Genomic DNA, 1,153,433 nt, shown 5'->3' on the forward strand with positions numbered 1-1,153,433 from the left:
CATCGCGACGCATGGGTCTGCACATGCGTAGGTGTCTGTCAAGACATGCAGGCAGCAGGGCACTAGGACCCAGGCGCACCCGTCAACTATGACGGTGCTGGGCAGGCACTAGGACATAGGCTGCGCCTGTCAGGTGCAGGGCGGGCTACTTAAACCAGCCCTGCACAGACACAAGTTGCCGTATGGCCTGATCTTATTCCTGTGTTCCTGTATTCTGTTGCTGAAGATTCGTTGCTGACCTGCCTGGACCTGACCTCTGCTGACTTCTCCTGCTCTAACCCCTGGCTAAGTTTGACCTCTCTTTGGATATCCCTACCTGATCTGAACTACTGGTACCGACCCCGGCGAGTGACCTGACTATTCTTCTGCCTGCTGCCTTGTACTACGCTGACCTCTCTGTTACCGACCTGGCCCGTCTGACCACGCTCATCCGTCCATCCATCCGGCACGGATCCAGCCATCCCTGCTTCCGCCTTCTGCCTTTTCACGTCAGGCTCTCCACCTGCACTGACCCCCGGCGGATTCCTCTACCACAGACGGGTGTACTCAGGGGCCGCGACCTGGTTCCAGTCTGCTCCAAGTCCATCCCCACCATCGGGGCCCTGGTGAACAAGCAGGCTGGGGCTTAGACTCTGCGCTCTGGGGAATCCTGTCCTGTGGGCTGCTGGAGGTACCGCCAGGCGGTTGCTAACAGTGTACTTCAGCATGGGCTGACCCTGCTCTGTCACATTTCGTGGCTGAGTTGCTGCTGTTCCCAGTTGCTTCCACTTTAGTTATAAAACCACTAACAGTTGACTGTGGAATATTTAGTAGGAAAGAAATTTCACGGAGCTTCTGTGGCCAGATTGGAACACCTGTTATTGGAACACCTGAATCCAATGATTTGCAGGGGTGTCACAATACATTTGGCAATATAGTGTATATGTATGTGTATACACACTAATTAATATTTCTTTTACCAGAGAACGATGAGGTTGGTAAAAATGTGACTCGGAGCATGGAGTTTTAATGTCCCCATCTCTTGTGTGAAGGAGCCCTGAAAAACAGCAAAGCCTGCAGTTGAAGATAGTGCCACAGCAGCTGCAAATGAAGTGTCCCCATGTGGACCAGATGTGAGTTCTTCAAAGCTTTCTAAAACATGGAACTGCTGGAAGAGTTTACTTAGTATTTCGATATCATAGTAGCACCCTGTAATGAACAACATAAAATAATTCTATTCCAATGCTTAATTAGGTGAAAAAAAGGCATTTCACAGATGTTCAAAGACATGTCACAGACTTTATTCAGAGAAAATCACACAGAGAATATGACTCTGAATAACATTATTGAAGTGTTTGATAAGCACTGAGCCTAAAAAGAATGAAACTGTGGAAAGATTTTTTGTTCTCCAGGGATCTAAAACTAGGGAAAACTGTGGACAGCTATGTCGCAGAACTGAAAATGCTAACAACAGGCTGAGTTTGTTGATATCAGAAACACTCTAATCAGAGACAGCATAGTGTGCAGAATCCAAGATTCTCACCTACTAAGGCTGGCCATGGATTATACAATGTTCTTTCCTTCCACCATGGGTTCCACCACATTGTCAGTGTTGATGAGGGTAGCCTTCCCGCAGTGCTATTGTGTTCTGCCAATGGGGAGTCTTCCCTGCCAGCAGAACACAATGATCACTGCTAGTGACTGTAAGAAAAAAAAATCTGACAAGCTGGTTGTACTGAAGTCAATTGGTGGATCAACTTAAGTGCAACTAGCCTTGCCATCAATGGATCGAATTTATTCCAGTCCCTGCTGAACCAGGTGAAATTCGATCTATGGCTGGATTTAGAGGGAAAGATCTAGGCATAGAGAAATGTATTCATATATGCAGAGCCTCTCAACTGAGAAGAAACAGTCTAAAGATGATGAAGGTTCAAATGATGGCAATGTGCCTACCATATCTATTAAAGGGCACACACAACAAAGGTTTCCATCAATTTCAGTAAAATGCAAATATTATGAAAAACAAAACAAAAAAATAAAACCAAACAAACAAGAGAGACAAGGAAAAATGTCCAGTATATGGTCAGCATGAGCCATGACATTTTGGGGGGGGGGGGGGGGGGGAGAAGGAGGATGGTGCACAATTCTGACTGCTGCAACCCCCCCCCCCCCCCCAAAACAAAAAAAACAGACAAATCACCACACCATACTTTAAAGTGGAAATAAATAAACTTTAAATACTCCCCTCCTTTTTCACTTTAGTTACTTGACAAAATTTTAGACTCTGTTTGGATGTTATTGAGGGTTTAGGCTGCCCATGGGAGCAAGTTAAAAAAAAGTTAAATGAAGCCCTAAAAAGGATTTCTTGGAAGAAAAATATGAGCACATACAGTATACTAAAAGCCGGGGAAGGCGAGGACATGGAATCTACAATAAAATATCAAAATAAGGTGATACAGTTCTTGAACAGATGTAGAGAAAATTTCCAAATGAAAATGATGATGTTCCATACATTTAAACGCTGCTAAATTTTAATGGTTTGAATGTCGATCCAGAAAAAGGGAGACCTCTACAAGAAATGCTTACCCCTACAGCCATGAGGATTTTGGCAAATCCTGTGTAAGGTTAATTACCTTTCCAAATTCTATAAGCATCTGTCTGATAGGTGTAAGCCTTTGAGACCGCCAACCCAAAGATATGCTCTGGAAATGGACAGACGCAGAGGAGGTAGCATTTCATGTAGTGAAAAAGGCCTTTGCAGACACACTTTAACCCCGACAAAACAGCAGTAATATGTGATGCTTCATAAATAGGCCTTATAGCCATGCCTTTGCCAGCAGAGTTCAAACACAGAATGTGGGTATGCTCAGATTGAGAAGGAACTACTAGCAAAGTGGAGAAATTCAGTCACTACAATTATGGAGGACATGTAGCCACTATTAAAGACAGCAAATCATCTGCATATATGCATTAAACACTGCAATCAAATGTAATAGCCATGCGATCACTAATGCAGTGTTCTTTTTGCCTGTGTGCATTAGACATCAGAAGGCTTAGCTAAATAGAAGCAACACCAGTAGAAGTGCCATCTTTTTCCACGGACGATGAAATGTCAGTGTAGGATGGCATCATCTCTAAAGGTGAAAGAGCTATCATAATAGGATTGACTAGAAGAGACATACTAGAGAGATTACACTCTACCCACACTGGTGTAGAAGAGGTTTACTTCTGGAATGAATGACCAAAAAAAAAACAAAAAACTGAATAACCTACTACTGCCCTTTCATTCCTGCAGATCCTATTTTTACCCCTCCCCTCCTACTCCTCATAACCTTTTTCTCTCACATGCCAAACAATCAACCCACACTGATAGTTATTTTCCCCTTCCCCCTTATCCTATCCTTTTTCCATGTCTAACATATTGAAAATTACCCATTTTTAACCTCTCCATGTCATTCCTCAGTAGTAAGCCGTCATCATCTAGTAGATATTGGCCTACACATTACATTGTCCCCTGGGTTGTCTCCCTCTGGGAGGCCTAAAGCGAGGGAAGCATAGCAGGAGGGGATGACTTCAGCTTACTTCAGCTTGTGTCAAACACTCCGATAAACAAGTGCCTTGATGCAACCGCAAAGTCAACCTCAGCTCTTCTTTGGGATCTCTGGGACCTCAGGACTGCAACCACTACCCAATTACACCTTTATGTGGCCATCATTGTCAGTCTCTGCACTTGGTTACTACTTTGTAACCCATATTGATTTTGATTAAAAGAAATATGAAATATTTTTATAAAAATTCTGAAATATGAGCATTATGCTGTGACAAGCAACAAAAGGAAACATCATAACCACATTTCCAGACAGACATTTGTCCAAAATAGCCAAGAATCTACCTGAGCTTCAATGGAAAAATTCAACAAACAATGGCAAAACAGCAAAGGTTGTGCAGAAACTAGACATGGTAAAAGAGGAAGGAAGGACATTGAAAAGAAAATCAGACATATCTGAGAAAGACAGAAGAAAGAGTTAGGTTAAGGCTAAGTCAACAAGATTTTGGTACTTTCACCTTGGAAACTACATCTGTAGATGTCAAAGCAGACAGCAAAGAGCAACAGAACATTTTAAATAATGTTTAAAAGTACCATCTCTTTTTATAGTTCATTACAGCTAGAGGAGAAAGAGAGAAAGAAGGAAAGGAGGAAAGAAGGAAAGAAGGAGAGAGAAAGAAGGAAAGAAGGCGAGAGAAAGAAGGAGAGAGAAAGAAGGAAAGAAGGAAAGAAGGCGAGAGAAAGAAGGAAAGAAGGCGAGAGAAAGAAGGAAAGAAGGCGAGAGAAAGAAGGAAAGAAGGCGAGAGAAAGAAGGAAAGAAGGCGAGAGAGAGAGAGAGAGAGGCGAGAAAGGAGAGAGAGAGAGAGAGAGAGAGAGAGAGAGAGAGAGAGAGAGGCGAGAAAGGAGAGAGAGAGAGAGAGAGAGAGAGAGAGAGAGAGAGAGAGAGAGAGAGAGAAAGAGAGAGAGAGAGAGAGAGAAAGAGAGAGAGAGAGAGAGAAAGAGAGAGGAGAGAGAGAGAAAGAGAGAGGAGAGAGAGAGAAAGAGAGAGGAGAGAGAGAGAAAGAGAGAGGAGAGAGAGAGAAAGAGAGAGAGGAGAGAGAAAGAGAGAGAGGAGAGAGAGAGAAAGAGAGAGAGGAGAGAGAAAGAGAGAGAGGAGAGAGAAAGAGAGAGAGGAGAGAGAAAGAGAGAGAGGAGAGAGAAAGAGAGAGAGGAGAGAGAAAGAGAGAGGAGAGAGAAAGAGAGAGGAGAGAGAAAGAGAGAGGAGAGAGAAAGAGAGAGGAGAGAGGAGAGAGAAAGAGAGAGGAGAGAGAAAGAGAGAGGAGAGAGAAAGAGAGAGGAGAGAGAAAGAGAGAGGAGAGAGAAAGAGAGAGGAGAGAAAGAGAGAGAGAGAGGGAGGAGAGAAAGAGAAAGAAAGAGAAAGAAAGAAAGAGAAAAAAGAAAAAGAAAGAAAGAAAGAGAAAGAGAAAAAGAAAGAAAAAGAAAGAAAAAGAAAGAAAGAAAAAGAAGGAAAGAGAAAGAAAAGAGAAAGAAGGAAAGAGAAAGGAAAGAGAAAGAAAAGAGAAAGAAAAGAGAAAGGAGAGAGAAAGAAAAGAGAAAGAAAAGAGAAAGAAAGAAGGAAAGAGAAAAGAAAAGAAGAAAGAGAAAGAAGGAAAGAGAAAAGAAAAGAAGAAAGAGAAAGAAAAAAGAAAGAGAAAGAAGGAAAGAGAAAAGAGAAGAAAGAGAAAGAATAAGAGAAAGAAGAGAAAGAAGGAAAGAGAAAAGAGAAGAAAGAGAAGAGAAAGAAAGGAGAACGAAAGAAAAAAAAGACAAAGAAAGGAAGAAGCAATTTTTAAAAATTAGTTCTGCCACTAGGCGCCTCACTATTGTGATAGGTAAGTAAAACTTGTTGGTTCTTTTAGGATTATTAGCATTGTGTTACTATGCCTGTAAAACATAGGTAACAATACTATTCAAAAAAAGAACAGTGGGAAGGATGATACTCTGGTGCTGTGGATGTGTTACCATTTCTTACAGCTGACTGCAGTTTCACATTGAGGAGGCATTTAAACTTGTTGAGATTTCGTATGCGTTTACAAAAAGCTCAATAACGCCTGTTGCAATTCATTGTTATTGCATAGCTCTCAACTTATTTTGTTTCTGCCAAGATGGTCCAAATGAAATATTTATATTACTAAACAATGTAGCCACTGTGTATACTTTACTATATTTATCAATGAATACAAGGTTTCCTCCTTCCTTTCCATTGATTGGCCCAAGGTTGAAATTGTGATGTCATCTCTACACCTCATGCAATCAGAGGAAGCCTTGTATTCAATGATAAAAACACAAGGCTTCCCTTCCGTGGAGAAAAAGCATTCATCCTGACTCTTTAATTCCAGCAGCAGATGGGAAAATCGCCTGTACTGCTGCTGAAACACAGCACCACTTACTGCATGCACCGAATGCTACTACAGTATATTATAGTGCACACAGCAGTCACATCATTTTGTAATAGGAATGGTTTGTTTGGGTCAGCTTGGCCCACCATGTTCACAGACTAGGAAGACATGCAGACAATTACGGTAAGAGCAGAGAGGGACTAGATTGGCAGAGGTCACTTGCTATTGCATCTTACACTTCAGTTCTTTGCTTTTTTATTTTTACATTAGTCAGTGTGTGGTGTAGTGCCAGCTGCAGGCCTGGCACATCTTTAGTCTTTCATGTTCCTACCTGCTCAAATGTTCTGTAGATGGCAGGCTCAGCTTAATCTGCTGGCTTAATCAGCATGGTTTTATGTTAACACTTATTAAGTATGATTAATGATGTAGACATCTATGAGTAAAAAAATATATTTTATTTATATACTTACTGTGTATGCATATATATATATATATATATATATATATATACACACATACATACATATACATATACACATATATATATATATATATATATATTAGACTGGCATTCCAACAGAAAGAGCACCAAAGGGGATATTTAGTAAAACTGTAGCACTCAGAATGTGTTGCAGCTGTGCAGGGTCAGCTTCCAACTTCAGCTTGTTCAATTATGCTTTAGCAATAAAATCTGGAAGTGGATTGGTTTCTATGCAGAGCTGCACCAGATTTTGCACTCTCCATTTTTAGCAAATAACCCCCAATGTTTTTTTTGGTCACTACTCAAATACACTATATGCTTCATCCTGATATGTTTACAAAGGTAATTCTAGGAAGCACATTCCACCACGTGTATAATCAGACTCAAAACTTTGTGCTGGTTGTCATACCAATACTGTACTATAGGGTTTCAAAAAGTGTGGGACATGCAGCGCTGGTGGTACATACCATTGCAGAAGATTGGGCACTTCAGGGCTCAGACGTTTTCTGCTGCCTTGTGGGAGACGACACTTCCTCTAGCATCTTCTAGTGCCAGATACCACAGTAGGCACGGAAAAGGTTGTATAGATCTGTATACATTCCAGCGTGCAGTACAGGTGACATGGCAAAGATTGTGATGGGAATTTGGGAAGCAGTTCTATAATGTATACCATAGTGTGTATAATTTGTAAGCAGATAGGTCACAATTTAATTCCATTCAAATAAAATGTTACATGTTACAGAACAAAAAGGCAAGATATAAAAAGGAGACAGACAATCTGTGTGGTCTTTATTGTTTAGTTAACCTACAGCGTTGTAGTTGTTGCAATCCTTAAAAGGAAAAGTACAGATAACGCTCTTTTGGCTGTACTCCTCCTGTGGATCACAGTAGTGCACTTCCTTCTGCACTCCTGGGACCTGTTTTCAGCTGACAGTGGGCTGAAGCCTGCTGTCGGCTGACGTCACTTAGCTGGTCCAGGCTGGGGAAAGGTATAGACTTTAACCACTTGCCCTCTGGAAGATTTACCCCCCTTAATGACCAGGTCATTCTTTGCTATTTTGGCAACTGGTAATTGCGCGATCATGCAATGCTGTACCCCTTTTTTTCACACAAATATAGCTTTCTTTTGGAGGTATTTGATCACCAATGGGTTTTTTATTTTTTGTGATATAAATGAAAAAAAGACCAAAAATGTTGAAAAAAATCATATATTTTACTTTTGGTTATAAAAAAATATATAGTAAACTCAAAGTTAGTCATACATGTAGGCCAAAATGTATTCTGCTACATGTCTTTGGTAAAAAGACATCCCAATACATGTATTTTAATAGGTTTGTGTGAAAGTTATAGTGTCTATATTGGAATTTATGCAGCTACTTTCTGACTGTCTCACATTTCTTGAGGTGCTAAAATGCCAGGGCAGTACAAAAAAACCCCCAAATGACCCTTTTTTGGAAAGTAGACACCCCAAGGAATTTGCTGAGAGGCATGTTGAGTCCATGGAACATTTTATTTGTTGCCACAAATTTTGGGAAAATTACAATTTTTTTTTTTTTTTTTTTTTTTACACCAAGTTGTCGGTTAAATGGTATATTGCTCATGCATGCCATGGCTATATGTGCAATAACACGCCAAAACACATTCTGCTACTTCTCCCGAGTATGGGGATACCACACGTGAGAGACTTTTTGGCAGCCTATCCACATACATGCCCCCAAAATCCAATGACAACCTCCAGGCTTTGAAAGGGCATATTTCCTCATATCACTTCCTCACTACCTCAGGGTCGGACTGACCATTTGGAATCTCGGGCACTGCCCAAGGGCCTGGGGTCAGTGGGGGGACCCCATGTGATGCCCCTGGTACCTTTTTCATAGGCTTTTTTGCGTTTGGGCCAGGACACAGGGGCCTCATGATCCCCAATTGCTTGGGGGCCCCATGAGTTGTCAGTCCGCCCCTGCACTACCTATCACAGTTTCAGAGGCCCTGAAATGTCAGGATAGTACAAACACTCCCCCCCTCCCCCCCTCCCAAATGACCCCTTTTTGGAAAGTAGACACCCCAAGTAATTTGATAAGAGGCATGGTGAGTATTTTGCAGATACCATTTTTGTCACAGAGCTAGCAAAGAACAGGGCCCATCCTCTAACACTGCGTTTTTCGGGACACTATACAAAGGAAGCACTAGTATAGTTCTGTTCGTTATCAATATATTGATCTGTACAAACACTGTACTAGTGATCAGCAACCTATAGCGCGAGTGTGATAGTGTGCAGGCAATCTAACGCTAGCTGACCCTGGTTGGGAGGGCGCTTACTGACCCTGACGCTATCTGATGTCGCTAGTGGCAGTAATATAGTGATCAGTGAAAAATTCTATATGATTTCACTGTACTAATGGCTTTGGCTGGGGTGATCAAACAGTTAAATGTGCTAATCTAACGTGTGCATGTAAAATGCAGTGCTTGTACTCGGTGCCGTGTTCGTTCTTCTCTCCCTGGACAGCATAGGGGGCAGTGGGGGGCACACACAGGCACACCTGGAAATAGAAAGCGACGTAAGATTACATCGGTTTGCCCAGAGCCGTCGCTCGCACGCACATTGTTGGCAGGCAGGTGGCAAGTAGTTAAAAAATAAAAATGTAAAAAAAACTAAATTTAACCTCTTCTCGTCCAGCCCATTGCCGATAAACAACCAGAGGGGAGTATTTCTCAATGACTGCAGGAATGCAGCCAGAGAGGAGAAAGGATTGCTTTATGATCAGTGTAAAAAAAAAAAGAAAAACAAAAATCTTCATCAACCCCCACAAGTAGTACACTATGTCACTATGGTGACACTGTACTGCTAGGGTGACAGTAAATACATAAATATTAAAAAATTAAAAAAGTTTTTGAAAAATTATTTTTTTTAGAAAACTAATTTGGGTTTTTTTTTTAATTTTTTTTACTAAAAAGATAGATGAATACATTTTGGCAAGATTTATGAAGAAAGATTATTTAATTGCAAAATAAGAAAAACATTTTTTTCCCAAAAATTCCAGTGGTGAATAAACCAGAAAAATAAAATTGTATCTGTCTACCCAAAAAAAAAGCTAAAAAAAAATAAATAAATATTGAATATGGGTACAGTGTTGCATGACCACGCAATTGTCATTCAAAGTGTGATAGAACTGAAAGCTGAAACTTGGCCTGGACTGGAAGGAAGTGAAAGTGGTTAAACTTTTTTTTTTTCTTTAAAAAAAAAAAGAAATATATATATATATATATTTTCAGCAGAGTAATGCAATGTTTCCATAGTAACATTGCACTACTGTGGGGGGGGGGGGGGGGTGATCAGGGATTTTTTTTTCTTTTTACACTTTGCATTGCGTGAAGATCACTGCTCTGCACTGCAAAGCTTGCTTTGAGCTGTCATGAATGTGTTAAGGTTTAGTTGTCTTTAGAGAAACTCAAATTTTGTGTATCCAGGATCTAATTAGAAACTGTAAATAGAGCGTAACCTGAATTTACACATTAAATGGACATAAACCCACTTTAGGGCTCCTTTACTCCACATGCAGTCAAGTGATTTTTTTTTTTTTTTTAAACACAATATGAATGCATGTGCAAGAAAAACAGATGTTTTTTAGTGAGCCTAGTCTACCACCATTGGGGTGCTTTGGGGGAAAGAAAAAGAAAGAAAAAAGGATGCACAGCATGCTGCATTTTTTTCACATCATAATCCATGTGAACACAAAAACTGAAATGCAATGCATTGTAAATAAGCCCTTAAAGCAGGAACATCTAAGCACAGGAAAAAGTGATATGAGAAAACATAAAAGCAGTGTGGAAAGTTTGGCTTAACAAATGTCATTCCTCTGTCAACGCCACAACAAACTGCTCCATTGATGAATATGGGCCTGCAGCCCCATCTGGTGCATACTATCATAATCACATGAAACGTGAGTTTGCAGGTCTAGGCCACATTTCCTAACACAAGGGTAACCAGGGCAGTTGTCAACACTATGTAGTAGTTTGGAATATTGGGAAAATGGCAATGGTTACAGCCAGGAGCCACCAAAACCATACATGACTGCTGCATGGTCACATGCATTTAATTAATTGTGGTTACCAGGTTTCAAGTACAGTAGCCTAGCCTACAAGTTACTGGTTTATATTTAGCAACTGATGAAATTACACATTTGACTATGATTTATGCATTTACTTTTCTATGACCAATTTTTTTTTGTATCTCCAGTAATTGGGTTACAGAGCAGATCACATAGATGTCTTAGTTTTATACTCCCATCTTCATATATAGTTCTCTGCCACTGTAAAACATTGAATGTTATCAATTTAAAGAATAATTCCAGGCACCAGCATGCTGGACCAATAAAACTATGTATATACACTATATATAACATACCTTACCAAAGCCGCTGAAAGTCTCTGATATAGACACTGCTACTTCAGTGATCTCCACTTGCTTTGCATTTTTTTTTGAAGGAATGCAAAGCATTCTCTGATTGGACAAAGTGGAGAATGGAGACATCAGGCTCCCTACATTGTCCAGTCAAAGAGCTATGTCCCTCCAAAGTTACTATGAAGAAGGGAGAGTAGACAAAGGGACAGAAATGTGTTATTCACAGCATTACCAGGTCAAAATAAAGCCTCTTTAAAACCACTACATCTAAGGACTGGTAAACCTTAACTATACAAAGAATGCCTGTCAGTATCTGGATTAAAATGTTACAATGTCACAATAAAGCGTGACCATTATGACTGACCATATTATGATGGCTGAGGAAACTGGCACATGCACAGACTTGCAACACATCTGCACACATGCAGGGAGCAATAAGACATTCTTGTCTAGGCAGGAATTGTGGCAGGGCTGCTTTGCACTTTGCAATCAAGTACTTTTATAAGAAAGGGAGGGGAGGAGGCAGGACAGTACAACATTCTATTTAGGGCGTAGGTCCTCTTTAAACCCATTCTGGATGTGAACATGTTGAATAAATTATCTGCCGTGTCCAGGCACAGGGCAATGTATGTAAAGCAGTATTAAACCCAAAAACAAAAATCAATTTTAGATAGATCGAGAGATTATATATATATATATATATATATATATATATATATATATATATATAAAAGTCAGTTTATAATCCTTGGATGGGGTGGCTGCAAACGTTTCTCTTTGTTGCACTTTTTCTCCTTTTTTATTTAAACTTGTTAAGAAGCCAATAACACTTCATTTCTAAAGCCGGCCATAAATGGATCTAATCTTCAGCAGCTTCAGCAGGGACTGGCCAAGTTTCAATCCATCTATGGCAGACTGATTGTTCCAAAGTCGCTCCATCGATCAACGTTGGTACAATCAGCATGTCAGATTTTTAGCATGCCATTATTGCCAATGGCTATAGTCACTAACAAAAATCATTGTGCTCTCAGCACCCAGCTGAAACCTTCGATGAGCAAATTAACAAGCTGCCCAGAAAGGCAGCAGCCCTTCAGGCTTGCATCCTCTCCTCTGCTCCAAGCCTCAAATTATTTATGCCCTCTCCTAGCCACCAACTGGGCACCCTTCCCCAGGGATTCGCTGGCACCACATAAATATTCATACTGTAGATTTGACTCTCCCAGCCCACTATTTTCCTGAGCCATCCAGAAGGCAAGGGGAAGCAGCCAAACCCATAGCCTGTGAAAACTCCAAGCAGACCAGAGTAATCACAAGCAGCTCCATTGTATGATCTGGCCAGTAACACACTTCTTGTCTTAAGGGGTCTACATTCTGAATAAAGAAGTAAAGCAGACACCTTTGGACGGCAGCATTGTCAGCTTGGGGAGAGGGTAGTGTTAGACTAGGAGATTTAGATGGATTTGACAAACAAATAGAAACTGAACTCCAGCTAACACTTTTTAAGTAGTTACCATAACTTTGTTTTCCTTTTGGGAATAAAGATTTTAAATATATAAATAAAAACTGATCATTGTAAGCACCCATGTCAGTCGTAAATGGTTTGTCTCAACCCTCTAACTGCTAATTTGTCTGGACAGCTTGGTCTGTTAAAGGAAGTTGAAAAATAATACACTTACTGGCCAGGTCACCAGGTTAAAATAAAGGAAAAATCCGTAAAAGAAAGAAAAAAAAAAAGAAAAAAAAAAAAGGAAAAACTAACGTAGCCTCCACATCGAAGAAATGATAAGCTGAGATATAACACATTTTTATTTTTATGTTTAACATCACTTTAAGACTATCAGGCTGAATAACTCAAGGAGTTGAAAAAGAAAAAGTGCACTCAAAATGTGAGAATATCCAATTTACCTCAGCATCTAAAAAAGTAAGTTGGCTATATATTTCATCTGCACGTAATCTAATAACTGAAATGAATATTCACACAATTTATTGAATAAACATTCTGTACCTTTAAGTAATCAGCTATTAGGATTTCATTAAAATTTTGGCTACAGCTTGAGATTTAACATGAGGAGCCATAATGAGTGATTTTTCACCGACGATCAGCAGGAGCACATACAGTAAACATATTTTGTTTTATTCTTCTGTACAGCTTTGTGATCCGGCCTTTGCATTAACATGAGCTGCAATCTCAAAAAAGTTCAGTAGCGGGGATATGAATTTCGTTTATAGTGAATGAAAATCTGGACTTCAAGAAATAAACGTATGCATTACATAACTAGCACTGCTGAAAAAGCGCTTTAATTAATGCAGACGGCTTTTAAAATGATTACATAGATAAATCCATAATGGGTGTCCTGTTCTATATTACACGCAGCATGATCCATAGCATAATGTGTAGTACACCTGTCACAATATCCACACACAAACACATACGCACACTGTACCATATGTCATGAGGTCTTTCCTAGCTTTATAAATATACATATCGTTCCAGGTAAGGCACAAGGGAGACACGGCTTTAAATAACTTATTCAAAGCCTTGCAGCCCCATAGATCCAACTCACTCCTAATGCATAGAAATAAGTCATTTCACAGAGTACATTCAGACAATCTCTATAATACACACAGTAGCAAAATACTGAATAATTAAAAAGACATGGATCATAATTGGATAAGAATTCATAGGCATCCTCTACATCCATAAATAAATCAACATCTGCCACTTTCAAATAGGTTAAACCTGATTTCAAAACTATAGAGAGCACTTAAGGAATTGTAAAGATACGTTCTACGCACAAACTTGCTCTTTAATCTTAAACAGCTGTGGAACCTTATAATAAATTCTATTTTTTGTACTAAAACAAATGGGGGAGTTTGGGGATTACTGTACAAGGAACACACTGCCTAAAAGGTAACAGGCCTTGGAGGGACTCCATAATGTAATAAAAAGTAACAAACAAGATGAATCTTGTGTTCCATAACCAGTTGCTGAGGAACATTCATCTCTACATACAGTACTGCTTAAACCCCCCCGATAATTACTAATGCTTAATATCCATCCTCCCAGTGAATTATCATCTGAGATATGATAAATGGGGATGTGATGTTCCAAGTATTGTACATGGGAAATCTCCATTCTCTTTGAATCAGGACTGATGAGTACCATGCTCCTGCCTACAGCAGCAATTAAACAGTTAACTCCTCATACATATCCATGTGTTTTCAGATGTTCATGACAGAGGCAGACAGAATGTACTGCCAAATTGTATTTCACCTCCTTTGCTCCTGTGATTTACACAGACCGTTTTCATAGAGTATAAACAGCTTTTTTCTTCAATAACAAAGACATGGGTTAAACAAGATACTTGATACAAGGAAAACTATTACAGGTGTCCCACAAGCCTGAAAAAAACCCAGCAGAAATCATGGCTGACCCCAGGTGTACACCTACATACACTACCACCAGACTGCGATAAGCCTTTCAAGGGAATCTGTCAGAACAGAAATGAAGTAGCTACCATTGCCATTTGTTTCTCAAACTGTGAGCTCCGGGGAAAAAAAAAAAAAAAAAGGATGATATGCATATGCTTGTTCCAGGTCAGTTCTTGTAAAGATAATGATGACAACCTTGAAGCAAGTCAGTTATGGCAGCATTCATAGCACTATTCTAAATGGTCTCTTAAATTAAAGGAGCAGTATAGTCAAGGCTATTTTGGCTATACTTCTCCTATGGGTCACAGGAGTGCAGTTCGTTCTGCACGCATATGACCTGTTTTCAGCTGACAGTGGGCTAAATCCCACTGTCAGCCAACAGCACATGGCCAGTCCAGGCTCTTAAAAGATCACGACCATTTGGTTGGGATCCACCCAGACCTGGCATCTGACCCAGCCTCTCAGTGAACGATTCCCTCCCACCCTGGTGAACACTGGAGGGGCAGAGCAGAGAGCCAGAGACTGGAGGGGCAGAGCAGAGAGCCAGAGACTGACAGTCACAGCTCTCTGCTCATAGCAGAAGGGAGTACTGAGTGATTGCAGTGTTTGATCGCTCAGGTCTCTGTGCAAATCCAGCAGGGAACAGATGCAGCATTGGATTGCTGCTACAATCATCTAAGGTGAGTATTATGGGAGTTTTTTCCCCACCATATCCCATACTTCCTTTTTAAACGGACACAAAACTCTATTTAAAGCGGAGCTCCACCCAAAAGGGGAAGTTCCAGTTTAAGCCTTTGTCCCCTGCTCCCCATTAAGGATTGGCACCTTTGGGGAGCGGATACCCGAATTTGACAGGTACCCTCTCCCACTTTCCCTGCGATAACCTAGGTCATCGTAAGCAAAAGTTGTCCTCCCCGTAGTCTTCTGGAACACGTGACAGGTCCCAGAAGACTATGGGGCCATTCACAAAGAGCAGCTCTTCTCGCGCATGTGCAGTGGGCATCCAGCTGTGAAGCTGCAAGCTGTCACAGCCGGGTGCCCACACTAAAGATGCCAGCGTGAGGGAGAGAAAATGGCCGGTGAAACCAGTGGTGGTGAAGACACCGCTGGACCGAAAGACAGGTAAATGGCTGTATTTTAAAAGTCAGCAGCTACAGTTTTTGTAGCTGATGACTTTTTTTTTGGTGGAACTTCGCTTTAAGTATGCATTCTTAACTCAAAGCACCCGCTATTGCTCTCAGACTCTTTCAAAATATTTTTTTTTCCCCATTGTGAACTATAGGATTTGTAGTGTGCATAGAGCAGTGCACATGATTGCAACTAATGTCAATTGCTTATTCCAAACAAATGAAAGTGTGGGGGGGGGGGGGGGGGGGAGAGTAGAGGTTTGGGAGCCTTGGAGCTCATGGAGGGCATTACAAGGAGGCAGAAAAAAAGTAGGAGACAATTTAATGAAAAATAGACAACATGACCATTGAATAGTGGATATATATGGATTATCTTTGGAGACTAAAAGGTATTGTTTAGTGTCAATTTAACTTAAAGTGAACCTGTCACATATTCAGACATATTTAAACTTAGCATACAATGAAAAACAATGTACAAGCAGATGTCTTGTTGAGTGAAAACTGTATTCAAATTGTTCAGTAGTGATAGAATGTTCTAGAGATACAGCCATAACTTTGGGGGACAGAATTTTAGTTTTTCTGTAAAAATGAACTTGGTCCTGCCCCTGATGTGACAAGCTTGCACTGCCACATGAAGTCAGAAAATGTGACATAGCCCTGCTGGTACTCAGAAAGCAGGAGCAGGCATCCTAACAACAATCCAGGGGTGTAAGGACACAGGGAGAATGGACACTGCTCAGACGAGCCCACATGGAGTCAGATGGTGACTGTGTTGGCCTTAGCCCTCGCTTCAGCCATGCCCTATGATGCATTTCACCCTGCCCATCGGGGCTTGGTCACAGAGGTGGTCCTGTCCCTCCTCCCTCTTGAGCCTCCCAATGAGTCCTTTATTGTGATCAATGACATCAGTGTCCAAGATGCTGCCTGGAATGTGGACAAGGATGTAGCTTGTTTTGACTTTCAACATTTTAGCTGCCCCTTTCTCCAATTTACTGATTAGTTTGACATTGTGTTTTCTCTAAAGGCTAAATCTGCTTAGGCAGCCAATTAATTTCAATAGGCTGGCAAAGCAGACCAAAAATTAGTCATTAAAGCGAAGTTCCAGCCATTTTTGTGTTTATTAAAAGTCAGCAGCTACAAAAACTGCATCTGCTGACTTTTAACAAACACACACGTGCCTGTCTCAGGGTCCAGCAATGTTCTCACCCGCGCCATCCCTTCTCTCCTCCACAGCACCGGCATCTCAACTGTGGGCACCAGGCTGTGACAGCTTGTGGCTTTACAGCCGGGTGCCCACTGCGCATGCGTGAGTCGTGCTACACCTCCTGATTGGTCCGGCAGTCTTTTGGAGCCTGTGAATGTTCCCAGGAGACTGTGGAAGGAAGGAGGGGGCTGAACTTACGGCTCACTTCACCGCAGTAAACTGAGCTGGAAGTGGGAGCAGGTACATGTCAAAAACAGGTATCCGTTCCCCCTCCCAAAAAGGTGCCAAATATGGCAGTGGAGGGGGAGAAGAGGCAAATAAGCAGAGCTTCTGCTTTTGAGTGGAACTCCACTTTAATTTTCTCTTCGGAGACAACACATCACAATGCACTATAGTGGTGCACTGGGTTAATATGTTGAAAAGTTAATGTAACGTCCATTAATTTAATGCACTGTGCTGCCTGCTCTTTCCCTTTTTAAGCCACAGTAGACAGAGTTTAGCAACAGAACACGCCATAAACCAAAAACTGTTTAACATTATGCTATATAAAAGAAAAACTGAAATATACAACAGTAATATGGGGGGGGTGTAGAGCAAAATAGCCAAGCAGCCTGTTCCCATTCTGCATTGCTCTTTTGTTGTTCTGTGGACCTGTTTAATGCCTGTATCTTAGTTCTTTCACCTTCCTCACTCAAAGCTAAAGTCTACTATTACAGCCCTACTCCATTCTTCACCAGCAGCTTACCAACAGTAAAATATTTTATAAAGACTGGTTATTTTGTTTACTGCCTGCATAACTCAAGTCTCTAAATTGTGGTGGTTCAAGTGCAGTATTATAGGTTCAATATTTATCCCCTATTTTCAGGTTTGTCAGATAGATCAGCATCGCTCTGCATGAGAGCGAAGAACGGACTCACCGCATGCCGGACATGTAAATATTCAACACCTTTTGGATGTCTGTAGGATGTTTTTATACCACCGATATGGAAATGTAAAAACTTTAAATCCAATATGGTCAGAACACCTGTCAGTTTGTTGGCGGCATTGGGGAACTTCATGCCAACAAACTTAAAGTGGTTCTAAAGCCTAAACATTCAATGAATTCATTGCAGGTGAAAAAAATATTTAGGCATTGGTATTGGCCCCTCTCTCCTGTTACACTTACCTGAGCCCTCATTCGATCCAGCTCTGTGTGCCTCTGAAACTCTTCTCTCCTCTCACTTATGGATTTCACAGGCTTTACTGAGGCAGCAGGAGCCATTGGCTTCCACTATTGGCTCCCACTGCTGTCAATCAAAGCCAGTGATGCAGGGGCGGGGGCAGGGCCAATTACCACTCTCTGTGTCAATGGAGGCAGCAGTGGGCTCAGGAGCAAGCCCAGATGGGTGCCCCCATGGGAAGTGGCTTCCTACTGGGGGCATTAGCCAGAGAGGAGGAGCCAGGAACAACAGTGGGAGACCTGAGAATATGAACTTCAGGGCCGCTCTGTGGAATTCTTTTGCACAGAGCCGGTAGTATAGACATGTTTATTTAAAAAAAGTTTTTTTCCTTTACAACCACTTTAAATGTATCATTTAGCGGTTGTGAGAATTAGTACTCCTGAAGCCACTTAACAGACCATCTTGTCAGGTTTCCTCACTCCAGGGACTCCTGGCCCAGTCACCACATGGAGACACTTGTTGTTCAAGCCCTTGGGGAGCGCAGTTTCACAGCGAGCATTAGAATAGGGACTCAAATACAATGAAGGGCAGAATAACTGCGAATGAATCTTCCCCTCCAAAGACAATCTCCATCCCTGGCCACCACCGTTCTTGCTTCCAAACTAACTGCTCCTCCTTTCCTTCCAGAAATGTTAATTTTCATATTCACTTCCATAGCAGTATACTTCATTCCCCTTTAGAATGCTCTGCACGAATATACACATTTTATTCGGACATTGCTGAATAACCAGTTGTTTGCTGAAGATTAGGATTTTAATGTTAAATAACAGACTTTACATATGTTTCTAGTGCAACATGATTCAGAGGGATGTGCGCTATTAAAATGGCTCATTTTCAATAAACAATAGAACATACTTCTGAACATTATGCTAACTGTGATTTCATCTGTGGCAGTGGTGCACGTATCTATAGCTTGTCACTTCCCACAGACTGCCCATAAGTCTTTATTACTCCGGTCCCTTTCCCGATGCTCGGGTCCCATAAGTTCAGCTATCGCCCTCCAATAGGCAAATCATTACATATGTGGCCTTTCACACCTATCTCCCATGGAAAGAACCCTGGTGAATCACTACCGCTCATCTACAGGAAGTGACCTAACCAGGGGCGGACTGACCATTCGAGCACTGCCCGAAGGCCCGGGGTCAGTAGGGGGCCCCATGAGATGCCCCTGGTACCTTTTTTATAGGCTTTTTTGAGTGTGGCAAAGACACAGGGGCCCCATGATCCCCTATTGCCTGGGGGCCCCATGAGTTGTCAGTCTGCCCCTGGACCTAACACAGGCTGATGCAACACTATCCACAGGTAACCCCAAAAATCAGACATTAACCCTGCAGTACAGTATTACAACACCTGCCCACAAACGTGCCCCCTTATAATAGCTGTGTCGCTAACTACAGGTGATATCTTTCTTGGCCCGATTGATTCACTGGGGGTCACCCTAAACATACATGTGCTTCTGTTTTTAGAGCTCCTGGGCAAAGTGCATTACACTGTCAATGTCAGACACATTTGTCTGTATACATGCTGGTGTACTTTTACTTTTGGAGGTAGACACACCAAAAATAAAGCAAGCAGCATCAGAGGTGTAAATCCTAAGAACACACAGCACTTCTGACAGGTCCACTTCACCACCAAGTAATATTAATGTAAATTGTGACCTCTACCCTTGCGTGAATAGGGTGACTCACAAATTCATAAACTTCACAGTGAAAAGGGGTCAATGTGTGCTTCAAGGGGTATAACCCCTCAGGTGCAGGCTAAACTTCTGCGATCTAGACACACCTTTGCATTACAACTGATGTAAATATCTATAGTTCACTCGTGGGACTACTCGGTCATCAGAAGTAGTCTCAGCAGACACTTTGCTCAGATAGCTTTAAAAGACAGAGAATTGAAGACACGTGTATGAAACGGGCTTGCCCCAATATGTTCCAATGCTGCTGAGATCCTGAATGACAAACTTGGATGCTTCTGCCTTGGCACAAATTGGGGCATGCCAGTTTCATACATGTGACGTCAATCCTTCATGTCTTCTTGAGTCACCAGAGCCATTTCACTCGAAATCCAGTGATTTATTCTATTCACATTAGCATGGAGGTCATGATTTACTTTTACATTCCATGGTGATGAAGTGGACCTGTCAGAGGCATTCCATGGTGATGAAGTGGACCTGTCAGAGGCATTCCATTTTACGGCGATATATGCTTAGGTGTTTCTTGTATTATCTTGATGCAAGCTGCTAACCATTGGGAAACCATCAACACAGACCTAATCTTTCAAAGTGTAGGTGCACCACAGTTATATAAACAATTCATCTCCAGCCAAACCTTTTTTTTGTTTTAGATAGAACAGGGAATTTTCAAAACAGGTGCACAAAGCATTACAAAAACCGTTAAAGGGTAACTCCACTTTCATAGAAAAAGATATCACAACCCCCCCCCCCAAAAAAAAAAAAAATTAAACATACAATGGCATCACAAGCCATATTGTAATTTAACTTTATTAAAAATGTATTTCCCTTTTCAAATGACAACACTGTCGTTTTCTGGACTATTAGATGCAGAATGGCAAATTGAAGGCGGATTGTACACAGCTAGTGTACAAAAGGACCCCAAAAATGTAATTTCCTTCTATGATGAAGACCGCTACATTAGGATACATGTCAGGTTTTAGGTCTCATTCACATGAGTGTACTATAGTGTACACCAGCGAGAGGGCCATGTTTGATCACACGTGTTCTGTGCACCCTTTGTAGGCAGTCATATTCATGTCAATTGGGATGCAGCCTTGCAAGTGCAGGTACACAGCCAAAAATACAAGCATTCTGCATTGAGGACAATGCACCTGCATCCACATGGCTGTCAAATTGGGATCAGATGCTGTGTCCATGCAGCTGCTGTGTCCCAATTGAAATGAACGCCTGTTCATCCCCGTGTGGGCAAACACAATCCTCCCACAGGTGTACACTGTAGTATGCTTGTGCAAAAAAGAGGCCTTAGGCATCCTCTGCAACAGAAATGTCATGCTATGTAATTTTCATGCACTGCACATGTGACATCATATTCAAGTAAGTTTATGGCTTAGAGCAAACGAAAAAAAAAAATAAAAATAACAAAAAAAACCCAACGCAGATTAATTGGGTTAAGGTGGAGTGGGACCTCTGGTGTTTTTCTTTTTAATAAGGCTTGTGCTTCAAGTAATGCATATTAAAGCAGAGTTCCACCCAAAAGTGGAAACTCCATTTATCTGCCTCCTATTCCCTCTGCTACCACATCTGGCACCTTTTTTGGGAGGGGAGCGGGTACCTGGGTTTGACACGTAGAAAGAAAAAAAAAAAAAAAAAACCACACACATTTTTGGTTTTTTTTTTTTTTTAGCAAAGATGTTGCAGAATACATTTTGGCCTAAATTTATGACGAAATTAGATTTTTAAAATTTTTTTTTACTAGACATGTTTAAACCACTTGCCCTCTTGAGGATTTAACCCCCTTCCTGACCAGGCTATTTTTTGCATTACGATACTGTGTTACTTTATAAGTTAGTTATAAGTAAGTTTTAATAGCATATATACTGGAATTTTTTTTTTTTTTACTAGTAAAAAACTTATAGCAGGAGTGCGGCGGGCATTCTGACACTGGGTTGAACTGATTTGGTGTCACTGACATCCCCAGTGACTCCAATACAGTGATCAGTGCTAATAAAAAGAACCGACACTGTACTGATGGAGTACAGTGTTGGTGCTCCATCAGGAAGGAGTTAACATATGGGGTGATCAAAGGGTTAAATGTTTGCCGTTTTACTACTTGGGCTGTGTTTCACTGTAAGCACACTGCTTTGTATGGCTGTGCTATGCAGAGCCATACAAAGAAGTATGCAGGAGCCGACAGGGGAGACATCGGTGTTGTTTATACACAGGTCTCTCCCCTGTTGGAGATACTTGGCGATCGCTGGCCGGGACCCGGTGATTGACAGCTGAGGCCGCGAATGGCGGTGCGGGTAGGCTGCATTGCTCCCTACCCGGAAATGCAAAATCACATGATTTTGTGCATCCCTGCCACCCTGTAGAAGTATTTCTTCTATGGGGTGGAGGGGAAGTGGATAATTAGGTGCAAGACTTTAACAAAAGCAAATAATGCCAGAAAAGTGGTGCAGAAGCTTTATTGAATTCCCCTCACAGTGTCACCTGTAGTGCAACTACATAGAAACACTGTATGATGTATGAAGGCAGCGTTGTAGTGTAGCCATGGAGGACACTACTCAATAATAAAGTATGCAGCATACATGAGGCCTGTGCACTATGTGGACAATAAAGGAAGTCTGATACAAAGAATCCCCAGCTAATCTGTGTTCTAGTACCTGCTGCCGCTCTGTAGAAAGGGATCAAGGGCAGTTCCAAAGTATGCCCACACCCTTACCACTGGCCATGGATGAAATAATGGGGCTGATTAAGAAAACAGTGGTGCTATAGAACACCCAAGCAACCCTTGGCAATGCCACTGCATTAATAGGAAATATTACTTCACATAAACAAGGTTTGCAGTAAAACAAATAACATTTAGAATGAAACACAAAAACCTGTTCTTAATAGGGATGCAAACATACCTTAAGGCCCAGACATTTGCTGTAGTGTAGATCTCAGTCTGTATTTATACGTGACCAACCCTGAGGAGAGATAAACTCAGAGCAATCCAGTTTATATGGGCAATAAAGAAAAAAAAAAAAATCACCCTTAATGCAAATTGTAAAGAGAAAGGCAGCCTTTGAGGAAAAACAGGGTGATCCAGCTTGCAACAAAAATAAAAATGTCTGGAGGGTCTAACCAGTGTCATTAGGAAAGCCTGAGGCTTGTGGAACAGACACACAAGGGTGAGAGCTAATTAAAATAAAGACAATTCACCTGAGAAGAAAAAGAAATGCGAGCACTGGAGTAGGACCTATGGGAACATTCTACTATCAGGTAAATCCTATATAAACGTAGCCTCCATGCACACTGGACATTATTACAGCGGCTGTTTTTGGCTTTTTACGGTTTTTTCTACAGCCAGTATACTCCCCAGCATGTTATCCTATGTGCCTATGACCACAAAGACTGCAATCAATGTTTTTTGGCTGGAAAAAAACCCAGGACTAGTGGGTTTCTATAGGAGTTTTTTTAGCTGTTAAACACTCTAACACTGAAAAACGTGGTAAAACGCCGCAAAGCAGCGTTTTTGGACTTTTTTGACCAACAAAATTTTTTTTTGGTAAAAAAACCTGCAAATGTGGCAAAGCGCTGCTAAACACTGAAAAAAAAATTTTAACGTGACTTTACACAGCTAACGTTACTAGCGTTATCAAAATGTTCAGTGTGCATGAGGGCTAACAGCCGCTGTTTTTGGCTTTTGACGTTTTTTCTACAGCCAGTACACTTCCCTGCATGTTATCCTATGTGTTAATGCACACATAGACTGTAATCAGTGTTTTTTGGCAGGGGCATTTTTTGGCTGAAAAAAAACACCAGAACTAGTGGGTTTCTAGAGGAGGTTTTTAGCTGTAAAAACGCTCTATAAGCTGAAAAATGCAGTTAATTGCGGCAAACCAGCATTTTTGCCATTATTCATTAGTGCCAGTCTATAGATTTAATATACAAAGCACCTACTACAATCAAAGACTGAGTGTGTGGTCTCTTCATGAATGGGTACTTTGGGCCTAAAACCCCGGTCACATCAAGCCCGACTTTGAAATCGTGCAACTTACAGTGAAGTCGCACACTTTCAAAGTCGGGGGACATGACAATTTCAGGTACGATTTGAAAGACATCTGACACAGATGTCTATGCAATCACATGAAAAGTAGTGCATGTCCTACTTTAGAAATCAGTGCGGCTTCGACCAAGTCTGCTGTAATAGCGGACAATAGGGTGTGATGTGGCATACGATTTGCAAGTCGCATGGCATACAAATTGCATGCCAAGTCGCACCCAGTGTGATCGGGCTATAAGGCTGCTTTCACACTGAGGAGTTTTTGAAGCGTTTTTGCGTTAAAAAAAAAAGCGCCTGAAAAGCTCAAGAAAACTGCTTCCCTGTGTATGTGAATGTATATCTATGTAAAATGCCTATGCGTTTTTGCTGTGTAAACCGCTATAAACACTCTCATGCAGTGTGGAAACCATGTAAACACATGTCCACTTCTAAGTGTAAGGATAAAACACCCTTACCAGAACATGGATATAACACCCTTACCAGAACATGGATATAACAAGCATGTAAGTCCCAATCCAAAAATGGCTTTTCAAACTTAGCAAGTGGGAAATTCCTCCTCCATTACCATATAGATTCCCTCCAAAGCTGAGCAGAGTTCATGTAAAAGCTCATCCGGTCATGTTCTCAATGACTCCGGATAATGCCACCACAAACAGCAATAGGAAGTTCTTCAATACCACATAAATTTTATTGCAAAAATATCACATCATATTAAAATTACAAACAGACCCTCCATAGATCCTCAGGAACACTCCTCCTGTGTCTCTGAATAGAATTTCCAGAATCTTTGTTATAGAGAAAAAAAAAAGGTTTGTAAAAAAAAAAAAAAGGTTAAATATTAAAAAAATAAAGAAAAAATACCTAGATCAAGGTTTGATCTAGTTCAGTGCCAGGGTTAGTGTTTGGGTCAGGGTCAAAAGTCAGGATTTAAAAAAAAATTGGTGTGAGTTAGTGTTAATGTCAGTGTGTTTTAGGTAAAAAAAAAAAAAAAAAGACAAAAACAAAATGCGCACTATTGTTTCTGGGCTGTGCTATGGATACAAACAACAAATAACATACACATATATGGTATCGCTGCGATCTTCAAGAGCTGGAAAATTTATTTTGGGTTGTTCTTTGGTGGTAGGTTATGGCAGTAACAAGATACACACAGCTAAATAAAAAAAGATTTTTTTTTTTTTACTATTTTGGTCCAGTTTTCCTTTGATAATTGAAAAAAATCAGGAGATACCCATTACCATTTACCACCAAATGAAAGCCCAGTTTGTCCTGAAAAAAACAAGGTATAATTCACCTGGATGTACAAAGTAGTTGTGATGATATATACGGTTTTACTAACACATGTCAACGTTGCAAAATTGTGCTTAGGCATTTAAATTTCTTTTACCCTTAGGCGTGAGGGGGTTAAGCAATGGCTGTGATTTGCAGCTAACTTTCCCTTTCTTCTCACACACTGATAGGCTGTGAGAGGAAAGGTGCTTCCCACTGAAATGCTAATTGTCTGGCTGTCTCTTGGTTCAATTCCATCACTCACTTAAAAAAAAAAAAAGCATGCAGCAAGTGTAACTAGTGGAAGCATGAGTGGAACTCTACATATTTGCTTATCTAATGAACTGAATCTGGGTGGAGAAGCTGGATTTGGATCGCTTTTAGTTAAAAGCTCTTATGTCGGAGGGTCATATCTATACGGTGAGCCTCTTTGATCACAGAGTTGGGTGAACAAATCCTTTTCGCCAAACACTGGCAATGGTTAATTGTTCATGAGATTGCATCACTTCGGTTTGATCTGTGTATGGACACCCAGATGAAGTCTATGTATGGACTGATATCTTCACATTATCTACATTTCTTTTGATGGGAGTGTTTGCACGTGTATTTGGATGCCATGTTTGTTTTTCTAATTATTTGGCATTATGTTATACCACTTTGATACCAATTTGAAGCACCACACTTTAGAGCAGCCTTTATCAACCTTTTCAACACAGAGGAACCCATGACATAACTTTCCCATCTCAGGGAATGACTTTATCTACAATTCATGATACATTATTGTGATAGTCGGAGGTAAGAATGCTCCTTACACTTGTGGTCATTGGGAAGAATTACCGCCTTACAGATTGCTAAAAAGATCAATGGTGTCAGTGGGAACTTATCTGCAAGGCAAACACTGCTGATTGCTCCAGGAATCCCTGGCAACCTCTGGAGAAGCCCTGGTTGAGAAACCCTTAGAGGTTTAAGGTTCAGGGTCCTAATTGTCAGCCAGCACCAGTACAAGTGTCAGACAGTGTCCTGATCACCAGTCAGCACCAATGTCATAATACCTGTGTCAGCTGCAAGCAGTATCCTGATTAGCAGCCAGCACCAATACTAGTTTGTTAGTACAGGTATTGATCAGCACCACTGATCTAGCCACGTCAGTGCCAATGTTCTAGTATCAATGATCACCAGCCACACTGCTACACCTGTACCTGTACTTCCATCTGTGTGCATATACAGGCAGGGATTTTTTTTTCTCAGAAAATAAGTGCAGGAACTCAACCATGACACCCCCCCCCCCCAGCCGCCCGCACACACACACACACACTCCAAACTGCATCAAATAGTGGGTCACATTTCACTAACAGTGCGGAGGTCTTAAAGGGGCATTAACCAGAATATCCACAAGTGCATTACATACAGAGTGCAAAGTTTGGGCTGGGGTAGGGTTGCCACCTCTACTCCTTTTAGGCTAGGTTCACATCTCCGCATTCCTGCGGGATGGGTTTGGTTACCACCAAATGAGCCCAATTTGTCCTGAAAAAAACAAGGTATAATTCACCTGGATGCACAAAGTAGTTATAGGTACAGTTTTGCGAACAGATGTCAAAGTTGCAAAATCTTGCCTAAACTTTAAGATTTGTTTTACCCTTAGGCGTGAAGGAGTTAAATACCACCAAAAGAAAGCTCTATTTGTGTGAAAAAAAATGATAAAAATTTCATATGGGTACAGTGTTCATGAATGCGAATTCATTCAAAGTGTGACAGCGCTGAAAGCTGAAAATTAGCCTGGCAGGAAGATGGTAAAAGTGCCCAGAAGGCAAGTGGTTAAAGAGCTGGCAGGCAGTGGGAAGGGGGTAAAAAAGAATTAATGACCTTAGATTGTACGCCCCTTGAGGGTTAGGGACTGATGTGAAGGTACAATATACATATATGTAAAGTGCTACGTAAATTGACAGCGCTATATAAGTACCTGAAATAAATAAATAAATGTTTAAAAAGCACAAATATGGTATAAATACCTACAATTTGTTATAATTATACCTTCTAGCACATGGACTAGGAGAAAAACTTAACCTAAGCCAATTAACGTTCCACTGCATTGCACACTGCTGTCAGTTTAACCCTTTGAATATGTTTGCAGGAGAAAAGCGCACAGCAAAGTGCTGCTGCTCCTTCATTGTACAATGGCACCTAGACCCAGCTATGTTGGGAGGTCAGCAACCTGGCTATGCTGTTAGGAAGGTTTGTCTGGATCACAAGACATGCTTGACAATTGCAAACTGTATGGCCAGAAAAAATGGAATTGCATCTATTTATATTTATAATTTGCTACCTAGTGAATCCTTGTACAGTAAAAATAAAATTCGACATCACTGGCTAAATATATGTTCCAGGCTATTAATTTACTAGGTACTGAAGTCAAGATCTAGATACAAGCCCATGGGTCCTGCACCTCTAAAACTAAAGTCAGAAATGGTAGTTGCTATTTTTAAACTCCCAGATTACACACAGACATCCTGAAAAAGATACTTTATAGGGAAGTTTGAATTTATCAGATATGTAGACTTGCTGTCCAGAAATTGCTAGTGTAAGTGAGCCATCTAGTGTTCACATTGATATTTGCAAATCCCAATGCCAGCAGTATTATTTCTCTACATACATTTGAGATCACAAGTCTTGCTCTTTCTTGCTTACACCCTTTATGAAGATCCAGAAAAATCTTACCCACAGAAAGTGTTTCTGAACTTGCATTCTAATTGCACTTTGGAGAACAAGGTACGTTAACTAAGTTAATTTGATTTTAGTGCCTAGGTTAAACCATCAGTATTTCTGCAACTTTTATACATTAATCATTCCTTAAAGTAGAACTAAACTCTGTCAATCAACAATAACTATTTGTAATCTTCATGCTGCTAGCCTTAGTAAATAGATAGGAAGGTATATTATATTTACTTGTTTTAAACTTTTATTTTACATTTCTTCCGTTTGATTTGTGGTTTTGGGCCAAAGCCCAAACTATGTCCTACATCCCAGGAGTCTTCATCTTCAGTATTCTTTTTTTACTTTCATCGGGAGGAGGGGCTTTCTTGGTTAAGCATACCCTTCTTCATCCATGCCTGAGGTAAGGGCAGATAGATTCCAGGAGGAAATGCTAGATGAATCATCCACCCTTACTCAAGAAGGCTGCAGTTAGGTATTTTTCAAAGTGATTATTCAACAAAATAAAGCATAGAGACATGGATGGGTAAGTTTGCTTGAATAATAAAAATGAATTAAATCGCTTCTCCAGTTTGTGGAGTTCAGGTACAATTTAGTTCTGCTATAACCTTGGGCATACCAGGAATGCCCTAGAAAATTTTCAAAGTACTTAAGGTACTTTGAACTAAGAGCTGTGAAAATGTGGAAAAGAATCCCTCAAGAGTTGGTTCTGGACAGCTCAGTGGATTGCTTTAAAAAATACCTGGATTATTTCCTAGCGCTGTACATTACAAAGGGGGACAGAACAATACCAATACAATGCAAAACATGAGAGAATTGAGGGCCCTGCTCTTTCGAGCTTACAATCTAGAAGGGAGGGGATGGTGGCACAGGAGGAGAAAGCTGTGGGGGATGGAGTGGTAGGAAGAGTGGAGGAGGTCGGCAAGTTAGCAGGGGGTGGGGTAGGCCTCCCTGAAGAGGTGGGTTTTCAGGGTGCGCCTAAAGGAGAGGAGAGTAGGTAATAATCTGATGGGTTGGGGCAGGGAGTTCCAGAGGATGGGTGACACCCTGGAGAAGTCCTGGAGGCGGGCGTGGGAGGAGGAGACCAGGGAACTAGAGAGAAGGAGGTCTTGTAAGGAGCGGAGTGTGCGTGCTGGGCGGTACTTGGATATTAGGTCAGTGATGTAGTTCGGGGCAGTATGGTGGACAGCTTTGTACGTCAGTGTTAGGATTTTGAATTTGATCCGTTGCACAATCGGAAGCCAGTGGAGGGATTGGCAGAGGGGGGTGGCGGAAACAGAGCGGTTGGAAAGGTGAATGAGTCTGGCAGTCGTATTCAGGATCGACTGAAGCGGGGATAGCCAGCGGCGAGGCAGGCCAGTGAGGAGGAAGTTGCAGTAGTCGAGTCGTGATATGATGAGGGAGTGGATGAGCTGTTTAGTGGTTTCTGGGGTTAGAAACGTGCGTATTTTGGCGATGTTGCGGAGGTGGAGTCTGCACGAGTTAATTAAAGATTGGACTTGGGGCTGGAAGGATAGGTTGGAGTCCAGAATGACACCAAGTACTCTGGCCTGCAGGGCGGGTTTGATGGTGGCGTTGTTGGACGTGACGGAGAAGTCATTGGGGGGTGGTGTCTGGGCTGGGGGGAAGACCAGAAACTCGGTTTTGGAGAGGTTCAGTTTAAGGAAGTGGAGCGACATCCAGTCTGATATGTCGCTCAGTAGGTGTGTGATTCGGGCGGAGACCGAGGGGGTGAGGTGGGGGGTTGAGAAATAGATTTGTGTGTCGTCGGCATAGAGGTGGTAGTTGAAGCCGTGAGAGTGTATGAGTTGGCCAAGGGAGGAGGTGTAGATGGAGAAGAGAAGGGGCCCGAGGACAGAGCCTTGAGGGACCCCAACAGAGCCAACCTGGACACATCCCATCTCCTCCACTTAACCTCCTCCTTTGCACTTGCACAGTGCATACAATCCACCACCCACTCCAACGGTAATATCCTTGATCTCGTCTTCTCCAACCGCTGCGCTCCCCACAACCTCACTAACACCCCCTTCCCTCTCTTTGACCACAACCTGATTACCTTCTCTATTTCCTCGTCCTCCAACGCCTACCCCTCCAAAGAATATAACTGGATCCTAACATTTATAGGTAAAGTTGATCCAGGGAATATCTGATTGCCTCTTGGGGGATCAGGAAGGAATTTTTTCCCCTGAAGGAGCAAATTGGATCATGCTTTGCTGGGGTTTTTTGCCTTCCTCTGGATCAACTGTGGGTATAGGATTATCACTTTTTTTTTTTAATGGTTGAACTAGATGGACTTTTGTCTTTTTTCTGCCAGACTAACCGTATAACTATGTAAAGTGTACCTTGTATACCATGTGGACCTTCTTCCCCACTGAGGCTCCAGAGTTTTGTGAAATTGCTGGGACCAGCTCTTATTTTGCAGGCTTCCTTTTTAAATCTCTGCAAGGGTATTACACTTGCAAGGTATTTACTCTTGATCAATTAAATTCAGACCAAAGAATTAATAGGCCCCTACCTATACATATGAAAATTGTCCTGGTCCTGGGGGTGTACAGGCCCTAAACTGTTTACTAAAGTTTGACATTATGTCTGCATAGAGTAAAGGTCACAATCAGATTTTTATTGATGTCTATGTGAGATTTGCCCCCAGTTTTTGTAAGACATAGGGTATTGCTGTCAACTGATCTTCCCTCTTCCCTCTCTGAAGTGAATGTAAACATTAAAGTCACTTTCATGTTTATTTTTTTTGTGGTCAAATGATGTACACATTAATTTTTGTGTAATTCTAATATCTTTAACATAGGTTTGGTGCTCATGTGTGTACCAGAGTCATTTTAAAATTTACATTATAGGCCTATTTCTTGGTACAGTTCATAGAGGCCCCAACTAGGAATGATGCTCTGCTGGACCTGGTAATCTCAAGCGATGCAGAGCTTTATACAAATGTCCCCATAAAAGAAAAGGGCATCTGGGTAGCAGTGACCATAACATGATTTAATTTATTGTTAGCTGTAAATATCAAGCACGTATGGGAAAAATAAAAATGCTCAACTTCAAGAGAGCTAATTTCCCAAGGCTGAGAGCTGTTCTCCAAGACTTAGACTGGGAGGGAACATTGGCATCGATGAACACAATACAGAAATGGGAGTTCTTCAAAAAGACTGTATGTGAACACACTGCAAAATATATTCCCATGGACAATAAGTTTAAAAGGCTAAAAATCAAACTTATGTGGCTTACGGGCAAAGATAAAATAGCTATAAATAATAAGAAAAGAGCTTTTATTAAATATAAAAATGAAGAAACGCTATCACTGTTTAAACATTACAAAGAATATAAAACATACAAAAGAAAATCAAAGATGCAAAAATTGAAAAAGAAAGGCAGATTGCAAAGATAGCAGGACAAACCCCAAAAAATTCTTCAAATATATTAATAGTAAATAGGTCCGGTCTGAGCATGTAGGCCCTTTACAAAATAATCTACAGTGGGTGACTGGGGACAAAGAGAAGGCAAATTTATTAAATACCTTCTTCAGCTCTGTGTATACAAAGGAGCATGGGGGGAGCTCTTGTTCATAATGGACATGGTATTGACACAGCCCCAGATGATCCACATTTTCTCACAATTGATATGATTCAGAAATATTTAGACAGAATAAAGGTGCATAAAGCACCTGGACCAGATGGCATACACCCACGGAACCTTAAAGAATTGAGTTCTGTCATTTCAAAGCCAATGTTTCTAATTTTTTGGGACTCTTTAATGACTGGCATAGTACCACTGGATTGGTGTAAGACAAATGTGGTGCCAATATTTAAAAAGGGATCAAAATCTTTACCAAGTAATTATAGACCTGTTAGTTTAACTTCTATAGTTGGGAAGATACTGGAGAGTTTAATAAAAGACCACATAGATGAGTTCTTGCTGGAAAATAATTAATATTTTAAGCAACAAACAGCATGGATTCATGAAAGACAGAAGTTGTCAAACATATCTGATTTCTTTTTATGAAGAGGTGAGCAAAACCTTGGACAGAGGGGTGGCGATGGACGTGGTATACTTGGATTTTGCAAAAGCTTTTGACACAGTTCCCCACACATGGTCTAGGGTTGTCAGTGGTGTACCCCAAGGTTCAGTGTTGGGACCCTTACTTGTTAATATATTTATAAACAATATAGGGTCTGGGACAGGGGCAGACTGACCATTTGGAAACTCGGGCACTGCCCGAGGTCAGTAGGGGGCCCCATGAGATGCCCCTGGTACCTTTTTCATAGGCTTTTTTGAGTTTGGGCAAGGACACAGGGGCCCCATGATCCCCCTATGGCCCGGGGGCCCCATGAGTTGTCAGTCCACCCCTGGTCTGGGATTAAAAATCCCATTTCAGTCTTTGCAGATGACACCAAGCTGTGCAGTGGAATAACGTCCTTACAGGATGTCTTCAATTTACAAGCCGACCTCAGTGCACTGTTTAATTGGGCAACTATGTGGCAAATGAGGTTTAATGTTGATAAATGTAAAGTTCTGCACTTGGGGGCTAAGAATATGCATGCATCATACATACTAGGGGGGGTACAACTGGGGGAATCAATGGTGGAGAAGGATCTGGGAGTTCTGGTAGATCACAAGCTTAATAATGGCATACAATGCCAAGCTGAGGTTTCTAAAGCAAGCAAAATCCTCTCTTGTTTTAAAAGAGGTATAGACTCCAGAGAGAGAGATATCATATTACCCCTGTACAAATCATTAGTAATACCTCATCTGGAATATGCAGTTCAGTTTTGGGCACCAATTCACAAAAGGAACATGGGGGAACTGGAGAAAGTCCAGAGAAGGGTAATCAAACTGATAAGAGGCATGTAGGAGCTCAGCTATGAGGAAAGATTAGAGGAACTGAATTAATTATCTCTTGAGAAGAGGAGATTAAGGGGGGATATGATCAACATGTATAAATATATCAGTGGTTCATATAGTGAACTCAGTGTAGAGTTATTCACCCTGAGGTCATCACAGAGGACAAGGGGGGTCTGGAAGAAAATAAATTTAATCTCCAAATACAGAAAGGTTTCTTCACAGTAAAAGCTGTGAAAATGTGGAATAGACTCCCTGAAAAGTTGGTTCTGGCCAGCTCAGTGGATTGCTTCAAAAAAGGCCTTATTTCTTGGATACACAGAATATAACTGGATACTAACATTTATAGGTAAAGTCGATCTAGGGAATATTTGATTGCCTCTCGGGGGATCAGGAAGTAATTTTTTTTCCCCTGCAGGAGCAAATTGGATCATGCTTTTAGCCTTCCTCTGGATCAACTGTGGGTATAAGATTATAACTTTTTTTTTTTTGTTTGAACTGGATGGACTTTTGTCTTTTTTCAGCCAGACTAACTATGTAACTATTGATTTGGCAAAAATGTTGTCACTACTTATGATTAGTGGGCTTTTTTAGGATATATGCTTTTGGTGGTGGGATGTAATCTGCTTATGGAGTAGGCCTGATTTAGGATTGTTTTTCCAGATAACACAGGACCATCAGACAGATTGATGGAAGAACACTGGTAAACCAACACTTTTTCCTGCCTGTGGTGAACACTGTATGTGCAGTGCTCACAGACCTTTTTAAACACTAATTTTTGTACCTCCTGCAGTGTCAGCATCCCTTTCCTACTGCTCTCTTCCATGGCTCACCTCTGCATACCATCCAGTACCTGCACCCCTCTTCCATTGCTCACCTTTGCTATCGCATATCTCCTCCCACTTGTTCCACCACAATATGTCTGCGAAGGTGCTGCTTTCGGGTCATCTTCTACACTCATTCTGGAGCTGATCCTGGTAAAGGCAAGGCAAGAAACCTAGTGTGGTATGGATTGTGTAAAAATACAACCCCGCATATAGAGTGGCGTAATCAGGACTGTGCAAATGTACAGCTTATTCAAAAGTATAATAAAACAAAGACAACATTTTATACAGGTAGCAGGCTGCACATCCCATTCCCTTGGAATGTCTGTGGATGGAGGTGAGGCTGCAGGAGCTGCTTGATCGTGGCTGCTAGCAGACCTTCTAGCTAGGCCGCTCCTCCTCTGCTGCTCAGGTGGTCTTTTCTCAGGGGGCCAGCGAGGGTGCAAGCTTTCTTCTTGTCCAGCTCCTCTTCCTGTAGGTGAGCCCCTCTTCCATCTGGGCCCCCTCCCAGCCTCCTGCACTTCAGCCCACTCCTCCATCTTCCACCTGAAATCTTCTGCTGCTGAGTAGGTTCTCACTTGTAAGGTTTGCCCTGGTCCTTTGCCAAGCCTCATATTTGGGATTGACCTGGATCCCTTAAACGTACAAGCCAGCAACCCCTCCAATCCACCCACTGCTTCTAGACCTTTCTCTAACGTTCTAGAGCAGGGGGAAATTCCAGAGGGGCTGGCCTTTCAGCTCTGACCCAAATTTAATCTCTGCAAGCTCTGGGTAGCACTAGTTACCCTAAATTTTGTCTCAGATTTCTCATATTCTTTTCAATTAGGGCTTGATGAGGTGGATGCTATAAAGATGGGGAGGACCTTATTAGCTGGAATGCTTTGACCTTCTCTAACTTGAGAATCAGCTGCATAAGACCATACATATATATATATACCAGTGTGGCTATGTAAGGCTACACATGCAGAGATCCATGCCATAAACCTGCACTGCAAATGAAATCTGTCTTCTTTAGAACAGGCCTGTTTCTTCTAGGTCTAAGGTATTTAGGCTTTAGTTCTCATGTAATGCCTTATGTGATGATAATAATAATAAAGCTTACCTGTATGTACAAGGATCATCTCTTATATGTGCACTGTTTAGGAGATATTTACTGTTTCTACAGCCAGAGATGTCATGCATTCTGAAGGGACAGCATATTCATGCTTTCCCTTAAGAGCTCTGTGTTGCAGCCGTGGCTCCCGTGCCCATGTGACCTGGGTCATGAGCGGCTACCTTCAGGTCACTGTAAACATTTGGGCACATCCCTCTTGGGCACAACCCTATACCCCTACCCCAGTCTGTGGGACCTCGGTTTTTTGCTAGTGTCCTATAAGTGAGGGACAACTTCTCCCTTAAAGAGAAATTTCTATGCTTTTGATCATTCTTTTTTAATCAACTGTTTAAACAATTCTTAACTGCCTTCAACAATAGGAACAGTGCATCTATGTTAGCACAGTAAAATCTTGGGACCATACCCGGACTCCACACTATAGGGACAGTCTGTAATATTGCTTCAGGCACTGGATCCTGCTTGGGTGCTCACCTGTGTACTTGGTGCAGTATGTGTAGCTACCAGTAGGGTGCAATACAGGTTTAGGGTCATGGTCTATTCATATGATTTCCAGACCCTGAAGGGTATCCCCACTGTAAGTGGTAAAGCCTGGAACCATACAGGGACCTACAGGTTGGAAGGGTAAGACAGGTTAGGCTTGCTGTTTAACCATTACTGCAGCCCTTTATAAAGTATGAGACTTAACATTTACACTGCTTACTGTACAAATACAAGCGTTTTCTGAATAGTCATTTTTACAATTAAACTATCAGGAAACCAGGAATTGAGGTTGATTTTATTCACTTATTAAGTGTTTTAAGCTTTCAAATTGGCAGTACAAATTCTACCATTCAGAACTTACTCTCATGTGGATGACCAGGTGTTACATCACACCATAGGTTGTACTATTTTCACCAGCTTCTGCTGCTTCCTCCCACCCTTTTGCCACAAGGACTTCTCTGCAGGACAGTTACACCTGGGTTACTATGTTTCTTTCTGTGGACATGCTTACCCCATTTCTGAACCCTACTCCCTGAGTATCCATAGGGGAATACTCTTACCGACAGCAAGAACAGAAACTAGGAGCAAGGGAATCGCTGTAAAAGCTCAGGCAAACATTCATTCTGCTGCTGGGCTGTAAAGCACTCAAATTGCTAAAAGTGATGTTGCTTCCCTTGCACCATAACAAGACCCTATTTTAACACTGGTCTCTGCATCTGATTTTAGCTCTATCCCAGACTCACAACAAACAGCCTACCTGACCAATTAAGAAGTCTTTGTAACTATGTCAGAATTCAAACAGTAATGTCCTTAATACAGGCATTGCTGTCCAGAGTACAAAAGCACTAGGCTTCTTGTCCACCTCCACCTTCTCTTCCTCAGAAGTGGAATAACATCCTATAGAAAAGACTGTGCTAGAGGGAGCAGCAGGAGATTTCCCAACCCCAGCCTCCCATATACCTGATGGTATGGTTTCACATAATATGTTTGCCAATGTAGATATACTCATCTCTGCAGTGTACAAAACTTGGCCATACATGGCTCAGCCTTTTTCATTCAGCCAGGCCAACACAAAATTCTTTTGGCCTAGGACTAACACTTTCCAGCTCTCAAGTTCCTTATGTTTCTGCTGCAGCTAAGCAAGGAACTCTTGAGATTTGTGGCGTACCAATCCAGCACTGGAAATGTGAAGGACCTTTTCCCACCTTCATGGTAGGTGATAACAGATGACTGCTTCGCAGACTAGGAGGAGTGTCTCAGTCTATCACAGTTCAGGGGGGAACTTGGCCACCCATCCTCATCAACATCTTGGATTTCAGAGCAATAAAATTGCCTCTGCACCACTTGACTCCCCTTTTGTCCTGCCAACAGGGTGTCGAAAAGACACCTGTTTCGAAGTCCACTGTTGCCAGGTAGAGTAGAACAACTCATTGTAAGAGCCCTATACTGTAAAAGATATGGTACTTCAAGTACTCTAACATGCTGTTCTAGGTGAAATTCTAGTCCTTTAGGGATGCAGCTTTTGTTGGTAAGGTTATTTTAACAGCACTCTGAGTTGGGTCTTTTACCATTTTCTGTTTTGCTGGGAGCATGAGGCATAATTCCATCTGCCTTGTTGTTGCCCACCCTTCTGCTTCATTGCTCTCCATTTTGTTAAGAAATCTCCATTTTGTCCCCTCATTCTCCCCCTCCCTCTCTGAGAGCCAAAGTGACATCTGGTTGGTGTGGGTGTTGGAAGTATCGCAGGCAGGCCGGAGCACAGCAGGGAGCCCCGGAGTGCCTGGTTGTCTAAGAGAGCTGTGCAAATATAACATCTCATAAAAGATAACGCAAGCCTTCCTAGGAGTTCAAGGCATTCCAATGAAGCACGAACCAGATAACACTTTTAAAATCCATTTTTCCCCTATGTCTCATATCTTGGAATATGAGGGACTTCCATAAAAACCAGGCATATCTTCAAATTGGCCATGAGGAGTCAAACAATTTGATAGGTCACTCTCCTTGGCTGGAATACATAGGAAAGCAGAAAAGTAGATCTCGTGAACCATTCAGTGTATAATTTCATATTTCATATCTAATCATTCCTCAGATGTGTCTGCATAATAATCTACCCGCGGGTGGAATGTCACTTGTGCAGATGGAAAGTTATGAGCCAAAATATAAACTAAAAGAGATTTTGACTAAAAGAGATTTTAGTTTAGGCCTACGCCCAGACGACCCCTCCCTGAACGGGGTATTGGTCCTTGACTTCAGAGAGACCCCCTGCTGGGGAACTACAAAATAGGTTGTCAGGCCTAAGAGAAAAAAGTTGAAGAATTCTCCCATTTAACATCAGAACCAACTTGGGAGACCGATGCCATTTCGCTCTGAAACTTGATCTGCTAACCCAGGACTTTGGCAAGTACTTTAACCCTCTAACTTTGCTGTTTTCTCTTTGCTGTGCTATTGTTCTCTGTGTATTTATATATATATATATATATATATATATATATATATATTGGTTACATCTTTTTTCTGTAAATATTTTTATTGCACCCTTTTGACCTTTTTAGTAATAAATCTTTCCTTCTGAAAGTGTTGAACTGTTTCTATAGCTCCTTATTGCAATTTACGGATTCCTGCCTCTAAAAGAGCGCTACTGTGTTTGTTTAACCCTCTGTATAACCGGCCTGCGGTGACCGTGTTATACAGACTAATATCTCAACCATTATAGTGTTATAGCTGATATTGCTGAGTTTCCTCTTTCTCTGTACAAAAAGGAGGTGGTGGCGGCAGTGTGAAGGGTTAATTGCGTAATTAACCTGACCCAGTAACAATCGCTCCCAGGCTGCCGGTACATAGATTGTGGTCCAATTAGCTGGAAAATCGTTGTGTAGAGTGCAGCTGGGTGTGGTATTGTTACGCACATGACATCGCGGTTTTAGATTGGCTGGTCCTTCGGTCACGAGTTTGGTGAGAAGGGCTGGGTCTGACGCCACGTTAGTCACACCAACCTCTATCTTGTACTACATTCCAAGATATAGAATTTACAGGTGAGTCAAAGTTAATTTTCTTTCTGCTAGTTATGTTATTATGCACTGAGTGTCACATTTGAGTTTGATTTTCTAAAACTGGGGAGTGCAAAATCTGGTGCAACTGTGCATAGTAGCTCTCTTTCTGGGAAGACATCATATGACGTCCTCCCATTCTTGCCGCACATGCAGACACAGCACATCCCTGATCAGGGTAAAGAGCCAATGATGTCCAATCACAGCTGATCACATGTAACAAATGGCAGTTATCAGCATTTCCTTTCATCGTCACTGTCTGTGACAGGGGACATTTACACTGATAATCAGGGCACTAATGATCAGTGCCCTGATGATCAGTGCAGCTCCATCAGTGCCCATCAGTGTTGCCTTATCAGTGCAGCCTCTTCATTAATGCCCATCAGTTCCGCCTCATCAGTGCCCATCAATGCAGCCTCAGTAGTGCAGTTTCACCAGCGCACATCAGTGAAGAAGAAAAATTACTTATTTGCAACATTTTATAATAGAAACTAAGAGATGGGTTTTTTTCAAAATTTTCAATAGTTTTTTGTTTGTTTAGCAAAAATAAAAAAAAAACACAGTGGTGATTAAATACCACCAAAAGAAAGCTCTATTTGTGTGAAAATAAAAAAAAAATGAATTTGGATACAGTGTTGCATAACTGAACAACTGTAATTCAAAGTACAACAGCACTGAAAGCTGAAAATTGGCCTAGGCAGGAAGGAGGTGAAAGTGCCCAGTACTGAAGTGGTAAAACCACTGGTTCTTCACTTGTGCCACCCAGCTGTGTACATACAGTAATGCAGGCCATACATGCGTTGAATTCCGAACAAATGTTCTTTAGAAAATCAGAAATTTTGTAATTCGGTGGTGCCACCCTTGATTTTGAAATTCGACCAACCGAGCCTTTAATTTAACCTCCTGTTGCTACAGAAACGAATTTTCGTGGCCAAGAATTTCCTTTTCGTTCCAGGTCACAGCTCATGCTCCTTTCTTTTTCGATTACATTTCTCGCATGATTCTCCTATCATTGCTTAGAAATTTGTTTGTTTTTCAAAAAGTTTCCAACATGCTCGATCACTCAAATTTAATTGTCACTTGAAAATCAGACATTGCTGTGGCCCACTAATGGTGCAAAATTTGAACAAAAATTCTTAGAAAAATTTTTGAAAGAAAATTCTTTCGAAATTCAACCCATGTATGGCCGACTTTAATGGCCATTTTATTAGGTACATCAAATTGCTAATCAGCTAATCACATGGCAGCAACTCCATGCATTTAGGAATCTAGATGTGGTGAAGATGACTTGCTGAAGTTCAGAGTATCAGAATGGGGAAGAAAGGGGATTTAAGTGACTTTGAATGTGGCATGGTTGTTGTTGCCAGATGGTTTGGTGTGAGTATTTAAAAAACCACTGATCTACTGGGATTTTAACGCTCAACCATCTCTAGGGTTTAGAGAATGGTCCAAAACAGAGAAAATATCCAGTGAGCGGCAGTTGTGTGGATAAACACGTCTTGTTATTGTCAGAGGAGAATGGGCAGTCTTAATTTCAGCTGTGGCATTCAGGTGGCTTAAACAACATGAAAGCAAGGATCCATCCTGCCTTGTATCAACGTTCAGGCTGGTGGTGTAATGGTGTGGGGAATATTTTCTTGGCACTAGAATGGTGTATCCAATAAGTGGCCGGTGTGGGTATGTATGTGTGTGTGTGTGTATGTATATATGTGTGTGTGTATATATATATATACATATATACATACTCACACACACCATAGTTTTGTAGCAGGGTTGCACTGATACTGATATTGGAGCTGATACTAAGCGTTTGCATGAGTACTCGTGCAAATGCTTCCCAAAAACAATACCTTTGCGATGCAATTTGAGCCCATACAAAATGGATGCACTCAAATCACACTCCAAAGAATCACATGATTTGAACAGGAATGAGGTGTGATTCCTTTCTGAATCGCATGTGGTTTCCCTGCAGGTTCAGTGCGAGTTGATCTATTCATTTTGTTTGGGCTCAAATTGCACTGCAAAGTTATCAGTAATGAGTTTCGGCGAGTACTTGAGCACAAGTATTGGTACTCACGCCAATTTAAAAAATGGTACTGGTGCATCCCCAGCTTGTAGGTGCTATAACTTCTTCGTGCAAACCAATCAATATACACTTATTGGGATTTTATCAGAAATGTAGCAGAATACATGTAGGCCAAACTTTATAAAGTAATTTAATTGTAAAATTTTTTTATTGGATAAGTTTTGCAGCAGAAATGAAAATGAAATTTTTTTAATTTTTTGTCTTTTTTCGTTTGCCGCAAAAGATAAAACCCCAGTGGTGATCAAATACCACCAAAAGGTAATTCTGTGGCAAACAATGTTATAAATTTTGTGTGGGTACAGCATTGCATGACCGTGCAATTACCATTTAAAGTAGTGCATTGACGAATACCAAAAAATGGGGTAAAATCTTCCGGAGCTGAAGTGGTTAATGTATATCAAACCAACCAAAAAAGCCCTCTGGGTTCTGTAAATCAATATACACTTATTGGGATTTTATCAGAAATGTAGCAGAATACATGTAGGCCAAACTTTATAAAGAAATTTAATTGTAAAAATTTTTTATTGGATAAGTTTTGCAGCAGAAATGAAAATGAAATTTTTTAAATTTTTGGTCTTTTTTCGTTTGCCGCAAAAGATAAAACCCCAGTGGTGATCAAATACCACCAAAAGGTAATTCTGTGCAAAAAATGTTATAAATATTGTTTGGGTACAGCATTGCATGACCGTGCAATTACCATTTAAAGTAGTGCATTGACGAATACCAAAAAATGGGGTACAATCTTCCGGCGCTGAAGTGGTTAATGTATATCAAACCAACCAAAAAAGCCCTCTGGGTTCTGTAAATGATGGCATACTTATTGTCTGGAGGGGAGAGCATCACCATATCCTAAATTCTTACATCTCTTAAGGCGCAAAGCTCCACAAAAACTTTATTAATACAAAAGACAAAATTCATCAAAAAACCCCATAAAAACTCCCCCCCCCCCCCCCCCCCCAGCCTGTTCCTTGCTCCTATAAATATACCATAGGTATTTATGTACATACAGACCATGTATCCACTCAGAAATAACCAAGGGTGTTTGCAACAGATGCAGTCAGGATACGCCTGTAGCCTAAGTAATCCTTTCAAGACTTAAAGAAGAGCTCCAGTCATATCTGTAAAAATGAAAGCAAAACCTCCCCTTTTGGGTGGAGCTTCACTTTTATTTGGTTATGTGGTATAGCACTCCCACAGTACCTTCAGGGCAACTTCTCATATCACTATGACTGTAAAGTCCATTAAATTAATACATTGGTAATTCCCCATTCCATAATGTTGTGCATCATGGCTGGCATGTCTCTTGGTGTCAGGAAAATGTGTCAGAAGTGCTGATAGAGGAATGAGGCAGCAGACAGAAATGACACTTAGTGCTCTGGGCTATACACAAGTACACACTACAGAGGGATATGCTTTGGTTGTAAATTTCACACATGAAATAGGAACACTTTAAAGCTTATGCATATTGCCAAAACAATTTGGTAGTTTTTTTTGCACTGCTTGTGCCCTGCTGGGAAGATTTCATGTCCTGTTTTGAAGATGTAACTGTAAATGAGAGAAAACGACATCTGTCCAAAACGAAAAACTACCTTCACTTTTAGTATGCTTGTTACAGTTGGAGTGAGCTTACACCTTTCATATGCCTTTTTCTGCACACCCTCCCAGGAATGTTCTGGTTCTCTCAGATGTGTGAAATCTTCTGTAAACATGTCAGGGTAGAGATGCAGCTCTGGAATTACCTCCGTACTTCCCAAATGTCCTCAGGAAGTGTGACAATAACTCATACCAATTCCAGAGAATGCCATCTAACGCAGTCTCGCCTTGCCTAAAAGTAGGAAACATTATGCCACTTGGTGTTTTTGCTAATTTCCTGAAGAGGCCCTGGGCAGGGCAAAACGTGGAGCATGCATTTCCAGTGACGTCACATTTGGCTCATGGAACACATGCCGTGGCGGTGGGTCCAGGCTTGAAGAGGGTTTTTATTTTGCCTGCAAAATTCTTTTTAAAAAGTAATGTATTGGGTATGTGTTAACTTTTATACAATAAACGGTCTTGCACTATGTTGGGTCTATTCTGTTTCTGATATACAGTTGTGTTCAAAATAATAGCAGTCAGACATCACTAACCTGATCAATCACTGTTTTTGGTAGAAATGATATTTCTACATGGCAAATAATTTACTAGCAGGTGTAGTAGAGTAATAGAAATCCAACAGACCCAACAGTCATGACATGCATGCTGCTGATTCTGTGTAATTGAATCACTAATTGAAAGGGGCATGTTCAAAATAATAGCAGTGTGGAGTTCTATTAGTGAGGTCATTCATTCTTTGAAAAACAGGTGGCAATTATTGCCCTTATTTAAGGAAGGAAGGCAGCAAATGTTGTACATGCTGGTTACAGTGCATTTCTCTCTGAAATTCTGAGGAAAAAGGGCCGTTCCAGACATTGTTCAGAAGAACAGCGTACCTTGATTAAAAGGTTGATTGGAGAGGGGAAAACATATAAAGAAGTGCAGAAAATGATAGGTTGCTCAGCTAAAATGATCGCAAATGCTTTAAAATGGCAACCAAAACCTGAAAGACGTGGAAGAAAGCGAAAAACTACCATTCGAATGGATAGAAGAATAGCCAAAATGGCAAGGACTCAGCCAATCAGCTCCAGGAAGATCAAAAAAGGTCTAAAGTTACCTGTGAGTACTGTTACAATTAGAAGATACCTATGTGAAGCCAAGCTATCTGCAAGAAGCCCCCGCAAAGTCCCGCTGTTGACAAAAAGACATGTGCTGAAGAGGTTACAATTTGCCAAAGAGCACATTGACTGGCCTAAAGAGAAATGGCGCAACATTTTGTGGACTGATGAAAGTAAGATTGTTCTTTTTGGGTCTAGTGGCCGGAGACAGTTTGTCAGACGACCCCCAAACACTGAATTCAAGCCACAGTACACTGTGAAGACAGTGAAGCATGGTTGCACAAGCATCATGATACGGGGATGTTTCTCATACTACGGTGTTGGGCCTATTTGTCGCATACCAGGGATCATGGATCAGTTTGAATACTTGAAGAGGTCATGCTGCCTTATGCTGAAGAGGAAATGCCCTTGAAATGGGTGTTCCAACAAGACAACGACCCCAAACACACCAGTAAACGTGCAACATCTTGGTTCCAGACCAACAAGATTGACGTTATGGAGTGGCCAGCCCAATCCCCGGATCTTAATCCAATAGAAAACTTGTGGGGTGACAAAAATGCAGTTTCTGAGGCAAAACCAAGAAATAGAGAAGAACTGTGGAATGTAGTCCAATCATCCTGGGCTGGAATACCTGTTCACAGGTGCCAGAAGTTGGTTGACTCCATGCACCACAGATGTACAGCAGTTCTCAGAAACCGTGCTTATACAACTAAATATTAATTAAGTGATTCAAAGGAAAGCAAAATCTTCAAACATTTTTCAGTTTATATAGTGAATGTTTGAGTTTGTAAAGAAGAATACAAACACTGCTATTTTTTTGAACAGTCTAATATTCACTTTTCTTAAATTTCTTTAGAGGAACGACAGAACAACACAAATTTGATATATTTTTCTTCATGTTTTGATTTGGAATAGAATGTGTAGTGTTCCCAATGCATTTGTGTGTATGGAAATGAAAGCGATTAGGATTTTGAGCTTTATTCACTTTTTTCAACACACTGCTATTATTTTGAACACAACTGTATATGGAGCATATTAAAGCAGAATTCCTTCCAAAAGGGGAAGTTCTGCTTAAATGCTTTGTCCCCCACTCCCCATTAAGAATTGGCACCTGCGGGGGGGTACCCGATCCCACTTCCGCTGTGATCGCCTAGGCCAGGGGTGGGCAACTGTGGCCCTTCAGCTGTTGTAGAATTACAAATCCTATGAGGCATTGCAAAACTGACAGTTACAAGCATGACGGGACTTGTAGTTCACCAACAGCTAGAGGGCCACAGTTGCCCACCCTTGCCCTAGGCGATTGGAAGCGGAAGTTGTCCTCCCTCCCCGTAGTCTTCTGGGACCATTCACAAAGCACAGCACTTCAAGCATTTGCAGTGAGCCGCAAGCCGTCACAGCTGGGTGCTCACACTAAAGATACCAGCACCAGGGAGAGAAGACGACCAGTGAAACTAGCGGTGGGGAGGACACTGCTGGACCAAGGGACATGGAAGTAGCTGTATTTTAAAAGTCAGCAGCCACAGTTTTTGTAGCTGTTTTTTTTTTTTTTTCCAGCTGGAACTCCGCTGTAAGACCTGAATGATGATATCGGAGTGTGGATTGATAGCAGAGAATAGATGTGCTGGAAGAACTTTACAAGGCTATTCTTTCCAACCCAAACAGAAGTGTAATGTCAAAAAGCTGGTTGAGTTTAATGGCCATAAGGTTATGGGGTCACAAACCTCTGGTGAGTAGGGAATCACTTACAGGGGGGCACAGAGCATGTGTGAAGTTTCAGACAAAAGGAAGCAGGAAAGCTGCAGTATTCAGTTTGGCACAGAACACAGACATGCATGTTTTGTATAGTATTGTGTAAAGACTGCATGAAATCTATGAAATAGAGGTTAAGCAGAAGACGATCTGCTAAGGACACTGAATAGAGCACATATTGTTTAACTTCATACGTTTTATTTGTTAATTTCATGAAAATTGGGTTTATGGTTATCAGTTGTTTTGGAGTCACATATGGTGCATATATGATTTGGTGTGATACACGCAGGAGAGCGCTTTCAATTTTTGATTAAAATTTAAAGGGACCTTGCACAGATTGCAAAAGATAGCACTGCACATAGGCGCAAGTTTCTTTACTAACTGGCTCATGCAAATTCCAGAGAATGCCATCTAACAAAAGAGTCTCACCTTGCCTAGAAGTAGCAAAAAAATGATGCCTCCGGTGTTTTTGCCAATTTTCATATAACATTAGGGCTTACTGAAATATTTTTACTTGTTGGGACATTTCTTTATAAAAGATCAGTGGTGTAATGTTGGAATAAGAACTGTGGGGAGCTTTTGCTTTCCCTATAGGGATCCCAGTGGAAATAACTGAAGAAGATACTTGCATGGTATATTTGGGATGATGGGTAATCATTTATACTCAGAATAACAATGCAGTGATTGAGGCCTTGAAGGCCACAGCCTCTTCCAATGGTAAGGTCATGTATCTGGCCAATCCCATAAGGGACACGGACCAAAGGGGTGATTCAAAACCCTCGACATCCTGCTGTGACAACATGCTCCAATCTTGAAGAACGAGCACTTGATTCAGTCATCGTAAGTGAATTGTCAAGCCGTCCTTCGGAAGCACTTGAACTACTTCCACAGCTTTACTTCTATTTAAAGGCATTTCATCAACCTTACAAAATCAAATACCTAGACAAAGGTTGTCATCTCCTATTTCAGAAAGGATCGGCTTGAGAAGGCTCTGAGACCAGCTTTAATGGCCCTAAAAGGAAGATTGGACATTGCTAGAATAGATAGCCCTTCGAGAAGGTGAATTTAGCAATTTGTTTTGAATGTCTGTACCACATGCTTAATTAATTGTGACAACTTGGTCACTAACATCTTAATCACTGTCTGCTTGAATAAAGCAGGAATCAGTCATTTTCATTCACAACTTCTTTGGAAGAATTTGACAAGGGTTGATTTGCCTGAGAAGGTTCTAAGACTGCTGATTGGCAGAATATATGACATAGTCATGCTTATTCAACTCTTCTTTTGGAAGAGTCTGAAGAGGTTTGTCAGGAAGGCTAGCAGACTGCTCATTAATAGAATAAATAACACCTTTAGAGTGTTAGCCTCATGTGACAACTTGTTAGGTGTTGTCATATTTATCCTTGGTTGCTTGAACAAAGCAGTATTCATGCAATCATGTCCATCCACATTGTCCTCTTTGGAAACTCTGAAGAGGGCTATTGTGCCTGGGAAGGCTAGACAGCTTATCATTGCCAAAGCAGATAACCCTTTAAAAGGGTGAGTGGGAACCACTCCTTTAGAGTGTATTGACAATGTTTATTGAATGTGACATCCTGTTAGGTGTCATCTCTATCCCTGGCTGCTTGAACCAGCAGGAGTCAGTCATACTCATCAGTGTTTTCCCCTTTATAGAGTCTGAAGAGGCTGTTTTGCCTGGCAAGACTATGAGACTTCTAATTGCCAGAACTCCCAACCCTGTCACAGGGCGAGTGGAAACAACTCCTTTTGTGTGTATTAGCCACTTGTTTAATAAATGTGACAACATGCTAGGTGTTGTCAGCCTTATTTCTGGTTGCTTGAACAAAGCAAGATTCATACAGTCATGTTTATCCACATCTTCTCATTTAGAGAGGCTTAAGAGGCAGTTTTCCAAGAAATTAAACCAGCACTCAAATCTTCATGCTTACTAGGGATACAGTAACTGTCATTCACTGAGGTGCAGCCCTTAGAAGATCGGAAAACTTTAGTACTGGTGAAGAAAAGCAAAAACAGGGTGCACTCTTTTCGTGCATTACCATACTAAACCTCGAGTTTATTAAAAAGTATAAAAGTGCATACTCACAAACCAAAGGGGATAAAACAGAGACAAAGTCAGTGGCGACGGTCACAAGTGGCAGGAGACCCTTAATGAGGTAGGCTAACACATTTCAGGAGACACTCCCTTCAGAGCTCTGAAGAAGGGAGTATGTCTCCCGAAACGTGTCAGCCTACTGGCACTTGGGACCATCACCACTGACTCTGTCTCTGTTTTATCCCCTTTGGTTTGTGAGTATGCACTTTTATTGTTTTTAATAAATTGGTGTTTCATCACGATAATGCATGATGAGTGTGCCCTGGTTTTGTTAAAAGGCTGTTTTGCCTGCAAAGGCTATGAGACTGCTCATTGGTAGAAAATATAACCCCTTCACAGGCTAAGTGAATCACTTACATTCATGTTCAGCATACAGTCATGTTCAACTGCATCTTCTTTACGAAGAGGGCTATTTTGCTTTGGAAAGCTACGGGACTGCTCATTGACAGAATAGATAATCCTTTCACAGGGTTTTGCTTGCTACTTAAAGCGGCTCAAAAAATAATTCAAGGCAGTATAAAATAGTTTGCTTAGTAACAAACACTAAAGGGTTAACCACTGCTAAAGGTAGACTGATACTGCAGCATCAAACCTGATTTCACCAGGTGGTTAGTGAACCAAACTTTACCTTGCCAGAGAGCAGGAGACAATGAAAAGGTTTTTTTTTTTTTTTTCCAGAAGAGAAACAAAAATGTAGGCATCTGCCACAGAATTACAATAATATTCTGCAGTGTATACAACCCACCCAAGGGAATTGTTGACATCAAAAGACCTCTCTCTCTCTCTTTTTTTGGCTGAAAAACTAGAGAACACAAACAACTATACTAAAGATGTCCTATACTGCAACAGGCAATGCTGGCTCCAGTAGTCAGTCACAGGCGACTCCTCTACCTTCTCTGGAAAGGATTGTCTTTTGAGGGGGTTGACATAATAGTAAAGCAAACATGAGAAGCCACCAACAGCTAATGCCATGTGTGAACAGACAAAGTATTACTGTGTGCACCTGTTATGCAGAGTACTACCTATGGAGGAGCTCAGGGTATGCACAGTGGCTGCAGGGAGCAAGGCACAATATCCAGCAATGCATTTATTTGGATACAAAGCATTTTTAAAAATTTAGCTCACCCAACATCCGTTATCGGACTGTAAACACTGGCACATGCCTAGGTGAAAGTCCGCAGACACCGCTGCCCACTTCAAGTGGACCCCAGACAAGACTGTTAACCATGACAAGTGCCGCCATGAGGACACACAGTGGGGATCCCTGGATTATGGACAATTTAGCTGGTACACCAGAGACTATGTTCAGCTGGAACCCACACACATGGATGGACAGCCAGCCCTTTAGACCAGCCAGGTAGAGGAGCACACCTAGCTCCTGCACATGGGAGGAAAAAAGAGTAATGCTGAGGCTACAGGTGGGCTCAAATTTATGAGTTAGGTCCTGGAAGCATGTGGGGGGGCAGGGCCCTTTCCCAGCTGTGCCGACATGGAGCTGTCAGGGAAAAGCTTTTTCTGCTGGAAGTGTGGAAGGAGGAAGACCAAATGAGAAGCAGATAGGGCCACGGAGATGAACGAATTCTTTACCTTGATTGAGGTCAGGGAGACCTGGTCAGCATCACAACACCTAATAGAGACACAAGCCATCTTTGTTTTTTGGTTTCATCACACTTCACCTATTTGGATGCTACATTTTCCCAGTTTTTCTTGAATTAAAGGTTTGGCATAGAAGGTTGTAGTGATGCAATAGTGAAGATCTGACAGGCTGGGAATAAAGTGAAATGCTAGTAAAAACACTGAAAAAAAAATCAAATAAACCGATAATTCATTGATCACGGCACCTGAAGGACAATGCCTGCCCTACTTCCATGTTACATAATTCCATAATTACAGATTTTGCCCTAAAAGAAAAGTTGATCATTTTATATTTTGGCGTCATTTCTTCACACACCTATCTTCAACTGGACAACACATGGCAGAAATCACACACGCACAAAGACTTTATACATTGATGAATTTGCTGCAATTAGTCAGTTCTCATGTTATTGTTTGGTGCAACACTGCCCCAACCAATGAGCTGAGGACCGCATCAACCAATGGCTTGAGAACGGAGACCACATAAACCAATGGCTAGAGAACGGAGACCGCATAACCAATAGCATGAGAACGGAGACCCCATCAACCAATGGCATGAGAACGGAGACCCCATCAACCAATGGCATGAGAACGGAGACCCCATCACCCAATGGCATGAGAACGTAGACCCCATCCACCAATGGCATGACAACTGAGACCACACAAATCAGTAACAAAAGAACTGACACCACACCAACCAACGACATGACAGTTAATGATCTGAGAGAAGAACTTAGACGGCACCAACACACCAATATTTCGATTTTTCCCATTTAGCTGCTTGCTAATAGTCCGAATACTCGGCTGGAGAATCAGGGGTCAGAGAAGTCAACTGACATTTGACAGTGGCTGTCTGACCTCCCAGGCTCAGAGTGTCCAGTGTGAGAGGTCAGGAGGCTCGTAGGGCAGGTACAGCACCTCCACGACAGCGACCTTCTGAGCAAGTATTATAGTTATTTTCTAGAAGAGTTTGTTATTCTTCTCTGAATACTTATGAACCCCATAACTCTACTGCCACTGACAATCACTTTAATGACCTGTTACCAATTAACCTCATTATTTGCAGAATTTTCTTCCAGCTCTTCCTTGTCAGAAAAGTTGGGACAAAAGTAAGTGGTACTGAGACGTGTTGCCATCAATCTCACACTAACTGGATTTTTTTTTCTTAAAACACTCCATTTTCTAAGAGTAAACATTTGAGATTTACTCTGTTTTGTGTGATATACTATCACGCAGGGGTGGGCAGCTGTGGCCCTGCAGCTGTTGGTGAACTACAAGTCCCATCATGCTTCTGCCTTTGGGAATCATGCTTGCAACTGTCAGTTTTGCAATGCCTCATGGGACTTGTAATTCTACAACAGCTGGAGGGCCACAGTTGCCCACCCCTGCTATCACGTATTGGACTATTGGTCCCCTATGTGATAGCAATAAAATAATTTAAAAAAAAAATTGAGCCTCCCTACCCACACATACGCAGACATTGGTTTTCAGCCATGTGCATTCTGAATTTTCGGTATCTGTTTTGAACCAGAATTTTCATTTCAGTGCACCACTATTGCCCCTATGTCACCTCTCTCATACCAGCAACATTTAGGCAATCTGAGCACTGTTCATTGACTGCTCTGCCCTCATTGGTGCCAGAGGACAATGGGTACTTTTTGATTGAATTTAAAAGGAATAAAATTCAACCTTTAGATGCAAACAGCCAGCCCCACTCCTTTAATGGTTTTGATCGGAGAACACCAGCTTGTGAAGCATGAGATGAATTTTTAAATGTACACTCCTGGCCATCACATACAGAAAAGAAACAATGATAAAAAGCCACCTGTTTTGGGATTTACTTTGTAACTGGTGTTATAGGATGCAGACAGTTACTAAACACAGGACTTTGGTAAGTACACAGAACGCCAGCCAGCAACAGAACTCTGCTTAAAGTATAACAAAAGGCAAAACATTTTTAGTTTTGGATAGAGTGGAGAAGGTTTGTTTGTGCCCGTTAGGGGGATTCACTCTATTTGTTCTGTTAACCATTATCATTGACAGTAAAGGAAAATCCCAAATTAGGGTTGTCCCCAGAAAAAGAATAAAGAGGAAATCTTCCAATGGTGACAATAGTTCTGGTGACCTGGGGGGCCTCAAGGTATTTCCTTAATTTGCAGGGATTTCTCCTCAGGTCCTGTTTTGGCTATGGGACAGAAAGTAAAGTAAATCTCCCTTATAGGACACAGATGGCAAAATAATGAAAAAAAAATATCTGACGGGCTATAACCCTCCCTTACTCTTTCCAAAATGGGGGAAAAAATGTTTTGCCTTTTGTTCTACTTTAACTATTTGCCCTCCAGAGGATTCCCCCCCCCCCCTCCTTCCCTGACCAGGCCATTTTTTGCAATACGGCGCTGGGTTACTTTGCCAATTGTGCGGTCATGTAGCGCTGCACCCAAATGAAATTTATTTCCTTTTTTTCCACCACAAATAGTGCTTTCTTTTGGTGGTATTTGAGCGCCTGTGCGGTTTTTAAATTTTTTTTGCACTATAAAACAAAAAAAGACCAACAGCTTTTGAAAAAAAAGAAATATTGACTTTTTGCTATAAAACATCAAAACATCCATAAAATTAAAAAAAACAAAATCAAATTTAATCAGAAATGTAAGCCAAAAATGTATTCTGCTACGTCTTTGCTACAAAAAAAAATCCCAATATGTGTTAAGGTGTGCTGACTGAGCATTAGAAGCGCACTGACTGCTTTTAATTAAAATGACTCTTTACACTCTGGGAACTTTCAAATATTGAATCATTAAAAACCAAATATAATTCTCTTGAATGCAGCTCCATGTCTAGAGACAAAGCAGTTACAGATATCTCAAACTTGATGCTTTACAATTACCGAAGGGTTAGAGGTTAAAAGACACGGTCACCAAAAATAACAGAAGATATAAAAAGCACAGAATGCACAAGTATTTTCTTAATGAAATATTTACTGCAGTGTTTTCCTATTCATTTATCATTATTCACTTGTGTGTCTGAACTTGCTTGAAAAATTGGCTATTCAGTTCTCTGGCATGGACCCATTCTGGTTGTCTACAAAAGTGAGGCTTTCATAAGTAAATCTGTTCAGAAATATAAAATATAGATTATACATCCAAGCTGTAGCTTATCCACCCATTCCTGGGTTGCCAAATAGTACTTCAACAGCCATGCTTTTTAATTCCACAAATACCCATCAACTCAACACTCAGCAAAAAACATCAGACCCACTTTTCTGAAGGTCTATAAATGCTTGTGTTACATCTTCCTGTTGATCAGTTCTGCCTGTAGAAACAGCAATGACCCTCTGCCATTCTTCCTACTCCTAGCTCTTTGATCACCCTCCAGCTCCACAGCAGCAGAGCTAAACAGGATTACAGCTTCAAAAAACCTGAAACTTTCCACCTTTCCTCAAGGATATTGGGCATGAACCTGATCCAGAGTTAAAAAATAAATAAATAAAACCAGCACAGTGTAAAGTTAGGTTTACAATTTCCCTGCAGCCATGCTTGCACAGGTACGGCAGCCCAGTTATTTGAATGAGCAGCTGTACCTGTCAAAAACACAGGGAAATGGAAACTTTTCTAAAACTGCAGCCGCACGGAAACCACAGTGCTATGTTTACATACACCGGAAAATGCACCACAGTTTTCAAAGTGTAAAAGGTGCCATTAAGAACTAATAGTACTCCTACAAGTCTGCTAAACAGTGGAGTGTTTTTGCTTCAGGAATGCTTGCAACTTACACACAGTCCAGCACCGCACATATGTGAACCTAGCCTTCCTTTTATTTAAAACAAAACAATTACAAACACCCGCTCTAGCATGTCTGACATGTTTTGTTCATTGACATCAGGTGTCTGGTGGCTTTAACTGAGTTGGAGTTACATTATGCTAGTTTTATTTCAAACTCCTGGACAGTGCAACAAGTTCCTTCACAATATACATGCAGAGGTGGGAACCCAGGAAATTAGAAGTTGCAATCATGTCTAGCTGTGCTGCTTTGGAGCTCAAGAATGAAGAGCTAGAAGGAAGAATACCAGAACAGGGAGGCTGCTGTTTTTATGGGAGGGTTACTTAGAGAAATGATGGGGAGGCTGTAGCACAAACATTTCTAGACCTTCGGAAATGCAGATCTAATGTTTCCACTGAGTGTTGAATATGATGAGTGTGTGTGTAAAGTGCGACTTTTAGAGTACTATTATTGTTTCTCAGGTAAATGAGCATAAAATACATTCAATGCACATGTAAGCTTATAGGAATATTCTCTTTTCCCCAATGAATGCTCTGGTGATAAAGTGTATGCAAACCTAAACAATGGACTTCTCTTATTTGCTCCCATTTGATCTGCCTATAGGCAAATTGTTTTCTTTTATTAGTGTTGGATTGAGTGGAAGATTAGGATCCATTGCATCCATGTCGGGGAGATTCACGATTTACCCTATTTGTCTTGGTGACTGTTATAACCGAGAGTGAAAAGAAATCCCAAATCCCTGAGTTGTCACCAAAAAGCAAAGAAGTCTTCAAAAAGGGAACATTAAATCTGGTGACAACCAGGTATTTCCTCTCACTTCCCGTTTCTGCTATGGAGCACAAAGTAAAGAAAAATCTCAAAAAGAACATCAAGTATATAAAAAAAAATAAAAAAAAAAATTTGACAGCGGTTGTAATCCTCCCTTACTCTAATCCAAAATCTAAAACACTGTTTCACCTAAATATACATTTTAAAGTATGTTTGAGAAGTGCCAAGCCAAAAAAAAAACCAAAAAAAAAAAAAAACACCCTTTTTATATAATATGGAGAAGAGAAAAGAGGGAAGTGTTCTCTCATAGGCTGGCAATGCTGCTCTTCCAAGGACAGGAAATGTGTTACTGACAATATCACCAGTTGAAAATAAAGAAAACGAATGCAGCCAACACATCTAAAGATCAGTAAGCTGTAATATTACATTTATGCTTATGGGTTTAGATATGCTTCAAGAACAACAAGCCAAACAGTTCACATGCTGCTAAATGGTTAGCACTTCCACCTGGAAGTACTAGGGTCGTTGGTTCGAATCCCAACAACAGCACCACTTGCCTGGAGTTTGCATGTTCTCCCTGTGCCTGCGTGGGTTTCCTTCCACACTCCAAAAGACATGCTGGTAGGTTAACTGGATCCTGTCTAAATCGGCCCTAGTATGTGTATGTATGAATGTAAGTTAGGGACATTAGATTGTACCGCTCCTTGAGGGCTAGGGACGTGTGCGTGTGTGTGTATATATATATATATAAATAAAGCGCTGCGTAAATTGACAGCGCAATATAAGTACCTGTAATAATAATAATGCTGCCATGTGAACAGATAAAAATCGTTTGCTATGTGATGAGTTGCAAAGCTCAAATAGGTTTTAAAAAAAATACTCAGCACCACTGAAAACCACCAATTTTGCAAATACATTTCAGCGGTCTCTTCAGATTCTGGTTATTGAGATTCAGCACAAACATGATGTTGTTTTGTTAAATGAACACCATTTATTTTAATACTTGCAGTATTTGATGAATGCTGCATGCAGTCAATTTAAACATTGCATACTCCCAGCAATAATGCACATGCTTGATGTATTAGCTGTAAAGAACGTTTAACAAACCACTTAACTATACATAATAATAAACAAATTCCAATGGAACAGGCATGCACTAAACTAAATAATGCACAAATTCCAAAGGAACGAGGATACACTGAACTGAAATAATGCACAATGGTTTTAGATGGAATATGGGTAGATGTGTATCAAACAGATGTTGGCATTAGCACTTCAGAAATAAAACAGCATTGTTCTGTTTAATGCTTAAATTTTTAAAACTTTTATTCCCAGTTCAGGTTAGCAGCCTCAATGTTATATTTCACATATTAAAACATGAACCAGACCCCTTATATATTCATGGTCAGACAGTTGCAAATGCAGTTCTTAAGCTGGCAGCTATGTGTATACGTGAATCATGAGCAAGCGTCATGTCAGACAGATTGTCTGCGACACATTAACAACTGTGCAGTGACAGTGCGAAGATTAAGTAGGGAGCTGCAGCTACAAAAAGCTATACATTTTAAACAAAGTGATTTTTTTTATTTTAACAAGCATAGACATTTGTTATATTTCACAACAAGATAAATAATCCAAATTTAAACTAAATCAGCAATTTCTACAGTATGCCATTAAAATGGGCCTTCAGACATACAGAATGAGAAAAACCTGACAAGTGTCTATTTACACAAATCCTAAGGTGAGTTTACAGAACTAGGTTATCCTTGGTCATTTACCAAGATAAAGACATTTGAACACCTCTGTGGCTATCCTATCCCTTCAGTGCTGGAAGGAAATGCTTTGCGTCCCCCTCTCCTCTGTGTCTATTAGGTAGGAACACCCCACTCCATCCCCTGGAAGAAAATTCACAAACAAAAATATTTGTGCATCAACAGATCAACTTTTGTTTTTTTAACAAAATAAAAGTTTGGCTTGGTATATGAAGCAGACATTCGCTGGACTTCATCTTAGTAAAAATTTTCACTGCCACAGAAAGTACATCCAGAAAGCAAGGCACAACGTGCTGAAGCAGGAAGACCCTAAACTGGACGTAGGAACCAGATTGTTCTATTGAAAGATGCTGTCCAACCACTAAAAATCATTAATGTCCTTTGATACTGTGACCAAAGTTATATGACCATTACTTATCAATTCTAAAAAAAACAAAAAAAAAAAACACAAAACAAAAAAAACAAACAAAAAAAAGTTTAAAAATATTGAAGCTAGTATTTTAAACATAAACCTCTATAATACACTAACTTACAAACGCTGTCAGTGCGATCTACTACAGAACATATTGAGCAGGCCTCAATAATTTATAAGTGCTTAGCACAAAAGACTGACAGGTGCTATTATGGTACCTTTTTCAGGTTTGGTATTGTTTTCTAAATAAATGAGCTTATGCTTCAGAATGTCATGCTAGCAAATTATAAAACAAATCATATTGCATTTGGTTAATATTACATTTGTTTATATACCAATGCCTCCAGCTGTGCAGTAAGCAGACTCACAGGGAGATCTGCAGATGTCATGTTATTTTCACCTTATAAATTCCAAAAGTCAGCAAACGCATAACCTAAAACAATAGAAAATACGTAAATGATCCTTGTAGCATTTAAATAACCAAAATATCTTTGTGTGTGATATTTGAGGTACACTTCCACTGGGTCAATATTTTAATAAGGTTAAAGTCAGGAAAAGATTTGGCAACCACAACTAGTGTAACTTGAGCATATGAACTATTATTATCTGCTTATCTGGTAGTGCTGTCATATAGAGTTATGGTTGTAAAAGTCAAAGTTCAAAGCATATTGGGGCAAATCGTTTGGAGGCAGGGACAATACACAGATTGCAAACTGTATCTTTAAAAAAGAAAAACCTTTTTTTTTTTTTTTTTTTTTTAAATTAAATGTATAAATTTCAAAAGTAGCCTTAAATGTTGCAAAGTCCAGCCACCCTTCAATGTAGAAGGGGTCTTCAGATGAATCTTTCCAGCACTGAAAGTGAAGCCTGGGCTCCACTACAGGTTGTAATTGAAGTCTGTCTTTGTAATTCAGATTGTAAATAAAAGCAGTATCCTGATTTAATTTTCTATGTGAACCTTCTTCTTTTACATGTATTCTAACATTTGGTGAGGGAAGAAAATGAGATCTGCTTAAATTCGAAAAAAAAAAAAAAAAAAAAATTAAAAAAAAAAAAAAAAAAAAAAAAACGACATCTCACTCCAAGCCAAAACCCTAGTTTAAGCACCACTCAAAAAGTGGCCATAAAAGCATCTTTTCCCCCACTGCCCAGCCTAGAAATACTAGCCGCTTAGTTGACAGTTTTTAGCAATTGGTTTAAACAACACTTTCTCTGTTGCCCGATATCAGAACAGCTCGGCGACAGATTGGGCATGTTGAGTTCTCAGAAAGCCAGCGATCAATACAGTGGACATGGTACTCATGAGAGCAGGGAAGTTTGCGCAGCTTGTTCCCTTCTGTGTACTCTGTGATGCACACACTACAAGTTTTCAGGGCATCATTTTCACCATAATTTCGGGTAGACAGGTTGTCAATTTGTTCTTTGGTGAGTCCTCTTGGCTGATCATCATCATCCTCGTTAAGAAGGAAAAACTGGGCCAATCTGAGAAATGGCAAAGAACCACTTTCTTCAAAGGTCACAGATCCTCTGTTATTACGGATCTCCCTCCTGCTTCCAGAGGTTGAAACATCATTACTTCCATTATCAGCTTCCATGGGAGGGATTGGAGGGATTGGAGGGATGGGAGGGTTGGGAGGGTTAGGAGGCTCTACTGGCTCTGGTGCAGGTGCTCTGGGAGGAGTGGCTGCTGCTGCTGGTGGTGCTGGTGGTGCCGGTGGCGGTGCTGGTGCTGCTGCAGCTGCAATGTTCTGCATTTCCACTCCAGCAGCTACTGGAGGAGAACCAGCAGCAGGGGTTCCAGGCTCAGCATCATTGTCACTATACATGAAGTAACTTAGCTCCCCAAACCCAGTCATTATCTGTCTCAGCATTGTTTGTATAGCAACAGAGGTGGTCTCGCTTAGGCCAGTGTTCAGTATTCTACGGATTGGAATTCTGATAGTACTGACATATGTCCGGACACCGGCACGTTCAGACCTTGAGAAAGTACGTCGAAATCCTCCTCTTTCACTCTCATATGTAACTGTGTTGTTAGGGGTTTGAGAACGAGAGCGTGTCCTATTTGCAATGCTGTCTCTTTGTCGATATTCCCCTGGGCGTACCCGCCTGACCTGAAGATCTAAAACTATAGTCGGTGGCCTCTGACCAGTTCCTGTAGCCTCTGCATTTTCTTGAGTCTCTGCTGGAGGGGGCTGTGGGGAGCTTCTTGTCTCAGAGTTTAAAACCACAGTGCTTGCATTTGGAGGATCAGCAACTAATGCCTGTTGTCTAGATGTTACATGTTGCCTAGTTCTAGAGCTGCCCTCGGTCTCAGTTGCAGAACTGCTCAGATATGCAGTCACAAGCTGTCTGGTTCTAGAGCTACCCTCTGCTTCAACAGGCGAAGGTTCAACAGTCTGTGAGGAATTATGCTGAGCCCTTCGAATAGGTGTTTCAACAGCTGGATTCAAGGGTGATCTGCTTCTGTCATATCTGGACCTGATCCTTCGCTGCTCTGGGCTTCTGCTTCTTGCTCTCCTTTGACCTCTTTGAGGAATAGGCTCCTCTACAGCAGTTTCGCTAGTTGCCACAATTTCAGGTTCAGTTTCCACCTCAGGTTCTGGTTCAGCCTCACCCTGATTGGTAAGTTCCATACTTTCAACCCCAGAGCCTTCTGACTGTTCACCAGGAGGCAGATTTTGATTAACGGTACTGCGATTCACATTAATTTCCAAACTAAACCGGAAATCTCCACTATTTGGATTTGTTCTGCTAACTGCTCTCCATGATTGGTTGCCACGTTGTCCACTCCTTGTCGTGTTTCCAGTTTGTCGCACTGAATTTAGCCAGTCTATTATAGAATCTCCATTAGAAGAGTCTTCCGCATTCTCACCTGTAGAATATGAACATAGAGGAAAATAAATTTTAACATGCCATCAAGAGAAAATACAACCTACCAGTTAATCATTTGTGCAACAAACCTGCAATAAAGCTATATTTTGTACAGTACCTACATATAAAACTTCACCTTTTTTGTCACACACATATGAAGGGCTCTGAGAAAGTATTGACCATCCATATCTATCAAGAAAACATTCATCTCTAATCAACTACGTCCATCCAAATAAATCCAGTACAAAAGACACTTTTTATTGTTTTCTCTATTATTTACACTACTATAACTCTTCTGTTATGATTGCTTTGACATTGTTCCTGAGTTGACTGCCAGGATAAACTCAGTGTTTACTGTTATTTGTAGTTTAGTGCCTTATAGTCGTCTGGTTTTAACAGTTATGCTGCCTTTCGTGATTTAGAGAAAAAAAAAATGTATACTCACCTAGGTGGATGCAGCATCGAACTGATGGTGCATCTGTCACCCGCCGGATTTGCACTGAGAACTGAGAGATCAAACACCACTGGTTGCTCAGTTCTCAGCATTCTGTGAGCAGAGAGCCAGGGACTGTTGGTCTCTGGCTCTCTTCTCTGCATAAACACCAAAAAGAGGGGGGTGCTGTGTCTGTTAATGAAGTCAAAGAAAGGGATTTTACGGTAACAAAAAAAATCCAGTTTTCTGTAACGTTCACTGACAGACACTGCTCTTCTGATTCTTGAATGTAGGGATGTCCCAAAGCAGTGCCTCAACTAGGGTTAGGAGAACCAAAAAAACAACTAGAGAGACCAGGCAAACATGAAAACCAAACAAACCCTAAAGTAGCAAAAAAATCCCAAGAAAACCGAAAAAAGCCATGGAACCACAGGTCCTAGCAGGGAAACACATCTTTACTCCTGTACACTAGGCAGAAAAAACTGGATTGCCTATAGCAGAAAGGGGGTTTTATAACAGCTAAGACCGCCCCATGGGAGGTGCTTTGTTCTTTTCTGCCTAGTGTCCTACTCCTGTAGACGGCACTACAATTCTATGGTCAAAAATTAGAAGAGCTGTATCTGTTAACAAATATACAGTGCCTTGAAAAACTATTCATACCCCTTGAAATTTTCCATATTTTATCATGTTTCAACAAAAAATGTAAATGTATTATATTGGGATTTTGTGTGATAGTCCAACACAAAGTGGCACATAATTGTGAAATGGAAGAAAAATGATAAATGGTTCTTAATTTTTTTTTTACAAATAAATACATGAAAAATGTGCACTTGTATTCAACCTCCTTTACTCTGATACCCCTAACTAAAATCTAGTGGAACCAATTGCCTTCAAAAGTCACATAATTAGTAAATAGAGTCCCCATGTGTAGTTTATTCTCAGTATAAATACAGCTGTTCTGTGAAGCCCTCAGAGGTTTGTTAGAGAACATTAGTGAACAAACAGCATCATGAAGGCCAAAGAACACACCAGACAGGTAAGGGATAAAGTTGTGGAGAAGTTTAACGCAGGGTTAGGTTATAAAAAAAATATCCCACGCTTTGAACATCTCACGGAGCCCTGTTCAATCCATCATCCAAAAATGTAATGAGTATGGCACAACTGCAAACCTACCAAGACATTGCCATCCACCTAAACTGACAGGCCAGGCAAGGAGTACATTAATTCTGGAGGAGCTGCAGAGATTCACAGCTCAGGTGAGAGAATCTGTCCACAGGACAACTATTAGTCGTCTACGCCACAAATCTGGCCTTTATGGAAGAGTGGCAAGAAGAAAGTCATTGTTGAAAGAAAGCCATAAGAAGTCTCGTTTGCAGTTTGAGAGAAGCTATTTGGGAGACACAGCAAACATGTCGAAGAAGGTGCTCTAGTCAGATGATACCAAAATTGAACTTTTTGGTCTCAAAGCAAAATGCTATGTGTGGCGGAAAACGAACATTGAACATCACCCTGAACACACCATCCCATCACCACCATGAAACGTGGTGGTGGCATCATGTTGTGGGGATGCTTTTCTTTAGCAGGGACAGGGAAGCTGGTCAGAGTTGATGGGAAGATGGATGGAGCCAAATACAGGGCAAATTTAAAACCTGTTAGTCTCTGCAAAAGACTGGGGCAGAGATTCACCTTCCAGCAGGACAACGACCCTAAATATACAGCCAGAGCTGCAATGGAATGGTTTAGATCAAAGCATATTCATGTGTTAGAATGACCCAGTCAAAGTCCAGACCTAAATCCAATTGAGAATCTGTGGCAAAACTTGAAAATTGCTGTTCACAGACACTCTCCATCCAATCTGACAGAGCTTGAGATATTTTGCAAAGAAGAATGGGCAAAAATGTCATTCTCTAGATGTGCAAAGCTGGTAGAGACATCCCCAAGACTTGCAGCTGTAATTGCAGCGAAAGGTGGTTCTACAATGTATTGACTAGGGGGGCTGAATACAAATACACTCCACACTTTTCAGATATTTGTAAAAAAAATGTGAAAACCATTTATCATTTTCCTTCCATTTCACAATGATGTGCCACTTTGTGTTGGTCTATCAAATAAAATCCCAATAAAATACATTTACATTTTTGGCTGTAACATGACAAAATGTGGAAAATTTCAAGGGGTATGAATACTTTTTCAAGGCACTGTACAAGAAACATTTTTTTTTAATCTAACATAAAAAGAGGAGGAGTTAGAACTTGTCAGGTATTGCTAAGACCCATTTATTGTTTTACAGACTACAATTTGAGTTTAATGTAAATCAGTTCTTTCCATATGCAGAATGCCTAAAATGGATGTGTCAATGAATGCTATGTTCATCATGTTGTTGTGTGGGCTTAAAAGCACAAACTAATGCCAGTCATTAGGAGATAAGAGGTTGTCAGTCTGCAGAATATGCCCATCACTGCTACAGAAGGACAGTGTAGCCATTAGTGTCAGAGAGATGTCCATCAAGGTAGCGGAATTTGTCACACACTGCTAACAGCTACTGGGAATGTTTTCTGTGTAGTGGCAGCAGATCTCACTGGTTACATGGGTACTGAAAAGCGAGGGGTGTGTTCTGTAGTTCAGACATAACTGGGGAGTGTAAGTCAGTTGTCTTCTTGAGAACAGAGGAAGAATAGAATGTGTGTGGTGGAGGTGCTCTCTCATTAGGAGTGTTTTATTTAAAGTGATACTAAAGTCTTGTTTTTTTATGACTTCTTAAAAATAACAAAAGATTGTATACTTACCGGCTCTGTGCAGTGGCTTTGCACAGAGCAGCCTGGATCCTCCTCTGCTCAGGTCCCCCCTCCAGCGCGCTTTGCCCATCCCTCGTCGGGTGCCCCCATAGCAAACAGTTTGCTATGGGGACACCCAAGCAGGTGCATTCCTGAGCCACGGCTCTACATGTCCATTCATACACAGAGCCGTGGCTTACTCCTGTCCCCTCCCTCTCCTGATTGGCTCACTGGCAGTGATTGACAGCAGCGGGAGCCAATGGCTGCTACACACAGAAGGTTTTTTTTCCCCTTCATGCATAGAATGCATGAAGGTAAACAACCTTGAGACTTAAGAAACACTGCGTATTCTGCTCCACTAGTGAAATAGTTTAAACTGTGAAAAAGGAATCTGAAAACACTTAAAAGGCTTTTTTAATGCAGGCTATAATTTGAATGCCTTTGACTATACAGAATAGGATATACTATATGAATATGAATCCCTTTTTAACATCATACAGTAATACCTCGGTTTACGAATGCCTCGGTAAAGTAATTTTCGGTTTATGAATGAAAATCCATTGAAAATAATGCCTCGGTTTACACTTCGCAATACGAAGTGTATGTCAGTGCTGATTTTTAAATGCAATTTCCGTCTTTTTTCTTCTTCACTATAGCTCACAATATTAGCTGTCACTTTCCCCAGAGTTACAGGAAACTTTGTATCTTTTGAAACTGAAAGGAAACATTGTTGCTTTTAACTTGGGGGAAAAAACTAAAAAACTTTCTCTTTTAGCTAGAGGGGGAAAGTGACAGCTGAATTTCCAAACTACTGTATAGTGAGGAAAAAAAAAAAAAAAGCAAGCAGTAATTACATTTAAAAACTGGCACCTGACAGCTGAGTGTAAAAGAATTGTTGGCAATTAAAAAAAATTATAAAAAAAAAAGGTGTGGTGTCCCCCCTTCCATCCATACCAAGCCCTTCGGGTTTGGTATGGATTTTAAGGATCACTCCCATGCCAAAATAAAAAAAAAAACAAGAAAGGTTTGGTGGTCCCCCATAAAATTCATAGCAGACCCTTATCCAAGCAAGCAGCAAGGCAGGTCAAGAAAGGGGGGGGGGATAGGAATGAGTGAGCCTTAAAAAAAGGGATGGGGGGGTTGCTTTGGGGCAGGGGACTCTCCCCCCCCCCCAAAGCACCTTGTCCCACAAGGGCCTCTTCCCCACAACCTTGGCTGGTGGTTGTGGGGGTCCACGTCCAGGGGGCTCATCGGAATCTGCAAGCCCCCATTAACAAGGGGGCCCCCAGATCCCAGCCCCCCCCATGTGAAAGAGGATGCGGGACCCCATCCTCATTCACAAAAAAAAAAAACAAAGTGTAGTGTTAAATAAAAAAAAAAAAAAAAAAAAGGGGGGGGGGGGGGGGTCTGTTCCCGACGCTGGCTGCCAGCCCCTCTTCCTCTGACCTGGCTTGAAAGTTCTTAAATATGAAAGGGGCGGGGCCACCCGGGGACATCACCCAAGTGACTCTGCCCCATCACTGATGTCACATGGGGTGGGTCACATGCATGATGTCCTGGGGTGGCCCCGCCCCTTACATATTTAAGAACTGTCAAGCCAGCTCAGAGCAAACAGCTGGCAGCCAGCATCGGGAACAAAACCTTTTTATTCCTCCTTTTTTTTCGGATCGGCGGCCATTGTGATTGACGTTGGATCTACTGCGGAGGACATTCTTTTATTAAAGGACTTGTCAAAGACCGTGTCCTGTATTTATTTACACTACAACTTTTTGTTTTTCGTGAATGAGGATGGGGTACCATCATTCACATGGGGGGGGTTCCGGGATCTGGGGGCCCTTTTGTTAAAGGGGGCTTCCAGTTTCCGATAAGCCTCCTGCCCGCAGACCCCCACAACCACTGGCCAGGATTGTGGGAAAGAGGCCCTTGTCCCCATCCACACGAGGACAAGGTGCTTTGAGGGGGTGAGCACTCCTGCCCCAAAACAGCCCCCCCCCTATGTTGAGGGCATGTGGCCTGGTATGGTTTCCTGACCTGCCAGGCTGCAAGCTCGGATAAGGGTCTAGTATGGATTTAGGGGGGACCCCCACAACAATTTTTTTTTTTTTTTAATTTTGGAGTGGGAGTTCCCCTTAAAATCCATACCAGACCGAAAGAGGGAACCCCACGCCTTTAAATAATTTTTTTAATTGCCGTCAATTCTTTTACATTCAGCTGTCAGTGGGGAACCCCTCTGACAGCGGAAACATTAACACATGGTTGTCACTACTAAAATACTGCACAAGTTAATAAAATAACTCATGTGGTATTTTAGTAGCGTTTACTGTTTTTTTGACCTTCGGAACGGTTTAATTGGTTTTCAATGCATTCCTATGGGAAACAGTGTTTCGGTTTACATATTTTTCGCTATATGAAAAGTCCTGCAGAACAAATTAAATTCGTAAACCGAGGTATTACTGTATTTTGAATAGATAGATGAAAGGATGAATACTTCATCTAAACAAAATATCCCTAAACACTTGCTCAGTATACAAGTATTGAATTATGCCCATTAAGCCTTGCCATCTGAAAAATAAGGCAGACGTGGGAGAGAGGATGACCTGTTAGTCCAGGTATACGTTACCGAAGGCCTAATAAAAATGCACAATTAATTGGTGTGAAGGGCTTTTTTTTTTATACTGTTTAACATTGCTCCAGTACCTCTGTTTTCATCTGCATTTGGCTGAGGTGGACCTTCTTTAATTTGCTGCAATCTTCTCAGCAACTCTTCTTTAGTAATCTCCCCTAAAATGAGAAAACAAAAGAAAATGTGTATAGCAGTGAAAGTAATTACAAAACGAGAGCAATCCACATATGTCTTTATTTCAGTGAAACTAAATTCTCATTTTGTTTCTTCATATGCAACAAGCTATCAAAGATCATAAATATGAGGTGAAAATGGAGGTGTAGCCAACAGCATCTAAAAACTGCCCTAGAAATTTTGCACTTTTTTTCTTAGAGTCACTGAGGGACACAGGAATTTCCAGGTATTAATTATAGTTGTGGAATATGAGTGGTAAACAGGCACTTGAGCCACATTTTACCACACCCCTAAATTGCAAACAGAGGGTGTACACATGCAGTAGTCATGATGCTCTGCAGTAAAACTGATCACCTCTATTGCATGTGGCAAGTAGCACCATCGCTGAACGCATTCAGGAAAATGGGGCCACACTGCAATGCAGTGGTGAGGCACTTATGGAATTAAAATTGGCAGTAAGAAGACAACCTTCTCACCACCTGTCAAATGCCTCTGAAAAGCGATCCACCAGAAAAAAAAAAAAAAGCCAGCACAGGATAACCCCATCCACAACCACCATGGCTCAGGTTCATAGTAAACGTAGTACTAAGAGGAAGAAAATAAAAACACAGACAAGGCACCCTTCTCCCTCAGGGGACTCCAAAAATAGTATTTTATGGCAAGTACAAAAAATCCTATTTTCTCCCCTCCATTCATCTGAGGGACGCAGGAATTTTTAGACTGAATGCCCAAAAGCATTCCAACAGAGATGTGGACAACATAGCAACAAAGGATTAAAAAAAAAAAACAAAAAAAAAACATGAAGGACCCAATTCTTGAAGCTGGCATCAGATGTGACCTGAACCTCTGCCTGATTTTCTAAGGAAAATGAAACGGGATTACTTAAGTGAACCAGTCCTTCCTGAAAAGCCGTGGTTGAGAAAAATTCTCACAGCCCCAAATACATCCAGCCAATATGGGACAATTTTAGGTCAGTGAATTATAGCCAGATAGAGGGATGAGAGCACAATGTCCTTGTGGAGGTGAAAGCCAGATCTTAGGCAAGTAGAAAATCCTGGTCTCAACATTACCTTGTGCCTATACAAACCAGAAAGGATTCTTGAAGGATAAAGTTTGGAGTTCAGACATTTGGCTCACAGAACGAAAAAGAGAAAGAGGTCTCAAATTGGTTCAAACAAAAGTTTGAAGTGTCGAGAGAACCAGATTTTCAATCCTACAGGGGAACGAACAAGGGAGAGCTACATGAGAGACTCACTGTATAATGGTGTAGGAGAGTGCAGGCACCTCCTAATGTCCACTCCTGTTCTCCTTACACTCTTACTGCTTACAGAATGTGATATAGCCAAGAGGAAAGTGACCAAGAAATGCTTTTAAGGTAACCAGTTAAAATAAACTTTGAACTTTGCAAGATCAGGTATGATGTGGTGCCTGTCAGTACATATGCTTGCTAAAACTCATTTGTGGGCCAGAGGTTTTTTCACTTTGTTAAAGGATACCTGCGCTGTGAAATAAGGAGGCTGCCACTGCCGACATCCTAAAAACTACTTACTTGGCTGCCTCTGGCTTAAACAAAAAAAATATAGATTTTTTTATTTAACCGCTTCAAGTCCGGGCACTTTTATCCCATTCCTGTCCAGGACAATTTTCAGCTTTCAGCGCTGTCACTCTTTGAATGACAGTTGCACGGTCATGCAACACTGTATCCATATGAAATTTTTAGCATTTTTTTGAGACAGATGAAACTTTATTTTGGTGGTATTTATTCACCACCGGGATTTTTACTTTTTTTGCTATATAAATAAAAAAGTCCAAAAATTTTGAAAATAATCTTTCTTCAGAAATCTTGGCCAAAATGTGTTCAGTTATCTTTTTAGTAAAAAAAAAAAAAAAACAAAAACAAAAAATAAAAAACCAAAATTAGTTTATAACCAAAAATAATAATTTTCTTTACATTTTTATATTATTTATGGATTTTTTTTTTTTTTTAAACATACTGTCACCCTAGCAGTACAGTGTCACGATAGTGATACTGTACTACTTGTGGGGGGGTAATGAAGATTTTTTTTTTTGGCCAATCGGCGATCACATGATTGGGACCTCACACAGAGGTCCCATACAGTGATCGGTGTTCCGCTGTATCCTCCAGGGAGCGCGCACAGGCTAAAATGGCGGGTGCAGTTTATGAACAGCAACCCGCTCCTGCACTGCTCCCATCCGGCCGTTTATATACATGGGCCGGGCGGCAAGTGGTTAAATCAAATTTATTTTAATAAAAATCTATTTAAGATACATTAATAATTTAGTTTGTTCAGCATGAAGTGGAGCTTAGTTATGTAGCATGGGGCTGTATATTCCGCAATATTTACATTTTCGGTAAACTCATTCAATGAATCCAAGCTCTGCAAGCAGAGTTAACATGCACTGCATTGATGCATTCACACAATTTCACAGCAACCATGAGAAAAAACATGAAATAAAAGAATCTGAGTAGTTCGGCAGCTATGTGTGATTAACCTATTAACTTAAAATCGATTCTGATATCGCTGTTTTACTAACCTGACAGCTTATTATTCTAAAAAGGAAACCTTAATTTGCAAATATTAAAGATTCTAACTACCAGCAAGACTGAGTCAGATTCCTTACATTTAAAGAGCACCTGTCATTTTAGATCAATCATGTCAGCGCCTGTTAGCAGGCATCCACTCACCTGCTGACACCAGATCTCACCTTGCTGTGTCACGGTCACATCACCAGATGTCCCATTAAAGTGAACAGGACTGTCAATGAGTCAACAGTGGGTCAGAGGAGGAGCCGCTGCAGGACAGAGATGACAGCTGCCCTTTAAAAATTATGATTTAAATCGAGCCTTTTCACTAGTGATTTAAATCAAATCCACCCTGATATATATATATATATATTCATATTCACACACACATACATATATACATACACTATATTGCCATAAGTATTAGGATACACCTCCATGGCCACAGGTGTATAAAATCAAGCACTTAGGCATGCAGACTGCTTCTACAAACATTTGTGAAAGAATGGGTCGCTCTCACGAGCTCAGTGAATTCAAGCGTGGCACCGTAATTGGTTGCCACCTGTGCAACAAGCCCATCTGTGAAATTTTCTTGCTACTAAATATTCCACGGTCAATTGTTAGTCGTATTGTAACAAAGTGGAAGCAACTGTGAACAACAACTCAGCCACGAAGTAAAATGACAGAACGGGGTAAGCGCATGCTGAAGTGCACAGTCATCGCCAACTGTCTGCAGAGTCAATAGCTAAAGACATCCAAATTTCATGTGGCCTTCAGATTAACACAACAGTGCGTAGAGAGCTCATGGAATGGGTTTTCATGGCCGAGAGGCTGCATCCAAGCCTTAGATCACCAAGTGCAATGCAAAGCGTTGGATGCAGTGGTGTAAAGCATGCCACCAAGGACTTAAGAGTAGTGAAGACGTGTTCACTGGAGTGACGAATCACACTTCTCTGTCTGGCAATCTGATGGATATGTTTGGGCTTGGTGGTTGCCAGGATAAAGGTACTTGCCTGAATGCATTGTGCCAAGTGTAAAGTTTGGTGGAGGGGGATTATGGTGTTGGGTTGTTTTTCAGGGGTTGGGCTTGGCCTCTTAGTTCCAGTGAAGGGAACTCTTAAGGCATCAGCATACCAAGACATTTTGGACAATTTCATGCTCCCAACTTTGTGGGAACAGTTTGGTGATGGCCCCTTCCTGTTCCAATATGACTGCGAACCAGTACACAAAGCAAGGTCCATAAAGACACGGATGAGTGAGTTTGGGGTGGAGGAGCTTGAATGGCCGGCAGAGTCCTGACCTCAACCAGATAGAACACCTTTGGGATGAATTAGAGCGGAGACTTCGAGCCGGGCCCGTCCAACATCAGTGTCTGACCACACGAATGAGCTTCTGGAAGAATGGTCAAACATTCCCATAGACACACTCCTAAGCCTTGTGGACAGCCTTCCCAGAAGAGTTGAAGCTGTTATAGCTGCAAAGGGTGGGCCAACTTAATATTGGACCCTACGGACGAAGACCCGGATGCCATTAAAGTTCATGTGCATGTAAAGGCAGGCATTCAAATACTTTTAGCAATATAGTGTGAGTGTATTAAATTTTATAGAGGAACTAAGGAAAAACCTGTTTTTTTTTTTCCAAAATTGTCTGCATTTTTTTTTTAAATAGCAAAAAGATAAACAACCTAGTGGTGATTAAATATCATCAAAAGAAAGCTCTATTTGTACTAAATATTTCATTTGGGCAGTATTGCATGACTGAGCCATTGCCAGTTAAAGTAGCGCAGTGTTGAATAGCAAAGAAACGGCCGTGGTAAAACCTTCAGGAGGTCAAGCAACGGGTCACTGAAGTGCTCTCAGGGAAAAAAACAGAATGGTAACTGGGCACATTTATCCACTTTCATGATTAGCAATATTAACAGATTTAAAGCTATTAAAGCAGAAGAGTGCACAAAATTGGTCATGGCCTTATTTCCATAGTTTCTCAATAAACTTACAAAATACATAAAAGTTGCACTAAAATTAATGTACCTGGAGTTCCTAGCAAATTATTATCTCTCATAAGCCGATAATCCTCCTCATTCAAATTATTTACAAACTGATAGAAAGCTTCCTCTCTGTCCAACCGATCCATCTGACTCTGGCGTTGAGAATCTGACTGTTCAGCATTTCCTTTTCCGGTAGAGTCGGTACTCTCCATGTTGACTAACAAATGTATTGGTGAACCTGTCTAACAAAGAAACTATGTTAATACACAAGGTACAGAAAGTCTGCCAAACACACACATACTCAGCATGGAGAACAATCCACAAAGGACTATCATGCAAAATATTTCAAATACTTGTTAAAAACAAAACCCTACATCACGATCAGAAATGCCTCGCTTAACCACGTGCCCGCCAGAGGATTTACTCCCCTTCCTGACCAGGCCATTTTTTGCGATACAGCACTGTGTTACTTTAACTGACAATTGCGCTGCCATGAAACACTGCACCCAAATGAGATTTACGTCCTTTTTTTCCAGCTAATAGAGCTCTCTTTTGTTGGTATTTGATCACCTGTGCGGTTAAAATTTTTTGCACTATAAACAAAAAATTGACAATTTTGAAAAAAACAAAACAGTATATTTTTGCTGCGGTGGGCATTCTGACACTGGGGGGACCTGACTTGGTGTTATTGACATCCCCAGTGACACCAATACAGTGATCATTGCTAATAAAAAGCACCGACACTGTACTAATGGACTGGGCAGGAAGGGGTTAACATGTGGGGTGATCAAAGAGTCAACTGTGTGCTGTTTTACTATGTGGGCTGTGTGCTTTACACTGTAAACACACTGATTTGTACGGCTCTGCCATGCAGAGCCGTACAAAGCAGTGTGCAGGAGGTGACAGGGGAGAGATCTGCAATGTTTACATACATATCTCTCCCCCGTCGGAAATACTTGGGAGATTGCCGGGTGGGAATCACCAGCCGGAACCTGTTGACTGACAGCCCAGGCTGCGAATGGTGGTGCGAGCAGTGCACATGCCCACTACACGGAACTGCAAAATCACCTATATAAACATGATTTTGCGCACCCGTTCCGCCCTGTAGCAGTATTTCTGCTACAGGGCGGCGCAGAAACGGTTAAAGCAGTTCTAAAAGGCATAACATTTCACACAATCTGGGTTGCAACCTTACTGGGGTGCTTTGCTAGCAAGGACTGTCTCTACATAGAGTATATATAGAAATTAGGTGTAGAGGTATCCGTGAAGACCTAATTTCTTTGATTAGTACAAATGGGTCTTCACTCTCCCAGTGAGATAATCAACTACTTAAAGCAGAGCTCCACCCAAAAGGGCAAGTTCCACTTTAAGGCTTCATTTCCCGCTCCCCGTTAAGGCCTGGCACCATTGGGGAGCACCTGAAAGGGATACCCGAATTTGACAAGTACCTGCTCCCACTTTCGCTGTGATCGCCTAGGTGATCAGAAGTGAAAGTTGTCCTCCCCCCTCCCTCCCCGTAGTTTTTTGGGACACGTGACAGGTCCCAGCAGACTATGGGACCATCCAAAAAGCACAACACTACTTCAGCATGTGCAGTGGGCACCTGCCTGTGAAGCTGCAATCTGTCACAGCCCGGTGCCTACACTGAAGATGCCGGCACCATGCGACAGGATGACCGGTGAAAGCGAACGGTGTGAGGACACAGTGGGATCGAGAGACAGGTGAATGTTTTTTTTTTTAAATCAAGCAGCTACAGTTTTTGTAGCTGCTAAAAATTTTTTTTTTTGACTGGCGCTCCACATTAAACTATATCCATAGCTAACTTTTGGATGAAGTGAATTCCTCTCACTTCCTGTCTGGTGATAAGGTTGTCCCAAGAACAATAAGTGAGGGGAAATCAACAGAACTGAAGTATAGATTTTTACTTAGTTTAAGTTATGTAGGGAAATACTAGAACCTGCGTCAGCTTGTTGTGTTCCCCTGCTGCATAATTTCCCTCACTTCTTGTCTTGTAAACTGTGGTCTCCAGAACGGACAGTGAAGGGAAAGCTCTCTGATCTCCAGATACAACCCCTGGCAAAAAGTATGGAATCACCACTCTTGGAAAATGTTCATTCAATTGTTTAATTGTGTAGAAAAGAAAGAAAGAAAAAAAAAAAAAATCACAGACATGCCTCAAAACTATTTTCATTTAACATTCCAACCCTCTGGCTTTGAAAAACACTTAAAAAAAAGAAGAAAACTGTAGTCAGTTGCAACTGTTTTTGCAGACCAAGCAGAGTAAAAAAATATGGAATCACTCAAAATTTGAGGAAAATATTACGCAATCACCATGTACTTTGCAGTTCTAAAACAAACATCTGCATCAGATTACATCTGCTAATTAGTCTGCAGTTAAAAAAAAAAAACTGATTGAATGAAGTGAATATGTTTTCCCTGAAACTGATGTGTAGAAAGCAGAAAAAAAAGGGACAAGTGTAAGGATTTGAGCAACTGTAACAGGGGCCATATTGTAATGTCTAGAGCAAATCCACAACTGCAGCTCTTCTGGAATGTTCCTGGTCTGCATTGTTCGGGGCCTACCAAATGTGGTCCAAAGAAGGAAAACTGGGAAAAACCGGCAACAGGGTCATGGGTGGCCAACGTTTATTGATGCGCATGGGAAGCAAAGGCTGGTTCGTATAGTTCAATCCAATAGAAAAGGTACTGTAGTTCAAATTGCTGAAAATGTTAATGCTGGTACTGATAGAAAGGTAACCGAATACACAGTGCATCAGTTTGTGTCATATGGGGCTGTGTAGCCATAGACTGGTCAGGGGGGGCCATACTGACCCATGTCCATAGCCAAAAAGCATCTGGTGGTCCGATGAATTCAAGAATGGTTTGAGGAACATGAGTGTGATTAGTTGCCTTGGCCTCCAATTCTCCACATCTCAATCCAATCGAGCATGTGTGGGATGTGCTGGAAAGACAAGTCCAATCCATGGAAGACCCACCTCGCATCTTACAGGACAAAGTAGAATAAGCAAAACTTTTCTTCCCATTTTGGATAGAGAAAGAGAGGGTTATAACCCGTCAGTTTATTTTTTTGCCATCTGCGTTCCACTGGGGAGATTTACCATTACTTCCTGTCCCATAGCCAAAACAGAAAGTGAGAAAATCTCTGCAAATTAAGGAAATTCCTTGGGGACCCCCAAGTCACCAAAACTAGTGTCCCCATTGGAAAATCCCTCTCACCCCCATTACCTTTCTGTGGAAAACCCAAATTTGGCAATTTTTTTTACTTTCAATGATAATGGTAAACAGGACAGACAGAGAGGGTTATCTCCCTAATGGGGGCACAAACCGCAATAAAAACATGACAGGTATTCTGATCCATCTCCACTCTATCCAAAAAATTTTTTAAAAGTTTTGCCTTTAGTTAAACTTTAAAAGATCAGCTACTGATAGCTAGGTGCCAGATACCACAGTGTACCTTCAGAGGTCTAGTGAAGTCCATGCCTTGAGTTATGGTAGGTGGTCAAAATGTTAATGACCAATTGGTGTATAGTTAAACAGCAAAATAAAGACATCTGTTCTTTTAATTTTGAACATTACATTAATGAAAATACAGAACAGACTACCTTTACCAGGAGAACAACTTTAAACTATAACAGAAAGCCAAAATGTTCCCATGGCTTGCCTGCACTGTGGTAGCTGAACTGGTGTCAACGCAGAAAAGTCATGGTCCTTGAGCTGACAAATGTCGACTTAAGGGTGAGGGAGCATTTGAGCAAAGCCCTCTGCAACACAAGGACAAACGTTATTCTGGGAACTGACATTTTTATAAAAAGGCGTGAGAATCCTGCTTCTGGTCCAAGGCATTTTTTATTAGTTTGGTGCTACAACCATGAACAAATATAAAGTTTTTACATGTAAAATTCTTAACAAAAAAAAAAAAAAAAAAGTCAGCACACAAAGGAGCTGACGATCGACTAAGGAGTGTATCAATCTCAAACAGCTACTAGGACCAACTTGGTTATTTACATGCGATCATAGCAACCAAACCACAATTCCAGTAGTCAGTTTCTTTTTTCCCCTAGGCGCCAGATCTAGTTATTCCCCACATTATCCCTTTTTTCCTTCTATCCGTATATGTCTCCTTTTGGGTTACTATAATGTTTTGCCTCCTTTGCTACTATTCAGGTTTCTTATCAACTATTCATCATGCTGGCCGTACAGTCAACTGAGCCACCATTCCTTTTTGCTGCCTTCATTACTATTTGTTAAAACATGCAGAACAGACTTGAGAACGTTCTCAGAAATTTTGTCGCCTTGCCTTATACAAATTGTGTGTATTGTAGAAAAGCTTGTCTAGTACTGGACTACATTATGTGACTTGTCCACCTCGGGTAAAAGGAAGTATATTTATTTATTTCAGGTACTTATATAGCTCTGTCAATTTACGCAGCGCTTTACATATATATTGTACATTCACATCAGTCCCTAACCCTCAAGGGGCGTACAATCTAAGGTCCCTAACGCACATACATACACATACTAGGGACAATTTAGACAGGAGCCAAATCACCTCTCAGCATGTTTTTGGAGTGTGGGAGGAAACTGGAGTACCTGGAGGAAACCCACGCAGGGACAGGGAGAACATGCAAACTCCAGGCAGGCGGTGCCGTGGTTGGGATTTGAACCAACGACCCTAGTACTGCCAGGCAGAAGTGCTAACCACTTAGCCACTGTGCTGCCCAAAAATGTTTTATTTTGAGATTTTAAAGTTTTACTAAACCCAGGACCTTCATTCACTCTATCTAGTCTCCCATGGTACACAGAACATGGAAATGCAATTATTTTAGTAAATATAAATTGCTAAATACCTTTTCTCATCAGCAGTTAGGAGCAATCTTGTGACTACTATCAGTGTCCAGCAGAGCACTGGTTACAGCGTGTAGGAGGAGTTTTCATTCTCCTGTAGGGTGCAGGACCCCTGACCTCTGTCTGGAGAGTGCTGATTAAATGCATTCTCCCAAGGAAAAAAAAAAACTCTAGCAATACATACCAAACTGAGCATGTGTTTATAGAGCAGGCGGCTGCCATAGTAGAGCAGAGCACTTCTGGTTACACAGGAGAGCCACACTCTCCCAGTGTAATCTGCAGGACTCAATCATCTGGTTGCAAAGTTTTTTGTTCAGTCACCATGGCAACTGGGAAATGTTCAGCCCTGAACTAAGCCCGCTATAAACAGCTAGTTTTATTTCATGTAACCTAGCAGGTCATACCAACACAAGGGATGTGGGTGCAGCAATCTCCCATGCTGTGCCTTTTTATTCTGACAGGGGAACAATGATCAGTCATCACAACCACTGACTGCAAGTACTGATCGGATGCTGGTTTACCAGCATGTCCCTTCAACAATAGCCAGTCGTTAGACCAGGCTGCTGTACACACTGACACACTGAATGTCAACCAGTTCCTACTGAACCGGCCAATTTTCAAACAGTGTGTACCCAGCAGTGATAGTAAACACCATTATTTAAAGTGTACCTACAGGTAAGCTCACAATAAGGAACACATTTAGGAGATACTTGAGTTTCATAGACTTAAACAAATGCCATGGAAATAAACAGGTTTTGACTTGTCATGCATTTATGTGTCGCAAGTCAAATGACATGTCACACTAGTGTGAAGCGAGCCCTTACCTTCCTAACAGGGACACAGAGCAGAGAAAGCCTGACATGTTTTAATCCCACTCCACTCTACCCAAAAAAATTGTTTAAGTTCTACTTTAATTACTTCTTAGTAGATGCAGATTCTGCAACGTTCCACACTAAAATACTGCAATTACATCAGATGATTAACAAAGAAATCACTAGCAGTCAGTTTTACTCTGCACATTGACATAATCAGACACATTCTTTCAGAACAGAAACAGGTAGGACTCTGTAACAACGTTTGATAAAATCCTTGTATACACATTGATCAACCAGAAAGACTTTTTTTTTCCTCAACAAAAGTGGAGTTACTCTTTAGGGCAGCCTCTCAACCTTTTAACCTCAGAGGAACCCTGGATATAATTTTCAGGTTCTGGGAACCCTTAGTAACAGTCTGTCTAGGTAATCGGGAAAATGTCCCTTACATTGGTGTTGGTAAGTGGGGAGAATGCCCTCCTTACAAAGTGTCAAAAATGACCACTGCAGGCATGCTGCTGGCTCTGCCAAGAGGCACTAAACTGAAACTACGGAGGCACCATCAGATGGGAGGTCGATTAGCCACAGCTCAAGGATCCCCTAGCCACCCTAAGGTTTTACGGAATCCTGGTTGAGAATGGCAGCTTTAGGGTAAACATCAAATATTAATATTTCACAAGGGAAAAAAACAAAACATGAAAATATCTCAATCCCCACCTCACTGCAGTAGTGGTGAAGCATGATATCACCAGCAGAATCCAGGGGGTATTTTTGAACCAATTTTGTTTGGGCCATGGGAAATTAGCAGGAAAGCAGACTTTCATGAAGGTCTACTTTACTCTAGGGTCACACCTAAGAGTTTTTTTGCCACGTTGTGCAAAAACGCATTACAGTTCATTTAACATGATTTCCTATAGGACAGGTTCACATCTCCATGTTTTTACCCACAGTGTTTTTTGGAAAGGGTCAGGGACTTTGACATCGCAAAACGCTGCATTTTTGGTTTTATAGACTTCAATGGGGACGCTGTAGAAAAGCATGTATTGCGCTTTTTATGCAATTTTGCCTAATTTTAATGCGTTTTGCATTTAAAATCTGCCTACCAACAAGGAAAATAAAAAAATGTTTTAAAAAAATGCGGCAAAAACACAAGTGCAAAAATGTAAAACACAATGCAGAAACGCCTCAATTGCAATCTGCATAGGTGTGGAGAAGGGGAGTGGGATGTTGATTTTTAGAGGGGTGGCAGAATAGCAGCACATATGAACAGGCCCTTGGAGAGTGAGACTTCAGCGGGTCTTGTGTAGAGGGTATACAGTGTTCGTTCACCTTTACATTTTTTCTGACAAGGTGAGCTAACCCTTTAACTCTTTCAGCTTGCCCCTCTAGCTGTAGGTGTAACAAGCTTAACACTTGCAAAAGTGAATAGAGTGTGATCAATTAAAAAGTATATCTAGGGGCATGGTTTGCTGCCTGTGCAGATGGCCATGTTTCTTTGAGGTTCCAAGCATGCCTGGCTGACCAGTCTATTACCGCTACACTGGCTAGGGGAGATGGAAGTCCCAGAAGGAGCCCAATGCTTCTGTTCATGCTGCCCGGTCTCATTCAGCTACTCCGCCACTCACTACAGAAAATTTCACTAATGGGGACCGGTAAAACTAGAAGCTGCCAAGATGGTGCCGCTTCTTCCTCCACTTGCTTGCCTCTCAGTCACTCCGTTTATTGCCCAGTGTCCAGGACACAAATCACAGTTATCATCAAGTTCCCACCAACTCTCCCACACATCTTCCACTCCTCTCCATAAAACAGGGACACAGGGCTTCAGGATCGCAAAGAGCAATCTACACTCAAGCAACCCCTTCCACCCAATATTCCCCATAAACTGGAGACAGAACATTCTGAATGGGACCCTCTGTGATCCCTGCCTGCAGTGCTCTAGAGGGGGTCCCCCAGGGTGGATTTCATTTAAATCAAACTGATTTAAATCACTAGTCAGTAAGGCTTGATTTAAATCCTAGTTTTCTACATAAAGACTAATTCTTGCTGGTATAACTTTAATATGCAAGTAGATGAAGATTTTTAGAATAACTTTTCATATTCGTTTTTTTATCCCCAGTTTAATAGGTTAATCATTCATATTTGGACAACTTTTCTGTTGTACTTAGGAAGGAGAAAAATAATTATAACCTTAATAATAACAATTTAAATAGATTTATTCAACTGAAACAATAACATTCCAGCATATGTTATTTGCTTAAACATCCATGTTTGTTAACTAATTTGGCTAAACAAAATATATATATTTTAAGAAACTTAGACTATCAGCCCCTTCCTCCTCACATTTAGTTTCACTTTCTTCTTGTGCAGATCTATTCCACTCCAAACAATCAGAAAAATATTGTTTCTATTCTATTCACTGAACTTCTTGAAACTTGCACTGAAGGGGTTGATTCTGTATTCCTAGGTTTGTAGAAGTTAGGATTAAGGTCTTTTTCTTAACTCTGTTCATGTTATAACATTTTTGCTGTGAAGAAGAGGCATGTGATCTCCGCTGAGTCAAATTCAGTTTTGAAAACTGCAAAAGTAAACCAAGCATCTGTGATAATATCTTGTAGGCAGAGAAACTGCCCAATAATCCTACAAAAACCTCTGGAAGAGCATGACATTGTGAATGGATTAATGGAATTTATTTACCAAAAAAATTAAACATATACAGCCTTATTCTACATAATTAAAAAACTAATCTTTATTTCATGATGGAATAACCTTTGGATGGTAATATATTTTCCTCAAAAAGCATTTTATTAAAAAAAATCTGATTTAAACAAAATACGATTTAAATAAAAAAAAATCTGATTTTTTTGATTTTTAAAAAAACATTATTGATTTTTATCCACCCTGGAGTCCCCCGCAGATCCCAATCAACCAACTCCACAACTAAGAAACATTAATCTCAACAGCCCCCATGGTCTGACAAAAATTCGGAACCATCACATCTGTTACTTTCCCAGCCGGTTCCTCCAACTCCCCAGAAGCACAACTTCTAGACTTCTGCCTCCGGGATCTCTCCTTTAGCCTCCACTACTCCTCACCCTCGACAATGATGCTCACATGATTACTCTGAACCGGACGTGGACTCAGGAGGGCTGTGCAACTTGGGAGTAAGCCCTTTGCATACTAACTCTCACTTCTTGATCCAGGAAGATTGCGATGACTGTAGATCCAAAATTCAATTCCCTACAGTTGGATCACCAACGTATTACTAAAATCACCACCCTGAAGGAGGACATTCATGACACTAAGCAAGATGTCTCCAATGTCTGTGAATACCTCCATTCTCAAGCTTCAATGCTAGGAGACTTTCAACATCACCTGGAAGACCTTGACAATAGGGGTAGGCACAGTAACATTTGAGTTTGTGGTTTCCCAAAAGCAAACCAAACCAAACATCTCAAATTAACTTTGAAAGCTAATTTTAACAACATTCTGGGTTGTCTGACCCAGCAAGATACCTAGTTGAACTGCTCACGTGGTCCTCCCCTCTGGACATCATATGTCAAGTGAATGATTTTGCCCTCAAAGAAGAAATTATGCAAAAATCCTGCAACATACACACTATCGACTTTGATGGAGCTTGTATACAACTCTACTCAGACTTCTCTTGAATCACCCACCAGCAACACAAGTTTCCCCAATCCCTCCTGACTACACTCAGGGATAATGATATCCAACATAGGTGGGGATTTCCCTTTAGCCTAATTGCTCAGAGAAATGGCAGATCCACGATCTTGAAATTCCCAGAGCAACCTGGACTCTATCTGTAACATTTTGAACATCCTAGCCCAGAACTGTGAATTCCTGTCACCAGGAATAAACGTAAGTAATTTGTATCAATGATGCTCATTTGCCAGATCTTTATCAAATGCAAACAAATTTTCGAGCAATATTCTACCCATCTAAGGCCAGATTTCTGCTATTGGCTGAATTTATTCTGCAGTGGGACTCTGGTTTTTAGTTGTATTTTCTTTTTAATGTGCCCTACTTGAATACTGCAGATGGGATAGGAGGGAGTCAGGAACATCAGCATGGGACCTAAGAGGAGGATTGGGGCTGCTCTGTGCAAAACAATTGCACAGAGCAGGAAAGTATAATGTGTTATTTAAAAAATTAAACTTTTGAAGCTTTAGTATCACTAATCCCAAAAATAAAATATAACACTGCAGTTTACCAGTCCAAAGATGTGGTGGCTGCATTTGTTTTTTTTAAGACATTTACTTTAATTTTCACATGATGTGGTACACCTGATAATTTATTTTCCTCTGCCAACACCACGCTTCCTGTCCTAGGGGTGACAATGTTCACCCACTGTACTGTAGCTATTAAACAGCAGTTTTGTCAACTTAGACTGCTGTCTCTAGATATGGATTGCAGAACACATTCTCCTAATCGCCATAACATTGGGAGGAGGTGTTCTATAGTTCACAGAAGAAACTGGACACAGCCGATAACACGGCTAGAGTTCAGTGCACCATAGGCACAAAACAGCTTACAAGCTCACTAGAATTCTGGTATGATCAGCAAGTTTTTGTTTGCAGTTATCACAAAATGCTTTAAATGGCCCATTTACTTAGCCAAAATAGAGCAAAAAGGAGAATTTAATTTATAAGGTTTACACTTAATATCCTGGCCACACCAAATTTATTACCCACTTTCCGATCGCCCTATAGCAGAAGTACTGCTACAGGGCGGCAGGGATGCGCAAAATCACATATATATGGCTCCTCGGCATGTTGATCACCTAGTCCCGCCCACCAATTCTCGTCCGGGACTCAGTGATCGTCGGCGGAGCTGACAGGGGAGAGGTTTGTATGTAAAAAGCAGATGTCTCCCCTGGGAGCATGAACAGCCTGCTTTGTATTGCTCTGCACGGAAGGGCAATACAAAGCAGCTTGTCTCCCTGGTAAATCGCACACAGTTAACCCCTTTCTGCCCAGTGCCATTAGTACAGTGCCAGTGCTTTTTATTAGCACTGATCACTGTATTAGTGTCACTGGCAGTTAGTTACCCCCCAGTGTCAGAATGCCCGCCACAGTCCCGCAATAAGTCGCGGATCGCTGCCATTACTAGTAAAAATGAATACAAATTCCAGTATATATACTGCCATTTGTAGACGCTGTAACTTTCACGTAAAGCAATTAATTTACACGTATTGGGATTTTTTTTAGCAGACATGTAGCAGAATACATTTTGGCCTACATTTATGAAGAAATTTGTTTTAAAAATTTTTATTGGTTTTATAGCAAAAAGCCAAAAATATAGTATTTTTTTTTCCAAAATTGTCGGTCTTTTCTAGTTTATAGCTCAAAAAATAAAAAACACACAGGTGATCAAACACCACCGAAAGAAAGATCTATTTGTGTGGAAAAAAAGGACAAATTTAATTTGTGTACAACGTTGTATGACCACACAATTGTCAGTTAAAGTAATACAGCGTCGTGTCTCAAACAATGGCCTGGTTAGGAAGGTGGGTAACTCCGCTGGAGGGAAAGTGGTTAAAAATGTTTTTGGGGTTTTTTTTAATACCGACACCAGTCAGTGTCCCTGATCACTGCCAAAGCAGTTAAACGATTACGCTGTACTGCACTGGTGACAGCATGTTAAAAAAAAAAAAAAAAAATTGTGTTTTTTTCAATTTCTTAATTTTCCAAAAAAAAGACAAAAAAAATTTAAATTTAAAAAAAAAAAACAAAACAACTTTCCATGCCTCTTACCTTGGACTGTCTACTTTCCAAAAAGGAGTCATTGGGGGTATCTGTACTGTTCTGACAATTTGTAGACCTCAAAAAATGAGATAGGCGATCGGTACATCAGGAATGATCAATTTTCAGATATATACCATAGTTTGCAAATTCCTACAGACTAAATAATGAACATTGATTTGGGTTATTTTCACCCAAAGAAATGTAGAACACATTTTTGCCTAAATTTATGAAGAACAATTATGTATTAGCAAAATTCTATAACAGAAAATAATAAAATTAGGGGTTTTTTTTTAATTTTTTTATTTAGCAAAAAAAAAAAAAAACCTGTGGTGATTACATACCACTAACAGAAAGCTCTATTTGTGTGCAAAAAACAGCGCTGAAAGCTGAAACTTGGCCTGGGCAGGAAGGGGGTAAAAGTGGTTGTTATTGAAATGGGTAAAATTCTGTGAACGTCCATAGCTTACTTAAAAGGTAAAACTAAACCCCATCTTTTGCAGCCAAGGAAGCTGCCATCATAGCCTCTGTTTGATGTGCAGCTACCATGCAGATATTTGATATCATAATTCGGTTGAGTGCACAAGCAACTGTGAGTTGCCATACCTTGAATGTAGCTATTTGGGAAACAGTAAAATCGATGGATATAGTTCAGCTTTAGGGTCATTTTAACTAATTTGAGCCAAGATGACCCAAACAAACTATTTCCTACACTAATATACAGTATACAGACTTGTGTTCCAAATGTAAGACAGGACCTAGCTGTCTCACAATCATAAAAACAAAAAAAACCCAGTCAGGCTGAGTGCCACTCAGCCATTCACAGGCAGCCTTGTATTCTATGAATGAATATAAAGCTTCCACTGATTGGCTAAGTAGGAGATTGTGACGACATTTGCGCCCCCCCTCAGCCAGTCAGAAGCTTTTTATTCATTCACATAACACAAAGCTGCCTCTGAACGGTTGAGCGCTGCTAAGCCCGAATAATTTGTTCCGAGTGTGAAACAGGAAGGTCTTGTCTCAGCCCCGGAACACAAGGCTGTATACTATACTTGGCCGAGGCTACAAACAGTTCATGCAGCGCACCTGTAAAGCTAATTTCACACTGCTCCGCTGAAAAAAAACGCACATGTAGTTTTGCAGTATTAAATGATTGCTGTGTTTCTTTTTTTTTTTTTTGTGTTGTGTTTCCCCATTGGACAAAGCACTTCCCACAGATGCATTGCATTTTTGGTGCGGTTTACATTCATTTTAATGGAGGAATGGGTTTTTGGTGCGGTTTACATTCATTTTAATGGAGGAATGGGTTTTTGGTGTGGGTTTTTTAACTGAACAAACATGCACCGAGCAGGTTTCTTTTCACAGATCAGTGTGAACAGCGCCATAGGATTTAACCACTTCAATACTGGGCATTTTTACCCGCTTCCTGCCCAGGCCAATTTTCAGCTTTCAGCGCTGTCGCACTTTGTTCCTATATGAAATTTTTTATCATTTTTTCACACAAATAGAGCTTTCTTTTGGTGGTATTTAATCACCGCTTTTTTTTTTGCTAAACAAAAAAAAAACCTGAAACTTTTGAAAAAAAAAAGTATTTCTTCTTTTCTGTTATACAATTTTGCTAATAACAATTCTTCATAAATTTAGGTCAAAATGTATTCTGCTAAATTTCTTTGGGGAAAATACCCCAAATTAGTGTATATTATTTAGGCCGTAGAAAAGATATAGAGTCCACAAACCATGGTATATATATTTATCTGACAATTGATCAGTCCTGATGTATGGACAGCCCATCTCATTTCTTGAGGTCCGAAAACGCCACAATAGTACAAATACCCCCCAAATCACCCTTTTGTGGAAAATAGTTCAAGATATTTAGTAAGAGGCATGGTAAGTTTTCTGGAGGTTCTAATTTGTTACAATTTCTTGAAAAAGTAGAAATTTAAAAAAACACCACACTTTTTTTAAATACATATGGTCACCAGTCCAGTCCAGTATTATATAACTGGTGTGGTGGTGATCAATTTTTTTTTTCAAAATTCCTCTATTTTTTTTATTACATAGTTTTTTCTTTTCTTTACTATTTTTTTCCAACACACTTTAACCAAAACAATACAATGTTAATATAGTAGCATTGAACTACTCTGGGCAAGTGATCAGGATTTTTTTTTTTTTTTTAACACATTATGATTACACATTATGATTGCTAATACCAATGTATTTCATTGATATTTGCAATCATTGTTACTGAATAAAACTGATTCATTCAGTCTTTTCCTGTAATTAGCTGTGATTGGGCAAAGCTCATTACATGTAAGAGATGGGCTGTGATTGGCCCTGTCTGTATCATGTGACTGCTTTGACCATTCACAGCTAACAACATAATTGTATACAATGGATGGGCATGACAGGAAGCTATCCATTGTATACAATTGATATGTGATCTGCTGTGATTGGTCAGAGCGGTCACATGACACTGGCAACAGGCCGGTGTGGTAGTATGTCATCGGCTGTGTCCTGTGAACACAGCTGATGACAGATAGCGCCGCTGCACGCCCCAGCAGCCGGCTCGTTTTGACAGGACGTCATATGATGCTCAGTCACAAGGAGGAGTGTCCCGCCCAGCCGTCAATCTGCTATAGGCCAGGCGCGAAGGTGTTAAAGAGATGCAGTTTTCTTCCGCTTTTTTTTAACTGAAGAACATTAGTAAGACCTCATCTGGAATATGCAGTTCAGTTTTCGGCACCAATTCACAAAAAGAACATTGGGGAACTGGAAAGTAAACAGAAGGGCAACCAAACTGATACAAGGCATGGAGGAGCTCAGCTATGAGGAAAGATTAGAGGAACTGAATCTATTCTCTCTTGAGAAGAGGAGATTAAGGGGGGATATGATCAACATGTAAAAATACATCAGTGGTTCATATAGTGAACTCAGTGTAGAGTTATTCACCCTGAGGTCATCACAGAGGACAAGGGGGCACTCTTTCCATCTGGAGGAAAAGAGATTTAATCTCCAAACACGGAAAGGTTTCTTCACAGTGAGAGCTGTGAAAATGTGGAATAGACTCCCTCAAGAGTTGGTTCTGACCAGCTCAGTGGATTGCTCTAAAAAAAGGCCTGGATTCTCTCTTAGATACACAGAATATAACTGGATACTAACATTTATAGGTAAAGTTGATCCAGGGAATATCCGATTGCTTCTTGGGGGATCAGGAAGGAATTTTTTTCCCTGCAGGAGCAAATTGGATCGTGTTTTGCTGGGTTTTTTTGCCTTCCTCTGGATCAACTGTGGGTATAGGATTATATATATTTTTTTTTTTATGGTTGAACTGGATGGACTTTTTTCTTTTTTCAGCCAGACTAACTATGTAACATACCAAAAGCAGATCAGTGTGAAAGCAGCCCTAGTACAAGAAATTGTTTGAGCCAGCCTGGCCCAAACAAACTAGTTAAGTGATAGTAAAGCCAGCAATCGGCTTTAAGAGCCCACTATAGAAAAAAAATGTAATTTAGTAACTATGAGGTTAAAATCTGTAATTAAAACATTCAGTATAATTTTATTTCAAGGGAATTAATATAACCCCAAAACAATTAAAGATAACTTCACAAGGAACACATTAAGAAAAACTGGTTTACTGGAGACATGCCCCTAAGTATTCCCCTCAGTGAGATGGTGTTAAAGAATATGTAAACCCAACATTTCATATTCCTGATATGTGCCTGCTGTACCATGTTTGTGTGAAAAAGAATCCTGTTCTCTTTGCATTGCTTCTTTTGTGTGAAATCCCTGATGTTCCTACAAGTCCCTCTGATTTCCTATTAACAACTGACCACACTATGCAGGAAAGCACAGGTGGTCAGTTCTCTAGAACTAAAAAAAAATTGCTAGGAGTTGAGGTTTGTAGCAGAATAGACATGCAATGTCTTTTGCCAGAAAACAAAACCTCTCTCTCTCTCTAGAGAGAGAGAGAGAGAGCGCGCCCGTGCGAGAGAGCAGTCTAGAGGAAAATGTAACTCCAGTGCACATCAGGGGCTGTCCAAATGCAGAAGCGGAGCCCGGTGGACCTGGAAGTAGAGAAGGTGGCAGTTGCTTCGGATGGAGCATGTACTGGAGGTGGGTGCAGTGTGAAGAAGTTTGCCATGCGGCACATATTTGCACATTATGGTTTGGCAGGAGCTCACCCCCACACAGAAGAATTTAGCCAAATTAAAGTGTATTTCCACCTTTGTGCCAAAATAGGATAGTGCCTTCTTTATATTTGCTGCATGCTCCCACTCATATAATAAACTTAAAAATTACGGATAACGGTTTTACTACTTAAAAAAAAAAAAGCTAAATTGGGCAGCACAGTGGCTAAATGGTTAGCACTTCTGCCTGGCAGCACTAGGATTGTTGGTTTGAATCCCAACCACGGCACTAACTACATGGAGTTTTCATGTTCTCCTTGTGCGTGTTTCCTCCCACACTCTAAAGACATGCTGGTAGATTAATTGGCTGTCTAAATTGGCCCTACTATGTGTATGTATGTAAGGTTAGGGACCTTAGATTGCAAGCTCCTTGAGGGCTAGGGACTGATGTGAATGTACAATACACACTGCTCAAAAAAAATTAAAGGAACACTTTGAACACACATCAGATCTCATTGGGGAAAAGTCTCATGCTGGATAGCTATACTGATATGGACTGGGTAATGTGTTAGGAACTTAAGGATGCCCCATCGTTTTATGAAAATTATCAAGCTACAGAGGACTGAATTCAAAGACACCCCCAAAATCAAAGTGAAAAAATTATGTAGCAGGCTAGTCCATTTTGCTGAAATTTCATTGCAGCAACTCAAAATGGTATTCAGTAGTTTGTAAACCCCCATGTGTTTGTATGCATGCCTGAGAACGTCGGGGCATGCTCCTAATGAGACGATGGATGGTGTCTTGGGGTATTTCCTTCCAGATCTGGACCAGGGCATCACTGAGCTCCAGGACAATCTGAGGTGCAACCTGGAGGTGTCGGATGGACTGAAACATGATATCCCAGAGGTGTTCTATTTGATTTAGGTCAGGCAAGCGTGCGGGCCATTCAATAGTATCAACTCCTTCATCCTGCTGGAGGCCAGCCATTGTTGTGCATCAGGAGGAACCCAGGACCCACTACACCAGTGTAGGGTCTGACAATGAGACCAAAGATTTCATCCTGATACCTAATGGCACCCAGGGTGCCATTGTCTAGAATGCAGAGGTCTGTGCATCCCTCCATGGATATGCCTCCCCAGACCATCACTGACCCATCACCAAAACGGTCATGCTGAACAATGTTACAGGCAGCACAACATTTTCCACAGCTTCTACAGACCCTTTCACATCTGTCACATGTGCTCCGGGTGAACCTGCTCTCATCTGTGAAAAGCACAGGGCACCAGTGACAGACCTGCCAATTCTGGTGTTCAAATGCCAATTGAGCTCTATAGGTCTGGGCAGTGAGCACAGGGCTCACTAGAGGACGTCGGGCCCTCAGGTCACCCTCATGAAGTCTGTTTCTGATTGTTTGGTCAGAGACATTCACACCAGTGGCCTACTGGGGGTCATTCTGTAGGGCTCTGGCAGTGCTCAATCCTGTTCCTCCTTGCACAAAGGAGCAGATACCGATCCTGCTGATTTAAGGACCTTCTACAGCCCAGTCGAGCTCTCCTAGAGTAACTGCCTGTCTCCTGGAATCTCCTCCATGCTCTTGTGACTGTGGACTGGGAGACACAGCAAACCTTCTGGCAATGGTACATATTGACGTGCCATCCTGGAGGAGCTGGACTGCCTGTGCAACCTCTGTAAGGTCCAGAAATCGCCTCATGCTACCAGTAGTGACAATGACCCTAGCCAAATGCAAAACTAGTGAAAACAGTCAGAAAAGAGTAGGGAGAAAATGAGAGTAGCCGCCACCTGTAGGACCATTCCTGTTTTGGGGGTCATCTCACTGTTGCCCATCTAGTGCACCTGTTATTTTCATTAACACCAAATGAAACTGATTAACAACCCCCTCTTCTACTTAACTGACCAGATTAATATCCCAGGAGTTTAATTGACTTGATGCTATACTCTTCTTGCCTGCCTTCCGCCCGCCATATAAGGAAATGACGGGAGGGCGGTGGTTCTCTTGTTCTGGGAGGACGTCATATGACATCCTCCCAGTCTAGTTGCCCATGTGCGCACCAGGGGGTGCACAGCGATCAGTGGTGTGCTGTGTCGCTGCGACACAGCAGATCACCGATCGCAATAAAGAGTCAATGACATAGGCTCTATCATGTAATCAGCTGCGTCCAATCACAGCTGATCGCATGTAAATAGGAAATGCTGGTTATCGGCAGTCCTCTCCCCATGCTGACAGCGTGAGGAGAGGAGAGCTGGTAAGCGGCATTCCTCGGAGGGGACATGTACACTGATCATCAGTGCCCTGATTATCAGTGTAGCCCCATCAGTGCCACCTATCAGTGCCTGTCAGCGCTGCCTACCAGTGCCATATATGAGTGCACATCAGTGAAGGAGAAAAATTACTAATTTACAAAAGGTTATACAGAAACGAAGAAAAAAACTTTTTTTTTTTTATTTAAATATTTAAGCCTTTTTTAGTTTGTTTAGAAATAAGTAAAAAAACCAGTGATGATTAAATACCACCAAAAGAAAACTATATATATATCTCAAAAAAATAACAATTTTGTTTGGGTACAGTGTTGCATGACCGCACAATTGTCATTCAAAGTGGGACAGCGCTGAAAATTGGCCTGAGCAGTGCACAGCCATCCAGAGCAGTGTGCTTACAGTGAAGCATACACCCCCCCCGCTCCCTAGTAAAACACTCCCTACACATAGTTAACCATTAAGCACTGATCACTGTACTGGTGTCACTGGGGATGTCAGTAACACCCGGTCGTCGCCCCCCCCCCCCCCGTGTCAGAATGTCCGACGAAGTCCCACTAAAAGTCGCTGATTGCCGCCATTACTAGTAGAAAAAAAATCCCAGTATCTATACCGCCATTTGTAAATGCTATAACTTTCACGTAAACCAATTTTTTTTTTAGCAAAGACATGTCACAGAAATCCAAAATATTGTTTTTTTTATAGCGCAAAAAATAAAATGCACAGGTGATCAAATACCACCAGAAGAAAGCTCAATTTGTGGGGAAAAAAGTGCGTAAATTTCATTTGGGTGCAGCGTTGCATGACTGCGGAATTGTCAGTTAAAGGTTAAAGTAACGCAGTGACGTAACACAAAAAATGGCCTGGCCAGAAGGGGGGGGGGGGTAAGGCCTCAGGAGGGTAAGTGGTTAAACTAGATGTGCACACACCTGTCCTAACAAAGGGTGCAGAAATCTGGAAAGGTGGGAAAATCACTTTAATGGTGCTTTCACATGAACGTCATCAACTGATTCGTATTTTTTGCGAAGAAATAACTGATGAACACTGACTCAGTATCAGTTCACATCTGTTTCTTGCCTCTAAGTGGAACGGCAATATCTGCATACATCCACAAAGATGGAAAATGAGGCAGACCTTCTGTGCGCATAAACCAGATTCAGATGTAAACAGTCGTGTCTGTTTACATCCATGGACATACACTGTGGATCCAACTGAAGCTGACAAATGGATCCAGACTGAATACCTGTGTGAAAGCGGGTACCTGGTTTTCACATATACCTGCTCCCACTTCTGCCCGGATCACCTAGGTGATGCCAGTGGAAGTTCATCCTCCACCCTTGGGCCACAGCTTTCTGGACACATCACAGGTCCCAGAAGACTGTGGGACAATTCACAAAGCTCAGCGGGGCTTGTACATGTGTAATGGGAAGCCAAGCTGCAAGGCTTCACAGACGGTTTCCCCATAGATAAAATGCCAACACCTGGATCTCAAGCCCATTGATGAACTGGCTCTGGTGAGGACAGCGCCAGACTCCTGGACAGGTAAGTGTCCTTATATAAAAAGTCAGCTGCTGCATGATTTGTATCTGATGACTACGTTTGGGGGGGGGGGAAGACTGGAGCTCCTCTTTAAAGCACAACTTTACTTATCACTGATTAAAAAGAATAATTTTCTTTAGCAAGGAACATACATGTCACATTAAAGGAAAAGTTCACCTTTTGACCAAAAAAATGCACATTTTTTGCAGGTAAAAAAAATGTGCATTATTTTGGGTTGCAGGAGCCTGTAAAGCATTGCACCAGCAATCAGCGGATCGCTGGTGTCATGTGGAGCTCCTTCAATCCTATCTGTATATCTGCTAGCCTGTATGGCATGTAGATATACTAACAGGACGATCCAATGAACTACCACAGCATCTTGGTAGTTCACTGAGAACTACAAGCCGACAGAAGCATCATAATGCGGTAGTGTGGGCGGAGCCTTGCACAGATGTGCTGTTTTTAAAAAGTGACAGCAAGTACTTCTCCCCATACTTCTGCTGGGGTAGGGGGGTGCAGCGACTGCAGCACTGGGAACCCTAAATGTAGACGGAACATGGAGCATATTCCCAAAGGGGAACTTATCCTTTAATAATTACACAACCAAAATGAGTGTGTGCTGTAAATTACCTCCAGCACCGTTCCTGTTTCTTCTTACTGGAGGCTGCCATTTTGTTGAAGCCCAGAGTCCTTTAACAACAGAACTAAACCCTCCTATCCTTTTCATCCAAGAAAGCGGTCATCTATTTGAGCTGTACATATGATCAGCTATTACACCGGTCATGTGATGCTTTGACAGTTTGGTTGAGGAGACAAGCAAATGTGACAGTTCACACTCCTGGCATGTGCTGGGAATGGAACTGGTTTTTGAAACGGTTAAATCGATGGGTTTAGTTCCACTTTAATCTTTAGACGGTCAGATCGGCATCTACAAATTCGTCACCGTGCGTAAAAATCGAGGGCAACTGAGCATGTGCAGAGCAGGGTGACACCTTGTATTACTGGATTGTAAACAGTACAGGCTCTTATATGTAATGTGTTACATCGCTATACCTGTAAAAGAGGCCAGCCTGAAGTCATCTAGAAGGACTTCATTTCCTGACTAGAGTTCCACTTTAATGTACCCCGATGGCAGACAGAATTTCAGGAAAAGTCATTAAAGGTGAGGTAACCCTTTCCTTCCTGAGGCGATCCAGGGACATCACAGCTGAAAGGCGGCTGCTATATACATCCCTTCATAATGGACAAGGTCCTGGTTGCTATGGGCACACCTTCCTTCCAGAACAATCCGGATACAACATGGGGGAAGGGAAGGTATGTCTTCTACCTGCAACACGGAGCTCTGATCTCTGCCAGATCACCGGGCACAACACCGGCCAGAGTCCCGCAACACATCACCCAGATCCGGCCTTGTCCGGGACACACACTGCGGTCATCACCAACAGCGGAGCATTCCAGGACGAGCCCCCATCACGTCCACTGACATCCTCATTATCCCTGGATACAGAACGTAGGACATGCCGGGCTCTGCACTGTCCCGGGGGGGCCGATCCCCGACACACAGCTCCGCTATCTCCCTCCCTCCATATTCGGCGTCCATTATACAACACACACGGCGTCCATGATAGACGCGGCGCTCACACGGAAGCGGAGGGAGACGCGACCCAGCTATTATCAGTGGACGGCCCCGGTTACCTAACTCCCAACAATCCGGAGCTACCCTTCCACAGGAAAACCTCGGCCTCTCGTACTGCTCACCGCGCACCTTCCCAGCCCGCCGCGGCCTAGCTGTGCCTCTACCGCCACCCCCCGACCTGATAAGAACAGGTCCGTCCGGAGCGCCGGCCTCCCCGGAATGTCTCCCAGCGTACATACCGCGAGGAGAGTCCGCTAGCTCCGGTGTCCAATCTTTTTCCGGCTCCTACGCCCAAAGAAATCTTCACTCCGCCATCTTCTCCATTGTTACGAAGGCAGCCCGGAAGTGAGCGGGAGGGGCGTGGCTTCGACTTTACAGAATGGTGGTGTAACGCGAGATTTCTCACGTTAGCGCGTTACCTTGATGTCATGCGAGCGCCATGTTGCTTGGGGTGGCCTATCACAGGCAGCCCTCTCTGACGCCACCTAGTGTATATCCGCGGGACTTCTCTGCTCTGCAAATGGAAAGTGTTCCTTGGAAGTCAGTCATAGATGAGAGCAGAAGCGGCGGGGAGGCCTATAGACTGGGCACAATGGGCGCTTCATAACACAGCATTGCTGGCTGTGCACTCAAGAAGTATTACATACACTATTATTACTACAGGTACATCAATAGTACTTCATGTATAATTGTATGTCCACAACGTACACTATTATTACTACAGGTACTTCTATAGTACTTCATGTATATATTGTCTGTCCACAACGTTCACTATTATTACTACAGGCACTTCTATAGCACTTCATGTCTATATTGTATGTCCACGGTTCTGCCCTCAACGTGCACTATTATTACTACAGGCACTTCTATAGCACTTCATGGATATATTGTATGTCCACGGTTCTGTCCTCAACGTACACTATTATTACTACAGGCACTTCTATAGCACTTCATGTATATATTGTATGTCCACGGTTCTGTCCTCAACGTACACTATTATTACTACAGGCACTTCTATAGCACTTCATGTATATATTGTATGTCCACGGTTCTGCCCTCAACGTGCACTATTATTACTACAGGCACTTCTATAGCACTTCATGGATATATTGTATGTCCACGGTTCTGTCCTCAACGTACACTATTATTACTACAGGCACTTCTATAGCACTTCATGTATATATTGTATGTCCACGGTTCTGTCCTCAACGTACACTATTATTACTACAGGCACTTCTATAGCACTTCATGTATATATTGTATGTCCACGGTTCTGTCCTCAACGTTCACTATTATTACTACAGGCACTTCTATAGCACTTCATGTATATATTGTATGTCCACGGTTCTGTCCTCAACGTTCACTATTATTACTACAGGCACTTCTATAGCACTTCATGTATATATTGTATGTCCACGGTTCTGCCCTCAACGTGCACTATTATTACTACAGGCACTTCTATAGCACTTCATGGATATATTGTATGTCCACGGTTCTGTCCTCAACGTGCACTATTATTACTACAGGCACTTCTATAGCACTTCATGGATATATTGTATGTCCACGGTTCTGCCCTCAACGTACACTATTATTACTACAGGCACTTCTATAGAACTTCATGGATATATTGTATGTCCACGGTTCTGTCCACAACGTTCACTATTATTACTACAGGCACTTCTATAGCACTTCATGGATATATTGTATGTCCACGGTTCTGTCCTCAACGTTCACTATTATTACTACAGGCACTTCTATAGCACTTCATGTATATATTGTATGTCCACGGTTCTGCCCTCAACGTGCACTATTATTACTACAGGCACTTCTATAGCACTTCATGGATATATTGTATGTCCACGGTTCTGTCCTCAACGTACACTATTATTACTACAGGCACTTCTATAGCACTTCATGTATATATTGTATGTCCACGGTTCTGTCCTCAACGTACACTATTATTACTACAGGCACTTCTATAGCACTTCATGTATATATTGTATGTCCACGGTTCTGTCCTCAACGTTCACTATTATTACTACAGGCACTTCTATAGCACTTCATGTATATATTGTATGTCCACGGTTCTGTCCTCAACGTTCACTATTATTACTACAGGCACTTCTATAGCACTTCATGTATATATTGTATGTCCACGGTTCTGCCCTCAACGTGCACTATTATTACTACAGGCACTTCTATAGCACTTCATGGATATATTGTATGTCCACGGTTCTGTCCTCAACGTGCACTATTATTACTACAGGCACTTCTATAGCACTTCATGGATATATTGTATGTCCACGGTTCTGCCCTCAACGTACACTATTATTACTACAGGCACTTCTATAGAACTTCATGGATATATTGTATGTCCACGGTTCTGTCCACAACGTTCACTATTATTACTACAGGCACTTCTATAGCACTTCATGGATATATTGTATGTCCACGGTTCTGTCCTCAACGTTCACTATTATTACTACAGGCACTTCTATAGCACTTCATGGATATATTGTATGTCCACGGTTATTCCTCAACGTGCACTATTATTACTACAGGCACTTCTATAGCACTTCATGGATATATTCTATGTCCACGGTTCTGTCCACAACGTACACTATTATTACTACAGGCACTTCTATAGCACTTCATGGATATATTGTATGTCCACGGTGCTGCCCTCAACGTACACTATTATTACTACAGGCACTTCTATAGAACTTCATGGATATATTGTATGTCCACGGTTCTGTCCACAACGTTCACTATTATTACTACAGGCACTTCTATAGCACTTCATGGATATATTGTATGTCCACGGTTCTGTCCTCAACGTTCACTATTATTACTACAGGCACTTCTATAGCACTTCATGGATATATTGTATGTCCACGGTTCTGTCCTCAACGTGCACTATTATTACTACAGGCACTTCTATAGCACTTCATGGATATATTCTATGTCCACGGTTCTGTCCACAACGTACACTATTATTACTACAGGCACTTCTATAGCACTTCATGGATATATTGTATGTCCACGGTTCTGTCCTCAACGTTCACTATTATTACTACAGGCACTTCTATAGCACTTCATGGATATATTGTATGTCCACGGTTCTGCCCTCAACGTACACTATTATTACTACAGGCACTTCTATAGCACTTCATGGATATATTGTATGTCCACGGTTCTGTCCTCAACGTTCACTATTATTACTACAGGCATTTCTATAGCACTTCATGGATATATTGTATGTCCACGGTTCTGTCCTCAACGTTCACTATTATTACTACAGGCACTTCTATAGCACTTCATGGATATATTGTATGTCCACGGTTCTGCCCTCAACGTACACTATTATTACTACAGGCACTTCTATAGCACTTCATGGATATATTGTATGTCCACGGTTCTGCCCTCAACGTTCACTATTATTACTACAGGCACTTCTATAGCACTTCATGGATATATTGTATGTCCACGGTTCTGTCCTCAATGTACACTATTATTACTACAGGCACTTCTATAGCACTTCATGTATATATTGTATGTCCACGGTTCTGTCCACAACGTACACTATTATTACTACAGGCACTTCTATAGCACTTCATGGATATATTGTATGTCCACGGTTCTGTCCTCAACGTACACTATTATTACTACAGGCACTTCTATAGCACTTCATGGATATATTGTATGTCCACGGTTCTGCCCTCAACGTACACTATTATTACTACAGGCACTTCTATAGCACTTCATGTATATAATGTATGTCCACGGTTCTGTCCTCAACATACACTGGACCCCACGGTGATTTCAGAGGCTCAGGCCTATCATTGGTACGGGGTCCACAGCTGTGCCCCCTGATGCTATGATAACATTCACTGTATGTAATGCCACCGCGACTGCAGATGTTCTTCAGGAACATTAAAGAGGTATTAAACCCAAATAAACACGTATTATATTGCAGCTGATCAATTCTTTCCTTTATTTTCACTTGGTGATCCTGCTAGTAAGTCTGTTGTTTTCCAACAGAACAAGCTGTCCTGAAGATGTAGCATTTAGAGGGTTGAAACAACCCATTTACCGTTGACAGGGGTGCTTATAATGGTCAGCTTTTAATTCTTCCTGTAAAACCTGTATCCCCCAAAGGAACAAAACTGTTACTGTAATTGTGTAAAGTGGTATGACACCCAAAAACAAACATTTACAATATTACATTGCAGCTTACCAGTACTTAGATGTGATGGCTGCGTTCATTTTCCTTTGCATGCTTTCTTTCCTTTATTTTCACCTGGTGATCTGGCCAGTAAATCTGTTGTTTTCCAACAGAATAAGCTGTCCTGCAGATGTAACAGTTAAAGTGGTAGTAAACCACGTCCCTGAGCTCTGGCCATCTGACTGGTTCAGAGCTGCGATGACGTCACTCCCGCGTATGTGCACAGGAGTCCCAGGACACGGCACACAGCTCTGAAAGAATGGCATAGGTATGCCGTTCCTTCAGAGCGCATGCCCTGGCTCTAAAAAAAAAAATGTGTGCCCTGTTCACACCACAACACTGGTATCACATGCAGATTTTTTCTGCTCAGGAATCTGCAACATGTATAAAACATATTGATGTGCGCATGACAACTGATGTCTCTGCAAGTGAAATCTGTGCATCAGCTTTCACCAGTTTTCATGCACATATGGTGTGAGTGAGCACTTTGCGTGCCAGCTTTTGCTCCCAGTATTAACCACGCCCGTAAAATGAATGTCCCACCCCTAATTAACATACTACTCCACCTACACTGGCTTTCTGGACATACAGACAAAAAAGTGTCCCTAAACATTTTTTTAAATGTTGGCAACTATGATAATTATGCTACCAAAATGAGTGTGTGCTGTAAGTTGCCTCCAGCATTGTTCCTGTTTCTTCTTGCTGGAGGCTGCCATTTTGCTGAAGCCCAGAGCCCCTGAGCAGCAGTAAATCATAAAGCAGAACTGAACCCATTGATTAACAGATTACAAAAACAGTTACTTTTCTGGAATGTCGGGATTGCCAACTGTCACATTTGCTTGAGTCCTCAACCAAACTGTCAAACCATCAAATGGCTGGAGTCATAACTGATCACAAGTGCAGCACCATGGCAATTGCAGATCAAACAGCAGCAGCTTCTTTGGCTGTAGAGGATAGGAAGATTTTGTTCCACTGCTGAGGCTTTCAGCAGATCGGCCTCTACAAATTTAACACAATGCCTAAAAATAGAGAGCAAATCAGCATATGCAGAGCAGGGTGAGACCGTGTATTACTGGATTGTAAACAGTATAGGCTCATATTTTTCTGTTTCAATATTTTTATTGTTATAAAGCTTAACAAAGAAACAGATATACAACAATAGCCCTTGTAGGCCCTCCAAAGTCTTACAGTATACCTGGCAACGCAGGCAAAGTTCATAGATACAAACAAATCACATATAATAACAGTGGAAATATAGAGGAAAACACAATCCTGTAGCTCAGACCACCTTGCAAGAGGAAATCGTGAAATGGGTCTCCAGCAGACTCAAACGGGTAGAGAGGTTGGGACCGTAAAAACGAGCACAAAGTGCCAAAGCTTGTAAGCTACAATCCCCCACAGCAGGTATAAAGGAAAACACTATACCAGGGGTGGGCAACTGTGACCATCCAGCTGTTGTAGAACTTCAAGTCCCATGAGGCATTGCAAAACTGACAGTTACAAGCATGACTCCCAAAGGCAGAGGCATGATGGAACTTGTAGTTCACCAACAGCTGGAGGGCCACAGTTGCCCACCCCTGCACTATACCATACAATGTAAGTATAGCCTGCAATAAGACAGCAAGCCATCAGAGGACCAAGTGATCGAAAAACAATAATAGACTAGGAAAAGAAAAAGCAAAGAGAGAAATAAAAGAGGATAGAATAGAGTAGAGGATACACACGTAACCAGCCCCACGGAACCTAAACAAATCACCTGTCAATATTAGGACCCAGTTTGCAGGTAATCAATCCATGGATTCCAGACCCCTTCAAACTTATCAGAAGTGTCCCGCAGGATGCTGACTATTTTCTCAGATCTGAGATGCCCCCCCTCCGAACCTCACCATGGAGACATCTGCTCTCAAACGCTGACCGCATGGGAACTCCAATAACATTCCTATATAAGGAACGGATAAAATGAAGAATTTGCTGCAGACCAAAATGTTCGGACGCAGGCATCCCAAGCTGTAGTATAACGTGAAGCGGGCTATATCCCCTTATGACCCAAAAAGTGTCCCACCCGGTACAAGCCTGTATTTATCCACCAGCAAAATTCCTGTGGCCGCAGACCAGGGGGAAACTCCGGGTTGTCAAATATAGGTACTACAGGAAAGTTAGGGGAATGGAGAGCTGCTTGTCTGTGGACAGAAACCCAGAGGTGCAGGGAATGAGATAGCGTGGGGGAAAGGATTGCCCGCCGTTGCTTAGCGGAGATCCACATTAAAAGGGGGAGAAGCTCACAAGCCTGCGCCTCCAGTGCCAGCCAATCCGGCCGATAGAAGGTAGTGTAGATTTGCGACAATTGAGTTATCTGAGCAGCCCAATAATATTTCCTAAGGTCCAGCACCCCCAATCCCCCAGAATCATGCAATACATATAGTGTCCGCCTTTGCACTCTGTGACCTCTAGCCCCCCAGATAAAGTGTATCAATTTATTCTGAAATCTACGAAGGTCAGCCGCCAGAACCACTATCGGCAAGGTGCGAAAATAATAAAGTATTTTAGGCAGTACAACCATCTTAAACGACGCAATCCTACCCATCCAATACAAAAATGCGAAATATGACTACTGGTCAACGTCCCTCAACAAGTGTGCCCATAAAGGTGAATCATTTGCCTTATAAAGTGTCACTATAGAAGAAGTAAGCTTAACCCCTAAGTATGACAGAGAATTCATCTGCCAAGCAAAAATGAAGTGGTTCTATATGCTTCGAACCATATCCCCCGGTAAATTGATGTTGAGAGCCTCCAGTTCACGTCCAGACCAGAAATGCTATGAAATTGAGTCAAAAGACCAATGAGAGATGGTAGGGAAGTATGTGAGGATGTAAGGAAAAGAAGTATATCATCCGAGAAAAGAGCACATTTATGTTGTCTATGCCCACTGTCTATGCCCAGGATATTAGGGTGAGTCCTGATGGACACAGCCAAGGTTTCGTTTGCAATGACAAATAATAACGTTGAAAGAGAGCAGCCTTGATGGGTGCCGGATGGGATAGGATCCGAGAGATACCCCCACAATCTCAGTTGCGCCGAGGGATTACTATACAGTGCGTGAAGAAAAGTTAGAAATCTGGGTCCGAAGCACTACCTCGAGAGAATACGAAACAGGTACTCCCAAGAAATGGAATAAAGTGCATTCCGAACATCTAATGAGAGCAACATACCTTTCTGTGAGCTACCTTGGTCCCATGAAGACTTCAAAATAGAAATAAGGTCGACTGCTCTCCATATTTGATCTAAGGCCTCCCGCTCAGGTATACAATTATGGATATAATTAGCAATAAAGCCATTTAGTCTGGTAGCGTAAATTTGTGCCAAAAGTTTCAGGTCCATATTAATCAAAGAAGTTGGCCATAATTAGTGACATCGCAATGGTCTTTATTAGGTTTGGGGATAAGACATATAAAAGCTCTATTAGAATCCTTATCCATTGGTTCCCCCTGTTGGAGAGAATTAAAATAAGTCACTAAATGTGGGTCCAGAAGGTGTGCAAATTATTTGTAGTATAAGGCTGTAAAGCCATCAGGTTCCTGAGCCTTACCTGGCTTTGCTTCCTTGATGGCCCCAAGAACCTCTGATGATGTAATGTCCCCCTCTAAAGCTTCTCTATGGGACTCCGAAAGAACAGGTAAGGGGAAATGGGCTTCAAACTCTGCTGACGAAGCGGTATGTGAATAGGTATATAAATTACGATAATAATGTGAAATTCCTGAAGCACCGTTACTGGGTTCTGGGTCAAGGAGCCATCCGGCAGCCTAAGATTAGGGATAGATTGCAATTGCGGTGTAGGAGTCAGCCTCTGCGCCAAACGCTTTCCAGGACGGTCAGAGTATTGATACAATTTAGCTTGAGACCACCTAAGGTGTTTTTACGCTCTAGTGGTAAGGCAAATGTTCAATTCAAGACGCCTGGCTGCTATTTTATCCTGGAGGTCTAAGTGAGGATTCTGCTTGTGCTCTTTAAGAAGAGCAGTCAGTTCAGACTCCTTTTGGCATAGCAGAGCATCAGAGGCTTTCTTAAATCTGGCGGCTAGCTGAATGAGGATACCCCATATAGAGGCTTTATGGGCAGCCCAGTTAATTTAAAAAGAGGTTTGTATCACATTGTTAATGGTAAAGAACTCTTTTAGGTGCATCTCAACATCAGGACAAACAGAGGGGTTGCTGAGGAGTTATTCTTTAAGATGCCAAGTATAAACCGAGGCAACTTTGCGAATAGAAATGAGCATGGCCATAACAGGCAAATGATCAGACCACGCAACCTCCACAATTTTGGACGAATTAAACAAGGGCACACTTCGAGAGGGAGCAAGGATGTGGTCTATCCTAGAATAGGTTAAATGAACACTGGAATAATATGTAAAGTCACGACTACAGGCATGGAGTTTCAGCCAAACATCAACCATATGAAACTGGTGAAGCAACATCCCCAGCTTGGTCCACACTTTAGACAGTTGTAAAAGGCAGGCCCGCTGGGCTCTTGTCTTATCCAATACTGAATCCAGAGCCAGATTCGAGTCACCCCCCAAGACCACGGTCCCCACAAAGTGCGGAGACAGCGTCTGGAGAAGGGAGCAGAAAAAAGCCAACTGGTCGGTATTGGGTGCATAGTACGTGAGAAAAGTCACCTGTTCTCCCTCTATCTCGCCTGTTACCAGGAGGTATCTACCGTCAGGATCCAGAACTACATCAAGGGATGAGAAAGAAAGCCGTTAGAAATACAAATTGCAACACCCCGTGTCTTGTCCGGTGCTTTAGCCAGAAAAAACGGGATAATGGCCATGCAAAAAAGGGGACTGGAACACGATAGGAAAATGAGTCTCCTGTAACAGAACTATATCCGTACCCACCGAGAAATAGTAATGAAAGGCTTTTCTAAGTTTCACTGGCAAGTTCAGACCCTGAGCATTATGAGAAAGACACAAAAGGGGTTTGGGTGTATTATTGGAGGCCATGAGAAAAGTCCAAAAAGAGCTGACATACCCCAGAGATACAATTACCAGGCGCCAATCCAGAAGCCAGTCCTAGGAAGAAGCGCAGGCCACATGGGTGGCTATGGAACAGAAAAACACTAAAAGAAAATAGAATTAGTGCAGTGAAATGAGGAAAAATGAATGAAGAGAGAAAATCAGGACAAGAATGAATTCCAAAACATCATGATATATGACATATGGAGGTCAGATGCGGACACGCCACAAAGACCACCAAACTGAAGCTAAATACATTCCACAAACCGTGGAAAAAGGTCTGGGTCCACGTCAGCCACAATTAAGGAGGAAGACGTGGAAACAGTACTGCAGTACTCACGCACAAGGCCTACGCCTAATCTCATTCAAACAGCAAAACTGATGGAGATTATCAATACTCCAACAATACCGCAGGCAGTAGTAAAGAAAACAAACAAAATAATAAACAAAACATGAGAGAACAACCGTGCAGGGAAACAGAATCCCACCGTGACAAAACGAAAGACTGTAGATAAGAAAGGATGGGGGACCCTTATCTCAAACAAACAATTAACTTTAATAGAGGCCACCAGATCCAGTTCACCAGATCAAGGAGGTCGGGACTTTCGCTTGGAGCGGCTTCTAGTGTTGTGCCATACTGGTGACAGAGGAGCGTTGGTTCTCGTCGGTTTTTATATTCCAGGAAAGGTGACTGGCGCTGTGGCGTCATAGATGAAGTCGTAGATATCAAGCCCAATTGCAGCAGTAAGGATTCTCCCTCAGGGAAAGCAGCGAATGAATATGATTTTCCCCTATAGGTGAACGACAACCGGAAGGGGAACATCCAATGGTATTTAATGTTCTGATCTTGGAGCGGTTTCAACAGTGGTTTAAATGAATGTTGTTTCTGTACTGTGGCCTGTGAGATGTCAGCATACATTTGGACATCATGTCCACCGATTTAAATATTGGGATTTTCTCTGGCCTAAAGCATGACTCGTTCCTTAATCCCAAAATAATGGGGCTTTACAATAATGTCCCTAGGAGGTCCATTGGGATGAGGGGCCATTAGAGCTCGATGGGCCTTATCCAGCTCAAGCTAAAAGTCCTACACATCAGGAAACAAGGAGCACATCAGCTTCATAACCGCCTCATGGGTTTCGGTACATGACTGCAGAAGGCCTCGAATTTGAAAGTTATATCTGTGAGACCTGTTCTCCAAGTCATCAATTTTTGCCAGGGCTTCCTCCAGCTGTACATGTAATTGATTAATCTGATCAGTATTCTGATTGGTTCTGGATAACCTGGCATCCAGCTTAGTTTCTATGGTATTGATACGATCTCCAAGATCTTTGAATTCTTGCTTAAGCTCAGTGGTAGTACGTCTACCCGCCTTCTCTAGGCCTTGGTCCAGCAACAACAAGAACCTCGCCAGTATAATGGGGTCACCCAAATATTCAGACTGGGGTTGCTAAGAAAGTTGAGAGGAAAGAGCCTGTAACTCAGTGATATTATGACTTTGGCTGGTAACAATTTCTTCCATGGCCCTGTCCAGTGAGGAGCTAGTGGAATGCGGAGAACCTCTACCCAGACAATCATCCACAGAAGGGGAGAGTGGGAGATCATGCTCACCCTGACTGAGAGAAGAGAAGTCCAAAGATGCAGCACTGCAGGCTACAGTCTGCCATGTGTCAGAAGCTGGCGGCTGAGTCGCGGTGGCCATATTGGATTTGGCCCGGTCCAAGAACCGGCCCCCTGAAGGCGCACCGGCATCAATTTGTGTTTCCCTTTCACCATAGGGGTGATGCCACGAGGACTAGAGGCTAGCAGGAGGTGGTCTCGGGTGACTGGGTCCCCCGTGGCTGGAGTTAGCAGTGGCTATAGGCCAGTGTGCGGTGGAGCAGCAGAGTCAAGCAGCCACCATCTTCTGCTGCGCGCATGCACCCCAGGCTCATATTTTTAATGCTTTACATAGCTATACCTGTAAAAGGGGCCAGCCTGAAGTCATCTAGCAGGACTTAATTTTCTGACTAAAGTTGCACTTTAACACACATTAAGCCCTGATTAACAATATGAACCACATGTGAATCACCAAGGAACCACACCACATCCCTATGCAATTCACATGTGATTCAATGTGTTGTGTTTTGAGCCCATTCATTTTGAATGAATGTCTTTTCACATGTCAAAGCTCCACTGAATCCATATAGAGAAAATGAGGGAAGCCGCGTAGCGTAAAACCGTAAACTCCCAGTTTATTAAAAAAGTAAAATACAATGATAAATGACAATAGCACATGTATAATAACAAAGCCAGTCTCAGCGTTCAGGCAGACTACTTCTGGGAATTGGGATGCATGATGACGTCACAGATGTAGGTTCTTTCCTACGCGTTTCATCATAGATGACTTCTTTCTGGGCACACGTATCTTCCTCTGTATGTGTGTCACATCCTTGTTTTGAAGGTTATATATACCAGGGAAGCCAGCCTCGTGGTGCAGTCTAGAATATGGGAATGTGATGTGAGGACTCCCTGGTGGAGATTTGCTAAAATTGGAGCAGCTGTAACCTATATTCCCCTAAAACAACTGCTACCCCCTCCGAACTGCTCCAGTTCCTAGATGCCCAAGATTTTGGAGGTTGACCGGACAATGCTTGATTCATCCATTACCACAGAGGAGATTACAGAGGCCTTGGCTGTGGCTCCCAATAATAAATACCCGGGATCTGATGGTCTACCCTTTGAAATCTATAACATGCATGGGGGAATACTTCTCCCTGCCTTAGTTAAGACGGTACATGAAGCAGCAGATGTAGGTAGCTTACCCACTACAATAAATGAGGCTGTAATCATAGTGTTATTGAAGCCGGGAAAAATAAGCAATTCCCAGACTCCTATAGTCTTGTCACCCTTCTAAACACTAATGTTAAGCTACTAGCTCATGTTTTGGCCTCTAGATTAGCTAAGGTAATTGGTAGGCTCATACATAAAGATCAGCAAGGATTTATCCCCTCCAGAGAGACAGCTAATAACATCCATATACTTTTTTTAAATTTACAAATGCCAGTAGACAATCCTGGGGTTAGCTAGACAATTTCAGGTTGCCCCTTGTCGCCCCTCCTGTTCACCCTGGTAGTGAAGCCCCTTGCAATACTGGTCCATAGGTGCCCTGAGATTGTGGGATTCATTAGAGGAACCCTAGTCAAAAAGATATTATTATATACAGATGACACCCTCCTGTACCTGGGAGACACCTCTGGGTCATTAAGTGCTGTTATGTCCCTCATCAACACATTTGGAATGTACTCAGGATTTAAAATTAACTGGAGTAAATCGGTCTTGATGCCTTTTGGATCATGTAGATCATCCCCTGCCTGCTTGTGCCCAGCAGATACTGGTGCTTACCTCCTTCAAATACTTAGGGGTGGTGGTTAGACCAGACCCGAGACAATACCTACAACTGAATCTTTCACCTCTACTTCAGAAGCATAAGTTGAAATACAACAGCTGGTGCAAGGTTCCCTTCTCTGAACTCTGAGTGAATTTCATTAAAATGGCGTGGGCAACACAACTCATTTACATATTTTATAACGCCTCCATGTGGATCCCCTGAAAATGGTTCCAACATATAGAAACTCAATTTAGAACCCTGATTTGGAAAAAACAACAAGCCAGGATCATGTTATCCACTTTGCAGTATGGCAAGGAGGACTCTAGTGGCTTAGCAGTTCCTGACCCTAGGATGTATTTCTTAGTGGCCCAATTTCAACAGCTAACTGGGTGAGACCTACGGCATAATGGAGACATTGTCGCTGGCTTAATCTCTCTGATCCCACAGCGGACCTCCTGAGGAGACTATGGTGTACCTTAAAAACCTCTCTTCATGTATCCGTGTACTTGCCTAGTACCCCACTATGGGATAACCCTAACTATTTGGAGCTGGCTAAGCTAGAGGGATTTCAAGACTGGAGATGAAAGGGCGTGAAATGTATTGCACAATTGTACTCGGGGCACGCTACAGTTGTTGTGGAAATCCAAGCTGAGTTTGCATTTGTTCACTTGCATGTTTATCAGTACCTTCAAGTCCAACACGCCTTACAAGTGCAATCCCCCCTCTCTAACCTTACATTATCAGATACTATGCTCATCAAAGATATCACTAAGGCTTTATATAAAAAGGAATGATCTCTTGAATATATTTGCAACTCCTAGCCACAGTGCAAAATCACGCTAATTTGCTATGTAAAACCCACTGGGCACAGGATGTAGGTGAAATTACTTGTGATAATTGTGATGCTTCATTAGAGTCTGTACCAGTGATTTCTCTCTCAGCCTCCCACAAACTTTCCTAATTATTCATTTTCCATCGAACCTATAGGACCCCTGAAAAACTACTCCAATGGGGAAGAGGAAACTCCCCTAACTTCCCAAAGTGTAATGTGCACAGAGGAGACTTTCATATGATTTGGCGCTGCCCAAAATTAACCAGATATTGGACTGAGGTACTACAAACTATTTTTCTGGTAGCATAACAGGCTATACCTCAAGATTCATTATTCTGCTTGCTAAGCGCCCTAGACCAGGAATTATTTCAACATGGGGCTTATGTTATGGCTTCCAGACTGTTGTACCTTTCTAGAAAGCTAATTGCTAGGAAGTGGATATCCTATACCTCTCCAACCAAAAAACGATGGGCAGATTATGTCAATTCTTTATTGCTCAGAGACCAACTCCCGTACCAACACTATAACGCCCACCATAAATTTCAGATAGTCTGGCAAGGTTGACTAGATGTTCCTGGGCTTGCTCCATCTCAATTAGTCATGAACAGGCTGTTGCAAGTGTAAGGTCTTAGTTACAAGTGTGAGCCAAAGTTTGAATATAGACACCTATATCAGAGGTATGGCTGAACCTACTGAGTTATTGTCTATGTGAACCATTTAATGTTTTGTTTTGTTGAATGTGGCATTATTTCAGATAGCATATAGAAACTAGTATCCAGTGGATGATGTTTTTCATTTTTCTGTGACTCTGCGTACCCGCATATTACAAATGTACTGCACAGTGTTTTGTACATTCTATATGCTTCCTCTTTTTTGACAATAAAAGTTGCTTGGATTAAAAACAAAAACTGGAGCAGCTGTACATGGTAGACAATCAGCTTCTAACTTCAGCTTGTTCAATTAAGCTTTCACAATAAAACCTGGACGCTGATTGGTTTCTATGCAGAGCTTCAACAGGTTTTGAATGCTCCACTTATAGTATTTTAGGAAATCCCCCCCACCCGTCATGTAAACTGTTCTACTGGCAGCGTCACCCTTAAATGGGACCCATTAACTGGCCCCTTAAATGGGACAACAATGTGGGGGACTTTCTGTGTATGGTCTTTCCTAGCTTAAAGTTATGAGCAGCACCACTAGGGGAACAGCACAGCCAATCACTGCACAGCCACTTGAATGCATGCAACAGTTCTGTTATAATGAACATTATGTACTACCTCAATTTTAATGTACAAATTAATCCTACAGGCAGAACATAATTAAAGGTGCAGTGTGTGAGACATGATAAGCTAGTGGAGTTAAGCTTTGAAGTCATGTGTCGGAATAGTAGAAATACATCATGCCGCCGGCTGAAGAGGAGATGCAGTCTTTATTTGTCTGAGGCTCTGAAGCGTAATGTGGTCTCCACTCCAAGAGTATTTTCAGCTAACATGTTAGTAAATCGGTGTAATATATGGCTTGTAGTACTTACCTGTAGCCCCAAGGGGGCGACCTGCTAACATGCTACAGGCGTGATTTGGGGACACATTACAGCAGACTCCTGGTAATAACTTGGGACTGAGAACTGCTGGGGTACAGGGCTTGCACAGCAAATAACATTGGGCCACAGCTTGAGCACCAGGGCCCTATACTACACTGCAAAACTAAATTCCTTAAAATGGTTTTTATGACAGAAGAGATCCTATTAATCTCTTCTGTCATAAATGCTTCCCCCTGCTTGCCAGCTGTCATGTACACTGAGCCAAGCATGTGTGGTCACATATCTGTCTGTATCCAACCTCTCAATCAACTCATCAATCCTGTGCTTTAAATAAGCATCAAACTTTGATACTTTTTTTCTGGAAGTCACTACAAAATGTTAAGGGACTATCTGGCTTGGGAACAAAGACTAGGGCTACATAATTCACTTTTAGACTTTTCTATAACGGAACTAACATTCTCTGTACCTCCTCTGCCACTGTCTGTCAATGGGCTTGAGATGAACACAAACTTTGGAGCCATGACAATATCTTCTTCAATTATACCTGTGCAGCGGGGAGGTTTCCTATTCTGCTTCATAAATTCTTTTGTTTCTTGTTTTTTAGCAGGGACATGGACTCTGCTACTTTACCATTATATATCCCACCTTCTGGCCAGGCGAGAGCCTCTCTATCGTTTCAAGCCTTAATCAGCCTTTGCTTATTTTTCCATTTGTCTGGCTGGTACATTTTGCAGCTCACCTCTCCTACTTGTTCTGCTATTACAAAAGACCTGCCATTTGGCCAGAAACGTATTTCCACTGCAGGAACTAGGACCTGTAACCAATCCCCTGGGTGGAAAATTAATATTCTCACTAACTTACTATACATCTGTGTTTGGATCTCTTGATCCTGTCGCATATGTTCCCTGACAATGGTAGCGGTGGTCACAACATCAATACGGTCTTGCATATCTGTATCATGTTCAATCATGCTATTGTACAGCCTCATGCTCATGCCTCATTCTCCTAAGTTTCTATGGAAATATCTAACAAGCCACAGGGATGCTGTCCACACAAATTTTCAAACAGAAAGAACCTTATGAAGGACTGTAGGATTTCCTAGACACAAACAATAAATAGGGCAACAGAAAGTCCCACTCTCTTCTATCTTGCTCTATCACCTTTTCAGAATACTTTTAAGAGTTTGTTAAACCTTACACAAACCCGTCTATCTAGGGGTGGTACAATGAAGTGTGCAACATGTACCTAATACTCAATCACTGACACAATTCTTCCATGACCTGTGATAAATATCATAAAGGTTCCTTGATCTGTCAGGATCTTCTGTGGGAGCCCTGTGTGGATAAAATGTGGAACAACCTTTTGGCGATGGTTTTGGAGGTAGCATTTCTTAATCACCTCCCACTAGCGGTACATATATATGTGGCCTCTCAGTGGGTGGGTGTAAATGCCGAAAGGCCGAAAATATGCAGCCCTATGTAAACAGTTTGTGCTGAGAGTGTGCATCCTGCGCGCCCCCAGCACAGTTACCAGTGGAGCCTGGAAAGCTCCTAATGCATACTTGTCATTGGAAACTTTTCAATTATGTGAACACCAATCACCACAGTCACGTGATCAGAATGCCTGCCTCCATCTCTTAGAGGCGGCAGGAAGTGGTTAAAGGAACAGCCTTGAGATAATGGGTGGCATAATCTATCGCGACAATGGTATACTAGTGTCCCTAGTTGGCTAGCCCAGTGAGCAAGGAAATAGAAGCAGGACATCAATACTTGCTGGTAAACGTCTGTCCACTTGATTTCACGGAGGAAGGTTTTGACCTGAAGACCCAAGGTACAAGTTCTGCATATGCAAAGTACATTGCACACTTGCCCGACATTTTTAGGCATCTCTATGAGCTGAAAGCTAAAATGCATGCCAAAGAACAACATCTTTTCACCTTGTCTGACCATTTGTGTGGCTTCAGATCTAAGTGCACACTCAGGTGCTCCTTGAACCTGGAACAGGGCAAGCATGGGATGTTTTCCTTGTACAGTAAACATTCAAACAGCAGTACGCTTTCTGACCTTATCTCTCAGCATTTGAAAATTCTCAACAAGAGATTTAAGCTGGGTACACACTGTCAGGTTTTTTTTTTTTGTTCAACCAGTGGGTTGAACAAAGAGAAAAACCTGACAGATTGCTGCATCAATACAAGTAATATTGATGCAGTGATCTCTGCTACTGTGTCTTTGTATTCTGACAGGGGGGGGCTACCCCTCACCAGAATGCACTGGCTTGGCCGTTGGCTGCAAGCACTGATCAGATGCTGGTTTTCCGGGATGTCTCTTCGACAAAAGAACCAGCCAGTTTTCAGCCAGTGTGAACCCAGTCACTATTTGGAGTCCATGACGCTTTGAGATCATGTGCACTGGAAAGCTCAAAAGACTTGCCACTCCTGGCTCTGAAGCAAATGGCAGAGATCTGAGAAGATTGCAGAATAAAAATAAAATAGCAAGGATGAGTTTGGACAGGTTTTGGTTATCATTAGAGAAGGAGTACCAAGTAGTTTCAGGTAGAGCCATTGCAATTCTGTACCCTTCTCTAAGATGTATTTCTGCAAGCTGAGCTTTTCAAGCCTAACTGACATCAAAACATGAAGGGAGTAACTGAGAGCTGTGGACCAGGAGCTGTGTGTGGTTCTCATCCATTCCTGCCAGATAAGGTTGGTTTTGTGCATCGTCCTAGGCTCAATTTTGTAATCAATTGTAATTAACATTTTTTTATTTAGACTTGGGTATCTTGGGATTTTGCATACCTTTAAAAGGTGGTGTGAATGAAAAAAGTTGAAGAATGCTAGTTTATTGACACCCTGCCGGTACTAGCTCTCATGTTGCCAATTACAGGATAATGCCAAACGTCTATTGCTGAGCCAAGCATTTATTCCAACATCTCATCATTAAAGTATACCTAAAGGCAAATCCTTTTTACATTTTCGAAAGAGTGGAGAGAGAGTAGTTCACCTGTCAGGTTTTTATCACTGTCAATGCCTTGGTTAAGGAGATTAGAGAAATCTTGTCTATTTGAATTTTTTAAATGGTTTTCAGATTCTATCACCTCTTGTAGATTGTATCCTACCATTCACTTTCTGTAGGTCATCTCCCAGAAGCCTTCATTTCCTGGTTGCATCACAGAAGAGGGCGTGATAGGATGTGTTCACCACTCTGGACCACACCTCCCTCATTACAATACTATCTTCCACCCACTTTCTATCCAATCTGATTGTACAATCTCCTTTAGATCTCCCATCAGCTATGTAGTACAAGGGCCGGTCTGATCTGATGCAAATTGAATGGATTGTTCAGGTGTGTCCTCCTATTCCACAGTGTAGCAATAGTGCACACAAAGATAAACGTGGTCATCCATTTTGCTCCAAACCCCTCCATCTTGTATCTCTCACTCCATAATCAGCTTCCCTCATCCCTCCTCCCTCTCTGTTGAGTGACATGTGGTCTGGATGATGACAGAGGTCACAGGCAATCAAGGCTCAGCAGGAGAGCTCCAGAGCTATAAAACCCCAGCCTAGCTGGTGCCTAGATGCCTGTTAGCTTCGCAATCTGGGATATCGTAAAGCCATAAACCAAGTTCTTCACTGATTTCAAAGACATTCCAGATAAGCCATAAAGCAGATGTCACATTCAAGACCCACTTTCCCCTATGATTTCATATCTTGAAATATGAGAGACTTACCTAAAAACCAGGCATATATTCAGATCGGTCACTTTAATACAAGTCGTCTGATATATTACACCCCCTATCTGGCATATAGAGAAAAGCAGAAAATTATATCTCCTTAACTGTCACAACAGGTATGTCATATTTCATATGTAGACATTCAGCCGATGATTCTGCGTATTAATCTACTAGTGGCAAGGCTGCTAAATGCACCGAGAATAAGTTATGATCCATGACATCAACTGTGAGGGTTTTTGGTTCTAGCTTGGGTCCCTGCCTACACAATTCCCTCCCCAAATGAGGCGATTGGTTCTCTGCTTTAAGGAGACACCCTGCTGAGTTCCTAGAAAAAGCTGAGCTGAGTTGAGTTGAAGATTCTCACTTTTAACATCGGAACTAACTTTGGGAGATAAGGCATCCTTTTGGCTCTGAAACCTGATCTGCTTAAACCAAGGCTGACGGCAAGTACTTTATCCCTCTAAACTTCTTTCTGTTATCTCTTTGCTGTGCTATTGCTCTTTGTATATTTATTTATATATATATTGGCTACATCTTTTTCTGTAAATATTTTTATTGCACCCTTTTGACCTTTTAGTAATAGCTATTACTTTCTGAAAGTGTTGAACTGTTTCTAAAGCTCTTTAATGCAAACTAAGAACCCCTGCCTATGAAGAGTGCTACTGTGTGTGTTTTAAACTTCGGTATATCTCTGCCTGCGGTGACAGTGGTATACCGACGCTTATGCAAACATCATAGTGGTATTGCTGACATTGTCGATTTTCCTCTTTCTCTGTACAAAAAGGATGTGGTGGCAGTGTGAAGGGTTAATTGCGTAATTAACCTGACCCAGTAACAATCGCTCCCAGGCTGCAGATACACAGATTGTGGTCCATTAGCTGGAAAATCTTTGTGCAGAGTGCAGCTGGGCGTGGCATTGTTACGCACGTGACTGCGTGGTTTTAGATTGGCTAGTCCTTCGGTCACGAGTTTGGTGAGAAGGGCTGGGGTCTGACGCCGCGATCATCACACATAGTTCTCGTGAATCCAAAAGAAATTTTACAGAGAGTGTACAGTCAGATTGCACAGTGTATGGTCATCTTTATACGTGTGTTTATCTCCATGTAGCGAGAACTCACATTCCTGCATGCATATTTTTTTGAGTGCTTTGGAGCACTTTTACTTGTCACCCATAGTGCAGCCCATTCACTTGAATGGGCTGCCCTATGCCCAACAAACGCCCCAGAGAAGCTCCAGAACTTTTTGTGGACTGGAGCATGGTGCATTTCAGCAGTTTTTGGTGCGTTTGCCACACTTTAACATGTAATGACAACACAAACATGATGCACATTTGTACAGTGTTTTCCTGAAATGCATGGCAAAGCATGATTTTCTGGAGTGGGGAAGGTAGTGGCATGGTGTGTGTTAACGAGGTCAGATGGAAGGATTTTCTGGAGTGGGGAAGGTAGTGGCATGGTGTGTGTTAACGAGGTCAGATGGAAGGATCTTCTGGAGTGGGGAAGGTAGTGACATGGTGTGTGTTAACGAGGTCAGATGGAAGGATCTTCTGGAGTGGGGAGGGTAGTGGCATGGTGTGTGTTAACGAGGTCAGATGGAAGCATCTTCTGGAGTGGGGAAAGTAGTGGCATGGTGTGTGTTAATGTGGTCAGATGGAAGGATCTTCTGGAGTGGGGAAGGTAGTGACATGTTGTGTGTTAACGAGGTCAGATGGAAGGATCTTCTGGAGTGGGGAAGGTAGTGACATGGTGTGTGCTAATGAGATCAGATGGAAGGATCTTCTGAAGTGGGGAATGTAGTGACATGGTGTGTGTTAATGATGTCAGTTGAAAGGATCTTCTGGAGTGGGGAATGTAGTGACATGGTGTGTGGTAAAGAGGTCAGATAGAAAGATCTTCTGGAGTGGGGAAGGTAGTGGCATGGTGTGTGTTAACGAGGTCAGATGGAAGAATCTTCTTGAGTGGAGAAGGTAGTGGGATGGTGTGTGTTAATGAGGTCAGATGGAAGGATCTTCAGGAGTGGGTTAGGTAGTGACATGGTGTGTGTTAATGAGGTCAGATGGAAGGATCTTCTGGAGGGGGGAAGGTAGTGACATGCTTTGTGTTAACGAGGTCAGATGGAAGGATCTTCTGGAGGGGGGAAGGTAGTGACAATATGTGTTAACGAGGTCAGATGGAAGGATCTTCTGGAGGGGGGAAAGTAGTGACATGCTTTGTGTTAACGAGGTCAGATGGAAGGATCTTCTGGAGTGGGGAAGGTAGTGACATGGTGTGTGTTAATGAGATCAGATGGAAGAATCTTCTGGAGTGGAGAAGGTAGTGGCATGGTGTGTGTTAATGAGGTCAGATGGAAGGATCTTCAAGATTGGTGAATGTAGTGACATGGTGTGTGTTAATGAGGTCAGATGGAAGAATCTTCTGGAGTGGAGAAGGTAGTGGCATGGTGTGTGTTAATGAGGTCAGATGGAAGGATCTTCTGGAGTGGGGACAGTAGTGGCATGATGTATGTTATTTAAATCAGATGGAAGGATCTTCTGGAGTGGGGAAGGTACTGATATGGTGTGTGTTAATGAGGTCAGATGGAAGGATCTTCTGGAGTGGGGAATGTAGTGACATGGTGTGTGGTAAAGAGGTCAGATGGAAGGATCTTCTGGAGTGGAGAAGGTAGTGGCATGGTGTGTGTTAATGAGGTCAGATGGAAGAATCTTCAGGAGTGGGGAAGGTAGTGACATGGTGTGTGTTAATGAGGTCAGATGGAAGAATCTTCTGGAGTGGGGAAGGTAGTGGGCATGGTGTGTGTTAACGAAGTCAGATGGAAGGATCTTCTGGAGTGGGGAAGGTAGAGACATGGTGTGTGTTAACGAGGTCAGATGGAAGGATCTTCTGGAGGGGGGAAGGTAGTGACATGGTGTGTGTTAACGAGGTCAGATGGAAGGATCTTCTGGAGGGGGGAAGGTAGTGACATGCTTTGTGTTAACGAGGTCAGATGGAAGGATCTTCTGGAGTGGGGAAGGTAGTGACATGGTGTGTGTTAATGAGATCAGATGGAAGAATCTTCTGGAGTGGAGAAGGTAGTGGCATGGTGTGTGTTAATGAGGTCAGATGGAAGGATCTTCTGGAGTGGGGACGGTAGTGGCATGATGTGTGTTAATTAAATCAGATGGAATTATCTTCTGGAGTGGGGAAGGTACTGATATGGTGTGTGTTAATGAGGTCAGATGTGCACTACTTCCTGTTTCACAGTGGTTTTCCCAACCCAAGATCCATCCAGGAAGTAACGGAGACGTTCTCCATAGATCGGACTTATGCCTAGGTAATTGCTGCTGTAGGATATTACAGAACGCTTTATCTTTTTTGCAAAAGATGCACATAAATGCTATATTGGTACATAGGGAAGCTGGAATTTAGAAAAAAAAAGACTTTAAGGTGAGATACTGTATGTAGAAAAGAACTTGGAGCACGGAGTGGGAGAAGGATATAAATGTGTTTCCTAAACCTATCTTGAAGAAGACATAGGAGTCATATAAATTACTGAATAATAGCAACAGTTAACATATGATCTAGCTGGAAAAAAGTAGATGCATTAACCTCATGAATACAAAGGCAATAATGTTGACAGCATTAAATATCGAATTATATAGAAAACGCTTGACTCATTTTTTTGTTTTGTTTTTTTCTTTGCTGTTGTTGTGGATGGAAAGATGTTACATACATGATGGTGCTGCCCCTAAAAGGGCCCCTTTTTCCCTGATAGGACTTTCCAACAGCTTCACTGAAGTCAGAATGGCCATGCCTGAAGACCAGCTGTTGCAAAATATTTCTACCCCTTAAGGTCCAGTAGTGGATTTTTGTCCTTCTGAAGTTGCATAGACCCACACTAATCATTAACTGTTCTGTATTGTAGATGTACAGTACATGCACACAGAGTCTCTCGGATTCAGCACTCTAACACACGAATATTTGCTCTTCTAGCTTTGCCGGTGCCATGCAGGTTTTATTTTTAATTCTGGTGACATTTAATCAGCACATATTGAGAACAAGAGCTTAGTTTTTCATTATATCTCAGCATAGATTATGGAGACAACTTAAGACTTAACAAGCCACCCAGCTGATGAATACTTCAACATCAAGATAGACTAGATAAACTGATGTGCCTTCCAGAGCAGCGGGACTCATTAAGCTATCTACAAGAGAAGGATAAAAGGTTTACTTTCTTAATTAATACATTTGTCAATTTATTTCAGTTTTGATGTTCAAAGCTTTTACTTTCCAGGTGTTTATGATCATCTCTCAGAATGAACAATAATAATGATAATAATGCAATGACTATCTTTATTATTACTAATAACATTAATTTCTAACCCAATATTCTACAATATATGGTACATGTTTCACAGTTGTGTGTGTATGTATATGTATGTATGTATTTAAGGGATAATCCTGCATATGCAAGTAAACGTTTGTAGTTTAAAAGTAAGAAGAAAATGGAAAAAAAATTATATATACAGTTGTGTTCAAAATAATAGCAGTGTGTTGAAAAAAGTGAATAAAGCTCAAAATCCTACTAATAGCTTTTATTGCCATACACACAAATGCATTGGGAACACTACACATTCTATTCCAAATCAAAACATGAAGAAACAAATATCAAATTTGTGTTGTTCCTCTGAAAAAATTTAAGAAAAGTGGATATTAGACTGTTCAAAAAAATAGCAGTGTTTGTATTCTTCTTTACAAACTCAAACATTCACTATTTAAACTGAAAAATGTTTGAAGATTTTGCTTTCCTTTGAATCACTTAATTAATATTTAGTTGTATAAGCACTGTTTCTGAGAACTGCTGTTCATCTGTGTTGCATGGAGTCAACCAACTTCTGGCAGCTGTGAACAGGTATTCCAGCCCAGGATGATTGGACTACATTCCACAGTTCTTCTCTATTTCTTGGTTTTGCCTCAGAAACTGCATTTTTGATGTCACCCAACAAGCATTCTATTGGATTAAGATCCGGGGATTGGGCTGGCCACTCCATAACGTCAATCTTGTTGATCTGGAACCAAGATGTTGCACATTTACTGGTGTGTTTGGGGTTGTTGTCTTGTTGGAACACCCATTTCAAGGGCATTTCCTCATCAGCATAAGGCAGCATGACCTCTTCAAGTATTCTGATGTATTCAAGCTGACCCATGATCCCTGGTATGTGATAAATAGGCCCAACACCGTAGTATGAGAAACATCCCCATATCATGATGCTTGCACAACCATGCTTCACTGTCTTCACAGTGTACTGTGGCTTGAATTCAGTGTTTGGGAATCATCTGACAAACTGTCTCCGGCCACTAGACCCAAAAAGAACAATCTTACTTTCATCAGTCCACAAAATGTTGTGCCATTTCTCTTTAGGCCAGTCAATGTGCTCTTTGGCAAATTGTAACCTCTTCAGCACATGTCTTTTTGTCAACAATGGGACTTTGCAGGGGCTTCTTGCAGATAGCTTGGCTTCACATAGGCGTCTTCTAATTGTAACAGTACTCACAGGTAACTTTAGACCTTCTTTGATCTTCCTGGAGCTGATTGTTGGCTGAGTCCTTGCCATTTTGGCTATTCTTCTATCCATTCGAATGGTAGTTTTTTGCTTTCTTCCATGTCTTTCAGGTTTTGGTTGCTATTTTAAAGCATTTGCGATCATTTTAGCTGAGCAGCCTATAATTTTCTGCACTTCTTTATATGTTTTCCCCTCTCCAATCAACTCTTTAATCAAGGTACGCTGTTCTTCTGAACAATGTCTGGAATGACCCATTTTCCTCAGAATTTCAGAGAGAAATGCACTGTAGCCAGCATGTACAACATTTGCTGCCTTCCTTCCCTAAATAAGGGCAATAATTGTCACCTGTTTTTCAAAGAATGAATGACCTCACTAATAGAACTTCACACTGCTATTATTTTGAACATGCCCCTTTCAATTAGTGATTCAATTACACAGAATCAGCAGCATGCATGTCATGACTGTTGGGTCTGTTGGATTTCTATTACTCTACTACACCTGCTAGTAAATTATTTGCCATGTAGAAATATTATTTTTACCAAAAACAGTGATTGATCAGGTTAGTGATTTCTGACTGCTATTATTTTGAACACAACTGTGTATATATATATATGTGTGTAAATCTGTGATTTTTGCAAACCTAAAAGTGCTGGGCTCTGAAGAAGAGGGCTTGTAAACGCGTTAGGAAGTCTAATTAATGCCAGGGTCATGTGAGTTTCATCTCTAATTAAGGACCACCTTTCCACTTTCGTTTATACACATTGCTGTTTTAGTCCACGGCTATTGTGAGTATGCACTCGTTTGGTTTTAACTTTCTAGTAAAATGTTTTGGTAATGCACTAGGCCTCTGCACCCTTTTGTTTTGTTTATGTAGTTTTAAAGTGGTATTAAACCCAAAAGCAAACATTTTTTATATTGCAGCTTACTAATTCTTAGATATGGTGGTTGTATTAGTTTCCATTTTAAGGCTTTCTTTCTTTCTAGTTTCATCTGGTGATGCAGCCAGCAAGTCTGTTGTTTTTCAAAGGCACATGCTCTCCAGCAGAATGCATCAGTTTACATGGATGAGAAAAACCTCTTAACACTGGCAGGGCTGGGTTAAAGGGGGGGGGGAGCCTAACCATGGTGGCTGACGAGAGCCCGATGTAGGAGCTCTCGGACAAGCTCCTTCACCCACCTCCCCAGACCCCTACCTGTGATGTGGAGCTGCAGTGCGGTGGTCCCCCTTGGATGGATGGAGGAGCTCTGCGGGAGAGCTGACCCGTGAGATGGGATTTGGCTGCGGTGCTCGAGGAGAAGGTGTGTCGGGCTCCGGGGAGATAAGGTGGAGCCGTGTAGCCACGTGGCCAGCCGCTAAGCATCACTGGGAAACCAGGAAGCCGGCCGGTGTTTGATGCAGAGAGAGAGGAGCTGCCCTGCTTGCGGACTTACTCCCTGGAGCACGGTTGCCGACCCAATACCTGGTCCCCTGTTTGACGGCTGATAGTCTGGTGCCCCGCTGGTTGGCTCACTGCTCGGAGCTCTACATGTTAATCCAGTGCTCAGAGCCCTGTCAGCCGGTTCCTACCCGGAGCTCTGTCTGCTGGCTTATTGGCTGAGACCTTGACTGTTGCTAAACTACTGGGAGTCATACTGGTCGGTCCACTGTTTGGGGCCCTGCTGGTTGGCCCACTGCTCTGAGCCCTGCTTGTGAAGGAGAGGCACGGGGGATTGGAGAGAGGAAGGCGGAGGATTCTCTGGAGAAACCCCTAAAATGAACACACTGCCCAGCTGAAGGACAGAGGAAGAGAGCTGCTGGTCAGGTCCTGAGAAGAAGAGAGACACGAGCTGGGTGAGTGACTCTGACCGAGTCTCGATAAATAACGTGCTTCTTGTGGGCTGTTGGGAGAGGCAGTGTGTGAGAGAAGAGAGGGGACCCCCTTGAGTGGGAAATGTAAAGGAGTGGAAAGGAGAAGAGGAAAGACGAATGAAAAGCTTGAAAATCAAATGAGTGGATAAGGTGTGACGTGTATACTAATAGCTATCCCTCCTTAACCCCTGAGCCTATAAAGAAGAATAAGAGCCATAGAAGAATGAAAAATAAAAACGCAGAAGGAAGTGGGCTTAAAGGGACTCAGACTGGTACTATCAAAAAATACACCTCCCAGGGAAATATAACTCCAGAAAGGTCTCAGGGTAAATGTGGAAAAGGTGAAGTAGATCTAAGCCTGGAAAGTAGCCCTAGACTATCACTAGGCCTTGATATTAGCAGCCAACAAATATCGGCCAATATAGAGATGGAGACAGAGCTACAAATACCAAACAAAAAAGAAATGGCAGAAATGTTCAAAGATCTGGAGAAAACAATAAAACATGAAATTGTAAATATTCGAAATGATTTGGGACACCTTTTGGTGAGAGTGGAAGAAACGGAGGAAAAAGTTAAAAATCAGTCCCAAATTATTGCTGAATTGGAAAAAGAAATAATTAATATGGGGAAAGCCCAAGAAAAACTGCTCTATAAGGCTGAGATACAAGAAAATAGGAACAGGAGGAGAAATATTAGGATACGTGGGGTCCCAGAGAATTCAAAAGGAGAAAATTTGCAAGAGGTGGTCTGTAAAATATTAAATTCCATAATGGACAGTACTGATATGGAAAAGACTAAAATAGAAGGAATTTTTAGACAAGGAAAACTCCAAGGAAATTCGGGAAAGGAAAGGCCAAGAGATATACTTGTCAAATTTTGTGAGTTAGACCTCTATTGGAAAGATTGAAAGAACAGAAGGTGCAATATAGATGGGGGACCCCTGAGTGCCTAATAGGATGGAGAAATGGAATTACAGCATATCTTAGGTTCCCAGAAGATTTGAAAAATTTTTGCGATAGACTCAAACTACAAAGAATGGAGATTCCTGGTTGGGAAGAAGAACACTGGGAAATTAGAACGAAAAGAAAAGAGGACTGGCAATTTGTTGGTGGGGGGAGGCGGGGGGAGGGGGGGGGGAGAGGGAGAGAGATAGCCTCTTTTATTTTTTTTTTTTAATCTCTCTCTCTCTACCTCCTGTCTCTCTCCGCCTTGTCCCTACCGTCCTCAAATCACTGTTATTGAGATATCTTGGTAGGACTTAGGGGTTAAAGGGGAGGTGGGGGAGGGCGGAAAGCTGTCCATGGCTGGAGTTTTTGCCCTATAGATTAAATCAAAAGTGGATAGTATTACCACAAATGATTGCTAGGCAATCAATAGGCCTAAAAAGAGGGGGGGGGGAGGGAGGGGGGTGGGTTGGGAAAATGGGAGGGAGGGGAGAGGGGATGGGAGTTGGGTGGGAGGGAGGGGAGGAGGTATTGGGTTAATACTCTGCATGACAGAAGGGATAAAGAGGAAGAGGCAATTTGGAAGAGAGATGGAGTTAATTGGGAAAGATGGAAGAAATACAGTTTATAACCTATAATGTGAACGGGCTGAGTTGTCCAGGGAAGAGATTTAGGTTGTTTAATGAGTTACATCATAGGGCTACGTCAGTGGTATTTTTACAGGAGACGCACTTTGAGATAGAGGCAAACGTGAAATTGAAATCCAAACACTACCCAATATGGTATTATGCAGATTCTCCAATTAAAAGAGCAAAAGGGGTTGCAATAGGTTTGGCAAAGAATATGAGATTTGAGCTGGAGGATAGAAGAACCGACCCGGTGGGGAGGTTTTTATTCTTAAAAGGTAGACTTCAGGGGATTGAGTGTACTTTAGCCAATATATACTGCCCTAATAAAAACCCGGAGATGTATATGAAGGGTCTGTTGAAAATATTAATGGAATTTAAAAAAGGGCGCTTGATAGTAGCAGGAGACCTAAATTTCTGTATGGACCCACAAAAGGATAATACCTCTTCTGTGCAAAGAGAGGGGAGTAGGTCTCTGAGAGCTTTGAAAAAAGTGATGCATGAATATCAACTGGTGGACATCTGGAGAATGATGCATATGAAAGACAGAGACTATACCTTCTTCTCTAATGCACATGAGATATACTCGAGATTAGATTACATCTTAATAGACCATCAACTTATAGATCATCTGGTTAAAATTGACATAGAGACAAGGACGTTCTCGGATCATGCCCCGGTCATAATGAAAATGGGATGGGGAAGAAGGTGGACTGGAGGATTAGGGTGGAGGTTAAATGAGGCTCTTCTTCTGGATGAGGATTTAGCTCAGAAAATCGAGAAAGAGATTAAGGTATACTTTAAGGAGAACGAAACAGAGGAAGTATCGATAGCTACAGTCTGGGAAAGCCACAAGGTATTCATAAGAGGAATCTTGATTGCGGCAGGAGCTAGGAAGAAAAAGGAAAGAAGAGAGAGGGTCAACGGGCTTTTAAAAGAAATATTGGACTTGGAGCAGATCCACAAGAAGAAAATAACAAAAGACACGAGACAGAAGTTATTGGACAAAAAAGATGAGCTAGAGAGGTTGATGGATGAGGAGAAGAGAAGAGTATACAATAGGGTTTTAAACGAGAGATATAGATGGGGAGACAGACCAGGAAAATACTTAATGAGAGCTTTGAATAAAAAGAAAAATAGGAACTATATAGAAAAGATAAAAAGTTCAAAGGGGGAGTTGGTCCACTCAACTAAAGAGATTATTAAAGTGTTTACGGAGTATTACAAAAAGTTATATAATATTAGTCCCCAAGGTCCTCTAAAAGAAGCTCAAGAGGGAATCAATGAAAAAAAGATGATATATTTAAAAAACGCGGGATTACCAAAACTAAGTGAAGCACAGTTGAACTCCTTAGACGCAGAAATTTCCCAGGAAGAAATTAAAACAGCATTAAGAAGCACAGGGGGGGGGAAAAGCCCAGGCCCGGATGGCTATACAGTTAAATACTATAAGAAATTTAGTGAAGTACTGTTACCCAAGTTGGAGAAATATATGAATGCTCTGGGAGGTGGGATGGAAGTGAGGAGAGAATCCCTACAGGCCCATGTAGTACTTATTCACAAGGAGGGAAAAGACCCATCTCAGTGCTCCAGCTATAGACCTATCTCATTATTGAACACAGATACTAAACTGTATGCAAAGGTGTTAGCAAACAGGTTGAAAGATCTAATGCCTGAATGGATCCATGGAGACCAGGTGGGCTTCGTACCAGGGAGAGAAGGTAGAGATAATGGCTTGAGAACCCTGATGCTTATTCAGAAAAGTAGAAAAGGGAAAGCCCCGGTGGTGCTCTTGTCAATTGATGCAGAGAAGGCATTTGATAGAGTGGACTGGGGCTTTATGATGGACAACTTAAAAGTGTTGGGGATAGGTGATAGAATTGTCGAGTGGATAAGTAAATTATATAGGGAGCCTACTGCAATCATCACGGTAAATGGGGAGAGATCATAACCCATTGGAATGTCTAATGGTACAAGACAGGGTTGCCCACTGTCCCCTTTACTATATGTGTTGTCACTCGAACCTCTGTTGTCAATAATAAGGAACAGTGGATCGGTAAAGGGAATTCAGATAGAAACCATAGAACATAGAGTAGCGGCCTTTGCGGACGACTTATTGTTCTATGTGGGGAATCCCCGAATAACTCTCCCAAATATAATGAAGATTCTGAAGGAGTACGGTGAACTATCAAATTTAAAAATTAATCCAACGAAGACAGAGATCCTGAATATTAATATATCAAAGAATGAAAAAGAAAAACTACAAAAAGAATTCCCCTTTATATGGAGAGAAAAAGAGATAAAATATCTAGGAATAAAACTCACTGCCTCATCTAAGCATTTGTATAGATTAAACTATATCTCTTTGATAAATGAGATCAGAGAAGATTTAAAAAGACTAGAAGGAGGAAACCCATCCTGGATAGGACGTATAAACCTAGTCAAAATGGTAATTATGCCGAAAATACTGTATAGATTTCAAATGGTACCAATTAAAATTCCAGAGGCCTTCTTTAAGATAATGAAAAAAATGTTAACAAGATACATATGGAAGAATAAAAAACCTAGAATAGCATATGAAACATTGAGTAGGACTAAAGAGAAAGGGGGATTGGGTCTACCAGATGTCAAGAGATACTATAAAGCAGTGGTCTTAGCAAGAATATATGACTGGACTTTTAACCATAAGGGGAAAAGCTGGGTAACAATTGAAAATGATCTTAGTGGCATTAGATTGAGTCAGATGATATGGGTTCCACCACAGTTTAGAGGAATTAAAGAAAGCACAAGTATCTACACTTTAAATGTTTTAAGGGTATGGGATAATTTACACAAAAACATGAAATGGGAATTTAATTCTATATTAATGCCTCTCACAAACACTGAGTACTTTCCCCCGGGAAAGAATAAGATATCAGGGAGATGGTTTAGAAAGGAGGATACCCAACTGAGAGATGTTTTGGTGGAGGGGGAATTGAGATCACTTAAAGATTTAATAGAGAAGAAGGGAGATATCTTTATTAGAATAGATGAGTGGAAATATCATCAATTGAAATGTTTTATTGGAAATCTACCGAAACCCCTGAGATTAAAACAGGAGTGGAATATGTTTGAAAGGTTGTTAGAAACACGAAGGGATGGGAAGCACGGTATTTCAAAAGTTTATAGAATACTCACAGAATTAGACACAAACACAAAGTTAATTTTTATAACAAAATGGGAAAGGGATATGGGAGTTGGGTTTGACGAGGACAAACAGAGAAAGATGTTTAGATTGATACACGATAATGTTAGTATGAGAGAGGTTGAGATTAATTATAAGTGTGTGACACGATGGCACATTACACCGAGTGTAGAGCACAAGATGAATGGGGAAAATTCAAAAATGTGTTGGAGAGGATGTGGAGAGATAGGCACGGTGTTTCACATATGGTGGGAATGTCCGAAAATCCAGGTTTTTTGGAAGATAATAGTCAAATTGATTGAAGAAATAACTGAAATTAACATAGGGTTAGACCCAACGACGTGCCTCCTACACAATGTGGAGACATCTGTAAATAAATACAAAGACTCAGGTGTATGGTACTTCTTAAATGCGGCGAAAGGGTTGATACCCAAGTTTTGGCAGAAATCTGAGGTACCGAAGGAGGAAGACTGGATTAATAGAGTAAACCAGATAGGTAGAATGGAAAGATCATATCATATGCAGGAAGATAGGATGAGAGTTTATTATAGGAGATGGGAAAAGTGGGAAAGAGCAGGATTGAAAGAGAAATATAGGAAACTATGAACTAGGATGTTTGCTAAAAATGAATAAGCCTCGAGAGATTAGAATGGGCTAGAGTCTGCAGAGGGGGAGGAGGGGTGGAGGAGGGGGGGATGAGGGGCGGGAAGGGGGGGGTGGTGGGATGGGAAAGAAAAGAGTTTTTAGAAGGGGAAAGGTAGAAATGTTATAAATGTCTATTTGTATGAGAATTATTTCCCTTTTTGGGTATTTGTATTAACATGAAAAATTTTATAAATATTTAAATTAAAAAAAAAAAAAAAAAAACACTGGCAGTGGTGAATAAAATGATCAGATTTTTTTAAATTCATGTTAAACCTTTATCCTAATAGGAAAAAAACTGTTGCTGTAACTGATTATAAAGTATTAGCTGGAGTTTGGCTTCAATTTGTTATTGTATTTACATCTGTTGATACATTTAACACTCCCCTCCCACAGACTTAAAATGCTGCTGTCTGCTGTGCCTCCTATTCTCATTTATCCAGAGTTTTGTCTCACTAATACAAGAGGTGTACTACTGGCCAAATCACCAGTGAAAATAAAGGGAAAAAGTCAAAGAACAAAAAACTGATGCAGCCAGCACATCTAATGATTGGTAAGCTGTAATGTAATACATGTTTAATTTTGGGTTTAATACCACTTTAATATTCCTTGGTCCAAAGAGGGTGGCATTGGCACAGCTTACCAGTTCTGGATAGGGAGCTGACACTAGAATGGTCATCTTTCGCAGCTGTTTGGGTTCTCACTAACCCCATTAGCGCTATGGTGTCAAGTGTGTCTTCTTAGGCATGCACTTCTGGTGAGTACAATTCCTTAAGTGTGGTGAAAATGGAGAAAAAGTCTGCATACATTCAAAATTCACTGGGTGCTGTTTGCGATCTAGGATATGTTTTTTTTTATATACACACTTTCATGAAACATTTATTGGGACTGTTCAAATATTCTGTTACTCATATGGACACATGATTTTTAGTTTTTATACATTTATATTATTAATTTTAGTATTTAATGTTTGTTTTTACACCAGATAATGTTTTTTATTGCATTTTGTTTGTCATTGCTAAAATACACAGTAAGTAAACATTGTTTTCACTGATTACTAGCACTGTACTTGTTAAGGATTTTGGGCATCCAAGGTCTTCATACAATTTCACATTTTCTGCTGGCATGATAAATCATCTCCTCTGAAATAGTAGGTAGATATCAAGCATTTCTGGGCTCAGTCAAGTTAGTGTTTTATGTACAAGAAAGGTAGTAGAGGAGATACAGACAGGACTGCAATATTAAATGGGGGGATACAGAAAGCAGAGAAGCAGGGGTTCAGTGTTGGCTGTAACCCACATAGGAATGCCCATAATTTGGGCTTTAGCCTAGGGAGGAGCTGCAGCCAGCACTGAAAATTATAAAAATGTCTTTTCATTTCTTAACACCTACTGAAATGGGGACAGGTGTGATAAAAACTGGGTCTTCTAGGAAATGTGAAAAGCATTTTATACTGCCATTGGGGAGGACAGCTAATACCCATGTAGGGGACCTAGGCAGTGGCATATCATCTATGGTTGCAACGGCCCTGAGGGAGGTGGGCTGTCTCTTTGCTATTTGGGGCTGTCTCTTTGCTATATGGGACTGTCTCTTTGCTGGATTGTGCCATCTCTTTGCTATATAGTCTGTCTCTTTGCTGGATTGGGATGTCTCTTTGCTATATGGGACTGTCTTTTTGCTGGATTGGGCTGTCTGTTTGCTATATGGGGTTGTCTCTTTGCTGGATTTGGCTGTCTCTTTGCTATATTGGAAGTCTTCTTGTTGGATTGGATATTGGGTTCACCGCTGTCATTGGAGGATTATATGCTTTTAATGATTCACGTCTATGGAATAAATTTACACCCTTTGGAAGTACTTTGTCGGGTCATCATTGACTGTAAGCCTAAGTTTCCTCAGCGCTGGTCTTTTTTTTAATCACTTATCACTTCATTCAGTGTGGCATTAGCAGCCGAGGACAATTGGCTTCCAAATATCTTGGCTTTTAGCACTTGGACTTTCTGCTTTTATTGCTGGATTGGGATGTCTCTTTGCTATATGGGGATGTCTATTTGCTGGAATGGGCAGTCTCTTTGCTGGATTGGGATGTCTCTTTGCTGTATGGGGATGTCTCTTTGCTGGATTGGAATGACTATTTGAATATGAGTCTGTCTCTTTGCTGGGTTGGAATGCCTCTTTTTATATATATATATATATATATATATATATATATATATATATATATATAGAGCTGTCTCTTTCCTGGATTGGAATGTCTCTTTGCTGAATATATAGGGATGTCCCTGCTGGATTGGGCTGTCTCTTTGCTATATTGGGATGTTTTTGCTGGAATGGGCCGTGTCTTTACTGGATTGGAATGTCTCTTTTCTGAATATATGGGGATGTCTCTTTGCTGGATTGGGATGTCTCTTTGCTGAATATATGTAGATTTCTCTGCTGGATTGGGCCAACTCTTTGCTATATGGGGATGTCTTTTTCCTGGATTGGAATGTCTCTTTGCTGTACTGTATGGGGCTGTCTCTTTGCTATATGAGGCAGTCTCTTTGCTGGATTGGTCCGTCTTTTTGCTATATGGTGCTGTCTGTTTACGGTATTGGGCTATCTCTTTGCTATATGGGGCTGTCTCTTAGATGGATTGGGCCGTCTCTATGCTATATGGGGATGTCTCTTTGCTGGATTGGGCTTTTTCTTTGCTATATGGGGCTGTTTCTTTGCTGGTTTTGGCTGTCTCATTGCTATATAGGGTTGTCTCTTTGCTGGATTGGGCTGTCTCTTTGCTAAATTGGGCTGTCTCTTTGCTGGATTGTGATATCTCTTTGCTATATGGGACTGTCTCTTTGCTGGATTGGGCTGTCTCTTTGCTGTATAGGTCTGTCTCTTTGCTGGATTGGGATGTCTCTTTGCTACATGGGACTGTCTCTTTGCTGGATTGGGTCATTTCTTTGCTATATGGGTCTGTCTCTGTGCTGGATTGGGATGTCTCTTTGCTATATTGGACTATCTCTTTGCTGGATTTGGCTACCTGTTTGCTATATAGGGTTGTCTCTTTGCTGGATTTGACTGTCTCTCTGCTATATGGGAAGTCTTATTGCTGGATTTTATATTGGGTTCACCACTGTCATTGGAGGATTATATGCTTTTTAATGATTCACTTCTATGGAATAAATTTACACCCCTTGGAAGTACTTTGTGGGGTCATCATTGACTATAAGCCTAAGTTTCCTCAGCGCTGGTCTTTTTTTAATCACTTATCACTTCATTCAGTGTGGCAGTAGCAGCCGAGGACAATTGGCTTCCAAATATCTGGGCTTTTAGTGCTTGGAATTTCTGCTTTTATTGCTGGATTGGGATGTCTCTTTGCTATATAGGGATGTTTATTTGCTGGAATGGGCAGTCTCTTTGCTGGATTGGGATGTCTCTTTGCTGAATATATGGGGATGTCCCTGCTGGATTGGGTGGTTTCTTTACTGTTTGGGAATGTCTCTTTGCTGGATTGGAATGACTATTTGAATATTTGAGGCTGTCTCTTTGCTGGGTTGGAATGCCTCTTTTATATATATATATGGAGCTGTCTCTTTGCTGGATTGGAATGTCTCTTTGCTGAATATATAGGGATGTCCCTGCTGGATTGGGCTGTCTCTTTGCCATATGGGGATGTTTTTACTGGAATGGGCCTTGTCTTTGCTGGATTGGGATGTCTCTCTTTTCCGAATATATGGGGATGTCTCTTTGCTGGATTGGGATGTCTCTTTGCTGAATATATGTAGATTTCTCTGCTGGATTGGGCCAATTCTTTGCTATATGGGGATGTCTCTTTGTCTGATTGGGATGTCTCTTTGCTGAATATATGGGGGGGAATTCAAGTTTAAGGATTCTTTTTTTTGTTTTGGAGTTTTTTTGTTTTCTTAGATCTGCTAGGGGAGGATAGATTGGGTGTTGGCATTGAAAAGGTAGTGCAGTTGGTGTTAGTGTAGGGTCCTGCTCAAAAGAGTCTACCTTGTTGTGGTGGCAGGCGTCATATTTTTGGCCAAAATATAATTCCTTACTATTAAATCTTGAAAGCACTAATGACTTGGAATACACTTTTCATTTTCATATATTAAGTTGTAAGAGTGTTAAAATAAAAGTGGGAGAACTAAAGGACTGAAGGCTAGTGGGCGGGCCTTGGGGAATGTTGGTGGTCAGAACTCAGGGGGCCCGGCCTAAAGCTGTGTAAGGGGCCCCAAAATTTCTGATGGCTGCCCTGTTGATTGCATAGTAATGATCATTTGCTCATAATTGCACTATTAACCCCTTCACGCCTAAGGGTAAAACAAATCTAAATGCCTAAGCACAATTCTGCACCGTTGACATGTGATAGCAAAACCGTACATATCATCACAACTACTTTGCACATCCAGGTGGATTATACCTTGATTTTTTCAGGACAAATTGGGCTTTCATTTGGTGGTAAATGGTAATGGATATCTCCTGATTTTTTTTTTATTATCAAAGGAAAACTGGCCAAAAATAGTAAAACAAATCCTTTTATTTTAATTTAGCTATGTGTTTCTTGTTATGACCATAACCTACCACCAAAGAGAAACCCAAAATAAATTCTCCAGCTCTTGACGATCGCAGCGATACCATATATGTGTATGTTATTTGTTGTTTGTACCCTTAGTACAGCCCAGAAACCATAGTGCGCATTTTGTTTTTGTCTTTTTTTTTTTTTTTTACCTAAAACACACTGACACTAACTGACACTGACATTAACATTAACTGACACTGATACCAATTTTTTTTAAATCCTGACCTTGACTTTTGACCCTGACCTTTGACCTTGACCCTGACCTTTGACCTTGACCCTGACCTAAACACTAACCCTGGCACTGAACTAGATCAAACCTTGATCTAGGTATTTTTTTTTATTTTTTCTTTTCTTTTTTTAATATTTATTTATTTATCTTTTTTTTTTTTTTTTTTACAAACTTTTTTTTTTCCTTCTCTCTGACAGGAGTTCGAGAGATACAATGTATCTCTCTTCTCCATTCATAGAGAGAGAGAGAGAAAAAAAACAAGGGGGCCGGGCTGCACAGTGACTGATCACTGTGATAGCCAATCAGAGGCTATCACAGCGATCATGTGACCCGGAACCGGGAGTCCCGGGTCCCGATCGTTAGAACGGGACCCGGTGCTCTCAGTGACACCGCGGTCTCGGTGCTGGGAGCGCGCTGAGGGGCGCGCTCCCAACACAAAGACAGGTACGCAAATATGCGGCCCCACGGAAAAAAGCCCAGGTCCGTGAGGCCGCATATTTGTGTTACGTCGGCGTCAAGGGGTTAATCACCATGGTGTGTGTGAATATAGCCCTTTAATACACAAGGAAATCATCTTCTCCTCCAGAATGAAAGTAATGTTGCATTCATTTTGATGCAGAATACCTAGTATTTACTTCACACTCACCAGTTACATAGTCTGACTGAAAAGTCCATCCAGTTCAACCATAAATACCAGTGATATTATTCATTACGGTTACAGTTTTGTTACATTTTACACATTTTACACTACTGACATATGATCAAAGTGCTCAGGTAGCTTTTTTCAAGTGTAAAACTGATCTGATGGGAATGTTTCAATTTTTTTACTCTTCTGTCTTTTTAGATTAAAACCAGAGGAAATGTGTACAAGAAACTGAAGGACTGACAATAATCTCAAAGATGTCATTATGTCTGAGCAAAAGTGAGTTCATGGTCCTAAATCTACCAGACACGGGCATAATTTAAATGTAAATTATTTATGAAGTCTAGGGCACTTTAAAAGACTTTTTGATATGAGGTATTGCAAATGAATATTTTATATTTTCAACTTGCAGCAAGTACGTGGTGCAGGTGATTTAGTTCTCTACCATGTTTGCCGAGTCAGTTTACTATTTTGCTGTCAATGAACTATGATCTGAGTAATTTTAAGAACATTTATGCACAGCTGAATGAGGGGACACCCCCTCCCATTCCCGTTCCAGTTTATAAGGGTCCATATGAATTGTAATTTAAGCAGCATTGATTAGAAAATGATTCAATATAAAAAGCCTAGAGTGTGCTGCAAAGACTGTGGCTGAAGAGAACTCTGAAATAAATGTTTATTTATCAAAAAACAATAAACAAGTAATGAGAAATGTAAAAGACCAGTTGATAAACTTGTAAAAAAATTCAATTCAAATATAAAATAAATTAATCAGAAACCATTATAGCTTCCCTTTAGGTCTCATTCACAACTGAGCATTTTGTAGCGTGCAGCTTGAAGCTCCAGAACGCTCAGGGAGAAAAAAATCAATATTACTTTTTGGAGATGGCTCACATCTCCACTCCAAGTTGCCTGAAGCAGAACACCTGAAGCTCAAAAAAAGTTTTGGAGCAACTTTAGTAGCTCCATTTGGGCAGGTTGATGCGTTTTTGGCACCTTTTTATCCCCATAGAAATACATACACGTTTTCATGCGCTGTAACGCGTTTTGTCATGCGACCAAGAGCGTTTTTCTGCAATGGCAAAACATGGCAACAATCGATGTCACAGATTACATTTTTCTCTATCGGCTAATACAAAAACTCCAGAACTCAAAAAGCCTGAACAAATTGTGCACAAACATTCACAAATGCGCATAAAACATGACAAAACACACGAAAAAAATGCACAAAAACAGGTGTAAATGGGGCCTTAATCCCTTTGTGACCAGATGCCATTGAAGAGTAGATACATAAACCAAATTTATTTCTTGTTCTTTGAGGGACATAGGATTCAGAGACACTTGGGTTATATTGCCGCTTACAGGAGGATTTAGACACTTTCTAACAGTGACCAGCCTGGTATAACCCCGCCTACTCCCAGCATGCCCCAAATTCTCGCTAGTGTCCTAGAAGGAAGGATGCCTTTATTCTTCTAAGAAAAGTTTAACAATTTTTACCAACCATTTTGTCTTGAAAACTTCTTGAAATCTTCTCTGTGCGGAGACTGGGAAACTTTCAGTCCATTGTTAATTTTTAGGAGTCTTTTATTAAGAGGTGGGTCATTCCCACAATTGATCCAGCAGTGTTGCGCCATTCTTGTAGATGATATGCCAGTGTTTATGGATCCCATACAGAATCGTTTAGAGATTTGTCCAAAAACCTTGTTTTGTCTGGAAGGCCCTACATTGCAAGCGGCATGACTGTGATTTTAGTCTGTGAAACATTGGAGGAATGGATGTATATCATACCAAAGGAATCCAGCTTCCATCCACACTGATCCCCTATATGTAGAGCTCTTAAAGCTCATGCCAGCTACCCTACACAACTGTGTTGATAGGTTAGTGGATATCTGCTGAAATATTTGGTCTGCAGAATAGGCGTGTAAAAAGTGTCTATTGTGCATGACTTTCAAGAGTCAATGTATCTACATAGCAGCATTTGACACCCTCATCAATGGATCATTGGGTGTAAGTTTATTCATCTACCCCAGTGGAAGAAGCCTAACCCTCAAGCTGGAAAGACTGACCCCCCCCCCCCAATGCCAAGAAGAGTCCCTTTTGTTATTTCCATGCTTCAGCCTCTAAAACTAAACCCAAACCAAGAGCCCAGTTCAATCACAAACATTGGATTGGGTCTCTAAGCTGGCCAGTCCTGCAGACAAGTCTTATTGAGCAAGAAGGAAGAAGCTGACATATGGCCAAAATGTTTAAAAAAAGTATTTTGGTGATTTTCTATTTAAGTTTTTCTTCTTCAATTTTTTCATTAACTCATTTGTTTCTACACTGTATTGCAATGTCACAGTTGCATCTGCAGCTGTCAATGTGCCCTCCCCATACAAGGCACAATAACAACTGAAACTGGCAGGTTAACTTGAAAACAAACTTCAAGTGATCACCATATTTGACTGTCATAATTATTACAGGATCATTAACCACTCTGATATGATCCCAATCATTAGTGTAGACCAGCAACTTTCAGTAACAGCATTGTCTCAGAATTTGGAGTGTGCCCAGGTTTGCACTCCTAGATCTAAAGTAAAGGTGGATTTTTCTCTGGGCTAACCACACCTGAAAATGTTATTGTACAGAATGCAGGCATCAAGGTATAAAGAAAGGGATATTTTTCACTCCCTATTCCCTTTCTTAAACCAAACCCAAAATAAGGAGACTTATAAAAACACTGTTGTGTCCCTAGTACAGTTCATACTTGAACTGTATACTGATTTTGCAGCAGGTACAAAAGGAAAATCACAATAAATGTGTTATCACATAATTTAGGAAACATAGACTATGGCAAATAATTAAAACAAAAATATATCAAATTAAGAACTTTTTTTATTTATTCCATAAACAATATACCAAAACTCAGTATGTTAACAATGTGACATTTTCACCGTACAGGATCAATCACAAATATTGAAAAACTTTGCAACAAGAACAACAAAACTTCAAATCTTACAAGAATAATTTACAAGGGAATCTATAAAACAGCAAAGAGCTCACAAAATTCTCAATGAATCTTTACACGAAAGCACTACACTCTTTCACAATATTTGTTTTATTACAAAATTTCCAACAAAATGTACTTTTTTTTCTTTGTATTTTGGTTTTTAAAACCAGGAACCTTTAAATATACATCCTTTTAGTAACACCCCTGGGTGCCAGAAAAGGAATACCCACACATACAGACACTTCACAGCACTTCTCTAAGAAAAATATACACTTACAAAATATATTACAAATTGGCACACTTAAAAATATACAAGTTTTTTTTAGGTTTTTTTATGTAGGCGTTTTCGAGTGATCCCTTAAAGAATTATTCTTCAATTGATTCTACAGATATTTATAAAGCTTATTCTAAAAGAAAGGCAAACCAAAAACATTGCAGTAGTTCATTTTGAAACTAAAACATTTGTTGTTACATTCATATAATGGGCCTGCTATAGTTTAAGTAATACTGAAAAAGGGTACTGCAAACCAAAATCATCCCTAGCACCCTGAAACCCTTTTTTGCTGGGAGGTTGAATGAAACAGTATGAAGCAGACCTTTATGTGACTGCTCAGGTTAAGCAATAAAAACAACAACAGAAATATGCATGCCTTAACAAAGAAATAGAAATCGAGAAGCAATACATTCAAAATTCTGTAGGCAAAAAGTAGTAGAGTACAAAAAGCCAGTAGTGTATGTATGATACTACTTTATACTGTAAATTGAACGTTTTTCCATTTGTAAAATTAATTTAGGGAGCTAGAGATAGTGAAAAGCACAACTGTAATTTCAAAATTGATTTTTTGGAACAAGATATATAGTAAACATTTTAATGCAACTATGTTAATAGTAAAAAAAATGCATGAAATATTTAGTAAAACCAAGAATATGACAAATACTATGAATCATATTTTTGCATCTAATTGCAGACCTAGTTTGCTCACAAAGTTTGTGCAGACCTTGGCTATCAATGCTTTTATAGCCACCGAAGCGAAAAAATAAAAATAAAAAATGGGTGGTGGAATACTGTCTCAGACTTATTGTTCAGCATGGCCTATGAGCCCTAAGATCAACTGTTAAAGTTTATCCATCCATGTGATGGCTGGTTTGTAAAATCTCACAGCTAGAGGGCTGGTGCTGTTTGCTTTGTGCTGCAACATCAGCTGACCTGCAGTGTAATTCTGAAAGCATTCAACAGAACTCACAACTCAACTCAATTTGTCAGAAGGTATTATTGACCTTCATGGTGTCCAAAAAAGTCCATAAATATGGTAACGAGGATAATAGACACTAAAGCTGGCCATAGATTGATTATCAAAAATAACTCGATTCCCCTATCCACACAGTCAGTGTTGATGGGGAAATTCCTCCCGCGGAGTTATAATAGCCGCTAGCAATAATCGCCTGTAAAATCCAACTGACTGGTTGTACCCAAGCTGATCGATCAATCAACTTGGGTACATTCAGCCTGCCCATACATGGTTCAAATCTCAGCCGGTCCCTTCAGAACCAACTGAGACTCAAACCGTCTATGGCCAGCTTAAATATCAGATGAACCATTGATTTTTTTCCCTCCTTATTTTTGGTTGATTTATTCTACCCTGTGTCGTCCTGAATAGCCATGTCAATGGACTATCATCATACTAATGACATGCCATGATGTCCGAGTCATGGTGAGTTCCTTTGAATTGTGACACATTTAAGGTCAGACAGAAGGGCCACAATAAGCATACACCAATGTGCGTAAGCTGGTAAAGTTCCAAAATTTTAAATCCAGTGATATATACCATGTATTACAAAATCATCATTCATCTCCAAAAAAATATTTTCAATTTCAGTGTTAACTCCTTCTGCTGAATTTTCACATTATTTGTTTTAAAAACTAATTTAATCTTTAAAGCACTTGTGTGGTATAACGTATCATTTTTGAACAATATACTGAAATCTGAGTATAATAAAACATCTTAAATAGGTTATGACTTAAGATATAAAGGTGTGTAATTTTTTATAGCAATTTCGGTACCTATTATTTGGCACTAATGAAACTACAATGCTTGCCCTGGACTGCCCTTTTCTACATCAAAATTTAAAAATATGCAGATTCCCCAAACCTGAGAGTACTGCGGGGTATTTTAAAATAGCCTCAGCAACTTCTCATGATAAACTCTAAAAAGAACCAGATTATAAAAAATCTTAAATTACAAATGTGTCACACTTTGAAACAATGTAATGGAAGCCATTGTAAGTGTATATTGTCAGATCAATCGCTACCTGAAAAAATGAATGAGGAATGCATTCAGGCCATGCAGGCTAAGAGTCCAGCAAAACAGATATGTGCCATGTTCCTTCAGAAGTGCGCTGTAGTATACTCATAATGACATTCATACTAATGGTATAGCAGTTTGGAGGGACCTCTAACTTCTCAGCCTCCAAATACAAACTTTGGGCTCGGTATGACAAACCACAGGGCCTAGGCTAGCAGAAACATAAACCCAATCTTCCATACATTAATGTAATTGTTCCTAGGGTGGATTGAAATTAATTATCAGTGATTGCGGTACCTGTAAAATGTGAGGGGAAGCGAGTGATGCGAATATATGTCCACAAGTCTGGCATAAAACTAACAATCCAAGCATGCTCTTTCCGTATTGATTAAAGGGCTAGCAAAAACAGTTTTCTAGTGCAATGTGCTATGTGTGCAGATGACATACAAAGTAGGTTTCTGGTCATCTAAAAAACATGCAAACTAGAAATCTCTTAGAAATATGATTATCCTAGCTATACATGATCACCAGAGCAAGCAAAAAATGTATTTGGGCCTCATTGGATAGCTATTGAAAGACCTCTTTTTATTTGAAAAGATTGTCTATGAAAATATTTTTCAGGTAAAATGTGTACAATCATTGCATACTTGGTTAGTTTTAGCTGTTCATGACATCTCTTCCACCTCAACCACATGGCCATGTTAGCCTAAATCTTAGCACATTTTTGTAATGTACATGAATGTGGTCTTTCAGAAAGCATCAGCCACACCCAATCATTTTTTTTTACAGACAGCTAATCTCACCAAAACAAATATTTGAGCCAATAATGCACTGCCTACAACGTAACAGGTGCACTCCAGCCTAACATACTATTCCAGTCTCTTTCTCAGGATTGAAGCTAAATACATAAGGTTCTCATATACTGTGTGTACAGTATGTGGCAATGCAGTTATATGACATCTTTGGTGACCATATTTGCCTGCATTTACTAATTTATCTGGCAAAGCTAAAAGTTCTGTAGTCAGCAGTTGCAATTTCCATGTTTTTGGTATGGTGAACCTGACAGATCTAAAAAAGTGGCCAAAGTAAAACAGTTTGGAAGTTCTGAAGTACCTGGTGTAACCTTCAAACACCTGTTCATCTTTGAAATTATCACCATGTGCCAATGAAGCCCTGGATCCAAGGCCCAGGCTGTACTTCTCTTCAAGTTGAGCTTAAGCCCTTAAAGGGGAACTTTACCCATAATAACTTGATGAAAAATAATGTACTTTAGCAAGGAACATTCATTCCAGAATATAATTATGCCACCAAAATTAGTGTGTGCTGTAAATTACCTCCAGCATTGTTCTTGTTTCTTCTTGCTGGAGGTTGTCATTTTGCTGAAGCCTAAAAAGAGAGAGCGACTGAGCATGTGTAAAGCAGGGTGAGATAGTGTATTACTGGATTTTAAATTGTACAGGCTTTTATTTTTAATGTTTTACATAGCTATACCTGCAAAAGGGGCCAACATGAAGTGATCCAAAAGGATTTAATTTTCTGACTAAAGTTCCACTTTAAGCACTTACTATGTTGTCCAAAGCACTTTTTGAGTTCAGATCAGGTTCTTTTTGCTATACTTTTTTCACATGCAGTAAGCTGTGGTTATTGCCCTTTAGCTGCAACATCACTGCTACATACAGCTGCACAAATACTTACAGATAGATCAGTTCAAAGGGAACTCCCATGATCGTTAACACTGGATGGTTTAATGCAGCCTGATGCTTAGCATTAGCATACGGTACATTTATAAAAATAACACACTGTAATACAAGCAGATATAAATGACTAATATCTTTGTTTCTTATGGTTTCTTATTAATCTAAAATCAGAGTCCCTATTAGGCCACTTGGCAGCAGGCTCTGACAGTAAGGTGCTTGTCAAGATGCAGAATTGTGGTTGGAAAAGGTTTGCATCTGCTTCCTCTATTTCATATGCCATGTATAGTTCTGTGTGGAAAGGATATGGAAGTATCCACACTTCATGATAAAGTTGCCTGACATTATACTTATACATCTGACCAACAAATCGATTAAAATAAGAAATAAACAGATATCAATGACAGACAAACTGAGATTGGCACTCAGAATAGGATGGACCATAATACTGAAAATGCAGGGTATTTTTTAACTAGGAACAATCCAAGGGGACACTTTAGTGAGCAACCGATAAAACCGTGAATCTAGAACACCAAGGTATGTCCAAGATACGTTTGGTGAATATTTCTTAATAGATATCATTTGTGCAAGGACTGGAACAATATTTTGTGTACTCCAACATCTTCTAATCTCTGCCCATTTGAAGGATATAGCTAGCTTAAAATAATTTGATATCATTGGAACACATTGCCAAAAGCTCTCTCTGTACTGCTAGCATTTCCTGATCAGCTTGAACGCTCAATGAGCCCTAAATGTTCCTAGTCCACAGACTTCTGGACTGTCATTTGGAAGTGGTCTACTAGGACAGGAGTTTGATCTCTGATCTCTACCCTATACACTGCCTGGCTCTTTTCAGAATTTGTAGTTCATTGCAGTGAGGAAAAGCCTCTAATGCAGCAGAGGGGTGAGACACTAAGGCTATGCTTTTGGTTTATATTGTTCAGTAAAAGAAACAGTTTTGCCACATAAGCACAGCCCACAAATTATTAGACATTACTGCATTGGATTAATCACAAAGCAATTAAAACATTTTAATTTTCATCACTAGGAAAAACAACATACAAAAATACTCCTTGTAATTTTTTATTGCCTAAGTAGATAACATTTACAAATGTGTTTCTAACACATTGTGTAAATTTTAATATTTTTTGATAAAATAATTAAATATCTTATTTTGTATTGGCTGGCTACTGGTGAGAATTTTAACATCCAGGCCTTTTTATATAAAAGATAGAAAACATTTTGCCACAAAAGTAGACAGCTTGCCCTTAGAGATCATTCAGATTCCTCATTTTATTTTCCCCGAGAAAAAAAGATAAAACCTGACTGATTGCTATGCTATCTCCACTTTCTTAGAAAATGTTTTTAAATTGTAATACTACAATTCAGCCAGCAGATGGCACAGTCACAGCTACCAACAGCTAACAATGAAAGCCTTGACACTATTGTATTTTCTGAATGTGTGCCTATGGATTCATCAGACTGCAATGGTATTTTTACTTCACCTTTTGCTTATGTTATAAAAAAAAAAAACAAGGACTAACTGTACGTGGGGAAAAATGAATCTTTTATCATCTCAAGGTAGACTACATTGTTTCTTTCTGTTCCACTAGAAAGATTCTTTGCTCTTTGTAGAGTGTTAATACACAAATACCACCAGCTGTGTACTCAGATCTTTACAGTTGGCTTCAAGAAATAAATCATCCAGAGTTTCTACAGTACAGCCAAACATTTGGTTGATGGTGGAAATTTTTTAAAAAATATGTTAACTGACCTCATAAACTGATTTACTGTCTATGGTTAGTAAAAACAAAAGTGAAACACCAGACAAACCTTTTTAGATTAAAGTGGTTGTAAACCCTTACATATACCCAGTAAAGTGATTGGCCTCAGGTGATACACAGAGATGAAACAAATTCACATATATAAGTTTTCCTGTTTACCTGCACCCATTTATTCTATACAGCCATTCAAAGTCCAGAATGTACACAGCATTTCTGAGCTTCAGATAGCAAAGAGCGAGAAGCTAAAGTTACACTTTGCAGAGCTTAGTGAAAGCTGATTGGAGAGAAGGGTCCCCCTTCATACAGCACACAGGAATAGAGCTGAGGCTGTCAATCACAGGCTGTGTGCTGGTGCTCCCTTCCCTGTCACTTTTTTTTATCTCTTGGTGTCAGGAAAACTTGTCAGAACTGACTCAGATAGCAGAGGAACAAGGCAGCAGACAGAAATCACAGGTGGTGCTCTTGATTGAGACAAGTACACACTATGCTTTGTTCATATTTCATGTCAGGGGTTTACAACCACTTTCAGATAAAGTATGGAATGTCTAGAACCTTTGCTGGATTTTTACTGCTGTCTGTGTCCCCATTAGGAAGATTTTCTGCAACTTTCAACAAAAAAGGAAAATCCCCAGTCACTACAGACACAATATCACAACCCTGACAGTTTCTTAACCTTTCCCACTCTAAAGATAGCCATATATGGATCAAAACTTCGATCCATGTTTGGCCAAGTAAGGAGCAGCACTGTTGTGTGCATTCTGATAGTGGGGAGATGGGCTAGTAGATGGGGGGATTAGCTCAGTTTTTTTAATTCAGCCAGCTGGCTGAATGAAAATAAATGCCCCATTTATAGGGAGCTGTACAGATGTGTTTTCATTGTTGTCTATGGTCCTGTTGGAAAGATTTCTTCTTGTCCCTTTGATATAACAGGATATGAAGGAAAACCTTCCCAACAGAAACACAATCAAATAAAAACATGACAAATAAAATAAAGGCTCTTTAGTCTGAGCATACACCAAAAATTTATTTTCCAATCTTTCAGTAGTAACTTGACTGATTTCATGTATTTGCCAGTACAAAGGTAGACATGTGATTTGAATACGCTCTGCATCAACATGCAAATTAACATTTGCAGTACTAAAGATAGCTGTATGATATCACATTTAAAATGACCACTATTAGTACAAGTGTATAGTGTACAAAATGACATATCTGAAGCATGAGGTTAGCTGAGACCAGGCTGGAAATCTCTCATGTTCCGTGTTTCTCTCCCCTTCTATGAGCACTATTGAGTATTGAGTATGAGCACAGTTGGGTATTCGGTATGAGCACAGTTGGGTATTGGGTATGACCACAGCTGGGTATTGGGTATGACCACAGTTGGGTATTGGGTATGACCACAGCTGGGTATTGGGTATGACCACAGCTGGGTATTGGGTATGACCACAGTTAGGTATTGGGTATGAGCACAGTTGGGTAATGGGTATGACTACAGTTGGGTATTGGGTATGAGAACAGTTGGTATTGGGTATGAGCACAGTTGGGTAATGGGTATGACTACAGTTGGGTATTGGGTATGAGAACAGTTGGTATTGGGTATGAGCACAGTTGGGTATTGGGTATGAGAACAGTTGGTAATGGGTATGAGCACAGTTGGGTAAAGGGTATGAGCACAGTTGGGTATTGGGTATGAGAACAGTTGGTTTTGGGTATGAGAACAGTTGGTATTGGGTATGAGCACATTTGGTATTGGGTATGAGCACAGTTGGGTATAGGGCATGAGCACAGTTGGATATTGTTTAGCTAACATTTATATATCATCCAGTAAGATCACCTATGAATCCATGGAATAGAGGTACTACAGTGTGTACAATGTGCACACAACTGTATTGTCTAATTTTGCGCACAATACTTAAACGATCATTTAACACTGTCTGTCATTTACATGAATTTAGGCCTCTCACAAGCAAATGTCCAAAAACAAAAAATCAGACTGATCAACATTGCACAGTGCTCTATAGTGGGAGATATTGACTTTTCACGCACATGGGCGCATTTGTCCGTACACTGTAAACACACAGGTGTATTTGGGGCCCAGGATGTTCTTGTGTTGTTCACAGCTTCCTGTATACATGAATGTCTAAAGGTGACTGTACTCATCTATGTGCCTTTATGTGTGTAAAGTGCTGCATGCGCACAGACATAATGTCCCAAGTACACACTACCTGCTTTCAAGAAATTATGTCCGTGTGCCTGTGCCACTTTATGCAACTAACCATGCATATCTGCGTACTCCTCCACCCATACAAGTTTACAGGTGGTTGCATGCAACACCAGGACATCCCAGGCAACAAAATATGCCAGTGTGTATACGCTATATGAGTGAATGTACCCAAGTGCATGAAACCTTTTCAGAAGCTCAAATTCATATCTCACAACCTAATGTTTTTCAAAAAAGCAAAGATGATCTGGTGAAAAGGAAATGGCACCTAAATTCGATCAAAGTGAAAAATCTGAAAGATCAAAACAGATTAGTGCTGCTTATGTCTGCTCATTATGTTTGTTTCCTAGTCCCCTTTATTACCCTGTAAAGCAAACTATTAGCAGTTTGGTTGCACTGCTCAAGAATATCATGTAGTAGATAGCATTAGTCTAGTAAATAATATATCAGTAGGACTTTACATTTGCTGTATCCTAATTCTACTAACAGAGTAACACCCTCTTCCTCATCTTAGGCAGTCTTTTGTAGGAGTCAACAGTCTTCTGCAGCAAGAACAGAAGCAAACTCTTGCCATCTCCTGCGCCACTTGGGAAATTCCCAAACAGAAGGGGAGAAGGGGCTACTGAAAGGGTTGGATGTCAGTCTTAGTTCAGAATGTACCAGAGACACTGTTACTGTGCAGAACAAAATCAATAAAGATTTTACATTCCTCACACAACTACTGTACACCTGCCATATACTGTTAGATGTTTGCTCAAACATTCGCACAAAGATCATTGTTAGAGCATCCAATAATACTTTCAGTAACTATACAAATTTCATATGAAAGTCCTGAACATTTTTGTTCGATTGCCATGACAATCTTGCACATTTTACTATTCAGTTCTGGGATGTATGGAAAGGAATGTAATTCTGAACCAGAATCATATCCATGTTCAGAATTTTGTTCCATTAGATAAGAAATAAGATAAAATTTCCACCCATCTTCGATTTTTCTTGTCACTACAGTGAAAAATGATAATTTGACTGCACTAACCATTGCAAAATCGAACTACCATTTTGAAAACAACCTATGGCTAGCTTTAGAGTTGGAAATGAATTGCAATTATCTAAGGTGTGTATTGCCCCATTCTGCTTATGGTGAAAAAAAATCATGCCTAATTTGCCACAAAATCTGACCAGGTATGATGTTTTGGAAGTGATCTAAAGGAACCCATACAAATTCAACTGTAGTCACATGTTATCCTATTCTTTAAGGATCCCCCTTGTCTCATATTCACCTGTATGATATTGTCCTGTGAACATGCAAGAGTTTACTTATTTCTGATGTAAACAAAGAAGCATAGCGAGGAATTAGCGTCTCTAAAGCTGTTGATGTCCTGAGGTTATCGGTTGTGGTTGTTTTGCTCCCATACAGTACCCTAGTGTTGTCCAATCTATATTGCAGTTAACTTGTAGGCTTATTTTATGCATGTATATTTCTGTATGTTTAGAGTTTACAGTACAAATAACACATGTAAACAATAAATGAATAGGTCTACATAGAACACATACGCATTGCACAAATGCCCTGATATGTATATTGCATTGAAACAAACAATGTGTATCACAGGGTTAAGTGATGTATGGTGCTGTCCACTCAATTTTATGAGAAGAGTACTATATTTTGTTCTCATAGGAATTAATGGAATAATGATGCTGTCCATTATAACTCTGTCACTGTCAGAGCTACAAAGAAGCATCATGGGCAAACCAAATATACTGTTTATACAATTCTGAGTAATTAGTGAAACAGTTTTATAGAGTGTATGTGACATCAAACTTTTTCAATAATACTTCTATGGCAGAATGCCTTAAAGTGATACTAGGTCTTGGTTCACACTACTGCGACCTGAAAGTTGTGCGATTTAAGACAGCTCTCTTTACTAACATGGGATTTCACAGGTCATGCGACTTTGGGGTCTCACAAGTCGGATCCCAAGTCACAGCAGTGTGAACCAAGCCTAAAGGATATACATATATTTACTTGAAAATAAATATATTGTATGTTATACTTACCTGCTCTGTGCAAAGAAATTGTACAGAGCAGTCCCTTACCTCCTCTTCTGGAGTCCCCTGCCAGTGCTGTCTGCTCCTCCTTCCTCCAGGTGCCCCCTCAGCAAGCCGTGTGCTAAGGGGGCACCGTACAAGCATACTCCTGAGCCAACCTCTGTGCATCCATAGATAAACAGTGCGAGTAAGCCATGCCTCCACTCCCTTCTCACAGAAGCCTATGGCTCCTGCTGCTGTTGGTGTCTCCTGAGAGACTAGGAAGTGGAGGAGTGGTGCTGCAGTGGGGACAGTGCTGGAGCAGTGAGAGGACTCAGGTAAGTGTTTGGGGGGGAAGGGGAGCATTTTTTACCTTACTGCACAGAATGCATTAAGGTAAAAAATGTTTTTACTTTATAATCAAATTAATTATGCACGGATTTAACCAGTCTGCTGTTCATTGTCAGACATGGAGCATCATCATTATTTCACATGTAAGCCATATATTGCCTATGTTATTAAGCTGCTATTAACAAATGGTAATCAAATGTGTGTTTTAAATATTCAATTGAGCCCTAATTGCTACCCATTTTTCAAATCCTGTTAGCTGAAATGCATTCTTCTGGTGAAGCTTTTTAAGAATTCTTACAGAATTCACAAATCATGTACATTATGGAAATATTATCTGATGAACTTGACTAGATATAACAAAAAAGGGAATACAAACAAATATACATAGCTGGCATGCAGTCCAGTAGGTGAATTCTCCAACTTTCATTATGCCAACAGCTAAAATGTCAGGAAACCTAATCATTCTTGTTACAGTAGAAACTACATATAATCCTAGAAGGTAAAAAAAATAAATACTTAGAATCATAACTGTGTGTTCCAGGTGGCTAAAGAAACCAGAACCAACTTTTGAATAAATTCACTAAGGCTGTCATCATTTTGCCATAAACTGAATAGGGCCCAACAGCTATGTCTATTTAGAACAGGGTTTATGATCTGTGATCCATGTGGCTTTAGCCCCCTGCCTTGGGCCTTAACTTTTTCTTGACATGTACATGGTTGTACCTCTCACTTGCCAGGTGGAGTCCCCACTAGTCATATGTATTGAAGTGGTTATTACATCTGCCTTACAGCATTGGGGTCCCTGTGCTTGTTTGGGTATTCTCCTGGTACTTTGGTTTCCTCCCCACACTCCGAAGACATGCTGCTAGGTTAACTGACTCCTGTATATATTGGCCCTCCTATATGTATGCATGGAACTGTAGATTGTAACCTTCAGGGAAGGGACTGATGTGAATATGTACTACGTAAAGCGCTGTGTAAACTGTGTGTATATATATATATAAAATAGTAAAATGATGGACTTTACTGCAGAAATATGGGCCATTGTTAAAGGATAAGTTCATTTCTCGGAACAAATTACATGTTCCACCTATATTTAGGGTGGAACATGTAATATGTTCCAGGTCCTGCAGCCTCTCCCTCCGATCACCGCCTCAATGTGACAGCAGATTGGGGATTCTGTTCCCCCCACTTGCTGTCACAATTCAAAAACACTATGACGTGGCCCACACAGTCCATGTCATTCACAGTTTTCTGTGAATGAATAGACTACAACTACTATTATCCACAGTGGCTGGCGGCTTGTAGTTTTGAATAAACCGTGATGGCGCTGATGAGTGCCCTTATAGTTCATTCACAAGCCTTGGATCTTTGTTACTGACAGCCCATATGTGCATTTATTATTTTTTCTTAACAGGTGAATTTACCCTTTAAAAGAGAATTATATAACATAGCAAGGCTGTAACAAATTCTGGAGCAGACTCCTAAGGTGATTCTTCTTGTTATCTAGGGACTGCAGGTTGAGAAAGATGGAAAACTGGAAAATGATTTGTAAGAACAGTAAGGAGCATCCCTGCAATAAGAACAGTTAAAAACGCTATCACCTGTTTAGGTTTTCATGCCTATATTCTATAGGGAATTAGGCCTCACTATTTGTATTCTCTTTTTTGTATTCTCTATAGGCAATACATAAACTTGCTAGGCATTCTGATTTTCCTGTGACTTGAATAGAAAAAGTGTAGTCAAAAGAATCTGAAGGATCTGGGGTTATTACTTAAGGTCCACAGTCTGAAACAAAACTGTCAATAACTTGGAACATATTTTCTTTGACAAGGCCAGCTTCTGCAGGTAGCTTCAGTAAAATGACATATACTTAGCAGAGGATAACAGATGAAATCTGCAAATGTTATTAATACTTTTTATCACTATTTTGTATTTTATGTTGTATGGCCCTCTAACACTAGAATTCAAGTTTGCATATAGAAACATTTATCAAATTGGAAAGGCAGGTTCACAGTCAGATTGTATATACAAAAGCAGTATAACATATAGACCTTTTCAGTGATAACATTAAGTCTGCATATACATAAAATGATGTGCAATATACATCCTTCATATTAAATCACAGATCAATCAAAAACATGTCAATCAGCAAGTGTTATTGAAATAAAGACATTTGTTACCATGTACTTTTGACATATGCAGGGTTTTATGGCTTTTGCACTAGGACATTTCCATACAGGAATAAAGACTTCATATACTGTAATGGGCCTGTTTTGAATATGAAGATAATTTTATGAAAAAAGCAAACAGGGAAAATATATAAAACAAGATTAATGCTGTACAGTGCCATAAGGTGCCTGCAACTAACATAACTTTAACCATGCTCTCCCCCACCTTAATCTGATGCCTGCATCTTGCAGAAACAGACATGAAAGACATATAAACATCTTATAGCCTCATAATATTCCTGAACGGCCAATTGCCAGGCTCAACCGCTGTAATGTTGGGGTACCAGGTCCATGTCAATATTGCGTTTCAGAATGTCAGCATTTGCCTAGGGCTTTTGGAGGGTTGTGGCAGCAGAATAAGGTTGTGGGAGAGTGTGATGAATACAAATCCAGGTACACTACTATACAGCCTTAGTTTTGCTTTCTAGGTTTTCCCTTTAATACAGGTTCACATTATATATCCCTTATTCAGCACTATTGAGCAGATTCATCCTTTAAGCTCACCAAACACATTACAGTCTAATTGTACAATTTTCTTTAGATCTGACAACAACTATGTAATGCAAGGGCCTGTCCGACTGGATACAGATTGGTTGGATGGTTTAGCTAGGTCCCCATATTGCATAGTTTTGGTAAATCTAAAGTTGATTGTACAAAAATTGTACGGTCAGATTGTAATGTGTATAATCAACCTTACATAATATATTAAAGAGCAGACATAACAAGCCAAAAATATCATACTTTTGCCATCTCCCACTTAATTTGCCCCCACCAGTGGATTTGAGCTCTACAGGGCAGTCAAGCTTTTTATTTGCATTAAAACTGGCTGGTAAAAAGCAGATGCTGTAGCAGAAGTCTGTATATTTGCAGATCTGTATCCTATTTATTTTGTGTTAATAAAGCAGACAAGCAATTAATATGCTGTCAAACATGTAATTTACTATAGAGTGTCTTATCGATAGTGCTACCTAGATAGGCTTATGTTTGCAAAACTATTCCTGTGGGTTTATTTATCCATTTATCGTTCTATAGCAGTGGTAAATTCCTTTTAATAGATTTTTTGCAGCAGTTAATATAAAAATTGACTAAGATCATATATAATTGTTACATAAATCATTTTGTAATTTAATGTTATTAAACATTTTAATCTTCAACCAGCAACGATTGGCTAAAATATCAAATTTCCCTTCTTGGCAACCATGGAAACAGTGCTTAGTTTTTAAATGGAATTTACCATCATTTACACTCCCTTGCTCTTGTAATTGGCTCACTGATTTTCCCAAAAATCTACACAGAGCCTGAGCAATGTCCTGCACTTAGAATTTTTCTTTGGTAAGATACCTGCAAAGGTGCTGCACGTCTAAAGGAATCCTGGTTCATTTTTTCTACGAGAACACTGGGATTGATCATGTGATTATAATAAGCAGACCTCCACACTTAGCACTCTTTTTCAGCAACTGCATTTATATGGGCTATGTCAATATCTGCAGAACAAAAGCAAGTAAAGATCTGTTATATTTTTTTCAAAAAGCATTGCAATGTTGACCTGGAGGGATATTTTTTCAGTAAAACCGGAGCTTCCCTTTAATACACAATGACATAAAGTTATGTCAAAAGATCAATAAAATGTAAACATCAAAATGTGATTAAAATGTATATGTTGTATGTGTATCTACTGCAGCATGTTTGTTCAAAAAGTATATATATTTTTTTACAATTTTCTTTTCATGGGTGCTGAATAACTTGAAAACACGTATGCTGTCTATTGCACCAGTCTGGATAGACATGCCTGCTCAAACGCTGAAAACCCCTGTGCCCTCTCTGATAAAGTCTGAGGATACAGGATGTCAGTTGGTTGAAAAGGCCATCTGTTTAGTGGTTTACACTATTCACCTTTAGGAAGCATTTTTACTTACAATACTGGCCTCAGGAATTACATTTTGTGCAGTAGTTGTGATTAGTTATGCCCCTTTTGATTACATCAAATACTGGGGTTTTGCAGCATATTGCTCTGCATTTTAGTGCTGAAGTGTTTGTAATATAAAATAAGAAGAAGGGAGAGCGAATCTCTGTCACCTTTGGTCTTCCTCGGGTATATAGATGATATCATAATAGACATTTTAAAACATTATGTTTCTAGAAATCAGACTAAGATGAGGTAAGAAAATATGGCACTAATTTTGCTACGTTGAGAATGCAGTTTGATGAATCATTAGAACCCAGCGAGTTAGGTGCTTTACAATTCTGGTGACACTGTATGTTTATTTTGGAATGTTTGCAGTAGAGTAAAAGGCTCAGATCCAGACTGAGAATACCCACCAATGAAATGCAGTAATATATATTTGATTCTATATATTATATATAATAAAAATATGTACAGTCACAGATCAGAGTTTGGCACAATTTCATTTCGTTGTGGGTTGTAATAGTGCATTAACTACTGTACAACAGTATGACTTTAAAACAGTCTTTCACAGAGAATACCAGATTAAGCTGCCCTTCAACAAATCATCACAATGTAAACCCTGGATTTCAGCACTTAACAGATCAACAAACCACAAGGCATATATTCAAAAGAAACAAAACATAAACATCAATGTAGTTTAAAAAAAAAAAAAAAAGTCTTTTTTTTTTTCAAAAATCCAAAATGTTTTTTTTTTCCACTTTGAATGTATTCTTAAATTCCTGCAGAGAAAAAATGCTTTGTATCAGCTCAATATAACAGATGGGGCTATAAACAGTTTTATGCATTTTGATTCTCCTATGCAGATTTTTCAAATGTGCAGCAGGGGGAGCTGAAGAACACATTGTGGGACCACGTGAATCGAAGTATATGAGTTTCGAATCCTTTAGACTCCACATTGTGGCATTTCAATGCATATATTTCCTTCTGTAACTTTTTTTTATTTTTTACAAGGTGTTTGATAAAGAAAATCTTTGCGTTAGAAACAAAGAAGCACAAAAAAGTATTTCTGAAATAAAGAAGCCAGATAGCAGAAAATAGAAGTTTTTTTTTAGTTGTTAGTCATTGCAAAACCCGGCCTAGTCAAGAACCAGTGATTTTAGGTAGCTTGTTAGCATTTGTCATGCGCAGCCTCTTTTTAATTGCAAGGCAGTGGCTTACATGCAGCTTTAGCCTTTTTTAGGAATTGTTTAGGGCAAACTAATGAAAAAAAAAAGACCAGCAGGCTTTGCAAGTGAAAAAAAGAAAAAAATGCATTTTAGACAACATTTGGTGCAACATTACCTCAGTTTCTCAAATGCAGCTGTGACCATTGGGTCCTTATGTGCTTGGTCTATTCTTTTACCTTTACAGTTTTCATCACGCAGTGATTTAGATGTTGACTTATGACGGTACAGCTTTTTGTGGGTTGGTACAGTATTGGTTAAAATACCAAGATTTCCAAAGTTCTTATCAAAAAAGGCTGCATGAAGGTTGCCTCCATAACTTAGTGAGCAGCTTGGGTCAAAAACTCCAAACTTAGCATTGTTCTTACCTGAGCCCTTGTTGGATGACTTCTTGGAGCCCCCCATTGAGCTGCCATTTACTTTCTTCTTAAAATCCTGTGGTGTACTAGCCAAAATTTTCAATGTTTTCAATTTTAGACTGTTCGACTCGGGAGACAGTAATATGTCTGGGATGTCACTGTGACCCATGGGACTGTAAAATGGCTCAATCGAGGCCATCATAAACCTCTGTACATCAGCCATACCAGATGCTATGTTAGAAAGAATGTTAGAAGGTTCCTCAAATTCTCTTTGATCATCATCAATTATATTCTTGGCATTTCCTCCCTTAACATCAGGCCATGAATTGTTACCTTTTTCATGCGTCCACTCAGCTGGATGCTTCCCTGCCTTGGATGAGCCAGGCCCATAAATCTGCATACAGTCAGTTAAGGTCTGCTTATCAGGGCTGGCATTTTTCAGTAGATCTGATCCACTGCAAGCAGTTAGGGCTTTATCATTTTTAACTTTCTTAGATGATTTGGAACCATTTTGCCGGGGGGCCTTTGTCTGTGTCTTTTCTACCCCCTTGCTAGCCTTGGGGGATTTCTTCTTGCTACTTTTTGGAGTAGAGCTTTGGTTGGCACCTGTATTTTTGGTGGCAGAAAGTTTCTTTTTAGATTTTGAGGCTTTGCCGATAGCATGGATGGGTACTGAAGACTCATTGAACCCTGGCAGACATGTGTTTTTATCTGGCACAGTAACTGAATCTTCATCATTAAACATATGAAACTGAAACTGGTGATTGTTTAGTGTAAAGCCGCTATTAATCTGCTCTTGTGACGGAAGAACAGTACAGTTCCATTTGGTCTTTTCTGATCCATTAAGCACTGCCTGGGTACCATTCTGAAAAGGTTTAAGGTTTCCTACTGATTTTACCTCAGTACCTGTGATTTGAGGGGAAAGATTGGGAGTATCAGGTGGAGACATCTCTGAAAGTGATGAGTGTCGAAATTTGTCAGGGGTGAAGTTGGAGATATCAAGGAGATCAGTTGACTCCTTCAGTGGTGTGATTTCATCAATGCTTTGCTGAATTACAAGTTTTGGGCTGCAGTGGGCCAAGAAATCATCACTTATTTCATCCTCTCCATCCTTTTCACAAGACTTCAAGCTTAAAGAGCTGTAATTACTGGAACTAACTGACAATGAGCCTACTGAGTCAAAACTAATAAGCCTTCCATTATCTGTGTTAAGCGTGCCTCTTTGCAGAACATAGTGGCTATCTCCACTATTATAATGACATGTCTGATAGGAGTCATCCTGCTGAATCTGGTCTTCTTGCAAGTATGTTTTGTGGTACAGCTGTTTAGTGCTGTTTGGATGAACTTGACTATATCCCAAGGCTGTGATGTCTGTGCCTGATACAGCTGCGGAACCAGAAAAGTCTCCGGATATGATGGACACTTCCCTTAGGTTCGATATAAACTCATCTTGGCTGCTAGGAGGCTTGCCATGCCACATGTCTGGGAAGCTCTGTTCCATTTCTAAGTGATGGGGTGACTGCTGCAGTTCAGATTCTGAAGGGGGGGAAAGAACACAGCTTTTTGCAAGTTGTAGTGAGTTGAATTGTTTTTCTGTCTGCATGATGTTAACTGAGTGCTGCCCCAAGGGATGAGGGGCAAAGTATGTTATAGCAGTGCCAGAAGATGAGTCTGATGCATCTAAGAGTGTCTGTAGATACCCTCCAGGGAGAACTGGAACATTGGTGCTGATGTGAGCAGATGGTAATGGCTTGTCAGGAGAGCAGGTGGTTTGCAGAAAAGAAGAATTTTTAGCTTCGTTATCAGCATGGCACTGCGAAGGATGGGAAGAGTCTGTTGTACTGTGAACAGTTTCTTCTTTCAGAAGAGTTACAGAGTCCTGGTTCTCCATGGTGGGAAAATTTTCCACTGGTTCTGTATTACTAATGGCATTTGCCTGCTCAAGCTTAAGCTGTTTACATTTTAACCTGGCTTCACTTTTAAACTTGATTCTCCTTATGACTTTCCTATCTGCACACTTAAGCTCCCTTTCTAAAGATCTGCACCTTACAGGGGCAACCTCTGCAATGTCAGTCAAATGTAATCCATTTACACAGCTTGGAGTTTCTAGGGCTAATGTATGCAAGCCATTAAGGCTGGCATTATCTTTGCTGCTGCATCCCTGTCTATGATCATAAGAAGAAAGCATCTCCCTGCCCAATGGTTGTTCAATAGTTTGTATCCTTTGTAATCTATGACGGTTTGCTAGCTGTCCTTTTCTTTTCCTTGGTGGAATGGTGTTTTCTAAGCCATTAAGACTTCTCTGTGCATTCAAAGCTGATGTGTTTCGTCTCCTTTCTTCCCAATACTCCTTGAGTGGTGCAAGCTTTTGAAATTTTGATAGCTGGTCATCACTTAGAGTAACTGTGGTCTCATCTGCATTAAGCTTGCCAAGCTTGACAAGCATGTGCTTCTCTCCTTTGAACCTATTAATGATTATGTATTTAATGATGACTGGTGGCTCCTTCCTGCAAACTTTCCTGCGTTTTTTAGGGCACCAGTCATCATCATCTTCTTCTTTGGGACCATCTGGTGCACCTTCTTTCTTTTCTACAACCTTCTCATTCTCCAGAGAATCCATATCATACAAGTAGTCATCACTATACCTAACTTTTCTTTTCACCCTTAGTCCATAATTTGGCTGGATTAGAGAGTGAGAATGTTCACGTGATAGATATCTGGTACAGTCCTTGATGTCTCCCAGTACATCATATGAAGATTCACTGCATGAGCTGTCATCACTGTACTCTCCAGAGTCCTCTGCTGAATTTACTGAATCCAAAAAGTGGTTTCTTTTTGTGCTAATATACTGCACCACATCCACATTGCTACAGGTTTTGCTCAAGGTAGATTTCATGCCCTCACTCTCTCCTTCCTCATCTTCATCCTCATCTTCTTCCCATATACCACCTTCTTCAAGTTTGAATTGAGATGGGTCTGCTACCCTTTTCTTGGACACTTTGCTTTCCTTCTTGGTGCAATTTGTGAAGACGCTTGGAAAGAAATTAAATTGGGCATCTTCTTGCAGAGCATTTGTCTTTTCTCTTACATTATCCTGAAATGATTCATACCTGATCTTTAAAGAACACACATCGCTACCAAGAGTGGAATCATCATCATCAAACATGTAGTTGTCTACATCTTCTTCTGAAAACAAATTAACAGACAGTTCATTCTTAGAGCACAGGTCCAACAGTTCAATTTTACTCTCACTAATAAAGGATTCAAAGTAGCCCCACTCCTGATTAGGATTGGACAGCAGAGCCTCATCTCCATTACATTTGTCCAATAGCAGACCCTCATAATAATTCTTTTGGGTAGGGTCCTCTGTCTCACTGTCAGACTTGTCTTGATCCCTTTTATCAGCCTCTTGAGATTTATGAACAGGATAGCTTAACAGCTGATCAGAAAGCAGCTGATCACCATATTTTATGCTGTCTCCGGTACTCATGCAGTGAATTCCCATGTCAGTAACTGGGCAAGTGTCATAGTCTCTACTTATATCTCCCATTTTCAAACTGACACCAGGCTCTGAGTCTACACCATCTTTTGTTTCTATAAAACAACCTAAGCAGGTCCGACTTTGTTGCATCAAACAATCGCCCGTCAAAGCTGACATAGCTCCAGGCTCCATGATGGTAAAAGGCGTTTTTTCACTTTCACTGGGCAAAGACCAAGTATTTAGGCCCTTGGTAGCACAAGTTGTCAGAGATATGGCCTGAGCTGAAGGATCATTGCTAACATGTTCAGCTGAATCTGATAGCCTCAGGGGGGAAGGAGGGCCCAGCAAGCAGGGCTCTTTGGAAATGATTGGTGGCAATGCTCTGTGACAGGCATGGAGTTCTTTCTGTGTTAAGGCTGGGAATGTGACAGAAGCATCTGCAGCATCATAGGACTTCACATCATCTACAGGATCATGTGGCTCTGCAACAGGGAGAAAGATACAATGTTTTAGTGCTTTTGTTCCCCATGTTGCTCACTGTATAAATGTATATAAACATCAATACACAGTTGGACGCAGTCACTAAAATGCAAAAGCCATTAATGATCGTTAACAGCTATTCATGTGAATGACTGTTAACGATTGTTAATGGCCTCTACATTATAGTGAAAGGACCCCTAGGTATGTAAACTAATTATATTTCAATATAGACTTGATCAATAATTATCTGACATGAGTATACAAACACCCATTATGACATTATTTATGTGTGGGAGTGTTCTTTAAGTCATATCTAAGCCTTATTTACCCTGTGTTGGCAGGAGAACAGAGATTTCATGTGAAAATGTTCTTTTTCTATAACAACACTTTTTGTTTAGGGAAATGCCAGATTTCTTTTCTTTTTTTTTAATGTGAAAAGGTAGCACTACAGGGTTCTTAAATGGATTTGGTACTGTATTCTAAAATAAGTCATCCACTGATCCTATAAAAGACCCTCTGGTGACATTTACATGACCACGATTTACACACAGAGTACAACTACACCGGACTAGACGTTTTAGCTGTGGTAGCATCTAGAGTGGCTTTATGGTGAAACTTGAAAATACAACCAGAATAAATGAGGCGGTATTGCCAGAAGACGGCTAGGGGGGGAACAAACAATAAACAATGGTTTTTATTTAAATCCCAACTCCAGCTTCCTCAGCTTCCCTTTTTGTTCCTGAACTTGATCCTTGCAGATATATAATTTTTTCCTTTCAAATGCACCCCCTCCTCCCTGCTATGCTGAACTCCTCCATGACTGCCTTCTCTACACAGTGCTGTGCTTCTGGGTTGATTGATTCCCAGCTTCATCCAACCCCTTCCTCCTAGCACAAGCAGTCATGGTTACACCTCTTATAATGCTCTTGACCACTAGAGGTGCATTCACAATGGCTTGTGTGCTGGGAAAGTGGCACACATGTGTCACTGCTTTGTCTTGTGTGCGCTGTTCTTCTCAGCCCCAGAGGATAGAATTAAAGGGCTGCAGGGGACACATCACAATCACTCTGGAGTAGTTTTACATGTAATTGAGTTGGAAAGAAATAAAAATATTTTAGGAGGGGTATAGGGAGCAGAAGGAAAGCTGCAGGTGGTATGTGGTACCAGACTCGAATTGGTCATCAATGAGTGCAAAGATGGTTATACAATTCAATTATCTTTCATTAATCTGGGCAAATAATTTATAGTGTTGAATGATTTTGTTTGGTTCTCATGGATTACTGCATATCATTAATCTTTATAGTAAATTAGTATTGAAAATATGGCACCTGTAAATGAACATACCAGTAATACCATTAATAAGAAGAGTGTTGGCTGCTTGTGGAGCAGAGTCTCTATCTTCTTGGCTGTCCATCAATTTATCGTTCTGAGGCTCACTCCATATCTCGCAGTTAGTGTCCAATCTGTAAAAAAGGGAAAAATAAGTTATTACTCATATGTAATCAAAGTGACAAATTAAGCTAGACCTGTATTCTGCCCAAACTCTATCTAAAAATACTGCTTCCTATTGATCTCTTAGATTCAGAAACCCAGTTCATGCTACGTGAAAGTAAGATTATGGAGGATGTAAAAACAATCAGATCAGCTTTGTAATAACCCCAGTCACATCAGACTCAGAGTTTTCCAACATTGAATGTCATCTTCTCTTCAAATCTCAGATCTTTTTATTAATAGATAGCAAAGCAGGGCCTTTCTAAAATGAACACTGAATTTCTATGAAGTGGTCAACAAGGCTAGTAAACTGTGGCAGTACTTGACAAGTCAGCATAAAATACAAATCAGGATCAAACCTTGGCACTTTATCCCCCCCCCTCCAAAAGTCTTTATTACTCGGTGCATATTGTGTACTAAGGATAATGTGCCATGTGCCTAAGCAGTACACTGAAAAATATGCCCTTTCCTAGAACTTTAAAAAATAAAGCAGGGCAGTTCCTGGTATGTGAGTGTGCCTAGACACTCTTGTGCCTACAGTCTCCTAGCTGTATATCTGCGTGAGATCTAATGTGCTGCTCTCTTTGACTGTTCTCCTTTCTGGAGACTCTAAAATGAGGAAACAAAGCCCTGCATCTACCATAGCATAGAAATTCTGTAATAGGAAAACAATCAGCTACAGGGAGACTACAGGCAAACCGTGTGAACAGTCCTTTGCCCATATAGCTGCTTTTTTGGGCACCCCTTCCAAAGTTCAGTTCCTCTTTATTCTTCTTCTTATGAAATAAATAATGTAATCTCCTCTGAATGACCATTTTTGTTATGGGTTGGAAAATGAGGAGCTAATGTTGAGCTAAATTAGACAGGAATCAATACAACGGGGTTGATTTACTAAAACAGAGTGCAAAATCTGGTGCAGCTCTTCATAGAAACCAATGAGCTTTTTTTGTTAAAGCTTAACTGAAAAAGCTGATTGGCTACCATGCACAACTGCACCAGATTTTGCACGCTCCAGTTTTAGTAAATCAATCCCACTGCTCTATAATGAGCTGTTGATTTAAAGAGAAACTTAAATGGTTCTTTTAAGGTCAGAACCGTTCTGAGACTGGCCATAAATAAGTAGTTTCCTTTTCATTCAGCCAGCAAGCTAAACAAGGGAAAAAAATGAACAAATTCTCCCATCCACACAAACAAGGTGGATGGAGGATCCCCCCCCCCCCCATTAAAACCTTGGGCTCCATTCACAAAAGCAACTCCCATGCGGTATTTAAGTGTCTGGACACATTTTGCTGAAATATCGCATACAATCCTGAAACTGTCAATGTATTTACCGCAAAACGTTTAAAACGCGTTCAGTTCAATTCACAGAAGGACATAGATAATTAAATGCATGCAGTAATTAAGTAGTAGTCCAGGCATGCAGGATTTATGAAATGTAAAAATATAATAGGCAATTTTGAGTAGTTTCTGCCTTTTTGGATCAGTTATCTCAACAGTAATGCATAGATATGGAAATCATTGGGGTTGATTTACTTACAGAACGACTAAAGGATTTTTTTTACTTTTGGATAGAATGAAGGTAGTTTATATCACATGTCAGATTTTTATTGCGGTCTGTGCCTCCATTATGGAGATTTACCCTTTCTATTTGTCCTGTTTACTGTTATCATTGAAAGTGAAATTAAAAGAAAATTAAAAATTTGAGGTTCTCCCCAAAAAAGTAATAGAGGGGACATCTTCCAATGGGGATTCAGATGACAAAAAATGTAAAAGAAACTGACAGGGGTTATAACCCATCATTGTCTCCCTTTGTAATGTACAGCGCTGAGCGAACTATTGGCGCTTTATAAATACTGTATAATAATAATAATAATAATACTCTATCCAAAATGAAAAAAAGTGTTGTCTATTGTTTACTTTAAGACAAATAGACTGTGCAGTTTGCAAGTTTCTCCAGAGATTGGTATATAAGGTAAAGCTTCACTTTACAAAGAATACCCAATCAAATGCAAGGAAAAAAAACAGCAATTTGCTTGCACATGACTGGATGACAGAAGTCAGCAGAGCTCCCCCTCATTTACTAAGCTCTGGAGCAACTTCACTTGCAGGGTGCTCACTCTACAGTATGTGCCTTTAGTAACTCCACCCCATTACATTTGTTAACTCCACCCCATTACATGCAGTAAAATATACTTATTTTCTCCTGTCATTTCGCAAGATTTTTAGAGACTTTTTGTGTGAATATACAAGTATATACATCATTTACTGCAAAAAAAACCTTCCAGTCACTCTAAACATAACCCAATGTACATGCATATCACAATGGTCTAGTCCCTTGTTTGAACATATATGTCATATGTAGTGGAGATACTCTATTTTTTCACAGTTATTTTTTAGAGATATATTCCCACTGACAAGTTCCCACTGACATCATTGATCTTTTTAGCTATCTCTAAGGGGGTAATTCTTCCCAGTGGCCATCACACTAATGTATTAGTCCAGTTCTGAGACTGGAAAATATTTCACGGTTTCCTCTGTGCTGAAAAGGTTGGGAAAGGCTGCTTGAATGGGTAACTATAGGCAGCCCCTTTTTTAAAATCATTTTGGATAGAGTAATGGAGGGTTATAACCCCTTAAGTTTTGTTTTATTTTTTTGCTATCTGTGTCCCCATTGGAAGATGTCCAATCTAATACTTTTCTGGGGACAACCCCAAATTTAGAATTTTCTTTTCATTTCACTTTCAATGATAATGGTAAACAGGACAAATAGAGAGGGTGAATCTCCCTAATGGGGGACAAACAGCAGTACAAACCTAATAGGTGTTCTAATACGTCTCCACTCTATCCAAAACTAAAAAAAAAAGTTTTTCCTTTAGTTGTAAATACAAAATATCCTTCTAAATGCCAAATATTGAAAGAAAATAGTATCAAAAATCATATAAATACCTCTCTTCCACCAATGAAAAGACAACATTGTAGAAGAAGGGTATTTATAAATGTAAAAGATGTAATATAAGATATTTGGTATTTACCTAATTTAACCTAAATTGTTTTTGATACACCACGTGTGTCCTGTGAAAGCAGCTTCCCTTTGACTGGTATTAATACATATGCTGCAGGGACCACACTGACTTAGTGAGTTGGCATATTTCTATGGCTTAAACCATTCTACCTCATTATTAGGGTTCTAATTCTTCTCCACTGTATCCATTCCACTGGATATCGCATGAGATAAAATACCACATAGTTTGAACCTCAACCCATCTCCAGTCAAATTTTGAGACAATTGAGAAGGGTAAGAACATGTGTGCTAACTGCTTACTGCTGTGGGTTTTCCCCCATTTACCCTATCACATCTTCATGGCACAAAGGGTGCCACTGGAACAAAAGGTAAGGCTAGATTATTTCCCCAGAGGTTACACATAAAGTAACTTTTCCATTCTGTCAGAAATATTTTTTAATGTTGTTTGTGTCTTGCAAGACATTTCTTCTTAGTTCCTAGAAAAACAAAATCCCTACAATAGGGACATATACTCTTCCCACTCTACACAAAACTAAAATTTGCAGTTTAACAGGCAGTAGGCAGAAGAGAAAAAGTGAAGACAGAACTTAAGTGAGACAATTGGGGGTATAATAAACAACATTTATAAGAGCAGATTGAAAGTAAAAAGGCAGCCTTTAAAACAGTAACACAAAATAAAAGGCTTTTATTACAGACCCAGAGCCTTATGTGGTTGCTTAAACATATACCAGCAGTAAATATACTACTTGGACTCAGAAAATGGTGAGTAGTTCAAAGCACTAACTGCTTATCAGAATTGATCTTGAATCTGCAGCCAGACATTTGCAAGCAAGTACGGTTGAACTATGAATAAACTAAGATTATACTGTTTACTAGAAAGGCATTAACACAGCTAGAAAAGGCTGCCTGATTAGACAAGGAATGCTATATACCTCCAAATCCTTTGACATTTTGTGCAAAAATGAGAACATAAAATAGAACAATATCTGACTGCAGCTGGTGCTTATACATACGCAGAGATTCTGGAAATAGACACTTTTTACTATAAGATCAATGTGGTATGGTATATTTAATGCTGAACTCTAGCCAGAACCTTTTATTTTGGGTTGAGCTAGAAAGAGTAAGACTTTTATTGCTATCCCTGTTAGGAAGATTTCTCCTCACCAGTTAGGATGGGAAATGATGGAAAATCATTGATGGATGTTTTGAAACCTTTGACAGTTTTATTAATCTGTGCCTTTTTTCCTGGCAACAACTAGTAAGCAGGTGCAGTTTGCTAGTTTGCCACTGGTTAGCTCTGTCCCAGAACAGTGCTAGTAACAAAGAATAATGTAATCAGGTGTTAGGTCCCTTTTAATTAGAGCCCTCCTGTAGTGATGTCATGGGTAAGTCGGTGCCCATATATAACCGAAGTTGGGAGAAGCCTTAGCACATTTGGGGCATGGGATCCAGATACCCCACCAGCATGCAGATATAGTCAGCTAAGTAGAGGTCCTGGACATTTCTGGTGGACAGGGAGAGGTAGACCTGCACCCAAAAGAGCCGGCTCATCCTGTCTCTTTTGGTGGTGGGGGCTAAAGCAGGTTGCAAAAAACTTTTTAGGGCAGGCCAAGTGTTCCCTGGAGTGAGGCGATCCCCTGGGAGAAGTGTACCCAAGTCAGAGGTGATTACAGTGATCCTGTCTCAGGAGACTACCTGTAAGCAGCAGTGAGCTGGGCACACAGCCTAATTCAAGTCAGAGTCCTCTGAGTGAGTACTAAAGATCCCGGAAAGGAGAGAAGCCAAATTAGGGAAGATGGCTTACTAAAAAAGTAGTGTGTGCTGCTTCCACATGTGACTGCTGTGGATTGGCCACTATATGTGATTGACAAATGGCTGTCAAGTGACCCTGGATAGTGGGGTCGATTTACTAAAACTGGAGCACTCAATCTGGTGCAGCTGGTAGCCAATCAGCTTCTAACTTCAACTTGTTCATTTAAGCTTTGGCAAAGAAACCTGGAAGCTGATTGGTTTCTATGCAGTTTTAGTAAATAACCCCCAGTATGTCTATGTGATGTGACTGTAAATGCTATCTTAAAGTAACATCAGTAAAGTGCAGCAATTCTGTCTTTTTGTGTGGACATTCCTTCCTTTGGATATAAAGGTTAATGGCCGGAAATGTCATGAGAAGGCCTCTGACATGGAGATGGGCACAAGTGGAGGAGGGTAAAAGCCTCAAGCAGGAGGGTTGTTGTTCTGGTAGGAAAAATTGGGACGGGTACTTGTGCTCATGGCACCAATACACAGCTATTCATAAGCGCCCTTACCTATTGTTTTCTTTCTTTTTTTAAATGGGTGTCAGAGGGACAGAAAGTAAAAGAAAATCTCCCAAATTGGTACACAGACATTTAAAAGACCTACCAGAAACCTGAACTTTTTCCCATTATACCCAAAACTAGGCTTTAAACAGAACCCTGAAGAACATGCTAGGCAGAAAATGATGGTAAAACAACAAAAAGCTAATGAATCGTTCTTTATTACATGTATCACTACCCCCTTAGGAGTCGCTAGAAGATTTGCCCCCCCCCCCCCCTTAGCCCTGCACAGCCAGGCAACACACATCTCCACATAGACTTGTATCCAGATTCAGAAATCAGTCCTTGAGCTTTGGTTTTGTTATTTTATTTAGGGGATTTGAATTGGGATAGGATTAGGGGTGTACAGGATGCCCAAGCAAACTGATAAACTAAGAACAACTTCCTGGAACTATTTACAAACCTTCTCTGCAGCACAGTCTTTGTTGGAGAACTACCCAGCTTCTCCTTAGTGTACCACCCCAGACCCTAGATGAACTCCTCTTCTTCACCCATCAATCTGGGTGTATCCACTTTAAAAGTTGACAGTCCCAAATAAGCAGCGAATCTGGTTTTCCACCAGAGTGCTCCTTCCCCTTATCTGCCCAGGGGGGTGCATCGGTACTCACTTAGATTCTCTCCTGCACCGCTGGTGGGTTGGTGTCTGCTACCAGGCCTTTACAGCTGGGCCGCTCCTTGCTCTGGGGGCCAGTGAAAGTTGGAGCATCTCTCTTTCCAGCTCCAGGCCTGCAGGTAGGACCCATCCCATTGGGCCTACTCTCAGCCTCCTGCCTTCACACTCACATCTTCCTCACTGTCTTCCACTTGAACTCTCCCTGCAGCTGAGCAGGCTCCAACACTTTTATGGGTGTACTGATCACAATTTGATCTTCTGGCTATTATACCTCAGCCTTCCTGACTGACAATCAGGACTCTAGCTCCCCCTAGCTAAACTAGTAGGGTGCTACATACACATAAAAATCACACACCTTTTCTGGGATAATGAAGGACAAAAGAGGAACCAATTGGTGAGAAGCTTACTCCACGCAGTCTAGAAAACCAATAAGCCCTAAGATGTTAAGGAGATGCATAAAAGAGGCATCACGCTGGAAAAAAAATACTATCTTTTTTAAAACATTTTCCTATTGCACTATTGTCTATAACCTGTCCACGTCAGGTGACAGAATAGCATTCACTATGTGCTACAGATCTGTACTGTTAAGTAGTGAAATATGCAACTCATCAAGGCATTGAACAGGCAATGGTAAGAACAATATATTGGCCCAGTGTTTCCTCAAGGAATGCTACGCACAAAAAAATGAACAAATTGTAGAAAACCACACAGTCTGTCAAGAAAACAAAGCAGCCAACAAAAGGAGAATATATTGACATTTGGCATGTCTTAAAAACCATGGCATAAGCTAATTGTGAATTTCATTGATTTTAGAGGCTTGCCTATAGTAAATTTTTTTTTTAATTCCAGAAGTTTGGCAGGTAGAACTTACTAATCTCTGCATCAGTAATTGAAAATAAATTGTTTAAGATGACACAAGTTTACCCACAAGAGAGTTCTAGTTCTTAGCCCTGGATCCCCTCAAGCTAGCAGACAATATAAAAGCACAATATAAAAGACTTCTAAAATCCTTTCTAGGAGTTAGTACGCCAGGTGTTGATCCACAGCTTGCACTTCTCACCTACAGAACACACATACTGTATAAAAATATTACAACTCACCAACCACTGCGGAAAAGAGTGTTAATGAGAAGTTTCCTAAATGACTACCCACATATTCTGAAACCTGAGAAAACTAACCCTGCCCACAATACATTTTGGAAGCTGCAGGAAGACAGCCACAGAATTACAACCATGGTGCCAAAATCTGTCAATTTTCTGTCCAAAGAAATCAAATAAAGAGTGGATGGTCACCAGCAGAAGTCCAAAAGCTTATATCAGAATCACATTGACACAATGTTATCAGTCCAAAAGGAACATGTAGGAGAAACAGATACCTTTTGAGAAGAGACATATGTCTTATTATCAAGATCTATATAGTACATCCACAGCCCAAATCATGGTAGGAATAAGTAGCGTCATGTCAGTAAAGAAATTCACTTTCCAAATCTTTCTCCACTGGTGATAAATTTTGCATCATGCATTGAAATCAGAGGAATTTTATTTTACATAAAGGCCTGAATGTCTAAAGACATGTGGCACAAAGGAGAAAGACATGCCAAGTCTGGCAATAGGCAACCTCTAAAATTGGAGGCACTATCATTGTCTGTTTATAACACTGCAGGGCATTCCAAGACACTATTAGTGCATTTTATGTTTTGTGACCTTTCAATGTACCATTGCGAAAAGCTCACAAAAGAACAAACTAATATTACCATTAAAATAATATTCTTTTTTGTCGGGACAATAATTTGCTAGTATCTATATATTTTTGTTAAAGAAAACCGGCAATGACAGAAATCTAGAGGCCTCCATTACTAACCTTCTATTGAAAATGCGTTTTTCTTACTTCAGCACTTTCTGAGCCACTGACTCAATGAGTCTAATTTACTAAAGGCAAATAGGCTGCTCACTTTTGCAAGGGAATGTTCTCTTTAGTGAATTAGGTGAAGCTCTGCTGACTTCCAGTGAATTTGTCATTGAATGTTCATCACATTCACTAAGCTAAGTGAAAAGTACACAACCTATTTGCCTTTAGTAAATTAACCTCAATATTTCTAGGTCAGGGACTTGGGGACATTTTGTAGCTGTTGGTTTATCAGCCAGATACGCATTTTCAGAAATAGATGTCTATCCATTTTTCCTTAAGTACAGGTTCCCTTTAAAGTGATACTAAACACACACTGTTTAATTTACATCATCCCTTCTCTTTCTATACGTAGATGATGGCTCAGTAATTATTTTAATTACAAAAAAAAAATCTACAGTAAGTACCATTTTACCTAATCAATATACAGATGTCATGTGACCCAGCTCATTCCCATCCTGTCTGCAGGGAAACAAGAGGGGCTTCTAGTCCTCTGCTGTTTGTCACATGTTCCAAATAAAAAAAAATACAGGGATAGAGTAAAATTTAAATAATTAATATCAATAAACGATTTTAAATTGTCATACAAATACATATTAGAAATTAAATCTTTATTATTTTTTTGCAATAACATGGTGTGGGTGGATTTCTGCCAGTCATAGTCTGTGTCACACCCCTCCAGCCTGTGCCTTAGAATAACAGGGAGGTGAAGCCTTCATCAATCAAGATGTAATATCCCACCCTCATTGTGTTTAGCTGGTTAATGGGCATGAAGGAGGAGGGAGGGAATGGGCTGACATTTTCCACTGTGTATACGCCCACATATGTAACTCTATAGTCAAATGGACTGCTCAGATGTGATAGGGAGGAAATGCTCAGCGTATAAATAAACTGAAAACTGAGCATGTGCACCAGCTACCAACACTGCTCTTCAAAATCCCCAACTGTAGTGGGGACATGGACAGAAGGGGGAAATAGAGTACAGCAGGATCAACCAGGGTTTTTGCAGAATACAGAAAAATAATCCCTTAGGGACTGAGTGAATATGAACAGCATGTATCACAGCATTTATTGATAGATTTTTTATGATGTGGGTTAAATGACACTTTATCAAAAATGAAAAAAAAAAAAAAGCCAGAGGTAGCAGCTCCCATACTTCTTTATTCACAAGCTCACTTTAGGAGTTGGGGAACGCATGGAAAAACTTTGCTTGTGAATGCATAAAGCCTCATGCACACTTGGCATTTAGCGCGGATGCATGAAGTTACAGCGATTAGGTGTGGGTGCAAGGTACAGGCACATCTAGCACTGCTCCTGGCAACCTGTCAAACCCTATAGGAGGCCAACAGCTGCTGCAGCAGGACAGGGGCTGGATGGTCCACCAGCAATACTTATGTTTAATGCCCATGATGAATGCAAGCAGTGTCTGAGGCCTTAAAGCACAAGGCAACTGAGCCTTGGGCATGGTAATCCTTAAAAGGGGACACAGTCTAAACACAAAGCTTTCTTCTTTCTTAATTCAGATCTATATTGTGAAAATACTCTGAGGGGGATATGTAGCCATAGTATGGGTTCACACTTTTTTGGAATCAGTTATATTCCATAGTCGATTTAGATCCAAACAGTGCTGCTAGAGATTAAACAGATGCGTCCCATGCTAATATGTACTATGACTTGGTGATAATCTAACAGAGCCAAGAACATTTCCACTACAAATATTTTATTTGCCAGTGTCATTCAGAAATGTAGGGCAGTGTCGCTCTTTAGTGGGTCCATTTGCCATTAGTATTCTGTCTTATTTTCTGCATGCTGCATATGATAGCTGGATTTGAGGGTAGAACTGAGCTGACATTCTCCTCGCCAGGTATAATCTATCATGATTAGCTGGCCTGGCTACGAAGAGCCCTGCTGCTGCAGTCAGCAGGTGGGGCTGCAGGTCAGAGCTGGCTGAGACAAACTCCGCAGTGCCAGCTGGCTTCAGAAATTCTTCTTCAAAGATTTCCTTGTAAACGGTGCCACTGACTCTCAGTATCACTGCTGGCTAGAATTCCCCTTCCCTGCATAAATTAAAGTAACTCATTCAGTGCTGATCACACTATCATATCTATAGGTATGAATGATTTTATCATAGTTACCACTATTACAAGACAAAAAAATTAAAATGTCAATCAAATGTCATTGTGGTAAAGCTCTGCTTATTTCCATCATCCAATCAATGTAAGCAAAAATGCTGTATTTTCATATTTTCCTTACACCTGATTGGGTATTCTTTACAAAATGAAGTTTTACGACATTCACTAAGCTCTAAGGAAAATTATTGCAACTGCACTTGCAAAGTGCACAGTCTACTTGCCTTTAGTAACCCCACCCCCATATGTTAGTTGTTTCCACGATTTTTCCCACCCTTGCACTTAAATAGGTAACAACCTGCAGCAGATCAGATAGTGTTTTGTTTTATTTAATGAAACATTTCATGAAAGCTTCTTTTTTATGCAACAAGCACTAAAGGTTGTCTTGTTTCAGGTTAGCACCCAAAAATGACAACATTAGCATTAACAAATTTGGGAAAAAGTACCAAATAGATGTTGTAATCGTAGGTGGGTGGTAATTTTATTGTTACACATGGCAGTCCCACACTACACTGATGATGAAGATGGTACACAACTGTGTAAAGGTTTGGGAATCTGTGGCCTAGAGTAATGTTAGTTAGAACTTTACTGGTTGATCTGGTCAGCACTCCAACCACCAAGGTTTGCTCATCTGAATTCCCCTTCTGATTCAGATTCACATCTGAGTGGTTCTTGAGGAAGAACTGCATAAGGACTTATCCTTAAAAAGTAACTCCACTTTTGTGATCTACATTTTAAGGATTTTAACAAACTTTGTTGCAGATTCCTTCTTTTTGTTATTCTGAAGAAATAGCTGTTTGTTTGTCTGTGTTCATGTGCAAAACGAATGTGAATGGGAGTGATTTTATATCTGTTAGCTGTTGGTTCTAATCAGGAAAGTGGCAGAGTCTGCATCCTTTTAGACATGATTTCCCTTTGGGAGTATCTGACCAAAGATGACATTTTTGTTGCAGGGGATGCTCAAAATCTGACTTGTATCTTAGTGCAGACTTCTGGGAAAATCAGTAAGCCAAGCACACAAGCAGGAAATGACATTTCTGGGAAGCGTCTGTACACAATCTGCATACAGAACACCTCCAGATAACCATATTGCATTGCATTTTACAGAAAATGACAGCACTGCAGATGAAAAAGGAAAGGTTATTTTTGAGGAAAACAAGAAAAAAAATATTCTGAACCAATGGACTGCAGACATACGGTTGCAAGAAAAAGTATGTGAACCCCTTGGGATTACGTGGAGTTTTGCATGAATTGGGCATAAAATGTGCTCTGAATGTCATCTAAGTCACAACAATAGAAGAACACAGTCTGCTGAACATAATACTACACAAACATTAGATGTTGCCATGGTTTAATTGCACATAACATGTAAACATTCACAGTGCAGGGAGGAAAAAGTATGTGAGGCCCTAGCTTAATGACTTCTCCCAGAGCTAATTGGAGCCAGGAGTGAGCCAACCTTGACTCCAATCAGTGTGATGATATTGGATGCGTTGCTGACAGCTGTCCTGCCCTTAAAAAACACACACCTGTTTTGGGTTTACTGGTTTCAAGAAGCACTGTCTGATGTGAACCATGCCTCGCAGAAAAGAGCTCTCAGAAGACCTATGATCAAGAATTGTTGACTTGCATGAAGCTGGAAAGGGTTACAAAAGTATCTCCAAAAGCCTTGATGTTCATGTGTCCACGGTAAGACAGACTGTCTACAAATGGAGAAAGTTTAGCACTGTTGCTACTCTCCCTAGGCGTGGTTGTCCTGTAAAAATTACTGCAAGAGCACAGCGCAGAATGCTGCATGAGGAAAAGAAGAATCCCAGAGTGTCAGCTAAAGACCTACAGAAATCTCTGGCACATGCTAACATTTTTGTTGACACATCTACAATAAGAAAAAGATTAAACAAGAATGGAGTACATGGGAGGACACTACGGAGGAAGCCATTGCTGTCCAAAAAGAATATTGCAGCACGTTTGAAGTTTGCAAAAGAGCACCTGGATGTTCCACAGCACTACTGGCAAAATATACTGTGGACAGATGAAACCAAGATTGAGTTGTTTGGGAAGAACACACAACACTATGTGTGGAGAAAAAAAGGCACAGCACACCAACATCAAAACCTCATCCCCACTGTAAAACATGGCGGAGGGAGCATCATGGTTTGGGGCTGCTTTGCTGCCTCAGGGCCTGGACGGATTGTTGTCATTGACGGGAAAATGAATTCCAGAGTTTATCAAGACATTTTGCAGGAAAACGTACGACCATCTGTCCGCCAACTGAAGCTCCGCAGAGGATGGGTGATGCAACAGGACAATGACCCAAAGCATACAAGTAATTCAACAAAACAATGACTGCAACAGCACAGAATACGCCTTCTGGAGTGGCCCAGTCAGAGTCCTGACCTCAACCCGATTGAAATGCTGTGGCATGACCTTAAGAGAGCGATTCACACCAGACATCCCAAGAATATTGCTACACTGAAACAGTTTTGTGAAGAGGAGTGGTCCAAAATTACTCCAGATCATTGTGCAGGTCTGATCTGCAACTACAGGAAACGTTTGGTTGAGGTTATTGCTGCCAAAGGAGGGTCAACCAAGTATTAAGTCCCAAGGTTCACATACTTTTTCCTCCCTGCACTGTGAATGTTTACATGTTATGTGCAATTAAACCATGGCAACATCTAATGTTTGTGTAGTATTATGTTCAGCAGACTGTGTTCTTCTATTGTTGTGACTTAGATGACGTTCAGAGCACATTTTATGCCCAATTCATGCAAAACTCCACGTAATCCCAAGGGGTTCACATACTTTTTCTTGCAACTGTAGTACAGGAGATGACCAGAGACTGCAGACATAATACAGGAGATGACTAGAGACTGCAGAAATAGTACAGGAGATGACCAGAGACTGCACATAGTACAGGAGATGACCAGAGATTGTGGACATAGTACAGATTACCAGAGACTGCAGACATAGTACAGCAGATGACCAGAGACTGCGGACACACTACAGATAACCAGAGACTGCGGACATAGTACAGGAGATGACCAGAGACTGCAGACATAGTACAGGAGATGACCAGAGACTGCAGACAGAGTACGGGAGATGACCAGAGACTGCGCACAGAGTACATAAGATGACCAAAGACTGCGGACACAGTACAGGAGATGACCAGATACTGCGGACATAGTACTGGAGATGACCAGAGACTGCAGATCTTTGGGGAGAAGGGGGGGCGGGTACCCGAATTTGACAGGTACCCGCTCCCACTTCCGCGGACTTGTCCTCCCCATAGTCTTGTGGGACATGTGACAGGTCCCAGAAGTCTACAGGTGGCCATTCACAAAGTGCAGCGCTTCTCACGTATGCGCAGTGGGCACCCGGCTGTGAAGCCGCAAGCTGTCACAGTCGGGTGCCCACACTGAAGATGCCAGGAGAAAAGAGGACCGGTGAAAGCAAGACAGCGCTGGACCGAGGAGCAGGTTCTTCTGCACAGTAGAGCTGAGCAGCCAGCCTGGTATTCTAACATGGCGGCGGGAATACTGGACCGGCTGCTCCATATTCGCTCCATAAGACGCACAGATATTTCCCCCCATTTTTTTGTGGGAAAAAAGTGAGTCTTATGGAGCGAAAAATACGGTGTGTGTGTATATATATATAAATACAGTTGCAAGAAAAAGTATGTGAACCCCTTGGGATTACGTGGAGTTTTGCATGAATTGGGCATAAAATGTGCTCTGAACGTCATCTAAGTCACAACAATAGAAGAACACAGTCTGCTGAACATAATACTACACAAACATTAGATGTTGCCATGGTAATTGCACATAACATGTAAACATTCACAGTGCAGGGAGGAAAAAGTATGTGAACCTTTGGACTTAATAACTGGTTGACCCTCCTTTGGCAGCAATAACCTCAACCAAATGTTTCCTGTAGTTGCAGATCAGACCTGCACAACGATCTGGAGTAATTTTGGACCACTCCTCTTCGCAAAACTGTTTCAGTGTAGCAATATTCTTGGGATGTCTGGTGTGAATCGCTCTCTTAAGGTCATGCCACAGCATTTCAATCGGGTTGAGGTCAGGACTCTGACTGGGCCACTCCAGAAGGTGTATTCTGTGCTGTTGCAGCCATTGTTTTGTTGAATTACTTGTATGCTTTGGGTCATTGTCCTGTTGCATCACCCATCCTCTGCGGAGCTTCAGTTGGCGGACAGATGGTTGTACGTTTTCCTGCAAAATGTCTTGATAAACTCTGGAATTCATTTTCCCATCAATGACAACAATCCGTCCAGGCCCTGAGGCAGCAAAGCAGCCCCAAACCATGATGCTCCCTCCGCCATGTTTTACAGCGGGGATGAGGTTTTGATGTTGGTGTGCTGTGCCTTTTTTCCTCCACACATAGTGTTGTGTGTTCTTCCCAAACAACTCAATCTTGGTTTCATCTGTCCACAGTATATTTTGCCAGCAGTGCTGTGGAACATCCAGGTGCTCTTTTGCAAACTTCAAACGTGCTGCAATATTCTTTTTGGACAGCAATGGCTAACCTCCGTGGTGTCCTCCCATGTACTCCATTTTTGTTTAATGTTTTCCTTATTGTAGATGTGTGAACAAAAATGTTAGCATGTGCCAGAGATTTCTGTAGGTCTTTAGCTGACACTCTGGGATTCTTCTTTACCTCATGCAGCATTCTGCACTGTGCTCTTGCAGTCATTTTTACAGGATGACCACGCCTAGGGAGAGTAGCAACAGTGCTAAACTTTCTCCATTTGTAGACAGTCTGTCTTACTGTGGACACATGAACATCAAGGCTTTTGGAGATACTTTTGTAACCCTTTCCAGCTTCATGCAAGTCAACAATTCTTGATCGTAGGTCTTCTGAGAGCTCTTTTCTGCGAGGCATGGTTCACATCAGACAGTGCTTCTTGAAACCAGTAAACCCAAAACAGTTGTGTGTTTTTTAAGGGCAGGACAGCTGTCAGCAACACATCCAATATCATTACACTGATTGGAGTCAAGGTTGGCTCACTCCTGGCTCCAATTAGCTCTGGGAGAAGTCATTAAGCTAGGGCCTCACATACTTTTTCCTCCCTGCACTGTGAATGTTTACATGTTATGTGCAATTAAACCATGGCAACATCTAATGTTTGTGTAGTATTATGTTCAGCAGACTGTGTTCTTCTATTGTTGTGACTTAGATGACGTTCAAAGCACATTTTATGCCCAATTCATGCAAAACTCCACGTAATCCCAAGGGGGTTCACATACTTTTTCTTGCAACTGTATATATATATATATATATATATATATATATATATATATTACATACTATATTGCCAAATGTATTGGGACACCTCTCCAAATCATTAGATTCAGGTGTTCCAATCACCTCCATGGCCACAGGTGTATAAAATCAAGCACCTAGGCATGCAGACTGCTTCTACAAACATTTGTGAAAGAATGGGTTGCTCTCAGGAGCTCAGTAAATTCAAGTGTGGTACCGTGATAGGTTGCTTCTTGTGCAATAAGTCCATCCGTGATATTTTCTTGCTATTAAATATTCCTCGGTCAACTGTTAGTGGTCTTATAACAAAGTGGAAGCAACTGGGAACAACAGTAACTCAGCCACCAAGTGGTAGGCCACGTAAAATGACAGAGTGCTGTCAGCACATGCTGAAGCGCACAGTGCGCACAAGTCACCAACTGTCTGCAGAGTCAATAGCTAAAGACCTCCAAACTTTGTGTGGCCTTCAGATTAGCACAAGAATGTGTTGAAAGCTTCATGGAATGGGTTTCCATGGCCGAGCAGCTGCATCCAAGCCTTACATCACCAAGTGCAATGCAAAGCATCGGATACAGTGCTGTAAAGCACACCACCTCTGGACTCTAGAACAGTAGAGATGTGTTCTCTGGAGTGATGAATCATACTTCTCTGTCTGGCAATCTGATGGATGTGTCTGGATTTGGTGTTTGCCAGGCGAAAATTACTTTTCTGACTGCATTGTGCCAAGTGTTAAGTTTGGTGGAAGGGGAATTTTGGTGTAGGGTTGTTTTTCAGGGGTTGGGCTTGACCGCTTAGTTCCAGTGAAGGGAACTCTTAAGGCATCAGCATACCAAGACATTTTGGAAAATTTCATACACCCAACTTTGTGGGAACAGTTTGGGGATGGCCCCTTCCTGTTCCAACATGACTGCACACCAGTGCACAAAGCAAGGTCCATAAAGATATGGATGAGTGAGTTTGGGGTGGAGGAACTTGACTGGCCTGCACAGAATCCTGACCTCAACCTGATAGAACACCTTTGGGATGAATTAGAGCGGAGACTGCGAGTCAGGTCTTCTCGTCCGACATCAGTACCTGACATCACAAATGCGCTTCTGGAAGAATGGTCAAACATTCCCATAGACACACTCCTAAACCTTGTGGACAGCCTTCCCAGAAGAGTTGAAGCTGTTATAGCTGCAAAGGGTGGGCCAACTCAATATTGAACCCTATGGACTAAGAATGGGATGCCATTAAAGTTCATGCGCGTGTAAAGGCAGGCATCATAATACTTTTGGCAATATAGTGTATATCTATCTATCTATATAAATTTTACCCACAAAAGTGGAGTTACTCTTTATAGTCCCTTAACAGCAGTGGTCAACGTACTAAATACAGGGGACTATAAGTGTTCTCCTTAAAATGCCCAGAGCGCCACATAACCTAATTTAGGGCCACAGAACAGTCTAGTTTAAAATAAAAGTATTCTACCTTTATTTTGGTCAGACTGCTGCACTTCTAGAATGCTGCTTTTTACAGTCACTTTTTTTCTTAATCAAAGTATTTTTTAAAATGCCATACCTGCAAAGTAGAGAATTAAAAATGTGCTGCCTGTGTCAATGAACACCACTTTGATGCTGGGTAAATCTATGGCTGAAGTTTCTTCCAATACCAACTTTTCCAGGAGTGTCAGTCACCTGGGTCTCCACCAGTGTTCAGTGTTTTCTCTTGCTGACCCCCCCAATTCACTACTGTATCCTGAAATGGGTGGAGGACAGCAGAAGGAGCCAGTGAGAGCTGCATGGGGCCAAAGAGACACTCTCAGAATAAACATCAGTTGGGAATCACTGCATCTGAATGGTCTTTTGAGGTGGGGGCAGCAGGAGAGGTAGGTATTTCTTTGTTCCTCAAAGGTATAGTATTTTCATACTTTGATTAAGCAACAGAGTTGCTTTAAGGACTGTCTGAAAAAGTGAGGAAGGAAACATTTCATTTAACAGCTTTTTCACTATTGCGACCCTACATCAAAAGGAATGCAGAAGTCATTTGAGCACTTGAAGTATTTGTTGGGGCCTGGGAATAAATGAGGATAGGAAGGCAGGAGAATAGCTGGATCTGCCTTGTCCTGACTTGTTAAGGCAGCCAGATCTACATGAAGTGCCAATTACATCACAAATGACGTCATGTCATTACCCCTTAACACTGCGGAAGCACTGTTTTCTGTTACATTGGTACAAAGTGCTCTTATGTAGCAGAAATTTGAGTTGGACCGCTGTTACCACTTAGTGTGTCTCTATCCTCCTAGCATAGATTGAAGTTGATGTCTCTCACATTTTTGTCTTTCACAAGGTTATTTAAGATATCTCCTAGATTGTAAGCTCGAAAGAGCAGGGCCCTCGAACCCCTCGTATATTGTCTTATTACTGTATTGTCTCATGTACTGTTCCCCACTATATTGTACAGCGCTGAGCAAACTTTTTGGCGCTATATAAACACTGTATAATAATAATAATAATATTTCAAAAGATTGATCAGAATTATAAATACATGGCAAACCATTTCACATTTTATGTCAGCGGCATGTTTAGCTGTCTGCCTAGAGTTCATCTTCAACATTTTAATGACATATTGCATGTGTGTGTATACATAACTAAACAATAGAATTCAACTGTTACTCTGGCTTTTATATTAATAATATAGTGCATGTTTTTTTCTCAATGCAAAATGATAGACTTACTTTAAGGACTGTGAAAAATGGCAATTCATTTGCTTCATTGAGGTTAGAAAAGAATTAGTCATCTATGCTGGGAGGAGTCTTAGGGTTGCAAGGTCCACTAACCTGGCCCAGTGAGGTCATTCAAACCTTCAACGCACATAGGAGCGCAGTATTCTGCCTCTGTGCTGCCATTATAGGAGTAATGAGCCCAGGCAGATTGAGCAGTCATGACAAATGATACAATCAGGCCATCAGAAACACGCTGGATTATTGCTTCAACTATTCAAGATGTACGGATTCCAGAGCACTGCTGCGAGGCAGCTTCGTCACACAGAGAAGCAAGCCGAGCTGTTAAATTAGGATTTATTGAGATTTGCAAAGAGGGAAAAATAGATATTTATAGTACGAGAGAGACTGATAAAATGATTCATTTCTGAATAACAAAGGACAAGCAAATATTAACCCCTTACATGCTTTGCGTGTATCTGTAGAGGACTAAAAAATCGGTAAGATTACAATTGCATTTTTATTCAGTAATATAATACAGCAATATGAGATGATCAGAAGTATTCTTTATCCCCTCCTAAGGTGACTGCATTTGTCAAAGATTGCTTGTCACAGCTGGTAACATCTGCTCAGTCTGACCCTGTAGAGGGCGCTCTTTACCAATAATCTGTTCTTCTGAATATATATATCTCAGTACTCTGCTCCTTCCATAAACTGTTCAGATAAGTACTAGCCACTTACATGTTGGAAATTTAAAAATCATTTGCTGCTGTAGTGAATACTTGCTGCAAATTACTGAGATTCATACATCACCAACAAAAAAACTGTAGCTGCTGACTTTTTAAAAACAGCCACTCACCTGTCCCATGATCTAGCGATGTGTTCAACCCAGCCGAGTTCCCCAGCTGTCAACTGTCATCAGTGCCAGCATCTTAACTGTATGCACCCAGCTGTGACAGCTTGCGGTTTCACAGCCAGGTGCCTACTGCTCATGTGCAAGCAAAGCTGCGCATTATGAAGGGTCCCACAGTCTTCTGGAACCTGTCACATGTCCCAGAAGACTGTACGGGGGAGAACTTCCACTTCCAATTGCCTAGGCGGTCAGAGCGGAAGTGGAAGCAGCTGCCTCTCAAAATCGGTGCCAATTCTTCACAGGGAGCAGGGGACAAGTCTTTAAAGCAGAACTTCCCCTTTTTGGGGGGAGCTCCACTTTAATTTTAGAAGGTGGGCTCTGTGAAATGTGTGACACAGCAGTGTCCACTCACAAAGCATTGTGAATAAGTGTCACAGAATTCAAGTAAATGTATAGGGATTTTCACAAATTACATTGACAAACTTCAAGATCATCTAGATTACTAGGAGTAGGCTAGAAATAATTGAAATACATGGAAATTAATGTACAATATAAAATGTTGACCATAGATACACTTTAAAGTTGTCCTAAAGTCTAAACATTTTTTACCTTAGTGCTTTCTATCTAGTAACGTAAAAAATGCCCCACTACTAAATGCATTACTGCTCCTTCTCTTCCTGGTCTTACGGGAAACACAGGCAGTAGGCCATAGGCTCCATTCTGCTGTCACTCAAATCCTGTGAGGAGGAAGCAGGGTGTGTGACTGAGCCATGTGTGTATCTATGGACACACACTGCCCAGCTCAGAAATGAAGTCACACCAGGTGCCCCCTCAGCACACAGCTTACTGAGGGGGAACTCATAGGAAGAAGGAGCAGAGTGCCAGCAGGTAAGAAGAAGTAAAAGATCGCTCTGTGCAAAACCATTGCACAGATTTTGCACTCTCCAGTTTTAATAAATCAATCCCAATGTATCCACATCCCCTAAAAGCTGAGATATTCATCTTTTTGTACACTGAATCTTTAAAGTGTATGATCAGAAATCAGAAAATTCTTCACTGTTGATATATTAATTCAGTGTAAAGAAATTAACAAAAAATGTGAAAGGGCTATTCTGAAAACATTGTGACATACCTGCGTGAAATGCAATGATGATTTAGCACTCAGCAACACCTTTGTAGTGCGATGGATTGTAGTGAATCACACCCTACCACACTAAGGCCATACAGCGCCAATGTACATGCACTGCAGTGCACCACAACACATGGTAGCATACTACATTGTAATGTACTGCATTGCCAAAACAAGCACATGTCCGTTTTTTTGGATGTTTTGGTGCATTGTTAACCTATTCATTGGAATGGGCTATCTTAACAAATGGGCTGCCTTACTTGTATGAAATGCAGTGATGACGTAGGGCCCAATGATGCTTTTTCAGTGCATTGTGTTGCAGTAAATTGCATTCTACTGTAATGCCCTAAGACAATGCACATCCATTTACAGTGCACCACAACACGTGGAAAAGCGCTACACTGTAATGTGCTGCTTTGCCAAAAATGCTGCATATCCATTTTTTTTTATGTTTGGTTGTACTACTAATCTCTTAATTATATCGGCTGCTTTAATGCAATGCATATTAATTCACAAAAATCCATGTGGGTTAATGAAATGCACCTGAACGGGCCCTAAATGTCTTAAAGAATACATATCTGGTTTTTAAGAAATTAGTGTGAATTATCAGGCTGTTTAGCATCTTGTAACCATGTGTATATTCTGTGTAATTCCCAGCAAGTCAACTGAACTTCCCATGCAGTCATAATAATCCAAATCTTCTAGTCTCAGAAGGTCCTGTCATTTCCCTTCAGTTATAATCTCTAGGATCTTCTTTAACTTATAGCCTTGTGGGATCCTTAGTTTGGCTTTCTACACTTTTTATCATTATCTTATTCCTATTGTCAATTTCTACTGAACTACTGATAGATGTATGCCTTGTCATTTAGTTGTATATATCTTCCTGTCAGAGCAGAAGCATCAGATCAAGATTACATAAAATAAAGCTATAAGCTTTGTTCATTGACTATTTCCTCTTCTGACAGCCCTGAAAGAGAGTCAAACTGCCCACCGGTAGGAAGAGAATAGCCAGCTTCTGAGCAAGCTTTACAGGGTGACATCAAGCTGATACCTCTGTTCTGATGGGGAGAGAATACAACTGAATAACAGCACACATACAAATTGTCAGAGCCCAGGTCCGAACCTGGCCCAGGTTCAGACCCAGACTCTGACAATTTGTATGTGTGCTGTTATTCAGTTGTATGTGTGCTGTTATTCAGTTCTGCAGTAAGAGGCAATGTTTCTTCTTGCTGAGCCACCTGGAATGCTGGACAGCTCCCTTGACAATTATTTGGATGATCCTACCTTGACCTTATTTATCTTGAACCTTGAACCCCTTGCTCCTCCCATGAACTTCCTGATAAAAGCCATGTCTCTGCATTTCCTGTTTGCCAGATTATTGTGCCTTCTCCAGCCAGTATCTCGCTTGTCTCTCCTGCTGCAGTCTATACCTTCGCTACCGACCTTTGGCTTGATTCTGGACTATGATTCTGCCTCATCCCATCTACTACCGCTTGTTACCAACCCTTGGCTTGTTGACTGACTCCGCTTCTGCTAGATCCTTACCTGCTCTATCTGCTATTGGATTTTGGCTTACTCATTCCCTGTTGGAGTGATCCTGAGACCTGCAACCTGGTACTAACACGCAGCCAAATCCATCTCCACCATTAGGAGCTCTGGTGCAAACCGGTTAGTGCTTAGACCCCGCACCTCAGGTGAGCCAGCGTCATTTCCCACGGTGACCTGCCTGTGTACCTATTCTGCTGGTTTCAGGTAAGCTTTACACTGCTATAGCAACTGGTCTCTGAACATGACCCCTGATCGTGACACAAATCCTTGAGGGGTAGGATTGCACTATTTTACCAATGTAAGAGTGAATATTCACAGATGTTTACAAATGGCAATTTCTTACTGGATCTCTTTAAGCTGTTGTTATGTGATATCGAGAAATCCACTGCAACCTTGGAATACATCTAAAAACGGAGCTTTGATTTTCCGAAGACAACACAAATCGTCCTAACTGAACAGCACCTAATGGCATTTCTAATCTACCACACTGTTTACCTTTTTTATACTACATTCTATAGTGTTTTACTTCATTTCTTTCTTTTTCTTGTATTTTTTTATGTTTTTTTTATTCACCAGAAGAATCAGCTTATCTGCCCTACATTTACCAGCTTTCGTGAGATCCACTCTCGATCCGTATGTCTCTTTCTTTACTTTTAAATCTAACTCCCTTGAACATACATAAATATGCTAGGCTTTGAATACGGCATTTGGAATGAATGTTGTTTGGTAAATAATAATCATGCTTTAAAGACTGGAAAAAGCAATGTACATTGTTAGGTTCCATTTACATTACAGCAATAAAGTCAATGTCAGCCTGTTGGTAATAAGGTATTATATGAATATATCAGAAGAGAAATCAACTCACAGAAAATGTGGTCTATTTGTAATTTCAGAGATGCTTCTAATACAGGGGTAGTGCTGAGGAGGGGGTTTCTTGCTGGTGCTTGAACAATAATAAAACTTTCCTCCTGGTTTCCAGTAGCATTCGAGGTAAGTAACCAATGAACAAATACTGGGTCAATATTTTCCAACTGACACCAGTGTAAAGGGCATATGATGCCCAATCACACCAATGTAAGATGCATTCCACTTCCACTCAGTGGGCAAAGTACACCCCTAATGTGGCACTAAACTGCATCTGAACACTACAAATCAAAGACACTATTTAATTTGTTTTTAATATTCAAAGCAAGAATACCCATCCATCAAAGACTCCATGTTTTATTTTGTTAATAAATCACTTTGAGAAACACCCCCTAGCATTTCTATCCCTGGCAATTTTGAGTAAGGGCAAATGATTCATGTAGCATTTACTTCCAGGAATCTACCTGCTCTTAGCTTAGGCGTGTAGGCAGGAGGGTTTGCTTAGCCGAGAAAGCCCCTCCGCTCCACCAAATGAAAGAAAAATATGTCCAGGAAGACTCCTGGCATGTATAACATCATTTTGGCCTAACCCAGAAACTAGAAAGCAACTGAAGACATGTAAAAAAAAGTTTAAAACAAGTAAATATAATCAACCTTCCTATCTGTTTACTAAGGGTAGCAGCATGAGGATTGCAAATATTTTATGTTGATTGAAAGAGTAAAGTTCGGTTTCTGGTCATAAGTGTTAGTGAAACTTTGTCTTGGACACATTTTTAGCCCTTAGCTTCTATGCCATTTGCAAAAAAGCATTTTTAATGGAAGAGTTCTGTTTTTTTAATAAAATGACCCTTGTCTTGAGATTTATATGTTGCTGTGAGATTGCCAGCACTAGTAGAGTAACTAAAGCATGCCTTACCCTACACATTTTTAGAATATAATATTTAACTGAAAGAATAGTTGGTGCTTGAAACAGATTCTGCTTACTTAATATATAACAGTATTTTTTTTTCATTTTCTTTTATTATAAGCAGACATTCGGGATCAGAGGTCTAGCTCCCCTACTTATAATCCCAACACTGACATAGCACAGGCAAAATAAATGACTGGAGCCACCTCTATTCTGACATATTCAGTCTTAATCATCATGTTGTGTTTTTTGACTGATCTGGTCAAGTCTTGCTTGGAAAGTTCAGATTTTTCTGTTGAACCTCTAAGAAATGATGGTATGAAAACCTTCAGGATTACTGCAGTTTACAGTAGCTTTTATGTGCATTTAACTTGCATTTAACTGAATGCTTCATTATAGAGGCAATTATAAAGCACACAATATTACGTAAATGCAATACTGAATAATTTATGCTTCTAAAGCTTGGTTGTAATTTTTAGCTATTCATTAATGTGTCTAACTTATGTAGATAGCAAACACTGAGAAACATTAAATTATTCAGCAGTATAAATGAAGGGTCCATAGATCATTGAATAAGAAGTGGCAGATGATGGGATTACATGGTAAAGGCAAGTCTTTGAAGTCAGAGCACAGCTACTAAATGACTTAGTCACTGACAAGCAGACTGTCAACAGTCTGGTAGCCAGCATCATTCAACCAACTTCCTCTGAGCCCATGTCGTCCTAGACTTACCCCAGCCTATGACTGGACAGTAAAAGGAGAAGCAATACAATCATGAGATCTGCCATTCTGGTTTCTCCTTTTCGCAGCATGCTCCACCTCCAGCTCTGGTATACAGAGACTGCAAGAGTCTCATAATAGGTCAAATTCAGGTATTTACATTGCTTGCATTTAAAAAAATACAATTAATTATGTAATAGTAACTACAGAGCTGCAATAATTTGTGTTATTTATATCTGCCTGGAATTCAGCTTTAGTCTTCGGCCACAACAAATCCGGCTTTGAAATCATGCGACTTCACTTAAATTTGAACAAATTCAAGGTCACAGATGTCAATACAAGTCGCACCTGAACTTGCAAAACGTAGTGCATGAACTACTTTCAAAACTGGTATGACTCAGACTCCATCGGAGTCGCACTGATTTGACCTATTCCATTGCAGACAATAGGGTCAATCAAATTGCATGATAATTCGCAACGGTGTGACCAGGGACTTATGCAATGAATTTGCTACACAAGATCATTTCCTGATTCACCTCTGAATCCATAACAAATATAGCCATACACATTAGATTTGCTTTGCTGAACATGGCTGTTAAAATAATGGACAATAGTCTTCTGGAAAATTTTAACCAATGCCTACTAGTATCGCAGGCTAGTTGGCTCATGAATGGTCATCTATAGGACTGAATATGGAGAAGGTAGATTGTTTCCTAATGCCCATCTATCATATTCTATTAAGGGCCATTTGTTGAGTCTTTGGCTAGTCCACTTCTTCTGTCTTAACCTGGGCTTTGTTTTATGTAAGATGGCATGACTAACAAAAGCATGTACCACTGATTGATTGAGATTCAATTAGAAGAATATGCTGCCATAATTGCTGGGTGGGAGACTGCCACAATACAGAATCAAGTACAAAAGTCTTTCTGAAATCAAGTATAAGGCCCCTTTCACATGGGTGTTCCGTTCATCCATTGGCCAGCAATGCATTCTTATGGGCAGACTGATGTAAATGGATGTCGTCTGTTTACATCAGTTTTTCGTCCACTTCCGCTATGGCTCATTTTATTAAACAGAACAAGTCTGCTTTTTTTTGTTTAAAAAATGTAAGCTGACGAAAAATGGATGTAAATGGAACATAACTAAACATAAGATGGATAAATTGATGTAAAATTAATCAATTTTTTCTTAGCAAAAACGTGACTGAACGGATGAAGCAGGTGGTCCACCCGTGTGAGAGGGGCCTAAGGCCTATGTCTCTATGATAAGTGTCTTCTGACAACGCACAGATGATTATCAGGCTGTAAAGCACAGTACCAGGTGCTTACTGAAAATCTACCGTATCATTGTTTGTTTTCCTGTAGGGCAGGATAGAGACATTCACATAAAACATACATAAGTAACTAGTAGTGATTAGTGGAACTTGGGAAATCTATTTCAACCAATAATTTTTGAGATTCTAAGTCATTTGTTTTAGTAGAAATATTTTTTGTGAGTAATGTAGTGAATGGTTAAGATGGACCTTATGTATCTCCTAGCCTAGGGGTCTCCAAACCTTCTAAAGAAAGGGCAAGTTTATTGTCCTTCGGACTTTAGGGGGGCCGGACGTTGGCTATTGGGAGTAGAAAAGGTCCTAATGTCAGTTGGAATAGACAATGCTCCATCTTTGGTGTCAGAGGAAGGAAGAGCACCCCATCATTGGTGTCAGTGGGAGGAATTTTGACCCATTATTGGTTTCATTGGGCCCCATTATTGGTGTCACTAGGAGGAATTGTGCCCCATATTTGGTGTCATTGGGAGGAAATGTACCCCTTCATTGGTGTCAGAGGGGAGAATTTTGTTCCATTGTTGGTATCAGTGGATGAAATAGTGCAGGCAAAGGCCACATCTGGCCCCCAGGCTGCAGTTTGGAGACCACTCTCCTAGCCTGTAGATTATGAATTACAGTATGGAAGGAAATAGCAAATGTATTCTCTTTTCTCCTCCTTCAGGCATATAATGAACATGATGATGCACCTCCTGTCCCACTTCCACTTTCTGCATGTTTTTTTCTGTAATGATACTACATAACAACATAGCAGCAGGTTGGAAACAGAGTTTATAATTCTACCTTGTCTCTCCATATGATATATGTAAGTGTTTTATGTAACAAAACAGGCTGAGAAAGATGTTTTAGTGACATAGAATCTGAGAAAGTAGGAGCAGACCTCTCTGGCCATAATTAAAATTTACTGCACCTCTGAAAATCCCTCAGGCTACCAAAGCAGGTAACATTCATAAGTTTCCCCAAGCATAGGACAGTGACAATGTTCAGGGCATTGGCAAAAAGCTATTGCCAACTAGGAAATGCTAAGGGATAAAAGCAGCAGCTAATTTGTTGGTGAAGAAACATGAACAGCTTGTCAGCTGTAAGTATATTTTTTATCCTCAAACTCCTCAGGTTCATGACATCAAAGAAGCACTTCACATTGCATGGGATTTACATAAGATAATAGTGAGCTACATTCCACAGGGTTAGTGCAGTGAGAAGAAAGTGGTAGGGAAGCCCTCCAGGCTACATTGTTCTTATAGAACCTTTATTTACATGGTCCACAGAAGAATATGGATGGAGCAATCACATTTGCCTGTTGCCAGCAGTGGACTTGTTTATTGTACAAGCAAGAAATGTTTTGGAACCTTATTCCTGAATCTTGATTAGAAAGTATCATATATACCCTTTTCTTAACCTTCCAGCTTTTTAGCAACTGCCTTTTATCTGTTTTGATAAGAATAGTAGGTGAACAACCGATCCATAGTTAATCACTGCTTTACTACCCAGAGTAGATTTTCCCAAGTTGGCTGGTGGCCTCTAGTAGTTCACAGAATAGTCCCGACTGTAACAAATTCTATGTTATTTTATGGTGAGCTATTAGCAACGTGCACTGCTGTAAGTGGTTTGTTATACCAGTTCAAATAACATGATGTTGGGCACGGACCTCTGATGATTTACACAGCATCTGTCTCACTGTCACAGGTTTTGTGCTTGAAGATAAAGACTTAGTGTTACTAAACCCCGGACCCTGCATTCACTATATCTGGTCTCCCACAGTACACAGAACATGGAAATGTAATTATTTTAGTAAATATAAACTGCCAAATACCTTTTCTCATCAGCAGTATATAGCAGTCTTGTAACTTCTATCAGTGTCCAACTGAGCACGAGTTAAAGCTTGTAGGAGGAGTTTTCATTCTCCTCTGCTTGTCCTATGAGGCTACATAACCCCTGAACTTCTGTCTGGACAGTGCTGATTGGCCTTGTACTGATCACATGCATGCTCCCAAAAGAAAAAAAAAACCTATCTAGCATGACACACTAAACTGAGCATGTGCGGAGTGCCTCCTAGAGCTCTGTACTATAAGCAGATGGATTGGAGACAGTAGAGGAAGGGGAGGATCAGATAAGACAGGATCAAATAGCCTTTTTACACAATGCTGAGGATTAACCCCCTAGGTTTCACAGCGAGTATAAAAAAAAAAACATGCTTTACTGCGTATACAGACTAATTTTCCTGTTTTGGGTTTAGTAATACTTTAAAGTGGAACTTTAGTCAGAAAATTAAGTCCTGATTTATCACTTCATGCTTGTCCCTTTTGGAGGTATAGCAATGTAAAACATTAAAACTAAGTGCCTAGTCTGTTTAAAATCCAGTAATGCACTGTCTCACCCTGCTCTGCACATGCTCAGTTGCTGTTTATTCTTGGTACTGTGCCTAAAATCAGAGCCACTAGAGGCCAATCAGATGACAGCTTGAAAATTTACTGTTGCTGATGGGGAAAGAAAGCAACAGGAATGACACAGACTGTGCTGAGCGGACAAAGATTAGAGAGGGAGAAAAGAAAAACAGGAGTGGTAACAAGACAAACTTTGCTGCCAGAGAGACACAAAAGAATTAAACTTACAAGGATAGTGTATTATCTTATCTCCCTGATATTCTCTCCTTTCTCCCTCATCTGCAGCCTGTGAACTGGCAAGCTTCTGCCAGTCTTTCTCTCTATCTGAGCCAAGACATACAATCAAGGATGGAAAGGTACATATTTTAATTAAACAAAAGTGACAAATAGTTTTTGAGACCAAGGAGAGGAGGGGAGTTTATAATAGGGAAGTGACTGCTCTGGGCTTCAGCCAAATGGTAGCCTCTAGCAAGAAGAAACAGGATCAATGCTGCAACTTACAGCACACACTAATTTTGGTAGCATAATTATTAATATAGAATGTATGCTCTTTTGTTAAACTGTTATGGGTAAATTTTGGTTTAATCTATTTCTTTAGTTCTTGGGTCTTTTGATGTAGCTGCAATTCTGGCCCAAATGGCTAAATGATAAGAAAGGTAGAGAATTCTTCACATTTCTCCCCAAATCCAATTACTGTAGGGTTACTGCCTGGACTGTAGAGTGTTCCTAATGCATTGAATAGTCACACTGCTCTGTTTTTGGCTGTTGCTATTTCATTTAATGAGATGCAATTTTTGTTTGTTAGTAAATGTATATGTCCATTTTGTATGAGATTCACACCACTTTCTAATTACATATCCTATTCAGATGCTTTGCACAGCATTTTGCAAAAAAAGCCTGAGCAAAGGCAAAGTTTGGATGGCTTCTTCAAAGTTTGTCTACAAAAGTTTGAAGCCATCTGATCATGCCAAGCTGTTTACACAACAAACAACCCTCAATCTTCCTGGTTTGACATTCACATAATGTCACTAATCTCCTTCCTTCTGACCCTTGGCTGCAGAATAAAGTGTCAGTTTGCGGAGTCTTGAGACTTCAGAAGCTTGGGATAGAGGATCAAGAATGTATATCTACTGTGTGTATTTTAGAGTCTATTCAAAATATGGCAGCTCTGCAATAAACTGATTGAAAGGAATATACTGTAGAGCACATGGTGGGCCAGATAAGGGCATATGCAACTCAGGTATGTGATTACAGTAAAATGAAATTGGAAATTATTTACCATGTTTTGTAGCTGTGGGAGGTCCTCTTTAATTGCACCAATTGCATTACAACAGCATATACTAAAGGAGATCATAGATGATGCAACCTATGGTTGCAGGAAAAAAATCGCTCAATTCCCCCATCAACACACACAGTTAAGCTGGCCATAGATGGGTAGAAAATCACTAGAAAATTTGAATGTCGAATGAGCATGTGATTACGCCATCATTGATATGAGGGGCGTTCAAGTCAGATCAGGACTTTTAATTTCAGAGGTATAAAAAGGGATGCTAGAATGGCAGTACTACAAGCAATAGTAAATGGCAAGTCTGCCCTATTACTGATAGGCGGTGCTCATTTCATGGGCCAGTCCAGAGCCCATAATCAAGATGGCAGACAACAGTGTTAGTGTGTTCATGGAACAGTGTGTGGTGAAGAAGTTTCAGCAACAACAACAAAGATGTAAAACCTGTAGACATCTACAGAAGACTTCAAGCACAGTACAGGGATAAGAGGCTCAGCCGCAGTAAGACATCTGAATGGCAGTACTCCTGTCAGTGATGATTCCGGTCGTGGTGGTTCCCAGCCCACAGCATTGTGAAGCACCTGATCCTGGATAACTGACACATAACCTGTCATCAAATTGCACAAGAGACTAATCTTTCTGTGGGAACGGTGAACACAATGATGGCGAAGTGAAGCAGGCTGTCCTAGAATGGTTTAGGTGTACTTACAAATCTTTGTATGCCAAAGCTTTCCAGGCATTAGTGAAACACTGTAATAAGTTTATAAATGTTGCAGGGAAGTATGTTGAAAAATAAATGCAGTTTCCAGTTTCTTTTATTATATAAACTCAAAAGTCCCGGTTTGAATTGAATGTTTCTCGTACAACTGTTTCCTCCACTTGCTGACATATTGTCATTAATTTACAGCATAACAGGTATATTTTTTGTCAATCTATTTTACATGCTCATATACAGTACGATCTTACATGTTATGATCGATTCCACTACTCACACTTTGAAAATCGTTCAAAATAGGTGAAGGTTCCAGGGCTCAACTGTTCTACTTTGCAATGTTCTTTTCAATTTAACCCAGGGTTAAAGTTAGCTTAAAGGTAGGAAATGAACAGACACGGTGAAAATGAAATAAATATAGATGAGGCACGTACTACAGTCAATAGCTGTCATAATATGTTAGTGTGGTCCCTGTTGTTCCTGTAATAATACAATAAAGCCTAAGCAATATCACTTACTGTAGAAAGCAAGCCACGATCAGTAGAATATGGCAAAATAAACTGTTGTGACACTTTATACAGTTGTGCATTTATGAATATTATATTGTATTCTAGGTTCCATTTTACTACTAGCCATAATTAATCCAAATTTCTGTTGTGTTTTCCAGTGCCTTTTGCAAAAAAAAAAAGTCTGTGACTAGCGAGCATATCGCTGGAAACAATCTTTTGGATCGAAGAACTGTGTTGGGCCGGATGTTCGAGTCGAACATAAGTTCAACTAGAACATCGGGTGTTGATGTGTTCAGCAATCACACAAATGGTAAGGCCATTTGGCAGGCGAACAGCGCCCCACAATGCATTGCGCTCTCACATTGAGAAGCATGATTGGCCAAAGTCTCAGTGCTTACACAGCAGCCTTGTGTAGTGTGTTGGTGTTAGTAGTGAGGTTAGTAAGTGGTGTGCTAGGAGACAGTGTAGTGTAATTAGTGTAGTGCGGTATTAAGAAGAGCCGTGTAGTGGTGTCATTGAAGTCAGTGTTTTTACAGCACATCTGTATCACCGCTGTTCCCATTTTTTTTTTTCTTTGTTAATTTTTTTTTTTTATTGCAGCATCAGGTTCTTTTGCTGCATCATTACTGTTCCCCCTTCTGTGTTGCAGGTGTTCCTCCTTCTGCAGCAGCAGTGGGTTTTTATTTTTTAATTTTTAATTTTATTTATTTTCCCACAACAGCACTAAAATATTTACGGAAAAAATTGCTGTTTCCCCCTTCTGCGTCGCAGGTGTGCCTCCTTCTGCGTCAGCAGTGGTTCCCTTCTTTTCTGGCTCTCTGTTTTTTTTTTCTTTTGCCACAACAGCAAAAATATTTTGGGCATAATTACTCTGTGGTTCCCTTTTTTATTTTGGCTTTCTAATATTGTTACATTTATTTTATTGTTTTTTTGCAGCAGCAGCACTGTACCCCCTATTTTCTTTATTAAAAAAAAAAAAAATAATAATAATAATAATAAAACGGTTTATAGTGCACCAAGCACAAAAGTATTGCGTCCAAGCACCATATTTCCATCCAATGCTCCAAAATAAAAAGTTATAAAAATCCCCCCAAAAAATCCCCATCATGTCCGAAAGGCCTACAAGGAGAGGAAGACTCTCACAGGCAGCTGAAAGACAGCAAATAGCCTCTGTGTCCACAGTGAAAAGTGATGGTCGTGGACATGGTGTATCCTCTGCAGGCAGGGCACGCTTGTCCTTTTTTCCAGACTTGATCATTTTATTAAGCTATAACATGCAGAAGAGGTGGTGAGTGGATAACTAAACTATCCTCATGGTCCTCATCTTCTGTCACTCAGGCTCATACTAGCCTGCCAAAGTGGCCTATTCCACAGGCTCTTTGTCCACAGCTACTCCTTCCGTAGCCCCACCATCATGCACCTAGGAGTCACCTGAATTATTCGATCATAGTGTCAGATACATGCTACTGAAGGATGTGCAGCAATTTGAACGCTCCGATGTTGGTTGCCAGGTTGAGGAGGGGAATGACGTGAGCATAGAAAGAGGAGGTGCTAATGACGGACAAGAAACTGGCAGTTGTGTTCCCCCAGCCGCAGCATACTGTGTTGGCTCCAGTGACAAGGAGGGAGGGGATTATGAGGTCACTAACTGTACTTGGGTGCCTGAGAGAACAGAGGAGTAAATTGAGGAGGAGGCACAACTCCAACGAGGCAGGATGTCTTCCACGGGCAGGCGTAAGGGCAGCCACCCTACAGGACAGAGCTTCACAAGTGCAGGGTGCTGCTGACTCCCCACTGGCTTCCAAAATTTCATTGGTGCGGGATTTTTTCAACACATGTGCAGCAGACTGTCTGAAGTGGATCAAGCATGGCCAAAACACCAGCTGCTTGGGCACCACATGCTTGACAAGACATAATGACCTGCCATGCAGCCCCTTGGCAAGAGCACCTGAAAAACCCACATCATAAAAAAGTACAGACTTCTCCTTGCTCCTCATCTGGGATCTCTACCCCTACTATACCTCAAGTCATCTCAACAGCCTCCACTGAAAGGGATGATGGTAAAGCAATGGGTGCCACAGGTCTTTGCACCCAATCTGCTAGCAGTACACCACCTGTTGATTTCACCAGGCAAATTTCGCTACCCCAGTTGCTGAACTGTAAAAATTGCTAGCGTTACAACTGCTTCCTTTCAATCTGGTGGACTCTGCCCCTTCTGTGAATTTGCAGAATGTGCTGTACCATGGTGGCAGGTTCCAAAAAGACATTTCTTTTCAGGTAAGGCCATTCCAGTTGTGCACCATCATGTGAAATGTGTTTTGGCCTCATCGGAAAGGGCGGTCAGCAGCAAAGTCCATATTACTGCTGACACGTGGTCCAGCAGGAATGGTCAGGGATGTTACATTTCCTTCATGGCACACTGGGTAACGTTGCTGGCAGCAGGGAAGGGTGAAGACAGGGTTTAGTGCTGGAGCTTGTTCCGCCACCACATCTGTCTGCTCCACCCCCTACTCTTCCTCTATGGTTTCTTCTGCTGAATTGGCCTCTGAACCAGCGGTGCTTTGTAAGCGTCCGTAAGAGCCTAAGCAAGTAGTCAGGCTAAAAGATGTCATGCGGTGCTTCAGCTGGTCTATCTAGGAGACAGGAGCCACACCATGGCAGAGATTCTGTCAGCTCTGCAGAGGCAGGCTCAGAGGTGATTGATGCCATGGCAGCTTGAGCAAGGTATGATTGTATGTGACAATGGTACCAACCTTCTCTCCGCCCTCCAACAGGGACACTTGACACGTTCCATGCTTGGCACACATCAAAAATTTGGTGATGCAGCATTTCTTGCCCAGGTACCCAGGCTTAGAAGATCTTCTGAGGCAGGCCAGCCTGGTAGGACTTTTAAGGGGAACCCCGCCTTCCAAAAATGGGGGGAAAAGGTGCATAGGATTCCCCCTAAAAGCCATACCAGGCCCTTTAGGCCTGGTAAGACTTTTAAGGGGAACCCCACCCCCAAAAAATTGGGGGAACAGTGATGGTCAGACATTAGAAATTGGGTGGAGCTAGCAGTGACATCTCTGCTAACACCGCCCAACTGTTTACATCTGACCGGCAAACGTCAGATTGCAGCAAGTGCTCAGCGGGTGAGGATGGATTGGTGGGTGTTGGGTTTTTTCTTACTTTGGCGAGTCGTTGTCATCATGAAAATGCTGGACACTGTGATTAACGATGGATTACAAGGATGGAAACATTTTTTGGGGCTTTTCTTTTTAAATAAAGGATCTGTCAAAAACTGTTGTGTTTTTGGTGAATGGGTAGGAGTATGTACCCCATACTCATTCACAAGGCCGGGAGCCCTAAAGGGGGCTTCCAGATTCTGAGAAGTCACCCCCCCCCCGCAGACCCCCACAACCACAGCCCAGGGTTGTGGAGAAGAGGCCCCTGCCCCCAAGGTGCTTTGGAGGGGGGGGGTAAGCCTTTATTTTAAGCAATCAAAAATTACTGCTCCTTTAAAAAAACAGTACTTTTCAGAAAATTTATTTTTTCACTGATTCATGTCCCTTAGGACAGTACCTAAGTCCCCATACCCCTTTTATGGCCAATAACTTGCAAATAAGCCTTCAAAATGGGCACTTTTGACTTTTCAAGTTAGAGTCCCATAGGCTTGCATTGAGTTCGAAGTTCGCGGTCGAACTTTCGTTAGGTTCGAATGTTCAACCGCCAACTGAACAGGGGGGTGTTCAGCCCATCACTACTGTCTACTTATTTGCAAACTCTGGCTGTATTAATAGAACATAGTGGTAGTAGCAGAAGTAGTAGATACAGAAGATAGTGAACCTTTACAGAATGAAGAAAAAAGGCATGCCTGTGCCTGGCTGACAAAAATGGTAGAAATCAGAAGCCTTACATGTATGTGTGATAAAACAATTGCAAATAAAAGAAAAGCAAAAACATAGGATATTTGTGTATATAAGCCAATACAATGTTTTAGCTTAGGATTCCCTAAAGTGGTCAATATTGCCTCCCAAGGGTTATTGAGACTATCAAAAGGGTTGACAAAGTGACTGGGGGTCATAGAGGGGTTTAGTAAATGTCTGGGGGTCAGTAGGTGGTTGATAAAAAAATGTAACATGGTTAGGGTCAATTAATCTTTTGAGGTCTCTGGAGAGCTCCACACCAGTCCCTAGCCCTAAAGGTCAGGTGGGTGAGACAGTGTTACCAAGGGTTGGGAGCAAGAGCGGCCTTGAGTTATCTCTGTCAGCTGTACATTGTTACTAGTTTAAGTCTTGGATCCTGGCTGAATGGTGATCAAAGCATCCCAGCAGGAACTGCCACAAGTCGGAGATACAAAGAATGTATGACAGCATTTTCAAGGCTTGAAGTCTTCTCTGAGCTGGACGTGGCCTGAGCCAAACAGGAAGTTGCGAGCATGTGTATGGTTGGAGCTGGGCCTGAGCTAACTGTGGAGTTGAAAGTGAAGCTAGGGCTGGGGTAACAGAAAGCATGACAGACCAGAAGTCTCCTGGCATGTCAATCAAATTATGCAATTGATCAAATGTAATGTACAGTGGGAGGTTCAGGTTGGGAGTAACCCACTGTAGCAAGTTGGTATGTAATTACGTCATTACAGCTGGGAAGTTACCAGACTGGTGGGTGAGGGGATGAGTGGCACAGTGGCCACCAGTCCAAAAAAATGAATGTGTGGGGGAAATGAGGCCTGCAAATATGCAACAGTTTACATAACAGTTTTCAGTAACAGTTTACATATGAATGGAAGCAAGAACATATTCATTTAAGGTAAAAAAAGCTCCTTCAGGTCTATGATTTTTAAAATATGTGAATATATTTATAAATATAATAATGCACTTTTTATATTTAAAAAAAATCAATATTTATTTTCATCTACATTTTTGTTTTTTTTTAGTTCCTACATGGTTAGTTACATTATACAATATATTATTAGACATTTGAGAATGCTGGCCATCCATAGAAATTGAATCTGTACAGACATAAGCTACTACTCTAGATATGCACTGTAGGCTTTGTGTCGGTGCATGTATTAAAAGACAGCCTGTGGCCCCCTAGGGAGTTAAGGTACATGCATATATCCTTCTAGGACATCTGTCAATGGTTGACAGAGTGTCATATTCTCAATCTGTCCATTGACCCCAGTAATATATGCAGTGTTTGGAGAGTGTGCTACTATCAACACACAATAATGCAGAGGGAAGGAAACAAGTGATATTGCTAGAGGTTAAAGGTTCTTTTAAGAGAGAAGCGGATTCAAAATTTTGTCTAAAATAATACCATCATTTTACTAGATACACCTCTGTCAGTGTGATAAATTATTCCAAGATAATATATAATATTTATAAAACATGACCTCCCCCGCTCACAGATCATTTTAGTATGAATAATCATACTAAAAATGATCTGGGGGGGGGGGAGAGATCATGTTCTATAGATATTATACACTATCTTGAAATAATTTACCACGCTGACAGAGGTGGATCTAGTCAAATTCTATATCGCTAGTACGAACAGCAACCCAGATTTGGGGCTGAACTACATGATGATGCCCAAAGCATACAGAAGACGCAGATATTAACTAAGATGAAAGTGGCTGAATTCTCAAGCATTAGTGCACTGGTTGATGAATTAAGTAAAAATAATTCCATTTTTGTGTCAATTATATTTCACATAGGGGAGCAATAGGAGTACTTTGTAAGATGGAGAACATTAGAGACACAAGGAAAAACCTATAAACATCATGGAAGAACAGGTACACATGGGGCATGAGACAGAACATTCAGAGATAGTCTGACCAGCTTATACTCTGTGTATACTGTATATGTAACACCCTCCTAGTTTGGGTAGAGGGAGCTAGAGTCCTGATTGATAGTGAGGAGGGCTGAGTAGGAGCCTGGGTGTAATAGCCAGCAGGTCAAATTGTGGTCAGGAGCTGAGAGGCTCTGGAGGCCAGGCCCTTTGGAATTTCCCCCTGCTCTAGGGCTTTGGAGGAAGGCCCTAGAGTCAGTGGGTGGATCTGAGGAGTGGCTGGTTTGCACTCTTGAGGGATCCTAGCCAATCCCCAACAGAAAGTGTGGCAAGGGGCTGGGACACCCTTAAAAGTGTTGGAGCCTGCTCAGTGACAGTTCGGGTGGAAGACAGTGAGGAAGATGTTAGGCTGAAGGCAAAAGACTGAGAGGAGGCCCAGTGGGATAAGGCCTACCCGCAGGCCTGGAGCTGGAAATGGAGAAGCTCAGACTTTCACTGGCCCCCTGAGTGAGGACCACCTATATGGCAGGGAAAAAGCTGCCCAGCTGGAAAGGCCTGGTAGCAGCCACTAACCCACCAGCAATACAGGAGAGAATCTGAGTGAGTATCCCTGCACCCCCTGGGTGGTTAGGGGAAGGAGCACTCTGGTGGGAAACCAGATTTGCTGCCTAATTGGGACTGTCCCCTTTTAGAGTAACTGGCACCAGATCCCCTGTTCAGAAATACCTCCAGATTGCTGGGTGAAGAAAAGGAGTTCATCTAGGGTCTGGGGTGGTATATTAAGGAGACACTGGCTAGCTCTTCAACAGAGACTGTGTTGCAGTGAAGGCTTGTAGATAGTTCCAGGAAGTTGTCCTCAGTTCATCAGTTCCCTTGGGCATCCTGTACACCCCTAACACTATCCCAGTTCAAATTCCCTAAATAAAACAAAAAAACAAAATGCAAGGACTAATCTCTGACTCTGGATACAAACCTGTGTAAAGATGCGTGTTGCTTGGCTGTGCAGGACTATAGGGGGACCAAAATCTTCTAGTGACTCCTAAGGGGGTAGTGCTACATATAGACAATAACAAGCCTTTCGTAGAGCAAACTTGTTACCTATACTGCTCCACTGTATGAGACACGGGCATATATATCACTTCACTCTCACAAAAAATATAAAATATACCAATGTAGCTTTAATGGTATTCTGATATGCTCAAATTATTGTAATAAATACATTATTAATGAAGAAACATGAAGAAATAGATTTGTTGGAATATCACACGCTGTCTCCCATTGATTTGCATGTTCAGAAAGGCTTGGTCTAATTGCAGGAAACCCCATGCAGGTTCATTTCATAGCACATTTCATATTAACTACATATAATGAGAACTCAGGTTTATTTTTAAGTCTGAAGGAAGAATGGTTTATTTTGCCTATAGTGACCTATGGCCTTCCCTTTTCCAGCATGGAAAAATTAGAGGAAGAATTCTGTTGTGTGCCAGGGGTAATATGAGCAGTTCTTCCTAGAGGTAGATAAGGCCATGTTTGTGGTGCAAAGGGCAAGCGGTGCATCAATTAGGCAGTTTATCTGATATTACAGTCCTATCAAATTCTAGAGTTGTGAATGCACATATATGAAGCAAATAAACAAGAGGCTCTGCTGAAATGGTTAATAAAAGCTGAGCATCCTATGATATTTTTTTAGCTGCAGCGCTGGGAAAATGTCAGCGGTCACTTCATCAAGATGAACCACTCATTACATAGAGAGAGGAGATACAGTCTTCAGCCATGTCCTGTTTGCTGCCATCACAAGCAATAAATCTTGGAGAAGCTAATTCACTTCACCACAGATAAATACAAAGATGTGTGTTAGATGCATTATATGTGATCCCTAAATCCTTTAGCTCATGGGGAAAATAGGTCTGCTTGAGACGGGATATAAATCTGCCTCTGGGGAAAGGATATAAATGAAGTGAGGGAGGAATGACGGTTTTCTTTATAGCTGGCTTTGCTGACAGCAAAAGTGGAAAGTATATTGCAGTGAACACCCCTTAGTTTTGTTAATTAAAGGATAAGTTCGCCTTTGGGAACATGTTGCATGTTCCACCTGTTTTTAGGGTGTTCCCAATGCTGCAGCCGCTGCCTACTGCTCCCCCCCTTCCTCTGACAGAAATATGGGGAGAAGTTCCTTGTACTAGCTGTCAGATTTAAAAAAAGCACAGCCGTGTGCGGCTTTGACCACACGGTTGCATCATTCATTCACAGTGTTCTATGAATGAACTACAAGTCCCAACAGTCTTAGTGGCTGTTGGCTTGTAGTTCTCAATTAACTACCACAGTGCTGTGGTAGTTCATTGAATCTTCCTGTCAGTATATCTGCTTGCCCATACATCCTGTACAGGCAAGCAGATATTCTGACAGGTCTGCAGGAGACCTGCATGGCACCAGTGATCTGCTGACCGCTGCTGCAATGCTTTACAGGCTCCTGAAGCCATAAATAATACATGCACATTTTGTTACCTGCAAAAAAATGTACATTTATTATTTTTGTGCAAAAGGTCAACTTATCCATTTAACCAGTTGCCGCCTGGCCTATAGCCAGATGGCGGCCAGGCGAACAGCTCGTCCCTCTGGGTGGACACCATATGGTGTCCTTTCAGGCATGTGCAGTGCGCCTGCCTGCAGGGCTGCTCTGCGGCACGATCTGTCACCGGCTGTGTACCTCAGACACGACCGATGACAGATCTGTGTACCTGCCCTGTTGCCAGTACCATGTGACCTGCTGCAACCAATCACAGCAGGTCACATGACATTTGTATACAATGGATGGTTTCCTTTCATGCCATCCATTGTATACTAGTGTATCTAACTGTGAATGGTCACAGTGATCACATGCACAGGCTGGGCCAATCACAGCCCATCTGTGTCATGTGATTAGCCGTGGCCAAATCACAGCTAAGCACAAAAAAAAAAAACCCTGAATGAATCGATGTCATTCAGGTAAGTGTTTGCTTATAGCAAAGTAATTCTTTGCTATAAGCAAATTGTGTAAAAAAAAAATACTTATCACTTCCCCAAAGTAGTACAATGTTACTATGGTAACATTATACTACTTTGGTCATAGTGAAATATGAAAACAAATCTTAAAAAAGAGAAAGAAATGTAATTAAAAATTAAAACTAATACAAAAATGTAAAAAATGTATACATTTTTTTTTTCATACTGTCACCAGTCAGTGTCCCTGATTACCGCCATGCCAGTTATATGATGACGCTGTACTGCAGTGGTGACAGTATGTAAAAAAAACAAATATTGAAAATAATTTTTTTCATTTTTTCATTTTCCAAAAAATAATGACAAAAAAATTACAATTTCAAAAAACTCGCCATGCCTCTTATGAAATACGTCGGACTGTCTACTTTGCAAAAAGTGGTAATTTGGGGAATATCTGTACTGTTCTGACATTCTTGGACCTCAAGAAATTAGATTGGCCGCCACTACTTCAGGATTGATCAATTTTCAGATATACCCCATAGTTTGTGAACTCTATAAGTTTCCTACAAACTAAATAATACATCCTAATTTGGGTTATTTTTACCAAAGACATGTAGCAGAATACATCTTGGCTTAAATTTATGAAGAACAATTATTTATTTGCAAACTTTTATAACAGAAACAAAGAAAAACATGTTTTTTTTTCCAAATTTTTGTTTTTTTTTGTTAATTTAGCAAAAAATATAAACCCCAGTGGTGATTAAATACCATCAAAAGAAAGCTCTAGTTGTGTGAAGAAAATTATAAAAGTTTAGTTCGGGTACAGTGTTGTACGACCGCGCAATTGTCATTCAAAGTGTGAGAGCGCTGAAACCTGAAAAATGGCCTGGGCAGGAAGGGGGTAAAAGTGCCCGGTATGGAAGAGATTAAGTTGAAATACAGACATACCTTCAGTCTTGTACAGTTCTACAGGCTCCTTTCCTTTACTGAAATTGCTTATTCTGATTTCACTGCACACTGAGTTTCTGCACGTTGCAGCAAGTGTGCAGTGCTCTTTCCTCCCCAGCTTTACTGTCTTTGACCAGCTCCTTTAATTTCAGGTATTTCAATCATGGGGGTTCAAGCATCACATGTGTTGTTACCTATGGCAGTCTATATGCAAATGCAGTCCACTAAGGAACATCCACTTCTCTAGATGGACATCCACCAATCAAGGTATTTTGATATTTGCATAAAAGCCAGCCTCTGCCTGTATCAGGGCTGACAGCTCTTGAAAGAAGCACGGAGACAAAGGCGCACACAACTGGCCCCTCCCACCAGCTATGATCTACCTGCATTTCTTACAAAAACACAAAGCTCTAGTGACTAAAACAAAGTTTACAATATAATGAAAATGGAAAAGTGTTATTTAAAATTCCATTAGCATGTTAATGAGTGGGAAAAAGAGGAAAGAGTAAAGACAAATATAACCAGATTAAAGTTTAGCCTAACTATTACTAAATATACTATAACAAAAAAATGGAGTTAAAGTGCAAAAAAACTCAATCACATAAAAAGATACCAGTGTAGCATTGTAAAATGTATTAAAAGAAAAAAAGATCCTCTCCCTTTAAGATCAAATTATTATTCCATAAATAGTGTTCACAAAAAACAATAAATGTGAAAAACAACAATTCATATTTGAATCAAATATTTAAAATTGTGAAACAGAATATGTAACAAATATATATAAAGTCCCACAAGTGAATAAATAATCACACAAAATAATGCCCCATAGATGTGCAATCACATAGATCTTCTGTGTTATAATAGTAAATCTAGTGCATCTCCACCAAAGAAGTAATAAGGCCATTTACCAAACTCCCAGACCCCAATACCATGGAGGTCTAAGCAAGTTCAGCCAGCTCCAAGTGGAAGATGCAGCGGGGAAGGGGAGAAGAGTTCTTGTATATGTGCACAGCGCTGGACCAAGATGGGGCTTAGGTGAGTATTTAGGAGGGGCTGTTGGGGAAGCTGTACTTAGAAGATATTTTACCTTAATGCAGAGAATGCATTAGGGTAAAAAAAACTTTTACCTTTACAACCACTTTAATAAAGCAGCTTCAGTGGTACCATTCAATGTATTTTGCTAGCACATGATTTAATGATGGAAGTCAGTGGAGTTTTACCTCATTCACTAAAATAAGGGGACATTTCCTTGTAAAGTGAAAAGCCTCTTTGCCTTTGGTTAATCAACCCCAATGTAACAATGGCAGATTACGACTATTCTATAGCTTGGGAAGTATTAAGTTGTATTGCAGCAGGGGTTCCCATTTTTTTACTTTACAAATTTTACAAGCTAAGCACAGAAAGCCAGTGCTACGCAACATGATTTAGGCTCGCCATACACTGATAGATCTTTGCAATTCACCCTGCAGGCTGGACAAAAAACATTTACAGATTTCTCTATTCATAATATACAGATTTATGAATCTGCAGTATTGACTAAAATGACCTAGGCATTTTACCTACTATAAATCATGAAAGTAAAGAGATGGCAGGATATACAGTACATACGTTGATCACAAAAATTTCTGATTCAGAATTTCATGGAAGCCAGTTGTGACCAAATCCCAAGGCACCTTTCACCTTATCTCTGATAAAGAGATGACAAGAGTTCCAGTGGTTTCCCTGACTGGCTGATCCTGCCTGCCACCAGAGATCAATGACCATTGCCCTGGTATTTGACTGTCCACAATGGAATCCCGGACCGTCAGTTTATGCCACTACAGTAAGTATTTGAAGGCTTTTCTCCAATATGTTTTTGAGGTGCTGGACATATTAAAACAAGCAAATGCTGTATGATATTATAAGCAAATATTTCATATTGCATTCCATTTTACAGTATAGCATATTGCAATTTGAATTGGCATCCTGAGTACTGCAACAGCTTAAACACATAAAGGACTACAAAACATTTGAATTGCTGCCATAAGACATATTTCTCTTTCTAGTAAATACATTTTATAACCAAAGAATGAGGAGAAAGGGCAAAGAGATGATACAAAAAGAACAGCAAAGCATGGTAGAGGAGAAGGAAGAGGGAAAGAGAGGTGAGAGTAAAGCATGAAGTTCAAAAAAAGGAAGTAAGGTAGGGGGAAAGGAAAAAGGGGAGAAATGTCTCCCTCTTCCCCCACCAAGTCGCATGATACATGGACGTGTTCCAAGCTTAGTGAATCGAGGGAAGCCAAAATAAGTGTTAACTACAAACAGATTTATATTAATCATATCTTTTAAATTTCAGCCAAGTGAGCCTAAAGTTTTCTGAGTCTTGAGCCTCTTCTGAAGGATTAAAATGATCTCCTCAATTTCAGAGATAATTAACTTTGTTGAGCTACACAGACAATGCAGAAATCTACCTCCTTCTCCAATAGCAGAAAACAGGGATTTTGTAGCATTAATAACAGTGAATAGCAGGAATTTTTTTATATTTCTTGAGAGAAATGGAAGTGTAGTAGAGAAGCCCTTTTCCAAAAGGACTGGATTGCTGGGGCACATCAGCCATATACAGAACATTGTATTCAGGTCTTGCCATGATCAGAACAGTTTTCCTAACATTAGGGATGAATTGATAAAACCTCGAAAGTACATTTTCTCCTCCCAAAACACAGTTTTAGTGGGACAGCTTCTTCTGTGTTTGAGAAAGCAAGAAATACAGTATATGCAGGATACTTGATAATAGCCACTTTTAATACCATCTGTTCCACTCCTAATAAAGATACACTATATTGCCAAAAGTATTGGGATGCTTTTACATGCACATGAACTTTAACGTCATCCCGGTCTTAGTCCATAGGGTTTAATATTGAGTTGGCCCACCCTTTGCAGCTATAACAGCTTCAACTCTTCTGTAAAGGCTGTCCACAAGGTTTAGGAGTGTGTCTATGGGAATGTTTGACCATTCTTCCAGAAGTGCATTTATGATGTCAGGCACTGATGTCAGACGAGAAGGCCTGGCTCGCAGTCTCCGCTCTAATTCATCCCAAAGCTGCTCAATTGAGTTGAGATCAGGACTCTGTGCAGGCCAGTCAAGTTCCTCCACCCCAAACTTGGTCATCCATGTCTTTATGGACCGTGCTTTGTGCACTGGTGCGCAGTCATGTTGGAACAGGAAGGGACCATCCCCAAACTGCTCCCTCAAAGATGGGAGCATGAAATTGTCCAAAATGTTTTGGTATGCTCACATCTTAAGAGTTCTCTTCACTGGAACTAAGGGGTGAAGCCCAACACCTGAAAAACAACCACACACCATAATCCCCCCTCCTCCAAACTTTACACTTGGCACAATGCAGTCAGACAAGTACCGTTCTCCTGGCAACCTCCAAACCCAGACATATTCATCAGATTGCCAGACAGGGAAGCGTGATTCATCACTCCAGAGAACATGTCTCCACTGCTCTAGAGTCCAGTGGTGGCATGCTTTTCACCTCTGTATCTGATGCTTTGCATTGCACTTGGTGATGTAAGACCTGAATGCAGCTGCTCAGCCATGGAAACCCATTCCATGAAGCTCTCTACACACTGTTATTGTGCTAATCTGAAGGCCACACAAAGTTTGGAGGTCTTTAGCTATTGACTCTGCAGAGAGTTGGCGATTTCTGTGCACTGTGTGCATCAGCATTTTGTGGCCTACCACTTCGTGGCTGAGTTGTTGTTCACAGTTACTTCCACTTTGTTAAAATACCACTAACAGTCGACTGTGGAATATTTAGTAGCAAGGAAATTTCATGGATGGACTTATTGCACAGGTGGCAACCAATCATGGTACCACACTTGAATTCACTGAGCTCCTGAGAGCAACCCATTCTTTCACAAATGTTTATAGAAGCAGTCTGCATGCCTAGGTGCTTGATTTTATACACCTGTGGCCATGGAGGTGATTGGAACACCTGAATCCAATGATTTGGAGGGGTGTCCCAATACTTTTGGAAATATAGTGTATTTGAGATTAGGACTGGTGGAAGCAATCTTTTTTTAAAAAAACAGTCCGAGCTTCCAAGAGATAAGAAAGGATTCCTTCAGCTTAGTTAATGGGCTAGGAAATGTGGACAGGTTTGTTGTAATGCCTGCACTGTGGCATGAGTTCAAGGACATAGATTTGGTAAGGTTTCACAACCATCTATCCATGGTAGGAACTTTAAAGGGGCTAGAACAAATTTCTACTCCAGGGAGATCACTTTTTGGTAGAGGCATCTTTGCACCAAGAAATGATTATAGTCAAAGAACAATGTTAAAGTGAATATCAGGTAATCCCCTTGTCTGATTTTAGTTGTTAGGGCATGTTTAGGATGCATATTGGTACAGTCTGCCTAACAAAGAAATGTTTTGGAACTATGCTTATTTTTAGTGTGGTAGCTTGTTTTTTTAGGTCTTATGTTAGTTTTTCTTTACTTAAAGAACCAATTCACACCTATGCATCTGCATTGGAATGCTAACTAAACTGCACAAATGTGAACCCACAACCTAGAAAATAATAGGATTTCTAATTGAAATGTGTTTTTGTGCAGTAAAATTCATGTGTTTTTCTGCAGCAAATTGGGCAAGTGTGAATGAACCCTAACAGGAACTTGAACATTGTTACTGCTAACATACAGTAAAATTATCCCCACTTCCTGCTCCTCTGCCCTCCTTGTTCCCTTGAAAAGAACCTGTCAAGACAGAAATATGGGAGCTGCCATTGCTGACTTTTTTTCAGAGGTGCATGCTTAGGAGATGTCATGCTTATCTATACTACGCTACTGTTATTGAAATGTAACTACATGTAAAGATCAGTGTTGGCATTAGATATGGTCATTTTGTCACTGCATGTTTTAATTTATTGTCAGGTGGAGCAGCAGGTTCCTACCCTTTCTAGTGCTGTGAGCCAAACATGGGCCAAAATCCTGCAGGTCACTCCTGTGTTAATAGTCTAAAGCCAGGTACACACAGGAAGTTTTCTTCTCATTCAACCCAGCGGGCTGAACGAAAAAAAAAACTGAGATTCTCCCATACTAACTAGGCGATGTTATAGTGGGCCAATCCCCCCTCAGCTATTGTGTTTCTGACTGGGGGGCTGCCCCCCCCAACTCACCAGAACACACCAATAAGCACTTACAGCCATTGGTTGCAAGCATTGATTGAATTCTGGTTTTCAAGCATGCCCGTTCAATAAATGTTGGTCATTAGACCAGTTTCTGTTGGACAAGCTGCTTTACACACGGGCCGAATGTCAGACGGTTTCAGTTGTATTCAGCTCCTGTGTACCAGCATTAAGCCATACATGTAGCTCTTGTTTCACCTAAGTAAGCAAGTCTGTACGGATAGGCATGGTCATACCTATCATACATAAACATATATTTTTCTGCAATATTATTGCTCTAAAATACAAGCATAACAAAACACCACAGAACATCATTTAAGTAAAAAACAGTTATGTGTTTAAAAAGAGAGTGTGCTGCACTAATAAGGCAGGAAGAACTTGACAATCAATTCTCTTTGTGTTAATGATGGCTGTTTATCATTAGAAGACAATGTGCACAGTGATTATACAGTATAAAAGACTGGAGGAGTTACCTGCAGTTCAGTATTCATGTAGCTGTGTAAATTTACTCTATATTTTAGCCTAGCTTAGAACAAGTAGGCACATTTCTATACGTGTGTCAACACAGGCAATCTGGACCATTGTATATCACAAACAAATTAAAGATTAATTTGACTTAAATGACAGTAATAAAATGTACATTAGTTAAGTCTCAGGTGACAATTGGATTACAATTGGGATAATTGCCATTTTCCATATACAGTATGTTAGTTGTGTAGCAAAGAAAGTAAGATTGGTAAAGGCAATACTAAGAAAGAAAGAGTGTGAAAGAGAGTAGTGATTAATGTGGTAAAGAAAAAGAAAAAGCCCAACGTTCTGGGCAGAAAATGGTATGAGAAAGAGAAAGAAAGGAAAAATAGTATATTAGAGTGGAGGGGAGTGGAAGCGGAAAGTACAAGGATAATTGGGGGAAGCTTGGAGAAGTCAATAAATAATTTTTATTTTCAGCCTTCATTGAACACAGAGTGGAATGGGAAATATAAGGAACACTGCAGAACTAAAACACAAAGACTAACTTGAGGATGATGATTTTCCATTGGTCGGGGGGCAGCATAGAAGGTTTTATATAGTCTCTACACAGAAGAGGAGAGCTAGGGTGCATATTAACATATGGAACATGACACTTGTAACAGTGGACAGAATCCTCTCAACCATGCTAAACTGAATGTAAATATGGAGTAGGACCACTGGACAGACTGGGGCATTTTTTACTTGTAGTGCACTTTCACTGGTTTTGTAAGTTTGGTACTTTTGGTATGCACTGTGAACTCAGTCTATCCTTTCCTGTTTAGTGGCTGCTGAAAAACCTTTATGCCATAATCCCCTTCAGTCAAATCATAATTGCCCAGTGGTCCTATGTTAGTCCAAGCTGTTATGAGGAGGGTTCAAAAAGGACACTGATTACTGAATATAAAAGTTATTTTAAATATTATATTATTGTGTAGTGTCATAAGTGTCCACTGTGACTTCACAGGCACTAGTTCATCAACATGAATTGCGCACCTTTTCTCAGACAATAATTTATTAGAAAATTATATTGTAGCCCCAGATGCTGGAATACCCACAATAACATCTGAAAATTTCATGCTCCAAGGTTGAACTGTAATTAGAAAAGCTCTGAGTAAACTGTAGGTCTTTGCCCTTTACCAGTTACAGTCAGAACAGGAGTTAAAATAGTTCTTGCAATTCTGAATTACCATATACCAGGCACACAAAGTATGCAGTAGACCTGCCTGATAGTCTTATGCACACTGCAATGTTCATACTTGGATGATTATAAAATATTTTTGAAAAATGAACCCAATTTGAGTCAAATGTGTGCAAGCAGCAAGCCTTCCTGATTTTAGGCAACAAAAGATCTGGTTCTTGGGTATGAATGCAGCAAAGATACATTTAAGTTCAGTTATCTGGCTTACAAATATGTTAACCTAAAATGCTAGGTCACGTGGAAGCTGAAACATGTAAAAGGAGAGTACATCATGATTGTTTTGCCGTCTTCTGCGTCTTGAATTTGCTATAGGTCAGGATGCTATTGAATTCAGAAGCATCATTTCTCTAAATTTTATAAATAAAAGTTCTCTTTTGCACAATTTTTTATTTTAGTTTGCCGAAATCAACTTTTTTGAAAGACAGCAACAGACCGAGAAGAGATTTCAGACCAGAGCATGATGATCCAAGAAATTGAAAATGCGCCTATTTTTGACAGTTCATTGGCTGTTATCAGTTTGGTAAACCCAAGGGTTACAACCTGGAAGTATAAAGCTCTTTGTAGTGATCTTTGGTAAAGACCATGTATCCCTTAGACTCTGTGCTTTGGAACAGCCCATGCCCACAACTTCCTCTAAAACCAGTGGAGGGTTGTTGTCATGGCTGTAAAGTACTACTGTTCCCATCTTTTCGAGAACTCTTGTCTTTGAATGTGCTCTGTCATCAAACAACATTGAAAGAGAGATATAGAGAGATAGCGAAAAGAAGAGAGACTGGGGGAAATTGGCTTTGCAGGAGAGGGTGCAGAAAAGAAGATTGCACATAAAGGTGAGAAAAATAAGAGGTATAGAGTAAAAGAAACCAGGAATAGACATGGGTGGTTGACAGAATAAAGCGAGGTAGTGAGAGAAAAGAACGTGAGACAAGGAGAGTCGGGGGTAGAAAGAGGGAAAGTCAATTAGACTGAATTACTATGAGCAAATTGGCTGGTAACTTTGCAAGGAATTTTCCCTTAGCTTAGAGAATTCACATTGCAAAGAATAACAAATCTTATGCAAGGAAAAAAAAAGTTTGCTTGCATATGATTGGATGATGGATGACGGAAGTCTATAGAGCTTTATCTCATTTACTAAGCTACTGGAAAATTCCTTTGCAAAGTGATCAGCCTATTTACCTTTAGTAAATTTGTACCTATGTTTGTGTGGTTTTTGTTTTCTTTAAAATTGTCATTGCACTTGTAGAATTCTGTGTATAACATGATTATCTTACAAAACTGATAGACATATAAATACTATAATATATTATACAGAAACTCTGTATATTATAACCTCTGTCACTCAAATGAAAGGGATCAGGATCTTGCAGTCAGAAAGGTATCTGACAGTCTCATCCCAGCATGTGTTTTCAATTATATTTAGATTACCACAGTGCCTCTAATTGTTTTATTTTCCCTTTGCTCAGTGTTATCAATTACCTTCACAGACCTTGTGAAAACTGAATTGCTGCAGGTGGTCATGGGTAATATCACATGCAAATAAAGCATCACTCATTGTCTGAGAGACATTCAAGATTTAGTTCACATTAAGCTATCCCTGTGAGAGTAATCGAGCTGGCGTATTGTGATGCAGTGTCAATGCCCTGGCATGGATTAAAAGACAAGAAAACCATGCCAAGAAATTAAAACATTTCACACAAAAAAATGTCTGATGTCTATTTAGTGCTTAAGGTAATTCTGTTTTATCCATGAAGCTACAATAGGTTATCTCTGACATTTATTTTTGCAAATAAACCTATTTATTTCAAAAGGTAAAACTAAGTACTAATAATATAATAATTGCACCCCATATCTGCCCAAAGATACTTTCTCTGTTAATGCTGGAAAAAAGCAGGGTCAGTTGATTCATGTAAAGATAGTGAAGCTTATGATGTTCAGAATACTTTATCCATTTTATGTATTTGTCTGTTTATTTATGTTACCTTTTATTTAGAGCATCTAATGCTAGCACTACACTAGCAGGCCAGATAAGAAAAGTCAAAAGAACAGAGCAGGGTGCCCGGTGAATGTGTGATAAAAACAGCAATACTTTAATGTAGCACACTTACATCAGAGCAACCTATGAACAGCTCTAATGATCAGGATGGGGTGCTGGTACAGCTCTCTCCAATGAGGATAGAATGTCATTTACTGCAAGGCACAGACAGGAGTCCTCTCGTGGACATAGACTTTAATCAGCTGCAAGGTACAGATGGTGATCCGCTCATAGATGGATGCTGGCAGCATGTCTCCCATCAACTACTGCCAACCAACACAAGTGTGACAGGCACTGATGCGTGACAGATGGGAGGGCCACAATGTGTTTCCTAGGCTCCACCCAATGTATCAAGCTGATCTGCCCAGGGGGGAGAAAGAAAATTTATAGGCCATACACCCAGCCAAAAGCGCCAATCAGAAAAAGGGCAGTGGGCGGGGCTAGCCAAACAACATGAACCTCTGAGAAGGCTAAATCGCAATGACGGGAAGGGATTGTAAGGGAAAGTATGCACCATGAGAGGCCGTACAACTGCAAAGTCTCCTCCACATGGGTGAAAAAATGCTGTTCTGCCAACTGTTTGGCATGTATCGATGCAATAAAACTAGGTGCAAAATGTGTCATTTTGTACAACACCATCAGAAAGAGCTTTAGGGACTCTTCTGGTAGGACATACCTAATTAAAACCTTTTTTTCCTGTTCCACTGAATATGTGGTCTATGGTCTGTCATGCCCCTGTAGTCTCCTGTACCTGCATGCCATCATGATCATAAGAGCTGTTCACAGGTTGCTCCGATGTAAGTGTGCTACATTAAAGTATTGCTGTTTTTATCACACATTCACCTGGCGCCCTGCCCTGTTCTTTTGCATGTCCATGAGGGATTCCCCATATCGTTGGCGAGGTGATGCCGGAATTCTTTGTGTTCCACTCCATTGTGATCCAGCTGCCCCACTCTTTGATGTGGATCTCACTATGGACTAAAATGTATTTTACATTGTTTTTATTTTCACTTCACTGTTTCCATTGTAGTCCATGAGCGCTGAATTGGCTGGCTTGTTATTGTTTCAAGTAGCTCTTTTAACTCACTATTCAGATAGGAATAGCCAAGTGGCAGTTCACTCACTATGTCCAGTGGCGGGGCTGAGAAGATGATAAAATGGCTGTAACTTCTGCAGACGGGAAAAGCTTCAGAGTATTCTAAGGAAGCAGTCTCAAACAGTCTCCTGACTTCCTCTATGAAGAATAGGTGCAGGCTGTGTCAATGTGGAGGTCCAGGGGCAGGCAATACGTTTTAATGTTCTTTTCCTCTTTATCAAGTCTGTGTGTCCGATTTGCAGAAGTGACAGCTGTTTTACCAGTTTTCGAGCTCTGTCACTAGCCATGGCATGCAGGCTGCCATTGTACTGTTCCTATCTGATCTGATCTGATGTGGGCTGGCCAAGTACTCCATTTGCTTTTTGCTGTTCTGGTTTTAGGATAAATCTTTCATGTCTCTGCCCCCATCAGGTTGTATATAATAGATCAGAATATCTTGGATTGGCAGAACCACTAGCTCTAGTACTACAAAGCTGTTAATAGTCACAAAGCTTATATACCTGTATATCCAGTGCTATGATGCCATTTATATTGGTGTAGTTCTACCTGATACATTTATGCAAAGCACATCAAGGCGCTAACAGCATTTGCCTTATTCTAAATACACACTAAGGAAGCAAAAACAAATAGTTTCTGATATATATGTACTCACTTTCAAAACACGTAGGTATTTGATATCAGCAGGGTCTGCATCAATCAATCAAAAATGCCATCTTGTATATTTACTGGCAGGGCCATTGCTTTATATTTCAAAAGGGCTTTCTTCATTTCCATCATACAACCAGGATGCAATAAAGACGGTGTCAGCTCAAACATGACATCCACACACCCAAAGAGCATTTTGATCGTGTTTACTGAGAGTGGCTTTAAAATAATTCAAGGGGAGAAAAGTACACACACATTCCACAGCAGTTCCATCCCAGCAGTCAGCTTGTCACTCCTCCATTGTTCAATGCACTCTGTTCTCAATAGGTAATCACTGCACACCCAGGACAAATTGAATATGATTCCAGGTCACAAACCTAAAGGAACATTTGCAATAAAACTTTCGCCAATCTGCTTGAACCATAGATGTTTAGTTCATAGTCTAATATACTGTAACTAACTCAAGAGATTCTGTTCTCGAACAAACCTGTATATACATGCCAGCTGCTTACCAAACTGCTGCAACTCTCACTGTACAAGGGAATAGTGTAGTAACAGTGAATGTGAATTAGTTCTGTAAGATAACATAAAAATAGTGCAGCGCTAAAGTAGTGATAAAATGACAGAAAAAAAGTCCACTAAAAGTCCACTAAAAGTCTTGGTAATATGAACGTATCCAGTGACAGATGTGGATTCCGAATTGGTGATCCGTGTGGAAATGGCTGGAAAACGCACTCACCAGAAGTAAGACACATAAACGCAGTGTGCATTTAAAGCTCAAGGATCTTCAATCCAGAGGGAAGTAAAGCTGGTCTGGTTACAGGAATGGTGGATCCTCCGTGAATGCAGCAACAGATCTTCCTTCTCACGATTAGATGTAGAATTCCAGGGACCAGGTTCTGCAAGCAAAAGCTCCTCAAGGGAGTTTTAGGGAAGGACACCCATAGTGAAGTAAGTAATAAAAGGCAGCTTTATTCAAAATAATGATATCCAATTCAAAGCAGGCAGGTATCAAAAAGATGTGTCGGCAAGACAACTAACCCTGACACTTTGAATAGTGGCCGCTGGGCCTCCACGTGGCTCCGGCGGCGTAGCGTCTCGACGTCCAGGCTCCTCCTTACGCGTTACGTGCGCACGCACATCTTCAGAGGTATGGAACCATTGACGTGTTGACGCGAATAGGCGCATATATATAGGCATAATGACGCATGCGTAGTTACGTGTGCGCCAATGCGCAATAGCCAAGGCGCATGCGCGTGGCTCCGTCTTCCATTTTAATGGAGCTCGAAGACACTGGGTGGAAGGGCAAGAATGCCCTATAATTGACAGATGAATGTCAATGAAGTCAAGTTCAACAACGGTGTAAAGTACACCCATTTAAAACAGTCTGATGTGGATCTATGTAAAATATATGTAAAAAGAGGCGCGATAGCACCGATATGTTGAACTTATTTCCAATTAAATAGTATATCAGTAAATATATACATGCGTCATTATAACTTTGCAACTTAAAAATTGGTCAGCATTCAACAAAGACATCATATGCATAAAAATTAAGGAAAAAGTTCCTAAAGGGTGAAACTAAAATAAAATAAAATAAGAAGGCTGCAGAACTAAATCTGCACCAACCTAAGAAATAATGACACATATGTGAATCAATGAGAGATCATGAAAAGTGCTAAGGTAGAAACGCATGTGAAAAGGTCAAACCATGCGTCCATAACCATGCATCTAAAACATGGAAAAAATGGGGAGAAATTAATGGTTTAAAATACATCATCCATTAGCAATAAAGCAGTTAAGATCTAAATCTATATTTAGCCCCGCTGGATGGGAAGTACCCAATTCAAAAATGTGTTTAGTCTCCAGCTGGGAAACTGCTCTCACTTTATGTGTACCTCTCCAGTGTGGGGTGACTAAGTCAATCCCCACAAACTTGAGTGATGTGGGATCTCTATGATGAAAACGTCTATAATGTAGAGATAGAGAATGGTCTTTATAACCTTTTCTGATATTGGCAATGTGTTCCCGAAGGCGGTCTCTAAGCCTCCTGGTGGTCCGGCCAATATATTGTTTGGAGCACGGGCATTCAAGTAGATATACTACAAATTTGCTGTCACAACTAATAAATTTATCTATTTCGTATGTCTTGTGTGTTTGACTGGAACTGTAGGAAAAGATTTTCTTCTTTCTAATTCCATTGCACTTACAAGCGATGCACCTATTACAGGGGTAAAAACCCTTCATATTAAACAATGTGAGTGGTTGAACAGGAGGGTTAATAATATTAGGAGATATTTTATCTCTAAGAATGGCTGGTCTCCGAAAAATTACTTCGGGTATATCAGGAAGTATGTTATTCAAAACTGGATCCGATTTTAATATGTTCCAATTCTTCTTGATGATATGTTTAACTGCTCTATGTTGGACAGAGAAGGTAGTGATAAACGGACAAAAAATGTCATTCATTTTCTTGGAATTGGTACCTAGGAGTTCCTCCTGGTTAATCTGGGTAATATCTAGGATAGTGTTATCTAGGGATACCCCATTATAGCCCTTCTCCAAAAAACGTTCTTTCAAAATATCGGCTTGTATCTGAAAGTCTGAGGTGTTAGTACAATTTCTTCTCAGTCTTAGCAACTGTCCTTTAGGGACGTTAGCAAGCCAGCTGGGATGGTGGCAACTATCCAAAGGAATATAACTATTCCGATCGGACGACTTGAAAAACGTTTTGGTGATAATTTTATTATCTACCCTCATCAAGGTGAGGTCTAAAAAGTTAACTTCTTCATGACTGTAATTGTAGGTGAGTCTAATGTTTTGATTGTTGTAATTCAAAGTTGTGAAAAAATTATTTAGTGATTGTGCATCCCCATTCCACAGCAAGAGAATATCATCAATATATCTCCTATAGAAGGCCAATTCTGGCCAGTCCCTGGAATATATAATCTCTTCCTCCCAGAAGGACATAAATAAATTGGCGAGACTGGGGGCGAATTTCGCCCCCATAGCCACACCCTTTATTTGTAAATAGTATCTGCCATCGAACCACATGTAATTCTTAACCATTGCAAATTCAAGTAATTCTATAATGAAATCTATATGCGTAGAACTAAGAGGGCTCTGCTGTCTTAGGTAGCATTCTGCAGCTCGCATTCCATCTGCATGGTTGATGTTACTATACAGTGATTCAACATCTGCTGTAACCAATATTGTAGATGGAGTGATGACTGCGTCTTTAATGGCATTTAGGACCTGTTTAGTGTCCTTGAGATATGAGGGGGTGTGGACTACTAGTGGCTGAAGATAATGGTCTATATATTGCCCGATCTTGGAGCAAAGGGAATTGATCCCGCTGACAATTGGCCTTCCTGGGGGTCTCAGAGGTTCCTTATGAATCTTAGGTAAGATATAGAGGATTGGTATTTTAGGTGCCTTGGGACAGAGAAAGTCCCTTTCTTTTTTGTTGATGATATCTCTCTCAAAGCCTGTCTTAATGATAGTTTTCAGGGCGTTCTTAAAGGTCGTTGTAGGGTTATAACTAAGGGGAAGGTATGTGGAGGAATCTTTTAAGATATTGTATACTTCCTCCATGTAATCCTGTTTATTAAGGACTACTATTCCTCCACCCTTATCCGCAGGGCGGATGACCAAGTCGTTTTTCTCTAGCAGTGATTTAGTTGCACGTTTAAGGCTTGCATCTGCATATACTTTTTTAATCTGTAGTTTCTGTAAGTCTCTTAAGGTTTGATCTCTAAAGAGACCCACTGCAGAGTTAGTTTGTGGTGGAGGGTTAAATGTAGATGCATTACCGAGGTTAGAGGAATTGATATTTTTAATCCTAGTCACATCTTTAGCAATGGGATTAGTTTGGAAATGTCTTTTTATGGACAATTTTCTGGCGAACTTGTGCAAGTCTATAAACGTCTCAAATTTGTTAAGGGATCTGGCCGGTTAAAGATACCTTTATCGATTATACCTTCCTCCTTTTTTGTGGATCTATGTATTCTTCTTCCTCCTCTCTTTCCTCTTGGTCTGCACTCCTTTTTCTTATCCTGCCTGATCCTAAAAAACGTTGTTCCTGATTATTATAATAATGATAATCATTAGTATCATGGACCCTAGGAGTTACTGGGGGGTAATAGTTAGGAGCAGGGTTTCTCGGAGGATTATAAGATTTTTTGTATGGTTTTTTAGAATTCTTTTTGTGATTTCTTGGAGAGGGGTAATACCCTCTATCGTTAGATTGTATCTCAGGTCCCTTACGGTAATACCCCCCATGTTGCGTTGGTCTAGCGGGGCTAGGTTGGTAATTCCTCTCAGGGGGATATGGTTGGTTAAAATTTTGCGGCGTCAGGTAGTTATTAGGTAGTTATTAGGGTGCCACCTAGAGTCTCTGAAACCCACATTCATGTCAGGTAGATTGGATAGTGGTTCAAACCTATTAGAGGTTTTGATCTGATAGTCATTCCTATTGCTATGAGCATTTCTATTCTTAATTTTATTAGAATTTTTCCCTTTTGGGAATGATAGTTTAGGTATAGGAGGTTTTGGGGACCTAGGTGCAGGTGCTGTGACAGGTATCTGCATGGCATCTTGGGGGTCCTCTTGCCATTTGAAAATCATTTTAGACTGGTAATCATTTAGATCACGTTGATACTTTTTTCTTTTTTTATTCTTTTGTTCGTTTTCTATGTACTCCAGGTGTTTCTTTAATTTGTTAGACTCAGAGGTATATTCCTCATTATTTTTGTAGGGGATTAACCTTTCCCTGACTGAGTTAATTTCTTTGCCTAACATAGCCAGTTTCTTTTTCTTTCTGGCAATGATGAACTTCAGCAGATCTATGCCAGCTAGATTAAAATACTGGTGCCATTCTGCCACTGCTGCAGTATCATCAGAGTCAGGAGTGATATTCCACCTAAGGGCTCTCGGGACCATTTGCTCTCCAATGTATCTTTCTAAAAAGGAGACGTCCCATAGAGTTTTGACCTCAGTGGTGGTGAGATTATTAAGATGTAAAAAAATACCCTTAAGGTCATTTGATACATGGGTATGGGTGAAAAAATCAATAGGTATGGCAGCTCTTGAGGCTCTAACATCAAAGATATCACCCATCCTTATAAGGAAAGCAGCTACAAACTAAAAAAGGTAATGAACAATAAAATGGAAAAAACAGCAGTGAGCGCTAATCCTGAAAGCGGCTAAGCACTCTAAGCAACCAATAAACTTATAAGCAATAACATAAAAATAGTGCAGCGCTAAAGTAGTGATAAAATGACAGAAAAAAAGTCCACTAAAAGTCCACTAAAAGTCTTGGTAATATGAACGTATCCAGTGACAGATGTGGATTCCGAATTGGTGATCCGTGTGGAAATGGCTGGAAAACGCACTCACCAGAAGTAAGACACATAAACGCAGTGTGCATTTAAAGCTCAAGGATCTTCAATCCAGACAACTAACCCTGACACTTTGAATAGTGGCCGCCGGGCCTCCACGTGGCTCCGGCGGCGTAGCGTCTCGACGTCCAGGCTCCTCCTTACGCGTTACGTGCGCACGCACATCTTCAGAGGTATGGAACCATTGACGTGTTGACGCGAATAGGCGCATATATATAGGCATAATGACGCATGCGTAGTTACGTGTGCGCCAATGCGCAATTATGCCTATATATATGCGCCTATTCGCGTCAACACGTCAATGGTTCCATACCTCTGAAGATGTGCGTGCGCACGTAACGCGTAAGGAGGAGCCTGGACGTCGAGACGCTACGCCGCCGGAGCCACGTGGAGGCCCGGCGGCCACTATTCAAAGTGTCAGGGTTAGTTGTCTTGCCGACACATCTTTTTGATACCTGCCTGCTTTGAATTGGATATCATTATTTTGAATAAAGCTGCCTTTTATTACTTACTTCACTATGGGTGTCCTTCCCTAAAACTCCCTTGAGGAGCTTTTGCTTGCAGAACCTGGTCCCTGGAATTCTACATCTAATCGTGAGAAGGAAGATCTGTTGCTGCATTCACGGAGGATCCACCATTCCTGTAACCAGACCAGCTTTACTTCCCTCTGGATTGAAGATCCTTGAGCTTTAAATGCACACTGCGTTTATGTGTCTTACTTCTGGTGAGTGCGTTTTCCAGCCATTTCCACACGGATCACCAATTCGGAATCCACATCTGTCACTGGATACGTTCATATTACCAAGACTTTTAGTGGACTTTTAGTGGACTTTTTTTCTGTCATTTTATCACTACTTTAGCGCTGCACTATTTTTATGTTATTGCTTATAAGTTTATTGGTTGCTTAGAGTGCTTAGCCGCTTTCAGGATTAGCGCTCACTGCTGTTTTTTCCATTTTATAGTTCTGTAAGATACCCACATGCACTAGAAAAGGTGCATTAAAATACCAGGCATTGCTGTTATGCCTAATAAACAGTCTCTGTTGCACAAATCTTATATTGCATTAGAAAAAAATAAAATTTAAGTAGTAATGTAGTGTTTTGTCCTGAACTCCTAACTTCTATTCCTAGTCCCACTCATTACTAAGGTACTCAATAATCAGCTGGCATATTAGATCATTCCAAGAATAGAAAGAAGCACATGACCAGCAGTGTGTGAACAGTTAGATTATCATCTTAAGAGAAGGTCATTATAGGAAAAAAAAAAGGTAGAATAAATACACATTATAAAGAGACAACTAATTTGGGGTGCAACCAAGAGTCCTAAAATCTGAGGACCCCTTGAGAATGTCCATTGGACTAAACTAGTTGGGAAAGAGTTTCAGTGCTGTTATTGCATGATTACGGGTCGTCAGCTGATTTCTTAGAGTTTTTACTGTCACATAACTTTAACTGGATCACTTGCACTGTTCTACAATAAAGCTTTGTTTAACCTACTACACTATCACTGGCTTTCTGTTGGTGCCTTGGTGAGCTTCAGTGGGAGTTGTCTTTTGCTGTTGCCTAAGAGGACTGATTCCAGAATGGAATTGCATACACTTGGGGAGGACTTTTGCCTGAGAAACATGCTGTGTCTGCTGTACGTCTTACAGCTTATGGTCTGGTAAGTGTGCACAAATACTCTGTGTTTTTGTTACACTACAAGGATCTTCTGGATGGTGGGAGATCTTTTTTTTAATTTGAACATATATGGACTTTGATTTAATAGAGACTTCACGTTTGGCACATTGAACACTGTTTATTTATTTATTTTTGTATGTTTTTGTTATATTTAGTGGCATTGCATTTCACAATAATGTAAGTTTAGTAAGTTTTTAGGTTTGGTTATATCAAAGTTTGTTTGCCAGCAGCCACAGGTGTTATTACAGCGCACAATACATTTACTAAAAACTGAAAAATGCATACTGATGCAGCCAACAGTCCTAAATAACGCTGCTAAGACCATATTACACGACTGAATGTTTAGGCACAAATGATGTCTGTAATAGTTAAAACCATGTCGCATGAGTGACTAATTTAATTTTCTAATGATAAAGTTATCGATGGCGGTGTGTAAATGTCTCAGCAGGGCTTATAACTTCATTGTTTTCAGCAAAAACATCTGTCTGAGCTTGGCCCTACAAGCAGTTCTGGACTGCAGCCTTTTGCCTCTTCATTGTCCCTCTGAATGTCAGCTGATTCTCACTACAGTGACACTGCCTGTTGATATTCTCACATTCTCAACTGTAGAATACAACTGTGAAGGGAAGTTTAGAGCTGAATTGAACAAGTACAGTACATGGAGTTTTTTAATTTTACCAGAGGTATGAGGCCACAAAGCAGCCTGAAACAATGTCCAGATTACTTCATTGTGTGCTGTATTGGGGAGGTCAACAGCAAATACAATAGTAAAAAGAACATTTGCATAAACGCCAGAAAACACGCCAAGACTGTCACTAGATACATATGGTTAATTGACAACCTCCCCGTATATAAAGCAAGAACTAAAGCAGGTTATAGAAGACTAGTAATCAGAAAGATGAATTTTTCATCCATCTTTTTATACATTTTTGCTGACAAGAGATAAACAGTTATAACTCATACCTCCCTTTATTGTGTTATAGACAGAAATGGGAAATTCCAAGACATGGACTACTCAGAAGATGTGCATACTAGGTGCCTGGAATGATCAGATTTCTTCATGTATATCTTCTCATGGATTATCTGTCATAATTAGAACATTTTAGGTGATCCTTCCCAGTCTGCCTGGAATGATCAGCTCTCTCTATGTATGTCCACACATGGATTGTCTATCAAAACAAGAACATTTTAGAGGATTTTACTGAGTATGCAGCACTAAAGACTGCAAATGAGGTTCCATATTAGATCACCATTACCATGTTATCCAGTATGGTAGATACAACCATACAGTGCTCAAGTCTCCCAAATACGTGATCATTGAAGGATTTGTTCTATCACAAATTGCGTTAGGTGGATGTTTGAAAGTCAAAATAATGTTTATGTAAACTGCAATGGCAAAAGTTATTTGGTAATCTTAATTAGCTGAGTTAGTTTACCAGTTACAAGTCTAATGCTGTGTAGTGCCCCACTAGATTACCGGAACGAGCTAGATAGTTTTTGTTAGTACGAAAGGCTAAATAGCAGCCTGGGAATAAGTCAGCCTGGGTGTGAGTCATCAAGGGTAAATTCAGGCCAGGGCTGAGCGCTCTTCATGTCAGTCCCTGATACCTCCCCTTGATCTAAAGACTTGGAGAAGTCTCTAGAACTCAGTGGGTTATGGTGAGAAGGGGCTGGCCTGCACACTTAAGGGACTCTGGCCAATACCCAAGCAGGAGGCTTGGCATTGGGTCAGGGCAGCCTTTAAGCATGACAGAGCCTGTTCATAGCAAGAGAATTCGGGTGGAAGATGAAGTGAGAGGCTGGGATGCAGGAGCCCAGTAGGGGGCCTAGTGGGAACGTGCCTACCTCCAGGCTGAGGCTGGAAAAGAGGATCTTTCAACCTCAGAAGTCCCCTGAGAGAGGATCACCTGTGCAGCAGGGAAGGAGCCAGCCCAACAGAAGGCCTGATGGCAGCCACCAACCATACATGCTCACAGGAGAGGAAGAGTGAGAACTCTTACACCCCCTATGCCGAATAAGGAGAAAGGGTGGGTGGGAAACCTGACTAGCTCCCATCTGGGACTGTTTGATCTACGAAGACAGATTCTGAGTCCCCTTGCCCAGGGATGCACCCAGCACAGCTGGATGAGGAGAGGAATCATCTGGGGTCTGGAATGGTACATCAGGAGAAGCTGGATCGCTCTCCAGCTAGAAAGCCCTTTTTTCTGTATAGAGACTTGTACATAGTTGCTAAGGAATTGTTCTCAGTTGCAGTTCCCTTGGGCATTCTATGCACCCCTCAACCCCATCCAAGTTCAAATCCCCTAATAAAACTTAAAAACCAAGCTCAAGGACTATTTACTGTCTCCAGGGTTCAAGTCTGTGAAAAATGCGTATTGCCTGGCTGTGCAGGACTATAGGGGGACCCAAAAACTCAGAAACTCCTAAGGGGGTAGTGCTACAGCTGTTTTCAGTACTGCAGCATTAGTAATAATCCATATAGTCAAACTGGTATACACTAGATGTAAAGAAGGTACGGTTCTGTATGATTTTATGGAAAATTGAGGCAGTCTTCTCTGATGTCTATGCATTTATTTTATTGCAAATATTGTTAAAATTATTTTTCTTTTTCACTTTTTACTTTCCTGGGTAAAGTGGATGCCAACTTCTCATTGTTTTTTCTTGACTGTCTTTCATGTGTTTCAGACTCTTTGAAACTGACTTTACATTGCTTGGGAATTTGAAGTCTGTACAAAGAATCTACTGAGTATATTGCAAGTCAATATCAATTTAATTGAAAAGACTTGAAATACTTTTTAACTGGATAACAACAAGTGGAAAGTTGTGAGTATATTAAGTAGATAAAAACTGGAACTATTTGCAAAATATCCTCATTAGTCTCCAGTAGGTTTAGAGGATTTGGGGGAGGCAAGTATAGGGCATCAAAGTAGGCAGGACAATTGGATTGGTGCAGCACAGTAAGATGAACTATTGCCTTGCTTGGCCACCACCAGATGTATATGGGCTTGTTTAGTAGCAGAAATGGAAAAGGGAGCCTGTAGAGAGGATAATCAAATCTCTCTTCAGCCTAGAATGCACTTTCACAATCAGAAGCACTTTCACTTTTCCTAATTGATTGTTTAATCCAATGGGCTTTAACCTTGAGATATTACCATAGACAGAAGGGTTGGGGTCTGAACTGTCTACAGCAGAATGAACTGCAAATATGTTGATGTTGATTAGCATTTCTATATTCCTGAGTTTTTATGCTGATACAGTTAATACTTTTGCTTTATGATTTTATTCTTGGAACCTTTGTGTCACCAATGACAGGAAAAACTGACAGCATGGCTGTTCATACAACACAACATATCTAATGCACATGCAGCCTTCGTTCCTTTGTGAAGTTGCCTGGGAAAGAAAATATGCTCTCTGCAGTCAGGAAGCGTGATCTCAACAGCCAGGAAACAAACCAGGTTTGTCCTTGAAACCTTTTAGCATGTGACAAGCTGAGCCACTCACCAGTTATCCAATGATAAAAATCAATAATGAAGTCTGAACATTGTATGTGCATAGTTGTAGCAAGCAGCAGTGGTACATTAGTACAAGCTCCTACGCCATAGCTTTACAAGCCTATAACTCTGTTAGTGAGAGAAAAAACAGGTAATATGCGTTGATGTGCCCTATAACAACTGCATTATATATACACAGAGTATATACCACTGATCAAATGTTTTACAAAAATTCACATTACCAGTTATTTATCTTGCACTCATTCACATTGACAGGCTAAGTAGCATTTTGGTTCTAGACTAAACCCCAACTGAAGGCCAACAAATAAAAGGTTTTAAGGGTAATGTTAAATTATCTGTCACATGTATAGTTTAGTAACCTAATGACAGTGAAATGGTGTGGAATTGTCTAAATGTGCAGCTAAATTGCAGGAGTATATTAAAGGAGAAATACCCCTTATTTGTGTGCAGTGACAAGCCATCTATTTATGCATTAGGTAGTCTAATGATGTATTTCTTACAGCCCACCACCCTGCCCTTACACACTAAAATCATTTGCTATGCTTGACTGCAGCTGTAAACAGTGACCACTCTCTGTTCTAAGTAGATGTATTTATTTATCTGTAACAAATTAGTTAAAGGTAATTTCATAAAGGTGAATGGTGTCATCATTATCTAGACAATTTTAGATTACCCAGGCATATGCAGATAATGCCAAAGGTGATATATTATGAAGGCTTTGTGTGTGTGAGCCTTATTTCTGGATAGCTGGAATGGAGAGGGTTACGGTTTATGCTAGTGCACATCCAAAAATTAACTCTTTGGGGTTAATTTACTAGAGCTGGAAAGTGCAAAATCTAGTACAGCTCTGCATAGAAACCAGTCAGTTTCCAGGTTTTAATATAAAAGCTTAATTGAACAAGCTGAAGGTAGATGCCTATTGGCTTCCATACACAGCTGCACCAGATTTTGCACTCTCCAGTTTTAGTAATTTAACCCCTGTGTGTGTCATAAATTCTATCATGCAAAAGCAAATATTGCATTTGTGCAAGCATAGAATAAAATATCAAAATTCCACAAGCTTTATCAGCCAGTGAACCACATTTGGGTACCACAATTGGTGGTAAGCAACATTGAAGGGACTTATTTATTAAAAAAAAAAACAACAAGAGAAAAAACAAAATCAAGGACTGATTGATATAGTGACCAAATGTTTTATTCTCTTGGAAACTGTATGTACTCACCTCTTTTCAGTTTCCCTATTTCTTTTCTACAGTTTTTATAAATACTTTAAAATCACCTCTACTATTGTTAGAAAAACATATTTAAATGAGGTGCCATCTGCTTGTGGGAAACCATAATGCAACAAACAGATAGGTACTGAGCTCCTGCTTGGAGAGTAAGATCCATATCAAAAGAGACCTAAAATCTACCTGGGGTTCCCAAGCCAATGGCTGAGGCTGCTGCTCAAAATTAATTTATGAATGTCAGCTACAGAAAACTAAAACAAATAGTGCTCTTTGGTATGGTATTTGTCAAAAGGTCCCTTATTCACAAACAATGGGTGAAATTACAAAGATAAACAGTGCCATTTGTGACTCAGATGTCTCCAATATTTATCTACCATCCACACATTACCCTATTTGTCGAAGGAAAGTCTTCCATGTTGTCTCCTACTCTCTTGGCTGCATTTGGCGAACAGAAGCACATAGTAAATGATCATGTCTACTTTTACTGCCCTCAATGTATCTTGGGACCACTGGAGTAACAGTTTCAGCATATACTGAAGCTATGAGGAAGAAGATGAGGCTAGATCATCTGCTTTAAAAAGACTGAGAAATAAAGATGATTTATAGTCTCCATGTCACCCCTGGAACCCAAACATGTGGCAGAGGTGAAATGTGGATCTAATAAAATTATATATCTAAAAAGTGGATAATGTTCAGTAGCCACTTCAGCTTATTCATTGAGCCAATATCATGAGCAATACTGATGTTGAAAGTACAATGATCCATAGCACCTAATCAAACTGTGCTATGTGCTGACTGTGTACTTTTAGACATAATCAGTGCTTTCTGCACTGCCTCATTCATAGCACTCATGCATTTTGAATTTTAGCACAATTTTATAAGCAAATTCCGGAAAAATTCAACAATCATTAATGAATAGCTTCATAACCAGCTATTTTCGTGGGTCACATTTTTTGCTTTAAGCAGAAGAAGCACTATTCCAGTCCAGTATGACACAAAACAACCTGAAACCTGTCACTCTAGATTTTGTTTTGACTTATAGAAAACCCTGCCCACTGTACGCAGGTTTATCCATGAAAAAGCCTATTGGCACATGCATGCCATTCAGTGCAAATCAACTTCACTACTCAGAACCAATGCATGACCTTGAATACAATAAAAACCAATTGCCCATCATCCTTATTAGTTACTTATTGTGTAATTTTATAAGTATATATGTCATTTTAAAAGTAATTCTATACATTTGTTACCCTATGGGGATGGTGTTTCCTGTTTACAACATCATCGACTAATGTTTCTTACGTACCCAGGGGCGGACTGACAACTCATGGGGCCCCTGGGCAATAAGGGATCATGGGGCCCCTGTGTCCTTGCCCAAACTCAAAAAAGCCTATGAAAAAGGTACCAGGGGCATCTCATGGGGCTCCCTACTGACCCCGGGCCCCCGGGCAGTGCCCGAGTTTCCAAATGGTCAGTCCGCCCCTGTACGTGCCTATATATTGTTTTTAAAATATAAACATGTTTGTTCACCCCAACTCACCATGCAGGTGGGTAATGTTTCTATTTCTGTGTATACCATTTTTTCAATAAAAATATTGAAATATAAAAGTAATTCTATACTATTAATAAATGTATACATTTATGAATGATTTCTGTCTTGACTGAGGTTCCTCTTGAGAGCATGGCTTAGTGGGATATTCTACAGAATGTACATATGAAATTAAACAAATTATATATATATATATATATATATATATATATATATATAAAACATATTTCACCTTGAACAGTGCATTCCCTCCTTATCTCTGGGTCTTCAGGAGTGATCTTCTGGCTGCTTGATGAGCACGGAGTATTGGCATCCTGCATCCTTCAACACCTTTGGGAAACCAAGATAAGTTAAAATAAATAAAGGCTTTTCTTCAATTAACTGTGTCTCTATAAATCAATTTCCTGTATTAAGGGGCACATATAGCTATGAGGAAGTTAGAAGTGTAAAGCTGGCATCATATATCAAAGTCAAGGCAGCAGAGGACACAATATACTGGTAATTGACAAAGTAATGGCAAGCAGATTAAGGTGAGGTGGTCATAACCCTTAATAAGCCAAGCCCTGTAACATCAATTCTCAAGACCATTTAGAAATTGGGATTATAGCTTACAATACTGTACACGTGTACAGGAATCAAAGTAAAAAAAATTACATCCACATGTCTAGTTTATTATCATCCTTATCAAAGGTTTTGCACGTAGAGTGAAGTGGGCCTATTTTAAGAAAAATAACATGGACCATTGCAATTGAGCCACACCCAAGAATACTTTCTTGCCAGGTACCCATGAACTCTCTTGGTACTAATGCTTTATATATTTGTATTTGTCATATTAGAGCATATCAAAGAGATATATCTTAAGAACAACAGGATGCTGCGGTTGTAAAGTACTTGATTTAAATGTACTATAGCATAACATGGACCATTATTCCTGACTGCAAATGTAAATGAGGCACATGGACAATAATCTGGTGTCTTTTTTATTTCACAACAATTTTCACCAGAGTCAAAAAGACTGAGAATCAATTAAAATAAATCACTTTTAGTTAACTCATAATGCTCTTATTCTGATGTTCGATTGACCAAATGTCTGCAGCAACAGACATTTGGAACATAACCCCTTGCTCTAATTAGCCTGTGTAGCTGTTTAGAATATAGCTACTGAAAAACTAGCTGCAAATACTATGCCTGTGTGCCCTCTACAGATTAGTATATGAGGATCATAAAATGTACAGCTTTAAGAAATAAAAAAGAAAAAGGCGGGGGAGGGATGATGTGGTCAGTAAAAATAATATATATATATATATATATATATTTTTTTTTTTTTGAACGAGTAGTAGTATAAGGAGATTGGATAGAAAAAAATTAAAAAGAAAACATATTACTGAACAAGCCATACATACATGAAGGAAACATCCAATTGAGGAAATGATAAACTGAATTCCACAAACATGAGACTGGTTGTAATTTACAAATTGTATTAATCAATACAATTAGAGATTCTTTCCATTGCTACCTCTCCATGCACATGTCTATAAGCTATGAGTAATCTATGATTACAAGTTTGAAGAAGAGGTTGTTTGGCCATTTGGAAAAAAATATAAAACCCAATTTACTGATCATTTGTTCAGAGATGCAGAAGTATGCTCCACAGTGACCCACAGAAAAACCTGTCAAAACAAGTTATCAGACATTGGGGTTAATTTACTAAAACTAGAGAGTGTAAAATCTGGTGCAGCTGTGCATGGTAGCAAATAAGCTTCTAATTTCAGCTTGTTCAATTAAGCGTTGACAAAAAACCTGATAGCTGACTGATTTCTATGCAGAGCTGCACCAGATTTTGCACTCACCAGTTTTAGTAAATCAACCACATTGATTATCTAAGAGGCAAGGACACCATTAGGTCCATAAAGAGATACTTAACCTGTTCCAACCATGTTGGCCAGATCACTGTGTCTATGGGTACTAAAAATATTTTTATTTGACTGGTATTAAGGAAATAGCGATGTGCTTTGTTGTGTTTTTGCAGCCAAATGCAATATTCCACCGGCCCCCTATCCTTCCAGAGATAAAATGTGATGTTGTCTTCCTCTCTCTTCCCCTTACCTACAAGCATACCTGCTTTGGTTGATCTAAATGTGGATGGTCATGAAAATATCTTTTACAAGAAAGGTCTTTCAGTGGACTGCTCAGTACCTGATGCCCTTCGGTGTCCATTGGCAGCTTAGGCCATTAATAATTACAATGGCACACACAATTAATCTGCCATGAGTATTTACTAGTTTTATTATTCTAACAGGCACATAAGCAAACGCATAAACATGCACAGTAGATCAAAGACATTATGATTATTTCTACACTGCTTTGGCAAGTGAAATCTGAAAAATATCCACATAGGTGGTATATACAGGAATAGGGCACTGCTGAGCTTACTAGGTACAGCACAGTGGCATGCCCTGTCAATCTCAACACTGACCCTCGTCATAGAAAAGCCATCAGTACTGAAAACCAGAGAAGCTTGATTCCCGGGCTATCTCCTAATCATATTTCAGGCATACTGGCTCATCTGAAGAAATGCTCTATTTTGTATTCTATTTTTTCCATAAAATGCAAGAAATATCCTCCGCTTGGAGCGTAAATACCCATTTCACAGATGGCACTGATTCAGTTACTGTGTATGAAATTCATTTTGTACACAGTATGCAGACAGACAGTTCAAAAGAGATCTGAAGGCTCTATCAGTATGCATAACAAGGGTCCCCTGGCAATAACTGTGACCAGCACTGGAGGAAGATAAGCCAAGCACTGAACATGTGGTTTGAGCAGCAATAAGCTCTGCTGGGCGACTGTTTATCTATTTGTTTTTCTCTATCTGCACTGGAAGTATCCTGGATACAGGGAATCATCATCACCATGTAAAAACCTCAAATTGCATGAAAAGGTACATATTACTTTTTTGTCACAGTTAATGCAATTGCCATTAAGTGCAAACATATTTAAACAAGAATCCTTATTCACCACAGGATCACACACTGGCCAGTACGTTAGTTTTTGGTCTGGCATTGTAGCATTGGCATGGCTATTTTAACCACTTGCCCGCCTGAGGATTTACCCCCCTTCCTGATCAGGCCATTTTTTGCTTTACAGCGCTACATTACTTTAACTGACAATTGCACAGTCATGCCACGCTGCACCCAAATGCACTTTACGTCTTTTTTTCCTCACAAATTGAGCTTTCTTTTGGTGGTATTTAATCGCCTGTGTGTTTTTGTATTTTTTGCGCTATAAAAAAAAGACCAACACTTTTGAGAACAAAAAGATATTTTTAACTTTTTGCTATTAAACATGTCCAGTAAAAAAAATTTAAAAAATCAAATTTTGTCATAAAATTACGCCAAAATGTATTCTGCTACATGTCTGTGCTAAAAAAAATCCCAATACCTGTAAATTAATTGGTTTACGTGAAAGGTATAGCATTTACAAATGGCGGTATATATTCTGGGATTTTTTTTATTTTTTTTGTTATTTTTACTAGTAATGGATTTATAGCGGGACTGCGGTGGACATTCTGACACTGGGGGGAACTGACTTGGTGTCACCGACATCCCCAGTGACACCAATACAGTGATCAGTGCTAAAAAAAAAAAGCACTGACACTGTACTAATGGCACTGGGCAGGAAGGGGTTAACATGAGGGTCGATCAAAGGGTGAAATCTGGGCTGGAAGTGTTTTACTAGGGGGAGGGTATCAGTGTGCTTCACTGTAATCACACTGCTTTGGATGGCTGTGCTGTGCCCTGACAGGGAGGAGAACTGTTAGTAAACAAGACTGTTCTCCTCCCCGCCGGAGATCCTCAGAAATCACCGGGCGCCGGCAAGTAATCACCGGCCAGGGACCCGGTGATTGACATCTGCGGCCGCGAATGGCGGCACGGGTAGGGCGTACCCCGCTACCCGGAAATGCAAAATCACGCATACAAATACACATGATTTTGCGCACCCGTGCCACCCTGTAGCAGTATTTCTGCTATTGGGATGGTCGGGAAGCAGTTAAGTGAGACAGTATCAGCACCCTTTACTTTATATCACATTTCAAAAACCTAAACAACAAACTGTCATCCCCCCAAACTTTACGCTTGCAACTAAACTATAAACCTAACTCTAGACTTCAGCTTAACCCTAAATCTAAGTGTAATGCTACTCCCCATGGAGCTGCTTGGTAACTCTCTGTCCTGTGCCTCAACTCCAAGAACAATCCCAGCCCTTCTGGCACACCTAGTTGAGTGAAAGTTTCTGCTTGCACTTATAGGAACACAAGTGTGGATACCTTTAGCTTGACTGTGAATTAGTATTAAGACCATTTAGTGGTAAATGAACTCAATGTATTGGTTCAGGTTAGACTAAATGGTGGTTTAAGCATAAATGAGCACACAGAAGGTAGCTTCAGACACAGTTTGCTAGACAGTATAACTATGCCAAAGTGCCTTAGAATAGAGTTCTGTACCACTAGACTGGAATTAGCTTACGAGTTAGCAATAAACAGTACATATAAGTATTGATTGCAATGGGAATAATATTACTATAGTTAGTCTAGAGTGCACGCTAGAAGGTTGGCTGTGATAAGGTACAATATTCCCTGAAAGGTACCTCTTAGCATAGGAAATAAGTAAAGGTCTCCGTGTAGTAGTTGTAAAAGTGCAGTCTTTAGTCCTAATTCTTCAGCCATATAGAAATGGGGCCCAGTAGTATTGTTGGTGCACATGAGAATAGTCACAGTCAAGCCTGCAGCCAGCAATAAGGCTGCTAGATGGCTGGATGGTCAGTTCCTAAAGAGGTCAGTGTTTCACTCTAGCAGCAGATAATAAATCCCCACAGCAGCAGTTTACCAGTCCCAGCAATACTGCAGCTCACCATCCAGTCCCACACAGTGATTAGTTCACTCTCAGCTCTATATCCAGGTAACTCTGGCTGTTGACATTGCCAAACTCAGTGCTTCGGATCCCACTCAGGCCGCTGATATGCAGCAGTGTCGGTGCACACTGTACAGCAAAGTGCATTTTCTGGTCTTCCTCACGGCAGGAGGAAGCCATGTCTTGTATAGCTTGAGAAAATGCAGCTTTTTCACCTTCCCCTGGCAATCTACCTCTATGAAATGCAGTTCAAAAGCTCTGGAGTCTCTCTCCTCTGAACTACAGCTTCCACAGTGCAGTTCTGCCTGACTCAGCCGGTGTTTCTCTCACTCTCCTCTCCATTCTTAGCCAAGCACCTGGCCACATAAGCAAAAACTCCACCATTAAACTGAGAACACTTTAAAAATTATAGTTAAACTCAACCTAACACCCTAAATGTAACATTTCAATTAAACAATTATACTATGACAACAATACTAGCACCAATTGTACAGCGACCATTCTGTGCATCAAAACTTTTACAACAAACACTGTTGATCCATCCTTGCCTACATCATGTTTAGCTTGTTACCCACTTTATAGTAGATATCTGTATCTGATAAAAACCTATGGCACACAGCCAAGCAGTTGTCCATTATAGATATGCTCTGCAATAAAAATGGATAGATAGCCATAAATCCCTTAAAATTGCAGCCTGGCAAAGACTTAAAGTTGTGCATTCAGGTCATGTAGTAAGCTGAGTGTCTGACATATGTGTCCTATGAATACTCCAACCTGGAGTGGTTTTTCTATGAGGTAACCTTTCTTACACATAATACAAGATAGTTAGAATAGGTAGTGGGAAATGGGATTGTGGGGGAGTTCAGTTTGATGGTTATTGCAATAGATACCAATACCAATGTTCAAGTTTATCTTAAAACTACAACAACCTAAACATTTTCTTTGTTAACAGTGGGAATAAATCATTCAGATATGTCCAGAATATAGTTGATCTTAAACATCTCCTCATCATTAAGATGTTTAGGGGTGTATGTCAAACACCTGTAATTCCAGCTGATCTGCACATTTCAGGTTTAACAACGCTTGGCCTACTAATATGACTCGAGAACATTGGTGTTTTCTGTGGTATTTTTTTTAGCTGACCCTTTGGCTCTGGTACCTCCTGGCCCTTTAAGGGGTTTTAAATGCCGGGAGGTGGGGTGGAGTTTGTGATCATGTGATCGCTGTGATTGGCTGTCACAGCCGTCACATGATCTGAAAGCTCCTGATTGCAAATACAGATTGGGAGCTTTCTGTTAGCAGCCTGCAACCGTGCTGGGAGCATGCACCATTTCCAGTTTTCTTTGGGTATGCATATGAGCGGCCTCTCAGCGTTAAGGCACACCCGCAGAGAGGTTTCATATCTGTGTGACTGGTGGGAAGGAGTTAAGGGTTTTGTTATAGAACATACAGTAATGCTTCTGTCTGGGAAAAAATTTCGCCACAGATATCTCCAAAGATACTTGTGAAAAAAGTAAAATATTCCAACTACATGTGACATATGTTCTAACAAGAGATTAGATTATAATGATATGCTTATACAGTGCATTGTAATATGTTTGGAGTGATTAGGGTCACTGGGCTTCCTGTTCTCCAGGATTTCCAGAGTATTTTTTACTTTCTTTGCATCCCCAGGCTTAGTCCTTGGGCCTTCTTTAGCAGCTCCATGCTTAGTTCATACATGCCACAACACAGTGCTGAGTGATATTCCCAGTGCCCGCTTACCAGAAATAGAAAGTAGATGGCTTCAATTGAGTATCTATATGAGCCTTAGCCTGTTCACAATGAACAGGTGAAGCCTTTGAGCAGGGGCGGACTGACAACTCATGGGGCCCCCAGGCAATTGGGTATCATGGGGCCCCTGTGTCTTTGCCCAAACTCAAAAAAGCCTATGAAAAAGGTACCAGGGGCATCTCATGGGGCCCCCTACTGACCTTGGGCCCTCGGGCAGTGCCCGAATTTCCAAATGGTCAGTCCGCCCCTGCCTTGGAGACATACTTGATTGAGGTGGCCTACTTCAGTTCATCCAGAAAACCTAAAAAAAAAGATCTGCTAGCTGGAGTCTCCTAGCAAGTTTGCTCAGATCTGAGGGGAAGAGAATGTTTTGCCAACATACAGTAGATGCATGAAAGCTCATCAGCGTTTTCTTGTATGGTGCCTGGCCTGTGTTACACACAAAATGAAAAGTCTTGCACAGCTAGAAAGCATTGTAACCCTTGCATGGTTAACTTTGTTCAGAGCCATCAACTCGATGAGAATGGTCTGTAATCAATTCGAACTGTCTGCCCAAAAGGTAATACCTCAATGATGCTTGTGTCCACTTTATGACCAGACACCCCTTTCCATTATTGAATAGTTTCTCTCTACAGGAGCTAGTTTCTAATAGAGGTACTGTATGTCACTATTAAAAAGTTAATACCTAAAAAATGAGTACTATGGAGTTTTCACCTCATAAATGAAAAATCCATGCTGTGTTCATATATGAAAGCACAGCAGGAGCCTCTTTTCAGACAGGGTATCACTTATTTAAACTCTGGATAAAGGAGGAGGAGTCACTGATTTGACTCATTTACTCGTATGTATACATTTCAGCTTGAGTTCCTGAGTTCTCCAAACAGTTTTAAAAAATAGCAAAGGAATACTGTTAAGTGTGTCAAAGGTAGCCTAAAACATCTCCAATTGGGTTATTAGATATACTATTATTATATTATTATTATTATATAGGTGAATATTCATACTATTCATGTCCAATACTTCCTAGCTACGTGACTAAGAAAAGAAAAATTATTTTAAATTTGTATCTTATAGTCCTGGCAATAATAAATACGAAATATGTGTACAAGCCAGAATCAGCACAAAGGTGTCCTCTACACAAAAATAACATTTATGGCAGACTCCTTTTTTGAATAAATTTTAAAGCATATGTGAACCCTTACCTTGTTAAAAAAAATCAGTTTAGAATAGAAATGCAAGGTAAACAATTGAGTATATATCTAAAAACAATATAAATACCCTTTTTACGTTTTTAATTATCACATGACCTCTATTCTCAGCTGCATAAGGGGCTTGGAGAGGTAGGGGTGGAGACTGAAGAGGGGCAAGGGAGGTCATGTCAGCAGGAGGCAGAGAAACAGCAGTACAGATCTTACCCATGATGAGGAGCTCTTCTGTGGGAAGGGGGGGTTGTCGGTACAAGTCTTGGCCATTGGAGCAAAGGCAGCCTGTGCTCCCATCTCAGCCAGAAAACTGCCCACGCTATGATGGGTGTGCTACCATGTCTAACATGGTCAGTTTGCAATAGGAAAGCAGGGGGACTGGCAGGATCACTAGGTATTTCACACAAAGAGAACAGGATACTTTTGCTGCTGCAGAGCAGAAATGGACACAGACACAGCCCACTGTTTTCTATGGAGTGGACCACTTGTCCGTTTTCACCCAACTCGTCATCCATTCCAATCCACCAGACAGATGGGGAAATGGATCTCCATCCGTCTGTTTTCAACATACTGGCCCGGTTCAGATGCCGGCAGGTGTCAGCAGACACATAATAAGAAAAATGTAAACGAGCGCACCTATGAGAATGGAGTAGCAGCTGAACATCAGGTAACCAAACACCCCCAAAAAAACAATGTATATCATAGAATGCAGCGCTACATAAAGGGATACTACATATGACGAATGAGTATATCAATTACCAGATGAATGAAAATACATAAATGAAGAAATCAGTAAATGCAACAGTTCATAATATAAGGTGACTTCAAGTGCTCCCCTCTATTTCATATCCTCCTGATACTCAGGCGCTGTGCGAAATAGTGCTGAAGGAATGCACACTCACCAGAACGTACAGTAAAATGAGCGTTTGTTAAAATAAATTCCCCTCTGGGTCATCAGCTGGTTAAGGATGAGATCTGCAATATGACAACCTCCCTCCAGGGCTCCTGGATATTCCTGTATGATCACTCAGTAGGTGGCCTGTGGACTTCTCCTTTCAGCTTACATACGCTCCGAAAGAGTCATTGATGCTTCCAGCAGTGGTAGTGAGTCAGTCAACAGTAAGTGGATTCCAACATGCTTGGCGCAAACCTAGATTTCTTAACAAAAAATGCTCCAGGAAGAGTGAGATCTCTCAACAGAGGAAGAGCAATCCAAGGGCTTTATCTTGGTAATCTTGCAGCATACTTCTCCTGTGTCCTGAACAGATTGTTAAGAAATCTAGGTTTGCGCCAAGCATGTTGGAATCCACTTACTGTTGACTGACTCACTACCACTGCTGGAAGCATCAATGACTCTTTCGGAGCGTATGTAAGCTGAAAGGAGAAGTCCACAGGCCACCTACTGAGTGATCATACAGGAATATCCAGGAGCCCTGGAGGGAGGTTGTCATATTGCAGATCTCATCCTTAACCAGCTGATGACCCAGAGGGGAATTTATTTTAACAAACGCTCATTTTACTGTGCGTTCTGGTGAGTGTGCATTCCTTCAGCACTATTTCGCACAGCGCCTGAGTATCAGGAGGATATGAAATAGAGGGGAGCACTTGAAGTCACCTTATATTATGAACTGTTGCATTTACTGATTTCTTCATTTATGTATTTTCATTCATCTGGTAATTGATATACTCATTCGTCATATGTAGTATCCCTTTATGTAGTGCTGCATTCTATGATATACATTGTCAGCAGACACATGTCTGCTGACACCGGCTGGTCCATATTGGGCTATGGATGGTCCGATCGGGTCCATCTGAAAAACTAACAGGCGGACCCAATCGGATCATCACTGTGAAAGGAGCCTAATAGTCAAAGATTTACCTGATATTATGGGCACCACAACATATTTATTAATCTACAATGTTATCATATGAAAATTATAGTAAGTATGACAAGCTACAGTGATGTAGAACAGACTTTCTTTTATTATACAGGCTGTAGCATTTCTAATCTTTAGTGGGTAGTAGGGCCAGTTCTTTTTCTTTTGTCTCATATATAGTATGTGATTTTTGCACAAAGTAACCTGAAAAAGAGCTGAGGATTTGAGGAACATGGGAGGGGGAACTACAAGTCTCTAGGGAATGTATGAGATATCACTCAGTGCATGCTACATTTGAAGAGTGAAACTGTTCCACCAAGTTTTATTATTATGAAAGTGTTTTGTGGTGATTCATTCAATTTCGTTGTTGGCCATCTCCCTGTGCAGTGAAAATTGTGGTTTTAAGATTGGCACATTATGAGTGACTAAGGTTTGCAGCTGCATTCTGTAAAACCATTTCAACAAAATGCTTTAGGCTTTCTGTGTTGGCATTCACTCATCCATGCCTATCAATAATCCAAGCCATGCTGCCATCCTCCTCACAGCCACACATGGTCACACATGGCAATTTGTACAGCTCTTAATGCAGCTCAGCTCAGAATGTAAATTAGTCTGTGCTTTAGGAATTATTAGTAAGATAACCAAAAATTAGATATTGTGGGATATCTAAAAAAAGCCTTGTTTGATATTTATCAGCTTTTGATTCCACCAACACTGTCTAAGACTTTAAATGGAAACTAATAATCGTAATCTGGCAATATATTGCTGTCCTTGCTGGCAGCAAAGGACTAAGTAAACGACTTAGAGCTTTATGGAATTTATAGCAAATACAACACGTTTTTCCACTTGCAGCTGAATGTGTAGCATATGTCAACAAGTGATTGACAACAGGGAAGCTCATTGTAAAATATGCATGTAATAGTTCTAACAGATGTAATATTTCTTCTGTGTCCTTTATAATGCCTCCTAAAATCATCAGACAAAAGAGAAAATTGAACTGAAAAATACACATTATGCATTATTCATTCTCATGTGTACTACCCTATGAACATTAAAGTCAGACATCAGTTCTGTTTTTAACCTTCATCCTTAACCACACATGTCTACTGCATGTTTTTTGAGAATTTGAAATGTTTTTGTAGATATTATAAACACCTTTTTCCTACCTTGGTATTAGTTGTAATACAGTAAAAATGTGTGCTGTGATTGTCAGTCAATGCAGTAAACCAACCATGACTGTTTCCTTCAGTGAATGACCCATCTGCCTAACCCTAGCCCAATCTTGGATGTGAGACATTTAGCTGACTCTGGCAGGAAATTTGACAAATTGCAGTTAAAACTTATCACACAGAGAATTTTAGATGACAAGGTGTCACAGCAAAGTAGTAACCAAATATTTTCCTCCACCCCAAACATGCAGCTCCAGGAGCATATTGCTGTATCTCCCCCCTTCTTTACCTATAGGCATAAAAAGGATTTGTCATTCAAGCTGGGTGTTCATGTTTATGTACCCACCGGCCATGAATTTTGCCTGAGCAAGGTTGTATCATGCCTAAATGTCTGAAATGCCTTTCCAATTCCATAAAGGAGCTTAACAAAGGTGAATTTTGTTAACTGGAAAATGCTCTACCATGTAATAAACACCCATAGGTATTATATTACGAAGGGTATCCCAAGGCATTAGATGATCTACGTTTGGCAGAAATGGGCAATGATTACACTTGGGCACTTTCAGGCATTAGCTGACTACTTTGGCAGTAAAGTCTACCAGCTTGTTGTCACAAGAATTAAGTTGGTATTTCCTGAACTATGACTCTGGTACTTTGCTGATATCTGGTTTCCGTGGTAACAAAGCCACTTTTCCCACTTAGAATAGTTGGTCATGATTAGTGCAAATCTGGGGTCCCTAGACCTCTTTGGCTTCACACTGTTCAGTACAGAATCATTTCAAAAGGCAAGGTAATCATAGAGGAGCTTAAGGTGGCAGAATTACTCCTAAGGTCAGACTATGTCATTCTATTTAAAAACAGTATGTTGTTCTCCATAGATAATGCTGGCACTAGAATTTTCTGCTGAACAAATAGATGTGCACACTCAAGGTATGTGAATGTCTCTGAATTTATGGATTTTTGGGGTTGAGTTGTCAGATCATGCAATGTCGGAATGTCATCTTGGTAATAGACAGAAAAAATGCTTAAACACAAATAGGACTAACCATTGAATAGCTCAGGCTTGGTGTGTCAAACCTAATCATGTTCCCTTTCTTCTTGATGCTATCAAAATACTTTCATTATGTAAAATCATATTTTTAGGTTTCAGAATGCAGTCTAATGACTTAATAAATGTTTTCTTTATCACTAATGGATATATTAGATTTGCTACCATTATAACTTTTGGTGCATTATTAACTAACTCACAGTTAAAAAAGCTGGTAGTTCATACATGAACACATTCCTGTTTTCCATGTCCCTTTACCCCTGGTTCACATATATGCGGCTGTGCGGGCCTCGTTTTGCGCAGGCATGAGAGCCCATTCATTTGAATAGACTCCTGTGCCCCGTGACACGCAGGGAAGAAGTCCCTGCACTTCTGAAAATGCAGCCCGCACAGGAACCTCGGTTCTCAGTACGGTTGCGATTTCCAGTGTGGGCGGCGTGCCATTAGAACTAATGGCACCAGCCCACGGGTCCGCATTCCTCTGTGTGGGTGGGGCGGCTGCACAGATTTTCATGCGTATCCACCACACGCACATATGTGAACCAAGCCTACGGCAGCATCCACGGGCTGTTACGCATACACGTGTTTGGATACAGAAGCATGTTCAATGGTTGTTTGATTTTTAGTCTGTGTTTCTCCCAACACTTCTCCATCAGAAGACCAGCTCAGGAGCCAATATAAGATAATGAGCATGCAGCATCAGATGCAGAATGAATTCTGCATACCATGTTCCTAAAGCACAACTCCAGGAAAAAAATGTTTTATATATATATATATATATATATATATATATATATATATATATATATATATATACACACACACACACACACACACACAGGTGCTTCCATACCAGTCAATAAATTGACAGTGTTATTGTATACAGTTCTCTTGTCAGTGAGAAATCCTGCCTTCTTTATTGCATGAAAGGCCCACTATCCCCCTCATATCCTGTTCACAAGATGGATGGCTGATATGCCCTTTCCCCCCCAACCACCGGTCTGGTACATTCCCCACTGTAGTCCTTTGTAAAGAAAGCAGTGACGTATGTACCTTGCTGCTCGCTGCAGTGGGCGCACCCCTGGATCTCAGACTGCCTGGTCTGATCTGCCTACTGTGCTGCATAATAAGATAGTTGGGCCAGGAGACTCCCGGTCTGTCCCGCCTCCTATGACTTAACACTTTCATTGACAGACTGTGAGTTTCCGTCTGTACCTGCAGGTTGTGCAAATCTCATCATATCCACATGCAATACTGATGGAATAATGTACAGGGTAGTTACACATAAAAAAAGGAAAGTAGAAGAGTGTGCTACAATGGGGGTGGACAGCATCATAGTCCAATTTGTAAAACACTACTGATCCACTGCACACACACCCATGGTCCAGCCCACTCAAGACTCTAAATCCCAGGGCATGATGGGATTTGTAGTCTCAGTGAATGGTGATGAACGCTAACAGGAAGTGACATCAACGCTTTTGAGATTCCTCTTCCCAGATCCCGGGCATTCAAGAAGAAGCTGTGCAAATGACCTCACTGCTTTTTAAAACAGTGAATTTTATACAAAGTATACATTTATAATAAAAATCACATTAGTGGTTTTGCTTATTTATCCAAACATAGCTATCGTACAGATTTTCACACCATCCCGGGGTTCTTCTTTAACACCCCAGTGTTCAATCACTAGGTTATTTTTTTGCATCTTGAGTGTTAAGGGCCTAAGTTGACTGAATGCAATCATTCTAAATTTTTATTATTTTTATATGTTGTGTATATAATATTTAGAATTTAAACTAAAAAAAAATTCAAACACTGGTTTGCATTAACCCCAAAACATTTAAACTGTATTGCGTTTACATCACTTTGTAGTATGAATTTTTGTACTACCTGATGTTTATCCTTCACTCCAAAGAACTGGGTTTCATAACCATAAAGTCATTGGATTACAGAGGTTTAATATAATCAATGTACTTTTATTCTGATTCCAAGATTTCATGCAGCGAGACAAAACTTTGATTCTTCATGTAATTTTTTTCTAGTTAAGTGATGCTTACAAAAAAGAAAAACACAGAAATCACTCCCAGAAGACCCAGAGAAAAAGCAATACAAGTCAGCAGGGGTCAGTCTCTGGCAGAGCTAGTGGGAGAAGTGTAACTCCTGCTGACCTCCTTCCCAGCTCACGGACCAATTAGCTGCAATTCTGCCTATTAGTTGTGGAAAATGCAGAACAATTATAGAGAAAACACAACAGCTTGCACACAGAATACACAGCAGAGACTGAACTGCCAATCATCCCTGTATCCCCCTATGTTCCAAGCACGCAGCACAGCAATGTTACATTCACAGATGTCCTGTTTTCTCTTTTGTAAATGCTGTTTAAATGCATTTGAAAAAAGAAATGTGAATTGTACAAATAATAGAAAAAAAAATGTTCCCAAACACTAGGATGTGTTTTGTCTTGATTTGATGACACTGATTGAAAGCTTTATGGTAATAGGTGGAGCTAATGATACAAATAATACATTAAAATGGAAATTGAGTTTTAAAAAAGGCAGACATTTTTGAATAATAGAGATTTGTACAATGTGGAAAATGTTACATAACGGTTGAGATTACAGGAAGGATTGTTGATCCAAAAAAATAATATAGTAATTTTAAATCATTTTTAAAATGTAAGTTCACTTAACACACTATACAGTATGTGCCATTACTGTATATTTCTAAAGTTTTGCATATTTATCATTCTAAATTTTAGTGACATATGCAGACAATACTTACATTTTCTTTAATTGGTTATTATGTAGTCAATCTTACTGTGCAACAAAAATTTCCCCCCATGCATTGCTTCACTCCTGAAGTTATTGTGGCCTGCGCTACTGTAGACTATGCAAGAAGGTTAGGTTGTGGGGAAAAAAAGAGGGGAAAGAAAGCTCCCAAAAATTAAAGCAGAGTTTCGGGAAAAACATTTTTGGGCCCGTGCAGTAGGGCTGTGTCGGCACTGCACAGGTCAAATGCTCGTTTTGTTCTAGGAGAGAGTACACCGAAGATATACTCACCTGACTCGTAAATCCTCCCCATACAAGACAGGTCCTTTTAGCTCCTGCCCCAGCAGTCTTGTAAATGGGCTGTTCCTGATGTCAGCATGCTCAATGCACACTCTACAGACAGGAACAGTCCACCGCTGGGCCGTGGGGGAGCTTGGTCTTCGGTAGGATCGGCAGATCAGATGAGTATGAGCTTAGTCCTCACCCCTAGACATGGAGGAGAAGTTCTGGTGCACAGGGGTATATAAACTCCAATTCAGAAGAAGGAGAGAGGGGAGTGGAAAAAATAGTTAATGGAGTATAAATATCACAAATATGCAAGTCTATGAAGTATACTGGCTCAGGTGCACATGGCAACAGCACATGATTGATACATATATAATATAAAATGGAATGAATAAAGTCTGATAACAAAGTCTCTGGGGTCGGCGCGATGGTAGCGGCAGCTGTCCTTAGTAGCAGGGCCAACTCTGTGTGAAAAGATCAGGAAAGAACAGGATTCTCCAAGCTAAGTGCAGTATGTAACAGTAAATGTTTAATAGTGGTAATAAAAGAGCAAGAAATAAATAAAGCTCATCTGTGTTATGGATGTAAGACCACTCTGAACCTGTCCTGTAGGATATCGCCAGTATGTTTGGGGTTGACAGCAGGATAAAAAGAGCTTTGGGTGCAGTGTGCAGTCTTCCTAGGATGTGTGGGAGGATGGTGGAGCCGATGGACGGTGTCCGTCCCTGGGAGAAGCAGGAAATGGCTGCACAACCAGTGTGGAATGCACCAGCGGAAGTGACGTTGCTTTAAACTCTACTACTGACTTTCTGCTGCATTTTACTGCATTATAAACATGACAGTGACGAGGACATGAAGGAATCAATTATTTTCAACAGTGTGCTTCTTTACAGTGGATTGGAGTATAGTCCTACTAGCTTCATTTTGGGTGCATTTGCATTGCCATGCAATTTAACTTAAAAGAAGTGTTTCAAAATCATAATGCAAGTCAATGAATGACTTCATATTTCAACACATCATGGCAGCATGTGTTCTTGTTTGAAAGTGGCCTCATTTGAGTTTTTCTTCTTGAAAGATGTGAAGGATATGACCTGAAATAGAATCAAGTTCACTGGGTTCACTGGGTGGGGGTGGGCTCTTGCCATAATGTACAAGCATTCACAGCATACTTGCGCATTATGGCACACTTACCTATGAGACAGCCCCCCTTCAGCACTGATCAAACCAGGCTCTCAGTAGCGGCTTCATCTCCCACCTCCACTATCTTCTCCTTCTTCTCTTTGGGCAATAGGCAGCTGCTGATGATGTAATTCCTGCACATGTGCTCCATTCTTAGCATCTTATACAGTGCATTCATAAAGTTTTCAGACCCCCTTCACTATTTTCAGTTTTATGTTGCAGCCTGATACTACAGTTGCTTAAACTCATTTTTCCCATTAATGCACACTCAGTACCCCATAATAACAGAGTGAAAACAGAATTTTGGAAGCCACACTGGTGTGAACCAGGGCTTAGGGGTTGATTTACTAAAACTGGAAAGTGCAAAATCTGGTGCAGCTGTACATGGTAACCAATCAGCTTCTAACTTCAGCTTGTTCAGTTAAGTTTTGACAAAATAACCCTGGAAGCTGGTTGGTTTCTATGCAAAGCTGCACCAGAATTTGCACTCTCCAGTTTTAGTATATCAACCCCTACAGCCTCAAGTTAAACCCTTTACAAATGTCTCATCCCAAACAAATGTCTAAAATCATACATCCTGACCAGGGGGGCTTTATGCCAAACAGGGAGGTCAAGCACTGATTCTCATCCAGTAAACTGGCATTTCATATTGATTCTCCTTCAACATATAGGCTTGGGACCACATATAGGCTTGGGATCCTGAGTCCAAGCAGTTTACTCTAAACCTGCAGTCAAGGTTAATGAGATTCTCAGTCTTCCCCCCCTATTTAATTGCATTCATCAGAGATTCCCCTGCCTCCCTAATCTTTGTTCTATTGGTCAAACCACTTTGTATTATTTGCTTGGCTCTCCTCATGGCTGCACCACCTTGACAACTGGACAATTGTGCAAGTGTTAAATAAAAAATTAATAAAAACTTTACCTCCTAGCATTTTGTTATTTTAGCTGTTTAGCTTTAATAAAAACAGCCTTATCAATAAGAGCCAATGTATTAAATATACACTGTATATTTACATTGAGATAAAGTAGCTTTGCATGTCATTTCTGATTGAAAACAATGCTCTCTCAGGCTGATTAGCTTTTTTTTAGACTTTTTTTTAATTTATGGTATGAAAGAAGTACTTTTTTGTACAAAATAATATGGTGACTTGGATTTTTATGATAGGTCCACTTCATGTGCAATTGCAGCATAGAGAACACATAACAAATATATGTGTAAAATGTTATAACTTGCAAAGAAAAACCTTCTTAAAAAATCAGAAAACATAAATGTGACATTGGAATTATTTTATAGAAACATTGAATTGTATTTTAATGCTATCAACAGCAGCAAAGGTGTTATAAGAGTTAAGTTGGTATTCCCTGAACTCTGTCTTCTCTGGTACTATGCTGATATCTGGTTACCATGGTAATGAAGCCACTTTGCCCGCTCAGAATAGTTAATCATGATTAGTGTAAATCTGGGGTCTCTGGCCCTTGTTGGCTTCAAACTGTTCAGTACAGAATCACTTCTGAAAGCAGGTAATCATAGAGGTGCTTAAGGTGAAATAATTACTCCTAAGTTTGGACTGTGTCAGTCTATCTGCCATGTACAGCAGCTGGGAAGCAAACCTTGGATGAAATGATCCATGCATACTGACCGTTTCCAACAAGTCAGGCAAAATCTACGATAATGACAGATCTTACACAAAAGTGGATGAAAATGTGTTCCATAAATTTGACTCATAAACCTTCAATTGAAATAAATACAAACAGTACAACCAAGAGTCTACCTTAGTCCAGCTGGGCCCAGGTGTAAAGATAATGCCATATCATAGAACTGAATCCTATATTTACATATGTGTACAAGGCGTCCACGATCCCTACTCACATGTGTAAAGTGAGGCTCACAGCTCTGGCCCTATCCAACCTATCCAGACCCTAGGGAGCCGAGATTGCCCTAGATGCAATGATGGCCACTCTAGAAAGGAGAATTCTACTTATATCTAGCAAATTTTGTTGCAAATAAGGCCAAGGAAAATATTGTGCCTGATACAACAAAAGATCAAGGGCATATGCAAAACATGGTTTGCACTCTCTTCCTCTCTCTATGATCGACGTTCTTGAATGAAGAAAAGGTGACTTGCATAGAGATGATGAGTCTCTATGAAATACATGCAACATCTCCCCTGTCTATTACACAGGATTTCTTTTTGTCCATAGGCTCACTGCCACTTAATTGATGCTCTTACTTATACAATAATGATCTTTGTGAGTTACTGTCTCACCTTTTGAATGATAAAGAGTATTACGTGAGTATTACGTTTAAGAAAAATGTGACCCAAGAAAAATTATATATCTAATCCATGCTTCTCTACCTAAATACATCATTGATTTACAAGAACTAATAAATTTATCTGCTATGTTCCAAACAAGTATTTAGGCCTATTGTTCCAAAATAGGACTGTTGAAGTGCATTGATTTTAAAGGGGATCGGTCACAAAGCAATATACCTGTGTGATTTTGATATCACAGAGGCTGCTAGACAGTGATTAACGAGTACTATACTGCTTCAGGGAAAGTGAAGCTAATCCTTTTCACTACGTCAACCCCAAAGATGCACTACATAAATCAGAAAATAGCTGCTTCTATGACAGCCTAACCACACAGGTAGGTTTCCTTGTTAAAGAGTTAATTTCTTTTATTTGCAACAGTTTACAATTAAATAGTTTAAAATTAATAACTGGAGGGGGCGCTCGTGAGCAGCAGCCAGGATGGCTGCCTATTAACTTACTGTCTCGGCCACCGGACAAATCGGCCGATTTCTGACCCTCAGGGGGGGTCCCTCCGCTTCCTCCCTGTCCCCCTGTCCTTCTAGCACCCTGATGGGGAAAAAAACCCCGGCTGCCCGCACCTCCAGCGTCCGACGGAGATCGCGGGTGAAGCCGCGGCCTCGATTTTGGGCCGGCCGCCGGAGGCTTCCAGGACCCCGGCCGCGGATTCGCGGTTTTCGCCCGGGACAACAGCTGCAGCCCTGGCTGCAAGTTTGGGTCCCCTGCCATCACTACCTGCAGGTGAGATGGATCCTGGCAGTGGGGAGGACCTGGATCCCGAGCCATCCCGGCAGTCGCACATTCCATCCCTGCGGGATGCCGAGCTCCTGCGCCGCTTTAAAAGTATGTTGCAATCAGAATTGTCCTCCGCTACCTCCAAGCTGGCCGACCGTCTTTCGCGGGAAATTCGGGATTTGGGCAATCGGACGAATGATCTCGAAGATAAAATGGACGCTGCGACCACGGTCATTGAAAATCACGAACAGGACCTGTGCGACCTTAAGAAGGAATTGGCGGACGCACTACTGCGGCTTGAGGATTTCGAAAACCGTTCCCGCCGTGGCAATTTGCGGTTAAGGGGTATTCCGGAAACGGTCACGGATCTTACCTCCACTGCTACTGCTCTGTTTCAGGAGCTGACACCCGCTATTCCCATTGACCGGCTCGAATTTGACCGCATACATCGTTCTTTGGGCCCCAGACGACCGGATGGGCCCCCGAGGGACATTATCATCAAGTTTACTTATTACCGCACTAAGGAAACTATCCTCTTGGCGGCCAGAAATAACCCTGATCTTAGCTTCCAGGGGCACCGCTACCAGCTTTTCGCAGACCTCTCTCAGACCACTCTCCAGAAGCGACGCCAGTTGAAGCCCTTCACTTCGGTCCTGGTGAAACACAGAATTAAATATGCCTGGGGCTTTCCGTTCCGCCTCACCTTCACCTACCAGGGCCGCAGTCATTCTGTGGCTACGCCGGAGGAGGCCCATTCTCTCTTGGAATCTCTACATCTTCTCTCGCCGGAAGCTGCTGATCGGAGCCCGGCTCATTCCTCTGGATCCTCGGCAAGGCCGCCCGCTCTGGGCCGCATCTGGGAGCGGTCGTCCACCAGGAGGGGGGCTCTCCCTCAGACCCCTTCGCGATCAAGTCCTTCCTGTTCTTCTCCAGGCTGAAGATGCGCCTTGGAACTCCCACATATTGTCTCACTGAGGGACTACCTTGACGAGATCATGAGTTTGGCCCTTAGGGCCTCCCCGGTTTGTCAACATTCTAGGTTGAGACTGCTCCGGCTTGCCCCTTTGGGTTTCATTCCGGGTTGGGGGGGGGTCTCTTCCTGGACTTAGGAATCGGGACTTTTTGCTGCCGCAGCCTGTTTTGGGTCCATGTGATGGTGCTTGGGTCTACGTTTGTGGCCTTGGGTGATGGTTCCCTTGGGCTCCGGGGTGGGAGGTTGACCCGGTGGGCCTGGTTGGGTGGAGGGGGGTTGGCCCCTGTGGTTCTCCGGGTTTCTCTGGGGAGGTTGTTGCGGAGGTTCCTGTTCCTGGGACTTTTAGTTTATTAAGATTTACTATATTCTATTATGTACATTGCCTTTTTGCCCCCTGAGGGCTTCTGTTTTGATGTTTCCATTTGCAGCCATTTGTCCGGTGGTAGAGTTACCCCTAACTGTATCCTTCATGTGTAGGATGCACGTCACCATTGGTGTGACACGATTGCACTGTTGTGTATACTTTTTGTGTCTTTTTCCTTTTTTCTTTCTTTGTTCTTCTCTTTTTCTCTGTTTTTTTTTGTTTTTGTTTTCTGCAGGGTTCCGGGACGCCATGGTCCGATCGCCATTGGGAGTGGAAATTGCTGGCTGCTTTGGGCTTTTTTCTGCTGAGCGTGTTGCGTTGATACCGCCATGGCCTCACCCCTTTTGAAAATATATTCACATAATGTTCAAGGCTTCAATTCGCCTCAGAAGCGGGCTAAAGTTTTTCATCATCTCAAGTCGCAACAAATTGATGTGGTATGTCTACAGGAGACCAGGTTTTCTCAGTCCTCCGCTCCGCGTTATCTTTCACCTCACTATCCCATCTTTTACACGGCCTCGGCTCCTGAGAAGCGTCGGGGTGTTCTGATAGCTTTTAAACGCAATCTCCCCTTTGTCTGTGCTCGGAATATAGCGGACCCCACGGGCAGGTATTTGCTTCTGCAAGGCACCCTCTGGGACCAGGAGGTTACCTTTGTCTCTTACTATGCGCCTAACCGTTTCCAGCATAAATTCTTTTCGCATCTTTGCACCATTATTTCTCGACACTCTAAGGGTCTTCTTCTTGTTATGGGGGATTCGAATGTTACCTTGGATTCCACACTGGATAGGCGCTACGCACAAGGAGCGACCCCCTCTCATGACTTGGTGCTGGAGGCACGTATGCGCTCTCTTTTGCGGACAGCGGGGTTAGCGGACGTCTGGAGGGAACTTCATCCAACTGAACGCGACTTTACGTTCTATTCTAACCCTCATGACAGTTTTTGTAGAATTGATCATATATTCATGCAGGTCCAGCAACTCCCCTCGGTCCGGCGGATAACTATTCCCTCCTCACCCTGGTCAGACCATGATCCTTTGGTACTCCTCCTTGCCCTCAATGACTCTTTACTGACCACTCAGGCTACCTGCCAAGAAATAGAATTCTTCTTACGGACATATTTTACGGAAAACTCGGGATCGGTCTCTTCAGCAGTGCCCCTATGGGAAGCGCATAAGGCCACGGTGCGGGGTCATGTTATACAGCTGGCTGCGGTCCGGAAGCGGGAGCGGGAACGTCGACTCTCGGAGCTTCATTCTCTCCTGGCCTCTGCGGATGCGCGTTGGAGGTCATCTCCATCCGTGGCCCATAAACGCGCTCGGGACGCTCTGGCGACAGAATTGGACCTCCTTGCCTCTTCGGAGGCGGAACGGGCCTTGCGTTGGACCAAACATAAATTCTATTCGTGTGCTAATAAGCCCGGTCCCATGCTAGCCAGGAAACTAAATTCTGTGGGGAAACCCCATAAACCGATTCAGCTTCGACTTTCCACGGGTGGCTGTACTTCTAATCCCAAGCAGATTGTTTCCCGATTCTCGGACTTCCTTTCGCGCCTTTATGCTGCCCCAGATCCCTTCCCTGTGGCCCAGGCAGAGGCATTCTTTCAGGACCTCCATCTTCCTGGATTAACCGAGGCAGCACAGGCGGCCCTCAACGCAGGTGTCACCGTACCGGAAGTGCTACAAGCAATCAAATCTTTACGGTCCACTGCGGCCCCAGGTCCAGACGGCTTCTCCGGTCTCTATTATAAAAAATTCTCAGCCCTTTTGGCACCCTTTTTAGCTGCCTACTTTAATGAGTTACGACAGGGCTCCTTGCCCTCTCTGGACGCACTTAGGGCACATATCTCCATGATTCCTAAGACGACCGCTGATGTCCAGGAACCGCAAGCCTTCCGGCCCATCTCTCTTCTTAATGAGGACTTGAAAATATTGGGCAAGATCCTTAGTTTTCGCATCAATAAATATTTGTGTAGCCTGGTCCACAGGGACCAAGTAGGGTTCGTCCCCGGGAGGCAGGCGGGTGATAACGTCCGTAAGGTGGTCCATCTTATACATTTTCTGCAACAACGGAAAATCCCAGGATTCTTACTGTCCTTGGACATATATAAAGCTTTTGATTCTCTATCCTGGGAATATCTGCGGTTTGTCCTGTCTCGCTGGGGTTTCGGGGATTCTATTCTCTCATGGATTCAAGCCTTGTATTCCTTTCCTTCGGCTTCCGTTAAATACGCTGGATATTTCTCGGATCCCTTTCCTGTTGGGCGAGGGACAAGGCAGGGCTGCCCACTGTCCCCGGCACTCTTTGTCCTGGCGCTTGAGCCACTGGCTTTAGCGCTCCGGACCGACTGCAATGTATCGGGGGTTCCATACGCGGGACAGGAGTTTAAGCTGAGCCTCTTTGCGGACGATGCCCTCTTGACCCTTACTAATCCTCTGACGACGCTTCCTAATTTGCAGGCAATTCTTGAACGCTTTTCCTTGATCTCGGGTCTACGTATTAATTTGGATAAAACCGTTGCTCTCAATATTACTTTGGCTTCAGATTTGGTTTCACGCCTACAATCCCATTTCCCTTACCGGTGGGCTTCCTCTTCTCTTGAATACTTGGGCATTCGCTTGACCCCCACCTATGACTCCCTTTTTGCTGCAAATTATTATCCTCTGCTTAGCTCCTTATCTTCTCTTATGCATTCCTGGCAATTTCCGCACCTGTCTTGGATAGGACGGGTTCACTCAGTGAAAATGACCATCTTGCCGAAATTGTTATATTATTTTCGCACCCTCCCAGTGCGGGTTCCCCCTCATTTTCTTCGGTTGCTTCAGGCGAAGTTTATGCGTTTTATCTGGGCCAATAAGCATCCCAGAGTTTCTAGAAATACGCTCTTTGCTCATAGACTCCAAGGTGGTCTTGGGGTACCCAATGTAACTAAGTATTATCAGGCGAGCCAAATTGCCCCGCTGTCTATGTTGCACGCTTCCTCCGACGTTCCTCTCTGGGTCCTGCTGGAACTACCTAATTGTGCCCCTATCGCACTATCGACACTTCTATGGCTTCCCCCTGCCCTGCGTCCTACGGCGCTGAGTCCGATGTTGCTCCATGGCCTACGAGTCTGGGACTCAGTACGTTACTCCAGTGGTCTGATGTCGCCTTTCTTGCCCTTGCTTCCAATCGTTAATAACCCTCTTTTCCCGCCGGGTCTAGATCACCCGAGGGCATTTTCTTGGTGGGTGGCTCATGGTTTCTCACAGGTGCAACACTTTTTGATTTTTCGGTCCTTTCCCACCTGGAATGTCCTCCGGGAGTCTCGGGATGTTCCCCCAGCGGAATTTTTTCGGTACCTTCAGTTGCGGCACTGGCTACTCTCGCTGAGGGCCACTTCTGCTTTCCCATATCAGAAATCTGCCTTTGAACGGCTTTGCCAGCAGCGTCCGGGCGCCCCGGGCCTTATCTCCCTTCTTTACGCAGCTTTGAACAGATGCTCGTCGCACACTTCTCTTTCATATGTAGTTCAGTGGGAACGCGACCTGGGAGTGGCTGTGGATCCGGAGGACTGGAATAAAGCCTGGTCACTCATAGCTAAATGTTCGTTTAATACGACCACGCTGGAAGCAGCCTATAAGGTATTGTTTCGTTGGTATTGGGTGCCGGCTCGTTTGGCCCAGGCTAACCCTGCCTGTAGTGATCGATGTTTTCGGGGTTGTGGCCATCGTGGCGATGTACTGCATATCTGGTGGTCATGCCCGAGGTTGGTTCGTTTTTGGTCTCGTGTGTTTGGCCTCCTTTTCACTTTGTTTCATCTCTCCATACGCCGGGATGCTCGGTATGCTTTGCTTCATTGCCCCATGCCGGGCCTCTTGGCTCGTCAGCAGCGGTTGGCTTCCTATTTGTTTTTATCGGCCACTAGGACAATTGCCCAGGCCTGGAAGAGTCCGTTTGTACTTTTTCAGGGGGTGCGGGATCGTATGACTACTATGATGCTCAATGAACAGATGTCGAGTATATGCAACGACTCTCAACATAAATTTTTGACAATATGGGAGCCGTGGTTGCAATATGCCTTTCCCACGCTCCCCCCTGCCAGTATAGGGAGGTGAAGGAGTTTTGTATTGGCGCTCATGGACCCTTGCTCTTTGGTGTGTGTTTTTTTTTTTTCTTCTCTTTCTTTCTTCTCTGCTTTTCTTCTTTCCTTTTCTGTTTGTTTTGATGTGACAGTGGACAGCTGTCTTTAGGTGCGATAATCTGGGTTTCACTGATGTTATTGTAACCTATGTGCCATTGATAGCCCCTACGTGGGCATACGTTTTGCCTTATTGGAATTAGAGCGTTGTCTGCTCTATTATGCATTTTCTATCGGTGCAATTGATAGCCCCTGCGTGGGCGTGTTTTGTTGCCTCTGTTTTATACTGTTTAAAATTAATAAAAACCATTGAAATACAAAAAAAAAAAAAAAAAAAAAAAATTAATAACTGAACTGTCTTTATAGCCTATAATTCCTAAAATAAAAGTATATATGTTGGAATTTATGGCCGGCCAAATGAGTTATAATAAACATGCCATTATAGAAATTCTAAATAATAACACAGCTATTTTCTTTCATAAAAATATATATGCTGTAGAGAACATGTTCCTCATGAAACAATAAAAAGTAATACAGTAGGCAGGATTTATACCCTCCCCCACACCTAAATTAACTGGCATATCTTGGTATCATCCTAACAACATCAGACAATATAGCCACAAAAGGCACAATAACAATGGGGGAGAGGCTAAAAGAAACAGCTTGTCCACTCTTTGTGAACATACCTCAAATTGCTGATTCTAACATTAGGTAAATTATCACCATACTTTTACCGTCAACAAAAATGCACAAATCATGCAGGGATGGCAATAATGACCCAGACCAACTGCATTAGTAAGCAGGCAAGTCTGGGACCATATTATACTCAAGAACATGTTCAGAAACATAAGAGTAGATGCCTGTATTCAGAACGATGACTGAAAGGTAGACCACACAAAGGCATTGTTAATTTTTACCCAGTAAATGCTAGTGTAGAGAGTTAGGCCCCTTTCACACATGTGGACTCCACTCCGAACAGCAGAGGATCCACTCAGAGATCCCCTGCTGATCTGAACAGAGTGAGTGGATGATGCCGGGTGGGTAAGTGTAAATGGACTCTGCTGTCCATTTACACCCGACTACCCTACGATCCAATCTGCCTACGCAGAGGAGGACAGATTCCCTTCCAGATTTTTTTAATAATAATAATTTTTTTTAGCATACAGGATCAGATTAGAGGTAGGCGGGTGTAAATGGGCACAAGTCCGTTTACACCCGACAGTCTATAGGGGTGAATAGACTGTCCAATCAGGTCCATCTGAAAAACAGATGGACCTAATTGTAATGGTCATGGGGCCATATGGGTTAGGTAAGCAAGAAGCTTCATAAAGCATTTAACAAGCTGAGAGCAGCTTTTTGGAATCACCTAATTAACCCTTTCAGTCCTGGAGTGCTGATTACACATCTTAATAGGAGTGCAGGCTTTAGCTGCAAATAAGCTTTGAACTTATTCAAAGCTTGCTTAAATTTGCTAAATGCTTGCTCAAAGTTACATCTAGCTTCTGTTAAGATCTGTATTTAGTACTCCAGAATTGAAGCTTAATAGAACTTGTGAGAAATGTTTAGATTAACACATGGGGCGGTGAATATGAATATAGTTGAAATAAATTATAAATGTAAGATGGTATATTACACCTAATGTAGCACAGAAACAAAGACCAGAGGTCTCACCTTTGTGTTGGAGAGGGTGTAGGATTAAGGGAACAATGGCACATATTTGGTGGGACTGCCCTAAAATACAGGAGTTCTAGCTGGTGATAATTCAATATATACAGGAGATACTGAGGATTAGTATACCGTTAAACCCGTGGGTTTGTTTATTCCACAAATCTGAGACTTCTGTGAAGCAATACAGGAATACGATACTGTTTCATTTAATAAATGCGGCCAAAGGTCTCATCCCCAAATTCTGGCAAACAAAGATTGGATAACTAGAGTTGAGTATATATATATATATTAAAAAAGATGGAAGAACTATACCACATGGATGAGGATAAAATCGGAAAATTTTAAAAATCTTGGGGAGGATGGTATGACTTTAAAAAATAAAAAGGATATTTAGAAGTGGTTGGAGTGTAATGAAAAAAGAAAGGGAAAGGAAAAGAAATAAGAGTATGTAGTAGGATAAGAGAGAAGGAAAAGGATAACGGGGGGAGAAGTCAGATAGAAGAATATTAGAAGAATAAGAAGTAAATGAAAAGAATAAGATGATAATGGTGTCATCAGTGGGGGTTGGGGGGGGGGGGGGTAAAAGGGAAACAGGGAGTAGATAAATTTATGTGGAATTTATGTTTTAAGATGTTTGATATAAAGTGGATTTTGTATTATAAAACTAATAAAGATATCATTTAAAAAAAATAGAACCTGTGAGAAATTCCAAAACAGTGCCTGCTTGATATTTAGATGATCTTTACTACCTTTTGGTAGAGGATTTCAGAGATTCCAGGGCCCAATGAAGATAATATAAAGATGTGAAGGTGCCTTCTCTAAGGATCAGGAACCTCTCACAGTTTTTCTTTAACATTTTCAGCAAAACTGCTTGAAGTTTATTATAGTCTATGCACATTCTTGTCAAAATTAAAGTGTAATTAAAGGCAAAATGTTGTTTGTTTGTTATTTTTTTTGTATAGAGTTGAGAGGGATTAGAACACCTGCCAATTTTTTATTGTTGTCTGTGCCCCTGTTATGGAGATTCACCCTTTCTATTTGTCCTGTTTATTGTTATCATAGAAAGTGAAAGTAAAAGAGAATCCCATATTTTAGGTTAACATTGGAACAAAAATAGAGGGGAAATCTTCCAATGGGGACACTAGTTCTGATAATCCTGGTGAAACCCCAGGATTCCCTTAATTTAGAGGGATTTCTTCTCAATTCCTGTCTAGACTATGGGAGAGGAAGTGAAGGGAAATCTCCCCAATGATGAAAAAGAATGGTGTGTCTAATATAGCTAACTTAGAATACCCGGTAAGAATTAGACTGCTACAGATCTCGAAAGCAATACATAGGCAGTTAGAGTATATGATAAAATGCTTAATGAATTGCATAACAGCAGCAGCAGAATTGCAGATGTTGGCTAGTCTTGAGAAGGTGTACATACAACCAAGTAAGTAAGCCAGTGCTGATGCAGTTAAGAAAAAAATTCATAATGCATAAAGGCAATGAGAATGATCAATACAAGCATTCCAAATGTAATAGTGAACAGAATGTAAACCATATGTATAACACAAGATGTGCAAAATCCTAACGCTGACGTACAAAGCTGTCCACCATACTGCCCCGAACTACATCACCGACCTAATATCCAAGTACCGCCCAGCACGCACACTCCGCTCCTCACAAGACCTCCTTCTCTCTAGTTCCCTGGTCTCCTCCTCCCATTATCACCTACTCTCCTCTCCTTTAGGCGCACCCTGAAAACCCATCTCTTCAGGGAAGCCTACCCCACCCCCTGCTAACTTGCCGACCTCCTCCACTCTTCCTACCACTCCATCCCCCACAGCTATCTCCTCCTGTGCCACCACCCCCTCCCTCCTAGATTGTAAGCTCGAAAGAGCAGGGCCCTTGATCCCCTCATGTTTTGCATTGTATTGGTATTGTTCTGTCACATGTTCTGTCTCCCTTTGTAATGTACAGCGCTGAGCGAACTATTGGCGCTTTATAAATACTGTATAATAATAATAATAATAATAATAATGTGCAATGTGGTATAATACTATATCACCCTGGAAATTCTCAGAGCCCAAATAAGATTTACTCCAATGGGTTGTGAATTTCAGCATTTCTAATAACCTACATGCACAACACTTTAATGAACGTGGAACACTGGGGATTGAGTTCGATTTCATGGCTGGGGGAGGGGGGGGGGGAATCTTCTTCAAACAGCAGAGTCAGGCAGAAATTCACTTCAAGCCCCAGATCCTTAGATGTTCTTCAGTCAGCATAAAACCTGGAGTTCCCTTTCAGACTGTAGAGTAATAATAGCTGCAGGTAACACTCACGTGCTATAAAAAAAAACATTCTCACAAGACACCTAGCTCAAAAGCTCACATTTCTGTTCTAAACCAGCATTCTATATTGTCATATATCTTTTATACAATGAATTTAAATAAAAGACTTACATGTTGGTGCCCACTTTTAGACTGACAGCAATGCATGTAAGAGCTATTGTATAATATTGTATATATATTATTGTATAATGACAACCTAACTTTTACATAAATGGTGTTGCTGTAAATTATTTTTTTCCATGATAATAGTAGCCACACTAAGTGTCATTTAGTGAAATTTGGCCTGAAAAGTCTACCACCTAACTCTCTATGACCTTTCTCACAGCCCCCATTTTTTCTCACCTCCCCACATCCTGCTGTCTAAAGCATTGACACAGCTCTAAGACACCCTAAGGCACAGCTAAAAATCAAAACTAAAAGCTACTAGAGACAAGGAATAGCAACAAATGGGTACCTATTTGGCAGGCTGCATTCGAAGCAATAATAAATCTGAATGTGGTCTCCCTCTGTTTTCAAGGTTGTGGCTGTAAACCCAGACACTCAACGTAGATGAGTTATTACATAAATGACACTAGGACCCTGTTCTGCCAATATATTGCTTTAAATTCCTGTATCCTACACATCCTAGTGAAGTTGTCCTTTGTTCGCTGTGGAGGATATGAAAGGCTTGACACTCAGCACAGACTGCAGACAGTACAGTAATGGAAGACGTTATGGCTGTAGACACTGTCCTTGATTCGTCCAAAAAGAAAAGTTTCAGTTTATTTTGGAATGTTTGCACTTTCATGCTGTTTGTATGATTACATAGAAGGTCAAATAGTTTAGATCGTCAACAGCAGCCCAATTTATTGTTTATTGTATGTCTGTTGCTGTGTTTGCACCTGGGTACATTTCACTGTTTCCCATTCTTTTAGTTTTTGTTGCCTAGTATAGTCCCTTGTTAGATACTCCCTGCTTCCACATGCTCTTCAGCTACTTTTTTTTACCTTCATGGAGTAAAGCACTCATCCATAGAGTTGGGAAGCATATTTTTCCATTATGCTTTTTCACCTTTAATAAAGGCTCAGAAAATATCCTTGTAACCTGCAAAGTCTGTAATAATCTACATCCTCTTTTACTCTAAGACTCTTTGGTGAACTGAAGCTCTCTGTGGATTCTGCCAGGTTAGCAAATTGCCATGCTGTCTGCACAGATTGGGTGACTGACTGACGAATGTGAATTATGTGATTTCTGGCTTCTTTCCCTGCCTGACTGCCACCTGTCAGACCTGTAGATGGTGGGTGGGAAGAGAAGCTGGCAGCTGCGTAGTTTGCATGAAGAAGAAAAACAAAATGCGAGTGTAAGTGACACTGGGATCCAGGACACTCCCCAGCAGAATAGCAGATGCAATGCAATGCCAAGGTCTGGTAACTACAATTCAGGCAGGCAAGGGAAAACTTATGCTGGAGGTGGTTTTGTCAGGATGGGGTGGATTGTATTGGGAGGATGGGAGAATTTCTACATGGAAGGCACGCTATGCATTTCTTACCAATCACCTCTGCACTCTGTAGATTACTCTTAACCACTGCACTCTGTGTGCTACATGTTCCTGACCCCTGCAATCTGCATGTTACACCCCCCTGACCCATAGCAGAGCAGGCGCAGGTTTTGCCTAGCAACTCCCACCTTTAGCACAATTTATTCACATACATCATTCACTATGGCACACCACATTACTGCTTTCCTTACAGTGCCCAAGGTCTGTCATAATCTTTACAACACTCATGAGTCCTCTACTATTATGTGTTGCAGGTTAGCCATGTTAGAGATGGCGCCAGTATGAATGGCAGGCATCACTCAATATGGCGCTGCTGTAGCCAGCCAGCCTTCCTCTACACAGCACAGCCATATAGATTTTTGGTGATTCTGTGGCTGTGGCTAGAAATAGGACCATGGATTTGAGTGCATGCTTAAAACTGGCCATGGGCAGAAGGGTGTCCCTGGATTTCATTTTGAAAATTTGGTAACATTATTGTATGTGCCATCAATCCAGTCTCCAATTCTAAAAATATTCCTGATTTAAAGATACTGGATGGAGAAATACAAATATATCTCCTCTGCCTCTGTGCCAACTGCAAATATAGAACTGCCTGCTTTACACCATAAATAAAAAAGGAGCTGTCCTTGAACAGCTGGGAGCTGTGGAAAAGAAGTAAGAGCCGTCTCTAATGAGTGAGAGTTGTTTTCAAAGATATAGAGAAAAAAACCACACAGCACAAACATTGAAAATGACAGAAATGGTTGCAAAATGTGATTGAAAATAAGCCTCAAGCTGTAATACTAACACTTGTCCATGTCGCAGTTCTCCTGAGGCAAAAATCATTCTCTGACTGCTCCAGGAATCCATTATTATTATATTAGTCAAGCGTAAGCGCCTAATCTTACCATTATCTGATTAATGTTAACATTATCCATACTCCTGGCAATACCCGTAATATAAGACTATTGTTTATAGCTATCTCTTTTTCTTGGATTTTTTATTTTTTTTAATGAATTTCTCACAGCTAATTTCCAAGTTGTTAATGTATTTGAATTCATCCTATCCATTGAGCTGGCTGGAAAATAAAATGAGGAAAGAAAGGGAGGGTCGAGTTTCTTTTCTCTTTGTTCAGAAAATTGCCTTACATAAGAAACCTCCAAAGCACAATATAGCCCTTACCTCTTAACAAATCCATGACTTCTGTGTGTTAGGTGAGTTTTACAGAGAACAAACGTCACCAGCACACCGTGGCTCTCCAGAGTGCATCCAAAGCTTTATTCAGTGATCACATTGTTACAGCAGAAGCAAGGTCTCGGAGCCTCCTAGAACCCCTTCATTAGGCGGGTGAGTTTTATACACCCAAGGAAGTTCACAGTGGTGTGCAACAATCATGAACGTGCCATCATTATTGTTTTCAAGTTTTGGATACCATAAAGAAGGGTTAGTGCCTCTGTTCTTTTTTTGTGTTACCATTGGGAAGATCCGCCTTCACTGTTTGTTCATTTGGCCACTGCTACTGGGGCGAATCCAAAAGTTATCGCCATAACAAAATTTTCAGTATAAACCATCAAAAGAAGGACTTCTCATTTTGAGATTGCCCTCACCCATTTGCTGTTGTGTACTCTCTGCAGTGTCTATTAACATGAAACAGCCACAAAGCTTGTGGTAGCCATAACTCATGTGATCTAGGCTATCTAATCTTAGGTTCTATGAGGAAGTTTCACAGTAACAGTTTTTTATTTATGGAAAATAAGAGGTACATTTTACCTCAATAATGTGATAATGTAATACAGACACATGCCTTATTCATTCATGTGCTTTTTTATGACAGGTCCACTTTAACTCCCTTTTCCACCTTTCTACAGGAATATACAAAAACTCTCCTGCCACTGCAAAGGGACATTCTTTCTCAGACCAATAAAAAGGAAATCCATTTTGCAGTGAAGCTTATCTGAGAGAGAATTGATTTGTCTCAGGCTGGAGATTATTGATTTCCTGCACATTGCTTTCACTTTCCTTCAGTGCAAGTGCGACATCAAGGAATAACAGAACTAAAGCAATGCCAGACAATATGATAGTTTTATAAAGGACCCTGCATTAATAAAGAACTCACTATGGTCAATACAGAGCTTGTAATTGTGAAGTTCAGTAACCAAGAGCAACCAATCACAATTCATCTTGTTCTGGTCTGACATCAGGAATTTTAGCTGGTTCTGCATTTAAGAATCAGACCTTAGGAATTAGGCACTCTTTGCAAAAAGGGCCAGCTATATGTAATTTCAAATTTAAAGGATAATTTCACCATTTAACAAAAAATAATGAATGCACATTTTTTTTACTTGCAAAAACTATTTTTCGTCTTATGAGCCTGGAAAGCATTGCACTAGCGACCAGCAGACCCTGGGTGCCATGCAGGCCTCCTGCAGAGTGTCAGTATAATCTGTCTGCTCATACCTTGTACCAGACAGTTTTACATTGACAGGGAGAATCAATGAACTGCCACAGTGCTCAACAGCGCAGGGCCAGTACAATTGTAACATGTTACACCCTGCATATGGGTGTAACATGCAACAAATTACAAAAGGTGACCTTTCCTTTAAAAGGAAAAACCAAACTAGAGACAAATTTTTTGGTATTGAATGCTAACCTTCTCTTACTTTGCCATTGTGTGCTCAGTTTAAGTTTTTCATGATTATGACAGGTTTGCTAGAAGGCTTTTTTAAACTTTTTCTTCTACAATGAAATGATTTGTCATGAGTACATAAGAACGAACAATTAGGTTTTAAATAGCTATAGTAGCAGCAAGGATAATCTGACTTAAAGTGAAACTAAACCCACCAATGCTTTACAGCCAAGGAAGCTGCCATCTTAACCTCTGTTTGATATGAAGTTCACATGGTGCTACACATATGATCAGTTATGACTTCAGCCATTTGATGGCTTGATAGTTCAATTGAGAGTGAACATAAGAACGCTAGCAACTGTAATATTTATCATTCAAAGCATGCCCTGAATGCAGCTGTTTGGGGAAAGCAGTATTAAACCACTTCCCAATCGGCAATAGTATCTATACATCCTCGGTTGGGAGTGGAATACCAGAGTTATGGCTGCAGCAATGTGCCATAACCCCAGTATTGATTTTTTCAGCTGGCAATTCTCTTTTTCCCAAAAGTGGTTTAAGTGTCCCATTCCCTGCTAGATCACTTTTAGGAGCGGCAGGAGGCGACAACCCCCCCCCCTTCCGCCACTTTCCGGTGGTTCTAGGGCTTACCTGGAAAATCACTGAGCCCGAGAACATATCTGAGGATCGCGGCAGCTGGGCATAGAGATAAGTGAAGGAATGATGGACTCCCCTGATCTTTATGGCCTAGGAGGACCGGAGCAACATCATTATGTCACCTCCAGTTCCAGCCTAATGCAAACAAGGCCTTTTTTTTTAAAGAATTAGATCAATATTTTTTTTTTCCTAATGCTTTACATTGTATTTATACACAATTAGTGAATTTTACCTTAACATATTATTAAATATATAAAATAAATATTTTAGTTTATGTGCACAAAAATCAATTGTTAAGCAAAATATTGTGAGAATTAAAAATCTCATTAAAATGATGCTTAATGACAAGAACGTTTAAATCTCTACCTATCTATAGACACTGAGTAACAGTTGAATGTGCAAACCAAATCTGATCATCTAGCAATATCTTTGGGCACAACTTTAGCTCCATAATGGAACAATGGGGTCACAGCTGGCTCACACAAGTGTTCCTTTTTAGGCTATAAGATTGGGAAGACTAGAAAATGTTATTCTTTTGCAGAATTTTAAGAGACATTTGACTTATCGAAACAAGCACTTTATATTTACTTTCAAATTCATCAATATGCACAGACAATATCTAATTCACTACAATTATCTACATTGACTCCTTTTGAGAGCTTATCTTTGACAGGTCCTTCATGCAAAGACCTAATATCTGAAAATTATAAAATACAGAATGCGATACCTTCATTAAATTCCTACAATTCCTACAAACATTCCTATATGCTCAAATGGGAAATGATATTGGGGGAAGTATTACCTCAGGAAAAGTGGCAAATAATCTGCTCACAGGTGAATAAGACTTCAAGATGTGCTATTTATAAAGAAAATACTCACAAAATGTTTTTTCTACTAAACTCTGGATATCCTTCATATTATACACCCATCAGCTAGCAAAAGGTGTTGGTGTTGCACAAAAGAAAAAGGTTCCTTACAAGACATTTGTTGGCACTGTTTGAACATCTTTCTGGGATTCTGTCCACTCTCTGATTCATTGTATTTTTGATACATGGATACCCATCAACTTTAAAACTTATCTTTTGGGCTTAACCCCCATCAAAATTTTCTAAGCATGCTAAAAGACTGTTATCTCAAAGCTAGATGTTTGACAACCCTTAAATGAAAAAAAAACAGAATCAAACACTCTTATAGAACTAACTAATGAAGATGTTAAAGTGATATTAAAGGCTCTTTTTTTGATAAAATAAAAAAACAGGTTATACTTGCCTGCTCTGTGCAATGATGTTGCACAGAGTGGTTCTTTACCATCTCTTAGGCAGTGACCTGCTGGTGCTATCCCTTCCTTCTTTTTCTGGGTGTCCCCTTAGGAATCTGTGTGCTAGCCTCTGAAGTGGGCTGTGCACATCCATACATTACACAGTACTGGTAAGCCTCACCCTCGCTCCGCTCCTTCCTCACAGGAGTTTGACTGAGCCAAAGGCTCCTGTTGCTCTCAGTGTCTTCTCAGTGTGAAATCAGTAAGTGGAGTGGTGCTGCGGGCGGGACAGAGCTGAATTGGTGACAAGACTCAGGTACAGTGCATCCAGAAAGTATTCACAGCACTTAACTTTTGCCATATTTTGTTATGTTATAGCCTTATTCCAAAATGGATTAAATACATTTTTTCCTCAACATTCTACAAACAATACCCCATAATGACAATGTGAAAGAAGTTCATTTTGAAATCTTTGCAATTTATTAAAAATAAAAAACGAAAAAAAACACATGTACATAAGTATTCACAGCCTTTGCTCAATACTTTGTTGAAGCACCTTTAGCACCAATTACAGCCTCAAGTCGTTTTGAGTATGATGCTACAAGCTTGGCACACCTATTTTTGGGTGATTTCTCCCATTCTTCTTTGCAGTACCTCTCAAGCTCCATCAGGTTGGATGGGGAGCGTCGGTGCACAGCCATTTTCAGATCTCTCCAGAGATGTTCAATCGGGTTCAAGTCTAGGCTCTGACTGGGCCACTCCAGGACATTCACAAAGTTGGCCTGTAGCCACTCCTTTGTTATGTGGGCTGGGTGCTTAGGGTCATTGTCCTGTTGAAAGATGAACCATTGCTCCAATCTAAGGTCCAGAGCGCTCTGGAGGAGGTTTCCATCAAGGATGTCTCTGTACATTGCTGCATTCATCTTTCCTTCCATCCTGACTAGTCTCCCAGTTCCTGCCACTGAAAAACATCCCCACAGCATGATGCTGCCACCACCATGCTTCACTGTAGGGATGGTATTGGCCAGGTGGTGAGCGGTGCCTGGTTTCCTCCAGACATGATGCTTGGCATTCAGGTCAAAGAGTTCAATCTTTGTTTCATAAGACCAGAGAGTTTTGTTTCTCATGGTCTGAGAGACCCTCAGGTGCCTTTTGGCAAATTTCAGGCAGGCTGCCATTTGCTTTTACTGAGGAGTGGCTTCCTTCTGGATACTCTACCATACAGGCCTGATTGGTGGAGTGCTGCCCCCTATCCTTTTGCCCATCTCTTTTTCCCCTGCAATAGTTTCCTTTCTTAATGTAGCAAAAACAACACAGTATTGATATGACAAAGATCTATCCTTTTAAATAAGCCTTCTGACTTGAGATTTCGAGAACATCACTGTGGTAGTTAACCTTGTTGTGGAAACTCACATGCTTTCTATAATTTTAAGGCCTTAGAGAACTTTCTTAGCTGAAGCCCTGACAAGGTAAAGATAATATTGATTGTTAAGGCTCCAGGCACACTAGCGTTTTTTTAAGCTCCTAGAAGCTATTACCAGCATATGCTTTCTGCTCCTGGAAGCTAAATAGTGTTATCCTAAGTGGCCAGGCACACTACTGTAGCCTATCAGCATTTTTTGAGCTTCAGTATCTAGGAGCAGAAAAAACATTGGTTTTCAAGCAGAAAAAAAATGCTACACACTCCTAACTGCTGCTAAATGCTACTAAAATGATCCAAACAGCTTTTTTCTAGCTTTTTTTTTCCCCTACATGTACTGTAAAAATGCTATTAAAATGCTAACACTCCTAAACACTTAAGAATGCTACTAAAATGGTACTAAAAAAATGCTATTACCAGCATTTCTTATCCAGCCTTTTTTTAGCTTAAAAAAACTCTACTGTGCATGGAGCCTAAAATTCTCTCAATATGCCAGAACTGTATTATTTGTGCAAGTTATTCTATGAGCCTTATCTTGTCTTAATGTCCTTTTTCTTGAGATCTCTGTTTTGTATAACATTACAGTTTGATATATTCTATGTATATTGTAAGAGATCATTTAATTACGTGTATTTTCTTATACCTTTTTGTAATTATCAAACCCTCAACAAAAAAATCAGTTATTTATATATTTTAAAAAAAGATTGGGAGGAACAGTTTTATGCCTTACAGGTTGCAACAGCTTATTTTGTGTAAACTATAGTAACTAACTTGTCTGTACTCTTTCTCCCCCAAGAAAATTCATGTGGGACTGTGTAGATAAGTCATATGAGTTTGTCTTACAAACTTTAATTGTTGCTTTATCGAGCCAGGGAATGAGAGACTATCATCCAATGTCTATAGGCAGCTCATGGTTGCCATCAGATAGTAAGAGAGAAAGAGGTCTAAAAGATCTGAGGTTTTGGCCACGTAAGCATGTTTATACACTGAACTTACATCTATTATGTCAGCTTTATCCTAAGTAAATAACACTGATCTGCAAATAAAAATTGGATGTGATGGCTGATTTTTTTTTTCTCAGTGACTGAATGACCAGGGTGTTTTCGCATTGATTAGGAAATGCCCACAGACATAATATAATTTCCTGATCTGACAGTAACTAACTAACTGTATCTTAAAGTGAATGGCTAGTGGAGCACAACTGGTTAAATACAACACTTCTAATAAGGTGCTGGGGGGCACAATGTAGTTGTTGACTCCCTGTACCCCTTGTATCTCTCATCCTATTTGTTATTACTATGTTTTTTTATTTGGATCATACTTGATCATAAATTGTATATGCATTTTAAAAGGATTCTCAATGAAAGCGAAAATTTATATCTGCTTGTTTGCGGGGATTGGTGGTAGGGTTTTTCTGAGCTATGCTAGGCACTGTGGACGGGGTCATGCACCCTGCACATGGGATACTTTTACGGTGTCATGCTCATCAATGCTGCGGGACAAGGCGGGGACCGCGTTCGGGAAATTCAACCTTAAGATGGTCCTTCAACTTAGAGATGGGCTGTACACTGTGGACATTGAGTGAATAAGCTGGATTCCAGCTAGCCTCCTGGTCCCATATCAATGCACACCTTACTGTAGCTGTTGGCCTTTGGAGGGACTTTTTAAGCCTATGCCCACTCCACGTGTCCAACGTACCTCTGCCACCTCACTCACAGAAGCAAAATAGGGTCCTGCCATGCACATGACACAAATCTCATATGTGCACATTCTTTCCTCCTGCTCTCCCGTACCTAGTGGCCAGGCAAGGGCCTCCGTGACACTGCTCTGTCCCAGTTGCTATGGGAAACAGACCGCTGGGGAGGGAGCCCAAAGCAGAGACCCCCTTTCTACTGAAGTATGCCTCACCTAGCACAGGTACCATGCTTCAGGACAGGCTGCTTATACTGGTCACTTAGCTTCTCATTACTCTTGGCAATGACTTGCCTCTCTTCCAAACCATGTAAACTCTAGAAGCAACTGACTTCATGCTTCAATGTGCTTAACTGACCCGAGCTCCAAATGTCTATGTGTAGTGTGCCGGCTACTTTCATACACCTCTTTAGAATAACTTCAGATCAGGCAGAACAATGGTTCAAAAGGGTTTAGTGATAAAACGTAGCATAACAGTTTAACAGGCAAAGAGTCTTTTCCCTAACTAACCCTAACTGTGGCTGCCCCAGTATACCTACACACGTAGAGTCCAATACAGGCAAGTCCAAAGTGGTGGTGGTTCATGGTGATAGTGTCCCAATGAGTTGGTGCCTTTAACGCGGACTACAAATCCCAGCAGACCCCTTACATGGTGAATTTACTGCAGTTCCCCCGATAGAGCTCAGCAGAAGACTTCCAGGAAATTCTCTTGAGACCCTCTCTAGGGTCCGGAGATCTGAACCCCTGTCCTATTTATAATCACACAGGACAGGTGGCCCGGATGAAGAAAAGCTTGCAAACTAAGCCCAGGGAGGGTGGCAAAAACATGAACCCCCTTTCCCCTGGCTGGCACAGCCAAAACTAAGTACATGCAGTAGGCAGGCAGAACAATGGTTCAAAAGGCTTTACTGATAAAACTTAGCATAACAGTTTAACAGGCAAAGAGTCTTTTCCCTAACTAACCTTAATTATGGCTGCCCCAGCATACCTACACATCCATGCTGGCAAGTCCAAAGTAATGGTGGTCCACAAAGATGATGTCCTGACCAGTTGATGTCTTCAACGTGGGCTACAAGCACCAGCAGACCCCTTATGTGGTGACATTACTGTGGCTCCCCAAGTAGAGCTCAGCAGAAGACTTCCAGGAAATTATTTTGAGAACCTCTCTAGGCTCCCAGGGTCCAAACGCCTATCCTATTTATATCCACACAGGGCAGGCAGACTGGATAAAGAAAAGCCTGAGAACTAAGCCCAGGGAGGGTGGCAAAACATTGACCCCTTCCTCCTGCCTGGGTCAGCCAAAACTAAGTACCTGCAGTAGGTAACCTGCCTACATGCTAACCAAATGTGCTCAACTGGACTTTTTGTTTCTTACTTCACAAGAATATCATTGGTTTTGGCTGCATATTGTGAACATTAATATCAGGATACACTTAATAGTAGCGTAAGGTTTAAAAACTGTAAGCTATTGCTTTCCAAACTAATTATAATTGTGCTCATCATATGTCTATGTCTGACCTAAGTCATCTGAGCCATAAATATCGCATTAACTGATGATCAGCTGCAGTAACCAGATTTTGTAAAAATATCCAAGCAACTAAAGCAGACTAAAATATTATCAAAGGACAGAGAAAACCATAGGCATCAAGAAGTTAATAATTTAGCCCAGGATTTATGTGCTCGGGAGCACAAGACAGGTTTTGATCTCAGCAGTGTGATAATCAGCATCCTGATGTTGTAGATCTGCACTGCAGCAAGTCTCCATGTGACCACCCACTAAAAAAACAAAGCAGCAGACTCTGCCAGGCTTACTGAGCCAGCCAGGCACACAAAGGTTAATTTTTCAGTGAGCAGAATACACGACTTTCAATGATTTAAAAAAAACCCTACATTTAATATCATAATTACTATTAAAACAACAGACTGCAGAGCTGATTGGAAATAAGATTCATTTCTGCTTCCAAATAAAGATTTCATATTGCATGTCCAGCATACAGGAGAACTATCCTCCAAAATACTGTATGTTCTCTTAAAGGTCCTGTTTATTTTGATGTTGTAACAGGAGACCTGACATGTGGATCTTACCACTGCCAAGCTCCAGTCCATACGTGGGATTTGATAGAATGGGCTCAAAGCTGTACAAATGTCAGTGGTTGATGTACTTGGTGTTGTGGTGTGGCAGCCTGAACAATGGACTCTTCTGCATCCAGCACATACATGAATATAACTTATATTAATAATATAGTAATATAAATATTACTACACATACCAAACAAGGTCGTTCTGTGACTGTTTTCCAACCTTACTGTATACTGATGCACTGTGTAAATCCTAACAGGAGAGAGTGGAAAGAGTGTTTAATCTGCAGTGCATTGCTACACTAGGACCATTATTTAATAGTGCTTTATTGTTCTAGTTTCGCAACCCTGAGGATTGTATCTTCTAATTGTTTTTCATCTATAGTTCCCAGGATTATGGTGCATTACAAGCGGAGCACATTGTTATAAAATCACTGACAGGGACTGCATTTTTCTTGACCCTGCAATGTAAATACGGGCTGACTAGTGTAAAGCAGCAATTACACTGTTGTACAGGAACAGAGGCCTCACCAGCTCACAGAAAGAGCTACATACAGATTTATGACAGTCTGCCCTTGACAATTTTAGGGTCACTTCAACAAATGGGGGGTTAAAATACACAGCATGCCCAGCCTTCAATTGCAAACAGTTAACAATGTACTTCCCTATGGATGCTTCCATTCCTCCTGCTGTTATAAATAAAAGTACAAATTCATGCAAGACGTTCTGTCTCCCTGTATCAGAGCGCAGTTTCTCTACCATCTGTGTGATTAGCTGCACACAATTATTTGCCAGTTCAAAATGTTAAATTTGGCTTATAGGCATCACACAAACCTGTGACATCTCAACATCTTACATGCTGTCTTTGCCAGGGAAAAGAGAATTGGCTGCCAGACTTGCCAAAGCCGTGCCATTTATATTTCTTCATTTATGTACAATGTATGAAGCAACTCAGGCTGTCTTTGGATGTCCAGCTGTTGGTGAACTAAAAATTTTAGTACTTTGGCATGCATCAATACAAATGTACCTTTGAGGATATAAGGAGTATAGCAGGGGTCAGTTCATGGAAAGCAAATGCATGGTCCTGCATCCTTAGTTGCATCAACAGTCTTGTAGACTGAAGATAGCATAAGCAGTGTTTATAATTTGTATTCTTACTCAGATTTTTCAATATTTAAATAGTAAGCTCTAGCACGCAGGGCCCATTGCTCCCTCAATGTATTGAAACTGTAAAGTGCTGTGCAAACTGATGGTGCTACATAAATCCTGTACAATAATATTATAATAATAATAATTGGGAAAAAGAAGTATAGAGGCAATTGTGTGCCCTATATACAATGTACACGTTTAAAGTGTCATCTTGAAACTTTGCACTACACTTGGGTTTTGACCATGTGAAAATTAGGAGGTAGGTGAAAAAGTCATCTACACAGAGCCATAACTTTATGACCACCCACCGAATATTGAGTAGGCACCCCTTTTGCTACCAAAACAGCCCCTTTTGCTGCCAAAACAGTCCTGAACTGTTAAGACATGGATGCCACTAGACTTCTGAAAGTAAGCAGTGGTATCTGGCAACAAGCAGTCAGTAGCAGGTCCTTTAAGTCCTGTAGGTTACAGGGCCTTTATGGTTCGGACTTGTTTTTTCAGCACATCCCATAGATGGTCAATGGATTAAGATCTGGGAAATTTGGAAGTCAACATTCCAAACTTGTTGTTATGTTCCTCAAGCCATTCTTGAACCATTTTTGCAGCGTGGAATGCAAATTATCTTGCTGAATACCGTATCATGAAGGGGTAACAGCCACATATATGGCAGGCAGTGGTGTCGTTTGGCTTTGTGCTGCCCTGGGCAAGGCTAAAATCGGGTGCCCCCCTCCCATCTAAATTTGTCCCACCCCAGTCAAGGTATACTGTTCTTGTCTCAAGGTCTGATGAGGAAGCTGCAGCCATTCACAGTGTACAGCTATGGCTTCCTCATCAGACCCTGAAGCATGATTTGTCCAAGTGCCACATATGTGGTCAATAGGGCAGAGCATGGGGTCAGTGGGGCAGGGAGGCACAAGTCAGGGTCAGTAGGGCAGAGCATGTAGTCAATGGAGCAGAGGACAGGGTCAGCAGGCCTTCCTTTCTCCCTCTAGTACAATATACACAGTCCTCTCTCCCTCTAGTACAATATACACAGTCCTCTCTCCCTCTAGTACAATATACACACTCCTCCCTCTCTCTCTAGTACAATATACACACTCCTCCCTCTCTCTCTAGTACAATATACACACTCCTCCCTCTCTCTCCCTCCTGTACACTATACACACTCCTCCCTCTCTCTCCCTCCTGTACACTATACACACTCCTCCCTCTCTCTCCCTCCTGTACACTATACACACTCCTCCCTCTCTCTCTCTCTCTCTCTCTCTCTCTCTCTCCTGTACACTATACACACTCCTCTCTCCCTCCTGTACACTATACACACTCCTCTCTCTCTCTCCCTCCTGTACACTATACACACTCCTCTCTCCCTCCTGTACACTATACACACTCCTCCCTCTCTCCCTCCTGTACACTATACACACTCCTCCCTCTCTCCCTCCTGTACACTATACACACTCCTCCCTCTCTCTCTCTCTCTCTCTCTCTCTCTCTCTCTCTCTCTCCTGTACACTATACACACTCCCCTCTCTCTCCTGTACACTATACACACTCCTCTCTCTCTCTCCCTCCTGTACACTATACACACTCCTCTCTCTCTCTCCCTCCTGTACACTATACACACTCCTCTCTCTCTCCTGTACACTATACACACTCCTCTCTCTCTCTCCCTCCTGTACACTATACACACTCCTCTCTCTCTCCTGTACACTATACACACTCCTCTCTCTCTCCCTCCTGTACACTATACACACTCCTCTCTCTCTCTCCCTCCTGTACACTATACACACTCCTCTCTCTCTCCCTCCTGTACACTATACACACTCCTCTCTCTCTCCTGTACACTATACACACTCCTCTCTCTCTCTCCCTCCTGTACACTATACACACTCCTCCCTCTCTCCCTCCTGTACACTATACACACTCCTCTCTCTCTCCTGTACACTATACACACTCCTCTCTCTCTCTCCCTCCTGTACACTATACACACTCCTCTCTCTCTCCTGTACACTATACACACTCCTCTCTCTCTCCCTCCTGTACACTATACACACTCCTCTCTCTCTCCTGTACACTATACACACTCCTCTCTCTCTCCCTCCTGTACACTATACACACTCCTCTCTCTCTCCTGTACACTATACACACTCCTCTCTCTCTCTCCCTCCTGTACACTATACACACTCCTCTCTCTCTCCTGTACACTATACACACTCCTCTCTCTCTCCCTCCTGTACACTATACACACTCCCCTCTCTCTCCTGTACACTATACACACTCCTCTCTCTCTCCCTCCTGTACACTATACACACTCCTCTCTCTCTCCCCCCTGTACACTATACACACTCCTCTCTCTCTCTCTCCTGTACACTATACACACTCCTCTCTCCCTCCCTCCTGTGCACTATACACACTCCTCTCTCTCCCTCCTGTACACACTCCTCTCTCCCTCCTGTACACTATACACACTCCTCTCTCTCTCCCTCCTGTACACTATACACACTCCTCTCTCTCTCCCTCCTGTACACTATACACACTCCTCTCTCTCTCCCTCCTGTACACTATACACACTCCTCTGTCTCTCCCTCCTGTACACTATACACACTCCTCTCTCTCTCCCTCCTGTACACTATACACACTCCTCTCTCTCTCCCTCCTGTACACTATACACACTCCTCTCTTTCTCCCTCCTGTACACTATACACACTCCTCTCTTTCTCCCTCCTGTACACTATACACACTCATCTATCTCGAGGCGAGAAAACAAAAACAATTGTTTGGGGCCGCCATCTTGGCTCGGGGGACTCGATGGTGGCTGAATGGAGCGGAGAGGAGAGGAGACAGCAAATGCTGCTACACAAAGAGGTACCCTGAGTGACCCGACCAGAGACACTGAACTGCCTCCTCCATTACCCTGCCCAGTGCGTGTGTGACTTCTTCCATGGGGGCCTCCCGCCTGCTGCTTCTCCTCACCTTACCCTCAGACCCTGATTGTTTAGGAGCATAGGCAGCTCTTTAGTTAGATAAAGTAGGCAAACAACAGGCCCTAATTAAAGAGCCGCCTCTGCCCTTCTGCCTGGGGGTGGTGCCGTCCCCCTAATAAATACACCTTGTTTGCCTCACGGTAGATACACCACTGATAGAAGGACCCAAGGCTTCCTAGCAGAACACTGAAGAAAGAATCACACTGCCTCCGCCAGCATGCCATCTTCCTATAGTGCATCCTGGTGCCATTTCTTCCCCAGGTAAGCAACACACATGCACTCAGCCATCCATATGATGTAAAAGAAATGTAATTCATCAGACCAGGCCACCTTCTTCTATTGCTCAGTGGTCCAGTTCTTATTCTCACGTGCTCATTGCAGGTGCTTTTGGCTGTGGACATGGGTCAGCAAGGGCACCCTGACTGGTCTGCACTACGCAGCCTCATACACAACAAACTGCACTGCCCATTTTTTCTACTTTCAACACATCATAGACAACAAGACTACTTGCTACCTAATATATCCCACTGACTTTCATATGACATTATAAGGAGATAATTAATGTTATTCACTTAACCTGTCAGTGATCATAAAGTTATGATTGATCAGTGTATATGTGGTAAGACTGGGCCAGCCAACACTTCTATTTCACAATAGTTGAATGTCTGCATTGCAGATGACCAGTCACCCACACCAGATAAGTAGGAGAACAATATTTATGTTTCAATGTGGCTCACAAAAAAATCACATGTGCAAAAACTAAATAGATATCCATCCACATTGAAATACATAGATGGTCCTTGGATAATTTAAAAGAGAAAGTTTGTAATGACCATTCTTAAGCAATAACTTGCATGTATAGGTACATTACCCCATAAGGCCAGTTGGAAACATGCAAGTTACTAATGGAATATCTAAATACAATTACTTCAGACATCCTAAATACTCAGTAAATACACAGGGGCACATTTATATATGAAAAATAAAACTGATTGTTTTTTATCTACCATTCATGTAATTATGACACAAAATAAAATAAAGTGCACCTCACTGATGCAGTGGTTTTTTATTAACTGAAGCCACAGAAATATACGTAATATAATCCGTAAATAAGCATAAATTGTTAAATATCCCAAGGCCTGGAGTTACTAGTAGAATGACAGGTTAGAGAGGTTTCAGTGCTTGAGCTAATCCTTATTATCTGAGTGTACATATTTCTAGTCTATTAAGAGTCCACTTTCTAATCCCATTTATTATTGAAAGAATTCTCTTCCCTAATAAAGCAAAAATAAAATTAATACACCTAAGCTGAAGAGTAATGCGCCTTCATATTTGTTTCTATATACAGCAAAAGGATGCTGCTCATATAAAAACTAAGTGGAATCAAATGTCTGCCCATTTATACCATTATATCTCCGCCTTGGTTATTCTTTAGCCCAAAAGCAGTCCTTTCCTGCATCAATAACTATCTTAACTATACACACACACTGAAGGACACACACATACAAAATCAGAGATAGAAAATGGAGGTTTGTATTAGAAAAATGTGCCCCAATAGTATTTCTTATGGGCAACACTTCCAGCCCCTTCCTACTTTTGGAATAACAATAACAATTATTTTCCTTATACTACTGGCTGACCTGTTGGCATTCTCCAGTGCATATTAACTGACATGGAATTACCTACTATTGTTTCTGTTCTTTTACACTATAAGGCTTGCACAAATGGTTGATGAAATATTGGAAAACAGAAACCTAGAGTTCACATTGGGTAGTCATGCAACAAGCAGATTTTCATTTCACTAATTTAGATTTTGACAGGGGACATAGTTACTGACTTTGCACAACTGACAGGCTGTACAATATTTCTCAGCCTTAGATCAGTGTCTTCAAAAACATCAACCTCAACTCCAGCTGTTACGTGAAGACCAGTGTGTGCACATTGCATAATCCTTTGCCACTGTCCCAGGCACCAAGAATGAAATCTATCATCTTTCTAGTGATCCATTTTGTCACCTATAAAATAGTAATCGAACCAAAGTTAAGCATTCATTCACAAGGGCATATGTGACTTAAAGACTTGGATATTGCAGGTGACATTATGTTTATGAAGCATTGAGAGACAGACAGAAAAAAATGAATAATCAACCTAGAAAAAGCTGTAAAAAAAATGTTACCCTATTAATAATCACTGAGAAAAGTAAGACCATGCAGTTAAATGGCGGAGAAGCAATATCTTGAATCACTGTCAGTCGGCATCACAGGTAAGCTGGTATTTAGAATGTAAATATACAGTATGTGTTATGTTACATTCTCTACAAAATCACAGTAATGGATAAAGGGCTCAACTATGTATCCCCAAATACCCAGTAGGATGAATGACTAATGTGCCCTAAAAAGTAACATTTTTGCTTCTGTGTGGTTCAGAAAACCATTTCTTGCACGAGAACGCAAAGTATTTATCTACAGAAAACACACTCTAGACTTAATCACAGGATTGACAAAAGTGTCTGTTATCTAAATAGGAATGCCCCCTGGGAAAGAACAGTACTTGGGTCCTTTCTTTTATTTACTGCATAAGTGCAAACAATTCAGAATAGATATACAGATAGATGCAGATGAAGAGTAACCTTTTTCCATGGGTGGACTGACAAATCATGGGGCCCCCGGGCAATAGGAGATCATGGGGCCCCTGTGTCCTTGCCCAAACTCAAAAAAGACTATGAAAAATGTACCAAGGGCATCTCATGGGGCCCCCTACTGACCCCGGGCAGTGCCCGAGTTTCCAAATGGTCAGTCAAAGTTCTTAATATACAACTAGGGTCAGACAGTTAGACACCTGCTTCACTTACAGTCCGAATGATATCAAGAGCAAATAGGAAAAGCATTCTGCATGTCTGAGTGCCAGTCAGACAGGAAATGATGTCCTAACTATACGTCACATGTCCAGGAAGTGAGAAGTGCCTAGGTCAAAGTGGCTGCGGGAGGGGGTCCAAGCAGCTGCCTGACCAACATCTTCATCAATTTTGTATCTAAATACCAACAGGCCCTTGTGCACCTGGACAATCTGCAGAAATTATACCCCTGGCACCACAAGATTATGCGGAAAAAGCTGGCAGACTGTCCAAAAGTCCTGTGAGATGGTTGCCAAATCTGTCTGAACTGTAGTTTACAAAACTAATTTAAAGTTAACTGAGCACAGTTGCAATATGAATAGCAATTTCCCATTTGGTAATGACTTTTGTCATGTCACACCAGGTTTACTTAAAAGAGAAAGTAAACGAAAATTTCCTCCATATAATGAAGGCACCTGAAAAATTTCTGGAGAGGTGCTCATGGCGCACTATAGTATGCCAACAAGTGTGCCAGAAGTGTTCTAGACAGGGCCTGCAGTAGAAATCACAGGGTCCCATACAGCCTACCTGACAGGTAGTACCCCCCAATAAAAGGTTCTACCCACTACACTATACTCTGTATCCCCTGCATTCCCCCTTATTCTGCATCCTCTGCATTGCCTCTTCCCCAGCACTCTGTACCACCTGCATCTCCCATTATTCTACCCCCATTACTCCACACTCTGCATCCCCTATTACTTCACATTCTGCATTTCCCGCATCCCCCATTACACTTCAATCTGCATCCCTCTATTACACCTTAAATTCTACCTTTTGCATCCCCCAATACACCCTACTCTGCGTCTCCCGCATCCCACACTCTGCATCCACCATTACTCTGAACTTTGCAACTCCTGAATCCTCCAATATGCCTCAATGTTAGGAAGGGCATGCCAGCAGGCAAGATGGCTCCTCTAGGCCGATTTCTGCATGCAGGGGCAAGCTGGCATACAGTCTTACAAATACACATCCTCTCACACATCTATGTGCACAATTGTGTGCTAATACACAGGCATCTCCCACTAATGTTGGTGCCAGGTGGGCTATTCAAACTGAGCCATTGCTTTTAGTTCAGTGCTGTCTTATCTACGGTGTTTCCTGCATGATCTGCAACCTGTTACCGCATCCAAATCTTCATTAATGACCTGGCTTGTCCTGATCATCCCTTGAACACTGCCTGCACCGACTTCAGCTTGCTATTGACCTCTGATTCTGCCTGTTCCTGTTGCCACTGTACTGCTTATCCGATTTTCCTGACTACACTATTGTCTGTGTCCTTGTACCTGATCCATTTACCAATCTCTGACCCAGCAAGTCTGGCTCTGTTGTTCCTCCACACACTGTCTAGCAATCCACTTTGAGCACTTACCTGCTGCCAGCCAGTACCTGCTCACCATCTGCCTGCTGAACAGCTAGTACCTGCTCATCACTTGTCTGCTACCAGCCAGTACCAGCTCACCACCTGCCTGCTGACCAGCCAGTGCCTACCATTTATCTGCTGCCAGCCAGTACCTGCCTGTTCCAGCCTTCTACTCATCTGCTGTTGCCAACTAGTTACTGTACATAGGATGTGTTTCTGATCAATATTGTTATTCAGAGGTGAACATAGTGTAAAACCTTGATTCATTGGATGAAAGTCACACAAGAATGCTAAATTTTGTAGTTATACTATATCTGAGTAATTAAGCCACATGGACCCAAACAGTAAGTATTTACTAAACCTAATATGAGATTGCCAACTGCCTGGCTGCAAAGCCACTAGATTTATTACTGTTTAGACCACAAGTATGAAAATCAGGAAATTGTAAGAAAAAGTCAGACGTTCTTATCTACATACTTGTTATGGGTTAAAGACTTACAGTATTGAAGGCAGACGACAACTCGGCAACCTTGCGTTTTTGAAGGACAATGACATCCTCAATGTTCCGTTAAAGAGATAGCTTATATATACTGTACATTAGTGGTTATCAACTTAGGAGGCATAGGTGGCTTCAACTGCAGCCCTTGATGTCACAAAAGAGCCACACAAAATGTGCAGTATATGTAATGCTATAGAAGACTGTCAATACTGAAGACATACTAGAAGAAATTGTTGTTAGAGACTAGGGACATGCTACAGGCATGTCTGGGGACTAGAAAAGTGCTGCAAAAGACAGTAAGAAACAGGTTACATAAGGCTAGTAGAGATACAGTAGCTGCTATCAACTAGGTCCAAATCAGTTCTTCCATTACAGACTGCTGAGGTTAAAAGGGTTGCAAAAAAATACCAAATGGCCACAGTCGTCCTTTGGGTTGTAGGTTGAGCACCAGGGCTGTACATGGTGTTTTCCCACTGAAGCACCATTGTAACACAAGGCAAGCAAGGTTGTTATATTTATCAAAATTTAGCAAATGTTCAGAACATTTGGTGTGGTGTAATTAACCATAATAATTAATATACAGGAGAGTTGTTTATAAACCTACAGAACATTATTAAAAGAGTCCCTTTTTCGTTTTACATTCATGAAATTAATGACAATTTTCCAAGACTCCTATTTCGTCAGTAATAACTCTTAATGCTCAGTTGAAGGCACCCAGGGGCTTTAGCACCTTCAGGAATACAAACGTCAATGGGTTCGAAACCTGCTCCACTGGCGTTATGTTTACATTATCCCTTTTCCTCCATTGGGTGAGTGTTAAGGCTTTTAGCGTTCGCTAAAATATAAGCATAGGGAATATGACTGCAGATGGCAAAAAGTCCAAGAGACTAGTAAGGGAACATACCAGTATAAATTTGGATCAGAATAGAGAAAAGAATATTTACAGCACACAGAGATGGAAATAAGGAAAATGTTAACTAGTTTAGTTCAGGCAAAAACGGTCCTCTGTGGAAGGTTTGCATGCACATGTCATAATTTGTACTGTCTGTCCTCTGGTACACCAAGAAATAATTACAACAACAGGCCATATCAAAGCTTTCATGCCAAGAACAGCTAGGAGTGAGGAACGAATATATATATATATATATATATATATATATACACACACACAGTGCTCAGCATAAATAAGTACACCCCTTTTGAAAAGTAAGATTTTAATCAATATCTCAATGAACACAATAACAATTTCAAAAATTGTAACAAAACTGAGTTTTATAGAGCACTTGTTTAGCTCATTACATGAAATTAAGTTACATAATATAACTTAGATTACAAAATCTTCAGTTTTACTCAAATGATCTTCTAGTATTTTGTATGACCTCCATGATTTGTAAGGACAGCACCAAGTCTTCTAGACATGGAATTAAAAAGTTGGCGACATCTTGCAACATCTATCTTTTTCCATTCTTCAAGAATGATCTCTGTTAGAGCCTGGATGCTGGATGGGGAGTGATGCTCAACGTTTCTCTTTAGAATTCTTCATAGGTGTTCAATTGGGTTCAGATCAAGAGACATACTTGGCCACTGAATCACTGTTCTTCAGAAATGCAACAGTGGCCTTAGATGTGTGTTTTGGATAATTGTCATGTTGGAAAAGTGCACACCGACCAAGGGCACAGAGTGATGGTAGCATCTTCTCTTTCAATATAGAGCAGTACATCTGTGAATTCATGATACCATCAATGAAATGCAGCACCCAGACACCAGCAGCACTCATGCAGGCCCACAGGAGGACACTGCCACCATCATGTTTCACTGGAGGCACCAAGCATTTTCCTTTGTACTCCTCACTTTTGCAACATTTATCTTGGTCTCATCACTCCAGGGTACAGAGTCCCAGTGGTCTTCTTTTTCCGCATGGACCCTGGCAAATTCTAGGTGGGCTTTTTTGTGCATGGGCTTTAGGAGAGGCTTCTTTCGTGGACGACACCCATGCATGCCAATTCTCTGCAGTGTGTGCTGTATTGGAAACAATCACCCCAGTTTGGCTTTCTCCTTCTTTAGCTAACTGCAGTGAACTTGCATGGCGATTTTCTTTAACCCTTCTCATCAGAAGACGCTCCTGTCGAGGTGTTAACTTCCATGGACAGTCTGGATGTCTCTGTGAGATGGTTGTAGTTCCATCTTTGTTACATTTTTGTATCACTTTTGCTACAGTATTCTGACTGATAACTAAAGCTTTGCTGATCATCTTGTAGCCTTCACCTTTCTTTTGTAACTAAATTATTTTCTTTCTCAGGCCTTGTGACTTTTCTCTTCCATGTGGTGCAATTGCTGACACCATGAAATGGGAGGGGCTTTCTTTGTTAAGTAAGGCCCTTTAATAATCAGCTGTCTGGACACCTGTTTAATGAAGAATTACCGGTAGACTCACCTGTAGTTGAATTCATGGTAATTAGAATTTTGCTTTGCTCTTTAGACTTTAATTGGGGTGTATTCATTTTTGCAACTTGGTTTTGAATGAATTTGTTAGGAAAAATACTTTTTTGTGTGTGCAAATTAAGAAATCTTGTTTGCAATCAATGGCCCACATTTGTGGGAGTATTTTATAGTGTAGTGTCCCATAGAAAATGTTGATTCTGAAAGAAAAGTAAAGGTTTTCTGACAAATCTGCTGGGGTGTTATCATTTAGGCTGTGCACTGTATATATATATATATATATATAAAACATTTTTACAGTATATATATATATATATATAGTGTTTTTTCTCTTAGCTGCCAAATGTTTCCACCGGGAAGTTCAGTATGTTTACCGAATATAAAACATAGTGAAGAGATACTATAAAATAATGCGCCTGTGACAGATATGCTGCTTGTGCCATATTTTGGAGACAGTTTGACCTACATTTGAATGTAACATGAGCCTGTAAAACAAATACATTTTACAGCAACTCTTTCGTGCAGATTTTGTTCATACAGTTTGGCCAGTATTTTGTGCCAAAAATAAGTGTTATGCCACCTTCTAGATTGACAGGGGGAAAAAAGCAGTGCACAGTAAATTTCATAAATAATCATGTTGTAACAAACTGTGCTCACTAGCAAAACATTGTAAATTTACTGAGGAGTCATATATAGGGAGACAGAATTACGGAACAGGTCTGGCACTCTTGGAGCAAATAAAGACAAACTTTCACTAACTAGCTTTAAATAGAAGGAACATCAATACTGGTACAGTCCTGAATTTCTCTGCCAATTCCTCTAAGCTCCTGTTGGCTATAGAATGTGTGAAAACAGAAGTGGGAAAAAAGCATTGGAATATGTGTAGGGGAGGGCTGTTATTGCCCCCTGGTGCTCCATTTTTCACAAATTATTTCTAGCACTGAGAAATTGAGCCTCAGAGCTATACATATATAAATATATGGGAAGATTTGGCCACTGCAAGCTGTGGGTGGCCTCATGCATGCACAGCTTTTTTCCCTGTATATTGTGGGTAAGATCCAAGCTTCATTTATACTGTCTTCTGACAAGAGGATAAAGACCTTCAAATCCTTTCAAACTGTATTTGTGATTCTTCCTTTAGTTCCAGTGCATGATGGTTCTAGAGCAGTGAATTCTATTGCAGTATAGATAAGTATTGGGCATTAGGCCATATATACAAATGTTGCATGTAACATGTTCCCAATGCTGTAGCTGCTGCCCAATCATTCCCCCCTCCATGACAGCAGTATGGGGAGAGGTTCCCCATACTAGCTGTCAGTTTTTGAAATCCATGCGGCCATGAGGGGATGAGGAGTTCTATTAATGAATGAACTACAAGTCCCGACAGCCTTAGCGGCTGTCAACTTGTAGTTCTCAGTGAACTACCACGGCGATGTGGAGCACCATGGAAGTTCATTGATTTTTCCTGTTAGTATATCTGCATGGTACCAGCAATCTACTGATGAGCAGTAGAGCATAACTGTGTAGGACTGCAATGCAGGAAGCAGAGCCTGAATATGTAATAGGCAGATCTGGATCCCCCTTGTTCTATACATAGATAATTATAATTATAAATTATACATACAAACAAGTTTTTTTAAACATTTTTAGAAACATGGAAATGATTATTTAAATCAAAGTGATCTAAAAAAATTTTTTTTAAATAACAAACTATACATCCCTTTAGTTCAACATTCCTGCATAGTACATAATGACATAGTTGGGTTGAAAAAAGACACACGTTCATCTAGTTCAACCGATAGAAAAAATAAATAAATAGACAAAATAAATAGAAAATCATTCTGTATCTATATAACTTTATTGCCACTTTCCGTCAAACACTCTTTTAACCAAATATGGCTCTCTATTTATGTTGCATATAAGGTCTCATGAACATTGGGTCTTTTTACAGCTGCTGTTTTGGGCATCAGGCATTCTTTTTCTACAGCAAGTAAACTCCCCTGCATGTTATCCTATGTGTCCATGCACACATAGGCTTTTATCAGTGTATTTTGGCAGGGCGTTTTCAGGCTGCGAAAAAAAACCCAGAACTACTGCGTTTGAAGAGGAGTTTTTCAGCTGCAAAAATGCTCTAACACTGCAAAATGCAGCAAAACACTAACAAAAAGGTAGAAAAACATGGTTATCCAGTGTTTATGAGCGTTTTTGAGCCTCAAGGTTTTGTGGGAGTATAGTTTTGTTAAAGAATGCTAAAAACCGCAAATTCTAAAAAACGCTAGCGCAAAAATGCTAAAAAGGGAGACAAAACTCAAGTTTTTAACATGGAATTCTACAGCTAACATTACTGGCATTTTTATAACGTCCAGTGTGCATGAGGCCTAAACTGAGAATTACTATTTAGCAACTGCAGAGTATATGTAGAACCTGCTACATAATGCAATGGGGTAGATTTACTAAAACTGGTGTGCACAGAATCTGGTGCAGCAGTTCATAGTAGTCAATCAGCTTCTAATGCTGGCCAGAGACGGGTCGAAAATCGGCCGAAAACAAAAATTGGCCGATTTTCGCACTGTTAGTGGGTTAATTGGTCGGCTGCTTTTCGGGTTTTTTGCAGTCAGCCGATTGTTTTACCGATAAAAAAAATCGGTGCATGAGTAGTGACCTGCAAGGTTGCCAGCATTCTTTTTACTGTACATGCACACACACATACATGTGTGTATATATATATATATATATATATATTGTTTCTGAAAGTCCGAAATTAAATTGTTATTTCGGGAAGAAGAAGAAGAAGGAGGAAGAGGAGGAGAAGAAGAAGTTGCTGCCTCACAAGCAGTTAGTTCAGTGCACCATTCCCAGTCCTGGCCTTTGCCTGCCCTGTGACTGCTCTGTACTGCACTATGAAATGTACAGGTGTCACTGAACGGCGGCTCCGTTCTTTATTCTAAAGACCTAGTTTTAAAGCTTAGGCTAATTTGTTTACCCCAATCTCTCTGATATTGCAGACTGTCACATCTAGAAGAGGAAATTTTATTCTGCTAAAGTGAATCGATCATAGGAATGGGAGACACCTGAATCCTTCCTATGAACTGGAAGTCCAATCCGCTATTATATTTTATATGAAAAAGTCTTGCGGTTTCAACAAATGTATCCATTTTATCCAAATAAAAACATAATATATTTGTATTACTGTCACATTGTATGGTGTGCTTCCCTGTCTCTGTCAAACTGGTTTCTTGTCCCATTCTTTTGTGAGCATTGGTGGCAGCATCCATGGCGACAACGATCGATTTTTCGTTTATCAGCCGACAATTCTACCAATAAATGGCCTGTCTATGGCCTGCATTACTTCAGCTTGTTCAATTAAGCTTTGACAATAAAACTTGGAAGTTGACTGGTTACTATGCACAGCTGCACCAGATTCTTTTTGCACCAGTTTTAATAAATACCCCCCATTGTGTCCTTAGAATGCTCACTTAACTAATCTCAACATTCATGGGTACAAAATTCCATAGAAACAGCTGTATTTATAAAATATATCTTATACAGCCTTTTATCCACTCAAGTAGTACAATTTTTTCGAAGTGCATTTTGGGCAAAACACACTCAAATATATTATATATATATATATAACTGATGCATAATTGTTTTATTTAGGTACAGAAACAATAGGCTCTTGCTCTATTCACATAATAGACTGAATGGGTTAAACACTTTTAATTGGCTTCTATATTTCATTTTAATTGTGACAGTTTGGTTATATTGATTGATATCACCCTGCATTTGGAGCCAGACACAATGCCTGGTTTTCAATTGAAAGTTTTAGCAAATAATTACAGATAACAAGAAGCTGTTCTCTGCACAATTACTGTAGGACTTCACTTTAATTTGTAGTCACAGTGTGGAGAACTGACATGATCTGGAAAGCGCTACCAAAAATACAGCAGCATTACAGGATATAGTGAATATCTAACTAAAATTCTTATTTTTTAATCGTGTGTTCTACATGATTAAGAAAACATAAATAAGATAATAAATGAAAGCGTTTTGCCAGGCTATTTGAATGCTAATTGCAGAACACCATACAAAGAGATGTCATTGTAACTCATCAACTTTGAGATTGTTATTAGGAAAAATCAGAGTGTAACACCTTAAAGCCGAGTTCCAGCCGTTTCTGAGTTTATTAAGTCAGCAGCTACAAAAACTGTAGCTGCTGACTTTTAATAAACACACACTTACCTGTCCCAGGATCTAGCGATGTGCTGACCCGCGCCGTCCCTTCTCTCCTTCTTCTCTCAAAGGCACCGGCATCTCAACTGTGGGCACCAGGCTGTGACAGCTTGCAGCTTCACACCCGGGTGCCCACTGTGCATGTGCGAGTTGCGCTGCACATCTTGATTGGTCCAGCAGTCTTCTGGGACCTGTGAATGTTCCCAGGAGACTGCGGGAGGGAGGAGGGGCTGAACTTCCAGCTCACTTCGCTGCGGCAAACTGAGCTGGAAGTGGGAGCAGGTACATGTCAAAACCAGGTATCCGCTCCCCCACAAAAGGTGCCAAATATGGCAGTGGAGGGGTGGAAGAGGCAAACTAACGTAGCGTCTATTTTTGGGTGGAACTCCGCTTTAAGATTTAACAACAGGTCGTGGTGCATACTCTGAATAAGGACCCTGAGATACCATCCTCCACCAAGCAAATATACCGCAATAGGCTAGTTTGTGTCTTGTGTTCAAGCTTCTGCACCTGTGGACATTTTGTCAAGAAGTCTGGAAGGATGTGACTGCTACATTTTTTTCATATAAACACCATGCTGACAAAATATTGAACAAATTGTCAGGGCAGAACATTTTGCCTGCTAATGTAGCACTACCCCCTGAGGAACAGCTGACGTTTTGGGTCCCCCTATAGTCCTGCACAGCCAGGCAACAAGCATTTCCACACCGACTTGCATCCAGGAGTCAGTACCCAATCCTTGACCTTGTTTTTTGTATTTTATTAGGGGAATTTCAACTTGGATAGGGTAAGGGGTGTTTGGAATGCCAGGTGGAACTGAGAAACCAAGGAAAACTTCATGGAACTATTTACAAGTGTGTACAGCAAAATAGTCTCTTTTGAAGAGCTAGCCAGCATCTCCTGTAGTATCACCCCAGACCCCAGATAAATCCTCTTCTTTACCCAGCTGTCTGGAGGAACCCCTGAGCAGGGAATCTGGTGTATGCCACTTAGACAGTAAAACAGTCCTGGGTGGCAGGCTAATCCAGCTTGCCACTAGAGTGCCTCCTTCCCCTATCTGGCCCAGGGGGTGCAGGCCTACTCACTCAGTCCTTCTCCTGTGCGGCTGGTGGCTGCTACCAGGCCTTCTAGCTGGGCCGCTACTTCCCTGCTACACAGGTGGTCCTCATCTCTGGGGGCTGGTGATGGTCTGAGCTTTCCTCCTTCCAAGCTCCACTGCCCTCTCTATCTGTACCCCCTCCCAGGATCCTCTCTCCAGCCTCACATCCTCTCTATCTTCCACTCCTCTCTATCAACTCTCCTGCTGCTGGGCAGACATTCTCACTTTCAAGGGTTGTCCTGGCCCCTTGCCAAACCTCTTGTTTGGGATTGAACAGATCCCTCAAAAGTGAAGATCAGCCACTCCCCAGATCCACCCACTGCATTTAGAACTTACTCCAAAGCTCTAGAGCAGGCGGAAATTCCAGAGGGCTGGTCTGCATAGCCTCTCAGCTCTGATCATAATTTGACACCTGCTAGCTATCACACCCAGGCTGCTACTCAGACCTCCTTACTGACAGCTGGAGTCTAGCTCCCCCTAGCTGACTAGGAGGCTGTTACACTAAATTAGCAGTCAGGGATGAACTCTGGGTTCAGGTTGAACATGGGTTCAACCCAAACTCAAGTTACAGTAGTTCTGCCCCACTAATATGACCAATTGCCAAGCATTCACTTCTTTGTCTTTGAACCGTGGTCAAGTGGCAAAGAAGGACCAACAAGGGGGTTTCCTACGTGCCAGCCCCTCTCTTTAAAAATCTGTGTTTTCTTAGCCTTCTTAGAGTTGACCAAGGCAGTTGAAAGAGTGTTTGCAGGAAAAGACAGTTGCTGTTATAGAGTGCTAAACTGTTCTAGCTACAAAACTATGGTGGTAAGTGGTGTATTGTGCTACATTATTACATTGTGGTGGGCTACATAGTGTGTATCCGCCCTTCACTTTACAGTTCTGCATTGTGATATATAATTGTATATTGATATAACTATATAAACAGTGTTTTTAGGTTCCATGTCATTGTGTACCCACTTCACAGTGCATAAATCCAAAAGTCTTTTCTGTGTGCCAGCAACAACTTCAGTTAAGTTAAGTTAAGTTCCTGCAAAGCCCCCTCCCATCCTTCCAGTGCATGGAGCCTATACAAAATGCGTGTTTTCCGCACCTGGGCTTTGGCTGCAAAAATTGTAATTGTTTTCTGCAAGGCCAATCATATTTTACACCCCAAAATTGTGGCCTACGTCTGTCATCTGACACTGTAAAGGTGTCACACATAATGTTTCTGCAGCTGGGTCGCTGCTGCACATTTTGTTTAAAGGTACAGGGGGTATCCAAAGGAAACCCACACAAGCACAGAGAGTAAACGCTAACTACATGCAGACAGTGTTCTTGTTGGGATTCAAACCAAGGACCCTAGTGCTGTAAGGTATAAGTGCTAACCACTAAGGCTCCATACTGATGAGACATATACACATTCTAAGGAAACCATATATATATATTCCACATGTCTGATGTCTATCAATTATGATTTCATTCTATGCAATAATATGGTGTTCATTGTCTGAATGTAAAATATGATGACCTGGAAATTCTGATAGTTGGAACTATCATAAAACACTCCTCAGACCCCTGGATTGGTTATGTCATTTCTGTAAGAACCCTTTTCAGGGACCAGAAAAGGTGGCTGCATCTGCAGCTTGTCAATTCTTTGTTATTGAGACATACCAGAATACTTAAAGACATTTCTGCAGGCCAGAGACTCCTGGATAAAATTGAACTTACCCTGAATAAATTGGATTCTGTACAGCAACTAAGACCAGGAGAACTTGCTGAGTACTTTTCATTTCAAATTCCACTTATCTTTTTCTGTATATATTTTCTTGCATCATTTATTTTTTTTTTAGTTAAAACAATATTTAAGAACCCTTAGTTACGGTTCACACCACTACGACCTGAAAGTCGCGCGACTTACAGTGCGACTTTGCCAGGCGACTTAAGTACTACTTTGAAGTAACTTTCAGGGAATGCCTGGTTAATCTTCCTGTAAGGTTGGATCCAAATCACATCAATATAGATGAGGATCCGACTTGGAGGCGACTTCCATTAATGTCTATGGGCACAAGTCGGATAGAAGTTACCTTGAAGTAGTACAGGAACCTTTTCTAAAGTCAGTGCAACTTCAGTAGTGCTAATTAGGACAGCTCTCATTGACTAACATGGGATTTTACATGTCATGTGACTTGGGGTCTCCCAAGTTGCGGCAGTGTGAACTGAGCTTAAAATGATACCCTAAATGCTCTAAATAGCAACATAAAAATACTCACCTCTTTGAAGAACATTACAATATATTAAACTCTGTTACCCTCAGAACTGTGTGGCAGTGAAAGTCAAAAACATTTCTTGACACCTTGGTCACATCAAAGCTGATTTTGAAATTGTGCGACTTACAATGAAGCTGCATGATTTGAAAATTGGGTGACGTGCCAATTTCATTGCAACTTGCAAGACATCTGACACAGATGTCTATACAAATCGCAACAAGTAGTGCATACAGTACTTTAGAAGTCGGCGCGGCTCCGACAAAGTCAGAGCTGCACAGATATGACCACTGTAATAGCGGACAATAGGGTGCGACTTGGCACACGATTTGCAAATCACATGCCAAATTGCACCCAATGTGATCAGGGGCTAAAGGTCAGAATTGTTAAAGCATGTTTTTGTTAAAACGTGGTGACAGCTATTATTTGTGTGTGTTAACCACTTGCCCTCCAGAGGATTTACCCCCCTTCCTCACCAGGCCATTTTATGCGATACAGAGCTGCGTTAGTTTAACTGACAATTGGGTGGTCATGCAATGTTGTACGTAAATGAAAATCATGTCCTTTTTTCACACAAAAAGAGCTTTCTTTTGGTGGTATTTGATCACCTCTGCATTTTTTATTTTTTGCGCTATAAACAAAAAAAAACAATATTTTTGTTTTTTGCTACAAAACACGTCCAGTAAAAAATTTTTTTAAATAAAAATTTCATCATAAATTCAGGCAAAAATGTATTCTGCTACATGTCTTTGCTAAAAAAAATCCCAATACATGTAAATTAATTGGTTTATATGAAAGTTATAGCATCTACAAATGGTGATTTAAATACTATAATTTTTTTTTTCTACTAGTAATGGCGGTGGTCCGTGACTTATTGCGGGACTGCGGGACTCTGGGACTGCGTCGAGCATTTTGTCACTGGGGGAAAACGAACTAACTGCCACTGACATTTCCAGTGACACTAATACAGTGATCAGTGCTAATAAAAAGCACTGACACTGTACTTATGACACTGGGCAAAAAGGGGGTTAACATCTGGGGTGATCAAAGGGTTCACAGAGTGCTGTGTTGTGTTTTACATAGTGTGCTGTGTTGTGTTTTACTATGTAGACATGGTGCTTTATATTGCTCTGCTGTGCAGGTTTTTTGGAGAGTTTTTTCCAGCAGAAAAAAACGCTTAACACATTAAATGCTGCTAAACACTCCTAAACGCTACTAAAATGCTCCTAACAACTTTTTTCTACATGTACTGCAAAAACGCTAATAAAACACTAATGCTCCTAAAAGCTTCTAAATGCTACTAAAACAAAATCGCTATTACCAGCAGATTTTTTATCCTGCATTGTTTTCCAGCATTTTATGAGCTTAAAAAAAATGCTAGTGTGCATGGAGCCTTAGAATGTTTTTACTTGTAAAGCAGCCCCGGCTCATGCTCTCTGAAGGAATGGCATGCCTCTGCCATTCCTTCAGAGCTGTGTGCCGTAAAAAGTAACTCCCACGTGCATGCGCTGGCGTGACATCGTCGCAGACCAGGCAAAGATGGAAGCCCTGTCAGCGGTGACAGCATGCTGTTTGAGGGCTTTGTCTTGAGGTAAGTTTCTCATAATGTACTGGTATGTGATGCAACATCTACAACAGTTTTGGTTCTGACAGTGACTCATGCGCCAAATTCAGGTTGTTCTGATTTGCTCCAGTTCTATGTAGTGGTGCAACACCTACACCAAATTGAAAATAAAACACCAACAGTTCGTATCTTACAAAAAAAAGGAGCTAATTAAGACCCTCTTCTGGCATACAGGGATAGATTTTGTGAAAGTGTCTCACGTGTGTTCTAAAAGTGGAACGGCATGCACCAAATTCAAGTACAAGTTCTAGACAGGAACATGAATTTGGTGCACATTTCACCACTTTTAGAACACATATGAGACACTTTTGCAAAATCTGTCTGCGCCAGACTTTGTGAATTCCAGGAAATATCTGCAACCTAAAAAACGTCCAAAAATGTGTACGTTTTTCTTATGTCCAGGTATTTTGTTAAAAAAAAAAGTTTTGTAATGGAAGCATTATATTTTTAAAATTCATCTCCTGAAATGTAACAGCTATTATTTAACGGTTATGCATTATCTTCTGAAATTGCATAGTGTGCATTTGAATTGTCCCTGTAGAGAAAAAGGAAGTGACTACATTTCTAAAGAGGACAAACTAGCAGAAAAGGGAAAGGGGAGAAAAACATAAAAAACTACAATTACACTTTTCAGCCATGAGAAGTAAATCAGATGGTGCTAAAATCCCGGTAGAATACACGGATTAATTAAAGTCTGCTCTTTCCAAATCTGTTATTCAACCAAACACAGCTGCTGAAAAATGAAGCCATTCCTATAATTTTCATGTGGTTTCTGAGAGCTGAAGTACATTACAGGAAAATATACAGGAGATATGATCACAAAAGGTAGAAGCTATGTTTGAGCTATAGCTCTAATCAACAACACACAGCAAAGGCACAAGCATGGAATAGGTGCCCGACGCACAGCCACACAACATCTGCATTACTGTTCGTGTGTGTGTTCCTATTACTGCTACACTGCCTGCTCTTTTAGCACATTTCCAATTATTTATATTGCTTCAGGCAATTTTTACACCCCTGAAAGCAGCTCTAGGTTATCTGATGTACAATGGGCATGTTTTGTCATTTACAGTCGTATTTTAGAGCAGCATTCAGGAGCGTTTAAAAAAAAATGCCTCAAGCCTGCATTGAGATCACAGTTTATCAGCATAACTTATGCCCATATGTGCGTAAATGCACATAAATGCACAGACAGGTGCATAGAATCAACACCATGCGCACATAAACACGCATACATATGCAACATTAGAGGCATTTTTCTGCCAAGTTCTGGCAGCAAAAATCCAGCATATTTGGAGCATAAATTCACACACCCATGTGCATGAAGCCTTACCCTACAGCCACTGTTTTACTGTATGTTTACTTGTCCTTATGTGCTCTTTTAATGAAGGAATTTCAATTTGGGACATCCCAAGCACAGGACAGGTGGCTGAAGGATTCCTTCTGGGGAGAAGGATTTGCAGGAGAGTGCAGCCCATTTTAAATTGCCCTTCAAGGTCAGGAATTAGCAGCTATGGCTCCCAGATAATGAAAAGTACAAAATGATCTATTCCTTGATATTGCAAGAGAAGCAAGTTCAAATAGGCTGCGTTCTAGGTACAAAGTTTAGCGTAATGCAGAAAACCAAAAATGACCTGCAAGGTGAATGCAGACTAGGTGCAATACTGCATCTGTCCCCCGATGGCTCTAACTGTGAGAACTCAGTGATCACATGATCACTGATCGATGAGTACTCACAGCCGCTCTGAGCAGAGAGTGGTGACTGTCAATCACCACTCTCTGCTCTGCCACCCCCCTCTGGGATGAGGAGGGGGAAGGAGCGGCTGGCTCAGGCTCTCAGCGGACTGGACTGGCTGACCAATGTCAGCTGACAGCAGACTTCAGCCCTCTATTGGCTGAGAACAGGTCAGAAATGCAGAACGAACTGCATTCCTGTGATCCACAGGAGAAGTACAGCCAAAAGAGCATTGGCTGGATGTCTCCTTTAAATTTTCTGTCAGCAACCTAAGAATTCTGGAATGGAGTTCATTTAAAGTCAGTGTGCATTATCTCCAGGGGCGGACTAACAACTCATGGGTCCACCGGGCAATAGGGGATCATGGGGCCCTTGTGTTCTCGCCCACACTCAAAAAGCCTATGAAAGGTACCAGGGGCATCTCATGGGGCCCCCTACTGACCCCGGGCCCTCAGGCAGTGCCCGAGTTCTCAAATGGTCAGTCCGCCCCTGATTATCTCTCATTATAAGGCAGAAAAACTTTTAGGGATGTTTGCTACCAATGAAAGGTTCCAGTATTACATTTGCTATAGGCCACAAGCAATCAAAAGAAAATAGACAATAAAATACAGTATGTGCAACAGACCACTAACTACATATATATATATATATATATATACACACACACACATACACAGTATATTTATCAGAGCAAAGTTTAGGTTTGAATTCCCTGTGCAAACTGTACTGTGGAGTTGACATATTAGGTTACCCTCTAGCGCACTAAGAAAGTTTATTTACTCTCTTTATGCTTTCCTATGAGTCTCCTGCAACTGCAAACAGAAACATAGGTGCTGCCAGCACTCTGAAAGAGAGATGTAGTTGATATCAAGCATCAGAATACAAGCTGACTGATGGTGCTTCAGTCTAACTTATCTTATCATTTAAGCATTCTTGATTGCATTGTGTCACAGGGGATTGTACAGGGAAGCCAAGTGAATGACACCCTGCACAAGACTTTCACAAATGAGAGACAAGCGGTTTTTGGAAAAGAATGGCTAGGGCTAACAATTAACCCATGAATGTAAATCACTTTTTGTAGACCAAATGGGGATATATTAGCAGGCATTTTAATGCCAACGGAAGCCAGAAGGTCTACTGGATGAGAGAACGTAAAGACAGATGGGGTAGATTTCATGCAGAATTTTTGCACCCCGCAGAAGGAACAGAGAACCCCAAGATCCAGAATGGGGCTGATACCCCAATTCACCTTCAGAATGGTGAACAGGTTTGAATAGAAAAATAAACTATTTTTCTCCTGGGTCAATGACAATAACCTCCTGGGGAGGGGGGGTTGTGCACCAGAGCAGCATGAACAGCTGTTTAAAATGTGGAGATGAAGGCCAAGACTGAAAATGGCTTGTAGCCCCTGGATACCATGTCCTTGTAAAAAGGACCAGTGTTTAAGCCAAAAGGTTTACTATATCGAAAGCATAAGCAAAAAAGCGTGCCTATCCCAGAGGGTTCACAGATAAACCTAATGGCCAACAGTCTCTCCCCTCATGCACACAGACAGAACACCCCATATGGATATTAGGTGGATAATATCCCCTCTCCCAGTAACAAAGGCATGAGCAATTGCAATATGGAGTGCACTGAAAAACTGTCAACGGCTTGGAAACATACATGGACTGTGACAATAAGTCTCAACTGGGACACCCTTAAGCATAGGAACTATGCCCAGACTAAATCTTTCCTGCACAAACTCATCCAGAGGATGGCGTACATGCCTAAATATCCTCAGCATAGCAAGCAGAGGCTTTGGAAAGTTCAGAGATGAACTCTGAAACAGAGGTCAAAGAAGCCTGCTCGCAATCTCTGTTATTGGAATTACCATAGATAAGTAAGACCTTGCTATCAAGGGTTACCATTAAACTAAATGCAGAGGAGGAGGGGTTAATGGTTGATAGGGACTAGGTCAACTCTGTCCACCATGCAAACAGCATGCAAGTGAGGCAGTAGCAGCAAGGCTTACTTACAAACCAACTGCAGAGCAGGAGCAATAAAAAGTCATCTGTGACTAAGTTACCCCGAGACCACCACACAACCAATACAGAAGTGAAACAACACCCGGACTAGTCACTGATAAACTTCAGAGCAGGAGGGATAAATGGCCACCAATGTGACCAATGGCAAGAGGGTTTAATGGTAATTTCTGACTAGGGCACCACAGGGTGCCATACAAACAGTATGCAGTATGCAAGTGAGGCAACACAAGCTATTTATGACTAGGTCACCATAGGTCTTTATACAACACTATGCAATTGCGACAGTCCGGCAAGAGCTACTCACAGACCATCTGCAGAGCAGAAGGAGTTAAAGGCCGCTTGTGACTAGGTCACCATAGGCCACCATACTACAGTATGTAAGTGAGACTATAACAGAAGAGGTTTTTTTATGGACAGACTGCACAGAATGAGAAGCTAAAGGCTGTTTGGGACAAAGTAAACTTAGACTGCCCTAGAACAGTATGCAAGTGAACCAATAACTGCAAGGGTTTTCTGTGGACCATCTGGAGAAAAAAAGAGGTTAATTTGTTTGTGACTAGGTGACTTTAGGCAGCCATACAAACAGTATGCAAGTGAGACATTACCAACAAGGATTTACTCACGCACCCACTGCAGAGCAGAAGGGTCAAGAACCATCTGTTACCAGATATTGAAGGCATCAGCAATAAGGACCCTGGCCTTGCAAGAAGCTGGAATGTGTGTTGCCTTAAAAAGCTGGAAAGGGAAAGGAATGCCCTTGCTGTATTGCTTTCATGTGGCACATTAGTGGTCAGAGTGCAGGCAAGAAGAGGCACAGAGGCTATAGGGTGTATGCGACACATGAAAAGCTTTGCACCCCAAAATTAAGCTGTTTGATAAATCTCAAAAGTGTAGCACCCATGCTTTAAAGCCATACAATAGAGAAATAAGTGTCACGGCACCCCAAAGGGAGAGGCACAGACTTAAAAGAAAAAGCCTGAGCCCTAGTAACTTACTATCGTGGTGCTCTGGAGGGACCCTGCAGCAGACTGACAGTACAGTACTGAGAAGATACCAATGCAGTACTAGAATTTCCATGCAAACAGCCTTTGCCTTTCTAGCAGGCATACCCTCTAAGGAGTTTTTATGAAAAGCATTACATCAGGCGATAGTGCCACAGGCCTAGACCTTTATAGCACCCTGTAGCTAACTTAACGGGTTGTACTACGAGTTTAGGTGAGCACCTAATGCAGGATTCAGTACCTGAAGTCAATGTACAGGCCAGTCTCACATCTTCTTCCTGATGGAGTCCAGGTACAATCCCCCAAGGCTCAGCTGAGGAATTAGCCGACCTAGAATGCTGCAGATGGGAAGCCATAATGACTAGGTAGCAGCTAGAAATCTTAGAGTCTTGAAGATAGAATATTCTTGAGAAAAAATAATAAAGGAAAAAGGTTTGCTTCTCTCAAACCACAAAGAAAACATCAATGCTAGGGCTGTCCTTACAGCTTTGTTTGCCAGTGTTCAATCACCTGAAGAAAGTTTCATAACTCATGATCTATGACCAAGATCCTGTGTCATGTAATGTACGGTATGACTAAGAAATGTATTCATGGCAGATCGTTTCTGCTGTCATGCTTTGCTTCGAGTAATTTATCGTGATTGACAATGGATCTACATTGCTGAACAATGTAATTAACAATGGATTTACATTATTTTTTTTGTGAATGAGTAACTATTGGGGACTATGCAGCCCTTACTTGTTCATGTGGGGGGGCTCGATATCTGAGTGACCCCTTTTTTTAAAGGGGGCTTACAGATTCTGATAATACCTCTGCCCCGCAGACCCCCACATCCAACAGGCCAAGAGTGTAGGTATGAATCCCTTGTCAACATAAGACCCCCTGGCAAGGCACGCTTCCCATATTTTTAAAGGGTGCCGTGACTGAAAAAAAGTTGAAAAGTGCTGGTATACGGCCTTGGTTTACTCCCACTGTTCAACTCTAGGACTGTACTTATTTTCTAGTTGTGTCCAGCCAAGAGAGAGTTTGCACACCCTTTTGTTGGAAGTTCTTTCTTTTTTTCTTGTTTTTGCACATGCAATTGTAGTGGCATATCTCTTAAAATCCGTAAAAAATAATAAAAAAAAAAAATCTGCGATTGCAGGCAAACCGCTAAATACATTTGAATGTTATGTTTACTGTATTTCCTGCCAAAAGAATTTATAATTTTGTTCAGGGAAACTTTTTTTTTTTTATACACACTTTTGCCAAACAGAGATGATTATGGTTTACTACTTGATGAACAAGTTGAATGTAGGTAGGTGACACTGGGGGCTGCTCTGTTGAACTGGAAAATATCTGTATGGCTGTTGTGTGGGATTAGCCCAGTAGCGGGTTGTGCTTGACACCCTGGATGAGTCAGAGCACAGTGAAAGAGGCACAGCATGACAGCAGGATCTTGGTGAATAAAGTTGTGCTTTATTTACAAGTCTGGTGAACACAAGGTGCATATATTCAAAAACAGAAAAACAAACACAAACAGAAAATAAAGATTTGCCACACTGGGCATCTAACTGCAAACACAGGTTCCTACCTACCTGTCTGGATACAGCCTATCGTTGCACAGACACAGGGTGTTCACACAGAGCATCTCCCAGTCCCAGATCACATATATTTACTCTCACCGCAGTATTGTTTGGTTGCTCCCCAGTATGTCCTGCACAGCAAACTGGTTCCAGGTTGGAGCATTCTCTCTAAGCAGCCTGGGCGTTTTATAGAGCCCAGAGCCCTTAACTTACTACAGCTGAGCTCATTCAATCATCAGTGAGCCAAACAGGATCACTACACAGCACAAAAAGAGAAACAGTCGGTGTAGAGCATGAACCTGGGACAAATATACCTCCCATCCTGGACACATCCCTTAGTTCTTCCTGCCACACTGTGTGTTGTGTGAGAAGTCTGTAATTCATGAGACATGCCAAACAGAACTACAAATTTAGCAGGTAATATAGTTATTTAGCCTTACTCCCTCTATCTCAGGGATACTGAATTAAAATTCACGGAGGTCCGGTTGGTAACATTTTCTTTCCTCAGAGGTCCGAACCTCATTTTTCTTCTATGACTCGAGGCTTTCCCATCACAGCCCCCCTTACATCACAACTCCCTTTACCATCAGAGCCCCCCAACATTAAAGCCCTGTTTACATCACAGTCCTCCTTGCAATCACAACCACCACATTACAGCTCCCCCCTCCTGACATCACAGCCTTCTTTTCAATCACAGCCTTCGTCCTGACACCACAGACCCTTCATATCATATCTCCCCCCTCTCACATCCCAGCCCCCCATATCACAGGTCCCCCCTCTCACATCACAGCTCCCCCTTAAATCTCAGCCCCCCATCACAGCTCCCCCTTAAATCACAGTTCCCCATATCACAGCTCCCCCTCTCAGATCATAGCCCCCCATATCACATCTCTCCCTTACATCACAGCCCCCCATATCACAGCTTCCCTCTTACATCACAGCCCCCCTCACATCACAGTCCCCCATATCACAGCTCCTTCTTACATCACAGCCCCCCATATCAGAGCTGCCCCCTCTCACATCACAGCCCCCCCTTACATCAGACACCCCCATATCAGAGCTGCCCCCTCTCACATCACAACCCCCCCTCACATCACAGCCCATCCAACTCACAGCTCCCTCTCTCACATCACAGCTTCCCGCATCACAGCCCCCTATATCATAGATCCCCCTTATTACATCACAGCCCCCCATATCATATCACAGCTCCCCCATATCAGAGCTTCTCCTTCACATCACAGCCCCCAGTATTACAGCTCCCCCCAATTACACCCCATTTCACAGTTCCCCCCTCTCATTGCCCCCCACATCACAGCTCCCTCCTCACAGCCCCCCATTTTACAGCCCCCCCTCACTTCACAGCCCTCCAAATCACAGCTACCCTATCTGACATCAAAGCCCTCCCCTAATCTTCCCCCTACCTTAACTCAATAGTGTGCAGGGCAGGAGGAAAGGCAGAGTGCAATCCTCTTCTGAATGTACTTGTCACCGTCACCGCTGAACTCACTGCAGGGGGGAGGGTGGGAGGAATGGCAGGGTGGACAGCTCTTCTGTGTGACCTGTCCTGCTGCCACTGATGCTGAAGGCACAATAGGGAACAAAGCGGGAGGAATGGCAGGATGGACTCCTTTTCTGAGTGTACTTGTCGCTGCCACTGCTGAACTCACTACAGGGAGGAGGGCGGGAGGCACAGAATGTCTGCACTGAGGGCGGGAGCTGCCCAACTATTCTTGGTAAAAGGCGAGTGACCCGTTTGTTAATATTAAAGCTTGGGCAGCTGCCGTCCCCCTATAGACCTTCCGTGCCTCCCGCCCTCCTCCCTGCAGTGAGTTCAGCAGTGGCAGCGACAAGTACACTCAGAAGAAGAGTCCACCCTGCCATTCCTCCTGCTTTCTTCCCTACTGTGACTTCAACACCAGTGGCAGCAGGACAGGTCACACATAAGAGGAGTCCACCCTGCCATTCCTCCGACCCTCCACAATGCTGGGATTTTTAATAGCTGTAGTGGCAGGAAGAGAGGAGTCCACTCAGGCTGTTAAGTGGTACAGGCACAGTCCGGACAGGACTGTCACTCGCTCTGTGTCTGATCGCTGGATCAAAAAACAAAATCCTTATATAAATGCCCTTTTTACTTACCTCATTGGTCACATTATGCTGCAGCCCCAAGTCTTCTTCTCTTCTGTTTACTTCCTGCTTGGGTCCTTTCTGCCTTAATGGCATAGACACTTCCTATTGAATATCCAGCAGCTGGGTTTTCTCGGGATCCTGAAGGGGACTAACATGATCACAGGGGACAGTAGGAGACCAGCAATTTTGGGCATCATCACACCGCTGGATCTGTGGTCCCCCATGCCCTGAACCCCATTCCCAGCAGCAAGGAACCTGGAGAAATGAGTATATCTGGTTTCACAATGTAACAAACCTAGTAGGATAGATTAGGTGGAACAAAATAGTTTTAGCACAGAATGAGCCTTTAAATTATCTGTACAGCGGCATGTAACACATGCGGCCTCAAAATGTTTACTGATACATTAGCTATGCGAATTCACAAAAGTAAAATGTAAATAACATAATTCATAAAATTACAAAAGGCCATAAGAAAAAATATATAAAAAGGAAGAGCAAAACAGTGAGACCAATAAATAAGTATAATGTGCAAACTAGGTTGATTTTTCTTGTTTAAAATGGCAGTTAGACATTGTACCGTTGCTAAATGAAAAATACATGAGGCCAGTAATGCAAAACTTTGTTCTTAATTTCATAGCCATTAGCTTTCATGCTTCACCCACAGTAGGTCCAGCAAAGGTGGTAAGAAAAACAAAGTTATAAATTACTATTTAACCAAGACACTGAAGACTCAGTCACATTCCTATTACCTTGTTAGAGCTCTCCTTGAAAAGCCAGCTTTATGGCAGTTCTTAAGACTTTGAGCCATAGAAATGTATTTTCATTAAAAAGTTAACTTGTTTGTAACCAAGGAGGTCTGAACCAGACTGCATTGCAGAGGGGAATTTGTTTTAAATGTGATGTTCTGCAATTTGCTAATTTCAGAAAGAGCAGGTGTTTGGCTACAATTCCCTCCTTGTTTTCTGTGCATTTAAAGCATGTTAGGAATGACCTATGAGAGCAAGCACTGAAAGAAATAATAGTGCAGCTTAATGTAGATTTAAAAATAAATATATAAAAAGCAGAAATTTGTGAAAACATTTTTTTTGCTTGTTTTGTTCTAGGGTAGAGGACACCAAAGTTGTACTGACCTGGCCCGTCAATCCTCCCTGCACAAGACCAGTTCTTTTGGCTCCAGGCTAACCGATGCAATGGAGCAAGAAAAGGTATGGTCTGCAGGCTGAGGAGAGTAAAGAAGAGGACTATCTTGAAGCAAGCAGATGTGTTGTGGAAAAGCCAGCGATGCTGCTGCTGGAAGAACAGAACCCTGCCATAGCACAGTATAGTACATTTGAGAAGCAGACCTCAGAGAGGTGCAGCACCTGAGGAAGCAGGAACTTTCTCTCTACCTGTTGAAATCAGACTTTACTAGAGAGCACCCCCACCACTTGTCGCCACTTTAAATGCCTCAAGGTGTGTCAGTAAGTGTTGGGTGAGTGAGGTGTGTCATCTTCAGGTGTGCAGAGAAATCATAAATCAATTCAGCAGCTCCTCTGGGGGTAGAGCTACAGTAAGTTTGGGGATTTTCTACCACATTTAAGGAACAGGGTACCTGGCATGAAAAATTACATTCCAATAGTATAAAATATATCAGTGAGGCATTAAGAATTATTAAATGGGCCTGTTAAGATTTTTATTCTGCCCAAAACAAATACCCTGCAAAAAAGAAGAGCGTATCTATTTCCACTGCCCTCACTGTCGATCACTGTCGAGCGGCATGTAACACATGCGGCCTCAAAATGTTTACTGACTGTCGATCCCTGCTCCACTCAAGTGCATTAGTCCTCTATAGTTGCAAGCAAACCAACCCTTTCAGGAGTGTCGTTCTCCTGGGCCCCTGTAGTAATCACTGGTTCCTCGTGCTAACCCCCCTGTCATTGTAGCACACTTTGAAAAATTGACTCATCACTTATATAGGCTGCAAAAGTGAGCTGGAAAGTTTTTTAGGTATTCTAAGTACAATTTTGGGTATCATAGTCCTGGCATATTTGGTATCTATTTACTTGACATGGTCTTGTATTTACAAAGAAATAAAGATATAATGAACATTTGCTCAAATATTGTATCACATAAAAATTACAGCTACTAATATTTTATTGCTTCACCTTATTGTATGTTGATGATTTTGGGAACTACACACCAGTATTCTATTCTGTCTGACCTCAGGATTCATTATAAAATTGTTAAGCTATTTTATGAATTATTACTACCTTTTCTCCCCTATTACTTCCTTTTCTCATTATTTGTATTTTTTCTCTTTCAAGTTCATCTCAACTGACTATTTTTGTCCATTAATTGGGTTCACTGCATCTATAGTTTATTTTTAACATAATTTACTATCACTACTAGAAACTGTATCTTTACTAAAATATATGAAGAAAACATTGCTCTGCCAAGTTTGAGATACTTTTACAAATCTACAAGTTAATGTTAAAAGAGAAGTTTGAGATTTAGAGGGAAAAAAAAACATTATACTCACCTAAGTAGATGTATCATCGATCCCATGCTGCATCTGTCCCCCTCTGGCTCTGCAGTGATCAAACACAGCTGTTCATTCAGTTCTCTCCTCTGCTTTGAGTAGAGAGCCATGACTGTCAGCCTTCATCTCTCTGCTCCTCCAGCACCCACTGGAGCACTAGGCTGTGGAGGGGACGAGAGTGGCTGGCTCAGGCTCTCAGCAGATTGCTGAGAAGCTGAGACAGATGCCAGTCCAAGCTTCTCGGTTGATCCCAACCATTTGGTTGAGATCTTTTAAGAACCTGGACTGGCTCTGTGACATCAGCTGACAGCAGGCTTCAGCCCTCTCTCAGCTGAAAATGAGTCACAAGAGGGCAGAACCAACTGCACTCCTGTGATCTATAGAAGTATAGTAAAAAAAGCTTTGGCTATACTTTTCCTTTAGGCAATGTACATTCAAATTATGCTATGGCACCAACTGAATTCAAAATTGTCCATATAAGGGACATTTTAAAGAGAGTACTATCACTGTTCTTCACTCAGAAATATACAGTATATCAAAACTATGTAAAAAATGTTTTTTAAATTAAAAGAGCAATGCAACATTACTCAGCAATTAGGCAGGAAGCATACAGGTGATACATGATTCTACTCAGCAATCAGCATGGATGTCATTATCAATGTACATGCAATAAAGGCCCTCTATAATGTTCAGGATTCTTTATAGATCACAGAACCTTGAAAATCCAGAGGTTTCTTTCTCAAGCGTACTCAAAACAAGCAAGTTTCAAAGCCTTTGTACTTCACCTATGAAATTCCATTATGTGGGTTTCATAAAAGGTATGACCATCTACAGCAAAATTGCTTTCCTCCAAGGCCATTTCTTTGAACTTCTGACTAAAACTACAAACACAGTAAGAGCAAATAGCACAGGTTATACGACCTGTTCAAAAGTAATTGAACATTACAGTTACAGTGTGTAAATAGCCTTGGTAAAGGAAATGTATCTATAACCTCCTTCAGGGACTAAAAGGTAGAGAATGCATGGCATGTGGTGTTACAATCTTTTCTGCAAAAAGAGAAAACACATCAACCTCTTGAGTTTCTGTCTCATTAAATTATGTAACAATATAATGCTTGTCTATATGTTATACAAAATGACTGAGTACAGTAGATGGCATCTCTGACCATGTGTGTGCAAAACTATGATAGCCCCGTTGTTCTGCCTATAGACACTTCTCAGCATATTTTAGGTTGAGTTGAGTGAATTAGACAATGATTCAGAAACACACAGAAATGAAGCTAATTTGGTTACTTGGTTCAGCTACAAAAGGTTTATTGCCAGTAAGGTCAGAGGCATTGAACAGATTGGGGGGGTCCTAGGAAAGGTAACCCTGCCACTCTGTAGGATTCTTTGAGCCCCAGATCATATAATGACATCACATCTAACATCGGTCATTAGCAAACAACCTTCCCACAGCTGAACACCCCAGTTCCTTTCTGTGACACAAACCCCTTTAAAGTAATTAGAGGTTCTAGGGTATAATGTAATGGGATTTTTTTCTTCTCTTTTTTTTAACAAGTAAGCTTTTTCTTCTTTAGTTTCTACTCTCTACTATACAATACTGCTGACTTGCAGCACTGAAGAACGATTTTAACCTGAGAACTATCTGCAGAATATTGATGCTCTCCCTGTGTTTGTGTGGGTTTTCTCTTGATGCTCCCATAGTCCAAAAATAAACCAGTTAATTAACTGATGAAAGCCATGCCTAGCTTGTATGCTTATGGTGGGGAATTAGAATGTAAACCTCCTGGGGACAAAAAGGTTATAAGAATTTATATTGCTTGCCAACACATAAAAACAAAATTCAGTGCAGGATCATTTGAACAATTAAACAATGAAGGAGTGGTTGGATTAACTGAAGGTACACTCTGGCCACACATTAAAAGCATTTTTTCCTTTATTTTCACTTGATGATCCTGCCAATATCATACTTCCTGTCCAAACAACCCAGGAACAAAAAAAGTAATATACTGCAAATTACAACTCCTTAGATGTGATAGTTTCGCTAGTTATATTTTGTCATTTTCTTTATTTTTATCTGGAGATCCTGCCAGTAACTTGTTTCCTATTTTAGGGTGACAATTCTCACTCATGGTACTGTAACTTTGGAGGAGCAGGGCTGTCACTTTAGGACATAACTACAGAACACCTCCACCTCTTCTCCATGTTGTTTTGTAGACCACAGCTGACAAGATTTCTGGAAGGATTGAACAATTTAAAAAAAATCATTCAGTGTATTTAACAGACCAGGGAGAAAGCGAAAGAAATTAATTGTTAGGGTTTAAAATTTGAGATAACTGTCATTGAACTCCAGGCAAACAGCTAAATACACAGAGTACACAGAGGAAATACATATCTTTCTATTTTTGTACAGCTGATTGGCTCAGGTGTTGCTTCTCTCTTTCCTAGACCAAGCTCTGTTGTATATGGGACTGCAAGTTGCTGATACTAAAGCTGGCCATACATTGGTAGGCTTTTGAAACAAATTTTTGTTCATACAAAAATCTCATCAGTACATTCAATAATGCCCGTAGAGATTTAACGAATGTCATTAGGAAGTACTTCAAAATTTAATTTGCTTTTAACATTTGATTGTGTAGTGAATGGAATTTCCTGGCTGGAAACCATAAACAGAAATTTGTTTGTTCGAGAAAAAATTTAAATCCTGCCCTTCAAATTTTCTAGTTGCTACAACTCGTCAATCTTCAATTTGATTCAACTAACGACTAGAAGATCAAATAAATGTTCCAAAAGCAAAAATGTGCTAACAAAATGTTACTGCTATATGGCTAACTTCATATAAAATCCAGTTATGATTTCATTGAAACGGGGGCTCTGGGGAGGATGGGATCAGTCAGAGGCGGTGTGTGGGGGGGGGCCTGGGGGGTAAGGGATCAGTCAGAGGTGGTGGGGGGGCTTGGGGGGGGAAGCTTAGTGCGAGGCAGTGGTGGTGGGAGCCCTGGATGGGATCAGTCAGAGGTGGGGGGGTGATGGGGGGAATGAGATCAGTGGCACTGGCACCCACTTGCTCTCAGTGTGTCAGACTCAGTAGATTACCCCTCCTTGCTCAGTGTATCTGTATCTCTGAGTCTGTGCCTGCCTTCATGTGTGTGAGTAATGCCTCTCCTGACATGGGGTCTTCTAGCACAGCGGAGAGCACCTCCCATTTACACTATTGGCCATAGCATGTCATCTGCCTGCAGCAATGGGCAGGCAGTTCGCTGTGTGGGCATGGCAGTGACATTGAGTGCTCCCACTGCTCAGTCACAGTGTGTTCTCTCCTGAATCCCACTAGAGCGGGCAGCGGGCCCCCCCGAGAACTCCAAGAACTCCGGGCGAGCAGTGGGCCACCCCAAAGCGGCAGACCTTCGGACAGGCGGCAGGCCCCACCACAGTGGCAGAACTCCAGATGCCCCCTCCCCCCCCCACACACAGTGGTGGAACTCCAGGGCCCTGTCGCAAGTGCAACTTCTGTGACCCTGGTAGCTCCACCACTGACTCTTATAAAATTGTTACTTGTTGGTATAGAACCAGTGGTCCTTGCCAAGTTTTTCCCTAAACAAACTGATGCTGCTGGAGGTGCTAGAGATTTACATGCAGGTACCCTTCTACATATCTTCTGGGAATGACCAACCCTCCAAGCTCTCTGTGAGCCAGTACTTTTACTTATTCATAAACTTACAGATGTCTCTCTACACGACAATCTCACAGCTGTACTTCTCAACCTCACCCCATTATCCATGTAACAGTACCATAAATCCCTTCTTAAACACTTGCTAAACACAGCAATGGCTTGTATCATCTGCATGTGGAAGCAACAAGCCACCCCAAGAGTTATTCAATGCCTCACAAGTGTGAACGATATCGAGCATATGGAAGACCTGACTTCTGCTCTCTGAAACAAATCCGAGGAACACGAAACCAGGTGGTTCTACTGGAACCTTTTCAGTTTTTCTGATGAATACCTTCGGTATATGTGAATGACATCATGCTGTTTGAATACTGAGCTAAACGATTTGTAATCGTTCATGACGCTCCCTCAGTGGTAACCCCTCTCTCCTCTTGCTCCTTCTCCACTCCTTTATTTTTCCCTTATTTGTTTTTTCCTCCAATCCCTTTTTCCGTTAAAAAATGTTTAAACATTTTGGGGTGTGCAGACTCAGGTTACATCTGTTGCAACGGACTTCTTTATTCACATATTCCTTATGTTGGGCTACTTTACTCAGTTTAGTCCCATCCTCAGCAGACATTCCCAGAACTGTAATACTTTCTCTCACTGACAGAGGCCAGTTTTCCGTGTGGCGATACTTTAATAGGTTACCAGTGATTAAAACTGTATGTATTACCTCAAGTGTTGTATTCACTATATGATTGTTTGCTACCACATGTGAATGGCCTTTTGTCACTGTCTTGTACATCCTGGAAAATTTACTCTGCAAGTATCTAATGTCTATGTTTTCTTGCACTCCTTTAAATTCAAAAAAGAAAAATGAAAAAGAGAATTCAGGTGGCTTCAGACATAACAGTAATTTTAGAGATATATTTGGAAATTTTCAGCAAAGCTGATAGTAAAATAATCAAATCATGAAAAAGAAAGATTGCATTTCTGGTGCATACCGCTCACAGAGCTACACAGATATTCCTTGCATAATTTACCACGGACTAAATCTTAGTATCTTAAAAAAGCCAATAATTAGCAACAACGCACACAGCTGAATAACAAGCCGAGTACTGCAAACAGGGTGCCCATAATTATAAAGCAGGGAACTGTAGCTGTTCTGTCTGTGTATAAATTTTGTTTCCTCTGTAATGAGAGTGAAATGGAAAAGGCAGCCATAATTCTGTTACAGGAATGCATCAGCGAGGGTCAGATTAGTGCACATCATTCCACTAATGCTCTTTTCATTATTTGGTGCACTTACAATAAGAGTAAAACGCTTTCCCATTTCAGGTTCCTAGAACATTGTAAACTGTCATTATTAAACAGCTTTAACAAAACAAGATAATTTTTTTCTCCATTTTTTTTCTAATAGATTCTGGTGTTCTTTTACATCCGTAGAGCTCCTTCATTCTGCATTCAGAATACTGACTGCGGTAATTTAGCAACTGTGCACATGCAACACGTACGCACGGAAACACACTCCTGGCAGATGTAATGGGAAAAAGAAATATCTGAAGTGATTACTCTGAACAGCAACATAATGTATATACATGCTGTAGTATGAGCTATGGTGAGAGCCTCAGGTAGCAGTTTAAGACAAACAGCGGATAACAATTCAGTTCAATGGCTTTATGCCAGTTCTCGCTCAGCCACCTGTTTTCAGCAGTTAGTGCAGGTATATGGCTACGGCTTTTGCTGCCCGAACCTCAGCAGGGACATTTGCCTGAGCATAGTCATTTTATTTGCCATGCAGAATTCTGTCATAACCTTTTTTACTGAGTTTCCTTAAATAGTGATGTACCCTATTTGTGTATATAAATCTTTTCATGGAGTACAAAAGCATGCAGACTAAAAAATCTGCAGAATGAAAAGCAAAAATTAAATTTTATCAATCTCTCTTCTGCCCAGTAATCACTGCTTTTCTAAAGCTAATACTGGTCATACACACAATTTTCAGGTCATTTCAACCAGTTTTGGAATGCAAAAACAACCAAATGGAATAATACAGGCTACAATCAGCAGCTTTTATCGGAACCATGAATGATTTAGACTTTTGTTGGAAGATTGACATGAGGCATTTTGTTGCTTTTGAAATCAAAAGCTGGTTGAAAGAACCTGACAATACCCGGTAATATGGCAAGTGTTAGGATCCAAACCCACAGGCAACAAAATGGGTTTTCATAATGCCAGGCCCTAAAAGAGCTGAGCAGCTCAATTCATATAACAATTATACATTTAGACCTCGCAGACTGGACATTAAAAATGCTACTTTTAGGAGCTTTTGACTTTTTTTTCTGCCCCTAAATGCCCCTTAATACTAGCTTGTGTCCATGAAGACATGGGCATTTAGAGGCAGGGGCGTTTAGAGGCAGAAAAAAAACCCACTGCCAGCATGTTGAGGAGCAGCAGCGTTTTGGCAGAAAAAACACTTAATGTGCCTAAATGCATGTATACACATCTAAACACACGTTAAAGCTAGGAGTGTTTAGCATTTGAGCAGTAATTAATTTCAATGGCCAGAATAAACATTATTCTGGCCAGTGAAATGAATTAACACCCAAGAGCTTGACATGCCTAAACGCCTTTACAAAAAAGCTGCTTTAGGAACATTTTTGACGCTGCTTTTCTCCTGCCAGGAGAAAGGCATTCAGGAGAGCAAGGCAAATGCTGCTGTCTTAAAATTATAGTTGCCTGCAGGGCCAGCCATACTTGATGTTGCAGTCCTATAAAGTTTGATTGCTCCCCTGTTAGGAAGGCATTTGACAGTAGTCCTAGGCATAGGAACAAGACCACACTGGATGCAACTCTGATTCCAGCACATGTTGAGTTAAGCATTGGTTTACTTGATAGAAAGTTAGCTGTTACTTGTAGCTTGTGACAATTTTGTAAAGTGTTACTCCCCCTAGGAGTTGATGTATTTGTTTGGGTCCTACTGCGAATCTCAGCCATGATCCCACCCTGTATCTGAACCTAACAATCACCAACATACCAGTAATAGTTGAATGGGCTTTCTTAAAATGGATAACATCTCTGAGAGGGAAGTTGGGGTTAGACAAAACAATACAGTGTTAGAACAATATGCAATACTCACACAAACAGTTTCAATGTACCTGCACAGTAGACATACAGGGGAACAGCCTATCTACTGGCCTCAGTCCCTGACTAAACCAATGGTCAGTGGGGAATCAACTATAGCTTCAGGACCCTTTAACGTTCAGTGCAGTTCTCACTCTCAACAGAGAATATTTGTAATTTGTAAATATTTGTAAATTTGAACAGTGAAAGCCCCTTTGGCAGACCTCTGCTCTCAGCAGCACATGAACAGCAAACAACAGTCAACAAGCACCCAATAGTGGCCAATAGGCCTCTCACCACACTAATGTTCTGATTATGTCCTCTTGGCTATAGTCAGTTCCTCAACAGCTGCTCCTACAAGCAGGATAAATGTAGATGAAGAGTAGGCACCACTGTCTCTGTGGACTGTACAATAGCTCAGCCCTATCTTCTTGTGGCTCTGCTATTGCTGCTCTGCCACAGTAGCTACCTGCAGCTTAGTTCTCCCCACAGAAGCACCCCTCTGCATCTCTGGGTCTCTAGCACACATAGCACAGCTTGCAGTGCATCTTATAGCCCAGTGGGTTCTCCAGCAGCTCAACCTACTGTGCCCTTGGCTCCTGGCACACCTTGCCCAGGCAAAGCACACAGAAGCATTTGGTTTTAAACTCAGTTCTCTGCTGACAGCTTTTCTCTCTGCCTAGCACAACACAGGAGCACTCCCCCAGGCTCTGCACACTCCCCGGACCACCATCCCCCAGGTAACTGGGATCACCTGCAACTTTGTCCCTCCTCCCTGGGCTCACTCCTCTGCTCTGGTCTGGTCTGTTGGGTGTGGTGGGCAGGGCTACAGTCCCTATTGCTAGGTGTGATCATTATCCTAAGCTGGGGGTGCAGTCATCTAAAGTCCTCCTTCTGGCCTCCCTGCATTGTTCATCACCAGCAGACAGGAAGCAACAATCTGAAGCCAGGGAGTGACATACTGCCAATATCTTAAAGGGGCTGCCGGCTAGCACTGCACCACAAACCTGTCCACATATGCAAACTGAATTCCATATCTATGTCTTCCAATATGACATATAGTGGAAGTGTTGTTCACTTAGAAGCCTGAAAAATAACCAAATAAGCAATCAGACTACTGAAAAGCTGGTATTGCACACATTGGCTGCTGGGAGTCACATTTAGCTTGGATTTAATTAAAATTTTAAGGGATATTGATGTTTATGTCCTCCTTCATAACAATGCAATGAGCAGGCAGCAAAAGTCATGCATAGATATGAATGCATAAAAGGGCCTGCACAACACAAGAACTACCTTCACAAATTCTACACAGCATGTCTGAAAATGCTTGGCTTGTAAAAATAAACACACACTCACTGACAGCCACCTCCATATAGGTCTGTTCTAGCCATTTTCACATAGAAACAATGCTGTGGCAAATCATAAGATAAAGGGAATGTCATATTCAGCTTTAGAAATATGGATGAGAAGCCCTGAATCAAACACTTCTATTCATAGATTGAAGCAGCAGAAGTACAGTTAGCTTGTGGTGGAAAATGGCTTAGTGCTGCCAGTGCAACATTAGCATTCAACATTTCCTGTGAAGAAAGATGTAAGGTAACAGACAATTGGTTCTCTGGCTCTACTGTCAAACTCAAGTTGATCTGTATCCAATTTCCACCTTATCCAACGTGCGCTGTTGTTAAAATATGCTTTGTGCATCCTGATTTTTTATTTTATTATTCTGCCTTTGCTTTCACATGTCACCACTGCCTTCCAGCAGTGCGTGGTTAAACAGTCCTCTAGGAGCCAGGGCTACTAGAGCGCAATAATTAGAGCATCTTTCTGGGTCAATGTGGCCAGCTGCTGGTGAGTGATGGTCACAAGATACACAACTTTTACATGCCTGTAATCTTGTGTCAGATGACTATCTGCAGTGTACACCATGGGAAAAGAGAAAGCAAGCTTTCCACGCATAGCTCTCATACTCACATAAATTTACTTTTTTTACTTCTGCTGTAGAACACCAGTTATTCTCTTTTTTTTGATAACTGCATCTTTAGGCAAATATTATTATTATACAGGATTTATATAGTGCCAATAGTTTGCACAGCGCTTTACAATATAAGGGAGATTACAATTACAATACATTTCAGTACAGAAGGAACAGGAGGGCCCTGCTTACAATCTAAAGGAAGCTGCAGGTGATAGCTGCAGGGGGTGATCTGGTGGAGGTGAGTCAAACACAGTTCTTATGTGAAGGATGGGTAGGCTTCCCTAAATAAGTGAGTTTTCAAAGATCGCCTAAAGACATCCAGGGTGGGGGGACATACTGTGGTAAGGAGTTCTAGAGGATGGGAGAGGCTCTGGAGAAGTCCTGGAGGCAAGCGTGGGAGGAGGAGGTGGCGAGGGAGCTAGAGAGGAAGATGTTGTGGGAGGAGAGGAGCAGGCGATTTGGGCGATGTCTGCAGATGATGTTGGTGATGTAGCTAGGGGCAGTGTTGTAGATGGCTTTGTAAGCTGTGGTTAGTATATTGAATTTTATACGTTGGGTTAATGGAAGTCAATGAAGGGATTGGCAGAGAGGGGCAGCAGTCGCTGATCGGTTGGTATGGTGTATGAGTCTAGCAGCAGCATTCATAATAGACTAAAGAGGGGATAGCCTGTGTAATGGTAGACCAGTGAGGAGGCAGTTGCAGTAATTAAGGCGGGATATAACCAAGGCATGGATAAGTTGTTTTGTGGTGTCGTTGGTCAGAAAGGGGCGGATTTTGGAAATGCTGTGGAGGTTGAGGCGGCAGGATTTAGCCAGAGATTGGATGTAGGGCCCAAAGGAGAGGTCAGAGTCTAGGAGTACGCCTAGCACCCTCGCATGAGGGGAAGGACCAATGGTTGTGCAGTTGATCTTAATGGTAAAGTCATGGTGCTGTTGAACTTAATGATAAAGAAAATATTTCATATCTAGCAATAGGTTAGGCACAAATTGTTACATTTACATGACTAATCGCTGTTTGTAAAAAAGTGTGTCTTAGTAAAATAAAGTAAGGAATAAAGAAAGCCATTTATTGTCTGTGGCTTAGCTACAGTTGTCATACTTTTTATATTGGTGACAAGGGTTGCAATATTTTTAGATCTGCCAGTAATATGACCATTTTATGTTTCAGGACGTGTGGGCAGAAGGCTTTACTTTCTATGTTGCAAAAACTGTGGTTATTGCAGAAAAGAGAGTTCTTCTGTTGAATATGGTAGGACCTTAAAGTGGATCTAAACCCAAAGTTCATAACTATTTTAACAGTGACCCAAATTTTATCATTTTGGCTCTGTATTTCACCACAAAGGGTTTCAAGTTAAGCAATCAAGATGTAATTAAAGTTTATAAATTACAGCCATTTTTATGCAAACTGCGTTTCAGGAGCTCAAACGTTCTTGGACAGACTAACATAATCATAAATGTAATTATTATTTTTAATACTTTAAAATGATTTGCCTGAAGCCTGGAACCCACTGACATCACAAAATGCTGAGCTTCATATATAGAGATGCTTTGTCAGGCCTTCATTGCAGCTGGCTTCAGTTGCTGCTTCTTTGTTGGTCTTTCTGCCTTCATTTTTTTCTTCAGCAAGCGAAGTGCATTTTGAGTTGATGTCAGATGACTGACTAACTGATGACTGACTTTAAAGAATATTCTATTTTTTGGCCCTCGACAGCTCTTGGGTTGCTCACACAGTATGTTTTGGTTCAATGTCTATCTATACCATTAAGCACCATTCACTTAATTTTGCAGGATTTGGCTGAAAATGAGCAGATGGTGTAGCTCTACAAAGTCAAAATTAATTTCAAGAAACATTAGTGTATCTGTTCCACTGGCAAACATACAGTACATGCCCATGCCATAACACTACCCCCACCATGTTTCACAAATGATGGTATATGCTTCTTATCATGCTCTGTTCTTCCCTATCTATACTCCTTTGAGTGGGAATAAGATCTTGCTCTAGCTGGGTCACTCAGAACATTGATAAAACTGGTCAGAGATCTGATTAATGAATGCGGCCTTACAGTATAACTCAAAATCTGTCCGCCTGATTCTTTCTGTTTTGTGACGAGCAAGTATTTCAAAATCTAAATCATATTCAATAAGTGCAACACACCCTAAAATATAATACAATAATGCTCTAAATAGCTGCTGTGAAAACACTGTTAGTGACTTCACAAAACCTGTACCAAAATGAATAACAATATAGTATAGCACAACAAATTAATATCTCATATAAAAATGAATCAAAAAACAATAATTAAAATCCCATAAAAAGTCTCTTATAACACCACTGTGCAATGTGTATAAAATAAATCTCTCTTCTTCAGTGCCAACCGTACCACCATCATTAGGTGAAAACCTGCTTACCTCACTTTATTACCTCATCAATAGTTCATTTTGCGTTCAACATATGGACACACTTGTGTACACCCTCTGTGGTCTTCCTCCAGCTCCTCTCCCAGTACCGCCACAGTATACACTCCTCCAGCTGATGCTCTCCTATAATATGTCTTATGAAAAACAGAAAAGTGGAACCATAGTGCTCTCTATTTATAAAATGTATTAGTGTCCAGATTAAAAACACTTACAAGATGTAAGAAACAAGCCAGCCTATAATGTATATTTCGCTACATGGCTCACCACCCCGCTCTCCTGTATGGTAATCAGTTCAAAACATCTAGGGCTCAGTTTCTTCTACCTATACACATTACGCCCCAGATTCGGGCTTCCTCAGTAGGTGGGGAGCTGGCAAATGTGGAGCCCTTAAATAACCCATGTATCCCTTCCCACCACCCCTGGAAATGACATCACTTCCTGGCCACCGGAAGTGATGTCAATCTTGGATCACCTCCGAACCCCAAAGTGACGCCGGCCATCCTGGGACACCTCTGGACCCGGAAAGTTATGTTGTTGGCCATCTTGGGTCACCTTCGGACCCAGAAGTGAGGAAAACCTGACCCCTCAAAGCTGGGGACACACTAAAAAATTAAAAAAGATGAAAAAAAAAAAACTCATGAAAAATATATATTACTCCAATGACAAACACTCACTCTTGTTTTATCATCATATCACCAGACAATATATTACTTTGTAAAAAGCATACTAATGATAATAAAAGGACAATTCATTCAAAATATGACTCAACTCCTTCCCGCTCAGCCTATTGCAAGATGACAGCTGAACGGGAAACCTATTATCCTGGGAGGACGTCATATGACGTCCTCCACGGGCTGTGCTTTGGAGCAATCTGTCACCGGTTGTGTCCACGGGACATGGTTGATGACAGATCACTACACTGATCCACTGCCAGTGTTATGTTGTCACTGTGAGCAATCACAGCAGATCCCATGACATTTGTAAACAATGAATGACTTCCTTTCATGCTTACAACTGTGCTGCGAGCTATTACTGATCACATGTACAGACTTGTACAGGCCAATCACAGCCTATCTGTAGCATGTGATCAGCAATGGCCAATCACAGCTGGTCACAACAAAAACTATTGAATGAATCAGTTTCATTGAGTAAAAATGCTTGTTTATACCAATGAAATTAGTTGGTAAAAGCAATCATAGTAATAAATAAAAAATCCTGATCACTTGCCCAGAGTAGTACAATGTTATCATGGTTATCATGGCTAGGAGTAGAAAAAAAATTATTACAAAAAGTAAGAAAAAATGTAAAAAAATGTTTTAAACTAATTAAAAAATATGTATTTATTTATTTTACATACTGTCACCAGTCGGTGTCCCACCACAATAGTTATATGATGACACTGTACTGCATTGGTGACAGTATGTAGAGAAAAAAAATTGTGATTTTTTTTTTTCTTTCAGTTCTTAATTTTCCACAAAATAATGCCAAAAAAATGACAACTTCAAAAAACTTGCTATGCCTCTTATTAAATACCTCTTTCTATTTTACGAAAAGGGTTTTTCGGAAAGGTCATTTTGGGAGTACAATATTTGTCCTGTCCTGGTGGTTTTAGGCCTCAAGAAATTAGATCAGCCATCAGTACATCAGGATTTATCAGGATTTATCAATTTTTAGATAAATAGTTTGTGGACTCTATAGCTTTCCTACCGACTAAATAATAAAAACTGATCTGGGTTATTTTCACCAAAGACATGTAGCAGAATACATTTTGGCCTAAATTTGTGTAGAAATATTATTTATTTGCAAAATGTTATAACAAATGCATTTTTAAAAAACGTTTTGCTCTTTTTTCGTTTATAGTGCAAGAAAATGAAAAACAAAGTGGCGCTTAAATACCACCAAAAGAAATTTCTATTTATGTGAAAAAAATGTCATATGGGTACAATGTTGCATGATCGCGCAATTGTCATTTAAAGTGTAACAGTGCTAAAAGGAGAAAATTGGCCTGGCCAGGAAGGAAGTAAAAGTGCCTTGGTAGGCAAGTGGTTAATAACATAACACACTATCAGTGATAAAGCAGTTTAAATCAAATTCCATATTTAATCCCAATGGCATTAAATAATAATTCCTCTAGGATTATTTTCTGGCTAATCACAATGCAAAAGCTGATTGACAAAACATTATCCCACTCTATAATCGGTAATGTATACCTTTTGGATTTATGAGTGGGACAGTATTAATATTGAAATATATTTTTGTGGCATCTATTTATCCATCTATTCATTTATGTATTCTTTATTCATTAACAAATGTTCTAATTATTTCTTGATATTAATTTTAGTAATAGCTGTTTGTTAATTGGCACTCTGGCATTGTTTAACTCCTCCCACGTGTGGAAACAAGAGAGAGGTGCCCTGGCTCTGATAAAGTGGATTAGATTATATAGCTGGGTAAGCGACCATTTGTCATTAGGAATTCTGAAGGGCCCTCTGCACACTGATATGTACCCTTTCAAGCAGACTCTGCAATAAATAGGGATATTTAGTTCACACATATTGCAATACATGTTTAAGCTGGCCAACCTGAACCTGGTAGCCAGACCTGAACCTGGTAGCTCTCCCCTACTTTGTCTTTTCCCCTATGCTAGCATTGTGTCCACAGTAGCATTTGCGTAGGTAGAGCAAAGTAGGACTAGCCATAGAGGGATTACTTTGACGCAGTTGGCCGGCTTAAAGATGTATTGCAATATGTGTGAACTAAATATCCCTATTAATCAATCAATAAGCTCCTATGTTGAAACCCTACACACAAAATCACAACTTTCTCCCTAGAAAGTATACAATCTAATAAATCCTTTTTTGTGATACACATAAATCCCCAAAAATTATCTTTACACTCAATAGATGATATAGATATATAAAAAAATCATATATGAAAATTATGTATAAATAAACCCAAAAATGTCCAAAATCCCAAACAAAATATTTTCTTTCAATCCAGTGATGCAGAAATTGGTGCTAAGACTCCAAGATTACCTCAAAGAAAAATAGAAAAAAGAAAATACATAGTGCATTACCCTTTTCAAAAATTATATATATATACCTCACTCCGTGCACAACACAAAAACACACTCAAACTCATTTTTGTGCAAAATAAATCCACTATATATCTCAATCCAAATTAAATAAAAATAAATAAATAAATAAAGTAAAATAAGTGAACCCAAAACGTGAAAAAACGTGATCACTCCACTCACAAGTGAAATAGTGATGCTAGGTACTAGTACCCTCTAAACTTCAGCCAAAAAAGTGATGCTAGGTACTTTTACCCTCTTGCAGTATTTTAAAGCATGAAGTGACATAGGGGATCCGTATTTCTCAATCCATCATATCTTTAGATTTTCTCCCAACTCCTCATAGAAGCATAAAACAGGCTCTTTAGGCAGAATCAATAAAATAGGATAAATTTTAATAGCAACTCACATTAAAAACAGGGATATCCAGCTTCCTATAATCCTCTTTCAAGTTTCAGGTTGGAAACCACATGTTTCCAACCAAAAAAATGGCCGCGGCGACACTTCCGGTTAGCGTGCGTGCGTGATGGCGTCACTCCCCTAACGCGTTTCGTCACTTCCGGACTTCATCTGAAGGGATACCGACGTCTCATTGGCCTCTCCTTTAATCCTAATGTCTTTCAATGAGGTGAGGCTATTTCCGCCATTTTGGATAAGGGAAACATCGCAAAAAACATCCTATCCATCCCTAAAGCCGCAAATACCGGATAGCTTCCTCATTCTCACATTCTATCATCAAAACTTATCAAACCATCAAGCCTATATATATCCTATCAACCCACATACAATATTACTATATTTTAATCACCAACCTAAATTTTATCCAATCCTATCCTATATCCAACATTAATCATTAGAATAAAATATTATTCATTAATAAATCCTTAAAATAGCATATATAAACAAATAATCCTTTATATCCTTTTTAGTATATATCCTTTTTATATATATTTTAAAATATGTTATATATTAGAAAAACTCCCTCTACTAGTAAACCATTGCACTACTCCCTCTACTGGTTCTTTTTAACATCACACTCCTTTACATATACAATAAGGCAAAACTAATCACTAGTACACTACAAAGAAACTCCCATCCTTGCAGTAATTCATTATTAATCCCACAGATACCCTAAATCACCACCGCTCCTCAGAAATAATAAACTAAAATTACTAAAACATAAAATCATTAAAGCTCCATATCCAAAAATTATGAATAAAATTAAAATAAAATAAATAAAATCAGCCCTATATCTTATCTATCCGAAATAAAACAATTTAAATCCAACTCAATATTTAATCCCTTAGGTTTAAGCGTATTTAACCTAAAGATCCAAAAAGTTTCATTTTGTGACAATTTCTGGACTCTATTGCCTCCTCTCCAGTGTCCTTCTACCGTGTCAATCCCACAAAATTTTAGCTTACTCGGATCCGAATTATGGAATTCCTTAAAGTGTCTCGAGACGCTGTGATCTTTTTTTCCTTTTATAATATTCCTGACATGTTCTTCAAGCCTCACACATAGATTTCTCTTCGTTCTCCCTATATATTGGAATCGGCACGGACATTCCAACATATATGTAACATAACGCGTATTGCATGTAATAAATTGTTTTATAACTACCTCCTCTCCAGTAGAGCAAGATCTAAAGGATGGAATCATCCTATTCTTAATTCCAGTGGTTTTACATATCCTGCATTTCTTGCAAGGATAAAATCCTTTTAAATTAAACATATGGGTGCCCTTTTTCCTTGGTGGAGAAATAACTCCTTTAACTAGGGTACTTCTCAGGTTATTTGTTTTCCTATATAAAAAGGTGGGTTTTTTTGGTAAAAATGGACCCAGGACATTATCTTTCTGTAAAATTGGCCAATGTTTTATAAAAACCTTTTCTATTTCTTTATACTGACAATTAAAACGTGAAATGAACGCATACTCTATTCTCATATTCTTTTCATCTTTTACTTTCAATTGTTTCTTCACTTTACCATCCCCCAGATAATTCTGACTAATTTTGAATCTTACATCTTCTAATTTCATTGGGTCATAACCCTTACATAAAAACCTCTCTTTAATAATATCTGATTGCACTATATAGTCCTCTAGCCTAGAACAGTTTCTCATAATCCTCGTGAACTGTCCTTTCGGTATACCCTGTATCCATTGGGGATGGTGACAACTCATCATAGGAATGTATCCATTTTTATCCGTATCTTTAAAATAAGTTTTAAAACATAATTTATTATTATATTTAAAAATTGTTAGATCTAAAAAATTGGCCGATTCAGTACTAATATTATGCGTAAATTCTAATTCATAATCATTGGTCCCAATAAACTTCAAAAATCTTAATAAACTCTTCTCAGTTCCCTCCCAAATTACCAAAATATCGTCAATATATCTTTTCCATGTTTTTAACCCCTCCCACCTTTTTCCATAGATTTCTTTCTCCTCCCATTTCGCTAAAAAAATATTGGCCAGACTCGGGGGGAATTTGGCGCCCATTGCAACACCCTTCTTTTGCTCATAATAATCACCATTATACCAGAAGTAATTTTTTCCCATTGTAAATTCCAGCAATTGGATAATAAATTTCCTCTGTTTGATGTGCAAATCCGTATAACGTAATAGGGCCCACTTGATCGCTTCTACTCCATCTTTATGCTTAATACTAGTGTATAGGGAGTTCACATCTATGGTAACTAAATACATTTTGGGATTGCTTTCCATTCCTTCCAAAAGACTAATCACGTCTTGACTATCTTTCAAATATGACGGCATATTCTTAACCACTGGTTGTAAATAAAAATCAATATATTGTCCCACCCTTGCATGTATCGAACCAATTCCATTAATGATGGGCCTACCAGGAGGTTCTACCAAACTTTTATGGATTTTTGGTAAGATATACATATATGGTACCTTGCAACACGAAGGAACCAAATATAGAGCTTCTTTTTCATTAATAATCTTATCTTCCTCTGCTTTTTTTACTAATTTCTGGAGCTGTTTTTTATATAAAATAGTTGGATTTTTTAAAATCCTCTTATACGTTTCAGTATCCCTTAAAATACGATCCATTTCGTTTTCATATTTAATTCTATCCATTATTACCACCCCTCCTCTCTTATCTGCCGGTCTAATAACAATATTCTTCTTTTTCTTAAGAGCAACCAAACCTTGATAAATGGATTCTTCCTCCCTAAAATTCCGTACATTAACTTCATATAAATCATCTATTATCATTTGTTTGAATACTTCTATATTCATATTTCTAGAATTCGCCGGATTAAACGTGGACTTATTCTTTAAGTCACTATGAGTATATTTAGACCTAGGCATGGGATTCGCAGTTTGCATGGGGCCTGGTAGGGAAGCAAAATATTTTTTAATGTTAAGTTTCCTAATATATTTATTTATATCAATGTATGTCTCAAACTTATTTAAATTCGATTTCGGGGCATATTTTAGACCCTTATCCAATACTAAAATTTCATTTTCTGTCAAAGAAACCGAACTTAAATTATAAATGCCCTCTCCTATCCTTCGTTTCTCTTTCTCTTGTTTATATTCCCTTTGTCCTGTATTTGATCCCCCACATAATAATTCTGGGGTACATTTCCTTCCTCCTCTCTTGGGACATAACTTTCTTCCCATTCCCTCCTCTGGTAATATGGAGGATTCCTTGGTCCTCCCCTTCCCCATTGGGGCTGATAAAATGGTCTCATGAACGGTGGCGGGCCCGGGGGGCGGCCTCTGTAGTTCCTCTGAAAAAAATTTCCCCTTCCTCTATTCCTATTCGGACTATAAAAATTGCCTCTCGGACTATAATAACCATTCCAACCTTCTAAAGGTTGAAACCTGTTCTGTACCGGGATGTTGTAGGCCTGATTTACTGAATTCTTTAGCTTGGGATTATCTTTCCCCGACACTACTTTAGATTCCACTCTCTTCCCAGGGATTGGCAAACTCTCCCTATTCTTATTCTGACTCTGGGAGATATGTACTTGTGCCGATCTATTTTCTACATTCTCTTCTAATAGTGATTTAGCTGGTGATGATTCTGTTGACTGACAATTTGAAAAGGTAGCCGATTCTTGCCATTTATAAATTTTGTTCGCCTGATAATCACCCATATCTCTAATGAATTTTTTATGTTTCTTTCTCTTAATTTCCCCATCTTTCTTATTAAGCTGTTCCTGTAAGGTCTGAAATAAACCATTTAAATCCCTTTTATCTTTGAATTCTTCCACCTTCTTTTTCATCTCTTCTAATTTTATTTCTACTGTCCTTAATTTCCTCTTTTTCCTCTCTATCAACATCACAAGTAATTGTTCCTCACATGTGTGAAAGAATTTCTTCCACTCAATTAAGGAATCTTCATCATTGAGCCCATCATTTGGAATTAGATCCCATCTTAATCTCCTTGGTACTATACCCTCTGCAATATATTTCTCAAACGTTACAATATCCCACCATAATTGTAACTTCCTCTCCATAGTATAACCCACTTTTTTCATTAGTAACTCAACATTTGCATCACAGGCTATTTGAGTAGTGGAGAAAACTTCCTCCAGATTGATTTTCCTAGTATCCATAAAATTAAACACATCCATTATCAATACCCTATTATACCAATCAAAACCCCAAATTAATTTTAAAGGAGAACAAAACACCCCCTGGTGTAAAATTAATCAATCAATAAGCTCCTATGTTGAAACCCTACACACAAAATCACAACTTTCTCCCTAGAAAGTATACAATCTAATAAATCCTTTTTTGTGATACACATAAATCCCCAAAAATTATCTTTACACTCAATAGATGATATAGATATATAAAAAAATCATATATGAAAATTATGTATAAATAAACCCAAAAATGTCCAAAATCCCAAACAAAATATTTTTGGTTATATGGTTTACTAGTAGAGGGAGTTTTTCTAATATATAACATATTTTAAAATATATATAAAAAGGATATATACTAAAAAGGATATAAAGGATTATTTGTTTATATATGCTATTTTAAGGATTTATTAATGAATAATATTTTATTCTAATGATTAATGTTGGATATAGGATAGGATTGGATAAAATTTAGGTTGGTGATTAAAATATAGTAATATTGTATGTGGGTTGATAGGATATATATAGGCTTGATGGTTTGATAAGTTTTGATGATAGAATGTGAGAATGAGGAAGCTATCCGGTATTTGCGGCTTTAGGGATGGATAGGATGTTTTTTGCGATGTTTCCCTTATCCAAAATGGCGGAAATAGCCTCACCTCATTGAAAGACATTAGGATTAAAGGAGAGGCCAATGAGACGTCGGTATCCCTTCAGATGAAGTCCGGAAGTGACGAAACGCGTTAGAGGAGTGACGCCATCACGCACGCACGCTAACCGGAAGTGTCGCCGCGGCCATTTTTTTGGTTGGAAACATGTGGTTTCCAACCTGAAACTTGAAAGAGGATTATAGGAAGCTGGATATCCCTGTTTTTAATGTGAGTTGCTATTAAAATTTATCCTATTTTATTGATTCTGCCTAAAGAGCCTGTTTTATGCTTCTATGAGGAGTTGGGAGAAAATCTAAAGATATGATGGATTGAGAAATACGGATCCCCTATGTCACTTCATGCTTTAAAATACTGCAAGAGGGTAAAAGTACCTAGCATCACTTTTTTGGCTGAAGTTTAGAGGGTACTAGTACCTAGCATCACTATTTCACTTGTGAGTGGAGTGATCACGTTTTTTCACGTTTTGGGTTCACTTATTTTACTTTATTTATTTATTTATTTTTATTTAATTTTGGATTGAGATATATAGTGGATTTATTTTGCACAAAAATGAGTTTGAGTGTGTTTTTGTGTTGTGCACGGAGTGAGGTATATATATATAATTTTTGAAAAGGGTAATGCACTATGTATTTTCTTTTTTCTATTTTTCTTTGAGGTAATCTTGGAGTCTTAGCACCAATTTCTGCATCACTGGATTGAAAGAAAATATTTTGTTTGGGATTTTGGACATTTTTGGGTTTATTTATACATAATTTTCATATATGATTTTTTTATATATCTATATCATCTATTGAGTGTAAAGATAATTTTTGGGGATTTATGTGTATCACAAAAAAGGATTTATTAAATATCCCTATTTATTGCATAGTCTGCTTGAAAGGGTATATACCAGTGTGCAGAGGGTCCTTCAGAATTTCTACTGTTAATATGTGGTTACACCCCTTTAGCACCTGATGGATAAATGCATGTACTAGCTGTTGGATTTGAGCACAGGTATATAGTATCTTGTTTGTTTTTGTTTTTTTTCATTTGTCATTAGGCTCTGAGGAAGAAGGCTATCCTTCAGGGACCCCAGTGTGCCCCCTTGTGTTTGAAAGACTGTTCTATTTGGCCACGGAAATGTGTCTTGAAGTGTGCTTTTTTATGCCTATGCTTGTGATTAGTAATTTTACTGGTTTTGTATTAAAAGTATTTTGGGTAATGAACTAGGTTGGTGTATCCTCTTCTTCTTTTGTGTTGTTTTAGTTACCACAGGACATCCCCAGTCCTGGAGGGCAGCAAGACTTAGTGTGACTATCCACATTCTCTACTGGGCTAACACTTATGCGCAGGCGACTTTGCTTCTTGTTGTTGGTCTAACATTTTCTTACTGTTTGATATGAAGTGCATGCCTACACCTTCCAAGAGATGTGTTAGATCCATCTGTTTATTCTTTTGTGGATTGTTCCCTGTACCCACAGACAACATAGTGCCCCCTTGGGGTAATATTATTTGTGTATCTTGATATATTGTAATATCTATTACTGTATATATTGTAAGAAAACCTTATTTGCTCCTTTCTATGCTTACTTTTGTATTGTATAATTCTTAATAAAAAGACAGTTACATAAAAATATAAAGGAAGTGGGCTACAGTGTTCAGTTTAAAGTGGTTCTAAAGGCAGACTTTTTTTTACCTTAAGGTAATCTATGCATTAGGGTACAAAACCTTCTGCATGCAGCTCTTACCCCCTTCCCCCCAACCCCCCCAAATACTTACCTGAACCCAATCTTGATCTAGCAATGTGCATTACAGCAGAGGTTCTCTTGGCTCTCTCCCTCCTCCTTGGGCTAGCAGCCAGTGAGGAGGGAGCAGAGGCAAGGCCAAGCCATGCTCTGTGTGCCAATGAACACACAGAGTCAGCTTAGGAGCAAGCCTCCACAGCAAGCGGTTTGAGATGGGGGCACTCAGCAGGGGAGAAGAAGGACAGGGAATGCTCTGTGCAAAACCATTGCACAGAACAGGCAAGAATAACATGTTTGTTGTTTTTTAAAAAACATTTTTTGATCCTTTGCAATCACTTTAAAGATGCTGATACAGCCAAATCAATACAGTCCTTTGATTTTCCACTTAGAAAGTTCTTCAGATATTTTGGTCAGTATTTTGCCATAGTTAAAACTGTAGAGTGAGTGTAGATCAGAGAGGAAGTTGTGTATATTTAGGAAGTGCGAGAGTCAATTCATTTTAAAGGTGCCGAGGTTGCTAAAAAAGTTCAAATGAGTGGTTGGGTAAAAAGATTTGAAATATTATAGGCGTTTTTCATTTAGGCATTTTTGCTGTAGTCAGTAGGAGCCTGTGTAGATGTGTCCTAGGCACATACAACAGGAAAGCCAGAATCAAGCACAGGGCTGCTGTACACAGACGTCCTGTACCTTTCTCTTTGATCTGGGGAGCCGTGTAGTTGTTCCAGTGGGGCAGAAGGTTTCATCCCACTTCCTCCAAGGCTGGTGGTGCTTGCCCAGCTCTTATAATAGGGATCCCTGGGATCATAGGTGCAGAGGTGGCCACAAATGAGAGCACTTAATGTCTCAGCTACAGAAGCAAGCTCTCCTCTATTTTGATCACAAGATGTGTGTTTATAAGCTGTGGAGTGATGCTAGAAAAGGGGAGCTGCTGTTTCCGCTGAAAACACCTGAAAAAATGCTTGAAAAAGCGCTCAAAAACGTTTCTTGCTGTTCAGGGGTTTTCCATTCAAGTTTATATGGACAAAAAAGCTCCAATCTGTCTGAAAATTAGCGTATGTACTTTTTTGAGCAACAGGTGTTTTGCACCAGGCAAAAAAAAGCTCAAATGTGAACAGGGGACATTGGAATAAATTGGATTTTCCTTGCTGAGTGTTTATGAGTGCTGAAAGCACCTCAAGTGTGAACAGGGCCTAAATCTTTAACCCCTTTTAGGCCTACTACACCATCAGAAAATCAGGCGAAAAATACAGATTTCGAAGCAATTGTACGATAATCTGATTGTTAGTATACAGCTTTTGTTCAAAATTATTCAAAGGGACAAGCACAAAAATTTTTCTCGTACGATACCAGATCGTACTATTTTTGTTTAATCAGTACAATTTTCGTCTGAAAATATAATACAAATACAATACAATACATTAAAACACTTTCAAATTTTTACTCTGTCGTACAAGAATTTTCGTAGCTTTAGTAACCTCTTCACTTTCAATATGAGACTAGCATACAAAAACAAAACGGACGCTCGTTCGTCCAATATTCTAATTGCATGTATCGTGTGGGCCTTAGGACAACAGTGTTAAGTCCTAGTTTAAGTCCTAGTTTAAAACTGATAAGGAGATCAGTCAGCGCAGTACAGACAGGGTTAATTATGGCACACACAGCTCCCCACAACTCTGTTAAACAAATAGAACAAGTAAAACAAAGAGAAACCAAAGTGGGATTTTACAGTGCTGGAGTTATCAGAAAAAGATCATCTGAAATGGTAAGCAGCATTTTTTAAAATACAATTTTTCAAGTTATGCTTTTTGAATGCGAAGATGTAATAAATATAAAGTAGGTTTTATTTTTTTTGGTTGCAAAACATAAACTGCATTTTAAGGGTTGTGGTGGAAAAGCCAACTTGTGTCACTTCTTTGGAAACTATGTATACAGTAAATATGAAGATATTGGCCAGAGATTCTGGTTTTCTGAAAATGTATCTGGGCTTTCTGAATATTTGTAAAGCTACAGTTTGCCTGCTAAGGACACTGGAGGATCTCCAGATAGACCAAAATACTAAATACCTCCTAGGAATTGTTTTTTCCATAGTAAAAACACTATCCTGTTAACATGGAAAATCCCTCTACCCCAACGTGGGGTGGCCTAGAAGAAACATTGATCAAATTTTACCTCTGCATAGGCATACTTATGAAAATAAAGGTTTGGGGCCCATGACTTACATCTATCTCCACTTTTGCAGACCTTACCTAGAGTGGCTAAGTTCCTTTGAATCTATACACAAAGGGGTTGATTTACTAAAGCTTGAGAGTGCAAAATTTGGTGCAGCTCTGCATGGTAGTCAATCAGCTCCCAGTTTTTTTTTTTTTTGCTGTCAAAGCTTAATTGAGCAAGCAGACGTTAGAAGCTGATTGACTACCATGTTCAGCTGCACCAGATTTAGCACACTTCAGTTTTAGTAAATCAATCCCAAAGTGTTCTATGGTAAACATCTATTTATTGTACAATATTGTACAAATACAATGCATCTGTATTGATGAATGCTATGCAAAATAATATGAGGCAAGAAAAGTTTGGTTCCTTTTTTGTAATGGATTTATTGACTGTATGTTCTTTATACAAAACTTAATACAAATCATCTTTAAAAAATAAAGGATAAAAAAAATCAGCATCAGTTAACGCAATCTTCAAACCTGCATACAGAGGGAAGTGAAAGGCAAAAACTGAATGGTATGGCATTTACAGAAACTACAAGTGTGACAGAAAGGGACACATGACTCAAAACTGCACTGTAGTACACAGCAACATTTGTTATGTGTGAAAAGATGGGTAATTTTGCAGTTGTTTGGCACAGTAAAATCTTAGACAACCATAAAACACTATTCCCATAACATATTGACGTCAACCACATGTTAGCGGATACTAGATCTACGCCTGATTCTAAATTTATTTTTGCACAAGCCACTTGATAGGGGAGCATTTAAAGAGGAACATAGCTATGAATTGAAAAATATGCCATCAGGATGGATTTCTATTGCAGAAGGTTTCTTACATTTCTATGTACAAGGTTCTTTAAAATGTACACTGATCTGTACTGTAGTACAGAGCTATTAAAGTAATTTTAGATCCTTTTAATTTTTAAAGGATCCCTTGTGCTGAGGTTTAGGTGTGACTATAAGACATGCCAGAGTTTCAGAGTTCTTGAAATAGAAAGGCTTGACATTCAATGGACAAAAGTGCAAATTTCAAATTATTTAAATTACTTTTAGTCTATGACTTATCAGAATATGGTATTGTCCCAAATCATAGTAAAATACTGTTTTGATTCCAGAAATCCAGAAAATCCTACAAAATTGCAATGTTTTCTTGGGTTAGTACCAATTTTATACCTTAGATGCCAAATGTTACTTGGTTTGATGTACAGTTAGTGCTGTCCCTGCTCTCCATTTTAATGTGATATATTAAACTCACATACTTGATACCTGTCCATTACAGGACGTACTACATCAATGTGCATGTGTAAACATCCCCTAAAGATAAAAAAAGTGACAAAAGAACAAGTGCATTTAAGTGTAATTAAACCCAACATGTTTTTGTATATTTCTTCATGATCTTTCTGTTTGCTGCCGTATGCCATCATTCATCTTTTTAATTGTAAATACATGGTTGATCCTGGCATTTTCATGTACTTGACTATTGTGAGTGGCAACATTGTAACAGTTGATCCTCTGGCTGTTGTGTTGCCACTCTCAGTGAGCATGCCCTGAATTCTCTGTTGAGAAGCCATTCACCTACTCATTTGGCCTCTGGAAGCAACCCCATATGACTCCTTTTTATTGGTAAGCAGGGCGACTCCAGCAGGTTATATTACACACTGTCCCTATCCCCTCCTCTCCATCCCATGTGATAAAATGTTTCAGCTTGTAAGGTGATTGATGGAGGCTTCCTATCCCCTACCAGCTAGCCCACGTGACACGCTGTGCATAGGCTTGTGGGGTGAGTGTGACATCTGAAGGCTGGTTAAGAGATTTCCAGCTTGCACTGTCCCCCATCTCATGGTGCGGAGCAAGCAGAAGATGTCACATGACCATGGTATACAGCAGATTAAAAAAAGGTATTTAGCATCATATAAAAGTAGAAATGGGTTTCAGCTTTAACAAAAAATCACTACATTTCCATGGTGGACATCACTGGTGGTCTGATATGTTTCTTTTTCCTTTACTTTTTGTTGCATTTAATCTAATGGCTTTTAACAGACTCTCTCCATCACTCTCTCCATCACAATCATGGTTTATCAATTACTTGAGAGAATTTAGCCTCCCAAATTACTCATGCGAAGGATAGGAAGAGCTCCATGACAGTGATGCAATTAGTTTTGGCCTTTTCAGTTCTCATTCTAACTTTAATCATGGTTTTAAATGACAGACAAGTACACAGAGGACATGTTATGTTCTTAACATGTACTAATACTGTACATACAATGGCAATATAATACACGTGGAATCATACAGACCTGCCTTTAATGTTGCTTTCTGTTTTTTCCAAAACTCTCTAAGTTTTCCTGACTGCCCTTTATTGAACAGTATGGTGGTAGTTTATAAATATATAAATATATATATGTATAAGAATGGTTGTTTGTTTTTTATATGGTGCCTTCAGTTTGATAATGCTGACAATAATGTTTTAAGAGGTATGAACTGAGAAATGACTGCACAGCTACTAGTCTCTGTCTCTTTCTTTAAAATCACTGGCTAAAAGTACACTGCAGGTCAGAAAATCAATATGGAAACAGCTTGTGCTGCCTTTCTAGTGCAGTCTATTTAACCATTCGAGGATTCTGGATACATATTTCTGAAAACGGTAAACAAATTGTTTTCTTTTCAGACCGCTGCCCCATGTCAATAATTTCCTTGGCAGGAGAACTATTTTAAAGTCATTAAAGAGGTTGTGTAAGAAAAATTACAAAAGTAAATTCAAAAATACTGCTGGAGGTTAGGATTATTTCTGGGTATGTACAGCATGTTTTACTACGTATAGCTCTGTTTGAAGATTTACATGGGTGTACACAGCTATCACAGTACTCACATCCTGTTAAGAAATAAGCAAATTTCAGGCAAACTCTTCAGGTGAATTTGCAAAATTTTGATAAGCCTTAAAAGGAACATGCAGATTTGTCTGGTTGTTTAAAATTGTAGAATATTTGAAACCTTTGATTTCTTAGATTTATGGACTTCAGAGATCTTCGGAGGCTAAAAAAAATCTGTATACACAGATTCTGGGAAATTACAGTTCTCTGACTTAGTTGAGATTCACTGAATTCACCAGATTCACCCGGCTTGTGATAAGATTAGTGCTTCTCTAACTGCTATCCATGCTGTCAGCACTGATACATTTTAACACAATCACAAGGCAGTAAGAAATCTGTAGAAAGACATTGTTGTCTTTGGGCAGAATTGAATTACACTGAATTACACTGATGGTCAATAGTGTGTGAGCTGGCTGGGAATAGGTTATAAGCGCACTGTTTATTCTGTGTTCATTAGCTGTCTTACATTATTTCCAAATGTGGAGATTACATCAAAGAAGATACAGTTATGTACCCTCTCTGCCCTCCTCACACCTAGAGGTATGCATAAAATAATTTCAAACTCATTTCAAAACTCATTATCAGCCTTAAAGTTACAAAGACTAGCAAATATGTGATACAATGAATGGGTTAATGTAGGCTGAATGGCTTCGGGTGATTAAACAGGCGGGTATACATTACTGCACAATCGCGCAAGATTTTAGCTGAATGCATGCAGGCTCATTTACTAAAAGAGTTGGGAATGTTCCTACAAAAAGAAAAGACTGACAATTAATTTTGAATATCCAATCACATGCAGATGAAATGCATATACACAACTACCTTTTACATGATTGGATAATTGAAGTGAATATTTATTGTGTGATCATTTTCAACTCTTTTGGCAAATCAGCCACATAAAATTTGCTCAAATATGCTATTTCACTAAGTTGCTCATGGGGAAAAAGAGTCCAAGCAGATCATAAGGTGGTGGTGGGGGGGGGGGGGGTGTATACAGGAGCCAAATCTTCAGAAGTCACATAATGAATAAAGAGGATGCACAGTGGTGGCTGAATATGGATGGCTGGAATGGAGCTAAAGGAGGTAGAAAGGCAAAAACTGGTTGTGGACTAGGGGCATAAATATCTGCTTCGGAATTTGCCTTCGCTATGGTAGCAAGGGGACAGTAGAACAGTTCTAAGCACAATATTGCGGAAAGTATAGCATCCCACATGGAAGAAAAATATATTTAAAATATATTTTAAAAATATTTTTCCCAAATATATCAACATAAATTTTAAATGCTACAATTTTGGCCATATTCAATATATTTAAAAACTATATTTCAATATATATATATATACTGTATGCTGAAATGCGTTTTTTAGATATTAAGAAATATATGAAAAATATTTTTAAAAATACATTTTCAAATATATGTCTTTGAAAATACATTTAATCTACATTTTTGGAATGCATTTACACATAATATATGTTAAAATGACTTTTTTATATGTTAAAAAAATCTGAAGAATATATTTTAAAAATATATATTTTTAAATATATGCCTTTAGAAAATATATTCACTATATTAAAATATGTTAAAATATATTAGCATAGGCCAATATATTGTAAATACATGTCACATGTATAATTTTTTTTCTAAATATATTGGAAATATATTTCTCTTTCATGTGGGATGGCAGAGAACTGGGAACACCAAAAACACTGGAACAGAAATCCAGTGACACGTCAGCAGCCCCACAGAACTCAGAGTTTAGGGATTGCATATAAAGAGCAAGGTATCAGAGAGTGCGCAGTGCTTAATGCAGTAGACCGTATTGTAATGAGAGATTGGGGAAGTGCACAGTGTAAACAGGAACCAACATGATCAGACAATTAAAGAACAGCAGCAAATGAATGTTGTGCCAACAATGGGGATATATCTGCATAAAAAACAGCATGATAGTTTGGTAGGCAGGTGTCAGAAGATATACACTAGGTGGATGAGGGGTGGTGGCTTGATGAAAACATAATGTGGATGAAGGGGGTGTGGGGGCTTCCGGAATATGTGGTTGGGACCACATGGAGGAAGCTGTATGTAATGTGGTAGTGTGGTTTGGGTGTGGTTTGGGTGGCTGCTACAGAGAATAGTGCAGATGTGAGGGATTGATGGAGGATGTATCTAAACACTGGGAGGATTCTCAGGGATCACTAACACCAGCAGGCATGCATTAAGGAGCACATAACACACCTAATGTGTTATACAATCGCACTGATGATTTGTTAAAACACATCACCAAGCTGAATTTTTTACTTTTTTTTAACTTAAACTGTTTATTTTTAATTACCATGCATTTCTATGCACAGCAACCCGCTAAAGTGTTTTATAATGTTGGAATGCACTGCGGGCAACATGCAACATATCCTATTCTTTTTCAGTGCACACTAACACAGCATGTTGATGTGAATTGAAGCAATAGGACAGAAGACAAATTGCCTTGGTTATGTGTTGGGACTGCAATGGGCAAGACTGCTCAATGCCCCCCAGTGGGCCGGCTGGTAACGAGCCCTCAAAAAGTAAACTTTTTTTGTGCTGGGAACCTGTCAGCAAAGTAGTCAAAAATCTGGTAGGAATCAGATCTAAGGAGGCATATTTTCTGTTCTGCTACATTCATTCCTAGTGATAGAATCCTCCAGCAGGGAACGTTTATAGGTATGGCATCTCTTTGAAACACACAGGAGGACAGAATAAAATGCACCTGACCTGTGAGCAACCAATCATGGATATGAATGTTATGAGCACTGGTCAGTCCTGATCATTTATTTAGATGAGGGCTCTATATCACATACTGTGTACTCACAGGAAACAATGGCAGAATCCCCAGTATAAAAAGAAAGTTTCAATACCTTCCTCAGCTTCTAATATATAAAACAGCATAGAGTAGAATAGAATAGAATAGAATAGAATATGGGGCAGAATATGATACAAAGGAAATACAAAGGAAGACTTCTGCACTCACAATGAACCATTAAATTATTTATTCAATCTTCAGGTAGCACAGATGCCAAATGAAATCCACATAGCTAAAGGCCATTTCTCACATCTATGTGCTTTTTCAAAGCAGTAGGATCTGCTGATTTAATTCTGTTGCCATCCTGAAAGATTTACTTTTGTGGCATTTAGCAAATATGCTATTAAATGCCAATCCCTGCTGGTGAGCTGCAACATGTGCCATGTCTGTGTTTGTATATGATTAGCAAGTCATTATTTTTGAGACTTTTGACACATTCAAATGACTTTACATTTTGCTGATACACTTTAATTTGGACACCAACTGTCTGACTTCAGTGTAATATTTCTTCTATAGCGGAAACATATTGCTAGTTGACAATCAATGTGATATGACTCATGTTGCAGCTGTATTTGTAGTTGTGATATAGTTTATGCATCCTTTATTTTGTTTACCCTCTAATTCTAAAAGGAATAAATCAGCACTTACCAAGCTGTGGGGTCAGGCGCAGGTTGACTTGTGAGTTGTACAGAATTACTCTTACAATTGCTCTAGTATAAAACATTTGCAATCTGTTGATTGATGGAGATGGACGCCACATCAACCAGTCCAATGAAGGTAACTGTGTTGGCCAGGGAGCATGGCTGGCGTGGCAGCTGAAGCCAACACCGTTACCTTCACTGGACTGGTTGATGTATCATCCATCTCCTTCAATGCTCTTTCTCTCCGAATTGATGTAAGGATCCTGGCTTCCGTTTCCTGTGTACCGGCGGGGTTACTTCATGTCACCTGGCTTCGAGCAGCTTTACCAGTAGAGCAAGTCATTTGCAATCTGTTAATATGGAAAGACACTCATGGACCTCTTATGACTACAGTCTGAAGCAATCCCTATTTGTAAGCTTCAATTAACGTAGCTATCCAAAAGCTGAGATAGTGGTTTAGGGTGGCTTCACACTGTGCAGTCTCCAGCTCACACTTTATATTCAGTTACAGCAGACAGCTTTTTCCTTTTGGGATAAAGGTTTTACATGAAATAATAAAAGCTAATCATTTTAATCACCCTGACAGTGTTAAGTGGTTTATCTCATCCATGTAAACTGATACATTCTGCTGGAGAGCTTGAGCTTCTAAAAAACAAATGACTTGCTGGCTGGATCACCAGATGAAAATAGAAGACAGAAAGCCTAAACAAGGAAACTAATACAATCATCACATCTAACAACTAGTAAGCTTCAGTATAATAATTATTTGCTTTTGGATTTAGTACTGCTTTAACAGTTTATCTGTCTGAACAAAATTACATCACCCTATAGCTCAACTTACAAATATAGCATCACTGTAAGGATTACACATTTTCACTCTGTTGACACCTTAACCCAGCATCACTTTTGCTGGGAGAATTTTCCACTCCAGCAACAAGGCATCTCACTGACGGAACACAGCTCCACTCCAGCAACTAAACATCATACTGGCTGTACAAAGCTTCACTATGGGAACCCTAGCATCACATTTGATGTAAAGAGTTTTGCTCTCACAACTTGCTATCACTCTGGACTGTGATGTGATGTTGCTCAGAAGACAAGGTATCACTCTAGCTTTTGTGCCACTATATTAGATGTCTTAGCATCACTCTGGATACAAGGCATTGCTTTAGTTGTGGTAACATAGTAATTCATTCCTGGAATTGACCTGTGCTGCTGATCTAGAATTTTGGAACAGAACAGGGTCCCATTTTTCTCAGGGCATCATTTTGTACAACACACACAATCGCAGCACTTTACTAAAGACATTAATTGTAAATTCTATACTTACTTGCTCTGTGCAATGGAGTTGCACAGGACAGCCCTTTCATAGGTCCCCCACCAGCACTCCTGGCTCCTCCTCTTCTCAGTATGCCACCATAGGAAGCTTTTTCCTATTGTGGCACATCTACTTGCTTGCAGCCAAGTCACGCTACCTGCTTCTATAGATATACAAAGTCCAGTGATGTACCAGTACGTCGCTGGTCCTTGTTGGGAATATATGCTATGTTCTTTTTTTTGTAAGAAGCCTGTGGGCTGAATGAAAAAAAGAGAAGAAATCTCTGCCATAAAAAGGGTGTGGTATGCCCACCATTAGAATATACCACCCTGCATCTACCACTTCTAACGGTGGGCACACATTAGGTCGCACAGTGCCACATGAGCCAATTCCAAGATTGTGCAAATGTCTAAATAGTGGTACGCTTGAATAAAAATTGTCCACATATAAGTTGTACTCCATATGGAAAAAGGATGACACCAAATCCCAAACTATCTTGCCACTACTCCCCATGTAGTCCGGGCATCCGGGAGGCTCCACGTGACTATCTTTATCCTCGTAAATCCAAAACATATATGTATAGCCTGTTTCCCTCTCACAGGTCTTATACATCTTGACCCCATATCTGGCATGCTTGCTGGGGAGAAAGTGTTTGAATGCAAGGCGGTCAGAAAAATTAATGAGGGACTCATCAACGCAGTTTTTTTGCTGGGGAGTATAAACATCTGCAAATTGTTAGTTAAGGTGATTTAGGAGGGGATGAATTTTGTGGAGCCGGTCAAATTCAGGGTCGCCCCAAGGACGACAGAGTGTATTGTCGTTGAAATTCATAAAACACATTATACTCTCATATCTATGCCTGGCCATGGCAGCACGGGCATATGGTGAATCGGGTCTGTGGACCAATACAACCACAATTCATTTTTTTTAGTAATGTCAATGTTGAGGGTTAGGCCCCAAAAAAATTTAATTTGGAAACTGTAATGGGTTTCCATGCGAATGGTCTGGCACGGTTTGAATTTGGGTTGGTGGTGATAAATTATTGTGCATATAAATTGCTTTGATCCACAATCAATGCATACCGATCTTCCGTGAAAAACAGCTCCAAAAAATCAAGGGGAGTAGTTAAATTTGCTGTTTCCACCTGAATTCCGGGTTGGGCAGTGAATGGGGGAAGTATGGGTGCAGCAGAATTTGTGGGCTGCCAATTGAGATTTTCAAGCACATCTGAAGGATACTAGGGGTTCTATGGGCCTGTGTGCGAATTTTTAGTGGTTGTGGGACAATACTTGTGCTCGCCACTGCACCAGCTTGTACTGCACATATAGGACTCGCCACGTCACCAAGTGATACTGCAGCGCTGGTATGTGAAAGATCAGGATGTACTAGGCCGCTGCTGTTCACCAGTTCACCAAAAGGTAGAGCGGCACTAGTACTGGCACTCTGCTGCATATGATAGTCATCAAAATTTACTGGCAAGTGCTAGCAGAGATCAGGCCTGATTCTGCGAACACTGCGGTTTTGTGTGCAATGTATCAAGTGACAGTGAGCTACTGACAGTGCACTTGCTGGGGGAGAAGGGGGGGTAAGCATAGGGGCAAAATGCAGGTGCTGGCAGGTGCCGGGGCTGATCCCGCTAATGCTGAGTTTTTGGGGACACTATACTAATGTGGACGCTGGTATAGTGCTGATCTGATCAAAGATATTGATCCATTCAGACACTATACTAGCAATGGAGGTTTATTGTGTATGAGCATGTTCCTGGTAATCAAGGGGTTAAATGTGATTACTGGTATTGACAGGCAATCTGATGCTACCTGGGAGGGGTGTGAAAACCATGGGAGGGCGAATCACATATATATAAGTGATTATGCGCACCAAAGCCGCCCTGTAGCAGTATTTCTGCTATAGGGCAGGCAGGAAGCATTTAAAAAAGTGGTTTGCATTACGCTGCTGCATTACTTTAACTGACAATGGCGCAGTCAAGCAACGCTGCACCCAAATAAAATGTACGTTCTTTTTTTCCCACAAATTGAGTTTTCTTTCTGTGGTATTTGATCGTCTGTGCTGTTTTTATTTTTTGCGCTACAAAAAAAATACCAACAATTTTGAGAAAAAAACAATATTTTGGACTTTTTGCTATAAAACATGTCCAGTAAAAAAATGTAAAAATCAAATTTTGTTGTAAATTTAGGCCAAAATGTATTCTGCGACATGCCTTTGCTAAAAAAAATCTCAATACATGTAAATTAATTGGTTTAAGTGAAAGTTATAGCATTTACAAATGGCTGTATAGATACTGGAATTTATATTTTTTATACGAATAATAGCGGCGATTAGCGACTTATGGCGGCGATCAGCGACTTATAGTGGGACTGCGGCGGACATTCTGACACTGGGGGGAACTGACTTGGTGTCTCTGACATCCCCAATGACACCAATACAGTGATCAGTGCTAAAAAAAAAGCACTGACACTGTACTAATGGCACTGGGCAGGAATGGGTTAACATAAGGGGCAATCAAAGGGTTAACTGTGTGATGGGAGTGTTTTACTAGGGGGCAGGGGGTGTGTTCTTCACTGTAAGTACCCACCCAGTAAGCCACCCAGAGCAGTGTGCCCAAACTGATAGAGAGGGGGGCTGTTGGTAAACAATGCAGCCCTTGTCCCTGTCGGTGATCGCCAGTAATCACCAGACGCAGACTGGTAATCACCTGCTGGGACCCGGTGATTGACACCCAGGGCCATGACTGGTGGCACGGGCAGGGCTCGTGCATGCTCCCAACACAGAAATGCAGAATCACGTATATATACGTGATCCTGCGCAGAGTGGCCACCCTGTAGCAGTAAATGTACTGTGGCTGGTCCTTAAGCGGTAATTCTCAGAAATAAATTAAGTTTCATTTGACTAAAAACACAATCAGGACCATATCAATGAAGATAAAATTGTTCTTTTGTTAATTACAGCAGGGATTCCAGAGAAAGAGAGAGATGCCCAATTGCCAGGCCATATTACCAGTCCTACCATGTTATAAAGTCAGAATTTCACTATGTTACTAGAAATGCTATGTAATTAGACCTAGAGTAATAACATGACACACCAGCCAGATTGAAGTTATATTAACAGTGATGTCACAATATTAGTGATGTTCTATTTCCAGGGTTACCAGGGGTACCATGGTACAAAAACTAGTCTGTGAAGCTAAGTTACCATTTGTGCCATATTATTAGCGTTAGAGTCATATCAGGTAGTCAGGATGATGCTGTGCTGAATCCCCCCCCCCTCCCGCCCATTTGCAGATAAAATAGAAAAGCTAATCTTTTTTTCTGTGACTTGCCATTATTTGTATGTTTAAGATTATGGAAAATCCCAGCAGCAATTTTGCTTTGTCTAGAAGTCTCAATTTTCTAAAGAAAATGTCCTATTCCAAACAAGCAAATTTTAAAAATCTATTCATATTCTCTCAAGGCTACAGCTCACTAAGGCTATGTTCACACTAGCTTTGTGAGCAGGCGTCAGACAGGAGTTTGGGAAGTGTTTTTAACGCTTCTCTTAAGCCTGTGAAAATTCTACACATGGCAGCACACAGTGCTGTTCACACGGAAGTGTTAGCGTCGCGGCAAAAAATGGGAGTTGAAGCCTCCCATTCAAGTCTATGGTGCCGCTCCTCAAATGCCTGGCCGGTGTTTGTGGTGCGGTTGTGATGCCGTTGTGAGGCGTTTGCAGACCGTTAATACCACTTAAACTTCATTATAGGAGTTTGCGGTGCCTCAAAACCACGCATAGGGCATTTTGGGAGCGATTTAGGAACGTTAAAAACGCTTCACAAACGTTTGTCTAACGACTGTCAAACACTATAGGGGTGTTTGGCAAGTGTTACAAATAAAGTCAAGTGTGAACGAGCCCTTAAGCACTTCAAAAGCTATAATCCCACCATAGTGGCCATGAACATTTCTGAATGGCAGCAAAGCCAATACCAATATGTCAGTTCTTGTTACCTAGGCACATAGTTGTCATGTCTATTAATTAACCACTTGCCTACCAGGCACTTATACCCCCTTCCTTACCAGGCCAATTTTCAGCTTTCAGCGCTGCCGCACTTTGATTGACAATTGCGCGGTCATGCAACATTGTACCCATATGAAATTTTGATCATTTTTTTCTCACAAATAGAGCTTTCTTTTGGTGGTATTTAATCGCCACTGGGCGCTTTACTTTTTGCGCTATAAATTAAAAATGTGCAAAAAATTTGAAAAAAAAAAAAAGTTTATTTGTTTCTTTTATAAAATTTTTCAAACAGGTATTTTTTCTCCTTCACTGATTTGCGTTGATGAGGCAGCACTGATGGGCACTGATAGGCGGCACTGATGGGCACTGATAGGCAGCACTAAAGGGCACTGATAGGCAGTACTAATGAGGTGGCACGGATAGGCGGCACTGATAGACAGCACTAATTAGGGGTCACGGATAGGTGGCACTGATATGCAGCACTGATAGGCGGCACTGATAGGTGACACTGATGATGGGTACTGATAGACGGCACTGACTGACATCACTTCTGGGCACTGACTGGCGGCACTGACTGGCACAACCCCTGGGCACTGACTGGTGGCACTGACTGGCAGCACTGGTGGGTGGCACTGGTGGGTGGCACTGGTGGACAGCACTGGTGGGTGGGCACAGGTGGGTGGCACTGGTGGGCACAGGTGGGTGGCGCTGGTGGGCACAGGTGGGTGGGCACAGGTGGGTGGCACTGCTGGGCACATGTAGGTGGCACTGCTGGGCACATGTAGGTGGCACTGCAGAGTGGCACAGGTGGGGGCACTGCTGGGCACAGGTGGGGGCACTGCTGGGCACAGGTGGGGGCACTGCTGGGAATGGGTGGGCGGGGCTAGTGGGCGCACAGCTGATCGGAACTTGCGGGGGTCACTGCTGGGCACCGATCATCAGGGCACTGATCATCAGTGCCCTGATGATCGGTGCCGATCCCCGCTCTGACAACTGCCGGTTCTCGGCAGTACTTTCCTCACGATCTGACAGCGTGAGGAAAGTGCAGCCGAGAACCGGCACTTGCATTTTCCTGTGATCAGCGTGTCATTGGACACCGCTGATCACGTGGTAAAAGGCCGGTGGGATCGGCCTTTCACCACATCTCGTGATCAGCTGTGTCCGTAGGACACAGCGATCACGGAGATCGCCGGGTGCGCGCCCCCTGGGGCGCGCAGGAGAGCGCGTTCTGGGAGGACGTCATATGACGTCCACTCAGAACTGGCCGGCCGCGGTGAAGCCGTCATTCGGCTATGCGCGGTCGGCAAGTGGTTAACAACTGAGCTATATTTGCTGTAATCCCATTCTTACCTTGAATCCTTTCAGTATTTCCTAATGCTTATTCACTTCAATTTGCTGTGCCTCTCCTTTAACACAACCATCAGATGATCTAGGAAAGTATTTACCAGATAAGTGCAGAACTAGATTTCACAGCTGGCATGGAGCTGTGCAGATAGCAAACACAAATATAAAATGGGATTATGTTGGTTTGTGAGTAAAACAAAGGTCAGTGTTATGATTAGACGCAATCTCGTTAAAGGACTGAGAATCACAGCTTTAATTATCTTTGTGTACAACAGCAGGTACTCCTGGAGAAGGCTGGACAAACATTAAGAATAAAGCTATCAGGCTTTCTCTTGAACTTACTGCCATGATTGGATGGAAATAAAAACTAGAGTAAAATCTGAATGCACAAAAATAAATTATGCTTATAAGAAAAATGCAATACCTCTTTTGCTGTATTACAGCAGTTCTGTTTTTTAACTCAGTCATAACTATATTTTCACATAGTTATAATTTAAGTTACCTCTTTCCCTGCCAACACCCCTCCAAAGTCGTATACTAACCTTTTCACGCTCCTGCCAGATCTCACTGAAAACGCTCCTGGCCATTCCCTCTCATCTTCTGCACCTTCCATCTACTCTTATGGCAAGGCCATCTAGTATGTGTCCCAATGATAAACAGACTCTCCATATGAAGGAAATTTTTTCACACGTGCAGCAGAAGAGAGCAACTGGCTAGGAGTGTCATGGCTGGGCATCTCCCCGTGGGCAAGGAATTGGTAAAAGCATGGACAGGTGAGTATGAAACTTTGGGGGGAAAATGGGAGTAACCTAAGGGAAAACTGCTCCTTAGTAAAACAATGCAAAATAATGACGTAGTCCTGTGTAATTCTAGGCCTCGCAACCAACTTGAGCTGCACGGTGTCTTAGTGACTTCAGCCAGTTTGCAATAAAGGAATCATTCCTTTTCAAACTGATCCAATGATAAATGATCACAGGGATTTTTTAACATCTATTAAATATGAGCACATCTATTTGATATGAACACTTTCATAGTTTGTTCAGTACTACACTACCTGGTCATTGCAAGTAAGGCTGGCCATAGACGGCTTTATATACACAACTAATGCTCCACATTTTGCACACTAATACTGTTGAGCTGTGTATGAGCAAAATGCTGTGACAAGTAAAGGGTGTACGTTATTGCACAGGGAGATATTTCACGGTCCCTGCGAACTGGTCCTGTTCTCTTCTATGAAAAAAATGAGGGGATCTGATCTACTGCATATGGACCTCTGTCTTCATTAGGCAATCTGGCAGGTCCTAGAGCTCTTCTGGGTCATTGGAGGACCAGCAAATATATCTCTGCCCATTTTAAGCCAGCATTATGCTCAAAGCAGTAGTGTCTCTTATGGATTAGCGCCCAGAATTTGTACACAATTGTATTTGTCTTTCTACCCCTCACTGGAACCCAATCTGGAACACCTGATTCTAATTTCATAGGTTTGAAGTGCTGGTAAATCTGGGGAAGAACTTACTTTTTCATGTGACATATTTGCATTTGTGTTAGTTTTGATTATGAGAATGAATGCCCCATGTCAATTGCATGTGTCATTTGTTCATGTATATCACCTTTACCTATAGGAACTGTTTGAATGAAGAAGTAAAGTTGCCTGTTCAAATATTTTAAAAATGCCAGTATTTTTCATGTATTTACTTCTTCACAAGAACTAGTACTGCAGGCCTACATATAGGAGCCAATGCAGTTTACATGCATTCCTATAGTTTGTTAAATACTACAGAAGTCAGTAAACACTATTACCTGGATTAAGTTCATAACTGATGTATGTTCTAAAAAAACATTAAGGTTAAAAACCTTTAATTAGTATTTATTAATCACTTTTTACACTTATACTGTTCTTATTTTAACAATGATTACCTCTATTTAATTTCATTTCAATACAATATAAATTTCAATATAAAGTGTTGAACTATATACAATTATTGAATTAATTTTCATGTTACAATGCTTATGTAGAATATATTATGTGTATCAAGTGCAATCAGTTGTAAGTAATATTGCATTGGATTTAACTAGAAGAGTTTTAAAGCCTTAATTCATTCATCACCTGAATTGTAGAGTAATTGAACAGAATTGAATTTGCAGTTATTTCTATTGTGAATTTGAGGATTTAACAAAATGTAAAAAAAAAAAAAAATAGGGATTTTTTTTCAAATTAATTATATGTAAACTTATAATCATATACTGTAGATCAAGAAATGTGTAAAGATTGTTGTTTTTGTCGTAACAACATGGGGGGGCTCAAATACAAATAGTTTTATCACCCACACTTTACAGTTTTAATTTCTATGCTTTGATTAGAACATTTCTATTACATATAAATTATACTTGCTGAGCATTTATCATATCAATCATAAGACACATTGTTAATTCTTGAAGCCCACCTCTGGGTAAATCTCCTCCCTTCATTCTTACCATCCACACTGCTACCACCCATTCGCACTCCCAATTTTGTTTTAAAGCCATTTGTACTTACCTGATTCTGCCATCACATGACTCTTCTTTGGGAGTGGAGACCAATGATCTAGTGCTATGGTCCAAGCCCATCACCCAAAAGTTTTGTTGCAGCCCTTCATTGTCATCACACTGTCATCAGGTTAGCCTTCTGGAGCCTGAAAGAGCTTATCCACTGAACAGTGTCCACATTAACCAGAGAGTGTACACCCAGTGAAGGGCTCTACCACACTGCAGGAGGGAGGAAGAGAGAAATCCAGACCTGGACCATCATGTAACACCCTATTTAATTATTTGGATGATTTTTATAAAATTGCAATGAATTAGCTAGAGGAAGCTGGACATATTGTTTGTGGAAGGGGAGAGTTCCCTGGCCAGACTGAAATATTAAATGTCACAAAGCTTGGTGTTGGGATTTAGATTACTGGATAGGTTTATGCTGTATCAGAGAACATTTACTGTATGGCTCTGTTCAGGGGTCTAAGCACAGGTAGCTACCTTTCTCCATCACTATACAGTCACTCACATGTAAAAAATGTAATGAAAATTGTTTGATCATGATCGCTCCTGAAAAAAGCACTCTTCTCCATTCATAACTGTGTGCAGGCTATGTGATTTGCTTCCATTCTGAACCTGCAGAATTAGTTTAGCTGTGGGACAGATTAGTCTCGATTCTGAAATCCCCGTCAGCCACATGGAACCTTTGGTGCTGTTACAGTATAAACAAATGTCTCTTTATAGAATGTTTGTGCACTTTATCATTCAGCACACACTCCCACCACTATTTGAAGAAGAAAATTCAATGTTAAAGTCAGCATGGAAAGCTGGGATTTCAGCATAGTCATTGAAATTGTTTGCTTAAGCTGCCGAGCAGTTTTCTGTGTTCTTTGAATGCTCTGGTGTTGCTATTGTTTGGCTGCTATAGGATTTTATAATTAGGGTAAATTCAATTACAACAACCCCACCTGTATATTCTGTCCTGGTTCTGTGCTGCTGGGAGAGTAAAAAGGGATAGTGGCAATAAACAAGAGCACTTTTGGATATGAAATGTGCTTTTACATTAATATGAATAAAGCAATAATGAATGTTATTTCTCAGATAATGCCTTCAATGTTTTTTATTTTCTGATCCTTCAATTGCGTATGTCTTAATAAACCAGATTGTATACTTATACATAACACATTAAACACATAGCTGTGTGTTACACTTACGTAGAACTGCAGGAGTATAGAATATTCTTTATTCTCTTTTAACATATGTTATGTATGTTTCCAGGCAGATACAAATATGCATGGGTATTAATATGATGGAGTGCCAGTGTACTAGCCCAAAGAATGCCAGCCGTGCTTTTAATAACCCATAGAGATGTATCAGAATGCAAAAATGGCCTGTAATATGACTACGAAGAAGTTTAGTGTAACAGCTCTTGCCACAGTTCTACACTGCAGCCGCTGATCAGTGTATTCTGACAGCTAGAGATGCTACTGTCAGAATACAATGTCCTGCCAAGAGGGATTATTCCTTCTTCCTAATCATTTGTATGGACGGAGGAATCTGTTCATTTTTATTTTAGTTCAGCCTACTGGCTGAGCAAAAAAGAACTAACAGGCCCACTTTAAACGGCAATAGGGATGACCTTTTCGGTTCAGTCTGAATACAGATTTGGACTGAACTTTTCTTGTTTGAACATTTGATGTAAATCCACTCCCAATCACATCACCCAACAAAACAGACCCACATCAATTATCAACAGCAACGCCCACCAACCCAAGTTTTTTCTTTCAGTGGATGTCGTTTATTGTGATTGATGTTAATCTGCATATGGCCAGAACTGATATTTTGTCTCCCATTGACTTTGATTGGCTCCCATTGACTTCAATGGGCTTCGGATTTAGCACCCAAACTTCTGTAATGTTCACTGAACCTGCCTCAAGTACGTTTGAGTCATCCCTAGTCTGAAACAACATACAAACTGTTTATGAAGCTGTAAAGTACTTTAATTGGAAAATATGGTCTTCTCTTATATATACAAATACTTGCACAATAAGATACCATATCCTACATGATGGCCCATTAAGACTCTCATATGAATTCTTAACAGTGCAAGGTAAGGTTTCTAATTAGTGCACAAAAGTAAATTTACTTATGTCGGGTATAAGTCTATAAGTACAAAATGCTTGCCAATCAATGTACACTGAATATATATATCATATATTAGGTGTTAACATTGAGCCAAACTTTGGGTCTACCACTAGATACATTTTTCTCATGTACTAAAGAGTTCACTTAGCTTCACAGCTACCAACCATATTCAAACTCACATTGTACAATTTTACTTAGCTTCTGAAAGCTTTATTCTGATTGGAGGCTATGAGCCAATTAAGCCTCTCCTTAGCTACTTCTGAGTGTGACACTTAACATAGCTATATTCTTTACATGGTATTTCCACTTTTGCTAGAAAAATTAGGTCCGCTGTGTGCAAAACCATTGCATGGAGAAGGTAAGTATAACATGTTTGCTATTAAAAAGAACCCAAACCTTTACCTTTGGACTGAATTTAATACAGAGTGTGTGTTTATTATAGCAAATCCAGTACAAATTTTATTGTTTCTGTATTCTGTATGCTGTCCCACTCAACAAACACAAATTCTAATAATACACTCAGTGGCATGTGGTGTGTATTCACTGCCATCCAATATGCATCTGTTTTTTTTTTCTTTTTTGTTAGGTTAATATCGTCTCCAAGATCTGAAGATAGAAGTGATCATTATGCTAATACAGTCAGCACTCACTTACCCAGTGCTCAATTATCTGATTCTTTCAGTTAACTGGAAGCACATAATATTACTGTGTGATGTAAGCACCAGAATTATAAATTAGTGGCCTACTTAGCTCCACGCCCTTTAATAGTACAAAGAAATACAAATGATTGCTTATTTGATGCTTTGCTCATTGATATTTCTATTGAGTTATCATGCATGACACAGAATCTTCAAGAAAACTAAGGTAGAAATAGGAAATGCTGTACTGAGGAATCTTGGGTTTGATATGTATGTAGAGGATATCTCATTATCTCTTAAATCAGTGTTTGGGCTCATGGTGACAGGCATTCTTGTCAAACACTCTGCTGCTATTCAAACACAAATAAATGCAATTGACAAGCAAAGGCTGCAATTGACCTGCTTTGCCTGCAGTTCAAATGCACCTAAATAGGACATACTGGGGTTGATTTACTAAAACTGGAGAGTACAAAAATTTTTAGAAGCTAATTGGCTACCATGCATAGCTGCAACAGATTTTTCACTCTCCAGTTTTAGTAAATCAGCCCAATGGCTGTGAATTTCTATGAACTCTCCAGGGAGAGTCCATGTTTTTCTTAAATTATGTCCTAAAAAATTTCCATATTTTATTGCTAGACAAGAGTCCATTACAAATTATTGTTTTTCTATGTATGCAAATATATAATTTCTGAATCATCAAAAGAGTTATTTAGAACAGTTGACAGTTTAGGAAACCTCAATTTAACAAACCTGATGCATGTTTAGATATATACATTATATACTGTATATCAAAGTGTCACTGTAATTATTGTAAAATATTATCACTGAATTTTTCTTTCCACTTCCACATGCAGATTCGTATTCCCACAAGTATAAACACTGTCAAAGGCTTGTGGCTCCATGCTCATCTTTTTCTAATTTAACAGAGAATCAAGCTATATTAGTTGAAAATATTTACCTGATCAGTTCATGAATATTCACACCTTGTCCTCTCATACTCATCTTTGATCAACCATACATTACACAATTATCATCAGATCCTACTAACATGGTAAATTTTAGACAGCAGAAATCCGTGGTCCATGGAAATTTCAGATGCATATAACCTCACAGCAGGTAGCACCATTATTATATTAACTATTACAAGCACTGCCTGCCCAGGCTCAGGCAGAAGGTCTGTGTAAAAGTGAGATAGAGAGCAGGTGTTAGCCCATGCCATGCATTCCATACACCCCCACTTACCCTTACACAGTTATTAAACAGTGATCGTACTATTTGCCAATTCTTAAATGAATATGCAATGATTGTTTTAAAAAACGCAAAACAATTACATTAATATGTGTTTATGCCTCAAAAAATCCTATTCCAAAACTGCTAACACATTTTTTACAGCTGATAAGCAGTCTTAAAGAAGATTAGAATTTGGGGAGACGTTGATATGATGATGTTCACCAGACAATCCTGTTTGTTTCGGTATTATTAAGCCACGTTTCACCCAGCAAACAAGTTGTTAGGATAAATTGTTTTACCCACTGACATCCTGTACCGCTGTTCACAGTTGTCTGTCTGGGATTTTAACTGTGCTACAACAATAAATACGTGTGCAGTCTGCTAGGAGATGTACAGTATCCTCAGCAGTGTAAACTATCCAGCTTTAAACTTCAGATTTAAACACACAGCTCATCTATAACTACTCCCTAATGATTTCTGTTGTTCCATGACTCGCCAGCATTAAGTGCTAAGTTAATGGTCTATACATCACCAGCTGCTCTTCTTATTCATCCGCCAAGTACCCTTGAGCCAGAAATAGTTAGCTTTGTGAGCTTGCAGTAGAAAGTTCATAAAAGTGAAATGTTCTCTATTAACCATCGGAATAGCTGTATCAGTTAAATGCACACACACACACACAGATGTAAACTGTGAGGCACTGGTTGGTTGCATATTTCACTTAGGTCTCCCACACAGACATGGTAAGGGGCTCCAGGGTTCATGGGTTCTCTTCTCAACCCTGGAGCATAGAAGCATTGTAGGGATTTAGGTGGGATAACGTTTCCATTTCTAGGTCCTTACCTGGTAGACAGTCCTCATTATTAGTTTCAGCTATCCACAGACCTTTATATATACAAGCTGACTGATGCGTAGTACTCTGTCTTTGAAAAGGCTGAGGGCCAGTTCACACAAGAATCATACAGGTATGTGGTTTGCATTCCTGTGCAATCCCCTGCAGTGTGATTTGACTGTTCATTTGTATGGGCTGCAAATCGCCCTAGACCGTACAAAAAGTAGTGCATGCACTACTTTTGAAAAATGCGCCACAGCAAATTGAACGGTACTGCAGTTTGATGTGCCATTAACAATGAGTTGACACCCCCGCCAGATCACAAAGGCAGTGCATTTTTATGCCAGTGTGCGAAACGTGCATGGGACGTGTCTTTCCTACACCACATCTTAGTGTGAACTGACCCTGAGGGCTGACAGAATGATAAAAAGGTAGAAGTGCTCCCTATTTGTTTTGGGTACCCATTAGGGGTCACCCTGTTAATCAGGAATGAGTCTGAATTCAGGTAATGACTGAGCAGATGTTTTGTGTGTTTTATGCTATGGACTTGCTGTGCAAAGCCCTCCTACATTTAAAATCTGATTGTTTGCTGTGTTGCTGAATATAAGTGCAGGACAAATCTGCTTAGACTTTTACTGGGTGTCCTTGTCTTCTGCACTGTTTACCACTGCCGATACTAGTTAAAGCGGAACTATACTCACCTTAGATCCAATGATGCGGCATCCCAGAGCTCCCCATTCTGCATTAAGCATTAAATACAAATTCTATGCACAATGATCTTTAACTTTTGCATTGTCAAGACAGTTACCACATGAAAAGGTGACCCTGTTACTCTTACAATGTTCTCGACATGACAGTGCTCCTTGGGGAATGTGCCTCTTCCTCCATTGGCAAGCCAATGCCAAGCTATTGACCATTGAAAGGCATGGTTGATATCCATTCCTGCTAATCTAGCTACATACTCTGACTATAGATTTACACCTCTACATTATTACACCTCCTATTACAGCATGTCTGTTCCCATAGAAAAATATGACTACCTCTGTATATATATATATATATATATATATATATATATATATATTGTATATGTCTTTACATAGAATCAAGGCTTTAAAAAAAAATAGCATGCATAGCAGGGATGTTGGATTCCTATCGCCCGATGCCTGAGACATGTAGTTCCAGGTACCGGGCAGGTAGTTTTTTTTTACCTTCAGCCCTGCAGTAGGCAAGCAGCAGGCTCACCTGTCACTTGGGAACAATCAGTGGCAGCGCTGCTGCCTTTTGCTTTCACATAGTGCCAGCCTCTCCCCCCCGTGTGAACTGCCCCTCCCCCTCGCCCACTATCTCCCGGGCTCCACTTGCACATCTGCAGAGGCATCAGCTAGAGTGCAGGGAGGAAAGCAGACACGTCCGCTCCCCTCTCCTTCTTGTCCTGACCCGGAAGTCACGTTATGATGTCACTTCCAGGTCCCCGTTGAGAGATTCCCAGCAATTGAGACCGGGAAAGAATGTAATGCAGTGGGATGTACATTGCATTACATTCAGTGTAGTACAGGAGACATCCAGTGTCTTTTAGACCCTGGATGTCTCAATAAAGAGAATCTGTCACCAAAAATGATCACATAGGGGACATTGTCCCCTATGTGATGAAAAAAAATTAAGTAAAAAAAAATTTTTTTTTTTAATTGTAAAAAAAATTAAAGTTACACCCAAGCACATAACATCCCCCACCCCCACATATATGCACATACCAACGTAAAAGCACATGCTGGGGCACCTACGCATGAAAACGTCGATTGCAATACACATGTTACATATCGCCATGCATGCCAGAATGAGAGCAATAATTCTAGTACCAGACCGAAAAGGATAAAGGATAAGGACACTCCCCTTTCCTGACGAGCAGCCAATCAGTACTCATTACAATGCAAGGTCTCCCCCCTCCCTGCTAGTCCCCAGGTGCGGTGCTAGAGACAGACAGGGAGGGGAGGAGGAGATAAACAATGTAATGTTAAAATTATTACATGTTTAAGTCGCCATAAAACCTCTTTTGTTTTTAAAACAGTCCTAAAATCACCTCTGATTTAAATACAGTTTTCAATAAAAAAGAAAAATGTATCTGGACAAGTAGATTGTCATAAAGGACACGTAGATTGGGGCACCGATTTAGTCCCTGGACAAGTAGTTTTTTCAAAAATTTCCACACCCCTGCATAGATAAGATTATTTACTTATAGTTCCCGCAAATAAACCTGGTGGACAACTACAAAATATGTAAAAGTAAAACCAAAAACTTTGGAACTAAATGTTGTGATTATGTTAATTTAATACTAAACGTTTTCAAAGCTAACCTCTCACAAAGAAGTCCCAAGAATCTGGCTTGGTACTGCCTTGTTTCCCGCATCTTACCCCAAACACTATTCTGGTAGCTTTGCACTGTAGAGCCCCAGAACACACATACTGTTTGTTGGGTTAAAAAAGGGTCAGGTCAGTTTTTTAAGGTGCTCTTCCACAAGTGTATCCTTTATCCTATCTAACTTTTGTGAGCTTAGTTTTCTGTTAGTAACAGGCATTTTCTATACCTTCACTTTACCTTCTCTACATTGATATTTAAACAATTTGAGCCAGCAATTGGATAGGCTTGTTTTCAAAAAGTTTCCGCACTTTTATACATATATGTATGTTTAAAAAAGTGTGGAAGATTGTTGAAGAGCCTTTATATATATATATATATATATATATATATATATATATATTTTAATCCAACCTTTAGAATCACTTTAAGTCAGCAATGACTGGTTATGAAGGGGATACCAAGTCATATTTCCTAAAAAGAAGCTGTGTACTCTTTGATGGCCACTGGCTGGTATTTCTCAGAGTAGTTTTTGACTGGCATTAGCTACTCCAACATAGGGTGTAACTAAAGCTGGCTATATTCTGGGTGAATTTCGGGGGGTTCCAAGTGACCTGGCCTGTGTCGCTGGATGTCAGAATACAGTACCTGCAGTGGAAGATTCATCCATCCATTCTGTTTAACCTCCCTAGCGGTCTGATTATGTCAATATTTCTGTGCTCAAAGCAGTACATTTTTTTGCATGGAAATATGTCATTTTTTTATTGTAGGCCTGTAATTTTTAGGAATAACTCACTGAAATCTGTCCGAACAAGAGTCTAATAAACATCCAAGGTATGATAAAATTTGAAACATGAAATCATAAATTATAATATAATAAATAATCATAAAAAATAATAATATAATAATAATAAATTTAATTCAATAATATGATCAAACCAAAAACACTGAAATTTGAAATAGAGCGCCAAGTTCGCATATCACTGAGCAAAGTCGCAAAATCGTTTTCAGTGTCTGATGACGAATTCCCCCACAAAACATTATCAATCAATTCTGCAAGTGGTTCTAATTTACTATCGCTGTTCTCTAGCTGGTCTAAAACCGCTTTTGACTTAAAGGGATGCTTTTTGGACGCCATGGACGTTTCTCAGTTTCCAGGCAGAAAGAACAGTAAAAATGCAGGCAGGGCACAGGACAAAGCAGTAGGGACAAAATGTATGTGAAATGGTTTGATACAGCAATGTTATACTATGTAATTTTAGTGTATTGAGTGAATGTCACTTTTTAACATTTTTACATTTCCCGCGTCCCACATACATCCTGTACGTCCCGACGCTCGCAGGGGCCGGAACTCGGAAGACGGATGCCGGCATCGGCCGGAGGAGATGGCCGGGGACGCTGCAGGGGGGACATCGTGGGAGCGAAGGACAAGGTAAGTGCAAGATGGAATCCCAGAGCAACACTGCAGGGTAATCCCGAGTTTAGCTTGGGGTTTCCGCTTGTGGTGATGAAAGTTAACCCCGAGCTACACTCGGGAATCCAGGGATGTTAGGATGGAGAGAGAAATCTGTTGATTTCTTTTATTCAGCCTGTGGGCTGAAAGAAAGACATTGACGGGTATATGGCCAGCTTTACAAGGTGCAGAAGGCTGAACTATCCCCTGGCCCATGATGTTCATGTATATGCCTAAGTATAGCTGCGATATCCTGTTTGACTACATGATTTTTGGTCATGTTACACTTTGGACAGAACAAGTATTCCTAGCTCCTGTTAACATCTTGCTACGTGTTGTTTTCACCTCTGGTCTGCCATAGTTCCGAGGAGGAGAGAAGCTATGGTTATTAGGTGTATAGCATTACCAAAAATGATCTACAGCTACTGGTGCCACATCATGAAAGTATGATTGTTGCGATCAAGACTACCTAGCATAGCAAAGCGCTGTTGTGACGTAAACACAGCTCTCAGAGATAGAGTCTCAAGCTTGTCTCAAGACAAGTTTGTCTTGTAAGGTTCAGATGCAAGACCTCTTGGCTGAAATACAGTTGTTTATCCAGTAGTACATACTGTTTTTCTGTTTTAAGCCCTGTCAAAGCCGAGTGAGTTTTCTGTGGAAGCAAAATGAAAGAGAAAAAAGCATCCCACAGGTTATCTCATAGAAATAGGTGGAGATAAGTTGTATCTCATGCACATAGCTTAAGATTTAAGTAGAACTAAAAGCAAAAAGTTTTTTTCATATTGGATACAATAAGGAAGGGTTACAGTCGGGTCCATGGGTGTTGGGACATCGACACGGTTCTGGCATTTTTGGCTCTGTGCACCACCACAGTGGATTTTAGGTGGGGCGAGCAGGATGTGCTTTGGCTGCAGACTGTCAGCTTTGGTTTGGGGGTGTTTGCATCCGGATCGGGTGGGCGGTGTGGGAATTCCAGCGGTTTGCGTGTGTGCCTTCCACTTGTTGGGGGACCAAAAGTAATAGGACAATTGGTTTCTCAGCTGTTCCATGGCCAGGTGTGTGTTATTCCCTCATTATCCCAATTAAAATGAGCAAATAAAAGGTCCAGAGTTCATTTCAAGTGTGCTATTTGCATTTGGAATCTGTTGCTGTCAACTCACAAGATGAGATCCAAAGAGCTGTCACTATCAGTGAAGCAAGCCATCATTAGGCTGAAAAAACAAAACAAACTCATCAGAGAGATAGCAAAAAAATTAGGCGTGGCCAAAACAACTGTTTGGAACATTCTTAAAAAGAAGGAACGCACCGGTGAGCTCAGCAACACCAAAAGACCCGGAAGACCACGGAAAACAACTGTGGTGGATGACCGAAGAATTCTTTACCTGGTGAAGAAAACACCCTTCACAACAGTTGGCCAGATCAAGAACACTCTCCAGGAGGTAGGTGTATGTGTGTCAAGGTCAACAATCAAGAGAAGACTTCACCAGAGTGAATACAGAGGGTTCACTACAAGATGTAAACCATTGGTGAGCCTCAAAAACAGGAAGGCCAGATTAGAGTTTGCCAAACGTCATCTAAAAAAGCCTTCACAGTTCTGGAACAACATCCTATGGACAGATGAGACCAAGATCAACTTGTACCAGAGTGATGGGAAGAGAAGAGTGTGGAGAAGGAAAGGAACTTCTCATGATCCTAAGCATACCACCTCATCAGTGAAGCATGGTGGTGGTAGTGTCATGGCGTGGGCATGTATGGCTGCCAATGGAACTGGTTCTCTTGTATTTATTGATGATGTGACTGCTGATAAAAGCAGCAGGATGAATTCTGAAGTGTTTCGGGCAATATTATCTGCTCATATTCAGCCAAATGCTACAGAACTCATTGGATGCCGCTTCACAGTGCAGATGGACAATGACCCAAAGCATACTGCAAAAGCAACCAAAGAGTTTTCTAAGGGAAAGAAGTGGAATGTTATGTAACTGCCAAGTCAATCACCTGACCTGAATCTGATTGAGCATGCATTTCACTTGCTGAAGACAAAACTGAAGGGAAAATGCCCCAAGAACAAGCAGGAACTGAAGACAGTTGCAGTAGAGGCCTGGCAGAGCATTACCAGGGATGAAACCCAGCGTCTGGTAATGTCTATGCATTCCAGACTTCAGGCTGTAATTGACTGCAAAGGATTTGCAACCAAGTATTAAAAAGTGAAAGTTTGATTTATGATTATTATTCTGTCCCATTGCTTTTGGTCCCTTGGCAGGTGGGAGGCGCATGTGCGGACTGTTGTGGTTCCTACGCCATTCGCCTGATTTGGATGTGGATGCCCTCAGGTTGGAGCTGACGGTCTGCGGTTGGGGCGCATCTTGTTCATTTCGTTTCAGATCCATTGTGGTGGTGTGTGGAGCCGGGAGTGTTGGAGTTGTGTCGATGTCCCAATGTTTATGGACCTGACTGTATATCCCCTGTCAGTTTTGTTTGCCATCTGCGTCCCATTAGGAACAGGAAGTGAGAGGAAATCCCTCCAAAGTGTGAGAATTTCTAGTTTTGTCACCAGAAGTAGTCTCCCCATTTGAAGATTTCCACTCTATTCATGTTCTAGGGACAAGCCAAAATTTTTACAAAGCACAGTCATGCAAAGCAGTGTGCTTACAGTGAAGCACTAACAGCATAACAGCACACTTAGTAAAATGGCACACAGCACACAGTTAACCCTTTGTTCACCCCACAGGTTAACCCCTTCTTGCCCAGTGCCATTAGTACAGTGTCAATGCTTGTTATTAGCACTGATCACTGTATTGGTGTCACTAGGGATGTCAGTGATGCCAAATCCGTTCTCCCCAGTGCCAGAATGTCTGCCGCAGTCCAGCTATAAGCCGCTGATTGCCGCAATTACTAGTAGAAAAAAATCCCAGTATATATACCGCCATTTGTAAACGCTATAACTTTCACATAAACCAATTATTTACACATACTGGAATTTTTTTTTTTTTCAGCAAAGACATGTAGCAGAATACATGTCTCTCCAGAGCTTCCCCCATCCTTTGGAACTCCCTACCCCAATTTATCAGACTATCGCCTACTCTGCTCACTTTTAGGCGATCTCTGAAAACCTATCTCTTCAGGGAAGCCTATCCTGCCCTCAGCTAATAATGGAATCTTCTATTCCTCCTACTAGTCCATCCGCCACAGTTATTACCTTTTGCACCACCAGCCCCTCCCTCTTAGATTGTAAGCTGCAAGGAGCAGGGCCCTCCTATCCCTCTTGTATTGAACTGATTGTTGCTGTATTGTCTCCCTTTATATTGTAAAGCGCTGAGGAAACTGTTGGCGCTATATAAATCCTGTATAATAATAATAATATATATATATATATATATATATATATATACATACACACACACACACACATGTTTAAAAGAAACCCCATGTAAAATTATTGACTCATTGTTCATAATGGAACATACAAACATTACATCTACATTCAAGCAATACATAGACAAAGGTCATTTATGTGAACAAATGACACATAAAACTGAAATGGTGTATTTATTTACATGATATAAATGACTGAAAATGCAGATCTGGCTTGTAGAAAAAGTAAGTACACCCTTACATTTACTGCCGCTTCGAATCCATTAATTTAGAATCAGGTGTTGCAGATTAGGTGCCAGTTATTAGGACCTCTTAATGTACCCACAGTACATTTATTGCATGCAGGTGGGACATGCAGGCTGGATCACATACATGTACATCATCCAGCCTGCAGAGGTGTAGGAGAGGGCTGTGCGCCCGCTGGGGTACACAGCGTGTCCCCTTCCCCACAACTGCTGTGACTGTTGTGTGTCTCTGACTGCTTTAAACATCCCAGGGATCCTGTGATTGCTGATGTCAACAAAGCTGTTATGAATGAATATCATTCAAAAGAGCTCTGCTTCCTATACCAGTGAGCTGTGACTGGCCCACAGCTATCACATTGTACCTGTGCCAATCTTAGCACCATGTACCATATGATCATGACAATGATAATGTTTTCCAGGTAAAAAAAGTTGAAAAAGTAAAAGATTTCCATGGGGGCTATTTATATAATGTATTTAAAATCTATTAGCTCTGTAAATAATCAGTACTGATCATTTTTTTCTTCATGATCCTACCCATTACAATAGTTAGGGGTACATTTAAAAAGCAGTGAATGTGACAGTCATGAAATGTTCACTGCAGGAGAATCTTCCTGGTAGATGTGGTTAAATTAGAGTTATTGGTCCATCTGCAGTGAATGTTTAGTGAGTGTCACACTCACTGCTATATAAATATGCCCTTCAGTGAGTTATCTACGTGGAAACTGGTGAGAGGTATCAGTACATTTCATTATTTGATTTGCCTTTACCAAGCTATCAATTTATAAAGGGAGAAAGATGTTGGTGCTTTGTGATCCTGCAGTAAATAGTTGGGAAATATCAATATAATATCATTGAAGATGCCTACTGAACAAATCCCTGCAATAAATCAACAGCAGGCTGCTGCACTTTGGACTTGTCCATTTTCAACCCGTCTGTTTTTCAGACAAAAAACAGATGGATCACTATATGACATAATGAATAGCACACTATGTAATTGCTTCAGTACGAGTCATAATGTCTTTAAACTTTTTCCATTTTATTCTCCTTGTTAGCAGAAATTGGCAGTACCCAGATACGCTCCAATTGCTAATTTTCAAAGGGAGACTTTTCAGGCAGAACAGTCTGCCGTGAATTAGAAAGCAGGAAGACTGAAACTTAGGAAATATGGTAACAGATATGCTTACTTCCAGTGTTAAAGCATGAGAAATTACAGATCATGATTGTTTTAAATCTCTGCAATCCTATGGGTTTTGTCTCCCCTACTCATGTTGACAGGAGAACATTTTAGGCCTTTTTTTAGAGATGATATTGTTTGTTTTTAAGTGAACTGAAGTTGTTTTTGTTTTCCAGTGCAGACAGGAATGTTCCTCTTATAACAGATTCAGTTAAAATGTAGTAGCATGTGACACTTACTTTGCTTAATTATAATTTGCATTGGTACTCTGCTAATAATTTTTATTTACACAATTTTTCAGTGTACTATTCACAACTAAAGGCTTTCATACACAAAAATAGTAATACATGTAATGTATCTAGTCTTGAGAAAGTTTTTTTCTCATAAGAGATTAGCTTATTTGGTTTGGCAATCCAGCCCATGAGGGTGCTATGCTAGAGACCCATCTGAAAACTATCATCCTATGTCCTGCGAGTAAAGATCTGAAAGTTGGGAAGTGTACAAATCCAAAGTGGAAAAGTGAAGTATTCTAATAGGTAAGTAAGGAGGGTGTTACTGGTTTGTACCCCCAAAAACTTTTCTAACTTTGTAAAGCACTTTTCCCTAATATCTTATGAGTTTGAGGCATTTCCATAAAAAGTGATTCAGGTCACCTTGTGGAGACTTGCACTAAGCACATTTAGGAGAGTCACTTATGCATACCCTGTGCAAAGATTCAGGTGTACAACAGACTCTGTGAACTACAAGAAATTGTGTTATCTTGTGTGTAGGGGACTGACAATTTGGCCATCCCTTGTAGGATTCCCTTTACATTTCTTTAGATAATATCCCAAATTCCGATTTCCATTGTGATGTGCAGCGTAGAGGGAATAAACGCATGAATTTGTGTAATAAGTAGATGTATAATGAGATTACACCTTTGGTGAACACTGCTGTAAGGAGACAATCTAAAAGATTTACAGTGCACAGCATAAATGTGTACATCCCAACAGATTTGTCAAAAAAACTTTCCTTTCCTTTCAGAATCAACATTTATAGAGGACACTGTACTACAAAATACTCCCACAAATGGGAGCCATTGATTTGTTAATTTGCACACACAAAAAAGTATTTTTCCTAACAAATTCATTCAAGACAATGTTGCAAAAATGAAAACACCCCAATGAGAGTCTTAGGAGCAAAGCTAAATTTTAGACAACAAAATCCTAAGTAACAAGAATTCAACTACTAATTATTAATTGAAAAGAAAATCACCATGCAAGTTCACTGCAGTTAGCTGAAGATGTAGAAAGCCAAACTGGGGTGATTTTTTTCTCATGACACAATACGGCGTACACTGCAGAGGAATGGCATGCATGGGTGTCGTCCACGAAGGAAGCCCCTCCTAAAGCTCATGCACAAAAAAGTCTGGCTAGAATTTGCCAGGGCCCATGCTGAAAAAAGAAGACTACTGGGACTCTGTACCCTGGAGTGATGAGACCAAGATAAATGTTTTTGTTACTGATGGCTTCAAAACTGTATGGCGTCACAAAGGTGAGGAATACAAAGAAAAATGCATGGTGCCTACAGTGAAACATGGTGGTAGCAGTGTCCTCCTGTGGGCCTGCATGAGTGCTGCTGGTGCCGGGGAGCTGCATTTTATTGATGGTATATTAAATTCACAGATGTACTGCTCTATATTGAAAGAGAAGATGCTACCATCACTCCATGCCCTTTGTCATTGTGCACTTTTCCAACATGACAAAGATCCAAAACACATATCAAAGGCCACTGTTGCATTTCTGAAGAAGAACAGGGTGAAAATGATTCAGTGGCCAAGTTTGTCTCCTGATCTGAACCCAATCAAACACCTATGGGGAATTCTGAAGAGATAAGTTGAGTATTACTCTCCATCCAGCATACAGGCTCTAAAAAAGGTTGTTCTTGAAGAATGGAGAAAGATAGATGTTGCAGTATGTCGCTTACTTGTTCATTCCATGCCTAGAAGACTTGGTACTGTCCTTATCATGGAGGTCATACAAAATGTAGTAGTTTTTGTTGTGGGGTGAATTCATTTTTGCATTAACTAATTTGAGTATAACTGAAGATTTTGCAATCTAAGTTATATTATTAACCATACTTTCATGTAATGAGCTAAACAAGTGTTCTATAAACCTCAATTTTGTAAACATTTTGGAAATTGTTCTTGTGCTCATTGAGATATTGATTAAAATCTTAATTTCCTAAAGGGTGTACTCATTTATGCTGAGCACTGTACATGTGCAAATGTCATACTAATGTAGGAATGTTGCAATATCAAGTAGTGTTGCAAGTTGCTTAACATAAATGCAGCTACTGGTAGAAGGCATGTTTCAGTACAGAGAATTTTTGATTGTAAACCCTGAAATAATGTTAAATAGCCAGCTGTAAAGATCTGTTTGAAGGTAAGTACACCTGCGGCCTTCCATTTCTGAAATCCCATTAACTTACAATTTCTGATTATGCTAATATCAATAACTTCATCAATGGTATATTAGTTCTGAGTACAGAAAGTGCAGACATGAACATTTTTAGACAGGATCTCACTGTATTGATAATAACCCATTGCTCCAAAGTGTAACTAAAAACGAAACTGTTCATTACACTAAAGAACCCCTTAACACTTAACCCTCTCATAGTTTAGCCATTACCACTAAACTGATCCTCTACAAAAATTCCTTAACTCATGTTCACCCTGTAATATGTAACACGCTATATCTTAATATTTAACTTTTGACCCTGAAAACTTAACCTGACCCTAACACCTAAAGAGGCACTATCATCAGGTAACACATTTTCAGGTTGCTCACATACAGTATCTCACAGAAGTGAGTACACCCCTCACATTTTTGTAAATATTTTATTATGTCTCTAACATCCACCAACTCCATGATGACGCCAGTGGCAACCTAGGAAGCTCTGGTGAACTCCATGTCCAAGAGGGTAAAGGCAGTGCTGGAAAATAATGGTGGCCACACAAAATATTGATACTTTGGGCCCAATTTGGGCATTTTCACTTAGGGGTGTACTCACTTTTGTTGCCAGCGGTTTAGACATTAATGGCTGTGTGTTGAGTTATTTTGAGGAGACAGCAAATTTACACTGTAAATATACAAGCTGTACACTCATTACTTTACATTGTAGCAAAGTGTCATTCTTCAGTGTTGTCACATGAAAAGATATAATAAAATATTTATAAAAATGTGAGGGGTGAACTCACTTCTGTGAGATACTGTACTTCAATTGTTTGAAATTAACACTTTCTAAAGCTGCCCTTGCAATAGCACTTAATTATGCTTTTTGTTAGTAATGACCCTGTAGTTTGCTTTACCCTTGGACTCCTTTAGGTTTCTCAAAGGCTTTCTACAATAGACATGCATTTGCCCTGATACCAAGGTCTGGCTGCTACCTGAAACTTCCAATGCACGAAGCAATAGGAGAACACCTGTGCATTATCAGTGACAGATGTGAGTTTTAATGCTCTGAACAGGCAGGGAAAACTCAACCTGTTCCCTGCTGTCACTGACTAAGTGCAGGCTGCTGCAGACTTTACAGGCAGCAGACTCACACCTTTGTGGCCAGGAAGGAGTACAGAGCAGTGAGGGCTGTCTGAAAGTGTCCAAGGTTGAAGAAAACTGCATTGCTGTTGCAGACAAAAGGTGTAATGAATTTCTATAGCAAGGGCAGTATCAGCAAGTGCTAATTCTAAGCATTTTATTTATATGAGCAGCCCTGAAGGTGTTTCTTAACCCAGCTGAATGCCCAATATGCAGCCCCAGTGGATTGGGCTTTTTTCTGTGGGACCGCTAATTTCTTACCTGCCTTTGTGCTGGGAGCGCTCCACACAGCGTGTTCCCAGCCAGAGACGGGGGACTCACTGAAAGCCCTGGATCTCGTTCTAACGATTTGGCCTGGAACTAGTGTTTCCGAATAACATGATCGATGTGATAGCCTCTGATTGGCTATCACAGTGATCAGTCACTGTGAAGCCCACTCCCCTTGTTTTCTCTCTCTGAGTGGAGGAGAGAGATACATTGTATCTCTCTATGTCCTTTCAGAGAGAAAAAAACAAGGGTGTGTAAAATAAATAAAAATAATAATAAAAAAATACCTAGATTAAGGTTCAATCTAGGTCAATGCCAGGGTTTGGGTCAAGGTCAGGGTCAAAGGTCATGGTCAGAATCAAGGGTCAGGGTCCATATTTGTGTGTGTGTGTGTGTGTGGGGGGGGGGGGTCAAGATTTTTTTTTTTTACATTCTTTAAATTAGTATCAGTTAGTAGCAGGATAAAAAAAAGTAAAATACGTACTATTGTTTCTGGTCCACACTACAGGTACAAACAACAACCAACATACACACATGTGGTATCGTTGTGATCATCAGAAGCAGGAGAAATTATTTTGAGTTGTTCTTTGGTAGGTTATGGTAGTAGCAGGAAATATACAGCTAAATTTAAAAACAATAATTTTTTTACTATTTTGGGCCAGTTTTCCCTGGATAATAAAACATCAGGAGATACCCATTACCATTTACCACCAAATGAAAGCCCAATTTGTCCTGAAAAAACAAGGTATAATCCACGTGGATGCACAAATTAGTTGTGATGATATGTAGGTTTTGCTAACACATGTCACAGTTAAAAAAATGTGCTTAGGGGTTAAGATTTGTTTTACCATTAGGCTTGAAGGTGTTAATGAGAGTGTATCTTTAACCACCACTCTAACACTAGTACCGTATTTTCCGGCGTATAAGACGACATTTTAACCCCTGGAAATCGTCTACAAAGTCGGGGGTCGTCTTATACGCCGGGTGCTGTGCTGAAACCTTACCGTACTTCCGGGTTGACGCTACTGCGCATGTCTTCGGCAGCAGTAGACGATCGCGGATCACCGTAGCTCGCAGAACTGCATGAGACGTCGGATGCAGCAGTGCTCGATTGAGCTTGACTGAAACTGTGATATGCAGAGAAGGGATACACAGTGATTCTGCGCATGTCACAGTTTCAGTCACGATCAATCGAGCACTGAACGGCTGCATCCGACGTCTCATGCAGTTCTGCGAGGAATGGTGATCAGTGATCGTCTACTGCTGCCCTAGACATGTGCAGAAGTGTCAGCTCGGAAGTACCGGTATGGTACTGCTGCATCCGACCTTGTCCCCTTAACTGCTATGAGATACGGTAATTATTAATATTATAATGTCTGTGGCAGTTCTGTGCAATTTATGGTATCTTGGAGACAGGCAGGGCTGGGCAGGCAGGGAGAGCTGACCCACCCAATCCAAGCAGGCTTTGTATGCAGTGTGCACAGTGTGCACAGAAAATACTGGTATATTGCTTGCCGTGATTGGTTGGAAGAGGGGGGTAGTCTTATACGGCGAGTATAGCCCAAACCCTATATTTTAACAGGAAAAGTAGGGGGGTCGTCTTATACGCCCAGTCGTCTTATACGCCGGAAAATACGGTATATAACATAATCCCTTTCACTTAACTTTTCCCAACACTTATTTAAACCTAACCCTGAAACTTAACATCTAATCCCTGATGTTGACAGTACCTACAGTAAACCACCGCTTTCTGCATATTCATCTTGTCCTGCACCATGAACCAGCAGACCACTTCTTCACAGTTGTGCTTACAGCTCTGCAGCAAAAGACACTGCCAAATGAAACCAACAAAATCTACGGATCTTCTTGATTACATATCCCGATAACCTTTTTTTGGTCTTTAACATGGCATGTTATTCTGATAAGGAAGAAAAGTTTTTGACTTATTAAGCATCTAGCTTAACAACAAAACTCATCAGATGCTAAACAAATGATGTTACCTCATATGCTACTGTAGTGACTCCCTCAATTCTAAACTCAAGGGAGTAGCCATACTAATCTCCCACCTTGCCAAATTTCAATTACTAGCAGAACAAAGAGATGAGTAGGAAAGATATCTCTTTATTAAATTATTATCCCTAAAACTCCAGTCTCACCATCCCACTAACAAACCCTGGACTTGACAACTGAAAGATTCCCTTCTCCAAAACCCACTTACTCGTGTGTCAGGACCTGGATTACCTGCTGGTGGCACTACGCTTCCCAGAGTGGGAGGTTGTAATTCTGGTGTTCACCAGTGGATGTCTCCCAGCAGCCAGCAGTTTCTAGTAATCAGTCTCTACCTGATGCTGGCTGCTTGGAGGGTATTTAGTTCCTCTTCTACTAGTGCCTCTCACGTCAGTATTTTGCTTTGCTGTTAGATACTGGTAGCCGTTTATTCTGTTCCTGCTCTTGATCATGCTCTTTGTCTTGTACCCAGTGGCGGAGACCATTCGAGCACTCGGGCACTGCCCGAGGGCCCGGGGTCAATAGGGGGCCCCATGAGATGTCCCTGGTACCTTTCATATGCTTTTTTGGGTGTGGTTTGAGTTTGGCAGAGGACACAGGGGCCCCATGATTCCCTATTGCCCGGGGGCCCCATGAGTTGTCAGTCCGCCCCTGCTTGTACCTACACCCTGAACCCTGCTGCCTTGTTCCTATTCATCTTGTTCCTGATCCCAGTTTTGGTTCCCCCTTCCAATGTGTTCATGGCACCTCCAGTTTTATCCAGCTTTTCTGTGTTCCCCATTTGTATATATTGTATATAGTTAGTTCGCTAGTTAAGCTTTCTGTTACTCTGTTAAGATTGTTCAGTTACATATTTTGTCACTGGGTTTTAGTTCACTTATATTTTTATGTTTGCTGTTTGCTGGTACTTGGATGGATTTTGGTTTCAATGTAAATAAATATTACTTTAATTTATATGGTCTGGTCTCACTGTAGCCACGTAAATCTAGCTATCCTTGCTGATAATTCCTGACATCGTAACACAATATGTAGCCCTTCTAAACCTACCTTTTCAATGACACCAACCAAGTTGTCAACCACCTACAATATGATAATCCCACAAGTTCATGTTCATTAAATTAGGAACTCAACTGAAAAAGAATGGGAGGCAACCACTAACTACTACCCAATCATGTAGAACATCCTGAATTGCAGCATACAACCTTTCAAAACACTACATATATTACAAACCTTCATCACAATAAGAAAGGAACTGCAATCTCACATGTTTTAAAAACTCAAACACTTAGTCTCTAAATGCAAGAGAATATATTATGAATTTGGGTATAAGGGTAGTAGCCCCTTAGCCTGATCCATTATCACTATTTTGCCCATATTCTCACAAATGAAGCAACACTGGAACAAGGCCATCATAGTTGTTTCAAATACTGCTAATAACAATTATTTCATCTATACACATCACACCCTTTTTCCAATCCACATCCTAACACTTCTATATTCAAGATTATCTGCAACCATCCGGAATGCCTAGGCTATCACCAGAAGCTAAAAAAGCACTACAGTATCTTGATATAAAACTTTTTGTGCACAATATAGAGGCTAAAAAGTGATAAGACCCAGGAATTGATAGCATTGCCCTTTATACTAAAAGCTTCTACGTAAACCTGTCTCCCAATTCAAGGCTGTCAAATTACTTTGACCAACGGTGATGCTCTTTGACCCATGACTCCTTAGCTGTGACCAAAGCGGTGATCCCTAAACAACTAAAAGACGCAACCAAATGCATTAATTATAACCTATATCCTTGCTTAATTTTGAACCAAAAATCTTTTAGCAAATTATTGCTAGTAGACTGAACCAATATCTGCCATCCCTGATCTATACAGACCAAACTGGTTTAGTCTTGTCCAGAGATACTAGAAATAATACAATGCACACTATCACTGGGTCCATCTTTCTAGCCCCCCCATGATGCCCCTTTCTACCGACACTAAAAAGGCATTTGATCAGGTGGCCTGGCCATTTATCATTGAAACACATAAATACATAAATTTAAAGGATAAGTTCACCTTTGGGAACATGTTACATGTTCCATTCGTTCTTATGATGGAACATATAACATGTTCCCATAGCTGCAGCTACGCCCCCTGCCCCCCCCCCCAACAGTTAGTATGGGGAGAAGCTTCCCCGTACTATCTGTCAGATTTGAAAACAGTGCAGTTCTGTGCCTACAAGTCCCAGCAGCCTTAGCAGCTGTCGGCTTGTAGTTCATTGAAGCTTCATGTCAGAATATCTGCTTGCACGTACATCCCGTATGGCAAGCAGATATTCTGACAGGTCTGCAGGAGACCTGCATGGCATCAGCGATCTACTGATTGCTGGTGCAATGCTTTCCAGGCTCCTACAGGCAAAAATAATAAATGCACATTTTTTTTACCTGCAAAAACAAAATGTGCATTTATTATTTTTGTCAAAAAGGCGAACTTATTCTATAAACCTTCAGGGAAGTTAATGAGCAATGTCCCTAAACTCCTCACCCAGTACAAAGGTTAGTGTCAATGATAATCTGTCTGATAGTTTTAATATAGCTAATGGAACATATCATGGCTGCCTCTTATTCCCACTAAAATTTGCACTTAGCCAAGAACCTTTTCTGTGTTGTATCAGAGCCCACACTCAGCTGTTGTTGGTCGCTATGTTAAATTGTAAATTTGCAAATCATGCACTGATGACTTATTGATATATATCACTAACCCCAATGTGTCACTTATAAACTTTATAAAGAAGTTTGATCTTCATGGCTTTCTCTCACATCTCATAATAAATTTAAAAAACTCAGAAGCCATGAATGTCACCATATGTCAGGAAGTGACAAGCTCCCTTAAATAATTCTTTCCTTTCCACTGATTACAAATGGCCCAACCTATTTCAGCATCAAAATGACATAGGACCCTAGGGACGTATACCTACTATGCAGCCCTGATGGAGTCCACTAGATCAACTAAAATGGGACAAAATATCCCATGGTTCAGTAAACTCAATCTTATCCAAATCATAAAACTTTCCAGATTCCTCTTTCTTTTTCAAACCCTACTGATTGCTCTACTGTCCTTCCCCCCTCTGACATCAGTAGAACACAACATCACCCCTCAAATCTTTCCTTGCCTCCCTGGGATTTCACTAGTAGACTTCACTCCAACAAATGCCCAACAGTTTATTTACATCACTTCGAAACCTTCAAGAAATGGAAAGGAAACAACTTTTTATCACCAATGCCTCCCCACTCCTATTCGTCTTTCAAAACCAATTTTTCCCATCAGGTCTCAGCAACCACAGCATTGTTAAATGAAAAGAAGTAGAGATAAAAATAATCACCCAACATATATCCCCACAGTGTTGCATCTCCCTTTCATATCCTTCATGAATCCTTATATTGCCATAGATTTGATGCACAACTCCTTAATGCTTTTTTTTATTTATAAATGCCTCCACACAGATCATTCCACCAGAACCTCCTTCTGCCATATTTGTGAAAAAAACAAACAAACTCCAGCACACAAACTCCCAATTGGACACAATTATTCTTTCGTACACCTAAAGCTTTGATCATCACTAGACTTCAGGAATCTGGGTATATGCTTATTTGTCACTGATACTGTATACCAGCAAAACTTAACAAAACCTTACTGTGCTAGACATGCTCCATAGGGACAATACTCCAACTATTTTTGACCTGACCCCCCCCCCCCCCAAAAAAAAAACCTTTTGTCAGTCACTTTGCTATCATCACCAAGGTAGAACCTGAATAAGTATGAGAAGTCTTTACTGATACATATCCCGATAACTTTACTGATACATATCCCTACTGTTGCTAGAATGACAGTTCCAAAATTCTGGAAACGATCATAAATTCCTACTGTACATGACTGGTGTAGACAACTAAATACAATTTGTGGCATAGAGGACCTAACCCAATCTCTCTATGATCAAGATAAAAAAAAGTTAATTCACCTGATACCCTTGAATACTGTTCTGCTACTCAGATCCATGCAATCATCTTATGACTAAAACATGAATCCAAGAACATTAAAACAGTACGCGCTTAGATGGCCTGGTCTCTGATTCCCCACAGGGAGACTATAAGAACACTTTACACATCTACACACCTGAGATATTCAAAATAACCCTTCACTCACGCTCTAGACTTCAGATCCCTCTACAAAATTCCTAAGTGGTTTTCACAATGTCCCTAAGTGACTGCTGTTCTGCATATTAGGCTTATAACATATGTACTGTTTCTTACCTCTGTAATGCTTTACTGGAAAAACCTTTAATAAAACTTTAAATGCAATAAGAAAATATTTGCAAACTCTTTGTCATTAACTGGATTTTTATGAATGGTTTAAAAAATATAACGATCTGTCCAACACTCAATAAAAAAAAAATATGCATGGTGATATTGTATATGTTTATCACTTGTAATCTATAACCGTATGTTAATATGCACATCGTACAATGATGAAAGGTATTTTATAAGCAACAAAAATTGGATTCAGTATTTTTTTTTAAGACTCAATTTTCCCTGAACTAAAGATTGACACTCATATGAATTAAACTACAGTGGTTTTCCACACTAGAGAAGTACATTGATGACGGTCCTGGGAGTGAGTAAGCAGGTAATACCGACACGGCCTGCAGGCAAGGATCCAGACTCTCTGGGTCTCTGGGATTAAGGAGGCAGGTGCACTGGGGTCAGGATGCTGCACAGAAATTGGCCTTGGGATTTATCTGTGCATTTGCCTCTGTTTGGTGGAGAATGAAAGTCATTACTTTGTGACAGGCACCAACCAGGCTAAGTAAAATAATGTGCTTCCTGTATCCTCCCTGGTGGGCAAGCATCCGCATTACAAAACTACCAATAAAACTGACACTAATTGGCCGCTCGGATGATGGGTCCTGAAAATTCAGAGGAAAACGTCTGCACATTAAGATCTCAGTGGCAGATTCACCCATCCTTGGAAAGTTTAAAGTCTGGAGCTCATGATGTCATGCCCTGAAAACCTGCTGCAGCATGTGATGAGAATATCTACTTTAACTCCTCATTTACCATCCATTCTTCTCTTTAATTTATATAAAATACTTTTGTTGAATAAAATTACTTGGCCTGCATTCAGACGTATGTGCTGAAGAGACCAGTGTGCAATATTTGTGCAATTGTAAAGTATCCTTGGAGGACATGCATCACTGTTCTCCCTGTAATGTGCACCCAAGCTGCTTTTTGCTGGAGTTTGGAAGCACACTGTCACAGCATGCCACACTTAGATTGATCATCGCATAGATTATAGTGGTGAGAAGAGTATTCTCAGTTTACATGCAGTGGGAAGGTAAGTTAAACCACATTAAGAGGGTACAGTCTGAACAAGACCTTTATAAGCAAGGTTTGAAATAACACATTTCTAGAAAGCCTCTGCAATAGATAAAAGGTACTAAGTTAAACTACACGGGGTGTAGGAATTTCCATTTGCTTTTATTTTTATATATAACATGACACACATGACCATGCTGATATTTAAATGTCAAACATACTAGAAGCCCTAACGTCAAACAATTTTTGGTGAAGAGTTGAAATTTCTGTCTTTATTTCGGTGTAACCCTATTGGAGGATGTTTTCTCACATCCTGTCTTTATGATGCCTGTATGACATGAGGAATGAGGGATTCAGTGGTCACTGTATCATGACAGCAAAAAGGCCTCATTCTACTGTGTTTTTTTTTATTTTGTCTCTGTCAGAGAGATTTTTCATTACTTCCTCTCCCCAATGGTAACAGATACAGCAATAAAAACACACAATGGCTTTAAATCTATTATACTCTATCCAAAAATGGCTGAAGCTGGGGTTTTGTATACATTTTTATTTTATACCAAATTAATGAAATAAAAGGGAATTGTCAAAAACTAAACACCTGTGCAGTTAAGCTTTGAAGCAGCTGTTCTCTGACTTGTGCTGCTTATTATTCCGGCAGTGAAGGTAAATCTGTTCACTGGGGTTCATTTCCTAAAGGAGTAAAAAAAGTTATTTTAGCCCAGTGCATGTTTACTCAGCTTAGTGAATAAAGTGTTTACTTGGAATATCCAATCATGTGTAACTGATTTTTTTTTTTAAATCAACAGTATTGTTTGCACATGACTGGATGACTGAAGTAAATACATTTTCACCTTATTCACTAAGCTGTGTGGACATTTAGTAATGACAATTCTCTTCTCCAACAGTAAATCAACTCCACTGAGTCGCCCTGGAACTAGTATGAGGCACTTGAGTACAGGAATGTCTGCTTCTATTATAGGCATACCAAAGACGCATAGTTTGCTTCGTAAAAAGTAATGCTGACAAAACATGGGAAAAGACAGGAAGAGAACTTTATTTTATATAAAGTAAAAGCTTGAATTAGAGAGGGTACCATAATTTGGTAGGAGATATAAAAAAATCTCAAATTAACAAAAAATAAATACAGTCAATATTAGAACCCCCTGCACGTTGCTATAATTACATATAGAAGAAATACACTGTTAATAATTTGCATTTGTACAGTTAATGGCTTCTAAAGTTGGATGCATTTTCAAACTGCTTGGCAAGAAAAAAAGAAAACTATGTACAGATGGCACACCAGCCATTACTTTACACAAGATGTTTTTAAATGTATGGACAGATGCTGGGGTCTCTTTTGGAGAAGGATGGCATGCTGGGAATTCATAAACAATCCAGATCCAACGTCTTGATACTAAAAGCATCCGGGAAAACCTTTTGCTTTATCAGGTGATGGCAGGAGTCTGTTACTGCAGATGCCAACCAAAGGCAATATATGCTAGTCTAAAATACTGATTATTTTATAATAGCAGGCTTTCATCCAAAATTAGTTTTTTCTTCCCCTTTGATTAGTATTGAAGATGGTATATCAACTCCTGCATAGGCTATAAAGCACCAGTTTATTTACTTCCGTTCTTTGACACTGTCTTACCAATTTATTATGTCACAAAAAAACATTTGTGTGGTGAAGCTGTCATACATGTTATAATCTGCAATTTAAAACTATATCATTTGAGAGACTACCTGATCAATCCATTCAATTTTAATTCAGCCAGGGAGATCCTTGAACTTCAAAGATGTTTATATAGTGGGGCAGCACAGTGGCAACTGGTTAGTCCTCCCGCCCGGCAGCACTAGGGTTGTTGGCTCAAATCCTAACCACGATACTACATGCACAAAGTTTATATGTTCAGCCTGCGTGGGTTTCCTTAGGGTATTCTGGTTTCCTCCCACATTCCAAAGACATGCTGGTAGGTTGATTGGCTCCAGTTTAAGGTGTCCGTTTATGAAAGAGAAAAATGCCGATATCCTGATGATCACAGCTGATCCCTCAGGTGTGCCAGTTTATGAAGCTGACGTGAGGAGCACAGAACATTTTCTTCACTTCTCATCACAGGACACACCCTTTTGCCATTCACTTTTGCAGAGATGGCCAGTTTATGAAGGTGAGATCTGAAGATCTCACTGGCCATCTCTTTAAAATATAAATGTATATATAAATTATAACTACATATATCTATGTATATATGTGTATTTGTGGTTTACATATAGTGTACAATACATATATATATATATATATATATATATATATACACACACATACACATACAATATATATACAATTCTGCATTGCTCAGGTGTGAATGCGCTCTAAATGACAATACATTATGTATTGTCGTTTAGAGTGCATTCACACCTGAGCAATGCAGAATCCTTGGCAGAATTGCATAATTCTTGCTGCAATTCCAAAGTGTGTTAAAACTGTGTTAAAATACGCAGTGGGCTTTTGAGTGCAATTCATTCTTAATGGCACCCCAATTACTGTTAGCAGACATGCATTTTGCTGCACATTTTGTCATTTGATAAATATGCTATCAACACACCAAAATGTGCATTGAAAAAACACACAACACTCCATGCCCAAAAAAAGGTGCAGTTTAATGCACATTTTGGTGCAGTTTGTAACAAACAATTTGCTGCTTTTTTTTAACACATATTTTTTTAAAAACGTGAATTAAAATTTTTATGTGCATTTTTGGTGCTTTTTTAACATGTATTTTGGCTGATTTTTTACCTGCGTTTTTGTGCGTGTTCTGGAAACGCATGCAAAATGCATGTCATGTTTGCGGTGTCATTATTTGTTAATGTCACCCAAAAGTGGCTAATAAATGTGCAGTTTGCCAAAATATGCATAAAAACCAAATCAAAATGCACAAAAAAGTGCATTACAAACTACACCAAAATAACCTGTGCCAAAATGTGTGTTAAAGCACCTAAAGGTGTGTTTAGAAAAGTGCCAAAATGCACATTAAAAAACCAATGCCAAAATGCTTGTTAAAAAAAATACAGCATGTTAAAAAAGCAGCAAAATGCATGTAAATAATGCTACAATGCTAAAAAATAAAAAGGAGGCAAAATACACATTTAAAGAATGTGCCAAATGTGCATTAAAAAGTGGTTAGAGGCCCAAAAACAAAAGAAAATGTTGATTTCCTAAACTGTCCTAAAGAAATCAAATATAGAACAAAACTGGATTTTTAAGGCAACAGCTTCACTTTGTTTTACCATATTTCACAAGTGTATATGCATCCTTTCCAATACCTCATTCACAATGAAAAATATACAAAAAATATAGTTCCTTTACCTTGGGAGCAAACAGTAGGCAAAAGAAACTGTGAAAATGTTTCCTTAACAATTTAGGCCAATTTAACAGCACACCACATTTAAAAACATCAACATTTAAATCACACAAACTCAGCTATTGTCAGAGGAAAAACTTCTCTCTCTTCTCCTTCTGAGAACAAATGTTCTCCGCTTCATAAACAGGGGGACAGAGGAGAGGAATTTTCCCTGAGAACTGCAGAGAACTGAAATGAGATAAATTATCTTTGCTTAATAAATGTACACCTAAATTGGCACCAGTATGTGTACGTTTAAATGTGAGCTAGAGACCTTAGATGGTAAGTTCCTTGAGGGTAGAGACTGATGTGATTGTATAATAAATATGTAAAGCGCTGCATAAATTGACAGCGCTATATAAGTACCTGTAATATAGTAGAACTTATACATCAGACTGTTACATTTATGACCAGCTTTTTATTAAAGTGGAGTTCCAGTCGCACTGTGAAAAAATAAAAGTCAGCAGCTACAAAAACTGTAGCTGCTGACTTTTAAAAAACAGCCACTCAACTGTCCCACGATCCCGCGGTGTCCTCCCTGCAGCCCATTTCACCAGCCATCTGGTGTTTCAGGCGCTGGCATCTTCAGTGTGGGCACCCGGCTGTGACAGCTTGTGGCTTCACAGCCGGGTGCCCACTGCGCATGTGCGAGTAGCGCTGTGATTCCTTAATGGTCTCGTAGTCTTCTGGGACCTGTCACGTGCCCCAGAAAACTATGGGGAGGGAGGGTAGGAGGACAACCTCTGCTTCTGATCGCCTTAGCAATCGCAGCGGAAGTGGGAGCGGGTACCTGTTAATTTTGGGTACCCGCTCCCCAAAGGTGTCAAACCTTAATGGGGAGCGGGGGACCAGTCCTTAAAGCGGAGCTTCCCCTTTTGGGTGGAGCTCTGTTTTAAGTAAGAGTGATCAGGCAAAGATCTATGGCATAATTACATTAAAAGGCTTAGACTTGAGGCTTTGTAGCTTTGGACATCCCATTCAGTAGGGCCAGAGATCTGGACCTAAGAAACATTAGCTGCATAGTGATATAAACGATCTTTTTGAATTTGAATTCACACAGGCATTTAGAAACAAAAACATTCCGCAAAATAATAGGAATAAAGCGCACAAACACTTTATAAGATACTAACGGGGCTTTTCAATACTGAATTTCTGATTAAAATATGCATTTTGATACAATGTTGATGATTCATTTCTAAAGAAGCAACTCCAATATGCACCAATAAAATGTAGGGTGGTAATTGCGTTATATAAATTCACCTTCAAGCTACTGTTTCACAAGTCAACCACATGATATTTCTGGGGTCAAAGCATTTTTGCAACCCTGTGACCTGTGCTTGCCTCCCTCTCAAGGTCTATAAAAGTATATATTGAAGCTTCAATATCTAGAAAAATAGAGACAGATGTATTTTAGCAGTGAGGAGGGAGTGTTGGAGTTGCATTTTAACCATTAGCCGCCCGGCCTATAGCCGTTTGGCGGCCGCAAAAATGCTGTAGCTTTCTGGGGTATACGCCATTTGGCGTCCTCCCGCACATGCGCAGTTCGCGCGGTTGCAGAGCTGCTCAGTGGCGCGATCTGTCACCGGCCGTGTACCTCAGACACGGCCGATGACAGATCTGAGTACTGGCCCCCGTTGCTGGTACCATGTGACCTGCTGTGACCAATCACAGCAGGTCACATGACAGTTGTATACAATGGATGGCTTCATTCATGCCATCCATTGTATACTGTTGCCTAGCTGTGAATGGTCACAGCAGGTCACATGCACATGTCATGTGATTAGCTGTGGCCAAATCACAGCTAAGCACAAAAAAAAAAAAAACCTGAATGAATCGATGTCATTCAGGTAAATGCTTGCTTATAGCAAAGTAATTCTTTGCTATAAGCAAATTGTGTAAAAAAAAATAAAATACTGATCACTTCCCCAAAGTAGTACAATGTTACTATGGTAACATTGTACTACTTTGGTCATAGTAAAATATGAAAAATAATCTTAAAAAAAATAAAAAAAATGTAATAAAATATTAAAAATAGCAAAAAAAAAAAAAATATATATATATATATATATATATATATATATTTTTTTTTTCATACTGTCACCAGTCAGTGTCCCTGTTCACCGCTATGCTAGTTATATGATGACGCTGTACTGCACTGGTGACAATATGTAAAAAAAAAATAGTGAAAATTTTTTACATTTTTTCATTTTTCGAAAAATTATGACCAAAAAAATACAACTTCAAAAAACTCGCCATTCCTCTTATGAAGTACATCGGACTGTCTACTCTGCAAAAAGGGGTAATTTGAGGATATCTGTACTATTCTGACTTTCTTGGACCTCAAGAAATTAGATTGGCTGTCAGTACTTCAGGATTGATCAATTTTCAGATCTATATCATAGTTTGTGAACTCTATAACTTTCCTACAAACTAAATAATACATCCTAATTTGGGTTATTTTCACCAAAGACATGTAGCAGAATACATCTTGGCCTAAATTTATGAAAAACAATTATTTATTTGTAAACTTTTATAACAGAAACAAAAAAAAACGTGTTTTTTTTTCAAAATTTTTGGTCTTTTTTTGTTAATTTAGCAAGAAATAAAAACTCCAGCGGTGATTAAATACCACCAAAAGAAAGCTCTAGTTGTGTGAAGAAAATGATAAAATTTTAGTTTGGGTACAATGTTGTATGACCGCACAATTGTCATTCAAAGTGTGAGAGCGCTGAAATGTGAAAACTGGCCTGGGCAGGAAGGTGTAAAATTGCACGGTATTGAAATGGTTAAGCATTACATATTTGTACAAACTACATACATCTTATAATTAATGAAATTTATGTAACTTTTGAAAAAACACAGTAAGTAACACAATTTATCCAACTTGTATAAAAATTAGAAAAACAAGATCCCATAGTATCTTAATATGATTTAAACCAACACAGAGCAAATACCACTGTTGAGCACTCAACCTTCTATTTCTAAGCAAGATTTAGACTGTAAGATTATTGTGCATTGTGAACTGAACATTTACAAGTTTTTGGTGGAAATATCACAACTGTATGGGATCTTCTGTCTAGTGGGCGTGGAGAAAATTCTCTTATTTTAAAGAGGCCCTAAAACAAAAGAAAATTTGGGTTTCCTAAACTGTCCTAAAGAGATCAAATATAGAACAAAACTGGATTTTAAAGTCAACACCTTCACTTTGTTTTACCAATATATATTACATTACCTGCTAATATTCAGCCACAATTTGAATAATGATATGTACAATCTATATGATTGTTACCTGTTGCCAAGGGGATCCATTTGATAACACTTCTTTTTTGCCTTAAGCTGGGTCGGAGAACCTAAATAAACAGAAAAAACAATGTTTTAGACATTAAAGATTGAAGTAGTGCACACAAATCAGGAAGGACAGAATTCATGGCTAAGCTGTTGTACTTTCTTATCACTGCGGGAAGACCTGACATGATAATTGCAGATCATAAGAGTGTGTTGCACTGTATTTATCTTTTATCTTCCCATCCCTTTCTTGGTCTGAAACAATGTCAAATTATTAATAGCAAATCATTTTTTTCTATTTCAGCCTTCTTACATGCAGCTCCTGCTGATTTAAATATTTTGACCCATTGTGCTCCCTGAATTAGAAAATTCCTGTTATTTATTATAACACATTTTAAAAGAGCTTCATGCTTAAGAATTCTTGCCCATCTGTCTTTCTAACTGCTAGAGAAAAGAAAGGACAAAAAAAATCATAAAAGTTTATGGAACTTCATAGGAAGTTTATTATATGCTGGCACCAACATGCCTCTTTTAGAGTTGCGAGGGAGCCACTATCATGAAGAGTTCCAGCACTGCCATGCTTCTTTCCTTGTATAATCAATGGAATGCTGTGAGCTATAGAGTGGCTTGCATATCAGCAGGTGTATGGTTTTGATTTTCACACAAAAATGGAGATTTGCAATATTGAAAGCCCAGGGTTTATGGATCTTGAGCAGAGCGTTATGAAACAAAAATATGTGCAAGCAACCATATTTTAGTCCAATTAAAATGGGAACATTTCACTATAGGTATGCTTTAAAAGTAATGAATCATTAATTTGTGCAACAAGCCTCAGATGGGAGTTTCTGTTTGCCAACTCCTCAATGCATATTAGTCATGGAGCACTGATGTTTCCTACAATAAAGCTTAAAGCAGAACTAAAGTTTTCTTTAAGATGTACACTGAGCTGCACACGCACAGCTAGGTGTACTTTCCAGCATGGTGCCTGTGTTCCAAGATAACTAAATTCCTGCACTGGCCAATCTAGTTGACTGAAGACTGGCACCCAAAAAAGCCAGGAAGAAAGTACTGGTGACAGCGAGGGACCTTGTGGTAATCAAACTATTAGAGCTAGGGTAAGTATTCCAGACTTTAGTCCCACTTTAATGCCAAATTCCTGGCAGATATAGAAAACACAAATTAGTGGGCCTCTGTATTGATTATGGCACTGATCAATATACTTTTGCAATGTAAGCAATGTAAAAAGACCTGAATCTACATTGATATCTGTCTCTTAAAGTCCCTGTATAGCAGGGCTCAAAATGGAAGAGGGAGTAGAAGTAGAACGAGGAGCCAATGGGTTGTGCTATAATGCCCATGTGCTAACTAGGAACACGCTGATAGGAGAAGAGAGCAACGTTATTAACTGCAGAGAAATATTAGGTTGCCTTTACCTGCAGGTGGCATAGCTTTCATGTGGGTGCAGGATAAGTCCAAGAAGGTTTCCCTTCAATATCTGAAGACTCTCTCAAACTCTTCAAGTCCAAGTTCTTCCACCCGCTGGATGGTGTGCCATCTGAATCTAGTGGCTGGTCATGTGCCCCACCTCCAGGGTCTGGAATCTGGCTGGTTACCCCGCTGCCGGGGTTCGAAAGCTGTCGTGGTTCCCCACAGATCAGATCCCTAAAGAGGACATCTGGAACTTACACATCCCAAATGCAGCATATGTCCCAACGCTGAGACCCCAAAGGCCAGCTGAAAGCCTAACACCAGTAACCCCCAGTCCATACAGTTACACTGTCGCCAGGGTGTCCCATCATGAATGGGCCTTCAACATCTTGCTTGCCAGAAACTGCTCTACACTCAAACAGCCACTCAGGTCTTCTCAAGGCATTGGTCACACAGCAAGGGTCCCCTAATGCATCTGGGATTGTGTAGGAATCACCTAGGTCAGGACAAGGCTCAGTTGGAACTCTGCCCTTTGCAAAAGACCTCTGTTACTGGGGCTGAACAGGAGAATGCAGCTCTTACTTCCAAAGTGGGTAAATGGACTTGGCGCTACAGAAACAAATGGCCACAAGAGGGGCTCAGGAGAGGCAACAATTGGGATCTTAGACTGAACTGGTAGTCCATGCCTGGGATGCAACAAACTTGGATGCACAGCAAAATTAGACACAACAGCGAATGAGCCTCTGGTACTGAAGACTAGCTGGGCAGCGGGCACCAAGCCATCAGAGGCAGGCTGGGCAGCAGGCAGAGAAACATCGGAGGCAGGCTGGGCAGCCTCCAATGGGCCTGCTGCCCAGCCTGCCTCCAATGCTTCTCTGCCTGCTGCCCAGCCTGCCTCTGATGGCTTGGTGCCCGCTGCCCAGCTGAACGGATAGCCCATGCCAGGCATGCAACAAACTTGGATGCACAGCAAAATTAGACACAACAGCGAATGAGCCCCTGGTACTCAAGACTAGCTGGGCAGCGGGCACCAAGCCATCAGAGGCAGGCTGGGCAGCAGGCAGAGAAGCATCGGAGGCAGGCTGGGCAGCAGGCGGAGAAGCATCAGAGGCAGGCTGGGCAGCAGGCAGAGAAGCATCGGAGAAAGACTGGTCAGCAGGCAGAGAAGCATCAGAGGCAAGTTGGGCAGCAGGCGGAGAAGCATCAGAGGCAGTCTGGGCAACAGGCAGAGAAGCATCGGAGGCAGGCTGGGCAGCATCAGAGGCAGACTGGGCAGCAGGCAGGGAAGCATCAGAGGCAAGCTGGGCAACAGACAGAGAAGCATCGGAGGCAAGCTGGGAAGCATCAGAGGCAGGATGGGCAGCAAGCGGAGAAGAATCAGAGGCAGGCTGGGCAGCAGGTGGAGAAGCTTCAGAGGCAGGCTGGGCAGCAGATGAAGAAGCATTAGAGGCTGGGCAGCAGGTGGTGACGCATTGTAAGGGCATCCATGGCCGTGCGGATCCTTCCTTACCTTACTATTGCATACAGTTGAGCAACTGTGGATTGGGCACCTGTGGCTTTTCTCCATTCAAGATATATGGGTAGTAGCACTTTTGTTGTGTGCATTACAAGCAGCAATAAAGCCTGACAGAGTTTAATCTTTCTTCGCACTATTTAAAACTAAAAAGAATAACTCCACTTTTGTTGAAAAGCCATAGAAAAAAAAACCCTCTGGGTGATCTATGTACATTGCAAGGATTTTAACAAATCTTGAAGCAGATTTCTACCTGTATCTGTTCTTAAGAAAAAGCTGTAAAAAGCTCAAAAGTTTGCATACCCTGGCAGAAACTTTGAAGTTTTGGCACTGATAATGAAAATATGACTGATCATGCCAAAAAATGCTCTTTTATTTAAGGATGATGAGCATATGAAGCCATTTATTATCAAATAGTTGTTTGGCTCCTTTTTAAATCATAATGATAACAGAAATCACCCAAATGGCCATGATCAAAAGTTTACATACCCTGGAATGTTTGGCCTTGGTACAGACACACAAGGTGACACAAACGGGTTAAAATGCCAATTAGAGGTTAATTTCCCACATCTGTAGCTTTTTAAATTGCAATTAGTGTCAGTGTATAAATAGTCAATGAGTTTGTTAGCTCTTACATGGAAGCACTGACTAGGCTAGATACTGAGCCATGTGGATCAGAAAAGAACTGTCAAAAGTCCTGCGTAACAATGTAATGAAACTGTATAAAGATGGAAAAGGACATAAAAAGATGCCCAAAGCCTTGAATATGCCAATCAGTACTGTTAATTCAGCTATTAAGAAGTGGAAAGTTTGGGGATCTCTTGATACCAAGCCAAGGTCAGGTAGACCAAGAAAGATTGCAGCCATAACTAACAGAGGAATTGTCCAGGATTCAAAGAAAAACCCACAGAACCTCAAAAGAAATACAGGCTGCTCTGGAAAAAGAAGGTGTGGTTGTTTTTAAGAAGGACAATACGGTGATACTTGAAAATAAAATGAGCTGTTTGGTCAAGATGCCAGAAATTAGCTTTTACTGCACCAATGCCACAAAAAAACCCAGTTACAATATGCCTAGCACCTAGACAATGCAGCTCATTTTTGTTCAAGTGTCATCATATTGTGTTCCTTCAAAACAACCACACTGTCTTTTTCCAGAGCAGCCTGTATTTTTCTTGTGGTTACCTATGGGTTTCCCGAACATTTCTTCTGGCAGCTGTGGCTGCAATCTTTCTTGGTCTACCTGACCTTGGCTTGGTATCAAGAGATCCCCGAACTTTCCACTTCTTAATAGGTGATTTAACAGTACTGATTGGCATATTCAAGGTTTTGGACATCTTTTTATGTCCTTTTCCATCTTTACTGTATGTTCTACTATGTCCTTGGAAGGCTGGTTCCTGAACGGGAGTGTCATTACTCAGTCTAATCAGCTGATGCACTTGCAGTTATCCCTTAGGTAGAATCTCACTAAAAATACACAGTAAATTCTATTGCATAGGATGCCTAAAGTTTGATTTTTTATTTGTATCTTAGATTTACTCTAATGCAGTGTTCTTTTTTCTCAACTATAATCCTTAGGGGAAATGACAGGGGGGGGGGGGGATTGATTTACTAATACTAGTTCACTCCAAATCTGGTGCAGCTGTGCATGGTAGCCAATCAGCTTGTGTCAGGAATTAGTTTATTTCTGGAAATGCGTCAGTTAATATTACTTTTTCATTCATAATGAGAAATGTGGAACAGGTTGAGCCAAAGTCTAACTTTACTGTATTTTTTGGTTTCAAGATTTTTGTGGATGGCTCCCTCTCCATAGTAATTTATACTTATTCTCTAGGGAAGTTTAAACCTGGTAGAATACTTTCCTTTTGGGATTTTTAGCCAGTCAGCTTGTTCAATTAACCTTTGAGAATAAAACCTGAAAGCTGATTGGTTTCTATGCAGAGCTGCACAAGATTTTGCACTTTCCAGTTTTAGTAAATCTGCCCCAATTTATCATTCATCAAACATTTTCAGGACACCTGTTCATTTTGCTTGTCAGTGGTATTCTTTAGATGTAACACTACGGTTTCCTGAAAAGCCAAACTAGATGAACTATGAAAAAAACACACTGAGACTGATAATTTTATTTGACAAGATTTTAGTTATTTTTTTTTCTATAAAGCTTACTATGAAGTGGACATCTTAGCATCTGCTTGTTCTGCAGTTGCCATGGTGATGCACATGTGATCAGTTATGACACCAGCCATTTGATGACTTGACAGTTCAGTTGAGAGCACAAACAACTTTAACCACTTCCCATTCACCTATTGCCTATAGACAGCGGACGGAAAGCAGTGGTACAGTGTTCCATGACCTTCGCAATTGTCATTCAAAGTGCAACAGTGCTATAAGCTGAAAATTGGAGTGGACTGGAAGGTGGGAAAATGTCCGGACTTTAACTGGAGGCCCATGAGTTAATTTTAAATTGTCTATTACTACTTCTTGTCTCTATACCACTGCATAGCAGTAAAGTGTTGCACCATTTAAGCAATACATAGTAACAGACAAGTGAAAATGTAGGTCATAATTTTCACTAGTGGCATATATTTTGTGGTGCACGCTATCAGGAAAACACAGTTATCTTCGTCAGGCATACTGTAGATTTATATGATGAAAACATTATTATTATTATTATAATACAGTATTTATATAGCGCCAACAGTTCGCTCAGTGCTGTACATTACAATGGGAGACAATACATGAGACAGTACAATAACAATACAGTGCGATACACGAGGGGTTCGAGGGCCCTGCTCCTTGGAGCTTACAAGCTAGGAGGGAGGGGATAGTGGTACAGGAGGAAAAGCTGTGGGGGATGGAGTGGTAGGAAGAGTGGAGAAGATCGGCAGTTAGCAGGGGGTGGGGTAGGCTTCCCTGAAGAGGTGGGTTTTTAGGTTGCGCCTAAAGGAGAGGAGAGTGGGTGATAGTCTCATGGATTGGGGTAGGGAGTTTCAGAGGATGGGTGATGCCCTGGAGAAATCCTGGAGGCGGGCATGGGAGGAGGAGATCAGGGAACTAGAGAGAAGGAGGTCTTGTGAAGAGCGGAGAGTGCGTTTTGGGTGGTATTTGGATATTAGGTCGGTGATGTAGTTTGGGGCAGAATTATGGACAGCTTTGTACGTCAGTGTTAGCAGTTTGAATTTGATCCGTTGGGCAATCGGAAGCCAGTGGAGGGATTGGCAGAGGGGGGTGGCGGAAACAGAGCGGTTGGTAAGGTGGATGAGTCTGGCCGCCGTATTCAGGATCGACTGAAGTGGGGATATCCTGTTGTGAGGCAGGCCAGTGAGGAGGGAGTTGCAGTAATCGAGTCGTGATATGATGAGGGAGTGGATGAGTTGCTTAGTAGTTTCTGGGGTTAGGAATGGGCGTATTTTGGCGATGTTGTGGAGGTGGAGTCTGCATGAGTTTGTTAGTGATTGGACTTGGGGCTGGAAGGATAGATTGGAGTCTAGTATGACACCAAGTACTCTGGCTTGCGGGGTGGGCTTAATGGTTGCATGGTTGGACGTGATGGAGAAGTCAGGGGGGGGGGGTGCGCGGGCTGGGGGGAAGACTAGGAGCTCAGTTTTGGAGAGGTTCAGTTTAAGGAAGTGAAGTGACATCCAATCTGATATGTCGTTCAGTAGGCTGGTGATTTGGGCGGAGACTGAAGGGGTGAGGCGAGAGGTCGAGAGATAGATTTGTGTGTCGTCGGCATAGAGCTGGTAGTTGAAGCCATGAGAGTGTATCAGTTGGCCAAGGGAGGAGGTGTAGATGGAGAAGAGAAGGGGCCCGAGGACAGAGCCTTGAGGGACCCCAACAGAGAGGGGGAGTGGGGGAGAGGTGGTAGTGTTATAGGTAACGCTGAAAGAGCGTTGTGATAGGTAGGATGAGAGCCAGGAGAGAGCGGAGTCTCTGAGGCCAAGGGAGTGTAGTTCCTTGAGGAGGAGGGGGTGGTCGAATGCCACGGAGAGGTCGAGGAGTAGGAGCACTGAGTAGTGGCCATTAGCTTTGGCGGTTAGCAGGTTGTTTGTGAGTTTGAGTAAGGCGGTTTCGGTGGAGTGTAGGGGGCGGAAGCTGGAATGTAGGGGGTCGAGGAGGTTGTTGTCGTTGAACCTGTGCCTGAGAACTGGGTATTCTGAAAACTTTACACCATAAAACGTATTCAGTTAGCCACAAACGGTTTAGCACTGAAGTCAATAAACCAGAATGGAGTGAGGATTCCTGATAATTGAAATGTATAAGTTAAAGTTGAGCAGGAATCAAACATTTTATTTACTGTGAAAATGATGCAAATCAAAAAATTGTATTTCAGAAAATAAATTTTTTTAAAAATATAACAAAGGCGATTCAGCCACTAGTGACAAATCGCCAGTGGCAGAATCGCTAAAGAGATTGTCAGCCTGTCCTAAGGAAACACTCACTTTGTAGCCAACTGCAGCAGGGTGCTGGCCCAAATGCTGTTGAGTCACCTGTCACACCTCTGCGATTTAAAATCGAGTGATTTTTGTGGGATTTCAGAGTCATTTCAGGTGTGACTTCTGATGACTTTTGTGAAGATTTTCAACGATTTCTTGCAATTTACAGTGCTATTTCCACTATATTCTATATATGTGAAATTGCAACAAAACTGCAGAAAAAGTAATGCAAGCACTACTCGCTGCAGCAATTCGCAAATGTTAAGACACTGACATTCACATTCATTAGATGCAATTTCAGGTGCAATTTCAATTCCCAAATCGCACCTGAAATCGCACTGGTATGACTGTGCACTGAATCTCATTCGCTTGCGATAGGAGCGACATCTCATTCCCTCAGTTACAGAGGGTGAGATTCCATAAGGACAAACAGGCCTCTTCTGTTGAAAAAAATCACCAGCAGCAGGATTGCTCGCAACAAGGTCTCCCATCTGATTTCAGAATAAACATCAGGTGTACAATAGTGACCTAAAGTGATATTAAAGATTATACTGTATGTTTTGGCTAATATAAAACAATATTGCACAGAGCAGACCCTTACATTCTCTTCCTGGAGTCTTCCAATGGCTCTGTCCACTCCATATTTCGTATGGGTACCCCCTTGGAAAGCTATGTGCTGAGGGGAGAGCCATGTGGGCGCACTTCCAAGCAAGGCTGTAGACACACATGTCTATAGACACACACAGAGCAGCTTGGCTAAGCCCCCAAGCTCCTGCTCTTATGCGTTTGACTGACAGCAGGAGGAGTCAGTGGCTCCCGCTACTCTCAGAGTCTCCCATGACAGCAAGCAGAGAAAAGAGTGCTGCTGCAGCTGGGGACAGCACTTGATCCTGGGAGGACCAAGGAAAGTGTTTAGGAATTGTGGGGGGGGGACAATTAGTGGGGTGTTTCTAACTTAATGCAGGGAATGCATTGATAAAAAACTATGAGCCTTTAGAAACACTTTAAAAAAATCCTGTTTACTATAGCAAATCTGACTTTTTTGATAATCGCACAAACAATTATATAATTCCACAATCTATTTATACCTGCAGCCGATTAAAAAAACCCTGATTATGCCACATAGGTGTCACTGGTATATTCCTATTATCCATGCACAATCAATGACCATTTTTATGCACTATATCTCATAAATAACCGCTGATACGTGCTAGCCTCTGTAATTAGGTAGGCATTTCAGAAAGTCTAGGCTGACTTGACAGCCTTCTGTCTTCTTGCAAGAGAAAAAAATTAGGCCATTGACCTTCAGGTTTGACAAGCAGTTTTGTATGAAAAGACTGTAGCATTTATGTTAGAAAATCACTGCTATCTGTCATTGGTTTCTACCTAGAGGAACCAGAAAGGTATCACTCAGCATGGGTCAATGTGAGCAGTGCAGGGGTTAAAAATATACAATTGGCTGCACACTGTTTTCATGACCTCCCCTAAGCATTCTCACACTTTCCCTCCCTCTGTGAAGAACATCCTCCCCTACTGCATCTGTCATTGTGTTGGAAATGCAGATTGGTGCATTGTGCCACAAAATGTAGCTGTGTACAAAAGGTAGGGCTTGATGAGAAGGTCACTGTCTTGACTCCCTTCTCAAGTGGGCTCTAGAACATAGATTTTGCAGTCAATTTCTTCTGCATGACAATTAATACTTCTGGCATTTTAAACATATGGATAGCAGGTAGGAACATATGCATAAGTCAAATGTGACAGACAGCTCTCCTGGGGATATATCATGGTTCCCTGATAAAGATGAAGAACAAAGGTTTTGTACAAAAATATATAGGAAAAACATGCTATATTTGTAAGTATAACTAGCAGTGTCTCAGGGTCTTATGGCACATGGCTATAGTTAGCCTGGCACTCATTGCTGAACATAAACAGAGGCCCATAGCAGCCTGATATTCTCATCCTTCCAAAGCAATATAGGGGAAGGAAAGGGAAAATAAGATTAGTTAACATGCATGAAAGATTTGTTGTTTCTTTGGATTCGTTTGATCAAGAGGTTACGTGCACTCCTATGTCACATAATCTGATCTACAATATAAATTAGTCATTTCATAGCTTATTATCATGTGCTTGATTGATTGATTGATTGATTGATCAATTCATGAGCTGATTGATTTGGAAAGTCAGTTCACATAGAGGGAAGTAAGAGGTTGCATGTCATATCTGATCCTGTTCGGTTTAGCAGTATAGGTTAACAGCAATCTTAAATGATAACCTTGAGACACTAAAGTTGTCTGAACAAATTAAGGCAACCAATTCTCCAATGAATTATTTGTTATATAAAGATAAGCAGAGCTCCACTGCTGATGACAGTACAGAATTCTTGGATTCATGGATCATTTGCAACATAATAATTTCCTCTTCTTCTGTATGGCAAGCTTTGAGGCATTTTGTTCTGTATATATAACATTTATTTTCCCAACCAAAGTCTGTAACTGCAAATTGTGTGCAAATACTGTGAATGTATTCTAATATAGTGTGTACAAATGCACATATTAAAGAGAAACTTAATAAGATTGAGTCAGCAGGAGTTATGAATTGTACCTAATGTGATGTGTTGCACACTAATATGCAAGGTCTGCTTATCTGGCTGTCCCCATCCTTACCCCATGATGTCTGCATTATGAAAATGAAAACAAGGAAAAACACTTGGGGACAAAATAATTAAAAAAAGCTCTACCTAACTCCTAGGCTTCTGGTGGACTTGCTTGGATGACATGATGTCAATGGATCTTTTTGCAGGATCTTTGGAAATTTGAGAATCAGATCCCTAGAGAACATGCTACTAGTTTCTCATAGACAGTGCTGTATCATCTTTTCACAAGAACTGGGACTCTAAGCTTTCAGAAAATCCCTTTGACATCAAGTGAAGTCAGTGCTAGGAAGTGGCCAGAACATTAATTATTATTAATGCAATTTTTCTCAATGTCTTTTTTTCCTTCCGTAATTCAGTGTTAGCTAAATTGGATAAGGGTTTTTAGTCTTCAGCAGATCCTATAGCTTGGTTACAACTTTGGAGATGGTGTGCATTCTCCACTGTTCCATTGTTCAAGTGAGTGCCTCAACTGCCTATATGGAGGCACCCCACCAAAAAGTGAACAGTTTATCTTCAGCCATTTTATTTTTTCAACAGAGTGGGTAAGGATCAGAATTTTTATATCTGTCGGAAACTCCATTTTAGTGATTTTCCCTCACTACCTGTTCCTGTGATGCCAGTACAAGAAATGGGAAGTAATGGCATTAGCTAAACAGGAAGGCACAGACTATTATAAAACCACCCTTTCTCAATCTACTAAAAATGTATTTTTGTTTTGTCTATTTGTCCTAATGTTGGAGAGATGTCCTATTTTCTCCTGCCCTGTCAACAGGGACATAGACAGCTATATTAAACTGATAGAGGCTCTAACCCTTCCCTGCTCTACGCAAAACAAAATAAAACGTTTTGGCTGGAGTTGGGCTTCAAACTGGAGCCATGTCCTAGTCTCCAAATTACAGCCCAGTTCATTCAGAGCATTCCAGACATCTTTCAGGATAGACCAGCATGCATTAGGAAAGGCTAGCAAGGCTGGACAAGCATGGTGAAGCAGGTGTCAGAATTTTCAGACCTGGATTCTGTGTGCCGCAGACACGCTCCACAAAGTACTAGTATGTTTCTTCAGTATCAATACATTTTGTTATTAATAGAGATGAAAAATCTTAACTGCATAACCGCTATGCATAGATGAAAAAAATTGGTACTGGCTAGATAGACTGTGCTCCCTGGATCCACACCAAACTTTAATTATGGCTTGTGTATGCAACGTCAATCCAAAACTGTTGTAAAATGAAATCCCAACACCACCAGTCTGCCATGTCAAGCATCTTCCAGTGCCTATGATTGCCTTTACTTTTGCTCCTCCATTGGTCCTAATACTGCCACTGCTCAGCAAAAACCTCCTGTCTCCCAACAATGTAGCACTTAGAGCCAGAGTTGCCAATTTCTAGACCCCATTGCTGTCACATGAAGCCAGAGGATATGGCAGAGAGTGTGCCAATCATTAGTATTGTCAGTGATATTTTTAGAGGATACATTTGAAAGGTATGCCCCTAGATTATATGCAGTGGATGGAGGCTGTTTTTTTTCTCTTGCAACAGGTATACTATAACCATAAAATAATTTCCCAAGTTGTATAAATACCACAAATTGTGACCTTACTGGATGTTTTTGAATGTGTTTTATGCCAGCATTATAATTGTAGACCTCAATAAACATGGTGAAAGGGGTTTTTGAAGGTTACATGGATCCACAGGACATTTAGAAAAGTGCCTTTTAGATATTCCTAACAATGTTAACTTTGGAGTGGTTTGAATCAGCAGTGGTAGAATTCACTGATTTGTCCCGTTTTACATCTGGAAGTAACTGCTGGAATATTTTAAACTGAAGCATTCAGCTGCTGCACTGAAACGCTATAGCAATTCATTTAAACGTTTTAAATCAGTAATTTTCCTGGTTCTAACTGCAACTGAGATGCTTATAACTCGTTCAGCAACCCATCTGCCTCAGCAAAACTTAGGCCCCGCATGGGCTCGGTGGGGAGGCTAAATCAAAAATGGTTATTGAAATATGTATTATATTTTGATTTTTCTGCTTTCTTTTATTAATTTGGCACTCTACTGTTCAGAATGTGTGAATATAAGGGAGGTGAAACTGAAATTCCATGTTATAACTTCAATCTTCTGCAACCATATTTAGCTTTTTTTTAACACATGACAGATGACTGAAGTGAGAATAGTGGCATGTTCACCACTTTATGAGTAATTGGATTAGACCATTTTTAGAAAAGATCATGGTACTATCTGTACTAAGTGGTGGCTTACTGTGTGCTATATTTTCACAAATTGCCATTGAAAAGGGCAAGCTAAACAAAATAACAGGATTTAACTTTTAGTCTGAAAAAATGTTGAGCATTTTCAATAGCTGGGCCATGATTTATACTTACAGACTGTTTACATACCCCATATTTGTAAATCTAAATTAATTTATGTGGACATAAATAGCAACTCCAAGCAATTGGAAAAATCATTTAGTTGATTAGTAATACAATATGGTCCAATCCAAACTGCGCCTGAAATTCTAGACAGAAGCTACCTGTCACTGTTCTTCATGCACCTTGCTTGGCTGACAAGCACTGTACACTATGGCTGTTAAGAATGTGTGAACTCAGTACAGCTAAAGCACATTGTTGATCAGACACTAATATTTGTCTGCCATATGCAAAATTTTATCAATCAAAAATAATTGTCTTGTACCTTTTTTTATAAGGTTTTGTTTGGCAGTCACGCAGTCACGTGACCACAAGGTCACCTATCGAGTACCTCTTCAGAGTTACAGGGGGTGTCACTTTAGGAAACAGGGGGGTTGATTTACCAAAGGTGAATAGACTGTTCACTTTGCAATTGAATTGTCGCTGGAGCTTAGTGAATGAGGTAAAGCTCTGTTGACCTCCATCATCCAATCATATGCAAAGAAAAATGCTGTGTTTTTTTCAATTTTCCTTGCATGTGATTGAGCAAAGTTCTTTACAAATTGAGACTGCACCACATCCATTAAGTTCTGGGAAAAATGTCTCTTGCTGAGTGAAATTTCTCTTGCAAAGTGAACAGCCTATTTCCTTTTAGTAAATTAACTCCAGGGTTACATAACACATAGATAGGGAGGTTCTTCTGTAAATCCTATAACAGAGACACAAACTGACAATGCCAAAATAAATCTGCTTTCATGCACAGCGTGGTAGGTTTGAAAAGGCCCAAAGGTAACTGTCAGGATCACCTGGTATTTAGCACTGACAAATTAATTCTAAAAAAAATACAGACTACATTTAGTAAGACTTGTATGAGTAACGCAAACAGATATTGAATATTATTTTAACACATAACCTGTTCCTTACCTATTTTCAAAGACTTATAAAAAGGCTTACAACATTTTTGTCTTCTTTACAGGAAAACCTTTTCATATACAGTTGCAAGAAAAAGTATGTGAACCCCATGGGATTACGTGGAGTTTTGCATGAATTGGGCATAAAATGTGCTCTGAACGTCATCTAAGTCACAACAATAGAAGAACACAGTCTGCTGAACATAATACTACACAAACATTAGATGTTGCCATGGTTTAATTGCACATAACATGTAAACATTCACAGTGCAGGGAGGAAAAAGTATGTGAGGCCCTAGCTTAATGACTTCTCCCAGAGCTAATTGGAGCCAGGAGTGAGCCAACCTTGACTCCAATCAGTGTGATGATATTGGATGTGTTGCTGACAGCTGTCCTGCCCTTAAAAAACACACACCTGTTTTGGGTTTACTGGTTTCAAGAAGCACTGTCTGATGTGAACCATCCCTCGCAGAACAGAGCTCTCAGAAGACCTACGATCAAGAATTGTTGACTTGCATGAAGCTGGAAAGGGTTACAAAAGTATCTCCAAAAGCCTTGATGTTCACGTGTCCACGGTAAGACAGACTGTCTACAAATGGAGAAAGTTTAGCACTGTTGCCACTCTCCCTAGGCGTGGTCGTCCTGTAAAAATGACTGCAAGAGCACAGCGCAGAATGCTGCATGAGGTAAAGAAGAATCCCAGAGTGTCAGCTAAAGACCTACAGAAATCTCTGGCACATGCTAACATTTTTGTTTTCACATCTACAATAAGGAAAACATTAAACAAGAATAGAGTACATGGGAGGACACCACGGAGGAAGCCGTTGCTGTCCAAAAAGAATATTGCAGCACATTTGAAGTTTGCAAAAGAGTACCTGGATGTTCCACAGCACTATTGGCAAAATATACTGTGGACAGATGAAACCAAGATTGAGTTGTTTGGGAAGAACACACAACACTATGTGTGGAGAAAAAAAGGCACAGCACACCAACATCAAAACCTCATCCCCACTGTAAAACATGGCGGAGGAAGCATCATGGTTTGGGGCTGCTTTGCTGCCTCAGGGCCTGGATGGATTGTTGTCATTGATGGGAAAATGAATTCCAGAGTTTATCAAGACATTTTTCAGGAAAACGTACGACCATCTGTCCGCCAACTGAAGCTCCGCAGAGGATGGGTGATGCAACGGGACAATGACCCAAAGCATACAAGTAATTCAACAAAACAATGGCTGCAACAGCACAGAATACGCCTTCTGGAGTGCCCCAGTCAGAGTCCTGACCTCAACCCAATTGAAATGCTGTGGCATGACCTTAAGAGAGCGATTCACACCAGACATCCCAAGAATATTGCTACACTGAAACAGTTTTGTGAAGAGGAGTGGTCCAAAATTACTCCAGATCGTTGTGCAGGTCTGATCTGCAACTACAGGAAACGTTTGGTTGAGGTTATTGCTGCCAAAGGAGGGTCAACCAGTTATTAAGTCCCAAGGTTCACATACTTTTTCCTCCCTGCACTGTGAATGTTTACATGTTATGTGCAATTAAACCATGGCAACATCTAATGTTTGTGTAGTATTATGTTCAGCAGACTGTGTTCTTCTATTGTTGTGACTTAGATGACGTTCAGAGTACATTTTATGCCCAATTCATGCAAAACTCCACGTAATCCCATGGGGTTCACATACTTTTTCTTGCAACTGTACATAACAATATTCAAAGATTTACAGCATAAAGGAAACCAGGCAAGTTGTATTCTTAGAAGGAGGTCAGCAACTGCGGCTTTAAATATTGCTGTCAGTGAATTTTTTTTGTGTAGCGTCAATATAAAATGGTATAAGCAATGCATAGATCTAATGCAGCATCGGGCCAGCATAACAGGGGTTAAAAGTGGTCCAGCTATGGCTATGTGTGCACGGCATGATGGTATGCCTGCCACAGCTTGTTTCTGAGCACTGCAGCTCTCGGCTTGCGTCCCTTCCCCTTCTGGTTTTCACTTGTCTGCAGTGCGAGATTGAAGTAGACAAGTGTGAAGAATCAGAGGCAGAGGCCGCATTAGGTGCATGGGTTGACAGGTCCAGGGTGGAAACTATCTGCTTGGCTCTGGGGTATGAGTGGAAGGAAGGAAGCATTATTACAGCTAACATACTAAAATGATATGGGTATGAGAATGATGAAACTCAAATCTGTATTTACACTGTGAGCATTTCTCATAGAGTTCTGCTGTTTAAGACATTGCATTACAAGGCTGCATGCACACAGGCGTACTAAAATACTCCCAACTACACTAAATCTCTCTGCCAGGAGCTGCCAGAAAAATCCAACATAAAAAATGCTTGTTTTGGAGTGTAATTACATGTGTTTATGGACATTTGGCTTTTAGAAGCATACAGTCAGGTCCATAAATATTGGGACATCGACACAATTCTAACATTTTTGGCTCTATACACCACCACAATGGATTTGAAATGAAACGAACAAGATGTAATTTAACTGCAGACTGTCAGCTTTAATTTGAGGGTATTTACATCCATATCAGGTGAACGGTGTAGGAATTACAACAGTTTGCATATGTGCCTCCCACTTTTTAAGGGACCAAAAGTAATGGGACAATTGGCTTCTTAGCTGTTCCATGGCCAGGTGTGTGTTATTCCCTCATTATCCCAATTACAATGAGCAGATAAAAGGTCCAGAGTTCATTTCAAGTGTGCTATTTGCATTTGGAATCTGTTGCTGTCAACTCTCAAGATGAGATCCAAAGTGCTGTCACCATCAGTGAAGCAAGCCATCATTAGGCTGAAAAAACAAAACAAACCCATCAGAGAGATAGCAAAAACATTAGGCGTGGCCAAAACAACTGTTTGGAACATTCCTAAAAAGAAGGAACGCACCGGTGAGCTCAGCAACACCAAAAGACCCGGAAGACCACAGAAAACAACTGTGGTGGATGACCGAAGAATTCTTTCCTTGGTGAAGAAAACACCCTTCACAATAGTTGGCCAGATCAGGAACACTCTCCAGGAGGTAGGTGTATGTGTGTCAAAGTCAACAATCAAGAGAAGACTTCACCAGAGTGAATACAGAGGGTTCACCACAAGATGTAAACCATTGGTGAGCCTCACAAACAGGAAGGCCAGATTAGAGTTTGCCAAACGACATCTAAAAAAGCCTTCACAGTTCTGGAACAACATCCTATGGACAGATGAGACCAACATCAACTTGTACCAGAGTGATGGGAAGAGAAGAGTATGGAGAAGGAAAGGAACTGCTCATGATCCTAAGCATACCACCTCATCAGTGAAGCATGGTGGTGGTAGTGTCATGGCGTGGGCATGTATGGCTGCCAATGGAACTGGTTCTCTTGTATTTATTGATGATGTGACTGCTGACAAAAGCAGCCGGATGAATTCTGAAGTGTTCCGGGCAATATTATCTGCTCATATTCAGACAAATGCTTTAGAACTCATTGGACACCGCTTCACACTGCAGATGGACAATGACCCAAAGCATACTGCAAAAGCAACCAAAGAGTTTTTTAAGGGAAAGAAGAGGAATGTTATGCAAAGGCCAAGTCAATCACCTGACCTGAATCCGATTGAGCATGCATTTCACTTGCTGAAGACAAAACTGAAGGGAAAATTCCCCAAGAACAAGCAGGAACTGAAGACAGTTGCAGTAGAGGCCTGGCAGAGCATCACCAGGGATGAAACCCAGCGTCTGGTAATGTCTATGCGTTCCAGACTTCAGGCTGTAATTGACTGCAAAGAATTTGCAACCAAGTATTAAAAAGTGAAAGTTTGATTTATGATTATTATTCTGTCCCATTACTTTTGGTCCCTTAAGAAGTGGGAGGCACATATGCAAAGTGTTGTAATTCCAACACCGTTCACCTGATTTGGATGTAAATACCCTCAAATTAAAGCTGACAGTCTGCAGTTAAAGCACATCTTGTTCGTTTCATTTCAAATCCATTGTGGTGGTGTATAGAGTCAAAAATGTTAGAATTGTGTCGATGTCCCAATATTTATGGACCTGACTGTATGTAAGCTCATTATATTGGCTAGTATATACATTTATTGTAGCCCATTAATAAATTTGCACACCTATGAACACGCTTACATACGTACTGTATATGCATAAATTAGCATTAACAGAAAGCACCTCTTTAAAGGCATGTTTGGGTAATTTTTTATGCCCTTGAATGCTACTCTAAAATTTGAATCTAATGCCACAATATGTGTAAACACATTGGTTCAAGTAGAGCTGCATTCAGAGGCATTAAAATTAAAAATGTCTCTATAGGTGGCATTTTTTTCTGCCCATGTGCACAAAGCCTTAGACTCCAATGTTGATATCAGTAATAATTCACCAGTAGAAATACTGAAGATCTCCATTTTATATTGCTTTCATGTTGTGCAATAAGGTAACACCACTGAAGAATGTCTCCAAATTAAACAGAATTCAAAGAATTCTCTGTACTTTCTAATTGTAGAATTGTAAGAATCCTCTAAAGAGATTAGCAATGTTGTTGTTTCTAAAGCGAGAGTGCTAGTAATGTGCATATTAGCTGTTATTCTGCACCAACCACCCAGAATAATTTGTTGCTTGTGCCGGCTCTGCTTCATGATCATTAGGAATCAGTGGGAGCCATGCTGTGTGTTAGCCCTCCCCCACCACTGACAGCTATAACATGCTGAAGAAGAAGAGTGGCCACAAAGAGCCTCATTTTATCAATTCTCCTGTATTTGTACATCTTTTAGAGGCATGGAAAGCATATAAACATCAAGCATTTTTTTTCTAAAATTGCTTAGAATTTATGCTATGTGATCAATATACAAGTAAACAATGTTCCTTTAAGGGACTTCTGTCTTTACCTACACCATAATGTTGGACACCTGGGTCTGGACAGCATGACCCCCGCCACTGCTTCAGTTGGCCTTCAAAGGCAAGGGAAGTTCCCGGACTCATCACATAATACAAGCTGAGGAGGATCCTGGGGGGAATCCCTTTGCTTGTCCAACTGAATTTGAAGTCTGGTAAGTTCTGGGAGGTGGATTTGTGCTTGGGAGGCAATAATGACCTGGAGAGGATAAAGATTTGTGCTGGGGGGGGGGGAGGGTTTTGGAGGGCAAAGATTTGTGCTGGGGGAAGGGATCTGTAAAGAGAGGAGGGATATTTTCCATTTGTAAGGAGAACTCTAGCTTGCAGGGGGAATATGTGTTTGGGGGATGAGCAGGCAGATTAGTACTGGATTTTTAAGGGGATTTCTGTTGAGAGGGGAAAGTGAGAGAGCGTATTGCTTGTGGGGGGGGGGGGTGGTTGTAACATGTTTCCAAACCTTACACTTTGTGCGATACAACCCCCTGATCCATGCACTCTAAGTTACATACCCCTGAACCCTGCACTCTCTGGATTATGTACACCTGACCCCTGCACTTTGTGTGACACACCCCTGACCCCATACTCTGTATTACACACCCCTGACACTTGTACTGTGTGCATTGTGTATTCCTGACCACTACATTTTGTGCATTATGTACTCCTAAACTCAGCACTCTGTGCCTCATGTACTCCTGACCACAACACTTTGTGCGGTATGTACCCCAGGCCTTTTCACTCTTTGTATTACACACCCATGGCCCCAGCACTCTGTATGTTACAGATTCCTGCAGTGTATAAGCTATATTTTACATTACATACTTCTGGCCAAGTGTCAATTGTCTCAACCACTGCTGGTTACTAAGCAGTCCTTAACTGTTTAAATTAGGTTCTTTTTAAGGTAGGCTCAGACAGTGCCTATCTATTTTCAGAGTGCACATATGCACAAGTATTGAAATAATTTAATTTTTTTTTTTAATTATTATGCTAGGGTTAATAAATGACTGTGGGACTCCTGTTTGTGACACAGCAATTAAAGCATATTTGATGGGTATAGAGGGGCTCAGACTTATATAACATGCTCCTTTAGGCCCCACCCAATGTTAGCATGATGTGGCCAAACCCACCGTTAACTGCATTATCAACCTCCTTGGGTGCCCAGGGGTGCCCCAGGTCTTTCAAAATCCTAGCAATGCCCCTGGATCTAAATATTTATTAAAGACAGGATAGCCATTTCTTGCAAGTATAAGGTTTTTATGTATTAGTAAAGCAACTCTGTCATAAATGTAAAAATAGTCAAAATGAATACCATGGAAAAGAACATTTCCAGCTGTCCACACGGCTGAACACTGATCCATTCAAAATAATTGTCCTCAAATCTGCTGGGAAACCAACACTTCTGTACCCTCGCTGCAATTCCTTTTTGAAAATCGTGGTGCATGGTACCATTTTAAACAGAAGTATTTACATTCTTAATTTGCTGGGTATTTCTTTTTATAGTTATAACAGAGTTACTTTAACATACCCTTTATCCTGGCTCACATGTTTTTGTTTTTCCTGCATGCTGCCAGTGTAGGGGATATACTGTACCTGCAGGCAGACACATAATGGATCACAGTGGTTTAGATGTCTAACTCTTGGTGCTTTTCCATGAGAAATTGAATAGCTGTTAGGCCTAGTGCACACTACAAAAACACACTGTAGATCCATTCTGGATTAATTTCTGCATGAGTATTTTTAACATGTTTTTGATGCATTGTAGTGCATTGTTTGTGTTACTGCTTTTATCACTGTACTGGGGTCCAGTGTGTTTCTGATGCATTTTTTATGCATTCCAGTGCTTTTTTAATGCCTTTCAGTGCAGGAAAAACGCAGCATGTTCTACAATTTTGTTCTGGAACTGAAACACCCTGGAACTGACCGCATTGGTGTGAGCTATGCCACTGGAAACCATATAATCTACTGTCCATGCGTTCTTGATGCAGAAAAAAATGCACTGGACTGCATGTGATGTGAACTGGCCCTCACAAAGAAATAACTCCATACCTAAAATGATGTTGTTATAGGACATCATGCAGATAAGTAATCTATGATGGAGTTGTGCAGGAAGGAATTTTATAGGGTTAAAACATAGATTGAACTTGTTTCAAATGGATGGCACCCCTACGTTTTACCCCCAACAGATAGCCCGAGTGTTTGGAGACTTCTATCATAAGCTTTATAACTGCTTATCAACTGACGTACACCCCACTTTCCATAGAGATTCTTTTGATGCTTTTTTCTCAGCCTTTCACCTCCCTAAAGGGAAGACAGATTAATCTTGAATGCACCCATTACTATGGAGGAGCTGTGTGCAGTTGTTAAGGAACTACCCTTGTATAAAGCGCTGGGCCCTGACGGGTTTTCCTACATTTATTACAAGCAATTTATTGCGGATATAGGCCCTGCCCTACTGGAATTTTACTCCTCTCTGCTAAGCGGAAAAGAACCTCATTCGCAATTTCAACATTCTCATATCACAGTCATTCCCAAACCAGGCAAAAACCTAATGACCCCAGCTGACTACAGACCCATAGCATTATTAAACACGGATTATAACATTTTTACAAAACTCTTAAATAATCATTTAGCTCCTTTGCTTCCCAAATTCATACACAATGATCAGGTGGGATTTATCTTGGCGAGACAGGCAGGAGACAACACTAGGCGTACAATCAATTTAGCTGATATACTCAATGGCTCATGAACACCGGCTCTATTGTAAAGTTCAGACGCTCAGAAGGCATTTGACAGGTTGGGATGGCCCTATAAGTTTGAACTACTGTGAATTGTGGGCATACAAGGGTCTTTTTTTTAAAGCATTTACGGCACTGTATTCACGGCCTGCCGCACAGGTTAAGCTTCCCTATGCCACATCTGACACTTTTCCCATGCTTAACGGAACTAGGCAGGGATGCCCTCTGTCCCTGCTCCTATTTGTGTTGTGTCTTGAACCATTAGCAGTAGTGATCAGAGCACACCCTGACATAGCGGGAGTGACTGTGAGGGGGGAAGGATTATAAACTCTCACTTTTTGCAGATGACGTTCTATTGACTATTACTAAACCACACTTGTCATTACCTGCTTTGCATAAACTTTTACAAGCTTTTAGTGATCTGTCTGGCTATAAAATAAACACTTCAAAGACGGAAGCTATGCCCCTTAATATCCCACCCCAAGACCTTTTACTGCTCCAAAAAAATTACTCATACCACTGGTGCATGTCATCTATTAAATATCTTGGCACTCATATAACTCCAACTTATGCCCATTTGTTTGAGGCTAACTATCCCCCACTTTTTCGGGAAATCTACGCTCTCCTACGTCAGTGGGATGCTTATAAGATATCTTTCTTGGGCAGGGTAAATGTGTTAAAGATGTCAATTTTACCAAAGTTACTTTACCTTTTTGGGGCTCTCCCAGTGGCAATACCACAAGCTCAACCGCAAACTCTACAAAGAGCGTTTCTTAGATTTATTTGGCATGGCAGAAAGCCTTGAATAGCGAGAACGGTTCTTCTGACATCTAAAAATAACAGAGGACTAGGGGTACCGGATATTATCAAATACTATTTAGCCACTCACTTGAGACAAACGCTATCATGGTTCACCCAAAAACCCCAGAACAGATGGACACAGATTGAATTAGGATATATTTATTCAATCCACAAATGTTCCTTGCTATGCCCTTTTCATTATGCATTACCCCTGTCCCCCCCCCCCATGCTTGAATCTATGAAATTCACCCTCAAAATTTGGTCGGCCTGTGTGAAATCCCAGCAGTTATTGTCCATGTGCTCTCCATTGTTGAATGTTTCGTATACTCTGGAGCTCCCAGATGGTCTGTTTTACCCACAGATGAGCTCTTGGGCAATTAATGGGATATTTCAACTGTCATCTGATCAATCTGGTTTCATGCAGGATTCGGTGATTTGAGGAGATTAGGGCATGGAAACCCACATTACCTGTATCAGCCAGATATACCTATTTACAGTTCCGTCATTTTTTCCATACCTTGAATTCTTCTCTAACACTAGACAGCCCCACAGATTTTGAGAGGATAGCTGCTATCCATCTTTAAACCTGGAATTGCCCAGTGGCTTCCTCGGACATTTGCAGCAGTAAATATTTAAATGCCCCTTCTATGCAGCTGAGCTGCAATATGTAGGTGGGGCATTGAGTGGGTGTGGCTTAAGTGTAGGCAACGACATAGGGCCTGGGGAGGACCAGTTTTCACATTATTGGGCACTACGCAGTTTTTGGCACTAATTAGATCCGTATTGGATCATATCACTATAGATTTGTTTTTTGCATGTATATTTAATTAATTTTTTATTTATTAATATCACTGATTAAGGTATATATATATTTTTTGTCACTTTTTTTGGTATAGCACCACACTATCATTATTTACACAGTTACTTATAAGGTATAAGATAGAGTGTTGGCTGCTTATTTATACACTGACCACCCTATAAGAAGCGTAGGAGGAACCCTATAGTTACTTTAGATTAGGCTTCCAGTTGCCACTTCAGGATCATTAGCTTAGAGGTCCTGTTGCATGTCAGATTAGAAACAATTAAGGAGGAACTAAAGAGTTCCAGTGCTACAGTTCCAGTGCCACAACACAGTTCCTGTCAGTGAGAAGATGCATTCCAAGCGTTGGGCAAAGTTGGAGCATCTCCCCATAAATGAAGATCCTGTCTTCAGTTCTCTGGTACAAAGACAAATGCTGAATCATCATCAATGGACCCTGCAACTTGACTTTCATCTGGAAGTATCTCTATTAACACCTATATATACCTGAGTATATGTGCACAATTCCACAAGGACTCCTATTGGGCCCTTTGCTGATAATATCTGTTTGTACCTTGGATGTATATACGATTATTAATCTCTTCTTATATAAAGCTTGCATTATTTCTATACTGGTATGCATCTACAGTCATGGCCGAAATTGTTGGCACCCTTGATATTTTTCCTGAAAATCAAGTATTTCACACAAAAAAGGTATTGCATTAACACATGTTTTGCTATACACATGTTTATTCCCTTTGTATGTATTGGAACAAATATAAAACAGAGGCAGAAAAGCAAATATGACATAATGTCACACAAAACCCCAAAAATGGGCTGGACAAAAGTATTGGCACCCTTAACTTAATATTTGGTTGCACACCCTTTGGAAAACATAACTGAAATCAGTCGCTTCCTATAACCATCAATAAGCTTCTGACACCTCTCACCCGGAATTTTGGACCACTCTTCCTTTGCAAACAGCTCCAGGTCTCTCTTATTGGAAGGACACCTTTTCCCAACAGCAATTTTAAGATCTCTCCACAGGTGTTCAATGGGATTTAGATCTGGGCTCATTGCTGGCCACTTCAGAACTCTCCAGCGCTTCTTTGCCATCCATTTCTGAGTGCTTTTTGACGTATGTTTGGGGTCATTGTCCTGCTGGAAGACCCAGGATCTTGGACGCAAACCCAGCTTTCTGACACTGGGCCCTACAGTGCGACCCAAAATCCTTTGGTAATCCTCAGATTTCATGATGCCTTGCACACAGTCAAGGCACCCAGTGCCAGAGGCAGCAAAACAACCCCAAAACATCATTGAACCTCCACCATATTTTACCGTAGGTACTGTGTTTTGTTCTTTGTAGGCCTCATTCCGTTTTCGGTAAACAGTAGAATGATGTGCTTTACCGAAAAGCTCTATCTTGGTCTCATCTGTCCACAAGACGTTTTCCCAGAAGGCTTTTGGCTTACTCAAGTACATTTTGGCAAACTGTAGTCTTGCTTTTTTATGTCTCTGTGTCAGCAGTGGGGTCCTCCTGGGTCTCCTGCCATAGCGTTTCATTTCATTTAAATGTCGACGGATAGTTCGCGCTGACACTGATGCTCCCTGAGCCTGCAGGACAGCTTGAATGTCTTTGGAACATGTTTGGGGCTGCTTATCCACCATCCGGACTATTCTGCGTTGCAATCTTTCATCAATTTTCCTCATCCGTCCACGACCAGGGAGATTAGCTACAGTGCCATGGGTTGCAAACTTCTTGATAATGTTGCGCACTGTGGACAAAGGCAAATCTAGTTCTCTGGAGATGGACTTGTAACCTTGAGATTGTTGATATTTTGCCACAATTTTGGTTCTCAGGTCCTCAGACAGTTCTCGTCTCCTCTTTCTGTTGTCCATGCTTAGTGTGGCACAGACAGACACACAATGCAAAGGTTAAGTGAACGTCTCTCCTTTTTATCTGCTTTCAGGTGTGATTTCTATATTGCCCACACCTGTTACTTGCCCCAGGTGAGTTTACAGGAGCATCACATGCTTGTAACATTCTTATTTATCCGCAGTTGTGAAAGGGTGCCAATACTTTTGTCCAGCCCATTTTTGGAGGTTTGTGTGACATTATGTCGAATTTGCTTTCTTTCCTCCCTTTTTTTGTTTTGTCCCAATACACACAAAGGGAATAAACATGTGTATAGCAAAACATGTGTTAATGCAATACGTTTCGTGAGAAATACATGATTTCCTGGAGAAATATCAAGGGTGCCAACAATTTCGGCCATGACTGTATATACTATGCTGTTTGCAGTTGTTCCTCTGCTCCCTAATTTTCCAGGAAGGGAATCTCCTCTGTTCAAAGAGGCCCTGTCCTGGGTGAAGGCATGCCAACATTATTATCAAACTCATTCCTCCACTTAGCGAAGATTTTGGTTCTTTTTTTTGACTTACAGGTTTAGCACAGTATCCTGTTTTGGGAGAGCCATTTCTAATACCCCCCCCCCCAAAAAAAAAAAAACAGGGCAACATACTCATTCATTATGAAATAAAAAAAAATGCAACCTAACAAAGTTTAACATTTAAAATTTTTCTATTTAACTTTTGCCCAACTTCTAGCACAGAAACTCATGTAAAAACTAAAAAAAAAAATTGCCATAATATGATGAGTTTAATAAACCAGTTTAACAAAAAATATTCTGATAACTGCATGCATTTATTAGATATAATGATAGCATTCAGTAATTAAATTCTTTCAAATTATTTTCAATCACGTCTTTATTTATATTTCTATCCACATTACCATACCTACCAAGCTATCCAGTAAAAGTGACAATTTCACTCCATCAGAGGTCAGCTGAGATATGGGATACCCCTCACTTGTCCAGTCAGTCCTTGAAATGTATCTAAATCTAAAACTTTTTTATGGATAGAGCAAGGGAAGATTAAGGCCTCCATGCCTGTATGATGTTTTGCGGTGTGTTATTGAATGCATGGCAATATGGTTTAGTTGGTGCTAATACAATCACACCAACAGCACTCGAGTGTTGAAGGATATTGGTAGGGTGCAAAATTAAATGGTTTTATCATTCTATAATCTAATCCATGAGATGTCACAAAGTTGTTCAAGGCCTTGCAGCTCCCCTCAGATGAGGGAAATCTTAAGACTGCACTAAAAGCACACATAGAGAAAGCGCACCTGCCTCATGCATCACCTTTGATACCACTTTATTTGAAAAATCTAATAAAATACATACAAGCGTGTTACAATTATAGGAATGTAACCATCTATCACATCCCATGGACAGGACCTTCCTACATCTCCATTTTTTATTACATTAACGGAAGTTCTCCCTTAATGACTTACAGATGGTAAATCGTCATTAAAACATTTCAAGGGACATGTCATCTTTCTCAGAGCCCATGCACTTTCTCTCTATCTCTTTTTTTTTTTTTTTTTTGCATTATTTGGTGTATTGAAAAATCAGACAGGGACCTTTTTTCTCAATGCAGTGCACCCATCTGTGCTTGTGGTACACTGAAATTCAAGTGTGCTGAGGTGCATTGCAAGGTGCATTGAGGTAGCATTCACAGAGAAAGGTACCACAATGCACAGCACAACCAATACCTATAAAGTTAGTCTAAACCTTTGTCAACTGTTTATTGCTCTTTGTGTACGAAATCGAAAAATTTACAGTAGCCAGCAAAAGAGGAAGAGAGGGAAAATCTTTCACTGAGGACACCAGTTCCGATTAAGATGTCTGAGACTTCACTCATTTGAGAGAGAATTCCTCTGACATCCATTTGTATCTCCAGGATAGGAAGTGAGGGGAAATCTCCCCAATGGGACTAACATGGTAAAAATAATGTCACAAGGGTTTTAATTATACCCCACTAACTAAATATGTTTTGTTTGTTTTTTTTTTAGGTACACTATAAAATTATTATAATTTCTGAAGGATCTAATGAGTAATGGCTGGAGTAACATGAATATACTTATGGATTACTCTTATATAGAACACCAGAGCTACTCTTCCACAAACCATTACATGGATTCTGGATACATCTGTAAAAATATATTTGTGCTTCTATTGTTCATCCTGTTCAGCAGCCCTTTGCATTCATGCTTGAAAGCCAAATCCTGCCAAAAGCTGTGATTCTCAAACCCACAGAGACTGACTCAAAAAGGAAAAATAATTGCACAGCAGAACCAGTTGTGTTACTATCTCGATATTTTTACGAATATTCCCACTGGAAACACATTGGAATTTTGTTTTTATCTAATCATAGACATTAGCAATATTCTGAAGTGTATTACTGGCTATTTCCAGCTGGGTGAAAAAGGCTTTTGCTTCTGAGGTTTAATTAATAAATACAAACAATCCGAGGACACATCCTCCATGATCATCAGGCAGACAACCTCTAAAAAGCTTTGTTTAAAGTAATGTACTGCAGCTTGCCAATCCTTAAATGTGGTGGCTGCATTAGTTTTTTTTAATGCATTTTCCCTTTAATTTCACCTGTTCATTCAGCTGGTAACACATTTCCTGTTTTAGGGTGTCTCCACTCTCGATGGAGGAGTAATGGAGACACTATTGAACAGCAGCATTTTCAATACTAGGGAGAGGGCAATGATAGATACACTAGCAGATTTAGATGGACTTGACTAACAAATTAAAGTGGTTCTAAAAGCTGAAGGTTTTTTACTTTCATACATTCTATGCATGAAAGTAAAAAACCTTCTCTGTGCAGCATCCCCCCCAGCCCCCTTAATACTCAGCTAAGCCCCTTCTTGATCCAGCGATGTGCACTTTGCTATCCTGGGACTCCCTCTCCTCACTGGCTGAAACAGAAGCAGGAGCCATTGGCTCCCACTGCTGTCAATCACAGCCAGTGAGCCAATGAAAAGAGAGAGGGGGTGGATCCGAGTGTGAATGGATGCAGCTTGCTGTGGAGGCACCTGACAGGAGGGAGGAGCAAGAAGTGCTGGCGAGGGATCCGAGAAGAGGAGGATCCTGGCTGCTCTGTGCAAAACCACTGCACACAACAGGTAAGTATGACATGGGTTTTTGTTTTTTTTTAAAAAGCCTTTAGAATCACTTTAAAGCCAATCTCTAGCTAACACTTTTTAAACAGTTACAGTAACAGTTTTTCGTCTACTTTTTGGATAAAGATTTTACATTAATAAATTAAAGCTGACCATTGTTAATCACCCTTGTCAGTGTGAAATGGTTTGTCTCAACCCTCTAACTGCCACTTTAGCTGGACAATGTCATAAGATTAACAAACTAATAAACATTACTGTAACTAAAGGAGATAGTCAAAGAACACCTACATTATCCAGGTGTTAAAAGGTCTTTTCACTGCAGAGATTAAAAACAAAGATATATCTAAACCAGGCCATTGGCATGCTCATCACCTGCAGTGTTAAAAGTCTGTAAACATTACACAAAATACTACAGAAAAATATACTCTATTTAGAAACAAGGATTATTTCCCTCAGGTGGCCAGTAAAATACGTGCCAGCGATTTACTGTGAAGAAAACTTGCTGCCTATATGTATTTGCATTTTTCCACATCAATATGAGTCTATGCAAGCTGTCACATGGGGGATTAATAGTCCTTATTTATCTTCATTTTCATCACATTATTCCAAGTGCTGGAAAAGGGTAAAAGTCAACTACACAGGAACTACACACTGGGAAGCATGCAGAAAATGAGCTTTAAAAAGTCCTCACTGGTTCTTGTGGCTGCAGGCACTGTGGAGTCTTTAAAGCATAGTTAAACTCAAAAAACAAAAATGTAATATTTTGCAGCTTGCCAATCCTTAGATGTTGTAACTGTATCTGTTTTCTTATTATTTATTATATAGTTGCCAGGTGATCCTGCCAATACTACACTTCCTTTCTCAAAGCGACAATGCTCACTCACTGTACTGTATCTATGGCAGGTCAATGTTGACACCTTAGGCTGCTCTCCTGATTTGGTCTTCAAACACCCCCCTCTGCACATATCCATTTCATAAGAAGGAGGGATTGTGTGGTTCACAGAAGATAGCTTGGAAAGCTGATAACATTGTTTGAGATTTCAGTTTTGTACAAGTTGCACGGACATTGGGTACTGGATCTAGATCAACAGGTATTTTTCTCTACTTGCAGAACCCTTAGTTAGTTTGCAAAAAAGAAAACAAATGCAGCTACAACATCTAATGACTGATAAGCTGCACTATATTACATTTAGGTTTTAGATATTCTTTATTACTCAAAGTTCCCTGTGAAGGCCTTGAAATCAGGTTCTAGTCAGGTTCTCAACAGTTTTGTTTCTGATGTAAACACTTGTCCTTTGTTTACATTTTAACCAGCAATCACCTGGCCAATAACAAAATGACGGCGAGTGAGACTTCCGTCGATCCAGGTAGACATCATATGATGTCCTCCCAGATCATCATCTCAAGTGCGCCCACGGGACCACGTTGCAGTGAGATCTGTCACCAGGTGTGCCCATCGGACACAGTCGATGACCGATCTGTGTACCAGCCCGTTTCTGGTACCATGTGAATGTTGTGACCAATCACAGCAAATCACATGACAATTTTAAACAATGGATGGCTTCCTTTCATGCCATCCATTGTATACAATTGTGTTGCTAGCTGTGATTGGTCACAGTAATTACATGGTACAGAATGGACCAATCACAGCCCATCTGTGTCATGTGATTAGCTGTGGCCAATCACAGCTAATCACAACAAAAACACTGAATTAATCAATTTACTTCAGTTAAATGCTTGCCTATAGCAGTGAAATTCACTGCTATAGGCAATCATAATGTGTAAAAAAAATACTGATCACTTCCCCAGTGTAGTGCAATGTTACTATGGTAACATTATATTACTTTGGTCACAGTGTTTAAAAAAAAAAGTAATAAAAAATTTGAATAAAATAATTGAAAAAAATAAAATAATTTGTTTTTTCACATGGTCTTCACACCGACACACCAGTGGTGACAGTGTGTATTAAAAAAAAAAAAGTCTTCGTTTTCAAAAACATTTTGACAAAAAATTACAACCTCAAAAAACTCACCATGCCTCTCACTAAATACTATAGACTGTCTACTTTCCAGAAAGGGGTAATTTTGAGGATAGCTGTACTTTTTGGGCCTCAAGAAATTAGATGAGCCATCAGTACATCAGGATTAATCCATTTTCAGATATATACCGTAGTTTGTGGACTCTATAATGTTTCTAGAGACTATATAATATACACTAATTTGAGTTATTTTCACCAAAGAAATGTAGCAGAATACATTTTGGCCTAAATTTATGAAGAACAAGTATTTATTTGCTAAATTTTAAAACAGAAACTAAGAAACACAAAAAATAAAAAAAAAGTTAAATACCAACAAAAGAAAGCTCTAGTTGTGTGAACAAAATGGTAAAAATGTAGTTTGTGTATAGTGTTGCATGACAGCGCAATTGCCATTCAAACTGTGAGAGTGCTGAAAGCTGAAAATTAGCCTGGGAAGGAAGGGAGTAAAAGGCCCAGTATTGAAGTGGTTAAAACTGAACTTCTGGAACAAAAACGTTGATTTAAATACAGTATATTCCTCAACAGCCACCAATTATATCAGGGATGTCCAACAAGCTTCTTAAGATGGCTATGAATGCGGCCAAACACAAAACTGCAAACTTACCTAACCAATTCCTGTCACCATCTCCCAACCCTTTAAGAGGTTCTAAATGCCAGGAGGCAGACATTCCAATCATGTGACTGCTGTGATTGGCAGTCACAGCAGTCACATGAGTGGAAAGCTGCCAATCACAAATATGCATTATGAGCTTTCCATTTCCCACTAGGTTCTGTGCTGGGAGTGCGCAGGAAATGAGCTCTCAGCACAGTAATGTGTTTACATAGGGATGCATACCTAGAGGCCGCATATAAGCCTACCTTGGGAAGTGGTTAAAAATGTTAATTTTTTAAAATTTGTTGTATAAATGCATTTACACTTAGCGAACACATGCAGCTAAAGAAAAAAATGACAGTGTGTCTTTACTGGACTTTTATAAGTTTTATCTTCCCAAAGAAAAATCTCCCAACCTTCACAGTCATGCCTTATTCATGTCATCAGTTTTCAGCAGCGTCTATATTAGTGAACAACTATTTTCAAGGATGAAGCACATGAAGAGCAAAATTATAACCAAAATATCTGATGAGCACCTTGAGAATTCATTAAGATATGCTACTACATCCAGCAAACCAGATACTGATGCATTAGTGTACCAAAAACAGTGCCAAATATCGCGCTAGTTGTATGTTGCTCTCTTTTGCTTTTATATTTTAAAAAAATAAAGTTTTATTACTCAGATAGGTGCATTATCTATGTCAGTGATAAGTAATTTGTGATCTGCCCAACTTTTCCTGCTCATCAGCTATTCCTATTGTTAGTGTATTTTATGTGTGGCCCAAAACAATTCTTTTTCTTCCAATGTGGCCTAGGAAAGTCAAAAGGTTAGACACCCCTGAATTATATAATCCAGTTTGTTTTCACCAAATGCCTTTGCAAACTCAGTTACCTTGTAACTTTAGCAGTGACCTCATCACTCTGCTGTACATAGTCTGTGCAAAGAGACGAGCAGTGAGAGGGTCCCAACAAGCCCATCCAGTACAGGATGCCTGCAGAAATATAGAGGAGGGATAGATACAAGACTGGTCAAGAAGAAGGAGCAGCAGGGACTGGTTTTGCACACAGGCAAAGTTTCCCACTAAATTAATGAACAGATGGGGAAGAAATATACAACAAAGCACACAAATGGGGAGATTTATTAAAACTGGAGCATGCAAAATCTGGTGCAGCTCTTCACAGAAACCAATCATCTTCCAGGTTTTACTATCAAAGCTTAAAGTGGAGTTCCAGTCACACTGTGAAAAAATAAAAGTCAGCAGCTACAAAAACTGTAGCTGCTGACTTTTAAAAAAGGCCACTCACCTGCCTCATGGTCCCGCGGTGTCCTTCCCGCAGCCCATTTCACTAGCGTCTGTGCTCCAGATGCCAGCATCTTTAGTGTGGGCACCCGGCTGTGACAGCTTGCAGCTTCACAGCCAGATACCCACTGCGCATACGCGAGTAGCGCTGTGCTTCTTGAACAGTTCTGTAGTCTTCTGGGACCTGTCACGTGTCCCAGAAGACTACGGGGAGGGAGGGTAGGAGGACAACTTCCGCTTCTGATCGCCTAGGCCAGCGGTAGGCAACCTGCGGCTCTCTAGCTGTTGTGGAGCTACATTTCCCATGAGGCATTGCAACATTACAAAACTGACAGTTACAGCTTTGACTTGCAGAGGCATGATGGAACTTGTAGTCCTGCAACAGCTGGAGAGCCGCAGGTTGCCTACCCCTGGCCTAGGCAATCGCAGCGGAAGTGGGAGCGGGTACCTGTCAATTTCGGGTACCCACTCCCCAAAGGTGTCAATTCTTCATGGGGAGTGGGGGACCAGTCTTTAAAGTGGAACTTCTGGGTTGAGCTCCGCTTTAATTAAACAAGCTGAAGTTAAAAGCTAATTGGCTACCATGTACAACTGTACGAGACTCTGAGTGCTCCCGTTTTAGTAAATCTCCCCCATAGATTCCAGTAAGAATACACCTGTCTCTTGTACTTCTGCTTTAAGGCTAAAAGTTTGCCAAGTTACTGGTGTGAGAGGTAACAGGGTGAAACAAACTGCATGAGAAAAAGCTGCCCTGAAGATTGTTTCCTATTTGTGCTTGAATCATTTATTGTCTGCATGAGAAAAAGGCCACAATAGGCTCCTTTTGTTGTGAAATTTAAGAATGAATTGCTGTACAGTGCCCTCAACCTCCGAGGTCAGTAAGGGTTTGTTTAAAGCTCATTTACTGTGAGTTAAGTGTGTATGTAAATACTTGAATGTCTATAGACTGGCCACAGACTCACTTTAAGATGAGTTGAAAAAAAAGTTGGTAGATTTGACGAAAATCTTTAAAAGATCAAGAGATATTATAAGTCATAGAATGAGGCACAAAGGGCCTTAATTTATTTTTAACCTGGACTGTAATTGTGGCAGTGCTGGACTGGCACACTGTATAGTTTAGAAACAGATTCAGCTGACCTTTGTATATATGTACACCATCTTTTAAGCCATGAACATGCATTCATGAGTGGATTTGATCTCAGGTTCATATTGTGTATCTGTGCACAAAAACATTTTAAAAGACAAAGCGTGTGAATGAGTTCTGCCAAAAACACTGTTCCAGAGGCTATCCCACCAATTTTGAAATGCATTCTACCAAAATGAAGTGACCCAGAGCCAACTACAGAATAGAAAGCTTCACATATGCTACTCACAGCTTTCCTCTGTTAGCCACTCGCATTTTAATCTCTTCTTCCAATTTAATATCCCTATGTGTTGATTGTAAGCTGTTTTTAAGTAATGCCAGCAATGCAGAAATAACCATGTGCATCCTGGGTAATATGGTAAAATAGCAATGAAATTAAATTAGTTTTTCTCAGTGTTGTTTTAAAATACCACCCAGCCTTAGTGGCTGTGACAAGGTCAGCAGTCTTGACAAATATGGTCCATCACTAATGCCAACTTCTAAATCGATAAGCTCCTAGGCATGCAATCATACTGCAGAGCACTGAATATGAGCGTTCTGTAGCACAATGCAAGGCAATATTTTACATTGTAATTAAGGAAGAAATCACTGATGTCATTAGCAATTCCTGTGAGCTAATGCACCCATCTTTAAACAGGACAGAACAGATGCAGCTCTGCTGTTCCTCCCCCTTCTTATCGCAGAAGACAATAGATTATATAAGTTATGTGTTGCTCAGAGAAAAAGCCGCATCAAGGAAGGAAAAAAGTGAAAGAAAAAAAAATCAATCAGAACAATAAAACTATACATACTAATGGTAAATAATCTGGTCCCAACAAATTTGCTGGGCACTTTTGATGACATTTGTGGTTACTACATGGGCATCAAATACTCAAACAAATGTTTGCATGCTTTTTAAGTGTCATTTAGTATTTTACACATTTACTGTGCAAAAAAATCCAAACTGATCTTTCATAAATATACCGTTTAGTGTTGTAATCTTGAAAGGAGAAAAAGGAAAGCATTTAGCATTACCACTCTGCTACATTAAAAATTACACTTATTGTAATAACCTTTTAGCTAGAAAACGTTGTTAGTTAAATTTTGTGATAAATATTTTAGGCTGTACAAATACCATAAACTATGCAAAATAACATATAAGAAAAACGTATTCCTCTTTCTTCTCAATAAACACCCAAGAAAACACCATAGGTTTCCAAATCTGCCAAGTTAAGGGTGCAAAAATGATACATTAGCAATGAATACAAAAGCCATAAAAACATAAGGTACAAAACTAACACATCTCCTATATGTAAAAATATAAATTTTGTTGGGTATAAATGATATCTAAAAGCAAAACTTTTATCTTGTTTTAGGGAGGGGTTAAAACTCTTGTTACCCTATTGAGAAGATGTTTCCTTCAACTCCCAACCCAGTGACACAATATGAATGAGAAGAAATCCTACAAGAGGTTAACAACTTTCCCAATCTATCCAAAACTAAGAAAAATGTTTTTTGGTTTTAGTTTTAACTCAGAGACTGAAATGACTAAATATGTACAATTCAATGGTAATTGAATGTAGAGTATTATAAACTGCATTATTACTGCACACAAAAAATGGAAGGTTGTGTAATCTCAACACATAAATTAAAATTGACTTTGTTCCAGTTAAACAATTCCCATTTTCAGGCACACTTTTATAGATCTTTAACCAGTTTTTTATGAATTGATATTTAATATGACCTTTACCCTACACAAGTTGAAATTTCTGTACAGTTCAACCTAAGCTTAGTAGATGGTACAATACAATGGTACTATGCTTTGCAAACAAATTGGGAATAATTGGTGAAACACACATGTACTGTATATGTTGTAGTTATTTACTAAAACTGAAGAGTGCAAAATTTGATGCAGCTCTGCATAGAAACCAGCTTCCAGATTTTATTGTCAAAGCTTACTTGAACAAGCTGAAGTTAGAAGCTGATTGGCTACCATACAAAGCTGCACTAGATTCTGAATGGATCAGTTTTAGTAAATCTACCCTATAGCGTTACTGTTAATGTATAGTAAACCCCTAGTGATCTCCCAACAATCTTTTATATTTAAATTTTATATTTGTCTGCAAAACCCTTTTGAGCCCTGGTTCACACTGTTTCAAGTTACATGCCAAGTCATGCCCTATTGTTGGCAATGGAACCGTTCAGAGTCGGAGTTGCACCAATTTTGAAAGTAGTCCTGCACTATTTTTGTGATTTCAGGTGCGATTATAATATAATATATAATAAGTATATAAGTAAAATATAATAAGTATAGTAAAGTACATGGCAATATTGAATGTTTCCAGCCCATGTCTGGGCAAATGAACAAAGTTTAGCTCTAATATTTTTGGAATCTAGATTGTGGAGTAAGCAAGAGACTTTTCCAGATTTGAAGGCCCTGAACTTTGCATGTATAGACTTACTTTAATTTCTGCCCCTGCCCATTTTGTTTTCTAAGGTGTCATATATTACGATATTTAATCTGGTGAGTTAGTTGTATTTTATATTTACTATACAGGCTATCTATGTTATTTGTTCATTAAAAATGTTTGTGCTTTAACAAATTGAATATCACCTAGTTTCCAGGGTCCTCTAGTCGAAATTGAAGTCAAGATTCGTATTGAAATTAAAGCTGTATCTTTAGAAATCAGATATTCAGCTTCTCATCTCCGCTGCAGTAGGAGAAGGCAAAAAAGCCAATTATTAAATTCTTTCCTGTTCTGTTACTATAGACTCAGAATACATACAATAATAGTATGCATAATCAGCTCCAGCAAATCTCTAGGAGGAAATCATGCTGTACAATTTAACCTTTTCTTTCAGACTTTAACATACTGCACAGCTAAGGTGGTAAAATAGAAATGGTCGGGAAATTGACTGCGCTGTTTACAACACGTTCCTTAACAGTCAAGAATGTTGTCATGATCTAAGCAGCCTTTTTATAAGTAATCCTGCTCCCAAACTACATATGCTACCTTTCCCAGGCCTCATCCTCTTGCATTTGTGTATGGCTGTGTTTGAAATGAATAAAATGCTAATAAACTGTAACTTATGATTGTATATCATACACATATACATATGGATGGGCTTATAAAAAAATCCTTGCTTAATGTTCTTCAAATCCCAACCTAACATCAAGGTTTTTGGCTAGTCTGAGAAACTGTTCTGTTTTTACTCATTAGCAGCTCCATAAATTTAGAAGTGATTGGCAGCACACAACTAAAGTAGGCAGTCTGATCAGAATCTTTATAGTGTTGACATGTATTTCAGCAAAGCTCTGTTCTGATCTTTGGGGAAACAGTGACCTCTTTATATACACAGAACCAGTCTGCTTCTAGAAAGTAGGTTTGAAAAATAAAAAAAACCACAATCACACATTTTTATAACTCAGAACATAATTCAGAACATATAAGCATGTGAGAAACCTACATGGTATCCAGTCAAAGTATAGCACTTGAGAGGACTTTTCTGATGCCCAATCTGAATAAAGAGGCATTTGGGGACTAACACTGGAGCATGCAAAAGGTGGTGCAGCTCTGCAGAGAAACTGGATCAGCTTCCAGGTTGTATTTTCAAAGCTAATAAAGTGATATTAAAAGCAATTTTTTTAAAATAACAAATATGTTATACTTACCTGCTCTGTGCAGTAGTGTTGCACAGAGCAGCCCCAATCCTCTCCTTCTCAGGTCCCCCGATAGCACTTCTAGCCCCTCTCTCCCACCCAGTGCCCCAGAGCAAGCAGCCCCTCTCTCTCCTCATTGGCTCACTGGATGTGATTGACTCCCGCTGTTGTCTCAGCCAATGAGGAGGGAGAGTCCCTGGAGAGCCAAGGCTCTCGTGTACATCCCTGGATTGCGATGGGGCTCAGGTAAGTATTAGGGGGGCTGCTGCACACAGAAGGTTTTTTACCTTCATGCTTAGAATACATGAACATGAAAAAACCTTGAGCCTTTACAACCACTTTACCTGAATAAGCTGAAGTTAGAAGCTGATTGGCTACCAAGCACAGCTGTACCAGATTGCTCTAGTTTTAGTATTTTCCCCCCATGGTGTCCTTATTCAGTTTTGACACCTTTTATGAGTCTGCCAAGCGATGGAGACAGCTGTCTCGCTAGACATTTATTTTTTTAATGAAAGAAGTTGCCCCAATTCATTATGCAGGGTATGCAAAGTACAGATACAGTGTGCAAACTGCACATGGCAACTAATTATATGTTCATTTTTCATGTTATTCTCCATTTGACCTCAGTAAACTAAGGTCTGACTGGCAGCTTGGGTTACCATTCCTTGTAGAATTTAACTACTTTGCAGCATCCTATTAAAGTAAAACTCTGGACCACTTTTTTTTAGGTTTAGTAGGGTTTGCACATCTGATTTTATTGGTGTATACAGTATATTCTTGCTGGGAATATTTCTTATTATCTTCTTTTTGCTAGAGAGGAGCCTGCATAAACATGTCCACATAATAATTCTGTACATGGAGACATACATTGGAATATGCCATAACATTATTGCCATAATTTAACTTTTTAGAAAAATGTCCCATGTAATTAAAAGTCAGAAAAGATAAAGCAGACCTAAATAGCAACAAAATGAACTCTTCAGTGCTAACAAACAACCAACTTACTTTTACATATGGCTTTTATTAATAAATATTATTGCAAACTTTCCCATTTCTGTGTTCTTTGAATTAATGAGTTTCCCAGGAAATAATATTGGAACATTGGACCCTGCAAGGTTATCGATCCACAAGCTGTCAGCTATGATATCGCTGCATAAGTGTGCTAGGAACAATGGATTGACAGAGACCAATATAATTCCTTCTACTCCCGGAACTCAGAAAGGTCAAGCAAGTAGAACTGATGATAGACTGCTACAAGCCAAACCATCAATCTCTTACAAGAAGCAGCTTACTTCAATCCTTTTGCAATACCTTTATTCATGCAGATCCACACATAATATACAGTCTTGTCCACCATATTTTAAAATCTGCCTCTGTAATGATTGCTTTCTTAACCACTGGCATTCTGCTATTTGATGTATATTGTGCATTGGCATTACAAAATAAAGAATCAATTTCATTAGGTTTCCTGAAAACAATTCACACATAACTATGGCCTGACTTGGAGCAAGGCCAGCATACTAATATAAAAATAGGAGAAAATTGATTAATGAATCAGATTTCTTGTCAATACCCAATATCAACAATTAGTTTATTGGTAATTATGGGCAGCAATGTTTGTGTTCTCCTTTTTATGAACAGGTTAATAAATCTTGTTACATGTTGTACATAAGGTTGTTTTATCTCACAATATATGGCTTCATAAGTAGATATGTTGAAAAAACAACTATACATTGATATTAATATTTTTCTTAAAAAAAAGAACAAAACAACAAGTTCAAATGGCATATATAGTTTAAAGTAAACTTGTCAATACATTTCAAAAGCCAAACTTATCCTTAACTGCCATGTCACGTTGAGCACAGTTCTATTTACCTATTGCTGTGTTGTTCTCTCTCAATAGTAATCTAAGATGTAACACTACATCTTCATAAAGTTGTAATAAAAAGAATAAAAAGAGTATTACATTGCCGAACTCCTTTTGAGATGCTATTTGCCTGGTTATCTTTAGCCTAAATATTTATGACCAAAAGCAAGCATGCAGAAAACCCACTGAAATCAGGACCTCATGATATGTATACTTTTTACTGTTAGTGAATGACTCAGAAAATGCTAAAAGTCAGAGGACATGACAGCTAGCCAAGTAGCATTTGAAGAAGTAGATCAGCAATGGCAATCATTTCTCGCTCTCATTATTATTATTATACAGGATTTATACAATACCAACAGTTTGCATAGCACTTTACAATATAAGGGAGACAATACAATTACAATACATTTCAGTACAGAAGGAATAGGAAAGCCCTACTCATGGAGCTTACAATCTAAAGGAAGGGGGAGGTGGTACAAAAGGTGATAGCTGTAGGCGATGTTCTGATGAAGGTGGCTTCATATAGCACCAACAATTTACACAGCGCTTTACATACTGTATATATTGCACTTCATATCAGTCCCTGCCCTCATGAAGATTAGAGTCTAAGGTCCCTAACTCAGACACACCAGCCAATTTAGACAGGAGCCAAGTCTTTGAAGTGTGGGGGGAAAACCGGAGTACCCAAAGGAAACTCCGGGCAGGTGGTGCTATGGTTGCGATTTGAATCGATAACCCCAGTGCTGCCAAACAGAGGTGCTAACCACTTAGCCACTGTGCTGCCCTGTTGGCAAAATAAATGACAGAGCAGATCTTGGGATATTTACTCAAACAAACATCATTTTACTATGGGCTGTAGTAGTTGTATAAAAGCTGAGGCAAATAAGTGAGTTCTACTAACAGAGGACATCATCAGACAGTAACGTGTGAATAATAATCTATAATTACTAACATATGTCTTGATAGTATTATGTGTCTGAATCCTGTCTAAGTTAGTATATTGTACAATGCTAATAAAAATAGTTTGTTGAGAAGTAAACTAATTAAGTTCCTCAAAAGTTCCAAAAAGTTGAAAGTTCTACATCTTTTTTAGGACGTACCATATACAGATAGCGTAGCATACTACTTTATTAGGGCAATATAGCCATAGGGGGATGGGGATTGCATCCAATAATCCATTGTGCCCTCTGCCGGTAAAACAAATCTGATGCCTATTTAGTTATGGGCACTTGATAATGAAGAACACATGATATATGAACTATACAGATTCACAGATGGTAAATTCTTTGTTTAAACCAGTGAACACCTCATAGTTACTGGTAGGCTAGACATTTGTAACCATAAATGGTAAAAAAACCGAACATAAATATTTTTCATTATAACTGGCATGTTTCCTGCCTAATTAATGAATTATTTAGCACACAGCCATTGCTATAGAAATGCATTTTTTACTCAGGGTCCTGACATATTTTAACCACAAGTACACTCTTTTTTCTGGTTTTCAGGGATTATAAGGGCTGCACATTAATATCATGATTAAAATGTCAAAGAAAATCCTAGACCTTAAGGGAATGCCTTAAAGCTTTGCCTTGGCAAATACAATCACTTGTTTTATTACAACATATCAAGCAGTGACACATCAAACAGGACCCACGTTACCTTAGTTTTAAATTTGCTGGCCATTTTGCTTTTCCATATTACAAAAGACATACAAAACTAAGTTTACTTGAATTTAAGTATAGTGTAAGGTAAGTTTGTGACATCAGCTCAAATACTCTCAAGAGTGGGCAAAGATTATTTATTAATCACTGCCTTATTATAAAAAAAACTGATCTTTATGTAAAATACAAAAATCTGGAATGTGTGGTTGGACTCTCCTGAATGCTTTCTTTAGAACTTAAGAACATCCCTGTATAGTTTATGTGGTTGTAAGCCTTTTTGATGACCCTAATGAACTTAGAAGTTTGATTTATTTAAAAATGTGGCATATGCAGTAGAATAACAGGCTAAAAAATTGTAACATCACAGTTATACTATAAACCCAACCTGTAGGGACCGCATGTGACCCCTTGTCAATTATTGGAAGGTCTGTGGAGCCCCTAAAAACAGCAGTCCCTTACTTATGGCAGTTTGGCGTGCAATGCTTTACTCATGGTAGTGAAAGAGAAATATTCTTTTGGCTGGGTTCTAGCAGTTTTTTCTGTGTGGTCCATTCCTGTTATTTTTTATATGTGTTTTTTATAAAGATCTTGCTGAGAGAAATATGAAATATTAAACATGACAGAAATAATTTTAAAGTTGGCTGTAGGGAGTGCAAATGTGAAAGCAATGATTTTTAAAGCAGCATTAAGAATGGTGATCTCTAGTAGTCTCATGTAATTTGTCTCCACTCTATGACTATCTCCTAAAGCATGTTCCTAGTTTTCTCACAACTCCTAAAACATGATCACAGTCTCCAGCCAGCTCCTGCAGCATGCCTGCATTCCCTGTAGAATTCCATTCATGAATTACAGGAGTTAGACTAAAAAATGGAGACGCTACATGATTTGCAGGAGTGAAAGTGACAACATGTTTTGCACTGAAAGCGTCACTGCATAGCTCAATCTCAGCCCCGTGAAGACTGAGCTCAATCTCATAGCTCAATCTCAGCCCCGTGAAGACTGAGATTGAGCTTTGCAGTCACTTTTATAGCAGTTGTTTTCTTATTCCAGATGACAATTCTGCATGTCCTGTTGTCTCTTTCGGTCAGTTGACGCTTATGCTTATCAGACATTTTCCCGGAAACTGTATATGCTGTCATAACCTTTGGTACTGTATTTCACGACATATAAATTGGCACCAACAATGTGCCCTCTTTGAAGCTCAGTGAGCTCTGACACGACTCCGTATTACTAGCAGCACAGCCAGTGAATGACGAAAGTGAGGCTTCCAAACTGTTAGCTAGGTGTCACACAGTATAAGCAAAAGAATGTTACATCACTTTCATTTTAAATGCAAAACATATTGTCATTTTCACACCTGCAAATCATGTAGTGTTTCCAATTTTTTGTCCAACCCCTGTATGTGTGGACCTTTGCTGATGACAGTGGCTGCAGCTGGGGCCCCCTATATCAAAAAAGCTGACAACCATGGCTGTAAACCTTCGAGTTTTGTTGTGCATCTGCAGTTCCTATTATGCTTTTATACTTGTCTTATCAAGAGTTTGTTGAATATTTTACATTTGTGAACAATGATATCAAATATATTGTGCTTTTTTTTAGAATTTGTTAACATTTTTATTGTGCTTCGCAAATAATAATCTTGATTTCTGTGAAGCAAGCAAGTGGTCTGGTTCCCCCACAAACCCCATTACCCTCCTTCCTATGCAACCCATCATTTATCTAGGACATGTGTCTCCTGCTTCATTTGCAGCTTGGGAACAACTTGGGATTACCAGAGTACACACACAGGTAAAAGGGAGTAAAATCTTTCCACACTGTACAGAAAGAAGTTGAACTTCCTGCCTCTGAAACCTTCTATAGCTACAGGTCAAACATTACCTGTTGCAAATATTTTAAAGATTTAAAGGTCAAGCTCCTCTCACTCACCCCACATATCTTGAGCAGACGTGGTTAAGGGACCCACACACCCCAGGTTTAATATTCTCCCTGCAATCTATAATGATAGCTACACTATTTCCATACCCTTCCTCTTACACACACAAGTGGATAGTAGATCTCAATAATTAACTTGAGGGAGATGATTGAGATCAAATGTGGGAAACCATAAAATCTTCCTCAATAAAAGTCACTGCACTGGATACAAAATTGTAAAGCGCTCACTTGGCAGTATTTAGTCCCACCTTGGATACACAGGTTTGTTCCAGATTATCCAGCTACCTGTTTCTGAGGTTGTGCAGGTATAGATTCCCATGTACATACATGGTCCTGCCCAGGAGCTCAGGGCTTTTGGACCAAAGTATTTGATATTCTGTCCAATTTACTAAGATCCAATATCTCTAGTGATCTCATGTTGCTGCTCCCAAATAAATGACCACCAGATCTCTCTAATACACAATTCAAACTCTGTGTACTCATAACTGTAGCCAAGGTCTAGAAGAAAACACACCTATGATTAGCTGAAACAAAAAACAGATCACACCAGTAATGATCCATAAAAAAATTGAGGCAACATTGGCAGACAAAGTTTCCAAATATATCAGGGTCTGGCAACACTGAATTGATAAACACTTGCAAACTGACATCAATGATTGAATGCTGGTAATTACATTCCCCCAGCCTGCACAAATCAAATACACAAGCCGGGACAGGACTTTTGTCTGCTCCTGACCTTCCCCCAGAAAAACCTTACCCTGCCTTAAACCCCTTAGTTACCCGCCTCCTCATTTTTCCTGCTTAAAGAATTGGTTTTCTCAATATAACATAAAAACTGTATCCTTTTACTGTACTATATAATTCTACATTGGCTCCTATTTTGTTTCACCTACTTTACCTCTTTGTATTATGATGCAATAGTACTTTTCTTTTACAAATTCTTTATAAAAAAGGGAGTCCCTATCACTGAAAGAAGACAATACAAAAACAATACACCTGTTGACATGGAATTGCCATAGTGATAGTAAGTGATAGAAAGGGTTGCAATGTAATACAACAGCATGAGGACCAACGCCTAGATAGCTGCAACACATCATTTACAGTGATACAAATCCAAAGTGGTCCAGAGATAAATCCTGATTAATAAAGATTACATGGAACCCACATTAGCAAAACTGGTGTATATGAAAAGTCCATAGGACAACTACCTTAATTTTATTATTTGACATGAAGAAAAAGGGAAGAGAAAAAAGGACAAAAGGGAGAGACAGACGAAAGGTGAGAAAAAAAAAGAGAAAAAAAGGGGGGAAGAGGGGAAGGGCGAATGGGCTCATCATGGGAGGAGGAGGATCCGGGAAGTTCTAGGAGAGGCCACCACAGACTTCCTCAGGTAGCAGAGTTTGAGTCCAAAACAGCCTTACCGTCTTCAGATTAGACAAACATGTTCCACAATGTCCAGGTTTTAGTATACACCTCTCATCTATGCTGAGCCGAGAGAACTAGATCTTCCATAAGATTCAGTTCTTCCACCTTATTAAGCCAGAGACAAACAGCCGGTGGTTGGGTGTGTTTCCAGGTATGGGGAATGCTTGATTTAGCTGTGTTGAGGAGATGATGAAGTACCGACTTCTTGTAGATTTTAGCAGACATGTCAGAGACATGAAGGAGAAAAAAAGCCGTATCCTCCAGGACCTTATAATCTGTAAATTTTTGAACAATGTTACGAACCTCTTCCCAGTAATGATGTAGTTTGGAGCAGGACCAAAAGATGTGGAGCATCGTCCCCCACACCTCCTGACATCGCCAGCACTGATCAGAAGTGTTCGGAAAAAGTTCATGTAAGAGAGATGGTATGTGATACCACCTGGTCAGAATTTTAAAGTTTGTTTCCTGAATTTTCATGCAAATCAAGGATTTCAGGGCAAATCTTATGATATTAGTCAAACTGCTGAGAATGCTGGGGGTGAAAGAGATTGCAAAAAATTATGTAATTGTAAAGTTTTCCAGAAGTCCAGTTGGAAGGGGTCCATGGAGTGTGTCAGCAGTCGAAGGGAAGGCCAATCTTCCGCTGTCAGAAAGTGGGATACCTGGAACCACCCAGACACCAAAAATGTATTAAAAGGTCCAGCTTGAAGGCTGGGAGGAAAGCACGGAATGCCCAGAAAAGGGAAAAGTGGAAATAGCACTTTTATGTTAGTACACTACCTTATAAACTTAATAGAAAAATTTCACACTAAAAATATTGCCAAAATGTGTTTCTGGTATTTGTTAACCTACAGAATTTTCAATAATAAAAATCTGCAGAATATTTAAAGAATATATGCCAAAATTTCATGCTCATTGTATCTTTCCAAAAATATGTCCTGTTTCTGGCTGGCCAAACAGAATGAGATATAAAGGAAAAACGAAAGTGGGTGTAATGGTAATGTGTACTGAGCCCTCACAAAGTTGTGTGGAAGGGCAAGGACGCCATGTTCAGATTTCAGCCATGACAAATTGTAACACAAGTTGATGAATAGCAGCGATGGTTCTCTTCTCTTCATCCCCCCCAGGAAACCTCTAGTGCAATATACAAACTGTTAACTGATGCTAGGACCTTGTGATCAGATACACAGACCTCTCCATTACCCAATCCACAATTTTAGGCTAGAAACCCCAAATACAACTGTCACCCTCCCAAGCTTGAGCAATCCAGATAACTAACAGACATTGGGTCATACAATTCTTAGTGGAAGGTTGTGGAATACACATGTTTGATTATCAGCCAAGATCCTAAAACTTCAGCATGTTTCATAACTCATGAAATACAAAAGGCAGAGCCATATTAAGAACAATAATTTCCATTTATTGATAGTACAAAGTGTGAGCAGGAAGCCTCTTCTCAGACACAGCAGGCTGAAGCAGATCCATAGACTGTAGAATTATTCTGAATGTGTGGGAACACTGACAGCTTAGGTAAGCTACCTGTCGTTTCAGGAGCAAAAAGAAAGGTCATATGGTTATAAGCCATTAAGGACTCTAAGGAGATATGGTGTTGGTGGAACTGTGTGGGATATACAATGTAATCTAAGAAGCAAGCATATTCTAGGAAAAAAAGTCCTGGATCCAGCTATTTGAGAAACTAGGGGGTTTAAATATTAGAAAACATTATAGCAAACCAATGTTTTTTGAGATGTTGAAAACCAAATATTCTCTGCCACACTGAAACCTGTTTTGTTTTTTTCTAATGATATGGCTATACTCCACAATTCAATCCGGTGCCTGTACAAATACAGCTCTCTAGGCTAGAACCTCAGCCTCTCTTATAGCAGCCTCCCTTATAGAGCCTGACCTTTCAGGTGCATTTAAAAATTTACCAGATCATTCGGCAACCTTTAATTCAGGCTTACAAAAGATGTACACAATAGAATACATTGGAGATAAGATATAATTTTCAACTTGCAGTCTCCATCAGAGACCACCTTATTCAAAACAAAATGGCACATACTGTACATACATGCCAGCAAGACTGTGGTAAATCCCAACATTATCAGTGTTGAATGTCGTAGGCTCTCTTATTCCCCAGCTGATTTCATTCTTACTTTTTTAACCTGTAACAAAAGTTAGTTACTATTAGCTACACTACCACTCCAACCTGATATTAAAGCATACCACCTTGAATAAGTGGAACCTCTATCCTCACTGAAAAATTTACTGGGACACTCCTAGGACTTCTGCTGTATTATGCTTTTAAAATTTTTATTTCAAGATGGAAATAGTCTACACCACCCATACTTACTGGATTGCTCTGGTAAAATATACATTACGTTTTATAAGGTAATCTATGATAGCAAAGGATGCCCTAACAAAATCAAAGCATGGTCTTTTTGACTGGAGTCCCCAGGTATGGCCACACATTCATTAAAGTAGAATTGTATGCCATTTTTTCCAACCTGGTATCCTAAAAAGGAACATTAGTCAGAAAATTAAGTCCTGATAGATTACTTTGGGCTTGCCCTTTTTGCAGGTATAGCTATGTAAAACATAAAAAATAAGTTAAATTTTGGCTGGAAATGTACCATAATGCATCTAGGCTATTATATAGCATAAAAATTATAATTTCAAGTTTGTCATAATGTGTTTTTTCAATAATGTGTTGGATAGCCTTTGGCCTTAACTACTGCCTGATACCTTCTAGGCATTGACTCTACAAGTCTTTTGACATCCTCTTCTGTGATCAAATGATTATAGCTAGAGATGAGCGAAGTATTTAAAAATTTGATTCGGCTGATTCGGCGAATTCGCGGAATAAATTCGATTCGAGTCGAATATATTCGCTGCGAATTTAACTTATAAAAAGGGTATTTCTAGGCTTCAGAGAGCCTTTATATTAGTGCAGAACACTGTACCTTTAATTTAAATGCCCTTGGAGTCTGCTGGGGAAGAGAAATAATACTGTCAGTCAGTATGACATGCAGATGAAAGCCGTCGATCTTAGAATCACCGCACACTTCACTCATTTGGGCAGTCACGGGGCCAAAACCAGAGTGTGGAGCCACAGTGTGGCGGTGGAGGCAGCAGCAATGGGAGGCCATACAGCACCCTATGACAAAATGGAACCCACAAGCAGTGTGAGGAGACCTGAAAGTGGCACATGGCAGAGTGTGGCGATGGAGACAGCAGCAATGGGAGGCCGTACAGGGACCCATGACACACTCTGGACCTCGCAGCAGCATGAGGAGGCGGTACAGGGGCCCATGACAGATTACGGGCCTGGCAGCAGCATGAGGAGTCGGTACGGGGGCCCATGGCAGATTACGGGCCTGGCAGCAGCAATGGGAGGCCCGTAATCTGCCAGCACCCTATGACAAAATGGAACCCACCAGCAGTGTGAGGAGACCTGAAAGTGGCACATGGCAGAGTGTGGCGATGGAGACAGCAGCAATGGGAGGCCGTACAGGGACCCATAACACACTCTGGACCTGGCAGCAGCATGAGGAGGCGGTACAGGGGCCCATGACAGATTACGGGCCTGGCAGCAGCATGAGGAGTCGGTACGGGGGCCCATGGCAGATTACGGGCCTGGCAGCAGCAATGGGAGGCCATACAGCACCCTATGACAAAATGGAACCCACCAGCAGTGTGAGGAGACCTGAAAGTGGCACATGGCAGAGTGTGGCGATGGAGACAGCAGCAATGGGAGGCCGTACAGGGACCCATGACACACTCTGGACCTGGCAGCAGCAAGAGGAGGCGGTACAGGGGCCCATGGCAGAGTGGCGAAGCGTAAGCAGCTTAAATTGAAGGCCATACAGAGGCCTATGTTAAAAATAATAACATGTTTGGGGCATGATTCATGGCGGATTTAGTCAGTTGTGTCAGGAACTGGTGGTTTGAAATCCAGACTAATCCACGCCTGATTCATTTTCACAAACGTGAGTCTCTCCACACTTTGGGTGGACAGTCGTGTCCTCCGCGGAGTTACAATACCTCCTGCCGCACTAAACACGCGCTCCGATGCCACGCTACTGGCCGGGCATGACAGCCTTTCAAGGGCAAATTCAGCTAGTTGGGGCCAAAGGTCAAGTTTCGTTGCCCAGTAGTCAAGGGGATTGTCTACCTCGGTTGGCAGGGTGCTGTCCAAGTAGGCCCAAGCCTGTTGTTTGAGGTCCTGCTCCAGGTCCACCTGATGCTGCTGCTGCTGCGGCTGGTTAGTAGTTTCCTCACTGCGCTGGTGAAGAAAGCTACTCATCATCGACTGCAGACTGAGGCAGCCGCTGCTGGTGGAGCTGCCACTGCTCCTACCACCCCACCCCTCCCCTGCTGCCATGGCAGCGGAACGCGAGCGCACAGGGCCCACAGTGTCTGAGGATGGACGTTGGCGCAGAAAGGCAGAGACCAACTGACTACATAGGTGGTTTTTATAGTACTTTATTTTGGCCTCCCTCTCAGCAGGTGTGAAAAAGGCCACCATTTTTGAACGGTAGCGAGGGTCCAACAAGGTGGACAGCCAAAAGTCATCCCTCTGTCTGATGGTTATTATTCGGCTGTCGCTACGCAAGCAACTGAGCATGCTATGGGCCATTTGTGCCAAGGAATGCGAGGGACTCCCTGCCTCCATCTCCACAGCATACTGCTACGGTGCGTCTGGGTCCTCTGTCTCCTCCTCCTCCTCTACCAGATGCTCCTGCTCCTCCACTCCTGTCCGCTGAGTGGAAAAACCACCCATTTCACTCAATAATTCCTGAGCACCAATGTCCTCCTCTACCTCCTCCTCTTCTTCCTGTCCTGCCCCCACAGGGGTCATGTGGCGTTGAGATCTGTGCGCCACGTCTACTGCACCCTGACCAGCCATTGTCAACAGCATTTGTTCCAGGACGTGCAACAGAGGAATGACGTCGTTCATCCCATAGTCCTGCCGACTCACGAATAGCGTGGCCTCCTCAAAGGGCCTGAGCAAGCGGCAGGTGTCATGCATGAGCTGCCAATGGCTGACATCTAAGTTACACAGGGGAGTACCTTTATCCGCTTGTAACATCAGGAAATCGGTGATGGCCTTTCACTGTTCGTAAAGGCGGTTAACATATGTAGGGTTGAATTCCACCTTGTTGCAACGTCACAGCATGAGGAGTCGGTACGGGGGCCCATGGCAGATTACGGGCCTGGCAGCAGCAATGGGAGGCCCGTAATCTGCCAGCACCCTATGACAAAATGGAACCCACCAGCAGTGTGAGGAGACCTGAAAGTGGCACATGGCAGAGTGTGGCGATGGAGACAGCAGCAATGGGAGGCCGTACAGGGACCCATGACAGATTACGGGCCTGGCAGCAGCATGAGGAGGCGGTACAGGGGCCCATGGCAGATTACGGGCCTGGCAGCAGCAATGGGAGGCCCGTAATCTGCCAGCACCCTATGACAAAATGGAACCCACCAGCAGTGTGAGGAGACCTGAAAGTGGCACATGGCAGAGTGTGGCGATGGAGACAGCAGCAATGGGAGGCCGTACAGGGACCCATGACAGATTACGGGCCTGGCAGCAGCATGAGGAGGCGGTACAGGGGCCCATGACAGATTACGGGCCTGGCAGCAGCAATGGGAGGCCCGTAATCTGCCAGCACCCTATGACAAAATGGAACCCACCAGCAGTGTGAGGAGACCTGAAAGTGGCACATGGCAGAGTGTGGCGATGGAGACAGCAGCAATGGGAGGCCGTACAGGGACCCATGAGACACTCTGGACCTGGCAGCAGCATGAGGAGGCGGTACGGGGGCCCATGGCAGATTACGGGCCTGGCAGCAGCAATGGGAGGCCCGTAATCTGCCAGCACCCTATGACAAAATGGAACCCACCAGCAGTGTGAGGAGACCTGAAAGTGGCACATGGCAGAGTGTGGCGATGGAGACAGCAGCAATGGGAGGCCGTACAGGGACCCATGAGACACTCTGGACCTGGCAGCAGCATGAGGAGTCGGTACGGGGGCCCATGGCAGATTACGGGCCTGGCAGCAGCAATGGGAGGCCCGTAATCTGCCAGCACCCTATGACAAAATGGAACCCACCAGCAGTGTGAGGAGACCTGAAAGTGGCACATGGCAGAGTGTGGCGATGGAGACAGCAGCAATGGGAGGCCGTACAGGGACCCATGACACACTCTGGACCTGGCAGCAGCATGAGGAGGCGGTACAGGGGCCCATGACAGATTACGGGCCTGGCAGCAGCAATGGGAGGCCCGTAATCTGCCAGCACCCTATGACAAAATGGAACCCACCAGCAGTGTGAGGAGACCTGAAAGTGGCACATGGCAGAGTGTGGCGATGGAGACAGCAGCAATGGGAGGCCGTACAGGGACCCATGACAGATTACGGGCCTGGCAGCAGCATGAGGAGGCGGCACAGGGGCCCATGACAGATTACGGGCCTGGCAGCAGCAATGGGAGGCCCGTAATCTGCCAGCACCCTATGACAAAATGGAACCCACCAGCAGTGTGAGGAGACCTGAAAGTGGCACATGGCAGAGTGTGGCAATGGAGACAGCAGCAATGGGAGGCCGTACAGGGACCCATGACAGATTACGGGCCTGGCAGCAGCATGAGGAGGCGGTATAGGGGCCCATGACAGATTACGGGCCTGGCAGCAGCAATGGGAGGCCCGTAATCTGCCAGCACCCTATGACAAAATGGAACCCACCAGCAGTGTGAGGAGACCTGAAAGTGGCACATGGCAGAGTGTGGCGATGGAGACATGGGCCCCCTGGCCACGCTTGACTTTCTGGCCACATAGTCGACATACGGCTACGTTTACTTCCTCGGGCGGCTTGACGAAAATTTGCCACACCGCCGAGTAGGAAACTTTGCCCCCGCTACTCCTCACTGGCTGACTGCTACTTCCTCCGTGCACACCGGCACCACTACTGGCCGTGGTGGTAGGCTGCAGTGGAGCTGGTGCTCTACTCCGTGGCCGTTTGCCTCCACTGACACTGCTGCGACCCTGCTGCCTCCTGGGCAACCCACCGACTGTTTTGCTCGTGCCAAGCTGGCACCCTCTTCTCCTGATGATGCGGAAGCAATAGCCTGATGACGACGAGGCTGCCAAGTGCGATCAGCCTCATCATCATCAATTAGGGTCTCCGCCTCACTACTAGCCCCCTCGGCTGCGTGTGGGTCAGGAGACAGACCTGTCTCTAGACCGGCTACCGAGCCACTCTCCTCGCCAGTACTTCTTCGCCTGGCTGCTGAAGAGGCGGATGTCTCCCCCCGTTCCTGACCGCCCTCTGTTAGCTCTTCCTCACTGTACAGTGGGGCTGAGCCCACAGCATGCGATACTTCGCTTGGTGAGGGAACACCAAAGGACAGGGGCAGGTAGAGGACACGTGATTTCAGTGGGCTTGCTCCCGGGCCATGCCAACTAACGGTTGTGTCTGACGTTCCCACCGACCGTTGGCTGTAGGTGTCAGAGGTGACCTGGGAAGAAGAAGACGACCGAGCCAACCAATCGATGACGGCAGGGTTGTCGGTGGAGACACGACCGCTGGATGACACCGGGAGCACTGGCCTCTGGCTGCGACTAGTGCTGCCTCGACCCCTTCCTCTGCTGCCACGTCTGCTCGCTCCTGAAACATTGCCTCCTCTGCCACTCCTCTGCGTGTTGTCTGACATACTCTTTAATTCAACGATTCTGTGTCCCTGAGTAACGATTCTGTGTCCCTGAGTAACAATTCTGTGTCCCTGAGTAACAATTCTGTGTCCCTGAGTAACGATTCTGTGACACTGAGTAACAGTTCTGTGTCTTTGAGTAACAATTCAGTGTCCCCGAGTAACAATTCTGTGTCCCTCAGTAACGATTCTGTGTCCCTGAGTAACAATTCTGTGTCCCTGAGTAACAATTCTGTGTCCCTGAGTAACAATTCTGTGTCCCTCAGTAACAATTCTGTGTCCCTCAGTAACAATTCTGTGTCCCTCAGTAACAATTCTGTGTCTGTCCCTGAGTAACAATTCTGTGTCCCTCAGTAACAATTCTGTGTCTCTCAGTAACAATTCTGTGTCTGTCCCTGAGTAACAATTCTGTGTCCCTGAGTAACAGTTCTGTGTCCCTGAGTAACAATTCTGTGTCCCTGAGTAACAATTCTGTGTCCGTCAGTAACGATTCTGTGTCCCTGAGTAACAATTCTGTGTCCCTGAGTAACAATTCTGTGTCCCTCAGTAACAATTCTGTGTCCCTCATTAACAATTCTGTGTCTGTCCCTGAGTAACAATTCTGTGTCCCTGAGTAACAGTTCTGTGTCCCTGAGTAACAATTCTGTGTCCCTGAGTAACAGTTCTGTGTCCCTGAGTAACAATTCTGTGTCCCTGAGTAACAATTCTGTGTCCCTCAGTAACAATTCTGTGTCCCTCAGTAACAATTCTGTGTCCCTCAGTAACAATTCTGTGTCTGTCCCTGAGTAACAATTCTGTGTCCCTCAGTAACAATTCTGTGTCCCTCATTAACAATTCTGTGTCCCTCAGTATCAATTCTGTGTCTGTCCCTGAGTAACAATTCTGTGTCCCTGAGTAACAGTTCTGTGTCCCTGAGTAACAATTCTGTGTCCCTGAGTAACAGTTCTGTGTCCCTGAGTAACAATTCTGTGTCCCTGAGTAACAATTCTGTGTCCCTCAGTAACAATTCTGTGTCCCTCAGTAACAATTCTGTGTCTGTCCCTGAGTAACAATTCTGTGTCCCTCAGTAACAATTCTGTGTCCCTCAGTAACAATTCTGTGTCCCTCAGTAACAATTCTGTGTCTGTCCCTGAGTAACAATTCTGTGTCCCTGAGTAACAGTTCTGTGTCCCTGAGTAACAATTCTGTGTCCCTGAGTAACAGTTCTGTGTCCCTGAGTAAAAATTCTGTGTCCCTGAGTAACAATTCTGTGTCCCTCAGTAACAATTCTGTGTCCCTCAGTAACAATTCTGTGTCTGTCTCTGAGTAACAATTCTGTGTCCCTGAGTAACAGTTCTGTGTCCCTGAGTAACAATTCTGTGTCCCTGAGTAACAGTTCTGTGTCCCTGAGTAACAATTCTGTGTCCCTGAGTAACAATTCTGTGTCCCTCAGTAACAATTCTGTGTCCCTGAGTAACAATTCTGTGTCCCTCAGTAACAATTCTGTGTCCCTCAGTAAAAAATCTGTGTCTGTCCCTGAGTAACAATTCTGTGTCCCTCAGTAACATTTCTGCGTCCCTGAGTAACAATTCTGTGTCCCTCAGTAACAATTCTGTGTCTGTCCCTGAGTAACAATTCTGTGTCCCTGAGTAACAGTTCTGTGTCCCTGAGTAACAATTCTGTGTCCCTGAGTAACAGTTCTGTGTCCCCGAGTAACAATTCTATGTCCCTGTGTAACAATTCTGTGTCCCTGAGTAACAATTCTGTGTCCCTCAGTAACAATTCTGTGTCCCTCAGTAACAATTCTGTGTCCCTCAGTAACAATTCTGTGTCCCTCAGTAACAATTCTGTGTCCCTCATTAACAATTCTGTGTCTGTCCCTGAGTAACAATTCTGTGTCCCTGAGTAACAGTTCTGTGTCCCTGAGTAACAATTCTGTGTCCCTGAGTAACAGTTCTGTGTCCCTGGGTAACAATTCTGTGTCCCTGAGTAACAATTCTGTGTCCCTCAGTAACAATTCTGTGTCTGTCCCTGAGTAACAATTCTGTGTCCCTGATTAACAATTCTGTGTCCCTGAGTAACGATTCTGTGTCCCTAAGTAACGATTCTGTGTCCCTAAGTAACGATTCTGTGGCCCTAAAGTCTCTCTGGCCCTAACTCTGTCCCTAATACAGAGAGGTCTGTCTCTCTTGAATGACCGGAGGCTAATGGAGAATTCTAAGATGGCCGCAATTTATAGCTCGACCATTACACAGTGCTGGCTGGCTGGCTGCTGATTGGCTTAGCGATCACATGTCATGAATGAATGCATTATGGGTCAGCGCGCCTTGTCTGCGCGCCTTCCCAGAGATCCCCGCTCCGTCGCCACACATGTCGCCGCCATTTTTGGAAAATTTCGATTCGCGCATCCGAAGTCTGCTAATTTTCGGATTCGGAATCGAATTTTTCCTAATCTTCGAAACGAATTCCACTTCGCCAAGTTCGATTCGCTCATCTCTAATTATAGCCTCAATGAGTCCTCGCTTGTTGCTTGGATTCTTGCTCGAGACCATGCGTTTCAATCTTGACCATAGATTTTCGATGGGATTTAAGCCAGGGCTATTTCCAGGCCAGGAAAGAAGAGGAATTTTCTTGTCATTGAACCATTTAAGGCATTTACTAGGTGTATAGCATGGAGCTCCATCCTGTTGAAAAGTAAATTCTGTGCCTTTGTCCGCTAAGTCGCTTATTGATGGGATCAACTTTGGTTCCAGGACCTCTTTGATGTATCGCTCTGCATTAATAATGCCATCAATAACCTGCATTTGTCCAACACCATACCAAGACATGCAGCTCCATATCATGAAACTTTGAGGGTGTTTCATTGTTGCTGTCATGCCCTGAGGAAGGTATCCTTCGCCTGACCTTCTTTCGCACGTATTGAACACCAACGCTTATGAAAATAGAAATTCGTGTTTCAGCACTCCAAATAATTTTTTTCCAATCTTCTGCTGTCCAATTTTGATGTTCCTTAGCCCATTCGACTCTTTTCTTTCTTTGTTGGCAGTTTAAAAATGTTTTTTTCTTGGTGTTCGAGCTCTTAATCTAGCAGCAACAAGTCGACTTCCTACTGTTCGGTCAGACACTGACAGTCCTCCATCTGACAACACCTTGTTGATATCCTTGGCAGAGGATTTTCTATTCTGCAAAGCAAATCTTGCAATTCTTCTGTCAGTTTTGGGTGTTGTAGCTTTTTTCCTTCCTCTGTGTTGCTGTGTTTTGATACTCTCAAGCCGGAAGTGGTGTTGGAAGGGATTGAATGATCAGAGAGATTGATACTACAACTTTTCCTGGAGAAGAGCCAGAGTGGGAATACTAAATTCTGAGAAAACTGCCTTTGGAGTGATTTGGTGCTTGGAGGATCCGTGAGAGGGATCCACTACTGCTCTTTGACCCGCAAGGGTCGAAGGGATGAGGTGAGAGGCTAATCCAGATGGTGGTTGGATTCTCAGATTTGTACACACTCAGAAATCTGCACGAGTTTCACCTATGGTCACTAACAGCATTATTTGGAAGCACCGTTTACTGTTTTGTCACCAATAATAATTTTTGGACTTTGAGATACATTTTAGTTTGTACCATTATTATGGTTATTTCACTTCACAACAGGCACGTGTGATTATATCATATATATGTGTAGGTTTGTTTTATGCATATATATATATGGATATGTTTTTTTCATATGTTTTTTCACATGTTTGGAGCTATCTATTATATTTGTGTTGATGGTATTATTTGATGAGCACCTATCAATATTTTTAACACTGTCACATTTATTTAATTTATATGATATTTTGGGATCCCACATTCACATATTTTTATGATCTGAATGTAGCGATGCATTCCTTATTACTTTTATCTAATATAATCACTGGTATATGATTTAATGTTAGCAGCTCCCTTTGGGATTTATACACATATTTATTTTAGTTAAAAACACTTGGAATTACATTTGTTTGCTGAATATCATTTCAGTGGCTCTAATTGCTTTGTTTTTTTTGTTTAATGCACTGTGCGTTTGATTTATTGTTATTGGGTTGTAACTGCTGTTAGTGCCGGAGAGTGTCTTTGCGCTCTCCCTGATTGGAAGACTCTTCCCCGGGAATGTTTCTCTGGGCAGACCTATTCCACCGCAGGGCTATTGCTCTGTATTTCCTGGTACATTGTTTCCTTCATTTTCTGATACTGTTTTGTGTACCGCGGTCACTTGGCATTTGGACTTTTGTGATCCGAATGTTCTCTTTTCTTTTTTCTGTTTTTTTCTGTCTTTTTTCTTTTTGTTGTTTTCTGATTTTTTGGGGGGTCAGCTGGCGACATTTAGGGACTTATAGGGATCTTCTTACTTTTAAGGAACGAGGGGTCTTTATTCTGCTTAGTTCCATAATTATTTGTCATGTCTTCCGTACGGTCCACTAGCGGAGAAATTCGCTTCCTTTCTCATAATGTTCAGGGGTTCAATTCCCCATCCAAACGTATACAGGCTTTCAGCTCATACTACTCCCTTGGGGCGGATATAGTTGCCTTACAGGAGACTCATTTTCCACCCTCCTTCTCTCCACGTTATATTCATAAAAATTACCCTCTCTGCTTTTTTGCTAATGCCACAGAGAAAAAGCGGGGGGTGGCCCTTTGCTTTTCTCGTCGAGTGTCCTTTGTTGACTCTAAAATTATCCGGGACAAGGAGGGGAGATATCTTTTGGTGAAAGGCCACTTGGGAGGCGACCTTATCACTTTTATAATTTATTATACCCCCAATACCAATCAGGTTGAATTTTTCCAATCTTTGCTAAGTACTCTGGTAGGAGAATTTGAGGGTGACGTTATTCTAGCTGGTGACTCTAATTTAGCATTGGATCAGACTCTGGATCGTTCCCAAACCGCCACGCTTCAACCTCCTTCTAGACGGAGCCGTAAATTGGCTCAACTTTTATATCGCTATGATCTTATTGATGCATGGAGGGAGGCTAATCCTACTTCCCGAGACTACTCCCACTACTCCAGGGCTCATGATAGTTATTCTCGCATTGACCATATTTTTCTTCATACATATTCACTCCCCAAACTTGTCACTGCTAAAATCTTTTCCACGCCCTGGTCTGACCACGACCCAGTTTCTATCACCTTTTCGTCCGAGACTCTTGGTAAGACGGCTTTTCATTGGCGTCTTAATGACTCTATTTTGGGTAATCCATCTCATTGTCGGGAAATTTCATCGCACCTACAAATGTTTTTTGATTTTAATAAAGCAGAGGACACGAACCCGGCGATTAATTGGGCAGCTCATAAGGCCTCAGTCAGGGGCTATATTATTCAACTCTCTTCTCGTTTAAAAAAAGCCCGAACTGACCTACTTGCTACTAAAACTCAGTTATATATTGACCTGGTTGCTCAACATAAACATCATCCCAGTTCTGATTTGTTACTTAAACTTGACCAGGCCCGACTGGAACTTAATTTATGTCTTACTACCACTGCGGATAAACAACTTCGTTGGTCTAATCATAAATTCTTTACGTGGAGGGACAGACCTGGCACCTTGTTGGCACGCAAGCTGACTCCTAGACACTCCCAGACGGCCCTCCCCAAGCTCAGACTGGACAATGGTTCGTTATCCCAGGACCCGGGTAAGATCCTCCACAAATTTCAGTCTTTTTACTCTCAGCTTTATAGTTCGCCCACGGGGGGCTGTTCTTCTTCCTCTCTGGAGGCTTTTTTGGAGTCTATCTCCTTTTCCCCCCTCCAGGAGGCACATAGGGAGCTAATGGAACAACCTATCTCCTGTGAAGAGGTTGGGAATGCGGTGAAATCCCTGGCCTCTCACAAGGCCCCGGGACCGGATGGTCTTCCTAATACTTACTATAAAGCTTTCCCGGACATTCTGATACCCCATATGGCCCTGTACTTTAATTATTTGCGGGAGGGGGGTGTGGTTCTCCCAGAGGAAAATAAGGCATTCATTAGTGTCATTCCCAAGCCTTTCAAGGATGCCGCTATGGTCTCCAATTACCGGCCTATTTCTTTAATTAATTGTGATTTAAAGATTCTTACTAAAATCCTGGCCTTACGGCTCCATAACTTCTTGGCCTTATACATTCATGATGACCAATCAGGATTCATAAGTGGTCGACAAACATCGGACCAAATTAGGCGGACTATAGCTTTGCTGTCAGCTGTGCAGTCCAATTTGGATGGATCGTCGCAAAGGGATGTTTTTCTACTGTCACTGGATATTCAGAAGGCATTCGACAGTCTGTCCTGGGATTATTTGTTTAAAACGTTGGACAGGTTTGGGTTTGGCCCTTATTTTACGACGTTGTTGCGGGCCCTCTATTCTACCCCGTCAGCTCAGGTATCCATTCGTGGACATAAATCAGTTCCTTTTTCGATAGAGCGAGGAACTAGACAGGGATGTCCTCTTTCTCCGTTGCTCTTTGCATTGGCGATGGAACCTCTTGCGATTGCTATTCGCGCTGATTCCTCTATATCGGGTGTTATCTGTGGTCAAAGGGTTCATAAATGTGCCCTATTTGCCGATGATGTTCTTATGTATATATCTGATCCTCGAACGTCTCTACCTGGTTTCTTCCATCTGTTTCATCGTTTTTCTGAGGTCTCCGGTCTTACGCTCAACTCCTCTAAAACTGTTGCTTTGAATATCTCTTTACCCGATTCAGAGGTTCGCTACTGCCGGGAAAACTTTGCTTTTCAGTGGGCTCCTGGTTCTCTCCCCTATCTGGGGATTCTTCTTACGAAATCTGTATCGACGCTATACCAGGCCAACTATATCCCGCTTTTCAAGCGACTTAAGAATGACTTATTAGCCTGGCAGGATCTTTCTCTTTCCTGGTTCGGTAGAATTAATTCTATTAAAATGACCTTCCTACCTAGATTATTATACTATTTTAGGACGTTACCAATTTTGATTCCCAAACGAGAACTAGTCTTCCTGCAGGCTGCAGTCTCCAGATTTGTTTGGAGGGGAAAGCGCCCTAGGCTGAACAAATCTACCTTGTTTTCTTTGAAGAGGCATGGTGGTTTGGGACTCCCTAATCTTTTCGCATATTTTCAGGCGGCCCAAATAGCACAATTATCTTGTACTACGGCCAGGGGATATGTCCCCCAATGGGTTGGGATTGAGGCTCTTTCGTGCCGTCCATATGCTATTGGTACTCTCATGTGGCTTCCCAATAGATTGCGCCCTCCTATTTTGTGTCCTACTCTATCTTATTCATTGTCAGTGTGGGATAGATGGCGAGCTCGTAAACCTTTTTTCTCTCCGCATACTCCGTTGGCTCCGGTGTTTGGTAATCCTGAGTTTGTTCCGGGTTTGTCTTTCGCGGGGTTCCAATGGTGGATTAATAAGGGTTTGCTACGTATTGGTGATTATTTAGATGGGGTTCGCCCTCGGTCTCGTCAGTATTTTGTGAATTTTTGTGGGATGCCTCGTGGAGAGATATTTCGTTACCATCAACTTCGCTCTTTTATTGATAGCAAACTTAGACTACTCACAGAACCTTGTGCGCTTACTTCCCTCGAGGTCTCCTGTGGGGCGAGTGGGGTAATGCGGGGTCGCTTGTCCATTGTTTATGCTTTGTTGGTTGATCCTCTAACAAAATTGTCTTACATGACTTTATGGGAACGGGATTTAAATAGTTCATTGGATTTGGATACCTGGCGGACGGCGGCCCATGCCTTATCGAAGATTTCGATTAACACTGATCTTGTTGAATCTAATTACAAGACGCTACTTCGGTGGTATTTGGTCCCTGCTCGCCTAGCCATTATGTATCCTTCCGTTTCTTCTGCCTGTTTCCGACGCTGTGGTCAAGAGGGTACTATGTTCCATGTCTGGTGGAAATGCCCAGTCGTGAGTAGGTTCTGGATCCGCATATTTAATTTTCTTTACTCAGTGACAGGAATTAATATCTGTAGATCGCCGGAAGTAGCCTTGTTTAATATACTACCCTCTGATGTTCCCAAAAGATCGATTACACTAATTGTATATATCTTATTGGCGGCTCGCATTACTATAGCTAGGAGTTGGAAGCAATCTTTGATCCCGCTGGATAGGGTGAAACAAAAACTGAACTGGATAATGGTTAATGATAAACTGACGAGTATTGTCTCTGATGATGTGTCCAGATTTGAGAGGACTTGGGATCCTTGGATTGCTTATATTACTGTATCGTGAGTGTCTGGCAGCTGACCCCCCCCCCCCCCCCTCCTTTCTCTATTTTTCCTCTTTTTTTCTCTTTTCCTACTATTTGTTAAACATTTTTATTTTTCTTTGTTATTTTTGGTCTATTTTGCTATAATTGTTGTTTATTGATCTTTGAAACTTGTATATTTTGATGGCTTTGACTTTTTTCATGTGCATTGTAATGCTATTATCTGCTAAATTTCTTTTTTTTTTTTTTTTTTTTTTTTTTACCTACCAGTATTATGTTTATGATTCTGAATCTGGTTCCATTTTGTTGGTGGGCCCTTTCTTTTTTTTTTCTTTTCTTTTATTGTTAGCCATCTTGTTTTAATATGTTTATTTCTCAATAAAAATATTGAAATATAAAAACACTTGGGAGCGCAGGAGGTTCACACCATTATTGATACTTTTGGTGTTCGTAAATCGTGCACACAGATTCTGGACTCCGGATGTAGAAAATCCTTGACCCATTTTCCTAGCAATTTCGCGACAACTATAACCTTCATTTCTTATTGCTGTTGCTCTTTTCTTTGGTGACCAGTTTGACCTTTTAATTGATGGCATCATTAATTTCTACAAATACAGTTATTTAAGTACATTTTAGGTCAAAACAGAACAATATTATTTTAATTAATTTAATTATTCTAATATAATTTTAAAAATACATAAAATGGAAAATAGTTTCCTAAGCTCTATATAAAATTGCAGGCATTGCAACTAGAACCCCTGTTATGCAACATAATGCTTTATTCTGGCCAAATACTATAACATATACACAATAATATACAAACGAAAAGTGGCAAAATGTCACATTTTCACCAGCTAGCTTTCTGTCAATAATTTTCAGTAAATCTGCTCAAATTAACTCAAAACTTGTATCATATGTTGTCAAAAATATTTTCTTTACCATTTGCATAGAATAGCTAATGTCTAGAAGGAAAAAACAAGGGAGAAAGTAAAGATATCAAGCAAAACTGACAAAATCAGAAGATGTATCCACAATTTTGGCCACCAGTGTACAATCAAGGCACACATTTTAAATACAGAAATTGATATATAGTTTATGACACCAAGGAGAGGGGGATAGTTTCCAATAAGGAAGTGACTGCACTGGGCTTCAACAAAATGGCCACTTCCAGCAAAAATAAACGAGCAAACCTGGAGACAACTTACCACACACATCAATTTTCTTAGGAAAATTAATAATATGGAATGTGTGTTCTTTTGTTAGAGAACAATAATTGTTTTCAAACTGTTATGGGCAAAGTTCTGCTTTAATGTCTATCTACTCCTCTTTGTCATTTATTGAGGAACTGTATACGGTTATGAACAAATCATTGTTAAGGTGACCTGCTCCTGCTTTTTAGATTACATACTTCAGACATGAGAACTGCACATTGTTATTGCCCCTTCTCCCATTTGGTTTTTGTTTAGATGTATATGCCTTGTTCCCTTTTATTACACTGACAATAATATTTAACATCAAGTATATCTGTTTATTCTTCATGGTTCATAACCATAACAAAGCAAATGTAGGCTATTACATATGCACTACCTGTGTAGTAAATGTGATGCAGAGAAGAACACAGTAAGTGAATAAAGGCTGCCCATGTTTCTATATCCTAGACAATCAGGGCATATTGCTGGGCCATAGATCTGAAAGAGTTAACGAACTAAAGCTATTAGACTCTAGGTCACAGTAAATTGGTGGCATGCACCTTTTTAAATCAACATCTGGATAGAAAGGAATTTCATTATAAGTGCCCTTTCGGGAAGCAAGAGAAGTAATAATGCAGAAAAAGCTATGGTAATAGTCAATATCACTGCAGTTTTTATCTGTCACCATGAAATGCCAGAAAACACTTTTGTATATTATCTATATTTCTTTTTAATAAATGTGTTATCTTATCATTACAAAAACATCTTTAAAAGCACGCATACAAGCATTACAAACTTAATTTTTATATTTAAAGATTTAACAAGAAGCAATAGCAAGGTGTATAACAAAATGCCCTACAAACCTGAAGCTACCTCCTATTCCTATTACTGTAGGAACATATCAAAAGATTGTCCCTGTAAAAAATGACATGCAATTTTTTTTTTTGCTTTATTTTGCTTTGTTTTCTAGCAAATTTTCACATACATTAAGATTTAAATTGAGAAAATACTAAATTCAAGTGTTGTGTAGAAAGTTAGATGCGGTAAAAATTAAGAAAAAGATACTGTAACAAAAGGTGAAAAGCGATGGAAAAGTCACCTGGAGGTAAAAAGTTATTTTGCTTTGTTTATGAATGAAGAAGAAATCATTACAGAGTGGAACTTACAGATGCTTGGTGCTCAGTCTGTGGCATGAGGATCACATATAGCTTTTTGGTGGCCTTTTTTTGCAGTGCTCAGACCTCAGCAGTTAGTAGTACAAGTGGGTTCACTGGTTGTAAAGGGGCTGAAATGGCAATGATCTCTAGCAGTCTCAATTAACATGTTCCCGGTCCCTAATTGTCTCCTGCAACATGTGTCCAGGCTCCGCCCACTGCTGTAGCACATCCTCTGTCTCTTGAAGAATGTCCACAATCTCTTACAGTCATTTATACCATGTGCAGCCCCTTGAAGATGTCAGAGATCACAGCTTTGGCACGCTACATCTCATAAGTTGCCACCAATGTTAGCAGGGACATCTTAATAGCATCATGGGCCCTTGGGCAAAGTAATGCTCTGGGGCCCCTACCAGCCTGCCCCAATGTACACACCTACACTCAAGAATTAAAGTATAAATAGTTGATAGCATTAATAAATGTATTTATGATATATTTATCAGTACTTTCCATCAAATCATTTTTAAATAATAATAAAACATGCAATGAATCAGACTGATTGACACAAATATTCGAACAATAAAAAAAATGCAGTAGTGCAGAGCACAGGGCATCAGAAGGGCAGAGCATGGGGGTCAGCAAGGCAAGGAGGGCAGGAGGGCGCAGTACATGGGGCAGAAAGGCACAGTATGGGGGGGGGGCAGGAGGATACAGTACTGCGGTTAGGAAGGCACAGTATGGGGGGAGGGCTGGAGGGCACAGTGTTGGGAGGGTACAGTATGGGGAGTCAGAAAGATACAGTGCAGTGCTCAGGAGGGCACAGTACACAGGGTAGGAGGGTACAGTACGGGGGGGGCAGTAATGTATAACACAGAGATGGTTTCCTCAAGCAGAACAGCACAGGGAAGCTGCTGTCACAGATCTTACCCGTTCTTGCACTCTGTCACTGGGCTAAATCTACAATCAGAATGACATCTCCACCTCTACTTTCCCCCTGCTGTTTCTGGAGCTCCTCAGGCACTTTGCAGGGGTTAAGAGAAAACCCCTGATTCAGACTATCTTACTACTGTTGCTGCTTATGTGGGTGGGATGTGTACTGCTCTGACCACATGTCATGAATACTAGAGGAGGGCCAGCGGGGGTCATAGCAGTACACATCCCACCTAAACAAGCAGTAGATGCTCCACCTCGGGGTTCTCCCTTAACTCTTGCAAAGTGCTGGAAGAGTGCCAGAATCTGTGGGGGGGAACTGCACCTAGAGATGCCCGCGCATTAAAATGACCCTGACAGTTAGAGCTTGTTTATACTTGTGTCCCCTATGAAGAGCAATCTGCATTGGGTCACTCTTCAGATGACATTTGACAGAAGATGAGGAGCCATTATGTCCTATTACCTCTTCACTGCTTGTTTTGACTTCACTTAATCCTCCAAGCTGTTCATATGAGATGCCAAATGGCCCCACTACATGCACTTCTGTTTGCACTCTCTACAAAACCAACTGAAGTCCAGATGTGCAGAAGCCTGTCACAACAGCACATACTTTACTAACTGCTGAAAAAGCATAGTAAAGTGATCATTGACTAAAACTACATAAACACTTTTAGCTTTGTTACTGTATATCACAAGTCTGTTCTGTGATCTGCTAGTAACTTCAACAACAGAAAACCTGTTGGATTTATTTCCTAATTAGTGCCTAGATAACCATATTTTGTTATTCCTTTCTACTTTCTACGGTTTCATTTGTTTTGCTGTATTGCAGAGTTGTAGCCAGATCTTGACTAGTTCTGCCCGGCTGCTGCATCTCCCTGTTAATTGTAACAGATAATATTATATGGATATCATTTGCATTTATAGGGCAAATCTATATGGGAGAATAAAACTGATTTTTGCATTTTTGCATTGCTTTTACTGTGTGAAAAAAGATCTTAGTAACTGGAAGCCCACAAATACTTTGTAGACATTGTAGGACATAGGTGAAAGATATAAACCTAACAGGGTTTTTATTTTTGTGTTAAAAATGCAAACAAAAACACATTTATTTGTATATAACTTTACCATGCTGTGTACTAAAAACATAATGTATTGTCATAATAAAGAAGGCATGACACAGAACTATTCCTATTGCTTCCTTCATTTTGTGTCTATGGGATCTCCCCGATTGGACGCAGGTGACAAGATATAAAGATGGCAGAGGCCTTGACTATTCCAAAATCTTTCCCTATTCTATCCACAACTAAAAATCACCTCTGCAGCTTGCACATGCAGTGGGTCCTAATGGCAACATAGCATAGCTGTTGGCTGTCAGTGAGACCTGGGTAGACATGTGCAATTTGCTTTCTTACGAATCAAAATTCGGATGAAATTTTCATTGAATTACAATAGTAACAAATTTCAAAGAATTCTAAATAAATTATAACGGAACAACAAATTTGTTCATATTCATTAGTTTCATTTGAATGTATTGATGCAATAGTTTGGGCCTTTTGTTAATGTTTGTTGGAAGCACCCAAACTAACGTAATGACATAACGAAAGTTTCAAATTGATTCGGATCCATTTAATTTTTATTGAGCATTAATATTTTTCTTTATTACAAAAAAATGCACTACATATAAAATGGAAACATCTTGTAATACATGCAGTCAGGTATAAAAGTGAAATAAGATAATTCCTACTTATTGTGTTTGGGTTAGATGGAGGTGGATCCATCAGAATTTCTGTTTCATAACATAACGAATGAATCTGAAATTCATCGATTCATTTCAATCGGATGCACATGACTGCAGTCGATATTGTCCAATCAGCTCAATTCCATTTCTCTTTGTGGGTTGGACCAGCAGGGATAACATATGCATATGTAATTTCCCAAAGTAACTTCCGAAAAAATAAAATAATTCAGAACCATGAATATATGAAACAAATCCGAAACGGATTGATTTACATAATAAATTAATCCAAAATTAAACAAAACAAACTTTTACATCGTGCACCAGACCTGGGGCACTGACAGGGAGCAAAATCTTTGTGGGCTTTCAAATACTAATTTTTTTTAGAACATTGTAAAAGCAATGCAAATACAATTTTTTCCCATTCGGGTTTGCCCTATTAATGCCAATGATGTATGTAATATACCGTACAATTAAAGCAGAACTAAGCGCAAAAATACTTACCTTAGTTCCAATAGTCTGATGTCTGCGTGGTACCTCAATGGTGCTGGAATCTTCTCCCTGGCCTCCTTTGGGTACCGGAGCAGTCATCTCAGCACACAGGCACTGTGTTAGAATGTAAGCACAATAGTGATCCACTGCTAGTTCATCTACTCCTGCATAGACATACTGTAATTCCCTCTGCCTCAACAAAATGGGCATAGGAACAACTGATGTTGTTTCATTAAGAAACAGATATTCTAGCGGAGTTAGACCTAAAGGTTTGTCCATTATACATTTATTTAGCATGGAACTTTCATTTATTATTGTATACCTTAACATTTAGCACTATTATTTCAAGCAAAGGAAGGTTATATTAGTAGGGTGGATGTTGCTGGTAGTTCCAACCATTAAAAAATGGCATTTATGTATAAGTAAAACAATAGGGAGTGAAAGCCAAATCTTTAATAAAGAAAACCAACAGAAGAATTTTGAATAAAGATAGGGGCAGTAATTCACCTCCACTCAGAAATGGGTAAGATATTTTTATGAGTTTCCAGATCGTTTATCTATTATCTTTTTTCTGTTTATTGACATTTTTGTGGAGTTTATGTGGATATTTGACTCTGATGATCCTGATGTGACCCTTCCTTTTTTTCTAATCTTTTTGGAACACAGTTTAATTAGATAAAGACACCCTACAAATATATGTATATTTGGCCTCTTACAGCATCAACAAGTAATAATGTGCATTTTGACTTTCAGGCTGAAATTTATTTAAGATTTCACTGAAAAACAGACACCAGGGTATTTAAAATAAACAGGCATGTGGCATACCTGGCTGATCCCTGTAGAAGCTGGAAGTCACTGTAGTAAGCACCGCTACTACAGTAATATAGCTATCAAGTTTTGCCCAAGAAAAAATGTGAATACTAAACATTTGCAACTGCTGTCATTAAAGCATGTACAATATCTAAATAAACCACAAGTGTTGATCTTTCAGTCTCAAATTCACTATAAAGTGAACAAATCACTTAAATAAATTTAAAAATCAGAAACATCAATCCACAAGGTGAACAAATCAAGCTAGCGGCAAATACTGTAGTAGGGGTTACAAATCAATGTATGTCAGCGCTACTGATCTCTGTGTCTCAAACCCACTATAAAGTAAACAAATCAATTAAATAAATTAAAAATCAGCAATATCAATCCATACACGACATACATAAATTAATTTATAAAAAAGCATATAGTGACACATTCATGTGACCTCACAATTTAATACATTCTTGAAAGTGTCCCGTGCTAAACAGTGCATCAAAACAAAGTACCATGGCTACAATAAAGTGCATAAATCTTCAGTGGTCAAAAACAACTCTTCATTCACTGTGCTCACACCCTGGTGTGTCTGCCATCTTTCCACTCTAGCAAATCAACAGAGGTAATTAAGCCAGCTCTTATTAGATACTCTATCACCAGGTCAGCTCACCTTCAGCCTCCTCGGGATTTTATATACTTCTCCCAGGTTGCTCAAAAAGTACCCAGTGGAAAGCCAGAACAAAAAGCAAAGAGAAGCTCCATTGTATAAAATCTTTATATTAAAATCAGCATAAAATATTGTACTTACATCAAAAAATGTCAATACCGACACTAAAGAATAGGTTGTATACACCTTTAAGCCATGTTGGCTTCGGCCGCAATACACAGGATGCAACCAAGGCAGTAGCTTTACAGGATGATGTCCTGTCCAATAGGCCCCGCCCTACACGTTTCATCTGATTGACGTCTTCAGGGACAGATTGGACACCATTCGTCTATGCCTACATTAATACTGTACATTCCAATTCTCTCTTTAATGGTAACATGTGCAACACGTTTTAAAATAACTAACAAAACAGACCTGGCACAACCTCTAACATTAATCCCTATTCTGCACCAATAACATGGAAACATACCGTAGAAACATAGAAAAGCGATGGCAAAAAAAAGACCAAGTGGCCCATCAAGTTGTTTTGACAGATGACAGTTTGTACACTTTTTTTAGAGCATGTAGCACTTAATTTTGTTACACTGTTTAGTTCAGGACACTTTAAAGATTTTTTTAATTTTTGTCACTATATGCTTTTTTATATATTGATGTATGTATATCCCATATGGATTGATGTTGCCAATTTTTTAAATTGTTTTAAATTAATTTGTTCACTTTATAGTGGGTTTGAGACACAGGGAGTCAGTAGCGCTGTCTTACATTGATTTATGACAGCTACTACAGTGATTGCCACTAGCTTCCTGGTCTTGTGCAAAGTGGCTGCCCTGCTGCATAGTAAACACAGGAGATTTATTTACAACAGATAGTAAGGATTTTAACATTATCAGCAAGATTTGTAGGTTTCATTTAGGAGGAAGGTTATGGTGACTCTAAGCGCTATGTAAAAGATCAAAGATAGGAAGAAATAGACGGCTGCCCCAACAGGGATATGTTGTTACAATCTTACTTTTACATATTATCTATATTTTCTACCAGTAAAGCCAATCTCCTTGTCTTTCTTCAGGACAGAGAGGGAGATGCGGTGTTGCAGACAGAAGGAGACACTGTTACTGTAATGAAATTAACATTTGATGTTGCTACCATGATTCTCCTTGCTTGACCCAGGCCTAAGAATGTACCCCATGCCGAGAGCTGGGGGCTTTTACAGAATGCTCAACTCAAACAAAAACAGGAAGTTTGTTCGTTAACATGTGTTCACTATTTTAATGTGATCACCATGATCAAATAATTATGGTCATACCATGAGAAAAACAGAGCAGTCCCTGATCCTCTCTGTGTGACCCACAGATGCTACTACAAGACTGGTGCTGGAGCAGAGAACCCTAATAGGAGTCAGTTTAGATGTATATAGTGTTTAGCACAGTTCTTTAATGTACAACACCACGAAATCTGGATATGTGTGTTTAAGTACGCTATTACCACTGTAGTATTTATTAAAGCAACAAAGCAAAATAATGATCCTTAGTGCTTGACAAGCAATAAAGCAATATTCCCTTATTGTGTCAATGCAAAGGCTCTCATTTGATGTCACACAAGATGGATGGGTTTTGCATTCATTTCTGACATCACAATGCTTTCTTTGGACCATGTGGCTTTCTCACTTGTCACATTTCAGTCAGCGTTTTTATCATTTGGATGGTTTTATAAAAATCAATGTTAGTCTTTCTTTTTCTGGGGCTCCTATCTCCAGAGGTCCCACTGGTATAGCCCTGTCAGCCAGAGGAATATTATCAATTTGTTAGCCTGGGGCGAGGCCCGCGTTGAGCTGGCTTGAAAAGGAGAAAGGCAGCTGCAATGCAATTATTTTCCTCCCTCCTTGTGCATTAGCAAAGATAAAACCATGGAATTGCTACTTACCATCTTGCTATTGTGTTTCCAAATCATGTTAAAAACCAGCTGCACAATCCTTTCGCTTTGTACAAAAAAAGATATGTTGACTTTACAGAAACCAACAGTCATATTACAGTATGCAATTCTATTTAAGGCAACTCTGACATTAAAGCAGAACTCCAGCCAAAAATGTCAAAATAAAATGAACAAAATGAATAAAAAAAACAAACACTTTTGCTGCAATATTTACATTCAGTCCAAGGATTTTTTTTCTGCTGCTAGATGTCCTCAGTCTGATGGCCACCATCACTCAAACCACTTTCTCTAAGCCCAGGTTGTTCTGTACCAGCCCCAGCAGTAAAAAAGATGCAGCATAGTGCTGAGTTAATCTCTCTGCTTTCAATCCTTATCGGCATGCTTTTAAACAAATTAAATGATTGGCTTCTTGTGCTACTTGTGCTACTACTCTTACACTCCAGGTCTGCAGCACAAGGACTGCAAGAGACTGATGACCTTCAGAGTCAGGTACTTTATTGCTTTCATTTTAAAAAAATGAATGAAATTATGTATTAATGAATAATGTAGTATAATAATTTGTGTTTTATATCTGCCTGGGGTTTACCTAAAAAAAAAACAACAAAAAAACTAATCAATCAACACATAGAACTAGGAATGACTGCTGACCCCTATCTAAAACAGAGGACTACAATAGATTATCAGAGCTGCAAAGTCTAGCAATTCCCAAAACATGGCCTAAATCAATGCCAGGGGGACACTTAGGCTCAGGTCAAAAAAACATTGAAAGCAGGCATTTGAGGGGTGTTTATAATGCTCCTCAAATGCCTATGAAAATGATACACATGCCAGCACACAGTGCTGTTCACACTGAAGCGTTAGCATCGCGTTGCATCAAAATTGATGTCTTATGTCCAGTCAGGAGGAGTTGAAGTCTTTCAACGCCTCCCATTAACGTCTATGGTGATGCTCCTCAAATGCCTGGCAGGCGTTTGCAGGACGTTTGCAAGGCATTAATACCATTAAGTTCATTATAGGTGTTTGTGGTGCGATTTAACGCTTGTAAAACGCCTATAAAATGCCTCAAAACCGCGCATAGGGTGTTTGGGGAGCGTTTGGGGAGCGTTTTTAATGCTTGTAAAACACCTGTCTAAGGCTATAGAGGCGTTTGGGAAGAAGTCAAGTGTGAACAAGCCCATAGTCTGCAGTTTGGCAGTATGCAAAGGATGTATCTATATTTGATTGCATAATTTTTTCACTTTCCACCCTCTACAGAGGGATTAAACATGGTCTAGCCATTTTTTTTCATTCAATACTAAATGAGAACCTTTTGATGGAATTGCACAACAGATGACCCACCCACTGTAAAGCATAACCTCGTAGACATATTAATTGGTTTACTGGAAACCAGAGATCTTGCTCTGAAATCTAAATGATTGAGCATTGTTTTAAATCCTTATTTCTTTGTTGGTAGCCCAGGCAAAGTCAATCCACTAGACCTTTCTTCCTTTTATTTTCTAATGAAACTAATTCAATTTGAATATTGTATGATTCTCTTACAAGCTACCACATTTGGAACAAAAGACATATAGACCTTTGGGTTGCAATCCTCTTTTGACTTGAGGGCCAAAAACATGTGGCTCATACCAAGCCATACACCCTTCAGTCTCAGGAAGCTGCTTTAAGAAAGGGGTTGCTGGGCACTAGACTCAGCAAGATACAGCAGTGTTGGAACTTCCAGTTGTCAGTGACAGCCAGGGTTCAGAGCTGTGCCACGCAATGCTTCCATTCCACATTTTGTTTATCAAGGAAGTGACAAGATGTCACATCTGGTGTCTTGGATCTTCCTCTCAGTCCAGCAGCTGGAAAAAGCTAATCCAGGCTTTCCCTGTCTTCCCCAGGAGCAAGAGAATAATGCACAATGAGCTATTGCTTGCTGAATACAGCCAGCCAAAGATTATTATTAGCAGTAATCTGTTGCTGCAGAGCTGCATGTAGGTGTCTGGATCAGATCTCCCTGAAAGGGGAAACAACTCTCTACTAAATTAAAGTGCAAATGTTTACTTTGAGGCAATTCACTATTTTGAAAAACCTAGGATATAAAAATATTTGCTTTCAAATTCACTACTAAAGTCCTATATTAAAAAACTGCATAATGTATTATGGTATCTAGAGGAATACATTATTACATTATGGACTGCATAATAAAAAAACACTCTGGGACTCGATGTGGTTTATTTAGGAAAAGACTCAGGGACTAAAAGGTTAAAGGAAGCCTGATGTAGCAGCATGAGAAGGCTGTCACTGTCGACTTATCCTTTAGAAAATGTTAGTTGTATGCCTGTCATAATTATCCAAAGTCCTCGGTACCTTCTGAGGCACTGACCTGCAATAAGTATGTACACCAGAAGTTGTGACTTCACTCTGATTTTCTAATCTGCATGCTTGTTGCAAGCCAATAACTCGTATAGAGTTTGCAGCACTAATAAAAATATGCTGGGTTATATTGTATATAATGCCTCATGCACACAGAAATAACAATTTACTGATATTCATACGCAAGATTTTGCAGGCAGACGTTTTTAGTAAGATCCTGAGTAAAAAACAAAAGTTAAATTCCATAAAGAACTTGTATACAATGCATAAAAATCTTGTTCACCCCCTTGTTTCAATGCACACGTATAAGTTGTATACCTGTGTATACATGTAAATTGCTGCACTCAAACAAAAAGTGACCTTTTTTATGGCTCTGAATGCATCACTGCATTATGGATCTTTATGCTACTGTGTGCATCATCCCACAGACAACAACACACGTGTTCAGATCTGTAAAAAAAATATGTCAAAATACAAAATGCTGCATTTTTTTTGACTTGTAAAAGAGGCCTAAGGACTAAGTCTAATGAAGTATGTGCCACCATCTCTTAATTACTATTTTACACTTTTACTGTACATCAGGATTATAGCTACTACTATACTTCTTGCACTCTGACACTTGACCTTTAGGTCTCCGATACTGCAGCTGCAAAGCTGTTCTCTCCCCTGCTCTCTTCTTGTCCACTTATGGAAGGCTTTGTATTAGCTAAACCCTTTCACAAAATATTTAATGTAAAAATACAAAGCCTTCCAAATACTTTGCATTTTGTGAAAGAATAGCAGATTTGATCAGTTTTAAAAATCATGTAATTTGATATTCAGATTAAATAAACTGTGTTGTGCCAATCAAGAAAAAAAAATGAATAAACCAAATTCAAAAATAAAAAAACCAAAAAATTCTCAAAAGTAATATGAAAGTCATAAAAACAAAAAGCCTCCACCATGCAGAGTACCACAACATGCGCCATTTATGACTTTTCTATTATTAGCTTGCATTTTTGACCATCTGGGGAGGCTTTTTTTCTATCGAGGCACCTTTTTCAAGAACTCTTGGTGGAATTTTTGGCTATATTTATACACAGTGTGGACTTTCATAACATTACTTTTGTGTTTTTTTCTGTTAGTTTTATTTTTGATTTTGGTGCATTTGTTTGTTTTTAACAGCACAACACAGCTTATTTAATTTGTTACTATAGATAATATATCCCAGTGTGTTTGCAGCTTTTTCACTTGACATTTCTTGCACTAGCATGGTTTTCTTTCTATATAAAATTGAGATTCAGACAAACATGATTCATGAATTATTCGACTGTCCACAGACTAAAATAAATTTGCATTCAAAATTCAGAAGCATCAAACATTTGTAGCTAGTTGAGTCACCTGATTTAAAAATCAATTTTCTCATCGCTAGTCTATGTACAATAAATGGTGAACCTACAGTGTTTTGACAACTCTACCCTGCCATTGTGGGCTACATGCTGCATATGTCTGGATATACTAAGTAAGGGAGGGCTCATATTTATCAGCTAACTACCTTGTCAACAAGTGAAATAACATGCAATCCATAGAAGTATGATGCAATATATGATTTAATTGACATTTTTCCAGGAATTATAATAGATGACTGACAAAGTTTAAACTTATCATGCAAAAACCCATATTTAAAAGATTCAATTCCCCAACAGTAATCAAAATCTTAAGAAAGAGCTCTCTGACTTCTACTAATCTCTTGGCTAATGATGGCAGACTAATTAGTTTGAAGGGACATTAGATATGAGAACAAGTTGCCAGTTAAAGTGATAATGAATTGACACTAAAATGGGAAGATACTAATTCAAAATAAATCAATAAACATAGAGAACATGGCTCAGGGCACATATTACTTCAGTTCCTCACCCATTTATTTGTTCTTTGAAAGGTAGGAATCTTTAATAAACATTTTAACAAATTAAAAGGCACATTTTATTTTTTTATTGAAGAACTCCAGTTCTAACAATTTTCTACTGTTCTGAAGAAGGGTAGAGCTGTTAAAGTGATATTAAAGACAAATTGAAAAAACAAAAATAACAAACATGTTATACGTACCTGCTCTGTGCAGCGGTTTTGCACAGAGCCGCCCCGATCCTCCTGTTCACGGGTCCCCTACTGGTGCTCCTGGCCCCTCCTAGTGCTACTTGCTCTGGGGGCACCTAAGCAGGCCTGCTCCTGAGCTGCTACTCTGCATGTCCATTCACACACAGAGCCGTGAGTCAGTCTCACTTTCCTCAATGGTTCACTGGCTAAGATTGACAACAGCCAATGGCTCCCACTGCTGTCTCAGCCAATGACGAGGGAGAGTCCTTGGAGAGCCGAGGCTCTCATGCACATCGCTGGATCACGTTGGGGCTCAGGTAAGTGTTAGGGGGCCTGCTGCACACAGAACATTTTTTACCTTCATGCATAGACTGCATAAAGGTAAAAAACCTTGAGCCATTACAACCACTTTAAGATTCCTAAGAGTAACCTATTAGCACTGTTTTCATAGTTTTTCAAAGACACAGCTTGTACGGCCTCTTCAAGTATATAATTTATTATCTGCATAATTATAGCATAATATAGTATAATATAAAATGACCCCTGAACTTCTTTATTCCTGTCAATGGCTGTGGGAAGATTGTTGCGATGCAGCAGTCACTTCACAGACAATCAATGTCCGGCATCAAAGCTACAAACTCTTTATGGCATTGAGAGTCTGCATGTGCTCCAGGGTCGATAACATAAAAGGGTACATCACTGACTGACCACCTTGCTTTTCTATTGGTTTCAATGGAAATGCATGGGTGTTACTATGGACACATGTAAAAGTCCCCTAAAAAACAGTCATGGCAGAAACATGGAGACTACCATTTCTGTGCTTTTGTGCTTTCATTGATAGTTGCCTAGTTGTCTTAGTGATCCGCTTGCTTCAATATTTTGGTATACCCATGCAGACAAGAGCTTCTAGCTCCTCCTCCTTTCCTTACCTGCATACTAGTTCTTGGTCAAGTGTTAAGTACTACAAATGAAGTATCCGCTTAAAAGACAGCTAGTTTTTAAAAAAGCAGGTCAATAATGACAGCCCTCATATTTGTCTAACAACAGATTGACTTTACAACCTGCATTGAATCTGGAAGCTGTCTTTGGTACAAATGTACTAATCACAAATATTAATCTAGCACTAACTTTCTAATCTGTAATCTTTTTCTGGATGTCTGGCAGATAGAACTGAAGTCAGAGAAAACTGGGGAACTAGCATTCCAAAAGGAGGTGGCCACCATATATTTCTTTTAATGTGCTGAAAAATTCCTGTAGCCAATCATCCTACATAGCTGTGTGCTAGCTGTATAAAAATGAGTGAAAAATGTTCTAATTAGTATAAAAATGTGGAGAACTGATTCCTTACATTGATGGTCAGTGGGGAAGAGATCACTTACATTGGTGGTCAGCGATGGGGTATCATCATACATTGGTGGTTAGAAATGCCCCCTTAAACTAGTGGTCAGTACAAACTTACATTGCTGGCCAGTAAAAAGGTAATGCCCCACATTGATGGTCAACTGAGTGGTACCCCCTCAGATTGCTGCCTTATACTGGTGGTCAGTAAAGAAAAGATCCCTTCAACTGGTGGTCAGGAAAGAAGTGCCCTCTTACATTGGTGGTCAGTGGTGGGTGCCCCCTTATATCGGAGGTTAGTAGAAAAAGGTCCTCGTACATTGATGGTCAACTGAGAGGTGCACCCTCACATTGCTGCCATACATAGGTAGTCAGTAAAGAAGAGATCTCTTACGCTGGTGGTCAGTGGAGAAGTGCCCTCTTACATTGGTGGTCAGTGGAGGGCGACCCCTTATTTGGAGGTTAGTGTAAAAGGGCCCCCGTACATTGGTGGTCAGTGGGGAAGTATTCCTTTAAAGTGGAGTCCAGTGGAGAAGCTCCCCTTTACATTGTTGGCCATTTGAAAATGATCCCTTTTTTATTGATGGTGAATGGGAGATTTGCCATCTTTCATTTATAGTCAGTGGCAGAAGAGCCCCTTTACATTTATTGTCAATGATAGAAGGCCCCCTTTCATATATGGTGATTGAGAAAGGTTCCCCCTTATATTAGTCAGAAGTACAATGTTACAATGAGGATCAGTAGAAAGAACGTTCTTAAAGAGTAACTCCACTTTTGTTGCGGAAAAAACAATTCCCCTCTGGGTGATCTGTATGCATTGATAGGGTTTTAACAAACCTCGTGGTAGATTTCTACCTTTTGTTATTCTGAAAAAATAGTTGTTTGTCTGTGTCCATGTACAAAGTGAATGTAAATGGCAGTAAATTTATAATTAACAATCAGCTGCTGCACTTGCAGGATTCTAATGAAGAAAGTGAATGGTTTGCATCCCTTTCGATGTAATTTACCTTTGGGAGTATCTCACCAAAATGGCATTTTTGTTGCATAGGATGCCCAAAATCGGACTTGTATCTTAGTACAGACTTCAGGGAAAATCAGTGAGCCAATCGCACAAGCAGGAAATTACATTCATTTTCAGGATTCGTTTCGTAACTTCAGCATTCATTTCATATATTTATTGGCCTGAGTGAATTTGAAAAAAATGTAGTTGTTCTGGGAGATTGCTATATATTCTATATATTATCAAATTGGATGGATTCAAATTGACTTTTTCAGACACTAGTCCAACCCAAGAGAAATGGTTTGAGCTGATTGGACAATATCGACTGGCATCATGTGCCAGTTCACATTTGTATACTGCTGGCACACTATGTCCAAAAATGACACAGCTATGTACCATGATTGGCTGCAGGAAATTTTTCAGCACACTAAAAGAAATATATGGTGGCCACCTCCTTTTGGAATACTAGTTATGAATACTAGTTTAGATAATACAAGTTTGATAATACTAGTTTGGAATACTAGTCATTCCATTAACGAATGGAATGAAATATGGGTCCACCTATTATCTGAATCTGAATTATAGAACAAATTTGAAAATTTAATTCATTTCCCCATGGATACAAACTACTATTGCATCATGTGAAGTCATCCAGATGAAACGAATGCATTAGTTAATTTTGTTATAACTTTTTTTTTGCATTCGTTGACATTCATTTCTGTGTCCATTTTCATCTGAAAAACGAATCAAAACGAAAAACAAATCGCACATGTCTAGTTGTGTATCACCTTTGTAATGGCTAGAAAGAACAACTTTGTGGACTTTCTGTACTGCAAAATGATAAAAGGTTCACCTTGGCAAATGACGTGATGGAAGAAATATGATCCTGGACTAGAAACAAAGTTCTTTTGTTTAGCTATTGAAGAGACACTCTAGTGAAATGTATTTCACTGACTGAAGTAGAATTAGGCAGGTGATCATGCACAAAAAATAGTTCAAACAACCATTTTATTAGTATAAGAAGACAACACTACACTTTCCAAAAAGTGCCAAGAATGTTACAGTTGCTGGTTCTGCTGACAGCGCTAATTAGATCAAATGATCATATTCTCATCCACAATGTTTTATATGACATTCCTAATTTTTCTCCTGCCTTTTTTCTGTAAGCTCCAAGCAGTGGCAAATCACTACAGTAGGAAACTCATTTTTTGTTGTGTAGTCATTTGATAGCAATTTGCTTCAGTAACATACAGATCATTGTTTTCCGCTCTGCACACCTGTCTCCATAAATCACTGGATGAAAGGCTAATTTTAAATTGTGTGAAGCTGTGCTGCAACAGAAGGGTGATGCTACTTACCTTAAGAGACTGCTGACCCAAAGAAAACCTTGCTTAAAATTGTACAGGGGGTCTACCAGGCCCCTCCAGTTTCAGTGGGGTTAATGATAAGGTGAAACAGAAAAAAATGTATATGCAGCTGTGCTTTTTATTTCATAGCGAATAAATGTGTCTAAAGGTCTGATTACGAGCCCCTCTATGCAATTATTCCTTCATTAGGAGCAAAAACACATGGTTTTTCAAAGCATGGTGATTAACAGGCAGAGCTTACTTATATAAAATACACTTACCTCTTTATGAGTATATTCATTTATTTTTAAAGTATTTTGCTAGCTAGAACATATACAGTGAAGGAAATAAGTATTTGATCCCCTGCTGATTTTGAATGTTTGCCCACTCACAAAGAAATGATCAGTCTAAAAATCGAAAGGTAGGTGTATTGTAACACTGAGAGACAGAATAGCAACACAAAATTCAAAAGTAATGCATGTCTAACAAATAATACACTGATTTGCATGTTTGTGAGGGAAATAAGTATTTGATCCCCTATTACTCAGCAGGATTTCTGGCTACCAGGTGTCTCTCATACAGGTAACAAGCTGATATTAGAAGCAGTCTCTTAAAGGGAGTGCTGATAATCTCATTTTGTTACCTGTATAAAAGACACCTGTCCACAGGAGCAATCAAACAATCAGATTCCAAACTCTCCACCATGGCAAAGACCAAAGAGCTGTCCAAGGATGTCAGGGATAAGATTGTAGACCTATACAAGGATGGACTGGGCTACAAAACTATTGCCGAGCAGCTTGGTGAGAAGGTGACAACAGTTGGTGCAATCATTTGCAAATGGAAGAAACACAAAACCACGGTCAGTCTCCCTGGGTCTGGTGCACCATGCGAGATCTCACCTCGTGGAGTGTTAATGATCATGAGAACAGTGAGGAACCATCCTAGAACTAAATGTGAGGATCTTGTCAATCTCCAGGCAGCTGGGTCTGCAGTCACCAAGAAAACAATTGGTACCACACTACGCCAACAAGGATTGAAATCCTGCAGTGCCCACAAGGTCCCTCTGCTCAAGAAAGCACATGTCTAGGCCGTCTGAAGTTTGCCACTGAACATCTGAATGATGCAGAGGAGGACTGGTTGAAAGTGTTGTGGTCAGATGAGACCAAAATTTAGCTCTTTGGCATCAACTCAACTCGCCGTGTTTGGAGGAGGAGGAATGCTGCCTATGACCCCAAGAACACCATCCCAACTGTCAAACATGATGGTGGAAACATTCTGCTTTGGGGGTGTTTTTCTGCTAAGGGGACAGGACAACTGCATCGCATCAAAGGGACGATGGACGGGGCAATGTACCATCAAATCTGGGGTGAGAACCTTCTTCCGTCACCCAGGGCATTGAAAATGGATCGTGGATGGGTGTTCCAGCATGACAATGACTCAAAACACACAGCCAAGGCAACAAAGGAGTGGCTCAAGACGAAGCACATTAAGATCCTGGAGTGGCCTAGCCAGTGTCCAGACCTTAATCCGATTGAAAATCTGTGGAGGGAGCTGCAAGTTCGAGTTGCCAAATGTCAGCCACCAAACATTAATGACTTGGAGAGGATCTGCCAAGAGGAGTGGGCCAAAATCCCTCCTGAGATGTGTGCAAACCTGGTGGCCAACTCCAGGAAACGTCTGACCTCTGTGATTGCCAACAAGGGATTTGCCACCAAGTACTAAGTCATGTTTTGTGAAGGGGATCAAATACTTATTTCCCTCATGAACATGCAACAAAACAGTGCAAAATTTGTTAGACATGCATTTCTTTTTAATTTTTTGTTGCTATTCTGTGTCTCAGTGTTATAATACACCTACCATTCGATTTTTAGACTGATCATTTCTTTGTGAGTGAGCTGTGTCCTATACAATTTAATGAGACATGCGAGTCCTAGGCAGGTTTCTAAATAGGGGCTTCATTTGTAGAAATGAAGATGTACTTAAGACAGAAACATTATATTTTACACCCCTTAGGCATAACCTGGCTTTGCCCAGGTTAGACAAATCAATTTTAAAACATAACTTCACTCTCTCAATCACCATTGACGTTTTTTAATCCTTATGCTGCTAGCATTAGTAAATAAGATAGGAAAGTATATCATATTTACTTGTGTTAAACTTTTTTTTACATTTCTTCAGTTACTTCCTGGTTTCCATGCCTAGGAAAATTATGTCATACATCCACAGGAGACACTTCAGGAGGGGAAGAGGGGTATTCTCAGCTAAGCACACCCTTCTGCCTTCATGGCTGAGCTATGGGTAGATGGATTCCATGAAGTAAATGTGACATGAATCATCTGACTTTATTAAAGATGGTTACTGCCACAAATGCTAGGGGGTGTTTTTATAAGTGATTTCTCAGCAAAATAAAGCATGGAGACATGAATGGATGGGGGAGTTTACTTTAAAAATTAAAAATGAAATAAATAGTGCTTTTGGTTTGTAGTTCTCTGTAGTTCTGCTTCAATGTCAACCCTTACAGCTGCTTATACTCACCACCCATTTCATTCCCAGTCAAATTGTTCATCCATGGGAGCATAGAGAAGAAACCTTGTGTAAGCTCCAAGTCATGACTTTGAGCTTACACTTGGCTAAGGACTCCTCCCAAACCTGCATGCGTTAGCTCTGCATACCAGCGCTGTCACATGGGAGACTTTGTAACCAGTTAAATACTTAACTATACACAGAAGCACAGAGTTGATGACTTTGCTTTCTGTTTATACTGGTGGGAAAAAGAAGGGAAGGTAAGTATAAGCAGATGCTGGGGCTAGGCATAAGTACATCTGTTGATTTGTCCAGGTGCAATTTAAGCTAAGTTTAATTTTTAAGATTATACAGTAGCTACATGATAATGGGTGATTTCTCGTAGCTTGTTATTAGTTGTTAGACTTTGCACAACGTTCTGCATCAATCATAAGGCAATGTAACCATTGTAAATGAGCCATGATTGCAGTCATGTGTCAGAATGCCAAATACTTAAACCAGAAGTTTGAAATATGAGCTATAGCAGTGACCAGCTAGTATTACCTAAGAATTGCTGAATTTTTGGCACACTAAATTGCAGTCCGATTTAGTGAGATTCTCATACACATTTGGGGGTACTATAGCCTGTTGTCATATAATTCTGTACTGCAAATTACTCTTTATCATGCTTCACTGTTCATATTTAGACTGTGATAGGCTTAGAAATTGTATAATACAAAGTCCAGTAAACAAGCTGTACTGCATTTCTATGAACTAGGGCTATACAAATACTGAAAAGCAAGGCAATACAGGTAGAATTGCAGAAAAGTGAGAAAAAAATTGAATGGTGCTACAGCGGAAGTGTATCTTGAAGAGGGGGGAGGTATATTGATCTCATGGCCATCTCTATGGGACCAGCAAAAGACTTCTCCACTGGCCTTGTGGCAAAGAGCGCCAATGGTACCAACCAGAGCTGCTATTCTTCTTTCCCTGAAATTGCCAGAAGCACTTACCCAGGCTAAGCAATCATATCTGCAGTGGCTCAAGGTCCCAGAGGGATGTTAGATCAGACCTGCATTACTAATTGCCCTTCTAAATTTATCCAGCAGCTCCATAATAGTTTGACAACAAGACAATTTTTAATCAGATGCAAGCTATATTTGTATACGTGTAAAGTGTGAGCCACTGAGTAAGCTCATATCTATTTGAAAAAATGGGCAGGCGCTATACAGCACATTAATGTGAAACTGAAAACTGACCAACAAAATACGGAAAATTGATAAAGCTGCTCAATTGGGAAGATGCCAACAGCGTATACACAACAATACGAATTGCTGGGTCTGAAGACTCTTGGTAAATACATCATATTTAGAAGTGACTTATCACAAGTCACAAGGAAAAAAAAAAGAAAAAACAGAATCTTTCTTTTTTCAATTACAGTGGTCTGATAAATAAAATCAAGCTGTGAGGTTTCCATGGTTCTGTCTCAGTTGGTAGCTGATCAAATTTAGAGTATATTACAAGAATAAAATACAGGAGTCAGCAAGCTCCTTATCTGAGTCTCCAAGCCTAATGCTTGCAAATATGTATTAAAGCAACGGCTGGATTCAAGTACAGTCTTCAATGAACATGATTAGCATGCAAGTAGCATTGTAGTTAGAGTACATGCTACATCTGTATCAGAAAAACAAGCACTGGGCTCTCTACCAGGGAGTTTGAGGCAAAAGAAACCCTGGACATTAATCAATTGTCTATGTCTGAACAATGGGGGAGATTTCTAACTTCAGCTTGTTCAGTGAAGCTTTGTCAATAAAACCTTGAAGATGATTGATTTCTATGCAGAGTTGCACCAGATTTTGCATTCTCCAGTTTTAGTAAATCAACCCTAATGTCCATTCTATGGCATTACAGGGCAGACAAAATAAAAAATACATAAATGATGCAGTCTGTCACTAGCACTAACAAAACAGTCTTGGTTTTTCTGAGTCCTCTTGTTACTTTTTTTTTCGTTCACCTCTTGATCCTGTCAGTAATTCTGGTATTTTTCAACTTCTTTCAACAGACCAAGCAAAAGTGGAAGTTAGAGGATTAACACAGGCCTCTTGCACACTGCAGTTTGAAAAACCTCAGTACAGCATTTTTTTTTACTGAGGTAAAATGTAGCCCATTATTTACAATGCGCCTTTGCACATAGGCGCATAAGGAAGCGCCATGTATTCTTAATTAAAAACAATAGGGACAAAAAAAATACAGAAAAATCTGCATATTTGGTCAGTAATTTACATCGTGTTAGCTCATTTGCGCACAAATACGCATGAATGCGGGCAAATATGTGCATATGAGCAAAAATATTAATGAATTTTCCCTAAGAATATATTGTGCACGCAAATGCATGTGAATACGCACATAAATATTTGCAAATATGCGCAAACAAAAAGGCCAAAAAGTACATGCTCAAACATCAGTACCATGTGCAAGAGGCCTTAAAGTGGAACTAAAGTCCCGCTGGTATGCACTGTGAGCAGGCAGGCTCTTTACTGCAGAAGAAACAGACATCTCTTCTGCAATAAAATACACCTACCTGCCTGTTCTTAGTGGTCTCCGGCATGTGAACTGAGCTGTGCATGCACTAACCTGATCCCTGTGTGCCAGGATGACTGGCTCCTGCACATGTGCAGGCGTGATGTCATCCCGTGCCAACCAATGAACATGGCAGAAGACCAGCACGCAGAAGAAGGTTCTGGGATGGGGACTACTGGAGGAAAGGTAAGTATTGATCTCTTTAGTTCCAGTTTAATATTGACAGGATCACTTGCAATGGGCAGCTTTTATTCATTTAGTTAAAGACTTTATCCCAAAAGGAAAAACTGTTTTGTGTGTTCAGCAACTGATTATAATGTGACAGCTTATGTGTTATTGCTTCTCCAGAGATAGAGGAACCAACCAAGACAGGAAGTGTGTTACCAGTCAGATCAGTAGGTAGAAAACAAATGCAGCTACCACATTTAAGGATTGGTAAGCTGCAATGTATTATATATATTTTTGGGGGGGTTTTATACCTAATCATTTTCTGTAGGTGACTGCTTCTAAAACCACAAAAATTTGATGGGAAAGGGTATGATTGGTGTGCTGTTTTCCATTAGCTCTGCTAAGGGACAGGTCACATAACAGTTTTTATTTCTTTTTCATTCACATAAGGCAGCCTTTCTCAACCTTTTCAAGGCAGAGGAACCCTTGACATTTCCCATCTCAGGGAACCCCTGTTAAAAAGTACTTTATCTACAATTCATGATACATTAGTGTGATAGTCGGAAGTAAGAATGATCCCCTTTACAGATAGCTAAAAAGATCAATGGTGTCAGTGGGAACTTACCTGAGAGGTAAAAATTGCTGATTGCTCAAGGAACCCCTGGCAACCTCTGGAGGAACCCTGGTTGAGAAACCCTGGCCTAAGGACATAGGAAGTGTTAACCACTTGAATACTGGGCACATTTACCCCCTTCCTGCCCTGGCCAATTTTTAGCTTTCAGCGCTCTCGCACTTTGAAATGCAATTGTGCGGTCATGCAACGCTGTACCATAACTACATTTTTATAATTTTGTTCACACAACTAGAGCTTTCTTTTGGTAGTATTTAGCCACTACTGGGTTTTTTTATTATTTGCTATATTAATGAAAAAATACCAAAAATTAAAAAAAAACCCACCTTTTCTTTCTTTCTGTCATAAAATTTTGCAAATCAATAATTGCTCTTCATAAATTTAGGCCAAGATGTATTCTGCTACATTTCTTAGGTGAAAATAACACAAATCAGTACTTATTATTTAGTCTGTAGGAAACCTATAGAGTCCACAAACTATGGTGTATATCTGAAAATTGATCAATCCTGAATTACTGACAGCCAATCTAATTTCTTGAGACCCAAAAATGTCAGGACAGTACAGATATCCCCCAAATGACCACTGTTTTGCAAAGTAGACAGTCTGAGGTATTTAGTAAGAGGCATGGTGAGTTTTTTGAAGTTGTAACCTTTTGTCATAATATTTTGGAAAATGAACAAATTAAGAAAAAAAAAATTCACAATTTTTTTTTTACATACTGTCACCAGTGCAGTACAGCATCATCATATAACTGGTGCGGCGGTGATCAGTGTCCCTACTGACTGGTGACAGTACAAAAAAAAATAATTGTATTATTATTTTTTATTTTTTTTATTACATTTTTCTTCATAACGCAGTGTGACCAGAGCAGTATGATGTTACCATAGTAACATTGTACTACTCTGGGGAAGTGATCAGTATTTTTTTTTACACATGATTGCTGACAGGGGAGAGATCTGCATTGTTTATACACAGGTCTCTCCCCTGTCAGAGATACTCAGCGATCACCAGATGCCAGCGAGTAATCACTGGCCGGGACACAGTGATTGACAGCTGTGACTGCGAATAGCAAATGGTAGGCTTCCCCTACCCGGAACTGCAAAATATATACGTGATTTTGTGCACCCATGCCGCCCTGTAGCAGTATATGGGGCGGCGTGGAAACAGTTAAAGCATGGAGATATGCATGCATGGGAGAGTTTGCTTTGAATATTAAAAATGAATAATGTAACATTTTCAGTTTGTGGTGCTCAGATACAGTTTAGTTTCGCTTTAAGACTTCCTTTGTCTCTCAATGGGGTCTCTGAGCTACCTCTGTGTGTGTTTATGAATGCACACATCAGGGTTCGAGAGTTCATCCACACAACTTGCTATGTAGGCACACACAAAAGAGCGGGAGCCAAGAGCACTGGCGGAGGACTGCAGAAAAGGGGGTCCCTGTTTTTAGTGTCACGGAATTATTACAACCTAGGTCTCCCCCACAGATATGCAAATTAACTCGTTGGACTGGTTTGTGAAGCTCTGGACAGGAAATGAGATAGTAGGAAGTGAGGGGAGGGAAAAGGACTTTAAACAACCTATGTGCTCAGGAACAAAGGAGTAACAGTTGTTCTGGAGACTTCGGAGAAGAATCAGTTGTTTGCAGGATTGAGAAGGAAGGAACCGTAAGAAGATTCCATCAAGAACCAAGTAGCTGCTTAGTATACATATTGTCCATACTAATTTGATGGGAAAACTAGATAGTTTGGGCAGATGTACATTATATGAATATTTTGTGATACCTTGTATGCTATGAATTGCTTTTCCTGCAGTTGCAGCCTGTTTAGGAAACCAAATAATATTAAACGACAGAGTTTTTGTTGCTTCCTTGGATTATACCACAAAATAACCTTAAAAGACGCAAGCAAATTAAGAGGTCTGAACCAAGAAGAAAGAGCACTGCTCCCATGATGCACCAAACGTTTTTGCTCGTTTTACAAGTGCAGGAACCTTAGTAAAGTAGTCAGTCTTTAATTTACTACATCCTTAAATGAGTCCATCCTCCATAGGAGGTGTACATTTTTTTCTATTATTCATAAGAGAGGGTTATAACCTCTTATAATTCTTTGGAATGTGGATTTTAGGGCAATGTTAAAGACTGTGATAATGTGGGCATTATAATAGAGTATATTTTAAGGTGTTTTGGCGATATTATACTATCTTACTCTTCATATATTGGCATCTTGGTGGCGCATGATGTGAGGAGGAATATGGAGTGTTAACGCTGAGTAACCCAGATGATATCAAGGGAGTTTGGCATCCTTAAAGATCTCTCCAGGAGGGCTATCTTATCATTGCAGTATATATGGATGGCATTAAGGCAAGATTAATATTGTGCTTTTGGTAAGGGTATTCACTCCTTACTTTATTAGAAGTGTACACTGGTTTGACACTTGTTTTTGTGGCACTGTGAGTGGTTCACCAACACGTTTTGCACACGTTATACTTTTCTCATTTAAAAGTAGGTCACGTGTGTGTTACACAGTGCAGTGAATTCACACATTGTTTTTGTTTTTGTAGAATTTATTTAAAAGGATAATGCACTATGTATGATTTCTTTCTTTTTGAGGTGACATTGGTCATGAAAGCCTTTGGGAGGCTCTGATATTTGGACATTTCTGTGAAATCACCTTTATGACTTTTTTGAAGGACACTTGTGTGTTTTTTTTTTTATAATTTTTGGACTTTGATTAATGTTTTTTATTTTTGAATGTTTTGAATTTTACTCTGTGGGGCGTTATTTATTTAGGTGGCCTATTTATAATTTATTAAGGGTTATAACCCCATCAGTTTTTTTTCCATCTGCATCCCATTCAGAAGATTTCCCTTAACTTCATGTCCCATAGCCAACTCCCTACAAAATGAATCCCAGAGTGTCACCAGAGCTATTATTACCATTGGAAGATTTCCCCTCTATTAGTATTCTGATATCAACCCAAAATTGGGATTTTCTTTTACTATTGATGATAACAGTAAACAAAACAAATGGAGAGAGCGAACCTCCCTAACATGGACACAGACAGCAATAAAATCTGACAAGTCTGTATTAACACCTCTGTGGTATGGTGCATTGTTGTATGTTTTATGTGCCTTTATTGTATTTCGGGCAAGTTTTGAAGGCAACATGCTTTAGCACCATTCTTTATGGTAGGTGCAGCAAGCAGGGTTTTTTTTGCACACTCTTCCTCCACACATAAATACAGAGGTGTAAATGCACCCTAAGCTTGCAACTATGGATTTCGGCTTTGATTTGGACCAGGGGTGCTCAACCGTTTGAAGAGCAAGGGCCACTTCAGTCATTTGGTAACCAGTCTAGGGCCACAGTGAAATGAAATGGTTCACAATTTAAAATTTTTTTTTTGTATAGTATAATGAACATTTTCCTCCTACAGTCAACTGTTGCAGGAGGAAAATGGACAGGATTGGTTCCTATATATGCCACCCCCTGCCACCCCTCCTGTCCAAGTGTGAAAGAGAATGTGATAGGGATGCTGCTTGAACCCCCCGGAGCATGGTTCGGGAGGGTGTTTGCTAAAAGCAGCTCTCAACTACATTTGCTTTACCGCCCCCAAACCGCAAATGTAAACAATCCCTTACTGTCCTGCCCTCCTATAAGGCCGCTTTCACACTGAGGTGCAGTGCACCTGCGGCTTTCCTGCACGTTACCTGCGCGTTGCTATAGATTTCTATTATATCTCGCAGGTGTGATGCACTTTCTGAAAGCACACTTAACCCGCAGGACATAATAGAAGTCAATGGCCCAGTGAAGCTATCCCACAGGAAAGGCATAGGTGCACTGCGCTGCAGCCTGCACCTGTGGACCAGTGCAAAAGCAGCCTAATAGTCGTTAACCCTTTTATAGGTGCTAATATGCCCATTGCAAAAGCGAAGTGTATGGGTTGTTTAATACACTGCTAGAAAGGTCCCAGGTGACGTGCACTTGGTATCATTCTGCCTGAGACAGGAGCCTGTGCTACAGAGGAAGCATCAGCCTGTGTAGCCCCTGCTCCATCCTTGGCTGCCTGCTGCCGGCGCCATCTCAGGCTTCATGCACTCTGATGCTCTGGGATGGCGGGATGGGAAGCTCAGATCATGATCAACGGGTTGCCAACGGCATGCAGTTTTCTGTTTGAGGCTGTGGGTCACATCAGAAGGCTCTGTGGGCCACAGATTGAGCACCCCTAATTTAGACGATCACCGATTCATTGCTTTGCACAGACAGATGGAAATTCACCTTTAGGGGGGTAATGTCTGATGGCAAAGCAATTTTCTCTACTTCACTTATCTATGTGCATATGCCCACCCCTTTGCTACATACAACATAATGAATGACAGCACAGCTCATTGATATTCAGGGCAAATATGGAGTGATTATGTTAAGTTATTATAATATATTGTATATATTTTATAAAATTATGTGCAATGCATAGGAACCCAAGTCAGCTTGTCAGTGGCATCACTAGGGTTGGTGTCACCTGGTACGTTAAAACATGGTGTCACCTTCACCCCCCGGCTCTGCATGGAATGTACCATGTTAGTATTTGGGGGGCCGTGATGAATGGCATGTACTATGTTTGTATGCGGGGGGATGAGGAATGGAATGTACCATGTTAGTATATTGGGGAGGGGGGAGTTGACGATGGATGGAATTTATGATGTCAACATGTTGGGGGTGGTGGTTGATGAAATATACCATGTCAGTATGTAAGGGGTGTGGTTGATGAAATATACCATGTCAGTATGTAAGGGGTGTGGTTGATGAAATATACCATGTCAGTATGTAAGGGGTGTGGTTGATGAAATGTACCATGTCAGTATGTAGGGGTGCAGTAGAAGATGTTTGGAATGCCTCATGTCTCAGTGACATGATAGGGAGGTGGGGCAGGAGATGGATGTCTCCCCCTGGTGGTAGAGGAGGAAGTACACAGCACACACACTGACCTGCTGCTCTCTCTCTGGTCTTCTCTCTGATCACCAGCATGCAAGCAGTGAAAATCTTCATCACACTCTCTCCACACACACTCCCTGAGTCTCCATCTCCTGTCCCTGCTTCATGGGCACTGCCATATTTCCGGCTCCCTTATAGGGATGCATGGGAGTTGGACTCTTGCAGGTGTCCCCCAGCTGCGGTCCGCACCCCCATAGCGAAGCCACTGCAGTTTGCCACTGTCTGACCTAACTACATTATGGGCCCATGTACATTTATATGATGTGTTAAAGCACGTTATGTCACACATTTCATGTGTTGGGTTAAGGCAGCTCACTTCTCAATCACCAGTTTAATAACAAAAGAGACTGGGTGGGGATGACTAATGTAGTACAGTGATATCTGGATGGAATACTGAATGAATTAGCACATATGGTGTGCTTCTATATGCATTACAGAGTTTATTTGTACATTTTGAAATGAAACCCCTAGAAAGGAACAGAACTCTGTTGCAGAAAGCTGTGCTTAAAAAATGCAGGCAAAAGGCAAAGGATTAGCAACAAGTAGAGCCTGTGGTCTCCCTGAAGCTGATCTTTCCCCAACATAAACCTACCATCCTTTGAGACTAGCAGACAGAGGCAGCTGTGCCTTAGATCTCACACAGATATACAGATTTGGGGCTGCAGACACAGGAGCGTTTAGGGACCCTCATATACCAGCAAGTAAAGTGCTTTCTTTCAAAATATTCCAGACAAAATGGTACATTTTCCAGGATACTGCTGGAGCACAATTAACATTTTTTGAGTTCAGTTCCACTTTTAATTGGTGAGTTGATGTGAATTCCTGCACATTATTCTTTGCAATATGTTGTTATATATTAGACATGTTTCTCCTAGTGACAATCTAGTTTTTCATAACCAATGAAGCATAGGTGTGTGAACATATAAATATAAAGGATAATCACATCATCACTGGAAAAATAAGTAATTGCTGTTGCACTGTGGTCAGTATCAGTCAGAGCATTGCCAACTACTGCATTCAAGCTACAATGTAATTATGACGCACACTGCTGAATATGATATAATGAGACTTTATCAGAGACCAACATGGATCATTATCATTCTTCTACTGTTGTCTTAATTTAATTGAACACTTTATTGCTGTCTGAAGACAATCAACCTTCTTCCCCTTCACAGGACACAGTCTTTATGGATTTGTCCTTTGTTTGCACCAAAACATTGCTAATGCAGCCTGCATTATGCAGGAACCTCAGTGAAGTGTTCAACTTTCATTTTACTACATTCTTGAACTAGCTCATCCTCCATAGCTCTTATCCCCAAGGTCAACTCTTTAAATAGACATACTAACTAAAATACTGTTTTCCAAAGCAGCTTATAGAGCATGCACCTCAGTATAGTATGCATTTAATGTCTGTTATTGACATTCCCTACAACTGCATTTACGCCTCTGCATTTTTTGTGTGTGTTTTAAGTGTTCTTTTACATTTTAGGTATGTTTTAAAAACATTAAATATGCCTGTATACCATTCTCTAGAGTAGGCGAAGCAAGGAGGGTTTTTTTTTATTGCACTGCACCTCCAGGTACAAGGAGGAGGTGAGTATAAAAGACCCTATCTCGTTATGTGCCAGGACAATGTGTTTGTGGAACCACACAGGAGACAGGCAAGTCATTTACTATATACTGTTAGAATTTGATTTTGGCCAACTTTTGGCGAAAATCAACTTTTAAGGACATTTGTGTTGGACATGTTAGAGCCTCCGTCGGCATTCAGATGCACATACCTTTAAAATAAACCATCTTAGCAGATATATTACTTACACTAAGTGGATGTAAAATATGTTTAATTACTTTTAATACATACATAATTGCATTAATTTTCTTTTTATATCAGCCCAGAGTGCGACTGTAAAGGAATAGCTAGTTACCAGTGGGGGAACTTGAAATAAAGCAGAACTCTACTCAGGGGTTTGGGAAAGGAGAACGCAACATACTATTCTATGGACCCTTCCAATAAATTTACCACTTTAGAGGTGTAAGAAAGAAATGATAGCTACCCTGTACAGTGGGGAAAATAATTATTTGATCGCCTGCAGATTTTGTAAGTTTGCCCATTTACAAAGAAATTAAGGGTCTATATTTTTTATCATAGGTGTATTTCAAATGATAGAGACAGAATATCAACTAAAAATCTAGAAAAACCACATAATACAAAAGTTATAAACAGAGTTTCAGTTCAGTGAGTAAAATAAGTATTTGATCCCCAAGCAAAACATGACTTACAGTAGTGGAGAAACCCTTGTTGGCAAGCACAGAGGTAAGGCATTTCTTGTGTACAAACCTGGTAACCAACTACATCTCAGGATTGATTTTGGTCCACTCTTCTTTACAGATCTTCTCTAATTCTTAAGGTTTCTTGGCTATCACTTTGCAACTTGAAGTTTCAGCTCCCTCCATAAATTTTCTATAGGATTAAGGTCTGGAGACTGGCTAGGCCACTCCATGACCTTAATCTGCTTCTTCTTGAGCAACTCCTTTGTTGCCTTCGTGGTATGTTTTGGGTAATTTTCATGCTGGGTTGCCATCCAAGATTTTACAATACATGGCCCCTGTCCATTGGCCCCTCAATGTGGCAAATTCAGCCTGTAACTTTAGCAGAGAAACAGCTAATGTTTATATCTCTGTGTTTGACTGTAGGGATGCTCTTCTTAGGGTCATAGTCATTGCTTTTCTTAGGGTCATTTTTCTTCCTCCAAACACGGCGAGTCGATTTAATGCCAAAGTGCTCATTTTTGGTTTCATCTGACCACAGTACTTTCTAACAATCCTTCTCTGAATAATTTAGATGTTCCTTGGCAAACTTCAGATGGTCCTGTACATGTGCCTTCTTGAAGAGGGGGACCTTGCACTGCAGAATTTCAATCCATGGCAATGTATTGTGTTACCAATGGTTTGTTTGGTGACTTTGGTCCCAACTGCCTTGAGATCATTCATTACCTCCTCCTGTGAAGTTCTGGGCTGATCCCTCACTTTTTTCATGATCATCCTTACCCCATGAGGCGAAATCTTTTATGGAGCTCCAGACCATGGGCGATCAGTGTTTTTTTGTATTTCTTCCATTTGCAAATAATTGTTCCAACAGTTGTCTCCTTCACACCAAGCTTCTTGCTGATGGTCTTATAGCCCATTCCAGCCTTGTGCAGGTCTACAATCTTATCCTTGATGTCCTTTGACATATTTTTGGTCTTGCCCATTTTGATAGTGAGGTTTGAATGGAAGAAAGAGATTCTGTGGACAAGTGTCTTTTATACACATAATGAGTTGTTGTTAGGAGCACCTTCTTAAGTTGACAGGACTAATCTGTGTATCACATAAGCACATAGCTAGTCTGTGGGAGAATTATTGTTGGCTGGTAGGGGATCAAATACTTATTTTACTCCCTGAACTGAACCTCAATTTATAACATTTGTATCATGTGTTTTTTCTGGATGTTTTGGTTGATATTCTTTCTCTATCATTTAATATACACCTATGATAAAAATTATAGACCCTTTGTTTCTTTGTAAGTGGGCAAACTTACAAAATCTGCAGGGTTCAAACAATTATTTTTCCCACTGTATGTGCAGCAAAATTTACTCTCATCTTCATTCGTTTGTTAAGTGTATTCATGTAAAAAAATTTTAAATAACACAAAAAGAGAGAAAACCTAACGATTTGGGACCCGTGGATTACCTGTAAAGATCAACTGGGCTGGACCGTTCCGTTTACATCTATCTGACTGCTCAGGTGGTCTGATGGGTTGTCCAGCAAACTAGATCGCGAGGGAAACCTCCCCCCCCCTCTTCTCCTTCAGGCAACCCCTTTTTTTCTCTAACTTTTACGCTACGCCAAGGCAAACTTTGTGCGCCTTCTACTCATTCAATCCTTCTACCCATTTGTGTATTGTTCTGTTCTGATGTTTAGATGGACCTGCTACTGTGTTTCAGCTTCTATCATGTTTATCCCTACGTCTGGTACTATGTTTTTTATATGCCAGCAGATTTGTGTACTTTCTACAAAACTGTAAAACTCAACAAAATGTTTTGTGAAACAAAAACAGAAAAAAGTATTAGTACCAGCTTTAACAAAGCTGCTACAGATTTCTTAAGATAAGAATGCTCCATGCAGGTGCCTTGTACTTGAATAAGTACAAGTTTTGTGTGTTTCCTACAAGTAATTAAATGTTGTTTGTTTAGATCCAACATCAGTGGCAGCTAAGAGGTTAATATCTAGCTAGCTCTGAGGCATTTGGGCTTTTATGACACTTAATCAATAAAATCTATCATGGCTCTCCTGCTCTTTCACTCTCACCCCAAAAAGATTTATTTTCTGGTAATACACATCTATTCATATCATCTGGCACCGCAGTATGCTTGACAATAGACCTTGAGTCAATAAACCTTCCATGGTGTTTATCAATCCACATCACCTGTAGAGGCACTTTAAGGGACAGAACTGGCACATAGGAGATAGCCCCCTATTCAGTTAGATTAAATGGAGCTACTCCTGCTGTTTCTATCAAAGATTTCAAATATTGCTAAATCTTTTTTTTTATTATTTGTGAAAGGATGGAACTAGTGTTACTAAACCCATGACCCTGGATTCACTATATCTGGTCTCTCACAATACACAGTACATGAAAATGCAATTAGTTTAGTAAATATAAACTGTTAAATACCTTTTCTCAGCAGCAGCTAGAGCAGTCTTGTGACTTCTATTACTGTCCAACAGAGCACTGGTTAAAGCTTGTAGGAGGAGTTTTCATTCTCCACTGATTGTCCTATGAAGCTGCAGGACCCCTGACCCTCTGTCTGGACAGCACTGATTGGCCCTATGCTGATCACATGCACTCTCCCAAGAAAAGAAAAACTCTCTAGCAATATACACCAAACTGAGCATGTGAAGCTTGCACCCATAAGCTCTGTTCTATCATTAGATGGATTGGGGACTGTGGAAGAAAGGGAGGATCAGAGAAGACAGGATCAAATGGCCTTTTTACACAGTGCAGAAGATTAACTCCTTAGGTTCCACAGTGAGTATAACGAGCATGCTTTAATGCATATACAGACTGATTTTCCTGTGGTGGGTTTAGTAACACTTTAGGGCACTTGCAGGTACTCCTGAAGACACCAATAATGAATGTGAAATGGTACCCTCTACTCTAAATTATATTTAGAATATTAAGATGTATCAAAGGGTTTTATAACCATATACTGTAGATGTACTGAAGTTTGAATATATTTATACAGGTCACTAAACTTTAAGATATATTCTAGTATTCCTAATACTTTATTGCAAGACATGCATCATTGCTTACAATACACCAAAGCTAGCTTACAGAATCACATGCAAACACATACAGAGTGGTATGAATAGGCACAGACAGGTATTCATTGACATATATAGGCAGACAGACACATCTGTGATTTGTAAAAAGTGAGGCTTTCTCTATAGGAAGATGAACCATGTCCAACTCTGCCAAACTCTACCCATTGTTGGGATAACAGTTGTCCAAATTTGTTTGTTCCTTTGGCTAATTGTTTTTTTGCTTATTTAAAGTAGATGTACAGCCAAATCTTGTTTGGCTGTACTTCTCCTGTGGATCACAGAAGTGAAGTTTGTTGTGTACTCCTGTGACCCATTTTCAGCCGACAAAGTTCACTGACAGCTGACGTCACTCAGCTGGTCCAGGCTGAGGAAAGATGCTGACTTTAAAGTCGGGATCCACCCAGGTGTCTGGACCGGCACCTAGCTCAGCTTTTTAGCGATCTGCTGACAGCCTGAGCTAGTCGCTCCCTCCCTTGCCACAGTCCTGCACTCCAGTGAACACTGGACTGACAGTCACCACTCTCTGCTCAGAGCTGCAGGGAGAACTGAGCAATCAGTGGTGTCTGATCGCTCAGGTCTCACTCTTAGAGCCAACAGGGGACAGATGCAGCTTCAAACAGATGCAGCATCGGACAGATGCTGCCTCCACCTAGGTAAGTATGATTTAAATTAAAAAAAACCCATACCTCTCTTTTAAACTAAAAAACTGTATAAATCATAATCTGACATCAGAATTTTATTATCCTCCCTTAGAAAAGCAGGACAGGCAGCATCTACTTGTGCCATGTCACTCACTCCTGCTCTTTGATTTAAAATGTATGTCCAGCCAAAACCTGATTTTGGTTTGGAAAGAATAGGGAAGACTTAGAACCCCTATGGGGTTACTGATATTTAGGTTCTGATTTCACCTCACTGTCATAGTGACAACAGTTTCCCTAGACTAGTGATCTGGGAATACCTTTAATACCAGGCACACCCAATAAAGACTAGCCTGGAACTTGCCTGTAGCCTGTTTCAGACTTCGCCATATTAGCTTGACTGAGCACTCCTGGGTTACAATGCAAATGGACAAGATGGATATTTTTTATTTTTTCCAGATAAGCTAGCGTTCAGGTATTCCTCCCTCACTCAGTTATAATATGCACATTTGCTTGATGCAAACACCTGTCTGTAGTATGATCTTTTCACCCTTTATGATGTTTACATAACCAGCTCCAGAAAGCGCTTACAGGGTGAGAAGAGACATCACTGTATTTAAAGAACATAACCTACTCTTTAATGCCTCGATCCAAGCATTTGGCTCACAGTTGTGTTGCAGTCCCACCTGTTATTTGGTTGTAAGATGTGTTTTATGTGGGAAGTCTGGGGGTGGTAAAATCATGGCTCATCCACATATTTTTGCTGCCACCTTGCTGGCCATGTCAACAAGTCCTTATAAATTTGGTCTGGCACTCCTCCTGTTAGTTTAAGCTTTGAGTGACATTCCTGAGTTCTACTGGTTGTCACTTAACTAAATCCAGCGAGCTCTTGGTATGGCTTTTTTTCCATTTTTTATTTTGGATTAATACATTTAGAAGTCCCAGCACCTCTTGGATGTATCCCCTTAAATCTTAAGAAAGTATTTATATCAAACACAAACAAGCAACCAACATCTTCAGAATCAGATCAATAATGGCAGCTTACTTATTGCTCTTGGTATACATTTCCTTTAGAACCCGTTCACAGTTGAATGTTTTTCAGCTTTAAGATTGACGGTCAGAAACGCTCAACAAATAAAATCCCATTATTTCCAATGGCCCCTGTTCACACCTGAGTGCTCTGTTGCTGTAGCAAAATGCCTGTTGCTCAAAAAACTACTTGCTCTACTTTTCAGGCAGATCAAGCATTTTCCATTGACGTCTATGGGGACAAAATGCTTAGAACGGTTGGAATGAGTGATTTTTTTCAGGCATTTTCAGCTCAAACAGCAGCTATATCTATTTCTATTGGCCACAGCAAAAATGCCTAAATAAAAAAAAACGGCTGTAAAAATGCCTATAATATTTGTAAATCTGCTCAATAAAATGCTCAAAAACGCCTGAAAAATGCTCAGCTCAGTGTGAAAGCAGCCTTAGGAGTATCAATAGCAAATGTAAATAATACAATCAAAACAGGACACAACAAACAGATAGACTGTCTTACTCACCTGTAGAATTTCTTTCATGAATAAGCCACTACTGAGCCATAATCCACTCTTTATCTTCCAATTTTGCACATGCAGTTATGACTATAGATCTGTAAGGACAAAGGTGCTAAATGTAACCAAGGTTTGTTGTGGGTGGATACATGACTATGAACATTTAATTGTGACATATACAGAAACAGGAAAATACTTTCATAACTACATGTTTTTGTTTACCCATTTTATCCTCTATAATAGAACGTGTTTCTGGCCTTGTGGCAGAATAATACAGAAGTGATGTACTACAGTGTGCAGATGATCAGGAGTTAATATGCAAAAACTCTACAAACTGCTATCAATCAATCAATCTAATTGAGAGGCTGTCATTGTCCTGGCAGGTCTCCATTCAAAGTGTTCTGCAGGGAAGCACACAGAGAAATAGTCTGTGGGTCAGGTATCCCAGCCCAGAGAATCTCACTGAGATGGAATGATTTGTTCATTTTATTCATGCTATTGAAATGCTTTCTTGAAATATTTCTTTATTCAGAAAATGACCCTTTCAAGTGTAATGGTACCTTCTGGGAATGAGAGGGAGAAGATTCACTTTCCAGCTGTGATGATAGACCCAGCACAAAATTACAACTACCATGAAACTGTAGATCTTAGGGAAGAAAGAGTCAGGAGAGTGCTGTCTAGTGAGTATGGAACTGGTAGATTTGGCAGTGACATGATACAGATATAACAGGTGACTGCATTCAAGCCAGCCTAGAACAATTGCAAAGTTGTTTATTCACATTTATGGCTTTAATGAACGTTTTAAGGGGGGACTGAAAACGGTTATATTTGTAGACTGTGCACATGATTTTCAATGTGCGGCTAAAGTGCAGCTGTACTTTCCTCATGATGCCCACACTGTGACTTGCAACTGACCACAATGACCACATGCTTGGCATAATTAAATGTGTCTGAAAACACAGTAAACAAAATAAGGTCCTACATTTGATGTGTACTGAAGATGATAGCATTTAAAAACAAATTGATTGCGGTTAATAATGTGGCAACCACAGTGAAAAAAGAGAATTTCTGCTGCTCCATTATAGTAATTGAACACAAGTACTTTAGTGGCTATATAAAGGGAACTTTATATCACAACATACTTGACTGCTATGTTGTTACTGCAAATGCATCAACATTTGAAGAAAGCCAGCTATGACTTCCTGGCCCTTAATCCTTTCAAATGAGGTGGATCCTTAGGTCCTGATCTGCGGCCTGAGTGCAGAGTTGCTTTGCATTAAACATATGTGTGTGATCACTTGTGCTGACATCTAGGGTTGCACCAATGCTGATACCAGTATCGGTTCCAATACCTGAAACCAATATCTTTGTGGTGAGATTTCAGTTCATACAAAATTAATGGGCTCAAATCACACTGCAAAGAATTACATGTGATTTGAACAGGAGTGTGGTGTGATTCCTGTCCGAATCACATGCGGTTTCCCTGTGGGTGTGGTGCAATTTGAGCCAAAATGAATGGCTCAAATCACACTGCAAATCGCACCGTACCCACAGGGAAGACGCATGTGATTCCAACAGGAATTGCACCGCATTCCTGTTCAAATGGCATGTGTTTCTTTGCAGTGCGATTTGAGTTCATTTATTTTGTACAGGCTCAAATTGCACTGCAAAGGTATCGGTACTGTGTATCAGCAAGTACTTGGCCAAACTCACAGGCAAAAACAGTATCAACACAGTGCAACCCTGCTGACATCTGGTCTGAAAAGTAGCAGATTTACTCAAGGCATGAGCTGAAGGTCACTCTGTTACAGGGGCAAAGGTCTCAGTATGCCATGTACATAATTTACATAATTTGGGAAAACTTCCTCAAATATACACAGGGGGTTAATTTACTTCAAGCAAATAAACAGTTCACTTTGCAAGGGATGTTGCACTTTGCAAGAGATTTTTTCCCAGAGCTTAGTAAATGAGCTCTGATGACTTCCATTATCCAATCACGTGCAAGCAAAAATGCTTTTTTTTTTCTTTTAAGGCATGCAATTGGGTATTCTTTGCAAAGTGAAATTTCACCACATTCAATCCCTTGCAAAGTGCAGCTTCGCTTGCACCATGAACAGCCTATTGGCCTTTAATAAATCAACATCAATGTCTTAAACTGTAAGCTCTGAACCACTGACCAGTTCTATGTCTCTGACCATTCCAAGGTATAACGATCTCTGAGACCATAATAAGGCAAGGATAGAATCTTAGCTTAGACTACTTCACTTGCTCAAAGATAACTGCATGCTGATTCTGTAAATACTTGGGAAACTATACAATGACTTACATCATTGCACTTGCTACTGTTTAGCTACTATGATCACTCTACAGCACTCTTTGCCTATAGTAGCTAGCCTTAAAGTGGTTGTAAAGGCTCAAGGTTTTTTATCTTCATGCATTCTATACATGAAGGTAAAAAAATCTTCTGTGTGCAGCATCACCCCCAGCCCCTCCCACTAATCGATCCAGCGATGTGCACTGGAGTCTTGGCTATCCTGGGACTCCCTCTTCTCTCGCCATTGGCTCCCACTGCTGTCAATCAGAGCCAGTGAGCCAATGAGAAGAGAGAGGGGGCAGGGCTGAGTCACAGCTCCATGTGTGAATGGACACACAGAGCAGTGGGTGCCCCACAGCAAGCTGATTTTACTCTATAATTTTGGATAGAGTAAGGGAGGGTTATAACCTCTGTCAGTTTATTTTTATGCAATTGGTGTCCCATTGGGGAGATTTCCCTTCACTTCCCATTGGGGAGATTTCCCTTCACTTTACTTGCCAAAACAGGAAGTGAGAAGAAATCCTTGCAAATTAAGGGAATTCCTTGGGAACCCTCAGGTCTCCAGGACTAATGTCCTTATTGGAAAATCTCCCCTATATTCTTTTTCTGGGGACAACCCAAAATGTGGGGTTTTCTTTTACTTTCACTTTTGATGATAATGGTAAACATGACAAACAGAGAGGGTTAATCTCCCTAACGGGGGCACAGACGGGAATAAAAACCTGCAGGTGTTCTAATCCCTCTCTGGTCTATCCGAAACGAAAAAATGTTTTGCCTTTAGTTATACTTTAAGGCAGGTTTGACATGTTTGGTTAGTTCTGAGGATTCACAACAGGATTATGGCAGCTGGACAGGTTAGTCATGACAACAAAAAATGATCAATAATGTCTACAAAGTAGCCAGGAACAAGCCAAGGCGTTAGGAAGTCAAAAACCAACGATGGAGGCTATACATTACAGAATCAGAAATATATGATCCAGCAGAAATGTCAATAAAGGATCAAATGACAAGAAAGAAGAAAGAAGAACAAGGAATTGGCAGTCCTTACAGACTAAAAACAGGCTGTGCTAACATTAGGATTGGCAACACATAATTCAAGTAAAGCCACATCTAAAATAAGTCCTGTATTGGGCAACGCACTGTAAAAAGTAAATAGAGATTGTGGAGAACCTGTACTTAAAAAATATGGAGACAAGTGATGTTGACCTCTCCTTCTAGTTGTCTGGTTGTCCCACTGATCCAATGGCATTAATAATTTTTGAGGAAAAAAAACAGGAAAAAAGTTAAAAGTCTAGAGTTTGTTTGTTCAGGTGGTTTGTCAATAGCCCAGAATGTATTGAATCCAAAGACAGAAGACATGCAGAATTTTACAAGGAAATAATTTACATGAAGTAATCATTTAAAAAATCAATACTGAAACTTAAAAAATGGATTGGCTTATTTTATTGCATATTTTAATATCCAACACTATAATAATCAATGTCCAATATAGTAATAGTTTAATAGAGTGAATTGGTGATGGTGGGGAATTTATTTTGCCTTCTTCTGGACCAAAATGGCATCTTGCAAGTTAAACTTGATGAACATTGGTCTTTTACAACCTTATTACCTATATGTAACTAAAACTGTTTACCAAAGAGCAGACAGCAAGTGGCTGACATGACACAAAGGATCCTATCACAAATGTTTAGAACAATAATAAGGGTAATTATAAAAGATGTCCAAATAAATGACCAGCTTTGGCACCAAGGCCATCAAAGCAGTCCTGAAAACAAGAATATAGGTGAGAAAATGAAAATGATAGAATTTGCCCATCTGCTTATCTTCATCCCTATGTCTAATGCATCAATACAATAAATACTCTTTAATCTTTTTGTCTGGATCCCATGGAGCTGCACAATTCATTAATTTACGGCTTCTAGAAAGCTGTAATTGAAGGAGGAGTGTCAGTACCAATATAAATTATGTTCACAGCTCCTTGCCTTCCACATTAAAAAGTGAAACATTCATTGATGTAATGTAGATTCTTCTAATTTCATCATAATAAAGCATCACCTTATCCAAGTAAAAGTTCTGGAAAGTAGAACTTCCTATTCATTAACATCGGTAAGATATTGCTTACAATATTATAATGATGCCTTAGTGAGTATAGTTACTTTAATAAGAATTTCACTGGCAAATGCGTCCACAATATTAAAGACAACTCTTTTGAAATCCAAAGGGGAAGTACAGTTGTGCTCAAAGGTCTGCATACCCTTGGAGAATTGGTAATATACAGTACAGTATGTACCATTTTTTAAAAATACATGAGCAGGCAAAATACATTTCTTTTATTTCTTATGGGATTCGTTTTCAAACTGTAGGTCATAACAGAATGGCACAATCATGAAACAAAACATAGCAACAAGTAAACAAATGAACCATTGTTCAAAAGTCTGCATCCCCTTAGTTCTTGATACCGTGTATTTCCCACTTTAGCATCACTGACTGCATGCACTCTTTTGTAATAGTTGTCTATCCCAGAGTGGCTAGATGATATTACGATCAGGAGACTGTGATGGGCACTTCAGATCCTTCACCTTTTTCTGATGTAACCACTGGAGGGTCAACTTGGCCTTGTGCTTGGGGTCATTGTTGTGCTGGAAAGTCCAAGAGTGTTTCATGCGCAGCTTTTGTGCAGAAGAATGCAAATTGTCTGCCAGTATTTTCTGATAACATGCTGCATGCATCTTGATATCAATTTTCACAAGATTCCCCATGTCTTTAGAGCTCACACACCCCCAAATCATCAGTGAGCCACCACCATGTTTCGCAGTGGGGATGGTATTCTTGTCTCTGTAGGACTTGTTGACCCTTTCCAAACATAGCGCTTATGGTTGTGACCATAAAGCTCTATTTTTTCTCGTGACTCCAGAATACAGTGTGCCAGAAGCTATGAGGTGTGTCAAGGTGTAGTCAGACATATTGCAACCAGCCTTTTTATGGCATTGGCACAGTAAAGGCTTCTCTCTGGCAACTCGACCATGCAGCTCATTTTTGTTCAAGTATTGTTGTATTGTGCTTTTGCTTGGTCCAATAATCCACATAGAGCACTTAGGAAGGCTTACATGTGTAAATCCACAGCACACTAGGATGTATGAATCATGAAAGCATTTATTAACACACTGTAAATCCAGTCAATAAAGAGTTCTTGTGGTAAACAATCCACATAATGTAATCATACAAAGCCCAGGCACTGGCATAAAATGTTTGAATTCTCTGCCACACGCTGATGATAATGCATGTAGTTCCACACAAACTCAGTACATTATGTCCATGTACTGGATGGTGACAAGCCAGTGGTCGATTAGGATCATGGGTCACAACAATAATTTACTTCCATCAAGTGAGGATGGCGGGCACAGGCCACTGATAGTGTGCTGGAAGCGGAGTTAAAGGATGGATGACCAAAAATAGTTGGTATGAATGGGAGTGCCAAAGGAGACAGACTGCTGGTGTTTGGCCGATCCTTGGAACCGGCACACCGGAAGTGACATCATCAACCAGGGAAGAAGCTGCTAACCGGAAGTGGGTGGAATGGAAAGCAAGCTAGGCAGAATGCTGACATGAGGCTTGGACTGTCATCATGACTACATATTTTGGACTTGGCCCTTTGTCAAGCCATCTTGTGTTCCATTACCTTGTTACACAGGTCTTTTGACAGTTCTTTTCTGCTCCCTATGGCTCAGTATGTACAGTAGCCTGCTCAGTGCATGCCCATGAGAGCTAACAAACTCCTTGACTATTTATACACAGACACAGAAACTGCAATTTAAAAAGTCAGACATGTGGGAATTTAACCTTAAATTGCCATTTTAACCTATGTGTGTCTTTTTACCAAGGGCTAACATTCCACGGTATGTAAACTTTTAATCAGGGCCATTTGGGTGATTTCTGTTATCATTTTGATTTAAAAATGAGCCAAACGATTATGAAATAATAAATGGCTTTATATGACTATCGTTAAATAAAAAGACAGGTTTTTTGGCATGATCAGTCATATTTTCAATATCAATGCCAAACTTTCACGATTTCTGCCACACTATGCAAACTTGTGAACACAACTGTACCTTAAAATGAGAGCTGGGTGCTGCCTTGCTATGCTAACTCACATGAATACTATATAGAACATAGTTTCATGAATAAAAATTGTCATAACTAATAAAATATAGTGTATTTCCATTTTATGTTTAATCCCTAGCTATAAAGGTAAGCATTGGTTTTACGGAGCTATGTACATAGATTTGCATATTTGTAGGCCATAGCAGGAAGAACAATCTTCCAGTGTTCAGACAAGTGTAGGCAACAGCAGCAATATTGCGTTTTTTTTCCTTTCCTTTTGTTTTAATTGATCAGCCCGAATAGGATTTGGGGCCCCCCTATATATGTGTGAACTATGCTTTTCACTTATTTTTTGGTGTACTTTGTTCACTTATTCATTCATTCAATTTATTGAACAGAGTTCACCATGTTTCCATGCATACTGGCTAGCTTGCAAATTTCTGAAACAATTCTGTGTTTTTATTTTTTTATTAAGTTGTGCTGCCCATAGCTACCAGATTTCATCAGGGCCCCTAAACAACTTAAGCTAAATTCACAAAGACATTTAAAAGGGTAATTTGTTGTTACTGGGCACCAATATAAAGGGTCTTAAACTGATACTATTATTTCATTGATGCCTCGGCACATGAAACCCTTGTGAGGGGTCTGTGACTACTCATTTTCATTCTTGGTGAGTTTTTGGAGATATACCATTGCTGGTTGTTTGTCTGGGTTTTTCACATTAGTGCACTTAGCCGTTTGGGCAATATTAAGTTATATGTGGTAGTAGTGGTTCCAACAAACTTTAATATAGATTTTTATGTACCTCTATGTTCTTGTGTTTTCATTTTGGTGCACTCTATAAGGTTGGTGATAATAAACTTTGGCTAGTTAGGTGGGACCTTTTCATATTTTAATATATTATTAGTTTTGTATTTGTTAGTATATATTTGTTTGCTTAATGTGTTTAGTTTTAGGTCTAGCACTTAGTGTATCAGCTTAGGAGATGTTAGCCTTGTTCCTAGTTACATGACTTGTTCCATGGTCTAGGACATAAGAGTTTTAGGTGAGCACCCCTGTGTATATTTGGTCACTTTTATGTTCATTCTGGGTGGGTTGATTTGCTGTGTTTTACTTTGCTTTGTTTGGTATGTTAGTTGAGTGGCAGTATATACAGTGTTCTATGTTTGGAGTTTTATGAAACTGGGACAAGCATCCTAGCAACCAAACAAGTGCATTCACCACCCCCAGTCATTTACACCACCCTAGCATTCTCCTCCAGACCTACTGCCAGTGCCCTGCCTCCAAGATTTACCTGTAGCTGCAGGCTGCACTGAGAACATGAGGGAGCAGACTGCTATGCAAGATGTGCAAAAGACCTCTAAAGACTCTGATTTAATCTCGGATGGTGCCTCTGGGGACCCTGTTGTAAGTGGGACTCTGGGGATCCTAGTGTAAGTGCAAGGAGGGAAGGGGGGACTCATGGGACCGTGATGTTAGGGGAAGGTTTCTAGGAACCCTGATGAAAAGGGGAGTGGAGTCTATGGGTACCATGATTTAGGAGGGGACTCAGAATTCTGGGGACATAAGGGGGTCTCTGATGTTAGGGGGCCTCTGGGGACCCTGACATCAGGGGGAGGACTTTGATTTGGTAATGGGACCCTGAGTACCAGATGAAAGGGGGGGGCAGGGACTATGGGGACCCGATGAAAGGGGGGGGGCAGGGACTATGGGGACCCTGATGAAAGGAGGGTGACTCTAGAGACCATGAAGATTGGGGGGATTCTGGTGACCCTGACATTAAGGGAGGGGGACTTTGGAGACCCTAATGTTGGGTGGGGACTCTGGGTACCCTGATGTTTGGGGGGTGGATGCAATTTGGCATTTTCACCCTGGGCACTGGGTGATCTTGCCCCGCCAATGACAGCCTATATGTACCTAAGATAGTGCAATTAACATTCTTTTTAAATTACTACTCTAACTGCCAAACAATTGTCAGGAAAGCCTACAGAAATAGCTTTGTCCAGATTGAGCTAATAGAAACACTAACATGCACTACCACTACTTAAAAGGAAACAGCATGTATAGTGCATGAATAAATATGCTGCCCTAACACATACAGTTATTCCTTACAAATACACACATGCTTTAACAAGGCCATGGATTATTATGAAGGGGTTTTAATAAAAATATATTTCACATGTATCACTGAAGAACTATACCCAATGCCTTACCATTCATGAAGATTTAATAATAACATTCACTCCCACATCTATGGTATCTACAGACGATAGTAATAAATGTAATTTGAAAGCAAGTATACTTTAATATACAAGCTACAGTTTGTGCTGATATATTTATGTGTTTATTATATCTCTGGCTTTGATCGACTGATCTGCAGTGGTTAAACCGTGACGTCCTCTGGTGCAAAGTGTGCTGCTGCTTTATCCTTCCACAATTGTCTGATGTGTTTTCCTCACTAGTATAATCACAGCACGTTGGTATAATAACTTTGCTCCAGTGTCGGAAGCAGTGATATCGGGTCTGCATTTCTCATTTAATTATATGTGCGCTTAGAGTTTTAACATTTCCCGCCCCTTGTTAAGCTGTTCTGGGAATAAGATGAATTGCGGAAATATACCAGGTGCGTTGGAATAATGATCTAGCCTCTCATCCCCTGGAGATTTAGCTTCAATTTTTTTTTCTTTTTTTGATGACCGCACTGTGAACAAGACTGAATGTTTCTTGTGTCAGTCCCTTGTGATTTCTTGCACATGTTAGAAAAATTGTTGGCAGGGAGGATTCTGCTATTAACCCATATAATGCAAGCCGGCAGACAGCAACAGTATGTAGAAAATGGCATTAGAAGAGTGGAAGAATGCAGGAACTGAGACTACAAATGGAAACAAACCTATAAGGCACACAGCTGAAATGTCATTATGTGGACTATGCACCAAAGTATCATTCCAAATCAGTACATATTTAGTGCCTGAGGACAAGCATGGGGCTCATAGCCTGTTATCATTGCCACTGACAATGACACACTGAAACATGTATATCCTGGCTTTGTAAATACATTCATTATCAGATTAATGTACATGTATGCATGTATGAAGCCTGTCACAAATGCAAAATTACTTCTTTGCAAAAAGTAAAAAAGACCACCAATTAAATAGATTTTTTTTGTATTTGGATTGACAGGCTGTGGGGGGCACAATGTGTCCAATTACGCCAATCACTTAAAGTGGTTGTAAAGGCTCAAGGTTTTTTACCTTCATGCATTCTATGCATGAAAGTGAAAAACCTTCTCTGTGCAGCAGCCCCCCCCAATACTCATTTAAGCCCCATCTTGATCCAGCAATGTGCACTGGAGTCTCACGGGACTCCCTCTCTTCATTGACTGAGACAGCAGTGGGAGCCATTGGCTACTGCTGCTGTCAATCATAGCAAGTGAGCCAAGAAGAAGAGAGAGAGGGCAGGGCCAAGCCGTGGCTCCATGTGTATATGGACACACAGAGCAGCGGGTGCCCCCATTACGAGCTGCTTGTTGTGGGGAACCTGACAGGAGGGAGGAGCCAGGAGTGCTTGTGGGAGACCCGAGAATAGGAGGATCAGGGCTACTCTGTGCAAAACCATTACACACAGCAGGTAAATTTACCATGTTTTTTTTTTTTAGTTTTTTTAATTTAAGCCTTTAGTATCACTTCAAGCGCTGATGTCACTTATATCCTTCCCTTACTGTTCATGTTACTGTTGCCTGTAGTAAATACTAGTCTTTTGGGTTTATTGGATACACTGGCTTGATTTAAAGTATTACTAAACCCACAACAGTAAAATCAGTCTATATATGCAGTAAAACATGCTTGATATACTCACTGTGGAACCTAAGGAGATAATCCTCTGCATTGTGTAAAAAGGCTGTTTGATCCTGACTTCTCTGATCCTCCCCTTCTTCCAGTGTCCCCCTCTTATCGCCTGATAAGACATATTGTGTGGAGAAACTCTGCACATGCTCAGCTTGGTGTGTATTACTAGAGAGTTTTTTTTCTTCTTGGAAGAGTGCATGTGACCAGCACAGGGCCAATCAGCAGTGTTCAGACAGAGGTCAAGGGTTTTGGATCCTCCTACAGCAGAAAGAAAACTCCTCCTACAAGCTTTAACCAGTGCTCAGCTTGGCACTGATAGAAGTCCTCTAACTACTGATGAGAAAAGGTATTTAGCCGTTTATATTTACTAAAATAATTGCACTTCCATGTTCTGTGTACCGTGGGAGACCAGATACAGTGAATGCAGGGTCCTGGGTTTAGTAACACTTTAAGGCTTGTGTTGATGGCTTTTAAGCTTGTCATGATGTCATCGGTTTGAGAAGTTTCTGAGATCATTCAGAATTCCTTGACAGGTGCACTTATCCTGCAGTTAACCTCCTGCTGACCTTCTTTAAGCAGGTTTTCCTACAGGCTCAAGAGGGCACCTGCATGATTGCCCCATAGCAGTCAGCTTGCTAGAAGGGAAGGATCAGAGAGCACCAGTAGGGTAAGTATATGTTACATGTTTATAATTTTAAGAAGAAAAAAAAAAGAAGTTTTACAATCGCTTTAGAACAAATGGGAGCAGATCCCTCTCATTTATTCTAGGTTTATATCTATTCAGTAGATGAGCATTTTACATGTATTGCGTTTGGTAGCTAATTCATTTGAAAGGGGCTGGTGAATGCACAGAAATCCCATTTAATAAGTGCATGTACATTTTTTCTTTTAAAAAGCATTGCACAAAAAAGCCTGGCAATAAGTCACCATGTGTTGTATTGAACACTAAAACACATATGCATTAGCAAGGTGCAGTGGGGTGCCATTAAGAATGAATGGCATTGCAGCACACCTATAATAAAAATACGCATTTTTGTGAGCCACATGAACATGCAATTTCACTCATGTTCCTTTGGCACACAGATGTGAACAAGAAATATAGAAGGACTCTAAGTACCATTCATGTGCTGCTGTCAGCATGGTACTTGTTCGATTGTATTTAAACAGGCAGATATCTGCCTATCTGTTACTCTTAGGAACACATCTATCTGTCCATGACCAGAAAAAGACAATGGAACAGTTATTAGCAACCACACAAACCAAATGCAATCCAACCACATTCACAAATATGAATAATAAACTGATTGATGGATTATGTTTGGATATTAGCCGCCATTGTACTATAATCCAAATGTGAACAAAACATATCACTGAGACAAAGCTAGTCAACATTTTCTATTCCTATAAATGGCCTCAGATTCATTGTGCTTTGAAAATATCACTATTGCCAAGTGAGCTGATTAATGTCTACGTTTTACAGTTAGGTTTAGGGTTGCAGATCTATTTTTTAATCTGTTATATACAGGAATCTGATGCTTAGTATGGGGTTGCCAATCTGAGGATTATGCTGAGTTGAAAGAATAAATGCCCTGTGGTGAATTACATTTTTTTCCAATCCAATGGCAGCCATATTTTAACTTTTCACTAAAGTTCCTAATGTGTAAATTGGATTCTGCAAGTAACAGGATCAATTCACTAAGGTGGATTAGTTTAATTATTTTTTAATTTTCAAATCACAATGTCCAATGGACCTAAATTATCTAATGCAAGAAACAGGCAGGCAGGTTACAACAGTATTAGTGGATACAGCAAAGGCTCACCTGAGTCCATTTAAAAACAGAATTATTAAACCCTAACAAAGGGGGAGTGCAAATGGCCCCTGAAACACATTGGATCTATTCTGCTATTAATCAATTTTATCATTAAATTGCCCTGGGCTCTTGGATGTTTGTTTGGTACTCTCATTGGACTGTATGGGGTTTATTTACTAAAGCTGGAGAGTCCAAAATCAGACTCCCTTCTGCATAGAAACCAATCAGCTTCCAGGTTTCATTGCCAAAGCTTCATTGAACAAGCTGAGGTTAGAAGCTGATTGGTTTCTATGCAGAAGGGAGTCTGATTTTGGACTCTCCAGCTTTAGTAAATAAACCCCTATGTGTCCTGGCAGGGGTCAGTTTTTAACTTTTTCCCCACTCTGCCCAAAACTAGAAACAATTTTGCTGAACTTACTTTAAGAAAGTTTGGCTGTGGGCAATCATCAGGCATTGATGCACAAATAAAAAGAAAAGGTACATCTTAAAGTGGTTCTAATAGCTGAAGTTTTTTTTACCTATGCATTAAGGTAAAAAAACCTTCCAGTATCAGCTCCACCAGTCCCCCTAAATACTTGACCTGGATCCTCTCTCTCTCTCTCCTCACAGGACTCAGAGTCAGCAGTGGGAACCATTGGCTGCTGCTGCTGTTGTGAATCAAATCTTGTGGGGAATGAGTGGGGGGTCAAGCCATGCTGTGTGTGTTTACAGACACACAGACCCTGACTCAGGAACAGGCCTACATGTCTGCCCCCATAGCAAGTGCACTGACGGGGGACCCCAGAATAGGAGGTTCAGGGCTGCTCTGTGCAGACAGAGCTGGTGGGAATAACATATTTATTAATACAAAAAAAATTGCCTTTAACAACGTTTTAAATAAGGGCCAGTACAAGTTATCAAACAGTGATGTTATGTAGATGTATGAAAAAAAAGAACCCAAAGCGCTTCTGTGCAAAAAACCTTACTGAAAATGGTTATTCACAGACACAAGTTCATGAAGGATAAAGAGAAGAATTTCCCTTTCTCAGGAACTACTCTATGCCATGCAACACAAGGTACAGTAATTCTGATTTCAGCAAGCTCCAGATGGCTGCACTATCCACAAGGCAAAACACAACTCTACAAGCACTTTCCCACTATGTCACTGTTTGGCACACTTTAAGAATAACTCAATAATTGTGCTTAAGGGATAAAATCTGAATATAACACACATTTGTTGAAAATACTACAGTAAATACAACATATTAATATAATTTTACCCACAGTACCTCTATCCTCTACTCCACTATGTAATTCTAATGTAAGTGGAATTTGTTACTTGTATTTATTGTTCCATAGATTGTATTAGTTTTATCAAGTTTACAAAATTAACATACAGATTACACATTGATAAGGGGAAAAACTGAATCAACATTACCATGTGAAAGCAAAATTACAACTCAATATATGGCACACGATCACATTCCATTCAACAGAGCAAAAAACACATGGAGTGTTCTGTTAAGCAGTATTCCTTAGGTCCAAATTGGACACCTTTGGAATATAGTAAGAATACCATGGTCTAATTACACTTTTAAGGTGTGTAGAGCTGTGCTTGAGGAAAATGAAAAGTATTTGGCAGAGGGGAAAGAAGATGTATGGGAAGGAAAAGAGATGGGGGAGGGGAGAGGGATACAAAGAGAGGATGTAGAGATGAGAGGAATAAGTGGACACTGAAAAAGGGTATTGAGCCTAGATAGGGAGGGTTAGAGAAGGCAGAGATAGTTTGGTAACTAGACCCCCAACTAGGAATGTATGATTAAGGGATAGACAAAGGAAAGCACTCCCCCTTCAACATATTTAGGGAGCACATGGTTAAAGTAGGCTTCACGTGGCTAAAGTGGGCTTTTAGTGTCCCTGTTAAAAGCAGGTGGAATATAGTGATCTATCCACTGGGATGTTTTATTGTCATATTTTTGGATAGTGTGGCAGAGTTAGTGCCACAGTAACTCCCAAGGGCCTCAAGGACTTATTTGAAAGTGCTGCTATCCACCTCCTAGTGACAGTGCTGAAGCCTCAGATCTGGAGTGACCTTCTCAGCTTTAATAAAAGTAACTGTTTTTTGTGTTTTTTTTTTTAAATGTTCCCATATATTCCTCACTGTGGTTTTAAAAACATCATAAACAGTAGATGTTTTTCCACGCTAATGTTTGTTTTATGAAACACGCTGGAACATTTTGGTACAATACTTGGGCTAGTAATATTCTGGCACCTTGTCAATCACTAAAGTTTGTAAAATTGCAGAATATGGTCCAGTTACATTTGAAAGAATAGGACCGCAAAATATTTAGAAGATGAAGTGCAACCTATAACAAAGAAAAAAAAAATGAAAAAAGCTACAAATAAAGGGCAAATAATCCAAACCACACTTGTTCACAGGCACTAGTCAAGTATTTTAAGTACCTCTGTCAGAGAAATACATGGGATCCTATTACTGGTCTTCACCTTCATGGAAAAATTAGAAATGCATACATTTTTGCATTTATTATTTTGTTTTCACAGGACCCCGCAGAGCATTGTATCAGTGGATCGTAGATGCAATGCCAGGCTTTTGCAGACTCTTCCTACTGCTCTGTGCCCCAACCTCTGTACGGGCAGTATGTTTCAGAGCTGTAGAAAGTGTGAATGGACTACTAGTGTGCTGATCAGCAATCCGTGGTGGTGTGCTGTGGAAGATGGGATTTGTAGTCTATTCATTCACAGAATGTTGTAAATGATGCGGCTGTGCGGGCAGAGCCCAAGGGTTGATTTACTAAAGGAATGGAGACTGCTCATTTACATGATGAACATTCACTCAGAATTAGCTCAGTGAATAAGTTGAAGCAATGTTAATTTTAAAAAATCATGTGTGGGGAAGTTAAAAAAAAACAGGATTTTTGTTTGCATGTGTAAAATCGAATAACAAGTATACACAGTTTCACCTTATTTACTAGGCTAAGGGTTCTTTCTCTTTGCTAAATGAATAGCTTCTATTTCTTTATCGTTAACCTGTACTGAGTCAATGAGTCAGAAAGTAGTGGAGCCAGACATAGCATGGCACCCAAGCAAGTAGCATTTTCAGAATGAGAAATCAGCAATGGCAGCCCACATGTTAACCTTGGTTTTCTTAAGAGGTATGTTCATTAAATTAAATGTGCTATAAAAAGGATGCAAATATAATGTTATAGTTATTCATTTATATGCGTTTATCCATTTTGGCTCTGTTTAAATAAAGAGAGCTGTGTGGTTTTATAGCTTGTGAACAATAAAGCTGTTTGCATAATTTTGCAGCAGTCCAATAAAAGCTCTCATCGTTTTGCTACAATTGTTTTGCACTCTGCTGGGTGAAAAAATAAATATATATACTGTATATACATAAAAAGAATAGAAGCAAATGCATCTATTTTGCAACCAACTATTAATCTGCATAATTATTTCAGCCAAGGGCACAGATGGAGCAGTGAATGTGAATGGGGAGCTGTGTTATGAATATTTGTCACGTTCCTGGGTTATTGTTATTCTGCATATGCACTTTTATATCAAACAGCTAAGTGATTTTATGGAAAATAAAGTTGTCTTAGTTTGCAAGGGCCAATGGTAAACAGTGTTTAGTGAATTATGTATAAAAGACAAAAACAAGTCAATGGTAATGTATTAACATTTTTGCACAGTTTTATACAGGGAGAATAATTATAAAACCATAGTGTTCTAAATGTCGTATTAATAATGTCATATTTTATTTGTGGTTGAGAACAATGGTTTGGTATAGTTTTAATATCTCAAATATATGTTAGTTCACACTGTTCTACCATCCACAAAACTGTGGCCTGTACACGTCACAAAGATGGAGAATGTTGTTACATTGGCAATCAATCAAACAACTGCAGTAAGAAAATTGTAGATTAAAATGTGATTGCTCTGAGCAATAGATTTCTCTTTTAAAGCTTGTAAAAATGCAGCCTATTGTTTTAAATGGCAAACCTACCTTTCTGTGAGGACCATTTATCAGGCCAAGTTCACACTGGTTTGGGTGCAATGTGTTTCAACCCCGTTTTACAAATAGTTTTAGGTGCACTTACATTAACTTTTATTAAATCGCATCAGCACATCAAGTCCTGCATGCCGTGAGATTTGATGTGCTTTGAGAAAACGCGTGGTTTAACTGAAGTGCATACAATCCCACTGCACCCAAACCGCAGCACACCAGTGTGAAGCTGACCTGAAGTAATCAAAGTGAGACTGTTGCAGTTATACAGTGTACACCGTACTGAAAAAAAAAAGAATGAATAGTATATTAACTAAATAAAATTATGGCTTGTATGTCTGGTGAACACTGTGTTTGACTGCAAAAGTCTCACTTTGATTACTTAAACATGCACTGCTAGATGAACAACTCAAGCAAATAGTATATATGGAGAGTTGAAAGAGAAATAGTCTGACTCATCTCTGCCCTCAGTTACATTATACACCTTACTAAATAAGCAGAGCACATCCTGCCGAGATCTCCTTTTGTCTGATATCTGCAGGAAATTGATGGCATAGGACATTTCGACTCTCTGATCATGAGATCAGAAACATTCATTGACTGCATTCCATACATCCTGGTTTAATGGGGTTATCATTTATCTACACATGCCAGGACTAGGGGCCACATAAATGATGCACATAATCTTCCCTTATATACCAAGCATTAGTAGGACTTTGTCTTTAATGTGCACTTTGGGTTTGGGCACCAGTTCACAAAAAAAAATTAAGCAAATAATAATAATCACAGAACTGGAGGTAATGCATGGAAAATAAATTGAAGTATTAAGGGGCATGGAAGACCTCAGCTATGAGAAAAAATTAACTGAACTGAATTTATTTGCCCTTGAGAAAAGGGGGATCTGGTCACTGTGCATAAATACATAAATTAACATACATACATACATAAATTTATCGTGACTCTATCATGAGATAACCATTGCAGGCCTTGTTCTAATACTGCTAGGTGCCTGGTATTGTCTGACTTGCTCTGGCTGCACTCATTTATGCTCTCCCCTGAGCCCTGCTCTGTGTGTCTAGTGTCCATAAGACACAAAGAGCAGGGCTTGGCCTAGCAACCCTCCACTCCCTAGTCACTGCCTGATTGACAACACTGCTGCTGTCTCTTAGCCAATAAGGAGCGAGAGAGTCGGGAGAGACTCGACTCTGGGGCACATCGCTCGATCAATTTAGGCTCAAGTATGTATTTAGTGGGGCTGTGGGGGAAGCTGCATGCCAAAGGTTTTTTTAGTCTTACTGCATAGATTGCACTAAAGAAAAAAAACCTTTTGCTTTTACAATCACTTTAAGTACACACCTATCCTTAAAGAAGAATAAAGCAACCGAATGAACGTACTCCTGCACTGGACAGTGGACTCCACAATGTCAAAATCCCCACATGAGTATGAAAGGAATGCAAGCCTTGCTGCCCTCAACGGACTAGGGAAATCCAAAGAGAACTGTATATAAGAAACAAAAAGAGGGCGCACAGGCCTGGTGCATTAACTTAAAAATGAGATGTATTATAAATAGTAAAATACTCACAAGAGAAATAAAATCAAATGGAAAGCATGTCACAAAGGATGTAATGTGGTCCAAAACCCCTGGAAGTGGTCTGGTGGGGGACTGGAGACCTCTAGATAGCTGGTGACTGATGCGTTTTGAGGTTGTACCTCTTCCTCAGAGACAGTGTTTGTGTGCAGACTGTGTCCTCTCTTAAATGGGCTGGGAACTATCCTCCAGTGGCCCAGGCGGTCCCACCCCATCGCCACTTGGGCACCTATTAAAACATTACACATACTGCTGGGTGGGACCTCTCCCCTCCCTCATCGTGGGAACCTACCACATACACATTTCCCTTTCATAACAACCCTCCCCCTTCCCCCCCTCCCCCCTCCTCTTATGCTGGCATGCCTCCCAGGCTTCTGACCTTACTGTGCACACACAGCCTTAGGCCATCCATCCACTCATCCCATCTCATGTATCTTCTTGGCATTTCAACACATGTACAAGTGTATCATCATGCCCCTATCCATACCTTAAGGTCTATGAATACTATACTGAATTACACTCTGCATAAATGATCCTAGAATGTATTTTAATTGATATCCCTAAACATCTGTTACATCATCTTGGCCCATAGGGATCTTTACTGATATTCACTTATATAAGTGTCCATATATGCTCAGATGTATATTACCATTATCATCATCATCAGATGTGCATTATTATCATCCCCTTTGCATCTAGCTGATTTATTACTTTTAACATCACCCACACCCAGTATGTTTCCACTCCTGCATCTGTGATATGGAGGCTCGCCTTCGTATTTACTTGATGTATGGACCCACCCTCCTCCTTTTTTCCCTACCCCTCATTTCCTTTCTCCCCCACTATTCCTAATGCCTCCTCCATTTATCACATGGTTCCCAGCCCATTTAAGAGAGGACACAGGCTGCACACACACATTGGCTCTGAGGAAGAGGTACAACCTCGAAACACGTCAGCCACCAGCTATCTAGAGGTCGCCAGTCCCCCACCAGACCACACCCAGGGGTTTTGGATCACATTACATCCTTTGTGACATGCTTTCCATTTGATTTTATTTCTCTTGTGAGTATTTTACTATTTATAATAAATCTCATTTTTAAAGGTAATGCACTAGGCCCGTGCGCCCTCTTTTTGTTTCTTATATACACACCTATCCTTACCAAAACAAAAACCAACTTTGTCCTTGTTCAGCAGATTAAATATCCTTAGGTTGGATATATTACCTAAATTCCTTTATTTATTTTAAACTAACCAGATAACTATACAATTTTCTTACTTGCACTACCTGCAGAGATTGCCTTACAAATTCATATGGCATAACAGTCATGCCAGACCGTGCCATTACAACTTAATCAGAAGTAAAGAGGAGTTACCATTTTATATGTATATATACTACAATGGTATATATACCACCCCAAGGCAGGTTTGTATCTACCTCCATCATCTTATCTAAGATACTCTTTCTGGCCTGCGCTAGTCCTTTACACCCTTCGTTGCTACAAAACATTCTCGCTTATCACATGCCATTTGTACCTTCTGACTGACAACATTCTCTTTCCAATAGGCCTCCACGCACCCAATATAATGGGTTAGATCAAGAGGTTTCAGTCATAATTGTGGCAAATCACACCAAACTCTTCTCTCTTATCCATACAAGAAATTATATCTACATGCCCTTCTCATAGCTCACACATGGGCAACCACAGAGCTTCCACAACTCTTTGTTTTTTCACTCTAACATACATAGACCTTTCACATCCTTTGAAAGACTTTGTATAACGTCTTACCTAGCCACATTCTACCTTCTCTTCTTAAGCCTCATGTACACTGCAACTGCTAATCTGAAGTTTAGGAGCAGTTGTGTGTTTTTTTCAGCAGCCCCTGAACTCTCTTTTATGTTTTCCTATGTGTCCATGTACACATAGTCGTTTACAGTAGTTTACAGGCAGTTGTGGTTACAGGCATTTTTTTTAAAGCACAAAAATCACGTTCAGGAGTAGAGTTTACTGGCGTTTGTAACAGGCGAGCAAATGCATTTATGCGCGTTTGCGTTTAGATGCATTTTTGGGCTGGTCCGTATCCAGATGCTTTCCAGTGCTTTTTTTCTTCAGCAAAAATGCATACACAGCGTTTTCCATGTATTCAAATGAACCTCGTAAACCAGTGCAGTCTGTTCCAGGTTTTGCGTGCAGGAAAAATGGTAGAACGTGCTGCAATATGCTCATGATGGGATCCATAGTGAATACAACCAGAAAAGACAGGTCATCTCAAAACATACTACTCTCTGTGCTTCTGCTCTCTCTATTTCTCACAAAATGTCTGAAATAGTTAATTATTTACTATTTTTCAGTGCATTCTGGGCATTTTGGAGGGTCTCCTGAAGTTATCTTTTAAAAACACTTCTAAACGCAAACACGCATAAACGCGCATAACCGCGGTAGGTAAACGTAGCTAAACTGGCGTTTTTAACCTACATTTTCTAGCAGTCAGTTTCCAGCAGTCAGAAAAGTTTTTCAAACACCCTGTGTACATGAGCCCTTAGTCTACAAACAGACACCCTCCTCTCAACTTTACTCAGCTATGAGAGAAGAAAATAAGTCTCCCTATCTCTGGACAAAAGGTGGGAAAGGTGTACTTAATGACACATAAAAAGTTAATCTCATGCACAGAACAGGACATCATATAATTAAAAAATCAAAGGTAGATGGTACCTACATCCCCTCTAAACTATACTTAACATTTCCATTTCAGTCTTAGAGGTTTTGGAATTGCCAACAAAGTTAAATTATTATACAAACATATGTGGTGGGTCTGTGAATATAATAAAAAAATTATGAGAAATCGTTTTCAATATTTACAATAAAATATATCTTGGCTCCATCCCTAACTCTCTGAAAATTGCCTTCCACTCCATGCTACCCATACAAACTTGTCCTCTAAGAAATGGGTCCTATTTTTTTTTAACTTGCAACCATGAGATAAATCATTCCTTGACAATAGTAATCAATCTCTATTTCTCTCCTTTCAGAATGGGTAAAATGTGATTTCAGAACGGTGGTATAACACCCGGTCAATTTTGTGCCTGTTGTTTACTACAACTACCTGGAGCAGATTTTAGGCATTAGTATACTTGGGCTGCTCCCATGGGGTTAATGTATATATCCCATGACTTTTTTGTTGTGCTGTGTTTCCCTTTCAAGGGTAATCTCACTCTTTGGGTTGGAATCACCTATTGTACAGTATATATTCTTAATGTATGCTCCCTTTCATTTGTGTCTCACCTGAATTGTGAGCTTCCTTTGCAATTACCATCAAAAGCCTATGGTTGTATTGTTTGATATTTGTCTGTTAAACTTCAATAAAAACATTTAAACAGAATGGGTGAAATGCTTAAAGTGGTTGTAAATGCTCAAGATTTGTTTACCTTTATGTATTCTATGCATAAAGGTAAAAAAAACCTTATGTGTGCAGAAGTGCCCCCAGTACCCTCAATACTTACCTGAGTAAGCGATGTGCACGACAGCCTTGGCTGTCCCAGGTCTCTGCCTCCTCATTGGCTGAGACAGCAAGTCAATGCTGTCAATCACAGCCAGTCAGCCAATGGGGAGGGGTAAAGCCACGGCTCCTTGCGTGAATGGACAAACGGAGCAGCGGGTGCCCCAATAGCAAGCTGCTTGCTGTGGGGGCACCCAAAAGAAGGGAGGGGCCAGGAAAGCCTGCCAGGGACCCAAGAATAGGAGGATCAGGGCTCTGTGCAAAACCACTGCATATAGTAGGTAAGTATAATATGTTCTTAAGCCTAGTACACATGGGCCAAATGTCAGGTGGCATCAGCTGGTTTCAATAGAAACCAATGTGTATGGAAGCTGAACAAAGGGACATGACCGAAAAAGGTCTGTCAATCATTCTACATTACTCTTTTCTCACAACATGCATCACACACTCAATACACAACTAAAAAGCACAATCCTTTTAAATATCCCTACCAAGACCCTACCTTTTTTATATACAGTATAACTATCCTCTTAACTACATTTTCTGCAGATATATTTATCCCGATCCTTTCTTACCCAATGGTTCAGATATAATTGGTCTCACATGTACTCTGTCATTGAATTGTATTGCAAGTTATGGATGTTTCTTATACCATTTCTATATGCACCATAAAATCGTATTTGGAAAAAAAATAAATAAAAAATGTTTTTGGGAATCTACTGGATTTGTAGGACAAAAATTCACAATCAATGAAGGACTAAAGGCAAAGCTTTTTTTTTCATGTTGGATGGAGTAAGGGAGGGTTTAAAATCCATTTTTTTTATTTTGTCATCCAATGTCTAATTGGGGAGATTTCCATTCACATCATGTCCCATAGCCAAAACAGGAAGTGAATGGAAATCCCTCCAAAGTGGGGCGATTCCTGGTCGTCATGAGAAGTAGTGTCCCCATTAGAAGACTTGTCCTCTATTACTGTTCTGGAGACATCTCAAAGTGTCAGATGTTCTTTTACTTTCTCCCTAACGAGGGGCACAGAGAGCAATGAAAACCTGACAGATGTTTTATTCCCTCTTCATTCTACCCAAAAGTAAAAAAAAAAAGTTTTGCCTTTAGTTATACTTTCACATTTTGTGTTTTATCATCATAGTTAAAGTGTTACTAAACCCAGGACCCTGCATTCACTATATCTTGCTAAGTCTTTTTTTTATTATTTGTTAAAAGTATGGAACTAGTGTTACTAAACCCATGACCCTGCATTCACTATATCTGGTCTCTCACAATGCACAGTACATGAAAATGCAATTATTTTGGTAAATATAAACTGCTAAATACCTTTTCTCAACAGCAGGTAGAGCAGTCTTGTGACTTCTATTAGTGTCCAGCAGAGCACTGGTTAAAGCCTGTAGGAGGAGTTTTCATTTTGTTCTAGGAAGATGAAGAACCCCTGACTTCTGTCTGGCAATAATTGATTGGCTCTGTGCTGATCACATCCACTCTCCCAAGAAAAAAAAAACCTCTCTAGCAATGCATACCAAACTGAGAATGTGCAGTGATGCCACACAATATGTCTCATCAGGAGATAAGAAGGGGGACACTGGAAGAAGGAGAGGATCAGAGAAATCAGGATCAAACAATGTTTTTACACAATGCAGAGGATTAACCCCTTAGGTTCCACAGTGAGTATACCAAGCATGCTTTACTGCATATACAGATGGATTCTCCTGTTGTGGGTTTAGTAACACTTTAAGAATTTCTTTTGGACTGTTGAAGATACAACCAAATGTTCGCAAAATCACCTTATCCACTGCTCTACAGTATGATATCCCTAGACTTGTAAAAAAAAAAAAAAAATCTTTTAGAGATCATTAACTGGAAATATTATAGCATGCTGAACTATAGCATGCAGAGAATAAAAAAGACACTAAATCCACATTAGTGTACATTTAGCTAGAAGTTAGTGACAAGGTAAATATGTTTCACGGAAAGGTGTAAAAACAGGTTATTTGAACATAAGCGGTGCAATAAAACAGCTCAAAATAGTCTGCTTAAAAATTACTGAATGATCCAAAATCAGATTACAAATAAATCAGTTTAGTAAAGAAAGTAAAATCTGCCACAGCTTTCTATTTTGGCTGTAGCAATAGCAAACTACATAACGTTGCCTGCATCTCTGCAAATTATTCCCATTTCCTTCCTCTGTCTCCTCAGTTGTTGTGCATAAAATAAAATCAATAAAAATGCTGGTGGCTTGAATACGCTAGGAAAAGCAGTCAGATAAATATACAAGCTGTGGAAAATGTATGTTTTCCCCCCTCCTGCTGGCGCACTGGGAGCTGTGACGTGCAGTCATTTACAATATAACACCACTTAGGGGTGCGAGATTCAGAGGCTATTGGTGGAGTTACTGAAGAGATAGAAGACATTAGCAATGACATAGTTGCTTGATTGAGCCCCCAGAGGCCTGGTGCCAACAAGATTAAATCAAGAATGTATCTGTTCTGTGTCCGGGGGGAATTTTGATTAGGCAGCTTTGGAGAAACGAACAGACGCAGGGTTGTGAGGGTAATTGTTCCTAAAAAAAGGGAGCAGGGAAGGATTTCAGAATTTGAATACAGCAACAAAATCCTCTACCTAGTTTGTTAAAAGGAGCATATTACTTTTATTTAAGCAAAGTAAGCAATAACATTGAGTAGCACACACTAGCTGTGACAGCAAGCTTGTATTTGTAGTAAGGCCCAAATTTCAGGAGGATGGCAGATAGTACAAATTTTTGAAGATCCAAAGTCTTGGAAGGCAGTTCAAAGAAGTGATCTTAATGTGATTTTCTGGTTAAAGCTGAACTCCAGCCTTACCTTCAGTCTTGTACAGTTGTACAGGCTCCTGTCCTGTAATGAAAATGCTTAGTCGGATTTTACTGCACATCTTGAGTTTCTAGTGCATTAGAAACTGCAAGTCAGCAAGAGCCTACATCTCATCTGAGTTGGAGTATGAATCAGCACCAGAACCATCTAGCCCAGCTCAACCACTGTAACATGGAGGAACCCTTTAAATAACTTTCCGTGCTCAGGGAACCCCTGCTAATAATTGCTATAGCTACAGCTCACATTACATACAGGTGAAACTCGAAAAATTAGAATATCGTGCAAAAGTTCATTTATTTCAGTAATGCAACTTAAAAGGTGAAACTAATATATGAGATAGACTCATTACATGCAAAGCAAGATAGTTCAAGCTGTGATTTGTCATAATTGTGATGATTATGGCTTGCAGCTCATGAAAACCCCAAATCCACAATCTCAGAAAATTAGAATATTACATGCAATCAATAAAACAAGGATTGTACATAGAACAATATCAGACCTCTGAAAAGTATAAGCATGCATATGTACTCAGTGCTTGGTTTGGGCCCCTTTTGCAGCAATTACTGCCTCAATGCGGTGTGGCATGGAAGCTATCAGCCTGTGGCACTGCTGAGGTGTTATGGAAGACCAGGATGCTTCAATAGTGGCCTTCAGCTCTTCTGCATTGTTCGGTCTCATGTCTCTCATCTTTTTCTTGGGAATGCCCCATAGATTCTCTGTGGGTTTCAAGTCAGGTGAGTTTGCTGGCCAATCAAGCACAGTAATCCCACGGTCACTGAACCAGGTTTTGGTGCTTTTGGCAGTGTGGGCAGGTGCCAACTCCTGCTGGAAAATGAAGTCAGCATCCCCATAAATCTCATCTGCGGAAGGAAGCATGAAGTGCTCCAAAATCTCCTGGTAGACGGCTGCAATGACCCTGAACTTAATGAAGCACAGTGGACCAACACCAGCAGATGACATGGCTCCCCAAATCAACACAGACTGGGGAAACTTCACACTGGACTTCAAGCATCTTGCAGTGTGTGCCTCTCCATTCTTCCTCCATACTCTGGGTCCTTGGTTTCCAAATGAGATGCAAAAGTTGTTCTCATCAGAAAAGAGGACTTTGGACCACTGAGCAACAGACCAGGTCTGTTTTTCTTTAGCCCAGGTAAGACACTTCTGATGTTGTTTGTTGTTCAGGAGCGGCTTGACAAGAGGAATATGACATGTGAAGCCCATGTCCAGGATCCGTCTGTGTGTGGTGGCTCTTGATGCACTGACTCCAGCCTCAGTCCACTCCTTGTGAAAGTCCCCAACACTTTTGAATGGCATTTTCCTGACAATCCTCTCCAGGCTGCGGTCATCCCTGCTGCTTGTGCACCTTTTTCTTCCACACTTTTCCCTTCCACATAACTTTCTATTAATGTGCTTTGATACAGCACTTTGGGAACATCCAACTTCTTTTGCAATTACCTTTTGAGGCTTTCCCTCCTTATGGAGGGTGTCAATGATGGTTTTCTGCACAACTGTCAGGTCAGCAGTCTTTCCCATGATTGTGATTCCTACTGAACCAGACTGAGACCATTTAAAGGCTCAGGAACCCTTTGCAGGTGTTATGGCTTAATTAGCTGATTAGAGTGGGACACTTTGAGCCAAGAATATTGCACCTTTTCACAATATTCTAATTTTCTGAGATTGTGGATTTGGGGTTTTCATGAGCTGTAAGCCATAATCATCACAATTATCATCACAATTATGACAAATCATGGCTTGAACCATCTTGCTTTGCATGTAATGAGTCTATTTCATATATTAGTTTCACCTTTTAAGTTGCATTACTGGAATAAATGAACTTTTTCACGATATTCTAATTTTTCGAGTTTCACCTGTAAGTGTAATGGTTAATGGCTAGGATGTTCCTTTGATAGCTATAAAGATCATTTTGGTCAGTGGTCAGTGGAAGAAGTTGCTCATTATTCAAGAAATTCCCAACAACCTATGGAGGAAACTTAGGGTTCATTGGAACCCTTTTTGAGAAAGGCTGATCTAGCTCTTTCCTCCCCAGTCCAACTATTCCTGGTCTGTCCTTTCATTCACTGGATTTCAGTCATGGAGGAATTACCTAGGGTGACCTACATGAAAATGCCACTCCAGACTGACATCCAATAATTACAGGCATACCTCGGTTTACGAACGCCTCGGTTAATGTAATTTTTTTTTTTCAGTTTACAAATGAAAATCCATTGGAAATAATGCCTCGGTTTGCAAATTTGTTTCACAATACAAACAGGTTAATTGGTTTTCAATGCATTTATTTATTTTTTTTTAATCATTCCCTGTACAGTACTATGCCTTTAAAGTGCATTTTATAAAGACTTTTAAACAGATAAGACTTTTTTTGACTTTTTTCTGACCTCCGGAACGGATGAATTGGTTTTCAGTGCATTTACGAATTAATTTTTAATCACGTCTCTGTACAGTATTTATGCCTTTAAAGTGCACGTTATAAAGAATTTTGAAGAGATAAAAGACTTTTTTTTTACTTTTTTCTGACCTCCGGAACGGATTAATTGGTTTTCAGTGCATTCCTATGGGAAACCGCGTTTCGGTTTATGAATTTTTCGCAATTCGAAAAGTTCCACAGAACGAATTAAATTCATTCATTCATTCACCGAGGTACACCTGTACAATGTTGTGATATTTGCATAAATCCTCCGAAGAGCAAGTCCATTTGCATCAGGACTGATGGCTCTTGAGAGAAGTACTGAGGCAGAGTGTTGTGATGTTATATGGATGCAGCACCCTGCCAGTCCCTTTCAACAGTTTTTTTTTTTCCATGTTTTACTTGGAAAAAAAAATGTATTAGCATATTGATGAAGGGGGGATGGAGGAACCAATTAAGGCAAAATGTAAGCAAATTAAACTTCCAGCTATGGTGAGTAGCAGGAACAATCAGTAGTTACAGTGCCCTCAAAAAGTATTCATACCTCTTGAAATTTTCCACATTTTGTCATGTTACAAACCAAAAACATAAATGTATTTTATAGGGATTTTACATGATAGACGAACACAAAGTGGCATATGTCACGATCGCGGTATCAGACCCCAGACCTTCTCACCAAACTCGTGACCGAAGGACTGGCCGATCCAAACCGCGATGTGATGTGTTCAGGGTGATGTGCAGTGTTAGTTTTCCATCACGCATTTTGCTTTTAGGCCAAAAAGTTCAATTTTGGTCTCATCTGACCAGAGCACCTTTTTCCACATTTGCGGTGTCCGCCACATGGCTTCTCCCAAACTGCCAGTGCACGGTTAATAGTTGTCCTGTGGACAGATTCTCCCATCTGAGCTGTGGATCTCTGCAGCTCCTCCAGAGTTACCAAGGGGTCTCTTGGCTGCTTCTATGATTAATGCTATCCTTGCCTGGCCTATCAGTTTAGGTGGACAGCCATGTCTTGGTAGGTTTGCAGTTGTGCCATACTCTTTTAATTTTTGGATGATGGATTGAACAATGCTCTATGAGATGTTCAAAGCTTGGGATATTTTTTTAAAACCTAACCCTGCTTTAAATGTCTCCACAACTTTATCCCTGACCTGTCTGGTGTGTTCCTTGGCCTTCATGATGCTGTTTGTTCACTAATGTTCTCTATCAAACTTCTGAGGGCTTCACAGAACAGCTGCATTTATACAGAGATTAAATTACATTAATTAGGGGTATTAAAGTAAAGGGGGCAGAATCCAAATGCACGCCACACCTTTCAGGTATTTATTTGTAAAAAATGTTGAAAACCATTTATCATTTTCCTTACACTTCACAATTATTTTCCACTTTGTGTTGCTCTGTCACATAAAATTCCAGTAAAATACATTTACATTTTTGGTTGTAACATGACAAAATGTGGAAAATGTCAAGGGGTATGAATACTTTTTCAAGGCACTGTAACAAGTATTGGAATAATGCACCCAACATGTATGTTTTTTTATTTACTGCTTCTCTGTAATAAAACAGAGTAGACAACAACATTAAGGTCAGCTTTTAAAATATTTCTGTTGAATCCTGTGTCTGCATAGTCTTTATAGACTGGAAGTACTTCTTTTTCTTTGAAATGTGTATACAAAATGTACCGTATATCATAAAAATGCAATAATTTCTATCACCTTATATTTACTGTATATTCCGATAAGACTCATTCGAAGGAGATATCACAAATAATATTGTGCATAATCCTTTAGGGCTAAAAAAAACCTTTGACTCCCCACCATCAATCCGCAAAGAGAAAGCAAAAAATGCCTTTGCACTGTGGTTTCTCCCACACTGCAAGGGTTCAACAGAGTTAATGCCCCCCCCCCCACCAGCAGCTGGCGCTTGTCTCTAATCCATGACGCCCTAGTGACGCTATATGTTGTTGCTGGTCCCTCAGAGTTCTCACATAAGATACAGTGCTATTGCTTTTTGCTTCGTACTTGATGACACTGAAGTGTGACCTCTGGTGCACCATAGTAAAAAAGCTGTGGGGGCTGGACCTTTAATGTGACGAGGAGCCTGCAGAGTGGGGGATTTGGTAATTAAAGTTCCTTTTTACTGGTACCAAATACATAAATGAGCCAGAGATGGGGAGCCCGATTGCAAGGGAATCTTTTCCCTGAAATTCAGCTTTAAAGTAAAATCTAAACCTAAGTACAAAATGTCATATATTGCAGTTTACCACTCCTTAGTTGTGATGGCTGTTTTAATTTTTTCCCATTATTCTCACCTGGTGATCCTGCCAGTAATAGTTTTCCTGTCCTAGGGTGAAAATGCTGTACTGTGCCTATAGAAGAGCAGCATTGTCACGGTAGGACAGGAAGTGTGTTAGGTTACCTGGGCAGGGCTGATAATACTGCTTTAGATAACACTTCAGAATGCAAAGAAAATAGGGCATCGCTGGATTTCCATCAGGATCAACAGGTGTTTTTTTTAACCTTTTGGACAAATATAACGGAACACTTTTCATGGTATATTTAACAGAGCAAAAGGCGACAAATGACAGAATTTTATTATTAGGGTTTATTCATTTACATACACTTTAAGGTGAACCTGTCATCATGCATAACCTGAAAGGTAATCATGGACATGAAAACTAGACACATTTAGGGGTAACTGCAGTAGGAACTGTCCTGGTGTAAGACAATAGGTTGCTAAGTGCATTGTGTCCCTAAGTGCACGGTGGGATAATTGCGGAAGTGTGTCTAAGTACCAACGTTTGCATAGCCTAAACTTTGCATACTTTTAAATTAAGGGGCTACAGGGCTGCACTGTTACAACAGATTGTAATTTTTTTACTGATTGGTAATTGGAGGTCCCTAATTTTCAGCACAAGAACTGTGTATTATGTCTTGTGATACATTCACTTTAAACCATGTACTAATTTTAAAATTATTTTCCACATGTGAACAAAAGTTCTGTCTGCATACACTTACATTCTGTAAACTGCCCTCTTTAGCATCATGTGAGGCTGTTCACATGGAGAAGAACACCATTTCCCCATGCAGCCTCAACAGAAGATGCTTCACTATTGGTATTGCTCTTGATATGCGAAAACTGCAATTATCTTGAACTATAGGCCTAACTAGGGCCAGGGCCAGTTTATCTATATGGATGATTTACAGGGAATGTGGAATGTGAAAGAGCTTGGCTGGGGTACTGTGTCCCTTTTTTATGCTGGTTGACATTACATTACCTTTCCTAAATTGGACCTGGTCATAGTCATGTCAAATCGCAAAGACAAAGTGAAATAAAAAAAAAATATTAAAAACAAACCAGCTGTGTAACTCTTCTTTTACTCACTTCACTGTCACTTTCTGTATAGTAAGCACACCAGCAATTGGTACAAATTTCACCTTTGGAACAATTTAGAAATCTAGGATCAGTTTGCTTCAGCCCAGGGAAGTGGTATATTGCATTGTACATACATGTACACAATTATGTGCCCCCCTTCCTCTTTTTTTGTCTGTCACCTGTCAATTCAAACTAAAAATGTAACTATAGGTTGACTATATGCTATACTGTACGTCTTGTACCACAAAAGCATTGCTCTATATGTTCCATCACAAAAAGAATGACACATTTGAAATGAGAACCCTTCCCAGTTTTAGATCCCAAGGCAAAAAAGGTTAGTTGTTACATTTAGCTTTGCCATTACAAGCTATACAACGTGTCAAAATAAATAATTTCTCAAATGATAAAAAGAGGTTGACCTTTTCTGTATCTATGTATTGCAATTTGTTGATAATGAGTATCCTACTCTACTATACCAGCCAGCTCTGGGCATGTTACTAGAGCAAAAACTGTAACAACATAGAGCAGCGACTGTATCATTCAGTTTCTCTCGCACACTTTTTTTTTCCTAAGCCTCTTTTCAAGGTGACTAAATTGAAGTGGAAACAATAGCGGATGCCAAGGTGAAAGCAGTGCATGCTTGTTCTCTAGAATTCAATAGAGTGGGTAGGTCACAGGCCAGCAGGACTGCACTGAAATAATTAGCTGTATAGCAGGAATTAACCCTTACAGCCACACTTCTGGAATGGAGGCTCAGCAACCTCTGTGCTGTTGTATATGCCTTTCTTTACTTACAAAGGGAAAATGTCCGCTTTATGGCCTGTAGTTATTGAAACTGCCAACCTATAATTTTAGTAAAAAAAAATATCTAAATGTATAAAACAGAATAAAATGCATAGCCAGAATAACAATGATTTGTTCTTGCAGTAGAGATAAGGTACATGTTTTTTTATGGCTTGCATAATATGATTAATTTATAAAAAATTGTATCACTTTTCATAATCATGAAAACACAAGGGAACTAGTTTTGAAACAGTGCCAGATAAAAATAAAAAGATAACTTCCAGGTTGTTTAACAAAACAGGAACGTATAACAGTAACACTTGTATCAAGCCTGCGTATAAACATGAGCTGAGCTGGTAAACAGTTAACCTCCCTTCTTTCCTACCTCTAATGGTAGCGTCTGAATGTCGCACGCAAGAGAACGCTGCGAGGATGGGGGTGTGTCAGTCAGTTCAGCAATATGAATGGCTGACACGCTCTGGCTGCTTTATAATGGTTTAAATTCAGCCTGCATGGAGCTCTGAGTCATTCCATTTTATAGCTGCCAGCAGATTATCTGTTCATAGGTTTCACTTCATATCCTCTGAAATGTACCTCCATGACACTAAGTACAAATATTACAGAGGCATACTCCATCCTAGGACTGCAAGGGAGAGAGAAAGAGAGACGAATCTGTGCTGCAGTACGGGAACACTGGTACCTATTTATAGAAAAATAGTGAAAATGTTGCCAGCATGCAAAACTACAATATGTATTCTCGTTTTGTTTGCTACAATTGTAAATTCAACAATAAGCAACGACATAGATTTTCAAGCATATGAATTGTGTCTCAAGGCTAGGCAGAAAGCTTGCATCTACTGCCTGTTCCTACTTTGGAGGGAATACTAGGGTAGAATCTGTAGCTTTCTTTTGTTTGACACCAGTTTACATGCTGTTATAGAAAAACGCAGATGTTGCTACATCCCAAAGCTGCTTTTTCTAGCTCTAATTATATACTGAAGCACTCCATTTCTACTAGCATGATGGAATCTTTTTTAAGGGATCCCTCTTTTTGCTTTCCTAGTGGCCAAATTAGGGCACAGGGTTACAAAATCAGAGTTTCAGCCTATACATTGATACCCCAGATCAGATTCTATAACCAAAGATTACCATTCATCCTGCTGAGTAGTACGGATATTCCTGTAGAACAGCATAAAAGACAGATGGAGGTTTTAAAAAGGGACATATTGACGGCACTGGTGCACATGGATTCTATGCTATTCTCCCAATGCACCCCTGTGTATAATCTGCAGCTGACAGTTTTTTTAAACTCCAGAATTGCTCCTTTTGAGCATGATTTGGTGTTAAATATCATTGACACCTACAGGATATCACAAGGGTTCTTTTACATCCTTTTCACACTTAAAAAAATTATGCTGTACTGTATTTTGCACACTTTGAAAATCAGACATGATTTTCGTGCGCTTATATAAACACTACCAAATTAAAATGTTTGTTACCCAAGCCGGAGAACCAAAAGCAGATATTGACATACTAGGTTCTGCTACAGATGAAAATGAAGAAACTCACTCCAACCAATGCACAATGGCATGCAGATTTTCCCGGTCTGTCAGAGGAAGCCTGGCATGATACTCTGGGTCCCCATATGTCCCCCTCAAATGTTAACTACAACCTGGTATATTTCTCCATATGGTCTGGAACTGTCCCAAGGTAAAACTCCTTTGCTCTTTGATAACCAACTTTATCACTGATCTTTACCAAACATCTGTAACCCAGTCTGGTTCTTGCTAGGATATTCTGAAGATGGAAATGCTGAATTGCACCTACTCATGTTTTTGCCTTTTTTCCTACTATGTGAAGAAACTTATAGTCATCGGTAAGAAACACCCTGAACTAATGGCCTTAGACAACTGGAAAAGGCTTAACACATGCAGTATGAAAATGACCTAAAAAATCTGAAAAGCTTTGGTCTCCCTGGCTATACACCCTGAACACCATAGATTTAGACACATGCAACTGTTTGCAAAGAAGTATATCTAAACCAAACACTGTATTGGTATTAATAACTTGATTTATCATTCCTTGTTTGTATGTGATATATGTCACCATGATTAGGGTTAATGATTGTAACGATGTATACTGTACTCTAGGATTTGCAGAGAACCTGTTAGCTTATCGTCTCCCTGGATACCCCAGGGATGTGCAAATCATATTGCCTGATGCTCAGGACACGCAGTTCCAGGTGCAGGGCAGGTGTTTTTTTGTTTTTTTTAGCCCTGCTGCAGTCAAGCAGCAGGGTTTACTTTATGCGGTGTGATTTTCATGTCAGTTTTCAATGCGGTTGTCAAAAGTAGTTGTTCAGCAGTTCAGGTGTGATTCAAATCTGATTTCTAGCCATTTCTATGCAAATCTATCTTCCAGCCATTTCTATGCAAAATCGGCTATGAATCGCATCTTTCATGAACAGTGATCTCAGAATGCTACTATACGCTATGCTGTGCGAGTTTGGAATGCATTTTTTAACCAGATGAAAATCGTACCGCATTGATGTGAATGTCTTTCATAGAAAACAATGTATTTTTATACCATGCAAATCTATGCCTTTTGGATCACATCTGATCCACATCAGATTTGCATCAGTGTAAACCAAGACTAAGACTCCATTTACACTTGGGTGTTTTGAGATTGCGGCAGAGTATTCTGCCTGTGATCTCAAAACACATTACAATGGCAAAACACAGGTTCAGATGCCATTATTTCTCAATGGCACCTAAAACGCAATGCAACTGTTGCACAATTTATTGTGCAGCATTTGCAGCAAATCACATCACATGAAGCTTGTCACACAAAAAGGAGCAGGAGCTCCTTGGGTGACAAGCAGGAGCTCCTTTTTGGGTGACAAGCTTCACACAGTGTGATTTGCCGTGATATAAATCGCATGACAATCGCGGCAAAACCACACTGCACTTTAGGTGCCTTTGAAAATAATGGTTCCTGAACTGGCACTATGCGATTGTAGTGTGTTTTGAGATCCCATAATGCCCAGGTTCAGAGGACACTGAAGCTAGATTTGGCTGCTCAGCATGCGCTTGTATTGAGTACCTAAGTGCTTCAATGTGTGAGGGTAACCTGACGGAAAAGTGTTTTCTCCTCTTATTGGTCCGGCACCTCGGTTACTCGCTCAGCAGATGCATTTCTGCTGAGCGTTAAGAGAGCCTGACACTCCTCTTTCCTGATCGTTACACTGCAAGGTCTCCCCCCTCCCTGCTAGTTCCCAAGTGCGGTGCTGGAGACAGGCAGGAAGGGGAGGAGGAGATAAACAGTGCAATGTTAAAACCTTATTAAAATACAGTTTTGATTTAATTTTTTTTTTTTATCAGGACAAGTAGATTGTCATGAGGGACATGTAGATTGGGACCCCAGTTTTGTCAATTGGACAAGTAGTTTTTGAAAAAAATGTCAACACCCCTGTACCCTATTTCTGCACAGCTCTGTTGCTCCTAATTCCTACCTTTACTGGACTAATGTGCTGCTTTATGTTTTTTCTTGCAAAACTCATAAAGTAAACCTTAAGGTAAAAAAAAAAAAATACAACCACTTTAAAGAGCAATTAATTTCTTTTTATGGTATATATACCAGAAAATAACACAAATGAATGCTGGTATTTGTTCATAAAAAATATTATATTTATTTTGAATGGTTCTCGTGTAAATGCCTGATATCAACTTGATAAAAGCCTCTTGTAATCCCTTGTCAACACAAGTGCAGACTGAGAGAAGAGAATGAGGGACAACGCAAGTTTCCAATTAAGGGTACTGTGCGGCATGAACTAGCAAGGTACATTCTGACAGGAGGAGAGAGCAGAGTGAACTATGTATGATTCAGCAAAGTCTAATCACAGGGTGAGGGTGAGGCAGTGACCATGTTGATGTTTATGATAAACTGTGGTAGTGAAAAGCCTTGTTGTGCTGTCTGATAGGTCTGTGTACATCTTATTTTAACTTGATTGCTGCTGGTTAGTAACTCTCTAAGGCAGGCCATAGACGGGCCGTTTATCGTTGCCGTTGCTGCCACCCATGTGTTTTTTTGTGGATTTTCCAGCATGACTGATAAAAATAAATGAGGAGATCCGCAAAAAAATGAAGACGGGCTGGCCCCACTAACGGCATGATTATCGGCCGATTTTTCGTGCGGATGACAATTCGGCTGATAAACGACCCGTCTATGGCCTGCATTAGTCAAGTAATTAAAGCGCTTGTAGACTTCATACAAGAATTATAAACAAAGCATATCCCTCTAAGTGTATGTAGTTCATTTCAGTTAAGAGCACTAAGTGTCATTTCTGTCTGCTGCCATGTTCCTCTGCTATCAGCATGAATCACTTCTGACAAGTTTTTCTGACAAGATACAAAAAAGTGACATTGGAGGGATTTCCAGCAGATTGATAGCCTCAGCTCTGTCCTTGTGTGCTTTGTGAAGGGGAGTGTGTCTCTTCCCTACAATCAGCTCTCAGAGCTCTACTCACTGAGCTTTGCAGAGTGTAATTTCAGTTCTCTGCCTGCTGCTTTCTGAAATCTCAGACAAGCTTTATAAATTCTGGACTTTGAACAAATGTAGAGAAGACTGCATATAAACAGGTTCAACTTATGGAGCAGGATTTCAGTCATCTCTGTGTATCACCAGAGGCCAGTCACTTCAACGGGTATATTTAAGGATTTACAACCACAAAAGGAAATATTTATTATACTGTAGCTTACAAGTTATTAGATGTGGTGGTTGCATCCATTTTCTTTTTTAGGCTTTCTTTCCTTTATTTTCATCTGGTGATTCAGCCAGTGAGTCTGTTGTTTTTCAAAAGAACAAGCTCTTTTGCAGATTTAACAATTAAAGTGTTTAGACCAGTGATCTCCAAACTGCGGCCAGGGGCTGGATGTGGCCCTTTGCTTAATTTTATCCAGCCATTGGGGCATTATTCCTTCACTGTCAACAACAGTGGGGCATAGTTCATGCCACTGACACCAACAATGGGGCCCTAATTCTCCCACTGACACCAATGATGGGGCACTATTCCTACCTGATACCAATGATGGGGCACTATTCCTCCCACTGATTCCAAAAATGTGCCACTATTCCTCCCACTGTCACCAGTCAAGGGGTATTTTTTACTGCCACTGACAGCAAGACTTTTTCTACTCCCGCTGGCCACAGTCTGGCCCCTCTAAAGATTGAAGGTCAGTAAACTGGCCCTTTCTTTAGAAAGTTTGGAGACCCCTGGTTTAGACAAACCATTTACTACTGACAGGGGAGCTCACAATGGTCAGCTTTTACTCATTCATGTAAAACCTTTATTCCAAAAGAGAAAACACTGTTGCGTGAGATAGAATTTGACTACAATTTGTTGGTATATCTATATCTGCTAGTACATCTAACACTTCCCTTCCCCTGGATTGACAATGCTGCTGTCCAAAGGTGCCCCATGTGCTCCTTCATCCAGAGTGGAGGCACTCTAATACAGGAGGTGTGTTACTGGCCAGATCACCAGTTGAAAACAGAGGGAAAAAAACTAATGAAAAGAAAACTAAAGCAGCCACCACATCTAAGGATCGGTAAGTGGCAATATTTTCCATTTTTTGGTTTTGGGTATAACGCCGCTTTAACTTCCCTACATAGATTTACTTAGGAAAGAACAATTTTGAATCCATTCGAGTTACTTATTTTAACTGAAGCCCTCATGAAGAGGGAGTGTTTTCTGGCCCCCGAAATGCATTGGCTGTTTGTTTAGTGTAAACCAATAAATTAATGTGGACTCAGGACTGGTTGCAAAAGAAATACTAATCCTTTTGCAGATAAAATAAAGTCCCCATGTATGTGTTTTAACCTTGGAGGTTCACTTTAAAGCAAATCTGTGTGGTGTCTGTACAATACAGACAACCTCTACAGTCTGATAGAATGCACTCTAAGGTACCACATCATATCTGCACTTTGACAGTGTTGCTGAAGGCCCCCAAAAAAATCATGAACCCTAAACATCCAGGTATGGGGTAGAATGTATACCCTCACTGCCAGCAAAAGTAGTGTTCGATGCTTGAGTGAACTACTAACATTAGTAGGGGAACATGTCTATACCAATGCTGATCTGGTTAGTAGGGGTTCAGTGGAAGGGGCATTACAAAAAAGATATGATATGGCATCTTATGATAACTGCCATCAAACTGCAGCCTTAGTTTATGTTTTTTTTTTACATCACTATAGGTTTAACCAGTTCCCTACTGGGCCAATTCTGACATTTCTTTCCTCTGTGTAAAAATCAGCATTTTTTTTGGTAGAAAATTACTTAGAACCCTCAAATATTACATATTTTTTTTGCAGAGGCCCTAGAGAATAAAATGATGGGTGTTGCAATTTTTTATGTCACACAGTATGTGCGCAGCGGTTTTTCAAATGCAATGTTTTGCAAAAAAAAGTACACTTTAGTTTTATTTCACACAAACACCTTATAATATCTTTTTTGTTTTTTAATATAAACTATGATGTTACTCCGAGTAAACAGACACCGAACATGTCGTGCTTTAACCACATGCCGCCCAGCCACTGTAGAAATACGTTGGCAGGGCGGCACGGCTGGGCAAAACCATGTTTTAAAACGTGTTTTCAAAACAGGTAGGGGGCGCGCGCGAGGCGCAGCACCACCCTACCTGTCCCGCCAATCACGGCCACGGATGTCAGTCGCCGGGTCACAGCCGGTCGTTACCGGCTGTGTCCCGGCGATTAGCGGCAATCACTGACAGAGAGCACAGCTGCAGTAGCTGTGCTTTCTGTCAGTTCCCTGACAGCTTCTGACACACTGAGCCAGAGAGAAGAGTTTATCTCTCCCGATTAGCTGTCCCCCCTGCAGTACACACCCCCGCCCCCTAGTAAAACACTCCCCTCACACAGTTAACCCTTTCACTGAATAATAAACTTACCCCCTTCCTCCCCAGTGCCATTGGTACAGTGTCAGTGTTTTTTTTTTGCACTGATCACTGTATTGGTGTCACTGGGGATGTCAGTGACCCCAACTCAGTTCCCCCCCAGTGTCAGAATGTCCACCGCAGTCCCTCCATAAGTTGCTGATCGCCGCCATTATTAGTATAAAAAAAATAAAAAATTCCAGTATCTTTCCCGCCATTTGTAAACGCTATAACTTTCACGTAAACCAATTAATTTACACGTATTGGTTTTTTTTTTTTAGCAAAGACATGTCGCAGAATGCATTTTGGCAGAAATTTATGACTAAATTTGATTTTACATTTTTTATTACTGGACATGTTTTATAGCAAAAAGACCAAAATATTGTTTTTTTTTTCTCAAAATTGTCAACCTTTTTTTTTATAGCACAAAAAAAAATGCACAGGCGAGCAAATACCACTGAAAGAAAGCTCAATTTGTGGGAAAAAAAGGATTTAAATTTCATTTATGTTCCGTATTGCATGACCGCGCAATTGTCCGTTAAACTAGCGCAGCGCTGTATAGCAAAAAAAATGGCGTAAATTGCAGTATCTATACCAGGGGTGGGCAAACTTTTTGACTTGAGGGCCGCAATGGGTTCATATATTGGACCCGGGGGCCGGACCAAGAGTAGATGAATGATGTGTATGTGTCATCCATAGTAAGTATAGTAATATTCCCCCATAGTAAGCATAGTAATTAATCCCCCATAGTAATTAATCCCCCATATAGTAATTAATCCCCCATATAGTAATTCATCCCCCATAGTAATTCATCCCCCATATAGTAATTCATCCCCCATAGTAATTCATCCCCCATATAGTAATTCGTCCCCCATATAGTAATTCGTCCCCCATATAGTAATTCGTCCCCCATAGTAATTCATCCCCCCTATAGTAATTCATCCCCCATAGTAATTCATCCCCCATAGTAATTCATCCCCCATATAGTAATTCATCCCCCACATAGTAATTCATCCCCCATATAGTAATTCATCCCCCATATAGTAAGTCCCCCATATAGTAATTCATTCCCCATATAGTAAGTCCTCCATATAGTAATTCATTCCCCATATAGTAAGTCCCCCATATAGTAATTCATTCCCCATATAGTAAGTCCTCCATATAGTAATTCATTCCCCATATAGTAAGTCCTCCATATAGTAATTCATTCCCCATATAGTAAGTCCTCCATATAGTAATTCATTCCCCATATAGTAAGTCCCCCATATAGTAATTCATTCCCCATATAGTAAGTCCTCCATATAGTAATTCATTCCCCATATAGTAAGTCCCCCATATAGTAATTCATTCCCCATATAGTAAGTCCTCCATATAGTAATTCATTCCCCATATAGTAAGTCCCCCATATAGTAATTCATCCCCCATATAGTAAGTCCCCCCCCTGTGTCAATTCACTTACCTTTGGTCCGCGCGTTCCTCTCGTATTCCCGCGCCGTTCTGGTCTTCAGGGAGGACTGTGAGAGGAGTTCGTCACGCTGCCCCGCCTACATCCTGACAGCTGCAGAGTCCTGACGTCCGAGAGGAGGGAGGGGGGCGGCCATCCGAGAGGGGGGGCGGCCATCCGAGAGGAGAGGAGGGGAGGGGAGAGGAGGAGAGGAGGGAGGGGAGAGGAGGAGAGGAGGGAGGGGAGCGGGCGCCCGGCACACAGGAGAGCCGCATCTAAATTTGTAAAGAGCCGCGGCTTGCCGACCACTGGCCTTGCGGGAGCCTAGCTCCGCGGGCCGGATTAAAAGGTCCGCCGGGCCGTATACGGCCCGCGGGCCGTAGTTTGCCCATTGCTGATCTATACCATAGTTTGTAGACGTTATAACTTTCACACAAAGCAATCAATATACACTTATTGGGATTTTCTTTACCAAAAACATGTAGCAGAATACATTTTATAACTAACTTTGAGTTTACTATATTTTTTTTATAGCTGAAATTAAAAAATCTTGTTTTTCTTCAAAATGTTTGGTCTTTTTTTGTTTATAGCGTGAAAAATAATAAGCGCACAGGTGATCAAATACCACAGAAAGAAAGCTCTATTTGTGTGAAAAATACGACGTAAATTTTGTTTGGGTGCAGCATTGCATGACCGCGCAATTATCAGTTGAATTAGTGCAGCGCCGAGTAGCAAAAAGAGGCCTGGTCATTAAGGGGGGTAAATCCCCCTTAATGACCAGGAGGACAAGTGGTTAAAATTGCATAAGCCCATGGAAAGACATACCTAAAAATCTCCATAGGCGACGCTTTAAAAGCCTCTTACAGATTACCAGTTTAGAGTTATGCAGGCGACTGGAGCTAAAATTATTGCTCTCGCTCTGACGTTTAGGATACCTCACAACTGAGGTGCGGTCACTAATTACATATGTATGCGGGACTTAGGTATGCGCTGTATTTGCATGTAAGCACAGCGGGAGGGGGAGCTTTAAATTATTTTTATTTTATTTGAAACTTTTTTTCTACACTGTCTCTTTGTAAATTTTTTTTATTGCTTTCACAAGGGATGAACAACATCCCTTGTGAAAACATTGGCAGTGACAGGTCCTCTTTATGGTGAGATCTGGGGCCTATTAGACCCCAAATTTCTCCTGTGGCCTCCAATGCAGCCATTCAGACATGGCCAGGTAAACAAAGAACCGAAACCGGAAGCACCGAAAAACAACTTCAGTTCCTTTCTGTGTAGTGCTGCCGTCGCCAACAGTCACAGAGGTCTCAGACTCTGATTGGACGGGACAGGCCGGGAAAGGCAGCAGCAGGAGGGAGGTACCCATTTCCACCACCTGCAGAAGTGATCAAGTGGTTGTTCAGCTTGAAGTGTTACTAAACCCACAACAGTAAAATCAGTCTGTATATGCAGTAAAGCATGCTTGTTATACTCACTGTGGGTTAATCCTCTGCATTGTGTAAAAATGCTGTTTGATCCTGACTACTCTGATCCTCCCCTTCTTCCAGTGTCCCCCTATCTCCTGATAAGACATATCATGTGGAGTCACTCTGCACATGCGCACTTTGGTGTGTATTGCTAGAGAGGTTTTTTTTTTTCTTGGGAAAGTGCATGTGATCAGTGCCATGCCAATCAGTACTGTCCAGAGGTCAGGGGTTCTGTATCTTCTTAGAGCAGAAAGAAAACTCCTCCTACAAGCTTTAACATGTGCTCTGCTGGACACTGATAGAAGTCACAAGACTGCTCTAATTGCTGATGAGGAAAGGTATTTAGCAGTTTATATTTACTAAAATAATTGCATTTCCATGTTGTGTGCACTGTGGGAGACCAGATAGAGTGAATGCAGGGTCATGGGTTTAGTAACACTTTAAAAGGGAATTGCCATCAGAAAATTTTGATTTGAATTTTGATAGGGATAAAGCCTGCACGCTTCACCCCAGTACAACCACTTCAACGCGAGGACGTCATATGACATCCTACAGGTGAGAAGTAGTTAACGAAGGCACTTTTTTCTAAACCTGAAAAGCTTTACTTCACAGAGCTAACACAAGTATATACTGTGAAAGTGATTATGTTAAGATGAAGCGGAGAAGCTATTTATCCAGGTCTTTCCACACCCTCACATTTCTGTTTACTGATACTATAAGCAAATTTCTCCCTAGCCAATAACTGTCAGAACAGTGATCTGGAAATAAGAACCCTTTTAATGGAGGTTATGATTGAGAGATGAAGAATATTTTGTGGGTTCTGTATCTGTACGCACATGAAAGCGACTACACACGTCTACAACCCTTAGCGCCCAGTTCTGCGGATTTCTGCTCAGTAAAATGTCTCCTACTTGTGATTTATTTATTTGACAGTGGCAATTGAAAGTATCTGTCAGATCCTCGTTCTCCTCGGTGAGTTGCGCAGAATACATACCAATAACAGCTAGAGAAAAAGATGAATAGCAGAGAAAATTGCTTTTCTTCAGACACAAGTTTACAGTGACCTGGGAAAGGATATACTTGCTCTGAAATATGACGTTTCTGCAACAAACTCTCTACTTCAATTCAAGGTGAAGCATCTTCTATAAGTAAATAATACAATACACAGCCTACGGCAACAATACAGAGACATGTACAGAAAGGAGAGAATCATGTTAATGAAATATCCACATCTCTACGTAGGGAAAAGTCTATTGTCCAAGCTTTATTCTATTTGTAAGTCATTTGTAAAGCAGTTGCAAACTGTACAGCTATGGACCTCATTAGTGCAGAGAAATGCACTAACAAGAAAGCATATTAAAGAAACAATGTGTATTATATTGTCAGTTCTGACCTTGGGTATTAGCCTATGCTTATGAGTAGGATAGCAGAGCCAGGGAGTGTTTATTAAAAGGCAGTACAGCATATTAGACATTTGTGACTGCTCTATGAATTCTCCATAACAGCAGAATTTGATGTTCATCTCTGTCCCCTGGGTCAGAACACACTCGGTGGCATCTGATGGTCTGACTGTGTATGATGGCACGTTTCATGTGTTGGGGGTGGAAGCTGGAACTGTGGAGGTAGTTGCATCTGTCAGCGGGCCCCCCGTACACTGAGGCGTGAAGCGTATCATCACCGATGCACACTGTAGTGCCCAGGAAGTCGACGTGCGTGCCCGAGCACTCCATCCTTAGTTTGATTGATGGACGAAAAGTGCCGACCAGTGAGCAAAACTGTTTTAGGTCTTCTTCACCCTCTGTCCACATGATGAAAATATCATCAATACAGCGATAGCATCTGCATGGCTCCCGTTCCATGCCGTTCAGGAACCTTTCCTCCAGGTCAGCCACAAATAAATTGGCACACTGGGGTGCCATTCTACCTCCCATCGCAGCACCCATACATCGAAGACAGACGTCTTTATTGAAGGCAAAGTAGTTGTGTGTAAGTATGAATCCAATGAGCTGTGCAACATCCTCAGCAGCATACCCGTGGTTTGGTGAGGATGACAAGGACCCGCAACACGCAGCCAATCCATCACAGGGATATCACTGTACAGGGACACTACATCCATAGTCACCAGAAGTGCATTAGATGGCAATTGCTGCATGTTGCTGATCCTGCCCAGAAAGTCAGCCGTGTCCCACAGGAAACCAGCAGCATTCATGACTAACGGTTTTAAAATTTCTTCTACAAAGCCTGAGATTTGTTCGGTGAGTGTATTCATACCTGTTATGATGGGTCTGCCTGCATTTCCTGGCTTGAGGACTTTGGGTAGCATGTAGAAGTCCCCGATTTCTGGATGATCTGGAATCGCATTTATAAGTTCTGAATGTCGGTGGGCTGGAAGTGTTTTAATGAGACCTTTTAATTGCTTTGTAAAGTCCTGGGTCGGATCATAATCCAGTTTTTTATAGTAGATGGCATTTTCCAGCTGCCTCTGGCCTTCTTGTATGTATTTGTTTGTATCCATCACAACAACTGCTCCCCCTTTATCCGCTGGTTTGATGTGATGGCCTGATTATTGTGCAAATCGTTCCTCAATCATTATCCGACATTTTTATGACTATTAGCTGTAGCTTGACTCCCTCTGTGTGAGTGTAGTATTCCCCCCCCCTCCCCCCTCGCTTTGACTGCATCTTCTCTCTAGCCTCCTTTTTTTTTTCTTTCATCTCTTCTAACATTCTGCTAACTTTGTGAGTAGTACTTCTTAGACCTTGAAGAAGGGGACATTCCCCGAAAACTTGTCCTCAAAATTGTATGTTAGTGCAAATAAATAAAAAAAAGTATCACGGACAGTACTCAATTGTTTCTGTCGCAAATGCACTAATACGGCTACAATCAACTCAAACAAGATTATTATTGAAACTGATTTGGTGTATAGAGAAGAGATTATTAAAAAATAATCGGCACTAGGTGCCCCTTGACTTTGGCAATGCCACATTCTTTACTCTTTTATTTATAGTGACTGGAAATTTCAAAAACTTATAAATATGTTACACTTACCTGGTCTGTGCAATTATATTGCACAGAGCAGCCCTAAACCTCCTTTTCTGGGGTCCCCTGCTGGTGCTCCAGGCTCCTCCTCCTCTGCGTGTGTCAGTAAAGGAAGCCACTTTCTATGGTGGCCCACGTGTGGTTTCATTTCCAAGCTGGGATGTGTGTGTCCATTGCACACACAGTGTCGTTTGAGCCCACCCCTCATTCCCTCCACAACTGATTTCACTGACAGCGGCAGCAGCCAATGACTCCTGCTGCACTCAGCCAAGCCTGTGAGAGAGACCCAAGAGAGGAGAGAAGCCCTGCAGATGAGCAGATTGATACAGGACCTGGGTAAATATTTGGGGGGAGAGAAACAGGCACTGAAAGGTGTTTTACCTCGATGCATAGAATGCAATAAGGTAAAAAAAAAACTTATGACTAATGTACGACTTTAGAACCACTTTAAAATTTCCAACAACTTACTGATCATGGTATTGGACAACTGTAGGCATAATCAATCTTCTTAAAGAAAATAATTTCAAGGGTTCCTCTGGAGTAAAACGTTTGAGAAAGGTTAGTTTACAGGGGACATGCATTGCCTCCAAACGTTAAGGCTAGAGAGACAAACAACTCCAGCAAACACCAGAGCAGTTAAGCGTCAAGATTTTTTTCTTCTTTTGAGAAACCAGGTTCAAGTCTTATGAATAAAAGCTGACTATAAGCACCTCCAGTGCAGTGTTATATGATTTGTCCCAACCCTTTTGGAACTTTTTCTGAACAGTTTGGCATGCTAAAGGAAGTGAATAAATAATAGATCTGCTGGCAGGATAAACAGCTAATAAAATGAAGTTACATAGGAGACTCACAAACAGAACTTGTTATGTTAATGCTAGTGACAGATTGCATCCTATACGTAATTTTTTTTTATTTTGGCCATAGTTACACCTAAACTCTCCTTCCTTAACCTTACCAAAATTCCCCTCCCCAGATGCATACTTACCACAATCCAATGGCCATAGTCTCTGCTGTTTGTTTACAAGTATATCAATACCCTCACCCTTATGCTGCTGAGAACAGAGTGCCAGGGGAGAAGAAACAGCAGTACACTTATCTTCCCAGTGAATGGCTGTGCAAGGGGAGGGGGGAAGGGGTTGTCAGCAGATTTCTGAACATTGGAGGAGAGCACACTCATACTGAGTTCCCAGCACAGCTAGAGAACTGATCATGCTGTGCTCTCATGCCTAGTGTGGTCAGTTTTTAATAGGAAATCGGAGGGACTTGCAGGAACACCAGGGATTACACACAAAAGGAAGCAATACAACAGGATACTTTTTCATACAAGTACATGATACAGAAGGGACACATCAGGAATATGAAATGTTGGGTTTACATTTTCTTTAAGCGCTGCAAGTCTTTAGTGTCCTGACCATGTATTCAACCTCTTTCGGCTTCTATGGGGCCATATTTTGAGTGTCTTCAGTCTTAGGACATGGCTCCATAGATGGTCAATGAAGAAGAAGCAATCTGTGCTACATTACATTTTGCAGGTCTTTGTGCCTATCTGTATGGTTTCCCTACAAATCTGGTATGGAGAACAGTCCAGTAATAACATATCCAGGAAGCCACTTGTGAGGCAACACTTATTTACAGCTTAGTGGCCTTTTAAGATAGCCTAAATATACTAACCTGTGTAACTGTATTTACAAGCATACTTACAATGCAGACAGAAAATGTACACATACTGTATGGCCTGCAAGATATTTAAATACACAGAACTGCATGTTGGTAACAGAAAAGGATTGCTAATAATGCAGAAATGACTGATTAATCTCTCTGCTTGGCTGAATACCTCACAATAGTGAATGTACTTGTAATTGTTAATAATGGTAGCCTGCTTGATAAATAAAGTCTTTAATAATAAGCCCCAAATGATGATTAGAAATGGGTCAGTGAATAACTGTCAGTGAATTACTGGGCCCTGCAGATCTCTTCCTAAGACAGGATAACGCCCCTAAGAATCACATTAAAATATAATCTGTCACCTATTACAAATACACAGAAGATAATTTATCTGCTAGCGCCTCATGGTAATGACTAAAAACCGAGAACCATCTATTCAGATGTCAGACATCGGAAACAAGAACACAATCCAGCAGAGATTGGGGAGCAAATTCCTGGAGAAAAATGCCAGCGGCAGCCATGCTCCCAGGAGACGAAAGTGTTCTTCAACCCGTGGCATTTACAAAAATAGCAACAAATACTGCACGCAGCAACACTGAATGTGACGGCAGATAAGGACCATTTAGGCCACCCAGACTGCAGATGTAAAACCCAGAAGCCTATTTATGTCTTGCCCATATTTTATAACAGACTTTTCACATCCCTCATGGGGTCAAGCTGCTGTTCAAATGGATTAGAAACCAGTCAGCTACTTCTCGCATTACAATTTAATCGCCCTTCTGTCTGCAATGGATCTTACTACCTAAAGAAAAACTCGACTAAGCCCTATATACAGTATATCAGCATAACTTTATACATATAGAACATACATTTTATAGGCTCTCTAAAACCGCAACAGCCAATACTACATTGACAAGGCAGTTTTTAAAAATGCATTTTTTATTTTGAGCTGCAACAATACTAAGGGTAAAAAAAATGGAGAGGGCTGCAGCATTAGCTGTTCTGCACATATGTTCACAGTTCAGGTGACAGGTCCTCCTTTGCTCCTGGAGCAGTTGTATTCTAGTATTCAACTGACAGTACATACAGGTGTCTGCATGAGACCTTTTGAGGCAAGTTTGAAAAGTCCACTATTGAAATGAAATATAATAACTAGCTGAGGTATATAAACAGGAGCATCATACTGTCACACACAAGCTTCCAAAATTGCTACCTGTACAATATTTAGTATTATTCTGTTTCCATTGATTGTATCCAAAAGAAAAAGTCAGATTCATGTACGCAGCTATTGACAATGCATTATTAGCAATGAACTGTACCTTTTGCTTGACTAAAGTGTGGCATACATGGATCAAATTCATCCAGGTCGGCAGGGACTAAACAAATTTTGATCCATGTATGGACAGGCTGATTGTACCTAAGTCAATCAACCACTCGACTTGGCTACAACCAGACTGAAGGATATTTCTACATGTGATTACTGGCAGTGGCTATAGCTATCATTGTATTCTGCCCTCTCCCCACACTCTTTCCCCCCCCCCACCCCCGCAGAATACAAGAGCAATGCGGGAGGGATTCCCCCATCAACACTGACTGTGTTGATGGGGGAATCAAGTGATTTTCTTTTCTTCTACCCGTGGTGGAAGGAAAGAAAATTAAATAATCTATGGGGTGCTCAAGTCTGTTGTTGCTATTTCTTTTTACATTTGCCATCGCTGGAAGTTATTTATCACATTTTTATGTGTTCCTTAAAGTTTAACCTATTTCTGAAAGATTATGGAGGCTGTCATTTTTCCTTTTGTTAAAAAAATGCTAGTTGCCTTACTATTACATTAATTCAATAACTTTACTGGAGCATTGTTCTGGTGCCATTATGCATATTTTGTATTCAGCATGCGTGTTCTGGGTCAGTGACTCAAAGTAAAGCCGTTAGCTGATAGGAAATTTACAGAACTAAAAACATTTAGATATTAGATTTATTTTCCTTGAAGCAGAACTTTACTCTAAAGGGGAAGGTCCACTTTATGCCCTCCCCCCTTCTCTTTTTGGCACTTTTTGTAGGGGGGAGTGGGTACCTGGTTTTGACAGATACACACTCCCACTTCGGTTGGATTGCTGCAGCGATCCACTGATACCTCTCTCCCCAGGCCGCAATCTTTTGGGACACATGACAAATTCCAGAAGGCTGTGGGACCATTCACAAAGCACAACATGGCTAGCACATGCGCAGGTGGCAGCCGTCTGTATAGCTGCAAGGAAACATATCCAGTTGCCCACAGTAAACATGTTGGCAACAGGGATCCAATGACTGGTGAAGAAGCTGTTCAGGTGAGCATGACGCTGATCCCTGAACAGGTGAGTGTCCTTTTATTAAAGGTCAGCAGCTACAGTAATTGTAGTTGCTGACTTTTATTTTTTTTTCAAACATCTAAAGAACCGCTTTAATAATGTGAATCGGTCCTGAATGCAGGCACAAAATGATTTAATACCGAGGATAGAAGTGACCATAATCTTCTAACTCTGTACAGTCCAAGACTCACAAGATCCTCATGAGAATTCCACATTCTTCCTTACACACAACAACCCGGAACAGACCAATATGTCCACAGAAATGAGCTAAAAATCCCAATTAATCAGCGGTGCAAAATACCAGAAAAATTATCTCTGTGCCACAAGCCCTAACACATTGAGGTAAAGTTGTGTTAATTGTTAGATGGAGATAATGTGATTTTATTGATGCATTGATCATTACAGGAGCTTTAAATAGCTTACAATAAAATCTTACAAAACCATTAATTGACAGCAATCTATTTTAGATCTCATTATGAGCAACTCTTAAAGGAAAATAAACTTCAGATCTTCTTGAGAAAACCTCAAAACAAAATGCTTGGACTCTTACTGCAACACAAATATTAAGGGATTCTTTTTATAAAACTTCTTTTATAAAACAAAAAAATACGTTCACAAAGCAGGATGTAATGTAACCTTACGCTTTACATGAATATTCTGGAACTTTTGTTGGTTCGTAGAAAATTTCTGCACCATTTTTACCTTTGTTGGGCATCCCATATTGCCTCGTCCTTCTCTGTGTTTGCTCAACCTTTTCCACAGGCAAGTAGCACATAATGGGGAATATTTACTAAAACTGGAGAGTGCAAAATCTGGTGCAGCTCTGCATAGAAACCAATCAACTTCCAGGTTTTCTTGCCAAACCTTAATTGAACAAGCTGAATTTAGAAACTGATTGGATACCAAGCACAGCTGCACCAGATTCTGAGTGCACCCATTTTAGTAAATCTCCCCAAATATGTCAAGAATATACAACCTCCATGTTAAAGAACTGCAACATCATCTTCTAAGAACACCAGAGCTGACACTTCCATTTACTAGTATTGGGTCTATCATGTGTAAGGATAACAGTTCCAGTAGTTATAGAAGGGATTTTGCGGACAGAGGCACTCTAAGGGATATCTTTATAAATAGTCAAAAAAATGTGAAACTGTTGCCTACAGCAACTAAACTGCTTTTGAAAATTAAAGAAGGAATTTGAACAGTTTAATTGGACCCCAACTTCACTTTTCTTCGCTGGCACTCATTAGTACTTCTTGCACAGAGGAAGTTGAGATTTGCAGTATTACAGTATCCGAACTGGATAACCATTGGGGGTTTAAGAAAAGCCATGCTTAGCTACACTGGAGAAAAATATTTCTGAAAAATTGCCCATAATGACACCAGAAAAGGTGTCCATATAATCCTTTAATCAGATATTATTCATTGGATATTAAAAAAAGTACCTGGTACTTTCCAGTATGCAGAAGCATGTGATTCCCCAATGTGAAAGCGCTGAGCCAACCAGTACACAGAAAAGTCCATAGCCCCATGTGAGCCACAACTCCAGTGTCTTTTAGCTTACACAGAACTTTCCTTCCAAAGGTTGGGCAAAGCAGAAGGGGATCAGTAAGCATATGCTGCTGAAGACGTCTGCATTAGAATTAACCTGTTTCTTTTTGCCTGCATGGGCAAAACAAAGATTCCCTTTATAGTACCCTGTCTTGAGAGAAATATGGGAGCTGCCATTGCTCCTTCCCTCTAAAGATGCTAGTTTCTTGGTAGTATCTTCTCTTCCTAAATTGATTCAAAGACTAAGAACAATCGTGCATTCAATAAAAATCGGAAAACTCAAAATTCTTCATCTCTTTACTCATTCTGACTCAAAGTACTAAAGCCAAATCAGCATGAAAGGCAGACAACTAGCATTTTCAGAAGAGGAATAGCAGCCTACATAGTGTATATCTTTCAAGTTTTTACTTAAAGGGTAACTCCACTTTTATGAGAAAAAAATTAGCAAATAAAGAAAAAATATATAACGTATACCATTGTGACTCAAGTCATATTGTGATTGAATGTTATTAAAAATAATGTTTCCTCCTCAGTCTGCTGTGTTGTAATTTTCTGTAAAATGCAATTCAATATGGATACCTGAAGGCATTCTGTACACAGCTGGTGTACAGAACTCCCCCTGAAAATGTCATTTCCTGCTAACTTGTTGGAGCTACAGTATATGGGATCCCCCTCAAATATAAAGCATGTGCCCCTTGATGATAATGCGTACTTGCATTTTCTGTTGTAGTTTAGGCACAAATACTGATCATTTACTTTTCTGTGGTTTTACCTAAAAAATTAAGCATTTATGTCCACATAACAAGCCTTGGATTTTCAGGTGCAGCGACACATCAATATTTCTCTGGCAGTGCTGGTTGCACATTGAGTTTCATGGCCACAGTCAGTCAGACACTCAATCTCCCACGCACACTATCAGATAATGAAAAAGACTTTGTTGCTGTTGGCAGGCTGTTGAGCTCACCGCCTACCAACACCATCCGTCAGTACCCAGCCTTACTGTTCTGTGAAGCATAAACTCTAATTGATGAAAAACTGTGTATGTCACTTTTAACCCTTTAGCTGCCAGGCCCTGCAGTCCACTTTTAAACTCAGGTGGCCAGACCATTTTTGCAAATTTTCCATTGTTTTATTATTTTTCCCTTACAGCTTTCAGAGCTTGTGAAAGACCCCCCAAACCATATATTTTCTGAAAGCATAGGACCGGTAGAATAAAAGAAGGTTCTACTGATTTTTTTTAGGCTCTATGATATCTGCGAAAATGTTTAACAAGACAATATTTTTGCTAAAAATACACAAAAATCCTTATTCACAGACACAAACACAGCAAAACTTATAAATTCCTACTAAATATAAAAGATAAAACTGTACTAAGTCAATAAATAACAAATATTTGTATATTTTAAATTGCGCCTTTTAGTATAATGGTCAAAACTGAAGGCACGAAAAACTGAAGATAAGCACTATTTACTCTAAAAATCTGAGGTTATCATTTTCACTTACAGCTTTCAGAGTTTCTAAAAAGACCCCCCAAACCATATATTTTATAAAAGCACAGGACCAGTCGAATAAATGAAAGGTGCTACTGGATTTTTTAGGCCACTTGATATTTGTACAAATGTTTATTAAAACTATATTTTCGCTAAAAATACACAAAAACCTATCCGGGAACACAAACACAGCAAAATGCACACAATTCCTGCTAAATTCCTACTAAATATAAAAGATAAAATTGTACTGAGTTAATACATCAAATCGCTATTTACACTAAAAATACACAAGAATCATTATTAGCAGACACAACATAACTTACAAAATTCCTACTAAGGCCTCATTCACATGGGGTGTACTAAAGTCAGTGGTGTATTTAGGTTTCGTGCTGCCCTAGGCAACACAAAAATCGTCGCCCCCCCCCCCCCCACAGAGAGACCCTGACACCGACCTACACCCCGCTCTCCCATGAAGAGTGCCTGACATTGACCAAAAAACACCCAAGCCCCCAACCCCCACCTGAGAGAGCCTTCCACTACCGCCGCCCCCCCCCCCCCGTAGATTGGCAACTCCCCCACCCTGGCAAAAGAGAAGACACCATCAAGCAGCCCCTCTCAAACCCCACTTGGTCCCCATGCTGTGTGTGTCCCCTCTTCCATGCCTTCTTTAGGGGGGCGGCACTGCCCCCCTGAAAAATGCCACCCTAGGCAAATGCCTTGTTTGCCTTGTGGTAAATGCGCCCCTGACTAAAGTGTATGCCCGTGGATGTCTGTGTTTACTTGCATGGGGATGCCCAGGTATTCCGTGCATCCCCGTGCACGCAGTCCCATTCATGTCAATTGGGATGCAGCGGCTGCTTGGGCACCTTTTTAGGCGAATAGCTCTGACAAGCGGATTGTCTGCTGAACAGTTCTGCTATAAGTTCATGGTCACTCAAGTGACTATGAGCTTATAGCAGAAGGAGGAATCAGGTCCATACGGCATATGGACCTGACCAGCTGTAAGCACTGCTGTAAGTTCATACGCCATACAGACCTGGCAGTGAAAGGGTTAAAACACTCACTCATTTCTCCAACACTATATCTCTCTTTTATACATAGAAAGGGTCTGTGTAACAACACTCTTTTCATCTTTCTTCATTTTGTAAGCCAAACACTTATTTGCAGTTACCTGGTTAACTTTCACGACATGCTATCTCATAGAAATCTCCCCTTCTGCAAAGGTAAGGATATAGTATCCATTTCAAATGTACTGATTGGGGGAAAACAGTGCTGCATTTTTTAAAAGGTCACAGCTCATGTAATCATGAATTTTGTATGTAAGCAGAGAGATTCCTGTGACAAAGTGTACAATGTAATGTGACTTGCATAAGTAACGACATGTGTAGCTAAAGCAGCATTTGTTACTACACAGAACCAAGCAAAGAAAAACTGACATTGTTAAAAGCATATTCCAAACTGACACTGTTACTGCATAGAAAGTGCCAACTAATGATATGCTATTTAAAGGGCTCAAATAAAAACAGAAGAGCAACTACATTCTGCATATTCTGCAGTGTGCTATGGACATGTTATTTAAAGAACACAATGCAGCATGAAATACTAGTTATAGAGGCTGGGCCTTGAAACGATGTTTGTTAACTTTAACGTTTACGTTTGGCACATTTTGCTGGTTGGAAGCTAAAAAGAGTGGGAAATTTGAGTGGAGAGTGAAAAAACAGTTTTGCTTTTGACTGCTGATTGCTGATGCTTGTAGTTGTTTTATTCTCTTCTTTGGGGGTCTTGCTAGCAGCTTTAACTTTATTAAATCACTTTTTCTGTCACCTTTTAAATAGCATTTTTTTTTCCTTTCCTTCCTTCGGTCGGCTAATTAAGGGGAGGGTTAATTGGTCAGAGGTGCTACATGTACTATGTAACTTGCTGTAGAGCTCACTCTGAGCTTGGCTGTATTTTGCTTGCTGAACCTTTGATCAAGTAGACATTTGATTAGGTGGAGTTAAAAACCGGGAGTTGAAAACAGATTATAACAGGAGTCTATTAACCTGTAAGTGACAACTGATCTTTCCTGTTAGTAATAATAATATTGTAACTGAGATAATGAGTGCCAGCGGAGTTAAAGGTTTTGTGCAGTGCAAAGTGTGCCGCATGTATGCAGCAATAGCTCCAGGATGGATACCGCTGCAACATATGTGAGCGGGTTGCCCTTCTGGAAGCTCGCATTAGAGATCTGGAGGAGCAAGTTGCAACACTGGGCAGAACTGAAAACCTTGAAAGGGGTTTTCTGCTCTCTGAGCAGGTAGCTAATGGGATTGATGTGGAGGAGCTAGTCAGGATTTTCAGGTAGTAAGATGGGTTACTGTAGCGAGAGGGAGTGGTAGGGGCTCACAGAAAAGGAAGGCCAGCCCTGGGTTTGAGCACCCAAACAGATTTTCCAATTTGGGTGAAAATGTGGGATGGCAAGCTCAGGGGTGTCAGCCTTGGATGTCACTGCTATCCCTAACAGCTGGGAGGGCAGACCATCTGGGAGGGGTGGTGAGGGTAGTGCAGGAAGGCCTAGACAGTTGGTGGTAATAAGGGATTCTGTAATCAGAAGGACTGATAGAATAATTTATCGCCAGGATCCCTTGTGCCAGGGTTCGGCATGTTGTAGACCGGGTTGATAAATTTCTGGGAGGGGCTGGGCATGACCCAGCTGTCTTGATCCATGATGGAACCAATGACAGAATACATGGAAGGTGGACACTCCTTCAGAATCAATTTAAAGAACTAGGCTGCAAGTTGAAGGGAAGGACCTCCAAGGTGATATTCTCTGAAATATTGCCTGTGCCATGCGCAACACAGGAAACACAGGGGGAGATTAGAGAACTGAATGCATGGCTAAAGTCCTGGTGTAAGAGGGAAGGATTTGGGTTTCTAGAGCACTGGGCTGACTTTTCACTGAGGTGCAACATATAAGCTAGAGATGATTTGCACCTAAATGGAAGGGGTCTGCTGTGCTAAGGGAGAGGTTTATGGGATGGCTGGAGGAGTATTTAAACTAGGATTGAGGGGGGAGGGTGAATTAGATTATAATGGGGCAGACGGATCAGACAGAGGTCTGTCCTTATTGGTGGGTGGACTGGGGAAAGATGGGGGGCTCTGGCAGGTGATAAGAAGGTGCCCATGTTACAACCATTGGAATTGGTATCATTTGTACAAAAAAAAATATGCAAAATACATGTGCAAAAGGTTTCAATGAATTAAAGTGTTTTTTCACCAATGCCAGAAGTCTGCCAAGCAAAAGAGGTGAGTTGGAAGCTTTGGTGCATGAAGAGGACTATGATTTAACTGGTATTGCTGAATCTTGGCTTCATTCTTCACATGACTGGGCCATAAATATTCCTGGCTATGTTCTTTTGAGAGACAAGGTAAAAAGGAAAGGTGGTGATGTCTGTCTCTATGTGACAAATGATCTCAAAGCGAGTGTGAAAGAGGACCTAGTTGATGGAGAGTGTGATGAGACTGAAGCATTATGGGTGCAACTGCACATGCGTGCGTGGGTGTGTACTACACAGGTAATTGTTTGAGTTTGTTATAGGCCACCCAGTGTTAATGAGGAAGTGGAGACTCAGCTCCTTGCACAGATTGAAAGTGCTGCAAGGGCTGGGACAGTGATAATAATGTGGGATTTTAACTACCCCGACATTGACTGGAGTAATGGCACTGCAGGAACAATTAAAAGGCAAAAATGTATAAACCTACTACAGGACAATTTTATACAGTTCATAGAGGCCCCAACTAGGAATGATGTTCTGCTGGACCTGGTAATCTCAAACCATGCAGAGCTTATTACTAATGTCCATATAAAAACATCTGGGTAGTAGTGACCATAACATGATTTCTGTAAACAACAAGCACATATAGGAAAAATAAAAATGCTCAACTTTAAGAGAGCTAATTTTCCAAGGCTGAGAGCTGCTCTCCCAGACTTAGCCTGGGAGGGAATACAACACAGAAATGGGAGTTCATCAAAAAGACTGTATGTGAACACACTTCCAAACATATTCCCATAGGCAACAAGTTTAAAGGGCTAAAAATCAAACCTATGAGGCTTATGTCCAAAGTTAAAAAAGCTATAAATAAGAAAAGAGCTTTTATAAAACATAAAAATGAAGGACCACTATCATCGTTTAAACATTACAAAGAATATAACAGAATATGTAAAAAGTAAATCAAGGCTGCAAAAATTGAAAATGAACAACAGATTACAAAACAGTACAAACCCCAAAAACTTCTTCAAATATGTTAATAGTAAAAAGGTCAGTTCCGAGTATGTAGGCCTTTTACAAAATAATCTAGAGTGGGTGACTGGGGACAAAGAGAAGGAAAATGTATTAAATACCGTCTTCAGTTCTGTGTATACAAAGGATCATGGGGGAGCTCTTGTCCATAATGGGCATGGTATTGACAAATCCCAAGATGATCTACAGTGGCTCACAACTGATATGATCCAGAAATATTTAGACAGAATAAAAGGTGAATAAAGCGCCTGGACTGGATGGCATACACCCACGGGTACTTAAATAATTGAGCTCTGTCATTTCAAAACCATTGTTTCTCATTTTTAGGGACTCTTTAATGACTGGTATAGTACCACTGGATTGGCGTAAGGTCAATGTGGTGCCAATATTTAAAAAGAGATAAAAATCTTTACCAAGTAATTATAGACCTGTTAGTTTAACTACTATAGTTGGAAGGATACTGGAGAGTTTAATAAAAGACCACATAGTTGGGTTCTTGCTTGAAAAAAATATTTTAAGCAACAGACAGCATGGATTTATGAAAGATAGAAGTTGTCAAACAAATCTGACTTCTTTTTATGAGGAGGTAAGCAAAACCTTGGACAGAGGAATGAGTGGAGGTGGTATACTTGGATTTTGCAAAAGTGTTTGACACAGTTCCCCACATATGGCTAATGTGTAAGGTAAAGTCTACGGGCTTGGAAAAATCAGTATGTAAATGGATATAAAACTGTCTAAAAGATCGTATTCATAGAGTAGTGGTTAATGATTCATACTCTGAATGGTCTAGGGTTGTTAGTGGTTAAGCCCAAGGTTCAGTGTTGGGACCCTTACTTTTTACTATATTTATAAATTATATAGGGTCTGGGATTAAATATACCGCTTCAGTCTTTGAAGATGTGAAGATGACATCCAGCTGTGCAGTGGAATAATGTCCTTACAGGATGTCTCCAACTTACAAACCGACCTCAATGCACTGTTTAATTAGGCAACTATGTGGCAAATGAGGTTTAATGTTGATAAATGTAAGGTTATGCACTTGGGGGCTAAGAATATGCATGCATCATACATACTAGGGGGGGTACAACTGGGGGAATCAATGGTGGAGAAGGATCAGGGAGTTCTGGTAGATCAAAAGCTTAATAATGGCATGCAATGCCAAGCTGCGGGTTCTAAAGCGAGCAAAATCCTCTCTTGTATTAAAAGAGTGTATAGACTCCAGAGAGAGATATCATTCAAAACCTGTACAAATCATTAGTAATACCTCATCTGGGATATGCAGTTCTTTTTTGGGCACCAATTCATGAAAAGAATATTGGGGAACTGGAGAAAGGGCAGAGAAGGGCAACCAAACTGATAAGAGGGATGGAGGAGATCAGCTATGAGGAAAGATTATAGGAACTGAATTTATTGTCTCTTGAGAAGAGGAGATTAAGGGGGGATATGATCAACATGTATAAATACGTCAGTGGTTCATATAGTGAACTCGGTGTAGAGTTATTCACCCTGAGGTCATTGTAGAGGACAAGAAGGCACTTTTTACATCTGGAGGAAAAGAGATTTAATTTCCAAATACGGAAAGGTTTCTTCATAGTAAGAGCTGTGAAAATGTGGAATAGACTCCCTCAAGAGTTGGTTCTGGCCAGCTCAGTGGATTGCTCTAAAAATGGCCTGGATTCTTTCCTAGATACACATAATATAACTGGATACTAACATTTATAGGTAAAGTTGATCCAGGGAATATCCGATTGCCTCTCAGGGGGTAAAGAAGGAATTGTGTCCCCTGCAGGAACAAATGCGATCATGCTTTGCTGGGTTTTTGCATTCCTCTGGATCAACTGTGGGTATAGGATTATAATATTTTTATGGTTGAACTAGATGGAACGTTTGTCTTTTTTCAGCCAGATTAACTATGTAACTATATATGTAACCTCATCACATCATGAAATAGCCCTTTAAAAACAAGTGGTCATTAAAACCACTCTGGGGCCAAAGGTAACAAAATCCTTTCAGTTAAATGTGAATCATAGCACTCCCTTCCTGAATCAGACCCATATAAAGCTGAATGCGGTAAGTGCATTTTTGTTAACTTTCTCCATGAAGACTTATTTTATTAGCTTATTCTTAAATAAAACTGTATTATACTGTCACAGTCTCTTCCCCTTTCTTTCTTTGGAGTAGTCCAATAGCTGCTTCTATGATGAGAGCTTTGGAGAGGTGCAAGGCTTGTTAAACATCTTAGAAAAATCTTAACGGTCAAAGGTGGATTTGCATGGGTCTTGGGCAACCACAAGTTATATATCAAAGAAAAAATGAATGACAAAGAGAAAGTGTTCTTTATTGAGTTGGAGAGTGAAAAGTGTTCTGTAATGACAGTAACAATACATTATAATTAAAATCCGCTCACATAGCAGCTCCTATTGCTCTCCACAGAGAGCAAGGTAGATAAGGTCTCTTTGGAAACTGGCCTTTGCAGTTATATGAAAGATTGTTGCTAGAATGTCATGTGACATTGCAAACGTGTCACAAATTACTCTATGTCTAGTTTCCTCACATTAGAACAGCTGTTCAAAATAACAGTTCTGAACAAATAGAGCCAATTGCAACTACTGTCATTTTAGCATAAGGCAAGCTTCCATACTGTTACACCAGACTAAATACTCACTAATTTCTAAGATTTAGTGCACTGTTAGATGATTACTTTTTGCAGCCTATTGACAAGTGGAGATAGTGCTAGGGGATAATCGCACAAATAAAAACACATGCAGTACAATAAAGTAGATCTGAGTTCAAAAAGTGAAAGTTTTCCACTGTATAGGAAACATCTAGAAAGGTTAAAAAATAATTACTATTTGCTGTAAATTACCCTAAAAACAGCAGTACACTTCTTGGTCTAGGGTGGCAATTGCAAGCCTTGAGCCCCATAGCTGTATATCTTGTACCATGAGATCACCTTAACAGCGTTTTTCACTCCATGGCCCTATGGCCCTCTGGGGGGCCTGGGATATTTTAGGGGGCCACAGGTGTGACTGTTTTGGTGGTCCTGTTTCAGTGAATGCTGCTGATGTTGATATTATATTGCAATTCTTTAAAAGAGAAGTTTTTGGTTTTTTTTTTTAGAAATCATACTTACCTAGGTGGATGCAGAATTGGTCCGAAACTGCAACTGTCCCCGCCGGCTCCATGTCTGAGAACTGAGCGATCAAAGACCGTTGATCGCTCAGTTCTCAGTGCTCCGTGTGCTGGGCTGTGGAGAGGGCAGGAGCGGCTGGCTTAGGCTGTCAGTGGATCATCTTCACTCATCACTTACTGCAATACCCAAGGTCACATTAATTGATAATTAAATTGTGTAAACAGTAATATATTATATGTAACTGTGTATTGTAAAGTGCATTAAAAATATTAAAAATATTATTATAAATATAGGGTTCATGCTGTCTTCTCCAGAAAAAAAAGACCCAAACAAAATTATATCTATATATAATATACTGTATCTCTCTAACAAAATAAAACCTAAAACACTAAACCCCACCCTTAATTTTGTTTGAGTTTTTTTTAACTTAACTGAAAGTAAAAATGAAATAGGAAAATGTGAAATCAAAGAAAAATAAACACATTGGCAAAAGGCTGCTGGGAACCTTGGCACAAAATAAACCCTCTCTATTGGCCCTTCTAAGTCACCAGGAAGTGCATGATTGGTAACTTGTTGCAATGCTGGTGGCAATTACTGAGAACAACTTAAGTTTAGGTCGCTCTCATGGTCAACCCAAACCTGAAGCTTATCCCTAGTTTCTAGTTATTGTTTATATAGTATCTCACAGAAGTGAGTACACCCCTCACATTTTTTGTAAATATTTTATTATATCTTTTCATGTGACAACACTGAAGAAATGACACTTTTGCTACAATGTAAAATAGTGAGTGTACAGCTTGTATAACAGTGTAAATTTGCTGTCCCCTCAAAATAACTCAACACACAGCCATTATTGTCTAAACAAAAGTGAGCACACAGCTCAGTGAAAATGTCCAAATTGGGCTAAATTAGCCATTTTCCCTCCCCAGTGTCATGTGACTCGTTAGTGGTCTCAGTATGAATGGGGAGCACATGTTAAATTTGGTGTTATCGCTCTCACTCTCTTAAACTGGTCATTGAAAGTTCAACATGGCACCTCATGGCAAAGAACTCTCTGAGGATCTGAAAAAAAGAATTGTTGCTCTACATAAAGATGGCCTAGGCTATAAGAAGATTGCTAAGACCCTGAAACTGAGCTGTAGCACGGTAGCCAAGACCATACAGCAGTTTAACAGGACAGGTTCCACTCAGAACAAGGTTGACCAAAGGAGTTGAGTGCACATGCTCAGCGTCATATCCAGAGGTTGTCTTTGGGAAATAGACATATGAGTGCTGCCAGCATTGCTGCAGAGGTTGAAGGGGTAAGGGGTCAGCCTGTCAGTGCTCAGACCATACGCCGCACACTGCATCAAATTGGTCTGCATGGCTGTCATCCCAGAAGGAAGCCTCTTCTAAAGATGATGTACAAGAAAGCCCGCAGTTTGCTGAAGACAAGCAGACTAAGGACATGGATTACTGGAACCATGTCCTGTGGTCTGATGAGACCAAGATAAACCTTTTTGGTTCAGATGGTGTCAAGCATGTGTGGCAGCAACTAGGTTAAGAGTATAAAGAAAAGTGTGTCTTGCCTACAATCAAGCATGGTGGTGGGAGTGTCATGGTCTGGGGCTGCATGAGTGCTGCCGGCACTGGGGAGCTACAGTTCATTGAGGGAACCATGAATGCCAACATGTACTGTGACATACTGAAGCAGAGCATGATCCCCTCCCTTCGGAGACTGGGCTGCAGGGCAATATTCCAACATAATAACGACCTCAAACACACCTCCAAGACGACCACTGCCTTGCTACAGAAGCTGAGGGTAAAGATGATGCACTGGCCTAGCATATCTCCAGACCTCAACCCTATTGAGCATCTGTGGGGCATCCTCAAATGGAAGCTGGAGGAGTGCAAGGTCTCTAACATCCACCAGGTCCATGATGTTGTCATGGAGGAGTGGAAGATGACCCCAGTGGCAACCTGTGAAGCTCTGGTGAACTCCATGCCCAAGAGGGTTAAGGCAGTGCTGGAAAATAATGGTGACCACACAAAATATTGACACTTTGTGCCCAATTTGGACATTTTCACTTAGGGGTGTACTCACTTTTGTTGCCAGCGGTTTAGACATTAACGGATGTGTGTTGAGTCATTTTGAGGGGACAGCAAATTTACACTGTTATACAAGCTGTACTCATTACTTTACATTGTAGCAAAGTGTAATTTCTTCAGTGTTGTCACATGAAAAGATATAATAAAATATTTACAAAAATGTGAGGGGTGTACTCACTTCTGTGAGAAACTGTATATGTCAATGTGAGAGGTCACAGTTTCCTAATATCTAAGCAGGCTCTGCATTTTGCTTTGCAGTTCTACACAATGGTTGTTCTTTACTGCTCCTTCTCACAATGCTGTGGGCTTTATTTACTTCATGGAGTTGAGTAGCAAAGACTGCTTACTTGGCAAAGTAAATCTTCATTTAGCTTAGTAAGGCCCCTTTCACACGATCAGCCAAATCAGGTACACCTGTCAGTTTTTCAGGTGGACTTGATTGGATCCTCCATTCTCCTCTATGGAGGACTTGTGTTCATTCACACTCGCCAACATCCAATCTGATCCGCTAAAAACAAACGAGGGAGATCTGTTCCTTTTCTGTCTAGTGGATCAGATTGGAGGGCAGTTGGGTGTAAATGGGCAGCTGGTCTGTTTACACCAAGCCACCCAAAGATGGCTGTGTCCGTGTCCCCTCTGCATATGCAGAGTCAAGCAGACCTGTCATCCACCCACCCTGTTCTGCAAAGCGGAGGCAAGCAAAGCCTGCCCCATGTGAAAGGGGCCCAAATAAGTTTCAATGTATTTATTTTGTTATGTGAAATTTTACTTTGTTGACGGAAATAGTCCATGATCCATTAGTAAACTCCCCTGCATGTGGTCTATATAATGATTCTGGTTTACTAAAGGAACTGGGATTCCCATATATAAATTTGGGTGAATGCTCAATTTAGTTGACCAATCACGTGAAAAGCATGTTATGTTTTATAGCATGTGCAGATGCTTTTCACTGGATTAGAAAAATTGAATAGTTGCACATTCTAAGCAAAGATTCCCACCTTCTTTAGTAAATATGTCAAATTATCTCAATAACAATAAAACATTATTTCAGAAATGGTGGTAAACACACATATACACCAGGGGTATATTTTGGTTTTGTGCCACTGTAGGCAAGACTAAAATCAGGTGCCCCCCATCTAAATATTCCCAACCCCTTCTGTTTTAAAATTCACCCCTTCATCTGTAAACTCCACCCCTTCTTTTTTAGGTTCCACTTCTTCCTATTAGAGCTCCACCTCTTCAGAGGTGGTGGGAGAGAAAGGGGGGTGAGGGAGAGAGAGAGGGGTGGGGGGGAGTGGGGGGGGGGGGTAAGAGAAAGAGGGTGGGAGAGAGAGGGACCCACACTAGAAGATAATACCAAAATGTCTGTAGCTCCTATTTCTAGATAACAGCAGACCCCCCATATCCCAGATAACACCAGAACTTCTCTATCCTCTTCTATATAACACCACACCACCTGTATGCCCCCTCCTGGACAAAAGCAGACCTTATAAACCCCCCTATACCTAGGTAACCGCAGACCCTCCCCCAAACCTACATAACACCAAACCCCATATACCCCCACTCCTAGATAATACTAGACTTCCTGTATCACTTCACTCCTGGATAGCACCATCCATTGTATGCCTTAAGGTAGTATGAGTTCATCTTCTGTCCCAGTCATCTCCAGTCCAGAACAGAGCCCCCATGTCTGTGTCATTGCCCCTCATTCCCAGTGTCAGAGCCCCAAATTATCAGAATCAGAACCCCCCATGGTTGAAGTCCTACCATTCAGTGGGTACTACTGATCAGTAGACATGAATCTAGCCTCCAGATCCTCCATCACTGAGATCCTCTGGTCTGATCTCCTCACCGATGCCTTTTTCTACTGTGTTCCTCTCCTCTGCACCTTCTTGGGTGGCATACCGTGTCTCCCCCCCCCCCAACCTTGCTTTGCCTCCACCAGCTGTTTGGGCCCCCTATTGGCCCCTGGCCCTTGGGCAATGCCCGAATGGCCAGTCAGCCCCTTGCTGTTACAGCTGTCTGGACCAGGAGAGCCAATGGAGCTGCAGGATAAACCACTTGGGAACCACTGAGCTGCCCTGCTCTGAAGACCACTCACACCCACGTGTGTCCCTTCTGCCTAAGGGCAGCAACCCCCCCCTGAAAAATGCCGCCAAAGGCAAGCGCCTTGTTTGCCTCATGGTAGATTCGCCTCTGGCACACACATTTCCTCATGGTAGATTCGCCCTTGGCACACACATAGTCCTCTTCTAAAATGTCCCTTTCCACCTGTTCTTGGGGGTCCAAGCTAGCCTCTTACTAAGGAGTCACGTTTGTGTGTGTGTGTGTGTACGTGTTTGTGCTCTCTGAGCTAAGCTGTGTACATCTATAGACACACACAGTGCTGACCAGCCTTGCCCGTTCTTCCTCCTCCTTACAATTTGACTGATGGCAGCAAGAGCCTGTCTACCTGCTACTCTCAGTATCTGCAGAAGATGCAGGAAGTTTGGGTAGTAGTGCTGCTTGATCCTGCACCTGACAGTGATGACAAGGACATCAGGAAAGTACCTGCGGATGGGATAGAGGGGAGTTACAACTCCTTGGTGTTTTTATAACTTAGGGCTCGTTCACACTAGGCTGTTTTGCCAACGCTTGCCAAATGCCCCTATAGCGTTTGGCAAGCGTTGGTCCGGCGTTTGCGGAGCGTTTTTTAACGCTCCGCAAACGCTCCGCAAACGCCGCATGCGCGGTTTAGCGGCGGTTGCTAGGCGTTTGCCGAGCGTTAATAACGCCCCACAAACGCCTATAATGCAGTTTGAGTGGTGTTACCGCTCCGCAAACGCCCCGCAACCGCGTCGCAACCGCACCGCAAGCGCCGGCCGGGCGTTTGCGGAGCGGCACCATAGACGAGAATAGGAGGCTTCAAAGCCTCCTGACTCATCCAGAGGCGTCCGTTTTGCCGCGACGCAACGCGACGCGACTCAAACGCTCCCGTTAGAACAGCACCATGTGCTGTAATGTGCAGAATTGGCAGAGGCGTTTGGGAAGCGGTAAAAACGCTTCCCAAACGCCTCTCTGCCGCCTGCACACAAGGCTAGTGTGAACGTAGCCTTAATGCTGTTAATGAAATAAGGTAGAAAAGTGCAACTATTAATACTACTTTAAGCATGCAGGCTGGGTGAATGCAGTGAAATACAGAGCTCCCCCTAGGGACTACAGATCATTATTAAATATAGAAGAGCAGCAATGTAAAATGTGAATGTGACATAAAACAATAAGTTAAATGCTGCAAAAATAATTTAAAAAACATGTTTACAGAAAATACACCATATTTTTCCCTTTAAAAACACAATTCTTCAAAACCCTCAATAGCAAGTTTAAATAGTTACTCCTGTGGCTAGAAGATAAGGTCATGAGCGTAGATTGTGTCATTTTGTATACATTGGTTTATTAGTATAAAACTGAATACTTGTATTGTCTGGATGTAAACGATCTTGAAAAATATTAAGCACATTAGCAAATGTCATCTCCTATGAGGCATTAAAATGTAAGCACTCTGCATGCTTCAAAAGACCAGCACTGTCATTTAGCAAGGAATGACTATAGCAATATACCTAAATGGAGAACTATTTACATTGTACATAAGAGCCCAGTGTTTTTAATCATACCTGAACATTGATGTGCTTCATGCTGAGATGTTACAACAAGGGCTACATATAAGTTCAGTAGCTTGGCAGCACACCTGGATTGCCTTGATCAAGCTGTCACAAAGTGTTTGGAAGCCATTAACACTGATTTTTAGCCACTGATCATAGCTGGTACACGGTTCTCAACCGATAAAGTGTCCTTTACAGAACACTGCATTGTCAAAATTGCCTCTCTGGATTCATTACTTTGATGACATAAAAACAGGAAAATGCTGTACTGCGCCCAAGCCCTCTACACTAAATGTATGTAAAATATATACAAGTACAAATACACAAACTAAAAAATAGGCAGAAAACTGAAGTTACTGTCCAAAATATCTCATTCTAAATTTGCTATATAATGAAAGGTGGCTGAACTAGGATGCTGTTAACAAGGACTCTTTCTTTTCTCCAGTTTTATTTAATTAGTGACCTCATCATAAATGAGGTCAGGTAAAGAGTTAGAGCGCCGTTCAAAACTAGAGGATGACAGGTATCCCTGCCAGTGTTCAGAAAGTGAAGTGGGAGCAGGCATCATAACCCTAATCTAGAAATGTAGACATGTGCGAGCTGAGATGTCGCTCAGGAACGACCCAGTGCTTCACATGTGAATATGGCTGTGTATGGCCTCAGAAAGTGCTGCTCAGACCACACACCCTGATGTGTTTCACCCCGCCCACTGGGGCTTGGGGTGTATCTGGCTAAAATGTAAAATCATATATTAATTTTGAGATAGAATATCAATTGTTTTTAACCAAGTTATAATAACCTGAATGATCTTGAAGCTTGAAAACTTAAAGAATCCCACACATCCTGTGACACATATTCACTATGCTGAATATTCACTACTTGTGTCACACATTTCACAGAGCCTGCCTTCTGAATTACAGAGGTGGAAGTAAACCAGTGAAAGAGCAGAGAAGAAGCTGCAAAACATGCAGGAAATCCATGACATTGTGGAAAGAGATGGCCAGCAGACAGGCAGAACTCATAAAAAGAAAAAACAAAAAAACAAACAAACACGGGCAGACTGAATGGAGGACTTGGTCTTTTTCTGCCATCACTTTTCTATGTTTCCATGTAATATGAAAGATTTTCCAAGTAAGCGTAAATCGGATTGCCAAACATACTTATTGCTTGCTTTGCTATTACAATGCTGTTATTAAATGAAAGTGTATGCTGTGACCACAGAACTCTTTTAAGGAACAAGCGAAGTACAGACAATAAAAAATACAAAAAGGTGCTCTCCTTCTCCTCTCTCTTATAGGTGTAAATTAAATCCAACACTAATAAAAGCTCCAAACGATATATTTTATAGCTATTCCTATCAGCTATGCATCTAGGAAAATCCCAGCTGCAGTCTTGAACGGTCCTATTGTTGTAATCCAAATGGAGTGTATCAGTACTGCTGTTTTAGTTAGAGTGCTGAAGAAAGTAATAAGCAGACTACACTCAGTAGACATTGCTGCTGATTAGGACAGTGATCAAACAAAACAAACTTGCTTTAGATACGTTGTATGAAGATATTGACATTACAACCCTAGAATTTAAGCTGATCATAGATGGAAAAGGAATTTTCCCCATTGTGCCATTGTACTCTGACAGCAGGGATTCCTGAACTGTCAGAATACACTGGTTCCCACTCAAGAAAAGACAATCATTAAAATAGCCATAGGTGGATCAAACTTCGGACAGTCCGATCTTTGATCCATCTATAGCCAGCTTCAGACCTTTTTTAGTGCTTCAATAAAGTATGCCAATACCCTATACTTTCTTCTACACTCCACTTTACCATGTAGTGTGTGTTTTTTCTTATCCTGTACTTGTGGACACAAGTGCACTCCATTTTATCTAGTTTAAAGCTCAACTCCAGCCACATCTTCATTCTTGCAGAATTGTATGTGCTCCTCTCCTTTCCTGACATTTTTTACTCTGATTTCACTGCACATCATGAGCTTCTCACTGGGTGCATTAGAAGCTGCAGCAAGTCAGAGTCTGTCTTATTTCTAGACACGTGCAGTTCATTTCGGATTAATGTTCCATGATTCAGATGTATTTAAATTTCTGAATTACAATAGTAACAAATCCGAAATAATGAAATTAAATTTCATCCGAAATTCGGATACAAATTTGAAAACGAATTTGAACATGGCTGATTTCCTTCAAAGACTTAGTGTTAAAATAAAGCCGTCTTCTGAAATGCAAATTTTGAAAAGAATAGAATAGAGTTAATTAGAATAGAATAGAAAATAGAATAGATAGAAAGAAAGAAAGAAGAAATGGACTAGAATAGAACAAAATAGAATAGATAAGAACAGAACAGAATAGCAAAAACAACAGAATAGAATAAAAGAGAAGAGAATATAGCCATCTTCCGAAATCCAAATAGAATAAATTTTAATTCAAATAGATTTGACTATAATAGAAAATAATAAAATAAAATAGAAAAGAATAGAAAAAAAAACATCAGAATAAAATAGAATGACATAGAATATAACCGTCTTCTGAAATTCAAATTCAAACAGAATAAATTCCAATTCAAATAGAATAGAAAATAACAGAATATAAAAGAACAGAAAAAGAATAAAATAGAAAATAAAAATAGAATTGAATATAACAACATAAAAAAACTATAGAATAGAATACGAAAATTCAAATTTTGAATAGAATAAATTGGAATTTGAATGCCGCTCGAATTGAATTCAGTTTCACCGATTTCGGAAAATTCAAACAAATGAAACTAACTTAATGAATTCTGGAAAATAATTAAACAAATTTAACTTATCAAAATGATTTAAATAAGTAATCAAAACTAATTTTTTCATTCTGCACATCTACTTATTTCCTGGCTGAAGGACATCCAGCATCATCTAGCTTCTTCTATGGCATCACTGGGTAAAACAGAATATGTACTGAAAACAGAAAGGGTTTTTCTACATTTCAAAATGTAATTAGCATGTGAGGACGTGGAATGGAAGAAACAAGGGAAAGCAAAATATAAGCAAATTTTAACTTAAGCTTTAAAGTGTTACTAAACACAGGACCCTGCATTCACTATATCCAGTCTCCCACAGTACACAGAACATAAACTGCTAAATACCTTTTCTCATCAGAAGTTAAAGCAGCCTTGTGACTTGTAGCAGTGTCCAGCTGAGCACTGGTTAAAGCTTGTAAGGAGTTTTCATTCTCTATGAGGATGCAAAACCCCTGACCTCTGTCTGACCAGTACTGATTGACCCTGTGCTGATCACATGCACTCTCCCAAGAAAAAAAAAAACCTCTCTAGCAATACACACCAAACTGTGCATGTGCAAAATGCCTACGGTTCAGTCTGTCTTATCAGGAGATAAGAGGTGGACGCTTGAACAAAGGGAGCAACAGAGCAGTCAGGATCAAACAGCCTTTTTACACAATGCAGAGGATTAACCCCTTAGGTTCCACAGTGAATATTACAAGCATGCTTAACTGCATATACAGACTGATTTTACTGTTGTGGGTTTAGTAACACTTTAAGTCATTAGTTAATCAGGTCTACTGCATCTGAATTGATGCAGGTTGTATGGGACGTAATATGTACCTCAAGAAGAAATGTAGCCTTTGCACTGCACCAAACAAATGACTCATACAGTGTAACCTCATTTTATGAAGTCTAGTTTGTTATATACAAATAATATATTTGCACATTTTAAGCACCTATATGATAAACTATGGAAAAGGAAAAGGAATAGAAAGTTAATCCCTTGGAGTCAATTAAACTGGGAATGATTTTTCAGTGTATTTATTATCTGGCAGAAGCAGACTGCACAAGCTGCTATCTAAAAATAAAAGGCATTTAGACTTGGTGGATCCAAGCTTCACTAAGTAATATCCATGGAGAGTCTGTATATATTGCTACCTCTGGATTAGAAATATACTCATATTGTTTACTAAGAAAGTAGTTGCTAACTGATCTTCAGAAATAGTGTATCAATTGATTAGGTATCAAACATGACACACTTGTTTTTAAAATCAACACAAAGTGCAGTTGCTCCAGAGCTTAGTAAATTAGGTAAACCTTCACCTTACAAAGAATATCCAATCACATGCAAGGAAAATTAAAAAACAGCATTTTTTGCTAGCACATGATTGGATGATAGGATGATAGAAATCAGCAGAGCTTCCCCTCAGATCTGGAGCAACTGCACTTGCAGTGCACAGTATATTTGCCTTTAGTAAATCAACCCCATAGTCTTTATTCCCAATTTTAGATTAGGGGTGGAGAAATCAAAAGAATAACTAGAAAACCACAGATATGTTTAGACCCGGTTCACACTGTGAATCCTGTGCGTTTCCCGCACTGCGATCTGGTACAGGTGTCCATGATAAATTAACGACACCCCAAAACAGATTGCAAAACACGATGCGATTGCCAGAAAACACATTGCATGGGTGAGAACACCCATGCAATGCGATTCAGGTGCAAATTTAAAAAGGGGTCCCATTTGGTGCGGATGTAATTTGAGCCATACAAAATGTATGGTTCAAATCGCACCGCACAGACATTTGCATGTAATTCGCACAGGAATGCAAATTACATGCAGTGTCCCATGCCGCATAGTGTGAACCCAGGCTCAAGGAAGCATTAAAGTTTGGTGCTTGATTGTTTGGTGATGGGAAGTAAGAGGCAATCTATCCAAAGCAAGAAAAATCTGCTCTTTAACAGTTTAAAACATTTGAAAATCAATGTAGGGAGTGATGTGTATGTGCCCACCTTTATCACTAACTGCTACGGCATGCTGAAAAATAGTGCAGTTCCCAAAATCAAATAAGACCTGCTTGTGATATCACTGTTGGAAAATTCCATAAACATGCTTTCACAGACAATTTCACTGAAGAAAAGGCGTACATAGGTGGCGCTATCACCTAGCTTCATGATCTTCCTGCTTGAGCAGAGAAGGGAAAAGGAGTCTGCAGGGGGAAGAAGGCGTTGAGGAGACCAGTCACCCCAGTTAGCACTGGTTCTAGCAGTACATAACAGCTTTAATAGGGTCTTTTCTTAAAAAAGTAGAACCTGCAGCCATGTGGATAATGCTCTCATATCTGCTGAAAAATAATAAACATAATAGCTATTTATTTAGGAAGGGGGATTGCTCACAATATTGCAATTGCAGAACTAAATTTACCTCCAGTGATAGAATATGCCTCCCTGGCTGGTAGCAACATATTCTCACTGGCTTCAGTGTCGTTGACTATTTTGATTGACTGGTGAGGGATGGTGTAACTCTCATGCAAGAACACAGGACTTATTTCATCCCAGTATAATATATATCTTCTGCAATAAATAAATAAATACATAATCTTCCTTCTTGCAAATGTTAATTTTTACCTAAAATTTGGTATCAAAAAGCAAAGCTAATTTAGATCAGTAATTTTTCCAATGAACCTAGCCAGAAGGAAGTAAATCCCTGAAGAGGCCCCTCGTTTAGACATGAGTCTTGGGTAATCACATCTTCAAATGATTGATCTTTTAAAGATCATTAAAGTTTCTTAACCATCTATCACTAAGCAAATGGTTAGTCAGAGAAATGCAATCACAGGAGCCAAATGCATACATGTCGCTGTACCTTATTGATTGATTATTGAATGTAACGAAAATTGTAGAAAATGGTAACATCTTCGCCTATTTTCTAGTTATATTTTTCTCTAACCAAAGGGATTCATTACTTTTTAAATTCTGGAGCTTATGAGATGAATGCAAATTAGGTTTTCATGTTCTGTGGAAGATAAAGTGTTAAGAAGGAAGATGAGCTCAAGTTAGCAGTGATAGAAAGGAGACATTAGCTTTTGACTGTCACGCTCTGAAACCACAGCAGAAGCCGAGGATTAAACTCGCACAGGATTTCAATGTAGCTTTCATCACTACTTGTGGAGCTGAGGCTGGAGCATCTTAATGGTACAGAGAATGTGGAAGGTTTTCTATGCTACACAATTACTTTAAACTTACTACTGTGCAACTTGGCTGAGCAGAACAGATTTCTCCTCTGAAATATATGCGTAATGAGGCAGCGCCTGTACAAACACTTCTGTGAAGGAAGAAAGTGACACACCAAGCTTAAAGACATGCCCTCTTGGCCCTTTCTTACAGCTATCCCCTTTGGAGAATTATTTTTTCTTCTAGACCTCATTACTGTTTGCTTAGTTAGCAGAGAAGAAGATACATAATCGTGATGACGGTCTTTCAAATCTTCTGTGCTTGGATACTAAATTCCTGTATACTGTCAATAATGGGAGTAGATACACAGCTAGGATTACATATAATAATAATGACTGACCCCAAGTCTGCTGAAAAATGGAAAAAAAATGCATCCATGCCTTAATAATTACATCTACTGTTGTTAGTTGTACCCACAATAGTGACATGCTAAGATAGAGACCACACAAACATACCTCACTGTGCACAGTACCTACCGTGTACAGCAGACTCATTTGTCAGGCCCATATAGCAATCATTAACAGATTTTATCATATTTAAGATAGTTTTACAAACAGTCATACTTTTATTTTCTGAAAGGTAATTTTGCTAAACTAATACTACCACCTATGCTAAAATGTATACTTTTTTTCCCTTTTCTCCATTTTGCCACCCCCTTTCCACCTTCAATAACTGCTTTGGAGGCTGTCATTGCATTGCTTACAAAGTGAAGGTTCTACAATCTGTCCTCCCAAAGATGCCAGCTGTCCTAGATTTGCCAAGACAGTCCAGTCCTGCATGCAGGGGTCTGTCTTGATGATGCTTTGTATTGAGATCAGAACACCCCCCTTATCTGAGTCACTGAACATTCATCCAAATACCATTTTTTCAGCAGCAGCTCAAGAAATGGTATTTACCATTTACTATACCAGGGGATTGCAGGTGCAAGTGGGAGGTTCCTGCATAATTAGGAGTACGATTGCCCAGGAAGTGGGCTTGGTATGGGTGGGGTCACCTCAAAGTGGATATAATCTTGGCAGGTCATGGCAAGGGTGACAGTATTCTAAGGAATGGGACAGTATGTTGGCAAGTATGCCCTATCACAACACAAGCACACATAAGAAACATTGCTGTTCCACATAATCAAGGTGAAAGACTTACACACACTATGGCATTAAGATTTGTTAACTGTACTAAACGCATTTAACGTAACATGCCCATAGAAATACAATTACTACCATAGCAACACTACCGGAAACACGTCTGCAGTGGCACCATTAGTACTGTGAAGAAAACAAAAAGACAGCTAGCTCTCAAGGATCAGATGGGAATCAGCTGCACCTTGCCACCCCGTTTCCACCTTCAATAACTGATGTGTTAGCTGTCCTTGCAACTTGTAACATGCCCATAGAAATACAATTACTACCATAGCAACACAACCGGAAACACGTCCGCAGTGGCACCATTAGTACTGTATTGACACAACCAAAAATGTGTCTACACAGACAAACAGAAATGTATTCAGAGTGACACAACCAGCACTGTACTCACGTAAGAAGAACATTCGTAAAAACACAAGGTTACTACATTAAATGTAGAAGATACGATTCCCACCCCAGTAAGTGGGGATGCAGGAATTGAGGAAGCAGGAATATCTGGAGACATCGCTGAATTATGGGAGGGATCTGTATATGTAATATAGAAGTATGCAATACTGGAGGTTTGCCTAGCAGGCTATCTGGGCCTATAAGTAGCAGCAGCCAGCATACATTTAAAGTGACCAGGACAGCTCTGGGCCACCCCTGGTCGGTAGGAAGATAGATCAACCTACTTCTATTTTTGTCTTGTTTTTAGTAAAAAAAAAAGGAAGTAAAAGTGACATACATTAATAAAACACACATAAAGAGAAATATAAATGGTGATTAAAACATACAAATTAAGGATTGCTGTAATATTTTTTAAATTAGTTGACATGCACAAAGAAGACCCTATGACATTTATTATACCCCAATTCTAGAAACATCACTTTGTCAGTTTATATAAAAATGTCATATAAGTGGTTTGAGAATTACAGACCTTCTTGAAGTTATGTATATAATTGCACACATTCAATGAACCATTACAAGGAATTTGGAAATGCAAGGCACAACATCTTTCATTTGCAAAGCCATATGCAAAAAAACTCCATTGAATAAAAAATGTGAATGTTGTCTGTTACAGCCAATCATGTATTCGCTTCTAATGAGTGGATCAATTCACAAATCATGTAAATTATTCATTTTTAATTCCCTGCTCAGTTTTTTCTTTACTATCTCCACTTTCTCTAATATAAAGATGCAATGTATGGCACTATTCATGATTTTGTTCTCCTTACAAATTTGGTTGCCTTTTTGAAGGACCTCTGCAGTTTTCTACTGTATGTCCTTGATCTGATGCATAGGCAGCTGCTGACTGCTTCTTTTGGTCACATCAGGATGCATTTTTTTTTATGTTGCCACAATGCACATCAACATGTAAAAAGAAAAGTTATTATGCCTTTGCAAGACCAAGAGAGTACTTCGAATGAATAAATGATAAAATGGGCACAGAATCTCCTGCCCATGATCTGGTTCTTTTTCGACTTTTTTTCTTACACATTTTAAGGTTTTTTACATTAAGCAAATCAAATCCTCACATCAATCAAACAACCAAGAACCTTTTTTCAGCCATGTTTGAATACAGAAAGCATTGTGCACAAAATACTCCATCCCCAGGTAACTACATCTGCACAGCATCCAATCCACAGCCACACATCTTTACTTCTGTTCTGTATATTTAATGTACTATCCTACAGGATGCCTGCAATGTAAATAAATCATTGCCTCACATATTTGTGTGGGAGTAAGGCTAACATCTGATGAAGACTCTTCATTATGTGTGCTGGGCTATTTTCAACTCACTTGCAATCATATAATTTTTTTCCGTCTCTCTCTCTCTCGTGCTTTCTCTCTGTCACTCTTTCTCTTTCTGTGCAATGCCAGTTGTCCTTATTTAAATATCTTCCTGCAAAACCCTTTCTAATGGTGAAAGCCTGCTCTTTATACACTAAGACAGAATATTTTCCTCCTTTTTCTATTTTGAACCCTGAATACTCAGGCTTTCTGGAGCTGCATAACATAGTACAGGAAAAATATATGCTTGCATTCCGATCCCTGATATGTTTGGCCCGAAGGGCACTTTGTAACGGCAGGGATCACATGTTTAAAGAGCTGAAAGAACACCAAATGGCTTAATGGAAACAAATATTGCACTTGAATTGCCTTGAATAAATAATGCAGTTTGGTGGGGACGTTGTGCATAGAAACGTACTGAGTGATGGGGGTTTTAGTAACCCTCCAGCTAAAGCTGATTAGGTTTTGTTACACTTGTCCTTTGTGTAGTTTCAGCCTGCTTTACCTGTAAAGGCATAGACTGTTGGTTCTGTTTAACGGCTGATTATTTTAATAAAGTAATGAGACAAGGGTGTTGTAATACACACATTTTATAAGACAGAGGTAGCTGATTACATTTAAGGGGTTGGACTTGAGGGCAATGGCAAATTGTAATTAATAACTGCTAATCTGATTCACTGTGTACTTGCGTGGAAGTTGGAAATTATTTTCATTGATCTTTTTAACTACTAAACAGCACAGTCTTATACATATAAATCTCTTATTCTCCAAGAATAATATGTAATATTTAAGGAAAACTTCAAACTCCAACTGTTACAACCAATCATTATGTTATATACAGTAGATCCATCTTAAGGAATTAACAGGGATAAAAAAAATCATACGCAAGCCTCTTGAGGTGGCTATCATATCCTTATAAGCAATAAGGCATTGACAAAAAGTTCCCCCTTGCCCAATACTCATACTCAACAACAAGATCCATAAATTACATTCACAACAGCACTACTACTTGATTTACTTTTATAGTTCTCAGACAGGTGCACTTTACATTCTGTATTATAATTTACTGTATATTGTGCCTACAAAATAATAGGCATTATACAGTCACTATACAAAGCATAATACAGTTCAGCTATAACCAAAACTGTATGTTTAGAGTGTAGAATGTTTAAACCCCTGTCAGGTTTTTATTGTGGTCTATGACCGCAGATTATTTATAAACTCCTGCAAGATTAGTTATAATTTCCTGGATAGCAATCAAACCTCTGCTAGTGATTTATTGCTGTCTATGTCCCCAGAGGGGTGATTTCTGCTGTGGAGAAATCTACCCAGAGAGGCTACAGACAACAATAAGACCTGATAAAGGTTCTAACCCTTCCCCACTCAATGTCTAGCTTAAAAAAAAAATTTGCAATGTCATTGTCTAAACAGCCAAAAACAACATATTAAAGGGCAGGGCTAGCTGATGCAAGTGGGATACATATCATCCTATTTTGTATTCAGCAGTCAGCATGTTTAGTTTCCAAAAAATTATATCTGGTTGTCTGAAAACAGTTATCTATTAGGCCCCTATCAGACAGGACAGACCTGTCAGCTGATCTGTCTGCTCAGTGGGGGATCTCTCCACTGATCCCCATTGAACAGGCGGATGACAGGTCTGTGTCTGCTCCGCTGCTGCAAAGCGGACACAGACACTGCCCGCTGTCTTCTATGGAGAGGTCGGATGGAAACGGACCACCTATCTGGAACAGATCCCCATCTGTCTGTTTTTGGTGTACAGGATCGGATCAGATGCCTGTCCATAGAAGTCTATGGATGGTCTGATCTAGAGATGAGCGAATCGAAGTATCCGAAGTGGAATTCGAGTCGAATTTCGGAAAAATTTCGATTCGTGCCGAATCCGAAAAACAGCCTAATTCGGACGCGCGAATCGAAATTTTTCCGAAAATGGCGGCTGACATGTGCGGCGACGGAGCGGGGATGTCGGGGAAGGCGCGCAGACAAGGCGCGCTGCCCCATAATGCATTCCTCAACGACATGTGATCGCATCAGCCAATCAGCAGCCAGCCAGCCAGCACTGTGTAATGGTCGAGGTATATATAGCGGCCATTTTGGAAATCTTCATTTGCCTGCAGTCATTGAACAGAGGCAGACCGCTCTGTACTAGGGACAGGGACAGAGTTAGGGCCACAGAAACAATACTTGGGGACAGAGAGAAGTTACTTAGGGACAGAGAACCATTACTCAGGGACACAGACTTGTTAATGAGGGCCACAGAATCGTTCTTTAGGGACAAAGAAACGCTAGTTAGGGCCACAGAATTCATACTCAGGGACAGACAGAATTGTTACTCAGTGCCAGAGAATTGTTACTTAGGGCCACAGAAACGTTATTAGGGCCACAGAATTTTTACTCAGGGACAGACAGAATTGTTACTGAGTGCCAGAGAATTGTTACTCAGGGACAGACAGAATTGTTACTGAGTGCCAGAGAATTCTTACTCAGGGCCACAGAATTCATTCTCAGGGACAGACAGAATTGTTACTCAGGGACAGACAGAATTGTTACTGAGTGCCAGAGAATTGTTACTCAGGGACAGACAGAATTGTTACTGAGTGCCAGAGAATTGTTACTCAGGGACAGACAGAATTGTTACTGAGTGCCAGAGAATTGTTACTCTCACAGACACAAAATTGTTACTTGCACAGACACAGAATTGTTACTTGCACAGACACACAATTGTTACTCAGGGCCACAGAATTCATACTCAGGGACAGACAGAATTGTTACTGAGTGCCAGAGAATTCTTACTCAGGTCCACAGAATTCATACTCAGGGACAGACAGAATTGTTACTCAGGGACAGACAGAATTGTTACTGAGTGCCAGAGAATTGTTACTCAGGGACAGACAGAATTGTTACTGAGTGCCAGAGAATTGTTACTCTCACAGACACAAAATTGTTACTTGCACAGACACAGAATTGTTACTTGCACAGACACACAATTGTTACTCAGGGCCACAGAATTCATACTCAGGGACAGACAGAATTGTTACTGAGTGCCAGAGAATTGTTACTCAGGGACAGACAGAATTGTTACTGAGTGCCAGAGAATTGTTACTCTCACAGACACAAAATTGTTACTTGCACAGACACAGAATTGTTACTTGCACAGACACACAATTGTTACTGAGTGCCAGAGAATTGTTACTCAGGGACAGACAGAATTGTTACTGAGTGCCAGAGAATTGTTACTCAGGGACAGACAGAATTGTTACTGAGTGCCAGAGAATTGTTACTCAGGGACAGACAGAATTGTTACTGAGTGCCAGAGAATTGTTACTCTCACAGACACAAAATTGTTACTTGCACAGACACAGAATTGTTACTCGCACAGAGACAGAATTGTTACTCAGGGCCACAGAATTCATACTCAGGGACAGACAGAATTGTTACTGAGTGCCAGAGAATTGTTACTCAGGGACAGACAGAATTGTTACTGAGTGCCAGAGAATTGTTACTCTCACAGACACAAAATTGTTACTTGCACAGACACAGAATTGTTACTTGCACAGACACACAATTGTTACTGAGTGCCAGAGAATTGTTACTCAGGGACAGACAGAATTGTTACTGAGTGCCAGAGAATTGTTACTCAGGGACAGACAGAATTGTTACTGAGTGCCAGAGAATTGTTACTCTCACAGACACAAAATTGTTACTTGCACAGACACAGAATTGTTACTCGCACAGAGACAGAATTGTTACTCAGGGCCACAGAATTCATACTCAGGGACAGACAGAATTGTTACTGAGTGCCAGAGAATTGTTACTCAGGGAAGACAGAATTGTTACTGAGTGCCATAGAATTGTTACTCAGGGACAGACAGAATTGTTACTGAGTGCCAGAGAATTGTTACTCTCACAGACACAAAATTGTTACTTGCACAGACACAGAATTGTTACTCGCACAGAGACAGAATTGTTACTCAGGGCCACAGAATTCATACTCAGGGACAGACAGAATTGTTACTGAGTGCCAGAGAATTGTTACTCAGGGACAGACAGAATTGTTACTGAGTGCCAGAGAATTGTTACTCTCACAGACACAAAATTGTTACTTGCACAGACACAGAATTGTTACTTGCACAGACACACAATTGTTACTGAGTGCCAGAGAATTGTTACTCAGGGACAGACAGAATTGTTACTGAGTGCCAGAGAATTGTTACTCAGGGACAGACAGAATTGTTACTGAGTGCCAGAGAATTGTTACTCAGGGACAGACAGAATTGTTACTGAGTGCCAGAGAATTGTTACTCTCACAGACACAAAATTGTTACTTGCACAGACACAGAATTGTTACTCGCACAGAGACAGAATTGTTACTCAGGGCCACAGAATTCATACTCAGGGACAGACAGAATTGTTACTGAGTGCCAGAGAATTGTTACTCAGGGACAGACAGAATTGTTACTGAGTGCCAGAGAATTGTTACTCTCACAGACACAAAATTGTTACTTGCACAGACACAGAATTGTTACTTGCACAGACACACAATTGTTACTGAGTGCCAGAGAATTGTTACTCAGGGACAGACAGAATTGTTACTGAGTGCCAGAGAATTGTTACTCAGGGACAGACAGAATTGTTACTGAGTGCCAGAGAATTGTTACTCAGGGACAGACAGAATTGTTACTGAGTGCCAGAGAATTGTTACTCTCACAGACACAAAATTGTTACTTGCACAGACACAGAATTGTTACTCGCACAGAGACAGAATTGTTACTCAGGGCCACAGAATTCATACTCAGGGACAGACAGAATTGTTACTGAGTGCCAGAGAATTGTTACTCAGGGACAGACAGAATTGTTACTGAGTGCCAGAGAATTGTTACTCTCACAGACACAAAATTGTTACTTGCACAGACACAGAATTGTTACTTGCACAGACACACAATTGTTACTGAGTGCCAGAGAATTGTTACTCAGGGACAGACAGAATTGTTACTGAGTGCCAGAGAATTGTTACTCAGGGACAGACAGAATTGTTACTGAGTGCCAGAGAATTGTTACTCAGGGACAGACAGAATTGTTACTGAGTGCCAGAGAATTGTTACTCTCACAGACACAAAATTGTTACTTGCACAGACACAGAATTGTTACTCGCACAGAGACAGAATTGTTACTCAGGGCCACAGAATTCATACTCAGGGACAGACAGAATTGTTACTGAGTGCCAGAGAATTGTTACTCAGGGACAGACAGAATTGTTACTGAGTGCCAGAGAATTGTTACTCTCACAGACACAAAATTGTTACTTGCACAGACACAGAATTGTTACTTGCACAGACACACAATTGTTACTCAGGGCCACAGAATTCATACTCAGGGACAGACAGAATTGTTACTGAGTGCCAGAGAATTCTTACTCAGGGCCACAGAATTCATACTCAGGGACAGACAGAATTGTTACTCAGGGACAGACAGAATTGTTACTGAGTGCCAGAGAATTGTTACTCAGGGACAGACAGAATTGTTACTGAGTGCCAGAGAATTGTTACTCTCACAGACACAAAATTGTTACTTGCACAGACACAGAATTGTTACTTGCACAGACACACAATTGTTACTCAGGGCCACAGAATTCATACTCAGGGACAGACAGAATTGTTACTGAGTGCCAGAGAATTGTTACTCAGGGACACCTAATCGTTGAATTAAATAGTATGTCAGACAACATGCAGAGGAGTGGCAGAGGAGGCAATGTTTTAGGAGCGAGCAGACGTGGCAGCAGAGGAAGGGGTCGAGGCAGCAGTATTCGCAGCCAGAGGCCAGTGCTCCCGGTGTCATCCAGCGGTCGTGTCTCCACCGACAACCCTGCCGTCATTGATTGGTTGGCTCGGTCGTCTTCCTCTTCCCAGGTCACCTCTGACACCTACAGCCAACGGTCGGTGGGTACGTCAGACACAACCGTTAGTTGGCATGGCCCGGGACCAAGCCCACTGAAATCACGTGTCCTCTACCTGCCCCTGTCCTTTGCTGTTCCCTCACCAAGCGAAGTATCGCATGCTGTGGGCTCAGCCCCACTGTACAGTGAGGAAGAGCTAACAGAGGGCGGTCAGGAACGGGGGGAGACATCGGCCTTTTCAGCAGCCAAGCGAACAAGTACTGGCGAGGAGAGTGGCTCGGTAGCCGGTCTAGAGACAGGTCTGTCTCCTGACCCAGACGCAGCCGAGGGGGCTAGTAGTGAGGCGGAGACCCTACTTGATGATGAGGAGGTTGATCGCACTTGGCAGCCTCGTCGTCATCAGGCAATTTCTTCCGCATCATCAGGAGAAGAGGGTGGCAGCTTGGCAGCGAGCAAAACAGTCGGTGGGTTGCCCAGGAGACAGCAGCAGGGTCGCATCAGTGTCAGTGGAGCCAAACGTCCACGGAGTAGAGCACCAGCTCCACTGCAGCCTACCACCACGGCCAGTAGTGGTGCCGGTGCGCACGGAGGAAGTAGCAGTCAGCCAGTGAAGAGTAGCGGGGGCAAAGTTTCCTACTCGGTGGTGTGGCAATTTTTCCTCAAGCCGCCCGAGGAAGTAAACGTAGCCGTATGTCGACTATGTGGCCAGAAATGCAAGCGTGGCCAGGGGGCCCATGTTGGGACTACAGCGTTGCGTCAGCATATGCAGCGTCACCATTCGGTGGCCTGGGAAAACCGTGATAAACATACGGCGGTTCTGCCTGCCCCAGCCCCCGCTCCATCACCCGCTCCGTTACTTGCTCCGTCACCCGACGTCGTCAATCGCCCTCTATCAGCCAGTCAAGGCTCCAACACCTCTGCTGAGGGGAGTTGTCGCTCATTGGCATCTTCCGCTCGTTCAGATGCTCCTTCTCCTGCTACTCCTCTTCTCGGATTCCGTCAACAGTCTTTCTTGGAATCCGTATCCAAGAGACAACAGTTTGCGAGCACGCACCCGACGGTGCAAAAGCTGAACGTCCTCCTGTCCAAGTTGCTGGTGCTGCAGTCCCTCCCTTTCCAACTGGTGGACTCAGCACCTTTCCGAGAAATGATGGCTTGTGCCGCGCCGCGGTGGAGAGTGCCAAGCCGTCATTTCTTTGCCCAAAAGGCAGTGCCAGCCCTGCATTCACATGTAGAAGAGATGGTGGGCCAGTCTTTGAGCATGTCGGTCTCTGCCAAAGTGCACGGCAGCGCCGACGTGTGGAGCTGTAACTACGGTCAGGGACAGTACATGTCATTTACGGCCCACTGGGTGAACGTGGTGCCGGCACAGCCGCACCAGCAACTTGGACAGGTCACGACGCTTTTGCCTCCACGTTTGCACGTCCTTGGTCCAGCAAGCATGTCCGCCTCTACCACCTCTTTTTCCGCCGTGTCCTCAGCCGCCACCCCCGTGCCAAGTCCCATTACCCGACCGGCATATCACATGTGCAGGGCGCAACGGTGTCACGCTGTGCTGCACCTGGTATGCCTTGGCGAACGTAGTCACACAGGGGAGGAACTGCTGAGTGTAATGAACAGAGAAATCGACAGATGGCTGTCTCCGCGCAAACTAAAAATCGGAACCATGTTGACTGACAACGGAAAGAACATGGTGTCTGCTCTGCGTCAAGGAAGGTTGTGCCATGCGCCATGCATGGCTCACGTGTTCAATCTGGTTGTCAAGCGGTTCCTAAAATCCACCATCCCACTGCAAGACATCCTTAAAATGTCACGTAAACTGTGCATGCATTTCAGCCATTCCTACACCGCAAAGAACACCCTCATTGAGCTGCAGCGGCAGAACGGAATTCCACAGCATCGCCTGATCTGCGACGTTGCAACAAGGTGGAATTCAACCCTACACATGTTAGACCGCCTTTACGAGCAGCGAAAGGCCATCACCGATTTCCTGATGTTACAAGCGGATAAAGGTACTCCCCTGTGTAACTTAGATGTCAGCCATTGGCAGCTCATGCGTGACACCTGCCGCTTGCTCAGGCCCTTTGAGGAGGCCACGCTATTCGTGAGTCGGCAGGACTATGGGATGAACGACGTCATTCCTCTGTTGCACGTCCTGGAACAAATGCTGTTAACAATGGCTGGTCAGGGTGCGGTAGACGTGGCGCACAGATCTCAACGCCACATGACCCCTGTGGGGGCAGGACAGGAAGAAGAGGAGGAGGTAGAGGAGGACATTTGTGCTCAGGAATTATTGAGTGAAATGGGTGGTTTTTCCACTCAGCGGACAGGAGTGGAGGAGCAGGAGCATCTGGTAGAGGAGGAGGAGGAGGAGACAGAGGACCCAGACGCACCGTGGCAGTATGCTGTGGAGATGGAGGCAGGGAGTCCCTCGCATTCCTTGGCACAAATGGCCCATAGCATGCTCGGTTGCTTGCGTAGCGACAGCCGAATAATAACCATCAGACAGAGGGATGACTTTTGGCTGTCCACCTTGTTGGACCCTCGCTACCGGTCCAAAATGGTGGCCTTTTTCACACCTGCTGAGAGGGAGGCCAAAATTACGTACTATAAAAACCACCTATGTAGTCAGTTGGTCTCTGCCTTTGTGCGCCAACGTCCATCCTCAGACACTGTGGGCCCTGTGCGCTCGCGTTCCGCTGGCATGGCAGCAGGGGAGGGGTGGGGTGGTAGGAGCAGTGGCAGCTCCACCAGCAGCGGCTGCCTCAGTCTGCAGTCGATGATGAGTAGCTTTCTTCACCAGCGCAGTGAGGAAACTACTAACCAGCCGCAGCAGCAGCAGCAGCATCAGGTGGACCTGGAGCAGGAGCTCAAACAACAGGCTTGGGCCTACTTGGACAGCACCCTGCCAACCGAGGTAGACAATCCCCTTGACTACTGGGCAACGAAACTTGACCTTTGGCCCCAACTAGCTGAATTTGCCCTTGAAAGGCTGTCATGCCCGGCCAGTAGCGTGGCATCGGAGCGCGTGTTTAGTGCGGCAGGAGGTATTGTAACTCCGCGGAGGACACGACTGTCCACCCAAAGTGTGGAGAGACTCACGTTTGTGAAAATGAATCAGGCGTGGATTAGTCTGGATTTCAAACCACCAGTTCCTGACACAACTGACTAAATCCGCCATGAATCATGCCTCAAACATGTGCCACTTTCAGGTCTCCTCACACTGCTGGTGTGTTGAATTTTTTGACATAGGGTGCTGGCAGATTACGGGCCTCCTATAGCTGCTGCCAGGCCCCTAATCTGCCATAGGCCCCTATATACCGCCTCCTCCTGCTGCTGCCAGGTCCAGAGTCTCTCATGGGTCCCTGTACGGCCTCCCATTGCTGCTGTCTCCATCGCCACACTCTGCTGCCATGTGCCACTTTCAGGTCTCTTCACACTGCTGGTGTGTTAAATTTTTTGACATAGGGTGCAGGCAGATTACGGGCCTCACATAGCTGCTGCCAGGCCCCTAATCTGCCATGGGCCCCTATATACCACCTCCTCCTGCTGCTGCCAGGTCCAGAGTCTCTCATGGGTCCCTGTACGGCCTCCCATTGCTGCTGTCTCCATCGCCACACTCTGCTGCCATGTGCCACTTTCAGGTCTCTTCACACTGCTGGTGTGTAAAATTTTTTGACATAGGGTGCTGCAAGATAACGGGCCTCACATAGCTGCTGCCAGGCCCCTAATCTGCCATGGGCCCCAATATACCGCCTCCTCATGCTGCTGCCAGGTCCAGAGTCTCTCATGGGTCCCTGTACGGCCTCCCATTGCTGCTGTCTCCATCGCCACACTCTGCTGCCATGTGCCACTTTCAGGTCTCTTCACACTGCTGGTGTGTTAAATTTTTTGACATAGGGTGCTGCAAGATAACGGGCCTCACATAGCTGCTGCCAGGCCCCTAATCTGCCATGGGCCCCTATATACCACCTCCTCCTGCTGCTGCCAGGTCCAGAGTCTCTCATGGGTCCCTGTACGGCCTCCCATTGCTGCTGTCTCCATCGCCACACTCTGCTGCCATGTGCCACTTTCAGGTCTCTTCACACTGCTGGTGTGTAAAATTTTTTGACATAGGGTGCTGCAAGATAACGGGCCTCACATAGCTGCTGCCAGGCCCCTAATCTGCCATGGGCCCCTATATACCGCCTCCTCATGCTGCTGCCAAGTCCAGAGTCTGTCATGGTCCCTGTACGGCCTCCCATTGCTGCTGTCTCCATCGCCACACTCTGCTGCCATGTGCCACTTTCAGGTCTCTTCACACTGCTGGTGTGTTAAATTTTTTGACATAGGGTGCTGGCAGATTACGGGCCTCCTATAGCTGCTGCCAGGCCCCTAATCTGCCATGGGCCCCTATATACCGCCTCCTCATGCTGCTGCCAAGTTCAGAGTCTGTCATGGGTCCCTGTACGGCCTCCCATTGCTGCTGTCTCCATCGCCACACTCTGCTGCCATGTGCCACTTTCAGGTCTCTTCACACTGCTGGTGTGTTAAATTTTTTGACATAGGGTGCAGGCAGATTACGGGCCTCACATAGCTGCTGCCAGGCCCCTAATCTGCCATGGGCCCCTATATACCGCCTCCTCCTGCTGCTGCCAGGTCCAGAGTCTCTCATGGGTCCCTGTACGGCCTCCCATTGCTGCTGTCTCCATCGCCACACTCTGCTGCCATGTGCCACTTTCAGGTCTCTTCACACTGCTGGTGTGTTAAATTTTTTGACATAGGGTGCAGGCAGATTACGGGCCTCACATAGCTGCTGCCAGGCCCCTAATCTGCCATGGGCCCCTATATACCGCCTCCTCCTGCTGCTGCCAGGTCCAGAGTCTCTCATGGGTCCCTGTACGGCCTCCCATTGCTGCTGTCTCCATCGCCACACTCTGCTGCCATGTGCCACTTTCAGGTCTCTTCACACTGCTGGTGTGTTAAATTTTTTGACATAGGGTGCAGGCAGATTACGGGCCTCACATAGCTGCTGCCAGGCCCCTAATCTGCCATGGGCCCCTATATACCACCTCCTCCTGCTGCTGCCAGGTCCAGAGTCTCTCATGGGTCCCTGTACGGCCTCCCATTGCTGCTGTCTCCATCGCCACACTCTGCTGCCATGTGCCACTTTCAGGTCTCTTCACACTGCTGGTGTGTTAAATTTTTTGACATAGGGTGCTGCAAGATAACGGGCCTCACATAGCTGCTGCCAGGCCCCTAATCTGCCATGGGCCCCTATATACCGCCTCCTCATGCTGCTGCCAAGTCCAGAGTCTGTCATGGTCCCTGTACGGCCTCCCATTGCTGCTGTCTCCATCGCCACACTCTGCTGCCATGTGCCACTTTCAGGTCTCTTCACACTGCTGGTGTGTTAAATTTTTTGACATAGGGTGCTGGCAGATTACGGGCCTCCTATAGCTGCTGCCAGGCCCCTAATCTGCCATGGGCCCCTATATACCGCCTCCTCATGCTGCTGCCAAGTCCAGAGTCTGTCATGGTCCCTGTACGGCCTCCCATTGCTGCTGTCTCCATCGCCACACTCTGCTGCCATGTGCCACTTTCAGGTCTCTTCACACTGCTGGTGTGTTAAATTTTTTGACATAGGGTGCAGGCAGATTACGGGCCTCACATAGCTGCTGCCAGGCCCCTAATCTGCCATGGGCCCCTATATACCACCTCCTCCTGCTGCTGCCAGGTCCAGAGTCTCTCATGGGTCCCTGTACGGCCTCCCATTGCTGCTGTCTCCATCGCCACACTCTGCTGCCATGTGCCACTTTCAGGTCTCTTCACACTGCTGGTGTGTAAAATTTTTTGACATAGGGTGCTGCAAGATAACGGGCCTCACATAGCTGCTGCCAGGCCCCTAATCTGCCATGGGCCCCTATATACCGCCTCCTCATGCTGCTGCCAAGTCCAGAGTCTGTCATGGTCCCTGTACGGCCTCCCATTGCTGCTGTCTCCATCGCCACACTCTGCTGCCATGTGCCACTTTCAGGTCTCTTCACACTGCTGGTGTGTTAAATTTTTTGACATAGGGTGCTGCAAGATAACGGGCCTCACATAGCTGCTGCCAGGCCCCTAATCTGCCATGGGCCCCTATATACCGCCTCCTCATGCTGCTGCCAAGTCCAGAGTCTGTCATGGTCCCTGTACGGCCTCCCATTGCTGCTGTCTCCATCGCCACACTCTGCTGCCATGTGCCACTTTCAGGTCTCTTCACACTGCTGGTGTGTTAAATTTTTTGACATAGGGTGCAGGCAGATTACGGGCCTCACATAGCTGCTGCCAGGCCCCTAATCTGCCATGGGCCCCTATATACCACCTCCTCCTGCTGCTGCCAGGTCCAGAGTCTCTCATGGGTCCCTGTACGGCCTCCCATTGCTGCTGTCTCCATCGCCACACTCTGCTGCCATGTGCCACTTTCAGGTCTCTTCACACTGCTGGTGTGTAAAATTTTTTGACATAGGGTGCTGCAAGATAACGGGCCTCACATAGCTGCTGCCAGGCCCCTAATCTGCCATGGGCCCCAATATACCGCCTCCTCATGCTGCTGCCAGGTCCAGAGTCTCTCATGGGTCCCTGTACGGCCTCCCATTGCTGCTGTCTCCATCGCCACACTCTGCTGCCATGTGCCACTTTCAGGTCTCTTCACACTGCTGGTGTGTTAAATTTTTTGACATAGGGTGCTGCAAGATAACGGGCCTCACATAGCTGCTGCCAGGCCCCTAATCTGCCATGGGCCCCTATATACCGCCTCCTCATGCTGCTGCCAAGTCCAGAGTCTGTCATGGTCCCTGTACGGCCTCCCATTGCTGCTGTCTCCATCGCCACACTCTGCTGCCATGTGCCACTTTCAGGTCTCTTCACACTGCTGGTGTGTTAAATTTTTTGACATAGGGTGCAGGCAGATTACGGGCCTCACATAGCTGCTGCCAGGCCCCTAATCTGCCATGGGCCCCTATATACCGCCTCCTCATGCTGCTGCCAAGTCCAGAGTCTGTCATGGTCCCTGTACGGCCTCCCATTGCTGCTGTCTCCATCGCCACACTCTGCTGCCATGTGCCACTTTCAGGTCTCTTCACACTGCTGGTGTGTTAAATTTTTTGACATAGGGTGCAGGCAGATTACGGGCCTCACATAGCTGCTGCCAGGCCCCTAATCTGCCATGGGCCCCTATATACCACCTCCTCCTGCTGCTGCCAGGTCCAGAGTCTCTCATGGGTCCCTGTACGGCCTCCCATTGCTGCTGTCTCCATCGCCACACTCTGCTGCCATGTGCCACTTTCAGGTCTCTTCACACTGCTGGTGTGTAAAATTTTTTGACATAGGGTGCTGCAAGATAACGGGCCTCACATAGCTGCTGCCAGGCCCCTAATCTGCCATGGGCCCCTATATACCGCCTCCTCATGCTGCTGCCAAGTCCAGAGTCTGTCATGGTCCCTGTACGGCCTCCCATTGCTGCTGTCTCCATCGCCACACTCTGCTGCCATGTGCCACTTTCAGGTCTCTTCACACTGCTGGTGTGTTAAATTTTTTGACATAGGGTGCTGCAAGATAACGGGCCTCACATAGCTGCTGCCAGGCCCCTAATCTGCCATGGGCCCCTATATACCGCCTCCTCATGCTGCTGCCAAGTCCAGAGTCTGTCATGGTCCCTGTACGGCCTCCCATTGCTGCTGTCTCCATCGCCACACTCTGCTGCCATGTGCCACTTTCAGGTCTCTTCACACTGCTGGTGTGTTAAATTTTTTGACATAGGGTGCAGGCAGATTACGGGCCTCACATAGCTGCTGCCAGGCCCCTAATCTGCCATGGGCCCCTATATAACGCCTCCTCATGCTGCTGCCAAGTTCAGAGTCTGTCATGGGTCCCTGTACGGCCTCCCATTGCTGCTGTCTCCATCGCCACACTCTGCTGCCATGTGCCACTTTCAGGTCTCTTCACACTGCTGGTGTGTTAAATTTTTTGACATAGGGTGCTGCAAGATAACGGGCCTCACATAGCTGCTGCCAGGCCCCTAATCTGCCATGGGCCCCTATATACCACCTCCTCCTGCTGCTGCCAGGTCCAGAGTCTCTCATGGGTCCCTGTACGGCCTCCCATTGCTGCTGTCTCCATCGCCACACTCTGCTGCCATGTGCCACTTTCAGGTCTCTTCACACTGCTGGTGTGTAAAATTTTTTGACATAGGGTGCTGCAAGATAACGGGCCTCACATAGCTGCTGCCAGGCCCCTAATCTGCCATGGGCCCCAATATACCGCCTCCTCATGCTGCTGCCAGGTCCAGAGTCTCTCATGGGTCCCTGTACGGCCTCCCATTGCTGCTGTCTCCATCGCCACACTCTGCTGCCATGTGCCACTTTCAGGTCTCTTCACACTGCTGGTGTGTTAAATTTTTTGACATAGGGTGCTGCAAGATAACGGGCCTCACATAGCTGCTGCCAGGCCCCTAATCTGCCATGGGCCCCTATATACCGCCTCCTCATGCTGCTGCCAAGTCCAGAGTCTGTCATGGTCCCTGTACGGCCTCCCATTGCTGCTGTCTCCATCGCCACACTCTGCTGCCATGTGCCACTTTCAGGTCTCTTCACACTGCTGGTGTGTTAAATTTTTTGACATAGGGTGCTGCAAGATAACGGGCCTCACATAGCTGCTGCCAGGCCCCTAATCTGCCATGGGCCCCTATATACCGCCTCCTCATGCTGCTGCCAAGTCCAGAGTCTGTCATGGTCCCTGTACGGCCTCCCATTGCTGCTGTCTCCATCGCCACACTCTGCTGCCATGTGCCACTTTCAGGTCTCTTCACACTGCTGGTGTGTTAAATTTTTTGACATAGGGTGCAGGCAGATTACGGGCCTCACATAGCTGCTGCCAGGCCCCTAATCTGCCATGGGCCCCTATATAACGCCTCCTCATGCTGCTGCCAAGTTCAGAGTCTGTCATGGGTCCCTGTACGGCCTCCCATTGCTGCTGTCTCCATCGCCACACTCTGCCATGTGCCACTTTCAGGTCTCCTCACACTGCTGGTGTGTTGAATTTTTTGACATAGGGTGCTGGCAGATTACGGGCCTCCTATAGCTGCTGCCAGGCCCCTAATCTGCCATAAGCCCCTATATACCGCCTCCTCATGCTGCTGCCAAGTCCAGAGTCTGTCATGGGTCCCTGTACGGCCTCCCATTGCTGCTGTCTCCATCGCCACACTCTGCCATGTGCCACTTTCAGGTCTCCTCACACACTGCTGGTGTGTTGAATTTTTTGACATAGGGTGCTGGCAGATTACGGGCCTCCTATAGCTGCTGCCAGGCCCCTAATCTGCCGTAGGCCCCTATATACCGCCTCCTCATGCTGCTGCCAGGTCCAGAGTCTCTCATGGGTCCCTGTACGGCCTCCCATTGCTGCTGTCTCCATCGCCACACTCTGCCATGTGCCACTTTCAGGTCTCCTCACACTGCTGGTGTGTTCCATTTTTTGTCATAGGGTGCTGGCAGATTATGGGCCTCCCATAACTGCTGCCAGGCCCCTAATCTGCCATGGGCCCCTATACCGACTCCTCATGCTGTGACGTTGCAACAAGGTGGAATTCAACCCTACATATGTTAGACCGCCTTTACGAACAGCAAAAGGCCATCACAGATTTCCTGATGTTAAAAGCAGATAAAGGTACTCCCTGTGTAACTTAGATGTCAGCCATTGGCAGCTCATGCGTGACACCTGCGCTTGCTCAGGCCCTTTGAGGAGGCCACGCTATTCGTGAGTCGGCAGGACTATGGGATGAACGACGTCATTCCTCTGTTGCACGTCCTGGAACAAATGCTGTTAACAATGGCTGGTCAGGGTGCGGTAGACGTGGCGCACAGATCTCAACGCCACATGGCCCCTGTGGGGGCAGGACTGGAAGAAGAGGAGGAGGTAGAGGAGGACATTGGTGCTCAGGAATTATTGAGTGAAATGGGTGGTTTTTCCACTCAGCGGACAGGAGTGGAGGAGCAGGAGCATCTGGTAGAGGAGGAGGAAGAGGAGACAGAGGACCTAGACGCACCGTGGCAGTATGCTGTGGAGATGGAGGCAGGGAGTCCCTCGCATTCCTTGGCACAAATGGCCCATAGCATGCTCGGTTGCTTGCGTAGCGACAGCCGAATAATAACCATCAGACAGAGGGATGACTTTTGGCTGTCCACCTTGTTGGACCCTCGCTACCGTTCAAAAATGGTGGCCTTTTTCACACCTGCTGAGAGGGAGGCCAAAATAACGTACTATAAAAAACACCTATGTAGTCAGCTGGTCTCTGCCTGTCTGCGCCAACGTCCATCCTCAGACACTGTGGGCCCTGTGCGCTCGTGTTCCGCTGCCATGGCAGCAGGGGAGGGGTGGGGTGGTAGGAGCAGTGGCAGCTCCACCAGCAGCGGCTGCCTCAGTCTGCAGTCGATGATGAGTAGCTTTCTTCACCAGCGCAGTGAGGAAACTACTAACCAGCCGCAGCAGCAGCAGCAGCATCAGGTGGACCTGGAGCAGGACCTCAAACAACAGGCTTAGGCCTACTTGGACAGCACCCTGCCAACCGAGGTAGACAATCCCCTTGACTACTGGGCAACGAAACTTGACCTTTGGCCCCAACTAGCTGAATTTGCCCTTGAAAGGCTGTCATGCCCGGCCAGTAGCGTGGCATCGGAGCGCGTGTTTAGTGCGGCAGGAGGTATTGCAACTCCGCGGAGGACACGACTGTCCACCCAAAGTGTGGAGAGACTGACGTTTGTGAAAATGAATCAGGCGTGGATTAGTCTGGATTTCAAACCACCAGTTCCTGACACAACTGACTAAATCCGCCATGAATCATGCCCCAAACATGTGCCACTTTCAGGTCTCCTCACACTGCTGGTGTGTTCCATTTTTTGTCATAGGGTGCTGGCAGATTACGGGCCTCCCATAGCTGCTGCCAGGCCCCTAATCTGCCATGGGCCCCTATACCGCCTCCTCATGCTGCTGCCAAGTCCAGAGTCTCTCATGGGTCCCTGTACGGCCTCCCATTGCTGCTGCCTCCATCGCCACACTCTGCCATGTGCCACTTTCAGGTCTCCTCACACTGCTGGTGTGTTCCATTTTTTGTCATAGGGTGCTGGCAGATTACGGGCCTCCCATAGCTGCTGCCAGGCCCCTAATCTGCCATGGGCCCCTATACCGCCTCCTCATGCTGCTGCCAGGTCCAGAGTCTCTCATGGGTCCCTGTACGGCCTCCCATTGCTGCTGTCTCCATCGCCACACTCTGCCATGTGCCACTTTCAGGTCTCCTCACACTGCTGGTGGGTTCCATTTTTTGTCATAGGGTGCTGGCAGATTACGGGCCTCCCATAGCTGCTGCCAGGCCCGTAATCTGCCATGGGCCCCCGTACCGACTCCTCATGCTGCTGCCAGGCCCGTAATCTGTCATGGGCCACTGTTGTCGCTTGTTGGCATATTCCGCTCGTTCAGATGCTCCTTCTCCTGCTACTCCTCTTCACGGATTCCGTCAGCAGTCTTTCTTGGAATCCGTTTCCAAGAGACAACAGTTTGCGAGCACGCACCCGACGGTGCAGAAGCTGAACGTCCTCCTGTCCAAGTTGCTGCTGCCAGGCTCGTAATCTGTCATGCGCCCCTGTACCGCCTCCTCATGCTGCTGCCAGGTCCAGAGTGTGTCATGGGCCCCCGTACCGACTCCTCATGCTGCTGCCAGGCCCGTAATCTGTCATGGGCCCCTGTACCGCCTCCCCATGCTGCTGCCAGGTCCAGAGTGTGTCATGGGTCCCTGTACGGCCTCCCATTGCTGCTGCCAGGCCCGTAATCTGCCATGGGCCCCTGTACCGACTCCTCATGCTGCTGCCAGGCCCGTAATCTGTCATGGGCCCCTGTACCGCCTCCTCATGCTGCTGCCAGGTCCAGAGTGTGTCATGGGTCCCTGTACGGCCTCCCATTGCTGCTGTCTCTATCGCCACACTCTGCCATGTGCCACTTTCAGGTCTCCTCACACTGCTGGTGGTTTCCATTTTTGTCATAGGGTGCTGTATGGCCTCCCATTGCTGCTGCCTCCACCGCCACACTGTGGCTCCACACTCTGGTTTTGGCCCCGTGACTGCCCAAATGAGTGAAGTGTGCGGTGATTCTAAGATCGACGGCACTCATCTGCATGTCATACTGACTGACAGTATTATTTCTCTTCCCCAGCAGACTCCAAGGGCATTTAAATTAAAGGTACAGTGTTCTGCACTAATATTAAGTCTCTCTGAAGCCTAGAAACACCCTTTTTTAAGTTAAATTCACAGCGAATTTATTCGACTCGAATCGAATATTGTCCACGAATTCGCCGAATCAGTCGAATCGAATTTTTCATTTCTTCGCTCATCTCTAGTCTGATCGTGTGAAAGGGGCCTTCCTGCAACTATACTAGTATTCCAGTGTCAGTGCTCCGCCTTATGCCTCTGAACAGTAACTGTAATATATATATATATATATATATATATATAAATAACATCATATCTTATATGTTTCTGTGTCTGTAAACTACCTACCATGGATTACAACTATTTACACTATTTCTATGTTCTCTAGCGGATTACACTGGTTTCCTTCGGATGTTCTAGTTTCCTTCCACAGTTCAAACCATACTTAGGCTACTTTCACACTGCATATGCAATTTTGACCATGCGACTCACAACACGCACTAAAATTGCAACCACGGGTGCATTTTTTTACACGTTTTTGCCGCCTCTTCCATTCTTCAAAGGGGAGGTGCAGTTTTTACTGCACCAATAATGTAGCAAGCACGAAAAACACAACGGACCTGCAACTGACCAGTGTGAAGGATTCCATAGGATTTAATGGGCATGCATTTTTCTTCCGCTTTATTTAGCGTAAAAACAGAAGAAAGACAGATCAGTGTGAAAGCAGCCTAATATGTTAACTGACTTTGGCCTAAATTGGCAACAGTGTGCATGTGTGTTTGCATGCTTCACTGGTTCATGAACTGATGTGAATGGTGGACAAAACGGTATTTTGTAAAGCACTCAGAAATATTCTGGCACTATAGAAATGTATTCAATAAAATTATTCTTTCGGCAGCCATACTGAGAGGGAACACAAAATTACAGTAACACATGCATTTAGATGGCACACAACAGCTTGCACATTCTGGAAACTGACATGTTAAATAGTACAAATGTATTTTAGGGATCACAGCAGCTCACCACTGCAAAAGTTATGGACAGACATGTGTAAGGTATAAGTGTGGCTCCTGCAGGGTCACTACCTGAAATCCTCTCTCTAAAACATCAGTGTTGAAAGTCCAGAAAGTGGTTCCTTTGGCTTCTGGAACATTATGGGCAACCTGTTCAATGGCACATTTTCTTAGGTGAATGGAGTATTTCTCCAAGAGCACCAGAATAAGATTACAAATAACAGAGAATATTCCCAGGTTCCTTGGATTAAAGATACAGGACATCTATGTGATTTCAGAATGCAAACATTTTCATATAAGAAAAGCTTGACAGACAATGAAACACATACAGTATATTTTCCTAATGTAACTAAATATAAACATCGGCTTGTACAACACCTTTGTAATAAAAAAATAAAGCTCCCCTATTTCTCCAGAAACATGCTGGAGGTAATGCTGTTACAGTCTATATTTTAAATAGCATATAATTTTTTTTCCTAATGAGCCTAACCTGACCTAACAGGGATGTTGAATTCCTATCGCCCAACGCTCGGGACAAGTAATTTTTTTCTATTGTTAGCCCTGTTGCGGGCAAGCAGCGCACTCATCTGTCAGGTGGAAGCAGTCCTGATGACTTATAAGGGGCTTTAAAAGCATCACCTATAGAAAATTTATGATTACTGAAATTCATCGCCATTTCACAAGCACATGTAAATTTAAAGTTTGGCATATCTCTTTACTTGATGCAACCTCATCTTTTATATTTTTTTAAAAAATAGGGTAATTTATTGCTTTTTTGTGCCCTAAAATTAATTTACTTGTATTTTTACTGAAATTTTGTAGTAATATCATGCAACATAAAAAATTGGAACTACCACTTTTATTCTCTAGGGTCTCTGAAAATATATAATGTTTGGTGGTTTTATGTATTCTTCAGGCCTAATAACTTTTTTAATCTTGTACAAAAAAATGTAAAAACAGCTCTGGCAGCAAAAGGGATAAAGGACAAGCCCGACACTCCCCTTTCATGAGGAGCAGCCAATAGGTGCTCATTACACTGCAAGGTCTCTCTCCTCCCTGCTAGTCCCTGGATGTGGTGCTGGAGACAGGTGTGTGTGTGTGGGGGGGGGGGGGTTGTGAGGAAGAGATAAACAACACAATGTTAAAAATGTTAAACATTTAAGTCGCTATAAAACCCCTTTTGTTTTTAAAACAGTCCTAAAAATCACCTCTGATTTAAATATGGTCTTGGTTAAAATTATTATTTTTTTCATCTGGACAAGAAGATTGTCATGAGGGACAAGTAGATTGGCGCACTGATTTAGTCCCTGGACAAGTAATTTCCACACCCCTGCTTAAAAAAATTTATATATATATATATCACATCACTTGGGAAGCTAGATTGATCGGTTCTCTTTCCTGATGCTTCATACCCTTCTCAAAATGATAGAATCTCTTGTATTGTCTTGTATAGTATAAAGTAAATCAATGGACAACTATCACAAAATGTCTACAAAATTATTTATGTTCTAAATATTTGTACACCACTATATGTTCTATGCCGTCTGTTTTGTACCTGCCCTCCCTTGCAGCTCTATTTGTAAAAAGGCTTATACTTTAACCAACTGTGTTCAAACTTTTCACTTTTTACCTGTGAAAATATCCAGGCACTTTAAAAAGGATTAAGGCCCCTTTCACATGGGGCAGACTCTGCCAGCAGATCCGCCTGCTTAGCGGGGGGATCTGTCTTCTGATCCCACTGAGTAAACGGATGACAGGTTCATGTCTGCTCTACATAAGCCCACTTTTCTCTATGGGTGTCAAATGTAAATGGACTGCTTGTCTGTTTACATCCGACTGTCATCTGATCCACTAGATGGATAGTGAATAGATCCCAATCCATCTGTTTTTAGTGGATCAGATTGGATGCAGGCAGGTGCATCCACCATACCATAAAGGGCAATGGATGGTCTGATCAGGTCTGTCTGAAAAACAGACAAGCAGACCTGATCGGACCACCTGTGTGGAAGGGGCCTTACACTTTTATTTGTATTATGTGATTCATGCCTTTGTACTGCTATTGGTGGAGAGGCTAGATGAGGGCTGAGGTGCCAACTGACTGTGTTTTACCAATCAAAGTTAGTGGTGAAACTTAGGAATAACAGAAGAATCTAATATGTGTAAGAGGCATGCTCTGGTAAGTTATGAAAAAGATGGTCTTTAAACTATATAGAAAATCAAAGCTTTTTCAGTTTAGCACAGAGCAGGGGGAGGTTAAAGTGTCTGTTAGATTCCTTTTTCGCTGGTGTGTCCCCACTGGGAAGATTTTCCTTTACTTTCTGTTCATTAGACAAAAAAGGATGTCAGAGTAAATCTGCTGATGAGCACCCTCATAATTCATTGATTGTTCCTGCACTTTAGTAGCTGTCTGCCCAGACCCGAGGTACAGACATCTGAGAGTTTGTAGTAGCCTGACATTGCACTCGCAATCTGCTGGTCACAAGTGCAATGCTCTGCAGGTTCCTCATAAAAAATATTAAATGCAAATTTGTTTACCTGCAACAAAAATGTGCATTAATTCTTTTTTTTTAAGTGAACTTATCCTTTACTCAATAAAAACCTGATGGGAGTTCTAACCCTTCTATGCTATCCAAAACTAAAACAGCATCTCTGGCTTTAGATACACTTTAAACTATTGTTTATCCTAGCTTGTGTACCTGTTTTTGGAGATTTTAGGAGCTGTGCAGTGCTTACAGTGTACTCTAATAAAAGATTGTTTGTATAACCACCTAACCAAAAGTTACCACTGTGGACTGAGTTGCCATGATCCCATGACACACTCTATTGAGGATATTTTAGGTGCTAAGTAAAGCATTTCATAAAGACAGTTCTGTGTAAATGTTTGACCACAGTCCAATTTAAAAGATCTTACTTCTATATAGATACCTAAGCATATCTCCCAATTTTTTGAAATGGGAATATGTGACACCTATTAGCAAACGTATGTAGGCATAGGACACACACCCTGCCATGCCCCTCTTAAAGGAGAATTATACCAATAAAAGATTAGGTAAATCCACAAGTGCTTTTTTAACACTGCAATTTCTTTATACTAGCTTTTAAAATTTAGAAATGCAGCAATTTAGAAATTGGATGAAAGGTTTAGCTCTGGAAAACATTTTCTGAAAGATATAAAATGAATTTAATATACAACTATATAAATCAGACCAAAATGAGGGATTAATGAGGATGAAAGAGGACATGACTTTGTTTCAAATGGAGGACAAGAGGACAGTACCTTGAAATCAGGGACAGTTGGGAGCCATGCGTAAGAGGGGACAGTGCAAGCAAAATGGTATCAGTCTGTAAATAATGAACCCTGAAGAAGTGGTTGGTAGATTAGCACTGGGTGCTGCATTGTCAGTAAAAAAGTCTGTACACTTTGGTATTTTAAATATGGTGTAGACCTGGCAGGGTTAAAACGCTTTTTGGTGGATATACTATATGGTTACATTATATAGGATCTCAGCTTGCTTGTAACATCATTAACCATAGTGAGAAATGAGAAACGCTAGTCATTTGTACACTTGAGGCCCAAGTGAAAACAAGTGACTTCAAGCACAGAGGTGTTGGAGGAGAGGCCCTAAGGCTGGCCATACATTATGCAATTTTCTTTCCTTCAACCACAAGTTGCAAATTGCTTGGTTCTACCATCAATACAGTCTGTGTTGATGGGGGAATCCCTTCTGAAGCCTTAGTGTATTCTGGCAGTGGGAGGTTTCCCCGCTTTAAGAATACAATGATCACTTCTGGCAGCTAAAGCCAACAGCAGTGATCAAACGAAAAATAAAGACAAGCTGGTCTATCGATCCACTTCAATACAACCAACCTGCCCATAGACAGATCCAAATTTGGCTAGTTCCTGCTGAACTGGTGAAATTTCGATCTGTCTAGGGCTGGCTTAAGAGGCCACCATAATTCTTATGGCTTAGCTCTGATGAACATACAGCACATTTGATTTCAGATGACCAAAAGTATATATTTTTTCTACAGATACTATCTCTTAGGCTGCTTTCACAGTGATCTGTTTTCTTCCTTTTTTGTGTTAAAAAAAGCGGTAAAAGAGTGACCATGTTATCCTATGGAACTCTTCACACTGATCCATTGTGGGTCCAAACCTGCACCAAAAATGCAGCAAGCAGGATTTTACTAAACGTGTTTAGTAAAATCCTGCTTGCCGCATTTTTGGTGCAGATTTGGTGTGGTAAAAAAACACACCAAAAACACACCTCACCATTGAAATGCATGGAAAATGCATCAAAAACACAGTTTTTGAGTCACATGTCCTATGTAAAACACAGGTGAAAACACAGCAAAAGCGCATATGTGCTTTTTGGCATGTTTTGCTGTGAATGTAGCCTAAACACATTTTCACAGTTGTCCTTTGAGAATCAGACACAGTGAAACCTCTCCAACATGGGCACTGCAGATACGATGGCCTGGGAGCTAAGGCCCATTCTGCTACCAAACCCTATCAGAAGTATCAGTCAATTGACCATATTTACATAGTTTAGAAGGTTAAAAAGTGACACAAGTCCATCTAGTTCAACCCATGTGTGTATATGTGTGTTTGATTTTTACTTTTTAACAATTAATGATGCACCAATATATCGGCCTCCGAAAATTATCAGTCGCAAATAGGGCTGTCGGTCTTTTGCCGATATATAAAAAAGGTGTCGATAATTGATTGGTAATGATAATTGACTTCAATGAAAAATTGCGTCCCATTGACACTAATGCAAAATCGCATCCCATTGACTTCAATGCAGGAGGGAGGAGGGAGATCCACATTTTAACAGCTGTTACAATAAAGAACCATTTCCGCATTCTAGATTTAAATCTCCTTCCTTCTAACTTCAAATCATGGCATCTTGTCCTCTTTAGGGTGCTTATAGTAAACAATTTATCAGTCAATGAAGTTACCTTTGGTATATTAGTACAATGTAATCATTGTTGCCTTTCACTGAAATCTTTCTAAATCAACAATTACTTTTCTGGGGATTGGTGACCAAAACTTAAAGTGGAACTTCACTCTCTCAGTCAGCATTGACTATTTTTAATCCTTATGCTGTAGGAAAGCATCTCAAATTTTCTTGTTTTCATATTTTTTTTTTACATTTCTTCAGTTACTTCCTGGTTTCCAAGCCTAGGCAAATGATGTCATACATTCCAGGGGTACTTAGGAGAGAGAGGGGCTTTCTCAGCTAAGCACACCCTCCTGCCTTCATGCCCAATCTAAGGGCAGATGGGATTCCAGGAAGTAAATGCTACCTGAATCATCTGCCCCTATTCAAGGTGGCCACAGCCAGAAATTCTAGGAAGTGTTTTTCAAGGTGATTTCTCAGCAAAATAAAGTACAGCAACATGGATGGATGAGTTTGCTTTGAATATTAAAATTAATGTTTTTGGTTTGTGTTTTACCACAGCTGTGGTGCCAAGAATGCCTACCCCTGATACCGATGATACAACCAACAGGTGTCTACTGAGAAGAAAACATCAGATTTGGATGGCCTGACTCTTTAAACATTTGCTGTCTCTGGCACTGAACGTGTAATTAGTGAAAATATTAAAATGTCATTAATAAGTGAAGGAATGGTGCAGTAACTCATAGCAGCAAATCAGCAATTACTTTTCACTTATCTGATTTTAGAAAACTGCAGTCTGATTGTTGCTATGGATTCCTACATTCTGCTCATTTGTATTGCTTTCTGCTTTGCTTTACTGAATAAGACTTAATGTCACAGTACAAGTGGTAATACTAAAACCCAAGCCCCTTATTTATCTCAGTTCCTCTGCTCACAGGGAAACCTCCTTAATTAGCTAAGGGCAAGAAAACAATTTTTGCCAAGGTTTAAATATGGATTTTCCTCTGGAGCTTCCATGAAGCAGAAAAGTCATCTTGGCTACTGGCCATAAAACCTAATTACTTATACAAAATTATTTTAAGTATTTAACTGCAATTACTAATGGAGCAACTGAGTGCCACGTACAGAAAAGATCTTATGAACTTAGGTGTTCAGAATCAGCCACCTCTCCGAAGGGCAGAACCCTGTAGGAATGAGACATTCATTACAGTAAAGATTAACATTACATGAGTAATTAATGGGAAGCTGGCAATGATGAAAGCTAAAGGATGAAGAACAGGGACTGGTCCACTAAATTGTCTGTCTCAGCAAGTTCACATAATGCAGACATGAAACGCTAGTAAAGAAAGACTCAGCCACTGTCAAACTATTCAACATCATTAAAAAGAAGAAAAAAATTAGAGCAAGCCACAGAGAGTTTCTTTCTCTCTGAGACAACACTTGAACACTTTCAGACCAAAGGACAGATAGATAGATAGATAGATAGATAGATAGATAGATAGATAGATAGATAGATAGATAGATAGATAGACCAAGCATATATAAATCATGTTAAAATGGACACAAGGACGTGTCCTCTCTCTACTGGGAACCATACAGGCCTATTGAATAAAATGGTAAATGGATATTTATGTACAAATGGAAAAATGAATGATTAAGGTGAAAGGATAAAAACAATCCTGAAAGTTCCACTGTTACTTTATAAGAACTATGCTATGTGAGCTATGTAAGCTCATGTTACTGAACAACTGAACCAGTTACTGCTAAATCACCTCATCTGCAACACGTACATTTCACTTGCAGAGCTGAGCTAAGTAGTTCTGCTATTTGGATGTTTGCAGTATGACCAAAGAGCAAACAATTAAGCACAAGCTTGTGCGAATTTTTCTCAGCTGACTCCAGGCTAAAAAATGAAAATGATCCGGTGACTGCATAGCCACTGATCATTTTCACTGTGCCCCCCCCACCATGCCCCACACATGGTTTGTTAACCACTTGTGGTAGCAATAAAGTGAAATAAAAAACATTTAAAAGTTATGAAAAAAAAAATTCAATGGAACCCGTTTCCCTGGCCACACCCACAAATGCAAACGTGCCCATGTATGTAAACCATGATGGCACCAAGAGTTGTCTCTGAGAAAGGGGATGCTCCCCTGAAATGTGTAAGCCTTTTACAACGAGGGACCATTCGAGCTATAGGATGCTGCCCCATTGCTGAAGTGGAAAATATGTGTTTTGACGCTATAATTTCAACAAATAGTAAAGTCTGTGTAAACGGTATGGTAATGCACTATGCATTTGTCTGTGTGTGCTTTTTGCAATTATATTGTGTTTATTTGCACTAAAAATCACTTTATTATATTTTTTCCAGAAAATATGTGTTTGATAAACAGTTGCACAAATATCTGCAACATAAAAAAAATCAACATTTTATTCCACAGGTCTCTGCTTTCAGAAAATATACTGTATAATGATATGAGGATTATGTAATTTTTATGGTTAAAAATTTTTTACATGTGTTCAAAAAAATTAAAAAGTGCAATAGTGGTTAAGCAGAGAGCCAAAGGAGATCAGTAATAAAGGAAGTGGGTGGATATTGGCATTCTGCATAGGAACTCTTTGTGCCAAACGGAGGATGTCAGTGCCACTTCAACTTGAGCTACTAGTGGGCATTGGGGAGACCAATCACCCAGTGCAGAAAGACCAAGTAGGGCTGAGCAGTCTCTTCAACAGGAAGTAATGACAATTCCATGTTCTGCGAATGGATGGTTTAGAGAATGGAGAAAAAAAGTATGCAATGGACTGCAATGGAGAAAATGTATATTAAGCCCAGAGAATAGTTTTAAGCATGATACATAAATGTATAACCACTGTCAAGTTTACTCCGTACAGCTACTTACTTCCACTGGTCTCTGCCATCTTTAAAAGTCCTGGAAAGCTTTTACTTCTTGTTGACAGACATCACCAGCCCCACAGGAACACAGGAAACAGACAACTGCTGAGCAGATGCAGTAAAGTGCTGCTTTTAGAGATTCTACCAATTTGCCTCCTCTCTTTCAGAATCTGTAAAAGTGTGACCAGCAGGTGTCCCTATTTAACTCTTTAGTCTTGTTTAGTGCCTTAAAAATTGAGTTTTCCTCATGTTACATTGCCAGAAGAACTAAAATTACAGTTTCAATGATTGTTCACATTAACCCTTTCACTGCTAAAGCCTTTTCTTGCATTTTTTTTTGCACACATGTTGAAAAAAATAATTTTAGGCCTGAAGATTACTTAAATCCCCAAAACAGTATATATTTTCTGAAACTAGACAATCTAAAGAATAAAATAGTGGTAGCACCAAATTTTTATGTCATACAACATTAGCACAACAGTTTCTCAAGCACAACATTTCAGTAGAAAATCCAATAATGTTAATTTTAGTGCATAAAGAAGCAGCCAGAGATACCAACATGTCAAACCATAAAGTTGTATGTGCTTGTGAAAAGGCAACAAGCTTAGGTACCCTAAGTTTTCCATAGGTGATGCTTATGGTAGTTAGACAAAAAAGTTAGCAAACACCCCCCCCAAAACCAACCCCCCCCCAAAAAAGGGTAGGCTCGTTGTACCGCTCAGTCTTTTTCTGTAGTCACCTTTCTATGTTTCTATGTTTAGCATTAGCCATGCATAATGAGCCTAGAATTACACTGTTCAACAAATTTTTATTTTTTGCCAGTTTTGGAAACAAAAGGATCCATTTCTTAATGAATTTCACATTCTGAGTTCAAATATAACAATGAAATTTGTCAATTGGCTCTAGTTTTTCTGTAAACGGAAAGTTTTCTACTATAGGCGTAATGACTACATAATGCACAATAATTATATAGATAGATGTCTTTCCACAAATATAAAGCAAGTGATATTGACTACATAACAAAGCCTAAATGGCATAATATATTCATAGGATTACCAAGAAAAATTATAGTAATAAGCTAAGTTGAATCATTTTAATACTTAGGATTCTCACTAGTTTTGTCTTCAGTTTGTGTCGGTTTTGCTTCTGTTGGCTTTTCTCTTGTATTCGAGGAAAGGGCTATCTCTTACAACTGCACGTGACTACACGCTTCAGGTTCTTCCTCACTTGACTCAACCACGAAGGATTCTGGTGCTTTAGGAATTGGTAGCCCCTCTCCATGAGGAACTGGATGTATTGCCGATGGAATATTTGGATAGTGCACAGATAACTTTTTCTTCTTATTTAGCCCTTTTACAATTGGAGACACCATACAAAAGTAACAATTACTAACATGATCTGTTGGCTCTCTCCAAATCATTGGCACAGCGAAAGGCATAGATGCCTTTTTTCCATTCAACCATTGCTCCAGTGCCGTCCCACAAGAATTGCAGCATATATGTGGTGCCCAGCTCTTGTCCTGGTCTCCTATCTTGCAGCCAAAATACAAGTTGTAGGCTTTCTTAATCATTCCTGTTATCCTCCTTTTTTGTGAGATAAAAGTTTTTTCACCGCAGATATAGCAGAAATTATCTGCTTTATTCACACAAGTTCGAGGCATTACTGAGTAGCCTATATAAGCATAAAACGAAATGTAAAGACGCTGTCGAACTACAATCAGCTACAGATACTGCAGCTTTTATGCAGTGAAGTGATGCAATTAAAGGCCAATATTGCATCATCTCAGTATACATGCAATTTTCTATTGGTCACCAGTATCAATTACGCAATATGCAGCTGAAGTTGCATCATAATTTTGAATGGCTTACGTCATTAGATGGGTGAATATTTCATGGAAACTAGAGCCAAACAACATTTTTTAGGGTCATTTTTGTTTTCAGCACCCCAAAATTATGTAAGATTAGCTAATTTTATGCCCAAAACTTTTTACCTGTTGAACAGTGTTATTGGTCTGAATCCAACATCTAGCGCAATCACTGTTTTTGTGTGTAGGCACCACCGATGAATCTGTCTATGCTTGTATGTGTGTGTATGTGAGGAGTGGGTTGAGGCTAAAAAGGGGAGATTTTAGGGGCTTGGGTGTAACTTTAATTTTTGATGGGTTTTTTAATTAAAATTTTATTTTTCATTACATGGGTGCAAAAAGCTTGTCAGATTTACACACAGTCCCCAGCCCAGTTATTGGGATAGATCAGGGGTGGGCAAACTTTTTGACTTGAGGGCCGCAATGGGTTCATATATTGGACCCGGGGGCCGGACCAAGAGTAGATGAATGATGTGTATGTGTCATCCATAGTAAGTATAGTAATATTCCCCCATAGTAAGCATAGTACTTAATCCCCCATATAGTAATTCATCCCCCATAGTAATTCATCCCCCATATAGTAATTCATCCCCCATATAGTAATTAATCCCCCATATAGTAATTCATCCCCCATAGTAATTCATCCCCCATATAGTAATTCGTCCCCCATATAGTAATTCGTCCCCCATATAGTAATTTGTCCCCCATAGTAATTCATCCCCCATAGTAATTCATCCCCCATATAGTAATTCATCCCCCATATTAAGTCCCCAAGTCCCCCCTGTGTCAATTCACTTACCTTTGCTCCGCGCGTTCCTCTCGCCGTGTTCCCGCGCCGTTCCGGTGTAGCATGAAAACGTGTCTCCTATGAGGATCTGTCCCCCTCGACGTATCTGCGCATGTGCCAATTTCAGGCATTAGCAGCCGATCGGCAATCTCTGGCACATGCGCAGATACGTCGAGGGGGACAGATCCTCATAGGAGACAGATTTTCATGCTACACCGGTCTTCAGGGCGGACTGTGAGAGGAGCCTAGCGGGAGCCTAGCTCCGCGGGCCGGATTAAAAGGTCCGTCAGGCCGTATACGGCCCACGGGCCGTAGTTTGCCCATTGCTGGGATAGATCATAAGCCAGCTAAGAAATGCTTGCAGTCAGCCATGACAACCTCTCTTTTGCAATATCTAAAAGGTAAGATATATTTTTTTAATTTTTTTTTAGGTATGTTGTATGAATAGGAACACATAATTTTGTAAAATTTTACTGTAAAAGTGAAAAAAAAACCCTCTTCTTTGCATAGCAGTTAACAGGTGTTTAAAGATAAATAGCACTCCTATGCTAGAGAGACTCTTAGGCTCGGTTCACACTGACGTGGTGCAAATTTGATGCAGTTTCAGAGTGTGATTTCTGTTGTAACAGGTGCGATTCTAATGTGAATTAATGCAATAATTTCTGAGGGGATTTGCCATAGCTGGAAAGCTAAAAATAAAATTTGCACTGAACCTGCACTAAACTCACACAGGACCCCTTTTTTTTAACTGGATCAGGATCACACCGCATAGATGTGAAGGGCTTTCATAGCAAGCAATGTTTTCTCAGATGGCATGCGAATCTATGGATCAGATCTATTCCACATAGAATTCATATCGGCGTAAACCAGGACTCAAGGCTCACCTCCTGATAGACACTGATTCCTAAGATATGAATGGGACACTGGTTCTGCCGTTAGATTGCTGAAATAAGCAGACCCTGTAAACAAGATGTGGGTCTCACAATTGTTTCTCTCTGCTCTACCTGTACTGTTCTCAGCACTGACATTTGGCAAAAAATGGTCAATGGCATGAGAAGTAATTTTCTTATGTATTTTAGCCATTAAACATACCACTGCAAAAGTTAATGTGTATTATGATGTTTCAGCACTGGACAGCTCCTGTGATCATGTTTACGTACATTCTGGGAAGTCACAATAAAACCTGCAGTTAGAAATACTGATACAATAAAAATGCCCATATGCTAATTGCAGACACACAGTAACAACAATTTCTGGAGACCTTACTTTGAGTTTAGTTAATCTTTTGTACTTAGGTACTTCTGACCAGAAGTTCAGAATGGTAGCTACAGAGGCTTGATTGACAGAGCCATTTCTCATCCTACTCTCCCATCATTTGGTTGAAGAAAGCCACAAAACTCAAGATTCCTGCATAAAGAACATTCATATTCTATACATAGATGGAGCTATTGTACAAAGAGAATATGAATAAAACCAGTAAAGAGACCAGTCAGGGAATAGCAAGAAACAGAACAAACAAAATGTGTGGAAAAACTAATCTGGTTTAAAATTCACATACCAACTTGTATCTGGACTATTACATTTTAGCTGACAAAATTATACAAATCCAGCTGTGGAATGATCAGACAGGTAAATACATACATTTTCTTCAATCTGCAGGGATTTTTGTGTTTAATACTATTATATTAGAGTACATCATGACTATATAAAAGTATTGTGACTAGTTTTAAATAGTACAATAGGAAAAGGATAATATAGTAAACTTTCAGCATTTATAACAAAATTTGCAAATGTGAAGCATCAATTTGTTATACAATATGTATATACTGTATGTATTAAAGTATATACTATGTCAAATATTTATATTGTTTCATTGGTCTCAGTGGTATTAGCGTTCAATGCCTGAATACCAACCTAGATAGCGCCACACTTAACACAGGCTGATTTTGCCAAACAAACTGCAAAGACAATTAGACACATCTGGAGCTGTTTTTCTAAGACAATCTTACCTTGCTGAGGCTAATGAAACATGTAATATGCCCCGTGGCACTGTAGATTGTTAATGATATTCAGAGCAAATAAGGATTGCTTCAAGATATTTTCTTTTAACCTTTGTTGACCAGATAGCTTGCAGCAGGTTCATCATTTTTATTGTACACCTTTTTCAACTATTTAAATAGATAGTTCTGTGTAGCAAAATGCTCTTTGCTCTACATGATAATAGATTAAAAGATAGAAGCACACTATTACTAACACGTCTTCAGATTCCCAACAAAATCCTCAACCGGATATTTATTGTATCACGTCACTAAAGAAGCAAATATGCAAACAACAGATGTTCATAAAGGGAATGCATTGATATGTCAAGTACAGCTGGCTAAAGTTCATGCTGCCTGACCTAACTTGGGCTAAATCTCAGTCAGTCTGATTTTTTATGTTTAGGCATACAGAAATCAGACCAAATCATAAAATAGATCTAATCCCAATAATTAATATAAGCTTTAACATGTAATTTAAAATACCTACAGGTAAGCTTACCTGTGACATGATGCATGCAGGAGTGACATTATCACACTCAACTAGATGGCTGAGAGTGCAAACCTTGATAGAAGAGTGGGCAAAGATGGAAGTTTCTGCAGTGGTGACAGCGCACCGCTGGAGGGTTCCATTTGACAAGCACATTTTGGCATCAACCACCTGGGGCCCAGCTATTTTTTTTCTCTTTAAAGAGTTTACTACTGCTTTAAAATTTGTGTTAATCTTTTAAAGTATGCAGCTTTCATTAAGAGAATACTTGGAGCGCCTGCCATAAAGGTCCTTGTTGAGAAATTTCCTGTTATGGGGTGACAACTGTCTCCCCTTTGCACTCCTGCTTTGACCTGCAGCCTTAATGGAGACTAACCATAGACCACATAGACTGCCCTTGTCACTATCAGGTAGTTGACCATGAGCAAAAACATGCAGCCCCCATTGGGGCAAGTTCATGTAGACAGGAAGTGACAGAAAGAGGCTGAAAGAATTAGCAGCACTGAGATGCAAACAAAATTTTTTTAAATAGTAAAAACAGTATTTTATGAAAAAAAATATTGCTATTTATGATACCCAGCGTTTTAGCAAACTAAATGTCATTAAGCAAGGATTTACATTTACTTATTTTTCTGGTCCTTTGACATCTCAGTCCAGCATCTAAAATAATCAAAGGACACAAAAAGACTCACATACACAAAAAATAATGCTTTGAGATCATCTGGAGGGAAGGATAAGGCTTGGCACTAACCATTTGTAACATTTTACCATAAGAATATGTTTAAAATGACTTTTGCTTCCCAATAACTGTGATACATATATAGGCCTCACATGGGATTTTTCCATAATATGCAAGTATTTGCACATTATGGCACACTTACCTTACCAAGTGCCCTGCCAAAATGTGAAAATGTTTCCAATCTCCCTGTTCATCATTGCTTCCATCTTCTCACTGGGTTCAGGAGTCCTCAGATGTCTCCCCTTCTTTCGGGTTTAGGAGTCTCCAGCCATCTTCAATGGTTGGGTTGATGTAACTCCCACATGTACGCGCAGGGGTTAATTTATCCCTGCACCCAGCACCTACTCCTAACATTTGTAGCTATGCATGCATGGCTGTCATTGTACAATTCATAAGATTTTATGAAAGAGACATACAGAGTCTCTTCTACCATAAATATCTATCTAGTAGCAATATTTTACTATTTAAATTTAGTTCTGCTTAAAAACCTCTGACACCTATACTTTACAGCAAGAGGATCAGTTTCCTGGTGGCATCCTAATTGAAGAGCCTCTGCAGGGTTACATTCCATTTACATATACAGTAATAGTTACTTTACAGCGAGTTAAAAATGTGCTTCAGGTATAAAGTAAGAAATGTTAAAAGAAACAAATGGTAATGCAGGATTCACATAATACACTGTAGCTTGTATATTCACTAAGAAGGTTTTCTAAAGGAGACTTTCACAAAATATATTTTTAAAACTGTGTTTAAAAATGAATGCATAGCAGGGAGAGAGAATGTTTGAGCTAGTTGTTCTGGGTTATTGTGAATTGCATATTGCTCAATACTGTGTTAAATATAAGTTCTAGCATTGACAGGCAGAGATGACTGATCAAAAATGTTTTGACTCTAAATTGAGACTCTTCTGTCATTGATACGGATTTCAATATAAAAAAGCACCCCCCATGCCTATGTGCACCAGGAGATGGCACAAGGTACCCCTAATTGACAAGGATTTAGAGATTGGTTGTATTGAACAATTTCAGCTGTTCACTATTCTTTCATTCAGAGGAGTTGAAGCTAAATGTATGAGGCTTTGCACCCCTCCCAAAAAACACATGCTTAGGCAATCTGAGTGCATCTACTTGTGTGGAAAGTTGTTGAAAAAAAATGTATGTTTTTCAGACACTATTGTCACGGCCAGCTGAGCTCCTACCAGAAAGGATATAATCAGTCTGCATAATCCAATAACTGCTAAAATATCCATTAAAACAATCAGTATTAAACTGCTGACTAACTTCCTTCTTATTGTAGTAAACTGTCTTGAAAAAAAATGCAATGTAAAGAAATGAGGTGGTGAAGAGTTAAGGAAATTTCATTTAATCCCTTATATTATTGTACTTTAACCTCAGACAAGTTGCTTTGTCTGAAGTATCACCGTGTTATCACTGTAGGCATTTTCTCTAAATTGCTGTGTAAAATAGTGAAAGTTAAATAAATAAGATGGTAAAAAATAGTTTATATAAGATATGACCTTTAGTACCTTCTGAAATTGAAGTCTGGCATTGCTGACTAGTTGTTTTTAAGCAATGCGGTCCTAGGTAAAGTGCAGTATGCTGAGCGTAATGGATCCCAGGGGAGCAGGAATTGAGCTTATGACTTCTCTGGCTTACCGATTTCAGTTCTACTAAGTATGGAAAGAGAACAGAAAATTCCTCATATGAGTGGCTGTGATTGCTCTGTTGGTATCTTTAGCACAATGCAAGCATTCACGGCAAAGTCATAAACATAAACATTTTTAAGCATTTTGCACTACACACCACACAGCTATTGCAAAGAAGTTAATGGACACCAAAGAATTAAATGCTACTTCAGCTATTTCAAATATCTAATTCAATCTACCAATCAAACTATATATTTTCCAGCCAATCCAGCTAAGTGTACCCATAGGTGGGCAGAAGTCTCCAAGAACAAATTGGGTTGTGGGAGATATACTTGTCCTCAAACCAGACATGGTATTTTCTTGTAACATTAATAACACACTGGCACATGAAAAGTCAATACACTCCTTCCTTTCTCTCAACTAAAATGGGAAAGATCTGCACCAGTTGCACAACACACTCAAACATCTTAGCATGAGATAATGAGCTTTTCTTGGGTAGCTCGACCTAATGCTAGCCATACAATATACAATTTTCCTATTCAATTTCCTCTAGATTTACCTTCAACTATGTAGTGAAGGGGCATGCTCGATTGCATAGAAAATGAAAGTGCTTAGGACTGACCATATTATTATATGGTTTTGGTAAATCTAAAGGAACATTGCATAATGTATGGCCAGCTTTACTTATCTATAATCATGTAACCACATGACTAACCATCAACATCATTTACATGTTTTTTGTTTTTTTTTTTCAAAAAGACAACTGGAGTTGGATACCTTAGACACAGTTATACATATGCATAAAGTACATCATGACTTCACAAAGGTTGAGTACCACCTTACTATATCATATTGGTAGGCCAAAAGGATGGCAAAGGGTAGGGACTAATGGGTGTATGTAGCCAATAGGTCATGTGTTAAACATTTCCAAATTTGTTAGGCCTACTATGGTGGTCATCATGCATTAACTAACTGCCTTTGGGCAGCAGAAATGGCTAGCAGGTGCTTAACACCTTCAGCCTGTAGCAGTCTGACAGTCAGGTGAAACGCTCTTCCTTCTGAGTGGACGTCATATGATGTCCAGAAGGTGTTGCTCACGCAGCTGCGGGACTGTGTCTGTGGGTGTTATGTGACCACTGTGACCAATCACAGCAGATCACATGAAAATTGTATACAATGGATGGCTTCCTTTCATGCCATCCATTGTACACAATTGTGCTGTTAACTGTGATTGGTCAAAGCAGTCACATGGTACAGACAGTGCCAATCACAGCCCATCTGTATCATGTGATGAGATTTGCCCAATCGCAGCTAATCACAACAAAAGACTGAATGAATCGGTTTCATTCAGTAACAATGGTTGCTAATATCAATAAAATACATTGGTATTAGCAATTGTAATGTGTAAAAAGAAAACAAAATCCCGATCACTTGCCCATAGTAGTACAAAGTTACTATGGTAACATTGTATTTCTCTGGTCACAGTGTGTTGAAAAATAAAATAGTAAAAAAAAAAATGTAATAAAAAAGAAAAAATAATTTAAAAAAACGGAAATAAAATTGTTATTTTCATTTTTTTTTTGCATATTGTCACCAGTCATTGTCCCTGATCACCGCCACACCAGTTATATAATAATACTGGATTAGACTGGTGACAATAAGTAAAAAAAAAAATAAATTGTGAATTTAGTTTTTTTTTTCATTTTCCAAAAAACTGTAGCAAAATATTACAACTTCAAAAAACTCACCATGCCTGTTACTAAATACCTTGGACTGTCTGTTTTACAAAAATGGGCCATTTTGGGGTCATTTGTGCTATCCTGGCCTTTTCGGGCCTCAAGAAATGAGATTGGCCGTCAGTACATCAGGATTGATCGATTATCAGATACTGTATATATACCAAAATAGTAAATAGTATACACTAATTTGGGGTATTTTCACCAAAGAAATGTAGCACAATACATTTTGACTTTTTGAAGAGAAGTTATTTATTTGCAAAATTTTATAACAGAAATGAAGAAAAATGCATTTTCTTTTCAAATACTTTGGGGTTTTTTTTGTTTATTTGGCAAAAATTTAACTCAAAGTTGATTAAATACCACCAAAAGAAAGCTCTATTTGTGTGGAAAAAAAAAGATATAAACTTTTTTATGGGTACAGTGTTGCATGACCGCGCAACTGTCATTCAAAGTGCGACAACACTGAAAGCTAAAGTTGGCATGGGCAAGAAGGGGGTAAAAGTGCCTAATATTGAAATGGTTAAACAGGAATGTACTGCTTGGCAGAGGGTTTCTGCACTAGAAATGAAGTGGGGAGAGCCTAAGAGATCAGCAGTAGTGACCAACAATGCAAGCACCACTTATCTCAAAGGGCATCAATAAAAAACAACGCAGGTTTTCTATCCTTTCATCAACGTGCTCATTAACATTGGCCATTGGAAGTTCTCTGCAGACATGAGCTTATAACCAATCTGTCTAATCAGCAGAATCAAGTGACTGCCATCTTATGTCTATGGGATGCCCTTTAGGTAAACAAAAACTGTAAGTCATTACAACATTGATATTGGAGTTCAAGTTGTAGTGGTCTAGTACTGGGTGTCTGAAATGTCAAATCCCTTTATATAAAATTGTGTGCATTAATCTAGCTTGTTTGGAAGAAGTAAATACATTCACTGTATACTTTAGCAGCCTATTTATCCTTAATAGGGAAGCCGTTAAATGTAATCTAGATAAATAACATTTGTTATTTGTGTCAATTTCTAAAGTAATAAACTAAAATGCTAGCAAATATCTTTCATAAAATAATGAACAAAAGGTTCTATTTTTGAAGGTGCTAGTCAATTATATATTAATAATGTCACTAATAGATTTTCTAGTTATCCCCAAGGTTACAGTGTATAGAGCGAGGAAGAGTGAAGAAAACAAGTATTATTAGATATGTAACCACGGAGATCATGTAACCCGAGCATCCTTAGTGGCAGATGAAAAAAAAACATTCTTCATATCAACAATTAGTCTTGCGCAGGAGGTTGAAGAATCTGTTCTCTGCAGATGAACAGAGAATGTTCTAGAATTATTTTTGTGTACAAGACTACTAATGGACTCATGAAAGTGCTATTCACATATTGTTCTTTGCAGTAAAACAAAAGGGTTCAGATTATAATATTTGCAGTGGTTCAGGCTCTTAATCCATCTAAACATTGTACTTAAGGCCTCTGTACAAAGGGCAGTGTTTCCCACATGGGTTGGACAGATGTTCCATGCATCTGCGTGCAGGCAGTCCCATTCATTCATCCATTGGGACATCACTGCATGGACACACGTTGCACCCAATCTGACATCCATGCAAGTGCATGTGGGTGTATCACCAAACACAGACAGTGTGAGTTCAGGGACATGCACACGCACAGTATTTAAATTGGGAGTAGCAATGGAGTCTGTGCAGTCACTGTGTCCCAATAGACATAAATAGGACAGATCACCTGTGCATCCTGTGTGGGCAAATACGGCCCTTCACAGGGGTGTATGTGTCAGGGTGCTATTCAGAACAAACATGAGCATGTGCTGACAAGGAGACAGCGAATAAAAATGTGCATGTGCTGATGAAAGGACCTGGCATACTTGCCAATACTTTACATGGCCGTGCTCATTTGCAGAGAAAAGTGCACATGCGCATGAACGTTCGAGTCAGCATGAACATTCGCACTGGTGCACGTTCACGCACACCTGCTGCCAGAACTTGCACCAAACATTCTATATTAGGACAGTGTGATAGTGGCTGCATTCAGATTTTACTGGATAATCCTCAGCTACCAGTACTCCATGTTTCTGTGTTTCCTCTATTCCTTGGATTACCTGTTACCGGCCCAACTTGCCTCTGGACTTCCCTGCTCTCTTATCCCTGGTTTTGACCCCGGCTTGCTCTTAAGTCTCTGCTTCTCTTGCCCTACCATGCATGACACTGGCTCGCTCTAGACTACTCTTCTGCTTGCACCACTGGATCCCAGTGAATGACCTCAGCTCTGTTCTTGAGCAGGCTACTGCTTACTCCCTGACTTGCCTTCCTATGTATGACTTTGGCTGCCATCCTGACTATACTTATTCAGTCCATTCCTGACAGCCTGATCCTGCTTATTCCTTGGATGCCACACTGCCTGTGGTCACTGCCCTGGTCTCGCTACCTTGCCAGGAGCAACTGAGGTCCTTCCATCTGTCTTTCCAGACAGCTTTCCAGTTGACTGTACTGCAAGCAGCTTCCAGCAGACCTACCTGAATGGCACCCGTGCCTCTTTGAGCCTGCACTTCCTGTTCTCACCTTAAGGTGTGCATGGCACTTAGCCAAGGGAAGCCCTCTCCTCAGATTGGCCTCAAACCAGGTATGTGCCAGCATGCTTAAGTATGCCTGTGTGAACAAGGCCTAATACTAAATAGGACTAGTATTTGCACACTCAAATACTGTTTAAACCAATCTCTTCACAAAGTCTAGTAGATTTCTGGCTTGCAGTACACATATAAGTAGGGATTAGTATTTTTGTACAGAACACCCTTGAGACAGTATATGCCCCCATTAGTGTCACTTACCACTTACTACTATATGGACACGATGAATGATACAGTAGACTGGGTGTGCGCAAAGTGTTGTAAAAATAAAAATAATAACTGAACACGGATTCTTCTAGAACTGGTTCACACCAGCAGTTGCATTAGAAAGCAGTTTGCCAGCAGAGGTGCCAATGCACTGAAAATTGTATCCATTCTTGTTTTTCCTCGAGTGTTATTTAAATATCACAAAGTGAATTTTAATTCCGTTCTATTGACCACAGTAGCAATGTGATGATTTGTACAATGTCACAACATGCTGTGGTGAAACAAATGTACATCATGGTGTAATTTTTAGCACACACCACCGCAGTATGAACTTTAATGTCAAGTATTAAAATGTACTGTATGTCTATAATATGCCTATACTTACTTTTAATAAGGCATTTTCTCAATCCTTAAAGTCTATTGAGTTCTGCATAGCTCTCCACAGACTTCTCAGCAAGTGTATGACTATGTAAAAACCAGGCAGAGTAGCAGAGGACAGCTCAAGAGAGGATGTAAACTCTGGCTTATCTGTCATGGAGAACAAGTGATTAGGACAATTTACATACAGTACTTGATCAATAGTTCCTAAGATAGCATGTGGCCAGTAGGCTTGAAGGCTACCCAATGCTATAAAACTCAAAATGCCTAGGCCAGGTAACTGGCAACTCAGATTTAAGGCTACCCAATGTCATAAAACTAAAAATGCCAAGGTCTGGTTACTGGCATCTCAGATTTATGGGATTTATTTTTGTACACTGCTTGTTGATGCTTTTACTGAATAAGCTACGCTAATATTATGTTGGCTTCTGGCAAAGAAGTAGGTTCTCCAAATTTTAACAGCCATAGAATCTGCTTTTTATTTATACTGTCATCTGGTAGGTATTGTCATGAGGATCACCCACTGCTACTGATTACAGTTTACTGGTGCGCCAAAGCCAGGATCTTCTTTTAACCAATTATCAAAGAGTATAATTACTTTTGGATCCAGCAATGCTATCTCCTATCACTTCCAATAGCTAGTTTTTGGTTCTTACAAATTTTTAAAATAATAACTGTCTAAGCGTTCTTTTACCAATATGATCTGTGATTTTTGATCGACAATATCTTACCCCTTTTACTGCATGTGCACAACTGCACACCATTATCCAAGCTGGAGAGAAAAAGTAACAGTAGTTGCAGCAGTGTGATGATATTGGCAACAACAGGGCATATCTATTCTTGCTACGAATTTCATATACTGTATATGTAGCTTTGCCCTAACAATCCAGTGACCCTAAAATGATTAATCATGGCATTTGGGGTAGATCATATATATCCAGCAGCACTGATTGAGTGGAAAGTTTCCAACAGGGCGGTTGTACCCGATCGGCTTCTGTAAAACTACCCTGCCCATACATAGATCGAATATCAGTACCTCTATATATGGCCAGATTTAGTCTCTGTCTTTGAAAGGTTCTTTCCTTTTGCCTTTGACCAACAAATATCACTATGGTATGAAATGAGTAACTCTAAACAACACATCAAATTAATCACTGAACTGCAAATACTACTAGGAGCATTTATTTAAAATACCTGGGGCACTATTGAGCACACACTTTAAAGTGAAAAGATGCTCCAAGGTAAAAGGTGGGAACAGTCCAAGTGTTGGCATGGCTAAAGATTGCATTTGTAAATTTAGCCTTAAGTTGGCCATCTATGACTCTGGGCTGGGTAGAATACAAGAATAGGTGCTGCAGGCGTTGGCCGCATCTGCTGATCGAGTAGCATTTTTCCAAGAGGTCTGTTCAGCAAAAGTCAATCGATTGATCAAAAATCATCTGGTCCCTGATGAACTGGCTGAATTTAAATCTATGTCTAGCTAAAATCAAGCCAACATAAAGAAGCTCTTGTATTCATAAGTCACAGTCCTTGTAATCACACAAGCAGCTTTAATTACTGTGCAGTAAGATAGGGCCTCACATCTCAAAAAAATTAATTTTAAAAATGTCCTTCCCTCACATAAAACTTTCTACATATAGAAAACTGAAAGTAGTATAGAGCTGCCTAACAATAAGTAACTGCTTAGAACAGGGAAAGACAACCTAAGGCACATGTGCCAAGGTGAGCATTCAATATAAATTTCACTGGGAAGATGATCAACATGTGGCATGCACACAGGCCAGGCTGGCCCACAAGAGGATCCTACAGTGGGCCCCTGCTTGGTACAAATGTAGCACCTCTGACACGAGCTCAGCCTTAGCCTGCATCTCTGTGTCTGTGGCCCACCCACCTCTTTGTCATTTTAGGAAGGCCTCCATGTTCAAATAAAATAAAATAAAAGTACCAAAGCACATACCTAACAAAGCATCGCAATCAAAATGAGGGCATAACTTGTATTCCTCCCACTTTATTTTTTCTTGAGACCTTGTAGTGCTGTAAAAAGCTAAAATTATACTTAAAATAGGAAATGAAAGAAAAACTCCAATTTTCCAACAAGGAGGACTGGGCAGGATGTAAAAATTGTCACTAAGTACAAAATGTAAAAAACAACTTGAACCTTATATAATACAATAAAATACATGAATAGATTAAAAGTAATCCATATCCTGAAAAGTATAATCAAGATGATACAATGAAATAGTCTAGTAGATGAATACGTTTCGCACAAAAATTATAAAATTATGCTTATTTCAAATATATAGCATCCAATAAACAAAAATGTAATATGGCACGTTCAGCGCTTGGTATTTGCATTAAAAAAAATATTTAAAAAATGGCAAAAAAGACCCATGAGAATTGTAGATCTTTGTAATATGCATAGATTATTTAACCCAAATTTTACATTTTTCTTCATTATTACCATTTATTATTTCTCATTAGTTAAAATATACGTTATATTTAGAAGCTGAAATCTGTTGAGGCATTTATAACAAAACCTGTAAAAACTTGATGACCAGCCTAAGGGTTTAGCTACAGGTGAACCTGCATATGTCCCCATTTTAGGATGATACTAAAACTACTTTTAATAAAAAAAAGTAATTTTGAAAAATTGCTGTGCAGTATTACAATGCTAACAGAACACCTTGAATCAAAGAAGAAGCAAGGTAAAGAATTTAATAACCTTATTCGGCACTGTTGCCGTAGCTGTCATTAAAGAACATTTTGTGTAGCTTCTTCTATTATTTTAGGTCTCTGAGACAGAGTCTAATAAATCATTATTGGTTTTGCTGCATGGTCCAACCAAAGAATTATTAGCCATATGGGGCTCTTACAACTGTATGGCCAACTACAGTAATAATATTGCCAACATAACAACAATTCCTGCAGCCACAAATCTATTAACCCCATCCATACAGTTTCAATACAGTAAACACACAGTTCACAGGAAGTGAAAAACATCAAAAATAAAGGATCTTAGATACTGCTTGAGAAAAAAAATGGATAGATAATGAAGAGAAGCAGGTGACAAGTTGTCTCTATAATACATTTTAGAAAATGCATTTCATCTCAGTATAACTTATGATGGATACCGTAAAACAATTCTGACTACAATAAAACTTATATAACGAAAGTAGTAATGTTAAAATAGTATTAAAGAAATTGTAATGACAACTGTCTTTAACTGTAGCTAAAAAGATACTGTGAAGTAAATAAATTATTATCCATCATCCAAACACAATATTAATATAATATTTAAAAGCAAATCAACAATTATTTGAACAAGATACACAAATAGAATAAATGATAAATAAACAAGGCAAATATGCACCAAACTCAATCTACTCATTGTCACATAACCAAGCTTACAATTACATTTCACAGTCATTTAATTTTCCAAATACCAGCTAAATTAATTCCCATTTAGTTCTGTCAATTAGGAATCCAATGTCCAACTAGAAACCACCCTCTGCATTGTGACCACTGCAGTGCAGTGCAGTGGAGGAGTCATTTCTGGTGACATAGCTTAAAGCTGAACCTTTTTTTTTTAAGTTTTGAGAAAGCATTATCATAGTGTGAAACGCGTTAACCTTCCTGCCTCCCCTGTCTGCAAATGTGTGGTGTTTTATGTGTTCATGAAATAAAGTTGATTTTTTTGGATTAACATTTGAATGTGCATCCATCTGGACTTTTTCAGTTTATTTTATCACAGTTACGACTGATCTAGCACCCCCCACGATTCAACCTGTGCTCACCTCAGAGCAGCGGGAGCATGTGTCAGTGAATCTCTTCCTAGTTTGGGATACAGTGGTGAAGGATTTAACCTTCGGTCTCCTTTGTCCTGCAATCTGCCACTCAAAACAAAAAGTGAAGGAGATTCTGCAACAGGGTCACAGATGGAAATAAAAATCTGACAATTTTACTAAAAAAAAGGCACCAATGTGTACACACATAAAAAACAAAAACGAAAACAAAATACAGTTTGTATCAACCAAATGATGTCTGCCGGCAAGCATGAAAGTGGCAGCCATTCAGATTCTACCCAACATGTTTCATCGCTATAGAACGTCTTCAGGGGCCAGTGAAACTTTCACACTTGCCTGCGGATAGCATTTGGTTGATACATACTATTTTTTTCTCTTGAGTACCCATTTGTGACTTTTATAATAAAACTCTGTGACAGTATTGCACTATGAGTCTATTATTTTCCTCTCTCAATGGTCCACCCACGATGTTTTGTGGAGTTGTGATGCCTGCCTGAGGGGATTCCTCTAACAGTTGCCCTGGATAGTGCTCATGCACTTATGCCCTTCATGTGAGAGATCTGATATCTCTGGTAAGAGGCTGTGCTTGGTGGTGGAGCACAGGCGTGGGATGTGGATGGACTTGTGGGACATTATTCTATAAGAATGTATTCTATTAATTGATTTGTTCACCAGCATATATTTATTGAAACATTATGTATTGAGTTATGGTATATTTTGATTGTTTACTGATCTTTTGTTGGTTCATATATAATGAAAGGGGAAGTGCAACAGGTTTTGTGTATATACACTCAGTGGTGTCACAAGGGCTGGTGTGGCCTGCTACAGTAAAACATGGTGTCACACCATGAGGGGTGCGCTGTATACCCTCAAGCCCCCCCCCCCCCAAGTTTTCCTCCAGATTCCAGTATATAGCTCACCCCCCATCCCCCTATTCCATTAGAGAGCTCTCCTCCCACCCCAAATCCTCTTTCACAAGCCTGGAAAGCAGGGGCTGCTGCATAAGAACAGTTAGGACTTACAGAAGAAGACTAGACATTGCAGCAATGGAGTTTCTGCCATGCTGTGAAAGGCAGCGGCTGTATAGTTTGCCCGCCCCCTCCCTCCTCTGCTCTCACATAGAGATGTGCAGGGCAGGGTGGATTCCAAGTGGCTGCTGGGAGAGGAGAGCTGTCACTTATAAATACAGAAGCAGAAGCACTAGTTTAAGGTCATGTCCCCATGTTCTTGATCTCAGCGTCATATTGAAAAGATTGCAATACTGTCCTCCTGAGCCATATTCACACCCTTAAAGTGTTACTAAACCCAGGGCCCTGCATTCACTCTGTCTGGTCTCCCACAGTACACAGAACTTAGAAGTGTAATTATTTTAGTAACTATAAACTGCTGAATACATTTTCTCATCAGCAGTTAGAGCAGTCTTGTGACTTCTATCAGTTTCCAGCCAAGCACATGTTAAAGCTTGTAGGGGGGGTTTTCATTCTGCTGCAGGAAGATGCAGGACCCCTGACCTCCTTCTGGACAGTGCTGATTGGCCCTGTGCTGATCACATCCACTCTCCCAAGAAAAGAAAAAAAAAAACCTCTCTAGTAATACACACCAAACTGAGCATGTGCAGAGTGATTCCACACTATATGTCTTATCAGGAGATAAGAGGAGGATACTGGAGGAAGGGGAGGATCACAGAAGTCAGGATCAAACCACGTTTTTACGCAATGCAGAGGATTAACCCCATTGGTTCCACAATGAGTATAACATGCATGGTTTCCTGCATATACAGACTGATTTTACTGTTGTGGGTTTAGTAACACTTTAATGTGATGAGGTAAAGCTTTCAATCATGTCCCCCCTTTTCCCTTCTTTCTTCCAGACTGTACATATTAAGTTCCTGAAGTTTATTCTGAGATGTTCTATCTTATCAAAATCTTCTTGTAAGTGAGCTCTCCAGAGCTGGACACAGTAAAATGAGGTCTCCCTAAACATATAGAGGAATCAGGGCCTCCTTCCTCCTGCTGGTGATCCCTCTGGTGACATCCTAGAATTCTATTTACTTTTCCCACTGCTTGGTAAAACCATTTTTTGCTCATTTTTCAATCATCTGACATAATTACCCACAAATCTGTTTCCTTTGTAGTTCTGGCCAACACTGTACCGCCAATATTGTACTCTATCAATTGATTATTTTATCCCTAGGTGCATTATTTTAGATTTTAAAACACTGAACTGCATTTTCATTACTTTGACCAATCTTCCAGCAATCCCAAATCATGTTCCATATAAATGGCACCTCTGGCGATATCATCCTTCTAGTTTTCTCTGAAAAGAAAACTACACTCATCTACTTTACCAATCCTACATCATTCTGGCGACACAGTCACATACATTCCAGTGGGTGTTGAACACATCCGATCCTTATTTTTTTTAATACTGCTATTCTGCCAACAAAAAAGTTCAATACAGATATGACATAAATATATTTGCTGTTTTAAAATAGTATACAAAGATATATTAATGAAATTAAAAATACTAATTGTTTTAGGACACTAGTTACAATTTGATTTAAGAGGGTATCAAACAGGCTAGAGCACTGGTGTCAAACACAAGACCCCTGGGCCGAATCCGAGCCTCCAGGCCATTTCATGTGGCCCTTACACCTCTTCTGCAGGTAGCTTTTTTATCTCCACCCCCAGGAGAATGGAAGTCCTCTGCCAAATCCTGCACCTCTCAGTGCAGCTGCAGCACCCCCTCATCTTTGCCTCCCCTGGTCTCAGCATTCAGCAGACTCTGGTAACTGACTTCACTCCTCCTCCAGACCCTGAACTTTCTGCTTTCCAGCTCTGCCCCCAAAGGGGATACATGGTGATGTTAAGGACAGTGTGGGATTCTTGACATCTGATGTAATGGGGGCTGAGGTACTCTGGACATCTAGTCCTACAGACACAACCGTACCTTTGAGGGCAACCATAATGCCGATACAGCCCGCAATGAAATGGAGTTTGACACCCCTGGCCTAGAGCATAAAATAATATTTCAGTTTTCAGTGGACTAGAGCAGCCTCAATGATAACTGCCAATAGTGTTTTTTTTTTTTTTTTAATTGAACTATGCACATTGCTCTTTGCCTGCCTAAAGGAGACACCTATTACAAGATGTTAAAACCAAAACACCATCCATTACCATAGTGGCTGGTGCTTACTTATCCATCCTTTCCATTCTCTCTTTGATATGAACCCATGAAATAAAACTATGGATTGTCCCTAATCTCCCACTGACATTATCAAAGCCACTAGATATTAAAAGGAAACAAATGAGATAAAGTGTAAGGAGGTGATATGTGCTCTTGTACATTATAGTGAGAGCACAGTGCCCTCTTCTCTCCTAGAGCGTTCATTTACTAATATGAGCCATGAAGCAATACACAGGTTATTTGGATACACTAACTTAGTAAATGCTGATTTCTGTCTGGTTGGTCTAGGTTATAGCACAGCCTTATCCTTTGAATGGTGCTGTGTTAATAAACAAGTCTGATAACTGGAACAAAGAGGATGACACAAGCCTATTCACTGTCTGAACAAAATAGGATGTTAGAGTAAGAATACAATGCCAATAAATATACCCCCACAGCACCTGCCCATCATAAACATGTAAAGTATCTCTGCATAATTATAAATAATCACATCTATATTACAAGGCAGATGGCCGATGCTTATGTTGTTTATCTTCCACCCTAGTCAATAAGTCAAGTCAAATAAGCAAGCCTGTCAAGGAATAACAGACAAGAAGATACCAAAGTCTTAAAGGACCAGGCACTGAACCCAAAATCAATACACTGCTTCTCTGGCCTTTTCTCCCCATCCCCCAGGCCACATTCTGCTAAGCTTATTTACATCTGGAAGAGACAAGATGCTCAGAGGCGTATGTATAAAAACTAAAAGAAAGATGAATTGCAGTCTTCCTCAACTATATTCAGGCTGTTGTTTACCATGGGCAGATAGTCTCCTAATATCTGTGCAATATATATATATACATATATATTTTAGCAATTTAAATGGAAAATACCATCAGTCAACTTAGATAATATCAGAATCTTCGCATTTCATGTTTTGTTTTGTTTTTTCCTACTAACTCTAATGTAGATTTCAGTAAAGGCCAGTTTTGTTGATGGTGAGAAGGATCACTGTTGGATGAACCTATTTTGCCAGTAACAGCTAGCTGGTGTCCACAAACCACAGATACAGGTTAGGATTCATTTCAGTGAAGTCAATAATGATGAACACTGTTTTTTCTTCCAAATATTTAAAAATTCTATTTGAGTCAAGAGTAAGTAAATATTCTTTCGCTTAAAATAATTACAATTTTATATGTCATGTCAATGCAGCACTGATGTTCTCAATCTAAGGTAGCCAAACATTTTATTATCCAAAAAACTAATGCAAGGAAAAAGGGTTTCTGACAATAACATTTTGATGTGAGGGCTCCCGATGCACAAATCAGGACTGAACTGGCAAAGCTGATCATGCCGCGTTAAGTGACACCTTTCACCTTTTATTGGTTGAACAGGTAACAACTACAAGCTTTTGATACAGCTCAGATAATGTATCTATGTCATGTAGGTGTAGTCATGAATAACAAAGAGTTTCACTTACCAATGCCCTTCCTCTACTGATGGTTAACATAGTACATCTCTGCTGCTTTGTCATAATTCAGTTCACGGCACTTTAAAGAGCAGCAAACCACAGACATCTGTTTATAGAGCAATTCCAACAAGTGAAATCGATCAGTGAGCTACTAATACTATCCTCCAAACACTTCAACTGTGCTAAAATAGGGAGTTCACTTAATTTTCTTTAATCTGAGTTCTCTATAATCTACTGCAGCCAGGTTTCAGAGAACCTTTTTGAGAGTCAGATTCAGAAGAGCCAGTTTCAAGAGAGCACCGTCCTGAGAGCCAGTTTTCAGTGGGCCAAATAGCACCTTCCAGAAAGCCAGTTTCTAATGAGCACCTTATTATTGTGGGTGTATTTCCTAGCAGACAAAAGGTTATGTACTCATAAAAGAATACCTTACCACTATACAACTCTGCCAATTCATAAAAAATATTGGTCAAATCACACTGCAACTCATTAAATGTAATGTAATATATCCATACATTTTCTACACAAAATCACAAAGTGAGAAACATTTTCAATAAACCAATTGCCAGTCAGAAGAATGTGAATTGCTCCCAAACACTAAGTGCATATTAAACTAGAAATGCCACATAGAGATGTCAAAGTATTCATATTGTAGATGTTAGGAGGTACAGAAACTTCCTTGATCATTCAAGGATAGGTGTTCTGATATGCCTATGTCTTCCCCTAGGTTGAAACAATAATGAGCTCAAGAGTGTGCAGAAAATTTGATAGAAATATTCTCTGGCCTTTGGTAAGGGAGAAAAAAATGGTTTGATTATGGGGCTCAGAGATGACTATGAGGTTATAGGTGCTCAGAGATGGCAAATTGTGAGCCTCATTCTAAGATTAAAATGGGACACCCTATCTGACAGTTTTCTAAGTCCGCTGTAAGAGCCACTGGTTACTTGTATGGAAAGCTGGAGATGTCCCCATGCTTTTTGAACCATAATGGCATATAGCATTTCACAAGGCACACTCAAATTATTTTTATGTTGTTTTAAGAGCATTTTCACATCATTAGTCCTCAAAAGGTAAGTAGATACAAACGTTGCCAGTATACTGATTGCTTACAGTTGTGGCCAAAATTATTCAACCCCCACTGAAATTGAGTGTTTTGGCCAGTTTGACATTGCTTTTGATCATTCAGTCATCTTGCTTACATTTACATTAAAGAGGCACTTGTAGGTCAGACAAATATAACATAACAGTTATAATGAAATAACCACAAATGTCTTTTCTGTGCTCACAGCATTATCAGTTTTATTCAACCCCCAAGTGACATTCAATCTTAGTACTTAGTACAGCATCCTTTTACAGTTATAACAGCTTTTAAACGTGAAGCATAGCTTGACACAAGTGTCTTGCAGCGATCTACGGGTATCTTCGCCCATTCTTCATGGGCAAAGGCCTCCAGTTCAGTCACATTCTTAGGCTTGCGCACTGCAACTGCTTTCTTTAAGTCCCACCAGAGGTTCTCAATCGGATTTAAGTCTGGTGACTGCGATGGCCACTCCAAAATGTTCCAGCCTTTCCTCTGCAACCATGCTCTAGTGGACTTGGAGGTATGCTTGGGATCATTGTCCTGTTGAAAGGTCCAACGTCTCCCAAGCCTCAGGTGTGTGACGGACTGCATCACGTTTCCATCCAATATCTCCTGGTACTGAAGAGAATTCATGGTACCTTGCACACGCTGAAGCTTCCCTGTACCTGCAGAAGCAAAACAGCCCCAAAGCATGATTGACCCTCCACCATGCTTCACAGTAGGCAAGGTGTTCTTTTCATCATAGGCCTTGTTCTTCCTCCTCCAAACATAGCGTTGATCCATGGGCCCAAACAGTTCTAATTTTGTTTCATCAGTCCACAGAACACTATCCCACAACTTTTGTGGTTTGTCCACATGGCTTTTGGCATACTGCAGTCGACTCTTCTTATTCTTTGGAGACAGCAAGGGGGTACGCCTGGGAGTTCTGGCACGGAGGCCTTCATTACGCAGTGTGCGTCTTATTGTCTGGGCTGAAACTTCTGTACCCACATCTGACAAATCTTTTCTCAGTTCCTCAGCAGTCACACGGGGACTTCTCTCCACTCTACGCTTCAGGTAGCGCACAGCAGTCGAAGTCAGCATCTTCTTTCTGCCACGACCAGGTAGCGTTTCAACAGTGCCCTTTGCCTTGAATTTGCGAATGATGCTTCCTAAGGTGTCTCTTGGTATGTTTAACATCTTTGCAATCTTCTTATAGCCATTGCCCTTCCTGTGAAGAGAAATCACCTCTTCTCTTGTCTTCCTGGACCATTCTCTTGCCTTCACCATGTTTGTAACCACACCAGTAAATGTCTAGAAGGAGCTGAGTATCACAGTCATTTTAAAGCTGCCTAATTGGTGCTTATTATGCTTGATTGCTGCTCGGTGACATCCACAGGTGTTTTCAATACCTGATGGAAAGCACCTGTATGAACCTCTGTTCTTCAGAGTGGTAGTCTTTAAGGGGTTGAATAATTGTGGCAATGAAGAAACCACATAAGAACCATTTACTACTGTATTACATAAACAATTGATGTCATTTTAGTTGCATTTGGGTAGTTACAACGTCCTTGTAGGATTTGATTCTGAATACAATTCCAAATGTACACTATAGTCCCTAAACCCCTTTACAGCATTGGGGGTTGAATAATTTTGGCCACAACTGTATATCAATGTGGGACTCCAAAAACCTTGATTTCACTCCCTCGCCTTGCTATCATTATTATTTCATTTGGCTTTAGGACAACCAGGGCACTAGTCAGACTCTCCGCTGAATTATACATTTACTCTATAGGAGAAATTAGTGGACGTAGCCTGATTGGATGGTTCTATATGCAGAGATGACTGAAATGAGAGAACAGGCAATGTGCACATATGGGTTTCCATGTAGCAATACAGTTATAGATGACTAGGCCTAGGTTCCCACCTTTGAGTTCGCATTTTCCTGTGTTTTAATGTGCATTTAGATACATGCACTTTAGTTCTTTTTAATGTGTTTTTATGTATTCTGGGGGCTTGTTGTAATGTGCTAAAACTAACAAAAATGTTACATGTGTTTTTCATATGCTGTTATAATGCCAATAGTGCCAAAAAGGTGATTAGTACACCAAAAGTACAAAATGCAAATATGCATATTTTCCAACTAATGGCAGTACAACGCACAGGTGTGAATGAGCCCCATAGAAAAGAACAACAATTATCTGGTTGTGTACTAAAACATGTTGTGCAACACAGAGATCGCACAGGTGTCTTGGTTTTTTGGTTTTTCACCTACAATGTCACTTTAAAGTGTAAATAATTTTACAACTACTATTCCCTACACAACTATCTATCAATTTATAAATTGATTTACTTGACAAGACAAACTTTAATAAGTTCTTGCTGGCTGATGTGCTCCCTTAATGACAGCTAAAATAGTACCCAAAAACAGAAAATTAAACCTCATTATCCACTAATCTGTAAATAATAATTTCTGCTAGAACTCTTTAAATATGTCCAATGTTAATGAACTAATTAATTCTTCAATTTTTAACAAATCTCAACAATAGAGAATGCAGCTTGATTTATGCCTTTTAATCAGCTGTGTACTATACTGAGCTGCCACTTTTAACAGCTGTACTTTACATGGTATGAAAATGTTACTACATTGTCAGTTAAGAGTCTGCCAGAGTTCTCCATCTGGTGTGCATGTGCATGTTGTTTAATCTCTGTTGTCTTGTGTAGTTCTTAGTAAAGGAGCCACAGTATCTTCATATCACAGTTCCAGTATCTTCTCTTGCCCTGTCTTACTAGGACAGCCAGCACTTAAAATGAGCCTGCATGGCAAAGCACAGATTCACTTTAAGAAGCGGTCACAGATATGTTGTTTGATGCAGTTCTACTTCTGAGCAGCAAAGGGGAATTTATCATTCAAATTGAGTTCTTATATGAAGCCTGTCTTCAATCTACATCATTGCTCCTATCTTGCCTTGCCTCCTTGTGTGAAAAAAGTCTCCTCTACTACTGCAAACATTACACATAATGATCATATAGAATAATAACAGGAGAAAAATGTATACCGTGCAATCCATAACTACCAAATTCTGTATAATTAGCTGTAACTTTATTTTCAAATGAAATACTCCTACCTGTTTAGAACCCCCTTCTTACCTCCCTCCCTCTCAACATACAGTCATTATTAAAGCTAAATTCCAAGCAGTTATAAAAAAAACACCAAATATGTACTCATTAAAGATATTTAATGCATTTTTAAATTGAGCTAATGTAGGCTGCTAATGCAACTGTACCTCCTGGATTTTGGGAAACATAAATTACCAGAAACAGCAGTGATAATACAGTTTCAAACTACAATCAATCAGCTTTCAGTTGCAGTAGTTAGATGAAAGACAGATTATATCTTACTATACTAATACTCAGTGGAGGGCCGTCAGGGCCAGCAAGACCTTCGCTACTGGCCTAAACACTGCCAAACCTATCAGAAATGCTGACTTATGTTTTAATATAGTTTTTCATAAATGTGTATTAAATTGTTCCCAATAGTCTATTCTCTTCATTTCATAGCTTTTCTCTTGGTAGCACTGCTTACAGTAGTGTATGTTTTATGTTAGCACTTTTATACAATCCATTTTCAGCAATGATAGCCATCATGTGTAGAAAGGGTAAAAGAAAACTGTCTTGATGCCTTCAGAATCAACAGTGCTGGCTAACAACCAGCTTTTGTCGAAGGGACATGCTAAAAACTAGTATCCAATCAGTGCTTGCAGTGCTGATCAGTGTATTCTGGCGGGAGCAGGGGAGGAGTCCCCTGTTAGAATACAATAGCACAGCGGGAGAGATCAGATCACCAGCATTGCTTGTGTAGGTACAGCGATCTGTCACCGGGCTTAAGTTTAGCACTTAAAGCCACTGTCACTGGAATAGAAAGTGACGGAGAATTCAGCATGTTAAATTTGTCACCAGAACAGAAAATGAGGTAAAATCTTTCAATGGGAATACCTGTTCCAATGTCAACTATCTAGGAGGGGATTTTCCCTCACTTTGGAGACATTATTTCTCACTCCCAGTTTTTCTCTGGGACAGGAAATGAAGGGAAAATCTCCTCACTGGGATAAAAAAAACAAAAACAAAAAGAAAACTGGGAGTTTAACCCTTCCCTGCTCTATCCAAAGCTAAAAGAAAAGTTTTAGGTCTAGATGCACTTGAATAGAAGTAACTGCATAAAAGTGGCAAAGATGCAAGATTGTTAAGAACATGGTGAAATTCTATTCTATTTCTGTAAAAATTTAAGTGGACCTAATCTAATACTAACAAATGATTAAGACAGAGAGACAGATAGATAGATAGATAGATAGATAGATAGATAGATAGATAGATAAACACATAGGTAATCCAGATCTTTTTGCTCCTTGAGTGTTAATAAAAAAAGTAATGATGAAACTGTATCTTCAGGGAATAGAAGTGGAAATAATTAATGTCATCAAATAGACATAATGTAAAGTGGATATTTTTAACTCACCAAGAACCTTGGCTACTAAAATACCTGAGGGTATGAAACTTTATTTTCATCATAATTAACACACTAGGCTTTGTCATATGTGTAATTAACAATATGTTATCGCGAACTTTCAAATCTTCAGTAATAAATACATTTTGTGTTTTTCTTCTGGATCTGACAATATCAGAGTTGATATAAAAAAATAGGCTGCCTAGTTAGGTTTAACAGGAAGTTACAATCTTGCAAAACACGCACACAGCAGCTTCATGCGCAGAAAAAAAATCTTATACAGTAATACCTCGGTTTAAGAATTTAATTCGTTCTGCAAGACTTTTCTTATAGCGAAAAATTCTTAAACCGAAATGCCGTTTCCCATAGGAATGCACTGAAAACCAATTAATCTGTTCCGGAGATCAGAAAAAAGTAAACACTAATAAATACCGCACAAGTTATTTTATCAAGTCATGCGGCATTTTAGTAGTGACAACCATGTGTTAATATTTCACTGTCAGCGGGGTTCCCCACTGACAGCTAAATGTAAAAGAATTGTCGGCAATTAAAAAAATAATTTCAAAAACTGCGTGGGGTTCCCCTCTTCCCATCCATACCAAGCCCTTCGTGTCTGGTATGGATTTTGAGGGGAACTCCCACGCCAAAATTTAAAACAAAATGGCGTGGGGGTCCTCCCCAAAATCCATACCAGACCCTTTTCAGAGCATGCAGCCTGGCAGGTCAGGAAAGGGGGGGGGCAAACAATGTTTCTTTTTAGTTTCTTAAAAGAAACAACATTTCCGTTAACTTTGGGGAAAGTGACAGCTAATTCTGTGAGCTATAGTGAAGAAAAAAAAAAGAGCCAGCAATTGCCTTTAAAAATTAGCACTGACATACACTTCGTATTGCGAAAAAAGGTCATACAAAATTTGTTAACCAAGGCATTATTTTTAGTGGATTTTCATTTGTGAACCGAAAATTACTTTAACTGAGGCGTTCTTAAACCGAGGTATTACTGTATATTATTATATAACAATTTTTTATGTCCATATTTGAAACACAGACAAAGTAATTTGAGCAATGCAGCAAGCCAACACAGCATTTCCTTTACCACTGGAAACCAGTAAACACACAATTACTATAAAAGAGGGTAACTGGAACATGACTGATTGCTACTGACATCATCTCCGTTTACCAAGTTTCTAATTTTTGCATGGTAACCCAATTCTAAAAAATAATATCATGCGCAGAATAACAGTTATAATTAAAACATCCACATGTTACTGATTATATGGATTACTAGCTATACAGCTATGCACAAATAGAAGGGATTTCAAGATGGTGGAGAAGCTCAGACCTACTTATTAATTTATTTGTGATGTAAATGAATCACTTTATTGCTCTGTAAGTTTGGTTAGAGCTTAAGTTGGAACTGCACTGCATCTGAGCACCACAAACCAAAAATGCTATTTAATTCATGTTTAATATTCAAAGCAAATGCCCCCATCTAGCTTGCCGCACCAACGTCCTTGCTAGCAGCTGAGAGCCATGTGCTAGACCAGCGGCCATTTTGATTTCCATGCATGGTAGTCCTGACTTATATGCTGACCATACCTAAGCAATCTGCTTACCACACCTATGCTGATACCCACCTACCTGTAGCTATAACCACCAACCTATGTTTACTTATGGCTACTGACAGTTATCAATATAGTATGCTATTCTAACACATGTACCATCATTGGCATAATAAAATTGCTACACTATATAAGTCCTTTGTCCTGGTGGCTTTACTTTGAGCTACTAAAAGGTGGTTTTTCTTGAGTCCATCGAATACCGGTTACTAACTACAGCGAGCAGTCTCCATCCACTAAGAGGGTCCACCAAGAGGTTTGGAGGTCTTCCCCAGGTTGTGACCAGTTCTATTGGAGCGCCATCTTACCTACTGGGTCCTAGGTGACTACCAGTGCCTTTATATTACATGCGTAATATTATCTTGTCTGGTGAGTGCAAACACACCCCTTTTTCTTCATGTCACTGAAGTCACGTGCACATACGTCTATTTGATACGAGTGTCCTGGATAATCGGCACATTTTATTTGAACATTTCAAGGACTTTTTTTATATATACAGTGTGTTATTGTGTGATATGTTATTTTAAGGTGATGTCACGTTTTATCTATTATTGTCTTGATCAAAGACACCACTTATATGTTAACCCATTAGCGCATAAGATTGCGTATCATATGTCACTATCTCACTATTATATATTTAGAAGCGCTGCATTTTCTGTAATATTAAATGCCCCCATCCATTCATGTCTCCATGCTTTATTATGCTGAGAAATCATTTTGAAAAACACCCTTCCTGGAATCCATCTGTCCTTAGCTCAACGATAGGCTGAGCTGAGAACCCTCCCGCCCCTTCTAGGATGTATGACATCACTTGCCTAGGCATGGAAACCAGGAAGTAACTGAAGAAACGTGAACATTTTTTTTAAAAACAAGTAAATATGATATACTTTCCTATCGATTTACTAATGCTAGCAGAATAAGGATTTAAAATAGTCCATGTTGATTGAGAGAGTTGAGACTGAGATTGAAAGAGTAAAGTTCCGCTTTAAGAAAATATTTGTAAAGGCTGAGATGAGTGCAGTGGTGAGTTGATTTAAAGTGGAACTTTACTCTTTCAATCCACATTGACTATTTTGATTCATTATGCTGCTAGCATTAGTAAATAGATAGAAAAGTGTATCATATATACTTGCTTTAATGTTTCCATGCCTAGGCAAATGATGTCATACATCCCAGGAGGCTTCAGGAGGTGTTTTCTCAGCTAAGCACACCCTCCTGCCTTTATGCCTGAACTAAGGGCAGGTGGATTCCAGGAAGTAATTGCTACATGAATCATCTGTCCTTACTCAAGTTGACCATGGCCAGAAATGCTAGGGGCTGTTTTCGTAAGTGATATTTTAGCAAAACAAAGCATGGAGACATGGATGGGTGGGTGAGTTTGCTTTAAACATTAAAAATGAATTAAATTGCGCCTTTTGTTTGTGGTGATCAGATACACTGTAGCTCCACTTTAAGTATATATCCAAAGGCAAAACGTTTTATTTCCATTGTGGATAGAGTAGGGAATGGGAATCATTTTTGCCATGTGTCTCACTGGGGAGCGTTCTCCTCAGCATTCTCAAATTCTTCGCCCTGTTAGCTGTCACTGGAAGAAATATCCCATTGAATATTTTCCCCTCTAGCCTGTCAGTTTATCACTTGTGGACTTTGCAAAGCAGAGTGTGGACGAGCTCTGACCATGCCCTGGCACATGATAATCAGTAATAAAAACGTAAAAGGGACTCTAACCCCTCACACTCTACCCAAAACAAAAGAATTATGGTTTTGGTTTTAGATATACTTTAAAGCTGAATTCGGAGCTGCTGTAAAATTTACCAATGCAAGGGGCCTCCTCCTTCCACACTGCATGGGTTAAACACTTACAGGCAAAATAGTTACTGTTTTCCCCATTCCTCTGGCAGCCAGAGCCCTTCTTTGCCCCAGGATGTGGGCAGGCCCTCACCTTCATCACATGCAATGCATGGCTGTTAGTCTTGCACTGTGCATGCGGATGCTGGAGAGCTACAATCAGTCAAGCAGCAAAGAGAAATGGCTTTGAGAACAAGTCATGCACCTTGTATTCTACTTTATTCCTATCCCCCTAAACAAGTACTTAAGCCATGCTGTGTGTGGGCCACCACGTGAGTAAATTTTAATGTATCCTAGAGTAAGTATAGTGAAAATGCTAGTTTACTTAAATATTTATTCACTAAATAATTAAGTTATTACATTTGAACTTGTATGTGGCTGTGTTAGTAAAGAATTGTTTCCTACTGTTCATATTAGGGAATTAGGTTAATCTTATACATTAGTTTTAATGGTAAGTTAAGGGTTACATCTGATAATTAGGAAAAGGTTTAGGGTAGGATGATGGGTATGATACATTTTATGACTTTAGAACTGTCTGGCCCAATATCATGACTTCAGTGTAATTTTTCTGAAAGAGATTTTGCCGTTTCTGTGTGGTATTTGTTCTTCCACTCCTAGATACTTATTCTGCCATTTTCGATTAGCCTCTACCGGATAATTTATCTTGGACTTCTCTCTGCAGCTGGATCCCAGTCCTGCTTCCAGAGATCTTGGATTTTGCAATCTTCTGATGCAGTTCTGCTGTCTGACTTCATCTGCGTATGTGTTCCTGGCAACCTTCTGACCCAGTTCTACTTTAGTGTGCTAGTCCCTGGAAACATTCTGACACAGCTTCAATGTCTGATTGCTTCTGACTTTGAGCTATTTTCTGTGTGTGGATGCTGCCTCCTGTCCTGTTTGTTTTCCCTTTTTAGTTTAATGTTTGTTGTTGAGCTTTGCCTTCTGTCTCTATAAGCTATATTGATGGCCCTGTTTCCCTGTTACAGTCCCTCAGCCAAGTGTTTGTGTGCTTGCTAAATTAACTACCTCTTCTTCTCCTACCTCTAGAGTACTCATGTCTGTTATTGCTCTTTTTTTCCTTCCCAACCCTTGATGTTGTCTGCTTGTGTTTCCTGTTCTATGGTTTGATTTTTCACTGTTTTCCTCCTCCTCCAGTTTATCTGGTTACTGGTCATTTGGACTCTGGTTTTTGAATCCTGTCATTGCCATCATTGAAGCAAACCTGAGGGCTAAAGCCATAGATAGCCAGCTCACACCCATCCTCACCATTGGGGGATCTGGTGAAGAGGTAAGTATTTCACTTAAGTGAGATTTTTCTATCACTGGCTGGTGCAATGTCTTTCCTTTGCCACTATATCTACCAATCCAAAGATTCCAGTCTTTCTCATGGTTCTCTGTTCCTGTTCTAGATTGGCCAACTCATATTGACCTTAATGATTAAAGTGGTTGTAAACCCTTTCCTATACCTAGTAAATCCAAATTAGTTGAAATTCACTTACAGTGCCTAAAAAACTAAATGCAAACGTCTTTCTTTAAATTAGAATAGATCCATGAGGGGTTAGAACCCCTGTCTGGTTTTTATTGCTGTTTGTGTCCCAATTAGGGAGATTCACTTTCCTGATCACCAGCATCATCAGGAATGAAAGTGATGGTAAATCTACAAATTTGAGTTGCCACCATAACAGGAATAGAGGGGAAATCTTACAACAAGGAAGGTCAGGATTGGAACTCAGGATCTCTGCTATATCTAGCTGTGGCAGCTGAAGTGCTGTACAGCTCCTTGCCTAATCTCTTGGTTAATATTCATCAATATCCAATTTCCTTCTGAAATCTGAACTCTCTGCTCCTCTCTTGAACTTCCTATATAAGTCATATCTCTGCACTTTCCGTTTGTCAGATTATAGCACTTTTGTCAGTATCTTGCCCTTTGCTGCTAGTGCTACAATGTATCCTTATCTATCACTTCTCGTGTAGTGACCCATGGCTGCAGATTAACAACTACTCTTTATTGCCCTTGACTTTAAACCTAATACCTTTAGCTAGTGGCTTTGGCCTGCTCTAATTAAGTTTCTGCTTGCTCCTATCCAGCTACTTGTGTTCCTAGCCCAGCCTGTTATAACCATGAACTTGCCTGTCGTTTCAACAACTGGACTCTGAGCCTGACCACATCATGGAAGGGACACTTGTTCCTGTGACAACTGTCTAAGGGGGGATTTACCTTGCACTGGAAACATATCCTCTCAGTTACTGTTGAACCTACAAGACATAAAGTGAAGTGAAATATCCCCAATTAGATGCAGATTGCAAAAAAAAAAAAAAGCTAACATCAGTTTTAAGCCTTCCCTACTACATCCAAAATTAAAAAAAAATGTTGGCTTTAGATATACTTATATCCAGTAAAAATGACATTATTTGACATTCTGCAACATTTGTTTTTCAACAGGAAAAGGTCTTTGCTGTAGCATTTATCCTATGTAAAAGAAAGGGTAAATGTCCCCCTGCACATTCACATGACATTCCCTCAATCTATTTTTAAGAATAATTTTCATGGTTGAACTCCCTCTTGAGGACTGAGGAAGTTTCAGCCATAAGTTCTGCATGATATCACTGGTATAAGTTTTAATATTTGGGGGACCAGTCTCACAGCACCAACGCACACCCTAATGCTGAGGGGCATGAAGGCTGATATTAGCATAGCTGGAAGGGGGGGGGGGGGAATGCCATGCTGGGCTAGTTAGTTCTAGAGTTAGTTCTAGGAGAAGAGGGACCTGCTGTTTTTGTTTTATTTTTTCCTTTTTAAAATACATTCAGTTCTCCTGGTGCTGAAGCTGTGCATGAATATAATTTCAGCACCATGGACAGCTTCTGTGAGCTTATTGATTTGCAGGCTATATTCCTTTGTTTACATCCCACTTCACAAGTGAAATTCAATGGCTGTTCAACAGCTGCTACATTCACCAGGTGCACTTTCTTAATGTAAATACGGTGGATGGGTCTAAAGAATATTGGGATAAAAATGCTGAATCTCACTTGGCTAAGAATTCACTGAGTGAATTTCACAATGGTCCCTTCAAATAGATAAACTCCAATGGATGTTTCATAAAATACATTCAATGATCACAAACTGTATGCTTCTACAATTACAAGGAACACCAAAGGAATTTATTGTGAAGGCGAATGCCAAGAATAAAATGAAGGTAAGAATGTAGACCAATAAGCTTACATTAACTGTGCCTTTGATAAATGATGAACACAGCCTATGATGGGGAAGGGGAAGAGGGGGGCTGTGATGGATGTTAATTTGTACTTCAGCATGAAAAATGCAAGTCTCTTGTGTACTTGTGGTTACTAGGTTAGCTCTATTTGGGAGTAGGTGGCTCTGGGATGCCATGATTGACTATTCCAATGCCTCTTAAGTAGAAAGCCACTTTTAAACGGTGTGTTACTTTTGCAGGCCTAATATATGCTTGTCATTTTATGGATTCTGTAGCTTTAGACCAGGCTGTCTCAGTGTGCTTTACATATTATCTACCATTAGGCCACAGTAATAAGCCATTAGTCCCCATTTACTATAAATACTAAATAATGTTGTAAGATTAGCATATGCCTAAATGCTGTTCTAACCCATTTCTTGTTTCTAGCAAGATGAGCTTTATGCAAGTTCTGCATTGTGTGGTCAGATCCATGTCTCCTAACAATTGAAAAATAGTAGCTAGAGTGTTTATTATTATTTGATTATGATTCATATACAATATATGGCCATGCTTATGGCATATGGATAAAAAAGTCCCGAGAATAAAATATTATACTGTAGAAAAGTGGCCACATTTAGTGAGTATGACAGGGATGTGGCATCAGTTTTATAAAATGGTAGATTAACTGGACATACAAGAGACAGAGATAATTATAACCAAATTAGAGTATCTAGATGTTGCCTAGTTTTGGTTTTCTGATTATGTTTGTTATTGATTATCTACAAGAGTTACTATTGTTATGAATAAACTAATTCTAATTTGATAAAGTCTTTAAAAGTGTAACTCTAACCTTTTTTTACATTAGATGGATAGAATAGGAAGGATTGGGACCTCTGTCAGGTTTTTATTGTGATATGTGCCTTCACTTGGGAGATTCACTCCTCTGTTTGCTTTGGTTGCCAATGACAGCGGAACTGAAAGTGATGAAAAATTGCAAACAGAACAGGAATAAAGGCTGAAATCTTCCAGTAGGGACACTTTTCTCATGGAAATTATTTCACTTTGGAGGTATGTTCTTTTGTGTCAACAGAAAATAAAGAAACACCTGATAGGGTCTACCCCCACTATTTCTCATGGTATCTATTGTCACTAGAATACTTATTTCCTCTCTCAGTGACTAAGTTGTCACTGGCGAAAGAAATGACAGGCAATCTCCAATTGGGGGCACAGACAGAAAAAAACAGCTAATGGAAGTTGTAGACTTTTCCTACTGAATCCGGGAAACTATTTTTGTTGTTGAACACCTGTGACATGTACATCTTGTTTTGCTGATGCTATTAAATTGGGGGTTAGTTAAGGAAACACGTGTGCAGGCAGTGATAATAGCCTGTCAGAGGATTGAATCCTTCTCCAATCCAAATTTTGTCTTTCTGTACAAAATTCCATGCTTTAACTGTTTTTTTCCTTATAAAATAATAATAATAATATTATCATAATTATTATTATTTTTCATCTCTTTAATACAATACATAAGTTGGGAAAAGATTATAAGTCTATAAGGGTTATGAGCAAATATGTTCACTGGTATTTTATCTATCTGAATGACTTGACTGATTCAAAGAAATGTATAATCAGTATATAACTGATGGAGAGCAACCAACACTCTGAATTATTTTTACTTTGATTTAAAACTGAGCTCCAGGTTAAGAGATAAGCAAATATTGTCTAAATACAAGAGGCATGTGTAGTCTTACTTAAATCTAGGTGTGCTGTGTGCATTTCTTCGGGATCCATGAAGTAATCCATTGTGAAACTTTGCCTCTGTGCAGGAACTTTCTATAATAAAGACCGGTGACTACTGCTCTCTCTCCTTCTGCAGGGTGACTGGTTTTGTCTCTGCCCCCTACTGTAGTTTTCTACAGGCAGCCTGCTGAGTCCCTCCCACAGTGTACATTACAGTGATAATGTCACTGCTAATTTTACAAGATTATAACTGCGTTTACAAAGACTTTGGGTGCACAAAAAATGGATTTATATCATTTGTGGTAATTGAGGAGTCTATATAAATGAACATTTTTGTGCCTGGAGTTCAGCTTTAAAGGCAATAGAGAACAAAGATGCCCAAGAAGAATGTCAATTTAAACAGAAACACAGTAAACACTATCAGTAGGGATGCAAAATAGCACCAGGGTGTCAAGCCACCTACAGAAACAACTAAAGAATGCTAGCTAACATGTAACAATTTCAAACTGCTGAAGTCTCTTAAATCTTCACTGCTAGGAAATATAAGTAACACAGATATATTGAAGTTTGGCCATCAGATAGGCATGTCAATGGTCTATTGTCAACCAGTAATTAACATATAAACATTTGGTTAGATCACGTTTGCAAACATAAAACTTAGCTTAGCCATAGATGAATCAAAATTTGGCTGGTTCAGCAGGGACAAGCTGAATTTTGATCAATCTATGGCTGTTCCTGCTCAGCAGAAGTTGATATAACAATTGACTCCTGTTGAACTCTGATCAGTGTCTGCAGCCAATCAGCTGCAAAGCTGACCAGAGAGAAATGCTGTTGTAGGAATAGAGTTTTCTCCTATCAAAACATTGAAACATTGGGTATTATTTCAAATTACTACTATTACTACTAAAAAACAACAATAACAAATAAAAACAAGGAAAAGCTTGTGTATTTGTCACTCTACAGAAAAATGTACTTATCAGTTAATCTGCTGTTTATAGTATTTGGTGTGGTGCAGCCTTTGGGACATCATTAGCATAGGTGGTTGCTCTAAAGGCATGGCAGGAAGATGCCGAGGTAAACATCCAGCTTTAGCTAGACTAGAGGTATCTTCCTTGAAGAATGTATGCTTTAGAGGCCACTGTGGCTCTCAAACTTGCAGATTGTGTGATCATGGTAAGTTTGCCAGGTACATTAAAAGGAAAGAAGATTTTGCCCTAATTTGCTTATCTCTAATTACCAATAAAGACTTTGGAAAATGCAGAATACAGACTTATTGAGTAGATAAGTACAATGAACTTGCAAGCTGCACAATAGAGGTCTTGTCTTCAGACATGTCCACATATACTGTATCACCAGTACAACATTCTATGGTTAGCCGTACACATTAAGATTTTTCTTGTTCAGTCCCATGGGCTGAAAGAGAGAAATCAATAGATTCCCTTATCCATGTGAAACAGCAAGGATGGATGAGCTCCCCCACTGGCAATTGTACTCTGATGGCTCATGTTCCCACAGATGTCAGAATACCCAAACAGTGACTGCTTCAAACTGGCTGCAGTCCCCTTTTGGCTGAGAATTTTTCACTCAGCTTCTTTGATTTTCATGTTGAAGTTTGTTGAGCCCTGTGTGATGCTGAGAAGCTACCTATGGCTCGAATTTGGCCAATTCAGCAAGAAATTCAAGCAGTGTATGATCAGCATATTTCCAGTATTATAGACCTCTACATGTGTATTCAGTAAAGCTTTGCCATTAAAGTGATGTTGTGTATTGACATAACTTCCAGCAACCCAGATACCTTGTTTCATCAATTTGGAACAGACCAAACAAAAATTATTGCCAATTAGTTAGTATGGGATTCAATTCTTCATACATCATTAATAATCCTGTTAAACTTTCAGAGCAAAACAATTCAACATGAACTATGATATCTTTGCTGTAACTGTACTACAAACTTTTAAAATGTATCTGTTATCTAGAGTGTTTTTCTATATATTGCTTGTGTGCATGCTTATATGATTAAACTGAATAAAATACTCTGCAGCACTAACATATAATCACATTAGCCAGAACCTTGTTACTAATTACCAATACTGACTTTGCTGACAAATATAATTAACATTAATTATTACCATATTCTCTGAGGCTCAAAGGGCAATCCATCCTAATCATAATTTCAACAATATATAAGTTAATGTGTCTGTTGTTAAAGGGGCAGTTTCACTGTTTACAGAAGGATAAATACAAAGTGATTGGATTTACAAAAAAGAGTGTAATATAATTATTGATGTAATTTGGGAAACAAACTTAACAAACAGTTCCTTATAAAATATTTAGGAACAAATACAAACTCCAATGAAATAATTACAAAGGGATAACTAAAGAACCTCATGGTGATCTTAATGTAGTCCCTTTAAATCTAGGCCCGTTGGTCTTGGAAAAGTCATTTTTTTGTTTGCTCTCTGTGACTGGCAGGTGACAATGTTAAAAGTGTAGAGCTTGACAGCACTGCAAAGAGGGAACGGAGACACAACTGCATATAAAGTAGTAGGTAATTATTAGTCACACTGAGTGATTGTTGGAATAGGAGCATCTGGAGCAGCTGTCATGTCTGCAAGAGCCTGTTTTAGAGCTAGAGATTTTAACTTTCGTATGAGTGATCCCATGTATCTTTATAGCTAAATAATGTGCTCAGAAATTGTGACAGAAGACACAATAAACACATTGGATATATGAACTTTATTTTATGGAAGAGAGGTGTATTTGACACCTCAATCTTCTCACAGCAGTTTGACAGGAGCATCACATCACCAATCTATATTGCTGGGGAGCCATTTTCATGGTATCTTCATTAGATATTTTATGCATATTAAAGAGGTTCTTTAGTCAGGTTTAAAAAAAAAATAGAAGTCAGCAGCTACAAATGCTGTAGCTATTGACTTTTAATAAAAGGACACTTACTTGTCCAGGGATGCAGCCCCATCCTCACTCGGGCCAGTTCTTTTCTGGTCTTCGGGTCCCCGACGCCAGCATGTTTAGTGTGAGAACTCCTTGCAGCTTCAAAGCTAGCTTCCCATTGTGGAGGGGGGGGGGGGGCGAGAGATGGAGGAAGAACTTCCAGTGGAATAGCCTAGGCAACTCCGGTGGAAGTACCTGAGGGGGAGGAGGGCATAACGCAGAACTCCCCCTTTAGAGTGAAGTTCTGCTTTAAATGCAACCATGCATCCCTTCCCTTACCATCATTTGTCACAGGTCAATAGGATTGGAAGTAAACAGAAGTGCTGACATATCCAGGTCCTGCAGTTCAGCATGTACGGATACATCTATAACTGAAGCATGACATGGCAGAATCTATACGGCAGCACAGTGGTTTAATAGTTAGTACCAGCTTTGCAGCACTGGGTCATTCATTTGAATCCCAACTATAACAATACCTGCACAGAGTGTGCATGTCTTGCGTTAGTTTGCATAGCTTGCATTTGTTTCCTTTCACACTCCAAAGACATACTAGTAATATAACTGGCGCCTATTCAAATTGGCCCTAAAATGTGTATATATGCATGTGGAGTAGGGACCTTAGATTGTAAGCTCCTTGACCACTGGCACAGAGACTACAAAATGAGAGAGTAATTAAAAAGATTTTGGAGAAACTGTGCACATTTTGACATACCTCTCCAATTCTTCTGACTACACTGGAGCAGGAGTGGGCAAACTTTGAGAGGTGGAGATCTGCCTGAACAACATGAAAGAGATCAAAGATCACTGTGTTTGGTTCAGTTTGTATTTATTTATTTTTTAAAGAACTTAACTAGTAAGGCCATACTAAATAGTAAGGAAAACGTAGAAAAATATAATGTCACTGTAAAAATATAAACGTAGAATACCTTAAAAAGGGGCAGTGTCAGTCAGTAGGGCAGTGGATGATGTAATTTTGGCTGTTGACCTTGATAGAGCAGTAGATGATGTCAGTAGAGCAGTGGATGGTGTCAGTAGGGCAGTAGACGGTGTCAGTGGGGCAGTGGATGGTTCCAGTAGAGCAGTGGATGTGTTCAGCAGAGCAGTAGATGCTGCCAGTACGGCAGTTGATGGTGTCAGTAGGGCAGTGGATGGTGCCAGTAGAACAGTGGATGATGTCAGCAGGGCAGAGGATGGTGTCAGTATGGCAGTGGGTGGTGTCAGTAGTTTTTTATTTTTGGTATTTTATTTTTTATTATTTTTATTTTATTTATTTTTTACAATTTTATTATTTTTTACAATTTTTTTAGCAGCCCTGTTCTGGGGCTTTGGTGAAATATCAGGGGTCTAAACAGACCTCTGAGGTCTCACTTTTGTGACAGAGAAAGTAGACTGAGGGCACAGTCCTCATCCTCATCCTCCATCTCTGCAGCCTCAGCTGCACAGTTGAGTATATAGGAAGCGCTGTGAGGCTTCCGGTTCATTCACAAATTGAAGCATAGGAAATCGTTTACTATGCCTCAGTTATGAATGGGCAAAAAAGTGATCACTATCAATCACTCACTGTGTTCATTCAGCAAAGGAAGGGGCTGGTATATATGATATATTTAGAGGCCCCTTCCCCACTCTCCATCCAGAAATATTCCTCCGCAGCAGTCAGCAAAGGTGGGGAGGGGCATCAGAAATAAAAGACCCAAACAGAAGGGGCAGTGGTGGTGGCATATACAGGAACTGATTCTCTCCATTTTCCTTCTCTAGCTGCTGAATGTCGCAGAGAGGGAGAGGAGGAGATGCTGGCTCTCAGCTGTTGTGGTAGGAAGATAGAGGGCTTTGGTTCTTCTATATGCCGCCCATTCTTCCTGGGTATAAAACCAAATTGTAATGGAGGCCGCCTGCAGCATGGGTGAGGTTGCCATTATCACCCCTGATGCTACACCAGTGTCTATTCATGTCACACAGGGGTTCCCCTGCTGTCTACACACTACAAACCCCAGCATGTCCAGGACTCAGCCCCCCATACTGGCTCCTTTTACTCTCCCACACATGGGACATCCCCAATACAGGGGAAGTCCCATTCCCCCTTAATGCTTAGAAGTCCCCCTGCCCTGTGTCCTGGACTGTAGCGTGCTCTCAGTCCCTCCACATCCCCCTCCCTCTCAACTAGTCTCACTTGATCTATATCCAGCTGGAGAGCATGTACCCCCAGCCGGGCCCCCGCCATGACTGAATGCAGATGGAGGGGGGAAGACAAAAAAAAGGGAAGTGAGGAGAGATCATCTGGGACTCAGAGGGAGCAGTGAAGGGAGGAGACAAGGGAGGAGGGGGCAGGACCCACTCACAGAGTGGCAGGGCAGGGAGGACACGGGGCTGGGAGGCAGCGGGAATGAGATAGTCTATTTGCTACTGTGCACTGTGTGGTTATCATTCCCCTCAGCATGTAACCTGCCTCCTCTACTCAGCTGCCTGTATCATCTGGCACCTGTGTGGAGGGGAGGGCCATGCTGTGTCCCGTCACATTCCTTACATACCAGATTCTCAGGTGACCCGCAGTCCACACACAGGCATGCTCTGCTCTATGGTGACATGTGAGAGGGTCCCTCTGGAGAATGGATGGGGTCCCCTCGACCCCGATGCTATGTCTATGAGCTTACCAATTCTCACCAATGGCTGCTTTAATTTTCCTATTAGACTTGTTTTGCCTTTAGTTTCACCTGGTGGTCCTGCCAGTATGCAGACGCAGCACTTAGAGGGTTGAGAAAAACTATTTACCACTCACAAGAGGTGCTTACAATGATCATATTTTCTTAATTTATGAAAAACCTTTATCCTGCAAGGAAAAAAACGCTGTAACTGCTTATAAAAAGTTAGCTGGAGTTTAACTTTCATTTGTTGGTTATATCCAAAATCTGCTAGCATATCTAACATTACCATCTCCCAAGACTTACAATGTTGCTGTCCAAAGGTGTCTCTATTGCCCCTCCCACCCTAAGACAGGAAATGTGTTACTGGCTGGATCACCAGGTAAGTAAAGGCAAAACGTATAAAAATAAAAAGGAATTCAGCCACTACAAGGGACTGGTAACCTTCAATATACTATCTTCTTGTTTAGGGTCTAATGCTGCTTTAAGGTGCCCAGTGGCTAAAGACAGGAAAGGAGTCCAGGGACATGTAATATGCTCAGGGGCCAAGGTAAAAAGCCTGAGGGCTACGTAAAGTGCTCAAGAGTTAGGTAAGGTGCCCGCAAGGCCAGCTAAGGTTTCCAGGGGTTAGGAAAGTAGCACAGGGGGCAGGTGAAGAGCCTGACAAGAAGTGCATGGGGCCATATAAAGTGCTCAGGGGCCGAAGTATTGAGTATTGGGCCAGGTAATGTGCTCAGGATAAGCAGCCTAGGACTGGGCACTGTGCCTGGGGGTCAGTTAAAGTGTCCAGGAACTGGGTAAGATCCTGGAAGCTCAGGTATTGTGTCTGGGGGCTAGGAAAAGTGTCTAGAAGGGAGGTAAAGTGCCCAGGAGCTGCTGGGGCCCACACTACCTTTTCAGAAGAATTTTTAAAGCCCAATAAATGCCTCATAGCATGATTTACCCTATACTCACTTTATCTTAGTGTCACTTGTTCCATCTCCAACTGGGCAGCTCCAGTTGGGCCCCCACCATTACTGAAAGCAGATCTGGAAGGGGGGAGGCAAAAGAAGAGGGAGTTGGAGAGAGACCAGTGGAATCAGAGGGGGAGGTGAGAGGAGAAACAGGGCAGGAGGGGGCGGAACCAGCTCACAGACTGGCAGAGACAAGGAAGACACGGGGCTGGGAGGCAATGGGGAGAAGTCAGGGATGAGACAGTCTACTCCCTACTATGCAGTTATCATTCCCCTTAGCATGTAATCTGCCTCCTCCACTCTGCCTTGTCCTGTCACATTCCTTACATACCAGCTTCACAGGTGACTCTGCGGTCCTCACAGAGGCACGCTCTGCTCTGTGGTTACACAGTGACATGTGAAAAAGAAGCTGCAGGGGACTCCCTGGAGCATGGATGGGGTCACAATTGTGACCCCTGCAACCCCTGATGCTATGCCCATACATTGACTTTTTTTTAATCCACAGTGGCTAAGTGGTTAGCACTGCTGCCTAGCAGCACTAGGTTACTTGGTTTGAATCCCAACTACAGCACTACCTGCATGGAGTTTGCATGTTCTCCTGCGCCTGTGTGGGTTTCCTCTGGCTACTCCAGTTTCCTTCCACACTCCAAAGACATGCTGGTAGGTTAATAGACTCCTGTCTCAATTGACCTTAGTGTGTGTGTGTGTGTGTGTGTGTGTGTGTGTATGAATGTGAGTTAGGACCTTAACCTGGCCATACATTATACAATCTTCTTGTACAATTCCCTTTAGATTTGCTATCAGCTATGTACTGCTATGGCCTGCCTACACTGAACGTGTTTAGGTTTGACCTAGTTTTGGTAAATCTAAAGGAAAATTTAACAAAAAACTTGAATAACGTATGGCCAGCCTTAGACTGTATACTCCTGGAGGGTTATGGACTGGTCTGAATGTACAATATCTGTAAAGTGCTGCATAAATTAATGGTGATATGTAATTACCTGTAATAAATAAATTTAAAAAATAAAATACTTATGCTGCTAGCATTAGTAAATAGACAGGAAAATATATCATATTTACTTGTTTCAAATTTTTTTTTACATTTCTTTAGTTATACCCTGGTTTCCACTCCTAGGCAAATTATGTCATACATCTCAGGAGCCTTAAGGAGGGAAGGAGGGGGTTTAACTTTACAAATGCTTTAAAGGGGAACGTCACCCCTATCATAAAAATTAAAACATAGGGCAAATGATATACCAACTATAGTGAAATCATATTTTCATTGACTTCAGCATATTTAGGAGGTACAGTATTCATTTATTTGTGATGCATCCACAGCTGAAAAAAACGAAGGACAAAGGACTGGTCTTAAGGATATAGCCATATGGCAAACTCTTTCACCATTCACATTTGAATGAACATGAATGTCACCATGCTGGGAAAACTACATGCATCAACAATTCTTAAGACAACTGCATTTTTTGTGTGATGTTCTATATGAACACATTTTATATAAATAAAGCATTGTTTTGAGCAATAGACCTTACTTAATAAATCATTTACATACTGTATGTATATATTGCAAGGATGAAAAAAACAGACTAAAAGACATGCCTTTAAAATACATAGGTTTTCTTGTTCTCAAGCTCTTCTGAGTCTAATGTCATGTAGCATGGTCAATAAGGGCATGGGGGCAGGGCTGCAATTGAAAGCATCTTGAGTTGGGGGCAGGTGTGCTGTTAGTCTTCATAAGAATTGTGCTTGTATGTGCCTTTGTTTGACTCATGGAAAAAAAACATTAATTCTAAAAAACTATACTTGAATCCCTAAAACAGCATTACGTTTTTCAGGTCTACAAGCAAAACAGGTGCAATGATCCGTTATTAAGTAATGTTTCTCACACGCTAGATTCATATGAATTAGATATAGTCAAAAAGCAGGTTGTTTATGATTATTTGCACATAAACATTTCTATGTATCGGTTAAACAACAACTAGTCCAATCACCTGGCACGCTCAAACGAATGATAAACAGGGATGGAATGTTGATCATAAATCATACATCAGACCTAATACATATGTCTAGAAAATCACATGAATTGTATGTAATCCGGTATGCAATTCTGATGCCTTGGAGTGCTTGTATTTCAATTAAAAGCTACTAATTTTATATATCCTGGAAGACTTAGTAGTTTCTATATTATCTGAGAAGACTACCACTTGATTCATCACAATTAAGTGTTATTTCAAATGTATCCCTGCATAATCTATAGGTATAAAGACATGCATTCAAGGAATATCGCAGATGTTGTAACTTCTGATCCTGCTTTGTCTTTAGAATTCCAGCAAACAACTGCAAGACCTTCTTGAAACCAGTAAACCCAAAACAGATGTGTGTTTTTTAAGGGCAGGACAGCTGTCAGCAACACATCCAATATCATCACACTGATTAGAGTCAAGGTTGGCTCACTCCTGGCTCCAATTAGCTCTGGGAGAAGTCATTAAGCTAGGGCCTCACATACTTTTTCCTCCCTGCACTGTGAATGTTTACATGTTATGTGCAATTAAACCATGGCAACATCTAATGTTTGTGTAGTATTATGTTCAGCAGACTGTGTTCTTCTATTGTTGTGACTTAGATGACGTTCAGAGCACATTTTATGCCCAATTCATGCAAAACTCCACATAATCCCAAGGGGTTCACATACTTTTTCTTGCAGCTGTACATCGCATACTAGCACATTTTTTGAAACTTACCTTAAAACAAAGCCCTCCAGTGGCGCGCTGTCACCACTAACAGGGCTTCCATCTTCACCCGGTCCTTCTTCTGGGTTTGCGGGCTCCAGTGGCCTGAATGGCCACGAGATGACGTCACTCCTGTGCATGTGCGCGGGAGTAGCTTTTTACGGCACTCAGCTCTGAAGGAACGGTACGGGCATGCCATTCCTTCAGAGCACATGCACCGGTGTCTTTTACAAGTAAATATCTCCTGAACAGTGCACGTTTAGGAGATATTTACAGTACCTACATGTAAAGTCTTATTATGAGCTTAAAATGTATATTATATAGGGCGCGCTTGTTGGAGCCCAACCTCTGTAGCTGTAAGATAAAGGTGCCAGATGGATATCAGGGATGGATGGAAGCAGTAACACTGAGGCAGCTCTTCTTAGAGTGGAAGCAAGGCTCTAATGCAGTAACAAGAAAAAGAGAGGAAGGCGCCTCTAAGTGCAGTATTAACAATTTATTAGTAGACAATGGAAAATTTGCACTTACAAGATAAACGGTTACAAAGACTCATCGTGTGGTAATTGGATCCAGGTGGGACATCCAGCCGTCCAGCAGCAAGCTATGCCTATAGGATCAGGAAGTAGAGTCCAGGATGTGCCTGTGCATCAAAAATGAAGCTTGGAGAGCAGAGTCAGATGTAGCAGGTGAAAGGGGCCTAGGTCTGAAGAAGGAGCCTATTGAGCATGCTCCAAAATGCATTACCACCCCTTTCACCTGCTACATCTGACTCTGCTCTCCAAGCTTCATTTTTGATGCACAGGCACATCCTGGACTCTACTTCCTGATCCTATAGGCATAGCTTGCTGCTGGACGGCTGGATGTCCCACCTGGATCCAATTACCACACGATTAATCTTTTTAACCGTTTATCTTGTAAGTGCAAATTTTCCATTGTCTACTAATAAATTGTTAATACTGCACTTAGAGGCGCCTTCCTCTCTTTTTCTTATTATGAGCTTACTTGTAGGTACAAGTTAAAAAAAACAACTTTACTACCACTGTCAGCACAGAAAATGCCTGTAACAAATAATCAGATACAAGCTGTCAAGCTAGTCGTACATGGGTCATTTTTGAACACTACTTAAACAAAAAAAACTGACCTGATTCCGACATCTACACATTCAACTCAATTTTGATTCATGTATGACTAGCTTGAAATATTTACTGCAGGGGCATGACATGGAAATCTAACTTCTGTCTCGATGTAATCGGCTTCTACTCCATACAAATCCTACGTTTTTAATATAATATATTTAATAATATTATAATATTAAATAACAATATAATTTTTTGCTATACAACCCAATAGATCCAAAATAAAATAACTAGAATACTACAATGATATATACCATTTGGTACACAAAACTGCCACATAACTGGACAGCTTACACTAAGCATGTTTTGAAAGCTGCAATGCAGAGGTTACTTTCAGTGAAAATTACATGTAAATTCAATCAATGAATCCATAAACAAAGGAGGCTTTCATGCAAGCTTTATGCAAATATTATTTAATAACTTTATACCCCGTTCACATCGGTGCGAATTGGCATTCGATTTGCATGCCCAGCGACTTGCAAATCGCATGCCAAGTCGCACCCTACTGTCCGCAATTGGAGCGGTCATATCGGTGAAATTCCAACTTGGTCGAAGCCACACTGATTTCATAGATATCTGTATCAGATGTCTTGCAAATCGCACCTGAAATCGGAGGGTCCCGACTTCGAAATCGTGCAACTTCACTGTAAGTCACACGATTTCAAAGTCGGGCTTGATGTGAATGGAGGCTAAAAGTCTCTTCTCATAACAACTTATGATGGCCATACATGACCACAAATGACCAATTTTCTTTTCTCATCCAATGAGAATAATTGATTTTTAGTCAACAAACCATTCAATAGATATGTCCAAAAACAATTCCCAAAGAACATGTTCCTGCAAATGGCTGGACACTGAAAACAACAAAGCACACAAAAGATCTCCGAAAAAGTGTCAAAAAGTTATATAAACTATCAAATCACAGCATAAAACAGCGATATTTTGGAGCACTTGATTGATATGAAACACAAGGGAATTGGATTTTGACAGATAGTTAAGTTAATGATCACATCTCTGTTTCCACCATGCAGTCTAATAATCTGATCGATCAAAATACAATCATATTCATGAACAAAGTTTCTTAGCAATGCAGAGTGATCTCGCCCTCCATGATTGACTCAATCAGAAGGGAAGTTAAGGCTATTCTATTTTTTTTTGAGATTCAATTGCTTTGATCGAATTGCTGATTGATTGGATAACAAAAGTTGTGTATGGTCATCCATTAGGACTAAAGGCAGCCCTATTGAGCAGAAGGAAAGCTTTACTGGTAGGAGAGGAATATGGAAAACTAGCACTGAAACCACAGGGTTATCTCACTGGTATTGCTATCTTAAAGTACTGATGGTGATATAAATGACCTGGCTCCCAAGCAGGCAGCTTCTACATCCCAGAGGATCTCCAAAAATTGAAGTTGAACAGCCACACCACTGTCAAGAGGTCCAAATACAACTTTATTCCAATAAAAGTCAGGGGGACAATCCAAAAGCTAGCCAACGCATTTGAGGTCCAAGAGTGGTAGGAGAGGCAAATACATTCTGAGGTCTTACAGAACACGTTATACTTTATGTCTAGTTTCAGTTGCTTTGGTCTCAGAATCTGCTGATCATTTTTACATGCAGTTTTGTAAGAAAGGTTACCTTTGAACATATACTCACCCTGCATTGTTCAGATTCATGACAGCTCTATCTTAAATACTATAAGAAATATACTGTATATGGCAATACCTAAGATGAAGATCCACATATCCATTTGTGAAATAAACAAGTCCAAAGAAGATCAGAAGGTCACTAGGCTTTGAGGTGTGAATAACATTTCTTCTGTTTCCATGGCATGAAAAATTCTCAAACTGTTAGAAATTCAAAAAGCCGATAACAACATAATCACTTAAATAAAAAGAAAATGTTCATCTGTTTCTTACAGATTTTTATGATGCGCTAGTGATGAAATGATCACCATTAGCCACTGCACCAAATCTATCCAAAGGCAGAGTCCATTTTCCTCTGAAACCTGCAATGCTGCTTTGAACAACATACTGCAGTGAGTGAGCAGATGAGACACACATTACAAACACAAAAAAAGAAATGGCACATAACAGATGTGTCCTCTCTTCTAGCATCTCCCCAATGTTATTTAAAATAGATTACAACTGCAAACACCTCATTCTTCTGTTCATCTCAATTTACAGCTATAAGGTTCAATTATCCATGAATGTTACCATGTACACATGGAGCACAAAGCACAATAAAATTTAGCAGATGCATAAAAGCTTTAACCCCTTCAGCAGCTATTATTGAGAATGCCGCATGCAGATTTTATGTAAGCTCTGTGTCATCATAGCAGATATAAGAGAAGCGTATCACTTGTAAAATGTATATCAAAGCAGAACGAATCATCCCTATGCCTCATAAATGTATATTTCTGCTTACTGATTGTCTTTTACAGGCTCACTCTGCCTACAGCTTCACGTCTACTCCATGGAACACGCTACAGTGCATTACAATGTAACAGTATTTAAAGGGCACTACCTAATCATCTTACTATTATTTTACTGTTTAACTGTTTATGTGTACTTGCGAACTGATATATGGGGCACATAAATTTCTATATTCTTAAAGGGTAAGCAAATAAAAAAAAAAATAATAAGTGTTTACAATTGCAACACAAGTCATATTGTAATTGAATGTTATTAAAAATTACCTTTCCTTTTCAAACTGAAGCTGTAATTTTCTGTAAAATACATTTCATTGTGTCTACCTACATGTGTTCTATACATAGATGGTGTACAGAACGACACCCAGAAATGTTGTTTTCTGCTTGTGTGACTGGAGTATTGATTTTCCCAGAAGTCTGCACTTTGGGCATTCCCTGCATCAAAATGTCTTCTTTAGTGAGATACTCTCAAAGGAAATTGTGTCTAAAGGGATGCAGATCCTGCAATTTTCCTCATTAGAGCCGTGTAGGTGCAACAGCCGATTGATAGTTATGAAGTTACTCCCATACAGATTCACTCAGCACATGGACACAGACAAACAGCCAGCTATTCCTTCAGAATAACAAAAGGTAAGAATTTACATCAAACTTTATTAAAATACCTGTAATGTACATAGATCACTCAGAGGGGAATGCTTTTTTTTCTCAACAAAAGTGGAGTTAATCTTAAAGGGTGCAAGAAATGCAACTGGTAACCTTCAAAGCTAGGATGATTTTTTGAAAGAAGCTTTTTAAAAGATACTTTTAAAATGCCAGCCTAATAATAATAGGCATAAAAGCAGCATTAGCATAGCAGGTGGCACATATGCTTGCAGCATTCTTACTACCATTTATCATACTAAGGAAAATTTGATTATTTTATTTAAAGCTGATATTTGGAGTTATAAATTGTGTTATGTCCACAAATCCTTATTCCTAAAAGGTTCTCTTACTTGTGGCTGTTGGAGAATTTACATGGGCATCTCTGGATGCAATATTCAGCAGATGGAGATGACTTGGGGACCAGTAGGGCTCTGAAGTTCAAGGTACTCCTACTTTAGGGCAAACATGATTCAAAGTGAAAGGTTTGTTGGATAGTAGGCATCTTCCACTGGTTGTACTTTCCTTCTATACACATTCTCACCACCCTGCTCACCTGCTACTATTCTCACCTGCTAACTTACTCTGTAAGTTCCAAGTCAGGTCTTAACTTACACAGGGTGCAACACTCTCCACCCTTCCCCATGTGACAGCAATTGGCTGCTCAAGTACCAATTGCTGAACAATGGGAGGCAGGGGAGAGTGTTCCATGTTCCCCTATACTCAGAAATTCCAAGGTCATGCAACTGTATGCAGGATTTGTCTGTGTACTGTGTTCACTAGATGGGTAGAGAGGCATACCAGGTTACTGGCAGAGAGTTCACATCCTGTATTTCAGGTCCAGTCTGGCTGGGATCTGCATCGGGTTTCTATATTTGACAGTCCTTTATTAATTAAGTGTGGAACCCGCACCAAATCTATTTCACTCTGAAATAGAAACTAGCATGGATGTTGCAGGTAGACCTGAAACAGGTGTATCTGCTTAGTTAAAGTGGTTGTAAACCCTTAAATATACCCACTGAAGTGACTAGCCTCGGGTGATGCACAAAGATTAAGTGAACCCTCCTACATAAGTTGTACCTGCATATCTACAACCCTATCTCCTCTCTCTAAGTCTGTTACACAACCCAGAATTTACACAGTATTTCTCAGCCCCAGAAGGCAGGGAGCTGACTGTAACCTGAGACCTGCGTAGAAATGGACACATTTACCAATGCACACTCTTTTAGGAAAATGTTTACAGCTGAGACTGTCAATCACCTGCTGTGTGCTGAGGGGGGGCCGTTTCCTGGGATTGCTTGATCTCAGCATAGACTGTCAGAAGTGACTCATGTAGACAGCACAGGAATGAGAGAGGAGGCAGAAATCACACTAGGTGCTATAGATTGAGGCACATACACACTATGGAGAGATATACTCTGTTTGTTTTTCATTTGAGAGGTTTACAAGCACTTTAATGTGGCACACGTCGCTTGTGCCAGTTTCCCGCACTGTTATAATTTAATTCCCCCGTTTATATTAAACCAGTGGATTAGCAATGTAGGAATAGTGAGATTAGTGATGGTTGGAAATCAAACTTCCTATACCCCTTTTATACCTGCAAAGTGGTTCTAAACTGTGTAGGTAGTTCCCAAAAAAGGAAGGCAGGGACAAGAGACTAGTCAATGGCAACCGATCTTTTTCCATCCATTAATGACTTAACCTGCCTTGTTCTTCACACCTTTCTGTGTGGAGATGGCCATCTTAGTGGAGGAAGGGATTGGTTTCTTCATCTGGTTCCTGAAGAAGAAATAATCAAACAGCAGCAAGATAGTCACAGAAGGAACAATTCCACAGTGAGATAAAGCAAGAAGATCCTTCCACTGCCGATCCTCAGATACAGCTTCATCTCTAGCAATCAACAAAGTAGTGACCTCACCCAAATTTTGTTTCTAAACTCATGAGACTAGCACAGTGCCGTAGTTGATCTCACAATTTGAATATACAGATAGTGCCTAGGCACAGGAAGTGCACAAGAAATCAGAGAAAAATTAGATTTTTTCATATTATAACTTGGACACAGTTAGCTTTTCTAAATATTCCCTATAACATAGCAAATTTTCACTATTTAGCCTCATGCACACATGGCGTTAGCCCAGCTCTCCTTAACGCCTTTCTTCCTGATAGCAGTGTGTTGGCAGAAAAAATGCTTGATGCGTGTAAACACATGTACATACGTCCAAATGCATTTAGGCACATCAAGTGCTTGAGTGTTCATTTCATTGGACAAAATTATAATTTATTCAGCCACTGAAATTAATTAACACACAAGTGCTTGATTATGCACGTTTACACGTGTTTACAAACGTATTTTTTTTGCCACAATGCTGCTGCTCCTGGACGTGCTAGCAGTGGGTTTTGTTTCTGCTTCTAAACACCGCTGCCTCTAAATGCCTCTAAACACCCTATGGATGTATGTACACATAGGCTAACATTAATGTCTGGTGAGGGATATTGGTAATACATCAACTATGGGCATTTGCGTTTCCTTTAAACAACTAAACAAAGACAATTAATGTAAATCATTTACAAATGATCCTTATGCTATATAGAATCAGGCAGGAGCCTATATACAAACACATGCACATGAACACGAAAACACATTTTATTTACTTGCACTTGCAGGCTCCAGGTAAAACAGCAGAAGCATGATTCTGTATGACCTGGCCCCATCACAAAATCATTGCATGTCCTCCAGGCACTCCAGCATTGGTCTACTTTTCCTTTGGGCACCAGAACCAATAAAGTAGGTACAAACATTTTGTTCCAATAAATACATTTTAAAGGATTAAGTTATCAATAAATCAACAGAGTAGGCCAAGAGTCAATTTAGCTTAAAGCTAAACTTGCAGAACACAGCCAGTTCTGAAGATGAAGTATATATTTTAGGTCTCCTTTACCTGTCAAGTAATTTGTATTTTTGTTCATCCAGTCCTTAGACTTATACAGCACTGCCATACAGAACTGCCCAACCCTGCCTGGAAAAGGTGGGGGCCCTAATCTTTCCCTGCTACAGTTTCACTTTCACTTACAGGTCTCCTCCCCATATTCACATCCATCCTGTGACTGGTTATGAACCTTTTTTGGGCGTCTTGCAACCTGTGATTCTGTTTGCGCAATTGCGTCACGTTTATCGCACGGAAAAACATGATCCCGGTAAAAAAGCCCCGCGTTTTCAGGTTCCATTTAAATTAATTGCACCTGGACACGCGATTGCGTGTTTTCAAATCGCAGAATCCACCCATGATTTGAAATGCCCTTGTGTGAATGGAGACTGAATCTTACAAAATTTGGCTGCTTTGGACAGAAAACACTGCATTACATTAATTCTTTTCATAATAAGACAGAGATGCCTTAACTATATATGTTGTACGCTTCTACATTATTTGTCAATTATTGTTGCTGTGTTGATGAATGTACCTCCCTGAGACGGTTACACCCACATTGTATGCTATTGCTTTAGGTATGCTGTTGCACAAAAGCTCCTCTGGCCAATGCCAAAGCTGCTTGGATGAAAGTCCAGGCCAGAAATAAAGAATTAAAGAGAATTTGTAGAAAGAAAGTCTAGTTAATTAAACTAAGTGAACCTTGAAATGGCTATGTAAAAGAATTTCAAGTTAGGCTAAAATAATGCATGAGCTATGTGTCAAATTTATGTACTTAATGGGATTTAAAAAACTGTTTAAAAATACTAACTGTGAAATAAAAAGAAAATGTGCCCATTCCCATTATACACATACACTGAGCTGTCAGCATTTTCTGTGCTAAAATCTTAGCTGTAAATCTGAACTGAAAACATGTTTTATAGCCTAGAATACAGATAAATGGCAGAAAAATCCGGCATGGTTTTTACCCTATTGATCTCCTAATTTTTCACCAGTTTATATCAGGTGAACAGAGAGACACTCCGGCGGCTCCGGTGAAAAATGACAGAAGTAGGAAGCTGGCCATTCATCTGATTTGTGTTTGTTTTTGCTGGAGTTATAAATGTAACGCTAGCATCCCAGCTGGGATAGATACATTGCTAGTGGCAAAGCAAAAGCTTTATTATCTGACTACTAACGACAACTAAAAGCACCAAGGAAAAAAAAACTAGTCCTTATTTTATGGCGAAATATCACTTTCTGATGTCAGAAATCTCACTTGTTATTGTACCGACCTAAGAAGGGAATTTAGATTCCCAAACTTATTCTGAGCTTATAATTCGACCCTGGGGAATAATAAAGCAATAGAAAGAAAATAAACTGGGTGTAGCCTGCAGACACCTACATGATCGTATTCCAATGTTACAAAGGGATTGCAGGGATGAAACCTAATAATATAAAAATATATAAAGAGAATATATAGTCTTTCCAACATTTATTAGATATAAATAAAAGGTCAGCTTCATTTAAATCATCTTATTAGTGTGTGTTTAACGTTTAAAAGCATTGTTTCTATGTGTAGACTGCAATTAGATATGCACACTTGTGCAGTTATATTTCCTCATTACATAGTAAGGCTCTTCTTCCTGCTATGCAATGCTATGCAATGGTTGGATTCACTGTTCCTTCTCATAATGTACTGTATGTCTGCAGCATTCATTTACAAAAAGGTTACATGTAAGTTCACCTTTTCACAAAAAATAAAAAAGTGAACTAACACCCTATACCCTGTACTTACCTTCGTCATTGATTAGTTGCCACTGCCCATGCAGCTGGTAGAGGTCCAGGGATTTGAGAGCCCCTCTCTTCTTTCCTTTTTTCCTTAGGGCTTCCAGGACAGATCAGGGAGATTCTGACTGGTCACCTGCTGGTCACTATGATGAATCAAAATCACTTGGTTCCCTCCTGGAAACCCTAAGCAAAGAGGGGGAAGAAGAGCAGGGCTGCTGGGGAAGAGACAGCTAATCACGCATGAAAGTAAGTGCAGTGGGGATGGTGTAGTTACCTTTTAATTCTCTATGAAATGGTTCACTGACACTTAAAAGGCATAGTTTAGCTTTACCAGAAACCTGCCTAATCAGGTAAGGGTGTGTGTGTAGATAAGAACAAACTATGCAGCATTGATCAAAGTTTCTATAGGTGTAGACCATTTATGTTATGAAGCCTGGCTGAAAAACTGCATCATCCCATCTTGTCTTGTTGCTAGGACGTTGCTAAAAGACACCTAGCTCTTACTGTTCACCTCTACCATCACAGGGGCAAGCGCTTTCTCTGATTTAAACCCCCTTGATGCAGTAGCTCTGCATCACCATTTGAGAGCTCACTCCTGTGATGGTGGAGGTGCACAGTAACAGCTATGAATCTAGTAGCAACGTCCAAGCAGCAAGGCAAGATGGGATGATGCCATCTCTGGGAGTTTTCCAGTCAGACTTTAGCAGGTACGTAAATGGCTTACACCTATAGCAAGGACATTATTCAACTTAGGTCAAAGCGGCAGTTTGTGTTTATCTACAGGCGCCCATTACCTGCATAGAAGGTTTTTTGATAACTGATAAACTATGCCTTTAAGGAGCCATTTCTTCTTCATGTGATTTAATATTTAAAGTCTCTACCCCTTTAGTAGATCAACCTATATGAGTCAGCCAACTCACTAAGACCACTGCACTCCCTAGAACATCATATCTCAACTATTTTTAAATTTATCTGTAGTCAAAACTTTTTTTTTAGTAGGGAATAGTAACACCCCTGTCAAGGTTCTGCTGTTTGTATCCAATTAAGGGGAGTTCCTATTCACACTCTGACCAAGAAAGACACAAGACGTGAGAAGAAATCCTGTCAAAGATTTCTCCTCTATTCCTGTCCCAGTGATAACCATAATGTTTGGGAGTTCCCACAACTTTCTGCCCCAGTGACAATGGTCACCGTAGAGGGGGTGAGTCTCTTCAGGGGACAAAGACAGCAATACAGATATTTTAACCCCTCCCCACTCCGAGGTTTAGGCTATATGTACACCTTCTGGTACAATCATTTTTATTGGAAAGTAGAAATGGAAATGCAACCTCAATATTCCCACGCAGGAGATACAGATAATAAGGTACATCTTAGTACAATGTAGAAGACATAAGAGATTCTGGATCAGTATTTTGTAAATAAAACCAGAAAAGTGTACATAACAGATGATTCCCATGTAGGGCATATTATTAAAGTATTGTGGAAAGAAGTATGGTAACAATTAATGAAATTTCCAAAATATAATAAATTATGACGCAACAATGGCCGGCCAGCGGTACCAGGGGGACAATATTAGGTGCCGGAGTCCAAGGACCCAGGGGCTAAGTAGAGGATAAGAGGTGAAGTATGACATTGTTGAATAGAAATAGAGTAAAAGGCTAAAGAGGAAGAGAGTAGACAGAAATGTTTTAACCCTTCCCCACTCTGAGGTTTTGGCTATATATACACCTTTTGGTACAATAATTTTTATTGAAAAGTAGAAATGGAAATACAACCTCAATATTCCCACGCAGGAGATACAGATAATAAGGTACATCTTAGTACAATGTAGAAGATATAAGAGATTCTGGATCAGTAGTTTGTAAGTAAAACCAGAAAGGTGTACATAACAGACAATTTCCATGTAGGGAGTATTAGTAAAGTACCATAGAAAGAATTATAGTAACAATGATTGAAATTTAAAAAATATAAGAAATTATGAAGCAGCAATGGCTGAGCAGCGGTACCGGGGACGATATTAAGTGCCTGAGTCCAAGGACCCAGGGGCTAAGTAGAGGATAAGAGGTGAGGTATAACCTCTTCAAACAGAAATAGAGGAAGAGGCAAAGAGGAAGAGAGTAGCAAGAGAGGAAGGTTCCTGCAGACTGGAGATCAATCGGGGGTTGGGCTATATGTACACTAATAACAGAAAGACACAGAAGACAGAGCCATTGTAGGAGCTTATCCACAGTGCTTATACTGAATTATCTACACATCTCTACATGTAATGCAATACCAAAATATTGTAGAGAATGTGAAATGCATGAGCAATATTAAAATAAACTATACTTTTCTATAAGACCTCTCAACAGTTGGATCATGCCATTTGAGAGTGGAGAACGCACCCAGTAAATGCGCTCACTGATCATTGAACTCTATTTCTGGTCACATATTGACTGAGCTGTGAACATATTATGTGGGTAACCACTTACAAACAGTGCCACAGCGATGTGAAATGCCCCCCCCCCCCATAAGGCAAGGTAAGCATCTTATCTTATCGTACACCTTGATTGTGAATCAGGACCAATCACTGAAGGGCAGTGGTGATCAACTGTTTTGACATAGGGGGCCACAAATGTAGCCCTTGACATCACCAAAGGTCTGTGCATACTGTACAGTGAATGCAATAGTAGATGGAACTGTCATAGCTTAACTGCAGTCAGGAACGGAGCATGGTCAAAGACTGTAGACATACTGTGGTAGAGGAGATAGATACTGGACAAATAGGAGAGTTGTTGTAGACCAGGGTCATGCTTCAGAAGACAGTTATAGATTGAAGACATGTTAGAGACTGTTAGAGATCACTGTTATTACAGCCCATTTACAAATCAATTCTTCCACATTTGTGCTCAATACAGTCCACTTAAAAATGACTTGTGCCACAGTAAGAGCCATTATAAAAGATCAGAGATAAAACAGAGAAAAGGGATAGAAAGCACGGAACTAGGTGAGATATGCTCAAACTAGAAGTAAAATCAGTCTGTTAACTATAATATTTTCCTTAATTAAGCACCTAAGTATGGAAAACACAAACTACTGTCTGCAGGGGCCCCTAAAGGTAGGGCACAGGGGCTGTAGTAGGGCCAAAGTATATCTAAACTCAAAAGAAAAAATGTAATATTTCGCAGCTTAGTCCTTAGATATGCGGTACCTGCATTATTTGTCTATTTCCAGGCTTTTTCTCCTTCATTTTCACCTGGTAATCCTGCAAATAACACTTTCTGTCACTGAGTGGCTATGTTCACTCCTCCACTGTATCTAGGGGGGAAGCCTTGGCTGGACGTCAAACATGTTTGCCTTTGTTCATCTTCATTAAATTGGGGCTGATAGAATTACTGGTTTACAACTTACAGATAAAGTTTTTTGTGCTTTCTCCTAAGCTCACAGAAAATGACAACACTGCATTTCTAAAAGTTCAAAAGGTATTTTCTGTACTTGCCAAAAATGTTATTAGTCTGAAAAAAGTACTGCAGCCACCACATTTAAAGATTGGTAAGCTGCAAAATATTAAACTTTTCTTTTTGGTTTTGTTGCCCTTTAGCTCCGTTCACACTGATGCAACGCATAGCAATCGCACTGTGTGCTGCTATCTGCTGCGGGTGTCAATGAAAAGTTGACACCCCAAAAGCAGGTTGCAAACGCACTGCGTTTTCCTGAACCAGATGGTGTTTATACCCATGTGATCCAGTTCCAGTGCAAATTAAAAAGAGCTACTTGCACCTTTTTGATGCAGATGTGGTGCGATTTGAGTCATTTGCACAGGAATGCAGTGTGAATCTTGTGCGATTCATATGCGGTTCACAGTGGGAAATTTAACTTCAAGTGATACTAAAGATTCATGCATGCTCGCTCCTGTACTACCTCTGTGTGTCTGTAAGATACACAGAGCGTGGTTCGGCCCTGGTCCCTGCTTGCTCCCTGTGACTGACAGCAGTGAGAACCAATGGCTCCCGCTGCTGTCTCAGCCAAGGAGGAGGGAGAGACCCGTGAGAGCCACTGCTCTCGTGCATGGCCCTGGATTGAGATTGGACTCAGGTAAGTATTAGGGGGGCTGAGGGGGGAGCTGCACACTGTACATTGTTTGCCTTCATGCATAAAATTCATGAAGGTAAAAAACCTTCTGCCTTTAGAACCACTTTAAGAAAAAAAAAATATATACACACAGGGGAAAATCTGCTTACTCCACGATTACCTCTTTGTCACCAAATTTTTTTTCCATTTGAAGCGTAATAGCTGATCAGTACATTGGATGCCAAACTAAACTAAGTCACCCTTGCTATGCATAATATTTATAATACAAATTCCACAAAAAAGAAGTCAAATTATTGATGCCATTCCAGATATGCAAGTAGATGTAAAAAGTGCATGTGATTTCCTCAGCAATGAATCTGTACTTAGGCTGCACTCAGGAATGCTAAATTACAGAGAATTTTAATAATACTGCACTGCACCAAATAATACATTGCATTGATAGACCTGTAAGCATTGTATCCATGCACAGGCTCTGATTAATATCCCCTGATGTGTCCTTGTGATCGTTAGCCCCGGGGTTCACAAAGAGAGAGGGCAATCGAATTAGAACAGGGTGAGTAGAAGGACAATTCTGCTTCAGGAATACAGAAGACGGCAAGGCCAAGAAAAGTGTCTTTCATGTTGTACTTATGTTCATGGCGCACGCACGTGTGTGTATGTACCTATGTACAGGTTTGCAGAGCGCGTGTGTTTGCATGTGTTCACTGATTGTGGACATGTGTATACATACATGTTCACTGTGTGTGTGTGTGTATATATATATATATATATATATATATATACATACATATGTGTTCACAGTGTGTGTGTGTGTATATATATATATATATATATATATATATGTGTGTTCACAGTGTGTGTGTGTGTATATGTATATATATATACATATGTGTTCACAGTGTGTGTGTGTGTGTTCACATGTTTATAGTATGTGTGTGTTTAGACGTGTTCACAGAGTGTGTGCTTGTATGTGTACTGTTCCAGGCCTCTTATCATCTTGCAATCACAGTAAAGCACTCAGCATACAAATGTGACAAGGACAGAGCAGGTCTCAAATATTAATTATCACAGCGCTCAGAATGTCTTTAGCATCAGTTCACAGTTTATCTGAGGTGATTGCATAAGTAATACTAAACAGCGGCCTCCTGTAATAAACACATTTACAGTATATCAAAAAGAGAGGAACTTTGTCCAATTCTGCTAATAACTATCACAGCAAGTGTCAATGTAGCTGAGAAGTGGAAGGATTTGGCCCTATTCTGCACTGAGTAGGATAGCACAGTCCTTATTATATACCTGGGACTGACAGGAAGGAAAGAAGTGTGTTTTGGAAAACATGGTGCAGGCAGGGTGGGTTTGGATAGATGGAGGGTAAGGCTTACATTTTCCCATATTTTAAATTTTAAAATATCAGAAGGTATAAAACACACATCCTAGAGTTAACTGTCTACAAATATTATGAAGAAAAATAAAATTTTGGAGGCAAACCTTTTGCCTTCTCTCTTCCACCTTCTGGTAGTCAATTTTTAGCATATCTTCTTTCTTTTTTTTTTTTTTAATCTTTTATTTATATTGACAAAACACAGGGTAAACATTCCAACATTTAAGATGAATAATAGTATTTTGCAGCATGAGGGAGTAATCCAAATTAAGGTACATTATTTAGCTGGCATGAATTGAAACATTGGAGTGATACAGACACTTGTTAAAAGTGATTCTAAAGGTTTAAATTGTATTTTTTTTTAAATTAACACATATGTCATACTTGCTCTGTGCAACAATTTTGCACAGAGCAGCCCAGATCCTTTGCTTCTTTGGTCCCCTGCCAGTGCTCCTGGACCCTCCCCCACCACTGAGTGCCCCCATACCAAGCCGCTTGCTCTGGGGGCACTCATGCATGCTCGCTCCTGAGCTGGCTCTGTGTGTCAATAAGACACACAGAGCATTGCTAAACTCTGCCCCCTGCTCCCTCCTCACTGGCTGTGAATGACAATAGTGGGAGTCAATGGGGTTGATTAACTAAAGGTAAATATACTGTGCCCTGCAAGTGCAGTTGCTCCAGAGCTTAGTAAATGAGGTAAAGCTTCACTTTGCAAAGAATAACCAATCACATACAAAAAAAAACCCAGCATTTTTGCTTGCACATGATTGGATGATCAGCAGAGCTTCCCCTCATTTCAGAGCTTCCCCTCAGATCTAGAGCAACTGTGCTTTCAGTGTACAGACTATTTACCTTAAGTAAATCAACCTCAATGGCTTCCACAGCTGTCTCTGAGCCAATGAGGAGGGAGAGAGCTGAGAGAGTCTCTGCTCTTTGCACATTGCTGGATAGAGATCGGGCTCAGGTAAGTATAAGGGGGAGGTAGGGGAATTGCATGCAGAAGATTATTTACTTTAATGTAGAGAATACATTAAGGTAAAAAAACTTCTGCCTTCAGAACCACTTTAAATGGCATGCTCAGCCTAGGTCTACACAGTTAGTGGTGGTTTCTCTGTTAAGGTTTCATTTTTAGTTTTGTAATAATGTAGTCAGGGAGATTTAGTAGTAAAATAGGTGGGGACTGGGAAGATAAAGGCATGGAGACCAAACCCGAAAAGGGGTGGGGGGCTGGGTTGGAGATGGGGGGGGGGGCTGTTAGCATATTTTTTAGCAATACTACAAACATCAACATGTAGCTAGCCCATCTAATGCAGAACTTCAGCAAAAACTTTCTTTAAGTTTTCATAGAGTGGGGAGAGGTTAGAACCTGTCTTAGAGTTTTAGTGCTCTATGTGTTGGCATTGAGAAAATCCATCCTCACTTGCTATCCTACTGATCACTGTCAACTGTGCAAAAAGTGAGAAGAAATCCAAAATGTGACCGTTGTCACCAGAACATGAAGAGAGACGATACCTTCTAATGGACACATGGTTAAGGTGACAAAGGTGCGATTTCCCCTTACTTTGGGGACATCTCAACTCATTTTCTGCCATGTCACTGGAAGTAAAAAAAATCTCTCCAGAAGTGACACAAACAGAAATAAAAAAACAAAATATAATATAAAATATACAAAAATATATAATCTATCCAAAGCTTTAAAAACATTTTGGCTGCAGGTGGTCTGCTTTTGTGTAGAAACGTGTCACTTTTTTTATTTAAAAATATATGCTTTCTACAAACGTTGTGTAATTAAAGGAAAAGTCTGTTGACAGTCTCTGTTAACTCCCTTTTAGATAAGAATGACAATAAAACCATTTTCTGAACCGGTAAGCAAAATGCATCACATGTACATGTAATAAGCAAATACGATCATTGTCTGTACATAATTGTTCCTAAACTATAACCAAAAACAAAATATACCTTTAAAAAAGATTATTTGCTATAAGCTGATACTATTTCTACATCCATACCTAAAAAAAATCCCTTTATGAAATTATTCCCCTATGAAATTATCTAATGAAATTATTCTCCATCTTGTTTTACAGTGCTTTTAAATCTCTATGGATAAAATTTAAACTGGAAAAGTAAAACCATTTTTAGTTTCAAGTTAAGCAATAACCAAGGTTCAACCAACAAGAGCATTTCAAGAAAAAAACATCTAATTAATTTTAAGAAACATAAGATAAAACGTTCACACTAAAATACCCAACTGCTACAGTTTAAAATGGTCAAAAAACAGCCCCCCCCCCCCAAAAAAAGGGAATTTCAGCATGCCGTATCTTCGCAACCACACAAGTAATCAGTACAAAACTTGGCACGTTGTGAGACATGAAGACTCTCACTGTGAAGACCAAACTTAGACAAATGAGAGGAAAAACTCGTTGGCATTTATGAAAAGCTAAAATACGGTTTATGGCTATGATGGCCAGAACAGATGGAGGATGAAGATTTATGAATGCATTTTGAATATTGTAGTTAAATAGTATAGTATCTATGTGAGGTCTGCATTCATTGTCTCTTCTGTCCACTGTATTCTTAAGATAAATGTACCAGGTTATCCTTCTAAAGGTAAGGTTGAAGGACACTATACAGGACCTGTCCTTAGAATGCTGCATTCCATACCATTCTGCTACAACCAGGCAGAACCTTCACAGTTGTCTGCTGGAAATTCATAGGAATGTGCAATCACATTAACACTTGAGAGTTCATTTAATAACAATACAAAGAGCAGTCATGTGAAGTACACTATAAGAAGCAAGAAGAAATCAGATATCACTGCCAAACAGCTCTGGAACTCTGAAAATGGCCACCACCCCTCACTGTGATTATAAATAAAGCTAGCAGTAAAGAGTCAGACACAAAATAAATAAATATCAGTATTAAATGAACTCTAGACAGATATAAAGACACAAATGAATGCAGCTCTGCAATCATTAATACATCATTCATGTATTGCAAGTAGTGAAAGTATCTAATTTTGAGCTGGCATCAAGCTCTTGCAGTTCCTGTACAGCAGGGCTGAAGTGTGAGAGGAACAAGCAGTACAAGGAGCTAATCGGATCATTTGCTGACAAGGAGCATGTAAAAAGGAGAAGAAGCGTGAGGGAGAGATGAGCTCATCACTGTGCTGCTTCCCCATTCACTGTCCAGTCACAGGCTGAGGTGGATACAGGAAAACGTGGGCTCAGAGGAAGGTGCGTGATCCTGGTCATCAGGCTGAGGAAATCAAGCAGTAGATACTGCAGGGGAAATCTCTGGATTGAATGAGAATATGGCAGAAAAAGCTGGTCTTATTATCTTATCTTTTATCTTATGGGCTATTGAATTCTGAATAAAACACATAGATATAGAGCTTGTTTACACCTGTGTCTCTCTATGAAGAGCGATCTGCAGTGGATTGCTTTTCCCAGAGCAGTGTAGGTGCGACTGATGGGCATTTAGGAGGCAATACTACTACCTCCTGAATATGCTTTATTTATAGCTGAACAAACTGTTTGAATGGAATTATTATTTCACCACAATTGTGAACCTAGTGTTTGGCTCGTGGTTGCAATGCAGCCCCATTCACTTGAATATGTTGCATTCGTCAGGTCAGCACTACTACTCACCGATGGGTCAGGGGATAATGTTCACTGCACCATGAAGGAAAGCATAGCGGCCATGGCATGTGATCAACCCCATCCATCTGCCACTCCAGCTTAAAGCAGAAATAAAACCCATCCATTTACCAGTTTAAATAAAGTTATATTCTTGGCATGCCACGAATGTTGTCACATGTCCTTGTGCTCTCAACCAAACTGTCAAACCATCAAATGGATGGAGTCATAACTGATCACATGTGCAGCATCATGGCAGTTGCAGATCAAACAGAGGCTAAGAAGGCAGCTTCCTTGGCTGAAAAGGATAGGAGTTTAGTTCCGCTTTAAGAGCTCGTTCACACCATGGTGCAGAGACATCAGTTTTTCTGTATGCGGTCTGCAAGGGAACAACAAAATTAATTGTTTTCTATGTGCCCTGTTCACACCTCAATACTAGTATCACAAGCAGAATTTTTCTGTGCAGGAATCTGCAATGTGTATCAGCCTGGGTTCACATATGTGCGGTGCGGTATATCGCATGTGATCCGCACAGAAAACACACCGCATTCCTGTGCAAATCACATGCAATTTGTGTGCAGTGTGATTGGAGCCATACTATTTGTACCGCACTCGCAGCAAAAACGTGCAAGACTCTTTTTAGGATCTGCACTAGAATCAGACTGCATGGGTATTCACACCCAGGGGCGGACTGACAACTCATGGACCCCCCGGGCAATAGAGGATCATGCCCCTGTGTCCTTGCCCAAACTCAAAAAAGCCTATGAAAAAGGTACCAGGGGCATCTCATGGGGCCCCCTACTGACCTCATCCAAATAATTAGGTTATAATTATCACTGCCTGGTGTTACTTAAGAGATGAGTTGGAAAACCTTGAAAGGTTTGTACTGTGGACTGTCACTGCAGGAAACCTGTATGAATGTAGACCATATCAGGCCTTACAGTGAGCAGCATTCCACTCAACCAGGTGACTTATTTTTCCCTATTTATTCTTCATGCTGAGTAGATGCATTTGCAGAAGAATGGTTTACACTTTGTCTAAATTAAATCTACTGACCACAATCCATAACAAATCAGAAACGGAAAGCTTGAGGTCAGCCTGCGGACAGCCTGTATCACTTTCTACAAGAGAGAGGTCGTACAATATTAAAAAGCATTTCCAACCACCTTCATTTTCGCCATCTGTCTTCTAAGGGGACAGATAATCCTTAATAATGTCTGCAAGTAATTATTCTCTCAACTACGCCTGATGTTTGGTTTGCAGGCAGGTGATGATAACGTGTTATCCAACAGGACAGACATAATAAAAGTAGGATGATAGCTGTACTGGCAAACAGAAGTGAAAAGTACTCAAGACTCTGAACATACCATTTTATTAGAAAATGATTGTGAAAACCAATATAGTGATTCCAGATGATTATTGCTCAAAGATTCTTATATATTTACAAAATACACCATCAAAAAGTGATGCTACGATTTCTGTATAGGTGGAAAAAAAGAAGGAAATGTTCTTAACATCCATTGTTTCTTCAATTTTTAAATCTGTACCTGTTTTAAATTGGAGTTAATAATGATAAAACTGTTCTACTCAGAAAATCACAGCTACATTTTCCTTGTAAACCACTTGTCTACAAAGGTACGTATATAAACATCCTGGGACTCAAGGTGTTAAATACAAGATCACAACTACAGCTGTTACCGTTTTGTGCAGTCAGCTCCCGGCTTTAATGTAAAAGTGATCCAGGCAGCTGTAACAGAAGGCAGGGAAACATTAGGATTCTAATAGACCCCTGATGTCTCCGTCAACAGAACCTGTCACCTGTCAATGCTATCACATAGGTTTCTTGCTAGCAATACAGTTAAATAATATAAAGTGTTTAGAAAAAAAGTAAATTATAACAAAATAAACAAAATTTAAAAAAAGCAACCCTGTCAACCTGCACAGTTGCAAATAGCATGCGTAGGGTGTGCACGTGTATTCAGACAGCAATTGTGCAACACATATTAGGCATCTCTGTAAATGTGTGAGAGCAATGACTATAGGACCATCATTTGTTGTCATCTCTAAGACCTGTAAAAGCTTTAAAGCCTTGCTTAAGGATAATTTAGGGTAACATTTTAAGGCTTGACATGTTTGGTGTCTATTTAGTCAACACAACCCCATCTTTTAGTATTACCAAAAATTACCAAAAATTGAGTATTTGTGTGCATTCAAATTTGTTTTAGTATTTTTTTTGTGAAAAAGAAGATTTTAACAGTTGCTCAAATATTTTGACATAATAAAAAATGGCAACTGACACATTTATATTATATAGGACCTCTGCTTTCAAAAAATATATGATTGTTTGGGGGGGGTTAATAAAATAAATAATTTAATTGAGAAAAAACGATTTTAACATGTACTGTATGTGATAGGTTAAAAAATTGCTCCAGGAGTGAAGTGGTCTAAGGTGTCCTTTTATGAAACAGAGATCAGCGGCAATCCTGAAGATCGTTGCTGATCTCCGATCATTAGTGGTTTAGGAAACAGATGATCAGCGGAGAACACGTTCTCCCGCTGATCATCTCAGCACACAGATGGCCAGTATATGAAGGAGGGATGTCAGTCCTTCACTGGCGATCTGTGTTCTCCCTCCAGATTCGGAGGAACTGCAAACAAAGCAGCGATAATTTATTGCTGCTTAGTAAACGGTGTTTGACTGATCTCTTACTGTAATCTAGCGAGATAATAGTAAAAGCAGCCGTATTCCAGCGTTGAAAGCGTTTGTAGATCGCTTCTCCCTTCATTCGGAGAACTTATTAACACCGCTTCATAAAAAGGCATGCAGAGGAGAACTGTCTTCTCCGAGAATGCCGGAGAACTGAGCAGCGATCATTTACCACTGCATGATAAAAGGACACCTAAGTGTATGTATAGCTCAAACCTTTTTTTATAGCTTTAGATATAGCAGTGAAGGGTCAAAATCCCTTTCAGATTTTTCTTGCCTTCTATGGCCCATTAGGGCAATTTCCCTTCACTTCCTATCCCATAGACACAACAGGAAGTAAGAAGAAATCTTTTGCAAGTGAGGAAAATACTCTCTCAGGCAGTTGTCACTGAAACAAGTGTCAGCTTTGAAAGATTTCCTCTTTATTCCTATTCTGGTGACTCCTCAAAATTCTGATTTTCAATCACTTTCAGTCCCGGTGATGGTCACTGCGACAAATAGAGAGGGCGAATCTCCCCAGTTGGGAAACAGCCAAAAGCAAAAATGCTCCAACCCTTCATATCCAAAAATAAAAAAATTTGACTACAGATATGTAGCATGTTTCACTCTACCTAAAACTGAAATTTTGACAGAAATTTAATTAATGTGAAAAGGGGACGATTGGGATGTGATCAACACAAGAGATAGATGTTTCTTTGCATCTAAACCCCTTTTAAGTTTTACTAAAGAGAACTGTACTTGGTGGGAACCACACACTTGCTTCTTATATTTCTCAGAGACACAGGATGATATTTTTGCTTCTAATGCATTAGTTACAGAAGCAAAGGAACAAATGTCCAGCAATGACAATGGAATGTCTTGCAATGTCCACAGCCTGTGAAATAGAAGCTCAGAGTGCTTGAAAAATAAGAAGCTGGCATTTGCCAAAAACCTGAAAAAATCAAATTTGGCTGGACTTACCCTTTGACCCAAAGATGAAAACTTTTAACTCTTCAAAGATGGAAAATGCAAGCTTAAGCAAATGTCGCTCTTCCAATTGCTAGGAAAACATACAATGGGCATTCTTTATATATTATACTTTCTTCCTCAAAAGTAGTAAGGGTAAAGGGTTTTTGAATATGCTATTACAACTCACTGATACATAATAAAAGCAGATTATATTGTCACATAATATACATGTTACAGTTTTTGTCGTTATACTATAGATAAATATGCAAATATAGGGTGCCGCAGGGTATCCAGCAGCCAAACCACACCCTCCTTTCCCATTTTCAGGTACATCTTTATAGATGATAAGTGTACTTTTACTAAAAAGGAGTTTATATTGCTGTTCATGGAGAGAATGGCCCTCGTGACCTGTTCCAGGGACAGGAACTGAAGGGAGGTTTCCCAGGTAGGAACTGCAACAAATGCCTGAAGGGGTTTCTAACCCCACTTTACTCAAAACTAAAGAAAATGGTTTTCCTAAGCTGGAATTTAATGATTAACTTGGGTCTACCCAAAAAGCAGGCTAATGTTTAAAACAAGAAGCTGATAAATCCTTAAGTAAACCACAAACACTTCAAACTAAATCACTAGCAGTGATTAGCTATTACTGAAACCATGAACACGCAGAGCTAAATATGGAATAATGGAATGAGTACTGATACACTAAGCTATTTCCACAAACTAGTGCACAGGAAAGTGGAGGTGTTATGTAAAGCAATCATTAAAGTAGAACTAAAGGCAAAACATTTTTTTACATTCTGGATAGAGAAAGGGAGGGTTGTAACACCAGTGAGTCTTTTTTTGCCATCTGTGTCCCATTAGGGAGATTTCCCTTCACTTCCCATCCCATAGCCAGAATAGGAAGTGAAAAGAAATTCCTACAAAGTAAGGGAATCCTGGGGTATCACTAGGGTCAACAGGACTTGCGTCCCCAGTGGAAGATTTCTCCTTTATTACAGTTCTGGTGTCAACCCAAATTTTGGAATTTCTTTTACTTTCACTTTTGATAACAGTAAACAGGATAAATATGGAGGGTGAATCTTCCTAATGGAGGCATAGACAACAATAAAAAAAACTAGAGATGGTCTAATCTTTTTCCACTCTATCCAAAAAAAATTGTTTTGCCTTCAGTTATACTTAAGACTAACCCAGTAGCTTGGCTTAAAGCTGGGCTCTAGATCAAGGGTCTCCAATCACTGGTGTCTGTTGGAAGAATTATTGGTGTCAGAGGGAGGAATAGTGCCTCATCATTAGTTTTAGTGGGTGGAATAGTATCCCATCATTGGTGGCTGCTGGAGGAATCATTGGTGTCAGTGGGAGGAATAGTGCCTCATCATTGGTTTTAGTGGGTGGAATAGTATCCCATCATTGGTGTCTGCTGGAGGAATCATTGGTGTCAGTGGGAGGAATAGTGCCCCATCATTGGTGTTAGTGGGTGGACAGCATCCCATCATTGGTGTCTGCTGGAGGAATCATTGGTGTCAGTGGGAGGAATAGTGCCCCATCATTGGAGTTAGTGGGTGGAATAGTGTCCCATCATTGTTGTCTGTAGGAGGAATCATTGGTGTCAGTGGGAGGAATAGTGCCCCATCGTTTGTGTCAGTGGCAGGAATTATGCAACATTGTTAATGTCAGTGGCAGCAATTAGCCCCATTGTTAATGTCAGTGGGAGGAATAGTGTCCCAAGGGCCAGATAAAGGCAAGCAAAGGGCCATAGTTTTGAGACCACTGCTCTAGACAAATAGCTAAGTTTACAAATTAAATACATTTAGGGGAGCTGTTTTATCTACCAAAGAATTTACATTCCTGCCTATCCTGATCTGAGCTTTGCACAACTCTGCTACACCACACAGCTCTAGAGCAGGAGACCCGATTACCTCTGCTGCATTTAAGTAACACTTACATGTCTTGTCCCTCCCCCAGCGAGTAACTGGACATTGAAAGAAGGAGCAGCAGGCTGATGAGATCATCTCTCTGATCAGTCCTCCAGAATGCTCCTTGCACTGCAGCTCAACTGAATAGCTCATTGTTCTGCTTATCCCCTAGTCTGAGCTTTGCTGTACAGGAACAGGAAGATGCTGATACCAAGTCAAATACAGGTACTTAATTTGCTTGCATTAAAAAAATAACACATGAAAGGAATCAATACAAAGTTTCATTAAAGCAAAATACACTCACCTAGACTACAACGATGCAGCATCCTGGAGGCTGCTGACATCTTAAAGCGGCCACCTTCCAGATATCAGTTGCATTGGCCAGGCTGATGTGACGTCACTCTCACGCATGCGTAGGAGTTCAGTCGGCTTCAGCACTGCCGAATTTGTATAGTGAGCTGTGAATGCACAGCTCACTGTACAGGGGCAGGTAAGTAAATTTTAGACAAAGCGTGTCTCTTCTGCATTAAAAATCCTGCCTGTCCACCCTTTTTTAGTTTTCATATAAAGTTACACGTTAATTTGCCTTTATATAAATTCTTTATAGCTGCCTGGAGTTCAGCTTTAGGGACCGTTCACACCACTGCAAAAACATATGCAAAACTGTGCGCTTTCCTGCAACTAACAAACATCACACTGTCCCTTTGCAGATATGCAGCAGTGCCATTAATTCTTAATGGCACCCCCATGCATCATGTAAATGTGTGCAGCACCATGCAGTTTTGGTGCGGCGTGATTTTAAAATGGTGCAGGCACCTTTTTTTGCTTCTTGCGCAGCCTACTGAAATTAGTGGGCTACCCTAAAAGTGATGTGCAGAAACACATGGAAATGTTAAACGAAGTGTGCATGCTCAGTCACATCCCCTGGTGGGAACGGATCCTTAAAGTGTTACTAAACCCACAACAGTAAAATCAGTCTGTGTATGCAGTAAAGCATGCTTGTTATATTCACTGTGGAACCTAAGGGATTACTCCACTGCATTGTGTAAAAAGGATGTCTGATCCTCCCCTTCTTCTGCTATTCCCAGTGCACCTGCTGGTAGTACAGAGCTCTAGGAGTCACTCTGCATATGTTCTGTTTGGAGAGTATTGCTAGAGATATTTTTGTTTTCTTTGAGAGGGTGCATGTGATTAGCAGAGGGCCAATTAGCACTGTCCAGACAGAGGGCCAGGGGTTATGCAGCTTCACAAATCAGTCAGAGCAGAATGAAAACTCTTCCTACAAGCTTTAACCACTGCTCAGCCTGACACTGATAGAAGTCACAAGACTGCTATATACTGCTGATGAGAAAAGGTATTTAGCAGTTTATATTTACTAAAATAATTACATTGCCATATTGTGTATACTGTGGCAGATATAGTGAATGCATAGTCCTTTAATCTTTTTACAATTTTGACGCTTAAAAACTACCCTTGCAGGGGGGTTTCCCCTACATTGCAAGGGTTAAATGCTTGGCCCAAGGTACCATTATAAAAGCACTCTTCTTACCTTATCCCAGAATATCAACAATAGTAACTTTCCTATTCCTTCGATGGCATCTTTAATTTGTTGTATTGATTTTAAAGATAGAGTATCTTTAAATGTGAGAGGCAAAACTTTAGTATTAGCTTCTGTCATTGTTTAAAAAAGGGGTTAGTGCCCCCCTGAAATAATGGAATTCTGCTTTAATCATATAACAATACCAACGGCTGATTTTAGGTCTATTAAAACATTTAAAAACAGTATCATAAACATCTTACTAATAGGAGCACACACAGTAGCAGTGTATCTCAGCCCCACTCTGCATGCCTTTACCTTTGTTCCAAGGACACGGACTACAATTAACTAAAAAAGGACTTTGGGGAATACTTAGCAGCCAGACTCCATTAACAATGTCAAACTGTACTTTGGTAGCTAACATGTCTTCTGTAATGGTCTTAAACTAAAGTAAAGCAAAAATCTGCTTCAACGTCTTTTAAGGTTAGGATGTTATTGACCAAAACATACACAGTCCAAACAAAAGATACTGATAGGTTAACACCACTTTCTCCATGATATTTTCCTTTATATACCCAATGAGCTGATGTGCCTATAGACATCAGATGGTGGTAATTGTTTGGAACATATTACGGTCTCGGAAACAATTTTCTACTCATATTTATATACTGTGAACATCAGCATACTAGGGTACAGTTAAAGCACTATTATGTGCCATGCCTGTTCTGTCACAAGATCCGGAATTCTGTTCAACCAGTCCTGTGATCCAGACACCTCAACAACTTTCCTATTCACTGCATTTGACTATTGTCACTAAACTCCCATTGTTAGACTAAAAGAACTATCCAGGGCAATAGGGTCTGGCATGATCACAGTGGCACCAGTCCAGTTCTCTTGTACAAAGGACTCAGGTACCTAATATCTGCAAAGATTTCAACTTTATAAAATGGACAGAAAGGTTACAACCTGACTTGACAATCTCCTTCAGATTTACAGCAACAGTATACTTAAACAATGTGTTCAGTTTAGATCAGCCTTTTCAATCTTTTACTATGAGGGAACCCTTGGAATAAGTTTCAGGTCTCTGGAAACCCCTGCTAATAATGGCTATATCTACAGCTCTGAGTACAATAGGCACACCATACTTATGGTCAGTGATAATCATGTTACACTGGTGATCTAGTTCCGCCACACTTTGGAGGCCAGTGAGAAGAATGCTGCTTAGTTTGGTAGTTAGGCTAAATTCCCCCCTTACAGACTGTTAACATGATCACTGGTGCCAGTGGTTACCTGAGTGAGAAACCAGAGAGTCTACTCGTCCCATGTCAGTGGCTCCATGGAGCACTATCAGGCAGGCAATCTACCACTGTATTCTACTCAAAAAAGACCAAGAGGGTCTTGGTGCATGTTCAGCAAAGGGTGCATGTTCAGCTCAGGGTGCATGCTCGACACAGTGATTGGGCCCCAGGATGGATCCATGGCATCTAGAAGAAGATGAAGAGAAGATGCCAACACCAGCAAGGGATCTCATGTACATCAGATCATTGGAGGAGAGATGAGTATTTGCAGAGTTTATGTCTGCTTTAACCACTTGCCTACCGGGCACTTTTACCCTCTTCCTGCCCAGGTCAATTTTCAGCTTTCAGTGCTGTCGCACTTTGAATGACAATTGCAGTCATGCAACACAGTACATATATGACATTTGTATCTTTTTTCACACAAATATAGCTTTCTTTTTGTGATATTTAATCTCCACTGGGTTTTATTTTTTGCACTAAAAAAGAGCAAAAAATTTGAAAAAAAAAGTTTTTCTTTGTTTCGATTATAAAATTTTTAAAAAGGTAAATTTTCTCTTTCACTGGTGTGCATTGATGAGGCTGTACTGATAGGCAGCACTGATGGGCACTGATAGGCAGCACTGATGAGGTAGCTCTAGTGGGAATTGATAAGGAGGCACTGATATGCAGCACTAACAGGCACTGATAGGCAGCAATAATGGGCACTGATAGGTGGCACTGATGGGCACTGACTGGCGGCATTGACTGGAGCCACTGATGGGTGGCACTGCTGGGCAGCACTGATGGGCATTGCTGGGTGGCACTGCTGGGCACTGTTGATGCTGCACTGATAATCAGGGCAGTGACGATCAGTGTCCTGATTATCAGTGCAGATGTCCTCTGTGACACTTGCCGGTTATTGGCAGTAGTTTCCGATAATCGGCAACTGTATTTACTTTGTGATCAACTGTGTCATTGGGCACGGCTGATCACGTGGTAAAAGGCTGCTGTGATTGGCCTTTTACCTTGTCACGTGATCAGTTGTGTCTGTAGGACACAGAGATCGCAGACAGCACCGGGTGCATACCGCTGGGGGCGCACAGGGGGCACATTGGGAGGACATCATATGACGCCCTCCCAGAACTGGACAACCACACTGTAGCTGTCATTTGGTTATAGCCCGTTTGTCAAGTGGTTAAAAAAGAATGTATATACCAATAAATCAAGCACTGTGTTCTCATTTTTAATTTCTGCAAACTCAAGCAGCCTTTTTCAACCAGGGTGCCTTGAGGTTTTTTCAGGGGTGCCTTGACAAATTGTCTAAAAATTGCTCAAAAATTGTACACAAGCCTGCGGGTGGAACAAGCCTGGTTTTTAGTTACACAAAGCCACAGGTTTTCATTGTGCACCATTACGAACTTCTAGCCGTTGGTATCCTGACAACCAATGACATCATCAGTTGATAAGGAGGAAATTGGTTGTCTGCACAGCATCCTTTTTTGACCCACCCCTGCCCCTCCATCAGTGCTGAGCTCACATTAGCTCAGTGATGGAGAAAAATTGAGGGAGAAGAGAAACATTGGAATACTAGTCAGTACCAGTGTGCAAAGGTGTATTTGCTTTGCAAGAATAAATCACGTCTATTGTTGGGTGTCTTACATGTGTGCATATTGCTGCGTTATATAAAACAATTAGAATAGTTTTTTACATTGTAGAATAGGGTGCCTCAAGACTCCATAATTTTAGAGGATGCCTTGGGACTGTTCATAATTTTAGAGGGTACCTTGACATTGTTTATAATTTTAAAGGATGCCTTATTTGAAAAAAGGTTGAGAAACACTGGTATAAAGGACTGACAAACATAAGGCTCAATTCACAAAGCTAACACACCAGGTTAAGAATCCTTATTTTCAAGTGACAGTAATTTTTTGTTAAGCTCAATAAAATTTAAAAATTACAGCCAGATGGCTGAAAGTAGGTTGCCTATAGCTGGCCATAGATGATTTGTTTGTTTTCATTCAGCCAGCAAGCTGAGAGAAAAAAAACAAAAACAAACGGATTCCTCCATCCACACAAGCAAGGTGGATGGATGAATCCCCCCCTGCCAGGAGATTGTATTGTGACAGCGGAACTCTGCTTTGTCAGAATACACTGATCAGCAGCTGCAGCTGCTGATCGACAACAATCTTCCAACATTCACGTTAGACAAATCCAATCTAATGATTGACTTCTGTCAAACAGGCACAGCTACATTTGGATTGAAATTTGGCAGCTCCCCGCTGAGCCAGCAAAATTTTGATGCATCTTTGGCCAGTTTTAGTCTGGTGATAACGCTGAGCTAAAGCACAAAACAGCTGAAATGCATCGACTCCAGTGATGCAATGTCTTGAGTGCTCCCTCACTAGCACTGACATCTTCTCCCTAGCCTTTTCTGGGTCCAGGGTTAATGTCTGTCGTGATTGGCTGGCGGAGAATGACATAACACCCACACATATGCATTCTAGGAACAAGGCATGGTGAGAAAGTAGTTTGCGCACGGGCAGCTCAATGTACATTGTATAGAAGATTTAGAACAAGCAGGTAAGTTTGTTTTACTGAAAAGAGATGTAGTATGTCTCTTCTACAAAATAAAAAGCATGTCTGTTTTTTTTGTTATTTTTTCACTTTACTTCCTGTTTAAGCTGTGTGAATTGAAACTATATTGCTTTATTGTGTACTTTGTTTCAGTTGTTTTTCTAGCATTGAAAATACTAGCTTTGCCTCTCTCTGTCTGTCCTATCTGCAATACTTGGCCAAGGTTGTCTCTTCTAGGGGGAACGCCAATCAGCTCTGCCCCCAAACCAAATGGCAACACGTTTGCTGGTGTGGCAAATCTATGACACCTTACTATGTCTGCAAACACTGTGTAAGGTGAGAGTAACCTATAAATAAAGCATAGTGTTACCTTTGGGTTGGCATCAACAGTTACACAGAATTCTTGTTGCCTATCACATTTTACGACATGCATACAATATGTATGGCATACACAAGTATACAGGCAATAACATAAATAGCTTAAATCACACTGGTTTCTCTTAGTACAGTGGAAGTGCCTGTTTTAGTATTATTATCAGCCACCTAGATTCATCTAAATGTGCAATTAAGATGGTGTGAAATGGAGATCATTATCATACTCGCGTGAAGAGGTTTCTTTGCAATTTTGACAAAATCAGTGTGCTTATTGTGTTTAGTTATAATTATCAATTACATGGCCATCAACTGCAGTAACCAATATACTTCTTCCAGTGTGACTATACTGCATAGTACTGAACACCTGTAGTTACTGAAATTAGTAGCTGACCCTTCCCCCTACTATATGGGCCATCCCACTGAACTGACCTCTTCTGTTTTATGCAGATGTCAAAGTCCTTGAAGTGTCATGTTATCAGGGTGTCTGAAATAAGAACATTGTCTATTGCCCACAACAATGCACACGGTGTTTATGTCAGACAGACCCACGCTTTTATATTCCCTATGGTAAAAACTTCCATGGGGGATATGAGAGGAGCCACAAAGTCTCGGAGGTGGCACTAGAAAGATGAAACTCTGAAAATGCGTAGTAGCTACCATTCACACCTGAGTGATTTGGGCTTGTTTCCATAAGCGCTTCAATGTTTCACCCAGGAGCGGACTGACAACTCATGGGGCCCCCGGGCAATAGGGGATCATGGGGCCCCTGAGTCCTTGCCCACACTCAAAAAAAGCCTATAAAAAGGTACCAGGGGCATTTCATGGGGCCCCCTACTGACCCCGGGCCCTCAGGCAATGCCCGAGTGCTCGAATGGTCAGTCCGCCCCTGGTTTCACCAGATTTCCATGTTATTCTATTGTCCTCATTCACATCTGAGCAATGTGCTGTCATTCAACACTCAGAAAAAGTGCAGGAGCTACTTTGAGCATGATTACGTGTCCTTATTACCTATAGACTTCCATGGAAGTGCCTGGAAACTGCAAACATGTTTTTCTTGCGATTTTGTGTCTTATGACCGTCTGCATGTCCTACTAACTTTTCTTTGGCTAAAACCAAAATACATAAGATTGCAAATGCGCAAAACATGTATCCAAATTTACATAAAAATGCTCACGTTCAAACGTAAACCCAAGATGGTGGAGATTATGAGACTTTTGATGCAAGTTGTCCTAAACCTGTGTCCATGGTCAGAAGGAATATTGATCAGCTCATTTTTTTTCACACTCTAATTAAACTTTAGAGGTGACAATGTGATTTTTCAAGGCTTTATGCACATCAGAGTCGACACTTTAAAACGGATACACTGCTTTTAATGGCACATTAAAAAGGACAATGCTTTGCACCCCATGGTCATGGCTCACAATTATGACAGAGGACATTGTTCTGTGGATTGAACAGTAAACCCTAATGGACAGTATTTTACATGCAATCCTTGTAAATAGAGACATTCCGTGGCCATTAAATATATACTGCATAAACATGATTGGTCATTTGGCATTAATGTGGTTCAGCTGAAAATTACACCCTTAGAAATTCAGTCTTACATGCATGTGTGTGGGTTTATTTTGGAGGGGGGGGGGTTGGTCTACTTCATTCAAGTGCTCCTAACAAAGCACAAAAAGATACCTCTTTAAATATCATAACAGGAGATCCAAATTGTTATTTCAGTTTTAGGTAGATGTTGCAAAGTTAAAAATAAACAAAAGAATAAAAGAGTTTTTATATCACTCTCAGGACCCTGACACTGAGATCCCACATCCAAACACCTGCTATGGTAATGACAAGGTGTCCCCTCCCCCACTCTCCTATTACATTTTATATCATGAACACAAAAGGAAGTGTGGAAAGCCCATTGCATTAAGAGTAATACTCCCAACATGTGCTGAAATTCTAGCAGGCAGATCTTACCACTGGAGGACCCAAGGGATATAAGATGCCAGATAGCATGGCCTAGTACCTCCTCTAACTGAACCAACACTTTTGGGCAGAATGACCCTTTACGTTTCTAAGTATGGCACTAGCTTTCATCAAACGAAAGATATTCAAGTCATTTCTACACCTTCACGATAGACAACTTTCCAAGCCTAAAGTGTACAGAAATAAGGGGCTCAACCTATCTATGTACAGACATCAGGAATCTGAGACTGTAACTGAATTTGCCCACTGGAGATTTCCGTTACTCCCGACACAGATGGTTAATTGTATTAGCAACCAAATTTCCTCTCTGGTATCCATTCCAAAAGTCATTCACACAGCAGACTATTTGCCAGCAACCTTGTTAATATGTAAATGATAGCTAGCCGTGTTCCTACGTTGGCATTATATGTGTGCACAGTAAATCACTGCATGGTTGTGCCCAGTCCAGAGAAATGATTTTCTACAAACTGTACACAGAGTGTACAAGGGGATACATTGCAAGGCAGAATGTGGAAGGAAGTAGAGGGAACAGCAATGGCCTGTGGCAAAGGCAAAATCCACTTGTACCACACATTACGGCTAAGATGTCACAAGCACTAACAGCATCATACTATGCACACAACGGCAATCTGAGGATCTCTTCTGTATATGGATGTTAAAGAAGCCACCGTACTCCACCAGGCATGATTTCATGTGCACACAAGGCCTCTACAATGTACCTTCCTACAATAAATACATCCCATCATATATAGAATCGTGTCACATATGTATTTACATACATTAACCATTGTAGTGCAGAGTCTCATGGGCCAGCAGTGGACCTTCAGGGTACTTCTGCTGCCCTCTAACCTCCCAATGGGCCCTCCAACCAAGCACTTGGTACCTCTTACCAGATTGGATCACTTTCCACAAAATACATTCTTCATTTATCATTGTATAATCTTTCCAATAACCACAGCACCATTGAAAATGTCTGCCTCTTTATACATAAATGATAAAATTGCTTAATATTACATTAGTAAGAATAATTTAATAGACGCTGACATAATTAGCGACATTATGGAGAATTTATTCCCAAGCCTCCAGGAATCCACGTACTCCAAAGTATTTCAGACACAACAGTAATTACACAAAACAGTAATTATGTCAGAAATCGGACTTTTAAATAAAGATAATTTATATGTCATCATTATATATTCACCGGGTTCATCAGCTCATTAAAATGGCATTTGCTTCACACGCTCATTGGGGTAAAGGGAAATGTTAGATAATTACATAATTGTTTATTTCTGACCCATGTAGATGCAACCGTTCCATATACACATAGATGGACAGTTAGGAGGTGTTGCCGTGGCTGTGGTCCATCAGAGATAAATCATACACAACTAACTCTCTACATCCCCATCCTAAGAGGAGACACAGCACCCTCCATGAGTTCCCCATCCTAAGAGGACACACAGCACCCTCCATGAGATCCCCATCCTAGGAGGACACACAGCACCCTCCATGAGATCCCCATCCTAGGAGGACACACAGCACCCTCCATTAGATCCCCATCCTAGGAGGACACACAGCACCCTCTATGAGATCCCCATCCTAGGAGAAAACACAGCACCCTCCATTAGATCCCCAATCTAAGAGGATGCACAGCATCCTGCATGAGATCCCCAACCTAAGAGGGCACACAACAGTATCCATGAGATCCCCATCCTAGGAAGACACATAGCACCCTCTATGAGATCCCCATCCCAGAGGACACACAGCACTCTTTTTGAGATCCCTCTCCTAGGAAGACACACAGCACCCTCCATGAGATCTCCATCCTAGGAAGACACACAGCAACCCTCCATTAGATCCCCAATCTAAGAGGACGCACAGCACCCAGCATGAGATCCCAACCTAAAAAGGATCACAACACCCTCCATGAGATCCCCAACCTGAAAGGACACACAGCACGCTCCATGAGATACCTATCCTTGGAGGGCACACAGCACCCCGCATGAGATCCCCAACCTAGTAGGACACACATCATCCTCCATGAGATTCCCATCCTAGGATGACACACATCACCCTCCATGAGATCCCCATCCTAGGAAGCCACACAGCAACCCTCCATGAGATCCCCATCCTATGAAGACACACATCACCCTCCATGTGATCCCCATCCTAGGAAGACACACAGCACCCTCCATGAGATCCCCATCCTAAGAGGACACACAACACCCTCCATGAGACAGATGGCAGCCCCTGTATAGAGGCACAGCTACATGGAAATTCTCTTATTAGGAATCTGCTCAGAATCCTCTCCATAGAAGAGACGACTGTAGCTTTGTTTGCGACATTCAGTGCGAATAGCCACGTCCACCTCCTAGGAAAGTAGAAGGGGAATGTCATGTGGATGAAGTGAATGTCAATCTGGAGCATATGTTAGCACCTTGGTGTAGATGATGCACAGTTGGCGGTGGCGGAGGCTTTTTGGGAAATAAGTGGCCCCGTTGATTGGTTCTCTGGATAGGAGGTGCATGGTGCCTGATACATTGACATCTTACTATGCCCTGATTCTACAAACGCTGACTCCCATTAGAACAAGTGCAAGCAAAGACAAGCAATTTCCACGTACAATGCATTCACCGATGTGAGCCTCCCAGAACCACGCCGCGGCACAAATCTCATCTATAAATGATTATTACAATAAAGTGCAGCAGGGCTGCTAGGGAGCCAAGGCGGGCCTGGCCATGTTCCTCATGCCTGGAGCTGAGGGGCCATGCAAGAAGAGAGGCCTGGGCAGGCTTGTATGGTGGATGGCATTCACCCCACACCCTAAAATGGGATCCAAGGCAGGCACTTACCTAGAAGGCAATGTGACATGGCTGGGGTGCAGGGTGTCCCCCTGGCTCTGTCCTCTCTTGTATGGTGGATGGATGGTCAGGCTCTCCCCCTTGGTGTCCTCCTCCTCCTTCCCTGGCTGGGGCCCCTGCTGGCTCAGTGACTGTCCCCCCCACCCCTCTGCAGCACTTAGTGAGGAGCAGAGCGTTGGCTCGGGAGCCCCGGTTGCAGCAGGTGGATGCTCCTCCCTGTCTCTGCTCCTCCTGCAGGATGCTGCATCCTCCCCAGCGCGCACAGCCCTTTGTGCATCACCCTGCTCTCTGCATCTCCCTCAAGGAGGAGGAGGAGGGGGAGGGGAGGAGGGGGACCGGGCCGACCGGGAGCACTCCGCTATTCCTGCCCTAGACTTGTCCTCCGCTCTCCATCCTCACACAGCGCCTGCTGCTGATGCTGCCATTGTTCCCTCTCCGTTCTCTGCTATAGGGGCTCCGGGAAGCGGGGCCGCGCGGCGACCTGTCATAAAGGGCGCGCACCCGGGGAGCAGGGAGCGCGCAGAGTAGAAAGGGCTGTAGCAGGTGCACGAGCAGAGAGGACCATAATGAGGGAGCGGAGAGGAGGGGGCGGGGCTGGAGATGGGGATGGATGGAGGAATAAAGCAGCACATGGTTAACCCATGGACTGACTGAGGGAGCCCCTCACTCTATGAGAAGCCCCACCACTGGGGTTGTAGTATATCTACACAAATCACCTCACACTCCATTCTGGGGTCATACAGAGAACGGCTCACGTGTTTCCTGGCTATCTGCCATATCCATCTCTGTATTTTCCTCAGACAATTCACTGCAGGTGTATCCTCCTGGTGACGGATTCACCTGAGATGGTCTGGGGAATTTTGCTGCGCACGACACGTTAGGCATCATACCGCTGAGGGAATGTCATTTATTGTGTGATTGGAAGTGTATTATTATGTGATGAATTCATGCGCTGCGTCACAGGCACAGTACAGGGGGGTGTACCTCCACAAAGTACAGTATTTGTTTATAGATTTCATATTCAGGGCTGCTTCACTTCACAAAAACGTACAAGAGATCCATTCTGGACGCATTGCTAACAAGTTTTTGTTGTATTTATAGTGTGCTTCCAGATGGATTCCAGATGCTTTTTTTATTTTTTCCTGTTTTTTTTGTCCACTGTACTTGGGTCTGGTGCGTTTTTGATGTGTTCCAGTACATTTTTTATGCAATTTGCCACGTTCCAATATAGTCCAGAACTTTTTGTTCTGTTACACCCCGGAACTGACCACACTAGTGTGAAATATGCCATTGGAAACCATTTAACCGACGCACTGGACTGCATGGTGTGAACTGGCCCTTAACCCCTTCACGCCAGCCGCACACAAATGTGCGGCCTCCCGGCATCTGGGCCTAGACGCCAAGCGGCCGCACATTTGCGTTCACGTAACAAAAAACATAGGTGCTGAGAGCGCGCGCCCTGCGCGCTCCCAGCACACATGTGCGGTACTCACGGAAAGGTCCCGGTCCGCTCTTTCGATCGGGACCTTTCCCAATCATGTGACCGCCATGGTGACACATCACGGCGGACACATGATCCCTAAACCCCTCCCAGCGTCTGAAACTCTTAAAGGGCCAGGAGGCGCCGGTGGGAAGGGGTTAAAGTATATTTTACCAACAAAAAATAATGTCACATACACTAAGAGCCAGTTCACACCACAAGCAGTCTAGTGCAGGACTCAATCAGGTTATATTATTTACAAGCTATGGTATGTACAGTATATTTGAAAATTGCAGTGAAGAACAAAAAACAGAGTACACCGACCTTGCGCTCAGAGATAGATGAAGAAGGGACCCCGCTTCGAAATGCATCAGCGTCACTCTGAGAGTCTCCCCTTCCAATGGGATTCACACACATCTCCTTATCGTATGATTCAGTTCTGAATTATACATGCCTGTTTTATTATTACTTTTGTGAGTATATCTCCTAAATAAATAAATCAACTAATTGTTTACTGAGGTAATGCGCAAGGTCTGTGCGCTCTGTTTTTTTGTTCTTCACTACAGTTTGTATCAAGCTTCCCCAGCTTCGTGTTAGAGCTGCACAGCCTTCGATCAGTCCTGGTCGAACTTCCATGCTAATAGTATTGGTCCATCGTCTCTCTACTGACTGGGTCCCTGAGCGCAGGAGGTGTTGCATCTCTATTTGAAAATTGATCAGTCATTTCTTGAGGCCCGAAAATGCCAGGACAGTACAAACATCCCCTAAATGACCCCTGTTTGGAAAGCAGACACGCTAAGGTATTTAGTAACAGGACACAGAATGAGTAAAGACTAGGGATGAGCTCAGGTTGGTTTGGACTCATGTCAAATCCTGACTGAGCTATCCTGCTGGAAAGCTATCAAAGCCGACAGTCAATGGTAGGAAAAGTGCCCCATCATTGGTGTCAGTGGGAGGAATAGTGCCCCATCAATGGTATCAATGGGAGACATAGTGCCCCATCATTAGTATAAATGGGAGGAAAAGTGCCCCATCATTGGTGTCAGTGGGAGGAATAGTGCCCCATCAATGGTATCAATGGGAGTCATAGTGCCCCATCAATGGTATCAATGGGTGTCATAGTGCTCTATCATTAGTATAAATGGGAGGAAAAGTGCCCCATCATTGGTGTCAGTGGGAGGAATAGTACCCCATCAATGGTATCAACAGAAGGAATAGTGCCCCAGTGGGAGGAATAATGTCCCATTGTCAGTGGCAGAAACTATGGCACAATATTGCTGACAGAGGGAGGAATAATGCCCGGAGAACGGAATAAAAGCAAGCAAAGGGCCCCCAGGCCGCAGGAGATCACCACTGTAGGAGATAGCAGAGAAGCAAACAGGGAAGGTGGAAATAACTCAGATTGAGAAATCTGTGCTGCAACACATAACTGTGATTGTTTTGTTTTATCACATACACAGGATTTGTGTGGAAACAGAAGTAATAATATTGTGAGAACTGTTTTTAATTCTCAAAGAACTTTTTTTTTTTTCATTTACAGGTTGTACACCTGTGACATGAAGAATTGATACATTTGTTACAGAAGCTATAAACAGTAAGGAATGGGTAGGCAACCTTTTGAGCACAGTGTGACGAAAAATGTTTTCAAAGAAATTGATAGTGCCGGTTTTATAGAAATAAAAAAAAAAGTCAACTTCACCCTCTTAGGGCCAGTTCACACTACAAAAACGCACTCCGGATGCATTCCAGATACATCTTTTCTTACAGTTCACACCACACGCAGTTCCAGTGCAGTTTTGATGCAGTTTGCTATGTTCCAGTACATTTCTGTGCAGAAAAAAATGCAGCATGTCCAACTTGTTTGTTCTACACAGGAAACTGCACTGGTGTGAACCAGGGCCATTGGTATACATGAAAAACATTGTGCATGCAGTTTTGATGCAGAGAAGAAGCTCACTGGACTGCATCTAGTGTGAACTAGCCCTTAGTAACAAAAAGGAATTTTTATAAAGAGAAATTAATATCCTGCACTTTCACTCCTCAGATCAGTCCCAATTCCTGCAACTTCATGCTTCATATCAGCCCCAATTCCTGTACTTACAGTCCTTGAGAGCAACCCCAATTCATACACCTTCACACCTCAGATCACTGTACCCCCCGATCATCTGCCCCACCACTGTACCCCCTGGATATCTGCCCCACCACTGTATCCCCCTTTCCCATCTGCCCCACCACTGTACCCCCTGCTCATCTGCCCCACCACTGTATCCCCCTTTCTCATCTACCCCACCACTGTACCCCCCTGCTCATCTGCCCCACCACCGTACCCCCCTGCTCATCTGCCTCACTACTGTATCCCCCTTTCTCATCTGCCCCACCACTGTATCTCCCTGCACATCTGCCCCACCGCTATACCTCCCTGTACATCTGCATCAGCATTATACTCCCCTGCACATCGTCCCCACCATTGTACCCCCCTGGTTTTCTGTCCCATCACTGATGCCCTTTCTCTTCTGTTCTAACACTGAACAGCCCCTGCTCATCTGCCCCACCATTGTACCCTCCTACTGATGTGCTCTACCCTCCTGCTCATCTCTGATAAGTGCAATATGCAGAGTGGTGCAAGGAAACAGAGATGAAACACAGCTACCTGTCCTGGCACACTCATCCCCTGCTGATCCACCTCTCACATTCACATCTCACATGTGATGTCACATACAAGCATGTGCAATGGATGTGCAGTAAGGAGCTCATGTCAGGGGCATTTTTTGAAAGCAGTGGGCCTGTGTGCAAGATCATAAGTTGTGCCCTCCCAGTTGAGAAAAAGTGCAGCGCGGTGTGCCACAGCAGAAAGTAGGCATAATTTTCATTGCACTGAATACTGGCTGTGGCTTAAAGGGATGCAAAGTGCAGAAGTTCAGTAGTAAGTGATGCAAAGGTTCAGGAATGAGGCAGAGTTCAGGGGTCAGAAGTAAGTGACGCAAAGTTCAGGGGCTAGAAGTAGGTGATGCAGAGTTCAGGTGTTGGGAGTAGGTGATGCAGGGATTGGTAGTAGTGGATGATGCAGAGGGGTCAGTAGTGACACATACACACACATAATATTTCAACAAAGGTCCCAGAAGCTCAACCATCATTCCACAAATCACCTGATCCCTTTTTTCTGAGAGTGGTAATGGCAACCAAGCATATAGTCTTCCTCCAGATAGCGGGGCTAGCAGGAATGTGCTTGGCTTTATCAGTGGCCAGTCACAGTCCTCCTTCTCCTCCTAGAAACAGGGACGCCCCCCCCTCCCCTAGCAAAACTTCACCCAATTTCTTTCCCATTGCTGGCAATCGCAGCTACATAAATTTAGAGAACCAAACAATGTTTTTTACAATGTGTAGGCACAGTGCCTATCCCTCAGTGTGGGTGCAGTGCGAGGAATTCTGAGACTGGAATCCATTAGTGCGGCAGAAGCTATGTCTCACTGACACTTCCTTGTGCTGCTCTGCTAATGGGAAGGGAGTCACGTGTTGGCAAAAGTGGCTTCACGTGCCACTTGTGACACCCGTTGCGGGGGTCGTCTACCTCTGCTGTAAGGTTTTAAGTGAAAAGAAACAGAAGAGCATGGGTTTTATGTGTGTTTATCTAGTAATGCAAAGGAGATCACCTAGGGAGTGAGCATTGACTTATGGTTTTCCCTTTTTGGGGGCTATAAGACAGCTTGATCTGGCTGCATAAGATTTCGAAGAATGTCATCAATCAATAAAATTGGAGCCGTGATAAACAATGATTGTTGTGTGAGAGTAGAGGGGTGATTACTGATGTAGAAGAGGTTTTTTTTGTTTTGTTTTTTATTTCTTTGGATTAGAACACCTGCCAGGTTTAATAGCTCTCTGTGTCCCATTAGGAAGATTTCCTCTATTAGTCCTGGTGACCATTACCACTGAAAGTGAAAGTGAAAGAAAACCCCAAATTGTAGGTTGTTACCAGAATAAGAAGAGAGAGGAAATCTTCTAATAACTACCCTAGTTCTGGTGACCCTGGTGACAAGGAAGGATTCCCTCACTTTGGAGGGATTTTTCTCTCCTTTCCTGTTTTGCCTATGGGACAGGAATTGAAGGAACATTTCCACAATGGCACACAGATGGCAAGAAAACTGTCAGGGGCTATAAGCCTCCCTTATTCTATCCAAGATAACAAACGTTTTGTCTTTAGTTATACTTTAACCACTTGCCTACTGGTCACTTATACCCCCTTCCTTACCAGGCCAATTTTCAGCTTTCAGCACTGTTGCACTTTAAATGACAATTGTGCGGTCATGCAACATTGTACTCATATGACATTTTTATCATTTTTTTCTCACAAATAGAGCTTTCTTTTGGTAGTATTTACTCACCGCTGGGTATTTTATTTTTTGCGCTATAAACAAAAAAAAGCAAACATTTTGAAAAGAAAAAGTTTCTTTGTTCCTATTTTAAAATTTTGCATACAGGTAATTTTTCTCCTTCACTGATGTGCGTTGATGAGGCTGCACTGATAGGCAGCACTGATGGGCACTGATAGGTACTTATAGGTGGCACTGATGGGCACTGATAGGTGGTACTGATAGGCAGCACTGATGAGCTGGCACTTATGATAAGTACTGATAGTCGGCACTGATGAGCTGGCATTGATGATGGGTACTGATAGTCGGCACTGACTGGCAGCACTGCTGGGCACTGACTGGTGGCACTGCTGGGTGGCACTGACTGGCGGTACTGCTGGTCTGCACTGATGGGCACTGGTGGGTGACACTGCTGGGCACAGGTGGGTGGCACTGCTGGGCACCAATCATCAGGGCACTGATCATCAGTGCCCTGATGATCGGTGCCAATCCCTGCTCTGACAACTGCCAGTTCTCGGCAGTACTTTCCTCTCGGTCTAAAAGCGTGAGGAAAGTGCAGCCAAGAACCGGCAATTGCATTTCCCAATGATCAGTGTATCATTGGACATGGCTGATCACATGGTAAAAGGCCGCTGTGATTGGCCTTTTACCACATCATGTGAACAGCTGTGTCCGTAACACATAGTGATCATGGAGATCGCTGGGTGTGCGCCCCCAGGGGTGCGTGGGAGAGCGCATTCTGGGAAGATGTCATATGACGGCCTCCCAGAACTGGCCAGCCGCAGTGCAGCCATCATTCGGCTACCTGCGGTCGGCAACTGGTTAAGGTAGGAACGCCATAGATGTACGCAAACATAAAAAATAACTATTCACAAGTAATGGCCTTTGCCCCCTTTAACACCATCCCGCCTGGCCTATAGTAAAATGACGGCCAGGTGGGATGGTCGCCAATCTGGGTGGACATCATATGAGGTACTCCCCAGAACGCACCTCATTTTTTTTTGTTTTTTTACATACTGTCACCAGTCAGTGTCCCTGACTATATGATGATGCTGTACTGCACTGGTGACAGTGTGTAAAAAAAAATAAAACATTGAGAAAAAAAACTATTTTGTAAAAATGTCTTCATTTTCCCAAAAATTGTGAAAAAAAACAACAGAAAAAAACCTCACCATGCCTTTAACTAAATACCTTGGACTGTCTCCTTTCCAAAAAAAAGGGGGTAATTTGTCTGATATTTGTACTGTTCTGACATTTTCAGACCTCAAAAAATTGCAGGTGCAACTCGAAAAATTAGAATATTGTGCAAAAATTCATTTATTTCAGTAATGCAACTTAAAACGTGAAACTAATATATGAGATAGACTCATTACATGCAAAGCAAGATAGTTCAAGCCATGATTTGTCATAATTGTGATGATTATGGCTTACAGCTCATGAAAACCCCAAATCCACAATCTCAGAAAATTAGAATATTGTGAAAAGGTGCAATATTCTAGTCTCAAAGTGTCCCACTCTAATCAGCTAATTAAGCCGTAATACCTGCAAAGGGTTCCTGAGACTTTATATGGTCTCTCAGTCTGGTTCAGTAGGAATCACAATCATGGGAAAGACTGCTGACCTGACAGTTGTGCAAAAAACCATCATTGACACCCTCCATAAGGAGGGAAAGCCTCAAAAGGTAATTGCAAAAGAAGTTGGATGTTCCCAAAGTGCTGTATCAAAGCACATTAATAGAAAGTTATGTGGAAGGGAAAAGTGTGGAAGAAAAAGGTGCACAAGCAGCAGGGATGACCGCAGCCTGGAGAGGATTGTCAGGAAAAGGCCATTTAAAAGTGTTGGGGACTTTAACAAGCAGTGGACTAAGGCTGGAGTCAGTGCATCAAGAGCCACCACACACAGACGGATCCTGGACATGGGCTTCAAATGTCGTATTCCTCTTGTCAAGCCGCTCCTGAACAACAAACAACGTCAGAAGAGTCTTACCTCTTCTCTGATGAGAGCAACTTTTACATCTCATTTGGAAACCAAGGACCCAGAGTATGGAGGAAGAATGGAGAGGCACACACTGCAAGATGTTTGAAGTCCAGTGTAAAGTTTCCACAGTCTGTGTTGATTTGGGGAGCCATGTCATCTGCTGGTGTTGGTCCACTGTGCTTCATTAAGTCCAGGGTCAATGCAGCCGTCTACCAGGAGATTTTGATCATTTCGTGCTTCCTTCCTAAGACGAGCTTTATGGGGATGCTGACTTAATTTTCCAGCAGGACTTGGCACCTGCCCACACTGCCAAAAGCACCAAAACCTGGTTCAATGACCATGTGATTACTGTGCTTGATTGGCCAGCAAACTCGTCTGACCTGAACCCCATAGAGAATCTATGGGGCATTGCCAAGAGAAAGATAAGAGACATGAGACCGAACAATGCAGAAGAGCTGAAGGCCGCTATTGAAGCATCCTAGTCCTCCATAACACCTCAGCAGTGCCACAAGCTGATAGCTTCCATGCCACGCCGCATTGAGGCAGTAATTGCTGCAAAAGGGGCCCAAACCAAGTACAGAGTACATATGCATGCTTATACTTTTCAGAGGTCCGATATTGTTCTATGTACAATCCTTGTTTTATTGATTGCATGTAATATTCTAATTTTCTGAGATTGTGGATTTGGGGTTTTCATGAGCTGTAAGCCATAATCATCACAATTATGACAAATCACGGCTTGATCTATCTTGCTTTGCATGTAATGAGTCAATCTCATATATTAATTTCACCTTTTAAGTTGCATTACTGAAATAAATTAACTTTTGCATGATATTCTAATTTTTCGAGTTTCAGCTGTAGATAGGCCATCAGTATATTAGGATTGATTGAATATATATATATATATATATATATATATATATATATATATATATATATATATATATATATAGTATCATAGTTTGTGGACTTTATAACTTTAAACTTTTAACTTATAATATACACTGATTTGGGTTATTTTTACCAATAAAATGTAGTAGTATACATTTTGTCCTAAATTTCTGAAGGAAGATTCTTTTTTTTAAATATTTTATAATAGAAACCAAGAAAAACTTTTTTGTTTATCTAGCAAAACATAGAAAACCCAGTGGTGATTATATACCACCAAACGACAGCTCTATTTGTGTGAAAAAATTATAAAAATGTAATTGGGTACAGTGTTGCATGACCTCGCAATTGTCATTCACAGTGTGATAGTGCTAAAAGTTGTAAACTGGCCTGGGCAGGAAGGGGGTAAAAGTGCCTAGTATTGAAGTGGCATCTTGGTGTGCCCATGCCATTGTTGGGAGAGCAAGATGTTCACCCTTTCTTTGCCTGCTCAGAGCTCTGATGCACATGTTGCCAAGTGGCTGATTGGAGGAAGAAATGCACTGGTCAGTTTTTTGCCTATGATTAATATATAAAGTAAGATTTGCCAGGGAATACTTCTGTTATCCTTTTTGCTTGGAAAAGTATACATGACCTTTACTATGAACTCACTAGCAATCTATAAGCTGTCATATAAAAAAGCTGCCATTTTTTCTAGACATATATAACTACGACTATTTTTCCAACTTTAGGTCATATAAAACACTTCTGTTTAAGCCATATTCAGATTATTTCTGCCATTCTATCTTTAGATGCCTTTGAGACATAAACAGATGGTTGGAATACACTTGAAGGTATGAAGCCACATTCACGGAAGTAATGAATACTCTTCTGGGTGCTTCTTCGGTAACAGAAGATATTAAAGTCAATCACATAAATGTGCCTCAGCAATACAGCTATGTTTATATAAAATATATCCATTTCTACTTAGGCTGATGTCATGGGGCATTCTGGATCAAGGCGACAAATCACCAGTGGCAGGATCGCTAAGAGAATGCCTACCAGCCCCTATAAAATTGCTTGCTTACTAGCGGAGCCAGCACGATGTTGCTCCTACTGTTAGCAATTGAGATTGGGTAGCATTCAAAGCCAGCAAGGAAACGATTCCATAGAGGTAAATTGAAGGTTCTCCCATGTCCCTCTGCCTCTGACAATTGTCGGTTCCCCATATGAGATCATTTTTAGTTTTATTGTAAATAAGGATGTTCGTGAACCATTCAAAAAATTATCTGCCTGTCATTTATTCAAATATAGCCTGACATTAGTTTTGTTGCAGAGCATCTACCTATGACTAAAATTAGGTTTAATAGGATGCTACCTTTTTTTTTCTGGAGAAGATTTCAAAGGCCCCTTTTCTATTGCAGAACTTTCCTTTCTGAAAATGAAAAGGTCTCTTGGAAAGGGTAAAGAACGCAGATAAAAATAGTGGCAGAAAAAAGTATTTCCTGCTAGTGGGTCATACATATCTGTAACAGAATTTTTTTTTCTGCATGGCAGCTTAAACTATTCTTCTTTTAGGAGGCTTTCCTTTGGAGCATCAGCATTCAGGCAGGAATTGACAAAATACAAAATAATAGAGCCAAAAGTTGCTAAGGCTCAGTTCACACTGCTGCGACCCCCAAAGTTGCGTCTTGCTTGCGACTTGATGCGACTTCAATGTAACTTCATGCAACTTTGATGATTGGCCAATCATAATCATATTACTGAACTTGCAAAACCCTCTGAAGTCGCAGAAAAGTCGCAAAGATAAGACAGAGAAACATCTTCCTTTTGTAATTTTACCATTGCAGTCTATGGCACTACATGAAAGATGTAGAAAAGCCGGTGCTATTTTTTTTTTGAGATGGCACCTATTGAAATGAATGTTTTTTGACTCGTCATGAGACTTTCTGTGTTGCACGTCGCAGTCCTATGAGCAGTTGCAGCAGTGTGAATCAAGGCTTACTGTAAGCACAGCAGCAGCTGAGATGATGAAAATGCATTTGTCTTTAGGAAGGCATATACGATATAAAAATTATAATTTTTGAGGTAGAAATAGTGGCAGCTACTGTTCATGTTGTTGGCAAAAACGTTTCAGCTGTTGCAATCAGTAACCACTTTTGTTTTCACCCTCACAACTATCATCAAGATGCCTGATAAGAAGCAGGATGTTTAGAATCTGGTGTTCCTTGCTCACATGTACCCTGCCCAAATTCAGAATATAGACTGCTGTTGTTTTTTTACACACACACACTGCAGATTTATTTATTGATATACTGGCAAATGTCTGCTTGTTTAAGGACAGGGTAATATTGACGTGAAAGTCTGCCCCATAGGAAAATAGGAGCCCATTCATACAACACAGTGCGATAGCAGTTTTTGTTGAAGAGTCCTGCACTTGACCAATGTCCTGCTACAACTCACTATTATGCAGTTAAGCTACTCAATAACATTATGCTTTAAAAATAATGTGAGCAATTTAAACATTTACCAGTGAGCTGTAGTAGGATGCTGATAAAATGCATTTCCCAACTCAACTGTTGAAGTTCCATTTTTTTTCTACTTGCGATTGATGACGTTCCAAGTGTGCCCTTCCTATGGGGCCATTTCCTGTATCAGGAGACTTTATCTTTACTTATCTTTTAAAGCATATGTCAAGAATGTATTTGGTACATTTCTTCAAAATTGTGCATCCCCCGTTTTATCCTTTTAAACAAATTGCACATGTACAAAGAAAAAACTGCTGTTGTCCCAGAAATATGATGTGTCCTTGCCTTCCTGTTCTTTTGCATGCGTAAATCCAAAGCAGGTAGTGTCAGCCCTGCCGACTCAACTTTTAATGGATTTCAAAGGTCCCGGACCTCTATTCATGCCCCTTCTTCATCTCCATAACCCTGTCTGTGCATAGAAATTTTTTTTAACTCTCACGAGTTCTTGCAGAATGAACAGGAATTTGGCATTGGGAAAGCAAAAGAAAGGTACAGCTGGGGCTGCCATTCAAGTGAACCTTGTTGCCCTCAAGAGTTACTATCAATAGAAACTGAATATTAGGCATAAACCTGTAGCAGTTCACTTTGAAGTACATCATCAAATTTAGCAATTCGTGGAATGATTATCAATCGTGTTCCATAATCAAATCAAGGTGATGACAGGAACAGAGTATTACTATATAGGAAATCCTTTTGGGTTTATATATTATGGATAGTTTACCCAAAGCGCGTCAAGACAAATTTATTGCTGACCTGTTTCTTACCTGAATTATATTACACCATCATTATCGTTCTTACTCTACATTTAATTACCTTTGTTTTCGTCTTTGAATTTAATTATGGTATATTTGTTAGTTAAAGCGGTTCTAAAGGCTGAAGTTGTTTTACCTCTATGCATTCTTTGCACCTAGGTAAAAAAAAAAAAACTTCTGTATCCACCTCCCACTCAAAGCCCCCCTTATACTTACCTGAGACGATCTCGATCCAATCACGTGCATGAGAACAGAGGCTCTCTTCTCTTTCTCCCTCCCCACACGGTAGATTGATAGCAGTGGGAGCCATTGGCTCCTGCTGCTGCCAATCAAATCCTATGACTAGGGAGCTGGACCAAGTCCCAATGTTAGTTTCTTTGGACGCAGACTGCAGGGCATGGGAGCTAGCCTGCACAAGTGCCCCCATAGCAAGTGGCTTCCTATGGGGGCATTTGCTGAAAAGGAGGAGCCAGCAGTGGTGACAGGGGACCCAGGAAAGGAGCATTGGGACCGCTCTGTGCAAAACCATTGCACAGAGCAGGTAAGTATAACATGTTTGTTATTTTTTTTTTAATTACCTTTGGAATCACTGTAACATTTTATTTAGATTTGATTTATGTATTCTTTTATTTGCATTCACTTAGGTTCTGTGATCTACATACACCTACTTTATTTGTACACGTGTGTGTGTGTGTGTGTGTGTGTGTGTCTGTGCATCTCCTTTACTCTTTTTGTTTACTTTCTCTGTCTGTTTACTATGATTGCTATGACCACCACCAACCTAACAAAGTACATGGACCCAGGACAGATGACATCTTGCAGATGCATGCAACACCCCTTCTGGGTAATGAAACACATATTCATTGGTATGCAAAGGCACATATGATTGTTGAAGTGCATGCAGGGCACTCAGATTAAGTACATGATGCAGCACTCAACCTCATTCTAGTAGCTGCATTTCATGGACAATTGGCTATGTATCATTTATTATTTTATTCATGACATCTTCCTGAAGCAGTCATTATGGATACACAATCAGGGGGTCAAGATGGACCTGATGAGCAATCATTAGGCATGTATGTATTTGTGTCACACACATATGTGGTTAATAAGTGGGACCTTTGTGTTTCTGAAACGTGTTATGTTTTATATGGGATTAAAGTAATATGCGCTGCATTTGCACATGGTTTGCTGTTTTTTTCTTGTAGAGGATATGTGATGGTGCTACCATTGGCCAAGCACCCACTTCAAATCTTTGGTGGTTGGACACAGTGTGGCACAGATTGTTGATTTTGGATTAAAGTGAACCTGTCAGTTAAAAGTCAGACTCAGTACTCTTAATCTTCCCACTTCTTTCAAGTGTGCAACACAAGAATTACAGGAGCCATTGAATGAGCATGGCAACTGTGCAATTAATGTTTTTAAACAGAAAGATCTATAGTCACAGTCTACAATTTTTGAGAGACATTTCTTTTAAAGTAAACCTTTCTGGCTGTGTAAAAGAGAATTATGAGCCCCCAAAGGCCTTGATGTGTATTTTATGGAACTGCTAGTTATCACATTACCAGTGCACCTAGAGTGCACGGTGCTGCAAACAGGCTTTCTTGCTTGTAATGGCAGTAACCTAGAATGACCGAGAACTTCTTCACGATACAGTGCATGCAGAAAAAACATAGGTAAACAGCTGTTCATATACCATATTACTGTGTATTACAATTTGCCTGGAGGTGATAGAAATTACTTTCCGTACTTGAAATTGGTTATCTTTAATTCTTTATGGGTATACATTAACATGAATGCAATTTTCCAGTCACAGCAGAAGAATGAGAAAGATATTCATAGCTCATACAAACTGCAGATTAGAAAAATCAACAACACTTGGAGCTGACTTTGTAAGGTGTATACCGGTAGTTTAGAAAAGTACATTATTTAACAATTCACTCTAAAGAAACAATTAGATCCTAAGACCACCTACCTCTCCCTATGCTTAGCACATACTAAATTTAATGTCATATTATTTCACTACTTTCTACACTTTTGAGAAACCCTAAAAGAGCATTGTGTTTGTGGTGCATTGTAAGTCATAATTGATATACTAAATGTTTAGAATACCTAAGCGTGTTATTTAAGTTATGAGTAGACAATATAGGCTAAATCATGCACTGGCTTTTTGTTTCTCCAAGCTTGGGCTCTACTCTCAAACTCAGCAGTGCCCAGTCATTCATTGTGTTAAACATTTCAAAATGTAATTTAAAAATATATATTACAATAGGGCTTGTCCCCAAAAATGTTGTAAGATCTAGCAACTCTGGATCGATACACTTGGTTACCCAACCTGGCAGCTTGACATTAGGAATGAATCCACATTATATTCTGGGACCTGCTAACTTGTTATCTTAAATATCTAATTATTTGTATTTCTTTACCACTGTACAGGTGCAAGATCTCTGAGTATGTGACTGTACACATTTGTGTACAATTTTTCTTATGTTAGCCAGGGCTGTAGATAATTGTTTTTTTCAGGGGGGTTCAGCTCGCAGCTGAGCTGCATTTTTACCTCACCCCCCAAACTTCTCCCCCTTGAAGGCAGGAAGGAAGGGAGGGGTGGAAGGAAGAAAGGAAGGAAGGAAGGGGTGGATGGAAGGAAAGGGTGGGTGAAAGGAAGGGGTGGGTAGGAGGAAGGGAGGGGTGGGTGGAAGGAAGGGAGCGGTGGGTGGAAGGAAGGAAGGGGTGGGTGGAAGAAAGGGGTGAGGGGAAGGAAGGGGTGGATGGAAGATAGGAAGGAAGGAAGGGTGGGTGGAAGGAAAGAAGGAAGGGTTGGATGGAAGTAAGGAAGGGGTGAAAGGAAGGGGTGGAAGGAAGGGAGGGGAGGGGAAGGGAAGGGAGGGGAGGGGGGAAGGAAGGGGTGGAAGGAAGGGAGGGGTGGTTGGAAGGATGGGGTGGAAAGAAGGGAGTGGTGGGTGGAAGGAAGGAATGGGTGGGTGAAAGGAAGTAAGGTGTCATGTACCTTGATAGTGAGCCTGACATGAAGAGGCAGCCTTCCCGTACAAATCTAGCTCAAGGACCGCTGATGGTGAGACAGTGGCCACAGGGGCACGGTGGGGTATGAGTGCCTGTGATCAGTCCAGTAATAGCTGGTAAGCAGATGAGCTGCGGACCGGACGCAGGAAGCAGGATTATGATGCAGCTATGCTGGATGGATGGATACCCGAAAGCAGCGTACTGAGGATGCAGGGTCAGATGAGTCGGGTTTGGTATTGGTCAGGTAGATCAGGCTTAAAGTGGCAGGAGGAAGAGTAGTCGGGTCACAGGCCAGGTCAGCAGAGGAAGATCGGTCAGACAGGAGCAGAGACAGAAGGGTAAATCTAAGGCAAGCCAGAGGTCAGGGCAGGTAGCGGTCAAGCGGAGGTCATGTCCAGAAAGAGAACTGAACTGTCAGGTATGTTCTGTGCAGCGGTGGGGGCGGTGATAAGCAGTGATCTGCTGTATGGCTTTCAGCTGAAAGCCGCTTCTCCTCCTCTCCCTCCTGCAGCTTCCAGCTGCTTTATTAAAAGCCATATAGGAGATAGCTGCTTGTCACCACCACCCCTCCCATACACCCCTAGTCCTGGTGCTTGCTTCTCGCTGCCCCACCTTATTTTCACTCGCAGGCGAGTGGATCAAGGGCTGCAGGGATGGTTGGCAACTGTCCTCTGGGAGGGAGGGTTCAGACCCCCTTGACCCCCCGTATCTACGCTCCTGATGTTAGCACACCTGCAGACATGCAGTTTGCTTACTGTTACATCAAATGCATTAATAAACACCCGTTTTAAAATATGTTTAAAAATGTAATAGAAATAAAAATCCTAAATCTATCATAACAACCAAAACCAATGAGCAAACATGTTCCTTCTAGATAGGAAGATGTTTGCTCACAAAGTTATTTTTTTATTTTTACAGTGAAAATGAATATTGTCCAGCTGCTAGGCAAGTCTGATAACCCACTTAAGATAGAACTATAGGCAAAAATTTTTTCCATTTTGGATAGAGTAAGGGAGGGTTATAACTTTTGTCAGATTTTTCTTCACAATCTGTGTCCCATTGCAGAGATTTAACTTCCTGTCTCATAGCCAAACAAGAAGTGAGAGGAACTCCTTGTAAATTAAAGAAATTCATTGGGGACCCCCAGGTCACCATAACTAGTGCCGCCATTGGAAGATTTCCCTTTCGCTATTACTTTTCTGCGTACAACTCAAAATTTGGGGTTTTAAGTTTCTTTCACTTTCAATGATAATGGTAAACAGGACAAATAGAGAGGGTGAATCTCCCTTATGAAGGTACAGACAGCAATAAAAACCTGATAGGTTTTATAATCCCTCTCTACCCTATCCAAAAGAGAAAAAAAAAGGTTTTGCCTTTAGTTATACTTTAACCACTTACTTATCAGGCACTTTTACCCCCTTCTTGCCCAGGCCAATTTTCAGCTTTCACCACTGTTGCACTTTGAATGATAATTGTGTGGTCATGCAACGCTGTACCCAAAACATTTTTTAAGAATTTGTTTGAGACAAATAGAGCTTTCTTTTGGTGGTATTTCATCACCACTGAGGGTAAACAAATTAAAAAATTTTGAAACAAAAAAAAGTTTTTCTTAGTTTCTGCAATAAAGTTTTGTAAGTAAGTGATTTTTCTCCTTCACTGCACTGATGAGGAGGCACTGATGAGGCTGCACCAATATGCAGCACTATTGGGCACTGATAGGCAGCACTGATGGGCACTAATAGGTAGCACTGACAGGCATCACTGATGGGCACTGACAGCCAGCACTGATGGGCATTGACAGCCAGCACTGAGGAAGCACTGATAGCTAGCACTAGCACTATGGGTACTAATAGCCAGCACTGATACAAAGCACTGATGGGCACTATTAGCCGCAGTGAGGGGGCTACACTGATCATTAGGGCACTGATGATCAGTGTCGATGTCCCCTCTGAGAAATGTCGCTTACCGGGTCTCCTCTCCTGCCCACGAGGTCAGCGTGAGGAGAGGACTCTCAATAACCGGCATTTCCTATTTACACTGTGATCGGCTGTGTCCAAACACTATAAAATCATGGTAAAAGGCCGCTCTGCTTTACCTGGCCACATGATCAGCTGTGTTTGAAGGACACAGTGATCACAGATCGCGCACAGCAATGTTTAGCATTTTTCTAAGAAAAATAGAGCTTTCTTTTGGTCATATTCAATCACCACTGGGTTTTTTACTTTTTGCTTTAAATGCAAAAAGAGACAGAAAATTTAAAAAAAAAAACAGGTTTTTCCTAGTTACTGATATAAAATTTGCAAATAAATAAACTTCATAAATTTAGGCCAACATTTATTCTGCTACATTTATTTGATAAAAAAAATAACCCACAGCAGTGTATATTGTTTAGTCTGTGTGAAAGCTAGTCTACAGTTGTGATCAAATATTTGCATACCCTGGCAGAAATTTTGGCATTGATATTGAAAATATGACGGATCATGCCAAAAAATGCTCTTTTATTTAAGAATGATGATCATATGAAGCCATTTATTATCAAATAGTTGTTTGGCTCCTTTTTAAATCATAATAACAGAAATCACCTAGGTGACCCGGATCAAAAGTTTACATACCCTGGAATGTTTGGCCTGGGTACAGACACAAAAGGTGACACACATAGGTTAAAATGCCAATTTGAGGTTAATGTCCCACATCTGTGGCTTTTTAAATTGTAGTTAGTGTCAGTGTAAAAATAGTCAATGAGTTTGTTAGCTCTTACGTGGAAGCACTGGAAAGTACGTGGAAACTACGTGGAAAATAGCCTAGTCAGTGCTTCCATGTAAGAGCTAACAAACTCATTGACTATTTATACACTGACAGTAATTTCAATTTAAAAAGCCACAGACATTAAACTCAAATTGGCATTTTAACCCGTGTGTGTCACCTTGTGTGTCTCTACCAAGGCCAAACATTCCAGGGTATGTAAACTTTTGATCATGGCCATTTGGGTGATTTCTGCTATCATTATGATTTAAAAAGGAGCCAAACAACTATTTGATAATAAATGGCTTCATGTGATCATCATCCTTCAATAAAAGAGCATTTTTTGGCATGATCAGTCATATTTTCAATATCAATGCCAAAATTTCACAATTTCTGCCAGGGTATGTAAACTTTTGAGCACAACTGTAAGTCTAATCTAATTTCTTGAGGCTCTAAAATCTCAGGACAGTAAAAATACCCCCCAAATGAGCCCTTTTTGGAAAGTAGACATGCCAAGGGATTTAGTAAGAGACATGGTAATTTTTTTTTGTTGTAACTGTTTACAACAATTATTTGAAAAAATCAAAACATTAAATAATTTTTTTCACAAAATTGCAATTTTAACAAGTTATTTCTCACCTGGCATAGGTATACTTGCAATTACACCCCAAAACACATTCTGCTACTTCTCCCAAGTAAGGGGATACCACACATGTGAGATTTTTCACAGACTAGCCACGTAAAGGGGCCCAAAATCCAAGAAGCACCTTTGGGCTTTCAAGAAGCAAAAACTACACATCTAATTTCCAGATTACCTATCGCATTTTTTAAAACACTGGAGCACCAGGACAATGGAAACTCCAACAAAATGACCACATTTTAAAAAGCAAACACCCCAATGTATTTTGAGGCATAATGTCATTTTTTGCTACAAGTTTTTGGAAAATGTAAAAAGAAAATGAAAACATGTTTTTTTCCCACAAAGTTGTCAATTTATAAGAAATTTCTAACACACAGCATGGATATCCTAAGATATACACCTTAAAATACATTCTGCTATTCTTCCTGAGTATGGCGATACCACATGTGTGAGATTTTTTTACAGCCTAACCACATAGAGAGACCCAACATCTAAGGAGAACCTTCAGGAGTTCTAGGGGCATAAATGACACATGCAATTTCCTGACTACCTATCAAATTTTTCAAGGCCATGGAGCACTCAGACAATGGAAAAACAAAATGACCACATTTTGGAAAGCAAACACCTCAACATATTTTCTATGAGGCATAATAAGTCTTTTGATCATGTCTTTTTTTTGCCACAAGCTATTGGGAAATGTGGAAAGTAAATGAAAATGAATTTCTTTTTTCAAAACGTCAATTTCTAAGATATTTCTAACACACAGCACAGGCACACTCAGAAGTACACCTCTTCCCCTTACTTTTTTCCCTCCTGTTGGCCCTTTGTCCACTGGGTTTTGCCCTGAATTTGCTTAAGACACAGTTCCACTCATTTTGTATGCTATGTCAACTGACTATATTTTTTCCTGCGCTATGTTGGATGCACTATAACATCAAGTGGCTGTACTTTGTGCTGTACTGTATTTATCATGTCAAACTGTTTAAGTTGTCTTGTATTGTTACTCAATTCCTTTTTTACATTAAAATCCTATATTGTAAAAAAAATAAAAATAGAATTACACCTCAAAACACATTATGCTACTCCTCCTGAGTATGGTGATACCACATGTGGTAAAGGCCCTAATTCTTTTGGCAGACATGACACCCCACTACTAGTACCTGGCCTGTCATCTTTGTGTACTGCACTGCTGGGGATCGCCACTTCACCAGGATGTACAGCACTGCTGGTGGTTGCCTGCTCCTCCTCAGATCACCTAAATCTCTTTATTGGGACCCCTTCTTCTTCTGAATCACTGAGACACTGTGACAGATATTGGTGGTCCATTGGGGACACCGACAGATATTAATGGTCCACTAGGGCCACCAACAGATGATGAAGGTCCACTGGGACACCAACAGATGTTGAAGGTCCACTGGGACACCAACAGATGTTGAAGGTCCACTGGGACACCAACAGATGTTGTCCACTAGGGACTTCAAAAAATTATGATTTTTCAATGGGACGTTAACAGATGTTGGTGTTGCAATTGAACATTATTGTGGATGTTGATGTGCACTAGTACACGGTGACAGATGTTGATGGGACACTGGTACACTGTGACAGATGTTTTTGTGCACTGGTACACTGTGACAGATGTGGTTGGGCACTTGGACGCTGTGACAGATGATGCTTGGAGCACTGGTGACAGATGGCTGCGCTGTGTGTAACTGCACAGTAAAACCAGAAGTTGCACACAGATCCCTGACGGGCTTCATGGATCAGTTCTCCTTCTTCTCACTGCACTCTCTGTGTGAGGGCGTATACATTGGTGTGTGTTTGTGTTTCAGTTAAGTGATGGCTGTGATTGGACACAGCTATCACAAGGTCAGGAAAGCAAATCAGAGAGCGGTTCTCCCGATCTGTGATGGTCTGTGTCCCACCTGGCCGTTTAGTTGCAGTGGCCCACCTGGCCATTTATCTGCAGTGGCCGGATGGGAAGCAGTTAAAAAGCCTTAAGTTGGCCATAGACAGAGCAATTTAAAAGCACAACCATCAGTTTACACGAAAGAAAATCACTCGATTCCCCCATCGACATGGACTGTAAATCCCTTCCGCTGAGCCATTGTGTTCTCCTATTGAGGGGGTGGGGGACAGCCGTCTCCTCCGGGAGAACACAGTGATTACTGCTAGTGACAACTGTATAATAGCTGCTAGTTATAATCACATGTAAATGTACCCAAGTTGATATCTCATTCAGCTTGCCCGTACATGGTTTGAATCTCAGATGGCCTCTGCTGAACCGGACGAGATTCGAACCGTCTATGGCCAGCTTAAAATAGTGAGGCAAGTAAAGGCAATACCATTTTGTTTGGAAACTTGTGAAAAAGTTCCCATCATGCTGAAATGTGCCTTCACCAACCCAACTTGATCTTATCTTTAATGCTATGCTACTAATTTGCACAAACTGAATTTTTCCCTGCATGAGTTGCAATGTATCGTCAAAACGAGAATACAACTCTTCTACAGAAAAATGCAAATATTTACTTTGAACATATTGCTATGTTACATAAAAATCTCACTCATGGGATATAATTTTTATTAGACAGAATTATATTGTAGGATAAATATTTCTGGTGTGCAATTTGTTATTTTTACTATTTGTTTAAAAAACCTAGGAAATAAAAATATACGTATACAAATCTGCTACAAATTAAAACCCCATCTGTCCCAAATAAACCCTACCTGTCCCCCAAAATATCACGTACCCACAAAGGTATAAGGCGAGGAACCAAGACATCTTTGAAAATACAAAAACACTCTTGAAGTCGAGGGGATTAAGGGAGAAGAAGGTCTTGGAACTCAAGTGGTTAAATAGGGTCATTTTTCTGTTATCAGTGCATCTGCAACTGGCCTTAATTCTTGAATATTCTTTGCATAATGTGTAAACATAAAACAAGCAAAAAATAAGTATATACAAACAGTAGTTAAAAGCATACAAAAATGTAGGAAAAGCACACGCATATAAATGCAGTATGGGGGTGTGGATGTGATTATACCCTAGATTTGCAGACTAGGGGTCACTGAAGTTTTTAAAAATCATATTTTCACAAAACACAGCTATAGAGAAACAAGCTATAGAGAAAACACGTGCACAGGTTGTCATTGCAAATGCTTGATCACTTGCTGTCTCTGGTTTCAGCACTTTTCTAGAATAACCATGCAGCTAGTAGAGTCATAGTAAATTTAGTTTTTAGTTATGCAGAAAATATTGCAGCCTTTGCATCACTAGAATAGCTAAGCAAGTAGCATTTATCAAAGTCAAGATTTGGCAATAGCAGCCGACACAATTTTTTAGAACAGTTGTATTTAAACAAGTGAGGGGGCAAATGTTACAGAGCCCCTGCTTGTCTCAGATCAGCAAATTCATTTACATGGCATATCAGAAATAAATTTTGAAGACAATCTATTTATTTTCAAGGTGTTACAAGCCTGTGAAAGAATGAATGCAATCGGAATCTATTTTTCTGCATATAAATCCCTCCCCAGAGGATTATTGAGTTGACACCAAGGCCTGTGTGCTGTCAAGAGTCTTGAAGTGACCTTTCACTTGTTGCTGCAGACAGATATACTCAGCCTTCAGGTTATGAAAAGCACATTGTATTTTTAAAGTCTTGACCTTTATGTTTTTTTTCTAATTCTCATGATGTTCCATTGGGCTGAAAACCTCTTTCAAATTCTTTAGGATCCTCAACTGAACTACAAAAGCACAAATAATTCTGTACCTATGAAATACATTCTAATTAAACATAGTCAATATATTGGCACATACCACAAGACCTTAATAGGTATTTATACAATTTATTAATGTGTTTACTTTATATTAATATTTTTCTAGTATATTTACATTGTTTGTTCTTGATAAAAAAAAATGTAATGGACATTATAATGGTGCAGGAAGCTGACATAAGTGGAATATGCTGCATTAACAAAGCATATAGACTTGTTTCAAGTCTATCCACACCAAAAACAACAGTTTCTATTTCAGAGTGATGTGGAAACTGGCATGTGCTCCCCACCTAATTACAAAGGGATAACAGCAGTATTAAATATAAAAAACTGTGAACATCCTCCCCAGATTGAACCTGGCTTATGGAATGTGGACTGTTTGCCTGCAACCTGGCAGATATCTCACAAGTCTCTACTCCTCAAAATAAACAACACACAAATAAGAAGCGCTGCTGATGATATAACATAAATCATAAACTTAAATACATTGAATAATAATAATCTATGATGTGAAATAAAAGTCCTTAATGTTAAATCAATAAGTGCAGATGCTCCTTTTACAACCAATAAGTGATACGTGTTCTGTGCTCCCCGCCTGAGTGCCCCCTAACTCACCAACCAAAATGGACTCTAATGGTGAAGTAAGAGTCATTCATGCTTTGGTGGGGCATGCAGAGTTATGCTGGATCTTGTAGTCTTCCTGATTTAAATGATGCTTGTGATCCAGATATGGTGCCAATATTTGGTATGTGCATATAAGGAATGGAATGAGGCATCCAAATAGTGTAATTCCATTTATTAAATGAAAGCAGACACACTTATATTGCACTCACAAGTTTCCAGAGAAAAAAAAAGACATGAATCGCCGGCTATACTGCAATATATCGCTTGTGCTCTCCAAACACCTGTACTAGCGTCACCACGGTCCGTACCAAACGCAATTCGCCCCTCCCACCGTTAGTAATGGACTGTGGTGACACTAGTAAAAGTGTTTGGAGAGCAGAAGCGATATACTGTCTTGCATGTCTTTTTTTCTCTGGAAACTTGTGAGTGCAATATAAGTGTGTCTGCTTTTAATTAATAAATGGAATTACACTATTTGGATGACTCTTTCCATTCCTTATATGCATATACCAAATATCGGCACCATATCTGGATCACTGAGGATGACAAGCATCATTTAAATCAGGACTACAAGATCCAGAATAACTCTGCATGCCCCACCAGAGCTTGAGTGAATCTTACTTCCATTATAGTTGGTGAGTTAGGGGGCACTCAGGCAGGGAGCACAGAGCACGTATTACTTATTGGTTGCGAAAGGAGCATCTTCATCTGCACTTATTGATTTCACATTAAGGACTTTTATTTCACATCATGGATTATTATTCAATATATTTAAGATTGTGATTTATGTTATTTCATCAGTTATCTGGGCAGCACTTCTTATTTGAGTGTTGCTTATTTTGAGAAGGTTGTACCTTATAGAAGCAGCAGCCTATCAGATTTTTAATTATTGGGTGTGCACTGTCTATATGTCCATCTTGCTCTCATCTGAGTGTGGGGGTTGGGGATCGGCAGAGGGAGTAGAACAAGCAGTTCCAGCTGTCCTGCTCTCCATACCTTGTCTTGGTCAGGGGTAAGCGCAAGCCATGGAGAATCATAAAACTAAGGTTGAGTGGAACTGCCCAGACAGACAAAGAGCATTATGTACATTTATGTATTGAGTGGCCAGGTGGCAGAAATTAAAGGTGGAACCTGGGCTTTTACAGGGACAAAGCTGATATTTTACTGCTGGTTATTTAGTCAGAGCAATATAAATTTAAAAGCTGACTTGTGCAATGTCTCAGCATGATGGAAAGCATTACGATCTCACCTCACATGTCACATTGACTTTAAAAAAATATAGGGGTTAATTTATTAAAACTGGAGAGTGCAGTTGTGTATGGTATATAAATATGAAAAAAGATATAGTGCAATAATCCTAGACATCAATTGTAAATAAAAAATTCCATAAACATATGTATAGTTATCACCAAAAAATAAATAAAATATATAAACTATGTAATCTTCTGTTTCAAAATGGCAATAATCCTTCACCACTGCGATAAGATCTTGTGTAATCTGTCTTAGTCTTCCAATCCTTTAATGGTTATCTCTCCCATCACTCGGTGCAATATATATGCTCACCTTTGCAATTGGACCCCAATCTAAATCAAGGTCACATAGGCACAATTTACTAATCCCAGGGGATGTCTCAAGCATTCCACTTCCTTCTCCTCTTTCTCCTTCTTCCTCCACTTCTAGCTCACAAGCACAGATGCATGTAAACTAACATAAAAAATATAGTGCTCTCTGTACCCAAAGGGTCAACTAATACCTATCCAAAAATGTACTCACATTACCTTTATGCATGCATGCAAACAGATACTGTATGTGTATCTAGGATCAGGAATAGTGCAAACCCATATATATACTCTGCTATCACTAGCTCCTCATCTCCTGTAGAGGACCTCAATTTATATTAAGGTCACCTGCGCGTTTAATTACTCCTCCACTGCCAGATCTCATTCACTTTCCTTCAATACTCCTCCTCCTGCAATGAATGGTGACAAGTTTGATCACATGCAAATACAGAAATAGGACCAATAGTGCTCTCTGCTAAAAACACTCATTATTAAAACCATCCTAAATACTACTCACATTATAAAAGCACCCACCGTACTATGACATAAACCATAAAAATAACATACAAGGGATCATCACCACTGGCATATAACACCCAGGACCATACACATCTTAAAAATGGGTCCGCCCCTATACGCACTACGCCCTCCGAGCTTCTTCAGTAGGTGGCCATGCTGCCACACTGCAATTTATAGCCTTCATTCCAATGGCCACTCCTGGTGACTCCCATTGTGATCAAGATTGCAAAACCGGAAGCGACGCAAATAGCAAATGGAAATGACACGTGGTCGCGATTGTGAAACTGTAAGTGATGCGATTGCTACACCAAGCCTCATCCTGCTGTGCATGTTAGCCAAACTTCTAAATTTAGCTTGCTCAATCAAGCTTTGTATAAAAAAATGGAAGCTGTTTGGATTCTCTGTAGAGCTACACCAGATTTTGCACTCTCCAGTTTTAGTAAGTCAACCCCATTGTATTTTGAAGTGTAATCAAACACATATTTTGAGTTATTATTGCAGTGCTTAGCTGTAAGTAATAATTGATGACTGTAAGCTTCAGATTTTTACATTTACTTTTCCACAATGTCGTCACTGTATTGATGTGCTTACCCTGGAAGGAGAAATGTAATGTGTCGGGTCTTCTGTTCTTGTGCTCAGGGCTCTGCTAACAGCTCTGTACTCTCTGACACACCTGGTTGGGCTGAGGATATAGGCGCAGACACCTGTGTGTATAAATACCCCCAAGCACAGAAACTCATATACAATACACCGGAAAATGACACAGACCTTTTTAAAGGATGAGTTCCCCTTTTGTAAAATATTACATGCTACACCCATATTCAAGGTGTAACATGTAACATATTACTGGCACCCACACACCCCGATCCCCCATTGTGACAGCTAGCGGGGGATCTTCTGTCACAATTATTAAAAAAATGCAGCAGTGCTGGCCACTTCTCTCATTAACAGAATTCTTTGACTTCTTTGAAGTCACAATTCAAGGGTCAAGGATAATGTCCATTCTCTTTTCCGTGCTTTCAGATAAATATGTCCCAATCACTGCTCTCAATGCACTCAGGTGGGTTATGGTCTGTATCAGCGCTAGTCTCCCTACCAGGGGCGGACTGACAACTCATGGGGCCCCCGGGAAATAGGGGATCATGGGACCCCTGTGTCCTTGCCCAAACTCAAAAAAGCCTATGAAAAAAGGTACCAAGGGCATCTCATGGGGCCCCCTACTGACCCCAGGCCCTTTTTTTTCAAATGGTCAGTCCGCCCCTGCTCCCTACAGAAAGAGAGCCTCCTGCTGGGTCTATCTGTGTAGAAGTATTTTGTGAAACACACACAGAGCAGTAACAACACAGTGAGACTTCAGTTGCTCCTCTTCTGACAGTTAAATATCAGGCTACAGTTTTTAAATATTGAATAGCTAAAAGAGACCCTGTTACCAGACCATTTTTACAGCAGCAATCTTTCCAGAAGATCATATGTGCATTTAAATTGTTTTAAGCATGTTATTTACTAGTAAAAATCTTCTTTGTGAAAACTTCCAAATTCCCTGAGAATGCCTCTGGGTGCCACCATCTTGGATGTGATGTCAGCCACCTTAGTAGACTCAAAGATTTCACTCAGGTGACACTGTATAGTATTCCCCTTCACTCCTCTCCCAGCAGCTACATAAAAAGGATATGTAGTTAGGTAAGGGAAGGTGTTAATGAGTTGAGCCATCAGAGAATGTAAGAAGGCACTCACATTTTTCTAACAAGCTCAAAGACACATTGCATATTAATTTATGGAAAGGAAAACACTGCAATTTTTTAAGCTGCTGACAGGGTCTCCTTAAGTATTTGTAGCTTGCAAATCAAATCAAATTGCAGTTTGCAATCCCTTCTCAACAGCTGTTAAAGCCCTAAAGAAGGCTCCCAAAACACATTGGCTTTTCACCTTTGCTTCAGATGTAATAAATATGTAGTGCTAACCCCAGAGGAGCTGTTGAATTGTTTTGTTCTTTCTTTGCACACCTGAAGATGATAAACCTCGCTCACCTAGCACTTACCAACACACCTTGCAGTATTTCAAAGAATTTATTAGGCCAAGCATAGTCTAAAAGAAGAGAGCAACCAGCAAATGTACTTATATAAACAATAAGACAACAACATAACTCTGAGAGATATGGTTAAACACCTGCACACAATAAAGGAACAAACCTTCAAGAATTAAGGGACCTTAAAGGCACTGTGCTTAAAGCATCACACATATGTTAAAATACACATAATTTATTGAATTTCATTAAATGGGGGACAATATATACCACCATATGTTTGCATTGGAACATACAATTATAAAGTATTTGAACATTAAAATCATTTAATTAGGCATCAGCAATATCATGTCCCTCTAGTGTATGTCGATGCATTTTGCAGTTCACAGCTGCTTCATCAGGGTCATTGCAGAACCATCTAGAAAGTTAAAATAAAATACTTCACAGTACAAAAATTATGCAATTATAAAAAATGTTTTTCTTCACACAGTATTCACCAATACTTATAGCTTACCACAATATCAACCACAACTATGCAATAGCTGTTGGTTCATGAGGAGATGACACACTTGATGCCTATATACCCTACCCCCATGTGTATAGGGGAGGGAACGCCGGGCACTTGGCCAAACAGAGGGGAGAATGAGGCAAGGGCCACCACAAAATCGCAGGTTTTCAACTGCAATATAATTCAAAAATAATAACCGTACTAAGTATAACACCATTAAATCTAGAAATACCAATGGGGAGAAAGCAGAGAGAGGAACTTGTACTGATAGATTTAAAATATAGAAGGGGCATGAACTGAATATGTCTATACCTTTAAGAGAAAGGATACAAACCTATCGGGTGTTAGTATCACCCCATTATTTTTATATTCATATTTGTTACTTAAAAATTACATGCAAACTGCTATACATCTCAAACCTAAATCTATATAACCCCCAGTAATCCTCCATAAAAGAAGTCCAGCTATATCCACGTAAGGGGCAAACAAACAATAAAGGAGGCAGACAGGAAGAAAGGGGAAGACAGGCCATTGTTAAATAGTCATCCCTATAGTAAAAGCCCCCAACACATTCCACAGATTAGGCATCATCCACGGGCAACCCTCTTCACCGCAAACCATTAGGCTTACCCAAAATACGGATGCAGTCAATCCCCAAATCAAAGCGGCCAGTAGGATGACAAAACCCGCCAACAAATGGTCTGACAGTAAGGATGATATACCAACAGTAGCCCTAACCATCGCAGCCATCTCTTCCCTATAAGATCCCAGTGGACAAGGCTCCCCGCCCTGACAAGAGTGTGAAATCACGTCGGCCGCAGGCTTTCAGCTGTCGTGCATGCGCCCACCCACGTCAGAGTGCCATGCCGGTACCCAGAATAAGAGCAGGTTGTGCTCCAAGGGCCGGACCCAATGGAATTGAGTACCTACCTGAGGATAAAGGAAAGAAACCCTCCGCCCTTGTCATCTGGAAACCGGAGTGCCTAACCAAAAAGTAAGGCACCACAATAGTGCGTCACCTCCTCAAATCCAAACCTAAATGGTTATTTAATCAGCTAATACAACAAACCAAATAAATTTAACAAATTATTTTAAACCAATAAATAGAGAAAAGAGAAAAAAAGGAGACAAAAAAAGGCATAAGTAACAAACTACAAACCCACATGCTGTTTACAAAAAGGGCTTAAATGTAAGTGCAGTATTTAAACCAGAAGGATAACTAGCTTTTAAGTTGTATATCCAGCTGACCTCCTGTCGTAGGATTTGATTATCAAAATTGCCACCTCTAGGATCCAAGTAGATCCTGTCCAAGGCAAAAAATTAAATAACACTAGGATTATATCCAAGTATCAGGCCTACATGTACACCAATTGGCAAATACAGTAGACCTGCAGCAATATAATAGAGGTGATCGTGAATCCTTTGGCAGAAAGCTCTCTTCACCTTACCAACGTAGAAAGCCCCGCAAGTACAAGTCATCTATTAAATTATACCAAATGTTTTACAGTCAACATAGTGCTTGGATTTTAAAAGGCCCCCACAAGGAAGGGGATTCCTTCAGATCCAAGGACAGTACTTACATCCTTTTTTAACTTTGTAGATGGCCCCACAATGTCTCTGATGAAGCAGATGTGAACTGCGAAATACGTCGGCATACACTAGTGTGACATGATATTGCTGATGCCTAATTATGTGATTTTTGCCTTATATTTGTATGTTCCAATGCAAACATATGGTGATATATATTGTCCACCTTTTTAATGGACTTCAATAAGTTACATGTATTTTAAAAAATATGTGATGCTTTAAGCACAGTGCCTTTTAAGTCCCTTAATTCTTGAAGGTTTGTCCCTTCGTTGTGTATTGTTTTGTTCTTTGGGATGTGGCATTGTGCGCCTATTCTCTGAGATGTGGGTTATTTAATTTTTTTGTTAAATACCTGTAGTATTCTGACTAACAGTAATAACAGAGCTGAACCTCATTTACCTAGCAATAGTATACACCATCCTAACTTGTCCCAGTTTTATCCCATTGGACAGTAACTGATGAAAAAAGAAATTGGCAAGTAGAGTTGGGACCCCTGAAGAAAGCACAATAATTCTCAGCAGACAATAGATTAACTGGACATAAGCTCTGATTCAGTAAAAGACCAATTCATGTCAGACAGGAATAGAAGTTGCTGGTGATTTCTCTCTTTCAATCCTGCTGAGACAGACTCTTTACAAGAGGTGGGAGTACTCTCTAGTTCCCAGTCTCCTTGCTTCTCTGAGTTCTCACCCAACTCTGGTCAGCTATGGCAGATATTCCTTCATTCAGCACACACCTGCTTGCTTCCAGGACCGTCCCATCACATGTAACATTGCACAGAGTATGATGGCAGTAGCAGTTTCTGATCAGCTCTCTTCTGAGCAGCACAGCATCAGATAGCTCCAGCAAACTTTGGCCACACAACACTGTTCCCCTTCACTGCAACCTTGTGATGCTCTGAGCTGCTCAGCACAGGAAAATGATTGCAGCAGTATTTCTTCCCCAAGGTGGATTCCTCCCTGCATTATGCAGGCTGGTCGCACAACAGATCTCCCTTTCTCCAGCAGCTCAGTTCACTGTTACCTTGCTCTGTTGAATAAGCCAATCACTTTCCTCTAGACCCAGCCAATATTGCTGCCCTCTTCACTAGAGACAATCCATAGACAAGCAGTACAAAATGGTCTCATAAAATGGCTGTTGCACTTCTGCATTAATTAATATTCAGTTTAACCCTGTCCACACTGCAGAATGATAATACAGCAGTAGCAAAGGAAGACATTCAACAGCAGTTATCAGCTACAGTCCATGTTACAAATAAAATCATGCAGGACGTATTGGTACAGTGCGATTCGATACGAATTTATTCGCTGCGAATTTAACTTATTTAAAGGGTTTCTAGGCTTCAGAGAGCCTTTATATTAGTGCAGAACACTGTACCTTTAATTTAAATGCCCTTGGAGTCTGCTGGGGAAGAGAAATAATACTGTCAGTCAGTATGACATGCAGATGAGTGCCGTCGATCTTAGAATCACCGCACACTTCACTCATTTGGGCAGTCACGGGGGAGGAAGAAGAAGAAGAAGAAGAAGAAGAAGAAGAAGAAGAAGAAGAAGAAGAAGAAGAAGAAGAAGAAGAAGAAGAAGAAGAAGAAGAAGAAGAAGAAGAAGAAGAAGAAGAAGAAGAGAAGAAGAAGAAGAAGAAGAAGAAGAAAGAAGAAGAAGAAGAAGAAGAAGAAGAAGAAGAAGAAGAAGAAGAAGAAGAAGAAGAAGAAGAAGAAGAAGAAGAAGAAGAAGAAGAAGAAGAAGAAGAAGAAGAAGAAGAAGAAGAAGAAGAAGAAGAAGAAGAAGAAGAAGAAGAAGAAGAAGAAGAAGAAGAAGAAGAAGAAGAAGAAGAAGAAGAAGAAGAAGAAGAAGAAGAGGAAGAAGAAGAAGAAGAAGAAGGAGTATCTGCAGAGAGCTCCGCTATTTCTGGCAGTTCTCTGACAGTTCCTTCACATTTACAGCGATTGAAACATTGTATCTATTTGTTTCCGAATAAAAACATCTGTATCCTAAATGGAAACAAATAGATACAATGTTTCAACCGCTGTAAATGTGAAGGAACTGTCAGAGAACTGTCAGAAATAGCGGAGCTCTCTGCAGGGACACTTTTTGCCGGCTGTAGAAGGGATGAAAATCGGCCGATCGGGAAAAATTCGATTCGCGCATCCGAAGCTTGCTAATATTCGGATTCGGTGCGAATCGAATTTTTCCTAATATTCGAAACGAATTCCACTTCGCCAAGTTCGATTCGCTCATCTCTACTAGTAAGGGCAGAATTTTGCCATAATGATTGAGAAAGAAAATCCTGAAACTGCATATCTTCTTGTCTTGTTCACTTTTCACTCCATCTGTGAAATCTTTCTCCAGTTTACTTAGTTAAACATGCACCGGCTTTGCATCGCCTAACTGTTTATATTCTTCAGTGTGACCTAAAATTTCAGATTTGTTTTTTTTTTTTTGTCCCACATCAACCTTTACTGTAGAGAAAACTTTATATTGAAATTCATAACTAAAGACTATTCATAAGACTAAAGGAATTCTATAAGACTATTTCTATTTCTATGAGACTATTTGACTAGTCTGTGTCTACATTTAAAATAAACACACACTCAGACACAAATACACCTATGCAATTTCTACTGGACTGGACTGATTACTGCAAGCCATATATTTACACATATGCAAGCACATAATTAGTTACTTTGGCTATATATAGATACGCACACATTATAATGTGATATATTTCCACTTCAATCTATGTCATGTTACATGCCACCATCCATTCATGGCCATAGAAATCACTTTTTTGAGTACTACTGTAAAAAAAAATTAAGAAATTTACAACAAGATTGAGTGCATCCTTCTCAATACCCCCTGTTAGTACTTTCCCACCTAATCTTATCCCTGCCTTCCTTTGTCACCATCCTTCCATAGAAGGACATGTATATCCTCGAAGGACCCAGAGCACCCACACAAACACAACTATGCAATGAACCCATTCATTATATATATATGTATGCTGCATAGATGTCTGTGACAGGATGCAATCTTTCCCACCATATTAGACATGCAGGTGTTCAAACTGATGCTTTATTTCCTATCTGGCATATGAACGTGCTGTTTTTCCCTGATTACATCCATGTTGATTCCATACCTTAAAATATGTCATTCCTGGATGGAAAATATCTCTTTATATCAGTATTCCATATATGATTGCTGCTTTCTTCTCTGAGTACTTATAAAGCATAAAAAAGTGTACTGGATAATTTAGGTAACCTAAAAAACCCGTTTAGAAACACAATCTATTAGTAAACAGACAAATGCACAACTATGCAAATAAGTGAATATATAGAGGGACTATATTTTGTAAAATATTTACATAGGTGCTATTCCTGCTGTTGAATTTTATGCAGTAAGACATAATGACTGAGGATGTTACATGCACATTAATGTGCCTCTAAAGTCAAATATAGGCTGGTCGCTCTTAAAGTGGGATTAAACCCTTAGCTTTTTGTAACTCAACACGTTGAGCACAATGCAATAAACATTCCCCAGTAAAGTATTTGTTGTAATGTACAACGTTCAAAGCTACTGACTACTGATCTGTCAGTGCTCCTTCCCTGAACTTCTGGTTTTCACAGGAAAGAGTTAACAGTGGACAGTGTAGTCTGGAGTCAGTCTGTTAGCTTGGAATAGGGAGGGAAAGGAGGCGAACTTCAGGTCTGCAATAAATAATTTAATTAGCAAATTTTGTATAATTTATGATTGCCTGAACTATTTTAACAAACCTTAGAAAGTCAAAGCAATGTAACATAGGAAAAACACTTTTCTCTGTATTCTTGCACTGTATAACCTATCATCATCACACTATTCAAGTGTTCAGGATATGCCTACATCTTCAGTCATTTATCTCAGCTATCCTCTGCTGGCTCAACAGGCATTCTAGTTAGAAAGGGAAATATACCCGATGTGTTAGTAGCATTTATTTTGACATATTTTTTCTATTAATGTTCAGTGAAACATATGGGTATGTGTTATTCTGCACATCAATCCTTATTTCCCTGCATATTTACATTCATTTATATCACTTGTAACTGCCATATAAATTGTTCTCTGTCATTTGAACGATGGAAATACTGAGCAAGACTAGCAGTAAAAAAAACGTATTGACTCATTTTAAGACTGCATCCAGTGAACAAGACTTTACCTTCTACTGATGTTGGCTCATCAATGCAGCAGTGTCCATCTACAAAACAAAAACAAATATGTATATAGGGCTCACAATTTCAAGTCCTGAGCTACTAGCCAGGACATGAGAGTTACTCGCCAACAGTTGCCCCACCCAACCCCTACCCTGCACCTCACCGCCCTTAATTCCGCCCCTAAACACGCACTTCCAAATTATCTCATGAAATAGCACTGTTAAATGTTTTATGTGGAATGAAGGGAAGGAAGAAAGAAAGGAAATGTCAGGAAGGAAGGGAGGAAAGAAGAAAGGGAGGAAGGGGTGGAAGGAAGGGAGGGAGGGATGGGAGGAAGGAAAGGAGGGTAGGAAGGGTGGAAGGAAGGGTAGGAAGGATGGGAGGGAGGGTGGAAGGAAGGAAGGGTAGGAAGGAAGGGGGGGTGGAAAGAAAGGTGAAAAGGACGAGTGGAAGGAAGGGTGGGAGGGGTGGTTGAAAGAGAGGGAGGGGTGGAAAGGAATGGAGGGGTGGGAGTGGTGGAAAGGAAGGGAGGGAGGGGTGCAAAGGAAGGGAGGTGTGAAAGAAAGGAATAGGAGGAAGGGAGGGAGGTGTGGAAGGGAGGGAGTTGTGGAAGGAAGCGGTGGAAGGAAGGGAGGGGTGGAAGGCAGGGAGGGGTGGAAGGAAGGGGTGGGAAGGAAGGGAGGGAGGTGTGGGAAGGAAGGGAGGGAGGAGTGGAAGGAAGGGTGAGAAGGAAGGGTGAGAAGGAAGGGTGAGAAGGAAGGGTGGGAAGGAAAGGAGGGGTGGGAAGGAAAGGAGGGGTGGGAGGGGTGCAAAGGAAGGGAAAGGAGGAAGGAAGGAAGGAAGGAAGGAAGGAAGGAAGGAAGGAAGGAAGGAAGGGAGAGGTGGAAGGAAGGGAGGTGTGGAAGGGAGGGGTGGAAGGAAGGGCAGGGTGAGAGGAAAGGGTGGGAAGGAAGGGAGGGAGGTGTAGGAAGGAAAGGTGGAAGGAGGGGTGGAAGGGAGGGAGGGAGGGGTGGAAGGAAGGAGGGCAGGGATTGAGGAGGTGGAAAGAAGGGGTGGAAGGAAGAAAGGGTTGGAGGGGTGAAAGGAAGGGGTGGGAAGGAAGAGTGGGAAGGGGTGGGAAGGAATAGTGGGAAGGGAGGGGGGAAGGAAGGGTGGGAGGGAGGTGGAAGGGAGGGAGGGGTGCAAAGGAATGGAGGGGTTGAAGGGAGGGAGGAAGGGAGGGAGGAAGGGAGGGAGGGAGGGGTGAAAGGAAGGGGTGGGATGGAAGGGAGAGAGGTGTGGGAAGGAAGGGTGGGAGAGAGGGAAGGGTGAAAGGAGGAGTGGAAGGAAGGGAGGGAGGGGTAGAATGAAGGAGGGCAGGGAGGGAAGGGTGTAAAGAAGGGGTGGAAGGAAGGGGAGGGAAGAAAGAGTGGGAAAGAAATGGTGGGAGGGATGGAAAGGAAAGGAGGGGTGAAAAGGAAGGGAAAAAGGGGTGCAAAGGGAGGGAGGGGTGGGTGGAAGGAAGGAAGGAAGGGGGTGGGTGGAAGTGAGGGAGGGGTGGAAGAAAGGGAGGGGTGGAAGGAAGGGAGGGGTGGAAGGAAGGGAGGGGTGGGTGGGTGGTTGGAAGGAAGTGAGGCAGGGATGGAAGGAAGTGAGGGAGGGATGGAAGGAAAGAATGAAGAAAGGAAGGAAGGGAGGGGTGGGTGGAAGGAAAGCAGAAAGGTTTGGGATGGAAGGAAGGGAGGGAGGGGTGGAAGGAAGGGAGGGAAGGAAAGAAGGGAGGGGTGAAAGGAAGGAAGGGAGGGGTGGGTGGAAAGAAGGAAGGGGGTTGGGTGGAAGGAAGGGAGGTCGGACTTGAAAGGAATTGTCTTCTCGTTCCTCTCTGCACTGACCCCCGTCAGCCCCTGGCCTTGATCAGTAATTACCCCTCAGATCTGGAGCCCCCTTTGAGACACAGGAAAATGCACACAGACACAAGGTGGTATCTCAGAAGGAACTGAATTTATTCTTCCGTGTTTAAACTTATATATGAAACTTAAAACAATGCATAGAAATATAAGAACCAATCAATTGACAGGTATGCATTTAACCAATCAGAATATTACATACGTCAGTCATGCCCAATCAGTTGGCATATATGTTAATTATTATTATATGCGTCAAGCTTGAACTTTTGAACAGCACAGAAAGCAGACAATTCCCCTTTTAACGCTGGCTATAGTTATTAATACTCTTGCAACAGGATGTAGCCCACCACAGGCTTTCAGTCTTGTGCTAGCTAAGGGAAAAAGGGGAAGTTACACCTGGACAAAAAGAGGAACTTTTAACTCCTGACAAAATACCGTTTAAAACAAGAAAGTCAATTCTTTTAAAATACTGACTTAAGATGGATACTGATTCTAAAATGGAAGGGCTTTGGCTCAGAGAGACAAGATGGCCGAGACATCAAACTTAAGGGCTAATCCCTTCAGGACTCACATGACTCAGTCAGAAGAATCAGAGCTGTTGGCTTCTCTGTGTTCAATTTCCCACCCACACATCCTCTGAAGCTGCATGGACGTGAGTGTGGGCGGGCACAGAGGGAGGCAGAGGCAGATCCAGCCTCCTTCCCTCTTCTCCTATTAGTGTGGAGGATGGTGGGAGGGGCTGGGCTGAGAAGCACACAGCGGGGGGGGGGGAGTGCACAAAGAAAACAGAATGATTGGGGATGATTGGTGCAGCTGTGGGGGTGGTGTCAAGCAGCGATCTCCCTGTATGTCTTTCAATGAAGCAGCTAGAAGACGCATCTCCTCCTCCTCTCCCTCCCACGGCTTCCAGCTGCTTCGTTGAAAGACATACAGAGAGATCGCTGCTTGTCGCCGGCCCTCCCACACACCCCTAATTCCAGCGCTGCTCGCCCCCATCTTATTTCCTCTCGACCAATGCGGGCGGGCGACTGGAAATTTTGAGGGTGTATATGATATCGAGGTACTCATGGGTCTTGTAGAAGAGACAGATCAATGCATATACAGTCATGGCCAAAAATATTGGCACCCCTGCATTTCTGTCAGATAATGCACCACTTCACCCAGAAAATTGGTGCAATTACAAATGTTTAGGCATTCTCTTGTTTATTTCTTTTGTTTTTATTGGTATGATCGAAAAAAAGCACAGCAACAAAAAGCCTCACTCAGTCGGTCCAGGCTTGGGAAAGATTCCGACTTTAAAGTTGGGATCCACCGCATAGTCTGGAGCGGCACCTGGCTCAGCATCTCAGCGATATTACCATGTAAAAGTAGCAGTGAGCAGTAGGCAGGACCTAGTAGGCCCACCCACTACAGTCTGCCTGCAGAAAACTGGAGAAGGGGCGGACACAGGACCAGTATCCATGCACAAGGAGGCAGAGTAGTAGTGATTGGTCTTTTTTATGGGATTTTCCTGCACAGAGGCAAGCGTTTGTGCTAGATTACTGCACAGATGTAGAAAAGAAACATAAAAACACAAAAATTCAAGTAAGAATACACATTCCTCTTGTATCCAGACATTATTTGCTTATCCTGGAGTTTAGCTTGAAATGATGCAGACATAGAAATAAAAGAATCATTTAAAAAAATGGATGGTAGCATTGATGTACAGCAAATGATGCTGTCATGTGGGGGCTTTCCTAGCAGAGCCAGTGTCATGGGGGGGGGGGGGGGGGGGGGGAATGATCTCCTCTGAAATGTTAGATATAGGTTCCTCATTTTGTGATTACATGTCAATCTTTGCATATAGTCAGTGTGCTAATTTGCTAGTGCTCTGTACTATATGTTATTTTAAGGCCTTGTTCATACCATACGTGCAGAAAAACTGATGGAAATTGACGCGCAGATTTCACTTGCAGAGACATCAGTTTACATACTCCAATGAGTTTTAGATATATTACCAGATTCCTGCACAGAAAAAAATCTGCCCGTGATACTAGTATTGTGGTGTGAACAGGGCACATGGAAAACAATTGATTTTGTGGTGCCCTTGCAGAATACATGCAGAAAACCTGATGTCTCTGCACCATGGGCTTCCATATTGATGACTAGATGGGTCTGCTCCCACTGTTTTGACACCTCCAATCCAGCCAAAACTTCTCAGGCTGGCCGGATGAATACCCTTTTGAACTCACCTGAGCCTTGACCTCCTATGAAGAGGAAGACCAGACTAACCATTGACAGCTCTTGAAATAGTGATTAGCATAAGGATGCTGATTGATATACAGAGCTGCGTGTCAAACATGAGCATTAGGGCTTGTTTGCATGTGCAGACAACATAGCCGCTCCTCTGAAAAGTGATCCGACGTAGTCGCTTTTCATAGGGCATTTAACAGTTAGTTTAGTATTGTCCATATCTTTGCAGTGGAGTTCAGTGCTGTAATGTGTGTTACTGCAATGCATGTTAAGTGCATTAGCATGTGGAAGTGCCATTATCTTCAACATAGAAGTGGCGTTTTCCTCCTGGATAGAGTATCATTTTGCAGCTGCTTACTAATGAAAAACTTCATACCACTATTGCCACTCCTGTTGAAACAACCTCTTCATCCTTCCATTCATCAGGGAGTATGTTCTGACTTCAAAAGGCAGTCATCTGGGTCATCCAGTTCTGGGCCTGCTACCCTAATGAATGACTGGATCCAAGAGACACTTGAACCCTGCTTAGCCTTTTCAAGGAGGATGATTGACCTTCTACCTCAAAAGTGAAAGGCAAAAGTGCCTCCAGAGCCAGGAATAAAGATGGCTATGATGGGCTTGGGGCCTCCTGGGTAAGGAGGGTTAATTGTGGTGCCCTGTACTCCTGTGCAGGGCTGCATCCTTGACGCTGTGCCCGGAGTCTGCTGACATAAGTGGTTGGAGAACCCAGAGGATCATTAAAGTGCTACTAAACCCACAACAGTAAAATCAGTCTGTATATGCAGTAAAGCATGCTTGTTATATGCACTGTGGAACCTAAGGGGTTAATCCTCTGCATTGTGTAAAAAAGCTGTTTGATCCTTTCTTCTCTGCCCCTCCTCTTGTTAAAATGACCACCTGATACAGACTTAATCCTTGGTCATATGCACATGCTCAGTTTGGTGTGTATTGCTAGAGAGGTTTTTTTTTTCTTTGGACTGTGCATGTGATCAGCACAGGGCCAATTAGCACTGTCAAGACAGAGGGTCAGAAGTTTCACATCCTCCTAGAGCAGAAATAAAACTCCTCCTATAAGTTTTAACCAGTGTTCTGCTGAAGTCACAAGACTGCTCTAACTGCTGATGAGAAAAGGCATTTAGCAGCTTATAGTTAATAAAACAATTGCATTTTCATGTTGTGTGTACTGTGGGAGACCAGGTATAGTGAATGCAGGGTCCTGGGTTTAGTATCACTTTAACTATTTGTCCATGAAGGACCATGACTTGCTGGCTCCCAGCCTCCTTTGCCCTTAGAGAGGTTTCAGCGGCAATATTATCAGACATGTTAGCCTGGTATTAGGTCCATGCCACAGGCTCAGCACTTTTTACCCTTTGTCACTCTTAGAGCTCAGGGAAGCAGAGATGCCAACACTTACTGGGAACTTTATGTGCATACTGGGTGAGACCTGCGGAACTGGAAGAGCCACTGGACTCGTCATGCCATGGCAACGCTATTTTAGCTTGACCTGAAGCAAGAGTGAAAGCGGGCTAGGTTGTACCAGAAGATGAAGGCCACACTCATGGAAAGACATTCTTCTTCCTCTTCTCCCTACCTGAGCACATGAAGGTGGCAGAAGGCTCATGTTGGAGCACGGATGTCAGCACTGCACAGAAAGTAAAATAAAAGACTCAGAGAAAGAAGCAAACAGATCATAGACATGTGCCTGAATCATCTCCCCCCTTCATTCATCTGCAGCATAAGCAAGAAAAAACAGAAGCTGTTTCCAGTGCAAACCTACCTTGCACATGCGTGAGCCTGGGCATGCCTTAACAAAGATGGTCGCCACAAGAGGCCCTCTGCACAGTGTATGTGTGGATGCCATAGCTAGCCATGAGGCCAGAAACAGCCACAAACCCCGAATCGGATTGTGTAGACACGCTGGTTACAAGTGAAAGGAGAAAACTGCTCACAAAGGAAAACCCCTCAAATCACTCTCACAAAGAAAAAATGACAAAATCTAATGAAGGTAGAGGCAAGGGAGGAAGACAAAAAGGGATAGCACTAACCTGTGGGAGAAAAGAAAAGGCAGCACTAACTCCAGCACCATGATTCTGCTCAGGTGTGTAGAAAAACACATGCATCATGGACTGCAGCAAACAAACACCAGCTCAGGTGCAGCACATGAGTTCTCTAACCAGAGACGTCAGAACCTCATCAGCCCCAAAAGACCACCAGAAGTGGCTCTCCCCTTGTTGGTGCATTTAGCATCCTAAGATGCAGGACTGCGCCTGGGGGAGGCTGAACCCAGACAGACCCCGACTCAGTCGGCAAGTAGGGACTTATCACAATATCACGGTCTTGCAGGTGTAGATCTTGAGGACAAAAAGAAGAATGGGGGAGGTTGCTCTCAGACTTTTTTAGATATACACAGCTCCTGTGGGTGGATATAGGGGTAAAGCTATATCACATGCATGCTGCCATGGCGTCAGGAAATAAATTTGCCCTGTTTTAAGAGGCAGACCTGCCAGCCCTTAGTGGAATGGGCATTTGGGGTTTCCTATAATAGCAGAATATTTCAAGTAATACAAATATCTGCCAAACAAAAATGCGGAACAATAACTTAAGCTACATCTGTGTTTATTACCAGTTACTATTTATATATGATTTTTCTTTCCTATTGAGTAATAGTAGAAATAGCTTCGGTGTTTGAACAGACGTTATTTTTCTTCTGCTAAAAATTTCACTGTCTTTATGCAAATATAAACCTATTTGTGGATTGTTAAGGAGAATTACTTGGAGAATTACTGCTTCTCGTTAAAAGGACCTTTATCTATTTGTGGGGGATGTTCTCGGTTTGAATTGTTTTTTAAATGTGCTTGGTTAGTTACATCCTTATATAAATTCTTATTTAGAAATGCTTTTTCCCCTCTGTCTGAACAGTTTCAGACCAAAACTTAAGCAGATGGACTCATGCCTGAAGGATCTTGGAATATTTTCAGAAACGACTTGGAGCCAGTAGATGGGCTAATTTGAACCAACATATGCCAACATGGACAGTCATGTCAGCTTTCATGTGGCTTCATCAAGATTGGTGCCAGAGGAATGGTAAAATAACTAGGATCTTATAATTCTCACCAGTGCCAAGGAGGGCTTCTAAGTATTGAGAGTACGAAAATAATAGTCTTTCCTTACAAATATTTATAACATTGCAGTCTTACAACATTCCTAATACAGCAACAAATATGCAAGTAAATTGTAATCTGAAAGTTTAATTCAGATAGGTCCTTTGAATGTTATGGCCTAAATACAATTTGACTAGGGATACTATGCATATTTCAAAGGAAACATGTGTCAGGCTGTACAATAAATTTACAGCCAAGAAAAAGTAAATGAGAAAGGAACATTTGATTATAAGAACACTAAAGATATTCCAAAGCTCTCAGATCTAATAGCATCAGAGTAAACATATAATGGTTACTTAAGAGTCATCAAAAAGGCCAAATACAGTATATTTTAATTGCCAATTAAGCATTTCTTTAATGAAAGCATTTGGGCTGAAAAGTCAAATCTGATTTATCCATAAAGTCAAGTTTTCCCATTTCAAAATGCCACAGGAAGATTTCAAACTTTCCTGACATATAATTGGGTATTCATACTGAACACAGCTTTATCTCATTCATTTTAAAGCGGAACTACACTATATCTAAAGACCACAAACCAAAAGCACAACTTCATTCATTTTTAATATTCAAAGCAAACTCACCCATCCACTCATGTCTCCATGCTCTATTCTGATGAGAAATCACTGAGAAAAATATCCCCCAGCATTTCTGGCTGTGGCTATCTTGAATAAGGGCAGATGATTCAGGTAGCAATTTCTTCCTGGAATCCATCTGCCCTTAGTTCAGGCATACAGGCAGGAGGGTGTGCTCAGTTAAGAAAACCCCTCCTCCCTTCCTGAAGAATCCTAGGATGTATGACATTGTTTGCCTAGCCATGGAAACTAAGAAGTGACTAAAGAAATGTAAAAAAATAGTTTAAAACAAGTAAATATGATATACTTAACTAATTACTAATGTTGGCAGCATAAGGATTGTTTGTATGTATAATATGAATCATTGTATCCTCCAGACAACAGAATTTTTGACCTAATGTAAAGTGCAATCTTGCCACACATACTTCACAAAAAGTGCTGTGCATACTTGTGATAGGAAAAAATGTGCAAAACAGAATGTTTATAGGTATAATATGAGTCCTTGTATCCTTCAGAAAACAGTATTTTCTACTTATATAAAGTGCAATCTTGATGTGCGTACTTGTAGTATCAAAAAAGCCTGTTAAACAAATTATTATGATTAGAAGTCCTTGTTTTCAAAAAATCAATGTTTCCTTCCTCATTTACAGTGCAATCTTGCCATGCGTTCTGCAAAAAAAGTGTTGTGCGTACCATCACCTTTAGTTTGCGCTGCTAAGGTCAACACTCACTTTACCCTTTGACCTGGATAAGAGATCTTCAAATTTAGTAGCAATCGGTCTGCAATCTTCCTTCCACCTCCATTTCAGCTCAAGCGACAAACAACACTCACTAAAAAAGAATAAAAATGCTTCTCATTGTGTAATATTTCCATAAACACCACCTTTCAATAAGCTAAAATAGAATAGTACTCACAACAAAGGTGCACTTAAATCCAGTGCACACAGTAACATCATTTCCTTTAATTAAAATATTGTTCCCTTAAGGATCAGCATCAGCTCTTTAGATATGTATAAAGATGGCTTACTTCCAGTTCCGGATGTGATGATGTTACTTAGCCATATTCCATGACATGTTTCCTCACCTAATCAATAACTTTTTCAAAGGGGAAATCCTTAAAATGTTTATTTAATATGCTTCAAGAGCACATACCATGAGATGTTAAAGACACATCCATGTACAATATTGCCTCAATAAAACCCTGCTATGTAGATGATGTAACAATAAACAAGATTAATAGTACTGATACCAAACCCATACAAAGTGCTCTGGTTGTCATCAATTTATGTAACGCGCAAGCAGTGCTTCCTGCAGCCTAAGAACAACCAGCAGAAGGGAGGAGAAGGGGGTTGCCCAAGGAGGTATATGAAAGAGAGAAAGTAAAGTCAGTAAAAAAAAAAAAGAAAAGGAAAAAAAAGGGTGCTGGTGGGTGGGGGGGGGCTGCTGTTGTTCTTCCAAGGACTCCAAAGTCTTCCATAGCCAATAGTTCCATTTGTATGCACCACGTCTCTGACCTGAGAAAGGATCTCAGAGCACCAGAGCTTGAAAATGCAATCTAGGTATACCACAATTCTGTGAATTCAGCTTGCTGATTCTCATACAAATTCCAGGAAAATGCATTTTCTGTATGAGTAAATGTAAAATGCATGTATAATGTGTCTACATGCACTGCACTGCAATTTCAGCACATACAAAGCGCATAAGCCTAGATGTAGCCTATTATATATTTATACATACCACTGGAAAAAATATCTGAATCTCTCTTGAACACAAGAGAACTGCATTCAGAGGCAGGGCAACACTGTAAGCCAATCAGACTCTACTGCATTGCACAGTGCTATCCATATAACACTAAACAATATCTGAAAGAAGGAAGGAATATAGAGAGGATCTTATGCTCAACCGCCCACACCTTACACACTCTCATATAACTGTGCAATAATAAAATAAAAAACAAGTAATGTGCTTCACAATACTGTGAAGCTTGGCACTATTTGTTTTTTTATAAATCTTTTATTATCTCTAATGGATCTCATACAGTATGTGTATATCATTTGTGTATTTATCTGTATGCTTGGAGTTTAGCTTTAATTGCAAGAGTACATTCTGAAGTGGAAGCTTTAAGTGTGATTTAGCATATATTCGTTAGACATTCTGAACGTACTAGATATATTTTCATGAGCTAGGTGCAAAAAATACATAACTTGCAATATCTTAACTCTAAAAATGGTGTAAAAAAAAACTTTTCTGAACTAAGCAATTAAAAATACTAAAATTATGAAAGGAAATATACATAATGGGGATCACTCAATTTAAAGTGAACCTTTGCTTTGTCCATGCAGGAAAAAGCAAGAGGGTTTATGCCAATAGTGGCTCCATTGGCTATTATGTTTTACCTTCACTTCCCCAGCACTCTGTTTATCCATTAAGAGTAAAGAGAGCTAGCTCTGTGTGAGCTTCAAGTCAAGACTTTACACAGGGCCAAGTACTATTGCCCATACTTATATGACAGTGATGAGTGGCCAATCACCAAGCCCTAATGATATTAAATGAAAAGAAGAGGAGCCATATGCTCCCCCATACCTGGAAATACTGCATATTTTGTTTCACTCTCTGCAGCTGAATGGCAAGCCCTGCATGTATAAAGCTCATGTTCACTTTAAATTCTTACATTTGCTGGCCACGTTTTCTTTTGGCAGGCCTGGCTTACAGCAATGTATTGGAAAGACCTGTGCAACTTTACCATCTTTGGCAAACTGGTTAAGACCTTAACAAGATGGCAATGTTTTAAATTCAATGAGCCTAAAAACATAGTATTGTCAATTATATGTTTTTGCTTATAATATGCTTTATTTTCTTGGCATTACATTTGGTTCTCGGTATGGTATGAACTTAATTAACAGGTATCTGCAGCTGAAAATCAGAAAGTGGTGCAGTGCGTCATAAGCAAACAGTGATCCTGCCTTTGTGTGTACAGCTAAGAGCATTTATCAGTAGCGACAGACACCAGTAGCTTGACATGAGTTATAAACTATGACATTTGTGCCCTGAGATCATAGCAGATGTGTCTCTGACAATAAAAGCACTGGACCCGTGTTATAAAATGTTGAATCTTGGGATATAAACATGGAGAACTAGGTGGGGGGAATGTTTGCTGCAATTAGCTATTATTCTAGAGACAAAATTAAATCACCACAAAGAAAAATATCAATTCCCTACCTTATTAAGATGTATTGATAGCAGTGGCACTGGTGACATGCAGAATCCCTAAGGCTACAACACTATGACCGGAAAATAATACAATAGAAGAAGGATAAAAATGTTCTACTACATGTGTACTCCTGTGAACAAACTGCTAAGGCAGAACTCCAGGCACAGGAACTTTTGCAATCCCCATGCCTGTTTTATCAGAATAAGCAATTACATAGTTACATAGTTAGTCTGCCTGAAAAAAGACAAACGTCCATCCAGCTGAACCATTCAAAAAAAAAAAAAGAAAGTTATAATCCTACACCCACAATTGATGCAGAGGAAGGCAAAAAAAACAGCAAAGCATGATTCAATTTGCTCCTGCAGGGTAAAAAATTCCTCCCTGATCCCCCAAAAGGCTATCGGATATTCACTGGATCAGTTTTACCTATAAATGTTTGTATCCAGTTATATTCTGTGTATCCAAGAAAGAATCCAGGCCTTTTGTTTAAAGCAATCCACTGAGCTGGCCAGAACCAACTCTTGAGGGAGTCAATTCCACATTTTCACAGCTCTTACTGTGAAGAAACCTTTCCGTGTTTGGAGATTACATTTCTTTTCCTCCAGATGTAAAGAGTGCCCCTTTGTCCTCTGTGGTGACCTCAAGGTGAATAACTCTACACTGAGTTCACTATATGAACCACTGATGTATTTATACACGTTGATCATATCCCCCTTAATCTCCTCTTCTCAAGAGAGAATAAATTCAGTTTCTCTAATCTTTCCTCATAGCTGAGCTCCTCCATGCCTCTTATCAGTTTGGTTGCCCTTCTCTGTACTTTCTTCAGTTCCCCAATGTTCTTTTTGAGAATTGGTGCCCAAAACTGAACTGCATATTCCAGATGAGGTTTTACTAATGATTTGTACAGGAGTAATATGATATCTCTCTGTCTGGAGTCTATACCTCTTTTAATACAAGAGAGGATTTTGCTCGCTTTAGAAATCGCAGCTTGGCATTGCATGCCATTATTAAGCTTGTGATCTACCAGAACTCCCAGATCCTTCTCCACCATTGATTCCCCCAGTTGTACTCCCCTTAGTATGTATGATGCATGTATATTCTTAGCCCCCAAGTGCATAACCTTACATTTATCAACATTAAACCTCATTTGCCACATAGTTGCCCAATTAAACAGTGCATTGAGGTTGACTTGTAAGTTGAAGACATCCTGTAAGGACGTTATTCCACTGCACAGCTTGATGTCATCTGCAAAGGCCGAAATGGTATTTATAATCCCAGACCCTATATCATTTATAAATATATTAAGAAGTAAGGGTCCCAACACTGAACCTTGGGGTACACCACTGACAACCCTAGACCATTCAGAGTATGAATCATTAACCGCTACTCTCTGAATACGATCTTTTAGCCAGTTTTCTGTCCATTTACATACTGATTTTTCCAGGCCTGTAGACTTTACCTTACACATTAGTCATGCGTAGAGAACTGTGTCAAACGCTTTTGCAAAATCCAAGTATACCACGTCCACAGTCACCCCTCTGTCCAAGGTTTTGATCACCTCCTCATAAAATAAAATCAGATTTGTTTGACAACTTCTTTCTTTCATGAATACATGCTGTCTGTTGCTTAAAATATTTTTTTTCCAGCAAGAACTCATCTATGTGGTCTGTTATTAAACTCTCCAGTATATTCCCAACTACGTATAGAAGTTAAACTAACAAGTCTCTAATTACTTGGTAAAGATTTCGATCCCTTTTTAAATATTGGCACCACATCGGCCTTACGCCAATCCAGTGGTACTATGCCAGTCATTAAGAGTCCCTAAAAATTAGAAACAATGGCTTTGCAATGACAGATCTCAATTCTTTAAGGACCTGTGGGTATATGCCATCCAGTCCAGGTGGTTTATTCACCTTTATTCTGTCTACATAGTTTTGAATCATATCAGTTGTGAGCTAATGTGGATCATCTGGAACTGTGTCAATACCATGCCCATTATGGACAAGAGCTCCTCCATGCTCCGTTGTATACAGGTGAAACTCAAAAAATTTGAATATCGTGCAAAAGATCATTTATTTCAGTAATGCAACTTAAATGGTGAAACTAATATATGAGATAGGCTCATTACATGCAAAGCAAGATCGTTAAAGCTGTGATTTGTCATAATTGTGATGATTATAGCTTACAGCTCATGAAAACCCCAAATCCACAATCTCAGAAAATTAGAATATTGTGAAAAGGTGCAATATTCTAGGCTGAAAGTGTCCCACTCTAATCAGCTAAATAAGCCATAACACCTGCAAAGGGTTCCTCAGCCTTTATATGGTCTCTCAGTCTGGTTCAGTAGGAATCACAATCATGGGAAAGACTGCTGACCTGACAGTTGTGCAAAAAACCATCATTGACACCCTCCATAAGGAGGGAAAGCCTCAAAGGGTAATTGCAAAAGAAGTTGGATGTTCCCAAAGTGCTGTATCAAAGCACATTAATAGAAAGTTATGTGGAAGGGAAAAGTGTGAAAGAAAAAGGTGCACAAGCAGCAGAGATGACCACAGCCTGGAGAGGATTGTCAGGAAAAGGCCATTCAAAAGTGTTGGGGACTTTCACAAGGAGTGGACTGAGGCTGGAGTCAGTGCATCAAGAGCCACCACACACAGACGGATCCTGGACATGGGCGTCAAATGTCGTATTCCTCTTGTCAAGCCGCTCCTAAACAACAAACAACATCAGAAGCGTCTTACCTGGGCTAAAGAAAAACAGACCTGGTCTGTTGCTCAGTGGTCCAAAGTCCTCTTTTCTGATGAGAGCAATTTTTGCATCTCATTTGGAAACCAAGGACCCAGAGTATGGAGGAAGAATGGAGAGGCACACACTGCAAGATGCTTGAAGTCCAGTGTGAAGTTTGCACAGTCTGTGTTGATTTGGGGATCCATGTCATCTGCTGGTGTTGGTCCACTGTGCTTCATTAAGTCCAGGGTCAACGCAATCGTCTACCAGGAGATTTTAGAGCACTTCATGCTTCCTTCCACAGATGAGCTTTATGGAGATGCTGACTTCATTTTCCAGCAGGACTTGGCACCTGCCCACACTGCCGAAAGCACCAAAACCTGGTTCAATGACCGTGGGATTACTGTGCTTGATTGGCCGGAAAACTCGCCTTACCTGAACCCCATAGAGAATCTATGGGGCATTGCCATGAGAAAGATGAGAGACATGAGACCGAACAATGCAGAAGAGCTGAAGGACGCTATTGAAGCATCCTGGTCTTCCATAACACCTCAGCAGTGCCACAAGCTGATAGCTTCCATGCCATGCCGCATTGAGGCAGTAATTGCTTCAAAAGGGGCCCAAACCAAGTTCTGAGTACATATGCATGCTTATACTTTTCAGAGGTCCGCTATTGTTCTATGTACAATCCTTGTTTTATTGATTGCATGTAATATTCTAATTTTCTGAGATTGTGGATATGGGGTTTTCATGAGCTGTAAGCCATAATCATCACAATTATGACAAATCACGGCTTGAACTATCTTGCTTTGCATGTAATGAGTCTATCTCTTATATTAGTTTCACCTTTTAAGTTGCATTACTGAAATAAATGAACTTTTGCACGATATTCTAATTTTTCGAGTTTCACCTGTACACAGAGCTGAAGAAAGTATTTAAAAATTTTGCCTTCTCTTTCTCCCCAGTCACCCACCCTAGATTATTTTGCAAAGGGCCTTTCACTGGAATAACTACAGAAACAATATTGAATATTTCATATGTCGAACTAATTGTTCTGGCTAGGATTTTACCATATTTGTTTCCCTGGTTATAAAATGTATGTGACAAGGACCTGTTTTTTTTTCTGTGTAAGATTGTGCAGGAGAGAAGTTACCTTTTAGATGAAGAGCATTCAGTTGTTCTGATCACGCTCCAATGTTTGAAGTTTGTATGCATTTTCTAAAGTGTGAATATCCTGAATAATTTGTGGCAATTCAGCTTTTTTTACCTTTATGAGATGGGCACCGTAAGAAATAAGCTTCATGTGTATTACAGCTTTAGATCTCTCCAATATCAAGCTCTAAGGCACCACCCGAGGGATGTTACTCAAATTAGTTTTAAATGGCAGTCGTTAACTGTAATATTATCCAAAAGATTGTGCTTTGTCGACACAACTGATCTTTACAGATTGCAAAAATTATATTGTTATAGGTGTATGATCAGAGGTCACAAATTGTTCTAGTGTAGCCCTTTCCAGGTTGTCTAGGTGAAACTATTTAACATCTAAGAGGGCTAGTCACCAGTAGGTCTTTTGAACCTTTGTTTAACAAGGGTTGATCTCTTTATGGAATGTTTTCCATTAAGTGGTGTATGGCCTATTGGGAATACACATCAAGGTCATCTAGCCCAGCCTCTCTTTTCCTTTTAAGGACACAAAGTGTCCCATTAATGGGTGCAACAAGGTACACAGTATGCTAAAAAAAACTAGCCAATGTATGTTCCACAGATGTTGAAAATTGAATTTGGTTTGGTCAAAAGTGGTTCTGTTTATGAGGATAGGTAAGTTATACAGTTATTCTGGTTGAAAACAGACACAAGTCCATCCAGTTCAACCAACAGAAAAAAAATGCAAACACACAAAACCTCCATATACACTATCCTTTACCCACAGTTGATCCAGAAGAAGGCAAACCCAATAAAGCATGATCCAATTTGCTCTAGCAGGGGGAAATATTCCTTCCTAATCCCCAGAAGGCAATGGGATATTCTTTGGATCAACTTTATCTATAAATATTAGTATCCAGTTAGTTCAGGTAGTTCATACAAGAAAAGTGATAAAATCAGTTGGCTACATTAAAATAGTTCAAAAGGCTAATGAAGGAAGACTCCTTTAAGAGGGGCAATTATGAGCCATCCCATAAACAGTAGGATTGGAAAATATAAGGTTGGGGTCTCCCATCGATATGGAGTAAGCTACATGCAGGTACATGGCCTACTCGGTGTGTGAAGAATGACAAAGAATGAACTCATCCGTCCTTAGTTTGGTGTAAGGTGCAGAACTCTTTGATGAATTGTGTTAGTCTGTCTTACAATGATGGTTTAGTTGGATGGAATGAGCAAGAGAGGAGGCTGACCTCAGGGTCATTTATCAGCATTTCTGCCATTTCGGTCTGCTTGGGTTGGGTTTCAAGATTATCTCCAGCTGAGTAGGGCAAAGTCCACCACCAGTCAGGAATATTGGTCTTGTGCAGGTTTAGTTGGTCGATGAAGCATGGCAGGTCCAGTCACATACCTGTTTTTCTCGGAGTGGCAAGAGGCCTCAGTCAAGAGGAATGGTGATTGGGGAGTTATAAAGCTGATCATACATGGTTCAGTTTCAGCCAGCCAGGTTCAGCTAGCAATTTGAAGTGGAAAAGGAAATCCTCACTGCAGTGCCTTTGTATTCTGGCAGCAAGAATTTTCTACCACCAGAATACACTGATCAGCTCTACATCCAATTTGCTGATTGAGCAAAACTATACCATCAAGCCAAATCATGAAACATTGATTTATAGATGGACTGCTCATGAATGGGAATGTCCATATATGGATTGAAATTCGGCCTGTCCCTTTTCAACTGGCAAAATTTTGATCCATGTATGGCCGGCTGAAAGTTCAGTGATGAAAAAGCAAAGCACTGTAGCCAGCTTAAGAGCTCAGGTTTATGTCAGGTTCAGGACATGATTAGCTTAGGAACGTATCCTGTTCACACATATGTGGTTTAAAAATGGTTCCCATAGAAGTCTATAGCTGGTAATCCGCACCTGAACCTGAAAGCACTGCTCAGAAATTGTACAGGACTCTTTTTCAAACCGCACTGAAATCGCACCGCCAGTGCATCAGACATATGTGAACAGGCACGATAAGAAGCAATGTTTTTTCATATGTCATGCAGATTAGATCTGGTTCAAACAGCATCCAATCCGCATATATGTGAATAGGCACTGAGTGATGAAAAAAGCGAAGCACTGTGGCCCTAAGGTGATACTGAAGGCTCAATTTTTTCCATAAATTAAAAAAAAAGGTTTATATTTCCTTGCTCTGTGCAAGGTTATTGCACAGTGCAGTCCCTTAACTCCTCTTATGGGATCCCTTTAGTAACTTTAGAACCACTTTAATTGCAGCGAGGATAATCTCAGTGAATTCAGAAGGATATATGTGGTTATATTAGAAAAGGAGTCCAGGAGTAATCCAGAGGTTCTTTGATTTTTCTTTCAACCTAAAGGATAGGTTTACTTTGAGTGGGATACATGTTACATCCATTTTTAAGTTGTAACATATAACATGCTCCAATAACACCCACCTCCCTCCTCCAGCACTACCCTCTTTGTGACAGCAGGTGGGGATTCTTCTCCCGGCACCCACTGTCACAATTCAAAAACAGTGTAGATGAGCAGGGCTCTGCCCACACTGCTGAATCATTCATTCACAGTTTCCTGTGAATTAACATGCTGAATCATTCATTCACAGTTTCCAATTTTATTATTTTATAGAGAAAATCTTAGAAGAAAATCAAGAAATTAAAAACAAGTATTTTTTTTCCTTACGCAGAAGGATGGAGAGTAGAAGCTACATAGTATTTAAATTTTTAACTTTAGACTTTAGTTAAGCTGATATCACAATAAGGTGGCTGGGTTCTCCCTTTCTCTATAGAGCTGTTGGGTCAGGGTGGAATGGACTCTTAACTGGAGTGTTGCACCAGAGTGGGTACCAGATAGGGGTTGATAATAAAGAAGAACTGTAAGCATTTTTAGAATATGCAGGGTAGATATAAGTTAAGTCTAACGTGTGTTTACCTCCTTAGATATGTATGTCATGTATGTCATATTTACACATTCATTGAGGCTGGAAGTATAGTGAGAACAATTATGAGAGCTCAATCTCAGGCTTTCAAACACTGAAGTCGCTGTGTTGTATATCCTCCTCTTGCTGAATGGTTCACAGAATATATAGCATTCTGAGAATGGGCAAGGAGAGAGCAGACCCGGACCAAAAACAGTGTTCTTAGGTGTATGAAAGCTACAGCTCTACTTTTGCAGTACCAGAGGTACAGCAATAAGTATACTATCCAGCCTCAATGCAAGAGTAGCTATTACAGAAATGACAAAGATACTTAGACTGCTTTCACGCTGATACATTTTTAGCACTAAATTTAGTATTTTTGTTTACTTTATTAAATTTTTTCACAGGCTATACCCACTGCACCAGAGTGAGATTAAAGTGGAACGTCACCCTCTCAATCAGCATTGACTATAATCCCTATGCTGATAGCATTACTAAATAGATGGAAAGGTATGTTATACTGTATTTACTTGTTTTAAACTTTTTTATACATTTCTTCATTTACTTCCTGGTTTCCAGGCCTAGGCAAATTATGGCTCACATCTCAGGAGTCCTCATGGGAGGAGGGGATTTCTCAGCTAAGCACACTCTCCTGTCTGCATGCCTGAGCTAAGGGCAGATGGATTCCAGGAAGTAAATGCTACAGGAATCATCTGCCCTTACTTAAGATGGTCACGGCCAGAAATGTTAGGGGGCTGTTTTTCAAAATTATATCTCGACAAAATAAAGCATAGAGACATGGCTGGATGGGGGAGTTTGCTTTGAATATTAAAAATTAGATAGTGGTTTTGGTTTGTTGCGAACAGATACAGTGTAGATCTGCTTTAATAAAGATACTCTAAGATATGTGAGATTATGAAACCATTCTTTTACATATGTTTTATTGACAGTAAGCGAACTGTACATACAGAGAAAGCCAACAGAGGCCATGTCAACATTCCAAGTAGTAGAAAGCGTATAGATCAATTGGATGAGGTATCAAGGACATAGCCAAAAAAACAAGAGGAGGGGAAAGGGAGACATTCTAGGGAATCTCAATAAGCATAAGATTAAATGTGTAAAAGAAGGTGATGAAATCTAGATGGGTGGGCGTACTCAATGCAGGGACACCAGGTCCGCAGAAACTTATTGTGGGAATCCGCCAAGATGGCTGTCAACTATTCAGTAATCTTAATGTCATTCATGCAGTATTTTACTACCTCAAAACTAAGGGTAGGAGTTTTACAAGCTCTAGCTACAGTAGTTATAAAGAGGTGTGCAGCCAATTGGTGTTCTGAGTGGAAAGGAGAGTCGATTGGTTCATGAAGTAGAGCCTCATATGTTTTTTTTTTTTAGTTGGAGTGAAGTAGTGTATGTAGTAGTGCATAAACCTGATCCACAGACTGCTCACCTTGGACACGTCCACCAAATGTGGGCTATTGTGCCTGCTTGGGCACAACCACGAAAGCATACTGGAGAATACTGTGGAATAATGCATGATGAAACTATTCCTAGTGTGTACCGGTAATTCATTCACAGAACAATCTTTTTCTGGTTCAGTGTTACAAATGATTTACATTCCTCAGATAACAGCCTTGCATTCTCACACTGATACATTGTTTAATTTCACTTACTGGCCAGAGTTCTCCGGATTGTTATTTTCTAAATTCTAAAAACGAGATAAATAACACTATTTTTGTTATTTTGAAATATTGTATGCAATAATTTATGAAAATAGGTCACATGCAGAGGTGTATTTACCACAAGGCAAACAAGGCATTTGCCTAGGGCGGCATTTTTCAGGGAGGGGGGCAGCACTGCCCCTTGGAAGAAGGGATGGAAGAAGGGATATACGTGGCGTGGGGACCTGGTGGGTTCCAAGAGATGCTGGGGGTTTCATGACTGTGTATGCACAGCCCAGGTCTCGTTCCTGGGGATGTCCGGAGCTGTGAAGGTGAGTGTCTCTCTCTCTCCATGGGGGATGGTGGCTGGCGTATGGGGGGCAGTGGTAGTGGAAGGCTCGGGTGGAGGGCAGGGGTGCTCTTGGTCAATGTCAGGCTTTTTCTGTGTGGGGGGGGCAATTTTTGTGTTGCCTAGGGCAGCACAAAACCTAAATACACCGCTGGTCACATGACACTAGTATCTCATGCAATAAACATTATTGAATTGACTCTACTGTCTCTTGTTTCTTGTCTAGGTGTAGGCGTAAAAAAGAAAAAGTACAGGTAGGTACAGAGTGTAGGGCACATCTCTTGTTAGGTAAAAATGAAACGAGGGAAAGGAAAAAGATGAGGAAAAAATAGTTTCTTCTCTCTCCAGAGGAACAGATCCTTTAGATTTTTCATGGGTTAAATCTCTAAGTGGCACTTTACCTTGGATAATGACAGGAGCTGCAAATCCTAATGGATCATGCACACTGTTTACTGCAGACAAGAGAGCGCTATACTGTATGATAAATTGTTGTATCTACCATAAGAATTTCAGGTCTATTAATAGGGATATGGCCAGGGCCGCTGTTAGATATCACGGGCCCTGTACAGCCTACTTGACAGGCCCCCCCACCATCGCCAGAGAAAATATCAAAATTATATTTATGGTAAAAATACACTAAAAAAGTTATTAATGTACACAATCCCAACAAAATTCCTTTTAAATCTAAATGATAAAACTGTACTGAGTTAATAATAAAGCTGTGTGTGTAATTTAGGTCTTGGGCAGGCAACCTATGTTACACTATGGAAATGCTGCAGGTCCTAATTTGACAAGCATATGGATGCAGGTGTACAGCCCTGAGACAGTGAGCATTCAGGGCCACTTCCCCATGCTTGCATACCCGCCAGATTAAAACCTGTGTTCATACAGCTGTTGTGTCCCCATAGCGTAACAGGTGGGCCCAGCCAAGTGAACAACCACCTCATTCATGCTGTACAGGCCAGAGGACCTGTGTGAATGTGGCATTTTTGACAATTTTTTTTTCCTCATCCCATTAATTTCAATGGACTCCCTAATGTGTGGAAATATGCAAAAATACTGCAGGCATATTATTTGAAAAGTGTGTTACACCTAACCACACAGTAGTGTGGTGCCATGCGTTTTGGTGGCTGTAAATGCATCTGTGTTTACTAGATGTGTGGAGGTGCAATTAAGTATTTATGTTACCTACGCACATCTGCAAAGGGCATTGCGTTTCTTTGCTGTGCAGGAAAATGCATGCTCTTGAATGCATTTCTGCACCACAAATGTTGTGAACAAGTCCTAAGTGCCAGTTCACACTACAAAAACGCGCTCTGGATACATTCCGGACTTTTGCTTACAGTTCACATCACACTCCGTTCTGGTGCAGTTTTAATGCAGTTTGCTATGTTCCAGTATAATTCTGTGCAGAAAAAATGTAGCATGTCCTACTTTTTTTTTCTGCACCGGAAACTGACTTGAACTGACTGCATTTGTGTGAACTAGGGCCATTGGAATACATGGAAAACACTGCATGCATTTTTGATGCAGAAAAGAAATGCACTGGACTGCATCTAGTGTGAACTACCCCTAAGGGCCAGTTCACACTATAGAAATGCAGTCCAGATGCATTCCGGAATGCATTTTTGCATGCACGTTTTTGGCACGTTTCAGTGCATTTTTTATGCATTCCAGTAAATTTTTTTCCCCTCTCTTTTTCTTCAGTTTAAATAGGGACATGTGCATTTTTGGTGCGTTTTTCATGTGTTTTACCGCACTCCAGTACAGTTCTGTGCAGAAAAAATGCAGCATGTTCTACTTTTTTTCTGCAACCGGAACGCACAGGAACTGCATTGCACTGATGTGAACTATGACATTGGCAATCATATTACCTACTTTCTGTGCATTATAGACGCAGAAAAAAAGCAAGTGAAAAGCATGTAGTGTGAACTGGCCCTAAAGGTTTTTATAGGTAAGGGAATGGGACTGACCAGGAATTGTGAAGGCAATCAGACTAGTGGTGAGATTCAATTAGGAATCTTATAATAATGTTAGATCTAAGCTGTAGGTGATAGGAAATTGGACACATCAACTAGATATAAATGAACAGTTAACTGATTCCCATCCGCCCTATAGTAGAAATACTACTACAGGGCCGCAGGGGTGCACAAAATCACATGTATATACCTGATTTTGCATTTCTGGGTAGGGGGGGGACGTGCGCCCTACCCAAGCCACCATTCGTGGCCGCGGCTGTCAATCACTGGGTCCAGGCCAGTAATTACTCGCCAGCGCCCGATGATTTCCGAAGATCTTCGATGGGGAGGAGACTGTTTTGTTTATGAATAGTTGTCCTCCCTGTCAGCTTGGGCACACTGCTCTGGATGGCTGTACACAGCACAGCCATTCAGAGCAGTGTGACTACAGTGAAGCACACTGACACAGCCCCCTATGTAAAACACTACCAGCACACAGTTAACCCTTTGACCGTCCCTCATGTTGAAAATCCCTTCCTGCCCAGTGCCATTAGTACAGTGTCAGTGGGTTTTTTTTTTAGCACTAATCACTGTATTGGTGTCACTGTGGATGTCAGTTATACCAAGTCAGTTCCCCCCAGTGTCAGAATGTCAACCGCAGTCCAGCTATAAGCCACCATTACTAGTAAAAAAATAAAAATAAAATAAAAATTTCAGTATCTATACTGCCATTTGTAAATGCTATAACTTTCACGTAAACCAATTCATTTACATGTACTGGGATTTTATTCTTAGCAAAGACATGTAGCAGAATACATTTTGATGTGAATATATGAGGAAATTTGATTTTTTTTAAACTTTTTTACTGGAAATGTTTAATAGCAAAAAGTAAAAAATATTGTTCTTTTTCTCAAAATTGCCAGTCTTTTTTTTTTTTTATAGTGCAAAAAATAAAAACTGCACAGGCAATCAAATACCACCAAAAGAAAGGACGTAAATTTCATTTGGTTGCAGTGTTGCATAACCGTGCAATTGTCAGTTAAAGTAACACAGCACCGTAACGCAAAAAATGGCCTGGTCAGGATGTTGGGTAAATCCTCAGGAGGGCAAGTTGTTAAATAAAAAGAGTTGAGCAGTGATATATAGATTTGGGGAAATAGGTGATGACAGTGGTGGGGGGGAGGGGGGGTTGTCAAGTTGTATAAGGAGAGAGAGGTTTGTAGCAGTGAACAGAAGAGGATCAGCAGTCTGGGGGAGAGGTATCAGCTACATAGAGATCATAGAGCTGTGTTGGGAGAAGATAAAAGCTACAGGAATGGAATAGAACTGGTCGGCTGTGACTGTGTCAGGGAGGCAGGGGACCAGGGAGAGAACAGGGGAGATACACAGGCTGGGCAGACAGGAGGCATCTGACAGGAGGAGGAATACAGAAGTGAAGGAGTGCAGGGAGACACCAGGGCACAATCGGAGAGAAACATCAGAGCATGATTGCCGAGATGGGGGATGGGGTGGGGGCAGGGGTGGACTGACAACGCATGGGGCCCCCGGGCAATAGGGGATATGGGGCCCCTGTGTCCTTGCCCAAACTCAAAAAAGTCTATGAAAAAGGTACAAGGGGCATCTCATGGGGCCCCCTACTGACCCCGGGCCCTCGGGTAGTGCCCGAGTTTCAAAATGGTCAGTCCGCCCCTGGGTGGGGGCGATATCTGATAGGCAGAGTGAGTATGGCAAGTATCTGGAACGGGACTGGGAGAGAAACAAAGTTACAATCAAATGTAAACAGAAACTTGAAAGTGTCAAACTTGTGGAGCAGAGCAGGAGCGCAGCTAACATTCATAACACTGAGCCACTGTGTGATAGAATGACAGGAGGCTAACAATGGGATTTAGCAGCTGCAGATCGACTTGTCAGCTGCCCGGGCCCCTCTCTGCAGCTGATGGGGCCGGGCCCCCTACAGGAGGACCGGGGGTACCCCCTTATCAGTGGCCCTGGATATGGCTGTAGTCAGTCAATGGTGGCAATGAATTGTTTGTCCATCTATGGACTTAAATTGATAGCATGATGCGCTCAGCCTCACTCTCTCCAAAACTCCTGCATACCGTGTCCAGTTATGGAGACCACATTACAACAAGATATTGGTAAGATCAGAGATGGGCAACAAAAATGGTGAGAGGTGTAGGGAATAAAACATATCAGTAAAGACTTTAGGAACTTAATACGTATAGTCTTATGGAAAAAGGATAAAAGACAGACATGACTGAAACATTTAGGTACTTTAAGGGTGTGAATAAGGTTCAGAAAGGCAGTATTTTCAATATGAAGCTAAGATCAAGAACATGGGGACATGACCTCGAACAAAGGAGGAAAGTTCAAAACTAATCTTAGAAAGTAAATTACCAAAAGAGTTGCTGATGCTACTGAAAGAGTTGTTAATGCTTGGAATAGACTTTCAGCAGAGGTCACGAGTCAGTAAACATTAAATGGAATCAAGCATGCTTGGGCAAACATAGATCTTTACTGAGACAAAAAAGTAAAAGAATAAAGGGGCAGACTCGATGGCCCACTTGTTCTTTTTCTTCACTCTTAAGTCTGTAGTATGTAGTCAGTAGTGATTCCTAGGACTCTTAGAGGTTGATTTATATGGAATCTGCATAGTAATTCAGCCAGTGAAAGTGCATGTGCATTGGTTCTGTGTGAATGGGGCAAAAAATGAATGTAAATAGGTTAAAACTGGCGCTGTTCAAATGCAAATCAATGATGTGAAATGGAAAATACAGCATTTTGCCATTAGATGCGTTAACCACTTCAAGTCTGGATACTTTCACTCTCTTTCTGTCCAGGCCAATTTTCAGCTTTCAGCGCTATCACACTTTGAACGACAATTGCGCGGTCATGCAGCACTGTACCCATATACATTTTTTTGCATTTTTTTGAGACAAATAAAGCTTTATTTTGGTGGTATTTATTCACCACTGGGATTTTTATTTTTTTTGCTATATAAATGAAAAAGTCCAAAAATTTTGAAAAAAGTATTTTTCTTATAAAATTTTGCAAATAAATAATATTTCATCATAGATCTTGGCCAAAATGTATTCAGTTATATTTTTAGTAAAAAAAAAATAACCCAAATTAGTTTAGAACCAAAAATTATAATTTTAAAAAAATGTTATTTACATTTTTATTTTATATTATTATTTATGTTTTTTTTTTACATACTGTCACCCTAGAAGTACAGCGTCACCATAGTGGGGGGTGATGAAGATTTTTTTTTTTTTTACACTGATTGCTTTTACACCCATAAAGGCTGTAAAAGCAATAATTTCTTCTTCTCTGTGGCTGCATTCTTGCAGCCATTGAGAAATACTGTGTGAGCTGTGATTGGTCACAGCTTGTCACATGGTACAAGGCTGTTGTGAATGGCACAGATTTCACAAGATTTCACAGATTTCACACGTAGTAAGCAATGATGTCAGAAGTGACATCTTGCTTACTTCTCTGCATGTGATCACTGACTGGCCTCCTCGCACGGAGGTCCCATTCGACGATCGGTGTTCCACTGTGTCCAGAGGACACAGCGGCACTGGATCGTGGTGCTGCACGCTCCCAGGGAGTGCGCACAGTCCACAATGGCGGGCGCCGTTTATGAACGGCAACCCGCCCCTGGACTGCCACTATCTGGCCGTTTATATACAGCGGCCAGACAGCAAGTGGTTAAAGTGATATTAAACTATTTTACTATTATATTATTCCTTCTCTTTCTGTTTGTGGATGATGGCACTGTAATTATTTTAATTAAAAACATCTAAGTACTATTTTCCTAATGGATATACAGCTGCCACATGACCCAGCTCTTTCCTAGCCTGTCTGCAGGGAAACATAAGCAAGAGGAGCTTCTAGTTCTCTGCTGCTGGTCACATGTTTAATATAAAGAAAGAAAAAACAACAGATAAAATAGAATACAGAGTAAAATGTTTATATCAATAAACGGTTTTAAATCATCATACAAATATATATTTAAATTCAAATCTTGATTATTTTTTGACAATAACATGGGATGGACAGCTTTCTGCCAGTCACAGGCGGTGTCACTCCCCTCCAGCTTGTGTCTTAGAACAAGAGGGTGGTGAAGCCTCCATCAATCTACATGTAATATCCGATCCCTGTTGTGTTTAGATGGATATTAGGCATGAATGAGGAGGGAGGGAGTGGGCTGTCATTTACCACTGTGTATACACCCACATAGGTGACTCTATAGTCACATGGGCTGCCCAGATGTGATAGGGAGGAAACACATAGCATAGAAACTCACTGAAAACTGAGCATGTGCAGTAGCTGCCAACACTGCTCTACAAAATCCCCAACTGCATTGCAGAATTTCATATAGTACTTTATAATAATAATATTTTTAGTTTAAAATCAATTATTTACTTACAAAAAGAAGAAAGTATAGCCAATCTACATCTGTTTTTCCCTCTTCACACAGCACAAATGTACATGCACTTTCACTGGTTAACTGGCTATGCAAATTCTTTATAAATCAAACCCTTAATGTTTATTTTTTAAAGCTGCATGGAGTTTGACAACATTCTTGTTGTTGCCTGTCAAATAGATAATTACTACACAGAATGCATTGCCTATGTCTCCTTTGCAGACATCTGTGCATTGTGAAGTGAAACTGATTGTGCTGTAAAGTCTATGGGGCTGGCTCAGGGTGTAAAGCTGTGTTGGGTGTAAAGTGTAAAGTCATATACAACGATACTGAAGTTCTTTTCCATTTTCCAAAGTATATTATTGTTATTATTGACTGAGAGGTACAGTTTACATTGGTCTTGTAATGGGCTGCCGTTCTCCTCTTCTGATTGGGCTCCGTGAATCTGCCAGTGGTGAGCCCCCACCTCTAGAACCAGTACAGAGGCAGAAGGATGGGGGTTCAATGTCTGAGTCCGCTTCAGCTTTCTGTGAAGAGAAATTCCCACCCTTGGTGTTAAAGAGACTATCACTGGTTTCACATAATCATGAACCATACAAATATTGTTGCATGGTTCCCCCAGTAACACTTATGTAATGTAATGCAGGTCTTATGATATCATAACAGTAGGTTTTTGGGTGAATTTGCAGGGAGTTAGGGAATGCTTCTTTGTTCAAGTCCCCAGCAGAACCTTGACTGCCCTCCTACATCAAATATTTGAAAACATTTAAGTGGGGTCCACTCTCTATTCTGATTCATGGAGACCATATTATTCTAGTGAACTAGAGGAGAGAGGATTCAACCACTTCAAGGTCAATCATAAGTGCCACTTTATCAACCCGGGGACAGGACTGCATACCAAAATGTTAAGAGACTATGGGGCATTTTGAAATAGAGGAACAACTGAGAATGAGAGATCAAATACTTTATATAGAGCCATAGTTTGTGGAGTTCATGTGGAGCCAGAAACACAAGTATGATCACATGCTCTCTAATGTACTTCGCACTATCACAAAATACTGGCCTCCTGAAAGACACAACTAATTTTTATTCTGACATATGTTCAGATATGAAGTACATTGATAAGTTATTAAATAAATACATTGCTTTTTCATTTCCTTTCTCCTGATGAGTGCCTTTTTTCCTCACAGAACACTAAGGCTTTGGCTCCCAAATAATGAAAAAGTACTGATACTGATTCTCCTGTTTATTGAGTGGTTGTGATTGACCTCAGAATTCTAAGCGATTGCTAAAGATCTGTAATGATCTTGTGTGTAAATCAACTTTTATGTTAAAGCTGAACTCCAGGGGAAATAAAAATGCTTCCTTGCAGTGGGGCTGCCCCTGCAAAGTGTAAAATGCTCAATAACTCCAAGGGAACAAGAAAAGCACTTTTACTTATGCCACTGGAGCACAGGGAAGCACTAGCTGCTGTGGGATCAAGTAAGTAAAACTGCTTTTAGCCCTAGACATAAATTAGCATTTAACCCTTGCAGTGTGGGGACAGCCCTACTGCATGGGAGGATGTTTATCCTCCATGGAGTTTGGCTTTATGGACATTTAGCTTTGGCATAATAGTCATAGGAAGTAAGTTGCAACAGTTTTTTCTACTCTGAGCCACACCATTTATTTATTTTTTTTTTATGAACATTGGTATTGATTGATCAATAGATAACTTACTGAAAATATTAGATAAACAGAAACAATGCTGAAGGCATGACAGCAGCTCAAAAGGGAGGGTACAAGTTGAAATACTCATCATGGCCTCATGGAAAGCAGTAGAACATTATTTTCAAATACTGTTTTATACTGTAGTAATATTGATCAGTGGACCCCCAGGACACGGAAGATGCTATGATTTTTAAATTTAGAATGCATGTCCTGCTAATTGGACACAGGGCTTGCAGTACTGCAAACAGAACTGACCCAGGAGACCTGTTCTACTATTGTGAGCCACTCTTTCACTTCAGTGTATACTATGATATGTAGATCACCTCTAGGCGAGGATACGTATAGTCATTGCTGATTATTTGGTCTGTTCACTTCTTTTGGAAGGTTTTTATGGATAGCATTTTGTAAACTAATTAAAGCTTGGTAACCTCAGGCAACTTATTCTAAAGCCAGTCAGGCTTTTCAGCAATATGTCAATACTAAGTCAGTTTCCTATGCAATGATTACAGTTAAGCTGATTAACAGCAGAATGATTGGTTAATTATGTGTTAATAAGAGAAACTTTGAAAACCTGGACCACTGGTGACCACTGAGGATCAGAATGTAGACCAAGCAGTCGCTTGTGAACATTGTTCTTTTAGAAAAGTGAGCAGTTAAATGTACAAGATTTTATTATAATATTAAAGTGTATCTAAACTCAGGACAAACATTTATTATATTGCAGATTATCAATCCTTAGATTAGTTGGCTGCATTTCTTTAATTTCACCTTTTTTCTACTTGTACCACATTTTCTGTCCTAGGGTGACAATGCTTACTTACTATATTATATCTATGGAAGAGCAGAGTGGTCACCTGTCAGGGCTCCCAGGTATGACCAGAGGTATGTGACTGACGCAGGGAAACGCAGACTTCAGATATGTTATAAACAATGTAATTTATTAACACTAACCATACAAACATAAACGCAGTGCAATACTAAAACATAACACAGTGCAAACAAACCAAACCAACCACCCACAGATAACAGTACATACAATGCAAGCGTCGTCAGGCAGGCTGGGTCAATATCAATCGGGCAGGTAGGTACATGGGGAGCAAGCGGAGAATAGTTGGGGTCACAAGCCAGGTTCAGCAGGTAGCGGGCAGCAGGGTACAGAGGGTCAGGCAGAGGAGAATGGTCAGACAAGCCAGGGATCAGGAGCAGGAGAATGGTCAGACAAGCCAGGGATCAGAGCAGGGTCAGCAGGGAATCAGACAGGAACAGGGAGCAGGAACAGGATACAGGGCCCAGGAGAAACACACACCAAGGCAGAGTCTGCAGGTCTGAATGTCCCTTAAATACACCAGTATAATTAGTTCCAGGTGTTTGACTGGCTGCAAGGTTGAGTCTCTGATTGCTGGGAGCACCCGCTGGCCAGCCCTGGTACTGCAGCTCATAAGGCAGGTGAGTCCCACTATTGCTGGCCAGTCCATTCCTGACAGTACCCCCCCCCTCAAGGAGCGGCCTCAGGACGCTCCAAACAGACCTAGCTGGGCAAAATGTTCCACCGCCCGGGTCTGGTAACTGGCGGGATATCAAAGACTGGCACACCGGGCAGGACTACGGGCAGCGGCACACCGGGCAGGACTCCGGGCAGTGGCACACCGGGCAGTGGCACACCGGGCAGAGGCACACCGGGCAGAGGCACACCGGGCAGAGGCACAACGGGCAGAGGCACATCGGGCTGGACTCCGGGCAGAGGCACATCGGGCTGGACTCCGGGCAGAGGCACATCGGGTTGGACTCCGGGCAGAGGCACATCGGGCTGGACTCCGGGCAGAGGCACATCGGGCTGGACTCCGGGCAGAGGCACATCGGATTACCAGGCGAAGCAGCAGGCAGCGGGCCACCGGGCGGAGCAGCAGGCAGCGGGTCTGGTAACTGGCGGGATATCAAAGACTGGCACACCGGGCAGGACTACGGGCAGCGGCACACCGGGCAGGACTCCGGGCAGTGGCACACCGGGCAGGGGCACACCGGGCAGAGGCACACCGGGCAGAGGCACACCGGGCAGAGGCACAACGGGCAGAGGCACAACGGGCAGAGGCACATCGGGCTGGACTCCGGGCAGAGGCACATCGGGCTGGACTCCGGGCAGAGGCACATCGGGCTGGACTCCGGGCAGAGGCACATCGGGCTGGACTCCGGGCAGAGGCACATCGGGCTGGACTCCGGGCAGAGGCACATCGGGCTGGACTCCGGGCAGAGGCACATCGGGCTGGACTCCGGGCAGAGGCACATCGGATTACCAGGCGAAGCAGCAGGCAGCGGGCCACCGGGCGGAGCAGCAGGCAGCGGGCCACCAGGCGGAGCAGCAGGCACCGGGCCCCCAGGCGGGGCGACAGGCATCGGGCCCCCAGGCGGGGCGACAGGCACCGGGCCCCCAGGTGGAGCGGCGGGCGCCGGGCCCCCAGGCGGGGCGACAGGCATCGGGCCCCCAGGCGGGGCGACAGGCATCGGGTCCCCAGGCGGGGCGACAGGCATCGGGCCCCCAGGCGGGGTGACAGGCATCGGGCCCCCAGGCGGGGCGACAGGCATCGGGTCCCCAGGCGGGGCAACAGGCATCGGGCCCCCAGGCGGGGCGACAGGCATCGGGCCTCCAGGCGGAGCGGCGGGCGCCGGACCCCCAGGCGGAGCGACAGGTCTCAGGCCCCCAGGCGGAGTGGCGGGCGCTGGACCCCCAGGCGGAGCGGCGGGCGCCGGACCCCCAGTCTGGCAAGACTGCGGGCACCGAGTCGTCTGGCGGAACAGCGGGCACCGAGGCGTCTGGCAAGACTGCGGGCACCGAGTCATCTGGCAAGACTGCGGGCACCGAGTCGTTTGGCAAGACTGCGGGCACCGAGTCGTCTGGCAAGACTGCGGGCACCGAGTCGTCTGGCAAGACTGCGGGCACCGAGTCATCTGGCGGAACAGCGGACATCGAGTCAACTGGCGGAACAGCGGGCACCGAGTCGTCTGGCAAGACTGCGGGCATCGAGTCGTCTGGCAAGACTGCGGGCACCGAGTCGTCTGGCGGAACAGCGGGCATCGAGTCGTCTGGCAAGACTGCGGGCACCGAATCACCAGGCACGACAGTGGGTTCTGACTCAATTGGCACGACAGCGGGCACCGGGTCATCAGGTACCGGATTGTCTGGCTCGACAGCGGGCATCGGGTCACCAGGTATGACAGCGGGCACTGGGTCACCAGGCATCAGGTCATTTGGCTTGCCAGCGGGCACCGCGTCATCTGGCAAGGCAGTGGGCACCGGGTCACCAGGCATTAGATCGTCTGGCTCGACAGCGGGCATCGGGTCACCAGATATGACAGCGGGCACTGGGTCACCAGGCATCAGGTCATTTAGCTCGCCAGCGGGCACCGCGTCATCTGGCAAGGCAGTGGGCACCGAGTCACCAGGCACGACAGCGGGCTCTGAGTCAACTGGCATGACAGCGGGCACCGGGTCATCAGGTACCGGATTGTCTGGCTCGACAGTGGGCATCGGGTCACCAGGTATGACAGCGGGCACTGGGTCACCAGGCATCAGGTCATTTGGCTCGCCAGCGGGCACCGCGTCATCTGGCAAGGCAGTGGGCACCGAGTCACCAGGTACGACAGCGGGCTCTGAGTCAATTGGCACGACAGCGGGCACCGGATCAGGTACCGGATCATCTGGATCAACAGCGGGCATCGAGTCAACTGGCCTAATAGGATCGTCAGGCTGGATCAGTTCATCATGCTGGGTAGAGGCATCAGGCTGAATGCAGGCATCAGGCTGAGTAGAGGCATCAGGCTGAGTAGAGGCATCAGGCTGAGTAGAGGCTTTAGGCTGAGTAGAGGCTTCAGGCTGAGTAGAGGCTTCAGGCTGAGTAGAGGCATCAGGCTGAGTAGAGGCATCAGGCTGAGTAGAGGCATCAGGCTGAGTAGAGGCATCAGGCTGCGTACAGGCATCAGGCTGCGTACAGGCATCAGGCTGCGTACAGGCATCAGGCTGAGTACAGGCATCAGGCTGAGTACAGGCATCAGGCTGAGTAGAGGATTCAGGCTGAGTAGAGGCTTCAGGCTGAACCACGGAAGGCAGGTTCACCGGTTTGGATACTGGCAGGATGGTATTGGTTGGAAAGAATTTTCGCTTTTTTCTGGTTTTAACTACTGGAGCACTGCAAGTAAACGCAGGTCTGCAAACGAATGGAGCAGCTGGAGACAGAGAAGAGCTGGAGGATGGAACAGGGGAGGGAGCAGTTGCTACAGAGGGCTTTTTACAGGGTTAAAGGCAGGATAGGTGCAACGAGTGGGAACAGGGTACTGACATGCGGTAGATAGCAGGGCAGGAGGAGCTGTTGGGAATGCAGGAATAGAGCTTTGAGGAAATAGATTAGAAGCAGGACTGGGTTTTTGTAAGCTGACTGAGGCTGGGTGCAACAAATCTGTCCATGTCTGCAGTATGGGTTGAACAAAGCTGAGCTTACACAAAGCCTGTCTGACTAAAGACTGCACTGCGTTTATACAATCTGTTAGTATCTGTGGTGAACATGCAGCATAATGCTCCAAGAAGCAATCCACATCATCCTCTAATAACCATACCAGGGACTCTACCTGGTCGGCACTAAATGGCGGCAAAAATTCATCCCTGCATTCGGGGGAACCAGATGAAACCATCTCCGCACAAATCTGAATCAATGGCTGCACCTCAGAGAATTCTGTGCCCTGATCTACTAGAACATGAGCGAGCCGTATACATTCTAGCAGTTCATCCCGGGGATACTCCTTCAGAGTTTGATAAGCATACTCTCTGTCATCAAACATTAGCAGATATAAATACTCAACCTCATCAAGATCCATCCTTCCCATCAACAAGCCAAGATGGCTTCCCTGTGCAGCCACTTCTGGTCAGGATTGGCCTTGGTGTAATGTCAGGGCTCCCAGGTATGACCAGAGGTATGTGACTGGCGCAGGGAAACGCAGACTTCAGATATGTTATAAACAATGTAATTTATTAACACTAACCATACAAACATAAACGCAGTGCAATACTAAAACATAACACAGTGCAAACAAACCAAACCAACCACCCACAGATAACAGTACATACAATGCAAGCGTCGTCAGGCAGGCCGGGTCAATATCAATCGGGCAGGTAGGTACAGGGGGAGCAAGCGGAGAATGGTCGGGGTCACAAGCCAGGTTCAGCAGGTAGCGGGCAGCATGGTACAGAGGGTCAGGCAGAGGAGAATGGTCAGACAAGCCAGGGATCAGGAGCAGGAGAATGGTCAGACAAGCCAGGGATCAGAGCAGGGTCAGCAGAGAATCAGACAGGAACAGGGAGCAGGAACAGGATACAGGGCCCAGGAGAAACACACACCAAGGCAGAGTCTGCAGGTCTGAATGTCCCTTAAATACACCAGTATAATTAGTTCCAGGTGTTTGACTGGCTGCAAGGTTGAGTCTCTGATTGCTGGGAGCACCCGCTGGCCAGCCCTGGTACTGCAGCTCATAAGGCAGGTGAGTCCCACTATTGCTGGCCAGTCCATTCCTGACATCACCCTTTGACAGAACTACAGTCCCCCCTTTCCTCATATCCATAATTTGGGGGAGATGTTTTGTTGTCTACAGACGTAGCTGAGAGCAATGCTAACTGATAAAATCAGCAGAGGTAGAGAGCACCGGAAGTTCTCAGTTCAGAATTCTGGCAGAATCAACTTTTTTTGTTTTGGTTTTTTTTTCACTTATCAGACAGATATAACACATTTCTTTCAGTTATATAGTCAACAGATGAAAAGGAGCAAATAAGAGAAGTTCATTGTTAGGGTTTACATACACTTTAAATGTGAACTCTGAGCTCCCTGGAAAGCACTTACATCTAACAGTGAAAGGCAGATGAACAGGAAAGGTAACTCTTTTAATCTTTAGTTAATATATCTCTTCTCTGTAACTGTGGACCAATCGTCCTCAAGTCCTTCCTTAGAGCCAGTACACTGGGTTGTTATATGTGCCTTTTGGCAGACTGATTTGCATTCCACCCCATGCTTGATTAGGCAATGTGTTTTAAAAGTAACAATGTCTGTTGCATCATACACTTGAGAACACCAAACCCACCTATCTATGCCAAATGCTGCTTCAGAAACCACAAATTTGTACCTACCCAAATCAATGTTCCACACCAACACCTTCCACAATATGCAGTCTATTGACTCACCACCTTACATCACCAGCTTTTGAGGTACTGCAATCATACCTACATTCTCTTGCTATTTACAACTATTTGTAAGCAAATCATATTTTTATGAATCCTTTGAAAATTATTTTATCATTGTAATAGTGCGAAGGAACTTCTGTTTGTCCTTTTACTTTGAACCTGTGAAAGAAATTTAAAATTCTGTATAAAACTATATTACATTTTGGATGCTCTGCTTGTGTTTTGTACACACAATGAATTAATAATGTGAAACAAATACAGTCATGGCCGAAATTGTTGGCACCCTTGATATTTTTCCTGAAAATCAAGTATTTCACACAAAAAAGGTATTGCATTAACACATGTTTTGCTATACACATGTTTATTCCCTTTGTATGTATTGGAACAAATATAAAACAGAGGCAGAAAAGCAAATATGACATAATGTCACACAAAACCCCAAAAATGGGCTGGACAAAAGTATTGGCACCCTTAACTTAATATTTGGTTGCACACCCTTTGGAAAACATAACTGAAATCAGTCGCTTCCTATAACCATCAATAAGCTTCTGACACCTCTCACCCGGAATTTTGGACCACTCTTCCTTTGCAAACAGCTCCAGGTCTCTCTTATTGGAAGGACACCTTTTCCCAACAGCAATTTTAAGATCTCTCCACAGGTGTTCAATGGGATTTAGATCTGGGCTCATTGCTGGCCACTTCAGAACTCTCCAGCGCTTCTTTGCCATCCATTTCTGAGTGCTTTTTGACGTATGTTTGGGGTCATTGTCCTGCTGGAAGACCCAGGATCTTGGACGCAAACCCAGCTTTCTGACACTGGGCCCTACAGTGCGACCCAAAATCCTTTGGTAATCCTCAGATTTCATGATGCCTTGCACACAGTCAAGGCACCCAGTGCCAGAGGCAGCAAAACAACCCCAAAACATCATTGAACCTCCACCATATTTTACCGTAGGTACTGTGTTTTGTTCTTTGTAGGCCTCATTCCGTTTTCGGTAAACAGTAGAATGATGTGCTTTACCGAAAAGCTCTATCTTGGTCTCATCTGTCCACAAGACGTTTTCCCAGAAGGCTTTTGGCTTACTCAAGTACATTTTGGCAAACTGTAGTCTTGCTTTTTTATGTCTCTGTGTCAGCAGTGGGGTCCTCCTGGGTCTCCTGCCATAGCGTTTCATTTCATTTAAATGTCGACGGATAGTTCGCGCTGACACTGATGCTCCCTGAGCCTGCAGGACAGCTTGAATGTCTTTGGAACATGTTTGGGGCTGCTTATCCACCATCCGGACTATTCTGCGTTGCAATCTTTCATCAATTTTCCTCATCCGTCCACGACCAGGGAGATTAGCTACAGTGCCATGGGTTGCAAACTTCTTGATAATGTTGCGCACTGTGGACAAAGGCAAATCTAGTTCTCTGGAGATGGACTTGTAACCTTGAGATTGTTGATATTTTGCCACAATTTTGGTTCTCAGGTCCTCAGACAGTTCTCGTCTCCTCTTTCTGTTGTCCATGCTTAGTGTGGCACAGACAGACACACAATGCAAAGGTTAAGTGAACGTCTCTCCTTTTTATCTGCTTTCAGGTGTGATTTCTATATTGCCCACACCTGTTACTTGCCCCAGGTGAGTTTACAGGAGCATCACATGCTTGTAACATTCTTATTTATCCGCAGTTGTGAAAGGGTGCCAATACTTTTGTCCAGCCCATTTTTGGAGGTTTGTGTGACATTATGTCGAATTTGCTTTCTTTCCTCCCTTTTTTTGTTTTGTCCCAATACACACAAAGGGAATAAACATGTGTATAGCAAAACATGTGTTAATGCAATACGTTTCGTGAGAAATACATGATTTCCTGGAGAAATATCAAGGGTGCCAACAATTTCGGCCATGACTGTATATCATATACACTAATACTTAAAAATAAGTCCACCAAAAACAAATAAAAATTGTGATGAAGTACTAAAGTCCTTTAAATCTGCCAAAATCACCACGTGAGCAAATGCCAATAATTGATGTAATACAGTGCATAGATAACTTCACTCAAATGTCACCATGTGCTTCAGAGGAAACCCCCCCCCCCCCAATTCAGTGACACTCACCAAATATTGTGGCCCATCCAAACTTGATAGGCAATCGCACTTGTGGTGAGTGTTAAACGTAATAGAGATCATCAGTCAGCAGGCCCTTCATCAATAAAGACTGATTAAGTGGCGGGACATCCTCCAGATTAATAAACAGTGATCCCCTTCTCTGGATTCCTCTACAACAGCCTAGAACAGAAAGATCAGCCTAGAACAGCCTAGAAAGATCACTAGCACATGGGGAGAGGATGAAACACTACTGCATTTCTGGATGTTAAAGAATGAGGAAAGCTGGGTAGCTGACGTATGAAGATAGATGAGGACTGTCTCTTCCTGTTCTAGGCTGCTGTAGAGGAATCCAGGGAAGGGGATCACTGTTTATTAATCTGGAGGATGTCCCGCCACCTAATAAGTCTATATTGTTGAAAGGCTTGCTGATTGATGATTTCTGTTACGTTTAACACTCACTAGAAGCGCAATTGACTATCAAATTTGGATGGGCCACAATATTTGGTGAGTGTCACTGAATTGGGGGGAGGTTTTTTCCTCTGAAGCACGTGGTGACATTTGAGTGAAGTTATCTATGCACTGTATTTCATCAATTATTGCCATTTGCTCACATGGTGATTTTGGCAGATTTAAAGGACTTTAGTACTTCATCTCAATTTTTATTTCTTTTTGGTGGACATAAGTATTTGTGTATATGATATATTTGTTTCACATTTAATTACTTGCGTTCAGCATAATATCACTTTATTTGTTGTTTTTATGCTATATATAATATTTGTTTTTTATTGGTCTGCTTTTCACTTGTTATTTTATTGTTCTATGAGATGATTTTTTTGTATATTCACTATTTAAGGCAGCAGCACTTCATATATTTCACTTATGCGAGATAATTATTATTAAATTTTATAGTGGTTAGTTTAATCACATTCTAATTTATACATCTTATGAGGAAGTCAAGGAAGTGACGAAATGCATCAAGGGGCGTGACGTTGGAGAAACCAGAAGTAGCGGAGTGGCCATTTTAACTGTGGTAATATTGTTTGGCATTCCTGGAAGCTGCTTTATGGTGGAGTCATGGGATCTCTTATGCTATTTATTGGCATTTTTATGTAAGCATATTTATTAAAGCGCGGAGTTATTTATCTCAAACATACTGCACTATTTGGATCTGTTTTCTCTCTATGAATGGTTTTGGAGCACTAAGGAGGCAAGAGTACTGAAAGGAGCATTGGGGGATCAAAAGGTAGCCATGAGGTTCCAGTAGATCTGTATCCATACCCTCCCTTGGATTTTGTTATAAAGGCTGGCGTATTACTTATGTGGGTAAGGGTATGCAATTCAGCCACATTAGATGTGTACACTGAGTGTTCACAAAGTACTATACAGTATATAGTAATAATACACAGAGTGGTTCACTATCATGTGTTTTCATGGTTCACCACGTGTTTTTGCGATTTATGCATTTTACATGAAATTTATAAAGATATTTTTGGCATAACTAATTTTGGGATTATTGATGAATTTATTTTGTGAGGATAATACACTGTTAAGTTTTCTTCTATTTTGAGGTACACAGCACTTACTGGATTTATACGGCGAGTTTTAAATTGGAAGAAAAGATTTATGGACTTTATTTTTGTTTTTTTATGCAACAATTGTATGGACACTAAGAAGGTTTATGACAATAATTAATTTATACTTTCAAGGGTGAAAGTAGGACTTTCCTTAGTTATTTTTCACAGGTTTTATACTGTAGATATTATTTTTTGGACACCGATTTACATTTATAAATTCATACATCTTGTTTTGCGCGGTGAATATACACTTGACATATTTTTTATTATAATGCAATAATGTTTTGCACATATTCAAATTTTTTTGACTTATAATGAAATAGCACTCCTATGCATTGCCTACAATTGTAATATTAAAGTAATTGTAAAGGTTCAGCCTTTTTTTTAATATACCAAACATATTTTACTTACCTGCCCTGTGCAATAGTTTTGCACAGAGCAGCCCCAATCTTCCTCTTCTCAGGTACCACTCCAGCGCTCCTGGCCCCACTCTCCTGAGTGCCCCCAGAGCAAGAGGCTTACTCTGAGCTGCTCGCTCCTGAGCTACCTCTGTGTGTTTATGAGACACACAAATCATGGCATGGCCCCGCTACCACCCCTTCCTTACTGGTTGTGATTGATAGCAGTGGGAGCAATGGCTCCTGCTGCAGAGTTTCAGTCAGTGAGGATAGAGAGGCCCAAGAGAGTTTCTGCTCTAGTGCAAATCACTGGGTCAGGATCAGGCTCAGGTGAGTATAAGGGGGAAGCTGAGGGGGAAGCTGCACACTGAAGGTTTTTTACCTTCATGCCTAGAATGCATGAAGGTAAAACCCTTCAGCCTTTAGAACCACTTTAATGTGGTACCTATATAAGCATGGTTATAAAACAAATGTCAAAATTGCCAAATAAACTGAACAGTTATTTGGAAAGATGCTGCGTGTATCCTTTTGTGTATGTTCTCCACTGTAGTAATTATTAATTTGGAACCACTGACCAATATTAGGATAGTAATTACTGTTGTATAGAATTTGCAAGACAGTTGGTAAGCTTACAGACAGGAGGGGAATTACAGGGGACCCTGGGAATCTGAAACCAGGAGCTTAAGGTGATTGGGGAACTTCTGATATTCAGCCAGTAAGGTAAGCCCTTTGTTAAACTTTGAATTATCAGACTTCCTTGATTGGTAAGGCATTTTTAGGACAAATGATACATTTTTACTCCTCTTAATAAAACTGTATGGCTTAGTGGTTTTATGTTATGTTGTCACTGTCTACTGTCCATCAAATTGTCATAGATAAGAAAAGGAAGAATGGTGCTGTATAGGTTGTATGAAGCACACATCTGCTGTACTATTTGTTTAGAGGCAAGAGAGCATAGGTACAAGTAGAGAAGAGGGAAGTCTGGGCATTAAGTTATGCAAGGGAATGTAGGGTAGAAGACCCTCAGAAAATGCCCAGCTCATAAGGAAAGCTAAAGTATATTTGAACCAGAGGTATAGTTCCGCCTATACTGAGCCCCTAGATAAATGGTTAACTTGGGCAGGGATCCACAATGGGATAGAGAGACTAGGGGACAGGGTTCCCCTGAAAGACCATGTAGATTATACAGCTAGAGAATTTATGGAAGAGAGATAATGGAAGTTGTGTCACAGGACCATTACCTGTTTGAACAGGATAGACAAAGTGTGACACATAATGTTACACTAGACATAAAGGGTATTTTGATGTTAAGTTGTGGGATGAATTTATGGCCAGGTATGAACCACAGCTAGTGAAAGCTAAAACATGAAGAAATGAAAGTCAAACTATATCTGGATAAGGGATAACAGAATTTTTGGCCCTGGCCCAAATAAAATTATCTGTGGTCAAGGAAAAAAAGACAGGCCCACTCCATTGCTACCTGGCTGATCAAAGGAACTAGATTAAAAGAAGTACAGTAGGAGAAAAAAACAAAGAAAGCATAATTTAGGAGTTAAAACTAACTCAAGCAGGGACATTTTCATTAAAAGTTACAAGAAAGTGAGAGAGTATATAAGTGTTGTAAAAAATTGGGAAGAATGCAAGCAAATTCAAATTTGAGAGATTATAGTGCGTGAAAATGGGCATGATTTAGTTTTAGGCAGGTGACAAGGAATGCTGTAAAAATAGAATGTTTTACAAAATATATGTTTTAATTGTTTATTCATATTTTCCAAAATGTAAAGTGAGCAAACAGTAGAAAAATCTAAATCAATCAATATTTGGTGCGACTACCCTTTGGCGTCAAACCAGCATCAATTCTTACTTTCACACTTTGTACAGGAGGTTTTGTAATGGAGAAGTAAATCTGCCTGTTCTCTGAAATGTAGACAGACTCACTTTTATCAAAGTAATCTTTCTTGGATTACTAATGAGTATATAACCCCTACAGCTGATGCTAAATACTAAAAATTTTCAGTGTTATCAGGCCCCGCAAAAAAGTGACCACTCCTGCCACCTCTCCTGGCCTATACCAGTGCTCCAGCCTGGTAAAATTGCTGCATATTTTCATAAGTGGACCTTAGCCGCCAAATTTTAAATGTTTGCTGCAGAGTAAAGCCTGCATTGCTTTTTTGAAAATTGTGGCCTGTTCTAGTATTCTGGCTCTGTAAAAGGTGCAACAGAATGTTTTTACGCTGGACCTCAGCTGCCAAATTTCTCATGTTTGCTGCAGGCTAAATCCTGCTTTGTGTCTTCAAATTTGTGGCTTATTCTAGTGCTCCAGCACTCAGATAATACACTCTAATGTATATTTTAAGACAAAACATGCCTTGTTTCTCCTTCTCACTGGGGCCTAATCAAACTATTTACTTAAGCTGGCCATAGACGATGAGATTTGTTTTCGCTGCAACCTCCTGACTTTCCCACCAACACTATCAGTGTTTATGGAGGCATCCGTCCCATGGAATTATTGTGCTCTCCTAGCGATGGGGCATAGGGGGGAGCCATCCCTGCTGGGAGACCTCAGTGATTATTGCTAGCAGTGATTATTGTTGTACCCAAGTTGTACAACAATCAAAATAGGTACAATCAGCCTTCCCAAAGATGGATAGAATCTCAACTGGTTCCTGCTGAACCAGCCGAGATTCAAACCATCTATGGCCAGCTCTACTGTCCAGCCATTGTACAATATTTCTGCTATTACCTCTCAAATAATTTACTCTAAAGTTTATTTTAGAATAAAACCTGACCAGTCTCTTCCTGCTATACTGCAGCCTAAATAAGATGCTTACATGATGTCCAGTTGCTGTACAATATTTGCGGCTATTTTCTCTCAGATGGTACACTCATGTTTATTTCAAGATAAAAGCTACCTTGTCTCATCTTCTTATAGTGTGGCTTAACCAAGCTGCTTGCATACTTTCCATTCACTGCACAAGATTTGTGACTAATGTCTCTCAGATAATACACTGCAATGTTTATCTTAAACATAAAGTTGCCTAATCTCTCCCTCTTAAATTGAGGCTTAACTAAGCCACTTACAGCTTGTTTCTCAAATAATACACACTAATGTTCATTTCAACATGAAACCTGCCTTGGCTCTTCCTTTTAAATTGCATCTTAACCAAGATGCATATATAATGCCCAGCCACTTAACAATATATGTGACTACTCTCTCTCAAATTTAAATAATACACTAATATTTATATCAAGATAAAACCTCATCTCTTCCTCATACACTTTGGCATTACCAAGCTACTTACATATTGTCCAGCCAGTGAACAATATTGTGACTAAACTACTGTCTCTTGAATAGTACACATTTTTTTCAAGATAAAGCCTCTCTCATCTGTTACATTGTGGCCTTACCAAACTGCTTACCTCCTACCTAGCAAAAGTACAATATTTGTGGCTATTGCCTCTCAAATCATTTACTTTAATGGTTATTTCAAGATAAAACCTGCCTCATCTCTCCCTTTTACATTGTGGCCTTACCAAGTTGCTTACATACTATCCAGCCACTGAACAATATTTTGGTTATTTTCTCTCAGATAATGTAGAATGCATAATTTGTATTGCAAGATAAAATCTGCCCTGTCTCTTTCTTTTTGCTGCCTATTTAAGCTCTGACGTACTGTCCTGACACTAGCCAATTTATACCCAACACATACCTGAAGTCTGTAGTTTTAATTTATTGGAATATTTGCATAAATGGGGGTAGGATGGAGAACATCAACATTGAATGCTTTAACTTTATTTTTTTAGCAGTAACCTTTCCTATAGTTTTAAGATTTGTTGTGGGTATCATTACACCATTTTCAGACCTAGTACTGCTGGATAAAGAATGCCAGGCACCACAGCAAAAACTACATAGAAATACCCTTTTTAATGTGTACTAAATCAGATTGGGGTGCTTTTGCTATGTTTAAGCCAATCTAAATGTAAAAGGTAAAACAATTACACATTCAAATATGTGATGCCAGAATGTGACGCTGTCTGTGTCCTGTCCTACTCTACATGCAGCTTAAATTCATCCTCAAAGCATGTAATTTAAAGGAATGATGTTTTTCCCATGTTACCCCTGAAAATCATACGCCTTTTAGCTATCTATATGCTAAAAATGAATGGCTCCTAAATGGAGGGGGGTCTGCTGTGCTAGGTGAGAAGTTTATGGGAAAGTTGGAGGAGTAGTTAAACCTTCAGGACTTCAGCTACGAGATTATTGATCCAGGAAATATCTGATTGCCTTAATGGATCAGGAAGAAATAAAACATTTTCACCTGTTGGAGTTAATTTGACCATGCTATATAACATTTCTTTGCCTTCTTCTGTATCAAATGTCAGTGTAGGGGTCTGTATATGAAGTCTTAAAATGTATTTATTTTCTATTGACTGACATTGAGAGACTTGTGTCTTTTTTCAATCTAACTATTTATTTATGTAACTACAATAGGGTTCGATGCTAAGTCCAAGTTTTGAAGACTTGGAGCAGGATTCAATGAATCCCCTATGGATCAAACCTGACAGATCCACTCATTTCTATTTTCACACTTGCCTGGAATAAGTCTAAATCAGTTTGAATGTTCTCAGACAACTGAAGTCTAAATCATATTAATTTACAGAGTAGAAACAATGTAATTTAATCCAGATAAATTAAATTGCTACTTTGTATTGACACTTGCCAGTTGCTCGGAAACAAAAATGAAGTTAACTGTCGATTTGTCAGAGGTTGGTTATTTCTGTACTTGTGTTAAAAAATGGCTATGCTATGATATCATATGTGTATGATTCATCAAGTAGTTATTTCAAATGTCTTAATGAATCATGACAAGAGAAAAATATGGTGTGAACACTTATCTTGATTCTCAATTCCTCATTCCAACTTTTGGCTGGATTTGCACATTTGCATTTTTGCTTGATGCATTTTCCATTGAAAAAATGGAAACGCACCAACATGCATCTCACCACACGTTAAGAGATGCGTCAATGCACTTCATGATGCACCTAAATGCATTATGATGTTTATTGGCCTTCAACACATAGGGGTTGATTTACTAAAGGCAAATAGTTTGTGCATGCAAGTGCTTTAGATCTGAGGGGAAGCTCTGAAATGAAGGGAAGCTGCCCCCTCCCTTTCCCACAGAACTGACACTTAGGACAGGGGCTGGTGTTATGTGTCTTACCTGTGTCCGTGTCCCACTTCGATCCGGTCCACGAAGGAGGGGTAGAGAGGGTGTCCGGAGTTTTCATTTCCCTGGTGGATGATCCTGGATCGCGATGTGGGCGGAATGACATGCCGCCCCTCTCATCTGGCTACACCCCAGGGATCACTGGGCAGCCTATGGCAGCCTGTTTCTCTTTCTGCAAGCTCCGCCTCCTCACCACAGACAGAGAGGAGGAGCCGAGCAGCAGAACGAAGATCGAGGAAGCTGATCTAAGTGAGGGAGCGGCCGGAGCCAGTGGAAAGGAGGAGAGCAGCCAGAGCAGGAAGACAGCTGATCAGTAAGGTAAGTGTCTGTGCCTTGCGGGTGGGATCTGGGCAGAGCAGATGGTGCTGTTGCAGCCAGGTATGCTGGTTGTGGATGGGAGAGCGAGGGAGCCTGGACTGGAGCAGGGGTCAGCAATGTAAGCATCATTTGTGTCAGTGGGAGGAATAGTGCCCCATCATTAGTGTCAGTGTGGGAGGAATAGTGCCCCTTCATTGGTGTCACCAATGATGGGGCACTATTCCTCCCACACTGACACCAATGACGGGGCACTATTCCTCCCACTGACACTAATGATGGGGCACTATTCCTCCCACACTGACACCAATGATGGACTACTATTCCTCTCACTGACACTAATGAAGGGGAACTATTGCTCCCACTGACACCAATGATGGGGCACTATTCCTCCCACACTGACACCAATGATAGGGCACTATTCCTCCCACACTGACACCAATGGTGGGGCACTATTTCTCCCACTGACATCAATGGTGGGGCACTATTTCTCCCACTGACATCAGTGATGGGGCACTATTCTTCCACTGACACCAATGATGGGACACTATTCCTCCAAATGACACCGATATTGGAATAAAATAAAAGATGGGACTCTAATAGGAAGAGGTGGAGCCTAAAGAGGAGGGGTGGGGTTACCGATGAAGGGGTGGATCTTAAACAGGAAGAGGTGGGACAAATTTTGATGCGGGGGGATGCCCGATTTTAGTCTTGCCTAGGGCAGCACAAAACCAAAATACACCACTGTATAGGGTGATTATCTTACTAGAGAGGCATAATTAATGTGTATGCTGCATGTAACATGACTGAGAGAAGTTATAACAGAAATTGTTGTGTTTAGAGAGGAACTGGACTCTGAAAGCTGAGCTTAAAATTAAACAGGCATAAGGGCAAGCAACAGTCACCAGTATTGCCTGTGGTCTCTCGGTAGCTGATCTTTTCTCCATTAAGTTCCTATGCCTTGTTCTGTACTGTTTTTCCATGTGGAGGTGACCATCTTGGTAGAGATGGGACTTTACTTTCACATGCTGGTGCCTCCAGTAAAGAAAACAGTAGATAGCACAGTAACAAAATCATCAAATACCACTGCTAATCTTTTGAGACTAGCAATCAGTAGCAGCAAATATACAGTATAACTAGTATAACTAAAGGCAAAACATTTATTTTTTTCATTTTAGTTTTGAAAAGAGTGAAGAGGGAGCAGAATGTTTGTCAGTTATTGTTGCTGTCTGTGCCCCCATTAGGGAGATTCACCCTATTTGTCATATTTACCATTATCGTCAAGTGAAAGTAAAAGAAAATCTCAGTTTGTTTTATTACCCACAAAAAAGTAATAGAGGGGAAGATCCTAATTTGGGCACTAGTTCTGGTGACCTGTGGGCCCCAAGGGATTCCCTTAATTTGCAAGTATTTACTCTCACTTCATCTTTTGGCTACAGGACAGGAAGTGAATGGAAATTTCCCCAATGGGACACAGGTGGACACAAAAAAACAAACAGGGGTTATAGCATCCTTTACGCTATCCAAAATGGAAAAAAAAAGTTTTGCCTATAGTTCTGCTAGGGTACTACTAGCTACAATGTACATATGCATCTAGACGTTCCTTATAACACAGCAAATCTTCAAGTTTTGAGTTAAGATCCACTTTAAGGAGATAAATATATTGTTGAATTATGCAGGTACATCGGTTTGCACCTTCTGGAATTAAATAAAGACAGACAGCTCAAGTGAACAGAAAATAAACAATTTAGTGAAAAATTTATACATTTCTTTGTTGATGATTAATTTTGGTGATGGACATTATTCAGAATAAGGTGTTGATTTACACTACCTCTAGTTCATGTGATGATTATCAGTTGCTTCATGTCATTTATCATTTGTCCAAATCAAGGCTGCTAAGCAATACATGGTCCCCATGGAAACCCATGAAAACCTAAAGCCAACCAGCTAATATGATCAAGGTAGGTAATGTAGTGCAATTTCCCTGCAAGACGTACATGCAAACCCAAGTTTCTTTGGCATTAAGCTAATTCAGTGAATCATCCACATAGCAATTAGGAATGATATTGGGGCTTGAGGCAACCATTGGTTCTAGGTGAATCCTGTGGGTTTAAGATTCGTGGTCCTGGCAACTTTTTGTGAAAATTCAACCAACAGAATTCATTTATACATTAATCAATGCACTGCAAAGCCTTTGAACTATGGTCAGCAGGTTTAGAAGGGCCAATAATAAGGCTTTTGAATAATATAGCCCCTTCTTTATAAAAGAGGGACATAGAGCAGCCATAGTGTCAGTGAATTGGAAGCTGTTATAGGGAAACCTGAGAAACTGCATAGAGAGAATTTACAATCAGTTAGGAAAATGTGCTTTGATTCCCACTACTAGCTCTTTGAGCACATTATTATTATTATTATTATTATACAGGATTTATATAGCGCCAACAGTTTGTGCAGCGCACGCAGCGCAGCACATGGTTTTATTGGGGGCTTTTTTGTCTTTCATTTTATTTTGTAGTCAGTTTTAGCTACTGTCTTGTCCATAGAAAACTTTTAAAAAAGGTCTTTTACTGGTACTTTGGCGTTTTTGTTTGTTGATAGGATCTTTATTATAGGTTAAAATGCATTTTTTGCTGCAAGTCTTCCCTTTAAAAAAAAAAAGTGTCCTTTTATTTCAGGAGTGTCATTTTGAGGTGTTAATTTGCTTTCCATTTTTTTTTTTTCATTTTAATTTTCTTAGGGCTCTTTTTAGTCTGGGAAGCTTGCAGCAGAACAGTCATTTGCTACTGACTATCTGTCCTTTAAAATGTATTTCCACTTTAGCAGTCAAATTTGAGAAAATCCCACTGTCAGGACCTAGTTCTGAACCTACAACCTCTGCTGTGTCTGTTGAGGTCTCTTCTTGCTGTACTACCTGAGATGCTGAACATCACTCTATCTGATCCATTGGACAATCTTGCCTTGTGTCTTGTTTCTGCTGAACCTTGAACTCCTTGTTCCTCCCATTACCTTCCTATTTAAGCCATGCATGTACAGTTCTTGTTTCCCAGAGTATTGTGCTCTCTCTAGCCAATATTTTGTTCTTATCAATCCTCCTGCAATCTGTATCTCTGCTATCACTTGTTTCTCACCGTTGGCTTGTTCCTTGGCTTCTGTTTATACCCAACCTGTGACCTGCTTTATCTACTACTGGACCCTGGCTTGATCACCTCCTTGTGTGGAGATCCTGAGGACCATGACCTGGTAGTGATATGCAGCAAACCCCATCTCCACCATCAGGAGCTCTGGTGAACACTGATTAAAGCTTAGACTCCGTACCTTGGGTCATTAGCCAGGGTAACCTGCTGCTGCACATATCCGGTTGGTTGATGGGAGCCTCTTTACTGCTATAGCTCCTGGCCTCTGAGCCTGATCCCTGACCTTGACACCCACTATAAAAAATAGTTCTTACCTCTTAGATATTTCTTATGAAAAGGTGTCATAGCAGTCTGCAAGCATTTCTGAGAAATATCAGAGTGGGTCTGCCCCTTTAGAAAGTCCAAGGACAGTCTGAGTTTTCTTTCATTAATGTACAATGCAGAAGGCAAGCTTCTAAATCTGTATCCCTTTGTTAGGACAGATAGTGTACAAATGTAACCACTTGCCTACTGGGCACTTATACCCCCTTCTTGCCCAGGCCAATTTTCAGCTTTCGCTCTTGTACTTTGAATGACAATTGCACAGTCATGCAATATTGTACCCATATTAAATTTTTATCATTTTTTTTCACACAAATAATGATTTCTTGTAGTGGTATTTAATAACCTCTGGGTGTTTTATTTTTTGCACTATAAACAAAAAAATAGCAAAAAATTAAGTTTTTTTTGTTTCTATTATAAGATTTAGCAAACAGGTAATTTTTCTATTTCACTGATGTGCATTGATGAGGCTGCACCGATAGGCAGCACTGATAGGCAGCATTGATGAGGTGGCACGGATAGGCAGCACTGATGAGCACTGATGAGGTGACACAGATAGGCAGCAATGATGGGCACTGATAGGTGGCACTGATGGGCAGCACTGATGGGCACTGATAGGCTGCACTGCTGGACACTGATGGGTGGCATTGCTGGGTGGCACTGATAGGAGGCACTGCTGAGCACAGATGGGTGGCACTGTTGGGCACTGGTAGGTGGCACTATTGGGCACTGATGGGAATAAGTGGGTGGCACTGCTGGGCACTGATCCTCAGGGCACTGATCATTAGCGCCGATCTGTTCTCTGACAGTGTGAGGAAAGTGCAGCCAATAACCAGCAACTGTATTTACCCGGTGATCTGCTGTGTCATTGGACACAGCTGATCATGTGGTAAAAGGGCGTTGTGATTGGCCTTTTACCACATCATGTGATCAGCTGTGTCCTACGGACACAGCGATCATGAAGGACACTGGGTGCATGCCACTGGGGGCGCACGGGAAGGCGCGTTCTGGGAGGAGGTCATATGATGCCCTCCCAGAACGGGACAACTGCGCTGTAGCCATCATGTGGCTATAGCGCAGTTGTCAAGTGGTTAATATTAGAGATGAGCGAATCGAACATGACGAAGTGGAATTCGTTTCCAATATTAGGAAAAATTCGATTCGCGCCGAATCCGAAAATTAGCAAACTTCGGATGCACGAATCGAATTTTCCCCGATCGGCCAATTTTCATCCCTTCTACAGCCGGCAAAAAGTGTCCCTGCAGAGAGCTCCGCTATTTCTGACAGTTCTCTGACAGTTCCTTCACATTTACAGCGGTTGAAACATTGTATCTATTTGTTTCCATTTAGGATACAGATGTTTTTATTCGGAAACAAATAGATACAATGTTTCAACCGCTGTAAATGTGAAGGAACTGTCAGAGAACTGTCAGAAATAGCGGAGCTCTCTGCAGATACACTTTTTGCTGGACTGGAATTCTTCTTATTTTCATCCTACTTCTTCTTCTTCTTCTTCTTCTTCTTCATCCTCATCCTCATCCTCTTCTTCTTCTTCTTCTGCATCCTCATCCTCTTCTTCTTCTTCTTCATCCTCATCCTCTTCTTCTTCATCATCCTCATCCTCTTCTTCTTCATCCTCATCCTCTTCTTCTTCATCCTCATCTTCTTCTTCTTCATCCTCCTCATCCTCTTCTTCTTCATCCTCCTCATCCTCTTCTTCTTCATCCTCTTCTTCTTCTTCATCCTCATCCTCTTCTTCTTCTTCTTCTTCCTCATCCTCTTCTTCTTCTTCATCCTCTTCTTCTTCTTCCTCATCATCCTCTTCTTCTTCTTCCTCCTCATCCTCCTCTTCTTCTTCTTCTTCTTCCTCATCCTCCTCTTCTTCTTCTTCTTCTTCCTCATCCTCTTCTTCTTCTTCTTCTTCCTCATCCTCTTCTTCTTCTTCTTCTTCCTCATCCTCTTCTTCTTCTTCATCATCCTCATCCTCTTCTTCTTCTTCCTCATCATCCTCTTCTTCTTCTTCTTCTTCTTCTTCTTCTTCTTCTTCCTCATCCTCTTCTTCTTCTTCTTCTTCATCCTCATACTCTTCTTCAACCTCATCCTCTTCTTCTTCTTCATCCTCATCCTCATCCTCTTCTTCTTCTTCTTCTTCTTCATCTTCTTCTTCTTCTTCTTCATCATCCTCATCATCATCCTCTTCTTCTTCTTCTAATTCATCCTCATCCTCTTCTTCATCCTCATCCTCTTCTTCATCCTCATCCTCATCCTCTTCTTCATCCTCATCCTCATCCTCTTCTTCATCCTCTTCCTCATCCTCTTCTTCTTCTTCTTCTTCTTCTTCCTCATCCTCTTCTTCTTCTTCTTCTTCCTCATCCTCTTCTTCTTTTTCTTCTTCCTCATCCTCTTCTTCTTTTTCTTCTTCCTCATCCTCATCCTCTTCTTCTTCATCATCCTCTTCTTCTTCTTCATCCTCATCCTCTTCTTCTTCATCATCCTCATCCTCTTCTTCTTCCTCATCCTCTTCTTCTTCTTCTTCTTCTTCTTCTTCCTCATCCTCTTCTTCTTCTTCTTCTTCTTCCTCATCCTCTTCTTCTTCCTCATCCTCTTCTTCTTCTTCTTCGTCATCCTCTTCTTCTTCTTCTTCCTCATCCTCATCTTCATCATCCTCATCCTCTTCTTCTTCATCCTCTTCTTCTTCTTCATCATCCTCCTCATCCTCTTCTTCTTCATCATCCTCATCCTCTTCTTCTTCTTCATCCTCTTCTTCTTCCTCATCCTCTTCTTCTTCTTCTTCTTCTTCTTCTTCATCCTCATCCTCTTCTTCTTCATCCTCATCCTCTTCTTCTTCTTCTTCATCCTCATCCTCTTCTTCTTCTTCTTCTTCATCATCATCATCTTCTTCATCATCCTCATCCTCACCATCATCCTCTTCTTCTTCTTCTTCTTCTTCTTCTTCATCCTCATCCTCTTCTTCATCCTCATCCTCTTCTTCTTCTTCATCCTCATCCTCTTCTTCTTCTTCTTCTTCTTCTTCCTCATCCTCCTCTTCTTCTTCTTCTTCCCCATCCTCATCCTCTTCTTCCTCTTCTTCATCCTCATCCTCATCCTCTTCTTCCTCTTCTTCATCCTCATCCTCTTCTTCTTCTTCATCCCCATCCTATTCTTCTTCATCCTCATCTTCTTCTTCTTCATCCTCTTCTTCTTCTTCCTCATCCTCTTCTTCTTCTTCTTCTTCTTCATCCTCATCCTCTTCTTCATCCTCATCCTCTTCTTCTTCTTCTTCTTCTTCTTCATCCTCATCCTCTTCTTCTTCTTCTTCTTCTTCTTCATCATCCTCATCCTCTTCTTCTTCATCATCCTCATCCTCTTCTTCATCCTCATCCTCTTCATCATCCTCATCCTCTTCTTCTTCTTCTTCTTCATCCTCATCCTCTTCTTCTTCTTCTTCCTCATCCTCATCCTCATCCTTTTCTTCTTCTTCTTCATCCTCATCCTCTTCTTCTTCTTCTTCTTCATCCTCATCCTCTTCTTCTTCTTCTTCTTCATCCTCATCCTCTTCTTCTTCTTCTTCATCCTCATCCTCTTCTTCTTCTTCTTCTTCTTCATCCTCATCCTCTTCTTCATCCTCTTCTTATTCTTCTTCTTCATCCTCATCCTCTTCTTCATCCTCATCCTCTTCTTCTTCTTCTTCATTCTCATCCTCATCCTCTTCTTCTTCTTCTTCCTCCTCATCCTCATCCTCATCTTCTTCTTCTTCCTCCTCATCCTCATCCTCCTCCTCCTTCTTCATCCTCATCCTCATCCTCTTCTTCTTCTTCATCCTCATCCTCTTCTTCTTCTTCTTCTTCTTCCTCTTCCTCATCCTCTTCTTTTTCATCCTCTTCTTCCTCTTCTTCTTCTTCAGCCTCTTCTTCATCCTCTTCCTCTTCTTCTTTTTCTTCTTTTTGTCTTCCTCTTGCAGGTCACTGCTCATGCGCAGATTTTTTATCGGCAAAAAATTGTCCGATTTGCCCACTATTGCCGTGAAAATCGGCCGATTGGCAAAATCGGCCGATTTTTTTTCCAACTTTACAGAAAAAAAAAACGGCCAAAATACCGAAAAACGGCCGACCAAATAGCCCACTAACGATCCGAAAATCGGCCGATTTTATTTTCGGCCGAAAAATCGGCCGATTTTCGACCCATCTATGGCCTGCATTAGGGCCACAGAATCGTTACTCAGGGACACAGAATCGTTACTCAGGGACACAGAATTGTTACTCAGGGACACAGAATCGTTACTTAGGGACACAGAATCGTTACTTAGGGCCACAGCTATCAAAGAATCGAAAATTTAAAGTGACATACACCCTTTTTTTTTTGGTGGCTGTCGTGCACAGTTGGTGCTGCAGTTTGCCGATTGTGGAAAATAAACTGACTTTCTGCTTCACAACCACTATTGTACGTTCAAAGAGTTAAATCCATTTACACGCCGGCTGGCGGTAATATTTTTTGGGTGATTAGTGCATTCCAGTGACACAAACGTACAGTTTCCAGCCAACGGCAAGCTGCAATTGACCGATTGTGTACAATAAACTGACTTTCTGCTTCACAACCACTATTGGCCTTCAATTGAAGCTGCTTCCGCTCCGCCACTCTGCCATTGGACTCTTGATAGTCGTCTCCCCACGCTGCTGCTGGGGGGACTTTTTAACCTAGGCCTGTGTATGGCCTTCAATTGAAGCTGCTTCTGCTCCGCCACTCTGCCATTGGACTCTTGATAGTCGTCTCCCCACACTGCTGCTGGGGGGACTTTTTAACATAGGCCTCTGTATGGCCTTCAATTTAAGCTGCTTACGCTTCGCCACTCTGCCATGGGCCCCTGTACCGCCTCCTCATGCTGCTGCCAGGTCCAGAGTGTGTCATGGGTCCCTGTACGGCCTCCCATTGCTGCTGTCTCCATCGCCACACTCTGCCATGTGCCACTTTCAGGTCTCCTCACACTGCTGGTGGGTTCCATTTTGTCATAGGGTGCTGTAGGGCCTCCCATTGCTGCTGCCTCCACCGCCACACTGTGGCTCCACACTCTGGTTTTGGCCCCGTGACTGCCCAAATGAGTGAAGTGTGCGGAGATTCTAAGATCGACGGCACTCATGTGCATGTCATACTGACTGACAGTATTATTTCTCTTCCCCAGCAGACTCCAAGGGCATTTAAATTAAAGGTACAGTGTTCTGCACTAATATAAAGGCTCTCTGAAGCCTAGAAACCCTTTTAATAAGTTAAATTCGCAGCGAATAAATTCGCATCGAATCAAATTTATTCCGCAAATTCGGCGAATCAGCCGAATCGAATTTTTGAATAATTCGCTCATCTCTAGTTAATATACAACTGATGAGCTCTGCCAGCACATTACAGACAGGGTTAATTGCTGGCCTTTGTTCACAGCATCATTTGAAAGGGAAAAAAACAAAGTGCAAAACAGTGTGCACCTAAACCACCTCACATTATATCACTTACATTGAATGCATTCCCCTGTGGCCATAGATTAAATAAAAGTTAGACATACACCAGTTTGGCCTATTATCCCTGATTAAAACTGTGCTCCTGCTGGACAGTTTTTAAACTTCTGTATCCTGTATAATATCCTAATTGTTGCAGAAAAACACAGCCTGTGCTGTTTCTCTCTTGTGAATTTAACCCTAGCCTTGCTGATTAAAATTGCTCTGCTGGTACTTTTACTTTTGGGCCTCACTTCTTTCCTGCTTCAGGATAGGACACCTTCTTGTTCTTTCTTACCTGCTTTTACTTTTTTCTCTTTTTGGGCAATTGTCCTATTGCCTCATGTCTTGGTTTATTTTATGTGAACACCATGCTTCCATCAATGTGATTATGACTAGTACTAGCTCACAATAATAACTACCTATGTATTTATGAACAACTTGGTGTTTATTTTAATCTGCACAGTCTTGAATAGAATATTGTGGTAAGAGCTGGGAGTGGAGAAGGAGAATGGTCATTTTTAAATTTATTTAAAAAGTCACCGAAAAGAGAATCTGCAGTTCCACAATGAATGGCAAAAGCAATGATCCAGTGTGAGCACAGGACAGAAAGTTTGTACTGCTGTGGACTGTATTAGTAATGAGAAACTGAGCTCACAGCAAACAGCTCAGTATGTCTTTAGTCTGGCCAGTAATTAACATTGTAAATCACTGCACGATTTATCGTCCATCAGATTGTTGCAAAAAGACTTTCAGGATTTGAAGCAATTATTTTATTCACAGGAGGGTGTCTGTTTTTTCTGTGACAAGATTAAAGAGATGAGGGGAGCAGTAGAACAGATATTTTAATTATCTCTTTCTTCCTTCTACATTTATTTTATGTGCAGAAAATATAACAGACCAGTGCCCTCTTAACTGCAAGAGTTCAGTGCAGGCAGGACTGGCCTTTACAGCATAGCACTCCTCAGCTCATTTTAGCAGTTTTTTTAACTATTTTCTGAAGTTTTAAACTGTACAAGATATATATTTAGTATGACTTAATGAGACAAGATGTTGCGGTGTATCCCATCTAGCTCCTTTTAGTTAAAGATAAGACTACCCCAATAATTAGATTGCAGATGGATGATGCAACATCTATATTTGGGCTATACATTGCCTGTTTATTTGGGCAACTTGGACACAAAGCACTTGCTACTGAATATGTATTCTCCATCTGGCCTAAGTGGCATCCTTTCAAATGCAAACAGATAGCATACTTCACAGCTAGAATTTTTGGGCATATGGGTTTACATGGGAGATAATTCACTTTCGGATGCAGGTACCTAATTTCCCCTTCAATTTTTACCATGAGGCCCATGTAGGCACATAAAAGAGTTGGTAACCAAAGGATGAACAATCAGAAGTGGTATAAATCAACAGGCAAATTGAAGATCTAGAAGAGAAGCTGGGGTCAACAACAGTCATCATGGAAGCGAAAATCAGATCAATAGCCAAGATGAGGTCAGGACATGCAGAAGTCAGAAACAGTCATTAAGCAAAAAGGCAGGTAAGCCAGGAAGAAAGACAAAGATTGTAATGAAGTATGGTAAGCTGGATCACTACTGAGCAAGGAACATATGAGTCCAGATACAGAATCAGTCAGCAAGAAGGGCAGGCTTGTGTGCAGAGGCACACAGGTGTTTGTGTGACCATGCACAACATGGACCTGCTGTCTGTCAACTTATGGCAAAACAGAAACAGGTGAAAATTAAACAGCTATGAACGCTACTGACAAGCATAACAAAATTCAGGCTGCCATGATCTTCTGATGGTAAATTGACTAGCATTATGGTGGCTAGTATTAGACGCTAGAATTAGTATGTCAGCAGGAAAGGGGCTCATGCACACAGCTCATCATGGTGGACATGTCCTGCTAGGGCTGCATCATTCCTAGCAACTATCCACAACGTGAACAAGTTTTGCTTCTTATCTGCTATCTGCAGCACCCAGCACTATGGTTTTCAAAAGTACCCCAGCTAAGCCATGGACAAAAATGAGCAGGGAAGCCCTAGCCATAGCCTCTGCCAGGATGGCATCCCAGCCCTTTCTCTGCACTACCTCCTCATACCAGCATACAGCAGAACAGTCAGTCAGTGACATCACGTGACATCAGACAGCCAGTGACATCACGCGTGTGTCCCCCACCTCCTTGTGACATCATTGACCCAGCATGCCCCGATGGATACTACGTGTGTCCCCGCCCCTTACATATTTAAGAACTGTCAAGCCAGCGGAGCAGGTAGACGGTTGGGAGCCAATGTCGGGAGCGGAGCCTTCTTTTTTTTTTCGGGGAGTCACGGCAGTAGCGGGCATCGTTATTTACGTTGGATCTACTGCGGGGGACATTCTTTTATTTTTCGCCTTTTAATAAAGGACTTGTCAAAGACTGTCTCCTGTCTTTTTTCACACTACACTTTTTTTTTGAGAATGGGTAGCGGTACCATGTACCCCATACTCATTCACATAGGGGGGGGGCGGGATCTGGGGGCCCTCTTGCTAAAGGGGGCTTCCAGATTCCAATAAGCCCCCTGCCCGCAGACCCCCACAACTACAGGCCAGGGTTGTGGGGAAGAGGCCCTTGTTGCCATCAACATGGGGATAAGGTGCTTTGGGGAGGTGAGCCCCTCCAAAGCACCCCCTCCATGTTGAGGGCATGAGGCCTGGTATGGTTCAGGAGGGGGGGTACTCACTCGTCTCCCCTATTTCCTGACCTTCTGGGCTGCATTCTCAGATAAGGGTCTGGTATGGATTTTGGGGTGAGACATCCACGCTTTTTTTTTTTTTTTAATTTTGGCGTGGGGTTTTCCCCTCAAAATCCATACCAGACCCAAAGAGCTTGGTATGGATGGAGGGGGGACTCCACACTGTTTTTTAAATTATTTTTTTTAATTGACAGCAATCCTTTTCTTTTACATTCAGCTGTCAGCCGGGAACCCCGCCGACAGCTGAAACATTACCACATGTTTTTCACTACTAAAATACCGCATGACTTGATAAATAACTCATGCGGTGTTTTAGTAGCATTTTTTTTGTGAATTCAAACTTTTTTTTTTTAAATGCTATGCAGTATCCTACCGCATACTCGGATGCGGTAAGATACCACTTAGTGAATTGTGCCCAGTGAGACTTTCTCACTGGGCCCCCATATGAACATACCTTCTCGAATCCTACCCCCAACTAATTAGGGCACACTGTATATGCTCATTGTTTGTCAGGTATACAGTATCTCTAAGTTCAAAAAGTTATAATTATTGCCTCTATCACTGCACCCCCTACAATTTTCTATTCCTGGTCTGCCTCATAGGGACCCACAAAACAGAACGTCTTTGCTAGATTCTGATTTTCTGAGCCTAGAAACTCTTTATGGCTTATATTTTTTCTTTTTCCTTCCCCTGGTGCAACCCTTTCCCATATTCCTCTCCTTACTTCTTGCCTATCCTGAGGGTTACCTGATATAGACACCATTCTAATACACCACTCAAGTGCTACCACATGACCATGGTCCTTCTAATGTCTAGGGGTTAAACTACCCCAGTGAGAGAATCAAGGCATTTAAAACTTTCACCATAATCAAAGCAGACATAGTCTGTCTCCAAGAATCTGACTACACAGTCCAATCTACTCCTAAACTTCTAACCCCCAATATCCTTGCCTGCATGTGAACTAAACAAATGGGAGTTCTCATTGCTTTCCTTCGGCACTATTCTAACCCCGGCAGAAATAAAGGACCCAGAGGGACATTACTTAATCTTAACTGTACATTTACTGGACTCCAAGGACATGGTAGTATCATATTTTGCTCCTGACACAAACTCTAGCCCTTTCTTCACCCATTTATTGCAGGTGATTGACTTCTACAAAAAAGGCACCTTGATCTTATGTGGAGATTCTAAGTAAGTTTTACACCCTTACTTGGATAGGACACCATACTCCCAGGATTCTCACCCAGCCAAACTTCCTTTCAGAATTTTACTACAGTGTCACTCTTTACTTGACACATCGAATTAATGTAACCCATCTCACCGGCAGTACACTTTCTATTCCAAACCCTTTAAAACCTTCTCCAGAATTGATCACATACTAATATCTATAGCATCAGCTCCTTTACTGCTTCTGATATCAAACCAATCCCAAGGCCAGACCACTGTGAAGTCACCAAACATGTTTTTGGGCCCCACATGGTGCATATATGACTCACACCTATCTAAGCCTTCACATTACTTAGATATTCAGGTAGCTATAAAAAAAATACCTTTCTTTTCATACCACTCCAGAAATTTCTCCCATAACCCTCTGGGAAGCATCCAAATTATTGCATTAAAATTGCTTCCCAGTTCAAGAACGAAATTTGAGAAAGGATTTAAAAACAATCACACCAACTTTCAGGCAAACCCATCACCATCCAACAAGTTCCTTTTAGATAAGACCAGAACTGAACTGAATATGCTCATGGTCGAATCTGCTGAGAACATATTTCACAGATCCAAACAAACAATATATCAAAACAAACAAACCTTATGCTTTTTTGGCCCTTACACTTTGTAAATCAGACCATGCCCCTAAACCAATCCGACTTAACTTTCCAAAACTACCTATACAAATAATACCCTAAAATTACTGGAAGAATTCCATAAACAACTATCCCAGTTATACACTGATAAAGGAGACTTCTTAACTTGATGTCCCCTGCAAGGACATTACTCTCCTGACCCTCTCGCCAACACAGCTTGACATACTCATGCCTTATCAGGACTGAAGAAGTACTCCAGGTTATAAAAAACTTTATACCTGAATAAGCATTATAGGCCTCATGGCTTACCAGCAACGTTTTACAAGAAATGTAATGAATTATTGGCCCCCACTCCTAACTAAATTGTTTAATTCCCCCCTAAAACAGCAAGCTTATAGACCACAAACTTTAACAGCAAACATTTCAATGATACCCAAACCCAACTCAGAAGATACAACATGGTCTAACTTCAGACCCATGTCCCTACTTAATTTTGATATCAAACTTTTAGCTAAAAAATGTACCCTTAAATTGGTTCTAAAATCTAATTTTTTTTTACCTTAATGCATTTCCTGCATTAAAGTGGTTGTAAACCCCTATATATACCAAGTAAAGTGACTGGCCTCAGTCAAACCCCTGCAAGAAGGAAGTTGGGGCTTGGCTTACCGACTCATTTTGGATGCACACAGCCTGGCATGGGAGAGCACCAGCATGGGTGTCCCCTTAGCACACAGGTTGCTGAGGGGGCACCAGGAGGGAGAATAAGCAGAGTGTCAGTGGGGATTCTAGAAGAGGAGGTAAAGGACTGCTCTGTGCAATGCCATTTCACAAAACAGGTAAGTTTAACATCTTGTTAAGATTAAGTATAACAATCTTTTATAATCACTTTAAATTCACCCCCCCCCCCCTTCCTAGGATCCTTGACTTGGCTATTTGTCATAGCCACTGCACCATTAGATCAATTAATTCAATCAAACCCAAATATAAAAAATGCTAGGGCACAAACACTGTTTGCAGATGGCGTTCTCCTCTTCATCATATACTCACTAATTTCCACACCTAATCTTTTATGCACATTAAACCACTTTGATTAAGTATCAGGTGTGGCGGTCAATCAGCAAAAATCTAAAGTTCTTAATATTATCCTCACTCAGTCTGACTTAAGCCAACTACAGTCTGCATTTTCCTTTTCTTGGGCAGCACACCATTTACCTTATTTGGGATTTAAACTGACAAATTGTTTAGATGCACTCTATAAAACTATCCACCACCTATGCTAGCTCACTTGACTTCCCTAATGACACGAATGGACCCCACTGTTAGATAGGCAGAGTAAGTGTGGTGAAGATGACCATACTGACGATTATACTGTAGCTTTTTTAGAGTGCTATTGATCCCAGTTCATATTCTTTAATGACAAGTGTCCAGATATATTTGGGGCTCCACCAAACTTAAACTCCCTGAGACCACTTGGATGGTCCCCAAATTGAATGGTGGTTTGGGATCACCTAATTTTACGACATATTACTATGCAGCTCAATTGGCCCAATTAGCATACAGTTGAATATGAATCCCATAAGAAATAAAACAAATGTGTTTTGCCTGCTCATTCGTGTTTTCTTTAAAAATGGTACGTACTGTATATTACCAACTTTCCAAGGGTATGCAAACTTTTGAGCACAACTGTATACATTATTTATTTAAACAATTATATCAAACATAAGTTAAAATATAATTAATAAAAAGTGTATCTAAATTTAAGAACACAAATTGATAGTATTGCAATTTACCAGTCTTTATATGTGATGGCTGCATTAGCTTTCTTTCTTTTACATTGTTTTCCTTTATTTTAACCTGGTAATCCTGCCATTAATTCACTTCCTGTCCTAGGGTGTCAATCATATTGAGCACCATTTTCACCCTAGAGCAGAGAGTGTGTTAGGGCTACATAACACTGTTATACTATTGTAACTACATAACACCTCCCTCTCTTCTCCAATCAGGAGGAGGTGTTTTGTAATCCACAGGAATAGCTGGGAACAATGGAGTGGTGGTGGAGTGGCTAAACAAGCCTTCATCATCTTCCTCCTCCATCTCCCAGGTGCAGAGTAACTTGAAATAATCAGTAGCTGCAGTTCTGCTTCTTCATCCACAACTACTTCTGGTATTGTCCTGCCGATTGGCACAGATAAGTTGTTGCAAAAGAATGTGCAGCAATTGATTGCATTTGAGGTTGAGGAGGAGAGCAATGAGGGCATAGAGGGAAGCAAAGAGGGAGGTGACCACCGATAAGGTGAACCAGATGGCACAGATGTTCCTGAAGCTGCTATCTACTGCCAAGTTGACACTAGTGATAAGGTAGGGGGTCATGATGAAGTCTCTGATCTTACTTGGGTGGAAGATATACCTAAGGAGGAAAGTGAGAGAGATCAGCAAGGCAGGATGTCATCCAGGGGCAAGTCGAAAAAAGGGCTGGGACTGGTCGTGTGCAAACAGAAGGGGGACACCTGTGTAAAATGAAGGGACCCCAATACTAGCGTAGTATCAGGGGTTGCAATGGCAACCTCAGCTCCAGGGCCTGTGCAGCCTCCCTGTCACATTCAGTTCTACACCTAGATAGGAGGAGTGGTTGGGAAGGCATATAGAGGAACCGATCCCCTCCATTTTTCTTCTGCAGCTGATGAAATCCAGCGTCTCCTCCTCTCCCTCCAGAAGGCATTCAGCAGCTGCAGAAGGAAAATGGATGGGAGTGGTTCCTCTATATGCCACCCCTCCTATCCAGGTTACTCTTATTTCTGCTCCCCTGTCCCCCCACAGCACTGCCTGCTTACCCCCTTTCCCCTCCCGGTGGCTGCTGTGGGCACACAGGGGAATGTTTCAGGATGAAGAGCAGGAAAGGGGCCAGTAAATATGTAATTTACCGATAGTTCCTGTTCTGAATGAACACAGTGAGCGGTACCAGTCATTCCCATGTACATTCATAACTGAAGCCTAGTAAACGGTGTTTACTATGCTTCAGTTTGTGAATGAAAGGGAAGCTCTGTACAGAGTTATTTCTGTCAATTCATTCTGAGCTATTGAGATGAGATTTGAGGGCTGTGTCTTCAATCCCCTTTCTCTGTCTCAAAAGTGGGACTTCAGGGGTCTGTTTAGACCGCTGATATTTTACCAAAGCCTCCCAATGGGGATCCTAAAAAATTGTAAAAAATAATGAATAAAAAAAAATTGTAAAAAATTAAATAGTAAAAAATAAAAATAAAACAGAAAAAATTAAAAACTACTGACATCGTCCACTGCCCTACTGACTGACACTGTCCACTTTTATGATAAGCTAAGTTTATATATTTACAGTGACATTTGTTTTGACTTTTATGATATTTTTCTACGTTTTCTTTTAGTCAGGCCTTGTTAGTTAATGTATTAAAAGAAAGAAAAAAAGGGCACCGAACCCCAGTGATCTTTGATCTTTCATGTTGTTCAGGTAGATTGGATACTTCCTAACCCTCTTACAGCATGCCTTTGGATAGATAAGACAAACTTCATCCTACATTTAGAAAGTGTAACTTACATGAGTGGAGGTAGCTATAAAGCTTTGAAAAGCTTTGGAATGAATGGCTTAATGACTCTACCCTTGCAGCACCTGCTTTAAGTATGAACGGAATATTTAAATAATATAGTCTCCAGGGTAGATAGACAATTTATCTTTTTAATGTATCTTTTCTTCATATATCTCTATACATGATTGGTAAAATAATGAGAACATAGTTCATGGTTTCACAATCAAAAAGTAATTATTGGAGGTATCTTTTATTCTCAAATATACCATTCTATTCAAGTTATACTGTCTATTGTTATGCTATACATGGTTATGACAAAAGTTTCTGCAAGATATGTCTGTACTAATAAGTTCAAAGGACACACTTAAACCCCTCTATGTACAGCAAGTCAGTCTCACTCTCATAAAGCACACTGGAACTATACTACATTTGACCAGATAAGAATTTCCATGCAACTTTATTGAGCTCAAATATGGATTGCAGAACTCCAAACTCACACACGACTCTTTTTTTTAAAACACACTGCATGTGGACTGCATAGATGTGAACGCCATCCACAGGAAAACATTTTATTTACCATGTCATGTGAATAAGAGCATTCTAAAACGCATCCAAAGCCGGTGAACCAGGGCTAAGGCTTCATGTACACTGGCAGCTCCTAAACTCGAGTTTAGGAGCTTTTGGCCTTTTTTTTGCCTAAGCTCAACTCCATAAAAGCCTATGTGTCCATAGCAGAGTTTAGGAGCTGCCACATTTAGGTGAGGTTAAACCTCCCTATCCTGATCGCAGAAGAATCGTGTTCAGGATAGGAATGTTTTGACCGCCGACTGCGGGAAAATGCAAAACACGGCAACTGCGGTACCGTGTTTTTGCCATGAGTTGCATTTTCCCGCGGCCAGCGGTCAGGGTAGGCTCGTGCACATGAAGCCTAACTGTTGTTTTCAAATGAAAACTTGATGAAAAAAAAAAAAGTGAAATCAAAATACATAAATACACAATGTTCTGCTGTGTAATGGCCTTGGACAATCTGAATACCAAGCACAACAACAGTAAGACAGAAAATTCCATTAGCTGCCCTATATTTAACTTTAGGAGACTCACCTTCAAACACAGTAACAACATAATGAAAATACAGTAAAAAGTCAAAATAAAGTCAAAATTACTTTGTTTCTCTTAGTAGGTAAATAGTGGTACATCTATCTAAATTACTTTAATATAACTCTCTTTTCTGATTAAAAAATTCCAAATTCGGTAATGAAAGATGTCATAATTAACACTGGAGGAAAAAACAGATATGTGTATATTTATAGGTATCGGACCTGTCAAGTCTCCCAGGAAACTCAGGAGTCACCAGATATTTTAGGGGGGTCTCCTGGGAGCTTGGGCAGAACTCCCGGCTCCCAGTGTATTAGTGTTAGAGATAAAGCGTACCATGCTTAAAAATACAAATATTATATATTGCAGTTTACCAATCCTTACTTGTGATGGCAACATTAGTTATTTTTCAGGCATTTTTTTGGTTTATTTTCACCTGGGAATCCTTTAAATAATAAACTTTCTGTTCATGGCCAGCAAGTAATATCTGTTGAGGGAGCCATGATTGCCACCCAGGCTGCACTTTAAACATGCCTGCATTTGTTCTTTTTCATTACATGGGGAATGACGAGATTAGCAGTTTACACAAATAAGATATCCAATGATGTCTAATTGGATGAAACATGTGGAGATTGAGCATACTGACACTACATGCTGCTGCCGGACAATTTTTAAGTGCTTTTGATGGCTTTTGGAATTTTTTTCTACAGCCAGTAAACTCCCCAGCATGTTATCTTATGTGTCCATGCACGCAGACTGTAATCTGCATTTTTTGGCTGGAAAAAACCCCAGAACAAGTGGGTTTCTAGGGGAGTTTTTTTTAGCTGTGAGCCCTCATGCACACTGGACGTTTTGATAACGCTGGTAACGTAATTCTGTAAAGTTATGTTAAAAAACAGCATTTTTGGACTTTTTGTTTTTCAGCAAAAAAAAATTTTTTTTGCTCAAAAAAGCTAGATTGCTAAAAACCGCAAACGCAAAAAATGTGGCAAAACGCAGCTAAATGCTAATGCAAAACCACTAAAAAAAATGCTGAAAACCCACGTTTTTAACATGACTTTACATAGCTAACATTACCAGCATTATTAAAATGCCCCGTGTACATGGAGCCAAAATGTTGAAATTTACTTATCTACTGGTCAAATAAAGTTATATACTGTATGCAGTACTATGAGGCTCTCCTCCCTGTGTCCTCTATGTGCTATATGACTCAGCTGTCTGTGAGGAGTAGGATCTGAATTGGGTGGCTGTGCTGAGTAACATAGAAGTGCTGGGTCTCTGATATAGAGGGATTGATGTGCTGAGAAGATCCATCCACCCAGGAATTAGTTACACATATGCGATCAGTTTATAAGAAGGTGTGGGTCTGGTAAGCATATCACCTCTCTATGGAGCTGGTGTCACTGGATCTGTGGATTCACTGCATGGCTGACATTTATTTATTCAACTTGTAAAAGGCATGGATGCACTTTATTGATTATGAACACTGTTTATTATCTATTCATTTCTGCACTTGATTTATGAACTTTTCTTGATTGATTACACACATGGGACTTTTTATTTATTTATTAGTTTATACTTATGTGAAAATTGATTTCATTATTGATTGATGTGCACTGAAGGGTTTTTCATAGTGAATTTATTATCAGCATTGATTGATTTATTTCATTATGTTTTGATAAAAGGGTTGATTTTATTATTTTTTTGATGCTGCAATTTATTCACACAAAGAAAATAACATTGTTTATGCTTCCAATTCACTGGCAAGATCCACAGGTGTTATCTGTACTGTTAGCCTGACAATTAATGCAGCAACCACACCTACAGCCTAATAAACTGCAATGCATTACATTTTCATTCGTGTTTAGTTATGTTTTCAGGATTACAGTTGCCCTATTCCTACCTTGCTGATGGAACATTGAGAAGATTAGCTCACTCCTATGCTCCCTTCTCCTATTAGCATTTCCCATATCAGCAGTTTTGCATGTAGCTCACCCGATTGGCTTTCACTTCTGCAGCTTCCTTTTTGAGCCTGAATGCTGTTAATTAAATAATTAAAAGTGAGTGCCTGGTTTGAACCGCATCAGATCCACGTAACATGTAAAACAACATTGCTTTCTATGGTGCCTGTTCACATATGTCCGGTGCACTGGTGTTGTGGATTCAGTGCGGTTTGAAAAAGAGTCATGTCTGATTTCTGAGCAGTGCAGTCTGGTTCAAGTGCAGATTACAAGCTATTGACTTCTATGGGAACCGTTTCTAAACCGCATATGTGTGAACAAGATAAGATCCTGAGCTAATCCTGTCCTGAACCTGATGTGAACCTGTGAACAACTACTGTACCTTTGCCCAGATCATACACTAAAGTATTTACATATTCTGAACAAACAGTTAAAATACTTTAAAACAAGTCATCATTCACCTCTGTACCTATAAGAATTTTGGAAAAATAAAAATTTCAACATTCATAACACAGACATTGAAATGTTCCCTTTTTAAAGGAGAGCAGATTTTGGCAGCCTGCCCGCCTACCAATGTTACACACATCAGATGTTTCTAAGCTGTTAGAATGTGATGCTTCAGTATCAATAACTTTACATTAGAATCAGCTAGATATGTTAGGGATGGCTTGTTTTAAAGGAGAAGTTCACCTTATAACAAAAATAATAAATGCACATTTTTTTTGCAGGTAAAAGAATGTGCATTTACGCTTTTTTGCTTTGGGTGCCTGGAAAGCATTGCACCAGTTATCAGCAGATCGCTGGTGCCATGCAGATCTCCTGTAGACTGAGTTTATTCTGTGTGCTTGTACATCATACAGGCAGGCAGTTTTACATTGACGGGAAGAATCAATTAACTACCACAGAGCTGGGCTGTTATTAATTAACTGACACGGCTGGGCTGGCGGAGCTAGCTGTCACATCAGGGGGGTGCAGGGACTGGTTGTACAGTAACATGTTACACCCTGAATATGGATGTAACATGTTGCAAAAGGTGAACGTATCCTTTAAAGCTCCTTTTAATGCATGGTAAGAATATGTAAATAGTTTAATGTCCATACACTGGCGTGGACACAGGCTCACTTTATGGTACTTAAAATAGTTGCATTAAAAAATAAATTTCACAATGTACTAATGAGTATATAGCTGCTTTAATTTGTGTTTTTTTTTCTGCTTCTTTAACTGTGAAGTGTATGTACACCTTAAATGGCGTTTCCATTTTTGCTGTCAACCTTGAGAAAACCCCACTATTTGTTAGTTATGTGTTCCCACTCACACAGCATACCTAAAAAAAAAAAAAAGTATACATTTTTATCTCCTCTCAGAAGGTGCCATGACCGATACTGAGAAATTAAGGACAGTCTCACAGTGTCTTTTTCCCAGCACAGACTAAAGCCTCATACACATGATGAGAATATCAGACAAAAAATACCGCTTTCGGAGTGATCATCCGATAAACTGATCAATAGTACACAGCTTTTGAGAGACAATCATGACAGTCATGCAAAAATATCCGAAGGGACAAGCACAACAATTATTCTCATATGATAACAGAACAAACAATTTTCGTTTAATCAGTACAGTATTCGTCCACAAAAAAAGTGAGTGACCAAGATTGTGCATGCTTGGAAACAAAAGCATAGGATACAATACATTACATCACTTCCGAAGTTTTATTCTGTCTTAAGTGAATTTTTGTAACTTTAGTAAACTAACCATTTTCGATATCAGACTAACATGTAAAAAAAAAAAATGTGACCTAGGTTTAAGCCATAGCTCAGTAATGTACAATGCAGAGGGAGGAGGATTTTTAATTTTTTTAACCCTTTGTTAGGACATGCAGTGATCACATATAGTTTACAGCTGATAATGAAGAACTGCAAACATAGTACAGACAGGGTTAATTAAGGTAAACATTATTATACAGCCCCCTCATTAATAGTACAAAGCAGAGGGAACATGTAAGATTTTTGTAAGCAAGTAAAATGCACTTAAAAAGTTTTTTTTTTTTTTTCTAGTTATGCTATATTAGATAAAAATATAAAATAGATGCTATCCCAATTTGGCTGAAAAAGTAGAAATACACTAATGTAACTTACTTTTAATCCATCTATTTGTTGCAGTTAACAGTTTTATTGCATTATTTTTCCATTTTTATTTGATGGACTAGATATCTGCTGAATCTACCAATGTCCTCTGCATAACCAGGATTCCTGTGTTGTCTTGACCACGCTAACCATGACTGCAAACTCAAGGTAGCATGGTAGTGCATTCTTTTCTCTATTGGGAAAAAGCAGGATACAATGCCAACACACAACAGGCCTGCAGTACCAGGTCAGCCTGTGACATCATAGGCTGCCACACCCACTGTTCAGTCCTGCCTGAAATGACTGACAGCAGTTCACAGTACTTTATGTAGACAGCAATCCTCTGCTGTGCGTGGGTGACCTCATTTGTCACACTTTGCCTTCAGCAGCTGGGGAAGCATGGATCATCCTCTGAATAACATTTCTAGGTTTGTGCTGATTCTCTGATTTTTGGCATTATGACTCCAGACAGAAGCTACTGTCAGTCATTCCAGGCAGGGTTTATAAAACTAAATGGCATCATGAAGAGGCTTTAGTAAACAATAGATCAGCAATTCACGTCTGTGGGCTCTCTCTGCATAAAATCTGCTCTCTGCACCAACGGCTGCTGCAGAAAACAGTGCGTCAAATACATTTCAATCAATGGAACTGCCCATGCACAGCAGCCATTGTGAAGTAAGGGCTCGTTCACACTTGACTGTTTTACCAAAGCTTGCCAAGCGCCCCTATAGCGTTTGGCAAGCGTTGGTCCGGCGTTTGCGGAACGTTTTTTTAAAATTCGGCAAACACTCTGCAAACGCCACATGCGCGGTTTAGCGAAGGTTGCTAGGCGTTTGCTGAACGTTAAAAGCGCCCACAAACGCCTATAATGAAGTTTAAATGGTGTTACCGCTCTGCAAACGCCCCACAACCGAATCGCAACCGCACCGGCCGGGCGTTTGCGGAACGGCACCATAGACTATAATAGGAGGCTTCAACGCCTCCTGACTTGACCAGAGGCGTCCGTTTTGCCGCGAGGCTAACGCTCTCGTTAGAACAGCACCATGTGCTGCAATGTGCAGAATTGTCCGAGGCGTTTGGGAAGCGGTAAAAATGCTTCCCAAACGCCTCTCTGCCGCCTGCACACAACGCAAATGTGAACGTAGCCTAAGGAGGAAGGGAGCACAGACGTTGGCTGAGAGGCATTGTTTGTTAATGCCTCCCCATTATGGCAATACTGCTTAACCTCTTGCTGCTCAGTAATGCATATGTGTGGTTGCAAAGAAAGTGAGCTTTAACCACTTCCTGTCCGGACACTTTTACCCCCTTCCTGCCCAGGGTAATTTTAAACTTTCAGCGCTATCACACTTTGAATGACAATTGCGCGGTCATGCAACACTGTACCCATATTAATTTTTTTTAGACAGATAAAGCTTTATTTTGGTGGTATTTATTCACCGCTAGGAATTTTTATTTTTTTTGCCATGTAAATGAAAAAGTCCCAAAATTTTGAAAGAAAGCAATTTTCTTATAAAATTTTGCAAATAAATAATATTTCATCATAAATCTTGGCCAAAATTTATTCCGTTATCTTTTTAGTAAAAAAATAAAATAAAATAAAAAATAAGCCAAATTAGTTTATAACCAAAAATTATCATTTTTAAACATTTTTTTTACATTTTTATTTTATTTTTTTATATTATTTGTTTTTGTTTTTTTTTACATACTGTCACCCTAGCAGTACAGTGTCACCATGGTGACACTGTACTACTTGTTGGGGGTGATGAAGATTTTTTTTTTTTTTACACTGATTGCTTTTACACCCATATAGGATGTAAAAGCAATCATTTCTCTTTCTCTCTGTCTGCATTCTTGCAGCCATTGAGAACTACTGAGTGAGCTGTGATTGGTCACAGCTTGTCACATGGTACAAGGCTGTTGTGAATAGCTTTGTACCATGTGACCTCTGTGATCATTAACAGATTTCACACGTAGTAAGCAATGATGTCACAAGTGACATCTTGCTTACTACTTTGCATGTGATCACTGATTGGCCAATCAGTGATCACATGATCGGGACCTCGTATAGAGGTCCCGTCCGACGATCGGTGTTTCACCGTGTCCGGAGGACACAGCGGGCACCGGATCGCGGTGCTGCGTGCTCCCAGGGAACGCGCACAAGCAGGGTGCGGGGAGACTGTTTATAAACGGCCATCCAACCCTGCACTGCCACTGTCTGGCCGTTTATATACAACGGCCGGACGGGAGGTGGTTAATGCCCACACACCACACATGTGCATACTTGGGCGTCAGATTTTTGTGCTTAGATCATGCTCACTGTGCGTGCCCAGAGCAGTGACCAAGCTGTCAAAGACTGCTCTCAGTCTCGACTATTAATAGGGAGCAGGTTCTACCAGTGGTCACATGATCCGCTGGTCCTTCCTGTCCCGGGGCATAATGACCCAGTTAAAGGGGTTAATGGATAAGTTCAACTTTCCACAAAAATAATAAAAACACACATTTTTTTGCAGGTAAACAAATGTGCATTTATTATTTTTTGTGTTAGGAGCTTGTAAAGCATTGCGCCAGTGATCAGCAGATCACTGATGCCATGCAGGTCTCCTGCAGACTGTCAGTGTATCTGCTTGCTCATACAACCCATTCAGGCAAGCCGATATTTGCTGACAGGAAGACTCAATGAACTATCACAGCACCATGGTAGCTCATTGAGGACTACAAGCCAACATCTGCTAAGAATGTTGGGACTTGTAGTCCATTCATTCACAGACCAATGTGAATGAATGATGTGGGCTGAGCCCTGCACAGATGTGCTGTTTTTAAACACTGAACGGGGAACTTCTCCCCGTACTTCTGTCACAGTGAAGGGGGGCAGCGGGTGGTGCCTACAGGATCAGGAACATGTTACATGTTCCACCCTTAAAACGGGTGGAACATGTAACATGTTCCAAAAAGTGAACTCATATTTTAAGTCTTCAATCGCTAGATACAGTGAAAAAAATCTGAATATATTTTAAAAATATATATTTTTTAAAATATGTATTTTTAAAATATATTCTTCACTTTTTTTAACATAACATTTTAACATATATTTTTACATATATTTAAAAATACAAATCTACATTTTTGGAATGCATTTACAAACACATACAGTATATTTGAAATGTATTTTTAAAAATATTTTTCATATATTTTGTAATAAAAACACATTTCAACATACAGTATATATTATGAAATATATTGAATATGGCCAAAATTGTAGCATTTCAAATATATGTCAATATATTTGGGAAGAATATTTTTAAAATATATTTTTCTTCCATATGGGTACACACAATAGAAAATCACAGTGGAGGATCTCTCTCTTCATAAGAGACCCCCCTTCCCTTTACCCTTCCCAGCTGCAAAGAGGTGAGGCAGTGTTTCTCAAAAATTCAGTCACAGCACCCTTTTAAAGTATGAAAAATCTCGAGACACCCCAGGTTTGCTTTATTTTTCAGTACAAACTGGGCTTTCTTATGGTGGTATATGTTTACATAGATATATCATCTAGTGAGAAAAACAAAAGTGCAGGGGTTAGTTTTAATACTAGTGATCACTGTGATTGGCTATTACAGTGATCATGTGATTGGGAGCCAGTCTTACCATCTTCTAGTTGTTACTCTGAGACAAGGTTCTGATAGTGACAGCTCGGCCTTCATGCTGGGGGTGTACCATCAGCCACTGTGGCACTCCTGTTGTGAAAGGCTGATTTCTAGCTATTGCAGTCATATTTCCGCAAGGAAAAATGGCTTCTAAAATGTATTTACCAACCTTATTTTAGATTTATCTGTGGCATGTATATGTTTATATTACCACACAGATATAAATCCCTGTCCCAATTTTCTTCACTGTATAGATGCTTTAAGTACACAATCGTAAGTGCCTGCTCAGAGGTGTGCATCCCTAATGTACACTGTAATAAAGCCATGATCATGGTGCTTGACTCCCAGCCTCTTCACTTTGATTCATAGCTAATGATAACTATCAGTCACCTTACACGCAGTCAGTCTCCATTTGCTATACTGTTAGGAAAAAAGCCTACAATTTAAGTACACCATGCTTATAAATGCATTTTAATTCTTGCATGTGTATTGACTCTGAAAATGCTATTGGAATGGTATGGGTTAAAGTCTAGTGATTAAAATAAAGCTCATTTTCAGTGCTCCTGACTTCGTATTTGTGCTCCTTCATGCTTATGAGAAGCTGACAGGCAGATGTGCAATGTACCTTCACTTGAGTTACAGATTCTCGCCCATCAATTTCCAAATATATACACAATATACAAGGCAAACTGACTCAGAAAGACACATAATGTCAAATGCTATTAGTAGTATATAAAGTAGACACCTACATTTCTAGTGGTACAAAAAGAATAGTATGGATATAAGGTTTCTGGTGGTGTAAGAAATGTCCTAGCTTGCTGATGATTGCGGACTACTCAAACCATGATATGAATGAAATGTAAAAAATAAACAGTCCCGCTTATACCACATCAGCCTTCAAAGTTTCTTTCGGATGCTACAATTTTCAGGTAAGACTTCTTGTACAAATTAAATGAAAGTATATGTTTGCTTTGCTCTTCCATCCTAAATTTATCTCTGACTACCACTACCACCAATTACAATCTAATTTACCTAGAACAGTGGTGGGCAACCTTTTTTTTCAACTGAGCCAAATCTCGCCAAAACCACGATTGAAATATATTTTGAGAGCCACATTTTTAAAACTGAAAATACATCTCCCATATAGTAATTCATCCCCCATAGTAATTCATCCCCCATATAGTAATTCATGCCCCATAGTAATTTATCCCCCATATAGTAATTCATCCCCCATAGTAATTCATCCCCCATATAGTAATTCATCCCCCATATAGTAATTCATCCCCATAGTAATTCCTCCCCCATATAGTAATTCATCCCCCATAGTAATTCATCCCCCATATAGTAATTCATCCCCCCTATAGTAATTCATCCCCCCTATAGTAATTCATCCCCCCTATAGTAATTCATCCCCCATAGTAATTCATCCCCCATATTAATTCATCCCCCATATAGTAATTCATCCCCCATATAGTAATTCATCCCCCATATAGTAATTCATTCCCCATATAGTAATTCATCCCCCATATAGTAATTCATTCCCCATATAGTAAGTCCCCCCTGTGTCAATTCACTTACCTTTGCTCCGTGCGTTCCTCTCGCCGTGTTCCCGCGCCGTTCTGGTCTTCAGGGCGGACTGTGAGAGGAGTTCGTCACGCTGCCCCGCCTACATCCTGGCTGCCCCGCCTACATCCTGACAGCTGCAGAGTCCTGACTTTTGGGGCGGCCGCCCGAGAGGAGGGAGGGGGGCGGCCGCCCGAGAGGAGGGGAGGGAGGGGAGGGGGCGGCCGCCCGAGAGGAGGGAGGGAGGGGAGGGGGCGGCCGCCCGAGAGGAGGGAGGGGAGCGGGCGCCCGGCACACAGAAGAGCCGCATTTAAGTTTGTAAAGAGCCGCATGTGGCTCGCAAGCCGCGGCTTGCCGACCACTGACCTAGAACATTGATGCAAGCATCCATATATATTTTATTCACCATTGCATTGCTGAATATTTCATCCATTAATGCACTACTCATTGCACAGATTATGGTTTTACTGTATATCCCATACCCCTATTTTTTGTTATACTGTTATTTATTGTAAATGGGACATTTATGCACTTCTGGCTGGATGCTACCTGCATTTCATTGGCTCTGTACATGTACTTTGCACAATGACAATAAAGTTGAATCTAATCTAATATAAACCAGACTAGGGAAGTCAAACATGCTTACAGCAAACCAGGGGCGGACTGACCATTTGGAAACTCGGGCACTGCCCAAGGGCCCGGGTCAGTAGGGGGCCCCATGAGATGCCCCTGGTACCTTTTTCATAGGCTTTTTTGAGTTTGGGCAAGGACATAGGGGCCCCATGATCCCCTATTGCCCGGGGGCCCCATGAGTTGTCAGTCTGCCCCTGCAGCAAACACATACTAGGTCTACAAGTTTGGATTTCTAATGTGTTATTGTGCCATAGGGAGAAGTATGATAGTCTCCAGGTTTGTCTCTTGCTCAGTTTGTTTAATGGTGGGGCATAGGCTTGCAATACAGGCAAAAGTTGGGGGATATGTTTACAGGTGGCCACATTTCACCCGTTATCTACTGATTGTGGGTGCAATGCTTTCCAGGCTCCTGCAGGAAAAAAAATATAAAATGCACATTGATTTCTGCAAACATATTTGCTTTTTTATGTTTTCTGTAAAGGTGAACTTTGCTTTTAGGGTAAAAAACCTTTTGCCTTTAGAACCACCTTAATAGATTGTGGTCTGGGTCTTGAAGCTTGTAGGTCTTACATAGTCTGGCTGAAAAAAGACAAAAGTCCATCTAGTTGAACCATAGAAAAAAAAAAGTTATAATCCTATACCCACAGTTGATCCAGAGGAAGGCAAGAAACCCAGCAAAGCATGATCCAATTTGTTCCTGCAGGGGAAAAAATTCCTTCCTGATCCCCCGAGAAGCAATCAGATATTCCCTGAATCAACTTTACCTATAAATGTTAAACAATGTAAATAATTGGCACTGAGAGAAAACAATGGCACAAAGACACCGCAACACAAATGTAAATGGTTAAAAACATTTAAAAGCAAGTCCATATAGTCCATAGTTTAAGCACTAATGGTAGCAGCTCCCCATAGAGTGAAGCAGACTCTGTAGAAATATAAGAAAACACAAGGGGTGCCAATCGAAGTGCAGTATGTATTAAAAGTTTATTAGGAATGTATTCAAATAGCTATTCACAAGTAAATAAGGGTATACAGGCGTGGAATTATGTCCTCGAGAGGGCCAGTACAAGGGCCGGTAGTATCCGGTAATGCCCGGGTCCCGAGAGTGGGATGTGGAGTAAGCTGTCAACGAGGGACGCCATGACTAGCGCCGTAACCAGTGTGGAATGCATGGAAGTCCAGACCAGGAGGGCAACCAATGGGGATGTGAGGACAGGTCAGGTGATGAGTCAGGTGACGCGTTTCAAAGCTTCCGCTTTTTCTTCAGACCTGATTGGATGGTTGGGCAGTCACTCTTTTATGGGTGATGGTATAGGCGAGGTGGACTCGGCATGGCTGATTTATGGCAGAATATATAAGACAACCAGTTTAATTCTAACAAAGAGCATGTAAATATAAAGAGTTGTTTACCAATAACAACCTTAAGGACCATAAATAGGATGTATCAATCTTGACATTAGATTAAAATCCAAATAATTAAGTGAACAGTACAATTAGAATATAAATGTATAACAATAAAATAACATGAGAGGAATATATTAGAAAACTGCATGTAATTGGCAAAGGAAAATATATTTATATTATGTTGCATATAAGGATGGGACTTCGTTCATATGGTTCAGTCGTATATGGGTTGGTTCATATAAAAAACAGGAACCAATAATTTGAAGGTTAAGATTATAGAATAGTATGAACCTCAATCTCTTAATGTAACGCTTTAGGGACTAACGTGTCTAGAGTAGAGATCCAAAAGGTTTCTTTTTTACTTGTGAGTAGCTATTTGGCTATATTCCAAATGAACTTTTAATACATACTGCACTTAGGTTGGTGCCCCTTGTGTTTTCCTGCCTATAAATGTTAGTATCCAGTTATATTAAGTCTATCTAAGAAATAATAGGCCTTTTTTAAAAGCAATCCACTGAGCTGGCCAGAACCAACTCTTGAGGGAGTCTATTCCACATTTTCACTGCTCTCACTGGGAAGAAACCTTTCCGTATTTGGAGATTAAATCTCTTTTCCTCCAGACGTGTCATGGATGAGTGCCCCCTTGTCCTCTGTGATGACCTAAGGGTGAATAACTCTACACTGAGTTCAATATATGAACCACTGATGTATTTATACATGTTGATAATCTCCTCTTCTCAAGAGAGAATACATTCAGTTCCTCTAATCTTTCCTCATAGCTGAGCTCCTGTATGCCTCTTATCAGTTTAGTTGCCCTTCTCTGTACTTTCTCCAGTTCCCCAATGTTCTTTTTGAAACTGAACTGCATATTCCAGATGAGGTGTTACTAATGATTTGTACAGGGTAATATGATATCTCTCTCTCTGGAGTCTATACCTCTTTTAATACAAGAGAGGATTTTGCTCGCTTTAGAAACCGTAACATTATTAAGATTATGATCTACCAGAACTCCCAGATCCTTCTCCACCATTGATTCCCACAGTTGTACTTCTCCTAGTATGTATGATGCATGCATATTCTTAGCCCCCAATCGCATAACCTTACATTTATCAACATTAAATCTCATTTGCCACATAGTTGCCCAATTAAACAGTGCATTGAGGTCAGCTTGTAAATTGGAGACATCCTGTAAGGACGTTATTCCACTGCACAGCTTGGTGTCATCTGCAAAGACTGAAATGGATTTATAATCCCAGACCCTATACCGTTTATAAATATATTAAAAAGTAAGGGTCCCAACACTGAACCTTGGAGTACACCACTAACAACCGTAGACCATTCAGAGTATGAATCATTAACCACTACTCTTTGAATAGGATCTTTTAGCCAGTTTTCTATCCAATTACATACTGATCAAGTATACGTAGTATGTAGACTTTACTTTACACATTAGACATGTGTGGGGAACTGTGTCAAATGCTTTTGCAAAATCCAAGTATACCACATCACAACCACCCTTCTGTCCAAAGTTTTGCTCACCTCCTCAGGTCTGGTAGAGCTTTGGCTAGCATAAAGCCTATATTCCTAGTCAACATCTTTTCCATTAGCCAGACCTCAATATTAAGTCACTGCTATTAAAAGCCATGTGAGTTGACTGATTCTCAGGGCTCTTTTTCTTTCACTCTCTGCTATGAGAGCCTGCTGCTGGGTGAACAGGCTGATTGTTGGGAGAATCCTAAAAAGGTACAAGAGCTGCCTGCTTCTTTTAGCAAATCCAGACAAGCAGACTTTTTTGTTTTATGCTATGGACTTAATGCACAAAATCCCTTCTGCACTGAACCTGTGTTTGTGTGCTGCATTGCTGAATAAATGTGCAGGATAAACCTGCTTGGACTCTTCCTTATTGTCCCTGTCTTGTATATATCCCAATGCCAATTTGCCTATATACAGTATCAGAAAAGGCCTCCATAATATAGAAGCACCTCAACATGGTGTGCAACTTTCACACACCTGTTATCAAGTTGAATAATATAATAGGTTTTTTTTTTTACCAAATCTTTATTCACCACAAAGTGTTAGTACAAAAATCATGGTACTTCAGAAGACAGCATATACGACAATGGGTACAACAGAAAGATCTGCATTATTCATAACTGGGTTCACCAAAAGTACAGATGTAATGTCCAGCATGGTGTGAAGATCGAAATGGAGAGATGCTCTCCATATATCCATAACATCCATACGTAACCCATCAAACTAGACTGCCGGTTGTCTCTGTAAAACAAAAGAACAAACAGGGAGGGGAAAGCAGGAAAGGGAAAAGGAAAGAAAAAAAAAGGGAGGGGGAGGAGAGAGAGGACACAGGGGGAGTTAAAAAGCAAGAAGAAAGGTAATAGAAGGAAAGGACAGGGAGAGACTAACCTTTTCTCCACACCCCACACCCCCCTCAACGAGGTGACTTCTGAAAGGATTCTCGTTCGTGGCACATCACTTTTTGAAGATTTTGTTTCATTTTGGCACCTAGTCACATTTCATTGGACTTTTTATACATTTTTCATCATATTTAATGTAATTATATTGTGAATTAGTGCTACATTTTTTGTTATTGTTTTATATGTTGCCTGCATCTTGATGTCAGCAGCTTTTTCATCACATTGATTAGCATCTAGCGCAGGTTTACTTCCATATTTTTTATACTATCAGCGTGCCAATAATACAATAGTTTTAATACATCTTTAGCGATCATTGAGGAAAACTTCTATGGATTTCTTAATTTTATATTGTACACTATTTTTCTGCTATGGAATGAATGCACAGAGCAGTGATGCCATATTCTAATATTCTGCAGGATAAACAAATTAAATAATGTTTACTTTCCATCTTTAAGTCCACAAGGATGGGCCCAGTTTTTGAGGATTTGTCCATGGAATGTTGTTTTCTCCCTGTGGCTTTTGATACATCACCAACAAACTGCACCTCAAAAACATACTTTAGGTTTCCCTTTTAACACTGATCTGTCTCATACCAGCAGTAGATCAGATGATCCAGAATCTATCCAGTCACATGGCAGTCATTGCCTCTCCTTCTCCACCCATTGTCAGCCATAGCAGAACTTCTTTACCTGTACCCTCTGCAAATAGCGGACTACAAGCCATTTGATTTTAGTGGCATAGCTGAACACCATATGAACACTCTGCTGGCTCATACAATATGGGCAGTGTTAACTAGCATTTATGGCCAAGAAGACTAATGGCTTACATTTAGCATTTTTCTGTGCAGGCTAAAACTAGTCAATTATAGGTGCATATATTCTCACAAATAGGAAAGATATAGAGATATGTGAAAAAATGTGGTGAATTTTACTATTAACATAATGTTATATGATGCTTCTGTCCATATTGTTACCTTGAATACATGATTATAAATTTAAATGGCATCAACTGGATTCAACACTATACAGTTGAGTTGCTACAGACTAAAAATAAACCTTTGTGTGAGCTTTAAAAAACATGTTTTTAATAAAGCAGTATAAAGTACAAAGAAAATGTGCAGTAACCCATTGCCACCAAACATGTTTGAGTTTACTCTAATCAAAGGATAAAAGGCAAAATCAGGTTTACTGAGATTCTGTTTTATATACATTGCACTAACAAGTGACTTATGAAGAATTCCTGTTTGTGTTCTATATACAAGGTGTTCGAGATATCTTGACCGCTGAAAATGTTATTTTCTAAAGCAAAGAACAAATTGACATGAAAAATATGCAGTTGAGCTAGAATACAAATAGGGGCATAATGGTTTCATTTTAATAGCAATACAAAAATTACTAATAATTGTGTACTTTGCTAAATCATTTCAGAAATGTGTTTAACCTATAAGACAGACAGATGGGGAAATCAGGATTGACTCTGGCAATATTACTGTTTAAAATCCAGTAATATACTGTCTCACCCTGTTCTGCACTTGCCCAATATCTCTCTAATTTTAGGCACTGTGCAAAAAATCTGAGCCACTGCAAGTTGATCTGCTAACAGCCTAAAGTTTACTGCTGCTCAGTGGCTCTGGGCTTTAGCAAAATGGCAGCCTCCAGCAAGAAGAAAGAGGAGCAATGCTGGAGGCAATTTACAGCACACACTCATTATAGTAGCATAATTATTATGTGGAATTCCTTGCTAAAGAAAATAATTTTTTTAGGTTGTTTTGAATAAAATTCTATTTTAGAAAAATGATTTTTTTTTATTATACAGTTACAATTTATTGCACAAACCATGGTATAATCCTAGATCAACTGGATCCAAAAAATTCTGACTTTTGTTAAAGCTCTGTTTGGTGACTTGGTTATAATCCGTCTCCAGCTCTATTAACTGTAACTTGTGAACAGTGTATCTGCAATAACAGGGTGCCTCTAAGTGCATTAATGTAGCAAGAACAAGAAGGATGTGGATCTACTTTTTACTGCAATATCAATGTACTTAAAGTGTATCTATGTTCATACGGATCAAATATTAATTTCCAAAATGTAGTTCAGTTATTCCTAGCCTACTCCTTCTAATCTGAACAATTTTGAAGTTTATTAATTTACTTTGTGACGATCGATCCCCACATATTTACTTATTTGAACTCTGACACATATTCACTATGCCCTGTGAATAGGCAATACTGTGTCACACATTTCTCAAAGCCTGCCTTCAGAACTACAGAGGTGCTGAGAGGAGGAGTTTCAAGAGGCGGAGTCAGTACAGGAATCACTGCTGTACCATGGGATATGCAGTCCTTAGAAACTAAAGGTAAATAGGAGAGTTGAAACTGAAATCATGCAGGGAAGCCATTATGTTGTGGAAAGAGATGACCATCAGAGAGGCAGCACCCACAATACGAAAGGAGACTTTTCAAGAGAGCTTATATTGAATTAGTAATAATACGTATTATAGAAATAATATAGGTGCAGCAATAGGAGTAAGAGTAATATCATGCAAATATCAGCAAGAAATAAGAACAGAAATTAAGATATATACAATGTGCAAATTAGTTATCAAGAGCACAATGGGTAATATAAAATTATTGGTTAAAAATCAATATAGTGTCCAAATCACAAGAAATGTGGATATAGGAATCTTGCAGGGTCCCGTCTATCGGTGAAGATATGTGATCCAAAGGTGAAGATAAATTAATAAGTGGAATGCGCACTCACCGGAAGTGCATTTAAAATACGCATGAAAGAAGTTTCCTCTATCAACAGATACATCTAGGTCATCTGCGTTCTGGTCAGGCTGCACTCGCACACATCCTTTAGTCATCCGTTATGACAGGGCTCCAGGGTTCATCAGACAATCCCACACATCCGGGGTCCCCCTTTAGGATAGGCACTGCGGAGGGTGGCGCTCATAAAGAGCCCAAAAAGGGATATCACATAGTGTGATACTGCATAGATGAACTTTATTTAGGTAGGTAGAAACCAAAGTAAACACTACTGACCGGAAAATTCAGGATGGCCACCAGCGGTGGCTAGATGTCCAAATGCTGTAGCCCTCCTTATGCGTTTCATGCTAAGCACGTATTCATAGGGTGCAGGGGTAAGCCCTGAATACGTGCTTCGCACGAAACGCGCCAAAGGGGCTACAGCATTTGGACATCTAGCAACCGCTGGTGGCCATCCTGAATTTTTCGGTCAGTATTGTTTACTTTGGTTTCTACCTACCTAAATAAAGTTCATCTATGCAGTATCACACTATGTGATGTCCCTTATTGGGCTCTCTTTATGAGCGCCACCCTCCGCAGTGCCTATCCTAAAGGGGGACCCCGGATGTGTGGGATTGTCTGATGAACCCTGGAGCCCTGTCATAACGGATGACCAAAGGATGTTTGCGAGTGCAGCCTGACCAGAACGCAGATGACCTAGATGTATCTGTTGATAGAGGAAACTTCTTTCATGCGTATTTTAAACGCACTTCTGGTGAGTGCGCATTCCACTTATTTATCTTTACCTTTGGATCACATATCTTCACCGATAGACGGGACCCTGCAAGATTCCTATATCCACATTTCTTGTGATTTGGACACTATATTGATTTTTGACCAATAATTTTATATTACCCATTGTGCTCTTGATAACTAATTTGCACGTTGTATATATCTTAATTTCTGTTCTTATTTCTTGCTGATATTTGCATGATATTACTCTTACTCCTAGCGCTGCACCTTTATTATTTCTATAGTTCTTTGGAAGGGTTTGTTGGTTACCTTTTTGGTGTTCTAGCAGCTTATATACATAATTTGAATAAGCTTTTTTTTTTTGCAGTAGTGCTCGCTATACAGCCTATATATAAATAATTGTTTGTATTGCTATTACAATGCTGATGTGATATTTTATAAGTGTATGCCGTTATCATGAAACTCCTTTAGAGGTGCCCTGCAAGGTTTTAGTTTTTGTTTTTTTTTCATGGGTAACTTCTTAACTCTCTCCATTCAAGACCGAGTTAGTATCACGTTTTTCAAAAAAGTGGAGCTCTTAAATTGAAAATATGTATGCTTGTATATGTTTCAAATGTAATAATGTTGATATATACTTGAATAAACAGCCTGGAGTCAAAAATGTTGTTTCAGGCATTTTCAATATTGAATATCAAATAATTATCCAATGTGTATGTCTTCAGATTGGCAGTCCCTATTCTGCTGTAAACTTGTTACTAAACCCCGTTCTGTATATAGCTGAAATTACCTTTTATTTTTCCCATACAGGGCAAAGCAATGAGGTCCCTTAAAGTGATATAAAACACTCAATTGTTTTAACCACTTGTTGACCATGCTATAGTCAAATGACAGCTGCAGCGTGGTCATCCATTTCTGGGAGGGCATCATATGGAGTCCTCCCAGTACCATGCACCCCGTGGCGCACACCCGGCACTCTCTGTGACCGCTGTATCCTTTGGACACAACTGATCAAATGACATAGTAAAGGGTCAATCACAGTGGCCTTTTACCACATGATCAGCTGTGTCCAATCACAGCTGATGACGATGTAAACACACTCCCCAGTTATCGGCAGTATTTCACTCACGCTGTCACAGCATGAGGAAAGCACTGCCAATAACTGGCAAGTGTGAAAGGAGACATTTACACTGATAATTGGCACTGATAAATGATTATCAGTGCCCTTATTATCAGTGCAGCCCCAAAAGTGCTGCCAATCTGTGTCCATCAGTGCCCTTCAGAGCTGCCTATTAGTGCCTACCAGTGCCACCTATCTGTGCCCATCATTGCTGCCTATCAATGCAACCTCATCAGTGCCTCATCAATGCCCACCAGTGCCACCTAATCAGTGCAGCCCATCAGTGCTGCCTATCAGTGCTACCTCATCAACGCACATCAGTTGAGAAAAATTACCTGTTTGCAACCTATTATAATAGAAATTACAAAAACTTTTTTTTTTTCAAAATTTTCAAGGTTTTTTCATTTGTTTAGCAAAAAATAAAACACCCAGTGGTGATTAAATACCACCAAAAGAAAGCTCTGTGTGTGTGAATAAAATGGTACAAATTTCAAAATTTCATAAGGGTACAGTGTTGCATGACCACACAATTGTCATTCAAAGTGCGACAGCACTGAAAGCTGAAAATTGCCCTGGGCAGGAAGGGGGTAGAAGTGCCCAGTAGGCAAGTGGTTAACAAATTGCAGTAGCTAATTTAAATACTTATTTTGTAGCCTGTTTATATTTTTAATCCTTGCCTTTAGCTGTCCATACACTTAGTTTTTTTTTTTGTTCAGCCAACAAATGAGGTGGATAGAGGAAATTCCCCCGCCCGGATATTGTATTCTGAAAGTGGGACCTGCTGCTGTCAAAATACACTGATCAGCACCTGCAGCTGATCAGACAATTGACTTCTGTCAGACGCAATCTGATTGAAATTCATCCGGTCCCTGCTAGACCAGCTGAATTTTGATCAGTGTATGGCTGGCTTTTGTTCCTGCTTATGCTGGTGCCCTGATCACTGCATAACCTTTCCTGTGTTAGGATGGCTTCATTCCCCTTCAGGGTCCTATGGATCCACCGTTGCAGGCAAGCACACTCCTGGCCAGGATTTGAATAGTATAGATCACTGTTTACTTGTTTAGAAGGTTCAAGCCCTTGGAAATGGCATCTTTACTAGTTCAATAGTAAGTAGGTCATAGTCCCCAGACAAGAATGTAGCAAAAAATGGGTCTTGACACTTATGCACATGCTTATTCCTGGTCAGTGTCTCAGTAAAGTGGGAAAGAATATTATGGTCACCGCTTTAAAAACAAGCCAGCAATGGCAGATTCCCAACACATAAACTGACAGATTCCTTTTAAATCATGTTCAAATAAGACTTTAATTGTGACAGGAAGACAACATAGCATGCCGCTGGCATTTCCTTTAGTGATCTCTATGCAAAGTGCTCAAATCTCATTAAGCAGAATATGATAAAGTTAAGTTCTAAAATATAATACAGTATAGGTGTGGCCTTGTTCTGCAGCCGCCTGGTTCGGGCCATGACTACTGCTCAGTGGTTGCACGGACCGAGCTGTAATGCCGTAGCTGCACGTTTCTCTCCCTTTTCTTGGCCACCAGTAAACAGTGGAGTGGCCATAGGGGGAGAGGAGGAGAGAAAGTCAGAGACAGCCACAAGACATTTTGGCAGGGCTGTGTCTGCAGCCACAGAAAGAACCAGAAGAGAGCCCTGTCCACTGCCCAAGGGTAAAGAGGATGCTCATCAACTGCTGCGTAGCCAGGAAGGAAAACTACAACTGCTGGGAGTCACCTGGAACTGTGGGGGATGTAGTCCTTAGGAGATATCTTCTAGCAAGCCACATAAAGGACTAGACAGGACTACACCTCCCAGAAGGACAGAGTTGCAGGAGGAGGAAAAGAAGAGAGAAGCCTGGCCTCGAGGTGGTCTTGCGAGGAAAGTGAGAGATGACCACTGGAGAGAAACGCCTGTGTTTACCACAAGGTCAAAGTGAGGCTGGGCTTCTATATCTACACAGCAGGCTCAGCTGTCAGAGAGCTCCAGTGAGCAAAGGGGAGGGGGCATCATTGGTTCCATGAGAGCTTACCACTACAGGGTTCCAAGCCACAGCCAACACCACTGGTCCCAGGTTCCAAAGAGCAGGAGGTGACTGCTTTGTCCACATATTTCCTTACCCATTTCTTGTCATCCCTACCTTGGGATATAATCTGGGTGTTTACATTGTTTACCTTGGGATCCACTTTAACCTGAGTTCTCAAACACAGGAACTCTGAGAACCAATGACTAAAAATATACTGGTCAATGGGAGGGATTAAGAGACTGAAGGACTTTTTAACTTCCCGTTTCACTGCTGTAGTTTGGACCTCCCTAGATTCAGGGTTCAGCTGCTAAGATGCTTATTCCTCTCACTGTGGTGTTGTACAAATTTGTTATGTGCTATTTCTATTCTGTTTTTTTGCCTTGTTGAGAATATTTACCAAATAAAGCCTCCTTCTTTAGTCTTGGTCTGTCAAAGGGTGTGGCATTGTCAGAGAATTTGTTGCCATCTGGAATTAGCATTGCTAATAACCCATGCAGCAGCTCCGTTGGGGGTAAGCACTACATAGAACTGATAAAACCTTGGTGTCCAGCATTAAATATTTGTCTATATAATCCATGAATCTTCTAAGCAGATCGGACTAAGTATTTCTATTTTCTGAGTAACCAGGATGGCTGCCTAACCAGTATCTTGTAGATCCACATACCAGCACTGAAAGCGAAAAATGCTCTATAAAACCAACACCATGTAATTGGCATCTTTCAACTTAAAGTCACATACAGCTTTAATAGAGCAAACAACTAATGGTCCATAAAGAGATGATCTTCAGCACGCTGGTGGATTCATTGCTGACGTTCCGCTCATAGCCCTGGTGTTGGAATTGCCTGCCAATGCGGTAATTTATTCACCATAATTATGTGTCAAATCAACACAAGCTACATTATGATGTGACCTGTGAACGTCTTCATAATGAGATTGCTTGTAACCCTCTCACTGCAAGGGAGATCCTTTAAGCAAGGCTGATATACAGGCTCCCAGGCCAGCCAGCACAGAATGGGTTAAAGCCTTGACAAAACAGCAGGACAGAATCTCATTGAAACATCTCTCTTGTCCTTTCATTATCAGTAGCCTGCATGATTTTCTTTCCCAAATAGCAGCAGGATAAGCATTTCTCTGCAAGGATGTGACAAAATTAACATTTATGTAGACAGAGCAACAGAAGTGTGTCACTATGCAACTAGATTACCATACCCACGCAGGCCAAAGTGTACACAGCCCAGGCCTCTCCAACCCAACAGGGTTTCAGACTTGAGTTTATTAGTAGCAGATGGTAGAAAGTAGATATCAGTCACCTGTCTCCTACAAGCCGGGCTGAGGAATACATACTGATATTACTTCTGTTTACTGCTTAGTCGTACTCACAGAGTACATGTGAAAGTAAAAATAAACCAGACCGTTTGGATACAGAAAGCCTTAATGAGATCTGTTATAAAGCTGTCAAAGGGTCACCAGCATTGGATGCAGTAATGAGTCTTTCGGGAGAGCAATCCTGCAGCTATTTACCAGCCATATGTACTTATCAGAAATTCACTATATTTCTCTGTTTCTATGGATATGATATATCAGGGGAGTTGTTACTAAACAGATTTTGAAATGTAAAAGGAAAAGAAGGAGGAAAGAAAAAACTCTGTTACTTGGGGATAAATGTAACAGGAAGAAGCATTTAGACTCTTCAGAAAGGTGTCGGAGTATGTGCTAATTATCCTTTACTGATAAACAGCATGGACAGCTGACAAAGCACCCTGTTTAATTATTTTATATACTTCTATACATTTATACCTCCAAGACATATTGCCAATACCACAGAGACAGTAAAGTTAATGCAAGTTGTTGTAGTTAGGATTCCATATTATGGGCTCCGTGTACATTTGACTTTTTGTTCCTCCTAGCACATAAATGAATAGTGTTACGGTTTACATATACTTTTATTTCTCTGAATAGAAATCTGATTTTTTTTTCAGTTGGTTAATGTCTTCTGTTTAAAATGAATCAGTTTAAAAAGCAGGCAAGTCAGTCAACAGCAATTTTTTTTTGCTATCCTGATGATTGCCCACATTTCTAAATTATATGATTCTATATTGCAAGACCAGACACCTGAACACATTTCAGGTTAATCACACACACAAGCATAATGTCAATTCTACAACTGTTTTAGCTATGATAAAACTTTAGCTTTATGCAGAGCAGTGGAGATCACCCCACATATGTACTGGCTTCTCTACCTCTAAGGACAAAGCCAAGAAAAATCAGTTAAGGCCATGTGTCATATTCTTAGCTTAGTAAATACAGTGAAAACTTACTTTGCAGAAAATAAAAAGAAAGTTTAGTTTTAGTTTAGGATAGATATCTGGAGACTGAATCGCATTCTACATTATTCTATGTTCAGACATCCAATAGTGACATTTATTGTAGTAGTGTCTGTGTCTTTGGTTTTTGCATCTTGGGAGTCTCTTCCTTGATTCTCAACAAACAAGGACTAATGCTAAAATGTAATGGGAGACCCACACTTAACTACTTCAGCAAATGAGCATAAAGAGAAATTCTACTACAAAAATGTTGCTACTGGAATCTTAAAATACAGAATTGAAACAAGTGACTCAACAGAGCAGTATCAAAACATATCTAGGTATTCTCGTTCTGTGTCATATGCCCTCCTAGCCTCCCCCAAATCAGACTACAAAGCACCTTACTTCCAGTGTAGGGGGAGTGAGACCTCCAATTTGGAACAATGTCAGAAAATCATAGTTTTTACTAAAGAAATTGATTTGCACTAAACTCCAGAAGACCAACTATAAGATCTTAACAAGTCGATACAGAACACCATTGGTCCTGCAAAAATGTCATTCCATCATGTTTAACTGGTGCTGGAGATATCAAAATGCTCAAGTAACTATTCTCCACATGTTATGGTCCTGCCCAAAATGAATAGCCTTGTTCACAGAGTGAACACAATCTCACAGAAATTTACGGACTTTAAAATCCTGGATTATCACTCCTTTTTCCATTACACAACTCTCACATCCCAGGAGAAACCAACTGCAGGTCCATTCTGTAGCATTATCTTAATGCTGCCAAAGCCTGCATTCCATTACGTTGGAAAGACCCTTGTCCATCATTGATCCCCCATGTGAATACTCAAGGTGGAGGAGATGAGATAGATAGATGACCTTGTCCTGTCCTCAGAAAACAAGCATGATGTAGTCTACAAAAGTTGGTTCTACTGTAATGACTTCATCACAACAATTTGAGTTTCGTCCACTCCCATTCTCGTGTGTCCAAAAGAACCCTGTTCTGCCAGCCCCATCCCTTGCCTTTGCTAATCTTATCTTGCTTTCATTTCTCTTTGCCTGATTCCTTCTTTCCTTGTTAACCCCATCCTACTACACCCCCAAAAGGGTCCATCTCCCCCCTATCCCAAAATATGCCCCTCCCCTTACTGTCCATCCTCCACTCTTTCCTTTGTCTTCCGTATTCCAACCTTAAGTCTAAAGAACCTCTACATCTCTCCACCCTACTCCCTCCCCTTCACCCCCACTCTCACAAACAATATTGTCCCAGTTACTTGTGCTTGGAAGATACTTGTAAGCTTAATTTCCACAAAGACATTAGGCTAGATGCTTTGTGGTAGATTTGTGTAATAAATGCAAGTGTATATCATTATGAACAATCAAGGAAGAATTTGCCTCATCCTGGGTTATACTTTATTTTTTTAATATCACAAATACTTACAGGAACACAGTGTGTAAACTATGGTCAATAACTTGGAGGCCTATCCTCTCATTAATACACATTAATATTGAACATCAGACATAAAATGTCCAGCTTTTTAGAGCTTAGATCAAATCACAGGTTCCAATGGGACACACATTGAAATGTTGGATGACAACTCTGTACATGGTTAGAGACCGTTATTTTTTTACTATTGTGAAGTATTTCACAGCAAGAGTGCTTCTAAAACATGTATCAGGCTGTGTATGAATTATAAATATGATTACCTGATTATAGAATCCCTCTAAGGTAATAACCTTGATGTGCAGCATGAGTCAGACTGCTAATTGTTAGTATATGTGTGACGGCATCTTTACTTGTCCTTGTATTACGGTATGACTCATCAAGCCAGCATGTTAAACGTTCTTACAAATTTTATCACATTTATGTAGTCTCTTACATACTTGTCTGCATTCATCCAAAAAATGATCATCACCTAAAACACTGTGGCATTTGTTACTTGCAGTTTATTGAGACTGTATTGTTAGTGAAATTTTTGATGTAGGACCCAAGGCAGCATTTTTATTGTGCATAAAATGTGTTCTTTTATTATTATTTTCTATTTTGTTTTTCGTTGGCTTATGCAAATGCTAGCTTCATGGCAACTCCAAATGCCTGTCTTGAGATACACTGGGTAACTCAATTTATGTGTGGCTAGTTGAAGCAATCTGGTCGCACCCACCATTCAATACAGGGCTGCTTGACCACTTACAGTATATGTGAACCTTTTCTTTGTAAAGCAACTCATTTGGTTTAAAATAGGAATTCAAGGTAAAAATGCTTGTGTATAATATATATATATATATATATATATATATATACACACACACACACTGCTCAAAAACATTAAAGGAACACTTTTTAATCAGAGTATAGTATCAAGTCAGTTAAACTCCTGGGATATTGATCTGATCAGTTAAGTAGCAAAGGGGGTTGTTTATCAGTTTCAGCTGATTTGGTGTTAATGATAGTAACAACAGGTGCACTAGATGGGCAACAATGAGCCGACCCTCAAAACAGGAATGGTTGTACAGGTGGAGGCCACTGACATTTTTTTCCCTAATCACCTTTTCTGACTGTTTTTCACTAGTTTTGTATTTGGCTAGGGTCAGTGTCACTACTGGTAGCATGAGGTGATACCTGGACCCTACAGGGATTGCACAGGCAGTCCAACTCCTCCAGGATGGCACATCAATATGCGCCATTGCCAGAAGGTTTGCTGCATCTCCCAGCAGAGTCTCAAGAGCATGGAGGAGATTCCAGGAGACAGGCAGTTACTCTAGGATAGCTGGGCAGTGCCATAGAAGGTCCTTAACCCATCAACAGGTATCTGCTCCTTTGTGCAAGGAGGAACAGGATGAGCACTGCCATAGCCCTACAAAATGATCTCTAGCAGGCCACTGATGTGATTATTCATGACCAAACAATAATAAACATACTTCATGAGGGTGGCCTGAGGGCCCAACGCCCTCTAGTGGATCCTGTGCTCACTGCCCGGCACCATAGAGCTCGATTGGAATTTGCCATTGAACACCAGAATTGGCAGGTTGGCCACTGGCGCCCTGTGCTTTTCACAGCTGAGAGTAGGTTCACCCTGAGCACAGATGTGAAAGGGTCTGGAGAAGCAATGGAGAACGTTATGCTGCCTGTAACATTGTTCAGCATGACTGTTTTGGTTGTGCGTCAGTGATGGTCTGGGGAGGCATATCCATGGAGGGACGCACAGACCTTTAGAGGCTAGACAATGGCACCCTGACTGCCATTCGGGATGAAATCTTTGGACCCATTGTCAGATCCTACACTGGTGCAGTGGATCCTGGTTTCCTCCTGGTGCACGACAATGCCTGGCCTCATGTGGCAAGAATATGCAGGCAGTTCCTGGAAGAATTGATACCATTGAATGGCCCCCACACTCACCTGACCTAAATCCAATAGAACACCTCTGGGAAATCATGTTTCGGTCCATCCGACGCCACCAGGTTGCACCTCACACTGTCCAGGAGCTCAGTGATGCCCTGGTCCAGATCTGAGAGGAAATACCCCAGGACACCATCTGTCGTTTCATTAGGAGCATGCCCCGACATTGTCAGGCATGCATACCAGCACGTGGGGGCCATACAAACTACTGAGTACCATTTTGAGTTGCTGCAATTAAATTTCTGCAAAATGGACTAACCTGCTGCATCATTTTTAGACTTTGATTTTCAAGGTGTCTTTGAATTCAGTCCTCTGTAGGTTAATAATTTTCATGAAACAATGGGACATCCTTAAATTCCTAACACATTCCCCAGTCCATATCAGTATAGATATCCAGCATGATATTTTTCCCATTGAGATCTGATGTGTTTTCAAAGTGGTCCTTCAATACTTTTGAGCAGTGTGTATGTATATAGATATATATCCGAAATATGAAAAGTTAAAGTAACATACAATTTTACTTCAGTTTTTAGGGGAGGGGGGGTTGAGAATCTGCACCTATTCTTGGACAAAAAAATCCCTGATTTTTGCTATGTAGGTTCAGAATTGTGTTAGGGCCACAGAACATCTATTCCTCCCCTCACCTTCATAGAAGGGGTGTGGGAGTTTTGTTGTTTACAAATGGTTGATGAAATGGTTGATATCATTGTTTGAGATCTCAGTTCAGTGCTAAATATGTACTGAATTTCTGGAAGGATCAAAAGTTTATTTTCTGTACTTCTTGAAAATGTTGCTAGACTAACACTATTTTGAGTGGAGTTATATTTTAAGTATAGTGTATCCCCCCTCTCAGAAGTGCATGATTAGCACCAACATGGCAAGTACAAAAATACCATTAAAATGACATTGCCATGAGCTATAGTACAGGCACATCTCTCAAGAACTTCAAGCTAAATCATTTCTCACCTTTTAAACAGGGTGCCCAAACATAAACCAATTTCAACTGCTCTTTGTCCATCTACAAGACATATATACAGTTTAGGTCTCCCAAGAACAAGAACACAGGGGGAAAAAAAAGAAAAAAGGAACAACTGCCCAAGAAAACCTTTCCTTATTCTAGCACCATGGCATATTTAAACATATACAGTATGTTGCTTTCAACCCACGTAAGCTGCTGTCCCAAAATTTCACTCCTAAAGACTAATGCTGGAGCAATTACTGTATAGCAACTATGAACATGTGTCACAAAATAGGGAAAAATAGACAATGGTCACACAAGGCTCAGTTTTCCAGATTAAACTGATAACAAAACATAAAAAAGCAAACCTACGGAGATGCTAGTCCATCTTCAAGCTTTACAGTGTAAGGTCAAAGCTCTGGAAGACTAACCAAGGGTGTTAAAAATTATAAAAGGAAGAAACATATTATGGAACTTTCTAATAGCAGAAGAAAAATAGCACTGAAGTATTCACCCAGTGGCTGTTCAGACAACTCTTCCTGGATGCCACCTATGCCTTTGCATTTGGGGTAGAGCAGACTCACTGCATTCCAAATAGATTCCCTCTAGGGTTAATGCCTTAGGTTATTTAGGCTTGTTGTATTACCTTTTTAACTTCAGGGATCTGGACTTAGTATCACCTTACACTGAGCTTTAGGAGAAATGAATTAAAATACATGTAATTGCACTAGTACAGACACATCTTAATGTCTACACATTATATAGTGACCATATTAGTAATTCATTTGTTAAACAAAAAATTGTTGATTTTTTAATTTAGCATTTATTGTGCGGTCATATGACCGCACAGCATTCTTTCTTGTCCTCTTACAGCTAATAGGGGCGGGTTGGTTTGTAAAGCAAGGCAGGCAACTCATTATGTTACTCAAAGATGGAAAACAGCTTTCTCGATGAAGCTCTGGTTGGGATCAATAAACAAGCCAGGGCTGGGTGAGGACATGGCCAATAAACAAAATATGGTAGATGCAAACTGTCCACACAGGTGTGAATCTGTGTCTGTGCTTTGAGTGGTCAGTGTACAACAAAGGGAAAAGGGGGTGAGGGTGGGGTTGGCAGAACAACCAGGTAATGATTTAAAATTGAAATAAATTACTGAGAGCTATATATAGACAAACATACACATATGCACATAGTTACATAGTTGGAAAAGTTGAATAAAGACTATCCAGTTCAACCTGTGTGTGGGGGTATGTGAGTGTGTGTGAATTTATGTCTGTGCCATTTCCCATATCCCTGTATATTGCATTTGCTATGACACCCATTTAAGAGTTTTTGTTTTTTTTTTTAAATTACTGACACTCCTCGTTAACTCCACCAATTGCGGAAGGGAGTTCCACATTCTTACTGTTCTTACAGTAAAGAATCCCTTACATAGCTTTAGGTTAAACCTCTTCCTATCCAACTTCATTGAGTAGCCATGTGTCTTCTTAAGTGACCTTAGACTGCTGTTGGCTGGCTCTATTCCATTTTCTGCAGCCTCACAAGAGCTTCGGTAACAACTCATCTCCAGTTTCAGGACAGTTTTTAATTCATCCACCACCTCAGCCCTGATGAAGGGGGTGCTTTTCCCTTGAAACGTGTTGACTCCATTTGTACCCTGTGAACTGTAAACTTCAATAAATATGTTGTATAAAATCCTGAAGTGGGACATCCCTGCATATGTGTGCCTACTACCCTATCTACGCTTATCCTGCAGAATGATTTTGCATCGCTACCAGTGAGGCAGCAACTGAGTCCCCATCTGGACTACCTTTCCCTCCACCCTCATCTTCCCATCCACCCATGGGATCCCTTTGAAGAGCACCATATCAAGAATCACCTCCAGAGATGCCAGACTCCATATTGGTCCAACACTGTCTTATACAGACTTTTTTTGTTCTAACTTTAAAGTATCCTTTACATAGCTTAAGGTTAAACCTTTTCTCATCCAATTTCATTGAATAGCCACGTCTTCTTAAACCTGGACTGAATATTTTTTTCCTATCCTAGAATCACTATTAGATATTTGTGTATTGCAATCATATTTCCTATTAAGCATCTCTTCTCTAGAGAAAATAAAATGAATGTATGTAGTTGTTACTCATAACTGAGGTCCTTAAGCTTCATTTTCAGCTTTGTTGCCCTTTTCTGAACTCTCTCCAGTTCCAGCACATCCTCCCTGAGATGTGGTGACCAGAACTGGATGGCATACTTAAGAGTTTTGTACAGTGGTAAAATTATAGTCCTTTCTCTTGAGTATATTGTATATGCTTTTTATACATAATAATAGTCTGCTAGCTGTGCTTGGCATTGCATGCTATTTCTAAGCCTCTGGTCTACTAGCATACCCAGATCCTTTTCCATCCTACATTTCCCCAGTGGTTCTCCCCCCTAGTGTGTAATTTGTATTCATATTTTAGTCCCCAGATGCATTACTTTACAATTAACAATATTAAACGTCATTTGCCATGCAGTTGCCCACCCCTTTTTTATTGAGGTCTTCCCGTGAGGTTGCTATATCCTGTTGTGAGGTTGCTGTACATAATTTATGTACAAGTTAAACAGAATTGGTCACAGGACAGGGCCTTGGGTCACCCTGCTCACAACTACAGACCATTCAGAAGATATGCTGTTTATCGTCACCATTAGGGTAGTTTTCTATCCAGGTATATGCACGATCGTTAATGCCAACAGACCTCAATTTGTAAATGACGCATTTATGGGGAAATGCACACATTAATGAAGGCCAGATATACAATGTCCACAGGCCTTCATAGGATGTTAAAAGGTTGGTCTGGCAAGAACGATCCTTCAAAGATCCATTCTGATTACTACTAATTAAACTATTTTCATCAGCAAATTCTTGGCTATAGTCCCTTATCATCCCATGCAATAGTTTACATACTATTGATGTTAAGCCGGCTGATTTTTAATTTACAGGTATGCTGTCAGGAGCAGACTGGCGGTAGCCTCTAGCGACCCACAGGCTGGAATTCCTCAGGGCGCAGAGTCTAAGCCTCAGTCTGCTGATTCACCAGAGCCCCTGATGGTGGGGATGGACTTGAAGCAGCCTGAGACCAGGTCGCGACCCCCGAGTACAACCAGCTGTGGTAGAGGTAGCCGCCAATGGTAGGTGGCAGGTGAGAGCCAGATGTGAAGAGGTAGTAGCGTAGTCAAACAGGCCGGGTTGGTAACAGCGGAGCAGACAGTACAGAGCGGCAGGCAAAAGAATAATCAGGTCACAGGCCAGGTTCAACAACAGGAGGTCAGACAATCAGGATCAGGCAGAGAATAGTCAGGACGAGCCAAAGATCAGAGCAGGAGAAGACACGAGGATCAGGATCAGGCTGGGTCGGCAACAAAGCAATCAATACACAGGAACAATCAGCAACACAGGAACAAGACCACACGACAATTTGGTGATTCACAGGGCTGGTTTAAATAGTGCGCCCCCTTTATTCCCCTTTCTCTCTCTCTCTGTTTTTGGTGTGACTGGACAGCTGCCTTTAGTTGTTAGAGTCAGTTGCATTAATGTTTTGTACCTTATGTGCCATTGATAGCCCCTGCGTGGGCGTACCTTTTCCCCTGTTGGCGTTAGAGCACTGTTTTCCTTTTATTTTGCTTTTTTTTTTCTGTGCAATTGATAGCCCCTGTGTGGGCGAGTTTTATTGCCTCTGTTTTATAATGTATAAAAATTAATAAAAACCATTGGAATATAAAAATAGTGCGCCCTGTGCTCTCATTGGTGCCAGGCTTACGTCCGTGATCGTGAGTGCGCATGCGCAGCCGCGATTGCCTAAGCCCCAGTGCTCGCCGGCTAATGCACATCGGCGTTCTGCGCATGCTCAGACCCGTGTGCTGCCGTGATCCCTGACATATGCATCTTGGCCCTTTTTTGATTATTAGTACTACTTTAGCTTTTAGCCAGTCAGCTGGTACCAGTCCAGTCATTGTCTGTCTTTATAGATTATGAGTAATGGTATAACAATAACTTGGCTAATTTCTTTGAGGACTCTGGTGATTTATTTACATTAAGTTTTTCCAATGTTTTTTGAACACTGGCTTCCATTAGCCATAAGGCAACATTATGTGCTGTGTTCTTAACAATACTGTTGTGTCTATTATACCCCTCCTTTTCCTTAGTAAAAACCAAGAAGAAGAATGTATTTAACACAGTTGCCTTCTCCATGTCACTTGTAACCACATTCCCCTGACTCTTTTATGGGACCAATCTGTTCCAGCTTTGCCTTTTTTACTATTATATTTTTAAAAACTTTCAGGTATACTTTTTACTCCCCTCCCTTATGTGTCTCTCTTGGTTTATTTTTTTACTGCACTGCTTGCACTTTTACATTTCCTATTGCATTCCTTATAGTGTTGGAATGCTCATGGTGACAACTTGGCCTTATATTTTTTAAATTATCATTTTTTCTCTTTAACATGCCTTTTTTACACTTTAATTTAGCCACCCAGGTTTGACTTTTGCTCTTTAATATTCCTTGCCCATTGGAATACACTAGCTGATGAAATGAATTAATATGTTTGTAAAGCACTCCCAATTTTCCTCCATGGTTTTTGTCTCTAGAATAGCCTCACATTTTAAGAAATTAAGTATGGAGCGCACATTTCTCTTGAAATATAATGTTCTAGTCCTACCCTCATGTCTCCTATGATTTACAGTGAATGTAATTACTCTCTGATCACTGTTTCCTAAGTTATCCCTTTCTTCCACATCTGCAATCAGCTCTGTGTTGTTTGTAATTAGTAGGTCAAACAGAGCCCTTTTTTTAGTTGGGACATCCATCAATTGACACATGAAATTATCCTGCATGACATCTAAGAAATAACGAACCTTAGATGACTGAGCAGTTCCGACTGCACAATCATTATCCAGACAATTAAAGTCCCCCATGATTATAACATTGCCCTACCTCACCACCATTTCTGTCTGTGAGAAGAGATTGGTCTCCTCGTCATCCTTCAGGTTACAGGGGCTGTAGCATACATCCACTATTCATTTCCTATTTTGTTTCCTTTTGACACTCCAGTTATAAAGATTCCACCTCATCCCTTGTCCCGTTAGTAATGTCACTCCTCATATTCACTATTAAATCACTCGACTGTCTCCTGTATTCTGGCTCCTCCTCTTCTCTGTGTGTCTCCATAACAAGCCGCTTGCTATGGGGGCACATGTGCATTCTCTCTCCTGAGCTGTGTGTGTCTATGGAGCCATGCTCCATGGCTTAATACCGCCTTACAGCATTTGATTGACAGCAGCAAGCCTTTCCAAACCATAACCAAACATTAGGTTAACAACCAATATGCCCAAAAATGTATACTTACAGTACATTGATGATGAATTTGTCTGTTTCTGAATCCTAACTTGTGCTGATTTCTTATAGGACTGAAACAAATCTAATCACCCAATGTGGAATACAGAGGTGTTTTAAGCCACAAGCTGCATTGCTTTCACAAACTTTATGGTGGTATTAAATTCCTCCTCAAAAAAATCTAATATACTGTAGTATACTAATCCTTAAATGTGGTGTCTGCATTTGTTTACTTTTTATTAGGAACTCTCTTTTTATTTTCACCTGGTAATCCAGCCAGTAACAAACGTCCTGTCTTAGGGTGTTTCCACTTCTCTGGAGGAGCAACAGAGATACCTTTGGAGATTAACATTGTCAGTCTGGGGAGAGGTAGTGTTAAATGCACCAGCAGATTTTGATGGACTTGACTAACAAATTAAAGCTAAACTCCAGTTTACACTTTTTAATCAGTTACAACAATAGTTTTCTCTTTCTGGGATAAAGGTTTTATATGAATAAACACTGACCATTGTAAGCACCCCTGTCAGTGTTAAATTGTTCATCTCAGAAATGCCATTTTTGCTGGACAGCTTCTTCTATTAAAGGAAGTTCAAAAAATAACAGACTTACTGGCTGAATCACCAGCTGAAAATGAAAAAAGAAGCCTATAAAAAGAAATAAAATGCAGCCACCACATCTAAGAATTGGTAAATTGCAATATTTCACATTTTTGCTTTGGGGGATTAATACCACTTTAAAGTTGAGCTAAACCCTAACTGGTGTACATTTAGTTTGCTAAAGTACTTTGTATTAAAAAAAATTGCAATAATGTCTTATTTTCACCAAATACTGTTTCACCTTTTTTATTTTTGTCTACATGTTGCTCAAGAATGGCTTCTTAATAGTGACTGTGCCTACAGAATGTATTTGAAAACTGGTAGTTTAATTTAGAAAGTATTTTGAAATATAACATTTGAATGAAACATGCAATAACAAGAGTGTGTTCAGGTTAAGCTTGATCAAAGATCAATCCTAAAATCCTGGAAACAGTCCAGAAAATCTGGGGCAGGGTAACTGTTGTGTTATTTGTACATTTTTCCTATACTCAATTGTAAACTATGAAGAAAACAATATTTTTAAGTTTTCAAATAAAAAATAATAGAGCCGAAAAAAAACACTAAAAGTACATTCTGTGCTGCTAACATCCATTGTTACTCTGTTTAGTACTGAAATGAAAATTAGATGTGTTTCAACCATATATTATGACGCAAAGAGAACAGTAGACAAAAAAAATCATGATGAAGTTATATAGAAGAGAACAAAATAAAGCATACCAACTTGTCCTATTTGTCATAAATTAATACTACAGGCATCAGGCAAAAAAACTATGGCAGCAGCAAGCACACCCTCCAGTCAAGTAGGTGATTTATAAATAAATCAATAATTATTTCATTATTTCGTTTTTATCTTGGCTGCTGCCGCACAATGTATATAGGGTAAAATAAGTGGAGCAATGGAAACAAAGGTAGTACTCATAACTACCAGTCAGGGGTTTGCTTTTCTTTTCTGACCGGCAGTAATGCTAATATGATGGTAAGCTATGCTCAACTTTTCCACTTTCCTTTGCACTACTTTTTTTTTTCAATAAATGAGAGTCATTTTATTTATTATAAAAAGTCAAAACCTGTGCTTGGATAAATACACAAAAAAAAGCTTAAAATAAAATAAAATATTAAAAAAGCTGCTTACATAAAAAGGCAAATACAAATGAAAAACAAAGAAAATGCAGCGCTAATCTAAAATACAATGGATGACCATAAAGTCCAAATAATCAGATTTGGATAAATTGCACGAAAAGGAGTTCAGCACCATCCACCATCACCAAGGCACCTGAATGAATAAACCCCTTACCGGACATTTAGACCGAAACACACCAGTCAATCTACGCAGCCCAAAAGAGGGATCAATAGTGTAGATGATAAAGCTGACAATCCTCCCAAGGATAAAGTTCACTCCTCCTCTTATGAGATCCTCAAAAAGCCAGAAAGAGGACTCCCATCCAGTAATCAAGGGATATAAAAAGACGAACACTCATAGTGTAGTAATTTGATAATATTGCAAACCAATTTAATACAAGTTCCACATGCACCAATATGAATGGTTAGCAGCATTAAACAAACAAATTTCCAACCAGAAAGATGGCCGCCATCCCTCCAGAACGCAGTGATGTCGCATGCTGAAGCTCCACCTGGCACTTCAGCATGTGACGTCACCGCATTCTGGAGGAGGAGTGAACTTTATCCTTGGGAGGATTGTCAGCTTTATCATCTACACTACTGATCCCTCTTTTTGGATGCGTATATTGACTGGTGTATTTCGGTCAGAATGTCCGGTAAGGGGCTTATTCATTCGGGTGCCTCGGTGATGGTGAACGGTGCTGAACTCCTTTTTGTGCAATTTATCCCAATCTATTTGATTGTTTGGACTTTATGATTATCCATTGTGTTATAGATTAGCGCTGCATTTTCTTTGTTTTTCATTTTATTTATTATTTTTTAAGTAACGGTACCATGTTATTTTTCAATTTGTCAAAAAATTCTTTAGTTGGTAGATGCGCCGTTTCCTACACTTTTTCATTACAATACAATTCTTCAATACCCCAGGAAAACAGAGTTGATGACAAAGTTGTATAATAAAAGACAAGTAAGGAAAAGCAGAAAGACTGTAGAATAACCTGGGAGCACAAACCTAAGCCATCAAATAGAATCCACATTTTCAAAAAACACTCAGGCTAGCTCAATCTTTTTATAACCATCTCTTGCTGAATATATGTATTCAATATACACATTGACCACTAAATGGTGCATCTAAATCATTGCAACTTTTATTTTACATATATATGAAAACTGCTTAATATTTGCAAATAACAGGACTGTATATGCACTGTATACTATACATATATTAAGCCATTTGTTTTAGATGCATTTTAATGTTTTGATGTTGTGATGTGATGTTTAATTACATTATTTAGTAGTCAATGTATAAATCAAATACATATACAGTAAAAAGTAGTAGTGTAAAAGGGTTAAGCTGCATTAACTGTTTTTTTTTAGTTAGTACTGGCAAAATTATACCACAGTGTCAGAATATTTATAAAATGTCAGCTGAAAATTAAATAGTGATGCTCCTCCACATAGCAAAAACACGTCGCTATTGCATTACCTTAATTGATATTTCCTTATATGCAGTACACATTTTGTGCCCAAAATGTTAGTCCCAATACCTATACACTGAGGCATTCAAATTATAATCCATTGGTGATAAGGGATCTAATGGGTCCCATATTCTCTATGCCATCACACCATCCCTTGTCAAAGACACAAGACAGGGTAGACCCATGGGTTTGATCTACCAAAGTCAAACAGGCTGTTCACTTTGCAAGATAATTTTCCATTAGCTTAGAAAATGAGGTGAAGCTCTGTTGACTTGTATTATCCAATCTGAGCACTGTCCCTTGATTCTACCCCCTACCTACCTCCCAGTAAAGCCCCTTTTAGAGAATACAGAACCATTTATTTTGTGGTGCTAAATAATTTGTATGGAACTTGTTAATAATAATAAAAGCAGTAAAATAGATCCCCTGCAGCCAGCAACATTAGATTTCCCCAGCAAAAATACCCCCGGTAATGGTAGACCTACACCAGCAACAATAGACCCCCATCAAAAACAATAGGTCTCCCAGCAGTGAGCATCAATAGACCCTCCAGTAGCCATCAACAATAGACCCCTCTCTCAACAGATGATATATCCCAGAAATATAAGACCCCCCAGCAACAATAGATCCCCCACCAGAAACAATAGACCTACCCATCAACTATAGATCCCCCAATGACAATAGGACCCCAAGTAACCAGCAACATTAGACCCTACAGCACACCCAACCACCCCTTTCCATTACATACATTCAGTGCTGGAAGTTCTGGAACTGCGTTCTCCCTGAAAAAAGCCATGCGCTTGCCTATTCAAAAGCATTCCCAAACACAAACCAATATTAACTGAGGGGGAAAGGGAAGGAAGAAGAGCATAAAGCATATGTTCTTCTTTGGAAAACTTTTTTTTTAAGATTTACAAGTACATAAATTGTACTACATTGTACCTTAACAATCCACATAGGTATGATGAACAATAAAATACTGTTGCAGCCAGTAAACTTAGCATTCTACCCAGGGGCGGACTGACAACTCATGGAGCCCCCGGGCAATAGAGGCTCATGGAGCCCCTGTGTCCTCGCCCGCACCCAAAAAAGCCTATGAAAAAGCCAATTAAAGGTTCCAGGGGCATCTCATGGGGCCCGCTACTGACCCCAGGCCCTCGGGCAGTGCCCGAGTGCTCGAATGGTCAGTCCGCCCCTGATTCTACCCAATCCAGCTCCCCCCCACCCTAAACCGTAATGCAATACCTCAAATAGGAAAAGGTCAGGATCATTTAACCCCTGGATAAAGAAGTAGTAAAATTAGGTAAAGTGCAACGATGTAACTTCCAGTAACTATAGGTATAAAACATGGAACAATCATAATGGAGAACCTGCTCAATTCTATTCGTTGGCCAATGTACTCCTGAAATCACTTATCCCCTCTGATCATCTCACATCAGAGTGGATGTAGCAGAGACCCAATTATTATCCCTTCTTAATAACATCTAGCAAAATGAGCAAGAGCCTAACCATATGCACATATGCACAGAGTGGTTCACCCCGATAATATCACAGTAGATAACACAACCATCTGCTCCCTCTAAATTTCTGAGTTTCAAAAGTTGGCCAACCTGCCCAGATGGAGTAATAGGCCTCAAAGTCATGAAACTGATAATGAGCCAATAATGGAAGGTTGTGATACTACCAATCCTAGGTCTCAAAGTCATGTCGTTTAACTAGCTGCCGACCGCAGATAGCCGAATGACGGCTACACTGCGGTCGGCCAGTTCTGAGTGGACGTCATATGACGTCCTCCCAGAACGTGCTCTCCTGCGCGCCCCAGGGGGCGCGCACCCGGCAATCTCCGTGATCGCTGTGTCCTACGGACACAGCTGATCACGTGATGTGGTAAAAGGCCAATCACAACGGCCTTTTACCACGTGATCAGCGGTGTCCAATGACACGCTGATCAGAGGGAAATGCAAGTGCCGGTTCTCGGCTGCACTTTCCTCACGCTGTCAGATCGTGAGGAAAGTACTGCCGAGAACCGGCAGTTGTCAGAGCGGGGATCGGCACCGATCATCAGGGCACTCATGATCAGTGCCCTGATGATCGGTGCCCAGCAGTGCCACCCGCAAGTTCCGCCCACCTGTGCCCAGCAGTGTGCCCACTAGCTCCGCCCACCTGTGCCCAGCAGATCACCCACCTGTGTCCAGCAGTGCACCCACCTGTGCTACTCTGCAGTGCCACCTACCTGTGCCCAGAAGTGCCACCTACCTGTGCCCAGCAGTGCCACCCACCTGTGCCCACCAGTGCCACCCACCTGTGCCCACCCACCAGTGCTGCCCACCAGTGCAGCCCAGCAGTGCTGCCAGTCAGTGCCCAGGGGTTGTGCCAGTCAGTGCTGCCAGTCAGTGCCCAGCAGTGATGCCAGTCAGTGCCGTCTATCAGTACCCATAATCAGTGTCACCTATCAGTGCCGCCTATCAGTGCTGCATATTAGTGCCGCCTATCCGTGACACCTCATTAGTGCTGTCTATCAGTGCCGCCTATCCGTGCCACCTCCTTAGTACTGCCTATCAGTGCCCTTTAGTGCTGCCTATCAGTGCTGCCTATCAGTGCCCATCAGTGCCGCCTATCAGTGCCCATCAGTGCTGCCTCATCAACGCACATCAGTGAAGGAGAAAAAATACCTGTTTGAAAAATTTTATAATAGAAACAAAGAAACTTTTTTTTTTTTTCAAATTTTTTGCAATTTTTTTATTTATAGCGCCAAAAGTAAAGCGCCCAGTGGCAATTAAATACCACCAAAAGAAAGCTCTATTTGTGAGAAAAAAATGATCAAAATTTCATATGGGTACAATGTTGCACGACAGCGCAATTGTCAATCAAAGTGCGGCAGCGCTGAAAGCTGAAAATCGGCCTGGTAAATAAGGGGGTATAAGTGCCTGGTAGGCAAGTGGTTAAAGAAGATCTGTGCCCAACCCACTCCCCCTTTTTTTTTTTTTTTTAGCCCTGCTCACCTTAAGGTGTTATCTGCAGATTTACTGTAGATCAGTGGTTCTCAACCTTTCTAATGCCGCGACCCCTTAATACAGTTCCTCATGTTGTGGTGACCCCCAACCATAAAATTATTTTCGTTGCTACTTCATAACTGTAATTTTGCAGTGGGAGGACTAGCGCCCCATCACTGATGTCAGTGGGATGAATAGTGTCCCATCATTGGTATCAGTGGGAGAAATAGTGTCCCATCGTTGGTATCAGTGGGAGGAATAGTGCCCCATCATTGGTGTCAGTGGGAGGAATAGTGCCCCATCATTGGTGTCAGTGGGAGGAATAGTGTCCCATCATTGGTATCAGTGGGAGGAATAGTGCCCCATCATTGGTGTAAGTGGGGGGAATAGTGCCCCATCATTGGTATCAGTGGGAGGAATAGTGCCCCATCATTGGCATTAGTGGGAGGAATAGTGCCCCATCATTGGTATCAGAGGGGGGAATAGTGTCCCATCATTGGTGTCAGTGGGAGGAATAGTGCCCCATCATTGGTGTCAGTGGGGGGAATAGTGCCCCATCATTGGTATCAGTGGGAGGAATAGTGCCCCATCATTGGCATTAGTGGGAGGAATAGTGCCCCATCATTGGTATCAGTGGGAGGAATAGTGCCCCATCATTGGTGTCAGTGGAAGGAATAGTGCCCCATCATTGGTGTCAGTGGGAGGAATAGTGCCCCATCATTGGTGTCAGTGGGAGGAATAGTGCTCCATCATTGGTGTCAGTGGGAGGAATAGTGCCCCATCATTGGTGTCAGTGGGAGGAATAGTGCCCCATCATTGGTGTCAGTGGGGGGAATAGTGCCCCATCATTGGTGTCAGTGGGAGGAATAGTGCCCCATCATTGGTGTCAGTGGGAGGAATAGTGCCCCATCATTGGTATCAGTGGGAGGAATAGTGCCCCATCATTGGTGTCAGTGGGAGGAATAGTGCCCCATCATTGGTGTCAGTGGGAGGAATAGTGTCCCATCATTGGTGTCAGTGGGAGGAATAGTGCCCAATCATTGGTGTCAGTGGGAGGAATAGTGCCCCATCGTGGGTGTCAGTGGGAGGAATAGTGCCCCATCGTGGGTGTCAGTGGGAGGAATAGTGCCCCATCGTGGGTGTCAGTGGGAGGAATAGTGCCCCATCGTGGGTGTCAGTGGGAGGAATAGTGCCCCATCGTGGGTGTCAGTGGGAGGAATAGTGCCCCATCGTGGGTGTCAGTGGGAGGAATAGTGCCCCATCGTGGGTGTCAGTGGGAGGAATAGTGCCCCATCGTGGGTGTCAGTGGGTGGAATAGTGCCCCATCGTGGGTGTCAGTGGGAGGAATAGTGCCCCATTGTGGGTGTCATTGGGAGGAATAGTGCCCCATCATTGGTGTCAGTGGGAGGAATAGTGCCCCATCGTGGGTGTCAGTGGGAGGAATAGTGCCCCATCGTGGGTGTTAGTGGGAGGAATAGTGCCCCATCGTGGGTGTCAGTGGAAGGAATAGTGCCCCATCGTGGGTGTCAGTGGGAGGAATAGTGCCCCATCGTGGGTGTCAGTGGGAGGAATAGTGCCCCATCGTGGGTGTCAGTGGGAGGAATAGTGCCCCATCGTGGGTGTCAGTGGGAGGAATAGTGCCCCATCGTGGGTGTCATTGGGAGGAATAGTGCCTCATCATTGGTGTCAGTGGGAGGAATAGTGCCCCATCATTGGTGTCAGTGGGATGAATAGTGCCCCATCATTGGTATCAGTGGGAGGAATAGTGCCCCATCATTGGTGTCAGTGGGAGGAATAGTGCCCCATCATTGGTGTCAGTAGGAGGAATAGTGCCCCATCATTGGTATCAGTGGGAGGAATAGTGCCCCATCATTGGTGTCAGTGGGAGGAATAGTGCCCCATCATTGATGTCAGTGTGGTGGAGGGGGGAATAGTGCCCCATCATTGGTGTCAGTGGGGGGGGGGGATAGTGACCCATCATTGGTGTCAGTGGGGGGGGGGAAATAGTGTCCCATCGTTGGTGTTGGTGGGGGGAGGAATAGTGCCCCATTCTTGGTGTCCGTGGGGGTAGGAATAGTGCCCCATCGTTGGTGTCAGTGGGGGGAGGAATAGTGCCCCATCGTTGGTGTCAGTGGGGGGAGGAATAGTGCCCCATTGTTGGTATTAGTGACACAAATGATGGGGCACTATCCCTTCCACTGACACCAATGATACTTACCTTGCTGACTCCTGCTCCAGCCTGGGCTCGCTCTCTCCCTCTCCCATCTACAGCCTGCATACATGGCTGCAGCAGCAAAATTTGCACTTACCTGTCAGCTGTCTTCCTTCTCTGGCCTCTCTCTTCACTCGCTCCTGCAGCTCCCTCGATCTTCTTTGATCTCCGCGCGCTGCCGCTCGGCTCCTCCTCTCCAAGCTCCACCTCCTCGCCGGTGATTGGCCGCCTGTGTGCCTCTCCTGAGCTACAGTTCCGGTGGCCAATCAGCGGCGAGGAGGCGGAGCTGTGGAGTGATCCCGGAGGTGTGGCCAGGTTACAGGGGCAGCATATCATCCCGCCCACAGATCGCCTGAGACAGGAGCGGAGTCTCGGTTCCTAAGACCATCGGAAATATGTGTTTTCCGATGGTCTTAGGCGACCCCTGGGAAATGGTCGTTCGACCCCCAAAGGGGTCGCGACCCCCAGGTTGAGAACCGCTGCTGTAGATGCTCAACCATCCAGCAGATCCAGCAGTGTTCTGCTGAGGTCCCCCCAAGCCTGGCCAGAGCTCTGTCCCACCCCACCATGTTCTTTCTGACATCATTGAGAGGCCCACCTGCAAAAGTCTAATGCAGAAGTTCCCAATTTAAACCCAAACTCTTGAAAGTTAAGAAAACGCAAATTACTTGTTATTCCCTTTCCACGTAGTCACCATCACAGCACATCTGAGAGACCACCCACCTCTAAGGAACAGGAAACAGAGACAGTTAAAAGACCAATCCCTTCCTCAATGAATAAGATTGTAACAGGAAAGGGCAACTAAACACCAAGGAAGGAATAAGGCTATGTTTTCATGGTGACTATGTGGAATGGGAAATACCAGTATGAGGAATTTGTGTAATCCATTATATCCAATGACAACACACCTGAGAGATATACTGTACATGAGCTACTGTAGTTGAGGCAGCCTTGGCCCAGGAGTTAGAGACTGATCTGGCAGAATATGCCTTTTTTTCCTTTTTGGAGGATATTTATTGATAGCTATATAACTAGAATGGATGACCTGGGTGATTCATATGGTGATTGTGTTTTTACAACACTTATGGCCTTTATTCATTTCTAGGAATTGTACTAAGATATTATTTTATTTTTCCTCCAAGGCTTTCTGATTTGCAAATACCTGAGCAAACACCTTCTCACATCCAGCTTCTGAGGAGCTTCTTTCTTATTAGAAGGGTTAGGATGTAATATTAGTATCTGACTATGTAGAATAGTGATTTCAGTTGACAGATGAAAATTAGATGCCACCTTAGGAATGAACGTGGAATGGCTTCAAAGACAGGACAATTTTATCCTGGAATAAATTGAAAAAATGATTTACAAATTGAGAAGGTCTGACTATTCTCTACACTCTTAGCCATGGTGATGGCTTAGTAGGAAAGACCGCTTGACTGTCAGGAGTTTGAGAAAGGCTAATGCAGGCCATAGATGGGGAGAAAAACGGCAGATTTTCGGCCGATTAACGAACTATCGGTCGGTCTAAAAAACTTACCTGACCACCAATTATTACGAAAATCGGCCGATTAATGAGTAACCTATAACGGGAAATGATGTCATTTTGTGGCCTTTGTGATCCTTTTTCGGAAAACGATCGTTCGTTTTTGACCATCAATGAGGATAAAGTCGGGCGTTTTTCGAAAATTTTCCAACATCACCGATAATCTGAAAGTCCAAAATACACGAAAAACGGCCGACAAAATCCTCCACTAACGATAAGATAATCGGCCGGTTTTATTTTCGGACGAAAAATCGGCCGTTTTTCTCCCCATCTATGGCCTGCATTAGTTTAGTAGTTCAGACAGTGTTTTTGTCAATCCTCCTAATTTCCACAAAAGATTCCAGGAAGGAATGGGGAGAAGCTGCTATCATAAAAGTTTTCTTCCATTGACAGTCAGAGAAAAATCATGAAAGTAAGCCAGTGTGGAAATCTGGACTTTCAAGGAACTTAGTTTCAGCCCCTTGTCCAATCCTGCTTGAAGAAAGTTTAGAATCAATGAAAAATAATGAGCACTCAAAGGATTGACCTCCTGTCAACAAAAAAAAAGTTCCAAATTCAAAAAATATTTTTTTTTCCATTATAATGTTTTTATTATAAAATGGTTGTGAGCACCAAAATCGGGTTCAGGGTAGGATGTCTGCTGCTATTCCTAATTTTGAGAAATGAATTGCACGTGCACGCTGGAAATAATTACACTAACTGTCCAGTATAACCATGTCCTCATCTCTGTTTATTGCAGGGCGGTGCTTAACCTTTTATACATAAAGAACAATAAAATATACATCATTATTATGTAAATATGATCATAGTCTAAAAAGCACATTTTGGTTGGCTGAAATTTAGAAAAAAGGCAGAATCTTGAAGCTTGTCGCCCGTTATCTCTTCACTCCCTCACATATTCAAGGCCGTAATTGCAAGATCCTCACAGTGCGGCGGGAGGGGTTGAAAACATTGCTGAACAGGCAAGTTAAGGAGGACTGCAAAACCCAGCAGACAAAAGATATACACACAACATATATTTAGAAATATGAAAAAGTAGAAAAGTAAATATGTATAAAATATATATATATATATATATATATATATATATATATATATATACACATACATACATACACAACAGGAAACCAAATACGCATTTGACCAAATCCATCACAGTCCCCCCTTAAAATGACTATTTTACTCTGTCCCTATAAAGCCTAGCTCATCTGTCCTTATGTACCTTGGAACTTTTTTATACTGCACGTTAGACAGGTGATGACTATTTCATCACCCCCCTTGCCACAGACTTTGTACATAAGGAAGTCAGATGCTATCCCTACAAAATTGTGAAATTGCTGTTGGCGGGGAGGGACCATAGAGGGGTGAAGGGTTTATCCTCTTCCATCGTAAGAGGGTCCTCCTCTTCTTGATGGAGAAATGTAGGTGTGCTGTTGTCTACAGCCTTGCCTATTAACTTCTTTACAAATGGTAGAATACAGCATACAATCAGGGCTAAAAGAACTAGAATTATTAATACCGTTACACCTATTTGGGCGAGCACTTTTTGCCACTCATCCAGCTAAAATATTGATCCCACGGGTCTGTGATACCTGAGTTCTTCTTCAGCTCCACTGACAGATCTTCTAATTTCTTTATAGCCAGAGTAACCTTACCATTTGGGCCAGTATTGTCAGGAATGTAGGTGCAACAGGTTCCTGTTCTTTTTATCATTTTACAGACACCTCCTTTCTCAGCTAACACCATGTCTAAGGCCACTCGATTCTGGAATGCCATATAGGAGGTGGGGGCTAATTGGTCAGCAATTCCCTGGAGGGCATCCCTGGTGTAATTCACAAACCTCTGTTGATTATAGTATATGTAGTTAATCCAATCCACATTCTCGTTAACAGTTATGGGGATTAAAGACTCAAAACCAGTTTTTACCTGGTCCCTGGCTTTGAATTCATCAGGGACCCCCCTTGGGACCCCTATGGCATCTATGTACACATGAGGGTCCGCATCCTCCTGTGACTAGGTGCTGGGTCAGTATGTATGTCAATGTCAGAAATATCTTCTGTTAGAATATGGAGAGGCATAATGACCTTTGCAAGGGCACATTCACCGGTCCAGGTTCCCTCTAACCTGGTCCTGATTTTTAGGTCCCCGCAGATCCAGTATATGTCACCAAGGGACTGGGTTTGGTTTTGTATTAACTTCCCTGAGACAATACTGTGGGTAGAGCAGTATCCTTTGGTGAAATTACCCAGGAACCTTCCTTTACCCTGGTAATTAGAGTAACAGGTGTAGTTCCCGGTATATATGGTAATGCCCTCTCCAGGCTTCGGGATTTTGGTAACTATAGGATACTCCTTTTTCCACATTTCGCATGCAGAGTGATTGGTGGATGTATTAGTGAACAGGCTGAGGAAACATTCCTCACTGTCTTGTGGGATCTGGAGAGGGACTGTCCCTAAATGTGGCCTGGCACTACCACAGACATAGCAGTTACTTCTGTTATGTTGTTTGGCACTGAATCTCATCCACTCAAGCCACAGGTTAGTGTCAGAGAACCCGATTTAACCCGCCATTGTCTCTTCAAAGGTAGGGATCGCTATTGCTATTATGTCTTTTATAGCAGGGATGGAAGGTTTAAGGGGATTTTTTGTTGGTTTTTGTCACAAGTTAGCCTGCAGCCTCTTGTTTGTTTGTCTTACCTCCTTGCTGTTCCTTCACATGTGTTTCTCTGTGCTCACCTATGGGCGTTGTCTGCTATTCCCTGGGTTTTATGTGCTTCCCTTTCATCACTTCCTGGCCTGCCTCCTAGCTGGCCTGTCTATTTAAGACATGCTCAGTCTGTCTCACTTTGCCTGAGCAACGTTGTTGTCCGAGTTCCTGTGGTCCTCTGAGAATCCGTTCAAGTATATCTGTGTACCGACTCCAGCTTGTTCCTGACATTCCTCCTATATTGTCTGTCCATGTACCGACCTCGGCTTTGTTCCTGACATTGCCTGTCTTCTGCCTGTCCTGACCTCGGCTTGCCTAGTGGATCTCCTGAGTCTACTTCCATTGTACTCTGCTCCTGCTAGCGGTCACTTCTACCTCAGCTGGGTGTACCTGGGGGCCACGACCTGGTCCCAGCCTGCTGCAAGTCCATCCCCACCATCAGAGGCTCTGGTGAACAAGCAGGCTGGGGCTTAGACTCCGCGCCCTGGGGAACCCCAAGCTGTGGATTAAGAGCTCACTACCACAGGTGCTGACAGTTTGCTCAGGCCATGAGCTCCTCGGAGAAACCACGGCCTCTCCTGGAACAACTCCAGGGCTTGGTGCAAAGAGTCGATGTCCAGCAGGCCTATCAAGAACAGATTATGCATTATCTGCAGGAACTCTCCTCCCGGTTGGATCAGCTACAGGCGGGGTCCACTTCCTCATCCCGCTTCGGCTTCGGGCCCTGCTCTGGCTCCTGCTGTTCCACCTTCCGCTGATCCCCCTGTGGAACCCCATCCTTCGAGACTCCAGCTGCCTCCACCACCTCACTTTTCTGGTGATCCCAAGGCCTGTCGAGGCTTCATCAATCAGTGCTCGATTCATTTTGAGCTAGCAGCCGATCATTTCCCTACCGATCGTTCCAAGGTGGCATACATAATCTCCCTCCTTTCAGGTAAAGCAATGGCTTGGGCCTTGCCACTGTGGGAGCATCAAGACCACACTATCTCCAGTCTCCCAGCCTTCCAGCAAGCTTTCCGGAAAACATTCGATGTGCCCGGCAGGACTTCGTCTGCTGCGGGAGCCCTTCTTCGGCTACGCCAAGGTAGCATGACGGTTGGTCAGTATGTAGTCCGGTTTCGCACCTTGGCTTCAGAACTTGCTTGGAATGATGAAGCCCTTTCTGCAACCTTTTGGCAGGGTTTAGCGGACCGGGTTAAGGATGAATTAGCCAGAAGAAACATACCCAACGTCCTGGATGAGTTGATTGCTCTTAGCATCCAAATTGATGTCCGCTTCCAGGAACGAGATCTGGAAAAGTCTGGTCCACGTCACTCCCAAGTGGGTTCGTTTGCTCCTGTTTCCCAAAACATTCCTTGTACCACCTACCTCTGCCGCTGGGCCGACTTCCAAGGAACCAATGCAGCTAGGCCGAACACGCCTCACTCCACAGGAGTGATCGCGTCGCCTAAGACTTGGTCTATGCCTTTACTGTGGGGCTAAGGGTCATGCTATTAAGTCTTGTTCAGTCCGACCAGGAAACTCCCGGGTCTAGGTCACTTTGAGGGAGGAGATCTAGACCAGAACCTGAACTCCGCTTCCTTCCCTCGAATTGTTATGCCTGTCTCCATCCATTGGGCTCTGAACTCATACTACGTTTCGGCTTATGTGGACACTGGGGCAGCCGGGAATGTCATCGAACAATCCTTGGCCACTGAATTGGGCATTCCTCTTGTTTCCTTGATGATACCCCTATCAGTATCTGCAGTTGATGGCTCTACCTTGGCTTTAGGACCTCTACGCTTTCGAACTATCAGCATAACTATGCATGTGGGCGTTCTTCATCGGGAGGATATTTCCTTTCTGGTCCTTCCTAAGTCTTCAAGTCCCATCATTCTGGGACTTCCGTGGTTGCAGAGACATTCACCCTATCTTGACTGGAACTCTGGCCAAGTATTGTCGTGGGGCTCGCAATGCCATCCAACTCGTCTTCCTAAAGTGAGTCCTCCTAGGTGTATACCCGTGGCTGAGGTCATCACCTCTCCAATACTCCCTCCGCACTATCAGGTCTTCCAAGATGTATTTTGCAAGAAAGCTGCTGACTCCCTGCCGCCTCACCGTCCCTACGACTGTGCTATCGACCTCCAACCTGGGTCTTCTCCACCACGAGGTAAAGTTTACCATCTCTCCATTCCTGAGACTCAATCCATGTTCAAATACGTCCATGAGAATCTGCAGAAAGTTTTTATCCGTAAGTCCAATTCTCCTGCTGGGGCTGGCTTCTTCTTTCTGGAGAAAAAAGATGGTTCGCTACGACCCTGCATTGATTATAGAGTTCTCAATGCTATCACCGTTAAGAATCGGTACCCCTTACCTCTGATTTCTGAACTCTTTGACAGACTCCGAGATGCTCGAATTTTCACTAAGCTAGATCTCCGTGGAGCATACAATCTGGTTAGGATCCGTGAGGGTGATGAGTGGAAGACAGCTTTCAATACCAGAGACGGGCATTTTGAATATCTTGTGATGCCCTTTGGCTTGTGTAATGCTCCAGTCATCTTCCAGAACTTCGTTAATGACATTTTTTCTGATCTGCTGTATGTTTGTGTCATTGTCTATCTGGATGATATACTCATTTTTTCTCCAGATTTAGAAATTCATCGTCAGCATGTGAGTACTGTTCTCCTACGTCTTCGGGACCACCGCCTGTATGCTAAACTGGAGAAGTGTTTCATCGAACAAACCCAGATTCCTTTTCTAGGCTACATAGTCACGGATAAAGGGCTGCTTATGGATCCTGCCAAACTCCAAGCCATTTCCAATTGGCCTCAGCCCTCTGGGTTGAAAGCCACTCAGCGCTTCTTGGGATTCACTATCTTCTGTCGCCAGTTCATTCCTAACTATTCTTCGCTGGTGGCCCCAATCACTTCTTTGACTTGAAAGGGTTCCAACGCCAGAACCTGTTCTTCCGAGGCAGTCAATGCATTCCACAGACTAAAAGCCACTTTTCTCTCTGCATCGATTCTCATACGTCCAGACATTTTTCAGGCTTTTTTCTTGGAGGTAGACGCTTCTTGTTTGTGAGTGGGGGCCGTCCTGCTCCAAATGCATGATGGTAAACTCCGTCCTTGTGCCTTCTTCTCTAAGAAATTTTCGGATGCTGAAAAGAATTACACTATCGGTGATCGGGAGTTGCTGGCGATAAAGCTGGCACTGCAGGAATGGCGACATCTGCTGGAGGGATCCCCACATCGCATTCTGGTTTACACTGATCATAAGAACCTCCAGTATCTCCAGTCCGCCCGGCGTTTGAATCCCAGGCAAGCACGATGGGCTCTCTTCTTTGCCAGATTTAATTCTGACATTACCTTACGGCCCGGTTCCAAAAATGCCCGTGCAGATGCCTTGTCTAGATCATTTGACAGTGCTGATTCTGAATGTCATATTGAATCAGAACCTATCATTTCTGCCAATCGGATCCTAGCCACCACTCATCTTCAGCCTAAAAGCATCCCACCCGGAAAGACATTTGTGGTCCCCGCCCTTCGTCCAAAGCTACTCAATTGGGCACACGACTCTAAACTTTCTGGACATCCTGGGGTACTTCGCACCTGTGCCTTCCTGCAGCGTCATTACTGGTGGCCCTCACTGCGAAAGGATGTTGAAGAATATGTCCAGGCTTGCACCATTTGTGTGCAATCTAAGTCCTCCACGTCTGCTCCAGCAGGTCTCCTTTTACCTCTACCGGTTCCAGATGAGCCTTGGCGTTGCATTTCCATGGACTTTATTTTCGAACTACCCCCTTCTGCTGGTTCCACTGTTATCTGGGTGGTTGTGGACAGGTTTTCTAAAATGTGCCACCTAACTCCACTTCCGGGACTTCCTTCGGCCGTCACGTTGGCCTCCACCTTCATTAAGGAGATTTTTTCTCTTCACGGTATGCCCTCTCACATCGTTTCGGATAGAGGGGTTCAATTTACAGCTCGCTTCTGGAGGGCTCTAGCCACGTCCTTTGGAGTCGAGTTGGACTTCTCTTCAGCCTTCCATCCACAGTCTAATGGCCAAACCAAAAGGGTCAACCAAAACATGGAACGCTATAGTCGTGCCTTCATTTCGGCCCAGCGGGATGATTGGGTAGACCTTCTACCATGGGCTGAGTTTGCCCTTAATAACCATGCCAGTACTGGCTAGTCCCCCTTTTTCACGGTGTATGGTCATTATCCTTCGGTGCCATTTCCTGTTCCTATCTCTTCTACGGTTCCCTCGGCTGCAGAAAAATAACGATCCTTCAATTCCATCTGGGCAGAGGTTTCCAAGAATTTACATCTGGCAGCTTCCAAGTACAAAATGGCTGCAGATAGTCATCGCCGCGTAAGTCCCATATTCCTCCCTGGTGACAAGGCTTGGCTCTCTACCAAGAATATCCGTCTACAAGTACCCTCTATGAAATTTGCTCCTCATTTCATTGGTCCATTTACCATTCTCCGCCAGGTCAATCCTGTTGCTTTCAAACTTCGCCTCCCTTCACATCTGAGAATCCCTAATGTTTTCCAGGTTTCTCTTCTGAGACCCTATATTATCAACAGGTTTTCCCATCCTCATAGTCATCCTTCCCCAATAGCAAGTACTTCGGATCAGTACGAAGTCAAGCAAATCTTAGATTCTAAGTTCATCAGAGGGAAGCTTTTGTATCTTATTGACTGGAAGGGATATGGTCCTGAGGAGAGGTGTTGGATTCCTTCTGCTGATGTTTCTGCTCTCCGTCTGGTGGAATTTTTTCATCGGATGTTTCCCCTTAAGCCTGGCCCTAAAAAAGTGGGGAGACCTCGTAAGAGGGTGGGTACTGTCACAAGTTAGCTTGCAGCCTCTTGTTTGTTTGTCTTACCTCCTTGCTGTTCCTTCACATGTGTGTTTCTCTGTGCTCACCTATGGGCGTCGTCTGCTATTCCCTGGGTTTTATGTGCTTCCCTTTCATCATTTCCTGGCCCTCCTCCTAGCTGGCCTGTCTATTTAAGACATGCTCAGTCTGTCTCACTTTGCCTGAGCAACGTTGTGGTCTGAGCTCCCGTGTTCCTCTGAGAATCTGTTCAAGTATATCTGTGTACCGATCCCGGCTTGTCCCTGACATTCCTCCTATATTGTCTGTCCGTGTACCGATCTCGGCTTCATTCCTGACATTGCCTGTCTTCCGCCTGACCTGACCTCGGCTTGCCTACTGGATCTCCTGAGTCTACTCCCATTGTACTCTGCTCCTGCTAGCAGTCTCTTCTACCTCAGCTGGGTGTACCTCGAGGCCGCGACCTGGTCCCAGCCTGCTGCAAAGTCCATCCCCACCATCAGGGGCTCTGGTGAACAAGCAGGCTGGGGCTTAGACTCCGCGCCCTGGGGAACCCCAAGCTGTGGATTAAGAGCTCACTACCACAGGTGCTGACAGTTTTGATGAGTTATACATGTCTTTTAGGTAAAATTTTGCTAGAGGTGTACCATACAGTGGGTACCTGCCTAACCAGTAAAGTCCTGCATCACAGGGGCTGGGGATTCTCAATATTCAGGATGAGCCTTTCTCCGTAATCACTGCACCCTGACTTCCAGATAGACATGCGTTTAATGAGAGGCTTCCCCACCTTATCTTTCCTCTTTAAAACACTCTGTGGTTGATACCCCCAACCTGCTCCAGTACTCCATGCCACTGATCCCCAATGAACACAGTTCCAATAATCATCCGTTATACACACGTATATCTGATCCGGGCCGAGCCCATGCAAGTCTACTGTACCCAACCCATTCTACGGCTGCTGCAATATATGGGTATCATTCTACAAAAATCAAAGGTGAACGCAGCCACATATGTGTTGGATGAATTGTACCAAAATGTGGTGATTCCATTCATCTTAGTGATAGCCACCTATTGAGCACCTGTTTTGGTGATAGCCACCTGCTGAGTTTCTATCAAACTCATTAGGAAAAGGATATACAACACAATCATCGTGGTGCAGGCAGGGTCTTATCTTCAGGAGATAAGGCTTTCTTGCAGTGGGAGGCATGTATCCAAGTGTTCTTCCCCTCCAGCTTTACAGAAATGGCTGTGATCAACAGGACTTGGAATGGTCCTTCGAATCGGGGATCAAATGAATTTTTCCTCATGAATTTCTTCACCAACACCCAGTCTCCTGGCTGAAGACTGTGGGTTCCCGAGTCTGTCTCTGGATCTGGAATGGAAGAAAACACTCGAGAATGGATATTGGTTAATTCTCTAGACAGACATGTGACATAGCTAGTTAACACATCAGATTGTAACTGCAGCTGCTGTGGGAAGTAATAGCCAAATCTGGGGGCTGAACCAAACAAAATTTCATAAGGGGACAGGGCATGTTTCCCCCAGGGGGTGTGTCTGACACTGAACAGAGCAATGGGCAAACTGTCTGGCCAACTCATGTTAGTCCCATTCATCCTTTCTACCTTCCCACTGCTTTGAGGGTGGTATGGGGTGTGTAGGGCCAACTGAACCCCCAATGCTGTCCAAATCTCTTTTGTAAAGGTTGCTGTAAAGGCTGGACCCTGATCACTCTCTATCACCTCTGGGACCCCAAATCTACAGACTACCTCACTCAGTAGTTTCTTAGCCGTGGTCTTGGCGGTCATGTTTGTAACAGCATAGGCTTCCGGCCAACCAGAAAACATGTCCACCACCACTAGGGCATATTCGTATCGGCCACTTTTTGGCATCTGTATATGATCAGTCTGTACCCTCTGGAATGGATAGAGGGGTTTTGCCAGATGTTTCTGCGGTGTCTTTTCTGTCCTCCCCGGGTTGCATTTTGCACATACTACACACGAGGCGCAGTAATTTCTGGTTAAAGTGGTTATCCCTGGAGCCCAGTAATACTTACTGATCAGTGAGTTCATTAGGTTCTTAGAGAGATGTGCATGTCCATGCGCACATTGGACGACTGCTGGGTACATATATTTTGGTAAACAAGTTTTTCCTTTCATCGAATACAACTCTCCATCGTAGTCTGCTCCTTTATCGATCCATTCCAACCTTTCTTCTGTGTAAGCAGCCATTTGCATAGAGACTAGGTATTGCTTGTCAGATGGCACATGCACCGCCAAAAACATCTGTGCTGAGGTCTCACTCCCCCTTTGGCCACCTCAGCCATTTTCCGTTGTTTTTTTGCTGCTTCTTTGGCAGCTATATCCGCCAAACGGTTCCCTCTGGCCTCTTGAGAATTCAGTTTGCCATGTGCTTTAACCTTCAAAACAGCCACTTGGTCAGGCAGAAGCAGTGCATCCATTAAATCCTTGATGGCTGGGCCGTGTTTCACCGGTGTTCCAGCCGCTGTCAGAAACCTTCTGGCTTTCCAGATGATACCGAAGTCATGAGCTACTCCAAAGGCATACCTTGAGTCTGTGTAAATATTGGCTCTTTTACCTTCTGCCATCTTACACGCTGTAGTGAGGGCTTGAAGCTCTGCTTCATGGGCAGATACAGTTGGTGGTAATGCTCCTGCTTGTAGAATTTCAAATTCAGAGGTCACAGCATAACCTGCGTGGTACTTTCCTCCATCTGCATATCTGGAGCCATCCACAAAAAGTGTGTAATTAGGGTTTTCCTCACAGGAATTTCACTCACTGTAGGGAGATGTGTGGTTTCCATGCGCATCATTTCAAGGCAGTCATGTGGAGTAATGCAGGGGTCTCCTTCACCTTCTCCCCCCTCGAAAAATGGCAGAAGAATGGCTGGGTTGAGGGTGAGACACCTTTGGAGGGTCACATTGTCAGGAATGAGAAGGGAGATTTGCAACCGTAGATGTCTGGCCGTAGACAGGTGTCGGGGTTGTACCTGATTCAGGATGGCAGCAATGTCATGTGGTGCCAGAAGAAGCAAGGGGTGTGCTAAAACGAGGTCTGAAGTTTTGTCCAATAGTGCTTGAGCAGCGAATACAGCTCTCAGACATAAAGGGCCACCCCTAGCCACGGGGTTCAAGTGGCAAGAATAGTACCCAATGGATCTGGCCTGCCCTCCATGTACTTAAGCCAGGACCCCCGTGGCGTGGCCTTGCTTTTCTGACACAGTTTGAAGGGTTTCTCATAATCTGGAAGGCCCAAGGCAGGAGCGGTAGATATTGCTTGCTTCAGCAGAATAAAGTTGTCCAGGGCCTCACTTGACAAAGTAAATGGCACAGACTTGAGAACATCATAGAATGGTTGCATGAGGACCGATGCATCAGGGATCCATGCCCTGCAGTAGGATATGAGTCCAAGAAAGACATGCAGTTGTTTAGCTGCTCTTGGTTGGGCAATGTCTTGGATTGCAACTGCACGGTCTGGTGTAATATGTCTTGTGCCCTTGGAAATACAGTGGCCCAAAAAGGTGACTTTCTTAGAACACCATTGTAGTTTGTCTTTGGAGGCCTTACAGCCTTGTTCGGCCAAGTACTGGAGCAGCTTTTCAGATGCTTCTGCTGCTAAGGGCAGGGTGTCGGCACACAGCAAGAGGTTATCGACGTATTGGAGCAGGATCACAGTAGGATTCTCTGCTTGCCACATGCTTAAGATCCCTGCCTTTGCTTGAACAAATTGGCTGGGTGAATTTTGGGCTCCTTGTGGCACAATTGTCCAGGTGTACTGCCGGCCCTCTTGAGTGAAGGCGAAAAGATACTGGCTATCTTGAGCAAGGGGACCACTGAAGAAGACATTGGCCAGGTCCACCACTGTGAAGTACTCAGCCTCTGGAGGTACACCTGATAATAAGGTATGTGCATTTGGCACAATTGGGGTATCCAACACCGTGGCTTCGTTAACTGCTCGCAGATCCTGCACCATTCTGTACCTGTCTGGTTCCCCCTTCGGCATTTTCTTCTTGACAGGAAATAGGGGTGTGTTACATGGTGAGGTGCAGGGGACCAAGGCTCTGTTCTGGACTATAGCAACTACATGTTTTGATATAGCTGCTGACTGCGCCAGTTTGAGTGGGTATTGAGGCTTTCGGGGCAATGATGCGCCCTCTTTGAGCTTGACTGAAACCGGTGGCACCTTCAAGTGACCAATGTCTTTGGGTCCTGTGGACCATAAACATGTAGGGATTCTATCAAGTACTTCCTGTGGTATTGCACTTGGGGTTTTTGCTTCATGTAATGTCATCATGAGGAGTAAGGAGCACCAGGCAGAAGAGTCCTCCAAGGATAGGGGAGTGTGTAGTTTCACTTCCCCTTCAGACGTGAAAATGATTGAGGCCTGCAGCCTGGACAGCACATCAGCTCCTAGCAGATTTAAGGGACATGTAGAGGACACCACAAATCTGGCAAACAAATCAGGAAATGTCCCCACTTGGAGTGGCTCTGTAAGTGGGCTGGAGCGGGGCACCCCATCCACACCCACGCAGGAAACGTCAATAGTGGAAAGGAAAGAATCAGCAGGCAGGTCCTCAGCCCTCAGCACGCTCCTGGCTGCACCCGTGTCAACGAGAAAAAAGGTAGGTTTTCCTTGTATGGGTAACGTGACCTTTGCAAGCGGTCCCCCAGTCCCATTTGAGGACACTGCCATAACGGATGACACGGGTTTGCCCATTTCCTAGCGAGAGTTGGGGAGTGGTGGTTGATGTTCGTGCTGCCCTTCCCGGGGGTCCCTGTCTTGTCTGGGATGTCTTGGAGCTCTGCATTCTCTTCTAAAGTGTCCCCGTTTTCCACAGTTGTAACAGGTGATCCTTTCCCTAATATTGGGCAGTGGTGGTGGAGGAGTGTAGGTAAAATCTTCGTCATTGACCACCATGAGGGGCGCTGTTTTTTTCCCTTTTTGGTTTTCTATGCCTCTGGCCACCAACAGTAAATCGGACATCTTCATAGAGCGGTACTCAGGGCGGGCCACCATCAGACCTTTTCTGATATCCTCTTTGAGCCCTGAGACAAAAGAAGTTGAGAGCATGTGTGTGTGTGCCTTTTCATATTGAGAGAAGCCCAGATCATCAAAGGCCTGTATGAGTCTGGCATAATACTTCTCCACAGACTCCCCTTTATCTTGGGTGATGTCTTGAATCGTGGTGATCTGATCCGCCAATTTCTCCTTTACTCAGTCATGGAGCTGGGCACAGAACTCCACGCCTGAAGAATAGGAAGTAGCACTTGTCAGGCAGGCATCATTGAAGGCCGTCTGCATGACCGGCCAGAAAACGTGTCCTGCTTTAATTTGGCATAGACTGATCAAGTCTCTCCAGGCGGCTGAGTAAGTTTCTTGTATCTGCACTACCCTGCGGTAGAAGGGCATTGGCTGTTTCTCTGGGTCAGACAGACTCGTCACTAAGGCAGCTGCTTGTGATGGGGTAAAAGCGACATACATTACCGGTGCCTCTTCCGGTAATCTTGGGTGCTGGGGCTGTCCTGTGTACTGTTCCTGTTTAGGTTGTACTCCACTATGCGTGGGTTTGGGAGTCAAATCTATCGGTGTCCTTGTCGCTTGCAGCTGTCTATCACTCCATTCAGATGCATCGTCATTCAAATGGACATCTGGCATGGGTTTGGGAGTCATACCTATCGGCGTCCTAGCCGCTTGCGGCTGTTGATCATCCGTCTCGAATGCATTGTCATTCATATGTCTGGCTTCTACTGTAGGCAATACGGGAATGTGGTATGAGCCATCCTGGTTTAGAACAGGAAGAACTGAATATACGCCTTGGTTGGGCCTTCCGGGTGTACTAAGATGGCCGCCAGGCAGAAGTGCACTGGGCTGGACAAGAAGTGACAATACAAGTGCAGCAAGATGGCTGCTACCCAGAAGTGTACTGGGCAGGAAGTGACAATACCGAGGCAGCAAGATGGCTGCTACCAGTAAGTGCTTGGGCTGGGGTGGTGGCAATGAAGTGGGCGTTAGACGAAGGGCAGGGCTGTCCCTCCCCTCCTTTGTTCCAAATTCTATCGTAGGGAGGTGGTTCTGGCACACTTCCATTTTCAACCTTGTGAAACACATACAATGTACAATCGCCATTTTTCTGGATTTCTTCTATCCAGCCTTCTTTATATAACGCTTTTGCAGTTCTATACCAAGCTTCTGCCACATTCTGCAAACCTTTATCACATAAAACTCCTCTCTGCTCCTTCAATAATATACGCCATTTCTCCGGTTGAAGTCGGGCAACGCTGACCTTCAGCTTACAAACTTTCGCTACTTTAGATAACTTTTTAACTGCTTCACAATCTTTTCTCCTCTTCACAATATCACACGCTAGTCATCCTTTCTGTGGTTTGGTTGTCTTCTGACCCATATTCCCCTCCTCTCTCTGGGTCACCCAACTCATCTCCAAGCTCTTCTCGCTCTGTTCTGTTCTTTTGCCATAGTCTCAGTTAACGGCTTCAGGGGGGCAGCGCGGGAAACTGATAGGTTAATATTCCTCCTCTGCTGCTTTCTGTTTTATCTCTCTTTTGCGTTTAATCTCAGAACATACACTTGGGACAGGACATTAGACCTGCCGCCCCTCGAGCCGCGAAGCCTCAGCAGCTGAGCAAACCCTCAGGGGTCTCCCACACCGTCAACCCCCAGTCACTATCCGTAGACGCTTGTTGCAAGGTTCCGTCTCAGGGGTCAACAGCTCACCTGGCCGGACACCCAATTGCAACTTTTCTTTCAGTCTGCTGAGCCACAGTCTCTCAGGACAACAGACACTGAACAAATAATACACAGTCAGCAGAGGTCCAGTGGCAGGTTCGTTAAACAGCCCCATGCGAGGAATAAAAATTACCTGCCTCTAGATGGCCTCCGGAAGCCAACAAGACCGGCAGCCAGACCGGACAGAAACAAATCGTACAGTGGTAAGTGTAAAAGTACCTCCCGTACTTTCAGGGGTTGCGCCACCCCCTTTTGGTCTGTCCCGGCCAGCCGCTCAGTCCCTAGCGCGGTCACCCATTGGTCAGAACCTGGGGCCCCACGTACGGGTCGCCAGCTAAAATGGTGTGAGAACCACAAATCGGGTTCAGGGTAGGATGTCTGCTGCTATTCCTAATTTTGAGAAATAAATTGCACGTACACGCCGAAAATAATTACACTGACAACTGTCCAGTATAACCATGTCCTCATTGTTTATTGCAGGGCGGTGCTTAACCTTTTATACAAAAAGAACAATAAAATATACATCATTATTATGTAAATATGATCATAGTTTAAAAAGCACATTTTGGTTGGCTGAAATATAGAACAAAGGCAGAAACTCGAAGTTTGAAACTTGCCACTCGTTATCTCTTTACTCCCTCACATATTCAAGGCCGTAATTGCAAGATCCTCACAGCGCGACGGGAGGGGTTGAAACATTGCTAAACAGACAAATTAAGGAGGACTGCAAAACCCAGCAGACAAAAGATATACACACAACATATATTTAGAAATATGAAAAAGTAGAAAAGTAAATATGTATAAAATATATATATATATATATATATATATATATATACACACAACAGGAAACCGAATAGGCATTTTACCAAATCCATCACAATTACATCTTCAAAAATAGGTTAGACAAACAGAACAATACAAAGTTAAGAAGATCTATATGTCAAAATAGTAAATGGCGAGCGCTATATGTACCAAGAAGCAGCTAGCACAAGAGAGTGACAATAAATTATAAAGTGACATATGTGCATAAAGTGCAGCACTAAAAAATTATATTGCATCAGAATACATTATAAAGCAATAAGCGTATACACATTAGTGCAAACATATAAGCCGGTGAAATGATGAATAAATGTTGTTTATCCAGTGTGAAAACTGTGTATCAGTGATACTGCAAGACACAACAGCAAAGTGTCCAATTCCACACAGTGCTTGAGGATCCAGTGAATACTCCGCCACCACTATGTACTCACCAGAATACTACTGGTATAGTAGCAGTAATCGATGGTCAATCAAATTCACTATTCAGAGTCCTTTGCTCAAAAGATTTCCTAGGAAGAAGCTCACCACACGGAGCCCAGAAAGCTATTCATAGTAAAGTATTTACGCATATGTAAGAAAAATATATTTAAAAATATTCTTCCCAAATATATTGCCATATATTTGAAATGCTACAATTTTGGCGATATTAAATATATTTAAAAAAAAACAAAAACAAAAAAAACTGAAGAATATATTTAAGTGGCATCATGGTGGAAGTGTTATGCATTCCATCATGGTGCTGGAACCTAAATCTTCCTATGTGAAATTATACTGCTGCACTGTCCTGAGGATTACAGCCAGTCTGCTGACCTGTAGGAATGTATGCCTAGAAGCCAGCGGGTGACTCCCCTTACCCCTTATCCCTGTAGCTCTGGTCTCTTGATCTCCTTCAGGCTGTGACCCTAGCAGGACCCCTCCACCTTGAGTGATATCTTCTAGGGAGAAGAAATAACACACTTAAATGGAAGCTACAAACAGAGCAAATGGAAACCCCTGCCTGGAGACCCAAGGCAGTATTCTGATTCTGCCCATGTGAGGGACAGGAAATCATTGAGGAAAGGGTTGGTCTTGCCTTAATTTATTGACTCTGATTTCTGTCCCTCACTGCTTGGAAGTCTACCAGGTGTGCTGTCATGGGATGTAGTGGAAAAGATATAGCCATTGTCTTATGATGTAGCATTAATGTATCACCTACTTTTCACTATAGAAATGCACGCTTGTCAAAACCTGGAATGAACTGGAGGTGAATTTGCTGTCCGTTTCTGTATTTGCCACAGTGTGTCTCAAACAAAGTATATTTAGTTAATAAGCAGTGGAAATGGCCATGATTCTGAACTGTCTCTGCACCTAAAGTATATTGCCAAGATCTTGATGTGTAAGATACTCTTCAATTTCTACCCACTGCCTCTTGGTCTCCGTGTACTAGATAATGTTGCTGTCTGACAGTATTTCTGAAAGTCTAGCAGGCCTAACCCACTAAAATAATTTTGTCTTATCAATAATTGATAGCATAATCTTAGTTTTCAGCCAGACCCTTACTTTAATCCATTGGGACTTAAATAAAATGTGGACTGGGGGATTGGCAGCAATCGAAATAAGAACCATGGTAAAAGATTAATCCTAACTATTCCAATAAAACGCATCCACAAAATACTAGGCAAAGCCATCTTTCAAGGCCTTAGAAAAACCCTTAAGCATAGCTTAAGGAGAGTGGCACATCATTGTTGTAAAGATTGGAATAGTTCCGTGGTGTCAGATTGAACATGTCTAACCATTTTCTTGACTCCTCAACAAAGTTTTTTTACCCACAGAATTGTTTTGCCATTTTTTTCTTTTTTTTTTACATCATTCTTTTTGACTTGGCAGTTTTTGTGATACTACAACTACCATTGAAAATATATGAATCAAAAATCAGCGCAGTACTAATCTCAGTGTGAATATAACTATCAATGTGACAGAAAATGCAATCCTTGAATGCTGCTAAACATCAACAGTGCTTTCCGCCACACTATGCATATCCAAAATACTACAATTGTGTAGTGCAAACAAAATAAATAAAACATATTTAAAAAGTACAAAAATAAAAAGTCCAAGCTGCCAATGATCAATAGTCCATCCCCATTGTGTTACATATGTGATGATTTCTATAAATTTCCTAAAATTTCATATATTGGCTCCAGCCACCCAATGCTATATATCTGCTCACTTCCAAATGAGGACACCAATATCTTATCAACATCATAAAACCTAAATCATCAACACCAAGGGGATGTTTCCTCCAGCATGCTTCTATAGTGAAGGTTGTACTGTATGTGTATGAATTTTTGGTGAGTTCCTGTATACATTGTGAAGCGCTTACCATAGCACTTGGAGTCATTCTGGACTCTAACCTCTCCTTCCAACCTCATGTCAAATCACTTACAAACACATGCAGGCTCCACCTCCGCAATATCGCCAAAATACGCACCTTCCTTACCCCAGACACCACTAAACTACTCGTACACTCCCTGATTATCTCACGCCTTGACTACTGCAACTCCATCCTCACCGACCTACCCCAGTGCAGGCTCTCCCCGCTTCAGACCAACCTGAACTCAGCGGCTAGACTCATCCACCTCACCAACCGCTCCACCTCTGCCACCCCCCTCTGCCTATCCCTCCACTGGCTCCCTATCGCCCAACGCATCAAATTCAAACTACTCACTCTGACCTACAAAGCCGTTCACAACACTGCCCCTAACTACATAACCAACCTGATTCCCAAGTACCACCCTACCCGTACCCTTCGCTCTTCACAGGACCTCCTTCTATCTTGCTCCCTGGTCTCCTCCTCACACGCACGTCTGCAAGACTTCTCCAGGTCCTCCCCCATCCTCTGGAACTCACTACCCCAATCCATCAGACTGTCACCTTCCCTCCTCACCTTCAGGTGCTCCCTGAAAACCCACCTCTTCAGGGAAGCCTACCCCACCCTCACCTAACTGCTGCTCTCCTTCATTCCTCCTACCACTCCATCCCCCACAGCCACTTCCTCCTGTACCACTACCCCCTCCCTCCTAGATTGTAAGCTCGAAAGAGTAGGGCCCTATAACCCCTCGTGTGCTGTTTGTAGTTGCTGTAATGTTTCATGTATTGTCCCCCCCTCTATTGTACAGCGCTGAGCAAACCCTTTGGCGCTATATAAACTCGATGTAATGTACTCTTGGAATCTGAGTGCTTTTATTGGTGCTTTTAATAAAGTGTGGTTTTGTACAGAGAAAATTATTGGTCCCATTTTTGTGTCCACGTTACCTTGCCTGTGAATGTCAAGCAGCTGAAGGAAGGGAGTATTTACGTGGAGTGAAGGAAATATTGCCCTGGATGGTTAAAACATGCCTTGGATGGGATAACATATGCCAGTTTGACCTTGTTTATATTGGGGTCCACAGTGGGATGTGAGCAGATTAATTGCACTGATTAGCCACATGCACAGTGGGATTGGTGCAGGCTATGGATGGAGGATTATACCTCTATATACATTTAAAGCTGTCATTGTGAGGGCATTTTTGTCAACTGCATGGATATATCCTTTTATACAGAGAACAGTATTATTTTGATTTTGTGTTTGTATGTATCCTTACCTGTGAGTCTGGAGCTGCTGGAGGAGGACATCCCCTTGGTGTTAATTAAGTTTTTATGACCTAAATTTCATATTAGGGGTCCATATTTAGAGGTGAGCAGATATAATGCACTGGGTGACTGGAGACAGTACGAAAATCTTCACATTTGTAATACAATGGTGATGGACAAGTAAACATCGGAAGTTTGGACTTTTATTTTTTTGTAATGTAATATTTTTTGCGCTACATCATTGTGGTATTTTGACTACAACTACCACGTTTAGCCCTAAAATCATTCCACTGTCTGGATCACGGATATTATAACTCCCCAGACTAGATGTGCAGGCTTTACACATTTTTTTAAATTTAATTTTAGGTGTTATCAGCACCCTTTTTATGTTGTTAATAATAAAAATTAAATTAAACAACAGGGTGTATATATATCTATAAAAATTACTAAAACAAGCTTACCTATATGTTACCTCCTATCTCCTTAATGGTACAGTGACAACAGGTTCCCAGACTCACCCAAGATAGCCAAAGAACTGCATAACACGTCAAAAAAGAGCAAACGGCAAGCAGCTCATGAATTTATAATTGAAGATGCATGTAGGATGAGCAATTTACTTCAAGAACAAAAAAATAGCAAATATGCTGGAAAATTCCCATAACAAGTCAGAAATCATGCTGAAAACAGAATTTGTCATTTTACTGAGTATACCCTGGATTTGAAGTATGGCAAATTAGACATGGGATGGAAATTTGCACTTATTTTGCAGGCTTTATGATATGGAGTATGAGTCAGCCTATTATTATTCAAAATGGGTACTGTTAGATAAAGAAATTATGAAGTACATCATAATTTCTCATACCAAGACAGTTTGAAATACATGGTCACTAAATCGTTAAATTGCCTTTGTTCAAGACCATATTATTGGCTCAATTTGTAGGAAAGCCATTTAGGAGGGGTTTGGTGTGGCTGGTATACGTATTTATAAATGTCACATATTGTATCTTGGAATGCTGTTAGTGATATTGCTCAATTATTGCAACCCTCACTGGCTGGTGTGACATAGAATTTTTTGTTGTCATTAAGTTTGCAAGTTGGATGCGTCTCTGTGAATGCCATATGTTACTAAATTGTTATGTATAGATTTTTATTGGTTTGGTTGCAGTAGGAGTAATTTTTTCTCTGTAAAGTGCTGTGAAATGTTTTTCGGTGCAACAAGCAATAGCATTTGGTGGCATTATTTTGCACTGGTGATTTTGAGTAAGTTTTTTAATACTCGAGTTTCTTTTGAATAATGGAGGGAATTTTAAAAAAGGTGCAAAGTGTGAAAAACACTTAGGCTTTTGTCAAAAGCCATGCAAGCATCTACTGATACATGGCTGCAGTCCCAAAAGGGGTAGAGAGTTTGTGACAAAAGATTGAAAAAAGGGAAGTATGCACTTACTTCTGCTGCACATCAATACAAAGAGATGTTTAAACAGAAGAAGTTGAAAGAAAAGATGGAGGGTTTAAAAGCTGCCTTTTTCAACAGGCTGCTACATTAAAGATATTGTAAATTAGAATACTAAATTGTGCAGGGAGAATGAGGACTTCAAGAAAGCTTGAAGGATGCTATAACAGATTTATGCTCCAAATATCTAGTATAGATTTTGTGGGGACCCCCGCACCGTTCTTTGCTTGTACTCGTACTGCATTTCTTTTGTTTACATTCTGTTGTCAGCGTGGAATCCCACAGACAGCAGAGGAGTCATAGTTGTCAAGGACGCGGTAGCCGCTCGCTCCTTAGGAACCAACTATTCTACCAAATTATACCAAACGAATCCGAATATACAAAATGAATTCAGAACATACCAAACAAATCCTAACATGCCAATCATTCTAACGAAACAAATATGACCAAAAAAAAATAACTTAACAAATTAATTCAAAACAAATGTTATGTGCTACAAAAGTGATTAGTAATGTACCTCATTAACCAAGGAGCGGGTGATCAAATTTGGCTGGGTAGAAAGTGTGTGACCCAAAGTTTCCAGGCCTTGCAAAATTTGGCCAGTGTTCCTTTCAACTTCTCTTTAATCAGTGTCCAATATAGCCTAAATCTGACTCCTGTGAAATATAAAGTGTTAGAGAGCCATGTCTTTGTTATTGTTTTTTTTATGGCTGTCAAAACCTGAGAAGCTCTATATTTTATTAACATTACAGCAGAGGTGGTCTATACTTACATTAGCTGCTTATTCTCACTCTTTTAAAGCTTTCCTTTCTTCTTGGCTTGGCTGGTCTTGGCTTACCTATGGAGCCCCATCGGAGCCACCTGTGTGCATGCTCCCACGATAAGACTATTGTCTACTGACATACACAGGTAGCATCTCACCTTGCCAACAAATTAGTCCCAAAAAGGATTATCAGCTGACTCTTGATGATGATGATAGGATGCACTTCCCAGACAAAACTTCAAGGGAAGTGGTGCTGAGGAAAAAGGTGGATGCATATTGAAAATGATCAAAAAGTAAGCTCTATGAGACATTGTTTAGAACAATCATTTAGTGGAATATGCTGATTTGATCTAAAAAAATGTGCTTTCAAAAATACACAGTTGAATCCAACGCAGCACAGAGAATGTTTTTCCGGTCTTTAGAAACAAAAGAAGACAATGACATTTCCAAGCACTGTCTCTGCTTGGAAATTAAAATTAAAAGCCGAGCAGCAGAGTGAGGCAGGAAGTGTCTAGCTAAAGACCAAGTAGCACCAAAAGAGGAATGGGAGTACAGAAGAGCATACCAAATAAAATATACACAACAAAAGGCAGGCTGCTGTGGTGGCACACTCCCTTTTCTGGTATCAGGAGATCCCACTATACTATGATAATGTAATAAATAGCAACAACAATCACCATTTAAAAAAATGTAAAGCTGTTGAAGCTGTTTTTTGGACCTGAAAGAGAAGAAAAAAAGAATATACTTTACAAAATTCCATATGGAAGAGCTGAAGTCTCTGACAAGTATTCTGTGTCCAGAACTTGACAGATTCTGGAACAGTCACCAATAGCATCAAGACTTTCCAAGTCCCTTATGGGTATAAGTAGGATAGTCTCTCAAGCTGATTGAATTAACTTCTTGACTAGTCCATCCTTAGGAGACTTTGCTTCCAGACTGCAAAGAAAAAAGACCTTCTTGCATGCTGACTGACTGAGGCTCAAATGAGTTTCTGAGGGCTTTCACTATTAGCAGGATTCCTGGTGTGATCCTTGGCAATGAGCTATAGCAGCTTGGTTCTTAACTGATGACAAATATGCAGCTGAATAGCAGCATAGGTCAAAACCCAGTTGTAGTAATTACAATTAAAGTCTTTGGAACTCCTGCTAAGATTCTCCAAGTGAAGGGGGGCTACTGTTTCATAGAGTTGTCAGCTGTGGTTTCATCAATAACAGAACCATTCTTACTTCATTACAGATGGTTCTCTGTGAGCAACTCTAACATCTACTGAAGTAAATCGTCATTTAAATTCACTAGTTACCCAGTCAATTATTATTGTTGTGCAAGATCTCTGTATTAGTAGATTCCTGCCGAAGGTTCAGTCTTGTAGTTGTCAGTAGTAATGTACATTTCTTTGGTAAAAACAATCCAAATCAGTGTATAATATTTAGTATGTAGGAAAGTTATAGAGTCTACAAACTATGGTACATACTGTATATTTGAAAATTCATCAATCCTGAAGCAGGGCCTCAAGTACTGATGTACCTAAAATGTCAGGATAGTACAAATGACCCCTTTTTAGAAAGCAGACAGTCTTAGGTATTTAGTGGCATGGTGAGTTTTTGAAGTTTTCATTTTTGTCACAATCTTTTTGGGGAAAAAAACATTAATTTCATGTTTTCACTTTTTTTTTTACAATTGGTTTCTTTTTTTTTTTTCACTATCATTGCTTATAACAGTGATGATCACTGTTATGATGATATGTTTTCAACTGAACTGTGGGCTGAGATTTTCGAATGTGGTATTACGAAATGTGGAGGGGAAATTGGAGGTTAAAAGATCAATTTAGCAGATTCTAGAAGTTTAGTTAGCAGTAATAGTATTCAACTGCATTTTTTTGACATTTCATTTTTATTGTGAGATTACAACTTTTTTCAATTATTACATTGCAAACCCAAACATATAGTATTAACTTAACAAGTTCTACAGATATTACACAAATCTACCATAGCACTCCAATCATCAAAACTGACACTTACTGCATATATTCCATCCAATACAATTGCAATGTTTACAAACTCTGTACACTCTGAAAAAAACAGTCAATTGTTATCTAAATGTATTATTTGACCTGTCATTCAGTAAAAATTTTTTCCTTGCTATAGCAGTGTGCATATTGTTAATATTCAAGAGTATGCATACATACAGGTCCAGGAGCCTTCCCATGCATACAGTTTAAAGTAGAACCAAAAGCAAAACTTTTTTTTTCTTCATTTTCGATAGAGCAAGGGAGGGTTATAACCTCAGTTAGATTTCTTTTTTGCCATCTGTGTCCCATTGAAAAAATTTCCCTTCACTTCCTGCCCCATAACTAAACAGAAAGTGAGAAGAAATCCGTGCAAATTAAGGAAATTCCTTGGGAATGCCCAGGTTAACAGAACTACTGTCCCCATTGGAAGATTTACCCTTTATTACTATTCTGGGGACTACCCAAAATTTGGGATTTTCTTTTACTTTCATTTTCTGTTGCAGTGTTTTTATTGAAAGTTAAAATGTGAATAGGTAACAATACAGCCATCAGCCCTTGATGGTAATGGCAAATGGAGCTCAAAACGCAAGCGAGACATGAAGAAGAAAAATAAAAAAAGGCATACATTAACATGTATGGTAGGTGCAGCAAATCCAAATATCAAAATTTACCCTCGAAAGGGGAGCACCAGAGAAAACCAAGAACAGGAACAAAGGGATGTGTAGCTCCCTTGTCCTAAACTGGGGTTACAATGCAAATCTAATTTTTGGCTGGGCTGTAGTTTGCTCAGACTGATTATATAGTTTCTTTATCTGGCTTTCCCCTAATCTTGGTTGGGTTGTGCATTTCTCACTGTCGGTGTCACTGGTACCAAAGGTCAAAGTTTGAGATTGTAGTACTAGACGGAGTTATGAATATTTATATTTCTTTCAGGCAGCCTAGTAGGAGGTTCTATCGCCACTGGTGCATTCTGGGAAAGGATATATACATATATATGGGCGGCACAGTGGCTTAGTGGTTAGCACGTCTGCCTTGCAGTAAATGGGTCATGGGTTCGATTCCCGACCATGGCACCTCCTGCATGGAGTGTACATGTTCTCCCTGTGCTTGTGCGGGTTTCCCCCGGGTGCTCCGGTTTCCTCCCACACTCCGAAGACATGCTGGTAAGTTAATTGGATCCTGTCTAAATTGGCCCTAATAAGTGTATGTATGAATGTGAGTTAGGGACCTTAGATTGTACACCCCTTGAGGGTTAGGGACTGATGTGAATGTTCAATATATATATGTGTAAAGCGCTGCGTAAATTGACAGCGCTATATAAGTACCTGAAATAAATAAATAAATAAATATATATATATTTATATTTGGGGCGGGCTTGCTTCAGGCCAAGGCCTGAGGAGGTGCTGCTGAAGAGAGCTCCATGCTAGGTCCAGAAGCCTGTCTGGGGCCTATCTGCCTTAAAGTGGTCCTGAGGCTAACCTGCCCGGCATGGAGGAAGCCGAAGCAAGGTGGGAGGACCCTTGCTGGAGAGAGCCAGGATAAGGAAGGACCTGAAGGACTCGCTTGGAAGATGCACTAGACTCTGAAAATGTGTTTGTAGTGTTGCTGGGTCAGCTTAAAGGTTCTGACACTGTGAAGCTGGACTTTGTTCTGGAATCTAAGGTTTGTGTAAGTGATCTGCATGCCATCTAAAACTCCTAACCCTCCACTCCCATTCCTTTTCAAGTTCAACATTAAAGTGATTCTAAAGGCTCAAGGTTTTTTACCTTCATGCATTCTTTGCATTCTTTGCATGAAGGTAAAAAAACTTCTCTGTGCAGCAGCCCCCCCTAATAGTCACCTAAGCCCCCTCTCGATCCAGCAATATGCACTAGAGTCTCGGATATCCCGGGACCCACTCTTCTCATTGGCTGAGACAGAAGTGGGAACCAATAGCTCCCATTGCTGTCAGTCACTGCCAGTGAGCCAATGAGAAGAGGCAGAAAAGGAAGAGGGACATACACATTCACTATTGTAAAAATCAGACCCACAATTTGTAGCTCGGGCAAAATACAACACCCACCTGGGTCAGTTTTGACTCTAAGGAATTCAGCCTGAAGGGATTTAGCCAGTAATAGTAACACCCCAAGAGTAAGCCGAATACACAGCATGAACGGCCTTAGCAATCCACAGCTTTTTCAGTGACAAAATAAATTTTGGAACCCACTAAGTGGGTTGGAGACATATAATATGTGGCTTATATTTCTTGAGAAAGGAGAACACCAGAGACCACTTGTGTGATTAGCCCAGACCCCTAACATTCCAAGAAATCAACTTTAGATCAGATAACATAATAGAGGGAAGGTATATTAATTGACAGGATAAGTATGCTAAATTTTGGAGCACCATAGCAGCATATGCATTGGGACAGAAGTACAATTATAAAAAAGGCAATAATGTTAGGCTTTAAAAAAGATTCACAGACTGAAAATACCCCACCCAACCCACCCTGCTCATCCATCCCAATCATAGAGAGCTTGAGGCCCAAAAACTGAAAAACAACCGGCAATTGCCAAAAAAGAGAAGAGGGGGAGGCTTGATGTAGTAAAACCTTCATAATCCATGCGTCCAACCGACACAGTCCACTCTCACATCTGACAATCAGTGCAGAAAGGTAACCGTGGAATTCCAGCTTAAACTCTAGCCTCTCATAACACCTATACTAACCTATATTCTGGCTGCTCCAATTGGGTCACTTGATCTCCCCTGTATTCTCCAGCGGTGTATGCAGAGGAGAGGAGGGAGCGATGACAACATCTGGGACAGGGAAGCCTATGGGTGATGTCATGACTCCAGGCTTTACCTGCCATTGTCAAGTGTTCACTTCTCTCTCCTGCAGTCACCACTGGCTTAAGTAGGGAAGATCACATGACCAGACCGAGGCGGCTTGAATATAGGTAAGTATTTACATCTTTGTTACAAAGGTTATTCAGCGAAGGCTTTGGGAGGGGGGAAGGGACATTTCTAAGGCTAGTAGGGTTTATGCTGGAAGTCTACTTTAAGAGGGGTTTAAACAGCATAACACCACTGACCACCTATGCTGGGGGTTATTATTACAGAAACTGGCACGAACACAGGAGATAATTGTTGCGGTAACTGACACCAATGCTGGGGGTTTATTATTGCTGCCACTGACACCAATGCTGGGGGTTTATTATTGCTGCCACTGACACCAATGCTGGGGGTTTATTATTGCTGCCACTGACACCAATGCTGGGGGTAAATGCTGGGGATTATTATTGTAGGAACTGGCACCAATGCTAGGGGATTATTATTGCAAATCTGACATCAATGCTGGGGGTTATTATTGTATAAAATGTTTTTAAAAGATACTCTTTCATAATAAATGGAGTGTGGAGAGTGTGACGATCGTGGCGTCAGACCCCTGACCTTCTCACCAAACTCGTGACCGAAGGACTAGCCATCCTGAAAACCGCGATGTCACGTGCATAACAATGCCATGGACAGCTGCACCATGCACAATGATTTTCCAGCTCACTGGACCTCCAATCAATGTACCGGCAGCCTGAACGCGATTGTTACTGGGTCAGGTTAATTACGCAATTAACCCTTCACACTGCCACCACCTTCTTTTTGTACAGAGAAAGAGGAAACTCGGCAATACCAGCAATAACACTATGATGGTTGAGATAATCGTCCGTATAGCACTGTCACCACAGACAGGTTATACAGAGGGTTAAACAAACACAGTAGCGCTCTTTTAGAGGCAGGAATTCGTAAGTTGCAATAAAGAGCTATAGAAACAGTTCAACACTTTCAGAAGGAAAGATTTATTGCTAAAGGTCAAAAGGGTGCAATAAAAATATTTACAGAAAAAAGATGTAACCAATATATATATAAATATACAGAGAACAGCACAGCAAAGAGGTAACAGAAAGGAGGTTAAAGGGTTAAAGTACTTGCCACTCAGTCTTGGGTTAAGCAGATCAAGTTTCAGAGCGAAAGGGCACATCTCCCAAGTTGGTTCTGATGTTAAAAGGGAGAATTCTTCAACTTTACTCTTAGGCCTGACAGCCTATTTTGTAGTCCCCCAGCAGGGGGTGTCTCTGAATTCAAGGACCAATGCCTCATTTAGGGAAGGATCGTTTGGGCAGATACCTAAACTAGAGTCAAAATCTCTCATAGTTCATATTTTGCTCATAATTTTCCCTATGCACAAGTTGCATTCCACCCATGGGTAGATTCATATGCAGACACATCTGAGGAACAGTTACATATGAAATATGAAATACATATTTGAAGGGTTAAAGAGATGTAATTTTCTGCTGTCCTAGGTATTCCAGTCAGGGAGTGTGACCTATCAAACGGTTTGTCTTCTCGTGGGCAATCAGAAGATATGCCTGGTTTTTATGTAAGTCTCTCATATTCCAAGATATAAGACATAGGGGAAAAAATGGATTTTAAAAGTGTCATCTAGTCTACTCCTCTGGAATGTGTTTGAACTCAGGGGAAGGCTTGGATTGTCTTTTTACGATGTGCAAGATTGCACAGGTTCTTTGGACAGCACGGCCCCAGCTCCCTTGGGGTTTTTATAGCTCGGGGCTCCCTGCTGTGCTCTGGCCTCCTTTGACACCGCCAACACACAGGCCATATGTCACTGTGGCTGGACAGAGAGGAAGAATGAGAATGAGGGGGATATGTTTGTACAAAATGGAGGATCCTTTGCAAAGATGGAAATTGGAGCCAAAATGGTTGAACCGCGTCCATCTCTGTGGGCATGATTGCTACAGGGGGCAGTTTGCCATTTTTCCACTGGGCACCAGATGACCTTGTCCTGACACTGGCAGTAGTGGCCACTTTTACTGAACATAGAACATTTTTATAAAACCATGAAAACCATAAATAACACACAAAGCCTTAAACACTGATTTGCTTGGCTAAGTGACCTTCTGTAAGCTTTGTTGGAATACAAAACACAGATCCAGAAGGCACCATATTGATGGCACACAACTGCCCTGCCTTCCCAATCACTGACATAGGCAACACAGTAGCTACACGAGTACATGAATACACAACAGCCAAACAAGTACTTGTTTGCTTGGACAAAACTGCCACCACCTGAAAATGAAGAGTAGTAACCAGCAGCACAAGTTAACAATGCTCATTGTTTGGTGAATAACTTGAATGAGGACTAAACACTAATCTAATACTACATCCATAATATTATAATTTCATTTTATACAGAATATTGTAAGGGGATTACATTTTATTTTAAATAATCTTGAGGTCCTTCACTTCTTAAAAACATTTTACACTAGCAACAAACTAAATTATAGTGATGACTATTTTTCTATGCGTTTTCTGCACTTCAACTCTTGAGAAATGTTAGCAGCAGAAAAGTGCTTGCTGCAAAACATTAAAGTTTGGTACAACTTCTGAATCCATTAGTTCCACAAGACATGCAACCAAGAGAGTCTGAGCACATAGAATTGCATCTCTGGGAAGCTCAGATTTCAGATAGGCTCACTAAGACTTACAGGTCACTCAAACAACCACCATAATAGCAGAGGAGTGAGGTCAGGGCACTTAAGCACTTCCATTTTGTGTTTATTCTCTTAATACTTTTTTCCCTTTCATTCAGAGACATATGGGCAGCGGTTTTCATCCCTCATTTAAAGCACCATTACAAGTTCAGACCTAAAATGCAGGCATCACCAAACTCTTGCTACCATCACTTTTCACTTGAGAGGTGGAAATCCAGCAGTCCGACAAAAACACATGTGCTGCCACCACACTAGCCAGGCCTGGAACATTTGCATTTTTACACAGGACTGCCATACCATCACAGGATATACAGTGAACACCATTTTAATGGGTTACAAATACAGTGAAGAAAATAAGTACCGTATATACTCGACTATAAGCCGACCCGAATATAAGCCGAGGTACCTAATTTTACCACAAAAAACTGGGAAAAACTATTGACTCTTGACTATTGACTATTGAGTATAAGCCGAGGGTGGGAACACCAGTGGGAAGAATCGTGCCTCATCATTGGTGTCAGTGGGAGGAATAGTGCCCCATCATTGGTATCAGTGGGAGGAATAGTGCCCCATCGTTGGTATCAGTGGGAGGAATAGTGCCCCATCATTGGTATCAGTGGGAAGAATAGTGCCCCATCATTGGTGTCAGTGGGAGGAATAGTGCCCCATCATTGGTGTCAGTGGGAGGAATAGTGCCCCATCATTGGTGTCAGTGGGAGGAATAGCGCCCCATCATTGGTGTCAGTGGGAGGAATAGCGCCCCATCATTGGTGTCAGTGGGAGGAATAGTGCCCCATCATTGGTATCAGTGGCAGGGGTCCCACTGACACTTGCTGACCCCTGTTCCAGTATGGTGCTGCTGCAGCCAGCATATGTGGTTGCAGCAGCACTTAAGCACGGCACACTTACCTGCATCTCCTTCACTCGATTTTCGCGGGGGCGCTCAGCTCCGCCTCCACGGATTGGCCGCCTGTGTGCCTTTCCTGAGCTACAGTTCTGGTGACCAATCACCGGTGAGAAGGCGGAGCCGGCAGCCGCGCGAACATCCAGTGGACGAACCGAATGAAGGAGCAGCCGCGCTTCCTGGACCGGATCGTCGTGGGACCGGAGCCAGGTAAGAGACAGCAGCCATACTATAGGTAGTTATTAAGAGGTTGTTAATTAAGTTATCGTGTCACCCAATGTTTGGTTTCCATTCAGTAGCCAAAAAAGGCATTCAAAAAAAGGGGGTTTGTGAAAAGAGATTCACAGAAAAGCGGCTACATTATGAACAGACCGTGACACTCAGAAAATTTTCCAAAAATTATGCTTTATTACACAGATATAAATATGACATATGGGCATTCGCCCTGGTTTACCATCACCTCAGTATGAGACAATAACACACAGACCTAAAACCATATAAAATGACATCAAGACCGGTCTAAATGTATGTGCAACAGAAAAAGTGACTGCAAGAGTCTAATATCTCTGTAGTACAAACACATAGGTAAACACTTCCCAAAAGAGGTGTATCCAAAAATTATACCATAGGTATACCATAATATTAAATAATGAATTTACACCAATATCATAATGGTGAATCCCGAACAGGGAATTCAAAAATTATACTATGGATATACGTATATCACATGTATGAAATGCAGTAAGCACAATAAGCGTGAAGAGGGGAACAATAAGCCTCAGGCCTGTTTGGAAAAAGACATAAATGTCAAATATATGATGCAATACATTCCTGTGCCGGCACACGTGGTTGGGGCCCGTTCATCTGTAATGTGAACAGCTGTGTCATAAAGCTCTTGAATGGAAATAAGCCCCATTTATTCCCAGGATGGGAGAAAAGGTGCAGATTGCAGCACTCTGCTTGAAATGGTATCTTCACCACTGTATGTGGACTACACACCACCCTTTGTAGGAAAAGCAAGACATATCCCAAGGAATCTTCTGCCTGTTGAACTATATGCGGTATGTCCTGTATCCTACACAAAGCACCATAATGTCCCCATCCTGTAGTGAAACAAATAATGTGGGAAGTCACTGACAGAGCTTGCACTCAATAAGATATGTAGGTCATATTAATCACAGAGGACCGTATATCTAATGTCCTGTAACAATCCACTCACCACCCGTGCCGTGGATAAAGGGAATGAAAGAGATGTCCTTCATGGATATTGCAAAACACGGCCACAGAGGCCCAGGAACCACCGCTGACATCCGCCGATATACCGCGGGTTCCAGCCCCCTCTCAGCGCCTGTGCTGCTCACGCTTGCCTCATGGCATGTGAAGATGGCTTCCTCCTTATGGGTCAGCGTGCGTTCCACCTAGTGCGCATGACCGGAAGTGACGTATCTGACGTATGACGTCAACGCGTTTCGCCGATGGGCGTATCTCACTCAGCTTCGTCAGGACCAATGGGACAACTGCATTTCAATATCCTATTTATAGTGGGTAAAGACCCACCCATTTATGCAAAAGAGGTGACCTGCAGTTGTTCCTAATGGAAGAAAACAAGGGGGGGGGCTAAATACTTAGCACAGCTACTGGTCTTAATTAAAATTAAAAAGGCAGGCGGCTGGAGTCCACAGAGAGGGGAGAGGCTTAATATTTTTACCAAAACATATATTAATCAAAGGTCATAAATTACATATACCAGTCTGTTGGGGCTTTTGTCACACTTTAACCAGGAGATGGCGATATAAATCAGAGAATCACCAATTCCATCCACTGAATCGGGTTTTTGGGGAGACAATATCAATTATCAAAAGATACCAACAAATACCACAAGATGGCAATATAATCTAAAAATTCACATGAGGGTCATTATAACAAAGATACCCCAGTTTTTTACATCCATCCTATGGTATGGTTATTGTTCAGAAACGAAAGATATTAAGGGACATATAACTAGACAGTGAGTCCTTTTGCATTATTTAGAGCTATATAAAAAACTCATATCGTAATGTCATCCATATTTACGTTAATATTCCCAATATACACAGGTTTATCGCAATTCCAGCCATTAATAGAAACTGAGAAATACCATCAACTGACCGCCACATGGCAGTAAATCAGAGAATCAACAGTTCCATCTACTGAATCGGGTTTTTTTTGGGGGAGACAATATCAATTATCAGAAAATACCAACAAATACCACAAGATGGCAATATAATCTGAAAATTCACATGAGGGTCATAATAACAGAAATACCCCAGTTTTTTAACATCCATCCTATGGTATGGTTATTGTTCAGAGACATAAGGTATTAAGGGACATTTAACCAGACAGTAAGTCCTTTTGCATTGTTTAGAGCTATATAAAAAACTCATATCGTAAGATCATCCATATTTTCATTAATATTCCCAACACCGGTACATAGTCCCATAAACCTATTTTTCCAAAAACACTTGGAGATCACATTCCACATTTAACCCCTTAGGGTACAGTGTATCAAGTTTATATATCCAATGTTTCTCCTTTTTAAGCAGTTCTCTATCAAAATCACCTCTCCTCTGTGGGAAGTGCAGTGCATAGAAACCTTTTACTTTAGTGCCGTCCAATTTACCTCCATGATATTTAGCGTAATGTTGGGCAAGGTTACTATCAGGGTCATTTGATCTAATATCTCTAAAGTGTTCACCAATTCTTACTTTAAGTTGTCTTTTAGTCTTACCTACATACATCTTTTTACAGGGACAGGTTAAGATATATAATACCCTTACTGTGGAACAGTTTATAAGACTCTGAATCTTATAATGAGTGTTATTTCCTGAATCAAAAAAGGAATCCGTGCGATCCACATATTTGCAGATTTGACATTTTCCACATTTAAACATCCCCTTGGTACGTGATTTTAACCATGTTGTTTGTTTTAATGGTTGATAATCTGAATGTATAAGGAGGTCACCAAGATTTGGTGCTCTTCTCGCTACCATCTGGGGACGTTCACCTACAATCTTACTCAACCTGGGGCATTGAGTAAGAATCTTCCAGTGTTTTTCCAATATTAATTTAACATCTTGCCATTGAGCTCCAAATTGGGTAATCATTCTCACAGGCTGATCACTCAATCTAGCCTTCACTTCCTTTTTGGTAGATAATAAATCCTCACGATCAGTTTGATATGCCCGTCTCCGAGCATTTCTAATTTGGGAGTGGGAATATCCCCTTTCTCTAAATCTTCTGTAGAGATCCTGAGCTTCCATTTTAAAGTCATTGATGTTTGAGCAGTTTCTCCGACATCTCAAAAACTGTCCCACTGGAATCCCTGAGATCAGTGAACGTGGATGGTAGCTTCTTGCCTCTAATAGGGTATTGGCAGCAGTAGGTTTCCTATATGTCTTAGTGAGGAGTTTTCCATTTTCAAGTCTAATCTCCAGATCCAGAAAAGAAATACATCTTTCGTCACATATATATGTAAGTCCAATATTGAAGGAGTTCTGATTTAACTCTCCCAAAAATGATTTTAATTCCTCAGATGTTCCTTGCCACACAAGGAACACATCATCTATATATCTTAACCAGATCTGGACATTAGCAAGAAATCTTGATGATTTAAAGACAACCTGTTCCTCCCAAAACCCCAAATGGAGACATGCGTAGGCCGGAGCCCACGGTGCTCCCATACTAGTACCTCTAGTTTGTTGATAGAAGGTATTATTAAATTGAAAAAAGTTATGTTTTAAAGCAAACTCCAATAACTCACTAATGAATTCATTCTGTCCTCCCAAAGTAGGATATGTTTTTTCAAGAAAATAGGAAACTGATCTCACGCCACATTCATGTGGGATAGAGGTGTAAAGTGATTCCACATCTATTCCCACTAGAATGGAGTTATCCTTAATGGTCATATTTTCAATCTTAGCCAACACATCCTTAGTGTCCCTCACATAAGAGGGGAGATTCGGAACCATATCCTTAAGAAACAAATCTATATATTTCCCTGTTTTATCTAGGGGACCATTAATGGCTGAAACAATAGGTCTACCTGGAGGGTTTTCTTGGTTTTTATGTATTTTAGGGATAATGTAAAACGTAGGGTGATTGAATTCTTCAGTTCTCAAATAGTCATATTCTTTCTTAGTTAACAAACCCACTTCTTTTCCTAGTGTCAAAATGGAATTTAATTTTTTAACCACCAGATGGAAAGGATTCGCAGTCACTTTCCTATATGTGGATGAGTCACTCAATAAGCGCTTCACCTCCCTGACATAGTCTTGTTCATTCAAAATCACTACATTGCCCCCTTTATCACTTCTCTTAATGACAATATCTTTGGTCTCTTTTAGTTCTTTAAGAGCTTTTCTTTCTTTTTTGGTAAGGTTATCGCCAATTGGCATTTTCCACTCAAGATTTTTAAGGTCATCAGCAACAAAATCTAGAAATGTCGAGATCCTCATATTGGAACGAATTTTCGGCATTTTTGTCGATCTAATATTTAGATCAACCTTTCTAATTATATTGTTGGAATTATCCAAGTCTGTTATACTTTCATCACCATCCTCATTTTCCTCTATGAGAGATATCAACATATCCAGTATCTTGCGGTCCTCCATGGACGAGTCGGAGGCCATATCCTCCAAAATGGTAGGATTACCATGTATCATTCTCAAGAAGACTTTTCTTAGAAATAAGTTCACATCTTTGAATACCTCGAACTCGTCCATGGGGGTCACTGGTGAGAAGGACATACCTTTGTTTAATAGAGAGATATGTTCCCTTTTGAGTGGAAAATTGGCCAAATTAATTACCTTTTTGTCATGAATATTCTCTTCTGCTACCTCCTCTGACTTCTTGTTCTGCCCTTGTCCTCCTGATGTTTGTTTTTTAAGGATTCCTCTACTTTCTTTTTGGATCCTCTTCCCATCTGTGATTGATGGATATGAGGAGGTTCTCCATTTTGTTGGTCTAAAAAAGAAACAGATTTTCCAAGGTTTTCAGACTCACTTTCACTAGACATGGTTTCTCCCATTGATCTAGAATGTGAACGAAAACCTCGGGAAGTGTTTACCTATGTGTTTGTACTACAGAGATATTAGACTCTTGCAGTCACTTTTTCTGTTGCACATACATTTAGACCGGTCTTGATGTCATTTTATATGGTTTTAGGTCTGTGTGTTATTGTCTCATACTGAGGTGATGGTAAACCAGGGCGAATGCCCATATGTCATATTTATATCTGTGTAATAAAGCATAATTTTTGGAAAATTTTCTGAGTGTCACGGTCTGTTCATAATGTAGCCGCTTTTCTGTGAATCTCTTTTCACAAACCCCCTTTTTTTGAAGAGACAGCAGCCCCCTGCAGACGTTGACTCGAGTATAAGCCGAGGGGGCCGTTTTTCAGCACAAAAAATGTGCTGAAAAACTCGGCTTATACTCGAGTATATACGGTATTTAAAAATCGAATGGTAGGTGTATTGTAACACTGAGAGACAGAATAGCAACAAAAAATTCAAAAGAAATGCATGTCTAACAAATTATGCACTGATTTGCATGTTCATGAGGGAAATAAGTATTTGATCCCCTTCACAAAACATGACTTAGTACTTGGTGGCAAATCCCTCGTTGGCAATCACAGATGTCAGATGTTTTCTGTAGTTGGCCACTCAGGAGGGATTTTGGCAAACTCCTCTTGGCAGATCCTCTCCAAGTCATTAAGGTCCGGTGGCTGATGTTTGGCAACTCGAACTTTCAGCTCCCTCCACAGATTTTCAATCGAATTAAGGTCTGGAGACTGGCTAGGCCACTCCAGGACCTTAATGTGCTTCTTCTTGATCCACTCCTTTGTTGCCTTGGCTGTGTGTTTTGGGTCATTGTCATGCTGGAACACCCATCCATGACCCATTTTCAATGCCCTGGCTGAGGGAAGAAGGTTCTCACCCAAGATTTGACAGTACAGTGCCCCATTCATCGTCCCTTTGATGTGGTGTAGTTATCCTGTCCCCTTAGCAGAAAAACACCCCCAAAGCAGAATGTTTTAACCAGGTTTGACAGTTAGGATGGTGTTCTTGGGATCATAGACAGCGAGTTGAGTTGATGCCAAAGAGCTTGATTTTGGTCTCATCTGACCACAACACTTGCAACCAGTCCTCCTCTGCATCATTCGGATGTTCAGTGGCAAACGTCAGATGGGCCTGGACATGTGCTTTCTTGAGCAGAGGGACCTTGCAGGCACTGCAGGATTTCAATCCTTCTTGGCATAGTGTGTTACCAATTGTTTTCTTGGTGACTGTGGTCCTGTGAGGGACCGCCGAGCGGCACCACTAGCACTCCACCGGTCAGGCGTGCCCAGAGCGCGGAATCTAAGCCCCAGGGTACTTCACCAGGGCCCCTGATGGTGGGGATGGACTTGTAGTACCCTGAGACCAGGTCGCCTCTACTGAGCACACCTGTCAGTGGTAGGGGTGTCCGCCAGGGGTTCCAACCAGGGAGAGCCAAATGTGAGGAGGTCGGGTGACCCTGATGGGATGGATGGATGGATGGCTGAGCAAGTGCGTAGTCAGACAGGCCGAGTCGGTAATGTAGAGGACGGTAAGGTACAAGGGAGCAGGCAGAGAATCGTCGGGTCACACGCCAGGTCAGCAACAGGAGGTCAGATCTACAGAGGGGCATCCAGGGAGAGAGGTCAGGCAAGCAAGGGTCTGGGCAGGAGAAATCAGCAAGGTCAAGAGCAATCCGGGTCAATAACTTACAGGATACAGGTTCACAGGATCAGGAATGCAGGTAAGACCAGAAGGCAACGAAATGACAGCTCAGGGACCTTTAAATATCCCGCCCTGCGCTGCCATTGGTGCCCAGCGGGCGGCCGCGGCTTCTACTGCGCATGCGCGAACTCGAACGCCGCGGCCGGCCCGGACCTAGTGCCCGTGTACTGGGAGGAGCAGTGCGCCTGCGCCGGGACCATCGAGGGACGGATCGCGGGGATCCCTGACATTGCCCCCCCCCCTACGGGCAACCTCCGGATGCCCACCCGATCTCTCCACCACGGGTGATCACAAAGAAACCTCCGGACAAGCCTAGGTGCATGGACATTATGGGCTGGTTCCCACGAATTGTCCTCAGGGCCGTAGCCCTTCCACTTGATGAGAAATTGGGTCTGGCCCCCCCCTTTGACGGCACTTCAAGATTGCCTCCACCTCGAATTCCTCTTCCTCTTCAACCGTTACGGCCTCCGGGGGCCTGGATTCCCGTTCCGGGAAGGCATCAGGGACTACCGGTTTCAACAGGGACACGTGGAAGACAGGGTGGATCTTGAGTGTGTCAGGGAGAACAAGTTCATAGGCCACCTCATTAACCATCCGTTTGACGCAAAAAGGGCCTATGAATTTAGGTCCCAACTTCTTTGACGGGCAAAGCATCCTCAAGTTTGACGTAGCCAGCCAAACCTTCTCTCCGGGCTGCAACACCAGGTTCCCTCTTCGCTTCCTATTGAAAGCCTTCTTGTAGTCTTCTTGGGCTTGACGGATGGCTTCCTGTAATTTCTTATTGTTGGAGGTGAAGAAGGTCAGTGCATCCTGCGTCGCTGGAATCGGGCATTCCGGGACCAAGTCCGGGAGGAAGACCGGATGAAACCCATAGTTGGCGAAGAACGGGGACTGCCCAGTTGCTGAATGGCAAGCGTTGTTGTACGCGAATTCTGCCAAAGGGAGGAGTGGCGCCCAGTCGTCCTGAGAGAATGATGTGTAGCATCGCAGGTATTGCTCCAGGGTCTGATTGGTCCTCTCGGTCTGGCCATTGGTCTGAGGGTGAAATGCCGAGGAAAGAGACAGCTTGATATCCAGGGCTTTGCACAGCGCCCTCCAAAACCGCGAGGTAAACTGCACCCCTCGGTCCGAGACGATGTCTTCGGGAACCCCATGCAGTCTAACGATCTCTCGAATAAAGACTTGTGCCGTCTCGGCTGCAGATGGAGTCTTCCGTAAGGGGATGAAATGGGCCATCTTGGATAAGCGGTCCACAACCACGAGAATTGCTGTGTGGTCCAGCGAAGGAGGGAGCTCGACTATGAAGTCCATGGAGATTCTCTGCCAGGGCCGTTCAGGGATGGGCAATGGACGTAGCAGGCCCCATGCCTTGTTCCTTGAAGGCTTGTTCCGCTGGCAGATGGCACAGGAGCCCACGTAGATCTTACAATCCTTGGCCATGTCCGGCCACCAGAAGGAACGCCGGAGAAGTTCCAGGGTCTTGACCGGTCCAAAATGTCCTGCCAGTGGGTGATCATGGTAATGTCCCAAGACTAAGGTTCGGGCATCCTCTGGCACCACAATCCGGTCCTCCCTCCATAGGAGTCCCTCCTTGTTCTGGAGGGGGGCCCCATCGGAGGTAGACATTGCTGTGGACGCCCTCAGGATCTCGGAGCGAAGGTTTGTCTGAAGGGCCAAGAAATTCCCTGCCGGAAGAATAGTGTCGGGCACTGGGATCTCGGTGTCCTCATACATGCGCGACAATGCGTCAGGCTTCGTGTTTTTTGAGCCGGGCCTGTATGTGATGTGGAACTGGAACCTCGAGAAAAACAATGCCCATCTTGCTTGTCGTGGGCGTAGACGTTTGGCCGTCCTCAGATATTCCAGGTTCTTGTGGTCCGTGAATATCAGGATGGGATGGGAGGCACCTTCCAGCAGGTACCTCCATTCCTCTAAAGCGGTTTTGATAGCCAGTAGCTCGCGATCCCCAATGTCGTAGTTCCTCTCCGCCGGGGTAAGTTTCCGTGAAAAGAATGCTACTGGGTGAAGTAATTCCTTGGCGCCCTTCCGCTGGGAAAGGATGGAGCCAACCGCGTTTTCAGATGCATCTACTTCTAAGATGTAGGGCAGGGAGGCGTCGGGATGACCCAGAATGGGTGCCGAGGTAAATAACCTTTTTAGTGCCTCAAAGGCTTCCTGTGCCTCGGGCGTCCATCTGAATCGCGTCCCAAGCTTAGTTAATTGAGTGATAGGGGAGACCAGACCCGAGAAGTTCTTGATGAACTTCCGGTAGAAATTTGCGAACCCAATAAAACGTTGGACACTTTTCCTGTCCGTGGGTTCAGGCCAATCTAGGATCGCTGAGACCTTCTGAGGGTCCATTGCGACCCCCGTGGTGGAGATAATCAGACCCAGGAATGTAACGCTAGTCTGTTCAAAGCAGCATTTCTCTGCTTTAGCGTACAACCCGTGCTGCCGCAACCGCCCCAACACCTTTGTTACATGTACCCTGTGCTCCCCCAGGGAGGATGAGAAAATCAAAATGTCGTCTAAGTAGACGATGACAAAGATGTCCAGGAAGTCCCTAAAGATGTCGTTTACAAAGTGCTGGAAGGTGGCTGGCGCATTGCATAACCCGAAAGGCATGACCAGGTATTCAAAATGGCCGAATCGGGTGCGGAAGGCCGTCTTCCACTCATCCCCCTCCCTTATGCGAACCAAATTGTAGGCTCCCCTTAAGTCTAACTTGGTAAATACTACCGCAGCCTTTAAGCTCTGGAACAATTCAGGTACCAGAGGTAATGGGTAACGATTTTTAATGGTGACCCTATTCAGCTCCCGATAGTCAATGCATGGCCTCAAAGTCTTGTCCTTCTTTTCTACAAAGAAGATCCCTGCACCTGCTGGGGAAGTGGAGGGACGGATGAATCCCTTACGGAGGCTATCCTCAATATAGTCCTTCAGGGCCCCTAATTCCAGCTCAGAAAGGGGAAAAATTCGTCCGAACGGGATTTCAGAACCGGGCAACAGATCAATCGGACAGTCATATGGGCGGTGGGGGGGTAGAGCATCTGCTCCCCGTTCACTGAACACGTCAAGGAACTTGTGATAGGCTGCAGGAACCACTTGTTTCAGGCTGTCATCCCCTTCAGAGCACAGAAGAACCTGGGGGACCCCCGGGCCCGAAGTTCGACACAGTTCCCGACAATATGGGGAAGGGAACGAGACAACCCCAGTTTCCCAGTCAATTTGGGGGTTATGGGCCCGCAACCAAGGGAGCCCCAGAATGACTGGGAAAAGGGGTGATGCAATAGCATCCAGGCGGAGGAGTTCCCGGTGCTGACCGGCAATGGAAGTCATAATGGAAGGGGTCTCCTGGTTGACTACTCCTGACTTTATCCGGGAACCATCAGCTAAAAAGATATGAAACCCCTTCTCCTTTGGGCGGAGGGGAATACCCTGCTGGTGAGCAAAATTGATATCCACAAAACAGCTGCATGCCCCCGAATCAACTATGGCCGACACCTCCACGGTCCTTTCGGAAAGCTGAAAGGAGAGGGGAACAACTAAGTACTGGGACGGGGTCATATCGCCAACAGATAAAGAAGATGAAGTGAACTTACTCAGTTTCTGCGGGCAGGAACGCACCATGTGACCAGCTTCGCCGCAGTACAGGCACAGATTCTGGGAGCGTCTGCGCTGGTGTTCCTCAGGCGATAGTTTAGGCCGAGCCAGGCCTAGCTGCATGGGTTCGGGGGCATCTTCAGCCGGCAGGTTCTGGATGCTTGGCCTAGTATGTTGACCGGATCCCTGAAATGACCCCCAGGGATTTCCGCGACCCTGACCAGACCTCTCCAATCTGCGCTCCCGTAGCCTACGGTCAATTTTAATAGTGAGTGCAATCAAGTCCTCTAATATCTCGGGCACCTCTACCCGGGCGAGCTCGTCTTTCAGAGCCTCAGATAGGCCCATACGAAACTGGTGTAAAAGGGCGAACTCGTTCCAACGAGTGTCACCCATCCAGCGCCTAAAGTCAGAGGCGTATTCCTCAGCCGTCCGCCGACCTTGTCGGAGTGCGTATAACGTGGCCTCGGCCGAGGCCGCCCGTTGTGGGTCATCATATAAGATGGCCATAGCGTTAAAGAAGCTGTCGACCGAAATCAGGTGAGGGTCATTGTTTCCCCTTAGTCGGTGGGCCCAGTCTTGGGGTTCACCCTGCAGCAGGGAGACAACAAACCCCACTTTCACTGACTCTGTCAAAAAGGTCCGTGGCTGTAGTTCAAAAAAGAGCAGACAAGAGTCACGAAATGACCGAAAACGTGTGCGATCCCCATGGAAGCGCTCGGGTAAGGGTACTCGGGGTTCCGCCATAGGGAGTGATGTGGGAGGCCCAGGAGCCGGCTCGTGGGCTGCTGCGACTGGAGGTGCAGGAGCCGGGGCCTGTGAAACAGGAACAGATATGGTGCAGGCCTGAAACCGATTCTCGATCTGCAGACATCTGTCCTGTAATGTGTTTACAGCTTGCGTCAGGGTAGACAGGTGCCTGCACACCTCGTCCAACGGGGTGAGTCCTCCTCGAGGCTCAGTCATGGCCTTCTGGTACTGTGAGGGACCGCCGAGCGGCACCACTAGCACTCCACCGGTCAGGCGTGCCCAGAGCGCGGAATCTAAGCCCCAGGGTACTTGTTCACCAGGGCCCCTGATGGTGGGGATGGACTTGTAGTACCCTGAGACCAGGTCGCCTCTACTGAGCACACCTGTCAGTGGTAGGGGTGTCCGCCAGGGGTTCCAACCAGGGAGAGCCAAATGTGAGGAGGTCGGGTGACCCTGATGGGATGGATGGATGGATGGCTGAGCAAGTGCGTAGTCAGACAGGCCGAGTCGGTAATGTAGCGGTAAGGTACAAGGGAGCAGGCAGAGAATCGTCGGGTCACACGCCAGGTCAGCAACAGGAGGTCAGATCTACAGAGGGGCATCCAGGGAGAGAGGTCAGGCAAGCAAGGGTCTGGGCAGGAGAAATCAGCAAGGTCAAGAGCAATCCGGGTCAATAACTTACAGGATACAGGTTCACAGGATCAGGAATGCAGGTAAGACCAGAAGGCAACGAAATGACAGCTCAGGGACCTTTAAATATCCCGCCCTGCGCTGCCATTGGTGCCCAGCGGGCGGCCGCGGCTTCTACTGCGCATGCGCGAACTCGAACGCCGCGGCCGGCCCGGACCTAGTGCCCGTGTACTGGGAGGAGCAGTGCGCCTGCGCCGGGACCATCGAGAGACGGATCGCGGGGATCCCTGACAGGTCCCAGCTGCCTGCAGATCATTGGCAAGATCCTCACGTGTAGTTCTGGGATGATTCCTCACTGTTCTCATGATCATTGACACTCCACGAGGTGAGATGTTGCATTGTGCACCAGACCGAGGGGACTGACAGTTGTTTTGTGTTTCTTCTATTTGCGAATGATTGCACCAACTGTTGTCACCTTCTCACCAAGCTGCTTGGTGATAGTTTGGTAGCCCAGTCCAGCCTTGTGTAGGTCTACAATCGTGTCCCTAACAACCTTGGACAGCTCTTTGCCATGGTGGAGAGTTTGGAATCTGATTGTTTGATTGCTCCTGTGGACAGGTGTATTTTATACAGGTAACAAAAGGAGATTAGCAGCACTCCCTTTAAGAGACTGCTTCTAATCTCAGCTCTTACCTGAATGAAAGACACCTGGTAAGCCAGAAATCCTGCTGAATGATAGGGGATCAAATGCTTTTTTCCCCTCATGAACATGCAAATCAGTGCATAATTTGTTAGACATGCATTTCTTTTGAATTTTTTGTTGCTATTCTTTCTCTCAGTGTTACAATACACCTACCATTCTATTTTTAGACTGATCATTTCTTTGTGAGTGGGCAAACATTCAAAATTAGCAAGGGATCAAATACTTCTTTCCTTCACTGTATTTGTAACCCATTAAAATGGTGTTAAATGCAGCACTTTAAAATGGACAATAGAAGGCGGCGGCCTGCCATTCTTGGTCATTCTTATTTAGCAGAACAGTCCTCTGGAACTTGTATGCTGAACAGCAGGACTTGAATGGTGAGCAGGATGTCCAGGGACTGCATCTCCCAGGGGAGGTAGTGTGTGGGTGTGGGTATATAAATATAAAAGCCCGGGAGACTGGCAAGGTGACTGAGGGGAGAGGCTGAGAGAGGAGGAAGTGTATTGATGTTGGAAATGATGAACTAGGCCGCAGAGCAAGAGTTGGAGAGGGTGAATGAGAGGAAAGAGCCTACTGATTGCCTGTCTTGCCATACTGCCCAGTGAGCCAATCTGTTAGTAGGAGACCAGACAGGACCCTGAATCGGAACCAGAAAGTCAATGTGGGGCCCCTAGGTTACGGCTTAGTTCTCGCTCTGCATTACAGTCTCATCATCCAAGCTGATCACAAGACATACAGTTACAGGCCAGAATACAGCAGTGCCACATGAAACAACAAGTTCCCTTTTCGAGCAGATCGTGATTACTGCTACTGTTGCCTTTAGCATCCAGAGAGAGTTGGCCTTGCCCATAGACACGTATGCCAATGGTTACCCTCCACTATTTCAAGTGCCTTTTATCGAGTACCTTAAAGGGGGACCCTACACTAATTCACTACCAGCAAGAGGAAAAAAGTGTTAAATCCTTCCCTTTTGTTTTTGCCTCATTATTTTCTTTGGGTTACTGTTTGAGGAACTATCATCTACACCTTAATTCAATTTCATATCAACTAGGCCCCGACAGAAGGCACACCGAAGACTTTATAGTATTCTTATAGGGATCTTGATCAATTATAAATATGAGCTCTCTTCATTTCACATGTATTCCCTGTTGTCTAGCTCTGAGGACCCACAGTTTGCTTACCTGTTTTGATAGTTGTTCATGCTCACCGGGGATTTAACAGTCTCCTCAGGTTGGAGGCATTGGATTATTCACATATGGGTATTTCACTGTGAATGATGCTACTTTTATTTAAAATTGGCAAGAGTGATTATCTTTGCTGCATATACCCATGTTATTCTGTTCTTGTTGACCAAGTTGCATTGAATGCCAATTTAAACTTCATATTGGTTTATACTACCTTGTGTGAGAGTCCATTTAACAGTTAAGATTGATTGCGGTCACAGGAGTATGGGAGTGTCAGCAGAGATTGGGTTTTCAAAAAGGTCTAGATTGACAGGGAACCCAAAAATGACTAAGCAACCCTTAAGGGGCTAGTGCTACATGTACCCTGTCCATCAAGGACAGTAAAACATACCAAAGTCTACATCTAAGGTCTGCTCGTATATTGATGATTTCATTAAGGAGAATGGAGGGTCTACTGCGTTTTTAAAAAGGGCTAATTCACACCAGGTGTTGTATTACAATGAAGTAATTGGTGTGCAGTGCGGTCCTGCGGGATCATTGAAGTGTTGATGCACCAATCTCAGCACGTTGTACTTGTTCACTTTTCTTTTTTTTTACAACAAACTTTATTGAAATGTCAGACAGTGACATTTCATTAAGTCCAATTGGCTGCAGCGAGGTGCAAGGTGGTGGATTGCCTTGCACTGCTCAGTGCTGACAAAAGTACTGACTGCTGTACCATTTTCAGCGCACACCACCACAATGCAGTGATATGAACAAGCGCACAGGATGCAAGACATTTTTGCCTTGTATTGGGACAGGACTTCGCTGGAATAGTCGCACAATGTACCTGGTGTGAATGGACCCTGAAGGAAAAACTACTTTTTAACCAGTTTTAGTTCTAATACCTTTATAACCATAGAAAAGTGATGACAGAAAAAAAACCAAGTGGTCCATTGAGTGTGCCCATTTTTTTTCCGTTAACTTTTTTTGTCTAGAGTATAGCCAAATGTATAGATCTATCTTTGTATAAAGAAGGTTTGAAACCACTTACTGTTGACTGACTCACTACCTCTGCTTGAAGTCTATTCCAAGCATCAACTATCCTTTCATTAAAATAATACTTTCTAAGATTAGTTTTAAACTTTCCTCCTGTTGGTTTGAGGTCATATCCCCGTGTTCTTGATCTTGGTTTCATATTGAAAATACTGCTCTCTTGAACATTATTCACCCCCTTGATGCATTTAAAGGTTTCAGTCATGTCTCCCCTTTCTTTTCTTTCCTCTAGACTGTACATATTAAGTTCCCAAAGTCACTCTTGATATGTTTTATCCCTTTCACCATTTTTTTGCCCAGCTCTGGACGCTGTCTATCTTATCAATATCTTTTTGTAAGTGAGGTCTCCAGAAATGGACACAGTAATCTAAATGAGGTCTCACTAGAGATCTATATAGGGGAATCAGGACCTCCTTCCTCCTACTGGGGACCCCTCTAGCAATGCATCCTAGAATTCTATTCGCTTTTTCCACTGACTGGTCATGCTGTTTCCACATTTTCCAATCATCTGAAATAAGTACCCCCAAATGGTTTTCCTCTGTTGTGTCGGATAACACTGTACTCCCAATATTGTACTCTCTCAAAGGGTTCTTTTTCCTAGGTGCATTATTTTACATTTAGAAACACTCAACTGCAGTTTCCACAGCTTTGACCAATCTTCCAATAATGCCAAATCATGTTCAATGTTACAGACACCTCCAGAGATATCAACCCTATTAGACACCTTTGTATCATCAGCAAAAAGACATATCTTACCCAACAAACCTTTAGTTATATCACTTACATATAGATAGAACAGGACCTAGTACAGACGTTGGGGTACACCGCTAGTGACTGGTCTCTGTTCTGAATGAACTCCATTTACAACCACACTCTGGTATCTATCCTTTAGCCAATTGCATATCCACTGAACCACCCAAGGGTTAAGTCCTATCTTGTACAACTTTTGTATTAGATCATTATGTGGAATTGTGTCAAATGTCTTACTGAAATCAAGATATGCTATGTCCAACATTGGTACTATTGTAAAAAAGGTAAATCAGATTAGTCTGACATGATCTGTCCTCAGTAAAGACATGCTGCTTTAGGTCCATCAAGTTGTGTTTTTAAGTGATCAATGATCCTCCTTTTTGGGAGTGATTCTAATACCTTAACTACAACAAATGTCATTAGCCTGTAATTGCCAGCTTCAACCTTGCTACCCCTTCTTCTGAATCGGTACAATATTAAACCCTAATGAACCAGAGCAAATTTTATATTTCTACTATGGGTCCAGTGATTCAGATGCATTTATTTAATATTACAACTACATACATACCTTGTTTTTGGGGGAAAAGCTAAGCTCTTTTGATATTGCAAAACTTATTGTAATTTTCCATATAATCTATAGAATGATGTAAGGAAGAATTTAAAAAAAATGCATTATTTTGACCAGTGTTGGTTTAAAAAAGTAGTACTGTAAATCAAAATTTCTATTTTCTTCTATTTAAAATGACACTAAAATATTGCTTCTGGTATAAGGAATGACAAATTATTTGATTGTCATAAAATAAAAATGAATTTCAGTGTTGTGCTTCTTAATGCAACTATAAAACACAGCAAACAAATGAAAAAAAGGTAAAAAAAAAAAAAATTAAAATCAGCAGAAAAAGAATTGCTAACTGGAGCAATGAATTAAGTAGGGCCAATTAGAAATAACTAAGAATTTATTACATGGTAAAATAGGAATATATTTAAAAAAATTATACAGTTTGTAACTTGTAAGGTTTGTTTAACTGATGTCAAGTGCAGATCAAAGGTTATATTACTCAATGACACTTGCAGACATGAGCGGCTGCCCTCTGTAATAGATACCAATTCCTGGAAGTCATTTTGACAGTCTGTAATTGCCGGTATTAATAGCAGGGAAGAGGCAACAAGGGTTGAAATGCTGAACATGGGAGATGCATCCTAAAAAAATTGTTGAAGTAGAAACATTAATAGAGTATAAGCAGTACCTTGAACACATTTACCCTTTGATTTGAATTCCTCCTGAAAAACAGCAGGACACTTCCTGTATCATAAGCCTCATAGCTGTACCTGCAATGTGTGATCTAAGGCAACATACCTCTGCTAGAATCACAAGATTTGGAATGAGATTTTGTGATGTCACAACTGTGCTGTTCAACTGTTTTCCTTAGCTGGAGAGAAATCTATACCTACAGTGCAAGAATCTCCCCACTTCTGCTTTATTCATTTTGTAGGTCTGTGCTTCCTGAACCATTCCTGTTACGTCTTGATTGATCTGTTCATCAGATCAGCAATCATCGGGGAGGCTCTGACTTGAAACATAAAAGCCATGCCTCTAGCATGATGGCTGCCTCTACAGTCAGTCAGTAGTGGTGAAACAATCAGCTGTAGGGATACCAAAGGCAAAACTGGAGCCTAGGCTGTCTGTCTCTGCTTGCCCTTTTGGGGCTCAGCAAAGTTTTCCCAGCTCAGTTCCCCTGCTCTCCTTACTGAAGTCGCTCCTGTAAAATGGAATTTACAGATAGTATCTTTAAGTGTATATGAAAAATGTGATGCAACAAAATTTTGTTCCATTGCATTTACGGTTTTAGTTCTTGTGCAGATCAATAGGGTGTATTTACATGACATCAGTTAAAGCATCCTTTTAAGTATTAAAACAAAAAAAAAAAAAAAGTACAAAAGAATAAGTTTAAATTTTCTTTTTCTATTTACTGCTTAGTTAACCTAAAGTCATCCCTAGCTCACAAACTAGAGGGCTATGCAAGTGTCCATCTTGCTTGAAGCCATGGTCACATGATGATCCTTTTCTGTTTACTTCTTGGGGTCCTTCTTTGAGTGTCCACAACCCTGCCTGATTGCTGATAGGGGCAACAATTCCAGTTGCTGGGTCAGTTCTCATAAACGCCAAAGGTAGAACAACTCAAGGGGATAGTGGGGGGACCAGTGCCCAAGAAGAGATAGTGAACAGTAAAAAATGCCCAGGGCAAGATATTAGCTTTGCTCATAGAGGTAACTGACTTTAATCCACTACACTGCAGGATGGCTTAGGAAGACTAATTACACTGTTTAAATTTCATTATTTTTTCCTGGAGTTAGGCCTTAACCTTTTTGCTGCCAAGTTCGTACGTTGTATAGACCTGACAGCGGGGGGTTTTCACACACAATTCAGTGGCTGCAGGAGTCTGCCTGTCAGGTGGAAGCAGTCTGAATGCGACATTGCCACCAGATTGCTTCCACATCCCCCTTTAACGGTGCCCCTTCATGTATTCGGTGCTCCACTTGCCCATCTTTGGGCTCAGGGAGTATTATGGCGGGTGCTGGCAGGTGGAGGGGAGACACGTACGTTCTCCTCCCCTTCTTGCTGTGACCCAGAAAGCGATGTGTATGATGTTACCACTGTCCCTTTCCCCAGCTACAATAGCCAGGAAGGAATGCATTGCAATACATCCAGTGGAGCCCAAAGGAGACATGCAGGATCTTTTTGACCCTTCATGCCTCATTAAAGAGAACCTGTCACCTAAAAATCATTTTGTGTCCCCTATGTGATAAAAAAAAAACATTAAAAAGTGTTACTAAACCTAGGACCCTGCATCCACTATATCTGGTATCACACAGTACACAGAACATGGAAGTGCAAGTATTTTAGCAAATATAAACTGCTAAATACCTTTTCTCATCAGCAGTTAGAGCGGTCTTGTGACTTCTGTGTCCAGCCCAGCACTAGCTAAAGCTTGTAGGAGGAGTTTTCTTTCTGCTCTAGGATGCAAATCCCTTGACCTCTGTCTAGACAGTGCTGATTGACCCTGTGCTGATCACATGTACACTCCCAAGAAAAAAAAAAACCTCTCTAGCAATACACACTAAACTGAGCATGTGCATGCCTATGGTTCAGTCTGGAGAGAAGAGGTGGTCGCTTGAAAAAGGGGAAGAACAAAGAAGAAAGGATCAAACTTTTTACACAATGCAGAGGATTAACCCCTTCCACAGCAAGTAGAACAATCACGCTTTACTGCATATACAGGCTGATTTTACAGTTGTGGGTTTAGTAACACTTTAAGTAAAAATATTTGTTTTTATTGCAAAAAAAATAAAAGCACATAATATCCTTCCCCCAAAAATTGTGAGGCACCCCCACCCCCCACATATACGTAAGTACAAATGTAAACGCAAAACACGTTACATATCACAGCGCACACCAGAGTGGGAGCAATAATTCTAGTACAAACCTTCCTCCATACTTCTAAACTGATGACCTGAAGGGGCTTTTGAAGCGTCGCCTATAGAAAATATAGTGTACTGAAGTTTGTCATTTTACAGGAGCACACAAATTTAAGGTTTTACATGTTGGGTAACTATTTACTCGGTGTAACCTTGTATTTTCTATTTTACCAACAATTTGTGTAATTTATTGCGTTTGCCCTAAAACTCACTTTAGTGTGTTTTTCACTGAAATTTAGCGTTTACTTTGCAGTAATATCGCGTGACATAAAAAATTGGAACTACCACTATTTTATTCTCTAGAGTGTCTGCTTTCCGAAAATATATGAATTGGGGTTTTATATAATCTTCAGGCCTAAAATGATGTGTTAAACATGTGTATAATAAATGCAAAAACGGATTTGGCAGCAAAAAGGTTAAACCCAAACCAACAGATTAAAAGAAAACCATTTTTGTTATGTGCTTTTGTTTATAGAATGCAAAAAAGCAAGAATTTTTGCAAGCTGTTTGGTACTTTAAAAAAATGCAGTACTTCATTATCTTAAGCAATTACACAGTTATTGTCACATTAATAGGTCCATAGAAAAATGTAAACCTTGCTCTGGTCTATATAGGGTATAGAGCTGAGACAGCTACAGTGCTATTTAAAATTGAATAAAACAAGTTTTTACCGCATGTGTTGATTTTGCAGCTAAATGCTGTTAATGGACAGGATATTTTTTTAGGAAGATTCTGTGATTCTGTGTAATAATGATAACTAATGACAAACATGTTTTGCAATCATTTTATATGTCTCATAGGGTTTTAGTAGAGCTAGTCCTTTTCATTATTATAAAGGATTTATATAGTGCCAACAGTTTGCTCAGCGCTTTACAATATAACGGGAGACAATACAGTAACAATACAGTTCAATACAAGAGGGATAGGAGGGCCCTGCTCCTTGGAGCTTACAATCTAGGAGATTCAACTGCAATCTGAAATCTGCAATTACCCTGTATGGTAAAGGATCCTTTGTACTGATAACATGTCTCAAAATCAGTTGATCGGTGTGCAACAAGCTTACCGCCATCCACGACCTCTTTGTTTCCCGCTCCCTCAACCTCCTGGCGATTACGGAAACCTGGATCCAGCCCACTGACTCTACCCCCCCTGCTGCACTCTCCTACGGAGGTCTCACCTGGACCCACTCACCCAGGCCCAACGGTCGTAAAGGTGTTGGGGTTGGCCTGCTCCTGTCACCGCTGAGCACCTTCCGAGTCCTCCCAAACCCCCCCCCTCCCTATCCTTCTCCTCCTTCGAGGCCGACTATTCTCCCCAACCCCCCTGAAGATTGCTGTGATATACCGGCCTCCTGGATCCATACCCCGCTTCCTGGAAGACTTCTCCTCCTGGCTACCCTTCTTCCTCTCCTCTGAGCTACCCACTATCATCCTTGGGGATTTCAACATCCCTGTCAACCTCGACAACCCGGACACAGCCCGTCTCCTCCACTTAACCTCCTCCTTTGCACTTGCACAGTGCATACAATCCACCACCCACTCCGACGGTAATATCCTTGATCTTGTTTTCTCCAACCACTGCGCTCCCCACAACCTCACTAACACCCCCTTCCCTCTCTCTGACCACAACCTGATTACCTTCTCTATCTCCTCATCCTCCAACGCCTACCCCTCCAAATGTCACACTTCTACCAGCCGTAACCTCCGCAACCTTAACCCTGCCTCCCTCCACTCCGCAGCTGATCAACTCCATGACCGAATCCTCCCCCTGTCCTGCCACGACTTGGCTATGACCGCCTACAACAATGCGCTGTCAACAGCCCTTGACTCACTAGCGCCTTTAACCACACGCAACATCAGACCCCGACCGCTCCAGCCCTGGCAGACTGATCACACCAAAACCCTCAAACGACACAGTCGTGCCCTGGAGCGACTATGGCGCAAAACCAAATCCCAACAAGCCTTCACCCGCTACAAATCTGCCTTCCACACCTACACCTCCTCCCTCCATACTGCCAAACAAGCCTACTTCCTGACCCTCATCAAGGCCCTCTCCTCCAATCCTCGCTGACTCTTCTCCACCTTCAACTCTCTACTCTCGCCACCCCCACCTCCACCCAGCACCTCACTCACTGCCCTTGAGATTGCCAATCACTTCAAAACAAGATTGACACAATTCGCAAGGACATTGCCGCAACTCACACGCCTTCTCAACCCGTCCCCTCTCACACAGCTACCCCCTCATCCCCCCTCCCCCTCGACATAACCCACAGGGACTTCGTCGCTGCTCAAACTCCCTCCAACCCCCTTCCCCCTCACTCAGCTACCCCCTCTCCCACGGCCCCACCACTGCTCTGACCTCCTCTCCCAACCCACCCTACATTCCTCATACTGAAGCTCCCCCAACACTCCGCACCTTTGACCTTACTACCATCGAAGAAGTCTCCAAGATCCTCTCTGATGCCCGCCTCACCACCTGCCCCCTCACAACTCCTACAACCTCCCTCCCCCTCCATCCTACGCTCCCTCACCCACATCTTCAATCTCTCCCTCTCCTCCGGCACTTTCCCTTCCCCTCTGAAACATGCACACATCACCCCCATACTTAAAAAGCCCTCCCTGGACCCCAATGACCCGAACAACCTCAGACCCATCTCCCTGCTCCCATTTACATCTAAACTCCTCGAGCGCCTAGTCTACGCCCGCCTATGCTCTCACCTCAACGACAACAACCTCCTCGATCCCCTACAGTCCGGCTTCCGTCCCCTACACTCCACCGAAACTGCCTTACTCAAACTCTCCAACGACCTGCTAACCGCCAAAGCTAATGGCCACTATTCAGTGCTCCTACTCCTTGACCTCTCCGCGGCCTTTGACACAGTCGACCACCCCCTCCTCCTCAAAAAACTACACTCCCTCGGCCTCAGAGATTCTGCTCTCTCCTGGCTCTCATCCTACCTGTCACAACGCTCTTTCAGCGTTACCTATAATGCCACCACCACCCTCTCACTCCCCCTCTCTGTTGGGGTCCCTCAAGGCTCGGTCCTCGGGCCCCTTCTCTTCTCCATCTACACCTCCTCCCTTGGCCAACTCATACACTCTCACGGTTTCAACTACCACCTCTATGCCGACGACACACAAATCTATCTCTCAACCCCCCACCTCACCCCCTCGGTCTCCGCCCGAATCACACACCTGTTGAGCGACATATCAGACTGGATGTCGCTCCACTTCCTTAAACTGAACCTCTCCAAAACCGAGTTTCTTGTCTTCCCTCCAGCCCGGACACCACCCCCCATTGACTTCTCCATCATGTCCAACAACGCCACCATCAAACCCGCCCCGCAGGCCAGAGTACTTGGTGTCATTTTGGACTCCAACCTATCCTTCCAGCCCCAAGTCCAATCTTTAACAAACTCGTGCAGACTCCACCTCCGCAACATCGCCAAAATACGCACGTTCCTAACTCCAGAAACCACTAAACAGCTCATCCACTCCCTCATCATATCACGACTCGACTACTGCAACTCCCTCCTCACTAGCCTGCCTCGCCGCTGGCTATCCCCGCTTCAGTCCATCCTGAATACGGCTGCCAGACTCATTCACCTTTCCAACCGCTCCGTTTCCGCCACCCCCCTCTGCCAATCCCTCCACTGGCTTCCGATTGCACAACGGATCAAATTCAAAATCCTAACGCTGACGTACAAAGCTGTCCACCATACTGCCCCGAACTACATCACTGACCTAATACCCAAGTACCGCCCAGCATGCACACTCCTCACAAGACCTCCTTCTCTCTAGTTCCCTGGTCTCCTCCTCTCATGCCCGCCTCCAGGACTTCTCCAGGGTGTCACCCATCCTCTGGAACTCCCTGCCCCAACCCATCAGATTATCACCTACTCTCCTCTCCTTTAGGCGCACCCTGAAAACCCACCTCTTCAGGGAAGCCTACCCCACCCCCTGCTAACTTGCCGACCTCCTCCACTCTTCCTACCACTCCATCCCCCACAGCTATCTCCTCCTGTGCCACCATCTCCTCCCTCCTAGATTGTAAGCGCGAAAGAGCAGGGCCCTCGATCCCCTCATGTTTTGCATTGTATTGGTATTGTTCTGTCACATGTTCTGTTCCCCTCTGTAATGTACAGCGCTGAGCGAACTATTGGCGCTTTATAAATACTGTATAATAATAATAATAATAGTTACATAGTAAGCCTGGCTGAAAAAAGACCAAAGTCCATCCAGTTCAACCAAAAGAAAAAAAAAAAGAAAAAAAAAAAAATCTACAGAAAATTAATTTCCAACAAGCTGGAAATCAGTTTCACTCTTATCTTGTTTTATCTGTTGATCATTTTTCTATGGTAAAATGCTAGACTGTCATTTGTATCCACTGAATATTCATCAAATCTTCCCAAAATCAGCATTTCTATATAGCCAGTCTTAGCAGCTATAGACCATGCAAAAAACAAAACAAAACCGAAGCAAAAAAAAACAGAACACCCCCCCCCCTCATAATTAACAAAGGTAAGAGAAGGAGACAAGTCACACAGACTGCTCTCATCTGTCCTTTCCTGAGGCGATTTGCAAGACAGGACCAGCAAGCACAGAGAGTAGGATTCCTGTACCGAGAGGGCAGCAAATCAAGAAAATGAAGAATGAATGAAGACAGCAGAGATGTCAGCAGGTCATCTGGGAAATAAGGATTCAGGACCTGGATTTAGATGGAGATCACAATTTAAGTCCATTGACGTATGTTACATGACTTAAAATGATTAAGGTCATTTTCTGTCTCTCAGAGCTATATGGACTCACAGCAATGATAGAAGACACTTGAGTGCCAGGGAATCTTACACATGAAATTGAACGTCTCTTGCACAGAGCTTTTCTGCATGCCAGCTGTGTTAATTCGCTGTTTTTTGAAAGAAAACAGTGGGCTGTGTACTCTATATCAGCCAAAGCAGGTACACACAGTATGGAATACATATTATAATTTCATAGCATAAATAACATACAATACATCCAATAGAAAAAAAAAATCTTATCTGCTTTATCAAAGAAGCTGCATATTTGCCTATTTTTACAAGGTGTGACAATTTAAATCCCGGGATGGACTGTAAAAAAAAGAAAAAAAACAAAAAAAACAAAATTGGATGAAATTTGAAGATGTTCTTTATGATCTTCTGTCAAGGTTCAAGGCACTATCTTTCTCATTTCCAAATCCTGTTAGAATCTGCTGCACTATTTCTCTGTTCATGTTCAATTCTTCTGCCATCATTCATACAATCTTTGATCTGAACGTAATAGGGTTCGCATCCTGCCCAAATTTGCATCCGTCCTTTGCGTTTTTGGCTACCTACTTTCTGCATCATCATAAACGTCTCCCTACCCTCCCTAAATCACCTATGCCATTCAAAAACGCTTGATTTCTTCATGGAATGTTCACCATAAGCCCATTGTAACAGAGCACTTGCACTTTTGCCAATTTTCAAGCAATTTATTTTTGTATTTTGTACTTATTGAAACTTTCCTCAAATTTGGCAACAAGAATAAAAAGGAATATGACATGTAAAATCCAGTCTCAAATACAAAAATCAAACACAAAAAAGAATAAGGTTTTCAAGGCTGCCTGATGAGGCAAAGCGAACCTGGTACATATGAAAAGACCCATTACCTATATCGTGGATTTAGTCCATATAATATGAACCACTTGTTGGAAGTAACATATTGCCCTAACAGTGCGAGAGATTTAAACCAGAGCCTACCAACAAGCAGCAGACATCAAAGTTGCCAAGAGGCAAGCAAAAGAAAAAAAAAAAAAAAAGAAGAGGGAGAAGGGAAGGGTAATCCATCTTCCCTGTCCACAGACGCATGGGGCAACAATGAGCCATTTGTTGCCCATAACATCTTCACTTACTTATCTTTATGCTGACAGAAACTTTCATGCAAAATCTGATGTTATCTGCTGCTTCACACATTTTTCACCAGCAGAACAACACACACGTTATTTCTTCTACTCCTCCATAATGACCGAGTCAACTGGTCTTTGACCCAGGCAAATACAAGTTAGAACATGTCAGAACACGCTAGAGTGCGAACGGTTTTGTGGCTATGCTGCAGGCAATCTGGGAATTAAATGGTCACACCTTGTATATTTGCAATCTAAAAATATTATGCCTTGGCATAACAGTGGGTTAAGGAGTTTGCAGAAATCTGCTTGCAACTCTTCCATCCTGGAGAGTCCTCAGAAATATGTGCAGTAAAAGTAATGCTGGCTATTACATTTTAGGCAACCACATTCAACCTGCTTTCAATCACAAAAACAACTTAAAGAATTTGTAAAGGCATGACCCAATTTTACCCACAAATCTCAATTTTCCCTTCTATATTATGCCTGAACTTACCTTGTTCCAGTAGCAAGAAACGGCTTTTTTTTTTACTCCTTGTGACCTCATCACCTGTCTGTAAAAGCACAGCTGTTGGGAGGGCAGTTCCTAATAAGATAGGCAATACCTCCCAGAACTATATCTTTCAACAGACCTTTCTCTACAGGAAGTTAGGACCTCACTAAATTTATGATAGGATGACCAAGTGTTTTTCCATACTTGAAACATTTTAAAATGAATAAACCATAGGGAAATGTAAATGTATAGAAATGATGTACAGCATATGTGTTTGTTTTTCAAATGTTTTAAAATTTTTGTTAAAAAGCAAATTTTATGTTAACAATGAAACAATTTCCAATAAAGTGTTAAAAGTTCAGCTTTAAAAAACAAAACAAAAAAAAACAAGCAACAAACATGTCATACTTATCTGCTTTGTGCAATAGGTTTGCACAGAGCAGCCCAATCCTCCTCTTCTCAGGTCCCCTGCTGGCGCTCCTGGCTACTCTCCCCCTGCTGAGTTCTAGCAGAGCAAAATGCTTGCTCTGGGGGCACTCGTGAGAGCCTGATTTGACACGCGGAGCATAGATTGGCTCTGCCCCCTCCTCATTGGCTCTGATTAACCATTGGTTGTGATGAAGGTTCTAGAGCGACCATTACATTCTCCTTACCACAACAACATTGAGGCACTTTGGGAACATCTCAGAATCAGGTCATGCTAGACAAAGTTAACAGGACCCAGAGTTTTTCATTTGCCAAGAATGTGTAAGGAAGGAAGCTTAAGAGAAAATAAAAGGCCTGATTCACAATTCTTAAAAAGATTGAAAGCTGTAATCAGTGCTAAAAGGGGGCTGATACATGACATCAATAACTAAGTTAATGCAAACTTCTGAACAGGGTTATGTTGTTATCCTACCCACATAGCTATAGCTTGAGTGATAGATGTGCTATCTGATGATACCTTATAGTTTAATTTGAATCACATTAAAAATAAAATAAATCCATTTTATCTAAACACTTGTGTTTTATTAGAAAAAAAAAGATCCACATCTTACAAATTCTGCCAACGGTATGAAAACCTGAGCACAACTGTGCAAGATAGCCTTACATTTCCCACTACAAGCCTGAAAACACAGACAAGTGTTGCATATGAATACATTTAAATGGCCAGTTCTAATAAGATTATAGAATCCTGATTTGAGTAGGGTGACCAATTCATTTCTTCCATTCCTTTTCCCACACAGTGTTACAGGCTAGAAAAAAAGATTTAATTGTGTTTTTGACACAGAGAGAAAAAAATAAATATTCACCCATTTGCTGTGAACTCTGATGCAGCCAACTGTCATCAGAAGTCATGTAATTTGCTAAACAGAGTTCATCTGTGTGTAACTGAAACTAAGTAAACCTGTTTTTAAAAGCTTGCTGGAGAGAATATCTTAACAAGCTTCACCACATAGCATACAGGATAAAGATCTGCAGAGTCACCAATACTGGTTGGGTTATTTAAAACAAATCCCAAATACAGAACATCCCAAGAAGCACCATTAAATATATTTCTAAAAATGGGAAGAATATGGCACAGCCACAAATCTGCTTAGTGAAAGCCACCAAAGCTAGTTTTGGTGGGCATTAGTCAGGGAAGCAATCAGCACTACCTCAGAGATCCATAGTTGAGATGGGAGAAACCATCTCTTGGGTGGTGTACAAAGCTGGGCTTTAAGGAAGAATAAAGAGAAGAAAGCCATTGCTAAAAAATAACCCAGTCAAATCCTTTTGCAGTTTGCCATAAGGGATATAAGAGACAAAGCAAAACATGTGGAAATAGATGCTCAGTCCTGATAAGACCAAAATTAAACATGGTGAACTTATAGCTGTTATTGAAAAAGAACACTGATCATCACCCTTGGGGCACATTGACAAGGATGAAGACTGGTCACGGTGGCATGTTGTTGTGGAGATGCTTTTATCTAAAGGGACTAGGAAACTCAGGACTGAAGGTAAGAAGGTTCAAGCCAATTAAATGTTCCTGTCCACCAACAGACCCCATCAAAACGCACAGAGATATTGTAATTTTAACGAAGAATGGGTAAGAATTGCAGGAGTCAATTTTCTTTTCTTTTTAAACCTTTAAAACCCAAAGGAAGTCTCAAGTCTTTTACATTCTTTGTGGGCCTGTTTGATTTGTCACAGATTTTTGCCAGGAAATGTCTTGGCATTTTTTTTTGACTGGGTGGTAAAAAATGGCGCTTTCTGCTGCCAGTTCAGTACTCTGGGCTGGCATAGCTCAGTAATAGTCACTCCCCTTATCAAACACTTTAACACAGACATGTATTTCAGAGAAGGGGAGTGTGCGAGTCTGACCACTCAATGCTGTCTACTACTGAATGTTGATTACAGAGAACACTGTATCTAACCCTCTGGCCTTTTGGATTGCAGAGTCATATTTAGACACAATGTGCAACTGTAACAGAAAAGTGAAGGACAAACTATGAAAACAGAGGTTGCTTGTACAAAGTTTATTGGACTGCATATCTTTTATCTGTGACTTCAATTTGACATTACGCCAAACAGCATTCACACCTTCAAAGTATTAGATATATTGTGTAAATCACATGGTAAAAATCTCAGTTAAATTGCTTTAGTTCAATTTTACAAAACTATAAATGTGGAAAAGAGGGAGGGGCATATCCGTATACTGTAACCTGATTCAAGTATATTTGAAACCAGATCTGAAAAATTAGGATACAGTGCATCCACAAAGTATTCACAGCACTTACCTTTTGCTACATTTTGTTATGTTACAGCTTTATTCCATCATTTTTTTCCCTCAACAATAATAAAACAGAATGACAACGTTAAAGAAGTTAGTTTTGAAATCTTTGCAATTTAATTAAAAAAAAAAAAAAAAACACATGTACATAAGTATTCACAGCCTTTGCTCAATACTTTGTTTAAGCAACTTTAGCGCCAAATACAACCTCAAGTCATTTTCAGTATGATGCTACAAGCTTGGCACACCTATTTTTGGGCAATTTCTCCCATTCTTCTTTGCAGTATCTCTCAAGCTCCATCAGGTTGGATGGTAAGCGTCGGTGCACAGCCATTTTCAGATCTCTCCAGAGATGTTCAATCGGATTCAAGTCTGAGCTCTGGCTGAGCCACTCCAGGACATTCAGAGTTGGCCCGTAGCCACTCCTTTGTTATGTGGGCTGTGGGCTTAGGGTGGTTGTCCTGTTGAAAGATGAACAGTCATCCTAGTCTAAGGTCCAGAGTGCTCTGAACAGGTTTTCATCAAGGATGTCTCTACATTGCTGCATTCATCTTCTTTCCTTCAATGCTGACTAGTCTCCCAGTTCCTGCCACTGAAAAACATCCCCACAGCATGATGCAGCCACCACCATGCTTCACTGTAGGCATGTATTGGCCAGGTGGTGAGCGGTGCCTGGTTTCCTCCAGACATGGCGCTTGGCATTCAGGCCAAAGAGTTCAATCTTTGTTTCATCAGACCAGAAGAGAGTTTTGTTTCTCATGGTCTGAGAGTCCCTCAGGTGCCTTTTGGCAAACTCCAGGCGGGCTTCCATTTGCCTTTTACTGAAGAGTGTTTCTATCTGGCCACTCTACCATACAGGCCTGATTGGTGGAGTGCTGCAGAGATGGTTGTTCTCCTGGAAGGTTCTACTCTCTCCACAGAGAAACGCTGGAACTCTTTTAGAGTTACCATTGGGTGCTTGGTTATCTCCCTAGGTAAGGCTCTTCTCCCTTGATCGCTCATATTGGCCGGGCGGCCTGCTCTAGGAAGATTCCTGGTGGTTCCAAACTTCTTCTATTTTCGGATGATGGAGGCCACTGTGCTCATTGGGACCTTCAATGCTACAGAAATTTTTCTGTACCCTTCCCCAGATCTGTGCCTTGATATAATCCTGTCTCAGAGGTCTACGGACAATTCCTTGGACTTCATGGCTTGATTTGTGCTCTGACATGCACTGTTAACTGTGGGACCTTATATAGACAGGTTTATGCCTTTCCTAATCATGTCCAATCAACTGAATTTCCCACAGGTGGACTCCAATCAAGTTATGGAAACATCTCAAGGATGATCAGTGGGAACAGGATGCACCAGAACTCAATTTTGAGTGTCAAGGCAAAGGCTGTGAATACTTATGTACATGTGTTTTTTTGTTTTTTATTTTTAATAAATTGCAAAGATTTCAAAATGAATTTCTTTCACATTGTCATTGTGGAGTATTGTTTGTAGAATGTTGAGGAAAAAAAAATAATTTAATCCATTTTGGAATAAGGCTGTAACATAATATAATGTGGCAAAAGTTAAGTTCTGTGAATACTTTCTGGATGCACTGTAATAGGTGCTTTGAACCAGCTATAATAATATGACCATGAAATAGTTTAGGCAAAATGGTTTTAAAAAATGCCTATTTATAATGTCCTGTAACATTTTACAGCATAAACTTAAGAGAAGTACGGTATTAAAAAAAAAAAAAAAAAAAAAAAATCATACTTACCGAAGCTGCATCTATCCCCCACCAGCTCCAAGTGTAAGAACTCAGTGATCACATGACTACTGATCGTGGAGTTCTCACAGCCGCTCTGAGCAGAGAGCAGTGACTGTCACTCACTGCTGCCTGGACCAGCTGAGTGATGTCAGCTGACAAAGGGCTTCAGGAGTTCAGAACAAACTGCACTCCTGTGATCCACAGAAATACAGCCAAAAGAGCTTTGGCTGTACTTCTTTATTATTTACTTCGGTCCCATCCTTCAGTGGGCTTATTGGCTACTGTCCCAACCACAGAGAATTATGTTCTAGGGCAATACTGATCACATGTCCACAAATCTGCTGGTATATTTTTTCTATGTGGGAGGAAACTGGATTACCTGAATGAAACCCATACAAATATAGGAAGAGCACACTAATTTTATGCAGACCGTGTTCTGGGTGGGATCTAAACTAAATAAATAACTACTTCGCCAATATGGTGCCTTAGAAAACATGATTCTAATTTTGTAAACAAAGTCTGTGAGCAGCACAAGGTTAACAAATCAAATAAAAGTATGAGATTTGTTTAACAGTTTATAAAAGTCTTTTATAAAACCTCTTTACTACTATTAAAGCGAATCACTGTACATTAGCAACAATTTTCCAGGCATTAAATTACTGGACCAGTCGTTGAGAAACTGACAATAGTTATGGAGAAAATTACACAAGAGTAAGATCAGTAATGTTTTGTCCAATGCCACAAGTGGAGACAATCTTTGTAAGAAAATATATTTCAAATATTTCAGGAAGAATTTGTTACACTATGAAGAAACTAGGCAAATGTATATACAAATAAAAAAAAATATGGGAGGAAGAAAAATGCATCTAAAAATGTTCCTAAAGTGAAGAGATGAGGGAAAACAGAATAGAGTGAGGGGATATGACACTCCATTTCCAGTTTCGGCTGTCCATTTCATCAGCAGGAACAGTTGCCGCATCCTTTAACGCTGTTAATGATCTCCTCTTGCAGCTTCTTTCGTTCCTCCTCTTTGGACATTTCTTGGCTACTTTTCTCAGACTTCTGATTGCTCTGACTGTTTAAGACCCTGTTACTTTGTGTGTGCCACAATTCAGAATAAAGGCTGTTTGGGTTTGCCAAAAGTCCAAAATGTGTCCCTCTCTCTGCCACTTTACCCTGCCACAAGATGAACAGAAATTACAATTAGGATAGAAAAAAATTAAAACATTCTTAGTTGCATCAAGGTTAATTAGCATGTGCAGGCCTTATGTCAAATTCAAAAACAGGCAAATAGGAAAGCAAATGAAAAAAAAACAGGCACTTACTTATATTTATTCCCCCACAATATCACTATCATATACATATCATCCTTTAGTATTGCCCTCCTGTTTAATTATTTAAAAACAGGGTATACTGGTGGATGATTCCTCTCCAGTGCTTCTATCATGGGTGAACAGCTCATGACCACCAAATCATGCATACATACAAGGGACCTTGGCAAAACAAACGTACTATAAAAGTTTCTCAATGGCTACATCCTAAAATTAAAGGGTAAATGTTGTAGAGATCGGAGATACAGAAAACAGATCAGACTTCCAAAGGTCTGAGCTTTCCTGATATCAATTAGGGGCAGAGATTTTATCTTTCAATAAAAGAAAAGTGAGGTGTGATGGAAACACAGATTCAATTCACAAAGTCTCAAAGGACCTAGTAAGGATGATTATGATATATTCATACATATTTGATTTAACAGCAAACCTGGGTTGTATTATGGGGTCCTGATTGGTTTTACCATTTTAGGTGGAGACCAAACTGCACACACGTGAAGAGCTTCTGGTTGGAAGAGGGACACTGCCCCCTTCCCCGCCTCTCTAGCAAAGACTGAACATCTTAACTAGTCAGCATGAATTGGGAGCAAAAGTAAAAAGGAAGTGTTGGGCTTTCTTTGCAGAAAGTCCAGAATACATTTTCAATTGCGTTTCTAAAAAGTAATTTACAAACAAATACACAACATTTCAATGACAAAACAAAAAAAAAAAAAAAAAAAAACTAGACCTTTCTGACAGACTTGTGTGAACAATCCTGTTTTGAACTCCTGTAAGCCGATTGCTTTACACATATTACATAGTACTCATTTTTTACCATACAGATCCAGATTTTTTTCAGAGACCTGCCTTGCCCACAGTTTTTCCAGCAGCAGATAACATCGCTCACAGAATAATAAAGCTTCCTTTTCAAAGGCAAACCTCAAAACACTAGAAAAATTATGTTTCAAATAATTATACTGTAAGGATAAAATAACTACAGAAAAAGGGTAGAGGTTCATCCATGCCTTATATATGAAGAGAGACTGCAGTAACTGTGGAATTTCTCGGTCTTCCCACTCCAGTGCTGCCATGTGTCTGAGTGTCTGATCATGCTGCCTTCCTATGGGGCTAGTGTGAATGCCATGCCAGCAGGAAACAATGTATAACAGCAGGAATTTGGCTCTAAAACAAGATGCAATATGCACACATCTAACAGAGAAAAGACAGTGATGCCTCTACGTATAGATTGGCTACTTAATATACCACATAGCACACAAACAGGCTACTCTGATTTCTGTTGTCACATTACAACTGTGGCTGGCATATTGCAGATCATATGAATTATAATTTAGAAACACATGTAAAACTGAAGTTAAAAGATCCCATTTGTCTCTAAAACAAGAAACAAATTTCCCATGGACACCCCACAAGGCTGCGGTGTTAGCCAGGCAAGAAATGCATTAAGCCCTTACTGTTAGATTAAACTGGTGACCAATGTCCTTACTGTGAAAAATAATGGAAGTGTGGTGTTTAGCAAACCATAGATGGTTCTAATCGTAACTGGTTCCGCAGGGACCGGACGAGATTCAAGCCTTCAATGGGCAGACTCATTGTACCCAATTCGATTGTTGTACAACTTGGGTACAACTAGCATGTTGGATTTTTCATGCAATTATTGCCAGCTGCTATAGCCACTAGCAATAATCACTGTGCTCTCCCAGCAGGGACGGATCCCCACATCCCCCTGCCAAGAGAACACAATAGCTCCGCGGGAGGGATTCCCCCATCAACATTGAATGTGTTAATGAGGGAATCAAGCATTTTCTTTCCTGCAACCACAGAATAGTATTGTCTATGGCCTGTGTTTAGCACGGTACACATGCAGTTTTATTTGTTTGCCTTTAAATAATTTTGTTTCTTCCTCAATCTGCAGTTTGGAGATGCTCTGTATAGGTAACCCCATCCTCTTTACAGTGTTTCTTTAGTTTCTGTTCTGAGCACATGTAAGTGCTGGAGCTAGACATACTATGATCTTTTGACCTATGTAATGTTCATCTGTGAAGATATGCACAAATTTTCAATTAAAGCTTTCTATGATCTTCAAGATGTGATTTGGATTGGAAGATTGTCTGCCAATGCTTCTGAGATTGTAAGATGTTGCTAGTTCACCACAACTGGATCAGTTATAGAGATCACAATTGCAATATTTAGACTGGGGAAGCAGCCACTTTACATTTTTTCTGTAAAGATGAATATTTAAATCATCTGTTCATGTGCAAGCAATTTTTTCGCACCTGATAGGTTGTAAAAGAAAAGTGCAAAGTGAATTTACATTTTAAAATAACTCACACTCGTGCGCAGCTACACCATAGATATAAATGAAGAAAAATGACAAAAAGGGGAAATTTCTGCAACCATTTAGTATACTCTCACTTAAAAATATATAAACCCAGAATATGTAGTGGGCCAACTCCTCATCAAAAATTAAATAAAACTTAAATAGCACCATAAACATCAATTCACAATAAACTATAAAATAGTCCAGAACCCAAGTCCAAAATGTCCAAAAAAAGGTTTTACAACCACTTTCCAAAAAGTGTGTTTGTGTTCAAAACACACTCCCTGCTCTCCTTCAAGTTCAACCTTCAAATTGTAATAGGTCAAATGCATTTTGTAGGAATGAATCCTTTCATGTGGCGATAAATCCAAGTGTCTTCACTCAATCATGGCTACAAACCGTGCATAGAAAACAAAAAATATACCATAGCGCAACACTGTTTAAAGTAAAGTAAACATTGACTGAGCCAAACACATGCACTCACAGTTAAGCAAAACACACCATGCTCCACGAACAGTGTTTCCATGTTCACTTTATCCAACATGTACATAAGTGCTTCCCTCCACCAATGAGTGTACCATGCACTCACTTTCTTCCTTGACCCATATGAGATATAGGTCATAAGCGCTATAAACGTTGGTCACAAAGGTATAAATCAGTAAAGGCATGAAACTGCAATAACAAAGATAGTGACCCTAAGGAAGTCATGTGAACAGTGATGCAACACGCCGGGCGGAGCCTATTGACATCACTTCTGATATAGCGCAATCCGGAAAATGCGGTGAGAGGAACCATCTTTGTTATTGGAGTTTCATGTCTTTACTGATTTATACCTTTGTGAGTGGATTTTATTAGATTAATAAAGGAATCTTCTTTTATGGGGTTGCACTATGAATTGTCCTTCTTTCCACTGAGCTTTTACCATCCTGGTGGGAAGTTGGAGTCTGGTCTCTTAAAGGGCCAGTAGCAAGGAAATAGCCACTAAGGGATAAGCACGAGATCAAGCAACGTTTATAGTGCTTATGACCTCTATCTTATACGGGTCAAGGAAGAAGGTGAGTGCATGGTACACTCATTGGTGACGGGAAGCACTTATGCACATGTTGGATAAAGTGAATATTGAAACACTGTTCATGGAGCATGGTGTGTTTTGCTCAAATGCGAGTGCATATGTTTGGTTCACTCAATGTTTAGTTTACTTTAAACGGTGTTGTACTACAGTATATTTTTTGTTTTCTATGCACGGTTTGTAGCCATGATTGAGTGAAGACACTTGGATTTATTGCCACATGAAAGGATTCATTCCTACAAAATGCATTTGACCTATTATAATTTGGAGGTCAAACTTGAAGGAGAGCAGGGAGTGTGCTTTGAACACAAGCACGTTTTTTGGAAAGTGGTTGTAAAACATTTATTTGGACATTTAGAATTTACATTCAGCTTCACCTCATTCACTAAGCTACCTGAAAATTCACTTAGGAAAGAGAACATGCTCTGTTCCTTTAGTAAATCAACCCCTTTTGAATGGGTTTCTTATACAAAACACACTTTAATTCTGACTTATTTGTCCTTTTATAAAACATACACAAAAGAGACTATAATGGCAAAATGGAACATGCAATAAGAAAGTGCTTTTCGAAATAAGGTTACAACTGTAAACAAGCCTTAAATGTCAAACCAAACTGCTGCCACTGAATGATACTGTAGTTTTCTACTCCCAAGACCACAACATTCAAGAATTATTAACACCATAGGCCAACTGGCTGCACTCAGCTAGTCTCAGTTACTAAAACAATGCAATGCAATATACTGAATCACAATTGGCCAAAATATTCTTAATGTAAGAAAATGTGTGCTTTTAAAACATTTGTTATGTTCTGTGTAGGACAGTGAGAGGTATTTAACAACTACTGTAAAACAAAAGCAGGCTCTTACTTATTTTACAGTAAGGGTGGTAGAGGCAATATTCAATACTGCACAAGAAGGAGGCGTTCTTAAATCGATTCTACTGCACTTATGCAAAAAAACATTGACCCAGTATTCTATACTCAAGGATACCCTAAACATGGAGGACCTCACCGCTACCTTCTGTTCCTACATGGCTACTTGTTTCACTTTTTTTTCTGCAAAATAGATGCTTAAAATCTTTATCTTGAGTACAGAAAACTGTATCAACTGCTGCCCCAACAGGGTCAATAAAAACAGACATTTGTAGATCTGGAAAGCCACAGCTTTTGCTCCAGATAAAACATTAAGCTGAAAATCAGATCATTTGCTTGAAGTAAGAGTTGGCCACCAGAAAGTGGCAACTAAACATAATGGAAGTGGGAGAAGACTTCTGCATAAGCAACACCCTTGCTATTGAAGGGATACATTTAATGCTGAACACATTATAGAAACCTATAGAATTCCCCTTTACATCTACAGACCTTCTGAGTGTCTATAGTTTATTATCCTGACAATTGGTATTTTTATACAGAAAATATTACCGCCCCGTATTTATTATAATTGAACAGCTTACATAGGGCTGCAAATTATGTAAAAGTTTCACAAGCATGACAAACAGAAGGAGGTCTATAAGGGGATGCAGTATTGTGTTACTACACCTTTGTTGCCTAATTCAAAGGCCAGGAGAGGGTGTTTTTATCCTGTGTTCTTGACATAGTAATGCCGCTATTGCAGTGGAGGTAAAAAACTAGGTTGTGCTGTCTTGGCAGCACGATTTGATCACAAAACTAACTGCACAGCTAAACTGCAGTATAATTTCAGAATCACTGCAATGCAGATTTCTGGTGGAAACAGGCCTCACTTACATGAACTGACTATTAAAATACCATGAGGTCTGTGTGTATTGCAAAAGGTATCAACAAACAAAAGGCATCACATCTAGGCAGAGAGTATTTATTCCTGCTATTTGTGAAGAATTCAAGACATCTGTGTAAATTCCCAATCACTGGCACCTTGATGAGCCAAGAAACCCAATGGTCAGACATTTAAAAAACAAGCCAGTATATTTACCAAGACTGCTGGAACAGTAGCAGACTAAAAGCTGGCCATACACTGAGAAACTTTTAGCCAGTTCCTAATAAACAGGTTAAAAGTTGATCAGTGAGTGGCCCTGTAGGCACCACTCCATCTGAACTCCTTTGACTGAAAAATGTAAATCAGGTGAAAATTTGTCAGCCAAAGAGAGCCTGCATCCAATCAGATGCAGGCACTATTTAGGTACTCGGAGTCAGCGGCACTGGCTGTCAGAATACAATAGCTGCAACAAAAGATTTGTTCATCTGCACTGCTTATTTAAAATGGAGGAATCTGTTAGATTTGTTTTGTGTAGCCCACAGACTGAACAAAATAAAGCTATATGTACAGTATATGGCCAACTTTAGGTAATGTGTCCAGTAGCATATTTTGATTCACGCTTTGATCTGTCTTTATTTTTTTTATTTTTTGAAGGATAAAAACTGCAAAACAAAGCAGGTCATATTTTATTTACTTGCATGTCCATGTGAAACTTAGCATTACATTATATCTCCAGTTCTACAAACGTGAAGTGCTGAGGTTACGTTTTTGTCATTTTCACACAACAGTAAATAGACAGTATATAACAAACACAGGATCCAGTGTTATTCAGCATAAAATAAAACTATAATTATGTTCCCCATTATTCCTTATGTACCATTCAGGTATACATTTTTGAAGTCTGTTTGCCTTATGAATCAAAAGCAAAGAGGTCATGCAACTTCCCCACTCCTCTCATTAAGTCTTGTAGTGCTGGACCATGGGAGGAGTAGAATGTTGCACACTTGGCACTGTAAAGACATCTGTGAGTTGCTCCAGACTTTCAAATGTCACAAAAGGTATGGAAGGATGCTTATTTAAAGCACATTTTCAAAACTATGTGGTCTTCTTCTGTATATATAAAAAAAAAAATTTAAAGGAACACTTTTTAATCAGAGTATAGCATCGAGTCAATTAAACTCCTGGGATATTGATCTGGTCAGTTAAGTAGCAGAGGGGGTTGTTAATCAGTTTCAGCTGTAATGTGTTAATGAAATTAACAACAAGTGCACTAGATTGGCAACAATGAGACAACCCTCAAAACAGGAATGATTTTACAGGTGAAGGCCACTGACATTTTTTCCCTACTCATCTTTTCTGACTGTTTTTCACTAGTTTTGCATTTGGCTAGAGTCAGTGTCACTACTGGTAGCATGAAACGATACCTGGACCCTACAGAGGTAGTAGAAGAAGATGAAAGAAAGAGCGCACAAACCTTACGCATTACCCCAATAAATACTGACTAATTTTATTATTAAGGCAATATACTCACAAAGTGATGGTATAACAGGCATAAGTAAAAACAGGGTTACAGGTAAATCCAAAAGGGGGGGGGGGGAATGAAGGCTAACGCGTTTCAAAGGGTGCTCCCTTCTTCATCAGAGCTGGGTTGAGCAGGTAGAGACTTCAGTATGGCAGAGTTCCCATGACAAGGACATATTCAGCCACTGAGTGTCAGTATTACAGCAGTTCAGTCCAAACAGGCAGTATATATATATATATATATATATATATATATATATATATATATGCCTCTTGCCTATCTCACACATGTACCTTGCCCTACTCAAAATCTTTTCTATGCAATTCTAACATTAGGAGCAGCTACCTTTGTAAACTGGTGTCTACACAGCAATAAAAATATTAATCTCAGCTACCCATTATATAAGTAATTAAGTGTTGCTTACCTTTTCCAGAACTATAATTTCATCTGCATCAACAATAGTGGACAACCTATGAGCGATGAACACAGAGGTTCTGTGTCTTACTATGTCACGCATTGAGCTGAGAATATTCTGTCAAAATAAGAGTTGTAAAACAATGACTTCACAGGTAAACTGTCAGACTTTATTAAAGTGATATTTACATTTTGTATTGAACCAGCACTATAAACCTGAAAGTATTTTAACATCCTGCCATTGAACATCAATCAATATACTTTGTAAAACCTTCAGCTTCATATTGACAATTTGCAATATAGAAGCAAACTTAAATCAATTAACTTTGTTGCAGCCTAAATGAGCTACTTGCTGCAAATCTAAAAGGAGAAAGGTGTGATTGAGGGCCAGTTCACACTAAGAATCATATAAGAACACGCTGCCTGTGTGATTCACATGTGATTCAGTGCAGTACAATTTGAGCACCAAAAGTACTGCATCCATTACTTTTGGAAACTCACTGCAACCGGATTGCATGGTACTTCTGTACCATGTGATCTGGTGCAGGCAAACACACTGTGTTTGCTCCCTGCATTAGGAGTGTCAATAGGTTAACATGGACACCTGCTGAAGATTGCAACTGAAGTGCGTTTTGTATAAGGTTCGTGAAACACGCACAAAATGCAGGTTTCGGCCCCACATTCTGGTGTGAACAGGTACGGAGAGCAAAAAGACAACTTGGCACAATTATGTGTATGCAGGAGTTGACTATCCAGTCTCTATTTTAACTTAGTAGGGTAGCTTTAGAAGATTCTTATTTTTTGTTCACATCATTGGAAGCAAAAATCTTAGGCTGGATTATTAGGGATTGTTGCTATCTGTCAAATGCCTTAAAGCGGTATTAAACCCCAAAGCAAACCTTTATTATATTGCATCTTACCAATTCTTAGATGTGACGGCTGTATTCGTTTGCTTTTTAAGACTTCCTTTCTGCTATTTTCATCTGGTGGTCCAGCCAGCAAGTCTGTTGTTTTTCAGAAGCTCACACTATCTAGCAGAAAGTATCGGTTTATATGGATGAGACAAACCACTTAAGACTGGCAGGGGTGCTTACAACAATCAGCATTTAATCATATAAAACCTTTATCCCAAAATGAAAAAAACTGTTTGCTGTAATTGTTTCTAAATTGTGAGTTGGAGCTTGGCTTCAGTTTAGTGTATTTAAATCTGCGAATATATTTAACACATCCCTCCTCCAAAAATGACAATGCTGTTGTCTCCTATGCACATTCATCCAAAGTGGTGTCTCCCTAAAGCAGGAGGCGTGTTACTGGCTAGATCACAAGGTTAAAACAGAGGGAAAAAAAGCCAATGAAAAGAAAAAATGAATACAGCCACCACATCTAATGATTGGTAAGCTGCTATATAATGCATTTTTTGTTTGGGTGTAATATCGCTTTAAAGCAGAACTAAACCCTCTTGTCTTTTGCAGCCAAGGAATGTGCCATCTTAACTTCTTTTGACGTGCAGTTGCGTTGGTGCTGCACATGTGATCAGCTATGACACCAGCCATTTGAGGGCTTGAAAGCTCTGACAGTTATCACTAGAGACATGTCTTGAATATAACTGTTTTGGGAAACTAAACTCAAGGCATGCCATGAATGATATTGCTTGTGCTCTCAACTAGTCTGTCAAGCCATCAAATGGCTGGTGTCATAACTGATCACATGTGCAGCACCATGGCAACTGCAAATAAACAGAAACTAAGATGGCAATTTCCATGCCTGTAAAGGATAGAAGAGTTCAGTCCTGCTTTAGGTATTTATACATTCTTGGTCACTTAAAAGTTGAAACACTCAAGTGCTCAGACAGAAGTAACTTCGATGGTGTCCAGGCATGTAAAGCTTTGCCTGAAGCAGCCCTTCTCAGATTTGGAAATCTTCAATAAACTGCAAAAACACACAGGAGGGCGCAGACGCTTAGTGCATTACCACCATAAATGTTTATTGGATCCCAAAAACAATAGCATACTCACAAACATTAGAAGGCACAAGCGTATAAAATAATTCCAGTTGTGAGGCGATGTCTAACCATCCACAGATGGAAGACTGACGCATTTCAGGGGATGTGCACCCTTACTCAGAGCTCATTTATACATTCTTAACAAGCAGTAATAGTGCTTTAAAACAAACCCTCACTGACCTTTCAAATATCCTTAATGTTCAAAGACTCTAACACCTCACTCACACTGGAATTGACAAACTTGTTATATGCAATTATAGGTCATTTTTAAATGCATATACATGCATAGAATTATTTTTAGACTATATTCACAATGGCAATTAAGGCCTGTGCGAATTGTAGTGGCAGAAATCTTCAGATTCCTGGTGCAGCTCTCAGTGGCTAGGTGTGGCAGCAGGCCCTGTTCACTATAATGACATACTGCCGGAGGCCGCAGCTATTCAAAGCTATCTGCACAGCCAGCGATTACCAGCAGTTATCACTGCTGGACGCACACAGTGTGGCTCTGAACACAGTTGCACATAGCTGTTGCCGCCAGTGACCTGTCATTATAGTCTATGAGAGCAATCTCTGATTCCTGTTGTTACAATTCACACCGGCCTTAATCATCAGAGTGAATGTACCCTTACTGGTAACATTCACACTACGTTCAGTTTAGCAGTGTTTGGAGAAAACAGAATAATGTGTATCTAGGGTTAAATAGTCTGATCGCGTGTAACTGAATGTAAATGCCTGTTATTGCGTAAATACATCTAAATGCAGGAAAATCTGGGAAGGTAGCTGCTCTACTATGCACAACACCCTGACCCAGAATCAGGTCGTCTACGAATAATTTGCTTGGCTCAAGGGATGACTTTCAATAGATGGCAGTGAGGTAGGTGCTCTAAAATCTGGGAAGGAAAACATTTGTTTATACTTCCCAGATAACTTTTCCAGCATTAAAAAAACCTAAAACACAGGAGACTAGTGTGAGTGTAGCCGAAAACTGGGTTTCAGTAAGTTTTGAACAGCTTTGAAACGTCTGCTATTTGTTTATATTGAAAGGGGGCAGCTTATAATGAGAGGAACTTGCCACAGAAAATAAATGGAAAAAAGTTTTGATTTCAGTGCCATTGTTGAGAAATATGAAACTGAATCAGTCCACAATGTGTATAGTTACAGAGGACAATGAGGGATTGTATTAAAGTGCTTTCACTGCTTATTCAGAATATGGAAATACTTTAGTGTACATAGTTTACCTTAAAGCTTCATTTTTTTTTTTAAAATAACAAACATGTCTATACTTACCTGCTCCGTGCAGTGATTTGCACAGAGCAGCCACGAGCCTGCATCCAGGGAAAGTCGCTCATCCTGGGGGCACTATTCCATGCTCGTCCCCGAGCCACTGCTCTATGCACCCACCCCCTGCTATCTCCTCATTGGCTCACTGGCTGTCTCAGCCAATGAAGAAGAGTCCCCAGACAGCAGAGGCTGTCAAGAATGTCGCTGGATCAGAAGGAGCTTAAGAAATGCGCTGCACACCGAAGGTTTTTATACCTTCATGCATAGAAAACATGAAGGTAAATAACCTTGAGCCTTCAGAACCACTTTAAAAAACAGTTGTATGCAGGACAAATGGTGTTTGCCCGCTGCTGGCTCCTGGAAGACGATGAGAATTCAGCAACAGTCCTAGAGGCAGTGATTTTGGGTCCTATGAGAGCCTAAGGTTAGCTTTCTTCAGGGAAGCTAAGTCTTCTCTTCTGCTCACAGGTTTCATGAAAGCCACCATTACAGCCTGGGAGGTTGCCACTAAATTGATGCACCCTGAAATGGAAGGAGTTTTGCCTTCCTCTCCTTTACGGATGAACTCATCTTTGCCTCACTTTAACCCTATAAGGGACCCAGGGTTGTGGGCAACCAGAGGCATCAAAAAGGGTGGGTGATATTATTAGGGATGTCAACATGCTCATGTTTGATCAACTAAAAGAAAAATATAATCTACCAAATCACTATTTTCGTTATCTTCAACTTCGCCACGTGTACCAGTCTCAATTTATTTACTTGATCATTGACACTCAGCCTTTGGTCCTTCAAAGTCTATTGAAAGATGACTCACTCTCAAAAACATTATCAGTGGTGTATAAGGAAATGTTTAGAACATCCTCTCCATAGTTACAAAGGTGTAGAGAAAAGTGGTGTGAGGAAATTCCAGGTGTCCAAGGGGAAGATGATATGTGGGACCACCCGTTCAAACACCTGGTATCGGCAAAAGGATAGATTGATTCACTTCAAATTCCTGCATAGAATATATTATACCCCGGCTAGGTTGGCTGGAATATACTCTACTTCCTCAGCGGAGTGCTGGCGATGTTCCCACTCCCCTGCCAATTTCGACCATATATTCTGTAACTGCCAGTCTGTTTAGTGTCTTCTGGAAGGGTGTTACAATATGCATCATAGAGGTTCTTACTACCTCTGTCCCTCTGTGTCTGTACCCCTCCTTGGCCTAGTGGACGAGGTGGGTCTGACTAATGTTCATAGAACCTTACTCAACATCTTATTGTTCTATGCTCGCAAGGTTATCATGCTTCACTGGAAGAAACCCACTGCCCTGACGGTTTCCTCCTGGAAAGGTCTAGTGAATGCGATGATCCCATATTACACAAAGAAGTTTAGCAAGCGTGGCTTTCCTCCTCTGACATGATGGGGCAGACCACATTGCTTATTATACTGAGGTCTCTTACAAGTCTTTACTACCAGTTAGCCATACAACTATTCCTCATGTTCCCTTATAGTGAAGTCTGTGATAGCCAGAATGAGTAATATGACCGGTTTTATTTGCTCCTGTGTTACAGTTAGTGGATGGTTAGAGGATGTTACTCTCTTGGAGTGTTTTTGCTGAATAATAATGATAATTGGATTGGGAGGGGAGGGGAAGCGGTTTAACGGGGGGGGGGGGGGGGGGGTAATGAGTTATGTTATTCGGTCTGTTATATAGCTCAAGTTTTGATTAACGGTTTTCTTTGTAATTTCCAGGGCTCTCCGTGGCCTATTCTATGTTTCTCTGTGATATGCAATTTTTAAGTTTATGTACCCGTATTTGTGTAAAAACTCAAATAAGAAGAATTTCAAAAACAAAAACAAAAAAACCCCACAGCTGTATGCACGTCATTCTCTGCCAATAAACAAAACGCAAAATAACTCTAATAGATACAACAGACATCAAGATTTTATGTACATGCATAACCATGTATAACAAAGAAGGGGTAATAAATATTTTATTTTACAAATCTGGTTATTTATTTTACCTTCCATTTGTTTTATCATGGTTACATGATCGTTTACGTTTTTTTGGTTTTATTCGAGATGTGCAAAGAGAGATTGCACAAACATATATATGTATAACATACGCAGGGTTTAATGCTCCGTTTATGTACTGTAAGCCATAGTACATTCAGGAAAATGTAGAAAATATATCAGTTGCTTAGCTGGGTTAAGAGAGGTGCCAGATGATCAAAGTGCGAGCCCATTCCTTTATTGGGTGAATCCCATTGCTTGCAATCCTTACCAGCCGGTGAAGGAATTATTTTGGTATGATAAAATGGAGCTAAAGACTGATGCATGGGTGGAATGGCTATGTTGTCAGAAGCTCCAGACACGTAAAAAGGCGCTGGACTCTGGGTTGCAGGCAGTTTCAAAACAATTAGCTTTTTTTGAGGTTTAGAAAGAATGAGCAGAAGATCGCAACAGGTTGGAAAAGGATTGAAAATTTGACCTGTGTTGGCACTCAGATTGTGATTACTGCAGTAACGCAAGATACAGGGCATTCATAAAGTATTAAGACCCCTTTCACTGTTTTTAAATAAGTTATGTTGCAGTCTGATACTACAGCTTTTTAAATTCACTTTTTTCTCATTAATCTACACTCAGTACCCCATAATGTCAAAGTGAAAATAGAATTTTAGAAATGTTTGCAAATGTATGGAAAAGGAAAAACTGTAATAACGTTGGCATAAGTATTCAGACCCTTTACAATAAGTTGTTCTATATCATTCACTCTTGCGAGCCAGTGTGCAGTTCTTGGGGCAGATTGTTTCCACATACAGTCAGGTCCATAAATATTGGGACATCGACACAATTCTAACATTTTTGGCTCTATACACCACCACAATGAATTTGAAATGAAACGAACAAGATGTGCTTTAACTGCAGACTGTCAGCTTTAATTTGAGGGTATTTACATCCAAATCAGGTGAACGGTGTAGGAATTACAACAGTTTGCATATGTGCCTCCCACTTGTTAAGGGACCAAAAGTAATGGGACAATTGGCTTCTCAGCTGTTCCATGGCCAGGTGTGTGTTATTTCCTCATTATCCCAATTACAATGAGCAGATAAAAGGTCCAGAGTTAATTTCAAGTGTGCTATTTGCATTTGGAATCTGTTGCTGTCAACTCTCAAGATGAGATCCAAAGAGCTGTCACTATCAGTGAAGCAAGCCATCATTAGGCTGAAAAAACAAAACAAACCCATCAGAGAGATAGCAAAAACATTAGGTGTGGCCAAAACAACTGTTTGGAACATTCTTAAAAAGAAGGAGCGCACCGGTGAGCTCAGCAACTCCAAAAGACCCAGAAGACCACAGAAAACAACTGTGGTGGATGACCAAAGAATTCTTTACCTGGTGAAGAAAACACCCTTCACAACAGTTGGCCAGATCAAGAACACTCTCCAGGAGGTAGGTGTATGTGTGTCAAAGTCAACAATCAAGAGAAGACTTCACCAGAGTGAATACAGAGGGTTCACCACAAGATCTAAACCATTGGTGAGCCTCAAAAACAGGAAGGCCAGATTAAAGTTTGCCAAACGACATCTAAAAATGCCTTCACAGTTCTGGAACAACATCCTATGGACAGATGAGACCGAGATCAACTTGTACCAGAGTGATGGGAAGAGAAGAGTATGGAGAAGGAAAGGAACTGCTCATGATCCTAAGCATACCACCTCATCAGTGAAGCATGGTGGTGGTAGTGTCATGGCGTGGGCATGTATGGCTGCCAATGGAACTGGTTCTCTTGTATTTATTGATAATGTGACTGCTGACAAAAGCAGCAGGATGAATTCTGAAGTGTTTCGGGCAATATTATCTGCTCATATTCAGCCAAATGCTTCAGAACTCATTGGACGCCGCTTCACAGTGCAGATGGACAATGACCCAAAGCATACTGCAAAAGCAACCAAAGAGTTTTTTAAGGGAAAGAAGTGGAATGCTATGCAATGGCCAAGTCAATCACCTGACCTGAATCCGATTCAGCATGCATTTCACTTGCTGAAGACAAAACTGAAGGGAAAATGCCCCAAGAACAAGCAGGAACTGAAGACAGTTGCAGTAGAGGCCTGGCAGAGCATCACCAGGGATGAAACCCAGCGTCTGGTGATGTCTATGCGTTCCAGACTTCAGGCTGTAATTGACTGCAAAGGATTTGCAACCAAGTATTAAAAAGTGAAAGTTTGATTTATGATTATTATTCTGTCCCATTACTTTTGGTCCCTTAACAAGTGGGAGGCACATATGCAAACTGTTGTAATTCCTACACCGTTCACCTGATTTGGATGTAAATACCCTCAAATTAAAGCTGACAGTCTGCAGTTAAAGCACATCTTGTTTGTTTCATTTCAAATCCATTGTGGTGGTGTATAGAGCCAAAAATGTTAGAATTGTGTCAATGTCCCAATATTTATGGACTTGACTGTACCTGGGATAAAAGCATGTGCTGAATTTAATAGGTGCTTATGAAGAGATTTATGATTACTCTTCTTTGATAGTGAAGGGAAATTAGGCAATATCACTCCAGGGTCATCTTGCAAGGCAAAGTCAGTAAATTTGTGAATAAATTGAAGCACAGGTTGCCAGAATGTGCGCAGTTCAGGTCATTCTCAAAAGATATGTAAGAGAATGCCCTTAGATCAGTGTTTCTCAATTCCAGTCCTCATGGACCCCCAACAGGTCATGTTTTCAGGATTTCCATTATTTTGCACAGGTGATTTGATCAGTTTCACTGCCTTAGTAATTACCACAGCTGTTTCATCTGAGGGAAATCCTGAAAACATGACCTGTTGGGGGTCCATGAGGACTGGAGTTGAGAAACACTGCCTTAGATGAACCACATCTCCAGCAGCGATCACTCTGTTGAAGAAACAATTTGGCAAGGACTGACAGAGTCCTGTATCAGCAAGTAACTATTTAATAAGTGGTCTCCTAGTATCTGCTGCAAGGAAGATTTGTGTGCAAAAACAAAAAAAAAAAACAAGAGTATTCACTCCTTTGAGGGTCAGAGAAAGTTACCTGTAAATCCCTCTCCCATTTAATAAGGAAGGAGGGATAAAACGGAGCGTGAAGTTCCAAAAGATATTTGTAAAAGGTGGAAAGGGATTTGCGAATTGGGCCTTCTCACAAACATAACTCTTCGAAGCAGTGCAATTTCCTAGGAAAAAGTGTATGTTTTAGGTAGAGAATGCAAGTAATGAGACAACTGCAGAGCCCTCCAATGATCCTGAAAAGGAGTAGATGAACTAGGGAACAAAGTGTTTGTCATAAGCCAGATGTTGGAACGTAAAAAATGGGAGGCACACAGCAGGCCTTGAGGTGACAAGGATCAGAAGTTCGAATCAGTAAGTCTGGGCAAGAGCCCTGGATGGCCTATTATCTGCATCATGGGGGAGCGGAAACTCACCAAGGAAGCCAGTTGAAAATAATTTGTCCATTTTGGCTAGTGCAGGGCCTATTAATAAGTGGATGGCAGGGTGAGAAATTTGTTGTTTACCTGCCCATGGTAACCCTGCAAGCAGTGCACCTGTTGCTACCTGTTCCAATGTGACCCGCAGTTTTTGGGTCTGGCATCTACACCAGTTTACTACCCTGGTCATTTGGACTGCTGTGCAGTATAATGCAGGGTTAGGAAAAACCAAGACCATCCTTTAATTTGGGCCAAAGTATCAGATTTCTTCCGATGCAGGGGTGCTTACCGTGCCAAACAAACTTAATGAAAGCTAAGCGCATGGAGTAAAAGAAAGCCCGAGGTGTCCTGACCGGTAAAGTCTGAAGTACAATAACCTGGGCATAGTGTTAATTTTTAATACGCTCTAACGGCCAAACCATGATAAGGCAAGGGAGTCCAATTTATTTAGGTCAGCAGATAAAGCAGTTAGGTGAGGTTGGAAGTTCAGGGAAAAGACAGCGGTCAAATTCGACGGGATTTTAGACCCCAAGTTTTGTATAGACTGTGTGGACCATTTAAAAGGAAAATGTGGTCGTAAGCTTGCAAAAACAGAGGCAGGAAGGGAGACATTCAGCGCCTCTGACTTTTGAAGGTTGACCTTAAAATTCTTTACACTTCCTACTTCCAACAACAGAAAGGATAAGGAAGTAAGGGGGTTCCTGAGGGCCGCCATCTTATGATGATAATCACCAGCTTTCACGCCCTGCATGGACCTGTTATGTCTGACATGTTGAAGGAATAGTCCCAGGATGAAAAGTAAAGGTGACAATGGGCAGCCATTGGATATTTGAAAAGGATTGGAGTCGAACCCATTCACGCGGACAGTGGCTGAGGGGTTAGTATATAATGCAGAAATCTATGACAGTAAAGGAGTTGGCATTCCCACTTGTCTTAAAGTTTCATTAAGAAAAATCCAATCTACTCTATCAAATGCCTTTTCAGCATTGGTAGATAAGAGTAGAAGGTGGGTATGAGATATCCTTACTTTGTCGCTGACGTTAAGGGTCCAAATGGTATTGTTCCGGGCCTCCCGTGTCTGAATAAATCCCACCTGGTGCAAAGAAATAATGCGTGGTAACAGAGAGGTCAGTCTCGCAGCAATGATTTTGGCAGCAGCAAACTCCTCCATTGAGATAGGTTGGGATAAAGCGTCTTTGTCTTCGTCGTTAAGCATGGGAAGGCTTTCTTCCCAGATGTATGTAAGCACATCTGAAAGCGTCAGCGAGCTTGAGAAGGGTGGCGGGTCGTACTTAGATTATAAAGCACTGAGTAGAAGTTTCTGAAGATTTTAGCGAAGTCTGGCATACAGTAGATCTTTGAGCCCGATGGAGAAGACAGGGCTGAGACGTAGGACTGGGACATTTTGGCTCATATGGTATTGGCTAGCAGGCAGCCGCATTTGTCAACAAACTCATAAAAGGAATGGTGGGCCTTCAACAAGACATGTTTTGCTTTGTAACTAGAGTGCTCATGAATAGATCCTCGTACCTTCAATAATTCCACTTCAGTAGTACGATCCATTCTTCTCCGTTTCAACTCTTAACATTATATTTATCTTTTTACAATTTTTTTTCATACTTTCAGGAGTAGTTCAGTGTCACCATAGTAACACTGTACTACTCTGAGAGGTGATCAGGCATTTTTTTTTTTTTTTTACACTTCGGTTGCTGTTACATTGAAGTTCATTGTAACAGCAATGTTTTGAACGGTCATGAATGGGTTACATTCACAACAGCTGTGATTTTACTGTTGTGATTTGTGATTGTCCCACAGCTATCAAATGATACAGTGTGCTGTAATTGGCTCATGTACCATGTGAAAGCTGTGGGCCAATCACAGCTCACTCTAGGAAACAGAGCTGTTATGAATGGAATTTATTCATAACAGCTTTGTTGACATGGTGATCAAAGCGGCCAGGTGCCAGCAACCGCAAACCGATCTGTCCACGTGGTAAGCAAAGTACAGGTGTAGCTGCCGCTCACCCGCAGGGCGGGCGGTTGGCAACTGGTTAAGACCAATTGTAAAACAAAGCAGCTTATAAAATTGATGCTGCATGATAGCCATTTAAGAGTTTTTTCTCTGATTAAAGTGGAACTTCACCCACTCAGTCACACACACATTAAGTAGTTCTTACAATATTTATGACCTTGTACTATTGTCATACCCATAAGTTAGGTCAAGACTCTATAGTCTGAGACAGTTTAGTTTAGATGTGGAATAGTGTAGAGTTTAGATGGTAGATGGGTAAAGTACCTCTAAGAATACTTCACCTAGCAACATAGAAAACAGATTTTTTTTTTACGGTTAGGCCAATCCACTTGTGATAATTGATTTGCCTTTTCAGAAATCTATAATGGGCTATATGGGCACTGTTAATTATGAAATGTTAGACTGACAGTTTGCTGTCAACCATAAGCAGTTTGGAGACAAACACTCTTGACAGCAGCAAACATCTATAAAGACGTTGCCACTTAGCAGCAGCTGAACGGTTTGTGCAAGCTCCATCTGCTATGATGTACCTGAGCTGTCTTGTACAAATAAGCTAAAGTTCCATCTGCCACGATGGTCAAGTACCGGCACATCTATGACCTGTGAACTCCAATAGTCTGGAGGATAAAATGGACTTTGTATGAGTTCTACAGCATTGCAAATGCTGTGCAGCAGCTGCCACCTTATCACCCAATATCTAAGACTCTGCTGTCCATCACCAGATATGCAGGACTTTTATAAGTTTCTATGCTTATGTCTCTTGAAAAGGAAAGTTTGGTGTTCGTATCTGGTCCTATGCTTCAGAACTCTTGAAAAGGAACTTTTGTTTGTTCTGCATGTAGTTTTTATATTTTTGAATTCTGGATATTTTTATATTTGTCAGCATTAACATAGCCAAATGAGATTTTATGTACATGTAAATCAGACAGGTAAAGTAGGTAGATACACTTTAGATAGGTATGACACATGAACATATTAATTACTCTTTTGTTTACTAGAATTAGGTTCTTTCCCTTCAATGTTGAAATGTTGCCTTTACGTACTGTTGGAGGCATTACTTCATGATATTTGTGAGTCAGGGGGTGGAATAATGAGGACATTTCATATTTTCTTATTAATACTAGCTTCTTAAAAGGTGATATCACTCTCCAAACAATTATGATTTTTCATTTACTCACACACTAGTACTGTATATACTATAGCTAAAACCCTTTAATAGCTGTTCCATCTCAGGGCTGCTTAAAAACATGTGCCTGGTTTGCAAAGGCATCTATAGCCAAGTATTCTTGTTACATTTTCTAATATTACAATTGTTATCTGTATCTGTCATTACTTATAGTGAATGCAGGGTGTTGGATTTAGTAACACTTTATCTGGTAGCCTACAGAATACAAAACATGGAAGTGCAATTATTTTAGTAATTATATACTGCTAAATACCTTTTCTCATCAGCAGTTAGAGCAGTCTTGTGACTTCTATCAGTGTCCAGTTGAGCACTGGTTAAAGATTGTAGGAGGAGTTTAAATTCTGCTGTATGAGGATGCAGGACCCCTGACCTCTGTCTGGACAGTGCTGATTGGCCCTGTGCTGATCACATGCACTCTCTCAAGGAAACAAAAAAAAAAACCTCTCTAGCAATACACACCAAACTGAGCATGTGCAGAGTGACTCCACACAATATTTCTTATCAGGAGATAAGAGGGGGACACTGGAAGAAGAGGAGGATCAGAGACGTCAGGATCAAAAAGCGTTTTTACACAATGCAGGTTCCACAGTGAGTACAACCAGCATGCTTTACTGCATATACAGACTGGTTTACTGTTGTGAGTTTAGGAACACTTTAAATGTTATACATATAAGTGTTTGTGTGATCTCTCTTGTCACACCTCAAATAAATCCCCAAAAACTTTAACCATCACGAATATCACAAATATAATCAAAAAGATCAACGTTAAATGTAAGCTATTTAGGCTATTAAACAATTTCATACATCTGAAGATCCAGCATTTTTAAGATTTGAAAGAGACCAGGCAGCTGAAGGTTATTTACACGAGAAAGACATTTCTATTAAACATTCTTATAAGAAATTAACTGAACCAAAGACAATGTCAAATTTATAGTTTAAATGGTGATGACTGACAGCTATAAGGAACAACACAGTAAGACGTATACGTCATGTATTGTATTATATGGTATAAAATCCTTTTGGTATCACTACAGTAACCATATTTTTTTTTTTATGCCATTAAATCAAATTTAGTTTGTGTTAAAAGGCAAAGGATCCAACAGTTATGGAGGCAAACATACATAATTGCGTTGATTTAGAGAGAAGAACAAAATCTGGTATTGAGTAAGATATATATGACCCTTCTTTGCAGAGGAGCATGCACGGAGGTAAAACTGCTTTTTAAATGAATGTCTATAAACAAGAAGTTACAGAAAATGTCCTAAAACTTTTGTCATAAGAAGACAAGCACAAAGATAGGCTGTTCAACAGTAAAATATTGCCTCTGAGGCCTGTTTGCACCTGTGCATTTTTATGTGTATTTTGCCATGCATAAAAATGCATGCATCATGAAAGTTCAATGAGGCTGTGTACTGCGTTGCAAAAAATGCAGCATATCCAATTTTTTCTGCATTTATCTGAGTTTTCTGGCATATTGAAATCTATAAAAGTACATGAAAATGCACATATTAGGCATTTTCATGCATTTTTTTCAAGCTTGTTGTGGGTGAGTACATGGCAGTTTAACATCCCATGATTACAAGCGCCATGTGCTCAGCCACAATGAAGACTGTGACAAATGCTGAGGCAGTATAAAATTGGCCAAGTTTCCTCAACTCCATACACTGAAAGCCAGGAAACAGATTCCCTCATGATGTTGCTGCAGGAAAAGAATTCTCACTGGTTAACACAAATGCACATGAAACCGCACTAAAATGCTCAAAAATGAACACTTGAAAAAAAGCTAACAAAAATGCATGACTGCAAAAACGGAGTGAACTGGACAGGGTCTGACAATCCTTTTTTTTTTTTATTTAACCATGAATATGCAAACACGAAAACAGAATCTATTAAGGGCAGTGGGAATAAATCTTGAGGCCCCGTTCACATCTAGGAATTTGGGATTGCGGGCAGAATCACTGAACTGCCTGAGATTGCAAATTGCCCTGCAATGCTGGCAAAATGCAGCACGGTTGTGTGCCATTAATTTTTAATGGCACCAAAACATGGTGAGGTTTTGAAATGAATGTCGCACGATTTATCATACAGCAATAGCAGCAAATCACAGTGTGAAACGTGTCACCCAAAAGAAGCTCCTGCTCTTTTTTGGTTGACAAGCTTCATGTGATGTGGTCTGCTGTGATTGCTGTGCAATAAATAGTGTGCAAATCACAGCAAAACCCCACCATGTTTTAGGTGCCATTGAAAATTATGGGCACACAATCATGTACTGTGTTTTGCCAGCATTGCAGTATAATTTGGAATCACCGCAATTCCAAACTGCTAGATGTGAACGGGGCCTTAAGTACAAGGAGATCAGGAGATTTTCTAGTGCAGGTAAAAAGTGGAAGAATTCTTGTTACTAATAACAAAGAAAAGGATTTTAGACTTTCAGTAAAGTCTGTTTCTTACAGTAGTCTTTAACAAGTGATTTTTTTGAAGCGACCTTCAGGTGGAAAAAAAAAAAAAGCTGCAGGGATATCCCCTATAACTCCTATTCTCCGCTAGCCTCAGTTTTTAGCAAGCAATAGGGAGACTATAAAGAACAGAGGGTAGGGACTTTTTTTTTCTGTACTGTACTCCAAAAAAAAAATTTTACGGTTAAAGTGTATCTATATAGTCAACATTTAGAAACAAATATTTCTAGCCTACTTTAATTAATCTGAACAAACTTGAATTTGTAAACTTGCTTTATGAAGATCTCCATGTACTTCCTTAAATTTTGTGACATGTATTCACTATGCCCTGTGAATAGGTAGGTCACACATTTCATAGAACATGTTTTCTGAACTATAGAGGTGTTGAAAGGAGCAGTTTCAGAAACCACAGCTTGCAGGTAAAAAACGGTACCATGGGATATGTAGTTCTTAGAATATGAAAGTAAATCGCAAAAGGAGAAACTGCAAAGCATGCAGGGAATCCAGAAAGTTGTGGAAATAGGTGGCCAATAGACAGGCAGCACTTACAACATGAAAGTTTTCAGGTAAGCCTGTATTGGTTTGTCAAAAATAACTATTGTTCGTATTGCTATTACAATACTGACGTTATAAAATGCAAGTAGATGCCGTCACCATGGAACACAGGATTTTTAGTATTTAACAATGGGATGTCCAAAAGCCTGGGCAAACTAGGACAGGGGTGGGGGCAGGACAATACAGCAAATGCCAACAGGCCCATGTAACAAATTGGTTACAAAGGGCTTGACAAAGCCCAGCCTGTTGCATCTTATGGCCAAAGCTGGCATCAGAGAAGACCTGGACATCCACATGGTAAAAATTAAATGTGTGAATAGAAGACCAAGTGGCAGCCTTGCAAATCTGGGAAACAGATGTTTGATACTGAAAAGCCCATGAAGCACTAACACATCTGCTAGCGTGTGCCTTAACAGGGAAGTGAGGAACCTTATCCTTTAGACTACTAGCTTGAATGACAACTTGTCTATTCCACCGAGCAATTGAAATGGTGATGCAGGGAGCTGCCTGCAGGAACCCTTGTGAAGCACAAAGAGGTAATCCAATTTCCTAAAAAGAGGTCGTAACCGAGAAATCGACTTTCACAGCCAATACCATGTCAAGACAGTGCAGAGATACTTACTTGAGATGTTTTGAAGCAGGACATAAGGAGGGAAGGATAATGTCCTGATTGAAGTGAGAAGAGGAAACCCCCTTGAGTAGTACTGGGAAAGGTCTTTTTATAGCATAAAGCACTGGCTATTTTTAGCTTTGTACAAGGTGTTAAAAATAAAGAGGTTTACAATTGGATATTATCCTGAGTGCTGACCTTTCCTGCTTTCCACATTGATTTTGGGGGCATCGGCTGCTTCCAGGTCTGCGCTCCGGGTGGAGTGGTAATTGAGGGAGGTTTTCAGTATCCTTAAACCTGTTTTTCCCATAAAGCCACTAACTCAGAGAACCTCTATGGAAAGTCGATAGCACCAAGAAAGGCCACCTTGCGACTAAGGTCAGATAATGGAATATCCCTAATAGGTTGAAGGACAGGCACTGAAGGGTTGAAGTAACCAACTTGGGTTACCACTGAGTCTTGTCTTGGGGGAACATATGGCGGGAGAAATGTGTGCGATTCCCTCCACAAAGGCCTTAACTAAGAAATGAAAGACCAAACGTTTCTGAAACAGAAAGGCGGAGGCCAAGATTTTCTCTTTGATTGTTGTCAAGGCCAGACGTTGATCTAAACCAGACTGGATGAAGGATAGTTTGAAAAGTGGGCTTTGAGACAGATTTGGCAGGATTGAGCGACCACATCTACTGTAAGTGTGTTCCAGGCATAAACTTGGACATGGAAACCTGAGGAGGAGGAGGAAAGGAAATTTTCATACTCCCAGAAGTAGGTCTATCTGCTGCAGTTTGAGCTCTTTCTCAGGGAGTAGGGTACTTTTACCCTCCATGATCTCCTTTACGTACTTACCCAAGGAGAGGCCAAACAAACCTTCTCCCCCAAAGGATGGCCACTTTATGTATTTCTTGCATGAGAGTTTTGCAGACCAGCATCTGATCTAAAGGATTCTCTGCAAATGGTAAGAGAGGGAGCTTATCCTGGAATCTATTAATAGGAAATTGCTGATCAAATATTTTGTATCAGCAAGGTGTTTTTTTTTGGGGAGGGGCATTGATTATGCAAGACAAGTTCTAAGAGTAAGAAGGCTAGGATGGTCTTAGCAGGTTTGGTCAATTGTAAAGGTCCCCAAGCTTAAAGCCTTAGGATGTACAAACTCAGGGTGCTATACAAGAGTGTCAATCAGGGGGAGCAATCGTATCCTTAAGCTTGGTTGAAATCTCTGCCAAAGGTGTCTCATTCTGATCCGATTTCACAGAAGGAAAAGGGTGATCTTCCTTGTTTACATCCCCATCAGGTTGAATACTGTATCAGCAAAAGCATAGTCAAAAGGCCAACCAACAAATGAACCCTGCTATTTGCATCCTCCAAAGGTCCGAGATCCTGCCCATGAAATCAGACATGGTAGGAGAAAACTCCTCCCTAAATAGACAGGAAGAAGGCTGTGAAGCCAAAGGGCCAGCAGAGTGCCCAGAAAAAAGTCAGAGGGTCAGACTGAGGGCAACTGTCTAAAAAGAGGGTACTGGGGGCCCTGTGAAAAGAGACTATCAGACCCCCAAAGCCATGAGCCAGGTCTGAGCTAGCCACACTATCTGACACCTCACCATTGTGATCTGCCACGTGCAGTGCAAACTATCCTCAAAAACAGGTACACAAGACCTTTGCTGCTGTGAAGAGTGAAGAATGAAGCCTTCTTTGCTATGCACTATAGACTGCTGAAAAAACATCCAAAAATTGCTGCGATGTATCGTGCAAGCCAGGAAGACATGTACTGGGTGTAAGATGCATGCCATAAAGAAGAAGAAAAAAAACACAAAAAAAACCCAAAACACATGTACAGAGAAGCCACTGAAGAGGTCATGCAGGTACAGGCTTAAAACAGAAGACTTGGAAAATGGCTGCAAATTTAAATGGCCAAGGCATCCATTCCATGGCTGACACACCAGGGCTCCTTGGCAAACTAAAGCATAGGTGTGCTAGCACTCTGGGACAGATTTTAATTGTGCAAAACCTTCTACTTATCAGGGGAGATGTCTTCACCTCTGGGCAGAGGATTTAGGGAGCCAAATCCTATCCTGGCTTCACCCACCATGATGGGCATACCCTTGAAGGGGTCTTCCAGGACAGGGCTCTGGACCTGTATAACAGTCTATAGTTAACTCAGGGCTAGACAAATCCCAGGCACCAGGTCACCATGGTGACTAGAAATTGCATCCTGGCGCCTGGGTTCACACATTGAGCCCCATAGACTTTAATGGGAAATTGCGCCCCATAGACTTCAGTGTGTAAACATTTCCTAATAGAACAAAAAAAATGGCTTCTAAATGTTTTAGCTGGCTCCTGGATTCAAATCATATTGTCAAGCCCAGAGTTAACTCAACGTGATGTACCATGTGCCAAGGTACACACCAATGCAGCTTTTTTTTTTCCAGTGTTCAATCACCTGAAGACAGTGACCTGTACTGTATGAAATCTCTATTTTACCTGTGCAATATTTTCATAACAGGTTCACACTCCAACACAATGTCATTGGTTAATGACTTCAAGGAGCACCATTTTTAACAAATGAATACAGTGACGCTGATGATGTTCTCAGGAGATTTTTTTTCTGTTGACATTCTTTTCTAACTCATGTCAGTTAAACCACATGCATAATTTAAAACGTGATGCCAAATTCTAAGGCTTAGTAAAAAATAAAAGTCAAAGATTTGCGGTCTTCTAGGGAATGTTATTAAGTGTAGTAGTGGCTAAGCAGTACCCCGAAAAATCTCTGTTGCTATGAGTTCTTCATGGACAGTTGCTGCACACTTTCTGACGTGTAACACTGCCTAGACATTAATGTTCCTGCAGTTTCATAGCTACAAACCTGCACTGTGAGATAATCGAAGGTCGATTCTGCCCACTCCTGCCTCTGGAGAATTGTTGCTTCTTCCTTTGCAATGTAATGACATTTGGTGATGCCACATTGAGGCTGCTCATAGTTCTGTGATAGGAAGGATGCTGTACCTTAGGATTTACAGTCAAAGGTTTTCTTGCTCTTCAATTGTGCATCTTGATCCAAGTATGAAGCAGAAACCACTCTTCCACACTGTTCCCACTTCCTTCTGATCCCCTTTTCCTCCTGTGGTGCTTCTGTATCTGTACCAGTGCCTTCTTCCCCTTCTGTGACTTCTTGATGGTTCCCTATTCTTGACAGCTGCTGACTGTGGATCCGTGGCCCCTTTGCAATGTCCTGCAAATATTACCCCAGCCTTGCCTATCAGAGCTGGCAGTGTGAGTGGGTATGTGCTTTCTTCACCACATTAGGAGGATGGATTTTACATGAGAAAGCACAGCCCTGCTCTGATTGCTTTCTCCACAGCAAAATATAATCCGGAATGGCATGCTGGCCATGAGAATAAGATCAGCTGCAGAGAGCCATTGGGCAACATCAGTGATTAGTCAATACACCGCTGGATGACTACCACAATCTAGGTCCATATTAAAAGCATTATGTTCCTAGCAGGTGAGTTCTGCCTGTTCTTGTTGCTCCTTTGTACATATGCTTGTCTCCAACAGAGAGTCTTAAAATATATGAACTTACCTCCTCAGTAATGGAGTCCAAGGAAGAAGTGGCTTCATCATACAAAATAATAGGAGGGTTCTTCAACATTGCTCTGGCAATTGCCACTCGTTGCTTTTCTCCACCTTAACAAGAAAAATTACAAATCAATAAAGTGCTAAACTAACTATAGCAAAGTAGATATTTAACTAAATCGAAGTCAGCATAAATTCCCAACACGTCACAGTATACAGAACAGTACCAATTTTCAAAGGGTTGAGCTGTGTCAGACATTTGCAAAAACAGCCATGAACTGCACAGGCATCTGGATTTACGTGACAGTGGCATTTCTAAACCAGTGTTTCAATCCAAGAAATAAATACTGACTCTGGATGATGACATTTTCAGTGGGAGTACTGTGACTTCTGTGAGATGTAAGTAACCACCTGTAAATGTTACACTTCCGCATTATTTACCATGTATGCATTTAAAGCGTATCTAAAGCCAAATCCAAAAATGTAATATATTGCAATCCTTAAATATGGTTGTTGCATTAGTTTTCTAATTTTCAGCCTGAAATCCAGTGAGCTTGTAATCTCCTGTAGTGACCTATGAATGCAATGCCTCTGCCTCTCCCAGTTCACCCCTGTATTTGCTACTCTATTCATACAGAAAGATCCTAGGCATCCTGTGAGATGGGTCCAGTGATGACTTTCTCAGACTAGGGATCCAACCAAAGCTCTGTGGAGTCTACACTATCTGCTGGATGTTGGCTAACAGGGACAGGGAGGACTGGTCCTTCAACAGAATATTATTAAGGTACCCCACAACATTAATCTCCTAAGCATGGAACAGAGCCAAAATTGGGGTAAGCACCTTGGTAAAAACTGGGGAGCCGCTGACAGGCCAAAGGGAAGGGCAACAAATTGGTAATGCTAAGCATCCCACGGCAAAGCACAAATAGTGTTTATGAGACAGAAGGCTAGAAATGTGTAAGTAAGCATCCAAGATGCCTATAGAGGCCACAAAAAAGAGAGAGGTTATGACCGACCTGGCTGTTTACATGCAGAAATTTTTAAACCTTTAGAGCAAATTGAGTCTACAGGTCCAGTATGGGCCTAATGCCTCTGTTCAGTATGGCAACTGTAAAAAAGTCTGAAAGAAACCTTGAAGGCATTATTTTGATGGTACAGTGGTAAGGCCAAGAGTTGCTGGACAGCATCAAGCAAATCCACCTGCCAAGATGGGGAAGAAGACAGGTTTGACAGCATAAACAAAGAAAGTGGCAGCGTAAAAAACTCAAGTTTGTATCCACTGAAAACGAAACTCTGGCATCTGAGATTTCTTTTTTGGTACCAGAGGGCCAACAGATGTGGAGGAGGCATACCATCACTGGAAAGAGGTCTCTGAGCCAGTCTTGGCTGGTTTAGAGGGCCATGCCTTCTGACAAAGTTAAGTATCTATCTAGGCATTGGAGGACTAGGGGGTGTAAAGGAGCCCTTCCTAACCTTAGTAGTAGAGACCCTACAGGTAGAGGCACAAGCCCCCTTTTTCTGAGGAAGGACAGTTTTCTTACTACAGGTGATCCCCTTCATGCATTTATCCAAAGGTGAAACGGGAAATAAACCCCCAAAGGGTGTTCCCCCATTCAAACTGTATTCACTCAAGGTGTTTCCTGCATGGGAGTGCTGATGACTAGCATTCAAGCAAAAGAATCATGTGCATGAGGATTTAGGTTTGATAAAATGTGTCTGCCAAGTCATTTACACAGTAGCATAAGTAAAAGGTCTACAGAGGCAGCCATAAGAATGAGGCTAACATTTTGGGCTATACGCTTAGTCCAGAGAAAAATGGTCTGACACAGTGCCATAGAAGCAACCAGCGATTGCATGGCAGGGTCCACCAAAGAAAACAGAGCTATAAAGATGGCATCTAATCTCTTGTCTACTGGTCTTTATCCTCCAAGGGGGCTGCAAGGGTCTTGTATAGGCAAGATATGGAAGGATCTGCCACATGAAGTGGTGGATCCCACTTATGCAGGAAACATTTCTCAATGGGATATTGTTGGGCAAAGCCCAGACCAGATAGGTTTTACCTGCAAGTGGACAGGGAAAATCTTGACTGGTTTAGGTAATTTAAGTGATTCCCATACTGGATAACTTGGGGTGAGCAGACTCTGTTGTAATATCTGTTACAGGCATGTCATGCTATTCCAGTTCCTTCGAAGAGGGATAATTCTCAACTGCTATCTCCTCCTCACATAATGTGTTTAGCTCAGGAGCAGAATTAAAGACCAATTTAGGAGGAGAGATTGAAGGAACATGGCTGTGACCCCTACTGCCTACAGCCTTGATAAAATCTATCCATGAAATTTGACGTTTTACAGAAAAATCTACTTTAGATAGAAAGCCCAGCAGAATAGCCCTATGAAAGGCAGGGAGTCAGACCATGGGCAACCATCAGATGAGAGGGTGCAAAGGCCCTGAATAGGTAACCTACCACTGTGCATGTGCACCTCAGTGTAAAATATTGGCATGCATTAAGCGCTGGAATGAATTGACTGCTGCATGTATGCATGCGGATTATATAATCTTAGGACAGCCAATCAAGAATCAAAATAGGGCAAATGTAGCTTTAAAGTAAATGAAAATATCTCAGACATTGTACAAGGAAGTTTACAAAACAATTCTGAATGCTACTGATACCACATCTACCTAAATATTAAAACTTGCATTTTAGACTTAAGAGTGCTTTAAATGTAAAGTTCATGTTGACCGAATTTTACAAGCAAGCCCAAAGTTGAACAAAATGAATATTACAGCCCACCCTAGAAGATGATCTGAAACTATAAAATATCCAGGGCACAAGCAAGTAGCTTACTTAAACCCAGTTACAGAAAATAGTAACTCATCAAAATCAAACAAATGCTTTTATGAATCATGAATAAACAGCTAATCCCACATCTAGGCCTCAACAGTGTGAGGCAATGCAAAACAGCAATGGATTCTTTAGCTTTTGATACAAAATAGTATTCAAGCCACCAAGTGGGCAGTGTGCCCAGTAACAACCACATCAAATCTTTTACTGTGCTACTCAAAAGCCCTCTGTGACTCGAGACACAGAATTTAATTACACACGAAAGTCACTTAACACCAAAGAGTTTATTGAAGGGTTCTCTTATCTAAGCTATTGTAACCATAAAACAAAAAAAAAAAAAAAGAACAAATCTTAATTTTCGTTTACTAAACAATCAGCCTTTATCTGACACTTCCAGCAAAAAACATGAAAATATTACTGGCCTCTTAATTATTTACATAGCTTTTTTTTAACCTTTTCGCTAACCAGTGATAATCATGTATGAATACGTTTTTTAGTATGGACATTACCTGACAGCTTGAGCCCTCGTTCTCCTACTTGAGTATTGTAATCATGAGGCATCCGGAGAATAGCATCGTGTAGTCCTGCTAACTTAGCTACTTCATACACTTCTTCTGGTGAGGCATTAATATCACCATACATCAAGTTATAATAAAGTGTGTTATGGAAAAGTACAGCATCCTATAGGGAAATAAATGTAAAATATTAACAGTAATATCTTTTTTATAGCTTTGGTCAAAAATAAAACTCCAGCTGCTATACAGTGCCTTGAAAAAGTATTCATACCCCAGGATATTTTCCACATTTTGTCATGGTACAACCAAAAACGTAAATATATTTTATTGTGATTTTAGGTGATAGACCAACACAAAGTGACACATAATTGTGAAGTGAAAGGAAAATGATAAATGTTTTTCAAAATCTTTTACAAATAAATATCTGAAAAGTGTGGCGTGCATTTGTATTCAGCCCCCCCTGAGTCAATACTTTGCAGAACCACCTTTCGCTGCAATTACAGCTACAAGTCCTTTTGGGTATGTCTCTACCAGCTTTGCACATTTAGAGAGTGACATTTTTGCCCATTCTTCTTGGCAAAATAGCTCAAGCTCTGTCAGATTGGATGGAAAGCGCCTCTGAACAGCAATTTTCACATCTCGCCACAGATTCGCAATTGGATTTAGGTCTGGACTTTGACTGGGCCATTCTAACATGAATATGGTTTGATCAAAACCAGGGGTGGGCAACTGTGGCCCTCCAGCTGTTGGTGAACTACAAGTCCCATCATACCTCTGCCTTTGGGAGTCATGCTTGTAACTCAGTTCTGCAATGCCTCATGGGACTTGTAGTTCTACAACAGCTGGAGGGCCACAGCAGTCCACTCCTGATCTAAACTATTCCATTGTAGCTCTGGCTGCATGTTTAGGGTCGTTGTCCTTCTGGAAGATGAACCTCCATCCCAGTCTCAAGTCTTTTGCAGACTCAAACAGGTTTTCTTCTAAGATTGCTCTGTATATGGCTCCATCTATCTTCCCATCAACTGTGACCAGCTTCCCTGTCCATGCTGAAAAAAACATCCCCACAACATGATGCTGCCACCACCATTTTATACAGTGGGAATGGTGATGTGCAGTTAGTTTTCCGCCACAGTGTTTTGCTTTTAGGCCAAAAAGTTAAATTTTGGTCTCATCTGACCAGAGCACCTTCTTCCATGTTTTCTGTGTCCCCCACATGGCTTCTTCCAAACTGCAAACAGGACTTTTTATGGCTTTCTTTCAACAATGGCTTTCTTCTTGCCACTCTTCCATAAAGGCCAGATGTATGGAAAGCATGAATAATAGTTGTCCTGTGGACAGATTCTCCCACCTGAGCTGTGGATCTCTGCATGGGCCTCTTGGCTTGTTCTCTGATTAATGCTCTCCTTGCCCTGCTTACCAATTTAGGGGGACAGCCATTACTTGGTAGGTTTGCAGTACTCTTTCCATTTTAGGATGATGGATTGAACAGTGCTCCATGAGATGTTCAAAGCTTGGGATATTTTTTTTATAACCTTATCAGGCTTTAACAATCTCCACAACTTTATCCCTGACCTGTCTGGTGTGTTCCTTGGCCTTTGTAATGCTGTTTATTCACTAATGTTCTCTAACAAACCTCTGAGGGCTTCACAGAACAGCTGTATTTATACTGAGATTAAATTACACACAGGTGGACTCTCTTTACTAATTAGGCGACTTCTGAATGCAATTGGTTGCACTAGATTTTAGTTAGGGGTATCAGAGTAAAGGGGGCTGAATACAAATGCATGCCACACTTTTCAGATTTGTAAAAAATTTTGAAAACCAATGATCATTTTCCTTCCATTTCACAATTATGTGCCACCTTGTGTTGGTCTATCACATAAAATCACAATAAAATACATTTACGTTTTTGGTCGTAACATGACAAAATGTGGAAAATATCAAGGGGTATGAATACTTTTCAAGGCACTGTATTATTTTTGTCTCAGGGAGTATGGGGTCCATTATGTTTAGGCCTCATGCACACAGGACATTTTCTACTGCCACATTTAGGGGCTTCAGCAGGTTTTTTCCTTCACTGCTTCTAAACGCTCCACCATGTTAGCCTATGTGTCCATGCACACATAGAATTGCAGCAACATATAATGGCAGGAAAAAGAACCCCACTGCCAGTGCATCCAGGAGCAGCAGTGTTTTTGTCAGAAAAAAAACTTGACACGTGTAAATGCGTCTAAACGCTTGTTAACGCTAGGCACATTTACCGCTTGTGCATTGATTTCAATGGCCTGCATAAATTAATAAATTAGCGCTTAAGCGCTTGACGCCTGTAAATGCGCCTAACATTTTTAAAAGTGTTAGATACTTTACAAGTGTCAGGCATTTTCTCTGCAAAAACACTGCTGCCAGGAGGAAAAGCTTTTAGGAGAGTTTTCAAAAAGCCCGGTGTGCATGAGCCCTTATATTGCGGTCAGTGTTCACATTGGAGAGATAACCACTATTTATTATTTATTTCGGGTACTTACATAGCACCGTCAATTTACGCAGCGCTTTACATATATATTGTACATTCACATCAGTCCCTAACCCTCAAAGGGTGTACAATCTAAGGTCCTTAACTCACATTCATACATACACATACTAGGGCCAATTTAGACAGGATCCAATTCACCTACCAGCATGTCTTTGGAGTGTGGGGGGAAACCGGAGTACCCAGAGGAAACCCACGCAGGCACAGGAAGAACATGCAAACTCCAGGCAGGTGGTGCCGTGGTTGGGATTCGAACCGACGACCCTAGTACTGCCAGGCGGAAGTGCTAACCATTTAGCCACTGTGCTGCCCACTAGTTCTGTTCCGAAGACAACCTGTAACAGTGAGGGGAAATACCCACACAGAGGCCACAGATGACAATAAAAACCTGCCAAAGATTCTCACCTTTCCCCACTCTGAGAATACATACAGTTAGGTCCATATATATTTGGACACAGGCACAATTTTAGATTTTTTCAGGTATTTACCAAAACATATTCAAGCTATAGTTATATAATTGGATATGGGCTGAAAGTGCACACTCTCAGGTTTAATTTGAGGGTATGTACATCCAAATTGGAGAATTGGGTTTAGGAATTACAGCTCTTAAGATTAGCCATCCCCCCTTTTTCAAGGGACCAAAAGTAATTAGACAATTGAATCAAAAGCGGTTTCATGGCCAGGTGTGGGCTACTCCTTCGTTATTTCTTCATCAATTAAGCAGGTTAAAAGGTCTGGAGTTGGTTCTAAGTGTGGTATTTGCATTTGGAATCTATTGTGAACCTACATCATGCATTAAAAGGAGCTCTCCATGGAAGTGAAACAGGCCATTGTAAGGCTTAAACTAAAGAAATCCATCAGAGAGACAGCAGCAACATTAGGAGTGGCCAAATCAACAGTTTGGTACCTTCAGAGGAAAGAAAAATGCACTGGTGAGCTCAGTAACATAAAAAAGCATGGATGTCCATGGAAGACAACAGTGGTAGATGATCACAGAATCCTCTCTATGGTAAAGAAAAATCCATTAACAACATCCAGACAAGTGAAGGACACTCTCCAGGAGGTGAGCATATCATTGTCAAAGTCTACAATCAAGAGAAGACTTCACGAGAGCAAATACAGAGGGTTCACCACAAGGTGCAAACCATTCATAAGCCTGAAGAATAGAAAAGCCAGATTAAACTTTGCCAAAAAACATCTAAAAAAGCCAGACCAGTTCTGGAAAAGCATTCTTTGGACGGATGAATCTAAGATTAATCTGTACCAGAATGATGGGAAGAAAAAAGTGTAAAGACGGCTTGGAACAGCTCATGATCCAAAGCACACAACGTCATCTGCAAAACATGGTGGAGGCAGTGTGATGGCATGGGCATGCATGGCTTCCAGTGGCACTGGGTCATTGGTGTTTATTGATGATGTAACAGAAGCTGCCAGATGAATTCTGCAGTGCTTAGAGATATACGGTCAGCCCAGATTCAGCCAAATGTAGCAAAGTTGATTGGACGGGGCTTCACAGTACAGATGGACAATGATCCAAAACACACTGCAAAAACACACTGCAAATGCAGAGCTTTTAAAGGAAAAGAGTGGAATATTTATTCTGCAATGGTCTGCAATCACCTGATCTCGACCCAATTGAGCATGCATTTCACCTGCTGAAGGCAAAACTAAAGGCAGAAAGACCCACAAACAAAGAATAACTGAAGACAGCTGCAATATCAATATTGTACCGCGCTCCAATGTATACAACTATGAGTGCTATAATAAATTATAAATGGCTTAAGTGTATCACCAATAATTCAATAATATTCTAAATCCATAATACTAAAATCCATAATTGATATAAATATATAAATAAATTAAAAAAGAATAAATTAATATTTTTAAATAAGTGCAAAAACCTAATAAAAAGTGAAAATATGAAGTATGAAAAATAAAATAAAATGAAATGAAAAAATGAGAAAATGTGAGATGAAAAAATGAGAAAAAATTTTTTAGAATGGGAATGACAGTTCAGTTCATACGAATTGAGATGGTGTTGTAGTTCAATCTAATCTGCGTGGTAGGTCAATGTTCATGGCATAAGCCTCTCTCTCCTTCCTCCTCTCCTTTCTCCTCAATACAGCTTTCTCAATAAGGACTTTCTCCTCTAGCTGCTTGACTTAATCCTCCATAGCCGATACATACAGAGAAGGGAAAAAGAAACATAGTGTCTTATCCTGGGTAACAATTGTTTAATGAGCTTCTGATCTCCCACTCACATGGTATAAATAAAAGTAGCGCTTTGTATAAAATATATCCAAATCCTCCTACAAACAGCCTTGCAGGTGTGTGTGTCTTCACTCGATATACTCGCCGTTCCTCTGTGGATGCGTGATGACGTCACCGCCCCTCCCCTACGCGTTACGCTACAGGGACTCGTAGCTTCCTCTGGGGGATGTAGTTTTACATGTCATCCTGCACTGAGGTTATATATATCCTACCGGCGCCATTTTTGCTGTGATATATACGTTATAAATACCCCCTCCATATTTTAGGAGTCCAAATTATATCTTGATGTTAACACTATTATATATATATAACATTAACATCAAGATATAATTTGGACTCCTAAAATATGGAGGGGGTATTTATAACGTATATATCACAGCAAAAATGGCGCCGGTAGGATATATATAACCTCAGTGCAGGATGACATGTAAAACTACATCCCCCAGAGGAAGCTACGAGTCCCTGTAGCGTAACGCGTAGGGGAGGGGCGGTGACGTCATCACGCATCCACAGAGGAACGGCGAGTATATCGAGTGAAGACACACACACCTGCAAGGCTGTTTGTAGGAGGATTTGGATATATTTTATACAAAGCGCTACTTTTATTTATACCATGTGAGTGGGAGATCAGAAGCTCATTAAACAATTGTTACCCAGGATAAGACACTATGTTTCTTTTTCCCTTCTCTGTATGTATCGGCTATGGAGGCTTAAGTCAAGCAGCTAGAGGAGAAAGTCCTTATTGAGAAGGCTGTATTGAGGAGAAAGGAGAGGAGGAAGGAGAGAGAGGTTTATGCCATGAACATTGACCTACTACGCAGATTAGATTGAACTACAACACCATCTCAATTCGTATGAACTGACATTCCCATTCTAAAAAATTTTTTCTCATTTTTTCATCTCACATTTTCTCATTTTTTCATTTCATTTTATTTTATTTTTCATACTTCATATTTTCACTTTTTATTAGGTTTTTGCACTTATTTAAAAATATTAATTTATTCTTTTTTAATTTATTTATATATTTATATCAATTATGGATTTTAGTATTATGGATTTAGAATATTATTGAATTATTGGTGATACACTTAAGCCATTTATAATTTATTATAGCACTCATAGTTGTATACATTGGAGCGCGGTACAATATTGATATATAAGCTCACATCCATACACCTGGAGAGGGTGTAATAAGTACCTGGCGATCTAAAGTCTAGTTAAGCACGTAATTAATTAATTAGTAGTTCACTTATTCATTATTATTGTTATTATTATTTTTACACACGGAATCAATTGCTCTAAAAGTAAGAAAACTTCTAGTGGCTCACAAGTATTCAATCAATTTGAAGACAGCTGCAGTTACAGCATGACAAAACATCAGAAAGGAGGAAACACAGTCTTTAGTAATGTCCATGGGTTCCAGACTTCAGGCAGTCATTGACAGTAAAGGATTCTCAACAAAGTATTAAAAATGAAAATTTTATTTATGATTATATTCATTTATCCAATTACATATAAAAATGGTTGCAGTTTCTAAAATTAGTACTTAATATTTATGTTCAACCCCTTGAATTAAAGCTGAAAGTCTGCACTTCAGATTAATTTGGATTGTTTTGTTTTAATTTATTTTGGTGGCATACAGAGCCAAAAGTATGAAAACAGAACTTTATGGACCTAACTGTATAAGTTGTCTTTGCAGTGGAGCAAATGGTAAACGCACTCACATATAACTATAGACAGAGTATACACCTGCCTCTGCAAGAAAATGCTAATATTGCACCGGCCTCATTCTAGAGTTCTGGAATCAAACTTTGTGCTATATAGAGCTACATGTACATGTTTATACTTTTGCAAAATACCAGTTACCTATATAAATTATGCATTTTTTCAACTACCATTGTTTTAAGTGAGCCAAAAGATGCAGGACTGCCTCCTCACCAAAAAGGTATGAACGTTTGGCTCTTTCATTCTTTTATGCAAATTTTGTCTATGACATAAATCATACCTGGGGAACAACTCCAATGGCTTTTCTCAGACTTTCCAGACTGACATCCTGAATGTTCTGACCAGCCACATATATGTTTCCCTTCTGAGGCTCATAAAACCGGAACAGAAGTCGGATCAGGGTACTCTTGCTTGAAAACAATTGAAAAGATTTTACAATGAAAAGGGAGGTGTTTTCACAACATGTGACAGATTTTAAGAATAAGAATGTATCAGGTCAGCACAGAAATATAGGGATGTGACTGCTAACTTCTCTTTAAAGGTTCAAGCAGTGGAGAGGCTATTATCCTCATCAGGGTCTCAGTATCTGGTAATCAACCAGAAACGTGTGCAGAGAAGGAGTTCAGACTACACTAGCTGTATGCTTGCTCTAAAAGAGCGAATCACTAGCTAGAAAAGCAAGAATTAGAAGATTGCTGCAAAATCTGCACCAACACCTGAGTGTTTTGTTATTTGAAAGGCTGCAGTGGGATCCAAGAGAAGTGGGTTTTCAGAGACAAGGCAAGTTTGGCATACCTTCTTTTATCCGGACGTTAATGGACTGGAAAGGGTAGGGTAATGGGAGTGTGGTACCTGACATTATCTCAGAATTAACAATTATCAATTAAAGAAACCTAAGACCTATTTTAAATCACAGACCTTAAAATCTAAAACCTAAAAACAAATGTTAGCTTCTTACCCTGAGCCACTGCCACCAACAATTGCTATTTTCTTTCCAGCAGGAACTTCAAAAGACACACCAGTTAGGACTTTCTGTCCCTCCAAATATTCAAAGTAGACATCATCAAAGACGATATTTGCAGTCTGAGGAGTGACCACTAATGCGGGAGCCAAATCTTTATTCTAGAGAGAAAAGCAGTAAATGCTGGGTTTTAATGTGCTATTGCCAAATTGTGATTTGCATCTTTTCTTTCTTATAACAAACAGAGGTCTGCCTCTCAATGCATCTTTCAATAATAGCATCTCTTTGATGCCTTTAATAGTTCTGTCCCCTTATTTATAATAGCCAAATATGGTAAAAAAAATTTGCAGTAATATCAATAATAGTACAATATTAATCAGTGTTAAGAAAATTTACATGTAGAAAAATAAGCACAAGTACTGGGCTGTGAAAAATAGTTTGGCACTGGGAGAAAGCAGTTTCTGTGACGTGCAACTCACACAATATGCTACTACGAGAGTTAGTCCGTTTTTACTCTGACCTGCATATGCCAAAAACCTCCCAATTGGAGGAATCCTTACATCAGTATGTACATGATCTTATTAAGTGTTCTTGCATGGCAAGACCACTTACTGTTATCTCACATATATAGTCTTATTATTATAGCCAAATTTACCACTCTAACTCCTCCCACAGTTTTTACACTACATAGACAGTAATATACCGAAACGTGCGGATTGTTCCCGATTGGTGTGCTATTACTTTGTGGAACGTTTCGCCGAATGGTTCACGAAATATCGGCATTTTTCAGCTAGAGTGTGAGCTGAAAAATCAGGACATGATTTCAAAACTGCCATCACTCCCTCATTTTCAAGCCCACCTACACAAATCTTATATCAAAACATTCAGCTACCCCTGCTGCCACTAACAATATCCATGGCTAAGCCATAGTCCTCATAGTTTTCACAATATGACCATTTGTTTGCAACTCACGCCTCTCATTGACATTCACTGAAACTCCACTCTAGCCACCTCAAATTTGAAGGGCAAATTTCTAAACTGCAACTGTGCCTTCATTTTTAATATTTCAGAGACATACTATGCATCAAAATGTAGGTCTGGGTCTTGTAATTCTCACAATATAAAGCTCTTCGGTGTAGGATTTATCATTTTTAAACTACAATCGTTTGAATATGGCAACCGCCAGTGAAGTGAGCAAGTTGGAGCAGTTTGTTTTTAACCGCTCTTCTCTGCCCTTGCTGTAGAGTGAGTTGCCATAGGAACCCAGGTGTGTGAGCAGGCAGCAGAGTGACAAAAGCTAGAGTGTGAGCTGTAGACTACTGGTGGAGACAAGAACACTTCACACAATTTCCCCAGAAATTGTAGCTTTTCTAGTCTTACCATTACTATCTGAGCACACCAAACACTATTAGATTGCCCACTACTATAGAGGAAATACAGACAGCAACCAAATACTCCCCTAATCATAAAGCCCCTGGGGATGATGCATTTATAAATTTTATGCAGAATATAGTGTATGTTACCACAGCTTTTGGAGCTTCTGGAAGCAGCAACACCTTCTACCATCTTTGACAAGAGCCAATATAACACGGTTATTAAAACCCATTATAAATCCCACTAATCCCAACTTGTACAGACCTAGTTTGCTCTTACAATCAGATGTGAAAATACTGGCTAAGGTCCTGGCAAACAGAATAAACAAAGTTATAAATAAGAGGTTTTATTTGTGGCAGCTTTTTCCGTAAGCACACATTAAGAATGTCATGTAAGTGTGAGCTTTACAACTGCTCCGCATCCCATAACCCACAATTCCAGTATTAGAAGATAATGCAGTGTTTACATCCCAAAAGTTGTATCTGAATAAGATCAAACCTACTATAAGGCTTAGGGCGTATGCACATGGGTGCACTCTTTAGTACAGCGCAAACAATCTAGTGTATTTTTGTGCCCAGGAGCTCCCAGTGCTATTTACAGCTATCCATAGAGATGAATGGTTGCTGGCAGGTGTACGCAGCGTCAGTGCACAAAATGAAACTTTTGCTTGAGCCCATCCACTGCTTTAAGCAATATTACACATGTAAATCAACTCCTAATCAAGACAAATTAAACCTAGGAAGAATTACCTTAATTTTTGTGTCTATACTCAGAAGAGTGAAGAGTGTGTTCATATCAATTAGAGCTTGTCTTGTCTCTCTGTAGACCGTTCCTAGGAAGTTCAAGGGCATTGAAAGCTGGAACAGTAGCCCGTTTACCATAACCAAGTCCCCAATAGTTAGGTTTCCTAAAGAGAGCGAATAGCATTATGCATACATGTCCAAAAAGTACGTACAGTGTGTATATGTGTATATATATATATATATATATTCAAACTATAACCATCAGCGTCCAAATAAAAAAAGAATACAAACTAATAAGAGTCCAGACTGTCCAAAGTCTCTCACAAAATAGGTGAATATGTAGTAGGATTCTGGGAAATCCATAAAGTAGAAGTCCAGTCAAATACTATCTAAGCTTAAACCTGCTTCCACCCTCATTCTGAACCCTGTACCAACTACCCTAACTACCCTTTAAAACAGGGGGTCTCCAAATGTTTTAAACAAAGGGCCAGTTTACTGTCTTTAAGGCTTTAGGGGGGGCGGATTGTGGCCAGTGTGAGTAGAAAATGTTCTGGCGTCAGTGGAAGTAAATAATGCCCCATCATTAGCTTTACCAGGAGGAATAGTGTCCCACTGTTGCTTTTAGCAGGAGGAAGAGTGCATCATGGTTGGAATCAGTGGAAGGATGGTGACAGTGGGAGAAATAGTGCTTCATTAATGGTGTCAGTGGGAGGAATAAGGCCCCATCATTAGTGTCAGTTGGAGGAATACTGTCCTAGGGACCAGATAGAGGCAAGCAAAGGGCAGCATCTGGCCCCCCGGCTGCATATTGGAGACCACTGTTCTAAAGGAAAGAGTCTATACTTGCCTATTCTGAGGGCACTCTGGTTCAGTCACATGATCGGTTCCCAGCACCAGTTTCAGTGTAGAGGAAAGATAGCCAAAAATGGATGCTCCATAGTAAGCCCATGGGTAACAATACTGCCCACGCACTGCAGCCATTGTCCACAATCTATCCGTTTCACTAAAGCTGGCTGCTGGGAACATCATGTGACCTGACAGAAGCAGCTTTAGAACAGGTAAGTATACACACCTTTCCTTTACAAGATAAGGAGTTGGATTTCTTGTTCTGAGTAAGATATGAATGAGAGACAAAAATGCCCCTATTTTTAGGAGTTAGGTTTCCAAAAGCCATGCTGTTAAAGCTAGTAAATTAGAGCCAGAATGGAATAGGGGGCCTTTGGCCAGTAAGGCTGGTCTGTCTGGAAGAGGCCAAGGTTTATATGCCAGAAGTCTGAATATATTTGTGTACCACATCATTGTGGGTCAATTTATTGCAATGAGAATCACCAGGATCCTTTATTCTTTTATCTTAAGCAGCATTTGAGGTAGGATCTTCATCAGAGGGAAGACAGTTTGAACTAAGTTCAAGGAATCACCAGAGCATCTGCAGCAAACGCTAAAGGATCCCTGGTTTTGGCTATGAATTTGTTCAGCTTGATATAGAACCCAGAAAAAAGGATTTCTATATCTTGATTTCCCCACCTTTGGGAGATTTTTAAAGATCTCAGAGGGCAAAGACCGATCCCCTGGGTCTAGGCATTGGCGGCCTAGGAAGTCCACCTGACATTGTCTACTCCAGGTACAAGAACAGCGGAGACACCTGAAATGTAGGTTTCTGCCCAGGAAAGTAGCAACTTCTTTCTCTCAGGGCAGCTCAACTTCTGGTGCCCCACTGATGGTTTATGTAGGCCACTGCTGTGTCATTCTCTAACTATACCCTGACATTACAGAAGAGAGGTACACTGCTGTAGAGATAATCTGATAGCGCTCTGATCCAGAATGTTAATGGGGAGTTTTGACTTCTCCAGGGACATGTTCTCTGGACATTCAGGGAGTTGTAAACTTAAGCTCAGCCAGTAAGGCTGGCTTCTGTTGTCGCCATCCTCCAGGGCATGTTAAGGAATGATCCTTTCAATTCCAGGGAAGAACTGATGATCCACCATGCCATAGAGAGCTTTATCTGGCTGGATAGAAGCACTGGACAATCCAGGCAAACTAGGGGTCTGCAACTTTATCCTGGGGAAGGAAGATTCTGGCTTGGGATATTCCCAAGATTATACCGAGGTGCTCCAGACAGTGTGAGGGTTGGGAAGCAGACTTTGGAAAGTTGATTATCCAGTCAAGGGTTTGAAGGAATTGAATTGTCCTCTGGATGCCAGCACATAAGGTTTTGGCTGAGAAGTTCTTCAGTAAGAGATCACGTAGATAGCCTGTGATATGAATGCTCTGGGTCCACAGAAGAGCCAGAAGTGGGACAAGCACTTTTATAGCACTCTGGGTGCAACTGGAACGCAGTGCTATAAAATGAAAGTGTTGGTCTTCCACAGCAAAACATAGAGGGGTTGATTTACTAAAGGCAAATAGACTGTGCACTTTGCAAAGTGCAATTGCACTCTGAAAGAGCAGTTGCTCCAGAGCTTAATAAATAAGCAGAAGCTCTGCTGATTTTCATCATCCAATCATGTGCAAGCAGAAGTGCTTTTTTTTCAATTTTCCTTGCATGTAATTGGATCTTCCTTGCAAAGTGAATCTTTATCTCATTTACAAAGGTCTGGAGCAATTGTACTTGCAGAGTGCAACTGCACCTTGTATATTGCACAGCCTATTTGCCTTTAGTTAATCAACTCCAGAAAGTGTTGATGTAAGGAGAAGATGGGAATGTGTATATAGGCATCTTGTATGTCTACTGATGCCTGGAATTCTCCTCTAAAGAAAAAAAACACAATGGCAGATCTTACGGAATCCACCTGGAATATTGATACACAAAGAAATCTGTTTAGAGATTTTAAGTTCAGTATAGAGTGGGAGCCCCCATTTGGTTTTGGGATTATGAATAGGTTTGAATAGAAACCCTGAAGCTGTTCTTCTGAAGGAATTTATACAACCACTCCTTGTGCCTGAAGTTCTTGCAAGGAAGTCATTAATTCTGCTTTCTTTTGGACTGAATCTGGCAGATTGGAAGGTAAAAAAGTAAGGAGGGGGTAAAGATAGAGGTGGATGCTTGGGAAAAGCAAAAAGATCCCTTTCTTTGAGCAGAAATAGCAGCCAAAGGAGTAGGAGATTTAGGCTTTTTCTTGTGGTATAGGAGCACCTTTCCATAATTAATATAGGTATTCTTCGAATAGGTGTTCACCATTAAAAGGCATGTATATTAGAGGTTTCTAGCAAGCAGGTTCTGCAAACAGCTTTAAGCCACAAAATCCTATGCATATGCACAGAGATGAGGGACATTCTGGAAGACTTGGTGAACTGCAATCTCTAAAACATCAACACAAAAACAATGAGGCTGAGTGCATCAGCTGCAATTATTTTAAGAGAGTAGGGTCATCAAGACCACATTCCTGGTTTCTATTGTCTTGTCCAGTTAGCAATAGTATAGCAATTGCTGGCTGTAGGTTTAGACCAGTAAGTAAATAAGGCCTTTAAGAGCACTTCAAAACATGTATAAACAAAATCCATAAAAGTGGGAACATCCTCAATAGGAACTAGAATGTGTTTATGGTGGATTAAAATAGCAGGATTCACTACCAGAGCAGTCAGTTTCTTCTTAAAACCTATTTCCATAGTATAAACCTCAGCAAACGTCTTGGGAGGAGTGAATACTGGAGTTAGTGCGCACAGAGGCTTCTTTTGACTGTGAAGAGTCAGGTGCTGTTGAGCAAAGACTAGAGCATACTGCAACAATTATGTCCACAGGAGAGAGCATGTGGCACAAAACCGTAGCTTGCACCCATAAAATGCAGAGGGAGTAAAATCATCTGCAGTCTCTGCTACAAAATTAAGGTCCTTGATACTTTATACCATAATCCTCAGGTTAAGGAGGTTCTGCCTCTGTTTCCTGAACAGGATCAGGGGGAATGTAGGATGTGTAGCTTTTTGGCCTCTGGAAACCAAAGGTCATAGAAGCTCTCAAAGTTTTTGAGATTTAGTGACAGAGAAATATTTTCTTTTGTCAGACAGGCCACATGGTGCATACATGAGAGGAAGCTAGTGTCAGGTGAGGGGAGAAGGGTCATATTAGGACATTGCTCAAGAACAAGGGAACAGATATCAACTTGTGCAGTGTTTTGACTTTGTATGCCATCTGCAGATTGCATGTTATTTGGCCCTTTTGTCCCAGCTCCCTTGTGCCTGTGATCGATCATAGCTAACTGAGGGGATCCCCAGTGGGGTACTGATGAAATAGAGTATGGACTGGATGGGGTTTTTTGTGTCTTGACACAGGTGCTGCAATAACCCAGGCTCTGACCATGTTCCTGTGGCTGCCACTCTGCAGAAGATGGCAGCAGCAGTGCAGCAACAAACTGTGCGCATTTTAAATGGAAAAGACAGACTGAAATGCTTAAGCCAGGAGGTTGGCCCCACACAGCGGGATCCAGTTATGGTCCCCAATGAAGGTAACCAATCTGGAAACTGCTAGAGCACAGGGCAATAAGCAGTCAGATCTTGCTAGACGTAGTGGAAGAAAAAAAATTGAAAAGTATGAAAAAAGAAACATATTTCTCCAGAGGAATACAGGTCCGTCACTTAAGGAAACTAGCAAAAAACTGGAAATCTCATGGTGTGGGTGGGGTTATAGGAGTGTGTACTAGGGGCATCCCTAGCAAGTATGTTGGCAGTGTCCAATCAGAAGACAGCTGTCATATAAATCCATTGGTTATGACTAAGTCCTATGTACTTATAAGTGTATACAAAAAGTGCGGCAATCTACTATATCGTCATATATACTACACAGTTAGGTCCATATATATTTGGTCACAGGCACAATTTTCATACTTTTGGCTTTGTATGTCATCACAATAAATTAAAAAGAAACAATCCAAATGAATTTGAAGTGCAGACTTTCAGCTTTAATTCAAGGGGCTGAACATAAATATCAAGTACAAATTTTAGGAACTGGAACCATTTTTATACACACAGTCCATCCATTTTCAGGGGATCAGATATAGATGGACAAATGAATATAATCATAAATAAAATGTTAATTTTTTAATATTTTGCTGAGAATCCTTTACTGTCAATGACTGCCTGAAGTCTGGAACCCATGGACATTACCAAAGACTGGGTTTCCTCCTTTCTGATGCTTTGCCAGGCTCTAACAGCTGTCTTCAGTTGTTCTTTGTGGGTCTTTCTGCCTTTAGTTTTGCCTTCAGCAAGTGAAATGAATGCTCAAATAGGTTGAGATCAGGTGACTGACTCAGCCATTGCAGAATATTCTACTTCTTTTCCTTCAAAAGCTCCTGGGGTGCATTTGCAGTGTGTTTTGGATCATTGTCCATCTGTACTGTGACGCATCCAATCAACTTTGCTGCATTTGGCTGAATCTGGGCTGACAGTATCTCTCTAAACACTGCAGAATTCATCCGGCTGCTTCTGTCACATCATCAATAAGCACCAATGACCCAGTGCCGCTAGAAGCCATGCATGCCCATGCCATCACACTGCCTCCACCATGTTTTGCAGATGACGTTGTGTGCTTTGGATCATGAGCTGTTCCAAGCCTTCTCCACACTTTCTTTCCGTTATTCTGGTACAGATTAATCTTAGTTTCATCCGTCCAAAGAATGCTTTTTCAGAACTGGTCTGGCTTTTTTAGATGTTTTTTGGCAAAGTCTAATCTGGCTTTTCTATTCTTCAGGCTTATGAATGGTTTGCACCTTGTGGTGAACCCTCTGTATTTGCTCTCGTGAAGTCTTCTTGATTGTAGACTTTGACAATGATACGCCCACCTCCTGGAGAGTGTCCTTCACTTGTCTGGATGTTGTGAGTGGGTTTTTCTTTATCATAGAGAGGATCTTGCGATCATCCACCACTTTTGTCTTACGTGGACATCCATGCCTTTTTATGTTGCTGAGCTTACCAGTGCATTCTACTTTCCTCTGAAGGTACCAAACTGTTGATTTGACCACTCCTAATGTTGCTGCTATCTCTCTGATGGATTTGTTTAGTTTTTGAAGCCTTACAATGGCCTGTTTCACTTGCATGGACAGCTCCTTTTAACGCATAATACTACACTTAGAATCAACGCCAGACCTTTAACCTGCTTAATTGATGAAGAAATAACGAAGGAGTAGCCCACACCTGGCCATGAAACAGCTTTTGATTCAATTGTCCAATTACTTTTGGTCCCTTGAAAAGGGGGGGGGTGGCTAATCTTAAGAGCTGTAATTCCTAAACCCAATTCTCCAATTTGGATGTACATACCCTCAAATTAAACCTGAGAGTGTGCACGTTCAGCCCATATCCAATTATATAACTATAGATTGAATATGTTTTGGTAAATACCTGAAAAAAAACTAAAATTGTGCCTGTGTCTAAATATATATGGACCTAACTGTATACAAAATAATTTCATTATATGTAACATACAAAAGATGTGCCTAAAGAAGCACAAAATAAATGTCCAGTACATGAAAATACTGCTAAATTTCCAATTTATCTTTCAAAATTTTTCATTATCAATCTTCAGTGATATACTCCACCCAAATCTAACAGCATTTTTGATGGGCTTCCCAGAACCTGCTTGTGAAGTCTGGCATCTGTATGATATATACAACCTACTACAGCAAAAGTGACATTTACAAAGCAAAACAATGCAATTTAAATTGCTGGTAAATGACAGTTCATTGCCTCTTCTTTTGAAGGTGAGCCGCACCTCTTGAACCATACCAGGTCACATGCCCTCAACATGGGAAGGATACTTTGCTAGGGAAGACCTTACTGTATGTTGATGAAGACAAGGGCCTTTACCCCACAAACCTTGGCCCAGTGGTCGTGGGGGTTTGCATGCAGGCGGCAGACTGATTAGGCTCTGGAAGCCCCCTTTAAAATAAGGGGGAGCCAAGATATCCAGTTCCTCCATGAATAAGGGGGAAGTACCCCTACTCATACAAAGACACAGACAGACAGACACAAAAGGCAAAGAAATGTGACAAGTATTTTACAAAAAAAAAAACAAAAGATCTGCGTAAATCATTATGAGTGAAGTCCACTGAAAGAAAAGACACGCCGTCCACAGACACAATCCACTCCAGACAACTGCTCACTGCAACTGACAGCTTTCTATCAGGTAAATGTAAACAAAGTGGCAACATCATTGACTAGATATGGACATAACCACATTTGAAAAATGACATCACCTGGGAGATGACATTCACAGCAAGCAGTCATTGGGATTGAAAATGACTGCGTGTTTACCCAACTCCCTAATAACCTGCCTGAGCTGTCACACTTAGCAACGGTTGTAGTAATACTGCTGTAAAATGTTTAATTTAATTCGACCATTCACCAAACATGGGTTCATCTGAGCCAGAAGTTCATTCCTAGTATTCACACATGACCAGCATTTAACAGGAACATTCTTGTTGTGATGTTCAGAACGTTTCCTGCACTTTAAACATCAGCATATTTTATTAGATGTTACTTTAGGATAACCTTTGAATACCCTTGAATACCATTGCCTGTATGGACACATTATTAGTCAATCTGATTTATTCGGATACTTTTATTTTAATGCTATGTGCACATATATCATCCATCAGGCACCTGTTATAATTAACATTTCTTTTTTATTTTTTGACTGTATTTTGTTAAACAAGACTGGGGCCCCAGAATACATTTTATTTCCTGTTTTCTCCCAGTTAGTCATACACTAACCCCTACATGCACATGCTTATTCTCATTAAGCAATAACGGATGAAGACGATAATATCAGAACTTGCACCTTTGAAAACAAGTTCTTTTGGATACCTAACATATATGCTATACAAGCCAGTACATTATATTTTTAATATTTTCTATAGAGAAAAGGAGTACATTTGTATGATCAATCTAGTGTTATCCAACCTGCAAGGATTCCTTTGCTGGCAAGCACCATGACAGCTGTCAGGCCCACACTAAAGATTACACTTTGTCCAAAGTTCAGCATGGCTAGTGTTGAGGTAGTCTTCAGAGAGGAATTTTCATATATTTTCAAAAAACTATCATACCGCTCTGCTTCATATTTCTCATTGTTGAAGTACTGCAACAAAATTAAGAATTCCACACAATTTAAAAAAAAAAAGCAACACCAGACAAGTTAAACATACACTAGCTAAAAGTTTTTCACAGCCAATTAGTTATTGACCTAACTGATGTAAACGTTAAGTATACATGGTGTGCAATCTGCTCTCATTGCTCATATATTGTTGATTAAAAACAGTGAATTATTATGAAGCACAGATGGTAAACATGGTCCAAAAATTATCCATCTATTAATCAATATGAATGGTCCGTCATATCCATTTATCATAATGTGGCTACTTTAGAAGAGACAGAAAAACAACAGCTTTTTAGAAAATCACCATATCCATACTTACACACCGTGTAAAAAACCAAAGTGCCCCAAAATTCAAGATGGTCTTGGACCAGACCAGATCTCTGAGACCATGCAGCACTCTGTCCTGCACCTTTTGACTATTGGTGAGGCCGTTCATTACAGCTATGGGCCAACAGTCAGGCACAGATGGCAGAAGTTCCTTTGAAAATAAATCCTGGGAACAGTACCATTAGCATTTTGATGATTACACAGAACCTTCCTTCTGGTTAACAGCCAGGTAAGCAGGGCTGCCATTAGAAATTGTTGGGCCCTATACAGCCTGCCTGACAGGGCCACACCTTATTGCCTCAGTGTTTCCAATAAGCTGCACATGGCAGCCTGCTTGCTAATCCACCCCACACAGAGAAGGCCTTTAAATACCTTACTGTGCACACACATTAATCCCAAGAGCCGCAACTCCTAGCAATTAAGTAAAAGTTCCCTGGACACCTAGCACATCTGGCATCTGGGGCCAATCAGAACTGTCGGTGCAGCCAAATTGTGGCAAAAATGGGAGGGCTGCACGTTTGTTAAAAAAATTTAAAAAAGTATCACATTTGTGACAGTTGTCCTTCACATCTCAGATTTCTCAGCTGAACCATAATTACTGGGCTGGTGTTGTACAGGAATTTATAACATTACTAACAAAGGTAGCATGATGTTTACCATTAAGGGAAAGCTATTAGTACATTTTTTTAGTGCACATTCTGCGTGTTTACCATTGAACTGTTGATGTGTCTTTCAGATTCATGCTTATCAGTGTAGGAAAGTGTGTGGACCCCCCCCCCCCTCCCCAAAATGCACTGTTCTAGGGGTTGGAGCGGGTGAGGACACTGCTCCCTCTGAGCTTTAACACTTAGGGGGAGGAAAGCTGATGACACCACTTCCTCTAGGTTTGACAACAGACTACACCATGTGTTTTGGTGCCACCTGTCATAGAAGGAGAGGTGGGGAGTGTCAGAGAAGCAAATATCACTGAGGCGGTGTAGTTTCACACTGACACAGTAAATCAGCTACATGTTTCTCTGAACATGAACACAAAAGTAAACACAGTATTCCCTGAGCGTGCCATAAAATTGAAAAAGGAACAGGATTCTACAAACAAATTGTTCTTACCTTAACGGTTTCATAATTGAGAAGTGAATCTATAGCAGCATTTCCAGCTTCATTATCAGCCTTGTTCATTTCTATTCTGAACTTTGTCCTATGAAAGTATTGGGCAAAACAGCACATCAGTAATGCAATTTAGGGACATTCAAGTTATATTTTTTAAAGGAAACGTGTCCTCTGATTCTCCTGTATTGAACTGTACTGTCTGCCCTCATGTTGTAAAGCACTGTGCAAACTGTTGGCGCTACAGTATATAAATCCTGAATAATAATAATTTACTGGCTGCCATTGCGGTCCTCACCTTCTCAAAATGCTAGTTGCCAGATTTTTCATGCTTTCAGTGTTTTCAATACCACAGCACCAATGCTTTCTTGTCACTGACACAATGCTTTCAGTGTTTTTAATACTACAGCACTACAGACTTGAAAACACTATATAGGTTAGAAGTTTTGATTAATCACCAACTCAGAACAAGTGGACTGGAATATTATAGTTAAGTACTGGAGCTAGAGACAGCCCAGCAACTAATGTTCTTAGAGCGTAGTCACCAAAGGCAGCTTCCCTATTCAGTGAAAGGTGTGCCTTAACCTCCCTGGCGGTATGATTATTTCAGATTTTTGGTGCTGAAAGCGGTACCATTTTTTTGCATGGAAATATGTATTTTTTTTATTGTAGGCTGTAATTTTTAGGAAAAACTCACTGAAATCTGTCCGAACAAGAGTCTAGTAAACATCCCGGGTATGATAAAATTTGAAACACAAAATCATAAATTATAATTTAATAAATAATCATAAAAATAATATAAAAATAATAAAAAATTAAATTCAATAATATAATCAAACCAAAAACACTGAAATGTGAAATATAGCGCCAAGTTCGCACATTGCTGAGCTCAGTCGCAAAATCGTTTTCAGTTTCTGATGACGAATTTCCCCCACGAATCATTATCACTCAATTCTGTAAGTGGTTCTGATTTACTATCGCTGTTCTCTAGCTGGTCTAAACCGCTTTTGACCTAAAGGGACACTTTTTGGACGCCATGGACATTTCTCAGTTTCCAGGCAGAAAGAACAGACAAAATGCAGGCAGGGCGCAGGACAAAGCACTAGGGACAATATGTATGTGAAATAGGTTGAAACAGCAATGTTTTACTGTGTAAAATGAAAAAAAAAAAAATGACATTTTTTAAAATTTTTAAATTTCCCGCCGCCGGCGGCGGCGGCGCCCGTACGTCCCGACGTCACAGGGACAGGACACAGAAGCCGGATGCCGGCATCGGCCGGAGGAGATGGCCGGGGACGCTGCAGGGGACACATCGTGGGAGCAAAGGGTAAGGTAAGTGAAGAACACATGCCGGAGCAGCGCCGCATGGTATTCCCGAGTGTAGCTCGGGGTTACCGCTTTTGGTACTGAAATGTTACCCCGAGCTACACTCGGGAATACCGCCAGGGAGGTTAAATTCCAATGACCTAAATCTCACACCCAGGCATGTTATGATTTGATTTGTAGCTGATTTTTTGCTTATAAAGGTCTTGGAATATTCTTTTCTTTTAGAGAAATTGTTGTTTCTTGCTCTCCCACTCCAGTGGTTTGTGCTGGCATAGCTGGGTAACGTCTCACACCCCTAATGCCCTCACTAAAACAGAACACACTGGTTGGAACACTGGTATCCACTGGACTGCATAGCCATATTTAAAGAGCTTGCACAACTGCTGTAATGGAAAGTATAGGTAAGACCAGGGGTGGGCAACTGTGGTCCTCCAGCTGTTGGTGAACTACAAGTCCCATCATGCCTCTGCCTTTGGGAGTCATGCTTGTAACTGTCAGTTTTGCAATGCCTCATGGAACTTGTAGTTCTACAACAGCTGGAGGGCCACAGTTGCCCACCCCTGGGTAAGACAAACATGGAGGCTTTGGGGGAGATTTACTAAAACTGTGCACACAGAAACTGCTGCAGCTGTGCATAGTAACCAATCAGCTTCCAGGTTTTATTGTTACAGCATAATTGAACAAGCTGAACTTAGAAGTTGATTGGTTACTATGCATAGCTGCACCAAATTCTGTGTTAAACAGTTTTAGTAATCTGCCCCTTTGTGTCTGATACTTTGATGGATTTCAGGTTTAATAAAGTAAATGCTATATAGTTTACTTGATACACCAAAAATGTACAAACACTATATTCCAGCCACATTTACAGTTAAAGGATAAGTTGACCTTTTGTAACATATCACAGCTGTATATAGGGTGTAACATGTTACTGTGCTCCAGTCCCTGCACCCCCTGATCACCTGCTGTGACTGCGGGCAGGGAATCCTCTCCCCGCACCTGCTGTCACAAATTAAAAACAGCATGGCTGTGTGGGGCTCCACCCACACAGCTGCACCATTTATTCACAGAGTTCTGTGAATGAATGAACTACAAGTCCCGTCTGCCACCGTGGCCGACGGCTCGTAGTTCTCAATGAACTGCGAGAGCGCCGATAGGAGACTCCTCCTGCAATTCAGTAACTGTCCACCTGTATGGGCAGACAGCTATACACAGTGTATAAACAAAAAGGTGAACTTAACCTTCATGTCCATAAGTATTTGGAAAGTGACACAACTTGCATAATTTTGGCTTTGTATACCACTGCATTAAAATTTCAAATTATGCAATCAAGATGTGATTTGAAGTATAGAATTTTAGCTGTACCAAAAATATTGTATGAACCCTTTAAAGTGTTACTATGTTTGGTCTCCCACAGTACACATAACATGGAAATGCAATTAATTTAGAAAATATAACTACTAAATACCTTTTCTCATCAGAAGTATATAGAAGTCTTGCAACTTCTATCAGTGTCTGGCTGAGCACTAGTTAATGTTGTAGGAGGGGTTTTCATTCTCCTCTGACTGTCCTATGAGGCTGCTTAATACCTGACCTTCTGTCTGGACAGTGGTAATTGGCCCTGTGCTGATCACATGCACCCTCTGGGGGAAAAAAAAAACCTCTCTAGCAATACACCCAAAACTGAGCATGCGCAGATTGTCTCCTAGGACTCTGTACTATCACAAGATGGATTGGGGACTGTGGAAAAAGGGGAGGATCAGAGAAGACAGGATCAAACAGGCTTTTTACATAATGCGGATAATTAACCCCTTAGGTTTCACAGCCAGTATAACAAACATGCTTTACTACATATACAGACCGATTTTACTGTTCTGGGTTTAGTAACACTTTAAGAATTACAGCCTCTATGATATATAGTCTGCCCATTTTCAGGAGTTCAGAAGTAACTGAATAAACAGACATGATCATTATTAAAGAGATTATAATTTTCAAAACGTTGTTGCTAATCATTCGACTGCCTAAAGCCTGGAACACTGCTTTTTTTTTTGCTCATGTGGGGACTGCCCCTAATACTGAAGTGTATAAAAACCTGTATTTCTGTTCAATAAACAGTTCCAGTTGCACCTAAGATAGTGTTGTCTAGTTCTTGGGTGCAATGCCCAGTTATAATACCTTAGTCCTGTGTCCCAGCAGCAAGGAAGCAGTTCTCTGATGGAAGCACCCAGGCGGGATGCCAGGCAGTCTGTCCCAGGATGCATTGCAGCTGACTGCAGATTTATCAACATGTATATTCGTGTTTTCAAATTCCTGTCTATAACTTGTGTGACATAATACAAACTGTAATGTTAATTGCTAACTTTGCATATAGAAGATGAATGCCAGGTAAAGAGCAATGTAATATTTTACAGTATGTATGTTTGCCAACATGACCCCCAAAGGTATGAATTAAAAGGTATAATAGACCAAAAAAATCTTGTGTAAGGGATGGACAGCACACTCCAACACTTAAACAGATTAAAATTACCTCCACTGCGTGACTCCAATGGTAAATGCTGTATAAGCTCCAAGCGTTCCCAAAGTTACAACTGCAAACTGGACTCCACATTTGTAATACTATATAGAAAGGGAAAAAAATGGAAGGTATTTGTCAAAACAATAAAAAACCTGTAACTGGAGGAAACATGCATTCATAGCAGTCAAACAATATGCAAAGTTTTAATGAACTTGGCTATACAAACTGCACATGCTCTTTCAATTAGCCCACCAGAGAGATGTCTCATGTTAAGGTCACACAGACAGCTTAAAGAATAATTTCGCCTTTTTACCCAAAATAATAAAAATCAAATTTTTTTTGCAGGTAAATAAATGTGAATTTATTATTTTTGGTTGCAAGAGCCTGTAAAGCATTGCACCAGCGATCAGCAGATCGCTGGTGCCATGCAGGTCTTCTGCAGACCTTTCAGTGCATCTGCTTGCCCACTATGGCTGGTGAGACTTGTAGTACATTCTTTCACAGAACTCTGTAAATGAATGACGTGGCCGTGTAGGCAGAGCCCTGCACAGCCGCACTCTATTGAAGAAGTGACAACTTGTATTTGGGAAGGGGGGGGGGGAATTGGGCAGCGGCTGGAGAATTGGGAACATGTTACATCCTAAAACTGGTAAAATTTGTAACACGTTCCCAAAGATGAATTTATCCTTTAAGGCTTGGATCATTTATTGTTACAGTTTCTTGGATGATTTAGCCTTTACAGAGTATTGAGGGGACACTTGTGCTGGGTCTTGATGTCTTACTTGTTGTCTAGTAGGCAAGATGCTACTATTGTTTGAGTGTTGTATTGTAAAAATCTTCAGTTACTTTTTTTTCTCTTGCAAACTTTACACTAAAATCACATTGAAAATGAATACATTCAATATTACGAAAACAGAAAACACTGACTTTTCAAAATTAGGTTTATTTGATCATTTTGAATAGCCCCCGACAGTTGTGTTTAAAATTTTGGGTACCAGTCTCATTATCATTTCCTTTCCTATTAGGAATTAGATGCCTGCAGATAAATAATGAGGCTCAGCTCAGTTTAGCACACTTCTTTGGTCACTGCTACAAAGAAATTTGGTGGGTGTCAAACTCCCCATTTGGATGGCAGTTTTTAGTTTTAGATAGAGTGGGGAAGGGTTAGACTAGAGCATTTGCCAAGTGTTTTCAACAAGGAGGTTTATCCCACTATTGGTCCCAATAACCGCTCTCCCTAAGGCAGAAAGTAAGGGAAATCCTATAATTTGTCATGAGAGCAAAATTGGCCTTTACAAAAGACTTTAGAACTGCAAAAAGTGATAATAATCTTAATTGAAATGCTACACTTTGAAAACGAATATCTGTCTTTTTATGGGGGAATTGCGTATTACACCTGTGCTTTAATTAAATAGTGTTTAGGAATTTCCAATCTATATGTATGGAAGAAAATGTTACAGATATAAGCCTGATATCTAAAACCAGTGACCAAAAAAATAAAGTATCAAATGACAATCAAAGAGGGAATTACTAAGCCTGGAGCAAAAAGAATCTGGAGCAGTAGTGTGTAGTAAACAATCAGCTTCTAACTTCAGCTTCTTCAGTTAAAGCCATTCTAAAAGGTTCATTTTTTTTTTTGTAAAATAACAAACATGTCAATACTTGCCTACTGTGTGCAGTGGTTTTCAAAAGAGCAGCCACTTTAAGCTTTGTAAATTAAAGATAGAAGCGGATTGGTTGCCATTTACAGAAACTCCATATTCTGTTAGCTCTAGTCTTCATTAATTCTCCTCATAGACTTGTTAGAAGGATTACCTGAATGCCCAATACTGTTAGAAATAACTAGAAAAGCTACAATTTCTAGGGAAATTGTGTGAAGTGTTCTTGCCTCCACCAGTAGTCTACAACTGGAGTGGGCGGAGTAACTGGGTGGAGTGGCTTGAGTAACTGTTGTGTGGTTGGAGTGGATGAAGTAACTGTGAAAAGGTTGGTCTTAGTCTACAACTGGAGTGGGCGGAGTAACTGGGTGGAGTGGCTTGAGTAACTGTTGTGTGGTTGGAGTGGATGGAGTAACTGTGAAAAGGTTGGTCTGGGCAGAGTAACTTTATGGAATGGGCAGAGTAACTGTGTGGAGTGTTTGGACTGAGTAAAGATAGTAAACATTACACTAACCAATTGACTGATCAAATTTAAAAAGTGCACATGGCAAGCTTGATAGAGTGAGAAATGCATTTCAACTTTTAATTAGTTATATAGCACATTTAATTGCAATGTTGTTGCCCAAAGTGCTTCACAGTTACATTAAAACATACATTTATAAAAACATTAGCAGCATTATCACCTCAAATACGCTCTACTGTAGAAAACATATTTCCAAACCTTTAACCAGAAGCCGGCCAAACTGTCACAAATTCAACATTAGATTTCAAATAGGGCAGAGAAGAGCGGTTAAAAACAAACTGCTCCAACTTGCTCACTTCACTGGCATCTTCAAATGGTCATAGTTTTAAAAACTATATATCCTACACGGAAGAGCTTTACATTGTGAGAATCACAAGACTCAGACCTACATTTTGATGCATAGTATGTCTCTGAAATATTAAAAATGAACGCACAGTCGCAGTTTAGAAATTGCCCTTCAAATTTGAGGTGGCTAGAGTGCAGTTTCAATGAATGTCAATGGGCGGCATGAGTTGCAAACAAATGGTCATATTGTGAAAACTATCAGGACTATGGCTTAGCTGTGGACATTTTTAGTGGCAGCAGGGATAGCTGAACGTTTTGATATAAGATTTGTGTAAGTGGGCTTGAAAATGAGGGAGTGATGGCAGTTTAGCAATCATGTCCTGATTTTTCTGCTCACACTCTAGCTTTTGTCAGCTCCCACTCTAGTTTTGAACAGTCCGCCATTCATTCCTATTGGACCAATTTCACCACAAAACGCCGATATTTCGTAAATCATTCGGCGAAACGTTCCACAAAGTAATAGCACACCAAATCGGGAACAATCCGCACGTTTCGGTATATTACTGTCTATGTAGTGCAAAAACTGTGGTAGGAGTTGGGGTGGTAAATTTGGCTATAATAATAAGAATAAATATGTGAGATAACAGTAAGTGGTCTTGCCATGCAAGAACACTTAATAAAAAGGCTTTGATTTTGAGGTGTGGAAAATGAGAGCCTAAAAAGGTAGCCCCTGAGGCAGCCTCTCCCACCCCCTCCACAGCCCAGTGCTCCAGTGAGCACTGAAGGGGCAGAGCAAAGTCTTGGTAACTGACAAACAGTGCTCTGTGCTCACTGAAAACCGAGAACTGAGCAATCAGCAGTCTTTGATTGCTTAGTTCTTTGTCTTAGAGGCGGCAGGGGACATTTGCTCAAGTGGTACCCAGAGCACTTAAACCATTTGAAAAGTCTCTGCAGTGAAAATTTCTCTCAGAGGTATATAAAGCTGCTATGTTATAGCTTTAAATTCGAGCAAAGAATATCAAATAGCTATAATTAACAGGTAAGCTGTGAGCTATATGAGAGGGATCCGTAAAGCTCTGTAGACAACTGAGAGGAGCCAGTTTACATTTAGGCCTCATGCACACACGACGTTAAACTCTCCTAGAAGCTGTCCTCTGGCAGCAGCGGTTTTGCAGAAAAAAACGCCTGACACATGTAAAAGTATCTAATGTTTTACAAGCGTTTAGACATGTTTACAAGCATCAAGCACTTGGGCATTGATTCATTTAATTGGCCAGAATGATAATTTATTCTAGCCATTGAAATTAATTAATGCTCAAACGCTACTAGCGTTTAGACACATGTAGAGTTTTTTCTGCCAAAATGTTGCTGCTCCTGGAGGAAAAAACGCCTGACGCCCCTAAAAGTGGCTGCAAAAACACCCTGTGTGCATGGGGCCTTATGGTGACATTAATACGGACTAGTCCTGGGTCAGGAGAAATACATAGTTTAATTTGGGGCTTGTTCAGTTTTGTAAAATTAAAACAAGTCTATTGGACTCTTCTTCACTTCTGGCACAGAGGTTGGGTTATCTAAGCAAGGTGTGAGATGTCCTGGCCTGGTGTAAGGATCATATGTTGCACACATTTTTTTGATAGTTGCAACAATACAAACATGATATATATATACACACACACATACACACTTAGTGACCTGCCTGGTTCAAGCTACTCACCCGCAAGTATGCGAACACAAAAATATGGTAACGAGATGTAGCAAAATGAAGATGATTGACAGTATGAAAACATGAGATTGCAGGAATTACCCATTTTATTATCCCTAGGTTAATAAAAATGAGCAAGATTTTAATTATTCAAGTATTTAAGTAGTGTTACTGTGACATATTAAATACAAAATGAGAAATTTAATTAGGGTTATCTTTCAGGAATCAGAACTAAACCCATCGATTTAGCAGTTTTGCAAAAGTAATTTTGAATTAGAAATGTTTAGTAAATGCTAATAAATCCTTAAAGCTCAAGTTCCCCTCCCCCCACCCAGCAGATGGCACTTATATCAGCATCATCATGTCCAATGTATGGTTTTGAACCCTTCATTATTCTTGATAACATCAGGACCTTAAACAATTGAAGCATGGCTCAGCCCCACTTTAAGGAATGGGCTTTACGCACAAACCACACACGTTGTTGTAACTGATTGTAAAACTGCAGTGTGAGCTAGAGTTTGGCTTAATTTGATCTAAAGCTGCTAATCCATCTAACACTCCCCTCCCCAGATTGACAATGCAGCTGTCCAAGGGTGCCCCTGTGCTCCTCCATCCAAAGTGGTGGCACTAATACAGAAGGTGTATTACTGGCCAGATCAAGTGGAAACAGAGGGGAAATGGTCTAAATTAAGAAAACTAATTCAGCCACCACATGTAAGGATCAGTAAGCAGCAATATATAAAAAATTTCTACTTTAGGTTTAACATCCCTTTACCCCTTTAATGCCAACATCTCCTGGCCCCTTAAGGGGATTCTGATGCCGGGAGGCAGGATGCATGATCATGTGACCGCCGTGATTGGCAGTCACATGACCAGAAAGCTCCCGATTGCAAGTAGAGATTGGGAGCTTTCCAATAGGCGCTGGTGATTGAGAGAGGAGCGAGCAGGGCACATGCTCTTGGCACAGGCTTGTTTACATTTTGGTACACAAATATGTGGCCTCTTGGCATCAAGGCCCACCTGCCAAGAGGCCGCATATTTGCGTATTCTCCGTGAAAAGAAAATAAGGTCCCAGGGAAGCACAGCATGCTGCAAGGGTGGCCTGTTACGAGAAAAATAAAGTTTTTTTTTTTCCCCCCTACAAGGGAGTGTGAAGCCAGAGACTTTTTGAAAAGGTTGCATATGACCTTTCTCTTAAACCCAAGGACATACGGGTACTTCCTACTGTGTGGGAAGTGGTTAAAGTGATACAGCTGTAACCACAATACTGGTATCAATTTTTCAGCCAGGTTCTCTTTTCTTTAAAAGTGGCCGGGCAACTATACAGCTGCCCGGTCACTTTTACAGGAAACAGGACCACCTCTCGCGGGCACAGATGTGAATACGTATGCAGGCCCGGCCTGCATAGGAAAAAAGAGATGACACCACACGAGGAATTGTTGCAAACAATTCTAGTGCCAGACTAGGTAACCTGTAAAGGCCTTTAGAGAGTTGCCAATGTGTTTAATCTGTAGTTTGTTGCCATTCCAGGGGCAAGCACAATTTTAAAGCAGGACATGTTAAGTATCCATTTACTTGACATAATGTCATCTTTCATATTTTTCCAAAAGCTTGGTATTATATTGTGTCTGTGTGAACTAAAATTTCTGAAAGAGTAATTTTTCCAGAAAGTTTGAGTTTGATAAGCCACTGTGCAAATATTGTGCGACATAAAAAACTGCTCCAACCACCATTTTATTCTCCAGGGCATTTTCTTTAAAAAAATGCATAATGTTTGGGGCTGCTAAGTAATTTTCTGGTAAAAATAAAAATAAAAAAAAATAATGCATTTTCTTAAATGTGCGAAGTGTCAGAATTGGTTTGGGTGACAAGTGTTTAAGGGTTCTTGCAGCCAAGTTCTGATCAAGACCTGCTTGCAGAAAAGTCAGAATGCAAGGCACAGAGTAACCTCTAGGACTGAATTGACTGCGTTCACAACAGGCACAATAGAATTTCCAGGTATGAAAACAGATCTTCCTAGATGTGGCTTTTCTTGCTTTCAGCAACGTAGGAATCACAGACTCTGCAATCCCTCTATCCTTTAAGACCTGGGTTTCCACAGCCATGCCATTAAAGCCAGTCAGAGAATGAAAAGCAGAATGAAATAGAGGGCCTTAAGATATCTGATCTGGCCTGTTGTCAGCCAGAAGTCTGAGTATATCTGTTCCAGGTCCTTCTGGGCCAGTTTGCTGAAATTAGAATCAATGCTTTTCTCTCTTCCTCTATTTTGTGGAACAGGCGAGGCAGAATTTGTACTGGAAAGGAGGCAAAAATAAATTTGAACTGAGACCTGAGGATTACTAGGGCATCCAAGGCCAGAGCTATGGAATACATTGTTCTGAATCTGGAGGCCAAGATGTCCACATCCAGAATTCCCCATCTTTGGCATATCAGACTGAATACATCTGGCTGAAGAGACAGTTTCTCCTTGGTCAAAGTGATGAGATAACCCACCTTCCAATTACCCTCTCCTGGGATATGGACTGCAGAAATCACTGAACAGTGCATTTCTGTCCACAAAAGAACCTGCATTGTTTCCTTAAAGACAGCCCCCCTAGGTGATTGATATATGCCAATGAGGTAGGATTATCTTATTGCAACTGGTTTGGAGTCCTTTAAGAAGAGGGATCCAGTGCTGCAGAGAGAACCTGACTGCTCTGAGCTCCAGGGTGTTCATAGGGAGGTTTGATTTCTGATCTTGACCATATTTCTTGAACTGTTAAGGATTTGAACACTTCCCCGCAGGCTGATAGACTTGTGTCTGCTAAAAGGATTTTCCAGTGGTAGGCGAATAAGGGCTTCTTTATTGGGGGGTTATCCACCAAGATAAGGAAGTTCTTGCTTGGCTTGATAGGAGCATGGGCAGGTTGAGGGAACAAGCCTATTTTTTTTTCATGTGGACATTTGTTGGAGAGTTCCTGAATGTAATTGGGGGGAAAGGCAGTGCCTCGAAGGAGGCGACCATTAGGGCAAGAGCTGGAGAATCTCATTTGGATCTCAGTTCTCATGGAAGAGCTATGGATAAACTTCCTTTTCTGAAAGAAAGACTTTTGCTTGGGATGTGTCCAGGACCAGACTCAAGTATTCCAGGTGAGAAGGTCCAAGAGCAGATTTAAAAAAAAAAAAATGATTACCCAGCCAAAATCCTGCAGCAGTTTAATTGTCCTGTGGACATTATTTGACAACTGACAGGGAGATTGATCCTTCAGAAGATCGTTTGGATAGCCTGCGACTTGAATGCCCTGGGTTCTGAGCAGAGGTGTTAAGAATATGTGAATATTCCAGGAGCAGAAGATAGGCCAAAGGGCAGTACAACAAACAGGAAGTGATTTTCTGCCACTGTAAACTGCAGAAAACACTGATGAGGTGGATAAATGGGAACATGCAGATAGGTATTTTTTTACATCACCTGATGCCAGATGTTCCCTTTGTCTTAGCGAGGCAATTACTGACCTTTATAGATTTCATGCGTAATTTTAGAATTTTAAGAAATCTATTGAGTAATTTTAGATCCAAAATAGGGCAAATATCCCATTGGGTTTTGGTACTGTATAGAATTTTCAGAAAACACTTTTGAACCTGTCTTGTGGAGGACATCTATGATCCACAGAGGAAAAACTGTAGCAGACCCTCCCCCCCACCAACACCTTTAGGAGTGAAGGTGCCGGTTCATTAGGAACATGGCTTTGGGGGAGGCTTTATGTGACAAACCTTGTACCAAAAGGAAGAGCTGAACTTAAGTCTTGAAGTTGAAGCCTGGGTACAGTGGACAGGTGCTCTGCATTGTAAGGAGCTAGGTGTTCCAAAAGAGCAGCTTTTGGAACTCTCCATTTTGGAAGTAAAACATTTTCTCTGGTGAACGTTTTTATAAATTTGTCAATTATCTCACAAGATGTCTTCCTTGGAAGGGTATACTTGTAAGGCACCTTTTGAGGGCGGCTTCATCTGTCCAAGATTTAAGTCATAAGATTTTGTGCATGTGAATGGCTATTGCAGCCATTTTAGAAATTTGTGTCATGACATGTTCTAGGGCATTAACACAAAAAAGCAAGGCAGAAGGCAATTTCTGTAGTTGTTCTGTAACAGCACAATCCTGAAATACAGGGTCATGCGGATTATTCATTGTCCTGGCTCAGTTAGCTACAGTTTGACATACTGAAATAACAGCGACAGCTAGTAGGTAGTAGGGCTGGGGCTTACATCCATCATAAGAACCTTCCACTTCATTGGAGAAAAGGGTATGTCAGACTCCAGTGCCTCCAGTGGGCAATCCACCATGCCAGAGAGAGTCTGGCCTTGCAGTTCAGATGTATGGGGTGGTCCAAGGACTGAGTTTGTTTGTCCCACACTGGTAGAATGTTGTTTTGCAATGGTCTGGTGTGAAAATGAACTTATGGTGCAGTCTTGAAGGAGGCAACCATTAGACCCTACACCCTTAAGCAGGCATGAATCAAAAGTCTCCTCTGGGTTCTAAAGGCCCAGGCATGAGTGCGGAGGGACAGATGTATGCCCGAGGGCAGGAAGATCCTGTACAAGGCTGTGTCTAACATTAGGCCCAACAGTCTGTTAGACAGTTCGAGCAATGACTTCCACTCTTTGAGGATACTACTGAAGCTCTGCAGATATGGGTGGACATGGATAGAGGAAATCTAATTTTTCAGCAAGGGATTGACCAGATACACTGCAACATGAATCCCTTGAGCACAAAGCAGAGCCAAGACTGGGGCAAGCAACTTGGTGAAAACTGTGGAGGCCATGGACAGGCCAAAGAGAAGGACAACAAATTGCTAGAGCTGATTGCCCACTGCAAAATGTAGATAGCACTGCAAGGAAGGAAAGAAAGGAATGTACACATTTTTTAGTGAAAAGAAACTTTCTTAGCGGGAGGCCAGGGGGACAAGACAGGTTTTACGAAGGGAATGGACTAGGAAAGTTTTAGCACATTTTGGTACTTTTAGGGACCCCACAATGGAGAGCCTGGGGCAAACAGGCTCAGGCTGCTGTAATTCTAGACAGGAGCGTACAGTATAGGGTAGCTATGGTATCCTTAAATTTGAATGTCAGCTGAAGGGGTCCCATACTGATCAGATTCCTCCAGACAGGAAAGGGGGGAGGGGATCTTCTTAATCTACCACCTCCTCTGGAGGTGTCTCTACCTGAAAAAGTCCAGGACTTGCTCAGAAGAGGAGACTGAGGAGTGATGCCTCTTATAAGGCCTGAAATTTTGTCCATGAAACCAAAAATTGTGACAGAAAATTCCTCGATATAAAAAAGGAGAAAGGGTTTGCAGTTAACAGGCAAGCTGAGTGATATGAGTGTGCACCTAGAAGAGGAAGAAGGAAGCACGTTCAAGCTCAGTAAGTGAAGAGAGAACAAGGCCATGCAGGAAATGCTTGCTCCTACAGCCAGAAAGTGCAGAGGAGGCACCCAGGAGGGTTTGAACAGGTGTTTCTTGAGAGGGCAAATGGCAACACCTTTACATTTTTTGCTGCCTCTCCCTGCCCCCAGTGCAAACTATCAGCCCGTAGACACAGTGAGTGCTCATTTCCAAGCAAGAGCATAGAGTTTGGCACTCTGGACAAAAAAAGGTTTGAATGGCTTCTGCTCCGCACTTACCCATTTCTAGCTTCACCCACAATAATGGTCATACCCCTTAAGAGGTGACCAGAGACAGGCAGATCGTGTGCCTGGAACTGCGTAGTTCCTTCTGGCTAACTTAACGCGATGCACTATGTGCCAAGGTGAGCTCCCAAGCAAAACCCAGTGCTCTCAGCAATATTACAGGCTTACCCTTTGTCTTTTATCCAGTAGGGCCCTGGTACAGTCTCCCAAAGCTCAGTCAAGGAGTTTACTAAACCCAAAGCTACAATAGGAGCCACAGTAGCTATGGGTGCAGCCAGAAAATCTTGAGAGAAGAATCATCTTGGCAGAAGAATCAGAAGAAAAAAACCTCCATAGAAAGGAGGTAAACTTCTCCTTAGAAGAGACAAGAGGTTCATTACCTAAGAACTCTAGCAAAAAAACTGAGGTTTGCTGGGAGTAGGAGGTATTTTATAGGTGGTGCACCTAATTTTATCCAATTACCTCAGGGTAACTACATATATTTATACTAAAAACTAAAGCTCCTGTGTCCTGTACTGTATGACACTTTCTTCTTGCCCTGGTCACCACCAAGACTAGAAATGAAGGGAAAATTCAAACTAAATTTGAACTGTCACCAGAACAGGACCAGAAGGGAAACCTTTCAATGAGGACAACTGGTCTGGAGACAACTACTTAAGAGGGCATTTCTCTCACTTTTTAGAGATTTCCTCTAATTTCATGTTATGACTACAGGACAGGAAGTGAATGAAAAACTCCCCTTTGAGACACAGATAGCAAAAAAACACTGAAACATATGAAAGGGGCTTTACCCATTCAATACTCTTTTCAAAATGAAACAAGGTATTGCTTTCTCAGTAATACATTTGCATACATCCATTATTTTACATCTTACCGCTTTTATTTATACCAGAGCTGCTAAAACACTCTTTATCCAGCCAGATCCCCAAACCAAACTATGAAACTGAAGCCCTAATTTTTGTCATCACAAATACTATTTAGATAGCTTGAGAAATATAGTGTTGCTGTGTAAAAAACAGGATGTTCATGTCCCAAGTTGCAATGCAAGTTTGTGCAGAGATTAAGGGACCATTCACACGATGCGCTGCCATTCTTTCTGAATGGCACCCTGAAGCACCTTGTGCACAGATTCATGCTGCAGCACTGCACATTGTGTGACAACACACTAACATTTGCTGCAGTGTACTGCCAAAAATGCTACATACACTTTTTTTGGTGCTTTAGATAGCCCACTCAAATGAATGAGCTGCCTTAACCTCCCTAGTGGTATTCCCGAGCGTAGCTTGGGGTAAAATGTCAGTGCCAAAACCGGTAACCCCGAGCTACACTCGGGCTTACCATGCGGCGCTGCATAGGGAGTCCCTGCAGAGCTTACCTTATCCTTCGCTCCCGCAATGTGTCCCCTGCAGCGTCCCCGGCCATCTCCTCCGGCCGATGCCGGCATCAGGCTTCTGTGTTCCGGTCCCTCTGATGTTGCGACGTACGGGTGCCGCCGCCGGCGGCGGAAAATTTAAAAAAATGTCATTTTTTTCTAAACAAATTTTACATAGCAAAACATTGCTGTTTCAACCCATTTCACATACATTTTGTCCCGAGTGCTTTGTCCTGTGCCCTGCCTGCATTTTGTCTGTTCTTTCTGCCTGGAAACTGAGAAAAGTCCATGGTGTCCAAAAAGTGTCCCTTTAGGTCAAAAGTGGGTTTAGATCAGCTAGAGAACAGAGATAGTAAATCAGAACCACTTACAGAATTGAGTGATGATTCGTGGGGAAATTCGTCATCAGACACTGAAAAGGATTTTGCGACTTTGCTCAGCAATGTGTGAACTTGGCGCTCTATTTCAAATTTCAGTGTTTTTGGTTTGATTATATTATTGAATTAAATGTATTATTATTATATTATTTTTTATGATTATTTATTAAATTATAATTTATGATTTCGTATTTCAAATGTTATCATACCCGGGATGTTTAATAGACTCTTGTTCGGAGAGATTTCAGTGAGTTATTCCTAAAAATTACAGCCTACAATAAAAAAACAACATATTTCCATGCAAAATAATGGTACCGCTTTCAGCACCAAAAATCTGAAATAATCAGACCGCTAGGGAGGTTAATGGAAAACATTATGTGTAGTATAGTGCAACTCAAAGTTTTTGTGTAAACGCAAAGCAATAGTGTGATTGGACTCTTAAGGTAATGATGTGCAAATCATCAACGCATTCTGAAAAAGGTGGCTGGGTTGCCTGTATTCTTTGACACATACAATGCAGGCAGGACTTGCACTATATGTACACATCATATGTCAAGGGACAAATATAAGGACGGGAAGTCTTTACTTTAGTAACCCAATTTCTTTACTGAATACCACACTGTGCTCTTCAAGCTATTAATACAAGGCCCTTTTTTACTGGGTCAGTATCTCTAAATAAAGTCTCCTTTATAGCCACATTATGGATCTCACGTGGGTGCAATATATACAATATATAAAGAGACAGAGTTTTTCCTCTTACATGGGGAAAGAATGTGTGCAGAGAACAAAAAAACCCTACTTACAAAGTGACCTCAGTACATGGAAGACTCTGGTGTTCCTCATTTTATATCTAAAAAACTAAAGGCTAAAAAATGTTTAAGGTAAAGTATAAGACAGTACATACCAATATGCTGCTAACAAGGAAAACTTCAAACATTGTGGGTCCCAGATTAAACACCAGGGCACTGAGCACGAAGCTGATGCCTCTTGTACCCCGATCAATGGCTTTAGAGAGTGCTCCTGTCTGTCTGCTCAGGTGGAAACCAAGGTCCAGATTATGCAGATGTAAAAATACATTTTTTGCAATCCTCCTGATGGAACTTTGTGCCACTTTCCCAAACACAGCATTTCTCATTTCATTGAAAAGGGCAGAGCTGGCTCTAGCTGCACCATCTAAAAATAGAAAAAAAAATACAGAGACTGAACATGAGAAAACACACTGTTCTTCAAAGAAATCTATGGTCACAGAAAACACTTTCATTTTAAAACATCAGCATTTTAAGAGAAATACAAATAATACCATTATTTTTGCCAATCCAATGTTAGCTCACTTAAAAATCTCCTTTTATGTTGTGAACTCTGCCTGTCTGCTAGTCATCTCTTTTCATAACTTCCTAGATTCCTTGCATGCTTTGCAGCTTCTCTGCTGTTTACTTTCAGTTTCTAAGGACTATGTATCCCATGGTATCTTGCTGCCTGCAATCATTGATTTCTGTACTGACTTCGCCTCAGTACATCTGTAGTGCAGTAGGAAGGCTCTAAGAAATGTATGACCCAGCAGTGCCTGCTCACAGGCCATAATAAATATTTGTGACAGAATTCAAAGGAAGTCACTGTGAAAGCACCTTCACAAAGTAAGTTTACAAAACTTCAATATCATTCAGAATAGAAATAAACTAGAAATAATATACAATGTGGAAATTAATATATGACTGTACATTTTGATCACAGATGCAAATAGGCTGCAACTAAGATATACATAATCTATGCACACAAGTTCTAATTAAGCCAATGTTATATGGGGAGATGTAGATCTAGGTCCACTAGAAGGATCCTAAAAAATAGCTGTGATAAATAGTTTATTTAAAGACCAAGTTCACCTTAAAAAAAAAAAAAAAAAAAAAAAAAAAGAAATTAACGATTTTGCAATTTAAAAAAAAGGGGATTTGTTTTTTTTTTTTTTTTTTTTTTTTTTTTACAGGAGCCTGAAAAGCATTGTGCTTGTGATCAGCAGATCATGGGTGCAATGTCAGGCTCCTACACTGTCTTCCTTTGTGCCCATATCCCCATACGAGCTATTACAAAGCTAGAGGAAGAATGAATGAATTATGAGCGTGTGTGATTTGTGCACTTACAGCCCATTCCATCTACAAACATGTCTGTCGCTTTGGCAGATGGGACTTGCAGTTCATTCACTCTCAGAGATCTGTGAATGAATGACCCGGCTGGGTAGGCAGAGCCCTGCACAGCCACACTGTTTTAAAATATGTGACAGCGGGTGCATGGAGAGGATCCCCCTCCCACTTTGGGGGGTTGCTTAAAATGTAACATGTTACCAAAGATGAACTTATCCTTTAAATAATCTATTTTTCTTCTATTGACTTAAGAACAATTTATTAGAACATGTGCTGACAGCAAAATTTTCAATGTATGAAGATATAGTTCAGACACTGATAGCAACTGCTCCTTTAGCAACAAAGTGCACAACTGGAAAACACAACTTTTTTGGGTGCTGCAAGAAGTCCATCGGTAGTGCCATGCTCAAGTCACTTGTTTCCCTTTTCTTCTTTTTATTTTATTTTTTAATTCCCCAAATTAAAGTCTGCTCTCCCTATTTTCACTTGTTATCCCTTTACAGAATTTTGATTTTAATATACAGTATATCCAATCCATCCAATTAGTATATTCTGTTCTAAAAAGATTGATGCATGAAAACTGCAGTAATGAACTTGAACAAATATTGTGTCTTGTGTTGGAGCTGAGATAAGAAAAATACTCATTACTAAAGTTAAAGATGTCCAGAAAAACATAAAAAGTGTGAAGGCACACAGCAGAGCAGAGGAACGGTGCAGAGGTCGAACATCAATCTCTTTCTGATCAAAGAGCAAAACACCTCAGTGTGTATACTGGATGGGCATAAGCGAGACAGCATCCGTTAGAAGTTATAAATATAGCTGGAAGCAAAATGTTACAAAAAGCTAAACAAAATGCGTGTGTTCTAATGTTACGCTACTGCTGTGAGAGGCAAGTGACAAAAATGTAGTTAACAGTAGGTTGTCTTGTATGCTTTCATTAACACAAACTGTATAAAAATAAACACTTGCTGGACTTGACATTATGTCTGGTCAAGTTAACCTAGCTAGGGCTTGCTCACACCACAAGACATGCATTACTGAGTTTATAATGCATGTGTGAATGTGCACTGCAACGCATTGTTAATATGCAATGCAGTGCTTGCTTTTTCCCCCTTTTTTTTAACTCCTACTATTCTATAGTACAGTGCAGTATGCGGATATGCATTTTAACAAGTTCTTGGCCTTTGCTCTGTTGCACCAAGAATGATGCATGTCTACATTGTTTCCCAGCACACACCAACACAATGATTTGGTGTGACAGGGCATATTGACAGAAGTATTTACTGTGTCTTTGCTTTGAGCCCATATTGATCAGTTCAGATCAATGTAGCTGTCTAAATTGGCCCTAGTATGTGTATGTATGAATGTGAGTTAGGGACCTTAGATTGTATGCCCCTTGAGGGTTGGGGACTGATGTGAATGTATAATATATATGTAAAGCGCTGCGTAAATTGACGGCGCTATATAAGTGCCTGAAATAAATAAATAGTGGGTGAAAAGGAGCCCTAAAAGTTGCAGTAGGCTCCATCATGGCTTAAAGGTTGCTGCTGGCAAAAATAATTTAGCTTAGTATAGGGCTTGGTTCACTCAGAGAATCTGGGACGAATTAGCAGAGTGTTGCAAGCATATTAAGCATATCTTCTAAAACAAAAAATGGAGCAGGTGCTGCTCCTAAATGACAAAAGAGGCACAAGTCACACACTATTAAAGCAATATCAGGTTCATGTTAAAGGCTATCTTCAGAAGTGGAATGGAATGCAAAGGCTTAAAACAGTTGTAAAGGCAGAAGGGATTTTTTTTTTAGCTTAATGCATTCTCTGAAGAAGTGGATTGGGGCTGCTCTGTGCAATGGTAAGTATGGCATGTTTGTTATTACAAAAAAAAAAAAAATTACCTTTACAATCACTTTATATACATGTGTGCTCAGTAAGCCAGCCCACCACGGCTTCCAAAACATACATGCTTGTGAGATAAGAGAACACTACTGTCACGCACAGTAGGCTATATAGATTAGCCTGTCAAAATGTGGTCCGTGGAAAGAAGGAACACCTTTAGAAACACAGGGGTTAATTTACTAAAACTGGAGAGTGCAAAATATGGTGCAGCTGTTCATGGCAGCCAACCAGCTTCTAACTTAATCTTGTTCAATTAAGTTTTGACAAAAAAAAAATGGAAGCTGATTGGTTTCTATGCAGAGCTACACCAGATTTTGCACGCTCCAGTTTTAGTAAATCAACTTCACAGTGTCCAGTCTAAAGAAAAAAAAACACCTGGGAATAGCTTGTAGTCCAGAGGGCAGGGAAGAAACACTAGAATAAAGCTGGCCATACACTATTAGATTGTTTTTTGTGGGCTGAACATATACAGCGTGGATGGACGAATCTTCCTGTTAGACTATAGTATTGTAAACTGCATATTGACTGGATGCAGCTACTGTTTAGCCAACAATTTTATACTCAAACCATTCAACTTTTTATTTGAAGGATGCCAACAAGGCCACCTACTAAACACATTTGCATGGTTCATCATTCAAACAGTATATAGCCAGAAGAAGATATGTCATAAAAAACAAAAATGATGATATTTAACTCCCTAAGAAACCAAGTACATATAAACACTTGGTTCCGTTCAAAGCAGTCCCTTAAAAAGGAGACACATTTGTGACCGACAGCTCTGGTCTCTGGCAGCAGGGGCTGTTCGGATGGATGACGCAGTGCTGCAATGCATGATATTTCAGTTTTAAAACTCAGCGATCAGCAGTGGTATACTCTACATTGGCCTGACATCACTGATGTGATCCATCAGCCAATTGAAAATGGAAGGAAACTCATGGACTTTATAGGCACTACAACAATAATTCATAAAATGCAAATCTTTATTAAACATATACATACATATATAAAATCATTACAGAATATAACCTAACCCTGTAACACAGGGGAAAATCAATGCAGATTCACATACTATTGGTGAACCTCACAATTTCAAAAGATATGCCGCAACTTGGCAACAGCTAAAAGGCTTAGCCATCCAGTCTTTACTGGGGGGCTTATCCAGGGTCCTGGACTCTTTGTTGAATGTTTAGGGAGGTATGTTGTTTCCTTTCGTTTTGTCCCCTCTGTTGCCCAACCAGTTACCCAAGACTGGGGTCCTGTCTGTGGGCTGTTAGGGCTCATATGCCCTATAAAATTATTTACTTTCTTTTTCTGTTTTTTTTTATAGACCTTTAGATGCAATACTGGCCTCTTAGAGCTAACAAAGGTGTATGTTACCAGGAAAATAGTCAGCGGCCCTACTATGCTCATCTAATGGGGAGGTGAGCCTCATTCCTCGATAGATATATATATATATATATATATATATATATGATATATTTATCATATAGCTGGGCCTCTGTATACCCTCATCAATACTAATATACCTATTTATGCACCAGGCACTGTCAAAGGGCGTGCGGTCCACTTTTCCGGTGTTGCTGGGATCCCCTCATTGATTGGCCTCTCAAGGTGTTATGGGGTGCTTTCCTCCATTGTCTATGTGCAGATGTATGTATATTGAAATAATATATCTTCTTTATCATCATCTGTTCTGATATGTGTACGCTATAAGTATTTTACGTAGGATGTTTGTGTGTTTATCAATGCAACTTTATATTTGCCATTTAGAAATCCTCTTATATCTCTTGAAGAAGTGGTATCATCGCGAAACAATGTTGAGCCATTATCATTACTATATAAAGAGTACCCCATTTTAGCTACTGCCAAGATGCGGCATATCTTTGAAATTGTGGGGTTCACCAATAGTATGTGAATCTGCATTGATTTTCTCGTATGTTACAGGGATTCTGTAATGATTTTATATATGTATATATTATATATGTATGTATGTATATGTTTAATAAAGCGTTGCATTTTATGAATTCTTGTTGTAGTGTCTATAAAGACCACGAGTTTCCTTCCATTTTCAATTAGTTAATATTAGGATGAGGCACTTTAGAACTCTTATTTTGTCCCCACAGTAACCACCCTGTGTCGGGAGCATTCATTTCTAATTTACATTATTGATCCATCAGTCAGGCTGTGTATGTATATCATCAGCAACTGAAAGGCACATGGAGCTGCTGTTATACAGTAAATGCACAATTGTTTGCCACTGCCCTGTATGGGTAAAAGCAGCCGCAGATATTGTACATTACATGCAGCTGCAGCAGAGGGAGCGTTTACTATTATGAATGAACAAGTGGCTCTGGTTGTTCATTTACAATAGTGTCAAATCACTCAGCTTAGAGAGGGGTGGGGCTCTGAACAGGAATGCCCATAGCACAGCATGCTGTGATGTGCTTAGCAGGCAGATAGCCCATAAGACAGAATGGAACCAAGTTCAATATGCACTAGGTCCCCTGGAGAGCTAAAAACAAAAAAAACACATAGTTCTCTTTAAGGATCCCCTCCTTTTGGGATAATTCATAGCTCAGAAGAAATGGCAAGAATCATAAGAATAAAATCTTCTTTTCGGGAATGCCCTTAAACTTTTACCAGTATGTTTCATGCTAGATAAATGGGAATCATTTGAGTACTGCAGTCCTTATAAAATACAGAATTTTATATGGAAACCTTCCTACCACATATGACAGAAATTGTAATGCTAAGGATCTACCAAGACGTCCACCAATTAGATCCCTGTTAGATTAAACACATAATTGTGCAAAAAGTAATACCAGGACAACTATGATAGTCTTCCCAGCATTGTGTGATAAATATGTTAGGCTTCCAATTTTGTATAAAATGCAAGCTCCTAACAATGCCAGGCTGCATAACAACCTGAAGTTAGCTTGAGAAAAATAAGGTTTGAAAAAGAAGCAAGCACACATTTTCTGAAAAAATATCAAGAATAAAAATAACCCAAAAGCCTTAACGTAAAATAATGAGCATGACGATGGTAACCTTGCCAATCTAATAATTATAGTCATAACAGAAAATGCAGAAATAGGAAGAGAACACATTAAGCTGGAAAGGATTAACAATTTGTTGATTTTGCACTTCTATTTTGTTTTTGTTAGCCAAGTGCTTTAAAGTACGGAGAAAGCAGCTTGTTGATTCTTATATGTAAAAAAACAGCAGGCCTCTTTCCTTTAGCCTTCTTATACAGTTTTTTCTAGACTCTATGTAAACATACAAGTCTTTGTCTTATTTTTAATCAAACATTGGCATAGAAACAGGAGAATACAAACCAGATGGACATTACAAATTAACTACTACCCCTCCGCCCTATAACAGAAATACTGCTACAGGGCGGCAGGGGTGTGCAAAATCACACACACACACACACACACACACACACATACACATACATTATATATATATATATATATATATACATACATATATATATATATACATACACACACACACACAGGTGAAACTCGAAAAATTAGAATATCGTGCAAAAGTTCATTTATTTCAGTAATGCAACTTAAAAGGTGAAACTAATATATGAGATAGACTCATTACATGCAAAGCAAGATAGTTCAATCCGTGATTTGTCATACAGTCATGGCCGAAATTGTTGGCACCCTTGATATTTTTCCTGAAAATCAAGTATTTCACACAAAAAAGGTATTGCATTAACACATGTTTTGCTATACACATGTTTATTCCCTTTGTATGTATTGGAACAAATATAAAACAGAGGCAGAAAAGCAAATATGACATAATGTCACACAAAACCCCAAAAATGGGCTGGACAAAAGTATTGGCACCCTTAACTTAATATTTGGTTGCACACCCTTTGGAAAACATAACTGAAATCAGTCGCTTCCTATAACCATCAATAAGCTTCTGACACCTCTCACCCGGAATTTTGGACCACTCTTCCTTTGCAAACAGCTCCAGGTCTCTCTTATTGGAAGGACACCTTTTCCCAACAGCAATTTTAAGATCTCTCCACAGGTGTTCAATGGGATTTAGATCTGGGCTCATTGCTGGCCACTTCAGAACTCTCCAGCGCTTCTTTGCCATCCATTTCTGAGTGCTTTTTGACGTATGTTTGGGGTCATTGTCCTGCTGGAAGACCCAGGATCTTGGACGCAAACCCAGCTTTCTGACACTGGGCCCTACAGTGCGACCCAAAATCCTTTGGTAATCCTCAGATTTCATGATGCCTTGCACACAGTCAAGGCACCCAGTGCCAGAGGCAGCAAAACAACCCCAAAACATCATTGAACCTCCACCATATTTTACCGTAGGTACTGTGTTTTGTTCTTTGTAGGCCTCATTCCGTTTTCGGTAAACAGTAGAATGATGTGCTTTACCGAAAAGCTCTATCTTGGTCTCATCTGTCCACAAGACGTTTTCCCAGAAGGCTTTTGGCTTACTCAAGTACATTTTGGCAAACTGTAGTCTTGCTTTTTTATGTCTCTGTGTCAGCAGTGGGGTCCTCCTGGGTCTCCTGCCATAGCGTTTCATTTCATTTAAATGTCGACGGATAGTTCGCGCTGACACTGATGCTCCCTGAGCCTGCAGGACAGCTTGAATGTCTTTGGAACATGTTTGGGGCTGCTTATCCACCATCCGGACTATTCTGCGTTGCAATCTTTCATCAATTTTCCTCATCCGTCCACGACCAGGGAGATTAGCTACAGTGCCATGGGTTGCAAACTTCTTGATAATGTTGCGCACTGTGGACAAAGGCAAATCTAGTTCTCTGGAGATGGACTTGTAACCTTGAGATTGTTGATATTTTGCCACAATTTTGGTTCTCAGGTCCTCAGACAGTTCTCGTCTCCTCTTTCTGTTGTCCATGCTTAGTGTGGCACAGACAGACACACAATGCAAAGGTTAAGTGAACGTCTCTCCTTTTTATCTGCTTTCAGGTGTGATTTCTATATTGCCCACACCTGTTACTTGCCCCAGGTGAGTTTACAGGAGCATCACATGCTTGTAACATTCTTATTTATCCGCAGTTGTGAAAGGGTGCCAATACTTTTGTCCAGCCCATTTTTGGAGGTTTGTGTGACATTATGTCGAATTTGCTTTCTTTCCTCCCTTTTTTTGTTTTGTCCCAATACACACAAAGGGAATAAACATGTGTATAGCAAAACATGTGTTAATGCAATACGTTTCGTGAGAAATACATGATTTCCTGGAGAAATATCAAGGGTGCCAACAATTTCGGCCATGACTGTAATTGTGATGATTATGGCTTACAGCTCATGAAAACCCCAAATCCACAATCTCAGAAAATTAGAATATTGTGAAAAGGTGCAATATTCTAGGCTCAAAGTGTCCCTTTGAGCCTAGAATATTGTGAATATGCAAAAGGTTAACACAGTTAAACCTTTTGCAAAAGGTTAACACAAAGGGTTAACACAGTTAACCCTTTGATTGCCCCACGTTAACCCCTTCCTGCCCAGTTCCATTAATACAGTGTCAGTGCTTGTTATTAGCACTGATCACTGTATTGATGTCACTGGAGATGTCAGTGACACCAAGTCAGTTCCATCCAGTGTAAGAATGCCCGCCGCAGTCCCACTATAAGTCGCTGATCGCCGCCATTATTAGTGAAAAAAAAAATTTCAGTATTTCATACACGTCTTGGGATTTTGCTTTAGCAAAAACATGTAGCAGAATACATTTTGGCCTAAATTTATGACAAAATTTGATTTTAAAATTTTTTTTACTGGACATGTTTAATAGCAAAAGGTTAAAACTCTTGTTTTTTTTTCCTCAAAATTGAAGTTTTTTTTTGTTTACAGCGCAAAAAATAATCAATTACCACAAAAAGAAAGCTCTATTTGTGGGAAAAAAGGATGTAAATTTCATTTGGGTACAGCGTTGCATGACCAGGCAATTGTCAGTTAAAGTGATGCAGTGCTGTATCGCAAAAAATGGCCTAGTCAGGAAGGGGGATAAATCCTCTAGGAGGGCAAGTGGTTAAAAAAAAACAAAAACAGACAAACAAAAAAAAAAAACTGTAGTGAACGCGATTGCTTTTATTTTGCTTGCAAAAAAGACCTTTTTTAACTATACTTTTGCATATTCACATAAAAAATACATTATTTCATTACAGGGTTTGCAAACTGTAGACCCTTATGTGTATTGTTCCTTCAAGTGGATCTACACCTGCATCTGAGCACCACAAACTAAAAATGCTATTTAATTAATGTAGCATTTACTTCCTGGAATCCATCTACCCTTCATTCAGGCATGCAGGCAGGAATCTGTGCTTAGCCGAGAGAACCCCTCCTTCCCTCCTGAAGACTCCTGGGATGTATAACATCATTTGCTTAGGCATGGAAACCAGGAAGTAACTGAAGAAATGTAAAAAAAAGAAGTTTAAAACAAGCAAATAAAATATACTTTCCTATCTATTTACTAATGCTACCAGCACAAGGATTAAAAATAGTCAATGTTGATTAAGAAAGTAAAATTCTGCATTACTTCAGGTGGCATATAACATCACTCATAAATGGTGAAATGCATTTTCTAGTGCCCAACAGCTGCAACTAGAACAAGAATATTTGAACATGCTTACACAAGCAGATTCTGCCAGGCAGTAGATGAAGCATAAAGATTTAAACAGACCAAAACCTCCATTTCTATGGGTTCTCCTAGTCGTTCAGAAGTGTAGCATTCAGATTGGGCATTGAGATTTTTTTTGGGGTGGATGCAGCACCCATCCCAAGCAAAGAGACTGCAGAGCTGCAATTTACAGCTTCAGGACATACACCAGATGATTTTCAGTGTAGTTGGGGAGAATATGCTGGCAGAAAAGGAGCCCATCCAGAACAAGAACACATTTATCAGTGTAACTGTGGCTCTTCAAAAGGTGGTGCTGGTGGCACATGACTAAAAGGAAAGTATGAAACGGCCCCCCTAAACAAAACAACTGGTTAAATATACCAGAAAAGTAAATATATTTAAAAGAATTGTGGCCAGAAGGAAAGGAAAAAACCTTCTAAAGTCCAGAACTCATTAACCTTTGGGTCAAATCAGAAAGGTAATTTAAAATGGAAATTACTGCCAACATTTCATTTGACAGAGGAACTAGGTCTTGACAAAGACCTAATTGTACTGGAAGTTTAATTAGTACCTTTCTTTGTGCACTGGTGCGCAGTCATGTTGGAACAGGAAGGGGCCATCCCCAAACTGTTCCCATAAAGTAGGGAGTATGAAATTGTCCAAAATGTCTTGGCATGCTGATGCCTTAAGTGTTCCCTTCACTGGAACTAAGGAGCCAAGCTAACCCCTGACATAGAACCCCACACCATCATCCCCCCTCCACATAACTTTACACTTGGCACAATGCAGTCAGCAAAGTACCTTTCCGGCAACCACCAAACCCAGACATGTCCATCGGATTGCCAGAAAGAAAAGTATGACTTGACACTCCAGAGACCACATCTCCACTGCTCCAGAGTCCAGTGGCGGCATGGTTAATACCACTGCATCCCACGCTTTGCATTGCATTTGGTGATGCAAGGCTTGGATGCAGCTGCTCGGCCATAGAAACCCATTCCATGACGCTCTCTACGCACTGCTGTTGTGCTAATCTGAAGGCCACATAAAGTTTGCAGACAGTTGGTGACTTCTGCGCACTGTGTGCTTCAGTATGCGCTGACCTCGCTCTGTCATTTTACATGGCCTACAACTTCGTGGCCGAGTTCCTGTTGCTACCACTTTGTTATAATACCACTAAACAGTTGACCTTGGAATATTTAGTAGCAAGGAAATTTCACAGATGAACTTATTGCACAGGTGGCAGCTTATCATGGTACTTCACTGAGCTCCTGAGAGCGACCCATTCTCTCACAAAATGTTTGTAGAAGCAGTCTGCATGCCTAGGTGCTTGATTTTATACACCTGTGGCCATGGAGGTGATTGGAACACCTGAATCCAATGATTTGGAGGGGTGTCCGAATACTTTTGGCAATATCATGTAATTCTGCCTTGCACAAACACTAGGGGGCTTCATTATAACAGAATATGGATATTGCTATCTGCCCTTCAATATACACCAAAATACATTGAAATGTTAGTGTACAACACAGTTTGCATTTTAAAGCTCAATGTTAAAGTGCAGGCTTGGAACCTGTGGTGTTTTATTGAGTTTTTGGGGTTTTATTTTGCACACTCCTAATAGCTTTGGGAACTTCCGCTAAGCACAATTGTAAATAACACTTTATAAATGTGCATTTTTTTTAAAGTAGCAATATGGCTGAATGAAGTCTATATCAATACTTTAAAAATGCTTCAGTTAAATCAGTGGGCCGGGTAACACTGGTGTAAATTCTGGCTCAGTAAATCGCTTTCTCCAGTTCTAGGATTACTACAACTCTGTCGTATGATAAACATTAGGAAATTAACATACTTATCCAGAGATACTATAAACGTTTCTTTCACACACATTGTTAAAAAAAAATCTGTAATTTTGTATGAATATATGTAAAAATAATGTGAAATTCTTCCTATATAAAAACAATAGTTTATAACGGAAGTGTAGAATCTAACACAAATGTCCTGTCTTCAGATTGGCTTGGGTAAGCCTCTGGATAATAGGTCCAGGCTGAAATACAGGGCTTCAAACCGGGTTAAAAAGAATCACTATCAATTGGATTCTGCATGTGGTTCAAACAAGTATATGGATGGTATTCGGTATATGAATTCTTTTTTACTTTTACATTCCCTTATTTATGTTTTACTCAACAGTGCCAAGGGTTGTAACAAACTACAAAAATGCCAGAAGTGTTTATTCACAGTTATCCTTTTCTAAAAATGCTACTGCAGCTGCTCAAGCATCTAGCAATGTTAAAGTACAACTGTAAATAAAGGACACCAAAATATTCATACCTTGCAGAAAAGCAAGATACTGGTTCTCAAAGGAAAGGCATAAGGCTACTTCCACACTGAGGAGTTTTTGAACCTTTTTTGCGTTAAAAAAAAAAAAAAGCGCCCGATAGGGAAGCATTTTTCTTGAGCTTATGTACTGTATGTGAATGTATATCTATGTATGTTTTATCACTGAGGTGTTGTGCTTGCGGTGCGGTGTAAAAACTCATGATTGCAGCATCTTTGGGGCATGTTTGGTGAGTTAAAAAAAATACCTCAAGAACACCTGTTCCCATTGAAATCAATGGAAAACGCCTGAAAAACGGCTCTGAGAAGTCAAGTGTCCTTTAAAAATGCTCAGAAAGCACAGCAAAAACGCCTATGCGTTTTTGCAGCGAAATAGTGTGAAAGTAGCCTAAGTGTCAAACAGTATTTCTCCTCGGGTTTCCACCGCTGATCCACCACTACAGCAGATTTATATCCCCTCAACAATGGCTTCAATAACCTGAATATATTGCTGAGCAGTGCCAGTAAGTTTGATATTCATCTGACACTACTCTGGCTGCTGACAGCATGAAACAGGCGCAGGATGAGAATAGCATTCCACAAAGATCTTGAAGCATGGGACAGAAGAACTGCTCCTGTTTTCAGATAAGTACATTAAGGTGTTCATAAAAGAAGGATTTTTACATATCTGTAAATCCTTTACTTGGAGTACAGTACAGGACACAGGTATCCATTAATCAAGACCATGAGTTATATGCTACCACCTTCAGGTGAGGACACTGGCAAACAAAGCTGTTGGGACAGCCCTGATAACTATTTCCAGCAATCCTCATTTTAGCAAGCAATAGGAGGATACTCCAGCATAGAGGGGAGGGTGACGTGTCCTTCACTGTACCCAAAAAACTTTGAAAGGAACAGGAACTTTGAAATACCTGTAAATTCTGTAGTACAAGACAAAAGGAAAAAAATTCATAGACCATTAGTTATATGCTGCTACCTTCAGATGATTGGACACTGGTAGAAATCATTAAAAAAAACACAGAATATAAAACTTGAATTTAATAACCCAGAATAAACATTGTTATACATAATTTATAAATTTTTATAATTTTTTTTTACATAATTATTTATGGGCTGCATTTTGATTATTGTACACTAGGGGGGACTTGTATACAAATTTTCTGGCCATGTTTTGGCATTCCAAAAATTGAGGCTTGCTATCTGCGGCCTATGGAGTTAACATATTGTCCTGCCTATTGCCAGTGCGCGCAATGGCGTTGTGAACCTCATTAGGCTTTCCCTCATTTATATGAGTGGTGACGGCATGTATTCAGAGCCCCTGATGAAGTCACTTATGACAAAACGTGTTGGCGGAGCCAGAGTTCACGCTAACCATGCATGTATGACTCACCATGGCCATTTTGGATGCGGGTGTTTGGAAGTTTCTGCAGTCATAGAAGTGCATATTGTTTTTTTTCTGCTTGTAAGTGCATTATTTTGAATAAGACACTCAAGTTTTTAAAAGATCTTCATTAACCACTTGAGCCCCAGAGGATTTACCCCCCTTAATGACCAGGCCTTTTTTTGCTGTTTGGCGCTGCACTAATTCAAATGATAATTGCGCGGTCATGCAATGCTGTACCCAAACAAAATTTACGTCCTTTTCTTCACACAAATGGAGCTTTCTTTTGGTGGTATTTGATCACCTGTGCGCTTTTTATTTTCTGCGCTATAAACAAAAAAAACACGAAAATTTTGAAAAAAAACAATTTTTTCTACTTTCAGCTATAAAAAATATATCGTAAACTCAAAGTTAGCCATAAATTTAAGCCAAAATGTATTCTGCTACATGTTTTTGGTAAAAAAAATCCCAATAAGTGTATATTGATTGCTTTGTGTGAACGTTATAGCGTCTACAAACTATGGTATAGATACTGTAATTTATGCCTTTTTTTGCTATACAGCGCTGCACTAATTCAAATGATAATTGCGCGGTCATGCAATGCTGTACCCAAACAAAATGTACGTCCTTTTTTTCACACAAATAGAGCTTTCTTTTGGTGGTATTTGATCACCTGTGCGCTTTTTATTTTCGGCGCTATAAACAAAAAAAACACGAAAATCTTGAAAAAAAAAAATTTTTTTCTACTTTCAGCTATAAAAAATATATCGTAAACTCAAAGTTAGTCATAAATTTCAGCCAAAATGTATTCTGCTACATGTTTTTGGTAAAAAAAATCCCAATAAGTGTATATTGATTGCTTTGTGTAAACGTTATAGCGTCTACAAACTATGGTATAGATACTGTAATTTATGCCTTTTTTTGCTATACAGCGCTGCACTAATTCAAATGATAATTACGCGGTCATGCAATGCTGTACCCAATCGAAATTTACGTCCTTTTTTTCACACAAATAGAGCTTTCTTTTGGTGGTATTTGATCACCTGTGCGCTTTTTATTTTTGGCGCTATAAACAAAAAAACACGAAAATCTTGAAAAAAAACCAATTTTTTCTACTTTCAGCTATAAAAAATATATCGTAAACTCAAAGTTAGTCATAAATTTAAGCCAAAATGTATTCTGCTACATGTTTTTGGTAAAAAAAATCCCAATAAGTGTATATTGATTGCTTTGTGTGAACGTTATAGCGTCTACAAACTATGGTATAGATACTGTAATTTATGCCTTTTTTTGCTATACAGAGCTGCACTAATTCAAATGATAATTGCGCGGTCATGCAATGCTGTACCCAATCGAAATTTACGTCCTTTTTTTCACACAAATAGAGCTTTCTTTTGGTGGTATTTGATCACCTGTGCGCTTTTTATTTTTGGCGCTATAAACAAAAAAACACGAAAATCTTGAAAAAAAAAACAATTTTTTCTACTTTCAGCTATAAAAAATATATCGTAAACTCAAAGTTAGTCATAAATTTAAGCCAAAATGTATTCTGCTACATGTTTTTGGTAAAAAAAAATCCCAATAAGTGTATATTGATTGCTTTGTGTGAACGTTATAGCGTCTACAAACTATGGTATAGATAATTTGAAATTTACACAGCTTTTACTTTCTGACCGCCCATCACATCTCTTGAGGTGCTAAAATACCAGGATAGAACAAACACCCCCAAATGACCCCTTTTTGGAAAGCAGACACCCTAAGCTATCTGCTGAGAGACATATTGTGTCCATGGAAGATTTATTTTTTTTCCACAAGTTTCTGGAAAATGACAAAAACTTTTTTTTTGTTTTTTTTTTTTACACAAAATTGTCATTTAAATGATTTATTTCTTGCACAAGCCATGGGTATATGTGGAATTATACCCCAAAATACATTCTGCTACTTCTACCGAGTATGAGGATACCACACATGTGACACTTTTTGGGAGCCTAGCCACATACAGGAGCCTGAAATCCAATGAGCACTTTGAAAGCCTGAAAGTGCGTAACTTCTTCATTTCACTTCCCCACTACCTATCACAGTTTTGGAGGCCCTGACATGCCAGGATAGCACCAAACCCCCCCAAATGACCCCTTTTTGGAAAGTAGACACTCCAAGGAATTTAAAAAGAGGCATGGTAAGTATTTTGCAGATCTAATTTTTTCTCACAAGGTTTTGAAATATAAAAAAGAAAAGAAAAAATATATTTTTATTTTCTTTCTTCATTTTCCAAAAACTTGTGGTAAAAAAAATAAATTCTTCTATTGATTCAACATGCCTCTCAGCAAATAGTTTGGGGTGTCTACTTTCCAAAAAGGGGTCATTTTGAGGGGTGGGGGCATTTTATGCCCAGCATTAGAGGTTTATGCCACACATCACTCACTCTTCTAACCACCTGAAGACCAAGCCTTTTCTGACACTTTTTGTTCACATTAAAAAAATCTGTATTTTTGCTAGGAAATTAAAGTGAACCCCCAAACATGATATATTTTCTTAGAGCAGACACCCTAGTAAATAAAATGGTGGGTGGTGCAATTTTTTATCTCACATATTACTTACACAGCGATTTTTCAAACGCAATTTTTTTGAAAAATATACACTTTTTTAATTTTAATGCACAAAATTACAATATATTGGCCAATTATTTGGTATGATATAAAAGATGATGCTATGCTGAGTAAATAGATACCAAACATGACATGCTTTAAAATTACGCATGCCCTGTGCAATGGCGACAAACTGCATACATTTTTAATATCTATAGGCAACGCTTTAAAAGCCTTTACAAGCTACCATTTTAGATTTACAGAGGAGGTCTAGAGCTATAATTACTGCCCTTGTTCTGACGTTCGTGGCGATACCTCACATGCATGGTGCAATTGCTGTTTCCATACTGGGAAAGGGTCAACGCTCACGGACGCAGGTGTGCGCGTGCGCGGATGGGCGAGGGTCCTTTTTCTTTTTCTTTTTTTCTGATTTATTTAATTATTTTTACACTGTCCCTTTAATTTATTTATTTTTTAATCACTTTTAATGCTATCTCAGGGAGGGGGAGGGGGGGCCATTTTCTCCCGCTGCTTGTAAAGGCAATTCTGCAGCTAATTAACCACTAGGAATGCTTTTACATGAAAGCCCATTGCCGGCTGAAAAAAATAAAACCAGGATGATGCCTGCAGCTGCAGGCATCACCCTGGTATAACCATTCAAAGTCCAGTGATGTACCAATACGTCACTGGTCCTTGTTGGGTGTATATGCTATGTTCTTTTTTTCTTTATGCAACCTGTGGGCTGAATGAAAAAAAAGAGAAGAAATCTCTGCCAGAAAAAGTGTGTGGTATGCCCACCATTAGAAACCTCCCTCAATCCACCCACTTCTAATGGTGGGCACATATGAAATGTGCCAACAAATATAAAATATATATGCCGAAGCATGGGGGCCATCCACCCACTGGCCACCCCAGGCCCCCATGCTTTGGCATACATTCTCTTTTTTTTAACTGCGGATGAAAAATCTCATCCGACAGCACTGCACACACCTACTTATGTCTATTCTGAAAGCAAGACCCTGTTGCTGTCATAATAAACAGGTCAGTGCTGCAGTTTGACGTTCCTGCAAAGAAATCAACAATAGTTAACAATAAAACATAAACTCAATAAAACAACTTTATAAGGAAAAGTGTGTGGTGGTATGCCCACCATTAGAAACCTCCCTCAATCCACCCACTTCTAATGGTGGGCACACATGAAATGTGCCAACAAATATAAAATATATATGCCGAAGCATAGGGGCCATCCACCCACTGGCCACCCCAGGCCCCCATGCTTTGGCATATATTCTCTTTTTTTTAACTGCGGATGAAAAATCTCATCCAACAGCACTGCACACACCTACTTATGTCTATTCTGAAAGCAAGACCCTGTTGCTGTCAGAATAAACAGGTCAGTGCTGCAGTTTGACGTTCCTGCAAAGAAATCAACAATGGTTAACAATAAAACATAAACTCAATAAAACAACTTTATAAGGAAAAGTGTGTGGTGGTATGCCCACCATTAGAAACCTCCCTCAATCCACCCACTTCTAATGGTGGGCACATATGAAATGTGCCAACAAATATAAAATATATATGCCGAAGCATAGGGGCCATCCACCCACTGGCCACCCCAGGCCCCCATGCTTTGGCATATATTCTGTTTTTTATAACTGCGGATGAAAAATCTCATCCAACAGCACTGCACACACCTACTTATGTCTATTCTGAGAGCAAGTTCCTGTTGCTGTCAGAATAAACAGGTCAACGCTGCAGCTGAAAGCATTCCTGCAAACAGAAATGGTTAACAATAAAACAACAATAAACCAGTGAAAGTCGAACAATCACAAAAATGACAACAACAAAAAAAACTATAACTATTTTTGGTTTTTATATTTTTTTATTTTTTTGGGGGTATTTGTACTTTTATTTATTTTTTTAACTTTTTTTTTCCAAACTTCAAACATTTAAACAGCTGGTAGGGTCTCTCCAAATGCGATAGCCAGTTTCCTGACTACCTAACATCTTTTGAGACCCTGTGTAAATGTGCCCTGATCTGTGCCGTGCTGTACCCTATACTAATAGTTCACTAGTGTATGGTAGAGGCGGAAGCAGGGCTTGATGCAGAGGCCAGGTTGGCCAGGACAGGAGGGACAACAATAGCGGCTGTCACGCCTAATTCCACGTTTGCTGCAGACACGACATCTTTTTTGGGGTCTTCTTTGGGTTGGGGTACCAGGAATGGTATCGAGAAAATGTCTCTCATGCAGACGGCTAACTGCATCTGGGAGAGGGATTTGGGGCGCAGCACCTTCTGGATACAAAAGGGCCCTGATGTTCTCTAACTGGAAATTTAGGTATGATCCACTATGTCCAGTTGCTTTATAGAGAACAAAAGCATTATATAGAGCCAATTGAAATAAATAAACTGACACTTTTATGTACCAGCATTTGGATTTTCGGGAAACTAAATACGGCTGCATCATCTGGTCATTGAAGTCCACCCCTCCCATGTTAAGGTTATAATCGTGGACACAGAGGGGCTTCTCAACAACACCAGCTGCCGTGGTAATTTGGACGGTCGTATCTGCGTGAATGGAAGACAGGAGGTAAACATCCCGTTTGTCCTTCCACTTCACTGCGAGCAATTCTTCATTTCTCAAGCAGGCTTTTTCCCCCTTTTTAAGACGGGTATTTACAAGCCGTTGGGGGAAGCCTCGGCGATTAGATCGCACAGTGCCACATGTGCAAATTCCCAAATTGAACAAATGTCTAAATAGTGGCACGCTTGAATAAAAATTGTCCACGTATACGTGGTACCCCATATGGAAATAGGATGACGCCAAGTCCCAAACTATCTTGCCACTGCTCCCCATGTAGTCTGGGCATCCGGGGGGCTCCAAGTAACTATCTTTTCCCTCATAAATCCGAAACTTACATGTATAGCCTGTTGCCCTCTCACAGGTCTTATACATCTTGATCCCATATCTGGCACGCTTGCTGGGGAGATATTGTTTGATTACAAGGCGGCCAGAATATTGAATGAGGGACTCATCGATGCAGATGTTTTTCTGGGGAGTATACACATCTGCAAATTTTTGGTTAAAGTGATTTACGAGGGGCCGAATTTTGTGGAGCCGGTCAAATTCAGGGTCACCCTGAGGACGACTGAGTGAGTTGTCGTAGAAGTGCATAAAACGCCTTATCGTCTCATATCTATGCCTGGCCATGGCAGCAGAGAACACGGACATGTGAACAAGAGGGTCGGTGGACCAATACAACCGCAATTGATTTTTATCATTAATGCCCATGTTGAGGGTTAGGCCCAAAAAAACTTTAAATTCGGAAACCGTAATGGGTTTCCATGCGAATGGTCTGGCAAGGTTTGAATTTGGGTTGGCGGCGATAAATTGGCGTGCATATAAATTGCTTTGATCCACAATCAATGCATAAAGATCTTCTGTGAAAAACAGCTCAAAAAAATTAAGGGGAGTATTTAAATTTGCTGTTTCCACCTGAATTCCGGGTTGGGCAGTGAATGGGGGAAGTACGGGTGCTGCAGAATTTGTGGGCTGCCAATCGGGATTTGCAAGCACATCCGGAAGGACACTAGGGGCTCTACGGGCCTGTCTGCGAATTCTTGGTGGCCGCGGGACACTACTTGTGCTCGCCACCGCACCAGCTTGTACTGCACTTATGGGACTCGCCACGTCACCAAGTGATACTGCAGTGCTGGTATGCCTACGACCAGGACGTACTAGGCCGCTGGTGCTCGCCAGTTCACCAAAAGATACTGCGGCACTAGTACTGGCACTCTGCTGCATATGAGAGTCATCATGCATTTGTACCACCTCAGCAACCTGTGAATGGGATCGGGTACGCCTGACCTTAGCAGGGACCACTTCCTCGTCGTCTGAGCTAGCTGTCAGGGTGCCGCTGCTGTCTATAGGTTCGTATTCTGAGCCTGGTTCTGCCAGTGAGTTTTCCCCTTCGCTCTCACTTGACATGCTCAGAATCCTATAGGCCTCTTCACTAGTGTACCTTTGCTTAGACATTTTGGCCACTAAATTTACAGGTACCTAGTGCGACTCACGGGAAAAAGAGCGCCTGGCTGTCAGGGACTGCTTGAACCGCTACAAAAAATTTACCGACAAGTGCTAACAGATATCAGGCCTGATTCTGTGAACACTGCGGTTTTGTGTGTAATATGTATCAAGTGACAGTTATCTACTGACACTGCACTTGCCGGGGGAGAAGGGGGGGCGTAGGGGCTAAACGCAGGTGCTGGCAGGTGTTGGGGCTGATCCCGCTAACACTGCGTTTTTGGGGATACTAAAGTAATGTGAATGCTGGTATAGCGCTGATCTGATCAAAGATATTGATCCAATCAGACACTATACTAGCAATGAAGGTTTAGCGTGCAAGTAAGCGTGTTCCTGGCAATCAAGGGGTCAAATGTGATTATTTGTGTACTAGCGGGCAAACTGGTGCTATCTGGGAGGGGCGCTAAAACTATCGGAAGTCACCAGTACCAAGTCACCAGTACCAATACAGTGATCAGTAAAAATCTGTTCACTGTAATCAATGACACTGGTGACAGGGCAGTGAAGGGGTTAACTGGGGGGGGGGGCGATCAAGGGGTTAAATGGGATTACTGATGTACTGGCGGGTAAACTGGCGCTATCTGGGAGGGGCGCTAACACTATTGGAAGTCGCCAGCGACACTGATACAGTGATCAGTAAAAATTGGTTCACTGATCAGTGACACTGGTGACAGGGCAGTGAAGGGGTCAACTCAGGGGGGGGGGGGCGCGATCAAGGGGTTAGACGGGACTACTGGTGTATTAGCGGGCAATCTGGCGCTATCTGGGAGGGGCGCTAACACTAACGGAAGTCGCCTGCGACACTGATACAGTGATCAGTAAAAATTGGTTCACTGATCAGTGACACTGGTGACAGGGCAGTGAAGGGGTCAACTCAGGGAGGGGGGGGGGGCGATCAAGGGGTTAGACGGGACTACTGGTGTATTAGCGGGCAATCTGGCGCTATCTGGGAGGGGCGCTAACACTAACGGAAGTCGCCAGCGACACTGATACAGTGATCAGTAAAAATTGGTTCACTGATCAGTGACACTGGTGAGAGGGCAGTGAAGGGGTCAACTCAGGGGGGGGGGGGCGATCAAGGGGTTAGACGGGACTACTGGTGTATTAGTGGGCAATCTGGCGCTATATGGGAGGGGCGCTAACACTATCGGAAGTCGCCAGCGACACTGATACAGTGATCAGTAAAAATCGCTTCACTGATCAGTGACACTGGTGACAGGGCAGTTAAGGGGTTAACTGGGGGGGTGGGGGGGGGAATTAAGGGGTTAAATGGCTTTATTGGTGTACTGGGGGGCAAACTGGCGCTATCTGGGAGGGGCGCTAGCACTATTGGAAGTCGCCAGCGACACTGATACAGTGATCAATAAAAATCGCTTCACTGATCAGTGACACTGGTGACAGGGCAGTGAAGGGTTAACTGGGGGGGGGGCAATCAGGGGGTTAAATGTGTCCTAGACTGTGTTCTAACTGTCAGTGTGCTGTTTTACTCACGTTTAAATGTCTCTTCTTCTCTGTCTGGAACGGAATGTGTCCAGGCAGAGAAGAATGACATCATATCCTGCCCTGTGTAAATATCAACACAGGACAGGATAGGACAGGGACCGATCATCCGATTTCAGCCAGAAATCACTGGCTGAAATCTAATGATTGATCCCTCCTGGATCGAATCGGATCACCCGCGGGTCGGCGGGAGCACGCGCGCCCCCTGCCGGCGAAAGTGTCGGGAGCGCGGAACCCGTTTTTAAACGTGGTTTTGCGCTCCACTGCCGCCCTGCACACGTATATACACAGTGGCAGGGCGGCAAGCGGTTAAGAAAAGCCTCTTTTCTCTCTATCCTCTGCTAGGATGTTTATATACCATTCTTGAGTATGCATGAGCATGGTCTATTACGGTGGTGAGAGCCTGCGAGGATAGCGCAGTACCTGCAAGTTTGTATGACCATCAGTGTTGGGGCATATCGGAGATTATTAAATCAAGTGCCATTTGACCATTCTATACTAGGGGGTCATTCTGCTCCAGTAAGACTCTATCCTCCTCACATGGGTGGTGTGTGATGACCTATGCCTGGGAATAAAAGGCTGAGACCTGCACTGGTTACCTCATCTCTTTATTAATCTTTTGTTTTCACTGGGACTTTCTGTATTATCACCTATAGGATTAGATTATTGGTTCATAATTTTAATAACTTACTACATATATTCATTTATTATCTGGATGTACATAAAAATTCCTTTTAGGCACATTATTTATCTGGACTAGGTCGTTCTGTCATCATTATATTTTTTTTTTGGGGGAGGGGGGTTATTTAAGGTATATTTATTCACAGTTACCTGTACTTCATCTGTTGAATTTATTTTCACTTGCTGACATTTTAGTGCTGCACTTTTTTGGTTTCTAATTATGGTACTGTTTATCTGAGTACAGTGACAGCTGCTTATATATTGTCCTTAGAGATTATTTTGGTTAGAAATCCTGTACTAGTGGATTAACTGGAAAGGACCTAGTGAATTTCTTGAATTTGGAAGAGATCCCATGCGAAGGTCCAGAGGCTGGGGATAGCTCCAATTTCAAACAGGAGTGTACTTCATCAACCAGAATCTTAAGTGTTTACTTTTGGCTTGGGAGAGATCAAAGGCGACTGCTAATCCTTATTATCCTCACTGTCCAGTTCTTCATCTACCTCTCTCTTTTCATCAGCATTGCAAAGCAATCCTGCTGTGATAGAGGAGTCAAAGACAAAGACTCAGCAGGGAACGCAGTCTATCAGCATTAATTCCTTGGATGTCCCACAGTCTGTATCAGTGCAGAGACTTTTCCCTTCAGGTCGGCCACACAAAAGTTGAAAGTTCCATCCTAGTTAAAAAGAAGGAATGGAGGGGTACCCCAGGAGATAAGAACCAGAAGCCAAGTTTTCAGAAGAACCGTGAATAAACCTCATTATGGCCCTGTACACAGTATGTGCTGGCCTGTCCCCCACTTGTGTCTGATGTCCACCATGAGGGTGAATGATCCCCGAAAACAGGGATACTGAATTAAAACTCATGGAGATCCGTCCATTAAGGTTCAACAGAGGTCCAAGCTACATTTTTTTTTCAGCCCTCTCCTACTGTATCCCTACAATTCAGTGTGCTCTGCCAACCCCCCCCCCCACACACACACACATTACGTGTTCTCTGCCCTCCTCACATCAACCCCTCCCCAGCACTTCCCCCTTTACATCATCCCCACCCTTTACATCACCCACCACCACTAGAGTAGTGTCCCCAGACCCCCTTCACTCGCCTACCTCCTGTTGTGGGAAGCACAGCACATCATTGAACCGAGATGCTTCTTTCCCCCCATCCTCCACCGCTGTTATAACAGCAGAGCGCACAGCAGGAGACAGAACATTTCTGGAGCGAGTGTGGAATAACAGCACAGTATTGAACAGGACGTGGGAGCTGTCATAACATTTCTGGATTGGATGCAGGAAGCACAGTACAGCATTGAATCTAACACGGGAGCTGCAGGGGTTAACTTTTTGTAGTAACCAGCAGGTGATTGGCTGCTAGGACTGCCCTGCTTCCAATCAGCCGCTGGTCCCGCTCTAAATTCAATGCTATGCTTCCCGCATCCGATCCAGAAATGTTATGACAGCTCGTGCTCCCGCGATCTATTCAATACTGTGCTGTTATTCCAGAAATGTTCTGTCTCCTGCTGTCCACTCTGCTGTTATAACAGCAGCAGAGGATGGGGGGAAAGAAGCGGCTCCTAAATGTCGTGACTGGGTCCGGATGAAACAGTGGCTAGATCCGCATCCAGACCACGGTCCGCCATTTAGTGATGCCTGCCCTAAAAGATACTCATAACCTGTTACTATGGAGAAGAAGGGGTGCAGCCATCCTGTGTCTCACAACTAAAGGCAGCTAGACAACCCAGTAAAGACTGATGTGTAGACTTGGGCCATAATTTAGAGTGAGGTAAAACTGGAGAGTGCAAAATCTGTGCAGCTGTGCATGGTAGCCAATCCGCCTCTAAATTAAGCTTGTTCAATTAAACGGACAAAAAAACTGGAAGCTGGTTGGTTTCTCTGCAGAGCTGCACCAGATATTGCACGCTCAAGTTTAGTAAATCAACCTCAATATGTTAGGGTAGACATTGCCAAAGCAGAAAAACACTCTGGAAACCAATTCTGCTATGTTACATAAAAGTCACATTAACATGATGTAACTTTAATCAGCAAACTCTGTGGATTATATTTTGGGGTAAATTTATTGAAGTGCCCAAATTGCATAAACTTTGCACTGGAAAATTTTTTTTTTCTAATGTTATTTACTATTTATTTTATTAAAACATCCAAGAAAATAAAAATATATGTATCCAAATTTGCTACCAAATTTAAGCCCTATTTTTCTGAAAAAAAGCAATATATAATATATTACAGTAGACTACAAAACCTAAAAGATATAATTTGTGGAACTGAAAAATCGCTGAAACAAGTTCCTGCTGCTTCTGAGCCACTGCAAATGCAATATGATGGCAAAAATACGGATACGGAAGTATCCGGCCATTGACAGCCAGAATGCACTCCCCTGTTTCTGGCCCCTGCCAGGTTCCCACAAAGTGACTAAGGCATACTTTTATGGTTTGCTTGTGCATGGGAGAGGTAGGTGAACATATTGCTGGATGCAGTTTTTACCATGCCATCAATGTGCAAAACCAGTCACTGAATTTACGCTTTTGTTAAAAATGTGTGTTTAATTTTTTTTTTTTAGTTTTGCTGCCAAATGCTTTGAGAAAAAATGGGGTTCAAAGTCCAAGTTAAACCTCTTGCCAAATAGGAGTCTTCTTTTCTAAACATAGTATTTCTATATAAAGTTAATTATAATAAATGGTCACTTAAATATACCAGGCTCGTGTAATCATGCATGTTAAGGTTAAGATTAGAAATATGACATAATATAATAATGAATGACACATTTTTCATCTATATGGGAAACTTAAAAAATGCATGACTTACTTCTTGATAGCTTAAGCATATAGGCACTAGCACTGTCACTATGTGTGTGAAAAAATGGGGTTCAAAGTCCAAGTTAAACCTCTTGCCAAATAGGAGTCTACGTTTCTAAACATAGTATTTCTGGGGCAGTTTCTAGTGATCTGCTACCTCTCAGCCACTGTCAATGCCATACGATGACAAAAAAAAAAAAAACTGCCAGTGAGAACCAGAATTAGATCCCTTGTTTCTGGGCCCTGCCATGTTCCCACAAACTGATTAAGCCATATTTATGTGATGTTCTCATCTATAGGAGAAATATTTTTTACCACATTACTTACATATATCTTAGAAGCTGGAAAACACAACTAGAAACAACAATGTTGCTTTTCATTTTTTTTTTATTTAGTTTCTAGTAATCCTAATCTAAAACAAATTATGCCAGTATGATAAAAAAAAACTTTATAAATAAAATTCTAATATATACCCCATTGTTTCTTCACCATACAATTTCCCCATAACTTGGGGGAAAAAAAAAACAGGCAAATTTGGCAATGTAGGATTCAAGAGAAATAAAAAAAAATAAATGATCAGAAAAAAAGCATTAGGCTTTTTCTCATATTTCTATGTGGTCAAAATCAATAGAAAACTGATATTTTTCATAATTTTCACACTTTTTCCCCCCTCTCTTCAAAAAAGAAAAATGAAAGTATATCAAAGTATAGTATCAAATTAAAGTACTATCTGTCCTCAAAACCCAATTATAGCATTAGCTGGGGTGACTGCAAAACCAAGCAGTATTTGTGAAACACACGTCCAAAATCCGGAATCTGGAGCAGCTGTGCATGGTAGCCAATCAGCTTCTAACATCAGCTTGTTCAATTAAGCTTTGACAACAAAACTTGAAAGCTGATTGGTTTCTATGTAGAGTTGCTGAGATTTTGCACTATGCAGTTTTAGTAAGTAACCCCCAGTGGGTTTTACATAGGGTAAAGGTGTGGGACTCAAGTGGTTCAGAAATTTACTGGACAGGACTTTTCAGAAAACAGAATAAATATAAAGTTAATTACAATAAATGGTCACATATATATCAGGCTCATGTAATCGTGCATGTTAAAATAAGATTAAGATTAGAAATATAACATACTATAACAATGAATGACATTTTTCATCTATATAGGAAACTGAAAACATGCATGACTTACTTCTTGATAGCTCAAGCGTACAGGCACTAGCATTGTCACTATATGTGTGAAGTTTAGCAAATATAATAGTGAGATCTAATATCGACAGTTACTATAAAGCCTACCAATGGCTAGCATATGGTAGCTGCATTAGTTTTATTTTTTTTAGTTTTTTTCCCCCTTGGGAGAGATCAAAGGCGACTGTTTTTACTTGTGATCTGGCCAGTAGCACGCTTCCTGTCTTAGGGTGGCTTAGCTCACTCCTCCACTGTATCTACTGAGAAGCTACATTGCAACCCCTAGGCAGCAGCATTGTTAATCTCTTTGGAGGGCAGAGTTAGACAATAGATTTATGTAGACTTCATAAGTGACTAACAGCTTAACCATTTGAAGTCCAGCATGTTAAACCCCCTTTCTAGCCATTTTTCAGTTTTCAGCACAGTCACACTTTTAATGGCAATTACTCTGGCAGGCAACGCTGAACCCAATGAATTTTTTATAATTTTCTGAGACAGTTTTCTTCTGGTGATATTTATTCACTGATGGGTTTTTTTTCTTACTATATAAAAGTATATAATACTTTGCAAAAATCTAACCTTTCTTCATAAATTTAGGACAAAATGCAAAATTTTTTTGGTATAATAAAAAACAAATCAATGTATTTAGCCTGTGTGAAAGTTACAGCATCTACAAACTATTACAGTCATGGCCGAAATTGTTGGCACCCTTGATATTTTTCCTGAAAATCAAGTATTTCACACAAAAAAGGTATTGCATTAACACATGTTTTGCTATACACATGTTTATTCCCTTTGTATGTATTGGAACAAATATAAAACAGAGGCAGAAAAGCAAATATGACATAATGTCACACAAAACCCCAAAAATGGGCTGGACAAAAGTATTGGCACCCTTAACTTAATATTTGGTTGCACACCCTTTGGAAAACATAACTGAAATCAGTCGCTTCCTATAACCATCAATAAGCTTCTGACACCTCTCACCCGGAATTTTGGACCACTCTTCCTTTGCAAACAGCTCCAGGTCTCTCTTATTGGAAGGACACCTTTTCCCAACAGCAATTTTAAGATCTCTCCACAGGTGTTCAATGGGATTTAGATCTGGGCTCATTGCTGGCCACTTCAGAACTCTCCAGCGCTTCTTTGCCATCCATTTCTGAGTGCTTTTTGACGTATGTTTGGGGTCATTGTCCTGCTGGAAGACCCAGGATCTTGGACGCAAACCCAGCTTTCTGACACTGGGCCCTACAGTGCGACCCAAAATCCTTTGGTAATCCTCAGATTTCATGATGCCTTGCACACAGTCAAGGCACCCAGTGCCAGAGGCAGCAAAACAACCCCAAAACATCATTGAACCTCCACCATATTTTACCGTAGGTACTGTGTTTTGTTCTTTGTAGGCCTCATTCCGTTTTCGGTAAACAGTAGAATGATGTGCTTTACCGAAAAGCTCTATCTTGGTCTCATCTGTCCACAAGACGTTTTCCCAGAAGGCTTTTGGCTTACTCAAGTACATTTTGGCAAACTGTAGTCTTGCTTTTTTATGTCTCTGTGTCAGCAGTGGGGTCCTCCTGGGTCTCCTGCCATAGCGTTTCATTTCATTTAAATGTCGACGGATAGTTCGCGCTGACACTGATGCTCCCTGAGCCTGCAGGACAGCTTGAATGTCTTTGGAACATGTTTGGGGCTGCTTATCCACCATCCGGACTATTCTGCGTTGCAATCTTTCATCAATTTTCCTCATCCGTCCACGACCAGGGAGATTAGCTACAGTGCCATGGGTTGCAAACTTCTTGATAATGTTGCGCACTGTGGACAAAGGCAAATCTAGTTCTCTGGAGATGGACTTGTAACCTTGAGATTGTTGATATTTTGCCACAATTTTGGTTCTCAGGTCCTCAGACAGTTCTCGTCTCCTCTTTCTGTTGTCCATGCTTAGTGTGGCACAGACAGACACACAATGCAAAGGTTAAGTGAACGTCTCTCCTTTTTATCTGCTTTCAGGTGTGATTTCTATATTGCCCACACCTGTTACTTGCCCCAGGTGAGTTTACAGGAGCATCACATGCTTGTAACATTCTTATTTATCCGCAGTTGTGAAAGGGTGCCAATACTTTTGTCCAGCCCATTTTTGGAGGTTTGTGTGACATTATGTCGAATTTGCTTTCTTTCCTCCCTTTTTTTGTTTTGTCCCAATACACACAAAGGGAATAAACATGTGTATAGCAAAACATGTGTTAATGCAATACGTTTCGTGAGAAATACATGATTTCCTGGAGAAATATCAAGGGTGCCAACAATTTCGGCCATGACTGTATGTCTATCTACATATATCTATCTCAGTCCTGATGACTATCTCATTTGTTGAGGTCCTAATATGCCAGGACAGTAAAAATACCTCCAAAAATGACCCCCTTTTGGCAAGTAGACAGTCCAAAGTATTTAGTAAGAAGGCATGGTGAGTTTTTTGAAGCTGTCAATTTTTTGCCACAATTTGTTTGGAAAATGAAGAAAGCAAATTTTATTTTACAAAGCTGTCATTTTTTTTCAGTGCCAAGAAGCACCATCAGGCTTTCTAGGGACAAAAATAATGCAGCCTATTTTCCTGAATACCGATCACATTTCTTGAGGTTCTGAAGTTCTAGGACAAGAAAATCACCCACAAAAAAAAACCCTTCAATGTATTTACATACAGGGTAGTTTAACCTCCAAAGTGTGGTCATTTTGTAGGTGTTTCCACTGTCCTTGTGCTCCAAGACTTCCAAAAATGTAACAGGTTGTCAAGAAATTAGATATAATGTATGCACTGAAAGCTTGAAGGTGCTCGTTGAATGCTGGGCCCCATTATACAGGGAGGCTGCATAAGAGTTTTACATATGTGGTATTCCCATACTCAGGAGGGAGATTAGAATGTGTTTTGGGGTGTAATTGTAAGTACCCCATGCTGTGTGTGAGAAATATATCTTTTTTCTGCCACAAGCCTCTGGAAAATGCACAAAGAAAATTAAAAATTTTGTTTTTTTTTGCAAAAGTCTTTAATAATCTAACTTCCTGACTACCACGTTTTGTAGGCTCTGGAGTGCCAGGACAGTGGAAATACCCACAAAATGACCACATTTTGGAAGGAGACGCACAAAAGTATTTTTAAAATGCATGGTAAGTCTTTTGAAGATTTCATTTATTGATACACGTTCTTGAAAAATGAAGATCGAAAATAATATATTTTTTTAACCACTACAATACCAGGGACTTTTAACCCCTTCCTGCCCAGGCCAATTTTCAGCTTTCAGCACGCTCATATTTTGAATGACAATTGCGCGATCATGCAACCCTGTACCCAAACTAACTTTTTATCATTTTGTTCACACAACTAGAGCTTTCTTTTGGTGGTATTTATTCACCACTGCGTTTTTTATTTTTTGATATATTAACGAAAAAAAGACCAAAAAGTTTGAAAAAAAACCCCACTTTTTCTTTGTTTCTGTTCTAAACATTTAGCAAATAAATAATTGTTCTTCATAAGTTTAGGCCAAGATGTATTCTGCTACATTTCTTTGGTGAAAATAACCCAAATCAGTATTTCTTATTTAGTCTGTAGGAATGTTATAATACACCAGTGGTCACTAAATGGTGGACCGCGGTCCGGAACCGGACTGAGGAATAGTCCCATCTGGACCGCAGCCACGCCACCGCCGGGTGCCCTCTCTAGGGCCCAGGCTTGGACTGGCCATAGGGCGCACCAGGCATTCGCTCGGTGGGCCAGGGCCGCCAGGCTTAAAATGACTGAGCCGCACAGTGGGATGTAAGCGGCGACCACGGTCTGGGCAGGGCTGACAGGAGGAGCAGAAGTGACGGCTCCAGATGACACGCAGGAAGCGCTGCTGACACAGGGACACCTTCTCCGCCAGCTGCTGCACTGAAGGGATAACGGTGGCCTCTCCTTCACTTGCCGGCACACTGTGACAGCTCTGTAGCAGCGGTGGATGGGGCTGTCTCTTTGCTGGACGGCGATGTCTCTTTGCTGGACGGCGATGTCTCTTTGCCCATTTGGGTTCCAATTCAGCAAAGAGACAGTCCAGTCCAAGAAGGGACATCCCCATCCAGCAAAGAGACAACCCTGTCCAGCAAAGAGTCATCCCGTCTTTGCTATATATTTGATGTGTTGTTAGGGGCACGGTGCTGTGTTAGAGGCGTTGTGTTGTATTAAGGGGTGCTGTGTTGTGTTAAGGGGGGCAGTGATGTAAAGGGGGGCAGTAATGTAAAGGGGGGCAGTAATGTAAAGGGGGGCAGTAATGTAAAGGGGGGCAGTGATGTGAAGGGAAGAGAGAACACTGTAGGACTTCTTTAAAGAGGGGACTGTGATGTAGACAGGACTACAGTGTGAAAGGTACGCCAAAGATCATAATGTACTGGGGGACATGATGTGTTATATCGCTAACGACATTCGGACCTCTGCTGGAAGAAAATTTTGCTGACGGGACCTCCGTAAATTTTGCTTCAAGACCCCTGCAGTAGACTAATCGCTGTGTCAGAGGAGACATCGTGGAAGCATGACTACTAAAACAGTTTATACCAATGCATCTTGTGTAATGTGGTATTGTAAGTCTTCAAGGACAGGAGTTGGTATGTAGAAGTTAGTAAGCTCTGAAATCTTTCCTGAGTAGGAAAGGATGTAAACATCCATTATAACGGTAAGGTGAGAATGGTTTTAAGAAATTATTGTTCTTTTGCTAAGTGACTGGAAATGAACAAGAACAAGAGAAAGAAGTAATAATAATTGTTTGTTTCCTGGAAAAGGTAAAGAGAGAGAAGGTTTTAAACATCACTTTTCCAAGGTGAGTGTCAGTAGACTACTCCATTGCCTCTGTAAGAGGGAATGAACCTTTATTGTGCAGAATATATCACCAGCACACCATGCCTCTTCAAATAGCATCAAAAAAGTTTAATAAAGTGATAACTTCACAGCAAAGAGATGTATTGCTTCAGGGCCATGCAGGACCCATTTATCAGGCATGTGATGACACTACACTTGTTGCAACATGTGCCAAGGTAAGCACAGAATGTAAGATCCAGTGCCTGAAACAAACAACACAGGCTAGCCCCAGGGACACTATGGTGTGGGCCCAGCAAGCCTAAAGCTAGTGTCCAGTCACCTGAAGGTAGTGGCATATAATCCATAGTCTATGAATCGATTCCTGTGTCCTGTACCGTACAATAAAGATCTGAACATTTTGTCTGAAATTCCTCCTGAAATTTAGCAGTACATTTCTGAAAGTCAAGCATCATAGCTATATATCGGCAATGCATCTTTTGCACTAAACACAAATGTGGAGTGGATTTTGCAATGGTTCATAGTCCAATGTGGTGTTTTGTTAAGAGGAAGTGTATTTTTATATATTTACACTAATTTGTACCTACAACTTATTGATCACACTGTTATGTAAGCTGTATATCAAAAGACTATTTTCTAGGGTCCCCTTGAAATCAAACTTTTTTTGGGGTTTCCTCTAAGGTAATAAGGTTGAGAAAGGCTGGTAATATAAATTGGAAATATTTGCATTAGCAACCATAGAAACAAAACTGAACGTGTTCCCTCAAATTCCTTAAAAGTAGTAAGACCTCAAATGCAGTGCAGGAGCTCTCTCCTCCATGGCCATCATTGTGTAAATCAATTCTACCAGTACCAGGCAGACAGAGTGGGTGGGGAGGAAGATTGTAACCCCTGTCACAATCACTTTTGCCAGTTTAAATGCAAGTAAAATTAAAAAGGGAATTCATATTGCATACCATCATTATGTGCATTAACCAAATAGTGGCCCTTCAGTCCTGCCATTCTCCAAGTTAAACCCAACTCCTTTTATTCAAGTGTCAAATTTCACAATTTCAGCAGACAGTAGACAAAGGAATAGTCTAGTAGTTGTGGCTGTAATGTTTGAGTTGCTGCATGCAGCCTAGGCCACTGAGTAAGCTCTGAGTGTAATGACCTGCATCTGAACATAGTTGCAGTGGGGAATGAAGGAGAGGAAAGTATGTACAGCTGAAAAAGCCAGTGGCAAAGTGAACTTTTTTTTTCCTGCATGAGCAAAGCACAGGTTCACTTTTATTGGCAAGTCCAACTCAATACTAAATTATCTGTGTTTGGTAAGATTCTTCAATATATATGTGCAAATGTGTTAATCTTACTAGTACTTACATCCAATCAAAACAGCTGTTGCTATAGTTGCCACAGTGTTTGGTGCATCTGCTAGATTCAGTACATTCCCAGATACCTCATTCAGATTGTCAACTGCAAATTTAAACATGAAGGGCACCACAATATTCATAGCCTGCAAAGAAACAAAAGTATTAGCGGTCCATGAAGAGAAAGAATAAAGGGCTTAACATGAATTTTTCAGTATTTGTTAAATGTTTATATTTTTACACAAAATTGGATTAAAAAAAAAAAAAAAAAAAGTACAAATTGTCAGTGTAAGAAATGAGAATTGTGTTGTATTAACCCATTATATTATGTAATAAATTAATATGGTTTGAATCTGTGGAGGTCATGTAAACCCAGGACAGATAATTGCTGTCACCCATTTAAAAAACGTCAAACCTTTAAATGATAAAAAAAAAAAAATCATAAAAACGTACTTAAATAACCATAACATATTAGTGACATACATGCTATCACTTTAAAGCTGGGTGCTTGGGGTTCACAGCTATGAGTTTGCATTGTAGCACACCTAAATCTGAACTCTGGGAATTAGGCAAAATGTACCCTTGCAGTGCGCCACCCCCAACCATGCTGAAATCAGAAGTACCACACTCTCCACTCTAGCAGGCTCCCTCAGTCAGTGCGACTGGACCCTTGCTGTCTCCTCTCTAGGGTGCTCTGGGATGAGGTCGCAAACCTGCTTCTTTCACATGCAATGCTGGATTAACAGCCTAGAACTGCATATGAATAAGCCAAGGGGCCACCCACAGCCTGTAGCACTCAGGAGAAAAAGCTCCAGTTTGGGTGTTAAGCAAGCAATACTGCCTTTTCACCTTTCCCTAAACTTTAATAAGCATGAAAGTAAGGCCCCCCCTGCACTGTTAGGGTACACGATGCCTAGTTTCCTAATCTCAGCTTCAAAGTGCATCGCTACAAGTGTCAGAGTGCATTTTTACATGCTGTGATGAGCCAATTTACACTTGTTTACGCGTATTACAATGTCTGCTGAAGTACACTGACATGGTATGAGATATTACAGGTTCCGGTGTGCCCCTCAACATAACATGCATGGATATTGGTTACTACCCACAGGTTTAAATCCAGTCTTAAATAGGGTTTACAACAACCATAACCCCTACCATCTTGCGCCTTCACATTGATAAATGGTTCATGGAGACTTAAGATACTCATCTGAGCTTCGACATTGGCCTGTCACGTGGCAAAGTAAGTCCAACAGGAAAATTTGAGATAAGACAGAGCCACTAACTAGCACCTGGTGATATGACCTGTCACGAACAGAGCCTCTCAGTTTTTAATATCATGAATCTGCAGGATGTTTGTGGGAAGGAGACGGCTTTCATTTACAACTTAGCTTTAAGCTACCCAATAACATACAGAATGAATAGAAAAATGACAGCAAGTTTGCTTTTCCAAAGCACTCCAAACATAAAAGTGCATGAACATCCTCAATTCACAAAATGCACAGAATATTTTTCTTACCAAAAGTTATTTGCTTTCTTTTATTCAAAAACTTTTTTCATCTCACTGTATGATCAGCAGAATTTACTACATGCACATTATGTAATTTTTTCTAGATTTATGACTGTAACAGTCAATTTACAAAGATTAAAGCACAGACATACGGCTGGTGATAATTGAGGTTCAATGACCTGTCTACAGAGAGGAGTAAAAAATGGACCTGAATGAGGTGATAATAAAAAAAAACCCACTTTATGAGATAGAATGATCGATAAGCATTTAAGGATTTCAACAGTTCCATTTTTTTGTGGAACAAGGGAATTCCTCATCTTGGAATACAGTACAGGACACACGTATTCATAGATCATGGGTTACATGCAGGCTATCTTTAGTTGACTGGATACTGACAAAAATTTTGGGGGATCACCCCTAAATTCAAGATCTCACAATAACCGCACCCACTCTGTGAGACTTCAGAGTGACCACAATAAATAAAAGGGAGGATCTTGTACTGTATTTCAAGATAAGGAATTAAGTAAATCAAATTTCCCTTTATCTTAAATTGTACAGTATAGGACTTGTATTCATTGAAAATGGGACGTTGCCAAGCAATGGGTTGGACAACAAGGCAAACAGAACTGCCAACAGCACACAGACAAATAAGGGTAATAACCTGAGCCAACGATTAGATGAGAGCTTGAAGTACCTTGTGGCTGAAAGCTTGCATAAGTCAAGGCCTGAACATCCACCTGACAGAACCTAGAAAATGTGTGAACAGAGGTTTGGGCAGCCTTGCAAATCTGTAAAGCATATGTTGAAACAAGAGACACCAACAGACCTGGTGGAATTATAGGGAAATGGGGAACCCATTCCTTAAGAGCATAATCCTTAGAAATAAGTTATCTGATCCACCTGGCAATGATGGAGTGAGAGGCAGGATGGCCCTTTTGAGGGCCTGAAAAGAGGACAAAAATGGATTTTGGCTGACAGTTCTGACAACATCCTGGCAGTATAAAGCGGAACTACACTGCATCCGAGCACCACAAACCAAAAAGGTTATTTTTTAATTCACTTTTACAGGCATACTCACCTATCCATCCATGTCTCCTATCTTTATTTTACTGAAATATCACTTTGAAAAACACCGCCTTGAATTTCTGGACATGGCCATCTTCAGTACTGGCAGATGATTCACATACAATGTACTACATGGAATCCCCCCCCTCCCCCAACACACAGCTCAGGCATTCAGTTAGGAGGGTGTGCTTGGCTGAGAAAGCCCCTTCTCCCCTCCTGAAGACTCCTGGGATGTTTGACATCATTTGCTTAAGCCTGAAAACCTAGTTTCCAGGCCCAGGCATAGTATTTTAATACAAGTAAATATGATATATATATTCCTATCTACAGTATATACTAATGCTAGCATCATATGGATTAAAAAAAAAGGAAATGTTGATTGAGAGAGTGAAGATTTGCTTTAAGGAAATTTCTATGCCATGTTTTGGGGCAGGATAAAGGGAAGGACAATATCATCATTAAAGTAGCAGGAAGTGACTACCTTGGGTAGAAAAGGTGGTCCACCTTGTGCCTGTGTAATATAAGAAAAGGCTGCCAGCTCAAAAACATGCCTAAAGGATGTAATAGCCATTAAGAAGGCAACCTCACATGTGAGATCTTCCAAGGGGACATATCTCTAATTGGCTCAAAGCGAGGTGTCTCTGGAGTATTTAGAGCACCAGGTCCATATCCCAGGTGACACAGGAGGATGCTCAAGGCCAAGAGCCAGTAGAGACCAGACTGAGGAAAGGCCAGTGTACAAGCAACAGAGTATTCTCTGGGAGTGTGTTTTTTCCTCACACCAAACGAAGATCACTTTCCAAGTGTGAAGGTAGATTTCCTAGTTTTGAACAAGGTGGGTATGAATGAATCAGATATGTTCCTATCCTTCAAGACCAGAGTTTTAACAGCCATGTTTGTTAAAGCAAGTGATTGAGAAACAGAGTAAAATAGGGGATCATATGCCAGTACTCATCCATCAGGACCCTGAGTATGTCTGTGTACCACGTCCTTCTACGTCAATTCAGTGTGATGAGGATAACCAGAACCTTTTTACATCTTGCACAGAAGTACCCTGGAAGAATCTTTAACTGAGGGAAGGCATAGCTCATCAGGCTAAACAAAAAAAAAAAAAAAAAAAAGCTATCGCCCCAATTTAAAACTAGCTTTGAGAACAAGGTCCGCATGAAAGTTTTTCACACCAGCAAAGAAAACAAAATGTATTTCCCAGCATACTTAACCATTTCAATACCAGGAACTTTTAGCCCCTTCCTGCCCAGGCCATTTTTCAGGTTTCAGCACTCTCACACTTTGAATGACAATTGCGCGGTCATGCAACACTGTACCCAAACTAAAATTTTAGCATTTTCTTCACACAACTAGAGCTTTCTTTTGGTGGTATTTAATCACCACTGGGATTTTTATGTTTTGCTAAATTAACAAAAAAAGACTGAACATTTAAAAAAAAACAAAACAAAAAAAAAAACACGTTTTTCTTTGTTTCTGTTATACAAGTTTGCAAATAAATAGTTCTTCTTCATAAATTTAGGCCAAGATGTATTCTGCTACATGTCTTTGGTGAAAATAACCCATATTAGGATGTATTATTTAGTTTGTAGCAAAGCTATAGAGTTCACAAACTATGGTATAGATCTGAAAATTGATCAATCCTGAAGTACTGAGGGCCAATCTAATTTCTTGAGGTCCAATAATGTCAGAACAGTACAGATATCCCCCAAATGACCCCTTTTTGCAAAGTAGACAGTCCGACGTACTTTATAAGAGTTATGACGAGTTTTTTGAAGTTGTATTTTTTTTGTCATAATTTTTCGGAAAATTAAAAAAAAATTCACTATTTTCTTTTTACATACTGTCACCAGTGCAGTACAGCGTCATCATATAACTGGCATGGCGGTGATCATGGACACTGACTGGTGACAGTATGAAAAAATATATAATTAAAAAAAAATAATTTACATTTATTATTTTTAATTTTTTATTACATTTTCTTTTTTTTTTAAAGATTTTTTTTTTTCATATTTCACTATGCCAAAGTAGTACAATGTTACCATAGTAACATTGTACTACTTTGGGGAAGTGATTAGTATTTTTTTTTTTATACACAATTTGCATTTAGCAAAGAATTACTTTAAGCAAGCATTTACCTGAATGACATTGATTCATTCAGGTTTTTTTTTTATGTACTTAGCTGTGATTTGGCCACGGCTAATCACATGACACAGCTGGGCTGTGATTGGCCCAGCTTGTGCATGTGATCGCTGTGACCAATCACAGCTAGACACACTAGTATACATTGGATGGCATGAATGAAGCCATCCACTGTATACAACTGTCATGTGACCTGCTGTGATTGGTCACAGCAGGTCACATGGTACCGGTACTCAGATCTGTCATCGGCCGTGTCCAAGGTACACGGCCGGTGACAGATCACGCCGCTGCATGGCTCTGAAGGAATGTGTATAAGGAGTCTCAACTCCACCAGGGGTCTGGTTGCCTGGACAATCAGGGAGTTTAAAGTCCCTCCAATCAGTTAGGTTGACATTCGTTATCAGCACCTTTCACAGCATAGACAAAAAAGACTTCCCCAGCTCCAGGGTATGCTCGGAGTTCCACCATGCCAGGGAGATCTTTGTCTGGCTGGACAGAAGCATAAGATGGTCCAGAGAATAGATTTGTTCCATGCTGTGAGAATTCAGGAATGAAACTATACCCAGAACCTTCATGCAAAGCACAGTGAGTTGTAATTTTTGAATATGGGTTGGTGGGTTTATGTGTGGGACCCTAAATGGCTTTGAAAAGTTGATTAAACAGCTGCAGGTTTGAAGGAACCTAAAGGGCCTTTTTTTTACCATGTTGTGGCAGAGCAGTCCTTCAGTAGATTGGAAATGTTGATCACCCACAGTAAACGCAGAAAGCATTAATGTGGAGGGAAGATGGTAATATGTAGATAGGCATATTGTACTGTATGTCTATTGATGTAAGAAATTCCACTTGTCAGAGAATTGAGAGATCTTGTTGATTCCAGCTAGAATTGTGTTACATACAAAAATCTGTATTTCACATGACTGTCATATTGACTGTTATATGCCTTTAAGTGTATTCTATATTTTGTCTCTGCTCCTCCTTTTCCTTTGGTTAGTTCTTGCTGTATAAATAGCCCACCCCTTTTCCCAGAAATGCATTGCAGCTTTAGCCTCATGTCATGAAGCAGGACACATTATAATCTTTTGACCTATCGAATGTTCATTGTTGTAAGAGTTGTCAGTTTATGGAATACACTTCACAAGATCTACAAGATATCATCTTGATTGAGTCACTGACTGTGATATCCAACTGAGATTGGAGTTATCGTTATCTCATCACAACTGTAAGTTACAGAGATCACACTTTCAATGCTTAGATTGGAGAGACAGAACAGAGGCTGTGAATAGGTTTGAATAAAAACTGTTAAACCCTTCCTCCAAGGCAACTGGTACAACCGTCGCTTAAGAATGAAGCTGGTGTAAGGCAGCCAGTAGATCTGCTTGCTTTTGAGCCGATACTGGCAGATTGCAGGATGAGAAATGGAGATGGGGCAGTGATAGAATTTCTATTTTGTACCCCTTTGACATGACAAATTTGACCCAGAGGTCTGGAATGTCTCAGATGTAACCCCACTCTGAGGAATGGGGGTATTCCTTTATTGCGAGCAGCGCTTCTGTGTTGGCTTGGTGGGCTTAGAGGCCCAGGGCTTGTGACAAAAATTTGTGAACTTTGGTTTTGAAGTTGCCATCTGGAAAGGAGGAAAAGGTCCCTTTCCATAAGTTGGGGTAACAGCCATAGGAGTAGTAGACTTTTTCTTATGGGGAAGGATTGCCTTTCCCCTAGTGATTTCCTTGATAAACTTATCAAAGGATTCCCCCAAAAAGTGTTCATCATCTAAAGGCATGCGTAGGAGACGTCTCTAACAGGCAGCCTCAGCAGATCGAGCTTTAAGCCATACAATTCTACATTTCGACATGTTTGCATAGAAAAGCAACAGTCTAGATTCGGCAAATCAGATTTTCTAGAGCATCTACACAAAGCAATTAACCTGAAGGCATCAGCTGCAAATGTTCTTAGAAAACAAGGTTCATGTTCTCTATTCCAGCGTTTTTCAACCACTGTGCCGCGGCACACTAGTGTGCCGTGAGATATTGTCTGGTGTGCCGTGGGAAAAATTGCAATTTCATCCGTAACATGTGGCCTCGGCTCACAAATAGACCAATCATTAGAACAGCAATGGGCAAACTACGGCCCGGCGGACCTTTTAATCCGGCCCGCGGAGCCTGATACTGTCAGGATGATCTGTCCCCCTCGACGTATCTGCGCATGTGCCGGAGATCGCCAATCGGCTGCTAATGCCTGAAACTGGCACATGCGCAGATACGTCGAGGGGGACAGATCCTCATAGGGGACAGATTTTCATGCTACACCGGAACGGCGAGAGGAACGCGCGGAGCAAAGGTAAGTGAATTGACACAGGGGGGGCTTGGGGACTTAATATGGGGGATGAATTAATATGGGGGATGAATTACTATGGGGGATGAATTACTATATGGGGGATGAATTACTATGGGGGATGAATTACTATGGGGGATGAATTACTATAGGGGGGATGAATTACTATAGGGGGGATGAATTACTATGGGGGATGAATTACTATATGGGGGATGAATTACTATGGGGGATGAATTACTATATGGGGGATTAATTACTATGGGGGGATGATAATTTTTTTTAACATTTTCTAATGGTGGTGTGCCTCGTGATTTTTTTCATGAAAAAAGTGTGCCTTTGCACAAAAAAGGTTGAAAAACACTGCTCTATTCATTCGTTTTGCCACATTGATGATAGTCTGGAAAACAGACCTGCAAATGCAAAACAGGCATTTAAGAGGGATTACAAGTACCCAGCATCCTTGAAAGAGGGCACATCATGGAACAGTAATTTTTTTGTTTGAATTACTTTTCTATAGGATACATTTCAGCAAAATGCTTAAAGCAGAGCATCACCCAAAAATGGAAGTTCCGTTTGTTTGCATTTCCCAACCCCCCCACTGCCACATTTGGCACTTTTTCGGGGGGGAAGGGGGTGGGGTCGAGTCAGATGTGCCGCAGCAAACAGAGCTTAATGTTCGGCACCCGCCTCCTTCCCCCGCAGACCTCTGGGACTCTTCACAGGTCCCAGAACACTGTGGGACCATTCACAAAGCACATGTGCAGTAGGAAAACGGCTGTGAAACTGTACAGGCTTCACTGCCGGTTTTCCTTACTTAAGATGCTGGCACCTGCATCCAAAGCTGGATGAAGAATTGACTCGGGTGAGGATATCATCCCTGAACAGGTAAGTGTCCTTATGTTAAATGTCAGCAGCTACACATTTCATTTGTATAAGAATAGGAAAAGTAATTTTTGATTTAGCCAGCCATTCAGTACCCATAGGGGCTTGTTTTTTCTGTCGAGAATCAGGTGCTGGTAGGCAAAGGCTAGTAAGCACTGCATCAGAGTGTCAACAGCAGAAAGCATCTGTGAGATGCCAATAATATGTGACTCATAAAATGCAGGGGTTATAAAATACTCTGTAGCTTCCACAACAATGTGATTATCCCCATCACTGTCCTCAATTTCTTCCATAAGGTTTCAAAATTCCTTTTCTGATTCAGAAACAGGGAGAATGGGGGGGAGTGTAGCATTTTTGGTCCCTGTTAGACAAGGTTCTAGGAGGGAAGAAAGTTTTCAGAAGGATTTAGACACAAAACTTCTTTTTTCAGGTAGGCCACATGTGCACCTGAGAGGAAGGTAGAGTCAGAGGAAAAGAGCATTGTCATAGTAGTTTATTGCTCCAGGACAACTGAGCAGCTATCACCCTGTGCAGTGTTCTGTGTTTCCTGTATTCCATTGACAGCACGTTATATAGCTCTTTTTTTCCCTAGTTCCCTTGTGCCTGTGATCCACCATAGCTGAAGCGAGGGGATCCTCAGTGGGGCAATTCATGTAATGCATACGGAAAGGTGGTTTGCACGTGTGCAGGTAAAGATGCACTATATTGCCAAAAGTATTTGGACGCCTGCCTTAACATGCACATGAACTTAAAATGACATCCCAGTCATCCGTAGTGTTCAATATTGAGTTGGTCTACCCTTTGCAGCTATAACAGCTTCAACTCTTCTGGGAAGGCTGTCCACAAGGTTTAGGAGTGTGTCTATGGGAATGTTTGATCATTCTTCCAGAAGTGCATTTGTAAGGTCAGGCACTGATGTTGGACGAAAAGGCCTGGCTCACAGTCTCCGCTCTAATTCATCTCAAAAGTGTTCTATCGGGTTGAGGTAAGGACTCTTCAGGCCAGTCAAGTTCCTCCACCCTAAACTCACTCATCCATGTCTTTATGGACCTTGCTCTGTGAACTGGTGTGCAGTCATGTTGGAACAGGAAGGGGCCATCCCCAAACTGTTCCCACAAGTTGGAAGCATGAAACTGTCCAAAATGTTTTGGAATGCTGATGCCTTATGAGTTCCTTTCACTGGAACTAAGGGGCCAAGCCCAACCCCTGAATAACCACCCCACACCATAATCCCCCCTCCACCAAACTTTACACTTGGCACAATGCAGTCAGGCAAGTACCATTCTCTAGGCAACTGCCAAACCCAGACATATCCATTGGATTGCCAGATAGAGAAGCATGATTCGTCACTCCAGAGAACACGTCTCAACTGCTCTAGAGTCCAGTCGCGGTGTACACCACTGCATCTGATGCTTTGCATTGCACTTGGTGATGTAAGGTTTGGATGCAGCTGCTCGGCTATGGAAACCCATTCCATGAAGCTCCCTGTTGTGCTAATCTGGAGACTACACACATTTTGGAGGTCTTTAGCTATTGACTCTGCAGACAGTTGGCAACTTATGCGCACTGTGTGCTTCAGCATGCGCTGACCCCGCTCTGTCACTTTACGTGGCCTACCACTTTGTGGCCGAGTTGCTGTTGCTGCCACTTTGTTATAATACCACTAACAGTTGCCCGTGAAATATTTAGAAGCAAGGAAATTTCACGAATGGACTTATTCCACAGGTGGTAACCTATCATGGTATCAAACGTGAATTCACTGAGCTCCTGAGAGCGTCCCATTCTTTCACAAATGCTTGTAGAAGCAATCTGTATGCGTAGGTGCTTGATTGTATACAACTGTGGCCAAGGAGATGATATGCAATGATTTGGAGGGGTGTCCCAATACTTTTGGCAATATAGTGTATGCTATATCCCAGGCGCTATTAAGCGGCAGAAGTGTAGTGAACATGCTACGCTTGTTTTGTGCAGATATGGCTGCGGATATGCGCCGGTCAGAAGACATGTTGCGACTGGATCACAACTGGAAACAACATCTGGATGGGCAAAAACAGACAATTTTAGATTGTGAAAAAATCTATAGTACTGAAGCATTTGAAAAAAGTACAAAGGGGACTAGCACAATAAAATGAATTAGAGCATCTGCTTGAATACTAAGCTAAGGGTTCTGGTATTAAGAACTGGTCTACAGTACAGGGGAAATCTTTCTTACCTTATCCATGTTGTTGTACCTATAAAAGGTGCGTGTTTCACCATTCATGGTGTACTTACCCTTCCCAAAGGGGTCTTTAGGGTCTGAGAACCACAGGGATAGCCAATGGGTCTGGACCTGTATAGCACGCTGCGGATATCTACATTCAACATGCCAAGGTGAGTTCCTAATGCAGGATCTAGTACAGAAAGCAAACATTCCTGGCCATCCCCACACACAGTGGGGTCTAGGTACAGACCCAAAGGTAGACACCAAGGGTACCCAATCAGGAAAGTTAGCCACAGGCAGTATGTAGTCAGATCTTGATAGAAGGGTCATTAAAAAAGGGGGTGGGGTTATTTAAATGTGCCCATAAGGGTGGCTCCTGCAAAGTTTTTGTCAATCGCCTGAATGTGGCCAGCATATGACACATAGTATGTAAATACTATAACATGTCCTATACTGTATGATTAAGATACTGTATAATATTTCACACCTAACAGCCCACTGAACATTTTCTGGACACAATAGTTATGAGATCAAATAACTAAGCTAAGTGAACTGACCCTAACGTATGCTGCCAGCTTTAATTTTATAGTATAGTGCCTTATGTTGGACACAGTATACTGGCCACTTTTGTGACAACTTCAACCACCTTCCCTTTGTCTTGATCTGTGCCACAATATTGCCCATTAGTACACTTTATAAAAGGTATGCTGATGTTTTCCACCCTTGACTGTGAAGCTTCAAGCAAACTTGCTGTGGCCTTTAAAGGCTAGGTTCACCTTTTGTTATAAAAAAAAAAAAAAAATCTGAATGCACATGATTTTGCAGGTAAAAAAAAAAGTGCATTTATTTTTTTTTTTACCTTGGAGACTACAAAGCATTGCACCTGCCATCAGTGGATCACAGGTGCAATGTAAGGATCCTTCAAACACTGCTGACACCTGTCTGCCCGTACCATAGGATGGGCAGACAGTTATTAGGCTGTAGGAAGTGTCAGTGAACCACTAGGACGCTGATCAGCACCCTGGTAGTTCATGGACTACAAGCCATCTGACGTGGTGGTAGACAGGACTTCCTGTGATTCCTGTGAATGAATGATGCGGTTGTGCAGGTAGAGCCCCACACAGCCGCACTATTTTTAAAATGCGACAGCGGGTGCAGAGGGAAGAACCCCCGCTGGCTGTCACAAGGAAGGGGGAGATCGGGGGAAGATGCTGAACACATTACAGGTTACACTTTAAATAGAGTTGTTACATGCAACATGTTCAGAAGGTTAATATATCCTTTAAAGTGGTTCTAAAGGCTCAAGTTCTTTTTTTTACCTTCATGTATTCTATACATGAAGGTAAAAAAAAATTTCTGTGTGCAGCAGCAGCATCCCCAGCCCCCCCCCCCCCAATCCTTACCTGAGCCCACTCCAATCCAGCAGCGTTCGACAGCCTCTGCTGTTTGTGGACTCTTCCTCCTCATTGGCTGAGACAGCAGTGGGAGTCCACTGGCTCCCACTGCAGTTAATCACAGCCAGTGAGTCAATGAGGAGGGAGCGTGGGGCGGGGCCGAGTTGCGGCTCTCTGTGCTTTATAGACGCATAGAGCAGTGGCTCGGGGATGAGCACTTAGTGGTGCATCCAGGGCAAGCTGCTTTCCCTAGGGGGCACTGATTGGGGGGGGGGGGGAGCCAGAAGTGCTGGCAGGGACCCAAAATGAAGAGGATCAGGCTGCTCTGTGCAAAATCACTGCACAGAGCAGGTAAGTATAGACATGGTTATTAAAAAAAAAAAAAACCCAGAAGCTTTAGTGTCACTTTAATAATTCTAAATTAACTATGATGCCTTGGAGACCTTCAAGAACCTGTGTTTTCATATTGATCCCTGTGTCCCTTTAGAGTATCCTCGGATCTTAAGCCTTGGCTGTACATATGGTCAGGCCTGAGTTCTCCCTGCCCTCTATCATTCAACTGTCAAATGCCAGAGCCTCTAATGCCCATTGATGTTTTAGAACTAGAAGATGGTTAAAAGTGTAAAAGAATTCAAAAGGTCATGCCATGCACAAAGAAAGTCTCCAGAGGTCTTCCCACTGACCTTTACTTCACTAAAAGACATAGTGGTGATACAGAAACAGGCAAATGGAACCACGGAGCACCGTTGAGGACCAGGAAATGAACAGCCTTAGAAGTGTTTTATTCTAAAGAGTCTTCAGGCAGCAATTTCCCTTCATTGACTTTGGCTTTGCAAGCAGGAGAGGTATTTACATTCTTCTTTCCAAGGAACCCTAGACTTAGAATGCGAAATTGTGACTGGGATTTAAAGCTGAACTTTAAAGTAGAACTTCAATATCTCAATTAAAACTGACTTTTTGGAATCCTCATGCTGCTAGCATTAGTAAATAGAAAGGAAAGTATAATACATGTTTTAAACTTTTTTTACATTTCTTTAGTTCCTTCCTAGTTTCCATGCCTAGGCAAATTATTTCATACATCCCAGGAGTCTTCAGGAGGGGAAGAAGGTTTTCTCCGCTAAGCACACCTTCCTGCCTGTGTGCCTGAGATAAGGGCAGATGGATTCCAGAAAGTAATTGCTACATTAATCATCTGCCCTTACTCAAGATGGCTAAGGCCAGAAATGGTAGGGGGAGTTTTTAAAAGTGAAGCATGGAGACATAGATAGGGAAGTTAGTTTTAAATACTGACAAATTGAATAGCGCTTTGGTTTGGGCTGGTCAGACACAGTGTAGTTTCACTTTAGGCAAATCGCATCATACACAGTTAAATACATATATCTAACTCTCTTATGAAAGTCGCAATTGCTCCAGGAAATTTGACAAAATTTGGAAGGCATGGGTAGACTCCTGTGATACATCTTACGAAGTATGGTGTTTGTTGACCAAACACACTGTACTGATTATGGTATTTTGTTCATTGCTGTTTTGATTGTGCCAGTCACACTTGTACCATTTTGTATACCTCAAACTATATTGGTGAAAAAAATACATATATCTATACCTGGCAAAGAATTTCAGACACTCTTGTGATCCTGGAACCCGTCAGAATAATAGTGGACATAAGTTTTCTCTATTACAGTACGGAAAATCACCTGGTCATCTACCTACCTACTTACCTGAAATAGTATCAAAGAAAAAGTTCAAGGTTAATTAGAAAATCATACATTATTTTACCAGTACACCTGCACCTTGCTTAGGTGTTGTAATCGTAACCGTCACAACTTTACAAAGACAACAAAAGCTACAGACGAAGCTATGCTACTTCCTAGCGAAACGTGTTGATGTCACATGCAACGTCACGTGATGCCATCTTACAGTTTGGGAATCCTAACTTTGACAGCGGCTTGGCGGAATTTGTGAGGGATAAGAGATTGATTTGAGAGATGCAGTTTGAGTGATAAAGCATTGGTGAATCTTTTCCTCCTCAGAAGGTAGAAGTCAGCTGAGTTGCATACCAAGAAGGGCCACACGCATGGGCCGCGAAAGTGGTAATGTACAAACTTCCCCTACCTAAGTTATAGGAGGAAAAGCATGGAGAGATGACTACCCTATTTCCCCTGATACTATAGGTCCAGGACAGACTTTTAATTATAACTGCGATAGCCCCCAATGCTTTAGGGCTCACTAGCGCTCTGTTGCTGCTGCCCTGTGTCAACTGCTATATACGTGCTAGTCAATGCACTGGATTTTTTATGTCCCTCTCTCCCCCCGCAATGTTTCATCCTATACAAGGACATTAGTTCACAGAGGAGAAGGCCACCGACTGTTGGAGGAATATACTGCATCCTACTATCATTGGGACTGACAGTTATTTCTCCTGAGCCATGCTATCTAGATGAGGGCAAAACCAATATTTATGATTGAACTATTGTCTTTAAGCTGCATTTAAGGCAGTCATGTAGCAATGGCCATGTTAGATTCTTAAGAATCCATGCATGGGAAATACCTAGTTAGGGCTTTACATTAATGCATGTGGCAAATACTGCAGTATAATCCCAAGCATGACTTCATTTGGGCATCCATACGTTTACATGATATTTTCTGTCTTGTCTGTCTGTCCATTGTTAAGTGCTTTTGTAAACAACAATTTTCAAGCCAATTAATGTTTGCACTTCACACTGGTGGTTTTTAAGTAATTTTTGAGTAAATAAACTTATTGATTAATAAATATCAAAATAGATTTTTTCTCTTTTTCACCAGTTCCCATGTTTTGTCATTAGCAGTAACCAACTGTGCCCACTCTTTGGGGTATTTTGTTGTCTTCACCTGAAATAGTATTAAAAATATAAAAAAAAAAATAATCCAACACTTAAAAAAGCTGCTTAGGTATGTCTGTAATAGCCGACAGCATAGACTTTAGGATCATCACCAATATTGTCAAAATGGTGATTATGGTTACATTTAATTAAACGTTTTAACCAAGATGGCTAACAAAATGAAGATATATTTGAATAAATATGAAAGCAGGATTCATTGTAATAGAATATCCTGGAGTGTGATTATCATTAAAGGAAATAGTGTTAGTGGTTTTCAGTTATGGAGATATGGCTCTATTGCTTGTCCCTCCAATTCAAAATCCCACCATGGAGCCATAAACCTGACATTTTACAGAAACAGAAAGTGGGTATAAATGTGTAAGTTAAGGAGAAGAATATCCTTTTAGCAAGTAATATCAATTGTGCCCCTTCCCTTCAACATATCCTTTAGATAACAGTCTTTCAACAGGAATATTCCTAAGTATCCCGCACACATTTTAATAACATCTAAAGCCGACATCCAGGATTTCAGTGCAGCGGATTCCCTGAGGGTAAAACATGAATATATATAAGGCCAAGTACCATTCCATTTCATTCATAATCAAGTGAGGATTTATTCTCATCAGCAAAATTTGCCTTGATTTGAAATTCATTAATATCGCAAGGAGCGGATTAGGCTGAAAGAGGCAGAGATGTGTGAGCAAAACTGTGTGGTTTACGTTTTAAATTAAATGCTTTGTGGATGGAGGGCTAATGCCATGCAAACTCCCGCTTAAGGCAAAACAAAAAAATGCACACATGCAATTCAATTTATACTAGAATGTGAGATATATAAAAGAGGGGAAACAGGAGAAAATAAATAATGACAAACTCTTAAGAAAATCTTCGATTAGCCAGGCATAATTAGGTTTTGTAAGATAATTCTAAGAACACTTTTAGATGTGCAACATAACAAGCACACAATTTTAAATGGAAATGATGAGTCCAAGAAACACCAGTATTTGTGTTTTTGTAGTCTAGCTATGTATGACAAAATATATTTTCTTTTTGTATACAACACCCTTTTTTCATTTTGCTGCCAAGTCTGAAATAACATTTAAAAGTAAAGTTGATGAGAGGAAGATCGAACATCTAAACTGAGGTTTATAGTGGAACTCTAATTTCAAATTAAATACTTATTTGCTCTAGCACAGTGCATGCTGAGTGCAGTCCTCTGTTTTCTATTTATGCACACAAGACTGAATGTCTTACGTGATATGTGGTCCCTGTGTTTCCCATTCACCTACAAAGAAGAATGTGGAAAGAATAACGCATTGGCCATGTGACCTCAAATAGTGTTGTTCACTATTATTAACAGATATCTTTAAAAAGGGGCACAGGCAGGACAAGCAAAAGTATTTTATTTGGTGACTGAAGTGCAGCTTTGAGTAGAGGAGTCATTTTAGTTTAATATGAAAAATTGATCATAATTTGGTAGACCATTATTACAGTACTACCACCACTGTGCCAGTACCAACATTTTTTAGTTTAAAATACATAATACAGCCTATTCAAGTCATAATTCTACTAAATTAAGATAAAAAAAAAATGAGTACTTTCATTCTGATACAAAAAACTGTTTAAACCTCATTTAATCAACATTGGCTGAGAACACTGATCAGGAGCCGATTGGCAGCCCTATTTTTGGTCATACCCCTTGTGTTGGACTGGCTGTCGTACACATGGGCCAAATGTTAGACGTTTTCTACTTAACAGGCCAATGCCGCCCAACATTCGGCCTGTGTACACTAGGCTTAAGAAATGTAAGTAATGGCAATCTACAAACAGATACTTTATAGAAGATTACCTTAGTTTTCTTTTCCTCAACATTCATCTCACAGTGGCCATTTTTGCTGAGGGCAGATGAATCATCTCCCCTTACTTCCTACTCTAAACGCACAAAATGCCATGCGAGTTTCTGTTCTGAGAGTGATCTCCCAGCACAGTGATTGAGCTGTGAAGGACATCTCCCAGTTTGTAGCAATGATTACTGCTGTCAGACAGACATTGCTGCCTCCCACATGTAATAGCCCAGTTAAAGGATAAGTTCACCTTCTGGAGCATGTCACCTGTTACACCCATATTTAGGATGTAATAAGTAACATGCTCAAGACCTGCTCTCCACACTGATCACTGGTGCAATAATTTGCTGGGATTGGCTTCCTGCAATTCCTGATACAAAAGAAAAATAAAAAATAACCCAGATGGATATACAGTAGAAAATGGAGAATTGAAGGAGAAGCTATCACCTTATGAGGAATATTTTAGGTACTTCACCAATTTGAAAAGTATTTTAGAAAAATAATGGTATGAGCAAAAAGCAAGAAAAGGAAAAATATAACAGGGATGTAGCAGACTACAGATCTGGTACCGTTTTCAGTTGGCAAACTAAAGAAGAAATAGACGTGCCACTATCTTACAGGAAAAGAGGAAGAGAAAAACCCAAGTTAAGAAGATAGATAATGGAAACCTGGTTAAGAGAGGGGGAAGGGTCTCACGTGAACAGTTCAGACCTTCATCCCCTGATGGAAGGAAAAAATCTTATAGGTCCCTAACAGGAAATATATGGGATCTAAGAGAAAAGAGGTTACTAATTCACCATATAGGAGAGCTTGTTAACCTGAGATGGAAATCTCAACACAAAATAGATTTTTTTTACCCTTGAGGATTGGGATGAGGAGGACTAAGATTATGCTCATACAAGAGATTGTGTCATGTACCTGACCGGAGGCTGAGATGACAAGAGGTCTCCCCTTACGGCTACATGCATAGCATCCCTGAAGGTGGTAACAGAAGGTGCAATCTCCAAAGAAGCACAGGTTGCCAATGATGTGTTTTTCCGGGTGGTTCCAGAAGAGACGACACCCCTGGACAGGGAGCAGGGAGGATACAGCAGATGTCTCCCCGGAAGACTGGCTGACCTTGACAGATGTGCAGAGCAGGAAGAATAGTCAGAAGCCACAGCCAGGGGTCAAACACAGGGTACAAATCAGGAACAGAGGCAAAGGCGTAGTCAGGAGCAAGCCATACACAGGACATCAATTAGGAATAGACAGGAGCAGATCCAAGTAGTGGGGCTTAGAGCCAGGAGAGAAGCAAGAGGAGGTCGCAGTCAAGCCAGGTCGGTAACTGATAATCAGGCAGAGTAACTCGCACAGGAACAGAAGACTGACGAAAATGCAGTAATTACTGAGAGGAGCTGCAGTCCTTATAAAGGCCACTGGGTGCCAGCAACTATCGAGTTTTGCGTGTGCAGATACGCACGTAGATGCCACACTACGTGTTGTGTGCCTATGTGCATGCGCACATTTTTGCGCAAATTAGCGTGGCCATATTGTGCATTGGCGCATTTGCCAGGATTTCTCCGATTTCTTCCCTGGCAGATTGGGAATATAATGTCCCACCCCATTATTCAAACCAAGAGAGGTCTGGAGGATGGTCCAGTTAGGGACAGGCCCCCCCCAAAAAAAATTGTTGGGGTTTTCCTAGAGTGAACCAAGGAAGAAAATGAGGTGTAGAACAAAGAGCACCAGAGGGGGAAGAGACTCCAGTCAAAAAATAAACAGGATGTGAATGCGAAAAGTATATTCAATTTAAGCAGTGTGCATTTGACCAGGGAAAATTAAAAAAACAAACAAAAAAAAAACCCTTGACAAGGGATTAATGCTTGTTCCCCCACTGAGCTTAATAAATACCAAACATTTATGGATGCACAGAAATATATTAGAAAACTCAATATTAAGAGGTAGCTTCTCACCAATCCCGTGAAAGATAAGAGGAGGATTGATCCTGTGGGGGTAAATTCTGGTATAGCTAACGTCTCTCTGTTCAAACCCCCCCCCCCCCCCCAGGATCTTTAGCCCCATCTATCAGTGTTTTTAGGGACTTGGTCCTCACACCTAGACAATCTGAAAGTGAAAAGCCCTGTTATTAATCATAGCTCCTATTAATCATACTCTATGAAAAGGTGTACAACAATTATGTGAAAGGAAAAATTTGGTCATTAGGCCTGTTAATAAGGGTGGTGGCATTGTGGTCTTGGATAAGGCAGACTGTTTCAGAAATCAATACAAATTACTTCTGATAAAGAAACATTTGTTCCTTTGAAGGGTAATCTAATGGGCACATAGAAAAAAGAATTACAGAAGTTAATTAATAGGGATTATAATGAAGATATTCTGGATAAAAAAATAAAAGGCTTTTTAATTCCCGTGTCCCCTTGAATTCCTGAGGTCCACAAGGAATTTTTTCATCCACCGAGGTGTTCCATAATTAGCGGGATAGATTCTATAACAGCCAGAATCTGGAAATATATTGATCATTATCTATAACCCCTGGCGAGAAAGATGCCCTCAAATTTGAAAGATACTAGCAATACCAATAATTTCTTATGAGAGGTAGAATACAGGGAAGGATACTGCAGATGTGGCCTCCCCACATACCATCATTTCTCGCAGATTGGGTTATAGAGTTGTGGATTATGATCTTAAAAAGGATACCAATATACTGGATGTTCAAAGGAGGTTCATTATAGATGTGTTAAAATTTGCCACCGCTCACAATTATTTTTGGTTTAATGGTCAAAATTTGCAATGGGGGAAAATCATTCCTATAAGTTAGGTATAAGACTATATCCTCCTCCTGTGGTATAGAGAGTTGGATTTCTTGGCCATATTTAAAGGGGACTTGACCACTAATGATCGGGGTATTTCCTCTCTCGCGAAGCCAGTGCTAGGGAGATTCATATCCTTGACCTCAAGATATGTGTGTAAAATAACAGTTTTTTTTACTAGTACATTCTTTAATTCTAAAGATCAAAATTCCTTTATTTCCATGAATATCTGTCATCACCAGTCATGGCTAAAATCTGTGCCACGCAGCCATTTTTTAAGACTTAGGTGTATTTGCTCTAAGATGGAAGATTTTAACATTCAAGCTAATATACTGAAAGAGAAGTTCCAGCCGAATTTTGAAGTTTGTCCCCATGTCTTTTTCTCAACGTTTTTATACCTTAATTTCTCCTCAAGTGCTTTACTTCCTATGTACCTCGCCGTGGTGAGGTACGTCATGTCCGCCCATCCATTGGTTTCTGGGATATATGTGCCATCAATCCCAGGAATCAATGGGCATCCCCCTCCTCTAGTATCGCGATATTTCCAAACCAAAAATGATGTGACGGCAGGCCGAGATAAAGGCCATTTTTAAACGGAAGTATTTATATATTTATCTGTAGAGATAGTGGGAGATGAATGTAGAGTTGTGCCCAGTGGATATAAATGTAAATCTATTGATTAATACACATCGATAGTACTGCAACTAAAGAAAAGTGTGGAAGGGTGGCTTTCTTCCGGGTTTCTGCAATGATTGAGGGTTGTCATAGCAACAGGGCAGGAACTTCCACAGGCGCCAACATTGCTATGGCAACCTTCAATACAAGGCATGCACCACGCCTTCACACTGCGCAGGCGCAATCGTAGCCAGCAACACCATTTGCTGGAAGGTTATCCAAGCAGGCTTCAGATGCCCACACTCAAGATGGAACCTTGCAGAATCACAGGGTCCAGTAAGTAACTTTTTTTAAAAAAAAAAAAGGAACACAAACGATTACAGATACAGTTTATACCAAATTGCATGGCATAAGCGGTCACTATCCCAGGGGTGCTTCAAAAAAAAAAAAAAAAGATTGGTTTGTGAAGAAGAGGTATAAGGAGGAGAACTTGAACTTTGAAAGTTCACATCTTCATAAGTGTTGACAGAGATAACCTTCTGGTAGCTAAAGATAGGAATGATACAGGGAATTCAGAGAAATTTGCATGACCTCTACCACCTTTTGTAATGTTTGGCAAGTCAAATAAACCAAATTGCAATGTAGAAAGGTGTGTTCTTTTATATCCACATCTACCACTTGGACATCCATCAAGTCCTTCATCATATGTGCCTCTGCTAATATGATCTACCTACTGTAATGCCCTTGTAGTTTGCAGTATGTAGGGAGCACCACCTGGTTTCTGAGTGTTCGGTTTGATAAACATGCAGGTAACATTAAAAGGGGTTATAGTGTTTCCAAGCACTATGCCGCCTGTTATAAAAAAAGACCCCACAGGAACCCTTCCCTTGGGAATTTACAAATATGTTCCCCACTGGAGGGGTAGTGCCATGAGGAGAGAGATATCCTGATTAGAAAAACGTCTGATTCATGAGTTACTAGTGTCCGCCTCCTTTGGGATGAATGTGGAGTGAAATGTCAAAGCTTTTCTTAATAATGTCTTAATAAGGCACTCAATTCCCTTAGATTTTATCTTTTTTTTTTTTTTTTTTTTTATTACACTCTTTTCTTTATGTAGAGAATATGGTCACCCCTCACAAAATGTCTGATATGTCTGTGTGAGCTACCTTTTATTCTAAAATGATTAGTATTTTAAAAAAAAAAAAGTTTCCAAACAGGTTTATATGTACTAGCTCTGTGCAATGGTTTTTTGGGGAGCAGCACACTGAAGGTTTTTCACCTTAATGTAGAGAATGTTTTAAGGTAAAAAACCTTCAGGCTTTAGAACTACTTTAATGTTCAAAACATCTGTGAATATTATTTGGTTTTTATTTTTTATGTTTAGCTGGGTCTTTATCAGAAATTATGTATGTTGGTTTTATGTCAGTAGTTTGTACATGTATAGTTTAATATAATGTATATGTTTATTAATATGTTCTCCTAATATGCAAACTGGATACTGGTCACTGGAAAGCTGCATGCCTTTGGAAAAAGAAAAAAAAGGGGAAAGTTTATTTTTTTTATTTTTTTGCCCCTTACATACCGTTATATTTTTGGGGCCACAAGATGGTGCGGATATGGTGTCTGCCTATAGTGAGGCTTGGTTTCATGGCCTGGCTTCCTATGTCCTTGTTGTTCACCTCCTTTTGTTTATAGTGATGCTTGGTTTCACTTCCCTTGCTTTCCATTGCCCAGTTCCCAGTTTTTAATCAGTGGTGTGTGGCCTTCCCCTTCAAGCCGCCGATGTCAGTTGTTAAAAAAACATGCACAGTGGGGCAAAAAAGTATTTAGTCAGCCACCAATTGTGCAAGTTCTCCCACTTAAAAAGATGAGAGAGGCCTGTAATTGGCATCATAGGTAGACCTCAACTATGAGAGACAAAATGAGAAAACAAATCCAGACAGATAATCACATTGGCCGATTTGGAAAGAATTTATTTGCAAATTATGGTGGAAAATAAGTATTTGGTCACCTACAAACAAGCAAGATTTCTGGCTCTGACAGACCTGTACCTTCTTCTTTAAGAGGCTCCTCTGTCCTGCACTCATTACCTGTATCAATGGCACCTGTTTGAACTTGTTATCAGTATAAAAGACACCTGTCCACAACCTCAAACAGTCACACTCCAAACTCCACTATGGTGAAGACCAAAGAGCTGTCAAAGGACACCAGAAACAAAATTGTAGACCTGCACCAGGCTGGGAAGACTGAACCGGCAATAGGCAAGCAGCTTGGTGTGAACAAATCAACTGTGGGAGCAATAATTAGAAAATGGAAGACATACAAGACCACTGATAATCTCCCTCGATCTGGGGCTCCACGCAAGATCTCACCCCGTGGGGTCAAAATGATCACAAGAACGGTAAGCAAAAATCCCAGGACCACACGGGGGGACCTAGTGAAAGACCTGCAGAGAGCTGGGACCAACGTAACAATATCAGCAACACACTACGCCGCCAGGGACTCAGATCCTGCAGTGCCAGACGTGTCCCCCTGCTTAAGCCAGTACATGTCCGGGCCCGTCTGAAGTTTTCTAGAGAGCATTTGGATGATCCAGAAGAGGATTGGGAGAATGTCATATGGTCAGATGGAACCAAAATAGAACTGTTTGGTAGAAACACAACTCGTCGTGTTTGGAGGAGAGAGAATGCTGAGTTGCATCCAGAGAACACCATACCTACTGTGAAGCATGGGGGTGGCAACATCATGCTTTAGGGCTGTTTCTCCGCAAAGGGACCAGGACGACTGATCCATGTACAGGACAGAATGAATGGGGCCATGTATCATGAGATTTTGAGTGCAAACCTCCTTCCATCAGCAAGGGCATTGAAGATGAAACATGGCTGGGTCTTCCAACATGACAATGATCCCAAACATACCGCCCGGGCAATGAAGGAGTGGCTTCGTAAGAAGCATTTCAAGGTCCTGGAGTGGCCTAGCCAGTCTCCAGATCTCAGCCCCATAGAAAACCTTTGGAGGGAGTTGAAAGTCCGTGTTGCCCAGCGACAGCCCCAAAACATCACTGCTCTAGAGGAGATCTACATGGAGGAATGGGCCAACATACCAGCAGCAGTGTGTGCCAACCTTGTGAAGACTTACAGGAAACATTTGACCTCTGTCATTGCCAACAAAGGATATATAACAAAGTATTGAGATGAACTTTTGATATTGACCAAATACTTATTTTCCACCATAATTTGCAAATAAATTCTTTCCAAATCAGCCAATGTGATTGTCTGGATTTTTTTTCTCATTTTGTCTCTCATAGTTGAGGTCTACCTATGATGCCAATTACAGGCCTCTCTCATCTTTTTAAGTGGGAGAACTTGCACAATTGGTGGCTGACTAAATACTTTTTTGCCCCACTGTATGGTGGAGTTAACTCCATAAAAGGACAGCACACACACTTTGGAGTATTATCTTTTACAAAGCAGTGTTGATTTTAACACGAGTAGTTTTTGTTTATTTTATAAACTTTATGTACGGTTTTACGCCATGTGGAGTGTCTGGCTCTTTTGTAAGTCTACTTTTATGGTTGTGTGATTTGTGAGACCAAGTGGTCTACTGGGGATAAGCTGTAAGATGCTGGATTCACCTATTTTGCCATATGGTTACATCAACCCAAGTGCTCTATGACTTCCCTGACTTAGGGGGTCATGGCTTTGTCGCAAGCTTCTTGTGTGAAATAAGGTGGAGGAACACGTACGTGGTGTGGATCACATCCAATTGAATCCCATTCATCCTTGCACATTGTTTTTTTGCACTGGGATTATTATTATTGGGCTTATTAGACTATTTTATGGCAGATGGACTTGTTTTGTTATTTTTGTGACGCTATTGCTAGTACTGTACACTATCTTTTTTGCATATTGATTTATCTACACTTTTATCTTCATCAATTGTTTTTATTGCACAGAATTGAATTATGATAATATACATATTTTGATTAGAGTAGAGCTGTTTTTGCAAAACTTTGCATGCTCCTGTTAAAAGATAAATAAATGCATATTTGTTTAACCTGTAAAAAATGTGTATTATATTTTAGTAAAAGTTAGTAAAAAGCCTTTAAAGAAATGTGAACTTTGAGGGAAAGGGTCATCTAACGAATGTAAGAGGATTTTGTATCAGCAGGTTACTGTGATTTTTAAGCCTCATGCACACAAACCTTAAAATGTAGAAAACGCTTCTAGCATAAAATCTCTGCCACTTTCCAGCACCTAGGAAGACATGTATAGCCTTCAATGCAAGTGAATGGCTGTACTCATGTAAAACGGTGATCGTTTCTGCATAAGTGTTTACCCACTTGTGCATACAGCTCATGACCCCAAATACGAAATTGGTGCATTTGGGGAACTACATAGTATGTGCACCTAAATGCCAATGCAGGCGCATCAGCGTTTACATGAGAATGGCCATTCTATTGTATTCCCAGCTGTATGGAGTACGCCGGAAAACTTGGCTGGGGCTTACTACTTTACTCCTGCTTTTAGACTTCCAGTCTGCGGAGAGCAGGTGGCTCCAGGAAGTGGTTTACATGTGCTGTAGCTTGTATACATACAGTACAAGCACTGTTATGGAGTACGTTTATTTTGTTTTAAATTGCCAATAAATGCGTAATTACACTATTGGAGGCGGCCTCCTGGGTTTTTCCCTTTGCATATACAAACTGGGGGAAAGCTTATGAAGAAATGGTCCTGGACAGCAAATCTGGACAGAGCTGCTGGACGGAAGATACACTCTTAAAGCGCTAAGGAACCGTTTATAGGGGGTCCTGGAAATCTGGCGAGTTTGGTGTTCACAAGAGGAGCACATATCAATCACAATAAGTGAAAATATTGGATTTTCTACCTCTGGGCACAAGACACTTTTTAAAGAGCACTTTATGAACACTAAATCTCAATACTCTTTATTGGATATATGTACCTTACACAGAGACTTGCCAACAACTGTTACACAACAAAATTACAATTACCAAAAAGTCTTGATTTTACTTATTTCTGTACGGAAAGAGATTTAGCAGATCTAAAACCAATGATGAATCTGCAATCTTTTTAATAAAGAGCTATTACTTTACAAAAGGTCTCAGTTTCACATTTCCAGCGCCGACAAATGAGAATTGCTTAGGCTGCTTTCACACTGATCCGCCTTTGGTGCCTTCTTCAGCTAAAAAAAAAAGTGGAAGAAAACTGCATCCCTTTAAATCCTTCACACTGATCCGTTGCGTTTCATTTGGAGGTGAAAAAAAAATCCAGCTTGCTACATTTTTGGTGCATGTCTGTTCAGTTAAAAAAAAAAAAAAAACAACAAAAACACATCTCTCCATGGAAATGAATGGAAACCGCATGAAAAACGCAACACACCTGTGAGAAGTGCTTTGTCCAGTGGGGTTTGCTTTTACAATTGCTTTAAGTCTTCAGCAATGAGATCACTGCAAATATTTAAAGCTGAACTCCAGGAAGTATATTTTTGGATAGCTACATTTGGCCAGCTTGGTTTGATATAAGTATTATTATTATTATACAGTATTTATAAAGCGCCAATAGTTCGCTCAGCGCTGTACATTACAAAGGGGGGACAGAACATGTGACAGAACAATACCAATACAATGCAAAACATGAGGGGATTGAGGGCCCTGCTCTTTCGAGCTTACAATCTAGGAGGGAGGGGATAGTGGTACAGGAGGAGATAGCTGTGGGGGATGGAGTGGTAGGAAGAGTGGAGGTCGGCAAATTAGCAGGGGGTGGGGTAGGCTTCCCTGAAGAGGTGGGTTTTCAGGGTGCGCCTAAAGGAGAGGAGAGTAGGTGATAATCTGATGGGTTGGGGCAGAGAGTTCCAGAGGATGGGTGACACCCTGGAGAAGTCCTGGAGGTGGGCATGGGAGGAGGAGACCAGGGAACTAGAGAGAAGGAGGTCTTGTGAGGAGCGGAGTGTGCGTGCTGGGCGGTATTTGGATATTAGGTCAGTGATGTAGTTCGGGGCAGTATGGTGGGCAGCTTTGTACGTCAGTGTTAGGATTTTGAATTTGATCCGTTGCGCAATTGGAAGCCAGTAGAGGGATTGGCAGAGGGGGGTGGCAGAAACGGAGCGGTTGGAAAGGTGAATGAGTCTGGCAGCCGTATTCAGGATCGACTGAAGCGGGGATAGCCAGCGGCGAGGCAGGCCAGTGAGGAGGGAGTTGCAGTAGTCAAGTCGTGTTATGATGAGGGAGTGGATGAGCTGTTTAGTGGTTTCTGGGGTTAGGAACGTGCGTATTTTGGCGATGTTGCGGAGGTGGAGTCTGCATGAGTTAGTAAAGATTGGACTTGGGGCTGGAAGGATAGGTTGGAGTCCAGAATGACACCAAGTACTCTGGCCTGCGGGGCGGGTTTGATGGTGGCTTTGTTGGATGTAATGGAGAAGTCAATGGGAGGTGGTGTCCGGGCTGGGGGGAAGACAAGAAACTCGGTTTTGGAGAGGTTCAGTTTAAGGAAGTGGAGCGACATCCAGTCTGATATGTCGCTCAGTAGGTGTGTGATTCGGGCGGAGACCGAGGGGGTGAGGTGGGGGGTTGCGAGATAGATTTGTGTGTCGTCGGCATAGAGGTGGTAGTTGAAGCCGTGAGAGTGTAGGAGTTGGCCAAGGGAGGAGGTGTAGATGGAGAAGAGAAGGGGCCCAAGGACAGAGCCTTGAGGGACCCCAACAGAGAGGGGGAGTAAGGGGGAGGTGGTAGCATTATAGGGAACGCTGAAGGAGCGTTGTGACAGGTAGGATGAGAGCCAGGAGAGAGCAGAATCTCTGAGGCCGAGGGAGTGTAGTTTTTTGAGAAGGAGGGGGTGGTTGACTGTGTCGAAGGCCGCAGAGAGGTCAAGAAGTAGGAGCACTGAATGGTGGCCATTAGCTTTGGCGGTTAGCAGGTCGTTGGAGAGTTTGAGTAAGGCGGTTTCGGTGGAGTGTAGGGGACGGAAGCCGGACTGTAGGGGATCGAGGAGGTGGTTGTCGTTGAGGTGAGAGCATAGGCGGGTGTAGACGAGGCGCTCGAGTTTAGATGTAAATGGGAGCAGGGAGATGGGTCTGAGGTTGTTCGGGTCATTGGGGTCCAGGGAGGGCTTTTTAAGTATGGGGGTGATGGGTGCATGTTTCAGAGGGGAGGGGAAAATGCCTGAGGAGAGGGAGAGATTGAAGATGTGGGTGAGGGAGCGTAGGATAGAGGGGGAGGGAGGTCGTAGGAGTTGTGAGGGGATAGGGTCGAGGGAACAGGAGGGGAGGCGGGCATCAGAGAGGATCTTGGAGACTTCCTCGATGGTAGTAAGGTCAAAAGGTGTGGAGTGTTGGGGGAGCTTCAGTATGAGGAATGTAGTTCTTATTATAAATAAGAATGGAAAAAAAAAAAAAAAAAAAAAAAAAGGAGTGCAAGGGCTCTGTTGAATGTTAAAAAAAAAAACAAAACATAGCAGCTAGCACAATACCACAATTACATAGAATAAACATCACAAAACAATAGTGCAGCACTAGAATAAATTAAAAATGTATGTGCAATACAATAGTGCAGTGTAAATATATTAAACTCTTAGGTGTCACCACAAACTGAAAACATAAAACAAATATATCCAAATGTGAAGCCAAACACTCCCCCCCCCCTCCCCTGCACACTTGAAAGAGGGGGCCGCCATTTATAGAATGCCTCATCTCATTGCCATCACAATCCCCACCACATCCAATTAGAGAATGCTTTGTATTCACGGAAAAGATACAACATAGTCAATGAGGGTGGAGGTGCCAAGTGAGTGACCCCCTGTGGTCAGTGTACATACGGAATCCAGAAGATCACGGCTCTTACTATATGTTAGTGCAGACTGCAACAGTGATTTACTGCATCCCCATATTAGATATGCATACATCCCCATATTAGATACACATACTTCATACATTATGCCAAGCTAACCCAATGTAATTCTCAAAATATATTTCCTGGAGTTCAGCTTCAAGGTCCAAGAAAGAAACAAAAACACACAGTAATGCACTGCAATTTGTATTTTGGTAGAATGGTGTAATGATGTGGGCTTAACTAAATTCACTGTAGACAAAAAGATTTATATTCGTTATGGTTGTTCACACTCAAAACTGTCTATTGTAGAAGCCTAGATCTTTAAATCTTTATGAATTAAATCCATAGGACTAGCAATGTTAACAGTGTGCAATTATTCCACTGAAGCATGTCAATGTAAGCAGGTGCCAACCATTCAATAACAAATTCTGACTCTGCTATTATTATTGCTAGGCGAAGAGCATCACCTATACATTTTGTGACACATAGCAATGACAGGACAGCAGCTCCAAGGAGGGTAACTAATCATTAAGGCTATTTCTTGCTTTTTAAAAGTGACATGCACTTCACCAGTGTGACAGAGAACATTAACTACTTGCTTGCCAGACATTGTAAGGGTCTTGTATACCATCAAATTTGATGTCAAATAAATGACAGCTATATGTAAGCAGCTATACTACATACAAGAGAAAACTACCTGCAATTCAAGGGGGGCAAATTAAGAAAATCTCAAATAAGAAAAGAATTATGCTGATACTAACTGCAGATAACGAGGTTTCATGTTTAATTTGAAGTTTTTTCTTCAATATCATTAAAAATAGAATACAATAAACCATCCAAGAATGTCAAATAAAATAAACAACCTGTAATAGCCATATAATTTAAATGGTTGAAGTATAAACGTGAGGGTTTATGGAACCGTATTAATACAAAGCGGTTTTGCCATTGCTTGTTAGTAGATTAAATGTGTATTTTGGAGCACGGTCTGGCAGGATTGTGGATGGAATCACCTAGGTTTCTCACGTACACTTGATGAGAGTGTTCTGGGTTTATGGATGATGTAGAGATTAAAAACACTTTTTTTTAGGTCCCAAATACTTTGTAGAGGTCTGTGCAAGATAATGCTTCCATTCCTAGGCCCATATATTTACCTGCTATTCAGAATTCAGTATTATTCTCAGCTGTCCATTATAAATGCAAGCTGACTGATGCAGAACTCAGATAAGTAGATGTGTTTGTTTTATGCAATGGACTTTCTAAACAAAGCCCTCCTGCATTGAACCTGTGTTTGTTTGCTGAATAAAAGTGTATGGCAAATCTGCTGGGGCTGTCCCTACAAATAACTATCTCTTGCATGTTTTCCTGCTGCCCTTACCAGTTGAGCTTTTCCCCCTACAACTTGGTGTTACGGGCGGGTGTTAAAGTGTTACTAAACTAACAACAGTAAAATCAGTCTGTATATGCAGTAAAGCAGGCTTGTTATATACACTGTGGAACCTAAGGGGTTAATCCTCTGCATTGTGTAAAAAGGCCTTTTGATCCTGTTTTCTCTGCCCCTCCTCTTGTTCAAATGTCCATTATCTCCTGATAAGAGACTGAACATAGCCACATGCACATGCTCAGTTTAGTGTATATTGCTAGAGAGGTTTTTTTTTCTTTTCTTGGGAGGGTGCATGTGATCAGTACAGGGCCAATCTGCACTCTCCAGACAGAGGGTCAGGGGTTTTGTATCCTTCTAGAGCAGAAAGAAAACTCCTCCTACAAGCTTTAACCAGTGCTCTGCTGAAGTCACAAGACTGCTCTAACTGCTCATGAGAAAAAGGTATTTAGCAGTTTATATTCACTAAAATAATTGCACTTCCATGTTCTGTGTACTGTGGAAGACCAGATATAGTGAATGCAGGGTCCTGGGTTTAGTATCACTTTAAAGAGACAGATACTCATTGGATGAAAAAAAAAGGAGGAGCTTGAAAAAGAGGTCATGTTGGCAAATGCTAACCAGCAGGTAGCAAGCCACTTAACCAACAGGTGAAAAAGCTGACTGAAGACCACCAGCTTCTTTAGGCCTGTCTCCAGGATCTGCCCTCCCAGCCAGTAACCCCTGGAAAAAGTAAAACATCAACCTCGAGTAAGGCTTTTGCTTTTTATCAAAGGTGAAAAGTAAGCTTTTAAGGAGGGGAGTAAGACACCCGAAGGTGCTCAATATGAACAGTCTACTAGGCCCAAAAGAAGTCTCTCCCTTAAGAAACAGCATATTGTGTGCTGGCAGTGCCATGAACTGGGACATGTGGCTGAAAATTGCTCCATATTACACAAGCCTATATTATGTAAACTGAGGAGGCGTATGCCAAGCTTGTTCTTGCAGAAATATCTAGAACCTGAGACTGAAAGGCAGATATGTTCTATTACAATAACAGGGCATCTAGTAGAGGCATTATTAGAATCTAGATGCTTTGACATATTTGTCCATGCCAGTCTAGTAGACACTGCCAAGCTTGTTTCAGACTGAATGGGAGTATTTTATAATCATAGCAAACTGGCAATACTACCCTACCGCGGTACTCTCAGTTTTAGATATCTAATGGAGCAGCAATGGTTACTGACACTATTTCGACTGAACTTGATGGGGATGCAGACAACCCTATGTCTGAGGTTCCTGACAATTGTCCAGTAGTCATAGTTGGGGAGTCAGAGGAAATTGCCCCAATGCCATAAACAACAGGTATATGTGGTCAGAAAATATTTTGGGACTTCATAGTTGTGGAAATTGCCCATTTTGGCAAATGCATGGAAAAATATAAAGATGACAAAACATGGTACCTCAGGACACAGAAAATAGACTGGTATAATCACATTTAGCAGTAACCCATGAATCAATATATTGTGTGAAAAGGGAACAGACGCAAATTGTAATAAAGCTGGTGGTTTCCTAGTCTCATACAAGAATGACATTTGATTCTTGGGTGTTTAGTGGTCACTTAGAAGTAGAAAAAACAAAAAAGTGATTGAGTTGTGGCTTTCCTCACCTGGTATTTATGAAACAGTTGAGGTGTATTATACACCTCTGAAATTTGTCCTGAAGTCTACCGGTACCCTTATCTATATTTGGGGTCTCTTTTGAGAAGATAACTATGGATCTAGCAAACCCCAAATACCTGAAAAGTGTGGCATGCATTTGTATTCAGACCCCTTTACTCAGATACCCCTAAATAAAATCTAGTGAAACCAGTTGCCTTCAGAAGTCACCTAATTAGTAAATAGAATCCACCTGTGTGTAGTTTAAGATCAGTATAAATACAGCTGTTCTTTGAAGCCCTCAGAGGTTTGTTAGAGAACATTAGTGAACAAACAGTATCACGAAGGCCAAGGAACACTTCAGACAGGTCAAAAAGTTATGGAGAAGTTTAAAGCAGGGTTAGATTATAAAAAAACAAACAAATCTCAAGCTTTGAACATCTCACGGAGCACTGTTCAATCAATCATCCGAAAATGGAAAGAGTATGGCACAACTGCAAATCTACCAAGACATGGCTGTCCAACTAAATGGACAGGCCGGGCAGGAAGAGCATTAATCAAGAGAAGCAGCCAGGAGGCCCATGGTACCTCTGGAAGAACTGCAGAGATCCACAGTTCAGGTGGGAGAACCTGTCCACAGGACAACTACAGTTGCAAGAAAAAGTATGTGAACCCCTTGGGATTACGTGGAGTTTTGCATGAATTGGGCATAAAATGTGCTCTGAACGTCATCTAAGTCACAACAATAGAAGAACACAGTCTGCTGAACATAATACTACACAAACATTAGATGTTGCCATGGTTTAATTGCACATAACATGTAAACATTCACAGTGCAGGGAGGAAAAAGTATGTGAGGCCCTAGCTTAATGACTTCTCCCAGAGCTAATTGGAGCCAGGAGTGAGCCAACCTTGACTCCAATCAGTGTGATGATATTGGATGTGTTGCTGACAGCTGTCCTGCCCTTAAAAAACACACACCTGTTTTGGGTTTACTGGTTTCAAGAAGCACTGTCTGATGTGAATAATGCCTCGCAGAAAAGAGTTCTCAGAAGACCTACGATCAAGAATTGTTGACTTGCATGAAGCTGGAAAGGGTTACAAAAGTATCTCCAAAAGCCTTGATGTTCATGTGTCCACGGTAAGACAGACTGTCTACAAATGGAGAAAGTTTAGCACTGTTGCTACTCTCCCTAGGCGTGGTCGTCCTGTAAAAATGACTGCAAGAGCACAGCGCAGAATGCTGCATGAGGTGAAGAAGAATCCCAGAGTGTCAGCTAAAGACCTACAGAAATCTCTGGCACATGCTAACATTTTTGTTGACACATCTACAATAAGGAAAACATTAAACAAGAATGGAGTACATGGGAGGACACCACGGAGGAAGCCATTGCTGTACAAAAAGAATATTGCAGCACGTTTGAAGTTTGCAAAAGAGCACCTGGATGTTCCACAGCACTACTGGCAAAATATACTGTGGACAGATGAAACCAAGATTGAGTTGTTTGGGAAGAACACACAACACTATGTGTGGAGAAAAAAAGGCCCAGCACACCAACATCAAAACCTCATCCCCACTGTGAAACATGGCGGAGGGAGCATCATGGTTTGGGGCTGCTTTGCTGCCTCAGGGCCTGGACGGATTGTTGTCATTGATGGGAAAATTAATTCCAGAGTTTATCAAGACATTTTGCAGGAAAACGTACGACCATCTGTCCGCCAACTGAAGCTCCGCAGAGGATGGGTGATGCAACAGGACAATGACCCAAAGCATACAAGTAATTCAACAAAACAATGGCTGCAACAGCACAGAATACGCCTTCTGGAGTGGCCCAGTCAGAGTCCTGACCTCAACCCCATTGAAATGCTGTGGCATGACCTTAAGAGAGCGATTCACACCAGACATCCCAAGAATATTGCTACACTGAAACAGTTTTGTGAAGAGGAGTGGTCCAAAATGACTCCAGATCGTTGTGCAGGTCTGATCTGCAACTACAGGAAATGTTTGGTTGAGGTTATTGCTGCCAAAGGAGGGTCAACCAGTTATTAAGTCCTAAGGTTCACATACTTTTTCCTCCCTGCACTGTGAATGTTTACATGTTATGTGCAATTAAACCATGGCAACATGTAATGTTTGTGTAGTATTATGGTCAGCAGACTGTGTTCTTCTATTGTTGTGACTTAGATGACGTTCAGAGCACATTTTATGCCCAATTCATGCAAAACTCCACGTAATCCCAAAGGGGTTCACATACTTTTTCTTGCAACTGTATTAGTCATGCGCTCCACAAATCTGGCCTTTATGGAAGAGTGGCAAGAAGAAAGCCATTGTTGAAAGAAAGCCATAAGAAGTTCCATTGCGAGAAGCCATGTGGGGGACACAACAAACATGTGGAAGAAGCGTTGGTCAGATGAGACCAAAATTAAACTTTTTGGCCTACAAGCAAAACGCTATGTGTGGCAGAAAACTAACACTGCACATCACCCTGAACACACCATTCCCACAGTGAAACATGGTGGTGGCAGCATCATGTTGTGGGGATGCTTCTCTTCAGCAAGGACAGGGAAGCTGGTCACAGTTGATGGGAATATGGATGGAGCCAAATACAAGGCAATCTTAGAAGAAAACCTGTTAAGAGTCTGCAAAAGACTTGAGACTGGGGCAGAGGTTCATCTTCCAGCATGTCAACGACCCTAAACATACAGCCAAAGCTACAATGGAATGGTTTAGATCAAAGCATATTCATTTGTTAGAATGGCCCAGTCCAAGTCAAGACATAAATCCAATTGAGAATCTGTGGCACGATTTGAAAAGTGCTGTTCACAGATGCTCTCTATCCAATCTGACAGAGCTTGAACTATTTTGCAAAGAAGAATGGGCAAAAATCTCACTCTCTAGATGTGCAAAGCTGGTAGAGACATCCCCAAAAAGACTTGCAGCTGTAATTGCAGTGAAAAGTGGTTCTACAAAGTATTGACTTAGGGGGGCTGAAAACCAATGCATGCCGCACATTTATTTGTAAAAAATGTTGAAAACCATTTACCATTTTCCTTCCATTTCACAACTATGTTCCACTTTGTGTTGGTCTATCACATAAAATCCCAATAAAATACATTTACGTTTTTGGTTGTAACATGACAAAATGTGGAAAATTTCAAGGGGTATGAATACTTTTTCAAGGCACTGTATACTATGTCAAAGCTGATGTATGGCCATAAACTATTTTTGTACATTTGCATAATAAAAATTAGTAAAATGAAGTGGTTCCCATCTCTAGCTGCTGAAATGTTTGTCAAAACTCTTTACTTTCACTTAAGCCGCAGCTGCATGTCAGCACTGAACATTAGGTGCTGAGACTTGTAATTCTAGCCATAGTACAAGTAATTAGGAAGTCACTTGCTCTGAAACTCTTTCATTGAGAAATGGCACCTTGCATCCTTTTCACAGAATGAAAGTAGTTCTGAGATTGGAGGAAAGAGATTTTGACATGCACTGCACCATGTCCAGTCACAGAACACCTTGATTCTGTAAAAAGAATGCATGTTTTTTTATGAATGAGATGGAGCAAATTTTATTAGAGGTACCTGATTTGTACACTTTAGCTTTAATAAAACTCTGGAGAGATTACAGAGCTCTTTCAGCAGAACGCAACTCTAAAGTATCACCAGTAAAAGGCATACCAGAGGTTAGGATGTCTGAGAAACTGTCTGCTACTCAAAAAAACAAGAGATTTCTTGCAGAGAGATGTTTTCAGAATTACACACGGCTGAACTAACAACGTATTGTGAGGAATTGTGACTGAGCCTCTGTTTAAAGTTAAGATCTTATCAGCTACCCAAAGTTCAGGGAAAAGCCATTTCAGAATAGGTATAAAAAATATAAGCCCTTGGAGTCATAGAGGCATCTATAAGCAAGTGGTCAAGTCCCATGGTGCTCATCCCTAAGCTGGATGGCAACACAAGGTTCTAAAAATAACATCAGGAAAAAAAATGAAATATCCAAATATGATGCTTATACCCTATATATGAGGTTGGATCCCGCCAGATACAGTACCACAATAGAGCCTACTAAACGGTAGTGGGCAGATTCCCTTAACAGTCAAAGCAAAGAAAATAAAAAAACAGCTTTTGCAACAGCAAATGGGCTGTGTTAGTATGTTGTTCTACTTTTTGGCTTACAAGGGAGCTCCAGCATCATTCCAAAAAACATGATGGATTGCATTCTTAAGCCTTGCAAAACGTATGTGTCTGCATATCTGAATGATGATGTTATGCTTCGGTTTGACTGAAATTCATACCTACAGGTGGTCTAGGTAGCTTCCATTTGAAAGGTTGTTAAAAGCCAAAATGCACACTAGGCTTGAATGAAGCCCAGTATTTGGGCTATTGTACTAGGCGGGGGGGGGGGGGGGAATTATAAAACCCTGAAGAAACATTATTACATTACATTTTATAAAGAAAAAAAAATGGAGCCTTTCTAGAGACTGTAGGATAAGACCAGAGTTCTGTGCCTAAATTTGCCAGTTTAACAGCTCCACTTACCAATCTCACCAATGGGAGAAAATCTACCAAGGTGAAATGTAATAAAAAGAAGAGAGCTTTTCAGGAGCTGAAGACAGCACTGAATAAGGGTCTGGTGTTAAAACACCCACAACTTCAGTGAAGAATTTCTAGCACAGATGCCTCCAATGTGGGCCTGAGAACAGTCTTGTCCCAGAAAATTAATGCGGAAACCAACCCCTACAGGGAAGAACTATTCTAGAGTAAAAAGGGAGTGTCTGGCCCTACAGTGGAAACTAAAGTCACTGAGATATTACCTTTCAGGCAGACAGTTCCAATTGGTTATAGACCATTCTCCACTACGGTGGATGACTCTGAACCAAAGGAACAATGCAAAAGTCACAAGATGGTTTCCAGCTTTACAAGGCTTTAAATTTTATGCAGCCCACAGGCCAACGTAGGTTGGCGAAATGTGCTCCATCCCAAAGGTCTAAGCAGATGTGATGCTCTGGTCCTCTGTCACCTATGCATCTCACATACACATGGTGAAGGGCTCCAGGATTCATGGCTGATGTGAAAATAAAACTTTGTACGGACTGCAAAATCCTTTTTTTTTTTTTTTAGTACATTACAGGACATAGGATGGCATTTAGCAGTTGCTTTCAGGTGACTGGTCACTGGCAAACAAAGCTGTTAAGACAGCCCTGTAAAACCCCTTCCACTCACAGCAGGGCTCAGATTTTTACCAAGAAATAATAGGTGTGGATCACAAGAACACAGAGGAGGGACCCGTGTTCTGTAATTTACTCCAAGTAAAGGTTTTACTGATAAGAAAAAAGAAAAAAAATGTTGACGTAACTGTAAAATTCTTTATCTTGGAATACAGAGCAAGACACAAGAATCGATTCAGAGTCCCCATTATACCCCCACCCCACTGCGCGAGGCTCCAGTTTTGGAAGCAAGCAATAAAGAAAGCACAAAGAAGAGAAGGGAGGGACCTGTGTCCTGTATTGCACTCCAAGACATAGAATTTATAGGCACATCAAAAATTTCTCTTATCTTTATTGTACAGTACATGATACCAGAATGGATTCATAGGCCATGAGATGTCCCAAGCAATAATCAAGGGGAGGCAACAATACAGCTAAAGAGCAGCAACAGGGCCACAGGAAAAAAACAAAAATGCCAACAGGCTTGAAAAAAAAAAAAAAAAAAGTAAAAGCACCTAGCTGCTGGAGCAACAGTGGAGACTCAGCAGCTGCCTAGTAACCCACAGTTTGTGAGAAACCTGAAACAGAATTTAGGTAGTGACTAGAATGAGTGCAGAGCTAGATGCTGCATACACCCAGAACCCGACTCCAGTGGAGTAAAGGGCTCAGGAAGGGACGGACGGATGAACTCAATCCCAGAGGGCAAAAGCCCTGTGAAAAAAGGGACAAAATGACAAGCTGGGGGGGAGGAGTGAGAAACCCCAAGGAGGTATTTTCAAGAGAGGAATGAATGGAAAAAGGGGGGATTAAAAGGAGAGATGACGTGCCAGTTGGCAGGACATGGTAGAAAAATTTAGAAGGTTTGTGCAGACAACAAGAAACATTATGAAGGTAAGGAAAACACTAGCTTCTAGACTACCCTGGCCCAAAGTGGAAGAAGAGTCAAAGATAAGGTTACTGCTCCTGTTGGAGACATAAAAAGGTGAACTGGATCTTGAGAGGGTCCACCCAGAAAGGGAATCACACTTATTTAAAAAGAGAGCTCAGCATGGTCACAAGGTCCTGCAGGAGTCCCGGAGGATGACAAGGAAGAGTTCTCTGCAGTAGAAGGCTGCACATGGCGTGCCACGAGATAAGAATACGGTTGATCAGGAGCTACAGGGTTGTAATTGAAATATGGTAAATATTGCCAAGTCAAGGTACAGTCATGGCCAAAAATATTGGCATCCGTGCATTTCTGTCAGATAATGCACCACTTTGCCCAGAAAATTGTTGCAATTACAAATGCACTCTCATTTTTATTTCTTTTGTTTGTATTGGTATGACACAAAAGTGGAAAAGCAAAAAGCCAAATCTGACACATTCCACGCAAAACACCAAAAATGGACTGGACAAAATTGGTGGCACCTTCTCAAAATTGTAAGAAATAACTGCATTCCAAGTCTGTGATGCTCCTGTAATTTGTATTTAAACGCACCTGTATTAATTAACAGGTGCTGACAACATAGAAATAACACGAGCAACCAGTTAAAATGGTGAAAAATGAACTCAACCTTTCTGTTGTGTGTCTCTGTGTGCCACATGGAGCATGGAGAAGAGAAAGAGCAGCAAAGAATTGTCTGAAGATTTGAGAACAAAAATTGTGGAAAAGCATGGACAATCTCAAGGTCACAAGTCCATCTCCAGAGATCTTAATGTTTCTGTGCCCACTATGCGCAACATTGTTAAGAAGTTTACAGCCCATGGTACTGTAGCTAATCTCCCTGGATGCAGATGAAAGAAAAAAGGTGATCAAAGATTGCAACAAAGGACTGTTCGAATGGTGGATAAAGAACCTCGATCAACTTCCAGACAAATTCAAGCTGACCTTCAGGCACAGGGTACAACTGTGTCAGCTCGAACTATACAATGCCATTGGAATGAAAAAAAATACTATGGTAGCAGACGCAGGAGGACCCCATTGCTGACACAAACATAAAAAAGCCAGATTGGAGTTTCCCAAAACATACCGAGGAACCCAAAATCATTTTGGAAGAATGTGATATAGACAAAACAAAAGTACAGCTTTCTGGAAAAGCCCATCATTCTGCTGTTTTCAGAAAAAAGAAATGGCTTTTAAAGAAAAGAACAGTCCCTACAATCAAACATCGTGGATGTTCACTGATGTTTTGGGGTAGCTTTGCTGCTTCAGGATGTCTTGACCATGTGCATGGCATTATGAAATCTGAAGACTACCAAAGAATTCTGTGGTGCAAAGTCAGGCCCAGTGTCAAAATGCTGGGTCTCCGTCAGAGGTCATGGGACTTACAGCAATGACCCATAAGCACACGTCAAAAAGCACCCAGAAATAGTTTAAGACAAAGCGCAGGAGAGTACTGAACTGGCCAGCAATGAGTCCAGATATCAATCCCATAGAGGACCTGTGTAGAGATCTCAAAAAACAGCAGTTGAGAAATGGAACCCTTCCAATCTGAGAAACCTGGAGCAGTTGGCGAAAGAACAGTGGTCCAAAATTCCAGTAGAGAGGTGTAAGAACCTCACTGAAAGTTGCAGGAAGTGATTGATTTCAGTTATTTATTCCAAGAGGTGTGCTACCAAATATTAAAATGAGGGTGCCAATAACTTTGTCCAGTCCTTTTCTGGAGTTTTATGTGGAATGTGTCAGATTTGGCTTTTTGTTTCGCCACTTTTGAGTCATACCAATACAAACAAATGAAATAAATATTTGTAACTGCAACAATTTTCTGGGCAAAGTAGTGCATTAGCTGACACAAAATGCAGGGGTGCCAATATTTTTGCCCATGACTGTATATATAGAATGAAGGACAAGTAGGGAACTCAGCATGAAATTTCCTATTAGCCCACTAAGTGGAGTAAGGTGGTAAGGATCTCAGGAAACTGCCTGCACATGCTGTCCTGCATCCATAGATTGAGGATGGCTGAGCATGGTAACCAAGTATGAAGCTGCTATGGACCCACAGGTGGAGAGGAAGGGGAAACACCCAAGAAACCCTGTAAACAGGGGGATTGCAACCTTTACCGATACAACTTAGCAATAAGTTGCTCCCCCAACTAAGGTCAAGGCCTAAAAATGGGAGGTCAGACTAGATGCCTTAGCCTGAAACAGGCAAGTAGGTCAATTACTGCAGTAGAAGGGGTAGGAAAGGAAGTGCGGGTGACCAGGACAAGTCCTGAGGGCTAAAGCCAGGGAGAACATTTCAGGGCAAAACAGGGTATTTGAGGTTCTAGGTTGCATAACTAGACTACTCTAGGAACAAGTAGCCTGGAAAAAAGACAAAATAACGTTGCACGGTCTTAAGAAGGTGGTCCCTGAGAGCAGTTGTCAGGTATTAGATGACAGAATTTAAGTGTTTGGAAGCCTAAAGCCTTCAGGGGGCTTTAGGCCCCCTGAGGCCATCAGCATGACGAAAAACCGTGTCAGGTAAGGCTGGACAGTAGGTGATGTCATCCCACTGATTAATGCTGTGGCGAGAGATATCTTAGTAAGAATAACACTGGATTGTGTATGGCCAGCACAGGAGACGCTATATGTGATTAAGCGCAGGTTTCCTGGTGAAAGAATGTGCACCTGTAAATGTGAGTGAGCTTCTTTTTTTTTTTTAAGAGGTATTTTTAAATAAATTGAGGATTTTACACCATGCAAGATTCTGAAGGGAAAACTGTTGGAGGTAGAGAGTGAGCTGCTGGTCCGAAACCCTCTTCTGAAAAAGGGGAAAAAGCGCTATATGACCAATATTGTGAACAGTGTCATGGTGATCCGATGAATGTTCTGTGTCAAAGGTGGAAGCACTTGGGTGTTTTCTGTTCACTTGGAAGAACATAATGAAGGCATCTGAAGCACAAACCTTATATGATGCGATTGACCCTTTGCGTTGGTTCTGCATTTAAATAGGGTGTGTTGGCTGCCTTGCAGAATAAAAGTATAGGACAAAAGTTGCTTAGGCTGTTTCTGTCTCATGCATGGTTTACTGCTGCCACTGTCATATGAGAGCATGTCCCCCTTACAATACAGGTGAAACTCGAAAAATTAGAATATCGTGCAAAAGTTCGTTTATTTCAGTAATGCAACTTAAAAAGGTGAAACTAATATATGAGACTCATTACATGCAAAGCAAGATAGTTTCAAGCCGTGATTTGTCATAATTGTGATGATTATGGCTTACAGCTCATGAAAACCCCAAATCCACAATCTCAGAAAATTAGAAAATTACATGCAATCAATAAAACAAGGATTGTACATAGAACAATATTGGACCTCTGAAAAGTATAAGCATGCATATGTACTCAGTACTTGGTTTGGGCCCCTTTTGCAGCAATTACTGCCTCAATGCGGCGTGGCATGGAAGCTATCAGTCTGTGGCACTGCTGAGGTGTTATGGAAGAACAGGATGCTTCAATAGCTACCTTTAGCTCTTCTGCATTGTTCGGTCTCATGTCTCTCATCTTTCTCTTGGCAATGCCCCATAGATTCTCTATGGGGTTCAGGTCAGGCGAGTTTGCTGGCCAATCAAGCACAGTAAACCCACGGTCATTGAACCAGGTTTTGGTGCTTTTGGCAGTGTGGGCAGGTGCAAAGTCCTGCTGGAAAACAAAGTCAGCATCCCCATAAAGCTTGTCTGCGGAAGGAAGCATGAAGTGTTCCAAAATCTCCTGGTAGACGGCTGCGTTGACCCTGGACTTAATGAAGCACAGTGGACCAACACCAGCAGATGACATGGCTCCCCAAATCAACACAGACTGTGGAAACTTCACACTGGACTTCAAGCATCTTGCAGTGTGTGCCTCTCCATTCTTCCTCCATACTCTGGGTCCTTGGTTTCCAAATGAGATGCAAAAGTTGCTCTCATCAGAAAAGAGGACTTTGGACAACTGAGCAACAGACCAGGTCTGTTTTTCTTTAGCCCAGGTAAGACGCTTCTGATGTTGTTTGTTGTTCAGAAGAGGCTTGACAAGAGGAATACGACATTTGAAGCCCATGTCCAGGATCCATCTGTGTGTGGTGGCTCTTGATGCACTGACTCCAGTCCACTCAGTCCACTCCTTGTGAAAGTCCCCAACACTTTTGAATGGCCTTTTCCTGACAATCCTCTCCAGGCTACGGACATCCCTGCTGCTTGTGCACCTTTTTCTTCCACACAACTTTCTATTAATGTGCTTTGATACAGCACTTTGGGAACATCAAACTTCTTTTGCATTTACCTTTTGAGGCTTTCCCTCCTTATGGAGGGTGTCAATGATGGTTTTCTGCACAACTGTCAGGTCAGCAGTCTTTCCCATAATTGTGATTCCTACTGAACCAGACTGAGAGACCATTTAAAGGCTCAGGAACCCTTTGCAGGTGTTATGGCTTAATTAGCTGATTTTCACAATATTCTAATTTTCTGAGATTGTGGATTTGGGGTTTTCATGAGCTGTAAGCCATAATCATCACAATTATGACAAATCACGGCTTGAACTATCTTGCTTTGCATGTAATGAGTCTCATATATATTAGTTTCACCTTTTAAGTTGCATTACTGAAATAAATGAACTTTTGCACGATATTCTAATTTTTTGAGTTTCACCTGTATATACATGTACATACATATAAACATGCACTTTTGAGATTGACTGAATCTTCAGCATGACCAGCTGCCGAAAGCAAATGAGGACTTTCAGCCCTGTACATGTGTTTATAGAGTAGTTTCATTCCTTTTCCTTGTAAGCTATAAAAAGAGATTGCAATTTTATCTTTCACTGCTGAAGTATTTTGCCACCAACAGAGAACGTAGCAGAAAAGTATGGAATATAACTTACACTCTGATCATACATATACACACATACAAGAGAGGGAATTGATTGATAGCATGCTCAGTGCAAAGCCCAAATGTGAGGAACTAGCCTAACCAGCTGCTGAGAGCAGATGATGACTTTAAGCTCTGTAAAGTGCTTGCAGGATAGGTTCATTAGTTCCCTTTGCAAGCTATAAAAAGAGAATGCAATTTTCATTTTCACTGCTGGACTATTCTACCACCAGCAGGAAAGTACAAGTGCTATGATCTGACCTACTTCAATGCTGACAAGTTCTCAGCATGTACATTGTTCACTCACAACCTGGTAGAGACATTCTTTCACCATCAGCATCCACAACCTCAACCCACATTGTTCCCTCAGCAGTGTCCACATAACTAAACATTTTGCACCCCTGTGATGCATCTCTAACCCCAGTGTTTGAACTAAATTTGGACGAGCTCTCTTCACACTGTCTGTAGTAGCGTTTCTAGCAGCTCTCTCCCCAATGGTGGCATCGTGTTTTCTGGCATCTTCCCCCACCCCATTCTCACTTTTTTTATCTGACCACTTCCCTTCCCCAGGGTCTACACTGCTCCCCACTGACAATACTACACTCTCGAAGCTCTTCATCAACCATCTAAGCTTTTTTGTCTGGCAGCTCTTTCCTCACTGTCCCCAGTAGCTGCTCCTGCAAGTCTCTCCACTATCCATACTAGACCCCAATCATATCTGCACTGTCCATATCAATCTCTTCATTGTTACAGTCCGCTGCATTGAACATTACAGGTCTCTTGTCACGTCAATTTACTTAGAAAGAGGCAGGTTACAGTATAATGTATGCAACAATAACCATATATAAGATTACGTAAGGGCAGATACAGTAATCTGGAATTATATTTAACATAATCCCAGAAGGCCAGTAAGTGTAGGGTGATAGGCTTGATATTTTCTGTTGGTGTCAACCAAAGAATGTTATCGATGAGTAGAGGACTACAGTCAACTGCTTTGAGTCCTACACAAAGCGGAGTCTCCCAAATGGCATTAAGTTATGGGTGTGCGCTGTCTGACGAGTGGTAATATTTTGAAAAGTTAGACAGTCCCAAGCCCCCATGTAATCTAAATTGGAAGAGCATCATCTTAAGCAGGCCATACGATATACTTTTTTTTTTCATTTAACCGGTGTTTCTTGGGGGTCATCGGCTGGGCAGCATACTAGAGCCCGATGCACTTCATCCATTCCATTTCAAGCCAGTCTATGTGAGTGAAGGGGTTTAACTCCTGCAATAGAACTGTAAAGGTGGATTGTAAGTCCTGGATAGTTACTAGTACAATAGTTACTGTGCAAACGTTCGCACAGAGCAGCCCCGATTCTCCTCTTCATGTGTTCCCCACCAGCACTTCTGGCTCCTCACCCAACTGAATGCCCCCACAGTAAACTGATTGCTAAGGGGGCACTCAAGCTGGCTTGCCCCCACCCCCTCTGCACTGGCTGAGATTGACAGCAGAGAAAGCAAATGGCTGTCACTGCTGTGTCTGAGCCAATGAGAGGGAGAGAGCGAGAGAGAGACTCTGCTCTCGTGTTCATCACTGGATTAAGATCGGGTTCAGGTAAATATAAGGGGGAGCTGCTTGCAGAAGGTTTTATACCTTTATGCATAGAATGCGTGAAGGTAAAACACCTTCTACCTTTAGAACCACTTTAAGGATGGGGAACTGCTCAGCCAAATGTGTGCTTCCTAATCAGCTACACTGTTGTGTAGTGGAGGGTAGAAGAATAGGTGGTGGATTAGTCACCATCTTGACCAAGGCTCAGGCTAGTGCCTCCTGGATCATTTTTGGCTTCAACTTGCTCTGGGTGCCTCTGTGCACCATCATATAGAAGGTTAGTGTTAGGCTTTCAGCATGGTGGTGAGGCTAATTTGTTTGGCTGTCAGGCTTGTGGTAGGGCAGTCATTTTCTCCTAGGAGGTGTGGAGCTCTAGCAAAGCATACCTGCCATGCTGGGGTGGGCACATGTGCCCCATCCCCTTATAAAGTATTTTATCTGAGTCTGTAGCAGCTTCCTTGAATTGTTTTGCTCCTACATGGTCTATGATATGTTGTTCTGAAAACTATCACCACTGTCTGATGGTTGCCATCATTGAGTAAAGCAAGCAGAAATAGAATACCATCTGACATTTCATAATTAGGGGCCCAAAGTGTGCTTCTGCTTCAGCCTCCTCTCTCCCCTGTCCATGATCAGATTCTGCTTTATCTTTACCCTACCCCCCATCTTCCCCTATACCCAGCATGAAATACTACTCATCTCAATTATTCTGGCCATTTTTCTCCACTGTGGCTGTTCTGCTAAGTGCATCAAGGACATCTGGAAATTGAACTGTGTTTAAGAAGCCAATATGGTGGCTCCTGTGTAAGTGGTGGCTGCAAAGTCATTTCCAGTGTACCTATTTGCTCAGGTTCACTGTGATCATCCACTAAACTACAGAACCTTCAGGAAACGTTATGCCATGTTTTCTTTGTTGTTAATTATGATGAGGAGGTTTCTTACTTAACACCTATCAGAATATTCTCCTTTCACTCACTTAGATTCTAGGAGTTAGACGATCCCAGAAATCAAAAGCTAGAACTTAAGGTGGTAAAGAGAGATGCATCTGGATTCACTGCTATACGGAGGTATTTCTGAGATTTACTGTGAAGATGGATAGGTCAATGGCCAACCTTCTTCAAGAGCCAGATAACGCAAAATAATTTCCATTTTAATCTTTCGCAGGTAATGAGTTTGTTTAAATGTTCAGAATTTTTTACTGTTCAGTATGTCCCAATGTGCTATGTGTTATTTTTATAACAAAAATCAGGATTTAAGGTTTTTCATTTTAATTAACAGAGACTAGATATTAAGCAATTGAGAGCTTACCAATTTTACAGCAATTTCTAAAGCAGAACACATTAGGGAAAGGTGGTTGTGGGGTTACTCTTAAAGTGGGATGAATAATGGTAAACTACTGATGATATGCTTAAGTTGTTTGATCTCTGTAACTTAATAATGTAATAATTTTCTTAACTGAGTTCTAAGTTGGGCTTTAACTAAAAGCATCTGCCTTTTCCCCTCTGAAAATGCCACCTGGGTTACGTTGGTCTTTTTTGGTTTTAAGTGAGAAACCTTTTGTTTCAACTGCAGTTTACAAAAACTTCATCCAATTTTCTTCTGCATTGAGACTCACCATCAACTATATAATTTTGCTTCAGAACAGGATCCCCCCACCAGGACCTGAGCCAGATGACTCTTCTGGCAGTATTTCAGAGAGCATATGTTGTAGATGCAATTTTAACAGCATAAAGAAAAAAAATCAATACAATTCCACGCTTTGGTATATGCAGTTAATAATGTAATTGGAGGATAAAACCCACATAAGCAGCCACTACAATACTGCAGGCAACAATATAAAGTGAATATAGTATATGGAGTGTGGCGCTACAAATATTTCATATATAAATGAAAACACATGTATAATAAAATTGAAAGCCCAATCCACTAGGCTTGTAATGTAGGGAATGAGCCTCTCTCCCCTGGATCCACAGCACTTCTGTGAAGATCTCAAAAAAAAAAAAATGGCCAAGAGGAAGAATCCTTCACCACCACCAAACACACTGCCTTTTACCGGATGGTCTTGACCCCCAATTAAGGACGGGTCATCTTGTTGGTTTCAAACTTACCACCAGAGACATGCTGTTTTTTACTTACTATGATGTACGTTTTTTACTGCGTTTGAGGCAATAAATTTATCTTAAATTACTACACTATGAGGATTCTTTCTACCTTTTGAATTGGGTTGTCCTCTATAACATTTATTTTAGGTTTATCCTTGAGCCTATTATGTGTGAAGATTTGGAATCAAAGAGCACTCATATCTATGGCTTGCCTTTTGGGATTTATACAGCCCATTCTGACTCGTCCTAAAATGGGGGTCAACACCATCCGGTAAGAGGCAGTGTGTTTGTTGTTGGTGAAGAATTCTTCCTTTCTTTCCTCTTAGCCGTTTTTTTTTTCTTTCAGATATTCATAGAAGTGCTGTGGATCCAGGGGAGAGGAGCTCATTCCCTACATTACAAACCTTGTGGATTGGACTTTCAATTTTATTATACATGTGTTTTCATTTATATATGAAATATTTGTAGTGCCGCACTCCATATACTAAATTCTAACAGCATTACCAGATGCATCACATATATAATCGACCACTTTAGAAAAGGTTCTAAGTTAAACCCCATATGTTTAATCCAATGTTTGAAACCAGACACTTTTGTGGTGATGTTTTAAAGGCACATAAATGCAGCTTCCTATGATTTCTTCAGTAGAGCATCATCTTTGTTGTGTATCCGGTCCTTAAGGACCCTTATATCCTCAAAACAGAAAAGTTTTTCAAAAACTTTAAAAATTACTACATCTCTTTTAGAGGTGTTCTCTCTCTTATTTCTAGACAGTGAAAACCCTTTTATGTCAAAATTTCAATTTTGTTTTGTTAATTATGGATTCTATGCATTTATGCACTCTATACTGGGCCTTCTGAGGGTCAACATGCACTGAGTTCAACTCTACTTACTGCTGATTTATGTTTGAATACAAAGTTTCCAATAGTTAACCTATCTCCTCAGCATAAATGTAAAAAAAATAAAAAATGTTAATAAATTAAAAAATGTATTATATATATATATATATATATATATATATATATATATATATATCTATCCATCCCTCTGTAGAATATTCGGATACACCTTACTTCACAATATAGGCTGGGTATATGGGTTATATAGGCTTACATATATTCCAAAACCGTAAAAGTTTAGGTGAGGAAAAGTTTACATATATTTTGCATATCTACAGATACATTTAACATATAAAATATGTAAATAACGCCATGTAATTGTTAGGCAGGGGTAATTTATATTTGATCCTACACCATGCCTTCCCAACAGTGACATCTAGAGGCTGGAAGATGCAGTGTAGTACCATGGGGATTGTGAACATATTGAAAATTAGATTATTTTTTTTTAGTCCTATCTTAAATTTTATATAACACACAGTAGGTAAAATATTTTTAGCACAAGCAGCTAGAACAGTTAAATTAGCACTTTACTCCCTTTTCCTATCTATTAGATCATTAAGTTTCTGTTTTCACTTATATTTTTTGTATACATATCAGTGAAGAACAAGCTTATTCAAACTTCATGTGTCCAACAGAGAAAGCTTAAAAGTTCATTCAACCAACAATCCGCTAAAATTCAAAGCAGAACAGTTACAGAATTTAAAGCTTCACAGCTCATTAAAAAATTACATTAAATACATTTTTTGTGTTAATCCATTATCTTAAAACATTCCACTTGGCTGAAACGAATGTTTTGGTTATGCGTGGGGGGCACTAGTGACTGGTAAAACAGAGACTCAAGCGCTGTAGTTAGATTCCTGGATTTGCCCTATCCTGCAATAAAGGCTCATTCCTCTGCATGAACCTTTCTGCTCCATTCTCTGCATGAAATGTCATATATTACAGTTGTATATAAATGGGAGAGATCTGTGGGGATTCACGAAACCAGGCTGGAGGGCTTTTAAACAAGGCATGTCACAAATCTGATCTACCAGATTTGCAGTATACCTATTCCCATACTTACATATAAAAGGAATCACAGCAATATGTTTTTAACTCACAGCAAATGTTTGGATATTTTGTGATCTGAAATTCTGCTGCCCATCTTAAAAGGATCTTCTGTGCCAGCATGCTTAAACAAGGTGAGATAATTTAGAAGTGGTGTAGAAACTGATTAAAATTTCATGAATGTCTGGCAAGAAGCAGCCAAGCACTGTGCTGCCTGAGGCAGCTACATAATCTCACTCGTCCTGTACACAATCTGTAATGTGCACAACAGCAAAGGGCAGTTTAATATCATTTTTAGTGGCCTCTGTACTAATACAGGCATGAAAAACACTTAAATGTGTGGGGATCACATCCAATACCCTGAAATCATCAGGTGGTAAGCTAGTGCAAGACAGGTACTGTACACCGCACTCATATGTAATGTTACATTAAAATGGATGGATTGATTATACATATTGGGGTACTTGGATAAAGTTGCATTTTTACAGTCTACTAATAAGAAAGTCAGTTCTACCCTTGCCTAATGTGTGTGTGCCATCCATCTGTACCAATGTATCACAAATACAAGGGATAGGGCTTCAACGCTACTATGCTCTGCACAACAAAACAATAACTATAATCCTGTGAGCGTTATAAGCATTTTCTTCTTGCTACTAACAAAATGCAAATCTAAGCATTGCAAGTATGATCTCTATAAATGATCCAATTATGGCGGGATAGCTAAAATCTCAGCATTGTTGGCAGGTGCTGAACCGGTTTCCTCTATCATCCATGAACATTATTAAAGGGCTGTCTAGTGCTTAATCTGATGTCTGGGAGCTCTGCCATTTGCTGTTGTTGGTGCCTTACCCTAAATGTTTGACACTTGACACATTTGTGAAGGATGGAGGACATGTATCTTTTCATCCAAACAAACCAAAATGCTGAAGATCTTACTACTCCTTTTGTAAAGTGCTGTCTTGGTGCTGAAATTGAGCATAATGATGTCAAACCAACAGCACAGTGATGTGATGTCAATCTGGAACAATAAGGGAATTGTGTTCCTGACTGAACTTCCCTATTCGACCTACAACTCGAAGCAACTTGTTGTGACCAATCACTGGATTCAGTTTGTAGTGCAGGCTATTCTTATAAAAAGTGGAATTCCTTTGATATGTTATCAATGTCCTGTGAGTACACTTCATGCTAAAAACACATCGAATGATAATCTTTTTTGCTTGAGAAATTTCCTTGATGGTGAGAGGTAACGGTCGTGGCGTCAGACCCCAGCCCTTCTCACCAAACTCGTGACCGAAGGACTAGCCAATCTAAAACCACCCTGTCACGTGCGTAACAATGCCACACCCAGCTGCACCCTGCACAACAATTTTCCAGCTAATGGGTACCGATCGATGTGCCAACAGCCTGAATCGATTGTTACTGGGTCAGGTTAAGTTCACAATTAACCCCTTCACACTGCCACCACCTCCTTTTGGTTCAGAGAAAGAGGAAACTCGCAATATCGCTATAACACTATAATAATTGAAATAATCGTCTGTATAACCCGGTCATTGACACAGGCCGATTATACAGAGAGTTAAACCAACAGTAGCATCTCTTTAAAGGCAGGGATTTGTAAATTGCAATTAACAGTTATAGAAACAGTTCAACACTTTTAGAAGAAAGATTTATTACTAAAAAGGGTCAAACAGGTGCAGTAAAATATTTACAGAGAAGATGTACTAAGAGATATATATATATAAATATACAGAGCATAACAGCACAGCAAACAGAAAGGAGTTTAGGTAAATAAGTACTTGTCCAAAAAGATGACTGGGGTTAAGCAGTTTCAATTCTGATGAGCTCAAAAGGATTTCTGGTCTTGCACTCAGTTGCGATGGTACAACAAGACTCTCGGTCAGCTCGATGGTACAGAGCAAACGTCCTCACTTGTCTTCTCACTCACACAAGAACTAACAGTTTCTTTTCTACCCAAAAATCAATTGGTATCTTCTTACAACAGCAAGCTTATTGCATTATTTGGGAAAAGGATGGCATAGACAGCCCCTTAGCAAAGTACACTGAACGCATTCCTGAGGGAGGTGGGGAAATCGGAGGAGGGAGCCTGATTTGGAGTTTGAGAAAAATACCAACATGCAGAGGTTTAGGAGCAAAATGAAGGACCACGCCCATCTCTGTGTGCATGATTGTGACAAGAGGCTCTTTACATATATGCCATCCATGACACTTTATGGTCCTCAGTATTGGTTGCAATTGATGGGCAACTTGATAAGTCATACAATAGCTTGTAAAACAGAAGACTGCTTTGAAAAGTATTCAAAACAGTGAGAATTCAGCCTGGTCTTTTAATACACAGAGGTGTTGGTGTAGCATTAGCTATAATTTCCTTATCAGACTCAGGATTGACAAGTTGAAATGTAGAATAATTGTTAGAGGTTCATCATTGTGATACCATCATAACCTGAGGAAGATTCTGTTGTCTTGAATGATGAAACTGAGGAACATTTGCTGAATGTCATCCATAACAGCAACTGATTCATGTCTGAAGCGGAGCAGAACTCCTATAAGGTTGTTGTTCGGATTAGGTCTGGTAAGGACATTGTTGAGGGAAAAAACCTTAATTATCAGCACATGAATCAAAAACCACCCCATTCTAATCTAGTTTGTGGTGATGGTACACGCTGCAGCATGGGAGGTACCAACATTCCTTTCCTTTCGAGAGGTGATGCAGGCTGAGCTTGATCTCTCGCAATATAAAAGAGCGAGCAAAGTGCTAACACAAATCAACACAAACATCAAATTATAAATAAAAATGCAAATGAAAAGTCCATAAATATATATTAGAATTTCACCATCTGTTTATTTCTTCTGTGCGACAGTGAATGGCCCTACAATCGTGTCACCATAGATCATGATCCCAGTGAAATGTGAACACTCACCATCAATCCAGTGACCTCTATATCACTAAAGGTCAACAAACGCTATGGGATTAATTCCCCAGATCACAACATACATCAGTAGACCTTGAATGTCTCCATATGTCTTCAATGATCTCTCCCCGAAGACATCAAATCAGAGAAGTACTATAGTGTAGTATTATATTGTACCAGGTGTAAAAAATGTCAACGTATACCACTCACTTGCAATCGTGCGTCCCAACAACCGTAAGTTTGGGCCAGACGTGACATCACACCAGAACAGAAAGTGACAACACCCATGGGGCCTCAACTACTTTCGCTGACTGTGGCTTACTGAAGACATCCAAAACTAGTCAAGGCCCCACAGGTATCCTCACTTCCTGTTCCGGTGTGACGTCACATCATAGTGGCACAATCGGAGAATTATTCACTGTCACAGAAGAAACTTATGGTGGTGGATTTATAATATATACTTATGAACTTTTAATTTGCATTTTTTTTTCTAATTTGATTTTTGTGTTGATGTGTGTTAGTGCCTTATTCTTTTATATTGTATGTAGCGTGAATTATTATATTTTCACTTTAAAGATGGCAGCTTTATTCTTTAGCTTAAAGTAAAAACAGGAGCCTTTATGATAAAAATGATCTGTCACAAACACCTTCTGCATGAAGTCAACAAAGTGTTTTTCCATCTCAGGTTTTCTGTTCAGGGTGTGTTGTAAAAGGAGCAAAATTTGCTTTTGGAATTGTTCTGTTAAAACACCCTACTCATAGGTGTTAGGAATTCCTTGCCTTCCATTGAGCCTGCCAACTCATTGTCTTTACTTGTTACATCGAACACTGTGGTGCGGACATTATCCTCCCGGAAAAGGGCCTTGTTATCACCTTGTGTGAAGAACTTTTGCAAGCCTTTACTGCATAATCTTTGACATCTAAGTGATGTGGGCAATGTTGAAAAAAGGTAATGTGACTGTGACCATTTAGCAGGACACGTCTTGAAAAAAGAAACTGTGGAAGACCTCCTAACATTATCCAGACAGATTGCCTATGATGACCTAGCCTAGGCATATGGTGTGTCATGTTGCAGATCTTTGTATACTCTTGCGATGTCTCTGCTGAAAAGCAGGAGAATATCAACATTTCTGTCAAGAGTTGATATGTGATCAGCTACGCCTCTTACTGAAGGGTAGGTGGGTATAAACTTTGTCAAGTTGAACCTTTTAAATAAAGCATCCTAAATGGCTTATGGGCTGCCAAAGTTATGTCCAAATCTGTTTCAAGTGGTGTTAAAACTTGCAGCAGGGGAAGAGGCAGGGAGGGACTGTTCTGTGCAATATCATGTAATAAAAAAATAAAAATAGCCTTTAACCACTTGCCTAGCGGGCACATATACCCCCTTTGTGCCCAGGAAAATTTTCAGCTTTCAGTGCTGTCGCACTTTGAATTGCAATTGCGCGGTCATGAAACACTGGACTCATATTCAATTTTTATCATTTTTTTTTTTTTTTACACAAATAGAGCTTTCTTTTGGTGGTATTTACTCACTGCTCAGTGTTTTATTTTTTGTGCTATAAACAAAAAAAAGAGCAAAAATTTTGGGGGGGAAAAAAAAAAAAAAAAAGGTTTTTCTTTGTTTAATAGAAACAATTTTGCAAACCAGGTAATTTTTCTCCTTCACTGATGTGCGTTGATGAGGCTGCACTGATAGGTGGCACTGATGCTGCTGCATTGATATGCAATGATGGGCACTGATAGGCAGCACTGATGGGTGGCACTGCTGGGCAGCACTGAAGTGTGACACTGCTGGGCACTGGTGGGTGGCACTACTAGGCGCTGCTGGGCACTGGTGGGTGGCACTACTAGGCACTGATGGGCACAGGTGGGTGGCACTGCTGGGTACTGATCATCAGGGCACTGATGATCGGTGCCGATCCGTCCTCGGACAATTGCCGGTTATTGGCAGTACTTTCCTCACGCTGTCAGCGTGAGGAAAGTACAGCCAATAACCGGAAACTGCATTTACCAGTGATCTCCTGTGTCATTAGACATGGCTGATCACGTGGTAAAAGGCTGCTGTGATTGGCCTTTCACCACATCACATGATCAGCTGTGTCCGTAGGACACAGCAATCACAGAAATCGCCGAGTGCATGCCCACAGGGGCACGCAGGAGGGCGCATTCTGGAAAGATGTCATATGACGCCCTCCCAGAACTGGTCAGCCGCAGTGAAGCCGTCATACGGCTATCTGCATTCGGCAAGTGGTTAATATCTTTTTAACAAGTGTGTCCAACATGTTCCCCCATCTCCAACTACTTTTCAACCGTTAAAAACCCCACAGTTCTGAAACAGAGTTTCAGCACTAAGGAAGCTCCAGTTGTCACTCTAGCTGCTTTAGTTCATTGGTACTTGAAATGCATTAGCTCCATTATAAATATAACAAAGGTTACCCAAGTAAATGTTAAATATAATAAAAACAGAATATGCCGACTGACTTAAATATGGTCATTCCATATTTTAAGAATGATGGATAGCACTAATTGCAACAGACTGACATGCCTTTAGGACTGCACACCAAAATAAAATAGCAGCAATTCTGCTTTTCCTGTTGTCACAATAGTTGATGCTAGATCTCAATAGGCTACATTTGGTGATGTAATGATGATATATCTCTCGTGGGAGAAGTTAACACAGGTAGAACTGGGTGAGTGGACATTAGGGGAGGTGGAGAGGTGATTTTGGTAACTTGCCATTGTAGTTTACTTGGCATAATGCCACTGAATATAAAGTTTTCCTGGTGAGACATACATTTTAACCTTCTACAATATAATCATTGCAATTGTTCACTATTACCATTTTTACTATTAATACAGTGCCTTGAAAAAGTATTCATACCCATTGAAATTTTCCACAGTTTGTCATGTTACTACCAAAAATGTAAATGTATTTTATTGGGATTTTATGTGATAAACCAACACAAAGTGGAACATATTTGTGAAGTGAAAGGAAAATGATAAATGGTTTTCAAAATTTTTTACAAATAAATATCTGCAAAGTGTGTCGTACATTTGTGTTCAGCCCCCTTTACTTTGATACCTGTAACTAAAATCTAGTGGAACCAATTGCCTTCTGAAGTAACCTAATTAGTAAATAGAATCCACCTGAGTTTAATTTAATCTCAGTATAAATGCAGCTGTTTTGTGAAGCCCTCAGAGGTTTATTAGAGAACATTAGTGAACAAACAGCATCATGAAGGCCAAGGAACATGCACATCACCATGAACACACCATCCCCACTGTGAAACATGATGGTGGCAACATCATGTTGTGGGGATGCTTTTCTTTAGCAGGGACAGGGAAGCTGGTCAGAATTGATGGAAAGATGGATGGAGCCAAATATAGGACAATCTTAGAAGAAAACCTGTAAGAGTCTGCAAAAGACTTGAGACTGGGGCGGAGGTTCACCTTCCAGCAGGACAATGATCCCAAACATACAGCCAGTGCTAAAATTGAATGGTTTAGATCAAAGCATATTCATGTGTTAGAATGGTCCAGTCTAAGTTCAGACCTAAATCCAATTGAGAATCTCTGTCAAGACTTGAAAATTGCTGTTCACAGACGCTCTCCATCAAATCTGACAGAGCTTGAGCTATTTTGCAAGAAAGAATGGACAAAAAAAATGTAAACAAATTTCACTCTAGATGTGCAAAGCTAGTAGACATCCCCAAATAGACTTGCAGCTCTAATGGCAGCGAAAAGTGGTCCTACAATGTATTGACTCAGGGAGGCTGAATACAAATGCACGCCACACTTTTCAGATATTTGTAAAAAATTTTGAAAACCATTTATCATTTTCCTTACACTTCACAATTATGTACCACTTTCTGTTGGTCTATCACATAAAATCCCAATAAAATGCATTTAAGTTTTTTGGTTGCAACATGACAAAAATGTCAAGGGGTATGAATACTTTTTCAAGGCACTGTACATGATATCATTCAGTTTAACCCATGTATGATTAGAGTTATGTTAATGGAAGAGTTAAGTGCCTTCTATCTTAAAGTAGGCAATATTCTGTGCCTTTAAAAGACTAAATGAAACTATGCCATTAGGATTTAAAATGTGAATGAGGTGAAATCCTATAGTGACATAAGCATCCCCCAAATAACCCACCCACACAGGGTGATTGATAGCATGTTTCTTATAGAGCACATCTCCTATTGTTGTGTGACTGACCAAACTGAGCCTCTGCAGCCTCCTTGGGTACTACATTTGAAGCAGGAAGTAGACCAGGATCTTGTGGCTTGATTTTAGAACACAATTTTATATGACTATCACATTCTATTTTTTAATAAAGATTTTGAAATATATGCACCAGGGGTTTCTCTGCTAAATTATACATTTGCTCCAGGGCCTTGACTTGCACTTTTTATATACTACTTTTCATTATTTCAGGTGTAATTCCTAAAAAACACACAGTTATTCTTAACCAAATAGGTAAAAACAGTGGCCTACAGTATACAAATAAGGCAAATACTCGCTAACAGTATGTTCACTAGGTAGCAGGGCACTAAAGTAGAAAATAACTACTGATCTAATGTATTTCCTTCAGAGCAGGTCCTATCATATAGAAAGATTTAGGCTTTATATACACACACAAACTACACCCTCTTCTACAAAAACAGCAACTTAATCAATTAAACAGAAAAGGAAGAGAGTCTCACAGTTAATTTTCAGTACCTCAATATTTCAGGATAGTGACATTATACCAGCACCTTTAAATGGCAGTCTCAAATAAACCATAACCTGTCACACTGCACTTTCGCGGAAACCTATGGGACCTGCAAATTCCAAAAGTCTGCTGTTGTGCCTGAAGTAGGAACAAAATCAAGTGCTATGTAAAAGAAATAGGTTGTATAAAAACATAGTTTTTTTAAATATCCACATAAGCTAATAAATGTGACTAATAAAGTGACCACCAATGGGTTAAACATGCTGCTGCCACTGGCTCCCTGTCTCCAGTTTAGATTACATTTTGTACAAGAGGAAGCAGAGCACTAGAGTATTAATCCTATGATTTCCAATATTTCCAAACTGTTGTGCCACTGATATGGATAAAAAAGTGACCTATGAGGTCATTCCTCCCACATGCAGGCACTTATTTCAGCCTCCCGGTGGACATGATTAATGGTTTTCTGGATAAAGGCCATAGGATCACTTACCTTTGCACCAGCTAAAAGCCCAAGGGATATAGCAACTCTTGCTCGTAAATCAGGCCGGTCTTTGGGCCATACATGAGAAAACATAGCTTTTAAGATTTTCTTTGAATTCACTTCCTTCAGCTGTTGGAAGAAGATAAAATAAAATAATAAAGTGATTCTGCAGCAATGATATTGTACTAATTAGGTATAATTTTGTATAAAGTAAAATGCATTTAGTTTCCAATATTTTTATTGCATTATTTTTTCACAATAGATGAAGAAAAAAAAGTTTTAAGGAGCACTACAACATAATGGTTCTTTTACCACAAAAAACACATACAGATAATATAATGACATAATGAATCAAGTTTTCTTTGTTTATAAAGAATCAGAAGGCCCATTCCACTATAAATCACAACGCTGATATTCGTATCGAGTGTGGAGGGAGCCCCAAACACATAGCCAATACTCAACTCTAGTGCAATCTTATTAACGTCAAGTAACCTACCGCCTTAGGGCTATAACCCCATCAATGGAGTAGATGATTCTAGAAAAACAGTGCTTGCAATATAGTAAGAAAACCAAATTAACCATGTAGGCACAAAGTACACCATACAACTGTCCCAATTCGGGCTATCTCCCCTAAAAGGGGAAGTCACACCATAAATTGTGCAATTCTAAACATAATGTCTGAGATTGTTGTAATACAACCATATTAGAGAAGAAAAGGCTACAGTACCTAAAGAAGAAAAAAAAAAAAAAAGAAAAAAAGAAATACCTTAGGGTTTCTTAATCGGGCACAGTCCGAGGGTCACCCGTTAGATATATAACCCATGGGTCCCACACCTTTTCAAAGACATTCATTCTGTCAGTTAAGATTACTGACAATCGCTTGGTTATCATTATGCAGGAAAGTTTGTTCTTGAAGTGGTTGAAAGGTATAATAGCTAACCTCCACTTCTTGGCAATAGTAAACTTTTGCCGAAACAAATATGGTGTTAAGCAGTCTTTGATTTTTTTTTGAAGCTTCCTTCCCCTTGCATCCCAGTAAGGCATATTTCGAGACTTGGTCAGGTTAACCTGAGTGAGGGTATCTATAAAATTATAAACTGTAATCCAAATGGCCTCACTTTGGAACACTGCCACCATATGTGGTATGCTGTAAATTTCTGACCACAGCCTCTGAAACACAAAGGAGACACTCTTGGGACATATTTGGCCAATCTGGCAGGTACCACGTACCACCTTAGTATCACTTTGTAATTAATTTCAATAATGGAAGTATTTACTAGAGACCTTGAAGCCTCCTGGGCTATGGAATGCTATTCGTAAAGCTCAAATTCTTGGAGATCCGTTTCCCATTTCTGCATATAGCCTAGCTTAACATAGCACAAATTTCTGAGATTATGGATCTTTTCAAATCTGACACATAGGTGTTCCATAAATCATAGAGATACAATATCAGATGTATAAAACAAAGCTTTCAGGAAATGTGTTATCTGGGCATATCTGTAGTATTCCGAGTCTGGCATGCTGTTTCTCTATTAAAGTTTGTTTCAACAGGATTCCCCTGTGATCACAGAGATCAGTTATTCGTAGACAAGCTTTGTTAGACCACCATTCAAATGTACTGATGGTGATGCCCGGGTTGAACACTCTGTTGTGAAGTATAGTAAAAAATGCTTTTAATTTGCATATATTTTAGTGCCAATATCCAATAAAGTTTTGGTTCTGTTAACACAGGGAGGCATACAATACTGCAACAAAACACGCACTTGCATAAAAGTGATTTTTTTTTTCCAAACTGAACAGCAATGCACTAAACAATATCCTTATTCTACAACAATAATCAATACATACCCACTACTTAATGACACTGTAATCTATTTTTCATTAAATCGTTTCCTTATGCGTTTTTCTGCCTCCCTGTAACATCCTCCTTGAGCTCCTGAACCTCTACTTTTCCTCCTAAATTCCACTTGTTTGGAACAAGCAGAGCAGCTCTTAAGTTGTGGTCATATGCACTGCTCTATTCAAACTACAAATCCCATAGTCCATAGATCCAAGCCCATCTCATGAGTGAACAAGAGAGGGTAGCTACATTTCTACCAATAGAAGCAATAGAAGATACTTTGAGTTAAGAATACATAGTTGAATCAATTTTTTAAAGCAGAGTTTAGTGTTGCTTTACTGATGTTTGAATTGAAATGTATAGTCCATGCTGGCATTAGTTCAATGGTAGGGCTCATGTTTATTACCACTGAGGAGTGCCTGTGTTTGCCATTTAATTACAAGGCTATGGCCACTCTGGACCCTGGGCATATGAGGACTACCCAAGGACATGTTGACATCTGCATTTCTCTCTGTGTCTCAAGACCACTGCCAACGGTTCCTGTATAAAAGATGCAATCCCAGGGACCTGCTATTGCGGACTTCATTTGGAAGGTACATGTTTTGCTTCCATAATAAATTTTCTTCCTTCAGTACTTGGAGAGTCAAGGACCCAGAACAAGTATGTACATATTAGGTATACTGTCACTCAATATGCACATACTTGTTACAACCAGTTAGTGAGGAATAGATGAAGATAGCTGCTCTTGAATCTTCACAATCAAAAAGAAGCCAGCAATGGTAGCTCCCATGTTACGGACAGGTTAATTTATAGTTACACTGGCCACCATACTCTTGTGAACAGCTATATTAATAAAAATGTGTTCTTTTATAACATTAAGAGGTTCATGCACGCTCTCCCATAGCCAGTTTGATAATGCTCTGTTCAACCAATGATCCATCCACTAGTAGCCACTAGTGTGATATGTTTTGGTTACAAAAAAAAATAAAAAACAATAAACACTTATTTACCTGCCCAATGACTACTGTCATTACTATTATTATACAGGATTTACATAGCGCCAACTGTTTACATAGCACTTTACAATATAAAGGGGGACAATTACAATACAGTACTATACAGAAGAAATAGGATGTTGAAGTCTTCAAAAAAGACAAATGAGTTACAATGGATGCCTTCTGTTAAAACAGTGTTTTTTTATTTTTCCTTAGGGATATGTCCATACCAAAGTATCTTAAAGCCCAGTAGTAGTTTCCTTTTAAATGTGACAAAAACATTCAGTGTGCATCAAAACAAAGGATATTCAAAGTCTTTCAGTTCATTCCCTTTGTAAAGCAGCCACATCTAGAGTAGAAAACCTGTCTAATGTCAGCATGCAGTAGAGAAGGCCTGCTTCTCTCTGTGTGGAAGCAGCAGTTTCTCTGCAACAGTCCGACATACACACCTTCTGATTCAAAATTATAGCTATCCAATTGGAGAGCTCCAATTCTTTAGCATTGAGGTAAACAGCTTTGGAAATGTGAATGTTGATAAACCTAAGGAAGAGTAAGACTCTATATAAAACAACATGGGTTTACTAACATTGAATGAACCAAAGGGCTCAAACAACAGTGCAAACGGGTCTTAATGATCAGGTTGCTGACTTACTATGGCATGTACAAGATAATTTGTGACCATGAAGGATGAAAGGTGATATCCATTCACCTAGAACAAAACTGTCATGTAGTAAAGGAGGGAATAGATTACATCTTGAGCGTTTCCACTGTATCTCCTGTCCCTCGACTCCCATTTGGTTAGTGTGCTTGCCAAGACCAATTATTGGCAATACAAAAAGCAACACTCTTCTGTGAATATAATCTACAATATAAGCTGGACTTTTTTCAGTGCACACTGCAATGAATTCACAGCTAAAAGCTTGAGAATTGTTCTAGCTTGCTTAACTGCGCGTAAAATGTCACCACTTCATTTAACAGGGCTGGCTCTAAACTTGTGTAATCATGCATTATGAGTCCATTAAGCTATAGCGCACAAGACTATATTTAAAGGTTAAACGTGTATTGCAGAGGTTCCCAAACGAGCTCTTCAAAGTGTAACAACCAATTTAAAGGAGAAACCCAAGATTAAGCATGGCAAGGAGGGGAAAGCTTAAAGAATTATATAAACCCACAACAGTAAAATCAGTCTGTATATGCAGTAAAGCATGCTTCTTTTACGCACTGTGGAACCTAAGGGGTTAATCCTCTGCACTGTGTAAAAATGATGTTTGATCCTGTCTTCTCTGATCCTCCCTTTCTTCTACAGTCCCCAATCCATCTGCTGATGGAACAGAGCCTTGGGGGCAAGCTGCACATGCTCCATTTGGTGTGTATTGCTATTTTTTTTCTTGGTAGAGTGCATGTGATCAGCACAGGGACAATCAATGCTGTCCAGACAGAGGGTAAGGGGTTATGCAGCTTCAATAGGACAATCAGGAGAGAATGAAAACTCCTCCTACAAGCTTTAACCAGTGCTCTGCTGGACACTGATAGAAGACACAAGACTGCTGCAACTGCTGATAAGAAAAGGTATTTAGCAATTTATATTTACTAAAACAATAATTCTATGTTGTGTGTACTGTGGGAGACCAGATATAGTGAATGCAGAGTCCTGGGTTTAGTAACACTTTAATGTTTCTATGAGGACTGGGTTTTTAATGCATTATTGAATTTAACCTTGTTGGATAGAAATGGAGGTCAACATGGACTTGCTGCTGAAGGGAGAAAAAAAGGGTTTACCACTTGCAGCACTCACTCATTACAAGTTGTGCATCAAACAAACCAAAAAACTGTGTTTGAGCTCAATTACAAATTTGCCAGTATCACCAAATTACCAGTTTTGTGCATTGGAAAGCACCTGCTTTTTTTTGATAAAAGGTGTTTACTAATAGGTAAAGATAACATTTCGCCTATGAATAATGAACAAGACAATGTAACTGAACATATCTGTCTGATTTTGGTCATTTCAGTTGCATACTATTAATAGGATTGTAAACGGAGTCACTGTTACTAGATGGACCATATACAACAAACCCCTTGAAATTTTCCACATTTTGTCAGGTTACAACCAAAAAACGTAAATGTATTTTATTGGGATTTTATGTGATAGACCAACACAAAAAAGTGGCACATAATTGTGAAGTGGAAGGAAAATGAAATGGTTTTCAACATTTTATACAAATAAATATCTGAAAAGTGTGGCGTGCAGTTGTATTCAGCCCCCCTGAGTCAATACTTTGTAGAACCACCTTTCACTGCAATTACAGCTGCAAAGTATTTTTGGGTATGTCAGACAGATAGATATATATATATATATATATATACACACACACATATACATATATATACATATACATACACACACAATACGATATGTATATTCGATACACTTGTATCCATGTTAGACGCATCCTTTCTATTGGGACCTTCTCTTGCATAAATAACAAAAAACGGTGCCAATAATAAAAAAAAAATATGTGCTATTTTAAACAGATTTAAGCCTATGCATCTTTAAAATATTAGCTCCATATGCTCTAAGATTTAAAAAATAAGTGCCTTAATAATTAAATGCATTCCACAGAGGAAATCATTAAAAAAGCAACAAAAAACAAAAAAGGAGACCATCTTAACCTTTAAAACAGAACAAAACAGAAAAAGTGTATTAAAAATAAATAAATGTAAAAAAAAAAAAAAAAAAGGCATTTATGCTCATCTGTACCTGGGTGAGAAAGAAAAAGCAGAAGAGCACAGTGACAGCTTTCTAGCTACAAATCCATCTTCTCATCACAGTATAAAGAGTAAGGATATGCATAAATAGTTTTATTGTATCCAAGCACAGTTGGTACCAGGTCTATGAGAAACATGAGGAGCTGGAAGTGGAAGGGATGCTGTGATGGTATAAAAGAACCCTATGAAGAGAGAGTGTATGTAATTATACATTGCTACAGGCTAGTCAAGATAAGTCAAGATTGTGATTAGGAGTGGGGGGGATGTAGACAATATTGTGAAATAGGTATTTCTGTCTGCATGGCACAGGTTCACAAATCGTAAATACTGTAGGGCAAACTGCACAGCCAACCTTGCAAACGTATATTTGTAATCTATATCATGTTGTATGCAGACACAGGAGATGGAAATTTTATCTATACCCATTAAAGGTCATCTTTATTGGCTGCAACCTACATATAGTTATTAGCAGATGTAATCAGTCGATGTAATGACCTATTAGTGGGGTACAGGGACATGAGGCATATGCAAAAGGTGGATGGTTGGTGTCAATTAAGGAAGAAATCTGTAAGTTCAGTGGTAACTTATTTCCAAAAGCAAAACAAACAAAAAAAGAAAACCAAAACACTGTCATGAGAGGTGCTTAGCAACATGTTACACCCAAATACGTACAGTATGTAACAGGTTGCTAAAGGTGGAGTTAGTCTTTAACCACTTCCCGACCGGCCGTTGCATATAAACTGCCGGACGGTGGCACTGCAGGGTCGGGTGGCCGTCTATAAACGGCCTCCCCGCACCCTGCTTGTGCGCGCTCCCTGGGAGCGCTCAGCACCGCGATCCAGTGCCCGCTGTGTCCTCTGGACACAGTGAAACACCGATCGTCGGACGGGACCTCTGTACGAGGTCCCGATCATGTGATCACTGATTGGCCAATCAGTGATCACATGCAAAGTAGTAAGCAAGATGTCACTTCTGACATCATTGCTTACTATGTGTGAAATCTGTGAATGATCACAGAGGTCACATGGTACAAGCCTATTCACAACAGCCTTGTACCATGTGACAAGCTGTGACCAATCACAGCTCACTCAGTATTTCTCAATGAGTGCAAGAATGCACACAGAGAGAAAGAGAAATGATTGCTTTTACATCCTATATGGGTGTAAAAGCAATAAGTGTAAAAAAAAAAAAAAAAAATCTTCATCACCCCCCACAAGTAGTACAGTGTCACCATGGTGACACTGTACTGCTAGGGTGACAGTATGTAAAAAAAATATAAAAATAAAAAATAATAATATAAAAAAATAAAATAAAAATGTAAAAAAAATGTTTAAAAATTATAATTTTTGCTTATAAACTAATTTGGATTTTTTTTTTTTACTAAAAAGATAATGGAATAAATTTTGGTTAAGATTTATGATGAAATATTATTTATTTGCAAAATTTTATTAAAAAAACACTTTTTTTCAAAATTTTTGGACATTTCATTTACATAGCAAAAAAAAATACAAATCCCAGTGGTGAATAAATACCATCAAAATAAAGCTTTATCGGTCTCAAAAAAATGGTAAAAAATTCATTTGGGTACAGTATTGCATGACCGCGCAATTGTCATTCAAAGTGTGATAGCGCTAGAAGCTGAAAATTGCCCTGGTCAGGAAGGGGGTAAAAGTGTCCGGTCTGGAAGTGGCTAAAGCAGTATTAAACCCAAAACCAAAAATTTAATACATTGCAGCTTACCAATCATAAGATGTGATGGCTGCATTAGTTTTCTTTTTTTAGGTTTTTTCCCTGGTGATCTGCCCAGTAACAAACCTCCCAATCTGGATGAAGGCACACAAGGGTCACAGCAGAGAACAGCATTGTCAGCCTGGGGGTGAAAGTAGTGTTAAATGTACTATATCAGCTTTCAATACACTAACTGAACCCAAATTCCAGCTCAAATAATAAAGCTAATAAAGCGCAAAAGTGACAAAATGGTAATAACGTCTTATGATGACGTTTAGATATGAAAGTCAGAAATATGGTGACAACTGGTGGAAAGTTTTTTCGGTCAAATACATCATAGGTCCAGATGTTAAAGTGATTAATGCTCCGTGCTGGTGACTTCAGGTGATGAAAACCAGTGACACTATGCACTTACCAGAAGCACATAATAAATGTGCATTAAAGATGTATCCATAAAGGGTCATCTGGGTCTGGTCTAGGGCTGCGGGGTCATCAAGCTCAATGTGGACACTTGGGATGATACTGCTCACACTACGGTCACGCTCCGCTCATACACCCATCAAGCTCCAAGATCTCAGCATAAAGGGACATTCCACCTTGCAGGGCTCATAAATAACCCAGCCAGAGAATAGATAGGTGCCAGTAGTGAAGTACATTTATTGTAAAGGCGAACAATCCAAGTAAATATAAATCAACTCACATGTGGTTGTATTGAAGAAAATAAAAATGGCCGCCGGCCTTCCTCGTGGCCGTGTGCGGCGTGACGCGACTTCGGTGGGCTCCTCCCTAGGGACTTTCATATTTAAACGTCATCATAAGACGTTATTACCACTTTGTCACCTTTGCGCCTTATGAGCGCTCACTTGATATATGTTTACTTTTATTATTGTGCAATATCATCAGTGTGCACTTTTTGCATTTTTAGTGTCTAGCGCTGCATATTTATTATTATTTATTGTCTTTTAGAGGTGCAGAGGTTTACCTTTTTATGCTGGCTGGTTATGTTGTTTCATACGCTCGCAATCACGCCTCTTTTTTAGCGTTGTGTATGTGCCTTTAAAGTCCATAATCCACAACCTAAATTCTACTTCTGGAATAAAGGTTTTATATGAATAAATAAAAGGTGATCATTGTAAGCATCCCTGTCAGTGTTCACTGGTTTGTCTCACCCTTGTAAACTGATACATCAGGAAAGGACCTTGCTCTTTAGACATACTTGCTAGATCAACAGACATACTTGCTAGATCACCAGATGAAAATAGAATAAAGAAAGCCTAAAGAGAAAACTAATGCAACCATCACATTTACGAACTGATATGCTGTAATATAATAAATGTTTGGTTTTGGTTTGTAATGCTTTAATCATTAAAACATTACAAACCAAAACCAAACATTTATTATATTACAGCATATCAGTTCTTAAATGTGATGGATGCATTAATGGAATATCAAAGATGTAATGTTCCTTAAAAGAAATGCATATCTCTAAAGCACTAAAGGGTGCTTTATGCATTTTGTTTCTCTTTAGCTTCACCTTGCAAAGCTTACTCAGTTGCTCCATTCTGACAATTATTGGACTGTCTGAGAGGATATGACCTCCAACGCTGTCCTTTTGGCATAAACCTTGTTTTTTTTATGCCCACCTACCAAAAGCACCTGCAATCCCAGAAAAAAAAAAGAAAGCATTTTTTTTTTTGAAGACCCTACAACAATAGCATTTCATATGGTTAAAGGGATTCTAAATGTTTTTGTTTAATAATAAAAACATGTCATACTTACCTGCTCTGTGCAATGAATTTGCAAAGAGCAGCCCCCATCCTCCTCTTCTGGAGTCTCCCGCTGATGCTCCTAGATGCCCCCCCCCCCTTCAGGAGACAATGGCTCCTGCTGCTGTCTCTATATCCAATAAGGAGAGTGGACAGAGCCACTGCTCTCCGACACAGTGCTGGATCAAGATAAGTAGGTAAGTATAAAGAAAGAGGAGGGGGGGGGGTGGAGTGGGAGCAGAGAGTGCATTAAAATAAAAAACCTTCTACATTTTGAACCGCTTTAGGGTGAGAATTTGCCCATTTACAAGAGTGTTGCCTAGCTTCCAAAGTGCCCCTAATGCTGATAACACGAAAACAGCCAATATAACATCTGACACTTGTTCATGTCCTGTCTTGTTCCATACCAGCTCAGAATAATGATAATCATGTGCCATTTTACTGGGGTGAAAAGTTTGCCAGTAACGCAATTGTCAAAAAAAAATAGGTCCCTAAAGTTTATATAAGGAACCTGTCCTAGTCTTCTTCCATCTGTTCAGGACACGATGTTAATAAAATTAGCCAACAAGTGTTGAATTGACCACTAGCAGGTGTCTCCTCACCATTAGGGATGCTGAATTTATCTTCATTTCCCTCTGAGGTACCTCACCTTCGATGAGCTCCTTTGTGCTGTGCTCTGACCCCCTGAGGTTCCCATTGCATCTTAGTCCAACTTTGATTTGAAATTGTTTTACTCATAGCCATATTACCTTGCACACAACCTAATTGATGTAGAATGTATTCCCTGTATATTCAACCAACATAAACTGTTCTTCCTATGCTTACTGTAAATTTGTTGATTACTATTTTAGATTATATCATTTTTGTCACAGCTTATTTGTTCAGTTTCACAACTATCGTATGTGCTGCAATATCAATAGTTCATTTTGCTTCTTTGCACATGTGTTCACTTAATAACATCAAATTTCTCTTAGCATTTGTCCTGGAGTTTCCTCAGTACAGTAATCACATTACCCAGATCTGAATTCACTCCAGTCCAGTGTCAAACTTTAGGGAATTGTTATTAGGCAAATACACTGTACAGTGTAATGAATTAGATGAGCTTATGAAAAAGTAACATTATTACAAGCCACATCTTTATTTTACTACGATTTTTGACTTCTCAAACCCAGCATGTACTGTATATAGCAAATGTCAATCTCAGTTAAACTAAAGCAACATCCGGTTTGGCTAGGAATAGCATTTAATATCACCTTTTAAGTGGTCTGCCGTTCTAAACCAATATACTGGGGATCCCATGTCTCAGAATCTCTGTCATTTAAAGGTCATTAAAATGGCAGTGACGCATTCCTTACTGTCTCTTTGGACCTTGTCTGTGAATGGCAGCCTGTTAACTTTTCTCTTGCCACATAATTACTGAACACAGAAGAAGAGGAGATCCCAAGTAGATTTCTAAACACCAAGCTACAAAATAGAGCCAAATTATTAAATTACAGAGCTGATGTTACCAAAAAGCAGGCATGGTTTAAAAGTGAAGGAATCCTCAAATTTCCTGGTCCTTAATCTTTTAATTTCATGTTCCGTTAAAATATATATAGACCTGAACAATGAACATAATTTACTTTCTTCATTTGGGTCTGTTAAATATACTATTTAAAGTGTTTTGATATGCACTATATTGTCAAAAGTATTGGGACACCCCTCCAAATCATTGGATTCAGGTGTTCCAATCACCTCCATGACCACAGGTGTATAAAAATCAAGGCACCTAGGCATGCAGACTGCTTCTACAAGTTTGTGAAAGAATGGGTCGCTCTCAGGAGCTCAGAGAATTCAAGTGTGGTACCATGATAGGTTACCACCCGTGCAATAAATCCATCTGTGAGATTTCCTTGCTACTAAATATTCCACGATCAACTGCTAGTGGTATTATAACAAAGTGGAAGCAATTGGGGAGTGGGGTCAGTGAATGCTGAAGCGCACAGAAGTCATCAACTGTCTGCAGAGTCAATTGCTTAAGACCTCCAAACTTTGTGTGGCCTTCAGATTAACACAACAGTGTGTAGAGAGCTTCGTGGAATGGATTTCCATGGCGGAGCAGTTGCATCCAAGCCTTACATCACCAAGTGCAATGCAAAGAGTTGGATACAGTGGTGTAAAGCACACTGCCACTGGACTCTAGAGCAGTGGAGACGTGTTCTCTGGAGTGACAAATCATGCTTCTCTGTCTGGCGATCAGATGGACATGTCTGTGTTTAGCGGTTGCCAGGAGAAAGGTACTTGCCTGACTGCATTGTGCCAAGTGTACAGTTTGGTGGAGGGGGGATTAGAGTGTGGGGTTGTTCTTCAGGAGTTGAACTTGCCCCCTTAGTTCCAGTGAAAGGAACTCTTAAGGCGTCAGCATACCAAGACATTTTGGACAATTTCATGCTTCCAACTTTGTCAGAACAGTTTGGTGATGGCCCCTTCCTGTTCCAACATGACCGTGCACCAATGCACAAAGCAAAATCCATAAATATATGGATGAGAGCGTTTGGGGTGAAGGAACTTGACTGGCCTGCACAGAGTCCTGACCTCAACCCAATACAACACCTTTGGAATGAATTACTGTGGAGATTGCGAGCCAGGCCTTCTTGTCTGACATCAGTGCCTGACCTCACAAATGCACTTCTGGAAGAATGGTCAAACATTCCCATAGACACATTCCTAAACTTTGTGGACATCCTTCCCAGAAGAGTTGAAGCTGTTATAGCTGCAAAGGGATGGGCCAACTCAATACTGAACCCTACAGACTAAGACTTGGATGCCACTAAAGTTCATGTGCGTGTAAAGGCAGGTGTCCCAATACCTTTGGCAATACAGTATATAGTGTATGTGTTCAGTAAATGCAAAAATGACCTTTTGATCCTGCCAGGAAACTTGTGAGTTGATAACTTCTGACAGGCTGCCTGTGTTGCACTCTTATCAGCTACACTGTTGCCCACTAACACTCTGAACTATAAAACAATTACATTACAGAGTGTGTTAATGCAAAGCTCACTAGGTAAAAGTGAAGGAGAAGAAGCCTAAAAAAATGAATACAGCCACCACATCTCAGGATTTGTGAATTGAATTTTTGTTCTTGGGTTCAGACACACTTAAGGACTTTGAAATCCTAAAGCCCGGGCAAACACTAAACTGTCTGTTGACCAGAAAACATAACACTTTGCTGTATCGTTAAGCCATCAAACATTCTCACACCAGTATCAATTTATCTGAGACAAGACCAAAGAAATCTGCTGAAATGTGACTGGCTACAATGAGTTAGGGCACATAGGCCTTGATAGGGAAATTGTATGCTACATATTTTCTTAATAATATTGTGGCTCACTAATGTTTAGGAATGCCTCCGAGCCTTGCTTAAAGGGCTATACAAGGACAAAGTATTGTAAACTATTTGGACAAAACAAGCCAAACAACTAATCTCCTTTCAGGAATGTGCTATCTATTCCTAGAAGGTCATTGTGACGGAAGCGTAGGCAGGACAGAACACACACGGAGGATAATAAACACAAAGTTTTATTGAAATATGGGAGACAATCAGGGTAGGAAGGTAGCGTCCGGGTACCCAAAAAAGGGACGAGAGGGGCGGAGCCCGAAACAATTGTAATCCGGCCCACGATAGGGCGATTTGGTTAGTGATGGCCCGAGCAAGTATTAATTTAAGCGGGCAAGTCCAGCAAGGGTAATAGGGAGGTTCCAGGGGGCAACCCAGGCATAAAAGGTATGAGTGTTCAATGGGGCCGCCTGGACAGGGAAATAGGGGCATTCAATGGCACCAGTCCATGCAGGGTAATAGAGGGATTCATGGACAGTCCAGGGAGGGAAAATAGAGCAATTCATGGACAGTCCAGGCAGGGGGAATAAGGCGATTCGCGGACAGTCCAGGTAGGGGGAATAGGGGCACTCACGGTTTAGGCAGGGGTCACCTCTGGCACACACAGCAGATAGCAGGCGAACGTCCTCCTTGGCACACAGCGGGTAAAGTACTTCTTGGCACACCCAGCGGATAGCAGGCAAAGGTACTTCTTGGCACACAGCGGATAACTGGCAGAGTACTACTGGGCACACACAGCAGGTAGCGGTACTCCTTGGCAAACAGCAGGTAACTGGAAGAGTACTTCTGGGCACACACAGCGGGTAACTGGCAGAGTACTTCTTGGCACACACAGCAGGCAGCAGGTAGCGGCAGGTAACCCTAGCCCCAGGGATCAGCAGAGTGCTCAGTGGGGTCTGGCTGTGGAGGTCTGGCCTCAGCGCAGACCTCCCAGCAGCGACTCACAGCGTGACCAGGGACCAACACCACGGGCTGGGTCCCGCTCAGGCCTTCTTAAGCTGGAGCAGGACGCTTCCCCCCTGTCAACGACCAGCCCAGCGTCGTGTTGCCACAGCAAAGAGGCACGCCCCCCTCACTCCGGCCGCGCTTCAGGGAGCGCGGCCTTTGTCTCCGGCAGGCGCAGAGTGCGGGAAGAGGGGCACGCGGAGACACCCCGGCGGCCTGTGCGGTGGATTCCCAGCGGGGTGTCCGACTCCTCGGTGGCTTCGCTAAGGAGAGGTGCTACCCGCACCACAGAGGGGTGTTTCCTCCCGTCCTGCACAGCCTTTGATGTAGGCTGATGCAGGAGAGAAGGAATCTGAAAGGGGGGAGGGGGGGGTGGATCAAAGGGAGAGCATTGAGAAGGGACAGCAGGCAGGGGGGGGGGGTGTGTCCCTGACAGTCATCATGTGTTAGCAGTGGGGGGATGGACACTTCCCACATACATGTCCAGTATATTCATACCGCTAGGCTGGAAATATTTAGTCTTAACCCAGAGCTTGCAATCACACGTGTCTGTGATTACCTGTGCCACGCTGCACAAGCAGTTGGAACTCCGTGGCAGGAACAACATCTTTAGCGAAATATTATTGCTATATTTTCTAATATTTGTTATGTCATTACTTAATTCAATGTTATACTTATAAGTATTTGTATGATCTGTCTTTGCACATATCAAATACAACCCCAAAAAATAACACAGGCCTACAGCATATACTACTGATTTATAGCTTAGCACCAACAACTGTTAAGTGAAAAGTAAAAAAAGTTACACACACACATAAAATGAATTTAAGTACGGATATTTAGGGTGAAGGTAAATGAATACAAAATGTCTGTTTTCCTTACCCCTTCTTTGGGATCTGTGTGAAGTCCACCTCCTGCATGCCCATGCCAGCATGACCTTATATGGGTAGATGGCCATCCCGATAGTACCTACAATATAAAAACACCGTTTTAAAAGGTAGACATCTACCTTTGAATAGAGAACAACTACATAAAAAAAAAAAAAAAAAAAATCTTACTCTTTACTTATGTAAAGGAAATTCATAGGTCCTTTAATTTTGGATAGGGTAAGGGAGGGTTATAACCATATGTGTCCTATTGGGGAGATTTTCCTTCCTGTCCCAAGCCAAAACAGGAAGTGGAAATCCCTCCATGGTGAGATAATACATGATTGTCACCAGGGTTACCAGAACTAGTGTGCCCGCTGAAAGATTTCTCATCTGTTACCATTCTTGAGTCATTTGGGTTTATAGTTTACCTTCCCTTCCAATGATAATGGTAAACATGACAAATAGAGAGAGTGAATCTCCCTAATGGGGGGCAAAGACAGTAAAAGCAAAAAAAAGAAAACACAAAAAAAACTGACAGATATTCTAATCCCTCTCTATCCTAAAAAAAACTAAAAAAAAAAAAAAAAAAAAATGCCTTTAAATATACTTTAAGGGCACAATAATTGGGAGAAGGAGGGGGGGATAAAAACTCAGTTCTCTGCAGGGGCGCACAGAAAACATTGGTGTTGATTTACTAAAACTGGAGAGTGCAAAATCTTGTGCAACTGTGCATGGTAGCAAATCAGTATGTAACTTCAGCTTGTTCGATTCAGCTTTGGCAATAAAAACTGGAAGCTGATTTGTTTCTATGCAGAGCTGCACCAGATATTGCACTCTCCAGTTTTAGTAAATCAACCCCAATGTGTGCAGTTTTCAGGCATGTTGCATTTTACCTGCACTGCTCTGCAGGTGAACTCAAACACAATGGGAACACCCGCAGGAGGAGGCACCTGCTGACTGTATGGTTTGGGTATTCCCCTCCCCGCTGAACATGTCTAAAAATGAACAGGGATGCTGGTAACATAATTGTAGGCCCGCCCAGCTGTGTTGACATGCTGGGGAGAGGTCATATGATATATTCCTGCAATAATATCCAATGTAAAAAACACAGTGATTGGTTAAGTGTGTAGCAGTGTGGTTGGGAACATTGAGCTAGGGCAGCATTAAAAAAAAGCCATTTTTTAAAGGGTAGTGTCATTCTTTACGATTGATGTATTTTTCTATGAATGAGTAAACAAGGTTATTATGTACCCCTTACTCATTCATGTGGGGAGGGGAGGGTTCTTTTAAGTAACCTCCCTGCCCCCTCATGATCACAGAGTCAGGGTTGTGGGGAAGATGCCCTTGTCTTCATCAATACGGGGAATACTGCTAGGGGGCCATCCCTGGCAAGGTACCCCCCACACCATGTTGAGGGTATGTGGCCTGGTATGTTTCAAGGGGAGCACATGCTTGTCCCCCACTTTCCTGGCCCCTGCCAGGTCACAAGTTCGGAATAAGGAGCTGGTATACATTTTAGGGGTTCCCACACATTTTTATTTTAGGATTCCTCTTAAAAGTCACACCAGACCTAAAGGATCTGGTATGGATTTTTGGGGGGGGGGGTGGTAGGTTTTTGTTTTTTTTTTTTATAAGTGGGCTTCCCCCTAAAACCCTTACTAGATCGGAAGGGTCTCTGTATAAGGACCAGAACTGGCCTTTACTATCATGAAACACAGGATGAACACAGTACCAATGTTGATGGTCCAATCTCATCCTTCTCCTCCTCAATATAGTTAGAGCTAAAAAGTGAAGACACAAAAAAGGGCAGCGGCCAAACACATTACAGAACTCTTAGAACACCACAATGAAATATAACGCTCCTCTATCTCTCCCCTCAATCACCTACAAACAGGAAAAGGAAATGATGACACAGGAAATAGCCAGAGAACTCAGAGGGAAAAAAAAGCGCAGCAAAATGCGATATGAGAAAAAGATGCAGGTAAGCACGCATAAAATCACAAGTAAAAGCAGATGAAGTTTTAGCTGCATTATTTTGCACACAAGTGTGAACCTGCCCTAAACTTTCTAAGTACAGAAGCCAGTTGCCTGCCAAGTCAGAAATACTACAGTGTGGCCTACAGAGAAAACTGCAGGGATTTTCATTGCTGACCCTTAAATTATATTTTTCTCCATATTTAAACGCAAACCAGAATGTCTAACAAAAGTGAAAAAAAAGATGATGATTCAGATGTCACGCTGTCAACCCTGCCCTGCAGATTATATTAGTCAAGTTACTCTCCCATTACAATCAGCAGAGCTCTGTGCTCAATATGACAGCCAGTTTACTCCATTCTGTGTTTTAGGATGTGCTCTCAGCTCTTTATACACAGTGGGACCGGCTGTCACACTGAAAGCTTCACTAAATAAATCAGAAGAACCATTCTCTTTGTGTATGCCTGCACAGTGCTGAAGAGAACAGAGGTGCAAAGAGGCAAGGGAAGCTCCCACCACAAATGAGCTTCCGCAACCACTGTCCCCAAGGCAGGAGCCTATCATGTTCCTGCCTTGGCCAAGCCCTACTTAGAAGCCTTCAGAAGTAGAAGAATATGTCCTGAGATTCCAAGTTGTCTCCCAAGTTTACTGGATGAGTTGACAGCAGTGCTTTAGGATCCTGTCAAGTGATCAGACTGGAATAGCAATCTGGAACACTTGTGTTATCAGTGTTTTCAGACAAGAGAAAGCATTTGCTAAATCTCCTCTCTCCCATTTAGATTGTAACAGTCTAAAGCTGGCAATTTTCAACGGATTTATCAGGGACTGGCCGAAGAATTCACAGTGTATGGCCAGCTTTAGTACGTTACATCCTCTGTGACCACTGGCAGAGAGGAGATTGAGCAAATGCCTTCTCCTGCCTGCAAAAAGCTTGCATTGTGAATGGCCCTGTCAGCCCTTTCCCACAGATCATCCTTTGAAAGAAAAATTAAAGGAACCCAGCTGAGAATTGTCAGAATAATAGCTCCTGCATCAATTTAGACGCAGCCACTGTTTGAATAATAAAGTAACCCAGCAAGGGGATTCATCCATCTGCACTGTTAGATTTTTTTTTGTTTAGCCTGCTAGATCTATCAGTGTATAGTGTATTGAAGCAATTAAAGCTAAAAGAAAGCACCAGGATTTGATGTACTGTATGCGAGAAACCATATGTTAACAGCACAGGCACTAGAATTTACATGATTTTGTCAGTACAGTGGCTTAGTGGTGAGCATTTCTGCCTTGCAACAATGAAATCATTGGTTTGAATCCCAGCCAGGGCACTATCTACATGGAGCGGAGTTTGCCTGTTCTCCTTGTGATTTTGTGAGTTTCCCTTGGGTAATCTGGTTTCTTCCCACAACCCAAAGACATGCTGGTAGGTTTTTTGGCTTCTGTCTAAAATGGCCCGTGAGTTATATATATATATATATATATATATATATATATATATATATATATATAATGAGATAGGGGCCTTAGACTGAAAGCTCCTTGGGGCTAGGGACTGATGTGAATGTACAATATGTAAAATGCTGCATAAATTGTTGGCACTAAATAAATGTCTGAAATAAATATTAATAAATAAAATATGTCATTTCTGAGCCAGAATCGCAGTACAGGAAGAAGTGCTGACGTTAACATCCATGCGGTAACACACCACAAATATGCAACTGTGGACTAAGGGATTTTGAAGAGCCATCAAACAGACAAGCCCCTCTTGAAGCACGTTTTCTGTTCAGTAGCGCCAACTTGTGTACGCATATGTTTGATGATCTGTAAATGACAGTCCCAGGGCACCATATTGGAGTAATCTATTTAACTTGGAGAAAAGAAAAGCAAAAACTAGGGTAAATGATTTCCATTTTCAACCAATCAGAATGCACCTTTTTGTATAAAATGAATTATGAAACCTGATTGGTTTGCTATTGGTAACATCTCCAATTAATACTCTGGCTTTCTTTTTCCAGTTTTAATAAATCAGCCCCTATGTGTATAGTATGTACTACACATGTGTATTTTAAAATAACAAGCCGTTTAACACAGACTTGAAACATTATTTCAAATTTCGCACAAAAACCATTTAATTGTGCTTCAGGCAGAGGAATTACATTCCTCCATGCACATAAAACAAGACATTATACTGAGGAATAAAATGGTGAATGCTCTCAAGGTGTTTCCCATCTTATCCCCAAGCTTTCAGAATAGGATGAAGCTATTAATACCTTTGCAGCATCTAACAAGTGTCTTGAATTTTCTCTCCCCCAAATGCGGCAAACGGTCTGCCTTGGGAGTGTGTGTAGCACCTGAGGAGAAAAACAAGGTCATATTAGCACAAAAAGGAATATTAGCTCTTCAAGCAGCACCGTTTCTCCCTCTGCTTTCATGCTTTGTGATACTCAGGAGGAAAGCACAGAATATAACGCTGAAACGGAGCCAGAAAAACACAGGCAGCAGGTGTAAAGCAAATTAAAAACAAACATTAAAAATGCAAAATGACAAAGGGCCCTTTGTACCACCACAGCTTCCATGCCTCTAGAGACACCAGCAGTCTTTACTTCTTTGTAAATCAGAGTCCCATTACATTATCAGAGCTCCCTTCCCCTATGTGACTATATTCATACCTACAACCATAAAGAAGAGCACAAAGCTACAGGTGGTACATTACAGTGGACATCCCAAAGTGAAGAGCTCTGCATGTCAAAAATGGTAAGACATTAAAATGCTTTCATCTTTATACTTAGAAAAATATCTGAAGGGTGCTGGTAGCTTTTTGGAAAAACAATCTTCTAACTGAAATCCAAGTGTGATAGTACTATGTACATTCTGAGATCCAACTGTATAATTCCTGGAAAGAATACTTTGAAGAATATGCCAGGCCAACATTTCATGTTCCTGATATGTGCCTGCTGTACCATGTATGAAAAAGAATCCTGTTCTCTTTGTATTGCTTCCTTTTTTGTGACATCCCTGGTGTTCCTGCCAGTCCCTCTGCTTTCCTTTTAAAAACAGACTACACTAGGCAGAGGAGCACAGTGTGGTCAGTTTTTTGACTCAGGTGTAAATGGGGCCTAAAAGCAAAATGAATACAAAATATACAGAGCTCTTTGTAAAAATGCAGAAGTAACAGTAGTCTAACTGAAGTCAGGGCACAGCTGTTATATATAAATTGCTTTCATGAGTATTCCTTAGCTGAAAAGCTACAAACATTTATCATTAAAAAAGGGCCCATGTGATGTGCTGTGTTCATGGCTTCCTTTTTAACCACTTGCCCTACAGAGGATTTACCCCCCTTCCTAACCAGGCAATTTGAGATATGGCGCTGCGTTACTTTAACCGGTTCAGCTCCGCCCCATAGAAATGCTGCTGCAGGGTGGCAGCTGTGCGCAAAATCACATATATATGCACATATACACACATATATACATACACACACGATTTTGCATTTCCGGGTGATTATACTCGCTGGCACCCGGTGATTGCCGAGGATCTCTGATGGGGGGAAGGGGAGAAACACTTAGTAAACAAAACAGTCCCCCCCCCCCGTCAGCTCCTGCACACTGCTTTGCATGTCTGTGTGCTTACAGTGAAGCACAAACACAGCCACACACTGTAAAATGGCACAGTTAACCCTTTGATCGCCCCACATGTTAACCCCTTCATGCACAATGCCATTAGTACAGTGTCAGTGCTTTTTATTAGCACTGATCACCATACTGGTGTCACAGGAGACAGTGAATAGGTTTTGGTAAATACCTGAAAAAAACTAAAATTGTGCCTGTGTGCAAATATATATGGACCTAACTGTATACACATGATTTTGCGCAGCTGTGCCGCCCTGTAGCAGTACTTCTGCTATAGGGCGGAGGGCAAGTGGTTAACATGTCGTACAGAAAATATCAATTAATGATTTGTCTGCTTCAAATGTCATTCGATCTTTTTAAAGGAATGCAGAGGTGTTTGATAGGGTTATTACTGGTGACTAAAATGAGGTTTCCAGTATGATCTGCCACAGCATACAGTGGAAAATAAAGAACTCACCTAATCCAAAGAAACCACGCATGTCTCATTCTCAGCTCAAAACCATGCAAGTGTGCTTTTTTTTTTTTTAATCACAAAGGGATAGTTCACTATGAGTTCATAGAACATGGTACAACGGTAATCCAACATTGTTACTTGGAAATTCTGAAAAGGTTATGGGAATCTGAAAGGAAAGATTAGAACTCTCACCTGACCATGCTCCTGCACATGATGCTTTTGGTGTTCACAAGCTCCTAACCCAGAAATCCATTCCAAAACTTGACCAACTACCTTATTCCCCTGAATTAGCACCCCGTGACTTTTGACTGTTTTCAAAATGAAAAAATGTCTTAAAGGACACAGATTTTATGACATTCAGTGCACCGCGACAAAGATGTTGTACACCGTTACGGAAAAAAAATTCCAGGAACATTTCCGACAGCGGTACAGTTGTCTAGAAAAGTGCGCTGCTTCACAAGGAGACTACTTTGAAGGTGCAAACAGCTGCAAGTGTATAGGTAAACAAATATTTTTTTACAGTCCATAATCGGGAATTAAATTGTGAATTATGCATTAAAAACGTAATTCCATTTTTATGGTAAAAAAAAATAAATAAATATTTGAAGATCGAATATATAAATTGCACATTTCTTTGCATAGTTTTACAAGTTGCTATTTTAATTAACAGAACAAAAAAAAGAAAAAAAATAGAGTTACTTTCAACTTCTAGAATGCTAAATACTGTGAACTGAAGCTAACCTAGCCTAAAAAGTGCCAACAGTGTCTAGTGGTGCCTGAATAAAGTATATTTAGGCAGGGTATACAGGGCCCAAGAATTGGCCAGTTCAGCAGGAAACAGACTTTTGGTCCATGCATTCTGCTGTCATTAGATCATTTTTTGTCAAACAGTCCTGCTGGAAATCCAGAATTCAATCAGTGCTTGATCAGGGAGATCCTTGCATCACACATCATTTGTGTTGATGCGGGGATCTGCCAGGTTTTTTTGTTCAACCCTCTGGTTGAACGAAAAAAAAAAAAAAATGAATGTGTATACCCAGCTTTAGTTTTTACATTGATCCCTGTGGAGCATTATAGATGCTAGGCCAAGGATGTACACAGCAACTCAACACTTCACTACAAGTCAAAATAAAGCCTCAGTTCTTCAATAGTTCAACAATAGGATAAGGCATAGTTCCGAAAGGAGTACAGTTCACACATGTTCTCAACTGTACTTTAGCTACTTGTCAAGAATTCATAGTATGACTATCTTTTAGCATATGTGCCATACAAATACTACTGTGGGAAAATGTATTATGACATTGGCAAAAATCCTGAATACAGAATCAAACCTATAAACTGTAACCCTTAGCTCAATTTCTAAAAGGTTAGTTTTCATTTGAAACAATATTTAATTAATAAGATTAATTATCTGTATCCATTGACAGCTTCCAATAGTGGGAGTTCTGTTTCAATCATTTTTATTGAAAAATTGTATCATACAACCAAGAGACATAATACACTGTCATAGAAATGGTTCCATATGGCATCATGAAAAGCAGAAAAAACATTATCAGCTAATGATGAGAACAGTATTAAAAAGAGCCAACCTCAAATAAAACTTAAAAGCTATCAATTTAAGCATCACAGATTGTCAATTATTGGTAAAGAGGCTATGCCCAACTCAGTAAAGGAAGGGGAATGGGATGGGAGGGGAAGGCAGGGGAATGGGAGGGGAGGGAAGGAAGAAGAATGGGAGTGGAAGGAAAGGGGAACGGGAGGGGAGGGAAATGGGAGGGGAGGAAAGGGAATGAGAGGGGAATGGGAGGGGGAATGGGAGGGGGAATGGGAGGGGGAATGGGAGGGGGAATGGGAGGGGGAATGGGAGGGGAGGGGGAATGGGAGGGGAGGGGGAATGGGAGGGGAGGGGAAAAACCATCACGAATCAACATAACAGACAAGAAGGGGCAAGGTAACACCACCCATTACAGGGAAATAAAATAAACCATTAAAAGGGCCTGCCGCCACAGGAGGGGCACAGGAGACCCAATGTAACCATAGAAATATAGGCCCCAGTAGTGGGAGTTCAAAGGAGCATGCTGTATTATGACCATTGGGGTCAAGTTGTATACTTAGCATTTACAGGGGATGGGTATCTTGCAGTTTCCTTGGCCTGGGTGTTGATTATTTCTCAGAACACAGCATGTGAGTGAAGTTTATTAAACAGTCAATTTACATTGCCTAATCCTTTACCAAATGTATTGAAAGTTGCAAATGTAACTGGTGGACTGCTTCATGCTTCAATATTAAACATACAAGTTGTGTGCCTGTAAAACAGCTGCAACAAACTAAACTGCCAAGCCATCAACACAATCTTTATCCTAATCTACACAAAATGTAAAGAGTCCGGAAATGTTATCATGGTGAAACAGAAGCGCAGAATATGCTCCACCTTACTCACAAGGCCTCACAAGATAATAAAAGCCTGTGTTTAGTGAAAAGTTACAGATGGAAGAACCATTACAAATAAAAAACAATTTCTTGACCTTTGTGTCCAGAAAAGTCTCTGGCCCCTTTCACGCAAGAGTTCCGGTCGGGTCCGCCTGTGTGTTCTATCAGACCCTCCATTCTCCTCTATGGGTAGATGGCTATAAATGGACTCGTGACTACCTCTGATCTGATAACAAATGGAATGGGGATCTGCTTACCTCCATCTGGCTGGATCAGATTGGCGGGTAGTTGGGGGCAAATTGACAGCAGGTCCGTTTACATCTGGCTGCCCAAAGAGGAGAGTAGGCTGTGTCCATGTCTACTCTGCATAAGCGGAACAGACATGGCTGTGTCATCCCAGAAGCTCCGCTCAGCTCAGCTCAGTAGGGGATCAGGTTTTTCAGAAGGAACCAACTGGACCCTCCATTCTCCTCTATGGGCAGCCAGATCTAAAATGGACTCCTGTCTGTTTACACCAAGCTACCTCAAATCTAATCCGATCCAGCAAAAACAAACGGAAGAGGGATCCATTCCTCTCCGTCTGGCTGGATGGTATTATAGGGCAGTCGGGTGTAAATGGATAACCAGTCAATTTACATCTGGCTGACCATAGAGCAGAGCAGGCTGTCTGTGTCCGCTCTGCATAAAAAAAGCAGACACGGACCGGTCATCTGGCCGCTCAGCTCAGCGGGATATCAATGCACAAATCCCCATCTGATCAAAATCAGATCTGGCCTATGTGAAAAGGGCCTAAGAGATACATGGTTGCGCATCAGCATGCAAAATTAACAGTAACAGCCACAGGAAATGCCATTATCGTAAAAGGGGAAAGGTGGCTGCAGGATCACTTTTTAAAATAATAAAACTGTCAAAGTTATAGGAGCACACACTCCCTATACCAATCTATCAATATTATATTTCAACCACAGGATCCTTTTACTGCCCCAAATGCAAACTTTTAGTGTTTATTCGCACACAGGTTTAAAAAGGACCAATTTCCATTGAGTCTACGTGTTTATACAATTCAAAGGAACATGTAAAAATAAAGTCCTAAACTATCATCTATTTCCCCATTGTACATAAGTAAAAGGCAGTATGCAGTGCCCTTAACTTCCTTACTATTGTCTTCTGCCCGGCAGGACTTTAGTGGACTTCTTTTTTGGACCTAGCAAGCCCAATCTACAACAGATCCATTCACAGCGATAGTAAAATCTGACATACAAAAAGCTGCTCCAAGTAGATGCTGAATGATAGTACTACATATGGGCTATGGAGGCAACTGCACAACAGCAGAACTTCAACAAATATACCTTGCCTTCTTTCAGATTTACATCTTTGAAAGCTGCCAGTAGGCCATTAAGAGGCCAAAGTATCAACAAGCAAGGTCTAAAAAATGACCCATAATCTGAATGCACAACGTTATACATGTGTAAATCTCTCACAGACAACAAAGGTGGTCAGAGATCTGCCTGTCCTAGATTTAATCAAATGCTACTGGAATCTGCTACTATTGTTTACCTAGAAAAAAAATTCCTATATAATTCTGTGCTATGGTATACTATTGGTATACAATTATACAAATAGAAATAATAAACCTAATGAGCAGCCACCACAATATTGCAGGCAACAATATAAATAAAGTAATATACAAAGTGCAGCACTTCAAATAATCATAAAATAAACATAAAAGTCCAATACATAAAAATAGAGGTATAGGGAATTAGCCCCTCTTTCCTGGATCCTCAGTGCTACTATAGGATGTCTCAAAAAAGTCCAGGAGGAAAAGACAGAAAAATCCACCATCACCAAACACACTGCCTCTTACCGGATCATTTTGACCCCCAGTTACGGATGGGTCAAAATGCGCTGTATGAAATCCAAAAGGCAATCTGTGGACCTGGGCACTATTTGGTTCCAAACTGTCACAGCAAAAATGAACTCGACGGTATAACCTACAAAAGAATTATCCTCATAGGAGGACAACCCCGTTCAAAATGCAAAAAGAATCCTCATAGTGTAGTATAATAAATAGAATTTATTGCCTCAAATGTAGTAAAAAAATGTACATATAAGAAAATGTAAAACAGCATGTCACCAGGTAGATAAATGTTGAGTTTCAAGCCAACAAGATGGCCGTCACATTCCAGTGCGCGCTGACGTCATGCGCTCTGGCTCCTCCCTACGTGTTTTGTTGCCCCAACATCATTGATGATGAAATGCGTAAGGAGGAGCCAGAGCACGTGACGTCAGTGTCACGTGCTCTCTTCCCCTGTTCTACTCTAGAGCTCTGCTTCACTCTACCACATCCTGCCCTGGTGTCTCAGACAGATTACCCTCCGCCTGAACTTTAAACCACATGTCCATTAATTTAAAGACTATGTGGACTGCATATTTCTTGGCACCTATCCACTCTCTTTATATACACACCAGGTGCCACTCCTGTCAGCTAAGACCAGGAAACAGAGGCTACAATTGACACAAGTTCCCCAAAATTGGACAATATAAAAAATGAGGAAAAACATTGCCAGGTCTGAGGAGTCTCGATTTCAGCTGCAACATTCAGATGGTAGGGTTAGAATTTGGCATAAACAATATGAAAGCATGGATCCATCCTGCCTTGTATCAACAGTTCAGGATGGTGGTGGTAATGTAATGGTGTGAGGAATATTATTTTCTTGGCACACTTTGTGCCCCTTAGTACCAATTAAGCATTTTTTAAACACCACGGCCTACCTGAGTATTGTTGCTGACCATGTCCATCCCTTCATAACTACAGTGTACCCATCCTCTGATGGGTACTTCCAGCAGGATAATGCACCATGTCACAAAGGTCAAATCATCTCAAACTGGTTTATTGAACATGACAATGAGCTCACTGTACTCCAATGGCCTCCACAGTCACCAGATCACAATGTAATAGAGCACCTTTGGGATGTGGTGGAATGGAAGATTTGCATCATGGATGTGCAGCTGACAAATCTGCAGCAACTGTGTGATGTTATGTCAATATGGACCAAAATCTCTGAGGATTGTTTCCAACACCTTGCTGAATCTATGCAATGAAAAATTATGGCAGTTCTGAAGGCAAAAGCGGGTCCAACCCAGTACTAGCAAGGTGTACCTAATAAAGTGGCCTGCTTTTCTGATATGATTGAATCTTACATACAGATTTGTAGAATCTCTCTGCATGTCAGACTCCCGTATTAGCAGGAAGCACACTTTGTACATGTCATTATACAGTACATCTTTGTACAGTCCACAATATTTGTTTTATTTGCATTAACATACATTTTTTCAGAACAAGTTTTTGGGGTGTGCCCCCTTCATCAAGGTCTAATGCACAAAGTTTTCGTAGAGTGTTAATAAGACAGACAAACTCTAGGAAAGAGAAAAAAAAAAAAAAGCACAAACAAACCTACACAGCAATGGTAATTAAGCTTGGAAAGCTGGGGAGAGAAGGCATGGAGAGGGCTAAGGAATTAGAATTCATTTATTACCATTACTGTGTACAGTTGGTTTGTTATCTGTTTCTTTTTTCGCCTTCATGGAAATTGTCTTATTAAGACTCTGCTAAAACGTTGTGCATTAGTACTGTGTGGACCTTTATGAAGGGGCCACACCCCGAAAGCGTGTGCTGAGAAATTGTATGTTAGCACAAATAAAAACAAAAAAAGTATCAAGGGCAGTACTCAATTGTTTCTGTCGCACCAATATAGCTAAAATCACCTCAACCTACATGTCATTATCATACATGACAATGACAAAATGGGACTTGATATGGGTACACTAAAAGTACACCTGTCACATACCCAGGAAAATCCAAAACAAAAATTATGAAGACTGCATTAGAAAAAGTTACCTTTAGTGGAAATAATACATTGAAAAGTAAATGTAACCACTTGCCGCCCACAGGCAGTATTTAATTGGCCTGGAATTCAAGTGATTAAAACAAGTTCATGGCTAAAACTGCAGTCATGAGCTTGGTACCATTTTTTTTTCAGCTGGTGACTGGCTTTTCAGCATAAGAAGTCTGGGTGACTGTACGCCTGCCTGATCACATTTACCGTACTGCGAATGTGCATGATTGGGTGCAGTGAGAGGTAGAAGTGACATCAGGGTTCTAATAGATAACGAGAAACTGTCACCTAATCATGCGGCATAAAAAAATTGCAGCTGCCAGTTTTATTCAAGCAGGGCTTCTACTTTCCGAAACGATATAATTTTTTGAAGTTTTATGTAATTTTTTAGCAAAAATGCAGTTTAAACTGCTTACCACAAAGTTAATATTGGTAGCTAAAATAATGTGTAAATCTCAATTGTTCCAGTACAACTCAGGCTTGATCCCACTCTCTCCTATCTATTGATCAGTGATGTATCCCAGCACATTACAGAGGTTGGGATAAGGAGTGGCCAAGCTTGACTGAGCCCCAAACGTGGAATGCTTTCAAGGCGCAGGTATATGCCATGTTTTCAGCTGGGTCTGTCAGCAATACAGTGGTGGGGGAGGAAGGATAGAGCCATCATCCAGTGGCACTGCTGGCCCTCATGTTATCTGTTCTGCCTTGTTGGCGGAGGCTGTGTACAAAGCGCCCTATCCTTTGGAAGTCTGTAAGTGCAAGTTGATACTGCTTACTACACGCCTCTTTTTCCTTTGTCTTTGTTTTCTGTGTAGCTTTGTGCAGCTGATGAAGCTGTAAGCTGGTCTGCAATCACATCACACTTGTGTGGCTCACCTTTATGTGCACATTCCCATCTGCTGCTGCTCCGTGCATCAACAGGCAGCTCAAAGTTCAGAAGATGGGACACGCATTCCCTTTGTGTACAAGGCGCAAAGTATAATAGGACAGGGTGCGCTCCTCAACTGGAAATTGGGGGCAACACCACTGCTACATATAGAGTGATGGGTTTTATAGAAACTTAAAAATATAAGTAGCTGAGGACATGATGTGGAGAAAATTATTTATTGTGAAAGTCTCTTTGTTGGGTTTTTAGGGCAAAAAAAAACAAAAAAAACTTGAGAGCCTTAAAAGGGCCCTTTCAAAGTATTGTGCGCTGTTCAAGGCTAGTAAAGTGTACCTCAGTTAGAGTACATTTTAATTATTATCCATTGCTGCATTGACCGAACACACAATGGAGGGTAAATCCCATGTGCATCAGTTTTTTTCCTTAGATGCTTGTGTTCAGAGTTAACTGCAAAGAGTCCTTAAAGGTTAACTCCACTTTCATGGGGAAAAATTAGCATATATATATATATATAAAAAAAAAATAATATAGCGCATACAATGAGCAAACGCTGAAAAATCAGATTTGACTAACTCATTTAGATAAAGAATTGATCCAAATGTAAAGTTTACAAGTTGCCAATATATGTGATCGACAAACAGCTTACAGTTTTATTAATGCCTATAGGGAAGCATTCCTGACATGCTTCTGCTTGGTCCTCATCAGGAAGAGTGGGGCCTCTGATGTCTGTAAGTAACTATTGTAATGGACAATTTAGTGGTTAAAGTATAAGTTCACCTTTGGAATATGTTACATGTTCCATCTGTTTTTGGGTGGAACATGTAACATGTTCCCATAGCTGCAGTCACCGCCCCCCTCCCTCTGACAGATAGTTCCGGAAGAAGTTTCCCCGTACTGTCAAATTTGAAAACAGCATGGCTCTGCGGGGCTCCACCCACACGGCCACGTCACTCATTCACAGTGTTCTGAGTGCCTACAAATCCCGACAGCCTTAGTGGCTGTGGGATTGTAGTTTCTCAATGAACTATCACTGCACCGTGGAGCACCGTGGTAGTTCACTGAAGCTTCCTGTCAGTTTAACTGCTTGCTTGTACATCCCGTACGGCTAGCAAATGTTCTGACAGGTATACAGGAGACCTGCATGGCATCAGCAATCTAGTGATTGCTGGTGCAATGCTTTACAGCAGCGGTTCTCAACCTGGGGGTCGAACGACCATTTCACAGGGGTCTCCTAAGACCATCGGAAAACACATATTTCCGATGGTCTTAGGAACCGAGACACCGCTCCTCTGTCTCAGGCGATGTGTGGGCGGGATGATACGCTGCCCCTGTCACCTGGCCACACCTCCGGGATCACTCAACAGCTCCGCCTCCTCGCCGCTGATTGGCCACCGGAACTGTAGCTCAGGAGAGGCACACAGGCGGCCAATCACCGGCGAGGAGGTGGAGCTTGGGGAGGAGGAGCCGAGCGGCAGCGCGCGTAGATCAAAGAAGATCGAGGGAGCTGCAGGAGCAAGTGAAGAGAGAGGCCAGAGAAGGAAGACAGCTGACAGGTAAGTGCAAATTTTGCTGCTGCAGCCAGGTATGCAGGCTGTAGATGGGAGAGGGAGAGAGCGAGCCCAGGCTGGAGCAGGAGTCAGCAAGGTAAGTATCATTGGTGTCAGTGGAAGGAATAGTGCCCCATCATTTGTGTCACTAATACCAACGATGAGACACTATTCCTCCCCCCCACTGGCACCCACGGTGGGGCACTGTTCCTCCCCCCACTGGCACCCACGGTGGGGCACTGTTCCTCCCCCCACTGGCACCCACGGTGGGGCACTGTTCCTCCCCCCACTGGCACCCACGGTGGGGCACTGTTCCTCCCCCCACTGGCACCCACGGTGGGGCACTGTTCCTCCCCCCACTGGCACCCACGGTGGGGCACTGTTCCTCCCCCCACTGGCACCCACGGTGGGGCACTGTTCCTCCCACTGACACCCACGGTGGGGCACTGTTCCTCCCACTGACACCCACGGTGGGGCACTGTTCCTCCCACTGACACCCACGGTGGGGCACTGTTCCTCCCACTGACACCCACGGTGGGGCACTGTTCCTCCCACTGACACCCACGGTGGGGCACTGTTCCTCCCACTGACACCCACGGTGGGGCACTGTTCCTCCCACTGACACCCACGGTGGGGCACTGTTCCTCCCACTGACACCCACGGTGGGGCACTGTTCCTCCCAATGACACCCACGGTGGGGCACTGTTCCTCCCACTGACACCCACGGTGGGGCACTATTCCTCCCACTGATACCAACGATGGGGCACTATTCCTCCCACTGACACAAACGATGGGGCACTATTCCTCCCACTGACACCAACGATGGGACACTATTCCTCCCACTGACATCAGTGATGGGGCGCTAGTCCTCCCACTGCAAAATTACAGTTATGAAGTAGCAACGAAAATAATTTTATGGTTGGGGGTCACCACAACATGAGGAACTGTATTAAGGGGTCGCGGCATTAGAAAGGTTGAGAACCACTGCTTTACAGGATCCTTTGGACAAAAATAATAAATGCATTTTTTTTTTAACCAGCAAAAAAATGTGCATGTATTATTCTTGTCCAAAAGATGAACTTATCCTTATCATTTTTTTTAACAATAACAATATTAAAACTGTCAGTCCTGCCTTTCTATTATCCATGCTGCAAGCAATGATGGACTATTATACACTGTGGCAGGGCGAGGCCATGCCATTGTGTGATTAGGCAGTCTGTGTTTCTTATCGGAGCTGGGATCAGAGCTCAGGGCCCCACCCTCCCGAGGTCAGTGATTGCAAGGGAGCAGTGAAAGGGGTGCATGGCACAAGCCTCTTAGTATGAAAGACAGTCCATGGGGACAGAGCAGCTGGGATGCTGCAGAAAGGACACAGAGCTGAGGTACAGCAGTTGCTACACGAGCACTGAATGTGTTAGATGGTCAGGAGGACCAACAATCATAAGCAGTGCTGCAAAGCTGCATAGAGAGACATGAAGCTGAATACTATTTCAGTTTGATTGATGGTGAGAACCCGTGTGAGAAGCCTATTTTGTGAACTTTTGCTTTGTTTTAAAGGGAGGCTGCATAAAATCTTGAAGTCTACAGAGAGAAAGGGTGGCACAAAGGGCAAAACACTAGGATAAGATTACATAAGCCAGTTTATTGTGAGGTTAGCCTTTAAGTCATTTCAGGAAGACTGCAGTGTAAAAATAAAAATATAAAAAAAATAATTTTCTAATGGTAGGGCTCTTACTGTATATGCTCCATATTCATACATTCAACCTCTCACAACTGCAGTAATTCCTTTTTATTAAATGTAATTAAAACATCACATAATCACACAAAAACTGCATATCTTCGAGTATAGTATAGGACACAGGAATCAATTCACAGATCATGGTGTATACAGTATTTAGCTACCATTGGGTGATTAGACACTGCAAATTCTTTGATGGATCTTCTCCCCAGTGTAAACATATAACCCTGTCGACTGAGGGAGTCGACAACCTTTTTTTTTTAGCAAGCAATAAGGAGATCACAGAGAAAAAAAAAAAAAAAAGTATTATACTTCAAGATATGGAGTTTACAGGCATGTCAAAATTCCTATTATCTTTATCGTACAGTACAGGATACAAGAATCGATTCATAGACCATGGGACGTTCTCAAGCAACAAATGAGGGGTGGACAACAAAACCAGCTAAAACAACAGCGTTACCTATAACGATACCGCCTCCTCTTCACTCCCCCTCTCTCGGGGTCCCTCAAGGCTCTGTCCTCGGGCCCCTTCTCTTCTCCATCTACACCTCCTCTCTTGGCCAATTGATACAGTCTCACGGCTTCAACTACCATCTCTACGCCAACGACACGCAAATCTCTCTACCCCTCACCTCACCCCTTCAGTCTCCACCCGTATCACAAGCCTACTGAGCGACATATCGGATTGGATATCACTCCACTTCCTCAAACTAAATCTCTCCAAAACTGAGCTCCTAGTTTTCCCCCCAGCCCGCGCCCCCCAGACTTCTCCATCAACAACTCCACCATCAGTCCCTCCCCTCAAGCCAGAGTACTAGGTGTCATCCTAGACTCCAATCTGTCCTTCCAGCCCCAAGTCCAATCGCTGACTAACTCATTTAGACTTCACCTCCGCAACATCTCCATAATACGTCCGTTCCTAACCCCAGAAACCACTGAGCAACTCATTCACTCCCTTATTATTTCATGACTTGACTACTGTAACTCCCTCCTCATCGGCTTACCTCACCGCAGGCTATCCCCACTTCAGTCCATCTTGAATGCTGCGCCCAGACTCATCCACCTCACAAACCGTTCCGTATCCGCCACCACCCTTTGCCAATCCCTCCACTGACTTACGATTGCCCAATGGATAAAATTCAAAATGCTAACATTGACATACAAAGCTGTTCATAATACTGCCCCAAACTACATCACCGATCTGGTATCCAAATACCACCCAAAACGTACTCTCCGCTCCTCACAAGACCTCCTACTCCCTAGGTCCCTGGTCTCCTCCTCCCATGCCCGCCTCCAAGACTTCTCCAGGGATTCCCCCATCCTCTGAAGCTCCCTACCCCAATCCATCAGACTATCACCTACTCTCCTCACCTTTAGGCGCACCCATAAAACCTATCTCTTCAGGGAAGCCTACCCCACCCTCAGCTAATTACTGAACTCCTCCACTCTTCCTACCACTTCATCCCCCACAGTTGTTTCCTCCTGTACCACTATCCCCTCCCTCCTAGATTGTAAGCTCCAAGGAGCAGGGCCCTCGAACCCCTCGTGTAATGAATCGTATTGTTACTGTACTGTCTCGTGTATTGTCTCCCATTATAATGTAAAGCGCTGAGCAAACTATTGGCGCTATATAAATCCTGTATAATAATAATAATAATAAAATGTGATGAGCTGTGTCGAACCACAGCTGATCACATGTTAACCACCTCCCATCCGGCCCATGTATATAAAAACAGCCAGATGGTGGCAGTGCAGGGGCGGGTGGCTGTTTATAAACGGCCTCCCCGCACCCTGCTTGTACGTGCTGCCTGGGAGCGTGCAGCACCGCGATCCATGGTGACACTGTACTGCTAGGGTGACAGTATGTAAAAAAACAAAAATTAAAAAAAAAAAAAAAAAAGTTTAAAAATTATAATTTTGGTTATAAACTAATTTGGGTTTTTTTTTTTTTTTTTACTAAAAAGATAACAAAATACATTTTGGAGAAAGATTTATGATGAAATACTATTTAGCAAAAAAAATAAAAATCCCAGTGGTGAATAAATACCAACATAAAGCTTTATCCTTCTCAAAAAATGCTAAAAAAATCATATGGGTACAGTGTTGCATGACCACGCAATTGACAAAGTGTGATAGCACTGAAAGCTGAAAATTGGCCTGGACAGGAAGGGGGTAAAAGTGTCCGGACTGGAAGTGGTTAAACAAACTTGCCAGTTATTGGCTTTTCCTTTCCTCAGCGCTGTCCATTTTTGTCCAAAGGAGCCTGTAAAGCATTGCACCAGCAATCACTAGATTGCTGAAGCCATGCAGGTTTCCTGTAGACTTGTCAGAATATTTGCTAGCCGTACGGGATGTACAAGCAAGCAGATAAACTGACAGGAAGCTTCAGTGAACGACCACAGTGCTCCACAGTGCAGTGATAGTTCATTGAAAAACTACAATCCCACAGCCACTAAGGCTGTCAGGATTTGTAGGCACTCAGAACACTGTGAACGAATGACGTGGCCGTGTGGGTGGAGCCCCGCAGATCCATGCAGTTTTCAAATTTGACAGTACGGGGAAACTTCTTCCGCAACTATCTGTCAGAGGGAGGGGAGCGGCGGCTGCAGCTATGGGAACATGTTACATGTTCCACCCTAAAAACAGATGGAACATGTAACATGTTCCAAAGGTGAACTACTTTAACCACTAAATTGTCCATTATAATAGTTACTTACAGACATCAGAGGCCCCACTCTCTCTGATGAGGACTAAGCAGAAGCATGCCAGGAATGCTTCCCTATAGGCATTAATAAAATTGTAAGCGGTTTGTCGATCACATATTGGCAACTTGCAAACTTTACATTTGGATCAATTCTTAAACTGTTTTTCTAAATGCGTTAGTCAAATCCGAGTTTTCATTGTATGCGCTATATTATTATTAAAAAGAAATGAAGGGTCTATCATTTTTATCATAGGTGTATTTTAAATGATAGTGACAGAATATCAACCAAAAACCCAGAAAAAACACAATACAAAATGTTATAAATTGAGTTGCAGTTCAACGAGCAAAAAAAAGTATTTGACCCCCAAGCAAAACATGACTTAGTACTTGGTGGAGAAACTCTTGCTGGCAAGCACAGAAGTAAGATGTTTCTTGTAGTTGGTTACCAGGTTTGCACACATCTCAGGAGGGATGTTGGTCCACTCTTTACAAATCTTCTCTAAATCCTTAAAAGCAGTAGTAAACTGCATAAAAAACAAAAACAACTCCCTGCAAGGCAATGGCATAATGAACTAGTGTACATTGCTTACTAGCACATTATGTAAAACTTAAAAGCTTAAAAACGAAGCTCTCAAGCAGCATGCTGTCACCGCTGTAAAGGCTTTCATCTTCACCCTGTCTTCCTTCTAGGTTCGCAAGCTCCGGACATCTGACTGGTTGAGCCGCAATGAAGTCACTCCCGCGCATATGCATGGGAGTCACGGGCCATGGCACAGTGCTTTGAAGGAACGGCACGGGTATGCTGTTCCTTCAGATAGCATGCGCCAGCTAAAGAAAAAAAAACCCCATAATATCTCCTAAATGGTGCATATTCATTTTACCTATAGCTAAGCTTTATTATAAGCTTGCCTGTAGGTAAAAATTAACAAAGTGTGTTTACTACCACTTTAAGGTTTCTTGGCTGTAGCTTGGCAACCCGAAGTTTCAGCTCCCTCCACAAATTTTCTATAGGATTAAGGTCTGGAGACTGGCTAGGCCACTGCATAACCTTAATGTGCTTCTTCTTGAGGCACTCCTTGGTGGTGTGATTTGGGTCACTGTCATGCTAGAAGACCCATCCAAGGCCCACCTTCAGTGTTCTGGCCAAGGGAAGAAGGTTTTCATCTAAGATTTTATAATGCATGGCCCCATCCGTTGGCCTCTCAATGTGGCAAAGTCAGCCTGTACCTTTAGCAGAGAAATAGCCCGAAAGCATATTGTTTACACCTCTGTGCTGGACTGTAGGGTTAGTGTTCTTAGGGTCATAGTCAGCGTTGTTTTTTTTTTTTGTTTTTGTTTTTTTTCAAACATGGTGAATCGAGTTAATACCAAAGAGCTAAATTTTGGTCTCATCTGACCACAGCACTTTCTCCCAATCCTTCATGGAGATGTTCATTGGCAAACTTCAGACGGGCCAGCACATGTGCCTTCTTGAGGAGGTGGACCTTGCAGGTACTGCAGGATTTCAATCCATGGCGGAGTATTGTGTTACCAGTAGTTTGTTTGGTGACTGTGGTCCCAACTGCCTTGAGATCATTCACAAGATCCTCCTGTGTAGTCCTGGGCTAATCCCTCACTTTTCTCATGATCATACTTACCCCATGAGATGAAATCTTGCATGGAGCTCCAGACCTTGGATGGATTGATAGTTATTTTGTATTTCTTTCATTTGTGAATAATCGATCCAAAAGTTGTCTCCTTCACACCATGCTTCTTGCTGATGGTCTTGTAGCCCATTTCAGCCTTGTGCAGGTCTACAAGCTTCTCCCTGACGTCCTTTGACAGGTCTTTGGTCTGGCCCATGATGGCAAGATTGAAATGGAAGAAAGATTTCTGTGGACAGCTGTCTATTATACACATAACGAGTTGCCGTTAGAAGCACCTTCTTAAATTGACAGGACTAATCTGTGTACCACATGAGCACATAGCCAGTCTGTGGGAGCCAGAATTATTGTTGTCAATGAACTGCAACTCAATTTATAACATTTGTATCATGTGTTTTTTTTCTGAATTTTGCAGGGGATCAAATAATTGTTGCCACTATACAGGAACACCCTGTCTTATCTCATCCAAGTCACTGGTGCAGTTCAAGGTCCAGGCTTCACCCATCATGGTGGGCATTCCTCAGAAGGGGTCTTCAGAGTCTGGGTACCAAAGGAATAAACCACTAACCGTTAAAGTGTTGCTAAAGTAATTTTTTATTTTATTTTTTTTAATTAAAACAAAACATGTTTTACTCATCTGCTCTGTGCAGTGCTATTGCACAGAGCGGCCCCAATCCTCCTCTTCTCAGGTCCCCCGCCAGTGATCTTGGCTCCTCCTCTTCTTCGTGTGTCCCCACAGAGGGCAAAAGGAATAGAATTTTTTTTACCTTAATTCGAGGAATGTATTAAAAAGGTAAAAAAAACATTTTTAGTTTTAGAATCACTTTGACATTAAAACAAGGGGTTTAGTTTGCACACATTTGCAAAAATATAAGTTGTAGAGGTCATGTCACATCACCCCAGTGTACTGCAGTCCTAACACTAAGTTTGGAGAGTCTCTAAAGTCGGAGAACATATATAAGTATAGATAAAATGCAGGTGTGCCTGCAGGGAGCCCACCCCTCAAAGATACAGGGACACACTGGACACCAAGCAATATCACAGTAGCAGCAAAGGTATCCAGTGCATTCACTCACCAATAGTACAAATGGCAAGCACCCCAACCTATACCTGGCTATTGCAGCAAGGAGCACATGGAAGAGCAACAAATGTCAAAAAAACAACAAAGAAAAATTCCCAGACTGCAACAAACCAAAATAACCCTGTCTGCACTGTTGGTGAAGGGACACACTGGATACCTTTGTTGTCATTGCTGGGTGTCCACTGTGTCTCTATACATTTTAGGAGTGGTGGGCTCCCTCCAGGCATACCTGCCCTAATCTATTCTTATATACAGTGCTCAGCATAAATAAGTACACACTGTCACGATCGCAGCGTCAGACCCCAGACCTTCCCACCAAACTCGTGACCGAAGGGCTAACCGATCTACTACCGCAATGTGATGTGCGTAACAATGCCACACCCAGCTGCACCCTGCACAATGATTTTCCAGCTAATGGATACCGATCGATGTGCCAGCAGCCTGAATCGATTGTTACTGGGTCAGGTTATTTACGCAATTAACCCCTTCACACTGCCACCACCTCCTTTTTGATCAGAGAAAGAGGAAACTCAGCACTCAGCTATAACACTATAATGGTTGATAGAATTGACTGCATAACCTGGTCATAATACAGGCCTGTTATACAGCGGGTTAAAACAAACAGTAGCGTCTCTTTAATGGCAGGGATTCGTAAATTGCAATTAAGAGCTATAGAAACAGTTCAACGCTTTCAGAAAGAGAGATTTATTACTAAAAGGGTCAAAACAGGTGCAATAAAATAGTTACAGAGAAGATGTAACTAAGATATACATATATACACATAGAAAACAGCACAGCAAAGAGATAACGGAGAAATTAAAGGGTTAAGTTACTTGCCATTAAGCCTTGGATGGAAGCAGATCACGTTTCAGAGCGAAAGGCACAGGTCTCCCCAGGTGGTATATTGATGTTAAAAATGGGGAATGTCTTAAAAAAAAAAAAAAAAAAACTTCTTAGGCTTGACAGCCTGCTTTAAAGTTTCCCAGCAGGGGGTGGTTCAGAAGTAAAAGATCAATCCCCTGTTTAGGGAGCAATCGTCGGGCGGAACCCTAAACTGGAACCCACATCTTTCCCAATTCATATTCTGGTTCATAACTTCCCATCTGCACAATCGACAGTCCACCCGCGGGTATATTATTATGCAGACAAGCCTGGGGATTATTTAGATATGAATTTTGAAATTGTATGCTACACAGTTCCCGAGATCTATTTCTCGGCCTTCCCGTGCGCCCGAGATAAGGCGAGTGACCCATCAAACTGTTTGCCTGCTCATCATCCATCCGATGAGATGTCCGGCTTTTATGTCGGTCTCTCATATTCCAAGATATGAGACATAGGGGAAAAATGTATTTCTTAAAAATGTTATCTGGTGTGGGCTTCTTGGGAATGCCTTGAACTCCATTATCTTTTCACAAGGCGTGAAATTACACAGGCCAGTGAGACTCCAGCTCTCTTGGGTAGGCTGGTCCTATCTCTTCCTAGGTGAGAAAGGATAAAGCTTTCACAGACAGCTTGGCACCTAGCTAATGAGGCCTTGGCCAGCCAGTGATCCATAATCAGTACACACACACACACACACACACACACATCTGTCACTGTGCCTCTCAGGAAGGGAGGGGGAAGGAGAATGAGGGAATAACATGGCTACTCTTAACAAAATGGCAGACTGCGTCAGTCTCTGTTGCGCACATTTGCAACACACACCAACAGATTTGTCAGAAAATCTTTAGGGACACTATACTACAAAATACTCCCACAAATGCGGGCCATTGATTGCAAACAAGATATGTTAATTTGCACACTCAAAAAAGTATTTTTCCTAACAAATTCATTCAAGACCATGTTGGAAAAATGAATACACCCCAACAAAAGTCTTAGGAGCAAAGTTAAATTTTAGGGAACAAAATCATAATTAACAAGAATTCAACTACAGGTGAGTCTAACTATTCATTAAACAGGTGTCCAGCAGACATCTGATTATAAAAGGGCATTACTTAAAGAAAACCCCATCCCATTTCATGCTGTCAGCTAAGGCATCACATGGAAATGTGACAAGGCTTGAGAAAGAAAATAATTTCTTTACGCAAGAAAGGTGAAGGCTACAAGATCAGCAACACTTTACTTGTCAGAATACTGTACCAAAAGTGATACAAAATTTATCAAAGATGGAACTGCAACTATCTCACAGCAACGTCCAGACTGGCCACAGCAGTTAACACCTCGACAGGAGCATCTTCTGATGAGAAGGGTTGAAGAAAACCGCCATGCAAGTTCACTGCAGTTATCTAAAGAAGTAGAAAGCCAAACTGGGGTGAATGTTTCCCGTGACACAATTCGGCATGCACTGCAGAGGAATGGCATGCATGGGTGTCAGCCACGAAGGAAGCCTCTCTTAAAGCCCATGCACAAAAAAAGCCCACCCAGAATTTGCCAGGGCCCATGCGTAAAAAAAAGAAGACTACTGGGACTCTGTACTCTGGAGTGAGGAGACCAAGATAAATGTTTTCTGGAACTGATGGCTTCAAAACTACATGGCGTCGCAAAGGGGAGGAGTAGAAAGAAAAATACATGGTGCCTACAGTGAAACATGGTGGTGGCAGTGTCCTTCTGTGGGGCTTCATGAGTGCTTCTCGTGTCGAGGAGCTGCATTTTATTGATGGTATCATGAATTCACAGATGTACTGCTCTATATTGAAAGAGAAGATGCTACCATCACTCCGTGCCCTTGGTCGTTGTGCACTTTTCCAACATGGCAATGATCCAAAACACACATCTAAGGCCAAATTTTTTAATTTCTGTAGAAGAACAGGGTGAAAGTGATTCAGTGACCAAGTATAACTTCAGATCTGAACTCAATCGAACACCTATGGGGAATTCTAAAGAGACAAGTTAAGCATCACTCTCCATCCAGAATCCAGGCTCTAAAAGAGGTCGTTCTTGAAGAATGGAAAAAGATAAGATGCTGTAATATGTCACCAACTTGTTCATTCCATGCTTAGAAGACTTTGTGCTGTCTTTACAAATCATGAAGGTCATACAAAATACTAGATGGAGTAGTTTTTCTATTGTGGGGTGTATTCATTTTTCATAAAGTAATTTGAGTAAAACTGAAGATTTTGTAATCTAAGTTATATTACTAATCTTACTTTCATGTATTGAGCGAAACAAATGTTCAATAAAAAACTTAGTGCTGTCAAAATTTTGGAAATTATTCTTGTGCTCCTTGAGATATTGCATAACATCTTACTTTTCAAAAGGGGTATACTCAGCACTGTATGTGTTTCAACTTTGGAGACTGTCAAAATTTACAGAGTTAGGACGGCAGTACACTGAGGTGTCATGACGTGGCCTCTGCAGCTTATGCATATATTTGCAAATGTGTGCAAACTAAACCCCTTGTTTTAATGTCAACTGTTAGACAGGGAAATTTGGTTTGTTGCAGGCTGGCAAGTTAGCTGGGAATTTGTTGGGTTTTTTTTTTTTTTTATATCCTCCGACTCTCTACCTTAGTTTTTCCAGGTATCGCCTACTTTGTCCACACTTCAGGTATCCCTAAAAACAACAACATCTTCAAGAAAGCCTACCCCTTATCTAAGTATAAACTGAACATTTACCTTCAACCATTACCCTTCTGTACAGTATATTATTTATATAAATTATGTACATATCATGAAATTCAAAATGTCACAAGAGCAGAAAGACATACCCTTGAACAATTTAAAATGGAGTATGCACTCACTTATTACAGATGACAGCCAAAGTCATTTATGCATTTTCTTTAATACTGGTATTTAAAAATGAGCACTACACTCATTTTAGGCTAGGTTCACAAATGTGCAGGTTGGAAATGCATGCATAATCGCACGCCTTCCTGACTCGCATGCACAACACAATGCTCTTTAGCAGACATGCGGGGGTATCCTCAAATCCAAAAATGGCATCCCACGCATTGGAAAATGCACATTTTCGTGTGCGTGAAACCGCATGGCACCAAAAGATCAGGGACTTTTTTTTCCCTGTTTCCGGTTTCTCACGGACACAGCAGCCCATAGATTAATGGGCTGCTGAGCCTGAGCATAAATGGGCTTCTGTGCCTGTGTAAACATGCACACACATAACCACACATATGTACATATCACATATGTAAAGTGTGTACAGAAACAAACACTTGTGATTAAATAAATGCAATTTGAACTATTACATCTCTATATCAAACCACACAAACATACACATCATTTGCAATCCCATTGTAGCATATCTTGTTTTGTGGAAGTCTCTAAAACTGCTTCTTCTACAAAATGTTATTTTACAACATATTTCCTGTTGAGCTCTTCCCTAGTCTCACATTGTCCACCCACTCTATGCATAGCATGCCTGAAAGCTATGCTCACAGTAGCTACTTGCTATCCTCCAGGAAGCACTGTATTTGTTTTATTGTAGTAAGCAATGTGTCTTTGAGGTTTCAGCCCTGGAACCCTGCTGGCTACTATTACTAAAGAAATTGAGATTTGAAATAGGGATCACAAACTGTGTTATTCCCCAATTATCTTCCTAACACATGGTCAGTCAAGGCCCCTTTAATGTATCCATGGGAGTTATTATTTTCAGGTTTTGTAATCATGTAGAGTAGTTAGAAAATAGAAGCAGAACATTATGTTGTTCCACTTAATTTGTTAAATAGTAGTTCTGTGAGAGGACATATCGTCTCCTGTCTAATAAGCTTGTTTGCTTAATATACACATGGCTATTTACAATAAAAGAAACGTTAAAAAGCCAACTTTCAGGCATATAAAATAAAAAAAAAAATATATATATATATATTTATATTTATTACAGTCAATGTGCGAAATTAGGCATTGTGAGAATGTCAAAGTATGAACGCTTAATATTTTGCACAATTTCTAGGTATTGCATGCAGTGCCAAAAGGCAAACCAGCAAAGTATAAAATAATCCCACTAGGCACATGACTTTTGACACTTTCCCCAATCTGAGAGTGTTCAGAATTTCTGCCATTTGCACTTCAGTCTTGGTTTGGAAGTGTCGAAACACGGACATTTCAATTTGTGCAGCAGATGCTAGCTCATACTGTACCTTATAAGAATGGTGGGGCAAGGTGTAGTGTCCCTGCAATTTTTCAATAAAGGCCTTTTTATTACTTTCTTTTCATACCCTTGCTTACATAGGCATTATACAGAACAAGTGCTATATATCATATACAATGCCTAAAGTACTGCATATAGAACATTAAAACAACACATTGCATGCTTTGCCTAAAAACATCACGCATTCTACACAATGCCAGCTTTTTACACATTGCAGGTAATATACACATTATATATACACACACACAGTGAAGGAAATAAGTATTTGAACCCCTGCTGATTTTGAATGTTTGCCCACTCACAAAGAAATGAGGTTAAGATGGCAGCTTCTTTGGCAGAGAAGGATAGTAGAGTTTAATTCTACTTTCAAGTATAACTAAAGGCAAAACTTCTTTATGTCTTTTTTTTTTTATTCCTAAAATAGGAAAGCCGTTGCTCAAGGCTAGCTTGCCATGAACAATCCCCCCCACCACTCACTAAAAACAGTTGCTAGCCCAGATTGTTGAACTATGCAGGTACAGTGAAGGAAATAAGTATTTGATCCCCTGCTGATTTTGAATGTTTGCCCACTCACAAAGAAATGATCAGTCTAAAAATCAAATGGTAGGTGTATTGTAACACTGAGAGACAGAATAGAAACAAAAATTTCAAAAGTAATGCATGTCTAACAAATTATGCACTGATTTGCATGTTCATGAGGGAAATAAGTATTTGATCCCCTATCATTCAGCATGATTTCTGGCTGCCAGGTGTCTCTCATACAGGTAACAAGCTGAGATTAGAAGCAGTCTCTTAAAGGAAGTGCTGCTAGTCACGTTTTGTTACCTGTATAACACACCTGTCCACAGGAGCAATCAAACAATCAGATTCCAAACTCTCCACCATGGCAAAGACCAAAGAGCTGTCCAAGGATGTCAGGGACAAGATTGTAGACCGACACAAGGACTGGGCTACCAAACTATCGCCAAGCAGCTTGGTGAGAAGGTGACAACAGTTGGTGCAATCATTCGCAAATGGAAGAAACACAAAACAACTGTCAGTCTCCCTAGGTCTGGTGCACCATGCAAGATCTCACCTCATGGAATGTCAATGATCATGAGAACAGTGGGGAATCATTCCAGAACTACATGTGAGGATTTTGTCAATGATCTGCAGGCAGCTGGGACCACAGTCACCAAGAAAACAATTGGTAACACACTAAGCCGACAAGGATTGAAATTCTGCAGTGCCCACAAGGTCCCTCTGCTCAAGAAAGCACATATCCAGGCCCGTATGAAGTTTGCAACTGAACATCTGAATGATCCAGAGGAGGACTGGTTTAGTGTTGCTGTCAGATGAGACCAAAATCAAGCTCTTTGGCATCAACTCGCCATGTTTGGAGAAGGAGGAATGCTGCCTATGACCCCAAGAACAACATCCCAACTGTCAAACATGGTGGTGGACACATTCTGCTTTGGGGGTGTTTTTCTGCTAAGGGGACAGGACAACTGCACCGCATCAGAGGGATGATGGATGGGGCAATGTACCGTCAAATCTTGGGTGAGAACCTTCTTCCCTCAGCCAGGGCATTGAAAATGGGTCATGGATGGGTGTTCCAGCATGACAATGACCCAAAACTGATGGCCAAGGCAACAAAAGGAGTGGTTCAAGAAGAAGCACATTAAGGTCCTGGAGTGGCCTAGCCAGTCTCCAGACCTTAATCCGATTGAAAATCTGTGGAGGGAGCTGAAAGTTCGAGTTGCCAAACGTCAGCCACCAAACCTTAATGACTTGGAGAGGATCTGCCAAGAGGAGTGGGCCAAAATCCCTCCTGAGATGTGTGCAAACCTGGTGGCCAACTACAGGAAACGTCTGACCTCTGATTGCCAACAAGGGATTTTCCACCAAGTACTAAGTCATGTTTTGTGAAGGGGATCAAATACTTATTTCCCTTATGAACATGCAAATCAGTGCATAATTTGTTAGACATGCATTTCTTTTGAATTTTTTGTTGCTATTCTGTCTCTCGGTGTTACAATACATCTACCATTCGATTTTTAGACTGATCGTTTCTTTGTGAGTGGGCAAACATTCAAAATCAGCAGGCGATCAAATACTTATTTCCTTCACTGTACCTGCATAGTTCAACAATCTGGGCTAGCAACTGTTTTTAGTGAGTGGTGGGGGGGGGGGGGTTGTTCATGGCAAGCTAGCCTTAAGCAACGGCTTTCCTATTTTAGAAATAAAAAGAAATAAAGAGGTTTTGCCTTTAGTTATACTTGAAAGTAGAATTAAACTCTACTATCATTCTCTGCCAAAGAAGCTGCCATCTTAGCCTCTGTTTGATCTGTAATTGCCATGGTGCTGCACATGCGATCAGTTAGGACACCGGCCATTTGCTTTTCTTCTCCGCGATACTGTCAAACCATCAATATGACAGTTGGCACCCTGGCATACCAGGAATGTAACTGTTTTTAAGTGATTATTGTGTGAGGGCCTATTCAGACATCAGTTTTTCTGCTCGCATTCTGCAAGGACACAACAAAATCAATTGTTGTCTATGGGCCCTGTTCACACATCACAACACTAGTATCTTGTGCAGATTTTCTCTACACAATAAATCTGCAACCTTTACAAAACTCATTGAAGCGTGCATGAAAATTGATGTCTCTGCAAGTGAAATCTGCGCGTCAGTTTTTAGCAGTTTTCATGCACTTATGGTGTCAATGAGCCCTTAATGTTCTGAATTCCTTTAGCAAATCTGCCTCCATCTGTTGGACTTGCAACATAGCACTAAGGCTTGATCACATGGTGTGACACCAGCTCATCAGCAAACTGCCTCTGGAAACTATAAACAATGTTTCCAACTGTACTTGCTTACTTTGCTCCCTTTGAACCTGTCAGCCATTGTATTCAAAGTATGAAGTAGGAACTGGTTCACACCAGATGTGGGAAAGGCACATTCCAATTGAGTTTCTGGCACCACAGATACAGTGGATATAAAAAAATCTACACACCCCTGTTAAAAATGTCAGGTTTCTGTGAAGTAAAAAAAATGAGACAAAGATAAATTATTTCAGAACTTTTTCCAACTTTAATATGACCTATAAACTGTACAACTCAGTTGAACAACAAACAAATATTTTAGGTGGAGGGAAGTAAAAATAAAAAACTAAAATAATATAGGTGAATAAGTGTGCACACCCTTAAACTAATATTTTGTTGAAGCACCTTTTGATTTTATTACAGCACTCCATCTTTTAGTGTATGAGTCTATCAGCATGGCACATCTTGACTTGGCAATATTTGCCCACTCTTTCTTGCGAAGACACTCCAAATCTGTCAGATTGTGAGGGCATCTCCTGTGCACAGCCCTCTTCAGATCACCCCACAGATTTTCGATCGGATTCAGGTCTGGGCTCTGGCTGGGCCATTCCAAAAACTTTAATCTTCTTTTAGTGAAGCCATTCCTTTGTTGATTTGGATGTATGCATTGGCTTGTTGCCATGCCGAAAGATGAAGTTCCTCTTCATGTTCAGCTTTCTAGCAGAAGCCAGAAGGTTTTGTGCCAATATTGACTAGTATTTGGAACTGTTCATAATTCCCTCTACCTTGACTAAGGCCCCAGTTCCAGCTGAAGAAAAACAGCCCCAAAGCATGATGCTGCCCTCATCATGCTTCACTGTGGGTATGGTGTTCTTTTGGTGATGTGTAGTGTTGTTTTTGTGCCAAACATAAGTTTTGGAATTATGGCCAGAAAGTTCAACCTTGGTTTCATCAGACCATAATACATTTTCTCACATGCTTTTGGGAGACTCAGATGTGTTTTTGCAAAATTTAGCCGGGCTTGGATGTTTTTCTTTGTAAGAAAAAGCTTCTGTCTTGCCACTCTATCCCATAGCCTAGACATATGAAGAATACGGAAGACTGTTGTCACATGTACCACACAGCCAGTACTTGCCAGATGTTCCTGCAGCTCCTTTAATGTTGCTGTAGGCCTCTTGGCAGCCTCCAAGACCAGTTTCTCATCTTTTCATCAATTTTGGAGAGACGTCCAGTTCTTGGTAATGTCACTGTTGCATCATTTTCTCCACTTGAGGACTGTCTTCACTGTGTTCCATGGTATTTCACACAGGTGAAACTCGAAAAATTAGTATATCGTGCAAAAGTTCATTTATTTCAGAAATGCAACTTAAAATGTGAAACTAATATATGAGATAGACTCATTACATGCAAAGCAAGAGTTCAAGCCGTGATTTGTCAGAATTGTGATGATTATGGTTTACAGCTCATGAAAACCCCAAATCCACAATCTCAGAAAATTAGAATATTATGAAAAGGTGCAATATTCTAGGCTCAAAGTGTCCCACTCTAATCAGCTAATTAAGCCATAACACCTATCCATGATTTTTAACATTATCCCATTTTGATATTGTATATACATTTTATATGTGTATTCTATTATAACTGTCATGTGATTGCTTTTTATAGCTTTTATCACTTATTTCCTAGTTTTATATGGTTTTTACCGATGTTGTATTTTAAGTGTAATTTATAAGTTCAGAGAGCACCTTTTTTTATACCGAGGATAGTTAGGTACTTATAATTATAATGCCTTTCCCAAATATCACCGCCTCTGGTGAAACACTACACATATGGGGGGTTTCTTTGACCGGATGTATATCCAGTCACCATCCGATCATAGATCACTATGTTTATTCATATCATCTATATACATCCCCTGGGTTTGGAGCCACATCGGTTTGGCTCATTTGGTGTTTTTTTCTACGCCTCTGACAAGCGCTTTGAATATCGTAGCGGTCACGCTTAAATCCACGGTAAAATGGCATCTCGACGAACGCGCATGTGCAGTTGCCTGTTCTTCGCAAACATGGCGGCGACACTGGCGCACATGCGTTGCTCACTCTATCCTATTTAAGCAACTGACGGCCGTCACATCACTGTTAGCCCCCCTCTGATGATGTGCCTTAGCACAAAAGGCCTTAGGAGGAGCTGACAGCCTGTGACGCCTCTGCCACTGATGACCACGAGGTGGTCCGGCAGCATCTTGTTTTAGGTCAGTACAGTCTCTTTGCTCTCTCTATCATGGGATATTGCATTGTCATTACTGACCAGTGAATTACTATTATTTATACCAAATAAAGTCCTGAAATACTAACTATTGGTACTTCCTTCTCTTTTGCGCCAACTCGAGGGGCTGTTAGAAACATATATACAGTTTACTACACTCGACATCCAGAAGGGGAGCCCTTATCCAGGCGATACACCCACACCCTCCAGGAGTCCAAGATTGCTTGATGATGACTTTTCCATGAGGGACTCTGCACCCAACATGACTATGTCCTGATTGATGGATATTATATGCACAGTCGGTGAGTGCGCATTTCTGCCATACCCTCTGTCACAAGCCGTTTGGTTTTGCTCATCTATATATATATTGATATCTCTGCACGAACTTTTTTGAACAAACTTTTTTATGTTGATCCTTTTAAGCGTTGCACTTTACTCTTATTTGTCAGAACATGAGGCTGTTGTGATTCCCTCAAGTGTTTTAGCTGCTTTATACATTTTATTTGATGAGCGCTCGCTTTATTCTATTATATAACACAAAGGGTTCCTGAGCATTTAAATTGTCTCTCTGTCTGGTTCAGTCGGAATCACAATCATGGGAAAGACTGCTGACCTGACAGTTGTGCAGAAAACCATGATTGACACCCTCCATAAGGAGGGAAAGCCTCAAAAGGTAATTGCAAAAGAAGTTGGATGTTCCCAAAGTGCTGTATCAAAGTACATTAATAGAAAGTTATGTGGAAGGGAAAAGTGTGGAAGAAAAAGGTGCACAAGCAGCAGGGATGACCGCAGCCTGGAGAGGATTGTCAGGAAAAGGCCATTCCAAAGTGTTGGGGACTTTCACAAGGAGTGGACTGAGGCTGGAGTCAGTGCATCAAGAGCCACCACACACACAGACGGATCCTGGACATGGGATTCAAATGTCGTATTCCTCGTCAAGCTGCTCATGAACAACAAAACGTCAGAAGAGTCTTACCTGGACTAAAGAAAAACAGACCTGGTCTGTTGCTCAGTGGTGCAAAGTCCTCTTTTCTGATGAGAGCAATTTTTGCATCTCATTTGGAAACCAAGGACCCAGAGTATGGAGGAAGAATGGAGAGGCACAACTGCAAGATGCTTGAAGTCCAGTGTGACGTTTCCACAGTCTGTGTTGATTTGGGGAGCCATGTCATCTGCTGGTGTTGGTCCACTGTGCTTCATTAAGTCCAGGGTCAACGCAGCCGTCTACCAGGAGATTTTGGAGCACTTTGCGCTTCCTTCCACAAACCAGCTTTATGGGGATGCTGACTTCATTTTCCAGCAGGACTTGGCACCTGCCCACACTGCCAAAAGCACCAAAACCTGGTTCAATGACCGTGGGATTACTGTGCTTGATTGGCCAGCAAACTCGCCTGACCTGAACCCCATAGAGAATCTATGGGGCATAGCCAAGAGAAAGATGAGAGACATGAGACCGAACAATGCAGAAGAGCTGAAGGCCGCTATTGAAGCATCCTGTTCTTCCATAACACCTCAGCAGTGCCACAGGCTGATAGCTTCCATGCCATGCCGCATTGAGGCAGTAATTGCTGCAAAAGGGGCCAAACCAAGTACTGAGTACACATGCATGCTTATACTTTTCAGAGGTCCAATATTGTTCTATGTACAATCCTTGTTTTATTGATTGCATGTAATAATCTAATTTTCTGAGATTGTGGATTTGGGGTTTTCATGAGCTGTAAGCTATAATCATCACAATTATGACAAATCACAGCTTGAATTATCTTGCTTTGCATGTAATGAGTCTCATATATTAGTTTCACCTTTTAAGTTGCATTACTGAAATAAATGAACTTTTACATGATATTCTAATTTTTGGAGTTTCACCTGTAATGCCTTGGAAATTCTTTTGTACCCTTCTCCTGACTGATACCTTTTAACAATGAGATCCCTCTGATGCTTTGGAAGCTCTTTACGGACCATGGCTTTTGCTGTAGGATGCGACTAAGAAAATATCAGGAAAAAACTACTAGAACAGCTGAACTTTATTTAGGGTTAATCAGGGGCACTTTAAATGACAGGTGTGTACATGATTTTGAATGTGATTGCTTAATTCTGAACACAACTACATCCCCAGTTATAAGAGAGTATGCACACTTATGCAACCACATTATTTTAGTTTTTCATATTTATCCCCCCCCCCCAAAAAAAAAAAAAAAAAAAAAGATTTCAGTTTGTTTTGCAGTTGAGTAGTAAAGTTTATAGGTCAAATGTGGAAAAAGTTTTGAAATAATTTCTCTTTGTCTCATTATTTTACATCACATAAACCTGACATTTTAACAGGTGCGTGTAGACTTTTTATATCCCCTGTAAAAAAACTGCACTTGCGATCTATATGTGGGTACTAATGTATTGTTAATAGTGCCCAAAACACAGATCACAATGCAGTGTGTTTTTAAAAGTAGGACAAGCACTACTGTTTTCATGGTCTGGTGCGTTTTGCAGTCCATTTAAATGAAGGGCTTGTCAAAACGCACCGCGCAGTGTGACCTGGCCCGCTGGGCAGTTTTACACTATCCACAGAGAAAGATGTTCCATCTTCCTCTATGGGTAGTGATCTCAGCTGCCAGCCTTTGGGGGATATTGTCTTGCATTTCTACAACACAGGGTTTGCAATGTTTAGCTGCTTGCATTAAAACGCAGTGCTGCACAGAGAACCACAGAGTGGTGCAGAAAAATGCAGACATATTACATAGTTACACATTGCACTGCTCTGCAGCTGACAGATGGGCAGTGGTGCCAACAGGGCACACAGAAAACCAATGTTTTGTGTGCCCTTGTAGACAGCGGTTTTCTAAGGCAGAAAATTGCAGCCACTGTTCAAGTGTGAACCGGCTCTAAATCAAAACGTTTTCATTTTATTCAGTATGTGTATGTATGAATGTGAGCTAGGGACCTCAGATTGTATGCTTCTTGAAGGCAGGGACTAATGTGAATGTACAAAATATATGTAAGGTGCTGTGTAAATTGACAGCACTATATAAATACCTGTAATAAATAAATAGGGATGTCCCTGTAGATTTCGCCCCCGTAGTCCCTGTATGTACTGCCTCTGTGGGTTCTGTCCCTGATGTCCCTGCGGGTTCTGTCTCTGTAGGTCTTGTCCCTGTATGTACTGTCCCTGTGGGTCCTGTCTCCGTTGTCCCTGTGGGTCCTGTCCCCAATGTCCCTGTGGGTCCTGTCCCCAATGTCCCTGTGGGTCCTGTAGCACCTGTCCCTGTGGGTCCTGTAGCACCTGTCCCTGTGGGTCCTGTAGCTCCTGTCCCTGTGGGTCCTGTAGCTCCTGTCCCTGTGGGTCCTGTAGCTTCTGTCCCTGTGGGTCCTGTAGCTTCTGTCCCTGTGGGTCCTGTAGCTCCTGTCCCTGATCTCCCTGTGGGTCTTGTCCCCGCAGGTCCTGTCCCTGATGTCCCTATGGGTCCTTGTCTCTGATGTCCCTGTGGGTCCTTGTCTCTGATGTCTCTGTATGTACTGTCCATCATGTCCCTGTGGGTCCTTGTCTCTGATGTCCCTGTGGGTCCTGTCCCTGTATGTACTGTCCATCATGTCCCTGTGGGTCCTTGTCCCTGATGTCCCTGTGGGTCCTTGTCCCTGATGTCCCTGTGGGTCCTGTCCCTGTATGTACTGTCCATCATGTCCCTTTGAGTCCCTGTCCCTGATGTCCCTGTGGGTCCTTGTCCCTGATGTCCCTGTGGGTCATTGTCTCTGATGTCCCTGTATGTACTGTCCATCATGTCCCTGTATGTACTGTCCATCATGTCCCTGTGGGTCATTGTCTCTGATGTCCCTGTGGGTCCTGTCCCTGAATGTACTGTCCATGTCCCTGTGGGTCCTTGTCCCTGTATGTACTGTCCATCATGTCCCTGTAGGTCCTTGTCCCTGATGTCCCTGTGGGTCCTGTCCCTGTATATACTGTCCATCATGTCCCTTTGGGTCCTATCCCTGTATGTACTGTCCATCATGTCCCTGTGGGTCCTTGTCCCTGTATGTACTGTCCATCATGTCCCTGTAGGTCCTTGTCCCTGATGTCCCTGTGGGTCCTGTCCCTGTATATACTGTCCATCATGTCCCTGTGGGTCCTATCCCTGTATGTACTGTCCATCATGTCCCTGTGGGTCCTTGTCCCTGATGTCCCTGTGGGTCCTTGTCCCTGATGTCCCTGTGGGTCCTGTCCCTGTATGTACTGTCCATCATGTCCCTGTGGGTCCTTGTCCCTGATGTCCCTGTGGGTCCTTGTCCCTGATGTCCCTGTGGGTCCTTGTCCCTGATGTCCCTGTGGGTCCTGTCCCTGTATGTACTGTCCATCATGTCCCTTTGAGTCCCTGTCCCTGATGTCCCTGTGGGTCCTTGTCCCTGATGTCCCTGTGGGTCATTGTCTCTGATGTCCCTGTATGTACTGTCCATCATGTCCCTGTATGTACTGTCCATCATGTCCCTGTGGGTCCTTGTCTCTGATGTCCCTGTGGGTCCTGTCCCTGTATGTACTGTCCATCATGTCCCTGTGGGTCCTTGTCTCTGATGTCCCGTCCATCATGTCCCTGTGGGTCCTTGTCTCTGTATGTACTGTCCATCATGTCCCTGTGGGTCCTTGTCTCTGATGTCCCTGTGGGTCCTGTCCCTGTATGTACTGTCCATCATGTCCCTGTGGGTCCTTGTCTCTGATGTCCCTGTGGGTCCTGTCCCTGTATGTACTGTCCATCATGTCCCTGTGGGTCCTTGTCTCTGATGTCCCTGTGGGTCCTTGTCTCTGATGTCCCGTCCATCATGGTTATGATTGTCACTAGTTTCAATGGTTTTATTTGTACGCGTATGTGTGTGTGTGTATATATATTATATATGTGTATGTATATATATATGTGTGTATATATTTTTATAGACCTTTTGTGTTTACTTACACTATGTCGATTGCCCCTTTGACTCCTCCACCTGCACAGGGGAGTGTCCAGGACGGCCCATGTGACCTTTGGTTTAACTAGTAGTGAGCATATAAAAGAGGGAGCAGACATTTGGTCAGTTGGCTCTGAGGAAGAGGCAAGTCCTCGAAATGCATCAGCCTATTGGATGTCTACACTCCCTATTGTGGACTGTTACTCAGCGCGGTGTTGACCCAGCTGTTCTTTATGATGTGCCTTGACTATATTGTTGTTTGTGAGTACAACACCTACCTTATTTTTTATTAAACATTTTTTATGCTAATGCACTAGGCCTGTGCGCCCTCTGTTTGTTCTTTCCTCATTCAGTATATTTGGATTCCCCCGATCTATTTGAGGGCAGCAAGGTGTGCATGTTCCAGGACATTCTTAATGTGGTTGTAGCCTGCATCGAGTCCATCCCCAAGTGCAGGAGCATTTGTGTTTGCTGGTTCTTTGTTCTCTCAAGGGGACTCCAGCTAATCATAGCTGATGAAAATGAATGTCCCTGTGGGTCCTGTCCCTGTATGTACTGTCCATCATGTCCCTGTGGGTCCTTGTCTCTGATGTCCCTGTGGGTCCTGTCCCTGTATGTACTGTCCATCATGTCCCTGTGGGTCTTGTCCCTGTATGTACTGTCCATCATGTCCCTGTCGGTCCTTGTCTCTGATGTCCCTGTGGGTCCTGTCCCTGTATGTACTGTCCATGTCCCTGTGGGTCCTTGTCTGATGTCCCTGTATGTACTGTCCATCATGTCCCTGTGGGTCCTGTCCCTGTATGTACTGTCCATCATGTCCCTGTGGGTCCTTGTCTCTGATGTCCCTGTGGGTCCTGTCCCTGTATGTACTGTCCATCATGTCCCTGTGGGTCCTTGTCTCTGACGTCCCTGTGGGTCCTGTCCCTGTATGTACTGTCCATGTCCCTGTGGGTCCTTGTCTCTGATGTCCCTGTGGGTCCTGTCCCTGTATGTACTGTCCATCATGTCCCTGTGGGTCCTGTCCCTGTATGTACTGTCCATCATGTCCCTGTGGGTCCTGTCCCTGTATGTACTGTCCATCATGTCCCTGTCCCTGTATGTACTGTCCATCATGTCCCTGTGGGTCCTTGTCTCTGATGTCCCTGTGGGTCCTGTCCCTGTATGTACTGTCCATCATGTCCCTGTGGGTCCTTGTCTCTGATGTCCCTGTGGGTCCTGTCCCTGTATGTACTGTCCATCATGTCCCTGTGGGTCCTTGTCTCTGACGTCCCTGGCTGTAACCAGGAAGTGACATCCCTGCTATGCTCTTCCACTCAGTACACTGTGGCAGGTCCTGTCTATGTGCTCAGCGGTCAGGACCTGGTGACCTCACCCGGTAGTAGGGCCCCTCCTCCATCCCCTGACTGTACCCTGCCCCCACTACTGCCACCATGACTCCATGTGGCCGGCTCACCTGGCTCTGCTCTCCTCTTGCCCGGGAAATGCTGGACTTGCACCTGCGTTCTCCTTGATAGAAGCAGCTGAGAGGCCTCCTGAGCTGCCAAAGTGACCCCGGTCTTCTGCGGGGCACACTGAGCACCATGAGCAGCGCCATGTCCGGCGTCACGGGGTCTGATAGACTGGAGAGCTCTGAGTCCTCCCACACCATAGAGTAAAGAGGCCAGAAAGCCCCTCCCAGCTGTACTAGTTTAGCGTTACATACACAAGCAAAGCTCCGCCTCCAGTTCTTGGAAAGGAGCCAATCATGTCGTTGGTGTGTGGGCACGATGTGATTGGCAGCCGCGGTGACCAACTAGCTGCGCCGTCTAGGAAGCTCGCGAGAGGCCGCTAGGCTTGCACGCTGCCGTGTGGTGCCGGAGCCGGGCTGCATGGAAGACATGCCGGGGGAACAGCTGCAGGAGCCCGTCCATCGGCAGATCCGCTTCGCTGATGGCAGCGGGAGCAGCAATGAGACGGACAAGGAGAGTGAGGACAGCCCGGAGCTGGAGGAAGATCACCAGCAGCAGGTGGGACCTCAACTCAAACTGCTCCCCATGAATGACCAGATCCGGGAGCTGCAGACCATCATCCGGGACAGGTGAGCAGGCATCGCCACGGTACGTGTGTGTGCGCTATGGGCCTGTTGGGGACTAAGGCTGGGCCATGTAATGTAGACTGTATTCCATGCCCTATACTGGACATGAAGCCAGGTATAATGTATCCAATGGGATGGCACCTCTCTGTCCGCAGACTGTCTGTACAGGGTAGGCCTCCTGCACACCCGGATCTTCCGGACGCCTTGTCCAGGCAGGAGAATACCGATGTAGAAATAAAAGCTGCAGCTTCAGATGCGTTCTGGCGCATCGAGTGTTTGAGTGTCATTTCATTGGCCACAGTATTAAAGTGGCTGTAAACCTCAGACGTGAAATATGAACAAAGCATATCCCTCTATAGTGTGTACTTGTCTCTATCCACAGCACTAAGTGTCCTTTCTGTCTGCTGCCTCCTTCCTCTGCTATCTGCATCAATCACTTTTGACAAGTTTTCCTGACACCAAGAGAAAAATGGTGACAGGGGAGGGACCTCCAGCTGATTGACAGCCTCAGCTTTGTTCCTGTGAGCTGTGTAAAGGGAGGTGTGTCCCTTCCCTCCAATCAGGGCTTAGAGCTCCTCTCACTGAGCTCTGCAGAGTGTAACGAACCCTCAGACAATCTATAAATTCAGCACTTTAAATGGACGTAGAGAAGACCGCAGGTACAACTTGTGTAGGAGGATTTGTTTCACCTCTGTGTATCACCTGAGGCCAGTCATTCCAATAGGTATATGTAAGGGTTATATAAACAGTAAATGAGCCTAAGTGATTCAGTGGTGCTGTAAACAAAAATCAATCTTTAAAGTGAAAAATTATAAAATTAAAGTCCATAAATTCATTCCAATGTGATAATCTATTTACTTCCCAAAACCACAACGTGTTCAAGAAAAAAACGTTTCCCCCTTCTGGGTGCGCACTCGCCAGATTTCCATGCTTCCCACTCTCATGGTCGGCATATATCGCTTTGAAAAACTCCAAATGGGAAGGGAACGTGTCAATATCAGCATATCCACAATCCTCCTTGCTCCTCTCCCCCAGATGCAATGGCCATGAAAGAGTAAAAGGTAAAAACTCCAATGGTGCACTACAATGACACCTTTTATTAAATGAATGCAGACAGCCACTCACAAGATAACTGATAAAAACACGCCTGTAGATAATGTGTGGTAGTGTGATGGATTGCAAGCAATGCTCTCACCACCGCCAGATCCCAAACCGTGGTGCTCTCACGTCACCTCCAGTTCCGGTCGCCGCACCGCCTCAGCTGATGCGTTTCGTCACTTCCGCCTTAGTCATAGGGATCTGTATATGTAAGGGTTTACTACCACTTTAATTCTGTGCATTGAAATAAATGGACACTTAGGTGCTAAACATGGCTAGTGTTTAGATGTAGTGAGTGTTTTGTTTTTTGTTTCACCCAAATGCTCCTCTCCTGAATGCGATTTTGGTGCTTGTTGCCTGGCTAACCCTCTTTACCCCCCCCCCCCCCCCATTCACACCGGGTGTGACGTGTCATGCGACTTGACAGATCAAAGTCGCATCTTATTTGGCACTATGGAACCGTTCAAATCCATGTGACTTGAGTCGCAGTGACTTTGAAAAAGGCCCCTGCACTATTTTTTGCAATTTCATGTGCGACTTGCATTGATATTTGTGTATGAAGTCGCAGAGATGTTGGAAAGACGCACACGAACTCACATATTGATAGGTGGCTTTGAAGTAGCACGACTTCAAATCCACACCTGGGGTGAACTCTGGCTTAGTGTTTGTTGACTGGATTACCCTCTTTACTGTTTTGTTACCTGGATGGCCCTCCTTTTTAGTGTTTCGTTGCCTGGATGGCCCTCCTTTTTAGTGTTTCGTTGCCTGGATGGCCCTCCTTTTTTAGTGTTTCGTTGCCTGGATGGCCCTCCTTTTTTAGTGTTTCGTTGCCTGGATGGCCCTCCTTTTTTAGTGTTTCGTTGCCTGGATGGCCCTCCTTTTTTTAGTGTTTCGTTGCCTGGATGGCCCTCCTTTTTTTAGTGTTTCGTTGCCTGGATGGCCCTCCTTTTTTTAGTGTTTCGTTGCCTGGATGGCCCTCCTTTTTTTAGTGTTTCGTTGCCTGGATGGCCCTCCTTTTTTTAGTGTTTCGTTGCCTGGATGGCCCTCCTTTTTTTAGTGTTTCGTTGCCTGGATGGCCCTCCTTTTTTTTAGTGTTTCGTTGCCTGGATGGCCCTCCTTTTTTTTAGTGTTTCGTTGCCTGGATGGCCCTCTTTAGCTCCCGTTCACACTTGTCATGCAACTTTGATCTGTCAAGCCACATGACAAGTCCCACCCTATTTGCTGCTATGGAACGTTCAAATCAGTGTGACTCTGAAAAAGGGGTTTGCACTATTTTTGTGTGATTTCATGTGACTTGCATATCTGTGCACTTGATATCTGTGCATTTTTTTTTAGTGGGGAGTTAAAACCTTTTTTGAACCTTTTTTTATTGTTGGCTGTGTCCCAATTGGGAGATTTACACCTGTCTGATAGACACAATGGGAAGTGAGGGGAAAATCTCCCTGTTTTTAAAGAACTGCCCAAGTGATAGGCATCTGATGGAATGGGAAGAGCTGTTAAGGTAATGGACATCTGATGGAACAGGAATTCATATCCAAGTGATGGACATCTGAGGAAACTCGATGCCCCATCGAGGTGACGGGGCGCTTGGATGGAACGCGGAAGCCCCGTCGAGGTGACGGGGCGCTTGGATGGAACGCGGAAGCCCTGTCGAGGTGAATAATAATAAATGCATATCTTTTTGCAGGTAAAAAATGTGCATTTACCAACCGCATTTGATAGTCATTGATTTCATACCTCTAACTGTATATATGACTGCGGTTGCCATTGTATCTTCTAAAAACAAGCCTTTTTCAATAAAATCTGAGCCTTCAAAGCATTGCACCAGCTATCAGCAGATCATGGGTGCCATGCTGGTCTCCTGCTGACTTGTCGGTGTATCTGTCCTTGTACCTCATATGGGCAAACAGATACACACTGACAATAGCACCATGGTAGTTTATTGAGAACTACAAGCTGACAACCACAGAGGCTGTCAGGACTTGTAGTTGTACATTTAAAGAATTCTGTATTGCGCAGGATATGGGGCAAGGCAGCCGATTAAAACACAAGCTTTTTTTTTTTTTTTTTGTCTGGACTCTGGATCATTAAGTTTCAGATGACTGACTTCGTTTACCAGAATTTTCAAAGGGTACACAACAGCTGATATTGCAACATGCTGAGTATTTGTGGGAATGGCAGCAGCTGTTGTAATTCTGTCAGAAATTATTTGCATGACGGTGGTGATAATCTGATTGGATTCATGCATACTTTGGTAATCCACCATGTTTCAATGGTATTGGGATGTACATTACTAGTTTTTTTTTTTTTTTTTTTTGTTTTTTTTATATCAGAATTTGATTCTTATATTACTACCAATTTATTGATTTTCTTTATTTTTCAAGTGTAGCTAAAGCAGTCCAGAACTTGGCCTCAAAATTCTCTTTAGCACATCTAGCCAATGTTTGATCCACAGCTGTGAGTTGGTTGGTCTATGTACCAAGAAGACTTCACATCTGGTTAATCGCAACAGCTGTTTAACACACTTCACCTGATGAATGATGGACTTGTATTATAAGGAAAGCCCTTTCTAAACTATTTTAACAAGATGTTCTTTCACTGTCCAGTCAGTCTTGACCAAGCTGTATTGTTTTGATTGCAGTGCAGAAAGTAAATGGTCAGAACTTGGCAATGGTATCTAGCAGGGTGCCCTAATTAGAAAGCTGGCTGAAAAGAATTTGTTGGCAGGTATGACTGTTTACCTATGTATTTACCCATTCTTCTATTGACACTTTACAGTGACCGTCATCACCCAAAATAATTCTTCACAAGCCCTCTGGCTGCCGTAGCCTCCACCTGATTATTCTACATTCAACTTTTTTGGGAGTGCCAGGTGCAGTTGTCCCTGTTGTGTCCTCTGCCAGGTGCAGTTGTCCCTGTTGTGTCCTCTGCCAGGTGCAGTTGTCCCTGTTGTGTCCTCTGCCAGGTGCTGTGGTTCCATCCTACATCACTGCTGTGTCCTGTATCAACATAGAGGCTGTAGGGGGCAGAGGAATGGACCACAGTGCGTTTCGGATATCATAGGCATTTGACACTCTCAAAACTGTTGCATTCCAAAGGGTTTAACAAAAGCTGCTGCATAACAACAAAGCAAGGTTTGGAGACCTGATGTAAGCGTAGTGTGTAATGTTTTTTGCAGGGCCCTGCCTTTTTTTTTTTTTTTTTTTTTTTTTTTTTTTTTTTTTGCTGTGTCTCTTTAACCACTTTATGCCTTGCTATCACACAACAAAAATTGCCAAAATATAGACCTCTCATCCCTTCTTTCTGTTCTAAAAAGGCAGAAAAAAGTAGTATACTGCTAGTTCTGTTGGTAAATGACATCTGCGGATCAGAGGATGTTGGACATTCCCGTGGGCAGGAAATACATTACATCGCGCTCTGGTGTGACTATTATTACAGTAACATTTTGGTGGTAATGCTTTGTCTGCATTTCTCTGTTTACAGGACCACAAGCAGAGGAGATTTTGTATTTTCTGCAGATCGCTTGGTATGTGTGTGTTGTGTTTTTTTTTTTTTTTTTTTTTTTGGTAAAGTAACTGAATATATAATGCACAAAATACATAATTTTTATCACATTTCATTTAACCCTTTTGTTGCCGGGCCCTGTGCTCCACTTTTAAACTCAGCTGGCCAGACACATTTTGCTATTTTTCCATTGCTTTTTTATTTTCCCTTACAGTTTTCAGAATTTGTAAAATACCCCCCAAACCATATATTTTCTGAAAGAACATGACCAATAGAATAAAAAGGTGCAACTGATTTGCACAAATGTTTATCAAAGCTATCTTTTTTTTTTTTCTGAAAATACACTATAATTATTATTCGCTGATACAAACACAACAAATTTTACAAAATTCCTGCTAAATTCCTACTAAATATAAAATATATATTTTATATAAAACTGTATTGAGTTAATAAATATTAGCACATTTAAATTGTCTTTTTTGTGAAATGATGAAAAAGGAATGTGCTCAAAACATAATTAAAAACAATTTAAGTCTCAATCTGGAGATTGCCATTTTTAACTTGCAGCTTTCAGAATTTGAAAGGACCCCCCAAACCATACATTTTCTGAAAGCATATGACCTGTAGAATAAAAAAGGGCTACTAATTTTTTTTTATTTTTTTTTTTTTTTAGCCCCGCAGTAGTTGTGCAAATATTCATATTGTTGTTTTCACTAAAAATACAGTAAAATCATTAGTGTAACTTTTTAAAATTCCTGCTATATTGTTGCTAAGGCCTTGTTACCATGGGGCATACTAAAATGTATGTTTGTAGAGGGCTGTGTTCACCCACAAGGGGATGCCCAGGTGTTCTGTGCATCCCCGTGCAGGCAGTCTTATTTGTGTCAATTGGGATGCAATGGCTACATGGGCATAGCCGCTGTTCACAATCTGACATCACTGAATGTAGACAGGGTGAGCTCAAGGGCATGCACCCAGACCCACATGGATGTCAATTGGTGGCAATGGCTGTTTTCATGCAGTTGCTACATCCCAAACAACATCAATGGGACTGCCTGCACAGGGATGCATGGAACACGTGTATCCCTGTGCGGGTAAACACAGCCATGCAGGGGCATATGCTGTGTATGCCATGTGTGTTGTTTTTTTTTTTTTTTTTTTTTGATTTGGGGGTTGGGCTTTGGTGAGGTATCGGATAAAAACAGACATCTGGGCCCTGATTTACTAAGATGTGAGTCTATCAGCAGAGTCTGGCCATTCAGGCAGACTCCGGTCAATCAATCAGTCGTCTGACCAGCGTCTAGCAAGCTCATTAACGAGCGTCTACTGACTACTTTGCTATTACTAATGCAGGCCATAGATGGGTCGAAAATCGGCCGATTTTTCGGCCGAAAATAAAATCGGCCGATTTTCGGATCGTTAGTGGGCTATTTGGTCGGCCGTTTTTCGTTATTTTGGCCGTTTTTTTTTCTGTAAATTTGGAAAAAATCTGCCGATTTTCGCGGCAATTACTGGGCAAATCGGCCGATTTTTTGCCGATTAAAAATCGCAGTCGGAGATTTCTGACAGTTCTTTGACATTTACAGCGGTTGCAACAATGTATCTATTTGTTTCCGAGTAAAAACATCTGTATCCTAAATGGAAACAAATAGATACAATGTTTCAACCGCTGTAAATGTGAAGGAACTGTCAGAAATAGCGGAGCTCTCTGCAGGGACACTTTTTTCCGGCTGTAGAAGGGATGAAAATCGGCCTCTTTTTTTTTTTTTTTTTTTTTTTTTTTTTTTTTTACCATTGATGGTAACATCGGCCACTTGAACGACCGAATTTTCGTTTTTTAAAATAAAAATCTGCCATTTTTCTCCCCATCTATGGCCTGCATAAATGTGGTATCCTGTCTGGCACATGTTTAGGTGCAATACTGGATATGTTCGCTAGATGGCGCACAAGCGCGGGCTTTATTAATATTGGCATTTTTATGATGGCAAAAGAGAATTCTTAGAATGTAATAAATAGTACACCTGTATTAGAATTTTCTATTTTCTTCTATTTCTTTTTTTTTGCTGTGTCTCCAAAATGATCAGGAAACTAACTAATGCATTTACTAATGAATGTCATACATTCTGTATTCAAATGTTAAACATTTTCACACTTATATCTCAAATAATTTATATACTTCTAATTTCCCAATATAATTATATATCTTCATTCTCTTTAATCACTTAACTATTCTATGTTAAAGACAAGTGCAGCGCTATAAATGCATGTGATCAATAATGAATGCATGTAAAACCAAAAAGTGCAAAGAATTGCAACAATGATGTAATATTGTAAATGGTGCTAAAATAAGTTCATAGAATCATTCCTGAATAATGGAATGTCCTTCGTGTGAGAGTACCAACTCAGAGAGTGCCTATGAATGGCACGTGTGGTCTCTCCATGATGGACAGTAGTGCATGAACTCGTGAAAGGTAAACACACCCTTGGGACTGGTCTACACTCACCAGAACAAAAGTATTAATGTGCATGGGTTATACACATCACACATCTGGGGGTGCAGCGGTATGCTGGCAGCTATGGGTTAGTCATCCAGCTCCATCCATCCATCAGGGTGGGTGCCCAAATGGTCCTGGGGAGGAATTAGCTCAGCCACAGGAGCCAGAAAGGTGCTCAATAGTGTAGTACACTGTCACAGGGGTGGATGACCTTTCACGAGTTCATGCACTACTGTTCGTGGTTATATTTATCTTGTGTAATACCATTTTACTAGTCTATATCATGTGACCAGTGCTCGCTCTATCATTTTTAAACAATGTAACTATTCTACATTATAGCTCAAACTGTGTCTCCCACAGTGGTTTAGTGGTTAGAGCTCAGAACTTACAGCACTTGGGTCATGGGTTCTAATTCCAGTCATGGCTACATCCTAAAAAATGGAGATCAATTTTCTGGGTTGTGTCAGTGCCAGGAATATTGATCAATCAATTATGATTTTGCCTAATGACTAGAAAGTGGATGAATGTTACCTATGTACTGTTCTTCTGCCAGTTAGGAAATGTGCAAGTTTCAGGCCGTGTATATTTCATTGTAACATTTTTCTCTTTTAAATCTGTCTCCTTATACAACTTGACCCCCTCCCCCACCCCGTCATCACCTGTCCCATATGCAAATCTATGGATCACCGCCCCACTCTTTAACTATCTATTTACTGATCAAGTGAATGTGTCTCATTTTCTATCAGCTACAGCTCAGATCTCACATTATTATACAATTGCTGATTGTATCTCACCACTAGTCTGATTGAATTCACAATTCCTGGTCAGTCCCGTTCCCTGACCTCTAATAACCTTTAGGGCCAGTTCACACTACATGTGTTTCAGTTGCTTTTTCGGCATCACAAACGCACAGAAAGAAGGTTATGTGGTTGTCAATGTCATAGTTCACATCAGCGCTTGCATTTTCAGTGCATTGCAGGTGCTGTAAACAAAACTGACCACGCTGCATTGTTTCTGCACAGAACTGTACTGGAACACATTGAAACGTCCTTGAATGTACTAAAACGCACATGTCCCTAACTACATTGAATACAAAGAAAATAGAAAAAAATAAGTGGAAGGGATACAAAAATGCAAAGTAAACATGTCCAAAACGCATCCAAAATGTACTGGAACACACTAAACATGCATGCCAAAAGGGCATGAAAAAAACCCATCAGGAACACATCTAGACTGTTTCTATAGTGTGAACCGGCCCTTAGGACTTGTTCACACCATTGGTGGTGCAGAAACGCATGCAAGAACACACATTTTCCAGCACAGCAAAGAAATGCAATGCCCTATGTAGATGTGCGCAGGTACCATGATGAAAACGTTGTTGCACCTACACACGTCTATTAAAAACAGCCCCATTCACAGCCACAAATACGCATGGCACCACACTACTGTGCGGTTAGGTGCGACACACTTGGAAAATAACATAAAAATAAGCCAACATGGCTAAAACATATCTTGAAAATATGGGGACTCTGATATCCGGCGACAGTCCGTTCACGAACGAGAAGCAATTCTGCACCCCTAAAACTAACATAGAGGAAAGGGATGGTCAAATTGCTGTGCTGCTTCCAAACCACCTCTGGCATGCCAGGGCCATTATGCTGGTCCTCGATGCCAGTTCTTGCCTGCGGCCACAAAATATCCACTGGCCACAAGTGAAGGTGAGTGGAGGACGTGAAGGTGGATTTCTACCAGCTTCAACCGCAAGCAGTACCACTCCTGAAAAATGAGAGCAAATAATCATTGACACGTCATCATGACAGTCAATTCTCAGTGCAGGCTATCTAGAGTGTCTTTCCTTTTTAACCATTTCAAGAGTTCAAGGAAACATTCTTGGAGCATCTACTGTGTTTGGAAAGGCCAAAGGTCCCCCCCTACCCCAGGCACACTAATGCTTATGCAGGCCATAGACGGGGAGAAAAACAGCCGATTTTTCTTTTAAAAAATGAAAAATTGGTTGGTCAAGCGGCCGACGTTACCAGCAATGGTAAAAAAAAATCGGCCGATTTTCATCCCGTCTACAGGTGGCAAAAAGTGTCCCTGCAGAGAGCTCCGCTATTTCTTTGTCATTTATAGCGGTTGCAACAATGTATTTGTATCCATTTAGGATACAGATGTTTTTATTCGGAAACAAATAGATACAATGTTGCAACCGCTGTAAATGTCAAGGAACTGTCAAAGAAATAGCGGAGCTCTCTGCAGGGACACTTTTTGCCATACTGGAATTTTTTGCCATACTGGAATTCCTCCTCCTCCTCCCTCCCTCCTCCCCCTTCCCCCCTTCCCCCAAAAATCTGCCAAACAAATAGCTCACTAACGATCCGAAAATCAGCCGATTTTCGACCCATCTATGGCCTGCATAAGATATGGTGTGGCCCTAGGGTCAATGTGTGTTTAGAATACTTCCAAAATGCACATACAAAAACACTACATCCAAATGCATGTTGCATTTCTATAGCATGTTAAACAGAAGAAAAATGAACTTACATAATGTTAACATGCGCAAGTAAAAGTAGACAAAATCCACATCCTTTTATTCTGGCTTCACATACATGCATTGTGGTCTAACACCGCACTCCTGGGCAAATCACATGCAATTTGTGTGTGTTGCAATTAGAGACAAACATTTTGCACACCTCAAATTGCACCGCATCCGGGCCAAAAATGTGCAGGACCCTTTTTCAGGGTATGCACATGGGTGTGAATAGGCATGCGATCCAATTTGGCAAATCGCAGTACGCTTTGTGTACCAATATTGGTGTGTTGGTAACTTCACCTAGAAAGCCGCAGCAGGTGGCATGAAGGGGTTGCGGTTGTGATGCGGTGCAGCGCTTGCACAGAAAACACTGCAAATTTCACATCGCATCTGTGTGAAACCAGAATGTGCCAATATGTGGCTTGACAAAACACAGTGGTCAGTGCAGATTATTTTCAATCCATGTTTTTTTACACTTTTCATTCACTGGTTTAACTCAGGTGATCGTTAATCACAATTATCTGCGGAGATCACATGCAGCCCCTCAACCATCTACATATATCTCTGGAAATCTATACAGATCTCCTTGAAAAAAATGTCTCCTCTCTTCTTCGGAAAACAATTGTCCTCCACCTCATAAACAGGGGGACAGAGAAGACTTCTCCTTGATAACTAAAATCAGATGAATTATCTGTGCTTAATAAACATACAACAATACTGCAAATGCATTGTACTGTTCAAGGCATTGCACACTAACGCATTGCACACTAGAAATGTCAAATGCGTTAGTGTGTACAGTGCATGAGTGTAAAATGCTTTAGTGCACACTGCAGTGTACAACGCATTGCACACTAATACACTGTAATACTGTGTACACCAACACATTGTAGACTGTAATGCACTGTACACTGTCATGCAGGCTGGAGCTACGCATTGCTGTCCACTGTCATGCAGAATCCAGCAACGCATTGCACACTGTAATATCATGTACACCAACACATTGTAGAATGTAATGCATTATACGCAGTATACATGTCCGGATATTCAAAGATTAGCCATGAAGGCCTAGCTGGTTACCTATTTGGCGACCGCAGATAGCCGAATAACGCTACACTGCATCCAGGCAGCTCTGGGAGGGTGTCATATGACATCCTGGCAGAACGCGCTCTCCGTGATTGCTGTGTCCTAAGGACACAGCTGATCACGTGATGTGGTAAAGGCCAATCACAGCAGCTTTTTACCATGTGATCAGCCATGTCCAATGACACGCTGATCACCGGGTCCTGGCTGCACTTTCATCACGCTGTCAGAATGTGTGGAAAGTACTGCCGAGAACCAGCAGTTATCAGAGCAGGGGTCGGCCCCGATCAGTGCCCTCATGATCAGTGCCCACCAGTGCCACCCAACAGTTCCGCCCACCTGTGGCCAGCAGTGCCACCCACCAGTGCTGCCTCATCAACGCACATCATTGTCGCTAAATTACCAGTTTACCAAATGTTATAATATAAACAGACTTTTATTCATTATGAGCTATTTTGTGGTTTATCGAGCAAAAAGTAAAACGCACAGCAGCAAGTCAATACCACCCAAAGAAAGCTCTATTTGTCTGAAAAAACTGATACAAATTTAAGATGGGTACAATGTGGCATGACCGCACAATTGTCATTCAAAGGGTAACAGTGCAGAAAGATGAAAATTGGCCAGGACAGGAAGGGGGTATGAGTACCCAGTAGGCAAGTGGTTAATATCATTGATCCATCAATACCCAGGAGCTAATGTACAGATAAGTAGCATGTGCACCAAGTGAGATTCTGCTAGGCCCCACCCACAAAATTGCAATTACTTGTCCCTCACATGTTATTAACATATTTGCAATGGCCACACTTACTTTACATATAAGGATCATCTCCTCAGTTGAGAACTGTGCTCTCGCCATGTCCAAATGCCAATAAAGTTATCAAAATTTTCAACCAACACAAAACCTCCAACCACTTCTCATCCACTTACACTCCCCACAACCACTTCCGGGTGCGCGCACATGTAATGATGGACTTCCAGGATAGCCGTTCATGCGCCATGCGGACACCTGTTTGGTGCTTATTTGTTTGCAATCGCGCATTTCTATGCACGGCTATGATAGCTTTCGCAAATGTGTGTTTCTTATTGATTTGTTTTTTTTAACCTTGGCTAATATTTGCTGCCAAAGGCCAAAAATCAACAAAGTGTGGACTATTTTATTACTGTAAATCGAATTGTAGAAAACCTGTAGCTGGCTGCACAGTGAATGTACATAACAATATTGTGGTGCAAGTGGGTTTTTTTTTTTTTTTTGGTTTTGAAAAAGCCAGTTTGCACACACTTGCATATTCACGCTCTTACAAGCTACATTTGAGCAGATTATATAAGTATACAAAGTAACTATTAAGGTTGTTCATATATTGAACATAAAATAAACACAAAAACATCGGTCAAACATTTATTGATCAAATATATCTTCATTTATTTGGTCAGCAGGAACAAGTAGGTACAGTCAATATCTTGGTGAGTCACAAAAATAGGATTCACGTGGCAAAAATAAAACACTCCTGCTCATAAGAGCTTACAATCTAAAGATACTTCTAGTGAACTGTGTGTGCACAGGTTATAGCAGGAAACAAAGGGGAAGATGAATCAAGTAACATTTTCGTGCACATAAGATTTACTTACACACTTAGTATGAAGATCCATTCACAAAAAAAAGTCTTCAGATCAAAATATCAAGAAAACAAAGCATGTGAAAAAAAAACCCTCCCACCTCTACAAATCCCCTCCCACCTCTACAAACCCCCTACACATACATTTGTCAGCAGGTTTGTCAGAAAAATGCATTGGAGTCTAAATAAGCAAGCAAAATTAAAACAAGGGCAGATTTTAAACAAAACGATTGACATGTGTGAGGCTTTCAATGCAAAGAGAAAAAACACAATCATTGTGCAATAACACACAAACACTTTACAAGGCCAAAAATATGCAAACATTTCCAGCCCACTTCCAAACACAGCCTGAGTGGTGTCTGGGGCAATTCAGCACAAAATCTCTTCTTCCCCCAAACCACACCATGCAAGGACTTATGCAGGCCATAGATGGGTCGAAAATCGGCCGATTTTTCGGCCGAAAATAAAATCGGCCGATTTTCGGATCGTTAGTGGGCTATTTGGTCGGCCGTTTTTCGGTATTTTGGCCGTTTTTTTTGTTCTGTAAAGTTGGAAAAAAATCGGCCGATTTTCGCGGCAATAGTGGGCAAATCAGCCGATTTTTTTTTTTTTTTTTTTTTTTTTTTTTTTTTTTTTTTTTGCCGATAAAAAATCTGCGCATGAGCAGTGACCTGCAAGAGGAAGACAAAAAGAAGAGGAAGAGGATGAGGAAGAGGATGAGGAAGAAGAAGGAGGATGAAGAAGAAGGAGGATGAAGATGAAGAAGAGGAGGATGAAGATGAAGAAGAGGAGGATGAGGATGAAGAAGAAGTAGTAGGATGAAAATAAGAAGAATTCCAGTCCAGCAAAAAGTGTCTCTGCAGAGAGCTCCGCTATTTCTGACAGTTCTCTGACAGTTCTTTGACACTTACAGCGGTTGCAACAATGTATCTATTTGTTTCCGAATAAAAACATCTGTATCCTAAATGGAAACAAATAGATACAATGTTTCAACCGCTGTACATGTGAAGGAACTGTCAGAGAACTGTCAGAAATAGCGGAGCTCTCTGCAGGGACACTTTTTGCCGGCTGTAGAAGGGATGAAAATCGGCCGTGGTTTTTTTTTTTTTTTTTTTTTTATTTTACCATTGATGGTAACGTCGGTCACTTGAACGACCGAATTTTCGTTTTTTAAAAGAAAAATCTGCCGTTTTTCTCCCCATCTATGGCCTGCATTAGTCACAAACCACACGGCCTAGTAACAGGCCAAATCGCTCACTACTGCACGTCTTTATATAAGCTAGGTTGTATTTGGAGCGTGCCAAACAAGGCCCCACACCCAATGAAGCCACACCCACCACTGACCTTAAGTTGGTCAGTGAAAGTGTTTTCACCTGATGAATCCGCTTCCTACCTGCATTAACCCTTGGTATACAGGCCCCACAAATCAGAAAGATATATACAGTGAAATGTACGTGTGCAGCATACAACAGAACATTGAGCAGGGATGTGAAAGGGAACCCCAATTGGAACCTTTATTGCTACTATGGTCACAATTCCCTCCAGATTCTCGCATGAGGTAAGACAGTCACATGACCACATCTTGTATGCAATACTGAAAATGACAAATCGATTTGACTAGTATGGAGAATTTCCCATCAATTGGCAAAACACTCCAGAAATCAAACATCACCAAACATTACACTCTGGGCAAAGCTGATTTACAAATCCTGCGACTTACAGTAAAGTTGACCATTTCAATGCAATTTTCAAGACATCTGACACAGATCTCTATGCAAATTGCCACTAAAGTAGTACATGTACTACTATAGAAATCAGTGTTTGAAACGCACCCATATGGTCGCTCTAATAGCAGACAATAGGGTGCGACTTTGCAGACGATTTACAACTTGCATGTTGTGCAAATCACATGCCAAGTCCCACTCAATGTGCACGCTATTGGAGCGTTCATATTGTTGTGGTTCAAACTTGGTCGACTTGGTCGACTTTGAAATCATGCAACTTCTATGCAAGTCACATGATGTGACTATGCTGTCAATAACACCACTTAGAAATCTGCTTTAATGTGACCGGGTAGCCCCCAGTAACATTGTTTGCGATTGCCATGCAATTGGCATGACAGGCGACTTGCAAATCGTAGACCAAGTCGCACCCTATTGGCCACTGTAGGCTCTGTTCACATCCAATTGGATTGTGAACTCGTGCAACTTCACTGTAAGTTGGGCAATTGTCGCATCGGATTACATGTGACAGTGGTGTTAGCCCCCAGTAACATTGTGTGCAATTTGCCATGCAAAGGGCAAGTTGCTGGCCATGCCAATCGCATGACAAGTCGCATCCAGGGTGTGCAATTTCAGGTGCGATTTGTGACTTGACATCGTACCTGATATTGGATATAATGAATGTGAATGTGAGTTTATTAACGTACGCCATTTGTTGCAGCGAGAGTTCAAAGGTATTTGAAGATTTTGGCCATTTATTAGCAATTTAACATCTAGATTCAAATAGAAATCGCAATGCTACACACAATTGAAAACACAACTAGTTAGTAATTCTCTAGAAAACACAGTAAAATTGGCAACTTAAACAGTAATTTTCAATTGCATATAGTGTGAACGAAGCAGGAAAATCAACAAAGGAAATAAATCTTTGAAGGTGTGCGGTACCTGCCTGCTGGGATAAGGGTCTGCTTTGTATTTGGTGGAAAAATCCATGCCAGTATTTGTGACAAGTTTGATGTGTGGATTCACCAACCAAGTCTTTTCTCTCTCGCTCACTCTTCTTTGTCTCACTGGCTCGCTCTTCTCTCTCGCTCACTCTTCTGAATGTTTCTCTTTACCACTCTTCAGTATGTATCTCTCGCTCACTCTTCTTTGTCTCACTGGCTCGCTCTTCTCTCTCTCTGTCAGCTCTTTGCTTGCCAAATCCTTCACAAAAGTGGGTGGAGTGTAAACCATCATTATCTAATCTATTAGTGATTCAGGCCCTTATCTTATACCATTGTGTGACATTCACATAAGGTGCAGCTTTGAAGGTGTTTCAACAGACATGCCTCATTCTAATTCACATTTTAGGGATCATTTAGACAGAAAGCAAAGATGTTGCCAGAACATCTATTTGAAGACAGCCACACACGGAGATCATGCTACTTCCTTGCCGAGGTTGGGATTCAAACCGACAACCCTAGAGTTATGAGGCAGTAGTGCTAACCACTAATCCACGGAGCTACATTGCTAATCCAGCCTGTATTTCTGTGCTGTGAATCAATCCTAGGTCCCTGGGCAAGGTCAGTGTAACTAGCCAGATATCTCCAATGTGACACAAATGTGCTATGTTGCCAATTCAGATGTATGTTGGTTCTATCCCAATACAAAGGATTGCAATACTAATACAGGCGTACCTCGGTTTACCAACGCCTCAGGGAACGTCATATTTGGGGTACAAATGCCAAACCATTTCAGTTAATTGGTCTGTTTACAAATGTTTGAATAATTTGGTATGGGCATGTGGCCTGGTATGGTTCAGGAGGAGGGGAGGCGCTCGCTTGTCCCCCCCCCCCCCCCCCCCCACCCCTTTCCTGACCTGCTGGGCTGCATGCTCAGATAAGTATCTGTTATGGATTTTAGGGGGTACCCCATGCTGTTTTTTTATTTAATTTCAGCGTGGAGTTACCCCTTAACATCCATACGAGACCCGAAGGGCTTAGTATGGATGGGAGGGGGGACCCCACGCCGGGTTTTTTACAAATTGTTTATAATTCCCTGCAATACTTTTACATCAACTGTCAGTGGGGAACTCCGCCGACAGCTGAAACATGAGCACTGCATTGGTTTTTGCTACTAAAATGCTGTATGAGTTGATAACAACTCATGCGGGATTGTAGGAGCGACAGCCATGTGTTAATGTTTCAACTGTCAGCGGGGTTCCCCACTGACAGCTGAATGTAAAAAAAAAAAAAAAAAAAAAGCGTGGGGTCCCCCCTCCCATCCGTACCAAGCCCTTCGGATCTGGTATGGATATTAAGGGGGAACTCCACGCTGAAATAAAAAAAAAACAGCTTGGGGATCCCCCCAAAATCCATACCAGACCCTTATCCGAGCATGCAGCCCGGCAGGTCAGGAAAGGGGGGGGACGAGCGAGCGCCCCCTCCTCCTGAACTATACCAGGCCACATGCCCTCAACATGGGGGGGTGCTTTGGGGAAGGGGGGCTCCCCCCCAAAGCACCTTATCCCCATGTTAATGGGGACAAGGGCCTCTTCCGTTATTGGGATAATTGGTCGGCCATTTTTTGGGATTTTAGCATATTTTGTTTACCAGTAAAGTTGAAAATTTTTTGTTCCAAATTTACTGATAAAAAAAATGTGCCAAAATCCCAAAAAACAGCTGACCAATTAACCCACTAACGGCCCGAAAATCGTTCGATTTTTTTTTTTTTTTTTTTTTTTTTTTTTTTTTTTTTTCTCGGCAGAAAAATCGGCCGATTTTAGACTCATCTATGGCCTGCTTTACATGGGTCTAAAATCGCAAAAAAAATCGGCTGATTTTCGGCCCGTTAGTGGGTTAATTGGTCAGCCATTTTTGGGGATTTTGCAACTTTTTTTAATTGGTAAATTTGGATAAAAATTGGCCGATTTTGCAGAAGCCCCCTTGTTAAAGGGGGCTTCCAGATTCTGATAAGCCCCCCGCCCGCAGACCCCCACAACCACCGGCCAGGGTTGTGGGGAAGAGGCCCTTGTCCTCATCAACATGGGGACAAGGTGCTTTGGGGGGGGAGCCCCCCTGCCCCAAAGCACCCCCCCCCATGTTGAGGGCATGTGGCCCTGGTATGGTTCAGGAGGGGGGGGGCGCTTGCTCATTCCCCCCCCCCCCTTTCCTGACCTGCCGGGCTGCATGCTCGGATAAGGGTCCGGTATGGATATTGAGGGGGACCCACAGTTTTTTGTTTTTTTTTTTTTCTTTTTTTAATTTCAGTGTTCCCCCTTAATATCCATACCAGACCTGAAGGGCTTGGTAAGGATGAGAGGGGGGACCCACGCTGTTTTTTTTTTTTTTGGTTTTTTTTTTTTTTGGTTTTTTTATTGCGGACCTTTATTACATTCAGCTGTTAAAATAAATATTATCTAGACCTTTGAAATAAGTAAAATCATTACAGAAATAATTATAAAGGATAAGAAACAAAAATAGAATCACTAGAACTAAGGAAATCTAATTAGATTACATGAAGATATGCCGAGCGCTGTTTATTAAACACAATAGACGCGACCGAGTGCCGGCTGTCAGAGGAATCCACAGTAAGATTCACTATTAGTCAGTGGCTAAAAAACAAACGCCCATGGCAGAAGTCTAAAATGTGTTCTGCACATGCTCAGTTGTATCTGCCAAAGACAATGCACGGGCGTCTAGATTTTTACTGCGTCGATTTCCTTGAAAAAAACGATTTTTAACACATTCTTAATTTTTTTGGAAATAGCAGATATTATTTAAAGTGAAGTCCTGATATTTGGCAAAGCAAATTTCTAAGTGAACATGTCTCTGCAGTGATTTTTCATGGTGTTAGACGTGCTTCTTAGCAGGTCTGCTTTGTGAGTCTGATTCCGGGCGTGTGTCTTTTTGTGAATTAGATTGGGCATCTGCTTATGGTCTCTGGTCAATAGTGAATTAGGTTGCAGGGTAAAAAATAGACGGACGCCCATGAAAATTGGGCTTAAGCCCATGAATATGCGCCCACGCCCAATAGTGAATCAGGGCCCTGATGTCTCCTTTTTTTGAGACAAAGGGACTGAAGACAGTCCCTTTCTCTGCAGCCTAAGCTGCACATTACATGAATGAATGAGGAGTCTGTTTAGACTCCTTTTCAGTAATAAACTGAGACATAGTAAACACAAGTTTACTATGCTTGTTTATCATTGGATACAAGAGTGATCCGTTGTGATCGCTGCCTGCATCCATTGAAGAAAAGGGATGGAGCTGGTAAACGTGTACCAAGCCGGATAACAGAATAAAATCTCCAGTGCTCCAGGGATCAAATGTCAAAGGAAAGCCAAGGGAACCAGGACCAAAATCGCCTATGGATAGCCTTTCGGAGATGCTGCCCTCCTCAGATAGGGAAATCAACAACTGAAAAAAGAGTAAACAGGAGGTGCAAACCCCTAGTGCATTATCCAAGGTTTATTCAAAGTAAAGAGGATGAAAACCTACTCACAAACATGGCATAAATGTAAAGCTTAGTAGAATGGTAGAGATGGCCATAACAGTGGAGCACCAGCTCTGAGGAAAGGGACTTGTCCCCAAAACGCGTCAGAAAGCCGACCATACTGACAGTCGGACACCCCGCCACGGTTATGGCCATCTCTACCGTTCTAAGCTTTACATTTATGCCATGTTTGTGAGTGTTTTCATCCTCCTTTACTTTTAATAAACCTTGGATACTGCCCTAGGGGTTTACGACTCCTGTTTGCTCTTTTTTCACGTGTACCAAGCCCCCATCAACCAAGTGATGTGTCTCTTGTGATGTTGTGTCCTGGTATTATAGAAATCTTCCTCCAATGACCATGAATGGCCAGATTTACAATGAGTGTGTGCTGGTCTTTGGTGCTGTTTGCTTTCCCCAATGAGTAGCATTAGCGATAAGCAAAGGAACAGCATTCGATGTCTGACCAGGCAGACTTTCACACTGCACTTAGTAGCTGCTTCAATCTCGCAAAGTATGCAGAGAATTGGCAGATATTGTACCCACTGCTTATAACAAACAGCTGTCTCCTTGGCTAACATAGCTGCAAAAAATACATTTAGTATAGTGCAGTTAAATACATTTATTTCACCGTAAGTTTAAAAGGGCCAATAGTTTACTGGAGGCTAGGAAAATATTTTTGAAGGTGTTGAATGCATTCAAAATATTTTAATGGCGTGTGCCATCAGTGTGCCCTGATGATCTATGTAGCCCCAGCAGTGCCACCTGTCAGTGTCCATCAGTGCCAGCTGTCAGTGCTCATCCATGCCACCTGCCAGTTCCCATCAGTGCCACATCAATGCCACATTTCAGTGGCTACCAGTGCACAACAATGCCACATATCAGTGCCCATCTGAGCTGCCTTTCAGTGTCACCCATCAGTGCCAGTCAGTGCCACCCATCAGTGCCATATATGAGTGCTGCCTTGCGGTACCCAACAGTGATGCCTGTCAATGCCCATCAGTGCAATCTACTAGTGCCTCATCAGTGCCACCTACCAGTGTCCATCAGTGCAGCCTATCAGTGCCTATCACTGCAGCCTCATTAGCGCACATCAGTGAAGGAAAAAAATCACTTATTTACAAAATGTAACAAAAACTAAGAATTTTTTTTTTTTTTTTTTTTTTAATTTTTCAGTGGTTTTTGTTTAAGAAAAAATAAAAAACCCAGAGGTGATTAAATACCACCAAACTAAAGCTCTATCTGTCACAAAAAAAAATTATCAAAATTTCATATGGGTACAGTGTTGCATGACTGCACAATTGTCATTCAAAGTGCAACAGCGCTGAAAGCTGGAAATTCGCCTGGGCAGGAAGGGGGTATAAGTGCCCTGTAGGCAAGTGGTTAAGGGCTGGATAATGACAAGCAAAGGGCCACATCCAGTCTGTGAGCCACAGTTTTGAGACCGCTGCACTAAAGCATGTGAATAATTCATATTGGTGTTGATGTTGCAGATCCGGTTGGTGGTTGAGGAAGGTCTGAACCAACTGCCATATACAGAATGCACCGTCACAACTCCTACGGGTAAAATTTTGTTTACTTGATGTCAGCTTTTTAAATGCAAAACAAAAACAAAATAATAGATTTTTTTTTTTCCCTTGCAGGATACAAGTATGAGGGAGTAAAATTTGAAAAAGGAAACTGTGGCGTGAGCATTATGAGGAGTGGTAAGTAACTGCAATGCTAGACCCGTTATTTATTTATTTTGTAATAAATACACTTCTGTTTCCAGTTCTTTACTAAATGGTTTTCCATCGTTTAATTTGGCCATTGGGTTTTCTTGAAAACTTGCAGTTTAATATATGAAGTTAAATATATGAAGCATACTTAAGTTTATTACAAATATAACCAGTTTTTATTCTCTTCCACCCTCAAACGAGTCACAACTGGTTGAACAGTACCACATATTTTGGAAGAAAATTAGTTTGCATAAATGTGTTTTAAGTGCATATTACTGTAAAACGGTTGCCACAGCACAACACTTTAAAGCGGTAATAACCCCTAAGAAAATATTTATTAGATTGCAGCTTACCAATTCTTAGATGTGATGACTGCATTAGTTTTTCATTTTTACTTTTTTTACTTTTATTTTTATCTGGTGATCTAGCCAGTAAGTGGTGTTTTTTTTTTTCCATCTGAACAAGCAAATGTAGCAGTTAGTATTGAGACAAACCAATGATCAGCTTTTATTCATGCAAAACCTTTATCCCAAAAGGGAAAAAAAACCTGTTGCTGTAACTGCAACGGGAGCTTAGAGGTTGGCTTCAATTTGTAATCCCCCAACCCCTGATTGACAATGCTGCTGTCCGAAGGTGCTCACTGTGCTCCTTCATCCAGAGTGGGGGCACTCCTAATACAGGAGGTGTGTTACTGGCCAGATCACAAAGTGGAAACGGGGGGGGGCCTAAAGGAAAACTAAATCAGCCACCACATCTAAGAATTGGTAAGCTGCAATATAGTACGTTTTTGGTTTATTACCACTTAAAATTCTATAGCTAGTATGTAAATGCTGCATTATTTAGTGATGGTCAGTCTATATAAATGTAACCCTGGGGGAAGGTTTACTAAAACTGGAGGAGCACTCAGTCTGGTGCAGCTGTGCATAGTAGCCAATCGGCTTCTAACTTTAACTTGTTCAATCAAGCTTTGGCAATAAAACTTGGAAGCTAATTGGTTTCCATGCAGAGCTGCACCACATTTTGCACTCTCCAGTCTAAGTAAATAACCCCAACTATTTCTAGGAAGGGGTCACTAGATGCTATGAAGCAAACTTTTAGCTTTACAGTTGAGCAATGAACATGCATAATATGTTATATTGTTTTTGCAGTGTGAACAAAATATTTTCAACATATATTTTTACATTTAATTCAAAACTGCAGAATATTGTCCATTAATCAAATTGTAAAGTGGTTGTAAAGACATTAAGGTTTTTTTTTTTGCTTTTTTTTTTTTTTTTTTTTTTTTTTTTTTTTTTTAACCTTAATGCATTTTCTAGATTAAAGGATAAGTTCACCTTTTGATAGAAAAATAACTGCACATTTTTTATGCAGGTAAAAAAAAATGGCATTTATTATATTTTGCTGCAGGAGCCTGTAAGGCATTGCACCAAAGACCAGCAGATCACTTGTGCCACGCAGGTCTCCTGCAGACCCTGTCCATATACCTGCTTGCCCGTACAAGATGTACAAGCAAGCAGATATACTGACAGGAAGCGTCAATGAACTACAAGCCACTAAGGCTGACTTGTAGTTTCTCATTCACAGAGGAGTGGCGCAGCAGGGCCGACAGAGTCCCGCACGGCCACGTTTTTGTTTTTTGTTTTTTTTTAATTTGACAGCTAGCAAGGGGGGAGACGATCCCTCCCATTAGCTGTCAAAGCAGGGGATTGGCGGGGAGTGGGGCTGGTGCTTTTATGACCTGTTACACCCTGAACATGGGTGTAACATGTTATGAAAGGTGAACTTATTCTTTAAGTTTAAAAAAAATCTGCCATGATCAGTACCTTGCAGCCCCCTATTCTCAAGCCCCCCCCCCCCCCCACAAAATTCTTACTTGCCTCTTTCAAGCCAGTGCTGTGCCCCAGAGTAGCATTGCTGCTCTCTCTCCTCACAGGACACCTAGGCAGCAGTGGGAGCCATTGTCTCCTGCTGCTGTCAATCAAATTCTGTGAGTAGGGAATGGGGGTTGGGACCGAGCCACGCTATGTGTCTATGGACGCACACAGCTCAGCAAGCAGCTATGGTGGCGCGTGCAGAAGTAGAGGAGCCTAGATCACCGGCAAGGTCCCAGAAGAGGAGGTTTGGGACCTCTCTGTGCAATACTCTTGCACAGAGCAGGTAAGTATAACGTTAAGAAAATAAAAGTAAATAGGAGTCTTTACAATCGCTTTAAAGTGGAACTCAACTCCCAATATTCTCTAAGTTGCCATTTTTTTAAATTCTCTACGACTCTCTACAGCTCACATTTTTTTTCTTGGTGTAGGTGAAGCCATGGAACAGGGCCTGAGGGACTGCTGCCGCTCTATCCGCATTGGAAAAATTTTAATCCAAAGTGATGAAGAAACACAACGTGCCAAAGTCTATTATGCAAAGTTTCCGCCAGACATTTATCGGAGGAAGGTTTTGTTAATGTACCCTATACTAAGTAAGCTTTTATTCTTATCACACTGTTCTTATTGTTTTGTAGTTTGCATAAGGATTAATCTGTCCCAATGACCAAACAGATGAATGGTAACTGGCTTGAACATACACACCAATTTGGTCCATGCTATACATTCGCAGAGTTAGAAATGCACTTTCCACATCCTATTAGTGTGATCATTGACAGGCCAATAGTGAGGCCTAAAATAGAACTGTAGGGAAAACCTTTTTTTTTTTTTCGTTTTGGATAGAGAAAAGGAGGGTTTATTTTTTACCATCTGGGTCCCATAGGTGAGAATTCACTTCTTGTCCCATAGCCAAAACAGGAAGTGAGAGGACCCCCAGGTCACCATAACTAGTGCCCCATTGGAAGATTCCCCCTCTTACTTTTCTGGGGACAACACAACATTTTAGATATTTTACTTTCATTTTCAATGATAATGGTAAACAGGACAAATAGAGGGGTGAATCTCCCTAACGACACAGGCAGCAAAAAACAGTTGACGGGTCCGACTCCACTCTGTGCAAAACTTAAAAAAAAAGGTTTTGCCTTTTAGTTGTACTTCAGGGAGGTGAGAGGGAGTGGACTGGGATATGGGGGGTTTCCACTATAACAAAGAGGGAAACCAACCTGCCAACCAGTCCTGTAAGTTGCAAGGTGGGGCCTCCATGGATTGGACTTCTTCCTTTTTTTTTTTTTTTTTTTTTAATTTGTTCTTCAGCATATTCCGCATATGCAAGACTGGATTGCGATCTGGAGAATTTGGAGGACAAGTCCACACCTCAACCTCGTTATGTTCCTCAAACCATTCTTGAATACTTTTTGTAGTCTTCCAGGGTGCAATATTCTGCTGAAAGAGGTCACTGCCATCAGGGAATACTGCTTCCTTGAAAGGATGTACTTGGTCAGCAACAATGTTTAGCTAGGTGGTGAGTGTCAAAGTAACATCCACATGAATGGCAGGACCACGTTTCCCAGCAAACATTTCCTCATTGCCCAAAACATCACGCTGCCTCCACCAGCTTGCCTTTTTCTCATTATGCATCCTAGTGCCATGTCTTCTCCAGGTAAGCAATGCGCACACACACCCGGCCATCCACATGATGTAAAGAAAACGTGATTCATGAGACCAGGCCACCTTCTACCATTGCTCTGTGGTCCACTTCTGGTGTTCACGTGCCCATTGTAGGGGCTTTTGGCTGTGGATATAGGTCAGCAAGGGCATCCTAACTGGTCTGCAGGTACGCAGCCCCATATGTGCAATGCTTTTTTTTTTTTTTTTTTTTCCCATGTTTACTTGTTGACTTGTATATTCCACCAACTTTCAGATGCCACTGTAACAAGATAAATAATGTTATTCACTTAACCTGTCAGCAGTGTTAAAGTTATGACTAATCATTTACTTCTCACTATCACTCTTTAATCACACAGAGACATTGATCAGTGTGTGAAATCAAAGTTAAAAGGGTTTTCCCCTTACCCATTTTTGTTCTGCTTTGCCATCATCTTTGTTAAATTTCTTCTGCAGGCACTGGCAATACGGTTATTGAAGCAGTTAAAGTTCTGATTGAACATGGAGTCCAACCTAGCTGTATTATACTTCTCAGTCTCTTCTCCACCCCACATGGTAAGACATGGTAATGTACTTTACATTAACCCTTTGCTGCCATGAAATTATTAAAACCTGTACTGTAAGAATTATATAGACTGCCATTGCTAACCTTGCCTGCAAAATGCTAGTTATCTGGCTGTTACAGTATCCTGGCTTCATTATGTTGAGACACTGACTGAGAACAGGTATGCAGATGAGAACCCTGATTGGTAGACTTATGAAGTATTGAAGTGGTGCGCCAGGCAGAAATTTTTACAGAAATGTCATTAGCAATGACAGCCCCCATATTGCACTTGTGACAGTAAATTTTGCTTTGTACTAATGTAAGTTTGCTCAACCTTGACGTTTTGCCTTATTGTTAGAATAGCTGATTGTCCATTTACAATTTAAAATCACACCAGAAATTGCAATGCTCACTATATTAGTTAAAAAAAAAAGAAAAAAAGTGCAATGTCCTTGAAAGCCAAGTGCTTGCATTCATTGCACTAGCAAACTTTCAGTGAAAAGCAGTAATAAATAATACACCTACCTTCAGGATGTGAAAGCAGCAACAAATGCACTTGGTAAAAAAAATTGAGAATAGCTTGTGGCAGTCAGTTGATTAAAACTATTATACAATTTACACTTTAAGTTGCAACTGAGATTACTGAAAACTTGTCCCAAAGGCCACCCCTTCATCTTACCATATACTCACCAAGCACACCCCAAATACACCCCATACTCGCCAAATACAGCCCATCAAAATTGTTGACGTTTTCAACATATTTATACAGGCAAACATTAGTTCTTTGTTCATTGACCTTTTTAATAATTTGATAATTTGTTCAACACAAATATCAATAGAAATGATGTATTATGGAAAATGTAAATACACCCTTGGTATTGTTCACTGTAGCAGAAGTTACTTCTTAGAGGTGTTTTTTGCATAACTCAGTTTCTGACATCAGTTCTGTGAAATTTTTGACCACTTCATTCAAAACACCTTCCATTTCATAATCTTTTGATAGGAATCAAATTGGACCGGTCCATATCCCTCCTTTTTTTTTTTTTTTTTGCCGTTCCTTGGTGGAATTGCTAGTGTGCTGTTTCATAATCATGGTAAAAGATCTATTTCAAGTTCAACTTTCAGACAGATGGCCTTTTATTCTACTCAAGCACACTTTGATATGAAGCAGAATTCCTAGCTGACATGATGCTAGCTGTCCAGGTCCTCAAGCAGCAAAGCAACCCCAAACCATAATGTTTGACCACTGTGCTTCACAGTTGGTATAAATTTCGTCCCCTGAGATGCTGTCTTTGGTTTACACTAAACATGTCTGCTGTTACTGTTTCCAAATAATCCTATTTTTGATTCATAAATTGGTGTAGTTCCTTTCTGATTCTAGTTGCACGCACTTTGACACAGACTGTTGCAAAGTTCCTTTCAGATTCCACTATGACATTTTGTGGTTCTTGGAGACTATTTAGCATCAAACAGTCAGCTCTTAGGGCCAGTTAACACCAGAATTGCACAGTAATGTATTGTGCAATTCCCTGCAGTGTGATTCATTTGAATAAGCTGAAATCACACCAGGATCGCACAAAAAGTAGGGCGATGCACTACTTTAAAAAAAAAAAACAAAAACACATCTCGCCAGATCACATGGTTCTGTGGTACCATGCAATCTGGTGTGCAATCTGCATTTGAGGTGCCGTTAACAATGTATTGGAACCTGTAGCAGATGACAAAGGCAGTTCATTTTGAACACGATGAAGGAAACTTGAACAGAATGTGCCTTTCCTGCACTGCTTTCTGTTGTAAATTTGCTGGGCCTGCCATTCCTGGCCAGATAAGCATTTGTTTGAAAACCTGTCTTGGGCCCCTCAATAAAATTGGAGAAGAAGCGTTTAACCTTTAAACTGTGTAGGGGGTTCTTTAATGTCAGAGCTGTAAAGATGTGGAACTCCCTGCCACAATCTGTGGTGTCAGCTGGAAGTGATAGTTTAAGAAAAAAAATGTAGATGGGCATCTTGGCGAATGCAAAATACAGGGATATGGGAAATGGGATTGACATAAAAACACACACCCACACCAGCTGAACTGGATGGACTGTTGGCTTTATTCAACCTTTTATAAACTATGTAACTCTGTAGCTTTTTGATCTTTTGTATGATGATACAACAATTGTCAATAGCAAAGTTTACATCTAATTTCATGTATTTTAAGTTGTCGTAAATGTGGGTTGAAGGGAGGCACTTACTTTTCTTAATTGTACAGTACAAGACACCGGTTTCTGTTGATCTAAACCACAGGTTATATGCAGCCACTTTCTGGTGAGGACACTGGCAAACAATGTTGTTAGGACTGCCTATATAACCTGCTCCTGTTTAACCCATGGATGACTGCGCGATAGTCGAAAGATGGCTACAGTGTGGTTGTTTAGTTCTGGGAAGGCGTCTGTAGACATCCTCCCAGAATCGCGCCCCCAGGGACACAGTTGATTACAGATTGAGATAGAGGGTCAATCATAGGGGCCGTTGACCATGTGATCAGCTGTGTCCAATCACACCTGGCTACATGTAAACCAATGATGGTTATCAGCATTTCCTTTCCTCACGCTGTCATTGTGTGAGGAAAGGAAAGCTGATAACCGGCAATCCTCTGACAGCACACATTTTTACTGATAATCGGGGTACTGATGTGTGTCCATTAGTGCAGCATATCAGTGCCCATCAGTGTGGAAGAAAAATTACTTATTTGCAGTACTTTTTTTTTTTTTTTTTTTTTTCCCCAAAAAATTTTCAGTCTTTTTTTCATTTGTTTTAGTAACTTATTAAAAAACCCAGTGGTGAGTGGCAAAAGAAAGTTCTATGTCTAAAAAAAAATGATAAAAATGTCATGGGTACAGTGTTCCATGACCAAGCAATTGTCATTCAACGTGCAACAGCGCTGAAAGCTAAAAATTGGCCTGGGCAGGAATTGGGTGAAAGTGCCCAGTATCGAAGTGGTTACAGGTAAACCTAAAATTTTTTTAATTCTTTGTACCGCATAAACTGAATTGTAAACAAAATTGTCATCTGCATGTTTTGCTATTAAGTGAAATATCTTTATTTCCTTAACAGGTGCAATGTCCATCATTCAAGAATTTCCTGACATAACCATTTTAACCACTGAAGTCCACCCAGTGGCCCCTACACACTTTGGACAAAAGTATTTTGGGACAGACTGACCTATTTGAAATCCTGCCTCTCCAGAGGCTGCTTATAACTCAGTGTTGTCTCGGTGCCCTGAATAATGTGCACTGCTGCCTAGAACTTGCACAAGACACTGAATTTTGCAGTCCTTTTTACTGTATCTGTTTTTCTAGCTTTGTACTGAATATTTACTGCCTGGCCACCTGCAACAGAAACGGAATGGTTTATTCCTTGATTTTCTTCGCTTACACACCCCACCAAGGGTCGACATTCCATTCAAAAGCAGCTTGTATGGGTGTGCTGAGGCGTTCCAGGGCATCAATTATTTATTTATTTGTATGGCTATTCTAGCTACTTAATAATAAAAAATGGTAAGATAATTGTCAACCTGTCTTTTCTGGGGGGAGTTTCTTGAGAAGCCTGCCAGACAGATATTTAATGTTTTATTTATTTCAGATCCAAATAGAGTTGCATAATTTTATATAAACTCCTCTATACCTTACTCTTCTGTAATGTATACTTGTATTTGCTTTTTTTTTTTTTTTCAAGCATATTTGCTTTGTAGCAGAACATTGGTGAAACTGACTAGTGTGAATGGAGCCTACTACAATATGTTCTAAAATGGCCAGGTTGATCTGCATGTCCAAAGGAAGGGGAACAGTCTTAAAGTGAAGACACAGCTTTTGTTGAGCTCTTTCTATTTTTAGTCACAATCTATAATCATGTAGTTTAGGAAGATTTTTTTTTTTATGATAATTGCCTTTTTAAAGAAACCTCACAGAGTGCTCCTGACATTTGCAGTCTTGACTTTTTGCTATGAATTTAGATGTCTCTTACCACCTGCAATATGAATTTCTGCAGCTTAGTGTGCTGTATATGGGGAATGGAAAAAAAAAAAACAACTTTGATCTCTTCTTTGCATTTGAAAGCTGCCATTTCATAGTGGTCTCTTAGGGAGAAGATAAAAACAAGTTGTGGTCAAGGGACAACAAAAGTGGCACACTTTTCAGCCCTTGGAGTAGCATGGACCAAGAAGAGAGGATCAGAAAAGTTATGCCACATAGAGTATGCAGTTTTGCCATGTTGAAACCATTTTTTTTTTTTTTTTTTTTTTTTTTTTTTTTTTTTTTTTTGGACCCTGCTCAACTGGATGTTGTGTTTGATAACCTGGAAGTGATCATTGGCCACTGAGTTCCACATGGAGTGATTTCCAGGTGCAGAGCCATTATCAAAGTCTTCAATGTTTGCCCTGACTTTGAGACCTCTTAGTGAGTGAGCCAAGCACTGGAAGCTACCTCATTTGCATACATTGGTGGGAACCTTTGCTCCTTGTTTCTAGGGTTAACGCTGTGAAAATGAATGCTGACCTCATCATTGACGTTTCGCAGTTCTGCAGGGACCAGCCAGATTTCGATTCATGTGTGGCCACTGCAGTTGAACAGAAGTCGATCTACCGAATAACTTCTGTTCAACCACCCTGTTGGATAAAAGCTACTCAATCCATGCTGCAGATAATAGGCTGCAGCACTGGTCTGTGTATTCTGACAACAGCTGTCAGAATACAATAGGGCAGTGGGGAGGATTCCCCCATGAAGCTTAAAGTGACACTAAAGTTTGTTTGTTTTTTTTTCTAGAAAGCATGTTCTGAAGCACACATATTATTTAAGTGATTCACAATGGTGTGGGATAAATACACACATGGATTTATAAGAGTATCATTTAGTTAAATAAATAATATTAACCCCTTGGCGCCAGCACCTCCTGGTCCTTTAAGGGTGCCAGAAGCTGGAGGGCGGGGTTTTAGGGTCATGTGACTGTCATGAGTTGCTGTTACGATGGTCACATGATCGGGAAAGGTCCCGATCGAAAGAGGAGTTTGGGACCTTTCTGTGAGTACTGAACGCGTGTGCTGGGAGTGCGCAGGGTGCGCACTCTCAGCACATGGTTTTTTTTAATAGAACGCAAATGTGCAGCCGCTCAGCATCTAGGCCCAGACTCCGGGAGGCCGCACATTTGCGTTCGGCCACTGCCAAGAAGTTAAAGAACTGATTTATGAACTTTATTTGGTTTCATTTTGCATCTTATATGCATAACTGGTAACAGGTGATGTTTTATTTGGAGTATATATGTGAGGGATCACTTTTTCACCTTTTTTATATGCATTTATTTTGCACCTCTTTCAGCAGCGCTACCCTTTTTTTATGATTTTTTTTTTTTGATTTACAGGAGCTGGCATATTTTATATATTCCACTCTGAATACATGTGGAACCTATAACATGATCCAAAGGTGAACTTATTTAATCAGGAAGGCTTTTACGTGGCCATCTTTCCAGCACATCAGCTACAGTGGGGTTCTGCCCTTTGACATCTCACCTGCACCTTGAATATTTATGTTTATACTTGGGTGACTTTCCATTGAGAGAATGGTTGTTGCAGGTTCTGCTGAATTTGTCTATGTTACAGATGGACTTTGACCTTTCAGAAACCGTCACGGTAACAGACGACACATCTAGAGTTTGAGTCTAGTTCTGGACACCGATGAGGCCAGAGTGTACCATCCTCAGGAGCCACTTCAGATTCCCTGGCATCAGTTTCAAACTCTACCCCCAATAAAAAGTCCTCCAAACCAGGTCTCGCTCATGATTCTGAGAGTCTGTAAAAATAAATTAATATATAAATATATATACACACCCAGCGCAGTCATTGATATTAAAGAACTTGAAGTAACTGGAAAAAAAACAAAAAAGTCTGGCTATGACAAGCAACCCTTACACCAGAGCAATCTTATTCATGATATGCTATATCCAAGTGGAAATTACAATAAAACGTACAAAATTTTATTCCTTGTCACCTTAAAACCACATACAGTGCCTTGGAAAATTCATCATACCCCTTGAAATTTTCCACATTTTGTCATATTACAACCAAAAGCGTAAATGTATTGGTCTATCACATACAATCTCAATAAAATACAAAGTGGCACATAATTGTGAAGTGGAAAGAAAATGATAAATGGTTTTCAAAATGTTTTTAAAAAATATCTGAAAAGTGTGGCATGCATTTGTATTCAGCCCCCTTTCCGCTGATACTCCTAACTAAAATCTAGTGGAACCAATTGCCTTCAGAAGTCACATAATTAGTAAACAGAGTCCACCTGTGTGGAATTTAATCTTAGTATAAATACAGCTGTTCTGTGAAGCCCTCAGAGGTTTGTTGCAGAACATTAGTGAACAAACAGCATCATGAAGGCCAAGGAACACACCAGTCAGGTCAGTGATAAAGTGGTGGAGAAGTTTAAAGCAGGTTTAGGTTATAAAAAAAAAAAAAAAGCCCAAGCTTTGAACATCTCACGGAGCACTGTTCAATCCATAATCCGAAAATGGAAAGAGTATGGCACAACTGCAAACCTACCAAGACATGGCTGTCCACCTAAACTGACAGGCCGGGCAATGAGCATTAATCAGAAAAGCAGCCAAGAGGCCCATGGTAGTTCTGGAGGAGCTGCAGAGATCCACACCTTAGGTGGTGGGGGAATCTGTCCACAGGACAACTATTAGTCATACACTCCACAAATCTGGCATTTATGGAAGAGATGCAAGAAGAAAGCCATTGTTGAAAAAAAGCCATAAGTCCCGTTTGCATTATGCAAGGCCATGTGGGGGACACAGCAAATGTGGAAGAAGGTGCTCTGGTCCGATGAGACCAAAATTGGACTGTTTGGCCTAAAAGCAAAATGCTATGTGTGGCAGAAAACTAACACTGCACATTACACTGAACACACCATCCCCACTGTGAAACATGGTGGCAGCATCATGGTGTGGGGATGCTTTTCTTCAGCAGGGACAGGGAAGCTAGTCAGAGTTGATGGAAAGATGGATGGAGCCAAATACAAGGCAATCTTAGTAGTAAACCTGTTAGAGTCTGCAAAAGACTTGAGACTGGGGTGGAGGTTCACCTTTCAGTGGGACAACAACCCTAAACATACAGCCAGAGCTACAATGGAATGGTTTAGATCAAAGCATATTCATGTGTTGGAATTGCCCAATCAAAGTCCAGACCTAAATCCAATTGAGAATCTGTGGCAAGACTTAAAAATTGTTGTTCACAGACGTTCTCGGTCCAATCTGAAAGAGCTTGAGGTATTTTGCAAAGAAGAATGGGCAAAAATGTTACTCTGCTAGGTGTGCAAGGCTGGTAGGGACACACCCAAAAAGTCTTGCAGCTGTAATTGCAGTGAAAGGTGGTTCTACCAAGTATTGACTTGGGGCTGAATACAAATGCACGCCACACTTTTCAGATATATGTAAAAAAAAATTTGAAAACCATTTATCATTTTCATTCCACTTAACAGTTATATGCCACTTTGTGTTGGTCTCACATAAAATCCCAATAAAATACATTTACGTTTTTGGTTGTAACATGACAAAATGTGGAAAATTTCAAGGGGTATGAATACTTTTTAAAAGCACTGTAGAGGCTAAAAAAAAAAAAAAAATCTTTCTAATAAAATCATCTACACTGGTACCGCTGCTGCAATGATAGATCTGTGGAGCCTTGTATATAAGCAAGGACAGTTCAAAAGTGCCTACAGGAACATATACATGCTACGTTTGATTCAATATCACCTGTGGCAATAGTGATGTTTCCTACATGAAATGTTTCTTGGATCAGGTGGACCCACACCCTCATGGAGAGGACTTGGATTGAATAGTTTTATAAAGGGAGGCCAGGTGGATATGGGAGATGAATGCTACCATCCTACCTGGCCTAAATGACAGCTTGATCTTCACCCCCTTCTTGGATAAAGTAATGTTTTTTTTTTAACAATTTAAAAAAATAGAACTATGTATGGTGGTTTTGACACATCGGAATGGGATTATATGTTCCCTGGGGTACTATGACATGACTCCCACCGATGTTAATAAGTAAAAAATATAGCAAGAATCTACATTTAGTTGGAATAAATATTTGATTTGAGATACAGTATTTGTTTACTTTATGTATTTTAGAGTGCTGTTTGGCGGTTTCTGGTTCAGTGGGTACCAGGGAATTTTTGCCAGGGTACAAGCTAGGTAGTCTTATGATTACATTAAAGCAGAGTTCCAGTTTATTTATCTTAAAAGTCAGCAGCTACAGTTTTTGTAGCAACTGACTTATTTTTTTTTACACTTACCTGTTACTCCGTCCAGCGCTGTCCTTAGCACGGCTGGTTTCACCAGCCGTCTTCTCTCCCCAGCGCCAGCCTCTTCAGTGTGGGCACCCGGCTGTGACAGCTTATAGCTTCAGCCAGGTACCCCGCTCCCCAAAGGTGCCAATCCTTAATGGGGAGTGGGGGACAAGGGCTTAAAGTGGAACTTCCACTATTGGGTGGAGCTCCGCTTTAAGTGTTGAACCATATATTGATATTGTATTGTGCTGTGTTGCCTAGGTGCATGTATCCCTTCTTTTTTGGTGACCCCCTTATCGATCTTTATCCAGATGTTGTATTCGGCTTATAGAGTGACACAACTTCCATAATTTCCAGTATATGTATTAAGTCATTTCCGGTGAGTGGAAATATTGATTTTTTGCACAGTTATGGGTCGAGCGGCATTTCTTTTTTTCCAGTATTACTCATATTTAATGGAGCCATATGCCTCTGATGCAGCTGGTTTATACATCAAACCAGGTCAGGCTTCTGCACTGGACTACATTGACTGCCTATGACTGTTTTTGTGAACATAACTTTGTACGATATAGATTTATAAGTATACCATACTATCCTGCCTTCAGCATATCACTTTTCATATGGATTATGGTGGCACATTGTTTATGGACATAACCTTAGAGACACACAGGCTATTTACCAGCTGCTGCTGGTCCTGACGATCAAATGAATTCGATGCATTTGGCACAGGGCCATTGGGATTGCACAAGCACTTTATTTGCTGGCATTTTCTAACACATTTTGACTACACTATACACTGTTTAAAAAAATTAAAGGAACACTATTTAATCAGAGCATAGCATCAATTGAATTCCTGGGATATTGATCAGGTCAGTTAAGTAGCAGAGGGGGTTGTTAATCAGTTTCAGCTGCTTTGGTGTTAATGAAATTAACAACAGGTGCATTAGATGGGTAACAGTGAGATGACCCCCAAAACAGGAATGGGTTTCCAGGTGGAGGCCACTGACATTACTCATCTTTCTGGTTTTCACTAGTTTTGCATTTGGCTAGGGTCAGTGTCACTACTGGTGGCATGGGTCAATACCTGGACCCGACAGAGGTTGCACAGGCAGTCCAACTCCACCAGGATGGCATATCAATACATGCTATTGCCAGAAGGTTTGCTGTGTCTCCCAGCACAGTCTCAAGAGCATGGAGGAGATTCCAGGAGACAGGCAGTTACTCTAGGAGAGCTGGACAGGGCTGTAGAAGGTCCTTAACCCATCAGCAGAACCGGTATCTGCTCCTTTGTGGAAGAAGGAATAGGATGAGCACTGCCAGAGCCCTACAACATGACCTCCAGCAGGCCACTTGTGTGAATGTCTCTGATCAAACAATCAGAAACAGAGTTCATGATAGTAGTCTGAGGGCCCGACGTCCTCTAGTGGGCTTTGTGCTCACTGTCCGGCCCCATGGAGCTTGATTGGCATTTGTCATTGAACACCAGAATTGGCAGGTCCACCACTGGTGCCCTGTGCTTTTCACAGATGAGAGCAGGTTCACCCTGAGCACGTGAAAGGGTCTGGAGAATGTTATGCTATCTGTAACATCGTTCAGCATGACTGTTTTGGGGGTGGGTCAGTGATGGTCTGGGGAGGCAAATCTATAGAGGACCACACAGACCTCTACAGGCTAGACAATGGCACCCTGACTGCCATTAGGTATTGGGATGAAATCCTTGGACCCATTGTCAGACCCTAGGCTGGTGCAGTTGGGTCCTGGATTCCTCCTGGTGCATGACAATGCCCTGCCTCATGTGGCGAGAGTATGCAGGCAGTTCCTGGAGGATGAAGGAGTTGATACCACTGAATGGCCCCCACGATTGCCTGACTTAAATCCAATAGAACACCTCTGGTATATCATGTTTCAGTCCATCTGAAACCGCCAGGTTGCACTTCAGACTGTCCAGGAGCTCAGTGATGCCCTGGTCCAGATTTGGGAGGAAATACCCCAGGACACCATCCGTCTTTTCATTAGGAGCATGCCCTGACATTATCAGGCATGCATACAAGCACGTGGGGCCATAAAAAATACTGCGTCCCATTTTGAGTTGCTGCAATGACATTTCAGCAAAATAGACTAGCCTACTGCATAATTTTTTCACTTTGATTTTCGGGGTGTCTTTAAATTCAGTCCTCTGTAGGTTATTATTATACAGGATTTATATAGCACCAACAGCTTGCTCAGTGCTTTAAAATATAACGGGAGACAATAAAGCAACAATACAGTTCAATACAAGAGGGATAGGAGGGCCCTGCTTCTTGGAGCTTACTATCTAGGAAGGTTGATCATTTTCATTTCCATCAACCGATGGGGCATCCTTATGTTCCTAACACATTACCCAGTCCATATCAGTATAGATATCCAACATACTATTTTTCCTCATTGAGATCTGATGTGTTTTCAAAGTGTTCCTTTAATTTTTTTGAGCAGTGCATGAAGACAGTCTCCTCATCCAAGTAGTGTTCTGGCCACCTACTGGACCTAAAGGATTATGTTCTTTGTTTATATTTCTGGTATATGTAATAGCCTGTTTCTCTTTACTGTATAAGACCTTTTTTTTGGAGGTTATAGCCACCATCCTATACTAGTGTGGATTTCACAAATAGCTTGGGTAGTATAGTTACACTGTTGGTTTAGGAGTCCATTTTTTTGGAGATTACACCTACAGTCTCATTTACCATGGAAATACATTTTTATTATGAGAACTCCAGCAGCAGATTATTGATATATAGTTTATACTTACCGTAGTAGAGAGCCATCATTGCAGCAGTGGTACCACTGTGTATATGATTTTTTTTTTTTAATTCTTAGCTAAGGTTTTTTTTTTTTTGTTTGTTTAATTGATGAGGAATAAAGTTTAGAAAGTTTTATTATACATTTCCATTCAGATGCGTCACAAAATCAATAAGGTTGCAGCTGCAGGGGTCGGTAGTCATAGCCTATTTTTTTTTTTTCCCTCTTGTAGTTACAACAGTTTCAAATGCTGCAGTCCAGGAGTTGTCTGGCTCTCTACTTTTGCATAAGAGTCCTAGGCTTGATTGTAGCCTGCATCCAGACCGTTGCTTAATTTTGCTCAGGCCTCAGCAAGGCAATATTCTGTCCATGAGGACAAGTCGGTCTGGTCTCTGGCCAGACTGACTTGTTGGTATCAAAAGACAAGTTTGTCATCTCAGGAATTGGGGGAATGCTTTCTTTCTGTCTTTTGGAGGAACTACATGAGGGATGCCAAGCTGTTTGCCTGGGGAGGAATCCTAGGCATCCTGTTGGTGCAGGTGTCTAGAATCATCTCGTGATTTTGACAGGCTCTACAGTGTTGGACCATCCTTCTAAAAGGATTATTCAATCCAGATTTAGACAACCACCACAGCGGTAACATACATATCTGGGAGGAACCAGAAGTCTGACTGCAACATAAGAAGTATATCAGTTCCTGCCCTGAGCAGAACTTCACATTAAAGTCATGTACAGTACATTCCAGCCATTTTGCGCACAGATGCCGGCAGCACCTGGACCCAGGGGAGTGGTCCTATTCTGCAGGTATTGCAGTACCTGTGTTACAGGTTAGGAATTTGGAATGTGGACCTTCTGGTCTCTACTAACTGAAGACGTTTTTCTCCAGAGACAGGCTTCTCTAGAAGAAACAGTGGATATTCTGGTAGCTTTGTGGAATCAGTACATCCTAATTTATGCCTAAACTTAGTCCTTCCTGTGATGCAAAAAAAACTAGGAAGTGTATTTCCAGCAAATCCTATGATTGGATGTGAATTACATACTTAACCTCTTGATGCCAGCCACACACATATACACAGCCCTGTTAAAACTACTTACCATGCAGAGAGCGCACTCCCTGCACGGTAGCCAACAGTGATCAGTATGCATCTGACACATACAGTTGTGTTCAAAATAATAGCAGTGTGTTAAAAAAAGTGAATACAGCTCAAAATCCTTCTAATAGCTTTTATTTCCTTACACACAAATGCATTGGGAACATTACACATTCTATTTCAAATCAAAACATGAAGAAAAATATATCAAAATTTGTGTTGTTCCTCTAAATAAATTGAAGAAAAGTGAATATTAGACTGTTCAAAAAAAATAGCAGTGTTTATATTCTTCTTTACAAACTCAAACATTCACTATATAAACTGAAAAATGTTTGAAGATTTTGCTTTCCTTTGAATCACTTAATGAATATTTAGTTGTGTAAGCACTGTTTCTGAGAACTGCTGTACATCTGTGTTGCATTGAGTCAACCAACTTCTGGCACCTGTGAACAGGTATTCCAGCCCAGGCTGATTGGACTACATTCCACAGTTCTTCTCTATTTCTTGGTTTTGCCTCAGAAACTGCATTTTTGATGTCACCCCACAAGTTTTCTATTGGATTAAGATCCGGGGATTGGGCTGGCCACTCCATAACGTCAATCTTGTGGGTCTGGAACCAAGATGTTGCACATTTACTGGTGTGTTTGGGGTCGTTGTCTTGTTGGAACACCCATTTCAAGGGCATTTCCTCTTCAGCATAAGGCAGCATGACCTCTTCAAGTATAATGATGTATTCAAACTGATCCATGATCCCTGGTATGCGTTAAATAGGCCCAACACCGTAGTATGAGAAACATCCCCATATCATGATGCTTGCGCAACCATGCTTCACTGTCTTCACAGTGTACTGTGGCTTGAATTCAGTGTTTGGGGGTCGTCTGACAAACTGTCTCCGGTCACTAGACCCAAAAAGAACAATCTTACTTTCATCAGTCCACAAAATGTTGCGCCATTTCTCTTTAGGCCAGTCAATGTGCTCTTTGGCAAATTGTAACCTCTTCAGCACGTCTTTTTTTCAACAGTGGGACTTTGCGGGGGCTTCTTGCAGATAGCTTGGCTTCACATAGGCGTCTTCTAATTGTAACAGTACTCACAGGTAACTTTAGACCTTCTTTGATCTTCCTGGAGCTGATTGTTGGCTGAGTCCTTGCCATTTTGGCTATTCTTCTATCCATTTGAATGGTGTTTTTCGCTATCTTCCACATCTTTCAGGTTTTGGTTGCCATTTTAAAGCATTTGCGATCATTTTAGCTGAGCAGCCTATCATTTTCTGCACTTCTTTATATGTTTTCCCCTCTCCAATCAACTTTTTAATCAAGGTACGCCGTTCTTCTGAACAATGTCTGGAACAACCCATTTTCCTCAGAATTTCAGAGAGAAATGCACTGTAACCAGCATGTACAACATTTGCTGCCTTCCTTCCTTAAATATAGGCAATAATTGCCACCTGTTTTTCAAAGAATGAATGAACTCACTAATGGAACTCCACACTGCTATTATTTGGAACATGCCCCTTTCAATTAGTGATTCAATTACACAGAATCAGCAGCATGCATGTCATGACTGTTGGGTCTGTTGGATTTCTATTACTCTACTACACCTGCTAGTAAATTATTTGCCATGTAGAAATATAATTTCTACCAAAAACAGTGATTGATCAGGTTAGTGATGTCTGACTGCTATTATTTTGAACACAACTGTACCAAACGAGATCTAAGATCTCATGCTCAGCCTTGAAGATCAAAAAGGCATCCCTCTGACATTTCCCATGGGAGGCCTAGGCCTTATGGTTGGCTCATTAAAAGTTGTTCTGTTAGCTTAGTTTCACTCAAAGCCTCTCCAACACAACATTCTGTTGCCCTGGAGCAAACACTGTCGCTCTCTAAACTTCGCTATGCTTCTCTCCAGCCAAGCAAGGAACTCTCTAGCTGGGTGGATTACCAAAGAAGCATTGGAAATGGTAAAGTCCTTTCTCCAAGTTTCATGGAAGGTGATAACAGATGCCAGCCTCAATGGCTGGGGAAGAGTGTTTCAATCTTTACAGGTCAGGTAACCTGGTCACCCATGGAGGAAAAGCTCCCCATCAACATTCTGGAGCTCACTGCAACCAGGGTGCAATCAGACAATGTCACGACCATGGCCTATATCAATCATCAGGGCAAACAAGGAGTAAGAAAGCCATGAAGTATGATCGTCTCCAGGATGAAAAAGCACTGCCCAGCAATCTCTACTTTTCACATCCCAGGAATGGATAAAGGTAGGCAGATTGCCTCAGCCATTATCACCTGGACCAAAAGAAATGTTCTCTCCATCCCAAAATCATCAACCTCCCATGCCAGATGTTAATATCCTGGCGCCCAGGTTCAACAAGTTGCCTCTATTTGTGGCCATGACCAATGATCCTCTAGAACTGGTAATCGCATGTGTGACAGTCACGGTGTCAGACCCCCAGCCCTTCTCACCAACTCGCGACCGAAGGACTAGCCAATCTAAAACCGCGGTGTCATGTGCGTAACAACGCCACGCCCAGCTGCACCCTGCACAAAGATTTTCCAGCTGATGGACCACAACTTATGTACCTGCAGCCTGAGAGCTATTGTTACTGGGTTAGGTTAATTACGCAATTAACCCTTCACACTGCCACCACCGCCTTTTTGTAGAGAAAAAGGAGGAAACTCGCCAATATTAGCAATAACACTATGGTGTTTGAATAATCATCTTTATACACAGTCACCGCAGGCAGAGGTATATAGAGGTTTAAAAACACACAGTAGCGCTCTTCAGAGACAGGGATTCTTAGTTTGCATTAAAGAGCTTTAGAAACAGTTCAACACTTTTCAGATAATAGGATTTATTACTAAAAAGGTCAAAATGGTGCAATAAAAATATTTACAGAAAAAGATGTAGCATATATATATATATATATATATATATATATATATATATATATATATATATATATACACACACACACACACACACACACACACACACACACACACACACACAGAGCAATAACACAACAGGGAGATAACAGAAAGAAAGTTAGAGAGGCAGAATACTTGCCCTCAGCCTTGGTTTAAGCAGCTTCAAAAGGTCAGAGCAAAAGGGTGCCTTTTCTCCCAAAGTTGGTTCCTGATGTTAAAAAGGGAGAATTCTTCAACTTACTGCTCCAACCATAACAGCCTTTTCTAGGAACCCAGCAGTGTCTCCTTAAAGCAGAGAACCAATTGCCTCATTTGGGGAGGAGTGTTTTAGGCAGGGAACTCAGGCTATGACCAAATCCCTCACAGTTTATATCATGGTCAATAACCTTCCATAGGGACATGTAGCAGCCTAGCCACTAGTAGATTAATATGCAGAATGATATCCTGAACGTCCCGACATCAAATATGCCATATCTCACTATTTCAGCTAGAACTATATGGCTCTCTGCTCTCCTGTAGACTTCAACTAGGGGTGTAAGATATCAGGCGACTCACATTAAACTGAGCTATCCGAATATATGCTTTGCTTCATTGTAATTATTTCCTAGCTTAAGATATGAAATTATATGGAAAAGTGGGTTTTAAATGTGATGTCTGTTTTACGGCTATCTCAGAATGCGTTTGAAGTCCAGTGAAGGACTGGTTTATGGCTTTACGATCACCTCCAAGCAAGTCTCACAGACATACTGGGCCCAGGCTAATTGGTTTATAACAATGAAGCTATCCTACTCTGCCTGATGCCTGTGATCTCAGCATACATACAGACCACATTCCTGAGGGAGGGGGATAGGAGGGAGAAAGAGAATGATACAAGATGGAGGATCTGTAGCAAGACGGATGACCGCGTCCATCTCTGTACGTACAATTGCTACACCATGGACCTAGTTAAGCTAAAATATATGCCTTTCCTCCAGGACTGACGCTTCCATTACTGCTCCACAAGATAAAGGAAAATAATTAAACAGTGATTTGTACTGCAATAAAGTGGCCCAGAAAAACCTAGTACACATACTCAGGCACTTAGCTGCCAGAGGTCATTTCCTAATTGTTAGAGCATATAAATCTACACAAGATGCAATACCACCAGTACCCTTGAGGTACTTACTCTACCAGATTGGTGTGGGCTTCCTGGGCATTCAGCCATCAGTCATTTGTTGCTTAGCTTTTGTAATGCCAACCACCTGGTCTTCAGTTAACACATTCTCCAAGATCTAATAGATGGATGTCCACACCTCTGTGGATACAGTTCTTTCATGAAAACTGTGACTAGGGTTTCTGTTTTACTTGAATAACTGGCAGGGTTATGTTGATCTTGTTGTAGCTCAACCTTCTTAATCATTGCTCAGGGACATCCCGGGGTCTAATAATATCCTGCTTGTGTTCTGTACTGTACAATTAGAATAAAAGGAATTTTGACATTCCTGTAAATCCCAAGGTATACCCAAGGGACGTGTCTAAAAGCTTTGCCATTGTCCAATCACATGAAGGTTGCAGTCTATAACTCAGGGTCTATGAATATCCAGCCTCCTTGCTTGTACATTCCATATCCTGGAGTACAGTAAAAGTCTATTTTTTTTACGCCATGCACAGCTGCATCATTCAGTACTACTTCATCCTCGTAACAGGTCGATACCTTCATAGAGACCAGGGAAGGGGGTAAACTCTGCAGGAGGTCGTGCATTGCACCCACGATACACTGATTGCAAGTGTAATGCTTTGCAAGCTTTGATGCAAAAAAGTAGTCATTATACATTAGTCATAGAATTATTGTTGCTGCATTTACTATTTTTTGCAAAAGGTGGACTGTGCCTTTAACTGCCCCTGGACATTAGGCAGGCTAACCTGTTCCTATTTTGAGGCAAAGAACCACTAATGTAAAAGTGCATCTGAAATAAAAAACACCACACTAAATATTTACAAATTAGACTTCATTTTATTCGGCAGGCAGCAAATCCAGCAAAACATTATGGAAATAAAGAGTGTTGGTCCTTAAAAATGCCTTGCAGGAGTGTAAAAATAAAAACTGTACAAAAAATAAAAAAATATTTGTTGCATTTCCTGTTCTTTGTAAGAGCACTAATCATAACATGAATGACCACATGATGTTTGATATTTAAAGTGCACCTGTCACTTAAAACCATTTTTCTGCACTTAGCATTTATCAGAATGCCACTTACTGATTTACGCAGAATGACTGGCATGACTGAAGCACACTGCATGATAAATATTCATGAAGCCAGATTTATATTTTGATAGTCATGTTTTGTAGCTAATTGTTTGGCAGAATTCCAAATGATTTTGGGTTCAGTCCACAAAATATATGCGTATTATATATAGTGGTGCATTATAAATAACTTGCATCTCCCATTTGTAGGCTATGAATACATAAAGTAGTGCTGCCTTATGAAAATCCACTAAATATTGTATAAAATTGTATTTTAGATGGACGTACATAAATGGCTTTAGTCAGACTGCTGATGTATATTAATGCAGTATTGATCAAACTGAGGCAAATCCTTTTAAAATCCAAACTTATACAGAGCAAAAACATGTTTGCATATTTTGCAGTCAAAACTGAGGCTTCAAAGCTTGAATTTACAGAGCCGCATAGATAAAACCTGTTCCACTTTTCAGTTACTGTGAAAGCAAAAACAGAACTTATTTAACTGCAGTAGAAAATGCTATAACCCCTAGCAACCAATCACAAACAACCTTTCAGCAGATTGAAACAATAGCTGGCAGCTATTGGTCAAGTTGATGATGGCAATGTGTTATTTCCAAAGCATTCAGAACTGTAACAAGGTCACCGGGCATTAAATGATATAGCTCTGAAACATTTTGAAAGTTACAAAATATGCACAATTTAGCAAACAGGTACTTACACATGGTAAAAAAAATACAAGGCTCCATAAAAGGAGCACACGCACAAAGCACATTCACCTACATGAACAGATCCTCCTTTAAGAGGTAATTAAGTCGATGCACAGCAACCATGAATACTGGCAGCTTACAGCATACAAACATTACTAATATCCTATGCTGGACCTAGTTTCTAGTTAATCCAGTGAACATTCAAACATCAGTAACCAGTTTCTAACCTAATACGCAGCTTTAATTACATTGTCTTCCAGCATGATGAAAAGTTTGCATAAGGTGAAAAATGACTCATTTAAAAGATTTATTTTCTGCCCGCTTCATTCCTGACAAAGAAAAAAAAAAGGGGGGGGATAAACCGTGTTGGACAGATTTTCCTTATTGACAAACCAAAGCACAAATGTGAAACAAACTGAAGTCCTCTTTCACTTGTTGATTGTGTAATTTCTGCAATTAGAGCAGCAGATGATTACGTTTTGGTACAGGAATGACTGACATTCTTACTGGTCATGGCTTTATCATCTCCCTTCCACACACCAGCTATATGAATACTAAAAGTTAAAATCATGTTTTTGGGCAAAGTTGCATTTCAACACCAAAGGCCTGTCAGATTTGAGAAACACCTACTGACTGCTATGTGTTCCTATTTACACAGCATGTCAAAATGAATTTAATGAAATATTTTTTAGCTTTCTTGTTGCTTCCTGAAAGCAGGTTTTATACATAAGATACTACAGACAACTTCTATTGTGCTTTAGCAAACCAAAATAGGCAATTATGGGACAGTTTCTTTCAAAACTGCATTACCATACAATGTAGCACCCGAGCCTTGAGATCTTCAATCCTTTTTAGGACAGTATTTAAAAATGATGAGTACAGTACAGATAGGGTTAATTAAAGAAAACCTAACTCCCCAGCACCCAATATAGAAGGAAAAAGTTAGGTAGGATTTTTAAACAAGTAAAAAGGTAAGCAGCAGTTTTCTGCTATGTGAATGGAAACATCTAACAAAATGTAAGTAGGTGTTATTCCAATTAGGCTGCAAACATGAAAAACACACTTTAAGCCTAGTATTTGTCATTTGTAACCTCAAAGCAGAGACAAAGCTGGTATACAAAGGGAGCATGAGGCTGTGGGAAAATGTGGAGAAGATAAGCATGAGTTTACAGTGCAAATTCTCATTTACAACTCAGAAAATGACCTCCAACTTATTATGTGCCATCAGGAAACACTAGATGAAAATAACCCTCCATCATAAAATGGTTAGTAAACTGTATTTATACAAAACGCCAACTGGCTAAACAACCAATAAATTAGAATATCAAAAAAGTACATACTGAAAATCACTCTGTTACTGAAACTCCTCTTGCATAGAAAGAATTCTCAGAGTGCAGAAAAAAACCGATTGGTCGCATATTCCTTTTTCCCACCCACCAAATACAAATAATTTCCCAACTTAAGCAGCAGATTTGTCCAACAGCGTCACAGCCGGAGTGGCTCCTGGGGATGGCGTTCTAAAGCTGTTGCCTTGCATGTGGAGCAAGGGTGCCTTGGATATTGGCTCTTGGATGCTATTTGCAAACCTTTCCAGTATTCTGACCCCTAAAATGCAAGAGAAGGAAATATTTTAGGCCTACGAGTTTGAATTTCAGAAAGTCAACTTTAGTAAACAACATTGTGATAAAGATGTTAAACACCTAATTCCCCGTAAATTCCAAACTTCAGCAAAATGTCACCTTTTACACAATTAAATAAAACTCCTCTCCACACCCCCCCCACTTGTGTCCCACTTGGGAGGTTTTCCTTTTACTTCCTCTCCTGAGTAGATACAAGCAAGAGAAAATCTTTCCAAGGTAAGGGAAGTGTTTTGACAGCTGTGACTAGAAACCACTGTCCTCATTGATAGATTTTCCACCTATTCCTGTCCACTTAACACAAGACTTCATAAATGTATAAGCCTCCTATGACTGGGTGGGCACTAGGATTATAGTGAGCCTGGATGCAGCAAAGGCATTTGATTTTGTGGAATGAGGCTCGCTATGGGGCACTCGAAGAGAAGGAGCGGGCAACGTCCGTGGGGGAACCCAGAAGAGAAAGTTTAGAGCCGCTATGTGCAATACCAATACACAAAGCAGGTAAGTAAAACATGTTATTTTAATATAAAATATATATATATATATATATCTTTACAATCACTAACGGTCTTCAGGTGGCAGCACATGTTGAAATAGTTGAATTGTATGCTAGCAATAGGATTTTATATTTAGGCTTCATGCACACTTGAGCTAAAAAAACCGCCAATTTTACAGGCATTTGAGCTTTTTCTTTTTTCCCCTCTTCCTCAATACTCCCCTCCATGTTAACCCACATTTCCATGCACACAATAAGTGTTTACAGGAGTTTAGAGGCAGGAAAAAAAATCACTAGTGTTTTCAAGAGAGCAGGAAAAAAAAAAAAAGAAAACCACCTGATACATGTTGTGTAGGGAATCTGAAGACTCCCTCCCAGCTTTCTTGTGGCCATAGGCTGGACCCACTTATTTTGTATAAATATGTATAATAGCGTTTTTGTTCCAGCTTGTAGCAGCGGTTTAGGAGCGTTAGGGCTTAATTAGCATTTTTACAGTACATGAAGAGGAAAAAAAAAAACACGCTAGGGAAAAAGAAAAAAAAAAAAAGCTATTAGGAGCGTTTATCTTTTTCTTTTTTTTTTTTTCTCTGACGAGAACACGCTCCCAGAAACTCTACAAAGAGAAATTTTGTTTTCTGCTCCTAAACGCTGAAGCTTCACAAAAAAACACTTCTAGCATAAAATAGTGTGCATGGACACATAGGATAAACACTATTAGCTTCTAGGAGCAGAAAAAAAAACTGCTGATAATATCTTGGATGCATGGAGCCTAAAACTACTTTTGTAAAAAGTCTTGATAATGCACATAACAATAAAACCATCAACCTGCAAGTTAGAGAGGGATACCCCCATAATCGTGATTTATGCCATAACAGTTCAATTGTCATGTCTGGAGGTTCCATTTTTCATATCTTGGCTTGACATGTCTCAGAACCGCTTATTCAGGAGCTCTTGGAAGCAATTTGAAATATTAAAATTAATGCAAAAATAGACAGGGGTGCATGAGGGTGACACAGCAACAATAAAGTCCCCAGGCGGGAGTGGGAGCACACTAGCAGACATCAAACGTGTAACCCAACTGGCAAAAATAAACAAATCCAGGGGGCATGATAAAATAGATCCTATCCCTCTTGTATTGAACTGTATTGTTGCTGTATTGTCTCCCATTATATTGTAAAGCGCTGAGCAAACTGTTGGCACTATGTAAATCCTGTATAATAATAATAATACATCCACAGTGAAAGTCTGAAGAGCTTACTAGTTGTGTCTTCAAACTGAGATGCAACCTTACTGAAGGTATTTGAAATCACTAGTGGGTTTAACTTACAATTTTCATTTTACTAGACCCCATAGGTCACAATATTTATTAGTAACTCATTACTCCAAGAGGCTTGGCGATTTGCCCCACCTTGTTGCAGCATGTGACCTGCGTGAGGAGAGAACATTCATAGACCAGCTCATAAAAGAGGCCCAATAGATTTACATCACTTCCTGGATGATGTTGCAGAGAACCAGCTCTTACCACACACAGCTTACCCACCAGGGTTGTCACACTGCGGCCTAAATCCCCAGGTCTGCATGGTTAACTGATCAATCAGTGGCAATAGACCTACAATGTTTGTGAGGACACCAAAGGACCGCCCACAACCTGGAGTGTCAGAAGAAGTGAGTACCAGTTGCTGAGGAAGGGAGGAATTCGGCAAATAAAAGTTCTACTATTATCCTGGGCAAAAACAAGTATTAACCCTTGCAGTGCAGAGGAAGCTCCACTGCAGAGGTATTTGTTGTTTCACTCAGAGTTCAGCTTTTTTCTTTTTTTTTTTGCCAATGCTAGACGTCAACTGTTCACCCCCAGAGAGTGTAAATTTCTAACCAGGCAGCCTTTATTTTATTCCAGAAAACAAAAAAAAAAAAAGAAACAAAAAACTTACTTGCCTGTTCATTTTCCTCTGCAGAATATATAGCAACTCAGTTCACATTTCCGTCAGGTGGAAGACCATTGGAGCAGAGGTAAATATTCCTACTTTTAGTTCTGCTTCAGGTTTAAGCTTTTATTCAATCGATATAAAACAAAAGCACGCATGGAAATTGTCCTACGAGCAAAGCTTTAACTCATAAGCCTGAGTCCACAACTTGTCACAAAAACCAAACTCCAAGTGCCATTATTCATTCTAGCAAAGGTTTGAAAATGTAAGCAGACATCTCAGCTGGTTGCCAAGGTCAACACAGAGTGACATTTATTTTTCTTTCCCTCTATAAATCTCTCCTACGCAACAGCACCAAATAAAACTGGAACAGGAGAAAAAAAAAAGTGTGACAACTGCACAGATCAGTAATAGTAGGCATGCAAAAATATCATTCACAGGGAAAATGGCTAAAATTCTAGTTGTACAGACCATGTTTTCTGTCAGTGTTTGTCTGTAGCAAAAATCACCTTACCAAAAATGTCACAAAATTTTTCTAAGAAACAACTACATATATACAGCCATTCAGCTGAAACCACAGGGAAATTCTACAGAATAATGCAAATCTACAAGACTTGGCCATTCATTAGGGCCCTCTTCACAATGGCGTGGTATGCTACGGTGCGATAGTGCATGTATATTAATGTGCAGTATTCTGTGTATTAATGTGCACTGCATCAAGGCAAACAGATCCCCCTTTGCATGACTTTTTTTTTTTTAAGAAATTCAAAAAACCACAACACACAGTTGCACACATTTTTGGTGTATGTTTGCAAAGTGTGTTGGGGTGACATTCAAAAATGGCATAGTGATACACCAAACAGCCAACTGTGCCTTACTGTAACCCACAAATGTGACTGAAACCAGTCTAGTGCTCGAACTCTGTTTCAAATAATGAACATTTGACCATGAGCGCAAACAATATTGCCATCATATAATGACTGAATTTCAAACGATAAATCAATTAATGGACATAAATTATTCAGTTTTTTGTTTGTTTTGTCACATGTGTGCAGTACGAAACAGTTTGCTTTTTAAACAAGCGAGAAAAACATTAACCTTTCAATGTATTGTTCGCTTGGCAGCAGTTTTCCAAACTATTGCTTCGATTTTTTTGGCTCAAAAATGTCAAAACCGATTATCGATTTGTGCCCATTAACTGGATGAAAAACAAATGTACTGTCCAAATTACAGTTTTTTGAACGATAGTTCGTCTACTGTAAAGGCATCATTACTCTCACTAACGGGTACAAATATTTGTAGTTTGTAATGCGTTCAGTAGCCCAAAACAGGTTGTATGTTAATTGACGCATTCTCTATTTTCTCACACACTTTTTATCCTTAACTTAAAAGCAGTGATGTTACAGGCATGTAAAAAACTATAAGGCTTCATTTACACTTCAGGGAAAGGAGAGACACAGCATACAATCATAGTGCAGTATGATGCATGTTGAAATTTTATTAAAAGTAAATGTAAGAGTGTTGACCGAAGTATGGTCGTGCGCTGTGTCTCTCCCTTCCCTGTATTTTACACAGTTGAAGCTCTCCTCTCCTTCTTATGCGGCTGCAGACCAGTGTTTAGTGTTAGTGTGTGATGTCTGGATTCAGGACTACCCATCTTTTTATGTGTATTTTATTGTTTTTTTCTGACTGTGGTATTGCAGATGCTTAGACCAGGTTCGTGTCCATGAATGTGCGTTAATGCGTGTTTTGCAGTGCATTTTCCAATGCAATTTGTGTTTTTTTTGTGCGGTTTTTTTTTGGGGGGAGGGGGGTGGAGTCTTGATATTGCAAGGAGATGTTGTCTGTTGTCATGCAAAAAGAACACAAGAAAAACGCATGAAGATGTTTTGTACTGCAATTTAATTGAAGTCCATAGAGCCAAAAATGCACCATGCTCTGTGTAAAAAAAAAAAAAAAAAGTCCCTGCACCTTTCTAAAAACATTGCAGGAAACTGCATAGACGTGATCAGGACCCCAAGGAAATAAGGTAAGATGGATTGTAGTGCATATTTGTGGATGCATTTGTGAAATGAACTAAAAAGACTCAGGCGTCAGCCTAGCCTTTGTTTTCTGTGTTCTATTCCTTCTTATTGGTTTTGGCCACATATTATTGCACCCAGGACTCATTTAGCATTATTTTACTGTTGGTGTTTTGTTCTGAATGTGTGGATTGGAGCAGTAGGTCGGATAGTGGTTTTTGAGATCTGTGATATCCGAGCATCTTTTTTGACACAAGGGGTATGCATTTACTCTGTTTTTTCCTTCACACTTCCACCCTTTAGTGTTTTTAAATCCTGGAAAAGTTATCTGGAAAGTATTTTTTTTAACAGTAAAGTTGTGTTAAATTTTTCCAACTCCAAGCATATATGCATATTGGATACAGAACAAAGGCATCCATTTTAGGACCACAGAAAGGCATACAAAAGACATTTTAGCAATAAAACATGGTGATAAAAAGAACACTACTAAATTCTTCATATATGACAAGCTCAATGATTTCTACACAGACATTTGACAAGTATAAACAACCTCTAGGCTTCCCAGTTCATGTTTTCTGTGTTTATATATTACTGCTTTGAAGTGGGTTTAGTTGTGTTTAGAGCAGTGGTCACCAAACTGCGGCTATTTGCTTGCCTTTATCAGGTCCTTGAGGCACTTTCCTCCCACTGATTCAATACACTATTCCTCCAACTGACACAACAATGGGGAATAATTCCTGCTATTGACATCAGCAATGGGGCCCTATTTCTCCCACTGACGCCAACAGGACACTATTCTGCCCTCTGACATCAGCAATGGGGCACTATTCCTCCCCCTAATACCAAAAATGCATTGTTTACTTCCACTGACACCAGGACAATTTCAACTCCCATTGGCCACAGACCGACCCCCCTAAAGGACAGTAAACTGGCCCTTTGTTTAGAAAGTTTGGAGACCCCTGGTTTAGAGTTTTCAATCAGATCCTGGACATAAAGAATTCTATTTTCATTAAACATAGGTAAATAGCTCGAAATAAACATTTAATGATATCAATGAGAAATCATTACATGCATTTATATGCATTTAGAAATGTCCTCTAAACACATAAAACACAGGGTTGACACTGCCAGTGCAAATGAGGCCTAAACCATATAATCTATAGAATAACACACATACCTTATCTTTGCATTTACAGCTTCAACTTTGCCAGTAACTATGTGTCCATTTCTATGGCTATGTGTGAAGTCTCATGAGGACCTAGAGAACAAAAGGATACAACAGAAAACAATTGATTTTCCTAACAAATAGGCTTTCTTTATTAATTGCAGTTTTGTAAATTAATTTAAAGTCAGTCCACCAAGGTTTGGTTCTAGAAGAAAGATGCATGTGTGTTGAATCCCTCACAAACTTTTTATATCTTTTGATTGTTGAGACTCCAAGTAATATCTTCTCTAGGGATCCCAGGTCTAAGTCCCCTCCAACCTCAGCCTTGGGGTGTTCACTACATTTTTTGCATCAACAAAAGTCTAACTCCTACAGCTGCTATCTATAATTCATCATTCAAAGGAGTGTGGCCCATGGTAGGTGGGTAGAGTCAAGAATTCCAATACAAAAATCTTTTCAAAGGCATTTTAAAAACGTGTGGGTAAATTAAGCTTATAGCTTTACCAGATTTTGGTGAACTGAAATAGGTCTTGTTATGGGATTTTTTTTTGGCCAAATTGGATTTTTAAAATTACCTGTAAAATCTATTTCTTGGAGTAGAGTACAGGACACAGGCAGATTTAAAGAAGACTGGGTTTTAGGCAGGTATGTTTAGGTGAATGGACTTTATGAATTGACTTAAACATGGATTTTACCAAGTCAGAAATCCCATTCCATTTTCTTGTTCAAACAGTTCAAGACAGGCAGATTCAGAGGCAACTGGGACATCCGAAAGCAACAACAAAAAAGGAGCTGGTAAAACAGCAACAAAACCAGCCAACAGGAGGTAGCCTTACAAATCTGTGTTTGCAGAGGTTTTAAGCTGAAAAGCCCAGGATGCACTCACAGATCTAGTAAAGTGAGCAATCACTGGAAAGGGAGGAACCCTATATCTTTGGCTGAGTAGGCCCAACCCGACAGATCCACCTAGCAGCTGTGGAACAAGATACAGGGAAATGTGAAAGGAATAAACCAACTTAGCAGAGAAAAAAAACTTAGACCTAAAGATGGCCATATCCTTGTGAGTCACCAAGAAAGGCTCCCTAAAAGATAAAGCCGCCAATCTCCGACACCCTCCTAGCAGAGGTAATCACAATCAGAAAAACCACCTTAAGAGTAAGGTCTGTGAAGGATATATCTGTAATGGACTCAAAGCAGGGAGCCTGCAGCACCCAAAGTACCAGATTCAAGTCCCACAGTGTTACCAGAGACCATGTGGGGGCAGCAATATGACCAATCCCTTGTACAAATGCCTTCATCAGTGATTGAAATGACAACAGTGTTTGAAAAAGAACAGCCAATTCTGGTATTTGCCCATTAAAAAGGATAACAATCTTTTAAGATAAAAAAAAAATAATAAATGCACATATTTTTGCAGGGGAAAAAAGTGCATTTATTTTTTCCTGCAGCAGCCTGGAAAGCACTGCACCCGTGATCAGTGGATCAGGGGTACAGTGTCAAGCTTCTGCAGACAAGCCCTGCAGATTTCAGCCTGTACCTGCAGATGGGTTGTCACTCAGTTACAAAGCTGCAGGGTTTGTGAATGTACTACAAGGGCACTCATCCGGGCGCTCAAAGTGAATTCATCAGCCACGCTGCCTCACAGTAGTTGTGGTCTATCCATTCACAAGAAACAGTGAATGAATGAAGCAGCCAAGTGGGCGGAGTCCCACACAGCAGCAATGTGTTTGAACTGTGATAGTGGGTGCGGGGAGAGGATCCCCGCCTGCTGTCACACTGGGACAGGGATCAGGTGGAAAGGGTGCAAGAGCTGGAACATGTTACATGTTCCACCCTAAATACAGATGGAACATGCAACATGTTCCCAACTGCTGATCCAACCATGACTGAAGAAAAGCCAAGGTATTTCCCACATGATACTGGCAAGGTCTAACCTTCTGCTAGTTACACCAGGCAAAGTAAACCTTGCAATAGATTTTTTGGCACCTAATGGCATAGGCTTGACCCACTCACACAGACCTCTATCTCTCAGGACTTAAAGTCAGATCAAGCAGCAGGATGGAACATCAAACCTGAAACAGTAGATGTTTTATAAACAGCCACATAACATCCACTAGAACTCCAGGGACATCTGCATACCAAGTCATTCTTGGCCAGTTTGGAATCACTAGAACACCCTCTGACTTAATCTGCTGGAGCAGACTAGGGAGGATTTTTTTTGGAGGGAAGGGGGGGGTAAATACATCAGGGAGAACTGATGCCATGGAGTCCCCAGGAAGGCAGTCCGTTCGATTGAGACAAGAACCTATCCACCTTGTGGTTGAATTGGGTTTGCCAATACATCCAAGTCCGCTGCACCCCCCCTCCCTCTCTGACAAATGTCCCAAAATAATTCCAGGTGTAGAGACCACTCTCCTGAGTCAGGCTGCTGGTGAAGAAGATCTACCTGCCAGATTTCCACATATTTTCTGCTTCTGTCTGAGCAGCCCAACATCTGGTTCTGCCCTGGTGGTTGTTGGTGGCATAGTCTGATTGAACCTGAGTCAGAAGTCTCTGAAGGCAGTATGTCTACTTCCAAATGGCGAGGTAAAAAGCTCTGAGTTCCAAAATATTGATGAGAAGTCAAAATTCCTGCACTGATTAAGTGTCTTACACGGTTATTGTCCTGAGGATACCACCACAGCCCCAGAGGCTGGTATCCATCGTAAGAACCATCCAAGTCAACAATGGAAGAAAAGACTTTCCCAACTCCAGCACCAGATTAAATATGCACAATGCTAGAGTGTCTGACATCTGCTGGACAGCCTCATGGGTTGATACAGAGAAGTCAGTTTGTCCCAAGCTGCCAGGATACCGTGCTTTATCAGCCTTAAGTGAATCGAATCATACAACACTGCCTCAAAAAAGGAGGCCACCATCAGGTTCAGGACCTTCATGCAAAATGGCACTAAAGTACAAACAAGACAGGAGTGTCCATGACCGAGATTCAGCAACAGGAATATTGTTGGAAAAGAAATACTCAAACCTATCCAGGATGAGGTCCAGGGTGTGTAAAAGTCATGGTGGATTGTTGGAGGTTAAGGATCTAGCCAAAGGCCTGCGACAACTGACCTGTCTATTGAATGTTGTGGGATAGAATTGGGCTCTCCACAGTAGGTCATCCAGGTACCTCAAAAACGTAGATACCCTAGAAATTCTAAGAGTCTTTTCTCTGGTACTTGCTCGGCTTAAAGATACTAAGAGCCATAGACAGGCCCAAGGGAATCATCACATATTGCTCACCTAGGGTAAAACCCAGAAAGCACTGATGAAGATAAATGGGGACATAAGCACCTCTGATGTACAGTAGGTATAGAAAAGAATCACCACCCTTTAAAATAATCACATTTTGTTGCTTTGCAGCCTGAAATGAAGACAGGCACCGTTTTTGTTTTATCCAGTTGTATTTATTCAGTGCAACTTACAACATCAAAGTAAAAGATATACCACCATGTCAGAAAAATGTTTTTTTGTTTTTTTTTAATTCAAAAAAAAAAATCACTGGAGTTAGAAAAAGGATCACCCCCCCCCCCAAAATGACTTGTAAACTCAGTCAGGTGTAGCTAATCACCTTCTCAATGGCACACAAAGCCATATGACTTTCAACTGTAATCAGCTGTGGTCATTTTGATTAGCACAAGATGAAAAGAACTTTCCAGGAGCATTTCAGTCCCTGATAGTGCAACTGAAGCAAACAACTATGGGTGGCAAGACACGATCAAAATATCTTCAGGATGTGGACAGACACAAGTCAGAAGATGGATCAAAGGCTTTAATCAATGCCTAGAAACACAGTGAAGTGTATTAAGAAGTGGCAGGTATTTGGTAAAACACAGACCCTCCCTGGAACAGGACTTTGCTCCAAACTGGATAAAAGAGCCAGGAGGAAACTGGTCAGAGAGGCTACCAAGAGGCCTAAAGCAACTCTGAAGCAGTTGCAGAAATTCATGACAAACAGTGGTTATTGTGTGCATGCGACATCAGTATCACAAATTATCCACAAAAATATGGCTTGTACGGCGGGGGTTGCAAGGAAAAAAAAAAAAAAAAAAAAAAAAAAAGACTCTTCAGGAAAGGCCACATGCAGCCACAACTGAGCTTTGCCAAAAACGCACCAAGATTCTGAAACCACATGGAAAAAGGTGTTATGGTCAGACTAAAATGTAATTATTTGGCCTCAACACTAAATGATATGTCTGGCAGAAATACAAAACCGCTCACCATCCAAATAACACCATTCCTACAGTAAAGCATTGAGGTGATAATATCCTGTTATGGAGGGGTTTCTCTACAGCAGGGACTGGAGCACTTGTCAGGATAGAAGGAAAAAAAAATGGACGGGACAAAATACCATTTAATTCTTGAGGAAAATCTGCTGCCCTCTGCCAGAAAGTTACCAATGGGAAGCAGGTTTGATACTCCAAGGTCTAGATGTGCAAAGTTAGTAGAGACATATCCCAACAGACTAAAGGCAGTAATTAAAGCAAAAGGTGGTTCAACAAATTACTGACACAAGGGGGTGATCCTTTTTCGCACTCAGGGATTCTGTTTGAATTTTTTTTTTCCTGATGTTATATTTTTTAATTGGATGATACAGGTTAAACTGAGTAAATATAGCTGGATAAAACAAAAACTGTGTGTCTTCATTTCAGGCTGCAAAGCAACAAAATGTGAATATTTTAAAGGGGGGGGGGGGCAATTCCTTTATTATACCCACTGTACAGCAAAGCCAGGAAATCCCTTTGTTGAAGGGAGGTGATGACCGATCTGGCATATTTCATGCAGGATTTCCGGGATTCTCAAGTAATGGTTGAGCACTTTGAAATCCAAGGTAGAACGCACGTCTCCACTGGGTTTTAGAATCGTAAATAAGTTGGTGTAAAAACCCTGAACATTGTCCCCTACCAAAAGCAGGCACAATGACCATTAGAGAACTAAGCTGTAGGAGGGCAACCTGAAGAAACTGTGCTCTCTGTGGAGAGAATGTCAGGTTGGAAGTCGTGAATTGGGAAGGGAGTTTGGAGATGGACTCCAGTTTGCAGTCTTGGAAAACAGCCTGAACCCAAATTGTTCCAGAATGTCCCAGACCCAGATGCCGCAAAAGGCCAACAGACACCCCAGCCACTTAATAAAGTGGGGGTGCCCGGTCACTGTGCAGAAGTATTAGAGCCATGTTATGACCAGTTTGGGTGTCCAAGGCTTACATTTGTATCTCTTACCCCCAGTAACCTTTTCACAAAGAGAATTCTCTCCATTTGTTTTTTGCTGCAACCGCCAACAAATACATGAGCCACAAGAGCCTGCACATCTGAAAATAATGCTCACTAGTCATTTGATGTAGGGAATCAGTCATCTTGTCTAGGCAGTATCTCACAGAAGTCAGTAGCAGTTCCCAACGCTAAAGAAGCTCAGGGTCTATAGGAATGGATCCTGGATCATGACACATCCTTTTTCCCCAGACCGCATCTGATATAACGCCATGAAGGCAATACGTTGCACTGCCAGACCACTCAGGTAAAAGAGGATTTGAAAATAAAACTCAAGCTTCTTATCCACAGCATCCTTAAATGTGGGTAAATTGTCCACAGGTACCTTTAGAGACCAGTTGAAACAGACAACTGCTGAATCAACATCAATGGATACTCATTTACAGAGAAAGGAATCCTCTATAGGGTTTTAATGAGCAAATTGTTTTGGTGGAGCACAGAACTTTTCAGGAGGTTCCCAGTCATCCTATAGCACGTCCTCCACTAAGAAAAGAACAAAGGTTTTCAAAAACCTGCACTTTATAAACAAACTCATATTGATAACCTTGGTTCTGGAAGCTTTTGTAGATTCCAGTGCCAGACAGGTCTGCAAGTCATCAATTAACATGGATATGATAAAATGGCCAAAGAAAACATTCTCCAACCCACACTCTTTTTCCTCCCCATCTGCTCCACTATCCTCTTCCAAAAAAGAAATCCCTTGGCTGGGGAGCGTCAGAAACCAATTCTTATGGAGAGGGGGGCAGGGGTCTCTTAAGACCCTGATGGCCTACGGACTGAATGAGATCTGCAATCTGTCTGATAAGCATGGACATAGAAGCTGCAAAGCCCACCTTGCTGAGGCATGTGGGACATTTGATGGGGCAATGGATACATCCATGGAGGGGAGGAAAATAAGAGGGGGAGCAACTTAGAAAATGGTCAGTGACTGAATCCCCAGAGTGGGTCAGTGCAGCTCCTGCAGCCAAACTGGTAAGCCATAGACCACTCTCTGTTCTCTGGAAGCCTTCTTGCTCAGGACTTTGCATAGTAAGAGTTGTAAGCAGCCAGCCAGGACACGTTATGGTGAATGAACCAAGTCCTTAAATAGCCAATGCACTTTCCTTAGAGGGCGGTAAGGCTGCCCAGGGGTGCCTGCACCTGTACCTGAGCAACAGTTATAAGCCCTGAGCGGCCCTGCTGTAAATACTCATTGGAAGAGGACAGGAGGATGACCCAGCGGTCACCCTGGGCATAAGCCCACTGTAAGTGAGAGGACTGAGGGGCACCCAGCCATTTACATGCTTACAGTTTCACAGAGAGCTTCCACACAGGGAGAGCAGTCATTATCCCTTCCTATCACCAGTTTTTCCCAATTCAGAAAGTTGTATAGCCTCAGCAAGGGGGCCATTAGGGATTAAGTAACATCAGTGCAAATCACCTCTTCCCTGCGCCTGTATAGCAGCCCATGGCTAACTCAACAGACTGCACTACATGCCAAGGAGGGCCTCTAATAAAGGATCAAGTGCACAAAGTGACTTTACAGGCTGGCCCCATATCTTCCCTGGTGGAGTCCATTTACGGTCCCTGAAGCGCTAGCCATGGGGCACTGATCTGGAAACTGAGTAAGATGCTGCCGAAGTCATAACAGAGCAAAAAATGTTGAATGAAGAATTCGGTGAATGTGACTAACAAAATAAAGTCCCCAGTGAGTAGAGAGGAGACACCCAATACCTAAAGACACCAGCAATAAACTGAGGATTACTGGGAGTGGGAGGGGTTATATGGGGGATTTCACAGTCTATTTGCCAGTGTCTAATTACCTGAAGGTGCCTGTGTCTTGCACTGTATGATCAAGACATGTCAATTTCTGGCAAGCAGTGTACAAATCTTTGGTGGGACCATCTATTAATATCATATTAGCTTTACATTTCTATCTTAGAGAACAGATATCTTACAGAATGCCCTAACCATATGACAAAATTCCAAGCTATGTTAGCGTTTTGAAAGCCTCACCTGGATTTTCTTCATCAGTGCCATCATCATCCCACTGATTCTCTCTAGAGAGCAAAGGGTTTTGAGATTCTGAAACTGTTCTCATTGAAAAGGATAATCCATCTCCAATACTAAGAAAAAAGAAAACAAAAACACAATAAAGTTCAAAAGTATAACGATGTAAATAATACAATGCAGAAGAAACATTAAACCTGTAACTAATTTTACTTTTCAATGATCTGAACACCAGATATGTAAACCCAACATTTCATATTCCTAGTATATGCCTGCTGTACCATGTACTTGTATGAAAAAGTATCCTGTTCTTTTTGTGTTGCTTCTTTGTGTGAAATACCTGGTATTCCTGACAGTCCCTCTGTTTTCCTATGTGCATGGACCGATAAAAAGGGGAAAAAATGTATTTAATTTTTTTAAATATGTATACACAAATGTTTTGCCTTTCATTATATTTTAAAACTAAACTAAATGGGTTGTTTTACAAGGTGTTTTACATATTCTTTAACATTTATCTTTATGGCTACTAAACAAATCACTGCCAAAGCCTGGAAATGTACAACTCTTTAAATTTAAGAACATGATAAAGCAGACCAGCATATATGAAAAATAATTATGGTGAAACTGTACCCCTAGGGTTAGCCATTTCCTCCCACCCACTTTTGATAAACACCTCATATAATTATATGACATAGGGATAATGGCTCCCACCACCAAAACCCCAAGTTTCCATTCTATTACACACTGCCTAGCCCCCTTTTTTGCTTCCTGCTCCTGTCCTTCCCCTACTATTTTTTATTCTCTTTTCCCTTCATCCACAACTACCTCTAACTTTTTCTATACAAGGCCCACCATCACTTATTTTTGGTTGCTCTGCACATGTATCAATTACAGGTAATGCAGTAGTGTATGACTCCCTTTGTACTCTCGTGTCTGCATGGACTTCTGCCATTGAAGTCCTAATGCCTTTGACTTTGTAAAACCAATGTGATGTATTCTACAACCCAATACAAATTTTTTGAAATGAGAAAAAGTAAATCATTTAACAGATATGTAAAAGTGTGGGATCATAAAATCCTGGTGTGTACCCTTTGGCTCAAGGACTAAATGTGACCCCTGGTACTCATTAGTAAAAAAAAAAAAAAACACACCACCTATTTCCTATACCATGTAAGCTGACCAACACCATGATAAAATATTATCGATGTGTACAAAAATCTGGTAGCCTACCTTGTGAAGACAGGAATTAACCAAAGATTTTTCTGCTTCCCAAACACTTGCTCCAAGTTCTTTCTAATGCCCAGGTGGAAGCCATTTTTATCAGGACCACTGTAAAACACTGGGACTGAGAAGGCCTCTAGGAGGTAAGAAAAAAAGGACAACGCAGTGAGAAACAATCACCAGTTATCACCATTCTACCTACAAATATTTTCTCAGCTGATACAGTTCACATTGTAAAAAAAAAAAAAAAAAGAAAAAAAGATTCAAATCAAATTTAAATCATCCTAATCAGCTACAATTACCAATATGCAAAGTAACTATATCCCCGGTACCCAACACGCAGCCTGTTGACCCCCCAATACATGTAGCTAGAGGGCTATTGGGCACCATATGAATAGCAGCAGGGTGCCAGGCGCTGGATCCCTCTTTGTTCCAGCACCGTACATTGAAAGAGACTGTATTGTGGGTAGAGGACAGGGTTGGCTCTTTATTTTACAGCCATGACCACCGGAAGGGGGGTGTTAACTTTCACTGCGAGTGCTGGGGCCTATTACTGTGTTCACTGACACAAACGTTGAGGGTTATTTCTGCATCCACGGATACCAAATGTTGAGGGATAATATTGCATCCAGTGACACCAATGCTGGGGGTTATTGTACTCCCAACTTCTTCAGCATGCATTGTAATAATGCTGCAAAACATGCATCAGGACAGAGTTGAGGTGCAAAAATGCAAGCAGTGCTGCCCTCTAGAAGTGTCGGGTTCCACACTTTCGGCCCCCTGTAATTTTCAAGTTGACCACCAGAGAAACATTTCAGTGACTGTATAATCTATCCTCAAAGTGAGGCCAAACACAAGCTTATAAGTGCTATTTGTGTTTATGTGATATTGCATCCGCTTTTGGTGCTGATAATACAAAGCATTCACACACACACACCTAAACACAGACATACATAACTACACACACTCACTCTTTTCATTGTGCACTGGAACCCCTGGGAACCCGTTATTCCTTTCTTTCCCATCTTCACCTTTAGGTACTCTTATTCTTCATCTCAGTGTTTTAACGATTGTATACAACAGCTATCCTTCCACAACTTAGAGGAGATACCTTTTTCACATCAGTAACAACCCATGCAATCCATACATACAAAGAAATCAAAACAAACAAGTTCAGAAATTAAGTTGTGTGTAATAAAATGGAATGACCCAGGGAAAAATATTGAACACGCTAACTGAAAATTATTTAATACTGGGTACAAAGTTGGTAATGACAGCTTCAAGATGTCTCCTGTATGGAGAAACTAGTCATATACATTGCTCAAGTGTGTTTTTGGCTCATTCTTCCACACAAACAGTCTTCACATGTTGAAGGTTCAGTGGGCCTCTTCTATTAACTCTGATCTTTTGTTCTTTCTATAGATTTTCTATTGGATTCAAGTCAGATTCTAGCAGCTTTATTTTCTCTTTGAAACCAATTGAGAGTTCCCTTGGCTTTGTGTTTGGGATCATTGTCTTGCTGAAATGTCCACCCTCTTTTCATCATCATCATAGATGGCAGCAGATTTGTTATCAAGAATGTCTTGGTACATTTTCCATTCATCCTTCCTTCAATGATACGAAGTTTGCCAGTACCTTATGCTGAAAAACAGCCCCATACCATGATGTTCCCACCTCCAAACTTCCCTGTTGGTATAGTGTTTTTAGGGTGATGTGCAGTGCCATTTGACCTCCAAACATGGTGTGTATAATGGCATCCAAAGAGTTACATTTTGGTTTCATCTGACCAGACTATGTTCTCCCAGTATTTCACAGGCTTGTCTAAATGTTGTGCAGTAAACTTTAAACGAGCTTCCACATGCTTTTTCTTCAGCAATGGAGTCTTGCATGGTGAGCGAGGCCATGGCGGCTGAGTGCATTACATATTGTTTTCTCTGAAACAATTGTACCTGTTAATTCCAGGTCTTGTTGAAGCGCTCCACAAGTGGAGCTTGGCTCTTGGACAACTCTTCTGATAAAAGTTTAGAAATCCTTCTGTAACCAATGCCATCAGTAGGTTTTGCAACAATAATGCAGGCCATAGACGGGGAGAAAAACTGCAGATTTTTCTTTTAAAAAACGAAAAATCGGTTGTTCAAGTGGCCGACGTTACCATCAATGGTAAAAAAAAAAAAAAAATCGGCCGATTTTCTACCCGTCTAGAGCCGGCAAAAAGTGTCCCTGCAGAGAGCTCTGCTATTTCTTTGACAGTTCTCTGACAGTTCCTTGACATTTATAGAAGTTGCAACAATGTATCTATTTGTTTCCATTTAGGATACAGATGTTTTTATTCGGAAACAAATAGATACAATGTTTCAACCGCTGTAAATGTCAAGGAACTGTCAGAGAACTGTCAGAAATAGCGGAGCTCTCTGCAGAGACACTTTTTGCTGGACTGGAATTCTTATTTTCATCCTACTTCTTCTTCTTCATCCTCATCCTCTTCTTCTTCTTCTGCATCCTCTTCTTCTTCTTCTGCATCCTCATCCTCTTCTTCTTCTTCTGCATCCTCATCCTCTTCTTCTTCTTCTGCATCCTCATCCTCTTCTTCTTCTTCTGCATCCTCATCCTCCTCTTCTTCATCCTCATCCTCCTCTTCTTCATCCTCATCCTCCTCTTCTTCATCCTCATCCTCTTCGTCTTCTTCATCCTCATCCTCTTCGTCTTCTTCATCGTCTTCTTCATCGTCTTCTTCATCGTCTTCTTCATCGTCTTCTTCATCGTCTTCTTCATCGTCTTCTTCATCGTCTTCTTCATCGTCTTCTTCATCGTCTTCCTCTTCTTCTTTTTGTCTTCCTCTTGCAGGTCACTGCTCATGCGCAGATTTTTTATCGGTAAAAAAATCGGCCGATTTGCCCACTAATTGCCGCGAAAATCGGCCGATCGGCAAAATCGGCCGATTTTTTTCCAACTTTACCGAAAAAAAAAAACGGCCAAAATACCGAAAAACGGCCGACCAAATCGCCCACTAACGATCCGAAAATCGGCCGATTTTATTTTCGGCCGAAAAATCGGCCGATTTTCGACCCATCTATGGCCTGCATAAGGTTGCGAAGGTCTTGAGAGAGCTCTTTGCTTTTACCCATCATGAGATGATTCTTGTGTGTCACTTTGGTAATGAGATACTTTTTTATAGGCCATCAGTTGAGACTGAACCAGCTGATATTAATTTGCACTGACAAGAGACAGGATTGCTTTCTAATTACTGATATATTTCAGCTGGTGTCCTGGCTTTCCATGCCTTTTTACACCTCCCTTTCTTAATGTGTTTAATACTATTTCCTGGTGTCATTCCATTTTATTATACATAAAATTAATTTCTGAATTTATTTGTTTTGGTTTCTTTGTATGTATGGATTGAATGGGTTGTTACAGACATATGGTGAAAATTTAATGTCAATAACACCTTTAGAAATATATAGTTAAAGATAGACACAGACATTATATACACAGTTATATGATTTTTACCTTTCTGGCCTAATGCTTTAATCCACACCCTGTCTTTCAGCTTGTATTCCTGTGAATGGGTTAATCAGCAATCTCATTTTGTTGCCCTAGAGGCCTAATAACACTGTACCACAAACAGTGCTGCAGACAAGGGGTCTCACAAGAGAGTGTATGATGCTGCTTACTAGCTACGAACAGCCTAGCAATACTGTGCAAAGCAAAGCAATCTCAGACACAGCACACAGAATGTTCCTAATTAAGCAATAATCCCCCCGCAATAAAAGGCTCATAATTACTCAGGAGTTTTAGAAATCACTGAGTGGGTTGCCACAGCAACATACCATTATAATATTAGTCGTATTGCTGCTGTTTTCAAGCACAGAAATGCAACACAGCAGTCTCAGAAAGACTATACAGGCAGTCCCCGGGTTACAAACAAGATAGGTTTGTTCTTAAAAGAGAAGTTTGGGTTGTTTTTCTTTTCTAAATGTATACTTACCTATAAGCAAGTCCCCCTTCAGCTCTAAGTGTGAGAACTCAGTGATCGCATGACTGCTGAGTTCTCACAGCCATTCTGACCAGAGAGCAGTGACTGTCAGTCTGCCACGAACACCACCCCTACACTCACTGGAGCACTGGGCTGTGGAGGGAGAGGGAGCAGCTGGCTCAGGGAGAGGCCAAGCCAGGTGCTGCTCCAGACTCTGGGGTGGATCTCGACTTCAAATTCAGGATCTTTCCCGAGCCTGGACCGGCTGAGTGACATCAGCCACCAGTGGGCTTCAGCCCGCTGTCAGCTGAAAATGGGTCAAAGGAGTGCAGAAAGAAAAGAGCTTTGGCTGTACTTCTCCTTTAATCACTTGCCCTCCAGAGGATTTACCCCCTTTCCTGATCAGGCCATTTTTTGCGTTACATCGCTACGTTACTTTAACTGACATGCGCGGTCATGCAATGCTGCACCCAAATAAAATTTACGTCTTTTTTTTCCTAGAGCTTTCTTTCCGTGGTATTTGATCGCCTGTGCGTTTAATTTTTGCACTTTAAAAAGACCGACAATTTTGAGCAAAAAGAAACAATATTTTTGACTTTTTGCTATTAAACATGTCCAGTAAAAATTTTTTTTAGAAAAATCAAAGTTAGTCATAAATTTAGGCCAAAATGTATTCTGCTACATGTCTTTGCTAACAAAAAAAAAATCCCAATACATGTGAATTGGTTTACGTGAAAGTTATAGCGTTTACAAATGGCGGTATATATACTGGTATTTTTTAATTTTTACTAGTAATGGCGGCATTCAGGACTTATAGCGTGACTGCGGTGGGAATTCTGACACTGGGGGGAAACTGACTTGGTGTCACTGACATTCCCAGTGACACCAATACAGTGATAAAAAAAAAAAAAGCACAGACACTGTACGCATGGCACTGGGCAGGAAAGGGTTAACACGAGGGTCGATCAAAGGTTTAACTGTGTGCTGTTTCACTATGTGCTGTGTCCGTGTGCTTCACTGTAAGCACACTGCTTTGGATGGCTGTGCTGTACAGAAAAGACCATAGTGTGATACCGTAATGATTTCCAATCTTAAAAAAATATATTTTTTTTAATTTTTTTCCAGACCACTTAAAAAAATTTTTTAAGATTGGAAATCATTACGGAATCACACTATGGTCTTTTCTTCTTCCTGATTTTCTCTGGGGGATTCGGTGAGAGGAGTAACCAGAGGAGGTGTCCATATCCTAGAGGAGGCAATATTTGGAGGTCATATACAAAGTAAAGGGGGTCCAGGAGCCCTTAATATCCCTGAAAGGCGTTTGACTCACCATTATCTGGTGAGTGCGGTTAATGTTGGTTTTGCACTGGTGGATGGTGGAGGTATCACTGGCACGGAAGAATCCAATGAAAATATAATTAATTTTTTCACGGGACTGTTTTTTTGGATTTTGTCACTGGACTTATTTTTTAAACTTAAATTTTTTTTAATATTTTAATTTATATTTTTGTGTCACAGTGTATTTTAAGTTTGTGATATTTAGTAATTATTATTTATGGGTTGGGTGATGCAATTTATTGTTTTGTGGGTTTTGCACTGGTATAAGTTGATATAAGTTTTTTGGTTTTGCACCTGTGTACAGCAGCATCTCACGGAGAATAGTGTGTGGAATAAGAGAATCCTGGGCGCTGAGGTTTTCTCTCTTTTTACATGTTTGGTATCTATTTACTCGACGTAAGATCATCTTTTATTATTTATGAAAATATTGGGCAAGATATTGTGTTTTTATGTATTAAACTTTTTTTTTTAAGTATTTTTTCCCAAAATGATTTGCATTTGGAAAAATAAAACAAATTTAAAAAAATAAATAAATAACGCTATGCAAATACTGTGACATAGAAAATTGCAACACCCACCACGATTTTATTTTCTAGGGTCTCCGCTTTAAAAAATATATATATATAATGTTTGGAGCTTTAAAGTAAGTAGACTGGGTGATGTGTGGCATAAGCTTCTAATGTTGGGCATAAAATGCCAGGACAGTTCAAACAACCCTCAAATGCCCCCTTTTTGGAAAGTAGACACCCCAAGTTATTTGCTAAGAGGCATGGCGAGTATTTTGCAGATCTCATTTGTTGCCACAAGTTTTTGGAAAATGCAGAAAGAAAACTAAAACCAGTTACTCACCGGTAACACACTTTTTGGGAGTCTTCCAGGACAGCTACTTGAAAGATACAGGCTCCGCCCTCTACAGGTACTCTACCCACAAGCAGGTTCCCCAGGACAAGAGAAATAGCAGTCAACCACAATTACCCGCATCGACAGAAAAATAACAAACCCTAGAGATGTGTTCACCTGGAGGGTCAGAAACACAATAATTACTGAGGACAAGGGGGAGGGAGATGCTTTTTAACTTTTGTCAGTATTGTGTTTCCTGTAGAGGGAAGAACCGATATCTCTCAAGAAGCCATCCTGACATTTCAGGGCTTCTGAAACTGTCATAGGTATTGAGGAAGTGAAATGAGGAAATTACGCCCTTTGAAAGCCTGATGGTGGTCATTGCTCTATGGGCTCCCAAAAAAGTCTCACACGGGGTACACACACACAAAACACACTAAAAATGTCTCAACACATGTATATTGGTTTGTGTGATAGTTATAAACAGAGCCATGTAGCAGAATACATTTTGATTTAAATTTATAACTAAACTTGAGTTTGATTATTAATATTTTTTTAATAAAGTAGAAAATATTGGGGGGGGTTTTACCAAAATGTTTGTTCTTTTTTCGTTTATATCACAAAAAATGAAAAACCCAGTGGTGATCAAATACCACCAAAAGAATGCTTTATTTGTGTGAAAAAGGACATAAATTTGGTTTGAGTACAGTGTTGCATGACTGCGAAATTACCAGCTGAAATAGTGCAGTGCCGAATAGCAAAAAATGGCCTGGTCAGAAACAGGGGAAAACTTTCAGGGGCTGAAGTGCTTAAAGGGTATTAGTATTCATCACAGCTTTATGACATCTATAAATCTCTTGACAATGTGCATTAATAAGGTCACCTGCTAGCTATTCCCAACAGTATGATAATTTACAGCAAGCATAGACTAGCCCACACAAGGGTGACAAGGTGGATTACATACTGCTGAGTTGATTTAATTAACAGCGGGATGGTTTCCTCTGATACAAAACCGATCAGGGAAAATTACTTTTATATTTTAATTTCACACAGTTTATCATTTACTTACCATCCATTGGCCTAACACTGTTCTCTGCATTCTACCTCTCAAATGATACACAATACCTCACAAATAGTAACAGAAAATTTAAATTGCAGCTTACCAAGGGTAGTTCTGTTTAGACTGACTAACCAGCAATGATATCCAAAGAGAAACATAAGGCTCAAGAAGAACATCAAAGCAACAAAAAGAAGGAAAAGGACATGAAATTTTGCACGGTTATTTGCTAGTTCACCCTGTGTAGAAAAAAAAAACACACATTTCAGCCTTGGATATATTTTTAAACTTTTTATATTACATATAACTTTTTTTTTTTTTTATAAATACCCATATCAGTTTTTTGTTATAAACTGGCAAATGGGAAAAAAAAAAACACTAACAAATGTGTAGTTTGATTAATGTGCAATAATTTTGTGTTATGAATATTATTTCAAACATCTAGTACAGGGCCCCAAAATGTGTTTAGGTATTGATACACTTCAGCACTGTATAGTCAATAAGCGTGCATTTATTTTAACTTTCTAGATATTAGACATTTTCATGTACAAAAATAATGATATAAAAGCAGAACTGCGCTTGCCTTTGTGAGATGAATGCATGTAAAGACAGTGCAACCATTTCTAGTTACAAACTGACAACTTATTGAATAATGTTCTACCACAGGACACAGAAAGGAGTGTGCAGTTACAGTTGTGCTCAAAAGTTTACATACCCTGGCAGAAATTGTGAAGTTTTGGCATTGTTACTGAAAATATGACTGATCGTGCCAAAAAATGCTCTTTTATTGAAGGATAATGATCATATGAAGCCATTTATTATCAAATAGTTGTTTGGCTCCTTTTTAAATCATAATGATAACAGAAATCATCCAATGGCCATGATCAAAAGTTTACATACCCTGGAATGTTTGGCCTTGGTACAGACACACAAGGTGACACACATGGGCTAAAATGCCAATTAGAGGTTAATGTCCCACATCTGTGGCTTTTTAAACTGCAATTAGTGTCAGTGTATAAATAGTGTATAACCCAATCAAACACCTATGGGGAATTCTGAAGAGACAAGTTGAGCATCACTCTCCATCCAGCATCCTGGCTCTAAAAGAGATTGTTCTTAAAGAATGGAAAAGATAGATGTTGCAATATGTCGTCAACTTGTTCATTCCATGCCTAGAAGACTCGGTGCTGCCCTTACAAATCATGGAGTTCATACAAAATACTAGATGGAGTAGTTTTTGTTGATGAGTGCATTCATTTTTGCATCAACTAATTTTGAATAAAGCTGAAGATTTTGTAATCTAAGTTATATTAACCTTACTTTCATGTAATGAGCTAAACAATGAGCTATAAAACGTAGTTGTCACATTTTTGGAAATTTTTCTTGTATTCATTGAGATATTGATTAAAATCTTACTTTTCAAAAAGGGTGTACTCATTTATGCTAAGCACTGTATATACTATTACAGGTTGAATCTGGTACATATCGGACAACTTACAATTATGTGCCGCTTTTTGTTGGTCTATCACATAAAATCCCAATAAAATACATTTACGTTTTTGGTTGCAACATGACAAAATGTGGAAAATTTCAAGGGGGATGAATACTTTTTCAAGGTACTATAATATACTGACATGTATGGATGGTGTATTGAGCAGTATGTGTGTTGCACTGTATTCCCTGATATGTAAACAAATAATGTATTCTGTATGAAGACCAACTAATAGATTATAAAAATAGTTGACAACCATTTCCATAATCTATTATAATCTATTACATTGATTAGTTGTTTCAGCTCTTGTCTGAAGCAGCATTACAGGCCTTTCCCACAGCGTAGGGTCCAGGTACAGCTGTCAAGGTGTAAGAATACTCATGCTGTGTCCTTTACTGTATGATTACGATAGTCTGGTTTCCTCTTTTTTTACATGAAGTTCTATATAATACGTAGTTATTAAACTATAACATGCAAGCCCTCCAAAGCTAAGCTCTGTTGTTTTATGATCAACCAGTGCCATGCTAAAAATGTACAAAAATATTTTGTCATAGATGTTGTGTACTGGTTGAGATACATGACCAGAGCATGACAATTAACTTGACAGCAAACTACATGACACTTTTGAAACAGCCCTAAAGATGCCAAAAGTCACAAAAAAGCTCAAAAAGGGACCATGCAGTATAGTACAGTAAAACACCTACCGACCAGTAAAGCAGGAAGTACTTAAAAACTGTAGAAGCAATGTACAAACAGTACAGCATGGAATATGCCAGGAACAGCAAGAAGAATTTGTAGTTAGAAAATCCAATACAGTTGTTCACCCTGAAATAAAACTGAAATTGTAATTGCACATACAAAATATGATAAAATCAACAAAATATGTTTGTTGGAAGGTAGGAGAAATATAAATATTAAAAAAATACTATATTAGTAACAAACAGCGCTATGCAATCGCCCAGCACCAAGTCCAGTTCTGGGAAGCATGAAAATGATGCCTTGTAGTGGGGCTGCACCCGCAATTAGTAGCTTATTTGGGTCTATGGGATTTGTTAACCACTTGATTTCTGGAAGACTTTACCAACTTCATGGCCGGGCATTTTTTTTGCTATTGAGCATTGTGCTACTTTAGCTGGAAATTGCTGAGTCATGCAACACTGTAACCATATGAAATCTATATCATTTCCACACAGATAGACATATAGAGATTTCTTCTTGCGGTACTTAATCGCCACCGGGTTTTTTTTTATTCTTTTGCTATATAAAAAAACAAAAAAAACACACACACTTCTTAGTTTCTGTTATAAAGTTTTGAAAACAAATAATCTACCTTCAGAAATTTAGGCCAACACGTATTTTGCCACATTTCTTTGGTAAAATAACCCAAATCATTGTATATTTAGTCTGTGCAAAAGTTAAACTATGGTGTATATATTATTTGAAAATTGATCAGTACTGACTGCCCATCTCATTTTCTCGAGGCCCTAAAATACCCTCCAAATTGTATGGGTTTTTTTGGGAAAATTAATGATTTTAATTTTTTTTTGCAGTACATCATCATATGACTGGTGAGGCGGAGATCAGGGATACTGACTGGTGACAGTATGTAAAAAGGTATTTAAACAAATAAATAATTGTAAAAAAAAAGTTTTAAAAAATGTAATAAAATTGTTACTGTATGTAGTTCAGTGTCACCACAGTGACACTGTACTACTCTGGGAAACGGGAAGATCAGGGATTTTTTTCCTTTTTTTTTTTTTTACACTGATTGCTTGTCACAGTAATCATCACTGTAAAGTAATAGTTTGAACCGTCATTAATGGCTTTCATTATTGACTTATTGTTTACTATTGTGATGCTGTGGTTGGCCACATATCACATAGTCCAGGGTGCTGTGATTGGCCCAGGCACCATTTGATAACAGTTAGCCAATCACAGCATCACAATAGTAAGCAAGCTGTCATGAATGAAAGCCAATTATGACAGTTTTTGCCTATGTGTTATCATGTGATCGCTATGATTGGTCATAATGATTGTCCACCAGACACAGCAGTCACAGATCACGCTGTTGCGGACCTCAGCAGGCCATTGCGCACAGACACTGTGACGTACAGGTATGTCATAATGCCTGAGAAAGCCACCCCCCAGAAGTAAATGTACTGCTGGCAGTCGGCAAGTGGTGTAAAGAAGATTTACTGACCTGATCCTCTACCCTGCTGCTAGACCAGTTCCCACAGCATCTGACATCAGGAGCAATGCAGGTTTGATAGCACTGCATTGGACGTGAAAATGCCAAAGAACAGTCCTCCATTATTGACTCAGCCCTGCCCCCTACTCACAGGATTTGATTGGCGGCAGCAGGAGCCAATGGGTCTAACTGCTGCCTCTGAACAGAGAGAGCCGCTGCAGACGGCCACAGCACTGGATCAAGATAGCAAGTATAAGGGGGGAGAGGGAACAATAAAAACACTGGGACAGTTTTACCTTAATACAGGGAATGCATTTAGATAATAAACTATCCAGGCTTTAAATGTTTGAAAGCACCATTTTTTTTTTTTTAAGGTATCATTTAATTGATTAAAAATGTAGTCAAGTTTCAAGGGATAACTAGTGTTGCAAATGGCTATAACTGCTTAAAATAACTAATGCAAAATGTATTTATATAAAACTTCGATGACCAAATTTTAGCAGCTATTACCTTAGTGTCCTAATGGTGAATTATTTTAGTTCATACTTAATCACGTGTAAATAATTGTTTTTTAATTGCATTAGTAATTCTAAAACCTTTTTTTAATATGCTCATAAAAGCATGCAAAATCTTTTGTTGGTGTAAGAGGAACCCACTAGAAGATTGTGAAAGGAGTCTAGGTTATCCCCCGGGAAGCCTCTTGTGTCCGAGGAAAGTACTGAAAAAGCAAGTTTGAGGAAAGAATGCTGTGCTGTGCAAACCTAAAACTGAAGTAATTAAAGGCAATTATTCCTTGGCTGTGATAATTTTTGATAAAGGAGGCAGCTGCCTTTAAAACAGGGAAGAGAATAGACACTGAATAGCTGGTTATTGGACTGAAGAATACATCTGAATCAAGGAAAAGAAAAGATGTCCAGAATTCATCCGTCCATAAAGCTCTTTTGCATTCATCCACCAACTAGTGTCTGTTCATTCCCCTTTAATTTTTCTTTTTATATTGCCATAATATTACTTTTTGTTGTGTTTTTTTTGTTCATTTATTACTGCCTCTAAGGTCAGCATCCTGAAAGTAGTTGTAAAGCCTAAACATTTTACCTTAAGCACTTGCTGACCCACCACAGTAAATGTACTGTGGCGGGGCAGCACGTGCAAACACATCATTGACATCATGTCTGTTATTGTGCCTGCTCCAGGTTAGGGGCATGCAGCGTACCCTGCCTATGACCGCTGTATAAGGTTAAAAAAGTTAAAAAAAAAATTATTTTTCCAATCAATTTTTAAACATACTGTCACTAGTCAGTGCCCCTAATCACCCCCACACCAGTGATAATGATGGCAAAATGTTTGGTCTTTTTTGTTTGTATAGCAAAAAGTTAAAAACCCAGTGCCCTGGTCAAGAAGGGGGTAAAACCTTCCAGAGCTCATGTGGTTAAAGAATATGTAAAACCATCACCTTGTAAAACAACCCATTCAGCTTAAAATAGAAATGAAAAGGCAAAAGGTATACAGTGGGGATCGAAAGTTTGGGCACCCCAGCTAAAAATTTGTATTAATGTGCATAAAGAAGCCAAGGAAAGATGGAAAAATCTCCAAAAGGCATCAAGTTACAGATTAGACATTCTTATAATATGTCAACAAAAGTTAGATTTTATTTCCATCATTTACACTTTCAAAATAACAGAAAACAAAAAAATGGCGTCTGCAAAAGTTTGGGCACCCTGCAGAATTTATAGCATGCACTGCCCCCTTTGCCAAGCTGAGACCTGCCAGTGTCATGGATTGTTCTCAATCATCGTCTGGGAAGACCAGGTGATGTCCCTAGAGGCCAGCGCATGCTCCAAAACATGTCACATTTCATTCTTGTCACTGACGTCATCACGCCTACACCGACGTGGTGGTTCAGCGTGCGTTCCAGCCATCATCTTGAGGAGTACGTGCATGCCGGCCGGCTCCACATCTGTCTCCCTCCTGCTACCACGCTCCCTACCATTGAGACATGGACGTACTAGGCACCAGTGACAGCCGTTCTATACGGTGTTTCTACACCATAAACCTAACATGCTTGTATAACTCTACTATCATTGCAGAGCTATTTATTTGTAGAGCCCATCCGATCCAGTCATCCATAACTATCCAGAGAGGGGAGTTCCTTAAAGCAGGCACCTACACCCGTCTATCCCTTAAAGGGATCTCTGGCCAGCTGGATCCCGTATCTTCTTGTGAGCTCCTGACTGCACCACCTTGCCTAGAGGGAGGATTATCCTGGATTAGGATCATATCCAACTCCTAAAGGGGACCTCTACAGATTTATTCAATGTGTATATACTTTACGCATCTGGTGAGTGCGTAATTTTACCACACTAATTGGAGCACCAATATTGGATTTTGCTGCTAATGTTCACCCAAATCTGCACAGACTGTCACCTTGTAATTTGATTACCTTGATTTTTGATTACGGACAATAGCAATATATTTATGTTTTAGCGCTGCACGTTTTAATTTTAGTATGATTTTCTGAAGGTTTTTACTGGTTGCCTTTGGTGCTTTAGCTGCTGAGTAGAGAGCACTCACTTTTCCTTTATATTCTTACAGGTTTTATAGAGGTCTGTGTCCTCATTAGGGACATTCACCCAGTTTGGCCTGTTCACCCATATCAAAAAAAAAAACACACACACCCTGGCCCCTGAAATAGAAATTGCTTTTCCAGGATTCTCTTTCTTCCTTTTTCCACCTTTCCTACTTAACCTCTTCTTCTCCCCTTTCTCTGCCACCTTTCCTATTCCTCACCTGTACCGTTTTATAAAGCTCTGCAATGTATCCCTTGCAGTTTCATTATTATCTGGCCATTACACCTTGTTCATTAGGTTGCATGCCCTGATTGGGTTACTGTGGCATCCAGGGCCCCTTTGGCGACCCCAGTAGTTTTTATTTCTGCCCTATTAAACATAGTTGCATTCCTATGTTGCAATTCATCTGTATGTGTCAGAGGTTCTCTCCGCCACCTCTTTTTGAGACTATGTTTTTGGTAATAGTCGCATGATATACAGTCTGATATTTCTTGAGTGCTCATTGTTGCTGTGCAGACTTTATTGTATAGCTACTGATTTTGAATACCTGCCTATTTTTGTGACCTTATTATGCACAACACCCCCCCCCCCCACACACACACACACACACACACACACACACACACACACCACCACCACCACACACCCCCCCCCCCCCCCCCGATGGGTTATAGCCGTCTTTTACTCTTTCCAAAAAGAGGAAGAAAAAGAAAAAGTTCTGCCTTTAGTAACACTTTAAGCATGCAGCTGGACAAAGATCCAAAACCCACTTCTAAGCCATTCAACATCATGAACATGGAAAAAAAAAACAAAAAACAAAAAAAAAACAAAAAAACAAAAATGCAGTCTCATGTACTCTTTGGCACTATTGGTAGTCCTCAAACAGCTTTACACCTTAAAGTGGTAATATAACTCATGGACTGTAGGCTGGACACCATTGTGAGCAGATGTGCCAACAGCGTTTTCCTTTCATCTTGAATTTACCATCCAGCGACAGCACATTACAACCTGGCACCCGCATATTTATGTACAAGGAGACCTCCACTGCTTATTTACAGTTTTTCCTGACTTTCTGGCAAACTAACCTTGATGAAGAGGAATATAGACGATACACCTCAGGCTGAACAACATGTTCACGATCTACTCGTCGACCATCTGGGTTGCCAACCCCAGATTTAAGATATGTACTGTATAACACACACACACTTTTGTGTCTTTTATTTTACCACAATATAAAATATCTTAGTACCACCAACTCTGACTGATCTGTTAGATATCCTGTATACCCTATATACTAAAATATGCTTTCCTCTGTAGCAATCTCCTTCATTTGACAATCTGTGATTTCTGGGTATTAATGGATTTTCCAAATCAAGTCAGATTGGCAGAAACAAAAAAATTCTCACAGCAGGAAAGGAGGAAAGAAAATTAAAAGGAGGAAGAAAAATTTAGGAAGGTCTCATTTAAAAGCTATGTAAAGTATTTAAAAGGAAAGGAGAAAAAACATTGTGCCTTTTAATGGTGAATTAAACCTATTGTTTTGTGCATTACACCTACAGCTCTGTATAACAGGAGGTTATAAACAACATAACATTGTGACTATTCACCAAAGGTAAACACATCACTGGATACCTGACAAATTATTAATGATCATGTAATGTGCAGGACCTACAAGATGTGCATCAAGTTGCACATTCTAATTAACAATGTAAACTGGAAACAGGTTTTTCCTTCAATGTAATGTATCACACCAACACCATTCCAAGAAAGACCTTGTCTTATATATTTTTTTAAAAGGTTTGAAGTCCAGGATGACTGTTGCCCAAAATTGAGCAAAGTGAACAGCACTGGCAGTCTAGTTCGAAGGCCGCAAGCACTTTCCCAGGATAAGGATAACACAACTACTAGCAGTGCTTAAATAGTCTCCTTTAAAACAGTTTTCAGAAAATTGCATTTCTTGTGTGGTGAGTGGATCTATTACTCCAATATTCTACTCTGGAAGATGAGAACATTTAATTAATTCTGTTCCTGCCCCATTCCAGGTAGGCAGCTCCTAAGTGCACCACCAAACCACTGTCATTGTTCACAGCTTGTAGGACTGAGTCATCCATGTGCTATAGAGAACTGGGAATTTATTTTAAGTTTTAAAAGGTTTTGTCATACAACAGGTTTAGCCACAATCCTGGTGTTCTAGATTAAGAAGCCTAATAAGCATGTTCTGATCTCTTAAGAGATTTTGATATGCTGTCAGTGTAGAGAATGACAATTGTTAACCTAAGTCACAAAGACCATTACTTCCAGCAGCAAGAGCCAAGGGGAGGTCAAGATAACAGTCATGTGGCTAAAATTTAATTTTACAGCAATTAACTCTTGCGCTATACAGTATAATTGTTGGAACAATAATAAATACACTGATGTTTCGAGTAGATTTTAAAATTGGGATCATTTTAAAACATAGAAATCCAATTTATAATACATTTTGCAGAGAATAGCATGTGTTTATGCATGCGTGATCATAATTGTTTTTGATTGTGACAGTTATTCAGTACTTTCAGTAATATGGATATCTTCAAAGGAACTTTCTTGCAGCAGGAGACAGACCAGTATTTGCCACTATTTTTGTGTGTGGGTAAGCAAAATCTTTAGGTTACAGGTTTTGCTAGGGAAACACTGCAGGCAATCACATGCTTAGGTCATTGACACATTGGAGGGGGGGGGGGTGTTTACTTAAAACTGGAGAGTGCAAAATCTGGGAGCAGCTGTGCACAGTAGCCAATCTGCTTCTTACTTCACCTTGTTCAATGAAGCTTTGACAATACAACTTGGAAGCCGATTGGTTTCTATGCAGAGCTACACCAGATTTTTCCAGTTTTAGTAAATCAACCTCCCATACAGTATACATACCATGGTAAATATTTTACCTGTATTTGATGTTGAGAAATGTTCACTTATTTATTAGCCACTGCTGGTCTAGTGTTTCAATTACACATTAACCACCCAAAGCCCTGCCCACAACCCCAAAACATGCCTTTTCACTGCAGATCATGAAATCTTCCTTGTAGAAATACTGAAAAAAAAAATACAACTTATCCAGGCCTAAAATTATCCATACATTATTCTTAGGATGAGCCTGGCAGGATAGACATGACAGCTGCCATTCCTAACTTAAGCCTTAAGAAAGCTCCAGGATTGTCATCCTCTGCAAATTAGACCTGAAAAAAGCATTCAGCCAGACTAGTGCCAGGTCAACTGACAGACACACACTTGTTCCAGGTCACTGACTCACCACGTAGTGAAAGTAAAAAGTGTGAACATACACTCAAAAGCATCCACCCTGTCCAGTTCCTTTTAATCCTCACAAGTATCTGTAACCACAAGCTGGCCATAATGCTCCCTTTGCAGAAATACTTGAAATTAAAAAGTTATACATTGTATAGATTGAACTAATTTGACATACAGCTTGCTACATATTAAAATGTTAAACGTAAAGCTGTCATAATGTATAGGGGATGCCACTTCTTATCTACTGCCGAAAACCCCAGCTGCCCATGAGTTATGCTGACAGACTTACTTTTCCTTACACAAAACAAATATGGAGATCAGAAAAAAAAAATGAACAAGAGGATGAGCATTATGGCCAGACAGCTAGCATTTTCAGGTGTGGAGCTCAGAACTGCTGAAGTAATGATGGATGGATGGCAATGGACAAATATATCCACCTAAAGCTTAGAATCAAAAAAAAATTATTGTGGTAATTGTTCCCTCACCCCTTCTCCCTGTGATGTCAATTCAACAACATTGAAGAGATGTCCCATCACTACCTGTTCTGACAGAAAGTATAGGGATGGATCTCTAATAATAACCCGGCAGAGGCTTTAACATTCCCACTCTAAAACTAGAACTAAGACATAATATAAAACTAAATAGAAGGTTTTGTTTGGAGCTGAGCTTTAATGGTGGAAGCTTCAGTGTTGGGTGGCATTTTCTTTGCAAAGTGCACAATGCAAACATTATTCCAGATACATACCATGGGCAATGATGGTCCATCTTTAGGACGCACCTATGACAAAAAGAGGCAGAAGATCAAACACACCAGTAGCAGAAACATTTCCTGAGGGAAAGATTGAGACTGCCATTGCAACTTCTGATTCTTCAAATGTTAGTTGCCTGACTGTATAAACAATCTCTGCCTTCAATACTCTACATCAGAACAAGTATACAGATCAAGAATTTTATCTTTGTTTTAAATTTCTTGATCTGCATACTTGCTCTGAAGCTAATGGAGAAATATAATAGCAAGGAAAGCAACATTTTCAGAAAAAGGTCAGCAATATTCACCATATTTTTCTCAAAAGCTTAAAGACGTGAAAAGTTACATTTTGTGAAGCCAGATACAGGGGGAAAACTGCAAAGGAATTTTTTTTAGGCATGGAATGGGCAGTTAAAGTGGTATTAAAATATTCGGCTTTTAAAATCAAACAAGCACCACTATGTGATGCTTACCTGCTCTGTGCAGTGGTTTTGCACAGAGCAGCCCAATCCTCTTCTTTTTGTCTTCCCTGCCACCGATCCTGACTCCTCCCCCCTGGACCAGTGCCCCCAATAGCAAGCCGCTTGCTATGGGGGCTTGCTATGGGGGCACTGGTGCGTGCTCACTCCTGAGCCCAGCTCTACATATCCATAAGACAGAGCCACGGCTTGGCCGCACCCTCTCACTGGCTGTGATTGACAGCACTGGGAGCCAATGGCTCCCACTGTTGTCTCAGCCAATGAGGAGAGGGAGTCACAGGACAGCCAAAGCTCTTCTGCACATCGCTGGATCAAGAGGGGACTCCTCAGGTAATAATAGAAGGGCTGGGGGGGGGGGGGGGGGGGACAGCACACAAAAGGTTTCCATGTGGAGGAAACCTATTCTAAATGTGGCGGATCTTCCAACTGACGTTTGGCAGCAAAACAAACTGCAGAAAAATTAGCAAATTGCCACATGTACGCCTCTTAGAAAGAATATGGTTTGGCAATGCAGTCTTTTTTTTTTAGTCTTGGCTTTTGTTGAAAGAAACTTGTACTAAAGGATAAAAAGAATGCCATTGTTGATCTCTTCTTCTGAAAAATGCCAGTTGTCAAGTTGATTTTTTTAATATGGATGCACAAATCTGGAGCAAGTGTGTAGATCAGTAGTTCTGAATTTAACTTTATATACTTCATGTTTGTTCATAGTACCCTTAGTAGGTGGACAACAACGTTACTACCCATATTTCCCTCAGTACAAGTTTCCTTTAAGGTGAGCATCAAAGTCCTACTGAGGGTATCACTAAACCAGGTGTCAGTCTAAAACAACATCTAGTCCTGTAAAATAAGTGCTAGACATATCAAATTATTCAGCATGTATAAGTGCGTTTAGCCACAAGACGGAATATAAAGAATAGTAAAGGGAACCTTTCAGCTACATCCATGTACCCACCTAACAGTACTGCCAACATGCAGGTACTTTGCATCTTTGGTGCACAGAATTGCTTAGATGATTGCCAAATTGTATCTTGGGCTAGTTACCACACACAAAGCCTGGACTTATGCCTGCATGGAAGCTGTACGGTTTAACAGTTAAAAAAAGCCTTTGGTGTTGTATTGTTTAAAGCAGAACTAAAAGGCAAAATTTTTTTTTATAGCGTATAGGGAGGGACACCTGTCAGTTTTTTTTGCCATCTGTGTGTCATTAGGAATATTCCCTTCCAATAACAAAAACAAGACATTTCCCCAAACTTAGGAAATATTTAGCTGTCACCAGAACTATTGTCGACATTGGAAGTTTTCCCCTCTATTCCTGTTCTGGTGACAATCCAAAATTTGGGATTTTCATTTTCACGGTTAATGCTAAAGAGGGCAAAGAGAGAGTGAAACCCCCTAACTGGGCCACAGACCATATTAACAACCTGACAGGTGTTCTAATCTCTCTCCACCATATCCAAAAATAAATACATTTTGCCTTTAGATATATTTTAAAGCTCTGTATACAGACTACAATCTGATTATACAATCTCCTTTAGCTCTACTAACAACGTTGGGACCTGCCTGACAGGACACAAAATTTAGGTCCTCGTATTTCATAGTTTTTGGTAAATCTGAAGATGATTGTACAAAGATTGTACAGTCTGATTGTAATGTCTATAGTGACCCTAATAGTGCAGAAGGAAAGGAAGACGGGGCATAACTTTATGTCAGCAAGCTGTCGAAGCCCTGCATGTAGTATGCTAACACCGATAGGCTCGCCAGGACCACAGAAGAGTCAGAGGATTACCAAAGGATACTACAGACACCACAAGGCACACCGTAATGTGGCTGTGTTGTCATATATGTCTAACATTGATGCAACTGAGTTTTACTATCATTAAATCAAACCTATGAACAACTGCATTCCAGCAACAAGAACTTTGAAAAGTAGATTTCATAGCTCATAAAGAATGATTTAAAGGACATTTCAACAAAAAATAAATGCAATTTTTTTGCAGGTAAAAAAATAAATATTGTGCATTTATTAATTGTTTTGTTGTAGGAGCCTGTAAAGCATTGCGCCAGCGATCAGAAGATAGCTGATGCCATGCAGGACTCCTGCAGACTTGCCATTGTATCTGCTTACTTGTACCTTTTTACAGGCAAGCCGATACTTACTGACAGGAAGAATCAATGAATTACCACAGTGCTACCACAGATAGTTAATTGAGAACTGCAAGCGGACAGCCGCCAAGTTTCTCATTTACACTGTGAATGAGTGATGCGGCCAGGCAGGAGAAGCACCACACAGATGATTCCCCCCCCCATTTTGACAGCTAGCAGGGGGAGAAGATCCCCAGCTAGCCATCAAAATGGGGAATCAGGGGTCAGTCATTCCATAACATGTTACACCCTGAATATGGGTGTAACATGTTATGAAAAGGAACTTATCCTTTAATTCAGACCAATCATTAAAAGAATAAACAACAGTTATATTGTAATAAAATGCACAGGCACAAAGAACAACGGAATGGTTGTAAGAAACTTACATCCCACACACAGAGCAGTGATGGCAGCGATCAGGCTTCACCACCTGGCACCGATCACAGAAACGAATTGCTGAAATATATATAGCAGTATAGGTCAGAATCAAGTGCAGTTTATCGTCAATCTTGGACATATGGCTATGTTTACATAATTACAGAGGTAAACACTCATCTACATCAGTAAAGCAAGGTTAAAGAGGCCATGCTATACACTGTATTTGCCTCACACCCTTGTACTGCGTGCAGGTCTGTTTTCATACATTTTTGTTATAAGTGATTGTAAACCTTTGAAATGAATAATGAACAAAATATATATATCTATAATGTGTACTTGCCTAAATCCAAAGCACAGTGTAGTTCCTACCTGTTCTCTCCTTCTGCTATTTACACAAGTGATTTCTGACAAGTTATGCCTACACCACAGAATCCCAAGGGATAGCTCGCACCCCCTCCTGTACACAGAAAGTGTCACACTACACATAAAAGATGGCTTTTGCTCAACATCTCAAACCCAAAGTATCTGAAACAAGGAATCTCATTTGTGAATAAAAATTGACAGAGATCATTGACAGCAATAGCAAACCTTTATTGATTAAAATGACACATAAAACACAACATTAACCCAATATAAAAGATATGGGTCAGAGGTGGTGACCATGGATCCAATGAATCAAATGTTATCCATATAATTCATTGTTAATTACATTTTGTGAATATATAATTGGACTGAGAGCTCTCAGAAAAGAGGGACAGATAGAGTAAAGAAAACAGAGAAAAATAAATGGCCACTAAAAAATGCAGCTGCTACATTGATATATTCCTCCCTGTCCATTGCTCATTTTGTGTGATGATATGATGGATAAGCCATAAAGGATCCAAAATGTAATGGAGGACAAGAAATAGACTGGTGGACATAGAAATGACCAAATAGTAATTTCACTAAATCAAATCGCATTGAGCCATCCTTAATGCATGTATATGGTTTGTAGAGTGTCCCAGAATCCCAAGGGATAACCTTGAACCCCCTCCAGTACACAGAAAGAGATCGACAGCCTCGGCTGTGCAAGGCTTCCTTTGAGACTATGTAGGGGTGTGTGGGGGGTGTCCTTTCCCTCCACTCAGGTCGCAGATTACATTTCAAACTCTATGCTGTGCTTTGTGATTTGGCAGATCCCAGCCCTCTGCCTTCTAGAGCTGGCAAATGTTGTGACAATTCTGTACTTTGAATGGCTAAAGAGAAGAGAGGGCTGCATATAAACAGGTACAAAGTATGTAGGAGGATTTGTTTCATTTCTGTGTATCATCTGAGGCTAGACACTTCAGTGGGTACATGTAAGGGTTTACAACCACTTAAAGTCAGGTTTTAACACACAATAACTATTTTGCGTTGTCTTGCACGATTGTTTTGGCTTTGTTTCTTTTACCTCAAAAGCGGAGTTCCATGTATTGCTATTTTTGCATTGTTACACTGGTCCAGTTAGGACCAATAAAACTTTGCATGTGCCACATCTGCGCAATACCAGTGGAAGCTGGATATTACTACAGTAGGTACCACCGATTGTCACTAGCTTTCGGGCCCCATGTCGCACAATAAACACAGGAAGTCACTCGTTCAAAGGGCGTCATTCACAGAACACTTAGCATTGTTCTTAATGAATGCAAAGCCTTCTCTGATTGGATGAAGGGGAGAGGTGTTGCAGTGATCTTATGATTGTCACCATGTCCAATTAGAGAACGCTTTGAATTCATCGAGACAACGCAGAGTTCTCTGAATTGTGCCCATGCTGAGCAAGTGACCTCCTGTTTTCACTAAGCAGAAAAGCAGCTGCTTAGCACGGGACCTGAAAGCTAGCAGCAATCACTGTGTAACCATGCAAAAATAGTCATACCTGAAATTCAGCTTCAGGGTAAAGGAAAAATCCTGCTAGGCAATGCATAGTAAAGTGGTTGTAAACGCAGGAGATTTTTTACCCTAATGCATTCCCAGCAGTTGTATTGCCCACTCACTCCCCTTATACTTACCCGAGTCCTATTTCGATCCAGCATTGTGTTCCATCTGCAACGGCACTCCCCTCCCTCTCCTCACAGGGTATGGAGGCAGCAGTGGGAGCCACTGGCACCTGCTGCCGCCACTGGCACCTGCTGCCATCAATCAAATCCTATCACAAGGAAGCAGCTTCCCATGGGGGATACACAGAGAACAGGAGGAGCTGAGACAGAAGAGGAATTTCGGAGCCACTCTGTGCAATACCATTGCACAGAGCAGGCAAGTATAACATGTTTAAATGCAAAAAAAAAAAAAAAAAAAAGCATTATTTACAATCCCTGTAATCACTGTGGTAAAAACTGACATTAAACAAAAAAATGTATGAAAGAAGAAATGCAAGCAGTAGAAAAGTGTGAACAGGTTCTTAGGTTGGTCTCAACAAGAGTGAAGGTCGATGAAAGATCTGTCAGCAGTCATTTCACTAGCCACATCATCCCCTCCTGGTCTCAGCAAATACAGTGCATGGAAAAAGATTCATATGACTGATAAGGAACAATATACTATACTGAAAAAATTAATTAAATAAATAAAAACACATTGTGAGCAAAAAAGCTCTTTACTGCAGAAGAGGCATGCTGTAGTAAATAAACAATACACAAACTAACCTGCTTGTCCCCAATCTTCTTTAGAATGTACATGGAGATGTGCAAGCACAGCTCAGTTTGAATTCTCTGCATACCTCAACGCCAGAATGAATTCTCGTGCACACATGTGGGCTTGCATCATTCTGGCCCAGCCAATCAAGCTGGCTGAAAATCCCAAACCCAGAAGAAAATTGAGCAAAGATTCTGTGCTCCTTCATACTGGCCAATAAGGCAAGGAAGGAAAATAGTAGCTGAATTTTGAGAGTTTGAATTTGACTGGCCGCTACTAGGCAACATAGTGGATCATTATCGCAGATAGTTTCCAAAATATGTGCTTGGCTAACCTCCATTTGCTGTCCGGGTATAAACGGGTAGCTTCTTTGCAAACTCAGCAAGTATTTGCCTCTGAACCTCTGGGCGCTCCTCACTGTCATATCGCTCCTTTTCAGCATAAGGCAGCAAAAACTGAAAGCACAAGTATGAATTCAGTCATACAACTATACATCTCTTAATAGGAATACAGTAAACTACTTTGGCTCAAGTTTATGAGCCTCCATAAACTAGTTACAACTATCCTATTATTTAACTTTAATTGGACTATAATTGCCTGTGGTACATAGAGTCATAAATATGCATTATGCATTCTTATTTAATGGTAAAAGAGGTTGTTAAAGCAACAATTATCCATGGCAGTGCATTCTTTTCTTCCCAGTTTCACAACAGAACTCTGGCCTAAAATGTTTTAAAGGGTATGTAAACCGCAACAATGTGCTACAGGCGTACAATACCCTAGAAATATTAATACAATATCGCTGCAGCCTTCAATTTTAAATGTACTTAAAATATGTAACACAATATAAGAATAAAAAAAGCACTGCAAACATAAGATGTGCTTTATATTAAATAAGCACCAATGCAAAACCAGTGGCCAGGGGTATGACAAATAAAGATCAGTCCATCCTGCCACAGTTCTAAATAAACTTGAAAGTTAAGACTTTCCACCATGAATGAAAAGTGCTCCAGCACTCAAAGATTAGTCCATCCTGCAACAGTTTTAAATACATTTCAGGAAAGCGCTATTTCTCCACAGTGAATAAAAAGTCGGAAGCGATGAAACGCTGGGGCACTGGTTGAGCAGCTACAAGATGCAACATCAGCAACAGTGCCTGAAGTGATGTATCAGAAGCAGATAATTGGGTGAGCCCGAGGTTTAATATTCCTTCTGGCACAACACATCATTCAGGCAGAGTTACACTTCCAGACCAGGCCTTTTCTGGCACCTTTTTGTTTACAAGTAACAATCAAATTTTTTTTGCTAGAAAATTACTTAGAAACCACAAACATTTTTTTTTTTTTTTTTACACATAGGCCCTAAAGAGAAAACACACACACACACACACACACACACACTTTAATGCAAAAACAAATAATAATAATACCACGTTACATAACCCAATATTGTAAAATACCAGATGATGTTACGCTGAGAAGACACCAAATATATAATGCTTTAAAATTGTGGCCGCCCATGCAACAGTGACAAACTATGTTAATTTTACTATCCATAGGTGAAGTTTTAAAAGCCTTTACAGGTTACCACTATTTACAAAGGAGGTCTGGTGCTAGAATGACTGCCCATGATCTGACGTTCACAGTGATACCTCACATGTGTGGGATGATCTCTGTTTGCATATGTGTGGAACCGATGAGTGTGTTTGCCTTTGCACGCAAGCACAGGGGGATGGGGGCACATCAGGGCCGGATCTAGCCTGTCTGATGTAGGGGTGCAGTAAAAAAAAAATGTACAGTGGCAGGTTAGGGCGGTACGGTGGCAGGTTACGGCAGTACGGTGGCAGGTTAGGGTAGTGGAGTGCTAGACTAGGGCAGTATGTGGTGTCATGGTGTTACCTCATGGCTTGAAATCAACCTCAGTGAAGGGGTCTGTGAGAGGAGACCACTACACCTCCGGCTTCGCCCACCAACTCCAGCTGCCTCGGGAGTCATTGTAGATCCCCGTTGGACAACCTAAGCAGATTAGATGACTAGGGAGTGTTATAGACAGCCTCCCCCACCCTGCTGGGCTCCCTCCCTGCACAGCCAATCATCAATGTATTTACAAAGCTGCAGACAGGGGAAATGCAGCTGTCTGAATCAATGGTTCAGCGGCAAGGCACAGTGTCCAGCATGGAGGAGGGCAGCTGCTGGCTTTGGGGGAACATGAGTGAAATCTGGGGGAGGGGGCGTAGCCCACCTCTGCACCCCTCTAGATCCGGCCATGGGGCACTTTAATTTTTTTTTTTTAATTACTGGTTCTAATTTATTTATTTTTTTAAATCACTTTTATTGCTGTCACAAGGAATGTAAAAACACGCTGCAAGCATGTGTGCGCAAATCTCACTGGTGCCGTGCTGTGCAGGTTTTGCTGGTGGTACAGTTACATTAGTAAATGCTAAACAAGTGCATGTGTGCGTTTTAGGTATAACTGGATGTCTGTAAGCTGAAAGAGCCACTAACTTCTTGGGCACGCAAGCAGCAAGATTTAAACACTGAACTTCCAGGTACTGTATTACCCATGCTACAGAGGTTCATTCTTACTGCTGCTTTCAGTACAAAAAAAATGGGCATGCAGAGTGGGAATGAAAAAGCTGCATCTGGTAGAGACAACTGAAAACCATGGCAGTGGGTTCTCTGCACATGAGATATGAAGCTGATGGATGTGTCACCTTTTTGACATTGATCCCATATTTAATTATGCATTTACTGACCCTTTAGATTTAAATAGTGTATCTATAGAAGATTCCCACCTTTTTTGTTGGCTCTTTAGGAGGAGTAAAAATTGCTTTCCAGTATGTCCAAATAAAGAGTAAAAACATTATATGAAATATGAAGAGGTATAAAGCTGTGGAGAGAGGAAATAGAGGATACAAAAAAAATACATATTATTACAAAAATATTTTCACCATATATACCCAAATTATATTTAAAAACACTAAAATGTAATGCCAAAAGTGATAATTCATTTGTGGGTGGATATAGTATGCTGAAATACAGACTAGCTGTTACTACTTCCCTGGGTACTGTAGCAGTGAGATTTCCTGCTCATACCTCAGCGCAATTCAGTCTCACTCTAGTTGCTGCAGTCTCTATATTAAATGGCAAGACGGGAAGACAGATGGATACCACCCCTTCATAATGAATAAAGCAAATGGACAGGGTTATGAATTCTGGGGTAACAAAGTTTTGCTACAAGAATTCATAAAATATACAAAACACACTGGCAGGTATTTTAAAGACCAGATCGGCTGTGCTCGGTTTCATTATATAGTAAACCAAAAGCAATGACCTGACATTACTTCTGATTTACTCGGAAATACACAGCGCCATTTTTAAAAAATAAAATGCATTCAATCTCACCTATCTTGGTGTGACTGAATGCTTTTCACATTCAAAAAACAACTATTGGAATTTGCTGCAATGTACTCATTTAGCATACAAAACCTTACTGAGGTAACGTAAGCCAATTGAGCATGTTCGCAAACTGACTAAAGCAAGTAAAAGGGAAACAATTACAGGTAGTAGTTATAGCGAACAAGTATCCAAGCATAAACATGTATCAGACAGATATATATATATTATCAGGTCCAGCAATCAAATATGGATTCCCAGAAACAATAATGAAAGACGTGGTTAGCACTTCCGCCTGGCAGTACTAGGGTCGTTGGTTCGAATCCCAACCACGGCATCACCTGCCTGGAGTTTACATGTTCTCCCTGTGCCTGCGTGGGTTTCCTCCGGGTACTCCGGTTTCCTCCAACACTCCAAAGACATGCTGGTAGGTTAATTGGCTCCTGTCTAAATTGTCCCTAGTATGTGTATGTATGATTGGGAGTTAGGGACCTTAGATTGTACGCCCCTTGAGGGTTAGGGACTGATGTGATTGTATAATATATATGTAAAGCGCTGCGTAAATTGACGGCGCTATATAAGTACCTGAAATAAATAATCTCAAACACATGTGGCTGGCACTGCTAACCATCTGTCCCATGCCTTATTGTATTTAGTAGGACATCCTCTGTGGATGTAAATACATTTCTTTTATAGGGAAGAGTGAGGTTCAGCTCACGTACCCAGGACTCAAGTGTGGTAGGGGATGGCTGCATTCAGTTTTTGGCAATAATCTTACGGGCTGTAAATAATGTTTCATGAAGAAATATGGTTTGAAATATATCTGTGTCAGGGCCCGAGAAAAGGCCCAACAGACATGGTTTGGGATCTAGAGATAACGGGGTACCTACGTGTAAGAAACGAACAACCTGAACACAGATAATGATAAAAAAATTATTTAAAAAATGCCTGTTTGTGACATGCATAGGGGACATAATGGGCTGCGGGGGGCTTGTAGCAGAAACTGGAGGTCATGTAAGCATTTTGAAGTATGCATTTGAGTTGAGCGAACCAAGACCTTTGGGGATACCAGCTTATGATCGTCTAGATTTTCCTCCCAGTCAACATTCTCAAATTTCCCCTGGTCATGCTCCCATTTGGTTTTGACACGGCAGGCCAATCGGGTTGCAGAAGGGGTCAACAATATGATATAAAGTTTTGTACCTCCTCAAATCTGTGTTGACAAAATGTCCACCAGACACAGTCGATGGCAGATCACTGTACCAGCCTGCTGCTGGTACCATGTGATCACTGTGACCAATCACAGCAGATCAAATGACAATTGTAAACAATTAATGGTTTCTTTTCATGCCAATCATGGTGTACAACTGTGTTGCTAGTCGCGATTGGTCACAGTGATCACACTTGTTATATGATGATGCTGTATAGCACTGGTAATCGTATGTACAAAAAAAAAACAAAAATTTTATATATATACAGTTGTGACCAAAATTATTCAACCCCCAATGCTGTAAAGGGGTTTAGGGACTATAGTGTACATTTGGAATTGTATTCAGAATCAAATCCTACAAGGACGTTGTAACTACCCAAATGCAACTAAAATGACATCAATTGTTTATGTAATACAGTAGTAAATGGTTCTTATGTGGTTTCTTCATTGCCACAATTATTCAACCCCTTAAAGACTACCACTCTGAAGAACAGAGGTTCATACAGGTGCTTTCCATCAGGTATTGAAAACACCTGTGGATGTCACCGAGCAGCAATCAAGCATAATAAGCACCAATTAGGCAGCTTTAAAATGACTGTGATACTCAGCTCCTTCTAGACATTTACTGGTGTGGTTACAAACATGGTGAAGGCAAGAGAATGGTCCAGGAAGACAAGAGAAGAGGTGATTTCTCTTCACAGGAAGGGCAATGGCTATAAGAAGATTGCAAAGATGTTAAACATACCAAGAGACACCTTAGGAAGCATCATTCGCAAATTCAAGGCAAAGGGCACTGTTGAAACGCTACCTGGTCGTGGCAGAAAGAAGATGCTGACTTCGACTGCTGTGCGCTACCTGAAGCGTAGAGTGGAGAGAAGTCCCCGTGTGACTGCTGAGGAACTGAGAAAAGATTTGTCAGATGTGGGTACAGAAGTTTCAGCCCAGACAATAAGACGCACACTGCGTAATGAAGGCCTCCGTGCCAGAACTCCCAGGCGTACCCCCTTGCTGTCTCCAAAGAATAAGAAGAGTCGACTGCAGTATGCCAAAAGCCATGTGGACAAACCACAAAAGTTGTGGGATAGTGTTCTGTGGACTGATGAAACAAAATTAGAACTGTTTGGGCCCATGGATCAACGCTATGTTTGGAGGAGGAAGAACAAGGCCTATGATGAAAAGAACACCTTGCCTACTGTGAAGCATGGTGGAGGGTCAATCATGCTTTGGGGCTGTTTTGCTTCTGCAGGTACAGGGAAGCTTCAGCGTGTGCAAGGTACCATGAATTCTCTTCAGTACCAGGAGATATTGGATGGAAACGTGATGCAGTCCGTCACACACCTGAGGCTTGGGAGACGTTGGACCTTTCAACAGGACAATGATCCCAAGCATACCTCCAAGTCCACTAGAGCATGGTTGCAGAGGAAAGGCTGGAACATTTTGGAGTGGCCATCGCAGTCACCAGACTTAAATCCGATTGAGAACCTCTGGTGGGACTTAAAGAAAGCAGTTGCAGTGCGCAAGCCTAAGAATGTGACTGAACTGGAGGCCTTTGCCCATGAAGAATGGGCGAAGATACCCGTAGATCGCTGCAAGACACTTGTGTCAAGCTATGCTTCACGTTTAAAAGCTGTTATAACTGTAAAAGGATGCTGTACTAAGTACTAAGATTGAATGTCACTTGGGGGTTGAATAAAACTGATAATGCTGTGAGCACAGAAAAGACATTTGTGGTTATTTCATTATAACTGTTATGTTATATTTGTCTGACCTACAAGTGCCTCTTTAATGTAAATGTAAGCAAGATGACTGAATGATCAAAAGCAATGTCAAACTGGCCAAAACACTCAATTTCAGTGGGGGTTGAATAATTTTGGTCACAACTGTATATATATATATATATATATAATTTTTTTTCCAGTCTTTATTAGTTTATATAGCAAAAACAAAAAAATCACCACCCAGTGGTGACTTAATCCCACCATAAGAAACCTATATTTGTGAGAAAAAAAAGAAATATAAAAATTTAATTTGGGTATATTGTTGCATGACCGCACAATTGTTATTCAAAATGCACATCACTGAAAGCTGAAAATTGGCTTGGGCAGGAAGGGGGTGAAAGTGCGTGGTATCGAAATAGTCACTAACTGCATACAGCACTATCTTGTACAGTACGTACAAGTTACAGTATTGTAATATGGAGCATCTAATGCAACATAATATTTCTAAAGCAGCTGATAGAACATTCATTGCAGGTGACTCTTCCTGCTGAAAGTGTTTAAATTTGTTTACGTTTGTTAAAGAAGAAAAAAAAAAAATCACAATCATTGCTCCATAAATATGCCCCTAATGGTTAGAGAACATAAATACTCTTTTTCAATTAAAGGGGCTTTTTAGATTACTGCAGATTTATCTAATCCGCACATTAACCAAGAATTACATTCTTAGTACATGTACAAGAGTTGGCTGCTCAAGCAAAGCTGTGTCCCTTCTAGGTTTAGTCATAATGTGGTTTTCTCCCCTATACACTGCTAGATTATAATGATTACTCATGATAAAAACTACTTTTATGGTATGATGTAGAGCAGTGTTCCTCAACCTTTTTACCTCAAAGAAATTCTTGAAATATTTTTTTAGGTCTCAGGGAACACCTACTAAAAAAAGATTGTACCTACAGCTCATGGTACATAAGTGTGATCAATAAGCTGTATAAAAGTTTAAATAAAAAATAAAGTGGTCCAACTAGGGCGTTCGACACCCAGAGTAGATCATTTTTAACACTCTCCCACTACATAGAGAAAATGATTTTCAATAATTATCTTGAAATGAAAAAAACAACAGAAAAACGCAGACAGTAAGAATTGTGGTTTGGTCACTGTAGATGTGCCCTTTACATTGGTAGTCATTGTAGGTAGATTATTTCCTGCACACGGAATGCCTAGCAACCTCAAGAGGAGCCCCTGTGTTCCAATGTGTAACATGTGTTAGGCCCCTTTCACAGGTGCTGTGTCCATTCCATTAATCAGGGGATCCATGAACCAATCTGCTGAATCGGAGTGAAATGGTACATATGCCACTTTTCTGACAAATGTATCTATTCACTTTTTTTTCCCCCCCAGACTTCAACAGACCCGTATTTAGTCCATGGGAAGGTGTATGTAAATGATCATGTTTCTTTTCACATCCACCTACCTCTCTATCAATCGCAGAACTTTTCCGCTTATTTTTTGGGGGGGATTTAGATGGACTCAGGTAATCCAATGTAAATGGATGCTTGTTCTTTTACATCTGCCTGCCCACAGACTTGCATGAATTTTACGTTCAGTTCCACCTGAGAAACTGTCAGGCGGATCTGAACTGAACAGCCTTGTGGAACATTGGAAGAAATTGTTTTACAGTACACTGTCAAACATTTACACTAAAATTACACAGACTTACCTCTCTCTAAAGCATTTTCTATAGTCACTAAAAGGAAAAAAAAAAAAAAAGACATGATTTATCTACACAAGCCAAATCAATCACAAGGCTTTACAGGAATCAGCACTGATGACACATATAGACCCAATGAGATCTGTGACTGGGCTGCTATCTGTACTAAAAGCCCATTCACACCAGATTGCCGTGCAGGAAACCCGCATTCTGTGCACGTTTCCCACACTTAATTTAAACACACTGCAGTTGTGATATGCAGCAGGTGTCAAAGTTAACTGAACAACACCCCAAACGCAGGTCACGAACACAGTGCTTTTGCTTGCACTGAATTACATTGTACAGAAGTAGCATGTGATGCAGTTGCAGTGCATTTCACTACTGGTGTGGTGTGATTTGAATTCATTCAAAATTAATGAGCTCAAATCACATTGCCCTGAACCACGTGAATCGCAGAGGAATGCGCTGGGTGTTCCTGTGTGACTCCCGGAGTGAACCAGCCCTAAATCCAAGCTTACCGATTACCTCTACAGGGTTCTGCAACCCCCTTACATTATGCTAGCATTCCCCACACTCTGTCACTTTGAAAGGAAGCAGAGATAAATATAGAGACATTCAGAGTAAAGCTGGCCATACACTACACTGATCAGCCATAAACATTATAACCATCGACAGGTAAAGCAATTAACATTTATTATCTCATTACAATGGCACCTGAAAGTGGGTGGGATATATTTGGCAGCAAGTGAACATGTTGTCCCTAAAGTTGTGTTGAAAGAAGAAAAAAAATATATGGATAAGCGTAAGGATTTGGGCAAATTTGAAAAGGGCTAAATTGTAATGGCTAGATGACTGGGTCAGAGTATCTCCAAAGCTGCAGCTCTTGTGGGCTATTCCTGGTCTACAGTGGTCCAAGGAAGGGAAACTGGTGAACCGGTGACGGGGTCATGGGAGGCCTGTGTAGTCTGATCCAATAGAAGAGCTACTGTAGCTCAAATTGCTGAAAAAGTTAAAACGGAGCCCCTGTTGTTTTTGCAAAAATTAAAGGTCAGCAGCTACAAAAACTTTAGCTGCTGACTTTTAATGAACAGACACTTGCCTGTCCCCAGATCCAGTAGTGTGCTCACCCAAAGGACGCCCGGGACAGTCTTTGGTGTCCAATGCCAGCATTTTAACTGAGGGCACCCAGCTGTGACAACTTGTGGCTTCACAGTCGGATGCCCGCTGTGCATTGCGATTGGTCCTGAGGTCTTCTGGGACCTGTGCTGTGTCCCAACAGACTGCGGGGAGGGAAGGGGGAAGAAGAACTTCCGTTTGGATCAACTGTGTGATCTGAACAAAAGTGGGAGCGGGTACCTGTCAAAACTACGTACCTGCTCCTCCCCTCTTTAATGCTGATTCTGATAGATAGGTGTCAGATTACACAGTGCATCGTAGTCTGAGGTGTATGGGACTGTGTAGCCACAGACTGGTCAGGGTGTCCACAGCCAAACGCACCTACAATGGGCGTAAGCATCAGAACCGGACCACAGAGCAATGGAAGAAGGTGGCCTGGCCTGGTCTGATTAATTCAAGAATGGTTTGAGGAACACAACACATTTAAGGTGTTGACTTGGCCTCCAAATTTCTCCAGATCTCAATCCAATCGAACATCTGTGCGATGTGCTAAAAAAAGAGGTCTGATCCATGCAGGCCTCACCTCACAAATTACAGGACTTATAGGATCTGCTACCGATTGCCTGGTGCCAGCTACCACAGTCCACCTTCAGAGGTCTAGTGGAGTCCATGCCTTGACAGATTATGGTGGGTGGTCATAATGTTATGGCTGGTCCATGTATACAATCAGATTGTACAATTAGTAGTCTTTAGATCAGGGCTTGACAAATTTGCTTTGACTCTAGGAGCCAGCTAAAAAACTTAGGAGCCAGTTGTTTTTTTTTTTTTTTAGCATAGTGTAGGTTGTCAGCGTCCAGGGCAAGGTAAGACAAGTAATTTGTAAGGTGCAGAGTGCAGGACATGGGGTGCAGGGAGAGGGTACAGTGTGCAGAATGCAGGACATGGGGTGCAGGGTACAGAGAGGGGTGCAGGTTACTGCAGGACATGTGGTGCAGGGGGAGGGTACAGTGTGCAGAATGCAGGACATGGGGTGCAGGGTACAGAGAGGGGTGCAGGTTACCGCAGGACATGTGGTGCAGGGTTTAGGACAGTAGTGCAACCCCCCCAGCCCTTCTGTGTCCTCCTGCATCCTCCCCAGCAGTGTTTGAGAGCATAGTGGATGCAGAGGGCTGCTTGTGGGCATAAAAACATCATGTCCCTCCCTGGCTGGCTACTTGCTGTCTGCCTTGCGGGCTTGCCCTGTTTACTACTGTAAGGACACTGTAGTCCTTTTTCTCAGCACCTTGTGGGGTTCTCTGTGGCAGTGTCGAGGTGGCACCATGATGGAGATTCGATCCTGCTCCTTCTTCTCTGTTCTGCTAGAGGACTCTGAAGGGACACAGGTAGCTGTGGGTGGAAGCAGGAGCCGATGCTGACAGTAATGCGGCCGTGGAAAGGAGAATTATAAAGATCAGTGAGGAGAGTCCTCAGTGACATATCCTGCCCCCCAGCCCAGTCTTCACAGGTTGAGTGCCACCACTGCCTCCTCCTCCACTCCCCTCACCCTCCCACCAGGCACCGCTCCGAGCCACATTCCTGTCTGAATTATGCATCTGAGTTTCAAGCGGACACATCATTTAGACTGACAGAGAATGGGATGACAAAAGCCCAGGCACCAGGACACCATTTCTAGTCGCCATGGCGCCTGGGATTTGTTGAGCCCTGCTTTATTTTGATTGTGTTTGATTTTGGATTGTGTAGCTTTGTCCTCATGCATGCAATGTGAGGACAAAGCTACACAATGTGTATCCAGTAAGGCAGAGGAAGGCCCTTGAACTACATGGTTCGTTACAGATCTATAGGAGATTGCACAGACTGTGCTGTGTATGGTCTGCCTAATGGGGATCGTACAAACAAATGTTATAGTGTATGGTCAGCTTCAGGACAATGAAATGAACTGCTTTCATACAGGAAAGTGGAGGGATAGACTGGCTATAGCAGGGAGGGAGGGATGGGTGTGTGTGCTCTTCCTCCATTCCCTCTCTATACAGAGTGGAGCACACACCATAGTGAAGGAGGACCTCCCTGGAGGTGACATGTCAGGGCTCAGCCATCCCTCCACACAAAGCAATCACAGCACCTGACATGGAATGAGGGCGGAAGTGTCACTTCCTCCTACACCGGCAACAGGGACTATTACTAGGAACCCCCCACTGCTCGGCTTACCCAGGCACAGCTCACACACATAGGCGTAATACGACCAAAGCACGACCAGGGAGATGATGACTACGGGCACCCAGGCTAGGACTCGCTGACAACACCTCAATCCCCTGGACAGAGCCATTCCGCAGCCAGTCTGCATCCTGATCCGTGACACCAACTATCGCCTACTCTGGACTTCCTGATAGGCATTCGATTCACTCGGAAATACAGCGCATGCGTCGTTTATTCGGGTAAAATGCAGCGACATCTGGTGGCGTGTAGATAATATTACACCTTGCATAAAAGCAAATCGCTGTACCTCGGGTTACCAATATAAAGGGCTCATGTACACTGCAGACGGGCGGACTGACAACTCATGGGGCCCCCGGGCAATAGGGGATAATGGGGCCCCTGTGTCCTTGCCCAAACTAAAAAAAAGCCTATGAAAAAGGTACCAGGGGCATCTCATGGGGCCCCCTACTGACCCCGGGCCCTCGGGCAGTGCCCGAGTTTCCAAATGGTCAGTCCACCCCTGACTGCAGATGATAAACTGACGTTCAAGAGCTGTTCAGCATTGTTTTCAGCAGCCCCTGAACTCTCCCTAATGTTTTCCTATGTGTCCATGTACAGTCGTTTAGAGACAGTGGAATTTACAGTCTTTTTTTGAACGCACCAAACTTGTGTTCAGGATTAGATTTTTCTGGCGTTTCAAATGCCAAATGCTTGTAAATGCATGTAAACGCAGTTAACCATATTTATAAGTGTTTGTGTTTAGAAGCGTTTTTTAACTGTTCCATATCCAGATGCTGTCCGGAGCCTTTTTTCATCATCAGAAATGCATGTAAAGCGTTTTCCATGTATTCAATGGACCCGGTACACCAGCGCAGTCAGTTCCAGGTTTTGCGTGAAGGAAAAGAATGATAGAATGTGCTGCAATATGCTCATGATGGGATCCATAGTGAATACAACCAGAAAAGACAGGTCATCGCAACACATACTGCTCTCTCTGCTTCTGCTCTCTCTATTTCTCTCAAAATGTCCGAAATAGTTAATTTTTTAAAAATTTTCAGTGCATTCTGGGCATTTTGGAAGGTCTCCTGGGGTTATCTTTAAAAAACACTTCTAAACGCAAACGCGCATAAACACAGTATGCAAACGCATCTAAACAGTTTTTCCAGCAGTCAGTTTCCATCATTCAGAAGAGTTTTCCAGGGAGTTTACGCTCCTTGTACATGAGTCCTAATGCATTCTCCGGGACGTTTCATATTGCGAAAAATTCATAAACTGAAACGTGATTTCCCATTGGAATGCATTGAAAACCAACAATGTTTCCTTTTAGTTTGTTTCCCACTATAAAAGAAACAAAGTATCCTTTAGCTCCGGGGAAAGTGACAGCTAATTCTGTGAGCTATAATGAAGAAAAAAAAAAGCCGGCAATTTCATTTAAAAATCGGCACCGCCGTACACTTCGTTTTGTGAAAAAAATTTGTAAAAAATTAGTAAACCGAGGCATTATTTTCAATGGATTTTCATTCGCAAACCGAAAATTACGTTAACCGAGGCATTTGTAAACCGAGGTACACCTGTACTAAAAACTAAAGACCATGTCCGTAAATAGTCACCAATCAGGTTTCATCTTTTATCTGGGGAAAAAAAAGGAATGGAAATGCCACTATGGGCAGGTGATATGGCATGCAATTCTAAAATGAATTCTACACCCTAGTGGGCACGTTTTAAGGACTTGTTCACACCTTTAAGGAAAATTCTGCTTTGTTGTAAAAAAAATATAGAAAGTAAGAAAATTCTATGAGTAAAAGTTTCCTGTTTGCAGTATAAACACATGTGGACGGTGCACTATTCTGTATGGCTATATACAGAATCTCTAAGGGCGCATTCACACCATGGTGCAGAGATAGATGTCAGTTTTTCTGCATGTGTTCTGCAAAGGCATAACAAAATCAAGTGTTCACTATGTGCCCTGTTCACACCACAACACTAGTATCATGTGCAGATTTGTTCAGCGCAGGAATCTGCATTGTGTATAAAATTAATTGAAGCGTGCATATAAACTGATGGAAACTGATGTCTCTGCAAGTGAAATCTGCACGTCAGTTTCCTTCAGCTTTTCACCAATAAGGACACCAATGTATGATGTGAACAAGCCCTAACAGTACACCACCCAGACATTAACGACTACATGTTCTACTCTGCCCCCCATAGCACATACACAAGAATTGAGAACATTCTGGTCTCTCTTTCCCTTCTTCCTGACCTATCCAAAACTGCAAATGAAATTCAGAAGGTCTCACATCAAGCACTGGTCTCTGTGGATGTCCAAATGCATTCAAAGACTTCTACTTTAAACTATGTAATCTGCCAGGACCATCAGATCCTGCTTCCTTAAATTTCAAGAAGCAGAGGATTCAAGACCATCTGTCCCCAAGGAGATGGTTGAATCTCTCAGTAGCCAGATTTCCTTGCTGCAAGTCATTAAAACTACACAAAGCAGCTGAACCAGATGGGTTCACCATCAGTTATTATAAGGTCTTCACACCTCTTCTGTCCCTGAGGTTTGTAGACACCTACAACCTGATACTACAGGATCATGTCCTACCTCTAGACTTTTTGAGAGCACATATCTCTGTGATCCCTAAGGAAGGTAAATATCTCTCCCTATGTTCTAACTTTTATCCTATATCACTATTGAAATCAACTTGAAGATTAGAGATGAGCGAAGTATTCAAAAATTCGATTTGACTGATTCGGCGAATTCGTGGACAATATTCGATTCGAGTCGAATATATTCGCTGTGAATTTAACTTAAAAAAGGGTGTTTATAGGCTTCAGAGAGACTTAATATTAGTGCAGAACACTGTACCTTTAATTTAAATGCTCTTGGAGTCTGCTGGGGAAGAGAAATAATACTGTCAGTCAGTATGACATGCAGATGAGTGCCGTCGATCTTAGAATCACCGCACACTTCACTCATTTGGCCAGTCACGGGGCCAAAACCAGTGTTTGGAGCCACAGTGTGGCGGTGGAGGCAGCAGCAATGGGAGGCCATACAGCAACCTATGACAAAATGGAAACCAGCAGGAGTGTGAGGAGACCTCAAAGTGGCACATGGCAGAGTGGGAGCAATGGGAGGCGGTACAGGGACCCATGTCACACTGTGGACCCAGCAGCAGCGTGACGAGGCGGTACGGGGGCCCATGGCAGATTTGGGGCCTGGCAGCACCTATGGGAGGCCTGTAATCTGCCAGCAACCTATGACAAAATGGAAAACAGCAGGAGTGTGAGGAGACCTCAAAGTGGCACATGGCAGAGTGGGAGCAATGGGAGGCCGTACAGGGACCCATGACAGACTCTGGACTTGGCAGCAGCATGAGGAGGCGGTATAGGGGCCCATGGCAGATTAGGGGCCTGGCAGCAGCTATGGGAGGCCCGTAATCTGCCAGCACCCTATGTCAAAAAATTGAACACACCAGCAGTGTGAGGAGACCTGAAAGTGGCACATGGCAGAGTGTGGCGATGGAGACAGCAGCAATGGGAGGCCGTACAGGGACCCATGAGAGACTCTGGACTTGGCAGCAGCATGAGGAGGCGGTATAGGGGCCCATGGCAGATTAGGGGCCTGGCAGCAGCTATGGGAGGCCCGTAATCTGCCAGCACCCTATGACAAAAAATGGAACACACCAGCAGTGTGAGGAGACCTGAAAGTGGCACATGTTTGGGGCATGATTCATGGCGGATTTAGTCAGTTGTGTCAGGAACTGGTGGTTTGAAATCCAGACTAATCCACGCCTGATTCATTTTCACAAACGTGAGTCTCTCCACACTTTGGGTGGACAGTCGTGTCCTCCGCGGAGTTGCAATACCTCCTGCCGCACTAAACACGCGCTCCGATGCCACGCTACTGGCCGGGCATGACAGCCTTTCAAGGGCAAATTCAGCTAGTTGGGGCCAAAGGTCAAGTTTCGTTGCCCAGTAGTCAAGGGGATTGTCTACCTCGGTTGGCAGGGTGCTGTCCAAGTAGGCCTAAGCCTGTTGTTTGAGGTCCTGCTCCAGGTCCACCTGATGCTGCTGCTGCTGCTGCGGCTGGTTAGTAGTTTCCTCACTGCGCTGGTGAAGAAAGCTACTCATCATCGACTGCAGACTGAGGCAGCCGCTGCTGGTGGAGCTGCCACTGCTCCTACCACCCCACCCCTCCCCTGCTGCCATGGCAGCGTAACGCGAGCGCACAGGGCCCACAGTGTCTGAGGATGGACGTTGGCGCAGACAGGCAGAGACCAGCTGACTACATAGGTGGTTTTTATAGTACGTTATTTTGGCCTCCCTCTCAGCAGGTGTGAAAAAGGCCACCATATTGGAACGGTAGCGAGGGTCCAACAAGGTGGACAGCCAAAAGTCATCCCTCTGTCTGATGGTTATTATTCGGCTGTCGCTACACAAGCAAGCGAGCATGCTATGGGCCATTTGTGCCAAGGAATGCGAGGGACTCCCTGCCTCCATCTCCACAGCCTACTGCCACGGTGCGTCTGGGTCCTCTGTCTCCTCTTCCTCCTCCTCTACCAGATGCTCCTGCTCCTCCACTCCTGTCCGCTGAGTGGAAAAAAAACCCATTTCACTCAATAATTCCTGAGCACCAATGTCCTCCTCTACCTCCTCCTCTACTTCCTGTCCTGCCCCCACAGGGGTCATGTGGCGTTGAGATCTGTGCGCCACGTCTACCGCACCCTGACAAGCCATTGTTAACAGCATTTGTTCCAGGACGTGCAACAGAGGAATGACGTCGTTCATCCCATAGTCCTGCCGACTCACGAATAGCGTGGCCTCCTCAAAGGGCCTGAGCAAGCGCAGGTGTCACGCATGAGCTGCCAATGGCTGACATCTAAGTTACACAGGGAGTACCTTTATCCGCTTTTAACATCAGGAAATCTGTGATGGCCTTTTGCTGTTCGTAAAGGCGGTCTAACATATGTAGGGTTGAATTCCACCTTGTTGCAACGTCACAGCATGAGGAGTCGGTACGGGGGCCCATGGCAGATTACGGGCCTGGCAGCAGCAATGGGAGGCCCGTAATCTGCCAGCACCCTATGTCAAAAAATTCTACACACCAGCAGTGTGTGAGGAGACCTGAAAGTGGCACATGGCAGAGTGTGGCGATGGAGACAGCAGCAATGGGAGGCCGTACAGGGACCCATGAGAGACTCTGGACCTGGCAGCAGCATGAGGAGGCGGTATATAGGGGCCTATGGCAGATTAGGGGCCTGGCAGCAGCTATAGGAGGCCCGTAATCTGCCAGCACCCTATGTCAAAAAATTCAACACACCAGCAGTGTGAGGAGACCTGAAAGTGGCACATGGCAGAGTGTGGCGATGGAGACAGCAGCAATGGGAGGCCGTACAGGGACCCATGAGAGACTCTGGACCTGGCAGCAGCATGAGGAGGCGGTATAGGGGCCCATGGCAGATTAGGGGCCTGGCAGCAGCTATAGGAGGCCCGTAATCTGCCAGCACCCTATGTCAAAAAATTCAACACACCAGCAGTGTGAGGAGACCTGAAAGTGGCACATGGCAGAGTGTGGCGATGGAGACAGCAGCAATGGGAGGCCGTACAGGGACCCATGAGAGACTCTGGACCTGGCAGCAGCATGAGGAGGTGGTATAGGGGCCCATGGCAGATTAGGGGCCTGGCAGCAGCTATAGGAGGCCCGTAATCTGCCAGCACCCTATGTCAAAAAATTCAACACACCAGCAGTGTGAGGAGACCTGAAAGTGGCACATGGCAGAGTGTGGCGATGGAGACAGCAGCAATGGGAGGCCGTACAGGGACCCATGAGAGACTCTGGACCTGGCAGCAGCATGAGGAGGCGGTATAGGGGCCCATGGCAGATTAGGGGCCTGGCAGCAGCTATAGGAGGCCCGTAATCTGCCAGCACCCTATGTCAAAAAATTCAACACACCAGCAGTGTGAGGAGACCTGAAAGTGGCACATGGCAGAGTGTGGCGATGGAGACAGCAGCAATGGGAGGCCGTACAGGGACCCATGAGAGACTCTGGACCTGGCAGCAGCATGAGGAGGCGGTATAGGGGCCCATGGCAGATTAGGGGCCTGGCAGCAGCTATAGGAGGCCCGTAATCTGCCAGCACCCTATGACAAAAAATGGAACACACCAGCAGTGTGTGAGGAGACCTGAAAGTGGCACATGTTTGAGGCATGATTCATGGCGGATTTAGTCAGTTGTGTCAGGAACTGGTGGTTTGAAATCCAGACTAATCCACGCCTGATTCATTTTCACAAACGTGAGTCTCTCCACACTTTGGGTGGACAGTCGTGTCCTCCGCGGAGTTACAATACCTCCTGCCGCACTAAACACGCGCTCCGATGCCACGCTACTGGCCGGGCATGACAGCCTTTCAAGGGCAAATTCAGCTAGTTGGGGCCAAAGGTCAAGTTTCGTTGCCCAGTAGTCAAGGGGATTGTCTACTTCGGTTGGCAGGGTGCTGTCCAAGTAGGCCCAAGCCTGTTGTTTGAGGTCCTGCTCCAGGTCCACCTGATGCTGCTGCTGCGGCTGGTTAGTAGTTTCCTCACTGCGCTGGTGAAGAAAGCTACTCATCATCGACTGCAGACTGAGGCAGCCGCTGCTGGTGGAGCTGCCACTGCTCCTACCACCCCACCCCTCCCCTGCTGCCATGGCAGCGGAACGCGAGCGCACAGGGCCCACAGTGTCTGAGGATGGACGTTGGCGCACAAAGGCAGAGACCAACTGACTACATAGGTGGTTTTTATAGTACGTTATTTTGGCCTCCCTCTCAGCAGGTGTGAAAAAGGCCACCATTTTTGAACGGTAGCGAGGGTCCAACAAGGTGGACAGCCAAAAGTCATCCCTCTGTCTGATGGTTATTATTCGGCTGTCGCTACGCAAGCAACCGAGCATGCTATGGGCCATTTGTGCCAAGGAATGCGAGGGACTCCCTGCCTCCATCTCCACAGCATACTGCCACGGTGCGTCTGGGTCCTCTGTCTCCTCCTCCTCCTCCTCTACCAGATGCTCCTGCTCCTCCACTCCTGTCCGCTGAGTGGAAAAACCACCCATTTCACTCAATAATTCCTGAGCACAAATGTCCTCCTCTACCTCCTCCTCTTCTTCCTGTCCTGCCCCCACAGGGGTCATGTGGCGTTGAGATCTGTGCGCCACGTCTACCGCACCCTGACCAGCCATTGTTAACAGCATTTGTTCCAGGACGTGCAACAGAGGAATGACGTCGTTCATCCCATAGTCCTGCCGACTCACGAATAGCGTGGCCTTCTCAAAGGGCCTGAGCAAGCGGCAGGTGTCACGCATGAGCTGCCAATGGCTGACATCAAAGTTACACAGGGGAGTACCTTTATCCGCTTGTAACATCAGGTAATCGGTGATGGCCTTTCGCTGTTCGTAAAGGCGGTCTAACATGTGTAGGGTTGAATTCCACCTTGTTGCAACGTCGCAGATCAGGCGATGCTGTGCAATTCCGTTCTGCCGCTGCAGCTCAAGGAGGGTGTGCTTTGCGGTGTAGGAATGGCTGAAATGCATGCAAAGTTTACGTGACATTTTAAGGATGTCTTGCAGTGGGATGGTGGATTTTAGGAACCGCTTGACAACCAGATTGAACACGTGAGCCATGCATGGCGCATGGCACAACCTTCCTTGACGCAGAGCAGACACCATGTTCTTTCCGTTGTCGGTCAACATGGTTCCGATTTTGAGTTTGTGCGGAGACAGCCATCTGTCGATTTCTCTGTTCATTACACTGAGAAGTTCCTCCCCTGTGTGACTACGTTCGCCAAGGCATACCAGGTGCAGCACAGCGTGACACCGTTGCGCCCTGCACATGTGATATGCCGGTCGGGTAATGGGACTTGGCACGGGGGTGGCGGCTGAGGACACGGCGGAAGAAGAGGTGGTAGAGGCGGACATCTTTGCCGGACCAAGGACGTGCAAACGTGGAGGCAAAAGCGGCGTGACCTGTCCAAGTTGCTGGTGCGGCTGTGACGGCACCACGTTCACCCAGTGGGCCGTAAATGACATGTACTGTCCCTGACCGTAGTTACAGCTCCACACGTCGGCGCTGCCGTGCACTTTGGCAGAGACCGACATGCTCAAAGACTGGCCCACCATCTCTTCTACATGTGAATGCAGGGCTGGCACTGCCTTTTTGGCGAAGAAATGACGGCTTGGCACTCTCCACCGCGGCGCGGCACAAGCCATCATTTCTCGGAAAGGTGCTGAGTCCACCACTTGGAAAGGGAGGGACTGCAGCACCAGCAACTTGGACAGGAGGACGTTCAGCTTTTGCACCGTCGGGTGCGTGCTCGCAAACTGTTGTCTCTTGGAAACGGATTCCAAAAAAGACTGCTGACGGAATCCGTGAAGAGGAGTAGCAGGAGAAGGAGCATCTGAACGAGCGGAAGATGCCAACGAGCGACAACTCCCCTCAGCAGAGGTGTTGGAGCCTTGACTGGCTGATGGAGGGCGATTGACGTCGGGTGACGGAGCAAGTAACGGAGCGGGTGATGGAGCGGGGGCTGGGGCGGGCAGAACCGCCGTATCTTTATCACGGTTTTCCCAGGCCACCAAATGGCGACGCTGCATATGCTGCCGCAACGCTGTAGTCCCAACATGGGCCCCCTGGCTACGCTTGACTTTCTGGCCACATAGTCGACATACGGCTACGTTTACTTCCTCGGGCGGCTTGACGAAAAATTGCCACACCGCCGGGTAGGAAACTTTGCCCCCGATACTCCTCACTGGCTGACTGCTGCTTCCTCCGTGCACACCGGCACCACTACTGGCCGTGGTGGTAGGCTGCAGTGGAGCTGGTGCTCTACTCCGTGGCCGTTTGGCTCCACTGACACTGCTGCGACCCTGCTGCCTCCTGGGCAACCCACCGACTGTTTCGCTTGCTGCCAAGCTGCCACCCTCTTCTCCTGATGATGCGGAAGAAATTGCCTGATGACGACGAGGCTGCCAAGTGCGATCAACCTCCTCATCATCAAGTAGGGTCTCCGCCTCACTACTAGCCCCCTCGGCTGCGTCTGGGTCAGGAGACAGACCTGTCTCTAGACCGGCTACCGAGCCACTCTCCTCGCCACTACTTCTTCGCCTGGCTGCTGAAAAGGCGGATGTCTCCCCCCGTTCCTGACCGCCCTCTGTTAGCTCTTCCTCACTGTACAGTGGGGCTGAGCCCACAGCATGCGATACTTCGCTTGGTGAGGGAACACCAAAGGACAGGGGCAGGTAGAGGACACGTGATTTCAGTGGGCTTGGTCCCGGGCCATGCCAACTAACGGTTGTGTCTGACGTACCCACCGACCGTTGGCTGTAGGTGTCAGAGGTGACCTGGGAAGAGGAAGACGACCGAGCCAACCAATCGATGACGGCAGGGTTGTCGGTGGAGACACGACCGCTGGATGACACCGGGAGCACTGGCTCCTCGACCCCTTCCTCTGCTGCCACGTCTGCTCGCTCCTAAAACATTGCCTCCTCTGCCACTCCTCTGCATGTTGTCTGACATACTCTTTAATTCAACGATTCTGTGTCCCTGAGTAACAATTCTGTGTCCCTGAGTAACAATTCTGTGTCTGTCCCTGAGTAACAATTCTGTGGCCCTAAGTAACGGTTCTGTGGCCCTCAGTAACAATTCTGTGTCCCTCAGTAACAATTCTGTGTCTGTCCCTGAGTAACAATTCTGTGGCCCTAAGTAACGGTTCTGTGGCCCTCAGTAACAATTCTGTGTCCCTGATTAACGTTTATGTGGCCCTAAGTAACGGTTCTGTGGCCCTCAGTAACAATTCTGTGTCCCTGAGTAACAATTCTGTGTCTGTCCGAGTAACAATTCTGTGGCCCTAAGTAACAGTTCTGTGGCCCTCAGTAACAATTCTGTGTCCCTGAGTAACAATTCTGTGGCCCTAAGTAACAGTTCTGTGGCCCTCAGTAACAATTCTGTGTCCCTGAGTAACAATTCTGTGGCCCTAAGTAACGGTTCTGTGTCCCTCAGTAACAATTCTGTGTCCCTGAGTAACAATTCTGTGTCTGTCCGAGTAACAATTCTGTGGCCCTCAGTAACAGTTCTGTGGCCCTCAGTAACAATTCTGTGTCCCTGAGTAACAACTCTGAGTAACAACTCTGTGGCCCTAAGTAACGGTTCTGTGGCCCTCAGTAACAATTCTGTGTCCCTCAGTAACAATTCTGTGTCTGTCCCTGAGTAACAATTCTGTGGCCCTAAGTAACGGTTCTGTGGCCCTCAGTAACAATTCTGTGTCCCTCAGTAACAATTCTGTGTCCCTCAGTAACAATTCTGTGTCTGTCCCTGATTAACGTTTACGTGGCCCTAAGTAACGGTTCTGTGGCCCTCAGTAACAATTCTGTGTCCCTGATTAACGTTTCTGTGGCCCTAAGTAAGGGTTCTGTGGCCCTCAGTAACAATTCTGTGTCCCTCAAGAAACAATTCTGTGTCTGTCCGTGAGTAACAATTCTGTGGCCCTAAGTAACGGTTCTGTGGCCCTCAGTAACAATTCTGTGTCCCTGATTAACGTTTATGTGGCCCTAAGTAACGGTTCTGTGGCCCTCAGTAACAATTCTGTGTCCCTGAGTAACAACTCTGTGTCTGTCCGAGTAACAATTCTGTGGCCCTAAGTAACAGTTCTGTGGCCCTCAGTAACAATTCTGTGTCCCTGAGTAACAATTATGTGGCCCTAAGTAACGGTTCTGTGGCCCTCAGTAACAATTCTGTGTCCCTGAGTAACAATTCTGTGGCCCTAAGTAACGGTTCTGTGGCCCTCAGTAACAATTCTGTGTCACTCAGTAACAATTCTGTGTCTGTCCCTGATTAACGTTTACGTGGCCCTAAGTAACGGTTCTGTGGCCCTCAGTAACAATTCTGTGTCCCTGATTAATGTTTCTGTGGCCCTAAGTAACGGTTCTGTGGCCCTCAGTAACAATTCTGTGTCCCTCAAGAAACAATTCTGTGTCTGTCCCTGAGTAACAATTCTGTGGCCCTAAGTAACGGTTCTGTGGCCCTCAGTAACAATTCTGTGTCCCTGATTAACTTTTATGTGGCCCTTAGTAACGGTTCTGTGGCCCTCAGTAACAATTCTGTGTCCCTGATTAACGTTTCTGTGGCCCTAAGTAACGGTTCTGTGGCCCTCAGTAACAATTCTGTGTCCCTCAGTAACAATTCTGTGTCTGTCCCTGAGTAACAATTCTGTGGCCCTAAGTAACGGTTCTGTGGCCCTCAGTAACAATTCTGTGTCCCTGAGTAACAATTCTGTGGCCCTAAGTAACGGTTCTGTGGCCCTCAGTAACAATTCTGTGTCCCTGAGTAACAATTATGTGGCCCTAAGTAACGGTTATGTGGCCCTCAGTAACAATTTTCTGTCCCTCAGTAACAATTCTGTGTCTGTCCCTGAGTAACAATTATGTGGCCCTAAGTAACGGTTATGTGGCCCTCAGTAACAATTCTGTGTCCCTGAGTAACGTTTCTGTGGCCCTAAGTAACGGTTCTGTGGCCCTCAGTAACAATTCTGTGTCCCTGAGTAACAATTCTGTGTCTGTCCGAGTAACAATTCTGTGGCCCTAAGTAACAGTTCTGTGGCCCTCAGTAACAATTCTGTGTCCCTGAGTAACAATTCTGTGGCCCTAAGTAACGGTTCTGTGGCCCTCAGTAACAATTCTGTGTCCCTGAGTAACAATTCTGTGGCCCTAAGTAACGATTCTGTGTCCCTCAGTAACAATTCTGTGTCTGTCCCTGAGTAACAATTATGTGGCCCTAAGTAACGGTTATGTGGCCCTCAGTAACAATTCTGTGTCCCTGAGTAACGTTTCTGTGGCCCTAAGTAACGGTTCTGTGGCCCTCAGTAACAATTCTGTGTCTCTGAGTAACAATTCTGTGTCTGTCCCTGAGTAACAATTCTGTGGCCCTAAGTAACGGTTCTGTGGCCCTCAGTAACAATTCTGTGTCCCTGAGTAACGTTTCTGTGGCCCTAAGTAACAATTCTGTGGCCCTCAGTAACAATTCTGTGGCCCTAACTAACGTTTCTGTGGCCCTAAGTAACAGTTCTGTGGCCCTCAGTAACAATTCTGTGTCCCTGAGTAACGTTTCTGTGGCCCTAAGTAACAATTCTGTGGCCCTCAGTAACAATTCTGTGTCTGTCCCTGAGTAACAATTCTGTGGCCCTAACTAACGTTTCTGTAGCCCTAAGTAACAGTTCTGTGGCCCTCAGTAACAATTCTGTGTCTGTCCCTGAGTAACAATTCTGTGGCCCTAACGTTTCTGTGGCCCTAAGTAACAATTCTCTGGCACTCAGTAACAATTCTGTCTGTCCCTGAGTAACAATTCTGTGGCCCTAACTAACGTTTCTGTGGCCCTAAGTAACAGTTCTGTGGCCCTCAGTAACAATTCTGTGTCCCTGAGTAACGTTTCTGTGGCCCTAAGTAACAATTCTGTGGCCCTCAGTAACAATTCTGTGTCTGTCCCTGAGTAACAATTCTGTGGCCCTAACTAACGTTTCTGTGGCCATAAGTAACAGTTCTGTGGCCCTCAGTAACAATTCTGTGTCTGTCCCTGAGTAACAATTCTGTGGCCCTAACTAACGTTTCTGTGGCCCTAAGTAACAATTCTCTGGCACTCAGTAACAATTCTGTCTGTCCCTGAGTAACAATTCTGTGGCCCTAATAACGTTTCTGTGGCCCTAAGTAACAGTTCTGTGGCCCTCAGTAACAATTCTGTGTCTGTCCCTGAGTAACAATTCTGTGGCCCTAACTAACGTTTCTGTGGCCCTAAGTAACAATTCTCTGGCACTCAGTAACAATTCTGTCTGTCCCTGAGTAACAATTCTGTGGCCCTAACTAGCGTTTCTTTGGCCCTAAGTAACGATTCTGTGGCCCTCATTAACAATTCTGTGTCCCTGAGTAATGCTTCTCTGTCCCTAAGTAACGTTTCTCTGTCCCCAAGTAACGTTTCTGTGGCCCTAACTCTGTCCCTAATACAGAGCGGTCTGCCTCTCTTGAATGACTGGAGGCAAATGAAGAATTCTAAAATGGCCGCTATTTATAGCTCGACCATTACACAGTGCTGGCTGGCTGGCTGCTGATTGGCTAATGCGATCACATGTCATTAAGGAATGCATTATGGGTCAGCGCGCCTTGTCTGCGCGCCTTCCCAGACATCCCCGCTCCGTCGCCGCACATGTCCGCCGCCGTTTTAGGAAAAATTTCGATTCGCGCGTCCAAAGTAGGCTATTTTTCGGATTTTCCAATATTCGACTCGAATTCCACTTCGCCTACTTCGATTCGCTCATCTCTATTGAAGATCTTTACAAAAAATGTTTTATACTGCCTTATGCATCTTCTTTAATCCATTATTCATCCTGATCATGTCGGCTTTGTGCCAAGAGAAGCAAAGGACAATACCACTGGAGTCCTTGATGTGATACACCTAGCACATGTCTAGAAGGTCCCTCTTTGCCTGCTATTCACCAATGCTGAAAAGGCATTTGACAATGTGGGCTGGTACTTCTTAGAGACGACACTAGCCCACATAGGGGTGAGGGACAATATGTGTAAATTTATTGCTTTCCTATATTCTACTCCCACTGCAGTGATGTGTGTCAATGAAGCCATATACTCATACTTTGCTTTGGCTAATGGCACATGCAAGGATGCCCATTATCACTACTTATATTTTTTTCACATTGGGACCCTTCTTGTGCAATATCCAACAGAATCTGGACATTATTATTATTATTATTATTATTATACAGTATTTATAAAGCGCCAATAGTTCACTCAGCGCTGTACATTACAAAGGGGGACAGAACATGTGACAGAACAATACCAATACAATGCAAAACATGAGGGGATCGAGGGCCCTGCTCTTTCGAGCTTACAATCTAGAAGGGATGGGATAGTGGTACAGGAGGAGATAGCTGTGGGGGATGGAGTGGTAGGAAGAGTGGAGGAGGTCAGCAAGTTAGCAGGGGGTGAGGTAGGCTTCCCTGAAGAGATGGGTTTTCAGGGTGCGCCTAAAGGAGAGGAGAGTAGGTGATAATCTGATGGGTTGGGGCAAGGAGTTCCAGAGGATGGGTGACACCCTGGAGAAGTCCTGGAGGCGGGCATGGGAGGAGGAGACCAGGGAGCTAGAGAGAAGGAGGTCTTGTGAGGAGCGGAGTGTGCGTGCTGGGTGGTACTTGGATATTAGGTCAGTGATGTAGTTCGGGGCAGTATGGTGGACAGCATTGTACGTCAGTGTTAGGATTTTAAATTTGATCCGTTGCGCAATCGGAAGCCAGTGGAGGGATTGGCAGAGGGGGGTGGCGGAAACGGAGCGTTTGGAAAGGTGAATGAGTCTGGCAGCCGTATTCAGAATCGACTGAAGCGGGGATAGCCAGCGGCGAGGCAGGCCAGTGAGGAGGGAGTTGCAGTAGTCGAGTCGTGATATGATGAGGGAGTGGATGAGCTGTTTAGTGGTTTCTGGGGTTAGGAACGTGCGGATTTTGGCGATGTTGCGGAGGTGGAGTCTGCACGAGTTTGTTAAAGATTGGACTTGGGGCTGGAAGGATAGGTTGGAGTCCAGAATGACACCAAGTACTCTGGCCTGCAGAGCGGGTTTGATATTGGCGTTGTTGGATGTGATGTAGAAGTCAATGGGGGGTGGGGTTCGGGCTGGGGGGAAGACAAGGAGCTCGGTTTTGGAGAGATTCAGTTTAAGGAAGTGGAGCGACATCCATTCTGATATGTCGCTCAGTAGGTGTGTGATTTGGGCAGAGACCGAGGGGGTGAGGTGGGGGGTTGAGAGATAGATTTGTGTGTCGTCGGCATAGAGGTGGTAGTTGAAGCCGTGAGAGTGTATGAGTTGGCCAAGGGAGGAGGTGTAGATGGAGAAGAGAAGGGGCCCAAGGACAGAGCCTTGAGGGACCCCAACAGAGAGGGGGAGTGAGGGGGAGGTGGTAGCATTATAGGTAACGCTGAAAGAGCGTTGTGACAGGTAGGATGAGAGCCAGGAGAGAGCAGAATCTCTGAGGCCGAGGGAGTGTAGTATTTTGAGGAGGAGGGGGTGGTCAACTGTGTCGAAGGCCGCAGAGAGGTCAAGGAGTAGGAGCACTGAATAGTGGCCATTAGCTTTGGCGGTTAGAAGGTCGTTGGAGAGTTTGAGTAAGGCGGTTTCGGTGGAGTGTAGGGGGCGGAAGCCAGACTGTAGGGGATCGAGGAGGTTGTTGTCGTTGAGGTGAGAGCATAGGCGGGTGTAGACGAGGCGCTCGAGGAGTTTAGATGTAAGTAAGGACATCAAAGGCTTCCTCACAAACCGAACAATCTAAACGGTGGCCGACTTTATGGACAACCTCTTGTTCTTTATCACCTCTCCAAATACAACCCTGCCAAGTATTGTCAGTGAACTGCGAAAATACAGAAAACTACCCAGGTTTAAAATCAATCTCCTGTGTAGAAACACAATGCTCCATCTTTCCTTTTCAGTGGGAGAAAGCCCACATTACCTATCTCAGTACCAAAATTACTCCAGCAATAGACAAACTGTTTGTGGCTAACTTCCACCCTTTTCTCAGCTCTATTATAGAGGACCTCCAGTGGTGGCAGAGACATACGTACACCTGGCTGGGCAGAAATGCCACAATGAAAATTACCGTTATGCCCAGGGTGCCATACCTATTTCAGACCCTTCTGATAGCAATCCCACATTTTTTTTAATTATTGCACATGGAGTTCCTCCATTTCATGTGGGCCAAGTCCCATCCACGTTTATTGTCTATGTAATTTATCATGCCTAAATTGTGAGGGGGGGATAGTTCTCCCTAATTCTGTAAAGTAGTAGGTGATGCACCTACCAAGGGTGATAGTCTGGTGTAGAGATTATGAGTCCAAACAATAGATATCATTGTAACAATTTTGTTCTGATATCTGTCGGAAATATTCTGGGCTCTCAGAAATAAACTGGAAGGCCTGAACTTAGCATGGCTACGTGGGCATGCTGGAAGCCATTTTGTTCTTTATATTCAATTTTCTTGGTTTCTGAGCAAAGTTTCTAACAGCAGACATTCCTAGTTTCTTACTGCATACTTTCCCAGGTTATAAATTTGGGGGGGGGGGGGGTTATTCCAGGCAACTACAAGATAAAGACTGGACATGATACCAAGTTGCAAGATAAAGGAGGACTCCATGCCTCTTCTGAAAAAAGGACAAAAGAACTTTTCACGATGATTTTTTTCTATGAACGTCTGGAAAAGAGTTCATATTAAACTTTACATAGCATGTGGTGTTAATATTATTTGACAGGACTATTTTAATCAAAAATGTCAATTGTATTATTATTATTACATGAAGTGAATACTTACTTAAGTAATTTGTGTTTTATATTACTATATCCTATTTCCATATACATATATATTTTAGCTATATTAATTGGTTTTAACAAAATACATACAGTACTGGTATACATTGTGGCTATTATGTTTTTAACATTATATCTAATTAGTTTGAGACCATTATATTACAATGTCTATATGCTACAGAAGAAGTTAAATAATTAAGAAATCTCAGTACATATGACCTCAACGATTGTCTGTAAGATGCATAGGTAGAATTTTTTTTCCTCTCTCTCAAGAATCATTTAGGTAATACATTATTTTCAGTGACACTGGTCCCAGTATGTCTATCCAGTTCTGTCAAAAGGGCTCTTCTTAAATTTACAGGGTTTTTTTTTTTACAAGCTAAGGGTTAAAGGTCAACTCGTGACATAACACAGGAAAAATCCCAAATTATTCCTGATCCTATACTGCCCCTTCAGGTAATTAGGAAAGGAAATGACACCTAATTTGACATCATAATTAGGCGAGATAAGCTATGCCCCCCTAGGTTTTTTTTTTGGGGGGGGTGATAAAAGGTAGGAGACTGAGAGAGAGAGGAACAAGAGAGGAGACAAACAAAAACAACAGACGGACACACACAGAAGCAAGCTGGCCAAGAGCTGAGATCACTGATACCATAGAAAATATAGGTAACGTATAACTCTTTTCTGCAGACAATTTGTACTAGCCTTATATCTCCAGCTAAACCATTTAGTCTGATAACGGTTATAGTTAGCATCGGAGTTGATGTGAAATAATTTTAACTGCAGTATAAATTATTTTCATTTCCATTTTCTAGGGGTGGGGGGGACGATTCTCTTTTAAATATCCCTGAAGCTAATTTCAGCTTCTAGTCAATGGTTTAGCTGGATATATATGACAAAGTAGACAACTTAATGGAACATTTGATCTTGACCTCAGATAGATTCTCAGCTTATTGGATTGGCCTGTGTATGGTATTGTATACCAATTCATGCCAAGGTAAACATTGAGCTTTAAATATCTGGCTGTAGAGAGATCACGTTGTCAATTTGTATAGCTGTTGTCATATGCTGCTGAGTTACTGATAGTTTCCTTCACTGCATTTCTAGATAGTTGATTTCAGTTCATTAATATTTGAAAATATTTGTTGGTTTGAATTTCTAACCATTATTTTTGGTTAGATCATTGTACTACTATTTTGAATTGTTTATTTATCATCACCTATTATATTTCATTACCATTTTGCATAGCCAGGGAGAAGGGTTAATGTATTTGCCACCCTCCCGAGGCTAGTTCACAGGCTTTACTGGGTCTGACGCACTGGTCCTGTATTGCTATAAAAAGGACAGGGGACCGGTTCCCAGGGGTTTTGGGCTTGAGTCTTGGGGACAAGTTGCCCGCCCTGTAGAGATATTGCTAGGACCTGCAGTACACTCTGAAGACACTGACTTATCAGGACACCACCAGCATGAGCTACCACCAACCTGGACTTACCAATAATGGACTCTACCTGTGCAGGTATGCAGAGGCAGCTACATCCCAAATTAGATTTAGTTAAGGGAAAGACTTTACATTATTGGAACTCTTAATGCTCATTTTTTATCAGTAAATCTTTTAACCCCTGTTCCTACCTGGTATGAAGTTATTGAAAGAGGTGTATGAAAGTAGATGGCACATACACATACTCTTTTGCAGCTTGGGTCGGTTAACGCGCATTGGGGTATGAAGACAGACCTGCAAGAGTTACCATGGTACAGAGAGTTAAAGTAAGTAGTTGCCAAGGGTGACAGAGGTCTAGTATCCAGTCCTAAAGCATGGTACCTGTGCCAGGCGAGTCTTACTTCGATATCGATAGGGTTGCCTCTGGGACTTCCTCCCCTAGGAGTTCATCTCCCATAGCAATGGGAGCAGATCATCATCATGGAATCCCTTGGCCTAATCACAAGGTATGTAAGATTAGAGAGAAAAAAATGCACACGAGGTCCTCACTAGGTGCACGGAAGAAGATGGTGCCAACCACTACCGACACCGGAGTCCAATACCAACCTGCTGTTGGGTTTACCCACTGTCGCACGGTCACACGTGAACAACTCCGGGTCATCTGTTTTTCCTGCTGGAGACACCTGATTGTTCTTTCCCCACATGCTTGTTGCCACCAGTGTGGAGCCCTCCTGTTTCAAAAGCTACCTGAGATCAAAGAAGCCAGAGACTTCAGCTCCAATGGCCTGCCTGCAACTCCCTATGGCACCAGAGCCACCACCCTGCAGGAACCCCTATCCAAGATCATCCAGCCAAGCGCAACTTGTCAGGGATGGTCTCCCCCACTGAATTAGGGGTTGAGCCACTGCCCTGCCCTCCCCCATTCAGATCTCCACATGCCCAGGGAGCTCGTCTGCAATCATTGGAGATCATCCTAGAAGAATTTCAGTCAGCCCTGGACCTGTCCGCTGTGGACCTCCCAGACAGCTACAGTTCTCCCATCGTGGACTTAATGATGCCAGTCCTCACACAATAACTCCTCCTGGGTTCTGATGCAATGGCCACCCCTGCAACTGCAAAGGAGACACTGTTCACCCTCCAGGTCTCCCACTTGGAATTTTGCAAGGAGATCTCTTGGGACTCACTGGTCTATGAAAGTGATGAGGAGTCTCAGCAGTCACCAGAGCCCTGTGTGCCATACCTTGCTAAAATTCCTAGTCCTCAAGGGGCACCCATTGAATTAACTGGATACAAGTACCACCGCCTGGTGAATGCATAGCTGCCTCAGGGGTCTGTTCACTTTCGGGCAAGGATGACTCAGTTAGCCTGACTTCAGAGATACTTTGATGCCCACGAATGGGAACAGTATGGGCTCATTTTCCTTTATGTGCCAGAGTCTCTGATTCACCAGCTGGAGGAAGAGCACCCCATAATTTACAGCTTCACCATATGGGAGAGACTGCACATGCTGGAGCACCATCAGCAACAGAATGAATACAGACTGTATTGTACTGCCTCTATAAGGAATACAGCACTGGGAGGCACATTTATATGGACAAGAATAAGATTGTCAAACCAGGCTGCCTCTTCCCCACAGTCCATTGGGTTTGGGACCCACCCGATCACCGGAGAAACTGTGTACCTACCAGACCATGAGTTTTATGTTTGAACTTTGTGTATACTGTTGTGTTGCTTAATATTCCATGCCTGTTTGTATTTAATATTCAGTGTTATTTGTTCTGCACCTCACTGGCTGTGACATGTTAATGTAAAGTTTGTTGTAATTTCTGTGGTCCTCAGCTTTGACAGCTTGCGATAGAGGAGGGGGATGTGTAGGCAGGTTGCCTGATATAAGTTAGTTAGCTTGGCTGCCTTAGCCAGGGAGGGGTAATGTATTTGCTGCCATCCTTGGGCTAGTTTGCAAGCTTTTCTGGGTCCGACGCACTGGTCTGTACTGCTATAAACAGGACAGGGGGGCAGTTCCCAGGGGTTTGAGTCTCGGAGACAAGCTGCCCGCCCTGTAGAGGGATTGCTTGGACCTGCAGTCTGCTCTGAATACACCGACTCATCAGGACACCATCAGCATGAGCTACCACCAACCTGGACTTACCAATAATGGACTCTTTCTGTGCAGGTACAGTGTGCTGGGGCAGCCACATCCCGAGTTAGGTTTAGATAGGGGAAAGACTTGTTATTTCATTGGAACTGTTGATGCTAAATTTTATCAGTAAATCTTTTAACAGTTCTTCCCGCCTGGTCTGAAGTTAATGAAAGGTGTGCATGAAAGTAACCGGTGCATACACATACTTTTCTGCAGCTAAGGTCAGTTAAAGCACAACCAGCATTGGGGTATGGAGAGTTAACATGGTACAGAAAGTCCTCGCTAGGTGCACAGCAGTTCATTTTCACTGAAAGCAGTTCTGCCTTGTCCCGGGGCACTGATGAGAATGACATAACAAAAGGTACCCCATATGTGCAGGGCAAGTGACCCCGTCCACAGTGCCTAGCGTAGCCCAGAAGAACCCACATTGGTATTAGGCCTCTTATGTCACCTTACATTTTGGCACTTCCGCTTGGAGGAAGGGCCACCTACCTACTACCCCCACTGTACAAGCAACCAGGAAATGCACTAAAAATTATTTAAAAAATCGATATGCATGTTTCCAATGCATGCCATGTTTTTAAGCATACCAGTGTAAAAAGACCCTAATAGCATACCTCCCAACAGTCCTGGATTGGGCAGAACATTCCCGCATTTTCATCTTTGTCCCATAGTCCCAGTGTACAGCGGCTTGGTTCCACATTACTCTATCTATTCTTTATATCCTAACTTCCAGCCAAGCAGGACCTGCAGCAGTACGAACATATATCACAACCAGGGATTGGTGGGCAAGCCAGGGGAGCTTGCAGCCGCAATGAGAGAGCGTGCAGCTGTAAACTCCAGCCTGAGATGTCGGGGATCGATGGGGCCGATATGCGTTTCAGGGGCTTTGCCCCCTTTGTCAAGCAAGCACTGCATAGACAAACAGCCAGCATTTATACATTGCTGGCCAGGGAAGACGATGACAAGAGGCAGGACAATTGGAACTACTGCATGTGCACCCACAACGGTGTATAATATAGTTGAAATATACACCCCTCTGGGTGCACATGCAGTAGTTCCAATTGGTCCTGCCCATTGCCACCTTTTTCCCGGTTGGTACTGTATAAATGCCGTCTGTTTCCCTATGAATGCATTGTTTTTAAAAGGGGCGGAGCCCCTGAAACACGTCAGCCCTACCCATCCTCAACATCACAGATTGGACTTGACAGTTGCACTCTCTCTCTTTGCGGCTGCCGTACCCCAGCAGACTTGTTCGCCAATCCTTGGCTGTACTAGATGTTCACTCTGCTGCAGGTCCTGCTCAGCTGCACTCATTTGTTATCCATCTGATGCCGGCATTCTTGCTTCGGCTCCTGTATGCTGTTAATCAAGATTTTAGAACATAAGTGCATGTTTAATTGGTGTCTTTACAGTTTAACGAACTTCTGAACCTTGCACTCTGTACATAACGCATCCTTGAATCCTGCACTCTGTAGGGAACATATTCTTGAATCCTGCACTCTGTATGAGTAGCACCTTCCTAGGTAGCTAGATTCCAATGGTTAGACCAGGGGTAAGCAGCATCCCAGGTGTAATAGCCAGAAAGGGGTCAAATTGTGGAAAGGGCTGAGAGGCTCTGCAAGCCAGTCCCTGTGGAATTTCCTCCTGCTCTAGAGCTTTTGGAGGAAGGCCCTGGATGCAGTGGGTGGATCTGAGGAGTGGCTGTTTGCACTTTTGAGGGATAGGGCCTCCCTGTAAGCCTGGAGCTGGAAAGGAGGAAAGCTCAGAGCTCACCGGCCCCATGAGAGAGGACCACCTGTATGGCAGGGAAAGCGCAGCCCAGCTGATAGACCTGGCAGCAGCCACCAACCCACCAGTGGTACAGGAGAGGATCTGAGTAACCGTACACCCCCTGGGTGGATAGTGGAAGGAGCACTCTGGTGGAAAACCAGATTAGCCAATTACCAGTGACTGTTCAGGGCTACCTCCAGATTGCTGGGTGGAGAGGAGAAGTTCATCTAGGGTCTGGGGTGGTACATTAAGGAGACTCTGGCTAGCACTCCAACAGAGACTGTGCCGAACAGTGAAGGCTTGTACATAGTTCCAGGAAATTGTCCTCAGTTTATCAGAACTCTTGGGCATCCTGTACACCCCTAACCCTATCCCAGTTCAAACCCCCTAAATAAAACAACAAAACCAAAGCTCTAGGACTGATTAGTGATTCTGGATGCAAGCTTTTGTGAAGATGTGTGATGCCTGGCTGTGCAGGACTATAGGGAGACCCATATCTTCCAATGACTGCTAAGGGGGTAGTGCTACAAGAGAGATGCAGTGTTCTGTGTATTGAGCAGGCGAGAGAGTTGTCCCTCCCAGGTAATGGAACAGGTAGATGGTAATGTGAGCCTATGTACCCTCCCCCACTCCTGTGCCTGTAAAAATGAATCCTCTAGTCAGCTAATAATCAAATTGTATTTATCTTGCTTTGATGCCATTTATTATGCTGTGTGCAGCTGGAAATACCTGTAGCTGCTTATATGCCTCTGTGCTGATGCTTTGTGCAGTGGAGTAGATAATAGTCCTCAATCAAAAACTTTCTTAGCAATCTTAACAAATAAGATTTAAGCCAACAATGGAAAAATGACATTTGGCATATAAAAGCATGAATACAACTGGAAACAGTTATTTCAAACCCTTTAATACCCAGGCCTCTGTTGTTGCTGTAATGTTGAAGAAGCCAATGTGACCATGCACAAGCGTATAAGTAAATATAATCATCTTTACCTAGGGTTTTGCAGACAAAATTGAGTTCCATAATTGCAATGGAACAAACACTGGAAGAAACAAACAGGAAAATGACCTAGGCAATCCATTGTGACAGAACAATTACTTGCTATAGTTCACAAAGCCTGATGAGCTCCCATCCCTCCTACTGAAGATACTTGTCTTTTGCAGATAGCTTCTATACCTGGTCTGATCTGCTGCCATTTAACTGCTTAAGAGCATTACTTGGAATCTGGGGTCTCCTGTGTTCACTCTGGATGGATCTGCCAGTTTTTTAGACACATCCAGTCTGAACTACAATGCATGTCTAAACATGGGCAGATGTAAACAATCGTATGCCAGCGTACATCCCAGTCAGTTTATGTCCACAGTGAAAAAAACAAAAAGATTTGTGTCCTTTCCCATTTTTGCAGACATAAACGGATTTAAACTGTGGGGTGCTGATGAGCACCATTTTAGCTCATTACTCTTCCTTCACTTCAGTAGCGGTCTGCCCATACAGGAGATACGGGCAGGCAGCTGTACTAAGTGTCTGCAGTAGCAGGACATTGCACCCGCGATCTACTGAGTGTGTGCAATGCTTTGCAGGCTTCTAAGAATAAAAATAAAAAAGAATAATTATGAATGCACCTTTTTGTTACTTGGAAAAAAATGTACATTTGTTTTCTAAAGTGAACTTGTGCTTTAAAAGATGAGGGTCTCTTCAAAGAGGGTGGAATGGAGATGAGAACTGATGGTGTTTGTTACATCACAGAAGACATAATATACCCTAAATACACTTCTAATAAGAAGGATTTTGACACATATTGTATTTTACATTTTTATAAAATGTAGCTCTGTACTTCCATTGCATTGTTGGTGGTTGACAAAATACTGGAGTGCTGGTTGGCTTGATAGGTTAGGGCAGCCTTTCTCAACCAGGGTGCCTTGAGGTTTCTTCAGGGGTGCCTTGGAAAAATGTCTAAATGTTGCCCAAAAATTGTATACAAACCAGCAGATAGAAGAAACCTGACTTTTAGTTACACAAAGCCAACCTTCTAGCCGCCGACGTCCTGACAACCAATGACATCATCACTTTGCAAGGAGGATATCGGTTGGCTGCACAGCATCCCTGTTTGACCCTCCCCTGCCCCTCTCCATCAGTGCTGGGGTCACATTAGCTCAGTGATGGAGAAAAACAGGGAAACACTGTAATACTAGTCAGGACCAGTGTGCAAATGTATATTTGATTTGGAAGAATAAATCACCTCTAACAGATGTCCATGTGTGGATGCTGCTGCATTATATAAAACTATTAGAATAGTTTTTTGCATTTTAGAAAGGGGTGCCTCAAGACTGTCCATAATTTTAGAGGCTGCCTTGATATTGTCCATAATTTTAAAGGTTGCCTTGACTGGAAAAAAGGTTGAGAAACACTGGGTTAGGGAACCGGATTAGCTTTCAAAAAGGGAAGTTGGTATATATTACATTTAGTAGACAAATGTTTTTGTGATATATATCTCCGGTGGATAATTGTGGAATTATTTAAATAGGAGGTTAAAGCCAATTTTTTTAATAAACATGCAGAGTAAAGCCATAACAGGAAATGAGGAGTAATCACCAAGATGGAGGGGAATTCCCATCTTAGACAGCTGTCATGGGCAGTGGCGTATTTACTACAAGGCAAACAAGGCATTTGCCTAGGGCGGCAATTTTTCAGGGGGCGGGGGAGCGCTACCCCCTGGAAGAAGAGACACACGTGGCAGGGATGGAGACCTGGTGAGCCTTTCACCATAGAATTCAAGGAGGCTGTACGCTGCTGGAGGGTGAAAGCTTCTCGCACAAGGAAGGAAGACACTGGGCTTGGCTCTGGGGATGGCCAGCTGCTTTCTAGAGAGGTTAAGGTTAGTGCTTGACTAATTCTCTCTCTATGGGTGGAACATGTTTGGTAAAGAGTGGTGGGGGGGTTGCTAAAATCGCACTGCACAGAATTCGCATGTAATTTGCACAGGAATGCGGTGCGGTTCGGTTCCTGAGCGAATCACATGCAATGTACCACACCGCGTTAGTGTGAACCTAGCCTGGTGGTTTTTCTGGAGCTTTCTTTGGCTCCCACTCGGGCTGCTAAAACTCTTTCTCAGTTCAAGCAAGCAATTACAGCCCCATGTTCAGCTCCTTCCTCTTTGAACTTTGGCTGCACACCTCCAAACTTGGAGGCAAATCTCTGTTCAACTTCCTAAAGTCCATCTCACAGAGGAAAGGGTGTTTTGTCATAACAGTGACCCTTGGGTTTCCCAACTACAACCTGGCCACATGACAAATCTGTATACTTCATTATGTAGGATGGCATTACAACGCCATGCATTCCACTACACCTGGCAAATCTACCATCTTACTTAACATGTAGCCCTCAAGGGGTAGCTTATTGTCGCAAAATATTTTTCCTGACAGGATTCATTAAACATGGTTATCAATGGGAAAAGGGGTAGGTCTGCAGCTGGCAAGGCAATTATAAAGTAATGGGAGCAAATTCTTTATTCTCATTATAGAATGTACTGCCATAATCAAACTCTTACTGTGGAATGATTCTTTTCACTTCACTCTCCAAAACCATATTTGTTTTGGGCAGAATGGGGAAAGGTTAGATCCTCTTTAATGTAGTATTTTAGGTCTGTATCCCCACTGGGGAAATTTTTCCCTCACCTCTGGTCCCATGTGGTTAGACAAAGCAGAAATTTTTATATTCCACAATTAGATAGTGACAGCGTTTGATAGTCTCATCTGACTCTGCCATATTCAGCACAAATAAGGATGAGTACTAACACCAGATAAGAGGTGAGAGCTTTAATACAGACTGAACTTTAATACAAGCGAAGAGATGTATGTAGAATGAGCCCGTTCTACACACAACTTACTCTGACATCCACAAAAGTCATTTCTGCATTTCACAGTGTGTTATATCAGAGGTGAACACCAAGTGGTCTATTTATTAAAGTTATAGTGAACTCGTTTTTTAAAATTTTACCTACAGGTAAGCGTATAATAAAGCTCATCTGTAGGTAAAATGAATATCTCCTAAACATGAACTGTTTAGGAGATATTCTCTCTTTTCTAAAGCCGGATCATAAGCTCTGAAGGAACAGCATAACCGTGCTGTACCTTCAGAGCTGTGTGCCGTGGCCCAGGACTCCTGTGCACATGCAAACCTGGAAGGAAGACCGGGTGAAGATGGAAGTCTCTGCAGCAGGGCCAGCGTGCTGCTGGAGGGCTTCATTTTAAGACAAGTTTTACATAATGTTCTAGTATGTGATGCATACTAGCATGTTATGACATGACCTTGCATTGGACTTTTTTTTTTCTTTCCTATAGTTTACTACTGCTTTAATGTTATCACCTAATATTTACACAATTTTTACCCAATAATCTTCCATTTTTCACATACGAGTCTATTAGGAAAATAGGTGAAAGTTGTGAATCTTGGGTGAACAGACTCTTAAGAAAAAGTTCTTTACTTTATTGTAATATTTCTTGCTAATGTTTATATTGTCTTTAGTAATACTACTATGAATGTCTGCAGGAGTGACACGTGTTGGGAGTGTGGCCTTGATGGAGCGAGCTGGGGCTGCTTTTACCTACTAACCATGCAGTTGGTTGAGGTGTATGGCAGCCGGGACACTTCTCCTATATTCCGCATTATTACAATTTGTTATTAACAAAATTTACTCTAAAGCCATTAAAAAGAAAGAAAGTTGTTCTCTGCCAGTCGCTCAACCATTTTACAATGGTGGAAACCATTACATCTTTTTCAGCTTTCAGGGAACAGCTCACTGTTCATATGCCATACCACACTGGTGGCAACGAACAAAGAATACGCTGTCACATTAGTCATTAGTTGGAAGAATTCTCACATATTGGTAATCAGAGTCCAGCAGCCTCATATAAAATGGACAGTTGAAAAAATGTGCTTTACATTTGGAATAATGTTCCCTCTACACACAGCTAACATGATCATTGATGTCAATGGTTACTTAGCTGATACAAAGATGAAAAGCTCCACTGGTCCTGTGCGGCCAGGCCTGCCAAGTTATTGTTCCCAAAATTATGCAAGCAGAATCAGGCAGGAAATCAATCCAAATCGCTGCTCAGGGAGCACACAGAACCCTGGTTTAGAAAAGCTGTACTATACAGACATTTACATTTGCGCTGGAAGATGGAAGTGAAACCACAAAAATAATCCACTGTGTTTACAGAACAAGGAAGTGCAATAACACCAACAATTGTGAACCTACCACCAATTAATGCACCAAGCACTCGTATGTTAGGTGTAATATCAGATGACAACAGCAATACTAAAAAGGTTTCATTTCATTTTGAAAATAGTAGGAAAGCATTAAAAAGCAACATGAGAAGAAATTTCTTATAAAATGAAATTCCCCTCTTAGGCAGTTGTCTCTGGGACAGAGGTCCTAATTGGAAGATTTGATCCTTACCTCCTGTTCTGTGGCCAGCCATAAATGGTTTGATTTACCTTCCCTTTCAGTCCTGCTGAAAATAGTCATCAGATCAAATAGAGGGCGAATCTCCCAATTGGGAACAGACAGCAATACATACTTGACAGAGATTAGATCCCTTCTCTTCCTCTACAGAAAATTGTACCATACTTGCCATCATTTTCCTTTTCTGTTGCCTATCCATGGCAGCATACCTATGATAAGCTCTGCCTTGAGCTCCTCCCTCAGGACCAGTGAATATTATTTAAAAAAAAAAGAAGGATTAAGACACCCCCAGCATTCTCCTTAATATAGAATACCAAGGTGGGGCCATGTGATGCCATGGATATGCACCAGAAAAGGAAAATTACGTTAAGTATGGTACAATTTTCTGTTTTCCTGGTACCTCCATAGCTGAAATGGGTGGGATCATGCTTAGAAGAGGTTTATTTGAAAAAGGTTTATTTGGAACAGGCAAAAGCAGACTTAATTGCCTTTCTGCCAAACTTCATGTTCTCCAAGTGAGAGTGCTGAGGGTGTCTTAATCTATAATAATATTCACTGGTCCTGATGGAGGAGGTCAAGGTGGAGGTTATCACAGGTATGCTGCCATGGAGGCACCAGGAAAT

At 41.2% G+C, this 1,153,433-nt stretch overlaps 5 protein-coding genes, 1 long non-coding RNA gene and 1 pseudogene across 9 annotated transcripts; 2 read left to right on the plus strand and 5 right to left on the minus strand.

Moving 5' to 3' along the window:
• Window positions 1-53,928: 53,928 nt before the first annotated feature.
• On the minus strand, window positions 53,929-89,579 carry RLIM (ring finger protein, LIM domain interacting). Of its 2 annotated transcripts, none has more exons than XM_089685206.1 (4): window positions 89,464-89,579; window positions 68,255-68,449; window positions 63,580-63,663; window positions 53,929-57,676 (listed from the first exon to the last, which is right to left on the minus strand). In XM_089685206.1, exons 2-4 carry the CDS (start codon window positions 68,421-68,423, stop codon window positions 56,001-56,003), a joined length of 1,929 nt encoding a protein of 642 aa, XP_089541332.1. In that variant the 5' UTR covers window positions 68,424-68,449; window positions 89,464-89,579; the 3' UTR covers window positions 53,929-56,000. The 2 variants fall into 2 exon arrangements, with proteins under 2 accessions (XP_089541332.1, XP_089541333.1); XM_089685207.1 differs by having other exon boundaries at window positions 68,255-68,453.
• A 39,428-nt stretch (window positions 89,580-129,007) lies between these two features.
• NEXMIF (neurite extension and migration factor) lies at window positions 129,008-629,295 on the minus strand. 2 transcript variants are annotated; one of them, XR_016313910.1, is made up of 7 exons: window positions 628,858-629,295; window positions 450,966-451,054; window positions 356,451-356,511; window positions 214,876-214,973; window positions 150,546-150,664; window positions 139,584-149,203; window positions 129,008-139,543 (listed from the first exon to the last, which is right to left on the minus strand). XR_016313910.1 is itself a non-coding variant. In XM_089685208.1 (6 exons), exons 4-6 carry the CDS (start codon window positions 214,887-214,889, stop codon window positions 144,996-144,998), a joined length of 4,341 nt encoding a protein of 1,446 aa, XP_089541334.1. In that variant the 5' UTR covers window positions 214,890-214,973; window positions 356,451-356,511; window positions 450,966-451,054; window positions 628,858-629,295; the 3' UTR covers window positions 129,008-144,995. The 2 variants fall into 2 exon arrangements, 1 of the variants encoding a protein (XP_089541334.1); XM_089685208.1 differs by having other exon boundaries at window positions 129,008-149,203.
• On the plus strand, window positions 190,790-198,128 carry LOC149456283 (uncharacterized). Its single transcript, XR_016313911.1, has 3 exons — window positions 190,790-190,894; window positions 192,262-192,449; window positions 197,901-198,128. It is a non-coding gene; the product is annotated as an uncharacterized LOC149456283 (long non-coding RNA).
• A 138,140-nt stretch (window positions 629,296-767,435) lies between the features above and the next one.
• Window positions 767,436-768,945, minus strand: LOC149456284 (endogenous retrovirus group 3 member 1 Env polyprotein-like; annotated as a pseudogene).
• Window positions 768,946-822,000: 53,055 nt separating this feature from the next.
• On the minus strand, window positions 822,001-1,032,601 carry ABCB7 (ATP binding cassette subfamily B member 7). Its single transcript, XM_089685209.1, has 16 exons — window positions 1,032,400-1,032,601; window positions 998,113-998,193; window positions 993,888-993,974; window positions 979,599-979,718; window positions 924,310-924,442; window positions 891,802-892,070; window positions 879,332-879,420; window positions 875,485-875,572; window positions 873,858-874,032; window positions 865,977-866,134; window positions 863,851-864,014; window positions 863,173-863,302; window positions 856,364-856,535; window positions 853,020-853,123; window positions 833,901-834,008; window positions 822,001-826,683 (listed from the first exon to the last, which is right to left on the minus strand). The coding sequence occupies exons 1-16, from the start codon at window positions 1,032,592-1,032,594 to the stop codon at window positions 826,465-826,467; spliced, it is 2,292 nt and encodes a 763-aa protein (XP_089541335.1). The 5' UTR covers window positions 1,032,595-1,032,601; the 3' UTR covers window positions 822,001-826,464.
• A 130-nt stretch (window positions 1,032,602-1,032,731) lies between these two features.
• Window positions 1,032,732-1,060,879, plus strand: UPRT (uracil phosphoribosyltransferase homolog). Of its 2 annotated transcripts, none has more exons than XM_089685211.1 (7): window positions 1,032,732-1,033,023; window positions 1,037,602-1,037,644; window positions 1,053,028-1,053,097; window positions 1,053,178-1,053,240; window positions 1,055,555-1,055,716; window positions 1,057,242-1,057,340; window positions 1,060,428-1,060,879. In XM_089685211.1, exons 1-7 carry the CDS (start codon window positions 1,032,815-1,032,817, stop codon window positions 1,060,532-1,060,534), a joined length of 753 nt encoding a protein of 250 aa, XP_089541337.1. In that variant the 5' UTR covers window positions 1,032,732-1,032,814; the 3' UTR covers window positions 1,060,535-1,060,879. The 2 variants fall into 2 exon arrangements, with proteins under 2 accessions (XP_089541337.1, XP_089541338.1); XM_089685212.1 differs by having other exon boundaries at window positions 1,032,835-1,033,042.
• Window positions 1,060,880-1,074,433: 13,554 nt separating this feature from the next.
• ZDHHC15 (zDHHC palmitoyltransferase 15) lies at window positions 1,074,434-1,125,838 on the minus strand. Its single transcript, XM_089685213.1, has 12 exons — window positions 1,125,634-1,125,838; window positions 1,122,322-1,122,348; window positions 1,117,076-1,117,170; window positions 1,114,616-1,114,736; window positions 1,111,644-1,111,713; window positions 1,108,634-1,108,666; window positions 1,100,556-1,100,676; window positions 1,098,466-1,098,598; window positions 1,091,161-1,091,287; window positions 1,089,937-1,090,046; window positions 1,082,648-1,082,728; window positions 1,074,434-1,076,996 (listed from the first exon to the last, which is right to left on the minus strand). Exons 1-11 carry the CDS (start codon window positions 1,125,767-1,125,769, stop codon window positions 1,082,685-1,082,687), a joined length of 1,017 nt encoding a protein of 338 aa, XP_089541339.1. The 5' UTR covers window positions 1,125,770-1,125,838; the 3' UTR covers window positions 1,074,434-1,076,996; window positions 1,082,648-1,082,684.
• Between the last annotated feature and the right edge of the window lie 27,595 nt (window positions 1,125,839-1,153,433).

This window comes from Staurois parvus, unplaced genomic scaffold, assembly GCF_062004578.1.
Source record: "Staurois parvus isolate SC_StPar_1 unplaced genomic scaffold, SC_StPar_1.0 ptg000365l, whole genome shotgun sequence".
Classification (NCBI taxonomy): domain Eukaryota; kingdom Metazoa; phylum Chordata; class Amphibia; order Anura; family Ranidae; genus Staurois; species Staurois parvus.

What these genes read in the sequence shown, in the direction of transcription:
- RLIM (XM_089685206.1), bottom strand. Translation starts at nt 68,423, where the DNA reads ATGGAGAGTACCGACTCTACCGGAAAAGGAAATGCTGAACAGTCAGAT. An exon ending in TAATTTGCTAGGAACTCCAG is followed by an intron (nt 63,664 to 68,254) that starts GTACATTAATTT and finishes TTCTCATTTTAG; the next exon opens with GGGAGATTACTAAAGAAGAG. An exon ending in AAATGCAGATGAAAACAGAG is followed by an intron (nt 57,677 to 63,579) that starts GTACTGGAGCAA and finishes CATATTCTACAG; the next exon opens with GTGAGAATGCGGAAGACTCT.
- NEXMIF (XM_089685208.1), bottom strand. An exon ending in TCTTATTAATGGTATTACTG is followed by an intron (nt 149,204 to 150,545) that starts GTATGTTCATTT and finishes TCCCTGTTGCAG; the next exon opens with AGCCACATGATCCTGTAGAT.
- ABCB7 (XM_089685209.1), bottom strand. Translation starts at nt 1,032,594, where the DNA reads ATGGTGTGGGAGGACTCAGAGCTCTCCAGTCTATCAGACCCCGTGACG. An exon ending in GGCTTTTAGCTGGTGCAAAG is followed by an intron (nt 924,443 to 979,598) that starts GTAAGTGATCCT and finishes GTTTCTTTGCAG; the next exon opens with GCTATGAATATTGTGGTGCC. An exon ending in ATTGGAGTCACGCAGTGGAG is followed by an intron (nt 875,573 to 879,331) that starts GTAATTTTAATC and finishes ATACTTTCATAG; the next exon opens with GACAAAGTTCAGAATAGAAA.
- UPRT (XM_089685211.1), top strand. Translation starts at nt 1,032,815, where the DNA reads ATGGAAGACATGCCGGGGGAACAGCTGCAGGAGCCCGTCCATCGGCAG. An exon ending in CAGACCATCATCCGGGACAG is followed by an intron (nt 1,033,024 to 1,037,601) that starts GTGAGCAGGCAT and finishes CTCTGTTTACAG; the next exon opens with GACCACAAGCAGAGGAGATT. An exon ending in CGTGAGCATTATGAGGAGTG is followed by an intron (nt 1,053,241 to 1,055,554) that starts GTAAGTAACTGC and finishes TTCTTGGTGTAG; the next exon opens with GTGAAGCCATGGAACAGGGC.
- ZDHHC15 (XM_089685213.1), bottom strand. Translation starts at nt 1,125,769, where the DNA reads ATGCAGACTGGCTGCGGAATGGCTCTGTCCAGGGGATTGAGGTGTTGT. An exon ending in TACCCGGACAGCAAATGGAG is followed by an intron (nt 1,111,714 to 1,114,615) that starts GTTAGCCAAGCA and finishes TATATATTTCAG; the next exon opens with CAATTCGTTTCTGTGATCGG. An exon ending in CACTGATGAAGAAAATCCAG is followed by an intron (nt 1,082,729 to 1,089,936) that starts GTGAGGCTTTCA and finishes TTTGTTCTCTAG; the next exon opens with GTCCTCATGAGACTTCACAC.